Here is a 1,122,532-nt window from a genome sequence, read left to right as displayed (position 1 = left end):
GTTCTGTGACTACCTGGTGAATTTATTGACTAGTGTGCAATCATGATTGATATCTCAAATGAATCAGATTTCATTACTCACTTAAGAGAACGAATGTCACAAATCCGGGCCATCAAACATCATGTAATGGAATTCCACATACCTTTGTGCATTGAAAGTTGTAATCCTGTGCTCATGTAATGTTGCACAGGTATGAGGTGAAACCTGCATTGATGCCTCAATATGCTGGTCCATATTGTATCCTGAACAGAAGTAGAAGAACAATGGACATTCTCATCAACATAAAGCATAACACTGTCTCAATAGAGTGATGCCAGCCTTCATTTTGTAAGAAACATCACAACCAAATGCTGAATGCAACCATTTGCATCCTACACCAGAAATTCAACAACCTCAATTGGAATCATATATGGCTCAACTGCTATGACATATGTATTCTGGGTGGTGCATACACTTCCTGAGATGATTCCTGGATGATGCTCTGCTTTTCCCATGTGAGCTGATGTAGCTACATGTGGCAGACCACAGCAATGTCAGTTGACAGCTGATTTGCTCAATGAGATGTCAACAGGGTTCATGCACTGGCCACCAGGAGCACCTTGATTGGTTTCTCCTTGCTGCAGTGCAAAGTTTTGTGACTATTAATTTCTGTGTTTTAATTCTCACTTGACGGTACTCAGTCATGTGTAATTAGTTATGCAACAGCTTCTCTGTGAATTTTTCTAATTGTTGTACATATGAGAATAAGTGACTGCTCCGAATAAAATACTGTCTCCAAATACTGCATTATGTTTCGTATCTGTTCTTGCTGTATAGAACTCAGCGTACATATTATGTTTTTAAGTCCAGCAATAGACTGTGACATACATATAAATACTCTATTAAATAATGTCACAATCTCTTTGAGGCAATTCATGAACAATGGTGTTTCCTATGGACAATTTTTGATGCCAGAAAACTGTAGTGAAAAGTAGGACGATCTGTAGAGAATCAACAGTTAGGGCAGGGACTAGCAAGGACTAAGACAAAAAAGTAAAATATTGCTCATAAATGTGAAGGAAGATTCGCATCTTGTAGTACCTATTCATTATCATGTACACAATGCAGACAAGTGGCTACTCCTAGACCTGAATCTTTCTCAAACTGGCCTCAAGTGAAATGACTACACAAATCAAGTTGTATGAAAAGCAGATGCCAGGCTAAGATTCACTGGAAGAATCCTAAAGAAATGCATTGGTTTAAAGAAATAACCATATGATCAATTCTTGAATACTGCTTATCAGTCTGGGACACATACCATGTACATTTAATAGCAGACATGGGGGAAAAGAAAAGTAGGACATTCTGTGAGGGGATTGTAAAAGAGAGAGTGTTATGGATATGGAGACGTTCATTAACTCCAGTGACAAAAAACTACAAGAGAAGTTTTGTGCATCATGGTGACGCTTACTGTTTCTGAGAACATACAGTCCAAGAACAGTTAGACAACTTATTACTTGCTCCCACATAAATCTTACAAAATGACCAGAAAGGGGAAAATCAGGGAAATTCATGATCATATGGAAACTTATTGACATTCGTTCTTCCTACACACCATTCATGAATGGAACAAGAAAGGGGAGAAATGATGATAGCAGAAATATCATCCACCACAATGTACAATGTGTTCGGTGGCTAGCAGAGTGAGGATGCAAGTGTAGACTATATGCCTCAGAAGTGAGGTGGCTAACCTCAGAGGGGTGACATAATGTGTCACAGTAGGTATGTTAAACGAGTCCTAGCCTGTTTCATCTGTCAGTTTATTGCCTAGAGTTCTCACATGCTTGGCACAGTGTCATCTAATTTCCCAACATCTGAAAGCAGAGAAGGAAATCCAGTATGCTCTATACTACTTTCTGTGCTAGCTATTTTCACTGGGTGGCTTACAGTGGACTCACAGAGACTTTTTCTTTTTTTGTATTTACTCTTCTTTTTAAATGTAACAAAACTATAATATTTACAATGATGGTACATGATTCGAAACACCAGTAAGCTAGACGCAATCATTGTATTAAAATTTCTCTCTTCCTGCATTTAAAATAATATTCAGTTCCAGTAAGCTATATTTTAGTTTGCTTGTTCTCTAGTACTAACATAAAGCATAACGCAAATGAGTCAACTATTTACAATTTTGTTTTTTATTCACAATGAAGTAAAATTACGAAGCTGATAGATATATAGAGGTCAAGAAATTTGGAATTTACTTATCTTGAGTGCATATTTATAAAATGATGACTGGTTTTCATGGCTGAAGTGATCATCTTCGGATCTAAAATAGACAGAAAAATATTGTTCAGAAATAATTTCTATCTACTTACAATATGTTCCATATAAAAAGACAATAAAATGATAGAAAAAGACCATTAAAATTTTGTTACAAAGAGTAACTCATTACATGTAGTAAAAACACATACTGTGTCATTAAAACTACTGTGTGTTCTGTGATGCTACTATTTAAAATAGATGGAAACACACACCTGCTGGGAGCACAACAATGTGCACAGTACCATGATTAAATTTATTGTATAAAAACAAAATTAAACAACAGAATTTTAATTATGAGTAATAAAAGAATTCCATAAATGTTACTCACAAAACATGAAGTAACTTAAACAACTAAGATGCAAGGTACAAAAGAAAGAGCGGGAAGACCCTGTTGATGAGTTCTCTACTGCCAGGAATGGTTGCTGTCTTCTGGCATACACTAACTTTTTGGTATTCAGTCACTGATATGTGTGTTCAGATGGACTATTCAGATGGACTTTGGTTTCTCATGAGGCAGTCAGCATCAGAATCTTTCTTGTTTCTGTATACTAATGCACCACATTTTAACATTTAGTATCTTGGTTCCTAATTCAGTTCCTCTAACATCAGTGCTGCAATGTTTCATCTCTGTCCTTTTGTACCTTTATTTTTATTTGTTTAAATTACTTCACATTTTATGATTCCTTTAGTACCGCCAACTAAACTTTACTACCCCAATTAAACTTCCACCACTTTCTTCCATTGTTTAATTTTGTTTTATACAGTAAGTTTATTCATGGAAATGTGTACACTATTGCACTCTCTGGCACAGTGTGTTTGCCCCTATTTTTAACACTAGCATTGTACAATGTGCAGTAAGGTTAATGACACCATATGTATTTGTACTACATGTGATGAGTTACTGACTGTTATGAAATTTTGAGATGTTCTCTATCATTTTATTTTTACACAGTAGGTATTTTAAGTAGGTGGATAATTTTATGTACAATATTTTTCTGTCTCTTTTAGATCTGAAGATGACTGTGTGAGAAATTGAAACTGATCATGTTATAAATATGTGATCAAGGCATTCAAATTTTATGTTGAAAACAAGATTGTGTAGCAAACTCTACAAACTTGACTCTATCAAGTGTTATAAAAAGAATTATTATTTACAGAGAACCAACAAAACTTTATAGTGTTTTCTGACATTTTAATAATATCAGAGATGGAAAAGGACTTGGAAGATCAGTTTTCATCAACAAAAGTAATCACATTGCTAATGAGTATAGTAGCACTTCAGTGGTCCAGTTTCACAAATTTGTGGGTCCCAGAAAGAACCTTGTGACCTTAGCTACCCACTCATTGAGATATTGCAAAATCAGAACACCAACACCTGAAATCAACAAAACCGCCATGGTAACCAGTAAAAACCCATATCAGGGTCTCTTTCAGTGTCAGTCATTCCTGGAAAATCACTGGGAGCAGTTATCAGTAGCCAACAAACATCTAGTTGAGAACCCTTTCATGCAAGTACAAGAATTCAACTTCCCATGACATCAGTGGAGGTTCATGAATTGGATGTGAACCAGGTAAGTCAGATGTGGTTATCTGCTACACAAATGAGGATAGATTAGTTTGGAAACTTGTGACTATGGTGTCTCCTAACAGTCAATTCACCATATTGTTGTTCACAGTGCTCTTTGAGTGTACAAAGGGACAACAATGGGCATTCACCACACATTATGTGAAGCAATCAAATGGATCACTGTACTGGATGAGCTTATGATTACGCACATTTTTCCTGGAATGTAGTGTATTTGTGTTTATTTTCTTCATATGATAAATAAATAAAAATAGAAGGAGTTTAGACAAGGTAAAGCAGATTATGACAGATGAAATGAATTCGGAATCAAAGTACTAAAAGTAGCAGACGAGTTTGCTGTTTAAGCAGGAAAATAACTGATGATTGTCAAAATATACAGGATATAAAGTGCAGACAGGTAATTGAAAGAAAAGCATACCTGAAAAGAGAAATTTGTAAACACTGATCATTAAATTAAGTTTTAGGAAGTCTTTCCTGAAGGTATTTGTCAGGAGTATAGCCTTGTATTGATTTGGAATGTGGACAATAAACTGCCTGGACAAAATAAGAACAAAAGCTTTTGAGGTGGGTGCTACAGAAGAATGCATGAGTAAATTGAAAACAGGTGAAGAATTACTGTTAAAGTAGATTCTTTTAATGTTGTTGTTGTGTTCTTCAGTCCTGAGGCTGGTTTGATGCAGCTCTCCATGCTACTCTATCCTGTGCAAGCTTCTTCATCTCCCAGTACTTGCTGCAATCTACATCCTTCTGAATCTGCTTAGTGTATTGATCTCTTGGTCTCCCTCTACGATTTTTACCCTCCACACTGCCCTCCAATACTAAATTGGTGATCCCTTGACGCCTCAGAATGTGTCCTACCAACCAATCCCTTCTTCTTGTCAAGTTGTGCCACAAATTTCTCTTCTCCCCAATTCTATTCAATACCTCCTCATTAGTTACGTGATCTACCCATCTAATCTTCAACATTCTTCTGTAGCACCACATTTCAAAAGCTTCTATTCTCTTCTTGTCTAAACTATTTATCGTCCATGTTTCACTTGCATACATGGCTACACTCCATACAAATACTTTCAGAAACAACTTCCTGACACTCAAATCTATACTCGATGTTAACAAATTTCTCTTCTTCAGAAACGCTTTCCTTGTCATTGCGTCTACATTTTATATCCTTTCTACTTTGACCATCATCAGTTATTTTGCTCCCCAAATAGCAAAACTCCTTTACTACTTTAAGTGTCTCATTTCCTAATCTCATTCCCTCAGCGTCACCCAACTTAATTCGACTACATTCCATTATCCTCATTTTGCTTTTGTTTATGTTCATCTTATACCCTCCTTTCATGACACTGTCCATTCCGTTCAACTGCTCTTCCAAGTCCTTTGCGGTCTCTGACAGAACTACAATGTCATTGGCAAACCTCAAAGTTTTTATTTCTTCTCCACGGATTTTAATTCCTACTCCAAATTTTTCTTTTCTTTGCTTTACTGCTTGCTCAATATACAGATTGAATAACATCGGGGATAGGCTACAACCCTGTCTCACTCCCTTCCCAACCACTGCTTCCCTTTCATGCCCCTCGACTCTTATAACTGCCATCTGGTTTCCGTACAAATTGTAAATAGCCTTTTGCTCCCTGTATTTTACCCCTGCCACCTTTAGAATTTGAAAGAGTATTCCACTCAAGATTGTCAAAAGCTTACTCAAAGTCTACAAATGCTAGAAACATAGGTTTGCCTTTCCTTAATCTAGCTTCTGAGATAAGTCACAAGGTCAGTATTGCCTCACGTGTTCCAACATTTCTACGGAATCCAAACTGATCTTTCCGAAGGTTGGCTTCTACCAGTTTTTCCATTCCGGGACCTGGGACTGGATTGAGGGTGTTACCTGGGTGACCGCCGATGCTGCACATAAGAAGGCCTCGGGACGTCACATACCTAAATTTTCTTGTCTCTCTGACCAACCATCGCTGGAGGCCCCACGCAAGACGGTCATCAATCTCACGGACATTTAGCTGACCGGTGATGCAGTCTCTGTTCTGGAGAAGGGACTTTATTTTGCACCCACACCTAGGTCACGCCGGTAGCGGACATCGTCTGTGCAGTTGAACAGGTTGCTGCGCGACTACCCCCATTAGCAGCTGTAGAAGTGCGCCGGGAAACCTGCCGTGCTCTGACGAGAACTAAACCGATCAAGTCGAATATTACCAGCAGGGAGAGGGCAGCCATTCGAGACCTGAGACAGAGCCTTGAGATTGTTATCTTACCAGCTGACAAAGGCAATGCTACAGTTGTCCTTTCTCATAAGGACTACATTGAGGAGTTGCAGAGCCTGCTAAGTGACGAATTTTGCAGGAAGATCAACGCTGACCCCACAAAGAAGGTGGAGAACAAGACTACGGCGCTTCTCAAGGTCGCGGATTTACCAGAGGGTATCGCCAAGAAATTGACACCTCAAGGACCTGTACCTCCAAGACTTCATGGACTCCCTGAAGTCCACAAAGAAGGGGTTCCGTTATGCCCAATTGTCAGCAACATTAGGGCATCTACATATTTGCTGGCCAAATTCCTGGCAGAACTACTAAGCCCTTACGTGGGTAAATGCCCTCTTCACGTTCGGAATTCTATGGATTTCGTAAAACGTCTCGAGAACTTCAAGCTCAAAGACTCAGATATCCTGGTGAGTTTTGACGTTGTCTCGTTATTCATCAGGGTGCCTCTTCGAGAGTCAGTTGAGCTCATTGCACAGAAATTTGACGAGAAGACGAGCGACCTTTCCAGGCACGTTCTGACCTCCACGTATTTTCTGTTTAATGGAGGATACTATGAGCAAACAGAAGGAGTCGCAATGGGGAGCCCACTTTCGCCTGTGGTCGCGAATTTCTACGTGGATATTTCGAGGAGGAAGCTTTGGCGTCATCCAAATGGAAACCTACTTGTTTTCTACGTTATGTGGATGTCACGTTCGCAATATGGTCCCATGGAAGGGACAAGCTCCTAGACTTCCTTGCACACCTGAAGTCCATACATCCGAACATAAAATTCACTATGGAGACTGAAGCAGAAGGAAGTTTACCATTCCTGGACCTCATGGTCAAAAGAAGAGGGGATGGCACCCTGGGCTATGGGGTATACAGGAAGAAAACAAACACCGACCTGTATTTGCATGCAAATAGCTGCCACCACCCTTCGCAGAGGAATGGAGTACTAAAGACACTAGTGCACTGGGCGCGCACCACCTCGGATGCACAGAGTCTGCCCTGTGAGTTGGAACACCTCAAAACTGTATTTCAGAAAAACGGGTACTCGGAATGGCAGATCAGACGCGCTCTCCGCCCCACCTCTACAGTACAGCTTGTGGAGATGGACGAAATAGCGGAGGAAGAGACAGCCACCGCCTATATACCGTATACTGGCGCACTATCGGGGAAAATAGGACGAATATTGAGGAAACACCGAGTAGGAAATGTCTTTTGCCAGCCGAATAAAACGCTAGCATTATTGGGAAGTGTGAAAGACGATCTCGGTTTGCGGAAGGCCGGCATATACCAGATTCCCTGTGAGCGTGGGAAGACTTACATTGGACAGACAATGCGCACCATCGAAGATCGTTGCCGAGAATATCAGAGGAACATTCGACTTATGTACCCCAACAAGTCGGCAGTCGCAGAGCACTGTTTGTCCGAAAATCACGAAATGGACTACCAACATACCAGGGTCTTGGCACAGACATCTAAATACTGGGACAGCGACCTTAGAGAGGCTGTCAAAATTCGTACCAGGGACGGACTCATCAACAGAGATTGCGGCTATAACCTCAGCAAGGCATGGGAACCAGCACTGAGTCTAATTAAAAAGAGGCTCAGCAAAGAAAACGAACGAGCGACCAGGGCGGACGAGGCAGTTACACCGACGCCACCACAGACACCGACGCCAGCCTCTCAGCGACCACCGGCGCGCGACCGAGGGCGCGGACCGCGGAGAGAACGCCTCGCGGGGGAAGGGGATTTAGGACGGCCGCCCGCCCTCTGGTACACGCACGCCGCCGTCCCCAACAGGCTACTAAAGGTAGTTCCCCATGGCGGCTCAATCTGACCTGCTGAAAGAAAAGCTGGCGGAACTTGATTTCCACGTCAGAAACGTGACGCCTTCGCTGCTGGTGATTGCCACCGACACAGCAGAGAACAGGCGGCTCTACGAGCTGAAGAAGGTGGCCAATACAACGGTCATCGCGGAGAGCCTCAAGCAGAAGAGAGGACTAGTCCAGTGCTTCCGCTGCCAGGGGATGGGACACGTGGCTCGCCACTGTTCCTTTCCCAAAGCATGCGTGAAGTGCGCTGGCGCCCACGCAAGTAGGCTCTGTCCACTTCCGAGGACGCACACACCGAAGTGTGCAAACTGCGGCGGCCCACATGTGGCGAGCTATCGCGGCCGTGAGGTATTCAAAGCCGCGGTTGCTCGCCAGCGCGGGACGAAAGCACAGAAGACTGCCAGCCGCTCCCCCAGCCGCCCGCGCCCAGGCCCAAAACCGGCGAGGCGGCAGGCAACAGCGAGGGCGACGATAGCAGCTGCAGGAGCCAACGACGCCCCCACTGCTGTGGGGAACAGAAGGACGCAAGCGTGCCCGAGAGGGCACACCCGAGGACGAGCGCGTTGACCCCCTCAAGGGGAAATTTCGCAAAGAAGACATCACAACAACGGGAGGAGGCAGGAGTGGCAACACGTCAGCCACCGACCGTCGGTCTACTGCGCCAAGGCAAGAAGCTGCAACTGCAGCGCATGAAGAAACCTTGGTTGCAGCAGTCTCTGCACTGTCTGCAGCGATCGACAAGGTCGCACATCTTGCCGACACGCTGCAGCGTGTTGCAAAGGCCATGATGACGGCCACACCAGCGGCCGCCAAGCAGCAGCCGCAGTGAGGCGCTCCCTGCGCCGTCCGCGCCGGAAGATATGCAGTCGGCCCGCACTGGGCCAGCACCGTTGAGGCCACTGTGTGGGGAGACGCTGACTAGAGCGGAGCGCTTGCTGGTGTGTCTGCCGTCGCTGTTGTGGCTCAGATGCCGCCCAGAAAAAATGGGAGGGCGAGCCGCCGCCTTGTTGCCGCCGTGATGGAGCGTGTCTTTAGTGAGGCGCTCGATTTCGGTGGCGGCAAACCACGTCGAGATGTGCAGTGCTTCCGCTGCCAGCAGATTGGCCACGTGGCTGAATACTGCCGGCGCAACCGCCGGCGGAGCCGCACGACACCCGCGACTGCACAAAGCCGCGTGACGTAGCGCCGAAGTGCGTAAACTGCGGAGGAAAGCACGTCGCGAGCTTTCGTGGCTGCAGTTATATTGCTAACTGGGGGCACGGAGGCAAAAACAAGAGGAAGAGGAAGAGACGAAGAAAGCGTTCCGACCGCGGGCTAGCGCCTGCGGCAGGAACAGACCAGCAGCACCAGGGGGGCCCTCCGCCCGCCGAAAGACGCCGCCATGATGACGTTGTGCTTCGTGCGGCCACAGAAGACGCCATAGCGGACCTCAAAGCCTCATTCGCGGCAGAGAGGACCGCCCTACCAAACGAATTGGCCGCGGCACACAGGGAGATCCAGCGGCTGCGGGCTGAAGTAGCTTCTGCCACCGAAGCCCTGCGGTTCATCCCACCTGCTCCACCCCCATCGGGGCGGGAGCCCACAGAGAAAATGGACGCATTGGAAACGGACCCAGATCCAGCACCGCCGCCTCCCAAGAAGAAGTTGGCGATTCGGATCTCCAAGGACTTGGAAGGGTTGCTTGCATTGGCCGTCTCCGAAAACGTCGAGGCAGCCACCAAGGAAAATGCAGCCCCGGTCTCCGGCGAAGAACATAAGAAGAAGGCTGTTTCACGACAGCCAACAGTCGTCCAAATGTTACCACAAGACGGCGGGAACGATCTCGCCGCCCTCCTCAAGGGGGAGAGCTCGTTCGCCGAGCCACAACGCAGTCGGCGCGTTGGGGCGAGAGAAGCCAAGAAGACGTCGATATCCGATCCTATCCCAATCCCAGATCAATCCGCACCCTAAATCATCACAGAAATATCCTTCCAAGACCATCCTATCAACATCCAAAGAAACATTACTCACGATCCTTCCCAAACCCATCATTCCGAAGCCCAAATTATCCGACAGAAGGCATGGGTTCGAGCAGTCCCGGTCCTTCGAAACGAAACGAGGGATACAGATATCCCATCCGACAACCACACCACCGCCAGCACCGTTGTCCGCGCACGCGGGCAACACAGAAGTCAACAATATCCTGAGAAGGGCAACGAGTTGACAAAAACGAAATGAGAAGCCCAACTACAACACATCAAAGTGAAGACATGGAGGCGATGCAGGGGGATCCTGCAAGGACTCCGCCGATACAGGGGAAGAGGGATCCCTGAAGAAGATGCTCGAGTGCGCGCTCAGGAGTTCAGTTCGTCAGCGCAGCTGACGATGGCGACATGTCTGATCGCCGAAATATTGTTCCCGTTGGACACCATGGGCCGGCAATACACCCGTGGACTGTTCGAGCAATTCAACTATTGCTACATGGTATAACTGTTTAAATTCAAAATTTTGTATTTTTTAAACATGAGATGCTAAGAAGTAATATTTACAAACAAAACATTGTATCATCCATACTGCCGCTGGAAAACTTAAATGCATTAGGTATAAAAGAACTTGTATTCGAGAGTAAACAATAAAACACATCAAACATTAAATAATTAAATAAGCACCGTTCGTGACATTTGATGTCGCATTTAAACTTCTCTCTTCTAACTTCAACGTTGTTTTGCGTTCGTCCTCTTAATCCAGCAATACCTTCATTACCTTTATTTTGGCAAAGTCTGTTCCACGAGTCTCTCTTGGCTCACAGAGCTGCGCAGATAGGTTCTTATTATTTTGAGTTTTGAGAAACAAGTCTCCGCACTTGCCACCGAGATCGGTAAAGTCAAAAGGATATTAAGATATTAGTTCAGCACGTTTTCAGGTTTAACATTTTTTGGTATTCGATGACTTACTCCTGAAAGTTCAGAGCAGAGAGTCGCTGCGTCAGTGTTCTTTAGAAATGATGAGGTTTTGTCCAGGGCTACACCAGGTTAGAGCTGCTTCAAGTTTCATGTACAATTCTATGAGTACTTTGGAAGTTTTCTTATTGAGGTCACTTATGTTGTACAGGAAATCAGATAATCTTACAGCTTCATTCAGCTGTGTGAATCTTTCTTTTACAGAACTAATTGCCATGTTCAGTATTGCAAAATAGTAATTTACTCTAAACTTCTCTTTGGAGTCAGTGACGGGTTCATCTTCTGATTCGTAAGCAAACAGCTTTTCCTTTTCCTTGTTTTATCTCTAGCTGAAAACCTGGCTCAACATTAATTTCTTCAGCTACCGGTAGCTCTGGAGCATCAACCAAAACTCTCTCAAATTCCACGTCACTCTTCATGTTTTTTAAACACTCCTCTGCATTTTAAGCTCATTTACTGTTTCCTTCGGGGTAAAATGCTTCTTTTGCAGCAGTTTACTGGTCGAATCTATTTCAAATAATATACTGTGCCGTATTACAACAGCCGCAACAAATTTAAATGAAGATTTATTTATTTACTTTTATCCATATTTCGGCATTAACATGCAATCGATGGCGTCAGAAGAATTACAGCTGTTTGTACATTATGTTATGTACTAAGACTTTTAGCTTCTACCTTAGTTATGGTGCCAGAAGAGCCTTTGAAAGTTGACTCTCCAGAAATTTCAAACGACACATGTTACACATACGGTAGCTGGCACCTGATGGGCGTTAAGATATCGATCCTGCTTGGTCACCACATGACACTCAGAGGTCAATGGTAGCATACACCCCATCGACGTGGCGACGCAGCTGTGAATACATACTGTCTTTGTATGACATCAGGAAAGGTTGTTGCTTCTGTACAACATGAAGAAGCGTCATTGATCACGAAGTTCACGCTGTGGAAGTTGCAAGTGACGTAGAAGGCACACTCATTAATATGCAGAATTTTCTACTGCAGACTAATTTCCTTGCATTCATATTGCTCCTGCTATCATAAATCTGACCTCGTAGCTCTTTAATTGACAAAGACAAGCTCTGGAGTTGGAACACGACTCACCAATTTACCAGTTGTTTCCGTCGGTGGAACAAATCCCAAGAATTGCTGCTTTATTTGCTGCTTTCTTGGAGCCCTTCGTCGGACGACTGAAATGACTCTGTTCCTGAAGACTGCACGATGTCCACAAATCTTATGATCATAGTCATTTGTTTCGTGTGGCTGCAGTCGTGCAATCGAGAATGGTTGAAAAATAATTAGTACTTTTTTACCAATGACACTATTTTGTCTTTGACAGTGTTTGATAGCACTTCGATCAGTTCGTCTCGAATAATGTTGCCTAAATTAGTGAGCATGTACTCTGTCTTTATTTTGTACTCTTCTGAGATGTTCAGTCTTAACAGGATCACGCAAGGCGAGAAGTTACACAATTTTAGAAAATTACCACTTAAGGTCAAATTTTGTACACTTAAAACTCGTACAACAGATATTACAGGCTGTAATTTCTGATGCCAATACTTTCCTTCTTCATCTTCAATCCTTTTTTTTTTATTAATATTACCTATAGTTATGCCTTGTTTTGGAGTTGTGTATTGGCCATTCCACCTATGGAAGTTGCTAATTATTCAACACTCTTTTCGTGTGAAGACAGAATGGCTAATATGTTACGTCAATCGTTGCATCCAGTCTGAGTGAGACTTGCAACTGAACTTGAATTTCCGCCAAATAACCTTGCAGCAAAAACAGAAAACTTTATCGGCTGACACAGACTATTGGAGGTATTGTCAGTAAAAGTCTTCTCTACTTGGCAACTTTTTCTACATAATGTTCAGCTGAAAACTTACTTTTTTTCTCATCTAAAAGAAATTTATTGTTCACTTTTTTGGCCCATTTTCAACCAAAAAAGCCCATCATTTTTTTCCACTTATTGGTAAGTCTTCCCAGGAAGGAGGATCTGAGTAATCTATTTTGAGGCGATTAATTTCGCAGTGGCGTAGCGTGGTTGTAAACGTTGGGGAGACTCTACATTTATTATAGGGAGACAAAATAGTACAATGAACAACAATTTAAACAAATTAAACAAAATGCATCAAATAAAACAACAACAATTACTACTACTACTACTACTACTACTACTACTACCACTACCGCCACCACCACTAATAATAATAATAATAATAATAATAATAACTAACTTGTTCAAGAAACGATAAGACAAGTGCAATGTGCCTTTTCTTTCCACGAATGAGTCTATAACTCGGTCTACGAAGACCTAATCACTGGACAGCTTTCCAAGTAGTATCTTTTCTATTACTAACGTGCGCAAACACGACAGCCGGGTGTTGGACATTGAATTCCTTAAATAATTCTTCGCTCGTTTAAGAGTACTCATGCTTTGTCCACTGCTTGCTGTAGTTGTGTGTAGGGTCAAAACCAAACGCAGGAACTTCGTTGTTTCTTCATAAACAGTCTAAATCATTGTTGACAATGTACTTTAAGAGGATTCTTGGAGATAAGTGTTTTTTCACATCAGCGTATATGTTACACAGTGCATTTTCAAGTTGTTCTTGCTTGAAAAAAGGATACTGTTCTAATAACTGAAGCAGTTTGAATTTTGGGAATTCTTTTTGATAGTTCGGGAAACACTTTCGTTCAAAAGTACACAAACTGAATTTGGGGACGCTCTTGAAATCTTCTTTCCATCTGTGCAATTTGCAAATCCATTATCTCGGAAGTTAGTGCCCTGAGAGATGTCTTTTGATTGTCACGGAGTGATAAGTTGCCATTCAAACACGAACTGCATTTAATGCATTCATCAACGAATGTTTCCGTTCTTAACTGTCGTAAGTTTCTCAAAACAGTTCTTATTCCGTCGTGGCAAGCAGATTTTGACTGAAGAACATTAAAGAAATGAACAACATAAACAAATCACCCTCGGTAGAAACAAAGCAAGTAGACAAACGTAGGATCATCCATCCGTCGTTTCATTCTCACAGTACAGCTCAAAGATTCTGGGTCCCACTGAAAGTCAGTATCATCAGTTGTATAATTAAAAACACTATATAGCTATGAGAAATGACTAGATCTTGTGTAAACTGCCCTGGAATGAAAGTTCCAGCGAGTGTTGCTTGCACGTCGCAGTTTAAATCCTTTGTCAGTTAACAATACAGTTCGTTTTGATGATTTGCTGAAAAACGAATGGAATGCAGTAAAATCACTTACAAACATGCGTACTTGTCATATGATTTTGGAGGCATGTAACAGTACCAAATTCAGTTGGTGTGCATAACAATTAATAAACAGCGCATAGGGACAGAACTGCTTCACCAATTGTTGCAGTCCTCTTTCTCTGCCCGCCATTACTGAAGCGCCATCATATGTTAGACTAACCACTTTTCTTTCCACATTCCATTCTTTCAATACTGCATGAATAATGTTTGACAAAATTTCAGCAATTTTATCTCCAGAAACAATGTAAAATCCAACGAATCTTTATGCAATTTTGTCTGCAAGACAGTATCTGAATATTATACTCATTTGACTCTTGCATAACACGTCTAATATTTCATCAGCTTGCATTGAAATGAAATTGCAGTTCTGAATTTCAGATCTTATTTTCTCATTAACTGCCAGAGTTCTCATTTCTATTACACCATTCTGTATATCTGGAGAAGTTCCTTTGAAGGTTGAAGATGATGACAGATGGTCTTGGATTAAGTGCTCTCCTTGAGCTAGTAAATCCAACAGTTCCAGATAGTTACCATTGTAGCTAGAGGATTCATCTTCTCGATGGCCGCGATGGGCTAGTTCTTGTTTACAAAGAAATAGAATTGCCTGAATAATACAAGCCAAAACTCTCCTGTTGGGCGCAACTTGTTCGTTGAATTTTATTGGTGTCAGACGAGCGGCTTCAGAAAGGGCGTGCTCAATTTTACTTTTGCCCAATAACTGAAATGATTCTTAGTTCTGCAGGTGACGTTTTGATATCTGGTGGTTTGGTGCTTTCCTGTCAAAGTTCTTTATTGTACAAATGCCCTCATTGCACCATTCCTTCTCGCCACCAAACAGAAGACACATACAGGGTGTTACAAAAAGGTACGGCCAAACTTTCAGGAAACATTCCTCACACAAATAAAGAAAAGATGTTATGTGGACATGTGTCCGGAAACGCTTTAATTTCCATGTTAGAGCTCATTTTAGTTTCGTCAGTGTGTTCTTCCACCTACGCTCAAAGGAGCACGTTATCATGATTTCATACGGGATACTCTACCTGTGATGCCAGAACATGTGCCTTTACAAGTACGACACAACATGTGGTTCATGCACGATGGAGTTCCTGCACATTTCAATTGGATTGTTCGTACGCTTCTCAACAACAGATTCAGTGACCGATGGATTGGTAGAGGCGGACCAATTCCATGGCCTCCACGCTCTCCTGACCTCAACCCTCTTGACTTTCATTTATGGGGGCATTTGAAAGCTCTTGTCTACGCGACCCCGGTACCACTCTTCGTGCTCGTATTGTGGACGGCTGTGATACAATATGCCATTCTCCAGGGCTGCACCAGCGCATCAGGGATTCCATGCGACAGAGGGTGGATGCATGTATCCTCGCTAACGGAGGACATTTTGAACATTTTCTGTAACAAAATGTTTGAAGTCACGCTGGTACGTTCTGTTGCTGTGTGTTTCCATTCCATGATTAATGTGATTTGAAGAGAAGTAATAAAATGAGCTCTAACATGGAAAGTAAGCGTTTCCGAACACATGTCCACATAACATATTTTCTTTCTTTGTGTGTGAGGAATGTTTCCTGAAAGTTTGACGGTACCTTTTTGTAACATCCTGTATAACAATATAATCAGTTAACTGCATTCACAGTCAGCCAAGTATACTTTTCGTACCAGGCTCTCTGAAAAGTGAGTTTTTGTTTGGCTTCACTTAAAACAACACTGAGCATAGGAGTAGGTCGTTTGTCCTTCAATTCATACTTTTTTCGTACGGTACGTCAATGTAGAAAAAGGCGTTTTTAATAAAGAATTCTATTAGGTGTTCAGTTGCTCGCTCACTCATGTTGGCGACACAACGAAAACATGCACTACAATCACAGAAGAATGGCTATGAACACAAACCGCGCGACTGTTCACTTCCGTGTTAAAATCATGCATAGAAGCGGCAGAGACTAGTCTCGTTACCTGCACCGCACCGCCCTTGATGGAAGAGGGGAAGTGGAGGGGGCGCAGGCGCACGCAGCCAGGTAAGGGAAGGGAGGCTCAGACAGAGCAGTCGAGTCTCAAGCAGGCAGATACACCAATACTCAGGGTGCGGCGCGGGCTACAAAACTGATGTCTTCGCACATTTAGAGCTCTTAGCAGAAAGTAATTTATATTTTTGTCATGAATTACTATTGCATCTTTTTTAAGCACGAATAGTGGGGAGACTAAGTCGCAAAGTCTCCCCTCACGACACGCCACTGTTAATTTGATCACAGACTTCAGTATCCACTAGAAAGTGTTCTTACTCTCAGCTGTTAACGTCCGTATCTGGTGGGCGTATGTCGTCATCGTTTTGTGAGGTTGAAGTTGATGCCACAGCGGTTTCAGAACTCCCTGGAGGACACAGAAATTTTTCTAAGGACCCCTTCAATTTGGACAGTTCTATTTCCGTATCCGCTTTTGTTTTTCTGGACTGAGTACCTGAGAGTTTTTCCCTGTCTGCCATTTTTGATCCTTTCTACTTCAAAATATGAAGGACAATAATAATTCTGAATATTTTATAGAATAATTCTGTCTGTTACGGTACATTAGAAAACTGTAATAACATTATTTCCGAATAATGTAAGAAGGCAGTAACATTAATGGGATCGATCAGGATCAGACTAGGAACAAAGAGCCCAAGTGACGTACTGATGCAAGGAGGCCCGCAAAAGATACGAATCGTGCAATGAAGACGGCAGTGGCTATTGCTACCCTGTGCAGCCAAAGGAGACATTTTTAAAAAATTTCAATACGGTTTTCTTACGTTTTAGCGCAATTTAAAATTCTAATTTTTGATGAAGTGAAAGGTATGCAGTTAGAGCTCAAGGTAAACACAGCATAGGATATATTCTGATATTCTTACTTTGACACAAGCAAGATTGTAACGCAAAAATGTAATTTAATAATTAAAATATAAAATATATAGTATTCGTTTCTACAATGTTTTCGCACCTTGTGATTTTTATTGAGACGTGACTAACAAATCAATAGCTTACTCAAATTTTTGGGTGACATAGCAAAACAATAATGTACAATTTTATCATGGAACACTTCAAAGTTATTAGCAATTCCTGTTTCAGTCTTCAAGGTTACGGATGTTTCTAAGATTACTTGTCGAAAGAGTGCATGAAACCTAGTCTCTATACACTTTAAAGCACAAAATGTTTTTTCGTGTGTCCCTTGTGTAAGTGCGACCGTCAGCATTGTGCAATACGCAATGTACAGATTGCAGTATGCACTGATGCGTGAATTATACTAAAACAACAGCTTGCAAGGATAAGGCACACAATTTCTAGAATTATGTCCCGTCGGAAAACAAGTCACGACACTCTTTTCCTGATTATTATTTACATATACACATGAAATTCTAAGAAAACGACAGTAAAGTTGTTTGAGAAAAGACAATGTAATACTTTTCTCGTGCCGTATCAGATAGTCAGAACCAGACTTACTGACAGACTCCAACTCATTTTTTTGTTTAGGTATGATCAAGGACATAGCCAAAGGGGTCCTGACTACCGCCCCCCCCCCCCCCCACTCCTTTGACCTAAGTGAACGTACATAGTCGCCCTGTAGAGAAATTGAAAGAGATTTTGATTTTCAATCATAAAACGAAAAGGGGATATACGCCATCGATACGTCCATGCACGTCTATATGGCCATAGCACTGTAGGCTGTCGCCCATCCTATTTTAGCCAAACCAGTTGTTCTTGTTAGAGCTCAGCTGTTATTTTGTTAATCAGTTCAGTTGTTGTTTGCAGTTGAATGTAATGTAAGGGCTGGCGTGTATTGTTTTTGTGCCATGTACAGTTGTGTTAGTTTCTAATTCTACATCTACATAGACGTGATTGCTCTGCTAATCACAAAAAAGTGCCTGGCAGAGGGTTCAATGAACCACCTTCAAGCTGTCTCTCTACCGTTCCACTCTCGAAAGGCGTGCGGGAAAAACGAGCACTTAGATTTTTTGGTGCGAGCCCTGATTTCTCTTATTTTATCGTGATAATCATTTATTCCTATGAAGGTGGATAGGTCAGTGATAAGAAAGACAAGGAAGACCGATTTAGATTGGACTGCTAGCGTTATGGTAAGTTAAAAGTATGTACACACTACTGTAAAAGTCTAAATACCTTCTACAGAGCTTTAATGTTAGCACTGGATTCGTTATTTGGATGCTGGGGAACTTTGTGGCTGCAATATTTCAGTATTCATTAAATTAAAATCAGTGCATACAAACACACTTGGATTTGTTCGTGGAAGCCAAAAATAGCGTTTATCAACAAATATTTCACCCAAATGGAGTGGCTGTATTTCTGAAAAAATATTCTACCATCGGTAGTCGAAATGACAAAATATCGCCCAATTTGGGTCACCCAGGTGGTACTCAATTACGAAAACCAGTTCCGATACAGAACGATGGGGAGGGATTTGTGCTCTAGCGGAAAGGGCATGTGATGACATTGCACTCTGTGGTTCGTTCGTTTCTAAAAGATTTTTTCAGCAGGCCGATTGAATTAGGCCGAGCCGGCTTTGCCCTACATCCCTCCCACACCCTTTCGTCCAAAATCTAGTAATACTACAATAACTGAAGCCAACTATTCAATGCAAATTATGTCTTAAAAGATGCATACGGTTATGCACTATCAAATGACCAAACATCCACGATTAAAGGAAAAATATGCAACGTCGGAATTCGATCTTTGGTCGTTATGCATTTTATTTTATTTTATTTTAAAACATTGCACAGCAACCAGTTTTTCGCAATTCTCGAGTGACTTGGCATAGTCACTGAACTAGCGATCCTTGGATTCAGGAGGCGAGGTGGTTTGATCTATATGGCAGCAACCCTGAAAATGGTTTCCTGTGATTTCCCATTTTCAATGAGACAAATACCGGGTTGGTCCCTTACTACCGGCCGCAGCCAACTTCTGCCAAATACCTTTCTTTCCAGAAATATTCCAAATCCTTTAAAGATGCACCCCCTCTGCTTAAATAAAGTGAGCTGCCTTGAAGGCGAGCCGAGCATCTCCTAAGTGATTCCTTGCAGTAAAAGCCAATTGATAAATAAATAATAATCCACACTCTTCTCATTTAGAGTCATACATCTGTCGGCCGGGACATTCTTTAATGCAGAAAATGATCTTTATCAAATTGTAAGAAGCGGCAGACGCATAGTTGAACGAGGAAATTTTGGAAAGTGTAAGGCTGAATAATTCCAGATCCTTTGCATTTTCGCCATCATAAATTACGATAGCATCTCTTACGAGTACAGACCTCTTTATTGCAAAAGCCCTGTCGGTAACAATCACAATGTCCCAAAAAATTAGCACTCGTGCATTCCTGATCACTTCCTCACCTCAGGTCTAAGCTGAAAGAAGAAGAGTGTAAAACGGATGGTGAAGCGAGACTAAGATTGTAGAATGACTGCTTCTTACGATTTTTCAAAATACGGCTCTCCTTGCGACGGTACCTAACGATTTCTGCTGCTGAGTTGCTCTTCCAAAAAGCAATTTATAAAAGCAAGCCACTTGCGTCTTTACCTGTCGGTACTCACAATTTAGATACCTGGGCTGCGCATGAATCTGTTTAAAAAGAACAGCAGAGTGGAGTCATTAGGACAAGCTGTGCATGTCTGCTTTCATACGATGCGCCTAATTTGCTGCAAATAATCTGTGGCTGCGATCCTGCAGTCAAATGGTAAGTGCACTGACAAGAATTGCGGGATAATCAAATATACAGACATACTAAATAAAAGTTAAATGAATAATTTAATAACAAGGGTCCTATTTAACATCTATAATTGATGTAAATGACACAGAGGACATCTCAAGTAAACAGGGTCTTACGGTATTCAGTTAAAATATGGACATAAAATACCCTTATCAAATCCAGTAAAGTTCTACTGAAAGCATTACGAGAATGGTGGCAAAATTCACAAACTAAATAGTAACTGAACATATGCGAAAGTTAAGTTCATTTTTTAATCAGAAAGCACGAGATACTCACCAGCTCAAAAAGGTTCAGGGGTCAACATGACGATTTACAGAGTATTACATGCAATACAATGAATAGTAACTCATTCTCTCTCTATCCTCACTTCCATAACACAAGCAGAAAAAATTAGAGTCCTTCACTGGGGCACATTCAGATCACTCATGAGTTAGAGTCACTTCAGAAGTTAAGAGTATTGTAGCAGCTATTCACTGCCCAGAATCAATCACCTTTATGACTGAATCATGAATATTACCTTATGCAGATCTGCCTTCTTCCAGAACTTGACACAAAATGTCAGAATCGCTCCCTTGAGCTCTTCAATCGAAAAGTCCCAGTTTCCACTTGACTCCAGTAGTGTTCTGCTACTGTCTGCAGTTCCCACCAAAAATACATTCTTCTTAAGCTCTACAAACATGATTTGATTGAGACTGACAACTTCGTGGACTAAACTAACATATTACAACAACATTAAAATAAAGAAACATCATAAACATTGAGTTACTTTCAGATCACTTACAGTAAATAGAAGTAGTGGGACAGGGTTGTAGCCTCTCCCCGATGTTATTCAATCTGTATATTGAGCAAGCAGTGATGGAAACAAAAGAAAAATTCGGAGTAGGTATTAAAATCCATGGAGAAGAAATAAAAACTTGAGGTTTGCCGATGACAATGTAATTCTGTCAGAGATAGCAAAGGACTTGGAAGAGTAGTTGAGCGGAATGGATGGTGTCTTGAAAGGAGGATATAAGATGAACATGAACAAAAGCAAAACGAGGATAATGGAATGTAGTCGAATTAAGTCGGGTGATGCTGAGAGAATTAGATCAGGAAATGAGACACTTAAAGAAGTAAAGGAGTTTTGCTATTTTGGGAGCAGAATAACTGATGATGGTCGAAGTAGAAAGGGTATAAAATGTAGACTGGCAATGGCAAGGAAAGTGTTTCTGAAGAAGAGAAATTTGTTAACATCGAGTATAGATTTAATTGTCAGGAAGTCTTTTCTGAAAGTATTTGTATGGAGTGTAGCCATGTATGGAAGTGAAACATGGACGATAAATAGTTTAGACAAGAAGATATTAGAAGCTTTCGAAATGTGGTGCTACAGAAGAATGCTGAAGATTAGATGGGTGGACCACATAACTAATGACGAGGTATTGAATAGAATTGGGGAGAACAGGAGTTTGTAGCACAACTTAACTAGAAGAAGGGATCGGTTGGTAGGACATGTTCTGAGGCATCAAGGGATCACCAGTTTAGTATTGGAGGGCAGCGTGGAGGGTAAAAATCATAGAGGGAGACCAAGAGATGAATACCCTAATCAGATTCAGAATGATGTGGGCTGCGGTAGTTACTGGGAGATGAAGAAGCTTGCACAGCATAGAGTAGCATGGAGATCTGCATCAAACCAGTCTCAGGACTGAAGACTACAACAACAACAACAAACTCATCAAAAGATAAAAGAAATTCTAAAACGATCTAGATATCTGTATGGTGCGAAAATTCACAATTCACCTAAAATTCACCTAAACAATGAAAAGTGTGAGCTCATTAACATAAGTGCTAAAAGGAATCCATTAAACTTCGGTTAAACAATAAATTAATCAAATCAGAGGAATGCTGAAGGTTAGATGGATAGATTACATAACTAATGAGGAGGTATTGAATAGAATTGGGGAGAACAGGAGTTTGTGGCAGAACTTGACTAGAAGAAGGGATCGGTTGGTAGGACATGTTCTGAGGCATCAAGGGATCACCAGTTCAGTATTGGAGGGCAGCGTGGAGGGTAAAAATCATAAAGGGAGACAAAGAGATGAATACCCTAATCAGATTCAGAATGATGTGGGCTGCGGTGGTTGCTGGGAGATGAAGAAGCTTGCACAGGATAGAGTAGTATGGAGAGTTGCATCAAACCAGTCTCAAAACTGAAGACCACAACAACAGAAGTAATAGTTGGTTCCAAAATAAATAAGCCAACATTCTTGAGCAAGTGTGCTCACAATAAATGACACAAATTTTTATCAAATATTTTTAAACAATTATTTACGCCTTTTTGACAGAAGCATCTTTTGGTTCTCTTTTTCCGGACATATGAGATTGACCACTTTTAAAGTAGCACAGTACTGTAGTAGCACTTGCAATCAACATTCAAATAAAGTTACTGGTAAAATCAACATCTGCATAATGAGAAGATATAAGAAACGCAATAAATCAAGGGACAAAATAGATACAGAAACGTAGCTTTCAGTGATGATAGCTGAAATGCAACGATCTCAATTCAAAGGTTCATTTTGAAAGCATTTAGTCACTGTAAATTAATAACTTCTGTTGTTTTAAATATACTGAAATTATTATTGTGTCAATGAATGTGCCTCTTTTTTTGTGAGATCGCCAATGTATTCAGATTTGCATTAAAATTTTATTGTAAATTTTAAGGCTTCTCAAAGAGCGGGAAGAACCTGCCATTTTTCTCGCAAAAAGGCCATGCGAGCAACAGGTGTCCAAATTTCCCTCTTTGGGACTTACCCATTTATGGCGATGCTGTTCGTCTTTGTACCTGGTTGGCCTGTACCAGTCGACTGTGGACCTACTAAGGCACGCCCTGAGACCTGGGTACGCTACAGTTCAGCCATGTAACAAATTCACCTTACCTTGTACGTATACTGGGTGGGAAATTAGTTTGCCTAAATATCCGTAACGTTACATCCTGAGTAAAGAGATGGTATCTCTGCTTTTTGAAACTCCGGGATCATTTTCGAATAAAATGGTTTATCGTTCTTCATGGAAATTTTCACAATAAATGAAAAACATGAGACTTTTTAAGGTTGTCTTTAAGAAATTGGACCACCCTCCTTGACAAAATCCTGGCTACATCCTTGGTATGATGAACTGCACTTACATTTTACTCCTTTTAGATACTTTGTACTTCTGAAACAGAAGTATAAAACCTAGCTTGTGAATATGTGATCGATTATCCACATGAAATAATAGTGGAAGTAAAAACATCAACAGAACCACTCAGTACAGTTGACGCTTTACAAATGAACTGCCGAGACAAAAATAAAGAGGGACACAGGAATGTATGGTATCAAGTCGCAAAATGGTTGCAAGCCAGCACACGTGCCCTCCTCCAGAACTCAACAGAGATGAATCAACGTGTTCTTTTCTGTTTTGTAGACAGTAGCAACTGCTTAATTTTCAGGTGGGTAGAGGCAATGTGTTTACTTTCGGCAGAGTAAGTATAGACTTCTTAATTAAATGTTCCGTATGCTTTTGAAAGCAATTTCGTATTTTAATTTTTCCACTTTTTCGTTTTTTTTTCTCATCATTTGCTCAATTTTTTCGCTGTTTGATTTAAATTAATCCCCCCCCCCCCCCTCCTTTGCCGCACCCTAGGATTTTGGCGCCCTAGGTGGCCGCTTAGTCTCGCCTAGTGGTAGAAACTCCCTATCTACATATACATGGCTAGGGTGACCAGATGCAATTGTTTAAAAAGGAGGACAAACAGCTTCAAAATGGAGGACAAAGGAAGAAAAAAGAGGACACATCAAACGGGTCAACTGCAGATGAGGATTTAAAAACATTGATTGTGGTGACATTGTGGCGTCAATTGTTTTGTTATGTCAACAACATGGAATTGTTTACAAAGCGAAAAAGTAAGACTATTCACCTTCCTTCATTCGACGCACCACTACTAACATCTACAATTCAAGCAGCAGCTGACGACATGTAAACTGCACTTTAACCTTCCGAATACAAATAAATTGAATGACTATGAAACAATGAAATAAAACAATGACAGTTAATCTGTTGAGTTATTTCTTACCTTCACTGGCCACTGAGACGAACGTTCCAGTTCCACATATCTTACATTCCGCTTCAAATTCATTTCTCCCTTTCTTAAAGCCAGATATTTGCAGGAAAGGACATCAGAAAATGTACACTTTCGTTTAGGCATAGCCAAATATTTTACGTGACTCACTCGGTTAAAAATTACACTCACAAATGACACGTGCATTACAGGAAGCCAAGCCAATACAAAGCGAAGATACGAAACGAAAATTTTAAATAATCCATATTTGCATTCGCTTATAGGAGGATCATCGGTAACATCGACGATCCTGGTGATACCTACTAACACCGCCTTCGTGCGTGTTTATCACAAAGGCTCTGCCAATAGTTAAAGTATTTAAGAAAAGAGCAATAGAACGGGACGAATTGTAAATTTAACTGTATTACGCTCAACTTTGCGAAAAAGCCGGACACTGCAAAAATCCGCCCGGACCCCGGACAAAGAGCTAAAAAGGAGGACATGTCCGGATTAATCCGGACGTCTGGTCACCCTATACATGGCTACCCTGCAAGTGACACTTAAGCGCCCGGCAGAGGGTTCATCGACCCACCTTCACACTAATTCTCTATTATTCCACTCTCGAACAACGCGCGAAAAAAAACTATATCTTTCCGTGTGAACTCTGATTACCCTTGTTCTATTGTAATGATCGTTCCTCCCTATGTAGGTCGGCGTCAACAAAATATTTTCGCATTCGGAGAAGAAAGCTGGTGACCGAAATTTTGTGAGAAGATCCTGCCACAGCGAAAAACTGATTTCCACCCGAAATCCTGTTTCATGTCTGTCACGCTCTCTCCCCTATTTCTCGATAATATAAAACGTGCTGCCCGTATTTGAACTTTCACGATGTACTACGTTGATTCCAAGTGGTAAGCGTCCCCCACCGCGCAGCAGTACTCCAAAAGAGGACGGACAAGCGTAACGCAGGCAATCTCCTTAGTAAATCTGTTACATTTTTTAAGTGTTCAGCCAATAAGAAGGTCTTCGGTTCGCCTTCCCCACAACATTTTTATGTGTTATTTCCAAATTAAGTCGTCATAATTTTATTTCCTTGGTATTTAGTTGAATCTATGGCCTTTAGATTTGATTAATTTATTGTTTAACCGAAGTTTAATGGATTCCTTTTAGCACTTATGTTAATGAGCTCACACTTTTCATTGTTTAGGTTCAATTGTGAATTTTCGCATCATATAGATATCTAGATCGTTTTAGAATTTCTTTTATCTTTTGATGAGTTTGTTGTTGTTGTTGTGGTCTTCAGTCCTGAGACTGGTTTGATGCAGATCTCCATGCTGCTCTATGCTGATTAGGGTATTCATCTCTTGGTCTCCCTCTATGATTTTTACCCTCCACGCTGCCCTCCAATCCTGAACTGGTGATCCCTTGATGCCTCAGAACATGCCCTACCAACCGATCCCTTCTTCTAGTCAAGTTGTGCCACAAACTCCTGTTCTCCCCAATTCTATTCAATACCTCCTCATTAGTTATGTTGTCCACCCATCTAATCTTCAGCATTCTTCTGTAGCACCACATTTCGAAAGCTTCTATTCTTTTCTTGTCCAAACTATTTATCGTCCATGTTTCACTTCCATACATGGCTACACTCCATACAAATACTTCCAGAAACGACTTTCTGATACACAAATCTATATTCGATGTTAACAAATTTCTCTTTTTCAGAAATGCTTTCTTTGCCATTGCCCGTCTACATTTTATATCCTCTCTACTTCAACCATCAGTTATTTTGCTCCCCAAATAGCAAAACTCCTTTACTACTTTAAGTGTCTTATTTCCTAATCTAATTCCCTCAGCATCACCCGACTTAATTCGACTACATTCCATTATCCTAGTCTTGCTTTTGTTGATATTCATCTTATACCCTCCTTTCAAGACACTGTCCATTCCATTCAACTGCTCTTCCAAGTCCTTTCCTGTCTCGGACAGAATTAAAATGTCCCCGACGAACCTCAAAGTTTTTTTTCTTCTCCATGGATTTTAGTACCTACTCCAAACTTTTCTTCTGTTTCCTTTACTGCTTGCTCAACACACAGATTGAATAGCATCAGGGAGAAGCTACAGACCTGTTTCACTCCCTTCCCAACCACTGATCCCCTTTCATGCCCCTCAACTCTTATAACAGCCATCTGGTATCTGTACAAATTGTAAATAGCCTTTCGCTCCCTGTCTTTTACTCCTGCCACCTTCAGAGTTTGAAAGAGAGTATTCAAATCAGCATTGTCAAAAGCTTTCTCTAAGTCTACAAATACTAGAAACGTAGGTTTGTCTTTCCTTAATCTAGCTTCTAAGATAAGACGTAGGGTCAGTATTGCCTCACGTGTTCCAATATTTTTATGAAATCCAAACTGATCTACCCCGAGATCAGCTTCTATCAGCTTTTCCATTCGTCTGTCAAGAATTCGCGTTAGTATTTTGCAGCTGTGACTTATTAAACTGAGAGTTTGGTAATTTTTACATCTGTCAACACCTGCTTTCTTTGGGATTGGAATTATTATATTCTTCTTGAAGTCTGAGGGTATTTCGCCTGTCTCATACATCTTGCTCACCAGATGGTAGAGTTTTGTCACGACTGGCTCTCCCATGGCCGTCAGTAGTTCTAATGGAATGTTGTTTACTCCTGGGGCCTTGTTTCGACTCGGGTCTCTCAGTGCTCTGTCAAACTCTTCACGCAGTATCATATCTCCCATTTCATCTTCATCTACATCCCCTTCCATTTCCATAATATTGTCTTCAAGTAAATCACCCTTGTATAGGCCCTCTATATACTCCTTCCTCCTTTCTGCTTTCCCTTCTTTGCTTAGAATTGGGTTTCCATCTGAGCTCTTGATATTCATACAAGTGGTTTTCTTTTCTCCAAAGCTATCTTTAATTTTCCTGTAGGCAGTATCTATCTTACCCCGAGTGATATAAGCCTCTACATCCTTACATTTATCCTCTAGCCATCCCTGCTTAGCCATTTTGAAGTTCCTGTCGATATAATTTTTGACACGTTGTATTGATTTTTGCCTGCTTCATTTACTGCATTTTTATATTTTCTCCTTTCATCAATTAAATTCAATATTTCTTCTGTTACCCAAGAAGTTCTACTAGGCCTCGTCTTTTTACCTAGTTGAGCCTCAGCTGCCTTCACTACTTCATCCCTCAAAGCTACCCATTCTTCTTCTACTGTATTTCTTTCCCCCATTCCTGTCAATTGTTCCCTTATGCTCTTCCTGAAACTCTGTACAACCTCTCGTTCTTTCAGTTTATCCAGGTCCCATCTCCCTAAATTCCCACCTTGTTGCAGTTTCTTCAGCTTTAGTCTACAGTTCATAACCAATAGATTATGGTCAGAGTCCATATCTGCCCCTGGAAATGTCTTACAATTTAAAACCTGGTTCCTAAAAATCTGTCTTACCATTATATAATCTATCTGGAACCTGTCAGTATCTCCAGGCTTCTTCCATGTATACAGCCTTCTTTTATGATTCTTGAACCATGTGTTAGCTATGATTAAGTTGTGCTCTGTGCAAAATTCTACCAGGCGGCTTCCTCTTTCATTTCTTACCCCCAATCCATATTCACCTACTACGTTTCCTTCTCTCCCTTTTCCTACTACCAAATTCCAGTCACCCATGACTATTAAATTTTCGTCTCCCTTCACTATCTGAATAATTTCTTTTATCTCATCATACATTTCTTCTATTTCTTCGTCATGTGCAGAGCTAGTTGGCATATGAACTTGTACTACTGTAGTAGGCGTGGGGTTCATGTCTATCAAGGCCACAATAATGCGTTCACTATGCTGTTTGTAGTAGCTTACCCACACTCCTATTTTACTATTCATTATTAAACCTGATGACTTTACTAGACGATAAACTACAGCATCTTCTGCGAACAACCTAAGACGTATCCTCAGACTGTCTCCTAAACACTACCTTAGGGAATGGAAAATATCACTTCCGTTTTACTCGCTGACTTTCCGTCAGTTACCAGCCGGGGTGGCCCAGCGGTTCTAGGTGCTACAGCCTGGAACCGCGCGACCGCTACGGTCGCAGGTTCGAATCCTGCCTCGGGCATGGATGTGTGTGATGTCCTTAGTTTAGTTAGGTTTAAGTAGTTCTAAGTTCTAGGGGACTGATGACCTCAGAAGTTAAGTCCCATAGTGCTCAGAGCCATTTGAACCATTTTTTCCGTCAGTTACTACGAACCTCTCTGACAGGAAATCACAAATCCAGTCACATAATTGAGACGATTTTCCATAAGCAACCAATTTGATTACAAGCCGTTAGCGAGGTACAGTGTTAGGAGCCTTCTTGGCATCGAGAAATACGGAATCAATTTTAAATTCATTGTCGATAGCACAGAACACTTCGCTTGAGTAAAGAACTAGTTGTGTTTCACAAGAACGACGTTTTCTAAATCCGTGTTGATCATGTGTCGATAGACCGTTCTTTTCGGGGTTATTCCTAAAATTCGAGCTCGAGATTTGTTCCAAGATCCTGCTGCATATCGACGTTAACGATATGGGCCTGCAATGTAGTTGGTTATTCCTACTGCCTTTCTTGAATATTGGTGTGGCCTGTGCAACTTTCCAGGCTTTGTGTACGATCTTACGTCGAGCGAGCAGTTGTATATAATTGTTAAATAAGGAGCTATTGTATTATCGTACTCAGAAAGGAACCTAAATGGTATACAGTCTGAACTGGAAGACTTGCTTTTATTAATTGATTTAGGTTGTTTCACTACTCCAAGGATATCCACGTCTAAGATACTCATGTTGGCAGCTGTTCATGATCCAAATTCTGGAATATTTACTTCGTTTTCTTTGGTGAAGGAATTTCGGAAGGCTTGTTTAGTAACTATACTTCAACAGCACTGTCATCGATAGTATGTCCATTACTATCCCACACTGAAGGCACTGATTATGTCGCGCCGCTAGCTTACTTTACATACGGCCAGAATATCTGGATTTTCTGAGCAATTTTGTGACAACGTTCCATTGTGGAAACTATTATAAGCATCTCGCACAGCAGTCCGCGCTAAATATCGAGCTTCTGTAAAAAATCGCGTCTTGAGTGTTTTGTGTTCAACGTCCGCTACACATTTCGTTCTGTCTCAGATTTATTTTCAGGCAGGGTCAGTTGTACGCTAACAGTGATACACAGCAGTATTGATATGTTTAGCGACGAAGGGTTCACTGAATGCAAAGAAAGAGCGGCACAACGACTGCTGAACTGATTTTGCAGCGACGGCAACCACATCACGCTAATTTTGTGTCTGAGAGTTGTTTCTCTATTCTTTGTTTTGTGTTGTATGTTTTGGTAACTGCATACTACAGACTTTTTCACTTTTATAAAGGCATTTCCACAGAAAAAAGGCAACTGAGGTAACATACCAGATGAATCATTATATTTTTTTGTCAGGGCTCATTCTAAATTAGCGGTAGGAAGACTAAAAATGGTGGTCGCACACACCATGTAATAAATAGAGCAACAGATACATAACATAAGAAGCATTTAGCAAATATTACAACTAAAAAATTGTCCTGTACTTTGCTTTTCACAGCAGAATGCGCGTCGATCGGCTACATTTTTTCAACTCTTCTAACAATGACGGAAGTCTATTTCATAAATAAATTTCCGTCGACTGGCTGTATTTCGATTTGCAAGTTTTATTTCCTATACCCGTCGGAAATGAAATCTAAAATGTAATCTGCCGGTATTCCGGTTTCTTGATTTCATTTCCGATAAATCTAAAATCTAATACGTCTCTATATCGGTTTTTAGATTTCATTCCCGACAAGCATCGGAGATAGAAACCTAAAAATCGAAATGCAGGCAGTAGAGGCACTAAAATGCGTAAAATATGTATCTTGTCCTGCCTCAGTACGCCCTATGAAAATTTGCTTCTCTATTGCCTTGCCGTTGCATGACGTGTCCCATGACCAAATGCAGTATTTAACCGTGTCCAGGATCTCTGTCATCAAAGTTTCGTCCACCTCGCACGCTGTGACAGTAGCCAAGTTTGAACAGCGTTTATGCACATGAACTAAACATAGTACAGGTGTCATACATATTGCATTTTGAAGAGAAACTCTGAAAGTTTTTTAACAAACATTCGATATGCCAACCACGAGTGACCCGGCAGACGTCAATACGGTAATCGAATTCTTGCCATACCCGTCCCACCATGGCATCGTCGACTGTGGCAATTGCTTCCCATATTCTCTCCCGGAGCTCTGCTACATCACGTGGTAGAGGAGGTACATCACCAGATCTTTAATGTGTCCCCACAAAAAAGAAAGTCACACAGAGTGAGATCCGGTGATCGGAGAGGCCATTTCATGAAACAGCTGTCCCCTTCTGCAGCAAGACCGATCCATCGATGTGGCAGCTCCGTGTAGCCACGAACTTCACGATGAAAATAGGATGGAGCCCCATCCTGCTAAAAGATGAACAGAGAATCCGAGTGGATTTGAGGCATCAGCCATTGATGCAACATGTCCAAGTAGGAATATCCGGTGATAGTGCTCTCGGCGAAGAAGAATGGCCCATACAGTTTTCGACACGACAAGGCCAAGAAAAAAATAAAAAATAAATAAAAAAATAAAAATAAAAACATTTACCTTTGGGGAATCACGCTCAAATTAAATGCATTCGTGTGGATGCTTTATATCCCAGATTCGACAATTACGCCTGTTCACTTTCCCATTAGCGTGAAAAGTGGCTTCGTCGCTAAAAATTAAGCGATCAACAATGCTATCCTCATCGTCATTCAATTGTTGCGACTGCGAACAAAACTCAAAACGATTGTCTTTGTCGTCATCATTGAGCTTCTGCACTAGCTCCAGTTTGAATAGTTTCACTGACAACTTTTGTCGCAGAACTTTCCACACTGTCAATGGAGCCATTTCGAGTTCACGGGATGCACGACACAACGATTTCCTGGGACTGCTTATGAATATCTCTCGTACGCACTCCACATTCACTTCACTCACACAGGGACGTTCGGTTCTCTTTTCCGGGCACAAGCAACCCGTCGTAACAAATTTGTTGTGCCAGTGGTAAACGGCCTTCCTTGTTGGTGGTTTCTTACCGTGTTTGGTTCTAAACATACGTTGAACAGCTGTAGCACACTTGTTTTTGTCGAATTACAACAGACAGAAAGGTCGCTCGCCATGTTTGCGACTAGCGCCGTCTATTGGCAAATTAGCGAACTACGCTGTGGCGTTACACATGGAAAAAAAAAAAAAAAAGCTTCAGGGTTTCTATTCACTATGACATATGTATGATATCTGTACAATGTTTGGTTATTGTGCAACAAATAATTGAAAGTATTCCCAGACTTTATGGACACACTGGAGTTTTCTCGGGCCGTTGGCAAGACAGCACTAGGCACTTTTTTGAGTGAAATACAGCGGGGGGGGGGGGGGTTCTGTCATGTACAATTTGTCAGTCGGCCAGCCGATGAAATTGTGCATGTGTAGAGTCATTAAGAACCAATTTACAGAGACAAATTTTGTTTAGTCTGCAGGTCTGTTATGTTCTTCATTCTAATGTAAATAAGAACCTTTAAGAAAGTTCATCAAAATTTAAAAAAAAATGAACAAACAAGGAAAACGTCTCGATGGCCTATACTAAAATCTGACGAGGTAAAAGTATTCGCTTACCTACGAAATCCGATGAAGGAACAGCCACAAATCTTAGGTTGCTGATTAACGAAATAAGTATGAAAGAACATAGCAAGAAAGTGCGGAAGTAAAATTTTAGTTTCTCCTTCGGTCTTCTGTTTACCATCTTCCGTTTCGGTGCTGGTAGGTTCAACGTCAATTCGTTCATTATTCTTATTCCTTACTTTAAAACGTCACAAATGCCTGGCGCACCGTTGAGATTCACGAGAAGAAATGTGATGTATGTGTGAGGTTGAGACTCACGAGAAGAAGTGTGGTGTATGTGTGAGGCGTCTTAACAAAATACAAGGGTCGGAAAGATGTTTCCAATTCTGTCTTCGAGATTTCGACGTCGGTGCTACGCTGTAAGGCCCTCGTTCTGTCTCTAGTGATTGGTATGTTGTCTACAACTGGGTGGTAACGCATACGGTGAGATATTGCAACCACAAGAAGGTACTGAACTCTTCCACTGGCGCATGGCAAGGCGCCCTAGGCTGCAAGGCTACCCCGCGCGGCGACTTGAATAATGGCTAATTCGCCTGCGACGATAGAACGGGAGACTACGAACACAATGACCCATTTGTGAAACGGCTGCTTTCCGCAGAAGCACAATGGATAGTTTAGAATAACTGCCGAGTAAGGCAGGACGAGCAGAGGAAAGCGACAGTGAATCGGGATTGCTTTCGGCACGGTTTATATTCCCCTTTTGCCCTGACTAATCATTACAGTGCATCGCCGTCAAGCAGGGCAATACAAACGTATGCCTTTCGATTGAAGGAATATGGCTCATTTGTGAAGAATGTTTTAAAATCGTTCAGGAATGATTTCCTACACGGTACTGCACAGAAAATGACAATGATCAATTTATCTGATCAGTTATGATTTTTTGTGGTTGAAGACGCTATACGCCGTGTTGCCGGAGGAATCGTTAAATACACTCATCTTCAGAAAAAAAACCAGAGAACTTTGAACGGCTAGAAACAGAAATTTCAAAGTCACGGGGCATGTACATCAGTATGTTATGCAGAAATGATTTCAGCCACCTCGCCGGCCGTGGTGGTTCTAGGCGCTTCAGTCCGGAACCGCGTGACTGCTACGGTCGCAGGTTCGAATCCTGCCTCGGGCATGGATGTGTGTGATGTCCTTCGGTTAGTTAGGTTTAAGTAGTTCTAAGTTCTATGGGACTGATGACCTCAGATGTTTTGTCCCATACTGCTCAGAGCCATTTTTTCAGCCACCTCGATTCAGCATGTGTCCTGTTGCTCAGATGGTACTGCGTCCACCATGAGCCCTGATAACTCGTTCCATGCATGATGGCATCGACGCGTATAATGCGGGAATGGTGCCCTGTGGTACAGCCGTCCACGCTGCATTGGTTGGCAATGGGTCACAGCGGTGCACCCGTTTTACACCATATGGCACACATTTTCGATTGGCGACAAGTCTGGTATTCTGCCGAGCCAAGGAAAAAGCCTGACATCCTGTAATGCCCAGAAGGCTCGTGTTCGTGGAGCAACATGAGCTCATGCATTGTCTTGCTGAAAAATGGCGTATGGGGTGTTATGCAGAAAGAGTATGGCTATAGATCGCAGGATGTCATTCACGTAGCTCACACTGGTCACAGTGCCCTGGACAGGCACCAACTGTGATTTGTGGCTGCATCCAGTAGCACAACACACCATAAGGCCTCGAGTTGGCGCTGTATGCCTTGTGCGAATGCAGACACTATGATGCAGCTCCCCCTGTCTACGGCGAGCCAAAGTTCGGCCATCATTTTCAAACAAAGAGAATCTGGATTCGTCCGGTAACACTACCTGATGCCATTCCTGTCCTCAGTGACGTCGTCCCATACACCATTGCCGCCTGGCATGTTTCTGAGCGCCCGCTAAAGGTAGGCACACAAGTAGACGACACGCACGTAACCCATGCCGCAACAAACGGTCACGGACTGCCACTCCCGATAATGTACGATGTGTTGCACTATTGTGCCAGAGCCGAGGAGGACGCAGATCTGTACTGCAATGGCTTTCGGATGAGGTGTCGATCTTCTCGAGGGATGGTCTTATGGTGCAACGTGATCCATCTCATCGTGTTCTACGGTCTTCTGTGAACCACTCCGCAGACACCCGTTGCACTGCCGAAACACTTCGTCCCACACAACCAGCAGTTTCCTGAATGGTTGCGTCACATTCTCTCACACCAATAATACGCCCAATTTGCAACTCACTGTTTTGACGGTACGGTTCGCGCATACGTGTGTGAGGCATCCAGCATATCTGCTCAAGTCACTCCAATCCATTACCTTCGGTTTATAGCGACAACGAGAGCCACAGGCACATTTTATGGATAGGTGGTGTTGCGCCGTGCTATCGATGTTGACCTTGAACCCACGGGCCGACATGGTTCAATGCTAATCATTTCTGAAGAACATACTAATATACATATCCTGCGAATATGAATGCCCTATCTCTAGTCGTTCAAGGTGATCTGTTTCTTCTCAACATGAGTGTACTGAATATCTGGAGGCGGTTCCATGCCTAATTTTAGTCACCAAGTTCATCGTAGTATGTGTACAAAAGCACTGCACTAAGCTGAAGTGCGCAGTTGTGATATATGCAATGGAAAGTCTCTAGATGCACGTGAATGCTACCGCAGATGATTTCACAATTGGAGAATACCAGGTTCGATAGCGATATGTATATTCTTGTTTTTATAAATCTTTGTGTTACTGGAACTCGATGTAGATGAAGAATTCTGAGATGCAACAAGCATCTGAACAAGCAGAATCGATTTTAGGTAGGCAGCGGTTTCTCAGAATCGGAGCTTCCGCGCCATTTCATCGGTAGCTATCTGAATTTCAACGGTAGCCATCTGCCAAGACGCACTGCGACCATAATGACAACGAAACGGAGTATGACAGAGAGAACGTCAAAATACGTCACGTCCTGTTGTACAACTCTTTCACGTAGTGCAGTACCGCCTTTAAATAGTCACAAGAACGTCGAAATTACATATATCGAAATAAGTGACGGGATAGAAAATCAACTGAAATCGCTCAACAGTGGACCTAGCAGGATACCATTGCGATTCTATATACAGTTTATCAAAAATAGACATGATTGTCTCAATGGGAATTCCGCGATCGTTCATTAAATAAAATATGGCGTTTCAGTCGTCGATCGCTATTCTTTATTTTCAAATACCGGTTTCGGGCTAGCTGCCCATCTTCAGATCTGTTAGACGAAGTTAAAAATGTAATTAATAAAAGAGATACAGTTAGTGATAGAAATATCTTAGTTTACAAAAAGAAATTTTTGAACGTATTAAATTCCAACATACCATATATTGTAGTTACAGAGTAACATGTCCGTACAGAACACTCGGTTCGCTGTAATAAGTAAAGTAAATTTCAGTCTGTTAAAACCTTATATCACAGTTTTTAAGAGTAACCTGTTTGGTAACAGTAAAAAGAGCACTCTACCTGTAACAATTGTACATCTGTTAGTATTTCACCGTATATATTGATGGCGAATATTCTTTTTAATAAAACAATTTTTAAAGATTATTCATATGTTATTACCATAAAAATTGTTTTATTAAAAAGAATATTCGCCATCAATATACACGGTGAAATACTAACAGATGCACAATTGTTACAGGTAGAGGGTACTTTTTACTGTTACCAATCAGGTTACTCTTAAAAACTGCAATATAAGGTTTTAACAGTTTGAAATTTACATTACTTATGACAGCGAACCGAGTGTTCTGTACGGACAAGTTACTCTGTAACTACAATATATGGTATGTTGGCATTTAATACGTTCAAAAATTTCTTTTTGTAAACTACGATATTTCTATCACTAACTGTATCTCTCCTATTAATTACATTTTTAACTTTGTCTAACAGATCTGAAGATGGGCAGCTAGCACGAAACCGGTAACTGAAAATAAAAAATTGCAATCGACGACTGAAACGCCATATTTTATCTATATACAGTGTCAGAAAGAACTAACTCATCTTCTTTCAGCAATGTACCGTAGGTCTCTAGAGGAGGAAGCGCTCCTAGTGACTGGGAAAAACGCAGGTCAGCCCTGTTTTCAAGAACGGCGTCGAATAGAAGCACAAAACAGTAGGCCAGTGTCACTGACGTCTGTCTGTTGTAGAATTCTGTAACGTGTTTAATGCTCGTGCATTGTAACATTTCTGAAGACCGAAAATCTTCTTAGTCGGAACCAGCATCGGATCCAAAAACAACGATCGTGTCAAACCCAGATCGTTTTCTCCGCCCACGAGATCCATATAGTGGTGGATAGCAGCACCCAGGGTGATGCTATGTTCCTTGACTTCCGGAACGCATTCAGTACAGTTACGTATAGCCGCCTAATGATGAAAATACGAGTGTGCGCAATATCAGACCCACTGTGTGGCTGGACTGAAGTGTTTCTAACAAACAGAACACAACTTGTCATTCTCTACGGAGAGAAGTCGTCAGATGTAAAAGTGACTCCGGGGTACAAGCCAAGGAGGTATTACGGGCAAGGGAGTCTGCAGAAATTTTTTCAGGGTGGATAAGAATCTACGGGGGTGGTCCGCAAAGTTAAGTTCTGTTTCTATTTCTACCCGTGGCAGCACTACAATTGCAGTTCAGAGCATGCGCGGCAGCTTCTCTGACTCAAGGAGAAGACATGTACGCCATTTTTAGATCGCTGCAGCCGAAGTGTGCTTTGTAGCGCTTCTTTACAATGTCAGCCGTAATTGAAAGTGCCACCGCCTGTGAAATCAGATATGTGATTCATTTTCTAAATGCAAAGAAAGTTAAACCAAAGGAAATGCATCGGCAAATCTGCGAGGTTTACAGACAAAATGCTACGAGTGATTCAATGGTTAGAAGATGGGCCAGACTGTTCAATGAAGGACGTGATCAAGTGCACGATGAAGAACGAAGTGGACGTCCGTCTGTGGCTACTGATGAACTGGTTCACACAACTGAAGAGAAGATAAAGCACAACCGTAAGTTCACACTTTGTGCCTTTGCTATAGAGATTCCGCAAATCTCACGATCACTAATTCATGAAATTGCGAAAACTTTGCTCACGTTGGATACCCAAAATTCTTAGTGAACAACACAAAAAACAACGGATGGGCAGTGCACGTCAGTTTTTGACATGCTACAATGAAGAAGGCGATGGTTTTCTTTCTCGGATAGGCACGGGAGATGAAACTTGGGTATCGTACGACAAGCCTTAAACAAAATGGCAATCAATGGAATGGAGACATACTTCATCCCCAACGAAGGTTAAGCCTAAGCAAATCTTGACACCTCGAAAAGTTATGCGCACCGTTTTTTGGACAGAAAAGGCACTTTGCTGATTGATTTCTTACCACAAGGCCAAACAATCAATGCACATGGTTACTGCGAGACCATTAAGAAATTGCGCCGCGCAATACAGAACAAGTCCCGAGAATTACTGTCAAAAGGTGCTGTTTTTTCCCACGATAATGCCCGACCTCACACGGTGAATGTGACCAAACAACTCTTATGGGAATTTCACTGGGACGCATTTGATCATCCTCCATATAGCCCGGTCCTCGCTCCTAGCGACTTCCATCTCTTCTTGCACCTAAAATCTGTCCTTGGTGGTCAACCCTTCAACGATGATGACGAGCTGACAGAACATGTTACCACATCGTTGAATACACAGGCGGCTATCTACTATGAAGGAGGCATACAAAAACTTGTTCCACGCTATGACAAGAACCTCCAAAATTACGGAAGCTATGTAGAAAAGTAGTTTAACAGTTGTAGATTTGTGTTCACTAAATATTTTATCTCTATCTGTACACGTTTGTTTTATATAACCAAACGGAACTTACTTTGTGGACATACCTCGTAAAATTGTTAATTTTTATATAAATGAGTTGATCAGTTTCGAGACATGTCAGACCACAAGAACTAAGTTTTATAGGTGACACAAAAAACTTATTATAATATATCCTAGAGAACTGGTGGTTATCCATTCAATATATGAATGACATCTCTGTACTGCACATTTCAGAAGGGGGGGGAGGGAGGGGCAGATGCCACCTCTTTCCACCCGTTCACGGACGCCAATGGTTATAGGACCATTACTTTTCACAGATGAAGCTGCTGTATACAGAGAAATCGCAATGCTGAAATATTGTAGCGAATGCAGGAAGACCTGCAGAGGATCAACGCTTGGTGCACAGATCGGCTGTTGGCCCTCGACATAAAGAAATATAACGAAATGCACATAAACAGACAGAAAGACCTGTAAAGTCCCCCTCTGCGTGTGGGGAGTCGTTGTCGTTTCCTGCTGCAAAGGCCGCCGCCATCTCCGCGTCGTCCTCCGTTTGGTGGGAGTGCTGTGATTCGACATCCGAGTCCATAGCTGGAGATGCCAGACAGGTGTCGTTATCCTGCTCTTGTGTTTCCCGTGAATAGCGGATAAGGCGTTGTATGTACTTCAGCGTTTCTTTGTCCTCCTCCCGACATATATCGTGTTTTCTGGTGTAGACCTAGCGGTCATCTTCATTGGTGCGTCCGACGTGGTGTGACGTATGGCCGACGTCCGAATACGGTTTCGTCGTGTGGTGTGTAGTCCTCTGCGGTCGAATAGCGCCTGTCCATCGTCGTTCTTGACGTCCTGTCCTGACATGAACCGGTGCCGTAGCCTTGGTCGTCAACCTGGGATCCGACCTGTGTGGAGCGGAAGGCCAGGCCCAACCGACCGACCAGCGGCCAACTCAGGCGCGTCCGAGGCGGCTGCCGCTGCCGCGCGCGCATCATCCTCGCTCGTTGGTATCGCACACTCAACTGTCTGGCAAAGCATTCGAGAACACCAGGGTTTGCTCATGTAGTTCATGCAAAACTCTGTAGATGGCGAGCTGAATGCACTTCAGTATGAGCTCATTAAATATTTAACTTTCTTTTTCACAGTATATGAGTCCACTGCATATTTTGCAAACATTTAGAGTTAAAATTCTAAAGGATAATGATGGTTGACATGTCAGTTTTTACGACTAAGAGAAACTGTGACGAACTGATGCATTCTTGATATCAGTAGACCTTGAATTCTACTATAAATAAAAGCCTTTACATGTACCCATTGACACGACAGTTCTGCATTTTTACTATTTTTTCGAGAAAGGGTTAATTTTAATAAATTAACCCCCACAAATATAATGCAAGCGTAATCTCCCGATTGAGTTTCATATTATCCACCCATTCATGTTGTAAGTCGTATGAGAATTTAGCAAAACTGGTAGAATATACTTGTGGAAGTGTTAGCTGGCTACGAACATATCCATTAGAGTCTTTGAACAGTTGTAGTCGCAGCTGTGCGCTAGTGAAGGCACAATCTTGTGCAGGCCCCTTCAGCCTAGTTAGTGAATTCATGGCGAGCCAGTGGCTGCCGCTCTGACATTGGCTATCGGCAACCCTGCAGCCTTCCTCACATGAGTTTAAAGGAACTATTCGGTAGTGTGAGTCAACGGGGGTGGTGTTCCTGGCCCTAAGCGAATTCGTCAGTCCTGTGAACGACAGCAACTCACTAAAATTTGTGCAGAACCACGTAGTATTTCATTATGCAATTGAACTTAGTCGTCGAAGCGAAAAACTCACGTTTTGCAACCTGTTTTTAGTGATTGTTGTAATACACACTTAACCTGCGATGGCTACAAATTTTCAATGAAACCGTGCAGAAGAGGTCTAGTAATTGAAGAACGTGAATGACGATGCTGTGGTAAAACTTCGCGGTGTTCTGTGAAATTAACTACAGCAGGAAAAGAAAGCTTATTTTCGGGTTTGGAAGGCACTTATGACCACACAGCAGTTCAAGAACACTTATTAAACAGGAAAATGTTATCAAATTCTATTAAATTTTGTTAAAACAAAAAGTGAAGCTTTCGATGAAAGACGATCAAGGCTAACATGCAAAGAAGTAGATGACAATTCAAAAACAATGAACACATGAGCGAGGAAGGATGTAAGATACATTCGCTACAATATTACTCACACCACTTACAGGAGAATAACGAAACCACCAAAAATTCTGGATGGAAATTCAGGGTGCCTTATAGCAGATGGAGGTGGTAACTACCAAAGGCAAGGCCTTTGTCCTTAATAATGATCTGGAAAATGGCCATCTTGTTTTTTCAACCAACTCCAAACTAAAATAACTGTGCGAGCAGGAAACTATATTAATCAGTGGTACTTCTCACTTTGCACCAGCTACTCACAATCCACAGTTACTCTGGAGGATCTTTCATACCATTAATGTTCAGCCTTATAAACGATAAGAAGAAGAACATACATTTGAAACTTGAACAGTGAGTTCAAGACGGTTGTTGGAAGAGGTACCTACCTTTTTACTCAAAAAAGGTATTAATTAAATTCGAGCAGTCCATCCATTGGAGAATCAAGTTTGTATAATTAGTACAGAACATTATTTGCCTTTTTTTAAAAACACACACAGTAGAATATAATTATACCTGAAATTACCTTAGTCCTTAATATTAGCTATGTATCATTCACGCTACTGGGGGTTGTGTACATTGCTTAAGCCGCAAGCATTCATTCCCATTCCAGTACATGTGTGCATCTCCTCACTCAAACATCTTCACCTCCGACCGTAATTTTTCCTGATTTTTCTTCTAGACAGCCTGCTTCTCGCTACTTCAGAGCTAATTTGTAATGCATGACTGCTTCCCTTGGTGTTCAGCCTCTTTTCTGGAGATCGGTATATTCGTGTTCTTGAGTTACAGCAATAAAACTGACTATTGGATTAAACCAGTTGGTCAGTGACTTATACTACAATAACTTGTACATTAATACACTACTATACTTTTTCCGTACAATTTTCGAAAATATATTTTATCGTCTTCTAAAACGAAAGTAACGAGATGTTCACGACGCTATTTTTTCACGAAAACCTGGACGATTGAAGAAACAATGTCCCAAAACTTCGCTAAAACACGTTACATTACCGCATCCTTTGCGTATGAGATTTAGACAGTAAATTAAAGTCTTCAAAAATTTTAGCTGTGCGGACTGATAGGAATTTAATTTACGAGGTTCATACTACAGGGCTTCTTAAATGTGTAAGTCAAGTATCTTTTACACTCTGTATTACTACCAGCCTTGATATGAAACAAATCAACGTCTTGCCATGTTTTTCGCTATCTCCAGCCTTTGCTCTTTTGTGGCCTTCTGTTAGACATGAACGTCAGTTACGTGCTCCAAAAGGTTATGAAGCCTGTCGGCAATGTAGTTACTGTCACACACAATGCAAATCATCACTCATAAAAATTATCACAAATTATCACAAAACAATCTAAAAGACGCCCAAAAACAAAAAAATGAGCAAAACATCTTCCTCCCTCTTCGGCAAATCTATGATAAAAAGTCTGTTAACAATATCTTTATAACTTTCTCACTGTTCTATATAACCATCTAAAATAATCATCATTCGGATGAACCATGTGTGTATAACTTCTTTAATTTAGAAGGTATCACACAGTTAACAAATACTAGAATTATTCGTAAAGAGAGTTTCACTGGGGCCGAAAACTGAGACACGATTCCCTGGAAATTTATTGGAACACCTCCCGTTATTGTTGGGATACTTATCAAAAACTTTCGACGCCTAATTGGGACACTTTTCAAACCGTGGAATCAGCTCTTGTATTTCCTACCGAGTGGAGTCAGTTTTTTTTCCTCTGCTTGGTTGAAATTATGTATCAAAGTCTCCGCGCCTCACACAATCGGCTAATTTCACCCTCTTCGTCGTTTTCAAGTGAATAATGCGTGTAGATAAATCAGAAAAACCCATATAACTTCAGTGTTACGTATCCATCTGTACTAAACTGTACCAGTTGGCTGCTTATGTTCTGAAGTTGATTTAGCAATACACGCTGCATCTCACGTCACACATACGTGTTGCTGAGGCAGCGTTCAAATAACGACTCTTTGTAGTCCTTGGATATCAGTAATCGGGGAATGGTACTAGTCTGCTGACAACCATTTCTTCACTTTCGTTGAGCCGTCAGAAAATATGGGAACGGCTGGAAGCCAGATCAGTACTATGGGTCATGTGATCAAACACATCTCAGCAGAACCGCCTACAGATTTCATGCGGACAAACTTTTGTTAAGGCTCCACAAACCTTCTCAGCCCACTGGAGTTAATTATCACAAACACTGATTCTTCAAAGCGTTGTTTTACATTTGAGCAGTAGATAAATGCTACTTGCGCACTACACTGCCAATAAATTATTTATCAGTCGTATTCTCTGTATTTGGATAGATACTAATATGAGTACACACAATAATAATAATTACAGTTACTAAAAGAAACAAACCCACCATTCAGTGAAAAACCTTTCCAAACATAGATCGTTACCTTGATTTAAAAAGTAAGGTTAAAAAGTGCCATTGTCAGCTGAAAAATTTCGGACAGCTGTTGCTGGAACTTTGAATCTTCTATTCTTACATCTACACCATGTAAGCTCATTTTAGAAGCACGTTCATGCTCTGTTTATAACAGTGCTACATACTTATGTTTCTTTTGCCTAAAGGTGATCTTAAATGATTTCTGATTAATATTAATTCACTAAACCCTTTCTCACCTGAAGCAACAGTCACTAGTAAGGTAATGATAATCCTGAGTGCAATACAAAGTTCAGGAAACACAAAGTATAAGCTCAATTTAATATAGGAGACAAATGGAAGGGTTTTGTTTTTTGTTGTCTTTGCCAAATACAGTAAAGTAGCTGCAGTCACTGACTTAAGAATTTGTATTTTTTTAATGAGATTATCGCTCTGATCATCAGGATAAGTCCTAATTTCGTCATTGTATCTTTATCATCGAAAGTGGTTCTCATTCTTAGAATGGTTTCAAAAGTTACACAAATATGTCTAATGTCTTAATACCAATTATCTGACTGAGAAAGAACAGTGTCTGTGATTATGTCCAAAAACCTCTTTTTGAAATTGTTACTCTACAGTTTCATCTAGGAGTGTGACATGTGCTCCACTAACGCTGCAGTTAGATTCGTCAAAGAATACCTTCCTTTCACTTTCTCTCATTTTTGAAAAATCTGTCTCATTCTTAATTTCGATTGCCATTTTTTTTATCTTTGCTTAAGAATTCAAGCCAGAGAGCTCTTACATCCGTTTCTATGGCAACTATAAGAGCTTTAATACTTTTTATTATATGTGAAGGGGAGATATCTTTCGACTGATGAATCCAACTTCTTACATTTATTTGATCTAAACTCAAAATGACCATCCAAATGTTCAAGAGAATAAATGTTCAAAACTTGGAGAAATAATTGATGAGCCCGTTTACCTCTACTATCCCGTCACTATGCAAACTGTGTTGACTTATTACTATTACTTCTACTGTTTTTTCTTGTGTAGGGTTCACAACCTCAGTTCTTGTGCTCCACCTTGTTTCAAACAGACCATGAAGAGATCTACTGCCAATGCATTTAATAATCCTCCCCATCTTTGTGGGCTTGCAGTTAAGAAATTGGACAGCTGCATAATATACCCACTGCTTCATTACTACCTGTAGCATGTAATTGACAAAGTTCAGAGTTTGAGCAGCACAAGTAGAATATGTTGCCAGCAGATAAACGTCTCTAATCTTTGATTGTATACCTTTTATTTGCCCAGCCATATGTCATCTATCATCAAAGCAATGACCACAACAGTTCTGCAATTCAATTTCATGCTTGTTAAATACATCTATGACAGTGTTACTAATTTCACCGACTGTCTTTTTCCGCAAATCAATCATACTTTTAACATAAAATGATTATTCTCTTAAAAAGGGTCGTATTTAACCAATAATTCACTTAAGCCCACGAAGTTACCATTATCTTGTTCCTCTTCCTGGTGGCTACTTCCTCTGAAAGGCAGATTTCGCAAAGCTAAGAAGATAGTAACTGTTCCAGCGTATCGGTTCAGCAAAAAGAAGGCGGTGAGACGACGCCAGCCAATAGCCCACTGGCAGGGACCGCACCATGACAGCAGTGTCCTCTAGCTGAAGAGAATTATGAGCACCTCTCATCCCAGCTTCGGGCCGACAGTATTAGGACAGTACTAGACCCAGTCTAGCAGAGAGTGTTGCCATAGCAGTTATGTGTGGTCCATATCAATTGCTTACATAGACCTTGTCTACAGTAAAGGACTGATTGTTTGCATTTCTTGATGCAATAATTTACCAACAGCCGTATGTATTGTAGAAATTTATTTTATGAACTTCTTACGTTCTACCAGTTTCGGCGCTACATTGATACCATCTTCAGGACCCACATGGGATAGTCGTAAAATCGCGATACATGGAAAGAGCCACATAATTGGATCCATGAATACAATCGTTATGCAACAGCTCTTGGTGGCCAGGCATAACGATTTGATTCACGAATCCAGTTATATGGCTCCTTCCGTGTATAGTGATTTTACGACCACAACTTGTAGGGCCTGAAGATGGCATCGATGTAATGCCAATACTGGCAGCACATAAGAAGTTCATAAAATAAATTACATACGGCTGTTGGTAAATTATTGCTTCAAGAAATACTTGCCAGCCGTATTCCCATGGCCCATAATGGATCAACGAAGATGATCGTTGAATGTCACCCATTACTTGCGACACCATTCTAAATTCAAATTTAAGTAATGTCAATCTACTTATTTGTAATAAAAACTATTAATGTGAGTTACTTGAATGGTTGAATATCGAATGCAGCATCCTTTAGGCTCCCCATACGAGATGAATGGGCCGGATATCGCGTTTGGCGACGAGTATCCGCAGAATACGGTGTCAGATGGTTACGGAATTTTCTGTTTTTGTTGCTCGCGTCTTAATTCTATCTTGTCTTTCCTTTGTAGGGGCGTTTATTTGCTTTAACAGTTTCTTGTCGTTTTTGATAATCAGTGTTTTCATGTGGGCATTGCAAAAAATTTCTTTGCGTGTTTTCCTTATCTGTCTGTTGCAATTGTGTCTTCCAAAATGCCCACCCCGCCTCTCTGGCCCCCACTTAGGCGCCACAGCCGCAAGCGTTAGATGCCAGACGGCGAATGCAGATGTTTCAGTTCCAGATGCAACGGATATCACCGTCACTCAACATGATGCAGCAGTTACTGGCCAAAGCTGCGCGCCCGAGGGGACAAGCACCACCTACTACTGCTGCTATACCACCTTTTCGACAGTTTAGTGAACAAGAAGAGGAATGGCTTGAGTTGTTGTCCCAATTTGAAGCCCAGGTCTTCGCCCACAATGTACCAGGTACTGTGAAACTTCCCAATCTATTATGAGCAGTAGGAAGTGCAGTGTTCGGATTAATTCAAAAACTCTTTGCTAATGCCACTCTGAGTGAACTTGCGTTTGACAATGGTATCGACTCGCTAAAAAACTATTATGACCAACAAGTGAATGTGCCAAATTGTTTTTGTGTTCTAAAATCGTTCATCCAATTTCGCTAACCTAGATGTAACAGGCTATTGGGATCATTGTGAAATACTAAGCAGTCTCTTTTTACTTCTGACGTTTGTTAGAGCTACTGGAATAAAAGCGATACTTGGTAATTTGCCTATATTTGAAATGTCCTTTCTAATATTTCTATCTCTGTCACTGTTGCTAAATGGACATGTCCATTGCCCAGGATCACATGGATTCCAGACAGCCACTACATCCATCAGATTCAGACTTTTGTTTGCTAAGTTCTCCTTCATCTTCACGCAGCAAAATGCCTAGATCAGATGCAGTTAGTTTAGGTTTTTGCTCAGAAGTTTCTGTTTCTGCTGACATTAAAGGCTCACTTACATTCAACACTGGATTATCTTTTGGCACAAACTAGTTACCTATCTTTTTTTTTTGTTTTCTCTAGCTGTTCCACAAATATTTCATCACATTTATGTTTCTTTCTGATCGCCTCTGTGCGACAGATTGATGTGCATAACCTTACATTATTCTGGAATCAAATAATTAAAATACCTACTAAAATATGTTTATAAGAAAAAGGGAAGCTTTAAATAACAGTGAAAGTAGGAGTACTAAATTACTTTCAAAATCTTGTAACGTACCACAGATTCAAAACTATATATAGAAAATTGTGTGATAAATTGACAGATAACAATAGTGCTAACACAAACAAAGAAGGGCAGTTTTCACGAAAGCAATAACTAACACATTGCCATAACTCCCATAGCTCACTTAAAGCTAAAACACAGCTCATGCAGAACACCAACACGCTAATAATAGAGAAAACGCAAAGAACGGTTGTCAGCATTCTCACTAAGGCTGTTTTTGTGCTGGCATAAGCTGCCGCCAGCACACCGATCTGCAAAGATGGGGCAAAGAATGATAGCAGGCACTGGATCAAGCGCACCTATCACGACAGAGGCCAGAGGCACACTAACAAGCAACGAGCCGCCAACGCCCCCTTGACAGTATGTATTTAGGCCGCACTCACTGACTCATTCTAGTTCAGCGTCTGTCAGTTATTCTGAGACTGACTCGCTCAGGCTACAATAGCACATGCGACCAGGTTAGTGCCTATAGCAGGAGTAGGTACCAGCAGTGAGACTAAAGACTGTAATAGCAAGATTACCGATATTGTTTGCAGGAGGACTATTACTGATGAGCTTGTACCACAGACATGAACTCCATTCAAGTAGCAGCTTCATGTATATAAAGAACCATATTAATCCACATGTACATTTGTGTTCTGGAAAGGGGATACTGGCCACCCGTAACCCAACATCCTCTCCCTTGCTTCATTACAGTACACGACTGTACAGTTTTTATGAAAACAGCAAAGTCACAATGCCAGAATCTCTAAATTCACGTAATGGAATAATGGAATAAACGCTAGCCTTGTCAACAAAGGAGTGTCTGAATGTCTCTGAATACAAATTTAAATATGTTTAATCTTCAGAAAATTATTGATTAATTTTTGCTGATGAGCGTGTTGAACTCTGGCTCGGGGGGATTTATCGTTTAATTTAGCGATAGTGGTGGTCAGTCATCGCTGCAGTCAATTGTTAGTATGTGTTGTATAACCGATTTCGACAATTAGAACGCTATAGCGTTTACAATTTTTCTTGTGTCATGTCAGTGGCTGAGTCTTAAGCCGGGTTCACACAGACAGCAAAAGTATCGCCACTGCTACTGGCGAACTGCAGTTGCTTTGTAGTTGCATGTGTGAACTCCTAGTTTTCGGTGGCGCCATTTAAGAAGCGCAACTTTCGTCACGCCACAAAAAGTTTAACTTGGTTCTACTTTGTTGCGCCATTTTGCCTTCTCCACAATCGAATACTGGCATTCGATTGCTACCCAGTGACTGGATTCTAACCTTTCTACTGCGTATTCATTTGCAGATAGTGCTTTCGTTTGTGCGTTTGCCATTAATATGTCGAAAAAGTGGTCAACAGCGACAATTATGAGATTCTTGGAGGTGTATCAAGAACGAGAATGCCTTTGGAACCACAAAAGCGAATCATACAAAGAAAGAAATTTGAGAGATGCTGCATTAATTGAAATAGTAAACAGTATGCGTGAATATGTACCTGGAATTGATGTACCTACAGCAAAATTAAAAATTCGAAGCATTCGAAATGCTTACATGAATGAACATAAAAAAGTACTGAAATCACTTAAGAGTGCTGCGTCTACAGGCTGTATTTATAAACCCAGCCTTCCTTGGTTTGAAGCTGCAGACCGGTTCTTAAAACATGTAGTCGAGACAAGAGAGACGAGAAACACTTTCGTAAGTAATATTTTACATTTATTATGTTTCCAGACATCTTATTTAGTAATATGTACAGCCCTTTAATCCGCTGAGACAGGTGACGCCATTTTGCAAAACTGCGCAGTTACGAAGAATTTGTGGCGTCCTGTGTGAACGGTAGCTCACAGCGCCACTCCAGAATGACTTAACTTGCGGCGAAACTTCCGTTGCGTGTGTGAACCCGGCTTTAGGGTCAATTCACACTGAAATGGCGTGGCGCGGACGCTTGATAGGGGTGTGACGATGTTTCGCATCACCTCGGTGTTATCAAATCAGGCAATCCACACGGTCGCCTCCCTTCGTGGTCCACGCCACGTACGTTTGTCGCCACGAGTGGCACGCCTAAGGGACGTGAGACGCATACTTCTACATGGCGTGCTCCGGATTTCATTACTTTCAAGTTTTAAAATGCGGAACGACCTACAGCTAAACTAAGGTTTTGTGAAATAATAGAAAACTATCCTGTTTTATGATCATAATCGTGCAGACTATTGCAAAAGTAGAGTGCAAGACAAAGCGTGCCAGAATATCGCTGGAGAACTGAGTGAAACAGGTCAGCGGCAAAATCTCATGATGAATTAAATTGTAAGACAAAGCATGGCAGAATATCGCTGGAGAACTGAGTGAAACAGGTCAGCGACAAAATCTCATTATGAATTAAATTGTACACGATAGTGCATAACTGAATCGTTCATCCCAACAACATAGTAACAAAAATAAACAACTTTTACAGGAGAAAGAAAAAAACACTGTTTTATGTTTACCTGTTTGGGCTTTCTTGATGCGGGCAGTGTATATGAGGTAAAAACTCATTCGCATCTTTTTGTAAATAATAATTATCACATAATTACTTATGTTATCGTTGAAAAAATAACAATTTTATAATATTTTTCTTGATGAACGACGTTGCGCTGCTGAAACACACAGTGTTACTTATTTGCTGAAATATAAAGTTTATTTTGAGAAAGGACAGCAGCACAGGTCAAAATACATAATGTTTGTTGCAGTACAGACATGCACAAACAGCAGTAGATCATACCCAAAAATTTCACAGTATTCACATTGCAATTATACTAAAGATGTACAATCAGAATCACATTTCTGATCTCAGCCAATGGATTTTCCGAAACAGATGTACTAATCCTCTGTTGACTTAGTATTTGTCATAGAAATTCTGTTTTTTGGCTGGTATGTACTGTCACATGTCACTCCTTGGCACTATTTATTGGCAGAAGTTGATTATACAAGGTAGGGAAAATTGACATGTTGTCTGGTGGCACATTTCTTTTCCCAGTACCTCTCCGTTTCTTTGCAATGTTTTTACAAACGCACGGTAGCAAGATGTTTTGACTCGTTCTTTCCCTTTAGTGTATTAGGGCCGTGACACGAAGTTTGTAGCCAGACACTCTCTATTTTGAATGAGCCACTATGCAACACCTAGTCTAGTGCGTTATGAACCCTGAAATTCTCTAGTTCAGTGGCCGTCAACTATTTTTTTATTTTTCTAATTTCCTGTAGTGGCATTGCGTAGCGGCGCCTCAGGTCACAAATGTACCAATCTTATTATTAATAGGTAACCTACATAAATTAGTATATTATGATCCTCCAACAGACTAGCTATAGGAAGGGATAAATACGTTTGCCGCTGATGTCCAAGTACTTGTCGTTAAAAGTCGATACCATTCAGAACACTTCGAGTGGATTGCTCTGTTTTAGATTACGTCTTGCACAGCGACTCCAAAATTATGACACTATCATTGCCTGACGAAATGTTGTTGCATTGCCTTTGTGTGCGAATGATTAATTGATTAATAACAGTAACTGTAGTTACATTTAAAAACATTATGAAACATGAGACAGGATCATAGATGTTTACTAAATGTTTTGAATGTAATTTTTCTTCTGCACACTGCATTGTACAACAGTCTTAATTTTGATAGAATGAAGACTTTCTCGACCGGTTGAGATTGCTACTGGTAAACATTTCGCTGTACAAGGTCGTGGTCCCCGAAACCCTTCGGTTCCTAACGTTTCTCCCAGAACTGAGCTGGACATCTTCAGAGGCATTGGTCCTCCATTGTGTCTTGCCGTCTGACAGGTCGGACTTTTGGGATCATATCGGTAAGAGTTTACGGAAACATGACATTAGAGTGGTTTTTAGATCAACAAAGAAAATTGGTCAAGCACTCCTGTGAATGTTGGATAAATGCCCTCCTCTGTCAAAACTGTGTGTGAAATCTTATGAGACTTAACTGCTAAGGTCATCAGTCCCTAAGCTTACACACCACTTAACTTAAATTATCCTAAGGACAAACTCACACACCCATGCCCGAGGGAGGACGCGGACCTTCGCGAGACCAGCCGCACAGTCCATGACAGCAGCGCCTAAGGCCGCTAGGCTAATCCCGCACGGCCCCTCCTCTGTCAGCATGTGGCATATATAAAATTCCGTGTACATGTGACAAAGTTTATATCGGAACAACCAAGAGGAGCGTGAATACACGGCTAAAGGAACACAAAAATCTTTGCAGACTAGGGAAAACAGGCAAATCGGCTCAAGCAGAGCTTGCTCTTCAGCCATGAGGTCACGAGTGAAGTTTTCTCCCGACAGAAATTTCATCTACGATGACGAATTATTATGCATAGCTATGTAGAGAAGCAATTGAAATACATGATTTTAATAGGGAAGAAGAGACCATGAAACTTAACAATGTATGTGCAATAGCTCGCGTTGTGAGTGGGTTGCTGTCACGCAGTCTTCTCTATCTGCATCGCTATGGAGTGAGCATTCGGATGCGCAGAACGAGAATTATGCTCGCAACATCTCCTGCTGTTCAAGTCACGTTGATTTGGGACAGCGCATTTTAGCCCGCATTGCGCTCAGCGAATATTGAGAGTCAATACTTTTGCTGGTCCATATAGATCATCGTCAGAAGTACTGGGTTTTATCGACGTGTTAATAATTTGATATTTGGAAGTGAAGTTGGCTTAAGATATGAGGAGCAAGAGTATTGTACTCTTTCATCACAATGTGTAGCTCAGATTCCACTTTATTTTCGTTTACACTGTTGTATATTTTCTATGAACGAAATTCTAAGTTTTTTGTATTGTGTAGTTATATTTTGACTCTTTATCTTTCGAGAAACTGGAATACAAAAATCGCATAATGTAGGAAACTGCCTCATGCAGAAGTACTTAGATACACACACAAGGCTTTGAGAACTTGGATCAACTGGAGGAAATTAATCAGAATGTCACGTATAAATTTTATCTCCAAATGGACATAGCACGATTGTATATACACTGACTCGCAGTTTACTCAGACACACTTACAAATTTATCTAGCATTTGTCTCGTAAGCACATGGCCAATAAATCGCAGAAATTAGCTCTACAGACTTTATAATACCGTGCCTCGTGTTTTCTGAAACATGAAGTGCCTTATATCAATATGACATTCACAAGTACACATTTGTTGTAGATACCTATGAAAGGTAACAAAGCCCACTTTTTTTTACATCCGTAGCAATAACAATAGTGCACCATAGCTGTTAGCAGTGCTCAGACGTGCAGAAAAGTGTATAAAACAAGGTGAATAATGTTCAATCTACGCTATTAATGCAAAATGTAGACAAGAAAAATCGTGCCAAAATCACGTGATTGGCCCTGTTTGATGTTGAGGTCATGCACAGTGAAATATTTTAGTAAAGTGTGCTTTGAACATCTGTCACAAAATCAGCGACACTTAGGCTTACCATCAAATGAATATAACAGGAAAAATAGGAATTGTAATCAAAAGATTCCAGTTTCGACTAGATGGTAAGCTATTGCATTAGAACTCTGCAAATATTTCACATATAGCCTTTTTGGCTACATGAATCAGTTGGCGTTACAACGTTATTCCACTGTCATGTGACAGTTTTCCAGGAATAGGACCATTTCTCCTCGAAATATAGTTCGTCCACTATCCCTCAGAGCCTTGCGTTTAATGTCCGTTCCACAGTTCGTAGACAAAGTGTGCTACTTCCTCCCGTTTGGCTGCAGAAGGCGAAGGCACGTTTTCAGGTTGTAGGTTTTGTCACAAAACCTGTAGTGTGTCATGTACAATTGCCTGAACTGTGGAACCGCCTTACGGAAAATAAAATGAAAGAGCTCTGAATATTACTGCAGGAAACAAAATTCCATTCCTTTTGTTTTGCATTTCATACATACAGCGACGAATAATGATTATTCATTCATGCTTTTAGAAAACATTTTAAACAAACATTGATTGATTTCCTGAAGTTTATGATCGATTACCTGCAGTTTATGAATAATCTCTCTACCAGACAAATAGGCTGCTTTCAGTTCATTGCTTTTCTTCGAATGCTGTCCTTCACTTTGTCTGGAAATAGCCGGGATATATATTGTGTTTTTTCATTACATCGACTATGCCATATTTCCTCCTAGTTTTCAGCCATAATGGATGTCCCCAATCCGGTTTCACAGAGAGTATTCTACAGCGTTGGCCCCTTACTTAGCTTGCATTTATAGCAAATCTCTCGGCAAGCGCAGAGTACCATAGGACTGGAAACGGCTTCTTAACTAGCATGTACCCATTTGGTGTCAAGTGATTAGCATGTTTTGGGATATCAGCACTACATGCTGTTTGTTTTAACTGTGTGGTATTTTATTTATGACATGCCGGTTTAACAATCACTCTTTATTACAATTTGATGCAACATCACTAAGTGACTTTCAGTGTTGTAAAAATAATGTACATCTAATAATGTTACATGATCCTATGATGACAGCAGAGATCTGTCGACGCCGGTAATAGTAATAAAGAGAATTAGTAGCGATCTTGCCGAACTAGATTCTTCAAGACTAATATAACTTCAGATCGCCCCCAACGACTGACGCAATGTGAAACAGAAGTCAAAAAGACAGTGCAGAGATAAAATTTACATGTCGATCGATACCATTACTGATGAAAATTAAACTGTACTGTTCCATACTCAACCTTTAAATTCGTTGAATGGTGTAGGATGCTATTACACTGTCTCAAATCGGAGGTTGGATCGCTAGTCATTTTATGAGCATCAACAAAGCACAATGCCAAACATTTTGATATTGTGATTTTAACTTAAGGATTTATCGTCTTCACGCGACCAATTGTACGTAGCATGCAAACGAGGTGGATCATCTCAAATTTTTTTCGTTTATAGTCCTGTCAATAAAACTACTAATATATGGTATAAGCAATTGTGAAAAATGAAAATATAAATATGTACATACAATAAAAATTTAATTTCTTTTTAAATTAAGTACATTTGATTCTAACCTGTTTTATTTAAATAATAATATTTTAGCGTATCACACATTAATTAATTTAGTATAGATTGTACACATCATATGTTTAATGGAATATATGTCCCCATACATCTGATAGTGAGAATGATCCTCATGCCATTCACCATTCAATATATTGCAGCAATTTGGAAATATGGAGGAAAAGACGTAAAAATGATATCAAACATATATAAAGTTATGAAATGAGTTAGGGCAATGACTAAATTTATAGAAAATTTGAAATAAAATTAGAAAAAGATGTATGAACATTATTGTCAGAGCTATTACTGTAAAGCATCATATCGTGTAGAGATTCTTGAAAGTGATGGGGCGTCTGTTCTTCTGTTGTCGGACAACGCATGTCTCTCGTGTGAAAATTTTCAACATTTGCTGAAACAAATGGAGTTTGCACGTTGATATTTTCATTTAGTTCAAACGCAGTACTACAATTTAGCGATGCTAGTTCTATTTGTCGATATGTTTCTTTGTAACTCTGCTGCATCTAAACTCTTGTTTTTAAATGCGAACCAAGTACGGGCAACAGGATATGGTATGGTTCCCACATACTTGAACAGTATCCTGTGATGGCTCACATAGAACTGTTGTAAGCAGTCCCCTTTGCAGACAGATTACATTTTGCCGGTATCCCAACCATGAATTGAAACCTGCCATCTAATTTATCTGCAAGGGAGCCAACTAGATCATTCCAGTTCATCCCACAATCTGCAGTCCCTAGGTGAAGACAAGGTGGCGGCATGTATACAAGTCGTAGAAAATTGTTCCGTAAACTACGAGTTCTTATCGTCAGTGAAGTGTCGCACGTTTGGTGAAAAAATGAAAATCGGTGTTAGAACGTGCCAAACAAAACTTATTATTCAAGCTTCTTCGCGAAAGTAAATCGCAATAATGTATTTTCGTGTGATTGTAATTATCCGTGTAACGGCCAAGAAGCCGCCACAGAGATGTGTAACTCTGAACTTGAACTAAATGAAAAAATGAAGTATTCAAAGACTTAAAAGCAGCTGGAAAGTTCATTAAACTGTTAGAGAGCATGATTCAGCTTCTTACTGAACCCGCTCACACATCAGTATTGACGCCAAAAACAGCACAGAAAATGAGGTAGGCCTAAATATTTACTCTGATAGCCATGGACGCAGTCTTGCGGAAATTCTCAATAATCATTATGACTTAAAAGACTACAGTGCTGTGCACAACTTAAGGAAATTTCTGGACGGTACTAAGAAGCAGAACGTTATTGTCATTAGCATTCCTTGTACACATGACCTTATCCCCACTTCGAGTGTAAACGCTGAAATTAGGGAAGCCAACTCACAATTTCAGGAAATATGCAAAATGTATCCAAATACAAACTCATTTGTACAGCTTTTCTTAAGAGAGACTGCTTCACGAAACATGGCATGCATCTGAACAAAAAGGGCAAGAAACTTGTGTGTTTGAGAAAATCAGTGAAATGTTAGAGAGACCGAACAAACATATCGATAGCACGTCATTACCATTAGCTCCAACAGGCTATTCTTCCAAGCATAAATTCTCAGCAAATATTCCTTCCATTAAAGACACAAAAGAAGCAGAGCCAGAAATCCTGTGTGAAGAAGGGCACACTGTGACGAGCACCTTACCTCCATCAGTTTTAAAAAAGCACCAGCAGAAGTATTTCCACAAAAAATGCTAAAAGCATCGGCAACAACAACAACAACAACAACAACAATAGCAGCAACAGCAGCTACATCAACAGCACAGCCACATCTGATACTAGCAGCGGCAACAGAATCAATGGTAGCGGGACCAACTCCACCAAAAGTAGTAAAAACATCAAGAACAGTGACACTAACAACAACAAATGCAGTAGCAGCCCCATCAACTGCATTGCCAGCCGTAATACGAGCAGAAAAATCAACAGCAAAAGCTAATGAACCATCATTATCAACAGCAAAACCATTTAGAATAACAGCAGAATCAACTCCAACATTAGCAGAACCAGTACTGTCAACTAAAAATACTTCAGACAGCAGACTGAAGCCAGCGCCTTCATCACTTCGAAATGATTTTGTAGTGGAAATCAGAAAGAGCAGAAAGCCCTCAAGAGAAACAGCGATATGAACTTATTTAAGTTGGTAAAGAAGAGAAATCTACAACACAGTATTTACCACTTTAAAATAATCCACCAGAATGTACAGTTAGACGTGCTTGTAAATGAAACTATACCTGATGTTCTTGGTATTAGTGAACACTGGCTGTCTGATGTCAAATTAGAACTTTTTAAACTTCTAAACATGGTACTAGCTAATATGTTTTGCAAATATTCTATCAGAGGTGGGGGTGTGTCAATGTATGTAAAAAGCACATTTGATTTTAATTCTGTAAATGTAAGTAAATATTCATTAGAAGGAACAATTGAATTACGTGTAGCATGTATAAAGGTACCAAAGGATGAAATTTATGTTATATGTTTATATAGACCGCCATGTGGGAACTTCAAAGTTTTCTTAACAAAGTTTTGTGACATGACGGAGAATGTTTTTATATCACACCTGAACAAGTTAGTAATTATAGGAGATCTCAACATAAAGGTATTAGCAGATAATCTACACACTAGACTATTCAAGAAAACTCTCCTTGAATATAATGTAAGATACCTGATAAACACTGCAACCAGGGAGACTGAAACACGCCATTCTGCAATAGATAACATAATCACTGGTATTCATCTTTACGATCTTACATCTTCTGTTATTATAAGTGCTTTTTCAGACCACCATGCAGTAGAACTAATTGTGCATATAAAAAAGGTTCCTACACACAGTTGCTATAGATATATTAGGATGAATACAGACCAAAATTGAACTCATTTTAATAATATGCTAAGGAATGTGGATTGGAACAGTATTCTAACAACACATCATAGTTATGGCAAATTTTCAAGCGAACTATTCTACATTCTCAACCAAGCGTGCCCATTAATAAAAAAAGAGAACTGTCACATGCTGTAACCCGAAATCTGATATCAAGTTCAGTCACTGAGGCTAGAGGAAAACTAAGATGGTATGAGTATGGTATGTTAAATGACTTGAGCAATAAGTAATTAAAATAAGAGTTCAAAAAGTATCTGAAATACTATGTAAACCTCCTAATTTCGGAAAACCAGTAACATTTTGAAAGTGTTATTCAGAACTCAAATAATATCTCCAAAACATTATGGTCACTAGTAAATAGAGAAATAGGTGAATCTGGGAAACATACAACTGAAAACCACTTGCTGATAAACGGCACTATATAAACTGATTAGAATAAGATAGCACATCTGTTTAACAATTACTTTGCTTCTATTGGCTCTAGCAAAAACAATCAGCTTAAAAATCATAACTACTAATTCAGAGGTACACCAGTGTCAGGAAGTAGATTTTTGGTGCCAACAAGTAAAGAAGAAATATTTAAAATAGTGAGTAGCTTAAAGAATTCCCATGCAGCAGGATATGACGCCCATAGTCTGGACACTCTTAAGAAATGTGTACATAAAATTGCGTCACCTTTATCAACAGTTGTCAACTCTCATATTGATGATGGTCTATTTCCAGATGAGTTGAAAATTGCTCGAGTTGTGCCTATTTTTTTTTTAAAAGGGAAACTGAAATGTAGTAGAAAACTTTTGAACCATATCTGTTTTTCCAATAATATCCAAAATCTTTGAGAAAGTAACATACATAAGAATCTGGAACTTCCTGGTATGCAAAAAAGTGATTTCCAAGGGTTAGTATGGGTTTGTCAAGGGGTCATCCAGCATTACAGCAGCATCCAACTTAATCAAAGGTGTCACTCAAGCAATAGATAATAAATAACATGTATGTGGCCTCTTTCTAGACTTACAAAAAGCATTTGACTGTGTTGATATGACCATATTGCTGGACAAACTGTGAAACTATGGCATTCGAGGCATAGCCCGTAATCTGATGAGTTCCTAATTGACAAACAGGAAGCAGTTTGTGTCTATTAGCACAACAGAGGGAGCATACAAATCAAACACCACCAACATAAATTTTGCTATTCCAGAGCAGTCAATATTAGGACCACATCTTTTTATTATTTATTTCAAATTTCTGCTATCAGTCACTTTTTATTTTATGCTTATTGACTGGTAGCAGAAACATGAAATAAATAATTATCCCACACAGTTACAGTTCACAAACATAGCTGTTATGGCTGAAAATAATTACTTATTTTTATTATTTATGTTAATGATATTCAGTCCATAACAAACCATGCAACAGCTATCTTATATGTAGATGATACCACGTTAATATGCCACAATCCAAGCTATTCACAGCTCGAAGTGGAATCCAATACTGGAGCATGCTTAATTCTGCAGTATTTTATAGAAAACAAACTAAAATTAAACACACATCTGTCTATATTGATTTTGATCTTGGGAGGCAAAAAACACATGAAAACCAAATTTTAATGGGAGATGTATAAATTAAAAAATAATTCTCTACCAAATTTCTTGGCCTAACACTTGATGCAGAGTTAATCTGGTCTGATCATGTGAATGATATTTGTAAAAAGCTATGTACTACCATATATATCCTAAGAAAACTGACACCTTTTTATAACATCACCACTCTGAGGTAAATATATTTTGCACTATTTGAATCCCATCTAAGCTATAGGATAGAGGTGTGGGATCCAGCAGTAAAGGTAATATGAAAACTGTACTTATATTACAGAAGAAGGCACTTAAAATTATGGAAAAGGAATGTGCCAGGGAGTCCTGCAGAAATTTGTTTAAAGAATTTAAAATACTAATTGTACATAACTTGTATGTACTGAAGATTATCATTATGGCAATAAACAGTAACAAAACATTTAATTAAGAAACACACAATCACAACACTTTGAGGTAAAGAGAGACTCCACATCATCTTTCATAAAACAACACTTGATGAGAAAAGGCCTCACTATGCAGGCATAAAACTAATGAATTGCTTCCATCTTAAAGTTTCTAAATTGGCCATTACAAAACTAAAAACGAAATTAAAATTATGGCTCCTAAACAATCCTGTATATTCAATAGATGAGTTTCTAGATTTAGTACACTCGTATGATGGAAGACCATCTACCAAAAAATATATGTAATCTCAGACCCTAGACTGTGCACACAAACTGTAAATATTTGAATCTCAGATCTGAATACTGTGTCACAAACTGTAGATTCCTTTATCTAAGTAATGCAAAAACAAATTGTTTTTATGTATAGTCCATATATGTAACATTGTTGTCTCAACTAAATATAGAAAAAGTTGTGTAGATAAAAGTACCAGGCATTAAATGTAACTCTAGTAAGTAAGGTTCTGACTTATCCAGAAGATTGGAACATAAAAAGCGTTTCTTTTTGTAATCAGTTGATGTTGGATCAAAATAAAATAAATAAATAGTTTTTTGAGTCAAGTGACTGATTCCAATTGTGTCTCATTGATGATGAAGTCATAGCAAATAGGATAGATGTTGGACTGACTCCATCTACACATTGAAAAATTGAAATTGCAAATATCTGCCCAAAAATACCAGAGAGCATGTGCCTGATGACCCTTAGGACTTCAGTTGTAATTACAAAATCGGTCTATGGTGACTTAAGATTGGTAATTATTTTGTGAATGTGGGATATGCACTTTTCTTTTACCACAGAAATCCTAATTCTAAAGAACACAATTTTGGCTGGGAACCAGTAGGCTCAACCTGCAAACAGATAGACTTCCTGGAAATTAATAGTCCTACAAACTACAAAATGAAGAGAATTCAGACCTTGTCAACCTTAATTAATCTCCAGATCAGAGAGCTAAATATTATTCATCTCCTTAATGACAATATAAAATGTGACAAGAAATGTGTTACAAGTCACTTATCGTAAGTCAGTACAGAAGCGATTTAATATTATTGTTGACAATACTGTGACATGACTACTTATGTCACTTACTCATAGTAGCTGAAAAATTGTGGATAGTGCAGAAGATTTATTATTTGTTAATATATGTGAAGTTGACCTACTGACATTGTCAGCTAGGATTGCAGTGTGCAATATCATTGAGATTTGACAAGGACCAATGGAAATGCACCATGTGGTCGGATGATAAACAGTTCTTGTTACACCAGCTTCATGGTGGATACACAGTCATCTAGGTGAATGGATGCTGGAAACGTGCATTGCACCATGGGCACAAGCCAGTGAGGCATTCACCTGGCTTGCTGTGTGACATGTGGTAGTAATCATCAGCACTGTGACAGCTGTGGGCTATGTGAACAGTGACTCCTATTTCCAGCAGGATAACTGGCTGTGGCACAAAGCCAAGATTATGATACAGTGGTTTGAGAACCGTGATAGTGACCTCACATTCAAGTCTGGGCCACCAAATTTACCTACTCTCAGTCTGACGGAGCACTACTATGATACTGTCAGACAACAGCTTCAAATCCATAAATCACCAGCCCATAATTGACGGGAATTGTATGTCCTGCACAAAGAAATCAGGCACAGCATATTTATTTATTTACTGACTAATTTATTACTAAACTAAACTCCTCCTGCACAGGCCATGAAGGCCCAAAGGTACCGACTGGCCTTTGTTTCATCCTCAGCCCTCCGGCATCATGGGATGCGGAAATGGAGGGTCACATGGTCAGCACACCGATCCCCTTGCCATATGTCAGTTTCCGAGACTGGAGCTGCAACTTCTCAATCCTGTAGCTCCTCAGTTTGCCTCACAAGGGCTGAGTGCACCTCGCTTGCAGCAGCATTCAGCAGACTGGATGGTCACCCGTGCAAGTGCTAGTACAGCCCAACAGCAGTAAATAAATTTTTAAAAAAGGTTAAATTTAATATTAACATCTGATGTACTATACACTGGATCGAAATCTATATGTGCCAAATGGTAATTAAAGGCAGACATAGTTTCAATGTTTATATGTCTATAGGGCGTATAGATGTGGGAGATTTTATTGCACAAACTAAACTAAAGTTATTGACTTTAAGAAGTTGTCCATCATGATCAGACAGGCCACAAATTACTTTGTGTACACTGCCACTGTTGACTCTACTATTGCCAATGAAAATATTATCGAAAGGCTCTCTCAATTTTATGTAACTCTAGTGTGCCAATAGCAACCAAGTTGTAAGAATTCATTATATGGTTCAACTCAGTCTTAAGGTGGTTAGCAGTTAAGAAGTTGACATTAAAGTCACCTGCAACTATTAAATTTCATGTTTTGGAGATTAGTTTGGCCAACAGAGATTCTAACTTATTCATAAAGATGCAAAACTTCCCTACTGGAGCTCTGTAAATTGCAAGCACAGTAAGTAACATGTCTCTGCAGTAATTTCAGTAACACAAACTTCAAAATGTTGATCTACACAACACTTACTTAAATCCAAAGGTTTATAAATGATTTTACTGTCTATATAAATTATGGCACCACCTTTCTCTATACTTTTTCTGCAATAATGAGTAGCTTGATCATACCCACCGTGCTGCAACCTATCAGCTGCAACTGTCTAGTGATGCTCAGTAAGACACAAAACATGAGGATGGTCAACAATGTTCATATTCCCTAGGTTTGCAGATAAAAATCTAACTTACTTTTGACACTTTTGATATTCTGATACTCTCATGACCCACGGACCTTGCTCTTGGTGGGGAGGCTTATGTGCCTCAGCGATACAGATAGCCCTACCATACATGCAACCACAATGGAGGGGTATCTGTTGAGAGGCCAGACAAACATGTGGCTCCTGAAGAGCTGCAGCAGCCTAATCATTAGTTACATGGGCAATAGTGTAGATGATTGACTGATCTGGCCTTGTAACATTAACTAAAATGGCCTTGCTGTGTAGACACTGCAAACGGGTGAAGGCAAGGGAAAACTACAGCCGTAATATTTCCCGAGTGCATGCAGCTTTACTGTATGGTTAATTGATAATGGCATCCTCTTTAGTAAAATATTACAGAGCTAAAATATTCCCCCATTTTTTGGATCTCTGGGTGGGGACTACTCAGGAGGACATCATTATTAGGAGAAACAAAACTGGGATTCTGTCGATCGAAGTGTGTAATATCAGATCCCTTAATCTTGCAGGTAGGCTAGAAAATTTAAAAAGGGAAAGGGATAGATTAAAGTTATATATAATGGGAATTAGTGAAGTTCAGTGGCAGGAAAAACAGGGCTTCTGGACAGGTGAAAACTGGTTATAAATTTAAAATCAAATAGGGGTAATGCAGAAGCAAGTTTAATAATGAATAAAAAAATAGGAGCACAGGTTAGTTACTATGAGCAGCATAGTGAACACATTATTGTAACCAAGATAGACATGAAGCCCACCCCTACCAGATGTTGTAGAGAGTTTCAGGGAGAGAATTAGGGAACGATGGACAAGAATGGGGGACAGAAATACAGTAGAAGAGAATGTGCAGCTTTGAGAGATGACATAGTGAAGGCAGCAGAGTATCAAGTAGGTAAAAAGACGAGGGCTAGCAGAAATCCTTGGGTAACAGAAGATATATTGAATTTAATTGATGAAAGGAGAAAATATAAAAATGCAGTAAATGAAGCAGGCAAAAAGGAATACAAACATGTCAATGAGATTGACAGGAAGTGCAAAATCGGTAAGCAGGGATGGCTAGATGACAAATGTAAGGATGTAGAGGCATATATCACTAGGGTAAGATAGATACTGCCTACAGGGAAATTAAAGAGACATTTGGAGAAAAGCGAACCACTTGTACGAATATCATGAGCATAAATGGAAACCCAGTTCTAAGCAAAGAAAGGAAAGAAGAAAGGTGGAAGGAGTATATAGAGGGTCTTGCCAAGGGCAATGTAGTTGTGGGCAGTGTTATGGAAGACAACATAGACGAAGATGAAATGGGAGATCTGATACTGCTTGAAGAGTTTGACAGTGCACTGAAAGAGCTAAGTTGGAACAAGGTCCCAGGAGTAGACAACATTCCATTAGAACTACTGATAGCCTTGGGAGAGCCAGCCATGGCGAAATACCATCTGACTTCTGGAAGAATATAATAATTCAAATCCCAAAGAAAGCAGGTGATGACATGTATCAGAATTACCGAACTATCAATTTAATAAGTCACGGATGAAAAATACTAACACAAATTCTTTATAGATGACTGAAGAAACAGGTAGAAGCTGACCTCAGGGAAGACCAGTTTGGATTACATAGAAATGTTGGAACAAGTGAGGCAATACTGGCCCTACAACTTATCTTAGAAGGTAGATTAAGGAAAGGCAAATCTACATTTCCAGCATTTGTATTGTTAGAGAAAGCTTTTGGCAATTTATTTTTATTTATTTATCCATCTGTAGGCAATAAATATTGTATGGATGTTGCCGAAAAATACATGTAGATTTATGGGAAACAATCTGTGCAAAAGAAACATTCAAAACTTTTCGTTAAGTAGTACAAAGAATAATACATACAGAATTGTACACAAAATGTGCAAAATAATACTTGGTCATATAAGACACAGTAATGCAACTTTTCATACATGTATACCAACAGTATTGTAACTGCATAGTCTGTTTGCCCTAAAGCTTCACTTTTGCTTTTCTCTAAACAGGAAGCCCTTATATTCACTACAATAATTCAGCAAAGATTTTCCACACTCAACAGCTGTCCATCAGATTTAAAAAATTAACAGAAACTTTGGGGATGAAAGACAGTGTTTTCAGTTTTGACTTAACATAAACATTATCAGAATAATTTATTGGCATAAATAGTCATTTACTGAGTAAAAACGTTGTTCAAGTAGAAATTCTTTAAATTCCACTTTAAATCTGTCTTTATCTTCTAACTTTCTGGTGTGGGCTGGCAGTATAATGTAGAGTTCTGTATCCATATGGCTCACATGCCTTTGTGTGTGTGTTCTTTTTGTACACTGAGAATGGAGTGCTGTGCTATTTTGAGTATCGTTCCTATGCAAGTCAGCATTTGTCTGAAAATCTGCAATTTGTACAAAAACCAGATGGCAGTTATAAGAGTGAAAGGGCATGAAGAGGAAGCAGTGGTTGGGAAGGGAGTGGGACAGGGTTGTAGCCTATCCCTGATGTTATTCAGTCTATTTATTGAGCAAGCAGTTAAGGAAACAAAAGGAAAATTTGGAGTGTGAATTAAAATCCATGGAGAATAAATTAAAAACTTTGAGGTTTGCCAATGACCTTGTAATTCTGTCAGAGAAAGCAAAAGACCTGGAAGAGCAGTTGAATGAAAAGGACAGTGTTTTGAAAGGAGGATATAAGATGAACATCAACAAAAGCAAAATGAGGATAATGGAATGTAGTCAAATTAAATCAGGTGATGCTGAGGGAATTACATTAGAAAATGAGATACTTAAAGTAGTAAATGTGTTTTGCTATTTGGAGAGCAAAATAACTGATGATTTATTTATATGAATATAATTGAGGGAAACATTCCACGTGGAAAAAGTATATCTAAAAACAAAGATGATGTGACTTACCAAACAAAAGCGCTGGCAGGTTGATAGACATACAATCAAACACACAAAATTCAAGCTTTTGGAACCAATGGTTGCTTCATCAGAAAAGAGGGAAAGAGAGGGAAATACAAAAGGATGTGGGTTTTAAGGGAGAGGTTAAGGAGTCAGTCCAATCCCAGGAGCTACCTACTGACTGGTTTGATGTAGCCTGCCACGAATTCCTTTAGTGTGCTAACCTCTTCATCTCAGAGTAGCACTTGCAACCTAAGTCCTCAATTATTTGCTAGACGTATTCCAATCTCTGTCTTCCTCTACAGGTTTTGCCCTCTACAGCTCCCTCTAGTACCATGGAAGTCATTCCTTCATGTCTTAGCAGATGTCCTATCATCCTGTCCCTTCTCCTTATTAGTGTTTTCCACATATTCTTTTCCTCTCCGATTCTGTGTAGAACCTCCTCATTCCTTACCTTATCAGTCCACCTAATTTTTAACATTCGTCTATAGAACCATATCTCAATTGCTTCGATTGTCTTCTCTTCCGGTTTTCCCACAGTCCATGTTTCACTACCATACAATGCTGTACTCCAGATGTACATCCTCAGAAATTTCTTCCTCAAATTAAGGCCGGTATTTGATATTAGTAGACTTCTCTTGGCCAGAAATGCCTTTTTTGCCATAGCGTGTCTGCTTTTGATGTCCTACTTGCTCCGTCCGTCATTGGTTATTTTACTGCCTAGGTAGCAGAATTCCTTCACTTCACTGACTTCGTGACCATCAATCCTGATGTTAAGTTTCTCGCTGTTCTCATTTCTACTACTTCTCGTTACCTTCGTCTTTCTCCGATTTACTCTCAAACCATACTGTGTACTCATTAGACTGTTCATTCCGTTCAGCAGATCATTTAATTCTTCTTCACTTTCGCTCAGGATAGCAATGTCATCAGCGAATCGTATCATTGATATCCTTTCACCTTGTATTTTAATTCCACTCCTGAACCTTTCTTTTATTTCCATCATTGCTTCGTTGATGTACAGATTGAAGAGTAGGGGCGAAAACCTACAGCCTTGTCTTAAACCCTTCTTAATACGAGCAATTCGTTCTTGATCGTCCACTCTTCTTATTCCCTCTTGGTTGTTGTACATATTGTATATGACCTGTCTCTCCCTATAGCTTACCCCTACTTTTTTCAGAATCTCGAAAAGCTTGCACCATTTTATATTGTCGAACGCTTTTTCCAGGTCGACAAATCCTATGAACGTCACCTGATCGTCACCTAGCGTATTATCAATTTTCTTTTCCATTCTTCTGTATATTATTCTTGTAAGCAGCTTCGATGCATGAGCTGTTAAGCTGATAGTGCGATAATTCTCGCACTTGTCAGCTCTTGCCGTCTTCGGAATTGTGTGGATGATGCTTTTCCGAAAATCAGATGGTATGTCGCCAAACTCATATATTCTACCCACCAACGTGAATAGTCATTTTGTTGCCACTTTCCCTAATGATTTTAGAAATTCTGATGGAATGTTATCTATCCCTTCTGCCTTATTTGACCGTAAGTCCTCCAAAGCTCTTTTAAATTCCGATTCTAGTACTGGATCCCCAATCTCTTCTAAATCGACTCCTGTTTCTTCTTCTATCACATCAGACAAATCTTCACCCTCATAGAGGCTTTCAATGTATTCTTTCCACCTATCTGCTCTCTCCTCTGCATTTAACAGTGGAATTCCCGTTGCACTCTTAATGTTACCACTGTTGCTTTTAATGTCATCAAAGGTTGTTGTGACTTTCCTGTATGCTGAGTCTGTTCTTCTGACAATCATATCTTTTTCGATGTCTTCATATTTTTCCTGCAGCCATTTCGTCTTAGCTTCCCTGCACTTCCTATTTATTTCATTCCTCAGCGACTTGTATTTCTGTATTCCTGATTTTCCCGGAACCTGTTTGTACTTCCTCCTTTCATCAATCAACTTAAGTATTGCTTCTGTTACCTATGGTTTCATCACAGCTACCTTCTTTGTACCTATGTTTTCCTTCCCAACTTCTGTGATGGCCCTTTTTAGAGACGTCCATTCCTCTTCAACTGCGCTGCCTACTGCGCTATTCCTTATTGCTGTATCTATAGCGTTAAAGAACTTCAAACATATCTCGTCATACCTTAGAACTTCTGTATCCCACTTCTTTGCATATTGATTCTTCCTGACTAATGTCTTGAACTTCAGCCTACTCTTCATCACTACTATATTGTTATCTGAGTCTAAATCTGCTCATGGGTACGCCTTACAATCCAGACTTACCTTAGGGGGGAAAAGGACAGGTATACTTTCACACAAACACACACCTATCCATCCGCACATACACAGACACAAGCAAACATTTGTGAAGGCAAAGAGTTTGGGCAGATATGTCAGTCGAGGCGGAAGTACAGAGGGAAAGATGTTGTTGAAAGACAAATGAGGTATGAGCGGCGACAACTTGAAATTAGCAGAGGTTGAGGCCTGGCGGATAACGAGAACAGATGATATACTGAAGAGCAAGTTCCCATCTCTGGAGTTCTGACAGGTTGGTGTTAGTGGGAAGTAACCAGATAACCCGGACGGTGTAACACTGTGCCAAGATGTGCTGGCTGTTTTTATGGTGCTTATTTATTGTCCTCATGTTTCACATTGTAAAACACTTCAGATATAAAGTGTTATCAGTCTAAATCACTGAGATTATCATGTTAACTTGCCATTATCTCAGCACCCTAAAAAGAACAACACCTGAGAACATGACTCTGACACTTCTGTTGTTTGGCCCTTTTGTTACAATGTGGTCAGCTTAATAAGGTTCATATACTTCTCCTGACAAGTCTTTTGTTCCTATCTGTTAATACCAAAGGTTTTTATAGTGCTTCACCAACAGATCTTTGGGTATCATATTGATTCTAACTGCACACTTCTCACTGTTGTCATGTTTTAGAATTTTATAGGTAAAATTCTGCCTAGCATGAAAATAATGTTCTACTTCACTTGTGAATTTGTGACAAGACACTTATTACACTTGTGTGTTTACTTCCACAGCAAAGTTACTGTCATCTTTATATTCTTCTTTACAGTCTTATGAACTTTGTTGGAGATAATTTATCTAAACAGTTAATTTTTTTACAGCTTTGTAATGTATAAAACAATATTCAGTCAAAAAGTATGCCAGAGTAGAAGCGAGCTTAAACAGAGCCAATTGCAGGCAGGCAAGAGTGTTATGCATTACAAAGCAAAACTCTGCCGACAGGCATTGTGAAGCAGAGCCAGCTGGGCATGGTATAGCATCAGCTGAAGCTGCAGTAAGCTAGTGGAAGGATACAAGCCTTCCCTCACTTGCCATCATGGAAGTGTTTAGAGTATGTTCCTTAAGCCCTAAATGAACATAGTCTGGAGCCTATAAGTACTAAGCCACTTGTGTACTACACTGAAGTGCCAAAGAAACTAGTATAGTCATGCGTATTCAAATACAGAGACATGTAAACAGGCAGAATATGGCACTACAGTCGGCAATGCCTATATAAGACAACAAGTGTCTGACACAGTTGTTAGATCAGTTATTGCTGCTAAAATGGCAGGTTATCAAGATTTAAGTGAGTTTGAATGTGGTGTTATAGTTGGCACATGGGAAATGGGACACAATATCTCTGAGGTAGTGATTTTCCCATATTACCATTTCAAGAATGTAGCATGAATATCAGGAATCCAGTAAAATATCAAATCTCCAACATCACCTTGGCTGGGAAAAGATCCTGCAAGAACAGGACAAATGATGATTGACTAGAATCGTTCAACATGACACAAGTGCAACCCTTCCACAGACTGATGCAGATTTCAATGCTGGGCCATCAACTAATGTTAGTGTGTGAACCATACAGTGAAACATCATCACTGTGGGCTTTCGGAGCCAAAGGACCACTTGTGGACCCTTGATGACTGCACAACACAAAGCTTTACGTCTCACCCATGGCCATCAACACCAACATTGGACTGTTGAAGACTGGAAGCATGTTGCCTGGTCGGACGAGTCTCGTTTCAAATTGTATTGAGTGGACAGATGTATATTGGTATGGAAACGACCTCATGAATCCATTGACCCTGCATATCAGTTGGGAACTGTTCAGTCTATTGATGGCTCTGTAATGATGTGGGGTGTTTGCAGCTGGAGTGAGATGAAACCCCTGGTACATCTAGATATGACTCTGACAGGTGACATGACATAAGCATCCTGTCTGATCACCTGTGTCCATTCGTGTCCATTGTGCATTCTGAAGGACTTTGACAATTCCAGCTGTTGCGACACCCCGTAGGTCCACAAGTGCTACAGAGTGGCTCCAGGAACACTCTTCTGAGTTTAAACACTTCCACTGGCCACCAAACTCCCCAGACATGAACCTTACTGAGCATGTCCGGGATGCCTTGCAACATGCTGTTCAGAAGAGATCTCCACTCCCTTGAACTCTTACAGATTTCTGGACAGCCCTGCATTATTCATTATGTCAGTTCCCTCCAGCACTGTTTCAGACATTAGTCAAGTTCATGGCTAGTTACATTGTGGCACTACTGCATGCTCATGGAGGGCCTACATGATATTGGGCAGGTGTACCAGTTCTTTGGTTCTTCATTGTAAAATATTCTTGTTTCAGTATCACCAAGTACGCCACAAGCCTGTGACACTCAGAGCAACATTCTGGAATGCTGTATGGGATCTGCTGTTTGACTACAGGATAGGGGAGCCTGCCCCAAGTCAGGAGAGAGCTTGGTGGATACAGAAGGTGAGGCAGAGGGCATGGCATTCTAGGACTTGGAGGGTTCTATAAAATCTGGGAGGAGTGGAAATGCAAGTGACACTGACATAACAAAGGATAGGGCAGATCAAGGATTTGTAGGTGTGAAGGATGGTGGAAGGATGCAGTCCCCATGTCTGGCTGGACAGGAGTTTCAGGAGGGGGAGTCTATTGTGGAGTTTGTGTTGGAACCTAAGGAGATGGGGATCCAGGTGAGGTGATGGTAGAGGGTGAGGCCAAGGTATTTCAGGGTAAGAGTGTAGTGGATAGGACAACCATAAATGGTGAGGCAAAAATTGTGGAGCTGGAAGGAGCAGGTGATATGACCAATGATGATTGCCTGAGTCTTGGAAAGGTTGATGCGAAGGAGCCACTGGTTGCACCAGGCGGTGAACTGTTTGAGGTAGGTTCGAAGGGTACATTGGGACCGTTGAAGTGTAGCATAAAGAGCCAGGAAGGCGGTGTCATCAGCAAATTGGAGGACGTGAACAGCCAGGAAAGGTTTGGGCATATAGGCAGTATACAGGAAGTAGAGGAGAGGGGAAAGGAGGAGCCTTGGGGCATGCCAGCAGTGAGATAGAAAGTACGGGAGTTGGTATTGTGGATAGTGACATAGCAGAGATGATGAGAGATCAAGAAAGCAATGAGATGTACGAAATTGATGGGGAGAGCATAGGTCTGGAGTTTAAAGAGGAACCCGGGATGCCAGACATGGTCATTGGCATTCTGGAGGTCAAGGGAAAGAGAGAGTGATGGGAATTAAGTTGGAGGGGAAGAAGATTGGTAAGGTTAAGGAGCTGGTTGTCAGCTGAGTAGGAGGGCCAGAAGCCACAATGATTAAAAGGTGGTGATGAAAATGGCGGGAGAGGACGGAGTCAAAGACCTTACTGAACATGGAGGTGAGGTTGATGAGGTGTTAGAGGGCTTTTTTTTGGATCTGGGGAACAGCAGGACACAGGAATTCTTCCACAGATCAGGGTAGAAGCCGGTGGAGAGGAGGACATTGTACAGGGTAGCAAGGGCAGCCACGAAGGAGCAGAGGCATTCCTTGAGGTGACACCATCTTGACCAAGGGCAGTGTTGCATTAAGAGCAGAGAACAGTGTGTGCAGTGATGCGAGTGTTTATGTCAGATGGGGGGGGGGGGGGGGGAGACTGATCCACGTACCACAAACTAGAGGAAAGTAACGGGACAGAGGTATCAGCGCATTCAAGGATGGTGGGGAAGAGGGAGTGATGAAAATGGGAATCGTTGGGAATGGAGAAAAGGGGTGGGAAGCAAAATGGTTAGTCTTATTGAGGTTGTCAGAGAAGGGGTGGTTGTCATGGAGAAGAGGATAATGTGGGGTAGGATGACTACCAATAAGATGATAGAAAGCAGACCAGTACTTGTAGGAGTTGACAGGGAGGGTGGAGTGGAAGTGTGTACATGTCTGTGGCCAGTCCGGCCGTTTCTCTGCTGTTAGGAGGTTACAGATGTGTCGTTGTAATTGCCAGTGGCAGAGGAGGGTATCCCAGTCACGAGTGTGGAGAAAGGAGCGGTAGAGCCTGACGGATTCACGGAGAAAAGGACAGCTCATGGAAGAAGCCTAGGGTGGTGAGGATGGATGAGTCTGATATGAACGTCGGCCTCCACAGCATCAGTGATGCTCTTCTGGAGGAAGGAAGCGTGATTGTGAAAGATAAGGCTGTAGCTTTTGACCTGCGAGACAGTGGATTCCCAGTAGGCATCCCAGTCAGTGAGGTGGTAGTTGTTAACAGACGTCAGAGGGGCAGCATGGCGGGGGACTGGATGTTTTATTTTTCTTTATTGCATTTCGATTCCCCCCCCCCCGCCCCTCCCACCAGTGGGAGTAGGCAGGCTGTGACAGTTAATACGCTGCTCTGCAGCCGACAGAAGAGTTAAGAAACGTAATCGGAAGATAACAAGCAATATAAACAAGAGCGATAAAATGGTGACGTTGTTAAAAACAGTATAGTGGCGGAAAGTTTTTGAATTTAAAATATAAAAGCAGGGCACTGACGATGCTAAAGAAGACACATAGTAAGAACACAGGTACAATTTAAAAAACACAGCGACAGTCTGGTTTCTGTTCACAAGAGATAAAATATACAACTAGTAACTGTATGGTGGCTGTTCGCAACACTGACGGGGATGCACAACACTGAACATTCACTTAAAACAGCACTATAGAGTCGACAGGGCGGCAGATGGGGACGAGGGAGGATCTGCACAGTTGAGTGGGGAAGAGGGGAGGAGGCAAGGAAAAGAAGAAAGGAAACAGGGGAGCCAATGGAGGGAGAGGGCAGAGAACTTTATTCTGTAGGCGCTGTAGCCTCAGCATCTGGGACTTACTAATCATGGCCCATTCAGAGGAACCAGTTATTAGTGAGGGTAGTACAATGGAGTGATACAGCCAGAGCCTGGTATCTTACTAAAATCAGCTCTCAGCTGGAGAAGAGCGGGTACAAGGCCCTAGTCAATTTTAATCCTTTATGGGCGATATATTCTGCGTGGCAGTGAAAAAAAGTTTCTTATCGAACCAGACACAGAGATACTTGGTATCTTGGGCTCACGGAACCTTGACACCCCCGATTGAGATGTTGTGGTGGAGTATAGGGCGCCGTTTAGCGAAATACAGTGTCGTAGTTTTGGCGCCATTGAGGGCAATCTTACTGCAGCGACACCAGGTGACTGTTGCATCCACTTGCCTTTGGAGGCGAACAATGAGTTGTCCAAGATAACAGCCAATCGTACAAAGCGCTGTGTCATCGGCATATTGTACCAAATGGCAGTGTCAGTTGATGGGCATGTCATTGACAAAGACATTAAAAGGAAGAGGAGACAGCTAGAGCCCTGAGGGGTACCACTAGACATGTGGCGTACACTGGAGCGCTTTCCCCACCGAACAATGAGGGAGGTCCTTTGGTGGAGCAAATCATCCACAATCTTAACGTAGGTGTCAGGGATGATACTTTGCATCAGCATCTTATATACCAGGTTGTCTTGCCAAATCTTATCATAAGTGTTCTGCACGTCCAAGAAGACCGCTGCCGGCGACATGCTGGAGTTAAAACCCTTGCAGATGTGCTCCGTGATCCAGAGAACTTGTAGTTCAGCAGACAAGTGTTAGGTAAACCCAAACTGTTTGGAATGGATCATCCCAGTTGCTGCCAGAGGCTGGGAAATGCGGTAGAGTATGAGAGACTCCATGACTTTCGGCCGGGTGTTCAAAAGGCTGATGGACCTGTTGTTGGTAGGGATCTTAGGGTCCTTCAAAGGCTTTGGGATCACAATAAGCTTTGCCTGTTTCCACTGTGGAGGCAAAAGGCCACTCTGAAGACAACAGTTCAAGATAGATGGAGAATAGGACCAGGGGTTTACATGGTAGCCAACAGAGATGTTCGTTGACGATCCCATCCAGGCTAGGGGCTGAATTACCATGTTTCCTATGGACGATTTGGAGCATTTCTCCTCTGGATGTAAGACGAGGAGTGAATCGTCTCTTAGCAAAAGACATATTATGTAATAAAGAGAAAGCATTATGTGTCATGTTTTGTTCTTGTATAGAATTATGCACTGCTTTTTTTTTTTAGATAATATCTGTGTCGGCGAGTACTGAAACCGCCACAGATGATACTTATTAAACATTAAACAAAGATGAGAATAGGTTACTAGTATAAATAGTAAAAAACGAACATTAATTTCTCTGTCGTCTACTTGTAACTACATGAGTAGGAAGAGCCTGTGACGTTATATTGTACGCTTGCGTAACGTTCTTTTGTCAAGATTGTGAGAGAGACGCCATTAGACACAGACTTGGAAAGGTGTGTAATTAATTGATTTGTTTAAATGTTTTGAATAGAGTTACTTAGTGAAACCTTGCATTATGATTTGTAATAAGCTTGCCTGCTATTTTATCCCATCCCTTTAAGACATTTTCAGTTATTTAAATATTATTCGTGGTACAGAGTTGCGCTACGAACGAACGAGCCGCTGCCGCGGCGCATTCAAACTGCATTAAATGAAATCTGTCATACCGCAAGGAAGCGGGCAGGTAATAGTGAAGAAAAATTATTTCTTTCAGCTTTCGGAATTGCAGAGCTGTGCGTAGTTCTGGTCTGGCAAACCTTATAGTAAAAACGTCTTTTTCTCCGATAATAGTCTCATGTTCTCGTGTTAGTCGTGGTACTTATTAGTGTTTTACTGTTAACAAAAATCCACTGCAAATTTTTGATATTGAACAATCGTTGCTTACTGTAACATCAGTATTGATAACAAAGTAATTTTCATTAACCTTTTCAATAACTATAAAGTAAGGAAGATATGTTGAACTTTATAGTGAGTTACAGTAACGAAAAAATGTTTCTTTAATAGAAAGCCAGATCCAGAAGAATAAGAACATAATATATTTTGTTTTGTTGAAAATTAATGATCCAAAGAAAGTCACAGCACAGCATCACTAAAAGGTATTTCGGGGCTCTTTTCGTAGTAACATATTTTATTTCATATATTAGTTGTTACACGAGTAGTAATAAAACAAAGCAAACAATAATAGAGCCTGCGAAAGGAGCTATAAGCGATGGTCTGTTTTGGAAGGCAGCCACAGCCCTCAGGATATCTTGGTCATCCTGGAGTTCATCAGGCGTGGAGTCCACAATGAGCAGTTGGTTTTGGGCCTCAAATTCATCTGCCAGAGTTTCCATCACATGGAGGGTATCATACGTGAGACCAGCGTCCGTCTGGATGGGGTGGTGGGTTCGCGAGGTGGTACGACAGAGGGCTCAGACGACTGTCCAGTCCGATTTATGATGGAGGAGAAATGTGGACATCCTATCCTCCCACTGTTCCAACTTCCAATCCGCTAGGTGACGACCAAACTTCCTTTGGAGATGCTTGATTCAGTGCCTGTCCCAAAGGTCACAGTATTGTTTCCACTGGTGGTGGTAGCAGTTCTTCTGCATTTTCAGTTCACAATAGAAGGGAGGTAAATCATCCAATGAGGTTAGAGCCCCAGGAACGAGGGAAGTGGAGACTTTTACCATACGCTGGATTTTCGAGGTGAGGTAGTCAACCACACGAAAAAGATTGGCAGGACTCATCATGTCTAGGTCTGGCCAGGTGCTGTTTTTGAGGATCCTTGCAAATTTGTCCCAATCAGTAACTGTGACAGTAGAACAGATGTCAAAGGACAATGCAACATCGGTAAGGTGACATGGTCAGAAGTTAGGTCATGTACTGTTTCCAAGGAAAACTGCACCACAACATTTTTAAAAATGGCCACATCCAAAACTTCTAGTTGGCAGTTGGAGCAGACTGGCATGTGTGTAGGAGTGTGAGGGCCATAGATGGGCATTGCCAAGGTATCTTCAAGATCAAGGAGGAGGAGACTTTGTGATTGGCGACATGAGAAAGCCACACTGGATGTTTGGCATTGAGATCAGCCCCAATGATAAGCTCATCAAATGACGTCAGCTAGCAGAGATCTACCTCAAGGAGGGTTTGGTTAGGGTTCAAATAAGTTGCAGCAAAAGTGATGGCCCCAAGGCAGGTGGAGACATTCACAGCTGTGGCCTCTATGCAGTCCACTGGATGAAGAGCCTCTTGGTTGTGGAACAACGCATTATGGAGGAACACAGCTATGCATCCACCATGATGATTGAGCCAATCAGTCCGATAGCAGACTATGTTGCATAGGCGAACACGTCGGTTGGCTTAAGTTGTGTTTCAGTAACACGGAGAATATCTAGATGGTAGTCATGAATGAAGGGATTCAGTTCAGTCTTCATCCTTTTGATACCACTGGCATTAAGGATGCAGACGACGAGATCCCTAGGGGGATGGAGGTCGTTTGTTGGGCGATCCACCATTATAGTAAGATCTGACTGAGTACTTCAACCAGGGTGATGACCTTCATGAGATCATCGTCCAACCGCCGGATTTTTTTAACCATGCCACGAATAACCGCCCTGATGCAGGGTTCCGTGAAAAAAGAGACTAAATGTAGGATTTCTCACAAGTCGTCCCGAAAGGATGTGTCGGCTTCCAGAGCTGGGGGTACATCGCGGGTGGGTTGCTGGACCCTGCGACAAGCAGGTGCAGGAGTTGGCGCAGGCAGAGGAGGTATCACCCTGACAGGTTGAGCCAGTTCAGCAGGTGGTCATGAGGATGCTGCAGCTGGTCTTTTCATTTGGTGATCATTAGCACCCACCACAGGAGATGGAGATCGAGCCACATCAGCAAAGGCAGGCATTTGGGACTGAACCGAAGGAGGCTCCTGTGTTGCAATTGCAGCTGGAGTCTGAACATCAACCATCTGAAGTACCTCAGGTTGGCTCTGGACGAGGGGGAAATGGATATGGTCTTGCAGGGTGGAGGCAGTCTATTCGACCGAGGTTTATTCCTGTGATGGCAGGAACAATTTAACGTCTTTTGATACATAGGGCAACCCTTCCAGGAGGCCAGATGGTAGGGGCCATGAGAAGTGCTCTGACATCTGGCACACATGGGCTTTTCCAAGGCTGGGAGGGTGTACATTTCCGATGCATGCAGTGCAGCACACTTGACACACAGCAATGGGTTGGGTTGGGTTGTTTGTGGAAGGAGGTCATTGGTCTCATCGGATTAGCAAAGGACAGGGAAGGAAGTCAGACATGCACTTTCAAAGGAACCATCCTGGCATTTGCCTGGAGCAATTTAGAGAAATCACGGAAAACCTAAATAAGGATGGCCAGACGCGGGATTGAACCGTCGTCCTCCCGAATGCGAGTCCAGTGTCTAACCACTGCGCCACCTCGCTCGGTACACAGCAATGGCAAGGAACAATAATTAGCAGTGTGGCACAAGCTCTGGCACCAATAGTAAATGGAGGGCAGAGCGTGGCCTCCATAGGATTCAATGCGCACTTTAGTGCTCAGAAGATACCGGATTTGGTACACCCTTTCAGTATCATCCCTTCTAGAGAGGGAGAGCACATGTGTGGAAAATGGGATTAATCTCCGGGTCTCAGAGTCCCTCTTGCTGTATTGATGGACTAAGCGGTCCATAAAATTGAGACAGAGCAGTTCGCTCCTGACAACCACTTCCGTAACTTTAGGTGGCAAGTCTTCAATGACAATTTTCATCTTCCTGTCAACAGAAACTCGATGAATGTAGTAACGTATTGCCTGTGATTTGATGAAGTCAAGCACAGTAAGGTAATCTCTGCTATCAAGGAGATAATGGACATGGTCCTTCTGAAAGACAGCCCGCAATTTGTCACGCATGAGGCTTTGCAGTTCAGTGTCCAGCTTTAGGTCATTATTTGGATGGCACACTGCAATTGTAGGGGTTTTCTCCTTCTGCATTGGCGCAGACACTGGAGCCTTAGAAGAAGAAGGAGCGCGATCCACTTCCATGGCATCATCAGGTATGGCTTCACTTTGAGCGGGTGTGTCAGATATGGAACCACCGCTGCCGTGAAAAGCGCGTTTGGATGTTCTGTGATGGTGTGGACTCACAGGAGTCAAGTCATCAGAAGGCCCGTTAGGCCGGGTACACGGAGTAGATGCAACAGCGCTCGGTAGGGCTGCAAATTGGTGGTGCTGACGGGGCAGCCTGAGAGGAGAGATTGCAGCATGTGCGACTTTCCCTGGAAGGGAGGCATCTGGGGCACAGCCATCGCCACTGCAACGGGCATGTGTGGACGAGCAGTAGGATGTCTGGTGACAGTGTGATCGGTCAGATGTTAAGGCCTCAGAAGGCCCTTCCGGTTGGTGACGGGAAGTGGACGGAGCAACCCAAAGAGGTGGGTCCAAGCGGAGGTGAGTTACAGCAGGTGTCTGAGTCGACAGGAAATGACAGTTGGCGGGTGATAGGTCAACCACCAGGCGAGCAGGTGGACTGTCAGACAAGGGTGGTGATGGGTGTTCCCACATTCGGGTTACGGGAGAGGCACTCTTGCATTGGTGTCAGTACTGGAGGAGACCAGAGACCTTTTGCGTTCGGCCCGCCATGCACGGTCCTTAGCCCATTAGGAGCTGGTAGTATGGGCACCACCGATATCACACATTGCCACGCAGGCTGGTGGACGAGTCGCCTTGCCGCAGCCTCGAGGGCCGGGCGTTATCCATAAGAAACCCTGGATGGAACAGTGTAGTCAGGGTGGTATCTACAACAACGCCGAAAAAGGCACACACCACAGGTAACGCCTAAGAATGCAGTAACAAATCACATCGGATGAAATGACAACACAATGCTGTAGAGAATACTCATGAACGTAACGAAAGGTCTATGCACACAATCACAAGGAAATATGCAGTGAACACTACAGGACTCCGACCCGTACTTGAGGGACTGGGGTTTGGAAGAGGGAGTTGGTTGAACGTCACTCCGTTCACTTGTTCAGTAACAACTGTGAACTCTAGCGTCTTGTAGTCAGACATACACTCTACCTGAATACGAAAACTTCAATGCTTACATTTTTTCGATATAAATCTGTTAAGTAATAAATCGTGGATATGTGAGGATGAAATTTCTCTGTAAGAAAACAACTCTACCAAAAACTCTGTCAACGCATTTTGTGTGTGTGTGTGTGTGTGTGTGTGTGTGTGTGTGTGTGTGTGGTGCTGAAGTCTGATCAACTACATTGAGTTTTACTTCTATAGGGAATGGAAAGAGTAAAAATTTGTACTTTATTTATTTATTCTTGTATCAGGTTCAGTTTGGGCACACAGAGGGGTCCTTTAAGTTGCTGCTTTCGGTTTGTGTTTGAAAACAGTGTGTAGAAGTGCTAAAGGACTTTATGTCCGTAAATTATGTAGAGTTATGTAGGGTTAACATTTACGGTTGCTCAATTACTATGCCTTTGGCACTTTATATTTGTGGTTGCATGAGGATTCTACCATACCTACTGTGCTGAGTTGATGTGTACTGTCGTGTATCATATCCAACTTCTGACATAAGGTTCGTGCCATCTCCTTGACCTTGTCTGAGAGATCCACCATTGCGATCCAGTGATCCGTAGTAGGCATCTGCTTTGCATAACCTGTAACTTCTTGTAGTTAGTATCACACATAGTACCCCAGGAGGTCGATCCATACAAAATAGATGGTTTGATTGTGGCACAGTACAGCTGGAGATTCGTGCGTTGGCCGTGGTACGAGCTCTTCAGAAAGGGAAGGAGGGCACCCAGCAATTTGAGGCCAGACGTCTTCTTCTCCGTTATGTGATTACTGTAAAGCAGTTTGGCATCCAGATGCACTCCAAGGTGTTTTACAGTTGTTGCACAGGGGAGTGGCTGGTCTGATATCAAGAAGCTTTCATTGACAATGTGTCTCTAACGTATGAAGACAATAACTTTCGTTTTCTCTGCATTGACCGTTATTTTGTTCCTGTAGTTCCAGTGGTCCACTAAATCTAGTTTGCGCAGCATCCGTGTGAAGAGGTTGTCCATTCTGGTTCCTACAGTCAGGAGTGCTGTGTCGTCGCCATAGAAACTGCCAGTAACATGTGACAGCGTCGGGAGGTCGTTGATGTATAAATTAAACAACAGTGGAGATATGATCAATCCTCATGGAAGTCCTTCAAGGACCGGCCATGTTGTTGAATTCTTGTCGTCAATGTGGACATATAATGTGCGATACTGGAGAAAATTGTCGAGAGGTTTCAAATAGCAATCCGGCAGGGGAGGAGTACATCGGACTTTAACGATCAAGTTGCGTCGCCATACTTTATAGTAAGTCTTCTCTATATCGAGACGTTTTTTCTTCTTGAAATTGTCTTAGGTAGATTCCGTGATGCGTAGTAGTTGTAACTGGAAGCCAAACTGCTCCGGTCGGATGGTGTTGTGTTCCATAAAGATGTCCAACATGCGTTTCAGTAGGACGCATTCCAGTACCTTTCCCAGCGTCAGCAGTAAGCTTATGGGTCTGTAGCTGTCAGGGTGTGAGAGATCCTTGCCCGCTTTTGGTATTGGCACTATTCTGTCAATCTTCAATGCCTCGGGGAAGTATCTAATCCTGCGGCAACTGCTCACTATCTGGGTGAGAAGCATGACTGGCTTTCTTGGTAGGTGTTTCGATTCTGTATTGCCGATTCTATCTGTTCCAGGTGAGGTGTGTTTGGTATACTTGATAATCCTCCGCACTTCCTCTGATGTTGTCAGTTGGGGCATAGTATTAGTCGAGGCGTCCCTAATAGCTTCCCATTCCTCTGCTGTGTCCTCCTCTCCACAGTGCAGTGAATCATCTTCATCCTCCACAGAGCGCGTAGTCATCTGTTGTTGGTATGTATCCACACACAGCCCCACCTGTGCCGATGAGTGGCACAATAGGTCATGGGGTCCTTGAATTGCCCTTTTGGGGGGGGGGGTAGCTGTTTGCTGTCTGAGACTTTTAATTATTCATCATTCATCTTTGGTGTGTGATAGAAAGTTCTTCATTCGGGGTTCCCACGTGTGTTGCTTCCAGTCCTAAACTTCCTGCTGGAGTTCTTGGGTTAGTCTATGAGTCTCCCATCTATCATCAAGATGGTGGTAACGGACCCATTGTTTCCGAAATGGATTGCGTCTTGTCTTAAGTTCCTGGAGTGGTGGTGGAAACTTGTCATAATTGACTTCTGGTTGCAGGCGCTGCATCAGTGCCCATTGTTTCGCACTGTTAATCTTCTTTGTGAGTACTCCGACTGCCAAATCAATTGCTGCTCTGGTAGTAACAACCTAGTTTGGTCGCACATTGTTGTTTTGGTAATATGGAACTGCTTCCAGTCATAAGTTCTTGTCATCGGCGGTGGGAGTTGCAGAGGGTTCTCTCTCGATGAGTCCTAACACTGGTCTGTGGGCCGAGGAAAGATCATCCAGCGTCCGCAGATGGAGACTTGGGTTGATGTTCTTGATTATGGTGATGTCCAGAACATCAGGGCCTTGTGTTTGGACGTAGGGTATCCTCATCAGTTCCCATGGGTCGTAGACAGAAAGATGTAAATCCTCAACCAGTGCAAACAACATATGTCCTTTTGGATTAGTCTTACAGGAATTCCAGGCAACATGTTTACTATTAAGATACCCTCCAAGGAGGATCTTGTCGTAACGCTCTGTAACTGGGTAAAGATCTTCTGGGTGGAGAGGATTCTTTAGGCTATGGTAACTTGCAATATACGTCATCTTTTCAAGCGCCATGTGGATTGTTACTGCCATGGCCTCTAAAGTCTGGAGTTGGGGTAATGTTCTGGGTGGTGACGAATGAATTTTTTGACGAGAGCTGCGCTCCCTCCACCCCATTGGTCCCATCTGTCAGGTTCGGTAGATGTGAATGTTGCTCAAGGGGAGGTCAGTTGGCTTTGGAGATGTGTTCAGAGGCAAATGCTATGTCCATCCTGTGTCGATGTAAGAAGTCCGTGATGACTGTTTTCTTCAGTTTCAGGCCATTGGCATTCCAGAAGCATAAGTTGAGATTCCTCGTGTGATGCTGACTATCCGTTTAGGGTGTCAATACGCTTTCTACAAGCGAGAGAATAGACGTCAGCTTCTGCTGTAGGGCGGTGAGTAGTTGAACAATGTCCGTTAACGCTGGTGTAAGGGTGGTCGACCAGGTGGGTGATGTCTCTGCTAGTGTTGGTGCCAGTGGACAGACATATATTGCTTCGGAGTAAGAGCGCTGTTGTCTTTGCCAGTTGTGGTCCAGAGGCGATTGTTTCCACAGGGAGAGGTGCCGCTTGTTGTCGGATGGCCTGAAATGCCGCCTTGGCTGAGTTCTTGACAATCATAGGCCGTTGTGGGGTCGACTTCTTTGGTGTCCTTCCAGTATATTTCCGTAGGAATTCTTGAAATTTGTGGCAGCCACGGTAGGTCGCTGGATGTTGTTGCTCACAATTGACGCACTTTGGGGGCGCTGTCCTAGGATGGGCACAATTCGATGATTTGTGGAAGCCTCCGGAGTGGGCTGGCATGCTGCAGTAGTTCGCCGTATGCTCGAAACGTTGACAATGTCAACAGTGAACTGATCCTTGTGTGCTATTATAGGGCCCAATTAACACTCGTGTGTACAGAAGGCACTTGATATCATATATCATGTCACTGTCTTATCCGGATGTGTGGCTGACTCGGTACACAGGCTGCGGTATCAGTTGTTTCATCTTCTCGTCGTGTTCCTTAAACTGGTAGACTTGTAGCACTTTGAAACATTTCCTTGAGGGCGTAGTAAAGTTGTTGTTCGGTAACCTCCGGCAGGAGTCCTTTGACAATTAATTTCAAGTCTCTGGCGTCAGGTGCTTGGTACGTAAAATATGAGAAGCTGTGGGTCGTGAAGAACTTAATTGCACGTCTTTGGGCTTCGGAGGACTCAAGGTTGTATTTGATGCGTGCATTTTGGAATATAGCTTTAAAGTTGCCCTCTAGAAGGCCGTTGAGCGTTTCTTTGAGGTGAATGTAATCCTTCACGTAATGAATAGTGACTTGGGGCACTATGCGAAGCACATTCTTGTCTCCGTCCACCGCTTCTGCGCCACTGGAAGTTTGTTCCTGTGGCTTGTTGGCGGGTGATGGAGTCCCAGCTTAGCCGGGTTGGCTAGATCCTTGGCTATTGTGTTGCTTCTGCGCCGTTTGTTGTATACGAGCGTAAAGTCCCCCTCTACGTGTGGGGAGTCGTCGCCGTTTTCTGCTGCAAAGGCCCCTGCCATTTCCGCGTCGTCCAATGTTTGGTGGCAGTGCTGTGATTCGACATCCGAGTCCATAGCTGGAGATGCCAGACAGGTGTCGTTATTCTGCTCTTGCGTTTCCCGTGAATAGCAGATAAGGCATTGTATGTCCTTCAGTGTTTCTTTGTCCTCCTCACAACATACATCGGATCTTCTGCCGTAGACCAGGCGGTCGTCTTCATTGCTGCTTCCGTCGTGGTGTGACGTATGGCCGACGTCCGAATACGGTTTTGTCGTGTGGTGTGTAGTCCTCCGCGGTCGAATAGCGCCTGTCCATCGTCGTTCTTGACGTTCTGTCCTGACATGAACCGGTGCCGTAGCCTGGGTCGTCAACCTGGGATCCGTCCTGTGTGGAGCGGCGGTCCAGACCCAACCGACCGACCAGCGGCCAACTCAGGCGCGTCCGAGGCGGCTGCCCCTGCCGCGCGCGCATCATCCTCGCTCGTTGGTATCGCACACGCAACTGTCTGGCAAAGCATTCGAGAACACCAGGTGCAGCTCAAGTAGTTCATGCAAAACTCTGTAGATGGCGAGCTGAATACACGTCAGTATGAGCTCATTAAATATTTAACTTTCTTTTTCACAATATAAGAGTCCACTGCATATTTTGCAAACATTTAGAGTTAAAATTCTAAAGGATAATGATGAATGAAATGTCAGTTGTTACGACTAAGAGAAACTGTGACGACCTGATGCGTTCTTGATGTCAGTAGACTTTGAATTCTACTATAAGTAGAAGCCTCTACACGTATGCATTGACACGACAATTTTGCATTTTTACTATTTTCTCGAGATAGGGTTAATTTTAATTAATTAACCCCCTAAATATGTAATGCAAACATAATTTCCCTACTGATCTCTGTGTCGAATTCCATTTCACCCACACATTCAGGTTGTAAGGCGCTCGAAAATTCGATAAAACTGGTAGAATACAACTGAGGAAGTGTACACTTAGCTGGCTACGAACATATCCTTACAAGTCTTTGAACAGTTGTAGTCACAGCTGTGCCTTAGAGAAGGCACAATCTAGTGCAGGCCCGTTCAGCCAAGTTAGTGAATTCATGGCGAGCCAGTGGCTGCCGCTCTGACATCGGCTATCGGCTACCCTGCAGCCTTCCTCACACGAGTTTAAAGGAATTAGTCAACCAACAAGGAAGACTGGAAGCACGTAAAGTTTTAGAACTGTATGGCAGACCTCAGATTTTAAATTTGTCCCATTTGCCTCACAATATTGCAGCAACTTAGCACGAACCTTTGTTGCTCATTGTCCCAATTGCATTACCAAGCAGGGTCCCTTCCTGTTCCGGAACGAAGCCGAGTGTCCTTGAAATTCAAACGCCAGCATTAAAGTAATAACATTCCATTTCACTGCTTTAATTTCAAAGTTCAGTTAAGGTATTCATAGCTGGCTACGATATTTAGATCACACAAGCACAAATTAAGACTGTGAGTTTTGTTACCATATTTTAGTTTACCTGGGACTGCAGCTCAGCTTGGTACGTACTAAATTTTACTATTGTTAAATGTTCAGAATCATTTAATTCAAGTTCAAAGTTACATCTTTTATTTCTAAATTGCGTAGATTCAAGTAGCTTTTGAAATGATTGTTGAGGTAGCCCAAGACTAACCTTATTTTATTGAATTTCGTAGTGCTTCAGAAACAAAGTTCACTATTAATTTCAGTCACTAAATTAACTTTAAATTTTCCTGTTTTATTAATTCTTTTGCTAAATTAAGTCAGAGTGTAGCGAAATTTATTACTTCTGACAAACATTCAGTTTTCACACAACACTTGTCAACCTTCAGTTGCCATGCTTTTAGTGCTAAATATATGTGTATTAATCTTTCATTTTCAGTTATTATAGTAGTTGTCTATGGGACTTAACGTAACGACCGCACATTTACTTTCTTTATTAACTTTACCCCTTCTCAAAATTAATTTCCACCCATTTCATTTGCATTTTTCCTTTCATTTAGATGTAACCCTTTCCTCTCTGTTAACCGACAGATTAACTTCAGTGACGGTTGCTTTTCCCTAATTTCCATTGGGTACACGCAGTTTAATTTTTCACTGTCATTAAGGCCGATAAGTGAGAGGGAGGTTAAAGGGTGACTGAGACGTGTACCCAATGGCACCCCATACCATCATTCCGGGTGATATGCCAGTATGACGATGAAGAATACACGCTTCCAATGTGCGTTAACCGTGACGTCACCAAACACGGATGCGAGCATTATGACTCCAGAACCTGGAGTCATCAGAAAAAATGACGTATTGCCATTCGTGCACCCAGGTTCGTCATTGAGTACACCATTGCAGGTGCTCCTGTCTGGGATGCAGCGTCAAGGGTAACCGCAGCATCTTCTTCCTGTCGGCTAAATTTCGTGTCTGTAGCACATCATCTTCGTGGTGTAGCAATTTTAATGGCCAGCAGTGTATATTTCAGTGACTGTACTACATCTTCGGCTTAGGTACTTACATACTGAAGATATTCCTGGCGTTTTTGCTGTTCTGATCAGGATATAGCACCTTGTGAAAGCTTTCATTCCCGTTCCAGTACATGTGTGCATCTCCTCAGTCAAACATCTTCACCTCCGACCGTAATTTTTCCCTGGTTTTTCTTCTAGACAAGCCTGCTTCTCGCTACTTCAGAGCTAATTTGTAATGAATGACTGCTTCTCTTGGTTTTCACCCTCTTTTCTGGAGATCAATATATTCGTGTTCTTGAGTTACAGCAATAAAACTAACTATTGGGTTAAACCAGTTGGTCAGTGACTTATACTACAATAACTTGTACATTAATACACTACTATACTTTTTCCGTACAATTTTCGAATATATATTTTATCGTCTTCTAAAACGAAGCTAACGAGATGTTCACGAAGTTATTTTTTGTTTTTCACGAAAACCTGGACGATGGAGGAAACAGTGTCCCAAAACTTCGCTAAAACATATTACATTACCGCATCCTTTGCGTATGAGATTTAGACAGTAAGTTAAAACCTTCAAAAATTTTAGCTCTGCCCACTGATAGCAATTTAATTTACGAGGTTCATACTACAGGGCTTCTTAAATGTGTAAGTCAAGTATCTTTTACACTTTGTATCACTACCAGCCTTGATATGAAACAAATCAACGTCTTGCCATGTTTTTCGCTATCTCCACCCTTTGCTCTCTTGTGGCCTTCTGTTAGACATGAACGTCAGTTACATCCTCCAAAAGGTTATAAAGCCTGTCCGCAATGTAGTTACTGATAAACACAATGCAAATCATCACTCATAAAAATTATCGCAAATTAACACAACCCAATCTAAAAGACGCCCAAAAACAAAAAATACGAGCAAAAAATCTTCCTCGCTTTTCGGCAAATCTATGATAAAAAGTGTTTTAACAATGTCTTTATAACTTTCTCACTGTTCTATATAACCGTCTAAAATAATCATCATTCGGATGAACCATGTGTGTATAACTTCTTTAATTTAGAAGGTATCACACAGTTAACAAATACTAGAATTATTCGTAAAGAGAGTTTCACTGGGGCCGAAAACTGAGACACGATTCCCTGGAAATTTATTGGAACACCTCCCGTTATTGTTGGGATACTTATCAAAAACTTTCGACGCCTAATTGGGACACCTTTCAAACCGTGGAATCAGCTCTTGTATTTCCTACCGAGTGGAGTCAGTTTTTTTTCCTCTGCTTGGTTGAAATTATGTATGAAAGTCTCCGCACCTCACACAATCGGCTGATTTCACCTTCTTCGCCGTTTTCAAGTGAATAATGCGTGTACATAAATCGGAAAAACCCTTGGCTGCTTATGTTCTGAAGTTGATTTAGCAATACACGCTGCATCTCACGTCACACATACGTGTTGCTGAGGCAGCGTTCAAATAACGACTCTTTGAATTCCTTGGATATCAGTAATCTGGGAATGGTACTAGTCTGATGACAACCATTTCTTCACTTTCGTTGATCCGTCAGAAAATATGGGAACGGGTGGAAGCCAGATCAGTATTATGGGTCATGTGATCAAACACATCTCAGCAGAACCGCCTACAGATTTCATGCGGACAAACTTTTGTTAAGGCTCCACAAGCCTTCTCAGCCCACTGGAATTAATTATCACAAACACTGATTCTTCAAAGCGTTGTTTTACATTTGAGGAGTAGATAAATGCTACTTGCGCACTACACTGCCAATAAATTATTTATCAGTAGTATTCTCTGTATTTGGATAGATACTAATATGAGTACACACAATAATAATAATTACAGTTACTAAAAGAAACAAACCCACCATTCAGTGAAAAACCTTTCCAAACGTAGATCGTTACCTTGATTTAAAAAGTAAGGTTAAAAAGTGCCATTGTCAGCTGAAAAATTTCGGACAGCTGTACCTGAAACTTTGAATCTTCTATTCTTACATCTACACCATGTAAGCTCATTTTAGAAGCACGTTCATGCTCTGTTTATAACAGTGCTACATGATTATGTTTCTTTTGCCTAAAGTTGATCTTAAATGATTTCTGATTAATGTTAATTCACTAAACGCTTTCTCACCTGAAGCAACAGTCACTAATAAGGTAATAATAAACCTGAGTGCAATTCAAAGTTCAGGAAACACAAAGTATAAGCTCATCTTATTAATTTAATTTAGAAGACAAATGGAAGCGTTTTGTTCTTTGTTGTCTTTGCCAAATACAGTAAAGTAGCTACACTCACTGACTTAAAATTTTTTATTTTTTTTTAAATGAGATTATCGCTCAGATCTTCAGGATAAGTCCTAATTTCTTCATTGTATCTTTATCATCGAAAGTGGTTATCATTCTGAGAATGGTTTGAAAAGTTGCACAAATATGTCTCATGTCTTAATACCAATTATCTGACTGAGAAAGAACAGTGTCTGTGATTATGTCATAAAACCTCTTTTTGAAATCGTTACTCTTCAGTTTCACCTAGGAATGTGACATGTGCTCCACTAACGCTGCAGTTAGATTCATCAAAGAATACCTTCCTTTCACTTTCTCTCATTTTTGAAAAATCTGTCTCATTCTCAATTTCAGTAACCATTTTTTTTATCTTTGCTTAAGAATTCAAGCCAGAGAGCTCTTACATCCGTTTCTATGGCAACCATAAGAGCTTTAATACTTTTTATTATATGTCAAGGGAGATGTCTTTCGACTGAAGACTCCAACTTCTTACATTTATTTGATCTAAACTCTAAAATGACCATCCAAATGTTCAAGAGAATAAATGTTCAAAATTGGAGAAATAATTGATGCGCCCATTTACTTCTGCTATCCTGTCACTATGCAAACTGTGTTGACTTATTACTATTACTTCTACTAATTTTTCTTGTGTAGGGTTCACAACCTCAATTCTTGTGCTTCATCTTGTTTCAAACATACCATGAAGAGATCTACTGACAATGCATTTAATAATCCTTCCCATCTTTGTGGGCTTGCAGTCAAGAAATTGGACAACTGTATAATATACCCACTGCTTCATTACTACCTGTAGCATGTAACTGCACAAAGTTCAGAATTTGAGCAGCACAAGGAGAATATGTTGCCAGCAGATAAACGTCTCTAATCTTTGATTGTGTACCTTTTATTTGCCCAGCCATATGTGATCTATCATCAAAGCACTGACCACAACAGTGATGTAAATCAATTTCATGCTTGTTAAATAACTCTATGACGGTGTTAATAATTGCACCGCCTGTCTTTTTCTGCAAATCAATCATACTTTTAACATAAACTGTTTATTCTCTTAAAATGGGTCGTATTTAGCCAATAATTCTCTTAAACTTAAGAAGTCACCATTATCTTGTTCCACTTTCTGGTGGCTACTTCCTCTGGAAGGCAAATTTCGCAAAGCTAACAAGATAGTAACTGTTCCAGCGTATCGTTCAGCAAAGAAGGCGGTGAGACGACGCCAGCCAATAGCCCACTGGCAAGGACTGCACCACGACAGGGGTGCCCTCTAGCCTAAGACGATACAAGCGCCGCTCCTCCCAGCCTCGGGCGGACAGTGTTAGGACAGTACTAGAACTAGCCTCGCACAGAGTGTTGCCATAGCAGTTACGTGTGGTCCATATCAATAGCAACAGCTCTTGGTGGCCAGGCATAACGATTTGATTCACGGATCCAGTTATATAGCTCCTTCCGTGTATAGCGATTTTACGACTATGACGTGTAGGGTCTGAAGATGCCATCGATGTATGCCGATACTGGCAGCACATAAGAAGTTCATAAAATAAATTACATACGGCTGTTGGTAAATTATTGCTTTAAGAAATACTTGCCAGCCGTATTCCCATGGCCCATAATGGATCAACGAAGATGATCGTTGAATGTCACCCATTACTTGCGACACCATTGTAAATGCAAATTTAAGTATTGTCAATCTCCTTATTTGTAATAAAAACTATGAATGTGAGTTGCTTGAATGGTTGAATATCGAATGCAGCATCCTTTAGGTTCCCTATACGAGATGAATGGGCAGGATACTGCGTTTGGCTACGAGTATCCGCAGAACACGGTGTCAGATGGCTACGGAATTTTCTGTTTTTGTTGCTGGCGTCTTAATTCTCTCTTGTCTTTCCTTTCTAGGGGCGTTTATTTGCTTAAACAGTTTCTTGTCGTTTTTGATAAGCAGTGTTTTCATGTGGGCATTGCAGAAAATTTCTTTGCGTGTTTTCCTTGTCTGTCTGTTGCAATTGTGTCTTCCAAAATGCCCACCCCACCTCTCTCGCCCCCACCTAGGCGCCACAGCCGCAAGCGTTAGATGCCAGACAGTGAATGCAGATGTTTCAGTTCCAGACGCAACGGATATCACCGTTACTCAACATGATGCAGCAGTTACTGGCCAAAGCTGCGCGCCCGAGGGGACAAGCACCACCTACTACTGCTGCTATACCACCTTTTCGACAGTTTAGTGAACAAGAAGAGGAATGGCTTGAGTTGTTGTCCCAATGTGAAGCCCACATCATCGCCCACAATGTACCAGATACTGTGAAACTTCCCAATCTATTATGAACAGCAGGAAGTGCAGTGTTCACATTAATTCAAAAACTCTTTGCTAATGCCACTCGGAGTGAACTTACGTTTGGTCAACTGCGACAATTATGAGATTCTTGGGAGTGTATCAAGAACGATAATGAATTTGGAACCACAAAAGCGAATCATACAAAGACAGAAATTTTAGAGATGCTGCATTAATTGAAATAGTAAACGGTTCGCTTGAATATGTACCTGGAATTGATGTATCTACAACAAAATTAAAAATTCGAAGCATTCGAAATGCTTACATGAATGAACATAAAAAAGTACTAAAATCACTTAAGAGTGCTGCGTCTACAGGCTGTATTTATAAACCCAGCCTTGCTTGGTTTGAAGCTGCAGACCGGTTCTTAAAACATGTAGTCGAGACAAGAGAGACGAGAAATTTACATTTATTTACATTTACATTTTACATTTATTATGTTTCCAGACATCTTATTTAGTAATATGTACAGCCGTTTAATTGGCTGAGACAGGTGACGCCATTTTGCAAACGGCGCAATTACGAAGAATTTGTGGCGTCCTGTGTGAACGGTAGCTCACAGCGCCACTCCAGAATGACTTAACTTGCGGCGAAACTTCCGTTGCGTGTGTGAACCCGGCTTTAGGGTCAATTCACACTGAAATGGCGTGGCGCGGACGCTTGATAGGGGTGTGACGATGTTTCGCGTCACCACGGTGTTATCAAATCAGGCAATCCACACGGTCGCCTCCCTTCGTGGTCCACGCCACGTACGTTTGTCGCCACGAGTGGCACGCCTAAGGGACGTGAGACGCATACTTCTACATGGCGTGCTCCGGATTTCATTACTTTCAAGTTTTAAAATGCGGAATGACCTACAGCTAAACTAAGGTTTTGTGAAATAATAGAAAACTATCCTGTTTTATGATCATAATCGTGCAGACTATTGCAATCGTAGAGTGCTAGACAAAGCATGCCAGAATATCGCTGGAGAACTGAGTGAAACAGGTCAGCGACAAAATCTCATTATGAATTAAATTGTACACGATAGTGCATAACTGAATCGTTCATCCCAACAACGTAGTAACAAAAATAAACAACTTTTACAGGAGAAAGAAAAAAACACTGTTTTATGTTTACCTGTTTGGGATTTCTTGATGCGGGCAGTGTATATGAGGTAAAAACTCATTCTGCATCTTTTTGTAAATAATAATTATCACATAATTACTTATGTTATCGTTGAAAAAATAACAATTTTATAATATTTTTCTTGATGAACGACGCTGCGCTGCTGAAACACACAGTGTTACTTATTTGCTGAAATATAAAGTTTATTTTGAGAAAGGACAGCAGCACAGGTCAAAATACATAATGTTTGTTGCAGTACAGATATGCACAAACAGCAGTAGATGATACCCAAAAATTGCACAGTATTCACATTGCAATTATACTAAAGATGTACAATCAGCATCACATTTCTGATCTCAGCCAATGGATTTTCCGAAACAGATGTACTAATCCTCTGTTCACTTAGTATTTGTCATAGAAATTCTGTTTTTTGGCTGGTATGTACTGTCACATGTCACTCCTTGGCACTATTTATTGGCAGAAGTTGATTATACAAGGTAGGGCAAATTGACATGTTGTCTGGTGGCAGATTTCTTTTCCCAGTACCTCTCCGTTTCTTTCCAATGTTTTTACAAACGCACGGTAGCAAGATGTTTTGACTCGTTCTTTCCCTTTAGTGTATTAGGGCCATGACACGAAGTTTGTAACCAGACACTCTCTATTTTGAATGAGCCACTATGCAACACCTAGTCTAGTGCGTTATGAACCCTGAAACTCTCTAGTTCAGTGGTCGTCAACTATTTTTTTATTTTTCTAATTTCTTGTAGTGGCATTGCGTAGCGGCGCCTCAGGTCACAAATGTACCAATCTTATTATTAATAGGTAACCTACATAAATTAGTATATTATGATCCTCCAACAGACTAGCTATAGGAAGGGATAAATACGTTTGCCGCTGATGTCCAAGTACTTGTCGTTAAAAGTCGATACCATTCAGAACACTTCGAGTGGATTGCTCTGTTTTAGATTACGTCTTTCCCAGCGACTCCAAAATTATGACACTATCATTGCCTGACGAAATGTTGTTGCATTGCCTTTGTGTGCGAATGATTAATTGATTAATAACAGTAACTGTAGTTACATTTAAAAACATTATGAAACATGAGACAGGATCATAGATTTTTACTAAATGTTTTGAATGTAATTTTTCTTCTGCTCACTGCATTGTACAACAGTCTTAATTTTGATAGAATGAAGACTTTCTCGACCGGTTGAGATTGCTACTGGTAAAAATTTCGCTGTACAATGTCGTGGTCCCCGAAACCCTTCTGTTCCTAACGTTTCTCCCAGAACTGAGCTGGACATCTTCAGAGGCATTGGTCCTCCATTGTGTCTTGCCGTCTGACAGGTCGGACTTTTGGGATCATATCGGTAAGAGTTTACGGAAACATGACATTAGAGTGGTTTTTAGATCAACAAAGAAAATTGGTCAAGCACTCCTGTGAATGTTGGATAAATGCCCTCCTCTGTCAAAACTGTGTGTGAAATCTTATGAGACTTAACTGCTAAGGTCATCAGTCCCTAAGCTTACACACCACTTAACCTAAATTATCCTAAGGACAAACTCACACACCCATGCCCGAGGGAGGACGCGGTCCTTCGCGAGACCAGTCGCACAGTCCATGACTGCAGCGCCTAAGGCTGCTAGGCTAATCCCGCACGGCCCCTCCTCTGTCAGCATGTGGCATATATAAAATTCCGTGTACATGTGACAAAGTTTATATCGGAACAACCAAGAGGAGCGTGAATACACGGCTAAAGGAACACAAAAATCTTTGCAGACTAGGGAAAACAGGCAAATCGGCTCAAGCAGAGCTTGCTCTTCAGCCATGAGGTCACGAGTGAAGTTTTCTCCCGACAGAAATTTCATCTACGATGACGAATTATTATGCATAGCTACGTAGAGAAGAAATTGAAATACATAATTTTAATAGGGAAGAAGAGACCATGAAACTTAACAATGTATGTGCAGTAGCTCGCGTTGTGAGTGGGTTGCTGTCACGCAGTCTTCTCTATCTGCATCGCTATGGAATGAGCATTCGGATGCGCAGAACGAGAATTATGCTCGCAACATCTCCTGCTGTTCAAGTCACGTTGATTTGGGACAGCGCATTTTAGCCCGCATTGCGCTCAGCGAATATTGAGAGTCAATACTTTTGCTGGTCCATATAGATCATCGTCAGAAGTACTGGGTTTTATCGACGTGTTAATAATTTGATATTTGGAAGTGAAGTTGGCTTAAGATATGAGGAGCAAGAGTATTGTACTCTTTCATCACAATGTGTAGCTCAGATTCCACTTTATTTTCGTTTACACTGTTGTATATTTTCTATGAACGAAATTCTAAGTTTTTTGTATTGTGTAGTTATTTTTTGACTCTTTATCTTTCGAGAAACTGGAATACAAAAATCGCATAATGTAGGAAACTGCCTCATGCAGAAGTACTTAGATACACACACAAGGCTTTGAGAACTTGGATCAACTGGAGGAAATTAATCAGAATGTCACGTATAAATTTTATCTCCAAATGGACATAGCACGATTGTATATACACTGACTGGCAGTTTACTCAGACACACTTGCAAATTTATCTAGCATTTGTCTAGTAAGCACATGGCCAATAAATCGCAGAAATTAGCTCTACAGACTTTATAATACCATGCCTCGTGTTTTCTGAAACATGAAGTGCCTTATATCAATATGACATTCACAAGTACACATTTGTTGTAGATACCTATGAAAGCCTCCCCCCATGAACCATGGACCTTGCCGTTGGTGGGGAGGCTTGCGTGCCTCAGCGATACAGATGGCCGTACCGTAGGTGCAACCACAACGGAGGGGTATCTGTTGAGAGGCCAGACAAACGTGTGGTTCCTGAAGAGGGGCAGCACCCTTTTCAGTAGTTGCAGGGGCAACAGTCTGGATGATTGACTGATCTGGCCTTGCAACATTAACCAAAACGGCCTTGCTGTGCTGGTACTGCGAACGGCTGAAAGCAAGGGGAAACTACAGCCGTAATTTTTCCCGAGGACATGCAGCTTTACTGTATGATTAAATGATGATGGCATCCTCTTGGGTAAAATATTCCGGAGGTAAAATAGTCCCCCATTCGGATCTCCGGGCGGGGACTACTCAGGAGGATGTCGTTATCAGGAGAAAGAAAACTGGCGTTCTACGGATCGGAGCGTGGAATGTCAGATCCCTTAATCGGGCAGGTAGGTTAGAAAATTTAAAAAGGGAAATGGATAGGTTAAAGTTAGATATAGTGGGAATTAGTGAAGTTCGGTGGCAGGAGGAACAAGACTTCTGGTCAGGTGACTACAGGGTTATAAACACAAAATCAAATAGGGGTAATGCAGGAGTAGGTTTAATAATGAATAGGAAAATAGGAATGCGGGTAAGCTACTACAAACAGCATAGTGAACGCATTATTGTGGCCAAGATAGATACGAAGCCCACACCTACTACAGTAGTACAAGTTTATATGCCAACTAGCTCTGTAGATGATGAAGAAATTGAAGAAATGTACGATGAAATAAAAGAAATTATTCAGATAGTGAAGGGAAACGAAAATTTAATAGTAATGGGTGACTGGAATTCGAGTGTAGGAAAAGGGAGAGAAGGAAACATATTAGGTGAATATGGATTGGGGCTAAGAAATGAAAGAGGAAGCCGCCTAGTAGAATTTTGCACAGAGCACAACTTAATCATAGCTAACACTTGGTTTAAGAATCATGAAAGAAGGTTGTATACGTGGAAGAACCCTGGAGATACTGAAAGGTATCAGATAGATTATATAATGGTAAGACAGAGATTTAGGAACCAGGTTTTAAGTTGTAAGACATTTCCAGGGGCAGATGTGGACTCTGACCACAATCTATTGGTTATGACCTGTAGATTAAAACTGAAGAAACTGCAAAAATGTGGGAAATTAAGGAGATGGGACCTGGATAAACTGAAAGAACCAGAGGTTGTACAGAGTTTCAGGGAGAGGATAAGGGAACAATTGACAGGAATAGGGGAAAGAAATACAGTAGAAGAAGAATGGGTAGCTCTGAGGGATGAAGTAGTGAAGGCAGCAGAGGATAAAGTAGGTACAAAGACGAGGGCTGCTAGAAATCCTTGGGTAACAGAAGAAATATTGAATTTAATTGATGAAAGGAGAAAATATAAAAATGCAGTAAATGAAGCAGGCAAAAAGGAATACAAACGTCTCAAAAATGAGATCGACAGGAAGTGCAAAATGGCTAAACAGGGATGGCTAGAGGACAAACGTATGGATCTAGAAGCTTATCTCACTAGGGGTAAGATAGATACTGCCTACAGGAAAATTAAAGAGACGTTTGGAGAGAAGAGAACCATGTGTATGAATATCAAGAGCTCAGATGGCAACCCAGTTCTAAGCAAAGAAGGGAAGGCAGAAAGGTGGAAGGAGTATATAGAAGGTTTATACAAGGGCGATGTACTTGAGGACAATATTATGGAAATGGAAGAGGATGTAGATGAAGACGAAATGGGAGATACGATACTGCGTGAAGAGTTTGACAGAGCACTGAAAGACCTGAGTCGAAACACGGCCCCCGGAGTAGACAACATTCCATTAGAACTACTGACGGCCTTGGGAGAACCAGTCCTGACAAAACTCTACCAGCTGGTGAGCAAGATGTATGAGACAGGCGAAATACCCTCAGACTTCAAGAAGAATATAATAATTCCAATCCCAAAGAAAGCAGGTGCTGACAGATGTGAAAATTACCGAACTATCAGTTTAATAAGCCACGGCTGCAAAATACTAACGCGAATTCTTTACAGACGAATGGAAAAACTGGTAGATGCAGACCTCGGGGAGGATCAGTTTGGATTCCGTCGAAATGTTGGAACACGTGAGGCAATACTGACCTTACGACTTATCTTAGAAGAAAGATTAAGAAAAGGCAAACCTACGTTTCTAGCATTTGTAGACTTAGAGAAAGCTTTTGACAATGTTGACTGGAATACTCTTTTTCAAATTCTAAGGTGGCAGGGGTAAAATACAGGGAGCGAAAGGCTATTTATAATTTGTACAGAAACCAGATGGCAGTAATAAGAGTCGAGGGGCATGAAAGGGAAGCAGTGGTTGGGAAAGGAGTGAGACAGGGTTGTCGCCTCTCCCCGATGTTATTCAATCTGTATATTGAGCAAGCAGTAAAGGAAACAAAAGAAAAATTTGGAGTAGGTATTAAAATTCATGGAGACGAAGTAAAAACTTTAAGGTTCGCCGATGACATTGTAATTCTGTCAGAGACGGCAAAGGACTTGGAAGAGCAGTTGAACGGAATGGACAGTGTCTTGAAAGGAGGATATAAGATGAACATTAACAAAAGCAAAACGAGGATAATGGAATGTAGTCAAATTAAATCGTGCGATGCTGAGGGAATTAGATTAGGGAATGAGACACTTAAAGTAGTAAAGGAGTTTTGCTATTTAGGAAGTAAAATAACTGATGATGGTCGAAGTAGAGAGGATATAAAATGTAGACTGGCAATGGCAAGGAAAGCGTTTCTGAAGAAGAGAAATTTGTTAACATCGAATATAGATTTATGTATCAGGAAGTCGTTTCTGAAAGTATTTGTTTGGAGTGTAGCCATGTATGGAAGTGAAACATGGACGATAACTAGTTTGGACAAGAAGAGAATAGAAGCTTTCGAAATGTGGTGCTACAGAAGAATACTGAAGATAAGGTGGATAGATCACGTAACTAATGAGGAGGTATTGAATAGGATTGGGGAGAAGAGAAGTTTGTGGCACAACTTGACTAGAAGAAGGGATCGGTTGGTAGGACATGTTTTGAGGCATCAAGGGATCACAAATTTAGCATTGGAGGGCAGCGTGGAGGGTAAAAATCGTAGAGGGAGACCAAGAGATCAGTACACTAAGCAGATTCAGAAGGATGTAGGTTGCAGTAGGTACTGGGAGATGAAGCAGCTTGCACAGGATAGAGTAGCATGGAGAGCTGCATCAAACCAGTCTCAGGACTGAAGACAACAACAACAACAACCTATGAAAGGTAACGAAGCCCACTTTTTTTTACATCCGTAGCAATAACAATAGTGCACCATAGCTGTTAGCAGTGCTCAGACGTGCAGAAAAGTGTATAAAACAAGGTGAATAATGTTCAAGCTACGCTATTAATGCAAAATGTAGACAAGAAAAATCGTGCCAAAATCACGTGATTGGCCCTGTTTCATGTTGAGATCATGCACAGTGAAATATTTTGGTAAAGTGTGCTTTGAACATCTGTCACAAAATCAGTGACACTTAGGCTTACCATCAAATGAATATAACAGGAAAAATAGGAATTGTAATCAAAAGATTCCAGTTTCGACTACATGGTAAGCTATTGCATTAGAACTCCGCAAATATTTCACATATAGCCTTTTTGGCTACATGAATCATGAAAAACTTTTTTATTCATTATGAGTTGGCGTTACAACGTTATTCCACTGTCATGTGACAATTTTCCAGGAATAGGACCATTGCTCCTCGAAATAAAGAGCATCCACTATTCTTCAGAGACTTGCGTTTAATGTCCGTTCCACAGTTCGTAGGCAAAGTGTGCTACTTCTTCCCATTTGGCTGCAGAAGGCGTAGGCACGTTTTCAGGTTGTAGGTTTTGTCACAAAATCTGTGGTATGTCATGTACAATTGCCTGACCTGTGGAACGGCCTTTCGGAAAATAAAATGAAAGAGCTTTGAATACTATTGCAGGAAACAAAATTCCATTCCTTTTGTTCTGCATATCATACATACAGCGACGAATAATGATTATTCATTTATGCTTTTAGAAAACATTTTAAACAAACATTGATTGATTTCCTGAAGTTTATGATTGATTACCTGCAGTTTATGAATAATCTCTCTACCAGACAAATAGGCTGCTTTCAGTTCATTGCTTTTCTTTGAATGCTGTCCTTCACTTTGTCTGGAAATAGCCGGGATATATATTGTGTTTTTTCATTACATTGACTATGCCATTTTTGCTCCTAGTTTTCAGCCATAATGGATGTCCCCAATCCGGTTTCACAGAGAGTATTCTACAGCGTTGGCCCCTTACTTAGCTTGCATTTATAGCAAATCTCTCGGCAAGCGCAGAGTACCAAAGGACTGGAAACGGCTTCTTAACTAGCATGTACCCATTTGATGTCAAGTTATTAGCTTGTTTTGTGATAGCAGCACAGCATGCTGTTTGTTTTAACTGTGTGGTATTTTATTGATGACATGCTGGTTTAACAAGTCACTCTTTATTACAATTTGATGCAACATCACTAAGTGACTTTCAGTGTTGTAAAAATAATGTACATCTAATAATGTTACATGATCCTATGATGACAGCAGAGATCTGTCGACGCCGGTAATAGTAGTAAAGAGAATTAGTAGCGATCTTGCCGAACTAGATTCTTCAAGACTAATATAACTTCAGATCGCCCCCAACGACTGACGCAATGTGAAACTGAAGTCAAAAAGACAGTGCAGAGATAAAATTTACATGTCGATCGATACCATGACTGATGAAAACTAAACTGTGCATTTCCCTACTCAACCTTTAAATTCGTTGAATGGTGTAGGATGCTATTACACTGTCTCAAATCGGAGGTTGGTTCGCTAGTCATTTTATGAGCATCGACAAAGCACAAGGCCAAACATTCTGATATTGTGATTTTAAACTAAGGATTTATCGTCTTCACGTGATCAATTGTACGTATCATGCTAACGAGCTGGATCATCTCAAATTTTTTTCGTTTATAGTCCTGTCAATAAAACTACTAATATAAGGTATAAGCAATTGTGAAAAATGAAAATATAAATATGTACATACAATACAAATTAAATTTCTTTTTAAATTAAGTACATTTAATTCAAACCTGTTTTATTTAAATAATAATATTTTAGCGTATCACTCATTAATTATTTTAGTATAGATTGTACACATCATATGTTTAATAGAATATATGTCCCCATACATCTGATAGGGAGAATGATCCTCATGTCATTCACCGTTCGATATATTGCAGCAATTTGGAAATATGGATGAAACGACGTAAAAATGATATCAAAAATATGTAAAGTTATGAAATGAGTTAGGGCAATGACTAAATTTATAGAAAATTTGAAATAAAATCAGAAAAAGATGTATGAACATTATTGTCAGAGCTATTACTGTAAAGCATCATAGTGTGTAGAGATTTTGAAAGTGATGGGGCGTCTGTTCTTCTGTTGTCAGACAACGCATGTCTCTCGTGTGAAATTTTCAACATTTGCTGAAACAAATGGAGTTTGGGCGTTGATATTTTCATTTAGTTCAAACGCAGTACTACAATTTAGCGATGCTAGTTCTATTTGTCGATATGTTCCTTTGTTACTCTGCTGCATCTAAACTCTTGTTTTTAAATGCGAACCAAGCACGGGCAACAGCATACGGTGTGGTTCCCACATACTTGAGCAGTATCCTGTGATGGCTCACATAGAACTATTGTAAGCAGTCCCCTTTGCAGACAGATTACATTTTGCCGGTATCCCAACCAAGAATTGAAACCTGCCATCTAATTTATCTGCAAGGGAGCCAACTAGATCATTCCAGTTCATCCCACAATCTGCAGTCCCTAGGTGAAGACAAGGTGGCGGCATGTATACAAGTCGTAGAAAATTGTTCCGTAAACTACGAGTTCTTATCGTCAGTGAAGTGTCGCACGTTTGGTGAAAAAATGAAAACCGGTGTTAGAACGTGCCAAACAAAACTTATTATTCAAGCTTCTTCGCGAAAGTAAATCGCAATAATGTATTTTCGTGTGATTGTAATTATCCGTGTAACGGCCAAGAAGCCGCCACAGAGATGTGTAACTCTGAACTTGAACTAAATGAAAAAATGAAGTATTCAAAGACTTAAAAGCAGCTGGAAAGTTCATTAAACTGTTAGAGAGCATGATTCAGTTTCTTACTGAACCCGCTCACACATCAGTATTGACGCCAAAAACAGCACAGAAAATGAGGTAGGCCTAAATATTTACTCTGATAGCCATGGACGCAGTCTTGCGGAAATTCTCAATAATCATTATGACTTAAAAGACTACAGTGCTGTGCACAACTTAAGGAAATTTCTGGACGGTACTAAGAAGCAGAACGTTATTGTCATTAGCATTCCTTGTACACACGACCTTATCCCCACTTCGAGTGTAAACGCTGAAATTAGGAAAGCCAACTCACAATTTCAGGAAATAAGCAAAATGTATCCAAATACAAACTCATTTGTACAGCTTTTCTTAAGAGAGACTGCTTCACGAAACATGGCATGCATCTGAACAAAAAGGGCAAGAAACTTGTGTGTTTGAGAAAATCAGTGAAATGTTAGAGAGACCGAACAAACATATCGATAGCACGTCATTACCATTAGCTCCAACAGGCTATTCTTCCAAGCATAAATTCTCAGCAAATATTCCTTCCATTAAAGACACAAAAGAAGCAGAGCCAGAAATCCTGTGCGAAGAAGGGCACACTGTGATGAGCACCTTACCTCCATCAGTTTTAAAACAAGCACCAGCAGAAGTATTTCCACAAAAAATGCTAAAAGCATCGGCAACAACAACAACAACAACAATAGCAGCAACACCAGCTACATCAACAGCAGAGCCACATGTGATACCAGCAGCGGCAACAGAATCAATGGTTGCGGGACGAACTCCACCAAAAGTAGTAAAAACATCAAGAACAGTTACACTAACAACAACAAATGCAGTAGCAGCCTCATCAACTGCAGAGCCAGCCATAATACGAGCAGGAAAATCAACAGCAAAAGCAACTGAACCATCATTAGCAACAACAAAATCATCCACAATAGCAGCAGAATCAACTCCAACATTAGCAGAACCAGTACTGTCAACTAAAAAGAATTCAGACAGCAGACTGAAGCCAGTACCTTCATCCCTTCTAAATGATTTTGTAGTGGAAATCAGAAAGAGCAGAAAGCCCACAAGAGAAACAGCGATATGAACTTATTTAAGTTGGTAAAGAAGAGAAATCTACAACACAGTATTTACCACTTTAAAATAATCCACCAGAATGTACAGTTAGACGTGCTTGTAAATGAAACTATACCTGATGTTCTTGGTATTAGTGAACACTGGCTGTCTGATGCCAAATTAGAACTTTTTAAACTTCTAAACATGGTGCTAGCTAATATGTTTTGCAAATATTCTATCAGAGGTGGGGGTGTGTCAATGTATGTAAAAAGCACATTTGATTTTAATTCTGTAAATGTAAGTAAATATTCATTAGAAGGAACAATTGAATTACGTGTAGCATGTATAAAGGTACCAAAGGATGAAATTTATGTTATATGTTTATATAGACCGCCATGTGGGAACTTCAAAGTTTTCTTAACAAAGTTTTGTGACATGACGGAGAATGTTTTTATATCACACATGAACAAGTTAGTAATTATAGGAGATCTCAACATAAATGTATTAGCAGATAATCTACACACTAGACTATTCAAGAAAACTCTCCATGAATATAATGTAAGATACCTGATAAACACTGCAACCAGGGAGACTGAAACATGCCACTCTGCAATAGATAACATAATCACTGGTATTCATCTTTACGATCTTACATCTTCTGTTATTATAAGTGCTTTTTCAGACCACCATGCAGTAGAACTAATTGTGCATATAAAAAAGATTCCCACACACAGTTGCTATAGATATATTAGGATGAATACAGACCAAAATTGAACTCATTTGAATAATATGCTAAGGAATGTGGATTGGAACAGTATTCTAACAACACATCATAGTTATGGCAAATTTTCAAGCGAACTATTCTACATTCTCAACCAAGCGTGCCCATTAATAAAAAAAGAGAACTGTCACATGCTGTAACCCGAAATCTGATATCAAGTTCAGTCACTGAGGCTAGAGGAAAACTAAGATGGTATGAGTATGGTATGTTAAATGACTTGAGCAATAAGTAATTAAAATAAGAGTTCAAAAAGTATCTGAAATACTATGTAAACCTCCTAATTTCGGAAAACCAGTAACATTTTGAAAGTGTTATTCAGAACTCAAATAATATCTCCAAAACATTATGGTCACTAGTAAATAGAGAAATAGGTGAATCTGGGAAACATACAACTGAAAACCACTTGCTGATAAACGCACTATATAAACTGATTAGAATAAGATAGCACATCTGTTTAACAATTACTTTGCTTCTATTGGCTCTAGCAAAAACAATCAGCTTAAAAATCATAACTACTAATTCAGAGGTACACCAGTGTCAGGAAGTAGATTTTTGGTGCCAACAAGTAAAGAAGAAATAATTAAAATAGTGAGTAGCTTAAAGAATTCCCATGCAGCAGGATATGATGCCCATAGTCTGCACACTCTTAAGAAATGTGTACATAAAATTGCATCACCTTTATCAACAGTTGTCAACTCTCATATTGATGATGGTCTATTTCCAGATGAGTTGAAAATTGCTCGAGTTGTGCCTATTTTTTTTTTAAAAGGGAAACTGAAATGTAGTAGAAAACTTTTGAACCATATCTGTTTTTCCAATAATATCCAAAATCTTTGAGAAAGTAACATACATAAGAATCTGGAACTTCCTGGTATGCAAAAAAGTGATTTCCAAGGGTTAGTATGGGTTTGTCAAGGGGTCATCCAGCATTACAGCAGCATCCAACTTAATCAAAGGTGTCACTCAAGCAATAGATAATAAATAACATGTATGTGGCCTCTTTCTAGACTTACAAAAAGCATTTGACTGTGTTGATATGACCATATTGCTGGACAAACTGTGAAACTATGGCATTCGAGGGCACAGCCCGTAATCTGATGAGTTCGTAATTGACAAACAGGAAGCAGTTTGTGTCTATTAGCACAACAGAGGGAGCATACAAATCAAATACCACCAACATAAATTTTGCTATTCCAGAGGTGTCAATATTAGGACCACATCTTTTTATTATTTATTTCAAATTTGTGCTACAAGTCACTTTTTATTTTATGCTTATTGACTGGTAGCAGAAACATGAAATAAATAATTATCCCATACAGTTACAGTTCACAAACATAGCTGTTATGGCTGAAAATAATTACTTATTTTTATTATTTATGTTAATGATATTCAGTCCATAACAAACCATGCAACAGCTATCTTATATGTAGATGATACCACGTTAATATGCCACAATCCAAGCTATTCACAGCTCAAAGTGGAATCCAATTCTGGAGCAGGCTGAATTCTGCAGTATTTTATAGAAAACAAACTAAAATTAAACACACATCTGTCTATATTGATTTTGATCTTGGGAGGCAAAAAACACATGAAAACCAAATTTTAATGGGAGATGAATAAATTAAAAAATAATTCTCTACCAAATTTCTTGGCCTGACACTTGATGCAGAGTTAATCTGGTCTGATCATGTGAATGATATTTGTAAAAAGCTATGTACTACCATATATATCCTAAGAAAACTGACACCTTTTTATAACATCACCACTCTGAGGTAAATATATTTTGCACTATTTGAATCCCATCTAAGCTATAGGATAGAGGTGTGGGATCCAGCAGTAAAGGTAATATGAAAACTGTACTTATATTACAGAAGAAGGCACTTAAAATTATGGAAAAGGAATGTGCCAGGGAGTCCTGCAGAAATTTGTTTAAAGAATTTAAAATACTAATTGTACATAACTTGTATGTACTGAAGATTATCATTATGGCAATAAACAGTAACAAAACATTTAATTAAGAAACACACAATCACAACACTTTGAGGTAGAGAGAGACTCCACATCATCTTTCATAAAACAACACTTGATGAGAAAAGGCCTCACTATGCAGGCATAAAACTAATGAATTGCTTCCATCTTAAAGTTTCTAAATTGGCCATTACAAAACTAAAAACGAAATTAAAAATATGGCTTCTAAACAATCCTGTATATTCAATAGATGAGTTTCTAGATTTAGTACACTCGTATGATGGAAGACCATCTACCAAAAAATATATGTAATCTCAGACCTTAGACTGTGCACACAAACTGTAAATATTTGAATCTCAGATCTGAATACTGTGTCACAAACTGTAGATTCCTTTATCTAAGTAATGCAAAAACAAATTGTTTTTATGTATAGTCCATATATGTAACATTGTTGTCTCAACTAAATATAGAAAAAGTTGTGTAGATAAAAGTACCAGGCATTAAATGTAACTCTAGTAAGTAAGGTTCTGACTTATCCAGAAGATTGGAACATAAAAAGCGTTTCTTTTTGTAATCAGTTGATGTTGGATCAAAATAAAATAAATAAATAGGTTTTTGAGTCAAGTGACTGATTCCAGTTGTGTCTCATTGATGATGAAGTCATAGCAAATAGGATAGATGTTGGACTGACTCCATCTACACATTGAAAAATTGAAATTGCAAATATCTGACCAAAAATACCAGAGAGCATGTGCCTGATGACCCTTAGGACTTCAGTTGTAATTACAAAATCGGTCTATGGTGACTTAAGATTGGTAATTATTTTGTGAATGTGGGATATGCACTTTTCTTTTACCACAGAAATCCTAATTCTAAAGAACACAATTTTGGCTGGGAACCAGTAGGCTCAACCTGCAAACAGATAGACTTACTGGAAATTAATAGTCCTACAAACTACAAAATGAAGAGAATTCAGACCTTGTCAATCTTAACTTTTTGGAATTAATCTCCAGATCAGAGAGATAAATATTATTCATCTCCTTAATGACAATATAAAATGTGACAAGAAATGTGTTACAAGTCACTTATCGTAAGTCAGTACAGAAGCGATTTAATATTATTGTTGACAATACTGTGACATGACTACTTATGTCACTTACTCATAGTAGCTGAAAAATTGTGGATAGTGCAGAAGATTTATTATTTGTTAATATATGTGAAGTTGACCTACTGACATTGTCAGCTAGGACTGCAGTGTGCAATATCATTGAGATTTGACAAGGACCAATGGAAATGCACCATGTGGTCGGATGATAAACAGTTCTTGTTACACCAGCTTCATGGTGGATACACAGTCATGTAGGTGTATGGATGCTGGAAACGTGCATTGCACCATGGGCACAAGCCAGTGAGGCATTCACCTGGCTTGCTGTGTGACATGTGGTAGTAATCATCAGCACTGTGACAGCTGTGGGCTATGTGAACAGTGACTCCTATTTCCAGCAGGATAACTGGCTGTGGCACAAAGCCAAGATTATGCTACAGTGGTTTGAGAACCGTGATAGTGACCTCACATTCAAGTCTGGGCCACCAAATTTACCTACTCTCAGTCTGATGGAGCACTACTATGATACTGTCAGACAACAGCTTCAAATCCATAAATCACCAGCCCATAATTGACGGGAATTGTATGTCCTGCACAAAGAAATCAGGCACAGCATATTTATTTATTTACTGACTAATTTATTACTAAACTAAACTCCTCCTGCACACCCCATGGAGGCCCAAAGGTACCGACTGGCCTTTGTTTCATCCTCAGCCCTCCGGCATCATGGGATGCGGAAATGGAGGGTCACATGGTCAGCACACCTATCCCCTTGCCATATGTCAGTTTCCGAGACTGGAGCTGCTACTTCTCAATCCTGTAGCTCCTCAGTTTGCCTCACAAGGGCTGAGTGCACCTCGCTTGCAGCAGCATTCAGCAGACTGGATGGTCACCCGTGCAAGTGCTAGTACAGCCCAACCGCACTTCGCTTCGGTCATCTGACGGGAACTGGTGTTACCACTGCAGCAAGGCAGTTGGCTATTTATTTATGACATATTCCATTAATCCTTACTGTGATAAATCACAAGGATGTGGACCAAGTCATGATTATGTAACACAGATATAATTCATGTATATAAAATGACATATAAAGAGTGAACTTGATGATTAAAAACAAATCAATGGTACAGCTTAAGCAACATAAAACAATTACTGAAAAAGAAAATATAGTACATGGTCCAACTTAAACAGTTATGATGAGTTATAGCAAGACTCATTAAAACAAAGCTTTAAGACTATAAATACCAATTGCAATAAAATGTACAAAAAACAGTCATTGCTTTATCTGCAAGTACTCTTCAAGAGAGTGGAAGGAATTTCCTGTTAGATGTTCTCTTGATTTACATTTAAAAGTAGGTAAGATATTAATACCTGAAGGAAGAAAACTGAAAAGTTTTGTGGCAGAATAATTAATACATTTTGCACAAGATTTAAATGTTTCAGATCAGTATGTAAATCATTTTTGACCTAGTATCATGTTTATGACATTCACTATTAGTTTTAAAAATAGACTGGTTATTAGAAACAAAAATCATCAAAGAGAATATGTGTTGAGAGGTGACTGTTAGTGTTTGTACCTTACGGAACAGCTTTCTACAAGAATATCTTGGATTAACACCACTCATGATTCTCACAGCTCTCTTCTGTCTAGTAAATATTTTTTTGGATAAAGGCTGGTTACCCCAAAATATTATGCCATATGACATGATAGAATGAAAATAACGAAAGTAGGCAACTTCGATAGAGTCCACGTCACCAATGGGGATGATTACATGCAAAGCATAGGTTACCACACTAGCCCTTCTGTGTAGGTCTAGCATATGCACAGAACAGTTCTACTTGCCATCAATTAGAATGCCCAAGAACTTAGATGATTCACAGCATAGTATATTTATCTCCTGGATTTGCATGTCACCCTTTTTGAAATTTCACAATATAGTTTATAATGATATGTTTCAAGTGGATCATTTGAGACTCTTAGGCATGTAGGTCCCTATTCTTCAGTAATCCAAGGTTGACTGGAAGAAACCTCATTGTTCTTTCTAACATTTTTTTGTGGGTGGGGGGGGGGGGGGGGGGGAGGAGGCCATTTCAAATACAGAAGTAAATAAATTTTTAAAAAAGGTTAAATTTAATATTAACATCTGATGTACTATACACTGGATCGAAATCTATATGTGCCAAATGGTAATTAAAGGCAGACATAGTTTCAATGTTTATATGTCTATAGGGCGTATAGATGTGGGAGATTTTATTGCACAAACTAAACTAAAGTTATTGACTTTAAGAAGTTGTCCATCATGATCAGACAGGCCACAAATTACTTTGTGTACACTGCCACTGTTGACTCTACTATTGCCAATGAAAATATTATCGAAAGGCTCTCTCAATTTTATGTAACTCTAGTGTGCCAATAGCAACCAAGTTGTAAGAATTCATTATATGGTTCAACTCAGTCTTAAGGTGGTTAGCAGTTAAGAAGTTGACATTAAAGTCACCTGCAACTATTAAATTTCATGTTTTGGAGATCAGTTTGGCCAACAGAGATTCTAACTTATTCATAAAGATGCAAAACTTCCCTACTGGAGCTCTGTAAATTGCAAGCACAGTAAGTAACATGTCTCTGCAGTAATTTCAGTAACACAAACTTCAGAATGTTGATCTACACAACACTTACTTAAATCCAAAGGTTTATAAATGATTTTACTGTCTATATAAATTATGGCACCACCTTTCTCTATACTTTTTCTGCAATAATGAGTAGCTTGATCACACCCACCGTGCTGCAACCTATCAGCTGCAACTGTCTAGTGATGCTCAGTAAGACATAAAACATGAGGATGGTCAACAATGTTCATATTCCCTAGGTTTGCAGATAAAAATCTAACTTACTTTTGACACTTTTGATATTCTGATACTCTCATGACCCACGGACCTTGCTCTTGGTGGGGAGGCTTATGTGCCTCAGCGATACAGATAGCCCTACCATACATGCAACCACAATGGAGGGGTATCTGTTGAGAGGCCAGACAAACATGTGGCTCCTGAAGAGCTGCAGCAGCCTAATCATTAGTTACATGGGCAATAGTGTAGATGATTGACGGATCTGGCCTTGTAACATTAACTAAAATGGCCTTGCTGTGTAGACACTGCAAACGGGTGAAGGCAAGGGAAAACTACAGCCGTAATATTTCCCGAGTGCATGCAGCTTTACTGTATGGTTAATTGATAATGGCATCCTCTTTAGTAAAATATTACAGAGCTAAAATATTCCCCCATTTTTTGGATCTCTGGGTGGGGACTACTCAGGAGGACATCATTATTAGGAGAAACAAAACTGGGATTCTGTGGATCGAAGTGTGTAATATCAGATCCCTTAATCTTGCAGGTAGGCTAGAAAATTTAAAAAGGGAAAGGGATAGATTAAAGTTATATATAATGGGAATTAGTGAAGTTCAGTGGCAGGAAAAACAGGGCTTCTGGACAGGTGAAAACTGGTTATATTTTTAAAATCAAATAGGGGTAATGCAGAAGCAAGTTTAATAATGAATAAAAAAATAGGAGCACAGGTTAGCTACTTTGAGCAGCATAGTGAACACATTATTGTAACCAAGATAGACATGTAGCCAACCCCTACCACAGTACTACAAGTAGATATGCCAACTAGCTCCACAGATGATGAAGAGATTGAAGAAATGTATGATGAGATAAAAGAAATTACTCAGATAGTGAAGGGAGATGAAAATTTAATAGTCATGGGGGACAGGAATTTGATAGTAGGAAAAGGAACAGAAGTAAAAGTGGTATGTGAAATGGAATGGGAGTAAGGAATGAGAGGGGAATTTGCCTGGCAGAATTTTGCAGAGAGCATAACTTAATCATAGCTAACACTTGGTTTAAGGATCATGAAAGAAGGTTGTATACATGGAAGAGGCCTGAAGACACTGGAAGGTTTCAGATAGATTATATAATGGTAAGACAGAGATTTAGGAACCAGGTTTTAAATTGTAAGACATTTCCAGGGGCAAATATGGCTTCTGATCACAATCAATTAGTTATGAATCGTAAATTAAAACTGAAGAAATTGCAAAAAGGTGGGAATTTAAGGAGATGGGATAAACTGAAAGAACCAGAGGTTGTAGAGAGTTTCCGGTAGAGAATTAGGGAAAGATTAACAAGAATGGGGGACCGAAATACAGTAGAAGAGAATGTGCAGCTTTGAGAGATGACATAGTGAAGGCAGCAGAGGATCAAGTAGGTAAAAAGACGAGGGCTAGCAGAAATCCTTGGGTAACAGAAGATATATTGAATTTAATTGATGAAAGGAGAAAATATAAAAATGCAGTAAATGAAGCAGGCAAAAAGGAATACAAACATGTCAATGAGATTGACAGGAAGTGCAAAATCGCTAAGCAGGGATGGCTAGAGGACAAATGTAAGGATGTAGAGGCATATATCACTAGGGTAAGATAGATACTGCCTATAGTGAAATTAAAGAGACATTTGGAGAAAAGCGAACCACTTGTATGAATATCATGACCATAAATGGAAACCCAGTTCTAAGCAAAGAAAGGAAAGAAGAAAGGTGGAAGGAGTATATAGAGGGTCTTGCCAAGGGCAATGTAGTTGTGGGCAGTGTTATGGAAGACAACATAGACGAAGATGAAATGGGAGATCTGATACTGCTTGAAGAGTTTGACAGTGCACTGAAAGAGCTAAGTTGGAACAAGGTCCCAGGAGTAGACAACATTCCATTAGAACTACTGATAGCCTTGGGAGAGCCAGCCTTGGCAAAATACCATCTGACTTCTGGAAGAATATAATAATTCAAATCCCAAAGAAAGCAGGTGTTGACATGTATCAGAATTACCGAACTATCAATTTAATAAGTCACGTATGAAAAATACTAACACAAATTCTTTATAGATGACTGAAGAAACAGGTAGAAGCTGACCTCAGGGAAGACCAGTTTGGATTACATAGAAATGTTGGAACAAGTGAGGCAATACTGGCCCTACAACTTATCTTAGAAGGTAGATTAAGGAAAGGCAAATCTACATTTCCAGCATTTGTATTGTTAGAGAAAGCTTTTGGCAATTTATTTTTATTTATTTATCCATCTGTAGGCAATAAATATTGTATGGATGTTGCCGAAAAATACATGTAGATTTATGGGAAACAATCTGTGCAAAAGAAACATTCAAAACTTTTCGTTAAGTAGTACAAAGAATAATACATACAGAATTGTACACAAAATGTGCAAAATAATACTTGGTCATATAAGACACAGTAATGCAACTTTTCATACATGTATACCAACAGTATTGTAACTGCATAGTCTGTTTGCCCTAAAGCTTCACTTTTGCTTTTCTCTAAACAGGAAGCCCTTATATTCACTACAATAATTCAGCAAAGATTTTCCACACTCAACAGCTGTCCATCAGATTTAAAAAATTAACAGAAACTTTGGGGATGAAAGACAGTGTTTTCAGTTTTGACTTAACATAAACATTATCAGAATAATTTATTGGCATAAATAGTCATTTACTGAGTAAAAACGTTGTTCAAGTAGAAATTCTTTAAATTCCACTTTAAATCTGTCTTTATCTTCTAACTTTCTGGTGTGGGCTGGCAGTATAATGTAGAGTTCTGTATACATATGGCTCACATGCCTTTGTGTGTGTGTTCTTTTTGTACACTGAGAATGGAGTGCTGTGCTATTTTGAGTATCGTTCCTATGCAAGTCAGCATTTGTCTGAAAATCTGCAATTTGTACAAAAACCAGATGGCAGTTATAAGAGTGAAAGGGCATGAAGAGGAAGCAGTGGTTGGGAAGGGAGTGGGACAGGGTTGTAGCCTATCCCTGATGTTATTCAGTCTATTTATTGAGCAAGCAGTTAAGGAAACAAAAGGAAAATTTGGAGTGTGAATTAAAATCCATGGAGAATAAATTAAAAACTTTGAGGTTTGCCAATGACCTTGTAATTCTGTCAGAGAAAGCAAAAGACCTGGAAGAGCAGTTGAATGAAAAGGACAGTGTTTTGAAAGGAGGATATAAGATGAACATCAACAAAAGCAAAATGAGGATAATGGAATGTAGTCAAATTAAATCAGGTGATGCTGAGGGAATTACATTAGAAAATGAGATACTTAAAGTAGTAAATGTGTTTTGCTATTTGGAGAGCAAAATAACTGATGATTTATTTATATGAATATAATTGAGGGAAACATTCCACGTGGAAAAAGTATATCTAAAAACAAAGATGATGTGACTTACCAAACAAAAGCGCTGGCAGGTTGATAGACATACAATCAAACACACAAAATTCAAGCTTTTGGAACCAATGGTTGCTTCATCAGAAAAGAGGGAAAGAGAGGGAAATACAAAAGGATGTGGGTTTTAAGGGAGAGGTTAAGGAGTCAGTCCAATCCCAGGAGCTACCTACTGACTGGTTTGATGTAGCCTGCCACGAATTCCTTTAGTGTGCTAACCTCTTCATCTCAGAGTAGCACTTGCAACCTAAGTCCTCAATTATTTGCTAGACGTATTCCAATCTCTGTCTTCCTCTACAGGTTTTGCCCTCTACAGCTCCCTCTAGTACCATGGAAGTCATTCCTTCATGTCTTAGCAGATGTCCTATCATCCTGTCCCTTCTCCTTATTAGTGTTTTCCACATATTCTTTTCCTCTCCGATTCTGTGTAGAACCTCCTCATTCCTTACCTTATCAGTCCACCTAATTTTTAACATTCGTCTATAGAACCATATCTCAATTGCTTCGATTGTCTTCTCTTCCGGTTTTCCCACAGTCCATGTTTCACTACCATACAATGCTGTACTCCAGATGTACATCCTCAGAAATTTCTTCCTCAAATTAAGGCCGGTATTTGATATTAGTAGACTTCTCTTGGCCAGAAATGCCTTTTTTGCCATAGCGAGTCTGCTTTTGATGTCCTACTTGCTCCGTCCGTCATTGGTTATTTTACTGCCTAGGTAGCAGAATTCCTTCACTTCACTGACTTCGTGACCATCAATCCTGATGTTAAGTTTCTCGCTGTTCTCATTTCTACTACTTCTCGTTACCTTCGTCTTTCTCCGATTTACTCTCAAACCATACTGTGTACTCATTAGACTGTTCATTCCGTTCAGCAGATCATTTAATTCTTCTTCACTTTCGCTCAGGATAGCAATGTCATCAGCGAATCGTATCATTGATATCCTTTCACCTTGTATTTTAATTCCACTCCTGAACCATTCTTTTATTTCCATCATTGCTTCGTCGATGTACAGATTGAAGAGTAGGGGCGAAAACCTACAGCCTTGTCTTAAACCCTTCTTAATACGAGCAATTCGTTCTTGATCGTCCACTCTTCTTATTCCCTCTTGGTTGTTGTACATATTGTATATGACCTGTCTCTCCCTATAGCTTACCCCTACTTTTTTCAGAATCTCGAAAAGCTTGCACCATTTTATATTGTCGAACGCTTTTTCCAGGTCGACAAATCCTATGAACGTCACCTGATCGTCACCTAGCGCATTATCAAGTTTCTTTTCCATTCTTCTGTATATTATTCTTGTAAGCAGCTTCGATGCATGAGCTGTTAAGCTGATAGTGCGATAATTCTCGCACTTGTCAGCTCTTGCCGTCTTCGGAATTGTGTGGATGATGCTTTTCCGAAAATCAGATGGTATGTCGCCAAACTCATATATTCTACACACAAACGTGAATAGTCATTTTGTTGCCACTTTCCCTAATGATTTTAGAAATTCTGATGGAATGTTATCTATCCCTTCTGCCTTATTTGACCGTAAGTCCTCCAAAGCTCTTTTAAATTCCGATTCTAGTACTGGATCCCCAATCTCTTCTAAATCGACTCCTGTTTCTTCTTCTATCACATCAGACAAATCTTCACCCTCATAGAGGCTTTCAATGTATTCTTTCCACCTATCTGCTCTCTCCTCTGCATTTAACAGTGGAATTCCCGTTGCACTCTTAATGTTACCACTGTTGCTTTTAATGTCATCAAAGGTTGTTGTGACTTTCCTGTATGCTGAGTCTGTTCTTCTGACAATCATATCTTTTTCGATGTCTTCATATTTTTCCTGCAGCCATTTCGTCTTAGCTTCCCTGCACTTCCTATTTATTTCATTCCTCAGCGACTTGTATTTCTGTATTCCTGATTTTCCCGGAACCTGTTTGTACTTCCTCCTTTCATCAATCAACTTAAGTATTGCTTCTGTTACCTATGGTTTCATCACAGCTACCTTCTTTGTACCTATGTTTTCCTTCCCAACTTCTGTGATGGCCCTTTTTAGAGACGTCCATTCCTCTTCAACTGCGCTGCCTACTGCGCTATTCCTTATTGCTGTATCTATAGCGTTAAAGAACTTCAAACATATCTCGTCATACCTTAGAACTTCCGTATCCCACTTCTTTGCATATTGATTCTTCCTGACTAATGTCTTGAACTTCAGCCTACTCTTCATCACTACTATATTGTTATCTGAGTCTAAATCTGCTCATGGGTACGCCTTACAATCCAGACTTACCTTAGGGGGGAAAAGGACAGGTATACTTTCACACAAACACACACCTATCCATCCGCACATACACAGACACAAGCAAACATTTGTGAAGGCAAAGAGTTTGGGCAGATATGTCAGTCGAGGCGGAAGTACAGAGGGAAAGATGTTGTTGAAAGACAAGTGAGGTATGAGCGGCGACAACTTGAAATTAGCAGAGGTTGAGGCCTGGCGGATAACGAGAACAGATGATATACTGAAGAGCAAGTTCCCATCTCTGGAGTTCTGACAGGTTGGTGTTAGTGGGAAGTAACCAGATAACCCGGACGGTGTAACACTGTGCCAAGATGTGCTGGCTGTTTTTATGGTGCTTATTTATTGTCCTCATGTTTCACATTGTAAAACACTTCAGATATAAAGTGTTATCAGTCTAAATCACTGAGATTATCATGTTAACTTGCCATTATCTCAGCACCCTAAAAAGAACAACACCTGAGAACATGACTCTGACACTTCTGTTGTTTGGCCCTTTTGTTACAATGTGGTCAGCTTAATAAGGTTCATATACTTCTCCTGACAAGTCTTTTGTTCCTATCTGTTAATACCAAAGGTTTTTATAGTGCTTCACCAACAGATCTTTGGGTATCATATTGATTCTAACTGCACACTTCTCACTGTTGTCATGTTTTAGAATTTTATAGGTAAAATTCTGCCTAGCATGAAAATAATGTTCTACTTCACTTGTGAATTTGTGACAAGACACTTATTACACTTGTGTGTTTACTTCCACAGCAAAGTTACTGTCATCTTTATATTCTTCTTTACAGTCTTATGAACTTTGTTGGAGATAATTTATCTAAACAGTTAATTTTTTTACAGCTTTGTAATGTATAAAACAATATTCAGTCAAAAAGTATGCCAGAGTAGAAGCGAGCTTAAACAGAGCCAATTGCAGGCAGGCAAGAGTGTTATGCATTACAAAGCAAAACTCTGCCGACAGGCATTGTGAAGCAGAGCCAGCTGGGCATGGTATAGCATCAGCTGAAGCTGCAGTAAGCTAGTGGAAGGATACAAGCCTTCCCTCACTTGCCATCATGGAAGTGTTTAGAGTATGTTCCTTAAGCCCTAAATGAACATAGTCTGGAGCCTATAAGTACTAAGCCACTTGTGTACTACACTGAAGTGCCAAAGAAACTAGTATAGTCATGCGTATTCAAATACAGAGACATGTAAACAGGCAGAATATGGCACTACAGTCGGCAATGCCTATATAAGACAACAAGTGTCTGACACAGTTGTTAGATCAGTTATTGCTGCTAAAATGGCAGGTTATCAAGATTTAAGTGAGTTTGAATGTGGTGTTATAGTTGGCACATGGGAAATGGGACACAATATCTCTGAGGTAGTGATTTTCCCATATTACCATTTCAAGAATGTAGCATGAATATCAGGAATCCAGTAAAATATCAAATCTCCAACATCACCTTGGCTGGGAAAAGATCCTGCAAGAACAGGACAAATGATGATTGACTAGAATCGTTCAACATGACACAAGTGCAACCCTTCCACAGACTGATGCAGATTTCAATGCTGGGCCATCAACTAATGTTAGTGTGTGAACCATACAGTGAAACATCATCACTGTGGGCTTTCGGAGCCAAAGGACCACTTGTGGACCCTTGATGACTGCACAACACAAAGCTTTACGTCTCACCCGTGGCCATCAACACCAACATTGGACTGTTAAAGACTGGAAGCATGTTGCCTGGTCGGACGAGTCTCGTTTCAAATTGTATTGAGTGGACAGATGTATATTGGTATGGAAACGACCTCATGAATCCATTGACCCTGCATATCAGTTGGGAACTGTTCTGTCTATTGTAGGCTCTGTAATGATGTGGGGTGTTTGCAGCTGGAGTGAGATGAAACCCCTGGTACATCTAGATATGACTCTGACAGGTGACATGACATAAGCATCCTGTCTGATCACCTGTGTCCATTCGTGTCCATTGTGCATTCTGAAGGACTTTGACAATTCCAGCTGTTGCGACACCCCGTAGGTCCACAAGTGCTACAGAGTGGCTCCAGGAACACTCTTCTGAGTTTAAACACTTCCACTGGCCACCAAACTCCCCAGACATGAACCTTACTGAGCATGTCCGGGATGCCTTGCAACATGCTGTTCAGAAGAGATCTCCACTCCCTTGAACTCTTACAGATTTCTGGACAGCCCTGCATTATTCATTATGTCAGTTCCCTCCAGCACTGTTTCAGACATTAGTCAAGTTCATGGCTAGTTACATTGTGGCACTACTGCATGCTCATGGAGGGCCTACATGATATTGGGCAGGTGTACCAGTTCTTTGGTTCTTCATTGTAAAGTATTCTTGTTTCAGTATCCCCAAGTACGCCACAAGCCTGTGACACTCAGAGCAACATTCTGGAATGCTGTATGGGATCTGCTGTTTGACTACAGGATAGGGCAGCCTGCCCCAAGTCAGGAGAGAGCTTGGTGGATACAGAAGGTGAGGCAGAGGGCATGGCATTCTAGGACTTGGAGGGTTCTATAAAATCTGGGAGGAGTGGAAATGCAAGTGACACTGACATAACAAAGGATAGGGCAGATCAAGGATTTGTAGGTGTGAAGGATGGTGGAAGGATGCAGTCCCCATGTCTGGCTGGACAGGAGTTTCAGGAGGGGGAGTCTATTGTGGAGTTTGTGTTGGAACCTAAGGAGATGGGGATCCAGGTGAGGTGATGGTAGAGGGTGAGGCCAAGGTATTTCAGGGTAAGAGTGTAGTGGATAGGACAACCATAAATGGTGAGGCAAAAATTGTGGAGCTGGAAGGAGCAGGTGATATGACCAATGATGATTGCCTGAGTCTTGGAAAGGTTGATGCGAAGGAGCCACTGGTTGCACCAGGCGGTGAACTGTTTGAGGTAGGTTCGAAGGGTACATTGGGACCGTTGAAGTGTAGCATAAAGAGCCAGGAAGGCGGTGTCATCAGCAAATTGGAGGACGTGAACAGCCAGGGAAGGTTTGGGCATATAGGCAGTATACAGGAAGTAGAGGAGAGGGGAAAAGGAGGAGCCTTGGGGCATGCCAGCAGTGAGATAGAAAGTACGGGAGTTGGTATTGTGGATAGTGACATAGCAGAGATGATGAGAGATCAAGAAAGCAATGAGATGTACGAAATTGATGGGGAGAGCATAGGTCTGGAGTTTAAAGAGGAACCCGGGATGCCAGACATGGTCATTGGCATTCTGGAGGTCAAGGGAAAGAGAGAGTGATGGGAATTAAGTTGGAGGGGAAGAAGATTGGTAAGGTTAAGGAGCTGGTTGTCAGCTGAGTAGGAGGGCCAGAAGCCACAATGATTAAAAGGTGGTGATGAAAATGGCGGGAGAGGACGGAGTCAAAGACCTTACTGAACATGGAGGTGAGGTTGATGAGGTGTTAGAGGGCTTTTTTTTGGATCTGGGGAACAGCAGGACACAGGAATTCTTCCACAGATCAGGGTAAAAGCCGGTGGAGAGGAGGACATTGTACAGGGTAGCAAGGGCAGCCACGAAGGAGCAGAGGCATTCCTTGAGGTGACACCATCTTGACCAAGGGCAGTGTTGCATTAAGAGCAGAGAACAGTGTGTGCAATGATGCGAGTGTTTATGTCAGATGGGGGGGGGGGGGGGGAGACTGATCCACGTACCACAAACTAGAGGAAAGTAACGGGACAGAGGTATCAGCGCATTCAAGGATGGTGGGGAAGAGGGAGTGATGAAAATGGGAATCGTTGGGAATGGAGAAAAGGGGTGGGAAGCAAAATGGTTAGTCTTATTGAGGTTGTCAGAGAAGGGGTGGTTGTCATGGAGAAGAGGATAATGTGGGGTAGGATGACTACCAATAAGATGATAGAAAGCAGACCAGTACTTGTAGGAGTTGACAGGGAGGGTGGAGTGGAAGTGTGTACATGTCTGTGGCCAGTCCGGCCGTTTCTCTGCTGTTAGGAGGTTACAGATGTGTCGTTGTAATTGCCAGTGGCAGAGGAGGGTATCCCAGTCACGAGTGTGGAGAAAGGAGCGGTAGAGCCTGACGGATTCACGGAGAAAAGGACAGCTCATGGAAGAAGCCTAGGGTGGTGAGGATGGATGAGTCTGATATGAACGTCGGCCTCCACAGCATCAGTGATGCTCTTCTGGAGGAAGGAAGCGTGATTGTGAAAGATAAGGCTGTAGCTTTTGACCTGCGAGACAGTGGATTCCCAGTAGGCATCCCAGTCAGTGAGGTGGTAGTTGTTAACAGACGTCAGAGGGGCAGCAGGGCCGGGGACTGGATGTTTTATTTTTCTTTATTGAATTTCGATTCCCCCCCCCTCCCCCCAGTGGGAGTAGGCAGGCTGTGACAGTTAATACGCTGCTCTACAGCCGACAGAAGAGTTAAGAAACGTAATCGGAAGATAACAAGCAATATAAACAAGAGCGATAAAATGGTGACGTTGTTAAAAACAGTATAGTGGCGGAAAGTTTTTGAATTTAAAATATAAAAGCAGGGCACTGACAATGCTAATGAAGACACATAGTAAGAACACAGGTACAATTTAAAAAACACAGCGACAGTCTGGTTTCTGTTCACAAGAGATAAAATATACAACTAGTAACTGTATGGTGGCTGTTCGCAACACTGACGGGGATGCACAACACTGAACATTCACTTAAAACAGCACTATAGTGTCGACAGGGCGGCAGATGGGGACGAGGGAGGATCTGCACAGTTGAGTGGGGAAGAGGGGAGGAGGCAAGGAAAAGAAGAAAGGAAACAGGGGAGCCAATGGAGGGAGAGGGCAGAGAACTTTATTCTGTAGGCGCTGTAGCCTCAGCATCTGGGACTTACTAATCATGGCCCATTCAGAGGAACCATTTATTAGTGAGGGTAGTACAATGGAGTGATACAGCCAGAGCCTGGTATCTTACTAAAATCAGCTCTCAGCTGGAGAAGAGCGGGTACAAGGCCCTAGTCAATTTTAATCCTTTATGGGCGATATATTCTGCGTGGCAGTGAAAAAAAGTTTCTTATCGAACCAGACACAGAGATACTTGGTATCTTGGGCTCACAGAACCTTGACACCCCCGATTGAGATGTTGTGGTGGAGTATAGGGCGCCGTTTAGCGAAATACAGTGTCGTAGTTTTGGCGCCATTGAGGGCAATCTTACTGCAGCGACACCAGGTGACTGTTGCATCCACTTGCCTTTGGAGGCGAACAATGAGTTGTCCAAGATAACAGCCAATCGTACAAAGCGCTGTGTCATCGGCATATTGTACCAAATGGCAGTGTCAGTTGATGGGCATGTCATTGACAAAGACATTAAAAGGAAGAGGAGACAGCTAGAGCCCTGAGGGGTACCACTAGACATGTGGCGTACACTGGAGCGCTTTCCCCACCGAACAATGAGGGAGGTCCTTTGGTGGAGCAAATAATCCACAATCTTAACGTAGGTGTCAGGGATGATACTTTGCATCAGCATCTTATATACCAGGTTGTCTTGCCAAATCTTATCATAAGTGTTCTGCACGTCCAAGAAGACCGCTGCCGGCGACATGCTGGAGTTAAAACCCTTGCAGATATGCTCCGTGATCCAGAGAACTTGTAGTTCAGCAGACAGGTGTTAGGTAAACCCAAACTGTTTGGAATGGATCATCCCAGTTGCTGCCAGAGGCTGGGAAATGCGGTAGAGTATGAGAGACTCCATGACTTTCGCCATGGTGTTCAAAAGGCTGATGGACCTGTTGTTGGTAGGGATCTTAGGGTCCTTCAAAGGCTTTGGGATCACAATAAGCTTTGCCTGTTTCCACTGTGGAGGGAAAAGGCCAGTCTGAAGACAACAGTTCAAGATAGATGGAGAATAGGACCAGGGGTTTACATGGTAGCCAACAGAGATGTTCGTTGACGATCCCATCCAGGCTAGGGGCTGAATTACCATGTTTCCTATGGACGATTTGGAGCATTTCTCCTCTGGATGTAAGACGAGGAGTGTAACGTCTCTTAGCAAAAGACATATTATGTAATAAAGAGAAAGCATTATGTGTCATGTTTTGTTCTTGTATAGAATTATGTACTGCTTTTTTTTTTTTAGATAATATCTGTGTCGGCGAGTACTGAAACCGCCACAGATGATACTTATTAAACATTAAACAAAGATGAGAATAGGTTACTAGTATAAATAGTAAAAAACGAACATTAATTTCTCTGTCGTCTACTTGTAATTACATGAGTAGGAAGAGCCTGTGACGTTATATTGTACGCTTGCGTAACGTTCTTTTGTCAAGATTGTGAGAGAGACGCCATTAGACACAGACTTGGAAAGGTGTGTAATTAATTGATTTGTTTAAATGTTTTGAATAGAGTTACTTAGTGAAACCTTGCATTATGATTTGTAATAAGCTTGCCTGCTATTTTATCCCATCCCTTTAAGACATTTTCAGTTATTTAAATATTATTCGTGGTACAGAGTTGCGCTACGAACGAACGAGCCGCTGCCGCGGCGCATTCAAACTGCATTAAATGAAATCTGTCATACCGCAAGGAAGCGGGCAGGTAATAGTGAAGAAAAATTATTTCTTTCAGCTTTCGGAATTGCAGAGCTGTGCGTAGTTCTGGTCTGGCAAACCTTATAGTAAAAACATCTTTTTCTCCGATAATAGTCTCATGTTCTCGTGTTAGTCGTGGTACTTATTGGTGTTTTACTGTTAACAAAAATCCACTGCAAATTTTTGATATTGAACAATCGTTGCTTACTGTAACATCAGTATTGATAACAAAGTAATTTTCATTAACCTTTTCAATAACTATAAAGTAAGGAAGATATGTTGAACTTTATAGTGAGTTACAGTAACGAAAAAATGTTTCTTTAATAGAAAGCCAGATCCAGAAGAATAAGAACATAATATATTTTGTTTTGTTGAAAATTAATGATCCAAAGAAAGTCACAGCACAGCATCACTAAAAGGTATTTCGGGGCTCTTTTCGTAGTAACATATTTTATTTCATATATTAGTTGTTACACGAGTAGTAATAAAACAAAGCAAACAATAATAGAGCCTGCGAAAGGAGCTATAAGCGATGGTCTGTTTTGGAAGGCAGCCACAGCCCTCAGGATATCTTGGTCATCCTGGAGTTCATCAGGCGTGGAGTCCACAATGAGCAGTTGGTTTTGGGCCTCAAATGCATCTGCCAGAGTTTCCATCACATGGAGGGTATCATACGTGAGACCAGCGTCCGTCTGGATGGGGTGGTGGGTTCGCGAGGTGGTACGACAGAGGGCTCAGACGACTGTCCAGTCCGATATATGATGGAGGAGAAATGTGGACATCCTATCCTCCCACTGTTCCAACTTCCAATCCGCTAGGTAACGACCAAACTTCCTTTGGAGATGCTTGATTCAGTGCCTGTCCCAAAGGTCACAGTATTGTTTCCACTGGTGGTGGTAGCAGTTCTTCTGCATTTTCAGTTCACAATAGAAGGGAGGTAAATCATCCAATGAGGTTAGAGCCCCAGGAACGAGGGAAGTGGAGACTTTTACCATACGCTGGATTTTCGAGGTGAGGTAGTCAACCACACGAAAAAGATTGGCAGGACTCATCATGTCTAGGTCTGGCCAGGTGCTGTTTTTGAGGATCCTTGCAAATTTCTCCCAATCAGTAACTGTGACAGTAGAACAGATGTCAAAGGACAATGCAACATCGGTAAGGTAACATGGTCAGAAGTTAGGTCATGTACTGTTTCCAAGGAAAACTGCACCACAACATTTTTAAAAATGGCCACATCCAAAACGTCTAGTTGGCAGTTGGAGCAGACTGGCATGTGTGTAGGAGTGTGAGGGCCATAGATGGGCATCGCCAAGGTATCTTCAAGATCAAGGAGGAGGAGACTTTGTGATTGGCGACATGAGAAAGCCACACTGGATGTTTGGCATTGAGATCAGCCCCAATGATAAGCTCATCAAATGACGTCAGCTAGCAGAGATCTACCTCAAGGAGGGTTTGGTTAGGGTTCAAATAAGTTGCAGCAAAAGTGATGGCCCCAAGGCAGGTGGAGTCATTCACAGCTGTGGCCTCTATGCAGTCCACTGGATGAAGAGCCTCTTGGTTGTGGAACAATGCATTATGGAGGAACACAGCTATGCATCCACCATGATGATTGAGCCAATCAGTCCGATAGCAGACTATGTTGCATAGGCGAACACGTCGGTTGGCTTAAGTTGTGTTTCAGTAACACGGAGAATATCTAGATGGTAGTCATGAATGAAGGGATTCAGTTCAGTCTTCATCCTTTTGATACCACTGGCATTAAGGATGCAGACGACGAGATCCCTAGGGGGATGGAGGTCGTTTGTTGGACGATCCACCATTATAGTAAGATCTGACTGAGTACTTCAACCAGGGTGATGACCTTCATGAGATCATCGTCCAACCGCCGGATTTTTTTAACCATGCCACGAATAACCGCCCTGATGCAGGGTTCCGTGAAAAAAGAGACTAAATGTAGGATTTCTCACAAGTCGTCCCGAAAGGATGTGTCGGCTTCCAGAGCTGGGGGTACATCGCGGGTGGGTTGCTGGACCCTGCGACAAGCAGGTGCAGGAGTTGGCGCAGGCAGAGGAGGTATCACCCTGACAGGTTGAGCCAGTTCAGCAGGTGGTCATGAGGATGCTGCAGCTGGTCTTTTCATTTGGTGATCATTAGCACCCACCACAGGAGATGGAGATCGAGCCACATCAGCAAAGGCAGGCATTTGGGACTGAACCGAAGGAGGCTCCTGTGTTGCAATTGCAGCTGGAGTCTGAACATCAACCATCTGAAGTACCTCAGGTTGGCTCTGGACGAGGGGGAAATGGATATGGTCTTGCAGGGTGGAGGCAGTCTATTCGACCGAGGTTTATTCCTGTGATGGCAGGAACACTTTAACGTCTTTTGATACATAGGGCAACCCTTCCAGGAGGCCAGATGGTAGGGGCCATGAGAAGTGCTCTGACATCTGGCACACATGGGCTTTTCCAAGGCTGGGAGGGTGTACATTTCCGATGCATGCAGTGCAGCACACTTGACACACAGCAATGGGTTGGGTTGGGTTGTTTGTGGAAGGAGGTCATTGGTCTCATCGGATTAGCAAAGGACAGGGAAGGAAGTCAGACATGCACTTTCAAAGGAACCATCCTGGCATTTGCCTGGAGCAATTTAGAGAAATCACGGAAAACCTAAATAAGGATGGCCAGACGCGGGATTGAACCGTCGTCCTCCCGAATGCGAGTCCAGTGTCTAACCACTGCGCCACCTCGCTCGGTACACAGCAATGGCAAGGAACAATAATTAGCAGTGTGGCACAAGCTCTGGCACCAATAGTAAATGGAGGGCAGAGCGTGGCCTCCATAGGATTCAATGCGCACTTTAGTGCTCAGAAGATACCGAATTTGGTACACCCTTTCAGTATCATCCCTTCTAGAGAGGGAGAGCACATGTGTGGAAAATGGGATTAATCTCCGGGTCTCAGAGTCCCTCTTGCTGTATTGATGGACTAAGCGGTCCATAAAATTGAGACAGAGCAGTTCGCTCCTGACAACCACTTCCGTAACTTTAGGTGGCAAGTCTTTAATGACAATTTTCATCTTCCTGTCAACAGAAACTCGATGAATGTAGTAACGTATTGCCTGTGATTTGATGAAGTCAAGCACAGTAAGGTAATCTCTGCTATCAAGGAGATAATGGACATGGTCCTTCTGAAAGACAGCACGCAATTGGTCACGCATGAGGCTTTGCAGTTCAGTGTTCAGCTTTAGGTCATTATTTGGATGGCACACTGCAATTGTAGGGGTTTTCTCCTTCTGCATTGGCGCAGACACTGGAGCCTTAGAAGAAGAAGGAGCGCGATCCACTTCCATGGCATCATCAGGTATGGCTTCACTTTGAGCGGGTGTGTCAGATATGGAACCACCGCTGCCGTGAAAAGCGCGTTTGGATGTTCTGTGATGGTGTGGACTCACAGGAGTCAAGTCATCAGAAGGCCCGTTAGGCCGGGTACACGGAGTAGATGCAACAGCGCTCGGTAGGGCTGCAAATTGGTGGTGCTGACGGGGCAGCCTGAGAGGAGAGATTGCAGCATGTGCGACTTTCCCCGGAGGGGAGGCATCTGGGGCACAGCCATCGCCACTGCAACAGGCATGTGTGGACGAGCAGTAGGATGTCTGGTGACAGTGTGATCGGTCAGGGGTTAAGGCCTCAGAAGGCCCTTCCGGTTGGTGACGGGAAGTGGACGGAGCAACCCAAAGAGGTGGGTCCAAGCGGAGGTGAGTTACAGCAGGTGTCTGAGTCGACAGGAAATGACAGTTGGCGGGTGAGAGGTCAACCACCAGGCGAGCAGGTGGACTGTCAGACAAGGGTGGTGATGGGTGTTCCCACATTCGGGTTACGGGAGAGGCACTCTTGCATTGGTGTCAGTACTGGAGGAGACCAGAGACCTTTTGCGTTCGGCCCGCCATGCACGGTCCTTAGCCCATTAGGAGCTGGTAGTATGGGCACCACCGATATCACACATTGCCACGCAGGCTGGTGGACGAGTCGCCTTGCCGCAGCCTCGAGGGCCGGGCGTTATCCATAAGAAACCCTGGATGTAACAGTGTAGTCAGGGTGGTATCTACAACAACGCCGAAAAAGACACACACCACAGGTAACGCCTAAGAATGCAGTAACAAATCACATCGGATGAAATGACAACACAATGCTGTAGAGAATACTCGTGAACGTAACGAAAGGTCTATGCACACAATCACAAGGAAATATGCAGTGAACACTACAGGACTCCGACCCGTACTTGAGGGACTGGGGTTTGGAAGAGGGAGTTGGTTGAACGTCACTCCGTTCACTTGTTCAGTAACAACTGTGAACTCTAGCGTCTTGTAGTCAGACATACACTCTATCTGAATACGAAAACTTCAATGCTTACATTTTTTCGATATAAATCTGTTAAGTAATAAATCGTGGATATGTGCCGATGAAATTTCTCTGTAAGAAAACAACTCTACCAAAAACTCTGTCAACGCATTTTGTGTGTGCGTGTGTGTGTGTGTGTGTGTGTGTGTGTGTGTGGTGCTGAAGTCTGATCAACTACATTGAGTTTTACTTCTATAGGGAATGGAAAGAGTAAAAATTTGTACTTTATTTATTTATTCTTGTATCAGGTTCAGTTTGGGCACACAGAGGGGTCCTTTAAGTTGCTGCTTTCGGTTTGTGTTTGAAAACAGTGTGTAGAAGTGCTAAAGGACTTTATGTCCGTAAATTATGTAGAGTTACGTAGGGTTAACATTTACGGTTGCTCAATTACTATGCCTTTGGTACTTTATATTTGTGGTTGCATGAGGATTCTACCATACCTACTGTGCTGAGTTGATGTGTACTGTCGTGTATCATATCCAACTTCTGACATAAGGTTCGTGCCATCTCCTTGACCTTGTCTGAGAGATCCACCACTGCGATCCAGTGATCCGTAGTAGGCATCTGCTTTGCATAACCTGTAACTTCTTGTAGTTAGTATCACACATAGTACCCCAGGAGGTCGATCCATACAAAATAGATGATTTGATTGTGGCACGGTACAGCTGGAGATTCGTGTGTTGGCCGTGGTACAAGCTCTTCAGAAAGGGAAGGAGGGCACCCAGCAATTTGAGGCCAGACGTCTTCTTCTCCGTTATGTGATTACTGTAAAGCAGTTTGGCATCCAGATGCACTCCAAGGTGTTTTACAGTTGTTGCACAGGGGAGTGGCTGGTCTGATATCAAGAAGCTTTCATTGACAATGTGTCTGTAACGTATGAAGACAATAACTTTCGTTTTCTCTGCATTGACCGTTATTTTGTTCCTGTAGTTCCAGTGGTCCACTAAATCTAGTTTGCGCAGCATCCGTGTGAAGAGGTTGTCCATTCTGGTTCCTACAGTCAGGAGTGCTGTGTCGTCGCCATAGAAACTGCCAGTAACATGTGACAGCGTCGGGAGGTCGTTGATGTATAAATTAAACAACAGTGGAGATATGATCAATCCTCATGGAAGTCCTTCAAGGACCGGCCATGTTGTTGAATTCTTGTCGTCAATGTGGACATATAATGTGCGATACTGGAGAAAATTGTCGAGAGGTTTCAAATAGCAATCCGGCAGGGGAGGAGTACATCGGACTTTAACGATCAAGTTGCGTCGCCATACTTTATAGTAAGTCTTCTCTATATCGAGACGTTTTTTCTTCTTGAAATTGTCTTAGGTAGATTCCGTGATGCGTAGTAGTTGTAACTGGAAGCCAAACTGCTCCGGTCGGATGGTGTTGTGTTCCACAAAGATGTCCAACATGCGTTTCAGTAGGACGCATTCCAGTACCTTTCCCAGCGTCAGCAGTAAGCTTATGGGTCTGTAGCTGTCAGGGTGTGAGAGATCCTTGCCCGCTTTTGGTATTGGCACTATTCTGTCAATCTTCAATGCCTCGGGGAAGTATCCAATCCTGCGGCAACTGCTCACTATCTGGGTGAGAAGCATGACTGGCTTTCTTGGTAGGTGTTTCGATTCTGTATTGCCGATTCTATCTGTTCCAGGTGAGGTGTGTTTGGTATACTTGATAATCCTCCGCACTTCCTCTGATGTTGTCAGTTGGGGCATAGTATTAGTCGAGGCGTCCCTAATAGCTTCCCATTCCTCTGCTGTGTCCTCCTCTCCACAGTGCAGTGAATCATCTTCATCCTCCACAGAGCGCGTAGTCATCTGTTGTTGGTATGTATCCACACACAGCCCCACCTGTGCCGATGAGTGGCACAATAGGTCATGGGGTCCTTGAATTGCCCTTTTGGGGGGGGGGGGGGTAGCTGTTTGCTGTCTGAGACTTTTAATTATTCATCATTCATCTTTGGTGTGTGATAGAAAGTTCTTCATTCGGGGTTCCCACGTGTGTTGCTTCCAGTCCTAAACTTCCTGCTGGAGTTCTTGGGTTAGTCTATGAGTCTCCCATCTATCATCAAGATGGTGGTAACGGACCCATTGTTTCCGAAATGGATTGCGTCTTGTCTTAAGTTCCTGGAGTGGTGGTGGAAACTTGTCATAATTGACTTCTGGTTGCAGGCACTGCATCAGTGCCCATTGTTTCGCACTGTTAATCTTCTTTGTGAGTACTCCGACTGCCAAATCAATTGCTGCTCTGGTAGTAACAACCTAGTTTGGTCGCACATTGTTGTTTTGGTAATATGGAACTGCTTCCAGTCATAAGTTCTTGTCATCGGCGGTGGGAGTTGCAGAGGGTTCTCTCTCGATGAGTCCTAACACTGGTCTGTGGGCCGAGGAAAGATCATCCAGCGTCCGCAGATGGAGACTTGGGTTGATGTTCTTGATTATGGTGATGTCCAGAACATCAGGGCCTTGTGTTTAGACGTAGGGTATCCTCATCAGTTCCCATGGGTCGTAGACAGAAAGATGTAAATCCTCAACCAGTGCAAACAACATATGTCCTTTTGGATTAGTCTTACAGGAATTCCAGGCAACATGTTTACTATTAAGATACCCTCCAAGGAGGATCTTGTCGTAACGCTCTGTAACTGGGTAAAGATCTTCTGGGTGGAGAGGATTCTTTAGGCTATGGTAACTTGCAATATACGTCATCTTTTCAAGCGCCATGTGGATTGTTACTGCCATGGCCTCTAAAGTCTGGAGTTGGGGTAATGTTCTGGGTGGTGACGAATGAATTTTTTGACGAGAGCTGCGCTCCCTCCACCCCATTGGTCCCATCTGTCAGGTTCGGTAGATGTGAATGTTGCTCAAGGGGAGGTCAGTTGGCTCTTGGAGATGTGTTCAGAGACAAATGCTATGTCCATCCTGTGTCGATGTAAGAAGTCCGTGATGACTGTTTTCTTCAGTTTCAGGCCATTGGCATTCCAGAAGCATAAGTTTAGATTCCTCGTGTGATGCTGACTATCCGTTTAGGGTGTCAATACGCTTTCTACAAGCGAGAGAATAGACGTCAGCTTCTGCTGTAGGGCGGTGAGTAGTTGAACAATGTCCGTTAACGCTGGTGTAAGGGTGGTCGACCAGGCAGGTGATGTCTCTGCTAGTGTTGGTGCCAGTGGACAGACATATATTGCTTCGGAGTAAGAGCACTGTTGTCTTTGCCAGTTGTGGTCCAGAGGCGATTGTTTCCACAGGGAGAGGTGCCGATTGTTGTCGGATGGCCTGAAATGCCGCCTTGGCTGAGTTCTTGACAATCATAGGCCGTTGTGGGGTCGACTTCTTTGGTGTCCTTCCAGTATATTTCCGTAGGAATTCTTGAAATTTGTGGCAGCCACGGTAGGTCGCTGGATGTTCTTGCTCACAATTGACGCACTTTGGGGGCGCTGTCCTAGGATGGGCACAATTCGATGATTTGTGGAAGCCTCCGGAGTGGGCTGGCATGCTGCAGTAGTTCGCCGTATGCTCGAAACGTTGACAATGTCAACAGTGAACTGATCCTTCTTTGCTATTATAGGGCCCAATTAACACTCGTGTGTACAGAAGGCACTTGATATCATATATCATGTCACTGTCTTATCCGGATGTGTGGCTGACTCGGTACACAGGCTGCAGTATCAGTTGTTTCGTCTTCTCGTTGTGTTCCTTAAACTGGTAGACTTGTAGCACTTTGAAACATTTCCTTGAGGGCGTAGTAAAGTTGTTGTTCGGTAACCTCCGGCAGGAGTCCTTTGACAATTAATTTCAAGTCTCTGGCGTCAGTTGCTTGGTACGTAAAATATGAGAAGCTGTGGGTCGTGAAGAACTTAATTGCACGTCTTTGGTCTTCGGAGGACTCAAAGTTGTATTTGATGCGTGCATTTTGGAATATAGCTTTAAAGTTGCCCTCTAGAAGGCCGTTGAGCGTTTCTTTGAGGTGAACGTAATCCTTCACGTAATGAATAGTGACTTGGGGCACTATGCGAAGCACATTCTTGTCTCCGTCCACCGCTTCTGCGGCACTAGAAGTTTGTTCCTGTGGCTTGTTGGCGGGTGATGGAGTCCCAGCTTAGCCGGGTTGGCTAGATCCTTGGCTATTGTGTTGCTTCTGCGCCGTTTGTTGTATACGAGCGTAAAGTCCCCCTCTACGTGTGGGGAGTCGTCGCCGTTTTCTGCTGCAAAGGCCCCTGCCATTTCCGCGTCGTCCTATGTTTGGTGGCAGTGCTGTGATTCGACATCCGAGTCCATAGCTGGAGATGCCAGACAGGTGTCGTTATTCTGCTCTTGCGTTTCCCGTGAATAGCAGATAAGGCATTGTATGTCCTTCAGTGTTTCTTTGTCCTCCTCACAACATACATCGGATCTTCTGCCGTAGACCAGGCGGTCGTCTTCATTGCTGCTTCCGTCGTGGTGTGACGTAGGGCCGACGTCCGAATACGGTTCTGTCGTGTGGTGTGTAGTCCTCCGCGGTCGAATAGCGCCTGTCCATCGTCGTTCTTGACGTTCTGTCCTGACATGAACCGGTGCCGTAGCCTGGGTCGTCAACCTGGGATCCGTCCTGTGTGGAGCGGCGGTCCAGACCCAACCGACCGACCAGCGGCCAACTCAGGCGCGTCCGAGGCGGCTGCCCCTGCCGCGCGCGCATCATCCTCGCTCGTTGGTATCGCACACGCAACTGTCTGGCAAAGCATTCGAGAACACCAGGTGTAGCTCAAGTAGTTCATGCAAAACTCTGTAGATGGCGAGCTGAATACACGTCAGTATGAGCTCATTAAATATTTAACTTTCTTTTTCACAATATAAGAGTCCACTGCATATTTTGCAAACATTTAGAGTTAAAATTCTAAAGTATAATGATGAATGAAATGTCAGTTGTTACGACTAAGAGAAACTGTGACGACCTGATGCGTTCTTGATGTCAGTAGACTTTGAATTCTACTATAAGTAGAAGCCTCTACTCGTATGCATTTCCCTTCTCTCCCTCCCTCCCCTCCCCTTTCTCCTTGGGCTTCCACTCCCCCTACCCTCCCCCTTCTCCTCCATCCCTCTCCTCCACTGGCATCTTCCCCTCCCCCTCTCTCTCCTCTTCCCCACACCTTTTCCCCTTGGCAGGCCACGACTCTGCTGTCTTCCATCAGTTACTTTCATCGTCCTACGCCGAAGACCATCGCATGTGTTTGTGCCTCGACTCTCCTGCAGTGTGTTTGTGTTTCGTCGTTTGTGCTCCGCTGGTTCACGTGTGGCCATCTGCCATCTGCGTTTGTGCACCGTGTTTCTCCGCTTTTATCCATTGTGCTACGCACGTGACCGACTCCGTTTTAACTCTGTTTTGTCTACTGTTTGTACCCCGCCGTCTTGATTGTTTTTATATCTCACTCATCTCTGTTCTGTGTATACTCTGAGGCCGAAGAGCGGCATACTTGGTCCGCTGCCGGCCTACCTGTTTGTCACAGGTATTAAAATCACAATAAAGGAAAAAAAAAAAAAAAAAAAAAAAAAAAAAAATCGTATGCATTGACACGACAATTTTGCATTTTTACTATTTTCTCGAGATAGGGTTAATTTTAATTAATTAACCCCCTATATATATAATGCAAACATAATTTCCCTACTGATCTCTGTGTCGAATTCCATTTCACCCACACATTCAGGTTGTAAGACGTATGAAAATTCGATAAAACTGGTAGAATACAATTGAGGTAGTGTACACTTAGCTGGCTACGAACATATCCTTACAAGTCTTTGAACAGTTGTAGTCGCAGCTGTGCCTTAGAGAAGGCACAATCTAGTGCAGGCCCGTTCAGCCAAGTTAGTGAATTCATGGCGAGCGAGTGGCTGCCGCTCTGACATCGGCTATCGGCTACCCTGCAACCTTCCTCACACGAGTTTAAAGGAATTAGTCAACCAACAAGGAAGACTGGAAGCACGTAAAGTTTTAGAACTGTATGGCAGACCTCAGATTTTAAATTTGTCCCATTTGCCTCACAATATTGCAGCAACTTAGCACGAACCTTTGTTGCTCATTGTCCCAATTGCATTACCAAGCAGGGTCCCTTCCTGTTCCGGAACGAAGCCGAGTGTCCTTGAAATTCAAACGCCAGCATTAAAGTAATAACATTCCATTTCACTGCTTTAATTTCAAAGTTCAGTTAAGGTATTCATAGCTGGCTACGATATTTAGATCACACAAGCACAAATTAAGACTGTGAGTTTTGTTACCATATTTTAGTTTACCTGGGACTGCAGCTCAGCTTGGTACGTACTAAATTTTACTATTGTTAAATGTTCAGAATCATTTAATTCAAGTTCAAAGTTACATCTTTTATTTCTAAATTGCGTAGATTCAAGTAGCTTTTGAAATGATTGTTGAGGTAGCCCAAGACTAACCTTATTTTATTGAATTTCGTAGTGCTTCAGAAACAAAGTTCACTATTAATTTCAGTCACTAAATTAACTTTAAATTTTCCTGTTTTATTAATTCTTTTGCTAAATTAAGTCAGAGTGTAGCGAAATTTATTACTTCTGACAAACATTCAGTTTTCACACAACACTTGTCAACCTTCAGTTGCCATGCTTTTAGTGCTAAATATATGTGTATTAATCTTTCATTTTCAGTTATTATAGTAGTTGTCTATGGGACTTAACGTAACGACCGCACATTTACTTTCTTTATTAACTTTACCCCTTCTCAAAATTAATTTCCACCCATTTCATTTGCATTTTTCCTTTCATTTAGATGTAACCCTTTCCTCTCTGTTAACCGACAGATTAACTTCAGTGACGGTTGCTTTTCCCTAATTTCCATTAGGTACCCGCAGTTTAATTTTTCACTGTCATTAAGGCCGATAAGTGAGAGGGAGGTTAAAGGGTGACTGAGACGTGTACCCAATGGCACCCCATACCATCATTCCGGGTGATATGCCAGTATGACGATGAAGAATACACGCTTCCAATGTGCGTTAACCGTGACGTCACCAAACACGGATGCGAGCATTATGACTCCAGAACCTGGAGTCATCAGAAAAAATGACGTATTGCCATTCGTGCACCCAGGTTCGTCATTGAGTACACCATTGCAGGTGCTCCTGTCTGGGATGCAGCGTCAAGGGTAACCGCAGCATCTTCTTCCTGTCGGCTAAATTTCGTGTCTGTAGCACATCATCTTCGTGGTGTAGCAATTTTAATGGCCAGCAGTGTATATTTCAGTGACTGTACTACATCTTCGGCTTAGTTACTTACATACTGAAGATATTCCTGGCGTTTTTGCTGTTCTGATCAGGATATAGCACCTTGTGAAAGCTTTCATTCCCGTTCCAGTACATGTGTGCATCTCCTCAGTCAAACATCTTCACCTCCGACCGTAATTTTTCCCTGGTTTTTCTTCTAGACAGCCTGCTTCTCGCTACTTCAGAGCTAATTTGTAATGAATGACTGCTTCCCTTGGTTTTCACCCTCTTTTCTGGAGATCAATATATTCGTGTTCTTGAGTTACAGCAATAAAACTAACTATTGGGTTAAACCAGTTGGTCAGTGACTTATACTACAATAACTTGTACATTAATACACTACTATACTTTTTCCGTACAATTTTCGAATATATATTTTATCGTCTTCTAAAACGAAGCTAACGAGATGTTCACGAAGTTATTTTTTGTTTTTCACGAAAACCTGGACGATGGAGGAAACAGTGTCCCAAAACTTCGCTAAAACATATTACATTACCGCATCCTTTGCGTATGAGATTTAGACAGTAAGTTAAAACCTTCAAAAATTTTAGCTCTGCCCACTGATAGCAATTTAATTTACGAGGTTCATACTACAGGGCTTCTTAAATGTGTAAGTCAAGTATCTTTTACACTTTGTATCACTACCAGCCTTGATATGAAACAAATCAACGTCTTGCCATGTTTTTCGCTATCTCCACCCTTTGCTCTCTTGTGGCCTTCTGTTAGACATGAACGTCAGTTACATCCTCCAAAAGGTTATAAAGCCTGTCCGCAATGTAGTTACTGATAAACACAATGCAAATCATCACTCATAAAAATTATCGCAAATTAACACAACCCAATCTAAAAGACGCCCAAAAACAAAAAATACGAGCAAAAAATCTTCCTCGCTTTTCGGCAAATCTATGATAAAAAGTGTGTTAACAATGTCTTTATAACTTTCTCACTGTTCTATATAACCGTCTAAAATAATCATCATTCGGATGAACCATGTGTGTATAACTTCTTTAATTTAGAAGGTATCACACAGTTAACAAATACTAGAATTATTCATAAAGAGAGTTTCACTGGGGCCGATAACTGAGACATGATTCCCTGGAAATTTATTGGAACAGCTCCCGTTATTGTTGGGATACTTATCAAAAACTTTCGACGCCTAATTGGGACACCTTTCAAACCGTGGAATCAGCTCTTGTATTTCCTACCGAGTGGAGTCAGTTTTTTTTCCTCTGCTTGGTTGAAATTATGTATGAAAGTCTCCGCACCTCACACAATCGGCTGATTTCACCTTCTTCGCCGTTTTCAAGTGAATAATGCGTGTACATAAATCGGAAAAACCCTTGGCTGCTTATGTTCTGAAGTTGATTTAGCAATACACGCTGCATCTCACGTCACACATACGTGTTGCTGAGGCAGCGTTCAAATAACGACTCTTTGAATTCCTTGGATATCAGTAATCTGGGAATGGTACTAGTCTGATGACAACCATTTCTTCACTTTCGTTGATCCGTCAGAAAATATGGGAACGGGTGGAAGCCAGATCAGTATTATGGGTCATGTGATCAAACACATCTCAGCAGAACCGCCTACAGATTTCATGCGGACAAACTTTTGTTAAGGCTCCACAAGCCTTCTCAGCCCACTGGAATTAATTATCACAAACACTGATTCTTCAAAGCGTTGTTTTACATTTGAGGAGTAGATAAATGCTACTTGCGCACTACACTGCCAATAAATTATTTATCAGTAGTATTCTCTGTATTTGGATAGATACTAATATGAGTACACACAATAATAATAATTACAGTTACTAAAAGAAAGAAACCCACCATTCAGTGAAAAACCTTTCCAAACGTAGGTCGTTACCTTGATTTAAAAAGTAAGGTTAAAAAGTGCCATTGTCAGCCGAAAAATTTCGGAGAGCTGTAGCTGAAACTTTGAATCTTCTATTCTTACATCTACACCATGTAAGCTCATTTTAGAAGCACGTTCATGCTCTGTTTATAACAGTGCTACATGATTATGTTTCTTTTGCCTAAAGTTGATCTTAAATGATTTCTGATTAATGTTAATTCACTAAACCCTTTCTCACCTGAAGCAACAGTCACTAATAAGGTAATAATAAACCTGAGTGCATTTCAAAGTTCAGGAAACACAAAGTATAAGCTCAACTTATTAATTTAATTTAGAAGACAAATGGAAGCGTTTTGTTCTTTGTTGTCTTTGCCAAATACAGTAAAGTAGCTACACTCACTGACTTAAAATTTTTTATTTTTTTTTAAATGAGATTATCGCTCAGATCTTCAGGATAAGTCCCAATTTCTTCATTGTATCTTTATCATCGAAAGTGGTTATCATTCTGAGAATGGTTTGAAAAGTTGCACAAATATGTCTCATGTCTTAATACCAATTATCTGACTGAGAAAGAACAGTGTCTGTGATTATGTCAAAAAATCTCTTTTTGAAATCGTTACTCTTCAGTTTCACCTAGGAATGTGACATGTGCTCCACTAACGCTGCAGTTAGATTCATCAAAGAATACCTTCCTTTCACTTTCTCTCATTTTTGAAAAATCTGTCTCATTCTCAATTTCAGTAACCATTTTTTTTATCTTTGCTTAAGAATTCAAGCCAGAGAGCTCTTACATCCGTTTCTATGGCAACCATAAGAGCTTTAATACTTTTTATTATATGTCATGGGAGATGTCTTTCGACTGAAGACTCCAACTTCTTACATTTATTTGATCTAAACTCTAAAATGACCATCCAAATGTTCAAGAGAATAAATGTTCAAAATTGGAGAAATAATTGATGCGCCCATTTACTTCTGCTATCCCGTCACTATGCAAACTGTGTTGACTTATTACTATTACTTCTACTAATTTTTCTTGTGTAGGGTTCACAACCTCAGTTTTTGTGCTCCATCTTGTTTCAAACATACCATGAAGAGATCTACTGACAATGCATTTAATAATCCTTCCCATCTTTGTGGGCTTGCAGTCAAGAAATTGGACAACTGCATAATATACTCACTGCTTCATTACTACCTATAGCATGTAACTGCACAAAGTTCAGAATTTGAGCAGCACAAGGAGAATATGTTGCCAGCAGATAAACGTCTCTAATCTTTGATTGTATACCTTTTATTTGCCCAGCCATATGTGATCTATCATCAAAGCACTGACCACAACAGTGATGTAAATCAATTTCATGCTTGTTAAATACATCTATGACGGTGTTAATAACTGCACCGCCTGTCTTTTTCTGCAAATCAATCATACTTTTAACATAAACTGTTTATTCTCTTAAAATGGGTCGTATTTAGCCAATAATTCTCTTAAGCTGAAGAAGTCACCATTATCTTGTTCCACGTTCTGGTGGCTACTTCCTCTGGAAGGCAAATTTCGCAAAGCTAACAAGATAGTAACTGTTCCAGCGTATCGTTCAGCAAAGAAGGCGGTGAGACGACGCCAGCCAATAGCCCACTGACAAGGACTGCACCACGACAGGGGTGCCCTCTAGCCTAAGACGATACAAGCGCCGCTCCTCCCAGCCTCGGGCGGACAGTGTTAGGACAGTACTAGAACTAGCCTCGCACAGAGTGTTGCCATAGCAGTTACGTGTGGTCCATATCAATTGCAACAGCTCTTGGTGGCCAGGCATAACGATTTGATTCACGGATCCAGTTATATAGCTCCTTCTGTGTATAGCGATTTTACGACTATGACGTGTAGGGTCTGAAGATGCCATCGATGTATGCCGATACTGGCAGCACATAAGAAGTTCATAAAATAAATTACATACGGCTGTTGGTAAATTATTGCTTTAAGAAATACTTGCCAGCCGTATTCCCATGGCCTATAATGGATCAACGAAGATGATCGTTGAATGTCACCCATTACTTGCGACACCATTGTAAATGCAAATTTAAGTATTGTCAATCTCCTTATTTGTAATAAAAACTATGAATGTGAGTTGCTTGAATGGTTGAATATCGAATGCAGCATCCTTTAGGCTCCCTATACGAGATGAATGGGCAGGATACTGCGTTTGGCTACGAGTATCCGCAGAACACGGTGTCAGATGGCTACGGAATTTTCTGTTTTTGTTGCTGGCGTCTTAATTCTCTCTTGTCTTTCCTTTCTAGGGGCGTTTATTTGCTTAAACAGTTTCTTGTCGTTTTTGATAAGCAGTGTTTTCATGTGGGCATTGCAAAAAATTTCTTTGCGTGTTTTCCTTGTCTGTCTGTTGCAATTGCGTCTTCCAAAATGCCCACCCCGCCTCTCTCGCCCCCGCCTAGGCGCCACAGCCGCAAGCGTTAGATGCCAGACAGTGAATGCAGATGTTTCAGTTCCAGACGCAACGGATATCACCGTTACTCAACATGATGCAGCACTTACTGGCCAGAGCTGCGCGCCCGAGGGGACAAGCACCACCTACTACTGCTGCTATACCACCTTTTCGACAGTATAGTGAACAAGAAGAGGAATGGCTTGAGTTGTTGTCCCAATGTGAAGCCCACGTCATCGCCCACAATGTACCAGATACTGTGAAACTTCCCAATCTATTATGAACAGCAGGAAGTGCAGTGTTCACATTAATTCAAAAACTCTTTGCTAATGCCACTCGGAGTGAACTTACGTTTGGTCAACTGCGACAATTATGAGATTCTTGGGAGTGTATCAAGAACGATAATGAATTTGGAACCACAAAAGCGAATCATACAAAGACAGAAATTTTAGAGATGCTGCATTAATTGAAATAGTAAACGGTTCGCTTGAATATGTACCTGGAATTGATATACCTACAACAAAATTAAAAATTCGAAGCATTCGAAATGCTTACATGAATGAACATAAAAAAGTACTAAAATCACTTAAGAGTGCTGCGTCTACAGGCTGTATTTATAAACCCAGCCTTGCTTGGTTTGAAGCTGCAGACCGGTTCTTAAAACATGTAGTCGAGACAAGAGAGACGAGAAATTTACATTTATTTACATTTACATTTTACATTTATTATGTTTCCAGACATCTTATTTAGTAATATGTACAGCCGTTTAATTGGCTGAGACAGGTGACGCCATTTTGCAAACGGCGCAATTACGAAGAATTTGTGGCGTCCTGTGTGAACGGTAGCTCACAGCGCCACTCCAGAATGACTTAACTTGTGGCGAAACTTCCGTTGCGTGTGTGAACCCGGCTTTAGGGTCAATTCACACTGAAATGGCGTGGCGCGGACGCTTGATAGGGGTGTGACGATGTTTCGCGTCACCTCGGTGTTATCAAATCAGGCAATCCACACGGTCGCCTCCCTTCGTGGTCCACGCCACGTACGTTTGTCGCCACGAGTGGCACGCCTAAGGGACGTGAGACGCATACTTCTACATGGCGTGCTCCGGATTTCATTACTTTCAAGTTTTAAAATGCGGAATGACCTACAGCTAAACTAAGGTTTTGTGAAATAATAGAAAACTATCCTGTTTTATGATCATAATCGTGCAGACTATTGCAATCGTAGAGTGCTAGACAAAGCATGCCAGAATATCGCTGGAGAACTGAGTGAAACAGGTCAGCGACAAAATCTCATTATGAACTAAATTGTACACGATAGTGCATAACTGAATCGTTCATCCCAACAACGTAGTAACAAAAATAAACAACTTTTACAGGAGAAAGAAAAAAACACTGTTTTATGTTTACCTGTTTGGGATTTCTTGATGCGGGCAGTGTATATGAGGTAAAAACTCATTCTGCATCTTTTTGTAAATAATAATTATCACATAATTACTTATGTTATCGTTGAAAAAATAACAATTTTATAATATTTTTCTTGACGAACGACGCTGCGCTGCTGAAACACACAGTGTTACTTATTTGCTGAAATATAAAGTTTATTTTGAGAAAGGACAGCAGCACAGGTCAAAATACATAATGTTTGTTGCAGTACAGATATGCACAAACAGCAGTAGATGATACCCAAAAATTTCACAGTATTCACATTGCAATTATACTAAAGATGTACAATAAGCATCACATTTCTGATCTCAGCCAATGGATTTTCCGAAACAGATGTACTAATCCTCTGTTCACTTAGTATTTGTCATAGAAATTCTGTTTTTTGGCTGGTATGTACTGTCACATGTCACTCCTTGGCACTATTTATTGGCAGAAGTTGATTATACAACGTAGGGCAAATTGACATGTTGTCTGGTGGCAGATTTCTTTTCCCAGTACCTCTCCGTTTCTTTGCAATGTTTTTACAAACGCACGGTAGCAAGATGTTTTGACTCATTCTTTCCCTTTAGTGTATTAGGGCCGTGACACGAAGTTTGTAACCAGACACTCTCTATTTTGAACGAGCCACTATGCAACACCTAGTCTAGTGCGTTATGAACCCTGAAATTCTCTAGTTCAGTGGTCGTGAACTATTTTTTTATTTTTCTAATTTCCTGTAGTGGCATTGCGTAGCGGCGCCTCAGGTCACAAATGTACCAATCTTATTATTAATAGGTAACCTACATAAATTAGTATATTATGATCCTCCAACAGACTAGCTATAGGAAGGGATAAATACGTTTGCCGCTGATGTCCAAGTACTTGTCGTTAAAAGTCGATACCATTCAGAACACTTCGAGTGGATTGCTCTGTTTTAGATTACGTCTTTCCCAGCGACTCCAAAATTATGACACTATCATTGCCTGACGAAATGTTGTTGCATTGCCTTTGTGTGCGAATGATTAATTGATTAATGACAGTAACTGTAGTTACATTTAAAAACATTATGAAACATGAGACAGGATCATAGATGGTTACTAAATGTTTTGAATGTAATTTTTCTTCTGCACACTGCATTGTACAACAGTCTTAATTTTGATAGAATGAAGACTTTCTCGACCGGTTGAGATTGCTACTGGTAAACATTTCGCTGTACAATGTCGTGGTCCCCGAAACCCTTCTGTTCCTAACGTTTCTCCCAGAACTGAGCTGGACATCTTCAGAGGCATTGGTCCTCCATTGTGTCTTGCCGTCTGACAGGTCGGACTTTTGGGATCATATCGGTAAGAGTTTACGGAAACATGACATTAGAGTGGTTTTTAGATCAACAAAGAAAATTGGTCAAGCACACCTGTGAATGTTGGATAAATGCCCTCCTCTGTCAAAACTGTGTGTGAAATCTTATGAGACTTAACTGCTAAGGTCATCAGTCCCTAAGCTTACACACCACTTAACCTAAATTATCCTAAGGACAAACTCACACACCCATGCCCGAGGGAGGACGCGGACCTTCGCGAGACCAGCCGCACAGTCCATGACTGCAGCGCCTAAGGCCGCTAGGCTAATCCCGCACGGCCCCTCCTCTGTCAGCATGTGGCATATATAAAATTCCGTGTACATGTGACAAAGTTTATATCGGAACAACCAAGAGGAGCGTGAATACACGGCTAAAGGAACACAAAAATCTTTGCAGACTAGGGAAAACAGGCAAATCGGCTCAAGCAGAGCTTGCTCTTCAGCCATGAGGTCACGAGTGAAGTTTTCTCCCGACAGAAATTTCATCTACGATGACGAATTATTATGCATAGCTACGTAGAGAAGAAATTGAAATACATGATTTTAATAGGGAAGAAGAGACCATGAAACTTAACAATGTATGTGCAATAGCTCGCGTTGTGAGTGGGTTGCTGTCACGCAGTCTTCTCTATCTGCATCGCTATGGAGTGAGCATTCTGAAACATGAAGTGCCTTATATCAATATGACATTCACAAGTACACATTTGTTGTAGATACGTATGAAAGGTAACGAAGCCCACTTTTTTTTACATCCGTAGCAATAACAATAGTGCACCATAGCTGTTAGCAGTGCTCAGACGTGCAGAAAAGTGTATAAAACAAGGTGAATAATGTTCAAGCTACGCTATTAATGCAAAATGTAGACAAGAAAAATCGTGCCAAAATCACGTGATTGGCCCTGTTTCATGTTGAGATCATGCACAGTGAAATATTTTGGTAAAGTGTGCTTTGAACATCTGTCACAAAATCAGCGACACTTAGGCTTACCATCAAATGAATATAACAGGAAAAATAGGAATTGTAATCAAAAGATTCCAGTTTCGACTAGATGGTAAGCTATTGCATTAGAACTCCGCAAATATTTCACATATAGCCTTTTTGGCTACATGAATCATGAAAAACTTTTTTATTCATTATGAGTTGGCGTTACAACGTTATTCCACTGTCATGTGACAATTTTCCAGGAATAGGACCATTGCTCCTCGAAATAAAGAGCATCCATTATTCCTCAGAGACTTGCGTTTAATGTCCGTTCCACAGTTCGTAGGCAAAGTGTGCTACTTCTTCCCATTTGGCTGCAGAAGGCGTAGGCACGTTTTCAGGTTGTAGGTTTTGTCACAAAATCTGTGGTATGTCATGTACAATTGCCTGAACTGTGGAACGGCCTTTCGGAAAATAAAATGAAAGAGCTTTGAATACTATTGCAGGAAACAAAATTCCATTCCTTTTGTTCTGCATATCATACATACAGCGACGAATAATGATTATTCATTTATGCTTTTAGAAAACATTTTAAACAAACATTGATTGATTTCCTGAAGTTTATGATTGATTACCTGCAGTTTATGAATAATCTCTCTACCAGACAAATAGGCTGCTTTCAGTTCATTGCTTTTCTTTGAATGCTGTCCTTCACTTTGTCTGGAAATAGTCGGGATATATATTGTGTTTTTTCATTACATCGACTATGCCATTTTTGCTCCTAGTTTTCAGCCATAACTAAGCCATAACTAAGGATTTATCGTCTTCACGTGATCAATTGTACGTATCATGCTAACGAGCTGGATCATCTCAAATTTTTTTCGTTTATAGTCCTGTCAATAAAACTACTAATATAAGGTATAAGCAATTGTGAAAAATGAAAATATAAATATGTACATACAATACAAATTAAATTTCTTTTTAAATTAAGTACATTTAATTCAAACCTGTTTTATTTAAATAATAATATTTTAGCGTATCACTCATTAATTATTTTAGTATAGGTTGTACACATCATATGTTTAATAGAATATGTGTCCCCATACATCTGATAGGGAGAATGATCCTCATGTCATTCACCGTTCGATATATTGCAGCAATTTGGAAATATGGATGAAACGACGTAAAAATGATATCAAAAATATGTAAAGTTATGAAATGAGTTAGGGCAATGACTAAATTTATAGAAAATTTGAAATAAAATCAGAAAAAGATGTATGAACATTATTGTCAGAGCTATTACTGTAAAGCATCATAGTGTGTAGAGATTTTGAAAGTGATGGGGCGTCTGTTCTTCTGTTGTCAGACAACGCATGTCTCTCGTGTGAAATTTTCAACATTTGCTGAAACAAATGGAGTTTGGGCGTTGATATTTTCATTTAGTTCAAACGCAGTACTACAATTTAGCGATGCTAGTTCTATTTGTCGATATGTTCCTTTGTTACTCTGCTGCATCTAAACTCTTGTTTTTAAATGCGAACCAAGCACGGGCAACAGCATACGGTGTGGTTCCCACATACTTGAGCAGTATCCTGTGATGGCTCACATAGAACTTTTGTAAGCAGTCCCCTTTGCAGACAGATTACATTTTGCCGGTATCCCAACCAAGAATTGAAACCTGCCATCTAATTTATCTGCAAGGGAGCCAACTAGATCATTCCAGTTCATCCCACAATCTGCAGTCCCTAGGTGAAGACAAGGTGGCGGCATGTATACAAGTCGTAGAAAATTGTTCCGTAAACTACGAGTTCTTATCGTCAGTGAAGTGTCGCACGTTTGGTGAAAAAATGAAAACCGGTGTTAGAACGTGCCAAACAAAACTTATTATTCAAGCTTCTTCGCGAAAGTAAATCGCAATAATGTATTTTCGTGTGATTGTAATTATCCGTGTAACGGCCAAGAAGCCGCCACAGAGATGTGTAACTCTGAACTTGAACTAAATGAAAAAATGAAGTATTCAAAGACTTAAAAGCAGCTGGAAAGTTCATTAAACTGTTAGAGAGCATGATTCAGCTTCTTACTGAACCCGCTCACACATCAGTATTGACGCCAAAAACAGCACAGAAAATGAGGTAGGCCTAAATATTTACTCTGATAGCCATGGACGCAGTCTTGCGGAAATTCTCAATAATCATTATGACTTAAAAGACTACAGTGCTGTGCACAACTTAAGGAAATTTCTGGACGGTACTAAGAAGCAGAACGTTATTGTCATTAGCATTCCTTGTACACACGACCTTATCCCCACTTCGAGTGTAAACGCTGAAATTAGGAAAGCCAACTCACAATTTCAGGAAATATGCAAAATGTATCCAAATACAAACTCATTTGTACAGCTTTTCTTAAGAGAGACTGCTTCACGAAACATGGCATGCATCTGAACAAAAAGGCCAAGAAACTTGTGTGTTTGAGAAAATCAGTGAAATGTTAGAGAGACCGAACAAACATATCGATAGCACGTCATTACCATTAGCTCCAACAGGCTATTCTTCCAAGCATAAATTCTCAGCAAATATTTCTTCCATTAAAGACACAAAAGAAGCAGAGCCAGAAATCCTGTGTGAAGAAGGGCACACTGTGATGAGCACCTTACCTCCATCAGTTTTAAAACAAGCACCAGCAGAAGTATTTCCACAAAAAATGCTAAAAGCATCGGCAACAACAAAAACAACAACAACAACAACAACAATAGCAGCAACACCAGCTACATCAACAGCAGAGCCACATGTGATACCAGCAGCGGCAACAGAATCAATGGTTGCGGGGCGAACTCCACCAAAAGTAGTAAAAACATCAAGAACACTTACACTAACAACAACAAATGCAGTAACAGCCTCATCAACTGCAGAGCCAGCCATAATACGAGCAGGAAAATCAACAGCAAAAGCAACTGAACCATCATTAGCAACAACAAAATCATCCACAATAGCAGCAGAATCAACTCCAACATTAGCAGAACCAGTACTGTCAACTAAAAAGAATTCAGACAGCAGACTGAAGCCAGTACCTTCATCCCTTCTAAATGATTTTGTAGTGGAAATCAGAAAGAACAGAAAGCCCACAAGAGAAACAGCGATATGAACTTATTTAAGTTGGTAAAGAAGAGAAATCTAGAACACAGTATTTACCACTTTAAAATAATCCACCAGAATGTACAGTTAGACGTGCTTGTAAATGAAACTATACCTGATGTTCTTGGTATTAGTGAACACTGGCTGTCTGATGCCAAATTAGAACTTTTTAAACTTCTAAACATGGTACTAGCTAATATGTTTTGCAAATATTCTATCAGAGGTGGGGGTGTGTCAATGTATGTAAAAAGCACATTTGATTTTAATTCTGTAAATGTAAGTAAATATTCATTAGAAGGAACAATTGAATTACGTGTAGCATGTATAAAGGTACCAAAGGATGAAATTTATGTTATATGTTTATATAGACCGCCATGTGGGAACTTCAAAGTTTTCTTAACAAAGTTTTGTGACATGACGGAGAATGTTTTTATATCACACATGAACAAGTTAGTAATTATAGGAGATCTCAACATAAATGTATTAGCAGATAATCTACACACTAGACTATTCAAGAAAACTCTCCATGAATATAATGTAAGATACCTGATAAACACTGCAACCAGGGAGACTGAAACATGCCACTCTGCAATAGATAACATAATCACTGGTATTCATCTTTACGATCTTACATCTTCCGTTATTATAAGTGCTTTTTCAGACCACCATGCAGTAGAACTAATTGTGCATATAAAAAAGATTCCCACACACAGTTGCTATAGATATATTAGGATGAATACAGACCAAAATTGAACTCATTTGAATAATATGCTAAGGAATGTGGATTGGAACAGTATTCTAACAACACATCATAGTTATGGCAAATTTTCAAGCGAACTATTCTACATTCTCAACCAAGCGTGCCCATTAATAAAAAAAGAGAACTGTCACATGCTATAACCCGAAATCTGATATCAAGTTCAGTCACTGAGGCTAGAGGAAAACTAAGATGGTATGAGTATGGTATGTTAAATGACTTGAGCAATAAGTAATTAAAATAAGAGTTCAAAAAGTATCTGAAATACTATGTAAACCTCCTAATTTCGGAAAACCAGTAACATTTTGAAAGTGTTATTCAGAACTCAAATAATATCTCCAAAACATTATGGTCACTAGTAAATAGAGAAATAGGTGAATCTGGGAAACATACAACTGAAAACCACTTGCTGATAAACGCACTATATAAACTGATTAGAATAAGATAGCACATCTGTTTAACAATTACTTTGCTTCTATTGGCTCTAGCAAAAACAATCAGCTTAAAAATCATAACTACTAATTCAGAGGTACACCAGTGTCAGGAAGTAGATTTTTGGTGCCAACAAGTAAAGAAGAAATAATTAAAATAGTGAGTAGCTTAAAGAATTCCCATGCAGCAGGATATGATGCCCATAGTCTGCACACTCTTAAGAAATGTGTACATAAAATTGCATCACCTTTATCAACAGTTGTCAACTCTCATATTGATGATGGTCTATTTCCAGATGAGTTGAAAATTGCTCGAGTTGTGCCTATTTTTTTTTTAAAAGGGAAACTGAAATGTAGTAGAAAACTTTTGAACCATATCTGTTTTTCCAATAATATCCAAAATCTTTGAGAAAGTAACATACATAAGAATCTGGAACTTCCTGGTATGCAAAAAAGTGATTTCCAAGGGTTAGTATGGGTTTGTCAAGGGGTCATCCAGCATTACAGCAGCATCCAACTTAATCAAAGGTGTCACTCAAGCAATAGATAATAAATAACATGTATGTGGCCTCTTTCTAGACTTACAAAAAGCATTTGACTGTATTGATATGACCATATTGCTGGACAAACTGTGAAACTATGGCATTCGAGGGCACAGCCCGTAATCTGATGAGTTCGTAATTGACAAACAGGAAGCAGTTTGTGTCTATTAGCACAACAGAGGGAGCATACAAATCAAATACCACCAACATAAATTTTGCTATTCCAGAGGTGTCAATATTAGGACCACATCTTTTTATTATTTATTTCAAATTTGTGCTACAAGTCACTTTTTATTTTATGCTTATTGACTGGTAGCAGAAACATGAAATAAATAATTATCCCATACAGTTACAGTTCACAAACATAGCTGTTATGGCTGAAAATAATTACTTATTTTTATTATTTATGTTAATGATATTCAGTCCATAACAAACCATGCAACAGCTATCTTATATGTAGATGATACCACGTTAATATGCCACAATCCAAGCTATTCACAGCTCGAAGTGGAATCCAATACTGCAGCAGGCTTAATTTTGCAGTATTTTAAAGAAAACAAACTAAAATTAAACACACATCTGTCTATATTGATTTTGATCTTGGGAGGCAAAAAACACATGAAAACCAAATTTTAATGGGAGGTGAATAAATTAAAAAATAATTCTCTACCAAATTTCTTGGCCTGACACTTGATGCAGAGTTAATCTGGTCTGATCATGTGAATGATATTTGTAAAAAGCTATGTACTACCATATATATCCTAAGAAAACTGACACCTTTTTATAACATCACCACTCTGAGGTAAATATATTTTGCACTATTTGAATCCCATCTAAGCTATAGGATAGAGGTGTGGGATCCAGCAGTAAAGGTAATATGAAAACTGTACTTATATTACAGAAGAAGGCACTTAGAATTATGGAAAAGGAATGTGCCAGAGAGTCCTGCAGAAATTTGTTTAAAGAATTTAAAATACTAATTGTACATAACTTGTATGTACTGAAGATTATCATTATGGAAATAAACAGTAACAAAACATTTAATTACGAAACACACAATCACAACACTTTGAGGTAGAGAGAGACTCCACATCATCTTTCATAAAACAACACTTGATGAGAAAAGGCCTCACTATGCAGGCATAAAACTAATGAATTGCTTCCATCCTAAAGTCTCTAAATTGGCCATTACAAAACTAAAAACGAAATTAAAATTATGGCTCCTAAACAATCCTGTATATTCAATAGATGAGTTTCTAGATTTAGTACACTCGTATGATGGAAGACCATCTACCAAAAAATATATGTAATCTCAGATCTTAGATGTACACACAAACTGTAAATATTTGAATCTCAGATCTGAATACTGTGTCACAAACTCTGGATTCCTTTATCTAAGTAATGCAAAAACAAATTGTTTTAATGTATAGTCCATATATGTAACATTGTTGTCTCAACTAAGTATAGAAAAAGTTGTGTAGATAAAAGTACCAGGCATTAAATGTAACTCTAGTAAGTAAGGTTCTGACTTATCCAGAAGATTGGATCATAAAAAGCGTTTCTTTTTGTAATCAGTTGATGTTGGATCAAAATAAAATAAATAAATAGGTTTTTGAGTCAAGTGACTAATTCCAATTGTGTCTCATTGATGATGAAGTCATAGCAAATAGGATAGATGTTGGACTGACTCCATCTACACATTGAAAAATTGAAATTGCAAATATCTGCCCAAAAATATCATATAGCATGTGCCTGATGACCCTTAGGACTTCAGTTGTAATTACAAAATCGGTCTATGGTGACTTAAGATTGGTAATTATTTTGTGAATGTGGGATATGCACTTTTCTTTTACCACAGAAATCCTAATTCTAAAGAACACAATTTTGGCTGGGAACCAGTAGGCTCAACCTGCAAACAGATAGACTTACTGGAAATTAATAGTCCTACAAACTACAAAATGAAGAGAATTCAGACCTTGTCAATCTTAACTTTTTGGAATTAATCTCCAGATCAGAGAGATAAATATTATTCATCTCCTTAATGACAATATAAAATGTGACAAGAAATGTGTTACAAGTCACTTATCGTAAGTCAGTACAGAAGCGATTTAATATTATTGTTGACAATACTGTGACATGACTACTTATGTCACTTACTCATAGTAGCTGAATAATTGTGGATAGTGCAGAAGATTTATTATTTGTTAATATATGTGAAGTTGACCTACTGACATTGTCAGCTAGGACTGCAGTGTGCAATATCATTGAGATTTGACAAGGACCAATGGAAATGCACCATGTGGTCGGATGAAAAACAGTTCTTGTTACACCAGCTTCATGGTGGATACACAGTCATCTAGGTGAATGGATGCTGGAAACGTGCATTGCACCATTGGCACAAGCCAGTGAGGCATTCACCTGGCTTGCTGTGTGACATGTTGTAGTAATCATCGGCATTGTGACAGCTGTGGGCTATGTGAACAGTGACTCCTATTTCCAGCAGGATAACTGGCTGTGGCACAAAGCCAAGATTATGCTACAGTGGTTTGAGAACCATGATCGTGACCTCACATTCAAGTCTGGGCCACCAAATTTACCTACTCTCAGTCTGATGGAGCACTACTATGATACTGTCAGACAACAGCTTCAAATCCATAAATCACCAGCCCATAATTGACGAGAATTGTATGTCCTGCGCAAAGAAATCAGGCACAGCATATTTATTTATTTACTGACTAATTTATTACTAAACTAAACTCCTCCTGCACAGGCCATGAAGGCCCAAAGGTACCGACTGGCCTTTGTTTCATCCTCAGCCCTCCGGCATCATGGGATGCGGAAATGGAGGGTCACATGGTCAGCACACCTATCCCCTTGCCATATGTCAGTTTCCGAGACTGGAGCTGCTACTTCTCAATCCTGTAGCTCCTCAGTTTGCCTCACAAGGGCTGAGTGCACCTCGCTTGCAGCAGCATTCAGCAGACTGGATGGTCACCCGTGCAAGTGCTAGCCCAGCCCAACAGCACTTAACTTCGGTCATCTGAAGGGAACTGGTGTTACCACTGCAGCAAGGCAGTTGGCTATTTATTTATGACATATTCCATTAATCCTTATTGTGATAAATCACAAGGATGTGGAACAAGTCATGATTATGTAACACAGATATAATTCATGTATATAAAATGACATATGAAGAGTGAACTTTATGGTTAAAAACAAATCAATGGTATAGCTTAAGCAACATAAAACAATTACTGAAAAAGATAATATAGTACATGGTCCAACTTAAACAGTTATGATGAGTTATAGCAACACTCATAAAAACAAAGCTTTAAGACTATAAATACCAATTGCAATAAAATGTACAAAAAAACAGTCATTGATTTATCTCCAAGTACTCATCAAGAAAGTGGAAGGAATTTCCTGTTAGATGTTCTCTTGATTTACATTTAAAAGTAGGTAAGATATTAATGTGGACTTTAATACCTGAAGGAAGAAAACTGAAAAGTTTTGTGGCAGAATAATTAATACATTTTTGCACAAGATTTAAATGTTTCAGGTAAATGTAAATCATTTTTGACCTAGTATCATGTTTATGACATTCACTATTAGTTTTAAAAATAGACTGGTTATTAGAAACAAAAATCATCAAAGAGAATGTGTGTTGAGAGGTGACTGTTAATGTTTGTACCTTACGGAACAGCTTTCTACAAGAATATCTTGGATTAACACCACTCATGATTCTCACAGCTCTCTTCTGTCTAGTAAATATTTTTTTGGATAAAGGCTGGTTACCCCAAAGTGTTATGCCATATGATATGATAGAATGAAAATAACCAAAGTAGGCAACTTCGATAGTGTCCACGTAATGGGGATGATGACATGCAAAGCATAAGTTACCACACTAGCCCTTCTGTGTAGGTCTAGCATATGCGCAGAACAGTTCTACTTGCCATCAATTAGAATGCCCAAGAACTTAGATGATTCACAGCATAGTATATTTATCTCCTGGATTTGCATGTCACCCTTTTTGAAATTTCACAATATAGTTTATAATGATATGTTTCAAGTGGATCATTTGAGACTCTTAGGCATGTAGGTCCCTATTCTTCAGTAATCCAAGGTTGACTGGAAGAAACCTCATTGTTCTTTCTAACATTTTTTTGTGGGTGGGGGGGGGGGGGGGGAGGAGGCCATTTCAAATACAGAAGTAAATAAATTTTTAAAAAAGGTTAAATTTAATATTAACATCTGATGTACTATACACTGGATCGAAATCTATATGTGCCAAATGGTAATTAAAGGCAGACATAGTTTCAATGTTTATATGTCTATAGGGCGTATAGATGTGGGAGATTTTATTGCACAAACTAAACTAAAGTTATTGACTTTAAGAAGTTGTCCATCATGGTCAGACAGGCCACAAATTACTTTGTGTACACTGCCACTGTTGACTCTACTATTGTCAATGAAAATATTATCGAAAGGCTCTCTCAATTTTGTGTAACTCTAGTGTGCCAATAGCAACCAAGTTGTAAGAATTCATTTCATGGTTCAACTCAGTCTTAAGGTGGTTAGCAGTTAAGAAGCTGACATTAAAGTCACCTGCAACTATTAAATTTCATGTTTTGGAGATCAGTTTGGCCAACAGAGATTCTAACTTATTCATAAAGATGCAAAACTTCCCTACTGGAGCTCTGTAAATTGCAAGCACAGTAAGTAACATGTCTCTGCAGTAATTTCAGTAACACAAACTTCAAAATGTTGATCTACACAACACTTACTTAAATCCAAAGGTTTATAAATGATTTTACTGTCTATATAAATTATGGCACCACCTTTCTCTATACTTTTCTGCAATAATGAGTAGCTTGATTTTACCCACCGTGCTGCAACCTATCAGCTGCAACTGTCAAGTGATGCTCAGTAAGACATAAAACATGAGGATGGTCAACAATGTTCATATTCCCTAGGTTTGCAGATAAAAATCTAACTTACTTTTGACACTTTTGATATTCTGATACTCCCATGACCCACGGACCTTGCTCTTGGTGGGGAGGCTTATGTGCCTCAGCGATACAGATAGCCCTACCATACATGCAACCACAATGGAGGGGTATCTGTTGAGAGGCCAGACAAACATGTGGCTCCTGAAGAGCTGCAGCAGCCTAATCATTAGTTACATGGGCAATAGTGTAGATGATTGACGGATCTGGCCTTGTAACATTAACTAAAATGGCCTTGCTGTGTAGACACTGCAAACGGGTGAAGGCAAGGGAAAACTACAGCCGTAATATTTCCCGAGTGCATGCAGCTTTACTGTATGGTTAATTGATAATGGCATCCTCTTTAGTAAAATATTACAGAGCTAAAATATTCCCCCATTTTTTGGATCTCTGGGTGGGGACTACTCAGGAGGACATCATTATTAGGAGAAACAAAACTGGGATTCTGTGGATCAAAGTGTGTAATATCAGATCCCTTAATCTTGCAAGTAGGCTAGAAAATTTAAAAAGGGAAAGGGATAGATTAAAGTTATATATAATGGGAATTAGTGAAGTTCAGTGGCAGGAAAAACAGGGCTTCTGGACAGGTGAAAACTGGTTATATTTTTAAAATCAAATAGGGGTAATGCAGAAGCAAGTTTAATAATGAATAAAAAAATAGGAGCACAGGTTAGCTACTTTGAGCAGCATAGTGAACACATTATTGTAACCAAGATAGACATGTAGCCAACCCCTACCACAGTACTACAAGTAGATATGCCAACTAGCTCCACAGATGATGAAGAGATTGAAGAAATGTATGATGAGATAAAAGAAATTACTCAGATAGTGAAGGGAGATGAAAATTTAATAGTCATGGGGGACAGGAATTTGATAGTAGGAAAAGGAACAGAAGTAAAAGTGGTATGTGAAATGGAATGGGAGTAAGGAATGAGAGGGGAATTTGCCTGGCAGAATTTTGCAGAGAGCATAACTTAATCATAGCTAACACTTGGTTTAAGGATCATGAAAGAAGGTTGTATACATGGAAGAGGCCTGAAGACACTGGAAGGTTTCAGATAGATTATATAATGGTAAGACAGAGATTTAGGAACCAGGTTTTAAATTGTAAGACATTTCCAGGGGCAAATATGGCTTCTGATCACAATCAATTAGTTATGAATCGTAAATTAAAACTGAAGAAATTGCAAAAAGGTGGGAATTTAAGGAGATGGGATAAACTGAAAGAACCAGAGGTTGTAGAGAGTTTCCGGTAGAGAATTAGGGAAAGATTAACAAGAATGGGGGACCGAAATACAGTAGAAGAGAATGTGCAGCTTTGAGAGATGACATAGTGAAGGCAGCAGAGGATCAAGTAGGTAAAAAGACGAGGGCTAGCAGAAATCCTTGGGTAACAGAAGATATATTGAATTTAATTGATGAAAGGAGAAAATATAAAAATGCAGTAAATGAAGCAGGCAAAAAGGAATACAAACATGTCAATGAGATTGACAGGAAGTGCAAAATCGCTAAGCAGGGATGGCTAGAGGACAAATGTAAGGATGTAGAGGCATATATCACTAGGGTAAGATAGATACTGCCTATAGTGAAATTAAAGAGACATTTGGAGAAAAGCGAACCACTTGTATGAATATCATGACCATAAATGGAAACCCAGTTCTAAGCAAAGAAAGGAAAGAAGAAAGGTGGAAGGAGTATATAGAGGGTCTTGCCAAGGGCAATGTACTTGTGGGCAGTGCTATGGAAGACAACATAGACGAAGATGAAATGGGAGATCTGATACTGCTTGAAGAGTTTGACAGTGCACTGAAAGAGCTAAGTTGGAACAAGGTCCCAGGAGTAGACAACATTCCATTAGAACTACTGATAGCCTTGGGAGAGCCAGCCTTGGCAAAATACCATCTGACTTCTGGAAGAATATAATAATTCAAATCCCAAAGAAAGCAGGTGTTGACATGTGTCAGAATTACCGAACTATCAATTTAATAAGTCACGGATGAAAAATACTAACACAATGATGACTGAAGAAACAGGTAGAAGCTGACCTCAGGGAAGACCAGTTTGGATTACATAGAAATGTTGGAACAAGTGAGGCAATACTGGCCCTACAACTTATCTTAGAAGGTAGATTAAGGAAAGGCAAATCTACATTTCCAGCATTTGTATTGTTAGAGAAAGCTTTTGGCAATTTATTTCTATTTATTTATCCATCTGTAGGCAATAAATATTGTATGGATGTTGCCGAAAAATACATGTAGATTTATGGGAAACAATCTGTGCAAAAGAAACATTCAAAACTTTTCGTTAAGTAGTACAAAGAATAATACATACAGAATTGTACAAAAAATGTGCAAAATAATACTTGGTCATATAAGACACAGTAATGCAACTTTTTATACATGTATACCAACAGTATTGTAACTGCATAGTCTGTTTGCCCTAAAGCTTCACTTTTGCTTTTCCCTAAACAGGAAGTCCTTATATTCACTACAATAATTCAGCAAAGATTTTCCACACTCAACAGCTGTCCATCAGATTTAAAAAAATAACAATAACTTTGGGGATGACAGACAGTATTTTCAGTTTTGCCTTAATATAAACATTCTCAGAATTATTTATTGGCCTAAATAGTCATTTACTGAGTAAAAATATTGTTCAAGTAGAAATTCTTTAAATTCTACTTTAAATCTGTCTTTATCTTCTAACTTTCTTGTGTGGGCTGGCAGTATAATGTAGAGTTCTGTATCCATATGGCTCACATGCCTTTGTGTGTGTGTTCTTTTTGTACACTGAGAATGGAGTGCTGTGCTATTTTGAGTATCGTACCTATGCAAGTCAGCATTTGTCTGAAAATCTGCAATTTGTACAAAAACCAGATGGCAGTTATAAGAGTGAAAGGGCATGAAGAGGAAACAGTGGTTGGGAAGGGAGTGAGACAGTGTTGTAGCCTATCCCTGATGTTATTCAGTCTATTTATTGAGCAAGCAGTTAAGGAAACAAAAGGAAAATTTGGAGTGTGAATTAAAATCCATGGAGAATAAATAAAAACTTTGAGGTTTGCCAATGACCTTGTAATTCTGTCAGAGAAAGCAAAAGATCTGGAAGAGCAGTTGAATGAAAAGGACAGTGTTTTGAAAGGAGGATATAAGATGAACATCAACAAAAGCAAAATGAGGATAATGGAATGTAGTCAAATTAAATCAGGTGATGCTGAGGGAATTACATTAGGAAATGAGATACTTAAAGTAGTAAATGTGTTTTGCTATTTGGAGAGCAAAATAACTGATGATTTATTTATATGAATATAATTGAGGGAAACATTCCACATGGAAAAAGTATATCTAAAAACATAGATGATTTGACTTACCAAACAAAAGCGCTGGCACGTTGATAGACATACAAACAAACACACAAAATTCAAGCTTTTGGAACCAACAGTTGCTTCATCAGAAAAGAGGGAAAGAGAGGGAAATACAAAATGATGTGGGTTTTAAGGGAGAGGTTAAGGAGTCAGTCCAATCCCAGGAGTTACCTACTGACTGGTTTGATGCAGCCCGCCACGAATTCCTTTAATGTGCTAACCTCTTCATCTCAGAGTAGCACTTGTAACCTAAGTCCTCAATTATTTGCTTGATGTATTCCAATCTCTGTCTTCCTCTACAGGTTTTGCCCTCTACAGCTCCCTCTAGTACCATGGAAGTCATTCCTTCATGTCTTAGCAGATGTCCTATCATCCTGCCCCTTCTCCTTATTAGTGTTTTCCACATATTCCTTTCCTCTCCGATTCTGCGTAGAACCTCCTCATTCCTTACCTTATCAGTCCACCAAATTTTTAACATTCGTCTATAGAACCACATCTCAATTGCTTCGATGGTCTTCTCTTCCGGTTTTCCCACAGTCCATGTTTCACTACCATACAATGCTGTACTCCAGATGTACATCCTCAAATTAAGGCCGGTATTTAATATAAGTAGACTTCTCTTGGCCAGAAATGCCTTTTTTGCCATAGCGAGTCTGCTTTTGATGTCCTACTTGCTCCGTCCATCATTGGTTATTTTACTGCCTAGGTAGCAGAATTCCTTAACTTCATTGACTTCATGACCATCAATCCTGATGTTAAGTTTCTCGCTGTTCTCATTTCTACTACTTCTCATTAACTGCGTCTTTCTCCAATTTACTCTCAAACCATACTGTGTACTCATTAGACTGTTCATTCCGTTCAGCAGATCATTTAATTCTTCTTCACTTTCGCTCAGGATAGCAATGTCATCAGCGAATCGTATCATTGATATCCTTTCACCTTGTATTTTAATTCCACTCCTGAACCTTTCTTTTATTTCCATCATTGCTTCGTTGATGTACAGATTGAAGAGTAGGGGCGAAAACCTACAGCCTTGTCTTAAACCCTTCTTAATACGAGCAATTCGTTCTTGATCGTCCACTCTTCTTATTCCCTCTTGGTTGTTGTACATATTGTATATGACCTGTCTCTCCCTATAGCTTACCCCTACTTTTTTCAGAATCTCGAACAGCTTGCACAATTTTATATTGTCGAACGCTTTTTCCAGGTCGACAAATCCTATGAACGTCACCTGATCATCACCTAGCGCATTATCAATTTTCTTTTCCATTCTTCTGTATATTATTCTTGTAAGCAGCTTCGATGCATGAGCTGTTAAGCTGATAGTGCGATAATTCTCGCACTTGTCAGCTCTTGCCGTCTTCGGAATTGTGTGGATGATGCTTTTCCGAAAATCAGATGGTATGTCGCCAAACTCATATATTCTACACACAAACGTGAATAGTCATTTTGTTGCCACTTTCCCTAATGATTTTAGAAATTCTGATGGAATGTTATCTATCCCTTCTGCCTTATTTGACCGTAAGTCCTCCAAAGCTCTTTTAAATTCCGATTCTAATACTGGATCCCGAATCTCTTCTAAATCGACTCCTGTTTCTTCTTCTATCACATCAGACAAATCTTCACCCTCATAGAGGCTTTCAATGTATTCTTTCCACCTATCTGCTCTCTCCTCTGCATTTAACAGTGGAATTCCCGTTGCACTCTTAATGTTACCACCATTGCTTTTAATGTCATCAAAGGTTGTTGTGACTTTCCTGTATGCTGAGTCTGTTCTTCTGACAATCATATCTTTTTCGATGTCTTCACATTTTTCCTGCAGCCATTTCGTCTTAGCTTCCCTGCACTTCCTATTTATTTCATTCCTCAGCGACTTGTATTTCTGTATTCCTGTTTTTCCCGGAACCTGTTTGTACTTCCTCCTTTCATCAATCAACTTAAGTATTGCTTCTGTTACCTATGGTTTCTTCACAGCTACCTTCTTTGTACCTATGTTTTCCTTCCCAACTTCTGTGATGGCCCTTTTTAGAGACGTCCATTCCTCTTCAACTGCGCTGCCTACTGCGCTACTCCTTATTGTTGTACCTATAGCGTTAAAGAACTTCAAACATATCTCGTCATACCTTAGAACTTCCGTATCCCACTTCTTTGCATATTGATTCTTCCTGACTAATGTCTTGAACTTCAGCCTACTCTTCATCACTACTATATTGTTATCTGAGTCTAAATCTACTCATGGGTACGCCTTACAATCCAGACTTACCTTAGGGGGGAAAAGGGCAGGTATACTTTCACACAAACACACACCTATCCATCCGCACATACACAGACACAAGCAAACATTTGTGAAGGCAAAGAGTTTGGGCAGAGATGTCAGTCGAGGCGGAAGTACAGAGGGAAAGATGTTGTTGAAAGACAAGTGAGGTAGGAGCGACGACAACTTGAAATTAGCAAAGGTTGAGGCCTGGCAGATAACGAGAACAGATGATATACAGAAGAGCAAGTTCCCATCTCTGGAGTTATGACAGGTTGGTGTTAGTGGGAAGTAACCAGATAACCCGGACGGTGTAACACTGTGCCAAGATGTGCTGGCTGTTTTTATGGTGCTTATTTATTGTCCTCATGTTTCACATTGTAAAACACTTCAGATATAAAGTGTTATCAGTCTAAATCACTGAGATTATCATGTTAACTTGCCATTATCTCAGCACCCTAAAAAGAACAACACCTGAGAACATGACTCTGACACTTCTGTTGTTTGGCCCTTTTCTTACATTGTGGTCAGCTTAATAAGTTTCATATACTTCTCCTGACAAGTCTTTTGTTACTCTCTGTTAATACCAAAGGTTTTTATAGTGCTTCACCAACTGATCTTTGAGTATAATATTGATTCTAACTGCACACTTCTCACTGTTGTCATGTTTTAGAATTTTACAGGTAAAATTCTGCTTAGCATGAAAATAATGTTCTACTTCATTTGTGAATTTGTGACAAGACACTTATTACACTTGTGTGATTACTTCCACAGCACAGTAAATGTCATCTTTATATTCTTCTTTACAGTCTTATGAACTTTGTTGGAGATAATTTATCTAAACAGTTAATTTTTTTACAGTATTGTAATGTATAAACAATATTCAGTCAAAAAGTATGCCAGAGTAGAAGCGAGCTAAACAGAGCCAATTGCAGGCAGGCAAGAGTGTTATGCATTACAAAGCAAAACACTGCCGACAGGCATTGTGAAGCAGAGCCAGCTGGGCATGGTATAGCATCAGCTGAAGCTGCAGTAAGCTAGTGGAAGGATACAAGCCTTCCCTCACTTGCCATCATGGAAGTGTTTAGAGTATGTTCCTTAAGCCCTAAATGAACATAGTCTGGAGCCTATAAGTACTAAGCCACTTGTGTACTACACTGAAGTGCCAAAGAAACTAGTATAGTCATGCGTATTCAAATACAGAGACATGTAAACAGGCAGAATATGGCACTACAGTCGGCAATGCCTATATAGGACAACAAGTGTCTGACACAGTTGTTAGATCAGTTATTGCTGCTAAAATGGCAGGTTATCAAGATTTAAGTGAGTTTGAATGTGGTGTTATAGTTGGCACATGGGAAATGGGACACAATATCTCTGAGGTAGTGATTTTCCCATATTACCATTTCAAGAATGTAGCATGAATATCAGGAATCCAGTAAAATATCAAATCTCCAACATCGCCTTGGCTGGGAAAAGATCCTGCAAGAACAGGACAAATGATGACTGACGAGAATCGTTCAACATGACACAAGTGCAACCCTTCCACAGACTGGTGCAGATTTCAATGCTGGGCTATCAACTAATGTTAGTGTGTGAACCATTCAGTGAAACATCATCACTGTGGGCTTTCGGAGCCAAAGGACCACTTGTGGACCCTTGATGACTGCACAACACAGAGCTTTACGTCTCACCCATGGCCATCAACACCAACATTGGACTGTTGAAGACTGGAAACATGTTGCCTGGTCGGACGAGTCTCGTTTCAAATTGTATTGAGTGGACAGATGTATATTGGTATGGAAACGACCTCATGAATCCATTGACCCTGCATATCAGTTGGGAACTGTTCAGTCTATTGTAGGCTCTGTAATGATGTGGGGTGTTTGCAGCTGGAGTGAGATGAAACCCCTGGTACATCTACATATGACTCTGACAGGTGACATGACATAAGCATCCTGTCTGATCACCTGTGTCCATTCGTGTCCATTGTGCATTCTGAAGGACTTTGACAATTCCAGCTGTTGCGACACCCCGTAGGTCCACAAGTGCTACAGAGTGGCTCCAGGAACACTCTTCTGAGTTTAAACACTTCCACTGGCCACCAAACTCCCCAGACATGAACCTTACTGAGCATGTCCGGGATGCCTTGCAACATGCTGTTCAGAAGAGATCTCCACTCCCTTGAACTCTTACAGATTTCTGGACAGCCCTGCATTATTCATTATGTCAGTTCCCTCCAGCACTGTTTCAGACATTAGTCAAGTTCATGGCTAGTTACATTGTGGCACTACTGCATGCTCATGGAGGGCCTACATGATATTGGGCAGGTGTACCAGTTCTTTGGTTCTTCATTGTAAAATATTCTTGTTTCAGTATCACCAAGTATGCCACAAGCCTGTGACACTCAGAGCAACATTCTGGAATGCTGTATGGGATCTGCTGTTTGACTACAGGATAGGGCAGCCTGCCCCAAGTCAGGAGAGAGCTTGGTGGATACAGAAGGTGAGGCAGAGGGCATGGCATTCTGGGACTTGGAGGGTTCTATAAAATCTGGGAGGAGTGGAAATGCAAGTGACACTGACATAACAAAGGATAGGGCAGATCAAGGATTTGTAGGTGTGAAGGATGGTGGAAGGATGCAGTCCCCATGACTGGCTGGACAGGAGTTTCAGGAGGGGGAGTCTATTGTGGGCTTTGTGTTGGAACCTAAGGAGATAGGGATCCAGGTGAGGTGATGGTCGAGGGTGAGGCCAAGGTATTTCAGGGTAAGAGTGTAGTGGATAGGACAACCATAAATGGTGAGGTAAAAATCGTGGAGCTGGAAGGAGCAGATGATATGACCTATGATGATTGCCTGAGTCTTGGAAGGGTTGATGCGAAGGTGCCACTGGTTGCACCAGGCGGTGAACTGGTTGAGGTAGGTTTGAAGGGTACATTGAGACCGTTGAAGTGTAGCATAAAGAGCCAGGAAGGCGGTGTCATCAGCAAATTGGAGGACGTGAACAGCCAGGAAAGGTTTGGGCATATAGGCAGTATACAGGAAGTAGAGGAGAGGGGAAAAGGAGGAGCCTTGGGGCATGCCAGCAGTGAGATAGAAAGTACGGGAGTTGGTATTGTGGATAGTGACATAGCAGAGATGATGAGAGATCAAGAAAGCAATGAGATGTACGAAATTGATGGGGAGAGCATAGGTCTGGAGTTTAAAGAGGAACCCAGGATGCCAGACGTGGTCGTTGGCATTCTGGAGGTCAAGGGAAAGAGAGAGTGATGGGAATTAAGTTGGAGGGGAAGAAGATTGGTAAGGTTAAGGAGCTGGTTGTCAGCTGAGTAGGAGGGCCAGAAGCCACAATGGTTAAAAGGTGGTGATGAAAATGGCGGGAGAGGACGGAGTCAAAGACCTTACTGAACATGGAGGTGAGGTTGATGAGGTGTTAGTGGGCTTTTTTTGGATCTGGGGAACAGCAGGACACAGGAATTCTTCCACAGATCAGGGTAAAAGCCGGTGGAGAGGAGGACATTGTACAGGGTAGCAAGGGCAGCCACGAAGGAGCAGAGGCATTCCTTGAGGTGACACCATCTTGACCAAGGGCAGTGTTGCATTAAGAGCAGAGAACAGTGTGTGCAGTGATACGAGTGTTTATGTCAGATGGGGGGGGGGGGGGGGTTGACTGATCCACGTACCACAAACTACCACAAACTAGAGGCAAGTAACGGGACAGAGGTATCAGCGCATTCAAGGATGGTGGGGAAGAGGGAGTGATGAAAATGGGGATCGTTGGGAATGGAGAAAAGGGGTGGGAAGCAAAATGGTTAGTCTTATTGAGGTTGTCAGAGAAGGGGTAATTGCCAGTGGCAGAGGAGGGTATCCCAGTCACGAGTGTGGAGAAAGGAGCGGTAGAGCCTGAAGGATTCACGGAGAAAAGGACAGCTCATGGAAGAAGCCCAGGGTGGTGAGGATGGATGAGTCTGATATGAACGTCGGCCTCCACAGCATCAGTGATGCTCTTCTGGAGAAAGGAAGCGTGATGGTGAGAGATAAGGCTGTAGCTTTTGACCTGCGAGACAGTGGATTCCCAGTAGGCATCCCAGTCAGCGAGGTGGTAGTTGTTAACAGACGTCAGAGGGGCAGCAGGGCCGGGGACTGGATGTTTTATTTTTCTTTATTGAATTTCGATTCCCCCCCTCCCCTCAGAGGGAGTAGGCAGGCAGTGACAGTTAATACGCTGCTCTACAGCCGACAGAAGAGTTAAGAAACGTAATCGGAAGATAACAAGCAATATAAACAAGAGCGATAAAATGGTGACGTTGTTAAAAACAGTATAGTGGCGGAAAGTTTTTGAATTTAAAATATAAAAGCAGGGCACTGACAATGCTAATGAAGACACATAGTAAGAACACAGGCACAATTTAAAAAACACAGCGACAGTCTGGTTTCTGTTCACAAGAGATAAAATATACAACTAGTAACTGTATGGTGGCTGTTAGCAACACTGGCGGGGATGCACAATACTGAACATTCACTTAAAACAGCACTATAGTGTCGACAGGGCGGCAGATGGGGACGAGGGAGGATCCGCACAGTTGAGTGGGGAAGAGGGGAGGAGGCGAGGAAAAGAAGAAAGGAAACAGGGGAGCCAATGGAGGGAGAGGGCAGAGAACTTTATTCTGTAGGCGCTGTAGCCTCAGCATCTGGGACTTACTAATCATGGCCCATTCAGAGGAACCATTTATTAGTGAGGGTAGTACAATGGAGTGATACAGCCAGAGCCTGGTATCTAACTAAAATCAGCTCTCGGCTTGAGAAGAGCGGGTACAAGGCCCTAGTCAATTGTAATCCATTATGGGCGATATATTCTGCGTGGCAGTGAAAAAAAGTTTCTTATCGAACCAGACACAGAGATACTTGGTATCTTGGGCTCACGGAACCTTGACACCCCCGATTGAGATGTTGTGGTGGAGTATAGGGCGCCGTTTAGCGAAATACAGTGTCGTAGTTTTGGCGCCATTGAGGGCAATCTTACTGCAGCGACACCAGGTGACTGTTGCATCCACTTGCCTTTGGAGGCGAACAATGAGTTGTCCAAGATAACAGCCAATCGTACAAAGCGCTGTGTCATCTGCATATTGTACCAAATGGCAGTGTCAGTTGATGGTCATGTCATTGACAAAGACATTAAAAGGAAGAGGGGACAGCTAGAGCCCTGAGGGGTACCCCTCGACATGTGGCGTACACTGGAGCGCTTTCCCCACCGAACAATGAGGGAGGTCCTTTGGTGGAGCAAATCGTCCACAATCTTAACGTAGGTGTCAGGGATGATACTTTGCATCAGCATCTTATATACCAGGTTGTCTTGCCAGATCTTATCATAAGTGTTCTGCACGTCCAAGAAGACCGCTGCCGGCGACATGCTGGAGTTAAAACCCTTGCAGATGTGCTCCGTGATCCAGAGAACTTGTAGTTCAGCAGACAGGTGTTAGGTAAACCCAAACTGTTTGGAATGGATCATCCCAGTTGCTGCCAGAGGCTGGGAAATGCGGTAGAGTATGAGAGACTCCATGACTTTCGCCATGGTGTTCAAAAGGCTGATGGACCTGTTGTTGGTAGGGATCTTAGGGTCCTTCAAAGGCTTTGGGATCACAATAAGCTTTGCCTGTTTCCACTGTGGAGGGAAAAGGCCACTCTGAAGACAACAGTTCAAGATAGATGGAGAATAGGACCAGGGGTTTACATGGTAGCCAACAGAGATGTTCGTTGACGATCCCATCCAGGCTAGGGGCTGAATTACCATGTTTCCTATGGACGATTTGGAGCATTTCTCCTCTGGATGTAAGACGAGGAGTGTAACGTCTCTTAGCAAAAGACATATTATGTAATAAAGAGAAAGCATTATGTGTCATGTTTTGTTCTTGTATAGAATTATGTACGGCTTTTTTTTTTTAGATAATATCTGTGTCGGCGAGTACTGAAACCGCCACAGATGATACTTATTAAATATCAAACAAAGATGAGAATAGGTTACTAGTATAAATAGTAAAAAACGAACATTAATTTCTCTGTCGTCTACTTGTAATTACATGAGTAGGAAGAGCCTGTGACGTTATATTGTACGCTTGCGTAACGTTCTTTTGTCAAGATTGTGAGAGAGACGCCATTAGACACAGGTGTGTAATTAATTGATTTGTTTAAATGTTTTGAATAGAGTTACTTAGTGAAACCTTGCATTATGATTTGTAATAAGCTTGCCTGCTATTTTATCCCATCCCTTTAAGACATTTTCAGTTATTTAAATATTATTCGTGGTACAGAGTTGCGCTACGAACGAACGAGCCGCTGCCGCGGCGCATTCAAACTGCATTAAATGAAATCTGTCATACCGCAAGGAAGCGGGCAGGTAATAGTGAAATAAAATTATTTCTTTCAGCTTTCGGAATTGCAGAGCAGAGCAGCAGATTTTATGATGTGTTTTACAGGTTGACGCGGGCTGCTGATAATATATTACTAACAGTGCAAAAAGATAATTTACCTTCATAACATAAAAGAAATCTTACTGTGCGTAGTTCTGGTCTGGCAAACCTTATAGTAAAAACATCTTTTTCTCCGATAATAGTCTCATGTTCTCGTGTTAGTCGTGGTACTTATTGCTGTTTTACTGTTAACAAAAATCCACTGCAAATTTTTGATATTGAACAATCGTTGCTTACTGTAACATCAGTATTGATAACAAAGTAATTTTCATTAACCTTTTCAATAACTATAAAGTAAGGAAGATATGTTGAACTTTATAGAGAGTTACAGTAACGAAAAAATGTTTCTTTAATAGAAAGCCAGATCCAGAAGAATAAGAACATAATATATTTTGTTTTGTATCATACGTGAGACCAGCGTCCATCTGGATGGGGTGGTGGGTTCGCGAGGTGGTACGACAGAGGGCTCAGACGACTGTCCAGTCCGATTTATGATGGAGGAGAAATGTGGACATCCTATCCTCCCACTGTTCCAACTTCCAATCCGCTAGGTGACGACCAAACTTCCTTTGGAGGTGCTTGATTCAGTGCCTGTCCCAAAGGTCACAGTATTGTTTCCACTGGTGGTGGTAGCAGTTCTTCTGGATTTTCAGTTCACAATAGAAATGAGGTAAATCATTCAGTGAGGTTAGAGCCCCAGGAACGAGGGAAGTGGAGACTTTTACCATACGCTGGATTTTCGAGGTGAGGTAGTCAACCACACGAACAAGGTTGGCAGGAGTCATCACGTCTAGGTCTGGCCAGGTGCTGTTTTTGAGGATCCTTCCAAATTTGTCCCAATCAGTAACTGTGACAGTAGAACAGATGTCAAAGGACAATGCAACATCGGTAAGGTGACATGGTCAGAAGTTAGGTCATGTACTGTTTCCAAGGAAAACTGCACCACAACATTTTTAAAAATGGCCACATCCAAAACGTCTAGTTGGCAGTTTGAGCAGACTGGCATGTGTGTAGGAGTGTGAGGGCCATAGATGGGCATTGCCAAGGTATCTTCAAGATCAAGGAGGAGGAGACTTTGGGATTGGCGACATGAGAAAGCCACACTGGATGTTTGGCATTGAGATCAGCCCCAATGATAAGCTCGTCAAATGACGTCATCTAGCAGAGATCTACCTCAAGGAGGGTTTGGTTAGGGTTCAAATAAGCTGCAGCAAAAGTGATGGCCCCAAGGCAGGTGGAGACATTCACAGCTGTGGCCTCTATGCAGTCCACTGGATGAAGAGCCTATTGGTTGTGGAACAACGCATTATGGAGGAACACAGCTATGCCTCCACTATGATGATTGAGCCAATCAGTCCGATAGCAGACTATGTTGCATAGGCGAAACACGTCGGTTGGCTTAAGTTGTGTTTCAGTAACACGGAGAATATCGAGGTGGTAGTCATGAATGAAGGCATTCAGTTCAGTCTTCATTCTTTTGATACCTCTGGCATTAAGGATGCAGACGACGAGATCCCTAGGGTGATGGTGGTCGTTTGTTGGGCGATCCACCATTATAGTAAGATCTTACTGAGTACTTCAACCAGGGTGATAACCTTCATGAGATCATCGTCCAACCGCCGGATTTTTTTAACCATGCCACGAATAACCGCCCCAATGCAGGGTTTCGTGAAAAAAGAGACTAAATGTAGGATTTCTCACAAGTCGTCCCGAAAGGATGTGTCGGCTCCCACAGCTGGGGGTATCTCGCGGGTGGGTTGCTGGACCCTGCGACAAGCAGGTGCAGGAATTGGCGCAGGCAGAGGAGGTACCACCCTGACAGGTTGAGCCAGTTCAGCAGGTGGTCATGAGGATGCTGCAGCTGGTCTTTTCATTTGGTGATCATTAGCAGCCACCACAGGAGATGGAGATCGAGCCACATCAGCAAAGGCAGGCATTTGGGACTGAACCGAAGGAGGCTCCTGTGTTGCAATTGCAGCTGGAGTCTGAACATCAACCATCTGAAGTACCTCAGGTTGGCTCTGGACGAGCGGGAAATGGATGTGGTCTTGCAGGGTGGAGGCAGTCTATTCGACCGAGGTTTATTCCTGTGATGGCAGGAACACTTTAACGTCTTTTGATACATAGGGCAACCCTTCCAGGAGGCCAGATGGTAGGGGCCATGAGAAGTGCTCTGACATCTGGCACACATGGACTTTTCCAAGGCTGGAGCAATTTAGAGAAATCACAGAAAACCTAAATAAGGATGGCCAGACGCGGGACTGAACCATCGTCCTCCCGAATGCGAGTCCAATGTCTAACAACTGCCCCACCTCGCTCGGTACACAGCAATGGCAAGGAACAATAATTAGCAGTGTGGCACAAGCTCTGGCACCAGTAGTAAATGGAGGGCAGAGCGTGGCCTCCATAGGATTCAATGCGCACTTTAGTGCTCAGAAGATACCGGATTTGGTACACCCTTTCAGTATCATCCCTTCTAGAGAGGGAGAGCACATGTGTGGAAAATGGGATTTATCTCCGGGTCTCAGAGTCCCTCTTGCTGTATTAATGGACTAAGCGGTCCATAAAATTGAGACAGAGCAGTTCGCTCCTGACAACCACTTCCGTAACTTTAGGTGGCAAGTCTTTAATGACAATTTTCATCTTCCTGTCAACAGAAACTCGATGAATGTAGTAACGTATTGCCTGTGATTTGATGAAGCCAAGGACCGTAAGGTAATCTCTGTTATCAAGGAGATACTGGACATGGTCCTTCTGAAAGACAGCCCGCAATTGGTCACGCATGAGGCTTTGCAGTTCAGCGTTCAGCTTTAGGTCATTATTTGGATGGCACACTCCAATTGGAGGGGTTTTCTCCTTCTGCGTTGGCGCAGACACTGGAGCCTTAGAAGAAGAAGGAGCGCGATCCACTTCCATGGCATCATCAGGTATGGCTTCACTTTGAGCGGGTGTGTCAGATATGGAACCACCGCTGCCGTGAAAAGTGCATCTGGATGTTCTGTGATGGTGTGGACTCACAGGAGTCAAGTCATCAGAAGGCCCGTTAGGCCGGGTAGACGGAGTAGATGCAACAGCACTCGGTAGGGCTGCAAATTGGTGGTGCTGACGGGGCAGCCTGAGAGGAGATATTGCAGCATGTGCGACTTTCCCCGGAGGGGAGGCATCTGGGGCACAGCCATCGCCACTGCAACGGGCATGTGTGGACGAGCAGTAGGATGGCTGGTGACAGTGTGATCGGTCAGGGGTTAAGGCCTCAGAAGGCCCTTCGGTTGGTGACGGGAAGAGGACGGAGCAACCCAAAGAGGTGGGTCCAAGCGGAGGTGAGTTACAGCAGGTGTCTGATTCGACAGGAAATGACAGATGTTGGGTGAGAGGTCAACCATCAGGCGAGCAGGTGGACTGTCAGACAAGGGTGCTGATGGGTGTTCCCACATTCGGGTTACGGGAGAGGCACTCTTGCATTGGTGTCAGTACTGGAGGAGACCAGAGACCTTTTGCGTTCGGCCCGCCATGCACGGTCCTTAGCCCATTGGGAGCTGGTAGTATGGGCACCACCGATATCACACATTGCCACGCAGGCTGGTGGACGAGTCGCCTTGCCGCAGCCTCGAGGGCCGGGCGTTATCCATAAGAAACCCTGGATGTAACAGTGTAGTCAGGGTGGTAACTACAACAACGCCGAAAAAGACACACACCACAGGTAACGCCTAAGAATGCAGTAACAAATCACATAGGATGAAATGACAACACAATGCTGTAGAGAATACTCGTGAACGTAACAAAAGGTCTATGCACACAATCACAAGGAAATATGCACTGAACACTGCAGGACTCCGACCTGTTCTTGAGGGACTGGGGTTTGGAAGAGGGAGTTGATTGAATGTCACTCCGTTCACTTGTTCAGTAACAACTGTGAACTCTAGCGTCTTGTAGTCAGACATACACTCTACCTGAATACGAAAACTTCAATGCTTACATTTTTTCGATATAAATCTGTTAAGTAATAAATCGTGGATATGCGCCCATGAAATTTCTCTGTAAGAAAACAACTCTACCAAAAACTCTGGCAACGCATTTTGTGTGTGTGTGTGTGTGTGTGTGTGTGTGTGTGGTGCTGAAGTCTGATCAACTACGTTGAGCTTTTCTTCTATAGGGAATGGAAAGAGTAAAAATTTGTACTTTATTTATTTATTCTTGTATCAGGTTCAGTTTGGGCACACAGAGGGGTCCTTTAAGTTGCTGCTTTCGGTTTGTGTTTGAAAACAGTGTGTAGAAGTGCTAAAGGACTTTATGTCCGTAAATTATGTAGAGTTATGTAGGGTTAACATTTACGGTTGCTCAATTACTATGCCTTTGGTACTTTATATTTGTGGTTGCATGAGGATTCTACCATATCTACTGTGCTGAGTTGATGTGTACTGTCGTGTATCATATCCAACTTCTGACATAAGGTTCGTGCCATCTCCTTGACCTTGTCTGAGAGATCCACCATTGCAATCCAGTGATCCGTAGTAGGCATCTGCTTTGCATAACCTGTAACTTCTTGTAGTTAGTATCACACATAGTACCCCAGGAGGTCGATCCATACAAAATAGATGGTTTGATTGTGGCACGGTACAGCTGGAGATTCGTGCGTTGGCCGTGGTACGAGCTCTTCAGAAAGGGAGGGAGAGCACCCAGCAATTTGAGGCCAGACGTCTTCTTCTCCGTTATGTGATTACTGTACAGCAGTTTGGCATCCAGATGCACTCCAAGGTGTTTTACAGTTGTTGCACAGGGGAGTGGGTGGTCTGATATCAAGAAGCTTTCATTGACAATGTGTCTCTAACGTATGAAGACAATAACTTTCGTTTTCTCTGCATTGACCGTTATTTTGTTCCTGTAGTTCCAGTGGTCCACTAAATCTAGTTTGCGCGGCATACGTGTGAAGAGGTTGTCCATTCTGGATCCTACAGTCAGGAGTGCTGTGTCGTCGGCATAGAAACTGCCAGTAACATGTGACAGCGTCGGGAGGTCGTTAATGTATACATTAAACAGCAGTGGAGATATGATCAGTCCTCATGGAAGTCCTTCAAGGACCGGCCATGTTGTTGAATTCTTGTCGTCAATGTGGACATATAATCTGCGATCCTGGAGAAAATTGTCGAGAGGTTTCAAATAGCAGTCCGGCAGAGGAGGAGTACATCGGACTTTGACGATCAAGTTGCGTCGCCATACTTTATAGTAAGTCTTCTCTATATCGAGACGTTTTTTCTTCTAGAAATTGTCTTAGGTAGATTCCGTGATGCGTAGTAGTTGTAACTCAGCTGATAGCTTTGGCTGGAAGCCAAACTCCTCCGGTCGGATGGTGTTGTGTGCCACAAAGGGGTCCAGCATGCGTTTCAGTAGGACGCATTCCAGTACCTTTCCCAGCGTCAGCAGTAAGCTTATGGGTCTGTAGCTGTCAGGGTGTGAGAGATCCTTGCCCGCTTTTGGTATTGGCACTATTCTGTCAATCTTCAATGCCTCGGGGAAGTATCCAATCCTGCGGCAACTATTCACTATCTGGGTGAGAAGAATGACAGGCTTTCTTGGTAGGTGTTTCGATTCTGTATTGCCGATTCTATCTGTTCCAGGTGAGGTGTGTTTGGTATACTTGATAATCCTCCGCACTTCCTCTGATGTTGTCAGTTGGGGCATAGTATTAGTCGAGGCGTCCCTAATAGCTTCCCATTCCTCTGCTGTGTCCTCCTCTCCACAGTGCAGTGCATCATCTTCATCCTCCACAGAGCGCGTAGTCATCTGTTGTTGGTATGTATCCACACACAGCCCCACCTGTGCCGATGAGTGGATGAGTGGCACAATAGGTCATGGGGTCCTTGAATTGCCCTTTTGGGGGGGGGGGGCTGTTTGCTGTCTGAGACTTTTAATTATTCATCATTCATCTTTGGTGTGTGATAGAAAGTTCTTCATTCGGGGTTCCCACGTGTGTTGCTTCCAGTCCTAAACTTCCTGCTGGAGTTCTTGGGTTAGTCTGTGAGTCTCCCATCTATCATCAAGATGGTGGTAACGGACCCATTGTTTCCGAAATGGATTGCGTCTTGTCTTAAGTTCCTGGAGTGGTGGTGGAAACTTGTCATAATTGACTTCTGGTTGCAGGCGCTGCATCAGTGCTCATTGTTTCGCACTGTTAATCTTCTTTGTGAGTACTCCGACTGCCAAATCAATTGCTGCTCTGGTAGTAACAACCTAGTTTGGTCGCACATTGTTGTTGGGGTAATTTGGAACTGCTGCCAGTCATAAGTTCTTGTCATCGGCGGTGGGAGTTGCAGAGGGGCCCTCTCGATGAGTCCTAACACTGATCTGTGGGCCGAGGAAAGATCATTCAGCGTCCGCAGATGGAGACTTGGGTTGATGTTCTTGATTATGGTGATGTCCAGAACATCAGGGCCTTGTGTTTAGACGTAAGGTATCCTCATCAGTTCCCATGGGTCGTAGACAGAAACATGTAAATCCTCAACCAGTGCAAACAACATATGTCCTTTTGGATTAGTCTTACAGGAATTCCAGGCAACATGTTTACTATTAAGATACCCTCCAAGGAGGATCTTGTTGTAACGCTCTGTAAGTGGGTAAAGATCTTCTGGGTGGAGAGGATTCTTTAGGCTATGGTAACTTGCAATATACGTCATGTTTTCAAGCGCCATGTGGATTGTTACTGCCATGGCCTCTAAAGTCTGGAGTTGGGGTAATGTTCTGGGTGGTGACGAATGCATTTTTTGACAAGAGCTGCGCTCCCTCCACCCCATTGGTCCCATCTGTCAGGTTCGGTAGATGTGAATGTTGCTCAAGGGGAGGTCAGTTGGCTCTTGGAGATGTGTTCAGAGACAAATGCTATGTCCATCCTGTGTCGATGTAAGAAGTCCGTGATGACTGTTTTCTTCAGTTTCAGGCCATTGGCATTCCAGAAGCATAAGTTGAGATTCCTCGTGTGATGCTGACTATCCGTTTAGGGTGTCAATACGCTTTCTACAAGCGAGAGAATAGACGTCAGCTTCTGCTGTAGGGCGGTGAGTAGTTGAACAATGTCCATTAACGCTGATGTAATGGTGGTTGACCAGGCAGGTGATGTCTCTGCTAGTGTTGGTGCCAGTGGACAGACATATATTGCTTCGGAGTAAGAGCACTGTTGTCTTTGCCAGTTGTGGTCCAGAGGCGATTGTTTCCACAGGGAGAGGTGCCGCTTGTTGTCGGATGGCCTGAAATGCCGCCTTGGCTGAGTTCTTGACAATCATATGCCGTTGTGGGGTCGACTTCTTTGGTGTCCTTCCAGTATACTTCTGTAGGAAATCCTGAAATTTGTGGCAGCCACGGTAGGTCGCTGGATGTTCTTGCTCACAATTGGCGCACTTTGGGGGCGCTGTCCTAGGATGGGCACAATTTGATGATTTGTGGAAGCCTCCGCAGTGGGCTGGCATGCTGCAGTAGTTCGCCGTATGCTCGAAACGTTGACAATGTCAACAGTGAACTGACCCTTGTTTGCTATTATAGGGCCCAATTAACACTCGTGTGTACAGAAGGTACTTGATATCATATATCGTGTCACTGTCTTATCCGGATGGGAGGGTGACTCGGCACACAGGCTGCAGTATCAGTTGTTTCGTCTTCTCGTTGTGTTCCTTAAACTGGTAGACTTGTAGCACTTTGAAACATTTCCTTGAGGGCGTAGTAAAGTTGTTGTACGGTAACCTCCGGCAGGAGTCCTTTGACAATTAATTTCAAGTCTCTGGCGTCAGGTGCTTGGTACGTAAAATATGAGAAGCTGTGGGTCGTGAAGAACTTTGGTCTTCGGAGGACTCAAAGTTGTATTTGATGTTGCATTTTGGAATATAGCTTTAAGGTTGCCCTCTAGGAGGCCGTTGAGCGTTTCGTTGAGGTGAATGTAATCCTTCACGTAATGAATAGTGACTTGGGGCACTATGCGAAGCACATTCTTGTCTCCGTCCACCGCTTCTGCGGCACTAGAAGTTTGTTCCTGTGGCTTGTTGGCGGGTGATGGAGTCCCAGCTTAGCCGGGTTGGCTAGATCCTTGGCTATTGTGTTGCTTCTGCGCCGTTTGTTGTATACGAGCGTAAAGTCCCCCTCTACGTGTGGGGAGTCGTCGCCGTTTTCTGCTACAAAGGCCCCTGCCATCTCCGCGTCGTCCTCCATTTGGTGGCAGTGCTGTGATTCGACATTCGAGTCCCGTGAATAGCGGATATGGCATTGTATGTCCTTCAGTGTTTCTTTGTCCTCCTCACAACATACGTCGGGTCTTCTACATCTACATCTACATCTACATCCGTACTCCGCAAGCCACCTGACGGTGTGTGGCGGAGGGTACCCTGAGTACCTCTATCGGTTCTCCCTTCTATTCCAGTCTCGTATTATACGTGGAAAGAAGGACTGTCGGTATGCTTCTGTGTGGGCTCTAATCTCTCTGATTTTATCCTCATGGTCTCTTCGCGAGACCTGCCATAGACCAGGCGGTCGTCTTCATTGCTGCTTCCGTCGTGGTGTGACGTATGGCCGACGTCCGAATACGGTTTTGTCGTGTGGTGTGTCGTCCTCCGCGGTCGAATAGCGCCTGTCCATCGTCGTTCTTGACGTTCTGTCCTGACATGAACCGGTGCCGTAGCCTGGGTCGTCAACCTGGGATCCGTCCTGTGTGCAGCGGCGGTCCAGACCCAACCGACCGACCAGCGGCCAACTCAGGCGCGTCCGAGGCGGCTGCCCCTGCCGCGCGCGCATCATCCTCGCTCGTTGGTATCGCACACTCAACTGTCTGGCAAAGCATTCGAGAACACCAGGTGTAGCTCAAGTAGTTCATGCAAAACTCTATAGATGGCGAGCTGAATACACGTCAGTATGAGCTCATTAAATATTTAACTTTCTTTTTCACAGTATAAGAGTCCACTGCATATTTTGCAAACATTTAGAGTTAAAATTCTAAAGGATAATGATGAATGACATGTCAGTTGTTACGACTAAGAGAAACTGTGACGACCTGATGCATTCTTGATGTCAGTAGACTTTGAATTCTACTATAAGTAAAAGCCTTTACAGGTACGCATTGACACATTCTTCGGCGGACCTCGGAAGAGTTCCGCCCTTCGATACCTTGCAGAGTACTGCTACGTATCGAAGTGCTAGGGCTTCGCAGAAGTCGCAGTCGCAGTCGCAGTCGCAGTCGCAGTCGCAGTCGCAGTTCCGGAACCGCCAGCAGCAGCAGCAGCAGCAGCAGCAGTTTCCCGTGCCGCCAGTTTTGCAGTAGCAGTCGTCGCCGGACCCAGCCGCAGCTTCCGGACCCAGCCGCCGCCGCCGCCGCCGCCGCCGCAGCTTCCGGCCCCCGCCGCCGCCGCCGCCGCCGCCGCCGCCGCAGCTTCCGGCCCCCGCCGCCGCCGCCGCCGCCGCCGCCGCCAGGACCCAGTGCTTCGTCTTCCTCTCCTGCTTTCGTTGTCGTCGCTATTCTCGTCTTCGTCTTTGCCTTCCTCCTTTCGCTCCTCGACGTCTCTCATCTGTCATCTGTAATCTGTTCCTGACTTTGTCCCTTGTCTGTCCCCATTCTTCTTTTCTGTGTTTCCAGTTTTCCTTACTGCCATCATGACCACCCCCACCACCACCGCCACTACCACCGCCATCGTCTATACGACGCCCTCCCTCGCTGCCACTACTCTTACTTGGTGTGCTCAGTCGCCCCCGTCCTACTATATCCCGCCCCTCCTCACCCTTCCCACCCCAGCTCCCTTTGTCGCCCCATCCCCTGCTCCTTCTCCCCAAGCCTCCACACACGACCCCTTTCCCCCACTCCCCCACACCACTCATGCGGCCCCTGCCAGGGTTGTGTCTCGTCGGGCTACGACCCATGCCGCACCATCGCCGGCGCCAGCACCACCACCTGCAGCAGCGCCACAACCAGCAGCAGCACCAACAGCAGCACCCACAGCAGCACCAGCACCAGCACCGACACCGGGACCTGCCGCTTCCCGTCATCTCCCCGTCACTCCTGTGCCCCACGCCTCCTCCCATCCTGTCCCCGCTGTTAAGCGTCCCAGTGGCACCCCCGCCTCCTCTGCACCCAAGAAATCCCAGCATCTTCCCCCTCCCCCACCCCTAGATGCCATGGATGTCTCCCCTCCAGCCCCCTCTACTTCCTCTTCTAACTCCCCCTCCTACAAGTATCTCCTCTCCCGTCCTGATCCCTCTCTCCTGGAGGCCCGCAACCTGACCTTGCTCCTCCGCCAATACTTCCCTGCAGCCCCCATCTCCCTTCTTACCCCCCGTAGGGACTCTGTCTTGATCACCTCCCCAAGCCCTACCCTACACTCCGACATCCTCTCCCGAATTCCTCTCACCCGATTTGGACCTAATGCCTCCCTTGCCCCTGCTCCTTCCCCTTCCTCCCCCCGTCAACCCCAACCCCCACGTCGCCCGCCGACCCTCACCGCCGTGATCACTCGGCTTAGCCCGACGATCACGGAGGAAGAGGTGCTGGCGGAGTTGAAGGCCCACCCGTACCTGGAGGTGCGAGCTGTTCGCCGCATTTTCAACTCTGCGGGCCCCACTCGCCTTATGCGAGTTTTCTCCGAACACGCTCCCTCCATCGACCATCTCCTTAAGGAGGGTGCCCTCCTCTTCCACCGCCGGTATAAGGTTGACCCCTCCCGCTCCCCACCACAATCCATTCGCTGCCAGAGGTGTCTGCGTTATAACGCACACCCAACATCAGAGTGCCGCGAGGCCCCAGTCTGCCCGCATTGTAAGCAAGCGCACTTCCTCCGGCAGTGCCCCAACCTTCAGTCTCCTCCCTCCTGCAATACCTGCAACCTCCAACACCCTACCTACTCCCAGAAATGCAAGGCTCGACCTCCTCCATCCGCTCCTGAACTCACTGTTCCTCTCCGCCCTTTGGATGACCCCACCCCTCCTGGCAATTCCCTCCGTCCTCCCCCCACCGCAGAGGACATCATCAGGTTCGTCACAATAGTGCTCCAGAACGTCCATCCCTTTCAGCGTCCCCACACCCTCCACCAGATTTCCCTCGCTGCCCGTTCCGTGTTCCACCTCAACACCTACGCCACCTATTCCCACAACCAGGCCCATTTCACCTTCTCCCGTCTCGACACCCTCGTTTAAATTCCCATTATGGCACGACAGCACCGTATCCTGTTCAATAACATCCGCTCCCTTCCCACCAACAAGCACCTCCTTATGCATACCCTTACGACCCACCGTGTGGATGCCTTCCTTCTGAACGAAACCTTTCTTCAGCCCCACCACACCGTCCACACCTCGCCCTACCTCCTTCACCGGTCTGACAATCCACTCCAGATAGCGCGTGGCGGAGTTGCCATTGGCCACCACCGCCAGATCCCTGTCCGGCTCCAACCCCTCCTTCCTGACCCCACAGAACACTTGATCCTTAGTCTCTTCTTCCCCGGCCTTACCCTTACCTGTGCCACCATCTATGTCCGCCCCGCTGCACCTATTCCTTTCGACTTCCTTTCCCACATCGACCGTACCTTCTCCTCCTACGTGATCGCCGCCGACCTTAACATCCATAGTCGTTCTGCCGCCCAGTTAAGGCGGTGGCATCGGTTCCTTGCCACCCTCCAAGGCGACGTCCTTCCAATTCCCCAACACACCCGCCCTGAATCCAATACCACTCCCGATGTCGTCCTAGCCTCCCCCACCCTGCTTGGCCGCATAGCGGTGGACGTCCTTGATCCCATTGGCAGTGACCATCTCCCTGTCCTCCTCACTGTATCAGACGGTCGTCGCCCCCGTCCCGACCCGCGCCATGACCCTCCCCCGAAATATGTCCATGACTACTCCCGTGCCAACTGGAATGCCTACCGGGACTCCCTTGCTCTCCAGGTCGATAGCCACCCCCTCACCTACCACCAACCTGATGACGTTACCCGTGCTGCCTCCTTTCTCCAGCAGACCTTGTCTGAGGCCGTGGAGGCCCACGTCCCTACCATTGCCATCCATCCGCACCGCCCCACCTTACCCCCACAGGCCGTCCTTCTCCTGCGTGAATCCCGCCGGCTCTACCGTGCCTTCCTTCACACACGTGACCAGGACACACTACGACGCCACCGGCAACTACAGCGACACATCAGGAACTTACTCACGGCAAAGAAACGCCGGGACTGGCGACAGACATGCACCCGTCTTAATGCCACCTTACCTGTCAACTCGTCCAAGTACTGGTCAGCCTTCCGCCGCCTTACCGGATCTAAACCCTCTCCCTACTACCCCCTCCTTCATGATGACCACCCCTTCCCTGATGCCCTTAGTAAGGCCAACCATTTCGCCTCCTACCTCTCCGATATCCTTACCATCCCTGACGATCCCCAGTTCGATTATTCCCTCTTTCCTGATGTCCGTGATCGAACTGATACCTCTGTCCCCCCGCTTGCTCCTGGCTTCCAGTACTTGGACAACATCACACACACAGAACTAAATACCCCAATCACCACTCAAGATATCATTGCTACACTTCGCCCTAAACGCAACACTGCTCCCGGTCACGATCGTGTTACTTACCGTCACCTCCGTGAAGCTCCTGCCTCCTTCCTCTCCACATTGGCCAGGCTCTACAATGTGGTCCTGTCCACCGGCTACTACCCCGACCTGTGGAAAACCTCCCGGATCCTGATGTTCCTCAAGCCCGACAAACCGCCTTCCGCTGTCTCCTCCTACCGTCCCATCAGCCTTACCTCGGTCTTCAGCAAGGTCCTGGAATCCATTCTTACCCGCCGCCTACACAAGCACCTTCACCAACACCGCCTCCTCCCCCCTACCCAATGTGGCTTTCGGCCGTCCTTCTCAGCCGATGACCTCCTCCTTCACCTCACTCACCTCCTCTCCGAACAACTCAATTCCCGTCGTTCCGCCATCTTCCTTTCCCTCGACCTCGAACGCGCATATGACCGTGTGTGGCATTCCGGTCTCCTTTTCAAGCTCCAAACCTTTGCTCTTCCTCTCAACTATGTCCGTCTGGTCGCTTCCTTCCTTTCCCACCGTCCTTCCTATGTCACCATCCACAACACTGATTCCTACACCTTCTACCCCTCCGCCGGTGTGCCCCAAGGTTCCGTCCTTTCCCCTCTTCTCTACCTCCTTTACACGGCAGACATGCCTCCACCTGCACCTCCCCTACACCTTCTCCAGTACGCCGATGACACTGCCTTCCTTGCCCTCGCTCCCACCCTGCAACGCTCCCAGCACCTTCTCCAATCCTATCTTGACCGGTTCACCACTTGGTGTAACCAGTGGTTGCTCAAGGTCAATCCTTCCAAGACCCAGGCGATCATTGTAGGCAAAACCACTCGTTCCTTCCGTCTCCTTGATTTCTATCTTACTATTTATGGCCGTCCCATCACCCTCACACCTACTCTCAAGTACCTTGGTGTCACCCTCGACCGTCGCCTCTCCTGGAACCCACATCTCCGGACGATCCAAGCCAAGGCACGCTCCCGCCTCCGCCTCCTTAAGCTCCTTTCTGGCCGTACATGGGGTCTGGACCCTTCCACCATCCTCTACACCTACAAGTCCCTCATCCGTCCTATCCTTTGCTATGCTCATCCCGCCTGGATCTCTGCCCCTCCTACCTTCTACAAGTCCATTCAGATCCTAGAACGCCATGCGCTCCGCCTCGCCTATCGCATCCGTCTCCCTTCCCCCACGCGGATCCTCTATGACCTGATTCCCTTCCCGCACCTCCTCCTTTTCCTCGAACGGTTACGGATCCTCTACACCTCCCGCAAGCTTGATCCTCCACACCCTCTTGTCTCTCCCATCCTCTCCCACCCCAACCCGCTGCCGCGCCTGCATTCCTATATCCCACCTGCTCTCCATCTTTACACCCTCCACACCCTCTCCCTCGGTGGCTTCCGTCAACTCCCCCTCCCTGATGATGCCCTCCTCCCCTCCATCTACCCCTCCTACCAACTTTGAGCCTTACCTTCCCTCTCCTCTCCTTTTCCTGTGGGCACCCTCTCTCCCTTCTCTCCCTCCCTCCCCTCCCCTTTCTCCTTGGGCTTCCACTCCCCCTACCCTCCCCCTTCTCCTCCATCCCTCTCCTCCACTGGCATCTTCCCCTCCCCCTCTCTCTCCTCTTCCCCACACCTTTTCCCCTTGGCAGGCCACGACTCTGCTGTCTTCCATCAGTTACTTTCATCGTCCTACGCCGAAGACCATCGCATGTGTTTGTGCCTCGACTCTCCTGCAGTGTGTTTGTGTTTCGTCGTTTGTGCTCCGCTGGTTCACGTGTGGCCATCTGCCATCTACGTTTGTGCACCGTGTTTCTCCGCTTTTATCCATTGTGCTACGCACGTGACCGACTCCGTTTTAACTCTGTTTTGTCTACTGTTTGTACCCCGCCGTCTTGATTGTTTTTATATCTCACTCATCTCTGTTCTGTGTATACTCTGAGGCCGAAGAGCGGCATACTTGGTCCGCTGCCGGCCTACCTGTTTGTCACAGGTATTAAAATCACAATAAAGGAAAAAAAAAAAAAAAAAAAAAAAAAAAGGTACGCATTGAAACGACGATTTTGCATTTTTACTATTTTCTCGAGATAGGGTTAATTTTAATTAATTAACCCCCCTAAAAATATAATGCAAACGTAGTTTCCATACTGATCTCTGTGTTGAATTCATATTATCCACACACTCATGTTGTAAGATGTTTGAGAACTTGACAAAAATGGTAGAATACAATTGAGGAAGTGTACACTTAGCTGGCTACGAACATATCCGTTCGAGTCTTTGAACAGTTGTAGTCGCAGCTGTGCCTTAGAGAAGGCACAATCTTGTGCAGGCCCGTTCAGCCAAGTTAGTGAATTCATGGCGAGCCAGTGGCTGCCGCTCTGACATCGGCTGTCGGCTACCCTGCGGCCTTCCTCACACGAGTTTAAAGGAATTAGTCAACCAACAAGGAAGACTGGAAGCACGTAAAGTTTTAGAACTGTATGGCAGACCTAAGCTTTTAAATTTGTCCCATTTGCTCACAATATTGCAGCAACTTAGCACGAACCTTTGTTGCTCATTGTCCCAATTGCATTACAGAATGCGAAATTTATTACTTCTGACAAACATTCAGTTTTCACACAACACTTGTCAACCTTCAGTTGCCACGCTTTTAGTGCTAAATATATGTGTATTAATCTTTCATTTTCAGTTATTATAGTAGTTGTCTATGGGACTTAACGTAACGACCGCACATTTACTTTCTTTATTAACTTTACCCCTTCTCAAAATTAATTTCCACCAATTTCATTTGCATTTTTCCTTTCATTTAGATGTAACCCTTTCCTCTCTGTTAACCGACAGATTAAGTTCGGTGACGGTTGCTTTTCCCTAATTTCCATTAGGTACACGCAGTTTAATTTTTCACTGTCATTAACGCCGATAGGTGAGAGGGAGGTTAAAGGGTGACTGAGACGTGTACCCAATGGCACCCCATACCATCATTCCGGGTGATACGCCAGTATGACGATGAAGAATACACACTTCCAATGTGCGTTAATCGTGACGTCACCAAACACGGATGCGAGAATTATGATGCTGTAAACAGAACCTGGAGTCATCCGAAAAAAATGACGTATTGCCATTCGTGCACCCAGGTTCGTCATTGAGTACCCCATTGCAGGTGCTCCTGTCTGGGATGCAGCGTCAAGGGTAACCGCAGCATCTTCTTCCTGTCGGCTAAATTTCGTGTCTGTAGCACATCATCTTCGTGGTGTAGCAATTTTAATGGCCAGTAGTGTATATTTCAGTGACTGTACTACATCTTTGGCTTAGTTACTTACATACTGAAGATATTCCTGGCGTTTTTGCTGTTCTGATCAGGATATAGCACCTTGTGAAAGCTTTCATTCCCGTTCCAGTACATGTGTGCATCTCCTCACTCAAACATCTTCACCTCCGACCGTAATTTTTCCCTGATTTTTCTTCTAGACAGCCTGCTTCTCTCTACTTCAGAGCTAATTTGTAATGAATGACTGCTTCCCTTGGTTTTCACCCTCTTTTCTGGAGATCAATATATTCGTGTTCTTGAGTTACAGCAATAAAACTAACTATTGGGTTAAACCAGTTGGTCAGTGACTTATACTACAATAACTTGTACATTAATACACTACTATACTTTTTCCGTACAATTTTCGAATATATATTTTATCGTCTTCTAAAACGAAGCTAACGAGATGTTCACGAAGTTATTTTTTTTTTCACGAAAACCTGGACGATGGAGGAAACAGTGTCCCAAAACTTCGCTAAAACATATTACATTACCGCATCCTTTGCGTATGAGATTTAGACAGTAAGTTAAAGCCTTCAAAAATTTTAGCTGTGCCCACTGATAGCAATTTAATTTACGATGTTCATACTACAGGGCTTCTTAAATGTGTAAGTCAAGTATCTTTTACACTTTGTATCACTACCAGCCTTGAATGAAACAAATCAACGTCTTGCCATGTTTTTCGCTATCTCCACCCTTTGCTCTCTTGTGGCCTTCTGTTAGACATGAACGTCAGTTACATCCTCCAAAAGGTTATAAAGCCTGTCCGCAATGTAGTTACTGATAAACACAATGCAAATCATCACTCATAAAAATTATCGCAAATTAACACAACCCAATCTAAAAGACGCCCAAAAACAAAAAAATACGAGCAAAAAATCTTCCTCGCTTTTCGGCAAATCTATGATAAAAAGTGTGTTAACAATGTTTTTATAACTTTCTCACTGTTCTATATAACCGTCTAAAATAATCATCATTCGGATGAACCATGTGTGTATAACTTCTTTAATTTAGAAGGTATCACACAGTTAACAAATACTAGAATTATTCGTAAAGAGAGTTTCACTGGGGCCGATAACTGAGACATGATTCCCTGGAAATTTATTGGAACAGCTCCCGTTATTGTTGGGATACTTATCAAAAACTTTCGACGCCTAATTGGGACACTTTTCAAACCGAGGAATCAGCTCTTGTATTTCCTACCGAGTGGCGTCAGTTTTTTTTTTCCTCTGCTTGGTTGAAATTATGTATCAAAGTCTCCGTACCTCACACAATCGGCTGATTTCACCTTCTTCGCCGTTTTCAAGTGAATAATGCGTGTACATAAATCGGAAAAACCCTTATAAATACAGTGTTACGTATCCATCTGTACTAAACTGTACCAGTTGGCTGCTTATGTTCTGAAGTTGATTTAGCAATACACGCTGCATCTCACGTCACACATACGTGTTGCTGAGGCAGCGTTCAAATAACGACTCTTTGTATTACTTGGATATCAGTAATCTGGGAATGGTATTAGTCTGTTGACAACCATTTCTTCACTTTCGTTGATCCGTCAGAAAATATGGGAACGGGTGGAAGCCAGATCAGTATTATTGGTCATGTGATCAAACACATCTCAGCAGAACCGCCTACAGATTTCATGCGGACAAACTTTTGTTAAGGCTCCACAAGCCTTCTCAGCCCACTGGAGTTAATTATCACAAACACTGATTCTTCAAAGCGTTGTTTTACATTTGAGGAGTAGATAAATGCTACTTGCGCACTACACTGCCAATAAATTATTTATCAGTAGTATTCTCTGTATTTGGATAGATACTAATATGAGTACACACAATAATAATAATTACAGTTACTAAAAGAAACAAACCCACCATTCAGTGAAAAACCTTTCCAAACGTAGGTCGTTACCTTGATTTAAAAAGTAAGGTTAAAAAGTGCCATTGTCAGCTGAAAAATTTCGGACAGCTGTAGCTGAAACTTTGAATTTTCTATTCTTACATCTACACCATGTAAGCTCATTTTAGAAGCACGTTCATGCTCTGTTTATAACAGTGCTACATGATTATGTTTCTTTTGCCTAAAGTTGATCTTAAATGATTTCTGATTAATGTTAATTCACTAAACCCTTTCTCACCCGAAGCAACAGTCACTAATAAGGTAATAATAAACCTGAGTGCAATTCAAAGTTCAGGAAACACAAAGTATAAGCTCAACTAATTAATTTAATTTAGAAGACAAATGGAAGCGTTTTGTTTTTTGTTGTCTTTGCCAAATACAGTAAAGTAGCTACACTCACTGACTTAAATTTTTTTTTTTTTTTAAATGATATTATCGCTCAGATCATCAGGATTAGTCCTATTTTCTTCATTGTATCTTTATCATCGAAAGTGGTTCTCATTCTGAGAATGGTTTGAAAAGTTGCACAAATGTGTCTCATGTCTTAATACCAATTATCTGACTGAGAAAGAACAGTGTCTGTGATTATGTCATAAAACCTCTTTTTGAAATTGTTACTCTTCAGTTTCACCTAGGAATGTGACATGTGCTCCACTAACGCTGCAGTTACATTCATCAAAGAATACCTTCCTTTCACTTTCTCTCATTTTTGAAAAATCTGTCTCATTCTCAATTTCAGTAACCATTTTTTTTATCTTTGCTTAAGAATTCCAGCCAGAGAGCTCTTACATCCGTTTCTATGGCAACCATAAGAGCTTTAATACTTTTTATTATATGTCAAGGGAGATGTCTTTCGACTGAAGACTCCAACTTCTTACATTTATTTGATCTAAACTCTAAAATGACCATCCAAATGTTCAAGAGAATAAATGTTCAAAATTGGAGAAATAATTGATGCGCCCATTAACTTCTGCTATCCTGTCACTATGCAAACTGTGTTGACTTCTTACTATTACTTCTACTAATTTTTCTTGTGTAGGGTTCACAACCTCAATTCTTGTGCTTCATCTTGTTTCAAACATACCATGAAGAGATCTACTGACAATGCATTTAAAAATCCTTCCCATCTTTGTGGGCTTGCAGTCAAGAAATTGGACAACTGTATAATATACCCACTGCTTCATTACTACCTGTAGCATGTAATTGTCAAAGTTCAGAATTTGAGCAGCACAAGGAGAATATGTTGCCAGCAGATAAACGTCTCTAATCTTTGATTTTATACCTTTTATTTGCCCAGCCATATGTGATCTATCATCAAAGCACTGACCACAACAGTGATGTAAATCAATTTCATGCTTGTTAAATAACTCTATGACGGTGTTAATAATTGCACCGCCTGTCTTTTTCTGCAAATCAATCATACTTTTAACATAAACTGTTTATTCTCTTAAAATGGGTCGTATTTAGCCAATAATTCTCTTAAGCTTAAGAAGTCACCATTATCTTGTTCCACTTTCTGGTGGCTACTTCCTCTGGAAGGCAAATTTCGCAAAGCTAACAAGATAGTAACTGTTCCAGCGTATCGTTCAGCAAAGAAGGCGGTGAGACGACTCCAGCCAATAGCCCACTGACAAGGACTGCACCACGACAGGGGTGCCCTCTAGCCGAAGACGATACAAGCGCCGCTCCACCCAGCCTCGGGCGGACAGTGTTAGGACACTACTAGAACTAGCCTCGCACAGAGTGTTGCCATAGCAGTTACGTGTGGTCCATATCAATTGCAACAGCTCTTGGTGGCCAGGCATAACGATTTGATTCACGGATCCAGTTATATAGCTCCTTCCGTGTATAGCGATTTTACGACTATGACGTGTAGGGTCTGAAGATGGCACCGATGTATGCCGATACTGGCAGCACATAAGAAGTTCATAAAATAAATTACATATGGCTGTTGGTAAATTATTGCTTTAAGAAATACTTGCCAGCCGTATTCCCATGGCCCATAATGGATCAACGAAGATGATCGTTGAATGTCACCCATTACTTGCGACACCATTGTAAATGCAAATTTAAGTATTGTCAATCTGCTTATTTGTAATAAAAACTATGAATGTGAGTTGCTTGAATGGTTGAATATCGAATGCAGCATCCTTTAGGCTCCCCATACGAGATGAATGGGCCGGATATCGCGTTTGGCGACGAGTATCCGCAGAACACGGTGTCAGATGGCTACGGAATTTTCTGTTTTTGTTGCTGGCGTCTTAATTCTCTCTTGTCTTTCCTTTGTAGGGGCGTTTATTTGCTTTAACAGTTTCTTATCGTTTTTGATAAGCAGTGTTTTCATGTGGGCATTGCAAAAAATTTCTTTGCGTGTTTTCCTTGTCTGTCTGTTGCAATTGTGTCTTCCAAAATGCCCACCCCGCCTCTCTCGCCCCCGCCTAGGCGCCACAGTCGCAAGCGTTAGATGCCAGACAGCGAATGCAGATGTTTCAGTTCCAGACGCAACGGATATCACCGTTACTCAACATGATGCAGCAGTTACTGGCCAAAGCTGCGCGCCCAAGGGGACAAGCACCACCTACTACTGCTGCTATACCACCTTTTCGACAGTTTAGTGAACAAGAAGAGGAATGGCTTGAGTTGTTGTCCCAATGTGAAGCCCACGTCATCGCCCTTAATGTACCAGATACTGTGAAACTTCCCAATCTATTATGAACAGCAGGAAGTGCAGTGATCACATTAATTCAAAAACTCTTTGCTAATGCCACTCGGAGTGAACTTGCGTTTGGTCAACTGCGACAATTATGAGATTCCTGGAGGTGTATCAAGAACGATAATGAATTTGGAACCACAAAACCGAATCATACAAAGACAGAAATTTGAGAGATGCTGCATTAATTGAAATAGTAAACGGTTCCCTTGAATATGTACCTGGAATCGATGTACCTACAACAAAATTAAAAATTCGAAGCATTCGAAATGCTTTTATGAATGAACATACAAAAGTACTGAAATCACTTAAGAGTGCTGCGTCTACAGGCTGTATTTATAAACCCAGCCTTGCTTGGTTTGAAGCTGCAGACCGGTTCTTAAAACATGTAGTCGAGACAAGAGAGACGAGAAATTTACATTTATTTACATTTACATTTTACATTTATTATGTTTCTAGACATCTTATTTAGTAATATGTACAGCCGTTTAATTGGCTGACACTGGTGACGCCATTTTGCAAACGGCGCAATTACGAAGAATTTGTGGCGTCCTGTGTGAACGGTAGCTCACAGCGCCACTCCAGAATGACTTAACTTGCGGCGAAACTTCCGTTGCGTGTGTGAACCCGGCTTTAGGGTCAATTCACACTGAAATGGCGTGGCGCGGACGCTTGATAGGGGTGTGACGATGTTTCGCGTCACCTCGGTGTTATCAAATCAGGCAATCCACACGGTCGCCTCCCTTCGTGGTCCACGCCACGTACGTTTGTCGCCACGAGTGGCACGCCTAAGGGACGTGAGACGCATACTTCTACATGGCGTGCTCCGGATTTCATTACTTTCAAGTTTTAAAATGCGGAACGACCTACAGCTAAACTAAGGTTTTGTGAAATAATAGAAAACTATCCTGTTTTATGATCATAACCGTGCAGACTATTGCAATCGTAGAGTGCTAGACAAAGCATGCCAGAATATCGCTGGAGAACTGAGTGAAACAGGTCAGCGACAAAATCTCATTATGAATTAAATTGTACACGATAGTGCATAACTGAATCGTTCATCCCAACAACGTAGTAACAAAAATAAACAACTTTTACAGGAGAAAGAAAAAAACACTGTTTTATGTTTACCTGTTTGGGATTTCTTGATGCGGGCAGTGTATATGAGGTAAAAACTCATTCTGCATCTTTTTGTAAATAATAATTATCACATAATTACTTATGTTATCGTTGAAAAAATAACAATTTTATAATATTTTTCTTGATGAACGACGCTGCGCTGCTGAAACACACAGTGTTACTTATTTGCTGAAATATAAAGTTTATTTTGAGAAAGGACAGCAGCACAGGTCAAAATACATAATGTTTGTTGCAGTACAGATATGCACAAACAGCAGTAGATGATACCCAAAAATTTCACAGTATTCACATTGCAATTATACTAAAGATGTACAATCAGCATCACATTTCTGATCTCAGCCAATGGATTTTCCGAAACAGATGTACTAATCCTCTGTTCACTTAGTATTTGTCATAGAAATTCTGTTTTTTGGCTGGTATGTACTGTCACATGTCACTCCTTGGCACTATTTATTGGCAGAAGTTGATTATACAAGGTAGGGAAAATTGACATGTTGTCTGGTGGCAGATTTCTTCTCCCAGTACCTCTCTGTTTCTTTGCCATGTTTTTACAAACGCACGGAAGCAAGATGTTTTGACTCGTTCTTTCCCTTTAGTGTATTAGGGCCGTGACACGAAGTTTGTAGCCAGACACTCTCTATTTTGAATGAGCCACTATGCAACACCTAGTCTAGTGCGTTATGAACCCTGAAATTCTCTAGTTCAGTGGTCGTCAACTATTTTTTTATTTTTCTAATTTCCTGTAGTGGCATTGCGTTGCGGCGTCTCAGGTCACAAATGTACCAATCTTATTATTAATAGGTAACCTACATAAATTAGTATATTATGATCCTCCAACAGACTAGCTATAGGAAGGGATAAATACGTTTGCCGCTGATGTCCAAGTACTTGTCGTTAAAAGTCGATACCATTCAGAACACTTCGAGTGGATTGCTCTGTTTTAGATTACGTCTTTCCCAGCGACTCCAAAATTATGACACTATCATTGCCTGACGAAATGTTGTTGCATTGCCTTTGTCTGCGAATGATTAATTGATTAATAACAGTAACTGTAGTTACATTTAAAAACATTATGAAACATGAGACAGGATCATAGATGTTTACTAAATGTTTTGAATGTAATTTTTCTTCTGCACACCGCATTGTACAACAGTCTTAATTTTGATAGAATGAAGACTTTCTCGACCGGTTGACATTGCTACTGGTAAACATTTCGCTGTACAAGGTCGTGGTCCCCGAAACCCTTCTGTTCCTAACGTTTCTCCCAGAACTGAGCTGGACATCTTCAGAGGCATTGGTCCTCCATTGTGTCTTGCCGTCTGACAGGTCGGACTTTTGGGATCATATCGGTAAGAGTTTACGGAAACATGACATTAGAGTGGTTTTTAGATCAACAAAGAAAATTGGTCAAGCACTCCTGTGAATGTTGGATAAATGCCCTCCTCTGTCAAAACTGTGTGTGAAATCTTATGAGACTTAACTGCTAAGGTCATCAGTCCCTAAGCTTACACACCACTTAACCTAAATTATCCTAAGGGCAAACTCACACACCCATGCCCGAGGGAGGACGCGGACCTTCGCGAGACCAGCCGCACAGTCCATGACTGCAACGCCTAAGGCCGCTAGGCTAATCCCGCACGGCCCCTCCTCTGTCAGCATGTTGCATATATAAAATTCCGTGTACATGTGACAAAGTTTATATCGGAACAACCAAGAGGAGCGTGAATACACGGCTAAAGGAACACAAAAATCTTTGCAGACTAGGGAAAACAGGCAAATCGGCTCAAGCAGAGCTTGCTCTTCAGCCATGAGGTCACGAGTGAAGTTTTCTCCCGACAGAAATTTCATCTACGATGACGAATTATTATGCATAGCTATGTAGAGAAGCAATTGAAATACATGATTTTAATAGAGACCATGAAACTTAACAATGTATGTGCAATAGCTCGCGTTGTGAGTGGGTTGCTGTCACGCAGTCTTCTCTATCTGCATCGCTATGGAGTGAGCATTCGGATGCGCAGAACGAGAATTATGCTCGCAACATCTCCTGCTGTTCAAGTCACGTTGATTTGGGACAGCGCATTTTAGCCCGCATTGCGCTCAGCGAATATTGAGAGTCAATACTTTTGCTGGTCCATATAGATCATCGTCAGAAGTACTGGGTTTTATCGACGTGTTAATAATTTGATATTTGGAAGTGAAGTTGGCTTAAGATATGAGGAGCAAGAGTATTGTACTCTTTCATCACAATGTGTAGCTCAGATTCCACTTTATTTTCGTTTACACTGTTGTATATTTTCTATGAACGAAATTCTAAGTTTTTATATTGTGTAGTTGTATTTTGACTCTCTATCTTTCGAGAAACTGGAATACAAAAATCGCATAATGTAGGAAACTGCCTCATGCAGAAGTACTTAGATACACACACAAGGCTTTGAGAACTTGGATCAACTGGAGGAAATTAATCAGAATGTCACGTATAAATTTTATCTCCAAATGGACATAGCACGACTGTATATACACTGACTGGCAGTTTACTCAGACACACTTGCAAATTTATCTAGCATTTGTCTCGTAAGCACATGGCCAATAAATCGAAGAAATTAGCTCTACAGACTTTATAATACCGTGCCTCGTGTTTTCTGAAACATGAAGTGCCTTATATCAATATGACATTCACAAGTACACATTTGTTGTAGATACCTATGAAAGGTAACGAAGCCCACTTTTTTTTACATCCGTAGCAATAACAATAGTGCACCATAGCTGTTAGCAGTGCTCAGACGTGCAGAAAAGTGTATAAAACAAGGTGAATACTGTTCAAGCTACGCTATTAATGCAAAATGTAGACAAGAAAAATCGTGCCAAAATCACGTGATTGGCCCTGTTTCATGTTGAGATCATGTACAGTGAAATATTTTGGTAAAGTGTGCTTTGAACATCTGTCACAAAATCAGCGACACTTACGCTTACCATCAAATGAATATAACAGGAAAAATAGGAATTGTAATCAAAAGATTCCAGTTTCGACTAGATGGTAAGCTATTGCATTAGAACTCCGCAAATATTTCACATATAGCCTTTTTGGCTACATGAATCATGAAAAACTTTTTTATTCATTATGAGTTGGCGTTACAACGTTATTCCACTGTCATGTGACAATTTTCCAGGAATAGGACCATTTCTCCTCGAAATAAAGAGCATCCATTATTCCTCAGAGACTTGCGTTTAATGTCCGTTCCACAGTTCGTAGGCAAAGTGTGCTACTTCCTCCCATTTGGCTGCAGAAGGCGTAGGCACGTTTTCAGGTTGTAGGTTTTGTCACAAAACCTGTGGTATGTCATGTACAATTGCCTGAACTGTGGAACGGCCTTTCGGAAAATAAAATGAAAGAGCTCTGAATACTATTACAGGAAACAAAATTCCATTCCTTTTGTTCTGCATATCATACATACAGCGACGAATAATGATTATTCATTCATGCTTTTAGAAAACATTTTAAACAAACATTGATTGATTTCCTGAAGTTTATGATTGATTACCTGCAGTTTATGAATAATCTCTCTACCAGACAAATAGGCTGCTTTCAGTTCATTGCTTCTCTTTGAATGCTGTCCTTCACTTTGTCTGGAAGTAGCCGGGATATACATTGTGTTTTTTCATCACATCGACTATGCCATTTTTGCTCCTAGTTTTCAGCCATAATGGATGTCCCCAATCCGGTTTCACAGAGAGTATTCTACAGCGTTGGCCCCTTACTTAGCTTGCATTTATAGCAAATCTCTCGGCAAGCGCAGAGTACCAAAGGACTGGAAACGGCTTCTTAACTAGCATGTACCCATTTGGTGTCAAGCGATTAGCTTGTTTTGGGATAGCAGCACAACATGCTGTTTGTTTTAACTGTGTGGTATTTTATTTATGACATGCTGGTTTAACAAGTCACTCTTTATTACAATTTGATGCAACATCACTAAGTGACTTTCAGTGTTGTAAAAATAATGTACATCTAATAATGTTACATGATCCTATGATGACAGCAGAGATCCGTCGACGCCGGTAATAGTAATAAAGAGAATTAGTAGCGATCTTGCCGAACTAGATTCTTCAAGACTAATAGAACTTCAGATCGCCCCCAACGACTGACGCAATGTGAAACAGAAGTCAAAAAGACAGTGCAGAGATAAAATTTACATGTCGATAGATACCATGACTGATGAAAATTAAACTGTGCATTTCCCTACTCAACCTTTAAATTCGTTGAATGGTGTAGGAAGCTATTACACTGTCTCAAATCGGAGGTTGGTTCGCTAGTCATTTTATGAGCATCGACAAAGCACAAGGCCAAACATTCTGATATTGTGATTTTAACTTAAGGATTTATCGTCTTCACGTGACCAATTGTACGTATCATGCTAACGAGCTGGATCATCTCAAATTTTTTTCGTTTATAGTCCTGTCAATAAAACTACTAATATAAGGTATAAGCAATTGTGAAAAATGAAAATATAAATATGTACATACAATAAAAATTAAATTTCTTTTTAAATTAAGTACATTTAATTCAAACCTGTTTTATTTAAATAATAATATTTTAGCATATCACTCATTAATTAATTTAGTATAGATTGTACACATCATATGTTTAATGGAATATACACTCCTGGAAATTGAAATAAGAACGCCGTGAATTCATTGTCCCAGGAAGGGGAAACTTTATTGACACATTCCTAGGGTCAGATACATCACATGATTACACTGACAGAACCACAGGCACATAGACACAGGCAACAGAGCATGCACAATGTTGGCACTAGTACAGTGTATATCCAACTTTCGCAGCAATGCAGGCTGCTATTCTCCCATGGAGACGATCGTAGAGATGCTGGATGTAGTCCTGTGGAATGGCTTGCCATGCCATTTCCACCTGGCGCCTCAGTTGGACCAGCGTTCGTGCTGGACGTGCAGACCGCGTGAGACGACGCTTCATCCAGTCCCAAACATGCTCAATGGGGAACAGATCCGGAGATCTTGCTGGCCAGGGTAGTTGACTTACACCTTCTAGAGCACGTTGCGTGGCACGGGATACATGCGGACGTGCATTGTCATGTTGGAACAGCAAGTTCTCTTGCCGGTCTAGGAATGGTAGTACGATGGGTTCGATGACGGTTTGGATGTACCGTGCACTATTCATTGTCCCCTCGACGATCACCAGAGGTGTACGGCCAGTGTAGGAGATCGCTCCCCACACCATGATGCCGGGTGTTGGCCCTGTGTGCCTCGGTCGTATGCAGACCTGATTGTGGCGCTCACCTGCACGGCGCCAAACACGCATACGACCATCATTGGCACCAATGCAGAAGCGACTCTCATCGCTGAAGACGACACGTCTCCATTCGTCCCTCCATTCACGCCTGTCGCGACACCACTGGAGGCGGGCTGCACGATGTTGGGGCGTGAGCGGAAGACGGCCTAACGGTGTGCGGGACCGTAGCCCAGCTTCATGGAGACGGTTGCGAATGGTCCTCGCCGATACCCCAGGAGCAACAGTGTCCCTAATTTGCTGGGAAGTGGCGGTGCGGTCCCCTACGGCACTGCGTAAAATCCTACGGTCTTGGCGTGCATCCGTGCATCGCTGCGGTCCGGTCCCAGGTCGACGGGCACGTGCACCTTCCGCCGACCACTGGCGAGAACATCGATGTACTGTGGAGACCTCACGCCCCACGTGTTGAGCAATTCGGCGGTACGTCCACCCGGCCACTATACGCCCTCGCTCAAAGTCCGTCAACTGCACATACGGTTCACGTCCACGCTGTCGCGGCATGCTACCAGTGTTAAAGACTGCGATGGAGCTCCGTATGCCACGGCAAACTGGCTGACACTGACGGTGGCGGTGCACAAATGCTGCGCAGCTTGCGCCATTTGACGGCCAACACCGCGGTTCCTGGTGTGTCCGCTGTGCCGTGCATGTGATCATTGCTTGTACAGCCCTCTCGCAGTGTCCGGAGCAAGTATGGTGGGTCTGACACACCGGTGTCAATATGTTCTTTTTTCCATTTCCAGGAGTGTATGTCCCCGTACATCTGATAGGGAGAATGATCCTCATGCCATTCACCGTTCGATATATTGCAGCAATTTGGAAATATGGATGAAACGACGTAAAAATGATATCAAAAATATGTAAAGTTATGAAATGAGTTAGGGCAATGACTAAATTTATAGAAAATTTGAAATAAAATCAGAAAAAGATGTATGAACATTATTGTCAGAGCTATTACTGTAAAGCATCATAGTGTGTAGAGATTTTGAAAGTGGTGGGGCGTCTGTTCTTCTGTTGTCAGACAACGCATGTCTCTCGTGTGAAAATTTTCAACATTTGCTGAAACAAATGGAGTTTGCACGTTGATATTTTCATTTAGTTCAAACGCAGTACTACAATTTATCGATGCTAGTTCTATTTGTTGATATGTTCCTTTGTTACTCTGCTGCATCTAAACTCTTGTTTTTAAATGCGAACCAAGCACGGGCAACAGCATATGGTGTGGTTCCCACATACTTGAGCAGTATCCTGTGATGGCTCACATAGAACTTTTGCAAGCAGTCTCCTTTGCAGACAGATTACATTTTGCCGGTATCCCAACCATGAATTGAAACCTGCCATCTAATTTATCTGCAAGGGAGCCAACTAGATCATTCCAGTTCATCCCACAATCTGCAGTCCCTAGGTGAAGACAAGGTGGTGGCATGTATACAAGTCATAGAAAATTGTTCCGTAAACTACGAGTTCTTATCGTCAGTGAAGTGTCGCACGTTTGGTGAAAAAATGAAAACCGGTATTAGAACGTGCCAAACAAAACTTATATGCTATTATTCAAGCTGCTTCGCGAAAGTAAATCGCAATAATGTATTTTCGTGTGATTGTAATCACCCGTGTAATGGCCAAGAAGCCGCCACAGAGATGTGTAACTCTGAACTTGAACTAAATGAGAAAAATGAAGTATTCAAAGACTTAAAAGCAGCTGGAAAGTTCATTAAATTGTTAGAGAGCATGATTCAGCTTCTTACTGAACCCGCTCACATATCAGTATTGACGCCAAAAACAGCACAGAAAATGAGGTAGGCCTAAATATTTACTCTGATAGCCATGGACGCAGTCTTGCGGAAATTCTCAATAATCATTATGACTTAAAAGGCTACAGTGCTGTGCACAACTTAAGGAAATTTCTGGACGGTACTAAGAAGCAGAACGTTATTGTCATTAGCATTCCTTGTACACATGACCTTATCCCCACTTCGAGTGTAAACGCTGAAATTAGGAAAGCCAACTCACAATTTCAGGAAATATGCAAAATGTATCCAAATACAATCTCATTTGTACAGCTTTTCTTAAGAGAGACTGCTTCACGAAACATGGCATGCATCTGAACAAAAAGAGCAAGAAACTTGTGTGTTTGAGAAAATCAGTGAAATGTTAGAGAGACCGAACAAACATATCGATAGCATGTCATTACCATTACCTCGAACAGTCTATTCTTCCAAGCATAAATTCTCAGCAAACATTCCTTCCATTAAAGACACAAAAGAAGCAGAGCCAGAAATCCTGTGTGAAGAAGGGCACACTGTGATGAGCACCTTACCTCCATCAGTTTTAAAACAAGCAACAGCAGAACTATTTCCACAAAACATGCTAAAAGCATTGGCAACAACAATAACAACAACAACAATAGCAGCAACAGTAGCTACATCAACAGCACAGCCACATCTGATACTAGCAGCGGCAACAGAATCAATGGTAGGGGGCCCAACTCCACCAAAAGTAGTAAAAACATCAAGAACAGTTACGCTAACAACAACAAATGCAGTAGCAGCCCCATCAACTGCATTGCCAGCCATAATACGAGCAGAAAAATCAACAGCAAAAGCAAATGAACCATCATTATCAACAGCAAAACCATCCACAATAACAGCAGAATCAACTCCAACATTAGCAGAACCAGTACTGTCAACTAAAAAAACTTCAGACAGCAGACTGAAGCCAGTGCCTTCATCACTTCTAAATGATTTTGTAGTGGAAATCAGAAAGAGCAGAAAGCCCACAAGAGAAACAGCGATATAAACTTATTTAAGTTGGTAAAGAAGAGAAATCTACAACACAGTATTTACCACTTTAAAATAATCCACCAGAATGTACAGTTAGACGTGCTTGTAAATGAAACTATACCTGATGTTCTTGGTATTAGTGAACACTGGCTGTCTGATGCCAAATTAGAACTTTTTAAACTTCTAAACATGGTACTAGCTAATATGTTTTGCAAATATTCTATCAGAGGTGGGGGTGTTTGAATAATATGCTAAGGAATGTGGATTGGAACAGTATTCTAACAACACATCATAGTTATGGCAAATTTTCAAGCGAACTATTCTACATTCTCAACCAAGCGTGCCCATTAACAAAAAAAGAGAACTGTCACATGCTGTAACCCGAAATCTGATATCAAGTTCAGTCACTGAGGCTAGAGGAAAACTAAGATGGTATGAGTATGGTATGTTAAATGACATGAGCAATAAGTAATTAAAATAAGAGTTCAAAAAGTATCAGAAATACTATGTAAACCTCCTAATTTTGGAAAACCAGTAACATTTTGAAAATGTTATTCAGAACTCAAATAATATCTCCAAAATATTATGGTCACTAGTAAATAGAGAAATAGGTGAATCTGGGAAACATACAACTGAAAATCACTTGCTGATAAACGGCACTATATAAACTGATTAGAATAAGATAGCACATCTGTTTAACAATTACTTTGCTTCTATTGGCTCTAGCAAAACCAATCAGCTTAAAAATCATAACTACTAATTCAGAGGTACACCAGTGTCAGGAAGTAGATTTTTGGTGCCAACAAGTAAAGAAGAAATATTTAAAATAGTGAGTAGCTTAAAGAATTCCCATGCAGCAGGATATGATGCCCATAGTCTGGACACTCTTAAGAAATGTGTACATAAAATTGCATCACCTTTATCAACAGTTGTCAACTCTCATATTGATGATGGTCTATTTCCAGATGAGTTGAAAATTGCTTGAGTTGTGCCTATTTTTTTTTAAAAAAAAGGGAAACTGAAATCTAGTAGAAAACTTTTGAACCATATCTGTTTTTCCAATAATATCCAAAATCTTTGAGAAAATAACATACATAAGAATCTGGAACTTCCTGGTATGCAAAAAAGTGATTTCCAAGGGTTAGTATGGGTTTGTCAAGGGGTCATCCAACATTACAGCAGCATCCAACTTAATCAAAGGTGTCACTCAAGCAATAGATAATAAATAACATGTATGTGGCCTCTTTCTAGACTTACAAAAAGCATTTGACTGTGTTGATATGACCATATTGCTGGACAAACTGTGAAACTATGGCATTCGAGGCACAGCCCGTAATCTGATGAGTTCCTAATTGACAAACAGGAAGCAGTTTGTGTCTATTAGCACAACAGAGGGAGCATACAAATCAAACACCACCAACATAAATTTTGCTATTCCAGAGGAGTCAATATTAGGACCACATCTTTTTATTATTTATTTCAAATTTGTGCTACAAGTCACTTTTTATTTTATGCTTATTGACTGGTAGCAGAAACATGAAATAAATAATTATCCCATACAGTTACAGTTCACAAACATAGCTGTTATGGCTGAAAATAATTACTTATTTTTATTATTTATGTTAATGATATTCAGTCCATAACAAACCATGCAACAGCTATCTTATATGTAGATGATACCACGTTAATATGCCACAATCCAAGCTATTCACAGCTCAAAGTGGAATCCAATACTGCAGCAGGCTTAATTCTGCAGTATTTTAAAGAAAACAAACTAAAATTAAACACAAATCTGTCTATATTGATTTTGATCTTGGGAGGCAAAAAACACATGAAAACCAAATTTTAGTGGGTGATGAATCAATTAAATAATAATTCTCTACCAAATTTCTTGGCCTGACACTTGATGCAGAGTTAATCTGGTCTGATCATGTGAATGATATTTGTAAAAAGCTATGTACTACCATATATATCCTAAGAAAACTGACACCTTTTTATAACATCACCACTCTGAGGTAATATATTTTGCACTATTTGAATCCCATCTAAGCTATAGGATAGAGGTGTGGGATCCAGCAGAAAGGTAATATGAAAACTGTACTTATATTACAGAAGAAGGCACTTAGAATTATGGAAAAGGAATGTGCCAGAGAGTCCTGCAGAAATTTGTTTAAAGAATTTAAAATACTAATTGTACATAACTTGTATGTACTGAAGATTATTATTATGGCAATAAACAGTAACGCAACATTTAATCAAGAAATACACAATCACAACACTTTGAGGTAGAGAGAGCCCCAACATCATCTTTCATAAAACAACATTTGATGAGAAAAGGCCTCACTATGCAGGCATAAAACTACTGAATTGCTTCCATTCTAATATCTCTAAATTGCACATTAGAAAACTAAAAACGAAGTTAAAATTATGGCTCCTAAACAATCCTGTATATTCAATAGATGAGTTTCTAGATTTAGTACACTCGTATGATGGAAGACCATCTACCAAACAATATATGTAATCTCAGATCTTAGACTGTGTACACAAACTGTAAATATTTGAATCTCAGATCTGAATACTGTGTCACAAACTCTAGATTCCTTTATCTAAGTAATGCAATAACAAATTGTTTTTATGTATAGTCCATATATGTAACATTGTTGTCGCAACTAAATATAGAAAAAGTTGTGTAGATAAAAGTACCAGGCATTAAATGTAACTCTAGTAAGTAAGGTTCTGACTTATCCAGAAGAATGGAACATAAAAAGCGTTTCTTTTTGTAATCAGTTGATGTTGGATCAAAATAAAATAAATAAATAGGTTTTTGAGTCAAGTGACTGATTCCAATTGTGTCTCATTGATAATGAAGTCATAGCAAATAGGATAGATGTTGGACTGACTCCATCTACACATTGAAAAATTGAAATTGCAAATATCTGCCCAAAAATACCATAGAGCATGTGCCTGATGACCCTTAGGACTTCAGTTGTAATTACAAAATCGGTCTATGGTGACTTAAGATTGGTAATTATTTTGTGAATGTGGGATATGCACTTTTCTTTTACCACAGAAATCCTAATTCTAAAGAACACAATTTTGGCTGGGAACCAGTAGGCTCAACCTGCAAACAGATAGACTTCCTGGAAATTAATAGTCCTACAAACTACAAAATGAAGAGAATTCAGACCTTGTCAATCTTAACTTTTAGGAATTAATCTCGAGACCAGAGAGCTAAATATTATTCATCTCCTTAATGACAATATAAAATGTGACAAGAAATGTGTTACAAGTCACTTATCGTAAGTCAGTACAGAAGCGATTTAATATTATTGTTGACAATACTGTGACATGACTACTTATGTCACTTACTCATAGTAGCTGAATAATTGTGGATAGTGCAGAAGATTTGTTATTTGTTAATATATGTGAAGTTGACCTACTGACACTGTCAGCTATGGTTGCAGCGTGCAGTATCACTGAGATTTGACAAGGACCATTGGAAATGCATCATGTGGTCAGATGAAAAACAGTTCTTGTTACACCAGCTTCATGGTGGATACACAGTCATCTAGGTGAATGGATGCTGGAAACGCGCATTGCACCATTGGCACAAGCCAGTGAGGCATTCACCTGGCTTGCTGTGTGACATGTGGTAGTAATCATTGGCACTGTGACAGCTGTGGGCTATGTGAACAGTGACTCCTATTTCCAGCAGGATAACTGGCTGTGGCACAAAGCCAAGATTATGCTACAGTGGTCTGAGAACCATGATAGTGATCTCACATTCAAGTCTTGGCCACCAAATTTACCTACTCTCAGTCTGATGGAGCACAACTATGATGCTGTCAGACAACAGCTTCAAATCCATAAATCACCAGCCCATAATTTACGGGAATTGTATGTCCTGCGCAAAGAAATCAGGCACAGCATATTTATTTATTTACTGACTAATTTATTACTAAACTAAACTCCTCCTGCACAGGCCATGAAGGCCCAAAGGTAGCGACTGGCTTTTGTGTCATCCTCAACCCTCTGGCATCATGGGTTGCGGAAAAGGAGGGGCACATGGTCAGCACACTGATCTCCTGGCCATATGTCAGTTTCTGAAACTGGAGCCGCTACTTCTCAATCATGAAGCACTTCAGTTTGCCTCACAAGGGCTGAGTACACCTCACTTGCAGCAGCACTCTGCAGACCGGATGGTCACCTGTGCAAGCCCGACAGCACTTAACTTTGGTCATCTGACGAGAACTAGTGTTACCACTGCAGCAAGGCAGTTGGCAATTTATTTATTACATATTACATTAATCCATATTGTGATAAATCACAAGGATGTGGAACAAGTCAGGATTACATAACACAGATATAATACATGTATATAAAATGACAAATGGTGAGTAAGCTTGATGGTTAAAAACAAATGAACCATATATCTTAAGCAACATAAAACAATTACTGAAAAAGAAAATATAGTACATGGTCCAACTTAAACAGTTATGATGAGTTATAGCAAGACACATTAAAACAAAGCTTTAAGACTATAAATACCAATTGCAATAAAATTTACAAAAAAACAGTCATTGATTTATCTGCAGGTATTCATCAAGAGAGTAGAAGGAATTTCCTGTTACATATTCTCTTGATTTACATTTAAAAGTAGGTAAGATATTAATGTGGACTTTAATACCTGAAGGAAGAAAACTGAAAAGTTTTGTGGAAGAATAATTAATACCTTTTTGCACAAGATTTAAATGTTTCAGATCCCCATGTAAATAAATTTTTGACCTAGTATCATGTTTCTGACATTCACTATTAGTTTTAAAAATAGACTGGTTATTAGAAGCAAAAATCATCAAAGAGAATATGTGTTGAGTGGTGACTGTTAATGTTTGTACCTTACGGAACAGATTTCTACAAGAATATTTTGGATTAACACCACTCATGATTCTCATAGCACTCTTCTGTCCAGTAAATATTTTTTTTGGATAAAGGCTGGTTACCCCAAAATATTATTCCATATGACATGATAGAATGAAAATAATGAAAGTAGGCAACTTCGATAGTGTCCACGTCACCAATGGGGATGATTACATGCAAAGCATAAGTTACCACACTAGCCCTTCTGTGTAGGTCTAGCATATGCGCAGACCAGTTCTACTTGCCATCAATTAGAATGCCCAAGAACTTAGATGATTCACAGCATAGTATATTTAGTTTACCACAGTTTAAGTGACATACTTCATTTTCTTGATAAAATGTATTAAATTGCTTAAACTGAATTTTTTTTCAATATTTAGAGTTAGTGAATTGCACTTAAACCAGTGCAAGATGTCACAAGTACAGCATTACATTTATTTTCTAGGTCATTTTTGGTTCAACTTTCAAGCAGAATAGTTGTATCAGCAAAAAGAGTAAATTTATGCTCTGTGTCTGTACAAAGTGGGAGATCATTGATAAAGATAAGAAAAGCAAAGGTGATGAGATGGGGCTATCATTGGGAGCATTAATTATCACCTTCTGTTTTCTGTTTTGTAGATATGATTCAATCCACTACCAATGCTACCTCTCAAGCCATAACAATTAGCCTTCTGCAGGAAAATGATGTGGTCTAAACATTCAAAGGCCTTTGACAAGTCCAAAAAGATTCCAATAGGCGACAATTTATTATTCATAGACTCTAAAATTTCATTTGTGAGAGTAAACATAGCCTGCTCAGTTGATCTACCTTTTTGGAAACAAAACTGGGTTCTGTTGAGTATGTTGCAGTTGTTAAAATGTTCTACAATTCTTTTAACAAAATTGGTTTTGTCACCCTTCTTGAAAAGTGATTTCACAATGCAAGCTTTAATCACTCTGGGACAACAGCTTGCTGTATAGACTTTTGAAAAATGTGACACAGGACTTGACATATGTGGTCACTACAGTGCTTTAGAATTTTAGGTGAATTTTTGTCAACACCTGTGGAATTTTTATTTTTTAAGGCCTTGAATGTATGTTTAACTTCAGTTATAGTGACAGGGGCAATAGAAATTCAGTTATATGTGTTGGGATTAGCTCTCCATAATAGACATATAGCAGCATATAAGGAACCTCTACCACCTACATGTTTTGCTGGAGATAAGAAGCAATTTGTAAAGATGTTGGATACTGTTACAGGATTATGAATAACCTCTCCATTACAGCTTATCTCTATGGTATTAACATTCTCATTACTCTTGCCTCACTCTCTCTTTATAACTTTCAAATGTACTTTTATTTGGTTCTTGGATTTATCAGTTTCATACTTAATATACAAACTCCTGGATTTGTTTAACACCCTTTTTAAAATTTCACAATATAGTTTATAATGAGATGTTTCAAGTGGATCATTTGATACTCTTAGGCATGTAGCTCCCTCTTCTTCAGTAATCCAAGGTTTTCCTGGAAGAAACCTCATTGTTCTTTCTGTCATTTTTAGAGGGGTGGGGGAGGCCATTTCAAATACAGAAGTTAATAAATTTAATATTAACATCTGATGTACAATACACTAGATCGAAATCTATATGTGAGAAATGGTAATTAAAGGCAGACATAGTTTCAATGTTTATATGTCTACAGGGCCTATAGATGTGGGAGATTTTGTTGCACAAACTAAAGTTATTGACTTTAAGAAGTTGTTCATCATGGTCAAACAGGCTATAAATTACTTTGTGTACACTACCACTGTTGACTCTACTATACTCAATGAAAATATTATCAAAAGGATCTCTCAATTTTGTGTAACTCTAGTGGGCCAGTTAACCATAGCAACCAAGTTGTAAGAATTCATTATATGGTCCAACTCAGTCTTAAGGTGGTTAGCAGTTAAGACGTTGACATTAAATTCATCTGCAACTATTAAATTTCAGGTTTTGGAGATCAGTTTGGCCAACAGAGATTCTAACTTATTTATAAAGATGCAAAACTTCCCTGCTGGAGCTCTGTAAATTGCTAGCACAGTAAGTAACATGTCTCTGCAGTAACTTCAGTAACACAAACTTCAAAATGTTGACCTACACAACACTTACTTAAATCCGAAGGTTTATAAATGATTTTACTGTCTATATAAATTATGGCACCACCTTTCTCTTTACTTGTTCTGCAATAATGAGTAGCTTGATCATATCCACCAAGCTGCAACCCATCAGCTTGAACTCAGTAAGACATAAATCATGAGGATGGTAAACAATGTTCATATTCCCTAGATTTACAGATAAAAATCTAACTTACTTTTGAGACTTTTGATATTCTGATCCTCTCATGACCCATGGACCTTGCCCTTGGTGGGGAGGCTTATGTGCCTCAGCGATACAGATAGACATAGACATACCATACATACCATACATGCAACCACAATGGAGGGGTATCTGTTGAGAGGCCAGACAAACATGTGGCTCCTGAAGAGGTGCAGCAGTCCAATCATTAGTTACACGGGCAATAGTGTAGATAATTGACTTATCTGGCCTTGTAACATTAACTAAAATGGCCTTGCTGTGTAGACACTGCAAACGGCTGAAAGGGGAAACTACAGCCCTAATTTTTCCCGAGAGCATGCAGCTTTACTGCATGGTTAAATGATGATGCCATCCTCTTGAGTAAAATATTACAGACCTAAATTGTCCCCCATTTGGATCTCTGGGTGGGGACTACTCAGGAGGATGTCATTATAGGGAGAAACAAAACTGGCATTCTGTGGATCAAAGTGTGGAATGTCAGATCCCTTAATCTTGCAGGTAGGCTAGAAAATTTAAAAAGGGAAAGGGATAGATTAAAGATGTATATAGTGGGAATTGGTGAAGTTCAGTGGCAGGAGGAACAGGGCTTCTGGACAGGTGAATACTGGTTATAAATTTAAAATCAAATAGGGGTAATGCAGGAGTAAGTTTAATAATGAATGAAAAAATAGGAGCACAGGTTAGCTACTTTGAGCAACATAGTGAACACATTATTGTAACCAAGATAGACATGAAGCCCACCCCTACCACAGTACTACAAGTAGATATGCCAACTAGCTCCACAGATGATGAAGAGATTGAAGAAATGTATGATGAGATAAAAGAAATTACTCAGATAGTGAAGGGAGATGAAAATTTAATAGTCATGGGGGACAGGAATTTGATAGTAGGAAAAGGAAGAGAAGTATAAGTAGTGTGTGAAATGGAATGGGAGTAAGGAATGAGAGAGGAATTCGCCTGGCAGAATTTTGCAGAGAACATAACTTAATTATAGCTAACACTTGGTTTAAGGATCATGAATGAAGGTTGTATACATGGAAGAGGCCTGAAGACACTGGAAGGTTTCAGATAGATTATATAATGGTAAGACAGAGAATTAGGAACCAGGTTTTAAATTGTAAGACATTTCCAGGGGCAAATATGGCTTCTGATAACAATCAATTAGTTACAAATTGTAAATTAAAACTGAACAAATTGCAAAAAGGTGGGAATTTAAGGAGATGGGATAATCTGAAAGAACCAGATGTTGTAGAGAGTTTCAGGGAGAGAATTAGGGAACGATGGACAAGAATGGGGGACAGAAATACAGTAGAAGAGAATGTGCAGCTTTGAGAGATGACATAGTGAAGGCAGCAGAGGATCATGTAGGTAAAGAGACGAGGGCTAGCAGAAATGCTTGGGTAACAGAAGATATATTGAATTTAATTGATGAAAGGAGAAAATATAAAAATGCAGTAAATGAAGCAGGCAAAAAGGAATACAAACATGTCAATGAGATTGACAGGAAGTGCAAAATCGCTAAGCAGGGATGACTGGAGGACAAATGTAAGAATGTAGAGGCATACATCACTAGGGTAAGATAGATACTGCCTACAGGGAAATTAAAGAGACATTTGGAGAAAAGCGAACCACTTGTATGAATATAATGAACATAAATGGAAACACAGTTCTAAGCAAAGAAGGGAAAGCAGAACGGTGGAAGGAGTATATAGAGGGTCTATACAAGGGCAATGTACTTGTGGGCAGTGCTATGGAAGATGACATAGACGAAGATGAAATGGGAGATCTGATACTGCTTGAAGAGTTTGACAGTGCACTGAAAGACCTAAGTTGGAAGAAGGTCACAGGAGTAGACAACATTCCATTAGAACTACTGATAGCCTTGGGAGAGCCAGCCATGGCAAAACTCTACCTTGTGGTGAGCAAGATGTATGAGACTGGCGAAATACCCTCTGACTTCTGGAAAATGTAATAATTCAAATCCCAAAGAAAGCAGGTGTTGACGTGTGTCAGAATTACCAAACTATCAATTTAATAAGTCACGGCTGCAAAATACTAATACGAATTCTTTATAGATGACTGGAAAAACAAGTAGAAGCTGACCTCAGGGAAGACCAGTTTGGATTACATAGAAATGTTGGAACAAGTGAGGCAATACTGACCCTACAACTTACCTTAGAAGGTAGATTAAGGAAAGGCAGATCTACATTTCTAGCATTTGTATTGTTAGAGAAAGCTTTTGACAATTTATTTTTATTTATTTATCCATCTGTAGGCAATAAATATTGTATGGATGTTGCCGAAAAATACATGTAGATTTATGGGAAACAATCTGTGCAAAAGAAACATTCAAAACTTTTCGTTAAGTAGTACAAAGAATAATACATGCAGAATTGTACAAAAAATGTGCAAAATAATACTTGGTCATATAAGACACAGTAATGCAACTTTTTATACATGTATACCAACAGTATTGTAACTGCATAGTCTGTTTGCCCTAAAGCTTCACTTTTGCTTTTCCCTAAACAGGAAGTCCTTATATTCACTACAATAATTCAGCAAAGATTTTCCACACTCAACAGCTGTCCATCAGATTTAAAAAAATAACAGAAACTTTGGGGATGACAGACAGTGTTTTCAGTTTTGCCTTAATATAAACATTCTCAGAATTATTTATTGGCCTAAATAGTCATTTACTGAGTAAAAATGTTGTTCAAGTAGAAATTCTTTAAATTCTACTTTAAATCTGTCTTTATCTTCTATCTTTCTGGTGTTCACTGGCAGTGTAATGTAGAGTTCTGTATCCATATGGCTCACATGCCTTTGTGTGTGTGTTCTTTTTGTACACTGAGAATGGAATGCTGTGCTATTTTGAGTATCGTACCTATGCAAGTCAGCATTTGTCTGAAAATCTGCAATTTGTTCAAAAACAAGATGGCAGTTATAAGAGTGAAAGGGCATGAAAAGAAGGCAGTGGTTGGGAAGGGAGTGAGACAGGGTTGTAGCCTATCCCTGATGTTATTCAGTCTATATATTGGGCAAGCAGTTAAGGAAACAAAAGGAAAATTTGAAGTATGAATTAAAATCCATGGAGAATAAATAAAAACTTTGAGGTTTTCCAATGACCTTGTAATTCTGTCAGAGACAACAAAGGACCTGGAAGAGCAGTTGAATGGAAAGGACAGTGTGTTGAAAGGAGGATATAAGATGAACATCAACAAAAGCAAAATGAGGATAATGGAATGTAGTCAAATTAAATCAGGTGATGCTGGGGGAATTACATTAGGAAATGAGACACTTAATGTAGTAAATGAGTTTTGCTATTTGGGGAGCAAAATAACTGATGATTTATTTATATGAATATAATTGAGGGAAACATTCCACGTGGAAAAAATGTATCTAAAAACAAACATGATGTGACTTACCAAACAAAAGCGCTGGCAGGTTGATAGACATACAAACAAACACAAACATACACACAAAATTCAAGCTTTTGCAACCAACGCTTGCTCTATCAGAAAAGAGGGAAGGAGAGTGAAATACGAAAGTATGTGGGTTTTAACGGAGAGGGTAAGGAGTCATTCCAATCCCAGGAGCGGAAAGACTTACCTTAGGGGTTTTTTCTTTTTTTTCTTTATTGTAATTTTAATCACCTCATACAAGGCAGGCTGGCAGCAGCATATTACTCTGCTCTTCAGCCTTGAGTGGTACAATAACATGACATATAGGTGGCACAGACAATACAATAAAAACAGCGGGCAAAAAATGTAGATACAAAAAACAGTAAATATGAAGCCGTTCACGCTGGATGAGAAAAAACACTAACACTTGTTGACACAGCGCACATAACACGGATGACTGTGATGGCACACGTGAACAGTGGTGGCGTGACGGCGAAAGGACACTGAACACAAAACGAAGGCACACACACGAGACACTGATGGCAATGATCTCCGGTGCGCGAATGTTCACTGAGCATGTGCGAGTCCAGGGACCTGCCAAGGGAGGGGGAGGAGGAAGGGGAGTGGGACAGGGAGAGGGGAGGGCAGATGCCGTGGGCAAGGGAGACAGGGGGAGGGGAGGAAAAAATGGGGGGAGAGGGGGGGAGGAAGGGGACGGGGGAAAAGGAGAGAGAAGGGAGGGAGGGTGCCAAGTGAAGAGGCCACAGGAAGTGGGGGCGGGTAGGATCAAAGTTGATAGGAGGGGTAGATGGAGGGGAGGAGGACTTCATCAGGGAGGGCGAGCTGCCGGAAGCCACCTTGAGAGAGGGTAAGGAGGGTGGAGAGATGGAGACCGGGTGGGACGTGGGAATACAGGCACGTCAGCAGTTGGGGTTGGGAGAGGATGGGCGAGACAAGCGGGTGAGGAGGGTCGAGTTTGCGGGAGGTGTACAGGATCCATATACTTTCAAGGAAAAGGAGGAGGTGGGGGAAAGGTATGAGATCGTACAGGATCCGTGTGGGGGAGGGCAGACGGATGCGATAGGCGAGGCGGAGATCATTGCGTTCAAGGATTTGAAGGGATTTATAAAAGGAAGGGGGGGGGGCGGAGATCCAGGCCGGATCGGTGTAGCAGAGGATAGGGTGGATGAGGGATTTACAGGTGTGGAGGATGGTGGGAGGGTCCAGACCCCACGTACTGCCCGAAAGGAGCTTGAGGAGGCGGAGTCGGGAGTGTGCCTTGGCTTGGATTGTCCGGAGATGGAGGGTCCAGGAGAGGCGACGGTCGAGGGTAACGCCAAGGTATTTGAGGGTGGGAGTGAGGGCGACAGGACGGCCATAGATGGTGAGATAGAAATCAAGGAGGTGGAAGGAAGGGATGGTTTTGCCTACATTGATAGCCTGGGTTTTGGAGGGATTGACCTTGAGCAACCACTGGTTGTACCAAGTGGAGAACCGGTCAAGATGGGATTGGAGAAGGTGTTGGGAGCGCTGCAGGGTGTGGGCAAAGGCAAGGAAGGTGGTGTCATCGGCAAACTGGAGAAGGTGGAAAGGGGGTGACGGCGGCGGCATGTCTGCCGTATACAAAAGGTACAAAAGGGGGGAAAGGACGAAGCCTTGGGGGACACCGGTGGAGGGAAAAAAGTTGTAGGAATCCGTGTTATGGAGTGTTATGGATGGTGACATAGGAAGGACGGTGGGAGAGAAAGGAGCCGATCAGACGGACATAGTTAATGGGGAGGGCGAAGGTTTGGAGCTTGAAGAGGAGACCGGAATGCCATACGCGGTCATAAGCTCGTTCGAGGTCCAGGGAGAGGAAGATAGCGGAGTGACGGGAATTAAGCTGGTTGGAAAGGAGATGAGTGAGGTGAAGGAGAAGGCCGTCGGAAGAGAAGGACGGTCGAAAGCCACACTGGGTACCCGGAAGGAGGCGGTGAAGGAGGCGGTGCTGGCGGAGATGCTGGTGGATGCGGCGGGAGAGGATAGATTCCAGGACCTTGCTGAAGACCGAGGTAAGGCTGATAGGACAGTAGGAAGAGACAGGAGACGGCGGTTTGCCAGGTTTAAGGAACATCAGAAGACGGGAGGTTTTCCACAGGTCGGGGTAGTAACCGGTGGACAGGACTACATTGTAGAGCCTGGCCAAGGTGGAGAGGAAAGAGGCAGGAGCTTCGCGAAGGTGACGATAGGTGACACGATCGTGACCAGGAGTGGTGTTGCATTTTGTGTGGAATGTAGCAATGAGATCCTGTGTAGTGATTGGGGCATTGTGTTCCGTGTGTGTAATGTTGTCCAAGTACTGGAAACCAGGTGCGAGGGGAGGGATAGAGGTGTCAGTTCGATTGCGGACATCCGGGAAGAGGGAGTAATCGAACTGAGGATCATTGGGGATGGAAAAGGCATCAGACAGGTAGGAGGCAAAGTGATTGGCCTTACTAAGGGTGTCAGGGAAGGGGTGATCATTATGGAGAAGAGGATAGTAGGGGGTGGGTTTAGTTCCGGTAAGGCGACGGAAGGTGGACCAGAACTTGGATGAGTTGATAGGGAGGGTAGCATTTAAACGGGTGCATGTCTGTCGCCAGTCCCGGCGTTTCTTGGCCGCGAGCAAATTACGAATGTGTCATTGGAGTTGCCGGTGGCGTCGTAGTGTGTCCGGGTCATGTGTGTGGAGGAAGGCACGGTAGAGATGGCGGGATTCACGGAGGAGGAGGACTGCCTGTGGGGGTAAGGTAGAACGATGGGGGTGGATAGTGACAGTAGGGATGTGGGCCTCCACGGCCTCAGACAAGGTCTGCTGGAGAAAGGAGACGGCATGGGTTACATCGTCAGGGTGGCGGTAGGTGAAGGGGTGGCTATCGACCTGGGTGGAGAGGGTATCCCGGTAGCCATTCCAGTTGGCACGGGAATAGTTATGGACATACTTAGGGGGAGGGTCATGACGAGGTTTGAGGTGGGTGCGACGACCGTCTGAAACAGGTAGATGGTCACTACCAATATGGTCCAGGACATCCACCGTTATGCGGCCAAGGAGGTTGGTGGAGGAAATGACAACATCAGGGGTGGAGTTGGACTCGGGAGGGGTGTGCTGGGGGTGGGGATGAGGTCGGCTTGAAGGGAGGAGAAGAACCGATGCCACCACTGTAGCTGGGCGGCGTAACGACTGTGGATGTTGAGGTTGGTGGCCATCACGTAGGAGGAGAAGGTACGGTCAACGTGGAAGAGGAAGTCGAAGGGAATAGGGGCTTTAGGGCGGACATAGATGGTGGCGCAGGTAATGGTAAGGCCGGAGATGAAGAGACTAAGGATCAGGTGTTTGGTGGGGTCGGGAAGGAGAGGTTGGAGCCGAACAGGGATCTGGCGGTGGTGACCAATGGCAACTCCGCCACGCCCAATCGGGAGGGGATTATCAGAACGGTGGAGGAGGAATGGCGAAGTGTGGACGGTGTGGTGGGGTTGGAGGAAGTTTTCATTGAGGAGGAAGGCGTCCAAGCAGTGGGTGGCATGGGCGTGCAGGAAGAGGTTCTTGTTGGCAGGAAGGTAGCGGATGTTGTTGAAAAGGATGCGGTGCTGTCTCGCCATGACAGGGATTTAGACAAAGGTGTCAAGGTGGGAGAAGGTGAAATGGGCCTGGTTGTTGGAGTAGGTGGCGTACATTTTCAGGTGGAAAACGGAACGGGCGGCGAGGGATACCTGTTGCAGGGTGTGGAGGCGCTGAAAAGGATGAACATTCTGAAGGAAAAGAAAGCTAATATTCGGGTTTGGAAGGCACTTATGACCACACCACTTAGAGATGAATAACGAAACCACCAAAAATTCTGGATGGAAATTCAGGGTGCCTTATAGCAGATGGAGGTGGTAACTACCAAAGGCAAGGCCTTTGTCCTTTATAATGATCTGGTAAATGGCCATCTTGTTTTTTCAACTAACTCCAAACTAAAATAATTGTGCGAGCAGGAAACTATATTAATCAGTGGTACTTCTCAATATGCAGCAACACATTTTCTCCAGCTACTCACGATCCACAGTTACTCTGGACGTTCTTTCATACCATTAATGTCAGCCTTATAAAAGATAAGAAGAAGAAAATACATTTGAAACTTGAACAGTGACGATTGTTGGTAGAGGTACCTATCTTTTTACTCAAAAAAGGTATTAATTAACTTCGAGCAGTCCGTCCATTGGAGAATCAAGGTTGTCTTCTCATCTATCAAGATTACTGGTTGTATAATTAGTACAGAATATTATTTGCCTTAAAAAACTGTAGAATACAGTTATTCCTAAAATTACATTATTGCTCAAAATGTTATGTATCATTCACGCTACATTGCTTAAGCCGCAAGCGTTAAAAACATTTGCATTTTAAATTTCCACAAACATTATTTTTTGTGACACATTACTGGCCATTAGAAATGACATGTGATTACATTTTCACGCAATTTGGGTGCATAGATCCTGAGAAATCAGTACCCAGAACAATCACCTCTGGCCGTAATAACGGCCTTGATACGCCTGGGCATTGAGTCAAACAGAGCTTGGTACAGCTGCCCATGGAGCTTCAACACGATACCATAGTTCATCAAGAGTAGTGACTGGCGTATTGTGACGAGACAGTCGCTCAGCCACTATTGACCAGACATTTTCAGTTGGTGACAGATTTGGAGAAGGTGCTGGCCAGGGCAGCAGTCGAACATTTTCTGTATCCAGAAAGGCCCGTACAGGACCTGCAACATGCGGTCGTGCATTATCTGCTGTAATGTAGGGTTTCGCAGGGATCGAATGAGGGTAGAGCCACGGGTTGTAGTACATCTGAAATGCAACATCCACTGATCAAAGTGCCGTCAATGCGAACAAGGAAATGCATATTCTCCTATTTCCATCTATTGTACCAGAAAGTTTTTTCCTTATTTTGTTACCTGAAGATATGACATTTCCGTGTCTTTATATATTGTAATTGTTTTAATTTATGTCGATGTATAATTGGTTTTTTTTTGTAAATATTATTTGTATTTTTACGCTGGGTCTGGCCTAGGGAAAACTATGCTATGGAACGATTACACCGATAGGTCGTGTGGAGAATCAGCGGGCAGAGGGAGTCTGGCTGGAGTAGGGCGGTAGAGCAGGTGTGTTGTGTGCCGTTCCCGCAAGTTGCCGCGCTTTCGGGGTTTGGCACCATGTAATTGCGCTACACTGGCTATGATAGTTTCTGACACGGTGTCGCGGACGGTAAGCATTAGCTGGCACACATGAAGAGCCCGTTTCGCCTGGTGACCGTGTTGAGAAGAAGGCGCTCCAACATCCAGCTTCTGCAACAACAGCGGCCGACAATGAGTGACTGTCGCCACCTCCGCGATCAATGACTTCAAACTTCAATCAACCAACAAGGAAGACTGGAAGCACGCAAAGTTTTAGAACTGTATGGCCGACCTCAGCTTTTAAATTTGTCCCATTTGCTCACAATATTGCAGCAACTTAGCACGAACCTTTGTTGCTCATTGTCCCAATTGCATTACCAAGCAGGGTCCCTTCCTTTTCCGGAACGAAGCCGAGTGTCGTTGAAATTCAAACGCCAGCATTAAAGTAATATCATTCCATTTCACTGCTTTAATTTCAAAGTTCATTTAAGGTATTCATAGCTGGCTACGATATTTAGATTACACAAGCACAAATTAAGACTGTGAGTTTTGTTACCATATTTTAGTTTACCTGTGACTGCAGCTCAGCTTGGTACGTACTAAATTTTACTATTGTTAAATGTTCAGAATCATTTAATTCAAGTTCAAATTTCTAAATTGCGTAGATTCAAGTAGCTTTTGAAATGATTGTTGAGGTAACCCAAGACTAACCTTATTTTATTGAATTTCGTAGTGCTTCAGAAACAAAGTTCACTATTAATTTCAGTCACTAAATTAACTTTCAATTTTCCTGTTTTATTAATTCTTTTGCTAAATTAAGTCAGAGTGTAGCGAAATTTATTACTTCTGACAAACATTCAGTTTTCACACAACACTTGTCAACCTTCAGTTGCCATGCTTTTAGTGCTAAATATATGTGCATTAATCTTTCATACCATAACGCCGGGTGATACGCCAGTATGGCGATGAAGAATACATGCTTCCAATGTGCGTTAACCGCGACGTCGCCAAACACGGATGCGACCATCATGATGCTGTAAACAGAACCTGGAGTCTTCCGAAAAAAATGACGTATGGCCATTCGTGCACCCAGGTTCGTCATTGAGTACACCATTGCAGGTGCTCCTGTCTGGGATGGAGCGTCAAGGGTAACCGCAGCCATGGTCTCCGAGCTGATAGTCCATGCTGCTGCAAACGTTGTCCAACTGTTCGTGCAGATGGTTGTTGTCTTGCAAAGATCGCCATCTGTTGATTCAGGAATCGAGACGTGGCTGCTCGAACCGTTACACCCATGCGGATAATATGCCTGTCATATCGACTGCTAGTGATACGAGGCCTTTGGGCCCCATAACGGCGTTCCGTATTACCCTCCTGAACCCACCGATGCCATATCCTACTAACAGTCATTGGATCTCGACCAACGTTAGCAGCAATGTCGCGATACGATAAACCGCACTCGCAGTAGGCTACAATCCGACCTTTATCAAAGTCGGAAAAGTAATGGTACACATTTCTCCTCCTTACACGAGGCATCACAACAACGTTTCACCAGGCAACACCGGTCAACTACTGTTTGTGTATGAGTAATAAGTTGGAAACTTTCCTTATGCCAACACGTTGTAGCCGCCAACCTTGTGTGAAAGGTCTGAAAAGCTAATCATTTGCATATCACAGCATCTTCTTCCTGTCGGCTAAATTTCGTGTCTGTAGCACGTCATCTTCGTGGTGTAGCAATTTTAATTGCCAGTAGTGTATATTTCGGTGACTGTACTACACCTTTGGCTTAGTTACTTACATACTGAAGATATTCCTGGCGTTTTTGCTGTTCTGATCAGGATATAGCACCTTGTGAAAGCTTTCATTCCCGTTCCAGTACATGTGTGCATCTCCTCACTCAAACATCTTCACCTCCGACCGTAATTTTTCCCTGGTTTTTCTTTTAGACAGCCTGCTTCTCTCTACTTCAGAGCTAATTTGTAATGAATGACTGCTTCCCTTGGTTTTCACCCTCTTTTCGGGAGATGAGTGTATTCGTGTTCTTGACTTACAGCAATAAAACTAACTATTGGATTAAACCAGTTGGTCAGTGACTTATACTACAATAACTTGTACATTAATACACTACTATACTTTTTCCGTACAATTTTGGAATATACATTTTATCGTCTTCTAAAACGAAGCTAACGAGATGTTCACGAAGTTATTTTTTTTTTTTTCACGAAAACCTGGACGATGGAGGAAACAGTGTCCCAAAACTTCGGTAAAACATATTACATTACCGCATCATTTGCGTAAGAGATTTAGACAGTAAGTTAAAGCCTTCAAAAATTTTAGCTGTGCCCACTGATAGCAATTTAATTTACGATGTTCATACTACAGGGCTTCTTAAATGTGTAAGTCAAGTATCTTTTACACTTTGTATCACTACCAGCCTTGAATGAAACAAATCAACGTCTTGCCATGTTTTTCGCTATCTCCACCCTTTGCTCTCTTGTGACCTTCTGTTAGACATGAACGTCAGTTACATGCTCCAAAAGGTTATAAAGCCTGTCCGCAATGTAGTTACTGATAAACACAATGCAAATCATCACTCATAAAAATTATCGCAAATTAACACAATCCAATCTAAAAGACGCCCAAAAACAAAAAAATATGAGCAAAAAATCTTCCTTGCTTTTCTGCAAATCTATGATAAAAAGTGTGTTAACAAAGTCTTTATAACTTTCTCACTGTTCTATATAACCGTCTAAAATAATCATCATTCGGATGAACCATGTGTGTATAACTTCTTTAATTTAGAAGGTATCACACTGTTAACAAATACTAGAATTATTCGTAAAGAGAGTTTCACTGGGGCCGAAAACTGAGACACGATTCCCTGGAAATTTATTGGAACAGCTCCCGTTATTGTTGGGATACTTATCAAAAACTTTCGACGCCTAATTGGGACACTTTTCAAACCGAGGAATCAGCTCTTGTATTTCCTACCGAGTGGAGTCAGTTTTTTTTCCTCTGCTTGGTTGAAATTGTGTATGAAAGTCTCCGTACCTCACCCAATCGGCTGATTTCACCTTCTTCGCCGTTTTCAAGTGAATAATGCGTGTACATAAATCGGAAAGACCCTTATAAATACAGCGTTACGTATCCATCTGTCCTAAACTGTACCAGTTGGCTGCTTATGTTCTGAAGTTGATTTAGCAATACACGCTGCATCTCACGTCACACATACGTGTTGCTGAGGTAGCGTTCAAATAACGATTCTTTGTATTACTTGGATATCAGTAATCTGGGAATGGTACTAGTCTGATGACAACCATTTCTTCACTTTGGTTGATCCGCCAGCAAATATGGGAACGGGTGGAAGCCAGATCAGTATTATGGGTCATGTGATCAAACACATCTCAGCAGAACCGCCTACAGATTTCATGCAGACAAACTTTTGTTAAGGCTCCACAAGCCTTCTCAGCCCACTGTAGTTAATTATCACAAACACTGATTCTTCAAAGCGTTGTTTTACGTTTGAGCAGTAGATAAATGCTACTTGCGCACTACACTGCCAATAAATTATTTATCAGTAGTATTCTCTGTATTTGGATAGATACAAGTATGAGTACACACAATAATAATAATTACAGTTACTGAAAGAAACAATCCCACATTCAGTGAAAAGCCTTTCCAAACGTAGATCGTTTAAAAAGTAAGGTTAAAAAGTGCCATTGTCAGCTGAAAAATTTCGGACAGCTGTAGCTGGAACTTTGAATCTTCTATTCTTACATATACACCATGGAAGTTCATTTTAGAAGCACGTTCATGCTCTGTTTATAACAGTGCTACATGATTGTGTTTCTTTTGCCTAAAGTTGATCTTAAATGATTTCTGATTAATGTTAATTCACTAAACCCTTTCTCACCTGAAGCAACAGTCACTAGTAAGGTAATGATAATCCTGAGTGCAATTCAAAGTTCAGGAAACACAAAGTATAAGCTCAACTTATTCATTTAATTTAGAAGACAAATGGAAGCGTTTTGTTCTTTGTTGTCTTTGACAAATACAGTAAAGTAGCTGCACTCACTGACTTAAAAATTTGTATTTTTTTTAATGAGACTATCACTCAGATCATCAGGATAAGTCCTAATTCCTTCATTGTATCTTTATCATCGAAAGTGGTTCTCATTCTCAGAATGGTTTGAAAAGTTGCACAAATATGTCTCATGTCTTAATACCAATTATCTGACTGAGAAAGAACAGTGTCTGTGATTATGTCAAAAAATCTCTTTTTGAAATTGTTACTCTTCAGTTTCACCTAGGAGTGTGACATGTGCTCCACTAACGCTGCAGTTAGATTCATCAAAGGATACCTTCCATTCACTTTCTCTCATTTTTGAAAAATCTGTCTCATTCTCAATTTCAGTAAGCATTTTTTTTATCTTTGCTTAAGAATTCCAGCCAGAGATCTCTTACATCCGTTTCTATGGCAACCATAAGAGCTTTAATACTTTTTATTTTATCTCAAGGGGAGATATCTTTCGACTGAAGACTCCAGCTTCTTACATTTATTTGATCTAAACTCTAAAATGACCACCCAAATGTTCAAGAGAATAAATGTTCAAAATTGGAGAAATAATTGATGCGCCCGTTTACTTCTGCTACCCTGTCACTATGCAAACTGTGTTGACTTATTAGTATTACTTCTACTAATTTTTCTTGTGTAGGGTTCACAACCTCAATTCTTGTGCTCCATTTTGTTTCAACATACCATGAAGAGATCTACTGCCAATGCATTTAATAATCCTTCCCATCTTTGTGGGCTTGCAGTCAAGAAATTGGATAACTACATAATATACCCACTGCTTCATTACTACCTGTAGCACGTAATTGACAAAGTTCAGAGTTTGAGCAGCACAAGGAGAAGATGTTGCCAGCAGATAAACATCTCTAATCTTTGACTGTATACCTTTTGTTTGCCCAGCCATATGTGATCTATCATCAAAGCACTGACCACAACAGTGATGTAAATCAATTTCATGCTTGTTAAATACATCTGTGACAGTGTTAATAATTGCACTGCCTGTCTTTTTCTGCAAATCAATCATACTTTTTACATAAACTGTCTATTCTCTTAAAATGGGTCGTATTTAGCCAATAATTCCCTTAAGCTTAAGAAGTTAGCATTATCTTGTTCCACTTTCTGGTGGCTACTTCCTCTGGAAGGCAAATTTCGCAAAGCTAACAAGATAGTAACTGTTCCAGCGTATCGGTTCAGCAAAAAGAAGGCGGTGAGACGACGCCAGCCAATAGCCCACTGGCAAGGACTGCACCACAACAGGGGCGCCCTCTAGCCACTGAGCATACAAGCGCCGCTCCACCCAGCCTCGGGCGGACAGTGTTAGGACACTACTAGAACTAGCCTCGCACAGAGTGTTGCCATAGCAGTTACGTGTGGTCCATATCAATAGCAACAGCTCTTGGTGGCCAGGCATAACGATTTGATTCACGGATCCAGTTATATAGCTCCTTCCGTGTATAGCGATTTTACGACTATGACGTGTAGGGTCTGAAGATGGCACCGATGTATGCCGATACTGGCAGCACATAAGAAGTTCATAAAATAAATTACATATCGCTGTTGGTAAATAATTGCTTCAAGAAATACTTGCCAGCCCTATTCCCATGGCCCATAATGGATCAACGAAGATGGTCGTTGAATGTCACCCATTACTTGCGACACCATTCTAAATTCAAATTTAAGTATTGTCAATCTGCTTATTTGTAATGAAAAATATGAATGTGAGTTGCTTGAAAGGTTGAATATCGAATGCAGCATCCTTTAGGCTCCCTATACGAGATGAATGGGCCGGATATCGCGTTTGGCGACGAGTATCCGCAGAATACGGTGTCAGATGGCTACGGAATTTTCTGTTTTTGTGGCTGGCGTCTTCATTCTCTCTTGTCTTTCATTTGTAGGGGCGTTTATTTGCTTTAACAGTTTCTACATCTACATGACTACTCTGCAATTCACATTTAAGTGCTTGGCAGAGGGTTCATCGAACCACAATCATACTATCTCTCTACTATTCCACTCCCGAACAGCGAGCGGGAAAAACGAACACCTAAACCTTTCTGTTCGAGCTCTGATTTCTCTTATTTTATTTTGATGATCATTCCTACCTATGTAGGTTGGGCTCAACAAAATATTTTCGCATTCGGAAGAGAAAGTTGGTGACTGAAATTTCGTAAAAAGGTCTCGCCGCGACGAAAAACGTCTATGCTGTAATGACTTCCATCCCAACTCGTGTATCATATCTGCCACACTCTCTCCCCTATAACGCGATAATACAAAACGAGCTGCCCTTCTTTGCACCCTCTCGATGTCCTCCGTCAATCCCACCTGGTAAGGATCCCACACCGCGCAGCAATATTCTAACAGAGGACGAACGAGTGTAGTGTAAGCTGTCTCTTTAGTGGACTTGTTGCATCTTCTAAGTGTCCTGCCAATGAAACGCAACCTTTGGCTCGCCTTCCCGACAATATTATCTATGTGGTCCTTCCAACTGAAGTTGTTTGTAATTTTAACACCCAGGTACTTAGTTGAATTGACAGCCTTGAGAATTGTACTATTTATCGAGTAATCGAATTCCAACGGATTTCGTTTGGAACTCATGTGGATCATCTCACACTTTTCGTTATTTAGCGTCAACTGCCACCTGACACACCATACAGCAATCTTTTCTAAATCGCTTTGCAGCTGATACTGGTCTTCGGATGACCTTACTAGACGGTAAATTACAGCATCATCTGCGAACAACCTAAGAGAACTGCTCAGATTGTCACCCAGGTCATTTATATAGATCAGGAACAGTAGAGGTCCCAGGACGCTTCCCTGGGGAACACCTGATATCACTTCAGTTTTACTCGATGATTTGCCGTCTATTACTACGAACTGCGACCTTCCTGACAGGAAATCACGAATCCAGTCGCACAATTGAGACGATACCCCATAGCTCCGCAGCTTGATTAGAAGTCGCTTGTGAGGAACGGTGTCAAAAGCTTTCCGGAAATCTAGAAATACGGAATCAACTTGAGATCCCCTGTCGATAGCGGCCATTACTTCGTGCGAATAAAGAGCTAGCTGCGTTGCACAAGAGCGATGTTTTCTGAAGCCATGCTGATTACGTGTCAATAGATCGTTCCCTTCGAGGTGATTCATAATGTTTGAATACAGTATATGCTCCAAAACCCTACTGCAAACCGACGTCAATGATATAGGTCTGTAGTTAAATGGATTACTCCTACTACCCTTTTTGAACACTGGTGCGACCTGCGCAATTTTCCAATCTGTAGGTACAGATCTATCGGTGAGCGAGCGGTTGTATATGAGTGCTAAGTAGGGAGCTATAGTATCAGCGTAATCTGAAAGGAACCTAATCGGTATACAATCTGGACCTGAAGACTTGCCCGTATCAAGCGATTTGAGTTGCTTCGCAACCCCTAAGGTATCTACTTCTAAGAAACTCATGCTAGCAGATGTTCGTGTTTCAAATTCTGGAATATTCCATTCGTCTTCCCTGGTGAAGGAATTTCGGAAAACTGCGTTCAATAACTCCGCTTTAGCGGCGCAGTCGTCGATAACAGTACCATCGGCACTGCGCAGCGAAGGTATTGACTGCGTCTTGCCGCTTGTGTACTTTACATACGACCAGAATTTCTTCGGATTTTCTACCAAATTTCGAGACAATGTTTCGTTGTGGAACCTATTAAAGGCATCTCGCATCGAAGTACGTGCCAAATTTCGCGCGTCTGTAAATTTTAGCCCATCTTCAGGATTTCGCGTTCTTCTGAACTTCGCATGCTTTTTCCGTTGCCTCTGCAACAGCGTTCGGACCTTTTTTGTGTACCACGGGGGATCCGTTCCATCTCTTACCAATTTATGAGGTATGAATATCTCAATTGCTGTTGCTACTATATCTTTGAATTTGAGCCACATCTCGTCTACATTCGCATAGTCAGTTCGGAAGGAATGGAAATTGTCTTTTAGGAAGGCTTCTAGTGGTACTTTATCCGCTTTTTTAAATAAAATTATTTTGCGTTTGTTTCTGATGGATTTGGAAGAAATGGTATTGAGCCTAGCTACAATGACCTTGTGATCACTAATCCCTGTATCAGTCATGATGCTCTCTATCAGCTCTGGATGGTTTGTGGCCAAGAGGTCAAGTGTGTTTTCGCAACCATTTACAATTCGCGTGGGTTCGTGGACTAACTGCTCTAAATAATTTTCGGAGAATGCATTTAGGACAATCTCGGAAGACGTTTTGTGCCTACCACCGGTTTTGAACAAGTATTTTTGCCAACATACCGAGGGTAGGTTGAAGTCCCCACCAACTATAACCGTATGAGTGGGGTATTTATTTGTTACGAGACTCAAACTTTCTCTGAACTGTTCCGCAACTGTATCATCGGAGTCTGGGGGTCGGTAGAAGGAGCCAATTATTAACTTAATTCGGCTGTTAAGTATAACCTCCACCCACACCAATTCGCACAGAGTATCTACTTCGACTTCACTACAAGATAAACCACTACTGACAGACACAAACACTCCACCACCAATTCTGCCTTATCTATCTTTCCTGAACACCGTCTGAGACTTCGTAAAAATTTCTGCAGAACTTATTTCAGGCTTTAGCCAGCTTTCTGTACCTATAACGATATCAGCTTCTGTGCTTTCTATTAGCGCTTGAAGCTCAGGGACTTTTCCAGCGCAACTACAACAATTTACAACTATAATTCCGACTGTTCCTTGATCCAAGCACGTCCTGTAATTGCCAAGCACCCTTTGACATTGCAGCCCATCCCGCACTTTCCCGAGGCCTTCTAACCTAAAAAACCGCCCAGTCCACGCCACACAGCCTCCGCTACCCGTGTAGCCGCCAGCTGAGTGTAGTGAACTCCTGACCTATTCAGCGGAACCCGAAACCCCACCACCCTATGGCGCAAGTCAAGGAATCTGCAGCCAATACGGTCGCAAAACCGTCTGAGCCTCTGATTCAGACCCTCCACCCGGCTCTGCACCAAAGGTCCGCAGTCGGTTCTGTCAACGATGCTGCAGATGGTGAGCTCTGCCTTCATCTCGTAAGCAAGACCGGCAGCCTTCACCAAATCAGATAGCCGCTGGAATCCAGAGAGAATTTCCTCAGATCCAAAGCGACACACGTCATTAGTGCCGACATGTGCCACCACCTGCAGCTGGCTGCACCCTGTGCTCTTCATGGCATCCGGAAGGACCCTTTCGACATCAGGAATGACTCCTCCCGGAATGCACACGGAGTGCACACTGGATTTCTTCCCCTCCTTAGCCGCCATATCCCTAAGGGGCCCCATTATGCGCCTAACATTGGAGCTCCCAACTACCAGTAAGCCCAACCTCTGCGATTGACCGGACCTTGAAGGCTGAGAATGATCCTCTGAAACAGGGCAGGCAGCTGCATCTGGCTCAGCCAGAGACAGTGCCTGAAACCGGTTTGTCAGACGCACCGGGGAGGCTTTCTGGTCAGCTTCCGGGGACGCCTTTCGCTGCCTGCCACGCCTTGGAACGACCTCCCAATCAACCACAGGCGAGGGCTCAGCCCCACTGCGGGCAGCAACCGGGGCAACCACAGCGGCAGACCGATCTGGGGACAGACGGGATGAGGTTGACATCCCCGTGATACCCGAGTCCGGCTCCCCACAGTGGTGCCCATTGGCAACAGCCTCAAGCTGCGCGACCGAAGTCAGCGCCGATTGCAGCTGTGAGCGAAGGGATGCCAAGTCAGCCCTCATCCGAACACAGCAATCGCAGTCCCTGTCCATTCTAATCGATGTTTAACAACAGTTACTGAAACACGAGTCGGTGCCTAGATAACGCAAGCGGAACACGCAAAGAATGTATCAACTAACCTGTACAAATGCCTAACGACTGCGCTACAATCTGCTGAATTTACGATTACAGTAACTAAAACTCGAAATTGCACCTCCTATACGAAACTCACACGCAATTTGAATAAGAATCTACGAAGTAAACACTAAAGCGCGATGCTACAACTGTCAAATACTATAATACGCCCGAAATATACGAATTAAACAATGCAAGTACCCAAAAACACGCAAAGAAATTAATTAAACTATGTAACAAATAAGTAAGCTAGGGTTATACGACTTGCTGCTGCAGCTGCTTATCCAACGGCGGCAGGGAGCACACTGACTGGCCAACCGACTCTGGCCGTTCACAACAAAAACAGAAGACAGACGACTACGCGAATTTACACTATTCAGGTACTAAGGCGCGATGCTACAACCCTCAAATACTATAATACGCCCGAAATATACGAATTAAACAATGCAAGTACCCAAAAACACGCAAAGAAATTAATTAAACTATGTAACAAATAAGTAAGCTAGGGTTATACGACTTGCTGCTGCAGCTGCTTATCCAACGGCGGCAGGGAGCACACTGACTGGCCAACCGACTCTGGCCGTTCACAACAAAAACAGAAGACAGACGACTACGCGAATTTACACTATTCAGGTACTAAGGCGCGATGCTACAACCCTCAAATACTATAATACGCCCGAAATATACGAATTAAACAATGCAAGTACCCAAAAACACGCAAAGAAATTAATTAAACTATGTAACAAATAAGTAAGCTAGGGTTATACGACTTGCTGCTGCAGCTGCTTATCCAACGGCGGCAGGGAGCACACTCTTGTCGTTTTTGATAATCAGTGTTTTCATGTGCTCATTGCCGAAAATTTCTTTGCGTGTTTTCCTTGTCTGTCTGTTGCAATTGCGTCTTCCAAAATGCCCACCCCGCCTCTCTCGCCCCCGCCTAGGCGCCACAGCCGCAAGCGTTAGATGCCAGACAGTGAATGCAGATGTTTCAGTTCCAGACGCAACGGATATCACCGTTACTCAACATGATGCAGCAGTTACTGGCCAAAGCTGCGCGCCCGAGGGGACAAGCACCACCTACTACTGCTGCTATACCACCTTTTCGACAGTTTAGTGAACAAGAAGAGGAATGGCTTGAGTTGTTGTCCCAATGTGAAGCCCACATCATCGCCCACAATGTACCAGATACTGTGAAACTTCCCAATCTATTATGAACAGCAGGAAGTGCAGTGTTCACATTAATTCAAAAACTCTTTGCTAATGTCACTCTGAGTGAACTTGCGTTTGACAATGGTATCGACTCGCTAACAAACTATTATGACCAACATGTGAATGTGACAAATTGTTTTTGTGTTCTAAAATCGTTCACCCAATTTCGCTAACCTAGATGTAACAGCCTATTGGGATCATTGTGAAATACTAAGCAGTCTCTTTTTACTTCAGACGTTTGTTAGAGCTACTGGAATAAAAGCGATACTTGGTAATTTGCCTATATTTGAAATGTCCTTTCTAATATTTCTATCTCTGTCACTGTTGCTAAATGGACATGGCCATTGCCCAGGATCACTTGGATTCCAGACAGTCACTACATCCATCAGATTCAGACTTTTGTTTCCTAAGTTCTCCTTCATCTTCACGCAGCAAAATGCCTAGATCAGATGCAGTTAGTTTAGGTTTTTGCTCAGAAGTTTCTGTTTCTGCTGACATTAAAGGCTCACTTACATTCAGTACTGGATTATCCTTTGGCACAAACTAGTTACCTACCTTTTTTTTGTTTTCTCTAGCTGTTCCACAAATGTTTCATCACATTTATGTTTCTTTCTGATCGCCTCTGTGCAACAGATTTACGTGCATAACCTTACATTGTTCTGGAATCAAATAATTAAAATACCTACTAAAATATATTTACAAGAAAAAGGGAAGCTTTAAATAACAGTGAAAGTAGGAGTACTAAATTACTTTCAAAATCTTGTAACGTACCACAGATTCAAAACTATATATAGAAAATTGTGTGATAAATTGACCGATAACAATAGTACTAACACAAACAAAGAAGGGCAGTTTTCACGAAAGCAATAACTAACACATTGCCATAACTCCCATAGCTCACTTAAAGCTAAAACACAGCTCATCCAGAACACCAACACGCTAATAATAGAGCAAAATGCAAAGAACGGTTGTCAGCATTCTCACTAAGGCTGTTTTTGTGCTGGCATAAGCTGCCGCCAGCACACCGATCTGCAAAGATGGGGCAAAGAATGGTAGCAGGCACTGGATCAAGCGCACCTATCACGACAGAGGCCAGAGGCACACTAACAAGCAACGAGCCGCCAACGCCCCCTTGACAGTATGTATTTAGGCCGCACTCACTGACTCATTCTAGTTCAGCGTCTGTCAGTTATTCTGAGACTGACTCGCTCAGGCTACAATAGCACATGCGACCAGGTTAGTGCCTATAGCAGGAGTAGTTACCAGCAGTGAGACTAAAGACTGTAATAGCAAGATTACCGATATTGTTTGCAGGAGGACTATTACTGATGAGCTTGTACCACAAACATGAACTCCATTCAAGTAGCAGCTTCACGTATATAAAGAACCATATTAATCCACATGTACATTTGTGTTCTGGAAAGGGGATACTGGCCACCCGTAACCCAACATCCTCTCCCTTGCTTCATTACAGTACATGACTGTATAGTTTTTATGAAAACAGCAAAGTCACAATGCCAGAATCTCTAAATTCACGTAAGACTATTATTAATGGAATAAACGCTAGCCTTGTCAACAAAGGAGTGTCTGAATGTCTCTGAATACAAATTTAAATATGTTTAATCTTCAGAAAATTATTGATTAATTTTTGCTGATGAGCGTGTTGAACTCTGGCTTGGGGGGATTTATCGTTTAATTTAGCGATAGTGGTGGTCAGTCATCGCTGCAGTCAATTGTTAGTATGTGTTGTATAACCGATTTCGACAATTAGAACGCTATAGCGTTTACAATTTTTCTTGAGTCATGTCAGTGGCTGAGTCTTAAGCCGGGTTCACACAGGCAGCAAAAGTATCGCCACTGCTACTGACGAACTGCAGTTGCTTTGTAGTTGCATGTGTGAACTCCTAGTTTTCGGTGGCGCCATTTAAGAAGCGCAACTTTCGTCACGCCACAAAAAGTTTAACTTGGTTCTACTTTGTTGCGCCATTTTGCCTTCTCCACAATCGAATACTGGCATTCGATTGCTACCCAGTGACTGGATTCTAACCTTTCTACTGCATATTCATTTGCAGATAGTGCTTTCGTTTGTGCGTTTGCCATTAATATGTCGAAAAAGTGGTCAACAGCGACAATTATGAGATTCTTGGAGGTGTATCAAGAACGAGAATGCCTTTGGAACCACAAAAGCGAATCATACAAAGAAAGAAATTTGAGAGATGCTGCATTAATTGAAATAGTAAACAGTATGCGTGAATATGTACCTGGAATTGATGTACCTACAGTAAAATTAAAAATTCGAAGCATTCGAAATGCTTACATGAATGAACATAAAAAAGTACTGAAATCACTTAAGAGTGCTGCGTCTACAGGCTGTATTTATAAACCCAGCCTTGCTTGGTTTGAAGCTGCAGACCGGTTCTTAAAACATGTAGTCGAGACAAGAGAGACGAGAAACACTTTCGTAAGTAATATTTTACATTTATTATGTTTCCAGACATCTTATTTAGTAATATGTACAGCCCTTTAATCCGCTGAGACAGGTGACGCCATTTTGCAAAACTGCGCAGTTACGAAGAATTTGTGGCGTCCTGTGTGAACGGTAGCTCACAGCGCCACTCCAGAATGACTTAACTTGCGGCGAAACTTCCGTTGCGTGTGTGAACCCGGCTTTAGGGTCAATTCACACTGAAATGGCGTGGCGCGGACGCTTGATAGGGGTGTGACGATGTTTCGCGTCACCTCGGTGTTATCAAATCAGGCAATCCACACGGTCGCCTCCCTTCGTGGTCCACGCCACGTACGTTTGTCGCCACGAGTGGCACGCCTAAGGGACGTGAGACGCATACTTCTACATGGCGTGCTCCGGATTTCATTACTTTCAAGTTTTAAAATGCGGAACGACCTTCAGCTAAACTAAGGTTTTGTGAAATAATAGAAAACTATCCTGTTTTATGATCATAATCGTGCAGACTATTGCAATCGTAGAGTGCTAGACAAAGCATGCCAGAATATCGCTGGAGAACTGAGTGAAACAGGTCAGCGACAAAATCTCATTATGAACTAAATTGTACACGATAGTGCATAACTGAATCATTCATCCCAACAACGTAGTAACAAAAATAAACAACTTTCACAGGAGAAAGAAAAAAACACTGTTTTATGTTTACCTGTTTGGGCTTTCTTGATGCGGGCAGTGTATATGAGGTAAAAACTCATTCTGCATCTTTTTGTAAATAATAATGATCACATAATTACTTATGTTATCGTTGAAAAAATAACAATTTTATAATATTTTTCTTGATGAACGTCGCTTTGCTGCTGAAACACAAAGTGTTACTTATTTGCTGAAATATGAAGTTTATTTTGAGAAAGGACAGCAGCACAGGTCAAAATACATAATGTTTGTTGCAGTACAGATATGCACAAACAGCAGTAGATGATACCCAAAAATTTTACAGTATTCACATTGCAATTATACTAAAGATGTACAATCAGCATCACATTTCTGATCTCAGCCAATGGATTTCCCGAAACAAATGTACTAATCCTCTGTTCACTTAGTATTTGTCATAGAAATTCTGTTTTTAGGCTGGTATGTACTGTCACATGTCACTCCTTGGCACTATTTATTGGCCGAAGTTGATTATACAACGTAGGGAAAATTGACATGTTGTCTGGTGGCAGATTTCTTTTCCCAGTACCTCTCCGTTTCTTTCCAATGTTTTTACAAACGCACGGTAGCAAGATGTTTTGACTCGTTCTTTCCCTTTAGTGTATTAGGGCCGTGACACGAAGTTTGTAGCCAGACACTCTCTATTTTGAATGAGCCACTATGCAACACCTAGTCTAGTGCGTTATGTACCCTGAAATTCTCTAGTTCAGTGGTCGTCAACTATTTTTTTATTTTTCTAATTTCCTGTAGTGGCATTGCGTAGCGGCGCCTCAGGTCACAAAATGTACCAATCTTATTATTAATAGGTAACCTACATAAATTAGTATATTATGATCCTCCAACAGACTAGCTATAGGAAGGGATAAATACGTTTGCCGCTGATGTCCAAGTACTTGTCGTTAAAAGTCGATACCATTCAGAACACTTCGAGTGGATTGCTCTGTTTTAGATTACGTCTTTCCCAGCGACTCCAAAATTATGACACTATCATTGCCTGACGAAATGTTGTTGCATTGCCTTTGTCTGCGAATGATTAATTGATTAATAACAGTAACTGTAGTTACATTTAAAAACATTATGAAACATGAGACAGGATCATAGATGTTTACTAAATGTTTTGAATGTAATTTTTCTTCTGCACACCGCATTGTACAACAGTCTTAATTTTGATAGAATGAAGACTTTCTCGACCGGTTGACATTGCTACTGGTAAACATTTCGCTGTACAAGATCGTGGTCCCCGAAACTCTTCTGTTCCTAACGCTTCTTCCAGAACTGAGCTGGACATCTTCGGAGGCATTGGTCCTCCGTTGTGTCTTGCAGTCTGACAGGTCGGACTTATGGGATCATATCGGTAAGAGTTTACGGAAACATGACATTAGAGTGGTTTTTAAATCAACAAAGAAATTTGGTCAAGCACTCCTGTGAATGTTGGATAAATGCCCTCCTCTGTCAAAACTGTGTGTGAAATCTTATGAGACTTAACTGCTAAAGTCATCAGTCCCTAAGCTTACACACCACTTAACCTAAATTATCCTAAGGACAAACTCACACACCCATGCCCGCGGGAGGACGCGGACCTTCGCGAGACCAGGCGCACAGTCCATGACTGCAGCGCCTAAGGCCGCTAGGCTAATCCCGCACGGCGCCTCCTCTGTCAGCATGTGGCATATATAAAATTCCGTGTACATGTGACAAAGTTTATATCGGAACAACCAAGAGGAGCGTGAATACACGGCTAAAGGAACACAAAAATCTTTGCAGACTAGGGAAAACAGGCAAATCGGCTCAAGCAGAGCTTGCTCTTCAGCCATGAGGTCACGAGTGAAGTTTTCTCCCGACAGAAATTTCATCTACGATGACGAATTATTATGCATAGCTATGTAGAGAAGCAATTGAAATACATGATTTTAATAGAGACCATGAAACTTAACAATGTATGTGCAATAGCTCGCGTTGTGAGTGGGTTGCTGTCACGCAGTCTTCTCTATCTGCATCGCTATGGAGTGAGCATTCGGATGCGCAGAACGAGAATTATGCTCGCAACATCTCCTGCTGTTCAAGTCACGTTGATTTGGGACAGCGCATTTTAGCCCGCATTGCGCTCAGCGAATATTGAGAGTCAATACTTTTGCTGGTCCATATAGATCATCGTCAGAAGTACTGGGTTTTATCGACGTGTTAATAATTTGATATTTGGAAGTGAAGTTGGCTTAAGATATGAGGAGCAAGAGTATTGTACTCTTTCATCACAATGTGTAGCTCAGATTCCACTTTATTTTCGTTTACACTGTTGTATATTTTCTATGAACGAAATCCTAAGTTTTTATATTGTGTAGTTATATTTTGACTCTTTATCTTTCGAGAACTGGAATACAAAATTCGCATAATGTAGGAAACTGCCTGATGCAGAAGTACTTAGATACACACACAAGGCTTTGAGAACTTGGATCAACTGGAGGAAATTAATCAGAATGTAACGTATAAATTTTATCTCCAAATGGACATAGCACGATTGTGTATACACTGACTGGCAGTTTACTCAGACACACTTGCAAATTTATCTAGCATTTGTCTCGTAAGCACATGGCCAATAAATCGCAGAAATTAGCTCTACAGACTTTATAATACCGTGCCTCGTGTTTTCTGAAACATGAAGTGCCTTATATCAATATGACATTCACAAGTACACATTTGTTGTAGATACCTATGAAAGGTAACGAAGCCCACTTTTTTTACATCCGTAGCAATAACAATAGTGCACCATAGCTGTTAGCAGTGCTCTGACGTGCAGAAAAGTGTATAAAACAAGGTGAATAATGTTCAAGCTACGCTATTAATGCAAAATGTAGACAAGAAAAATCGTGCCAAAATCACGTGATTGGCCCTGTTTCATGTTGAGATCATGCACAGTGAAATATTTTGATAAAGTGTGCTTTGAACATCTGTCACAAAATCAGCGACACTTAGGCTTACCATCAAATGAATATAACAGGAAAAATAGGAATTGTAATCAAAAGATTCCAGTTTCGACTACATGGTAAGCTATTGCATTAGAACTCCGCAAATATTTCACATATAGCCTTTTTGGCTACATGAGTCATGAAAAACTTTTTTATTCATTATGAGTTGGCGTTACAACGTTATTCCACTGTCATGTGACAATTTTCCAGGAATAGGACCATTTCTCCTCGAAATAAAGAGCATCCATTATTCCTCAGAGACTTGCGTTTAATGTCCGTTCCACAGTTCGTAGGCAAAGTGTGCTACTTCCTCCCATTTGGCTGCAGAAGGCGTAGGCACGTTTTCAGGTTGTAGGTTTTGTCACAAAACCTGTGGTATGTCATGTACAATTGCCTGAACTGTGGAACGGCCTTTCGGAAAATAAAATGAAAGAGCTCTGAATACTATTGCAGGAAACAAAATTCCATTCCTTTTGTTCTGCATATCATACATACAGCGACGAATAATGATTATTCATTCATGCTTTTAGAAAACATTTTAAACAAACATTGATTGATTTCCTGAAGTTTATGATTGATTACCTGCAGTTTATGAATAATCTCTCTACCGGACAAATAGGCTGCTTTCAGTTCATTGCTTCTCTTTGAATGCTGTCCTTCACTTTGTCTGGAAGTAGCCGGGATATACATTGTGTTTTTTCATCACATCGACTATGCCATTTTTGCTCCTAGTTTTCAGCCATAATGGATGTCCCCAATCCGGTTTCACAGAGAGTATTCTACAGCGTTGGCCCCTTACTTAGCTTGCATTTATAGCAAATCTCTCGGCAAGCGCAGAGTACCAAAGGACTGGAAACGGCTTCTTAACTAGCATGTACCCATTTGGTGTCAAGCGATTAGCTTGTTTTGGGATAGCAGCACAACATGCTGTTTGTTTTAACTGAGTGGTATTTTATTTATGACATGCTGGTTTAATAAGTCACTCTTTATTACAATTTGATGCAACATCACTAAGTGACTTTCAGTGTTGTAAAAATAATGTACATCTAATAATGTTACATGATCCTATGATGACAGCAGAGATCCGTCGACGACGGTAATAGTAATAAAGAGAATTAGTAGCGATCTTGCCGAACTTGATTCTTCAAGACTAATATAACTTCAGATCGCCCCCAACGACTGACGCAATGTGAAACACAAGTCAACAACACAGTGCAGAGATAAAATTCACATGTCGATCGATACCACGACTGATGAAAATTAAACTGTGCATTTCCCTACTCAACCTTTAAATTCGTTGAATGGTGTAGGATGCTATTACACTGTCTCAAATCGGAGGTTGGTTCGCTAGTCATTTTATGAGCATCAACAAAGCACAAGGCCAAACATTCCGATATGTGATTTTCACTTAAGGATTTATCGTCTTCACGCGACTAATTGTACGTAGCATGCTAAGGAGCTGGATCATCTCAAATTTTTTTCGTTTATAGTCCTGTCAATAAAACTACTAATATAAGGTATAAGCAATTGTGAAAAATGAAAATATAAATATGTACATACAATAATGTAAGATACCTGATAAACACTGCAACCAGGGAGACTGAAACATGCCAGTTTGCAATAGATAACATAATCACTGGTATTCATCTTTACGATCTTACATCTTCTGTTATTATAAGTGCTTTTTCAGACCACCATGCAGTAGAACTAATTGTGCATATAAAAAAGGTTCCTACACACGGTTGCTATAGATATATTAGGATGAATACAGACCAAAATTGAGGTCATTTGAATAATATGCTAAGGAATGTGGATTGGAACAGTATTCTAACAACACATCATAGTTATGGCAAATTTTCAAGCGAACTATTCTACATTCTCAACCAAGCGTGCCCATTAATAAAAAAAGAGAACTGTCACATGCTGTAACCCAAAATCTGATATCAAGTTCAGTCATTGAGGCTAGAGGAAAACTAAGATGGTATGAGTATGGTATGTTAAATGACTTGAGCAATAAGAAATTAAAATAAGAGTTCAAAAAGTATCAGAAATACTATGTAAACCTCCTAATTTCGGAAAAACAGTAACATTTTGAAAGTGTTATTCAGAACTCAAATAATATCTCCAAAACATTATGGTCACTAGTAAATAGAGAAATAGGTAAATCTGGGAAACATACAACTGAAAATCACTTGCTGATAAACGGCACTATATAAACTGATTAGAATAAGATAGCACATCTGTTTAACAATTACTTTGCTTCTATTGGCTCCAGCATAAACAATCAGCTTAAAAATCATAACTACTAATTCAGAGGTACACCAGTGTCAGGAAGTAGATTTTTGATGCCAACAAGTAAAGAAGAAATAATTAAAATAGTGAGTAGCTTAAAGAATTCCCATGCAGCAGGATATGATGCCCATAGTCTGGACACTCTTAAGAAATGTGTACATAAAATTGCATCACCTTTATCAACAGTTGTCAACTCTCATATTGATGATGGTCTATTTCCAAATTAGTTGAAAATTGATCGAGTTGTGCCTATTTTTTTAAAAAAGGGAAACTGAAATGTAGTAGGAAACTTTTGAACCATTTCTGTTTTTCCAATAATATCCAAAATCTTTGAGAAAGTAACATACATAAGAATCTGGAACTTCCTGGTATGCAAAAAAGTGATTTCCAAGGGTTAGTATGGGTTTGTCAAGGGGTCATCCAACATTACAGCAGCATCCAAATTAATCAAAGGTGTCACTCAAGCAACAGATAATAAATAACATGTATGTGGCCTCTTTCTAGACTTACAAAAAGCATTTGACTGTGTTGATATGACCATATTGCTGGACAAACTGTGAAACTATGGCATTCGAGGCACAGCCCATAATCTGATGAGTTCCTAATTGACAAACAGGAAGCAGTTTGTGTCTATTAGCACAACAGAGGGAGCATACAAATCAAACACCACCAACATAAATTTTGCTATTCCAGAGGAGTCAATGTTAGGACCACTTCTTTTTTATTATTTATTTCAAATTTTTATTTTATGCTTAGTGACTGGTAGCAGAAGGTTGAAATAAATAATTATCCCACACAGTCACAGTTCACAAACATAGCTGTTATGGCTGAAAATAATTACTTATTTTTATTATTTATGTTAATGATATTCAGTCCATAACAAACCATGCAACAGCTATCTTATATGTAGATGATACCACGTTAATATGCCACACCCAAGCTATTCACAGCTCGAAGTGGAATCCAACACTGCAGCAGGCTTAATTCTGCAGTATTTTAATGAAAACAAACTAAAATTAGACACAAATCTGTCTATATTGATTTTGATCTTGGGAAGCAAAAAACACATGAATACCAAATTTTAATGGGTGATGAATAAATTAAAAAACAATTCTCTACCAAATTTATTGGCCTGACACTTGACGCAGAGTTAATCTGGTCTGATCATGTGAATGATATTTGTAAATAGCTATGTACTACCATATATATGTCCGAAGAAAACTGACACCTTTTTATAAAATCACCACTCTGAGGTAAATATATTTTGCACTATTTGAATCCCATCTAAGCTATAGGATAGAGGTGTGGGGATCCAGCAGTAAAGGTAACATGAAAACTGTACTTATATTACAGAAGAAGGCACTTAGAATTATGGGAAAGAAATGTGCCAGGGAGCCCTGCAGAAATTTGTTTAAAGAATTTAAAATACTAATTGTACATAACTTGTATGTACTGAAATTATCATTATGGCAGTAAATAGTAACAAAACATTTAATTAAGAAATGCACAATCACAACACTTTGAGGTAGAGAGAGACCCCACATCATCTTTCATAAAACAACACTTGATGAGAAAAGGCCTCACTATGCAGGCTTAAAACTACTGAATTGCTTCCATCCTAATATCTTTAAATTGCCCATTACAAAACTAAAAACAAAATTAAAATTATGGCTCCTAAACAGTCCTGTATATTCAATAGATGAGTTTCTAGATTTAGTACACTCGTATGATGGAAGACCATCTACCAAAAAATATATGTAATCTCAGATCTTAGACTGTTTATACAAACTGTAAATATTTGAATCTCAGATCTGAATACTGTGTCACAAACTGTAGATTCCTTTATCTAAGTAATGCAATAACAAATTGTTTTAATGTATAGTCCACATATGTAACATTGTTGTCTCAACTAAATATAGAAAACGTTGTGTAGATAAAAGTACCAGGCAATAATATGTAACTCGTTCTGACTTATCCAGAAGATTGGAACATAAAAAGCGTTTCTTTTTGTAATCAGTTGATGCTGGATCAAAATAAAATAAATAAATAAGTTTTTGAGTCAAGTGACTGATTCCAATTGTGTCTCATTGATGATGAAGTCATAGCAAATAGGATAGATGTTGGACTGACTCCATCTACACATTGAAAAATTGAAATTGCAAGTATCTGCCCAAAAATACCATAGAGCATGTGCCTGATGACCCTTAGGACTTCAGTTGTAATTACAAAATCGGTCTATGGTGACTTAAGATTGGTAATTATTTTGTGAATGTGGGATATGCACTTTTCTTTTACCACAGAAATCCTAATTCTAAAGAACACAATTTTGGCTGGGAACCAGTAGGCTCAACCTGCAAACAGATAGACTTCCTGGAAATTAATAGTCCTACAAACTACAAAATGAAGAGAATTCAGACCTTGTCAATCTTAACTTTTTGGCATTAATCTCCAGATCAGAGAGCTAAATATTATTCATCTCCTTAATGACAATATAAAATGTGACAAGAAATGTGTTACAAGTCACTTATCGTAAGTCAGTACAGAAGCGATTTAATATTATTGTTGACAATACTGTGACATGACTACTTATGTCACTTACTCATAGTAGCTGAATAATTGTGGATAGTGCAGAAGATTTATTATTTGTTAATATATGTGAAGTTGACCTAGCGACATTGTCAGCTAGGATTCCAGTGTGCTATATCATTGAGATTTGACAAGGACCAATGGAAATGCACCATGTGGTCGGATGAAAAACAGTTCTTGTTACACCAGCTTCATGGTGGATACACAGTCATCTAGGTGAATGGATGCTGGAAACGTGCATTGCACCATTGGCACAAGCCAGTGAGGCATTCACCTGGCTTGCTGTGTGACATGTGGTAGTAATCATCGGCATTGTGACAGCTGTGGGCTATGTGAACAGTGACTCCTATTTCCAGCAGGATAACTGGCTGTGGCACAAAGCCAAGATTATGCTACAGTGGTTTGAGAACCATGATAGTGACCTCACATTCAAGTCTGGGCCACCAAATTTACCTACTCTCAGTCTGATGGAGCACTACTATGATACTGTCAGACAACAGCTTCAAATCCATAAATCACCAGCCCATAATTGACGAGAATTGTATGTCCTGCGCAAAGAAATCAGGCACAGCATATTTATTCATTTACTGACTAATTTATTACTAAACTAAACTCCTCCTGCACAGGCCATGAAGGCCCAAAGGTACCGACTGGCCTTTGTTTCATCCTCAGCCCTCCGGCATCATGGGATGCGGTAATGGAGGGTCACATGGTCAGCACACCGATCCCCTTGCCATATGTCAGTTTCCGAGACTGGAGCTGCTACTTCTCAATCCTGTAGCTCCTCAGTTTGCCTCACAAGGGCTGAGTGCACCTCGCTTGCAGCAGCATTCAGCAGACTGGATGGTCACCCGTGCAAGTGCTAGCCCAGCCCAACAGCACTTAACTTCGGTCATCTGACGGGAACTGGTGTTACCACTGCAGCAAGGCAGTTGGCTATTTATTTATGACATATTCCATTAATCCTTATTGTGATAAATCACAAGGATGTGGAACAAGTCATGATTATGTAACACAGATATAATTCATGTATATAAAATGACATATGAAGAATGAACTTTATGGTTAAAAACAAATCAATGGTATAGCTTAAGCAACATAAAACAATTACTGAAAAAGATAATATAGTACATGGTCCAACTTAAACAGTTATGATGAGTTATAGCAACACTCATTAAAACAAAGCTTTAAGACTATAAATACCAATTGCAATAAAATGTACAAAAAAACAGTCATTGATTTATCTCCAAGTACTCATCAAGAAAGTGGAAGGAATTTCCTGTTAGATGTTCTCTTGATTTACATTTAAAAGTAGGTAAGATATTAATGTGGACTTTAATACCTGAAGGAAGAAAACTGAAAAGTTTTGTGGCAGAATAATTAATACATTTTTGCACAAGATTTAAATGTTTCAGGTCCCTATGTATATCATTTTTGACCTAGTATCATGTTTATGACATTCACTGTTAGTTTTAAAAATAGACTGGTTATTAGAAACAAAAATCATCAAAGAGAATGTGTGTTGAGAGGTGACTGTTAATGTTTGTACCTTACGGAACAGCTTTCTACAAGAATATCTTGGATTAACACCACTCATGATTCTCACAGTTCTCTTCTGTCTAGTAAATATTTTTTTGGATAAAGGCTGGTTACCCCAAAATGTTATGCCATATGATATGATAGAATGAAAATAACCAAAGTAGGCAACTTCGATAGTGTCCACGTAATGGGGATGATTACATGCAAAGCATAAGTTACCACACTAGCCCTTCTGTGTAGGTCTAGCATATGCGCAGAACAGTTCTACTTGCCATCAATTAGAATGCCCAAGAACTTAGATGATTCACAGCATAGTATATTTATCTCCTGGATTTGCATGTCACCCTTTTTGAAATTTCACAATATAGTTTATAATGATATGTTTCAAGTGGATCATTTGAGACTCTTAGGCATGTAGGTCCCTATTCTTCAGTAATCCAAGGTTGACTGGAAGAAACCTCATTGTTCTTTCTAACATTTTTTTGTGGGGGGGGGGGAGGAGGCCATTTCAAATACAGAAGTAAATAAATTTTTAAAAAAGGTTAAATTTAATATTAACATCTGATGTACTATACACTGGATTGAAATCTATATGTGCCAAATGGTAATTAAAGTCAGACATAGTTTCAATGTTTATATGTCTATAGGGCGTATAGATGTGGGAGATTTTATTGCACAAACTAAACTAAAGTTATTGACTTTAAGAAGTTGTCCATCATGGTCAGACAGGCCACAAATTACTTTGTGTACACTGCCACTGTTGACTCTACTATTGTCAATGAAAATATTATCGAAAGGCTCTCTCAATTTTGTGTAACTCTAGTGTGCCAATAGCAACCAAGTTGTAAGAATTCATTTCATGGTTCAACTCAGTCTTAAGGTGGTTAGCAGTTAAGAAGCTGACATTAAAGTCACCTGCAACTATTAAATTTCATGTTTTGGAGATCAGTTTGGCCAACAGAGATTCTAACTTATTCATAAAGATGCAAAACTTCCCTACTGGAGCTCTGTAAATTGCAAGCACAGTAAGTAACATGTCTCTGCAGTAATTTCAGTAACACAAACTTCAAAATTTTGATCTACACAACACTTACTTAAATCCAAAGGTTTATAAATGATTTTACTGTCTATATAAATTATGGCACCACCTTTCTCTATACTTTTCTGCAATAATGAGTAGCTTGATTTTACCCACCGTGCTGCAACCTATCAGCTGCAACTGTCAAGTGATGCTCAGTAAGACATAAAACATGAGGATGGTCAACAATGTTCATATTCCCTAGGTTTGCAGATAAAAATCTAACTTACTTTTGACACTTTTGATATTCTGATACTCCCATGACCCACGGACCTTGCTCTTGGTGGGGAGGCTTATGTGCCTCAGCGATACAGATAGCCCTACCATACATGCAACCACAATGGAGGGGTATCTGTTGAGAGGCCAGACAAACATGTGGCTCCTGAAGAGCTGCAGCAGCCTAATCATTAGTTACACGGGCAATAGTGTAGATGATTGACTGATCTGGCCTTGTAACATTAACTAAAATGGCCTTGCTGTGTAGACACTGCAAACGGGTGAAGGCAAGGGAAAACTACAGCCGTAATATTTCCCGAGTGCATGCAGCTTTACTGTATGGTTAATTGATAATGGCATCCTCTTTAGTAAAATATTACAGAGCTAAAATATTCCCCCATTTTTTGGATCTCTGGGTGGGGACTACTCAGGAGGACATCATTATTAGGAGAAACAAAACTGGGATTCTGTGGATCGAAGTGTGTAATATCAGATCCCTTAATCTTGCAGGTAGGCTAGAAAATTTAAAAAGGGAAAGGGATAGATTAAAGTTATATATAATGGGAATTATGGAAGTTCAGTGGCAGGAAAAACAGGGCTTCTGGACAGGTGAAAACTGGTTATATTTTTAAAATCAAATAGGGGTAATGCAGAAGCAAGTTTAATAATGAATAAAAAAATAGGAGCACAGGTTAGCTACTATGAGCAGCATAGTGAACACATTATTGTAACCAAGATAGACATGTAGCCCACCCCTACCACAGTACTACAAGTAGATATGCCAACTAGCTCCACAGATGATGAAGAGATTGAAGAAATGTATGATGAGATAAAAGAAATTACTCAGATAGTGAAGGGAGATGAAAATTTAATAGTCATGGGGGACAGGAATTTGATAGTAGGAAAAGGAACAGAAGTAAAAGTGGTATGTGAAATGGAATGGGAGTAAGGAATGAGAGGGGAATTTGCCTGGCAGAATTTTGCAGAGAGCATAACTTAATCATAGCTAACACTTGGTTTAAGGATCATGAAAGAAGGTTGTATACATGGAAGAGGCCTGAAGACACTGGAAGGTTTCAGATAGATTATATAATGGTAAGACAGAGATTTAGGAACCAGGTTTTAAATTGTAAGACATTTCCAGGGGCAAATATGGCTTCTGATCACAATCAATTAGTTATGAATCGTAAATTAAAACTGAAGAAATTGCAAAAAGGTGGGAATTTAAGGAGATGGGATAAACTGAAAGAACCAGAGGTTGTAGAGAGTTTCCGGTAGAGAATTAGGGAAAGATTAACAAGAATGGGGGTCTGAAATACAGTAGAAGAGAATGTGCAGCTTTGAGAGATGACATAGTGAAGGCAGCAGAGGATCAAGTAGGTAAAAAGATGAGGGCTAGCAGAAATCCTTGGGTAACAGAAGATATATTGAATTTAATTGATGAAAGGAGAAAATATAAAAATGCAGTAAATGAAGCAGGCAAAAAGGAATACAAACATGTCAATGAGATTGACAGGAAGTGCAAAATCGGTAAGCAGGGATGGCTAGAGGACAAATGTAAGGATGTAGAGGCATATATCACTAGGGTAAGATAGATACTGCCTACAGGGAAATTAAAGAGACATTTGGAGAAAAGCGAACCACTTGTATGAATATCATGAGCATAAATGGAAACCCAGTTCTAAGCAAAGAAAGGAAAGAAGAAAGGTGGAAGGAGTATATAGAGGGTCTTGCCAAGGGCAATGTACTTGTGGGCAGTGCTATGAAAGACAACATAGACGAAGATGAAATGGGAGATCTGATACTGCTTGAAGAGTTTGACAGTGCACTGAAAGAGCTAAGTTGGAACAAGGTCCCAGGAGTAGACAACATTCCATTAGAACTACTGATAGCCTTGAGAGAGCCAGCCATGGCAAAATACCATCTGACTTCTGGAAGAATATAATAATTCAAATCCCAAAGAAAGCAGGTGTTGACATGTGTCAGAATTACCGAACTATCAATTTAATAAGTCACGGATGAAAAATACTAACACAATGATGACTGAAGAAACAGGTAGAAGCTGACCTCAGGGAAGACCAGTTTGGATTACATAGAAATGTTGGAAAAAGTGAGGCAATACTGGCCCTACAACTTATCTTAGAAGGTAGATTAAGGAAAGGCAAATCTACATTTCCAGCATTTGTATTGTTAGAGAAAGCTTTTGGCAATTTATTTCTATTTATTTATCCATCTGTAGGCAATAAATATTGTATGGATGTTGCCGAAAAATACATGTAGATTTATGGGAAACAATCTGTGCAAAAGAAACATTCAAAACTTTTCGTTAAGTAGTACAAAGAATAATACATACAGAATTGTACAAAAAAATGTGCAAAATAATACTTGGTCATATAAGACACAGTAATGCAACTTTTTATACATGTATACCAACAGTATTGTAACTGCATAGTCTGTTTGCCCTAAAGCTTCACTTTTGCTTTTCCCTAAACAGGAAGTCCTTATATTCACTACAATAATTCAGCAAAGATTTTTCCACACTCAACAGCTGTCCATCAGATTTAAAAAAATAACAATAACTTTGGGGATGACAGACAGTGTTTTCAGTTTTGCCTTAATATAAACATTCTCAGAATTATTTATTGGCCTAAAAAGTCATTTACTGAGTAAAAATATTGTTCAAGTAGAAATTCTTTAAATTCTACTTTAAATCTGTCTTTATCTTCTAACTTTCTTGTGTGGGCTGGCAGTATAATGTAGAGTTCTGTATCCATATGGCTCACATGCCTTTGTGTGTGTGTTCTTTTTGTACACTGAGAATGGAGTGCTGTGCTATTTTGAGTTTCGTACCTATGCAAGTCAGCATTTGTCTGAAAATCTGCAATTTGTACAAAAACCAGATGGCAGTTATAAGAGTGAAAGGGCATGAAGAGGAAACAGTGGTTGGGAAGGGAGTGAGACAGGGTTGTAGCCTATCCCTGATGTTATTCAGTCTATTTATTGAGCAAGCAGTTAAGGAAACAAAAGGAAAATTTGGAGTGTGAATTAAAATCCATGGAGAATAAATAAAAACTTTGAGGTTTGCCAATGACCTTGTAATTCTGTCAGAGAAAGCAAAAGATCTGGAAGAGCAGTTGAATGAAAAGGACAGTGTTTTGAAAGGAGGATATAAGATGAACATCAACAAAAGCAAAATGAGGATAATGGAATGTAGTCAAATTAAATCAGGTGATGCTGAGGGAATTACATTAGGAAATGAGATACTTAAAGTAGTAAATGTGTTTTGCTATTTGGAGAGCAAAATAACTGATGATTTATTTATATGAATATAATTGAGGGAAACATTCCACGTGGAAAAAGTATATCTAAAAACATAGATGATGTGACTTACCAAACAAAAGCGCTGGCACGTTGATAGACATACAAACAAACACACAAAATTCAAGCTTTTGGAACCAACAGTTGCTTCATCAGAAAAGAGGGAAAGAGAGGGAAATACAAAAGGATGTGGGTTTTAAGGGAGAGGTTAAGGAGTCAGTCCAATCCCAGGAGCTACCTACTGACTGGTTTGATGCAGCCCGCCACGAATTCCTTTAATGTGCTAACCTCTTCATCTCAGAGTAGCACTTGTAACCTAAGTCCTCAATTATTTGCTTGATGTATTCCAATCTCTGTCTTCCTCTACAGGTTTTGCCCTCTACAGCTCCCTCTAGTACCATGGAAGTCATTCCTTCATGTCTTAGCAGATGTCCTATCATCCTGTCCCTTCTCCTTATTAGTGTTTTCCACATATTCCTTTCCTCTCCGATTCTGCGTAGAACCTCCTCATTCCTTACCTTATCAGTCCACCAAATTTTTAACATTCGTCTATAGAACCACATCTCAATTGCTTCGATGGTCTTCTCTTCCGGTTTTCCCACAGTCCATGTTTCACTACCATACAATGCTGTACTCCAGATGTACATCCTCAAATTAAGGCCGGTATTTGATATAAGTAGACTTCTCTTGGCCAGAAATGCCTTTTTTGCCATAGCGAGTCTGCTTTTGATGTCCTACTTGCTCCGTCCATCATTGGTTATTTTACTGCCTAGGTAGCAGAATTCCTTAACTTCATTGACTTCATGACCATCAATCCTGATGTTAAGTTTCTCGCTGTTCTCATTTCTACTACTTCTCATTACCTGCGTCTTTCTCCAATTTACTCTCAAACCATACTGTGTACTCATTAGACTGTTCATTCCGTTCAGCAGATCATTTAATTCTTCTTCACTTTCGCTCAGGATAGCAATGTCATCAGCGAATCGTATCATTGATATCCTTTCACCTTGTATTTTAATTCCACTCCTGAACCTTTCTTTTATTTCCATCATTGCTTCGTTGATGTACAGATTGAAGAGTAGGGGCGAAAACCTACAGCCTTGTCTTAAACCCTTCTTAATACGAGCAATTCGTTCTTGATCGTCCACTCTTCTTATTCCCTCTTGGTTGTTGTACATATTGTATATGACCTGTCTCTCCCTATAGCTTACCCCTACTTTTTTCAGAATCTCGAACAGCTTGCACCATTTTATATTGTCGAACGCTTTTTCCAGGTCGACAAATCCTATGAACGTCACCTGATCATCACCTAGCGCATTATCAATTTTCTTTTCCATTCTTCTGTATATTATTCTTGTAAGCAGCTTCGATGCATGAGCTGTTAAGCTGATAGTGCGATAATTCTCGCACTTGTCAGCTCTTGCCGTCTTCGGAATTGTGTGGATGATGCTTTTCAGAAAATCAGATGGTATGTCGCCAAACTCATATATTCTACACACCAACGTGAATAGTCATTTTGTTGCACTTTCCCTAATGATTTTAGAAATTCTGATGGAATGTTATCTATCCCTTCTGCCTTATTTGACCGTAAGTCCTCCAAAGCTCTTTTAAATTCCGATTCTAATACTGGATCCCGAATCTCTTCTAAATCGACTCCTGTTTCTTCTTCTATCACATCAGACAAATCTTCACCCTCATAGAGGCTTTCAATGTATTCTTTCCACCTATCTGCTCTCTCCTCTGCATTTAACAGTGGAATTCCCGTTGCACTCTTAATGTTACCACCGTTGCTTTTAATGTCCTCAAAGGTTGTTGTGACTTTCCTGTAAGCTGAGTCTGTTCTTCTGACAATCATATCTTTTTCGATGTCTTCACATTTTTCCTGCAGCCATTTCGTCTTAGCTTCCCTGCACTTCCTATTTATTTCATTCCTCAGCGACTTGTATTTCTGTATTCCTGTTTTTCCGGGAACCTGTTTGTACTTCCTCCTTTCATCAATCAACTTAAGTATTGCTTCTGTTACCTATGGTTTCTTCACAGCTACCTTCTTTGTACCTATGTTTTCCTTCCCAACTTCTGTGATGGCCCTTTTTAGAGACGTCCATTCCTCTTCAACTGCGCTGCCTACTGCGCTACTCCTTATTGTTGTACCTATAGCGTTAAAGAACTTCAAACGTATCTCGTCATACCTTAGAACTTCCGTATCCCACATCTTTGCATATTGATTCTTCCTGACTAATGTCTTGAACTTCAGCCTACTCTTCATCACTACTATATTGTTATCTGAGTCTATATCTGCTCCTGGGTACGCCTTACAATCCAGACTTACCTTAGGGGGGAAAAGGACAGGTATACTTTCGCACACACACACACACCTATCCATCCGCACATACACAGACACAAGCAAACATTTGTGAAGGGAAAGAGTTTGGGCAGAGATGCCAGTCGAGGCGGAAGTACAGAGGGAAAGATGTTGTTGAAAGACAAGTGAGGTAGGAGCGACGACAACTTGAAATTAGCAGAGGTTGAGGCCTGGCAGATAACGAGAACAGATGATATACAGAAGAGCAAGTTCCCATCTCTGGAGTTCTGACAGGTTGGTGTTAGTGGGAAGTAACCAGATAACCCGGACGGTGTAACACTGTGCCAAGATGTGCTGTCTGTTCTTCTGACAATCATATCTTTTTCGATGTCTTCACATTTTTCCTGCAGCCATTTCGTCTTAGCTTCCCTGCACTTCCTATTTATTTCATTCCTCAGCGACTTGTATTTCTGTATTCCTGTTTTTCCGGGAACCTGTTTGTACTTCCTCCTTTCATCAATCAACTTAAGTATTGCTTCTGTTACCTATGGTTTCTTCACAGCTACCTTCTTTGTACCTATGTTTTCCTTCCCAACTTCTGTGATGGCCCTTTTTAGAGACGTCCATTCCTCTTCAACTGCGCTGCCTACTGCGCTACTCCTTATTGTTGTACCTATAGCGTTAAAGAACTTCAAACGTATCTCGTCATACCTTAGAACTTCCGTATCCCACATCTTTGCATATTGATTCTTCCTGACTAATGTCTTGAACTTCAGCCTACTCTTCAACACTACTATATTGTTATCTGAGTCTATATCTGCTCCTGGGTACGCCTTACAATCCAGACTTACCTTAGGGGGGAAAAGGACAGGTATACTTTCGCACACACACACACACCTATCCATCCGCACATACACAGACACAAGCAAACATTTGTGAAGGGAAAGAGTTTGGGCAGAGATGCCAGTCGAGGCGGAAGTACAGAGGGAAAGATGTTGTTGAAAGACAAGTGAGGTAGGAGCGACGACAACTTGAAATTAGCAGAGGTTGAGGCCTGGCAGATAACGAGAACAGATGATATACAGAAGAGCAAGTTCCCATCTCTGGAGTTCTGACAGGTTGGTGTTAGTGGGAAGTAACCAGATAACCCGGACGGTGTAACACTGTGCCAAGATGTGCTGGCTGTTTTTATGGTGCTTATTTATTGTCCTCATGTTTCACATTGTAAAACACTTCAGATATAAAGTGTTATCAGTCTAAATCACTGAGATTATCATGTTAACTTGCCATTATCTCAGCACCCTAAAAAGAGCAACACCTGAGAACATGACTGTGACACTTCTGTTGTTTGGCCCTTTTGTTACATTGTGGTCAGCTTAATAAGTTTCATATACTTCTCCTGACAAGTCTTTTGTTACTCTCTGTTAATACCAAAGGTTTTTATAGTGCTTCACCAACTGATCTTTGAGTATAATATTGATTCTAACTGCACACTTCTCACTGTTGTCATGTTTTAGAATTTTACAGTTAAAATTCTGCTTAGCATGAAGATAATGTTCTACTTCATTTGTGAATTTGTGACAAGACACTTATTACACTTGTGTGATTACTTCCACAGCACAGTAAATGTCATCTTTATATTCTTCTTTACTGTCTTATGAACTTTGTTGGAGATAATTTATCTAAACAGTTAATTTTTTTACAGTATTGTAATGTATAAACAATATTCAGTCAAAAAGTATGCCAGAGTAGAAGCGAGCTAAACAGAGCCAATTGCAGGCAGGCAAGAGTGTTATGCATTACAAAGCAAAACTCTGCCGACAGGCATTGTGAAGCAGAGCCAGCTGGGCATGGTATAGCATCAGCTGAAGCTGCAGTAAGCTAGTGGAAGGATACAAGCCTTCCCTCACTTGCCATCATGGAAGTGTTTAGAGTATGTTCCTTAAGCCCTAAATGAACATAGTCTGGAGCCTATAAGTACTAAGCCACTTGTGTACTACACTGAAGTGCCAAAGAAACTAGTATAGTCATGCGTATTCAAATACAGAGACATGTAAACAGGCAGAATATGGCACTACAGTCGGCAATGCCTATATAAGACAACAAGTGTCTGACGCAGTTGTTAGATCAGTTATTGCTGCTAAAATGGCAGGTTATCAAGATTTAAGTGAGTTTGAATGTGGTGTTATAGTTGGCACATGGGAAATGGGACACAATATCTCTGAGGTAGTGATGAAGTAGTGATTTTCCCATATTACCATTTCAAGAATGTAGCATGAATATCAGGAATCCAGTAAAATATCAAATCTCCAACATCGCCTTGGCTGGGAAAAGATCCTGCAAGAACAGGACAAATGATGACTGACGAGAATCGTTCAACATGACACAAGTGCAACCCTTCCACAGACTGGTGCAGATTTCAATGCTGGGCTATCAACTAATGTTAGTGTGTGAACCATTCAGTGAAACATCATCACTGTGGGCTTTCGGAGCCAAAGGACCACTTGTGGACCCTTGATGACTGCACAACACAAAGCTTTACGTCTCACCCATGGCCATCAACACCAACATTGGACTGTTGAAGACTGGAAACATGTTGCCTGGTCGGACGAGTCTCGTTTCAAATTGTATTGAGTGGACAGATGTATATTGGTATGGAAACGACCTCATGAATCCATTGACCCTGCATATCAGTTGGGAACTGTTCAGTCTATTGTAGGCTCTGTAATGATGTGGGGTGTTTGCAGCTGGAGTGAGATGAAACCCCTGGTACATCTAGATATGACTCTGACAGGTGACATGACATAAGCATCCTGTCTGATCACCTGTGTCCATTCGTGTCCATTGTGCATTCTGAAGGACTTTGACAATTCCAGCTGTTGCGACACCCCGTAGGTCCACAAGTGCTACAGAGTGGCTCCAGGAACACTCTTCTGAGTTTAAACACTTCCACTGGCCACCAAACTCCCCAGACATGAACCTTACTGAGCATGTCCGGGATGCCTTGCAACATGCTGTTCAGAAGAGATCTCCACTCCCTTGAACTCTTACAGATTTCTGGACAGTCCTGCATTATTCATTATGTCAGTTCCCTCCAGCACTGTTTCAGACATTAGTCAAGTTCATGGCTAGTTACATTGTGGCACTACTGCATGCTCATGGAGGGCCTACATGATATTGGGCAGGTGTACCAGTTCTTTGGTTCTTCATTGTAAAATATTCTTGTTTCAGTATCACCAAGTATGCCACAAGCCTGTGACACTCAGAGCAACATTCTGGAATGCTGTATGGGATCTGCTGTTTGACTACAGGATAGGGCAGCCTGCCCCAAGTCAGGAGAGAGCTTGGTGGATACAGAAGGTGAGGCAGAGGGCATGGCATTCTAGGACTTGGAGGGTTCTATAAAATCTGGGAGGAGTGGAAATGCAAGTGACACTGACATAACAAAGGATAGGGCAGATCAAGGATTTGTAGGTGTGAAGGATGGTGGAAGGATGCAGTCCCCATGTCTGGCTGGACAGGAGTTTCAGGAGGGGGAGTCTATTGTGGGCTTTGTGTTGGAACCTAAGGAGATAGGGATCCAGGTGAGGTGATGGTCGAGGGTGAGGCCAAGGTATTTCAGGGTAAGAGTGTAGTGGATAGGACAACCATAAATGGTGAGGTAAAAATCGTGGAGCTAGAAGGAGCAGATGATATGACCTATGATGATTGCCTGAGTCTTGGAAGGGTTGATGCGAAGGTGCCACTGGTTGCACCAGGCGGTGAACTGGTTGAGGTAGGTTTGAAGGGTACATTGAGACCGTTGAAGTGTAGCATAAAGAGCCAGGAAGGCGGTGTCATCAGCAAATTGGAGGACGTGAACAGCCAGGAAAGGTTTGGGCATATAGGCAGTATACAGGAAGTAGAGGAGAGGGGAAAAGGAGGAGCCTTGGGGCATGTCAGCAGTGAGATAGAAAGTACGGGAGTTGGTATTGTGGATAGTGACATAGCAGAGATGATGAGAGATCAAGAAAGCAATGAGATGTACGAAATTGATGGGGAGAGCATAGGTCTGGAGTTTAAAGAGGAACCCAGGATGCCAGACGTGGTCGTCGGCATTCTGGAGGTCAAGGGAAAGAGAGAGTGATGGGAATTAAGTTGGAGGGGAAGAAGATTGGTAAGGTTAAGGAGCTGGTTGTCAGCTGAGTAGGAGGGCCAGAAGCCACAATGGTTAAAAGGTGGTGATGAAAATGGCGGGAGAGGACGGAGTCAAAGACCTTACTGAACATGGAGCCCTGCAGAAATTTGTTTAAAGAATTTAAAATACTAATTGTACATAACTTGTATGTACTGAAATTATCATTATGGCAGTAAATAGTAACAAAACATTGTACAGGGTAGCAAGGGCAGCCACGAAGGAGCAGAGGCATTCCTTGAGGTGACACCATCTTGACCAAGGGCAGTGTTGCATTAAGAGCAGAGAACAGTGTGTGCAGTGATACGAGTGTTTATGTCAGATGGGGGGGGGGGGGGGGGGGGATGACTGATCCACGTACCACAAACTAGAGGCAAGTAACGGGACAGAGGTATCAGCGCATTCAAGGATGGTGGGGAAGAGGGAGTGATGAAAATGGGGATCGTTGGGAATGGAGAAAAGGGGTGGGAAGCAAAATGGTTAGTCTTATTGAGGTTGTCAGAGAAGGGGTGATTGTCATGGAGAAGAGGATAATGTGGGGTAGGATGACTACCAATAAGATGATAGAAAGCAGACCAGTACTTGTAGGAGTTGACAGGGAGGGTGGAGTGGAAGTGTATACATGTCTGTCGCCAGTCCGGCCGTTTCTCTGCTGTGAGGAGGTTACAGATGTGTCGTTGTAATTGCCAGTGGCAGAGGAGGGTATCCCAGTCACGAGTGTGGAGAAAGGAGCGGTAGAGCCTGAAGGATTCACGGAGAAAAGGACAGCTCATGGAAGAAGCCCAGGGTGGTGAGGATGGATGAGTCTGATATGAACGTCGGCCTCCACAGCATCAGTGATGCTCTTCTGGAGGAAGGAAGCGTGATGGTGAAAGATAAGGCTGTAGCTTTTGACCTGCGAGACAGTGGATTCCCAGTAGGCATCCCAGTCAGCGAGGTGGTAGTTGTTAACAGACGTCAGAGGGGCAGCAGGGCCGGGGACTGGATGTTTTATTTTTCTTTATTGAATTTCGATTCCCCCCCTCCCCTCAGAGGGAGTAGGCAGGCTGTGACAGTTAATACGCTGCTCTACAGCCGACAGAAGAGTTAAGAAACGTAATCGGAAGATAACAAGCAATATAAACAAGAGCGATAAAATGGTGACGTTGTTAAAAACAGTATAGTGGCGGAAAGTTTTTGAATTTAAAATATAAAAGCAGGGCACTGACAATGCTAATGAAGACACATAGTAAGAACACAGGCACAATTTAAAAAACACAGCGACAGTCTGGTTTCTGTTCACAAGAGATAAAATATACAACTAGTAACTGTATGGTGGCTGTTAGCAACACTGGCGGGGATGCACAATACTGAACATTCACTTAAAACAGCACTATAGAGTCGACAGGCGGCAGATGGGGACGAGGGAGGATCCGCACAGTTGAGTGGGGAAGAGGGGAGGAGGCGAGGAAAAGAAGAAAGGAAACAGGGGAGCCAATGGAGGGAGAGGGCAGAGAACTTTATTCTGTAGGCGCTGTAGCCTCAGCATCTGGGACTTACTAATCATGGCCCATTCAGAGGAACCATTTATTAGTGAGGGTAGTACAATGGAGTGATACAGCCAGAGCCTGGTATCTAACTAAAATCAGCTCTCGGCTTGAGAAGAGCGGGTACAAGGCCCTAGTCAATTGTAATCCTTTATGGGCGATATATTCTGCGTGGCAGTGAAAAAAAGTTTCTTATCGAACCAGACACAGAGATACTTGGTATCTTGGGCTCACGGAACCTTGACACCCCCGATTGAGATGTTGTGGTGGAGTATAGGGCGCCGTTTAGCGAAATACAGTGTCGTAGTTTTGGCGCCATTGAGGGCAATCTTACTGCAGCGACACCAGGTGACTGTTGCATCCACTTGCCTTTGGAGGCGAACAATGAGTTGTCCAAGATAACAAACAGCCAATCGTACAAAGCGCTGTGTCATCTGCATATTGTACCAAATGGCAGTGTCAGTTGATGGGCATGTCATTGACAAAGACATTAAAAGGAAGAGGGGACAGCTAAAGCCCTGAGGGGTACCCCTCGACATGTGGCGTACACTGGAGCGCTTTCCCCACCGAACAATGAGGGAGGTCCTTTGGTGGAGCAAATCGTCCACAATCTTAACGTAGGTGTCAGGGATGATACTTTGCATCAGCATCTTATATACCAGGTTGTCTTGCCAGATCTTATCATAAGTGTTCTGCACGTCCAAGAAGACCGCTGCCGGCGACATGCTGGAGTTAAAACCCTTGCAGATGTGCTCCGTGATCCAGAGAACTTGTAGTTCAGCAGACAGGTGTTAGGTAAACCCAAACTGTTTGGAATGGATCATCCCAGTTGCTGCCAGAGGCTGGGAAATGCGGTAGAGTATGAGAGACTCCATGACTTTCGCCATGGTGTTCAAAAGGCTGATGGACCTGTTGTTGGTAGGGATCTTAGGGTCCTTCAAAGGCTTTGGGATCACAATAAGCTTTGCCTGTTTCCACTGTGGAGGGAAAAGGCCACTCTGAAGACAACAGTTCACGATAGATGGAGAATAGGACCAGGGGTTTACATGGTAGCCAACAGAGATGTTCGTTGACGATCCCATCCAGGCTAGGGGCTGAATTACCATGTTTCCTATGGACGATTTGGAGCATTTCTCCTCTGGATGTAAGACGAGGAGTGTAACGTCTCTTAGCAAAAGACATATTATGTAATAAAGAGAAAGCATTATGTGTCATGTTTTGTTCTTGTATAGAATTATGTACGGCTTTTTTTTTTAGATAATATCTGTGTCGGCGAGTACTGAAACCGTCACAGATGATACTTATTAAATATCAAACAAAGATGAGAATAGGTTACTAGTATAAATAGTAAAAAACGAACATTAATTTCTCTGTCGTCTACTTGTAATTACATGAGTAGGAAGAGCCTGTGACGTTATATTGTACGCTTGCGTAACGTTCTTTTGTCAAGATTGTGAGAGAGACGCCATTAGACACAGGTGTGTAATTAATTGATTTGTTTAAATGTTTTGAATAGAGTTACTTAGTGAAACCTTGCATTATGATTTGTAATAAGCTTGCCTGCTATTTTATCCCATCCCTTTAAGACATTTTCAGTTATTTAAATATTATTCGTGGTACAGAGTTGCGCTACGAACGAAAGAGCCGCTGCCGCGGCGCATTCAAACTGCATTAAATGAAATCTGTCATACCGCAAGGAAGCGGGCAGGTAATAGTGAAGTAAAATTATTTCTTTCAGCTTTCGGAATTGCAGAGCAGAGCAGCAGATTTTATGATGTGTTTTACAGGTTGACGCGGGCTGCTGATAATATATTACTAACAGTGCAAAAAGATAATTTACCTTCATAACATAAAAGAAATCTTACTGTGCGTAGTTCTGGTCTGGCAAACCTTATAGTAAAAACATCTTTTTCTCCGATAATAGTCTCATGTTCTCGTGTTAGTCGTGGTACTTATTGCTGTTTTACTGTTAACAAAAATCCACTGCAAATTTTTGATATTGAACAATCGTTGCTTACTGTAACATCAGTATTGATAACAAAGTAATTTTCATTAACCTTTTCAATAACTATAAAGTAAGGAAGATATGTTGAACTTTATAGAGAGTTACAGTAACGAAAAAATGTTTCTTTAATAGAAAGCCAGATCCAGAAGAATAAGAACATAATATATTTTGTTTTGTATCATACGTGAGACCAGCGTCCATCTGGATGGAGTGGTGGGTTCGCGAGGTGGTACGACAGAGGGCTCAGACGACTGTCCAGTCCGATTTATGATGGAGGAGAAATGTGGACATCCTATCCTCCCACTGTTCCAACTTCCAATCCGCTAGGTGACGACCAAACTTCCTTTGGAGGTGCTTGATTCAGTGCCTGTCCCAAAGGTCACAGTATTGTTTCCACTGGTGGTGGTAGCAGTTCTTCTGGATTTTCAGTTCACAATAGAAATGAGGTAAATCATTCAGTGAGGTTAGAGCCCCAGGAACGAGGGAAGTGGAGACTTTTACCATACGCTGGATTTTCGAGGTGAGGTAGTCAACCACACGAACAAGGTTGGCAGGAGTCATCACGTCTAGGTCTGGCCAGGTGCTGTTTTTGAGGATCCTTCCAAATTTGTCCCAATCAGTAACTGTGACAGTAGAACAGATGTCAAAGGACAATGCAACATCGGTAAGGTGACATGGTCAGAAGTTAGGTCATGTACTGTTTCCAAGGAAAACTGCACCACAACATTTTTAAAAATGGCCACATCCAAAACGTCTAGTTGGCAGTTTGAGCAGACTGGCATGTGTGTAGGAGTGTGAGGGCCATAGATTGGCATTGCCAAGGTATCTTCAAGATCAAGGAGGAGGAGACTTTGGGATTGGCGACATGAGAAAGCCACACTGGATGTTTGGCATTGAGATCAGCCCCAATGATAAGCTCGTCAAATGACGTCATCTAGCAGAGATCTACCTCAAGGAGGGTTTGGTTAGGGTTCAAATAAGCTGCAGCAAAAGTGATGGCCCCAAGGCAGGTGGAGACATTCACAGCTGTGGCCTCTATGCAGTCCACTGGATGAAGAGCCTATTGGTTGTGGAACAACGCATTATGGAGGAACACAGCTATGCCTCCACTATGATGATTGAGCCAATCAGTCCGATAGCAGACTATGTTGCATAGGCGAAACACGTCGGTTGGCTTAAGTTGTGTTTCAGTAACACGGAGAATATCGAGGTGGTAGTCATGAATGAAGGCATTCAGTTCAGTCTTCATCCTTTTGATACCTCTGGCATTAAGGATGCAGACGACGAGATCCCTAGGGTGATGGTGGTCGTTTGTTGGGCGATCCACCATTATAGTAAGATCTTACTGAGTACTTCAACCAGGGTGATAACCTTCATGAGATCATCGTCCAACCGCCGGATTTTTTTAACCATGCCACGAATAACCGCCCCAATGCAGGGTTTCGTGAAAAAAGAGACTAAATGTAGGATTTCTCACAAGTCGTCCCGAAAGGATGTGTCGGCTCCCACAGCTGGGGGTATCTCGCGGGTGGGTTGCTGGACCCTGCGACAAGCAGGTGCAGGAATTGGCGCAGGCAGAGGAGGTACCACCCTGACAGGTTGAGCCAGTTCAGCAGGTGGTCATGAGGATGCTGCAGCTGGTCTTTTCATTTGGTGATCATTAGCAGCCACCACAGGAGATGGAGATCGAGCCACATCAGCAAAGGCAGGCATTTGGGACTGAACCGAAGGAGGCTCCTGTGTTGCAATTGCAGCTGGAGTCTGAACATCAACCATCTGAAGTACCTCAGGTTGGCTCTGGACGAGCGGGAAATGGATGTGGTCTTGCAGGGTGGAGGCAGTCTATTCGACCGAGGTTTATTCCTGTGATGGCAGTAACACTTTAACGTCTTTTGATACATAGGGCAACCCTTCCAGGAGGCCAGATGGTAGGGGCCATGAGAAGTGCTCTGACATCTGGCACACATGGGCTTTTCCAAGGCTGGAGCAATTTAGAGAAATCACGGAAAACCTAAATAAGGATGGCCAGACGCGGGATTGAACCGTCGTCCTCCCGAATGCGAGTCCAGTGTCTAACAACTGCCCCACCTCGCTCGGTACACAGCAATGGCAAGGAACAATAATTAGCAGTGTGGCACAAGCTCTGGCACCAGTAGTAAATGGAGGGCAGAGCGTGGCCTCCATAGGATTCAATGCGCACTTTAGTGCTCAGAAGATACCGGATTTGGTACACCCTTTCAGTATCATCCCTTCTAGAGAGGGAGAGCACATGTGTGGAAAATGGGATTTATCTCCGGGTCTCAGAGTCCCTCTTGCTGTATTGATGGACTAAGCGGTCCATAAAATTGAGACAGAGCAGTTCGCTCCTGACAACCACTTCCATAACTTTAGGTGGCAAGTCTTTAATGACAATTTTCATCTTCCTGTCAACAGAAACTCGATGAATGTAGTAACGTATTGCCTGTGATTTGATGAAGCCAAGGACAGTAAGGTAATCTCTGTTATCAAGGAGATACTGGACATGGTCCTTCTGAAAGACAGCCCGCAATTGGTCACGCATGAGGCTTTGCAGTTCAGCGTTCAGCTTTAGGTCATTATTTGGATGGCACACTCCAATTGGAGGGGTTTTCTCCTTCTGCGTTGGCGCAGACACTGGAGCCTTAGAAGAAGAAGGAGCGCGATCCACTTCCATGGCATCATCAGGTATGGCTTCACTTTGAGCGGGTGTGTCAGATATGGAACCACCGCTGCCGTGAAAAGTGCGTCTGGATGTTCTGTGATGGTGTGGACTCACAGGAGTCAAGTCATCAGAAGGCCCGTTAGGCCGGGTAGACGGAGTAGATGCAACAGCACTCGGTAGGGCTGCAAATTGGTGGTGCTGACGGGGCAGCCTGAGAGGAGATATTGCAGCATGTGCGACTTTCCCCGGAGGGGAGGCATCTGGGGCACAGCCATCGCCACTGCAACGGGCATGTGTGGACGAGCAGTAGGATGGCTGGTGACAGTGTGATCGGTCAGGGGTTAAGGCCTCAGAAGGCCCTTCCGGTTGGTGACGGGAAGTGGACGGAGCAACCCAAAGAGGTGGGTCCAAGCGGAGGTGAGTTACAGCAGGTGTCTGATTCGACAGGAAATGACAGATGGTGGGTGAGAGGTCAACCATCAGGCGAGCAGGTGGACTGTCAGACAAGGGTGCTGATGGGTGTTCCCACATTCGGGTTACGGGAGAGGCACTCTTGCATTGGTGTCAGTACTGGAGGAGACCAGAGACCTTTTGCGTTCGGCCCGCCATGCACGGTCCTTAGCCCATTGGGAGCTGGTAGTATGGGCACCACCGATATCACACATTGCCACGCAGGCTGGTGGACGAGTCGCCTTGCCGCAGCCTCGAGGGCCGGGCGTTATCCATAAGAAACCCTGGATGTAACAGTGTAGTCAGGGTGGTAACTACAACAACGCCGAAAAAGACACACACCACAGGTAACGCCTAAGAATGCAGTAACAAATCACATAGGATGAAATGACAACACAATGCTGTAGAGAATACTCGTGAACGTAACAAAAGGTCTATGCACACAATCACAAGGAAATATGCACTGAACACTGCAGGACTCCGACCTGTTCTTGAGGGACTGGGGTTTGGAAGAGGGAGTTGATTGAATGTCACTCCGTTCACTTGTTCAGTAACAACTGTGAACTCTAGCGTCTTGTAGTCAGACATACACTCTACCTGAATACGAAAACTTCAATGCTTACATTTTTTCGATATAAATCTGTTAAGTAATAAATCGTGGATATGCGCCCATGAAATTTCTCTGTAAGAAAACAACTCTACCAAAAACTCTGGCAACGCATTTTGTGTGTGTGTGTGTGTGTGTGTGTGTGTGTGTGTGGTGCTGAAGTCTGATCAACTACGTTGAGCTTTTCTTCTATAGGGAATGGAAAGAGTAAAAATTTGTACTTTATTTATTTATTCTTGTATCAGGTTCAGTTTGGGCACACAGAGGGGTCCTTTAAGTTGCTGCTTTCGGTTTGTGTTTGAAAACAGTGTGTAGAAGTGCTAAAGGACTTTATGTCCGTAAATTATGTAGAGTTATGTAGGGTTAACATTTACGGTTGCTCAATTACTATGCCTTTGGTACTTTATATTTGTGGTTGCATGAGGATTCTGCCATATCTACTGTGCTGAGTTGATGTGTACTGTCGTGTATCATATCCAACTTCTGACATAAGGTTCGTGCCATCTCCTTGACCTTGTCTGAGAGATCCACCATTGCAATCCAGTGATCCGTAGTAGGCATCTGCTTTGCATAACCTGTAACTTCTTGTAGTTAGTATCACACATAGTACCCCAGGAGGTCGATCCATACAAAATAGATGGTTTGATTGTGGCACGGTACAGCTGGAGATTCGTGCGTTGGCCGTGGTACGAGCTCTTCAGAAAGGGAGGGAGAGCACCCAGCAATTTGAGGCCAGACGTCTTCTTCTCCGTTATGTGATTACTGTACAGCAGTTTGGCATCCAGATGCACTCCAAGGTGTTTTACAGTTGTTGCACAGGGGAGTGGGTGGTCTGATATCAAGAAGCTTTCATTGACAATGTGTCTCTAACGTATGAAGACAATAACTTTCGTTTTCTCTGCATTGACCGTTATTTTGTTCCTGTAGTTCCAGTGGTCCACTAAATCTAGTTTGCGCAGCATCCGTGTGAAGAGGTTGTCCATTCTGGATCCTACAGTCAGGAGTGCTGTGTCGTCGGCATAGAAACTGCCAGTAACATGTGACAGCGTCGGGAGGTCGTTAATGTATACATTAAACAGCAGTGGAGATATGATCAGTCCTCATGGAAGTCCTTCAAGGACCGGCCATGTTGTTGAATTCTTGTCGTCAATGTGGACATATAATCTGCGATCCTGGAGAAAATTGTCGAGAGGTTTCAAATAGCAGTCCGGCAGAGGAGGAGTACATCGGACTTTGACGATCAAGTTGCGTCGCCATACTTTATAGTAAGTCTTCTCTATATCGAGACGTTTTTTCTTCTAGAAATTGTCTTAGGTAGATTCCGTGATGCGTAGTAGTTGTAACTCAGCTGATAGCTTTGGCTGGAAGCCAAACTCCTCCGGTCGGATGGTGTTGTGTGCCACAAAGGGGTCCAGCATGCGTTTCAGTAGGACGCATTCCAGTACCTTTCCCAGCGTCAGCAGTAAGCTTATGGGTCTGTAGCTGTCAGGGTGTGAGAGATCCTTGCCCGCTTTTGGTATTGGCACTATTCTGTCAATCTTCAATGCCTCGGGGAAGTATCCAATCCTGCGGCAACTGTTCACTATCTGGGTGAGAAGAATGACAGGCTTTCTTGGTAGGTGTTTCGATTCTGTATTGCCGATTCTATCTGTTCCAGGTGAGGTGTGTTTGGTATACTTGATAATCCTCCGCACTTCCTCTGATGTTGTCAGTTGGGGCATAGTATTAGTCGAGGCGTCCCTAATAGCTTCCCATTCCTCTGCTGTGTCCTCCTCTCCACAGTGCAGTGCATCATCTTCATCCTCCACAGAGCGCGTAGTCATCTGTTGTTGGTATGTATCCACACACAGCCCCACCTGTGCCGATGAGTGGATGAGTGGTACAATAGGTCATGGGGTCCTTGAATTGCCCTTTTGGGGGGGGGGGCTGTTTGCTGTCTGAGACTTTTAATTATTCATCATTCATCTTTGGTGTGTGATAGAAAGTTCTTCATTCGGGGTTCCCATGTGTGTTGCTTCCAGTCCTAAACTTCCTGCTGGAGTTCTTGGGTTAGTCTGTGAGTCTCCCATCTATCATCAAGATGGTGGTAACGGACCCATTGTTTCCGAAATGGATTGCGTCTTGTCTTAAGTTCCAGGAGCAGTGGTGGAAACTTGTCATAATTGACTTCTGGTTGCAGGCGCTGCATCAGTGCTCATTGTTTCGCACTGTTAATCTTCTTTGTGAGTACTCCGACTGCCAAATCAATTGCTGCTCTGGTAGTAACAACCTAGTTTGGTCGCACATTGTTGTTGGGGTAATTTGGAACTGCTGCCAGTCATAAGTTCTTGTCATCGGCGGTGGGAGTTGCAGAGGGGCCCTCTCGATGAGTCCTAACACTGATCTGTGGGCCGAGGAAAGATCATTCAGCGTCCGCAGATGGAGACTTGGGTTGATGTTCTTGATTATGGTGATGTCCAGAACATCAGGGCCTTGTGTTTAGACGTAAGGTATCCTCATCAGTTCCCATGGGTCGTAGACAGAAACATGTAAATCCTCAACCAGTGCAAACAACATATGTCCTTTTGGATTAGTCTTACAGGAATTCCAGGCAACATGTTTACTATTAAGATACCCTCCAAGGAGGATCTTGTTGTAACGCTCTGTAAGTGGGTAAAGATCTTCTGGGTGGAGAGGATTCTTTAGGCTATGGTAACTTGCAATATACGTCATGTTTTCAAGCGCCATGTGGATTGTTACTGCCATGGCCTCTAAAGTCTGGAGTTGGGGTAATGTTCTGGGTGGTGACGAATGCATTTTTTGACAAGAGCTGCGCTCCCTCCACCCCATTGGTCCCATCTGTCAGGTTCGGTAGATGTGAATGTTGCTCAAAGGGAGGTCAGTTGGCTCTTGGAGATGTGTTCAGAGACAAATGCTATGTCCATCCTGTGTCGATGTAAGAAGTCCGTGATGACTGTTTTCTTCAGTTTCAGGCCATTGGCATTCCAGAAGCATAAGTTGAGATTCCTCGTGTGATGCTGACTATCCGTTTAGGGTGTCAATACGCTTTCTACAAGCGAGAGAATAGACGTCAGCTTCTGCTGTAGGGCGGTGAGTAGTTGAACAATGTCCATTAACGCTGATGTAAGGGTGGTCGACCAGGCAGGTGATGTCTCTGCTAGTGTTGGTGCCAGTGGACAGACATATATTGCTTCGGAGTAAGAGCACTGTTGTCTTTGCCAGTTGTGGTCCAGAGGCGATTGTTTCCACAGGGAGAGGTGCCGCTTGTTGTCGGATGGCCTGAAATGCCGCCTTGGCTGAGTTCTTGACAATCATAAGCCGTTGTGGGGTCGACTTCTTTGGTGTCCTTCCAGTATACTTCTGTAGGAAATCCTGAAATTTGTGGCAGCCACGGTAGGTCGCTGGATGTTCTTGCTCACAATTGGCGCACTTTGGGGGCGCTGTCCTAGGATGGGCACAATTTGATGATTTGTGGAAGCCTCCGCAGTGGGCTGGCATGCTGCAGTAGTTCGCCGTATGCTCGAAACGTTGACAATGTCAGCAGTGAACTGACCCTTGTTTGCTATTATAGGGCCCAATTAACACTCGTGTGTACAGAAGGTACTTGATATCATATATCGTGTCACTGTCTTATCCGGATGGGAGGGTGACTCGGCACACAGGCTGCAGTATCAGTTGTTTCGTCTTCTCGTTGTGTTCCTTAAACTGGTAGACTTGTAGCACTTTGAAACATTTCCTTGAGGGCGTAGTAAAGTTGTTGTACGGTAACCTCCGGCAGGAGTCCTTTGACAATTAATTTCAAGTCTCTGGCGTCAGGTGCTTGGTACGTAAAATATGAGAAGCTGTGGGTCGTGAAGAACTTTGGTCTTCGGAGGACTCAAAGTTGTATTTGATGTTGCATTTTGGAATATAGCTTTAAGGTTGCCCTCTAGGAGGCCGTTGAGCGTTTCGTTGAGGTGAATGTAATCCTTCACGTAATGAATAGTGACTTGGGGCACTATGCGAAGCACATTCTTGTCTCCGTCCACCGCTTCTGCGGCACTAGAAGTTTGTTCCTGTGGCTTGTTGGCGGGTGATGGAGTCCCAGCTTAGCCGGGTTGGCTAGATCCTTGGCTATTGTGTTGCTTCTGCGCCGTTTGTTGTATACGAGCGTAAAGTCCCCCTCTACGTGTGGGGAGTCGTCGCCGTTTTCTGCTACAAAGGCCCCTGCCATCTCCGCGTCGTCCTCCATTTGGTGGCAGTGCTGTGATTCGACATTCGAGTCCATAGGTGGAGATGCCAGACAGGTGTCGTTATTCTGCTCTTGCGTTTCCCGTGAATAGCGGATATGGCATTGTATGTCCTTCAGTGTTTCTTTGTCCTCCTCACAACATACGTCGGGTCTTCTGCCATAGACCAGGCGGTCGTCTTCATTGCTGCTTCCGTCGTGGTGTGACGTATGGCCGACGTCCGAATACGGTTTTGTCGTGTGGTGTGTAGTCCTCTGCAGTCGAGTAGCGCCTGTCCATCGTCGTTCTTGACGTCCTGTCCTGACATGAACCGGTGCCGTAGCCTGGGTCGTCAACCTGGGATCCGTCCTGTGTGGAGCGGCGGGGCAGGCCCAACCGACCGACCAGCGGCCGACTCCGTCGCGTCCGAGGCGTTTGCCCCTGCCGCGCGCGTCATCCTCGCTCGTTGGTATCGCACACTCAACTGTCTGGCAAAGCATTCGAGAACACCAGGGTTTGCTCATGTAGTTCATGCAAAACTCTGTAGATGGCGAGCTGAATACACGTCAGTATGAGCTCATTAAATATTTAACTTTCTTTTTCACAGTATAAGAGTCCACTGCACATTTTGCAAACATTTAGAGTTAAAATTCTAAAGGATAATGATGAATGACATGTCAGTTGTTACGACTAAGAGAAACTGTGACGACCTGATGCATTCTTGATGTCAGTAGACTTTGAATTCTACTATAAGTAAAAGCCTTTACAGGTACGCATTGACACGACAATTTTGCATTTTTACTATTTTCTCGAGATAGGGTTAATTTTAATTAATTAACCCCCTAAAAATATAATGCAAACGTAGTTTCCATATTGATCTCCGTGTTGAATTCATATTATCCACACACTCATGTTGTAAGATGTTTGAGAACTTGACAAAAATGGTAGAATATGATTGAGGAAGTGTACACTTAGCTGGCTACAAACATATCTGTTCGAGTCTTTGAACAGTTGTAGTCGCAGCTGTGCCTTAGAGAAGGCACAATCTTGTGCAGGCCCGTTCAGCCAAGTTAGTGAATTCATGGCGAGCCATTTGCTGCCGCTCTGACATCGGCTGTCGGCTACCCTGCGGCCTTCCTCACACGAGTTTAAAGGAATTAGTCAACCAACAAGGAAGACTGGAAGCACGTAAAGTTTTAGAACTGTATGGCAGACCTAAGCTTTTAAATTTGTCCCATTTGCTCACAATATTGCAGCAACTTAGCACGAACCTTTGTTGCTCATTGTCCCAATTGCATTACAGAATGCGAAATTTATTACTTCTGACAAACATTCAGTTTTCACACAACACTTGTCAACCTTCAGTTGCCACGCTTTTAGTGCTAAATATATGTGTATTAATCTTTCATTTTCAGTTATTATAGTAGTTGTCTATGGGACTTAACGTAACGACCGCACATTTACTTTCTTTATTAACTTTACCCCTTCTCAAAATTAATTTCCACCAATTTCATTTGCATTTTCCCTTTCATTTAGATGTAACCCTTTCCTCTCTGTTAACCGACAGATTAAGTTCGGTGACGGTTGCTTTTCCCTAATTTCCATTAGGTACACGCAGTTTAATTTTTCACTGTCATTAACGCCGATAGGTGAGAGGGAGGTTAAAGGGTGACTGAGACGTGTACCCAATGTCACCCCATACCATCATTCCGGGTGATACGCCAGTATGACGATGAAGAATACACACTTCCAATGTGCGTTAATCGTGACGTCACCAAACACGGATGCGAGCATTATGATGCTGTAAACAGAACCTGGAGTCATCCGAAAAAATGACGTATTGCCATTCGTGCACCCAGGTTCGTCATTGAGTACCCCATTGCAGGTGCTCCTGTCTGGGATGCAGCGTCAAGGATAACCGCAGCATCTTCTTCCTGTCGGCTAAATTTCGTGTCTGTAGCACATCATCTTCGTGGTGTAGCAATTTTAATGGCCAGTAGTGTATATTTCAGTGACTGTACTACATCTTTGGCTTAGTTACTTACATACTGAAGATATTCCTGGCGTTTTTGCTGTTCTGATCAGGATATAGCACCTTGTGAAAGCTTTCATTCCCGTTCCAGTACATGTGTGCATCTCCTCACTCAAACATCTTCACCTCCGACCGTAATTTTTCCCTGGTTTTTCTTCTAGACAGCCTGCTTCTCTCTACTTCAGAGCTAATTTGTAATGAATGACTGCTTCCCTTGGTTTTCACCCTCTTTTCTGGAGATCAATATATTCGTGTTCTTGAGTTACAGCAATAAAACTAACTATTGGGTTAAACCAGTTGGTCAGTGACTTATACTACAATAACTTGTACATTAATACACTACTATACTTTTTCCGTACAATTTTCGAATATATATTTTATCGTCTTCTAAAACGAAGCTAACGAGATGTTCACGAAGTTATTTTTTTTTTTTCACGAAAACCTGGACGATGGAGGAAACAGTGTCCCAAAACTTCGCTAAAACATATTACATTACCGCATCCTTTGCGTATGAGATTTAGACAGTAAGTTAAAGCCTTCAAAAATTTTAGCTGTGCCCACTGATAGCAATTTAATTTACGATGTTCATACTACAGGGCTTCTTAAATGTGTAAGTCAAGTATCTTTTACACTTTGTATCACTACCAGCCTTGAATGAAACAAATCAACGTCTTGCCATGTTTTTCGCTATCTCCACCCTTTGCTCTCTTGTGGCCTTCTGTTAGACATGAACGTCAGTTACATCCTCCAAAAGGTTATAAAGCCTGTCCGCAATGTAGTTACTGATAAACACAATGCAAATCATCACTCATAAAAATTATCGCAAATTAACACAACCCAATCTAAAAGACGCCCAAAAACAAAAAAATACGAGCAAAAAATCTTCCTCGCTTTTCGGCAAATCTATGATAAAAAGTGTGTTAACAAAGTCTTTATAACTTTCTCACTGTTCTATATAACCGTCTAAAATAATCATCATTCGGATGAACCATGTGTGTATAACTTCTTTAATTTAGAAGGTATCACACAGTTAACAAATACTAGAATTATTCGTAAAGAGAGTTTCACTGGGGCCGATAACTGAGACATGATTCCCTGGAAATTTATTGGAACAGCTCCCGTTATTGTTGGGATACTTATCAAAAACTTTCGACGCCTAATTGGGACACTTTTCAAACCGTGGAATCAGCTCTTGTATTTCCTACCGAGTGGCGTCAGTTTTTTTTTTTTTTTTTTTTTTTTTCCTCTGCTTGGTTGAAATTATGTATCAAAGTCTCCGTACCTCACACAATCGGCTGATTTCACCTTCTTCGCCGTTTTCAAGTGAATAATGCGTGTACATAAATCGGAAAAACCCTTATAAATACAGTGTTACGTATCCATCTGTACTAAACTGTACCAGTTGGCTGCTTATGTTCTGAAGTTGATTTAGCAATACACGCTGCATCTCACGTCACACATACGTGTTGCTGAGGCAGCGTTCAAATAACGACTCTTTGTATTACTTGGATATCAGTAATCTGGGAATGGTATTAGTCTGTTGACAACCATTTCTTCACTTTCGTTGATCCGTCAGAAAATATGGGAACGGGTGGAAGCCAGATCAGTATTATTGGTCATGTGATCAAACACATCTCAGCAGAACCGCCTACAGATTTCATGCAGACAAACTTTTGTTAAGGCTCCACAAGCCTTCTCAGCCCACTGGAGTTAATTATCACAAACACTGATTCTTCAAAGCGTTGTTTTACATTTGAGGAGTAGATAAATGCTACTTGCGCACTACACTGCCAATAAATTATTTATCAGTAGTATTCTCTGTATTTGGATAGATACTAATATGAGTACACACAATAATAATAATTACAGTTACTAAAAGAAACAAACCCACCATTCAGTGAAAAACCTTTCCAAACGTAGGTCGTTACCTTGATTTAAAAAGTAAGGTTAAAAAGTGCCATTGTCAGCTGAAAAATTTCGGACAGCTGTAGCTGAAACTTTGAATCTTCTATTCTTACATCTACACCATGTAAGCTCATTTTAGAAGCACGTTCATGCTCTGTTTGTAACAGTGCTACATGATTATGTTTCTTTTGCCTAAAGTTGATCTTAAATGATTTCTGATTAATGTTAATTCACTAAACCCTTTCTCACCTGAAGCAACAGTCACTAATAAGGTAATAATAAACCTGAGTGCAATTCAAAGTTCAGGAAACACAAAGTATAAGCTCAACTTATTAATTTAATATAGAAGACAAATGGAAGCGTTTTGTTTTTTGTTGTCTTTGCCAAATACAGTAAAGTAGCTACACTCACTGACTTAAATTTTTTTTTTTTAAATGAGATTATCGCTCAGATCATCAGGATTAGTCCTATTTTCTTCATTGTATCTTTATCATCGAAAGTGGTTCTCATTCTGAGAATGGTTTGAAAAGTTGCACAAATGTGTCTCATGTCTTAATACCAATTATCTGACTGAGAAAGAACAGTGTCTGTGATTATGTCATAAAACCTCTTCTTGAAATTGTTACTCTTCAGTTTCACCTAGGAATGTGACATGTGCTCCACTAACGCTGCAGTTACATTCGTCAAAGAATACCTTCCTTTCACTTTCTCTCATTTTTGAAAAATCTGTCTCATTCACAATTTCAGTAACCATTTTTTTTATCTTTGCTTAAGAATTCCAGCCAGAGAGCTCTTACATCCGTTTCTATGGCAACCATAAGAGCTTTAATACTTTTTATTATATGTCAAGGGAGATGTCTTTCGACTGAAGACTCCAACTTCTTACATTTATTTGATCTAAACTCTAAAATGACCATCCAAATGTTCAAGAGAATAAATGTTCAAAATTGGAGAAATAATTGATGCGCCCATTAACTTCTGCTATCCTGTCACTATGCAAACTGTGTTGACTTCTTACTATTACTTCTACTAATTTTTCTTGTGTAGGGTTCACAACCTCAATTCTTGTGCTTCATCTTGTTTCAAACATACCATGAAGAGATCTACTGCCAATGCATCTTTGTGGGCTTGCAGTCAAGAAATTGGACAACTGTATAATATACCCACTGCTTCATTACTACCTGTAGCATGTAATTGTCAAAGTTCAGAATTTGAGCAGCACAAGGAGAATATGTTGCCAGCAGATAAACGTCTCTAATCTTTGATTGTATACCTTTTATTTGCCCAGCCATATGTGATCTATCATCAAAGCACTGACCACAACAGTGATGTAAATCAATTTCATGCTTGTTAAATAACTCTATGACGATGTTAATAATTGCACCGCCTGTCTTTTTCTGCAAATCAATCATACTTTTAACATAAACTGTTTATTCTCTTAAAATGGGTCGTATTTAGCCAATAATTCTCTTAAGCTTAAGAAGTCACCATTATCTTGTTCCACTTTCTGGTGGCTACTTCCTCTGGAAGGCAAATTTCGCAAAGCTAACAAGATAGTAACTGTTCCAGCGTATCGTTCAGCAAAGAAGGCGGTGAGACGACTCCAGCCAATAGCCCACTGACAAGGACTGCACCACGACAGGGGTGCCCTCTAGCCGAAGACGATACAAGCGCCGCTCCACCCAGCCTCGGGCGGACAGTGTTAGGACAGTACTAGAACTAGCCTCGCACAGAGTGTTGCCATAGCAGTTACGTGTGGTCCATATCAATTGCAACAGCTCTTGGTGGCCAGGCATAACGATTTGATTCACGGATCCAGTTATATAGCTCCTTCCGTGTATAGCGATTTTACGACTATGACGTGTAGGGACTGAAGATGGCACCGATGTATGCCGATACTGGCAGCACATAAGAAGTTCATAAAATAAATTACATATGGCTGTTGGTAAATTATTGCTTTAAGAAATACTTGCCAGCCGTATTCCCATGGCCCATAATGGATCAACGAAGATGATCGTTGAATGTCACCCATTACTTGCGACACCATTGTAAATGCAAATTTAAGTATTGTCAATCTGCTTATTTGTAATAAAAACTATGAATGTGAGTTGCTTGAATGGTTGAATATCGAATGCAGCATCCTTTAGGCTCCCTATACGAGATGAATGGGCCGGATATCGCGTTTGGCGACGAGTATCCGCAGAACACGGTGTCAGATGGCTACGGAATTTTCTGTTTTTGTTGCTGGCGTCTTAATTCTCTCTTGTCTTTCCTTTGTAGGGGCGTTTATTTGCTTTAACAGTTTCTTGTCGTTTTTGATAATCAGTGTTTTCATGTGCTCATTGCCGAAAATTTCTTTGCGTGTTTTCCTTGTCTGTCTGTTGCAATTGTGTCTTCCAAAATGCTCACCCCGCCTCTCTCGCCCCCGCCTAGGCGCCACAGTCGCAAGCGTTAGATGCCAGACAGCGAATGCAGATGTTTCAGTTCCAGACGCAACGGATATCACCGTTACTCAACATGATGCAGCAGTTACTGGCCAAAGCTGCGCGCCCGAGGGGACAAGCACCACCTACTACTGCTGCTATACCACCTTTTCGACAGTTTAGTGAACAAGAAGAGGAATGGCTTGAGTTGTTGTCCCAATGTGAAGCCCACGTCATCGCCCACAATGTACCAGATACTGTGGAACTTCCCAATCTATTATGAACAGCAGGAAGTGCAGTGTTCACATTAATTCAATAACTCTTTGCTAATGCCACTCGGAGTGAACTTGCGTTTGGTCAACTGCGACAATTATGAGATTCTTGGAGGTGTATCAAGAACGATAATGAATTTGGAACCACAAAAGCGAATCATACAAAGACAGAAATTTGAGAGATGCTGCATTAATTGAAATAGTAAACGGTTCGCTTGAATATGTACCTGGAATTGATGTACCTACAACAAAATTAAAAATTCGAACCATTCGAAATGCTTTTATGAATGAACATACAAAAGTACTGAAATCACTTAAGAGTGCTGCGTCTACAGGCTGTATTTATAAACCCAGCCTTGCTTGGTTTGAAGCTGCAGACCGGTTCTTAAAACATGTAGTCGAGACAAGAGAGACGAGAAATTTACATTTATTTACATTTACATTTTACATTTATTATGTTTCCAGACATCTTATTTAGTAATATGTACAGCCGTTTAATTGGCTGAGACAGGTGACGCCATTTTGCAAACGGCGCAATTACGAAGAATTTGTGGCGTCCTGTGTGAACGGTATCTCACAGCGCCACTCCAGAATGACTTAACTTGCGGCGAAACTTCCGTTGCGTGTGTGAACCCGGCTTTAGGGTCAATTCACACTGAAATGGCGTGGCGCGGACGCTTGATAGGGGTGTGACGATGTTTCGCGTCACCTCGGTGTTATCAAATCAGGCAATCCACACGGTCGCCTCCCTTCGTGGTCCACGCCACGTACGTTTGTCGCCACGAGTGGCACGCCTAAGGGACGTGAGACGCATACTTCTACATGGCGTGCTCCGGATTTCATCACTTTCAAGTTTTAAAATGCGGAACGACCTACAGCTAAACTAAGGTTTTGTGAAATAATAGAAAACTATCCTGTTTTATGATCATAATCGTGCAAACTATTGCAATCGTAGAGTGCTAGACAAAGCATGCCAGAATATCGCTGGAGAACTGAGTGAAACAGGTCAGCGACAAAATCTCATTATGAACTAAATTGTACACGATAGTGCATAACTGAATCGTTCATCCCAACAACATAGTAACAAAAATAAACAACTTTTACAGGAGAAAGAAAAAAACACTGTTTTATGTTTACCTGTTTGGGATTTCTTGATGCGGGCAGTGTATATGAGGTAAAAACTCATTCTGCATCTTTTTGTAAATAATAATTATCACATAATTACTTATGTTATCGTTGAAAAAATAACAATTTTATAATATTTTTCTTGATGAACGACGCTGCGCTGCTGAAACACACAGTGTTACTTATTTGCTGAAATGTAAAGTTTATTTTGAGAAAGGACAGCAGCACAGGTCAAAATACATAATGTTTGTTGCAGTACAGATATGCACAAACAGCAGTAGATGATACCCAAAAATTTCACAGTATTCACATTGCAATTATACTAAAGATGTACAATCAGCATCACATTTCTGATCTCAGCCAATGGATTTTCCGAAACAGATGTACTAATCCTCTGTTCACTTAGTATTTGTCATAGAAATTCTGTTTTTTGGCTGGTATGTACTGTCACATGTCACTCCTTGGCACTATTTATTGGCAGAAGTTGATTATACAAGGTAGGGAAAATTGACATGTTGTCTGGTGGCAGATTTCTTCTCCCAATACCTCTCTGTTTCTTTGCCATGTTTTTACAAACGCACGGAAGCAAGATGTTTTGACTCGTTCTTTCCCTTTAGTGTATTAGGGCCGTGACACGAAGTTTGTAGCCAGACACTCTCTATTTTGAACGAGCCACTATGCAACACCTAGTCTAGTGCGTTATGAACCCTGAAATTCTCTAGTTCAGTGGTCGTCAACTATTTTTTTATTTTTCTAATTTCCTGTAGTGGCATTGCGTAGCGGCGCCTCAGGTCACAAATGTACCAATCTTATTATTAATAGGTAACCTACATAAATTAGTATATTATGATCCTCCAACAGACTAGCTATAGGAAGGGATAAATACGTTTGCCGCTGATGTCCAAGTACTTGTCGTTAAAAGTCGATACCATTCAGAACACTTCGAGTGGATTGCTCTGTTTTAGATTACGTCTTGCCCAGCGACTCCAAAATTATGACACTATCATTGCCTGACGAAATGTTGTTGCATTGCCTTTGTGTGCGAATGATTAATTGATTAATAACAGTAACTGTAGTTACATTTAAAAACATTATGAAACATGAGACAGGATCATAGATGTTTACTAAATGTTTTGAATGTAATTTTTCTTCTGCACACTGCATTGTACAACAGTCTTAATTTTGATAGAATGAAGACTTTCTCGACCGGTTGAGATTGCTACTGGTAAACATTTCGCTGTACAAGGTCGTGGTCCCCGAAACCCTTCTGTTCCTAACGTTTCACCCAGAACTGAGCTGGACATCTTCAGAGGCATTGGTCCTCCATTGTGTCTTGCCGTCTGACAGGTCGGACTTTTGGGATCATATCGGTAAGAGTTTACGGAAACATGACATTAGCGTGGTTTTTAGATCAACAAAGAAAATTGGTCAAGCACTCCTGTGAATGTTGGATAAATGCCCTCCTCTGTCAAAACTGTGTGTGAAATCTTATGAGACTTAACTGCTAAAGTCATCAGTCCCTAAGCTTACACACCACTTAACCTAAATTATCCTAAGGACAAACTCACACACCCATGCCCGAGGGAGGACGCGGACCTTCGCGAGACCAGCCGCACAGTCCATGACTGCAGCGCCTAAGGCCGCTCGGCTAATCCCGCACGGCCCCTCCTCTGTCAGCATGTGTCATATATAAAATTCCGTGTACATGTGACAAAGTTTATATCGGAACAACCAAGAGGAGCGTGAATACACGGCTAAAGGAACACAAAAATCTTTGCAGACTAGGGAAAACAGGCAAATCGGCTCAAGCAGAGCTTGCTCTTCAGCCATGAGGTCACGAGTGAAGTTTTCTTCCGACAGAAATTTCATCTACGATGACGAATTATTATGCATAGCTATGTAGAGAAGCAATTGAAATACATGATTTTAATAGAGACCATGAAACTTAACAATGTATGTGCAATAGCTCGCGTTGTGAGTGGGTTGCTGTCACGCAGTCTTCTCTATCTGCATCGCTATGGAGTGAGCATTCGGATGCGCAGAACGAGAATTATGCTCGCAACATCTCCTGCTGTTCAAGTCACGTTGATTTGGGACAGCGCATTTTAGCCCGCATTGCGCTCAGCGAATATTGAGAGTCAATACTTTTGCTGGTCCATATAGATCATCGTCAGAAGTAGTGGGTTTTATCGACGTGTTAATAATTTGATATTTGGAAGTGAAGTTGGCTTAAGATATGAGGAGCAAGAGTATTGTACTCTTTCATCACAATGTGTAGCTCAGATTCCACTTTATTTTCGTTTACACTGTTGTATATTTTCTATGAACGAAATTCTAAGTTTTTATATTGTGTAGTTGTATTTTGATTCTTTATCTTTCGAGAAACTGGAATACAAAATTCGCATAATGTAGGAAACTGCCTCATGCAGAAGTACTTAGATACACACACAAGGCTTTGAGAACTTGGATCAACTGGAGGAAATTAATCAGAATGTCACGTATAAATTTTATCTCCAAATGGACATAGCACGATTTTATATACACTGACTGGCAGTTTACTCAGACACACTTGCAAATTTATCTAGCATTTGTCTCGTAAGCACATGGCCAATAAATCGAAGAAATTAGCTCTACAGACTTTATAATACCGTGCCTCGTGTTTTCTGAAACATGAAGTGCCTTATATCAATATGACATTCACAAGTACACATTTGTTGTAGATACCTATGAAAGGTAACGAAGCCCACTTTTTTTTACATCCGTAGCAATAACAATAGTGCACCATAGCTGTTAGCAGTGCTCAGACGTGCAGAAAAGTGTATAAAACAAGGTGAATACTGTTCAAGCTACGCTATTAATGCAAAATGTAGACAAGAAAAATCGTGCCAAAATCACGTGATTGGCCCTGTTTCATGTTGAGATCATGTACAGTGAAATATTTTGGTAAAGTGTGCTTTGAACATCTGTCACAAAATCAGCGACACTTACGCTTACCATCAAATGAATATAACAGGAAAAATAGGAATTGTAATCAAAAGATTCCAGTTTCGACTAGATGGTAAGCTATTGCATTAGAACTCCCCAAATAGCCTTTTTGGCTACATGAATCATGAAAAACTTTTTTATTCATTATGAGTTGGCGTTACAACGTTATTCCACTGTCATGTGACAATTTTCCAGGAATAGGACCATTTCTCCTCGAAATAAAGAGCATCCATTATTCCTCAGAGACTTGCGTTTAATGTCCGTTCCACAGTTCGTAGGCAAAGTGTGCTACTTCCTCCCAATTGGCTGCAGAAGGCTTAGGCATATTTTCAGGTTGCAGGTTTTGTCACAAAACCTGTGGTATGTCATGTACAATTGCCTGAACTGTGGAACGGCCTTTCGGAAAATAAAATGAAAGAGCTCTGAATACTATTGCAGGAAACAAAATTCCATTCCTTTTGTTCTGCATATCATACATACAGCGACGAATAATGATTATTCATTTATGCTTTTAGAAAACATTTTAAACAAACATTGATTGATTTCCTGAAGTTTATGATTGATTACCTGCAGTTTATGAATAATCTCTCTACCGGACAAATAGGCTGCTTTCAGTTCATTGCTTTTCTTTGAATGCTGTCCTTCACTTTGTCTGGAAGTAGCCGGGATATACATTGTGTTTTTTCATCACATCGACTATGCCATTTTTGCTCCTAGTTTTCAGCCATAATGGATGTCCCCAATCCGGTTTCACAGAGAGTATTCTACAGCGTTGGCCCCTTACTTAGCTTGCATTTATAGCAAATCTCTCGGCAAGCGCAGAGTACCAAAGGACTGGAAACGGCTTCTTAACTAGCATGTACCCATTTGATGTCAAGTTATTAGCTTGTTTTGGGATAGCAGCACAACATGCTGTTTGTTTTAACTGTGTGGTATTTTATTTATGACATGCTGGTTTAACAAGTCACTCTTTATTACAATTTGATGCAACATCACTAAGTGACTTTCAGTGTTGTAAAAATAATGTACATCTAATAATGTTACATGATCCTATGATGACAGCAGAGATCTGTCGACGCCGGTAATAGTAATAAAGAGAATTAGTAGCGATCTTGCCGAACTAGATTCTTCAAGACTAATATAACTTCAGATCGCCCCCAACGACTGACGCAATGTGAAACTGAAGTCAAAAAGACAGTGCAGAGATAAAATTTACATGTCGATAGATACCATGACTGATGAAAATTAAACTGTGCATTTCCCTACTCAACCTTTAAATTCGTTGAATGGTGTAGGATGCTATTACACTGTCTCAAATCGGAGGTTGGTTCGCTAGTCATTTTATGAGCATCGACAAAGCACAAGGCCAAACATTCTGATATTGTGATTTTAACTTAAGGATTTATCGTCTTCACGTGACCAATTGTACGTATCATGCTAACGAGCTGGATCATCTCAAATTTTTTTCGTTTATAGTCCTGTCAATAAAACTACTAACATAAGGTATAAGCAACTGTGAAAAATGAAAATATAAATATGTACATACAATAAAAATTAAATTTCTTTTTAAATTAAGTACATTTAATTCAAACCTGTTTTATTTAAATAATAATATTTTAGCATATCACTCATTAATTTATTTAGTATAGATTGTACACATCATATGTTTAATGGAATATACACTCCTGGAAATTGAAATAAGAACGCCGTGAATTCATTGTCCCAGGAAGGGGAAACTTTATTGACACATTCCTAGGGTCAGATACATCACATGATCACACTGACAGAACCACAGGCACATAGACACAGGCAACAGAGCATGCACAATGTCGGCACTAGTACAGTGTATATCCAACTTTCGCAGCAATGCAGGCTGCTATTCTCCCATGGAGACGATCGTAGAGATGCTGGATGTAGTCCTGTGGAATGGCTTGCCATGCCATTTCCACCTGGCGCCTCAGTTGGACCAGCGTTCGTGCTGGACGTGCAGACCGCGTGAGACGACGCTTCATCCAGTCCCAAACATGCTCAATGGGGGACAGATCCGGAGATCTTGCTGGCCAGGGTAGTTGACTTACACCTTCTAGAGCACGTTGCGTGGCACGGGATACATGCGGACGTGCATTGTCCTGTTGGAACAGCAAGTTCTCTTGCCGGTCTAGGAATGGTAGTACGATGGGTTCGATGACGGTTTGGATGTACCGTGCACTATTCATTGTCCCCTCGACGATCACCAGAGGTGTACGGCCAGTGTAGGAGATCGCTCCCCACACCATGATGCCGGGTGTTGGCCCTGTGTGCCTCGGTCGTATGCAGACCTGATTGTGGCGCTCACCTGCACGGCGCCAAACACGCATACGACCATCATTGGCACCAATGCAGAAGCGACTCTCATCGCTGAAGACGACACGTCTCCATTCGTCCCTCCATTCACGCCTGTCGCGACACCACTGGAGGCGGGCTGCACGATGTTGGGGCGTGAGCGGAAGACGGCCTAACGGTGTGCGGGACCGTAGCCCAGCTTCATGGAGACGGTTGCGAATGGTCCTCGCCGATACCCCAGGAGCAACAGTGTCCCTAATTTGCTGGGAAGTGGCGGTGCGGTCCCCTACGGCACTGCGTAAAATCCTACGGTCTTGGCGTGCATCCGTGCATCGCTGCGGTCCGGTCCCAGGTCGACGGGCACGTGCACCTTCCGCCGACCACTGGCGAGAACATCGATGTACTGTGGAGACCTCACGCCCCACGTGTTGAGCAATTCGGCGGTACGTCCACCCGGCCACTATACGCCCTCGCTCAAAGTCCGTCAACTGCACATACGGTTCACGTCCACGCTGTCGCGGCATGCTACCAGTGTTAAAGACTGCGATGGAGCTCCGTATGCCACGGCAAACTGGCTGACACTGACGGTGGCGGTGCACAAATGCTGCGCAGCTTGCGCCATTTGACGGCCAACACCGCGGTTCCTGGTGTGTCCGCTGTGCCGTGCATGTGATCATTGCTTGTACAGCCCTCTCGCAGTGTCCGGAGCAAGTATGGTGGGTCTGACACACCGGTGTCAATATGTTCTTTTTTCCATTTCCAGGAGTGTATGTCCCCATACATCTGATAGGGAGAATGATCCTCATGTTATTCACCGTTCGATATATTGCAGCAATTTGGAAATATGGATGAAACGACGTAAAAATGATATCAAAAATATGTAAAGTTATGAAATGAGTTAGGGCAATGACTAAATTTATAGAAAATTTGAAATAAAATCAGAAAAAGATGTATGAACATTATTGTCAGAGCTATTACTGTAAAGCATCATAGTGTGTAGAGATTTTGAAAGTGATGGGGCGTCTGTTCTTCTGTTGTCAGACAACACATGTCTCTCGTGTGAAAATTTTCAACATTTGCTGAAACAAATGGAGTTTGCACGTTGATATTTTCATTTAGTTCAAACGCAGTACTACAATTTATCGATGCTAGTTCTATTTGTTGATATGTTCCTTTGTTACTCTGCTGCATCTAAACTCTTGTTTTTAAATGCGAACCAAGCACGGGCAACAGCATATGGTGTGGTTCCCACATACTTGAGCAGTATCCTGTGATGGGTCACATAGAACTTTTGCAAGCAGTCTCCTTTGCAGACAGATTACATTTTGCCGGTATCCCAACCATGAATTGAAACCTGCCATCTAATTTATCTGCAAGGGAGCCAACTAGATCATTCCAGTTCATCCCACAATCCGCAGTCCCTAGGTGAAGGCAAGGTGGTGGCATGTATACAAGTCATAGAAAATTGTTCCGTAAACTATGAGTTCTTATCGTCAGTGAAGTGTCGCACGTTTGGTGAAAAAATGAAAACCGGTATTAGAACGTGCCAAACAAAACTTATATGCTATTATTCAAGCTGCTTCGCGAAAGTAAATCGCAACAATGTATTTTCGTGTGATTGTAATCACCCGTGTAATGGCCAAGAAGCCGCCACAGAGATGTGTAACTCTGAACTTGAACTAAATGAGAAAAATGAAGTATTCAAAGACTTAAAAGCAGCTGGAAAGTTCATTAAATTGTTAGAGAGCATGATTCAGCTTCTTACTGAACCCGCTCACACATCAGTATTGACGCCAAAAACAGCACAGAAAATGAGGTAGGCCTAAATATTTACTCTGATAGCCATGGACGCAGTCTTGCGGAAATTCTCAATAATCATTATGACTTAAAAGACTACAGTGCTGTGCACAACTTAAGGAAATTTCTGGACGGTACTAAGAAGCAGAACGTTATTGTCATTAGCATTCCTTGTGCACATGACCTTATCCCCACTTCGAGTGTAAACGCTGAAATTAGGGAAGCCAACTCACAATTTCAGGAAATATGCAAAATGTATCCAAATACAATCTCATTTGTACAGCTTTTCTTAAGAGAGACTGCTTCACGAAACATGGCATGCATCTGAACAAAAAGAGCAAGAAACTTGTGTGTTTGAGAAAATCAGTGAAATGTTAGAGAGACCGAACAAACATATCGATAGCATGTCATTACCATTACCTCGAACAGTCTATTCTTCCAAGCATAAATTCTCAGCAAACATTCCTTCCATTAAAGACACAAAAGAAGCAGAGCCAGAAATCCTGTGTGAAGAAGGGCACACTGTGATGAGCACCTTACCTCCATCAGTTTTAAAACAAGCACCAGCAGAACTATTTCCACAAAACATGCTAAAAGCATTGGCAACAACAACAACAATAGCAGCAACAGTAGCTACATCAACAGCACAGCCACATCTGATACTAGCAGTGGCAACAGAATCAATGGTAGCGGGACCAACTCCACCAAAAGTAGTAAAAACATCAAGAACAGTTACACTAACAACAACAAATGCAGTAGCAGCCCCATCAACTGCATTGCCAGCCATAATACGAGCAGAAAAATCAACAGCAAAAGCAAATGAACCATCATTATCAACAGCAAAACCATCCACAATAACAGCAGAATCAACTCCAACATTAGCAGAACCAGTACTGTCAACTAAAAAAACTTCAGACAGCAGACTGAAGCCAGTGCCTTCATCACTTCGAAATGATTTTGTAGTGGAAATCAGAAAGAGCAGAAAGCCCACAAGAGAAACAGCGATATGAACTTATTTAAGTTGGTAAAGAAGAGAAATCTACAACACAGTATTTACCACTTTAAAATAATCCACCAGAATCTACAGTTAGACGTGCTTGTAAATGAAACTATACCTGATGTTCTTGGTATTAGTGAACACTGGCTGTCTGATGCCAAATTAGAACTTTTTAAACTTCTAAACATGGTACTAGCTAATATGTTTGCAAATATTCTATCAGAGGTGGGGGTGTTTGAATAATATGCTAAGGAATGTGGATTGGAACAGTATTCTAACAACACATCATAGTTATGGCAAATTTTCAAGCGAACTATTCTACATTCTCAACCAAGCGTGCCCATTAATAAAAAAAGAGAACTGTCACATGCTGTAACCCGAAATCTGATATCAAGTTCAGTCACTGAGGCTAGAGGAAAACTAAGATGGTATGAGTATGGTATGTTAAATGACATGAGCAATAAGTAATTAAAATAAGAGTTCAAAAAGTATCAGAAATACTATGTAAACCTCCTAATTTTGGAAAACCAGTAACATTTTGAAAATGTTATTCAGAACTCAAATAATATCTCCAAAATATTATGGTCACTAGTAAATAGAGAAATAGGTGAATCTGGGAAACATACAACTGAAAATCACTTGCTGATAAACGGCACTATATAAACTGATTAGAATAAGATAGCACATCTGTTTAACAATTACTTTGCTTCTATTGGCTCCAGCAAAAACAATCAGCTTAAAAATCATAACTACTAATTCAGAGGTACACCAGTGTCAGGAAGTAGATTTTTGATGCCAACAAGTAAAGAAGAAATAATTAAAATAGTGAGTAGCTTAAAGAATTCCCATGCAGCAGGATATGACGCCCATAGTCTGGACACTCTTAAGAAATGTGTACATAAAATTGCATCACCTTTATCAACAGTTGTCAACTCTCATATTGATGATGGTCTATTTCCAGATGAGTTGAAAATTGCTTGAGTTGTGCCTATTTTTTTTAAAAAAAGGGAAACTGAAATCTAGTAGAAAACTTTTGAACCATATCTGTTTTTCCAATAATATCCAAAATCTTTGAGAAAATAACATACATAAGAATCTGGAACTTCCTGGTATGCAAAAAAGTGATTTCCAAGGGTTAGTATGGGTTTGTCAAGGGGTCATCCAGCATTACAGCAGCATCCAACTTAATCAAAGGTGTCACTCAAGCAACAGATAATAAATAACATGTATGTGGCCTCTTTCTAGACTTACAAAAAGCATTTGACTGTGTTGATATGACCATATTGCTGGACAAACTGTGAAACTATGGCATTCGAGGCACAGCCCGTAATCTGATGAGTTCCTAATTGACAAACAGGAAGCAGTTTGTGTCTATTAGCACAACAGAGGGAGCATACAAATCAAACACCACCAACATAAATTTTGCTATTCCAGAGGTGTCAATATTAGGACCACATCTTTTTATTATTTATTTCAAATTTGTGCTACAAGTCACTTTTTATTTTATGCTTATTGACTGGTAGCAGAAACATGAAATAAATAATTATCCCATACAGTTACAGTTCACAAACATAGCTGTTATGGCTGAAAATAATTACTTATTTTTATTATTTATGTTAATGATATTCAGTCCATAACAAACCATGCAACAGCTATCTTATATGTAGATGATACCACGTTAATATGCCACAATCCAAGCTATTCACAGCTCAAAGTGGAATCCAATAATGCACCAGGCTTAATTCTGCAGTATTTTAAAGAAAACAAACTAAAATTAAACACAAATCTGTCTATATTGATTTTGATCTTGGGAGGCAAAAAACACATGAAAACCAAATTTTAGTGGGTGATGAATCAATTAAATAATAATTCTCTACCAAATTTCTTGGCCTGACACTTGATGCAGAGTTAATCTGGTCTGATCATGTGAATGATATTTGTAAAAAGCTATGTACTACCATATATATCCTAAGAAAACTGACACCTTTTTATAACATCACCACTCTGAGGTAATATATTTTGCACTATTTGAATCCCATCTAAGCTATAGGATAGAGGTGTGGGATCCAGCAGTAAGGTAATATGAAAACTGTACTTATATTACAGAAGAAGGCACTTAGAATTATGGAAAAGGAATGTGCCAGAGAGTCCTGCAGAAATTTGTTTAAAGAATTTAAAATACTAACTGTACATAACTTGTATGTACTGAAGATTATCATTATGGCAATAAACAGTAACGCAACATTTAATCAAGAAATACACAATCACAACACTTTGAGGTAGAGAGAGCCCCAACATCATCTTTCATAAAACAACATTTGATGAGAAAAGGCCTCATTATGCAGGCATAAATCTACTGAATTGCTTCCATTCTAATATCTCTAAATTGCACATTAGAAAACTAAAAACGAAGTTAAAATTATGGCTCCTAAACAATCCTGTATATTCAATAGATGAGTTTCTAGATTTAGTACACTCGTATGATGGAAGACCATCTACCAAAAAATATATGTAATCTCAGATCTTAGACTGTGTACACAAACTGTAAATATTTGAATCTCAGATCTGAATACTGTGTCACAAACTCTAAATTCCTTTATCTAAGTAATGCAATAACAAATTGTTTTTATGTATAGTCCATATATGTAACATTGTTGTCGCAACTAAATATAGAAAAAGTTGTGTAGATAAAAGTACCAGGCAATAATATGTAACTCTAGTAAGTAAGGTTCTGACTTATCCAGAAGAATGGAACATAAAAAGCGTTTCTTTTTGTAATCAGTTGATGTTGGATCAAATTAAAATAAATAAATAGGTTTTTGAGTCAAGTGACTGATTCCAATTGTGTCTCATTGATAATGAAGTCATAGCAAATAGGATAGATGTTGGACTGACTCCATCTACACATTGAAAAATTGAAATTGCAAATATCTGCCCAAAAATACCATAGAGCATGTGCCTGATGACCCTTAGGACTTCAGTTGGAATTACAAAATCGGTCTATGGTGACTTAAGATTGGTAATTATTTTGTGAATGTGGGATATGCACTTTTCTTTTACCACAGAAATCCTAATTCTAAAGAACACAATTTTGGCTGGGAACCAGTAGGCTCAACCTGCAAACAGATAGACTTCCTGGAAATTAATAGTCCTACAAACTACAAAATGAAGAGAATTCAGACCTTGTCAATCTTAACTTTTAGGAATTAATATCGAGACCAGGGAGCTAAATATTATTCATCTCCTTAATGACAATATAAAATGTGACAAGAAATGTGTTACAAGTCACTTATCGTAAGTCAGTACAGAAGCGATTTAATATTATTGTTGACAATACTGTGACATGACTACTTATGTCACTTACTCATAGTAGCTGAATAATTGTGGATAGTGCAGAAGATTTGTTATTTGTTAATATATGTGAAGTTGACCTACTGACATTGTCAGCTATGGTTGCAGCGTGCAGTATCACTGAGATTTGACAAGGACCATTGGAAATGCATCATGTGGTCAGATGAAAAACAGTTCTTGTTACACCAGCTTCATGGTGGATACACAGTCATCTAGGTGAATGGATGCTGGAAACGCGCATTGCACCATTGGCACAAGCCAGTGAGGCATTCACCTGGCTTGCTGTGTGACATGTGGTAGTAATCATTGGCACTGTGACAGCTGTGGGCTATGTGAACAGTGACTCCTATTTCCAGCAGGATAACTGGCTGTGGCACAAAGCCAAGATTATGCTACAGTGGTTTGAGAACCATGATAGTGATCTCACATTCAAGTCTTGGCCACCAAATTTACCTACTCTCAGTCTGATGGAGCACAACTATGATGCTGTCAGACAACAGCTTCAAATCCATAAATCACCAGCCCATAATTGACGGGAATTGTATGTCCTGCGCAAAGAAATCAGGCACAGCATATTTATTTATTTACTGACTAATTTATTACTAAACTAAACTCCTCCTGCACAGGCCATGAAGGCCCAAAGGTAGCGACTGGCTTTTGTGTCATCCTCAACCCTCTGGCATCATGGGTTGCGGAAAAGGAGGGGCACATGGTCAGCACACTGATCTCCTGGCCATATGTCAGTTTCTGAGACTGGAGCCGCTACTTCTCAATCATGAAGCACTTCAGTTTGCCTCACAAGGGCTGAGTACACCTCACTTGCAGCAGCACTCTGCAGACCGGATGGTCACCTGTGCAAGCCCGACAGCACTTAACTTTGGTCATCTGACGGGAACTAGTGTTACCACTGCAGCAAGGCAGTTGGCAATTTATTTATTACATATTACATTTATCCGTATTGTGATAAATCACAAGGATGTGGAACAAGTCATGATTACATAACACAGATATAATACATGTATATAAAATGACAAATGGTGAGTAAGCTTGATGGTTAAAAACAAATGAACCATATATCTTAAGCAACATAAAACAATTACTGAAAAAGAAAATATAGTACATGGTCCAACTTAAACAGTTATGATGAGTTATAGCAAGACACATTAAAACAAAGCTTTAAGACTATAAATACCAATTGCAATAAAATTTACAAAAAAACAGTCATTGATTTATCTGCAGGTATTCATCAAGAGAGTAGAAGGAATTTCCTGTTAGATATTCTCTTGATTTACATTTAAAAGTAGGTAAGATATTAATGTGGACTTTAATACCTGAAGGAAGAAAACTGAAAAGTTTTGTGGAAGAATAATTAATACCTTTTTGCACAAGATTTAAATGTTTCAGATCCCCATGTAAATAAATTTTTGACCTAGTATCATGTTTCTGACATTCACTATTAGTTTTAAAAATAGACTGGTTATTAGAAGCAAAAATCATCAAAGAGAATATGTGTTGAGAGGTGACTGTTAATGTTTGTACCTTACGGAACAGATTTCTACAAGAATATCTTGGATTAACACCACTCATGATTCTCATAGCACTCTTCTGTCCAGTAAATATTTTTTTGGATAAAGGCTGGTTACCCCAAAATATTATTCCATATGACATGATAGAATGAAAATAACCAAAGTAGGCAACTTCGATAGTGTCCACATCACCAATGGGGATGATTACATGCAAAGCATAAGTTACCACACTAGCCCTTCTGTGTAGGTCTAGCATATGCGCAGACCAGTTCTACTTGCCATCAATTAGAATGCCCAAGAACTTAGATGATTCACAGCATAGTATATTTAGTTTACCACAGTTTAAGTGACATACTTCATTTTCTTGATAAAATGTATTAAATTGCTTAAACTGAATTTTTTTTCAATATTTAGAGTTAGTGAATTGCACTTAAACCAGTGCAAGATGTCACAAGTACAGCATTACATTTATTTTCTAGGTCATTTTTGGTTCAACTTTCAAGCAGAATAGTTGTATCATTAGCAAAAAGAGTAAATTTATGCTCTGTGTCTGTACAAAGTGGGAGATCATTGATAAAGATAAGAAAAGCAAAGGTGATGAGATGGGGCTATCATTGGGAGCATTAATTATCACCTTCTGTTTCCTGTTTTGTAGATATGATTCAATCCACTACCAATGCTACCTCTCAAGCCATAACAATTAGCCTTCTGCAGGAAAATGATGTGGTCTAAACATTCAAAGGCCTTTGACAAGTCCAAAAAGATTCCAATAGGCGACAATTTATTATTCATAGACTCTAAAATTTCATTTGTGAGAGTAAACATAGCCTGCTCAGTTGATCTACCTTTTTGGAAACAAAACTGGGTTCTGTTGAGTATGTTGCAGTTGTTAAAATGTTCTACAATTCTTTTAACAAAATTGGTTTTGTCACCCTTCTTGAAAAGTGATTTCACAATGCAAGCTTTAATCACTCTGGGACAACAGCTTGCTGCATAGACTTTTGAAAAATGTGACACACGACTTGACATATGTGGTCACTACAGTGCTTTAGAATTTTAGGTGAATTTTTGTCAACACCTGTGGAATTTTTATTTTTTAAGGCCTTGAATGTATGTTTAACTTCAGTTATACTGACAGGGGCAATAGAAATTCAGTTATATGTGTTGGGATTAGCTCTTCATAATAGACATATAGCAGCATATAAGGAACCTCTACCACCTACATGTTTTGCTGGAGATAAGAAGCAATTTGTAAAGATGTTGGATACTGTTACAGGATTATGAATAACCTCTCCGTTACAGCTTATCTCTATGGTATTAACATTCTCATTACTCTTGCCTCACTCTCTCTTTATAACTTTCAAATGTACTTTTATTTGGTTCTTGGATTTATCAATTTCATACTTAATATACAAACTCCTGGATTTGTTTATCACCCTTTTTAAAATTTCACAATATAGTTTATAATGAGATGTTTCAAGTGGATCATTTGATACTCTTAGGCATGTAGCTCCCTCTTCTTCAGTAATCCAAGGTTTTCCTGGAAGAAACCTCATTGTTCTTTCTGTCATTTTTAGAGGGGTGGGGGAGGCCATTTCAAATACAGAAGTTAATAAATTTAATATTAACATCTGATGTACAATACACTAGATCGAAATCTATATGTGAGAAATGGTAATTAAAGGCAGACATAGTTTCAATGTTTATATGTCTACAGGGCCTATAGATGTGGGAGATTTTGTTGCACAAACTAAAGTTATTGACTTTAAGAAGTTGTCCATCATGGTCAAACAGGCTATAAATAACTTTGTGTACACTACCACTGTTGACTCTAGTATACTCAATGAAAATATTATCAAAAGGATCTCTCAATTTTGTGTAACTCTAGTGGGCCAGTTAACCATAGCAACCAAGTTGTAAGAATTCATTATATGGTCCAACTCAGTCTTAAGGTGGTTAGCAGTTAAGACGTTGACATTAAATTCATCTGCAACTATTAAATTTCAGGTTTTGGAGATCAGTTTGGCCAACAGAGATTCTAACTTATTTATAAAGATGCAAAACTTCCCTGCTGGAGCTCTGTAAATTGCTAGCACAGTAAGTAACATGTCTCTGCAGTAACTTCAGTAACACAAACTTCAAAATGTTGACCTACACAACACTTACTTAAATCCAAAGGTTTATAAATGATTTTACTGTCTATATAAATTATGGCACCACCTTTCTCTTTACTTGTTCTGCAATAATGAGTAGCTTGATCATACCCACCAAGCTGCAACCCATCAGCTTGAACTCAGTAAGACATAAATCATGAGGATGGTAAACAATGTTCATATTCCCTAGATTTACAGATAAAAATCTAACTTACTTTTGAGACTTTTGATATTCTGATCCTCTCATGACCCATGGACCTTGCCCTTGGTGGGGAGGCTTATGTGCCTCAGCGATACAGATAGACATACCATACATGCAACCACAATGGAGGGGTATCTGTTGAGAGGCCAGACAAACATGTGGCTCCTGAAGAGGTGCAGCAGTCCAATCATTAGTTACACGGGCAATAGTGTAGATAATTGACTTATCTGGCCTTGTAACATTAACTAAAATGGCCTTGCTGTGTAGACACAGCAAACGGCTGAAAGCAAGGGGAAACTACAGCCCTAATTTTTCCCGAGAGCATGCAGCTTTACTGCATGGTTAAATGATGATGGCATCCTCTTGAGTAAAATATTACAGACCTAAATTGTCCCCCATTTGGATCTCTGGGTGGGGACTACTCAGGAGGATGTCATTATAGGGAGAAACAAAACTGGCATTCTGTGGATCAAAGTGTGGAATGTCAGATCCCTTAATCTTGCAGGTAGGCTAGAAAATTTAAAAAGGGAAAGGGATAGATTAAAGATGTATATAGTGGGAATTGGTGAAGTTCAGTGGCAGGAGGAACAGGGCTTCTGGACAGGTGAATACTGGTTATAAATTTAAAATCAAATAGGGGTAATGCAGGAGTAAGTTTAATAATGAATGAAAAAATAGGAGCACACGTTAGCTACTTTGAGCAACATAGTGAACACATTATTGTAACCAAGATAGACATGAAGCCCACCCCTACCACAGTACTACAAGTAGATATGCCAACTAGCTCCACAGATGATGAAGAGATTGAAGAAATGTATGATGAGATAAAAGAAATTACTCAGATAGTGAAGGGAGATGAAAATTTAATAGTCATGGGGGACAGGAATTTGATAGTAGGAAAAGGAAGAGAAGTATAAGTAGTGTGTGAAATGGAATGGGAGTAAGGGATGAGAGAGGAATTCGCCTGGCAGAATTTTGCAGAGAACATAACTTAATTATAGCTAACACTTGGTTTAAGGATCATGAATGAAGGTTGTATACATGGAAGAGGCCTGAAGACACTGGAAGGTTTCAGATAGATTATATAATGGTAAGACAGAGAATTAGGAACCAGGTTTTAAATTGTAAGACATTTCCAGGGGCTAATATGGCTTCTGATAACAATCAATTAGTTACAAATTGTAAATTAAAACTGAACAAATTGCAAAAAGGTGGGAATTTAAGGAGATGGGATAATCTGAAAGAACCAGATGTTGTAGAGAGTTTCAGGGAGAGAATTAGGGAATGATGGACAAGAATGGGGGACAGAAATACAGTAGAAGAGAATGTGCAGCTTTGAGAGATGACATAGTGAAGGCAGCAGAGGATCATGTAGGTAAAGAGACGAGGGCTAGCAGAAATCCTTGGGTAACAGAAGATATATTGAATTTAATTGATGAAAGGAGAAAATATAAAAATGCAGTAAATGAAGCAGGCAAAAAGGAATACAAACATGTCAATGAGATTGACAGGAAGTGCAAAATCGCTAAGCAGGGATGACTGGAGGACAAATGTAAGAATGTAGAGGCATACATCACTAGGGTAAGATAGATACTGCCTACAGGGAAATTAAAGAGACATTTGGAGAAAAGCGAACCACTTGTATGAATATAATGAGCATAAATGGAAACACAGTTCTAAGCAAAGAAGGGAAAGCAGAACGGTGGAAGGAGTATATAGAGGGTCTATACAAGGGCAATGTACTTGTGGGCAGTGTTATGGAAGATGACATAGACGAAGATGAAATGGGAGATCTGATACTGCTTGAAGAGTTTGACAGTGCACTGAAAGACCTAAGTTGGAAGAAGGTCACAGGAGTAGACAACATTCCATTAGAACTACTGATAGCCTTGGGTGAGCCAGCCATGGCAAAACTCTACCTTGTGGTGAGCAAGATGTATGAGACTGGCGAAATACCCTCTGACTTCTGGAAAATGTAATAATTCAAATCCCAAAGAAAGCAGGTGTTGACGTGTGTCAGAATTACCAAACTATCAATTTAATAAGTCACGGCTGCAAAATACTAATACGAATTCTTTATAGATGACTGGAAAAACAAGTAGAAGCTGACCTCAGGGAAGACCAGTTTGGATTACATAGAAATGTTGGAACAAGTGAGGCAATACTGACCCTACAACTTACCTTAGAAGGTAGATTAAGGAAAGGCAGATCTACATTTCTAGCATTTGTATTGTTAGAGAAAGCTTTTGACAATTTATTTTTATTTATTTATCCATCTGTAGGCAATAAATATTGTATGGATGTTGCCGAAAAATACATGTAGATTTATGGGAAACAATCTGTGCAAAAGAAACATTCAAAACTTTTCGTTAAGTAGTACAAAGAATAATACATGCAGAATTGTACAAAAAATGTGCAAAATAATACTTGGTCATATAAGACACAGTAATGCAACTTTTTATACATGTATATCAACAGTATTGTAACTGCATAGTCTGTTTGCCCTAAAGCTTCACTTTTGCTTTTCCCTAAACAGGAAGTCCTTATATTCACTACAATAATTCAGCAAAGATTTTCCACACTCAACAGCTGTCCATCAGATTTAAAAAAAAAAATAACAATAACTTTGGGTATGACAGACAGTGTTTTCAGTTTTGCCTTAATATAAACATTCTCAGAATTATTTATTGGCCTAAATAGTCATTTACTGAGTAAAAATGTTGTTCAAGTAGAAATTCTTTAAATTCTACTTTAAATCTGTCTTTATCTTCTATCTTTCTGGTGTTCACTGGCAGTGTAATGTAGAGTTCTGTATCCATATGGCTCACATGCCTTTGTGTGTGTGTTCTTTTTGTACACTGAGAATGGAGTGCTGTGCTATTTTGAGTATCGTACCTATGCAAGTCAGCATTTGTCTGAAAAGCTGCAATTTGTTCAAAAACAAGATGGCAGTTATAAGAGTGAAAGGGCATGAAAAGAAGGCAGTGGTTGGGAAGGGAGTGAGACAGGGTTGTAGCCTATCCCTGATGTTATTCAGTCTATATATTGAGCAAGCAGTTAAGGAAACAAAAGGAAAATTTGAAGTATGAATTAAAATCCATGGAGAATAAATAAAAACTTTGAGGTTTTCCAATGACCTTGTAATTCTGTCAGAGACAACAAAGGACCTGGAAGATCAGTTGAATGGAAAGGACAGTGTGTTGAAAGGAGGATATAAGATGAACATCAACAAAAGCAAAATGAGGATAATGGAATGTAGTCAAATTAAATCAGGTGATGCTGGGGGAATTACATTAGGAAATGAGACACTTAATGTAGTAAATGAGTTTTGCTATTTGGGGAGCAAAATAACTGATGATTTATTTATATGAATATAATTGAGGGAAACATTCCACGTGGAAAAAATATATCTAAAAACAAACATGATGTGACTTACCAAACAAAAGCGCTGGCAGGTTGATAGACATACAAACAAACACAAACATACACACAAAATTCAAGCTTTTGCAACCAACGCTTGCTTTATCAGAAAAGAGGGAAGGAGAGGGAAATACGAAAGGATGTGGGTTTTAATGGAGAGGGTAAGGAGTCATTCCAATCCCAGGAGCGGAAAGACTTACCTTAGGGGTTTTTTCTTTTTTTTTCTTTATTGTAATTTTAATCACCTCATACAAGGCAGGCTGGCAGCAACATATTACTCTGCTCTTCAGCCTTGAGTGGTACAATAACATGACATATAGGTGGCACAGACAATACAATAAAAACGGCGGGCAAAAAATGTAGATACAAAAAACAGTAAATATGAAGCCGTTCACGCTGGATGAGAGAAAACACTAACACTTGTTGACACAGCGCACATAACACGGGTGACTGTGGTGGCGTGACGGCGAAAGGACACTGAACACAAAACGAAGGCACACACACGAGACACTGATGGCGATGATCTCCGGCGCGCGAATGTTCACTGAGCATGTGCGAGTCCAGGGACCTGCCAAGGGAGGGGGAGGAGGAAGGGGAGTGGGACAGGGAGAGGGGAGGGCAGATGCCGTGGGCAAGGGAGACAGGGGGGAGGAAAAAAAGGGGGTGCCCGTGGGAAGAGCGGTGGAGGAAGGGGACAGGGGAAAAGGAAAGAGAAGGGAGGGAGGGTAACAAGTGTAGAGGCCACAGGAAGTGGGAGCGGGTAGGATCAAAGTTGATAGGAGGGGTAGATGGAGGGGAGGAGGACTTCATCAGGAAGGGGGAGCTGCCGGAAGCCACCTTGAGAGAGGGTAAGGAGGGTGGAGAGATGGAGACCGGGTGGGACGTGGGAATACAGGCACGGCAGCAGGTGGGGTTGGGAGAGGATGGGCGAGACAAGCGGGTGAGGAGGGTCGAGTTTGCGGGAGGTGTACAGGATCCATATCCTTTCAAGGAAAAGGAGGAGGTGGGGGAAAGGTATGAGATCGTACAGGATCCGTGTGGGGGAGGGCAGACGAATGCGATAGGCGAGGCGGAGATCATTGCGTTCAAGGATTTGAAGGGATTTATAAAAGGAAGGGGGGGGGGCGGAGATCCAGGCCGGATCGGTGTAGCAGAGGATAGGGTGGATGAGGGATTTACAGGTGTGGAGGATGGTGGGAGGGTCCAGACCCCACGTACTGCCCGAAAGGAGCTTGAGGAGGGGGAGTTGGGAGTGTGCCTTGGCTTGGATTGTCCGGAGATGGAGGGTCCAGGAGAGGCGACGGTCGAGGGTAACGCCAAGGTATTTGAGGGTGGGAGTGAAGGCGACAGGACAGCCATAGATGGTGAGATAGAAATCAAGGAGGTGGAAGGAAGGGATGGTTTTGCCTACATTGATAGCCTGGGTTTTGGAGGGATTGACCTTGAGCAACCACTGGTTGTACCAAGTGGAGAACCGGTCAAGATGGGATTGGAGAAGGTGTTGGGAGCGCTGCAGGGTGGGGGCAAAGGCAAGGAAGGTGGTGTCATCGGCAAACTGGAGAAGGTGGAAAGGGGGTGACGGCAGCGGCATGTCTGCCGTATACAAAAGGTACAAAAGGGGGGAAAGGACGAAGCCTTGGGGCACACCAGTGGAGGGAAAAAAGTTGTAGGAATCCGTGTTATGGAGTGTTATGGATGGTGACATAGGAAGGACGGTGGGAGAGAAAGGAGCCGATCAGACGGACATAGTTAATGGAGAGGGCGAAGGTTTGGAGCTTGAAGAGGAGACCGGAATGCCATACGCGGTCATAAGCTCGTTCGAGGTCCAGGGAGAGGAAGATAGCGGAGTGACGGGAATTAAGCTGGTCGGAAAGGAGATGAGTGAGGTGAAGGAGAAGGCCGTCGGAAGAGAAGGACGGTCGAAAGCCACACTGGGTACCCGGAAGGAGGCGGTGAAGGAGGCGGTGCTGGCGGAGATGCTGGTGGATGCGGCGGGAGAGGATAGATTCCAGGACCTTGCTGAAGACCGAGGTAAGGCTGATAGGACAGTAGGAAGAGACAGGAGACGGCGGTTTGCCAGGTTTAAGGAACATCAGAAGACGGGAGGTTTTCCACAGGTCGGGGTAGTAACCGGTGGACAGGACTACATTGTAGAGCCTGGCCAAGGTGGAGAGGAAAGAGGCAGGAGCTTCGCGAAGGTGACGATAGGTGACACGATCGTGACCAGGAGTGGTGTTGCATTTTGTGTGGAGTGTAGCAATGAGATCCTGTGTAGTGATTGGGGCATTGTGTTCCGTGTGTGTAATGTTGTCCAAGTACTGGAAACCAGGTGCGAGGGGAGGGATAGAGGTGTCAGTTCGATTGCGGACATCCGGGAAGAGGAAGTAATCGAACTGAGGATCATCGGCGATGGAAAAGGCATCAGACAGGTAGGAGGCAAAGTGATTGGCCTTACTAAGGGTGTCAGGGAAGGGGTGATCATTATGGAGAAGAGGATAGTAGGGGGTGGGTTTAGTTCCGGTAAGGCGACGGAAGGTGGACCAGAACTTGGATGAGTTGATAGGGAGGGTAGCATTTAAACGGGTGCATGTCTGTCGCCAGTCCCGGCGTTTCTTGGCCGCGAGCAAATTACGAATGTGTCATTGGAGTTGCCGGTGGCGTCGTAGTGTGTCCGGGTCATGTGTCTGGAGGAAGGCACGGTAGAGATGGCGGGATTCACGGAGGAGGAGGACTGCCTGTGGGGGTAAGGTAGAACGATGGGGGTGGATAGTGACAGTAGGGATGTGGGCCTCCACGGCCTCAGACAAGGTCTGCTGGAGAAAGGAGACGGCATGGGTTACATCGTCAGGGTGGCGGTAGGTGAAGGGGTGGCTATCGACCTGGGTGGAGAGGGTATCCCGGTAGCCATTCCAGTTGGCACGGGAATAGTTATGGACATACTTAGGGGGAGGGTCATGACGAGGTTTGAGGTGGGTGCGACGACCGTCTGAAACAGGTAGATGGTCACTACCAATACGGTCCAGGACATCCACCGTTATGCGGCCAAGGAGGTTGGTGGAGGAAATGACAACATCAGGGGTGGAGTTGGATTCGGGAGGGGTGTGCTGGGGGATGGGGATGAGGTCGGCTTGAAGGGAGGAGAAGAACCGATGCCACCACTGTAGCTGGGCGGCGTAACGACTGTGGATGTTGAGGTTGGTGGCCATCACGTAGGAGGAGAAGGTACGGTCAACGTGGAAGAGGAAGTCGAAGGGAATAGGGGCTTTAAGGCGGACATAGATGGTGGCGCAGGTAATGGTAAGGCCGGAGATGAAGAGACTAAGGATCAGGTGTTTGGTGGGGTCGGGAAGGAGGGTTGGAGCCGAACAGGGATCTGGCGGTGGTGACCAATGGCAACTCCGCCACGCCCAATCGGGAGGGGATTATCAGAACGGTGGAGGAGGAATGGCGAAGTGTGGACGGTGTGGTGGGGTTGGAGGAAGTTTTCATTGAGGAGGAAGGCGTCCAAGTAGTGGGTGGCAAGGGCGTGCAGGAAGAGGTTCTTGTTGGCAGGAAGGTAGCAGATGTTGTTGAAAAGGATGCGGTGCTGTCGCGCCATGACAGGGATTTAGACAAGGGTGTCAAGGTGGGAGAAGGTGAAATGGGCCTGGTTGTTGGAGTAGGTGGCGTACATTTTCAGGTGGAAAACGGAACGGGCGGCGAGGGATACCTGTTGCAGGGTGTGGAGGCGCTGAAAAGGATGAACATTCTGAAGGAAAAGAAAGCTAATATTCGGGTTTGGAAGGCACTTATGACCACACCACTTAGAGATGAATAACGAAACCACCAAAAATTCTGGATGGAAATTCAGGGTGCCTTATAGCAGATGGAGGTGGTAACTACCAAAGGCAAGGCCTTTGTCCTTAATAATGATCTGGTAAATGGCCATCTTGTTTTTTCAACTAACTCCAAACTAAAATAATTGTGCGAGCAGGAAACTATATTAATCAGTGGTACTTCTCAATATGCAGCAACACATTTTCTCCAGCTACTCACGATCCACAGTTACTCTGGACGTTCTTTCATACCATTAATGTCAGCCTTATAAAAGATAAGAAGAAGAAAATACATTTGAAACTTGAACAGTGACGATTGTTGGTAGAGGTACCTATCTTTTTACTCAAAAAAGGTATTAATTAACTTCGAGCAGTCCGTCCATTGGAGAATCAAGGTTGTCTTCTCATCTATCAAGATTACTGGTTGTATAATTAGTACAGAATATTATTTGCCTTAAAAAACTGTAGAATACAGTTATTCCTAAAATTACATTATTGCTCAAAATGTTATGTATCATTCACGCTACATTGCTTAAGCCGCAAGCGTTAAAAACATTTGCATTTTAAATTTCCACAAACATTATTTTTTGTGACACATTACTGGCCATTAGAAATGACATGTGATTACATTTTCACGCAATTTGGGTGCATAGATCCTGAGAAATCAGTACCCAGAACAATCACCTCTGGCCGTAATAACGGCCTTGATACGCCTGGGCATTGAGTCAAACAGAGCTTGGTACAGCTGCCCATGGAGCTTCAACACGATACCATAGTTCATCAAGAGTAGTGACTGGCGTATTGTGACGAGACAGTCGCTCAGCCACTATTGACCAGACATTTTCAGTTGGTGACAGATTTGGAGAAGGTGCTGGCCAGGGCAGCAGTCGAACATTTTCTGTATCCAGAAAGGCCCGTACAGGACCTGCAACATGCGGTCGTGCATTATCTGCTGTAATGTAGGGTTTCGCAGGGATCGAATGAGGGTAGAGCCACGGGTTGTAGTACATCTGAAATGTAACATCCACTGATCAAAGTGCCGTCAATGCGAACAAGGAAATGCATATTCTCCTATTTCCATCTATTGTACCAGAAAGTTTTTTCCTTATTTTGTTACCTGAAGATATGACATTTCCGTGTCTTTATATATTGTAATTGTTTTAATTTATGTCGATGTATAATTGGTTTTTTTGTAAATATTATTTGTATTTTTACGCTGGGTCTGGCCTAGGGAAAACTATGCTATGGAACGATTGCACCGATAGGTCGTGTGGAGAATCAGCGGGCAGAGGGAGTCTGGCTGGAGTAGGGCGGTAGAGCAGGTGTGTTGTGTGCCGTTCCCGCAAGTTGCCGCGCTTTCGGGGTTTGGCACCATGTAATTGCGCTACACTGGCTATGATAGTTTCTGACACGGTGTCGCGGACGGTAAGCATTAGCTGGCACACATGAAGAGCCCGTTTCGCCTGGTGACCGTGTTGAGAAGAAGGCGCTCCAACATCCAGCTTCTGCAACAACAGCGGCCGACAATGAGTGACTGTCGCCACCTCCGCGATCAATGACTTCAAACTTCAATCAACCAACAAGGAAGACTGGAAGCACGCAAAGTTTTAGAACTGTATGGCAGACCTCAGCTTTTAAATTTGTCCCATTTGCTCACAATATTGCAGCAACTTAGCACGAACCTTTGTTGCTCATTGTCCCAATTGCATTACCAAGCAGGGTCCCTTCCTTTTCCGGAACGAAGCCGAGTGTCGTTGAAATTCAAACGCCAGCATTAAAGTAATATCATTCCATTTCACTGCTTTAATTTCAAAGTTCATTTAAGGTATTCATAGCTGGCTACGATATTTAGATTACACAAGCACAAATTAAGACTGTGAGTTTTGTTACCATATTTTAGTTTACCTGTGACTGCAGCTCAGCTTGGTACGTACTAAATTTTACTATTGTTAAATGTTCAGAATCATTTAATTCAAGTTCAAATTTCTAAATTGCGTAGATTCAAGTAGCTTTTGAAATGATTGTTGAGGTAACCCAAGACTAACCTTATTTTATTGAATTTCGTAGTGCTTCAGAAACAAAGTTCACTATTAATTTCAGTCACTAAATTAACTTTCAATTTTCCTGTTTTATTAATTCTTTTGCTAAATTAAGTCAGAGTGTAGCGAAATTTATTACTTCTGACAAACATTCAGTTTTCACACAACACTTGTCAACCTTCAGTTGCCATGCTTTTAGTGCTAAATATATGTGCATTAATCTTTCATACCATAACGCCGGGTGATACGCCAGTATGGCGATGAAGAATACATGCTTCCAATGTGCGTTAACCGCGACGTCGCCAAACACGGATGCGACCATCATGATGCTGTAAACAGAACCTGGAGTCTTCCGAAAAAAATGACGTATGGCCATTCGTGCACCCAGGTTCGTCATTGAGTACACCATTGCAGGTGCTCCTGTCTGGGATGGAGCGTCAAGGGTAACCGCAGCCATGGTCTCCGAGCTGATAGTCCATGCTGCTGCAAACGTTGTCCAACTGTTCGTGCAGATGGTTGTTGTCTTGCAAAGATCGCCATCTGTTGATTCAGGAATCGAGACGTGGCTGCTCGATCCGTTACACCCATGCGGATAATATGCCTGTCATATCGACTGCTAGTGATACGAGGCCTTTGGGCCCCATAACGGCGTTCCGTATTACCCTCCTGAACCCACCGATGCCATATCCTACTAACAGTCATTGGATCTCGACCAACGTTAGTAGCAATGTTGCGATACGATAAACCGCACTCGCGGTAGGCTACAATCCGACCTTTATCAAAGTCGGAAAAGTAATGGTACACATTTCTCCTCCTTACACGAGGCATCACAACAACGTTTCACCAGGCAACACCGGTCAACTACTGTTTGTGTATGAGTAATAAGTTGGAAACTTTCCTTATGCTAACACGTTGTAGCCGCCAACCTTGTGTGAAAGGTCTGAAAAGCTAATCATTTGCATATCACAGCATCTTCTTCCTGTCGGCTAAATTTCGTGTCTGTAGCACGTCATCTTCGTGGTGTAGCAATTTTAATTGCCAGTAGTGTATATTTCGGTGACTGTACTACACCTTTGGCTTAGTTACTTACATACTGAAGATATTCCTGGCGTTTTTGCTGTTCTGATCAGGATATAGCACCTTGTGAAAGCTTTCATTCCCGTTCCAGTACATGTGTGCATCTCCTCACTCAAACATCTTCACCTCCAACCGTAATTTTTCCCTGGTTTTTCTTTTAGACAGCCTGCTTCTCTCTACTTCAGAGCTAATTTGTAATGAATGACTGCTTCCCTTGGTTTTCACCCTCTTTTCGGGAGATGAGTGTATTCGTGTTCTTGACTTACAGCAATAAAACTAACTATTGGATTAAACCAGTTGGTCAGTGACTTATACTACAATAACTTGTACATTAATACACTACTATACTTTTTCCGTACAATTTTGGAATATACATTTTATCGTCTTCTAAAACGAAGCTAACGAGATGTTCACGAAGTTATTTTTTTTTTTTCACGAAAACCTGGACGATGGAGGAAACAGTGTCCCAAAACTTCGGTAAAACATATTACATGACCGCATCATTTGCGTAAGAGATTTAGACAGTAAGTTAAAGCCTTCAAAAATTTTAGCTCTGACTACTGACAGCAATTTAATTTACGAGGTTCATACTACAGGGCTTCTTAAATGTGTAAGTCAAGTATCTTTTACACTTTGTATCACTACCAGCCTTTATATGAAACAAATCAACGTCTTGCCATGTTTTTTGCTATCTCCACCCTTTGCTCTCTTGTGACCTTCTGTTAGACATGAACGTCAGTTACATGCTCCAAAAGGTTATAAAGCCTGTCCGCAATGTAGTTACTGATAAACACAATGCAAATCATCACTCATAAAAATTATCGCAAATTAACACAATCCAATCTAAAAGACGCCCAAAAACAAAAAAATATGAGCAAAAAATCTTCCTTGCTTTTTTGCAAATCTATGATAAAAAGTGTGTTAACAAAGTCTTTATAACTTTCTCACTGTTCTATATAACCGTCTAAAATAATCATCATTCGGATGAACCATGTGTGTATAACTTCTTTAATTAGGAGGTATCACACTGTTAACAAATACTAGAATTATTCGTAAAGAGAGTTTCACTGGGGCCGAAAACTGAGACACGATTCCCTGGAAATTTATTGGAACAGCTCCCGTTATTGTTGGGATACTTATCAAAAACTTTCGACGCCTAATTGGGACACTTTTCAAACCGTGGAATCAGCTCTTGTATTTCCTACCGAATGGAGTCAGTTTTTTTTCCTCTGCTTGGTTGAAATTGTGTATGAAAGTCTCCGCACCTCACACAATCGGCTGATTTCACCTTCTTCGCCGTTTTCAAGTGAATAATGCGTGTACATAAATCGGAAAAACCCTTATAAATACAGTGTTACGTATCCATCTGTACTAAACTGTACCAGTTGGCTGCTTATGTTCTGAAGTTGATTTAGCAATACACGCTGCATCTCACGTCACACATACGTGTTGCTGAGGTAGCGTTCAAATAACGATTCTTTGTATTACTTGGATATCAGTAATCTGGGAATGGTACTAGTCTGATGACAACCATTTCTTCACTTTGGTTGATCCGCCAGCAAATATGGGAACGGGTGGAAGCCAGATCAGTATTATGGGTCATGTGATCAAACACATCTCAGCAGAACCGCCTACAGATTTCATGCAGACAAACTTTTGTTAAGGCTCCACAAGCCTTCTCAGCCCACTGTAGTTAATTATCACAAACACTGATTCTTCAAAGCGTTGTTTTACGTTTGAGCAGTAGGTAAATGCTACTTGCGCACTACACTGCCAATAAATTATTTATCAGTAGTATTCTCTGTATTTGGATAGATACAAATATGAGTACACACAATAATAATAATTACAGTTACTGAAAGAAACAATCCCAACATTCAGTGAAAAGCCTTTCCAAACGTAGATCGTTTAAAAAGTAAGGTTAAAAAGTGCCATTGTCAGCTGAAAAATTTCGGACAGCTGTAGCTGGAACTTTGAATCTTCTATTCTTACATATACACCATGGAAGCTCATTTTAGAAGCACGTTCATGCTCTGTTTATAACAGTGCTACATGATTGTGTTTCTTTTGCCTAAAGTTGATCTTAAATGATTTCTGATTAATGTTAATTCACTAAACCCTTTCTCACCTGAAGCAACAGTCACTAGTAAGGTAATGATAATCCTGAGTGCAATTCAAAGTTCAGGAAACACAAAGTATAAGCTCAACTTATTCATTTAATTTAGAAGACAAATGGAAGCGTTTTGTTCTTTGTTGTCTTTGACAAATACAGTAAAGTAGCTGCACTCACTGACTTAAAAATTTGTATTTTTTTTTAATGAGACTGTCACTCAGATCATCAGGATAAGTCCTAATTCCTTCATTGTATCTTTATCATCGAAAGTGGTTCTCATTCTCAGAATGGTTTGAAAAGTCGCACAAATATGTCTCATGTCTTAATACCAATTATCTGACTGAGAAAGAACAGTGTCTGTGATTATGTCAAAAAATCTCTTTTTGAAATTGTAACTCTTCAGTTTCACCTAGGAGTGTGACATGTGCTCCACTAACGCTGCAGTTAGATTCATCAAAGGATACCTTCCATTCACTTTCTCTCATTTTTGAAAAATCTGTCTCATTCTCAATTTCAGTAAGCATTTTTTTTATCTTTGCTTAAGAATTCCAGCCAGAGATCTCTTACATCCGTTTCTATGGCAACCATAAGAGCTTTAATACTTTTTATTTTATCTCAAGGGGAGATATCTTTCGACTGAAGACTCCAACTTCTTACATTTATTTGATCTAAACTCTAAAATGACCACCCAAATGTTCAAGAGAATAAATGTTCAAAATTGGAGAAATAATTGATGCGCCCGTTTACTTCTGCTACCCTGTCACTATGCAAACTGTGTTGACTTATTAGTATTACTTCTACTAATTTTTCTTGTGTAGGGTTCACAACCTCAATTCTTGTGCTCCATCTTGTTTCAAACATACCATGAAGAGATCTACTGCCAATGCATTTAATAATCCTTCCCATCTTTGTGGGCTTGCAGTCAAGAAATTGGATAACTACATAATATACCCACTGCTTCATTACTACCTGTAGCACGTAACTGACAAAGTTCAGAGTTTGAGCAGCACAAGGAGAAGATGTTGCCAGCAGATAAACGTCTCTAATCTTTGACTGTATACCTTTTGTTTGCCCAGCCATATGTGATCTATCATCAAAGCACTGACCACAACAGTGATGTAAATCAATTTCATGCTTGTTAAATACATCTATGACAGTGTTAATAATTGCACCGCCTGTCTTTCTCTGCAAATCAATCATACTTTTAACATAAACTGTCTATTCTCTTAAAATGGGTCGTATTTAGCCAATAATTCCCTTAAGCTTAAGAAGTTACCATTATCTTGTTCCACTTTCTGGTGGCTACTTCCTCTGGAAGGCAAATTTCGCAAAGCTAACAAGATAGTAACTGTTCCAGCGTATCGGTTCAGCAAAAAGAAGGCGGTGAGACGACGCCAGCCAATAGCCCACTGGCAAGGACTGCACCACAACAGGGGCGCCCTCTAGCCGCTGAGCATACAAGCGCCGCTCCACCCAGCCTCGGGCGGACAGTGTTAGGACACTACTAGAACTAGCCTCGCACAGAGTGTTGCCATAGCAGTTACGTGTGGTCCATATCAATAGCAACAGCTCTTGGTGGCCAGGCATAACGATTTGATTCACGGATCCAGTTATATAGCTCCTTCCGTGTATAGCGATTTTACGACTATGACGTGTAGGGTCTGAAGATAGCACCGATGTATGCCGATACTGGCAGCACATAAGAAGTTCATAAAATAAATTACATACCGCTGTTGGTAAATAATTGCTTCAAGAAATACTTGCCAGCCGTATTCCCATGGCCCATAATGGATCAACGAAGATGGTCGTTGAATGTCACCCATTACTTGCGACACCATTCTAAATTCAAATTTAAGTATTGTCAATCTGCTTATTTGTAATGAAAAATATGAATGTGAGTTGCTTGAAAGGTTGAATATCGAATGCAGCATCCTTTAGGCTCCCTATACGAGATGAATGGGCCGGATATCGCGTTTGGCGACGAGTATCCGCAGAATACGGTGTCAGATGGCTACGGAATTTTCTGTTTTTGTTGCTGGCGTCTTCATTCTCTCTTGTCTTTCATTTGTAGGGGCGTTTATTTGCTTTAACAGTTTCTTGTCGTTTTTGATAATCAGTGTTTTCATGTGCTCATTGCCGAAAATTTCTTTGCGTGTTTTCCTTGTCTGTCTGTTGCAATTGCGTCTTCCAAAATGCCCACCCCGCCTCTCTCGCCCCCGCCTAGGCGCCACAGCCGCAAGCGTTAGATGCCAGACAGCGAATGCAGATGTTTCAGTTCCAGACGCAACGGATATCACCGTTACTCAACATGATGCAGCAGTTACTGGCCAAAGCTGCGCGCCCGAGGGGACAAGCACCACCTACTACTGCTGCTATACCACCTTTTCGACAGTTTAGTGAACAAGAAGAGGAATGGCTTGAGTTGTTGTCCCGATTTGAAGCCCACGTCATCGCCCACAATGTACCAGATACTGTGAAACTTCCCAATCTATTATGAACAGCAGGAAGTGCAGTGTTCACATTAATTCAAAAACTCTTTGCTAATGTCACTCCGAGTGAACTTGCGTTTGACAATGGTATCGACTCGCTAACAAACTATTATGACCAACATGTGAATGTGACAAATTGTTTTTGTGTTCTAAAATCGTTCACCCAATTTCGCTAACCTAGATGTAACAGCCTATTGGGATCATTGTGAAATACTAAGCAGTCTCTTTTTACTTCAGACGTTTGTTAGAGCTACTGGAATAAAAGCGATACTTGGTAATTTGCCTATATTTGAAATGTCCTTTCTAATATTTCTATCTCTGTCACTGTTGCTAAATGGACATGGCCATTGCCCAGGATCACTTGGATTCCAGACAGTCACTACATCCATCAGATTCAGACTTTTGTTTCCTAAGTTCTCCTTCATCTTCACGCAGCAAAATGCCTAGATCAGATGCAGTTAGTTTAGGTTTTTGCTCAGAAGTTTCTGTTTCTGCTGACATTAAAGGCCCACTTACATTCAGTACTGGATTATCCTTTGGCACAAACTAGTTACCTACCTTTTTTTTGTTTTCTCTAGCTGTTCCACAAATGTTTCATCACATTTATGTTTCTTTCTGATCGCCTCTGTGCAACAGATTTATGTGCATAACCTTACATTGTTCTGGAATCAAATAATTAAAATACCTACTAAAATATGTTTACAAGAAAAAGGGAAGCTTTAAATAACAGTGAAAGTAGGAGTACTAAATTACTTTCAAAATCTTGTAACGTACCACAGATTCAAAACTATATATAGAAAATTGTGTGATAAATTGACAGATAACAATAGTACTAACACAAACAAAGAAGGGCAGTTTTCACGAAAGCAATAACTAACACACTGCCATAACTCCCATAGCTCACTTAAAGCTAAAACACAGCTCATGCAGAACACCAACACGCTAATAATAGAGCAAAATGCAAAGAACGGTTGTCAGCATTCTCACTAAGGCTGTTTTTGTGCTGGCATAAGCTGCCGCCAGCACACCGATCTGCAAAGATGGGGCAAAGAATGATAGCAGGCACTGGATCAAGCGCACCTATCACGACAGAGGCCAGAGGCACACTAACAAGCAACGAGCCGCCAACGCCCCCTTGACAGTATGTATTTAGGCCGCACTCACTGACTCATTCTAGTTCAGCGTCTGTCAGTTATTCTGAGACTGACTCGCTCAGGCTACAATAGCACATGCGACCAGGTTAGTGCCTATAGCAGGAGTAGTTACCAGCAGTGAGACTAAAGACTGTAATAGCAAGATTACCGATATTGTTTGCAGGAGGACTATTACTGATGAGCTTGTACCACAAACATGAACTCCATTCAAGTAGCAGCTTCACGTATATAAAGAACCATATTAATCCACATGTACATTTGTGTTCTGGAAAGGGGATACTGGCCACCCGTAACCCAACATCCTCTCCCTTGCTTCATTACAGTACATGACTGTACAGTTTTTATGAAAACAGCAAAGTCACAATGCCAGAATCTCTAAATTCACGTAAGACTATTATTAATGGAATAAACGCTAGCCTTGTCAACAAAGGAGTGTCTGAATGTCTCTGAATACAAATTTAAATATGTTTAATCTTCAGAAAATTATTGATTAATTTTTGCTGATGAGCGTGTTGAACTCTGGCTTGGGGGGATTTATCGTTTAATTTAGCGATAGTGGTGGTCAGTCATCGCTGCAGTCAATTGTTAGTATGTGTTGTATAACCGATTTCGACAATTAGAACGCTATAGCGTTTACAATTTTTCTTGAGTCATGTCAGTGGCTGAGTCTTAAGCCAGGTTCACACAGGCAGCAAAAGTATCGCCACTGCTACTGGCGAACTGCAGTTGCTTTGTAGTTGCATGTGTGAACTCCTAGTTTTCGGTGGCGCCATTTAAGAAGCGCAACTTTCGTCACGCCACAAAAAGTTTAACTTGGTTCTACTTTGTTGCGCCATTTTGCCTTCTCCACAATCGAATACTGGCATTCGATTGCTACCCAGTGACTGGATTCTAACCTTTCTACTGCATATTCATTTGCAGATAGTGCTTTCGTTTGTGCGTTTGCCATTAATATGTCGAAAAAGTGGTCAACAGCGACAATTATGAGATTCTTGGAGGTGTATCAAGAACGAGAATGCCTTTGGAACCACAAAAGCGAATCATACAAAGAAAGAAATTTGAGAGATGCTGCATTAATTGAAATAGTAAACAGTATGCGTGAATATGTACCTGGAATTGATGTACCTACAGCAAAATTAAAAATTCGAAGCATTCGAAATGCTTACATGAATGAACATAAAAAAGTACTGAAATCACTTAAGAGTGCTGCGTCTACAGGCTGTATTTATAAACCCAGCCTTGCTTGGTTTGAAGCTGCAGACCGGTTCTTAAAACATGTAGTCGAGACAAGAGAGACGAGAAACACTTTCGTAAGTAATATTTTACATTTATTATGTTTCCAGACATCTTATTTAGTAATATGTACAGCCCTTTAATCCGCTGAGACAGGTGACGCCATTTTGCAAAACTGCGCAGTTACGAAGAATTTGTGGCGTCCTGTGTGAACGGTAGCTCACAGCGCCACTCCAGAATGACTTAACTTGCGGCGAAACTTCCGTTGCGTGTGTGAACCCGGCTTTAGGGTCAATTCACACTGAAATGGCGTGGCGCGGACGCTTGATAGGGGTGTGACGATGTTTCGCGTCACCTCGGTGTTATCAAATCAGGCAATCCACACGGTCGCCTCCCTTCGTGGTCCACGCCACGTACGTTTGTCGCCACGAGTGGCACGCCTAAGGGACGTGAGACGCATACTTCTACATGGCGTGCTCCGGATTTCATTACTTTCAAGTTTTAAAATGCGGAACGACCTTCAGCTAAACTAAGGTTTTGTGAAATAATAGAAAACTATCCTGTTTTATGATCATAATCGTGCAGACTATTGCAATCGTAGAGTGCTAGACAAAGCATGCCAGAATATCGCTGGAGAACTGAGTGAAACAGGTCAGCGACAAAATCTCATTATGAACTAAATTGTACACGATAGTGCATAACTGAATCATTCATCCCAACAACGTAGTAACAAAAATAAACAACTTTCACAGGAGAAAGAAAAAAACACTGTTTTATGTTTACCTGTTTGGGCTTTCTTGATGCGGGCAGTGTATATGAGGTAAAAACTCATTCTGCATCTTTTTGTAAATAATAATGATCACATAATTACTTATGTTATCGTTGAAAAAATAACAATTTTATAATATTTTTCTTGATGAACGACGCTTTGCTGCTGAAACACACAGTGTTACTTATTTGCTGAAATATGAAGTTTATTTTGAGAAAGGACAGCAGCACAGGTCAAAATACATAATGTTTGTTGCAGTACAGATATGCACAAACAGCAGTAGATGATACCCAAAAATTTTACAGTATTCACGTTGCAATTATACTAAAGATGTACAATCAGCATCACATTTCTGATCTCAGCCAATGGATTTCCCGAAACAGATGTACTAATCCTCTGTTCACTTAGTATTTGTCATAGAAATTCTGTTTTTAGGCTGGTATGTACTGTCACATGTCACTCCTTGGCACTATTTATTGGCCGAAGTTGATTATACAACGTAGGGAAAATTGACATGTTGTCTGGTGGCAGATTTCTTTTCCCAGTACCTCTCCGTTTCTTTCCAATGTTTTTACAAACGCACGGTAGCAAGATGTTTTGACTCGTTCTTTCCCTTTAGTGTATTAGGGCCGTGACACGAAGTTTGTAGCCAGACACTCTCTATTTTGAATGAGCCACTATGCAACACCTAGTCTAGTGCGTTATGAACCCTGAAATTCTCTAGTTCAGTGGTCGTCAACTATTTTTTTATTTTTCTAATTTCCTGTAGTGGCATTGCGTAGCGGCGCCTCAGGTCACAAAATGTACCAATCTTATTATTAATAGGTAACCTACATAAATTAGTATATTATGATCCTCCAACAGACTAGCTATAAGAAGGGATAAATACGTTTGCCGCTGATGTCCAAGTACTTGTCGTTAAAAGTCGATACCATTCAGAACACTTCGAGTGGATTGCTCTGTTTTAGATTACGTCTTGCCCAGCGACTCCAAAATTATGACACTATCATTGCCTGACGAAATGTTGTTGCATTGCCTTTGTTTGCGAATGATTAATTGATTAATAACAGTAACTGTAGTTACATTTAAAAACATTATGAAACATGAGACAGGATCATAGATGTTTACTAAATGTTTTGAATGTAATTTTTCTTCTGCACACCGCATTGTACAACAGTCTTAATTTTGATAGAATGAAGACTTTCTCGACCGGTTGACATTGCTACTGGTAAACATTTCGCTGTACAAGATCGTGGTCCCCGAAACTCTTCTGTTCCTAACGCTTCTTCCAGAACTGAGCTGGACATCTTCGGAGGCATTGGTCCTCCATTGTGTCTTGCAGTCTGACAGGTCGGACTTATGGGATCATATCGGTAAGAGTTTACGGAAACATGACATTAGAGTGGTTTTTAAATCAACAAAGAAATTTGGTCAAGCACTCCTGTGAATGTTGGATAAATGCCCTCCTCTGTCAAAACTGTGTGTGAAATCTTATGAGACTTAACTGCTAAGGTCATCAGTCCCTCAGCTTACACACCACTTAACCTAAATTATCCTAAGGACAAAAACACACACCCCTGCCCGAGGGAGGACTCGAACCTTCACCGGGACCAGCCGCACATTCCATGACTGTAGCGCCTAAGGCCGCTCGGCTAATCCCGCACGGCCCCTCCTCTGTCAGCATGTGGCATATATAAAATTCCGTGTACATGTGACAAAGTTTATATCGGAACAACCAAGAGGAGCGTGAATGCACGGCTAAAGGAACACAAAAATCTTTGCAGACAAGGGAAAACAGGCAAATCGGCTCAAGCAGAGCTTGCTCTTCAGCCATGAGGTCACGAGTGAAGTTTTCTCCCGATAGAAATTTCATCTACGATGACGAATTATTATGCATAGCTACGTAGAGAAGCAATTGAAATACATGATTTTAATAGGGAAGAAGAGACCATGAAACTTAACAATGTATGTGCAATAGCTCGCGTTGTGAGTGGGTTGCTGTCACGCAGTCTTCTCTATCTGCATCGCTATGGAGTGAGCATTCGGATGCGCAGAACGAGAATTATGCTCGCAATATCTCCTGCTGTTCAAGTCACGTTGATTTGGGACAGCGCATTTTAGCCCGCATTGCGCTCAGCGAATATTGAGAGTCAATACTTTTGCTGGTCCATATAGATCATCGTCAGAAGTACTGGGTTTTATCGACGTGTTAATAATTTGATATTTGGAAGTGAAGTTGGCTTAAGATATGAGGAGCAAGAGTATTGTACTCTTTCATCACAATGTGTAGCTCAGATTCCACTTTATTTTCGTTTACACTGTTGTATATTTTCTATGAACGAAATCCTAAGTTTTTATATTGTGTAGTTATATTTTGACTCTTTATCTTTCGAGAACTGGAATACAAAATTCGCATAATGTAGGAAACTGCCTGATGCAGAAGTACTTAGATACACACACAAGGCTTTGAGAACTTGGATCAACTGGAGGAAATTAATCAGAATGTAACGTATAAATTTTATCTCCAAATGGATATAGCACGATTGTATATACACTGACTGGCAGTTTACTCAGACACACTTGCAAATTTATCTAGCATTTGTCTCGTAAGCACATGGCCAATAAATCGCAGAAATTAGCTCTACAGACTTTATAATACCGTGCCTCGTGTTTTCTGAAACATGAAGTGCCTTATATCAATATGACATTCACAAGTACACATTTGTTGTAGATACCTATGAAAGGTAACGAAGCCCACTTTTTTTACATCCGTAGCAATAACAATAGTGCACCATAGCTGTTAGCAGTGCTCAGACGTGCAGAAAAGTGTATAACACAAGGTGAATAATGTTCAAGCTACGCTATTAATGCAAAATGTAGACAAGAAAAATCGTGCCAAAATCACGTGATTGGCCCTGTTTCATGTTGAGATCATGCACAGTGAAATATTTTGGTAAAGTGTGCTTTGAACATCTGTCACAAAATCAGCGACACTTAGGCTTACCATCAAATGAATATAACAGGAAAAATAGGAATTGTAATCAAAAGATTCCAGTTTCGACTACATGGTAAGCTATTGCATTAGAACTCCGCAAATATTTCACATATAGCCTTTTTGGCTACATGAGTCATGAAAAACTTTTTTATTCATTATGAGTTGGCGTTACAACGTTATTCCACTGTCATGTGACAATTTTCCAGGAATAGGACCATTTCTCCTCGAAATAAAGAGCATCCATTATTCCTCAGAGACTTGCGTTTAATGTCCGTTCCACAGTTCGTAGGCAAAGTGTGCTACTTCCTCCCATTTGGCTGCAGAAGGCGTAGGCACGTTTTCAGGTTGTAGGTTTTGTCACAAAACCTGTGGTATGTCATGTACAATTGCCTGAACTGTGGAACGGCCTTTCGGAAAATAAAATGAAAGAGCTCTGAATACTATTACAGGAAACAAAATTCCATTCCTTTTGTTCTGCATATCATACATACAGCGACGAATAATGATTATTCATTCATGCTTTTAGAAAACATTTTAAACAAACATTGATTGATTTCCTGAAGTTTATGATTGATTACCTGCAGTTTATGAATAATCTCTCTACCGGACAAATAGGCTGCTTTCAGTTCATTGCTTCTCTTTGAATGCTGTCCTTCACTTTGTCTGGAAGTAGCCGGGATATACATTGTGTTTTTTCATCACATCGACTATGCCATTTTTGCTCCTAGTTTTCAGCCATAATGGATGTCCCCAATCCGGTTTCACAGAGAGTATTCTACAGCGTTGGCCCCTTACTTAGCTTGCATTTATAGCAAATCTCTCGGCAAGCGCAGAGTACCAAAGGACTGGAAACGGCTTCTTAACTAGCATGTACCCATTTGGTGTCAAGCGATTAGCTTGTTTTGGGATAGCAGCACAACATGCTGTTTGTTTTAACTGAGTGGTATTTTATTTATGACATGCTGGTTTAATAAGTCACTCTTTATTACAATTTGATGCAACATCACTAAGTGACTTTCAGTGTTGTAAAAATAATGTACATCTAATAATGTTACATGATCCTATGATGACAGCAGAGATCCGTCGACGACGGTAATAGTAATAAAGAGAATTAGTAGCGATCTTGCCGAACTTGATTCTTCAAGACTAATATAACTTCAGATCGCCCCCAACGACTGACGCAATGTGAAACACAAGTCAACAACACAGTGCAGAGATAAAATTCACATGTCGATCGATACCACGACTGATGAAAATTAAACTGTGCATTTCCCTACTCAACCTTTAAATTCGTTGAATGGTGTAGGATGCTATTACACTGTCTCAAATCGGAGGTTGGTTCGCTAGTCATTTTATGAGCATCAACAAAGCACAAGGCCAAACATTCCGATATGTGATTTTCACTTAAGGATTTATCGTCTTCACGCGACTAATTGTACGTAGCATGCTAAGGAGCTGGATCATCTCAAATTTTTTTCGTTTATAGTCCTGTCAATAAAACTACTAATATAAGGTATAAGCAATTGTGAAAAATGAAAATATAAATATGTACATACAATAATGTAAGATACCTGATAAACACTGCAACCAGGGAGACTGAAACATGCCAGTTTGCAATAGATAACATAATCACTGGTATTCATCTTTACGATCTTACATCTTCTGTTATTATAAGTGCTTTTTCAGACCACCATGCAGTAGAACTAATTGTGCATATAAAAAAGGTTCCTACACACAGTTGCTATAGATATATTAGGATGAATACAGACCAAAATTGAGGTCATTTGAATAATATGCTAAGGAATGTGGATTGGAACAGTATTCTAACAACACATCATAGTTATGGCAAATTTTCAAGCGAACTATTCTACATTCTCAACCAAGCGTGCCCATTAATAAAAAAAGAGAACTGTCACATGCTGTAACCCAAAATCTGATATCAAGTTCAGTCATTGAGGCTAGAGGAAAACTAAGATGGTATGAGTATGGTATGTTAAATGACTTGAGCAATAAGAAATTAAAATAAGAGTTCAAAAAGTATCAGAAATACTATGTAAACCTCCTAATTTCGGAAAAACAGTAACATTTTGAAAGTGTTATTCAGAACTCAAATAATATCTCCAAAACATTATGGTCACTAGTAAATAGAGAAATAGGTAAATCTGGGAAACATACAACTGAAAATCACTTGCTGATAAACGGCACTATATAAACTGATTAGAATAAGATAGCACATCTGTTTAACAATTACTTTGCTTCTATTGGCTCCAGCATAAACAATCAGCTTAAAAATCATAACTACTAATTCAGAGGTACACCAGTGTCAGGAAGTAGATTTTTGATGCCAACAAGTAAAGAAGAAATAATTAAAATAGTGAGTAGCTTAAAGAATTCCCATGCAGCAGGATATGATGCCCATAGTCTGGACACTCTTAAGAAATGTGTACATAAAATTGCATCACCTTTATCAACAGTTGTCAACTCTCATATTGATGATGGTCTATTTCCAAATTAGTTGAAAATTGATCGAGTTGTGCCTATTTTTTTAAAAAAGGGAAACTGAAATGTAGTAGGAAACTTTTGAACCATTTCTGTTTTTCCAATAATATCCAAAATCTTTGAGAAAGTAACATACATAAGAATCTGGAACTTCCTGGTATGCAAAAAAGTGATTTCCAAGGGTTAGTATGGGTTTGTCAAGGGGTCATCCAACATTACAGCAGCATCCAAATTAATCAAAGGTGTCACTCAAGCAACAGATAATAAATAACATGTATGTGGCCTCTTTCTAGACTTACAAAAAGCATTTGACTGTGTTGATATGACCATATTGCTGGACAAACTGTGAAACTATGGCATTCGAGGCACAGCCCATAATCTGATGAGTTCCTAATTGACAAACAGGAAGCAGTTTGTGTCTATTAGCACAACAGAGGGAGCATACAAATCAAACACCACCAACATAAATTTTGCTATTCCAGAGGAGTCAATGTTAGGACCACTTCTTTTTTATTATTTATTTCAAATTTTTATTTTATGCTTAGTGACTGGTAGCAGAAGCTTGAAATAAATAATTATCCCACACAGTCACAGTTCATTAACATAGCTGTTATGGCTGAAAATAATTACTTATTTTTATTATTTATGTTAATGATATTCAGTCCATAACAAACCATGCAACAGCTATCTTATATGTAGATGATACCACGTTAATATGCCACACCCAAGCTATTCACAGCTCGAAGTGGAATCCAACACTGCAGCAGGCTTAATTCTGCAGTATTTTAATGAAAACAAACTAAAATTAGACACAAATCTGTCTATATTGATTTTGATCTTGGGAAGCAAAAAACACATGAATACCAAATTTTAATGGGTGATGAATAAATTAAAAAACAATTCTCTACCAAATTTCTTGGCCTGACACTTGACGCAGAGTTAATCTGGTCTGATCATGTGAATGATATTTGTAAATAGCTATGTACTACCATATATATGTCCGAAGAAAACTGACACCTTTTTATAACATCACCACTCTGAGGTAAATATATTTTGCACTATTTGAATCCCATGTAAGCTATAGGATAGAGGTGTGGGGATCCAGCAGTAAAGGTAACATGAAAACTGTACTTATATTACAGAAGAAGGCACTTAGAATTATGGGAAAGAAATGTGCCAGGGAGCCCTGCAGAAATTTGTTTAAAAAATTTAAAATACTAATTGTACATAACTTGTATGTACTGAAATTATCATTATGGCAGTAAATAGTAACAAAACATTTAATTAAGAAATGCACAATCACAACACTTTGAGGTAGAGAGAGACCCCACATCATCTTTCATAAAACAACACTTGATGAGAAAAGGCCTCACTATGCAGGCTTAAAACTACTGAATTGCTTCCATCCTAATATCTTTAAATTGCCCATTACAAAACTAAAAACAAAATTAAAATTATGGCTCCTAAACAGTCCTGTATATTCAATAGATGAGTTTCTAGATTTAGTACACTCGTATGATGGAAGACCATCTACCAAAAAATATATGTAATCTCAGATCTTAGACTGTGTATACAAACTGTAAATATTTGAATCTCAGATCTGAATACTGTGTCACAAACTGTAGATTCCTTTATCTAAGTAATGCAATAACAAATTGTTTTAATGTATAGTCCACATATGTAACATTGTTGTCTCAACTAAATATAGAAAACGTTGTGTAGATAAAAGTACCAGGCAATAATATGTAACTCGTTCTGACTTATCCAGAAGATTGGAACATAAAAAGCGTTTCTTTTTGTAATCAGTTGATGCTGGATCAAAATAAAATAAATAAATAAGTTTTTGAGTCAAGTGACTGATTCCAATTGTGTCTCATTGATGATGAAGTCATAGCAAATAGGATAGATGTTGGACTGACTCCATCTACACATTGAAAAATTGAAATTGCAAGTATCTGCCCAAAAATACCAGAGAGCATGTGCCTGATGACCCTTAGGACTTCAGTTGTAATTACAAAATCGGTCTATGGTGACTTAAGATTGGTAATTATTTTGTGAATGTGGGATATGCACTTTTCTTTTACCACAGAAATCCTAATTCTAAAGAACACAATTTTGGCTGGGAACCAGTAGGCTCAACCTGCAAAACGATAGACTTCCTGGAAATTAATAGTCCTACAAACTACAAAATGAAGAGAATTCAGACCTTGTCAATCTTAACTTTTTGGAATTACTCTCCAGACCAGAGAGCTAAATATTATTCATCTCCTTAATGACAATATAAAATGTGACAAGAAATGTGTTACAAGTCACTTATCGTAAGTCAGTACAGAAGCGATTTAATATTATTGTTGACAATACTGTGACATGACTACTTATGTCACTTACTCATAGTAGCTGAATAATTGTGGATAGTGCAGAAGATTTGTTATTTGTTAATATATGTGAAGTTGACCTAGTGACATTGTCAGCTACGATTGCAGTGTGCAATATCATTGAGATTTGACAAGGACCAATGGAAATGCATCATGTGGTTGGATGAAAAACAGTTCTTGTTACACCAGCTTCATGGTGGATACACAGTCATCTAGGTGAATGGATGCTGGAAACGTGCATTGCACCATGGGATCAAGCCAGTGAGGCATTCACCTGGCTTACTGTGTGACATGTGGTAGTAATCATCGGCCCTGTGACAGCTGTGGACTATGTGAATAGTGACTCCTATTTCCAGCAGGATAACTGGCTGAGGCACAAAGCCAAGATTATGCTACAGTGGTTTGAGAACCATGATAGTGACCTCACATTCAAGTCTGGGCCACCAAATTTACCTACTCTCAGTCTGATGGAGCACTACTATGATGCTGTCAGACAACAGCTTCAAATCCATAAATCACCAGCCCATAATTGACGGGAATTGTATGTCCTGCGCAAAGAAATCAGGCACAGCATATTTATTTATTTACTGACTAATTTATTACTAAACTAAACTCCTCCTGCACAGGCCATGAAGGCCCAAAGGTACCGACTGGCCTTTGTTTCATCCTCAGCCCTCCGGCATCATGGGATGCGGAAATGGAGGGTCACATGGTCAGCACACCGATCCCCTTGCCATATGTCAGTTTCCGAGACTGGAGCTGCTACTTCTCAATCCTGTAGCTCCTCAGTTTGCCTCACAAGGGCTGAGTGCACCTCGCTTGCAGCAGCATTCAGCAGACTGGATGGTCACCCGTGCAAGTGCTAGTCCAGCCCAACAGCACTTAACTTCGGTCATCTGACGGGAACTGGTGTTACCACTGCAGCAAGGCAGTTGGCTATTTATTTATGACATATTCCATTAATCCTTATTGTGATAAATCACAAGGATGTGGAACAAGTCATGATTATGTAACACAGATATAATTCATGTATATAAAATGACATATGAAGAGTGAACTTTATGATTAAAAACAAATCAATGGTATAGCTTAAGCAACATAAAACAATTACTGAAAAAGATAATATAGTACATGGTCCAACTTAAACAGTTATGATGAGTTATAGCAACACTCATTAAAACAAAGCTTTAAGACTATAAATACCAATTGCAATAAAATTTACAAAAAAACAGTCATTGATTTATCTGCAGGTACTCATCAAGAGAGTAGAAGGAATTTCCTGTTAGATATTCTCTTGATTTACATTTAAAAGTAGGTAAGATATTAATGTGAAATTTAATATCTGAAGGAAGAAAACTGAAAAGTTTGGTGGCAGAATAATTAATACCTTTTTGCACAAGATTTAAATGTTTCAGTTCCCTATGTAAATAAATTTTTGACCTAGTATCATGTTTCTGACATTCACTATTAGTTTTAAAACTAGACTGGTTATTAGAAGCAAAAATCATCAAAGAGAATATGTGTTGAGAGGTGACTGTTAATGTTTGTACCTTACGGAACAGATTTCTACAAGAATATCTTGGATTAACACCACTCATGATTCTCATAGCACTCTTCTGTCCAGTAAATATTTTTTTGGATAAAGGCTGGTTACCCCAAAATATTATTCCATATGACATGATAGAATGAAAATAACGAAAGTAGGCAACTTAGATAGTGTCCACGTCACCAATGGGGATGATTACATGCAAAGCATAAGTTGCCACACTGGGCCTTCTATGTAGGTCTAGGATATGCACAGACCAGTTCTACTTGCCATCAATTAGAATGCCCAAGAACTTAGATGATTCAGAGCATAGTATATTTAGTGTACCACAGTTTAAGTGACATACTTCATTTTCTTGATGAAATGTATTAAATTGCATAAACTGAATCTTTTTCTCAATATTTAGAGTTAGTGAATTGCACTTAAACCAGTGCAGGATGTCACAAGTACAGCATTACATTTATTTTCTAGGTCATTTTTGGTTCAACTTTCAAGCAGAATAGTTGTATCATCAGCAAAAAGAGTAAATTTATGCTCTGCGTCTGTACAAAGTGAGAGATCATTGACGAAGATAAGAAAAACAATGGTCCCAACCAGATGAGATGGGGCTATCATTGGGATCATTAATTATCACCTTCTGTTTTCTATTTTGTAGATATGATTCAATCCACTACCAATGCTACCTCTCAAGCCATAAGAATTAGCCTTCTGCAGGAAAATGATGTGGTCTAAGCATTCAAAGGCCTTTGACAAGTCACAGAAGATTCCAATAGGCGACAATTTTCTATTTATAGACTCTAAAATTTCATTTGTGAGAGGAAACATAGCCTGTTAAGTTGATCTACCTTTTTGGAAACAAAACTGGGTTCTGTTGAGTATGTTGCAGTTGTTAAGATGTTCTACAGTTCTTTTATACAATAGTTTCTCCAATACCTTTGAGAAACTACTTGTAGTGATATTGGATGGTAGTTAGATAAATTGGTTTTGTCACCCTTCTTGAAAAATGGTTTCATACTCTGGGACAACAGCTTGCTTCATAGACTTATTAAAAACGTGACACAGGACTTGACATAAGTGGTCACTACAGTGCTTTAGAATTTTAGGTGAATTTTTGTCAAAACCTGTGGGATTTTTATTTCTTAAGGCCTTGAACGTATGTTTAACTTCAGTAATAGGGGCAATAAAAGTTCAGTTATATGTGTTGGGATTAGCTCTTCATAATAAACATATATCAGCATTTAAGGAACCTCTACCGCCTACATGTTTTGCTGGAGATAAGAAGCAATTTGTAAACATGTTGGATACTGTTACAGTATTATGAATAACCTCGCCATTACAGCTTATCTCTATGGTATTAACATTCTTGTTACTCTTGCCTCACTCTCTCTTTATAACTTTAGAATGTACTTTTATTTTGTTCTTGGATTTATCAATTTCATACTTAATATACAAGCTCCTGGATTTGTTTATCACCCTTTTTAAAATTTCACAATATAGTTTATAATGAGATGTTTCAAGTGGATCATTTGATTCTCTTAGGCATGTAGCTCCCTCTTCTTCAGTAATCCAAGGTTTACTGGAAGAAACCTCATTGTTCATCCTGACATTTTTTTGTGGGGTGGTGGGTGGGGAGGGGGGGAGGGAAGGGGGGAAGTTATTTCAAATACAAAAGTAAATAAATTTTTTAAAAAGGTTAAATTTAATATTAACATTTGATGTACTATACACTGGATCGAAATCTATATGTGCCAAATGGTAATTAGAGACAGACATAGTTTCAATGTTTATATGTCTATAGGGTCTATAGGTGTGGGAGATTTTGTTGCACAAACTAAAGTTATTGACTTTAAGAAGTTGTCCATCATGGTCAGACAGGCCATAAATTACTTTGTGTACACTACCACTGTTGACTCTACTATTGTCAATGAAAATATTATCGAAAGGCTCTCTCAATTTTGTGTAACTCTAGCGGGCCAGTTAACCATAGCAACCAACTTGTAAGAATTCATTATATGGTCCAACTCAGTCTTAAGGTGGTTAGCAGTTAAGAAGTTGACATTAAAGTCACCTGCGACTATTAAATTTAAGATTTTGGAGATCAGTTTGGCCAACAGAGATTCTAACTTATTCATAAAGATGCAAAACTTCCCTGCTGGAGCTCTGTAAACTGCAAGCACAGTAAGTAACATGTCTCTGCAGTAATTTCAGTAACACAAACTTCAAAATGTCGACCTAAACAACACTTACTTAAAACCAAAGGTTTATAAATGATTTTACTGTCTATATCAATTATGGCACCACCTTTCTCTTTACTTGTTCTGCAATAATGAGTAGCTTGATCATACCCACCAAGCTGCAACCCATCAGCTTGAACTCAGTAAGACATAAATCATGAGGATGGTAAACAATGTTCATATTCCCTAGATTTACAGATAAAAATCTAACTCACTTTTGAGACTTTTGATATTCTGATCCTCTCATGACCCATGGACCTTGTCCTTGGTGGGGAGGCTTATGTGCCTCAGCGATACAGATAGACATACCATACATGCAACCACAATGGAGGGGTATCTGTTGAGAGGCCAGACAAACATGTGGCTCCTGAAGAGGTGCAGCAGCCCAATCATTAGTTACATGGCCAATAGTGTAGATAATTGACTTATCTGGCCTTGTAACATTAACTAAAATGGCCTTGCTGTGTAGACACTGCAAATGGCTGAGAGCCAGGGGAAACTAAAGCCCTAATTTTTCCTGAGAGCATGCAGCATCCTCTTGAGTAAAATATTACAGACCTAAATTGTCCCCCATTTGGATCTCTGGGTGGGGACTACTCAGGAGGATGTCATTATAGGGAGAAACAAAACTGGCATTCTGTGGATCAAAGTGTGGAATGTCAGATCCCTTAATCTTGCAGGTAGGCTAGAAAATTTAAAAAGGGAAAGGGATAGATTAAAGATGTATATAGTGGGAATTAGTGAAGTTTAGTGGCAGGAGAAACTGGGCTTCTGGATAGGTGAATACTGGTTATAAATTTAAAATCAAATAGGGGTAAAGCAGGAGTAAGTTTAATAATGAATAAAAAATAGGAGCACGGGTTAGCTACTATGAGCAGCATAGTGAACACATTATTGCAACCAAGATAGACATGAAGCCCACCTCTACCACAGTACTACATCTACATCTACATCTACATCTACATCCGTACTCCGCAAGCCACCTGACGGTGTGTGGCGGAGGGTACCCTGAGTACCTCTATCGGTTCTCCCTTCTATTCCAGTCTCGTATTGTACGTGGAAAGAAGGATTGTCGGTATGCTTCTGTGTGGGCTCTAATCTCTCTGATTTTATCCTCATGGTCTTTTCGCGAGATGTATGTAGCAGGGAGCAATATACTGCTTGACTCTTCGGTGAAGGTATGTTCTTGAAACTTTAACAAAAGCCCGTACCGAGCTACTGAGTGTCTCTCCTGCAGAGTCTTCCACTGGAGTTTATCTATCATCTCTGTAACACTTTCACAATTACTAAATGATCCTGTAACGAAGCGCGCTGCTCTCAGTTGGATCTTCTCTATCTCTTCTATCAACCCTACCTGGTGCGGATCCCACACTGCTGAGCAGTATTCAAGCATTGGGCGAACAAGCGTACTGTAACCTACTTCCTTTGTTGTCGGATTGCATTTCCTTAGGATTCTTCCAATGAATCTCAGTCTGGCATCTGCTTTACCGACGATCAACTTTATATGATCATTCCATTTTAAATCACTCCTAATGCGTACTCCCAGATAATTTATGGAATTAACTGCTTTCAGTTGCTGACCTGCTATTTTGTAGCTAAATGATAAGGGACCTATCTTTCTATGTATTCGCATCACATTACACTTCGCTACATTGAGATTCAATTGCCATTCCGTGCACCATGCGTCAAATCGCTGCAGATCCTCCTGCATTTCAGTACAATTTTCCATTGTTGCAACCTCTCGATACACCACAGCATCATCTGCAAAAAGCCTCAGTGAACTTCCGATGTCATCCACAAGGTCATTTATGTATATTGTGAATAGCAACGGTCCTATGACACTCCCCTGCGGCACATCTGAAATCACTCTTACTTCGGAAGACTTCTCTCCATTGAGAATGACGTGCTGCGTTCTCTTATCTAGGAACTCCTCAATCCAATCACACAATTGATCTGATAGTCCGTATGCTCTTACTTTGTTCATTAAACGACTGTGGGGAACTGTGTCAAACGCCTTGCGGAAGTCAAGAAACACGGCATCTACCTGTGAACCCGTGTCTAAGGCCCTCTGAGTCTCGTGGACGAATAGCGCGAGCTGGGTTTCACACGATCGTCTTTTTCGAAACCCATGCTGATTCCTACAGAGTAGATTTCTAGTCTCCAGAAAAGATATTACACTCGAACATAATACGTGTTCCAAAATTCTACAACTGATCGACGTTAGAGATATAGGTCTATAGTTCTGCACATCTGTTCGACGTCCCTTCTTGAGAACGGGGATGACCTGTGCCCTTTTCCAATCCTTTGGAACGCTTCGCTCTTCTAGAGACCTACGGTACACCGCTGCAAGAAGGGGGGCAAGTTCCTTCGCGTACTCTGTGTAAAATCGAACTGGTATCCCATCAGGACCAGCGGCCTTTCCTCTTTTGAGCGATTTTAATTGTTTCTCTATCCCTCTGTCGTCTACTTCGATATCTACCATTTTGTCAATTGTGCGACAATCTAGAGAAGTAAGCACAGTGCAGTCTTCCTCTGTGAAACAGCTTTGGAAGAAGACATTTAGTATTTCGGCCTTTAGTCTGTCATCCTCTGTTTCAGTACCATTTTGGTCACAGAGTGTCTGGACATTTTGTTTTGATCCACCTACCGCTTTGACATAGGACCAAAATTTCTTAGGATTTTCTGCCAAGTCAGTACATAGAACTTTACTTTCGAATTCATTGAAAGCCTCTCGCATAGCCCTCCTCACACTACATTTCGCTTGGCGTAATTTTTGTTTGTCTGCAAGGCTTTGGCTATGTTTATGTTTGCTGTGAAGTTCCCTTTGCTTCCGCAGCAGTTTTCTAACTCGGTTGTTGTACCACGGTGGCTCTTTTCCATCTCTTACGATCTTGCTTGGCACATACTCATCTAACGCATATTGTACCATGGTTTTGAACTTTGTCCACTGATTCTCAACACTATCTGCACTTGAGACAAAACTTTTGTGTTGAGCCGTCAGGTACTCTCTAATCTGCTTTTTGTCACTTTTGCTGAACAGAAAAATCTTCCTACCTTTTTTAATATTTCTATTTACGGCTGAAATCATCGATGCAGTAACCGCTTTATGATCGCTGATTCCCTGTTCTGCATTAACTGATTCAAATAGTTCGGGTCTGTTTGTCACCAGAAGGTCTAATATATTATCGCCACGAGTCGGTTTTCTGTTTAACTGCTCAAGGTAGTTTTAGGATAAAGCACTTAAAAATATTTCACTGCATTCTTTGTCCCTGCCACCCGTTATGAACGTTTGAGTCTCCCAGTCTATATCCGGCAAATTAAAATCTCCACCCAGAACTATAACATGGTGGGGAAATCTACTCGAAATATTTTCCAAATTATTCTTCAGGTGCTGAGCCACAACAGCTGCTGAGCCCGGGGGCCTATAGAGACATCCAATTACCATGTCTGAGCCTGCTTTAACCGTGACCTTCACCCAAATCATTTCACAATTCGAATCTCCGTCAATTTCCTTCGATACTATTGCACTTCTTATCGCTATAAACACGCCTCCCCCTTCACTGTCCAGCCTATCTCTGCGGTATACATTCCAATCAGAGTTTAGGATTTCATTACTGTTTACGTCTGGTTTCAGCCAACTTTCTGTTCCTAGTACTATATGGGCGTTGTGACCGTTTATTAATGAGAGCAGTTCTGGGACCTTTCTATAGACGCTCCTGCAGTTTACTATTAGCACATTAATATTGTTATTCCTTGTTGCATTTTGCCTACTCCTGCCTTGCCGCGTCTCAGGAGGCGTCTTGTCGGGCCTAGGGAGGGAATTCTCTAACCTAAAAAAAAAACCCCATGTGCACTCCACACGTACTCCGCTACCGACGTAGCCGCTTCCGGCGTGTAGCGCACGCCTGACCTATTCAGTAGATATGCCAACTAGCTCCACAGATGATGGAGAGTTGGAAGAAATGTATGATGAGATAAAAGAAATTAATCAGATAGTGAAGGGAGATGAAAATTTAATAGTCATGGGGGACAGGAATTTGATAGTAGGAAAAGGAAGAGAAGTATAAGTAGTGTGTGAAATGGAATGGGAGTAAGGAATGAGAGAGGAATTCGCCTGGCAGAATTTTGCAGAGAACATAACTTAATTATAGCTAACACTTGGTTTAACGATCATGAAAGAAGGTTGTATACATTGGAAGAGTCCTGAAGGCACTGGAAGGTTTCAGAAAGATTATATAATGGTAAGACAGAGATTTAGGAACCAGGTTTTAAATTGTAAGACATTTCCAGGGGCAAATATGGCTTCTGATCACAATCAATTAGTTATGAATCGTAAATTAAAACTGAAGAAATTGCAAAAAGGTGGGAATTTAAGGAGATGGGATAATCTGAAAGAACCAGAGGTTGTAGAGAGTTTCAGGGAGAGAATTAGGGAACGATTGACAAGAATGGGGGACAGAAATACAGTAGAAGAGAATGTGCAGCTTTGAGAGATGACATAGTGAAGGCAGCAGAGGATCAAGTAGGTAAAAAGACGAGGGCTAGCAGAAATCCTTGGGTAACAGAAGATATATTGAATTTAATTGATGAAAGGAGAAAATATAAAAATGCAGTAAATGAAGCAGGCAAAAAGGAATACAAACATGTCAATGAGATTGACAGGAAGTGCAAAATCGCTAAGCAGGGATGGCTGGAGGACAAGTGTAAGAATGTAGAGGCATACATCACTAGGGTAAGATAGATACTCCCTTCAGGGGAATTAAAGAGACATTTGGAGAAAAGCGAACCACTTATATGAATATCATGAGCATAAATGGAAACCCAGTTCTAAGCAAAGAAGGGAAAGCAGAAAGGTGGAAGGAGTATATAGAGGGTCTAGCCAAGGGCAATGTACTTGTGGGCAGTGTTATGGAAGACGACATAGATGAAGATGAAATAGGAAATCTGACACTGCTTGAAGAGTTTGACAGTGCACAGAAAGACCTAAGTTGGAACAAGTTTCCAGGAGTAGACAACATTCCATTAGTACTGGAGAGCCAGCCATGGAAAAACTCTACCACATGGTGAGCAAGATGTATGAAACTGGCAAAGTACCCTCAGACTTCTAGAAGAATATAATAATTCAAATCCCAAAGAAAGCAGGTGTTAACATGTGACAGAATTACCGAACTATCAATTTAATAAGTCGCGGCTGCAAAATACTAACACGAATTCTTTATAGATGACTGGAAAAACAGGTAGAAGCTGACCTCAGGGAAGACCAGTTTGGATTACATAGAAATGTTGGAACAAGTGAGGCAATACTGACCCTACAACTTATCTTAGAAGGTAGATTAAGAAAAGGCAAATCTACATTTCTAGCATTTGTACTGTTAGAGAAAGCTTTTGACAATTTATTTTTATTTATTTATCTATCTGTAGGCAATGATTATTTATGGATGTTGTCGAAAAGTACATGTAGATTTATGAGAAACAATCTGTGCAAAAGAAACATTCAAAACTTTTCGTTAAGTAGTACAAAGAATAATACATACAGAATTGTACAAAAAATGTGCAAAATAATACTTGGTCATATAAGACAAAGTAATGCAACTTTTTATACATGTATACCAACAGTATTGTAACTGCATAGTCTGTTTGCCCTAAAGCTTCACTTTTGCTTTTCCCTAAACAGGAAGTCCTTATATTCACTACAATAATTCAGCAAAGATTTTCCACACTCAACAGCTGTCCACCAGATTTAAAAAATTAACAGAAACTTTGGGGATGAAAGACAGTGTTTTCAGTTTTGCCTTAATATAAACATTATCAGAATAATTTATTGGCTTAAATAGTCATTTACTGAGTAAAAACGTTGTTCAAGTAGAAATTCTTTAAATTCTACTTTAAATCTGTCTTTATCTTCTAACTTTCTGGTGTTGGCTGGCAGTATAATGTAGAGTTCTGTATCCATATGGCTCACATGGCTTTGTGTGTGTGTTCTTTTTGTACACTGAGAATGGAGTGCTGTGCTATTTTGAGTATCGTACCTATGCAAGTCAGCATTTGTCTGAAAATCTGCAATCAGTACAAAAACAAGATGGCAGTTACAAGAGTGAAAGGGCATGAAAAGGAAGCAGTGGTTGGGAAGGGAGTGTGGCAGGGTTGTAGCCTATTCCGGATGTTATTCAGTCTATATATTGAGCAATCAGTTAAGGAAACACAAGGAAAATTTGGAGTATGAATTAAAATCCATGGAGAATAAATAAAAACTTTGAGATTTGCCAATGACCTTGTAATTCTGTCAGAGACAACAAAGGACCTGGAAGAGCAGTTGAATGGAAAGGACAGTGTGTTGAAAGGAGGATATAAGATGAACTTCAACAAAAGCAAAATGAGGATACTGGAATGTAGTCAAATTAAATCAGGTGATGCTGGGGGAATTACATTAGGAAATGAGACACTTAAAGCAGTAAATGAGTTTTGCTATTTGGGGAGCAAAATAACTGATGATTTATTTATATGAATATAATTGAGGGTAACATTCCATGTGGAAAAAATATATCTAAAAACAAAGATGATGTGACTTACCAAACAAAAGTGCTGGCAGGTTGATAGACATACAAACACAAACATACACACAAAATTCAAGCTTTTGCAATCAACGGTTGCTTCATTAGATTAGAGGGAAGGAGAGGGAAATACGAAAGGGTGTAGGTTTTAAGGGAGAAGGTAAGGAGTCATTCCAATGCCAGGAGCAGGAACACTTACCTTAGGGGGAAAAGGACTGGTATACATTCACACCCGCGCACATATCCACCTACACATACACAGACACAAACAGACATTTGTAAAGGCAAAGAGTTTGGGCAGAGATGTCAGTCGAGGTGGAAGTACAGAGGCAAAGATATTGTTGAAAGACAAGCGAGGTATGAACGGCAACAACTTGAAATTAGCAGAGGTTGAGGCCTGGCGGATAACGAGAAGAGAGGATATACTGAAGAGCAAGTTCCTGTCTCCGGAGTTCTGACAGGTTGATGTTAGTGGGAAGTAACTAGATAACCCAGATGGTGTAACACTGTGCTAATGAAGACACACAGTAAGAACACAGGCACAATTAAAAAACACAGCGACAGTCTGGTTTCTGTTCACAACAGATAAAAAATACAACTAGTAACTGTATGGTGGCTGTTCGCAACACTGACATGGGATGCACAACACTGAACATTCACTTAAAACAGCACTATAGAGTCGACAGGAGGGCAAAGACATTAAAAGGAAGAGGGGACAGCTAGATCCCTGAGGGGTACCCCTCGACATGTGACATACACTGGAGCGCTTTTCCCACTGAGCAATGAGGGAGGTCCTTTGGTGGAGCAAATCATCCACAATCTTAACGTAGTAGTCAGGGATGGTACTTTGCATCAGCATCTTATACACCAGGTTGTCTTGCCAAATATTATCGTAAGCGTTCTGCACGTCCAAGAAGACCACTGACGGTGACATGCTGGAGTTAAAACACTTGCTGATGTGCTCCGTGATCCAGAGAACTTGTAGTTCAGTAGACAGGTGTGAGGTAAACCCAAACTGTTTGGTATGGATCGTCCCAGTTGCTGCCAGAGGCTGGGAAATGCGGTAGAGTATGAGAGACTTCATGACTTTCGCCATGGTGTTCAAAAGGCTGATGGACCTGTTGTTGGTAGGGATCTCAGGGTACTTCGAAGGCTTTGGGATCACAATAAGCTTTGCCTATTTCCACTGTGGAGGGAAAAGGCCACTCGGAAGACAACAGTTCAAGATAGATGGTGAATAGGACCATGGGTTTACATGGTAGCCAACAGAGATGTTCGTTGACGATCCCATCCAGGCTGGGGGCCGAATTACCGTGTTTCCTATGGAGGATTTGGAGCACTTCTGCTGTGGATGTAAGATGAGGAGTGTAACGTCTCTTAGCAAAAGACATATTATGTAATAAAGAGAAAGCATTATGTGTCATGTTTTGCTCTTGTATAGAATTATGCACTGTTTTTTTTTTTTTTTTTTTTTACATAATATCTGTGTCAGCGAGTACTGAAACCGTCACAGATGATACTTATTAAATATCAAACAAAGATGAGAACAGGTGACTAGTATAAATAGTAAAAAACGAACATTAATTTCTCTGTCATCTACTTGTAATTACATGAGTAGGAAGAGCCTGTGACGTTATATTGTAAGCTTGCGTAGCGTTCTTTTGTCAAGATTGTGAGAGGGACGCCATTAGACACAGCCTTGGAAAGGTGTGTAATTAATTGATTTCTTTAAATGTTTTGAATAGAGTTACTTAGTGAAACCTTGCATTATGATTTGTAATAAGCTTGCCTGGTATTTTATCCCATCCCTTTAAGACATTTTCAGTTATTTAAATATTATTCGTGGTGCAGAGCTGCGCTACGAACGAACGAGCCGCCGCCGCGGCGCATTGAAACTGCATTAAATGAAATCTATCATACCGCAAAGAAGCGGGCGGGTAGTAGTGAAGTAAAATTATTTCTTTCAGCTTACGGAATTGCAGAGCAGAGCAGCAGATTTTATTATGTGTTTTACAGGTTGACGCGGGCTGCTGATAATATACAGTATTACTAACAGTGCAGAAAGATAATTTACCTTCATAACATAAAAGAAATCTTGCTGTCCGTAGTTCTGGTCTGGCAAACCTTATAGTAAAATTACTGTTAACAAAAATCCACTGCAAAATTTTGATATTGAACAATCGTTGCTTACTGTAACATCAGTATTGATAACAAAGTAATTTTCATTAACCTTTTCAATAACTATAAAGTAAGGAAGACATGTTGAACTTTATAGTGAGTTACAGTAACGAAAAAATGTTCCTTTTATAGAAAGCCAGATCTAGAAGAATAAGAACATAAGATATTTTGTTTTGTTGAAAATTAATGATCCAAAGAAAGTCACAGCACAGCATCACTAAAAGGTATTTCGGGGCTCTTTTCATAGTAACATATTTTATTTCATATATTAGTTGTTACACGAGTAATAATAAAACAAAGCAAATAATAATAGGGCCAACGAAAGGAGCTATAAGCGATGGTCTGTTTCGGAAGGCAGCCACAGCCCTCAAGATATCTTGGTCATCCTGGAGTTCATCAGGCGTGGAGTCCACAATGAGCACTTGGTTTTGGGCCTCAAATGCATCAGCCAGAGTTTCCACCACATGGAGGGTATCATACGTGAGACCAGCGTCCGTCTGGATGGGGTGGTGGGTTCGCGAGGTGGTACGACAGATGTCTCAGACGACTGTCCAGTCCGATTTATGATGGAGGAGAAATGTGGACATCCTATCCTCCCACTGTTCCAACTTCCAATCCGCTAGGTAACGACCAAACTTCCTTTGGAGATGCTTGATTCAGTGCCTGTCCCAAAGGTCACAGCATAGTTTCCACTGGTGGTGGTAGCAGTTCTTCTGGATTTTCAGTTCACAATAGAAGGGAGGTAAATCATCCAGTGAGGTTAGAGCCCCAGGAACGAGAGAAGTGGAGACTTTTACCATACGCTGGATTTTCGAGGTGAGGTAGTCAACCACACAAACAAGATTGGCAGCAGTCATCAGGTCTAGGTCTGGCCAGGTGCTGTTTTTGAGGATCCTTGCAAATTTGTCCCAATCAGTAACTGTGACAGTAGAACATATGTCAAAGGACAATGCAACATCGGTAAAGTGACATGGTCAGAAGTTAGGTCATGAACTGTTTCCAAGGAAAACTTTAGCGCAACGTTTTTAAAAATGGACACATCCAAAACGTCCGGTTGGCAGTTGGAGCAGCCTCAGAAGGCCTGTCCGGTTGGTGTGATGAAGCGGACAGAGTAAACTGAAGAGTTTCACCCAAGTGGAGGTGAGCTACAGCAGGTGTCTGATTCGACAGGGAAGGACAGCTGGAGTGTGAGAGGTCAACCACCAGGTGAGCAGGTGGACTGTCAGACAATGACGACGACGAGCATTCCCACATTCGGGGGAAGAGGAGAGGCACACTTTGATTGGTGTCAGTGCCGGAGGTGACGAGAGAGTTTTGGCGGTCGGCCCGCCGTGCACGGTCCTTAGCCCAGTGGGAGGTGATACTATGGGCACCACTGGCAGCACCACATTGCCACGCAGGGTGGTGTAGGAGTCGCCTTACCACAGCCTCGAGAGTCGGGCGTTATCCATAAGAAATCCTGGATGTAACGGTGTAATCAGGGTGGTATCTACAACAACCAAAAATATTGCCTAAGAAGGCAGTAACAAATCACATAGTATGAAACGATAAGACAATTCTGTAGAGAATACTCGTGAACGTAACGAAAGGTCTATGCGCACAATCACAAGGAAATGTGCAGTGAACACTTTTGGACTCCGACCCATTCTTGAGGGACTGGAGTTTGGGCGAGGGAGTTGGTTGAATGCCACTCTGTTCACTTGTTCAGTAACAACTGAGAACTCTAGCGTGTTGTAATCAGACATACATTCTACCCGAATACGAAAACTTCAACGCTTACATTCTTATGATATAAATCTGTTAAGTTACATAAATCATGGATATGCACCCTTAAACTTTCTCTGTAAGAAAACAACTCTACTAATAACTCTGGCAAAGCATTCGTGTGTGTGTGTGTGTGTGTGTGTGTGTGTGTGTGTGTGTGTGTGTGTGCGTGCGTGTGTGGTGGTGCTGAAATCTGATCAGCTTCGTTGAGTTTTACTTCTATAGGGAATGGAAAGTGTAAAAATTTGCACTTAATTTATTTATTCTTCTATCAGCTTTAGTTTGGGCACACAGAGGGTTCTTTTAAGTTGCTGCTTTTGGTGTGTGTTTGAAAACAGTATGTTGAAGTGCTAAAGGACTTTATGTCCATAAATTATGTAGAAATATGTAGGGATAACATTTAAGGGGCCTCAAATACTATCGTCTTCGGTACTTTATATTTGTGATTGCGTGAGGGTACAACCGTACTGAGTTGTGGTGTACTGTCGTGTATCATGTCCAACTTCCGACATAAGGTTCGTGCCTTCTCCTGCCGGCCAGAGTGGCCGTGCGGTTCGAGGTGCTACAGTCTGGAGCCAAGCAACCACTACGGTCGCAGTTCAAATCCTGCCTCTGGCATGGATGTGTGTGATGTCCTTAGGTTACTTAGGTTTAATTAGTTCTAAGTTCTCGGCGACTGATGATTTCAGACGTTAAGTCGCTTAGTGCTCAGAGCCATTTTAACGATTTTGACTTCTCCTTGACCTTGTCTGAGAAATTCACCATTGGGCTCCAGTGGTCCATCGTAGGCATATGCCTTGCATAACCTGCACTTCTTGTAGTTCGTGGCACACACAGTACCCCAGAAGGTCGATCCATACAAAATAGACAGTTCGACTGTGGCGCGGTACAGCTGGAGTTTCATGAGTTGGCTGACATACGAGCTCTTCAAAAATGGGAGGAGAGGACCCAGCATTTTGAGGCCAGACGTCTTCTCCTCTGTAATGTGATTACTATACAGCAGTTTGGCGTCCAGATGCAGTCCAAGGTATTTTACAATTGTTGCCCAGGGGAGTGGCTGGCCTGATATCCAGAAGCTTTCAAAGACAATGGGTCTCTGACGTGTGAAGACAATAACTTTTGCTTTCTCTGCATTGACCGTTATTTTGTTCCTGAAGGTCCAGTGGTCCACAAATCTAGTTGGCACTGCATCCATGTGAAAAGGTCGTCCATTCTGGTTCCTGCAGTCAGGAGTGCTGTGTCGTCAGCATAGAAACTGCCAGTAAGATGTGGCACCGTCAGAAGGTCGTTAATGTATTAATTAAACAGCAGTGGAAATATGACCAATCCTTATGGAAGTACTTCAAGGACAGGCCATGTTGTTGAATTCTTGTCGTCAATGTGGACATATAATCTGCGATCCTGGAGAAAATTGTCGAGAAGATTTAAATAGCAGTCCGGCAGGGGAGTAGTACATTGGACTTTGACGATCAAGTTGCGTCGCCATACTTTATCGTAAGTCTATTCCATATCGAGACGTTTTTTCTTCTTGAAATTGTCTTAGGTAGATTCCGTGATGCGTAGTAGTTGTAACTCAGCTGCTAGCTTGAGCTGGAAGCCAAACTGCTCCGGTCGGATGGTGTTGTGTGCCACAAAGATGTCCAGCATGCGTTTCAGTAGGACGCATTCCAGACCTTTCCCAGCGTCAGCAGTAAGCTTATGGGTCTGTAGCTGTCAGGGTGTGAGAGATCCTTGCCCGGTTTTGGTATTGGCACTATTTTGGCAATCTTCAATGCCTCGGAGAAGTATCCAGTCCTGAGGCAGCTGTTCGCTATCTGGGTGAGAAGCATGACAGGCTTTCTTGGTAGGTGTTTCAATTCTGTATTGCCGATTCTATCTGTTCCAGGTGAGGTGTGTTTGGTATACGTGGTAATCCTCCGAATTTCCTCCGACGTTGTCAGCTGGGGCATAGTATTAGTCGGAGCGTCTCGAATAGTTTCCCATTCCGCCGCTGTGTCCTCTGCACGGTGCAGTGCATCATCTCCATCCTCTGTTGGGGTGGGGGGGGGGGGGGTAGTCATCTTTTGTTGGTATGTATCCACATACAGCTCCGCCTGTGCCAATGAGTGGTACAATAGACCATGGGGTCCTTGAATTGTCCTTTTGGGGGGCTGTTTGCTGTCTGAGACTTTCAGTTATTGATCATTCATCTTTGGTGCGTGATAGAAAGTTCTTCATTCGGGGTTCCCACGTGTCTTGCTTCCAGTCCTAAACTTTCCGCTGGAGTTCTCAGGTTAGTCTGTGAGTCTCCCATCTATCATCAAGATGGTGGTAACGGACCCATCGTTTCCGAAAAGAATTGCGTCTTGTCTTAAGTTCCTGGAGTGGTGGTGGAAACTTGTCATAATTGACTTCTGGTTGCAGGCGCTGCAGGAGAGCTCGTTGTTTCACACTGTTAATCTTCTTCGTGAGTACGTCGACTGCCAAATCAATCGCTGCTCTGGTAGTAACAACCTAGTTTGGTCGCATATTGTTGTTGAGGTACGTTTGGAACTACTGCCAGTCGTAATTTCTTGTCGTCGGCTGTGGGAGTTGCAGACTGGACCTCAAGATGAGTCGTAACACTGATCTGTGGTCCGACGATAGATCATCCAGCGTCCGCAGACAGAGATTTTGGTTGATGTTCTTGATTATGATGATGTCCAGAATATCAGGGCCTTGTGTTTAGACGTAAGGTATCCTCATCAGTTCGCATGGGTCGTGGACAGAAACATGTAAATCCTCAACCAGTGCAAACAACATATGTCCTTTTGGATTAGTCTTACAGGAATTCCAGGCACCAGTTTACTATTAAGATACCCTCCAAGTAGGATCTTGTCGTAATCCTCTGTAACTGGGTAAAGATCTTCTGGGTGGAGAGGATTCTTCGGGCTATGGTAACTTGCAATATACGCCATGTTTTCAAGCGTCATGTGGATTGTTACTGCCGTGGCCTCTAAAGTCTGGAGTTGGGGTAATGTTCTGGGTGGTGACGAATGCATTTTTTGACGAGAGCTGCGGCCTCTCCGCCCCGTTGGTCCCGTCTGTCCATCCGGTAGATGCCCATGTTCCTCAAGTGGAGGTCGGTTGACACACGGAGATGTGTTCCGAGACAAATGCTATTTCTATCCTGTGTCGATGTAAGAAGACCGTGAATTCTGTTCTCTTCAGTTTCAGGCCGTTGGTATTCCAGAAGCATAAGTTGAGATTCCTCGTATGATGCTGACTATCCGTTTAGGGTGTCAATACGCTTTCTACAAGCGAGAGCATAGACGTCAGCTTCTGCTGTAGGGCGGTGAGTAGTTGAACAATATCCCTTAACGCTGGTCGACCAGGCAGGTGATGTCTCCGCTGGTGTTGGCGCCAGTGGACAGACATATATTGCTTCGGAGTAAGAGCGCTGTTGTCTTTGCCAGTTGTGGTCCAGAGGCGATTGTTTCCACAGGCAGAGGTGCCGCTTATTGTCGGGTGGCCTGAAATGCCACCTTGGCTGAGTTGTTGACAATCATAGGCCGTTGTGGGGTCGACTTCTTTGGTGTCCTTCCAGTATATTTCCGTAGGAGTTCTTGAAGTTTGGGGCAGCCACGGTAGGTCGCTGGATGTTCTTGAACACAACTGGCGCACTTTGGGGGCTCCGTCCTACGAGGGGCACAATTCGAAGATTTGTGGAAGCCTCCACAGCGGGCTGGAATGCTGCAGTAGCTCGCCGTATGCTCGAAACGTTGACAATGTCGACATTGAACTGGTCCTTCTTTACTATTATAGGTTTAGATTATCACTCGTGTGTAGAGAAGATACTTGTTATCACATATCATGTCATTGTCTTTTCGGGATGGGAGGGTGACTCAGTACACAGGTTGCGGTATCAGTTGTTTCGTCTTCTCGTCGCGTTCCTTAAATTGGTAGACTTGTAGCACTTTGAAACATTTTCTTGAGGGCATAGTAAAGTTGTTCTACGGTAACTTCCACCAGAAGGCGTTTGACAGCTACTTTCAAGTCTCTGTCGTCAGGTGCTTGGTGCGTAAAATATGAGAAGCTGTGGGTCGTGAAGAATTTTATTGCACGTCTTTGGTCTTCGAAGGACTCAAAGAGGTATTTGATGTGTGACTTATATAGCTTTAAGGTTGCCCTCTAGAAGTACGTTGAGCGTTTCATTGAGGTGAACGTAATCCTTTGTGGAATAATTAGTGACTGGAAGCACTTTGCGAAGCACATTCTTGTCTCTGTCCACCACTTCTGCTGCACTAGAAGTTTGTGTCTGTGGCTTGTTGGTGGGTGATGGAGGCGCAGCTTGAGGTGTCAGCCTGGCGAATCGGTTCGTTGTGCGGATGGCCTCTGTTCGCCTCTCAGCCGGGTTGGCTAGATCCTTGGCTATTGTCTTGCTTCTGCGCCGTTTGTTGTATACGAGCGTAAAGTCCCCCTCTGCGTGTGGGGAGTCGTTGTCGTTTTCTGCTGCAAAGGCCCCTGCCATCTCCGCGTCGTCCTCCATTTGGTGGCAGTGCTGTGATTCGACATCCGAGTCCATAGCTGGAGATGCCAGACAGGTGTCGTTATCCTGCTCTTGCGTTTCCCGTGAATAGCGGATATGGCATTGTATGTCCTTCAGTGTATCTTTGTCCTCCTCACGACATACATCGGGTCTTCTGCCGTAGACCTGGCTGTCGTCTTCATTGCTGCTTCCGTCGTGGTGTGACGTATGGCAGACGTCCAAATACGGTTTCGTCGTGTGGTGTGTAGTCCTCTGCGGTCAAATAGCGCCTGTCCATCGTCGTTCTTGACGTCATGTCCTGACATGAACCGGTGCCGTAGCCTGGGTCGTCAACCTGGGATCCGACCTGTGTGGAGCGGAAGGCCAGGCCCAACCGACCGACCAGCGGCCAACTCAGGCGCGTCCGAGGCGGCTGCCCCTGCCGCGCGCGAATCATCCTCGCTCGTTGGTATCGCACACTCAACTGTCTGGCAAAGCATTCGACAACACCAGGGTTTGCTCATGTAGTTCATGCAAAACTCTGTAGATGGCGAGCTGAATGCACTTCAGTATGAGCTCATTAAATATTTAACTTTCTTTTTCACAGTATAAGAGTCCACTGCATATTTTGCAAACATTTAGAGTTAAAATTCTAAAGGATAATGATGGATGACATGACAGTTGTTACGACTAAGAGAGACTGTGACGAACTGATGCATTCTTGATATCAGTAGACCTTGAATTCTACTATAAATAATAGCCTTTACACTCACCCGTTGACACGACAATTTTGCATTTTTACTATTTTTTCGAGATAGGGTTAATTTTAATAAATTAACCCCCACATATATAATGTAAACATAATCTATCTACTAATCTCCCGATTGTGTTTCATGTTATCCATACATTCTGGTTGTGAGTTGTGTGAGGATTTAACAAAACTAGTGGGATATGCTGGTAGAAGTGTAGAGTTAGGTGGCCTCGAACATATCCGTTGAGTCTTTGAACAGTTGTAGTCGCAACTGCGCGCTAGTGAAGGCACAATCTTGTGTGCGTTATCCACAGGTCTGGAAACGGCCGATCCGGCTTCTAAGTAGGTAGACAAAAGGGCGGATTTCTGCAGAGGGCCCGTCAGTGAATTTATGGCGAGCCGGTGGCTGCCGCTCTGACATCGGCTATAGGCTACCCTGCAGCCTTCCTCACACGAGTGTAAAGGAACTATTCGGTAGTGTGAGTCAACGGGGGTGGTGTTCCTGGCCCTAACCGAATTCGTCAGTCCTGTGAACGACAGCAACTCGCTAACATTTGTGCAGAACCACGTAGTATTTCATTATGTAATTGAACTTAGTCATCGAAACGAAAAACTCACGTTTTGCAACCTGTTTTTAGTGATTGTTGTAATACACACTTAACGTGTGATGACTATAAATTCAATGAAACCATGTAGAAGAGTTCTAGGAAATGAAGAACATGGATGACGATGCTGTGGTAAAAATCGCGGTGTTCTGTGAAGTTATCTACAGTAGCCAAAGAAAGCTTATTTTCGGGTTTGGAAGGCACTTATGACCACAAAACACTTCAAGAACACTTATTAAACAAGAAAATGTTATCGAATTCTATTAAAACAAAAAGTGAAGCTTTGGATGAAAGACGATCAAGGCTAACATGCAAAGAAGCAGATGACAATTCAACAACTGTGCACACATGAACGAGGAAGGCTGTAAGATACATTCGCTCAATATTACTCACACCACTTTGAGGAGAATGACGAAACCACCAAAAATTCTGGATGTAAATTCAGGTTGCCTTATGGCAGATGGAGGAGACAACTACAAATTGCGAGGCCTTTGTCGTTAATAATGGTCTGGAAAATGGTCACCTTGTTTTTTCAATCGACTCCAAACTAAAATAGCTGTACCAGCAGGAAACTATATTAATCAGTGGTACTTCTCAATATGCAGCAAAACACTTTCTGCAGCTACTCACGATCCAGAGTTACTCTGGAGGTTCTTTGATACCGTCAGTGTTCAGCCTTATAAAAGATAAGAAGAAGGAAATGCATTTGAAACTTGAAGAGTGCAAGACGATTGTAGGAAGAGGTAACTATCTTTTTACTCAAAAAAGGTGTTAATTATCTTCAAACAGTCCATCCATTAGAGAATCAAGGTTGTCTTCTCATCAGTTAAGATGTGTAATTAGTACAGAATATTATTTGCCTTTAAAATCACAGTAGTATACAGTTATTCCTAAATTACATTATTCCTGTGTATATCTTGGTTTCTTACACAATACTCTAGGTTTGTTTATGAATGATAAGTCTTTGATGCCTTGCTTGTCATCTGCGTGCAATGGAATTGGTTGCTGCTGCTGCTGTCTTAGCAAGCTATCAGTGGTTTTTCCGGTGTAATGTATACTTAAGGGAGGCGTGGTGGAGCTAATTTACAGTCACTTCACGGACTCCACGCTGCACGAGACCACGCTGTTTGCTGTTCCAGTCGACGTCATCGTCATCTTCGCTACAGCACAACTTATGAGTGACAGCAGTGACAGCGATTCCGAAAGTTTTACTGACATTTCAACTTTGAGTGATTCAAATAATGAAGAATGTATATTAGCTAACATAACTCGTTACCTAATTCCAGCAGACTTAACTCCAAATCCAAATTGGATGCGTTGTAGAAACGACAAACACTTACCTGTTGCAGTGCTGTTTAGCGACTTACCAATTCCATTGCAAGCAGATGACAAGCAAGGCATCAAAGACTTATCATTCATAAACAAACCTATAGTATTGTGTACTAAACCAAGATATCGACAGTGGGTAGAAATACAACTTAATACTTGTATTCACAAAGTAGATATACGCGAAAGTGAAATGATCAGGACTCATACAAATTCCTCACCACTTCACTATCCAGGTGTAACATAAACTATGATGAATCTTCCTCACGTAACAGCTACTAAAATGGACAGAATGGAATTAGAATCTAATTTTGAATGGGTGTGCCAACCTATAGAAATTTTCATGTATTCTTTAAATATAATACAGAAGTAAAAAACGATTTTGAAACTATTCCATGGGGCTGGTACGACCGACAAAATTTATGGAGAACAAGAATCATAATAATCAGTACAGGATATAAACTTGTACACTTTGATTCCACTATAAAATCATGTGTAGGACATAGTGGACGTTAGTTACGACCACATCAAATAACAGCTTTGTGTCAAAATTGTTATCTAAATGAAATATGCTCAAATGATTGTGCAAGTGCTGCAATAGCATTGCATGCTCATATAAATCAATTTACAGCTGCAGCAAACAAATTTTTAGCACCACCTCTGCAACAAAAATATGAATATTTCTTTCAAGAATTAACAACCTTAACAAAAAAACTTCTTTCAGAACTCTCTATTATCTGAAAGACAATATATGGGGTAATATATGCCTAAAACCTATGTTATCATGGAGAACAATATATTAACTAAAGATATAACTCGAGATACTTCATAAGATTCTAAAATCTATATGTAAATATTTGCAGGTGACTGAATGTTCTCCAATCGATCCTGATTCGCAAGATCGCTTCTCTGACAATGAGGAAGATATCAAAGAACGAGGACCTTCTACTGTAATCACAAATGCTCCTAAAAAACGGAAGCCCGTCGCAGAAGAAATTGATTTGGAGAATATTCCATCTGCACAACAACCTAAAAGGGTAAAATTCAATGAGAAATGGACAACCAAATTTAAAAATTTTATAATAAGCGTACTCATGGAAATATGTATAGGTCTTGATAAAAATGCATTTCAAGAAAAGTTCCAAACATTTGTTCTAAATTTACCAAAAAACTTAGTCAACATTCTGGTTCATTTATTATGTTTTGATGACAGATTCAGACGAACAATTAATGAATGCTGTAATGCGAAAACTAGCCTTGATTTTACGCACCATGTATTCGATGGAGATTTCTTCCAAAGAAATCAAACAAGCTTTATTAGCTTTACAAAATCACTTTTCTACAGCAGGCCAAGACGAGACAGACTATTGTGCATCTGCTTTGAAGACACCGCCAGGCCGCATGTCCACATTGTCCACACTTGTAACAGAGTCTACGGAACATGTCGATGCCTCTGCAGGCGACAATTCGTGGCTCCATTGGGAAGACCCACGGTTGCAAAGGAAGTGACACCGAAAAAAGAACAAATCTCTTCCTCTATCTCAGTAATAAACACAAAGCAGAACATGCAATATACATATTTGGAGAGAGGAATTGACGAAACCGTTTCAATTGACATTACAGCTGCACGATGCGACGAAAATGGCCAAACTAACCAAACAGAGACAGTGGACAGCATAAATACGGGAATTCGGATGTATTGCGATCCGTGCGGCCCGACGGACACACTGGGCCAAGCAATCAAACAAATAGTCTCGCACCCCCAAACGACATTACAGCATTTATTAACCACAAACAATGAGAACGTGGAAGTCGTAGAAAAAGTTTTCAAGAATTGGTACAGTTAATTTGTGAAAACTTATGTTGTCCATTGAATAAAATCCAGTTTACCAATATATGGTTGAAATAACCTATCTCATGTACTCTTAGTGAACAATTATTATCAAATGTTATTACTCATATAAAAATACTAACCATGAAAATGAATGTAGAATATATTTATAATTGTATTTTAAAAGCTAAAACTGTATACTTTGAAACTGATTCATGTGACTTTCATGAATTTTACTTTACTAGAACTGAATCATATAATTTAATGTATGAACTACTTGATTATCAATTTAATGAAGATTACGATAGAATAGCTGAATTCATTGTAAACCTGTTTAATATACTAAACCTTACAAATGGTAAAAAAATTGTTTGTCAATTGTTGGACCTCCAAACAGTTCCAAATCAACTTTTGTACGAGAGTGTTCTAGTGCAATGATAAACGCTGGTTGGTGTAACAAAAATAACAATAAAAATTTTGGATTACAAGCATGTGCTTATAGACGATTGATTGTAATTGATGATCCTAATTTTGATATTGGTAGCTATGAAACATTAAAATGTGTATTTAGTGCAAACAATACTAATATTCAAGTTAAGTACAAATCCGACTTTGTGTTAACAAAAACACCTGTACTTTTATGTGCAAATACTGAAATGTTCACAGGACCTGTATGGGATGAACGTATTGTAAAATATAATAGGAAAAAATGGGATAAAAGGATAAAAAGAGAAATGCATCCAATGACTTTGTTTGACATGTTTATTGATTTAGATTTAATTGACAGATAAAATACATTTTATGCAATGAAAATGATCTTTCATTTATGTTAACATATCCAATAATTCACCATCATCATCAGTATCACCCATTTCCTCAACTTCCTTCATCGTACTCCTCAATGGTTTCAAATCTTTTTGGTAACGTCTTTGACCTGGAAGAGATCCTGTTGTTGAGGTCCTTGTAGTACTTGTAGTACGAGTAGCTTTGCGTTTTTTGCTAACAGTCTCTCTTAAACGTTTACTGGCTTCAACAGCTGGATCAGGTTCAGTTACACTTTTATCAGGTTCAGGTACACTTTTCACAGCTTCACTTTCACTTTTCTTTTTTTAGCATCAATACTAACAAACCTACTTTCATTAGCTGGCATATTATAATACTAGGAACCAACAACAGTACCTGCTCCTTGTATACCACTATCTTGTTGATATGTAAAACTATTAGGTGTAAGAGTACTATTCATAAAGTGAATTTTCTCATGAGCTGCAGTCTGAACTTGAGTACTCTAAGTCTTATAATTAAATCCAACTTTAACCCTTGTTACAAGCAAATAAATCAATTTAGCATTGACAAAAAAATTTTCACTACCAGGTGTATTATTAGGTACAGGATTAATACCAAGACTAAAATTAACAGCTTCTGTAACTTTACCTTTCTTAGACATAGAATGCAATGTAGCACTCTTTTCAACACACTGATAATAATCATTATGATTAACTTGATGAATAGGATTATAAGGTACAATAGTATTTTCAATAGCACCAATAGGACCACCACGACTTTCCACTTCATATAGAGTCAACAAAGTATTATTTACCCTCATCCACTGACAACGATTAGTCATAGAAGGATGTGGATACTCAACTTCAGTTTTCAAAACACCACACTGAGGCATATAACGGTAAGTAAAAGGCCTTCTGGCATCTACTATTGACTGTGCAACACCTTTCGCATTAATCTTATGCAAAAAAAGGACCTCCTATACCACGAGAAACACGCATGTAATTTTTAGTTGTAGTAGGTGTACCACTGGTAGGTACGACCCAAGAATCATAATAAGGCTAATTACGAAGCAATATTGTTGCACTATAATACTTAGTCAATCCTGCATAACCCCACATTAAATTTTCAAAAGCAGTTGATATGTTATCCATTTTACTAATACTGCTAATTGACATATCTGCACTTAAACCATTTACCTTTACAGTTTCATGTGCATGTACAGTAGATCCACCTATATTGTGAATAACAAAGGGTACATGCGTCAACGAACCATTACCAGCCAAATTATAACCAGTTGCAAATGAAGCTTCCAACCCAACAGGAATAATACACACTTCAGTATCTACTATATAACAATACCTAGGTAAAGCATCAAATTGTCCTCTAGACATAAAATAAGGCACAGAATCTGACTAGCTAACGTAACAAGTCTACTACAAATTGTACTTGTAGCTTCACCAAATTTATTATCATAAAACCACTTATATTGATAACCCCATGTTGAAAACAAAGGGGTATTTGTAATTTCCAAAACACCATCAGTCACCTTTTCAACACTTTTCCACATCTTCAAACCAGGATCGGCCATACCTCCAGCCGGCCACGGTGGTCTCGCGGTTCTAGGCACGCAGTCCGGAACCGTGCGACTGCTACGGTCGCAGGTTCGAATCCTGCCTTGGGCATGGATGTGTGTGATGTCCTTAGGTTAGTTAGGTTTAAGTAGTTCTAAGTTCTAGGGGACTAATGACCACAGCAGTTGAGTCCCATAGTGCTCAGAGCCATTTGAACCATTTTTTGAACCATACCTCCACCGGCACTACCGGTCTTAGCACCACTCGCACCAGCGCCACCTGTCGTCGCCTGATGCGTTTCGCCGTCTTGCGTTCGAGCTGCCATGGCACGTTCTGGTAGTCTACCCAAAAACTCAACTAAAACATAAATTTCAGCGGGTAAAGGACTTCTCAAATCTTGTACATTATTTGCAGCTCCACCAAAAAATGCTGCACCTTCACGATCACCTCTACTTTGAACAATTTCAGCAATCACAGCACTTTGCACAAAACCACGAGCAGCATCTAAAGCAACAGCTCCAGCCTGAACAACTTGTTGAAATGCTTGTCCAGGATTATCTAAAAATGACAAATCAAATTCAAAATCAGGAAAATTATCGTCCTCTTCGTTCTGTTGTCGACGCTCTACTTCTTCAATTTCTCTACTAGCTGCCCGTTCTAGTTCTTGCGCCTCTCTAAATATACGACCATTAACCGGTGCGTTCGGATTGCATTTGAAGGCGCTATAAGTTGACGACCAAAGCGATCACGCACATTTGGATTTTAAATTTCCACAAAAATTTATTGTTTGTTCAAATTTCAGAAGGCGAAAACCATAAATGCTTGGTTTAGCTGCAAGTTACAAATACTACAACAGTGATTTATTTCAGTGACTGCACTACATCCTTGGGCTTAGTTACTTACATTCTGAAAATGTTCCTGGTGCTTTTGCTGACCCGGTCAACATACAGCACCTTGTGAAAGCCTTCATTCCCGTTCCAGTACATGTGTGCATCTCCTCATTCAAACATCTTCACCTATGATGCATGAACAAACTGATATCTACACAAGAATCAATTAACTCTTCAAAAACTCTCACACCATCAAAACAGACTCAACAACCAGGAAGAGGCAATATTTCCTACAGCACAGCAGACTGTATAAAGTGCATTCCATGCAAAGCAGCTGTGAACGGAATTAAGATACAAGAAATACTGTTGTTTTCAAGAAACATTTTTATATGCGAAATTTGTAATAAAATAATTTTGTTCATTGGTTCAGTATTTACAAGATGCTTCAAGAGCTTTGTAAATAATAGTTGAGTTAGTGCACATGCTCCGTTCATTTTGGGAGAGTTTGTCAAGTTCGTTCACCTCGTCTGTCCACGGGCAGATGGAAGATACTGAGTTCGTGCGTAAACTCAGGGGCGCTTTGGGAACAGTCACCGAATTCGGGTGTTTCGTTTTCCACCAGTACGTGGAAGTTGGCGAGTTCGAACGAACCGTAATTTTTCCCTGGTTTGTTCTTCTAGGCAGCCTGCTTCTCGCTACTTCAGAGCTAATTTGTAATGAATGACTGCTTCCCTTGTTTTTCACCCTCTTTTCTGGAGATCACTATATTCGTGTTCTTGACTTACAGCAATAAAACTAACTATTGGATTAAACCAGTTGGTCAGTGACTTATACTACAATAACTTGTACATTAATACACTACTATACCTTTTCCGTACAATTTTCGAATATATATTTTATCGTCTTCTAAAACGAAGCTAACGAGGTGTTCACGACGTTATTTTCTTTCCACGGAACCCTGCACAATGGAAGAAACAGTGTCACGAAACTTCTCTAAAACACATTACATTACTGCACCCTATGAGGATGAGATTTAAGACAGTATGATAAAGTCTTAAAAATTTTAGCTGTGCAGACTGATAGGAATTTAATTTACGAGATTCGAACTACAGGGCTTCTTAAAGTCAAATATCTTCTGCACTTTGTATCACTACCAGCCTTGATATGAGCAAATCTACGTCTTGCCATGTTTTTCACTATCTCCACCCTTTGCTCTCTTGTGGCCTTCTGTAAGACATAAATGCAGTTACATGCTCTAACAATTCTAAAGCCTGTTGGCCATATAGTTACTGTCACTCACAATACAAAACAGCACTCATAAAATTATCACAAATAATACAGACCAATCTAAAAGACGCACAAAAAAAAATTATGAGGAAAAAATCTTCCTTCCTCTTCGGAAAATCTATGATAAAAAGTCTGTTAATAATGTCTTTATAACTTTCTTACTGTTGTATAAAGACATCTAAAATATTCATCATTCGGATAAATCATGTGTATATAACTTCTTTAATTTGGAAAGTTTCACACAGTTACCAAATACTAGAATTATTTGTAAGTATTGGGGCTAGGCTGGTATGGCCCCAAGATGGCTGCGATGACGTCATCCAAGATTGCTGATGGCGGATTTTGGCGGGAAGTTTCAATTTTGGTGAGAAAATGCCACGCCCACCTTCCCCAGGAAAATGACGCGAAGTTCAAATTCCAACATGATAATGCATCACACCCCAGTTATCTAGACTAAGCAAAAAAATGGCGGGGAAAAAGTGATTGGCCTTATTATTTAACCAATTTCAAGCATATGTGTTCGGCACTAGGTCTGGTCTCCAAGTGGCTTACTTCATATCGATGCCACCAGAGGGCGCTCTCCTGGTGTCAGATCATGACGCAAGTACTGGTATTCAAGATGACGGCACCCAGTGTCTTCACCATGAGATCCAGAGCCCAACTGGCTTAGTTCATATCGTGGGCACCAGAAGACGGTACCATGACATCGGGTGATGACACAAGATTGTCCATTCTCTCTGGTGCCAGACATTGTCTTTTGTAAGTATGCTAACCAATTTAACTGAACACAAGTGACACCAACATCGCTCATCTAACCTATCAATTACCTAAGCACTTAGTTCCATTTCAATTTTAATTATATTCAAAAAATCAATTTACAAGTTCAATATTCAATGATCAAATGAGAAGTCCCACGTTTTCCCACTGTCAGCGAGGTGTTCATTCATGACCTAGCACCCCCCACCCCTAGAATGATGGACTCCTATTGGCAACTGCATTTGTCATACGATTCGACTTCATAGAATCTAGGACTTGGACTCAGTTTTCATCAATGCCACATCCACCTGGACTTCAAATCAAACAGTTAAATTCTCCACCACGTAGCCTCAACTCAGAAACACTCTCCCTGACTGACTCCTGTTGGTGGGCTAACACGTACTAACATGCACAACGCATTACGTCATCCAAGATGGTGGGGCGAAATGGCAAGAAAACAGATCTGAACACAGTCTTTATTTTGCAGGTGGTGTTTCCACCACAAGATTTACTATCCAACTGACATAGTACACATTACTGTCATCATATCGTACTGTCATCCCTTCTATGACCTAATCCCATATTTTGGTCTGTAGGGTCTTGAATTATGCTAAAATTACTCAGGCTGCGCTAGGTTGCTGGGGAGGGTAAGGAGGGAGTCCATTCTATTTACTTTCGAACATTTGATTTAGAGATCGAATATATTTATCACATTGAGAAAAGCACTGTCCATCTTATGTTTGCGCACACAATACACAATCCCCAGACATCCAAACAACTCCTAATTTACGGAAATTAATTACAGATATTCAGACTCCACCTAAATAATGCCTCACACTGATATGTAGACACGCTCAGTACTCGTAAACTGTCCAAATAGCGCATAGCACGACCTACAGACCTTCTCGCGAAATAATGCAATCAACGCACGCAAGCACAGTCCGCCATCCCCTGTGCAGTAGAGTACACAGGAGGTAGCGACAAGTGACGCATCAGAGAGATATCAAACCACGCGCAGGCCCCCACACAGATTCTGCAAGCGACTACATGCCTTTCATAAGACAAATCTACAGAGTAAAAACGCTAGAAGCTAGACCGCGCACTAGCGGTCGATGTGACCGTCAGTTGTCATTGCACACACAGCCGTCCGTTCAGGACGGTGCTCCGTTGCGTGCGCTGAACGCAGGTGAAAGTCGGGTCTATACAGTCGTCATTATACCGACGTCGCAGAATTCCAAGGGACGCTAGACACCTCCCAGCAGCAGATGTCTTTACCACCCATGACACAATAGCACAGGGCGCATTGCTCCTAGAGCGACATGACACTCGTAACCATACTTAATTACCCAGCGTGAATGACGCAACACCGTCAAGTACACGCACACAATTACAAATGCATCTAACAACGTTCCCAATGTTATTCTTACATCAAATCTCTTTATAAAAAATGACAGCCAAGTCAACCTCTCGAGAAGTTAACCCTCTCTTTCTTCATGCCTCACCTTGTATTTCTTACCCTAACAGAACCTGTTTACGAAAATAACATCGAAGCTCCCCCCCCCTTCCCCCAGCGATCCTAACGTGTTACCCTTCCTGCTCTCAACATACGCAAATGTTCCCTACGCTGTGTAGAGGCTCCTATATCTGAGCATAAACGATCGAGCATTATGATTAGCTCTTGTAGAGTTTACCTGACGAATTACTGATGCCGCTGGTATCGAAGGACCATCCACCTATTCTTTCGAGACCTTTCAGAGGTAAAATTATTTTCCACACATCGCTAAATTGCATTGACAGTTATAACCGCAAAGTTGTCTACAGATCACAAAATACATAGTATACTCAGAAGATATTTACCAATATAACTAGAATTAAATATTACAATTTCTGCTACAGTCTGACACCGGTAGGGAAGCACCGTCAGCCCTTTCTGTCATTCTACAGACACAACATTCAGCGGTAATAAACTATTTTACACTGATCACCATACTGCACCGACAACTAAACCTCGCAAAGTTGTATGCATATCATCAAATACATACGAGACTCACAAGGTTATTGGACCGTGAAATCGACCTCCATCTCAGCAATGTATCACCGAGAACCGTCTCGATCTAGTAAACGTGCAGTTCTTATCCTCCACCATACAAAATCATCCCCTTTACATCAGTGAACCGAAGTCACTCTGAGAACTGATGCGCAAAGACGGGCCCCTCTCCCCGTCGATACAAACGCCCTACTGTTTCTAGTCCGGACCTGTCTCCTTGCTTGCCTTTGTACACCCGTCTGCAGACTCGTCGATTACAAGAACACGCTTGTTTTCACAATAATATTATTTCATTATCGCCGTACTTCTCGATATCAAGCACACAGCAGTAGCCTCCCGATCGCTCATGCAACATAATTCCCAAAATATAGACTCAAAATTTTTTATCTACAAAGCTGAAACTTTAGCTATGTGGAGCGTCATCTAGACCACTTCGTAATTAAAAACAAATACAGGAAATGATATTTCCACTCTCCAATACCGAAGGCTATCATGTAACAGATCCCAAATCATGCATATAATTTACAAGCCTACCAATATTTCCTCATGTCTAGAGATCAGGCAAACTTATCTTCCACACATCACATTCGATCTTGTCTCAACTAAATAAATGCGCTAAATGTTCAGAAGCAGTCAACCGACCAATTTACATGGGTGGAAATAACAGTCCTAGCGCAAACGTACCTCCATGCACAATGTTCTCAAATTTCCACTTGATCACAAAACGCCCCAATCTTACAATCGTGATCTCAATTAGACGTCAATCAACAATGAGTGAAGTATCGTAAATACACCCTACCGAAGGCGGTTGCTCTGGAAATTGAAATATCTGTACCTGTATTACGACTGGACATACTATTCCCTTTGATATCACAGTTCTCCAAGTCAAATACATACCTTCCCTATAACAGCTCGTAGTCATCACCTTTCCACAAACACATACTTTATAAACCTAATTCTCAAATACGTACATATCACGCACCCACCGCTACTACTAAATATAAAAGTTCGTCAGTAAAACATTGCCTACGATACTAAATAATACTGATCCAAAATCAACGATGGGTGTGCATGTCCCTTAAGTTCTTCTTGCAAGTCCTACCACAGTGTCATAGAAAGAGAGACGTAATCGACCAGATGTTAAAGGTCGCAAATGCATTCTATCTAATATTACAGGCCCGTTTTAAGTGCAGAACTTTCTATCCTTAGGAGTGCGTCTGTTTACGTTCTCTCTCTTACGAATACCTTCATGTTGCCGACCCTAGACTCTAGAACAATACTTTAGAGTTGATAGCTTGGTTGATTTACGTAAAAATGCGTCCATCCGTTTGGAGCTGCCAGGCATCTAAAAATGAATAGTTTGTCGGTCTTCTTAACTGTCTGCTATTATATGACCGCACTTTGAAATCTGTTACTATATATCGATATGGTGTGCTAAGCTCCTCGACATGGTCACATATCGAGAAATCTCGTGCACTTGGATGGGCTAGGACCCGGAAAGCTCAATTCATTCACGAGACGTGGAGTGTAGTGGTCTTCTTCTGGTCGGTTGCAGATTAATTCGCTAACTGTGCTGCAGGGCTGGTTCGTCACTGACAGTGTGATGAGGCTCTTTTACTCTCTAATTGTACCCTACGACTGCGAGAATGCTCTGTGACTCCCATACGCAGGGAGATAGATCGTAAATTGAACACTATGCCATTCGTGATAGATATATATTGAGCACTGTCTGGTATACTTTGATGATTTATGTGTTCGAGAATTAAGATTGAATGTACGTACTGCTCAGTCATCTAGCCATGTTTACAATGATACTCGCAACGTGGAGAGGGCATGGTTTAGCTATGAAATCTCTTTCTCCGGGCAGGATCGCAGCGCATCTGTGTGTCATTGCCTAGTTGACTTCTAAATGGGATGAGTTTTTATAGTTCGTAATTTTTCTCTGTTAGGGTGTAGAGAATAAGGAATATATCATCTTGGGCTGACTGATTTGAATGGGCGCGGAACTGTAGTACTTGTATGTAGATTGGGGACGTGCCACAAGGCGCGCATTTCCGCAAATGTTCAAAACAAGGTCCTGTTGCACTAGCTAAGGTAGTTCTGTTTCTAGATGGATTGCAAAAGGTGGTGAATATGTCTTTCTCCGAACTTTGCTCAGTTCCGACTTAAATTGGAACGATCACATGCGGAAAGCTGTAGAAATGGGAGCAGTTGCAAGATGCATAGGGTGTGACTAAAAACATGTTTTAATTTTACTGTAGCAGATATGTTCGAGGAAAGGTGACTCGTTTAGAGATGTAAGAGTGCCTGAAATATGATTCACTTCTGGTTGTGATCCTATGAAAGTATGTGCTTGAATGGGAAGATCTGTTTCCAAATGATGGACATAATTTCTAACACATAGCGTAACACTAGAGTTCTGAGGTGCTAGGGTACATTTTTCTTCTAACGACCTCAATCAGCACATCATGTACTACTACTGTTTGTGTTGCTTCTCAATGAGTCATGGCCTATAACTCTGCGGATATATCTTGGAACCTCTGATATGGTCCGAGACAGAATGCGCTGCAAATAATAAAGAACTATCTAGTTGTGGTCGGTGTGAGGGAGTCGCAAATATCGCTTACACACCACGTTCCTCAGCCGAATCACTTTCAAAGTTCATTGTTTTTATCCCGAGATTGCATCATGGGCTTACATATTCCTACGATCATTGTCATGGTATTTGTCCCGAAAAAAGAAAACTACCTCATTCAGAGGTAATGTCGTACCATCATTTGTAAAGTGGGTATAGCTTTTAACATGGATACTTGCGTGTACCTGTAGAACAAAGAGCGCTTGTGAGATTAACATGCAGTAGTTGTTGGGATGGTTTTCTTTCTTTAACATCTGGTAGATTACTTCTCACTTTCCAAGACACTGTGGTAGGACCCGCAAGAAGAACCTAAGGGACATGCACACGCATCGTTCATTCTGGGTCAGTATTATTTCGTATCGCAGGCAATGATTTACTGATGAATTTTTATACTTAGTAGTGGCGGTAAGTGGGTGATATGTACGTATTTGACAATTAGGTTTATAAAGTATGTGTTTGTGAAGAGGAGATAACTATGCCCTGTTGTAGGGAAGATATAGATTTGACATGGAGTACTGTGATAGTAATGGGAACAGTATGTCCAGCCGTAAGGCAGGTACAGATATTTCAATTTTCAGAGCCACCGCCTTCGGTAGGGTGTATTTATGATACTTTGCTCATTGGGATGGGTTTCTTCTTTAACATCTAGTTGGTTACGTCTCACTTTCTATGACACTGTGGTAGGACTCGCGAGAAGAACTTAAGGGATTTGCACTCCGAACACTGATTTTGGGTCAGTATTATTTAGTATCATAGGCAATGATTTATTGCAAAACTTTTATACGCACTAGTAGCGGTGGGTGCGTGATATGTGCGTATTTGAGAATTAGGTTTATAAAGTATGTGTTTGTCGAAAGAAGATGACTACACGCTGTTATAGGGAAGGTATGGATTTGACTTGGAGTACTGTGATATCAATGGGAATACTATGTCCAGTCGTAAGACAGGTAGAGATACCGGTATTTCAGTTTCCATAGCAGCCGCCTTCAGTAGGGTGCATTAACAACACTTCGCTCATTGTTGAATTATGTTCAATTGAGATCGCATTTGTAGGATAGGGGGCTTTCGTGATCAAGTGGAAATTTGAGGTTTAGTTGTCGATGCAATATGGTGATCAGTGTAAAATAGTTTATTACTGCTGAATGTTGTGTCTGTAGAATGACAGAAAAAGCTAACAATGCATCCCTATCGGTGTCAGACTGTAGCAGCAATTGTAATATTTAATTCTAGTTATCCCCCCATGAACCATGGACCTTGCCGTTGGTGGGGAGGCTTGCTTGCCTAAGCGATACATTCCACGCTCCAACCCGTAGAACGCCAGTTTTCTTTCTTCTGATAACGACATCCTCTTGAGTAGTCCCCGCCCGGGGATCCAAATGGGGAACTATTTTACCTCCGAAATGTTTTACCCAAGAGAATGCCTTCATCATTTAACCATACAGTAAAGCTGCATGCCCTCGGGAAAAATTACGGCTGTAGTTTCCCCATGCTTTCAGCCGTTCGCAGTACCAGCACACCAAGGCCGTTTTGGTTATTGTTACAAGGCCAGATCAGCCAATCATCCAGACTGTTGCCCCTGCAACTACTGAAAAGGCTGCTGCCCCTCTTCAGGAACCACACGTTTGCATGGCCTCTCAACAGATACCCCTATGAACTGTACATTAAAACTGAACAAACAGGAAAAATGTGGGAAATTAAGGAGATGGGACCTGGATAAACTGAAAGAATCAGAGGTTGTACAGAGTTTCAGGGAGAGCATAAGGGAATAATTGACAGGAATGGGGGAAAGAAATACAGTAGATGATGAATGGGTAGCTTTCAGGGATGAAATAGTGAAGGCAGCAGAGGATCAAATACACTCCTGGAAATGGAAAAAAGAACACATTGACACCGGTGTGTCAGACCCACCATACTTGCTCCGGACACTGCGAGAGGGCTGTACAAGCAATGATCACACGCACGGCACAGCGGACATACCAGGAACCGCGGTGTTGGCCGTCGAATGGCGCTAGCTGCGCAGCATTTGTGCACCGCCGCCGTCAGTGTCAGCCAGTTTGCCGTGGCATACGGAGCTCCATCGCAGTCTTTAACACTGGTAGCATGCCGCGACAGCGTGGACGTGAACCGTATGTGCAGTTGACGGACTTTGAGCGAGGGCGTATAGTGGGCATGCGGGAGGCCGGGTGGACGTACCGCCGAATTGCTCAACACGTGGGGCGTGAGGTCTCCACAGTACATCGATGGTGTCGCCAGTGGTCGACGGAAGGTGCACGTTCCCGTCGACCTGGGACCGGACCGCAGCGACGCACGGATGCACGCCAAGACCGTAGGATCCTACGCAGTGCCGTAGGGGACCGCACCGCCACTTCCCAGCAAATTAGGGACACTGTTGCTCCTGGGGTATCTGCGAGGACCATTCGCAACCGTCTCCATTGAGCTGGGCTACGGTCCCGCACACCGTTAGGCTGTCTTCCGCTCACGCCCCAACATCGTGCAGCCCGCCTGCAGTGGTGTCGCGACAGGCGTGAATGGAGGGACGAATGGAGATGTGTCGTCTTCAGCGATGAGAGTCGCTTCTGCCTTGGTGCCAATGATGGTCGTATGCGTGTTTGGCGCCGTGCAGGTGAGCGCCACAATCAGGACTGCATACGACCGAGGCACACAGGGCCAACACCCGGCATCATGGTGTGGGGAGCGATCTCCTACACTGGCCGTACACCTCTGGTGATCGTCGAGGGGACACTGAATAGTGCACAGTACATCCAAACCGTCATCGAACCCATCGTTCTACCATTCCTAGACCGGCAAGGGAACTTGCTGTTCCAACAGGACAATGCACGTCCGCATGTATCCCGTGCCACCCAACATGCTCTAGAAGGTGTAAGTCAACTACCCTGGCCAGCAAGATCACCGGATCTGTTCCCCATTGAGCATGTTTGGGACTGGATGAAGCGTCGTCTAACGCGGTCTGCACGTCCAGCACAAACGCTGGTCCAACTGAGGCGCCAGGTGGAAATGGCATGGCAAGCCATTCCACAGGACTACATCCAGCATCTCTACGATCGTCTCCATGGGAGAATAGCAGCCTGCATTGCTGCGAAAGGTGGATATACACTGTACTAGTGCTGACATTGTGCATGCTATGTTGCCTGTGCCTATGTGCCTGTGGTTCTGTCAGTGTGAACATGTGATGTATCTGACCCCAGGAATGTGTCAATAAAGTTTCCCCTTCCTGGGACAATGAATTCACGGTGTTCTTATTTCAATTTCCAGGAGTGTAGGTAAAAAGATGAGGGCTAGTAGAAACCCTTGAGCAACAGAAGAAATATTGAATTTAATTAATGAAAGGAGAAAATATAAAAATGCAGTAAATGAAGCAGGCAAAAAGGAATACAAACGTCTCAAAAATGAGATCGACAAGAAGTGCAAATGACTAAGCAGGAATGGCTAGAGGACAAATGTAAGGATGTAGAGGCTTATCGCACTAGGGGTAAGATAGATACTGCCTACAGGAAAATTAAAGAGACCTTTGGAGAAAAGAGAACCACTTGTATGAACATCAAGATCTCAGATGGAAACCCAGTTCTAAGCAAATAAGGGAAAGCAGAAAGGTGGAAGGAGTATATAGAGGGTCTATACAAGGGCGATGTACTTGAGGACAATGTTGTGGAAATGGAAGAGGATGTAGATGAAGATGAAATGGGAGATATGATACTACATGAAGAGTTTGACAGAGCACTGAAAGACCTGAGTCGAAACAAGGCCCCCGGAGTAGACAACATTCCATTGGAACTACTGACGGCCTTGGGAGAGCCAGTCATGACAAAACTCTACCATCTGGTGAGCAAGATGTACGAGACAGGCGAAATACCCTCAGACTTCAAGAAGAATATAATAATTCCAATCCCAAAGAAAGCAGGTGTTGACAGATGTGAACATTACGGAACTATCAGTTTAATAAGTCACAGCTGCAAATTACTAAAGCGAATTCTTGACAGACGAATGGAAAAACTGATAGAAGCCGCCCTCGGGGAAGATCAGTTTGGATTCCGCAGAAATGTTGGAAAACGTGAGGCAATACTGTCCCTACGACTTATCTTAGACACTAGATTAAGGAAGGGAAAACCTACGTTTCTAGCATTTGTAGACTTAGAAAAAGCTTTTGACAATGTTGACTGGAATACTCTCTTTCAAATTCTGAAGGTGGCAGGGGTAAAATACAGGGAGAGAAAGGCTATTTACAATTTGTACAGAAAGCAGATGGCAGTTATAAGAGTCGAGGGGTATGAAAGGGAAGTAGTGGTTGGGAACGCAGTGAGACAGGGTTGTAGTCTCTCCCCAATGTTATTCAATCTGTATATTGAGCAAGCACTGAAGGAAACAAAAGAAAAATTCGGAGTAGGTATTAAAATCCATGGAGAAGAAATAAAAACTATGAGGTTCTCCGATGACATCGTAATTCTGTCAGAGACAGCAAAGGACTTGGAAAAGCAGTTGAATGGAATGGATATTGTCTTGAAAGGAGGATAAAAGATGAACATCAACAAAAGCAAAACGAGGATAATTGAATGTAGTCTAATTAAGTGAGGTGATGCTGAGGGAATTAGATTAGGAAATGAGACACTTAAAGTAGTAAAGGAGTTTTGCTATTTGAGGAGCAAAATTACTGATGATGGTCGAAGTGGAGAGGATATAAAATGTAGACTGGCAATGGCAAGGAAAGCGTTTCTGAAGAAGAGAAATTTGTTAACATCGAGTATAGATTGAAGTGTCAGGAAGTCATTTCTGAAAGTATTTGTATGGAGTGTAGCCATGTATGGAAGTGAAACATGGACGATAAATAGTTTGGACAAGAAGAGAATAGAAGCTTTCGAAATGTGGTGCTACAGAAGAATGCTGAAGATTAGATGGGTTGATCACGTAACTAATGAGGAAGTATTGAATAGAATTGGGGAGGAGTTTGTGGCACAACGTGACTAGAAGAAGGGATCGGTTGGTAGGACATGTTCTGAGGCATCAAGGGATCACCAGTTTAGTATTGCAGCGTGAAGGGTAAAAATCCTAGAGGGAGACCAAGAGATGACTACACCAAGCAGATTCAGAAGGTTGTAGGTTGCAGTAGGTACTGGGAGATGAAGCAGCTTGCACAGGATAGAGTAGCATGGAGAGCTGCATCAAACCAGTCTCTGGACTGAAGACCACAACAACAACAACAACTGGTAAATATCTTCCTGGCTTCGAATATTCTTCTTACTATGTATTTTGTGATCTGTAGACAACTTTGCGGTTTTAACTGTCAATGCAATTTAGCGATGTGTGGAAAATAATTTTACCTCTGATAGGTCTCGAAAGAATAGGTGGATTGTCCTTCGATACCAGCGGCATCAGTAATTCGTCGGGTAAACTCTACAAGAGCTAATCATAACGCTCCATCGTTTGTGCTCAGATATAGGAGCCTCTACACAGCGTAGGGAACATTTGCGTATGTTGAGAGCAGGAAGGGTAACACATTAGGATCGCAGGGGAGAGTGCATTCGATGTTATTTTCGTAAACAGGTTCTGTTAGGGTAAGAAATACAAGGTGAGGCATGAAGAAAGAGGGGGTTAATTATTTCTGGAACATTTTACAATTCTCGAGAGGTTGACTTGGCTGTCATTTTTTTACAGAGAGTTTTGATGTAAGACCTGCTGCTGGGAGGTGTCTCGCGTATGGGGTCTGCGCCCTGGAATTCTGCGACGTCGGTATAACGATCACTGTATAGAGCCGACTTTCACCTGGGTTCAGCGCCTGCACCTCGGGTCTGTGACGGAGCGCCATCCTGAACGGACAGCGCCATCCTGTGGGTGTGTGCTTTTGACAGCTAATGGCCGCACCGACCGCAAGTGCGCGCTCTAGCTTCTAGCGTTTGCGCTTTGTAGATTTGTCTTATGAAAGGGATGTGGTCGCTTCCGGGCCCCTGGCGGGGACCTGTGCGTGGTTTCATATCTAACTGATGGCGTCACTTGTCGCTACCTCCTGTGTACTCTACTGGACAGGGGATGGCGGACTGTGCTTGCGTGCATCGATTGCATTATTTCACGAGCAGGTCTGTAGGTCGTGCTATGTGCTATTTGGACAGTTTACGAGAACTGAGTGTGTCTACACATCAGTGTGAGGCATTATTTAGGTGGAGTCTGAATGTCTGTAATTAAATTATTCCTTAAATTAGGAGTTGTTTGAGTGTCTGGAGACTGTGTATTGTGAGCACAATCATAAGATGGAGAGTGTTTTGCCTCAGTGTGATAAATATATTCGATCTCTAAATAAAATGTTCGAAAGTAAATAGATTGGACTCCTTCCATAGTCTCCCCAACAGCCTAGCGCAGCCTGAGTAATTTTAGCATAATTCACGACCCTACAGATCACCATCTGGGATTAGGTCATAGGAGGAATGACAGTATAATCTGATGGCACTAATGTGTACTTATGTCAGTTGGACAGTAAATCTTGTGGTGGAGACACCACCTGCAAAATAAAGTCTGTGTTCAGATCTGTTTTCTCGCCATTTCGCCCCACAATCTTGGATGACATCATGCAGTGTGCATGTTAGTACTCATTAGTATATGTTAGCCCACCAACAGGGGTCGGTAAGGGGGCGTGGTGCTGGGTTGAGGACCGTGGTGGAGAATTTAACTATTTGATTTGAAGTCCAGGTGGATGTGGCATTGGTGAAAATTGAGCCCAAATCCTAGGTTCTATGAAGTCGAATCGCTTGACAAATGCAGTTGCCAATAGGAGTGCATCATTCTAGGGGTGGGAGGTGCTAGGTCATGAATGAACACCTCGCTAACAGTGGGAAAATGTGGAACTTCTCATTTGATCATTGAATATTGAACTTGTAAATTGATTTTTTGAATATGATTAAAATTGAAATGGAATTAAGTACTTAGGTAATTGATTGGTTGGATGAGCGATGTTGGTGTCACTTGTGTTCAGTTAAATTGGTTAGCATATTTACAGAAGACTATGTCCGGCACATGTATGGAGATGGTGGCCGAGGGTGTGTCACGTAAGTGGTCAGACACCCGCAGCATGGTAGCGCAGCTCAAGAGAGCGCTGACCACCCTGTGTCATCACCTGACGTCATGGTAGTGTCCGCTAGTGGCCACTATATGAACTCAGCCAGTTAGGCTCTAGAGCTAGTTGTGAACTCACTGGGTACTGCCATCTTGAATAACGCTACTTGCGTCATGTTCTGACATCAGGAGAGCGCCCTCTGGTGGCACTGATATGAACTAAGCCACTTGGAGACCAGACCTAGTGGTGAACACATATGCTAGAAATTGGTTAAATAATAAGGAAAATTACTTTTTTCTCCGCCATTTTTTCCTTAGTAGAGATAACTGGGGTGTGATGCATTATCATGTTGGAATTTGAACTTCACGCCATTTTTCTGGGCAAGGCGGGCGTGGCACTTTCCCACCACAATTCAAACTTCCCGCCAAAATCCGCCATCTTGATTAATGTCATCATCGCCATCTTGGATGACGTCGTTGCAGCCATCTTGGGGCCATATTAGCCTAGCCCCAATACTTATGAATAATTCTAGTATTTGTTAACTGTGTGAAACTTTCGAAATTAAAGAAGTTATATACACATGATTCATCCGAATGATGAATATTTTAGATGTCCTTATACAATAGTGAGAAAGTTATAAAGACATATTAACAGACTTTTTATCATAGATTTGCAGAAAAACGCATGTGAAGTCCATGTTACATCTCCATCTCCATCTGTACTAAGTTGTACCAGTTGCCCGTTCATATTCTGAATTTGATTTAGCAATACGCGCTGCATCTCACATCACACATACGTGTTGGTGAGGAAGCATCAAATAACGACTTTTGGTATTCCTTGGATATCAGTAATGTGGGAACGGTACTAGTATGCTGACAACCATTTATCCACGGTCATCAATCCGTAAGAAAATATGGACATGGGTGGAAGCCAGATCAGTATTCTGGGTCATGTGATCAAACACCTCTCAGCAGAACTGCCTACAGATTTCATGGACCTCTATGCTGACAAACTTTTGTAAGAGTCCACGAGCCTATTCAGCCCACTGGAGTTAATTATCACAAAGATTGATTCTTCAAAACGTTATGTTACACGTGAGCAGTAAATAAATGCTGCTTCTGCACTGCACTGCCGATACATTATTTATCAATTGTATGCTCCGTATTTGAATAGATACAAGTGTGAGTACACACAGTAAAAATAATAATAATTACTAATAGAAACAAACCCAATATTTAGTGAGAAACCTTTCCAAACATAGTTCGTTACCTTGATTTAAAAAGTAAAGTTAAAAGTGCCACTGTCAGCCGAAAAATTTCGGACAACTGTAGCTAGTATTTTGAATCTTCTATTCTTACACCTACACCATATAAGCTCATTTAAGAAGCACGTTCATGCTCTGTTTATAACCATGTCACATAATTATGTTTCTTTTGCCTAAAGTTGATCTTAAATGATTTCTGATTAATGTTAATTCACTAAACCCTTTCTCACCTGAAGCAACAGTCACTAGTAAGGTAATGATAATCCTGAGTGCAATTCAAAGTTCAGGAAACACAAAGTATAAGCTCAACTTATTAATTTAATTTAGAAGACAAATTGAAGCCTTTTGTTTTTTGTTGTCTTTGCCAAGTACAGTAAAGTAGCTGCACTCACTGACTTAAACATTTGTATTTTTTTGATAAGATTATCACTCAGAGCATCAGGATAAGTTCTAATTTCTTCATTGTATCTTTATGATCGAAAGTTGTTCTCATTCTGAGAATGGTTTCAAAAGTTGCACAAATATGTCTCATGTCTTAACACCAATAATCTGACTGAGAAACAGCCATGTCTATCATTATGTCAAAAAACCTCTTTTTGAAATTGTTACTCTTCAGTTTCACCTAGGAGTGTGGCATGTGCTCCACTAACGCTGCAGTTAGATTCATCAAAGAATACCTTCCTTTCACTTTCTCTCATTTTTGAAAAATCTGTCTCATTCTCAATTTCAGTAACCATTTTTTTTTTTTATCTTTGCTTAAGAATTCCAGCCAGAGAGCTCTTACATCCGTTTCTATGGCAACCATAAGAGCTTTAATACTTTTTATTATATGTCAAGGGAGATATCTTTCGATTGAAGACTCCAACTTCTTACATTTATTTGATCTAAACTCTAAAATGACCATCCAAATGTTCAAGAGAATCAATGTTCAAAACTTGGAAAAATAATTGGTGAGCCCATTTACTTCTGCTATCCCATCAAAATGCAAACCGCTTTAACTTATTACTATTACTGCTAATAGTTTTTCTTGTGTAGGGTTCGCAATCTCAGTTCTTGTGCTCCATCTTGTTTCAAACAGACCATGAAGAGATCGACCACCAGTGTATTTAATAATCCTTCCCATCTTTGTGGGCTTGCAGTCAAGAAAATGGGCAGCTGAAGAATATACCCACTGCTTCACTACTACCTGTAGCATGTAATTGAAGTTGAAAGTCTGAACAGCACAAGGAGAAAATTTTGCTAGCAGATAAACGTCTCTAATCTTTGCTTGTACACCTTTTATTTGCCCAGCCATATGTGATCTATCAGCAAAGAGCCGAACACGACAGTCCTGTAAATCAATTTCATGCTTGCTAAATACATCTATGTCAGTGTTACTAATTGCATCGCCTGTCTTTTTCTGCAAATCAATCATACAAATAAATGAAAAAAGAACTTCTTCTCTTTCTTCTAAAATTGGCTTTAATATATTATCCCCATGCAAATATAAAAGCTCATTTTGTGCTCTCTAAGATAAATAGTGTGCTATCTCTTCATGTTTCTTTTTCATACTTTTAACATAAACTGTTTATGCTCTTAAAATTGATCATATTTAGCCAACAATTCAGTTAAGCCCAAGAAGTTACCATTATCTTGTTCCTCTTCTGGTGGCTACTTCCTCTGAAAGGCAAATTTTGTAAAGCTAAGAAGATAGTAACTGTTCCGATGTATCGACAAGAGCCAGCATGTAGATGGAGATCTCAAGAGCAAACAACGCAGTGAGAGGACGTCAGCCAATAGTCCGCTGACAAGGACTGCACCATGACAGCAGTGTCCTCTAGCTGAAGAGAATTATGAGCGCCTCTCATCCCAGCCTCGGGCCGACAGTATTAGGACAGTACTAGACCCAGCCTAGCAGAGAGTGATGCGATAGCAGTGACATGTGATTCATATCAATATCTTACATGGGCCTTGTCTACAGCAAAGGACTGATCTACATCTACATCTACATCCATACTCCGCAAGCCACCTGATGGTGTGTGGCGGAGGGTACCCTGAGTACCTCTATTGGTTCTCCATTCTATTCCAGTCTCATATTGTTCGTGGAAAGAAGGATTGTCAGTATGCTTCTGTGTGGGCTCTAATCTCTCTGATTTTATCCTCATGGTCTTTTCGCGAGATGTATGTAGCAGGGAGCAATATACTGCTTGACTCTTCGGTGAAGGTATGTTCTTGAAACTTTAACAAAAGTCCGTACCGAGCTACTGAGTGTCTCTCCTGCAGAGTCTTCCACTGGAGTTTATCTATCATCTCTGTAACACTTTCACAATTTCTAAATGATCCTGTAACGAAGCGCACTGCTCTCCGTTGGATTTTCTCTATCTCTTCTATCAACCCTATTTGGCACGGATCTCACACTGCTGAGCAGTATTCAAGCAGTGGGCAAACAAGTGTACTGTAACCTACTTCCTTTGTTTTCGAATTGCATTTCCTTAGGACTTTTCCAATGAATCTCAGTCTGGCATCTGCTTTAGCGACGATCAACTTTATATGATCATTCCATTTTAAATCACTCCTAATGTGTACTCCCAGATAATTTATGGAATTAACTGCTCCCAGTTGCTGACCTGCTATTTTGTAGCTAAATGATAAAGGATCTATCTTTCTATGTATTCACAGCACATTACACTTGTCTACATTGAAATTCAATTGCCATTCCCTGCACCATGCATCAATTCGCTGCAGATCCTCTTGCATTTCAATACAATTTTCCATTGTTACAACCTCTCGACACGCCACAGCATCACCTGCAAAAAGCCTCAGTGAACTTCCGATGTCATCACCAGGTCATTTATGTATATTGTGAATAGCAACGGTCCTATGACACTCCCCTGTAACACACCTGAAATCACTCTTACTTCGGAAGACTTGTCTCCATTGAGAATGACATGCTGCGTTCTGTTATCTAGGAACTCTTCAATCCAATCACACAATTGGTCTGATAGTCCATATGCTCTTACTTTGTTCACTAAATGACTGTGGGGAACTGTATCAAACGCATTGTGGAAGTCAAGAAACACGGCATCCACCTGTGAACCCGTGTCTATGGCCCTCTGAGTCTCGTGGACGAATAGCGCGAGCTGGGTTTCACATGACTGTCTTTTTTGAAACCCTTGCTGATTCCTACAGAGTAGATTTCTAGTCTCCATAAAAGTCATTATACTCGAACATAATACGTGTTCCAAAATTTGCATGTTGCCCATCACTTGCAACACCATTGTAAATTCCAAGTTAAGTATTGTCAGTTTGCTTATTTGTGATGAAAACTGTTAATGTGAGTTGCTGGAATGGTTGAAAAGCATTCTGAGAATGCAGCATTCTTTAGGCACCCTATACGAGACGGATGGGCAGGATCCCACATTTGGCGACAAGTATCCACCAAATCCAGCGCCAGATGGCCACGGAATTTTCTGTTTTTGTTACTGGTGCCTTAATTCTCTCTTGTCTTTCCTTTGCAGGGGTGTTTATTTGCTTTAACAGTTTCTTGTCGTTTTTGCTAATAATTGTTTTCAGGTAGGCATTACAGAAAACTTCTTTGCTTGCTCGCCTTGTCTGTTTGTTGCAATTGTATCTTCCAAAATGGCCACCCTGCCTCTCTCGCCCCCAGCCTAGGTGCCACAGTTGCAAGCGTTAGATGCCAGACAGTGAATGCAGATGTTTCAGTTTCAGACGCAACAGATCTCCATGTTACTCAACATGGTGCAGCAGCTGCGCGCCCGACGGGACAAGCTCCAACTACTACAGCTGCTATACCACCTTTTCGACAGTTTAGTGAACAAGAAGAGGAATGGCTTGAGCTGTCGTCCCACTATGAAGCCCACGTCATCGCCCACAATGTACTGGGTACTGTGAAACTTTGCAATCTATTATCAACTGTAGGAAGTGCAGTGTTCAGATAAACATGGGGAAAAGTAACAGAGGCTATGCAGAAGGCTGTCAGAGGCCAGCTGGGGGTAAACTTGTTACCACCAGAGCGGTATTTAAAGGACTAAGGAAAGTACAGAAGGAACTACTGGCAGAAATGGGTTTGGTTTTAGAACCCGAGTACAAAAACTGACCTTCTTATTTCAAGGAAGCCATAGTATTTACGAGAACTGGTGGAGCAAAAGTTTACATTTCCATTTCTATAACAGTAGCAGGGAAACAAGCACATTACAAGTGCTACACAGTTCATGCGCATCTTGTCCGGTGGGGGATATTGAAGAAATTTGTAAGAGTAAAAACTCAGCAACTCTTGTTAATTGCCAAAGACAAGGGAAGATATGCAGAAATGGAGGAAACTAAGTTACAAAAATGTTACAAAGGGGGAATCAGTCTGTATGAATATGGTAATAAAAGAGGGGTAGGATTTCTGGATGGTTAAATTGCTAATGAGACAAAAGGAGGTAAGAGAACGCAAAAAGAAGCAGCAGAGCCAGATTTGTGCCTTCAGCAGATCGAGGCACATTGCTTGTACTCTACCTTTGACAAGATGGTAGTAGTGGCTAGTTGGTTCTTGCAGGGAAAGCTTACAACAGCAAAGAGGCTAGAATTAAATATGAGTGGTTTGTTATTAAATGGAACAGTATGTGAGATAATGGTGCCTACTTTCCTTCTGCCCACTTCAGTTACAGAGATATCTCACTTTGCAGCCTCATTTGTATTGGCCAGAGGAGCCCGTGAAAGTGCTACCTGCCCCAGCCCTAACCAGCTAGAGTCAAACTCTAGGGCTGGAATTAATGCAGTCCATAAGCATTCTTTTGAACCAGCAGGAGGGACAAGTCTCTCTGGAAACCTTAGTGCAGCATGTACATTTATATTGGGAAAATCATTACTGGAAAGAGACAACACTGACTATTGTCATACCAATCACTGCAGTGACACTTGTTCTGCTGAGCATAGTCCTTGTTTTGGTATGTAGAAGATGAAGCACAAGACAGTTCAAACCCAGACATCATTCATATTCTAGCAGATTGGATACCCTGAGCATAAAAGCAGCAGAAGATAGGTGAATGCAGAGGGGGTAATATTAAGAATAATTGATTCATTCTAGCTTGTAAGTCTGGAATAAAGAGTTAGAAGTTATTGTGCAATAAGCCTAGTAATGAAATAAGTTCCATGCAATTTGAAGGGACACTGTAAAAATGTCTCAGATTAAGTGATAGGGCTAAGGAAACCAATTGTAGACTAATTCTTAAAAGAGGTAAAATAAGGCCAGAAGGAACTCTAGTGTAATGAATAATGTAGTTTGGGCAACCTAAGGTACCAGATCTTGATAAAAAAGAGAACAATGTAGCGTATAAACCATATTCGGTCAAAAAATATGCCAGAGTGGAAGTGAGTTGCAACAGAGCCAGCTACATGCAGGCAAGAGTGTTATGCATTGTGAAGCAAAACGCATCTGACAGGCATTGTGAAGCAGAGTCAGCTAGATTCAGTAAAGCAACAGCTGATGCTGCAGTAAACTCATGGAAGGATGGAAGCCTTTCCTCACTTGCCACCATGGAAGTCTTTCAGCCCTAAATGAACATAGTCTGGAGCTTATAAGCACTCAGCCTCTCATGTACTACAATATTCTCATCTCAGTATCACAGCCACACCAAGAGCCTGTGACACTGAGAGCAACATCCTGGAATGCAGTACAGGGTCTGCTATTCAACTGCAGGATAGGGCAGCGTACCCCGAGTCACAAGAGAGCCATCACCAGAACAGAGAGTAGTCCGTTCATAGGAGAGAGGTCACAGCTGGAGGTCACAGCTGCCTCCCCAGTGCTGTCAGCTGAGCAGTCATGCTGTCATCATGATTGCAGCTGGAGACATTGTGGATAGCAGCATTCGAGTGACACCACACTTAGGCCCGCTCTTTGCTCTGTCAGCAATGCCAGATGTCTGTTATTTCACATAAGAGGCAACTGCAAACCTCCACCAAGCTGTTCCTGGTCTACTATGGCCAAGGGCTAGAATAAAGAAGTGAACTGAACAGATCTGCTGTCGGTGACATCTCATTTCACTCTCTGTGGGTGACAATTATTGGAACATCTAACAGCTTCTTCAAATTTTTCATACTAAATCGTCAAACATTTACTACTTTTCATTTTCTTCTTTTTCCAAAGGGCTTCTATTACTGATTTTTGTATGCATAGGCAATTAATTCTAGCTCTCCACCTACAAATTATTTTCAAATGAACCCAACACATATTCCATCAGGCTCCTCATACAGCTGTATTTTCTGTCGCCTAATAGTAATTACATTTCTTATGCTTCGTGTGGTAGATATTGTTATCAAACCCTCCACAAAGATCATTTTCAAATACAGCTTCATTTGAAGTCAGTTGCACATTTTGTAACTGTTGAAAATTAAGGAGTAGCCTCTTCACAAATCTTTAACAACATTAGATAAACTCTCATTGACACTAGCTCTTCAAAAACAAAGAATTTTATGATGCCATGGTATTCCAGTTTGTGAAACATATACAACAGGACTACATTAGAAAAATTTATCAGCAAAACAATTCCACAGGTCTTGTCGACTTATATTATTGCACAAAATACACAAACACAATTGGATTGACCGAAGTGACAAAATGTGGGGCAGGTCAAGTAAAGTGGTCCATGTCCTTGCAGATACTCTGAAAATGCACTAACACTCACAAAGCCCTTCTTATTGTAGGTAAAGTATCAGACATAATATACAATATTGAAACTCCCACCACATGCTTATCAGTGAAAAATAGAGGCCCTGGAGGTTGCTCATATGTTAGGACAAAAACTCTCTTCTAAAATGTAACATTCTGTAATTAGTATATCTAAAGTTCAAGTATCTTTGTGTTACCCCACCTTGCGATTGTGTGTCAATGCTGGATTTTAAAATAAATGTAGCTAAATATTTGAAGGGGTGTATTCTTGAAAATAAAACTTCTATTGACCTTCAGATTCTAGCCCTAGCTAAGTAGGTTGATCATAGCATGAATCATAAATGGCCTCATGAACAGTTTACAAGGACATGCTGTGTTGGTTTCCATGCATAAACAGTTTACAAGGATGTGTTCTATGGTTTCCATAAACAGATGAATAATGTTGTAGAATGGTCATATCTATGGAACAATGAGTTGTAGGACTTTCCACACCATGAAAAGGTACTCTTGCACAGCAAGGGATGGTAGTTGTAGGCAGCCTCACGTACTTACGGTGATAAATCTCCAATATTTTCAGTTATGCACCCTTCATCAAATGTGGATCACATATAAACTTTGTAGAAACTAAACAGATACTTCAGAAAACTTATCATTTAATGTGATCTTGCAATGAAGTCTCATAAGTATTATAATCAAGTCAGCTTTCCATCAAATCAAAGATGTGGGAATAACGTGTAAGTTTCAAAACACATCTGCATTTCATACAGGTGAACAATATGGCGGGTATAGTTAAAATATACAGGCAGTCTAAAACTTGCAACTGCTGCCCAATCCTGCAGACTCCCATGCATCAGCTGTAACTGTATTGGTGTCAAGAGAAAGGAAAAGAATCAACTAATTGTAAAATTATTCATATTCAAGAAACACTATATGTAACTCCTCATCATGACATTCTATTATTAACAGCAAAAAGAAATATATTTTACAGTAGAGCACTGAGGAATGGCATGGTGGCTTTTAACTCTCTGATGTGATGTTACCAACATGATCTCCAAGAAAATTAATGGAAAGGAAGGACTATTAAATTACAGAAATATGCCAAAAAGCAAAAAAAAATCCACTACAGCAGCAGTTGTAGGGAACAATGAGGCAACGGAAAATTATGGTGTGTCACACATGGATCAGCTGCATTGTTGTGTTACAAATTGTGAAAAATGGACACTGCAGGATGTGTTTCGTAAAGTGTGTAATGTGTGTAAACAATACATCATTTCAAGTGTGTAAATGTAAGTTTAAAATAAGAGATGGTTTGCAGATTGATTCCCACAAACAAACAAATCCTCTGAGCCTCCACGTACAGATAACAGAGCATCATAGGTGATTGTCACTCATTGTAAAGGAGAGGGAAGTACACTGACAAAACTCAAAACCAATAATTTATGTAAGTTTGTTTTATAAATAAAGTCATATAATCACTGATTATCTCTGTACATATTTAGGGAATTCCTGTAGATCCTTTTATAAGAGTCTGAAAATACTGCCATTGACATGCATGTATATGTGGACACACACACACAAACACACACACACACACACACACACACACACACACACACACACACACACACACACACACAATTATAAAGAAGAGAACCTATTCAAACATAACTATGATATACATTCATATGAAACTAGCTAAAAGCTAAAACTTATGCATAAACACAGTAAGCACAAATGTATGCAAAAGAGTAGTCTGGAGCTATGTTTTATAACCACATGCCTTCTTCTTTAAAATGGCTGCCAACATTAAATACATTTAAGGGTCTTGCTTGACCACTGCTTTTGCTCTGTCTCTAAATTTCTGGAAAATCACAATAAGTAAACCACATTTACCAAATATTGTTAATTATGTCTTACATCACTTTACACTAAATTTAATTTGTAACAATATTGTTAAAAGGAAAGCTGCTACTCATCATCTAGCAGAGATGCTGACACAGATAAGGTTTTGGCCAGTAAGGCGTACGTCAAAAATAGATCACACACACACACATACACACAAATGCAACTCACACACACATGGCTGCAGTCTCTGGCAACTGAAGCCACACTGTAAGCAGCAGCACCAGTGCGCGATTGGAGTGGCAACTGGGTGGGGCTAAGAGGAGGCTGGGGTGGAGAGGAGGAGGGATAGAAGGATAAGGTAGGGGTTGGGGACAGTGCAGTGCTGCTGGGGAGTGCACTGGACAAGGTGGAGAGAGGGTAGGGCAGCTATGTGCATTTTGAGGAATGGTAGGGCGGTGGGGAGGGGGGGGGGGGGGAGGGTAGCAGGTAGCAGAAAAAGGGAAAGACTGGGTGTTATGGTGGAATAAGGGCTGTGCAGTGCTGTAGTAGGAACAGGATGAGTTGGATGGGTGTGTACAATGACTAAAAAAGGTTGACGGTAGGAGGGCTACAGGTACGTAGGGTATATTACAAGGAAGTTCCCACCTGCACAAATCAGAAAAGCTGGTGTTGCTGGAAGGATCCATATTTCACAGTCAGTGAGGCAGTCATTAAAATGAAGGATGTCATGTTGAGCAGCATGCTCAGCAACAGGGTGCTCCACTTGTTTCTTGGCCACAGTTTGTCAGTGGTCATTCATGTGGACAGACAGATTGTTGGTTGTCATGCCCACATAGAATGCAGCACAATGGTTGCAGCTTAGCTTGTAGATCACATGTTTTTTTACATTCCATCCTGGATTTTCCACTGTATAATTTACTTTGTGTTCACCATGCATTCTCACTCAATAACCACTGCTAGTAAATGGAGAAGCTACATAGTATATATGTTTACATTATTATACACTTCATTTGTGTTACCATATAATAACAATGACTACTGTAATTGTAAATTAACTATGTCCATCATTGTCCTATGTCAGCTGTACTAACAATGTACCAAAATGATTCTTGGACTGTTGTTGTTGTTGTTATTGTGGTCTTCAGACCTGAGAATGATTTGATGCAGCTCTCCATGCTTCTCTATCCTGTGCAAGCTTCTTCACCTCCTAGTACCTACTGCAACCTACATCCTTCTGAATCTGTTTAGTGTATTCATCTCTCGGTCTTCCTCTACAATTTTTACCCTCCACGCTGCCCTCCAATACTAAATTGGTGATCCCTCGATGTCTCAGAACATGTCCTGCCAACCGGTCCCTTCTTCTAGTCAAGTTGTGCCACAAGCTCCTCTTCTCCTCAATTCTATTCAATACCTCCTCATTAGTTATGTGATCAACCCATATAATCTTCAGCATTCTTCTGCAGCACCACATTTCGAAAGATTCTATTCTCTTCTTGTCCAAACTATTTATCGTCCATGTTTCACTTCCATACATGGCTACACTCCATACAAATACTTTCAGAAACAACTTCCTGACACTTAAATCTATACTCAATGTTAACAAATTTCTCTTCTTCAGAAACGCTTTCCTTGCCATTGCCAGTCTACATATTATATCCTCTCTACTTCGACCATCATCAGTTATTTTGCTCCCCAAATAGCAAACCTCCTTTACTACTTTAAGTGTCTCATTTCCTAATCTAATTCCCTCAGCATCACCCAACTTAATTCGACTACATTCAATTATCCTCGTTTTGCTTTTGTTGATGTTCATCTTATACCCTCCTTTCAAGACACTGTCCATTCCGTTCAACTACTCTTCCAAGTCTTTTGCTGTCTCTGACAGAATTACAATGTCATTGGTTAACCTCAAAGTTTTTATTTCTTCTCCATGGATTTTAATACCTACTCTGAACTTTTCTTTTGTCTCCTTTATTGCTTGCTCAATATACAGATTGAATAACTTCGGGGATAGGCTACAACCCTGTCTCACTCCCTTCCCAACAATTGCTTCCCTTTCATACCCCTCGACTCTCATAACTGCCATCTGCTTTCTGTACAAATTGTAAATAGCCTTTCGCTCTCTGGTCTTCCCTGAGGTCAGCTTCTATCAGTTTTTCCATTCGTCTGTAAAGAAATCTCATTAGTATTTTGCAGCTATAACTTATTAAACTGATAGTTCGGTAATTTTCACATCTGTCAACACCTGCTTTCTTTGGGATTGGGATTATTATATTCTTCTTGAAGTCTGAGTGTATTTCACCTGTCTTATACATCTTGCTCACCAGATGGTAGAGTTTTGACAGGACCGGCTCTCCCAAGGCCGTCAGTAGTTCCAATGGAATGTTGTCTACTCCGGAGGCCTTGTTTCGACTCAGATCTTTCAGTGCTCTGTCAAACTGTTCACACAATATCATATCTCCCATTTCATCTTCATCTACATCCTCTTCCATTTCCATAATATTGTCCTCAAGTACATCGCCCTTGTATAGACCCTCTATATACTCCTTCCACCTTTCTGCTTTCCCTTCTTTGCTTAGAACTGGGTTTCCATCAGAGCTCTTGATATTCATGCAGGTGGTTCTCCTTTCTCCAAAGGTCTCTTTAATTTTCCTGTAGGCAGTATGTGTCTTACCCCTAGTGAGATAAGCCTCTACATCCTTACATTTGTCCTCTAGCCATCCCTGCTTAGCCATTTTGCACTTCCTGTCGATATCATTCTTGGACTAAAAATGAAAAAAAAAAAAAAGCATTATACTAGAATTGAGGTATGTCACTAAGTTCTAGTAATTATCAATGGCGTATGTATCCATATGACCAAAAGGGGTACCACTAAACTTGATAATAAGACATCACAAATAGAATTTAGTGAACTTTTTTGTGACAAGCCTCACATGCAAATAAAATGAATATTACTTCAGAATTTCAGTTCCAGTAGAGAAAAAATGATGACTGCTTTTGTATAACTTTGTTGTGTACAAATGGAATTGTGTACAAATGACATTACTGGATGTTTTCATGAAAAAAAAACTCATTTTGTCCTTTGTTAAACACTTTTTGTATATAAGTATGTTTTAACCAAGATTAACTAAATTTAACAGGCATTCTTTTGAATTTGCTGAAGACACAGTAAAAACATTAGAAGCTTATAATTCCACCAAACCGTTGATTAACAATTGTAATTCAATGGCATCATTAATCATTAGACTATCATAAAACTTCTGAAGCCACTGTATCAAACTTTTCATTCCTTATTGCTTCATGAATTGTGTGTTATACAAGAGGTACAGTATTATATATAAGAAAAGTCATCATATACATCTACACCTACATAGATACTCCACAAGCTACCACACAGTATGTCGTGGAGGGCACCCTGTACCACTACTTGTCATTTCCTTTCCTGCTCCACTCGCAAATAGAGCAAGATGAAAGTGACTGTCTGTATGCCTCTGTTTGTGCCCTAATTTCTATTATCTTATCTTCATGGTCCTTACATACAATGTATGTCAGTGGCATTAGAATCATCCAGCAATCAGCTTCAAATGCAGATTCTCTAAATTTTGTCAATAGTGTTTCTCAGAAATAATGTTGCCTTCCCTCCAGAGATTCCCATTTGAGTTCCTGAATCATCTCCATAACACTTATGAGTTGTTTGCACATACCAGTAACAAATCTAGCAGCTTTCCTCTGAATTGCTTTGATGTCTTCCTTCAGTCCAACCTGGTATGGAATCCAAATGCTCAAGCAGTACTCAAGAATAGGTCACACCAGCATCGTATACATAAGGATGAACCACACTTTCCTAAAATTCTCCCAATAAACCAAAGTTGACCATTCGCCTTCCCTATCATGGTTCTTACATGCTGGTTCTAACTCATTTCACTTTGCAATTTTATGCCCAGATATTTAAATGACTTGACTGTGTCAAGGAGGACACTAGTAATGTTATATGTGAACATTACAGGTTTAATATTCCTACTCATCCTCATTGACTTACATTTTTCCACATTTAGGGCTAGCTGCCATTCATCCCACCAACAGAAATTTTGTCTAAGTCATCTTGTATCTTCCTACATTCACTCAACTTTGACACCTTACCACACTCCACAGAATCATAAGTAAACAATTGCAGATTACTGCCCACCCTGTCTGCCAAATCATTTATGTATGTAGAGAACAACAATGGTCCTATCACACTTCCCTGGGGCACTCCTGACAATACCCTTCTCTCTGCTGAACACTCGCCATCAAGGACAACATACTGGGTTTATTATTTAAGAAGTCTTTGAGCCACTCACATATCTGTGAACTTACACTATATGCTCATACCTTCATTAACAGCCTGTAATGCAGCACCGTGTCAAATGCTTTCTGGAAACCTAGAAATATGGAATCTGCCTGTTGCCCTTCATCCATAGTTCTCAGTACATCATGTGACAAAAGGGCAAGCTGAGTTTTGCACAAGTGATGCTGTCTAAAACCATGCTGATTTGTGCACTTAATTTTCTCAGTCTCAAGAAAGTTTATTATATTTAAACTGAGAATATGTACAAGGATTCTGCAGCAAACAGAAGTTAGAGATATTGGTCTGTAATTTTGCAGGTCTGTTTTTTTACCTTTTTTTATATGCTGCACTTTTTAGCAGTCACTTGGGACTTTCCAACGGGTAAGAGATTCATGATAAATACAAGCTACGTAAGGGGCCAGTGCCATAGAGTACACTGTAAAATTGAACTGGGATTCATCCGGACCTGGCAATGTTTTCACATTCAAATCCCTCAGTTGTTTCTATATGCCAGGTACGCTTATTACTATTTCATCCTTATGAGAATCTGTCTGATGGTCAAATGACAGTATGTTTGCATGATTATCCTGTGTGAACAATTTCTTGACTGTGGAATTTAAAACTTCTACTTTCATGTTGCTTTCTTCAACTGCCATATCAGACTGGACAACAAGGGACTGAGTGGAAGCCTTTTACCTGCTTAGTGATTTTACAAGCGACCAGAATTTTCTTAGGTTCTCTGCCAGTTCTTTTGCTAAGGTGTGATGCTGGTAGCTGTTGTATGCTTTGCGCATAGATCTTTTCAAAGATGCATGAATCTCTACTAAATAACATTTGTTTGTTGTCACTTATGCATTCCCTGTTGGACTGAGAGTTCAACAAGCTCTGCTTCCTCAGCATCCACCAAATTTCGCTATGAACCCTTGGTGGATCTTTTCCATTCTTTATCCACTTACTAGGCACATAACCCTCCAGACCACGAACTTTGCCCACAATTCCTCTATATCCATCTTATTGGAACTAAATGATGCCAATTCATTGTCTAAGTGAGATGTTAACTATTGCTTATCTGCTCTATCTGGCAGAAACACTCTCCTAGCCTTATTGACTGATTTATTAACTTTTGTAATCATAGTTGCTATAACGACATCATGATTGCTAATGCCCATTTCAATGCTGACTCTGTCAACAAGGTCCATCATATTTGTAGCTACAAGTTCTAGGATATTTTCATTGTGTGTGGGCTGCCAAGCTAGATGCTCAAGACAGTTTTCAGAAAACAGCTTAAAAGTATTTCACATGACTGTCTGTCCATACCCCTCTGCAATGAATTCATAGACATCCCAGCCTATACCCGGCAGCTTAAAGTCGCCTCCAATCAGTATTGGGTGATCTGGGTATTTATGCACTATTGATCACAGACTTTCTTTGAATGACTCTAGAACTGTCACAGCAGAATCCTCATGCACCTGCATACAGCCCACACACATCCTAGCCATTCCACCAAGGCTAACTGATAAAGTGAACTATAAAAGCAGACAATCCTAGGTATGTAACTTGCTACCTTTCTGATGTGTCACCAATGATGCTGATGTATTAATGAGCTATGTAGCTGGCTGTTCAGTGAGCAACTATTGCGCTACAGACTGAATAAATGTACACTTACAAAAATGCAAGATTAAGCCTCATAAACAGTGAAACATGCACAAAATTTAATAAATACACTATGTGGAAAGCAGAAAAAGATAAATGCTTAGCTTTCTGCTCTATAAATGTCTATCAGCTGAGAGCTGGAGCCTTACTCCAGTGATATTATTAGTTATTCAAGATGAAATGGGGATAAAAGCAATGTTGAATAATGTTATGGTGTTGAGTGATATGATCAAATGAAGCTGCAATAATTACAGAAAAAATTGTAACATACCATACTATGTTTATCAATAACATACTATCAAGTACTCTTAAAGTTTAACAATAAAATTCATATATTTTGTTTTAAGGCGAAAGGAGCAGTCTGAGTGAGTTTGCTGTTACAGATACCATGCTGGTTGCTAGAAAACAAAACAATTTCGTATTTTATGAAATTCACAAGTCTTTTAAAATACATTTTACAACTACTTAACAAAAACCATGCAACAGGCATATTTGGGGTGTTGTTGATAATCAGTCATCTCAGAGATGCTTAATGTTGAAGCAGCTAGGTGCCAATGAGGAAGAAGGAATAACATATGCATCCTGAAGTTATGAGGCATCACTGCTACACCAGGCTCTTCAAATTCCACTGAACAAGACAGAAGGAATGAATTCTGTTGTAGTTCAGTCCAAGACTCTGAGAGTATCACCAATTTCACCATGAGTACAGACATGCAACGTCGTTCCACATGAGCCTACAGAGGGCAGTGCTCTCGTATGTTGCTCAGTAAAACTTTATTCCTCTTTACATGGACAAAGTGCTGAGTGCCACCAATGACAAATATTTCTCACAACTGCAATAAACAGTTTGTGCCCCTTAACTGCTGTAGACTTGTACTGCATGCAGCTCAGTGATTTCAGCTGCTATTGTGCATATGAACATATACAAATTCCAAGTGTGCCTTCACAGCCAAAATGTTAAGTGTATGGTTTTTGAATTAATGAAGTGCTTTGTTGATTGGCTGGTAAGTTCTTTACCTCTGTGTGTGTCCAAAGTAGGACACTACAAAATGGCAATGAGGATGGTGCTCACTGTGACATTTTTGTGAGTCTTCACAATTTCTGCATTATTTTTCTCAGTGTGTGTTGACTTTCTAAGAGTGTCTATAATGTCTGCCTTTGCTTTGGAACTGGACCTGTCACTAACACAAATTATACAGTTACAGGGGCAAAGGACTGACCAGTTGTTATGAACACTCCAAGGACTTTTACCAGTATTGCTAGCACCACAACTGCCAGCCCCTCCTGTTCGGGTATGACCAATATAACAAGGGACTCAGGCACCAAAATATCTGGAGTTTGTGGGATGAGGTGAGGGCAGGGTAGAATATGTGGCCCAGCTTACAGCCACATTTCCTTGACTACATCATTCAGGTAACCAGAACATTTACCATTTCTTGTCCATGGTAGGTGTGGGTGCTTATGGGTTGACCGTTAAACTACACTCCTGGAAATTGAAATAAGAACACCGTGAATTCATTGTCCCAGGAAGGGGAAACTTTATTGACACATTCCTGGGGTCAGATACATCACATGATCACACTTACAGAACCACAGGCACATAGACACAGGCAACAGAGCATGCACAATGTCGGCACTAGTACAGTGTATATCCACCTTTCGCAGCAATGCAGGCTGCTATTCTCCCATGGAGACGATCGTAGAGATGCTGGATGTAGTCCTGTGGAATGGCTTGCCATGCCATTTCCACCTGGCGCCTCAGTTGGACCAGCGTTTGTGCTGGACATGCAGACCGCGTGAGACGACACTTCATCCACTCCCAAACATGCTCAATGGGGGACAGATCCGGAGATCTTGCTGGCCAGGGTAGTTGACTTACACCTTCTAGAGCATGTTGGGTGGCACGGGATACATGCGGACGTGCATTGTCCTGTTGGAACAGCAAGTTCCCATGCCGGTCTAGGAATGATAGAACGATGGGTTCGATGACGGTTTGGATGTACCGTGCACTATTCAGTGTCCCCTCGACGATCACCAGAGGTGTACGGCCAGTGTAGGAGATCGCTCCCCACACCATGATGCCGGGTGTTGGCCCTGTGTGCCTCGGTCGTATGCAGTCCTGATTGTGGCGCTCACCTGCACGGCGCCAAACACGCATACGACCATCATTGGCACCAAGGCAGAAGCGACTCTCATTGCTGAAGATGACGTGTCTCCATTCGTCCCTCCATTCACGCCTGTCGCGACACCACTGGAGGCGTGCTGCACGATGTTAGGGCGTGAGCGGAAGACGGCCTAACGGTGTGCGGGACCGTAGCCCAGCTTCATGGAGATGGTTGCGAATGGTCCTCGGCGATACCCCAGGAGCAACAGTGTCCCTAATTTGCTGGGAAGTGGTGGTGCAGTCCCCTACGGCACTGCGTAGGATCCTACGGTCTTGGCGTGCATCCATGCGTCGCTGCGGTCCGGTCCCAGGTGGACGGGCACGTGCACCTTCCGCCGACCACTGGCGATAACATTGATGTACTGTGGAGACCTCACACCCCACGTGTTGAGGAATTCGGCGGTACGTCCACCCGGCCTCCCGCATGCCCACTATACGCCCTCGCTCAAAGTCCGTCAACTGCACATACGGTTCACGTCCACACTGTCGCGGCATGCTACCAGTGTTAAAGACTGCGATGGAGCTCTGTATGCCACGGCAAACTGGCTGACACTGATGGCGGCGGTGCACAAATGCTGCACAGCTAGCACCATTCGACGGCCAACACCGCGGTTCCTGGTGTGTCCGCTGTGCCGTGCGTGTGATCATTGCTTGTACAGCCCTCTCGCAGTGTCCGGAGCAAGTATGGTGGGTCTGAATTATAGTGATGCCATGCTTCATGATGCCATTACACAAAATGTGTATGATGGTAGTATTAGGATCCTCATTCTCAAGCATCTGAATCCAGACTTATTTACTGTGTTAGTTATCATCGCATCACAGGAGAAAGTTGGTGTAACTGAAAATGACTCACAAGCTCCATCTGTCTCTGTTGTATAGAGTGAGAAGGTTCAGGAGCCAGACACTCCTCCTCCCCTCCTGAGGCCAATAGTCATCTGAAGTCTCAGATTCATGCAAATGGGTCTCACAGTTGGACTGCAGCACTGCCCTCAAAAATATTGATGTTGTGCTCGTGTTGTTACCAAACTTGCTGCAAAGCTCAGTGATTCGCTTGCAGCAAGCAAGGCCACATACAAATAATATGTCTGGAGAAAAATGGTGTCAGACACCTTTCTTCATCACTGTCAGACTATGCTTCGTAAGATGTCTATGTTGTTTCTGCTGTGTCTGTGCCCGCAGATCCTGTTATCATTCAGCCTGAAACAGGATAATCCCTCTGCAATCATAAAGTGACAGGCAGACAAATTGTGCAATCAGTTGCATGTGGTGAATACAACTGTGAAATTTCAAGTAGATACTGGACTAACTATCATGCTGCTCAACCATGCTACATATGAACAGTTAGATAGCCCACCACTGGAGCAGCAATATACCACACTGTAAGCTTTCAATGGGCAACATAGTCCTCTTCTCAGTGTTTGTAGTTTGCGTGCCACTTTCCATAGTTCTAAAAACACAGTTTTATTTCATGTACTGTGTTCTTGTGATTCTACTACATTTTTGGGATGGACAGCTTCAATTTGTTTGAATTATCAGTTTAAGGAAATGCTTTGAAAATCAATTTGGCTGTACCACTTGCCATCATCAATGATTTGTGTGAAAAATATAATTCATTATTTGGTGGTTGTTTGGACAAGGCACAAAAGTTCAAGGCCCACATTATCTTAAAAGACAATGCTCAGCCCAAATTTTATGGGCCCATCCTGTCCCTTATGCTCTATGGGACTGGGTAGTGCCATAGTAAAAGAACTGCAGTGGTTGCTGAGTTGTGATGTGCTTCAACCAGTCTCTCTCTCTCTCTCTCTCTCTCTCTCTCTCTCTCTCTCTCTCTCTCTCTCTCTCACACACACACACACACACACACACACACACACAGAAGTACAAAATTCAGGGTAATTATCATCTGTAGTCTCTCTTCATCAAGCCTTGTTCAGTTAAACATAACATGAATGTATTCTTCAAGCCTTGTTGTATGAGAATTTGAATTTTGCTTTTATTGTACATTTTGACAGATCCTGACTTCTACCATTCACCTGTGTTGCCAGTTTCCTTCAAGGTCATAACATCCTTGCTTTTTACTTGATTGGATCCTTGGACACTGTTACAATATACAGGATGTATCAAAAAGAATCATCCTATTTGGCTCATCTATATTTCTGAACCTAGATAACATATACAATGAATTTTGTTTTTTTGATGAACGGGAAACTCAAAAAGATTTTTATTCATACCTTTTCATACATGTACAATATCCCCCCCCCCCCCCCCGCCAACCCCCTTGAGATGCATGGCATGTGTCAATGTGGTATTCAAATTGTTCCCACACTGCAGTGAGCATGTCTTGAATTACAGCTTCCACAGCTGCTGTTATGCAATGTCGCAGTTCATTTGTAGTTGGTGGTAATGGAGGCACATAAACAGAGTCTTTTATAAGGCCCACAAGAAATAATTACATACAGTCAGGTACAGTGATCTTAGAGGCCAGTAATGTAAGGTGGAATCATTTTGTGCCATGTGACCAATGCATTATTCAATAGTCCTTTGATTTAAAAATTCCTGAACTTCCAGATGCCAATGTGGCTGTGCCCCATCCTGTTGATAAATGAAATCATTTTAATCAGTCTCCAACTTAGTAAAAAGTAAGTTCTCAAGCATATCAAGACATTTGCTTCCTGTAACAGTTTTATTGGCAAAGAAAAATGGACCATATACCTTTTCCCATGAAACGGCACAAAAAACAATCAATTTTGGAGGGTCCTTCTCATGTTGTACAACTTCATGTAGTTGTTCCATACCTTATATTCTCACATTATGACAATTCACCTTCCCTTTTAAATGGAATGTTTCCTTGTCACTAAATACTAAGCATGGAAGAAAACTATCACTCTCCATCTTGCCAAGAATGAAATTACAGTAGCTGAATTTTGTATCGTTTCATGTGTAACAATGCAACACATGCCAGACAGACATTGGGGGCATGTTGGGCTGTTGAGGTGCATGGTGAATGGATTTCTGTGGTCTCCTTGTGAAACTATGGCAGGTGCATTCGATGTCTGTGTCACTCTCTTGGGGTTGGCCCAAAAATTTGCCTTTACACAAACAACCTGTTTCTCAGAATAGTTCATGCCATCACTGTCAAATGCTCTCTGCTGTATGAGGAGCCACACCATACCTCTTATGAAACTCACACTGAACAGTTATTACTGACCCGCACTGCACAAAATGTAGAATGCAAAATGCTTTCTGTTGTCCCAACATCATTCTTACTAAAACTTGTGTACACTGCTGCTATCTAGTGGGAACCATGTAAAACTCAAGAGTTTGCTCTTTCCAACAGTACGTTGTCCACACACATTTCTCAAATAACATACTAGTTGTAATTTTTTTAAATCAGATTATTCATTTTGAACCACTCTGTATATTACAGTAGTCACAATATACTTGAGAAAAGTGTCACAGGGCAATTTGTGTATTTCCAATGCACATTCTGAGCCCTCTCATTCCATAATGTTTGAGTTCACACAAGCATTTGTGCACTAACAGGTAGGTTGGAAGGTGTTCACACAGCTTTTCCTCTTCTGACATGAACTCGTAGAAAATCCTTGCTTAAGATGGGAGGCTCTTAAATTTCTTCCAAGTGTGATTGTTGTTCTTTGGGCAGTTGTTATTGTCCTCTGAGTGGTTGTTGTTCCTGATGTTCTGGCTCTTAGGGCAAACATTTTGGTACTGTAAACACTAGTACCACCATACAGCCAAAGATGACAGACACCAGAAGTTATCAAGAGTGAAAATTACTAAACAATGGGTGAGATAGTATCAACTTTTTTCATCTGATTTTTGAAAATGAAGAGAGCAAGATTCCAGGCAGAATTTCAGCAAAAACTTGCATCTCTATTCACAGGATTACATGCTAATTTAATCTCAACTGCTTCCTCAATAACACTACCCAAGTACCCGAAAGTGCATGCCAGAACCTCCATGTTGTTATGTTTCTTAGGATGACCGGTGCCAAGACAATGTTTTGCAACAGGTGATTTGCACAGTTGTTGTAAGCATGTATGACACTTATGCTCAGTGCACTCCACAGTCCTGACAGTCTGACCAATATCTGACACACCATAAAACAAGGAATACGATACATACACAGCTTAAGCAAACTCAGATCATCCTTAATGGAACCTGAAAGAACACTCATTTTAGATGGACATTAGGAAACACATTTCACCTCATATATCTGCAATACGATACATACACAGCTTAAGCAAACTCAGATCATCCTTAATGGAACCTAAAAGGACAGTAATTTTAGATGGACATTAGGAAACAGATATCACCTCATATATCAGCAAAACACAACCAATCTTGCTGGAGATACTCCCTGCATAGGGCAGTAAGGCTGTAGATCTTCGTCCCAAGTCAGTATTACAATCATTCATCTTGTGTAGTTGATTGATAGTGGAATGCATGTGTGATCTATCTTTCACTGTATTCATTCTGATGGAAAGTGCCTTCAAGATGGGTTAACTCAAATCCCAAACTCTCAGAGTCTGAAATGATGTGAGCCATGTGAACCTGATGTACCCCTTCATGCAGAGCTGGATGCTGACAACTCTCAGCCTGCAGATATAAGTCAATGTTAGTAGGGTCCCTATAAACAACATATCCCAATGTACCATCAGCATTCCTGCTGACCAACACATCAAGGAAAGAAAGGCAGCAATCTTTTTCACCTCCACCATGAAACAAATATTTGGGTAGATTGAATTCAGATGTTCTAAAAAGTCATTCAACTTCTCACTGCCATGAGACTAAACAACAAAAGTGTTGTCTACATATCCGAAAAATATGCAGGTTTCAAAGCCACTGACTGCAAGGCACATTCCACGAAGTCTTTCATAAACAAAGAATATGTGACAGTGGTACAAGAATATGTGACAATGGTGCAAATCCATCTGTCTGCTCATAATACTGGTCATTGAACAAAAAGTAAGCGGAACTCAACTCATGTCAAAATAGGTTCAATAGTTCCACAGCAAACTGAACATCAGTTAACTGTAATAAGTAAAAGAAAGGAATATGAGTGAAGAAAGGGACAAGATCAGAACTTACTAGAATATCAGAATCATTGAAACATCCGTCTAATCAATGTAAGAAATCTGCCAAGTTCTTAATGTGGTGCTTTCACTGGCCAACTGGTGGGCTCAACAGAGTAGCAAAGTGTTTTGTTACATATCAGGGCAACAATGTTACTGACAATCAGATGAAGAAAAACCCCTTGTTTGTGGATCTTCGAAAGGTCATGTAACCTAGGTAGAACAACACAATAAATATCAAGACTCTTGATAGTCTCTGTGACAAGAAACTTTTCTTTGGGACGCAGTTAGTCTTTCTCTCAACACTTTTTGTGGTGGATTGGCTGGATGGCGCTTGATGGTCAAAATCTGACAGGGAATTTCATTCTGCAGCTTCCCAGAAATTTGAATGTTTCTGTGGCTCAGAATGTAATACTGTATCTTAATGTTTTGCTATAAATCTCATGGAGAAAGTTTTTGATGTGCAGCTTTATTCAATCTAGAGAAATGTTTACATTTTGCACTGACACCCAAGCATTTACCAGTGGCTGATTTTATTAGTTGTACTGAACAGGCTGTTTAGAAATGTCCTAATGCTGCAGAGGAAGCTATGAGAGACGCATGTCGTCTGTTAACTGGCGAATATTCACCAAAGAGTAATACAACAGCAGCAGAGAGGGTTACTTTGTCATTCACTTACAGTTAATCCACATATTGTTATTTTATCTGCAGACTAGGGCAATGATACAGTTGTCCTGGACAAGCAGGATAATGTTCAAAAGATGCACTGTTTACTATCTAATTCAGCATGTTACAGGCTTGGTGTTAAATCCACAAAAAGTGCTGGGACAAAGACTAACAGCTTCCTGAAAAAATATTCCTTGTCACTGGAGACAATCAAGTGTCTTAATACTTATTGTACTGTTTCCTCTGGTTACGAGGTCTTCTGAAGATCCACAAAGAAGTGGTTCCTCTTCGCCCTATTGTCAGTAACTTTAGTGCTGTGACATAAGACGTAGCAATATACCTAACTGCTCTGTTGACGGCACTAGTTGGCCAGTGAGAGCATCACATTAAGAACTTGTCAGATTTCTTACATCGCTTAGGGGGAATGTGATGAATGACTCTGATATTGTAGTAAGTTTTGACATGATCTCTCTCTTCATTCAAGTTCGTGAGTGTTATTCATTGTGGTTAATTGAAGTTATGGTTGGTGTGAATTTAAGAAACCTATTTTGACATGTGTTGAGTTCCTCTTACTTTTCATTCAATGATCAGTAGTTTAAGTAGGCAGATGGAGTTGGAATGGAAAGTCCATTGTTGCCTATTATTGCAAATTTGTTTATGAAAGACTTCGTGGAACATGCCTTCGAGTCATCAGCTTTTAAACCAGATTGTTTTTTCAGATATGTAGACAACACTTTTGTTGTTTGGCCTCTTGGCAGTGAGGATTTGAATGATATTTTAGAACACCTGGATCCAATACACCCTAATATTCATTTCATAATGGGGGTGGAAAGGATTGCTGCCCCCCCCCCCCCCTTCCTTGAAGTGTTGGTCAGAAGGAAGGTTGATGGTACATTGGGAATGTTGCTTACAGGAACCCTGCTCACATTGACCATAAGTTGAGAGTTGTCGGCATCCAGCTCTGCTTGAAGGGGTACATTGGGTTCACATGGCTCGTATCATTCCAGACTCTGAGAGTTTGTCATTTGAGTCAACCCATCTTAAGACCACTTTCCATCAGAATGAATACAGTGAAAGATAGATCAGAAAGGCATTCCACTATCAAGCAACCATGCTCAGGAAGAGTGATTATAATACTGGGGTGACATGAAGATCTACGTCCTTATTGCCATATACGGTGAGTATCTCCAACAAGATTGGTTGTGTTTTGCAGAAATATGAGGTGAAGCGTGTTCCAAATGTCCGTCTAAGATTAGCATCCTTTTAGGTTCCATTAAGGATGATCTAAATGTGCTTAAGGTGTGTATCTATTGTATTCCTTGCAGTTGTGGTATGTCAAGTATTGGTCAGACTATCAGAACTGTGGAGGACCAATGTACTGACTATAAGTGCCATACAAGCTAACAACTACTGTGCAAATTGTCTATTTAAGAACATTGTCTTGGCATTGGCCATCCTATAGAATATAACAACATGGAGAATCTGGCATGCACTTACTGCTACTGGGATAGTATTATTAAGGAAGCAGTTGAGATTAAATCAGCAAGTAGTCTCGTAAATAGAGATGCAGGTTTTCCTGAAATTATGTCTGGAATCCTGCTCCCTTCCTTGTCACAAAACAGAGGGACGGATTTGATATTACCTCTATGCCTACATCTACATGATTACTATGAAATTCACAATTAAGTCTATGGTAGAGGGTTCATTGAACCACCTTCAAGCTATTTCTTTATGGTTCCACTCTCTAACAGTGCACAGGAAGAATGAGCATTTCAATCTTTCTGTGCGATCTCCAATTTCTCTTGTGGTATCATGATGATCATTTTTCGCTATGCAGATGGGATGAAATTTCATGAAGAGATTCTGCTGCTATGAAAAACGGCTTTGGTTTAATGAGTACCATCCTAATTCATGCATCATGTCTGTTGCTCTCTTTCCCCCCTATCTTGCAATAATACAGAACAAACTGCTCTTCTCTGAAATTTTTTGACGTCCTCCATTAGTCCCATCTGATGCAGATGCCACACTGCACAGCAGTACTCCAGAAGAGGGAGGACAAGCTTGGTGTATGCAGTCTCTTTAGTTGATCTGTTGCATTTTCTAAGTTTTGTACCAGTGAACAGCAGTCTTTGGTTTGCTTTACCCACAACATTATCTACACAATCATTCCAATTGAAGTTTTTTGTAACTGTAGCCTGTAAGTATTTAGTTTAATTTACGGCCTTTATATTTGTGTGATTTATCATGTAACTGAAATTTAGTTGGGTTGATTTGATGGAGAAGACCAAACAGTGAGGTCATTGGTCTCATCAGATTAGGGAAGGATGGGGAAGGAAGTCAGCCATGCCCTTTCAAAGGAACCATCCAAGCATTTCCCTTAACTGATTTAGGGAAATCATGGAAAATCTAAATCAGGACAGCCAAACATGGGATTGAACCGTCATCTTCCCAAACGCGAGTCCGGTGTGCTAACCACTGTGGCACCTTCCTCGGTTGAAATTTAGTGGATTTTTTTTTAGTGTGTATGTGGATAACTTCACACTTTTCCTTACTCAGAGGCAATTGCCACATTTTACACCATACAGATATATTGTCTAAATCATTTTGCAGTTGGTTTTGATCTCTGATGACTTCACTAGACAGTAAATGACAGCATCATTTGCAGAAATCCAAGAGGGCTGCTCAGATTGTCTCCTATGTTGTTTATGTAGATCAGGAACAGCAGAGAGCCTGTAACACTTCCTTGGGAAATGCCAGATATTACTTCTGTTTTACTTGATGGCAGTCAATTATTATTAGCTGTGACTTACCTGACAGGAACTCTCAAATCCAGTTGCACAGATTAGATTAGATTAGATTAATACTTGTTCCATAGATCATGAATACGACACTTCGTAATGATGAGGAACGTGTCAGGTTAATAAAAGATGTCTGTACAAGAAATTACATTACACATAATATTGCATGACACTAATGATTAAGTTTTTTTTATTTTTTTATTTTACTTAGTTTATATCTAAAAATTCAGCCAATGAGTAGAAGGAGTTGTCATCTAGAAATTTTTTTAATTTATTTTTAAATGTTAGTTGGCTATCTGTCAGGCTTTTGATGCTGTTTGGTAGGTGCCCAAAGACTTTTGTGGCAGCATAATTTACCCCTTTCTGTGCCAAAGTCAGATTTAACCTTGCATAGTGAAGATCATCCTTTCTCCTGGTGTTATAGGTATGCACACTGCTATTACTTTTGAATTGGGTTGGATTATTATCAACAAATTTCATAAGGGAATATATATACTGTGAGGTTACTGTGAGGATCCCTAGATCCTTAAATAGATGTCTGCAGGATGACTGTGGGTGGGCTCCAGCAATTATTCTGATTACACGTTTTTGTGCAATGAATACTTTTCTACTCAACGATGAATTACCCCAGAATATGATGCCATACGAAAGCAGTGAATGAAAGTAGGCATAGTAAGCTAATTTACTGAGATTCTTATCACCAAAATTTGCAATAACCCTAATAGCATACGTAGCTGAACTCAGACGTTTCAGCAGACCATCAATATGTTGCTTAACTGAGACAATACTCCACAGGCACACAATTTGATTTCAAGACACTTGTGAAGTACAGTGTTAAAAGCCTTCTGGAAATCTAAAAATACGGAATCAATTTAAGAACTTGTGTCAATAACACTCATTACTTTGTGAGAATAGAGAGCTAGTCGTGCTTCAAAAGAACAATTTTTCCTGAACCTGGACTAACTATTAGTCTACGAATTTTTTTCTTCAAGATTATTCATTATTTTTGAGCACGAAATATGTTCCGAAAGCATACTGCAAATTGACATTTGTGATATGGGTCTGTAATTCAGTGGATTACTCCTGTTTCCTTTCCTAGGTATTGGTGTGACTCATCCAACTTTCCAATCTTTATGTACAGGTCCTTCAATGAGTGAGTGGTTGTGAACGATTGCTAAGTGTGGAGCTATTGTATTGGCACACTCTGAAAGGAAGCTGACTGGTGTATTATTGGTATCAGAGGCTTTTCCTTTGTCAAGTGATTTAAGGATACGTACCTTTTTGATACTCATGTTGGCAGTTGTTGTAGATTCAAATTCTAGAATATTTACTTCATCCTCTGTGGTGAAGGAGTTTCATAAAACTGTGTTCATTAACTCTGCTGTAGTGGCATTGTCATTAGCGATATAACCATTGTTATCATCCACTGAAGGTATTGATTGCATAATGCCGCTGGTATACTTTACATATGACCACAATCTCTGTGTGTTCTCTGCTATATTTTAATACGGAGTTCCAGTATGAAAACTACTAAAAGCATCACACATTTAAGCTAGTGCAAAATTTCGAGTTTCTGCAAAATTTTGGCAATCTTGTGGATTTTGCATTCTTTTAAATTTGGCAGCCTTTTTTCACTGCTTCTGAAGGGTGTACTTATCTATTTAGTGTACCAGAGGGGATCAGTACCATCACTTACTAATCTATGCAGAATATATTTCTCAAATGGCATTGATACAGTTTCTTTTAATTCAGACCACATCTGGTCTATGCTTACATAGTCAGATCAGAAATAGTGGAGACTGCTTATTTTTTGTGGATTTGGATGTTATGGTATTCACTGTCACTATAACTGCCTTGTAGTCACTAATCCCTGTATCCGTCATGATGTTGTCTACTGTTCAGGATTATTTGTTGCTAATAGGTCAAGTATGTTTTGGCAACCATTTACACTGACTTTAGACATGTATTTTTTCCAACATATTGAGGGCAGATTGAATTGTATGAGCTGGGTACCTATTTGATATGAGACTCAAGTTTTCTCTTTGAACAGGTCAGTAACTGTAGCATCTGAGTCAGGCAGTCAGTAAAACAAACCAATTATTACTTTATTCTGATTGTCAGGTGTAACCTCTACCCACATTAACTCACAAGAACTATGTAATTCAATTTCACTACAAGGTATACTATTTCTAACAGCAATAAACACTACACCACTGACTGTATTTAATCTGTACTCTCTTAACACAATTAGCTCCTTTGAAAAACTTTATTTCCAGCTTCAGTCAACTTTCTGTACCTATAACAATTTGAGCTTTAGTGCTTTCTATTAGTGCTAGAAGCTCCGGTTCTTTCCAAACACAGCTATGACAATTTACAACAATATGAATTTTTGCTATCTCTGCCTTCCTGTGTTTGCCCTATTCCCCTTTAGACTGACACCCTTTCTGTGGTTTCCTGAGACCCTGTAACCTAAAAACTACCCAATTCCTTACATACAGCCCCCAATCCCATGTAGCTGTACCTGCATGTAATGGACTCCTGATCCATTAAGCAGAACACAGAAACTCACCACCCGATGGCACAAGTTGAGAAATCTGCAGCCTCCATGGTTGCAGAACTGCCTGAGCCTCTGATTCAGACCCTCCACTCAGCTCTGTACCAAGGACCACAGTTGGTCCTGTCGACAGTGCTACAGATGGTGAGCTCTGCCTTCACCCCACCAGCAAGATGGCAGTCCTTACCACTTCAGCTAGCCTGTTAAAACCAGAGAGAATCTCTTCTGATCCTAAGTGACACACATGGTTGATATCTAAACAAGCCACCACCCACTGCTGGCTGCAGCCTGTGGTCTTCATGGCACCCAGAAAAACCTTTTCCACATCTGGAATGCACCCAGTATGCACACTGGCCTCTTTCCTCTCCTTTGCAGCCATATCCCTCAGGGTCCCCATAACGCACCTAATGTTGGAGTTCCCAACTACTTACTCAACCACTGTTTACCAATTTTCAGTATTGATAACTTCTGGCAACTGTCATCTTGGGTTGGATTGTGACACTGATGTTTAAATTGAGAGTGTGTGTTATCTTTGCAGTATTGCTCTACAAACCGCAATTTCAAAGTCACTTGCACAGCACTTACTTGCTGCAGTTTTGCCTTGAAAATGACAATGTTGGTATTGTTTTAATGGATACTGGTTTGATTTCTACTGAAGCTGGCAATGCGTTCACAGCAAGTATTTATACTACTGGTTCCATCTCTGTTGTTAGTAGACGCAACTGCAGATTTTGTATCAGTAGGTTATAGAATTACTCTTTTAATACTTTTCATGCTTATGCGATATTTTGGTTGGTCCTTCTGGCAAAAGAGAAATACAATTTTATTTTTTTTATTTTTATTTATTTCTTACACCATGGATCCAACTGTGACAATTTCACATGGATGTAGTGTGTGTCAATTTTTACATTGTCAATGACAAGTACTTGTACACTATGTTTACAGGTAAAGAATATAAAGTTACTTAATCACTACAATGATCCATAACACAATATAATGGAATGAGAATCCTTAGACCTACAGATTACAGGTATAAAACAAAGTAAATTAAACCTGAAAAGGTCATATAACCCAGACTGTTAAATATAAGCAGTTAACACTAAAAGAGTTACATATGTGACAAGAATGTTCAGCTTAATGTTCAATTTATATGATAATACATCTTATTTTAAGGCTGTTTCTCACTGTGTTTCATAAACTCTTCCAAACTGTAAAATGACATGGCTAAAAGAAATTGCCTCAGAAGCTCTTTAAATGTAGATTTGTTGGCAATTTCACATTTGATTTCTGGAGGAAGAGCATTAAATATCTTTATACCAGAGGACTGTACACCCTTCTGCACAATCTTCAAATTTTTACCTTCAGTGTGGAAATCATGTTTCCTCCTTGTGTTATACTGATGGTATTCACTGTTACATTTGTATAAATCAGTGTTTTTACTTATGAAACACATAAGTGAGTATATATATTGAGAAGTAGTTGTAAGAATTCCCAGATTCCGGAATAGGCTTCTGCAGCTGCATCTAGGATCTACACCAGACATCACTCTTACAACACGCTTCTGAGCAATGAATATTTTCTTTGCAAGAGGTTGATTTCCCCAGAAAATAATTCCATATGCCATCAAAGAATGGAAGTAACCATAGTATGCAGCTTTTTTAATGCTTAAGTTTGCACTGTCAGAGATGATTCGCATTGCAAAAACTGAAGAGCTGAGTCTCTTGTAAAGATCTAAAATGTGATGGGACCAGTTTACTCTACAATCAATCTTCACGCCTAGAAACTTTGTTACTTCCACTCTTTCTATGACCTGTGTGGCATATTTAACAGTCATTTCTTCCTCAGTTTTGGCAGTTGGGGTGAACTGAATATAATTAGTCTTACTAAGGTTAAGTGAAAGACCATTTGCAGTAAACCATTTCATTAAATCTATAAGAATAGTATTAACAGACTCTTGAACATTTTCACATTTAAGACCATTAACCATTATGTTAGTATCATCTGCAAAGATGGTAAAATTGCACTGAATCATTGAAGAATAAGGTAAATCATTTATAAATAACAGGAACAGTAAAGGACCAAGAATAGAGCCCAGTGGAACTCCACAATTTATGTCTCTCCATTCCGATGAAATCATTCCACCACACAGATTGTCTGACTTATCTAAGACTACTTTCTGTTTCCTCTCTGTCAGGTATGACTGAAGCCAGTTATTTGCTACACCACTTATTCCTAGATGGTCTGCCTTCAGTAACAGTATTTGGTGGTTCACAGTGTCAAAGGCTTTACATAAATCACAAAATAACCCTGTTGTCACCATTTTCTCATTTAGAGATTCCAAAACCTTATCTATAAAAGCATATATTGCTTGTTCAGTTGACAGACCTTTCCGGAAACCAAACTGATGTTTGCTGAGAATATTGAATTTATGTAGGTGTTCTAAAATTCTAGAATACATGAGCTTTTTTAGTACCTTTGAAAAAACAGTCAGGAGAGATATTTGTCTGAAATTTTTAACATCAGTTTTCTCACCTTTCTTAAAGAGAGGCTTCACGATAGCATACTTTAGTCTATCAGGAACAATTCCTTGCTGCAAAGAGGCATTGAAAATATGACACAGTATATTGCTTACAGAAGTACAACACTGCTTTAACAATTTGGTAGAAATATTGTCTACTCCACAGGAGTTCATGGTTTTCATGGAGGCAATTGTTCTTTCAATTTCTGATACTCTAACAGGTCTAATACGCATTTGGATGATTTTGTTAGGGAAAGCATTTCGCAAAAAGGTCAGGGCATCATTCACAGAACCCCTGCAGCCTATTTGCTCAGACACTGACAGGAAGTGTTTATTAAAGATTTCAGCTATGATCTCAGGATTTTGCACAAGATTCCCTTCATGTTTGATTATGAAGTTTTCTACAGCTCTTTTTTTATTGTTCCCTGTCTCTTTGTTAACTATTTGCCAGACAGTCTTCATTTTATTATTGGAGTTATCAATTTCTTTCACATAATACAGTGCTTTTGATGTCTGAATAACTTTCTTTAGGATTTTACAATACATGTTATAATGGCTGATTAATTCTCTGTCCCTTGACCCTCTGGTTGCAACATAAAGTTGTCTCTTATATTTACATGACACTCGAATACCCTTTGTGATCCATGGCTTCTTTAAGGACAAGGAAATATTGTTCCTAACAAACTTTTTAGGAAAAGCTTCTTCAAAGTGGGATAGGAATTCATTTATGAATATGTTGAACTTTGTATCAACATCATCTACTCTGCGAACTGAATTCCAATCTTCATGCTGCAGCTTATGGTTAAAAAATTCCAGGGTCTCTTTGTTCATAAGTCTGATTGCCTTCCAGGATGGGACTGCTTTCTTGACAGGTCTGTAGTCATGTAGAGTGAGGAGCTGTCCATCATGGTCTGATATGCCATTTACTATTGCAGTGACAATGAAGTTCTGGTATAAATTTACATCTAAAAATATATTGTCTATCAGAGATTGACAGTCAGGTGTGATCCTAGTAGGAAAGTCAACCACTGATGTAAGATTGTAGGAACTCAGCAAATTCTGGAGCTCTACTTTGTTGTTGCATTCCATTGCAAAGTTGACATTAAAGTCCCCAAGTAAGATAATGTCATTATTTTTAGAAAATAAGGTTGATAGTAACAATTCTAACTGAACCATAAAGACTGTGAAATTGGTTCCTGGTGCCCTGTACACTGTAACTACTATTAATTTGGAACTGTTTAATGTCACTTCTATTGCACACACTTCAAACTGTTGGTCACTGCAATATTTCCTTACATCTACAGATCTAAAAGTTAAATTATTCTTAATGAAAATTACTACTCCACCTTTTCTCATGCTCTCTCTACAGTAGTAGGTGGCAAGGCTATAACTGTCTATATGTAACATTTCAATTCCTTCTGTAATATGGTGTTCTGAGAAACATAAGATCTGAGCACTGTTCATAAAGTTTTTGTTATTTATGTTAACTTCTAATTGATCTAGTTTGCTTCTTATTCCCCTTATGTTTTGATGAAAAATGGAGAAGTTGTTTGGATTATTACCTATTTTGGTGGTTTCTTCTTTCTTGTGCCTGTGGTTAAAAAATCCTTCAGATGAGGAGGACACACAACTTTACGTTTACCTCCTGTTCTCTGTGATGATGTCGAATTTTCTTCAGTAGATGCTTCCTTCTTTACTGAAGATGATGAAACTGTTGACTTGCTTGTTGATTTACCTTGAGCTGATGCTGTCAATTCCCTTGAAGATGATGAAGCTATTGACTTGCTTGCAGGTGGGGATAAGATTGCTGTTGCTGTAGGCTCCAGGGGTTGTACTGCTGTTGCAGCTGGTGTTTCTGCTGGCAGTGATATTTTTGACGAACTGCATGTAGGCAGGTGCACAAGTGGTGTTGCTGTAGGTTCACAGAGTGGAAATGCTGCCTTTTCTTCTTCTGCAGTACATGTAACCATTGAGTTATCTCTGTTTGGTGAAGAAACAGAATCATCTGAGCATCTAGGTACTGAAACTTCTGATCCATTCATTTTCTTCGTTTTTGTTATTAAGCATACTGGCAGAGGGATTACAGCACGACCTTCCACTGTGTTGCAGTTAATAGTATTTAACAATTGTTTGCACATAGCTTCCTTTCCCTATGTGTTCCTGTGCATACCATGCTTTGTAAAGTGAGCTCTCTCCATGCTGTTTGCATCAATAAAGGTAGCCTGTGGGAAACTGCAGCAGAGTTTTCTTATTTTCCTGTTGACTTTGTTAATTTCTAGGTTAACACACGAGCTACTTATTAAGTCATGCCTATGTGGAACACTAAGCACGAAAACTTTTATATGTGTGAGTTTTTCCAAAGTTTCTTTGAGTGCTCTTGTTGCATGATGGCTTTCATTACGATAAACATCGTTTGCACCACCTATTATGACACAGACAGAGGAATTTTTTGTTAGCTTTTCACAGTTTTTCACAATCTCGCCAAGAGGTGCACCTGATTTCACAACACTAGTAATTTTGTAGCGAGATTGCATAGCTATCATTATACTGGCTACTCCTTTGGCATGGCTATCTCCTAATATACATATTTCACTTTTATTTGGCACTGGATTGACATTAAGTTTCTTCCCTGTAGATTTACAAGTTAAACTCACTTTTTTGAGGTTGCTGTTTTCATCATTGGCAGACTTAAACATCACACTCGCAGCATTTAATTGTTCAGTAGGCCTGTATAATAACAGCTTGCTGCACTTGTTAGTATTTGCCGAGAATAATGTTAACATAGGTTCATGATGTTTTGAATGGATCGTTTCTATAGGATTAGGGAAACGATTACAAATAACACTTTCTTCCGAGTTTCTTCTTTTTTCAAAAGAACTTACCACTTTTTCAATGTCGAGGACGTATTTTCTTGCATTCTGTAAATCCTGTTTCAAACAATCTTCAACGGATTCATTGTGACCATTTAAAAATTTCATGAGAGCAGTTACTTGTGGATCACACTGCACCTGGCCACAACAACATGAGTGATCTGTTGTATTTATTTTACACAAACACGATGAGTGAATCCACTTATTAATCACTGGACACAATCTGATACCTTCTATAACCTCTTCATTGCACAATATGCAATTTATATCAATAATACTACAAAATTTCGCGGAGCAGTTTACTATAACGTCTATACTCGCCGCCATCTTAGTGGAGGACTAGCTATTTCACCTGTTTTGAGATAATCAAAGGGTTTTGACAAACATTGTGTGTCCTTTTGACAAAACCTCTATTCTTCATTTTACTTGTAGTGATTTTCAAAGTATGAGCTGACTCTTCCAGTTCATTACTGTAAACATATTTCCCACCATCAGTAACTGAAAAATATTGATTTTGCAACACCCTTTAGTGCAATAACTGCAGCTGAAACTTCATCTATCATTTTACACACACACACACACACACACACACACACACTCTCCTTGCATCACACAACGTATGTGATCACAGTTTAGAACGTTAAATGGACGGACAAACTTTGAAAGGGTAAATAGATGATTAATAGATGAAACATGTAAAACAAGGTATAATAAAAAAAATATTTTATTAAATACGTCATTGTAATGCAAATGTATCACACATTGTGATATTGGATCAACATTGAATTACTTTCTAATATCACACATGAGCATTCTGTACTTTTTATAAGCCTGAGTAAAAAATATATAAATAGAGGCAAACATACACAGAACAATTTACAAGTCTTCTTTATATAAGGCAATTATATACAATGAATATACAAAAGCAGTATAAAGTTAATTTTATTATAAATACTATCATTGGTAGTGGAGCAACTTAGAAAGGAGAGCAACATTCATTTTCTTGCACAAAGAGTTTCTACATTACAACCAATTAAAGTCATTCACAGCAGACCCTTTCAAAACACAAGTGGTTGTAATGTATTTGAATGTCACCACATTAGACCATACGTCTTTCGTCACTTTCATAAACAGTTTTACTTGCAAATAACTATCCTTGCATCACATATTCTGAAATATGTCCAACAGCTCAGATTTCTGAAAACACTAAACACTAGTTTGTACAAAAATATTGCTGCACACATAAAAATATATTCACACAAATTTGTTTGGCAGTGTAAAAATACTGTTGAATTTGTACTTATTATTTTGATGCTATAACAATAACAGAGCCAGTTTTCTTCACAACATCTTCCAGATCTTCTTCATTCTCCCTGTGAATGAAATAAATACTTCATTTATAACAACTGTAAACAAACATGATCAATAGATTGCAAATGAAACTAACTGAAAACACTTCTCCAGTTTTTCACTAGCCCTATTTTGAAATTGATTAAATTTGAATGAAATAAAAATATTTAAGATATGGTAGTTACATTTTCAACATGAACAGATAAAATCCAAAGATAGTTAAAAAAACAGTACTGAAGTTTTTTCATAGATGCAATGTCCAATCCTTCATAAAACACTGGAGACATGTGTCCTATGACAACGTATTAACTGTGAAGGCAATTCAAGAATGCTGAAAACTGTAGGGAAATTGAGGTCTGGTGAAGTTGTGATAGGTCTGGTAAGCCAACAGTGGATAAGTAAGGAGCTATCAAAAATGTATCTGAATATAAACAACATAGAAATGGACATGGATAATTAGACTAACTATTTGACATGATTAAAAGGCAAGAACTGAATGGCAGAAACAAGGTGAAAAAAATGAAGAAAGGCATGAACTGAGAAATGGTTTTAGATAGCATTGAGGAGGATACAAGAATGGAGTAACTGTAGCAGGGACTGAAGGAGGAAGTAACAGGAATAAATGAGGGAATGATAAAGCACAAAGTATCACTGAAGGGGAAAACAGGGATACATATTAGTATGGAACATGAGGCTTTTGAAGAAGGATTACAGAATCAGACGATTTGGCAGAACATAATTATTGTAATGTGAAACTGGAAAGCACATATTGGTGTAAGGAGACATGTCTATGGGTATGTACTTGGAGCAAATTACTGAGGAAGAGTAAACAAGTGAGGTGAAATATTACTGGACTTATGCGAAAGGAGATTGAAGGTTGGAAATTCATGACTTGATAATAGGCAATAAGGTAATGTGGCACAGCAGTGACCATATCTAATGAGTGAGTGGTTATTTATATGTTAGAATAAGATGGAATGATGAAGCACATAGCAGATATCAAGGTAATACTATAAAAGGCCTTAGAGAGCAACCATTACTGGTGGCAATGAACATAAAAAATAAAAAAGAAATGAAGCACATAATCAAGAAAGGCAAATAAGATTCAACTGCAGAAGAGGAACAGAGGTGGTGTGTGGAAGAACTGCTATTAGAAGGAAATGTGCAGAGATATCTTCATGGTATCATGAAGGAGTTTTGAAGAACACTAAAGCAGTTAGAGTATGGTTTCAACAAAGCACATCATAAATGATCAAAGAGCATAAGGTGAAGAAGAGTGGGACACAAAAATTAGTCCCAGGAGGAAAGAGGAAGCTGATGAAAAAATGGGCTATAATGGTGGAGCAAGACAGTAGAAGAAATCGGAAAATAGTGTATGGAATGACCAACAATAGAAGAAAAGGAGTGGGCTAGAATGTAAAAATGGTTGATAAAGATGGGAATGAGATGTAAAAGAAGGAGGAATTAAAAGAGTTCTGGAGAACATATTTTGATAATTTGCTGAATCCAGATAGAGCAGTGGAGGAAGACTGAGTTATAGTGGAAATAGACTGTTAATTGGAAATAAAAATGGATGTAATGTAGATAGAAGTAGTGTGAAGAACATGAAAGGATGAATGGCTCTGGGGTTGTATGAACAAAGTGTGGAAGTGATCAGAGCAGCAGGAAAGGTGGGAACACAGTGATGTTTGGGAAGAGTTGTGCAAGATTGATCCGATGGGCAAAATAAGAAAAGGGATAGAACAACAGTAAACATGACACTGAATGAGGAACAGCTGAATATGGTGAAAAGTTGGGAAGTATAATATATAAAATACAGAAGAAACGACAAACATGTAAGTGAATTAGAAAGGTCAGCTGTTAGCTTTATGAGGAATGTGAGAGAAATTGTATGAAACAAAGATCAGAGAACTGAAATGACACATGCCATGAATATGGCATGCCAATAATAATGCATATAATTTAAGGCACATTCGTTTCTTGAATAATTTTTATAAATATTTTTGATACACCAATTTTTACAAATGTGTTTTAGCACAGTATTAGACAATAAACACAATTTTGCAAATATAAAATAAGAAAAATCATAGCATTGACTATGATACTAACATTACTGAAGGTAGAAATTATTGACTGAGATACGTGGACCAATTCATTTACATTACTCTCTAAAGAGTAGAGCTATAATGAGGCCTTTTCTTATGAAGACATCAAATCAGAGACAGTATATATATTCATCATTAGCTGGCCTGCTGCTTTTATTTTAGTCTGTAGTTTATTAGTGATCACTTCTGAGAAAAATGCTTATGAGCTTGTTGCAAAGTGCTGTTATACTGTTACAACAAAACGTATGCTAAATAACAGTGAGAGAGATTCTGTAGGGCATCAAGTTATTGATAAAAGCCTCAACTACTATCAACTGTAGATAGCCGGGACAACTTTCCTATGACACAAAGTCCAAAACAATGTGAAAAAAATTGAAAACAAAGTCAGCTGAAAGAAAAAGATCATACAAAAATCACTGGACACAGAAAATCAAATTTATGTTTACATAATATGAGAGAAGGAAAGTTGCTACTCACCTTATAGTGGAGATGCTGAGCTGCGATAGGCACAATAAAAAGATTCACACAGTCATAGCTTTCAGCCATTAAGGCCTTTGTCAGCAGCACACACACACACACACACACACACACACACACACACACACACACACACACACACACACACACACACACAAGCGCAACTTTCTCACACATCTGCAGTCTCAGAGAGCTGAAACTACATCATTGGTAGCCCTGCCTTTGATAGGATAGGTGATGTTAGTGACCAGACGAGGTGGTGGTGGTGGTGGTGGTGGTGGTATGAGGATGTATGGGACAGGTCTCACATCTAGCTCTATTACAGGCGTACAAGCTATGAGGTAAGGGATTGGGAGCAGGGGTTGTGTAAGGATGGACGAGTATGTTGTGTAGGTTCAGTGGACAGCAGTATACCACTTTAGGAGGGGTGGGAATGATAATGGACAGGACATTTCTCATTTCAGGGTATGACGAGAGGTAATCGAAACCCTGATGGAGAATGTAATTCAGTTGCTCGAGTCCCAGGTGGTACTGAGTTATGAGGGGAACCTAGTTCAGATTCACTGATGACATCTCTGCTATCTGGATTGCAGGTGAGGACACCCTATCCACGTTCCTCCAGAACCTCAAACTTCTCCCCCATTTGCTTCACCTGGTCCTATTCAACCAAACAAGCCACCTTCCTAGATGCTGACCAACACCTCAGAGGTGGCTACACCAGTACCTCCATCCATATCAAGCCTACTAACCACCAGCAATATCTCCACTTCGACAGCTGTCACCATTCCATAGCAAGAAGTCCTTTCCGTACAGCCTAGCCACCCGTGGTCATCACATGTGCAGTGATGAGTAGTCCCTCTCAAAATATACCGAGGGTATCACAGAAGCTTTCACTGACCATAATTATCCTCCTAACCTTGTACAAACACAATTTTCCTGTGCCTTATTTTTCCAGTCTCCCACCACCTCACAAAGTCCCACAGTCCGGCCATAAACGAACGTAGCTCAGTACCATCTGGGACTGGAGCAACTGAATTACAATCTCCGCCAGGGTTTTGATTACCCCCTTGTCATACCCTTAAATGAGAAATGTCCTGCCCACTATCCTTTCCATCCCTCCTACAGTGGTGTTCCACCATCCACCAAACCTACACAATATACTGGTCCATCCTTACACAACCCCTGCTCCCAGTCCCATATCTCATGCATCATACCCCTGTAATATGACCTAGATGCAAAATCTGTTCCATACACCCTCCTACGACTACCTACTCTAGTCCAGTCACTAACCTCACCTATAACATCAAAGGCAGGGCTGCCTGTGAAAGCAGTCATGTGATTTATAAGCTAAGCTGCAACCACTGAGCTGCATTCTATGTAGGCATGACAACCAACAAGCTGTCTGTCCGCATGAACAGCCACCGACAAACTGTGGCCCAAAAACAAGTGGACCACCCTGTTGCTGAATGCACTACCAAACAGGATATCCCTCATCTCAATGACTGCTTCACAGCCTCTGCCATATGGATCCTTCCCACCAACACCAGCTTTTCGGAATTGGGGAGGGGGAACGTTCCCTGCAATATATCCTATGTTCCCATACCTCTCCTGGCCTCAACCTCTGTCTCTCTGTCCTCACCCATCTAGCCCCCTCCCTGTTCCCATTCCAGCACTACACAACCGACATTTCACCGCCACACCCAGTCTTTTAATTCCTTTTAATTTCTCTCCTTTCCGCTACTTCCCCTGTCCCCTCACCCGCTGCCCCCCCTTCTCTCCTGCCCTCCGTCTAAGCTGCAGCACTTCACTATCCACCACCCCCACCATACTATCCCTTCCCCCTCCCCACCCCAGCCTCCTCCTTACCACCACCCAGTCGCCACTCCCATCATGCACTGGTGCTGCTGCTCGCAGTGTGGTTTCAGTTGTCTGAGAGTGTAGACATGTGTGCAAGTTGTGTTTGCATTAGTGTGTGTGTGTGTGTGTGTGTGTGTGTGTGTGTGTGTGTGTGTGTGTGTGTGTGTGTGTGTATTCCTGACAGAGGACTTAATGGCCAGAAGCTATTATTATGTGAATTGTTTGTTGTGTGTATCGTGACTCAGCATATCCACTATACGTGAAGTAGCAACTTTCCTTTTCTTATATTGTTACATTCCATCCTGGATTTTCCAATGAACAGCAACAGCATTATCAGTAACTTAGTTGTGCGTATGTATATATTAAAGAGCATTGGCTGTGTCAGACTGTATCTGAAAGTAACTGCATGCCTGTACATATGAATTATTTAATTTTTTTTCTTTCTGTGATAGGGTGAGGTGTCTTATATCAATGTCAGGATGATTTGTGGACAACAATAAACAAATTAGCAGATCAAGGTAGAAGTTTATATGTTAGAAGCAACTGTTGCACTTTATACATGAAACAGATGTGCCAATTAGGTCTCACTAATTATATTATACTTCTTATATAAATCAGATGGAAGACATCCATAGAAAACAGATGCAGAAAGTTAATTAAAACATATCGAAGCAGCAGTTCTCTTATTTTTGATGTGACATATATAGCACTATTACTTACTTTCCAAAGTCTTCTCCCTCTTCCAAGGTGTCAGGAAGTTTTCTATTTAATGTTTCTGGGAGTAGGAGGGCCAGAAAGCCTCCAACAGAAATCATAGCACCAAATACCAAGAGGGGCAAAGGTTGCCAGAATTCAGCCTGAAATAAATAATAGGATCATTTCTAGATATTTCAGAATATTATAAATGTGATTAGCAGTATCTACTTTTAAACACCACTGTGTCCACGATCAGCATCAGTTTCATGCCTCATTATTCTGAATTATTGTAAGAGAAAGATCATGAGTTACTGCTAATCTTACAGATCTTTTTCTCTTTGTAATGTCTTCCTTCACTTGTCAAAATTGGATATATAATGTGATCTCCCAGGTTTCCTCAATCTGACTGATTAACAGTGTATTTTCAGGTGTTCTGCCTGGTTTAATTTCCATTTTATTCACAATATTTCAAAGACTGACTTAGCCATCTTTTTCGGGTGCTGTGGGATTTATTGTCTGCTTAGATTCCATGCAGTGATTTTTTTTATAGTTTTAGGGCACAAAACTGCTACAGTCATAAGCACCCATTCTGTGGCTTAGTGAAGGGTAAAAAACCGAATTTTAAATCAGCAGCAATAGGAGCGAAATAGGGAAACTAAAAACGAATGGAAATCCAAGAAAACTGCTATTGAAGAGGAGATTGTTTTCCCCAAAAAAGAGCTTCGAATCACTGATATAGGACATAATCTGCTGAGTGTGTGTAATCTGCTTAAAGGGAAGATATATCGAGTGACAGCTGTAAATGGGTGCATAGCCAATTAAAATAGGGGCACTGCAGTAAAAGGCATCTCACTGTCAACAATGGAGAGCAGTGGGGACAAAGCGGGTGAGGACTGCCACTTAAAAGATGTCGATGGCTAAATACACAGTACCGTATCTGGAGTCCAGTTAAATTACCTCCTCCCGATGACAAGGCCAGAAGGAAGAGCTACAAGCACAGGGAAGAGCTACAAGCACAGGGAGGAAGTTTTATGTCCCGCAATTTATTATCAGGAAGTGCAGACCAATGTGTTGCCATAAAAGAGCAACGTGACGAGACACAATGCTCTGTAGGTCAGCAAAGGGAACCATGTGAACAGCGAGCTGAGGAAGACAGACTGCTGCCTTTGCCACTATATTGGCTGCCTCGTTTCCACAGATACCAACATGCCCTGGGATCCAGAGGAATCCCACAGAGATACCCCCCAAGTGGAGCATGTTGGGGCAGTCCTGAATCTGGTGGACAGAATAAAGAGCTTGGAAGTTGAGATGAGAGCCGAGTGAATCTGAGCACATAATATACTGTATCCACTTATGGCGAGGGATGTATTGGATGGCCTGGAGAACAGCATAAAGCTCTACAGTAAAAACCAAACACTGGTCAGGAAGCCAAAATCTAACAGAGGTGTCACCAACAATATAGGCACTCCCAACACCAAATGCGGTCTTTGAGCCATTGGTGTAAATAAATGTGGCAGCCTCCATTTGTGCGCATAGAGAAGCAAATTCCTGATAATAAATTATGGGGTGGGGAGGATGTTAAGGGATCGCAGGCAGCGAGCCAAAAAGATACGAAATGTGGGAAGACCAGCACAGTTTTCTGTCAAACATAAGTCCCAAGAATTTGGTAATGTCTGCAAATGCGAAGTCATCAGGGCCTAGATACAGGGAAGGCTTATAAAACTCCATATGTCACCAAAAAATTACACAGACGGTCTTACTGGGAGAAAATCGGAAGCCCGTTTCGATGCTCCATGAGTGGAGGTGCTCAAGAAATCCTTGAAGGCGTCATTCAAAAAGGCTGGTCTGTTGCGAGCTGTAGCAGAGAGGGACCCAAAGACATCAGGAAGGGGACAATCTGTAATTGGATTTATGATGATTGAAAACAGTGCAACACTTAACACAGAGCCCTGGAGCATCCCCTTTTCTTGGGAGGAAGTACAGGAGAGAGGAGTGTTCACCCGCACTGTAAATGTGCGCTCTGTCATAAATTCGTGAATGAAATGGGGTAGCTGACCTCAAAAGCCCCAAGAGAACAGTGTGCAGAGGATGCCAGTCCTCCAAAAGTTATCATATGCCTCTCCAGATCAAAAAATATAGCTACCATTTGGCGTTTCCTGAAAAAATTGTTCATGGTGCAATTGGAGAGAGCAACAAGATGGTCAACTGTGGAACGATGCTGTTGGAAACTACATTGGGCAGGTGTTAAAAGTTTTTGGGACTTCAGCCACCAGCCCAAACAGCAATTTACCATATGCTCCAAAACCTTAAATACACTACTTGTGTGAGAGATTGGATGATAGCTAGAGGGGAGATGTTTGTCCTTTCCAGGTTTCAGAACCAGAATGACAATAGCTTCCTGCCATCTCCTGGGAAAGATACTGTCAGTCCAAATTCAATTATAAAGATGAAGGAGGTAACACAGACTATGGTATAATAAATACAGCAACATTTGGACATGGATCCCATCGCGGAAGAGGAATAGAGTGCATGTTGGTGTTCCCGCATAGAAAAATTATATACCTTTCATGATTTTGAGAGGAGAAAGCAAGAGGCTACACTTCCCTCATTTCTATGGGATAAAGGCTGGCGGGTACTTCAAAGAACTTGAAATCTCAGCAAAGTGTAGACCCAATCAGTTAGAAATTGTGACTAGGCCCACTAAGGTATCTTGCGTGATAGGCAGCCCAGAGATCAGGGAGAAACTATATGTGCCAGATAACTGTTGAATTCGACACTAAACTACAATGAGAGTGTGAAGTTGTTAAAGGAGCTGGTAAAGAAGCCCCAGCTTGCCTTCTTGCTATCGCGGATATGCAACTGCATTGTGCATCTAACTGCTTATAGTGGATATTGTAGGATGGTGACAAAATGTGAAGAGCATGCCTCCATTCGCATACTGCATCACGGCATGCCTCATTCCACCAAGGAAATGGGGGGTGCCAGGGCAAAGGGGAGGTTAGAGGTATTGAACATTCCACAACTGTCAGAATAGCTTCCGTAACATTAGTGACCATATTGGGACATGACTGGCTGGTATGATAAAACTGCTGACACCAACAGCGACTTATAGGGTTGGAGATGTAAAGGCTAACTGAAATGATTTCATACTCCGCTTTAATGTTCAATGGAAGCTGAACACTGTCAAATGTCAAGAAGAGAGTGTGGGTTGGTACCAGTTCCTTGTCAACCCTATTCATGACTATGTACAGCCATTACACCCTGGTCAGACATAATTTTAGATGTCCTCATGGGACAATCTGTTGAGTGATTGTGTATAAACCACCCTGTGTGATGAATTTAAAGTACGGTGCACTTCCACTCAGACAGGGAAGGAGCGCAGCAGTGTAGTTCAAAGCAATCTGTGCGCCTGGAGGACACTGTGTCTAACAACAAGGTGCCATTTTGTAATCAGGAACAAGACTTTATCAGACCTACAACTGTATTGACAATTTTCTGTTTTCTGAATAATGAAAGGGTTGACAGTAGATAAGCCTCAACCTTTGTCAGACCGAGAAACAACTAGGAACTTTGGTATGGATGGAACAATTGTCCGTGGCCGAGATGGATCTAACTTTCTCTTGCGTGCAGAAGTTTTAGAAGTAGAGGAAACCATTGCGAAAGTATCCCCCAATGATTACCAGTATCCTAGTGGGGGGCTCTCTGATGGCACTCCATCTTAGGTGATTGTCCACACTTCAGGTCACACCTCCCGAGAAATGGCTGTAGGGACCAATCGGTACGTTCGAAAGGTACCAGCTTAGGTAATCACCCCTCCCCGGGCATGGCCTTTCCCAGGGGGTTCATACGTGTCCTGCTTGTCTACCTGGGGTGGGGAATTATGCCTTACCCCATCACTGGCTATGCGTGGGTTGGCTTTCAGACATGCACAGGGGGGAAGAAAGAAAGGGAGGAAGAAAGAAAGGGAGGAAGAAAGAAAGGGAGGAAGAAAGAAAGGGAGGAAGAAAGAAAGGGAGGAAGAAAGAAAGGGAAAGAAGAGAAGAGGTCTCAAATGCCTCAGTGGAGAAGAAGGTGAAGAGAAGAATCGAGGAAAAGAGAAGGACAAAGTGAGGACAGAAACTTTCCAGTGTAGAGAGAAGACAAGAGAAACCATATCTTACAGTCACAAGTGTCCGTCCCAGATGTAGGCACAAAACATACTTCCAAAGATAGGGAAAAGGGGAAGGGAATTGGTAAGGGTGAGGGGGGGGGGATCAGGGAGGGGATTGGGGGGGGGGGGGGGAGGTGGAAAGAGAAGGTATGCAGGCCTGAAAGGAAAGAGCTGCACTAGTTTGAGGTACCGTGCTCACCACGCATGTATCCACAGAAGAGTTGTGGACCCCCTGGAGGGTCCAGGCAGTGAGTACACATAAGAGCAAAACTCAGATTGTTGAAATTTTGTTCATAAAATGGAAATAACTTGCCAGAACACAAGGGAACAATGTCACTGTTATGGTTTGCAGTATAATGCTTTCTTAGACAAACAAGGAATGGAGAAAGGAGTAAAGTAGTTAGTTGTGATCTCCAAGAAAACATCTTAACAGGTCAGACATGATTAGATACACTATCACACTTAGTCAAGATAGAAAGCCCAGAATTGAAACAATAAATACCTGATTATGTGATTAAGGCTTTTTTTGTTTCTTCACTTTATTATTTATAGGAAGGTACAGTAACCCATATGACCAAACAGTCAATGGTCTTGTGTAAGTTGAATGTGGAGGGTGGAAGAAAGGGAAGGGAAGGGAAGGGAAGGGAAGGGAAGGGATTCATAATGTCAGTTGCAGCAGGACTTTATGCAGAGTAAGAAGTGACAAATGAGAATGTGTGATGGACCAGGATTGAAGTGAGAAATCTCTTGCTTACTGGCCAGCTGCATTAACCACTGAACCAGCCAGGAAGCAGTGTTTATAACAATTTCATGTACTATCTCGATATGCCCCTCGCCCGACCCACATAGCATAGTGCCACCTATCTGCAGTCCCTGTCCATTTCCTCTTTGCTCGTTACTTTGTTTCCCAAGATTCCCCCATGACATTAAACTTGATTGTGCACTCACACTGAAGGTGGTGGCTTCATAGCCCATCAAAGAAAATCAGTGATATGAATGGGTGGTGTCTGTTCTTTCGAACATGTCAGGAAGAGCAGACATTATGTGAACTCCAACATTGTGTTACATGTTACGTAAATTAAAGGCGGAGGAGGGGATGAATCAAAGGAAAGCGGAGAAATTTATGGTGTCAGCTGCATAAAGACTGTGTGGAGTCAATTAACATAACATGTATCACTGCTGTGGATTCTGTATAATGTCTGTTCTTTTGACCATTTTGGAAGGAACAAACAATATACTTTCATGTAATTGATTCACCTTGACAGGCTTTGAATGCACCAGTGAATTGACAGTCATGTTCGACCTCCACAACGAATGTCCAAGTAGCAAGAAAGGGAGGAAATCGATAAAAACTGTGGACACCATGCATTCATATAATAGTCAATGGTCTCTTTGTTCCTCTTTGTACATCAGTTTCGATTAAGTGTCCCCTGAATGTTGACTTACCTTCATCTCCATGCATCACATCCCCATTTTTCACATTAACTAGACCACTCTAAGTATGGTCCTTTGACTCCCTATGTCAAATGTTAAAATTATTTTGTATGTGGCCTATACAACACCATTGACCAGGCAGATGATGTAGCTTTATTTCCTTCCTGTGTGTGTTTTCAAAAAGGAATAGGAAAATACCACCCAGTCTGGCCAACATAAAATTTGTCATAATTTTAACATTAAATTCCACACTTTTGAGATAAGCCTGCCTGCGCGGGCAGTATTATACATCATATTCATAACTCACATCTTAAGTGAACCAGGGATCGTATTATGGTGCTAATACTACCAGGTGCTTTGAATGTCAGATAAATGCTGTTTAAATGTTAAGTGTATTTCCTTTAATAAAATATTTTGTTAATGTTAGCAATCACAGTCATACTGAATCTTATTAGATTGTCAGTTGTCTAGTAGTTGCTTCAAATTATTGTCCATTCTTAATTGAATATTCTATCTTGCTTTATAATGACAACTTTTACTCTGCAAACCAATGTTAAGTGCATGGCAGGGGTTACGTCCAATTGTACTACATATTAGAGTTTCTTCCTATTCCATTTGTGTATGGAACACAAGAAGAATGACTACTCGGATGCCCCTGTACATGTTGTAACTAACCCAATTTTCTCTTTGTTGTGCCTGCAGGAAGAATACATAGGGTGGGCTGTAGTATATTCCTATATCCTCAGTTATTGACATTCTTTCAACTTTGGAAACAGGACTTCATATGACAATTGATGTACATCTTCTAGTGTCTGCCAGTTCAGTTTTCCAATAATCCCATAATGCTCTCTCATGGGTCAAGCAAACTTGTGGCTATTGACACTGACAGGGTATCTTTGATATCCCCTGCTAGTCCCGTTTGGTATGACCCCCTTCCCACTTGACCACATGGTTTGTAAACAATTGCATTTGCAGGATGACTGCTTTCGCCTAGTATCTTACCTATGAATATAAGTCATGCCACTTCATGTACCTACAACTCAGCCTATTTGACCATTCCGCTTCACATCCCCACAAGCTGTTATACCCAAGTATTTGTATGAGTTGACTGATTGTAGTTGTGACCCACTTATTTTGTAGTCATAAATTAATACATTTCTGCACTTAATAAGGTGCACTATTTTACATTTGTGAACTTTTAAAGTAAGTTGTCAATCTTTGCTCCACTTTGTAATCTTATCAAGGTGGAACTGAATATTTGGTCTGGATTTTCCAGATTGTACTTCATTATAGATAACTGCAACATCTGAAAAAGTTTAAGGTTACTATTAATATTGTCTGCCCAGTCTGCTTATCCCACTAAAAAAGTGCAAGAATCATGGAGTACAATATAGTTAATCTTCCAAGTAAGGGTGGTTAACAATGGTCTTAGCAGTGGATTTACATGTAACTCATAATTTATTTTAATTTTTAATATACATTTTAATTAACACTTATTGTATGTTAACTCTGAGAGCAGAAGGATATAGATTTAATTGGTTTAATGTTTTTAGAATTTAAGTTTGTTACATTTTTACTATTGTCCTCTAAGTTCAGGGTTTTATATTTTCAAATTTTGTTACAAATATGCAAAGCATGCTTACTGAGTAGACATGTTCATTAGAGTAACATTGTTTAGAGGCAGTTTAATTTATGTGTTTACCATCAGTTGTTGCACGATTGTCATGGAGATGGTATGATTTCAACTTGAGACTACATACTGAACACAGTCTTCAATTTATATATCCCACTTCATTTACATGGAACATTAAAGCATGTTTTTCTTGCTTCTCATCTGGGTGTTTTTCATTTTACTTACACTATCTGTTGATGGCAGTATGCCAAGACATGTAACGCAGTAGGAATTAAAATAAGTCAAGGTGTGGTCTAGAGAGAAGTCAAATAATAAATTGCTAAGATAATTTAATTTTAAATTATTCAAATGAGATTTAGAAGATTCTGCAAGATCTATCTTATTTATATGGTCCAGCAATGTTCAAAAGAGCATCTTGAGACTTTCTGTATTGTACTTGAACCATAAAACATTTGATACAGAAGCAAACCATCATTAATATCCAAAATGTGTGTCTTTGTCAGGAACCAAACATATTTGAATAATGACTCACCAGTAAGTTGATAAATGGTGCAGTCATTCCACCAGCTCGTGCTGAAGTAGAACTTGCACCAAGTGCAACATTTCGTACAACTGTGGGAAACTGTTCAGCTGTAAATATATATATTGTACCATATGAAGCAGTTACTGCCATTTTGCCTATCATTGCAAATGTCACCAGTAACCATGTCATCTCTACAGCAAAAGAGAACAACAGTTCAGTATATGGTGAGTAATAGTATCTATGTGCACTCTATATTAATACAAATACATGATGTCTCACCTCCAGGTACAGCCAGAGCAGCTAGCAGAGATACTCCTCCCAGAAGCATACAAGAACACAGAATTGATTTTCGGCCCCATTTATTGAGGGTGAACAGTAAAAAAGTATATGCAGGAACTTCTACAGCACCAGAAATAAAGAAATTTAAGTACTGGTTTCCTGCCAGGTTAGATGTGTTCCATGAAAGACCATAGTAGGCACTGTTGTTGACAAACCTGTTGCAATGGAAACAGAATAAATTAATCAAGCAAGGAGAATTCAATTTTCTGTTCTCCTTTTATGTTAGTTTACACCAGAGAATGACTGTGCTAATGAAATGGGACAGCTATGAACAAGATGACATTTAGACATTATGTTATTGTAAAAAAGGAAAGCATCATGAGAGAACAGTAACTCATGCACGAGTAGTTTAGGAATACCATTCAAGCGACCAAGAAAATAGTGGAATTATATACTATGACACTCAGAATATAGAGTAAACCTGAGTCATCTAGTTCATAATCAATATGTAACTGGTTTGTTAATAGAAAGTATATGCAGAGGTTAGGTTAATGTTCAAATAAATTAATGTTCATGTAAAAATAAATTTAACAACTGTAGAAGCTTAGGAAATTACTTTACTGATTTTTTAAATTGACAACCATTACCCTAATGTAATGTGCTGATGTATGGAGTATTGTGGCAAATTTTTGGGATTTTGTGGCAAAAAATAAATAAATAAAAAATAAAATAAAATGAAAGAATAAAGAAGCAAATTTAGGTAAACATATACTGTGATACCAGAAATCTCTTCAGTTTTAACTTCATAAATATTATGGTAACGGGAATTCTAGATTTAAAAAATTAACATAAATAAGGAATGGCAACCATTCACATGCATATTAATAGTGGATGATGCCTTCGCACATGAAAGAACTCAAAAAATAGCATCTCTCTCTCTCTCTCTCTCTCTCTCTCTCTCTCTCTCTCTCTCTCTCTCTCTCCCCCCCCCTTCCCCCCCCCCCCCCTCTCACCTTTTGTGAGTGGGCATGCTAAAGAATAGATTATTTAATTTTATCTCTAATCTCTACTTAGTGTTCAAAAACATGAGTGAATGTCTGTGTCATGCCTGGTGACAACCTTAGTTTGCCAAATGGTTTAGGCGACTGCTCATGAAAAGCACGTAATCGGGATTCAAGTCTTGCTCAGGCATAAATTTTTAACTGTCTCAATATATTCATTACACTTTAAATATTCTGTATTATTCATTAGCTACAGGCTTCTCTACTACGATTTTCCTACAGAATAAAAAAATAATGTAATGAAAAAATGATTAATATCAACATATATATTACTTACCAGTTGAAGAATATGTTGAGACATCGTTTACGAAGATTGGGATATCGCATAATGTCCAAAATTGATGGTTTTGTTACTTTAGTCTCAGGTATTGGTTTCTTCTCTGACGATGGTTTCTCATTTTCTTCAGACAACAGGCCATCAAGAACATCAGTAGGAATTTTAACTTTGTTTACTTTAGCAGCTTTTACAATTAGCTGTTGTGCTTGTTCTTTCCTTCCATTGGACAAAAGCCAGCGCGTAGACTCAGGAACAAACCTGAACAGAGAGCATTTCATGATGAGTGGACATCAACACATGCATCATTAAACAATTTACTTAAAAGAAAAGAAATTTGATCAGCTGTTGCAGAAGCATTTAGTTGATAAAGCAGCAGTCTTCACTAAATATATAGCAGAAAGGTGTAGCATACATTCCGGAAGAGTTTCAGAAAGTTTTATTTATACGTGAAGACGTCAACTTTGAACAACAGCTTGCATACAGATGCAGTCTTTGGCAGTCATTCCTTGAGTTGAGATCTCTCTGGAGCATTGCCCTACAGCTCAGTTTGTTCTTTGTTTTTGGAATGTGTACATGTGCTTGGGAATATGGTGTATAAAATACTGTCAATCTTATTCTGCAATCTGCTCAGGTGTCATTACTGCCAGCAGTCTACCTGGAACTCTATGACAAGAATGCAAATGATTTTCAGAAAAATATGAGGTATACAACCAGGTGCTTCACAATGAAAAATCCTGTTCCAATCATCAACATTTTCTTGGAGAATTCTCACTGTATGATGACTTTAATTGTGGCTTTTCACGAGTTTTCACAACTCTGCACAAGCAGCAAATATTGTGAAAGCAAGGTGATGAACTAATGCAACTTTCTCCAAGTGTCAACAACATAAAACATTTGCATGGAAAATGTTTGACAAAGTTTGATCTTCTCAATGACTTTTAAAACGATTCAAATCATGTTCTACAACTACAGGGCAGTGTTCACATAGAAAATTCTGTGATTCCTGGAAATTCACACCCATGAAACATCATTCCATGTACTTTTGTTAGTGCATCCATACTGGAGGTAATGTAGCCAAAGCTGATAGTACAAAAATGTGGAGTCCAGCTGGCTGGGTCACACAAGAAGATTCCCAGGATTCCATCTGCATTGGATATGGTTTATGGGATTTTGTTCACCAAAGCTCTCAGATCGACAGAACAAGGTACTGGCAGAAGTGAAGCTGTGAGGACCGGGCGTGAGTCGTGCTTCGGTACCTCAGATGGTAGAGCATTTACCTGCGAAAGGCAAAGGCCCTGAGTTCGAGTCTCTGTCGGGCACACAGTTTTAATCTGCTAGGAAATTTCATATCAGCGCACACTCCGCTGCAGAGTGAAAATCTCATTCTGGGACAGAACAAGTAGCAAGCAGAAATGATTTTCACAAAGTATGTGAGAGACAGTGCTTTCTAGCTAAACTACCTTCTTTCCTTCCAGATCACCTGACAACATGGTTTGCCATCGCAGAAATCATCTTTCACAACCACAGCGTAGTGGAAGGTTCTTTGAATTTTTGTGCATTATTCATCAATGTTTGTGAAATGCTTATATTATTAGTGATGTGATACAACAGATGCCTGCCACTGGCAAATCTGATGTGGTAAAAGCAACCTTACTCCAGTGATTAACTCAGTCATGACAGCAGCAGAGAAATTGGGCAGCAGAATGCCTTAATAAGTTTTGGAGACACTTAAGGGAGCTGATAGACCTAGAAAACATGCCAGACAGCATGCTTTTGACACTTTGCTTAAAGAAGTTACTACCACATACAGTGGGGTCAATAAAATGTAGACAGTATTTGATAGTCAATATTAATGGAACAAAATGGCATATCATTACGATTCTTACTTGGGAGGGAGGTTATTTTATATGTTCAAAGTGGTCCTCATCAGCAGACAGACAATGCCATTGTCACTGACTGCATGACAACCAGCTAGCTGCCTGTTCAAATGAATGACCACTGGCAAACTGTGGCCAAGAAACAAGTGGACCACCCTGTTGCTGAACACACATGATATCCTTCATTTCAATGACTGCTTCACAGCCTGTGCCATATGGATCCTTCCCATCAACACCAGCTTTTCTAAACTGATCAGGTGGGAACTTCCCTGCAGTTCATCCTACTTTGCCATAATCCTCCTGGCCTCAGCCTTTGTTAGTCACTGTCCTCACCCATCCAGCCCCTTCCCTGTTCCCATTCCAGCACTACACAGCCGTCCTTCCACCACCACACCCAGTCTTTTCATTTCTCTACTTTTCTGCTAAATCCTCCCTCCCCCCTCCCCACCATTGCCCCCTGTCTAACCTGCAGCACTGTCTGCCAACCTCACCATACTAACCCTCCCCCTCCCGATCCCAACCTCCTCTTTATCCCCTTCCAGTCACCGCTCCCATCATGCACCGGTGCTGCTGCTCGCAGTGGGGTTTCAGTTGCCTGACACTGCAGTTGAATGTGTGAGTTGTGTTTGCGTGTCTGTGACTCAGCATCTCCACAATATGGTGAGTAGCAACTTTCCTTCTCATAATATTGTTACATTCCATCCTGTATTTTCCATTGTTTGATTAAATTTGATGGAATAGCTACATGCACAATGGACATTTAGACTACACAAAACAATCACCTTGCATTTTACAATTGTCATGAATGAGGTGATATCAGGTGCAGATTTCTTAAGACAGTTCAACCTCTCTCCTGACCTAGCAATTGGCAAAGTTCAGCACACTAGCACTGGAGGGCCAATGACGGGCATAATTGGCAGACCATCTACACATACTTGCATGAGGTCTGCAGATTCCAGAGCATTTACTAATCACCAGCTAAAGATTATTTGCCATTCTTTGAAACTGAATTTGGAAGCCATGAGTAAGAAATACAAAGACAAAAAAGAAGAGAAACAAAAATTATATGACAAAAACCAAGATTTACAATCCAAATTATCTTCCAAAACAAGAGTCTTGAATGCTGCTAAAATGTGAACAGGAAAACTGAAGAAGTGCTCATCCCAGAAAAATCTTCTGTGGGTCACTTGCAGAAGGAAGTCTTAACAAATGTAGTTGACATATGTGAACAATCAGTGCAGAATACATAAGATGAAATTCATGTGAGAAGAAGGAACCTAGTTTGGTCCAGCACAAGGCACAAACAACGAACAAGGAATCACACTACATAATGCAGATCACCATCGCAAATGCAAATAATGGTGTACACGCTATCATTTCCAATACTATTAGTAACTCTAATGTTACAAGGACAAAGAGATGCAAGACAACACCACAATCCAACATCAGTCACTATCATTGGCGGATGCCTAAAAAGTTCTGCAGTGTCTGAGACAGTAAGATGCCAACCACAACCATCTTTCATTCTAAGGGTGGGTTCACAGGAACACCCCCCCCTCCCCCCCTCCTCCCAGCCAAACTGTCTTTGTGCCTCTGTCAATGTCACATGGAATTGGGAGGCACCAAACTTCCATCTTACCTGTGAGAAATGGTGCAGTAGGTTTCCTTTACAAGCCTCTAGCCACAAAAATTAGAAGTGGATGTTAAAGGAATGGTCCAGTTGTGCTCTGCTTTGTAGTCTGCAACAGCAAGGTTGGTCACACTCAGGCACAGTGGTTCTAATGCCATCACCGCCTTTCCCAGGAGCACTCTGAACTGGAGGAGGAGGAGGAGGAGGAGGAGGAGGAGGAGATCGGAACTTCAGCTCCAAACAACAACTTCTTGTGTACAGTCATAGTGTACAGTTATCTTTGGCAGACATTCTTTGAGTTGAGATAGATCTCTGGAGTTTCTCTCTACAGTTTAGTTTGTTCTTTGGTTTTGGTGTGTGATTATGTATTCTGCATGTGTTCAGCAATATTACAAATAAAATACCATCAATCTTTTTTCGCAGTCTGCTCAAGTGTCATTATTACAACTAACCTACCTGGGATCCCACCTGTATATTGAATACATGTTCTAAGGATCCAATGAAATCTGCTACCCAGGAAAATATAAAATCCATCTCACATCTACAGTCTAAACTCTATAAAAGATATTGTTGGTGTTAGTGGTGTAAGTGAAATACTAAGGACAAGATAAAAGTACCGCTCTGGCACAAAGTTTTATTCTCTCAGGACATAGAATAGAATAGTAGTTTATTATCTTATAACATACCATTGTAAACCATTGACTTCTTGTACAGGAGACTCATCAAAACACAAAAACTGGTTTACAATTTTCCTAATAATATCAGTAATATAACATACAGAACCGAATAATTACTTAATTAAGCACTTAATAATTTTTCTTCAAACATAACAAATTTTTAAGATTAGTAATCCTAAGCACTTTCTCCCTCCTGCTCAAATTTTCAGGTTGTTGTTTATGAATTCTTCGACTGGATAGTAACATTTCTGCACTAGTTTCACATGTAAGGACTTTTCAGTGTTTCTAAATTTATGCTGACCAATTCCTTCCTTTCACTTTGTAATAAATTTTCATACCCATATAATGTGAAGTTTGAGCATTAAGTTTTAAATAGCAGGTGGGGAGCACCAAATTATTTTGATTTCTGATATTGTAATCATATTGCAAATGATTTGCTACAAATAAATCAGGGTTACTGTGTAAAAAGATAATCAGCTCATACATGTATAGTGGGGTAACATTTAATATACTTAGATTTTTTAGGAGTGGGTGACATGATTTTCTTTGCCCAACATTGTGCATATTTCTAATGATGGTTTTCTGAAGTTTTTGTATTTGATACATATGGTTTGAGTTACCCCAAAATATAATTCCATACCTTATTACTGACTCAAAGTAGCTGTGATATACTACCTTTCTTATGCCCATACTGGTAGCATGAACAATATCCTCATTGAAAATGCTAGGCTATGTAATTTATTTGCAAGATACTGTATCTGTGATCCCCATGATAGATTTTTATCTAGTTGCATTCCTAGGAATTTCACACAGATACCTTCCTGCAAATCTGTTTCTGTGACTGACCTGAATATAATTTAATTTTATTTGCTTTCTTTTAAACTGCATTAACTGAGTCTTTTCCATGTTTAATTTTAACTTTTTTAAATCAAACCAGGTCTCTAATTTTTCTAAAGTATGTGATACAGTTTGTGGAATTTGATCAGTTCTGTTATGTTCAATGATTAAAGATGTGTCATCTGCATATAAAACTGATAGACACTCAATATTAAGTGGCACATCATTTGTGTAAAACAAAAACAGAATGGGAACTAAGACAGAACTTTGGGGTAGTCCATGTGAAACCGTTTTTCGTTTTGAAGTATTTATTCCTCTCTCTGATGTTATAAGCACTCTTCATCTTTGATTAGTTAGATAGGACGGAAACCATCTAATACTGTGTCCCTAATTCCATACTTTTGCAGTTTACAGAGTAGCAAGGAATGATTCACACTACCAAAGGCCTTTGATAAGTCACAAAAAATTCCTGTGGCATGCAGTGAGATGTCTAGCGATGAGCTAATTATATCAACAAAATTATTTTTAGTAGATACTTAATGGTTTACCTTTCATGTCGGTGTGAAAAATGTAGTCTGAGAACACCCACTAAGATGTGGTTAAGCTGTTCTCTGACATGTTCTTTACTGGGGAATTATAATGTAATCTATTTATGCAATTATCTATGCAAAAGTGTTTCTATGAAGTTTTAAAACCAGAAGAGTGGTTCTGGCAGATTTGAATTATGGCATGTGTGCCGCTGAATACCTATACAGCTGAGGCAGTACAAATGCTGCTAAAAATAAGGCAGTATCTAACTTTGAATCTTGATTTGGCATATGGTTTTAATCCATCATGAATATTCTTGCTTACTTACACTGGTAACCGAATAAACATTACATGATATATATTATAAAAGGAGAGACAAAAGAAGATAAATTTCAAAAATTAGAATTCTTTAAGCAGTGAAAAAATTAGGCATACAATTCTTTTCTGTTCATTAACACATAAAACTGGTAGCAACAGCTAATTTTCATCTTCTTATATAGTGCATTCACAAAGTTGCTGTGTACTGTACTATGAATGTGGATTATGTTGGAAATTTGAAACAAAATTCTCAGTGATTGTTTTTTTTTAAATTTGTTCTGCTGTTTTGTAACATTTAAGTGTGTGGTTCATTTGATGAAAGCTATTAAATGTGATGTGTACTGCTTTGATGTTCAATTTGTTTTTAAATTATGGTGCTTTCAACTGAGGAACATATTTTTCTTGTTGAGCACATATTTTGGAAAGGTGATAAATGAAGGAGGTATTTGCTAAAAAATTACCAGAAACAGCTGTCCCTCATTGTAATGTGGTTTATTGACTTACTGAGAAATTTGGAGAGAGTGTCTCAGTATTAGATATCAAATGAACTGGAAGATCACCTAAACTTAACGCCCATATAAAATGACAGCTGTGCAATAAATGAAAGGTGCAGATCATGAAGAGTGAATCTGTTACTGCAAATGGTTTACAAATGTCTTTATTTGAAAGGATTACCACCTTCTGTAAAGATGAGGCATGGTTCCACCCCTCTGGTCATGTTAACACACGATTATAGCCAATGGAGAATCCTCATACGGTGCTTCAAATGCTATTGCAATTACCAGAAATCTACAATATACAGATAGCATGCTATTGGACCTTTATTTTTTGAAAGAACCATGAACACTATCGTTTAAAGCTTCACAAGTTCAGCTAAAGGAAGATGAAATCAGCTACTTGTGGTTTCAATAAGAGGGCACTACTGTACACACAGCTAATAACACTATGCATCTCTTCTATAGCCCCCACAATTGCCACATTGTACTCCACAGTTTCTTTTTTGGAGAGCAGCAGAAATTGTAGTGTGTTGCAGTCACCTATGCATGCTTTGTGGCTAAAAACTGAAATAATTGCATATATGAGAAGCATGTCACAATCAGATCTGCAGAAACTGTTTTTGAATAATATTAAGTGGGTTCAAGATTGCTTAGCCACCTGTTGACATCATTTCCAATATATGACTTAACTACACAGCAGCTTTCTGAACACCCTGTATTTTTATTATCCAGAGACCCTTAGGGTACGGAGTCACTGCAGCTTCCATTTATTTAATTTAGTATGCTAGTGCAAGAGAAAACCAATTATGTGCATTGTCAAAATCCACTTACCACCAGTAGGACAGAAAGAATACAGATGGCAGTGTGAATGCTAATTGCAACATTCTCCAATCTGGTATGAGGTAAGCTAACAAAGCTGTCAGTACATATCCAAATGTGAAGAAAAACTGACATGCCACACCAGCAAAAAGCCGCCTAGATGGTCCAACCATTTCCATTGCTGCAATGTGAAAAATACTACAGTTTCTTGAAATTAATAACATTTTTATTAGTACTAAAACTGACAGTACAGAATGAATTATGAATAAAGATACAATACCAGACATACACAAAATTTAACAAATCCTATATTTCCTTCTATAAATAAAACCTCTTACTTAATGAAATAAAAACTAATTTCAACTCGACAGACAAATTGTGGATCTTATTTTAGTTTGGGTCCATTCTTATGTATGTAAAAAAAAAAAACTGTATTATTACATTCACTTAGTGTTTCTGAGTCTCTGTCATTTTTCTTTTTGTGTGTACAGGCATAAAAAGTTATATCAAAAGGAATATTGCTATCATAGCTACATTTTTCTCTTCCTTTTTCCTGTAGAGGTAGCAATATATGATTCTGACAAAGAATTAACCCTTTACTTATGCAAATAAATAAATTGTGACAAATCTCAGTACATCATTTAGAACACTTTCATTGTAATACCATTCCATTATCTTTGATTTTATATTTCGAGCCTCTAGTTGGTAATTTTATTCTGGAAGACTTCATTTATTGTTGAGGATTAGAATTAGTGGACCCTTTATGTCAGATTGGGAATTTTTGTCCGAATTCTAAACTTACATGCTGGCAGGCGACATCACCTAGTGCAGAGGAATAGTGTGCTCAAAACATTGCTGCATAGGGTTCATGCACTCTCCAACAATGAGAGTCTCAACCAATGTCTGAGATCTGTTTTCTGGAAGAATGGATACACACAGTCGCAGATTTGGAGTGCACTGTGTCCTACTCTGACTGTAGAACTAGCAAAACAAAAGAGAAACCTCAAGAGAATGCAGTCATTACCTTTCATTCCATTTTTTGGCACACTATTCGGAAAGATGGGATGAATTCATTCAAAATGGGAAATGAAGACTGTGCTCCGTCCACCAGTTAAAAACATGGGCACTGCATAGTAGTGTCGAGGATGATCTCACATTACAGAAGTCCGGTGTCTATCAGATCCTCTGCCAATAACGTATGACATAAGCAGATCAGACAGTGCACACTGGTAAGGGTTGTTGCTGACAACACCTACAGCACACAAAACTGCAGCCTCCTAACAAGTCGATAGTTGTGGAACATTGCCTAACGGAATTTCAGAATTACATGGAATGGATTACAACAATACAACAGTTCTGACACAAATATAATGTCTGGCACAGTTCATTAAAGAAATTTATTGAGATTCAAGAATGGGAATTTCTAATCAATGTTTACAGTACTAACATCCTTAGCAAGGCCTGGGAACTGCACTTAACCTGATTAAAAAGACAAAGAAGATAATGAACTGACATTGTGGGCAGGTGGAGCAACAGCAAAATCAAAAGCACAGATGTTGGCAGCACGCTCCCTGGTCATGTGAGTGACAAGTTGGGAGGGGCGGGAGGAGGCAAGGGAAGGGGGGTAAGAGAGAAAAGTGCACTGCACCAGGTCATAAGTGGTCAGTTCATCAGCGTACCTAATGATGGCAAAGCGGTTGCTTGCCATAAAATTGTACCTGTTGGACACAGGCATCTGAATGTTCAACTGTAAACTATTTTGTCAGTGTTTGAAATATGTAAAAATCTTGCACACTTATGTTTAAAAGACCAAGTAATCTTCATAGATTTAAGGGTTTATCAAAATCCATTGAGGGTTTGCTATTCACTGACCACTCCTCAACCTTTTTGAATTTTATTTCTTACTTTATATTATAAAATTTGCATGCTGTTGACCTCTCTTTCATACTGCTCATAAATAATGAGTTCTCATGCTGAAATACAAACAATGGAAGGAGGAAACCATTCAATTCATTATAAAAATATTGAGGGATCAACATTTGCATAAGCAAGATTTTATGTGATTATTGAACAATATGATGAGTTGCTACTCATATTTCTTCCGTTATTCATATTCCACTCAGGCCTGTCCATCATAATATTGAATTCTATTTGTAGTTAATTCATGAATCTTCAGAGAACATTTTTCCCAAAAACTAGGGCACACTTAGTTTTCAGAGACAGAAAAATAATTGTAGTCTATTCTTATGAATGGTACATACCAATAACATAGCCAATTAAGAAAACTCCTGAAGCAGTCATGCCAACAACCAGTCTGAATATCATGAAGAAAATATACTGTGGTGAAACAGATACCAGTATTCCACCAAGAATCTGTAGCACCAAAGCAATAACAAATATCGGTTTTCGTCCATATCTGAAACAAAAAATTCAATTAAATGGCATTAATATCACTATCCTTCATGAAATTACATCTACATTCATTAGCGAGATGTTTCTTACCTATCAGAAAGAAAACCAAATCCAAATGAGCCTATCATGTCACCAAGCATAAACATTGAGTCTGCTGTGGCACGTAGCCAGGCACTGTCACATACTAAGTCCCACTGAAAAGCAAGAAAACATTTATGTCAGATACCATCCTTCATAGTTACACCACAGGACCTTAACAAAATTCAGTTGTCTATTGAGCAAAAAATATCAAAGGCAATTACAGACATTATGTCTGAAGTTATTTTGCACTAATCTGAACTTAGTTATAAAGTTCTTTGACAGAAATTTTTGTCCATTTAGAAACACTTCTTATTTAAGAAAAATGTGATCAACTCTTGTTTTTATAGGGACTTTTCATGTTATTTGAACAAGAACTGATTGGAATATGAGAAACAACATCAAACAACACCTCACATTATATGTAAATGACAACTATTCATTCAATGACTGTTCTGCAGATGTAAAATATAGTGAAGATAATTGAAAATTATGAGCGATGGAAAATCTGAGATGATTTGATCCAGACAGCTGCTGCGAATTCTGAACTGTACTTGACCCAACCACACAGGGAAAAAAAACAAACACACACACAATAATGGAATTAATTCAATGAGAAATGTGTTGCAGGTGAAATGATAATGGCCTAACATAACGTTGGCAAGAAATCAAATCCAAGCCCTAATTTCTTGTATTTAACATACTCTTTAAAGGAAATATGGAACATTAATGTTTAATGTCTCATCAATGAGGAGATCATCAGAGACAGAGTACTTATTGAAGCTGAATAAGGATGGGGCATGAACTCAGCTGCATCTTTTTCAAAGAAATCATCCCAGAATTTTCCTTAATTGATTATAAGAAACCATCTGTATGGCCATTAGCTCTGCTCCTCTGAAATGTGAGTCCAGTGCCTTGAGCACTGTGCCATCCCACTAGCCTCTATCTTCCAAGTCAGGTACGCAAATTATCTAGAACTGTTTATCAGAGACAGCATGAGAGTCAACAGCTTCAGTTAAAAATGTCAAATTATAATGAAGCCATGTCTGTGGTTCCTGGAATCCTTTTTTTCCAAAATAGTAGAAATAGTAAATTTAATTTGTTTTCCTCTCTTGCATCTTGCAAATACTTGTCTTTGTTGGATGGAAAAATAAAAAATTCACAACATTTCAAATAAAATATGGGTGCTACATGGAAATGATCATATCTTCTCATGCTTACTGATGAAATTCTTCAGTATGTGCTGAAATGCTTTCTTTGACTTTGGAAAATATACTATCTGTGTGGTGCATCAACTGAATGATCATCATTCTTCTATTCTGGTAATCAACAGTTTCAGTTGATTTGATGTGTAAGCCATCTTTTTTCCAGCAATGGCCAATATTCTGTTGCAATAATTTGGTTATTTCTGCTTGAGAGTTGTCCTTTCCCTTTCTTCACAGTTTACCTTCCCTTCTTCAGTGAACTGTGTGTTATTGTAGTTATACTTTCATTTAAACTTGGAATGGTAGACTTGGAGGATTAAAAGTTGTGCTTTGCTTCAAAGTGCTGATATTCAACAACTTTTTACAGTATATCACTTGTTATTTTGAAGAATGAACCAAATAATATTCTTACCAGATCGACGACCACCACCACCATCATAATAGAATTTTCATTGTTGGGAGCTCACAATATGGTTTGTGATACTTTACTGAATCATAGTTTCACCTGTCTTTTGTCTGCCTGCTTAGCTGGGTGGTAACATGCTCGTTCTCATGCAAGTGGGCCCGGATTTGATTCCCAGCCGGGTTGGAGATTTTCTCCGCTTGGGGACTGCGTGTTGTCATCATCATCATCATCATTTTATCCTCATCACCAGTGTGCAAGTCATCCAATGTGGCATCAAATGAAATAAGACCTGAACTTGGCAGCTAAACTTCCCCAAATTGGGGCCTCCTAGCCATTTATTCCATGTGCTCATTTCCATTTTATCTGTCTTTTTGTGACCACATGCATTAGCTAATTCTGACTGTTTCCTGCAGTAAGACGGATTGCATATTTATTATTTTAAAATATTAATCACTACCCTCTCATTTCATAATGGTACATTCTATACCTCTCTAACTTTCATTTCCATTTCATACTACAACATTCCAGCATTAAATGACTTAAATCTTGCCTTAAAAAACCCTCATATTTTTTTCAGCTGCTTCATTTATTGTCTGTCTCTGTTCCACATTATCTTACTAGTGAAATAACCAATGAATGAATGTTTAAATTATATTGTGTCATGAAAATAATTACACCAGTCTAGTCAAGATGGACAGCAATAATGTTTGACAGATAGTTAAACTTCTTTAAGAACAGTGGTGTTTTTAATTTGCACAACACAAACTAAAATAACATGAAGCTTCAATTTTCGTGCAGGATCATTTCCAATTTATAGCACCTTGTACTTTCTCAATCAGAGACTGACAAATGCAGAATATCTGCAAGACCAAGAAAATGTACAGACATTAACAGAGAGTCAAACTACTGGCTGCAGGACTGCTTTGAAGTATCAATTACTTTTAATGTGTCTGTGATGAAAAATGATAGTACTTGAGATTGATACAAAATAGTACTCCATACTATAGCACCAGGCTGTCAAGTTATGTATGATGTGAGACAAAAAACTGTTTATCTACTTGCTACCTCCATACATGGACCTGCTGATCACCATCCAAAAGTCAAAGGGGTGCTCCTCATTAACCATGATGCTCTACCACTCTGCATGGCTTTGTGGCCATAAAGCATGGAGCTAGTCATGATAAATCTGCTTACAGTACTAAAACTTGCAGCATAGTGCATGGAGGGTATTAATGTTCATTGAATGGCAGTGCTTGGGTCAAACAGTGTTGAGGTCCTCCCTTTGAACATTACATAATGGTTTTCAAGTCCCTACATTTGTTACTGTATGTGTATGCCTTTCTCTGTTCATCACTACATACTGTGGTAATGTATAGGGTGCCTCACGCAAGACACCCAAGAGGGTACAGCGGGTCACGTGGGCATTTGGCAGTTGAAGCCACTGTGTACACAGTTTGTCACTATGCATAGTTCTCGTTTAAGTTTTTTTGTCAAGGTTAACTGCTTAAAATATTGTTACTAGATGTCATTATTGCAACTGCACTGGGTCTGGGGCTTCCCTGCACATACGTCACTTGGCCCAGTCAGACATCAACAACCCACACACATTTTCTATATTGTGCAACTGAGTGTTTTGGTGGTTTGTTTTCAGTTTCCTGTCAAGTTTCCATTTGGTATGGTATACACAAAGGATCAATGAGTGTTTTTTGTGTTGAACTATGCAAAAACAGAATTATATGTGGAATGTCAGCTTGAATTCATACAAAAATTTCCTAGTGTGCATGTTCCCAATGATTCGATGATATGCATATTAGTGAAGAAATTTCAAGAGACTGGATCTGTATTACATAAATGAAGGCCTAGAGACCCTAGTGTTTTATCTGAAAATAAATTAGACAACATTGTGTGTGTGTGGGGGGGGGGGGGCCTTAGAAAGAAGGCCAAGAAAATCTCTGCACTGTTTGACACTTCAGACTGGTGTGTCAAGAGCATCTGCTCACAGAGCTGTGCACAAACTGAAATTGAAACCATACAAAATAATGGTAGTGCATCAACCAAAGAACTCAGATACTGCTGCTCAACATTGTTATTGCAACTGGCCGTTACAGTCTGTGCACGATGGGGAAGTTGATCATGAGATGCTTTTTTTCTGATTAAGAATGGCTGCATTTGTCATGGTATGTAAATTCTCAGAACAATAAATGTTGGAACTCCAAAAATCCTCACAAATTACATCAAAAACTTCTGAATGATGTGAAAACAGGAGTGTGGTGTGCAATTAATGCAAGACAAATTATTGAACACATATTCTGACAGGTATGTGAACAATATACTGCATCTTTTTTTTTTTTTTGAGAACTAACATCAAACAAAAAGATGTGCGGTTATTTCATGAAGGACAAGGCAAGACCACACATTACCAATGCTTCTGTGACAGGAATAGGAATTGTTTTTGATGATAAGGTAGTTGACTGGCTGCCTCACATTCTACAGATCTAAATCCTCACTCTCTAAATCCGTGTGGTTTTTATCTTTTGGGAATGTTAAAAGACAAGGTGGATGAAACAATCCCCATCCACTTGAAGAGTTGGAAGGCAGGGTTTGGCTAGTCATTTCCCAGATTTTGGCAACCGAAATTCGTTGAGTGTTTGCTAATGTGTTCAGGAGACGTCAGACTGCTCTTGCTACAGAGGGACATCATTCTGAGCACCTGCTGTAAACAAACATAAGCTTAAGTTAATCAGGTGGAAACGTTGTTTACACTTAACTCAGTAGAAGTGCATGTGCAGCTGTCTACCGGCAGATTTCGGTCCGAGAGTCAGGCGGTCAGCAAGTGCGGTAGCAGCAGCCAGTGGCTGTGCCATGTGACTTGCAGACCCCTCCCAGGCATCTTTCATGAGACACCCTGTATGTGTAACTGGTGTGACAATCTAGTCCGAGTCCAACATCTTGGAACCGTATCAGGTGATTATTTTAAACATGTCTAATTGATTTAATTCCTTATTAACCTTCTGAAGCATAATGCACTTTGTATTTTCATTAGCAATACAGTAATGGGTATTGCAACAGCAATCTTAAATTTATAACAACCAGCAAGTCCAGCAATAAGCTATTTTGCTTTGAAAAGCACATGTGCACCTGGTTGGTTACACAGAATCATGTCAAGTCTGCTAATGTGGAATTTACTCCCATGTATGAAACATTCCAATTGAACCATCTGATACACTACTACTTTATTCTACTAAGTCAACTGTACATAACTGTGTTCAGAATTCAGTGGGACTATTTATCATTCTGGCTTTCTATTTTAAAAAAAATTAATTCCATAGGGTGTATCTAATATCAATTTATCTATCATTTTCTTCAAATTTTCGTATTTTTATCAGTTATCAGCAAATAATGACTACAAACATTTGATAGAATCCTTACTGTTGACAATTCCTTCACAGTTCAATGGTTGGAGGACTTTTTGGGTCTGCTGAATAATGTTCCACAATTATTCCACTATGGCTGAGATTAAAACAAGATAAATTTATCAAAATACACTCCTGAATTTCAATGCCAAAGTTATCAAAGGCTTGCCAACAATTTGTGACTTATCTAAACCATTACCTATTGCCGAAAATTGGCAACAACCTACAATGGCTTTGTGAACAGAGGAAACTGTTGACTGACACTGATAGCGGATTATGAATTCAGAAATGTACTTATGAAGTGTGAAGTCTGAGCAGAAACGAACGTGCTTCAAAAAAAAAAAAAAAAAAGAAGAAGAAGAAGAAGAAGAAGAAGAGAGAGAGAGAGATAATGAGAAGTTGGAAAATCAATGAAAACATGTCAATACAACAGTGACAAACAGGAGTTTTTTGCAACTGTTTGATGACACAACGAAAATGAAAATGAGACCAAGAACAAATGTGCCAGTGTAGCTGACATGTGATACAGTTTTACACTGAATGAAAAACAGTTTTTAAGTGTTTTGTTTATACCTGTCCAATATAAAGTTTAGCTTATATGAACACTAGTCTTCCAAGAAAATGAAGCTTTCAATTCTATACTGAAATTATACATAAAGCTTTACTGCTCAGTGCTCAATATTTGTTTTCACAGCACTTCAAAACAAATTATTACCATTAGACAAGTTATGAAATTATAAAATTTCTTCATTTGTGGAATATTAAATACTCAATTGTCTTTTTTTAAAAAAAATAAAAGAATTGAATATTTGAACTGAATAGTGAGTCTTGAAAGTGAAAGTTTTCAGCTCATATAATTGTTTTTTGAATGTTATATAATGATTTTGAAAGTAAAATTTTTCAGTTGATATAATTTTTTTTGAATGTTATATTCTTTTAGACATTGTATGCACAAATTATCCTGTGATTGCAAACAGCATTAAACCCCATAAAATATTTAGGCAAATATAGTGACTGCATGTGATGAAGAACAAGAAAAGGACATTGTGCATACATGTCTAAAAGTGAGAGACTTTGCTCCTCGATCACCTCCACAATCGTGCTGCTCTTGTAAATGCTGTGGTCGTAGACCCAGGAATCGCATCTCACACTGCGGTTGGCAGGAATATTTGAGCTGAAATATTCCGCACTGAAGTTGGCATCAAGCCTCCTGCATGAGGACCACGCTTGTTGCTCACTGTCCCAAGGGTAGCTCATGTTTATTACGCCTTGAGGTAACTGATATGTAGCTGTTTCATTTTCAAAAGGCAACTGACATCTGAATAGAAACAACAACCCTTTATGTACAAATGCTTATCAAAGCTATGGAAAATATTTGATGTTTATAATTAGCACATATGGCTAATTGGTGATGGAGTTATAAGATGTAATCTGTAGGTCTGAAGAAGCCAATCTGTTGATGACAAACAGGTTTAAAATTTAAATTGCTAACATACTTAATTGTTGCATTATCAGTTGCCTCTCACAGTATGCTAGAAAATATTCCTGTTAACTGAAGACATATATATTCCAGTAACAAAACACAAGAAGTGTGGAGGCCTCTGAAAACATCTGTATTGTGTACTTATTTTGTATGTCTTATTTTTATGTGTAAAGCATCACATCTGAAGACCAAAATCAATCCTTATTTAACTATGGTTAGATCATTCCTGCGATACTGAGAAGCTATATGTTATATTGGTATGAATTAGCCTTGAAAAAAAAATTACACATACTTAAAACAAAGAGATGTTAAAATAATGTATTTAGACAAGCATGGGATGAAGAAAAACAAAACATAACATTCAGGCATAGTGTTGTCCTCAGCACTTACAACACAAATTTTTATTATACATGTCCACCTGTATGCAATACAAGTTAAATTTGACTGAAAAATGAAATATAACTTAGAAACAGACTTTGAATGTTGTCCTTTGCCTGACATTCTGAAAGCATTGTACAGAGTTCTAAGAAAGCAGTGGGAATAAGGTGAAGTATTTTGCTTAAAAGAACAGGAAGCTGGACACCAGAAACTTTTGCCTCAGATCTGAAATAGTTTCCATGTACTACATATTAAATTATAAAGTGAATAAATGTGAACAACACTGAAACCACAGCAATTTATAGAAAACATACTGAATCTCAGAATTAATGACTTAACTTCAATTTAGATTAATAAGGGACACTTTATGTATATAAGCAACACTGCTGCAGAGAAAAAGTCACATGCAGAGAAGAGAATCAAATTAAGTCACTCATATAAATTTCTATTACAATGGTGTATTCTTGTAACAGTTTTGAAGTAATTTCTCTGAAAGCACACACAAAGCATTTATTATGGTATGTTTAGAAATGTTATGAAGACACCTGCTATCAAATGCCATTGCATGCACAATTAAAAGACGAATATGTTACCCCCACACAAAGCAGCTTGGCAACAATTGGTTTGGACATTTGTGAAGCAGAATAACTCAGAAGACCGCAGTAATCAACAGTGCCAATGCAACACAACACACATCACAATGAGCAACATAATTAAACAAAATGCATCTTTCTTTACCAATTTTCACTGTGAGTTAGCTGAGTGTAACCAGTAGTACATAAAAATATCAAAATTCCTGTCTTCTATAAACAGAAACAAGCCTGATGTTTTCCTGGATTAAGGGCATAAGATAATTCATTCCTTTGTAAATATTAGTGGGTGCTGTTGTACAATTAAGAAATCACACACTATTAAAAATAACAGAACAAACATATTAAATAAAAACCTTTAAAGAAAAATCACATATAACAGCCTGCAAACACAAAACCCTAAATTATTCATAGTAGGGTAGAAATCCAGTGGAATGCTGCAAGGCTGAATAAAAATCAAATACCACATATGTTCAACATGAAGCATGCACTTCCAGTTAAATAATTACTGCCATACAGTAAATATCAACTGTTTCAGGCACTGGAAAGGTAATGCAGGTAACTTCTTGTGATATGTTTTCCCAGATAGTAGTTCTGAAAATGTGGAAGTATATACATGCATATACAGTGCTTTGCTCCATATTAATAATCAGAAATTCTCACAGAGAAAAATTCTGTTCTACAAATGATTTTTCTGGAAATAAAACAAAAAAGTAATGCAGAACATTGAACTGCTTTGTGTTAAATAAATCACCTTTAATATTATTCTGATAGTTTTTATTCCTTGCTCTCTTTCAAAAATTAAGAAACTATTAACAAAAGAACAAATAAATGTAATACTATCTGATGAGCTGCAGCAAAGTCATGCATTGTTTCTAATTTTAATAATGATTGAATAAGCAGCTGAAATACAACTTTTCCTTACAACAGGGAGTATTCAATTCAATTTTAGAATTTTTATATTTATTCAGTTCAAGGAGCAGCAAACATCCTAAAACAGTTCACACACATATTCATACATGTTTGTGTCAAAAATTGATAGTGAAGCTTTTTTCACAAATTGACAGACCATTGTAGTGTATGATGACATGTCTTTCATACAGAAACCTTAATTTGACTAAGTCGCATTTAGTTAGCTGCCCAGGTTATTTAAAACAGAAATATGAAGTTGTACATTACCAGCCCAAGAGTATGGAATATTTTGTTCAATAATGTGAGCCATATCATGGCCAATAGTTTGTTGATGTGATTAGTAATTTTGCTGAGTACATCTACTTAAACTCTTGATAGTACAAATTTCTATTTGAAACTGTTGTATTGCACACATGTACACACAGTCCCAGCAAACAGAAATCTTTTAAAGCTCGAGCTCAAAATGATGTGACAATATCTAACAGTTCCCTTTTCTGTGTTTTTTTTATTTATTTTATTTTTAATGTTCCAATACAGTCAATATACTTTTATTTTTCTACATGTGTGTATCAGATTTTCTGGTTCTTTGATTTGTAAATTTGAAATCACTAGTAGTATTAACAAAATCACACAGTGTTCATAGCAGTACTATAATACGGAAAATAAAACGTGTGAATTAAACTTATAATGAAAAATTACTGTGATATTCAACATCATCCCTATTAACAATGACTAAGATGGAGGACTTAGAGGCAGTTTGTACATCAGTCATAGTGAACAAAAGAATATATTAAAAACAAAGATTACAAGACTTACCAAGCGGGAAAGCGCCGGCAGACAGGCACAATGAACAAAACACACAAACACCATTGTGCCTGTCTGCCGGCGCTTTCCCGCTTGGTAAGTCTTGGAATCTTTGTTTTTAATATATTTTTCCCATGTGGAAGTTTCTTTCTATTTTATTTACATGAACAAAAGAGTAAATATATTTATTCATTCAGTTTCTGTCAGTGCAGCTTCCAACAAAAGTGGATATGAGAAATGAAATTTCTCAATGTAAAGCTTAAAAGCAAAATGGACCAACCAATGAAATGTAGCTTTCGCAAGAGTAAAACAAGTGTTGAGTAAAAACAATTAAAAAGAAGTCATGGTTAGTTAAGACAAGCGAGATATATCAATGATTAAATGAAATAAAATTTGGAAGCAAGAGAGAGGAGCAGTGCATCCTGATTTTCTGAGAATCTAGAAAAGCAACAACTGAAGAGCTGAATCAACATGGGAGGAATAGCTATATCTCCAGATATTATGATTAGTTCTGACGTCGTATTGATGGCATGTTTACTTGCACCAGTAACACTGCTAACTTGCAATTAATGTTACTTATTGCTTCTGCTATAATATTTATAAAAATATGGAGAGTATGTCTCTGAAATTTTTCAGTTTAAACTTGAAAATTGAAGAGTAGTAACTGGAGGCAACAGTTTTCTACAAAAATGCATTAAAATGTAAATTTCAGCGTATTACACGTTTTTCTTCACAGTAACTAAATGGACAGATTACCACTGTCAATTATTTTACCCAGACTTAGTTACCTAAATGATGAATTCTTATTCACATACTTTTAATTGAATGAAAAATCCCATAATCCCATAATCAAGTTTGAATTTAACACTAAATATTTCTTTTACAGTTCTCTTTTATGTTACAATGATGCTCTCTTACTATACTGAATAATCCAGATGACTGAAGAATAAGAAAATAAAGTATGCAAAACATTTAAGCCTTGATGGATCTGTCAGCAAGAGGAAAGAATTTTTTGTGGCCCAAGCAGAATTTAGTATGTTAAGGTTTGAAAAAAAGCTGGGATGGTAACAGAGACACACTTCATGAGGTGAATCTGACTTTTGTGACAGACTAAAATAAGCAGACTCAGGATCACAATGAGAAGTGACACAAAATGTGTACCATGACACACACACACACACACACAATAACCATAACCATATATTTCCACACGTGCTTTAGATTTGTAATTGTTATTGGATTTTTAATCTAATATTACCCGTACATTGTCCACATTTGCTTTACATTTGCATTATGGAACTACAATTACAATATATAACAATATATAATGTTTTCATATTTATTACATACGAGGCTCAACATCACTATTTCTTTTTTGTCTGATTTTAGTTACAACCAGAGTGGTTACTTGTATTGATGTTGCTACTGCTCATCATAAGCTACATTGCCTAATTCACCACACACTGCAAACTGTATTTAAACTATCATTATGACTTTCTGACAGTTTTTTTTGGGGTTAAAACTGGACTTCTTTTGAGATTGGTACTCCATATTTTATGAATAAATTATACGTATTATTTTTCTGTGTACATTTGAGAATTACACTCTGTCCTTTGGGGAAATGAAATATGACTGACAGTCATGAGATTATAAGTTGGAGATCAGCATTTTTAACAAGAATAAAAATACTACTTTCTGTTGTGAAAACACAGGACTTTCACTGTTTACAACAGTGCACAATGTTATCATTGTAAAATCAACAGTGACACAGACAAGTTTCCCCAAAGCTTATTACTATGTCAGTGACCAGAAATATCGTTAATAAACTGCTGTAAATATACTTGCAAAAATCAGAAACATCACTGAATCTCCTACACCAAAGATGTTCTCTGTGAAAATTTGGAATACATTTTAGCAGGAACACCATTATATAACCTGAGTGTTAAGAAATAAAATTATAAAGCTCATCAGAACCAAAAACCTGAAACATAAAAGCAGAAAAAGGTAAAGAAATGAAGAACTGAATTTTTTAAAAAATTTTGAAAGTTAAAAAAATATTAAAAACAGGCTCCAACAAAATTTTGCAGTGGGTGTTTGCTACAGTCAGCTTAATTCATAGAAAAAAAATTATTAATCACGTCAGCTCATACTACATTTAAAATTAATGAAATATTGATTACAGCACCTCAATGATTGTATACACTGATATTTTTCTCAATAAATGCCATTTCAACTACTCCTGTGAGCAGTTTTTGGATATATTACTACACTGCACAGTTTTTCTGTGTTATTCCATAAAAACTCAACATGCTTTGGCTCTGGAACTTTTATAGGGCCTTATCTACATACAAAAATATCTTAGGTACTCAATTTTATTCAATACTACTGGGATAACCATCCATTACAATAAAAATGCACATTACTGCCAAAGCAACTGTGATGAATAATATTGTGAATGAACATTTGTCACCTATAAGGTTTGGATGGATGCTGATCGCACTCATTTTTAATTTAAGGGTTCTCAAAGATGTCTTAAATAATTGCCCCTTGACAACAATAAATGAACTGAGCTATGTGTGTCAATCCAGAAACATGTGATATTCCTGGTATTTCAGTATGAAAACTACTTCCTATGACAATAACAGTCAGTATGGGTATCTATCCTTGAGTACAGCGATTGCAACTCTGTTACATACATACAGCACACAGTATGCAAATTGTATAGGACAGCACAGCAAAAGCATATGAAAGACACTAGATATCCCAGATCATTTGGAGGGTGAAGGATGATGGCTCCAATACTGTCACTGAAGACCATCGTTTATCTCCAGAGAGTATGTGCCAATCAAGTGATGGTGTTGTACAATGACACTCTTCACAGCTTCATACACAGCCGCTGATATACTGCACTGCAGTGAGAGATCATCACAACATGTAGTGAAGTTGTGTGTGCCATAGGTGGACAGACAACACAAAGCAAGTAACTTTCTACCCATAAGTCGAGCTATTCCAATTTGAGCTGAATATATGACAAAACGTTATATGTCAAGGTCGAATGTAGCAGGAAGACATGTAAGAAGAGTAGAATGGAGATGGACTTCACAAAAACATTCTGTAATTGGTTACTTCATCATCAGATGCTAAAAAATTAAAAACATGTAGAAATCAGACAGAGCAAGCAGATGAATTAATTAACCAAGGACTTTGGGAAACAGCATTATAAAATGCAAGAATGTGAAGTTGGCAGTTAAAACTTGTAATAAATATCACAGACACTTTTCATATGAACATTTCAAGAGATTACATAATGTCAACTAGAAAGAAGACAATAATTATTGTTATAGAACAAAGAGGGGCAGAAAACACAAAGAAAACACTAAAATGCCATTTTTCCATGCCAAAGAAATATTTCACATGATGAATGCAATAACTGATACTTGACAGGTCAGAACTGAGTGGTGGAAGAATAGATGTAATTTTATGAGTGAATAAATAATTTACAAAGTCATAAATAATTTACAAAGTCAAGAAGTTAATGTAACCAGAGAATAAAGCAGGTGAGAGGGGGATCACTTACTCAACATGTCCACTGCCAGGAAACAGATAGCACGCATAAATGTCTAAAAGGTAATGACAGTAGACACACTGGAAGAATAAGCTGGAGCATTATATGATTATTTTATGGTTTCTGTGTAAAATGAAAATATAGAGTGCATCCAGTTATTCAAGGCATTGTCAAAACTATCAAATGTGAATTCTGAGGAAAATATCTTTGGGATATATACTCTAGAAGTTGAGAATGTATTTTTCCAACATTGCTGATAAAATTGGTACAGCATGGCAAATGAGGGATTTATCTAACAATATTCAAGTTTGTTTCTGGTTGATCAACTTATCCACTGCTGCTAAAAAGAAAAGAGATCTTTACACATCAGAAGACACTGATGGTCTACTGCCTGAGAATAATGTTTGAGGAAAAATGATTTCAAAAAGTAATTTGAGCAATGTAAAAAGCCTTGGTGAAGGAAGACAGAAAAATAATGCCTACAATGACCAATAGGAACTTATTTGTTAGTTTAAATGTGTATTTTTACTAGAATCTGCTTGGCTCAGCAGAAACATGAGTGATTTTTTAACAGCTTCTGTTGTCAGTGTAACTGATAAAAAGTTCTTTAGTTCCCAGAATAGAGGAAATGCATCAACTGTCCAGTTACCTATTGTTCCCTTAGAACATGCCCATAAAATGTTCATACATATTATATAGAATATATAACACACTTAAGTAACAGAGTGTGATTTTTAAAGAATGTGTGTATCATAATTATTGTTTTTATGCATTTGCTGGTCAGCTGTAGGAATGATTATGGAAGTCAGTATACTTTGCATACATGACAGTTTACACACTGTATCTGTAAAAATGTGCAAATTGGTGACAAACTAGTATTCACTGCTTGGGTTAGACCTAGGGAGGCCAAACAAAATAGTATATTTTTTCTTTCCTTTTATTTCAATTAAAAATGAGTCTAAAGTGTCTCAATAATTATTCCAAAAGAAATCACACAGCAAGATAAGAAAATGTGCTTCTGTTCATGAACTGATCACAAACTTGTGGAAGTTCTCTCGTCATGTTTACTCAAACAATACTATCAATAGAGTGAATCAGTTTGAACATTAATATTCTTTGGATTTAAAATTCAAAGAGTTGTGAAAAACTGTTGAATTGTCTCAATTACTTAGCTGCTGTTATCTTTACTATAGTTTATCTGAATTACTATACAGACATCTCTATTAGGTTATAATAATCCTACCTGTGGTCCACTTTCGCCTGAAGGAAGACACCTCCCAACTTATGGAGGGCACTCACAATTGCTGTCAGGCACAGCAAAAAGTAAATACGCCGCTGGTAGCGGCCAAATTCTCCCAAGTATGGGAAGATGTCATCAAAAGCCATTTTTCACCGACTTCTTGCTTTCCAATCTGAATCTAAAAATAAAATGGTTTTGTCAGTATATTCTTAAACAAACAAAAATTTGCACTTTTGTATAAGGGTACAGAAGTATCTACCATAATAAAAGGCATTATATGAAGTAAAAACAATCTTTTACTTTCACACCTAAGGGGTTTCTTTGTAGGATACAAGGAATATAATATTTCTGTTTGTGTCCAAGCTGACAGTAAAGGTACTTGAATCGCTGTGTAATATATTAATGAAATAATATCTCACAGTTGGAAGTTTGGAAACTTAAAGAAGTTTTACTTCACAGTATTAGATATCTTGTTACAAAATAGAAATCGTCATATCTCAAACTTTCATTATTCAAGAAAAAGAAGCACTATAAACATTTTTAATTAGATTAACTGTTTTAAATCTAGAAGCAGATAATGATGGTGTAGTGTACATTCGTATCTTTTGTAAAAAAGTGCTGTAAACTATACTCACGTGACATGGGAAGAATGGTAAACACCCTGTTGCTTTTATTGTGTTCTTAAGAAGAATACCTACACATGTACTTTCTTTAGATTTAATCACAGTTTTAGCTGAAAAAAACTATGTATAACTGTGTATGTGATAATTTGCCTAAAAATCTATGTGTAACTGTATGTAATAATTTGCTTGCAGCCTTTTTTTCATGTTGGTTCCTGTGTATTTGTGACAGATTACACAGTTTATAGTCATCACATTAATTTATGTTCTCTCATCTCATCTTCTCATAATACTGTCTTGTCCCAAATCAAATTGTACCTATGCACAGAAATGATGAAGAGGAATAAAAAAATACAAATACAATAACTGCAAGGGAGGCTAGAGAGCCTATGGCACTATAAGTTTTCTAAGGGCTTAATTTGGTACTGGAGGGATGTGTAGGCTGTAAAAGTTTTAAAGATACCGTCTTCACTACATCCAGCAGGTTCATATGGATGGAAGGTCACCCATAATCCCCCACCAACTCTCAGGGAGAAAAAACGGTATGTATAATTTGGTATTTTTCCGTCAAGAAAATTATGTAAAAGCCGGTATTATGTAGTTTTCGACATGGTTGGAAATTAAATAAAACTTTTTATGGCTACTTGGAAGTAAGAATTCGTCTCCCAAAATATTAAAAATGCCCTATACCCTCAGGTCTAGGCCCTCCCCTACAAACTATCATATGGCCGCTTTTGCACGGATACACATTGCTGTAGTTAATCAGAGATGAAGTCCACACTATTGGGTACAGTGGTGAGCTGCATCAAGGCAGTCTTCAGACTGAAGACCGCAGCAGCAACAATGACGGTGGGAAGTCGCATGCACCATCTGTCTGTGGAATGGGTTAACTTAGTTGTGTGTGGTATCGTATTTCAACAGTCTGTGTGATGTATTTTTTTGAGGTGGACGCTGGGTGGTGGTTGTTCTGGTCTTCAGTCCTCAGACTGGTTTGCTGCAGTGCTCAATGCTACTCTATCCTGTGCAAGTTTCTTCATCTCCCAGTACTTAGTGCAATCTACATCCTTCTGAATCTGCTTAGTGTATTCATCTCTTTGTCTCCCTCTATGATTTTTACCCTCCACACTGCCCTCCAATGGTAAATTTATGATCCCTTGATGCCTCAGAACGTGTCCTACCAACCAGTCCATTCTTCTTGTCAAGATGTGCCACTAACTCCTCTTCCCCCCAATTCTATTAGTACCTCCTCATTCCCCCCATGAACCATGGACCTTGCCGTCGGTGGGGAGGCTTGCGTGACTCAACGATACAGATAGCTGTACCGTAGATGCAACCACAATGGAGGGGTATCTATTGAGAGGCCAGACAAATGTGTGGTTCCTGAAGAGGGACAGCAGCCTTTTCAGTACTTACAGGGGCAGAAGTCTGGATGATTAACTGATCTGGCCTTGTAACACTAAACAAAATGGCCTTTCTGTTCTGATGCTGTGAACAGCTGAAAGCAAGGGGAAGCTACAGCCGTAATATTTCCCAAGGGCATGATGATGGCGTCCTCTTGGGTAAAATATTCCAGAGGTAAAATAGTCCCCCATTCGGATCTCCAGGTGGGGACTACTCAAGAGGACGTCACTATCAGGAGAAATAAAACTGGCATTCTACGGATCGCAGCATGGAATGTCAGATCCCTTAATCGGGCAGGTAGGTTAGAAAAGTTGAAAAAGGGAAATGGATAGGGTGAAGTTAGATATAGTGTGAATTAGTAAAGTTTGGTGGCAGGAGAAACAAGACTCTTGCTCAGGTGAATAAAGGGATATAAATACAAAAGCAAATAGGGGTAATGCAGGTGTAGGTTTAATAATGAATAAAAAAATAGGAGTATGGGTAAGCTACTACAAACAGCATAGTGAACGCATTATTGTGGCCAAGATAGACACAAAGCCCACACCTACTACAGTAGTACAAGTTTATATGCCAACTAGCTCTGCAGATGACGAAGAAATTGATGAAATGTATGATGAGATAAAAGAAATTATTCAGGTAGTGAAGGGAGATAAGGAAACATAGTAGGTGAATATGGATTGGGGCTAAGAAATGAAAGAGGAAGCCGACTGGTAGAATTTTGTGCAGAGCACAACTTAATCATAGCTAACACTTGATTCAAGAATCATGCAAGAAGGTTGTATACATAGAAGAACCCTGGAGATACTAAAAAGTATCAGATAGATTATATAATGGTAAGACATAGATTTAGGAAGCAGGTTATAAATTGTAAGACATTTCCAGGGGCAGATGTGGACTCTGACCACAATCTATTCCCTATGAACTGTACATTAAAACTGAAGAAACTGCAAAAATGTGGGAAATTAAGGAGATGGGTCCTGGATAAACTGAAAGAATCAGAGATTGTACAGAGTTTCAGGGAGAGCATAAGGGAATAATTGACAGGAATGGGGGAAAGAAATACAGTAGAAGAAGAATGGGTAGCTTTCAGGGATGAAATAGTGAAGGCAGCAGAGGATTAAATAGGTAAAAAGATGAGGGCTAGTAGAAACCCTTGGGCAACAGAAGAAATATTGAATTTAATTGATGAAAGGAGAAAATATAAAAATGCAGTAAATGAAGCAGGCAAAAGGGAATACAAACGTCTCAAAAATGAGATCGACAGAAAGTGCAAAATTGCTAAGCAGGGATGGCTAGAGGACAAATGTAAGGATGTAGAGGCTTATCTCACTAGGGGTATGATAGATACTGCCTACAGGAAAATTAAAGAGACCTTTGGAGAAAAGAGAACCACTTGTATGAACATCAAGAGCTCAGATGGAAACCCAGTTCTAAGCAAAGAAGGGAAAGCAGAAAAGTGGAAGGAGTATACAGAGGGTCTATACAAGGGCGATGTACTTGAGGACAATATTATGGAAATGAAAGAGGATGTAGATGAAGATGAAATGGGAGATACGATACTGCATGAAGAGTTTGACAGAGCATTGAAAGACCTGAGTCAAAACAAGGCACCCAGAGTAGACAACATTCCATTGGAACTACTGACAGCCTTGGGAGAGCCAGTCCTTACAAAACTCTACCATCTGGTGAGCAAGATGAAATACCCTCAGACTTCAAGAAGAATATAATAATTCCAATCCCAAAGAAAGCAGGTGTTGACAGATGTGAAAATTACTGAACTATCTTTTTTAACAAGTCATAGCTGCAAAATACTAACGCGAATTCTTTACAGACGAATGGAAAAACTGATAGAAGCCGACCTCGGGGAAGATCAGTTTGGATTCCGTAGAAAAGTTGGAACACTTGAGGCAATACTAACCCTATGAGTTATCTTAGAAGTAAGATTAAGGAAAGGAAAACCTATGTTTCTAGCACTCTAAGACTTAGAGAAAGCTTTAGACAATGTTGACTGGAATACTCTCTTTCAAATTCTAAAGGTGGCAGGGGTAAAATATAGGGAGCGAAAGGCTATTTACAATTTGTACAGAAAGCAGATGGCAATTATAAGAGTCAAGGGACATGAAAGGAAAGCAGTGGTTGGGAAGAGAGAGAGAAACATTTGTATCCTAGCCCCAATGTTATTCAATCTTTATATTCAGCAAGCAATAAAGGAAGCAAAAGGAAAGTTCAGAGTAGGTATTAAAATCCATGAAGAAGAAATAAATACTTTGAGGTTTGCCGATGACATTGTAATTCTGTCAGAGACAGCAAAGAACTTGGAAGAGCAGTGGAAAGGAATGGACAGTGTCTTGAAAGGAGGGTATAAGATCAACATCAACAAAAGCAGAATGAGGATAATGGAATGTAGTCGATACTTAAATCTGTACTCAATGGTGACAAATTTCTCTTATTCAGAAACGCTTTCCTTGCCATTGCCAGTCTACATTTTATATCCTCTCTACTTCAATTATCATCAGTTATTTTGCTCCCCAAATAGCAAAACTCCTTTACTACTCTAAGTGTCTCATTTCCTAATCTAATTCCCTCAGCATCGCCCAACTTAATTTGACTACATTCCAATATCCTAATTTTGCTCTTGTTGATGTTCATCTTATATCCTCTTTTCAAGACACTGTCTTGTCCAAGTCCTTTGCTGTCTCTGACAATTACAATGTCATCAGTGAACCTCAAAGTTTTTATTTCTTCTCCATGGATTTTAATACCTACTACAAATTTTTCTTTTGTTTCTTTACTCCTTGCTCAATATAGATTAAATAACATTGGGGAGAGCCTACAACTCTGTCTCACTCCCTTCCCAACCACTGCTTCCCTTTCATGTCCCTCTACGCTTACAACTGCCATCTACTTTCTGTACAAATTGTAAATACCCTATCGCTCACTGTATTTTACCCCTGCCACCTTTAGAATTTGAAAGAGAGTATTCCTGTCAACATTGTCAAAAGCTTTCTCTAAGTCTACAAATGCTAGAAATGTAGGTTTGCCCATCCTTAATCTAGCTTCTAAGACAAGTCGTAGGGTCAGTATTACCTCAAGTGTTCCAACATTTCTATGGAATCCAAACTGATGTTGTCTACTCCTGAGGTCTTGTTTCATCTCATGTCTTTCAGTGCTCTGTCAAACTCTTCACGCATTATCGTATCTCTTATTTCATCTTCATCTACATCCTCTTCCATTTCCATTTTTGAGATGTTTGTATTCCTTGTTGCCTGCTTCATTTAGAGCATTTTTATATTTTCTCCTTTCATCAATTAAAGTCAATATTTCTTCTGTTACCCAATGATTTCTAATAGCCCTCATCGTTTTACCTACTTGATCCTCATCTCTCAGAGCCACCCATTCTTCTTCTACTGTATTTCTTTCCCCTATTCCTGTCAATTGTTATCTTATGCTCTCCCTGAAACTCTGTGCATCCTCTGGTTTAGTCAGTTTACCAAGGTCCCATCTCTTAAATTACCACCTTTTTGCAGTTTCTTCAGTTTTAATCTGCAGTTTGTGACCATTAAATTGTGATCAGAGTTACCATCTGCCCCTGGAAATGTCTTACAATTTAAATCCTGGTTCCTAAATCTGTCTTACCATTATATAATCTATCCGATACGTTCTAGTATCTCCACGATTCTTCCATGTATACAACTTTCTTTTATGATTCCTGAACCAAGTGTTAGCTATATTTAAGTTATACTCTGTGCTAAATTTTACCTGTCGGCTTCCTCTTTCATTTCTTACCTCCAATCCATATTCACCTACTACGTTTCCTTCTCTCCCTTTTCCGTTACTCGAATTCCAGTCTCCCATGACTGTTAAATATTCATCTCCCTTCACTACCTGAATAATTTCTTTTATTTCATCATACATGTCTTCAATTTCTTCATCATCGGCAGAGCTAGTTGGCATATAAACTTGTACTACTGTACTAGGTGTGGGCTTCGTATCTATCTTGGCCACAATTATGCGTTCACTATGCCGTTTGTAGTAGCTTACCCGCATTCCTACTTTCCTATTCATTATTAAACCTACACCTGCATTACCCCTATTTGCTTTTGTATTTATAACCCTCTATTCACCCGAGGAAAAGTCTTGTTCCTCCTGCCACCGAACTTCACTAATTCCCACTATATCTAACTTCAACCTATCCATTACCCTTTTTAAATTTTCTAACCTACATGCCTGATTACGGGATCCAACATTCCATTCTCCGATCCGCAGAACGCCAGTTTTCTTTCTCCTGATAGCGACGTCCTCGAGTAGTCCCCACCTGGAGATCCAAATGGGAGACTATTTTACCTCTGGAATATTTTACCCAAGAGGACACCATCATCATTTAATCATACAGTAAAGCTGCATACCCTTGGGAAAAATTACGCCTGTAGTTCCCTTTGCTTTCAGCCGTTTGCAGTACGAGCTCAGCAAGGCCGTTTTGGTTAGTGTCACAAGGCCAGATCAGTCAATCATCCAGACTGTTGCCCCTGCAACTACTGGAAAGGCTGCTGCCCCTCTTCGGGAACCACACATTTGTCTGGCCTCTCAACAGATACCCCTCCGTTGTTGTTGTACCTACGGTACGGCCATCTGTATCACTGAGGCACGCAAGCCTCCCCACCAACGGGAAGGTCCATTGTTCAAGGGAGGGGGGGGGGGTGTTAACATCGCAGCCCCGTGAATTTTATGAGACAACCATTTGCCGCCTTGTGTCACAGTGGGACAAGTGTCTCAACAGCCAGGATCAATACTTCTAACAACAGGTACTGGTTTCTGTAATTATGTCTCTGGCTCTTTTCTTTTTGAATGCCCCTTATATCTTGTAGGTACCGGCACCTCATTTGGTCCTGATGCCTATCCACTACAAAGCGATTATAGTTGCTTTAATATTCCGTGATCGGTAATCTCATTATCTACCATTTCGACATTTGTACGATGATTGGAAGGAGGGACCGTGTAACAATCTTCTGCGGTGAAACAATTTTGGATGACCGAATTAAGTATTCTGGCCTTCTCTCTTATCTTGTTTCGATACCGAAATGGTCACTGAGTGAATGAATAGATGATTTTGATCAACTTACTCATTTCACATATGTGCGGTTACATTGTAGTTTTCTAACACGGCTATTAGTCCATGGTGGATCTTTCCCATGCCTTTGATTTTTTTCCATTTAATCTTTACATCTTCGTTCTCATCACCGCTGACGCTGACTGCTCAGATACTCTGAAATTTGTATCCCATCACTCTCGCTAAGCAAAAATATCTTCCTGCCTTTCTTAACGTCCTTTGTAAGACGCTTTGTCATAAATGCCTGTACAAACAATCGTCAAATGTTCGACTGTCAGCAGTATACAGTGCCGACAAATGTGAGTGCATGTCCTTCCACTTCTAGCGTTGTCTTAAGCGCAAAAAGGGGATTACACACTAACCGAGGGAAACACTCCTATGCTGTGAAACCAGTTCCTCTGTACCTCACTGCTAGCACTACACATGGCAGCACGTAACGTGCTCCATGCATTCGCCAAATCCGAAGTCTTCCATCAGGGTACAGTGTGAGTCATCACTCCAAATCACCTGCTTCCAGCCGTTTACTGTCCAGTGACGTCGCTGTTTACTCCACTTCAAGTGCTGCTTAGCGTTGACTGCAGAAATGGGTGGTTTATGAACACCTGTCAACCACTGTACCCCACTCTAGCTCCACATGCAAGTAAAAACGCTAGCTAGGCTGCTGGTACCACTTTCGAATTCCTGAGAGATTCCTTCCGTTGATTTCTTGCGGTTTTTTACAACCACTCTCCACAATGCTTGACACTCCCCGTCCGTCAACTTTAGAAGTGTTGAATTGTCTGTGACGGATTTGTTACGCAGGTGACAGCCAAAGACTACTGCACGTCCGAAGTCACTGAGATCTCCTACCCGATCCCTTCTGCTGTGAAGTGTTTCTCCACTCACAACATAATACTCCCCACCTCCTTTGATACTGCTGGTGGGTCCGCCTCTCGTGGCATCTAGTGCCTAATTCAGCCTAGCCCGTAACGTCCCTCCTAGTATCAGACGTGGAGTGGCAGTCACGAAGGCAAAAATTAAATCGTGTATTCCTATGGCCTATCCCATTTTTGTGTGCCAACCTGTCCACCGCCAGCTTCCTGCACAAAACAGTAAGTCTCAGAGTACAGATGATGATGAAAGATGATGGTCGAAAGATTGAACGGTGCACAGATAACTTAGTATTGGTACTGACTTCATGATCATGATGATGATGATGATGGGAACAATGGCAGGAGGGTGTCCACAATGAGAAAAAGAAAAACTGGGAATGAACTCTATAGACGTAGCAGTCAGGGCGAACAGGCTTAGATGGTGGGGTCATGTTACATGCATGGGAGAAACAAGGTTACCCAAGAGACTCATGGGCTCAGCAGTAGAGGGTAGGAGTAGTCAGGGCAGACCAAGGAGAAGGTATCTGGATTCGGTTAAGAATGATTTTGAAGTAATAGGTTTAACATCAGAAGAGCCACCAATGTTAGCACTGAATAGGGGATCATGGAGGAATTTTATAAGGGGGGCTATGCTCCAGACTGAACGCTGAAAGGCATAATCAGTCTTAAATAATAATGATGATGATGATCAGCGTTCAGTCTGGAGCATAGCCCCCCTTTTAAAATTCCTCCATGATCCCCTATTCAGTGCTAACATTGGTGCCTCTTCTGATGTTAAACCTATTACTTCAAAATCATTCTTAACCAAATCCAGATACCTTGTCCTTGGTCTGTCCTGACTACTCCTACCCTCTACTGCTGAGCCCATGAGTCTCTTGGGTAACCTTGCTTCTCCCATGCATGTAACATGACCCCACCATCTAAGCCTGTTCGCCCTGACTGCTATGTCTATACAGTTCATTCCCAGTTTTTCTTTGATTTCCTCATTGTGGACACCCTCCTGCCATTGTTCCCATCTACTAATACCTGCAATCATCCAGCTACTTTCATATCCGTAACCTCAACCTTGTTGATAAGGTAACCTGAATCCACCCAGTTTTCGCTGCCATACAACAAAGTTGGTCGAAAGATTGAACGGTGCACAGATAACTTAGTCTTGGTACTGACTTCCTTCTTGCAGAAGAGAGTAAATCGTAGCTGAGGGCTCACTGCATTAGCTTTGGTACACCTCGCTTCCAGTTCTTTCACTATGTTGCCATCCTGTGAGAATATGCATCCTAAGTACTTGAAACTGTCCACCTGTTCTAACTTTGTTCCTCCTTTTTGGCACTCAATTCTTTTATCTTTCTTTCCCACTGACATCACTTTCGTTTTGGAGATGCTAATCTTCATACCATAGTCCTTACATTTCTGATCTAGCTCTGAAATATTACTTTGCAAACTTTCAATCGAATCTGCCATCACAAATAAGTCATCCGCATATGCAAGACTGCTTATTTTGTGTTCACATATCTTGATCTCACACAGCCAGTCTATTGTTTTCAACATATGATCCATAAATAATATGAACAACAGTGGAGACAGGTTGCAGCCTTGTCTTACCCCTGAAACTACTCTGAACCATCAACTCAATTTACCGTCAACTAACTGCTGCCTGACTATACATGTAAAGACATTTAATTGCTTGCAAAAGTTTGCCTCCTATTCCATAATCTCGTAGAACAGACAATAACTTCCTCCTAGGAACCTGGTCATACGCCTTTTCTAGATATATAAAGCATAGATACAGTTCCCTGTTCCACTCATAACACTTCTCCATTATTTGCCGTAAGCTAAAGATCTGGTCCTGACAACCTCTAAGAGGCCTAAACCCACACTGATTTTCATCCAATTGGTCCTCAACTAATACTCGCACTTCCCTTTCAACAATACCTGAGAAGATTTTACCCACAATGCTGATTAAAGAGATACCTCTGTAGTTGTTACAATATTTTCTGTTTCCATGTTTAAAGATTGGTGTGATTACTGCTTTTGTCCAGTCTGATGGAACCTGTCCCGACTCCCAGGCCATTTCAATTATCCTGTGTAGCCATTTAAGACCTGACATTCCACTGTATTTGATGAGTTCAGAGTACAGATGTCATCACATCAGAGTACAGATGTGACAAAATAAAAAAAAAAATAAAAAATCTCCGAGATTGGGCTAAACTTAGTAAGGGAAGAACTTCCCCAGGACACAGACGACGGTGAGGTATGGAGATCTTTGAACAAGAAACGTTCAGGAGCCGGAGGAACAGCAAGTACTACTGTATGAATAGGTGGGGACTATAAGGCGAACCGGTCGCAAGGCTATCGCAAGTTTGCTGTATGTAGCCAGATCTGATCCAATATTTCTTAGCCATGTAATGGTACATGGTACACATACACTCCTGGAAATGGAAAAAAGAACACACTGACACCGGTGTGTCAGACCCACCATACTTGCTCCGGACACTGCGAGAGGGCTGTACAAGCAATGATCACACGCACGGCACAGCGGACACACCAGGGACCGCGGTGTTGGCCGTCGAATGGCGCTAGCTGCGCAGCATTTGTGCACCGCCGCCGTCAGTGTCAGCCAGTTTGTCGTGGCATACGGAGCTCCATCGCAGTCTTTAACACTGGTAGCATGCCGTGACAGCGTGGACGTGAACCGTATGTGCAGTTGACGGACTTTGAGCGAGGGCGTATAGTGGGCATGCGGGAGGCCGGGTGGACGTATCGCCGAATTGCTCAACACGTGGGGCGTGAGGTCTCCACAGTACATAGATGTTGTCGCCAGTGGTCGGCGGAAGGTGCACGTGCCCGTCGACCTGGTACCGGACCGCAGCGACGCACGGATGCACGCCAAGACCGTAGGATCCTACGCAGTGCCGTAGGGGACCGCACCGCCACTTCCCAGCAAATTAGGGACACTGTTGCTCCTGGGGTATCGGCGAGGACCATTCGCAACCGTCTCCATGAAGCTGGGCTACGGTCCCACACACCGTTAGGCCGTCTTCCGCTAACGCCCCAACATCGTGCAGCCCGCCTCCAGTGGTGTCGCGACAGGCGTGGATGGAGGGACGAATGGAGATGTGTCGTCTTCAGCAATGAGAGTCGCTTCTGCTTTGGTGCCAATGATGGTCGTATGCGTGTTTGGCGCCGTGCAGGTGAGCGCCACAATCAGGACTGCATACGACCGAGGCACACAGGGCCGACACCCGGCATCATGGTGTGGGGAGCGATCTCCTACACTGGCCGTACACCTCTGGTGATCGTCGAGGGGACACTGAATAGTGCACGGTACATCCAAACCGTCATCGAACCCATCGTTCTACCATTCCTAGACCGGCAAGAGAACTTTCTGTTCCAACAGGACAATGCACGTCCGCATGTATCCCGTGCCACCCAACGTGCTCTAGAAGGTGTAAGTCAACTACCCTGGCCAGCAAGATCTCCGGATCTGTCCCCCATTGAGCATGTTTGGGACTGGATGAAGCGTCGTCTCACGCGGTCTGCACGTCCAGCACGAACGCTGGTCCAACTGAGGCGCCAGGTGGAAATGGCATGGCAAGCCGTTCCACAGGACTACATCCAGCATCTCTACGATCGTCTCCATGGGAGAGTAGCAGCCTGCATTGCTGCGAAAGGTGGATATACACTGTGCTAGTGCCGACATTGTGCATGCTCTGTTGCCTGTGTCTATGTGCCTGTGGTTCTGTCAGTGTGATCATGTGATGTATCTGACCCCAGGAATGTGTCAATGAAGTTTCCCCTTCCTGGGACAATGAATTCACGGTGTTCTTATTTCAATTTCCAGGAGTGTATTTTTAACACAGATTTCAATTTTAAAATTTCTTTGTTCACTATTTTAGTGTTGTTCGTTGTTATATATAGTGTTTGATGTTTCTGATACGATGAAAAGTTTGAAAGTAAAGGAATGAGAGATATTGGATCAACTAGTTGATGTGTGAGTTCCTATGAATAGTACACGCAGAGTGATCTAAATTGGAGCGCACATATTAAAGTTTTTACTGATAAACTGTCATCAATCTGTTACATGCTGTGGTTACGGAACACAAGCTCTGACAAAGAAACAGTAGTACAGACATATCATGCCCATTTCCAGCGAGTAATCAGATGTGGAATAATATTCTGGAGGAATGCACCCTGTAGTCGAACCGTACTCAGAACCCAAAAGCGAATAATTATATATACAGAGGAGACTATATATATATAGTCTCCTCTGTTTTCTGTTAACTTGTCTAATATCTGTGTAAGTTCTCACAGCGAAACGCTTCAGTCAGTCAGGTGATGATGATATGTTTCATATATCATAGCTACTACGCCAATTTCCTGAAATCCGTATAATTGTACCGATTGGTGGATATCTGTACTGATACTGTGGAATATGTCAACGATTGCAAAAATCGAGTCGCTAACACGTATCTCAATTCTATTTTCATTCAGTATATTGAGTTACATCTCGTCGCTTTAATGTGTTGTACGACTCCGCGGAGTCAGGGAGGAGGGAAAGCGACTCGCAGATAATGTCCCCAGTCTCTGTAGCGTAAAAGTAGGAACCGCATTTATTGCTTTAACAACTGATTTTCGAGTACACAGGTTTTTCTTCATCTTTAATTTAAGTGGTTCAAATGGCTCTGAGCACTATGGAACTTAAATTCTGAGGTCATCAGTCCACTAGAACTGTAGAACTACTTAAACCTAACTAACCTATGGACATCACACACATGCTCGAGGCAGGATTCGAACCTGCGGTTGCGGTCTCGCGGTTCGAGACTGAAACGCCTAGAACCGCTCGGCCACAAGGGCCGGCTCTCTCATTTAACCGGACAGTTACAACCGCTTAGAATAATTGACATATGAAGTAACCGATTTTCGGTTTTTTATTTCTATTATTCTGAGCAATAAACGTCGACATTGAACGAAGATTTAAAAATTCAAAAATTCCCTCAGTCTCTCGCACTGTACGTTCCGAGATATGTAGAACCAATATGTCAAAATAAAATACGTAACAAAAAGAAAGCGTAAGTCTTTTTACTCTTCGCTACTTTTCTCGGAAAGAAATGAGGGGTTGAATACAACAAAAAATTCAGCAGTTTTCTCCTAATGCGTCTAATTTTTTAAATCTGTGCTAAGAAATCGTATTGTAACAGAAGATTGTACGGTCACTGTTTTGGAATTACAAACATTCCGTGCTTAAGGGTGAAAACTAAGGCTGGAAACTATTTTTCGTTTTAAGTTTTCCTACTCCAATGGCTACAAGCTATGTCGACACAGCCAGATCACTTGCTTTCTGTTTTTATTAAAAATTACGAATGATTTGTGAAGTTTTTAAATTATTACTGTTTCTGTAACTTCCTTTCCATTATTATTTCAAAGAAGTGACAAAAGTCATAAGCCTTTGTGTAAAATTTGTAGCTTTCTTTTTCTTTTATTATTTCAAATGAAAAATCCGTTTTAGTAAAATATATATCTTTAATTTTTAATAGGAATCCGAATGCAACTGATTTTCTGTTGACAAAACCAAAAATGTTCTTTCAGAATATTCAAATGAACAACTTAGAGGACAAAATATTGATTTTACAGGACAAATGACTTGTTAACATTTCAATAATTAATTAATCAATCCGCTGGTCAATTTTTATTTTGTCCAATCTGTTCATAAATACTCATTCTATCAAGTGTTGATATGTAAGTTGACTTCATCAATATCATTCAAAGATGATACAAATCTTTCAGAGCCCACAGAACTTATTTCCAAACTCACTTCTAAAAAAAAAAAAAAATACAATTTGATAACGAAACATTTAAGCACCATTGCTATGGCAAATTGATGTGTCAGTTTTACACTTGGTTATCAGTATTAAATAAAAATATCTGTTATACCGCGCGGGATTAGTCGAGCGGTCTAGAGCGCTGCAGTCATGGACTGTGCGGCTGGTTCCAGTGGAGGTTCGAGTCCTCTCTCCGGCATGGGTGTGTGTATTTGTCCTTAGGATAATTTAGGTTAAGTAGTGTGTAAGCTTAGGAACTGATGACCTTAGCAGTTAAGTCCCATAAGGTTTCACAAACATTTGAGCCTTTTGAAAAATATCTGTTATACCTGAGACCTAACAAACAGCGATTGTCCAGAATTAAAATATCGGTTTTAACCAGTCGGTTTTTCACATCCATAGGGTAATGGCGAATTCTTAAGGAAAAGCCGATACAAGTAAGGGGGCATTGGCTTGACCGCCCCCCCCCCCCCCCCCCCCCCCCCCCCCCACGCCCAACTCAGGTAACCTAGACGGACACGCTGTTGTGGTAGCCCGACACGTTCATGCAAAATTCATCAAAACTTTACCCCCGCGGTGTGCAGTCGGTGACTCCTCCTAAAAAAACTCGGTATGAGGAACAATGACACGTGTCCAAGCTAATAAGTTGTTTCACTGCTCGGAATCTCTGCTCAAAGGGCATCCTGGTTCCGTGTTATTCGCCGTCCGGCCTTCCAAGAAAACTGAGGGAAGCCAGAATGGCCGAGGAATAACCATGTAACGTATAGACATGGAAAGCTATGCGGCGGTCATTGTTAAAGTTTTCTCTTTTCCGGCTTGTGGGGGAAGTTTGGCGGCATCCGGACGCCACTCGACATTGACTGCAAATTACTCTCGCAACGCGGGAAGACAGCTCACTGGTTAAAAAAAAAAGCTGGAAGTGAGTTTGGAACTCTAATTCTCCAAATGTCATTCACAGAAAGGTAGGTCATTAGGTGACTAAAATGATATCTACTAGATGGGGTATTGGTGCACAATTTGGAAAATTCAGATTGGTTAATCGTTGGTTCAGCCGTTCTCATTGGCGGAAGCTCGTTTGCACAGACTTTGTGCGAAGCAGGGAGGGTGTGTATTTTAGGAGTCTTGGTAGGGATGTGGAAGAGGAGGGACTGCTCGCGGCATGAAGACAGTGGGTAGAAATATGGAGCGAGACGGACTTGACAGAGCCGTAGCAAGAGCTGCAAATTGCTATCTGGAGAGTCAGCTCATCGTGTCACTGCTGACCAGTTGCTGCCGCCGGTAGGCTGCAGAAGATGCAGGGCTTCACTCCGTAAGTGTCAGTTCTGGTGGGAGCAGCTTGCATGTGGGTTATCACAGGAGGACCACATTTAGGTCTTTTCATTGGTTACGCTAAATACGTTTAGGCAGCACCGTTTGAATTTAGTCTCGTGGCTAAGGGCTCACCCACGACTGAGCTCTTCTAGGCATTCGCATGTGTAATCTACACCTTGTTTCCTGGATTGATCAGAACAATCATTTCGCGTCCATCCGTTGAGATGGTGATCACACGCATCCTGCCTATACCCTGTAGGCCTTGCAAAGCCAATCTACATTGAGGTAACAAGGGTCATAGGATGGCGATATGCACCTATACAGAGGGCGCTACGATCGTGTACACAAGGTGTAAAGGGGCAGTGCACTGACGGAGCCGTTATTTGTACTCAGGTGAAAAGGTTTCCGACGGGATCATGGCCACACGACGGGAATTAAACTCTGAACGCGGAATGGCACTTAGAGCTAGACACATGCGACATTCCAATTCGGAAATCGTTAGGGAATTCAATATTCCGAGATCCCCTGCGTCAAAAGCGTGCGGAGACTACCACATTTCAGGCATTACCTCTCACCACGGACAATGTGGCCGACGGCCTTCACTTAACGACCGAGAACAGCGGAGATTGCGTAGAGTTGTCAATGCTAAAAGACACGTAACACTGTGTGAAATAACCGCAGATACTAATGTGGGACGTACGACGAACGCAGCCGTTAGGACAGTGCAGTGAAATTTGGCGCTAATGGGCTATGGCGGGAGACGACCGAAGCGAGTGCCTTTGCTAACAGCACGATGTCGCCTGCAGCGCCTCTCTTGGGCTCCTATCCGTATCGATTGGACCCTACACCATTGGAAAACAGTGGCCTGATCGGATGAGTTCCGATTTCAGTTGGTGTGAACTGATGGTTGGGTGGGTTCGAGAACTGCGTGGATCCCGTGAAGCCATGGACACAGCTTGTCGACAAGTCACTGTGCAATATGATGGTGGCTCCATAATGTTGTGGGCTGTGTTTACATGGAAAGGACTGCGTCATTGGCAAGCATTCGGCTCCTTGGAGACCATTTGCAGCAATTGATAGACTTGATGTTCCCAAATAACGATAGAATTTTTATGGATCACAATGCGCCATGTCACAGGACCACAGTTATTTGCGAGTGGTTTGAAGAATATTGTCGATAATTCAAGCGAATAATTTGGCCACTGGGATAGCTGGACATAAATCCCAGCGAAAATTTATTGAACATAATCGAGAGGTCAGTTAGTGCACAAAATCCTGCACTGGCAACTCTTTAGCAGTTATTGGGATAGCTACAGAGGCAGCATGGCTCCATATTTCTCATAGGGACTTCCAAAAACTTCTTGTGTCTCTGCCTCGTCGAGTTGCTGCGCTGGGACTGTTGATATTTTTAAAAATATCGGGAATCCAATACGTCGATATTTCAAAAAGTATTATCCAGCTCTCGGTATATCGAAAAAGCGTATCGATATGTCGACAAAAACTATCGGCTGCACATTGTACATATACTGTCCGTGAGAGCGCTGTGTGTTTAAGTATTGATTTATTATTAGACATTCTGTACATCAACAAGCTAGCTGTCCGCTAATCTCCGTTAGAGCAAGAATTGAAAGGGCACTGTGCATGGTCACCTTGGCGGCAGTCACTTTGCTAACAATGGTAACTACATGTAAGTGGCACAATAACACGTGTCCGATGGGTCCGTCGTTCGGTTTCATCACATACTGGATTTGTCTAAAATACTTTATGCCGACTTCCCTGTTTCTTTTTTTTTCATTTCAGCAAATGACAGCGACATAGCTGTTCTAGTGTCAAAACTGCATTGTGTAGTTAAACGTTGCAGTTTTTCTTGGTAGCGCCGAGCGCAGATTACGTCAGCATATCCTCTCATACGCGTCCAGTCATAGCAAAAGCCAGTCTTGTCTTTCACATTGTGGTCATCTTTTTCAGCAACTGTTTTCGACCAATACCGATGTGCAGGAATAGCGCGCTAGTTGCGTCAAAGATTGTTTTTAACGCAACTGGTGTGTTGTTTCTGCACACCGGAAATCTCACTCCATTCACCCCCCCCCCACCCCAGTGCAATCGCGCTTCTTCTTTGTCCCACTTGTACTTGTTCCACGCAGTAAAAGAAGATTGGATTTGATGGTAGCTCAAAAGGTAGTACGGCTCATTCCCACAGTGGAAGTAAAATTATGTTCTACTACAATTTCAAAGCAACAATTTCAGATATTTAGCGAAAATTGCGAAAAAATATATAATAAAAATATCGCGTTTTGATGTTCCTATTTCGATATCAAAATATGGGGTAAAATGTAGAGACGAAGTAAATCGATATTTTTGCAAAATGCAAAAATACATCGATATTTTATCAACAACGCTATGTGCTGCACTACGCCGCGCTAAAGGACGTCCAACACGACTTAGGAGGGAGCCTAAACACGCGATCTAGTGTCTCTGGGTAATATTGAGTTAAATTATGTCTACATCAATGTTTGTCATCTTTTTTGTTTGCTTTGAATCATTTTTATTCTTGTTAAAGCGTAGTCTCTCCCTTTTTTCAGGTGTGCAGTTGCAAACCATGAATACAGTTGGGTTAATTCATTTCAATCAATTAATAATCCTTAATTATTTTGTGAGAACCGGCACCCACAACTGCTTTGCGAGAGCAAAATATTCCTCATTATTTAGTCCACTGCGCGACAAATACGTTTCCGCATCAGAGTTCATGGGAAGTAATCTGTCCCTCAGTCGATCCAACCGGGATAGATTATCAAAACGACCGAAAGGTGGTAAGGTTGAGTCAGTGTCTTGCAACAAGACCAAAACGAGATGAAAAATAAATATCTTATTACAGGGCTGCCACGGCAGTAAAGCTGCACGCAGCGACCTGCAGGCAGGAATCCTCAGATCCGGAAGGCTCGAGGAATCTGGGACTGGCACGGCTGACGACCACCACATGTTACCGTTCGTCGAACGTAACTGGTACTGTGAAAGGCCCATCATCCCAAAGCATAATAGGTAGTTCAGGCCAATAATTCCGGGGGGGGGGGGGGGGAGGAGGAGGGGGGGAGGAGGAAGAGTTGTGTTGCCACTAACATAGCAAAGCGATTTTTGTCATCAGTCTTATGACTGGTTTGATGAGGCCACGTGGTAGTCGCGAGAAAATAGTGCGGAGTTGATTGTGAAGACCGGAGTACAAGTGCAGCGAACGTCGCCATTCCATGTCGATCTACAGCTACATCTGTACTACGCAAACCAGTGTTTAGTGCTCGACGGGCGGTTCTTCCCTTTGTACCAATTATTACGGTCTCTTCCCGTTCCATTCACGTGTGGAGTGTGAGAAGATCGTGCTAAACGCCTCTGCGGGCGCTGTAACTACTCTAGTCTTGTCCTTGTGATCCCTAGAGGAGCGATCGTAGGGGGTACATTCCTTGTTTCTTCAAACTTTCTAAGTAGGCTCTCTCGGGAGTTTGTGTCTGTTGTCAAGCGTCTGCCAGTTCAGTTTCTTCACCATCTCTATGACACTTGTCTACTTGTCAAACAAACCATTGATCGATCATTCGTGCTGCCCTTCTCTGTACACGTTGAGTATTCTCAGTGCTGGATTAGCCACGTAGCAAGAGTTAGCAAATGGTCGGTCCCACGCATTACAAGACCCGCACCTGGGCGTACAAAAAAGAGGAGAGAGAGAGAGAGTTAGGTATGAATGATACTCTGGATACTGTCCAACAGAAGAATGGTGGTGTCCAAATCTACAAAGAGTAGTAACAGTTTCAACTCACTTCTAAAAGTGAGCGTCGGCCACATTTTACGTTGGCGAAAGTACCGGAAAACTTACAGGGAAATTCCCCAATGTAGTACGAGCTAGTCGTAACAACCCGTTCAATTAGTTAAGGGTTCTGATTACCAATAAGAAAGTAATAAATAAGTACCGTATTTACTTTTGTAAATTTACTGTTCATTCCTTCTCCTGTCTATTTACTATCCCTGCAGTACTTCTGATGCGAACCGTATAGAGTGACTAATACTTTCTTGGTGGAATACTGTTGCACAAGATGTTAGCAGTTTCGCGGTTCCTGCGTTTGTCAGGTGTCGTCGTCTCTTCGCTGGTCGCTATTGACTAAAAGGATACAATCATACGATTTAATAACATTAGAAGATATTAAGAGGGAGAAATAAAATTTTATCTAGTGATTGCGAAATTTGCCTACAGGGAAACGAGAAGCACTGAAGGATAAGCTAAGCTTATGTATTTCTTTATATACGCTTCCCAGTTACGAAAGAAACAAGTAGGTTCTCTGCACAAAATACGTAACAGTATAGGTATCCATTATCGATATTTGATCGGATGGTAAAAAATTGTTATAATTCATTTACTTCCGCATACAAAAAGATTTATTTGCCACGGAGACACCAGGGGTGGTGCTGACATTTTGAAACAACTCACACACTGGTGTAGGGTTTGGTGCCAGGTTTCACACCATGCAGTCACCCAACCTGATGGGTCCTCATTTTGCGATGTGAGAAAGTTCTCTCTCGTTAAACTCTAATGATTAAACTACTCAAAATAAGACGAGTTTGTCCAACAGCTCTAAGTTCCTAAGCTAAGGATCGTGTGTTCAATACTTACACAATGGCAATGTAAAAAAAAATCTTTATCAAAAGGATTGTGTCCTTATTTTTGAACGTTTAATTTGGTTTTAAATAAAATGCTTGTCTTAAATTTATTATCATTGAATATATTATTTCAATCATTGTATTAACTTCATAATTTTGCACAAATTTAATGACATGAATTTGTATTTAAAATGTGATTGCGGTAAGGTAGAGTTTGTATTTTCTCACAGTTTGAAAATAATTTACCTTTTAAATGTTTGTATGATGATAACCATTTCAAGTGATGTACACACAATTTAGGGCTCAAGTGCTGCTTTATCTTGTATCATACACTTTGAAGCCTAAAGGAAACAAAGTGCGTCTTCTTAACATTTGCTAGGGACTCCGCTGGCTTAATACGACACTGAGAATCCCTGTTAGTGCTATTTGGTACATGTCCCACACAGCTGAACAATATTCTAGTGTGGGTTGCGCAGCGCGAGTGATTTTGTAGACCGATAAACCCTGGTATTCTACCAATAAAATAAGGTCTGTCATGTGCTTCTCCTACGACTGAGTCGCTGTAAAATTTCCATTTTATAACCCCAGCAGTTGTTATACCCAGTTATTTGTACGAAGTGACCTATTCCAGTTGTGACTCGCTCATACTGTAATTAATGTATACCACGATTTTTCGTTCTATGATGTGCACAGCTTTGCATTTCTGAGCATTTAAAGGAAGTTGCCAATCTTTGCACCACTTTGAAATCTTATCGAGAACCGACTGAATATTTGTGCAGCTTTTTCCAGACAGTACTTCATACAGAACACTGCAGTTTCAGCGAGAAGTCAGAGGTTATTATCAATGTGGTCTGCAGGGTTACTGATATACAACATGAACAGTAAGGGTCCCAACACACTTCCCTGGGACACACTAGAAGTTAATTCAACATTTGTCGAGGACTCTCCATCTAACAGAACTGCTGCGGCCTCCGTACTAAGAAACCCATAATCCAGTTCAAAATTACGCCATAGTTTCGATAATAAGTGTGGTACTGAGTGAAAGGCTTTCCGGAAATCAAGAATTACTGCCTCTATCTAACTACCTTGATCTATGGCTTTCGGGATGTCATGCGAGAAAAGTGCAAGTTGGATTTTATACGATCGATGATTTCGGAATCCATGCCGATTGGCATTTAGGTGGTCATTCTGTTCGAGATACCTCATTTTATTTGAGGTCAGAATATGTTACAATATTTTGAAGCAAATGGATGCCAAGGATATTGGATAGTAGTTCTGTGGCTCACTTCCGCTGCCTGACTTGTGTTGCCTGTGCTTTCTTTCAGCTACGGAGCACAGTTTCTTGTTCGAAGGCTCTGCAGTAGATTATAGTTAAAGAGAGGCTAATTCAGCCGCAAATAGAATCTGATACGGATTTCATTGGACCCTGGGACTTTGTTAGAGTTTAGCGATTTCAGTGTTTCGTCAATGCAACTGACACTAATATCTACTGGGGCGATACTTCCGAGTTTTCCTTTGTGAAGAAACATTTGGAAACTGACTTCAGAATTTCTGCTTTTGCTTTGCTGTCCTCGATATTTCAGTCTCCGTCTCGTCAGTGAGTGTCTGGATACAAACTACGTTAAACAGTTTTTACATATGAGCAGAATTTCTTTGGGTTTTGTAACAGATCTTTCCATACTATTCTGCTACGGTTGAAGGTTTCATCGATTGCCTTGTTGACAGCCAACCGCCTTTCATTCAGCATCGTGCCATGTGTAACCCAATGTTTTGATTTACAACTGTTATGAAGTAGTCTCGGTTTGTTTACAGTGCTTGTACAGGCCATGGATGGTCCCTCCTGTCGGGACCTGTTGTGCTACGAACATATGTGTGAAGTGCATTGTCAACTAAGAACAACATTAAAGTGAATATGTAAAAAATTTAAAATTGCATTTTGTATTTAAGGGTAAAGGTGTTCTGTCAAATTTAGACACTGCAATGCTTTAGTGTGTGTGGTCCTCTGATCTTTGAACCAAGTTAGAAGGGAGAACCGATAGAGGTACTCAAGCTACCCTCCACCACACACCGTCAGGTGGCTTGCGGAGGATGGATGTAGATGAAGAACTACAATTTGAAGTGGATTCCGAACCACAGTGCAATTTAGCGTTTTTCACATTAGTAAATGGTTCAAATGGTTCTGAGCAATATGGGACTTAACAGCTGTGGTCATCAGTCCCCTAGAACTTACAACTACTTAAACCTAACTAACCTAAGGACATCACACACACCCATGCCCGAGGCAGGATTCGAACCTGCGACCGTAGCGGTCACGCAGTTTCAGACTGAAGCGGCTAGAAACGCACGGCCACAACGGCCGGCTTTTCACATTATTAGATGACTGCAATAGAAGTAGGAAGTGATAAACGAGAGAAAAATCGACTGGTGACTCAACCGTGGGTCCTTGAATTTGCAGTCCGGTATTTAATTTCTTTTTTACTACATTTCATCCAATAAAATAATATAATTTACACAACTGCTTCACAGCAACAGGAATGAACTAATTTAATAATCTTTGCACGCTGTAAAGCATTTAAACTTCAATCTTCAATACAAACGTTTTGAAACAAATGTAGGACAATTCTTGAGAGTTAGTATGAACGCCTTTAAATCCATATGGAAGTTTCAGCGTCTCACGTCCCATATAAAGACATACTGCTCTGTTATTTAGTGCAGGACTTGAGATAATTCTTTCTCGAATTGCTGCTGAGCCATCGAGCTATAATGATTTTACAAAATTAAATAATTGGCAACCAAAATTGATTTCACAGGTCAGCTACATCAGGAGCGTTCATCCAGCACAACGTTATGTGCTCTTCTTTGTGAGGCGTTAATTGTCTCGCTTGTGCCTTTGGCACACTAGGCCATCGCTGTAATCCAAATTAAAGCGAGACTCTTCAACAACGACGGTTTATGGTCAATATGGATGCCACCGATGGTTTTCTGTTGCGCCTAACCTAGGTTGGTAGGGCTCTTTCGAGTCTGTGCTGTCCTGCGAAAAGGAGCACGTTTATGCTGCATATTGTACAGCAGACATCACAAGACTGAGGGGGGGGGGGGGGGACAATGGCACTCGAAGTTAACTTTTTACTGCCGCTCATATCAGCACTACAGCGCAAATTCGCGATATGGCTACCATATTTCCGAAAGCCTACAATTCTCCATCGTCCAGTCTTCGCAACTTGATCAAGTGGCATTCTCTTTGGTTTCGTCTCGGTACAATCACACACTCAGCTTTCAAATTTATCAGCTTTTTTCGTCTCAGTTGCATGTTTATTTTTGCTGTAGGACTAGTTTCGAACAGAGTTGATCATCTTCAGATACATGTAGCAGCATACAAAACTCTTAGTATTCATTTGAAACTAGATTTCACAATATTCTAATGGGTAATTACATGTGGCCACGACGGGTTGCTTACGCAACTACACAACGTCTGAAAACGATCAGCTCCGTTCGAAACTAGTCACACTAAAAAAATAAACGTGCAACTTAGGCGGGAAAATAATCGATAAAATTTAAATATCAGAATATTTGCTGTATGTCTCGCGACGAATACGTCGGCAGAGCATGGTGCTACAACTTTCGCGAGTAGTAGTTCAACGTCGCTCTTCTCCCCGCAAAGTAAATCCCTCCAGCTGCAGGGAGGTAAGGTAAACATTTCTTCCGTCGTCCTCAAAATTGACCTGAAAGTTAATACCACAAGCAAAAGACTGTGTGTTGTACAGGATGTCCCAGGAGGGTTTGTCATTATTCGGCGATACGACAGGAATGATCATTCGAAGCAAAAAAGTCTGGTTTGAGAACTATGAGCGCATCATCATCTTCGATACTGAGAAACTAATCTCTTCTACTGCAAACTCTTTGCTTTCCATGTTTATGGAGGAGGTAATGTGGACCAAAACAAGAAAAAACTATCTAGTAAAAAACTGGCTTCAAAATGCATAGCTTAAGAACTATGGAGCATTTGTTCAGTAGAAGAGATATGTTTGACAATAGAGAAAATGAACAAGCGCCCATAGCTCTTAAAGTATGCATTTTGGAGCCCATGTTTGCTGCTCTTGTTCGCTTCGAACGATCGTTTCTGTCATATTCCCGTATACTGACCCTTTCTCTTAGAGCAACTCGTGTATATTCATATGTTTCATTACCTTATGGCTTCGCGACCGTGCAAGGTTGCCAAAAATAAGAAATAAAAATGATTAAAAAGTTGCAACTATTACAGAATATTTTTGATGTTATGAAATGTAGCGACCATATGCAAAAAGTTTCGTTTAGATGGAGCTTATGACCTTACTCGAATGTGAAAGCTGAAACTGTATCTCAACGCTGCCCTCTTTGCCCTTGATCCAAAAAGAACTTGCAAATATTTACGTGGCTATGGAGATAAACACACTCAAATGGTCGCTTATGTGCCTAGTGCGTACAACGCCGAAACAAGCGAAGGTCATAGAAAGACACAATCTTACTGAACAACAGAACGTGCTGACCAGCGAAATGAGAAGCAGCTGTGACAATGAAGCTTGGAGGGCGTGTAAGCATGTTTGGGCGAAGCACAAAGTCTGCGTTTTATGTCACTCGCATTACAAGCTTATGCTACAGGTGCAAGATCAAAGTAACGCTGGAGACTCAGGCCACTGTTCCTGCGTTTATCGTTCCATATTTATCGTTCTGTTACTATGAATGAAAAAAGGAATTGTGCACCACGAAGTTGTTTATTTTACTATTCATGTCATTTGATAACAACGTTTCGTTACTATTCTGCGTAGTGAATAGAGTGCATATCGAAGGGGACTGGTGAGGTCGTCCAGCTTCTTCGCTGACGTTTTCTAAGACTCCTGGTAGCTCCTGCTTTCCACTAATTAATAACCGATACAACAAGAAGTAGCCGCTTGGATGTAACAAATGGTTCTTGTAGCATATGTAGAACACACAGATTAACTTTCATTCATTAGCATGTAACTCCTCTCATTTCTGAATCAAATAAAAGGCCAATTCCGGGGATCATTATTAATTACCATCAGAAAAATATATACCGGTATTATACCAAACTCATAAGAATAGGGCAGGTTCCCCGTCGGTCTAAAAATCTCCGAGACCGATTCTATTATGGCATATGAGCGACGTCAGTGCACGATCTGCGGTGGCAGGTTGGACAAACAACTGTAAACGTCATGTGCTTTGTGAGGATGCAGTGTTAAGTAGTGGACGTGCGACCGTAACGTGTAAACGTTGTTGTGTCACAGATCACAATGGAGCAACACCTCTAAATCAACTGTTCAAGGCAGTCACCAGAATGTTTTCAATAAGGGAAAAGTTTGTGCAAAGATTGTCCCGGACACTTTGACTCCCGGGCAAACACAACGAAGCGTGGAGGCCTGCCACGACTTAACTGAAATGCAAGGCGCGGAAAGTCTTTCCCGGAAAAAAAATCTTCACAGAAGACATTTGGTGCTATCAATATACACCTATCACAAAACGACGAAGTGCAGAAATTCACAAGAAGGGGGAACGCTTAGATGTCATTTTTGACATTCAAAACAACATCCCAAAAAAAGGAATTCTGTGACAATCTCGCAAGGTTGTATGAACGTCCTGTGCGTTGCATGTCAAGAGCATTAACCATCATCTACACTTCTTTTTCATTAATCCAATATCGAAACTTTTTGGACTGTCGGGATAAAAAAAATTGTTGCGAATGTGTTTGTGCAAACTAATCGCTACGCTGCCGTTACACGCATATAGTAATCGGAATCGAAAAGCCACCTGTGACTGTAGGCTGTAAAGTTATCCTTTAATTTCCTTTCGTTGTACGTGAAAAAAATCATAAGTAACTACGTTTCGCCTCTAAGGAAGCAATATTACTAGTTTACTTGAAAGGTCAAAGTATAGAACATAATTCAGTCAACATTTCTGTAACAGCAATTTTGGCAATCTTTAATACGAGAAGAGTAGCTGCAACTATGCGTCTTTGAAGATCGTTGCCGGCGGAAGTGGCCGAGCGGTTCTAGGCGCTTCAGTCTGGAACCGCGCGACCGCTACGGTCGCAGGTTCGAATCCCGCCTCGGGCATAGATGTGTGTGATGTCCTTAGGTTAGTTAGGTTTAAGTAGTTCTAAGTTCTAGGGGACAGATGACCTCAGAAGTTAAGTCCCATAGTGCTCAGAGACATTTGAACCTTTTTTTTTTAAGATCGTTTTTTTCTATTAACATTATCTTCAAAATAAACAAAGAAATGAGGACATTACAGCCTCCTTTCCTATTATTGCACTCACTCACGAAAATAATAAGGGCGAAAATGTTCTTCTCTCGTGTTAAAAAATAACTGTACCTTGTCTGGGTACTTTCACAGCAATCACTAAGAAGCGCTACACTATGCAAAATAGCACTATAATAACAAATATGCACAGGAGTCAAGAGGTGCAGTTTCTAACACCCACTGTTAGAGACATAGTGACACAGAAACACAGAAAAAAAATTCTTCACTTGCGCTACAGAGGTTAGCTTGTGTGAATAAACAGTCCATATGTTATACACTATTCACGTTACGAATGTTTAAAATGGTAAGAAAAATTTGTAGAAAATGTGTAATACGAGAGCAATGTTAAGTTAAAATTGCCCCCTGAACATAGAATTTATACAACCTTTTTTTTATCGAAAAAGCTAAAATTGCTCCCTGGACATAAAATTTATACTCTTTTTAATCGAAAAAGCTATGGTGTCTTCAAAAACATCTTGAGTGAAGCAGAACGAATTCCCATTCATTGTACACGATTTGCGGGTGGTGTTGCCTTAGTAGCTAACAATGAAAACATTGTATGCAAAATATACTATGGAAACTGGCAAAAATTATGAAAAAGTTGGACCTTATATGACTAAGAAACATAACGTTAGTAAGCAAATCTTAGATGAACGAACTTCTCACACAACGATTGAAAGAAATGAAGCAGTAAAGACTGATCGGTTTTGTTATTCAGGCACCTTAAATACAGAAGAGAACAGATGATGCAGGAAATAGAAGAGAAAAAGTATTGTAGCAGCAAAACAGGCTTTCATTAAAGGAAGGGAACTACTAGTGAACAAATCGTTTACTACAGGAAGTAAAAAAAGAACAGTTCTTAAGATGTGCATCTGGAATGCGCTGCTGTAAGGCTGTGAAGGCTACACACTGCTAAGGCTGCACGAAGAGCGCTTGCAAGCTATGGAAATGTGGGTTTGGATGGGGGACAACGAGGACCATCAGGAGAAAGCGAAACCAATGCAGATGTCTCGAAAGAAATCAGTTACAAAAGAAATCTTATACTGATTATTGAAAAAGGAGTAAATTAAACGTTTTGGTCATTTCTTTACACGTAAGTATTCAGTAGATGGACTGGATGGAAAAAAGTTGGGAAAAGGAAACAAGAGAAGTACCACGCAAGAAAGTAGCGGATCTTCTAGAGGTAACAAGACTTAAATTATTATCAAGAAATGAAGAAGAATGAATAAAGTAGGAAGGAGCGGTTGCACAGACATGTCATATCCTTTAGCGGTTGGATGATGACCATCACATAAGGCAAACTCCGAGTATTTCGGCGCATATGATGTATATTAGGAGATGAGACGCTGTAAGTAGTTTTGTTATTTAGGCAGTGAAATAACCGACGAAGCCAGAGCTAAAAGGAATATAAAATTCAGACTGCCAAAGGAAGAAAAACTTCTCAGAAAAAGAGAAATTTACGAACACTGGTCATAAACTTAACTGTAAGGAAGCCTTTGCTGAAAGCATTTCTTTGGAGTGTAGCCTCAAGTGGAAGTGAAGTGGGCGTTAAACAGTGCAGACAAGTTGAGAATAGGCGCTCTGGAAATGTGGTGCTACAGAAGAATGGGAATGTGCAAGATTAGATTGACAGATCTGAATAAGTAATGGAGAGGTACTGAATTTTACCGAAAAAAAAGAGGACGAATCGTGGGGCTTCACGCAATGGTTGTTGGTAATAAAGGGAAATGGGTGGGATAAAAATTGTGGAGTGATACCAAGACTTGACCGAACGTTTAGGCTTTACTTTATTTACGTAAGTGATCTCAGCTATTGTCTCGACTGTTAAAAAGATCCTGCAAGTTTGTTACAACTAACTGCTTTGTCAAGACATGGAATCGATTACTCATGCTTGACAATGGCATAATCCCGAAATTTCAGTAGCAGAATAGAAGTCTTGTAGAATACTGCGTGGAAAACAAGCACTACAAAATTACTCCGTATTTCGGTTATACGATAACACACAGCAATTTTAAAAGCTATCGATTAAAATATTACCTAGGGATTACAACTGCGAACAACTTACACTGCCCGGTGTGGGATTCTTACTAGATAGGATTGACGGACGACAATGAAAAAGTTAGAAGAAGTTAGCTTTGTAGTGTCGTGAAATAGGGAAGAATGTGACAAGAGTGAGATGGGATAGTCATCATTGAAACGAATACATTTTTCGTCGCAGCGCTTCTTTTCACGAAATTTCAATCGGCAACGTTCTCCTCGTCTTGACTCCCATCTACGCAGGGCGAAATGGTCATCGTAATAAAACAAGAGAAATCAAGAACTCAGACGGAAAGATTAAGAGTTCCTTTATCGGTAGTGCAATTCGAGAATGGAACGCTCGTGGTGTGAGGGTGGTTACACGACCTCTCTGCCAAGCACATGCGTACGAAATCACAGAGCAGTCACGTAGATGATGATTTAATACAGGCTGCGGGAGCCTACAAGAAGCTACGGATTCGAATGGATTTAGTTTTGCATTTGTGGAGATACGGGGGGGAAAAGAGCTCCTACAAGATAGGCTAGTTTTGAAAGCTGCATCTAACCAGTTTCTGCACTGATGACTACAACATACACTAGGCCTAACATCTTTTTGAATGCAGAAAATGAGGACTTTTGTAAATTTTGAGAATGAAAGAAGCAGATACGTCGCAAATTTTGGAATTAAAAACCGAACACGTCATTCAACAGCCACACAACGACTCTTAATTACACAATATACATTAATAATGGAAAAGCGATAAAATGAGCGCAATTTACCACCACAAATACTTTTCACTCAATAATTCATAGGAACCCTTTCTGTATAAGTAGTTCATGAATGTAGTAACCCCGAAAAGAAAGTAAAAAATTCATAGCCCTCATAAAAACACGGTCTACTATAGGTTTTCCCAAACACATCCAGAATACTACAGTAGCAATATTTACACAGAGAACCAGTGACTGTTTACTATTCTTGACCCATGAACTTTGACTGAGTCAGGGCGCAGAGGTAGAAGTTCTCCGGGTGAGTAATGGTACGAGGGAACGCTTTTGCTATCGTGCTTAGTGCAATCATCTTCTGTGGCAGAAATGACACGTGGAAGTAACATGGTTTCCTGAACGCTTATTTTTAAACGTTTATATTCAGAAGCTGTGCGTATTTGTGGCAATGAATACTATATTAAATTAAGCTTGTTATAACAATTATACCACTCAGGTTCATAGTACTTAGACACGTAACGATCATAACAGTGGAGGCTGGGGACAAAGTTGCGTGCTGACTTCAACGGTCGCTTATTACATCATTCAGATTTGCCAGCGTCGGACGCCGCGCTGAAAATTTGTCGCACAATTGATCTCTGAACTCAAAATGAATCAAAATTCAGGACTCTTTAACAACTTGAAAAAAAAAATAATCTTCCGGACGCAAATGTCAGGGTGCAAACAACGGACATGCCCAGAAAAGGACGTATGCTAGCCCTAAACACACACACACACACACACACAACTAATCAAGCATGGACATGAAAGTTTCCGTGTCCATGTATAACGTTGTAGAAGAAAACTGTTTACCTTAGCTGCAAGAGGAGAGAATGCAAATCCAGTCAGTTCGTGACGCAACAATGGAGCGCGGCGCTCTAGCACGGAAGCTGGTGGGCCAGGCGTTGTGTGACGTAGCCGACCCGCGCGAGCAGAGGGCAGTGTGCAAGTGGAAGCCGATGCGCGCGGCACGCCAGCTGGAGCCGGACTGACGCAGTGACGCTGCTGCAGCTGGCAGACAGCGGCCAGCAGGCCTGCCACCATTCTCCGCCCCCGTGACCTCTGCGCCGCCTGCTGGCAGCTGGCGTTTCGTTATCGCGTTCCCCGTACGTGATTACCGACCGTGGCTGCTGACGTAACCCGGCCGCCACGTTTCCACAAACGCGCCCCGATCGCTGCCCGCCGGCCGTCGGCAAGCGGCCGCTTTTTCCTCGACTGCAAACTCGCCGCGAATTTGCTCCAGGGCGGCCGTGCGCGCAGGACGCCGGGCCAGATAGCGGGCTATCGCCGAACGGGTTTCTGGAGCAAGGTCTCGCTTTAACACGCCACGTCAGGCGATAGTAGCACTTTAGCGTAATGACAACTTGCGGCCCACGACAGTAATTGCCGGAACAACCTGCTATCCCGGTGCTCCGCGAGTGAAATTTTCAAAATTAACAATTCGCAAACTGGCGAGGTAAACCATAAATGTAACACTAGAAGAGCGCAGAACATGGAAAGGAATAGTTGTTGAGTAGCAAGTAGGAGAGAAGTAATTTTTCTTTTACTAAAACTCTTACTTACATCTGTACTTTGCAAACCACCTTGCGGTATAAGTCGGAGGATACTACTGATACCATAATCAATTCCCCATTTTCCTGTTCCCTTCGCGAATTGTATGTCGTAAGAACGACTGTCCGTAAACTTCTGGCTGAGCTCTAATCATTCTGATTTTCTCAGCACGCTCATTTCGCAAAAGACGTGTTTGAGAGGAAGTGATTATGTTGCCCGATTCTTCTCGGAACGCACGCTCTCGGAATTTCAACAGGAAACCTCTCCGTGATACCGAAGTTTTTCTTATCTGCCACTGAAGTTCGTGGGGAGTCCCGGCAACGCTCAAGCTAGCGATGGCGGTTATCCCTGTTTTTCTCAATTTACAGTTTAACCTGACTGTTCAAACCAATCAAAATAACCGGTTTCTCAGTTAACTGATTTTAAGTTTTTGTTAGTATTATTTCAAACAAAGATTGAAAAACTGAAAGACTCCTCAGACTTTTGCATTATATGTTTGAAGATACGTACAATCAAACTGTCAGGTAAAACAGGTCAACAAATGGAAACTTCGACCGTCCTCTGTTCGATGTTTTCCTTGATAAGTAATGAGGGGCTGAATACTATGAGCGGCATTCAATAAGTAGTGCAACTCTTATTTCTCTAAAATCAGTTTGGTTTTATTTGAATTCCCCACTACTTTGGCTACAAAATCTTATTTTTCAAAATGGTCTCCGTGCAATGCGGCAGCCTTACGCCACCTTATTGGAAGGGCGTGGGAGGAGTGGCAATACAAGCGTATTACCACTAGACTGGTCGTTGTCAGAATCAACGTTTTGCTGTATCAATAACCTCCCCCATCACCCACGTACTGCTTTCCGCGGAATAATAGTTTTTTGGGCGAGTAAGATGGTCCCTCGTTGCTCTTTCTATTTAGCGACGAGAGAACCAGCGGGCAACACACCTCTGAACAGCCCAACTGGTGGACGGGTGTTATCAGCACCACCAACAAACAGTTGTGCCGCTCGGCGTCTGTCATCCGTCCATCACCTACAATGAGAGTTCCCCCGCACGTTCCAAACGTCGCAGGATTCACAGGTGTGTTCGGCCGGCCGGCAAGTGCGATATCAAAAAGAGTGCGTGACCTTGTAGCGGTGATGACAGACGCCTCGCCCAACCACTCACCGTGCTTTTGTTCATAGCCAGGTTTCCGTAGACATCCTGCAAGGGACTTTTTTCAATATCTTCGATGTACTGGTTTTCCGCCAAAAGAAACTAAATGTCAGCATTCTGCTTGGAAAGCACCATTACAGACGCAATTCTTAAGTCTAAGTAAAGCGCCGCGGAATGGTGAACGATGTCCCACAACAAATTCCGCATTATATATGCGAAGCTGGCCGAGAAAGAAATGTGTGGCCTTACTTATTGAACGCGTTTTGTATGTGGCCATTCCACTTTACATCGCTCCAGTACTCCACAATATAACCCTGTTTCTTTAACAACATGATTTCTTAAGCATTTTTCTTTAATAAGAACGATTTTGCATTCACGTGTGGTGCATTTTCCTGTGGTTTCTGTAAGAAAAATTTGCTCCGTATTAAGGCTGTCTATACATACGAAAATTAAACCCCCCAGCCGCATTCGGCTTCCCCCGTCGGAGGTTCGAGTCCTTCCTCGGGCATGGGTATATATATATATATATATATATATATATATATATATATATATATGTGTGTGTGTGTGTGTGTGTGTGTGTGTGTGTGTGTGTGTGTGTGTTGTCCTTAGCGTTAGTTAAAGTTAATTTAATTTGTGTGTAAGCCTAGGGACCGATGACTCTAGTAGTTTGGTCCCATAGTCCTTACCATAAATTTCCAGCCGCGTTTTTCTGTCAGTATATTTCGGCCAATTTTGGGAACTAACGTAGAAATTTTTGTATGGTTTTAGCTAATAGATAAAATGAATCACGAGGAAGGTTTGAGTACATTTTTTACTGTTTATAGTAATGGTGAATGTGTAAAATAGGCGTTGTTATCTGTTCCATTTTGGATTGGCGTTTGGAGTGACATATCGTGACAACGATGGGAGCTACGAACTGGTCAGTTAGAGAGTAAGCGATATCTGGCGGAAAAGCAGTATAGTAACAGTCTCCAGAGAGCAACGAACCTTGACCGACATCAATACTTATCATAAATTAAAGTCCCCCACTCCGTTTTCCTGACCGTATGCGTAGGCTGATTTCAGAAACTACTGTGGGGATTTTGATAGAGTTTCACTAATAAACTGTCAAAACCACTAGGAAGAATTGGGTAGATGACGAGTTACTATTTACTATTTACCTTTACGAAACTTTTCCCCACTGACACCACCTTAAAATGATGAAAGGTAGCAAAGTGTATCGCCTGTGACATTTTAGCTCTTCCTGCAGTGAAACCTCACCATTAGGCATGGTGTTTTAATTTATTACCCAGACTATATGCATCCAGTGATTCATAATGAGAACACTTGGCGACTTCCAACAAACTTTAAGCATGATTTCAAACCTTTTCTAAACTTTTTCTAGCTTATATGCTTGACGTCAAACATTTAACAGATTAATTAACTTGCAATGAGACGTTAGAAACTGTTTTATAATCGGGAATTCGATTCTGTAAGGAGTCGATGGTTTCCTGGTCTTAATACTTAGGTCGTCCTTGATGCGCAGTGGCTCTTCTGTAGCGTCTGGCCCGCGAGTTTGACGACGTAACCCTTTCACGCGTTCTGCTCGCAAATGAACCAGTGACGATAAGCGCCGCTCGTCTTTCTCTCTTTGCTGATTCCTCTACTATACTGCCTGGCAAGAGTCCCAGACTCAGAAGCAACACTCCAAGATCGGTGCGACGAGGGTGAGCAACGTTTTCTTCAGGATTCGCCCATCGTTCTGCGCTGGCTGAGTTGGTGTCCAGTACAAGTCCAAAGATTGCGGGTCCAACCCCCGGTCTGTCCAAGGCTTTTTATGTCACTTGTCGCTTCCAGCACGTCTCGCAAGGATTTGCATACCGAAAATTGACAGGTTCTACCGTGACATGGAGTCCATGTTGAACAGCAGATCTCCCTATAAATGGCTGCGTAGGTCAGTTGAATGATCAGAGGTAGGCAACAGCTACCCACCTACTTAAAAAAAAGAAAAAGAAAGCTAAGTCTAGTAAAACACTGGGGTGTTCATAGCAACCTTCCAGCTGGGGATAGAACTGTTTTACCTTGGAATTCGACAGTGAATCTGTCTGGTGTCTACCTTTTCTACAAGCAATTTTATGTGGAGGTTTTACATAGCTCGCTCCGCAATTGCGTATATGTAGATTACGATCAAAGTAGGAGTTCCTACAACACATTTTCCGTCTAGAAAAAAAATCTCATTAGTTGATATATGAGAGAAGAAGGAGCAGACGCCACCGTGGGTACACTATCGACTTGTGTTGCTGCTTAAATGTTCCATAATTTATTTTTTCCTTGAGAGGGGCATCTGGAAAGTACTTACAGAGAGCGCGCGCGCACACACACACACACACACACACAGAGAGAGAGAGAGAGAGAGAGAGAGAGAGAGAGAGAGAGAGAGAGAGAGAGCAGAAAAGTTTGGCGAAACATGTGTGGGAATCGATGACATGGTTTTCAGCACGTGAGCTGATCCTGGGCGGAGTGACAAACGTGGAAACAGCCGGCGCGAACCGCTGCTTGTTTATGCTCGCGCCTTATCTAATCGACACTAGGTCTGTGTCACCCGTTGTTTGCTCCAGCTGTCGATCCGGGAAGTGTGGACCGCCTGCCCGAGCAGTTCCAGCCTCACAACAAACTAAAGACGTGGCAGTCACACTAACATCGGTACGCCGTTAGGTCACGAGATTTAGTAGTATGTCCACCGACAACGGCATAGTGTTTCAGGATGACAATGCACCACTACAGGCATTATTGAATTTTAGTATCTCCTCAGCGCAGTTATCGTCAGTGTTGTTGAGCCACTGTGTGCCTTTCTAGACACGCTTCTCCCCGACCGCTGCAGGACATTCGTATTTTTTATTACAAGGCTTGATCAACAAAGAATAAATCTGGATAATATTGTCCAGAGGAGAAACAGCGATCTGGTAATGCAACTGGGTTAAAACAACGGTCTAGATCGCAACAATATTTTACTAATGACAGGTTTCGACTGCGTGAGGATCCGAGGAGGTGCCAGCAACAGCCATTTTCTGAAGATGACTTCTGCGCGAAGTCGGAACTGGTCCATAATAAAATAGTATTGCGATCTAGACTATTTTTTAATCCAGTTGATCAACGAAGACTGATACAGATTTCTACCTGTAGTTTCCGTGATAGTTTCCAACCTGTGAGATGAATATTTCAAAGAGCGCGTATTTATGTATAATGTCCATAGGCGGCAGAACTCTCGTATCGATATGTTGGTACTAATGCTCTATTTTGTGGACGCTCTTTGCAAATGGTTCAAATGGCTCTGAGCACTATGGGACTTAACATCTGAGGTCATCAGCCCCTAGAACTTACAACTGCATAAGCCTAATTAACCTAAGGACATCACACACATCCATGCCTAAGGCAGGATTCGAACCTGCCACCGAGCGGTCGCGCGGTTCCAGACAGGCGCCGAGAACCGCTCTGTCACAACGGCCGGCTATGCTGTTTGAATTTCGCTTAACAAACAATGGAGGTGACGCGAGAGGAACAATACGGCACAATAAAATTCTGTGTTCCTATAAACCACACAGCCACTGAAAACTACAGAAGGCTACAGCAGGCGTACGGCGAAGATGCACTACTTCGTACAACAGTGTCACGGTGATTCAAGGACTTCAGAGAAGGACGATTCTCAAGGACCTGACAAAGAATGACCTGCGCCAGGTGTTCAAAGACTGGCAGAGACGCTATAAAAAAGTACAAACAAGTAGGAGGCGAAATCTTTGAAAAAGATTGCGTAAATGTTGAAATTAAGTAATAAACATCAATGAAGAAAGAAAAAAAACGGTGTCAGTCCTTATTGATCAACCCTGCCATTTACCGTTTGAAGCTGTTGGGCAATTTCAAATAAATATATTTAGTGTTTAAAACATTCTCAATATTTTTACAAACAATAGTACTGCTCAGAAACTAAGAAATAAGAGCTATAAAGATACTGCCTGACCAAAGAGAAAAAAAAGGAAGAAAAGAAGCTGCAAGAGGGGAGAAGGAAACGAAATGTGACTTCAAGGGGAACTTAGTAGTGTGAACCCACTTAGGACTACGGCGACGTCCACCGCTGACCTGAGTGGATGCACTGATTCGGTTGGGGAGGGTCTCATAAAGCGGTTGTGTGCTCTCCTGGACCAAACCGGCCCACAACTGTTGCATATGGTCCTTGATACCCAGGATACTGTCAGTGAGATGGTATTGACGTCCGAGCTCGTCCCACACATGTTCAATCAGGCACAGATGTGGAGATTTTGCTTGCAGTGCACATTTCAGCCTCGTAACAAAACCTCACTGGATTGTCGTATAGAGGAAGAAACTGGTTCTTCTTCATTCGTGGCCATAACTAAGCTGGAGACTGCTGTCTTTTTATATAAGATAGAACAGCACTGCTTAGCACCGGGAGCTTACCAGATACAATGCGCACTTTTATCGATCCCGAGTATCCATTATGCGATCTATACACCTGAACAGTATTGAGCTAATGAATAAACCAAGGCCAATGCCGACGTTGTCAAAGTCTCTCCGTCCGCACTCTATGAAGTTTGCAACTATTTTCCGAAGGTAGATTCTGTGGGTAAGCGAGTTATCCAACATCCCTCCCAGATGCTTTGGTTCAACTGGTTCTGAGCACTATGGGACTTAACTGCTGAGGTCATCAGTCCCCTAGACTGAGAACTACTTCAGCTTAACTAACCTAAGGACATCACACACATCCATGCCCGAGGCAGGATTCGAACCTGCAACTGCAGCAGCCGCGTGGTTCCGGACTGAAGCGCCTAGAACTGCACGGCCACCGCGGCCGGCTATCTGTGCAAGTCTCAATCTCCATATATCACAGAGTTCACGCCCCTTAGTGCTCGCATACTTTCTGTGATTACTGCACTGCGAGAGAGAATGTTACTATCGTCGTTTTGCCACTGTGTATTGCGTATTGAACCGGGACCTAGAAACGACGGAGGCGCGTCTTCCCGCCGCAGCCCTCAGTGATTCACAACCCCATAAACAGGCCACAGCAGTCCACTCGCCCCGCAGCCTCCCCACACGGAACCCAGTGGATCCCCCAGGGAACATCTCATACCAGACGAGTGTAACCCCAAATGTTTGCGTGGTAGAGTAACTATGGTGTACGCGTACGTGGAGACAGTGTTTGCGCAGCAGTCGCCGGCATAGTGTAACTGAGACGGAATAAGGGGAACCAGCCGCATTCTCCGAGGCAGATGGAAAACCGCCTTAAAACCATCTACAGGCTGATGTCTAATCGTATTCGGAGCTGCGAATACATTTTGCCTGTCTGAAGGGTTTCGTCCACTGAGCCACTATGCAGATGTCATCCGCGTGTATAAACTTGCGAGGCAAGCTTCTGGGCGAACAGTGTAGCGGAAAAAACTTAAAACTGGCGGTTATTCTGAATAATGTCGAAAAAGAAGATGATATTTGTGCAGGGAACAGCCTTTTATTAAAAACCTCCTTCTCCGGACTGTGTCGTACGCTGTGGGCAGGCCTAGAAGGTTACAACACGTCTTTCCCTATCCTCTCAAAGCCAATGTTAAAAAATATATCGGCTCAACCACTTGTTTATAGTGCAAAACACTAAGATTGACGCGTTTCGGAAGTCAAGCTTCCATCATCAGAATAATAAAAAGTAAAAGAACCTGTGAAAACTCGCTAAAATGGAACATGCACCAGGCACAAAAAATTGATGATAAAATTAAAACATCGTGGCTACTTCCCTTGTTGCAGCCGTGTCTTCCAAGGTGCATCTCCACATAGTCGTCAAAATATAAAGAAACTCTAAAATGGTGTCGCCTATGGTGTTCAACATCTAACGACATGGCTCATTCCTCTATCGTCGTAAACCGCCCGTGCGTCTTCGTTGATACCACACACCACGTAGCCAAACACGACACTGGAACGCGAGTGAGCTCACGCGCATGTAAACAAGGAAGTCACGGAGATGTATATACAAACAGATAACGTATACATGTTCCAAGGACCTCATGAAATGATGGTATCCTGCCAATTGCTAAAAATGTAGTTACTTAAAGAAACCAGTGAAATGTTTGAAAACGCTATTTGTATCACCAGTTAGCTGTTCATTCAGTGTGTCCTGATTATCCACGCTATCTATCGTAATTTACAGCTGTTCTAGTAGATCCAGCTTTTTGCCTTTGTTCTGTCTATGTCAAATAACGAGATCCTGCTCTATTCCCAACATGGGGTGTCCCGTTTCCCAAGAACGCATGGCTACAGCTGACTTTTCGAAATTATTAAGCCGCAAAGCATCGCTATCTACATCTACATTTATACTCCGCAAGCCACCCAACAGAGTGTGGCGGAGGGCACTTTACGTGCCACTGTCATTGCCTCCCTTTTCTGTTCCAGTCGTGTATGGTTCGCGGGGAGCACGACTGTCTGAAAGCATCCGTGCACGCTCGAATCTCTCTAATTTTACATTCGTGATCTCCTCGGGAGGTATAAGTAGGGGGGAGCAATATATTCGATACCTCATCCAGAAACGCACCCTCTCGAAACCTGGTGAGCATGCTACACCGCGATGCAGAGCGCCTCTCTTTCAGAGTCTGCCACTTGAGTTTGCTAAACATCTCCGTAACGCTATCACGGTTATCAAATAACCCTGTGACGAAACGCGCCGCTCTTCTTTGGATCTTCTCTATCTCCTCCGTCAACCCGATCGGGTACGGATCCCACACTGATGAGCAGTACTCAGGTGTAGATCGAACGAGTGTTTTGTAAGCCACCTCCTTTTTGATGGACTACATTTTCTGAGGACTCTCCCAATGAATCTCAACCTGGTACCCGCCTTACCAACAATTAATTTTATATGATCATTCCACTTCAAATCGTTCCGCACGCATACTCCCAGATATTTTACAGAAGTAGCTGCTACCAGTGTTTGTTCCGCTATCATATAATCATGCAATAAAGGATCCTTCTTTCTATGTATTCGCAATACATTACATTTGTCTATGTTGAGGGTCAGTTGCCACTCCCTGAACCAAGTGCCTATCCGCTGCAGATCTTCCTGCATTTCGCTACAGTTTTCTAATGCTGCAACTTCTCTGTATACTACAGCATCATCCGCGAAAAGCCGCATGGAACTTCCGACACTATGTACTAGGTCATTTATGTATATTGTGAAAAGCAATGGTCCCATAACACTCCCCTGTGGCACGCCAGAGGTTACTTTAACGTCTGTAGACGTCTCTCCATTGATAACAACATGCTGTGTTCTGTTTGCTAAAAACTCTTCAATCCAGCCACACAGCTGGTCTGATATTCCGTAGGCTCTTACTTTGTTTATCAGGCGACAGTGCGGAACTGTATCGAACGCCTTCCGGAAGTCAAGGAAAAAGGCATCTACTTGGGAGCCTGTATGTAATATTTTCTGGGTCTCATGAACAAATAAAGCGAGTTGGGTCTCACACGATCGGTGTTTCCGGAACCCATGTTGATTCCTGCAGAGTAGATTCTGGGTTTCCAAAAACGACATGATACTCGAGCAAAAAACATGTTCTAAAATTCTACAACAGATCGACGTCAGAGGTACAGGTCTATAGTTTTGCGCATCTGCTATGTTCTTTGTAACTTTGTTTACTTGCGCGTGAGCTTACTCGCGTTTCGCCGGGCGATGTGGCCATGCGGTTCTAGGCGCTTCAGTCTGGAACCGCGTGACCGCTACGGTCGCAGGTTCGAATCCTGCCTCGGGCATGGATGTGTGTGATGTCCTTAGGTTAGTTAGGTTTAAGTAGTTCTAAGATCTAGGGGACTGATGACCACAGATGTTAAGTCCTATAGTGCTCAGAGCCATTTGAACAATCACTCACGTTTCAGTGGCGTGTTTGGCTACGTGGTGTGTGGTATCAACGAAGACGCACGGGCGGTTTACGACGATAGAGGAGAGAGCCATGTGGTTAGATGTTGAACACCATAGGCGACACCATTTTAGAGTTTTTTTATATTTTGACGACTATGTGGAGATGCACCTAGAAAGACAGGGCTGCAACAAGGGAAGTAGCCACGATGTTTTAATTTTATTATCAATTTTATTGGGCCTGGTGCATGACCCATTTTTGCGAGTTTTAACAGGTTAAATTACTTTTTATTATTCTGATGATGGAAGCTTGACTTCCGAAACGCGTCAATCTTATTGTTTTACACTGTAAACAAGTAGTTGAGCCGATATATTTTTTAACGTTGACATTCTCAACCACGACCTCTCATCCAGTATGGATAAAATCAAAGCTCTCAAAGCCAGTTTCCAAATAGGTAGTTCAGAAGAGGACTAAAATTCGTGAAAGTGCAGTTTTTACGCCCATCAACGAAAAGATGTCCTGCGTGGCATGAGTGTTATCAGGTGGTTGTTGCCCAAGCTTGAAATTACGATTGATTCGCAGTGTAATGCTCGGCGTGTTTGTTGTTAGAGTCCTGGCTACCCGACGGCGACCTCGTCATCCCGGCTGAAGCTGAACTGACGTGTTCGGCGCGGACCCTTGACAGGCCGACACGACTTGGAAGATGGAGTGCCCCGTGCGTGTGGCGGTGATAACGTGTCGCCCTGACTGCTCCCTGACGACCAGCGCAAGGTGTGGCCGTATCACACTCACGTGTCAGGCCCGCTGTCTATACTAAGTGCGTAGGACGATAGGCGCTACCTCTGCAACGCGGCACACGTCTGCAGTCAAATACTCGTGCGCGTATTTTGGAGAACACTATGTCACTCCACTTGACAGTCATCGCATACTTTTAATCTTCTCGTGGATGGATCCTGTCTGCAGAAAACTATACAGGATCTTAAAAGACAATTATATTCCCCACCTCGGCCATACTACGGTGACCTGATCTGAGGTCATTTACGTCACGCCATCACCTTATTTAGGCGATGTACTGTTTTCAAATGCTTATTCATTATATGTGCGTCCGTCATTTAAATATACAGGCTGAACCACCTAAAACTTGCACCACAGACACTGCAGAAATGGAAAGTGTTATTGATGTGTGGTTTCCGCAGAATGGATAGTAGTCAGGGGCCCGTACTGTTAGCCAGTAAGCAGACTGTATTAATATTTTTTATGCAAACGTACTTTCTACAATGGAACAATGCTAATTAACATTAACAAAATAAAGGTAGGATAAATTAGAATGTTAGCGGTGTTCGTTGCAGGACTCAAATGGTTCAAATGGCTCTGAGGACTATGGGATTTAACATCTGAGGTCATCAGTCCCCTAGAAGTTAGAAGCACTTAAACATAACTAACCTAAGGACATCGTACACATCCATGCCCGAGGCAGGATTCGAACCTGCGACCGTAGCGGTCGCGCGGTTCCAGACTGTAGCGCCTACAACCGCTCAGTCACACCGGCCGGCTGTTGCAGGACTGTAGTGCGAGTCGTTTACGAATTATCGTATTTTTAAAGGTTTCTACACTGACGCTTGGTTCAAATGGCTCTAAGCACTATGGGACTTAACATCTGAGGTCATCAGTCCCCTAGACTTAGAACTACTTAAACCTAACTAACTTAAGGACAACACACACATCCACGCCCGAGACCGCGAGACCGGATTCGAACCTTCGACCGTAGCAGCAGCGCGGTTCCGGACTGAAGCGCCTAGAACCGCTCGGCCACACTGGCCGGCCCACTGACGCTTGCTTGTGCCATTCAACCTGTGTAGTGCTAGGTACGATGTTGTTATGTTTGCTTCTATTGTGCCTGGATGTTCCTTGAGTGCACTGCGACTTGCTTGTCCGTTAATGTGTGACAATGGGATTTACCAATGCAGAAAAAGCCGAGATGCTCATGATATATGGAGAGAGTAGCAAGAAAGCAGTTCGTTCGTGTACGGTGTATGCGGCAAGATATGCCAACAGATGTCAACCATCTCGGCAATTAAGACAGAAGAGGGGGGGGGGGGGGGGGGACTCAATGTTTTTGCTGCTGTTGCAGTTAACCCGCACGTTCGTTACCGCGCAATCGAACGTGGAAGTGGCATGAGTCAGGCAAGAGTCCTGGCGTGAGTCAGGCAAGAGTCCTGAGCGCTCTCCATCGACTTACGTTCCGTCCCTATCACATCAAGAGCTGCATGTAAACGATGACTGCTCCAGATGTATCATGTATCCTGTTTCATGATGAAGCCACATATTTCAGTCATGGCCAGGTAAACCGCCGAGAAACGCACTATTGATGTGGTGACAATCCACAATTCGTCAGGTGAAACGTCAGATTTCATGGAGTGTAAATATGTGGTTTTGAATAGTCAACCCTCACCTCACAGGCCCGGTTTTCGTAACAGAATACTGAACGTGGACAAGTATCGCAACCTCCTAACAGACTATCTTCCACGTATGCTAGAAGACGTTCCTCGGCACACTAGCAGGAACCTGTACCAACATGATGGCTGTCCAGTCCGTAGTGCACGAAGTACTACGGCATGTCTCCGCAATTGTTTCCAAATCGTTGGATTGGACGCAGAAGACCTGGCCTGTTCCCAGGATTTGACGCCTCAAAACTTTCTTCTGTGGGGAAAGCTGAAACGCTGTCGTCAAGGACATACCAACTAGTCCCAATGATAGGCAACGACGTTTTACTGAAGCCTGGTGGGACATCTCCGCTGAAAAGTTAGCACGTGTTCAGCAGTAGTCCCATACCAGAAGGGAAGCGTGTATTGCGGCTGCCGTGGTCATTTTGAACACAACCTGTGATGGTAAAAAAAATGGTTCTGAGCACTATGGGACTAAACTTCTGAGGTCATCAGTCCCCTAGAACTGAGAACTACTTAAACCTCAGTAACCTAAGGACATCACACACATCCATGCCCGAGGCAGGATTCGAACCTGCGACCGTAGCGATCGCGCGGTTCCATACTGTACCGCCTAGAACCGCTAGGCCATGTGATGGCCAGTTGTCTCTTTACTGGTCATGATGCACGTAACTAGTGTATGTATTTGTGTTGTGCTGTTGTTTAGTGTGCGCTACCACAGGTATCGTGCAAGTGTCAGTGTGGGAAATTTTCAAAATACGATGTCTCGTAAATCATTCGCACTAGAATCTTCCAACAGACACCACTGATATTCTAATTTACCTTACTTTTAACTTGTTAACATCAACGGGCATCTTTCCATTTTAAAAAAAATGCATGTTTGCACAAAAAATACACTTTCCAAGTATTACAATTTCTTGATTGGCTAACAATACGAGCTCCTGACTACCAATCCATTCTGTGAAAAAAGCACACCATTAGCATTTTCCATTTCCGCAATATCTGCGGTGCAACGCGTACGCGATTCACGCTGTGTAACTGCTGTCGTTGTAGAGTCGAACGAGAACAACGCTCCATACTGGTCAACGACTTAAAGAACACTGCTGCCGTGGTGTCGTAACATAAAAGATCATAGTATATCGTACAGAACATAGGTCTACATGAGTTGATTTGATACCGTCCAGGTATAGTTAACAGTTCAAAACATACCGATATCAGTCACCACTGCCCAGCTGAATCGAACCTATCTATATGTCCCACGTACATGGTACCTAATTATAGTACGCCTTTTGTCGGCGAATTTATTGTCACATTACAGGTATTTTACTTGCGTACACACATGACCAGGAGTCAGTAAATAGGGTAGAATGCTCCAAATTTTTAGGTGTACATACTGACGAAAACTATAAGTGGAAGAAGCATGTTATAAGCTTCGCAAACAATCAAGTTCATCTACTTTCACTCTTCCTATCTTCTTATAATTGCTAACCTTGGAAACAAACAAATTAACCCCCTGATATATTTGGCATAGCCAGCCGCTGTGGCCGAGCGGTTCTAGGCGCTTCAGTCCGAAACCGCTCTGCTGCTACGGTCGCAGGTTCTAATCCTGCGTCGGGCATGGTTTGTGTGTGATGTCCTTAGGTTAGTTAGGTTTAATTAGTTCTAGGTCTAGGGGACTGATCAGCTCAAATGTAAAGTCCTATAGTGCTTAGAGCCATTTGAACCATTTTGTTTTGCATATTTCCCTTCAATAATGTCTTACTGATTGATTTTATGGAATAATTCACCAATAAGGAAAAAAGTATTCATTACACGAAAGCGAGCAGTAAAAATAATCTTTGGTGAACAACAATGGACGTCATACAGGTACATCATCAAGCAGCCAGGCATTTTAACTACGCCGTCACAAACATAATGAAACTCGTCATAAATAATCCATCACAATATGAGAAGAAGAGTGAAGTCCATTGCTACAACGATAGAGGGAAAATGCCCCTTACTACTCTCTATTACATCTGTCAGTGAGTCCGAAAGAAGTTCCAAATGCAGCAACAAAAATGTTTGATCATAGCATAGAATGTATGACAGTAGCAAAATAAGCTTTAAGTCTAACCGAAAATCATTTCTCCTGAACAACTCCTTTTGTTCCATGGACCAATTTCTATTTAAAAACTGGCAGCCAGAGAAAAAAAACTGTCTTTTTTAAGTAAAGTAGACTAAAAAAATAATGTGGCCATTAAGGTTAACACTAACCGTGCATACATATACTGTAAACTGACTCGTTCCACATTATTTCGTTAAAAGAATAGTTTAAGTCATCTATGGAACAAGTAACTTGCTCACACACACACACACACACACACACACACACACACACACACACACACTCGTTGACGCTTGCTTCATTTCACATAGCAAGTTATTATGTTGCAGCGCAGAGTGGCCGCGCGGTTTGAGGCGCCATGTCACGGAGTCCGCGGTCTCTCCCGCCGGAGGTTCAAGTCCTTCCTCGGGCATATGTGTGTGTGTGTGTGTGTGTGTGTGTGTGTGTGTGTGTCGTTCTTAGCGTAAGTGGTAGTGTGTAAGTCTAGGGACCGATGATCTCAGCAGTCGGCAGTATGGTTCAAAAATTGGTTCTGAGCACTATGGGACTTAACATCTGAGGTCATCAGTCCCCTAGACTTAGAGCTACTGAAACATAACTAACCTAAGGACATCACACACATTCATGTCCGAGGCAGGATACGAACCTGCGACCGTTGCAGCAGCGCGGTTCCAGACTGAAACGCCTACAACCACTCGGTCACAAGGGCCGGCGCAGTTTGGTCCTTTAGGAATTCACTCACATATTTTTTATTATGTAATGAAAGTTAATACTTTAAAAGGCATTTCGAAACACCGAAATTTAAAATCTTTCGCAACCTTATGGAGTTTATAAGCCATCGTACACACAAGGGCGACAAGCTAGAAAGTCTTTAATTCAAACACAGTGTCGGTCCGATGTTCTTGTAAGCATTTATTTCGTTGACTAAGCGACAGTGCGGAATTTGTCGAATGCTTCCAGAAGTCAAGGAACACAACATCAACCTGGACGCAGCTAGCTACTGTCTTCTGGGCCTCGTGAACGAACAGGCATACCGCTGCTTTCCGAATCTATGTTGATTCCCATATAGATTTTCAATCCGCAAAAAAGACCATAATACGCGAGCAAAAACGTGTTCCATTATTCTACAACAGACTGACGGACGGAATGTAGGTCTATAGTTGTGCGTACCTGTCCGAAGACCGTTCTTGAAAACTGGAATGACCGTCTTTTCCCAGCTGCTTGATATACTTCGTCGCACCATCGACTTACGTTAAACTACTGGCAGAAGTGTAGCATAATCTACATAGGACGATGCAAATATCCGGCCGGGCCCGATCGCTTTACCTCTGTTGAGAGATTTCAGTAGATTTTCTAATCCGTTATCACTTATCTTAATACTGGCCATTTCCGCATGCGCGAGATGTTGAAAAGAAGAAACATAATATGTTCTCCTCAGAGGAACAGCACTTGCTGTGTCTGTCAGTACTGCAGTGTATTCCAGGAACTGGTGTTGACAGCTAACGTTGCGCAAAATGTTGTTCTCGAAAGGAGATTAAGCAGTAAACACGTCAGCGAAATAACGGTATCTACGGGAATAAAGTAGGCCGCCAAAAAATTTCCAGGTTATAAAAGTGACGACGCCGTCGATCTCAAGTGGCAGTCACTTGCGGCTGGGAAAATTCCGCTATCGCTGTTAAACACGTTTTAGAAGATCGAAGTCTTTCTGCGACATCTGATTGCACTCAGCAGTAGTTCAGGTTACGGCGCTGGTTTCTAAAGGGGAGCTTCCGCGCAGCTGCAGTCTTAGCTACCGTGTACCATCGGCTTAACAGGGAGTGGGGGAATTTCAGCCCGCGTCCATAATATGGGGGTAGCGTTGCTTCATCGAATCCCACATATACATTACTAATCAAAAGTATACGGACACCACTATGAAATGCGGAATCAGCCACTAGATGTCAAAAGAGGGGAGGATTCGTTATAAGAGTAAGAGGAGAATACTGTGGTGTCATAAAGCAGTAACAGTAGAGTGGATCTCCTGACGGAGAGGTCAGTGACTTCAAACGTGGACTAGTCACTTGACGTCACCTGAGTAACAAGTCCATGAAAGACATTTCAACCTTTCTGAAAGTGCTCGAGACGACTTTTGGCCATATTATCGTGAGGTAGAGAAGAGATGACAGAACACAGCTAAAGCAAGAGCATATAATGACGTACAGGGACCGTCGAACGTTGCGGAGGGTGCCTGTAACAATCACATATATTCAGTAGAAGGAATTCTCATGGATTCCAACGTGCTACAAACAGTCCAACTAGGACAACTACCGTGCTTAGGGAGTCAACGAGATGTAGCGTCCGTAGATGATTGAAAGAACTGTATAAGGTGTCCCAAAAACACCGACAAGTCCTTACATTGAAAGAAGAAAAAAATCTAGTAAACGTTGGCTCTAAAATGCCTACCTTAAGAGCTATGAGCACTTGTTTATCTTCGCTGCTGTCAAACTCATCTCTTCTACTGAACAAGTGCCGGCCGATGTGGCGAGCGGTTCTAGGCGCTTCAGTCTGGAACCGCGCGTCCGCTACGGTCGCAGTTTCGAATCCTGACTCGGGCAAGGATGTGTGTGATGTTCTTAGGTTAGCTAGGTTTAAGTAGTTTTAAGTTCTAGGGGACTGATGCTCTCATATGTTAAGTCCCATAGTGCTCAGAGCCATTTGATTTGAACTGAACAAGTACTCATAGCTGTTAAACAATGCATTTTTGAACTCATGATTGATAGACTTTTTCCTTGTTTTGGTATAAGTAACCTTTTTTTGAGAGGGGGAGGGGCGGGGGTGTCACCGCGTATATATAATGAAATTCACAAGGTGTTGTAAGTATTTTAGACAAGAGAAATGTAATAATAATTATGAACATTTGTTACATAGTTATTTATGACGATCAGCGAGGAAAGAAACCGTTTACCTTGTACTTCTCTCGTTTAGTCCTTAGATAAATCGGACGTCAGCACAATAAAATACACTCACGTTCAGAAAAAAACAGAACACCTTGAACGATAATAGGGAGGACTTTCATACTCACAGGACACGTACATTAGTACGTTCTGCAGAAACGATTAGCATTTGAACCACATTGGCCCGCGGGTTCAAAGTCAACATCGATATCGCGCCGCATCACCACGTACCGGTAAAATGAGCCTGTGGTCCTCGTTGTCGCTATAAACCGAAAGTAATAGAACAGTGTGACTTGAGCAGATGTCAAGGATACCTTGCAGGCAAACCGTACCGTCAAGTCTGTGAGTTTGGAAGAGGGCGCATTATTAGCATGAGAGAATGCGTCCATCCGGGAAATAGCTGCTCGTGTGGAACGAAGTATGTCAGCAGTGCAACCAATGTGTGCAGCAGAATAGTTCACGGAAGGCCATGGAATCGACAAAATGGGTCAGGTCGCACCACCCAGACAACCCCCATAGCAGATCGACACCTCAGCCGAATGGCACTGCAGGACAAAGATGCGTCTTCCTCGGCTCTGGTGGAACAGTGGAAGAGGGTAACACATCGTACACTATCAGGGGTCACAGTCCGTCGCTATTTGTTATGACAAGGGTTACGTGTGCATCGTCCAGTTCTCTGTCTACCTTTGACGGATGTGCAGAAACAAGGTTAGACGCCAGTGGTGTTCGGAAGACGTTACTGAGGACAGGAATGGCATCAGATAGTGTTAACAGATGAATCCAGATTCTGTTTGTTTGAAAATTATGGACGCTATTTGGTTCGCCGGAGACAGGGGACCGGCATACCGGTGACTGCATTCGCACAAGACATACAGCACCAACTCAAGGCCTTATGGTGCGGGGTGCTATGTACAACTGCAAATCGCAATCCGTGCGTGTCTGGGGCTGTGTGGCCAGTGTCACGTAGTTGTGATTGACATCCTGCGACTCGTAGGCATACCTTTTCTGCACAACACTGCAGGCGCCATTTTTCAGCAAGACAACGCGCGACCACATGTTGCTGCACGAACACATGCCTTCTTGGTGTCACAGAACATCAACCTTTTCCTCTGGCGCGCTAGACCACCAGGCTTGTCACCAACCAGAAATGTGTGGGATATGATGAAATGACAGGAAAAGTGCTGTGACCCAATGCCAAGCCCATAGATGAACTTTGAAACCAGGTGAATGTAGCATGGATGGCTATACCACAGGAAGCCATTCGCGCCTTAGACGCATCTATGCCATCACGCATGGAACAAGTTATCTTGCCCCATGGTTGTCTCTGTGCCTACTAGGCAACAAGAAACACATTAAACCGGGGTGACTGAAATGCTAATCATTTGTGCAGAACATACCAATATACATGTGCTCTGAATATGAACATCCTATCCCTAGTCGTTCAAGCCGGAGTGTCCGTGCGGTTCTAGGCGCTACAGTCTGGAACCGAGCGACCGCTACGGTCGCAGGTTCGAATCCTGTTTCGGGCATGGATGTGTGTGATGTCCTTAAGTTAGTTAGGTTTAATTAGTTATAAGTTCTAGGCGACTGATGACCTCAGAAGTTAAGTCGCATAGTGCTCTGAGCCATTTGAACCGTTTGAACCTAGTCGTTCAAGATGATGTTTTTGAACACGAGTGTAGTTATACTCCGTGTTAAAACAGAACATCAAATATGGAGTACTATTGTCTGTAGGTAAAACAACAGAAATAATGAGTTCTCGAAGGTTAGTTGCCCTAAATATTATATAAAATACATTTTTTCCCATGAGATGAAAGTATATCGATCGCGGCACCTGAGAGCATAAGTACATCTCCAAATACTAATATCTGCTACTGAAATTACGATCTGTGTGGAATAGCTAAAAGACCAGTAGCACTTGTAACCAAAGTCACGCTTGAGGTGGTGTAGAGAGCGACGTCTCTGGATACTGAATGACTGAAAACAAATTATTTGGAGTGATGAATCGCACTGTAACCTGTGGCAAACCGATGGAAAGGTTTGAGTTTGGCGATTGCCTGGGAAACGTTACCTTGCAGCGTAGGTAGTGTCAGCAGTGAAATGCAGAGGAGGCGGTATTATGGTATGAGGGTGTTTATCGTACTTAGGATGTGGTCCTCTTATTACCCGCCAGGTTAGCCGAGAGCGCTAACGTGCTGCTTCCTGCACTCTGGTAGGCGCGCCAGCCCCAGATCGAATCCGCCCGGCGGATTAACGACGAGGGCCGGTGTGCCGGCAAGCCTGAATATGGTTTTAGGCGGTTTTCTACATCACACTAGGTGAATATCAGGCTGGTCCCCATATCCCGCCTCAGTTACAAGCCTCGCAGACATTTGAAACACGTTCGCACTATTCCACGCTTTACACTTGACGGAGACAGGTAGGGTACACTGATTCGTTCCAGGGGGTATGGGGTGGTGCCAGGAAGGGCATCCGGCCAGCGCTTCCAATTAACCTTGCCAAATCCGATTGTAACCACGCCAACTCTGCGAACTGTGGGACAAAGGTGTAAGTAAAAGGAGAAGAAGAAGAAGAAGAAGAAGAAGAAGAAGATGCCGTCCCCTTATTGTGTGTAAAGAGGAGGAGAATATTGGTGTTTAATGTCCCGTCGACAACGAGGTCATTAGAGACTGAGCACAAGCTCGGATTAGGGAAGGATGGGAAAGGAAGTCGGTCGTGCCCTTTCAAAGAAACCATCCCGGCATTTGCCTGGAGTGATCTAGGGGAAATCACGGAAAACCTAAATCAGGATGACCGGACGCGGGATTGAACCGTCGTCCTCACGAATGCGAGTCCAGTGTATTGTGTGTAAGAAAACGCTCAATGTGGGATGAAAGTTACAGCATTTTACAGCAAGTACAGAATTAGGTGACCGGATACTTTTGATCAGATAGTGTAGGGTGAGTATCTATTATAATATTACATTTTCACTATGGCATCACAAAATAGCGAACCATATATTGCTATATGTTGCTTTAGATGTTTTCGATACTTATACATGTGGTTATCTTCAAAAATTATCATTTACATGCTTTCCTCTTCATACTATATTTGTGGCCTCATGATTGTAATAAGCTTTGAGGCAATGTGTGACGTCTGTTCTTTCGGACATGTCTGGAAAAACAAACACCACGCTTTCTTATAATTGTTTCGCCTCTATGGACAATTAACACACACCCTTCAGTACAGGACTCTAAAACAGTGTCCATGGAGGAGATGGACGGGCGCTGCAGATAAGTGGCGCTAAGTGGAAGTATGGGTCACCCGTGGATCACACCGAGATAGTCCGCGCATTTGCGATACGCATTATGCATGGTTGCCTAGCAATCAGGAGATCCCAGTTCGAGTCCCGCTCCGGCATTCATTTTCACTCGTCGCCGCTGATACGACAAAAATCCAGATGCAGCTGATATTATTAGTTTCTTCCCTTTCCTTTGTCCTCCCTCCAACTTCGATTACATAATAAGCTTTGTGCCATCATTTTACATGATTGTGGTGTTGGACATTCTTCGACCTGTGGCAGAGCAGCGCCCAAACAAGAAGCTTAATTAGCTACGCTCCGGTCAAATGCTTGTTCCCACCTTTTACTCCCGCCGGGCTTCGAGTTATTTGTCGCCTCCTACGGTAGCACCGGAGTTAACAGTTCCTTCGAGCTATCCGCATGTTAACCGATTCTGTGATCAGCTTCACTTTGTGCTATTAGGGACGGGCCATTCCTTCGCAATTGCGACAGTAAAACACGAGTTCTCGCACCAGAAAGATCGGATGAGGCTATCCCTGTAACGGATTCCGTGAAACCGTTCCCGCCGCCCAGAAATGCACCCACGGCAGCTACACAGGCGACGCAGCTTGCGCTGGATACCGACCGACACCCGGATTTCAAGCTCCGCTTCAGCAGCGAGGCGTTCTTCAATAGCGCATTGTCAGCGCGAGTCAAGAGATCCGGGTTCGAAAACGGCCTGGCACACGGATGTAATCTGCCAATGTGATTCATTAAGGTCAACTGGCGCCGCTGAGTCAAATGTACCGGCCACGTAACGAAATGTGTTTTATTTTTACTTTTTTATGCAACTACCAGCCCGTCCATTTCTGATAGGCTCTAACAGCTGCCCCCTTTTTTATTTTTTATTTTTTGCCTTTTAGCTGTTCAAGAAGTGGCCCAAATGAACTAAAATACATTCATACGCGCAGTCCAGTCACATTGACATGGCTGCCGCCTACGTTCGACGTTAGCGTGCGATAACCACTGACAGATGGCAGGTGATTGCACTACCAGTGGAGGATATGTATAGCTTTCCGGGGAGATGGGGTAAACAGTTTGTAAGTAGGGTGTTTAGGTTTATATGTTGGTAACACCACGTAGCGCTCTGTATGAAAGTCACTGACCTTGGCGTGTGCAATGTGTGGCTGGTTGCCATTGTTGGAATATTCGCTATTGTAGCGTTGGGTAGCTGGATGTGAACAGCGCGTAGCGTTGGGCAGTTGGAGGTGACCCGCCACAAGTGGTGGATGTGGGGAGAGAGATGGCAGAGTTTTGAGAGCGGCCGATCTGGACATGTGTCTGTCAGAAAAACGAAATTTGTAAGACCGGATGTCATGAACTGATATATATATATATATATATATATAATGACTCTTGAACACCGTTAAGGTAAATACATTGTTTGTTCTTTATCAAAATCTTTCATTTGCTAACTATGCAGTCAGACTGCGTTGCGCAAAAAAAAAAAAAAAAAGCCACTTTACTGTTGATCAGAATAAATAAAGAGTAGTTTTGCTCAGCTATCTGAAAATCAAATAGCGTAAGAGGTTTACCAGCACTGTCACTCTTCTAAGGGGTTCAAAATGGTTCAAATGACTGAGCACTATGGGACTTAACATCTGAGTTCATCAGTCCCCTAGAACGTAGAACTACTAAAACCTAACTAACCTAAGAACATCACACACATCCGTGCCCGAGGCAGGATTCGAACCTGCGACCATAGCGGTCGCACGGTTCCAGACTGAATCGCCTAGAACCGCTCGGCCACTCCGGCCAGCTCTCTAAGGGGATGTTTCAAATTCAGACGTTGCAATTAGGAGGCTGAGGGATTTATCTGATTTTCAAAAAGGGCATGATCATTGGCTTTCGGGCCAAGGGTGGAAGCATTTCCGAAATGGCTAAGTTTGTAAATTGTTCGCATGCGACCGTGGTTAAAGTATACCTCTCACGACACAACTGCGCTATTCAAAACTGGCGCCGAGGCAACTGTGTTGCATGAGGCGCCACAGTTGATAGGGGTGAACGATAGCTGCGTAGATGTGTACGGGTTAACAGATGTGTAAGTGTTGAGAGGTCGACCAGCCAGATGAACCAAGTGGCTACCAACAGTGTCTCCTCAACGACCGTTCATGTTGCTTGTGTGTGGGCCTGGTTCGTGCACTCGTGCTGACCGCTGCTCATTGGAGACGAAGGCTGGAATTTGCACGCCATTACAGCTTCTGGGCAACCAATGATTGGTGACAGGCGGCCTTTACAGGTGAATCACGTTTTGTGCTCCATTGGACAGTTAGTCGTTGGCGATTACCGCCCAGCAGCAATCATCCAGGCCGGAGGCGGTAACAATATGGGGAAATGTTTCGTGGTATTTCATGGGTGATCTTGTCATTCTGAAAAACACAATGGATCGACGCAAGTATACATCTATCCCTGGGGACCAAGTCCACGCCCACATGCAGTTCGTATTTCCTCGGCACGATGGCATCTATCAGGAGGACAATGCAGCGTGTCACATAGCTCGCAGTACGTGCGTGGTTCAGAGAGCACCAGCATAAGTTTACGCTAGTCCCCTGGACACCAAACCTCCCGTGTTTGAACCCAGTCGAGAATCCGTGGGACAACTAAATTTCAAATTTGTGTGACTTCTTAAGGGACCAAATCACTGAGGTCATCGGTCCCTAGACTTACACACTACTTAAACTCCGGCGGAAGGGGCCGCGCAGTCCGTGAAATGGCGCCTCTAACCGCGCGGCGGTACATCAGTTGGGATATGTAAAATACACTCCTGGAAATGGAAAAAAGAACACATTGACACCGGTGTGTCAGACCCACCATACTTGCTCCGGACACTGCGAGAGGGCTGTACAAAGCAATGATCACACGCACGGCACAGCGGACACACCAGGAACCGCGGTGTTGGCCGTCGAATGGCGCTAGCTGCGCAGCATTTGTGCACCGCCGCCGTCAGTGTCAGCCAGTTTGCCGTGGGATACGGAGCTCTATCGCAGTCTTTTAACACTGGTAGCATGCCGCGACAGCGTGGACGTGAACCGTATGTGCAGTTGACGGACTTTGAGCGAGGGCGTATAGTGGGCATGCGGGAGGCCGGGTGGACGTACCGCCGAATTGCTCAACACGTGGGGCGTGAGGTCTCCACAGTACATCGATGTTGTCGCCAGTGGTCGGCGGAAGGTGCACGTGCCCGTCGACCTGGGACCGGACCGCAGCGACGCACGGATGCACGCCAAGACCGTAGGATCCTACGCAGTGCCGTAGGAGACCGCACCGCCACTTCCCAGCAAATTAGGGACACTGTTGCTCCTGGGGTATCGGCGAGGACCATTCGCAACCGTCTCCATGAAGTTGGACTACGGTCCCACACACCGTTAGGCCGTCTTCCGCTCACGCCCCAACATCGTGCAGCCCGCCTCCAGTGGGGTCGCGACAGGCGTGAATGGAGGGACGAATGGAGACGTCTCGTCTTCAGCGATGAGAGTCGCTTCTGCCTTGATGCCAATGATGGTCGTATGCGTGTTTGGCGCCGTGCAGGTGAGCGCCACAATCAGGACTGCATACGACCGAGGCACACAGGGCCAACACCCGGCATCATGGTGTGGGGAGCGATCTCCTACACTGGCCGTACACCTCTGGTGATCGTCGAGGGGACACTGAATAGTGCACGGTACATCCAAACCGTCATCGAACCCATCGTTCTACCATTCCTAGACCGGCAAGGGAACTTGCTGTTCCAACAGGACAATGCACGTCCGCATGTATCCCGTGCCACCCGACGTGCTCTAGAAGGTGTAAGTCAACTACCCTGGCCAGCAAAATCTCCGGATGTGTCCGCCATTGAGCATGTTTGGGACTGGACGAAGCGTTGTCTCACGCGGTCTGCACGTCCAGCACGAACGCTGGTCCAACTGAGGCGCCAGGTGGAAATGGCATGGCAAGCCGTTCCACAGGACTACATCCAGCATCTCTACGATCGTCTCCATGGGAGAATATCAGCCTGCATTGCTGTGAAAGGTGGATATACACTGTACTAGTGCCGACATTGTGCATGCTCTGTTGCCTGTGCCTATGTGCCTGTGGTTCTGTCAGTGTGATCATGTGATGTATCTGATCCCAGGAATCTGTCAATAAAGTTTCCCCTTCCTGGGACAATGAATTCACGGTGTTCTTATTTCAATTTCCAGGAGTGTATTCTCGCTGTTCGTGCCGCGTCAGTTCTTGATAAAATCTCCAGCTTTCGACGATTACCTCCATCGTCATCGTCAGGAGCAACTTGACTGTCTTCACTGTTGCTAGATGCAGAGAAGCAGCAGAGACGTTCCTTCCAAGGTTTACGTTCCAACGGAAGCGGTGGCGCCATCGGCACACACAGGGACACCGTCTGCGACAGCAGTACGTAATCGCCGAACAATCAGAAGCCGTCCACGGGCTATAAAAAGGCTACCACAGCAGCAGTGCAGACAGTCAGTTGCTCCTGACGATGATGATGGAGGTAATCGTCGAAAGCTGGAGATTTTACCCACAATTGAAGCGGCACGAATACCGAGAATGTTTTACATGCAAGTGCCGTCGCGAAAAACTTCGTTCCCATCAGTTGGGCTGTTCACGCTATGGATCCTTGATCGAGAAGTCTAGCGCAGCACTAGAGTCGGCACGAGTCCACGTCCCTGTCGGTACCTTCCAGAACCTCATTGCCTCTCTTCTTGCACGCCTCGCAGCGGTCCAAATCGCAAAAGATGCTTATTCAGGCTTCTGAAAGGTGGTCATATTAATGTGACTGATCATTGTATTTTCAAATTCAAATAAATACTTTGAGTAAATTTTAACTTGTGCAAACGACTATAAAGATTTTGCTTTAAATTTTCAGACGAACCATCCCATTTCAACAAGGGTGTAAATCTATTACATGCGGGTACATACAGTCTCCGGACACTTTTAAAATTACGTTTGGGTATGAGTTTTCATTTACCTTTCGCAAATTTTCAATGTGCCTTCGACCGATGCACGACAAACATCCGGACGATAGCCAAAATTGTTCCACATTTTTACGAGGGTGCCTGGAATCAGTGCATTCTCTGCTGTTGCTATGAGCCGTCGCGGTTCACCGAAATCTGTTCGAAGGGTAGGCACATTGACAAGATCTTCACAAATACCTGCCAAAAAATCACACTCTCACATAAGGCTAATAGTGCAATGAGAGATCCATACCCCTCGACGGCCGATGCCTCATTGACGCCGTACACTCTATGAAAACGACGCCACACATTTGCAACTGAATTGTCCCTGTTGAGCCGGCCGGTGTGGTCTAGCGGTTCTAGGCGCTTCAGTCTGCAACCGCGCGACCGCTACAGTCGCAGCTTCGAATCCTGCCTTGAGGATGAGTGAGTGATGTCCTTAGGTTAGTCAGGTGTAAGTAGTTCTAAGTTCTAGGGGGCTGATGACCTCAGATGTTAAGTCCCATAGTGCTCAGAGCCATCTCAACCATTTTTCTTTTTTTGTCCCTGTTGAAACATCGAACGTAAAACGCTGCTTGCTACTCGCCGCAAACTGGGAAATCAATGAGCGACTGGGAGGGATAATTGCATCAGAGTGACCTCCACCGGCAGCCAAATCAACTGGAAATTTGCAACTGACACCAAGGAAAAGTTTTAGTTCATACACACACATATCAACAAAAATTTTGCATCACCTCCATATGTCGTGTAGGTTTTGCTATTGTGACAGTTCCTGTACCGATCGAAATCTCACCCCTGAACTTGTTTGTAAACATACACACAATTACTGTAGGCACTTCCTACAGTATGTTTCAAAAATGAGTGGTATATTTGAAACGGCAATACAAACTAAACGAGCAGCGTTAGAAATACACCGTTTGTTGCAATATGCTTGGGACAACAGTACATTTTCAGGCAGACAAACTTTCGAAATTACAGTAGTTACAATTGTCAACAACAGATGGCGCTGCGGTCTGGGAAACTCTATAGTACGATATTTTCCACATATCCACCATGCGTAGCAATAATATGGCGTAGTCTCTGAATGAATTTCCCCGAAACCTTCGACAACGTGTCTGGCGGAATGGCTTCACATGCAGATGAGATGTACTGCTTCAGCTGTTCAATTGATTCTGGATTCTGGCGGTACACCTGGTCTTTCAAGTGTCCCCACAGAAAGAAGTCACAGGGGTTCATGTCTGGCGAATAGGGAGGCCAATTCACGCCGCCTCCTGTATGTTTCGGATAGCCCAAAGCAATCACACGATCATCGAAATATTCATTCAGGAAATTAAAGACGTCGGCCGTGCGATGTGGCTGGGCACCACCTTGCATAAACCACGAGGTGTTCGCAGTGTCGTCGAAGGCAGTTTGTACCGCCACAAATTCACGAAGACTGTTCAGATAGCGTGATGCAGTAATCGTTTCGGATCTGAAAAATGGGCCAATGATTCCTTTGGAAGAAGTGGCGGCCCAGACCAGTACTTTTTGAGGATACAGGGAGGATGGGACTGCAACATGGGGCTTTTCGGTTCCCCATATGCGCCAGTTCTGTTTATTGACGAAGCTGTCCAGGTAAAAATAAGCTTCGTCAGTAAACCAAATGCTGCCCACATGATATCGCCGTCATCAATCCTGTGCACTATATCGTTAGCGAATGTCTCCCGTGCAGCAATGGTAGCGGCGCTGAGGGGTTACCGCGTTTGAATTTTGTATGGATAGAGGTGTAAACTCTGGCGCATGAGACGATACGTGGACGTTGGCGTCATTTGGACCGCAGCTGCAACACGGCGAACGGAAACCCGAGGCTGCTGTTGGATCACCTGCTGCACTAGCTGCGCATTGCCCTCTGTGGTTGCCGTACGTGGTCGCCCTACCTTTCCAGCACGTTCATCCGTCACGTTCCCAGTCCGTTGAAATTTTTCAAACAGATCCTTTACTGTATCGCTTTTCAGTCCTTTGGTTACATTAAACCTCCGTTGAAAACTTCGTCTTGTTGCAACAACACTGTGTTCTAGGCGGTGGAATTCCAACACCAGAAAAATCCTCTGTTCTAAGGAATAAACCATGTTGTCCACAGCACATTTGCACGTTGTGAACAGCACACACTTACAGCAGAAAGACGACGTACAGAATGGCGCACCCACAGACTGCGTTGTGTTCTATATCTTTCACATCACTTTCAGCGCCATCTGTTGTTGATAATTGTAACTACTGTAATTTCGAAAGTTTGTCCGCCTGAAAATGTACTGTTGTCCCAAGCATATTGCAACAAACGGTGTATTTCTATCGCTGCTCGTTTAGTTTTTATTGCCGTTTCAAATATACCGGTCATTTTTGAAACACCCTGTACATGCAGAACGCTGCACTCGAGTGGATTGTAGTATTTCAGTTTGAAAGGCGGAAAGCCATTCCGCTTGTTTTTTCCTCATTCGGTATGTTAATTTCCGTGCGAGGGTAACGAGGAGACATTATGTAACAATAATAGCTTTGGACAATAACTGTGACTGCAGTGACTTCTCAGTAACTTTTTGTCTTAGTTAGCGTTTTCACATTTAACCTGGTGTACATCCATTATTCGTTTTTTTGAGGGAGTTTGGGTATCGTAGACACGATGGACCGACTACACGCGTTGTGGGACCAGCAGAAAAAGCAGGGCCCGGTACGTAGCAGAGACTAGGGCGTTCGCAGAGACGGCGCTGGGCCGGGCTGCAGATCGGGAGACGTGTGCTGTCGATGTGAAAGTTGTGTTGCCGGGCGGCCCCAGCATACGGAAGCTTTTGTTTGGCTTTGTGGCACGCCTCCACTCCAGCTGTGGGATGAGAGAAAGAATGTGTATCAGCAGGAGGCCGGCGTTCTTCCGCGTTCTGAGTATTGCCTTCAGGAGATAACAATCTCCAACTTTCGAAAGAGAAGTAGAGGGCGCTGAATTAATAGGTAGTCCGGGCATAGTATTTTAACTTTCGCAGGACATGACAAGCAAGACTTAGCTGTTGAGTGCGAAGAAAGGCGATTTGTAAAAATACATGTCACGTCGCGAGACAGATAACATAGGAGGAAGTTTTTTAGTGAAGAAGGGAGGTTAGACAAGTCACTGGAGTTTTTACGCGATGTGTTTTCTTGGCAAAATTTCTGCTGAAGAAGGAATTATGCCAATGGTGGACAGAGAGGGCTCGTAAAACGATTGGTACTCATCTCGTCTAGGCAGGAGCGCAACGACAGACAAGAGAGGACTTCGACGCTGGTCGTGGCGCTGAATAAATCTGTGGCAGCTGTGGCCTCCATTGCAGCAAATGGGCTCTCGACGGCGAGGTTATCAGCGCCCTGATACATGTGAAAAGAAACGACACTCCTCGTCTCCCTGATAATTTATGGTGTGCAGATCAGCAGCACTGGCACATTAGTACGGGAACAATCCGTGGTCAGAGTTCAGTCTGAGCTCTGCAGTTATATGTTTTACGTCCATCTGCGCACTGGCAGACGCATGGGTCTTTTCATTTCAACATTTAGCGAACCAGTCACTAATCAACCGGTAGGCTCAAATGTCTCTGACCACTATGGGACTTAACATCTGAGGTCATCAGTCCACTAGACTTCGAACTACACTACTGGCCATTAAAATTGCTACACCAAGAAGAAATGTAGGTGATAAATGGGTATTCATTGGACAAATATATTACACTAAAACTGACATGTAATTACATTTTCACGCAATTTGGGTGCATAGATCCTGAGAAATCAGTACCCAGAACAACCACCTCTGGCCGTAATAACGGCCTTGATACGCCTGTCAATGGATGGCGTGTACAGGTACAGCTGCCCATGCAGCTACAACACGATACCACAGAGAGGCCCGTACAGGACATGCAACATGCGGTCGTACATTATCCTGTTGAAATATAGGGTTTCGCAGGGATCGAATGAAGGGTAGAACCACGGGGCGTAACACATCTGAAATGTAACGTCTACATCTACATCCATACTCCGCAAGCCACCTGACGGTGTGTGGCGGAGGGTTAAACTCTCGCATAGCCCTCCTCACACTACATTTCGCTTCGCGTAATTTTTGTTTGTCTGTAAGGCTTTGGCTATGTTTATGTTTGCTGTGAAGTTCCCTTTGCTTCCGCAGCAGTTTTCTAACTCGGTTGTTGTATCACGATGGGTCTTTTCCATCTCTTGCGATCTTGCTTGGCACATACTCATCTAACGCATATTGTACGATGGTTTTGAACTTTGTCCACTGATCCTCAACACTATCTGTACTTGAGACGAAACTTTTATGTTGAGCCATCAGGTACTTTGTAATGTGCTTTTTGTCACTTTTGCTAAACAGAAAAATCTTCCTACCTTTTTTAATATTTCTATTTACGGCTGAAATCATCGATGCAGTAACCGCTTTATGACCGCTGATTCCCTGTTCTGCAATAACTGATTCAAATAGTTCGGGTCTGTTTGTCACCAGAAGGTCTAATATGTTATCGCCACGACTCGGTTCTCTGTTTAACTGCTCAAGGTAGTTTTCAGATAAAGCACTTAAAAATATTTCACTGGATTCTTTGTCCCTGCCACCCGTTATGAACGTTTGAGCCTCCCAGTCTATATCCGGCAAATTAAAATCTCCACCCAGAACTATAACATGGTGGGGAAATCTACTCGAAATATTTTCCAAATTATTCTTCAGGTGCTGAGCCATGGCAGCTGCTGAGCCCGGGGGCCTATAGACACATCCAATTACCATGTCTGTGCCTGCTTTAACCGTGACCTTCACCCAAATCATTTCACAATTCGGATCTCCGTCAATTTCCTTCGATACTATTGCACTTTTTATCGCTATAAACACGCCTCCCCCTTCACTGTCCAGCCTGTCTCTGCGGTATACATTCCAATCTGAGTTTAGGATTTCATTACTGTTTACATCTGGTTTCAGCCAACTTTCTGTCCGTAGTACTATATGGGCGTTGTGACGTTTATTAGCTCCTGCAGTATACTATTGGCACATTAATATTGTTATTCCCTGTTGCATTTTGCCTACTCCTACCTTCCCGCGTCTCAGGCGACGTCTTGTCGGGCCTAGGGAGGGAATTCTTTAACCTAAAAAACCCCCATGTGCACTCCACACGTACTCCGCTACCCTTGTAGCCGCTTCCGGCGTGTAGTGCACGCCTGACCTATTCAGGGGGACCCTACATTTCTCCACCCAATAGGCGGAGGTCGAGAAATTTGCACCCCAGCTCTCCGCAGAATCGTCTGAGCCTCTGGTTTAAGCCTTCCACTCGGCTCCAAACTAGAGGACCGCGATCGGTTCTGGGTACGATACTACAAATAGTTAGCTCTGATTCCACCCCGCGAGCGAGGGTTTCCGCCTTCACCAATTCCTCCAACCGCCTGTACGAATTGAGGATGACCTCTGAATCCAGACGGCAGGAGTCATTGGTGCCGACATGAGCAACAATTTGCAGTCGGGTGCACCCACTGCTCTCTATCGCCGCCGGTAGGGCCTCCTCCACATCTCGGATGCGACCCCCCGGCAAGCAGACAGAGTGAACACTGGCCTTCTTCCCCGACCTTTCCGCTATTTCCCTAAGGGGCTCCACCACCCGCCTAACGTTGGAGCTCCCAATAACTAATAGACCCCTCCCCCCGTGTGCCTGCTCGGACCTTGCTGAAGGAGCAGCCACATGTCCACTCACAGGCAGATCGTGCGATGCTACACGGTTAGCCTCCACATTTACCCTCTGCCTCCTGCGCCGCGAACGCCGCTGAACCCGCCACTCCCCTTGGGGAGAGGGTGGCCCAACCGCGCCCGGTACCCGCGAAGATGTCTCAACAGCAGGGACAGTTGGTGAAGCATGTAACACCTGGGGTGTACTTTGCGACGCACCAGACTCCCCACTGCCGCTACACTCCGAGGCAGCAGCCTGAAGACGGCTGACCGCGGCCATCAACACGTTCAGCTGTTCGCGAAGAGTGGCCAGCTCCTCTTGCGTCCGTACACAGCAGTCACACGTCCTATCCATCCTAAGGAATCAATTTACTGAAGAGACTTAATCAACTTTTAACTTGACTGCTAATTCACTAAAGGCGGCTGATTATTGACTAAACTGTGATTGCTAACCACTTCTTGTAGAAAACAATGAAAATAGCACTACCTGTCTCTGGACTGTATTCAAAACTAACACTAGCACTACTGGCACTATGGTTGACTAAAGAGACTCTCTCTGACTGTATTCAAAACAAACATGAAATCTATGGAACACTATTACTGTCACTCGACAATTAAAGCTTCCTAAAAGCAAAAACACACGGAAGAAGTGAGAAGTAAGAAAAATACAGTTAATACTTAAATTAACGTAGCTCGCTGCACAGCAGACGTGAAGCAGACGGCGGTTAGGACGACACTGACACTACTGGCACTATGGCTGACTAAAGGGACTCTCCAAGTCCACTGTTCAAAGTGCCGTCAATGCGAACAAAAGGTGACCGAGACGTGTAACCAATGGCACCCCATACCATCACGCCAGGTGATACACCAGTATGGTGATGACGATTGATACGAGGCCGTTGGGATCGAGCACGGCGTTCCGTATTGCCCTCCTGAACCCACCGATTCCATATTCTGCTAACACTCATTGGATCTCGACCAACACGAGCAGCAATGTCGCGATACGATAAACCACAATCGCGATAGGCTACAATCCGATCTTTATCAAAGTCGGAAACGTGATGGTACGCATTTCTCCTCCTTACACGAGGCATCACAACAACGTTTCACCGGGCAACGCCGGTCAACTGCTGTTTGTGTATGAGGAATTGGTTAGAAACTTTCTTCATGTCAACACGTGGTAAGGGTCGCCACTGGCACCAACCTTGTGTGAATGCTCTGAAAAACTAATCATTTGTATATCACAGCATCTTCTTCCTGTCGGTTACTTTTCGCGTCTATAGCACGTCATCTTCGTGGTGAAGTAATTTTAATGGCCAGTAGTGTATTTAAGCCTAACTAACGTAAGGACATCACACACACCCATGCTCGAGGCAGCATTCGAACCTGCGACGGTAGCAGCAGCGCGGTTCCGGACTGAAGTGCCTAGAGCCGCTGGGCTACAACGCAACCGGTAGGAAATTGTTATTTATCTTCAGAACGTCTGTTGCATATAGCTGTACTTTTCAACTTTCGAAGTAATTTGCCAACAGGAAGTTACATTTTGTTTGGAGTTTTTGGTACTTTTTTGTTTTGTACAGCGGTAGGGCGGAATGACATCGACAACACACTAGAAATTCTAAGCTGTGGGGCTGAGTGTGAGAGCGGGGGTGCATTTTGTTTTGTACAGTGGTACGAGGCAGTGCCATTAACAACATACTAGAAGTCTTGACTGGTGAGGCTGAGTGTGGGAGTGAGGGTGTGTTTGAAGGTCACTTTTGAACGGGTTTCTTGATTAACTTTCAAACTACGGCCTTTATCTAAAACTTATCCCAGTACAAAGTTACACTAAATTAAATTTCCTACATAGAGACCCTGTTCATTTTTGTCTGGAGACTTATAGTTTGCGCGTAGCGAGCGAGCGAATACAAAAATCAGGCGCTTGGTTTTTGAAGGCCAGATATAACATTGTTGGTTGCACAATAGGATACCGATAGGGGTAGCTGAATCATTCTGTATACCCACGCCGCAGCGCCAATTTTTTTTTTTTTCTGTTCCATGAATTTCGAAATAAAGGGCATGGTCCATGAATAAGGGATTTATTGCTAGCGCACTCGAGCAGATGAATTTCGATGGATTGCTCTCGCGGTGCCTGCGATATGTATGCTACGATAGAATCGCAGACCAGAGAGCAGAGTCAGTAGTAGTAGTAGTAGTAGTAGTAGTAGTAGTAGTAGTAGCTCGCAGCCGAGCTGTTGGGTCGGACGTGGAGACCGATGGCCGTGCATGAACGATGTAGTATACTTTAAAAGCAGCCGCGCCAATATGTAATTTGTAACAACTGATTTTGTACTATTGTTATATCAAGTCCCATGTAAATGATTTTTAAAAAATCTTTTAATAATAATCTTTCTTATAAAGATAACTTTTGACAATTATTCATCAGAATTTAAAGGATTTTACTAATTTCTCCTATCCATGGTCATCACTAATATCGTAAAGAAAAATCAGTTGTTTGTTTTTATACATAACAAATCTAATGGGCAGCACTGCACTGGGCTATGCCAGAAAAATTTCATATAGGAGCAGAAATATACGCGTTATCCGGCGACTTCATTGAGGTAACAATTTTCAACTTATTCAGAATGACTTTTCAGGGCCATGACGCAGCATTGCTGACGTCCAGATTTACCAATTTACGTTCACAGCCAGTTAATTATTGAAATGTTTATGTGAGACAATTTTATTATGCGGTTAGTCTCATTATTATTGCGAGGTTACGAAAGTATACTGTTGGGAGGTTACAAGGGATGATGCTAAACTTTTGTTAATGTGCGTAGGAGATACAGTCATGTGAATCTGTTTGAAACCTTTCGTAGATATTGTTCTTGCTTTCCGTTTCCACTGTTTCACATCATGACGCGACCCATGAAGTAAGAGCTGAACTCTGGAACGGATTCCCCGCAGTTCGTGAGGTCAAATTTGTCTGAAGAATAAGTAAGATCTCCTGTTTCGAAAGTGATCTGACAACATGGTCCTCCATTGCTACCGCAAGTGTGATGCCTTCTGCATCGAACGCTGAACAGGAAATCAGCATATTTCGCTTTCTCTGCAACTACAGCGACATGTGCCGTGACAGCGAACCAAACAAAAACAAGAAGACATTCATTTAGGAAAGAAAAAAAAACGGATGAGCGGATGGGAGAAGAAGAGTAACTTGACATTTCTTCGAACGTAACTAGGGGACAAATATTCGTTCAGAAATTATTTGAGGATGATCGAGGATAATTATAAGTTCGTTGGAATCTGTGCGACAGTGATTAACGAGCCAGGATTCTGCACGAGTAAAGCCATTACACATTGAACGAAAACATGTTGCCAAGGCTGTTTCGAGTCCGCTGCAGAAGTTTCGCTGGAAGCCATTACGCAGCCTCCACACACACCCGACTTCCCCTCAAACGGCTTCCATATTTTTATAGCTATGAAGAAAGACGCTTGTAGTTAAGCCTGGCAATCTCCTGGAGGAAACAGCAGTGTTAATGTTATTTGTTAAATAAAATTGTTTTGTGTAACAAACATTTTATGCACAGACCGCAATTTCCAGCACACAATTAAAACAGCCGGCCGGAGTGGCCGTGCGGTTCTAGACGCTACAGCCTGGAGCCGCACTGCCGCTACGGTCGCAGGTTCTAATCCTGCCTCGAGCATGGATGTGTATGATGTCCTTAGGTTAGTTAGGTTTAAGTAGTTCTAAGCTCTAGGGGACTGATCACCTCAGAAGTTGAGTCCCATAGTGCTCAGAACCATTTGAACCATTTTTTAAATTAATACACAATAACTAGTGTCGGTTGTTTTCTACAACCATCTTCTGATCGTTCAAATCGTAAGAAAGTGGTGAACGTGCATTGAAAAACCTCATTAGCTGCAGTGATGCAGTGACATACATTGGTATTATGTATACAAGTTGAAGATTATTGAGGTGTTGCATTATGTACAAATTGCTTGCCAGGCAGGTTGGGCTTGTGGTATTTTCCTTTTAATCTTCAATTTGTGCACATTTTATAAAGATTGATATTTTATACGCCATGCTGAACTACCCCTTTGTAAGCCAGGCCATGGAACAGCTGCTTACCGTTTCATTTGCTGTTCTCACTACAATACCTGCTGTTCAATTACGAATCAGGAGGATATGTTGCAATTTTTATTAACGCATCTTGCCATTTTTCTTCTTCATAACCGTCATCTTGCGAAATTATAATTTACAACCAGGCTCGCACACGAAGTTTTTAACTACGTAGGGTAGTGTCATAGACTTATTGGCACATAATACGAATGCCTGTCACGCCATGACCACAGCAACTGATAACATTTTTCAATGCACGTTTAGCGCTTTTTTTACTATTTGAACGATCTGAGCATGGTTGTAGGAAACGACCGAAACTAGTCATCGTGCTTTAACTGTATACTGAAAACTGCGGTCTTTGCATTACACGTTTTTACATTAAAACATTTGTATTTTACTAAAGACATTCGTGGCCGTCGATTTTCTTCGGACGTCTGGGTCTAATCATGGTTCCGTAGGCAATCGTAATCATTTTTTCATGAATGCATTTATCGTCTTATTTAGTTTCTTTCCAGATCTTGTTTGCATTTGACCATCCCTTATACACTACACAGATTGATTCACGCAACGACTTACTGGGATCATATGAGCATTGTAAAAGATGTTTTCTTGAAATAAATAAAAAAAAGACCGTATACAGCTCATGAACATTGTGGTAATCTTCTTTTGAACAGTTTATATGAATTGAGTAACAAACACTGAAGAAGACTGTATACTCCTGGTAGAGTAACCTCCGTTCCAGGGTCCTGAATCTCGCAATGTCGCCGCACGTAGCTCGCAGCTAGCTGTGGAATAAGTGATTACGTCACGGAGGGGCTTCCCCTCCAGCAAGGTATGCACTTGCAGACACCCACCTGATCCTCCCACTGTGCCCAAAAACGTGACAAACAGCTTCCGGCAGCCTCACCGTCGGACGCCTTTGTTCCCATCGTCCGGAGCCCTGCGCAACTGTTCCACTTAAGTGGCTTCAAATGTCACAGTAATGCTCTCCGCCGCGCAGTTTTGCCGCTTACAATCCTCTCAAAGAGTAGTAAGACTGCCGTGCAGGCCGCGAGAAGTTCGCTAGCGAAATGTCCAAAGTGGCGGTGAACGCACTGTGCCTTCGTGTAGACTGGTTTCGCAAAGCAGAAAGTGACTCGATGGTCAATTCCTTCCCTCAGCATGCATTCAATGACTGACTGTTCTCGCATGCTAACTCAGTCTATGTGAGGACATCTGCATGCTATGCATCCACTATGTGTTTCCATTTACACACATACTTCGCACAATTATTAGTGACTGCCTTTAATAACCCACTTGCAAGTAGTACTACGATACAAAGGCGCCCATAAGATAGTTTGTAGGGTGGGGGCATGGAAGGGGGCAATATTTTGGAAGACGAATGGCAGTTTGGAAAGAGCCACAAAAAGTTACAGGTCCAGTTAAAAACATATGTAATACCCACTTTTAAAACATTTTCTTGAAAGAAATACACCTGACTACACTGTATTTTTTCCTGCTCCCTTAGAGCTGTGGGAAGAGGCCGCCACCCTCCTTCCCCCCCCCCCTCCCCCCCCCCCCCCCCCCGAATTACTCAAGGGTATAGGCGCCCTTGCTACAATATGAAAATTGATCTGCTGCACTACAAGGTTGTACAGGATATCCTAAACCTTTAGGGTCAAAATTGGCAGATGGCAGAGGATCCTGCTGTCGGGCTTTGGTAGCACTTGGATGGGTCAAATGTTCAAAATATTCCAATGTGTGTAAATTCCTAAGGGGCCAAACTGCTGAGGTCACCGGTTGCTAGATCTACACACTACTGAAACTAACTTGTGCTAAGAACAACACACACACACACACACACACACACACACACACACACACACACACACACGCCCGTGGGAGGACACGAAGCTCCGGCAGGAGGAGCGGTGCAATCCGTGACATAGCCCTCAAACTGGGGGGGGGCACTCCGTGCGGAATGGATGGGTCACCATCCGGGTCTGCCGAGTGCTGTTGGCAAACGGGGTGCACTTAGCACTTTTGAGGCCAATAGAGGAGCTACTAGATTGAGAAGTAGCAGCACCGGTCACGAAAACTGGTACAACCGTGAGAGCTGTGTGCTGACCACATTTTTCTTAGAAGATTCTAAATTATTCTAAGATAGGAGTAAATGGTTGGGAATCCGATTTTTCAGGCGGCACAAACTCTTGAACGACCAGTAAGCGTGAGACCTTATCTCTAGACTGGTTATGTTTCGTAGAACAGCTGATTGCTGTACCGACATCAATGGTATTGTCTTCAAAAATAAGAACGAATCACAGAATTTACCATTGTGAACAGTTAGTGACTGGTTATCGAAGATGGGAATGTGCAGACACGCAGCAAGATGTGGTGCCAGAAAGACAAGCGGATGTATGGAAAAGTTTAGCTGAAGATTCGAAGGTTGAAGTTGGTTATGTCAATAAAAAATATTCATTTGTGAACATTAGTTCCTTATCTCAAGGTACTCAAAATTTACATTCCTCTACCATACTTAGACAGTATTTGACCATGAGTAGCAGGAACCCTAGGTAAAGCGGAACTGATCACTAGATGACGTGAGAGGCGGACCTGCTAGCGTAAAAAGTGGTGGGAGTATTGCGTTGTCAGTGGAGAAGCAGTAACAGAGAAATGGGCCGGACAAGAGAGCTCAGTGACTTGGAACATGACCTGCTCATTACACGTCACCTGATTAACACATGCATCAGGGACACTTCAGCCCTTCCACAGCTGCCCAAGTCGACTGTTGATGAAGTGATCCTGAAGTGGAAATTGCGGAGGTGGGAGGGGGCCCAACCAGCGAGGCCATCGGCCCCATTGGAATAGGAAAGGAGGGGTAAAAAAGTCGGCCGTGCCCTTTCTAATGAACCATCCCAAAATTTGCCTGAAGCAATTTAGAGAAATCTCGGTCCGAGCATTATAGAGAGCGGTTGCAAAAACTGCATGAAATCAGCGGAAGGAATCACCTGTGAGTTCCAAAGGGCTACCAGCATCCAGCTGGCACAATGACTTTGCGTGAGGACATAAAAAGAGTGGTGTACGATTGTCGAGCAACTCTTCATGAAACGTACATTTCTGAAGTCATTGGTAATCCACATTTGAAGTAGTGTAAGCAGCAACGCAACTGGACAGTAGATGATTGGAAACGAGTGATTTCGACTGATGAATCACGCTATGTCCCATGGCAATCTAATGGAAGGGTTTGGATTTGACGAATGCCTAGAAGACGTTACCTGCCATCATGTGTAGTACCAACAGTGCAGCACAGAGGAACTGGTATTAAGATATAGGGTTGTTTTTCGCAGTCAGAGAGAGATCCCCTTACAGGGCTTAAGAAAATGCTAAATTCAGAAGTATATGAACACATTTTACAGCGCTGTGCGCTGCGTACAGTAGAGGAACTGTTCGGAAGGCTGGCTGACTGTATGAGCCTGACAGTGCATCCTGTCATAAGGCAGGACCTCTGAGACAATGATATATGGACAATAACATTCCCGAAACGGGGATGCCTGCCAAGAGCCCCGACCTGAAGCCAATGGAACACCTTTGAGATGAGTTAGAACGCCGACTTCGATCCAGACTCCTGCATAAAAAAAAAAAAAAAAAAAAAAAAAAAAAATGGTTTGTTTGGCTTCGGGTCTTGACGAAGAAACGGCTGCCATTCCTCCGCAGACATTCAGGCAGCTCCTTGAAAGTGTCCACAGCAACTTCAAGCCATGCTATTGGCGAAGAGAAAACATCCTATCCATCTTCTGCAAAGTAGCAATTCACGAAAAATATTTGCCTCATTGTATACAGCGACTCAAGAACGTTAACGAAACTTCTCCAGTATTTTCAAGTAAGCTCTCTAAGCGCTTCCACTGGGCAATTATTTTGTATCAACTGGGTGGTGACTACTCCATGAGAGTATGAATCTGCATTTTGCCGGACAACCCAACGTCAACGCATACCTAAATAGTTAGCGTCTGACAATTCTTTTTTATTGTACTCTGAGGTGACAAAGTCAAGGGATAGCGACATGCACATATACAGATGGCGGCAGCATCGCCTACACAACGTATAAAACAGCAGTGCATTGACAAAGTTGACGTTTGTACTTAGGTGATTCACGTGAAAAGGTGTACGAGGTGGTTATGGCAGCACCACGGGAATTAACAGACTTTGAATGCAGACTGATGATTGGACCTAGACGCATGGAACGTTCCATTTCGGAAATCGTTAGAGCACTCAATATTTCGAGGTCCACAGAATCAAGAGTGTGCCGAGAATACCACATTACAGCCCTTGCCTCTCACCACGGACAACGCAGTGGCCGACGGCCTCCACTTAACGACCGAGAGCAGCGGCGTTAGCGAAGAGCTGTCAGTCCAAACAGACAAGCAACTCTGCGCGCAATAGCCGCAGAAATAAATGTGGGATGTGTTACGAACGTACCCGTTAGGACAGGGCCGCGAAATTTGGCGGTAATGAGCGATGGCAGCAGACGACCGGCGCGTGTGTTTGTTAACAGCACATCGCTTGCAGTGCTCGTGCCAATATCGGTTGGATCCTAGGTGACTGGAAAATCGTGTCCTGATCAGAAGAGTTCCGATTTCAGTTGGTAAGAAGTCATAGTAAGGTTCGAATATGATGCAGACCCCAAGTGGCCTTAGACCCAACTTGTAAAGAACCCACAGTGCAATTGTCAACATGGCATGTGCAAGTTGGTGCCTTCATAACCGTGTGGGGTGTGTTTACATGGAATGGACTGGGTCCTCTGGTGCAACTTAATCGATCATTGACTGGAAATGGTTATCTTCGGGAACATGGAGACCATTCGCAGACGTTCATGGACGGAATTTTTACAGATGACAGTGCGCCGTTCCACCGGGCCACAATTGTTCGCGAATGGTTTGAAGAACATTCTAGACAGTACGAGCAAATGATTTGGCCACCCAGATCGTACGACGTGAACCCCATCGGACATTTATTTGACATAATCGACAGGTCAGTTCGTGCACCAAATCCTGCACCACCAACACTTCGCAGTTATGGACGACTATACAGGCATCATGGCTCAATATTTCTGCAGAGGACTTCCAATGACTTTTTGAGTCCAAGCCACGTCCAGTTGCTGCGCTACGTCGGGTAAAAGGAGGTCCCACACTATATTAGGAGGTAACCCACGACTTTTGTCATCTCAGCATAGAGTATACTTAGGTTTTAAATGGCTACGACTTTGAAACTGTTTACACAAATCGATGCGAAAGTGAACAGAACAGTTGTGTTTGGCATTCAATTAACATAGTTACGTGTCTTAACTACAATCGGTTCATTACATATAGTAAGGGGCGAAATCGAATAGAACAAAGTTGAGTTTGCCGACCAGTGTAGCCGAGCGGTTCTAGGCGCTTCAGTCTGGAACCGCGCGCCGTTACTGTCGCAGGTTCGAATCCTGCCTCGGGCATGGAAGTGTGTGATGTGCTTAGGTTAGTTAGGTTTAAGTAGTTCTTTGTTCTAGGGGACTGATGACCTCAGATGTTAAGTCCCATAGTTCTCAGAGCCATTTGAATCTTTTTTTTTTCTGAACCAAAGTTGAGTTTGGAAATCTGCTGCGTGCTTTTGAAAGGATCGATCCCAGTCTAGGGATATGGCGAAAAATGTCATCTGCGTACGTGAGCGTACCTCAATTGCGAGTCCAGTGTCTTCAACCACTGCGGCCCGCTCACTCGGTAAGCGAATGATCTGTCTCGCGTGTGTAATATGCGCACGTAACATTTTCAGATTGGCAATGATGCCAAATACACCATACTTATGTCGCAGTTTGGTTTAGTGAACGCTAAGACACCGACTCCTCGTAGCGACGTAATACCGAAACAATGCGCAGGTACCAGCTCTGATTCGACTGTTCTTAATGATGCATTAAGGAAGACCAAAAGCCACGCGGAGACACGTGCCTGCCTCGAAACAGCAGTGATAACCTTGGTTGTCGCCTTCAAAGATTTACTCGTTTTCAAGCTCGAGAGCTTACAACTCTGTAGTCCTCACCGGCTTAAGTGACGAGCAGACTTGAAGCACGCACGTTAACCGTGGAACGGAATGTTTAAAGAAGAAAGATTAGCGATTAATGTCCCGGCGACGGCGACGATGCACACGATTGCTGTAAGATATAAAACAGCACATTTTGCACATAATTTGGTATGTAACACACCATGAAAATGTAATAATTATAACTGACTAGTTCATAACGTATTAATTATGACTTCCCTTGAATAAATTTGGCGTAGTACAATTTACGCTGATTTAGCAGCAATGTAGCAAAAAAATGGTTCAAATGGCTCTGAGCACTATGGGACTTAACATCTGAGGTCATCAGTCCCCTAGAACATGTAACTACTTAGACCTAACTAACCTAAGGACATCACACACATCCATGCCCGAGGCAGGATTCGAACCTGCGACCGTAGCGGTCGCACGGTTCCAGACTGTACCGCCTAGGGCCGCTCGGACACTCCGGCCGGCAGCAATGTAAAATTTCCCCCTCTTTAGTGTTCTGAGGGTAAAAGTGTTTGAAGTAGAGACTGCGAAGCAGAACTTCCCAGATGCGACGTCATATGCGGTATGACGAGTTCCCAAACAAGGTTTCGTCTTTCAATAGAATCTATCTATCTTCAATAGAATCTAGAAACTGTTGTAAAGTAGTTTCAAAGGCCAGCGGTTTGTCTTTCTACTACATGAATACTTGTTGTTGTTGTGGTCTTCAGTCTTGAGACTGGTTTGATGCAGCTCTCCATGTTACTCTATCCTGTGCAAGCTTCTTCATCTCCCAGTACCTACTGCAACCTACATCCTTCTGAATCTGCTTAGTGTATTCATCTCTTGGTCTCCCTCTACGATTTTTACCCTCCACGCTGCCCTCCAATACCAAATTGGTGATCCCTTGATGCCTCAGAACACCAACCGATCCCTTCTTCTGGTCAAGTTGTGCCACAAACTTCTCTTAACCCCAATCCTATTCAGGTGTACAAGTCAACTCTGGTGGCACTGTAAATATCAGTACTTTCAGAAAGTGTTATTTCTCTCTCGCAAGATGCAAGGAAGAAAGTAATATCACGATTCTTTTAAATTGAAAGTACGACAGAAGCGTAAGAACTGTTATAAGTGATTGTTACGGTGTTTTTCTGTTTCCCTCATTTATGTTGCTATGGCAGATTCAGAAGGATGTAGGTTGCAGTAGGTACTGGGAGATGAAGAAGCTTGCACAGGATAGAGTAGCATGGAGAGCTGCATCAAACCAGTCTCAGGACTGAAGACCACAACAACAACAAATGGCTAGGATTTCATTTTTGTTTTTACTCAATGTATCAACAAAGATATTCTTATACTCATTCAACTTTTACTTTCATAGTGAGCATAGAACTAAACCCACTGCCCATTCTATACACAAAATTCTATTATTCCTCCGAATTTAGTCTTTTAAAAGAAACTTAATTGTGTTGAAAGGACAAAGCTACTGGCGGGGATTTGTATACTCAAAAGTTACCTATTAACGCGCATCTCAGCAATACTGATCGAAAACCTACTGATCACACTCTTAACGAATAGAGGCTGCTGAAAGAAACGTTACAGTACACAACCGCTACCCCGAGGTACCCCAAACTGGGTGGAGTCACACCAAACAGATTATCACGTCTTTCATAGGACTCACAGTGCCAAAGTAAAGCGTCTGCTTGCTTCCCGTTTACGAACAAAATGATTTTAGAACTTAATTTTACGTGGCCATTCGTTAGAACGGTCCCAGACTAGTGCAATACTTTTATTAACAGGGACATTAAAACAACAATTATTGTGTCATGCGGTTGTGCTTTATTTACATAACGTATTTTTACTCAATATTTAACTGCTGTATGAAACGACCACCCTATTACATAAGTTCTTCTGAAAATGTTATTGTACCATGCGGTTGTGCTTTATTTACATAATGCATTTTCCCCAATGGTTAACATGCACTAAGCCTGTCTCATTTATATTTGTTAATATGTTTTTCTTAGCATGTGTATTGTGTTACACATACAGTATCTCCTTTTGCCATTCTGCACGACAAATTTATGTTTAATGACTACTAAACATGTGCAGTATAAAAAATATTTAGTCATTTAGAATGTTAAAAATGTATAACTTATTTTGTAATCATATAATGTATGTAAAATGACGACATCAATTGCATGAAAAATGCTTAAAGATGGATCGATAAATCAATAAATGGACGAATAATGACCAGTACTGCAGCAGCGAGACAGCAGCACTGTTGCACGGCGTTAGCGGTGAGCGCGTGCCACGGCGCTGCTGTCGTTGCTGGAATACTGGTTATCCGTGGTTTACTCTCTCTCTCTCTCTCTCTCTCTCTCTCTCTCTCTCTCTCTCTCTCAACACATATCGATAACGCAAATATCGCACTAGACTATCTTGTGCAGTTTGTTATTGCCTCTGTCTCTCCCCGCCCTCCCCCCACCCCTTCAAACATTATTTTTATTTGGGAGCACCCACACTTCTAACGTGACACGTGCGTCTTAGATTTTAGTAATAACAATAAAATACAAAAAATGTAATAACTAATGATCTGTTTATGTCACTACTTAGTACACGACTTCAGCTTAACATTCGACAAACCGCAATTCAGACAAGTATAGTACTTGAAAAAACGTTCGTCCGAAAATTTGAGGACAAGAGGTGCTGTGAAGTTCATTTAAGAACTGTAATAATAATAAACTGTCGTAATTCTGACAGCGTGGGTTTATCATTACTCAACAGAACGACTGTGAAAATAGATCTGAAAACTGTGGCTAAACGAGCGTGTAAATGAGACGAAAGTTGTTTTCTTTTTCAGTCGTTTCCACCTACAGTCTGGAAGTAAGCCATTCTCCTATTTTTTCTTAGTTACGGGTTTGCCCTTTCATTCCTCCCTTAAGGCCTGGCCAGACAGAAAGCAGCAGTTCCCACAGACTGGTTGGTAGCGGTATACGAGAAAAATGAGTTTTCCGAATGTCTTGCTGTGAAAGAACGCTGAAAGCAAATTAATTAAAACTACGTCAACTGCTGTACTTTCTTTCTCGTTGGAGGTTCTCTTCTTTTTTTATAAAATTAAAAACCACTTCGTTCACTCTCGTGTGTTTCCTTAACGGTAAAATACTTCTCGTTCGATTCTGAAGAAACTACATGATACAATAAGTTGATATTTGCGTATCTTATAGTTTCACATTATAGCTTGATGATGAAGTGTATTTTGTCAATGTTGGTCGTAGTTATATACCTACCTTTCAAGTGCCTCGTAGCATAAATTTTGAGGGGATTGCACTGAAAAATATTGTCTCTGGCTACTTTACGTTTCGTTCGTTTTAGGTGATACGTTGCTGCGAACTAAATGTGGCTAATACATCGAAACTATTAAAGTTGGAACGAGAACGTCAGTACAGTACGGAGAAAATAGAAGCTAAAGTACTTTGTGCGTGTTGCCTGAGCGCGCCGCGGCCGGATACCGTAGTCTGCAGCTGTGTCGTGACTATTTCGTGGAAATACAGGCAACTTTTTTCAAATTGGTGATCGCGAACTATTATTGTACTTATTACGGGAACAAAATGTGGAAGAATAATAATCCTACTCGACATTTGCATAATGGAAAAGTTCAAACATGTCCTATCTTTAAGACAAGGCCTGACAAAACTTTCGTTTACGACACTTACCAGTCGTCATTTATTAAAAGAAGACAAAGTTTTGTGACTTCTTCAGGTTAAATATTTCCCGATTTAACTATTTCCTAGGGTTGTAGTATATTCCTAGAGTCATCATTTAAAGCCGGTTCATGACACTTTGTAAGTACGGTTTCTCTCTTTAGTTTACATGTATCTTCACGTAACTGCCACTTCAGTTCTTTCAACATCTCAGTGACACACTCTCGCAGGTCGAACAAACCTGTGACCATTCGTGCTGCCCTTCTCTATACACATCCCCTGATAGTCCTGTATGATATGGATCCCACACACTCGAGCAATAGTCTAGTTTGGGTCAGATCGCCTTTGTAGACTGGTTCCATTTCCCCACTTTTCTCGCAATAAACCGATGTCTGATACTTGGCGTGCCCTACCCATGACGGCCTAACTGATAGTTCCGTAGGCCTACAAAGTATTACTACCAGGTATTTGTACGACTTGACTGATTCCAACTGTGACTCACTGGTGCTGCAGTCATAGGATACTTAGTTTTTTCGTTTTCTGAAGAGCACAATTTTACATTTCTGAACATTTAAAGCAAGGTACCAATCTGTGCACCACATTCAAATTTCAACAATACCTCAATGAATATTTACGCAGCTTCTTTCAGTCAGTCAACAGATAATTACATTAGCTGCAGAAATCTGAGGAAACTATTGATATTGTTTGTAAGGTCATAAATACACGACATGAACGGCAAGTATCTCAACACACTTCCTGGTGTACATTTGAATTTATGTCAACATCTGTTGATGACTCTTCATCCAAGATAGCTTTCTGCATCTTCGCTAACAAAAAGTCCTCACTCCAGTCACTAATTTCACTTGATACCCCATACGATCGTACTTTAGATGACAACCATTGCTGCGGTACTGAGTCAAATGCTTTTCGCTTTTAATAACTTTTCTTATGTCCTGACCACACTTTTATTTTTCCAACAAACCTATGCGTTGCGACTTTACGTCATTTTCAAAGGCAGTGTTATGTCAGCCGTATAAAATTATTCATTGAACACAATGTTTGAAGTCGTGTACCGTCTTGAACCTCATGCCATCTACTTCATGAAATTCTTGATGCTCTTGTCTTCTTCCTAATCGCATGAACTGCATCCTGTCTTGATTCACCATAAGCCCAGTCTTCAGTGTCTAGCTGTCCACTTTCCGGTACATTTCTCTTCAAACCCACAATTTGAGTCAGTTGCCTGTATCACCTGCATGAGCGTGACAATCCATTTGCACTCCAGCCCACTCCTGTCGCCTACATTCCCTTATTATTTTCTCTGAGATGACATCAAACAGAACACATGAGAGAGCATCCCCTTGTGTCAGACGTGTCTCGAACATTTCTGACGAGACCATCGGAAACGCACTGCTGTCCTTGGCCCATCCACACAAGTCTGCGCCGTTCTCACTAGCTTCTTAGGGATTCTGAAGCCTCTTAGTGCATTTTATAGTTTATTCCTATGGATGGTGTCACATGCAAGTTGAAAACTGACGAATAGACTACAGATATCTTTATCACATTCCTACTGTTTTACAAACAATTTTCTTAAAGTGAAAATTTGATCTATTGTCGATTGGTTTGATCGAAAGCCAGCTTGGTATTCCTAAATGTTGTTCTCTTTGAATGGTTGTAATTTTCTGAGGATAATGATCGACAGTATCTTGCAGGTTCCATTCAGCAAGCTGATGCCTCTGTAAATACTATATTCCATTTTGCTTCAATTCTCGTATATTGGGTGTGTTATGGCCAGAGGCTGTTTCATCCCTTTTTACCACTAAGTGGCCGAGCGGTTATAGGCGCTACAGTCTGGAACCGCGCGACCACTACGGTCGGAGGTTCGAATCCTGCCTGGGGCATGGATGTGTGTGATGTACTTAGGTTAGTTAGGTTTAAGTAGTTTTAAGTTCTAGGGGACTGATGACCTCAGCCCTTAAGTCCCATAGTGCCCAGAGCCATTTGAACCATTTTTTTACCACTAAGTTTTGCATTGCAGACTTTGCTGGAGATTTAGTCAAAAACATGCAGTCTTAAATTCTTGCGCCAACAGTTCCGCACACATTTTCCACGAATTATGCATCGTATGACACTCCACAATGATCACGTGCTGTTTCGTCGTAAGCACTGTTTTGTGCTGCTGTCAACTCGTCACTAAACACGCCTGCTCCTCTCTCTCACGCAGACGTAATGACACAGCCAAGTACTCGGAACAGCATGCGGGAGAGGCGCAGGTGTGTGACAGCAACGGATTAGTCCACTGAAGTCACAATTTCTAATATTTTCTTCTGATGGATAGTGGACCTGTACATTAACAATGATCACCGAGCGAGGTGGCGCAGTGGTTAGCACATTGGACTCGCATTCGGGAGGACGACGATTAAAACTCGTCTCCGGCCATCCTGATTTATGTTTTCCTTCATTTCCCTAAATCTTTTCAGGCAAATGCCGGGATAGTTCCTTTGAAAGGACAAGGCCGGTTTCCTACGCCATCCTTTCCTAATTCGAGCTTGTGCTCCCTCTGTAATGACCTCGTTGTTCAACACTAATCTCCTCCTCTCAGTTTCACGTTAGACTTAGTCAATATTTACTGTGTCGGTTTTATTTCGGCCACCCTGTATGAACTATTCTACTGGAATGTGTCTCTGGGGGTGGGTCATGCCCTCTGCCCCTTAAATCTGCGGCTGTTATACTCTCATTTGTTTCGCCGAGAAGCGATCCAAACGTATTACTTGTCATCTCTGGATTTGATCGCCAATAAGTCTGTCAATAGCGAAAAGATTATCACTGAATTACACGATACATTCCATTACAGAACAAATAAGAGATTGAATTTCCTCTCTGTGACAAGAAGCGACTCCTACGATTAGATCCTATACAGATAGAGCAAGATTCTACAACTGCGCCGAGAAGTTCTGAGTTTTTCCCGCTTCTCTCACCCATGGTTTCTGTAATGATCCTTAAAGTGCATTAGTGTTGCTAGTCTTTAATACTGTTAGCAGACATGACAGGGCATATAAGTGGTGTCAACAGCGTCAGATATTGTGTGATCACTGTGAAAAATACGGAGATGTCGCGTAGTCGTATGAGATAGTGTTATCAGCATCTAACGGAGTTTGAAAGGGGCCTCAGTGTGGGTCTCCATTTGTCTGGCTAGTCGAATCGTGCAATATCCAGATTTGTGGGGCATTCGGAAGTGACAGTGGCCCGATACTGGACTACGAGCGAAAGAGTTGGCAGCACATTCGTCAATTTCTGGTTGTCCCCACAGAGGATCGCCGTATTCTACACCAGGTTCCCTGTAGCACCTACACATCTAAGAAAATGTCTGCAAGATTTTGTGTCATCTCGCTCCATCATTCGGAGACTATCAGCAACCAGAATAGAGAATTACCATCCCATGTGAAAGTTGCCATTAACACCAGAACACGAACGGCTGCGTGTAGAGCAGTCTCGTGACGGGGAAGAAAGAAGTGTTTATGAATGGCGTAACATTTTGTTCAGCGATGAATCGCGGTTGTGACCTTTCCTGGATGAGCATCGTTGACGCCTATGGTGGCGGTCTGGACATGGGTCCCTTTCTTCCAATGTTTTGGAGAGAGACAGCGGTGTTCCTACATGGTCTTTTTGTGGAGAGCCATGGTGTTACTAGCTGTCGACGTGGAGTTGCTTCTTGACGAAAATTACCAATCACAGTTATTATTGTGAGAAATTTTTTACCCTTCGTGGTGGGCTCAAAAGATAAAATTAGTTTTGTTCAAATTATGGCGTAACTTTACTGACGTTTATGCCAGTTAAGCTTGACAGTGGTCACTGACAGAAACTAGTAGCGAACTGTGCAAAATAAACGACAGTTTAACGTTTTGTCCATGAATTTTAGCAATTATTTGGCTGTTGAATATCCCCCCTGCAGACGTACATAAATCCTCACATATGCCCCCGATACAACATCTGCATTATCAGATCCGACATCAACTCGGGTCCAGTGCCAGTATCCTTGATATCAAGGATGAGTTACAACAGATGTCCGAAAACTTGTATGAGGAGAGGATACAACGTCTTTACGATACACTTCCCATCCGAATCAACACAAGCACACAGGCTAGACGGTGTGCAACCGCATACTGACAAGTTGTTTGTTAATTTAACTCGATTTTGTAAAGTAACATCACGTACAGTTTCATTATGTGAAGTTTCATTTCGTTTCCTCCTCCTGTTCTGGGTGCTTCATTTTTCTTGTCAGTCACTGAAGGTTGTGAAAAGCAAGCGCTCATCGTAACGTGTACAGTAGGTACGGGCAAGTTCAGGCAAAGAAATATGTACATTGTTTTGGTAATGTAAGGATGCCGATTCTGTGTATTTTCTGATTTTTCCACCATTAGTGAAATGCCTTCAGCATTAGAAACAAGGATGAATAAAAATTTACTGTAGTGCTATAAAAAGTGTTCTAGCATACCCGCTTATCTAGTCGCAGTCGTATTCATACATAACCTGAAAGTCGCAACAGGTCACAAGGCGACGACACAGACGTCGCACGGTAGGTGGCAAGAAACAGTGCAACACTGCAAATTCAGCGGAAAATTTTGACAGGTATTTGAAACAATAGAGACTGCCCTATTGTCCCATACGTCCGTCGATCGAGGATACGTAAATCAATGCGATCGATATACAGTGTATTAAAGGACGATAGAAACAGCGTAAAATATTGGTTGATATCGAGCACTTCAGATATGACATCCAACAAACAGGGACAAAATTAATACTGATAGTGTTACAACGTCCGCTCCAACCTGTGTGTGCTGCGTAACCGACGTTGTAGCGGCTATTCGTTCAAGGTGACAAAATATTGCGCACTTTTCTAGATTCTGTGACACGTAAGTATTTAAAATAATTTCAAATCTGCAAAGGACTTGGAAGAACAGTTGAATGGAATGGACAGTGTCTTGAAAGGAGGGTATAAGATGAACATCAACAAAAGCAAAACGAGGATAATGGAATGTAGTCTAATTAAGTCGGGTGATGCTGCGGGTATTAGATTAGGAAATGAGACACTTAAAGTAGTAAAGGACTTTTCCTATTTGGGGAGCAAAATAACTGATAATGGTCGAAGTAGAGAGGATATAAAATGTAGACTGGCAATGGCAAGGAGAGCGTTTCTGAAGAAGAAAAATTTGTTAACATCGAGTATAAATTTAAATGTCAGGAAGTCGTTTCTGAAAGTATTTACATGGAGTGGAGCCATGTATGGAAGTGAAACATGGACGATAAATAGTTTAGACAAGAAGAGAATAGAGGCTTTCGAAATGTGGTGCTACAGAAGAATGCTGAAGATTAGATGGGTAGATCACATAACCAATGTGGAGGTATTGAATAGAATTGGGGAGGAGTTTGTGGCACAACTTGACCAGAAGAAGGAATCGGTTGGTAGGACATGTTCTGAGGCATCAAGGGATCACCAATTTAGTACTGGAGGGCAGCGTGGAGGGTAAAAATCGTAGAGGGAGACGAAGAGATGAATACACTAAGCAGATTCAGAAGGATGTAGGCTGCAGTAGGTGCTGCTAGATGAAGAGGATAGAGTAGCATGAAGAGCTGCATCAAACCAGTCTCAGGACTGAAGACCACAACAACAACAACAGTTCTACTGTCATTGGTGTGTAGTTTTGCGATTTCCTTACCAGCGAACAGCCTTGATATTTATCTTCTTGCGGATACCACGAGACAATCTTTCTACAGATGACAGCATTTGATCGTGAGTCAACACTGGATTGAAAGCTGGGTCATGCACTGTCGTTATTTCTAGCTATATTATAACCTACACATATGAGGACAATTAGGTAGCTAGTTAGTGCAGGTACGTGCAATCTGTGTGTCCTCCACTCCATGTTAAAGCGAATGAGTGAACACTGCTCGGCAGCTTTCTTTAGGAATCCTCGTAGAAGATAATTTGCGTATTTGGCCTTGCACGCGCGTCAGAAAACGCTTAACCGCCGGCAATATAAAGGAGCTGTATTAGCGCAAGATAAGACGCGGAATATGTAAAGCCGACGTGTTAATACAGGCAGATAACAAGGGTTAGCTCTTCTTTTCTAATTCGTGGGCATATTTGAATTAATCCTGACTCACCGAGCTCAACACACATTGTTAGGTCAGTGAAACGGCTATCTCTGGATGCAAAGTGCGTGCTGAAGCGACAAATAACCCGTAAAAGGATTTACCTGGCTGCACGATTAATTGGGCTAAGGACGTTCACAGGCGCAGCTCCTTTGTCTAGAAGCACAATGGAAGAGAATACTGAAATCCTCCAGTGTCACATACTGGCTCAGGCGAAGTTCAGCAAAGATGGCGACTGTCGCTATAAAAGCTAATTAAAAAAAAAGTCACATATTCCTACAAGTAGCCGTTTTGGACAAACCTCAATGAAAGTTCCTATAATTACATGTCCAAAAATCAACACTTGTTTACAGGTAATGTGTAGTACAAGGGCCAATCAAGAAGTTTCCGTTCGAGGGTCAATCAGACAATATCTCTGTGAGTACGGAGGCTATCATCCCATCGACGCACGTGGTTTAAGACATCAGTTTGATAAAAACACCGTGTCCTGCTACGCGAAAAAGTCCGTAACTGCCTGCTGTACATCCTCGACTGATAGAAAAAGCCTTGAAGGGTCGACAATTCCTAAGGGACCGAAAGCGTTGATAACAGCATGGGGAATGACCAAGACCATAGGGCGGGTGTTCGAGTGTCTCGCATTTAAGTTCGCGTAACTTCTACGTGACGACATTCGTAACATGGAGACGTGCGTTATCATGAACGAGCACCGGACTTAGCGCATCATTCCATAACGTTCGTTTTCGACGGACATGTTGCCCCGTACACATCCTTCATTCTCCGATGGGTGTCTGCTGGTGTTTGCCCTTCGGAAGCTGAGAAAAGAATGACAGTACGTTGGCTCTGGACGCATTTTGTAATAACGTCGCCATAGTTCACGTGTCCGCCTTTACCGCACGCGCGTCGGAAAGTTACGAATGTCACATTAATCCCTTCTCTACCTGTCTGTGCTTACATACTCGCATCGGAGTTGCGCTACGTTGCACATACGCTGCAGCAACTCCCCCAGACAGGAACTTCTTGACTGCCCCTTATATTTACAGATGAGTAAGGATTGACAAGAGATGACATACGAAATTACCACAATACGCACGTTTGGGGAATGCAAATCCTCGAGTAGTGATTGAGGTGAACCATCAGGATCGCTCTAGTGTCAGTGTATGGGCAGAAACTGTCGGCGAGAGACTTCTTAGGGCCATTTACTTTACCAAACAGCTCAACAGGTGCTATTCATCACCCATTTTTGTACCATGTATTACCAGCGCTATTGCAGAAGACTGGATTATGCTCGACGGGGCAAAGTCCCATTTTCTACCGATCTTGCAACAGTACCTCACCGCAACGGTGTGGTTAGTTGTTCGCTGGGAAGTTAAATGGTGTCAAAGTGGCAGTAAAGAGTGCCATGCAACCCTTAGTCCGAAAATGGCGTCAGGCAGGATCCGTTTGGAAGAAGTCAAAAATTATTCCGATACGTGCTCGCACACCAGAAAATGTGTCTACAGCTCACCACGAAAGGTTTCAGAATGCTACCAAGTCAACCCGACGCTTGTCACATCGGTCATGCGGACGAGTACTCCACCTGGACCTGCACATGCATCGCTACCGAATGTCTCGTGCATTAAAGCCAGCAGGTGCTCCTCAGCACATGCAGTTTTGTGAGTGGCTGTTCACTGAGATACAGATAATGGCTTGGACATGGATCTGTTCTTTATGCATGATGAAGCCTGGTTTCATCTGAGTGGTTGTGCCAACTCACTGAATTACAGGTTCTGGGCAGCGGAGAATCCGCATAACTTCCGCGAAACACCACTGCGTGTTCAGAAGGTTAGGGTTTGGTGTGCAGTGTCTGCACGCCGCATATTGGTACCATCTTCTTTCATCAGACGGTTATTTCAGAGCGTTACATTGCCAACATTTTGCAACAATCTGTGGCATTATTAACGGAGGAGGAAACTTCCTACAGTTACTTCCAAGAAGAAGGAACCTTGGAGCACATTTATACAACCTTCGGGCCTGACAGAGTTGTTAGCAGAGGCCATTCTGGTAGCGTCCCTAGCTTGCTATCCATATCACCTCATCTATCAGTGTGCGTTTACTTTGAGCAGGGAACCCTGAAGTCTAAGGTGTATCGCAGCAACTCACACACTCATCAAGAGCTGCAGCAGAACATTTCGGATGAGATTGTACCAATTCCACCAGTCCAGTTTCCATCCGCCTTCAGCAACATGGTAACCATGGCCCAAAAGTGCCAAGATACGAATGGTAATCACTTTCAACATCTGCTATAGTCAAGGTAATACTGTATTTCCTGTCCTCTGCTATGTTTCTTTCTCCCCTGGAAATCTATCCTCCAGTCCACTTTAATTTCCCCTACCCTGTAGTAGCGTGTGATCAGTGCATGTCATGCAGTTAGAATAATGCTATGTATATTTGAAAGAATACTTGATACCTTGCGAAGAAAACCCAAAGAATGTATCAGGATCCGTGGAACAACATGCTTCACCACTTGTAGTGACTACTTCTACTTAACAGACACATGGAAATGAAAGGAGAGACTGGCCCATATCTCAGCAGGTATTCGTTTTCAGACGTATGATTCTCGGAACTTTTCTTCTATTATTGACTAGTAATTGGCCTACCTCCCATAGGAATGTGTAACAGCACTCAGGCCCCATTGGTGCCAATCATCATTATCATTATCATCATCATCATCCATCTGACATCCACTATTGGGTAAAGGCCCTCTCTAGACTGTTCCATGTGTTTCGGTCTGTAAGCAACCATGTTGTTTCTGCGTATTGCTCAATGTTATTTGCCCACCTTCCATTGGTTTGTAGTTTTGGTTTCTTCTTGTACCTTAGAATTCACCAATTTATCTTAGAACTGTTTACCATCCATTAGCTTGGCTACTTGTTACACCTGCCTCCAGTTCATTCTCACTACGTCCTAACCCCGTCTACCACTTCAGTATGTCCTTATATTCACTCCTTTTTCCCCATTTTCTTCTGGTAACTCTCAACATGCAACTCTCCACTACTGTCCAAGTAACTGACAGCTTTTGAATAAAGCAAAATACAGGTAAAACTGATGCCAAGCTGAGAATCGCTGGAAGAAATGGTGTTCATCCACGAAGAAAGTGGCTTACAACAAACTTCTTGCGCCTATTCTTGAAGAACGCTTATCAGTCTGGGGCCCTTACCAGGATAGATTATTGGAAGACTTAGAAAAGATAGAACGAACAGCGGAGAGCTTTGTCACGGAATCGTTTAGTGGGCGCGATAGCGGTACAGAGGTGTTGCAACAAACTCCAGGACCAGCGCTACAATAGATGCCTAGCGCACCACGTACAGATTTACCACCGGAATTCGAGAGCGTACGTTCCGTGAAGAGTCGGGTAATATTTTACTTCCTCCCACACACGTTTATCGATAATCATTCTACCCACGCCATTCGCGAAGGAGCAAGTAGGCGGCTGGGGTGGAGCAGAAGTGGGAGGGGTATCTTCCGCCACACGCCGTAAGGTGACTTGCGCAGTAGACGTAGATACAGGTTTTGCAGTAGTAAGCATCCATAACCCACTATCGTAAGTCCATAATTCAAGACATAATAGTAGTCGACTGTAAACGTTCCTTTTCTAAGAAGTCGGAAGTTTAAAACTGAAACCACTATTTTATACACCAAAAACAGTTAGGGGTACATTTATAAAATCATTCTATTATTTAATTGTTAATCTGCTTATTATCTTTTCGATATAATGGGTTAAATATTTTTTCTTTTAACATTTATTTTCAGGTCGCCTAGTAAGACATTGTAAGAAACAGAAGTAATATCTGACGTAATTACGACAGAACCTTTGCTGTTCACGATACACAGGGTCAATCACCTAAAATTTGCTGCGCAATGGAAAATACAATTGATGTGCTGTTTTCACAAAATGGTTCAAATGGCTCTGAGCACTATGGGACTTAACATCTGAGCTCATCAGTCCCCTAGACTTGGAACTACTTAAACCTAATTAACCTAAGGGCATCGCACACATCCATGCGAACCTGCGACGTAGCAGCAGCGCTGTTCCGGACTGAAGCGCCTAGAACCGCACGGCCACAGCGGCCGGCCTTAAGAGGACTGTTCACATAAATTAGTTGTGCAATAGGCAAATGACTAGGTGAGACTCAGTGAAAGAAACCAAGATAACAGGCAGCTCACAGAAATCTCGCTCCACTGATAACCGAGTGTCATTCATCAGTCTGAGACTTAATGACGTTGCATGGGCGGAAGGTATAAACAAGTTTCAGAGAAGAACTTCCCTATTTGTCACGGGTTTGTGCAGTAAGTGTGACAAGGCCACAGAAAAACTAAACAATTTCTACTGGGACACATTTCAAAACAGACATGCATGGTTACAAAGACTGTTCTTATAATTCGAAGAAAGGTCCATACCAGAAGAAATAGGTCGCCTCCCTTCCTTCCACATACATTTTACCTACTTACCATATGACAAAACTGGAGGAATTTAGCCTCATAAATACAGGTATTGGTGATCGATACTGTTGTATATGATATTGTCTGATAATAGTATAGGAAGGTACAGGTGGCACGCAGGTCAGTGTGTGTTTGGGGGGAGGGGAGAGGTGTGAAGAGGAGAGGGGGAGGAGGCGGTGTTGGAGGGGAGGATAGGGGGAGGGGAGGAGAGGAGAGGAGAGGAGAGGGGGAGGGGGAAGGTGGGGGAGGGGAGGAAAGGGGGAGGGGGAAGGCGGGGGAGGGGAGGAGAGGGTAGGTTGGGGAGGGGAGGAGAGGAGAGGGGGTTGTGGTTGAGGAGAGGGGGAGGTGGTTGAGGAGAGGGGGAGGTGGTTGAGGAGAGGGGGAGGTGGTTGAGGAGAGGGGGAGGGAGAGGGGAGGAGAGGAGAGGAGGAGGGGGAAGGTGGGGGAGGGGAGGAGAGGGGGAAGGTAGGGGGAAATGAGGAGAGGGAAGAAAGTGGTACTTAAACACTGCGCATCATCTACATGACATCGTTGGGTGGCTTACAGAGTGCAGGTGTAAATGTACACGTAAACATACAATAGAGGCTGAACTCTAAAACTTGGACGCATAAGGTATTGCGAGACGCTCCTTTAAAATGCGATCGTGCTCGAAAATGTTACTCAGGTTTCGAGGTGTTCGAGATTTCATCAAGTCACTTCACAGATACTGATTTAAGAATTCACTCTGCAGTATCGTCAACCTTAGATAAACCTGCTGACACATCAGACACAAATACTTAATGCAAGAAATGTGCATGAGAGATTGTCGAAGTTGTGGTGCATCGTTCGCAAGAGCAGCCGAAGATTGAATACAATAAAAGACCTTAAAGGTGTTAATCGAGTTATAAAGTACAAGAAACCGACACTTCGGTTGCTACCAAGGACAGCTTCCTTCAGAGTACTTACGGAAAGACACTGTATGAGTATAAATACTACTGAGTCACATATCTCCAGTTATGAGAAGACATTAAAGTTTTTGCAATCAATATTTGATTTGCATTTCATTGGCCCTCAACAGCTTTGGATCAATCGCTACGGAAAGAGTCGACTGGTTCTAGGCGATTGAGCGAGCTATTTTATCATATGAGTACTGTTTCTGTGATTCGACATTCTTGGGCCTTAAATAAAAACCAGATATATCCCATCTACGATGTAACTGAATTTTCTCATGCATGTAATGGGGCACAGAAACATCCATACAAAATCAAGATTGGGCATTATTGACAGCAAAAACTAACATGAGGTATGACAAAAAATTGCCCACGGTTTGTGCGTTAATATATCATAGAATGAGACCACATCCAAAACTTCAGATTCTCTTTGAATGCAAGGAAGTTATATCATAATTTCAAAACAAGGACTTCACGAAATAGTAGAAACATACAATCTCGAAATTTCTAGATCTACAAATCTAGCAATGTTATCCTGCGATCCTTACCAACTGGAAGCAACCTAATTTTGGAAACCAGTAGCAATGAGAACGTTAACCAATTCGAGTTCCTGGCCTATTCGATATAATTCCTCCACGAAGCAGGTAGTGTCCTTACTCTGGCAAATTTCATCAATATAATTTCATTCCTTATAAGAACGTTACGAAAATGAACTAGGAGATATGTGAAAATTAGATTTTAAAAAAGAAAACGCAATAATATACTACGTGTGTCCCATGAAAAGGAGGTTCAGCTACCTAATTGGAGAGGTTTTCCCTAACCTTCGCACCCGCAGACACCTTTTCTTCGCCAAATATGGGAGGTGTGTACATAAGTGTAGGTGAGTGCAATGGATGTATGTTTGGTGTACTGTCTCGTTCGTGTCGGAGACGGTGAGAAAAGGGAGAGGGTGAAACGCTATGCCGGTACGGAGCCTGCTCCTCTAGGAGTGCACCAGACGGCCGCAGAGCATTACGTCCCCCATCCGACGGACGGAGCGCCAGCAACATTATCGCATGCCCTCACTTAATGGGACACTGCAGAAAGATTTGGAACTGGGTAAGAGATGGCGCACAGAATGGTGATCAGGGACTTGACGTCACCGTCCCTTCCGTCCCCTCCGCCGTAAAGACAACGAAGAATTGTCAACAGCGTACGGCGTTCCGGGCCGGTCACACTCCAAGTACAGGACCCGCTCGACGAGCTAACTACGGTGGTCTCACGGAAACCGGTGTATCTATCTCGGCACGGCCGTTGACGTCATAACTAACTGCCTGTTTGGAAATGAGCAGTGGATATTGATACTGAAAGACAGTGGAAAAACAGAATGTTAACGAACTTGCAGCAAGCCGCAGGTGAAGAGTTCTCTAGTGTCCGTCCTATGTGGTGTATTTGCTGTTGTTGAATCGGCCAAAGTACTTATTTGATAATCGCTGCAGGAGCAGTTTTTGTACATACGCTGTCACATATATTTGTCACGCTTGCGTTACGAATGGTTTGAAAGTGGACACAGGTGTCCCAAAGCAGTCACCACTAAGAAATAATAATATATACTTGTCAATTCCACTTCTGACGGAGCTACGCTACTGGCCATTAAAAATTGCTACACCACGAAGATGACGTGCTACAGACGCGAAATTTAACCGACAGGAAGAAGATGCTGTGATATGCCAATGATATGGTTGGCGCCGGTGGCGACACCTACAACGTGCTGACATGAAGAAAGTTTCCAACCTATTTCTCATACACAAACAGCAGTGGACAGGCGTTGCCTGGTGAAACGTTGTTGTGATGCTTCGTATAAGGAGGAGAAATGCGTACCATCACGTTTCCGACTTTGATAAAGGTCGGATTCTAGCCTACCGCGATTGCGGTTTATCGTATCGCGACATTGCTGCTCGCGTTGGTTGAGATCCAATGACTGTTAGCACAATATGGAATCGGTCGGTTCAGGAGGGCAATACGGAACGCCGTGCTGGATCCCAACGGCCGCACGACCGCACGTTGCAGGTCCTGTACGTGTCTTTGTGGACACAGAAAATGTTTGACTGCTGCCCTGGCCAGCACATTGTACAGATCTCTCACCAATTGAAAACGTCTGGTCAATGGTGGCCGAGCAACTGGCTCATCACATTACGCCGGTCACTACTCTTGATGAACTGTGGTACCGTGTTGAAGCTGCATGGGCAGCTGTGCCTGTACACGCCATGCAAGCTCTGTTTGACTCAATGCCCAGGAGTATCAAGGCCGTTATTACAGCCAGAGGTGGTTGTTCTTGGTACTGATTTCTCAGGATCTATGCACCCAAATTGCGTGAAAATGTAATCACATGTCTGTTCTAGTATAATATATTTGTCCAATGAATACCCGTTTATCATCTGCATTTCTTCTTGGTGTAGCAATTTCAATGGTCAGTAGTGTACAACCATTTATATGAAAAACAGAATGCATGTTGCAAAATTGACGATTATTCTAAGTCAGTTGGAAGTGACAGAAGAAGAAATATGGGTATATGGCAACAGCTGAGCAGCTAGACCTGGGAAGATACGATCATATATTCTTATAGAAATGAATGGAGGAACAACGAAGAGAGATTATCCAGTGAAAGATCATTACTGCAGATTACAAAAAAATGTTGACCTAACGTACAGTAAAGTTTTTACATAAACAATGAAATAATTCTAGCCTAGTTTATGTTGTCCTACCTCATCTTTCATCGATTGTCGAAATTTGTCGATAGCGCTCCGTGGGAGCCCCGGATGATCAGTGTTCAAAATAAAGTACGTGATGTTTGTTTATCAGTCTCCATCCGGTGACATAACACATGCGACCGTTTAACTCATTCAGGTCAAGGAAACTAGAACAGAAACAATGAACAAGACGTGGGAAGCGCCTCTCTTAACCAAGGCACATTTCCCGTTGCGTAAGGCCAATTATTTTGGGCGCTGAATACTTCCGGTAGACGGCGTGGGTTATCAGAAGAACCTACGGCACGCGCGATCCCTGTGGTTAAATCTGCCCGCGTCCCAGTGAGTGAGCCACTTTCCTTCCTTCTCTCTCTCTCTCTCTCTCTCTCTCTCTCTCTCTCTCTCTCTCTCTCTCTCTCTGCTGTGTGTGTGTGTGTACTTCCACTGTGATAGATTAGAGTAGGACTCAAGTAGCGCAGGTCTCTTAACGCCAACATAACACACGTGCTCAATACAAAAACACAAGCGTCACTGAACCACTCTCACAAGCGGGCCTGTTCGAGTTCCTTAATACAATGAGGAGGGAGAAGGGGAGGGGTTACCCAAAAATAATCATGTATCTGATGGAACATTTTCGAAACTTAAACACCTTCAAAATAATGTCCGTCATACATAATACACTTGTCACAACCTTTTTTTTCGTTGGTGGAAACACTTTTTACGTTCTATGCCATTTAGTGCCTCCAGCGATTTATTTTTTTCTACTTCTTGTAAACGCTTCTCTTTCAGGCGTATTTTCATTCTTAGGAATAAAAGCAGTCATATGGGCCCAGCTCCGGTGAGCAGGGTGGGCGGGAAACCGGTGTGATGTGGAATTTGGCCAAAATCCGTCTGACACTCAGTGCTGTGTGCGCAGGAGCGTTGCCGTGAAGCAAAAGGCCAATATTCTGGCCGAAACAACGAGTGTCACTTTTTTCGCACTGTTTCACGTAATCGTTTTAGCACTAGCATTTCAAGGCAGAAATTTTGCTTAACTGTGGTACCCTGGGGAACGAGTCCTTAGCGGACGATCCACTTAATGTTGAAAAAACAAACCAACATTGTCTTCACAAGGCATCTCATCTGCCTTACTTTCTTTTGCTTTTGTGTTTAAGTCTTCCACTGGCTGGGTTGTTGCTTGGTTTCTGGATCGTATCCATAACACCACGATTCGTCGTCGCCCGTGATTACTTCTGCGTCAAAATCTTGATCAATTTGTAACTGTCTATTCAGTTCCCTGCACATGTGCAGAGGCGACTGGCCCTCTGGTCGCTAGAAATCACACGCGAACTAATTTTGCTGCAACGCGTTTCATCTCGAGCCAAAATTTGTTTGCATGAACTTCAGGATACTGCAGTCATTTTCATCAGTTCATCGACTGTTCTATGACGATCATACAATATCGCAACACGGATTTTTTTGAATGTTTTCGTCCGTTCAGGAAGTTGAGAGACGTCCTGGTTGTGATTCGTTTTCAGTTGACATTTGACCACTTTTAAACCGAGAAATCCACTCGTAAACTCTTACCTCGCTCAAAAGTTTCCTCCCTATAAGGCGTCCAGAGCATTGCTACAGATTGTTGCTGATTCGCCTGACGAGAAACGGTATATTCAACGAGGCTAGGCCGCTGGAATTCAGCTCGTGTATGTACGAAGAAAATCGAAGAGAGACAGTTTGTAAAACGCACGTATCAGGCTGTCCTGAAGCAGAAGAATTGTACTTTACTTTTCTGAGCATACAGTAAAAGTCTACAACCGGAAAGAAGAGAGTGAGGGTGTTTCAGGGGACACAGCGGCACAGACGACCTACCACAGGGCCTTACGTTGTCCCCTGTGCCGAAATGAGCGAGGCTGCGCAGTGCTGAAGCCACTGGACTCTCACTGAAATCCCCGTTTGCCAGTCCAGGTCTAGCGCGTCTCTTGTCCCCCTAAATCAATTAAGGCGGAAGCTAGTACGTTTTCTTTGGAAAAATCACGCCCGATCTCCTTCCATATCCTTGTCCAATCCATGCATGTACTTCAACTTGCTGACTGCCACTGATCATACTCCTGCTGGACAGCGGAAGGTGTATAAGAAGTCCCAATTCATCTAGCGCAGACAGTGCCCTTACATAGTGGTGCTATTTATTACCTTGAGTGTCCCATCGCTTTCCAAGCAGCAGACAAAAAGAGACAGCGCAGATCTACAGCAGAGCATGACTTTCAACGTATGTCTACAGACTGTAATGTTTGTAATTTCTTATCTCCATTAGACCGAGCGTAAATTTTACCAACATTGCTGTCTCACAAGACAGTGTGATGAAGCATTTGGCCACTTACCACTTGGCGCTACCCATATGCCCGTTAAAATTACATGGCTCACGCATCGCAACATACGAGGGACGTTCAGTAAGTAATACAACACACTTTCTTTGCCAGTTTCGTTTGAAGAAATGCGATATTTGTTATGGGTCACAGTGAAGTATTCCCGCTTCAGTCCCTATAGTTTCATGAAGTTCAGATAGATGGCGGCGCTACACTTAGCCTTCAAAATGGAGTCTGTAACTGAGGTGCTTTCCAAGCAAAGAGCTATCACTGAGTTTCCTTTGCCAAAAAAAAAAAAAAAAACAAAGGATACTCACAGGCGCTCGCAGAATGTCTACGGAGACCTGGCAGTGAACAAAAGCACGGTCAGTCTTTGGGCGAGGCGTCTATCGTCATCGCAAGGTGACGCAAACCTGTCCGATCTTTCGCGTGGCGACCAACCGCAACCAGCAGTGACTCCTCCAATGTTGGAACGTGCAGACACACTGTCATTCGAGGTGATCGAGGGATCGCAATCAATCACACTGTTGCATATCTAGACGTCTCTGTTGGTAGATCTCACACAAGTCTGCGCACCCGAGAGGAGCTCAGAACTCCCCATTGGACTGTTCTTCCCCATCCACCCTACAGCCCGGCTCTCGCACCTTCCGACTTCCAACCATCCGGTCCAAGGTTGCACTCCGCAGGAAGCAGTACGTGGGTGATGGGGAGGTTATTGATACAAGAAGACGTTGGCTCCGACGTCGACCAATAGAGTGGCACCATGCGGGCACACAGACCATCACAGTAAGGTTTGTAAGGCCGTGGCATTGAACGGAGATGATGTTGAAAAAAAAAGGGATTTGTAGGCAAAAGAGTGGGGAATAATATGGTGCATTGGAATTCTGAATGAAACCTACATACTATGAGAAAAAAATGTATTGCATTACTTATTGAACTCTCCTCGTAATTTAATAACTATCGATGTGCACAAAAGGTGTTTCTTTAGACAAACAGGCAACACAAGCCATGATCATACAAGCGTCTTAACAAAAATCTATTCCGTCGCCAAGAGGAAAGGGAATGGGAAATCATTTAACTGAACGCTACCAAACTGATACACCAGTATTTCCATGACTGTCAGATATGATTCGTGCTTATGCGACTTTATTTTCAGTTCATAAAAAGACCAATCCGATATAGGAAGAACGGCGTGGGTATATGATGGCTATTGGCGGGCCTAACATTACTGGAATTTAGTAGCTATTAGGTGGAGTCACAACACAGCTTTCCCAAGGAGGTGCACATACAGCTTATCGGCAGCTTTCGATCTTCAAGAAAGTTGTGATAAGCTAATCATGGGCACGGGAAACATGACGGAAGCATCACAGCAGAAGAGTGCACAGATGGGCAGTAGTTTAATGCCTGCAGAGCGGGGTAACTGATTGAATGGGGACAACAGTGTGACAAGAAGAGTAGGCACAGTTCCTTCTAGAAAGACTAAACCACGAAAAGATCGTAAGACTGTTCGACTTGCTGTGAATGATGGATGAATGACAATAGTTTAAATATGCGTAGAGGGTAGAGGCAGAGAGTCACCATGACCCATCGGGAACATGGTGCCGGAAGCTGGGTTGAGATCTCGAGCTGTCATTCGTCGTCTACAGCCAACACTACGCCACAGACAACAGAGAACTGCGTGGTTTGGCTCCAGAATCAACTGGGGCACTGAGGGACATTATGTAATGTTCTCCCTCGAGTCTCGCTTCTACACTCCTGGAAATTGAAATAAGAACACCGTGAATTCATTGTCCCAGGAAGGGGAAACTTCATTGACACATTCCTGGGGTCAGATTCATCACATGATCACACTGACAGAACCACAGGCACATAGACACAGGCAACAGAGCATGCACAATGTCGGCACTAGTACAGTGTGTATCCACCTTTCGCAGCAATGCAGGCTGCTATTCTCCCATGGAGATGATCGTAGAGATGCTGGATGTAGTCCTGTGGAACGGCTTGCCATGCCATTTCCACCTGGCGCCTCAGTTGGACCAGCGTTCGTGCTGGACGTGCAGACCGCGTGAGACGACGCTTCATCCAGTCCCAAACATGCTCAATGGGGGACAGATCCGGAGATCTTGCTGGCCAGGGTAGTTGACTTACACCTTCTAGAGCACGTTGTATGGCACGGGATACATGCGGACGTGCATTGTCCTTTTGGAACACCAAGTTCCCTTGCCGGTCTAGGAATGGTAGAACGATGGGTTCGATGACGGTTTGGATGTACCGTGCACTATTCAGTGTCCCCTCGACGATCACCAGAGGTGTACGGCCAGTGTAGGAGATCGCTCCCCACACCATGATGCCGGGTGTTGGCCCTGTGTGCCTCGGTCGTATGCAGTCCTGATTGTGGCGCTCACCTGCACGGCGCCAAACACGCATACGACCATCATTGGCACCAAGGCAGAAGCGACTCTCATCGCTGAAGACGACACGTCTCCATTCGTACCTCCATTCACGCCTGTCGCGACACCACTGGAGGCGGGGTGCACGATGTTGGGGCGTGAGCGGAAGACGGCCTAACGGTGTGCGGGACCGTAGCCCAGTTTCATGGAGACGGTTGCGAATGATCCTCGCCGATACCCCAGGAGCAACAGTGTCCCTAATTTGCTGGGAAGTGGCGGTACGGTCCCCTACGGCACTGCGCAGGATCCTACGGTCTTGGCGTGCATCCGTGCGTCGCTGCGGTCCGGTCCCAGGTCGACGGGCACGTGCACCTTCCGCCGACCACTGGCGACAACATCGATGTACTGTGGAGAACTCACGCCCCACGTGTTGACCAATTCGGCGGTACGTCCACCCGGCCTCCCTCATGCCCACTATACGCCCTCGCTCAAAGTCCGTCAACTGCACATGCGGTTCACGACCACGCTGTCGCGGCACGCTACCAGTGTTAAAGACTGCGATGGAGCTCCGTATGCCACGGCAAACTGGCTGACACTGACGGCGGCGGTGCACAAATGCTGCGCAGCTAGCGCCATTCGACGGTCAACACCGCTGTTCCTGGGGTGTCCGCTGTGCCGTGCGTGTGATCATTGCTTGTACAGCCCTCTCGCAGTGTCCGGAGCAAGTATGGTGGGTCTGACACACCGGTGTCAATGTGTTCGTTTTTCCATTTCCAGGAGTGTATTTGTGGCAGAGTCATGTCGACCTCAATATGTCCCATGCCCCCCTAGTGAAAAGTCGTAGGAACCAGTGGTTCGCCAGGCTCAAAACTCTCCAACTCCTGCAATCTTGGTGTGGGGAGATGTTGAGATAACAACACTGATTTGAGGTTGAATGCTCGCCAGCTTGTGGCAAGGATGGTGAACAATGTTGTGACATTTTCGTACCAGGGTACAGAGTGGCTTATTCCAGCATAATAATGCAAGACCAACACTGCAGTTCACAACACAAACGCGTTGAGGAATGTATAGATCCTCCACTGGCCTATCAGTTCCTAGTTTTGTCAGCCATATGGCAAGCATGTCTGGGATGCGATGGGTAGTTTCATATTTTCATACTAACCTCCAGCTAGCAATATTGATAAACCGACATAGCACGCATTTCAGGAATGACAAAAAACTGCTATAGGTTACACTTGCAGGGTGTGGAATATTTTTAGTGTTTTGGAAGGCGAATGGCTATTTGTAAGTAGCCATAAAAAAGCTCCATTTCCGACCCTGTTAAAAACCTGCGTAATACAGACTTAAATCGTTAGCTTGAAAGAAAAACACCTGAGTACACTATACTTTTTCTTTCCCCGAGAGCAAGGGTATCCTCCCCTCTTCCCTCCCTCCCCCTCTTCCCCCCCCCCCTCCCCTCCGGCACTAGCCCCCGGATATGAACGACCTCGCTTTCCATGCTGATACTGATGGGCTTCAGTTCCTTTTGGTAAGAAAGTGTAAGTAATAATTTAACACCCGTTGTGATGACATCTGAACGAAGTTCAGTAACTATCGGCTGGTGCTTCACGGTGTAACACTCGTCAGTGCATTAAAGGGCTTCTGGAGGCATTGCGCAATCAGTGTAAACTTAATTTTGTAAAGTCAGTACTCAACAGACTAATAATATGCGTCCTAGAAAGAGCATAAAGCCGAGACAAACGAACCTCGTCAGATTTTGGATGATCGTTAATGTCCAGACTCAAAAACAGACCTCTGTATGAGTATACAAACTAAATGAAAACAAATTGAAACAATATTTGATAATGAAATGAAACGATGTCTCGATGATGTATATAAGAGCGAGCGAAGCGAAAGTTCGTGTTGTGCTTACATTCAAAGAGGGAAATAATTCTGTGAGCCCAATTCGTGTCCACCCATTGGTTTTTTTGTGAAAGCTCCGGGATAACATCGTAACAAGCGTTTTGTATTAATAAGTAATTTAATGATCAATCTCTTTCTTACAATGGTTAGGCAGAGTAGTATAATGGTAACAGAAAGGATAAATCACGAGTTCATACCGTCGCTGGCCGCTATGTAATCGCTTTGCACCATTTTTTCATTTCGTTTTCGAGGCTGCCGTAGTTCTTGCATTCGTTAGGCACCGAACTTACGAGGCTTTTTGATTTCCTTTGGAAGTGACCTTTCCTCTGATTTGCGTTTTCTATAATTTCGAGCACGTTGAGGAGTCACAGGAGGCGACATCTTTTATTATTTCGTAGTTTTCAATTGAATACCGACTTTCACTTCTATTTCGGTGTACACCTTCAGGGTCTCACTTTTGGTGCTCCGCAAGGTTTTAACATCATCCGAATCAACGTTCTTGCTAAACGAGTTTCCCTGCTATGTCGATTCATAACTTGCCACAAAGCTGATTCTTAACAATCACGCGCATTCGCCTACACTAGTACGATGACGTCACAGTCGAAATGAAAACTACGCGACAACACGTACAGACATATTAGTCAACCACAGTATTATTCCAACTCGGAGTGACGTCGCTTCGGTCGGCTATCGTAAGCTTTTATCGCGGCAGTTCACGAGGACACGTTGAATCACTTGACAGCATATGGGTAACTGTCTTGAAAGCATTCACAGTGTGATGCATGTTCCTTAGTCACCACTTGTTTACTGTAACGCCGTCGCGTGTTCCCGATAACGACCACGGGAAGCCAAGTGCACTAATATCGTGGTAGGTTGCGATCTCAGCCATTGTTTACGGACAATTAGTCCCGTAGTTGTTAGCGAATCAAATCTTACGGTATTCTGATAACAACAAAGCTTCACCGACGAGCAAACTGACGTTTCATGCGAACAGTCTCATCGCAAAGCTGTGTGGCAGGCCACCAGACAGTTACTAATATACTCGCATCTCATGCTTCAAAATAAGAAGTTTTATCATTACCCTTGCCAGGAAATGGCTTCGTACAGGTACGCACAGGACTGTTGATCAGGAATCCGATATATCGATATTAAAAAGACATCTTATATGCTGTCGACATATCGAAAAACGTTATCGACATATCGAAAAACGTTATCGACATACCGATTGAAAATATAACGAAGTACCTGCCCAAAAAAAATCGGCTGCACATTGTAAATATATTGCAAGTTTTAGAGCTGCGTATTTAAGTACTGATTTATTATTAGATATTTTGTACATCAACAATCTAGCAGCCTGCTTAACCTCTTTACAGCAAGACTTTAAAGGGAAACGATGCACGTCCACGCTTGGCGATAACCACTTCGGTAACAATTGTAACCATACGTACAGGGTGACAATTATTGAACAATATAAAATAAAATCGCCATAACAAATGGACGGTTTGCGTTAGGGCGTTCAAATTGCACGGTTGGCCGCGGGGCGTGATGGGAATTTGTATGCGCATGCGCACGCGCCTTCTTGTCGGCCATTTGCACGCGAAAATGGGCTGTACAGCGTATAGCGCTTGTGACGGCCTACTGTGTGAATAATAACGGCCCAACTGCGGCTCAAAGGAAGTTAGCGACCGAGTTCAAATTGAAGACAACCGGTCCAAGTGTAACAATAAAGAATTTAATTCGAAAAGTTTGAAAGAACAGGTAGTGTTCGTAATGACGGTGTTGGCAATGTCCGTTGTACAACAAGGGTGAAAATGCATGAAAACATGGAGAAGACACGTGCCATGTTTGGAACCAGGCCCAGGAAATCTATCAGACGAGCTGCACAACAGTTGGGAATCAACTAGGAGAAACTGCGACAAATTGATGTTGAAAACCTGCATCTCTTCCCATACAAAATTCAAACCCATCAACCATTAAGCCTCTGGGCCATGGAACAGCGGTTATGTTTCACCAACGCTACTGTCCACAGAATTGACAAACAGGACTTTGGTGTGAATATGGTTTGGCTTAGCGATGAAGTCCATTTTCATTTGGATGGGTTCGTCAATAAGCAAAATTGAGGCATTTGGGGGACAGATTCCGCATTTCGGGATCGAGGAATCTCGTCACACTCAACGGCGCTCGATGGCACGGTGATTACTGAACGGTATGCGAAGGTTTTGGAAGATGATTTCATCCCCATTATCCGAAGTGCCCCTGATATAGACAAGATGTGGTTCTTGCAAGACGGAGCTCGACTCCATCGAAACAGGAGGGTATTTGATGTCCTAGAGGAGCGCGTTGAGGACTGCATTCTGGCTCTGGGGTACGGAGAGACCACTGGCAAGGGAATCGATTGTCTCCCATATTCTCCGGATCTGAACACATGCGACTCCTTTTTGTGGAGCTATATTAAAGACAATGTATCCGCAATAGCTCCAAAATCTTTGCTGAGCTGAAAACAGCCATTCACGAGGTCATCGACAGCATGGAGTTCCGACACTTCAGCGGGTGATGCAGAATTTAGCTATTCGTCTGCGCCATATCTTTGCCAATGATGACAGGCATATCGAACATGTCATAACCTAAACCCGAATATCTGTAGTGACGATTAATGTTGGATAAAGTGTGTGCATGCCTCAGTTTATAACTAATTTACGTTTTTTCATATAGTTCAATAATTGTCACCCTGTAAGTTGCACAGTCAAAGGTATCCGCTGGGAACTAATTTACGTTTTTTCATATAGTTCAATAATTGTCACCCTGTAAGTTGCACAGTCAAAGGTATCCGCTGGGTCCGTCGTTTGGGTTTGTCTGGAAGACTTCATGGCGAGTTCCTTATTTTTTTTCATTTCTGCGAACGCCAGTGACCTAGCAGTTATGTTGCCAAAAGCTAAACGCTGCAGTTTCTGTAGGTAGCACCGAGCACCGATTACGTCAGCATTTCCCCTCACACGCCTCCGCCCACCGCAAAGATCAGTCTTGTCATTTAGATTTTTGTTCATCAGTTTCGGCAACTGTTTTTGAAGAAAGCCCATGTGAAGAAATAGCACACTAGTAACGCCACATGTGTGTTACTTCTTCACATCGGAAATCGTGTTATTCCATTCACACATCCACCCCTCCCCCCTCCGCCCCAGTGCAATCGGACTACTACTTTTGTGCCACATATACTTGCTTTACACAGTCAAAGTGAAAGATTGGACGTTACGAAAGCTTAAATGTAAATGCTGACTTACTTCCTTTATCTGAATGGCCGCAGAAGTTAGGTCCGAAACTAAACCCTTCCAGAACGCAAGCAGTCCTATTCCCCCGCAAAAGACTTACTGCATCACAGCACAGAGAACCTCTTCCATGCTTAAATTTAAATGGCACCGAAATAACCTTTTCTCCTTCTGCAAAGAACTTGGGGATAATCCTGGACCACCACTTTGTCTGGACTGAACACGCTACTGCAGTCTGCAAGAAAGTTTCTGCATCCCTCCTTTGTCTACAGAGACATAAAAAAATTATTTCCATCCGAGCTTAAGAAGAAGCTCGTAGAATCTCTAACACTCCCTATTCTCGACTATGGCGATGCTATTCTTCAAGGACTTTCGTACGAAAACTCTCGCAGACTTGAACTGGCGGTGAATGCTTGCGTCCGATATATTTGTGACGTTAGTTGTTACCGTCGTACCACTCCGGCCTATGAAGAACTATCGTGGCTATGCTGGTAAACGCAGGGACTACCATACTTTATGTTTACTCCATCGTCTTCTCAATCATCAGACTCCCTCTTGCTTATCTTCAGCCATTACATTACTATCTGAACAGCACAGCAGAAATACTCGTTTCCAAAAAATTAAGATCCTCTCAGTACCACCGCACAACACCGTCATGTTTTCTAAATCATTTGCTGTAACCGGAACCCGACTTTGGAACAATCTTCCTCAAAATGTCAGAGAAATTAAATCACTTCCAGGCTTCAAAAAGCAGCTAATGGCTCACCTTCTCTCGCAATAGCTATCTCTCCCACATACTGGTCTGCAGCCCACACTCTTCCAATACCCCTCCCCCTACAACTTTTCCCTTCTCCTCGCTTACAGAGTTATTCACTTAAATCAAGTCCTCTCTTAACAGCCACTACTACTGTCATTCCAGTTTTCTTGTTCTTCATCATTTCTTTTTCTGACAATACTAAACATGATTTAAGTAGTTCTAAAATAGTCTATATTATTTTTAATGCATTTTGTTTTATCATTACTGTTATTATTGCCATTTATCATTATTGTCAACTATTATTATTATTATTTATTATTATTATTTCTTTTCTTTCTCAGACTATGTCTGGTTAAAAATGGAAAGTGACGCGGACCTTGATCAAGCGTGACTTCCTTTTAACTGTACGGTATATGTTACATTGCATATATACGTCTGGATGTAGCTGTATTGCATTGATGTACTGGTGGATATTGTATGGTATGACTCCTGTAGTTGACAGTATGATCGGTATACCGTCAACTTTATCCCGATGCCACATGTCTTTGACTTACTCAGCCATTTGGATGTATTTTTCAATTTTTTCTCTTGTTTTCTTCTGTATATTTGTTGTATTGGGTATGGATATTTCGATTAGTTGTGTTAATTTCTTCTTTTTATTGGTGAGTATGATATCAGGTTTGTTATGTGGTGTTGTTTTATCTGTTATAATGGTTCTGTTCCAGTATAATTTGTATTCATCATTCTCCAGTACATTTTTGTGATGCATACTTGTATGTGAGAACGTGTTGTTTTATTAGTTTATGTTATATGGCAATATGTTGATGTATTATTTTTGCTACATTGTCATGTCTTCTGGGGTATTCTGTATTTGCTAGTATTGTACATCCGCTTGTGATGTGATCTACTGTTTCTATTTGTTGTTTGCAAAGTCTGCATTTATTTCTTGTAGTATTGGGATCTTTAATAATATGCTTGCTGTAATATCTGGTGTTTATTGTTTGATCCTGTATGGCAATCATGAATCCTTCCGTCTCACTGTATATATTGCCTTTTCTTAGCCATGTGTTGGATGCGTCTTGATCGATGTGTGGCTGTGTTAGATGATACGGGAGCTTGTCATGTAGTGTTTTCTTTTTCCAATTTACTTTCTTCGTATCTGTTGATGTTATTTGATCTAAAGGGTTGTAGAAGCAGTTATGAAATTGCAGTGGTGTAGCCGATGTATTTATATGAGTGATTGGTTCGTGTATTTTGCTAGTTTCTGCTCGTTCTAGAAAGAATTTTCTTAAATTGTCTACCTGTCTATAATGTAGGTTTTTATGTCGATAAATCCGCTTCCTCCTTCCTTTCTGCTTAATGTGAATCTTTCTGTTGCTGAATGAATGTGATGTATTTTATATTTGTAGCACTCTGATAGTTTAAGTGTATTGAGTGCTTCTAGGTCTGTGTTACTCCATTTCACTACTCCAAATGAGGTCAATATTGGTACAGCATAAGTATTTATAGCTTTTGTCTTGTTTCTAGCTGTCAATTCTGTTTTCAGTATTTTTGTTAGTCTTTGTCTATATTTTTCTTTTAGTTCTTCTTTAATATTTGTATTAACTATTCCTACTTTTTGTCTGTATCCTAGATATTTATAGGCATCTGTTTTTTCCATCGCTTCTATGGAGTCGCTGTGGTTATCCAATATGTAATCTTCTTGTTTAGTGTGTTTTCCCTTGACTATGCTATTTTTCTTACATTTGTCTGTTCCAAAAGCCATATTTATATCATTGCTCAATACTTCTGCTATCTTTAGTAATTGGTTGAGATGTTGATTTGTTGCTGCCAGTAGTTTTATATCATCCATGTATAGCAAATGTGTGATTTTGTGTGGGTATGTTCCAGTAATATTGTATCCATAATTTGTATTATTTAGCATGTTGGATAGTGGGTTCAGAGCAAGGCAGAACCAGAAAGGACTTAATGAGTCTCCTTGGTACATTCCACTCTTAATCTATATTGACTGTGATGTGATAGTATTTGAATTTGTTTGTATATTAATTGTGGTTTTCCAATTTTTTATTACTATGTTTAGGAACTGTATCAATTTAGAATCTACTTTGTATATTTCCAGTATTTGTAGTAACCATGAGTGGGGTACACTATCAAAAGCTTTTCGGTAATCAATGTCTGTGTAGTGTAGCAACCTTTGTTTAGTTTTAGCTTGATATGTCACCTCAGCATCTATTATCAGTTGCTCTTCACATCCTCGTGCTTCTTTGCAACAGCCTTTTTGTTCTTCATTTATAATTTTGTTCTGTGTTGTATGTGTCATTAATTTCTGTGTAATGACTGAAGTTAATATTTTGTCTATTGTTGGTAGGCATGTTATGGGGCGATATTTAGCTGGGTTTGCTGTGTCTGCTTGATCTTTAGGTTTCAGACAAGGGATTCCATGTGTAAGTGTATCAGGGAATTGGTATGGGTCTGCAATGTAACTGTTAAATAATTTAGTTAGATGTGAATTTGTTGAGGTGAACTTCTTTAGCCAGAAATTTGCTATTTTATCTTTTCCAGGGGCTTTCCAGTGAGTAGAATTAATGCTTGTGTGACTTCATGTTGCAAAATTATCACTTCAGGCATTTGTGGTATCATCTTGTATGTGTCTGTTTCTGCTTGTATTATTATTATTATTATTATTATTATTATTATTATTATTAAGATCGTCATTATTTTCATGAATGTTTTAGTAACATATCTGTATGTGTTGTTCCTGGTAAGATGTAAGAGGGGGCCTTAAAGCCCTATTCTGGTCAGGCTAAATAGGCAAATAAATAAATAAAAGTAAAGACTCCTTCATTCAGTGAAAGTAAAATAATGTCCTACTACAGTTTCAATAGAATAACTACAAATATTTACCGAAAATTGTGAACAATATAATATAAAATAAAAAGTCTGCACTCGATATTGCCATTTTGATATGGATATATCGATGCGTCGGATGAAAATGCGACACCGATGCACATCAATACCTTTTGGGAAAAGTACTGATATATCGACATTTCATCGACAGCTCCAGTACGAACCAGACATGGTGAGCCGCGAAGGACTGTGTTGCCCCCAGAATAAGCAAGTATAAGGCTTCCGAGCAAACGAGGCATTCGTGATCAGCAGCTGCTGTAATTACGAGTACCAACCTCGGTGTCCTTCCCAGAAAACGACGCAATCTATTTGCTGCTGCAGGGTGACGCAAACGCTGTAGCCTTACTAGTGTGACGTCCCACGTTCGTCGAACGCACACTGTGCGTCCCTGCATACTGCGTAATAATAAGGAAACACAATCGATTCTTCAGATTTCAGAGCGTGTTAATCTCTGAACAGTAGTATGAGGTTCACTTAAGTTTTTGAAAACGACCGCTAGATTGCGCTACTGAGATGCGACTTTGCAATGACTTATATTGTTCGGTGTTGTTGAACACCATGTGAACACAGAAAGTGGACCGGCAGTTTGGTTACAGTGAATGTTTAAGAAACCAGCATTGGGAAAAAAATGGTAATTTCACGTGAAGGTTATCGTCGGCTGACTTCTTACGATTTTCGTAATGCCCTGACCTAGCACCATTGCCTCTAGTCGCTTCTTTCAATTCTTGGTGTTCAGTCACTTTCAGAAACGACTCATTGCAATTGCTTTGTAGAATTTCGTCGCGGTCTCACTTCCGTCAACGGTGAATTTTAGAAAAGTCGATCTAAAGCGTTAACATGACTTAAGAGGTCGATACCGTGGTGACAAGACTGTACTGTCTGCTCGAAACCTAACAACCCATGCCGCTAAGGGCACAAAAGTACTGAAGCGCACTATCAGTTCCGAGTGCAGTTCTGACAATTACGTGAGTCAGGTCCGAATAACAATTTCGTCAAGCCACGACAGAGCAAGGTTCTCCAAGCGATCGCCTCCTTCTTTAAGGAGAAGGACCGAAATATGGGAAATAAGCTAGATTGCTTTAAATGTAACTCTTTTGCTAACTTCTAGCGATCCTGAAACGCCTTAGATAAACCATTTAAAATGTGTGTACTTACTCATGTTTAAGTGAACAGTTTCTGTGGTAACAAATAAACAGTCAACAGGCCGATAGCGGGCGCTTTGTGTTTCTCAGTTCCTGGATATTTTTGCGAAAATTCTGCATGCTAACATTAACAACATTTATATCATCGTAATTGTATCTGTAAGAGCTTTTCAATGTACTTAAAAATAATATTGGTCTGTTTTTCTAGCACGATTGATTCCATATCTCTGTTGATACAATAGTGAAAAGTGTTAACCATGCAACAAAATTACGTGTCCTCTGCCTACTGCCTAGCCGGAAACCTCGTTTCGATATCTCGGACCGCTCACGAAATAAAAGGGATGCAAGTTCTGGATGATGCTCCCCCGCTCTGCACAGGTACACGTGACTTAGAGGACAATGTTGGAAAATCTACGAGGCTATTTGTGGATGATGGTGCTGCATTTACGGAAGTCGGTGCGCCATAAAAGCGTAGCGGAATGCCAGAAGAACTGTAGAGAGATGATGTATGGTGCAGGAACAGGCAGCTGACCATCGAAGTAAATTGAAATAGCTGGAAAGACCCGTTACTGTTTGTTTATAGCTCTAAAGACCCTGTTTGTTTACACGATTGATGATGAATCACTGGAAAAGGTTAACTGTCAAGAAGGATGCATATAAAGCGATTTACAATGAAGCTACATAAAACTGGTTTCATAAAAGGCAGATGTCAAAGAGATTCATTAGTAGAATACTAAAGAAATGCAAAATGGTTCAAATGGCTCTGAGCACTATGCGACTTAACATCTGAGGTCATCAGTCCCCTAGAACTTAGAACCACTTAAACCTAACTAATCTAAGGACACCACACACATCCATGACCGAGGTAGGATTTGAACCTGCGACCGTAGCGGTCGCGCGGTTCCAGACTGTAGCGCCTAGAACCGCTCTCGGCCACACCGGCCGGCAAAGAAACGCAACCCATCCACGAAGTAGATAGCTTATAACACTCTCGGACGACCGGTTTGTGAGTATTGTTCTTTAGTCTGGCATCAATACTGGTACAGCCAGTAGAGGAGTTACAAAAGGTCCTAAGAAGACCAGGGCGTTTCGTCACTGCATGCCTTAGCAAGTGTCAGGCAGTCTGATTTGTTAAATATGCGCGAGAGCGTCACGCGAGAGGTCGTTCCGCTCTAGTGACAGACGGCACAAGAGACTGTTCTGCATCACAGAGGTTACTGTTAAAATTTCAAAAGCGCATATTGCGACAAGAGTCAAGGAACTTATTGCTTCCTCTCACGTATACAGCATAGTTCAACACTATCATAATAATAAAGTCAGAGAAAAGCAAATGCATACAGAATCTTACTGAAAGTTGGTCTTTACGAGCATCGTTCGCGAATCGAAGTTGAAAAGGAAAAATTATGGAATGATCGTGTGGCATTTATTAGCCGGCCTCGGGGGGTCGGCCGCCGTATTGCAAGTCTTTTATAGTTGACGCCACTTCGGCGACTTCTGTGTCAATGACGATGAAAGACTCAACACTCAGTCGACTGCCGGGAATCGAACACGCGCCCCCTTGCACAGTAGGCGGTAAGGCTACCGCTGCGCTACGGAAGCGGACAAGAAAAATTATAGAGATTTACGAAGTGCCCACACCACAATCCGGTTCCACAAATCACAAAATTGTTCAAATGGCTCTAAGGACTATGGGACTTAACATCCGAGGTCATCAGTCCCCTAGACTTAGGACTACTTAAGTCTAACTAACCTTAGGACATCACACACAACCATGTCGGAGGCAGGAATCGAACCTGCGACTGTAGCTTCAGCGCGGTTCCGGACTGACGCGCCTAGAACCGCTCGACCACAGCGGCCGGCCCACAAATCACAGACAAGTTTAGTGAGGCTACTGCGCCGACCAAGACGACAATAGCGGTGCTATCTATTGTTGTATCGATTACTGTATAACTATGATTCCAGTAAATAGTGAAGTAGAATAGCAGGTTTATCACATGATCGAGCAAACAAACAAAATTTCTTACTGAGGAAAACGGTTATGCAAGCAATCCAGAACGTTTAAGAAGTAGACGACTCTTTGCAAACAACAGGCGAACAACAATTTTTGATTAAGAACTGTGAATCTCGCAATGTAGACGATAAAAGAGTAGGTCGCCTCTCGGGTATCCATTTCTTTCATGCGTTGCTTTTTCGAAAACACTAGAAGGCAACGAAGAATAGAACTGAAAAAGTCAATGCCATGTAGTGTGGCTTTGTATTGCTTAAATGGAACAGTGACCTTAGGCCACACACAATACAAGGTTTGTCCGTAAAGTAAAGTCACGAAGTCCAGAAAAAAAGTAATTTATTGTTCAGAACAGTACAATGCATCAAAATTCTTCGAAATACAACACTCTTGCGTCAGTATATTTTTGCCAACGGGATTTCCAAGCGTTGTAGGCGTCTTGGACGGCCTGGATTGAAATTTTCTTTGGGACGGGCGCAGCAGCAACTTTCACCTTGTCGATTGTCTCGAAACGGTGTCCTTTGAAGGGTATCTTGAGCCAAACAAGGACAAAACGGTTGCCGTAGCGAGGTCGTCACTGTAGGGGGCTGGCGCAGCGTTATCACGTCGTTTTCGGCCAGATAGTCCCTCACCAAGAAGGCGGCGTGGCTGGGAGCATTGTCTTGGTGGAGTGTCCAGGAAAAGACGACATGTGGTCTGACGTTCGCGACCTTTTCTCAGCTTTTTGAGCACCACCATAGTTTGAACTATCAAACTAATACTAATTCTACTGGCTGCGTTCAAAAGTTCACGCACACGAGTTGCACTTTCACTTTTCGACATTGGAGGACGTCCACAGCGATTTTCGACGTTGAAGTCATCTCAGGTTACCAGAAACACCTTGTACCACTGAGAAACTTGGCATTTTGACATTAATTCCCAAATGCCTGCTGAGTCGCTGGAAACATTTCGGCAATGTGTTGCCCAAGTTTCACGCAACATTCGATTCCTTACCACGGTTCAAGTGCACGCTGGATAGTATGTGGACACGGACTATTAAACATAGGGACAGGTCCTGATTCATGACTCTCCGGGAGTGCGGAGCAAACTGGGGTTGGCAGCGTAGGAAGCTAACAGCCCTCACCCAGTAGTCCGGGCGGGTGGATCGCGCTCCAACCAATTCAACTGGTGACACACAATTAAACTGGTGACATTACTTTGCAGAGAAACCTTGTACCAAATGACTAAGTACAGCGGAACTAAGATTCTCATAATTGCTCAATGTACATTATCTGACCAGGTCAGAACTTTATGAATACTTAGCATATAGTCAAACAACCTACATATAAATTTTCTCCATTTGTACGTGAGACGTGGACGTGAGGGAAGAAGGGGAGGGAGGGAGAGAGAGAGAGAGAGAGAGAGAGAGAGAGAGTAAAACACCCCTAACTTCTCCCACGAACCGCAACAAAGTGGAATTACTTCCTTTTTTTCATTTGCTAGCAACAACAGACTGTTAGGAAAGATCTTTTACTGTTTAATGCTAATTACGTCCACAGGACACATTTGCACAATTCCTTCGAATCCCTATGTGCAGTACTGATGGCAAGTTATCTTTTCAGATGATGGGAAAAGCTGTCACTTCTTCTTACCGTACCCTATCTCATTTTTACTCTGTGAGGTACTCGAAATTCACTTTTTATTTGGGTAATATGTTATCATAAAACAGAGGCAAGATCAGAAGTAGAAAATTTCCGGATTTATTCAATTTTCCATACCCGTTTTACACTGTGCCGCTCCTTACCCTCCATTGGCATTGTGGTCTGACTCTTAAAATACCGTGCCATCTGTTTTGCATTTGAAAATCATGTTGCCCAGACAGACCTTCCAAAAAATTTAATGGCCTATCTACCCCGGCCTTTTATGGACCACATTCTGTCCTCTTCACTATGTCAATTCTTCTCAGTGGTTACACGACAGAACGGCCTATGGATTCACTTTAATTGGACATTTAGTATACAACTAACTTATCAGTTTCAGTATAGCGTTATTTGTTTTAGCACCACAATTACAGTAGAACACACGCTTAAGTGACATGTAAAGTTACAGGGCTACAATAAAGCACTACCTTCACAGTATAAAGTAGCTGCAATTTAAGATATCCTAAAAACACTATCAGATCAAAAGTGTCATGGCGTAAGCTGTCGCCAGCACACCAATCGGTAAGGATGTAGCAAGAAGATCGAAAGTAGGCGCTGGATGAAGCGCATCTGTCTGGAGAGAGGCCAAAGACAGACAGGCAAGCAACACGCCGCCAACGTCCTCTCGCCCACAAGTATTTAGATCGCCGCCGCTCACCAGAAGGCTCAGTCACTAGGGCAGTCGCTCACTCGCATTCCAGTTTGGTGTCTGTCGTTCATCGCATAGTGGGACTTTCACTTCACCAGCAGTGAGGCTACTGTGGACTATTACGGAAGAGCTTGTACCACAACACATGGACTCAAAGATTAGTAGTTTATGTAAGCAAAAAACCCTGTTAATTCATGTGTGAAGTTGTGTTGCAGAAAGAGGATACTGGCCACCAAACAACATCTTCTCTGTTAATTCCTATCGTACAAGACTGTACAGTGGCGACGGAGACACAACCGTGGCGACGGAAACACAACAAAAAGTTCAAACGGTTCAAATTGCTCTGAGCACTATGGGACTTAACATCTAAGGTCATCAGTCCCCTAGAACTTAGAACTACTTAAACCTAACTAACCTAAGGACATCACACTACAAAAAGTATCCAGATATCCATACATTATGCGGCACTGACCCCTAGACGTCACGAAAGGCGAATTTGTCAGTATAATAGGACGTGAGGAGTGTAACAGCAGAATGGATCAGTTAGGAGAGCTCAGTGACTTTATTGGATGTCGCCTGAGTCACAAATCCATCACGCCCATTGCAACCCTTCCAAAGCAGCCCAAGTCGACGTGATCTGACTGTGAAATGGAATCACCCATACTAAACCAAGACCAGATGGACCTTATGTAGCCGGCCGGGGTGGCCAAGCGGTTCTAGGCGGTACAGTCTGGAACGGCGCGACCGCTACGGTCGCAGGCTCGAATCCTGCATCGGGCATGGATGTTTGTGATGTCCTTATGTTAGTTATGTTTAAGTAGTTCTAAGTTCTAGGGGACTGATGACCTCAGATGTTAAGTCCCATAGTGCTCAGAGCCATTTGAACCATTTTTGACCTTATGTACAGGCGGAGAGGACCCGTCGAGCATTGTCAAAATGTGCTACCAACAGCGCAGCTATGACAATGGGAGCTCCTCTTAAGCCACACATTCCTACAGTCAGTGCAAGCGACAGATGAAATGGTGTAACGTACGATAGCACTGGGCGCTGGACGCTGGACGACTGTAAACGAGTGATTTCGAGTGGTGAATCACGCTGTACCCTGTAGCAATCCGATAGAAGTGTTTGAGTTTGATCAACAGCTGGAGAACGTTACCTGCCATCATGTGTGCGGTAGGGGTGTTTCTCGTGGGAAGGGTGTGGTGCCTTTATTGGCATAATAAAACGCTAAAAGCTGAGGGATATGAACACATTTTATAGCACTGTGTACTGGGTACAGCAGAGGTCCAGTTCGGAGACGATGACTGTATCAGCATGACAATGCGCCCTGTCATAAAGCACCATCTGTGAGACAATACCATTCCTAACACGGACTGGCCTGCCCAGATTACCGACTGTACCTACTGGAGAACATTTTCAGTGAGTTATAATATTGACTTTGCTCCAAACTCAGTGTCCAAATCACTACCTTTTCTGGTTTTGGCACCCGAGGAAGAATGTACTGCCATTCTTCCACAGACATTCGGAAATCTCACTGAAAGTGTCATCAGGAGAGTCAAAGACTATAGAGAGGTCGAGGATGGACATACGTCATATTAGTGTTCACTGTTATGTGGACTCGGGAAAATCGGAACAGAAGAGAATCGAAGTATCTGATATGTCGCGCTAGAGACGAATGTTGAAAATTAGGTGGACTGGTAAGTTGAGGGACGGAGTGTTTCTCAACAGAATCTTCGAGGGAAAAAAATGGAAATCACTGACAACAAGAAGGATTAGGACGATAGGACATCTGTTAAGACATGAGGGAATAATTTACATGGAATTAGAGGAAGCTGTAGAGGAAGACTGAGATTGGAATAATCCAGCAAATAATTAAGGACATAGGTTGTAATTGCTACTCTGAGATGAAAAGGTTGGCACAGGAGAGGAATTCGTGGTGGGCCGCATCAAACGAGCCAGAAGACTGATGCAAAAAAAAAAGTCGAGATACTTTTAATCAGAGAGCATTTTTGTGCTACCGTAACGTGTCCAAGAAGGAATGGTCAAAATTATGGGATATGACAGGAACAATCATTTGAAGCAAAGAAGTGTAGTAAACATGGACTCTAAAAAGCATACCATAAGAGCTATGAGCACTTTTTCCTAAAAGCAAGGGCCCTAAATTGCATATCGTAAGAGTTATGAGCAGTCGTTCAGCAGAAGAGATGCATTCCACAGTAGCGAAGATGAAGTCCTCATAGCTCTCAATCCACGCATTTTAGAATCCATGTTTACTACGCTCTTCTGCTTCGAATTGTAATTTCTGTCAAATCTTTCAAGATTAATCATTCCTCGTGGGACAGCCCGTATATGCCTGTGTGTGTGGATTCAGATTACCTTTAGGTATCAATGATATTATTGCAGTTTGACTTCAATAACAAATTAAAATACCCTGCAGGTAAATAAATCTATATGGATAATCCGCAAACCACTGTACTTTGCATAACTCAACAACCCTCGTATCAGTATTGGAGATTTTCTGTCCTATTCCATTCGCATATGGAGTGAAGGAAAGCTGACTGTCCGTATGCCTCTTTACGTGCCCTATGTTCCTTTTATCTTATTCTCACGGTCGCTTCGCAAGATACCCGATGGTGACTGCATAATAGCCGCACCGTCTCCCTCGCACCGAGTGGGTGTTGTTTAGAGTACCTGTTGAGTTTAGGGGAGTGTAAGGAATGTGTGTATAGTGAGGGGTTTTGTTTATGTTACGTAATGGAGACAGAAGGTCGGGGATGAATCCTCGTTCCAGGACTTAGCCTACACCTCTCGAGTAACAAGAAGTTTAGCATCGCCCTCCGACGAACGGATCACTGTCAACACTGTCACATACCCTCGCTACGGAGAGTTTTGGAATTTAATCCAGAATATTCGAGCAAAATCCGATGATTGATAACTCTGCGCCGCCACCTCTCCGCCCCTTGCCAGCAAAATGCCGGCAGTGAAAATTTAATTCACTTCTAGGATTCGGACCGGCTATGCATGTGCCGAGTGCCACCGTACAGGCGAACGCATCTGTGGTGGCGTGTTTTGTTATACAAGTAAACTTACCTGAATTTTCTCATGTTGGGAAAAAATGGGAAGAGTGATCTTTTTTTCTTGATAAAAACTTTCAACATCCAAGATCACATAAATTATTCTGGTTCTTGGACAAGCGGTTTCGTCAGAGACAACTGTAATCTTCCGGTCTTCAAAACAATTCTGTTACGTTAACGTGTTCACTGTGAGTTAGAGCCTCATACCACGTTCTCATCATGGTGGATAAAATATCGCACTTCATACAAAGATTTGTCCCGAATAAAACAATTACAGTTAAAAAGTACCTTGTGAACATGACCATTTCCGAATAGGTAGCGCTCACAGATGATTGTTAGTTATTGTGAGTTATAAGAATTGAGGATCATGTGTGAGCGCTGCCTATATGGACATGGATATGTGCACACGGCGCTTTTAACAGCAAATTTTTATTCTTGATAAACCTTTGTATGAGGTTTAGTAACAAAACGTTTTTTAAGACCAGAACATGGCATTTACGATGGGTGTTTTTTAAGTAAGTACCGTTTTGAAATTAAAACAACACGTGCTGAGATATCTCAATAATTTTATTTTACATGAAAGTCTGTACCTTAATCTACGCACTGACGCCATTACAGTCTGATTCTTCCTTGTTTACGTTGTGTACTGAGTGTTTAAGATGCCTCCGATAATCGTGAGTCCTGCCGACTGTGAAGTACGGGCTGTTATAAAATGTCTTGGTGTGAAAGGCCTAACAGCGTTCGATATTCATCGTGAGACCTGTGCAGTTTACGGAGAAAACATTATGAGTGATGGAATGGTAAGAAAGTGGGTGCGAGCATTTAAAGATGGCCGCGCAAATGTGCATGATGAACAATGGAGTGGGTCTCCTTCGGTCGTTAATGAAAGTTTGGTGCAGGAAGTGGACAATAAGGTGAGAGAAAACAGACGCTTTACAATTTCCTCCTTGCGGGATGACTTTCCAAATGTTTCTCTTAATGTTTTGTATGGCATTGTGACCGAGCACTTTAATTACCGAAAACAGTGCGCACGTTGGGTACCGAAAATATTGACGGATGTGCACAAAACCAAACGTTTAGACAGTGCATTGACTTTCCTTGAGCGGTACCTCAACGACGGTGATTATTTTTTAAGCCAAATTGTTACCGGCGATGAAACATGGGTGGCCTACGTCACACCAGAATCAAAGCAACAGTCCATGGAAGTTGAGCAAGGGCATCGTTTTGCAGCAAGACAATTCCCGTCCCCATGTGGCGAATCAGACCAAAGATCTCATCACATCTTTTCGATGGGAAACTCTATATCGTCTTCCGTACAGCCCCGATCTTGCACCCAGTGACTACCATCTGTTCTTGCACTTGAAGAAACACCTGGGCGGTCAGCGTCTTCAAGACGATGACGAAGTCAGAACAGTGGTGGTGCAGTGGTTAACAAGTCAGGCGGCAGACTTCTACGAGGAGGGTATTCAAAAACTGGTACAAAGTTATGACAAGTGCCTCAATATTGACAGAAATTATGTAGAAAATTAGATTAAGGTACAGGCTTTCATGTAAAAATAAAATTATTGAGCTTTCTTAGCACGTCTTTTTAAATTTCAAAACGGTACTTTAAAAAAATACGCCTCGTACATCTGTCGAAACCGGTTGTCGAAAGTAAAGGGGAATTAATGCGATCTTGGCTACTGAAGATTCTTTTACCAAAATAAACTTACATTTTTACACAGTACCGTTACTATTCAGAAATAACAATTACGTAAAGACCGTGTCCGATTTCGACAAAAGAATTCTGCAGCCTCCAGCTTCCATACCGATAAAACGACGTCTGTGACGTCCATATTCGAAATTGCAACCGGTGCTAAGCTTAACAAGTGCGAAACTTAGATTGTGCTTGCCAGTAATGAAACGGAGACTTCAGCACCGCACGTTCTTAGCAGTAATAAGCGGTACGTGGGCTATGGCTTCGACTTACCTCAGATACGGCAAGGCGCGTACGAAACTTCAAGCGTACAAGCAGGCAGTAATTTCGGGCATCGAGCGTAGAGACACGCTGTCGTCCTGCTTCGGTATCTTATCAGAGCAGGAGCGAATACTGTGCCCTGTGCAGCTCGCTGGGAGACACCTGTGAGCTTTTCTTCGCCAGATAGGCCCCTGCTCGCACCTGCCCGTGAGCTCTACTCCCTCCCGTCTCCCCCTGCGACCCTACCACTCACAGCTGTTTCACTGTCCTCCGCAAAGCTTTCGCGATCGTGTTTACCGTAACGTAGGCGCCTGATTGGTCGCCGCCGACTGTCAGCTGATGTTTTTTTTTTTTTCTTTTTCTGAGCGCGTGAATCAGCAAAATGGATTTATATGGGTGCGTCACGCAACTGCCTGTTTCTGGTACGCAGGTACCGAGACAGACGCCGAGATGGCAGTGGCTCGCTAGAAGCTCCGTCGTGGCCCTGAGTGACTTCGTAGTTGCGATAAATCTTACCAGTGGCGGTCGTTTGATTATCTGTAACACTTCATCGTCGCTACATCGCTGTTAATTTCTTTTACGGGTCACCGGATGAGGAGAATCACGTGTTACTACACTCGCACCAAACGTACTGGTGCACACAATGCTCATATTCGAGCACACAAATTACGTAACCACACTCACATCTACACATACATCTACATCTACAGGATTACTCTGCAGTTCATAGTCACGGGCTTCGCAGGGGGTTCATCGAACCACTTTCGCAACGTTTCTCTACCGTTCGAACCTCGAGAAGCACGAGGGAAAATCGAACACTTAAATTTTGTTTCCGTACGTTCTTTAATTTCTCTTGTTTTATTACGATGGCCATTTATCCCTATGAAGATGGAAGACGACAAAAATTTAGCATTCGGAGGGAAAGTTGGTGACTGAAATTTTGTGAAAAAATCTCCCCGCAACGAGAAACACCTTTGTTTTTAATGACTGTTACCGCTACTCGCGCAGCAATATACTCCAAAAGAAGAGGGAAAAGCGTAATTTACATAGTCTCTTTAGTAGATTAGTTGTATCTTCTAAGTTTTCTGCCAATAAAACGCAGTCTTTGGTTCACCTTCGTCAGTGTTAGGGTTCCAGTTTAAGTTGTTCGTAACTGTAATCCCCAGGTATTACCGAATTTGTGTTATTTATCGTGTAACAAAAATTTAACGGATTCCTTTTACTATTCACGTGGGAGACCTGACACTTTTTATTGTTTATAGTCAGTTACCACAAATATCATATCTAAACGGCAAATATGACTTGTTTTCCTTTTTCTACTACAAACTGTGCCCTTTCTAACAGAAAATCACGAATCTAACTGCACAACGGTGACGATACTCCATAGGTACGGAATTTGATTAAAAGTTGCTTGTGAAGAACAGTTTCAAATGCACATAGATCCATGCACATACAAAAAATTTTAATTATTGTCTAGGGAAACGGACTATATTGTCCTAGAAATAAAATAATCTCAATCCCAATGTTCCAACCATAGGGACTCCTCCCCCGCCGCCCCCCCCCCCTTAGACTACTGGGGTACTGAGCTGGGAAAAAACCATGAAATTTTTAATCGGTCGGGTCTCATACAGCCCGTTCTCTTCCTTGGAGTAGACAACAACAATAGTTTTCCATCAGTGCAGGTAATACGGTTCAGTTTCGTAAGTGTTATTACAAGAGCCTGAAAGAGTCTTCAAGAAGAACTGACAGCGTACGACAATGAAGTTACTCGCGAAGATATCAAATTCAAAGTATCCTGAATATCCTCGCCAAGTCGAGTTGGAATTAAAATTAGGACTCTGGACGATAACCTCAACTGTCTTCGCCAGGTTCCGTTGTCTACAGGTCCCAGAAATTGTGTTCGCATCTGCGTTTGCTAAGAATGTAAATATGTCGGTGAATATCTCAGCAGTCTCAACATCGAGACCTCGATTCGATGCACCGCAAAGATTATAGCCGATGTCCCGAGGTAAGCTATTTTTGTACACTGAGACCAAACAGAAATCAACAGAAATCTTGTCCCGTACATCGACATAACGAGACACTTATCATCAAAGAAGCCGCAGAGAACATATTGTGCACCAATAATTTCAACTGCGACTACAATTTCAGTCTTAGAGGCCACGGAAGCTGGCTCTCGACATTGAGCGACTAAGAGATTGCAGAGGACGTCGCCGAGATATTTACATCCTAGACCAGTCACCTCTGTATTACTCGCATAGTAACTGCGAAGAAACCATGGGTAACAGAAGAAATACTTCAGTTGATAGACGAAAGAAAGATTTACAAAAATGTCCAGTAAAGTTCAAGAATACAGAAATACAAGTCACTTAAAAACGAAATGACATGCAGGAAAGCTAAGGCGAAAAATATGAAGAAATCTAAAAAAAGATGACTGTCTGAAGGACTGACTCAGTACACGGAAAAGTTTAAAACCACCTTCGGTGAAATTAGAAGCAAGGTTGGTGAATAAAATGGTTCAAATGGCTCTGACAAGGGAACCTCCCCATCGCACCCCCCTCAGATTTAGTTATAAGTTGGCACAATGATAGACCTTGAATAAACTGAACACAGATCAACCGAGAAAACGGGTTGTAGCACCTAGAACCGCTCGGCCACCCAGGCCGAACAAATGAATGCAACAGTTTCACTGTCGCACAGTTTTTCCTATGCTCTGTCAAATCATATGTTTTTAACCTTTTCAAATTTTTCCGTGTGTAGACCGTCAAATCCTGCATGTGTTCAAGCAAATCTGAATATGTCCTGGGATTTTGAAGAGCGAAGCTGATTATGTGTGAGTGCCTGAACTTAGATAATTGTCTGAAAATAAAAAAATTAAACTCTTCACTCGAGGGAAGACTTGAACGAAGGACCTCTCGCTCCGCAGCTGCTCACGCTAACCACGGGACCACGGCGCTCCTGAGCTCACACCCTCCTTTATGTTGCCTATCTTGCACATGGACTACTCATTTGGTATATTTTGCTTATTTTTTTCATAGTTCCACACAACTTCTTCCTGTATTCTCGATTGATCTGTGTTCAGTTTTTCAACAGAGCTTGCATGGCGTGTACAGGTACAGGTGCCCATGCAGCTTCAACACGGTACCACAGTTCATCAAGAGTAGTGACTGACGTATTGTGACGAGCCAGTTGCTCGGCTACCATTGACCAGACGTTTTCAATTGGTGACAGGTCTGGAGAATGTGCTGGCCAGGGAAGCAGTCGCACATCATCTGTATCCAGAAAGGCCCGTACAGGACCTGCAACATGCGATCGTGCATGTAGGGTTTCGCAGGGATCGAATGAAGGGTAGAGCGACGGGTCGTAACATCTGAAATGTAACATCCACTGTTCAAAGTGCCGTCAATGCGAACAAGAGGTGACCGAGACGTGTAACCCCATACCATCAGGCCGGGTGATACGCCAGTATGACGATGACGAATACACGCTTCCAATGTGCGTTCACCACGATGTCGTCAAACACGGATGCGACCATGATGATGCTGTAAACAGGACCTGGATTCATTCGAAAAAACGACGTTTTGCCATTCGTGCACCCAGGTTCGTCGTTGAGTACACCATCGCAGGCGCTCCAGTCTGTGATGCAGCGTCAAGGGTAACCGCAGCCATGGTCTCCGAGCTGATAGTCGATGCTGCTACAAACGTCGTCGAGCTGTTCGTGCAGATGGTTGTTGTCTTGCAAACGTCCCTATCTGTTGACTCAGGGATCGAGACGTGGCTGCACGATCCGTTACAGTCATGCGGATAAGATGGCTGTCATCTGGACTGCTAGTGATACGAGGCCGTTGGGATCCAGCACGGCGTTCCGTATTACCCTCCTGAAACAATCGGTTCCATATTCTGCTAACAGTCATTGGATCTCGACCAACGCAAGCAGCAATGTCGCGATACGATAAACCGGAATCGCGATAGGCTACAATCCGACCTTTATCAAAGTCGCGAAACGTGATGGGACGCATTTCTCCTCCTTACTCGAGGCATCACAACGACGTTTCATCAGGCAACGCCGATCAACTGCTGTTTGTGTATGAGAAATCGGTTGGAAACTTTCCTCATGTCAGCACGTCGTAGGTGTCGCCACCGGTGCCAACCTTGTGTGAATGCTCTGAAAAGCTAATCATTTGCATATCAAAGCTTCTTCTTCCTGTCGGTTAAATTTCGCATGTGTAGCACATCACCTTCGTGGTGTAGCAATTTTAATGGCCAGTAGTGTATTACAGACAGTAACTGAAAGAAATTCGTAGTGAGACGAACAGAAATGGCAATAATCAGACTTAAGTCACCGCGATTCGCGACGGCCTCGTGGACGTTATAGAAGGTGGGACATGGTTCTTCTAGAGCGAGTGACCATCACGGAAGGCAATGCATGCTCTGCAAATGCTTTCATGCTGGCCACAAGGTTGGTAAGTTCTTGTTGTAGGTGTTCCAGTCCTCCACCAGCGCGGTTGATGACAGCTAGACGGTTGTTGGTGCTTGTCGGAGTGCTGCAATACGCCCCCCCCCCCCCCTCCCACATCCGCACCCCCCCCCCCCCCCCAAACGCATCCCACACATTCTCGGTGGGATTTAAGTCGGAAGAACTAGCAAGCCAGGCCATGCGCTGAATATCATTTCGTTCCAGGAGTCCTCGACCTGCACTGTTCTATGCGGTCACGTAGTGTCATTCATAAAAATAAAGCCAGGATCGAATCCACCACTGAAAAGAAGCACATGGGGAACAGTACAGTCTCACCAAAATGTTGAGCTCTGAGTGTACCGTGTTCAAAGAGCTGGAGGAGAGTACGACCAGGAGCGCGCGATGCCACTGCTTGTTAGCCCGGTCCTTAAGCTCTTGGCGCCATCACAAACGATGCAGTCCCGTCAGATGTGGTTGCAATTGCACCCGCTGTTCACATCTGCTGAGCGTGTGTCTCAGACATACAATGGCAACATTGGTGCTCGCAGGCAACGCATCAATTCAGATATCAAGTCAGCAAACTCGTATTTAGTTTGAGATCGGTAAGTAGGTGGTCATACACACATTAAATATTAATTTATACTTTCAGAACATTCTAGCAGTTCATTTCTAATTTTTATCAACAGTAGAGGCATGTGCGAGCAAACGATGTTTGGCCTGTACAGTACCTAATATATCGACTTTTGGTGCTTCCCATAGCGGTGTTTTGGACGACGGAATATATGAGTAAAGCATAAGTGACAAAGAAGAATAAATTTTCTGATCAACTTGTTTTGTTAACTGTAGAGTTGTGAAATGACAAAGCAGAATCTTCTCCCTTTTTTTCACTATTTTCGAAACATTTCTGTTCTGTTCTGCTCCAGTAATATGGAACATGCGATCAAGTAGGCTCTTGCGTTAGATTGACACTTCACTAAGTTGAAATTAGACAAGAAAGGGAGTGCGAATATCTTTGTCCGAATCGATCTGACAGCCGCAGTTCGACATGCAGTTTAGCGGGACGTCACTGTACCAAGAGGACGCACCTTCCATTGCGTACATCACTACAATCGATGACAGCGTGACGACGGTCAGTTGTTTCTGGCGAAGACAATGGAGGTTATCGTCTAAAGTCAGAATTTTTATTCTAATTTGACGCGATAAGATAACCGAGAATATTTTCCTCAAGAGCTGACAGTTTAGCATGAATTCGAGTAGGAGGATGGAGCTGTTTTCCTGGAACAATGACGCCAATACTACGTCTGTGAATTTTCGGTTGTGACGACATCAGGAGAACTCGCCGTCACGTCTCTGTGCGTGTTTTCGTGGCCTGCAGGCTGGGTAGTTAAGTGGGGTGATGGAGCACGGAGCGCGCGGGTGCTTTCTTCTGGACAAGCTGGCGTCCCTAGGGTGTTGACCCGGCCCTGCGCGATAAACAAGGCGGCTAGCAACGGCTGTCCTCTGGCCGAGGGCCTCCCGAAGATGAGTGTGAGTCACCAGCGCAGTTGCCGTTACTTGGCCCACATCCGCTCACAATTCTCTCCATTCGAGCACTCGGAAAACACGCACAGTGCTGGTCCAATTTTTTCCCATACTACATACTCGGGATGATGGTTATCGTTGAAACAACCGGATTTTGCATACACAGGATTTTTACGTCTAGTTTAACCTGACTGTTAAAGCCGCTCAAAATAAATCGCTCTGAAATCAACGACTTTCGGATTCTTATTGCTGTTATTTCCAGTAAGAAACGAAGACTTCGTATAAAGACTAAAACATTCTGATGAAGGTGAAAAAGCAGGAGATCTCGATCGATACAGAGTTGCGGCTGTGAGAGAACTCTTGTTTCACTGTCGCCAGCAAAGATGGTGAAGGTGGCGGCGACGAAAAGAGCCAAAGTTCACAAGTTGATGACTTCCCTGCATCGTCACTTTTGCAAACAACCAGTTTTTCATTGTGAACCAACCACGAAACTAAGGAATCAGTTATTATCCCAAGTTAACAGTACATCGATAAAATTATTGGAATATCAAGGACGTCATAAGCGCGTGACTGTGGGAGATCGCTCTCTAAGTTTTCATATATTTTTAGGTTTCAGATATATATTTTAACTGCTTTTGTGATAATATTTACTATATAAGTGACTTATTAGTGGTTTCTTCATTCACCTCTGCCTTTCTTGTGTTGTGACCTGATATTTGAGAGTGTTTCGTATTGAGCAATTTAACCTCTTACCTGTGTTTACATTCCGCGCTGACCAGTTGCAGCTGCAGCGGCGCATCGAAAGCTAAGTACTAATTAATTGTTTGTGTATAGTGGTTTATTTAGGAACTTTAGTAGTCTTCAACCGGTGTTCTTGTTGTTTTCTGGTGAAATAATTTCAGAAGAAATTTTTGGAACCTGCTTTCAGTTTCGTTACTGTGTCATTAGACGTTTGATTTTCTTTCTGTGTTAGTCTTTTGTTATATTGTCATTTGTTTTTGATTAATACTGTCAATAACAGTAGTTACTTCTCTAGTAGAGCAAGTTTGTGATTATTGTAGTCAGTTTTTAACATCATCTTATTGTAGTAGCGGAACTTACATAAAGTAGTTTTCTTGTTTCAATACCTGTAAAATTTTACCATGAGTGAGAAGTGTGGGCTTTGCCGTAGGTTCGTGAGTAGTGGATTGCGGTGTGAGACTTGTTCGAAGTATTTTCACTGGGGGAATGCAGTGAGGAAGTCAGTGGGCATTCTGGTGAGATCCTCTCCTGGAACTGCAGGTTATGTAGCAAGAGTAAGTTGATAGAGGAGCAGGAGCGTAAAATCTGTGCCCTTCAGGTGCAGCTGAAAAACGCACAGGAGGAGCTAGATAGGATGAGGAGGGAGAAGGGGGTTGGGGAATGGGAGCTGGCTGTTGGCAAGAGATCTGCTAGGAGAAGGAGATTTTCAGATAGTTTTACTATTGATGTTTGCAATAGATATGACCAACTGTCACAGTCTAGTGGAGAGGAATCTCTAGTAGCTGTAGATGTAGAAAGTATGCAGCAGACCTCAGCAGTTACGGGGGTTAGGACAGTTGCAAAGTCTAAGAGGAAGAAGAAGGTTCTGCTGTTAGGTAGTTCTCATGGTAGAGGTGTAGGCCAGCAGTTGCAGGAAGTGTTGGAGAGTGAGTACCAGATCACCAGCATTGTGAAGCCTAATGCAGGATTGGCTCAGGTGACTTAACATAGGGGGGTTATGTAGGGATTTTACCAAAGACGATCAGGTAGTGATTGTGGGTGGGCCTGGTAATAGTATTGGCAGGGATGGCGAGTATGGCATAGATGGTGGCCTGGAAAAGATAGCCACTCAGACTGGCAACACGAATGTGCATTTCGTGGAACTGTTTCAGCGTCACGATCGGCCTCATCTTAATACAGCCGTCAGGCGTGATAACATGAGACTTGGGGGTGCTCTGATGACAGAAGGCACGAGTCACATTTCAGTGGTATTGGTGGAGTCTATCAGCAGGACGGGTTTCACAGACATGGCCTGCACCTCAACAGGTATGGAAAGGGGAGGTTGGCAAAGCTTATAGGTGACAGCATAGGTGTGGGTGGTGGGATCACTCACGGGAAAATTCCTGTAGTAGTGGGTGCTAGAGCTGTACCCTTTTTAGATTGAAGTCAGCTGATAGGTATTCCTGCTTAAGGGAAGTATCTCTAACAAAGAAACCACTTTCGACAAAGCTTAGGTATCCGATTAATGAGGGAAATAGTATATTTCATCAAAATATACAAGGTATTAGAGATAAAATTTGTGAACTGCTTATAGATATTGACTCAAATTATTGGTATATCTGAACATTGCTTAAATAAGGAGATAATTCAGAGGCTTCCTTTACCACGATACAGGTTGGCTGGCAGCTTTTCTAGGAGCTCTTTGTGGTGTGGGGGAGTAGCCATATATGTGAAAAACGGTATCCCATTTGAGTCAATTGATGTTTCAAAGTACTGCACTGAAATGGTGTTTGAATGTTGTGCAGGTGTGGTTAAATTTAGTGTAGCTAAACTTCTAACTGTTGTTATTTATAGATCCCCAGACTCCGATTTCACAACATTTTTGCTAAAGCTAGAGGAGGTTCTTGGTTCACTTTATAGGAAATACAAAAAGTTAGTTATATGTGGTGACTTCAATATTAATTGTATAAGTGATTGTGCAAGGAAAAGGATGCTGGTAGACCTTAATTCATATAATCTTATGCAAACGTTTTCTTTCCAACGAGAGTGCAAGGGAACAGTAGAACAACCATAGACAACATATTTGTTCATTCCTCATTACTAGAAGAGCATTCTGTTAGCAAAAAGGTGAATGGCCATTCAGATCACGATGAACAAATTTTAACTCTAAAAGATTTTTGTGCTGCAACACATGTTAAATACACAGTAGTTATCAACTTTTTAGGAAAGCTGATCCAGTTGCTGTAGAAATCTTTGTAAACCTTATCAAGGAACAAGAGTGTCAGGATGTTTATAGTGCTGATACAGTAGACGATAAATATAATACTTTCCTCAAGACTTTTCTCGTGCTCTTTGAAAGTTGCTTTCTGTTAGAACGTTCAAAACAGGGTACTAGCACAGACAGACAGCCTGGTTGGCTGACTAGAGGGATAAGAATATCCTGTAGAACAAAGTGGCAGTTATATCAAAAAGTTAGAAATAGTCAAAATCTAAATGCAGCAGCCCATTACAAACAGTATAGCAAGGTGCTTCAAAAATTTGTTAGGAAGGCAAAAAGTATGTGGTATGCAGATAGAATAACTAAGTCTCAGGATAAAATTAAAACCATATGGTCAGTTATAAAGGAAGGGGCTGGTCTGCAGAGACAGGTCAAGGATATAGAATCAGTGCGTAGTGGGAATGTCCGTGTTACTAAGTCGCATATATGTATAGTATTTAATAATCACGTTCTGAATATAGCAGGTGAATTAAATAGAAACCTAGTCCCAACAGGGAATCATATAGCGGTCGTAGAAAAAAAGTGTTCCGAGACTGTTACCTGAAATGCTCCTCCATGATACTGACAAGAGGGAGATTGAGTTAATAATTAAATCACTAAAGACCAATAACTCTCATGGATATGACGTCGTATCTAGCAAAATACTGAAGTATTGTTCTATGTATGTTAGCCCAGTACTTAGCCATATCTGTATCTTTTCCTTTAGGAGTGGTCGGTTTCCTGACCGATTAAAGTACTCGGTAGTGAAGCCACTTTATAAAAAGGGAGACAGGATAATGTTGTCAATTATAGACCTATTTCTATACCATCGGTGTTAGCTTAAGTTATCGAGAGGGTTGTATACACAAGGTTACTGGAGCATTTAAATTCACATATTTTGCTGTCAAATGTACAGTTTGGTTTTAGAAATGGTTTAACAACTGAAAGTGCTATATTCTCTTTTCTCTGTGAGGTTTTGGACGGATTAAATAAAAGTTTGCGAACGCTAGTTGTTTTCTTTGATTTAACGAAGACTTGACTGTGTTGACCACAAAATATTATTACAGAAGTTGGACATTATGGAGTAAGGCGAGTAGCTTACGATTGGTTCGCCTCTTACTTTAAGAAGAGAAAGCAGAAGGTAATTCTCCGCAATACTCAGAGTGGTAGTGATGTTCAGTCCCAATGGGTCCACTGTTAAGTGGAGCGTTCCCCAAGGGTCGGTACTGGGGCCACTGCTATTTGTTGTTTATATAAATGATATGCCTTCTACTATTACAGGTGATTCAAAAATATTTCTGTTTGCTGATGACACCAGCTTGGTAGTGAAGGATCTTGTGTGTAATATTGAAACACTATCAAATAATGTAGTTCATGAAGTAAGTTCGTGGCAGTAAGGCTCAGTTTTTACAGTTTCTAACTCACAATTCAACAAGAACCGATTTTTTGATCAGACAGAATGGGCATATTATAAGCCAGACGGAACAGTTCAAGTTCCTAGGCGTTCGGATAGATAGTAAGCTGTTGTGGAAAGCCCATGTTCAGGATCTTGTTCAGAAACTAAATGCTGCTTTATTGACCACTAGAACAGTATCTGAAATAAGTCACAGTTCAACACGAAAAGTAGTCAACTTCGCATATTTTCATACGTTTATGTCATATGGTATTATTTTTTGGGGTAATTCTTCTGATTCAAAAAGGGTATTTTTGGCTCAAAACGGGCTGTTCGAGCTATGTGTGGTGTAAGTTCGAGAACCTCTTGTCGACCCCTATCCAATAGTCTAAGAATTTTGACATTGCCCTCACGGTATATATTTTCTTTAATGTCGTTTTTTGTTAGCAATATTAGCTTATTCCCAAGAGTTAGCAGCTTTCACTCAGTTAATACTAGGCAGAAATCAAATCTGCATGTAGAATGCACTTCCTTGACTCTTGTGCAGAAAGGAGTGCAGTATTCTGCTGCATCCATTTTCAATAAGCTACCACAATAACTCAAAAATCTTAGCAGAAGCCCAAACACTTTTAAGCCTAAACTGAAGAGTTTCCTCATGGCTCACTCCTATTCTGTCGAGGAGCTCCTGGAAGAGCTGAAAAATTAAGCAAATTCCAGTGTTACATTGTTGACTTACTTTATTTAAACTTACGAATTGTCGCCTGAATATGTTACTGTACTTATATTTCATTTTATCTGTTTCTACTATCGTGTTATAATTTCATGTATTGACTCGTTTCATGACCATGGAGACTTCTCCGTAATTTGGTCCCACGGAGCAATAAATAAATAAAATAAATATATCTTCTTTCCCAATGAACTTTGTGGACATTTTCTACTTATATGATGTCGGCACGTTTGTTCAGCCTCCTCCCATTTTCAATCTTTTAAAGCAAATGATGGATTGTACTTGATTGCTACTGCACTTCGTGAAATATTTTCAGACTACGGATGGTGCCATTCTGCAATGTAACAATAAGAAGACAGCGAGAAACTGACATATAGACCAGCTGGAGACTAGCCTTCCACATTGCACGTACTCGCATACCGTTTAATAAGCCACATTATAAGGCAACAGATACATTTGTCGCAGCAAAGCTGTACTGGTTCTTACGTCATATGTTTTTGCTGGTTTCTAACGATCGGTGTTATTAAAAATAACATTGTTCGCTTTTCCCGTTTTTGTAATAATGCATTATTTCAAAGCAATGTAAATTTTACGAGCACACGATACTCATTAAAAAACATTAAAAAACCAAAAACTTCAGCACAGCAGCTGCCTGTCTTTTTCACCTGTTTATCAGTAAAAAATTAAAAAGCCTGTTATAACCTAGACCAAACAAATACAGAGAAATTCCTGTTATTCAGAACTAAAATACCGGTACCGGTTTTAACCGGTCAGATTTCCCACCGCTGCTACGTACGTGAGGGATTAATTCAAAGTATATAAGAGAGGATATGAAAACTGCACACATACATTTTCACTTGTTGTACAGGAGCATTCGTATAGACAAGAAACCCATAGTCTCTTGCGCTCAGTTAGGAAATAGTTTGACATTGATGTTACAAAGATTTCACGTTTCTTTGGTGGCGTTGGGTTTACCGTATGAAAAACTTATCAGCAATTAACTACATTCTGACGCTATCATGTGGACAGCATAGTACTAATGGAACTATTCCCTCATTTGCCTTAATCGATTTTAGGATACTGCAATACACCGAAGTCGGGGCTGTTTCAACGGGCATTTTAAACCAGCAACTAACGATTTCGACTTCGGCGACTTACCACGGCGCATCTCGCTAGGTGCATTATGACGGGTCCAACGTGACTAATCTGTTATTAAAAATCTACAATGAAATCATCCTTAATATTGCAGACAATAGTGTTTGGTGTCTCGTCATGGCGAATCACATACGCATACGTCTTACGAGTGCCACGTCTTACAGGAGGTGAGGGAGTCCTTGGTGAAGGAGTATTTCATTGGTGTCGCCACTCAGTCTCGTAAAATCCAATTACTTGGTAACGTGCAACTAGGAATTATGATTTTCTTATACACTTTGGGACATAATTAATAGTGGAAACTGACAACAGGCGAAAGTATACGATAATAGTAGGAACAGCCACTGATTTCATTGAGAACTATTGTCCCAGTTAGTACAAATGTATTTGAAAAGTAAACTTTTCGGCTAAGTTCCCAAAATTCATCCTGGTCCTTGCTTGTGGAATGTGGTATATGCATGATGGGCACTAGCACATGTTGCTGCTAATTAATATGCAAAAATATATAGGGTGTTGCTGATATATGTACAGATATTTCTGTTGGTGACGGAGAATGCTGTACTGAACATCATTTCAGTATTTACATGATTCGCAGACCAATAATTACACCTACCCCCAAGTCGTACATTTTTACATTTGGCAACAGCAAGCCATTAATGTTTACTTTACACTGAGCAGCAACTAATAAGTTGAAGCGTGGACGCATAACGTTACTCTATACTGACAGGGTTGGTCCACCTAATGGTGCATTTACGACCATGCAGGAAGCATTGGGTAGTAAACTGAGGCGGTCGGGAGGGGGGGGGGGGGCAGATTACGATAAGTCACACACCGAGCAATATTAAGATTTTTACATTTTTCATATCTGCGTGGGTGTGGTAAGCTGCAGCAAAATTGCGTCTTGTAGAGGAAACAGTGCAACATGTTCGGATGAAAAATAGCGTTGTGGCACAAATAAGATAGCGATTGTTTTGAAAGTGTGTTAATGTGCTTGTAAATGTGTATGATCAGTCAAATCCATATGATATCGCGACATCATCAGGGGTAGCCATTAACATTATGTATTATGGGGCATGCCACGTTACAGGATGCGATTACTTGGCTTATCGTCACAGTGTAGAACGTTTACTACTTTCAAATAATACTAATATTTAATGCAACCATAACTATGGGACAATTTCTACACCGAAGCGCCAAAGAAACTAATATAAGAATGCGTATTCAAATACAGGGAGATGTAAACAGCGCCGGCCGCAGTGGCTGTGCGGTCCTAGGCGCTGCAGTCCGGAACCGCGGGGCTGCTACGGTCGCAGGCTCGAATCCTGCCTCGGGCATGGATGTGTGTGATGTCCTTAGGTTAGTTAGGTTTAAGTAGTTCTAAGGTCTAGGGGATTGGTGACCTCATGTTAAGTCCCATAGTGCTCAGTCATTTGAACCATAGATGTAAACAGGCAGAATACGGCACTGCAATCGGCAACGCCTATAGAAGACAAGTGTCCGGCAGAGTTGTTAGATCGATTACTGTTGCTACAACGGCAGCTTATCAGTATTTAATTCAGTTAGAATGTGATGTTATAGTCGGCGCACCAACGACGGGACACAACATCTCCGAGATAGCGATGAAGTGGGTATTTTCCCGTACGACCATTTCACGAGAGTACCGCGAATTTCCGAAATCCGGTAGAACATTAAATCTCCGACATCGCTGTGGCCGGTAAAAGATCCTGCAAGAATGGGACCAACGGCGACGGAAGAAAACCGTTCAACGTGACAGAAGTGCAAACCGGACGCAAACTGCTGCAGATTTCAATGCTAGGCCATCAACAAGTTTCAGCGTGCGAACCATTCAACGAAACATCATCGATATGGGCTTTCGGAGCCTAAGGCCCACTCGTGTACCTTTGAAGACTGCACGAAACAAAGCATTACGCCTCGCCTGGGTCCGTCAATACCGACATTGGACTGTTGATGCCTGGAAGCATGTTGCGTGATCGGATTAGTCTCGTTTCGAATTGTGTCGAGGGGATGGACGTGTACGGGTATGGAGACAACCTCATGAATCCGTGGACCCGGCATGTCAGCAGGGGACTGTTCAAGCTGGTGGAGGCTCTGAAATGGTGTGGGGCGTGTGCAGTTGGAGTGATTTGTGGCTTCTGATACGGTAGATACTACTCTGACAGGTGACACGTACGTAAGCATCCTGTCTGATTACCTACATCCATTCATGTCAATTGTGCATTGGACTTCGACAATTCCAGCATGCGACACCCCACACGTCCACAATTGCTACAGAGTGGCCCCAGGAACACTCTTCTGAGTTTAAACACGTACACTGGCCACCAAACTCCCTAGATATTAATATTATTGAGCATATCTGGGATGCCTTGCAACGTGCTGTTCAGAAAAGATCTCCACACCCTCGTACTCTTACGGATTTATGCACAGCCCTGCAGGATTCATGGTGTCAGTTCTGTCCAGCACTACTTGAGACATTAGTTGAGTCCATGCCACGTCGTGTTGCGGCACTTCTGCGTGCTCGCGGGGGGCCTACACGATATTAGGAAGGTGTACCAGTTTCTTTGGCTCTTCAGTGTAAAATGTTTATCTGGAGCCCACCGACTGTAAATCATTGTTACACATGTAGTAGGCACCACTAGGTCCTTTCTGTAGGGGTTATTGTGGCTTGCCATTACATAGGTGTTATTTTGCTGTACTCTTCAGATTAGTTTCGTAGGTTCATGTAACTAGGAACTTCCGAAATTATTCTTCTGTAAGGAGGCATACTTAACTCCTAACATACCAAAAAACACAGTAATTCGTGTACATTTGACTAAATTTTCAGAAGCCATAGTGTTCAAATTTTTGGCCCCAAACCCTGATCCAGTTTTTCTGAAGCACACTTTTCACGGAGACTCCTGTGAAATTAATGTCAAGAAGTGTGACAGTCCTACACAGACGTAATGCATTATGACCATGACACTAAAAATATCGTAGGCCTATTCTTACATGACATAAGAAACTGTCTGACGTCATGGACCTGCTTTCCTAAATACCTACAGCACATAGAGCACATTATATATCCATGATTGAGTATGAAGCCATCGAGCAGGTTGATGAACCCAAGTTAACAGATGGCAATATCTTATATTAAGCTGAGAGCAACGTGAATTGTGATCAGTGAAGCCAAATGTTGACACTGAAATTTCGGTGATATACAATGATAAGCCACAAAATTATGTCTTCCTTATACATAATACTATTTTTCCACTATGTGCAGTAGTTATAAATGTTCTATTTCATGTGATAACAATATATTACCTTACCTTATCTTACCGTATAATACAATGAACATACTTCATAAGTGCGTAACCTGATTTATGAAATTTTTTGAATCTTCTTACATCTCTCCAGTAAAAAAATGAAAGATCTTTTGGCATTGATGGTTGGAGGTCCCCACTTACAGAAGTTCACCCGCCAGAAGTAAAACGCCACATTGGCGTCTTGCGTGTCGACGTTTATGAAAGGAGAGCACAACACCCTTTCCTCGAGCGGAGAAAACCCCTACTCGGTTGGAAATGAAATCAGGCTGGCTGCATGGTAGTCAAACGCTCTAACTACTCAGGTAAGGAAGCGCACACCTTGCCTCTGAAATTTTCTTAATATGACTTACCATCATCTAGCCCTTAGAGCCTCAGTTATGTGACATATGTGGGAGACTGTTCAACGCAGAGAGAGATCAACAGACACACTTATTTCTGTCCGTATTAATGTATCACAAATAAAAATATCTGCACTTATATCCGTTAAGAATGTCTCTGATAGGCTCGATAATGCAGATCGCTGACTGTGCGCGACAGCAGAGCTAAAGATACTGCTTTGTTGGAGTTACGAGAGCGCTGGGCGGCAGTAGTAGGTAGCTGTCTGTGAGGGAAAGACGGTGGAGCAGGCAGTTTTTGTGTGTGAAGCCACCGAGAGTTAGATTAATTTAGGTATGTCAATATTGTTTAACATGGAAGCAGAAGTCTTCAGGTAAGCAAGGTAAAAATATAAATAATTATGATTTCTGTTTTTTGCCAGCGCGTTAGCATAGATGAGTTTGCTACTAATTTTTAATTGTCGGCTAACCCCAGAATATATGTAAACGGTGTTTATAAAAAGTCTCGTTAGATATTTCATTTATTAAGATTTGTTAACAGAGCTGTGTGTAATTTGATGATTTGCATTTATGTTGGATTAATGAACTAAGATAATACTTGCTGCTTAAATCTCACTGCTTGCCAATCAATTGTGAGTAATGCAGCTTCAATTGTCAGATACTTTTGAAAAGCCAAACTTGTAATATAATTTTGTTAAAAGACGGAGTGTTACTAACTCACCATAATCAGTACCGCCTTCCAGTCCAGGTCATATCTTTTAAAGGAGTTGGATTTTCTTAAGTGTTCTCGTTTATCAGCCAAAAGAATTTCATGCGCATTTCAAGCATTGCACGCTGCTGAGCCTGTAGATGGCATTCAAATTTTTTGTGAGAGATCAGAATATATCGCGTTCCACCGTTGCTGCTCTAGAGGTAAGATAATTTATTTGATATATGCACAAGGACCAAGGTTATCAGTTTTGAACAGGGCCAAATGATTCAGTGTCTAAGGGGCTGAATGTATTTTTGAGCGACTGTATCGTTATTGGTATTGGGAGCTGTATTCCCCAATCGATTCGTAAAGTTTTGCTAACAATAAGACAGAGTAAGCACACCACTTGCACTTACAATACGCAACACGACCATTCGAGTTCTGTATCCACACGACAGATCAGACTTCATTCAACGTTATCGCAATCTTTCTAATTCTTTTTATTAAAGAACGTTACATTATATACAGGCGTGTTTCTACAACTGAAAAATGTCTATTCAAATTTCGCGACAGTCGCATAACAGTGGCGGTAGTAAAGGATTCAAATCAGGTCTGCTCTAACTACAGATGGAGCGGTCGTGAGCATTAGTCAGCTTTGAGACTGGACGTGGTAAGTTGATGTTAGTCTAGAATACCATTAAGGCCGCAAAGTCGCCGTTATCAACACCTCACTTCCTTCTTGGATATTCAGAAAGACTCGGCACGAATGTAGCCACTACACATGATGGCTGGCAGCTGTGGTCACGAGAATGTACGGTCGCAAGACCATCGTGCTCGGCGTATCGTACAGCGTCTACAGCAGCAGTCTCAGCAGCGGTTGGCACCACAGTGACAACGAAATGTAGAAATCCATTACTTCAAGGACAACTCTGAGCCAGACGCCCTGTAGTGTGCATTCCACTAACCCCAAACCAGACCACCTGCGACGTCAGTGGTGTCAGGCGAGGGCCCATTGGAGGGCACGGTGGACGTCTGCTGTGTTTTCTGAAGAAAGCTGGTTCTGCCTCAGTGCCAGTGATGGTGTGTTGATTAGAAAGAAGCCTGTTGAGGGCCTGCAACTAACCTGTCTGCGTGCTGAACACACTTACACCAAGAATTATGGCAGCATGGGCACCCTGGCTTTATTTATACGACAATCTGGTGATTCGACCTCTTGCGCTGCCATTCTTGAACAGCATTTCTGGGAGTGTTTTCCAACAGGATAACGCTCGCCCACATAGCACTGTTGTAACTCAACATGCTCTACAGATCATCAGATCTGGCTCCAGTCGAGCACATATGGGTCATCAACAGACGAAAACTCTAGCGTCAACCACAAATAGCATGAACTGTTCCTGTATTGACCGACGAAGTACAACAACTGACAACCGATAGCTGTACGATACAATGCATGCTTTCATTCAACATTCTGGCTTTTATACCAATTATTAGGTACCAGGTTTTCACATTTGCAATGGCTTATCGCGCGCTAACATTTACCCGTGATCTTGCACTGTTAATCACTTAAATATGCTACCTAGACAAATATACATAACGTACCTATATAATCCAAAATGGGCAGATCCGACAGCGCCTGTATCTTGGCCTCCAAGATTGCCTGACAACAATTCTCTGGATTTTTTTTTTTTTTTTTTTTTGGCTTGAGGTTATTGCAAAAGTGAACTGCACAAATCTGCTGTTGATGTGGTTGAAGAACTGGAGTAGTGAATGTACAGTCTTCTTAAAATGTACGAGATGATCCAGATATCTCTGAAAGAATTTGTAATTCACTGCAGATTCGAGCGAAGAATTGCTCTGAAAATGCAACGACGACTCATGACGCCTCCCTCAACAGGTACGAGGTAACACGTAACTCACTGAAGCAGTATCGCATTTCTTGTTAAGGTAGACTATGGATGAAATTTGAGACCTGATAGGTGGTGACAATGAGAAGTGTACATTTCAAATACATCTGCACTAACTACGGAAGTATTTGATACTGAAGACAGTAGCACAAGTCATTGGCGATTATTTCGCAAAGGGTTCCTTTGGAGACACACTTACCGAAAATTTTTTGCTTCGACTACTGTATACTTTCATCCGTGTCAAATTTCGATATTATCTGTGATACACAGTGTAGGCGAAAGTGAGGTAAAGCGGTCAGGGCAGGAAAGTGCCCATTGCATATTTTTTGCGCTTAACAGTGCTGCTCCTGCTGAGAGGTAGTCAAACTAGTTCTAGTAAACTACATCATGATTTTTGTTAGGGAGTTTGACGGGAAGCTTGTTCCTTTGTTTTCCAATAAAGACTTCTCTCACTTTCAATTGTCTGATGTAAGGTAAGTCATTTATATTATTCTTGTTATCTCACTTCCACGTAGAGTAATACTTTTTTTTAGAATATCATTGTTTAAATAATGTCTTTTGGCTTACGAATATAGTTTTTGTTTTCGTTATGGTCTGACAGATTCATCTCCGAATCACTAATCTGATCGAATAAAGTGACCGCAGTATTCGATGGAAAAAATGGCCAAAGTGGCCACTTTTCGCAGCAGTTTATTTTTAATCTGACTATCCCAATCATGAAAGAAGGTTGTATACGTGGAAGAACCCTGGAGATACTAAAAGGTATCAGATAGATTATATAATGGTAAAACAGAGATTTAGGAACCAGATTTTAAGTTGTAAGACATTTCCAGGGGCAGATGTGGACTCTGACCACAATCTATTGGTTATGACCTGTAGATTAAAACTGAAGAAACAGCAAAAATGTGGGAAATTAAGGAGATGGGACCTGGATAAACTGAAAGAACCAGAGGTTGTACAGAGTTTCAGAGAGAGCATAAGGGAACAATTGACAGGAATACGGGAAAGAAATACAGTAGAAGAAGAATGGGTAGCTCTGAGGGATGTAGTAGTGAAGGCAGCAGAGGATAAAGTAGGTACAAAGACGAGGGCTGCTAGAAATCCTTGGGTAACAGAAGAAATATTGAATTTAATTGATGAAAGGAGAAAATATAAAAATGCAGTAAATGAAGCAGGCAAAAAGGAATACAAACGTCTCAAAAATGAGATCGACAGGAAGTGCAAAATGGCTAAACAGGGATGGCTAGAGGACAAATGTAAGGATGTAGAAGCTTATCTCACTCGGGGTAAGATAGATACTGCCTACAGGAAAATTAAAGAGACCTTTGGAGAGAAGAGAACCACGTGTATGAATATCAAGAGCTCAGATGGCAATCCAGTTCTAAGCAAAGAAGGGAAGGCAGAAAGGTGGAAGGAGTATATAGAAGGTTTATACAAGGGCGATGTACTTGAGGACAATATTATGGAAATGGGAGAGGATGTAGATGAAGACGAAATGGGAGGTAAGATACTGCGTGAAGAGTCATACGAGTCGTGGGGCATGAAAGGGAGGCAGTGGTTGGGAAGGGAGTGAGACAGGGTTGTAGCCTATCCCCAGTGTTATTCAATCTGTATACTGAGCAAGGAGTAAAGGAAACAAAAGAAAAATTTGGAGTAGGTATTAAAATTCATGGAGAAGAAATAAAAACTTTGAGGTTCGCCGATGACATTGTAATTCTGTCAGAGACGGCAAAGGACTTGGAAGAGCAGTTGAACGGAATGGACAGTGTCTTGAAAGGAGGATATAAGATGAACATCAACAAAAGCAAAACGAGGATAATGGAATGTAGTCCAATTAAATCGGGTGATGCTGAGGGAATTAGATTAGGAAATGAGACACTTCAAGTAGTAAAGGAGTTTTGCTATTTAGGAAGTAAAATAACTGATGATGGTCGAAGTAGAGAGGATATAAAATGTAGACTGGCAATGGCAAGGAAAGCGTTTCTGAAGAAGAGAAATTTGTTAACATCGAATATAGATTTTAGTGTCAGGAAGTCGTTTCTGAAAGTATTTGTTTGGAGTGTAGCCATGTATGGAAGTGAAACATGGACGATAACTAGTTTGGACAAGAAGAGAATAGAAGCTTTCGAAATGTGGTGCTACAGAAGAATACTGAAGATAAGGTGGATAGATCACGTAACTAATGAGGAGGTATTGAATAGGATTGGGGAGAAGAGAAGTTTGTGGCACAACTTGACTAGAAGAAGGGATCGGTTGGTAGGACATGTTTTGAGGCATCAAGGGATCACAAATTTAGCATTTGAGGGCAGCGTGGAGGGTAAAAATCGTAGAGGGAGACCGAGAGATGAGTACACTAAGCAGATTCAGAAGGATGTAGGTTGCAGTAGGTACTGGGAGATGAAGCAGCTTGCACAGGATAGAGTAGCATGGAGAGCTGCATCAAACCAGTCTCAGGACTGAAGACAACAACAACAGACAACAACAACAACATCCCAATTAGTTACTTCCATATGTCATGCATAATACTACCCACTCACTTCTAAATCCCTTTATGTACAAAGCTGACCATCCGTCATACTATCCCTACGTGACGATTTTGAGTTAATTAATAAATAATATTTGAAACCATCTCTTTCTTGTTATATTTGATCTAGTGCAAAAATCCGTTGAAAGCTGCTGCAGTCGCTTGGTATTATTTTAGATATTAGGAACTAGGGTATTCAAGATGTCTTGAAAATATGTCCTGAAACCAGAGGAACAAACACGGGATCCGCAAATGTGATTGAGACGGTAAAGAACGATGACATAACTTTTCCTAAAGGCGCAAAGCGATTTGATATTTCACGGAGTACGCTGAAAAGAAAAGTTATAGGAAAAACAGAGCTACAATAGTTGGAGAAAATATTACGGAAGGCTTATGGAGTGTGTTCTATTAAGAACAAGATGTCCTTAATTATATTTTTGAAACGGAAGAGAGATTTTATGGACTTACAGTGGTTTACCTACGGAGATTAATATTCCAGTTGGTAGAGTGGAGCAAAATACCACATCGTTCTTATACTAACTGCTTATATGGAAAAGTGGTTGGACAATGAGCACATTAAGCTATTATATATGGAAAACTGGAAGCTATGTAAGCCTTCAAACAGAGATAAATGTGGTTCCTGCATTTTTTTCTTTTTCATTTAAAAATATTTGATACAATACTTTATAATATATAGTATAGATTAAAAAGTGTGAAAGGGACGCTTCCATCAATAGCAGTGGTTTCATGAAAACGATTTCCCTTGGTGTTGCCACTTTACCCCAACTACCCTATATTAAAATACTTTTAGAAGATATCTTAACAAACCATGTAAGTATGTCCACAGCTTTTGCATCTACCTGTTTAACAACAGAGTATTAAGCAATTAAGAGGAAAAAAAACTCTTTCTACGAAATGTCGTCCATTATCACGTAAAGTCTGCTAATAGAGAAGAACGTTAAAACTAACTATTTAACTGAGGCGCCCGAATCTAATCAACGTGAGAGACTTCAGTGCAAGGGAGAGATAATAATATTTTGAAGGGCACCTCTTTCCCTTTTGATGGTCCCTTAAGATCTCTTCATACGAACTGCTGTCAGTTTTCCATTCCCGATATTGATGCATTTCATTGACACTATTATTTATTAATAGGAAAGAGGCTTTTATCAACAACGCTTGTCTACTTTTGTTTCATGCGCTGGCTTTTCGGAGCCTGAGTGAAATAAAATAATAGTGAAGCACAATACCCCCAAAACCAGATTCCAGTGTAGATGCAGGATTCCTCACTTAGGTTTCCCATGAGATTATATCGTAATATCATGTCAAAACAAATTAGTGTATCTGACAACTTCTGTTCCCTTTTTCTCAATAATCTACAAGAATTTCTAAGAGTATGGATTTGCAGTCGAGTTCCTCTTATTTTTCTTTCGACCATAGTTTGAAAACTTCAGTTGTGAAGGAAAAATGACATCGTTAACTAGGTTGCAAACCCAGACACTTGGAAATCAATAATTTAGCCGAGAAAGCATGAAAGATCACGTTATCCTTAAGAGCTCCACATTTTCTTATCATAATCGTCTTATGTAATAAGATGCTGACAATGGCTTTACGCACACCAAGCGCCACTAACAAAATTCAACATAATAATTCCTTCAAATATTCTGCAGTCTTTTTCCATTACTCATCCTCTTCCCCCTCTCCCCTCCCGCTGCCATCACGATGTCCGTCCGCCAACTGTTTGGCCACGATAAGTTGAACCGTTCTACTGGGGCTGCCAGTAGCGGAGAAAGTCGGCACTAACTGGAAGATAATTTGTCTCCGAGCGCTGCTAATATTTCCCCGTACGCCTGCACTGCTTTCCCGTAGTAGAAAACACCCTGGTACTGCGCAAAAAGTGTCTTTGCTGCGTTTACCTAACCGCTCTTTCGTCAACTGGCGGTCCTGTTGCGGGGCAAGACACGCCTACTGCCGTTCGTAATGCTTAACCCGTAGGCAAATGGGAAGAGTTAGCTGACGTTGACGTTGCGCTCTGTGTATTTTGTGACATCACTTCCTGCTAGTAAGTTCAGCAATATTTCGGCAACGTGCCACGCATAGTAGAACTAATTGGCAGCAAGAACGCTCCATACGTCACAAGTATACAGCAAGACGTCTTACTGTATTTTTCGCGCTCTAGGCGGCCATTTCAGAGGGCGCCAAATTCATATTCTTGAAGAAAAAAACCTTGTTTCTCAAAGCGCGTAGCATCCAGCGCACTTTGGCCTGTCGATTATTCATATGATTTTGAAACGCATCCCTGTTGGTTTTTCAACATTTTTGAACACATTCTAAGGTGATTTCTGAACGAATCGTAAGTTGATTTTTGAATGCGTGCATTATGTACGCCTACGTGGTGTCTCTGCTAGGGGATTCCCCGTCGCACCTAGAAATAAAAAACTTTCCCTCACCCAAAAGGGAACGAGGCTATACGAGCTGAGCCCAATAAACCCGAACAGGTGAATGCCAATCGCTGTTTGTTTGTGTCTGTGTGTGTGTGTGTGTGTGTGTGTGTTTGTGTGTGTGTTTGATTGGGAGTGTGAATGATGAACGTTGTTATAATTATTAGCAAAATCCACAGATTCAGACTACCAGAGTGGAAATATGCTACTAACAGGTAAGATAGATTAATATATAATCTTCTTGATGTGTCCAACTGAAAGAAATTTTGACAGAAAATTATCGCTACGCTACCAGTTGTACAGTCAGCGGTTAGCAGCCGCTTAAATTCTATTCTCGGAATAGTGCAGAAAACGCGCTATACGAACACGTAATAACGCCCAACCGGAAGATAAACGTGGGATAACTAAACTGGTGATACTGGTGACGTTACCCGGAGAGTATGTTTTGAGAATGGCACGAACAGTTACACAATTAGTTATGTCAAGATTGTTTATTAGAACGAGGAAGGAGAAGAAACTGGGACACTACACAAATTATATGGCGGAATATGACTATCCCGAATTTATACAAAAATTTCGTAATACTTCTTTTCGATCTCATGTGAAATTATTTCCTAACATAAAACGTTTCGCTCGTAGTGGGCCTAACAAACATTTGATATTCGCCCTTCGTGAATTATATTCTGTCTTGTTACTTCTGTAAATGAGGTAGATAAAAATTATCATTTGTGCCAAAACAGTCTCGCTTGTTTAGCATGTGTTACAACTGCTGCAATATTAGAAAGGCCTGTTTCGTTTCATCCAGTAGACACAGACAAAAAGAAACTTAATCAAATCGAGAAACCACAACATTCTTGGCACTATTCATATTAAGAGCTTTTTCGATATTAGACAAAATTTTGATTTTTCATGTAGGAAAACGGAAGGAAGAGATTAGTGTTTAACGTCGCTTCGACAACAAGGTCATTAGAGACGGTGTAGGAAGACGTTTGACGACCTTTAATGAGGTAATCTAGTCTTTCGCAGAAAGGAGAGCACACCACGTAAAGCTGTAGCAAGGTTAGAGGAAAAAAAAAGAAACGCTAGGACCTAAATGTTGTTGAAATGTTTACAGTCTTCCTTGTCTATTGTCTTTACTGTTTTCATGTTTCCTATATTTTATTTTATGTCACACAAAAAAGAAAGTTGTTAGCTAATAGGCAATGGAGGGTGCAAATTTTCTGAAGATTTCCTATTCCTGTTACAAATAATCCCACCCAGTATTAATTGTGATTTATTTAAAAGGGGGGGGGGGGGGGTATGATGTTAAACCGGTCGATCGGGAGAGCAGGACAGGCACCATAGGACATTTTAGTTTGCACTGTCCTGAGTACAGGCATGATGGACCCAACCTGCAAAATATACACATTTGAATTCCACAGAGCGAAATACAGTGACGTGCGATAGAATGCTGTGTGAAGAGGCGTGTCACTGCACAGGCACACTTAAGACCAAACAAAATGTCTCACATATATGTTTTATATATCAAACTCTTTAGGAAGGTGTGCGATACAAAATGAACATATTTTTGAAAGTTCAATTTTTTAAAATTTTTGACGTTCTGTCGCAAACGCTCGAGGAGGCAGGAGGAAGGAGGGTGGGTGGGAGGGGCGCCTTTCGGATAAATCTTAGATCCGACACTGGGTAGACGCCTGTACTCGGTGGGGTTTATGTTATACGTTATACCCTATGAACATACGCGGTTTCTAAGCGCCAGCACATTGAGTATCTCGACAACGAATGGTTATTGGTACGATTTGTTGCAATAAAACAACGGGAAACGTCTCATACTGGTGATTAAGGAATTTCCGTATTTAGTTACAATTCGCGTGTTATGAGAGTAAGCCGTTTTGAGGCAAGGACTCGTTGAAGATTCGTGAAAACGTGTTGTTCTTGTTAAGATTTATTATAATTGAACGTCAATAACAATTCGACGACTGAAACCTTAGACTTCAACATGAAATACGCGGCCGCTAGAGACTGTTGCAGTATAGTGTAGATGACTGAGGCTCCGCCATGTGGAACCGACATTGGAGCGGAAGATATTGTAGTTCGCGCCCCACTGCTTCCAACTCTCTTCCCACCTTCGCGGTTTCTAAAAGGTTGTGAGAGTTTCCTACGAAAATAATGCAAATAATTTCTGTAATATCTGATGTGATGTAAATAATAAGTGCGCTCTCTGTCAGGAGTGATTTTGTTCGATTTGGTGAACTTTTATAAGCTGATGTTCCTTGAGTGGACGTGTCTGTTTTCTTGTCGTCTTATTATATGTTCACAGATACTGAAGTTTTTATCTCGGTATACCTTAGACGGAACATGACTAGTATACTGCGCTGTGTCTCGTCTCATGGGACACCTCCTCTGCGCGCACATCAGTTAGCTGCCTCGCGCCGTGTGCCAACGGCTTTACGGGTGGCCAGACAAGTAGACGGCGGTGGGCGTGAGCAAACAACTGGCCGTCTGTACAAGGAGCGGACAGCCATCAGCATTCAGCATTCCGCGCAGAGCCGGCGCATGCATCGCCCTTGACCTTCAGGGGTCAACAGCAGCGCTGCTTGGGGAAGCACCGGGCGGGCAAGCAGCCGTTCGCCAAGGTCGCAAACACACACACACGCACGCTCGCTCTCTGCCTCGCCACGTAGGAGACGCCGGACGACCCTGACACCTTACAGACGGCCGCGCCAACGAAACTTCACCTCGGACAAGACGTTGGGGACTGGGATGCGCCACAGCCAAAACCCTGAATGTGCTTTATTCAGTATCATTTTGCCTCACTTCGACTTGTCAGTAGCATGCTGCTATAATCAAACGCCCGCCACAGACACCGTGAATATGATGGTGGCGGACCAGGGAAAGCAGAAGCGATATTTTATTGCGTTAAATGATTTTTTCGACGGTGCTAGACAGATTCACCACACTACTGTTAGACAATAAGCGAAATACTATTCGTTATGAAGACGGGCAATATTAAGTTCAAAAAATGGTTCAAATGACTGAGCACTATGGGACTCAACGTCTGAGGTCATTAGTTCCCTAGAACTAGGTAAACCTAACTAACCTAAGGACATCACACACATCCATGCCCGAGGCAGGATTCGAACCTGCGACCGTAGCGGTCTCGCGGTTCCTGACTGCAGCGCCTAGAACCGCATGGCCACTTCGGCCTGCCAATATTAAGTCTACAGACTCACTTTTGCTACAAAATCGCAGAACTCTTGGCTCCCATTTGAAATGGGAGACATGAGACAATCCTTAGACAATGTAGACGCTTCGTAAGGTGGACGTGTTAGCAGACGTGGTCTCCAATTATTTTCTTTTTCGACGTGGAAAAAGCTTCGTGCTTTATTTATAATTTTTGTTTTTCGTATTGTTGTACATCACTTACCAACATGTGGGAAACGGGGAAACTATTGTAGCTGAGTGAAGATTTTCGCGCAGCATTATGTTTATGGGAAATTAGTAATTCCGAATATAAAAAACGCCACAAGAAAAAGTTGTTTATCGAAGAGCTAGCCAAAAAAATAATTTAGTATCAGTGAGTGATGTTGAAAAAAGTACTGTTTGCTACTCTGAGCCGAAAGTAAATCACAGCCGAAATGAGGCTCCTCCACAAACAGTTGACGTTTCCATGAACATATTTTTTTCCAGTCTCTTTCACTATCCATTACCATCACTGCACAAGCAGCAATCAAGTCGCTTAGCCTGTCTATATACATTGTCTAGCCACGTGTCTATAGACAGTCCCTCGACAATGGCTGTAGACAATCGCTCGATTTTGTATACAGGTGTGTACGTACCTTAACGAACCATAGGAATTTGTACATACCTTACCGAACCAGGGGTATTCCAGCTTGAAAATAAAGAGGGGAACTGATCAAATAATCTATGACCAACATGACATCTAAACATTAAGTTTTTGGGTGGACTTACTGAACCAGTCGGAGTCAGACAAGGGGATGGATTACCATCCCTACTGTTCAGCTTAGTTCTACAGAAAGTGGCCAGAAAGTGGCAAAATGAAACTTGAGGTATAAGCATTGGCAGAAGCCTGTAAAAATAAAATTTGTCTTCATTGTCAAGCATTTGCTCATGACAGGGCAATCTTCAGCAATAACAGACCAGAAGCACTCCGTTTGTAGAGAAACTCCACGAAATAACGGCAAAAAAGTGAGCTTCAAACGTCATGTGAGAAGACGCCCTATATAGAAGTGACAATATCTATTAACAACAAGACTGTAAGTCTCGATACCTGCCAATCCAACTTGCAGGCCGGGTCTGGGAAGCAGGGAACCTCGTCCGTTCCGCCAGTGCTGACACTTCGGTATCAGCGCTGCCAAATCAAATCGCGTGAGGTTCAGCTACGGCGGACCTGGTAAGCCGGTAACTGCTCGCTCTCTCTGTTCCTGGCCAGGACCCGCAGCGGACCGACGCTAAATCCTGATATTCAACGTTCCATTATACCTCTCCCTATGTAGGTCCCATGTACCACCCTCTCCACTTGTGTGTTGAGTACGCCTTCTTATTAATCCTAAATCCTGACGCCTATTGCCTCGCTAGCCTAGAAGAAATGATCAAATCGGCGGTGCTAAGTACGGGAATTAAGAAAGAAATATTTAAATATATCCATTATGGACGAGGAACTGCAACTGTGATTTAAATTGGCGATTTTTCTGGGTACACATACGAAAACAGTCGCTTTTTTGGATTTCACATATGATATGTTGTACCATTAACTAGCCACTGCAGCCTCATCATCAGGTGGACTTGTTAAGGGACAATTCTATCGTGGACCAAGTGTAGCTAGACGCTGTGGTGATGGGTCTGGCGAAAATTGCGGACATTTAGCAATCGGTAACTAAATGCTTATGAAACGGGAATGTTGCTACGTTTTGGATACTGTCAGTGCACTGCATTGGGTAAGCATAGCAAATCGACTGACATTATGTAAATTACCTGCTCTACACACAAATATACACGGTATTTAGTTGCACTAGGTGTCAAAATTATTACCAGAATGCAAACACTGCATGAAAATACAAAGAATATGTATACAACAGATATAAGGCTTTGCTACACCATGGTCTTTGGCATGAGATGCATTGTAGTAAAAAGTAACTATTTACACGAGTTGAGACAATTTATTCAAGTGAATTTTGCTAGCTGCAACAAAAAAAAAAAAAAAAAAAAAAAACAAAAAAAAAAGAAAAAGAAAAAGAAAAAGAAATAAAGAAAAAAAGCGGTGGTTGCCAGAGAAAACCGCGAATAAAGAAACACTAGAAAACTACTGATAGCTTACAAACTCACCTGATACGGATGCAACAAAAATAACAGATGCTGTCTAGAAACTGCGATTATAGCAATAGTGTTACCTGTATGGAATGAATGAAAACAGACTCTTTGAGAAAATTCTAAACTGACACTTATCGATGTCAAAGCACAACAACAGGTTAACAGAAGTTAATGAAAGTATTAACATTTTATGAGGAAATCATTCAAGGTAGAACAGAATTTAGAACCCTAATTCGCAAACAGAAATTTCTTGAGTCGCATATCCGACAAAATTTTCCGGATGGATTGAAGAACATTGCATTATTTTTATTTATTTATTTATTTATTGCAGTTTGTTTCTTACTGTTCGTTGCGTTCGGTCGTAGCGGACGTTACGTGACATACGTTGAAGTTTGTTGTTGAACCCTTCTCTCAGTTCTTTTATTACAGAGACCAGCCTGCTCTCTGACCGAACACGCTGATCTACCGTGCCGGCAATACTTAATACATAAACAAATGACTCAAAGGGCTCTGAGCACTATGGGACTCAACATCTGACGTCATCCGTCCCCTAGAACTACTAACTAACCTAAGCACATCACACATATTCTTGCCCGAGGCAGGATTCGAACTTGCGACCGTAGCGGTCGCGAGGTGCCAGACTGAAGCGCCTAGAACCGCTTGGCCACCCCGGACGGCCATAAACACAATGAACGAATGGAGACCTACTGGAAATGAAAGATGGGAAAACTGCTAAGCCAGTTAAAACACAAACCTTAGCAATCAATTAAAAGCGGTCTTTCTTCTAATGCAATAAAATCTACGTTTGTAGTTGTGTTTGAAAGGTACTTTCCTTCTAGAGAACGGTGAGTCGCGTTAGAACTCTCAAACATCACAGTTACCGCGCACTTAGCTGAAGCATTCTCAGGTGATTAAAATATCCAACATTCGAATATTAATAAGTATGTACTAATGTCAAAATGGTTCAAATGGCTCTGAGCACTATAGGACTTAACTTCTAAGGTCATCAGCCCCCTATAACTTAGAACTACTTAAACCTAACTAACCTAAGGACATCACACAACACCGAGTCGTCACGAGGCAGAGAAAATCCCTGACTCCGCCGGGAATCGAACCCGGGAACTCTGGTTGGAATATAGGTTTGTGATGTCTAGTGACAAAGTGGGCGTCATCTGAGCTGTTTATTTCAGTGACTAGTGTTGTACTGTTTTTACCGTATATGTTGTCTCGTACGTGAAAAAGCTTTTTTAGGAACTGATTGATTGTGTAAAACAGTTTGTATGCAGGGCTGTTCATACCTAACTACAGGTCTGAGAGGACACCTTCCTCGTGTACCTTAGGTTGTGATCTTAATTGAGGAGTTTTATGTTTCACACGGGTAGTGTATTTCTTTTCATATTTTGCCTGTAAGAACGGTGTTTTCTTTAGCTGTCCTTTGATTTTGTTATATAGTTGTTTTGTTTGATAATTGATAAGTTGTATTATCTTGTTTTCTGTGAATAATTGAAGAGCTTTCTCAATGTATTCAGTTGCTTTCATAATGGCAGTTTTGTAGCTTTTATCTGACTTTAACGTTAGAGCACGATTTTTTCTAAGTTATTGGCTTATACAGCCTACCGTTTTTGAATCATTTTGTATGTGTCTTTGTTTATCTTCAAACTTCACTGCTTCCTTTTCGAGGAGTTTTTTACCTAATGACAGTTTTCATTGCTTTTTAGTTTTACAATGTATGTTGCACTCTTTGTTGCCACCATGAACTAATCCAGTGTGTTGTATGAAAGGTTTTCTTTTGCATCATATTTTGAACCTTTGTTTAATAGTGATAACTTTCTTTCATTAAATACTATGTCTGTGTTGTTCAATAGTCCGCTTAAAACGCGAGTGTGTTTTTAACACGATGATGATGATGTTGTTGGTTTTGATGATGATGATGATATAATTGTGGTAGACTTCCGCGGCCAGAGTCAGTCGACATAAAAGTTTTCTGGATATGGTACCGTGTCATAATGTATAAAATTACTGCAGATGGAGAAAAACCAACGTTTCGGCCACGGTTGCAGCGGCCTTCTTCTGGGTCTACTGGTGCGTTCTAGCTACGCACTGTCCCTTATGTTTTGCTGTTACTGTTCGTGCGCAATTTTAAAACATAGTACGGTTCATTGACCACTTAAGGAAGAAGAAGAGGGAACTTTATTTTAATAGGTTAGAACGTAACCTCTGTTGTCTATTAGCTCTTCTATTATGTGCCACGATAGGTGATCATCGGAGAATGAGAAGTTGGCTCCTAATTATCAACTGCCGGACGTCGGCCGCGCGGCGGCAGTTACTCGCCGGCAGTGCTCGTGCCTCGTGTTGACAGTGCGGTCTGCTGGGCTCTGATTGCCGGCAGCGAAAATGGGAAAAGCCTGAGTCTATCCTCTCTACTCACGTTCTTAGGGTGCTTCAGTATTTTGATGGCACTTCTGATTTTGAGTTTCGTCATAACCGGCTACTTGGCCAACACACAGGCTTCCCTGAATTTTACACTCCTGGAAATGGAAAAAAGAACACATTGACACCGGTGTGTCAGACCCACCATACTTGCTCCGGACACGGCGAGAGGGCTGTACAAGCAATGATCACACGCACGGCACAGCGGACACACCAGGAACCGCGGTGTTGGCCGTCGAATGGCGCTAGCTGCGCAGCATTTGTGCACCGCCGCCGTCAGTGTCAGCCAGTTTGCCGTGGCATACGGAGCTCCATCGCAGTCTTTAACACTGGTAGCATGCCGCGGCAGCGTGGACGTGAACCGTATGTGTAGTTGACGGACTTTGAGCGATGGCGTATAGTGGGCATGCGGGAGGCCGGGTGGACGTACCGCCGAATTGCTCAACGCGTGGGGCGTGAGGTCTCCACAGTACATCGATGTTGTCGCCAGTGGTCGGCGGAAGGTGCGCGTGCCCGTCGACCTGGGACCGGACCGTAGCGACGCACGGATGCACGCCAAGACCGTAGGATTCTACGCAGTGCCGTAGGGGACCGCACCGCCACTTCCCAGCAAATTAGGGACATTGTTGCTCCTGGGGTATCGGCGAGGACCATTTGCAACCGTCTACATGAAGCTGGGCTACGGTCCCGCACACCGTTAGGCTGTCTTCCGCTCACGCCCCAACATCGTGCAGCCCACCTCCAGTGGTGTCGCGACAGGCGTGAATGGAGGGACGAATGGAGACGTGTCGTCTTCAGCGATGAGAGTCACTTCTGCCTTGGGGCCAATGATGGTCGTATGCGTGTTTGGCGCCGTGCAGGTGAGCGCCACAATCAGGACTGCATACGACCGAGGCACACAGGGCCAACACCAGGCATCATGGTGTGGGGAGCGATCTCCTACGCTGGCCGTACACCTCTGGTGATCGTCGAGGGGACACTGAATAGTGCACGGTACATCCCAACCGTCATCGAACCCATCGTTCTACCATTCCTAGACCGGCAAGGGAACTTGCTGTTCCAACAGGACAATGCACGTCCGCATGTATCCCGTGCCACCCAACGTGCTCTAGAAGGTGTAAGTCAACTACCCTGGCCAGCAAGATTTCCGGATCTGTCCCCCATTGAGCATGTTTGGGACTGGATGAAGCGTCGTCTCACGCGGTCTGCACGTCCAGCACGAACGCTGGTCCAACTGAGGCGCCAGGTGGAAATGGCATGGCAAGCCGTTCCACAGGACTACATCCAGCATCTCTACGATCGTCTCCATGGGAGAATAGCAGCCTGCATTGCTGCGAAAGGTGGATATACACTGTACTAGTGCCGACATTGTGCATGCTCTGTTGCCTGTGTCTATGTGCCTGCGGTTCTGTCAGTGTGATCATGTGATGTATCTGACCCCAGGAATGTGTCAATAAAGTTTCCCCTTCCTGGGACAATGAATTCACGGTGTTCTTATTTCAAGTTCCAGGAGTATTTCTTTTCCGCAATCGCAGGATCCGGGGCGTGCCAGGCTCCACTAAGGACAAGGTGGATGCATTAGAGACTGCAGGCGTGTACTAGGTGGAATGCGAATGTGGAGAGGCATACATTGGCGAGACTGGCAGGACAATAGCAACGCGCATTCGGGAACATGAGCGCTATATTCGTCTAGGGCAACACAACAAATCTGCTGTGGTAGAACATCAGCAAGAATGCAGAAAAGAAATCAAATTCAGCGAAGCCTGAGTGTTGGCCAAGCAGCCGGTTATGACGAAACGCAAAATCAGAGGCGCCGTCACTTAAACACCCTAATAACAAGAATAGGGAGAATAGACTCAGGCTTGCCCCATCTTGGCTGCCAGCAATCAGAGTCCAACTGACCGCACTGTCAACGCGAGGTGCGTCCGACGTCCGGCATTTGGTAATCAAGAGCAAATTTCTCATTCGCCGGTGACCACCAGAGCCAATAGACAGCAGAGGTTAGGCTCTTCCTTCTCCGCAGTAAACTATTAAAATAAAGTTTCCTCTCCTTTTTCCTTAAGTGATAAATGAAATGAACTATCTTTTTAAATCATCATGTAATGTCATGCACAATGAACAGTAATAACAAAACATACGAACTCACCAGCAGACACAGAAGAAGGCCGCTGCAACCGTGGCCGAAACGTTGGTTTTCTCCAGCAATAGTTTCATACAATATGACGCGGAACCATACCCAGAAAACTTTTGTGTCAACAGTACACTAGTGCTGGTGGGACGTATTTGGTAATACTGTCGCAATAGTTCACATTACCACATTTATCGCACCGTTTCAGAAAGACACAAATGCCGCACTAATCACTTCTCTTCATGTCGATGGTTATATACCAGCATCAGTCTCATTACGTTGTATATAAGCTGCAGCCATGCCCTCAAACAAAAACTTTTGGTCGCCCCGTATAACTCAATTGCGACATAAACTTGACGTGTAGTTCCAGTTGTTCTTATCAGGCACCTACACATTCTTTCGGTTCAGACCGTATACCAATTAGGTTCCTTCCAGAGTATGCAGATGCAACAGCTCCAAGCGTAAGTCATATACTCTCGACGAAACATCCATACCCAAAGACTAGTACTCAAGAAAGACAATAGAAGTAATCCACTAAATTAGAGGCCCATTTCCTTAACGTCGATATGCAGCAGGATTTTGGAACTCATATTGTGTTCCAACATTATGAATTACCTCGAAGAGAGAAGTCTATTGACACACAGTCAACACGACTTTAGAAAACATCGTTCTTGTGAAACACAGCTAGCTCTTTACTCGCATGAAGTGTTGAGTGCTATCGACAAGGGATTTCAGATTGATTCCGTATTTCTAGGTTTCCAGAGGGCTTTTAACACTGTACCCCACAAGCGGCTTGTAGTGAAATTGCGTGCTTATGGAATATCGTTTCAGTTATGCGACTGTGTTCGTGGTTGTCCGTCAGAGAGGTCGCAGTGCCTAGTAATTCACGGAAACTCATCGAGTAAAACAGAAGCTATTTCTGGCGTTCCCCAAGCTACTGTTATAGGTCTCTGCTGTTCCTTATCTATATAAACTATTTAGGGGACAATCTGAGCAGTCGTATTAGGTTGTTTGCAGATGACGCGGTCGTTCCTGCCAACAATGCCACACGATCACTCATTCATTCATCGTCTAGTAAAGTCAAAACCAAATTGCGTGACAATTTAGGAAAGATATCTGTATGGTGCGAAAATTGGTAATTGACCCTAAATAGTGAAAAGTGTGAGGTCCTCTACATGAGTGCCGAAAGGAATCAGTTAAACTTCGATTACACGACAAATCAATAAAAATACCTAGGAATCACAATTAGGAGCAACTTAAATTGGAAAGAACACATAGAAACTGTTGTGTGGAAGACGAACCAAAGACTGCGTTTTATTGACAGAACACGTAGAAGACACAACAGATCTGCTCTTCTTTTGGAGTATCCTTACCATCCTTATTAGATAGGATTAACGGAGTTCAAAACGAGCAGCCAGTTTTGTACTATCCCGAAGTAGGGGAGGGAGTGTCACGAACATGATACAGGATTTGGGGTGGACATCATTGTAACAAGGTATTTCTCGTTGTAGCGGGATTTTCTCTCGATATTTCAGTCACCAATTTGCTGCTCCGAATGCGAAAATATTTCGTTGACGCCGACCTACGTAGGGAGAAACGTTCATATAGCAAAAGAAGGGAAATCAGAGCTCGCACCGAATGATATAGATGTTCGTTTTTCCCGCGCGCTGTTCGAAAGTGGAATGATAGAGAATTATGCTGAAAGTGGTTCGATGAAGCCTCTGCCAGGCAATTAAGTGTGATTTGCAGAGTATCGATGTAGATGTAGATTCAAGGAGAGTTTTATCATAAAAGTTAAAGCGGGACTGAATTTGCCAGTAACGTACCAGGTGCATTACTTATACACTCCTGGAAATGGAAAAAAGAACACATTGACACCGGTGTGTCAGACCCACCATACTTGCTCCGGACACTGCGAGAGGGCTGTACAAGCAATGATCACATGCACGGCACAGCGGACACACCAGGAACCGCGGTGTTGGCCGTCGAATGGCGCTAGCTGCGCAGCATTTGTGCACCGCCGCCGTCAGTGTCAGCCAGTTTGCCGTGGCATACGGAGCTCCATCGCAGTCTTTAACACTGGTAGCATGCCGCGACAGCGTGGACGTGAACCGTATGTGCAGTTGACGGACTTTGAGCGAGGGCGTATAGTGGGCATGCGGGAGGCCGGGTGGACGTACCGCCGAATTGCTCAACACGTGGGGCGTGAGGTCTCCACAGTACATCGATGTTGTCGCCAGTGGTCGGCGGAAGGTGCGCGTGCCCGTCGACCTGGGACCGGACCGTAGCGACGCACGGATGCACGCCAAGACCGTAGGATTCTACGCAGTGCCGTAGGGGACCGCGCCGCCACTTCCCAGCAAATTAGGGACATTGTTGCTCCTGGGGTATCGGCGAGGACCATTTGCAACCGTCTACATGAAGCTGGGCTACGGTCCCGCACACCGTTAGGCTGTCTTCCGCTCACGCCCCAACATCGTGCAGCCCACCTCCAGTGGTGTCGCGACAGGCGTGAATGGAGGGACGAATGGAGACGTGTCGTCTTCAGCGATGAGAGTCGCTTCTGCCTTGGGGCCAATGATGGTCGTATGCGTGTTTGGCGCCGTGCAGGTGAGCGCCACAATCAGGACTGCATACGACCGAGGCACACAGGGCCAACACCAGGCATCATGGTGTGGGGAGCGATCTCCTACGCTGGCCGTACACCTCTGGTGATCGTCGAGGGGACACTGAATAGTGCACGGTACATCCCAACCGTCATCGAACCCATCGTTCTACCATTCCTAGACCGGCAAGGGAACTTGCTGTTCCAACAGGACAATGCACGTCCGCATGTATCCCGTGCCACCCAACGTGCTCTAGAAGGTGTAAGTCAACTACCCTGGCCAGCAAGATTTCCGGATCTGTCCCCCATTGAGCATGTTTGGGACTGGATGAAGCGTCGTCTCACGCGGTCTGCACGTCCAACACGAACGCTGGTCCAACTGAGGCGCCAGGTGGAAATGGCATGGCAAGCCGTTCCACAGGACTGCATCCAGTATCTCTACGATCGTCTCCATGGGAGAATAGCAGCCTGCATTGCTGCGAAAGGTGGATATACACTGTACTAGTGCCGACATTGTGCATGCTCTGTTGCCTGTGTCTATGTGCCTGTGGTTCTGTCAGTGTGATCATGTGATGTATCTAACCCCAGGAATGTGTCAATAAAGTTTCCCCTTCCTGGGACAATGAATTCACGGTGTTCTTATTTCAATTTCCAGGAGTGTAGTACCCTACAGAAAACGTTCGCACCTGTGTTGTCAAGAGACTGTTTGGCGCTTTGTACAACCAATAGCGGCAGATTACAAACGACGGCGATAGTATCTCCATTAAGCTCGTTATCTAAATGTCTCGCAGCACAAAAACTATTTATCTCGCACTTATCTTAAGTACTTGTCGGACTATTCTTGCACGTACTTCAAGGAGACTAGACCGATGCAAATTTGAGGACGCGTTAAGCTCGCCTCTCATTCACCAATGAGAACATAAATATGACGCTGACAGCATTTTGGCTCAATTTCGACGACCAAATCTACTACACTGCGTTCTGTCGTGTGCACTCAACAGCCAATAAGAGACAGAAGCATCATAGCTGATGAGCCCCGGGACTGGGCTTTTGTGTTGTTATCATCATTATCACCACCACCACCACCACCACCACCACCACCACCACTCGTGACAGTGGCTAGATTGGATTATGTATAAATTGGACTGCGTAAAAATTGGAACTTTGTACGGTCGCTGATGACCGCGCAGTTGAGCGCCCCACAAACCAATCATCATCATCATCATCATCATAGCTGATAAGAAATTTACACCTGCGAATGCTACTGTCATTTATGATACTAAAATTTCATTGAGAATTACGTGACTGGATGTGGGTGCATCAGATGTACAGGCAGACGTCAAGGAATGCTTGTACAATTTGATGCTACGCTTTGTGATTCTTAGTTGGGACCTTATATTATCCCGCGTTTTTGGCGCGCGGTTCTTGTAACAAGTTTGGGAGCGATGACAACAAATTGAAATCGTCATCATTCTTCTCACATCAATGAAATTATGAACCGCTTTTGTGTGGTGGGGAAACTAGTTTACTGGGAAACGTATTGTAAAAAAACGTTAGTCATTTCATGAATAATGTAAACGTACTAGCTGACAAATCTGGAATTACCCGGATATTCAATTTGCCATTTTTTTTATCAGAAACGAAAACAAAAAATGAACTTTGTTTGTAGTGTAATATCACAGAAATTTCATTTTCTTGTATTCTTGAAAACGCCTTCGAAATTATGTAACTAGTAAGTATAATGTACGAATACACACTGAAGACCCGAAAAAACTGATACACTTGCCTAATATCGTGTAGGGCCCCAAAGAGCAGGCAGAAATGCCGCAACACGACGTGGCATGGACTCGACTAATGTCTGAAATAGTGTTGGAGGGAATCGATACCATGAAAAGGTTCAAATGGCTCTGATTACTATGGGACTTAAGTGCTGAGGTCATCAGTCCCCTAGAACTTAGAACTACTTAAACCTAACTAAGCTAAGGACATCACACACATCCATGCCCGAGGCAGGATTCTAACTTGCGACCGTAGAGGTCGTGCATTTCGAGACTGAAGCGCCTAGAACCGCTGGGCTACAACGGCCGGCCATGGATTCATGAAGTTGTCTCCATCCCCGTACATGTCCATGCGCTTCATCTACATCTACATCTACATCTACATCCATACTCTGCAAGCCACCCAACAGTGTGTGGCGGAGGGCACTTTACGTGCCACTGTCATTACCTCCCTTTTCTGTTCCAGTCACGTATGGTTCGCGGGAAGAACGACTGTCTGAAAGCCTCCGTGGGCGCTCGAATCTCTCTAATTTTACATTCGTGATCTCCACGGGAGGTATAAGTAGGAGGAAACAGTATATTCGATACCTCATCCAGAAACACACCCTCTCGAAACCTGGCGAGCAAGCTACACCGCGATGCAGAGCGCCTCTCTTACAGAGTTTGCCACTTGAGTTTGCTAAACATTTCCTTAACGCTATCACGGTTTCCAAATAACCCTGTGACGAAACGCGCCGCTCTTCTTTGGATCTTCTCTATCTACTCTGTCAACCCGATCTGCTACGGATCCCACACTGATGAGCAATACTCAAGTATAGGTCGAACGAGTGTTTTGTAAGCCACCTCCTTTGTTGATGGACTACATTTTCTAAGGACTCTCCCAATGAATCTTGATACTATTTGAAACGAGACTCTTCCAACCAGAAACGTGTTTACAGTCACCAACAGTCCAATGTCGGTGTCGACGCAACCAGGCGAGGGGTAAAGTTTCGTGTTGTGTAGTCATCAAGGGTACACGAGTGGGCTTTAGGCTTCGAAAGCCCATATCTATGATGTTTCGTTGAATTGCTCGCATGCTGACACTTGTTGATCGTTCAGCACTGAAATCCGCAGCAGTTTACGGAAGGGTTGCACTTCTGACACGTTGACCGTTTCTCTTCAGTCGTCGTTGGTCCCGTTCTTACAGGATCTTTTTCCGGACACAGCGATGTAGGAGACTTGATGTTTTGCCGGATCATGATATTCACGGTACACTCGTGAAATAGTCGTACGGGAAAATCCCCACTTCTTCGCTACCCCGGCGTGCTATGACCCATTGCTCTTGCGCCGAGTATATCACCACGTTCTAACTCACTTAAATCTTGATAACCTGCAATTGTAGCAGCAGTAACCGATCTAACAACAGCGCCAGACACGTGTTGTCTTCTATAGGCGTTGCCCACCGCAGTACCGTATTCTGCCTGTTTGCATATACCTGTATTTGAAAACGTATACCTATACCAGTTTCTTTGGCGCTTGAATGTATAACCACAGTGTCCAAATTGAGTGACATAGTACACAAAATACAATTTCTCTGTAATGTTTATTTAAGCTACAAATTTTATTTAAGCTACAAATTAAATCGACTGTAGGAGTGACATAGTAGCAATGTGTTAAGTATTAAAACTTCATGCATGATTCGGCAGTTTTTCAAGCAACTCAGTGTTTACGGCGCCATACCTCCTGAACTATAAGTAGGTGTTTCCTACCAACACAGTTGCCAGACAGCGAGGGATATATGTGTCAAGTTTGGTTGAAATCGATCTAGTGGCTTAGGAGGAGATTCGTAATTCACACACACACACACACACACACACACACACACACACACACACACAGACATTCACATTATATATATATATTCATTAGAAGTAACTACACCTGAAGGAAAAACAAAACAATAATAAAGCGACCTGCAAACCTGTCTGTAGTTGAATATTTTCCAAAACTGTCCTATAATAATTCAGATCCAAAAGTAAGGAGACACTCGAAACAAATGGTTCAAATGGCTCTAAGCACTATCGGAGTTAGCATGCGAGGTCATCAGACCCCTAGACTTAGAACTACTTAAACCTAACTAACTAAAGGACATCACACACCTCCATGCCCGAGGTAGGATTCAGACCTGCGACCGTAGCAGCGCGGTTCCGGACTAAAGGGCCTAGAACCGCTCGGCCACAGCGGCCGGCGTAATGCAACACCATAATAATCTTCAACACACTTGAAACAAAAAGTACAGATCTATCATTCCTTTCTCCATAATTTACAAAATAGCCATAAAATCAATATAAAACGCATAGAAAAATAGTTGTATTTTAATCAAGTAAATTAATAAAATCTGCTTTCAGAACTTGATACAGCACAAAACGTCATTTCGGGTATAGATTAATAGATATTGAGGAAGTGTCTGACTACCTTTTGACGAGCAAAGCACTGACAATGTACGTTGACACAGTGCACAAGAGTGCTACACCGATTAATTATTAGGCGTCACCAGGACTGTGGAGAATTCAGGAGTTAAAGTGGTCTCCGACAAGGATATTCCACATCACTAAACAGTTTTCAGCAGCCCTTGAGGAAGACATTACATCTCTTCACTGGCATGAGATTTCACTATTGGCTCCTGATGCACGAATAGGAAAGTTTAACACAGCAGGTCTGAAAACAGGCATGGATAATCAACACATGGAAAGAAAATTTAACAAAATAACTATAGGCAATTTAAGAGAACGGTTGTCGTGGCATATTTTTCAATCTCATTGTTATCTTTTCCACTTACGCGATGTAAGGTAAATATTTCTTTAAAAGTATAATTACAGAGTTTTTATCCTTAGCGATTTGTGCGATTCTTACAAAATGTTTATCTTTTGTTCTGCATGTTGAACGAGCGGAAATCGGAGCAAAACGGCCGCGTGTAGTTCGTTGGGAACGGACTATCGCCGCCCCAATGAAAAAATCTGCCAGGAAGTTCCGAATCAACGCACTCTGTGGCGCAGAATGAAAATTCGTTATGGAGACATGACAAAAGAGCTGATCACTCTGTGTTTAGTAATAATAAATAAAAATGAAAAGTGAACTCGGCAGTTTTCTGTTCTATCACTATTAACTGTTTGAATGACGCAGTTATCATCGGTGTAAAGGTTGGGAAGATGAAAATATACGAGGCCAGAAACAGGTTGATAAATTTCCAAGACATCTCTCTTAAACATTGGGCTTGTCCCCAAAACACTAATTTTCGTGCTTCCCTTCACTTACTTCGTGATATTTAGATATAAATTATAACCTCAGAAACTTCAAGCGCAGTTATTAGGCTGCGAACCGTGTCAAGAGAAATCCTCGGTCAAGAAGTTTGACACTGGAACAGGTAGGCGCTAGCGGTGCTTTGATGGGCGTACTTTTGCGTGACCGCCTTGGCATTTGTCGGAGCAGCGGTGTTCCGTTAGCGAAGCGAGAAAGACGCAATGTAGTGGCGGCGCTCCTCGGGAGCATGCAGGATGCGTCTGCGCCAAGGACGGATCCTCGGGCCACAAAGCGGCCGCGACACGCTCCAGTCCCTCTATCGACGGCCAGCTCGCCACCTCTGCACAGTTAGCAGTCACCCTCACATCGTGGTCCGTATCGTGGCTGTCCAGACTACAAAGCTTTAGCGTTCGATATCCTTCTCTCACTTATCGCTTACTGTCACCTCTGGGTACGTTTTGTTAAGTTCAAAAATTCGAAATTGCACCTTGGATAGGAGTCCACGATGAAGAGTAGATCCCTCCGCAGCTGGCTGACTAAGCGAGTTCAAGGTCGGAGGAAGTGAAAGGCTTAGCACCTCCATTAGGAAATTTACTATTAAAGCAATCTTCTGTCTTCAACCAAACTTCGGGTTGACAATAACTTTCCTTTTACTTTTTACATTCTCGCCACATTTTATATATCTTTCAGGGTTCGTAACGAGATGGGAAGAGCCACATCTTTGTGTGAAACCAGAATGAAAATACGAATTTGCGTCATTTACATGTACAAGGTACTTTCAGACGCAGTACACACTGTAAATGCCAGAAAGAAATAGTATATATTTGGAACATGAATTTTAGTGCTACTAAATGAACCATGGGCCTTCCAGTTGGTGGGGAGGCTTGTGTGCCTCAGTGATACAGATAGCCGTGCTGTAGGTGCAACCACAACGGAGGGGTATCTGTTGAATCTGTTGAGAGGCCAGACAAACGTGTGGTTCCTGAAGAGGGGCAGCACCCTTTTCAGTAGTTGCAGGGTCTTGTAACAATAACCAAAACGGCTTTGCTGTGCTGGTACTGCGAACGGCTGAAAGCAAGGGGAAACTACGGCCGTAATTTTTCCCGAGGACATGCAGCTTTACTGTATAATTAAATGATGATGGCGTCCTCTAGGGTAAAATATTACAGAGGTAAAATATTCCAGAGGTAAAATAGTCCCCCATTCGGATCTCCGCGCGGGGACTACTCAGGAGGACGTTATCAGGAGAAAGAGAACTGGCGTTCTACGGACCGGAGCGTGGAATGTCAGATCCCTTAATCGGGCAAGTAGGTTAGAAAATTTAAAAAGGGAAATGGATAGGTTAAAGTTAGATATAGTGGGAATTAGTGAAGTTCGGTGGCACAAAGGAACAACACTTCTGGTCAGGTGACTACAGGGTTGTTGTTGTTGTTGTTGTTGTTGTCTTCAGTCCTGAGACTGGTTTGATGCAGCTCTCCATGCTACTCTATCCTGTGCAAGCTGCTTCATCTCCCAGTACCTACTGCAACCTACATCCTTCTGAATCTGCTTAGTGTATTCATCTCTTGGTCTCCCTCTACGATTTTTACCCTCCACGCTGCCCTCCAATGCTAAATTTGTGATCCCTTGATGCCTCAAAACATGTCCTACCAACCGATCCCTTCTTCTAGTCAAGTTGTGCCACAAACTTCTCTTCTCCCCAATCCTATTCAATACCTCCTCATTAGTTACGTGATCTATCCACTTTATCTTCAGTATTCTTCTGTCGCACCACATTTCGAAAGCTTCTATTCTCTTCTTGTCCAAACTAGTTATCGTCCATGTTTCACTTCCATACATGGCTACACTCCAAACAAATATTTTCAGAAATGACTTCCTGACACTTAAATCTATATTCGATGTTAACAAATTTCTCTTCTTCAGAAACGCTTTCCTTGCCATTGCCAGTCTACATTTTATATCCTCTCTACTTCGACCATCATCAGTTATTTTACTTCCTAAATAGCAAAACTCCTTTACTACTTGAAGTGTCTCATTTCCTAATCTAATTCCCTCAGCATCACCCGATTTAATTGGACTACATTCCATTATCCTCGTTTTGCTTTTGTTGATGTTCATCTTATATCCTCCTTTCAAGACACTGTCCATTCCGTTCAACTGCTCTTCCAAGTCCTTTGCCGTCTCTGACAGAATTACAATGTCATCGGCGAACCTCAAAGTTTTTACTTCGTCTCCATGAATTTTAATACCTACTCCAAATTTTTCTTTTGTTTCCTTTACTGCTTGCTCAATATACAGATTGAATAACATCGGGGAGAGGCTACAACCCTGTCTCACTCCTTTCCCAACCACTGCTTCCCTTTCATGCCCCTCGACTCTTATGACTGCCATCTGGTTTCTGTACAAATTGTAAATAGCCTTTCGCTCCCTGTATTTTACCCCTGCCACCTTTAGAATTTGAAAAAGAGTATTCCAGTCAACATTGTCAAAAGCCTTCTCTAAGTCTACAAATGCTAGAAACGTAGGTTTGCATTTTCTTAATTTTTCTTCTAAGATAAGTTGTCAGGTTAGTATTGCCTCACGTGTTCCAAAATTTCTGCGGAATCCAAACTGATCTTTCCCAAGGTCCGCTTCTACCAGTTTTTCCATTCGTCTGTAAAGAATTCGCGTTAGTATTTTGCAGCTGTGACTTATTAAACTGATAGTTCGGTAATTTTCACATCTGTCAGCACCTGCTTTCTTTGGGATTGGAATTATTATATTCTTCTTGAAGTCTGAGGGTATTTCGCCTGTCTCATAAATCTTGCTCACCAGATGGTAGAGTTTTGTCATGACTGGCTCTCCCAAGGCCGTCAGTAGTTCTAATGGAATGTTGTCTACTCCCGGGGCCTTGTTTCGACTCAGGTCTTTCAGTGCTGTGTCAAACTCTTCACGCAGTATCATATCTCCCATTTCATCTTCATCCTCTTCCAGTTCCAGTACATAGCCCTTGTATAAACCTTCTATATACTCCTTCCACCTTTCCGCCTTCCCTTCTTTGCTTAGAACTGGGTTTCCATCTAAGCTCTTGATGTTCATACAAGTGGCTCTCTTTTCTACAAAGGTCTCTTTAATTTTCCTGTAGGCAGTATCTATCTTACCCCTAGTGAGATAAGCCTCTACATCCTTACATTTGTTCTCTAGCCATCCCTGCTTAGCCATTTTGCACTTCCTGTCGATCTCATTTTTGAGACGTTTGTATTCCTTTTTGCCTGCTTCATTTACTGCATTTTTATATTTTCTCCTTTCATCAATTAAATTCAATATTTCTTCTGTTGCCCAAGGATTTCTACTAGCCCTCGTCTTTTTCCCTACTTGATCCTCTGCTGCCTTCACTACTTCATCCCTCAAAGCTACCCATTCTTCTTCTACTGTATTTCTTTCCCCCATTCCTGTCAATTGTTCCCTTCTACTCTCCCTGAAACTCTGTACAACCTCTGATTCTTTCAGTTTATCCAGATCCCATGTCCTTAAATTCCCACCTTTTTTTGCAGTTTCTTCAGTTTTAACCTACAGGTCATAACCAATAGATTGTGGTCAGAGTCCACATCTGCCCCTGGAAATGTCTTACAATTTAAAACCTGGCTCCTAAATCTCTGACTTCCCATTATATAATCTATCTGATACATTTTAGTATCTCCAGGGTTCTTCCATGTATACAACCTTCTTTCATGATTCTTAAACCAAGTGTTAGCTATGATTAAGTTATGCTCTGTGCAAAATTCTACCAGGCGGCATCCTCTTTCATTTCTTAGCCCCAATCCATATTCACCTATGTTTCCTTCTCTCCCTTTTCCTACACTCGAATTCCAGTCACCCATGACTATTAAATTTTCGTCTCCCTTCACTATCTGAATAAATTCTTTTATTTCATCATACATTTCTTCAATTTCTTCGTCATCTGCAGAGCTAGTTGGCATATAAACTTGTACTACCTTAGTAGGTGTGGGCTTCGTATCTATCTTGGCCACAATAATGCGTTCACTATGCTGTTTGTAGTAACTTACCCGCATTTCTATTTTCCTATTCATTATTAAACCGACCCCTGCATTACCCCTCTTTGATTTTGTGTGGTAAGACAGAGATTTAGAAATCAGGTTTCAAATTGTAGGACATTTCCAGGGGCAGATGTGGACTCTGACCACAATCTATTGGTTATGACCTGTAGGTTAAAACTGAAGAAACTGCAAAAAGGTGGGAATTTAAGGACAAGGGATCTGTATAAGCTGAAAGAACCAGAGGTTGTACAGAGTTTCAAGGAGACCATAAGGGAACAATTGACAGGACTAGGGGAAATACCGTAGAAGAAGAATGGGTAGCTCTGAGGGATGAAGTAGTGAAGGCAGCAGAGGATAAAGTAGGGAAAAAGACGAGGGCTAGTAGAAATCCTTGGGCAACAGAAGAAATATTGAATTTAATTGATGAAAGGAGAAAATATAAAAATGCAGTAAATGAAGCAGGCAAAAAGGAATACAAACATCTCGAAAATGAGATCGACAGGAAGTGCAAAATGGCTAAGCAGGGATGCTAGAGGACAAATGTAAGGATGTAGAAGCTTATCTCACTCGGGGTAAGATAGATACTGCCTACAGGAAAATTAAAGAGACCTTTGGAGAGAAGAGAACCACGTGTATGAATATCAAGAGCTCAGATGGCAATCCAGTTCTAAGCAAAGAAGGGAAGGCAGAAAGGTGGAAGGAGTATATAGAAGGTTTATACAAGGGCGATGTACTTGAGGACAATATTATGGAAATGGGAGAGGATGTAGATGAAGACGAAATGGGAGGTAAGATACTGCGTGAAGAGTCATACGAGTCGTGGGGCATGAAAGGGAGGCAGTGGTTGGGAAGGGAGTGAGACAGGGTTGTAGCCTATCCCCAGTGTTATTCAATCTGTATATTGAGCAAGGAGTAAAGGAAACAAAAGAAAAATTTGGAGTAGGTATTAAAATTCATGGAGAAGAAATAAAAACTTTGAGGTTCGCCGATGACATTGTAATTCTGTCAGAGACGGCAAAGGACTTGGAAGAGCAGTTGAACGGAATGGACAGTGTCTTGAAAGGAGGATGTAAGATGAACACCAACAAAAGCAAAACGAGGATAATGGAATGTAGTCAAATTAAATCGGGTGATGTTGAGGGAATTAGATTAGGAAATGAGACACTTCAAGTAGTAAAGGAGTTTTGCTATTTAGGAAGTAAAATAACTGATGATGGTCGAAGTAGAGAGGATATAAAATGTAGACTGGCAATGGCAAGGAAAGCGTTTCTGAAAAAGAGAAATTTGTTAATATCGAATATAGATTTATGTGTCAGGTAGTCGTTTCTGAAAGTATTTATTGGAGTGTAGCCATGTATGGAAGTGAAACATGGACGATAACTAGTTTGGACAAGAAGAGAATAGAAGATTTCGAAATGTAGAGCTACAGAAGAATGCTGAAGATAACGTGGATAGATCACGTAACTAATGAGGAGGTATTGAATAGGATTGGGGAGAAGTTTGTGGCACAACTTGACTAAAAGAAGGGATCGGTTGGTAGGACATGTTTTGAGGCATCAAGGGATCACAAATTTAGCATTGGAGGGCAGCGTGGAGGGTAAAAATCGTAGAGGGAGACCAAGAGATGAATACACTAAGCAGATTCAGAAGGATGTAGGTTGCAGTAGGTACTGGGAGATGAAGCAGCTTGCACAGGATAGAGTACCATGGAGAGCTGCATCAAACCAGTCTGAGGACTGAAGACCACAACAACAACATGACTGAGTCCCACGGATTTGCTCGTTAGTTTCGATGATGTTTCTCTTTTTACCACAGTTCCTCTTGAAGGTTCTTCGCAGTTCATCATCATCATTTAAGACTGATTATGCCTTTCAGCGTTCAGTCTGGAGCATAGCCCCCTTATAAAATTCCTCCATGATCCCCTATTCAGTGCTAACATTGGTGCCTCTTCTGATGTTAAACCTATTACTTCAAAATCATTCTTAACCGAATCCAGGTACCTTCTCCTTGGTCTGCCCTGACTACTCCTACCCTCTACTGATGAGCCCATGAGTCTCTTGCGTAACCTTGCTTCTCCCATGCGTGTAACATGACCCCACCATCTAAGCCTGTTCGCCCTGACTGCTACATCTATAGAGTTCATTCCCAGGTTTTCTTTGATTTCCTCATTGTGGACACCCTCCTGCCATTGTTCCCATCTACTAATACCTGCAATCATCCAGCTACTTTCATATCCGTAACCTCAACCTTGTTGATAAGGTAACCTGAATCCACCCAGTTTTCGCTGCCATACAACAAAGTTGGTCGAAAGATTGAACGGTGCACAGATAACTTAGTCTTGGTACTGACTTCCTTCTTGCAGAAGAGAGTAGATCGTAGCTGAGCACTCACTGCATTAGCTTTGCTACACCTCGCTTCCAGTTCTTTCACTATGCTGCCATTCTGTGAGAATATGCATCCTAAGTACTTGAAACCCTCCACCTGTTCTAACTTTGTTCCTCCTATTTGGCACTCAATTCGTTTATCTTTCTTTCCCACTGACATCACTTTCGTTTTGGAGATGCTAATCTTCATACCATAGTCCTTACATTTCTGATCTAGCTCTGAAATATTACTTTGCAAACTTTCAATCGAATCTGCCATCACAAATAAGTCATCCGCATATGCAAGACTGCTTATTTTGTGTTCACATATCTTGATCTCACCCAGCCAGTCTATTCGTTTCAACAGATGATCCATAAATAATATGAACAACAGTGGAGACAGGTTGCAGTCTTGTCTTACCCCTGAAACTACTCTGAACCATGAACTCAATTTACCGTCAACTAACTGCTGCCTGATTATCCATGTAAAGACATTTAATTGCTTGCAAAAGTTTGCCTCCTATTCCATAATCTCGTAGAACAGACAATAACTTCCTTCTAGGAACCCGGTCATATGCTTTTTCTAGATCTATAAAGCATAGATACAGTTCCCTGTTCCACTCATAACACTTCTCCATTATTTGCCGTAAGCTAAAGATCTGGTCCTGACAACCTCTAAGAGGCCTAAACCCACACTGATTTTCATCCAATTGGTCCTCAACTAATACTCGCACTTCCCTTTCAACAATACCTGAGAAGATTTTACCCACAACGCTGATTAAAGAGATACCTCTGTAGTTGTTACACTCTTTTCTGTTTCCATGTTTAAAGATTGGCGTGATTACTGATTTTGTCCAGTCTGATGGAACCTGTCCCGACTCCCAGGCCATTTCAATTATCCTGCGTAGTCATTTAAGACCTGACATTAAACTGAATTTGATGAGTTCCGACTTAATTTCATCCACCCCAGCTGCTTTATTGAACTGCAATCTATTGACCATTTTCTCCACTTCCTCAAATGTGATCCTATTTCCATCATTATTCCTATCCCATTATACCTCGAAATCTGAAACATTGCTGATCGTATTTTCACCTACATTGAGCAACTCTTCAAAATATTCCCTTCATCTGCCCAAAGCTTCCACAGGATTCACCAGCAGTTTTCCTGACCTGTCCAAAATACTTACCTCCCTTTCGAAGACTGCTAATTGCACTCCAGAATGGTTTTCCAGCAGCTTGACCCATAGTCTCCAACCTGTTTCCAAAGTCTTCCCAAGATTTCTTCTTGGATGCTGCAATTATCTGTTTGGCTTTGTTTCTTTCTTCAACATAACTTTCGCTGTCTACCTGAGTTCTAGTATGTAGCCATTTTTGATACGCCTTCTTTTTCCTTTTACAGGCTGCCTGGACTGTGTCATTCCACCAAGCTGTTTGCTTCATCCTACTTTTACACACTACTGTTCCAAGACATTTTTTAGCCACTTCTAGTACTGTGTCCCTGTACCTTGTCCATTCCTTTTCCAATGACTAATTGACTACATTCAACTAACTGGTACCTTTCTGAGATCGCTGTTATGTACTTGTGCCTGATTTCCTTATCCTGAAGTTTCTCCACTCTTATCCTCCTACATATGAACCTGACCTCCTGCACTTTCGCTCTCACAATCCCAATTTCACTGCAGATTAAATAATGATCAGTGTCATCAAAGAAGCCCCTGAATACACGTGTGTCCCTCACAGCCTTCCTGAATTCCTGATCTGTTATTATATAGTCAATGACAGATCTGGTTCCCCTGCCTTACCAAGTAAACGGGTGAATGTTCTTATGTTTAAAAAAAAAAAAAAGGAGTTTGTGATTACTAAGCCCATACTGGCACAGAAATCCAAGAGTTGTTTTCCGTTCCTGTTGGCCTCCATATCCTCTCCAAATTTACCCATAACCTTTTCATACCCTTCTGTTCTATTTCCAATCCTGGCATTAAAATCACCCATGAGCAGAACACTGTCCTTGTCCTTTACTGTAACAACTACATCACTGAGTGCCTCATAAAAACTATTCATCTTATCTTGATCTGTTCCTTCACAATGCGAATATACTGACACAATCCTAATTTTCTTGCTAGACACTGTCAAATATATCCACATCCGTCGTTCGTTTACATACCTTACTGCAACTACGCTGGGTTCCATTTCTTTCCTGATGTAAAGCCCTCCTTGTGCTATTCCTGCTTTGACTCCTGACAGGTAGGCCTTGTATTCTCCCACTTCCTCTTCTTTCTCACCCCTTACCCGAATGTCACTAACAGCTAAAACGTCTAGCCCCATCTTACTTGCAGCCTCTGCCAGCTATACCTTCTTCCCAGAGTAGCCCACATTGATATTAATAGCTCCCAATCTCATTACCATTTGTTTGCCAAGTCGTATCTTAGGAGTCCCTGGTTTGTCAGTTAGGGGTGTGACTCTGTCACCTCCAAAGGTCCGAGGCATTTTGCTCTGATTGTTGCCAGCATCGTATTTAAAGTATCGGGGAAGCAGGTTGCTAGCCTTACTTGCCCCGAGTCCCATGAGTTTTACCCCTAACGGCTGAGGGACTAACCGGTGGATTTGGTAGTCTTTGCCGTATGAGCACAAAGGTGACCACGACTCAGAATATGTCCGAGATGCCCAGACTGATTCCAAAGTAACTGGTATCCCGACTGTCGGGACCACTTACTTGGTCACTCATATGTTGCCTGTGGTTCATGAACTAGGACATGACTACAGGAACCCACACCATGAACCACGGTTCTTCGCACTTAACTGGTGAAAAATTGAACTAAGAAACAAATAAGCTCAGTCATCATATGTTGACGACGTATTTTTTTATTTAATGACAAATACTTTGAAGAAACTAAGTGGCTATGGGAGGCCATTATCCCCCATTATCGCCAGTTTGTTTATGGAAGATTCTGAGGACATGACACTAAAGATGGCGTTCTTTATATCAACTGATTTTTGAAGATACGTTGACGATACATTTATGGTATGGCCACGTGGGAGGGATACTCTGAATCTTTTCCTATATCATTTTAATTATTTGCATCCCAATATTAGCCGTCCGATGTGGCCCAGCGGTTCAAGGCGCTTCAGTCTGGAACCGCGCTTCTACTATGGTCGCATGTTCGAATCCTGCCTCGGGCATGGATGTGTGTGATGTACTTATGTTAGTTAGGTTTAAGTAGTTCTAAGTCTAGGGGACTGACGACCTCACATGTTAAGTCCCATAGTACTTAGAGCCATTTGAACCATTTTTGAACTATTCCAATATTAAGTTCACGATATAAGATGAAAAGAATGGAAAACTTCCGTTTTCAGATGCCTTGGTCTACAGAATGGATGATTGGATATTAGGACACAGTGTTTACGGTAAGCTCATGTGTACGGACCGGTATCTTCATGCATCAAGTTGTCATCGACGCAATGGGGCCCCACGTACATTTTTAGAAAGATCTTATGCCATCTCACGTGCAAATAGTTTGACACAAGAACCGTATCGTCTAAAAGCTGTGTTCAGGCAGAATGGTTATACTGGCAATTGTATCGATAGTGCCCTACAGAGTGGACCTTCGCGGGAACCAACAGAAGACACAAGCAAATCGGTGGCATTCCTACCTTTTGGAGGAAGCACATATCCAAAAATAGAAATTTTTAAAGAAATTTGATAATAAAAGTGTATTCCGGCCGCTAGCTGAGACTAGAGCTGTGCTGGGGTCAGTGAAGAATGATTTGGGTTTGAAAACGCCCGGTGTCTACAAAAATTCCCTGCCACTGCGGGAAAGCCTATACCGGAAAAAAAGGATTCGTACGATCCCGGATCGATGCGTAGATCACCATCGCCACACACGTTTTTTTCAGCCAGAAAAATCTGCAGTTGCCAAATATTATCTTAATGAAGAACAGAAAATGTTGTACGTTGAGACACACGTGGTTGCCCCTGTGTCGCGTTGTTGGGACTGTGTAGCGAAAGAAGTAAGAGTTTGAATCCTGTTTTGTCTGACATTAGAAAATAACGGTCTTCGTTTTGGTCAACAAAAGTTGTCAATAGTGCTTGATATCGATTTATCTTTTCCGCGAGTTTTCACCACCAGTGCGCTGTTGCGCCTTGCGCTAGAGGGCACTTATATTCGCGCATGTGCGGTGGACCTATGGGCGGTTTATAAGAGCCGCAGCGGCCTGTTTGATCCTTATCCATCGTTATACCAGCGTTGCTTGGATTTCCGCCCCTCCCAGATTCTATCAAGCCCTCCAAATCTTCGAACGCCATGCACTCCGCCTCGCCTTCCGCATCTGCCTTCCATCCCCCACGCGCATCCTCTAGACCTCATCCCCTTTCCCCACCTCCTTTTCCATGAACACACCCGCACCCTATAAATATTGTCCGCCACCTCGATTACCCTCTCCCCCTAGTGTCTACCTTCCTCTCCACCCTCAGCCTGGTGCCACGCCTTTACCATTGTATTCCACCCTCACTCACTCCATCTCCACAACCTCCGCCTCCTTTCTCAACGCAACATCCAGCATCTACCCCTCCCAGATAACGAGCTTCTCCCTGAGATCTACCCTTCCTACCAACTCTAAGCCCACCTTCCTACTGCCTCCCCCTCAGGGCTCCCTCTCCTACCCCTCCCTTCTCCTGAGTGGATTTTCCCTCCTGTGCTCCCTCCCACTCCAGTGCTCCCCTTCAGTGTCCCTGTACTCCCTCCTGCCTTGTGTTCACTCTTCATCTCCCACCCCATCTGTCTCCTACCTCTTGGTGCACCCACTGACGCCCCTACTCTTTTCATCCCGCCCCATCCCCTGCTGCACGTTGCTCTCCCCTCCTTTTCAATCCTCTCGGGCCTCTCCCTCAGCATGTCCCACCTGGCAGTTTTATTCTTCAACGTGTGTGTTCTGGAGTGTTTTTAATACTGTGGCCAACTTTTAACCAGTGTGTGTGACTTCAGTGTCTTTTTTGTGTTCTATGAATCGCCAACTGTGTTTTTTAACTTTATGTCGACTTTAATTGTCCCCCATGAACGTCTCCATGTCAGTATATTTTTACCTCCATTATCTCCCATTACTCTGTTTTATGTCCCCCTTTTTTATCGCCTTTATATGTAACATTTTCTTCTTCAGCTGAAGAGTGGCGGATTGTGCCGCTGACAGTCCTCCCCTGCCCATATGGGGCAGGGGAATGAAATCACAATAAAGAAAACAAAAACCTGTTTGACTCCAGTTCTGTCGAGTTAGTGCGATGGCTTAATCACCTGACGATGGCGGCCAGGTGGAGTGCCGAAATATTGTTCCAGATGACGATATGTTCAGACTGGAGACCCAACACGAATATCGTCAATTACTATACCAGGAAAGTTTGCGGAGCCACGATATTACCTCCTGCTCAATAGAGTTTTGATTTACCTTTGGATTGCAGTACAGCAACGATACTGTGTGACATGCATTCAACAAGTCGTAGGTAGTGCAACATGGCTTGGTTCCTAGAATCGGAAGGTAAGCCTATCAGATGTTGATATGAGTGCCCTGAAAAATTGTGATTGGGGAAGCTTATGACTACTAGATGAGGCATGAACCACCATTTCTTGATTTATTTCGATAAAATTATTAATAAAGCAAATGAAAAACAGTGGCCACATTAACACAATAATGCCTTCGCACATCTGAGATAGGGGTCAGGGGGAAAGATGCTAACACTAGCACAGTGGAATTAGTTGTAATTGCGAAGTGCCCACTGATTGTCACGATATTAATTCAAAACAGATAGTACAGCAGAAGGGGATTCTCATCACACCTGTGGCTGAAGCAGAAACCAGACTATTCACTGGCGTTGAAATACAAGATGTCTGAGTGAAGCTTGAAGTAATCGAATTCTATAAAGAGATTTTTAAGTCCTTACACATCATCTCGTGTTTGTTGCTCGATCTCACCATAGTACAGCAAGTGGAGGCTCAGGAGTCGCAGCAGGGCGGCAGAGCTGCGGCGGCTCTCAGCGCGCAAGTCTGGTGCCGGACGCTCTCGAGATCTAGTCAGTTCTGATCGAATATTAATTAAAAGGATACCTCGCATTACCGCGTTTTGCGCCTCTTACTAAATTCAGACTGGCTGGGCTCCGGAACTTCCAAGCACCGTCCGACGAAAGAGCTCCCTAGAAAACACCAGTTCCTTTCCTCTACCTGGTTAACCAACAACGTTCGTCCTACCATTTCCCCAGTAAAAAGGCACTTCAGTTTCTTTCTCTGTATCTTTCTGTGACATATGAGGTTGTTCTCCGTCGTCAGTGCCCCATTTCTCGCTATAATCTGTGGTTTACGTTAGCCAATGGTGGCGGTTCTTACATTGCGTAATTTTTTTTTTTCTTCTTCAGAGTCGATATTTTCAACAGTGCCTCAAATTTTCAAAGGGCCTACGCTGTCCGACCCCCGCCTGTCTTCGAGATTATTACCTCTGGTACCAGTGCTTTCTAGAGAAAGAGTCAACTTTTTACATTTGAGTACACTAGTGACGTCTGCTAAAAAGTGAACCATCTCACTTCGTTCCCAGGCTTTAAAATATTTGCACCAAGGGATTTCCTATCTGTGTTCGTTCAGAACAAAGCTGGACGTCCCAGCACGGCACTACAAAAGGATGACCGATGGCTGTTGGCCTATTGACCCTCACCTCTCCCTCGGCAGGCCTTCTGCGAACTGGCAGCCGACGCTACTATCCCTGCGATCTGCGTGTTTTCTTCCACTGTTCAAGATGTTTGCAATGTGCTCTCACTTCTACAAGACACGCACATTTGAATCAAGAGTAAAAAAGAGTAAGGCTGCATTAGTCAGTTACCCACAATCACGAGTGGTGCTGTTTACCAAATTCCTCGGTGTTGATTAAATATTTCGATCAAATGGGTCTCCAATATGAAACTGCATACATTAAGTGATTGCTTCCAGAAACGCGGTCAGGTAAGAGTAGGTTTCTAGAGTTATATCTACATGCAGGTAACGTGATTCCATTAAACTATGGATCAGTAAATTATGAACTCAATGTCATCATCTCACAGTCATTTGCAGAGTAGGTGCAAAGATCCATATTATACTATTGTGAAATCTTTTGCGGGTGGTAAGACCACGCTCTAATATTCATAGATGATATGAAAGATATGGTAAAAGTACTCCAGTACACAGTGAAATATTTTATAAAACCTCTTTCATAAAAAATCTCCAGCAAAGTTATTTTACTGTGTAATACGGGCGTAGTGATTCAATAAAGGAAACCTGAGATAATGATTGGGGTACGGTATATGTGATTCTGAAGCCCCATTTAGAACGAAGTGAACGTACAACACCAAACAAGGCTTCTCTCGTGTAAACGATAGGCGCACGTGGGCAAACGCTATTCAGTCGTGTTCGGTTCGCATTCCTTGTGTCTTACTTAGTATGTGCCGCTGGTTGTCGGTCTCTTAGCAAACCATCAAACGAAGTTCGTGTCTTCTCTGTTAAGGCACTAGAAGTATGGTTAACCTTCCGTTTGCTATCTTGTCTACTTATTTTGTTGTTGATGATAGTTGAGCGAGTGATGGAATAGTGTGAAAAGAATGTAATGTTGATAAATTCATTAGATTCTTGTATGAGCCGGAAATGGAGTTAATAATAACAAGTCTTGTAATTCCTTTCGTGAAAAAGAAACAGCATAATAAATTTCCTTAAAAGTAAACAAGTGCGACTATGTATCTGTTATCCTGATTAAAATTATACGAACGACATGATCATTCTCGTTGCTTACGTTCATGATACCTGTAATTACATGACTGATTTAGCACAGTTACGTTACAGATTTTTGATGGTAGCTACCTCGGTTCACGCTATCTGCTCTCCCTAAAAAGAGTCAGAGATGGTAGGCAATGAAAACCACCTAACTTCATTTTGTTAAATTTTGTAGGTCAAGCAAAACCGGTTTCTTAAAAAATAATATAAAATGATAAAGTGAGTTGCTACATGTGTAACTGCACAGTAGAAGCCTAGTTATTGATAAAGTAGAAAAATCTGCGCTCTTTCAAATCTATCTTTGATTATGGAGTTAATGGTAACTGGAATAATGAGTATTCACAGATATATGCAGTTAAGAAGTTTTTATTACCTGCTGTCGATAGCACATGTCATCAAGCTGCCCATGTTACAGGTCGAATGCATATGTCACATTTTATTAATCACACTTTATCGAAATTATCTTTCTTATAGATACGTTGGTAAAATCCTTGAAAGCTTGGCATTTGCCACTGCAGAAGTTAGAAAATATCTGACACACAGCAGCTACTGAAGTGCTAAGCAATCACTAATGTGTGTCATTTTGCTAACAACCAATGTGTAAATGATTGACTTTCTTTAGGTTATGTTTGTCGCTTTAAAATTTCCTTCTCAACTGTAAACAGATGCCAGCGAAAATCATCATCCGACATATGAGCAATGTTTCGGGCTAATATTAAGAAAAGCTGAGCTGCAATACAGTGTTAACTGCACTACCTCCCCGTATTTCACGTTTACGTGCAAACTCGTACATCTAAATTCTCCCTCTTCTATGTAAGTTTGCTTATTCCGTCCGATACAGTGCACTAGTCATGCAAAATATCTTTGAATACCTAAGTTTTTCATCGTAGCTCTAATTATATAGTTTAGTGTTCTGTGGCCAATTACTAGCGCCAAAAAGGAAATAACGCAGCGTTGAAAGGCTATGTTCGTTATGTTGTGTCTTCTTCCGTTCCCTCTTGAGCAAACGATAGTTCATAGAAACAAGTAAAAGGCAGTGAACACTGTCGAACTGCTGCGAATGCCCGTATTCACTTCATGTCGCATCGTTGTAAAGAGACCTGCCTCGAAATGACTGGGTGTTCGTGTTGTCCTCATCGTTTCATCATTATTCATGAAAGTGTCGAGATTGGAGTGAGAGGAGGTAGTTGAGCGCCTCACAGACCAAACATCGTGATGTGATAATCCACAGCTGGTTGGATGGTCGGTTGATTTGCGGGAGGGGGGGATCAAACAGCGAGGTCATCGGTCCCGTCGGGTTGTGTAAGGATGGGGAAGGACGTCGGCCGTGCCTTTACAAAGGAATCATCCCAGCATTTGCCAGAAGAGATTTAGGGAAAACACGGAAAACCTAAATCAGGATGGCCGGACGTGGGTTTGAAATGTCTTCCTACCGAATGCGAGTCCAGTATAATACGCAATGGAACATTCAAAGGCCGCCACTCCGAAGATCGAGTCCGCAAGGCACAGGCGTGACATAGTCGGTGGTGATTGTGACGCGATGCTGACGACCATTGCCGACTTCGACGCCCGGGGAGGGGGTCAGAGATGTAAAGGTAAAGTCAGTGTGTCACAGCAACATTCGTAACGCAGCGCGCAACCAGATCCGCGACAGCCACTCGGCCCGGGTTGGCGCGGCTCTGCCAGCCTAGGAGAGATAGCGCGCGTGCGATGTGACGCTTCCGTCCTCGGTCAAGCCTTCAGCCAGTGGCCCCGCGATATGTGACGCACGGCGCGCAACCCGGAACGCAAACGCAAATGCGCAGGGGCCAGGCTGACGTGAGAGCCAGCCGCAGCTGCAGCTGCCTGCTGGGAACCAGCTCTGGTGTGCCACTCGCAACATTTCTCGTTACCAGTCACGTTTTTGTTCTGTTTGTGAAAACTGCCAATTACTTGCGGGACTCTGTTCCCTGTTATTTTTTTCCTCCCTTCTTTTTCTTTTTCTCCCCTCACATTTTGCGAAAGGCGATTTCCAGGAACCAGATCCTTCGCCACCAAGCAGACTTTTCCTGCGCTGGCAGCTGTGCTACGTACCGGGAAGAGACAAAAAAATCCAATGGAGACTTTCACTACGACTATCACTGCTATCGCAGCACTTGGTTTTCAGCTATTGTCTACCGGACAGTCAACACCAGACCTCTTACAGGCTTGTGATGTTAAAACTCCGTCTTATGTAAAACACAATTTTTCCCTTTTTAACGGTCCCGTACCTCAATTGAAATAAAAACAAAAAACAGAATCTTTATAGTATCGCTTTGTTGTGTGTGTGTATCTCTCCAACTGTTAAAAACCCTGGTTGCACGTATCACGTTGAGATTCAAAAATTCAAATGGCTCTGAGCACTATGGGACTTAACTGCTGAGGTCATCAGTCCCCTAGAACTTAGAACTACTTAAACCTAACTAACCTAAGGACATCACACACATCCATGCCCGAGGCAGGATTCGAACCTGCGACCGTAGCGATCGCGCGGTTCCAGACTGTAGCGCCTAGAACCGCTCGGCCACCCTGGCCGGGCAATGATGATGGGCTTATTCGACTGGGGAAATAGTGTAACATAAATGTTGCAATGTCGTGGCTCGCAAATAACTTAATAAGTTTAATTATCGGGGATATCAGTCTTCGTGTCAGTCCAGTGAGCAATTTTTATCAACCGTAAATATTGACGAACACATTTCTCTGAAGAAATGAGGAATATTGAATATTCTAACATATTTCACAGTAAAATGATAACTTACAAAAATACTTACTTTCAGTTCACCGAATATCTTTTCCTTCCCCATTGTTTTTCAGAAAATGAGGTTAAAACGTTAAAGACCTTGACGTCAAAGCAGAAAGATAAAAAGTAAGAAACTGCACAGACGAAGCTAAACGTACAGTGATGATTATCTGAGAGAAATTGAAATGAAAACTACTGACCTTATTTGTATAAGATGACGCGGTCAGTTAGTATGTGCCGCCGTCGTGGCCGAGCGGTTCTATGCGCTTCAGTCTGGAACCGCGCGACAGCTACGGTCGCAGGTTCGAATCCTGCCTCGGGCATGGATGTGTGTGGTGTCCTTAGGTTAGTTAGGTTTAAGTAGTTCTAAGTTCTAGGGGACTGATGACCTCAGAAGTTAAGTCCCATAGTGCTCCGAGCCATTTGGACCATTTTGAACCCGGGTCCTCCGAATGGCAGCATCTATGCGGACAAATAGGCTATGTGCCGGCACGGAATTTGTCTCTTCCTTACCTTCATCCGTAGCAACACGAAAAAATCACTAGATTGTAAAGAAACTCATCACAATCACCCATAGCATGCAGATTCACACTTCACACTTTAACTTTGACTTTTGTAGTCACTTATGTTGATCTGTTCAGACTTAACAACACAATACTTATTTTGAAGGAGGAGATGCCATAACACGTGCAAACAAGCAGAACGACCCCAATCAGGCGACCAAATCACCAGCAAAGTCTTGCAAGACTTCGCGTAGTCTGTTGTTTTTATTAGACGTTCTCATGGAACAAATCTCGTAATTTACATCTCCTACCACATAAAAGGAGGGAGGTTTCTACGTTGCCTAATCACGTTAATGTGACCACCGCCTGCGTTCACGTCAGCATGTCGGGGATACGGTGCATTCGTTGTAATGCCGAAACGCAGCGATTTGTCTTTCATAAGTACACGACCACCGAGTTTCTGAGGAGGGGCGGAAGTATTCCCGAAACGGATAAGTGTGCAAACTGTTCGCGTTCCGTCATGGTTAAAGTATACCGTGTATGGCGAAACTGCGCTATACAAAATCGGCGCCGAGGCGACCGTGGTGCACCAGGGGCCATAAATGACAGGGGGCCAGCGACGGCTGCGGAGATGTGTACGGGCGAATAGACGTGCAACTATTGGGTAAATGACCGCCCAGATGAACCGAGGTGTTACCAACAGCTTCTCAACAACGACCGTTGAGCGAATGTTGCTGTGAACGAGCATCCGCAGCACGCTCCTGGTTCATGATTGCTCCAATTTGGACCGCAATGTCGCAACTTCACGTCCACTGAGTGGCGACATGTGGCCTTTACAGGTGGACCGCGTTTCATGCTCCTTCGGTAAAAATGGCCGTTGGCGTGTAAGGCGAGAAACGTCTAAAAGCAAACATCCTGCAATAATCGTCGGAACCGTTATGGTCTCTGGAACGTTTACTTGGCATTGCCTGGATGATCTCGTCATTCTAGAAGGCATAGAGGATCGACCCAAGTGTGCATCTGTTCTTCGGGATCGTGTTCCTCCTCACACGCAGTAAGTTTCCTAGGGATGATGGCATCTACCAGCAGGACACTGCAGCGTGTCACACAGCTCACAGTGGATGTGCGTGGTTCTAAGAGCACCACGATAAGTTTACTGTACTCCTCTAGCCACGAAACTCCCCCGAAAGGTGGGATCACCTCGATCGGGCTGTTGTGCCGCCAATTGGACAAAGAAGATTCAATTTACCGTCAAAGGCAATCAACATTTATCATAACAGTATGCTGGCTCCAATAGTAGGGCACCCATGCAGTGTGTGGGCCAACAGGTTAGCTCTGGTGCGGCCTGCAGGTGCTGTCAGGCGAATACAGAGGAATGTTTTGATGAGATGTATTGGGGGCATTCAACACTAGTCCCACTGACGGACTATTGGTAATCATGGGTCTATGCCCACTAGACTTGATAATAAGGCAGCAGGCAGCCTTCTATTGGCTGCATAAACAAAACACTGACAAAGTGCAAAATATTATGTGCGCTCCTCTGGTTAGCTGTTAAAGGAAGAATGCTCGATATTTGGCAGGGAGAATGGGCTAGGTCTAATACGGGCCGTAGAGTTCAAATATGGTTCAAATGGCTCTGAGCACTATGGGACTTAACTTCTCAGGTTACTACTTAACCCTAACTAACCTAAAGACATGACACACATCCATGCCGGAGGCAGGATTCGAACCTGCGACCGCAGCGGTCGCACGGTTCCAGACTGTAGTTCCTAAAACCGGCCGGCAAGGGCCATAGAGTCCATAGGTTTCTACATACGGTTAGGGAAAGACTAAAGAACAAGGTAATGAAGCCCTCGCATAGCCTAGTTCATTTCCTTACAGGTCACGGTCCCTATCCCAAGTACCTACGTCGAATAGGGAAAAGGCCAACACCAGAGTGTTATTGTGGTGCCCACGAGGGATCGCCTGAACATAGCAGTATTTGACTGCCCAATATATGAACAGGCTGTCTCAGTTGAGAGGCAGCTTCTACAAAAAAGGAATGTTAAGGAAATATTGAGGAATTGACAATTTCGCAAAATTGATAAACAAAATCTCAAAGCAGGCTCAGCGACCCTACCTTGGGAGAGGTTAAGTAGCGTGTGGACGCTCAAGATCTACTTCGCAAATGTAAATATATTGTGTGTTTAAGTCTCTGACTTGTAGTAGGTTGTAGTTGTAATTAGTTCAATATGGTGGTGGAGGGAATAGAAGAATGGTATAAATGGAGTGGTTTTTCTGATAGTAGCGGCCCGCCTCCCCGTGGTTAGGGATGGGAGGATTTCAGAGAGACTAAGAGGCCGTTCATTGATACATACTATTATTTTGTTTATTTGCTTGGAAGTGTGGTCATATTAATAAATCACTTTTATAAAACTAATAGCAAGGTTTAGCGTTAATACACCCATTCAAAAGTGTTTCTGGGGGAAAAAAGGCTGCCGGAGTGGCCGAGCGGTTCTAGGCGCTACAGTCTGGAACCGCGCGACCGCTACAATCGCAGGTTCGAATCCTGCCTCGGGCATGGATGTGTGTGATGTCCTTAGGTTGGTGAGGTCTAAGTGGTTATAAGTTCTAGGGGACTGATGACCTCAGAAGTTAAGTCCCATAGTGCTCAGAGCCATTTGAACAATATGGAGAGAAAAAAAAAAGGATGTGTTCGTGCCGCGGACCCTTATTCGAGAAATCTAGCCCAGGTGGCCACGGCACTGGAGTCGACATAGTTCCAGATCTCTGTCAGTACCTTCCAGAGTCTCACTGACTCTTGCTGCACTTCAAGATGGTTATTCAGGCTTCTGACAGGTGGTCACATTAAAGTGACTGGCCAGCGTAGCATTACATGCAGTGTCTGTGAGTGTACCTCTGAACAGTCGGTGCGCAGAACGGCCCAGAAGCGGTCGCTTTCTCCCTTTTCGACTGCCGCCAGATGAGGTGCAGCGAGTTCGCCCTGCGGCCGGACGCTGCGGTGCCAGCGCGCCTGGATGCCAGCCTTACATCAGCAGTGGGCGGGCGCCCTCTCCGCGTAGCCTGCGACCCCGAGCCGGCCAAAGACACAGTCGTAGCGCCGCGTCACGTGTTTCTCCAGGCCTTGTTTACGCCGCTGAACCAGAGGCTGGTAAACAACCGAGGGACGCCCCGCGGACGGAGTTGGCATCGCTGCACCCAACTGCCAGGCGCCGCAGCGTCTGCCGATCGGTCCACGGCTGGCTCATCTCTGAATGGAAACTGCCCGAGGCTAACACGTCTTGTGAAACGCGCGCCTATGTCGTTGTTCGGAACGCGATCACAGCAAATTGCCCAATCCATAACGCCAAAGAAACTTACGGTTAATACAGCCAACATGTTACGATACATACACGAAAGGCAGCTCATATTTTCCCCTTTTTTATTGGCTTCTAGCGTACAAACTTTTTAGCCACCACAAATAAATGTTCTGACACCCATAACAAGAATAGATTTTTTTCTTCGTCATACATCTGCTCTGATCTGACTGTACTGCATTCTGAAAATAATTTACGAGTGCGCACTTTCCGTGACAGACATCTTTGGTTGACAGTTAGCCGGGTAACGCTCATTTACAAGAATTTCTGCAAAAGTGACATTTTGACGTCACGAGCCTAATTGAAAACCGTACGAACCGATATCGACTTCATGAAAAGGAAGAATATGAATGTTATTGCACCTCGTTTCACGTGCAGCAATTTAAGCGGTCCTCTTTTATGTTCCTGCCTTGCGGCACACTCGTAAATCGTCACATATTCGAAAATGAAGAGCCAAAATAATATTTGTGTGAAGATATTTTATTGCTATTCATTTCAGTGGCAGAAATTTTATTTGCTTTCTTAGATCCCTGCCTCGCTACACACTCGGAAATCGATTAATGTTAATTTCATCCTTCCTTTTCTGATCAGACGAAAACTTAAATACCACCGAAGATTCCAGAATATACTACTTCGTAAGAAAGTCCCTGAATGTGTTAACAATGCTAAGACGAAAAAGAAAATCCATGTAGCGGGATGCGAACCTACATTATTTGACTCTATAGAACACGATATAATCCATTACGCCAGCACTTCATCATTTCATGTGTGTCCGCTTCGATAGCTGAGTGGTCAGCGTGACGGATTGCCGTCCTACGGGCGCGGGTTCGGTTCCCCGCTGGGTCGGGGATTTTCTCCGCTCAGGTATAAGGTGTTGTGTTCTCTTCATCATTCATCCCCATCCGGCGCGCAGGTCGCCCAATGTGGCGTCGAATGTAATAAGACCTGCACCAAGGCGGCCGGACCTGCCCCGTAAGGGGCTTCCCGGCCAATGACACCAAACGCTCATTTCCACTTCATATAAGTCTATCGCCTTGGTTATCTGTATGTCTTGAAGGTTTATATCATTGAAGCTTTAATAACAGGCTTTAACAATGGTGATATACAGTATTTGTGATAAATTTTCAATGTGCCCATTCTTGAAACGGCATGCTGAAACTTTATAACAAAAGTGTGTTTCATGCTTAATTAGTAAATTGACTATAGCAACTCACTCCTGAGCAATGAAACTTTTAATAAAGCATTAACAGTCGATAAATCATTTTGTGACGTATAACTATAACAATAATGATAATAAATCTCCGATACGCGCGCATTAAGCGTTGAGTGGCAAGTGTCGGACGCTAACGAAACTCGATAGCAGTTCCTCCGATTGCCGATATTGCGCGCGACGTCAAACTGACGCCACGTTTGCAGAAAATCTTGTGAAATGAGTGTTACCGCACTTCGTCGTCCATAGAAGCTATATTAAATTGTTATTGTAGGGTTCCCTATTGATAGCCACCGGTGTGAAACTGATGCAAGGACTTCCTGTAGCATAACCCATGTTCGTTACCAGGGCAGTTGCAGGGGTGCAAGCTTTTCAGTCCATCACCTCGTTTTGTTATTGGGTGATTTTTAGTCTTCCATGTTTGTTTACGTTTCTTAGTTAACAGAAGTTGGTTTCATAACATTGTGCTTCATATTACCATTTCCGGTGTATATTGCACTCTTCGCATTGCATTGTTAGCATATTCCTCGTAGTTTGCTTGTATTCGGTTCACACCCGTAGTACTGGGTGGGGTAAATCAGTCCATATTTGTGTTTGTTTCACATAAAACAGCAGCTGGTTTCGTTATATGCTATTCAATGGACATATGTGTATTTTTTACTGCTAAAGAATCTGGCTAATTTCCAACAATAATTGCCTATCGATTGCATGGTCTCCGAACGATATATATATCGAACGTTCGATTCTATGTCGACTACGCGACTCTCGTATCGCAAGTTATGGATACTGTTTACAGCGTTCACTGGAGCAAAAGACGAACGTTTACTAAGCTGTAGTTATTACAACTGAAAGTAGTAACCTAACTTTCTTTGTTCGTCAGTCACGTCTTCTTCATGCACTATTCCTTGTATTGCACAAGCCGCCGGCAGCAGTCCTTTTTTTCAGTAACTCTGATACACTCTTGCTATGTCGGTCAGAAATATGGGGAAGCTTCACGAACGTCAACTTTTCCCCTTCTCTTTTTATTTACGATTTCAGAGATCGATGTTCTACGTGTGAACAGATGGTTCTTTTCGATGATACAAATTCAACAGACTGATTCACAAATTGATCTTGAAATCCTTCTTTCTTTAAGGTGTTACATGACGTAAAGATGTCCGTTATCACTTTCGTGCCTGGCTATATAAAGTGTTTTATCAGAGAGACAAAAGTTCTCTCTCCCCTTGAATAAACGCGAACTATAAAACACTCAGGGATTCTCTTTCAAGACCGCCAAATGTTCAACAACATTTTTCAATAGTCGTCCTCTCTGGTATTTCCTAGTAGCTATGCGCAATACGTCTATTTCGAAAACCTCGTTTTGTCCAACGATTGGAACAATCTCGTTCGTGACTATGACGCAACAGACTTCTCGGTAGAAACCGTAGTAGTCGCACACTGTATTCGTCAACAATGGTGTTCAGAAGCTGTCGCCTGTAGCGTAGATTGCCTCTTATACAACAGGAAACTAAAATGACGCTCTTCTTGATGGGTGACTTTGAACTGTCAAACCATGTATTCTTTCTTGAAGACGTTCATCCTCTTGTGACACTGGACACACTACAATTGCAAAGGAAAATCCACATCCGCATCTTTCTCGCGAATTTTCACGAGGCTGAGGCCAGACATGCTACAGAATTCCTGCTATCCTCATTTGCAAGCAATCCGAAGTCCCAACAAAATTTCACACTATTTTTCACATTACCTTTCCGAAGAAATAGACTTCGCCGTGTGAGACGATCAGCTCTCGAAACTACAGCGTTTTCACTCATTGCTATGCACAACCGAAAACGATAAACTGTGTTCCCCCGGCAACTCACTAAACATTTACCATAATTCGCGTCACCAGAGTCATGTGGTCGACACTTAAGGGTTCGCGCGTACGAGAAACAAATAATTCTTGGAAATTACCAGAATCTGTACGTGAACTGCTCGATTTAAATTCATTGTAATTATACTGTTGTTATTCTACTTTATTTTTGTTTGTATTTAATGGAGATCTCCATGTTATCAGGATATGTAAATTGATATTCAACTTTGTTCCATCTTGTCACGGAATGAGTATGCAATTTGCTCTGGATGATGTTGCCTGTTGGTACTGAGTGCCATGCACTCCATAGTTATTTGCAGAGTATGGATGTAGGTGTAAACGTAGATGAGTATGCTTTGTAGTGTTACTGCTTGGAGCATTCTTCATTGCAAATGTTAAAAAATGCGACAGTAGTCACGCAAATGTGTTCATACTTTTGAACAGGAGGTACAAACAATTCATTTTAGCAGAAGTCAATGAAAATTTGGGTGGCCTCCATTAAAAGCGAGAGTACGAAAATCGGATGCGAGCAAAAATAACGTAGAATACGTGCAATATACTTGCAATGCATTTAAACAGAGTTACAAAAGGACATGAGATTACCATGCGACGAAAGCAGCCTCTGTTTTATATGTAACAAACAAATATGGAATCATTTACCCCACCCAACATTACGGACACGAGCAAAACTTAACCAGTACGCGAACAACAACAAAAAAATGGTTCAAATGGCTCTGAGCACTATGGGACAACTGCTGTGGTCATCAGTCCCCTAGAACTTAGAACTACTTAAACCTAACTAACCTAAGGACATCACACACATCCATGCCCAAGGCAGGATTCGAACCTGCGACCGTAGCAGTCGCACGGTTCCGAACTGCGCGCCTAGAACCGCGAACAACAAACTTACAAGACAATTCAAAGTGTGTAATGCACGAGATGATCATAATTAGGAGCGTAATTTCCATTTGATACCGACACCATGTTCGACATTGCATTATAGCGTTTAACAAATAAATAATTTTGTAGTCAAAAGGCGACCACGATGTCATTTACAAAATTTTACATTACCGTGGACTCCAACTACAAGAAGTTTAATCTCATGTCTGAGATTTCTAGAGTACATCACTTTGCAAGGTAACAACGTTTCCAGGTACACAATGTACTACCAAGCCCACGGATTTGTAAGTTGGAATACGCATTCTCATGCCATATTTTTCCGTATCCGAAGTTGACTGCCAGGCTTCTAGCAAGGCTATCTGTTTCCATATCGTAACATGGACCTTGCACTTTCGATATTTCCGTGTTCTGTATTAATGACCTCCACTCACTGAGTCGCTGCGTTAATGAAATGAAATGTAATATGGCTCTATTCACACTTGATGACTGCTCGTTCTGTTCTCTTCATTCTCTCCCTCACAGGAACGATATGTATTGATTACGATACAACAAAAAAGTTATCAAATGTATACATCCTCCCGACCTATAATAATAATAATAAATAATAATAATAATAATAATAATAATAATAATAATAATAATAATAATATGAAAAGTTTTAAACATGGCTGCTTGGCTCAGTGGCCGTTTCTAAATTAAAACAAACAAATGAGCCCTCGGTCACAATTATTTTTAGTCTTACTGACCAGGTTTCAACACTTCTAAGGGGTGCCTTCATCAGAATTAAAGCAATTAAGATGGCCTATAACATACCTAAACATGTATAGGAAAATGCATTTTTATATAAAAAGTGTAAGTACTGACTAACAATAAAAGACAGAGGCAGTACTTACATGTCACATATAAAATAATTAACAGGCCAGAAGGACTTTAGTGACAAAATATATAAAATGGAATGAGTGAAAGCGAGTCACTATGGACTGCTCGTACCTCGTACAGTTACAGTTTGCAAAGGAGTGAGGCGCCCGCGTTAACATGTGCGGGCAGGTGAACATGACGTTGCATCGAGAGTGCCATCTAGTAGCCGCAGGTACAACTTGGCTACTTGACATTCAAGTCTAGACAGTCGAAATTATAATGAATATTGTTCAGTACATAATGTAAAAAGTAATATTTCGTTTAACAACGGCAGCTGAAGTATCATTTTGTCTGCATCAGAGTTTAGCAGTACAGTTTGAACGTTCTGCGAATGTTCTCCGTCAAGCTGTTACACCAGGGACAGCAACTACTTTGCCAAGCCCCGGCTATTCATTGAGAACGCAGTTCATGGGGTTGTTGATGACTATACTCTGACAAACAGGTGGTTTACGTCGTACAATTTAGAAGCTGTGCATGACCTTTCTGAAGAGGTCGGACCAAACGTTGACGTAAGCTGTGAATCTCCCGCAGAAGTGTTTCTAATTTAGTTTCCACAGGAAACGATGGGAAGTTGATAACAGTATGTCCAAAGGGAAACCAGATCCATAAAATCAGCTGTTTACTTTTTCACAGTTTCTTGTTGTATTAAGTGTTTACGATGGAAAATAAAGGTTACTGTAATTTTATGAAACAATTTAAAAGTAACCTTTTTGTCACATTCTTGGTACTCAAAGTGTTAAATTGCTTGGAGGTGAAATAGCTTCAACACGCGAAGTAAGCTAACAAAAATAATCGTCCATTTATCAAGACAGGGAGAATCAGGGTTCGACATAAGGGAGATTTTACAGTTACGAGTTCTGTCAGACGGTCAACTGTGTTACACAAATGCTATAAGATACTGTTAAACTACATACATTTTTGTATATTAGCAGAAAATAAAAACAAATGGGAAAGCGTTTACAAATAGTTTACAAACAATTATAACACATAACTGCTATACAATACTGTCAACCTACTGACATTTTTGTGTATTCGAAGCAAATAAAAACGAAGGGAAAGTATTTACAAAGAATTATTTTTATTATTTTTTTTACAGACGTGAGGAAGAAATGGAGAACATGTAGTGCCTAAACAACCGTCTATGTCGGATCATTAGCGACATATCTCGAGCGCAACTGGAGCAGAAAGGAAATATGAATGAACAATAGGCTTGTTTTACGGCAATATTGTTTCAGAGAAATAAGAGGAAACCTAACTCAAGATGACCGGTCGCGAATTTAAAACCTCCTGCTCTTGAATAAGAGTATTGCGCCTGAACTATTATCTTACATTGCACTATACTTTTATTTCTATTATTTTGTGTCCGGTAGCGAGTTTAGAATGTTGTTTCAGTAAGAAACGCAGCGAAAACTTCATCTGACTCAAAAAGCATTTTTCCCAGCCGTCGTTACTCAGGAGAAATCACGTCCCTGTTCGAAAGTCTACTCGGGGTCACATTCTTTACACAGTCATTTGTTTGGAAGAAATGGAGCGAAACAGGTTTGCCGCAGGAGTAGTCAACTACAGCATTCGCGGCTGGTGTAGATGACTTCAGCAGCGTAAACCGATTGTCAGTTAGTCTCCAAGTGGGTCAGCCAAAAAATCACATTGTTCAGATGGCCTACTTTAGGAGTTCATGCCTTCCTCAGTGCAACCAGTGGATCAAGACATCGTATAAATCGCCATTCCTTCTGAATAGAAACTTCTTTCGCCTGTTAGTTTGCAGCGAATATGACTTCGCAGTACTAGTGAGTCCATTTCACATCTCTGGACAGAAAAAAGTGCGCACATAGGCAATATTTGTGTAGAACTCCTGTTTGTTCCAAATAAACGTTTTTTTTCCCTTTATTGAATTTAAAATCCCCATCCGGGGCGGCCTGGCTGCAGCATAGGTGTCGCTCTCTAAGTACATAACAGGGAGACATTTAACACAACATAAAGGAGGAATAATGGCGAAACAGAGATATAAAAAGGGAAACATATTCGAAGGTAGCGTACAAAAGGGGCGACTGTAAAAATGGAGATAAAAATCTAAAAAAGTAGTGTACACAAAAAGCCACAAACTGACGATTAAATAAACGGTCCAAGTCGAGCAGTTACATCTGTTGCTAGCACCAAATCATTCATGAGAGCGTTCATCTAAACTTTTTGTGGTTTTTGTTCGTATTACGACACACTTTGATCCTGTAAGCTTTTATGTATACAAGGATGGTCAAAATTTTACTATCATCTGCTAATAACAAAGTTTTATAATTAATGTTTTGTTTGAAACTTCCTGGCAGATTAAAACTGTGTGCCCGACCGAGACTCGAACTCGGGACCTTTGCCTTTCGCGGGCAAGTGCTCTACCACCGAGCTACCGAAGCACGACTCACGGCTGGTACTCACAGCTTTACTTCTGCCAGTATCCGTCTCCTACCTTCCAAACTTTACAGAAGCTCTTCTGGTAGAGCACTTGCCCGCGAAAGGGAAAGGTCCCGAGTTCGAGTCTCGGTCGGGCACACAGTTTTAATGTGCCAGGAAGTTTCATATCAGCGCACACTCCGCTGCAGAGTGAAAATCTCATTCTGGAATGTTTTGTTTGTTCGCAGTTTCAGATCTGCAGGTCTGGTGCACATTCAAACAACCGTGTCGCAGTACCGTGCTACTCCGCTATGTGTGGCAAAACAAAATGGTGCAGCCTATTCATAAACTGGAGTATCGTGCGCTGCAACAATCCGTGCAGAGCTGGTGGAAATGTAAGGCAAAAAATGTGCGATCACAGTGTGTAGGTCAGTGGTTTCAGTGGTTCCCAACCTTTCTTAGACCGTTACCCCCGAGTGCAATCATACATTAGCTAGTACCTCTCTCTCTCTCTCTCTCTCTCTCTCTCTCTCTCTCTCTCTCCTCCTCCTCCTCCTCCTCCCCCTCCCCTCCCCCTCACGCCCCTGCTATCTGTTGCCCCCTCCCTGCCTCACATTACCACCAACTTTACCTCGTAACTAAACTGTAGGATGGAAGACTTTTCTTGGAACTCTTATTTTTAAAATGATGTAAGAAGAATGATATGTAGTATGTGTGAGAAAGAATGACGAAGGAAGTGCTGCCAACAACTCCTCCTCAGAAAAGAAAGGCAGCTATCCGTGGTGAGGGTGCACACTTGTCACGGAACATGATTCCCCTGCATCACTCCATTACGGTACTTGCTTGATCTACACTGCAAACCCCATTTAAAATCAAACAAGTTGAGGGGTGTGCACTACACTTGCTTTTCGTAAATTCACTTCATTGCTGCATTATTTCCTTCTGAACTGGCAGCAAATGGACGACTTCAGGCAGTTAATGCTACGTACCATTTGGAGAAGTCATCGTCGTGAGATACTTAGCATTTGTTACATATTTCTCACTTTTATCATTAGCAATGTACAGCGAAAGACACAACATAAGTGTGTAGTGGGCTGGCTATGTGAGGAACCTATAACCTCCACCGCATTAATGCCACTAACTGGGAAAAAGTAATTATTGGTAACTTATATAATCAATATTAGATTCTTACGAAATTGTGATAAGCAGTAAAGATCTTTTGAAAATAATTAAGTTTCGTGACTGAAACAGAATCAAATCATTTAGTCTTTACCCCTCAGAAAATTTCCTATTACCCTTCGGGGGGCAATTGGTCCCAGGTAGAGAACCGCTGGATTGGGTGATGCACACACTTCCAACATCAATGGTGGAGGGTACGCGTGGTGCCACTAACAGATCTCCCCCTACCCTATCCCACTTGCGAATGGCGTGTGGGAAAAATTATTGTCGGTAGGCGTCTGTATTGGTTGTAATTTATCGACTTTCCTCGTCGTGGCCGTTACGCGAGATGATGTGGGAGAGAGTCAAGTCTTGTCCGACTCTTTCAGGAAATTGTTCTCTTGAAATTTCGGTAGGAAATCTCTGCGTGATGCACAATGCCTCTCTTGTAAGGTCTGCCAGTAGTCTTTGTTGCCCATTTCCTTAACCGACTAAACGCTTCCGCGACGAAACGCACCGCTCTTCAGTGGATCTTCTGTATATGTTCTCACAGTCGTACCCGGTGAGGATCCCGTACTGGCGAACAGTACTCTAGAATCGGTCGAAGAAGCGCCTTATAAGCCCTTCGTGAATGAGTTACATTTCCTTAAGATACTTCTTATGAATCTCAGTCTGTCATCTACTTTTCCTACTATTTGTTTTACGTGGCCATTTCACTTAAGCTCGCTGCGGGTAGTTACCCATATATATTTTACGAAAGAAAATGCTTCCAACAGATGCTTATCAATAGCGTAGTTGTACAGCAGTGGCTTTTTTTCCATGTATGCACAGTACATGTTACATTTATTTACGTTCAGGGTTCAACTATCATGTCATTCTGCTAATCGATGCTGCCTTCTGGCGTTGCTACTTTGTTCTGGAGAACCGCAGTATCTACGAATAGTCTTAAGAGGGGACGTTCATGAAATTTCAGTTTATTTTTTTTATTAGTAGAACTCGAAGATAAAAGTTACCAAAGTTTCAGTGATGACAGCGCATCCGAAGTGTTTGAAAAATAACCAAATGTATGGCGCAACCTTCCTGCCTGCCTATATTTTGAATCAACAGTTCACTACTAGCTCGGTGAACGACGCCTGGTTTACTTTCAAGCTAACTTGCACGGGATACATCTAGAAGTCTTTAATATATACTCTGAGTCTGTTCCGTATCACAGAAACACTAAAAAACTATCTGCTTCGTTTATGAAAAACCAGTTCCTGTTTTGTTTGTGCTACTGACGGAGGTGGCAAGGCTATCAGAGACAACCTATGCAATGTTAAGTGACATAAAAAGTGCAGTACGGGCTAGATATTTCCACATCGTGTCAACAGATGAACATCCTATTCGTCATCTGTGACATATTAACTTGTTAACTGATGTAATATCTACAGGCTCAGTGAGATTACAACGCCGCCCCCCCCCCTCCCCCCACCTTCACAACGAGAGGGTTACAAATTGTATACTGAATGTTGTCAGGTCATTTCTATGCGTCTGGCTGATCTTTAACTTCTGAAAAAAGTGTGTTCATCGCAAAATCCAGAATCCAAATGAGAGACTGAATTCACACATATGGAAGCGATGCCCTAAAACTACATTTCCGTATGCTACAGCTGTCAGAAATGGAATTTATGATGCAGTTCTTGTATTTAATGATGGAAGTGTATGGAGGATGAAGGTATTAGACAGAATAAGCTTTCATATAAGAAATTTCACTCAAGGCATCTTGCGAAAAATAGATTTACTGCGCCTCTCTGCAGATGAAACGTCAGTTGAAGACCTGGTAAAGGAAAGAAGGTATGGAGCAAGAAACCGGTAGAGAAGCCTGGAAGGGTAAGAGGGTTCTGAGTTGAAATCTGGGACCTTCTGAAGAGGTGACATGAGAAAAAATGCCAGGTTGAACTTCAAATTGCAAAATGGCTCTAATAGCTCTGAACACTATGGGACTTAGCATCTGAGGTCATCAGTCCCCTAGAACTTAGAACTACTTAAACCCTTACTAACCTAAGGACATTACACACATCCATGCCCGAGGCAGGATTGGAATCTGCGACCGTAGCATTCGCGTGGTTCCAGACTGAAGCGCCTAGAACCGCTCGGCCACATCTGCTGGCAATTAAGTGATCAGAAAAGTTTGAATGATGGACGAAGTGACAAAACATCTGTCTATGAACAAGAGGAATCAGCACGAGAAATGGAGGTCCTGGTGTTCGTTAAACCAGTTGCGGATTTACAAGATCTTTCATAACATTTTGAACGCGACTAAGACCGCCGCCTATTGAATTCCGCTACTACTCGCGTGTATTCAGAAAGCCAGCCAAATGCAGACAGCAGCGAAAATGTTACGGTGTCAAGCCAATACAGACGACTTCTTTACGCTCCTAACGGATGAGTCTGGGTCGATCATTAGGATCCCTAGAGTAGTGCAAGCAATGGAAATAGCGAGATTCACCACCGCAAAAAAAAAAGACTGTCATCATCGGGCAAGTTGATGCTGACAGAGACGTACGAATTAACCCACGCCGATTTACTCCGTATTGACCGGGTGTGTAGGCCACGATTAGGACTTCAAAATAGGTAAAAAAAAAAGACAACTCTCAGCCGTTTCCGAGAAAATCCTGTCTGAAAATTTTAGGAGTGCTCATATATGTTGTATGGTCGCTAGCATTCATAAGCGAGTAAATCCATTTCTTATTTTCAGTGTAGTTACGAAAAAAAATTTTCTCCATTTTTCAGGATAAAGATTATGAAAATAGTTAAATATTGATAATTTTCACAATCACCATAAATCTCCTGTTAGAATTACATGAAAAAGAAAAAAATGCTGACAGTGAGATTCGATCTACATACTTCGAGCGTATGAAACGAAGTGCTTACACGCTCGGCTACGGACTAGTTCTTAATTAGAGATTATACAAAGTATGCCTATGTAAGCACGATTAAAATTTTAAAACTCTATTTTCTCGAAAGCTTCCGTCTTCTTGTTTACATATGTTGAAGTCCTACACACCCTGTCAATATGAATCCAACTAACGGGACGGGGATTGAGGGAGGGGGGGGGGGGAGAGTTCGTACGATGCCCTCGTGACTTTTTTTGGGACTGTTATGGAGCAGTGGTGATAGATTATGTTCGTAAGGGGCAAACCATCATAGTAGTGTAGCATCAGAATCTCCTGGCGAGACTGCAGGAGGCTGTCAAGATGAAACATCGCGAGAAGCTGTACAAGGCGGCGTTTCGGGTCCGCAACGGTCCACCGCACTATGAACAGGACACAGCCACACATGCTGCTTCTTTGGGCTATCATGTTTTGCAACACTCTCTTGTATTCTCCTGACTTAGTGCCAATGATCTTCGCCCTCTATGATCGAATGAAGAAATCACTGAGTGATAGGCATTTCTAGAGGTAGTTTTTGAGGTAGCACGTTTCCTGAACTGCCAAAATACAGGTGAAACAAGGCCTTCGCCATTTCATCGATAGTTGGGAAGAATGTGTCACATTGAACGCTAAATAGATTGAGGTGACTAAAGTCATCGTATACCTCCTAATATCGCGTAGGACCTCCTTTTGCCCGATGTAGTGCAGAAATTCGACATGACCAACTCAAAAAGAGGTTGGAAGCGTCCTGCAGAAACATTCATCCATACTGTCTCTATAGATGTCTCAATAATTGTGAAAGTGTTGTCGATGCAGGATTTTGTGCACGAACTTACTTCCCGATTTTGTTCATGACTGGTCGATGGAATTCTTGTCTGGCGGTCTAGGTGGCCAAATCATTCCCTCGAACTGTCTGGAATGTTCTTCAGACCAGTTGTGAGCAATTGTTGCCCGATCACATGGCAGATTGTCATCCACTAAAATTGCATCGTTGTCTGGGAACATGAAATCCTCGAATGACAGCAAAAGATCTGCAGATAGCGGAACATAACCATTTCCAGTCAGTCGGACCCAGTCCATTGTACGTAAACACAGCACACACCATTATAGAGCCACTAGCAACTTGCACAATGTCTTGTAGATAACTTGGGTCAATAGCTTCATAGGGCCTGTGCCACAACCGAACCCTACCATCAACTCTCACGAACTGGAATCGAGACTCATCTGTCCAGGTCACGGTTTTCCAGTCGTCTAAGTTCCAGTCGATATGCTCACGAGCCCATGAGAGGTGCTGCGGACGATACCGTGCTGTTAGCATAGGCACTCGCATCGGTCGTCCATTGTCACAGCACATTAACGCCAAATTTAGCGGCACTGTCCTAACGGATACGTTTCTCGTACTTCTCACATTGATTTCTGCTGTTATTTCACGCACTGTTGCTTGTCTATTAGCACTGACAAATCCACGCGAACGCCGCTGCTCTCTGTCGTTACGTGAAGGCTGTAGACCACTGCGTTATCCGTGGTGTCAGATAAAAAACTAAACTAAACTCCGCCCGAACAGGCCATGAAGACCTAACAGTACCGACCGGTCGCCGGGTCATCCTCAGCCCACAGGCGCCACTGGATGCGGATATGGAGGGGCATGTGGCCAGGACACCGCTCTCCCGGCCGTATGTCAGTTTACGAGATCAGAGATGCTACTTCTCAATCAAGTAGCTCCTGAGTTTGCCTCACAAGGGCTGAGTGCACCTCGCTTGCCAGCAGCGCTCGGCAGACCGACTGGTCACCCATCCAAGTCCCAGAACAGCCCGACAGCGCTTAACTTCGGTCATCTGAAGGGGAACCGGCGTTACCACTGCGGCAAGGCGGTTGGCGTGGTTAGAGATAATACCTGAAAGTTGGTAATTTCGCACACTCTTTAACACTGAGGACCTCGGAATACTGAATGCCCTAACGCTTTCCGAAATGGAATGTCCCAAGAGTCCAACTACCACTTCGCGTTCAAAGTCTGTTAGTTCCCGTCGTGCGGCTGAGTACAAATACAGTCCATCAATGCACTACCCTTGTATACCTTGTGTACGCGACACTACTGCCATCTGTATCTGTGCATATCGCCATCTCATGTCTTGTGTCACCTCAGTGTGTGTAGAGAAGGTTAACACCATCAGCAAACTTGATGTTTTGGAGATAATAATTAAAACTTTGTGACTACCGCTCGTATAACTCGAGAAGAGAGTGGATACAAGTACAAAACAAGGCACGTACACGCACAACATTCGTTTTGGAATCAACAACTGATAAACGCAAAGAAATTCCAAAGTGGCGCCACTGAAAAAAAAAGAAATATACCTCTGTGTAAGCTTGCCAGAAAAGAAACACCACTGTGAAGATAAGGCATTGCTACGAGTCTTCAAGGCAACAGTTTTTATATTACGTAACGTACGCCAGTTTTGACAAGGTTATTTATCATTTGCATTACTTCTTGGTGTAGCAATTTTAATGGCCAGTAGTGTATCTTATTTTACGCTTTCTTAAGAGCGTGTGTATGGACCATCCTACGCCTTACACGTAGTAGTATAAGTCCTCCAGCTGGTTCCAAATTCATTAAATCTCTCTGGTTACGGTACCGCCATCATAACATTAAATATTTCAAATAACTGACGTTACATCCCTACTGCTACACCTTTCTACAGAATGTAGACTGTTCGTAGTGATAGCTTATTCTACAAAAAGCGCGCTTTCCATTATAATTTGAGCACGACACCCTCATTCTATAATAGCAAAGCCACCTAAAACTCGAACGCGTATCTTCCGCAGTAGAATAACTCAGGAGGGACAAAGACTGTACGTTTTCCAGGCCAACGCAAACAGCACAATGCGAAGCAAAAGTTAGGAATGAAAAGTCACTACCCTTTCAAACGAGACTTCACACGTGACTACCACCAGTCAGCCAACCTGTATATCCACGAACAGCTTTCCTTATGCTCCTCCATTTCTATTCTATAGGCCAGAGGTGCCTATTTTATGGCCAATAAGAATGTCGATGGTCTGTTACACCGATAGAAACGCGTGAGTAGGCCCCTTCTTCCCTCTCATTCCAGTACGAACAGTCCACGTCCCGAGTAAAGCTATAAAAATACGGCATCTTGTTATTGTTGCGGTTGATGTCTTGGAACGCTAATCTGTGCTGTACAAGCCTCTCCGTGTTCGAGCAACTGCTGTAAATTGCATCCATTTGAACCTGCTTACTGTTAAGTTTTGCCGGCCGTTGTGGCCGAGCGGTTCTAAGCGCTTCAGTGTGGAGCAGCGCGACTGCTACGGTCGCAGGTTCGAATCACGCCTCTGGCATGGATGTGTGTGATGGCCTTAGGTTAGTTAGGTTTAATTAGTTCTAAGATCTAGGGGACTGATGACCTCAGAAGTTAAATCCCATAGTGCTCAGAGCCATTTGAACCATTTGAATTACTGTTAAGTTTTTATTTCCCGCACTTCCTTCCATTACTAAACTGACGATTCCTTGCTGCCTAACCATGTGTCTTGTCACTTTAGTCTACTTGGCCATTAATTTTTTGTTCTATGCAGTACATTCTCACTAGTCACTGGATTTCCGGAAGCTTCTATTTTAGACTGAACTGCTTGTCTGTCACGTTTCACTTCCGTACAAAGCTACAATCCAGACAAGTACTGGATTGGTGCATAAGCCTGTAGGCTTCTTCCATAAGCTTAATAAACACAACGGATACAAGTAACAGAAACTTATATACTCTCCTTCGCCATTTATAGCCGTTTGCCAACGCTGGGGTAACTCTTCGAAGCCATGACAAGAGAAATCAAGTGGTTTTAAGGGGAAGAGCTCGTAAAGTCGAGTACGGAGCGCATTTTCATCCCGAAAGGAAGTTCCTTGAAGGTTATATGAATACGTGGTGCCTGTTCTTTCGGACATGTCAGAAAGAACGTACCCCACACATTCGTATAATTGATATGCCTAGCTGCGCAATGGATCCACCTCCTTTATTCCGGATGCACATCCGACCCTCCGTGGGAATCTCAGAATATCAAACAATGGATAAATGGACAGGGACTGCGAATAGGTGGGAATGTCAATCAGCCGTGAGGCGAGGCGAGGCGAGATACTCAGCACTGTTGCGATAACACTGTGTCCCGGATGACGCAGTGGGTAACGCTGCTGCCTAGTAAGCAGGAGATCCCGGGTTCGAACCCTGGTCCGGTACACATTTTCGTTCGTCGCCGCTGATTCCGCGTTAACGTCCCGCTGCAGTTGACAGCAGCGATCCCCTTCAGTTTCGATCCTTGAAGGCTGTTCGATACAGAGCGGAAAGATAAAAATCTGAGGGTGCACGATCAGGTGAATAAGATGCAGAATGACAACGCAACCCAACTTACGTACAGCGTTTTCTGCCATCCTAGCAGAAAGCGGGCAGCATTATCGTGGAGTAGCATCACTCCGCGCTGTCATCCTGGCCGTTGTTCTTGGAATCCGTGTGCAAGACATCTCAGTCGTTGACAATAAACGTCAGCAATGACGGTTACACATCGGGGAAGCAATTCCTAGTACATCACACCGTCGCTATTCCACCAGGTGCGTCAGATTACCTTTTGTGGATGCGTGCAGGTCTTTTCATGGGGAGTTACTGCTTTGTTTGGGCTCAACAATTCCTTTCTTTTCCTTATGTTAGCAAAAAGACATCATTCTCGTCACCAATAATGATACAAGGTAGGAATGGTCGGCACTTTTCATTAGCCAATTGATAACGAGCAAGCATAGATCCACAGATGGCCACCCCCTTACTGGGTTTTGTGATTGTGGCTTATACCGTGCGGAAGTACACATCCACCTGATTTCTGAACCTTATCCCTTGCATGCAAATGTCGCACGTGGGGGAATGATCACAGTTCATCACATTTGCCAGTTTTCAAGTAAAATGACATAGATCGTCATTAAACCCTGAAAGTCTTCCTGAATATGGAGAGCCACTAATGTCGAAAATAATCCTCCACGAAACGAGAAAACCATTTTCTCGCCGCGAATGTTTTTGGCTGCTTCCGTTGCTATCACCCCTCTATTTTCCCGGGTTCGATTCCCGGCGGGGTCAGGGATTTTCTCTGCCTCATGATGACTGGGAGTTGTGTGCAGTCGTTAGCTTAGTTAGGTTTAAGTAGTTCTAAGTTCTAGGGGACTGATGACCATAGATGTTAAGTCCCATAGTGCTCAGAGCCATTTGAACCATTTTTTGAACCCCTCTATTGGACTCAAACAGAAGTCCACGCTCCATTTTCTAGCGTCCCCAACTCCACTCACTATCTCCAAATGACAAAAGGACAATATGTAAGCTCAAATAGCAAAAGTGAACTACAAGTAGATAAAGGCAATCTATGAGTGAACACACAGCAACCGAAATACCAACGAGCAAAACAAAAACGCTACAAACTTATGCACCAACGTAATACCTTAAAAAATGCTTCGTAACATTTAAATTTAAATTAGATGTAAACAAGACTTGTTTTTCATAAACGTTTCTCGTTTTACAGGCAGTTTTGCATTTTACACCCTCTACTTCGGCCATCGTAAGATTTTTATTGCTGCCCAGATAGCTAATCTCATTTACTACTTTTAGTATGTCATTTCCCAATCTGACTCCTTCAGTGTTACCCGGATACATTCCTTACCCTTTTATACTTTTCTTGATGTTCATCTTGTTAGAAAAAAAAAATATTCAAATGGCTCTAAGCACTATGGGACTTAACTTCTGAGGTCACGAGTCCCCTAGAACTGAGAATTACTTAAACCTAACTAACCTAAGGACATCACACATATCCATTCCCGAGGCAGGATTCGAACCTGCGACCGTAGCGGTCGCGCGTTTCTAGACTGAAGCGCCTAGAACCGCTCGGTCACTCTGGTCGGCTCATCTTGTTAAAATATCATCTCCAAATCTCGAAGTTTTTTATAACCGATGCCATATCGTAGGAGACAGTGTTCTCTATTGTTATAATAAATATACACCGTCTGGATCTTCTCTTTTACTACCGACTACCGGCTTCAATCTGCACTGCAGATCATGTGCAGGTTTGGCGCCGCAAAGAGTAGTTTGTCAACTAACGTAAAATACCGAAGTTGTGGGTTTTTATTTATTCTCCCTGAGTTTTAATTGGATTTCTTTAGTGATAGGTCAATGTAGAGACTGAATTACACCGGGGTAAGCAACAACCATGTCTCACTTCCTTCTCAGCCATTGCTCCTCTTTCATACTTTTCGACTCTTACTGTTTACTGCTTTCGGTACAAGTAGCAAATAACCTTCGGGTCTTTGTTTTACCCTTGTCGCCTTCAGAATTTCAGTGAGTGTACTCCTGTCAACATTATCAAAAGCTTTCTCTAAATCTAAATCCCGTATGGTTTTTGTTCTGCAATCTATCAAGATAAGTAGTAGAACCGGTATTCTCTCGCGTGTTTCTACATTTCTCCGAAATTTCAATTGATCCTCCCCGAGGTCAGTTTCTACAAGTTTTTCGGTTATTCTGTAAAGAACTGTTGTCAGTGTTTTACAGGAAAGATTTATTAAACTGATGGTTCGGTAATACTCTTACCTGTCAACACCTGCCTTTTGTGGAATGGGAATTACTATATTGTTCTTGAAATATCGCTTGTTTGATACATCTTAAACACCAGTCTTAGTTTTGTTATGGTTCACTCTCCGGAAAAGCTCAGTAATTCTGAAGAAGTGTCGTCTTCTCCACGGACTTTATTTCGACGGAAGTGTTCCTGGGTTCTTTCAAATTCTAAAAACCTATATATGTTCTATATATGTTGATTATTTCACTATTTTAAGTATTTTACATTATGACGTCGACACATTACGTTTTTGTATTGATTTTACTTGTTATTGTTGATGTACATCTACTCCACTGCTCCGATTACTCGACGTGGACTGTATTCTATGAAGTACAGCTCCGGAGACGTCGATGCTTGGCCTTACACAAAGACAGTACCTAAGTTTCACTCCAATGGCTGTGGGCTGGGAACGTGACCTGGAGCAGAGACGAGAGGTGGACAAAGCTGGTGCCTCACTGGATTCCAGGGAACAGAAGCAGACAGACCTTATGAGAACGCCACGAGGGCATTCGGCAAGTCGCTGGAATCACCCCTCATGGACTGTGCGGTTTGTCCCGGCGGAGGTAGGAGTCCTCCCCCGGGCATGGGTGTGTCTGTTTGTCCTTAGGGTAATTTAGGTTAAGTAGTGTGTAAACTTAGGGACTGATATGACTTTAGCAGTTCAGTCCCATAAGATTTTCACACACATTTGAAATTTTTTTTTGGAATCGCTTGCCAGCGGACAATCCCATACCTCACTGGATTGAGACAACTGCTGATGGGGTACCTTCCAGTGTGGTTTAAAGAGGCCTCTTCATTTATGAAAGAAATTAGTGATGACGAATGTGTATCTACATCTGACCAGCTAGAATCACGAAACAGCTTCAATGCATTTTCGTTCTTTATTGTTTCCTTCTTTTTCACTACTCTTTCACCTTCCGCCTCTATTGTCTCTTTCTTTCTACCGTCCGTGTTGTTCTCTCTGAATTTAAAAGCCTACTACAAATGTAGTATTTTATACTTAAAAGCCGCGCGGAGTGGCCGCGCGATTCGAGGCGCCGTGTCACGGATTGCGCTGCCCTTCCCGCCGGAGGTTCGAGTCCTACCACGGGCATGTGCGTGTGCGTGTCTATGACCTCAGCAGTTTGGTCCCTTAGGAATTCACACACATTTGAACATATATTTAAAATTCTTTCTTTCCGTTTTTTTGTTTATGTGACCTATTTTATTGTTATCTTTTTCCAGCGATATTTGTTTTCTTAAGCTGTTCGCAATCATCTGGCAGATTAGCATTCGGTTTGCCATTGGTTCTGACATTCGTTACTTCTCATTTCCTAACTAGTTGTTCATTGGGTGTCCACAGTTTTTTCTAATAATATTTCTTTTGAGTATCTCTAGTGTGTTCAGTTTATACTACATTGTTAACGATATACAAGTATAAAAACATTCTGGTCATTTCATTGTAGTATAGTGTTTTAGTACTGTATTCCTAAAATATAAACTTTTGTTATAGATATTTTATTTAAACCATATGGTCTTTTCATTTTACTAATTTTTGCATCAATTTAAATATCTGTAGTTCATTAAACTGTATAGTTTGTCCAACATACTAAATTTACTAACTCTTACTATTTACCTATTTGTGCTTCTATATTTCTTGGTGAATGATTGATGTTTAGAATGATTTTTTTTTTTCAACTGAAATTCTGATACTAGTTTTATTGACCAATCCATCCAGAATTTTTATTTGAGTAATTCTTTTGTCAGATTTTAGGAAAGTATTGCAAAATAGTCTTCAAAAGCTATTATTATTTGTAGACATACCTGGTCAGTTCAAAAAGTTTCGAGAGCGGATTAATAAAAAAAAGAGGAGTTGAGGTAACGCTTTTAATACCTCTAGCGTTCGACATAGTCTCCCCAATTTAAGTGCAGTGCACAGAATGTTCATACAACAACGTGAAACAGACAGAAAAACCCTTCTTTGGGATGTTGTTAACTAGCGCGTCACATTGCTTGAATGTCGGTTACGTTGTGAAACCGTTGACTCTTCATGTGAATTTCTGCACTTCGTGGTTTTGTTGTAGGTTCGTATTTGTGACAGTCTCTTTACCTGTGCTGATTTTTTCCAGAACAGAATTGTCCACGTTTTATATTTCGATCAAGTCGCGGCAGGTGTCCATATGCCACTGTTTTTATTCGAGAGTGAAGGAGTACGGAAGAAGATTTGCACGTACTATTCTCTTCTTCTAAACATGCCCGAGAATGTCTTGCACGCTTCATTTAGAGATGTTGCTCCATTGTGATCTGTGACAGAGAGCCGCGCGGGGTAACCACGCTGTCAGGGTGCCTTGCCACGATTCGCGCAGCTCCCCCCGTCGGAGGTTCGAGTTCACCCTCAGGCATGGATGTGCGTGTTGTCCTTAGCAGAAGTTAGTTTCAATTTTATTAAGCAGTGTGTAAGCCTAGGGACCAATGATCTCAGCAGTTTGGTCACATAGTAACTTACCACAAATTTCCAAATGTGACAGAGCAACGTTGACAACTACAGCCGCCACATCCAGTACCTAACGCGGCCTGCTCACAGCTGACTTGTCGAATGCACAACTGTTTGCGGCTGTTAGTTCAAGCTGCCGCCGTAGTTTCTGTACTGACATCGGTTACACTCAGGGGAGGTTTTGGACGGACGGAGTACAAGACAACACTGAACATAGCAAACGAGATCACTGTGCTTGTTTTCATATTCTATCGGCAATCTGATCCTTCTTATTTAAATAAAAACTTCTCCAGTTTCTTATAGCATAAGTTCGCAGTGTGAGAGCGAGTTTCTATCTCTTTCTGGCATTTCGCCAGAAGGTGGAAAAGGAGAGTGGCTGTTAAATCCAGCCTAGTCGTCAAATATGGGAAACCTGCTTTCTCGTATCGCTAGACAATCAAATCAAACAAGTTGTAATAATGGGTTTTATTACAAAAGGAAAAGAGTACAATACTTAACTTTGAGTATTACACAGTAGTGTCGCCAGTGAAGGGCGACATGCAAAATAAGCAATGTTCTTCAGTATAAACAATTCGCAAGTCCGTGTTACATGGACTGTACAAGCAAAGTAACTAGTGTCGATGGTACTATAGAACTCTCTAATCTTGAAGCTACTCTTCAACTGGGCCGCGAGCAGTCGGGCGCGGCGCTTATGACCTCTTCGCATAGGGGCCGCTGCTGTCGCCTTGTCGTCCTGGACAGGGGTCGGTCAGCTGACGTCATCTCAAAGCCGTCTCTTCTCTATCGTTCCCAACTGGAGTGCCGGTGCTTGGCTTCACACGAGCCGTAACAATAGCCTTTCTGAAACTCGCTCTAGCACTGCTATCTTACGCGACTAGAAACTCGTGAAGGCTTTATTGCATTCACAGGCCGCGAAAACCTTCATAGACAGTTTTGAGTTGCCTAGGTGTGCATCATTTAATAGAATAGTTGGCGGATAGGTATTTTATTGATGTCAGATGGTTTTGAAGCGCCTACTGCGATGTTTTGGCACTGTAACCAGTGTACCGAAAGTCACTGGGATCACTTTTACTGACTGATGCCATAGCTGTTGATGTTCGATATTCATATCCATGTATGTTTTAAGAATTTCCAACGGTTTTCGTCGATTCTGTTCTTGCTCGGAATAACCAAGTCGACGATCAACAATTTTTCTCCACGACTGTGATGTCTGGCGAACTGTGTTCCAGCGTTCACTCAGTCTATAATCGGAAACCTCGCAGTCGTTTGACTTGTTCGTTTTGGACTACTGGCTTTTGATAGCCCTAGTTCGTTGCTCCGGCAGATTATATATTTGGCACATTTTCAAAGTACTACTTGCGCCCCAAAGTTGCGCCTCTGTTTGTAAGCCGACTGTGCGATCTCTTTGCAGCAGGTCGGGGTATGATGGTGTGTTTCATCAGCTTCTACGCAAATTATACACATAGAGACATCTGATAACTTCTAAATTCTGGTTTTGACAGCATTCGTTCTCACGGATTGCTTCTGTGCTGAGATAATCAGCCTTTCTGTTTTCTTTCTCAGGAATCCACTGGTCAGCCACAACAACTTTTCCTTGTCTATATTCCCTTCGACCTTCTCCAAAAATTGCCCGTGGAGTGCTTCATTGCACCTTTTCTCCATCCAAGTCCGCACAGCTGTTTTCCGGTATTAACTCTCTTATTGCACTTTTAGCAGTTCCGTGTGTTGTCTTCTAACCGAGTACTGTCCCCGCTTTCTTTCACATAGACCACTAGAACATCTTGTTTTCTATCTGTCTGACTAAGTCACAGAAATGTACCTGATGCCAATAGTGTACCTGGTGACATCATTGAGTTGAATTTTCAGAAGTTTTCTACCTCTTTATATGTATTCTTCCGAAACCACATTTTTAATATGCCCAGTGTTCTTATACTGCAAAATGCCCACGTAATTTACAATTCAAGCCAGTGGCATGTGATGATTATTCTGTTTGGCATTTTTATGCTTTCAGTTTCTGTAGTATTTGGTTCAAATGGCTCTGGGCAATATGGGACTGAATATCTGTGGTCATCAGTCCCCTAGAACTTAGAACTACTTAAACCTAACTAACCTACGGGCTTCACACACATCCACGCCCGAGGCAGGATTAGAACCTGCGACCGTAGCGGTCACGCGATTCCAGACTGAAGCGCCTAGAACCGCACGGCCACACCGGCCGGCTCTGTAGTATTTCCTTTCTTTAGCGCCACTGTGGCGCACTTGTCCAGGGCAGATTTCATGCTGATGTCTGCATCGGAGATTTGAATAGTAATAATAAAGATAATGAAAATATTATCTCGTTTATTAGCAGCTCGTGGTCTCGCGGTAGCGTTCTCGCTTCTCTAGCACGGGGTCCCGGGTTCGATTCCCGGCGAGGTCATGGATTTTCACCTGCCTCGAGATAACTGGGTGTTATCATCATCATCATTATTCATCCCCATTACGGTCGGAGGAAGGCAATGGCAAACCACCTCCACTAGGACCTTGCCTAGTACGGCGGTGCGGGTCTCCCGCATCGTCCCCTACGTTCTGTCAAGGAGTATGGGACCTCATCATCATCATCATTATTATTTCGTTTCGGAAGCACACAGTTAACTTCCGGGAGAGGTACTGACCACAAGACCTGGCAGACACTGCCACCTGATGACGACATCGCGAATGACTGCCGAGAATAAATGTTAGATACTGACGTGACCTGCTAATATCGGTCGTTAGCCTGTACCCTCCGTACTCTCTCGTGTGAAGGTGGTGGATTTTACCCTTTTATGTCTTGTTAATCGTTATTTAATGATTGTTTTCGTGAAGATCTCAAGCGCACTTCATATTTTTCTTAGAGTGTTATCCACGGAATACACCCAATAGACCCAGTATCTGAAAGCAAAAAAACTATTTTGGTTTTGCAATACATGGGCAAAATTATACTATAAAATGGATAAATCCGTACAATTTAAAAAAGAATGAAAATTGTCCTACCTTCTGAATACTGCCTGTTGTGTTTATATATATATATATATATATATATATATATATATATATATATATATATATATATATATATATATTCTCGAATAAATAAACGACGCTTTGTAATGTTATCGGAAACCATAAGTAAAACGCTAAATAACACGACGTGATACAGCAACTTACAGTCTGAAATTGGCGAAAATCAAAGAAAATAGATAAGTTTTGTTGTTTGCGGGTGAAAAGCTTTAGAATGTATGGTGGATATAAAACTACCGGGATACACAACTGATGGTGTCATGTGTGGTATATGAGCAACTGTATAACTATCTTACTTTCCATATTTTTGTTCGAAGTCAAATAGCGGAATGTGGCTTGGCGGTTCAGTGTTAGTCCCGACTACGAATCCAAAGGTCTCGGGTTGGGTTCCCATCTACTCCTAGGATTCGAGTTATGCGCTCAACCCCAGAGAGAGGACTGCAAAGAAACTATACAACACTGCCACAGGCAACGCACTCAAGAATACCAGAGTCGAAATTCACCAAATTTACGCAGTACCGGTGGAACTTCGTATGGGAAAACATTTCAGGGTGTTTTTTACCACAAGAAGTACGCAGCACGTGGTACATGGTTGCATACCTTACGATACCGGCCAATGAAAAACTAGACGCTTTGGAGCACAGCATATTGTGTCACACGGTCACAGCTGTTAGGCAAACTATAGCTGGAGTTACGAACGATGGCGGTCGAAAAATGGTTCAAATGGCTCTGAGCACTATGAGACTTAACATCTGAGGTAATCAGTCCCCTAAAAGTTAGAACAACTTACACCTAAGTAACCGAAGTAGTTCACACATGCCGCGCGGGATTCGCCGAGCGGTCTAGGGCGCTGCAGTTATGGACTGTGCGCCTGATCCCGGCGGAGGTTCGAGTCCTCCCTCGGGCATGGTTGTCTGTGTTTGTCCTTAGGACAATTTAGGTTAAGTAGTGTGTAAGTTTAGGGACTGATGACCTTAGCAGTTAAGTTCCATATGGCTTCACACACATCTCAACATTTGACTTCACCCACATCCATGTCCGAGGCAGGTTTCCAACCTGCGACCGTAGCGGACGCGCGGTTCCAGACGATGGCGGTCGAGTGTAGGCTTGTTCTGCGCATCTAAGTCACGCGTTTTCCGACATCCTATGGACGTTCAGTAATGTTCTGAAGGCGCTCTGCTATGAATCTGCGGAACACACGATTTTTTCAAGCGCAAAGCACGTGTGTTCTCGCCAGGAACCGGCAACAATGCAATCCCCGTCCGTGCCTCGACTTGCACGAACAGCCATCGTTCGTGAATCGGACCATAGTAAACAACTACTGAGCCTGATCAACAGAACCGCGTCGAACCATTTTGTTAGAACGATAGTTACGGCACCAGACTTCAAGCCATTCCTTGCATGCAATAGATCAGCCACTGCTTGTATAGTCGCCCACACAGAGCTCACCATCTTCCGCCTGCGACACATCGATAAATCAGATTTTCTAATTTATCTATGGAACAAATATGAACTAAAACAAAGATACCTTATGAAATTCTTAATGATAGTGTTATACTCAGCGTTTAAAAAAACTGACGATTGTCACGAACCACACCGGCCAGCAATCTACTTAAAAACCGACCTGCTCATATTAACATTGAGACGCAGCAACACAGCGCCTCAGTACCTGGGAAGAAAGCGGCAACAGCCAGCCGAACGAGGCATCCTACACGGAGTCGGCTTCCCATAAACACCCACCCACTAAGAACCTCCAACTGCATATGCCACTAATGGATAAGGATCATGAATAAGGGATTTTAAACACTTCTCACGAGTGAAATCGAAATACGAGGGTTGGAACTTTAATAGTGGTAACTATTTACTTACAGCTCGTACAAAATAGATACGTGTTTCAAAGTTTTACTGATGTTCAAAGTAGTCACCAGCATTGTGTATAACCCGTTGCCAGCGATGTGGAAGTCTTAGGATACTCTTAGCAGTGACAGTTGTGTTGACAGTTCGAGCGGCGCGGTCAATTACCGGACAAATTTTTAGCAGTTCTGAAGCTAATGCCGCAAAGTGTTTCCTTCAGTTTAGAAATCGAGTTGAACTCACGAGGGCTTAAGTCAATGGAATGCAGTAGGTGGTACAGCACTTAGCAGCCCCATCAGTCAAATCAGTAACATTAAAACTGTGTGCCCGACCGAGACTCGAACTCGGGACCTTTGCCTTTCGCGGGCAAATGCTCTACCAACTGAGCTACCGAAGCACGACTCACGCCTGGTACTCACAGCTTTACTTCTGCCAGTAGATCGTCTCCTACCTTCCAAACTTTACAGAAGCTCTCCTGCGAGACATGCAGAACTAGCACTCCTGGCAGAAGTGAAGCTGTGAGTACCGGGCGTGAGTCGTGCTTCGGTAGCTCAGTTGGTAGAGCACTTGCCCGCGAAAGGCAAAGGTCCCGACTTCGAGTCTCGGTCGGGCACACAGTTTTAATCTGCCAGGAAGTTTCATATCAGCGCACACTCCACTGCAGAGTGAAAATCTCATTCTGAAATCAGTAACAGCTTGCACCGTACGTGCTGGGGCATTCTCCTGCAAAATGATGGTCAGGTCCTGCATAAAGTATCATCACTTCTGTCTCTAAGCTGCTCGTAGGTAGTGTACCATAAACGAAGAGCATAAAGACAGAAGTGATGACACTTTCTGCGAGACCTGACCATCATTTTGCAGGGCAATGCTCCAGCACGTACGGTGCAAGCTGTTACTGATTTGTTTGACTGATGGGGCTGCTAGGTGCTGTACCACCTACTGCATTCCCTTTACTTAAGCCCTCGTGAGTTAAACTCGATTTCTAAACTGAGGTAAACACTTCACGGCATTCGCTCCAAACTGCTAGAAATTCGTCGGGTAATAGACCGCGCCGCTCGAACTGTCAACACAACTGGCACTGCTAAGAGTATCCTACTACTTCCACATCGCTGCCAACAGGTTATACACAATGCTGGTGGCTACTTTGAAGGTCAGTAAAACTTTGAAACGCATATCTATTTTGTTCGAGCTGCAAATAAATAGTTGCCACTATTAAAGTTCTAATCCTCGTACTTGTTTCTTTTGTGTATTATTAATTTTTAAATTTACTTTTTTTCCTCTCTCTCATTATTCCTGCAGTGTCATAACCGTGTGAAAACATCTCCATTCCTGGAACTTAAAACGTTGAATTATGTGTGTAAAATCCGTAAGATAAAGGTTAGTACAGAAATTATCTGTCACTTATTATTTCTTTCGCCTCGGGCAATGTTTCTTAATACGAAAAGTGCCAAGTTGCACTGTGGTTGGGAGTCTACGTTAAACCTTATTGAGGGAGTCTAGCCTAAGAGTAGGCAGGCTCATTTTCTCTGGTGTTTCGGTAGGTATTTGCAGTCTCGTTTTAGTAACGCACTCGCAGAATCGGCCCAAACAAATACTGTTCAGCTAAGTGTCAACAAAAAAAAAAAAGTCGTCGGTTTATTTACTGTTGCAAACAAAAGACTTTAAAAGCGCAATTTCAGGTGCTCATTCGGTGGAGCGGTCGCAGATTAGTCTAGTGCGATACCCAGTTTAGCGATGTGTATTAACAGGGACAGTAAGACACTAAGAGTAACCAGTACTCCAGCAGTGGCTGAATAGAGCTGCAGCAGGCCGGTGGAGGCCACTGCTGACCGGGATGGCACACGTGACGGGGCAAGTAGGCAAGGACTGCCGCTGGAGTAAACTACAGGTTGCTATTATTGTTTTTCAGTCCCTGATGGTAAATATCGGTAAAACGAATATTGCACTAGACTAATTTGGGACCGCTATATCGAATGAGTAATGTCTGCAGCAGGAAAGAAATCAACGTTTTCCGTAAACACTGGGCATCGCATAAATGACTTAGAATGATTTCATCCACACATTGAAAAATCGAAATTGCAAATATCTGCCGAGCCACTAGAGAAAATTCTCACGGCGGAGGTTCGAGTCCTCCCTTGGGCATGGGTGTATGTGTTTGTCCTTAGGATAATTTAGGTTAAGTAGTGTGTAAGCTTAGGGACTGATGACCTTAGCAGTTAATTCTCATAGGATCACTCACTCACACACACACACACACACACACACACACACACACGAGAGAAAATTCACCTGACGACTCCTAGGAGAGACAACCGGTATATGGATAGCAGATCCTATTCAACGGTCTGAGAAGCCACCTCCAACACATTAGAGCTTAGTAAAGTACTACGGTGTTCAACCAACCTTCTGGTCGATGACAGCTTTACTTTAGCGTAGCTGTGTAACTTGTATGTTGAGCTATATGCGTAAACCAATGTACACTATTGGCCATTAAAATTGCTACACCACGAAGATGGCGTGCTACAGACGCGAAATTTAACCGACAGGAAGAAGATGCTGTGATATGCAAATGATTAGCTTTTCAGAGCATTCACACAAGGTTGGCGCCGGTGGCGACACCTGCAACGTGCTGACATGAGGAAAGTTTCCAACCGATTTCTCATACACAAACAGCAGTTAACCGGCGTTGCCTGGTTAAACGTTGTTGTGATGCCTCGTGCAAGAAGGAAAAATGCGTACCATCACATTTCCGACTTTGATAAAGGTCGGATTGTAGCCTACCGTGATTTCGGTTTATCGTACCGCGACATTGCTGCTCACGTTGGTCAGGATCCAATGATTGTTGGCTGAATATGGAATCAGTAGGTTCAGGAGGGTAATTCGGAACGCCATGCTGGATCCCAACGGCCTCGTATCACTAGCAGTCGAGATGACAGGCATCTTATCCTCATGGCTGTAACGGATCGTGCAGCCGCGTCTCGATCCCTGATCAACAGATGGGAACGTTTGCAAGACAACCAACATATGCACGAACAGTTCGACGACGTTTGGAGCAGCATAGACAATCAGCTCGGAGACCATGGCTGCGGTTACTCTTGACGCTGCATCACAGACAGGAGTGCCTGCGATGGTGTACTCAACGACGAACCTGGCTGCACGAATAGCAAAACGTCATTTTGTCGGATGAATCCAGGTTCTGTTTAGATCATCATAATGGTCGCATCCGGGTTTGGCGGCATCGCGGTGAACGTGTATTCGTCATCGCCATACTGGCGTATCACCCGGCGTGATGGTACGGGGTGCCATTGGTTACACGTCACGGTTACCTCTTGTTCAGATGTGTTACGACCCGTGGCTCTACCCTTCATTCGATCCCTGCGAAACCCTACATTTCAGCAGATAATGCACGACCGCATGTTGCAGGTCCTATACGGGCCTTTCTGGATACAGAAAATGTTCGACTGCTATCCTGGCCAGCACATTCTCCAGATCTCTCACCAATCGAAAACGTCTGGTCAATAGTGGCCGAGCAACTGGCTTGTCACAATACACCAGTCACTACTCTTGATGAACTGTGGTATCGTGTTGAAGCCGCATGTGCAGCTGTACCTGTACACACCATCCAAGCTATGTTTGACTCAGTGCCCAGGTGTATCAAGGCTGTTATTACGGCCAGAGGTGGTTGTTCTGGGTACTGATTTCTCAGGATCTATGCACCCAAATTGCGTGAAAATGTAATCACATGTCAGTTCTAGTATGATACATTTGTCCATTGAATACACGTTTATATCTGCAATTTTAATTGCCAGTAGTGTATAATTTAACCCCTAATTATAACTGCTTTGCACAGAATCTCCAGTAGAAATCATGTGATAGAGTGGACCGGGGTATGATGGCAAACGGGCAAGCTGCATAGTTACCCATAGTGCTTCATTCTGCCAAGAGAGTGCAGGACTCGTCAGTCTGTATGTTCCTTGTGTCAGTCTCTTTAGCGAGAAGCGCTGGATGGAGTCGTAACGGATATTTTTTGCACTTTTGAGCTTCAAATCTGTGGTAGTTGTTTCGATTTACTTTGTAAAATAATTGTAAATGTATATTAAGGCAACAATAGTGACTTGTAGCCGCTTGTATTAGGTATAAGCGTATTTATCATTTAGTACGTGTCTTCGCCGGCCGCGGTGGTCTCGCGGTTCTAGGCGCGCAGTCTGGAACCGTGCTACTGCTACGGTCGCAGGTTCGAATCCTGCCTCGGGCATGGATGTGTCTGATGTCCTTAGGTTAGTTAGGTTTGAGTTGTTCTAAGTTCTAGGGGACTGATGACCACAGCAGTTGAATCCCATAGTGTTCAGAGCCATTTTTAGTACGTGTCTTCACCTATGTTTTTCATGTAGTTCCATGCACCTTTTTGCTATATTGGATTAGAAATTTCAGTTGCTATGTCATCCCGAACGCTGGGGAAGACGCCACGTTTTCTTCGGGGTATGATGGTCATTCACATTCTTTAAAGATAATGCCTACAGATTACGAAAGAACGATAAATACAGGACAATGGAGTGAAGAAAGCCTACAGTTAGCAGTGGAGCATGTGATAACTGGTGGCTTGAGCTGCTTTGGAGTTTAAGGCGTGTGGAATTTCATATTGGACTTTGAAAAGACGTTTAGGGAAGAATGATGGCAAAAAAGGATGAATGGGACCTTAAAGTGAGTAGCTTCAAAAAACTAATTCTTTCTAATTATTTATTAATCGATTGAAACAATAACAATTTCAAGGTTCATTTTAAAACGGATATTGTAATAATACATTATAATTAATAGCAGTTATAATTGCCATAAATGATAATACTACTTTTACTAAGGAGTATTTTATTGTGTCTTTAGGTTGGTTTCATTCAGAAAACGAGGAACAACACGTGTTATACATTAAGAGACTACAGGCTTCCGTATTTCCTACTACTGGAGAAGGAGAACGAAAGCTGGCATTTCAATTTGCGGAAACCAATGGTATAGGTCATCACTTCAACAAGGATGGCAGGATAGGACTGGCTGCAGCTATTCTAGAGACATTTTCCTGGTCTTGTGAAAAGGAAGCCCGGGAACTCTCCGTCGACAGGGCAATATCTCTCAACAGGGAAGACAATGGAAATTATTTCAAATTACTGGAGAATGTGGTCTTACAGAACTGACATACCAGACCATGTATCTCATATGGACGAATTTCTCTTCCAGACGAACCCCATCCCTGAATCAGTCATTGCTGAATAAGATTCCCTAATGATCGAACAAATAACCTGTGAACAAAAGGGGAAAAGAACTACTGTAATACAAAATTGTGAAAGCTTTCGAACCACTTGTTGACGAATTGCCTGTTGACCTCTGTCGCAGGTTCTTCGGCTGAGGTTTGCTTGATGATTTTTCTGACGTTTCGCCAGCACGAGTGGCTGGCATTGCCAAAATGTCACCCTCCGTTGCTGGTGGTGGACTTGGCTGGAGCTCGCGGTCGCGGATTATATGTATCCTGCGCGCCAACGTCGAAGGGCATTTCCGTGGCCATTTCCGCTGGCGTTCTCCTCTTGCTACGTGTAGCGGTCGTTCGCTGCAGCGCGGGAATCTAGGATCTGTTCTCATTGAGTCTTTCTTCTTTCTTGTTGTATTTCGGTAGCTTTTCTGAAGAAGCGGCCGCGATAGCTCTTCTCCAGAGCTAGAACTTCCATGTCGCGAATTTTACTATTCACCGTCACGGACGTTCTTGCTATGGAGGAGAAGTATCACACCCGCTTGTTCAGAGAAGCTATGAAAGTACACAGACATGATGATAGCTGTTAAAGAGAAAACATTGCGACGGGAACTGCATACGATGAAAATTGGTTGCCGGTTACCTCGTAAGAGCACACGGCTCACATAGTCGCTAAGAGACAACAGCAAAGTTCATCGGGCTGGAAGAATGTGTGACTGGTTATCTGTGCCGTTCATTTCGATTGGTCTACAAAATCACCTGACTTGGACCATATAGAACATCTGTGGGACATGTTGGAACAGCGCATAAAACTTGATCATGATTGTAATGATTTCTCTAGGGCTGACAATTTCTTTGTCCGGCGAATGTAATTATTTACTGTGTAAGTTTTAACTTTTTTAGCTGCGTTTCTACTGCACTATGAAAAATAACATTTACTCTGTTTCGTGTCTCATCATTGATCAGTAACATGTTCTTCGACGTTTTTCAGGAGTATTGTACCTCCCTTGACGACGCTATGCACTTGTAGTCTGATGAAAACTAACAAAACAAATTAATTCTGCAGAAAATACACGAGATTTTGCTTTTCATTTACAGTTATGTAGTTCTACCAAGAAGAGATGGATGAATCAGTTAAAACACGCGGTGTCTTACGTAAGGCGGAATTTTTCTCCAATTTTTCTTAGCAAGCTGGGAAAGAAAAACACGCTACACCATCCACAAGGAGATTATTCTGTACGGCACTTTTCCTATTCCTTCAGTTTCTCAGCAGCGTGGAATTTACATTATCTGTCTCAAGTATATTTGATTTAAAAATCTATAACCATTGCTGGTTCCCTCATTCTGATATAACAACATTTCGACTTTCTGTAAGATGGACGGTCCCCTCACAGCCTCACTAATCGCTACGTACTGGGCTGAATGACGTAGTGTTACGCCGACGTTCCGTCTAGTGTGAACAACCAGCAACTTCCGTTGCGATGTGATGCGTCGCATTCCGTTTACGCCCAGCGCGAATCGACCGTTCCCCGGCAGGAGTGAGCCCGCACGCGCCCACAGACAGCAAAAGCCTCACTAATTGCTACGTACTGGGCTGAATGACGTAGTGTTACGCCGACGTTCCGTCTAGTCTGAACAACCAGCAACTTCCGTTGCGATGCGATGCGTCGCATTCCGTTTACGCCCAGCGCGAATCGACCGTTCCCCGGCAGGAGTGAGCCCGCACGCGCCCGCAGACAGCAAAAGCCTCACTAATCGCTACGTACTGGGCTGAATGACGTAGTGTTACGCCGACGTTCCGTCTAGTGTGAACAACCAGCAACTTCCGTTGCGATGCGATGCGTCGCATTCCGTTTACGCCCAGCGCGAATCGACCGTTCCCCGGCAGGAGTGAGCCCGCACGCGCCCGCAGACAGCAAAAGCCGGAGTAGGTCCGTCGCTCCCCAGCGCGTGCGCGCTGCGATAAGGCGCGGCGCCCAAAACACACAGCGCGATTACGAGCATCGGGGTCGCCCCGACTGGACACAGCCGACGAAAACCGCCCGACACCGACGTACGTGGGCGCAAATAATGGCCTTTTCGGTTCGCGGCATCTCGGATCTGTCGGCCAAAGCGCGCCAAGTGCGCAAAGGAGCCAGCACGAATCTTCTCGTCTCAGTACGAACTCTTATACAGGGCGTTACGGATACTCCGTGTCTGCGGCGTTATGAAGAACGGATAGCGTCACTCGCTTGGATTTTGTAGTGTCAACGACGCAGAAGCGGGAATTGAGGCACTACCGGCCGTCGAATCTTGAGGAAAGAGACGTCAAGTCCGATTTATACCGGAGCGAACACAAGCGAACGAGAATTATCTCTGGTAAATTAAGAGTCGTATGGCACTGTTAGCAGTAGAGATGCGTTGTTCGCGAACTAACGGGTCCAAAGGAACGGTTCACCAAGATGAACTGAACGAGCCAGCAACGAATTCTAAGGAACGGTCTTCCATAGTTCACTTCGGTCGCGACTTTCTCCTTACAGTTCCAGGGAACGAGAAACGGTCGGTCTCGTTCCCGTAGCGGCACGTCGGCCGGTCTCGTTCCAGCCTGCCTCGGCCTCGCTAGGCCTGCCCCGTCCTCCTCCGCGTGGCCACTCGTCGCAGTTCCACTGCAGACTGCTCATAGTTATTTCAGTATCCAGTGGTTCCTTTCGTTCGCTTCGCAAGTCCATTCTTGGTCTGTTTCAAACCTTTTTTAAAATCTGAACTTCTGGTTCTTTTCGTATTCTAGCAGCGTCACGACCGGTAATTAAAATGTATTTTACAGTTACGTAAATTACATAAAATTACATGGTATGTAATACATACACTCCTGGAAATTGAAATAAGAACACCGTGAATTCATTGTCCCAGGAAGGGGAAACTTTATTGACACATTCCTGGGGTCAGATACGTCACATGATCACACTGACAGAACCACAGGCACATAGACACAGGAAACAGAGCATGCACAATTTCGGCACTAGTACAGTGTACCTTTCGCAGCAATGCAGGCTGCTATTCTCCCATGGAGACGATCGTAGAGATGCTGGATGTAGTCCCGTGGAACGGCTTGCGATGCCATTTCCACCTGGCGCCTCAGTTGGACCAGCGTTCGTGCTGGACGTGCAGATCGCGTGAGACGACACTTCATCCAGTCCCAAACATGCTCAATGGGGGACAGATCCGGAGATCTTGCTGGCCAGGGTAGTTGACTTACACCTTCTAGAGCACGTTGGGTGGCATGGGTTACATGCGGATGTGCATTGTCCTGTTGGAACAGCAAGTTCCCTTGCCGGTCTAGGAATGGTAGAACGATGGGTTCGATGACGGTTTGGATGTACCGTGCACTATTCAGTGTCCCCTCGACGATCACCAGAGGTGAACGGCCAGTGTAGGAGATCGCTCCCCACACCATGATGCCGGGTGTTGGCCCTCTGTGCCACGGTCGTATGCAGTCCTGATTGTGGCGCTCACCTGCACGGCGCCAAACACGCCTACGACCATCATTGGCACCAAGGCAGAAGCGACTCTCATCGCTGAAGACGACACGTCTCCATTCGTCCCTCCATTCACGCCTGTCGCGACACCACTGGAGGCGGGCTGCACGAAGTTGGGGCGTGAGCGGAAGACGGCCTAACGGTGTGCGGGACCGTAGCCCAGCTTCATGGAGACGGTTGTGAATGGTCCTCGCCGATACCCCAGGAGCAACAGTGTCCCTAATTTGCTGGGAAGTGGCGGTGGGGACCCCTACGGCACTGCGTAGGATCCTACGGTCTTGGCGTGCATCCGTGCGTCGCTGCGGTCCGGTCCCAGGTCGACGGGCACGTGCACCTTCCGCCGACCACTGGCGACAACATCGATGTACTGTGGAGACCTCACGCCCCACGTGTTGAGCAATTCGGCGGACGGCCACCCGGCCTCCCGCATGCTCACTATACGCCCTCGCTCGAAGTCCGTCAACTGCACATACGGTTCACGTCCACGCTGTCGCGGCATGCTACCAGTGTTAAAGACTGCGATGGACCTCAGTATGCCACGGCAAACTGGCTGACACTGACGGCGGCGGTGCACAAGTGCTGCGCAGCTAGCGCCATTCCACGGCCAACACCGCGGTTCCTGGTGTGTCCGCTGTGCCGTGCGTGTGATCATTGCTTGTACAGCCCTCTCGCAGTGTCCGGAGCAAGTATGGTGGGTCTGACACACCGGTGTCAATGTGTTCTTTTTTCCATTTCCAGGAGTGTACATGTTTTCAGGTAACAAAACGGTGTATCAGTTCACTTCGCTATTTCGATAAACAGCAGAAGAAATACCTGTAAAGAGGCATCATTTTTGTTATTACACATGCAAACGACGTCGGCACGGCACACACGAGTGGCCATTTCCCGTCTTTTTGTGATCCACCGTAAAACAGCATGTTCATTGTTATGGATGGCAGACCGACTTAACCAAATGAAGCCCGCGCTTCGTAACGGAGTTTATAGTGTCACATTTTGTAAAGGGAATATGATAACTCCTACAATATTATTTCAGTGGTACAGGGTGGCGCACGAAAAATTGACCCCGAGTACCAGACTGCTCATTGTCGCTTACCAGTCGTCATCTGTTGTTTCGAAGTTGCTTGCATTAGCTTATTTGTTATTTCTTGTTATTTCTTCACTGCCTAATTATTACATGTTTACCTATTCTGCTCGTAGCGGTCAACAAATCGTGCGTAATTGGCGAGCAGTCTGTACTCGGAGCCGGTTTTTCGTGCGCCACTTTATCTTTTTTCACGGTGAACAGCCACATAACGCTGCAGTTGGCTAAACGACATGTTTTACAGAATCAAGAAAATTACAAGTGTGTGAGAATTCTGTTATGAATAAAAACTCTGTACTCGAGGGGGGAGGCAAGTGCCCCTCTTGGCGTCTTCCATCTTCAGTCACCTATGGTACTAATTTTCTGTTTTTCATAAGAATCATATACCAAGCACAATCAACGGTGAACGAGTAAAAATGAACGGTTCCCAAAAAAGAACCATCACCAGTGAACTAGTTCCCAAGGATGAAGGTCTTTGCCCATCTCTAAAAAATGGTTCAAATGGCTCTGAGCACTATGGGATTCAACTGCTGTGGTCATAAGTCCCCTAGAACTTAGAACTACTTAAACCTAACTAACCTAAGGACATCAAACACATCCATGCCCGAGGGAGGATTCGAACCTGCGACCGTAGCAGTCGCACGGTTCCGGACTGCGCGCCTAGAACCGCGAGACCACCGCGGCCGGCTTTGCCCATCTCTACTTAGCAGAGAAATTCCAAGGGGTGGCCTCGGCTGCCTGGCGTGCACGGTGTTTTCCTCCGCGCACACTGGCTCCCTGTATGACGGATATGTCAAGACTTACATCGTATCTGCATTTTTGTAGTGTAGGTGAGTGTAGTGGATAGGTGCATTGCCCGGATGGCACCGAACAGCCCATAGGTCACGCATCAAGTGCGCTTTCCGGGGCGTAACGTAATTATTGACAGGTGGATAGGGAGGCACTGGCTGTCAGTATAGGAATTTCTAGGAAGCGTTCAAGAAGTAATGCAACGCTCTTTTTTTCTGAAAGCAGGCTGGTTTTATTCGAGACTCCAATACATCATATTATTCCCCACTATTTTGGCGACAAAACTTTTTCAGCATAATCACTTCACTAGGATGGCCTTTATACCCGCATGATGACATTCTAATGACCGACGTGGTCCGCCAGCGGCAGCTGAAGTGGTCAGCGCGGCTGAATGTTAATCCTAAGGGCCCGGGTTCGATTCCCGGCTGGGATGGAGATTTTCTCCGCTAAGGCTCTGGATGTTGTGTTGTCCTGATCATAATCATTTCATCCCCATTGACGCACATGTCGCCCAAGTGGCGTCAAATCGAAAGGCTTGCACCCAGCGAATGGTCTATCCGACGGGAGGCCTTAGTCTCACGACATTTACATTTAATGATCGACGTCGGTGCCGACGTATTGCCGTATCAATAACCGCCCCATCGTCCACGTACTGCCTTCCTCGCAGTGCATCCTTCAGTGGGCAACAAAGATGGAAGTCGGAAGACGAAGAACCAAGTAGGCACACGCCTCTGAGTATCCCAGCTGGTGGAAGAGAGTGTCAGCATTGCCAACAGAGACCTACGTTTGAGCAGAGAGGTGTTTGTGATCCGTCCACCACCACGAATGAAAGTGTGCCGTCGGCCGGCACGAAGCAGATCGGGCAGGTTTGCATAACCTTGATGCGATGATAACAGACGCCTCGCCTGAGGGCTCACCGAGCTTTTGTTCGCTGCAAAGTCGTCGTAGACATTCTGCAAGCAACTATGAATAGCTGCGATGCTCTGGTTCCTCCGTTACAACCGCCACTGCGCCGCCACCTATCGGAACTTCACGAAATTATAGGGGCTACAGCGGGAATATTCCACGATGTTCCACAACAAATTCAGCATTTTTTCAACAGAAACTGGCCGAGAAAAAAAAACGAGCGGTATTATTTATTGAACGCCGCTCGTAAAAAGTATCACGTCAGCTTGCATGGGCCGAAATTCGTACGCAATACCGACCGCCGGCCGATGTGGCCGAGCAGTTCTAGGCGCTTCAGTCTGGAACGGCGCGATCGCTACGGTCGCAGGTTCGAATCCTGCCTCGGGCATGGATGTGTGTGTGATGTCCTTAGGTTAGTTAGGTTTAAGTAGTTCTAAGTTCCAGGGGACTGATGACCTCAGAAGTTAAGTCCTAAAGTGCTCAGAGCCATTTGAGACATTACCGACGCCAAACCGCTTCCCGAGCTGTCGGCTACGACTGTCCACTGACTGCGGAAGTGGGCGCTCTTCCTCATTAATTATGATATTCGACAGCGGTCCACTGCTGAGTACACAAATGCAAATGAATTATAGTTATTGTCAGCCGGACCGGATGGGAGGGTCTCCTTTGCGGCTTGGACGGTGCCTTGTAGCAGACTTGGCTGCATTTTGCTTTGACGGCTACGGTCGTCGACCTGGTTTTCTGAAAAATCGTTTCACGTGTCCAGTTTGGGCGACCAGAGCGCGCTCATTCGGGAGCGCATTCGACGAGGCGCACGTCTTTTCTCCTACGTGGTCGACTCGGCTTTGTCCATAGGTCCTGACTCGTATTAAGGCTTTGGCATGTCTTCGTGTTTACTGATCGGCGACTTTTATCTCTTTCTCTAATGAAACTGGCGTCTTTAGTTTCAAGTACGAACAGCATGCGTCTTTACTGATCGGCAACTTTTTTCTCTTTTATAAAATTGGTATCTTGAGTCTCCCATACGAACAGCATATATCGTATGTAAGCTGTCACTCGTACATTCAAGAATAAGCAGAAAAGGAACCATTTGAACGTTCGTTATGCTTGCGCAGTGTTCGTCTTCACTTCTCGGCATGTCTTATATGTGGTGTCAATCACATACTACCAAAAAAAAAGTGTGGACTCGTTGGTACAGCTCTTGCGTCAATTTACTGCCCACTCTTCTCTCGGTAAGTAAAATACGACTTCTGTGCTAACTCTTGTGCGTGTGACACTAAGGACAATATTGGGATCAGGTATCTTATGTGGCGTATGACGACACTAAAACTAGCCAAATTTCCTGTCCCTCTCTCCCTCTCTCCATATATATATATATAACGCTGCGGTAGATTGTGACTTCCTTTCCTACACGCACTTTGCTTATAACAAAAAGTATTTACACTGTTGCCTGAAATGAACTTGGATACTTTCGAAATAATTACAGTGTAAGTCCAACTGAACAAACTTCATCGCAAAATAAATCCATTACATCAACATTTGCAACACATTTCAATTACGTAATTCTGCATGATGCTTTCTGATGTAAATACACTCTGCGATTACTGAATAGAGCAGGCCCGAATTACTGTGTTCAACAATTTTGACAGAACATTATTAATCCAATTACTCTAACAACGAAGTGACGTTGTACGCGAAAATACATAAACGTTGCAGCGTAGTAATATTTACCTTCATAAACTCATTTTTGGATTAATTAATCAGATATGAAAAGCAAAACTGTAAAACCACTACGTGAGATCAGCTTTTGAAACAACAGCAAGTCATCAGGTGTTCACAACATCACCTGTGATGAGTGCCAGTTAAGCAAATAAACGAAACTGGGAGGTCATTTGAAGTTAGGCTTAAGGAAAATATTTCTGGTTCGAGTTCCACTTCTGCCCTGAGTTCATATTTATCCGCACCGGGTGACTCAATTTCTGTTATAACATCAGGTCTTTCAATTCTGTATACGGAACGCAAGGGTAAGGTTCTTAATAGCTTGGGAGAGCTGGAGATCTTTCGTGTGTTAAGAAAATCTTCAAACCAAACCACTTAATTCTCAAACTGAATGAAAGCATTAAGCCATTTTGACTAACTTCGATTACTTAAATGAATAGCCTAGTTCACAAGCCTTGTCACCCTTACCTCCTTTTTCTTTGTTCGGTCTACTCTCATTTTGGAAAATAAAAATTTACATTTTTTAAAAATTTGTAATTTTTTTTAAGTTTTTTGAATCCTAAAGGTCATTTTTATAAATAGGCCACAAGTTCTAGGCCTTTATCCTTATGGCTGTGAGTTATTAAGTTGACATTTGCCATCGTTCTTAATACGTTTATTTTTGTGCACCCGGTTCCCTAACATTTATGGGATGTTATCTGCGCTTTCGCACATGTGCAGCTTCCCTCGCGACCTCTGTTTTGACATCCTGTTCGTGTATGGCAGTCACAGCGTTCTGTCCTGGCGCGTCTTCAACTGATGTACTCTTTATTGTATGATTCGTATTTTTCCATCCTCCCTTCTCTTACATTGCCTTTCATAACCTTTTCTCTCGCCCCATTTGTTCATAGCGTCCAGTTTAATTCACGACTGTCGCTTTTTGTGAAATTGTCCACACTCTAAAGAAAGGGTTCGGATTGGACTGTAATAGTAGCTTGACCACTATAATGTAAAGCCATGCTGGGTAGCCGTGCGGTTTAAGGCGTCTTGCCACGGCTCGGGCGGCTACACTCGTCGGAGGTTCGAGTCCTCCCTCGGGCATAGGTGTGTGTGTGTGTGTGTGTGTGTGTGTGTGTGTGTGTGTGTGTGAGTTTAACTTAGATTAAATAGTGTGTAAGCCTAGGGACCGATGACCTCAGCAGTTTGGTCCCACAGGAACTTACACAAATTTCCAAAAACTATAATGTAAATATTCAGTCTTGCGGACACCTTTTATCACTGTGCTGCTGTACTGGCTGGAGTGGTTCTAGGCGCTTCAGTCTGGAACCGCGCGACCGCTGCGGTCGCGGGTTCAAATCCTGCCTCGGGCGTGGATGTGAGTGATGTCCTTAGGTTAGTTAGGTTTAAGTGGTTCTAAGTTCTAGGGGACTGATGACCTCAGTTGTTAAGTCTCATAGTACTCAGAGCCATTTGAAACAATTTTTTGAACTACGGTATTTGGGAAATATTGTTCACGGTCTCATTCTTTTTATTCACATTTGCACCTGATTTAATTTAAATTACGAAACGAATTGTGTCTTTAATAAAGGATTTACAACAATTGCAGCGGTTTTTATTCATCACGTTGAAGCAACGCTGAAATACTGCACTCAACACAGAATAACGTAGAAGTAAAAGCAATTTTTATTCTACATTATACTTCTTGAGTGCTTGCATTCAGATGAAGTTCAATAATTACTTTCAAATAAATGAATACGAGGCTGAAGACCTGATACTATGCAAACTTACTGTTACTTAATTTTGAGTTGTTCGCCAAGTTTTCAAAGGAACTTTAGTATTCGTACAAAGCGAGACAGACACGAATCGTCTCTGTAGGCACGAATGTAAAGTACAGGAACCGATGATGGCTCAACAACGAGCTGTGAGCTGAAACCCAGGAAGAAGGAGTGAAACTCGACGTGCGTGTTAATCTACGGACAGCTGCGACTCCAAACACCGCATAAAGATAGAGTACGGTGGAAGAAACAACAAGAGACCTGCACAAGCGATTGGCAACTGAACACATGGAAATAGAGCATTGCGTAAGGCGGTGTCTTGGTCAGCGGGCGTTGAAAGCAGCGTCAGAAATGCGGGGCAGACCTGGTGTTGCTGGCAGGTAAACAAACACGTGGTCAGTGGCTCTGCCCAGCCGTACATCGCCCGCGCCCTCAGTTAGTCGCAAGTAGCTTATCTGAATTGGTCTTAGGTGTTGTCGAGATGCTTGTCCTCGAGCACTATGGGACTTAACTGCTGAGGTCATCAGTCCCCTAGAACTTAGAACTACTTAAACCTAGCTAACCTAAGGACATCACACACATCCATGCCCCATGCAGGATTTGAACTTGCGACCGTAGCGGTCACGCGGTTCCAGACTGTAGCGCCTAGAACCGCAGGTCACCCCGGCCGGCGCTGATGTGAAGAAAGTTTTTCTCGTAACAAGAATGACCACTGGCGATGGGGACGTGAGTTGTCCTCGAGCTGTTCAATCTACATCTGGGAAATTACGATCACAACAATAGGATGAAACATAATCGCCCGCGCGGTGGTTAGCACACTGGACTCTCATTCGGGAGGACGACGGTTCAATCCCGTCTCCGGCCATCCTGATTTAGGTTTTCCGTGATTTCCCTAAATCGCTTCAGGCAAATGCCGGGATGATTCCTTTGAAAGGGCACGGCCGATTTCCTTCCCAATCCTTCCCTAACCCGAGCTTGCGATCCGTCTCTAATGACCTCGTTGTCGACGGGACGTTAAACACTAACCACCACCACCACCACCACCACCACCATAATCGCCCAAATACAGTCCTTACTAGGAACGCTCAAGCCTCTATGGCAAGCGGAAGGCACGCAAACAACGCAAATTACGGTGACCCACTGCGTCTCAGCAAAGCTGACACACTACTAACTGGACCCACACAATCGCCCAATCGGTAACAGCAGGGAAGCCAATTTGCACATTAAACATAAACAAAACCCACATAACCTTCACACTGTGCGACAGATTCAGTGACCAATCGACCATTCATGTGACAGGCATGTTACAGGTAAGCAGACGCTGCAGCTAGAAAAGACATCGTCGGTGCCCATCCTGAGCAGAACCTTCCATCGATTCGAACTGATACTTTTTATCCCGAACCTGATCTACGACATTGGAACTGAGCGTTGTACGACAGACCATAACTAACAAAACCTTACCTTTGCAAGAAAACGTAACACTGCTGTTACTACCTGTCCAGACTGTCGCAGCGGTTTTCTTCCCTTGGCGTTCGCGTTGGAACTTTTAGCTCTGCCCTCAAACCCCCTACTTTTCAATTGCTTTCGTCCACTTTGTCACATCGACGGGCCCGTGTTTATGGGTAATCCTACTCAGAAGCACGGACAACATCGCAGGCCGCTTCCTGTGAACTCTTCGATTAAAATTAACAAACGCAGAGGTGACAGTAGAATTGATTCGATGATCATCATGCTGAAGCGGGCGTGGAGGCGATACCCCACCTAAAAAAAAAGGAAAACTGCGGACAAAATTACTCTCGCAGCACGTCCGGCCAACCTTCTTGTCGGCCTGCAGTGTTGTCGATGGCTCAGTTTCAGGACGAGCTGATTGCGGGACTGGCCCCGACTTCTCGTAGAAGCAGTCGCCGGATTCTCTCTCGCAGCAGCGGGATACGAACTCTTCGTGCAGCAGACGAGTCGAATACCGAGTTTCACTGTTCGGTTCTGCACCATCTGCAGCCCTGCGATATGAGGCAGCGGTCTTTCCTATCACGGCGGCGTACTCTGGCACTACTTTTACCCGCCCTCCGTGACAGCATTCTATGCAGTTCTGCTGCAATAACCACACCAGCTCGTCTCAGTGTCTTCTGGCGGGGAAAGGCCAGGCACGGACGAGAACGGCCCGGTACGTGCCGTGACTTACGTCGCAGGCGCGAGATTCCCCGACCGCGTGTCGACCACAAAAGCAGACAGCGCTGATGCTCCAAGCTCCGCCGGAGGGGCAGAAGTCTGCGGATGCTGGGTACGAGATGGTCCACCTGCGGCGTCGACGGCACGGGGCACGCTCCGACCTGCTCACAGCTACACGAGAGGCGGCACTCTCACCTGACGCCAGCGCGCCGCTGGGTAAATGGTAATGGTACTGAGCACTATGCGACTTAACTTCTGAGGTCATCAGTCGCCTAGAACTTAGAACTAATTAAACCTAACTAACCTAAAGACATCACACACATCCATGCCCGAGGCAGGATTCGAACCTGCGACCGTAGCGGCCGCTCGGTTCCAGACTGTCGACTAGTACCGCACGGCCACTCGGGCCGGCGCGCCGCTGGGGGAGCATCACTCTTCCATCGCTACCTGCCCTCCATTGATGGCGCCACGCATACACGCCGAAGGACGTTGAACTGAAGAGACGTCACTGCATGCGAGTCTGATTGGCCGGTGAGTCTTTCTAAGCAGCCGCAGTTAAAGGCTTCGCTTCAGATTGAGTGAATCTATAAATTTATCATTATTAGTATAGAAGTCTGGGGTGGGGACAATACATCGTCATAGCAGGACGCTACTAAACATTATTACACTACTGACCATTACAATTTCTACACCAAGAAGAAATGCAGATAAACGGGTATTCATTGGACAGATATATTATACTAGAACTGAAATGTGATTACATTTTCATGCAATTTGGGTGCATAGATCCTGAGAAATCAGTACCCAGAACAACCACCTCTGGCCGTTATAACGGCCTTGATACGCCTGGGCATTGAGTCAAAGAGAGCTTGGATGGCGTGTACAGGTACAGCTGCCCATGCAGCTTCAACACGATACCATAGTTCATCAAGAGTAGTGACTGGCGTATTGCAACAAGCCAGTTGCTCGGCCACCATTGACCAGACGTTTTCGATTGGTGAGAGATCTGGATAATGTGCTAGCCAGGGCAGCAGTAGAGCATTTTCTGTGTCCAGAAAGGCCCGTACAGGACCTGCGAGATGGGGTCGTGCATTAACCTGCTGAAATGTAGAGTTTCGCAGGGATCGAATGTAAGGTAGAGCCACGGGTCGTAACACATCTGAAATGTAACATCCACTGTTCAAAGTGCCGTAAATGAGAACAAGAGGTGACCGAGACGTGTAACCAATGGCACCCCATATCATCACGCCAGGTGGTATGCCAGTATGGCGATGACGAATACACGCTTCCAAAGTGCGCTCACCGCGATGTCGATAAACACGGATGCGACTATCATGATGCTGTAAACAGAACTGGATTCATCCAAAAAAATGACGTTTTGCAATTCGTGCAACCAGGTTTGTCGTTGAGTACACCATCGCAGGCGCTCCTGCCTGTTATGCAGCGTCAAGGGTAGCCGCAGCCATGGTCTCCGAGCTGATAGTCCATGCTGCTGCAAACGTCGTCGAACTGTTCATGCAGATGGTTGTTGTCTTGCAAACGTCCCCATCTGTTGACACAGGGATCGAGACATGGCTGCACGATCCGTTACAGCCATGCGGATATGATGCCTGTCCTCTCGACTGCAGTGATACGAGGCCGTTGGGATCCAGCACGGCGTTCCGTATTACCCTTCTGAAGTTACCAATTCGATATTCTGCTAACAGTCATTGGATCTCAACCAACGCGAGCAGCAATGTCGCGATACGATAAACTTCAATCGCGATAGGCTACAATCCGACTTGTATCAAAGTCGGAAACGTGATGGTACGCATTTCTCCGCCTTACAAGAAGCATCCTAACATCGTTTCACCAGGCAACGCCGGTCAACTGCTGTCTTGTGTATGAGAAATCGATTGGAGACTTTCCTCATTTCAGCGCGTTGTAGGTGTCGCCACCTTGTGTGACTCCTCTTAAAAGCTAATCATTTGCATATCACAGCACCTTCTTCCCGTCGGATAAATTTCGCGTCTGTAGGACGTCTTCTTCGTGGTGTAGCAATTTCAATGACCAGAAGAGTAATGTTCAGTGACTTACGTAAGTGTGTTAGCGTTCAAGATCATTTGTTTGGATGAAGAACAGAACTCTGTGTATAATTCAGCCCCATAGAAGAATCTGCAGCATTCAAAATTATCTATAACTCAGTTATAAGTATACATAGTATAAATTAACTCACTGATGTGTAGCCTCACTGAAGAAACACTTGTCACTATACCTATAGAGAGACACGATGTTATTGTCGCCTCTCACTTGTTCATCACACTGAACCGAAACAGAAACTGTAGAATTTGAAAATTAGTGGTATGTTCCTGTGGGACCTAACTACTTAGGTCATCAGTCCCTAGACTTACACCCTACTTTAACTTACGCTAAGGACAACACACACCCACGCCCGAGGGAGGAGTCAAACCTCCGACGGGGGGAGCCGCGCGAACTGTGGCAAGGCGCCCTAGACCACGTGGCTACGCCGAGCGGCCACAGCCTGTAGAAACCAACTTTCACAAGTACTGTAGATTTCAGATAAGCAGTCAAAACAAAATAAATAAAAGGAACATTTCGTAACTTTTAACCTAAAATAGAAAAAACAGCCATGAATTTTGTGTAATATTTCTACGGAAATAATTCTAGGCCACAGATGAAGACACACAGGTGACGGAACATGTTTGGGTAAATATAAAAAGGAAATACATTGTGTAGTGAGTATACAGTTGGTTAAAAACCTACTGAATAGAAACAAAGCGATGAACTAGTGAGCGGCGACAGTAAAATAGCGTCTCTCTATGATGACGGTGACAGAACTGTTTTCCCAAACCTCATTTTTGTGTAAAAATCAGTGAACAAACGTGAGAGTGAAATACAAAGAAAACATACCAAAGATGCGCAACTGGACGAGAAACGTGACTATATGACATACTTTTTTGTGAGTAGTGGTTGTGTGTTTTTCCGTATCAACGACTGTTCTACACAAATTTCTTCCCACTACTTTGTAGATGACATGCTGTCAAACGAAGAACGACTAATAAACATTCCGACCTGTAGATACCAAAATTTACAAGTAATATAGCTTTCGGATTAGGAATCGAAACAAGCACACGTCATAGCTTTTAGGCCTAAAACAGGAAGACAGCCATGAACTTTGCGTAATTTTTTTTAAAGGTCGAGGCCCAGAGAATTGACACACAGGTGACGAAATACGTATGGGTAAACAGGAATAGGAAATACGCTGTGTAGCGCGGAAGGAGGAATTTAAGTACCGGAATTCAGGCTTACCAGTGCACAATAACATATCTTTTCTGAAGAATATCTTGGAAAACGATATGCTTACTATTACCTACTCGATAAGCATGATGTCACAAGATAGACAGCCGCGTCGTCTCAGGCACCTTGCCATAGTTCGCGCGGCTCTCCCCGTCGGAGCTTCGAGTCCTCCCTTGGGCATGGCTGTGTGTGTAGTCCTTAGCTCAAGTTAGTGTAAGTTAGATTAAGTAGTGTGTAACAAGCCTAGGGCCCTATGACCTCAGCACTTTGGTCCCATAGGAACTTACCACAAAAAGGGTAGATAAGGGAAGAGCAAAGTGCGTGTAGGAAAGGAAGTCACAATCTACCGCAGCGTCAGTGACACAGAGAGTGAGAGTGAGAGTGAGAGTGAGAGAGAGAGAGTGAGAGAGAGAGAGAGAGAGAGAAAGAAATCGGTAGAAGAGCTGAAGGATGGGGACAGAACCTTCAATGGTGTCGTTCCAATTTAACAAAGAACAAAATGTTGCAGATGCACACTAATAATCATGACATTTCTGTAAGAAACCTGTACTCAGTTGACGTTAACTGCACAGCTGCCACACTGTGAAATTGATTGTTTCCTTCCATGTCTATAATCCTACGATCTGCCTGAAAGCACTTACGAATTACACGTAAATGAGATACAACTACTACGTGATTATGTTGGTAGACGCCAGCACATGAAAGCCGAAAACTGAAGAGGGAACGAAAGGACGCAATAAAAACACGTACTGACGTTTGCCAAGCGCTGGCTGAGGGTCCACTCCCAGATAACCTCGTGCTTTTTTTCGTATTTTTCTTTGATTTGTTGTTTGTCGTGTCCAGCTGCAGCAAACCAGTTGAATCCAGATGACGGGGCAGAGGGCTTACAACAGGATGTCGGTTGATGTTAACCACAAAGATGCAGCTTCCAGGAAGAATGGCTCTGTGTACAAGACTCCGGCCGCAGAGTTGCGTATCCTTTACCAGTAACACGGCTGGAAGGAAACTGAACAAAGGAAAACAGCATGCAGACGGGGACGTCCCCGGCTTAAATGACTGTGGTGATGTCAGACAAAAGAACAACTAAGGGAAAGGTCAGTTCTGCACAAGGACATACTTTCATCACGAGATTATAGCCCAATAAAACGTCTGTAACTGATGTCATGCTAGTAAACACCAGTAAATCCAACGCTTTAATTTCGTAAGAGATAGTCGGTAAGGCGAAACCTCTTAGAAGGGACTGACATAAAAACACACAGCGACGAATGCACGGTTGGCGAAAGCTTCAACGACTGACATGCTCAAGTAATTCATCCATACTTCCTGAGATGATTTGGAGAAATTAAGGAGTAGTTACCCTTGCAAGCTTTTCTTTCCGTTTTTCTCTCATCTTCCGTTCTGCAGGACAACCAGAGTATTTTGCAGAACAGCTCTATTAAATACTCCACTGAACAGCTGGGTACTAGTTTTAACAAGTTCCTCAGGTAACATCACATAAACGCTGGGTCAATTTCTTCAATAGTAATGCTGCATATGTCTCCGCCACCATTCTGCTCTTGAGCCCAGGGTCAGTTCCTGATTACGTCACCTGCCGGCCGCTGTGGCCGAGCGGTTCTAGGCGCTTCAGTCGGGAACCGAGCTGCTGCTACGGTCACAGGTTCGAATCCTGCCTCGGGCATGGATGTGTGTGATGTTCTTAAGTTAGTTAGGCTGAAGTATTTCTAAGTCTAGGGGACTGATGACCTCAGATGTTAAGTCCCATAGGGCTCAGAGCCATTTGCCGTCAACTGGCAGATGTTGAACTGCGTGTAATTCTCATCCACATTCTGCTACTTCTCTTTCGTTTCCTTGGCCTTTAGATACATTAATGAGGATGGAAGGAAAGAAGATTAGGTTTAACGTGCCCTCGGCATCGAGGTCATTAAAGACGGAGCACAAGCTCGGATTGGAGGAAGGAAAGCGGTCGTGCCGTGCCCTTTCGAAGGAACCATCCCGGAATTTGCCTGAAGCGATTTAGGGAAATCACGGAAAACCTAAATGTGGGTGGCCGGACGGAGGTTTGAACCGTCGTCCTCCCGAAAGCAAGTCCAGTGTGCTAGCCAGTGCGGCATCTCGCTCGGTGAAACGAAAATGTCGTGTGGCTAGGGCCTCCCGTCGGGTAGACCGTTCGCCTGGTGCAAGTCTTTCGATTTGACGCCACTTCGGCGACTTGCGCGTCGATGGGGATGAAATGATGATGATTAGGACAACACAACACCCAGTCCCTGAGAGGAGAAAATCTCCCACCCAGCCGGGAATCGAACCCGGGACCTTAGGATTGACATTCCGTCGCGCTGACTCAGCTACCGGGGCCGGACGGTGAAACATTAATACCCGTACACTTGCAGTGAGATCGGAGCACTCCGAGGCTCTCGTTCGAGCTGAGCGGCTACACCTCCCACAGCTGTCTGTGGACTATCGAGTCTCCAACATGAGAGACGTGGGCGTAGAAAGGCCGCACAAAGACGCAGAAGAGATAGTCCGTAAGTGTCGTCGACGACGTGTCTCCAGGAAGGGGGAACTGTTCTTTGCATAAGTCAGAGTGGATTTATATTATTGTTTGAGACGACTGGTGCCACTACTGTGTGCAGCGCCGTCATTCTCACCACTGGCCTCAACAAATATCGTCGCGACGACAGTTCGTAGAGATCCAGAGCACTGGCACGCGACGTGGCTGCAAAACCCTGCACGGCACAGCGAATACTATGTCTGCCCTTTCGAGCGCTAATCGCGTGGGCCTACTGAGATCTTGCACGGCCTTGGGTATGGCTCTCCAGAATCTGAGTCCTCATTCTCGTGACAGTCGTGGTATCCTGACCAACGCAGATTGATAAATTGCAGTCACGAAATTTATTTCCTTCTTACACGAGTTACGAGACGATATTCTCACAAACAACATTCAAATATCATCTCTTCCCTTATTCGCAGGATGTATATGCCTTTCTTCCTATCTGTTGTACGCGATTGCACCGAACAGCTAGCAATTTGTATATCCAAGGCGTGGTGCACATGATGCCAATGTGACGTTTGTTTTACGGCGCCGTCGTAGTGCTGCAATCATAATGGCGATCGGTGTTCATTATTTATAGAGAGTGATCAAAGAGTATCTGTTTAAGGCCGTTGTTGAAGCATATCTCCAACGTAACGCAACTACGACGCAGGTATACAAGCATCCACATCTATGAAAGGGATTAGTGCGGCATCCGTGTCTTCCTCACGTGCGAGCGGTAAATGCGGAGACGTCAACTATGTCGATGTTATTAGCTAATGCGTCGAAACAGGAGCAACGTGATACACTCCTGGAAATGAAAAAAAGAACACATTGACACCGGGGTGTCAGACACACCATACTTGCTCCGGACACTGCGAGAGGGCTGTACAAGCAATGATCACACGCACGGCACAGCGGACACACCAGGAACCGCGGTGTTGACCGTCGAATGGCGCTAGCTGCGCAGCATTTGTGCACCGCCGCCGTCAGTGTCAGCCAGTTTGCCGTGGCATACGGAGCTCCATCGCAGTCTTTAACACTGGTAGCATGCAGCGACAGCGTGGACGTGAACCGTATGTGCAGTTGACGGACTTTGAGCGAGGGCCTATAGTGAGCATGCGGGAGGCCGGGTGGACGTACCGCCGAATTGCTCAACACGTGGGGCGTGAGGTCTCCACAGTACATCGATGTTGTCGTCAGTGGTCGGCGGAAGGCCACTTCCCAGCAAATTAGGGACACTGTTGCTCCTGGGGTATCGGCGAGGACCATTCGCAACCGTCTCCATGAAGCTGGGCTACGGTCCCGCACACCGTTAGGCCGTCTTCCGCTCACGCCCCAACATCGTGCAGCCCGCCTCCAGTGGTGTCGCGACAGGCGTGAATGGAGGGACGAATGGAGACGTGTCGTCTTCAGCGACGAGAGTCGCTTCTGCCTTGGTGCCAATGATGGTCGTAGGCGTGTTTGGCGCCGTGCAGGTGAGCGCCACAATCAGGACTGCATACGACCCAGGCACACAGTGCCAACACCCGGCATCATGGTGTGGGGAGTGATCTCCTACACTGGCCGTACACCTCTGGTGATCGTCGAGGAGACACTGAATAGTGCACGGTACATCCAAACCGTCATCGAACCCATCGTTCTACCATTCCTAGACCGGCAAGGGAACTTGCTGTTCCAACAGGACAATGCACGTCCGCATGTATCCCGTGCCACCCAACGTGCTCTAGAAGGTGTAAGTCAACTACCCTGGCCAGCAAGATCTCCGGATCTGTCCCCCATTGAGCATGTTTGGGACTGGATGAAGCGTCGTCTCACACGGTCTGCACGTCCAGCACGAACGCTGGTCCAACTGAGGCGCCAGGTGGAAATGGCGTGGCAAGCCGTTCCACAGGACTACATCCAGCATCTCTACGATCGTCACCATGGGAGAATAGCAGCCTGCATTGCTGCGAAAGGTGGATATACACTGTACTAGTGCCGACATTGTGCATGCTCTGTTGCCTGTGTCTATGTGCCTGTGGTTCTGTCAGTGTGATCATGTGATGTATCTGACCCCAGGAATGTGTCAATAAAGTTTCCCCTTCCTGGGACAATGAATTCACGGTGTTCTTATTTCACTTTCCAGGAGTGTATTTTCTTCGCTGCCGGTGGAGAAACACCAGTAGACATCCACCTGAGAGTGAAGAATGTGTACGGGCAGCACATCTATCGAAACCACGGTTGTGATTGAATGGTGCACCAAGCGTGCTGTTGCTTCACGATTTGGTACGACCCCTCATCTCAAACATCTGAACGTAGAAGTTATGCCAACTCAACTGAGAGACACTTTAGCACCAGTTCGGATCTCTACCCTTGCGGTTATCAAGCGTCCGGTCCCTTTAAAAAGGGCTTGAAGCGTCGACGAGTGCAGTCGAACGATGATGTGCAGCAGGCAGTTACGGTGTTTTACCAAACGAGCATTTTCAAATTGTTGCGCAGATGGGATGATTGTCTCAGTGCTTAGAGCGAATTTTGCTTGTTTGGCATACCGATTCTGGATTATACGGCCTTCGACGAAAACTTTATGATCGCCCTTTGTACATCTGCAGCTACAGACACGCTTCGAAAGACACTTTACGATTGTTCGTTGGACACTTCTGTTTCTTCTGTCATTTTTCCCTGCTCTGTTCCGCTTGCGAATGACGCTGCTGAAGAGTGACTGTCGGTAAACCTCCGTGTAGACTTTAATTTCTCCATTTCCCTCGTACCAATCATTTAGCTGTATGTACAAATACGTGGGAGGAGGTAATTTATTGTCCGACTCTTCTTCGGACCCAAGCTCTCGGAACTTCGGTAGCTAATCTCTCTGTGGCAAACAACGCCCCTCTTGTAGCGTATGCCACTGGAATTCGTTAAGCGTCTCCGAAAGGCTCTCGCTCTTACTAAATGATACAGAGACGTAACGCGCGGCCGTTAGTTCGATCTTACTCGCCTCTTCTAATTGTCCATCCTAGTAACAGTCGCAGAGTGATGAGCAATACTCGAGAACCGGTCGGTCAAGTGTGTCGTGAACCAGTTATTTTGTGGACGAATTACATTTCTTTAATTACAATTCTTCTAATGAACCACAGCCTCGTATCTGGGATTTCAGTGAGGCATCTATAACTCCTAATTTGTTTTATGTGGTCACTCCATTTTAGGTTGCTCCAGATGCTTAATCCCAGATATTTCACAGTACGTGGTAGTTGTTTCCACCGATTTGTCGCCAGCAGTTTCAGCGACAGCGATGGATATTTTCACTTATTTACATACTCTAAGACAAACAAAAGGCGGCGCATCACGAAGGAATTATCCGAACGGGACGGAAATCGGTAGATGTGGTGTGCAAATGATTACAATTTCAGAAAAATTGGATGATTTAATGAAGAGAAAGAGCTTTAGAAATTGAGCAGGTAAATAACGCATAGTCCGCCTTTGGACATTATACAAGCAGTTATTCGGTTTGGCATTCATAGATATGGTTTCGGAGGTCCTCTTGGGGGGAATCATGCCAGTTTCCGTCCGAGTGGCGCGTTGGATCGTCCGTATCCCTCGTTGGTTGGAGGGCCCTGTCATTATGTTCCAAACATTCTCAACTGGGGAGAGATCCGGCAACCTTGCTGACCAAGGGAGGGTTTGGCAAGCACGAAGATAAGCAGTAGAAACTCTCACTGTGTGCGGAGAGCATTACCTTGCTGAAATGTAAGCCCAGGATGGCTTGCCATGAAGCGCAACAAAATGGGCCACAGAATGTCGTAGATGTACTGCTGTGCTGTAAGGGTGGCGCGGATGACAACAAAACAGTCCTGCTATGAAATGAAATGGTACTCTAGATCACCACTACTGGCTGTCGGGCCATATGGAGGGAGGGAGTCACACTGGTATGTCACTGGTGTTCGGGGCATCTGCAGATACGTCTTCGCTGCTCATCATGGCTCAATTCGAAGTTGGACTCATCACTGAAGACAATTGTACTTCAGTCAGTGAGATTCCAGGCCAAATCGTACCTTGGTCAGCAAGGTTGCCGAATCTCTCTCTAACCGAGAACGTTCGGAGCATTATGAGCGGGTTACTCCAACGACCTCGGTATTTTGACGATCTAACGCACCAATTGGTCAGAATTTGCACGACATCCCTCACGAGAACATCCAGCAACTCTACCAGTCAGTGCAAAGCCGAATAACTGCTTGCGTAAGGACGAGAGATGGACCAACACATTATTGACTTGCTCAATTTGGGCAGATGTTTCTCTTGAATACGCATAAATCATCCAATTATTCCGAAATTGTAATCATTTGCTTGTCTGTACATGTACATACATCTACCGACTTCCGTTCCATTCCGACCATTCGTTCGTGGTGCGTCGTTTTTGTTTTTGTTGTCTTATAGTGTATTTATTTACGTTGAGTGTAAACTGCTAGTCTCAGTACTACCGTCGATTCTCTGCAGGTCTGCCTTCATTTCGGTACACTCTTCTGGCTCTTATCTTTTCTATAGACAGCAGTATTTTCTGTTAACATCCTCTCTGAAATTCCGATGTTGTCCATAGGTGGTTAAAAGGCGACTGTGATAAATTTAACAGCCCTACAGCACACCCTTGAGATATACCCAAATTACCTTTATATCTAACAATTTCGGCCCATTAAGAAGAAAGTTCTGAATCCAGTCTCAAATTTAGTTCGATACTCTGTAGGCTCTTATTGCATTCACTAAACGGCAGTGCTGAACTGAATTGAATGCCTTCTGAAAATTAATGGACACGGCCATCATTCTAGCGAAGCTTACCTACGGCGCTAATGGACGAAAAGAACGAGCTAAGATTCGAAATATTTCTGTTTTCTGACTCCATTTAGATTTTTATTAAGAGACCAGGTTTTGATTTTCCGAAAACCTCATCAGGCCAGAGGATAAAGCATATTCTTTAATTCTGCGTAGAACTGACGCCAGCGATATAGACATATACTCGTGCTCATTACAACACATTACATTTACTTATCTAGAGGTCCAGTTTCCATCGTTGCAGCAACACTTATGTTCATATCTTCCTCTATTGGCTTGGTTCAAAAGGGTTGGCTCTGAGCACTATGGGACTTAACTGCTGTGGTCATCAGTCCCCTATAACTTAGAACTACTTAAACCTAACTAACCTAAGGATATCACACACATCCATGCCCGAGGCAGGATTAGAACCTGCGACCGTAGCAGTCGCGCGGTTCCGGACTGCAGCTCCAGAACCGCGTGGCCACCGCGGTCGACTTTCTCTAATAGTTTATGTAACAACGTGAATCCCCCCCCCCCCTCCGCCCTGCCTGTGGACAATTGCGTCACCTGTAGATGACGTCGGAGAGGTAAAAACGTGTCTGCCTGACTGTGTGTACGTATCGCGAGTATCAGCGGTGAGGTGAGGTACACCAGATGTTACTTTGGCTTCTGATGAAGTCTTCCGACTAAAAACGGCGACTGTTCTGTTCTTCCGTAAATGTGTACTTTTTTACTTTGCCGATGATGCCACTGTGTGTAGGCAGGTTGCAGCGTCACAGCACTGTGGGCAAATGCAAGAAGGCCAGCAGAGGATCAGTGGATGCAAAGGGCGGCACTTGGCTGTGGATGTAAACAAGTGTAACGCATTGCTCATAAGCAGACGAAGTAATCCACTACTGTTTCTTTACACTATTGACAACAGATTCCTGGAAATTGTAACTACCGTAAAAAAACCTAGGAGGTACTACCCCGAGTGACACAGAGGGAATGAGTATAGTCTAACATTTTTTGACAGTTCACGTCTGTCACTTGCCACTACAATCAGCGGCATCGGCTGCCGGCTACCGTTCGGTTATAGGCGACGCATGAACACGGCTGATCGCTGCACGCCCACTCCTACCGTATAACAGGGAGCAACGTTGGTAGTGGCCGCTGTGAGTTATGTCGGAAAACGAGATGCTCTGTCGGCAGCTGATATTAGGTGACCAATGACTGAACTGCGGCACACGACACATATTGTAACCCTGAGTTTAAACCCGTGTCCTAAAGTAGCCACAACCTCATGATGTGCAATGTATCAGAGGAAACGGTGGTCAAAAATCTGCGGCAGAACTAAAATAGCTCGTTCACGGCGATTAAAGCTAACCTCTACAAGCAAACTGACGATAGAAAAATTTCAGTTGCAGTGCTAGAAGCAAACTGTAATTTCCCTCTATTATTCTTTACCTGAAAGTATCCTCACACTGGCTACACGAACTGCCGCATTACCAACCGACGAGCCGTCCTGGTTCGCACTTCGCTGCAGTTTACGAGTATTATAGGCGATGCAGCCAGATTCCAAACGAAAAAGGAATGATACGAAGACAAACAAAAGCAAATAAAAAGACAATTCGATGACAAAAATGACGCGTAACAGTATTACAAATTAAAAAATACATTTAAACCAATTAACCGAATAAAAATAAAAACAAGTCTTTTGATAACATTTACAAATTTAAAAAATTTATTTTATTTGACGAAATTCGGAGCTAAGACCTCCTGCATTCAGGTTCATGCGTTAACCAGTGCGCTACAGGGCTACCCGGCGTTGATTTGTTAGATATGTGAGTCTGGTATCGCAGTCGCAACTATGCACTGTAGATATCAAAAGTTTGGCTTCGTGCAGTGTCATGCTTATGTAATGTAAGCCGATCTCGATGATTATAGTAACTGTATGTGTGACGGTGAATCGCGTTTTGTGTGGGTAGAACACAGTTGTCTGTGATTAGTACTGTGTATGAAACATCTACATCTACATGGATATTCTGCAAATCACATTTAAGTGCCTTGCAGAGGGTTCATCGAACCACCATCACAATTCTCTATTATTGCAATCTGGTATAGCGCGCGGAAGGAACGAACGCCTTTATCTTTCCGTATAAGCTCTGATTTCCCTTATTTTATCGTGGTGATCGTTTCTCCCTATGTAGGTCAGTGTCAACAAAATACTTGCGCATTCGTAGGAGAAAGCTGGTGATTGGAACTTCGTGAGAAGATTCCGTCGCAACGAAAAAGGCCTTTCCTTTAATGATGTCCAGCCCAAATCCTGTATAATTTCTGTGGCACTCTGTCCCATATTTCGCGATAATACAAAACGTGCTGCCTTTTTTTGAACTTTTTCGGTGCACTCCGTCAGTCCTATCTGGTAAGGATGCCACACCACACAGCAGTATTCTAAAAGAGGACGGACAAGCGTAGTGTAGGCAGTCTCCTTAGCAGATCTGTTACATTTTCTAAGTGTCCAGCCAATAAAACGCAATCTTTGGTTAGCCTTCCCCACAACATTTGCTATGATTTCCTTCCAATTTAAATTTTTCGTAATTGTAGTTTCTAGGTATTTAGCTGAATTTAAGGCCTTTAGATTTAACTGATTTATCGTGTAACCGAACTTTAACGGATTTCTTTTAACACTCATGTGAATGACCTCACACTTTTCTTTATTTAGGGTCAACTGCGAACTTTCGCACCATTGAAATTCCATTTCTAAATCGTTTTGCGATTTGTATTGATCTTATGATGACGATAGCGTCATCTGAAAACAACCTAAGATGGCTGCTCAGATTGTCTCCCAAATCGTTTATGAAGATAAGGAACAGCAAAGGGGCTACAACACTACCTTGGGGAACGCCAGAAATCACTTGTTTTACTTGACGACTTTCCGTCAATTACTACGAACTGTGACCTCTCTGACACGAAATCACAAATCCAATCACATAGCTGAGACGATATTCTATAAGCACGCAATTTCACTACAAGCTGATCGTGTGGTACAGTGTCAATTGTCTTTCGGAGATCCAGATATACGGTATCAATCTCATCTGCCTTGTCAGAAGCTAGTCGTGTTTCACAAGAACGATGCTTTTCGATGTGTTTCGTTAGCATTGTGTGCGTGTGTGTATTTGTGTGCGTGTATGTGTGTGTGGTGGTTATCAAGTGTGATGAAATACGAAATAAATGGATCAGACCCAAGATTGGGGATCCAAACACATCAAGAGAGATAGCCAGACAAAACTGGAAGTGAAGTGACCAATTGTTGTGGCAACCCGGCTGCGGCGAACAGTTCGGGCGTGACTTTCAGCGCTCTGATTGGATGAAACCAACTCCAACGTGTGAAGCGTCAACTATAAGGCTGAGATTCGCTAGAATAATCTTTTGGAAAAGTAGTTCATCCTCAGAAGAAGTCATTAGAAAACAGTAGTTCGATTGACTATTCAACATTGTTCATCAGTCTGGGAACGTTGTTGTTGTTGTTGTTCAGTCCAGAGACTGGTTTGATGCAGCTCTTCATGCTACTCTATCCTGTGCAAGCTTCTTCATCTCCCAGTACCTACTGCAGCCTACCTCTTTCTGAATCTGCTTAGTGTATTCATCTCTTGGTCTCTCTCTACGGTTTTTACCCTCCACGCTACCTTCCAATACTAAATTGGTGATCCCTCGATGTCTCAGAACATGTCCTACCAACCGACCCCTTCTTCTAGTGAAGTTGTGCCACAGGCTCCTCTTCTCCCCAATTCTATTCAATACCTCCTCATTAGTTATGTGATCTACCCATCTAATCTTCAGCATTCTTTTGTAGCACCACATTTCGAAAGCTTCTATTCTCTTCTTGTCTAAACTATTTATCGTCCACGTTTCACATGCATACATGGCTACACTCCATATAAATATACTCCTGGAAATGGAAAAAAGAACACATTGACACCGGTGTGTCAGACCCACCATACTTGCTCCGGACACTGCGAGAGGGCTGTACAAGCAATGATCACACGCACGGCACAGCGGACACACCAGGAACCGCGGTGTTGGCCGTCGAATGGCGCTAGCTGCGCAGCATTTGTGCAACGCCGCCGTCAGTGTCAGCCAGTTTGCCGTGGCATACGGAGCTCCATCGCAGTCTTTTAACACTGGTAGCATGCCGCGACAGCGTGGATGTGAACCGTATGTGCAGTTGACGGACTTTGAGCGAGGGCGTATAGTAGGCATGCGGGAGGCCGGGTGGACGTACCGCCGAATTGCTCAACACGTGGGGCGTGAGGTCTCCACAGTACATCGATGTTGTCGCCAGTGGTCGGCGGAAGGTGCACGTGGCCGTCGACCTGGGACCGGACCGCAGCGACGCACGGATGGACGCCAAGACCGTAGGATCCTACGCAGTGCCGTAGGGGACCGCACCGCCACTTCCCAGCAAATTAGGGACACTGTTGCTCCTGGGGTATCGGCGAGGACCATTCGCAACCGTCTCCATGATGCTGGGCTACGGTCCCGCACACCGTTAGGCCGTCTTCCGCTCACGCCCCAACATCGTGCAGCCCGCCTCCAGTGGTGTCGCGACAGGCGTGAATGGAGGGACGAATGGAGACGTGTCGTCTTCAGCGATGAGAGTCGCTTCTGCCTTGGTGCCAATGATGGTCGTATGCGTGTTTGGCGCCGTGCAGGTGAGCGCCACAATCAGGACTGCATACGACCGAGGCACACAGGGCCAACACCCTGTATCATGGTGTGGGGAGCGATCTCCTACACTGGCCGTACACCTCTGGTGATCGTCGAGGGGACACTGAATAGTGCACGGTACATCCAAACCGTCATCGAACCCATCGTTCTACCATTCCTAGACCGGCAAGGGAACTTGCTGTTCCAACAGGACAATGCACGTCCGCATGTATCCCGTGCCACCCAACGTGCTCTAGAAGGTGTAAGTCAACTACCCTGGCCAGCAAGATCTCCGGATCTGTCCCCCATTGAGCATGTTTGGGACTGGATGAAGCGTCGTCTCACGCGGTCTGCACGTCCAGCACGAACGCTGGTCCAACTGAGGCGCCAGGTGGAAATGGCATGGCAAGCCGTTCCACAGGACTACATCCAGCATCTCTACGATAGTCTCCATGGGAGAATAGCAGCCTGCATTGCTGCGAAAGGTGGATATACACTGTACTAGTGCCGACATTGTGCATGCTCTGTTGCCTGTGTCTATGTGCCTGTGGTTCTGTCAGTGTGATCATGTGATGTATCTGACCCCAGGAATGTGTCAATAAAGTTTCCCCTTCCTGGGACAATGAATTCACGGTGTTCTTTTTTCCATTTCCAGGAGTGTACTTTCAGAAACGACTTCCTGACATTGAAATTTATACTCGACGTTAACAAATTTTTCTTCTTCAGAAATGCTCTCCTTGCCATTGCCAGTCTACACTTTATATCCTCTCTACTTCGACCATCATCAGTTATTTTGCTCCCCAAATAGCAAAAGTCCTTTACTACTTTAAGTGTCTCATTTCCTAATCTAATTCCTCAGCATCACTCGACTTAATATGACTACATTCCCTGGGAACCTTACCAAGTAAGATTAATAGAAGAGATAGAAAAGACTCATTGAAGAGCGGCGCGTTTCGTAATGGGACCGTTTACTCCACACGACAGTGGTAGACGCTACAGGACAGGCGTTGTGCATCAAGAAGTCGTTTAATATTTAAGTTCCGAGAGCGTACGTTCGAAGAGGAGTCGAGCAACATATTACCTCCTCTCGCATATGTTTAAAGAAATGGTCACAAGATCATCAGAGACATTAGATGTGAACTTTACTGGCAACGGTTTTTTTCCGACGATGCGTTGGTAATTGGAAGAGGAAAGAGGGAAGAAGAACAGTGGTTCCGGAAGTACCCTCTGGCACACATCGTAAGGCGGCTTGGGAAGTATAGAAGTAGATGCAGGTTTTGGAGCTACACTCACGATTAGCATCCGTGCCGTTCTTCGTGCCGTGGTGGTGGTGGTAGTAGTAGTAGTGTTTGCACTGGATGACATCAGAACCCCAGTCTTATCACATACTACGCCTAGTTGTCTGCGTGAACACAGGCTGCGATTGTCTCTTGTTTTGTCGAGCGACGACTGTTTATGTTAGTCATAACGATAAAGCAGTGTTTTTGTTTATCTGTTGAATCCTCTACCTCATTGCTGATTCTTTATGCTTAAGTTGATTGTGTGTGACCCCTGCATTCCTATTGCAAAGTCAAGAAACTTACGGACTCTATATAATGGAACTCAATGTGTACTCTTGACTACGTCTGAAATTGTTCCAGAAGACATAATTCTCACTCTGCACACAGCACAGGGAAATTTTCTCAAAAAAAATGGCAGAGTTGGACAGCATTCAATGTAGAAGAAAAACAATACGTCACTACCTGCTCACCCACTGGCCAGCTCTCACAGCCTGAATCGCTGACAGCTGAAGTGGAATGTTATGCGAATCAGTTGCAGGAATGTTGCACAAGAACAATGTCTGGCACCACAAACCCGTGTCGATCACGCTGTATCGGATTGGCAATATCCTTCTCCAACTCATTCTATTAGAATGTCGCGATAGTTATCATCGGTCGGTTTTTCTTCACAATATTCGTGAGAATGCTGCTGGCGCCCTGCACATAACGAGCCCAGCTGAAGCTGTCGTCTAAAAAAGCGGTTAATGATGAGGAAACGTGTGTGTGGAGCAGCGCTGCGCAGGTTTCACAACACCTGAGGTGATAGCTAATCGGCAGTTAAGGCATAACATGGATTGTCAGGCGTTCTTCGATTCTCACATATCTACTACAGGACCTTCTGCGCATCATCGTTGACAAGTTAAGCGACAACTGTCCTCAAACGACGTGAAAGCGGCTTTGTACCAATCTGCAGATAATGCAAATGGCAATTTTTCCCAGAGCGCTTAAGTTAATTACAGTATAGCTCAGCATCAACTTGTCCGGCCTTGTCAGTCGTGATAATGTGAAACGCATAACATTCCTGACAGCATTATTCACGTCCAGATTAAACTCTGGCGCCGTAAAATAATGTTGCTTCCGTATTTTATGAGAAAACTGCCAAGTTATCTGAATTCTTATTGGGCAATACTTTGCACTGTCGTAGAACGTTGACTCAGACTTGAGCGTCAGTCAGAACTCTTACAACAGAAACTCCCCATCGCAACCCCGTCAGATTTAGTCGTAAAATGGCCTAGTGAATAGCCCGTCAAAAACTGAACACAGACCAAGCATGAAAAAAGGTGTACTGAACTGTTGAAAAACAAGCAAAATACAAGCAGTGAACGCTCCAAGCCCAAGAAGTGCAGCGTCGAGTTTACTTCCGTAGCTACGGCGTCGTGTTTCTGCGGTCACGGTGATAGGCTGCGAAGGAAGAGATCCGTATTAAAATCTCCCTCATGCCCAATTTTTTTCTTCTTTTTCACGAAACTATGAACTGTAGGTCTGGTCATTGACGTGTCTGTTCGCTGTATTCAGATTTATATCTGTGTCGTCATGTAACGTCCGTTTGCAACAGCGTGATGTAGGGAAGATACCTCTAGATGTACGTACCTCCTACTTAAAAAGTACCGGACAAACTTAATTGCATATATAGGTCAGAGGTTTGCAAACTTTTCCTTTGACGAAACACCTTTATTTTGAAGGTTAATGAAATTAAAAAAAAAAAAACGAGAACAATTTCTTTTATTCAGTGATTACTCCAAATTTAAATCATTCTTACAACACAGAACTCCTAATACAATTAAAAACAACAGTTCCGTCAAAATATTGAAAAAAGAACGCCATGTTATTAGTAGTTTTTCGAGAAGCACTTATTCACTTCCTGCGGAACGCCAGTGTTTCGTGGAACACGTTTTGGGGAATCGTGATACAGATAGTCCATCTATAGATTTTTATCAGTGACTTTGCGAGTGTCAAAGTACACTCGTGCTCATAAATTAAGGATAATGCTGATACATGGTGAAACAACGCTCTGGTGGGCGGTTTGCAGGTTTAAATCACCTCGGGGTATGACCATGCGATGCATTTGACCTGCGGTCGTTGCACGGTGGCGCTCGCAACAGTCCACATAGGCAGAGGTGTGTTGATGCATGTCAAGAGTACGGTGCAGCGAGCAAGTGTGCTGACGTTTTCAGACGTCCTAATGGCGACCGTGTGTTGAAAATCGTTCAAAGAACGCACATTCATGACGGTATTGAGGGGTATAATATTAGGGCGACTGTGGGCTGGCCAAACACAGCAGGTCGTTGCACAGGCCCTCCGTGTGCCACAAAGTGTGATCTCCAGATAATAGCAACGATTCCAGCAGACAGGAAATGTGTCCAGGCGCTACAGTACGGGATGCCTACAGTGTACAACACTACAAGAAGACCGACATCTCACCATTAGTGTCCGCAGACGGCCACGCAGTACTGCAGGTAGCCTTGCTCGGGACCTTACCGCAGCCACTGGAACAGTTGTCTCCAGACACACAGTCTACAGACGGCTGAACAGTCATGGTTTATTTGCCTGGAGACCTGCAAGGTGCATTCCACTGACCCCTGGCCACAGGAGAGCCCGACAAACATGGTGTCAAGAACACAGTACACCCCTGCATGTCTGACAGTAGTACTGTAATAGGTCAGGTGTATCGGGACGTCATTTTGCACCAGTATGTCCGCCTTTTCAGTGGTGCAGTGGGTCCCACCTTCCTCCTGATAGATGATAACGCACGGCCCCACCGAGCTGCCATCGAGGAGGAGTATCCTGAAACAGAAGATATCAGGCGAATGAAGTGGCCTGCCTGTTCTCCAGACCTAAGCCCCATCGAGCACGTCTGGGATGCTCTCGGTCGACGTATCGCTGGACGTCTTCAAGCCCCTACGACACTTCAGGAGCTCCGACAGGCACTGGTGCAAGAATTGGAGGCTACACCCTAGCAGCTGCTCGACCACCTGATCGAGAGTATGCCAACCCGTTGTGCGGCCTATGTACCTGTGCGTGGTGATCATATCCCATATTGATGTCGGGGTACATGCACAGGAAACAGTGGCGTTCTGTAGCACGTTTGTTTCGAGATGGTTTTCTCAACTTATCACTTAAAGATGTGTGTCGTGTGTGCAAGACATCTTCAGTGGCAGGTTACATGGACGATTTCCTACATATTACGCTCCTGTTGCATTTTTGGTGTTGTCCTTTTTCTAAATGCCAATCTGCAGTTTTTTCCCACATTTCGCAGCACTACGAACTTGACACTTCTTTCGATGCAACTGCATAGAAGCAAGTATCAAGGTCATATTGCTGTGAAATGTGGGGAAAAAATCGAAAATTTTCACTTAGAAGAACAAAAACATCAAAAATGCGACAGGAGCGTAATATGTAGGAAATCGTCCATGTAACCTGCCACTGAAGATGCCTCGCAGAAAATAAAGGCGAAACGCGTATGACACTAAAATTGTGTTTCATGCAGTTGCTGTCACTCGTTCCATAAAGTAAAAATTATCAATAAAGCGTAATATTACACGCAAACTGAGGAAGACGTGACTACAAAAGTGAGGATGCTACGCCGAGCATGTTCCACGGCGCTATCCTCACGTCCTTCCGCGCTCTGTCTTGGATCTGCTGTACTTCGAAAACAGTTTGGGTTGATTTGTACGGAACTTCGTAGTCAGAGCGATGGAGGAGTTGGTCTGTCCTCTTTATTGGCTGTCTCCCGTAAAGTCATCTGTGGTACATAGCTCGTGGCAAGTGGAGTGTTTTGCGTACGACGAACTGATAAATTAGACTATGGGATTTCACTGATCTCCACGTACGGCGAACAACTTTAATGATTAAATTTTACCGACGACAACTATCAAGCGGCTTTTATGCGTTACGTAAAAAGTAGCGTTGCGAGCGCTGAAGGAGGGAACATTTCTAGTAGTCTACTTAAATCAGTTACGGAGTGTAAAGGACTCGATCGTAGCGAACGCAAAACTATTAACTCGAGAGCAAAGTCTAGTTGTTACGAAAAGGTGTGCTGAGAGCGTTAAATAGGCGCACTATTTTCCTTCCTAGTATGAACTTTTAATTTCGGAGCTGCTGTAAAGAACAAATTGCTGTTTTCAGGCAACACATTTGAAAGGCGCCTGCAGTTGGAAACCGTTCGCGGACATTACTTTTCCTAGTATTTTTCAGGTGCCACCCATAATCGTACGTACCGTAACTGTAGAGTGGGAAGCAAAGGTGAAGTCTTACCTGCACAGTTCGAAATATACGAACACCATTAAGCAGGCCCGGCGGGGTCAGGGATTTTCTTCGCCTCGTGATGACGGTGTTGTGTGACGTCCTTAGGTTAGTTAGGTTTAAGTAGTATTAAGTTCTAGGGGACTGATGACCATAGATGTTAAGTCCCATAGTGCTCAGAGCCATTTGAACCATTAAGCAGGCTAGCGTGAGGAGGGAAGGACTATACTGACGTGAGGTCTGGAACATGACAAGGAATGAGAATTCAGAAAGCGGATGAAATTAGTTTGACACTTAACTTTAATCCATTAATGATGAACGTCGCTCTTGACGGTACATGATTCACAATATTATCTGTTCATAATACATTCATAGTAACTGAATATGGCGCCTTGGTAGGTCGTAGCAAATTACGTAGCTGAAGGCTATGCTAAACTGTCGTCTCTGCAAATGAGAGCGTATGTAGTCAGTGAACCATCGCTAGCAAAGTCGGCTGTACAACTAGGGCGAGTGCTAGGGAGTCTCTCTAGACTAGACCTGCCGTGTGGCGGCGCTCGGTCTGCAATCACTGACAGTGGCGACACGCGGGTCCGACGTATACTAACGGACTGCGGCCGATTTAAAGGCTACTACCTAGCAAGTGTGGTGTCTGGCGGTGACACCACATTTAGTAACTTTCATTTATCACCTCTGTTCGAGAGATAGTCGTGTTACGTATACTGAAGTTATGCAGCAACGGAAACTAACACAACTGGATAAAAACATGCGATGTTCAATTAATGCTGCACACAAACTATAGCATTATCCCAGCTCCAAATTAAGTCCCATATGCGTAAAGTACAAACTCTTAGTCAGAACTTAAGGAAGCCGGTATGATAGAGTTTCTAACAAGTAAGAGAGCTTACACACACTCAGATCGAATGGAGTCACTCCCAATCGACGTAGCTTCTGACGTAACAGAGCACTGATGATTCGCAGTAAGAATCCAGTGGAATAGCGTCCCTGCGACTACTCAAAGTCCGTTCCGGAGCAGATAGCTGTGTAGCAATGATTCTGGTTTATGTGCTGTCTTTCTGTTATCTAATGGAATGCTGTTTCGTGTTTTCCGAACAGCTTTTGAAATCTTCTGGAAAGCGAATGGCTGTAAATGGAATTACTACCGAGGCATGTGGCTAAGAGCTGAGTTACGTCACCGCTCGGCAGGACCTGAAGTTACTCCGCGAGGCGTCTTCGCCGCCTGTTTGGTGCTTACGCGTAAGAATGCAAAACGAAAAATTTGAGTTAAGTACGACATGAAAGTATGTGCAACTAAATGAGGGTCCCTCCACATGTTCTTCACGTTCTCTTAAGTAAGAAGTAGGGTGCGGGCATATTGCTAACGGAGCGGTTTTTGCAACGATCTGGAACTAGATTCGACTCGATAGTCAGCAGTGTTTTCAGCATCAATATCAAGAATAAGAGCTTCGGGTTCTGTGTTCATATCACATGACAGTTTTCAAAGTAATACGTATCCTGTGGAGGAGTTTGTCCTGCTACATCCACGTTTGGTACCAGTTGACCTCACTAAGTACACCAACGTTCGCAACGAATGTCATCAATTAGTTCTCTGGTCGAGTATGACTGCACCTGCATTTGTTCGATATTACAGGCAGTCCCGTTCGTTGGCAATGTGGTGAACTATTAGTGTCAAGATTTATTCAAACCACATATTCAACACACGGTGATAATTTTCCCCACAGTAACACATTTTTTCCAACAGCTTGCAGCGATTTAATTTATTTTATTGAAGTCATATAATCATTGTTTTTTGCAGTTCGAATGCAGTGCGTATCTATAAGTAAAGTAAGGAAGTGCTTACTATTTTTTATACTTTGTTTCTGAGTCCTTAAGCCTTACACCCTCTACCACAGAGTTGTGATTCTGGTCATTTTCGTGAAATGAATCAAATGCACTGGAGTGAAATGAATGGATTGAAGGAGTTAAAATCAATGAAAAAGCAGTTATATACATTATGTGATCAAACGTATCCGGACACTTGGCTGAGAATGACATAGTTCGAGGCACCCTCCATCGATAATGCTGGAATTCAGTATCGTTTTTCGCCCCAATTTAGCCTTGATGACAGCTTACACTCTCGCAGGCATACGTTCAGTCAGGTGCTGGAAGGTTTATTGTGGAATGGCAGACCATTCTTCACGGAGTGCAGCACTGAGGAGAGGTATCGATGTCGGTCGGTGAGACCTGGCACGAAGTCGGCGTTCCAAAATATCCGAAAGGTGCTCTAAAGGATTCAGCTCAGGACTCTGTGCAGGCCAATCCATTACAGGAGTGTAACCACTCCGCCACAGGCCGTGCATTAGGCACAGATGCTCGATCGTATTGAAAGCTCGAATCACCATCCCTGAATTGCTCTTCAGCAGTAGGAAGCAGGAAGATGCTTAAAACATCAGCGTAGGCCTATGTCGTGACAGTACCACGCAAAACAACGAGGGGAGCAAGCCCGCTCTATGAAAAACACGACCACACCATAACGACACAGCCTCAGAATTTTACTGTTGGCACTATACCGTGAGTAGTCACTCCACACAACGGTTTTCCATTGTTCAGTCGTCCAATGTTTACGCACCCTACACCAAGAGTGGCGTCTTTCGGTATTTACCGGCGTGATGTGTGGCAGAAGTGACTCTCATCGCTGAAGACGACACGTCTCCATTCGTCCCTCCATTCACGCCTGTCGCGACACCACTGGAGGCGGGCTGCACGATGTTGGGGCGTGACCGGAAGACGGCCTAACGGTGTGCGGGACCGTAGCCCAGCTTCATGGAGACGGTTGCGAATGGTCCTCGCCGATACCCCAGGAGCAACAGTGTCCCTAATTTGCTGGGAAGTGGCGGTGCGGTCCCCTACGGCACTGCGTAGTATCCAAAGGTCTTGGCGTGCATCCGTGCGTCGCTGCGGTCTGGTCCCAGGTCGACGGGCACGTGCACCTTCCGCCGACCACTGGCGACAACATCGATGTACTGTGGAGACCTCACGCCCCACGTGTTGAGCAATTCGGCGGTACGTCCACCCGGCCTCCCGCATGCCCACTATACGCCCTCGCTCAAAGTCCGTCAACTGCACATACGGTTCACGTCCAGGCTGTCGCGGCATGCTACCAGTGTTAAAGACTGCGATGGAGCTCCGTATGCCACGGCAAACTGGCTGACACTGACGGCGGCGGTGCACAAATGCTGCGCAGCTAGCGCCATTCGACGGCCAACACCGCGGTTCCTGGTGTGTCCGCTGTGCCGTGCGTGTGATCATTGCTTGTACAGCCCTCTCGCAGTGTCCGGAGCAAGTATGGTGGGTCTGACACACCGGTGTCAATGTGTTCTTTTTTCCATTTCCAGTATATACTTGCAGTGGATCCTGATGCAGTTTAAAATTCCTGTGTGATGGTCTGGATAGACGTTTGTCTATTACACATTACGACCCTCTTCAAATGTCGGCGGTTTCTGTCAGTCAACTGACGAGGTCCGCCTGTGCGCTTTTGTGCTGTACGTGTCCCTTCACGTTTCCACTTCACTATCACATCGGATCAGTGGACCTAAGGATGTTTAGGAGTGTGTAAATCTCGCATACAGACCTATGACACAAGTGACACCCAATCGTCTGACCACGTTCGAAGTCCTTGAGTTCCTCGGAGCACCCCATTCTGCTCTCTCACGATGTCTAATGACGATTGATGTTGCTGATATGGAATAGCTGGCAGTCAGGAGCAGCACCAATGCACCCAATATGAAAAACTTATGTTTGTGGGGTCGTCTGGATACTTTTGATCACATAGTGTAGATTCATTCGTTTCAGTACCTTTAAATCAAACCCCTTGTGGCAGCGTAATTTGACTGTAAAACTTTTTTTTTTTTTTAAATGACACTTCATAATTATCTTTGACGATGTACTGGGGTATATCTATCAAGTTGTTGTTGTGGTGTTCTTTCCGAAGACTGGTTTGACGTAGGGTCAAAGTGACTCCTGTGCAAGCCTCAACGTCTCCGAATAAGTAATTACTGCAGAGTACATCTGTCTGAACCTGCCCAGTATATTCATCCCTTTGTTTCCCTCTACAATCCAGTTTCCTCAGTTACCAAATGGGCGACTCCATGATTCCTCTGGGTGCGGCGCATCAACCTATCCCTTTGTTTTAGTCACTGTGGGCCATGAAGTTCCATTTTACCCAGTCTGATTCAGCACCCTCTCATTAGTTACTCGCTCCACCCATCTAGTGTTCAGCATTACTCTGTAGCACCACATTTCAAAAGCTTCTATTCTGTTCTTGCCTGAAGTACTTATCGCCCACTTTTTTTTTTTTTTTGCCATACAAGGCTACAAGGCAGGCAACTACATTCAGATAGTGTTTCCTAACACTTACGTTTACATTATATGATAACAAATAAACTCTTTTCCAGAAATCGTTCTCTTTCTATTGGCAGTATCCATTTTATATCATCTCTGCTTCAGCCATTGCCTATAATTTTGCCACAGGAATATCACAACTCATCCACTCCTTTGAGGGGTCTCATTTCCTATCTAATTCCCTCAATATCTCTTGATTTAGTCTGACTACATTCAAATCCCCTCTTTTACTTTTGTTGATTTTTCTCTAATAACCCCACTTCAAAACATTGTCCATTGCAGTGAGCTGCTCTGCCCTTCAATTGGATCTGAGTACTATGAGACTTAACATCTGAGGTCATCAGTCCATGCCCGAGGCAGGATTTGAACCTGCGACCGCAGTGGGCGCGCGGTTCCAGACTGAAGCGCCTAGAACCGCTCAGCCACAATGGCCGTCTCTGCCCTTCCAAATCCTTTGCTGTCTCAGATAATTATAATGTCGTTAGTAAACCTCTCCCTCTCCCTCTCCCTCTCCCTCTCCCTCTCCCTCTCCCTCTCCCTCTAAATTTATTCTTGGTTTTCTTTACTTTTTGCTCAATGTACAGATTGAATAACATCGTGGATAACCCCATCTCACTTCCTTCTGAACCTTTGCTTCCCTTTCATGTCCTTCGACTCTTACTTTATCGTACTTTTTATAAAACTTACAGTACTGTCCTACTTTTGACAAAAGATGTTTCATAGAACATCACCTTTATAATACCGGCCTAATCCAAAGACTCTGTCGCCCTTGGCGCTATACCCAAAGCCCATACCTTTGCAGCGTTTGGAAATCGTTGGTTGGGAACATCAGTGACTAGGAAAGTTGGAGTCAGTCCTGGAGTCTAACTCAGATGTTTACAGCGACCGTTCTCGATAACCAGGGATCCAGTTTTCAGTCCATGTCAGGTTCAAATTTTCAAACTGTTCTAATGTGTGTGAATCCCTAAGGGACAAACTGCTGAGGTCATCGGTCCCTAGACTTACACACTACTTAAACTGTCTTAACCTAACTTGCGCTAAGAACAATACACACACCCATGGCCGAGGGAGGAATCGAACCTCCGAAGGGAGGGGCCGCGCAATCCGTGACAGGGGGCCTCAAACCGCGCGGCCATACAGCGCTGCTGCAAATTTTCAATTCTTACTACATGTTCAGAGTCCTCTTCGAATTCACTCGTCGCATATTATACTTGCTACCCAATTACCTTTTACGTCCGTATTTTTTGTACTTTATTTTACATCTGTCTTTGTCTAGGATATACACAGGTAATGACACATTTAAAAGATACAACCGCGGTGGAAGTGATGGGGAAGGGATAGGAGGGGTGCGCCTATTGCCACAGAGGCCAGCAATAAAACTGTTTAAGGAAGAAAATACTTACGTTGGAGAGTGGTCCAGCTCAAGTCACCCTTGCTCTTCTGTCACAGACCAGAACCTGGAACAGATAAATATACTGGTCAGGAAAAACACGTGAATTTTTAAATGTCAGCTGAACTGTCAGTTGTAATGACGAACATTTTTTTTTCTTCTTTTTACGCTCACTGTCGCGGCACTGAATGCCGAGCCGTTACTTGCAATCATTGCAGAAGCTCCGTCATGCAACAAAGGACAAATACCTATGAAGAGATAAGCTTGGTCTGCAGCGTAATGTTGTTTGCCTTAGTAACGTGTTTCCCGCTGGCAAACGAATGAGCAACTACGGCTGGGACATCGTTGTGCTTCCTCCCGGAAATCGAGATAAGACTTCTTTACATTACTAGTTGCTTGCTTTGTCGAGGGAAGGATGCTAAGGGAACAGCATGCCGCCATTGGCGGGATGACACTCTTGATTCATTGATCTATCCAGTAGGCTGTGAGTGGATCCGTATACTGCGTTGCCTCCTTCCACTTTCTGTATTATTCAACGTATTCGCAGATGTATCGTATGGACGACTGTAGAAACGGCAAGCCACCTGGTAGCGTGTGGGGGTGGGTACTTCGTGAACCACACTTACAAAAAAATGGCTCTGAGCACTCTGGGACTTAACTTCTGAGGTCATCAGTCCCCTAGAACTTAGAACTACTTAAACCTAACTAACCTAAGGACATCACACACAACCATGCCCGAGGCAGGATTCGAACCTGCGACCGTAGCGGTCGCGCGGTTCCAGACTGTAGCACCTAGAACCGCTCGGCCACTACGGCCGGCCCACACTTACACTCTCCATTTCCTGTTCCAATCACGAAAAGTGCGCGGGAAGAAACATTGTTGGTAAGCCTACTGTAAGTGATCGATTTACCTTTACGGTCTTTTTGCGAGATATAGTTAGGAAGGTGCAATAGGTTTGTTGACTCTTCTAGAAACGTGCACTTTAGAAATATTAACAGTAAACTACACCGTGATGCACAACTGTTCTGTCGTAGCGTCAACCAATAAAGTTCGATGAACATCTCTGCGCTGTACTTCGAATTCCTCTATTTGTTCTATGATTTCTGTCTGGTAAGGGACACAAACTTAAGAGAAATTCTCAAATATCGGGCGAACGCCGTTTTTGTAAGCTACTTCCCTTGTGTGTGGACTCAGCCGTCACGAATGACAGCTTTTCTAATGAATTTCAGCCTGGCATCTGCCTTTCCTACGATCAATTTAGCGCATGGACTTCAAAAATTAAGATATACATGTCGTCCCAAGCTACGACCATGCCGAAACAAGAGTGCCGTATTGTTCTGGGTTTCCCGCGGATACAGTTGTGTTGCTGTACGGATACCAGCTACATCGCGGCGTGCGACTGAGATGGCGTGGTGACTGGAAACCCACTCCAAAGTTGAAGTGGGCGGCACAGTACGAGTCTTGTGGGGAAAACGCCTAAATAGCACTTAGATTCTCTGCGAAGTACGGTCCAAATGCAGTGTCGCATCCAGCCGCTGTGAGATGGTGCCAACAATTAGACCGAGGCCTCACATCTAAGTGACTGTCAAAGGATTCATCGAACCACTTTCACAATTCTCTATTATTCCAATCTGGTACAGCGCACGGAAGAAACTAACACCTGTATCCTTCCGTGCCTGCTTTGATTTCCCTTATTTTGTTATGGTGATCGTTTCTCCCTATATAGGTCGACATCAACAAAATATTTTCGCATTCGGAGGAGAAAGTTGGTGATTGGAATTTCGTGAAAAGCTTCCGCCGTAACGAAAAACGCCTTTCTTTTAATGATTTCCTGCCCAAATCCTATATCATTTCTGTGACACTCTCTCCCATATTTCGCGATAATACAAAACGTGCTGCTCTTCTTTGAACTTTACTGACTTAATCCGTCAATCCAATGTGGTAAGAATCCCACACCGTGCAGCAGTATTCTAAAACACGCCCGACAAACATAGTGTAGACAGTCCTTTTAGTACGATTGTTACATTTGCTAAGAGTCCTACCAATAAAACGCGTTCTTTGGTTAGCCTTCCCCATAATTTATTTATTTTGATTTATTTACACGTCAAGTTCCGTAGAACAAAATTGAGGAGCAAATCTCCAAGGACATGGAACGTGTCACTACATGAAATTACAACATAAATGTAATAACAGATAAAAATAAAATGTTTTTGAATTCGAAAAAAAATCAGCCCATAAGTTTAAGTAAACGAAAACAACAATACAACGAGAATCAGCTTAATTTTTCAAGGAACTACTCGACAGAATAGAAGGCGTGACCCATGAGGAAACTCTTCAGTTTAGATTTGAAAGCGCGTGGATTACTGCTAAGATTTTTGAATTCGAGTGGTAGCTTATTGAAAATGGAAGCAACAGTATACTGCACACCTTTTTGCACAAACGTTAAGGAAGTCCGATCCAAATGCAGGTTTGATTTCTGTCGAGTATTAACTGAGTGAAAACTGCTTATTTTTGGGGATGAGCTAATATTGTTAACAAGGAATGACGGTAAGGAATATATATATATATATAGAGAGAGAGAGAGAGAGAGAGAGAGAGGTCAATGTCAAAGTACCCAGACTCGTGAACAGGGGTAGACAACCGGTTCGTGAACTTACACCTCTTATTGCCCGAACCGCCCGTTTCTGAGCCAAAAATATCCATTTAGAATGGGAAGAGTTACCTCAAAATATAATACCATACGACATAAGCGAATGAAAATCAGCAAAGCAGACTAATTTTCGTGTTGAACCATAACTTATTTCAGATACTGTACTAATAGCAAAAATAGCAGCATTAAGTCTTTGAACAAGATCCTGAACGTTGGCTTTCCACGGCAGTTTACTATCTATCTGAACACCTAGAAATTTGAACTGTTCAGTTTTACTAATCATATGGCCATCCTGTGTTATTAAAACGTCGGATTTTGTTGAATTGTGTGTTAGAAACTGTAAAAACAGAGTCGTACTGTGATTCAGCGTTAGTTTATTTTCTGCAAGCCATGAACTTAGGTCATGAATTGCACTATTTGAAACCGAGCCAACGATGCACACAGCATCCTTTACTACCAAGCTAGTGTCATCAGCAAACAAAAATATTTTAGAGTTACCCGTAATACTAGGGCATGTCATTTATATAAACAAGGAACAGGAGTGGCCCCAACACTGATCCCTGTGGCACCTCACACTTGACTGTCTCCACTCAGACCCCACATCACAGCCATTCTCAATATTGTGATGATCTTTTGCTGTTTGTTGCTACTCTCCGTATTTCCTAATGGTCCAACTTCTGGAGCAATATTTTGTTATCAACACAATCAAACACCTTAGTTAAATCAAAAAGATGCCTAGCGTTCGAAACCTTTTGTTTAACCCATCCAGTACGTCACAGAGAAAAGAGTATAGCATTTTCACTTGTTAACGACTTCTAAAGCCGAACTGTACATTTGATAGCAAATCGTGTGATATACAACGATCAATTATCCTTAGATACACAGCCTTTTCAATAACTACAGCAAAAACTGATGGCATAGGAACTACTGAGTACTTTAATCGTTTAGGAAACTGACGATTCATAAAGTAAAAATTACAAATATGGCTAAATACAGGGCTAACATGTGTAGCACAGTACTTTAATATTCTGCTAGGCACTCCATCATAACCATGTAAGTCCTTAGTCTTCAGTGATTTCATTGCTGACTCAATCTCCCCCTTGTCTGTATCACAGAGGAGTATTTCAGACATCAATCTCGGAAAGGGATTTGCCACGAAAGTTATACGATTCCCCGTAGAAACTAAATTTTTATTTAATTCACCAGCAAGGATTGTTAAATACTGTTCATGTCAGTATCAGTAACAGAAATATTTTTAGTATGAACCGACTTCATATCGTCGACCTTGTGCTGCTGACACTTCTTTGACAACTGACCATATGGTACTAATTTTATCCTGTGAATTATCTATTCAATTTGTGTACCATATACTCTTTGCCTTCCTAATAACATTTTAAGCACCTTACAGTACTGTTTGTAATGGGCCACTGTAATTTGATTGTGACTACTTCTAAGATTTTGATATAATCCCGCTTCTTTCTACATGATTTCCTTATCCCACTAGTCAGCCACCCAGGCTGCAAGTTAAAGCTATCAAAGAGCACGAGAAAGGTGTTAAGGTTCATACTAAAAATATTTCTGTTACTGATACTGACATGAGCACAATAAACATCATTCCCCTCTTGTTCCTTGACCAGGTTTAAAAACTCACTATTACTGTTGGATTGACTTTCCTGCACAGTTTGTAATTAAATGTGACATTTGTTTCAGTACTATAGCCTTTTACTGTTAAAATTTGTGCATCATGGTCTGAAAAGCCATTCACCCTTTTACTAATAAAATGCCCTTCTAGTAATGAAGAATGAATAAAAATACTGTCTATGGCTGTGCTACTGTTCCCCTGCACCCTAGTTGGACAAAGCACAGTCTGCATCAGATCATATGAATTTAGGAGATCTACTAACATCCTTTTTTTCTTGCACAGTCACATACCTAATTAATATTGAACTCAACACATACCGCTAATTTTTGGTACATCCTATAAAGTGAAATAAAGAACCATCTCCAGCTAGAGCAGAAATGCTTTGAAGTCAGAGTTAGGGGACCTATGAACAACAAAAGTCAGAAGTTTTCTATCACTAAATTCAACTGCCCCTGCACAATATTGAAATATCTGTTTAGCGCAGTGCCTTGATACGTCTATATACTCAAATGGAGTACTGTTTTTGTACGTACATGGCCACTCCCCCACCCCGCAAGGAACTCCTTGGAAAACAGCCAGCCAGTCTGTTCCTTCCAATTTAAGTTGTTCGTAATTGTAATGCCTAGGTATTTACGGCCTTTAGATTTGACTGATTTATCGTGTAACCGAAGTTTAACGAACTCCTTTTAGCACTCATGTAGATGACCTCACATTTTTCGTTATTTAGGGTCAATTACCAATTTTTGCGCAACACATACATCATTTCGAAATCGTTTTGCTGTTTGTTTTGATCTTATGATGACTTTACTAGTCGATAAACGACAGCATCATCTGTAAACAACTTAAGAGGGCTGTTCAGATTGTCCCTTAAATCCTTTATATAGATAAGGAACAGCAAAGGGCCTATAACACTACCTTGTGGAACGCCAGAAATCACTGCTGTTTTACTCGATGACTTTCCGTGAATTACTTCGAATTATGACCTCTCTGAGAGGACATTACTAATGCAGTCACGTAACTGAGACGTTGTTCCATAAGCACGCAATTTCATTACAAGCCGCTTATGTGGTACAGTCTCAGAAGCCTTCTGGAAATCTAGAAATACGGAATCAATTTGAAATCCCTTGCCAATAGTATACATCGAGTAATTGAAAGATAGGTGCAGTGTTCTGATCGTTGTTTACACAGAGAAGGTGACAAGGCTGAAAAATAGTGTCTTCTATCTGTGTCTGTTTGAAATGTAGCATTCGATAAAAACTACTGGCCCTGCCGTAATTACGAACAACCTACTTCTCCAAGTCCTCTCGAATATTGGTCATTCCACTTGAAATCGCTCCGTAGGTATACTCCAAGGTATTTGAAGGATGTTACTATTTCCAGTTGTTCAGTAATGGTATAATCACGTAAGATTTCCGGATAATTATGGTATTACATATCTTTTTTTGTCATCAGTCTACTGACAGGTTTGATGCGGCCCGCCACGAATTCCTTTCCTGTGCTAACCTCTTCATCTCAGAGTAGCACTTGCAACCTACGTCCTCAATTATTTGCTTGACGTATTCCAATCTCTGTCTTCCTCTACCAATTTTTGCCCTCTACAGCTCCCTCTAGTACCATGGAAGTCATTCCCTCATGTCTTTTCTACATATTTCTTTCCTCTCCGATTCTGCGTAGAACCTCCTCATTCCTTACCTTATCAGTCCACCTAATTTTCAACATTCGTCTACAGCACCACATCTCAAATGCTTCGATTCTCTTCTGTTCCGGTTTTCCCACAGTCCATGTTTCACTACCATACAATGCTGTACTCCAGACGTACATCCTCAGAAATTTCTTCCTCAAATTAAGGCCGGTATTTGATATTAGTCGACTTCTCTTGGCCAGAAATGCCTTTTTTGCCTTAGCGAGTCTGCTTTTGATGTCCTCCTTGCTCCGTCCGTAATTGGTTATTTTACTGCCTAGGTAGCAGAATTCCGTAACTTCATTGACTTCGTGACCATCAATCCTGATGTTAAGTTTCTCGCTGTTCTCATTTCTACTACTTCTCATTACCTTCGTCTTTCTCCGATTTACTCGGAAACCATACTGTGTACTCATTAGACTGTTCATTACGTTCAGCAGATCATTTAATTCTTCTTCACTTTCACTCAGGATAGCAATGTCATCAGCGAATCGAATCATTGATAGCCTTTCACCTTGTATTTTAATTCCACTCCTGAACCTTTCTTTTATTTCCATCATTGCTTCCTCGATGTACAGATTGAAGAGTAGGGGCGAAAGGCTACAGCCTTGTCTTACACCCTTCTTAATACGAGCACTTCGTTCTTGATCGTCCACTCTTATAATTCCCTCTTGGTTGTTGTATATATTGTACACTCCTGGAAATTGAAATAAGAACACCGTGAATTCATTGTCCCAGGAAGGGGAAACTTTATTGACACATTCCTGGGGTCAGATACATCACATGATCACACTGACAGAACCACAGGCACATAGACACAGGCAACAGAGGATGCACAATGTCGGCACTAGTACAGTGTATATCCACCATTCGCAGCAATGCAGACTGCTATTCTCCCATGGAGACGATCGTAGAGATGCTGGATGTAGTCCTGTGGAACGGCTTGCCATGCCATTTCCACCTGGCGCCTCAGTTGAACCAGCGTTCGTGCTGGACGTGCAGACCGCGTGAGACGACGCTTCATCCAGTCCCAAACATGTTCAATGGGGGACAGATCCGGAGATCTTGCTGGCCAGGGTAGTTGACTTACACCTTCTAGAGCACGTTGGGTGGCACAGGATACATGCGGACGTGCATTGTCCTGTTGGAACAGCAAGTTCCCTTGCCGGTCTAGGAATGGTAGAACGATGGGTTCGATGACGGTTTGTATGTACCGTGCACTATTCAGTGTCCCCTCGACGATCACCAGAGGTGTACGGCCAGTGTAGGAGATCGCTCCCCACACCATGATGCCGGGTGTTGGCTCTGTGTGCCTCGGTCGTATGCAGTCCTGAATGTGGCGCTCACCTACACGGCGCCAAACACGCGTACGACAATCATTGGTACAAAGGCAGAAGCGACTCTCATGGCTGAAGACGACTCGTCTCCATTCGTCCCTCCATTCACGCCTGTCGCGACACCACTGGCGGCGGGCTGCACGATGTTGGGGCGTGAGCGGAAGACGGCCTAACGGTGTGCGGGACCGTAGCCCAGCTTCATGGAGACGGTTGCGAATGGTCCTCGCCGATACCCCAGGAGCAACAGTGTCCCTAATTTGCTGGGAAGTGGCGGTGCGGTCCCCTACGGCACTGCGTAGGATCCTATGGTCTTGGCGTGCATCCGTGCGTCGCTGCGGTCCGGTTCCAGGTCGACGGGCACGTGCACCTTCCGCCGACCACTGGCGACAACATCGATGTACTGTGGAGACCTCACGCCCCACGTGTTGAGCAATTCGGCGGTACGTCCACCCGGCCTCCCGCATGCCCACTATACGCCCTCGCTCGAAGTCCGTCAACTGCACATACGGTTCACGTTCACGCTGTCGCGGCATGCTACCAGTGTTAAAAGACTGCGATGGAGCTCCGTATGCCACGGCAAACTGGCTGACACTGACGGCGGCGGTGCACAAATGCTGCGCAGCTAGCGCCATTCGACGGCCAACACCGCGGTTCCTGGTGTGTCCGCTGTGCCGTGCGTGTGATCATTGCTTGTACAGCCCTCTCGCAGTGTCCGGAGCAAGTATGGTGGGTCTGACACACCGGTGTCAATGTGTTCTTTTTTCCATTTCCAGGAGTGTATATGACCCGTCTCTCCCTATAGCTTACCCCTACTTTTTTCAGAATCTCGAACAGCTTGCACCATTTTATATTGTCGAACGCTTTTTCCAGGTCGACAAATCCTATGAACGTGTCTTGATTTTTCTTTAGCCTTGCTTCCATTATTAGCCGTAACGTCAGAAATGCCTCTCTCGTGCCTTTACTTTTCCTAAAGCCAAACTGATCGTCACCTAGCGCATTCTCAATTTTCTTTTCCATTCTTCTGTATATTATTCTCGTTAGCAGCTTCGATGCATGAGCTGTTAAGCTGATTGTGCGATAATTCTCGCACTTGTCAGCTCTTGCCGTTTTCGGAATTGTGTGGATGATGCTTTTCCGAAAGTCAGATGGTATGTTGCCAGACTCATATATTCTACACACCAACGTGAATAGTCGTTTTGTTGCCACTTCCCTTAATGATTTTAGAAATTCTGATGGAATGTTATCTATCCCTTCTGCCTTATTTGACCGTAAGTCCTCCAAAGCTCTTTTAAATTCCGATTCTAATACTGGATCCCCTATCTCTTCTAAATCGACTCCTGTTCCTTCTTCTATCACAGACAAATCTTCACCCTCATAGAGGCTTTCAATGTATTCTTTCCACCTACCTGCTCTCTGCTCTGCATTTAGCAGTGGAATTCCCGTTGCACTCTTTATGTTACCACCGTTGCTTTTAATGTCACCTAAGTTTGTTTTGACTTTCCTGTATGCTGACTCTGTCCTTCCGACAATCATATTTTTTTTGATGTCTTCGCATTTTTCCTGCAGCCATTTCGTCTTAGCTTCCCTGCACTTCCGATTTATTTCATTCCTCAGCGACTTGTATTTCTGCATTCCTGATTTTCCCGGAATATGTTTGTACTTCCTCCTTTCATTAATGAACTGAAGTATTTCTTCTGCTACCTTCTTTGTACCTATGTTTTCCTTCCTAACTTCTGTGATGGCCCTTTTTAGAGATGTCCATTCATCTTCAACTGTGTTGCCTACTGCGCTATTCCTTGTTGCTGTATCTATAGCGTTAGAGAACTTCAAACGTATCTCGTCATTCCTTAGAACTTCCGTATCCCACTTCTTAGCGTATTGATTCTTCCTGACTAATGTCTTGAACTTCAGCCTACTCTTCATCACTACTATACTGTGATCAGAGTCTATATCCGCTCCTCCGCCCTCTTTGACAAGGCCGTTGGCAGAATGAGGCTGACTTCTTATGCCGGAAGCCTTCGGCCGCCAATGCTGATTATTTATCAAAATTTAGGCAGTGGCGGGGATCGAACCCGGGACCGAACACGTTTTGATTATGAATCTAACACGCTACCTCTAGACAACAGATTAGTCCCACTACAGCACGGCCAAATAGCAAACTTTGCACCGAGCGTCTATCCTCTGCTAATCTCCTTGCAATTCGCTACATTTTTCTAGCGTTGCGACTCCTCTTTACGTCGGTGCATGCTTGTGGAAGCTGACTGAAGGGAAAGGGTGAAACCGGTGCAAAACTTGTGCCTCCCGAACTGCACCAAGGTGATCGCTGAGCTCTTCCTCCACAGCTGCCGGGAGGGTCTTCGTCAACAGTGGCACAAGTCTGGTGGTCAGGAAACAAATACCGTCACCGGTAACGAACTTCTGTCCTCACAAGTACTCGAATCGCTTGTAAGCTGTTGCTGGAGAGATGTGTCAATGGAGCGTTTCTGAAGAAGTCCGAATCCTTAGTTGAGTGATCAGGGCGTCCGATTGCCATGCAGCAGACCCGGCTTCGATTCCCACCCGGCTCGGAGATTTTCTCCGCTTGGGGAAAGGGCATTGTGTTGTCCTCTTCACCGTCATCATTATCATCATCATCATCGTCCACACGCAAGTCGGCCAGTGTGGCGTCAACTGGAAAGACTTTCAACTCGACAGGGGGCTTCCCCAGGTGGGGACTGCCGGCCACCTATGATGACACACTATCATTTAATTTCACTTCATTTTTTCGGTAGAGGTATTTTCAAAATCCTAGAAGTGGGGTAACAAGTACAATGAACTCAGTCGAACTTTGAACGAAGATTAATAAATTATCTATTTCCAATGTCGTGTAAGATTTTTTCCTTGTTCTTCTCGCACTCACACTGCCTTATAAAAAAGTTATAAGGGCAGTAGGCGGGTAGGTGAATGACGACTATTGTTTATTAGGAGTTTTTGAGAAAACACAGAACTCTTCTGCGACTCATTCATGAGTATTACTCAACTGTTTGGAATCCCCTCCACGTCTGATTAGAAAGATGATTTCTATGCAGTTCATAGGTTTGTCGCTAGATATGACACCAACAGGTTGGGTCAGCACGACAGCCTTGTGAGCTTAGATGGGAATCTGTTGAAAGAAGAAGGCAGTCTTCTGCGATAGATTGCCTCTAACATTAGGGCTCGCACTGTGGCATATACATATTCAGTTTTTCCTGGCTCTGTTTGCGAGTAGATTAGGAAAGCGAGTGAGTAACAATAGCACAAAGTAACCTCTGCCATGCGCTGTTCAGTAGCTTCGGAGAATATATGCAGATGTAAACGTAGACGAATTCTGGCACGTAATGCCAAACAAAATATTAAGCGATAGGGGGGACAATGGCATAGCATTCCTGTTACTGCGGAAACAGCGCGTAGCTCGTTCAGCCGACTCGTCTCGCAATACACCGTACATTTATCTTTTACCTTACAACGATCACGACGTTGACAATATGAGCAAGAGGGCCTTAGACACCAGTAAGCGGTGAGCACGGGAATTTTCCGTCGATGGGAAACCGTGACGCTCGAGTCACGTTGTGAATCTTTGTGGTCCGGACTCGGGCTGGCGCAAATTACCTGCCTCTCACTGTTGGGAGCGGACATTGGCGAGGCAGCCGCGGTCACGTACGCTCGCAAAGAACGTTCAGAAGAAGCGAAAGGCGAACTCCTGCCGAGGCTGGGCCCAAGGAGTCGTTCGTGGGGAGCGGCCAAGGACCAACTCAGCCGCGATGGCCAGCTAGAGTCTAGTGGACAAGTCAAGCACCGTCACAGAGAAGCAGATGGCCAGATGTTCTCTTTTAAGATGTGCCTCATTATAGCGGCACACCTCCACGTCTCACTTGTGTTCTCAGCAACGGTACTTTGTTGCAGGAGCTAGTCCCAAACGCCCAAGAGCATTCGACAACCAAAGCGATCACATGCAGTGTCCCGTAACGTGGCAATAGTTATAGAGACTAAATAAGTCCTCAAAACACTGGAACAGAACTCTACAAATGGTCGCACTAGCGTCTCCCCTTCACAAATTCACGGCTTTATTTTAGTAAATACAGAAACCAACTACTTTATGTATTTTTATTTATGTAACACGCGTTTCGGGCTTTTACTCATCTTCACATGGCGTAATACACATTTGAATCTTCAGTTAATAAAAACATCGACTGCAATTTGGATGTTGCAGTGTTTTACGCAAAATAACAATTTTGCTTAGCTACTATATTCCGTAAGTTGTATATTTACGATACATTACTCGTTGGATGTACTTATTTCCTACTCTGCGTGTTGTTGTTTCGATTTTCGCATTTGTAATCGTGCCGTAAGAATTTCTTCACTTGCATGCCACGCTGGGACTGACAGCTTTGTTCGCATCGGAAAATTATGTCTGTACTCAAAGTTTATTTCTGTTATATCCAATGTGAGCCCATCCAATGTGAGCCCATCCAATGTTCATGCATTACATAACGTAATAGTTTTACATCATGTACATCAGTTGTTTCGCCTTTATTCTTTGTACATGTCACTCCAACTGCGAATAAAATATGTAACACTAATTTTTATGTAAAATTTACTTCATTATTTTTGTAATAGTCAGTATAGTCTAATTAACCACTCACTACTGCACTTATTATGTAACCGTACACAGTACGTAGCACATTGATATTAAGCACTTTCAAATTTATAGTCATACGGAACTAGAAATAGAACTTTGATAACATACGTAAAATAATTTCACAGTGTAAAAAAAATGGATGTCAGTCGGCAGTATGGTGGATACTGCGCTGTTTTTGTGCAGCATACAAATAAAGATATGTTTAAGCCATAATTATAAATGTGAAAATCGAAACAACACGCAGAGTAGAAAGTAAGTACATCTAACAAGTAATATTAGTAACTAAGCAAAATTATTGTTTTTGACATCTTAGGTCAGCATCCAAATTGCAGTCGACGTTTTAACTGAAGACTGAACTATGTGTTACGCCAACTGAACGTGCGTGAAAGTTGAAACGCGTATTGACATAAATAAAAATACATAAAAAAGTGACTTTCACGTATTTCTTAAAATAACACGAGGGGCGTTCAATAAATAATTTTTTGCGGTCAATTCAGGTGTAAAAAAAAGTGGAATTTGCTGAAGGACTTCGTGGAATATTCCCGCTTCCGCCCCTATGGTTTCATAGGTGGCGGTGTTATATGTAGCGTCTGTAACATAGGTGCTTTCAAAGCTGAGAGCTGTCACTGAGTTTCTTTTGGGGGAAAACGAGAGCGTTGCAGACATTAATAGGCGCTTGCATAATGTCTACGGAGACTTGGCAGTGGAAGAAAGCGCGATGAGCCGTTGGGAGTGACTTCTGCTGTCATCGCAACAAGCTCGAGCCAACCTGTCCGATCTCTCTCGTGTCGGCCGGCCACACACAACCGTGTTGCTACGTGCGGACACACTCATTCGATATGACCAACGGGTCAAACACTTCGTTGCACAACTAGACTTCTCAGTTGGTTGTGCTGACAACCACCAGTTGAGGTGCTTGCGTGCTGGGATTCTCGCCGCCTAACAGAAAACCACAAAAAGGAACGGAGCATCATCTGTGCGGAATTGCTATTGCGTTACAAAGCGGATCGTGACAACTTTTGTCGAACATCTTCACTGGCGATGAAACACGGGTTCATGACTTCGCACCGGAAACCAAACGGCAATCCACAGAATGGTGGTACACCACCTCTCCTCCGAAGAAAATGTTCAAAGCTGAGTCCTCAGTCGGTAAAGTTATGACGACGGCTTTCTGTGTGTCTGAAGCGAGTACTCCGGTGGTGGTGTCTTCCCTCACGGTGCAACTATCAACTCTTCAATGTATTACGCCATCCTCAGGCAATTGAAGAAACGACTTCAGCGTGTTCGTCGACACAGTAATGCAAGCGAACTTGCATTTCTCTATGACAACGCAAGGCCTTACGTAGATTGCGCACCCGAGAGGAGGCCGGCTTTCGCACCTTGCGACTTCCATCTGTATGGCCGTCAGAAGGATGTTCCCAGCAGGAAGCAGCACGTGGATGATCGGAAGGTTATTGCTGCAGAAATCGGTTGGCTCCGACATCGACCAGTAGCGTGCGGGTATACAGGCCCTCCTAGTAAGGTGCCGTAACACCGTGGCATTGAATGGAGATTGCGAGGGTCATTCCAAAAGTAAGGTCTCCTATTTTTTTTTATAAGTACATAGACCTATATTTCTACAATGGCTTACATCAGTTTACAGTTTGAACATTTAGCTGTTTTTCGACATAATCACAATTTCTGTCGATTCATTTTTGAAGACGCTGTGGCAGTTTTTGTATGCCCATGCCATACCAGCTCGCCGCCATGCTGTTCAGAAAGTTATGAACCTCTTCTTTCACCTCGTCGTCGGAGCTGAATCGCTGGGACCACAATTAACGCTGACAGGTACTGAGGGACTCTGAAAAAACGCAAAAGGGCAATTCAGAACCGGAGAAGAGGAATGTTGAGCAAGAGCGTACACATTCTCCATGACAACGCTCGCCCACACATCGCTCGACAAACCGTTGCTCTCCTGCAACAGTTTCAGTGGAACATTGTCACCCACCCACCCTATAGTCCTGGCTTGGCGCCCAGTTTCCTAGGTTAAAAGAACATTTGGCCGGAAAGCGATTCAGCTCCAACGACAAGGTGAAAGAAGAGGTTCATAACTTCCTGAACAGCATGGAGGCGAGCTGGAATGAGATGGGCATACAAAAACTGTCACAGCGTCTACAAAAATGCATCGACAGAAATGGTGATTGCGTCGAAAAATACCTAAATGTTCAATCTGTAAACTCATGTAAGCCATTGTACAAATAAATAGGTCTATGTAGTCATAAAAAAAATAGGAGACCTTACTTTTGGGATTACCCTCCTATGTTAAAAAATTCTTGCATCTGCTACGAAACACATACGTCGTGGATATAGGAGAGAATATATCGCAGAGTGGAATAACGGATGTGAACATCTATATGTACAATTAAACATAAGCGGAGACAGTGACATTGTTGATTAACATCAGGACTGAAAAGGGGTAAGAAATTTAAAAGCTCAGTCTCAAAGAGATTCAGAACTCTTCCCCATTCACGTTAGATGAAATAGAGGTAGCTTTAGGAGAGGTTAAAAGTGGTAAGACTCTTGAGTCTGATAATGTACATCCAGAATTTTCATCCCATCTTGGCGATGCCAAACACTGGCTGAATCGCTTCTTCTCTATTATTTTGAAGGCAACAACAGTTAACAAGAAAATGAAGAATACAAAAATTGGGGCAATCTTAAAACCCAACACATAACACGATCTTCCCCGAAACTTTCGCCAAATTTCCTGCTTAATTCCGACAGTCTGAGGCGCCATGTCACGGTCCGCGCGGCTCCCTCCGTCGGAGGTTCGAGTCCTCCCTCGGGCATGGGCGTGTGCGTTGTCCTTAGCGTAAGGTAGATTAAGATTAAGTAGTGGCTAAGCTTAGGGACCGATGACCTCAGCAGTTTGGTCCGGTAAGACCTTACCATAAATTTCCAATTTTCCTACTTAATTGCAAGTATAAGTTCCTAGAGAAACTTATTTACAATAGAATTAGTGGGTGTATTTTAGAGCGCATCCCAATAGAACAAGCAGGATTTAGGCCTCACTGTAGTTGCAAAGACCAGGTACCAGCTCTTACAACTTTCACAGAGGCCGGTTTCCAGGAGAAACTAAAAAACATCTCAGGCCTTTATCGACCTTACGGCAGCGTATGACACTGGCTGAGGGAAGGGATGATTTACAAATTATTGAAAATAATTAAATGTTGAAAACAGCCTGTCTTATTAATAACACGATAAGTAAAGAATACTTTCAGGTTTGCTTGGGTGAAAATAAGGAAACTATGAACTAACGTGCCACAGGGCTCAGTTCCCACACCTCTCCTGGCCAGTCTTTATGATTCTGACTTTCCACAAACATGTTCAAGGACGTTCTGCTATGCAGATCATATCGCTCTGGTTTGTCAGTCAACAGAGCTTGGTCAGTCAGAGGGGACACTAACAGAGCACTTAGCGGCCCTTAACTCATATTTCAAGAAACGGAGACTGCAGGCCCGTACCAATAAGAGCGAGGTTTGTGCGCAACAAAACAGCTAACACTGATCTCAAGGCGCAATTTGATGATAATATTCTCCGTCGCAACAAGTACCCCAAGCATCTTGGTACCACACTTGACAGCATTCTATCTTACAAAAAACATGTGGAAAACACATCAGCTAAAATAAAATCTCACATCATTCTCAGAGTCTGTATGTTGCTACCTGAAGGGCTTCATTGGAGACTTTGCATACATCGGCTCTTGCCTTGGGCTTTTCCGACCGCGCCGTGTTGTGCTTCAGTGCGGTGCAGCTCAACAACACAATGTGCATGATCACTGGTACAATCAGACCAACTCCTGTCTACCGGCTTCCCGTGCTAAGCAGTATCTACTCATCACAGATTCGCACAACTGAGATCTGCTTAGAGATTACCACAGCATACAAGAGAATATGGAACTACTCATTCTTTACCACTTATCTCACGAATAGGCTTCGTCCGAGTCACCCGCCACTACTGTACGCTGAACAATGAAGCTGCAACTAACACCAAAGTAACAGATCTCTGCAACAAGAACTGTGAACCCATCGGTAATTACCAATAATGGGAATGGCTCGAGAAATATAATTATGATACTGTCGGTGTCGAACTTGACATGACACTGTGGGTCAAATTAAGCAGAATTCGCACTGGATGTGGTCGGTGCTCTGACTCACTAAATAAATGCAGTATTGTGGGGTCTCCGAGTTACGGCTGTGCGGCACTGGAATAATACATCAGACGTATAAGAGAGGAAAGCGTCCTAAGATGTTATAAAAGGCCGGCCGGAGCGGTTCTAGGCGCTACAGTCTGGAACCGCGCGACCGCTGCGGTCGCAGGTTCGAATCCTGCCTCGGGCATGGACGTGTGTGATGTCCTTAGGTTAGTTAGGTTTAAGTAGTTCTAAGTTCTAGGGGACTGATGACCTCAGAAGTTAAGTCCCATAGTACTCAGAGCGATTTGAGCCATTTGCTATAAAGCCACGTGGAATAATTTTATGAATGCCAATGCCGCAGCGATGGAATGGATTAGAAATCTGGATAGTAATATTTAGCCGTCTTATTTGTGTGTTACGCAATGGCATTCATTATATGTTGTAAGTATGCTGGGTGTGTGTACCATACGAATCATGAGGATGATGTTGAAAAATGGGATTTTGTAGCCAAAACATTGACGAATTATGTGGCAGGTTGAAATCATGAAACAAGGAAAAGAAACCAGCCTGCTTTCAGAAAAAATGTGTGGCATTAGTCACTGAACGTCCCTTGTATAATACACAGCCAGGGACCTCAACAGCCAATAAAATGAACAAACTATTGTTAAATGCATTGCACTTTTCCAGAACCGTTCAAACAAATCTAAGTTTTCCGTTTATATCACTTTTTATGATTGACATTCAATACTTCTAAAACGTGATGTGCTGGAGATGTTCACTATAGATCTCGTTATTGGACACTACCGAGTTCTTCCTCTTTGTTATAGGTATTATCTCGCTTTTGTCCACGACTAAAGAAAGCTGCCATCATTACAGCAAGAGCAAATTTTGTCCAAGGTTTTCTGCATTGGATTGCGATCATCTAACAACAATTCGTTCTTGTATGTAAGAGCATCGTCAGTGGACAGCTTGACAGTGCTGATCTTCTAGCCTCAAACTTTTTACGTACACTGAGATTGGTAAATATAATTCCAAACTGAACGAGGCCATAAGAGGCATTACACCTGGACGCTGCAACAAAAGAAAATGAATAACCTATCTGAAGGAAATCAAGAGGTGGTACCTGTATGAGATGTGTGTAGCATATTACAGACCCATTTGTAGGTAAAGCTAGAGTTGAGCTTTCGCGTCACCGTTTTCGTTGAATATAATGATACACGTACTAGTCAATAACTGTGTGTACCTGGCGGGTATCATGGCGCTTTTTGTAACACTGCGGGTACAGTTGTGTACGCTCTTGTGCCACCACAAAGTGATTGCATTAGGTAGTAATCTAAGTCAGAACTATAAATTATTTTGCCCCCGTCCGGAAGCAGTGCTCCTGTCATGGATAACAGCAGGTTGCCAGAGCAATCAATGCCACCTTATTTGAAGCGTTCACTTAAAGAAGCAGTTACTAAGGACGCGCCACTCTTATTTTATTAGCTCTGAATCAAAGTCCGTACTAATCAGAAGCACGCTGCACTGGAGCAGTCAGCTTGTATGTGAAATTACCCATTGTGTTCGGACAGTAAACAGCAGATTCGTACTTGGCATTATTTGTCATAATCATTGGTCTAACTACTTCCACTAGAGTGATGGAGAAGTGTAGCTGAAGTGTGTTTGAGCTGACAAGAATGCCTGAATGAGTGTGTTCATTTCTTTCATGTTTCGTGTACTGAAATGTAATAGAAATATATGGAATAGGCACTGTGAAGCAACGTTGCAAGTACATGTCTTCAGTGATTAATGGTTTAATCATGTTCTCTACAAAAGGGCTGAAGTGATTTTCAATGTTTAAATGTAGTGTCTCGTTACTTTACTTGCGTGATATCTGTGCCTTATATGATACACAACGATCAGCGATAATATCAATTGAAGTCCATTAAGGCACATAGGCAAATTTTTAGAGAAAAATAAGGTTTAACGTGTCACCACCCCACAGTACTAGGAGTGCAAATGGCTCTGAGCACTATCGGACTTAACATCTGAGGTCGCAGTCCCCTAGACTTAGAACTACTTAAACCTAACTAACCTAAGGACATCACACACATCCATGCCCTAGGCAGGATTCGATCCTGCGAACTCAGCGGTCGCGCGGTTCCAGACTGTAGAGCCTAGAACCGCTCGGCCACTCCGGCCGGCACTTAGCGTTCACCCGATATAAGACTGTACATCCAACATTTGTAGTAAATTTTAACTTTCGGTTGAGACTATAAATGAAATGAAACGTCCCCTTTGAAAAATTATGAATGACTGTGCTGGTAAACCACGTTATTTGATACAAAGACAGCTGAGTAAAACTGAACGTACTCAGACAGTTCTCTCTTTACTTATTCTGATCATGACTAAACTGACACACAATATTTTTAGCGCAACGCAATTTGACTTTCAACAATCCCTACAAAAGGATGGCTCTGACTAACAATAACCTATACCTTTCATGAATCACTGACCTCACAAAATTCTTTGTTACTCGCAATACAGCGAGCGCCACTACTGCCAGCTAAATAAAAGATTCAAACTACTGAAGGCACTAACTAGTGTTAGGCGTAGTTAGCAAATGAAAAATTTTGATAGAGAACAAACAATGTATTTACCTTAATAGTGTTCAAAAGTCATAATATATATCAGTTCATGATATCCATCTTTACAAATTTCCTTTTTCTGACGAACACACGTCCAGATCGTCCGTTTATAGCAACCTCTCAACACTCTGGTATCTCTTTATCCACATCCACCACTGCTGGCGGCTCGCCTCCAACTGCCCAACGCTACGCGCTGTTCACATCCAGCTGCCCAACACTACAGAGGCGAATATTCCAACAACGAGTCCAACCAGCCACAGACTGCACACAGCGCAGTCAGCGATTTTCACACACAGCACTACATGGCATTACCAATATAAAAACCTAAACAGCCTACTTACACAAAAAGAACTATCCGATTTTATGAACTTACATATTTTACATGATTGCATATACTAGATTATGGTACTTTCTACAATGATGTTTAGGATTACTGAGCTACTGAAATCAGTGCTGATGCTATGTGTCGCCACAATTCACGAAAAGTTGCTTGGGGGTAAGGGGGGCGAAGAGAGTGGGGGCGGAGGGTGGGGGGAAGCTCTTAGATGGAGCCCTTCCAAACCCCCACCGAAATCATATCACGTACCGTGAGATTAGGCGCCTTCTGAGGCCAATAATGCGATGCGAAATCCGTACGCCCCACGCTCTCTTTCTCTACCTCGGGCACTGTCTCCTCTCTCTTCCACCATTACTGTCTCTGCTGCTCTCTTTCGGTACAAGAAAGCGCAAATATGTTCACATGTCGAAATCTCAGATGAGGTAAGTGGAATGAGGATTCAGAGTCTTTTAAGGAAGAACATATTAGCCTTTTGTGTGTTCCGACAGGGGCATTTTTCCACTGGTTTCCTTCTTTTCCCTTTTGTAACAGGGGGTGCTGCTTATATAAGACCAATTCTATAGGTCAGTAAAGTTTTGACAGTTTATTTATATATCTTAGCAACGGTCTTGCAGCAGTGGTAACACCGGTTCCCGTCAGATCACCGACTTAAGCGCTTTCGGGCTGGGCCAGCACTTGGGTGGCTCACCGTCCGGTCTGCCGAGCGCTGTTGGCAAACGGGAGGCACTCAGCCCTTGTGAGGCACACTGAGGAGGTACTTGATTGAGAAGTAAACGGTCTCGTAAACGAAGACATGGCCGGGAGAGCGGTGTGCTGACCACATGGCCCACCGTATCAGCATCCAGTGACGCCTGTGGGCTGTGAATGACACGGCGGCCGGTCGGTCCCGTTAGGCCTCCCACGGCCTGTCCGGACGGAGTTTATTTTTTTAGTTTTATTTATATATTTGACGCATATACGTACTTTGACACATATAAATGATAATTACGAACTCACAGTACATGGTCCACTCAAGATCGTTTGCTTCACATTTTTTTCTGGATACTTTTTCTTCGATCGCAATTCATTGAAAACGCCCGGCTTCTCTTAAAGGAGTGAAACTGTTACGAGAAATATTTTACTGAATTTGTAGTCTGTCGAGTTTTACATAATTTCTGGCAGTCATTTTAAGTTCTTTTCACTTCGTTAAGACCCTTTCTCAACCATTTTTTGTCACTGCAGTATTCTGGACAGAATGGGCGTGAATTGCCCATTATACAGAGATAGCGTGTCGTAAAGCCTTATTTGTGAAAAATGCTGACTAAAAAGAATACTTTGGCGACTTCAAAATCATTGCTGTGACCGTAGAACCCTTGCCAAGTTTTCACTACGTCAGTTAAAACTACATTCAGGCATCAGAACGGAAATTACATGTATATTGTACGTGCGTAAGACGGTAACTCTGAACCTCTGGATCTCGGTAACGGATAAAGATATCGCAAAAAGTTTCGAACTTCCGCGAGAATATCATCTTAAGAACATATGGTAAAAATTTCGACTGTCTGCCATCAACAGAAATGATACAAGTGACCATTTCAATAACTGGTACTTTAGATAACCAAAAATCATGTTTTTCGTAATTTTCTCAGGAATCGCCTATGAACAAATAGTGCTTTTATAAGCTGTCTAAGGCCAGCCCTAGACCACATCCAATCCTAAAGACCTGCCAAATTGCTGAATTAGCATGGCTAGGAGGAAGTGCATAATGTTTAAATTTGGATCCTGTACAGTAGGATAGTTACAATATGTCCGTTCTTCCGGTAGGATTACAAATGGTCTCTGGGCCAAGGGCTATCGAGTGCACTTGACCCCCTACCCCATTATCTTTGTGATCAATAGAAGCCCCCGAAAGATGGCATTTTCCCCCGCGGCGTTTTGAAACACACTGGTGCCGTGATCTGTCGCGAACGGACCGATTCCGACATATAAGTAAAACAGCCACTTTCGATAAGTCTACACTGATCAACAGGAACATTGTGACTACCGACCTACTATCGATATAAACACGTCCAGGCGATAGCAGCGTCACGTGGCGTGGAATGACTGCTACTCACATACACGCACGGTGCATGCAGTGCAGAAAGGGGAAGGCGAGCTATCTGTTGATCTGACCGAGACCAGACTGCGATGGTCCGGATGCTCGACACGAGAATTTCGAAAACTGCACGACTTGTATTGGTATCGAGGAGCGCTACGGTGGGTGTCTTCAGCGCATGGCGAAACCAAACTGAAACCAAGTGCAGACTTCCTCATCACAGATTTCAGACGTCGTAGGCTGGGCAGACTGGTAAAACAGGACAGGCGGCAAACTGTGGTGGAACAAACATCAGATTTTCGCTTTGGCAGAGTACAAGTGTGTCTGAGCACATGGTGCACCGAACACTCTGGACGGTGTACCTCCGCAACTTACGACCCATCCGTGTGTCAATGTTGACACCACGGCACTGACCACTAAAAACGAAATGGGCACGGGGCCATCGGCACGGGACATTGGTGCAGTGGCAGAGCATTGCATGGTCTCATGAATCCTGATACCTCCTTCATCATGCTGATGAGAGAGCGCGAATCCATCATCTTCCAGGTGAACAGCACCTTGACACCTGTACTGTGCGACACAACCTGGCGACGACTATTATCCTATCTGGATATTCACATTGGCATCCATAAGTCCAGTGGAGCTTGTGCAGGGTACCATGACGGCCATGGAGTATCATACACTGGTTGCAGACCATGTACACCCCTTCATGACAATCATGTTTCCGAAGGCAATGACATTTTTCAACAAGATAATGCACCATGTCACAAGGCCAGGAGTGTGATGGAGTGGTTCAAGGAACACATTGCTTAGTTACATTTGGTGTGTTAGCTCCCCAACTCGTCAGATCTGAACTTTTATCGAAAACAACTCCGATAAAACGGAACGTGGCGTCAGACCTCATCGCCTCCATCCCTGGAATTTATGCGACTGAGGTGACTTGTGTGTGCAGACGGGGTGACAACTCCCTCCAGCGACCTACCGAGGCCTCATTGCTTCTATGGCATGACGAGTCGCCGCTGTTATCCGTGCAAAAGGTGGACGTACCGGCTATTAGGCAGGTGGTCATTATGTTCTGGCTGATCAGCGTATATTAGGGCAGCTTCGCGAGACGATAACAGTGTACTAATTTTCTTTACGAGAACCGCAGACGAAAGCGATATTCGGCAAAAGTGTCCGAATAGTTTCATATGGAATCGTAAATCCGTTTTCGTAAAAAAGTGTATCTGGGCGAACACCTGCGATTTACGCACGCTGCCCACCATTCCCCAGTTGCTCACTCCCTGACAACTGACAGGTTGACGCGTTATCAGTAGCAGAAAACAAAACTGTTCACGAAGCCCATGCTGGCGGAACGCGTAACTACACGACACACACTGGGATTTAATAACAAAGTAATCCATATGGTGGAAACCTCATGATCTAAGTACAAGTAGCATTCAGAATATATGACGTAACGTAACATAAAGCGTCTACTGTACTGACAGGTATATTCGCCAAAGCAACCATGTATCAGTTAACCTGCGACGGTTCTAAAACAATATTCGTGGGATGGACGAGAGAAAATTTAAAATATCCCATTCGAAACACTTAAGAAGATTGTAATTTGAATTGTAAAAAAAAAAAAAGAAAAATAAATGAGGAAGAAGAAGACCACCACCAGAAATTGGCTAGTAGCCGGCCAGTGTGGCCGAGTGGTTCTAGGCGCTTCAGTCTGGAACCGCGCGACCGCTACGATCGCAGGTTCGAATCCTGCCTCGAGCATGAATGTGTGTGATGTTCAGAGGGTTCAAATGGCTCTGAGCACTATGGGACTTAACTGCTGTATTCATCAGTCCCCTAGAACTTAGAACTACTTAAGCCTAAATAACGTAAGGACATCAAACACATCCTTGCCAGAGGCGGGATTCGAACCTGCGACCGCAGCGGTCGCGCGGTTCCAGACTGTAGCGCCTAGAACCTCTCGGCCACTCCGGCCGGCTGTGTGTGATGTCATTAGGTTAGTTAGGTTTAAGTTGTTCTGAGTTCTAGGGGACTGATGACCTCAGATGTAGAGTCCGATAGTGCTTAGAGCCATTTGAACCATTTTTGTGTTCATCACTGCACCAAGATGGTACGTAGATGCATACAACGTTTTGACGGAGTCAGTATAGTGGCTTTACTTTCAGCAGGTAATACACAGCAAGACGTTGCTGATACGTTACTTGTCACTAAGTGGTGTGTCTAAGGTGTGGAGAAAGTACACAGAGACGGGAAATGTGAGCGATAGACCTCGTGGTGGTTGTCCTCATACGACAATGATCGTTTCCTCCAATTGTCGGCTCGCATACACCCCTCGTCAACTGCCACAAATATTGGAAATGACTTCTTCTGGGCAGAAGGAATTCGTATCTCAGAGCAAACAGTGCGCAGAAGATTGCATCAGGATGGCCTTCAATCCAGAAGAACAATGAGAAGTTTTTTACTGAACCAATGGAAACGATGCCATCGCAGGACTTGGACTCCTGCGCATCAACATTGGACCACTGCAGAACGGAGTAATGTCATCTTCGCTGACGAGACCAGGATTGGTTTGCGACCAGACACTAGACGTGTTAGGGTTTGGAGAAGTGCAGACGACACCAGCAATGCCAATACGTTCGGGAAGTCCATCCATTTGCACGTGGGAGTGTAATGTTCTGGGTGGCAATAATGATGGGATGGTGGACCACTCTAATTCCCAGCTACGGCAATTTGACTGGTCCCCGATACCTACCATATGCCCAGCAAACGATTGTCAGGCACTACAGAAGTGAAGTCGCTGACAGCTTCATCCTACTCGATGACAGCTCACGGTCGCACCGAACTGCAGCACTGTCTCAACACCTTCAAAGATGCAACATCACTGCATGCGTGAGCTTTATCTGTTTTTACATTTATTTCACAGTCGTTCTGTCTCTCGATAGATTACCAATACTTGGAACGCAAAAATATAATAACCATTTTATAAATTAAGTAGAAAAGTAAATGAAGCGAACTTTAATCTTACTGCCGGTTTCTCGCCACTATGGGCGCTAGTTTCGTTCCAACTGTTAGACAGTAACAGTTTTCACAGCAGTGAGTGTCGCGACGTATATACGGCGTTCGGAAATTCCCTTTACAAACAGAAGGATTTGTAGAGAGGAGTGAGCGTATAATATTCTGAATTGGAACCTATATCCAGAAATGTACCGTTTCCGTGCTACAGCCATTTGAAAATAGGTTTGTTAGGTAGGTATACAACAGTGTAGTTATGATGGGGGTGGAGGAGAAAAGTAAAAGGGGGGGGGGTTTCTTACGTCGGATCGGTTGATGTCATTCGACTTCTATCCTACCTCTCTGACCTGGTTCGAGCTTCATTCACGTGTGAGTGTTGGAGCAACACGGGTTTGCAGAATCACTGACATGATACTTCTGTATGACGCAGCTCACGGTAATGGAAAAGGTGCTCGACGCTTTCATTGAAATCGTTATTCACAATATCCGACTCCATCGCCTAACATTTTCGCCACAATTAAGCGTCTGCTTCGAGAAAGGGTTACTTCACAGTCATCAGTGTTCCGAGGAGATGCAGCACATCCAGAGTGGAACAGGCTGTACTGTAAACAACACTGTTTGTGAAAACAGATTACGTTACCTTTTTATTTCTTTGGTTATTAACGAGTGTAACTGTTGGAAAACTCATGTACTGCCACACACCTAATAAATTACTTGCAAAACTGGTAGCACTACCAATATGTTTTTAAATGGTTGTAGCATGGAAACGGTACATTTCCGGATATAGGCTCCATTTCAAAATATTATCTACTCAGTCCCCTCGACAAGTCCTAGAAGTTTGTAACGTGAATTTCCGAACGCCCTGTATGTCAGACTGTGGTTATGCTTTAAGGTGATTTATGTGCCTTAATGTCTGTTGATTCAAAAGAAAATACATTGAAATTTACAGCTGATTACAAAGAGGAATCACATTGAATGCCACTTCTGAAGATTACTTGAGTAAAAATTTGAGATGTGACACATTGAGCATCAAGTATTTATTTCAAAGTCTCCAGTCATATCACTGTAGAAAAGGCATGGGCAGTCTTTGGTGACCTGTGAGCCTGATTCACAATCTTTACTTCAACTTGCGGGTTGCTTCGTCATGTGACGCAATAGCAGCAACCCTGTAGATAAGACGGAGTGAGAAGCTCATAGCGCTGTTGCCAGCTTTCAGCTACAAAGAGCTAACCCTGTGAGCCTGATTCACAATCTTTACTTCAGCTTGCGGGTTGCTTCGTCATGTGACGCAATAGCAGCAACCCTGTAGATAAGACGGAGTGAGAAGCTCATAGCGCTGTTGCCAGCTTTCAGCTACAAAGAGCTAACTGCTACATGAAGAAACAGTAGCAGTCTACAGAGCTGTGACAACGCTGAAGGAAGGGATAAACTTACGTTGACTCAACTATAGTGCATAAAGTGAAAGTTATAGTGTCCTTGACGGTAATGTTTATGGCGTAACGCATCGGTATGAATGGCGCCCCTTTCCTGGCATTCTGGCATTCTGGCATTCCACGCCAACAAATTGTGCTTCAAGCCACCAGTTTTCGCAAACATTTGATGTTGCTTGTCCAGTATCTTAATTTTGTCTTTCAGCATTTGCCCTGTAAGGTGTTGTCGAGCAATGCATGTCGTACTAAAGGGTGTTTTCATATTACATTCCTTCACAACATGTAATGATTCTCTACACATGGCAAAGAAAAATCCGCCGTCTATTTCTTACAGAATTTGCACCATCATCTACTTTTCTTTTCTTAATGCCAGACATTTTGCGGGTAAACCCAGTAAAGACACACGGGAACACTTGCACCAAATTAGCAAACAACTACCACAGAATTTAATGTGTGGACCGACAACATGTAACTAGTTTGTTATGGCCCAGGCAGCCGTTGTTCAGATCGCCATATTCGCAAGTATTCCGTAACTTTCGTGCCATTGGCGCCTATTGCCATCCTTTGCGATATGTCAATGCGTAACGCACACGTAGGCAGCCAGGAGTAATTTATGTGTGTGAGTTGTCAGCACTGATCCAGAGGCGAAATTACGTCTACCCGCGCCCCTTGAGGATGGTTAGCTGTTGCCACCACTCTCCAAACGTACATGAGAACATGGGCCGTAACTAAGCGCTCACGTCAGACTGGAAACGTGTTTCTCTTTGTTGTTCAAATCCAGCGGCGGGAAAATGGCACTGCGCATGTGCGAAGTAAGAGGAACTTCCACAGGTCCGCATCGTGAACTACATACCGGAGGCAAGCTGAGCGTCTGCGGAAATATCCGAAAATGTGTCCCGGCGCAGTACAGTACGACCACCTATCTCTTCCTTGAATTTCTTCCGCAGACAGAACTGAAACCATTTGCCGACCGGATCTGGCCCGCTGGCCACTGGTCGGCTACCCGTCCTGTAAAGAATAAGTCTCGAAGTAGGGAAAAACGACCTACAACTCTATGGAAAGTGTCTATGAAAACTTAGGGCGAATATTCATGCCGTGGCGACTTAATAGTACAGTAATTGAGGGGCCTGACATCTGGACAGATGCAAACATGAGGTATATGTGGTTCCTCAACAAACTACTAGAAATTGAAGTGATGGACGCTGATAATGCAAAATATACAAACTAGGAAGAAAACAATCTCTGCTCTAATTTACTGTGGGGTCTTTGGAATTCCCGAACTTGTCGAATCGGAGGATGTTAATCTACAGTGATGGAAAGAAATCGCAACTCCAAGGAGGAGTTGTGTGACTCAAATTGAGTAGGTAGGTTTGTTTCTGTATCTGAAAAATGCTGTCCATTACAACTTCGCACCAGTAGCGCAAGAGTGACGCTGGTACTGCCACTATGAGGATGCAAATCAAGTTTGCTTTAGATACGGTCGTCAGCGTTGGTTACCTTTGAGATTGGACGTGGCGAGTTGATGTCAGTTACGGCCATTACCAGGCTTTTAAATGGTTAAAATGGCTCCAAGCACTATGGGACTTAACATCTGATGTCATCAATCCCCTAGACTTAGAACTACTTAAATTTAACTAACCTAAGGACATCACACACATCCATGCCCGAGGCAGGATTCGAAACTGCGACCGTAGCAGCAGCGCGGTTCCGGACTTAAGCGCGTAGGGGCCGCTCCGTCACGGCGGCTAGCATCAGTGACTTTGAACCACGTTGTGTAATAGGGCTGCGAGATGCTGTATGTTACTTCTGCAGCACTGGAGAAACACTTTGCAGGAATATACTCACTGTACATGATTTCTGGCAGCGGTGGCCACGAGAATGCATCGTCGCAAGAAGACGGGACTACGGACGGCCACTGGCACTACCGAGAGACCATTGTGATGCCACTACCAACTGGTGCATCGTAATGGCTCTGCAGCAGCAATTTCAGCAGCAGTTGGCACCGAACGCGAACTGTTACGAATGGGTTACTTCAGGGGCAGCTCAGAGACAGACGTTCTGTAGTGTGCATATCACTGACCCCAAACCACCGCCATCTGCCGTCTGCCACTTCAGTGATGACAAGCTACAGCTCATTGGAGAGCAGGGAGGAGGTCTATTGTGTTTTCTGATAATGCTGGTTCTCCGTCGGTGCCAGTTATCGCTGTGTGTTGGTTAGAAGGCCAGTTCAAGGTTAGGAAGCATTATGTCCCCGTTCTACACGCACTGGACCTACACCTGGAGTTATTGTCTGGGTTGCGATTTCGTATGACAGCAGGAACTCTCTCGTAGTTATCCCTTGCACCCTGACTCCCTGGTGATTCGACCTTTTGGGCTGCCATTCATGAATAGTATTCTAGGGGGTGTTTTCCAACATGATAACAGTCGCCCCTGTATTGACCGAGCAAGTGCAAGAAGCATAGAACTCCAACTGACATCGAGAATCTGCAACACAATACATGCATGTTTGCACGCTTGTTTTCAACATTCTGACGATTACATCCGTTATTAACGTATAATTATTTCACAATTGCAATGGCTTATCTCTCGCTTACATTAACCTGTGAGCTTCCAGTGCTACTCACTTACATATGTTGCCTAGACAAATGTAATTTTCATTACTCACATTAATTATTTTTTGGTGTTGCAATTTTTCCGTCAATGTGTTGGTGGGACTATCTTTGAAAGTACAATACTGGCCATTAAAACAGCTACACCACGAAGGTGACGTGCTACAGACGCGAAATTTAACCGACAGGAACAAGATGCTGTGATATGCAAATGATTAGCTTTTCAGAGCATTCACACAAGGTTGGCGAGACTGGCGACACATACAACGTGCTGACATGAGGTAAGTTTGCAACCTATTTCTTATACACAAACAGCAGTTGACCGGCGTTGCCTGGTGAAACGTTGTGATGCCTCGTGTAAGGAGGAGAATCACGTTTCCGACTTTGATAAAGGTCGGATTGTAGCCTATCGCGATTGCGGGTTATCGTATCGCGACATTGCTGCTCGAGATCCAATGACTGTTAGCAGAATGTGAAATTGGTGGGTTCAGGAGGGTAATACGGAACGCCGTGCTGGACCCCAACGGCCTCGTATCAGTAGCAGTCGAGATGACACGCATCTTATCTGCATGCCTGTAACGAATCGTGCAGCCACGTCTCGATCCCTGAGTCAACAGATGCGAACGTTTGCAAGACAATAAGAATCAGAACGAACAGTTCGCCGACGTTTGCAGCAGCATGGACAGATGTGTTACGAGCCGTGGCTCTACCCCTCATTCGGACCCTGCGAAACCCTACATTTCAGCAGGATAATGCATGACCGCATGTTGCAGGTCCTGTACGGGTCTTTCTGGATACAGAAAATGTTCGACTGCTGCCCTGGCCAGCACATTCTCCAGATCTCTCACCAACTGAAAACGTCTGGTCAATGGTGGCCGAGTAACTGGCTCGTCACAATACGCCAGTCACTACTCTTGATGAACGGTGGTATCGTGTTGAAGCTGCATGGGCAGCTGTACCTGTTCACGCCATTCAAGCTCTGTTTGACTCAATGCCCAGGCGTATCAAGGCCGTTATTACGGCCAGAGGTGGTTGTTCTGGGTACTGACTTCTCAGGAGCTATGCACCCAAATTGCGTGAAAATGAAACCACGTGTCAGTTCTAGCAATATATATTTGTCCAATGAATACCCGTTTATCATCTGCGTTTCTTCTTGGTGTAGCAATTTTAGTGGCCAGTAGTGTAAGATCATACTTTACACCTACATTTCACAATATATTTCTGCTAGTTGTTGGATAACTGCATTAATATTTAATTTTCACAAGTCCTAAATGAACTTTGTTCTGATGGATCTCTAACGCGCCAGCGGCTATAAAAAGGCTTTTTTCGTTGTAAGCGACTTGTAACAGGAATATCACAGAATACGGAACTTTACCTTCAGAATGAAGTAATCAAATATGACGGTTGTGCGACCTGCTCTCCTGCAAACAATCACAGCATAACGTGTCTTTGTTCAGAGACCAATAGTAACGAATACTTTATGAAGGAAAGGTTGCTCTGCAGTACCTAATACAAAGGATTTAAAATTTAGTCTTTACTTTTACAGGCCTACGATGTTGGGAGTCCGGGGTGCCGCGAAAGCCACACGGCTCCTCGTTGGGTGGTGTCATCCGGTTCTGACCGGATCGTGTGTGTGTGTGTGCGTGCGCGCGTGTGTGTGTGTGTGTGTGTGTGTAAACACGGCAACCTGTTGTGCCGCGCCAAGGCCAGCGCATGCGCAGAAGCTCCTACAGCCACCACCTGTCCAGACTCGGAGCCCTTCCGACAGGCCGTTTGTTGCTGCCGCATGGCAACGAGAGCAGAAGGATAAGAAAGTCTAAACAATGATTCCCACAGTACAAACGGCAACCAGAACAAAACAATAAGATACGTAGATAAAGATGAACACCCAATATTTAACTGTGGCCAAGTGCTCGTGGAGAAACTGTAGTAGAATTGTTTACCAGACACTACGCTTACGTATTTTGTAGAAGAGTTTGTGATTGTAGGGACCCCCCTTGGAACACTATGTCTATAGAAAGTCTTGTAAAGTAACAGCGACTACTACACAGTGGGCGGAAAACAAAACATAGGGCTATAGATGGAGCGATGATAAACGCGTTTGGCTTTCAAAAGGCCACACACGATGCCTTCAATTACTACCGTAGCATATTCGCATCGAAAGAGCTCCCATAGAACGGAATGACGTTGCGGTTATAGGTAACGGCTGTCATTGACACAGAAGTTAGGAAACAGCTGAGATCAAGAACCTCTGTTCAGTTAACAACCTAGGTATACACCACAGTCAGCTATACATCGATCCCGTAGAGATCGACGCAATTGGAGTTTAAGTTCATTGAACCAATTAGATCTGCGATCAATGAATCTCTCAGGAATTCTGTTGAACAGGCCACACGTCCTGTTTCATAAAAAGTATTTAATGTTTCCCCGTGCCAGTAACTAAACGTGTAATCAGCCAGTATAAATTGGGTTATTATTGCTACTCACATGCATGATCAGTTCTTCCGTCATTTCGACTTATGAGTACCACTAAGCCTGTAGAGCTCAGTTAAGTATGTCGGATCTTTATGTGACCTGATGATGATCGATTTCAGACGGAACCGTTTGTGTAATGAAGATTATTTCGTCTGAACAGCTGAGCTCTACCTTCACGACAGTGCAAAAATATTTGACATCTCTTACCCACCGTCTTCAGAATTTTTTTTAAAGGTAAACAAAATATTTTCTTAAATGCAGATTACGAATGCATCAAGACACTCCGCGAGAAATGCTAGTGGGCCACATTAAAAAACGAAAAATGTATTTGCTGTAAGAAAACGCCATTAGTCGTTGCTGGGTATCAGGTATACGGTAAAGTGCATGTAAGTCCTCGTGCTTACAATGCCCACCGTAGCCTACGGAAAGTGGAGCCTGCGACAAGTAACAGGTAGCCTGGGTGACGTCACGAAGTCGGTGCCATGCCTGAGCGAGTTGTGTGTGAAACTCTAATGTAATCTTGGAAATATCGTAGGGTACGGTCGATATTTTGAGCGTTGAGATTGGTTACTGTCTGAGGTCCATTGCAAGAACCAACATGCATGTATGGATGATATTAGTATCAATTACTTGAGAAATTTTGTCTAGTGGAAAAAGATTGCCACTATCTGTACCCGTATCTGATGTACGTAAATGGTTTACGAGATAATCTGAGCAGCCCTCAGAGTGTTTGCAGATGATGCTGTCATTTACCGTCTTATAAAATCAGCAGATGATAAAAAATTGAAAACCGATTTAAACAAGATGTAGGTATGGCGAGGAAAGTGGCAATTGACTCTAAATAATGAAAAGTGTGAAGTGATCCACATGAGTACTAACAGGAATTCACTAAATTTCGGTTACAAGATAGATCACACAAATCTTAAGGCTGTAAACTTAACTAAATACTTAGAGATTTCGATTAAGAATAACATAAAATTGGAACGATCACATAGCTAATGTTGTGAGGAAAGCAAACCAAAGACTGGTTTGTTTGTAGAACACTTAAAAAATGCACCAGGTCTACTAAAGAGACTGCTTATACTACCTTGTCCGTTCTCTTCTGGAGTATTGCTGTGCGGTGTGGGACCCTCATCAAATAGAACTGACGGCGGACATGAAAAAGTTGAAAGAGGGTCAGCTCGTTTTACATTATCGCGAAATAGGGGGCAGGCAGCCACAGATATGATGCGCGAATTGGGGTGGCGATCATTAAAGCAAAGGCGATTTTCGTTACGGTGGGATTTTTTCATGAGTTTTCAATCACTAACTTTTGTTGGCGCCAGTATACATAGGGAGGAATGATCATCATAATAAAATAAGAGGAATCAGAGCACGCACGAAAATATTTTATGTATTCGTATTTCCGGGGCGCCGTTCGCGAGTGGAACGGTAGAGAAATAGCTTGAAGAGTAATCATATAGATGTACAACAATTTACATTTTTTTTCTATGGTGCATTTAACAACAGCAGCAACTACAATGACGTTCGTTTGACTGAATACGATGCAAATATTTATTGTTAGGCTGTATTTCCAGATGGATTCTACAGAGAAGACATTTGTTGGCTGCAGGCAAATGCATGCTGTATGTTACCCTGTGTCAGTTTCCCAGGCCTTAAACTCCGAAAAGCCGGCCGGTGTAGCCGAGCGGTTTTAGGCGGTTCAGTCTGGAACCGCGCGACCGCTACGTCGCAGGTTAGAATCCTACCTCGGGCATGGATGTGTGTGATGTCCTAACGTTAGTTAGGTTTAAGTAGTGCTAAGTTCTAGGGGACTCATGACCACAGATGTCAAGTCCCATAGTGCCCAAAGCCAATCCAAACTCCGAAAAGAAACTGAAAATAATGAGTGTATTAAAAGTGAAATATGCGTTGTTTGGGGACTTCTGTGTAAAGACCTAACGTTGAGTTTTGTGAAAACAATTGATTGGTAAGTGTCTATTAGAAATTTATAGCACTTTCATGAAAATTCAAACAAAACAAACGTCTCAGAATGTTCTGTATTGTTCTATATTGAAGGTTACGTATCACATTGTTTATTAAAATTTATAATGGGAGTTGAGGAGTCATATTAATTTATATTTTCTAAATCTGTGCAGAGACGACTTTGTTATTATAGGCAAAAATTTGATTTCATATTTCAAACTGTCCTGAAAGATACCATTTTTTTCCATGAAAACTGATCACTGGAAGTTCGTTCCTCAATGACGCAATTAATGGAGAAGTGTTTAAACAGATTCTGGAAATGAGAGTTGACTACACAGTGACTGATTCAAAGTATCCGCGGTGGTCTAGCGGTTAAGGCGCTCAGTCCGGAACCGCGGGACTCCTACGGTCGCAGGTTCGAATCCTGCCTCGGGCATGGATGTGTGTGATGTCCTTAGGTTAGTTAGGTTTAAGTAGTGCTAAGTTCTAGGGGACTGATGACCACAGCAGTTAAGTCCCATAGTGCTCAGAGCCATTTGAACCATCAAAGTATCCGGACACCACTATGTAATGCGTAATAGACCACTAACTGGATGTCACAAGAGACAGATCCGCCAGTGTTACAGGAGGAAGGGAGTATTGTGCTGTCAATAGAAATCCAATAACAGCAGAATGGGCCGGTCAGCAAAGCTCAGCAACTTCGAACGTGGACTAATCGTTGGAATGTCACCTGAGTAACAAATCCATCAGATAAATTTCAGCTCTTCTAAAGATGCCCAAGCCGACTGCTGGTGCCGGACAATGGATCCACCTTCTTCAGTGCGGATGCACAAATGCGTACGGCCTCCTGTGATAATCTCAGAGAACGAATATGGCGGAAGTGGACAGGGGCTGCGAATAGGTGGCGTTCGATGGGACTGAGGATCGGCCATGGGGCGTGCCGAGATAGTGCGCGCTGTAGCGACAATTCTGTGTCCCGGACGGCGCAGAGATTAACGCACCTGCAAAGTAAACAGGAGATCCCGGTTTCCAATCCCGGTCTCAGGGATCTATTCTGGTGTGGAAACACGAATGACCAACAACAGCTAAACCAAGACAAGGCAGACCCCATGTACTGAAGATCCGCCAAAATAGCTAAGTGGTGAGTGTGACGGTATGTCAATCCCTAGGGCCCTGGTTCGATTCCCTGCTGGGTCGGAGATTCTTTGCCCAGGCACTGGGTGTTGGGTTGTCCTAATCATCATCATTTCATCCCCATCGACGTGCATGTCGCCGAAGTGGCGACAAATCTAAAGACTTGTACCCGGTGAATGGTCTACCCTATCGGAGTGCCTCGTCACACGACATTTATTTTATGTACTCAAGGACAGGGACCGTCGTCTATTGCGAAGGTAGTTCTAAGAAACAGAATAAAATCATCAGAAGGAATCACTAATGAGTTCCAAGTGCTACCAGCACTCCAGATAGCATATTGTTTGTGCGTAATGAGTCAAAAAGGAGAGAGTAAAATGGTCGAGCAGCTCCTCACAAGCCACGAATTTCTGTAGTCAATGTTAAGCAGCGCTTGAGGTGGTACAAAAAGTGACGCCACTGGATAGTGGATTTCTCAAAATGAGAAACTTGGAGTAATGGGCTACCCTGTGGCAATTCGATGGATGGGTTTGGAGAACCTTAACTGCCATGACGTGCAGCCAACAGTGAACCACGGAAGAGGTAGTTAGGGCGTTGTCCTTTTATTTTGCTTATGAAGACGCTAAATGCGGAGGGATAGGAACACATTTGACAGCATTGGGCACTTCGTACCGTAGGGGGACAGTTCGGAGACGGTGATTGATTGTATCAACATGGCAGTGCAACCTGTCAAAGTGGCTTCTGTGAGGCAACGGTTTGTGGGCAATAACATTTCTGAAATGGTCTGGCCTGTCCTGAGTCTCGACATGAAACCAACGGAACACCTCTGGGGCGAGTTGGAACGACGACTTCGCTCCGGACCCCTGCGTCGAACATTACTACTGTTACAGGTTTCGGCTCTCGAGAAAGAATGGGCTGCAAATCCTTTACAGGCGTACAGACAGCTCACTGAAAGTGTCCCCAGCACAGTTCCAGCCCTCTTAAATACGAAGGATGGACACTCACTATAGTACTCTCCAGTAATTACGTGTCCATGTACTTTTGATCAGGTAGTGTGCTCGCTTTTCTAACACATCTACTTGCAGCAAAGATGCGAAACGAATCTCCTCAAAAACATGACATTTTCGGAAATATTTTCACAAACACTTATTCTAAAATAATGAAAAATCACCTTGTATACAACAGTAGACTGAAGTCACATTTGCAAACTAAATTCAGATTTATGTGCAGTGGTGTATCTTCCCCTCACTCGTTCTCCATCCTGAATTTTTTCTGTACTATGTGACTTTAAAGCTTTTTTTTTCACTTGTTGAATCTCCAAGGTCACACACTTCACAAAAGCTCGAAACAGAAGCAATTAACCAATCGCCTTGAAGGTTGGTTGTGTTTAAACTGATATTGCTTTTATTTATATTATTCATAGTTTTAATTCCCGATTCTCAGTTCCTCACAGCGTAGTGGAATCTGCGTGAAATGGATAATATTTGACAGTTTATACGTTTGCACCATAATTTCGTACTGGAATTCGCACCGTGCCATGTCACGGATTGCGCGGCCCCTCCCTCCGGAGGTTCGAGCCCTCCCTCGGGCAGGAGTGTGTGTGTTGTCCTTAGCGTAAGTTAGTTTAAGTAGTGTGTAAGTCTAGGGACCGATGACCTCAGCAGTTTGGTCCCTTAGCAATTCACACACATTTGAACATTTTTGAATTCGCACCGTGAGCCGATTGCGCGGCCACGCTGGTTCAAATGGCTCTGAGCACTATGGGACTTAACATCTGAGGTCATCAGTCCCATAGAACTCAGAACTACTTAAACCTAACTAACGTAAGGACATCACACACACCCATGCCCGAGGCAGGATTCGAATCTGCGACCGTAGCAGTCCCGCGGTTCCGGACTGCAGCGCCTAGAACCGCACGGCCACCACGGCCGGCGCCACGCTTGTTCGTGGCACTCCGGCTGTAACGTCACTAGAGGTAGTGGGAGACCTCTTTTCACGAAGGCCTCGTGTGCACTCGTCCTGTCTTCCCTGGTGGCCTTGACGACCGCTTGGCGTCAGGCTTTAGTGTATCAAGGATCACCAACTCGCCAGACCTGTTTTCGTTATTTATGGTTTGTTACTTGTCGATCCCGTGAACAAGGGCAGGCGCATTAATTTTTTTTTTTTACCAAAGACACTCCTTACTAAATAGCGTTCTCTGAGTGGTCTGGCGATGAGAAGGATGTAGATCACATACACGAACTACATACTGAGTGCCCCAGATCCTTAGAGTATAAAACTGATATCAGAAACGAAAGAACTGAAATCTGTGGTGAAATCACTCTTGCATAAGTACTTGCGGACGTTGTTTACGGCAGAAGTATAATACTTTCTTCATTAGTTCTATTTACACTGTATTCTTTGAAGTGTGCATTTGGTAAGCGCATTGACGGATACTTGTTGATGAATTTTCTCCTACTGTGCCAACAATAACTCGTCGAAGAACTTGGATATCTCTCTCTGATTTTAACGACCCAGTTTCTTGCTACTGGCGACAAGGCACAGATATGCGTTAGGATTTTGGAACATCTAATTTTGTTCGAACATTAAGAATTACCTTGAACAAAACAATATATTCATACTTAGCCAGTATGGATTCAGAAAATACCGTTCTTCTGAACTGGCTCTTTACTCACAAGATAGGATGAGTGCTATCGACAGCGGATCTCGAGTTGATTGCATATTTCTCAATTTCCCGATACAGTCCCTCACAAGCGGCTTCTAAGCAATTGCGTGGCTGAGGAGTATCCTCATAGGTGTGCGGCGGAATTCGTGATTTCCTGTCAGAAATGTCACAATTTGTAGTAATCGACGGGAAGTCATGACAGTGAAACAAAACTGATATCTGGAGTTTCCCAAGGAAGTATTATGGGCGCTCAGCTATTCATACTCAAACGATTTAGGAAACTATCTAATCAGCCCTCTTAGGTTGTTTGCAAACGATGGTGTCATTCATCGTCTAGTAAACTTGTCAGAAGATCAACACACATTACAAATTGATTTACATGAAATATCTGCCTGAATAAGAGAAAATGTGAGGTCATCAACATTAGTTCTAATGATGTCGTCAAATTTCGGTTACACGATAAATCACACAAAATTAAAGATGGTCGATTTAACTAAATATCTAGAGATTACGATTACGAGCAACTTAAACTGGAGCCGTCACATAGAAAATATGGTGGAAACGCAAACCAAAGGCTGCAATTTATTGGCACAAAACTTAGAAGATGCAACAAACCTAATAAAAAGACTCCCTATACTACGCCTGTCCTCTTCTGGAGAACTGGAATTATACTACTACTACTACTACTACTACTACTAATACAATTCTTCTGGAGTATTGCTGCGCGGAATGGGATCCTTACATATTTAACTAACGGAGGACACTGAAAAAGTTCAAAGAAGGGCATCTCGTTTTGAATTATCATGGAGTAGCGGAGAGATTGCCACGCATATCATAAGCTAGTCGGGGTGGCGATCATTAAAACAAAGGCGTTAGTCGTTGTGTCGACATCTTTTCTCGAAATTTCAATCCTCAACTTTTCTTCTCCGATCTTGAAACTACTTTGTTGACTCCCACCAGCGTAGGGAATAAGAAAGATCAGAGCTCGTTTGCAAAGATTGAGGAGTTCAATTTTTCCACGTGATATTCGAGAGTGGAACGGTCGAGAAATATACTGCAAAGAGTCGCTTTTTTGCAATACTTTTTCAGTCCATAAACCGGTTTTCGAAGCGTTTCAGGCTCATCTTCAGATGTTTCACACGAGATTACATGACTATTTCATGGCGTATTACTGCACGCTGCCATTGTGGCAAGAAGGTGAAATATGCTTTAATCTTAACTGTGTGTCTCCGAGATCCCGTAACGAGTAACACTCCGTCTTGGACAAGTAAACATCAGCTGCAAACAGTGGTAAACTTCGCCATGGACACATTACATATGATTATGTATTGGTTTTCAACGCAGCACTACCAACGTCGATGCGGCAGCAGTTGCCTGTATCGAAACAGCAGCTGTTTACCAACACATACCTCACACACATTGCGCATTCAACACCTCGTAATGCCTGAAATACCCATTTTCACTGACAGTGCCTTATCCCAAAGTACTTTGTTCAAAGATCCTCCAACGCTACGTTGACAATGCAACCGACAACCGTTGTGAGACGTCGCTGCCAGAAATCGTCCGGTAACACCAGGCGACGGCTTGGTCACTGTGGGTCCGATCTCATTCGTCAGTTTTTGGCGGGGTAGAGTAGGTTAGGGTAGAAACTATTCCATGTATGAAGAAGACTAAATTTTAGATGAATACCACGACGTCCCCGTGCTTGGAGACAAGTGCTGCACTGCGGCGTTTGCGATTAAAGAGACGCCGAATAAGCTATATCTGTCTCCAAAAGAACGTATATACACTGTCTTCAGTAATCTAAACTACGTGACAAGTTTTACGAAATACCCATGTACTACGAAAATGTGTAGTTTCACTGATATACCGCATTAATCATCTCTGCAAACCGCACTGTTCAGAGAATGGTTTATTATGCTACAGTGGCGATTTCGGTATATAAAGGTCTTGCCAATAGGTTATGAGCATATCATGGTTATTTATGCGGTGAAAGTAGTTGTTTCTATTATAAGATGAATCGATTAAGTTTGTGTGTAAGTAAGCAAGTATTATTTAATTAATGAAAGGTTTATTTGTCGTTCCACAGCAGCTCACTTTATTGTAAAAACGATGAATATTAATGCAAACTGGCAGTAGGTACATTCATATAATCCGATTATAGTACTGGAAACCTCTCTGCTCATTAAATACTTGCCCAGTGGATTTGAGAAAAGGCGTAACAAGCTTGCTCGTGGCAGTATTAGTGCACTTGCACGAATCATAGCTCCAAAATTCGGTATGGAATACATTAAAAACTTCGTAGTATTTGGGGTGCCAGAGTGAAAATATTAGCTTGTAAATTACTATTTAGGGCATCGCAAGTAGCATACAGAAATCACACAAAAACATTGAAACTGCCATTTTCAAAACGGGGTATAGGCCTAATCATTGGAAAACTGCAATCGCCAGATGTCTTCATCCTCAGGATGCCACAAACTGCTCTTTGACGAAACTTGTCAGTTTCTCTCAGTCCATGTTTCGCCGCGCGTCGGCCATTATGATCCAATAAAACAAACGGATTCGAATTTCACCGATTGTCGTCCGAAGTCTGCACGTTCGGATGATATCGACTGCATTGTGACAACGTACGTAGTGGCGTACTGATTTGAAAAGATCGGCCGCCTTCGGACGACATCGGTCGTCTGCGGAATCCACCGATCTCGGTGCCACTAAGACCTCAGCTAACGCAGTGGCCGTCAAACCGCAGCGGCCCGAATGGAGTATTCGTACGGCCTGCGGTTCTCACCCGTATTTTACAATAATATGCATCTAGCAACCAACAGTCGAATCCTTTAAGGTAGCTCCCGACGAGAGTTCAAATGGCTCTGAGCACTATGGGGCTTGACTTCCGAGGTCATCAGTGCCCTAGAACTTAGAACTACTTAAACCTAACTAACCTAAGGACATCACACATATCCATGCCCGAGGCAGGATTCGAACCTGCGACCGTAGCGGTCGCCCGGTTCCAGACTGAAGCGCCTAGAGCCGCTCGGCCACACCGGCCGGCCTTAATCGGTTCTATATGTTATTAGACTCCTGTACCAGGCAGCAGATCATTTTGTTGCGCGTCCACCACACTGCTGTAAGCAGCCGCATCACCGTGTGACAAGACTCAGTCTGTTATCTGAGATGTGAAATCTGCCCCATCCAAAATAAAGTTCATTATCATTCTTAGAAATTCGTACAGACTCTTCAAGGGCAGAACCTGATTATTTTCACTGTAAAATCTTCACGATCTGCAATCTTAGTGGCACTGAAGGTCTCTGCATGAAAGCAAAGAGAATTTAGATATGTTGTTAGTACCACAACAAAGCCGGCCGGAGTGACAGAGCGGTTGTAGGCGCTACAGTCTGGAACCGCGCGACCGCTACGGTCGCAGGTTCGAATCCTGCCTCGGTCATGGATGTGTGTGATGTCCTTAGGTTAGTTAGGTTTAAGTAGTTCTAAGGTCTAGAGTACTGATGACCTCGGAAGTCAAGTCCCATAGTGCTCAGAGCCAGAGCCACCACAACAAATGGTTCATACACGTGTCCACACAGTTCAGCAGCTCAATTAATATGCAATATTTGTAAGTATCAGACCAACGACAGAATACCTGTAGTTCAAGCTCAAGCTTTTCTTTGTCAGTCGTAGGATGTGCTCCAACTGTCAGTACTATCTGTTTCGTTGAACGTTCATTCTCAAAACAAGTGGAGTATCTCTTGTTTAACAATTTAGCAGTTACTGAGCGTTCAGAGGAAAAACACCTGCCCATTGTATCAACACATATATGTTAATACCCTTTCTTAGTTTCTGTCTTGAGGATCTTTGAAGAATTCTCACGGTACTGTCACTTGTTTAATTCTAAAAAATCAGTTCTTAAATTTGTTCTATATTCATTATCTTCAGACACACTAATTTCTCCATATTGCATTTGGTTGTAAATATTTCAATATGAGGCATAAGCTGATGAAAATGCTCTAACCAAAACTTGAAATTATCATCATTCAAGTACTTTAAAATTCCTGTTGCTTCTTGAGTGGTTTGATCTGCGTCTGGTTGATTTTCGGTAAGGAAGCTTGTTAAAGATGGTGAATTTTCGTGAACTCTCTAAAGAATAGACGTGGAGTGCTGACGTCCAGATGGTTGTTGAGAATGGACACACGCTGCTGTGGTTGTGAGAAGAATGTAGCAATAGCCAGAATATTAGAGAAAAATATCCTTTCTTTTCGTGTAATTCTTGCTGCATTTCTCAGTGTTAAATTAAGTTGATGTCCATAACAGAGAACGAAATGTACATTACTATAACGTGCTTTTATTTTTTCCAGCTTCTACTTTTTTCCATTTATGACATTGAACCATCAAATGTCGAATCTACTAGTTTTTGTCCATTTTCTTGAAGTACTATGTTCAGGTACTCTAAAACATTTTCTGATATCCCATATGCAGTTTGGTTTTCTGAAACAGACTCCCGAAAAAGGGCTCAAATGTTCTCCATTCAATACATATGATAGAACAAGGACCGTTTGACTGGGTTCCAAAACAACTGTTACGTCATCAACCATGATATCTACAAAGGAAACTTATCTAATTTCCGTCCTCATCCCCTCATGGTACATTTGTATCAGGCGGCCAAGTGTCTCATACTGAATGGCCTTGGAAACACCTTTGAAGACTACATCGGTTTCTAAGTGATTATTCAAATCCGAATCTGACTGATATGCCAAATTTATTAATCCTCTAAATAACCATTTATCTACTGAATCGACTGTATAGTGACAACATATGGTAGTCTCAAAGTTTACACAGAAGAAAATGCAGTCTGTTATTTAGGACAATATGTTTACTACTCTTTTTGACGTTTGCATTATGAGCGTTCCTAATAGTGACAGAGAAGCTACGTTATTAATATGCTTCTTTGACTTGCCACGCTGTCAGTTTTTCTTTTTGTGTACACGGGGTGTTCAAAAAGCCTCTCCGCAGTGTCTATGGTTGTTAGCCGCTCGTGCCGTATGATTGTTCGCCTGACTGGGTTACTCTCCAAGCATTCCACTGTTTCGTTTATCTCAGCCAGCGTCAGTAGTGTCGTTGGTGTGTGTCGTTAGGTGTTGACGTGAACGTTTAAGCTTAGTTCCTTTGTTCGTTTGTTTCGTTTTTGACACTGTTAATATGCGTGTGTTTTTAGTCGAACAAGTGTTCAAAGCTGGCGACAAATACAGTTTCAGTTCGTCAAACATTTAAATCAGTTTTCCCAGAGACAACACACCCACATCGCGATACTGTGCGAGATTTGATTAACAAATTTCGAAGTACGGGTTCAGAGACAGATGCACCGAGAAGTGGTCGTCCTAGCGTTTTGTCTGAGGATAAACTACTCGATATTTCCGATAAAATGTTCACGAATCCGAACAAGTCAGTACGAAAACTCGCCCAGGAAATCGATGTTAGTGTCGGAACGGCCCACATAGCTGTAAGAAAAAATTTGAACTTTTCCCATACAAAGTGACAGTCGTGCAAGAATTGAAAAATATTGATCATGGCAAGAGATTACATTATTGTCAATGGTTCAAAAATTTCATTCAACATAATGGAAGGGATATTCTTAATGAAACGTTTTTCACCGATGAGGCGTGGTTTCATTTGTCCGGGTACTTGAACTCGCAAAATTCTCGTATGTAGAGTACTGCAAATCCATTGTATATTCATGAGGAACCACTTCGTTCTGTGAAAATAGGAGTTTGGATTGCAATTTCTAGACGTCTCATTGTGGGTTTCATATTTTTCAAGGAAACAATAAACGCACAACGATACTGCAGTGATATTATGTACTCATTTATAGGAAAACTTGTGTTAAGTGAAATACTGAACGGTTATTTTCAATAAGATTGTGCAACCGCGCATACAGCTCGCGTTTCAATGTCACTGCTTGCTGATGTTTTTGGTGATCGCATAATTTCACAGGGACTTTGGCCTCCACGATCGCCTGATCGAACACCACCTGACTTTTTCTTCTGGGGTGCAGCAAAAGCAACTGTCTATAAAAACCGTCCAAAATCCATCGATGAATTGAAAACTGCAATATCCACTTTCACTTCTGTTACAGAAGAAATGTTACAGCTTGTGTTTGCAAACATGATTAGACGAATTGAATTGTGTATTCAACAACAGGGGGGACACTTTCAACATTTAATGCGAAAATTTGTAAGTAAAAATTAATATTCAATAAATTAATAACTTGTGTTTCACTTAGCTTTATTTCGGTATATTCACTGCGGCATACGGCACACGCGGCTAACAATCATACGGCACTGCGGAGAGACTTTTTGAACTCCCCGTATTTCTGAAAGCATGTTTTCTTCACGTTACACTGTGCCGAATGTCCACCCTTGTAGAATTCGCGCTTCTGCGTGGCGTCCGTTGTACAAGGGGGCTTCTAGGGTAGGCTGTCCAGCCAGCGCCTTCTGTGGCGGACACGCAGTGCACAGTCGAGGCGGGTAACACTCTGTCGGCCCTGTGATTTGGTGCAAGTGAGACACTCCGGCTCATCAAGGAAGTAGCGTGTTGTGGTTCGGTCATAGTAGGGCAAGGTGTTAATGGTTGTTGTCTGTGGCCACATCGTTGGTCTGCAGTTCAAATGGCCCTGAGCACTAACGGACTTAACGTCTGAGGCCATCAGTCCCCTAGAACTTAGAACTACTTAAACCTAACTAACCTAAGGACATCACACACATCCAGGCAGGCAGGCAGGCAGGCAGGCAGGCAGGCAGGATTCGAGCCTGCGACCGTAGTGGTCTCGCGGTTCCAGACTAGCGCCTAGAACCGCTCGGCCACCCCGGCGAGCCGGTCTGCCGGTCTTGTACCTTTTTCTCAGCGCAATTTGTTTTAATTAGCAATTTGGTAAGAGTGTAGTATGACAGTAAACGGGGTCGTTGACGCAAAATTCATATACCCAGTTACTGAATGAACACCTCTCATTTATGTTCAGTTGACTGGTTTTGTGCCGTATCTTGGGTCTGTTATTGTTTCGTTTCAGCTTTGTGACCATATTTGGTGGTATTTTTCTGTAGACACGCGCTGATCGGCGAAATAGTGAGTGGTGTGCAGCTTGGATTTTGTCCAGTACTGCTGTTACTGCCATCTCCTTGGCTTCGGTATATTTGGCGAGTGTTCACTACTGGTTAGAGAAAGTATCTTATACTGAAAAAGAGGTGCTGTTGCGTGTGCAGCAACCAAGAATGGAATTCTGTTGAAGTTCCTGGACAGCAGACGCTACGAAGTAAGAACAGGCTTTGAGCTATGTTAATAATTGGCAACCAATGCTGCACAATCGCAATAAAGTTATGAGATGTTCAGTTGACTATTATGAGAACATGTTACGCGTTTCGGGATTACAACCATCACACACTTCATCTCCTTCCTAACCAACCAGGCGTACAGCCTTGAAAACTCAAAGAAATTGTCGACACAAGCAGTCTTGAAGCAGAGCTATGTGCCCATCAACACCCGCGGAACAAGGTCAGTGCTGTCTGCGTGTGATGCCACCGAGTAGCATGGAAGTTCGGTCCACGTGAATTGTTCCAGTGTTGTCGCATGGTATTGCTGTTATTCTGATTGACTTCAAATCATAGCAAGCCGTGGATCGTTAATTATCTCTCTCTCTCTCTCTCTCTCTCTCTCTCTCTCTCTCTCTCTCTCTCTCTGTGCTCATTGCTGTAAGTGTTCAACAGCTGACATTTTTCTCTCCTGTGGCGGAACGCGATTAAAGACTTCTGTACGTGTGTTGCTCGTGCAAGATAATATTTGCGGTTCTTGTTCAGAGTTTTTACGGCGCCACAGGGGAGATAAAAGTGGATTGTGCCGTTAGCAAAAGTGCCTGTAAAAGTATTACACGGCCTTACGTATCCTGGTGAAACATACTACAGTGTACTGGCAGTTTTCCACATTCAATGTGAGGAAAGAAATGGTGAATTGGTAATCTGAGATAAGACCCAACCGGCATGGCCTTTTGATACTGGTTGCTAATATGTGTTTTAATTAAAAGTGCTAGAATACGAAATTTTCTTGCACTCAGTAAGGCTCTCCTCTGATTATAAGGTGGATACGGTGCAGCACGCCCTTTACTGATTGATTATTTAGCGTAAGCAGTATCTATGCAAATGTAGCGCTGTTAAGCAGGCCAGTCTAAAAATATCTTAAGGCGCGCTAACCTATTTAAGTTCTGCCATGAAGAAAGCACTGGCCGATCGTACTCCAGAGACGCGGGTGCACCTGTCCTAGGCTGGACCGGCCCTCGACCCGCAGCAGCAGAGCGTGCTGCCCTGCCGTATCTCGTGTCCTTGGCTCTCGTGCAGTACTCCCGTGCAGCTGCCGACAGCGGCGGCCTCCAACTTCTTAATGCCACTTCCGCAGTCTTTGTCGTGTCGCCGTCCTTCGTACGCTTTTGTAACAACGCCCGCAGACAACAGCTGAGCAGCTGGCAGTCGTCTGTGGCTGGGAGGCGTCCACCTACTTACGTCGTAAGAGTAAAGCACGATTCATGTTGGATGTGAACGCCACGGAACAGTAGCCTACTGACAAATGTCAGTTGGCTCGCATTACACGTTAAGTCAGTGCCACGTCACGTCGAACTAACAAGTACTGATGAGCCTTAAGTCACATTACAGTGTGTTGTAGTGTATCAACAATGTCACCAAAAATTTCATATTTGTCTCGTATACGCTACAACCCCCTGTCGCAATGTTTCTATTTTTACAGAGTTAATTAAAATGGAGTTGACACTTTCCAGCGACTGTAAAAATGTCTGTAAGGCATTAATTGACTATACAGAGTCCGCCAGAAAAATGTATACACTCTTTCTCAGACTCTATAGAGAAATCGATACTGTCGTTCGGTTTCAGATACGACGGTGTTCTACTATGGTCTTCGGCTCAACAGATGTTAGTCCTTTCATCTCGGTATTGAGAAAAATGGTTCAAATGGCTCAAAGCAGTATGGGACTTAACATCTGAGGTCATCAGTCCGCTAGACTTAGAACTACGAGGTGCATTCAAGTTCTAAGGTCTCCGATTTTTTTTCTCCGGTCTGGAAAGAGATAGAAACATGCGCATTGTTTTAAAATGAGGCCGCGTTCATTGTCAATACGTCCCAGAGATGGCAGCACTGTACGGCAGATGGAATTTTACCGCCAGCGGCAAGAATGAGAACTGTTTTAAATACTTAAAATGGCGACGTTTTCCTTGCATGAACAGCGTGCAATCATTCTTTTTCTGCATTTGCGTGGTGTAAAACCAATTGAAATTCATCGGCAGTTGAAGGAGACATGTGGTGATGGAGTTATGGATGTGTCGGAAGTGCGTTCGTGGGTGCGACAGTTTAATGAAGGCAGATCATCGTGTGACAACAAACCGAAACAACCTCGGGCTCGCACACGACATGATCGAGAAAGTGGAGAGAATTATTTTGGGGGATCGCCGAATAATTGTTGAACAGATGGCCTCAAGAGTTGGCATTTCTGTGGGTTCTGTGCACACAATCCTGCATGACGATCTGAAAATGCGAAAAAGTGTCATCCAGGTGGGTGCCACGAATGCTGACGGACGATCACGTGGCTGCCCGTGTGGCATGTTGCCAAGCAATGTTGACGCGCAATGACAGCATGAATGGGACTTTCTTTTCGTCGGTTGTGACAATGGATGAGACGTGGATGCCATTTTTCAATCCAGAAACAAAGCGCCAGTCAGCTCAATGGAAGCACACAGATTCACAGTCACCAAAAAAATTTCAGGTAACCACCAGTGCTGAAAAAATGGTGGTGTCCATGTTCTGGGACAGCGAGGGCTTAATCCTTACCCATTGCGTTCCAAGGGGCACTACGGGAACAGGTGCATCCTACGAAAATGTTTTGAAGAACAAATTCCTTCCTGCACTGCAACAAAAACGTCCGGGAAGGGCCGCGCGTGTGCTGTTTCACCAAGACAACGCACCAGCACATCGAGCTAACGTTACGCAACAGTTTCTTCGTGATAACTTTGAAGTGATTCCTCATGCTCCCTACTCACCTGACATGGCTCCTAGTGACTTTTGGCTTTTTCCAACAATGAAAGACACTCTTCGTGGCCGCTGCTATTGTCTCAGCGATTTTCCAGTGGTCAAAACAGACTCCTAAAGAAGCCTTCGCCGCTGCCATGGAATCATGGCGTCAGCGTTGTGAAAAGTGTGTACGTCTGCAGGGCGATTATGTCGAGAAGTAACGCCAGTTTCATCCATTTCGGATGAGTAGTTAATTAGAAAAAAAAATCGGAGGCCTTAGAACTTGAATGCACCTCGTACTTAAACCTAACTAACCTGAGGACATCACACACATCCACGCCCGAGGCAGGATTCGAACCTGCGATCGTAGCAACAGCGCGGTTCCGGACTGAAGCGCCTAGAACCGGTAATGAGAAAACAAGATGCCTGGAGCACGCTTGACATTCGAGCAACGACAAGTGTACTGTGAAGTGGTTTTTCAAGTTTGATAATGCCGTTGAAGTGCAACGTCAGTGGAGGCGGGAGATTGAATCAGAACCGCCAACCCGCCTAACAATTAAACACACCATTGACTCAAGTTTGAATTGCATGGAACGATTTGTGATATTCACAAACGAACACCAGGAAGACAGTGTACAGCTGCAAGTCCTGCTTCGTCGGCTCTCTTGTTTAAAACGTTCGTTAAATCTCCACAGAAGTCTGCTATGCATTGTACACATGAAGGGCTACCAGTACAAGTGTACGAAGAATTTTGAAAGCTGCAAAGTGGAAAGTTTACATTCCACGATTACTGCACGCGATTAATGAGGACGATCCTGATCGCCGAATGCATTTTGCGAATGATATCAGCAAATGGTACCTGACGACGAACAATTTGTGACGAAGGTAGTGTGGAGTGACGAGACAATTTAAACTTAATGCAACCGTGATTTGGCGTAATACTGTGTACTGGGCACCGGAAAACCAAAGCGGTCAATCTACCAGGGGTTCATATGTGGTGTGAACTATCATCTAGGGGCTTGGTAGGACCCTTTTTTCTTTGATACTACTGTCACTGGAGAAGTGTACGTGAAAAGGCTACAAACACCAACTGTGCCAGGTATACGTGCTCTTTATGGAGTTGATGAAGAGATCTGCTACCAACAGGACGGGGCGCCACCACACTACCACCTAGCCGTATGAGCTTTGCTGGTTGACAATTTTCCGGAGCACTGAATTGGACGAAGAGCGCCCATTGAGTTTCGTCCGCGGTCACCAGATCTAACACCTATGGAATGTTACTTGTTGGGATCTGTGAAAGATAACGTCTATCGACGTAAGGCACGCACGCTGGAGAAACTTCGCCAGGAGATTACAGCGACATGCGCAGCGATCTCCACTGTAACATTGACCGACGTAGTTGCGGCGACCGCTCGTCGTTCTGTTATATGTATGGTGAGCATTTTGAACATAACCATGTGCTAAACTGAAGGTTGTACAACATGTGTGATCAGTTATTAAACGTAAAAGAAACACGTAAGTAATACTTTTCGTTCCTTAAAGTGTGTATAACTATTTTCTGGCGGACTCTGTATGTGCAGAAACTGCAACTCAAGAAGTTTTTGTGCCATATTCACAAATGTTCAATCTGTGAACCATTAACCACGCGGTACACGTCCAGCCTATAGTCCAATTCCGTCCACACTCGCCCCAAAGCGTTCGCATCGATGTTAGTCACAGCTGCCATGATAGTCCGTCTTTACGAAGACATCATGTTCCCTTAAAATTTGTAACCTTTCATAAAATGGTTGTGTGATAGGTGGAACCTTGTTAAATGTGGTCATGAGTTTGAGATCCACTGCAGTTGTGGACTCGCTCTTGCAGAACTCCGTGATGCAAAATACCTTCTCCGTTCGTCTGGCACTGTACCAAAAAAAATTTCTCGTTCATGTATCCTCGAAAGTAATAATATTAAAAAATAGCTCTGAGCACTATGGAACTTAACATCTATGGTCATCATATAACTTAGAACTAACTAACCTAAGGACAACACACAACACCCAGCCATCACGAGGCAGAGAAAATACCTGACGCCGCCGGGAATCGAACCCGGGCGCGGGAAGCGAGAACGCTACCGCACGACCACGAGATGCGGGCACTAATAACAATTGTTCGTCTGCGTAGCTGAGTGGTAATGTGTTTGCCCACAGTGCAGCGGGCCCGGATCAGATTCCCGGCCGGATTGGAGATTTTCTCCGCTCGTGGACAGGTGTGTCGACCTCGTCATCGTTTCATCATCGGCATGCAAGTCGCTCAATGCGGCGTCGATTGAAATAAGACTTGCAACTCGGCGGCCAACAACGCCACACGACCATTTCATTTCATCATATATGACCTTACCTCAATACAAACATATTTTTGCAATCAGATGAAATTGTCTCGATCATTGTGAACAACCCTGTATCTGTTGTCAATAATGATATTAAAGGCAGCTGGTACTTGTTTAGTTCATACGGCAGGAGGGGAAGGGGGGGGGGGGGAGTCTCAGATACAAGAGTGAACAGAGGAAGATTAAGAAATCTGACCGAGCGTCTAGTACGAACTCCATGTCGTTCTTGCGATATTTTAACACTACTTCATGAATGGTTGGTCCCGGCGGAGATTCGAGTCCTCCCTCGGGCATGGGTGTGTGTGTTTGTACTTAGGATAGTTTAGGTTAAGCAGTGTACAAGCTGAGGGACTGATGACCTTAGCAGTTAAGTCCCATAAGATTTCACACACATTTGAACAACATGAACGGTTCATTTTAATGGATAATACAGTGGCCTGGTTTCTATTTAAATAGCAACTCGCCCCAGCGTCGCTCAGGTAGTATTTAAGTGTCTACAGGCGGACCACTTGTCTGGTGTAGCGATAATTTTCGTTACAGAGCACTACGTAGAGTTACGATTAAAATTCAGAGAGCAACGTTAAGCGGCAGAATACGATCACTTTCATATAACGTAAAGCGATCTGAACAGCGCATAGCAGGAACATTCTCAGGAGGCACGGATGTTGTCTATTCCATATTTAATTGGCGTTTGGAACGACAACTCGTGTTGATGATGGGGACTGAACTGGTGCGATGCCCAGTCACCCAACCTGCAACGCCAGCTCGGCGCGAGCTACATTTTCTTTGCGTGACCTTTTTCCTTCACACCCCTTAAACATCGACTCTATAATAAAAATATGTGATCTTATTAGCTTAATATCTGAAATGTCCTGCACCACAAGCACCGTAGTTTAGGAAAGTTGCAGTAGCTTGCGCTGGCCTGGTGCTGCAGTCGGTTGCCGTAACACAAACCTTCCTATTAGTGAAAAGTGTATCGAAATCCCTACAGTAGTTCCTGCGATTAGCGTGAACATAGAGTCAGAAAGTACAGTGGGGGGTCTTTATTTTATATAAACGGTTTAGTCTTTCACTAATGGCCATTAAAATTGCTACACCACGAAGATGACGTGTTACAGACGCGAAATTTAACCGACAGCAAGAAGGTGGCGACACCTACAACGTGCTGACATGGGGAAAGTTTCCAACCGATTTCTCATACACAAACAGCAGTTGACCGGCGTTGCCTGGTGAAACGTTGTTGTGATGACTCGTAAGGAGCAGAAATGCGTACCATCACGTTTCCGACTTTGATAAAGGTCGGATTGTAGCCTATCGCGATTGAGGTTTATCGTATCGCGACTTTGCTACTCGCGTTGGTCGAGATCCAATGACTCTTACCAGAATATGGAATCGGTGCATTCAGGAGGGTAATAAGGAACGCCGTGGTAGATCCCAACGGCCTCGTATCACTAGCAGTCGAGATGATAGGCATCTTATCCACATAGCTGTAACGGATCGTGCAGCCACATTTCGATCCCTGAATTAACAGATGGGGACGTTTGCAAGACAACAACCATCTGCACGAACAGTTCGACGACGTTTGCAGCAGCATGGACTACCAGATAGGAGGCCATGGCTGCGGTTACCCTTGACGCTGCATCACAGACAGGAGCGCCTGAGATGGTGTACTGAACGACGAACATGGGTGCACGAATGGCAAAACGTCATTTTTTCGGATGAATCCAGGTTCTGTTTACAGCATCATGATGGTCGCATCCGTGTTGGCGACACCACGGTGAACGCACTTGGGAGCGTGTATTCGTCATCGCCATACTAGCGTACCAACTGGCGTGATGGTATGGGGTGCCATTGGTTACACGTCTCTGTCACCTCTCGTTCGCATTGACGGCACTTTGAACAGTGGACGTTACATTTCAGATGTGTTACGACCCGTGGCTCTACCCTTCTTTCGATTCCTGCGAAACCCTACATTTCAGCAGAATAATGCATGACCGCATGTTGCAGGTCTGTACAGGCCTTTCTGGATACAGAAAATGTTAGACTGCTGCCCTGGCCAGCACATTCTCCAGATCACTCACCAACTGAAAACGTCTGGTCAATGGTGGCCGAACAAATGGCTCGTCACAATACGCCAGTCACTACTCTTGATGAACTGTGGTTGTGTTGAAACTGCATGGCCATCTGTGCCTGTACACGCCATCCAGGCTCTGTTTGACTCAATTCCCAGGCGTATCAAGGCCGTTATTACTGCCAGACGCGTTTGTTCTGGGCACTGATTTTTCAGGATCTATGCACCCCAATTTTGTGAAAATGTAGTCACATGTCAGTTCTAGTATAATATATTTGTCCAATGAATACCCGTTTATCATCTGTATTTCTTCTTGGTGTAGCAATTTTAATGGCCAGTAGTGTATAAATGTGACCAGCTGTCAAAAGGCTGAATAACCATCTTGTGGAGCGTGGACCTGCAGGAAGAGTTTCGATGAGGTTTTGGAAGGTACCGGCAGGGGTGTGGAGCCACGCCTGCTCCAGCGCCACGGCCAACTGCGCTAGGATTCTCAGGTGAGCATCCAAGGCGCCAAGAGCCCGATCAACGTTGCCTCACAGATTCTCGATTGGCTCTAAATCCGGGGAGTACGGTACACTCATTCTGGTGCTCTCTGAAACACTCACGTACACTGAAAGCTATGTGACACGTTGCATTTTCCTTCTGGTAGATGCCATCGTCCCGAGGAAAAGCAAAATTCCGTATAGGGGTGGACATGGCCGCCAATGAAATATGTATTCTTGTATTGATCCATTGTGCACTCCAGATTGATACCATCCACACAATGCCCTCCAGCCTGCACCCTCCCAACGATTGCTGCAGGGTGATTGCTTTCAGACGTCTCACGCCGTACACGCCAACGATCATCTGTCGGATCAGGCATAAAACGTGATCCACCTGAAAAGCCCACTTGCTACAACTCAGTTGACGTCCAGTTGCGGTATTGGCTTGTAAATTCCATCCTTCAACACCAATAAAAAGGAGAGGGTCGACACTTTTGGTAGCCCCTTGGTTAGCCTGGGTAGTCAGTTGTTCAACAGTTGCACGGCTGTTCGCCCGTACACATCTCCACAGCCGTCGTTCACTCCCGTCATCTACTGCCCGTGATGCATTAGTGTAGGGCCGAGGCCCTAGTATTAATAGCAACATTTTGCTACACACGGTATACTTTAACCACGGAGGCAAGCAAACGCTTTAAAGCTGAGCTGTTTCGAAAATGCGTCCACCCTTGGCACGAAAGCCAGTGATCGTGCGCTTCTGGATGTCAGATAAATCGCTCCATTTCCACATTACAACAATGACTGCACTGTTTTGCGCGATCTTCCGACGCGCCTTACGTCCTCTCCACTGCTAGTGGTGCAGCCTGCCATCTGTGGGTGGTTATTGCTCGTTGATGGCACATTAATTTGGCCGTACCGTGTATGTATAGACAGCTAGCAAACAGAAAAAGGAAACAGATAACTAAGAAGCAGCAGTTTTAATTACAGTCACCGTTTAGCAGACAAAAATTTCAATACTGAAAAGTTTTACTGGCATCTGCAATCCTCACTCTTCTGCAAAACTATTTTCACTCTGTTTAGTGCCATTCTTTATCTACTATTTCCCATCAAAATTATTAAGGCTTAGACTAAATAGTATGTGTACAATTGCTGTTTCATATTATGCTTTTATGATTGTGTTAATCCCGGCGGGGTCAGGGATTTTCTCTGCCTCGTGGTGGCTGGGTGTTGTGTGATGTCCTTAGGTTAGTTAGGTTTAAGTAGTTCTAAGTTCTAGGGGACTGATGATCATCGATGTTAAGTCCCATAGTGCTCAGAGCCATTTGAACCATTTGATTGTTTTAACTCTAACACTTGGGCTACTTAAACTCGACCGCAACTTACTTCAAAAACATTTTATTCATATCTTTTCATTTCATTTCTCCAATTAATATCCTTCCTCTCATCACATTTCCACTTCTTGCCTACAACACGCATTTATTTGACTTAAATCTTCACTAATACGCAATAGAACTCAATTCCACTCCTCTCTGCCTACCGACATTCGGGCGTTCTACCCTGGAATTTTCCTTGAGTGAGAGAGATCCATACCAATTACGCTAACAGGGGATACTGAATGTACACAAAGAATGGCAGCACAAATGATAAAACGTTTCTGTGACCCCTGTATAAGGCGGAGATTTTCTCACAGCAGATAACGCACAGGACGCAGCGGGAACGGCTGTCCGGAGCAGTACCTATCGCAAAGAAAGAGGGACAAATAAAATTAATTTCATAATTAAAGCCACAGATTCAGGTTGCCAACAAATTTCGAGCTTGTTGGCAATAATCTCAGACCAGACGTATCAAAAATGGTTCAAATGGCTCTGAGCACTCTGGGACTTGACATCGGAGGTCATGAGTCCCCTAGAACTTACAACTAGTTAAACCTAACTAACCTAAGGACATCACACACATCCATGCCCGAGGCAGGATTCGAACCTGCGACCGTTGCAGTCACGCGGTTCCGGACTGAAGCACCTAGAACCGCTCGGCCGCCGCGACCGGTCCGGACGTATCATTCAATTAAAACTTCGCAGACTTTAATTGATAAGTATATGCAATTAATTTCCCCGGCCAACGTATACAGTCGATGGATTGCCTACATGGAGTGCGATCGAATGGAGGGGACAAAGCAGTTTCTGCAGTCACCATGTTTTCGATGTAGAAAGCGCTCAAGATGGCGAAATTTCTTTAAAGTTCCTGGCTATAACACTTGGATTTGAGGTGAAGCCACGTCGTGGCGATGCATATCAGCTCCTCCCTCATTCCGGGAACGGGCGCAGCAACAGCCGTCCCAGCAGAGGAGTCAAAAAGACCGAACCGCCCGTCGGCGAGAGGCTGTACCAGTGGTTCGTTTCCTCTCTACCCTGTTGGCTGCGAGGACTTGTTTGTTAACACACTATGGTGCAGCGTCCGAGTTTATAAGTAACACGGAGGGGCAGTCTGTAGAACTTACCTTGGACCAGTATACGTTGAGTATCCAGAACGTTACGAACCACCGAACTACTATCTATATTAACACGTCCAGGCGATAGCAGTGTCAAGTGGTGAGGAATGACTGCTAGACACATACATGGAACATGTATCAGTGAGTACGCTGTCCCTGTGTAGGATGGGGAAGACGCGCGATCTTTCTGAGTTTGACGGAGGACTGATTGTGATGATCCGACTTGTCGGGTGTTCGAGGAGCGCTGTGGTGAGTGTCTTCAACATGTGGCGAAATCAAGGTAGAAACACGTTCATGTTTCGTGGGTTTGAACAGGCACTCCTCATTACAGATGTCGGGCATAACATTCTGAGCAGACTGGTAAAACAGGGCAGGTGGCGAGCTGTGGTGGAACTAACACCAGAATTTAAAGCTGGACAGATTTCAGGTGTGTCTGAACACACAGTACACCGAACACTTAACGATGGGCTTCCGCAGCCGACGGCATCGGCAACTACGACTTAAATGGGCAAATGACCATCAGCACGGGACATTGGCCCAGTGGCAGATGGTTGTATGGTCTGATGAATCCAGATACCTTCTTCATCTTGCCGATTGGAAGGTGCGAATCCGACGTCTTCCACGCGAACAGCTCCTTGACATCAGTACTGCGGAACGGAGACGAGCTGGCGCCGTCTCCATTACGATCTGGGGAATATCAAGTAAGCATCCATTGGTTCAGTGGAGCTCGTGCAAGGTACCATGTCCATCAAGGAATATCGTACACTTGTTGCAGATCACGTACACTCCCTCATGACGATCACGTTTCCCGACGGGAGTGGCAATTTGCGACAAGATAATGCGCCATGGCATAAGGCCAGGAGTGTGATGGAGAAGTTCGAGGAACACTGTGGGAAGTTTCAGTTGATGTTCTGGCCTCCCAACTTGCCAGATCCGAACCCAGTTGAACAGGTCTGGGATGTGACTGAACATTGTGTCTTAAGTTATGGCACCAATCCACGGAATTTACGAGGATGAAATAACTTCTGTGTGCAGATGTGGTGCCAGCAATCTACCGACGCCTTATTGCTTCCATGTCAAGACGCGTCGCCGTTGTTATCCGTGCCGTAGATGGACGTACCGTCTATTAGATAAGTGGTCATAATGTTCTGGTTGATCAATGTACATCGCAGAGAATAACAGTGTGGCAATAACCTCCGTTCTGGCATGCAAGCGATGCCTTGTGTGGAGACCGTCCGCTTTGGTCAGTATGTTCGTCGTTAGGAAACGCGCAGCAACAATCTTAACTGGTTTTCTGCGGTCACGCTGTTTTTCACCTTGATAATGCGGCATTACGACTCCGCTGATCGCAATGTGGTAACTCCTGTCGTTCGATCCCAGCCTCTGTGCTCGGAATACTCAAGTCATGGCTGGTAACTATCTCTACGGTTCTTGATTCGTTTCAGTTAAACATTACTCGCTCTCACTAGGGACTGAACCTTTTCTAGTTTTGATTTCTCATTGTATTGCGTGTGGTTTTTATTGCTTGTCCTACAGAAATGCGGCATCTCGCTAAGTCATACAGAAGTGTGGATGGTTTCTATAAAAAACTGACAGGATACCTCGCATTTGTATGTCTTCCTGCAATATATATATATTCAAGTTTAATCGCATTTATTGGCTATCATTGTTCTGTAGCTTTCCCACTGTCCCTTTTTCCTTAAATTAAATTATCATGGGACAGCAGATTAGCAGGTGAGTACTACCATCTATCCTAGAGGGACACGATGACACCCAATGAGTCACCAGATTTATTCACCTCATTCATCAACTATGGACAAGTTGTACACATGGTACAGTGACGTAGAAATATTGAAAAATCTGAACTGTCCCATCTTCGAAGGTACACGCCACTTGTATCGCAAAAGTCTAATTACAAACTTCCGAGAACCAGTATTAAGGGCGAAATCTTTCATTTGGTTGTAAATTCAGCAAATGTACGACAGTGAAATTGGAGACGCTGAAAAAAATCAGCCAACCAGTCGCCAATAAATCTTTATTGGAATCCTTGACCTAGCTTTAAACGACTTTAAATATGTCTTCTTCGGAAGGTGTAATGGATCTTGTTACATCACATCCTAATGAAGATCATACATTAATAAGGTTCAAATGGCTCTGAGCACTGTGCGACTTAACTTCTGAGGTCATCAGTCGCCTAGAACTTAGAACTACTTAAACCTAACTAACCTAAGGACATCACACACATCCATGCCCGAGGCAGGATTCGAACCTGCGACCGTAGCGGTCGTTGGGTTCCAGACTGTAGCGCCTAGAACCGTTCGGCCACTCCGGCCAATCATTAATATGCACAAACAACTCTGCCCATATGAGACAGTAATCTTAAGAACGCAAATAAACACTAGACTTGACTTGAGACTGGAGAAACATAGTATTTCAGATGCGAAGATTAAACGCCAATTGTAGTAAGGCACTAACATAAGGCACTTGTCAACGTAAAAATTGACTTGTATACAATAAAACACTGATGGCATCTGGACTGTAACAACGTGCATATGACAAACAGCTTAAGTCGACAGTGAAACTTTATTTGTAGCCCCACCATATAAAGTGAGAACTCTAGAACTATACTATAGCCCTCTAAGTATTGCTTCCGTAAGCACGGCGAAGACAAAATTAGATGCAAAAACTTCGGCAGTTATTTTTTCAGCACTCTTTTATCTATAATCAAAGGAATGGGTAGAAATCTACTACGCAGTAGAATGAGATGTACCCTTCACCAAGGTTTACAAGCTATGGCTGGAGATGGATATCACTGGTTCGCCAAACGTATTCCATGTCATTTTTACTACCTTGTTAATTTACTTTTGTGTCCAGCAAGTCATTATCAACTATTCCAGCAGCAGCCGCTGGTCGAACAACAACAGCGTCAGGCAGGTAACCTATTTTGTGACATTTTACGAGTTTCTAACGTGGAGTGAATTATTTAGTCTCACCTGTGTGCTTTTTTACTATACTTTTTCAATCTCTGCATGTAAATCTAATTTATTATACACAGTTCTTGCGTTTCCGTCAGTGTCTACAGTAGAGTTCTGCAGAATGTGTCGAAAGTTATTTGCTTGTCTGTACGGTGCAGTTTCCAACAGCCTTTAGTATGAACAAGTACCATGACTGCTGCGTGCAGATGCGAGCTGAGGTGATGACACTTCGCTCTCAGCTTCAGGCTGTGATGGCTTCAGTTACCCAGCATGAGACTGCACCCATCGTTTAGTGGGAGGTCGCCTCTGGGCATGACAAGCTAATACAGACTTCCTGGGAGGGCTGAACGTAGGGCCAAACGTAAAGCCTCCCTGATTAGACTGCCGGCCGGTGCGGCCGAGTGGTTCAAGGCGCTACAGTCTGGAACCGCGCGTCCGCTACTGTCGCAGGTTCGAATCCTGCCTCGTGCATGGATGTTTGTGATGTCCTTAGGTTAGTTAGGTTTAAGTAGTTCTAAGTTCTAGGGGACTGATGACCTTAGCAGTTAAGTTCCATAGTCCTCAGAGCCATTTTTGAACCTGATTACACTGACAAACAGGTTCCAGGTGTTATTTGTGGCTGACAATGTCCCTCAGCCAGATGCAGTCGCTTGTCCTGTTTCAGAGGAAACCTCTCAACCTGCGAGAATGAGCAGTCATAGAGGGTGGGATTGTTGGTAGCTGGGAAGTCCAATGCTGGGCGCGTTATGGGACCTCTTAGTAATATGACTGCCAAGGAGGGGAAGAAAGCCAGTGTGCACTGCGTGTGCACACTGGGTGGAGTCATCCAGATGTGGAACGGTTCCTTCTAGATGTTATGGAGAGCACAGTGTGTAGCCATCTGCAGGTGGCGGCTCACGTCGGTACCAATGATTTGTGTCACTTTGAATGATGTCGTCATCCTCAAGGAAGTCATTCACAAGATGTACACGATGGGGGCGCGAATTGTCGTCCATGAAGATGAATGCCTCGCCAATATGCTGCCGATGTGGTTGCTTACGCCGGCCCCACATAATGCCACCCCAAAACAGCAAGGAAACTCAACCTGGGCAGTGTGTCTAAGGCGTCCAGCCTGACCGGGTTGCCTCAAAACAGGTCTCCGAGGATTGTTCGGTTGAAGGCATAAATGGTTCAAATGGCTCTGAGCACTATGGGACTTAACATCTTATGTCATCAGTCCCCTAGAACTTAGAACTACTTAAACCAAACTAACCTAAGGACATCACACAACTCCCAGCCATCACGAGGCAGAGAAAATCCCTGACCCCGCCGGGAATCGAACCCGGGAACGCGGGCGCGGGAAACGAGAACGCTACCGCACGACCACGAGCTGCGGGCGTTTAAGGCATATGCGACAACCATCGGCGAATAGAACATGAAGCAAATCCTGTGCGGTCCATTCGGCATGTTGTTGGGCCCATGCGTACCGCGCTGCATGGTGTCGTGATTGCAAAGATGGACCTCGCCATGGCCGTCGGGAGTGAAGTTGCGCATCATTCAGCCTATTGCGCTTAGTTTGAGTTTTAACACGACGTCCTGTGGCTGCACGAAAAGCATTCAACATGGTGGCGTTGCTGTCAGGGTTCCTCCGAGCCATAATCCGTAGGTGGCGTCATCCACTGCAGTAGTGACCCTTGGGCGGCTTTAGCAAGGCATGTCATTGACAATTCCTGTCTCTCTGTATCTTATCCATGTCCGAAAAACATCGCTTTGGTTCACTCCTTGACACCTGGACACTTCCCTTGTTGAGAGCCCTTCCTGTCACAAAGTAACAATGCGGACGCAATCGAACCACGGTATTGACCGTCTTGGCATGGTTGAACTACAGACAGCACGAGTTGTGTACCTCCTTGCCGGTGGAATGACGAACTGATCGGCTGTCTGGCCCCCTCCGTCTAGTAGGCGCTCCTCATGCATGGTTGTTTACATCTTTGGGCGGGTTTAGTGACATCTCTGGACAGTCAAAGGGGGCTGTGTCTGTGATACAATATCCACAGTCAACCTCTGTCTTCAGGAGTTCTGTGAACCGAGATGATGCAAAACTTTTTTGGTGTGTGTAGTTCCTTTGAGTTATGGCGAGTGGAGGTCATTCGTGACAACCGGAATAAAACAATAACTGGATCCTCTTACCGACCTTCAAACGAACATGATACAACTGCTGAAACATTCAAAGAAAACTTGAGTCTAATTTCAAACACCTGTACCTGACTGACACAGTTATAGTTGGTGGTGACTTTAATTTACCCTCGATATGTTGGCGGAGATTGTGTATTGAACTAGGGACCTAGAAAAAACAGAAATTCAGAAAACGAATGATTGCACGCTGTTCAAGTAAGGAAAACGTCGCCATTTTAAGTATTTAAAACAGTTCTCATGGTCGCCGCTGGCGGTAAAATTCCATCTGCCGTACGGTGCTGCCATCTCTGGGACGTATTGACAATGAACGCGGCCTCATTTTAAAACAATTCGCATGTTTCTATCTCTTTCCAGTCCGGAGAAAAAAAATCGAAGGCCTTAGAACTTGAATGCACCTTGTACTTCAAGTAACTTGTGTTGGTTACTTTTTTAATTTTGAACAAATTTCTCTTTATTCCTAAAATTCTCTAAAACCACGCGACTTCGGCGCCCCATGTGCTCAGCGCTACCAGGGATAGGGTGCAATGCTCGCACCACAGAAATATTTAAATTGCTAGAAATATTTTATTCTCTACGTTTCAGGCGGTGAAAAATACAAAAACTTTGTGTTGGTCACCTGATCAGCATGCAGCCACAGAACGAAAAACTCACCACGTTTGAACATTACATTGTGGAAAATTACATCGACGAGCAAGAACATGCGTTGTTTCCTCTATATATCCGGGCAATGGGTTCTGCGTACTAGTGATGGAGTACGAACGCGTGTGATAGTTTTCGACTCATTGCTTCGTGTGAATCCGCTCAACCAAATGTCTTCAAATTTTAGAAAATTCTGGATCATGACAGATCGACACGTACAAAAGCTTTAATTTGGCCAAAAATGGATACAGCACCGCAGCGGAGTTTTCACACAACAAAAATTAGTCACTAAAAAGCAATGAACTTAGTAAAGTGGATTTTGCAAACTGCATATCATACAAAGCAGTCACAAGTTGAACATGAGTTGTTGTTCTTGTGGTCTTCAGTCCAGAGACTGGTTTGATGCAGCTCTCCGTGCTACTCTATCCTGTGCAAGCTTCTTCATCTCCCAGTACCTACTGCAACCTACATCCTTCTGAATCTGCTTAGTGTATTCATTTCTTGGTCTCCCTCTACGATTTTTACCCTCCACACTGCCCTCCAATACTAAATTGGTGATTCCTTAATGCCTCAGAACATGTCCTACCAACCGATCCCTTCTTCTGGTCAAGTTGTGCCACAAACTTCTCTTCTCCCCAACCCTATTCAATACTTCCTCATTAGTTATGTGATCCACCCATCTAATCTTCAGCGTTCTTGTGTAGCACCACATTTCGTAAGCTTCTATTCTCTTTTTGTCCAAACTATTTATCGTCCACGTTTCACTTCCATACATGGCTACACTCCATACAAATACTTTCCGAAAGAACGTCCTGGCAGTTAAATTTATGCTCGACGTTAACAAATTTTTCTTCTTCAAAAACGCTTTCCTTGCCATTGCCAGTCTACACTTTATATCCTCTCTACTTCGACCATCATCAGTTAATTTGCTCCCCAAATAGCAAAACTCCTTTACTACTCTAAGTGTCTCATTTCCTAATCTTATTCCTTCAGCATCACCCGATTTAATTTGACTACATTCCATTATCGTCATTTTCATTTTTTGATGTTCATCTTATATCCTCTTTTCAAGACACTGTCCATTCCGTTCAACTGCTCTTCCAGGTCCTTTGCTGTCTCTGACAGAATTACAATGTCATCGGCGAACCTCAAAGTTTTTATTTCTTCTCCATGGATTTTAATACCTACTCCGAATTTTTCTTTTGTTTCCTTTACTGCTTGCTCAATATACAGATTGAATAACATCTCAGAGAGGCTACAACCCTGTCTTACTCCCTACCCAACCACTGCTTCCCTTTCATGTCCCTCGACTCTTGTAACTGCCATCTGGTTTCTGTACAATTTGTAAAGGGTCTTTCGCTCCTTGTATTTTACCCCTGACACCTTTAGAATTTGAAAGAGAGTATTCCAGTCAGCATTGTCAAAAGCTTTCACTAAGTCTACAAGGGCTAGAAACGTAGGTTTGCCTTTCCTTAATCTTTCTTCTAAGATAAATCGTGAGGTCAGTATTGCCTCACGTGTTCCAACATTTCTACGGAATCCAAACTGATCTTCCAGGAGGTCGGCTTCTACTAGTTTTTCCATTCGTCTGTAAAGAATTCGTGTTAGTATTTTGCTGCTGTGACTTATTAAACTGATAGTTCGGAAATTTTCACATCTGTCAAAACCTGCTTTCTTTGGGATTGGAATTATTATGTTCTTCTTGAAGTCTGAGGGTATTTCGCCTGTTTCATACATCTTGCTCACCAGATGGTAGAGTTTTGTCAGGACTGGCTCTCCCAAGGCCGTCAGTAGTTCCAATGGAATGTTGTCTACTCCCAGGGCCTTGTTTCGACTCAGGTCTTTCAGTGCTCTGTCAAACTCTTCACGCAGTATCGTATCTCCCATTTCATCTTCATCCTCTTCCAGTTCCAGTACATAGCCCTTGTATAAACCTTCTATATACTCCTTCCACCTTTCCGCCTTCCCTTCTTTGCTTAGAACTGGGTTGCCATCTGAGCTCTTGATATTCATACAAGTGGTTCTCTTTTCTCCAAAGGTCTCTTTAATTTTCCTATCTTACCCCTAGTGAGATAAGCTTCTACATCCTTACATTTGTCCTCTAGCCATCCATGCTTAGCCATTTTGCACTTCCTGTCGATCTCATTTTTGAGCCGTTTGTATTCCTTTTAGCCTGCTTCATTTACTGCATTTTTATATTTTCTCCTTTTAACAATTAAATTCAATATTTCTTCTGTTACTCAAGGATTTCTACTAGCCCTCGTCTTTTTACCTACTTGATCCTCTGCTGCCTTCACTACTTCATCCCCCAAAGCTACCCATTCTTCTTCTTCTTCTTCTGTATTTCTTTCCCCCATTCCTGTCAATTGTTCCCTCATGCTCTCCCTAAAACTCTGTACAACCACTAGTTCTTTCAGTTTATCCAGGTCCCATCTCCTTAAATTCCCACCTTTTTGGAGTTTTTTCAGTTTTAATCTACAGGTCATAACCAATAGATTGTGGTCAGAGTCCACATCTGCCCCTGGAAATGTCTTACAATTCCTAAATCTCTGTCTTACCATTATATAATCTATCTGATAGCTTTTAGTATCTCCAGTACATGAGTACGTTAAATAAAGTCAGTTCTTTTCGTGACGCATTTTAGTATGTTAATATTAAATAAAATCTTTGTTTTTTATGTACGTTTTGCTTTCGTTTCTATTTCTTTCATTGTACCGCTATTTTCAATGTTGTTTCGAAACCACTGAAAATAGTGGCAGGAGGTAGAACTTGTCGAATCCGTGTGTTCCGTTCGGGGGTTGATTTAGGAGAGTTGTCTGATTCCAGTGTTTGGCTTTCACTCAGCGGGTAGAAGTTGTCTAATTTGTGTGAGACGCTTGCTATTCGCTGCCAATTGCGTGGCCCCCATAAATATTTTACGTGCTGCATTGTTGTCAAGAAAGATATATTAGGGTTTAATAGTCCGTCGACGACGAGGTATTAGCAACCGAGTACAAACGCGGAAGAGGAAATTCGCAAAAGAACCATCCTGGCATTTGTCTTAATCGATTTGGCAGTACTGAGTTAGTTTCTACGATAGTAACGTAATACCGCAGTCCAACATACACCATCCGTCGAAAAAGTTCCGAGACTGATTTTATGCGTGGCATTTAAGCGACATCACCTTATGAACTACGGGGGCAGCTTCAGCTAACAACTGTAAACAACAGATGTGCATGCGACCAGTCACATATACGCAGACACCGTTAAAAGTAGTGGACGTGCGACCATAGTGTCAACGTCGTTGTGTGTCAAACCGCAATGCAGAAACATTTGGAAAACAGAAAAGTATGTGCGTAGTTTATTCCACACACGTTGACTCCCGAATAAAAACAGACACGTGCTGATGCCTTCTGCAACTGGATTGAGATGCAAAACATGGGCTATTCTCTTCTGGAAAGAATTATCACCGATGACGAAACGTGTTTTGATTTTCCGTTAGTGCATTGTTGTACACAGAATTAATTCGATTATAAGTAAACTATGTAAATTAATTAAATCTGATTTCTCTTTAATCATTATGTGCAAACATACTTTTATCTTTCAGTTGATAGTACGACGTAAATTGTTCATCCTGTAGAAGAACAAGCAAACACAAGAATAATTATGGAAATTTGAAAGATACCTGATCGAAACGAATACGAGGGACTATACTTGAATGCGACAAACATTTATGAAAATGCAGGCTATTAAAATTCACTATTAGTGTCGTAGAACTTCCATATGGCGTGTTTTGAAACCGTGTCAAATCCATACCAAAAGCAGTTCTTTCAGTACATGGAAATCGAAAGAAAGCGCCATGTTTGTCATTCTTTGGGTTCCCTGAGGCCCTTGTAAAGTATGAAACATCACATTTCAGTGCTGTTTGATGGCGATTCTCTTGCAACCTACAGACATTCAGTGAAATTCAATGATTTTTCACGGATTATGAGGTGGCAAGTAAATAGTAGACCATTTTGCAGAAAGACTTGTATACTTATAGTCTAAGGTTTCTAGTTTATTTTTCGTATTCAAGGAAAGTGATGTAAGTTCTAGTTTCATTCGGTGTGTCATTTCATAGGTGCATATTGGATATTGTCAAACAGTGGTTTTCCATAGTTGATAATTATGTTCTGAATACAAGCACTGTGATCTTTGGCCGTTAGCAGCACTGTCGCTGCAGAAACCATTCTACGAGCAGCTAGCGAGATAGTGGGGTGTTGGCTATGGTACCGAGCGAATGGAGAGCACAAAGACAAAGACACGGGGAGGTATGAATTATGATTTTTATTTTTAAAGGCCAGCAGCGTAATACGTGTCTGATAACGACATGATTGAGTACATACACCAAATAGTTGCTTATAATAATTAACCTATATTTACGACAGACTGGACAGACTCTTTCGGCTTAATCGCCATTTTCAAGTACGTGCAATTACAATTTTGGTGAGAACAGGTATGGATGCCAGTGTCGTTAGTATTAAACAAGCTGTCTTCTGCACACGTCTGGATTGACGCGACGTCCATGTTTTGTCGTTAGTGGACTGTTTTGTAACTGTCACTGCTTTATTAAGATCGTAAGTGGTGTCAAGATGTTGAAATTAAAATTTAGTTACGACGTGACAGCAGTTTGACAGTTCCACTCTTACGACGCTATATGTTTACAAAGATTGTGCAGATGAGCAGCGATATTATTTTATTAACTAATATTTGTTACGCTTATCTTTGGTTCTTGCATATGTTACTTCCGATTCATCCATTTTCGTGTTCTAAAAGTTCAGTGAAGTTTTTAAGGTAGTACTTGTGTCTGAATTCTATGTTAGTTTAATATTTTTTGTGGGTATTTCCTCGTGAACATATAAATTTCTAATTCCTAAAGAATGTTCATTGCAAAACCTTTTGGTATTCTGTGCAGAATCTGTAGTGCATTTTAACTGTATCAGCAGTGTGATTTTGATTTTTCAAATGTAGAAAGAATCTCGACTGATTTATTCGTTCTCTCTCCAGTGTGTTCTTTATTTCTCACGTTAAAATTTCTTCCTGTTTGACCAATGTAAAAGCTATTACAGCTGCCTCATGTGATTTTATATATGCCTGGGTTATCATATTTCTATGTTCCAGTGGTGGCGGAACGTAATTTCATTGAAAGGTTGTTATTGGTTCGCAAGGCTAGTTGAATATTTGTGGCTTTAAAAAGTACATTAATTCTGTTGCAGATTGAACTAAGGTAGAATGCTGGTACGTATCTTATTTTCTGTGTCGGTGACGGTACCCGCGTTAGGCAAATCTCGTTTGTTGTTCTGCTTTGGTGTTTTACATTTGCAATATAATTTTGTGATTGTTGGGGTCAAAACCATTTGTATAGGCTATAAATCGAAGTGTGTTAAGTTCTTTTTGAATTTCTGGCTTTTCTAATAGGAGGTTGTTTAATCTATTAATCATTGAATGGCATTTATATTGTCAGAAGTGGTATGCATTCTATAGATATCAAATGTGTGGCGATTATTATTTTTGCCAATTGTGAGGCCTAGATAGTTAATAGTATTCTCTTTCTCAGTTTCCATAGTGAATTTCATTTTAGGGTGCAGTTGATTGAATTTTTGGTGGATATTTTCGATATCTGCGTGGCTGCCATATACCAACGTGAGTATCATTTACATACCTAAAATAGTAAACAATGTGGTTAAGAATAGGCCAAACTGAGTTAAGGAATTTCTGTTTCAGAGAATTTAGGAAAATAACGGCTAATTTACCTGCTACACTATTACCTATGGCTACTCCATGTGTTTGGTTATAAACTTTGTTCTTAAATTCATAATTTTGTGCTAATGCTATTTCGAGAAGACTTATAATTTTAAGTGTTCAAGCCATGGATATTTTCCTATATTATATTATTATTTGGATTGTTTCCTGTACTGGCAAATTGGTGTATAGATTAGTGACCTCAAATGAAACAGATTTGCAATTAGGTGGAGTTTGTACGTGTTTTATAGCTCTTGCCAGAGTACGCGATTTTTTGATAGAGTACTTTTGTTGAAAGTATGAAGTTTTGTTATTAGTGTGTTTAGTATTTTGCTTATCAAATATGATGGGCGTAATCGGAACCGTCGGTTTATGTGCCCTGGATTGGGCTCGTAATTTGGTTGTATTTGGATTCATTACGGTGCATGTTCTTTTTATGTTCAGTGAGCATGGTATTACAGTTTTTAGTGGCTTTCTTTATTTTAGCCGCAAAACTTTCGGTAGGGTGGTGTGGCAATGCTGTGATATTATTAGATTCAAAGAATGATATGAATTTATCTATATAGTCGTTTGTGTTAAGTATGGCCACACTATTCCTTTTATCAGCTTTTAATGCTATAGCATCATTTAATAGCAGTTTATGGTTTATGTTATTCAGAATTTTCTGTTGTCTTGGGCTGGCATTTGTATGTATTGCACTATGCGGAACACAGTGGCTAAAACCGACACATGATCTCTTTAGAATAGTTTCAGTCCCTTGCATTGCACGCCGCAATGTTTCATTTCCTGTTTAGGTAGCTTGCTGCTGCGCCATGCATTTTATGTTCATCATTTCGAGCACTAGCAACTTCTGTTGCCACAGATAAGTCGTATGGTAATTGTTACACTCAGTTTTGCATTACATCCAAGATCGATAGATCATTCAGAGCTAATTTGCTTATCAAAATTCATCATCAGATCAGTTATGCGAAGTTCAGTTCATATTACATTTCACACGCAGACAGTTAGATCTTCACAGTGCAGTGTTAATTTGCGTTTGCATCAGTCTGTGCCTAGAAGTTTGTTCTGTTAATTTTGAGTACTGGAATTGTCACTTTTTGTGACGACACGCTTTGTAGCACTGCTCAATCTTGCACAAAACTTAGTCTCATAGGATAACTTACTTAGTTTAGTTTTCGTTTTCTAATTACTTCGCTAATTAAAAATACAGTTACACAATTTCAATTTTGGTGACTCATTTATCAGATAGCTTGTCCGTAATTGCACGACTTGCGTTGTTCAGGACAACAGAGGTACACGAGCACAAAGAATAGCAGTTCAGTTTATTCGACTTACAGTTCATGAAAATAAACAAGTAGAAAGGTTACAGCTGTAACATGAATTTGTTTTCGCTGCTCGGAGCCAAAACAATTTATGTCCGCAAAAATGTATTGCAATAATGATCGTCAGACACTTTAATGTCACAAAGAAATAATCCAGTGCTCTGACAGCTACCGTCGTGTCACAGTATAGTAGTTAAAGGACAATGTCAAACAGTTTTATTTGATTTTACGGACTGAAGTGGGTGGGGATGTGCGTCCGGAGAAATTTAAAGAATAATGTTCTGTACTAGTTGCGGGAATCGTAAGCGCATGCAGTTCATTCTGAAAGGAAGTAGGTTCAAAAACCCTCATCTCCATCTACAACTATACTTTGCTAGCTACCTTATGGAGTGTGCCGAAGGGTCTTCATGGTATCACTATCACTTCCGCCTTTCATGTTCCAAACGCTAATTGCGCACGAGAATAGCGATTATTGGTAAGCCTTCGTGTGAACTCGAATCTCTCTGATTTTACCTTCATAGCAGTTCGTGGTGTATTTTTAAGAGGACGTAGTATATTGATTGGTAATTTCTAGGAACGTATGTTCTCAGAATTTTGCTAATGTGGTTTGCAAAGTACACATATAGACGAAGCTTTTCTTTCAGCTAATGCTGGCATTTTGTGTAATTAAATTTATGACAACTTGGTCTTACTGGCCTCAAACTGCGTATAACACATCTGCAGGTGAAAGAATTAGAAGTTTGGTATATGTACCCGGGAGAACAGATGCTAAATAGACCAAGAAAGTCGTCTGCTGGATTTCAGGAAGTAAGAAAAGATCGATGTGAGGACTCAGTGAAAGGTTGAAATTTGAAAAGGTGCAGGAGCGATATGGATGTGGACTGTTGAAGCCCATAATGGGCGCGGAACAGCCGCTGATGACAGGTGGCGTCCACGTCGTGCTGATGTTTACCGCATGGTGCTTCCGTGATCCACTTCCAAATAACTTGTCTCGGGTGCAGCAGCTGTCCTGAAGATAAGTCATGTTGCGGCGTCAGACGGCAGCTTGCGAAGCTCCCCACGGTCCTAGGAATAGGCCGTGGGCGATATTCGCTGGGAACAGACACTTGCGGCCGACTGCACTGCGACAGCCCGTGCCCCCACCTAGCGATGTCTCCCAGTGTCTGAGGCCGGTGCTCACTGGCTGTTCAGATGTGGCAGATATCACCGAAGAAGCGTGGTACGGTACAACAGCCGATCATAGCTGCGCAATATCAACTTGTGCGATACATTTGCAACACCAGTTTTTTTTATTTTTCTTTGTTCACTACTCAAACGTGTTTTGACAAGTATGTTTCGTCTTCAGTGGGTCTCGCTTTACATCTGCAAAACTGTGTAGAACTTTTGTTCGTTTCCTATTTAACTCCTAAAATGCAAAATTTGCATCTATTAGCATTATTATTGCATTAATTATAACGATGGGATTGTGATTTTATACGTTTTATGACTCGACAATAAGTCATCCAGAAAATTTTTGAAATAATATATTTCGTTGTTCATAAACTAATAATTTCTGTATAATTTTCCAGAAAGTAAGTGTCTGACTTTGAATGTTTGGTGTGAATCTTTGTGGTACAGGATCTGTGCTAAATAAAATTGACTGCGCGTGAGTGTGCGCGCGCACGAGTACGTATGTACGTATGTGTCAGAGAGAGAGAGAGAGAGAGAGAGAGAGAGAGAGAGAGAGAGAGAGAGCGAGCGAGCCGTATATCTGGAGAGAGATAACTCCTTGGAGGTGGCGTCTTTCTGTGTTTACTAAGTGTGGCAAATAGTGTTTTGTTGTTACATTTAATGAATACACTTCCTGAAAGTAAATTAGTATTCATACATCATACGTTACACATCACGAAGAACAAGTGAGCGATGAACTTGGCGACAGAAGTTTACCTAAACCTTATTTTGTGCTTACGAAACTTTGCAGTGCCAGGTAAGAACGGAGCTGCGGAATAAAGTGTAAATAACAGAAAACCTACCTACAGAACATGCATAAGTGTTATTCTCGGAAGAATTGTTTAATGAATTTCTTGCGACCACTTTGCAAATGACGTGCTCTCAAGCCATTAAACGCATAAAATCAACCCATTCTGATCAATCCCATCTTTAAAATTCGTACAGTTTCAAATGAACACCACAACAAAATAAGAATGCACGTTACTGTTTAGGGTAAACTATTTCAGGTGTAAAATACGAAACCAATCAAAATGTCGGTATAAAAGATGGCACACAGTGCATCGAAACATGTTTGGTTCCATAAAAAAAGTATTTTGCAGGAGAGGCGGTTCTAGAAACGCAGATGTAATCCACGAACATGAATAACTGACAAGAGCTTCCAACTCCAGTCAAACGCCTATGCAATAAATACTAGTCCGATTTTGCAAAACACGAACGTTTTACTAATTAACAGAACTGGCGACCTGAGGCAGATCTTAGACAACCACGAAGGTACGATATTGACATTACTATACCTCAAAAGTGTCTGATATCATGAACTTTTACGTATTATAATAATACGCCTCTTTCATTGGCTCCTCAGTGCACACGGGCCCCATTACCTGAAGAATAAGATGATGATGATGCAAACAGTTGCCTGCAGCGCAGGCAATGACTGAAGAACGGGGAATGAAATAAGTAAATTAGCCAGCACCATTATAACGTTACATTCCCTTCCCAGAATAACAGAATTCTGTAGGTTGGTGTATTGTGTTCAATCTGCTCTCTATGGCATGCCATAGACTGTACTATAGTCTATAAGTCTTAATAGAATACCCTTGTGTTAACTGAAGAGCGACCATCGCTTTTAGAAGTTTTTGTTACTTTTTTTTTCAGAAGAGCACCGCAGTTGCCATGCAGGATGATTAAGAATCAATTTCCTGTTTAGCAGAGCAGTGTTACATGCGGTGACTTACGTAGATGCTTTTCGTGTGCGTTTTTCCGTTTCTTATATTCGGTAATAATTCTACATTCCGTAAAAGTTTAATACATTTAAGGAAAAAATACTCTCCAGCTACATACGTGCATCTCGTTGCCATTGATTTAAAAGGTGCGCTACGGAAGGGTAGGTAAAATATTGTGAAACAGGCTGTTGGTGTTCGTTGTGGTATAGAGAGATTGGGAGCTCACCTGCTCGCTCTTTAACTTGCAGACAGGCACCTACTGATTACCGCTGCTAACCACTGCGGAGCTAATTTGGTGGGGCAAGGCCAACGGGAACATTCACAGCGCGCGCTCAAATTTTGCATTATGCGAAATATCACTAGGGCACCTTCAGGTTCGCCTGGCTGCGCTCATTTGGCCGTTTTCTGCGAGCTTTGGTAGGTCAGGAGAAAAATTTTCACTAACTTTTGGAAGGCTTTAATGACACTTTCAAAATGTTCTGAGAGCATGGTGTTACATCACTGAATAATCAGGTAACAGAGGAATCTCACAAGATATGCTCGAGGGCCATTATTTTTTCAGTGTCCGATCGACCGCCAGTTTAAAACCACGGTCCAAATTCGATGCAGATATGTTGCGCAATATTTCTAGTATGTCCGTCGATCGCATTATGTCACACTTTTCAATTCTGAGCGCTCAATGAGCACGTAAAGATTCCTGGAACGACAGACCCCCCCCCCCCCCCCCCCCCAAATGTGAAGTGCGTTCTGTCATTCGATGTCTTCATGCTGAGGAGTTGCGCTAGATTTTGTGCAGCAGACATAACGTAACTGTCACGCGTGACAGCAAAGTACGGCAAAGGAGCAGAATTTCTAAGCAGGACATGCCGACATTCATTATGCAAGCAATCAGGAATGGAAGCGAGTGCTAACTGATGATCTTATCCAGCGAATGGACAAGTCAATTTGGGAAAATCATCTACGAAGGTCAATGCAGAACAAGCCAAGAGTAATGTTGCCGTCTGGCACTGTCCATCATGACAACGCTCGACCATACACTGCAGCTGGAACAGAGACGCTCCTGCATCGTATTCGGTGGGGAGTGTTTGATCAGCCACCATACAGGCCGGATGTGGCTCCCTCTGATGTTCCTCTCTGCTCAAACGAACCGCTGCCTATGAGGTCAGTATTTTGGCACAGACAACGAACTACAGACCAGCTTCCTTCCGAATCCGGAAAGCCGTGCGCTAGACCGCTCGGCTAACCGGGCGGGCTAAAAAAAAATAGTACATAGAGGTTACTACATCCCAATACTTACTTATGCATCTGAAAAATGGGTAATTAAGAGATGTAAGCGGACTACAGGCATATGAAATGAAGTTACTCAGAAGTAGAATAGGTGTAACAAGGAGAGATAGGATGGGCAATGAAAGAGCAAGGGAAACTGAAGGAGGAACCCTCGCAGAGCTGGATAGAAACATAAAGGCTAAGATGGTACTAATAGCACACTTAAAGAGAATGGAAAAGAAGTGAAATGGAGATGCGAAGGGAACCATCGTAAGGAAGACCAAGGGACAGACTGTGGAAGGGTCTGTCGAAAAAAGAGGTGAGTACTGTACGAAAGTGGACACAAAAAGACGGTGGGAAAACATGACTAGTTGGCGGGTCTTATGTTCCAAACAGACCCAGCCAGGGGCTGGAAACTGTTCAGAACGATAATGCTGATGTGTAAATGAGACGACAGTTTCAAAAAAGAGAAATTTCATTAAATGTTTAGCAAAAAATGAAGTGACGGAAGTAAAGCGACCAGCGATTTATTCAGATACCTTACACTGTCAAACAAACCATCAGAGACGAACGGTACTGTCAACCAACGTGCACATCAGTGCACAGGACACGGGGTTCCAGACGCGCAGTGAGTTGCAGCGCTCCATTATTAACGCCACTGGAGTACACGCTGTTATTGTCTCTGCTCCCGGTTTCTCGGTCGTAACCACGACGGCGCTACGACCCTGGCCGGGTCCCCGCCCTGTCGGCTGGTACAGTACCTCCTGTGTGCCGCCGCAGGGTGCCTTGTGCCCCGCGGCGCGGCGCCAGCGATGCCAGGGGAATCCCTGCCGGCGGCGCGCGCCTTGCTGTCTGCGGAGCCAGTGAAACTGCACCGTGGCGTGACGTCACGCGGCCTCGCGCCACGCCCTCTGGCCAGTGAGTTGCGTCAGTCTGAGACGCGTGAGAGCCTGCCAGTGCCAACTCCCTCTCCGTCGCCCCCGTTGCCAAGGACTGCCAACTCACTGGTCGCCGTACCAGCTTTTCACTTCACCTGTTACCCGCCCCGTGACCACTGTGTAAAGTGATCTACGACCACCGTTAGGTACCCAAGATAAATAAACTTACAAAAACGAAGGTCTGAAGTCAACAGATACGCCTTTCAGTAACGTACAGTCTGAAAAAAGATCCTTTTCTGTATGGGAAAAGCGCCTACCATATCACAAAAGCTCCCGTAGACGATCAAACACTTTGTCCAGTTTTGAGTGTTTGTCAAAGAGGGACTGATTGACAGCTTTGAGAGAAAATTTGATTGACGACTGATTCTACAGAACAGATTTAACTGTTCAAGCTTGCATTTGTTACATAGATCGCAGTTAGTTGCTCGCCAGAAATTGAAGATGGTACTACGAATATCGATGTTTCTCCGCGCATTATAGTTTGTCAGTTTGTACTGTGAGTTTTACGATTGTCAGAACTAATATCAAAGGGCTGTATGGACAAAAACGTAAGATCAAAGCCCATTACAAAAATGTAGAAGCGTTAAGCCAATCCTATTCAAATATTACACAGGAAATAAAGCAGAAAGTCTGTATTGTACCTCCTGGGGTATCTTTTTCACGTAACTGAATTCTTTCAATATGGGGTAATCTTAACAAGTCATTAAAGTTTGCTCATTCGCAGTAAGTTAACGTAGATACTGAAACGTCCCCTTAGCACTATTTACACATGACTGTGCTTAAACTGACACACAATAGTTTTTAGCGCAACGCAATCTGACTTCCAAAAATCCCTAAGAAAGAATGGCCCTGACTAACATTAACCTATACGTTTCAAAAATCACTTACCTCACAAAAATCTTCGTTACTCAAGCTACTGCAATACAGCGAACACCACTACTGCCAGCTAAATAAAAGATTCAAACTACGGAAGGCACTATCTACTGATAGGCATAGTTAGCAAATGAAAGATTTTAATAGAGAAAAAACAATGTACTTACCTCACTAGTCATAATATATATAGCAGTTCATGACACCAATTCTTAGAAATTTCAAACCTCCGCCATCTCTCTCCCCACGTCCACCTCTGCTGGCGGCTAACCTCCAACTGCGCAACGCTACGCGCTGTTAGCATCCAGCTGCCGCTGCCCAACACTACAATGGCAGACAACAATGCAAACCAGCCACAGACTGCACACAGCACAGCCAGTGATTTTTATACAGAGCGCTATGTGTCGGCGGCGTTACCAATAAAAAAACCTAAACAGCCTACTTACAATACTGTGGATATGTTTGTGTCTGTTTCTACCATTTTCTGGACCAGCGTCTTGTTCTCTTTATCTTTTTTATGCACAGAGCTACGGTATATGCAACAAGTGATTTGTCTGCATTGGCAACCATTCCCACCAGTGTCAAAATGCTCCACGGCGTGATATACACAACGTGAGAGCTGCTTCGAAAGTGAGGTTAAGCTCGAATACTTGTTTTGTTCGTTTGCACCTTATTTGACAAACACTTGCTAGGGAAGTGGTCTGTGTGGCACCACCACGGGAGAAGTCTGTGCCTCTCGATAACTCAGTTAAAGCCGCCAGGAGACCCTCTGAATATCGGACATCTTCAGTTTTATTCCAAAGTGCTCTTGTGGCTCAGAGGAACCTGACTGGGGTGGGGATTGTAATGTCCTATCCCGTTGCCTTATTGTGGCCCTGGCACTCTGTCCTTGGATGGGGTGAAGCTAACGCATGAAGGGCTGTCCCATGCATGACGCTAAAAGGCTATCCCTTAACTGGTGCAGCTCTCACTGGACCCATCGTGAAAAGCAAAAGTGGTGGGTGAAGTGGGTCAGGCATGGTTCTGCAGTATGTGTGGAGATCCTCTGGCCCTGAGAGCTACAGCGATCTGATGACGGGCTGAGTGAGAAGTAACTAGGGTATGAGTTCTGCAACACTCTGCTGATGTCAAGCTCAACAACATAAGACCTGGATAACGCCTTTTACACTTATGGGCTGCGTTGAAGGGTGGGGGTTGTGTGTCAAGGAAGGACGTTAAACTCCCGTCATGGTAGTACGTTAAACGCCGCCAACCGGAGGCGTAAGCAAAGGGTGCATGACGCAGGGTGCGCTGCGTTACGAGAGACATACCATCTGGCTGGCCGTTGTGGCCGAGCGGTTCTAGGCGCTTCAGTCCAGAACCTCGCGACCGCTACGGTCGCAAGTTCGAATCCTGCCTCGGGCATAGATGTGTGTGATGTATTTCGGTTAGTTAGGTTTAAGCAGAGTTAAGTTCTAGGGGACTGATGACCTCGGATGTTAAGTCACATAGTGCTCAGCGCCATTTGAACCATTTTAGACATACCGTCTATTGAGTTGAGCAGTGGCGGGCAGGCAGGAGCGTGAGGCCAAGTCTAACGACGAGCCCGGGCTTCTGCGGCCTGGCTGCAACCGCTCCTCACGTCCTGGACGAAGGTAAGTACCCCAACCCAAAGCGAAAGCAAAGGGTGAGTGGCGCAAGGGGAGCTGCGCGAAAAGGGACACATCTGTTCCTCATGGGCTGAGCGGCAGGTGTGGGGCGAGTGCGGCAAGTTAATGGCTACGCCTGGGATGCGCTATGCCTGCCCGGCGCCGCTGCTACCCAGAATGCAGACACACACCACCATCTGAGTCTCTACCACTGCTGACCTGGTTTTCTGGTGTGGCAAATGTGCCTAGCCGCGCCTCTGGTTTTCGGAGGCATGTTCACCCAAGCCCGGGAGGTGGTGACACAGCCCGCGCTAGGCCACATCGGTCCAGATCACCAAACGACTGGGCGACAGACCCACCACATGATTATGAGTGGGTCCCTGGCCTCAAGGCGGAAGCTCATTCTAGTAGGAGGTAAAGGGCGAGTAGTGCATCCACTTCTCTGGAGAGTGGGGCGCAATTGTCGATGTGGGATGAGTGAAAACGACGCTGACCAGGTATTGGAGGGGGCAGTGTGCTGGGCCTTTGGTTTAGGGGCGAGACCGGTGGACGACCTGCAGTTAGTTCCCCCCTCCCCCTCCTCCTCTCCCCGCCTCCATCCCATGCCAGAGGAGGTGGTCCAACCTTTTTACTTGTCTACTGGAATAACTGAAGAGACAGGCAATCTGTGTGTGCCCCCATGCCTGGCCAAGATGTCAAGAAAGTCCAAGAGATAATCACAATTACAGTGAACCTAATAAAAGGTAAGATCAAAATAAATAAGGTTAAACCAAGTAACAATGACCTCATAGTGGATATGGCAACTGAGGTTCTCCTCCAGTCCCTGCTACCTGATGATAACGAAGAGGGCAAAAGAGAGGGTCAGAGCCAAGTAAGAGAAGAGGATGGAGCAGTTAATGTGAATGAAAGGGTGTTATATCATTTCTCAGAGGAAGAGGTAGCTGCTGAGATCAAAGCACTAAAGAAGGGGGGAGCTGCTGGGCCAGGCGGTTTTGTCGTGGAGGTGGTGCAGGTCCTTGTGCCCCAGTTAGTGACACCTTTAACAAAGCCATACAACGAGTGCCTCATGTTGCATAGATTTCCAAAGATATGGAGAAAGGAAAGTGTCGTCATTATTAAGAAGGGATCAGACAAAGACCCAACAGAGACAAAATCGTATTGACCTATGTGCTTATTGGATCTTTGGGAAAACTCTGAGAAATTACACGCTTGTAGATTGGCAGCACCCTGAGTGCTGTGCGGTATGAGTGACAGGCAGTTTGGCCTTAGGCACAAGCAGCCAGTATCTGACGCAATCACCTTGGTGGCTGAGGTTTCTGGGTCAGCCCCTTTGAGTACATCTTTGGCATAACGATGGATATCAGTGACGCCTTACACTATCTGTGGTGGCTTTCCCTCTTCTCCTGCCTGAGGGGGAGAGTTTCCAGGGCCGCTATATGGTTGCCTGAGGAGCTGTAGTTAGGATTGGAAGTTTGGCTGTCATCTTTCACTGGGAAAGTCAGCAAAATAATAACGAAGTGGTGTCCTCAGGGCTCTGTATTGGAGCCACTTTTCTGGGACATCCATATGGAGCCATTGCTAAATAGCATGGAGCAGAGTGAGGATGTGCCTACGCCGATGACCACCTCCTGCTGGTTAGAGGCCGTATCTGGGAGGAGTTGGAGCCTAAGATCGAAAGAGCCTTGCAATTGTTGCAGCAATGGTGCCATAAGACAAAGATAAAGGTTGCTTAAGCGAAATCCATATATCTTCCCCTGAAATGGCAACTGGTAAGGAACCCGACAGTAAGAATCGAGTGCTCACCAGTTCTTCAGCGTAGAGAGGCATGATACCTGGAAGTCATCCTCGATGACAGGCGCAACTTTGGAAGGTACGTTGAGACTAACCCATAAAGCCTTAGAAGTCGTCAATAACGTCATAGATATTGGGCACAAAAGATTCCATTTACTTGCAGAGTTAAAAAAATCGTACCATAATAGTATCCGTTGCGGGTTACAGTTAGAGAGTCTGGGCACACAGGCTCGCGAGGGCCGTGCCCAAAATGGCTGTAAGAAGGGTGCAAAGGATCATGTTGCTACGTTCGGCAGGGGCATATAGGGCATCACCAGGAGCAGCTTTCGTGATGATAATGAGGCTTTGTCCCGCAGACATCAAAATCAGCGAGCAAGCTGCATGGCTCTGGGTCAAAAAAGGGGAGAATTGAAGAACAAGGGAAACTATGGGTGTTGAAGTTGGGGATAGGAAATCGGTCAGAAGAAGGGGGATAGAATTGTGGCAGGAATCGTTGGAGACAGAAGATACTGGGTGAAGAACGTTCAAACTCCTGCCTGATGTTAGGGAGCGTAGAACTATGGCGTATTTTAAACCAACAAGGGGATTATTCCACTTTCTCACTGGCCATGGGGCATTTTATATCGGTCTGGGATAAGGGCTACACCTGCGTGTGACTCGAGCACACGAGGGAATACCCATGCATGTGATTTTCGAGTGCCACGTGTACGATGATGTGACAGCTGGGTTAAAGCAGCAACTGCTAAATCATGACACATTTAACCTGTTGACAAAAGAGGATACATTTCAAGTCTTAAATAACCTGGCCAACGAGGTATCACGCAAGGTTCTTCAGGGAGACTTGACGGAGAATCGCGAAATATAGACAACCATGAGGTGTACACCAGGTCACATCAATCCCATATCGCCAGGGCGTGGACTGGAGGACGCAGTTATGGTCGGCATCCGCCACGCTCAGGATTAGGGGGAGGGGTGTGCCAAACACCGTATTTGACTAACGCACTGTATTTGACATAGGATAGGATAGTACAGTAGAATTTAGCGGTAGGGTAGTACTAGATAATTGAAACTGCAGCGAAAACTAAGCACTTCTGGGAGAGTCCAGTGCCGGGACACGCGTGGTGGGCATGACCACATCGTAGTAAGTTTCTATTGACTGGCACAAATTGTAACGCTGCGGGTAGTGTAGTACCTGATTGGTGTAAAAAACTTAACGCATTGTTAGTAACCAAATTAACAATGTAGATTGCCCATAGCAAATAATCACTTAAGCTCTACTTGTAGATCATAGTATAGCTTCAATAATTAATCAATCATTGTAACATCAGTAAGAACCAGTAATTACGTAACGTAGTGGTTTATGAAGAGAGAACAAAGATTTTTAAAAAAATCACTCATAAAGCGAACAGCGAATGTGAAAAATAAATTCGATCGTTGAAGGTACCTGAAGGAATCCAAGTATAAATTTTAATTGATGTGGCTGCCAAACCGCAAATTGAAATATTGTGCTGACGTACTGAAACTGTGGATATATCGGCTACTGCATTCCACCTGCCACAGAAATCCTTTCAGAATCGTTTTAAGAGGCTCTGGAACTCACCATCATATCTCTGCTGCGTAAAGGTCTTTCAAACTCCTCTATTTCTCCTTAGGCCAACTGCGAAAGAGTTTTTATAGCAAGTGGAATACAGTTTTCGTTACATGCATAACTGGTAAATACGTAACTTCGTCCTTCTAAGTGAGCACAGCATTTAAGTTGTGATTTCGCAGCCAAGGCAGCCAATGTATGCATTCAGAATGAGTTAAGTCTCCAGCGATGTGTGCGCTGATTTGAAACACCCCAGCAGAATAAAAAAAGTGAGTGCCATCTCTAGAACTTTCGCCTTTCACAGTCAGGTGCTCCACGTAATGAGCTATTCAAGCGCAAGACACGAGCCGCCCTCACAGCTTTACTTGTGACAGTAAATCTTCTACCTTCCAAATTTCATAGAAATTCTTGTGCATACATAGCAGTTCTGGAAGAAAAGATATGGCAGAGAAATGTTTTAACCACAGCTTTTTCCCAGAATGAGTTTTCATTCTGCAGAGGAATGTGCGGTGATCTGAAACGGTAGACTACTTTCCGTTGAAAGGCAAAGTTCCCAGGTTGCAGTCCCCGTACATCACTCAGGGAAATTCAATTCATGAATTTTTCTTTTTTTGTTACGTGGTAAGTGCATTTTCCCAAGCAGAAAATGATTTTTTTCAGTCCCTTACTGGGACTATCGCTTAACTGCAAAGCGTTCAAATAGTCTCCAAGAAGGAAAAACGGTTGGAGTTCAAAGTCCTTTGTCGTCATGATACCATCCCCCTGTGGGTTCGGGGGTAAGAATAGGCCCACGGTATTCCTGCCTGTCGTAAGAGGCGACTAAAAGGAGTCTCAAACGTTTTGGCCTTGTGAGATGGTCCCCTAACGGGTTTGACCTCCATCCTTCTAAATTTTCCGAAGAGCGAGCCGATTGGGGAAGGGCGCCTTACAAGGAGCGATGTGTCCATCATGCATTACCATCTCTAGCCTGGTTTGTCATCATCGCTTAGCAGTCCCGCTCACCTACCATCTCTTGGGCGTGGATTTGTTCTTGGGTGCAGTTTATTGCAGTCTGCTATGCTGTGTCGTTTTATGCGCCAATGACGATATTGGACTACATCACCTGAAATCCAGCACGGTAGCCAGTCCGTTGTGGTGGGGCCGCCATGTACCCTGTTGGTTGTAGCCCCCTGACTACACAGGGATCGCTCTGCTGATGCCAGCGCCGTTAACTCCCCGCGTATGCCAAGGAGTAGATGCCTATCTCCTTGGGGCATTGGGACTCCCGGCAATGGCCATCCTGCCAGGTGGTCGTTGCTGAGGCTGGGTGGCGCCCGTGGGGAGGGCCCTTGGTCGGAGTAGGTGGCATCAGGGCGGATGACCCGCAATGAAGCGTGGTACATCATCTCTTGCTGGCGGCAAGCCGCCAGCAGTCTCTAAGCGTTCCAGGGCTCAATACAACGCAACTACATATGACCCCAAATCGTTCCCCTCCCTGGCTACACCATGGGAGGAACGAAAGACTAAGGATGCCAGTGAACCATACTCGCCCCGCTACCTGGTGTGTACGAAGCTGATGGTGAATCCTTTACATCCATGAAGCCTCAGTTCTTCGTCGAGCACTTAGAGGACAAGTTGGGGGAGGTGGAGGGCTCGGTTTTGATCAAATCGGCGTCCTCCGCCCAGTCCCGGCGGTTACTCGATTGTAACAAGCTGGGGGCTGTTCCGGTTACAATCACGCCCCATAAGAGTCTTAATATGGTCCAGGGCATAATATTCCATCGGGACCTTCTATTGCAGTCCGATGACGAGCTTCGCGCCAATTTAGAGTGGCGAGGTGTTCACTTCGTCCGGCGCGTACATCGTGGTCCAAGGGATAAGCGGGTTGCCACCGGTGCCTTCATCTTGGCCTTCGAGGGTGATACTTTACCTGAGAAGGTCAAGGTGATGGTCTATCGTTGTGACGTCAAGCCATATATCCTTCCCCCGATGGGGTGCTTTAAGTGCTGGAAGTTCGGGCATATGTCTTCCCGCTGTACTTCCAGCCTCACATGTCGAGATTGTGGAGCCCATCACATCCCAATACTCCATGTGCTCCGCCTCCCATCTGTGTAAACTGCGGAGAGCACCACTCGCCTTGCTCGCCGGACTGCAGGATCTTCCAGAAAGAGCGCAAAATCATGGAGTATAAGACCCTGGACCGCCTGACATACACTGAGGCCAGGCAGAAGTTCGAACGCCTCCATCCTGTTCGAATGACTGCCTCTTACGCCGCGGCTACTACTGTTATGGCCCCATTAGCTCTCCCTCAGACTGCCACCTCTCAGAGCCGGAATGCTACACCTGCCCCCTTGATGGTGGGGGCACTTCACTCCCTGCTGCTCCTGCACTACCTGCCTCAGGAGCAGCAACCCCCCAACAATTGGGGACATCAGTCCCCACTTCTAAGCTGGGGAAGCCTCAAACTTCCCCGGCTCGAATAGCACAGAAAGGGTCCCTTGGGTCCCTTCCTTCCCAGGTTTCCGCCTCTGGGAAGGGTGACGTCAGCCAATGGAAGAAAAGCAGACCAGCGGCTGGTCGCAGGGCTTCCCGCTCCTCCTCCGTCCTGGAGACTGACTCGCTGGAGCCCTCCCAGCCAATGAAACCCAAGGACCAGAGAGACAAGACGAAGAAGAAGACCTCTAAGGCCAAGGACCACGCGGTGGCATCCACCTCACTGCTCCCTACAGGCTCTGTGTCCAAGGATAAGGTGGAAATCCGGGCGTCCGCTGAGGACCTGGATCTCGCCGGACCCTCAGACACCATGGAAGCAGATTGTACTGGTCCTCCATCGGTGGCAGCAGGTGACCCAGTGGCGTGATCTGCCTCCTCGGCCCCTTCACGCCTTTTTCGGACATGGACAAAGCGATACTCCAGTAGAACTGCAACGCTTTTTTCCACCACCTTGCTGAGCTTCGCCAACTCATCAGCAGTCACCCTTTCCTCTGCATTGCCCTACAGGAAACTTGGTTTCCGGCAATGTGGACCCCTGCCCTACGTGGGTATCAGGGTTATTACAAGAACCGGGCAGCTTATGAGAGGGTATCTGGTGGAGTCTGCGTCTACATCCTTAACTCTGTCTACAGCGAATGTACCTCTTCACACACCTTTAGAGGCTGTCGCTGTAAGGATGTGGACGCCTCAGCCTATTACTGTCTGCAGTTTGTATCTTCCGCCAGATGGTGATGTCTCGCGTCATGTGTTGGTTGCATTGATAGCACAACTGCCTCCTCCTTTTGTGTTACTGGGCGACTTTAACGCCCATAACCCCCTGTGGGGTAGCGCCGCGATTACTGGCCGGGGTAGAGATGTCGAGACTCTTCTCTCGCAGCTTGACCTCTGCCTCTTGAACACGGGAGAGCCGACACATTTCAGCGTAGTCCATGGCACATTTTCGGCCATCGACCTTTCTATCTGCAGCCCCGGACTTTCACCATCCATCCACTGGAGTGTCCATGACGACTTATGTGGTAGTGACCATTTCCCCATCTTTCTGTCACTACCACAGCGTCACTCTTCTGAACGCCCCTCCAGATGGGCTCTGAATAAGGCTGATTGGGGCTTGTTCTCCTCTCTCACCACTATCGCACCTCCTTCCCCTGACACCATTGATGCAGTGGTTCAGTCGGTCACCACCGGCATCGTTTCTGCGGCGGCATCTGCGATTCCCTGTTCATCCGGGTCCCCTCGGCGGAGGACTGTGCCTTGGTGGGCGCCCGAGATCGCAGAGGCGATTAGAGATCGCCGGCGGGCTCTCCAACGCCATAAGCGGCACCCGTCCTTGGAGAACCTCATCGTTTTTAAACAGCTCCGTGCCGTGCCGACGCCTTATTCGCCAACGGAAGCAGGAGTGCTGGGAACGGTATGTTTCCACCATTGGCGTCCGTACCTCTGCATCGCAGGTTTGGGCTAAGATTAGGCGACTCCATGGCTATCGGCCGCCTGTCTGTCCCTGGGCTTTCGCTGAATGGAGTGGTGTGTACTGACTCCGACACGATTGCGGACCGGTTAGCAGCGCATTTTGCTCAGTGTTCCGCATCTACGAGTTACCCACTGGCCTTCCGCTCCCGGAAAGAGCGGTTGGAAAGTTGGAGGCTTTCCTTTCACACACGCCACGCGGAGTCGTACAACGCTCCTTTCAGCGACTGGGAATTCCAGAGTGCACTATCTGCTTGCCCTGATACGGCTCCTGGGCCAGACCGCATCCACAGCCAGATGCTGAAACACCTCTCTGTGAATTGCCAGCGACGCCTCCTAGATGTTTTCAACCGCATCTGGGTTGAGGGTGTGTTCCCGTCTCAATGGCGAGAAAGCATCGTCCTCCCCGTGTTGAAACCTGGCAAGAACCCGCTGGAGGTGGACAGCTACCGCCCCATAAGCCTCACCAACGTTCTTTGCAAGTTGCTAGAACGTATGGTGAGCCGGAGGTTGAGTTGGCTCCTCGAGTCTCGAGGCCTTCTGGCTCCGTCTCAGGGTGGGTTCCGTAAAGGCCGCTCTGCCGTCGATAATCTGGTCTCCCTAGAGTCTGCCGTCCGTACAGCCTTTGCACGCCGCCAACATCTGGTTGCCGTCTTCTTCGACATGCGGAAGGCGTACGATAGGACTTGGCGATATCACATCCTGGCCACACTTCATGGGTGGGGTCTTAGGGGCCCGCTCCCGATTTTTATTCAGAATTTTCTGTCGTCTCGTTCCTTCCGCGTGCAAGTTGCTGCGTCCCATAGTTCCTCCCGGGTCCAGGAGAACGGGGTCCCACAGGGGTCTGTCCTCAGTGTCTCCCTGTTTTTAATTGCGATCAATGGGCTCGCTGAGGCGGTGGGATCGTCCGTCGCAGCTTCGTTGTATGCAGACGACTTCTGCCTCTACTACAGCTCCGCTGGCATTGCAGTTGCTGAGCGCCAGCTGCAGGGCGCTATCCGCAAGGCGCAGTCGTGGGCTGTAGCGCACGGCTTCCAGTTTTCGGCCGCTAAGACCTGCGTTATGCATTTCTGCCGGCGTCGCACGGTTCACCCTGAGCCACGCATTTACCTTGACGGTGAACCTCTTGCTGTGGTAGAGACGCATCGGTTCTTGGGACTGGTATTTGATGCCCGGTTGACTTGGCTGCCTCATATTAGGCAGCTTAAACAATCATGCTGGCGGCATTTAAACACTCTCCGTTGCCTTAGCCACACCGGATGGGGTGCCGATCGGTCCACCCTTCTCCGGCTGTATCAAGCGCTGATCCAGTCCCGCCTTGATTATGGGTGTGTGGCTTATGGTTCGGCATCGCCATCAGCGTTGCAATTCCTGGATCCCATCCATCACTGCGGGATCCGACTCGCCACAGGAGCATTTCGGACAAGCCCTGTTGACAGCTTACTTGTGGAGGCTGGTGTTCCTCCATTGCGGATCCGGCGCGACCGACTTCTGGCCGCTTATGCTGCCCACGTTTGTAGCTTGCCAGGGCATCCCAACTACCGTCTCCTGTTCCCGCACTCGATCGTCCATCTTCCAGACAGGCGGCCCCGGTCAGGGTGTACGATCGCGGTTCGCATCCGGGCTCTACTGTGTGGGATTGAGTTTTTTCCTCTCCCGCCTGTTTTCCGGGCCAATCTCCGTCTGCCCCCTTGGTGTGTGCGCCGACCATGCATTCGGCAGGATTTGGCACAGGGTCCGAAAGACTCGGTCCCTCCTCCGGCCCTCCGCCGCCGCTTTGTTTCTCTCCTTGCCGAGTTTCCCGGATCTGCCGTGGCCTATACCGACGGTTCGATGGTCTCTGGTCGCACTGGTTACGCTCTTACTCTAGAGGATCATTGTGAGCAACGGTCGCTGGCACCCGGGAACAGTGTATACACTGCCGAGTTGGTTGCCATCTATCGCGCCCTAGAGTATATGCGCTCCCGCTCAGGTGAGTCCTTTGTCATCTGTAGTGACTCCCTGAGTGGTTTACGAGCTCTTGACCAGTGCTTTCCTCGTTCCCGTCTGGTGATGGCCATCCACGAGTCGCTCCATGCTCTTGCCCGTTGCGGCCGCTCCGTGGTCTTTGTTTGGACCCCAGGTCATGTCGGCATGCCGGGCAATGAGCGGGTTGACACGCTGGCTAAACAGGCAGTGAGTTCACCGGCTCTGGAACTCGGCCTTATGGAGTGTGATCTCCTGTCGCTTTTGCGCCAGAAAGTGCTTGGTGCCTGGGGTGACGAGTGGCGCACCCTGCCCACGCCCAACAAACTTCGGGAGGTGAAGGAGACGACCGGTGTGTGGCGCTCCTCCATGCGGGCCTCTCGGAAGGACTCTGTCGTCCTCTGCCGGCTGCGCGTTGGCCACACGTGGTTGACGCACGGCCATTTGTTGCGCCGGGAGGACCCACCGCTATGTCGCTGCGGGGCAGCTCTGACGGTGGTCCACATTTTGGTGGACTGCCCGCTTTTAACAGGACTCAGGCAGACGTTTGCGCTGCCTGATACCCTCCCTGGTCTTTTATGTGATGAAGTTGCTATGGCGGACCTCGTGTTGAGTTTTATTCGGGCAGGGGGCTTTTATCGTATGATTTGAGTGTTTGTCCTTTTATTTCCTGTACTGACTTGGGCCTTTGGCCTGTGGTTTTAAACTGTGGGTTTTAATGTCATTTGGTGGTTGGCTTTTCCTTATTTTCATGGTAGGCCAACCACCTTCACACTCGGTGTGATTTTAGTTCCGTTTGTCTGGTCTTTGTCTTTCTTGTATTGTGTCGTCCCTTGTCTCAGTTCTCCGTTTTTAACGACTGACAGTTTTTATTTCGTGTGATTTTTATCGTGGAACAAGGGACCGATGACCTTAGCAGTCTGGTCCCTTCAATCCCACACCCAACCAACCAACCAACCGTCATGATACCAGAAGGGAGCATTAATTAGGTTGAATGAGGCCAAGGAAGGAATTGCCCATTTACTTAATTCACACCAAGTGCTTTACGAAAAGCACAGAACACTTAACTAGATTTGCCCACGTGGGAATTTGAACACCATATTCCCTAATTCAGCTCAGACATCCAGAAACCTTCTGCCACATAAACAAAAATATGAATTACGAGAGGAAGTATGCCATTGGTTGCTAATTATCTTTCTGTCAAAACGTTTATCCTGGCTGGGGAAAGTTTTAAATGGCGACAAATATAGCTTTGTCAGATTAACAGTGCCTTACTGCCAGGACGTAACTTGTTTACAGTCTTGCTGATAGCGACGGTTCTGGCGCGGGTTGCTCGGCGTACCTTCTTCATAGGCCTTGATGGTCTGGTCGCCTGTTGTTTAGCAGCGGCACAGTCAGAACCACGCGCCTGAAGCTGGACCAGTGCGAGAAATCTTAGACAAAATAACTAGTACCGTCTCGGCATACTAACAGGCTGGCAGAATATTATGTTGTATGTCAGTGAAGCACACGACTTCCCAGCTGAAATTGCTAACGCACGCCTGTGCAGTGGCGTTAGAGTTCGAGGTCACCAGTTCTACTCCTGCTGGTGGAAGGAACTTTCTCCGCCAGTAACTGCCGCAGGGTGAGGAGAGATGGTAGCGTACACTTCCTGATCACCAGACTTTCTGCCAATGTCCCGGGTTAAATTTCAAACCTATGCGCAATACCCACGGAGTGGGGGCACATGACGGATGGTGATCGGTCCGTCGGATGGGGGCATTAAGCTCGGTGGTCCTCGAGGCACTGTTCGAAACAAGTGGATTATGTACCTGCAACGCCTTTCACCCTCTCCCAACCGTTCGCCATTAACAGCATTACACTGTAGAAGCACCCACCACAGTCATTCACATGACACTGATGCACACTTAGCAATAGGTCGTGTCAAGTCATACTTCGACCCGCCGTGTGTACTGTTTACCTACATTTTCTCTTTCTTTCATTTCACTCTTTATATTCTCGTTAGTAAAGGAAAGGGAATTGCACTTGTCTGCCACATCATAGTATGCCGAATGATATCTAAACGCTTTCTGCTCCAGTTTCCTGGAGAAGGACAGTACAGTCGTCAAACCCGATGAGTGCTGTGTGCTTGAGAATTTCTCCACTACATATCGTTTCATGAGCATCTTCGTTCTTATATGGAGGGGCATTTCTAGCTCTTCTACGAGGATTCGTTTATTGGTGTGGATTTCATTACTCCTAAGCATGTGTGCGTACAGCGGTACTGCAGTCTATCCAGCTTCGCTAACATTTTGCAAGTCATGTATTTGTATTACATACATCCATAAACCTATCTGGATCTAACGAGGCAGCGATGTATGATCAGCAGCGCTGAAGGGTGCACTCCCCACCATGTTGTAATAAGTAATCGAATAATATTTAGCATTTGCACACTGGTTTCGATTAAGGTATTAATATGTACCATCCAAATAAGCTTACTGTTCAGGGTAATTCCTAAGAACAGAGTAAGTGCTTTAACTTGTGTTATTTTATCGTTTAAATGTACTAAACGATTTCTTGGTACAAAACCATTCCTTGTGAATATGACTATAACACTCAGATGCCATCATCAGAATACTCCACGAAGCCATTGATTCAGATTATTTATCGATGATTTAAGATTATTCATCGCCTCCTACAATAGTAATGGGAAGTAAACACATACATGCCATCTGAAAACTGTATAATGTTAACTGGTTGAGTTACTGACTTTTCCACATAATGGATATGTACCCCATATAATAGTGGGTCATGCATTGATCCTTGTGGTATGCCACCGTGCACAGGCCTTGAATCAAGTATCCTTTCTAAAATACACAGTTTGTTCAGTGATAAATGACGTCATATCTTCTAATAATTGAGGTGGAGCTCCTAAAAGCTGCAACTTATCTAATAGTACAGTTGGCTGAATATTATCATACGTTTTGCAATATCCGAGAATAGCACTGCTGTATACTTGCTCTCACCAAAGCCAGCTAACACAAAGACAACTAATATTGAAATGTTGTCCATGGCGCTTCTACCTCTACAGAAACAGAATTGCGATCCAGCTAGTAAGGATGAAGATTCTATTCACCATTCCAGTCGCCTTTTTATTAGTTTTTCCAGTGTTCTAGCAATACATGACAGTGCAATCGGTCTGCACGAAGTGGCTCATAATGCATGTCCCGTTTTTAGATATGGGGACGATGATCTGTGTCTTCCATTCTGGGACCAATTCTTGGTGAATCCAAGTATCATTATGGATTTGAAGGAGTAATTCTACAGCATTGTTAAGCATTTTTTGTAATTGTTATGGAACATGTGATCTGACCTATTCCTCGGGCTCTCTTTGATGAATAAAGTCAACCCGTCGGTACTGAACTGTGTAGTTATCACATGTTGAGCTGCAGGAGTTTCCTTTTCTCTCCCAAAAAACTTACTGCGAATGCTTGTGGAGCAATAAGATCAAAGAATTCTTCTATTCACTCATTTCATTGTATGCAGGGGCGACATTCCTGAATCTTTTAATCTTCTGCCGTATTTCTCATGATTTAGCATTCTTCGTCAAACTATTTTATCCAAGTACTTTTCTTTATGGATTTAAGTAATTTCTCGACTCTAGCTGCCGTTTGTATAGCAAAAAGTTGTCCACTTTAGGTAGTTTAACATATTCACAAAACGCTGTCCTTTTGTCTTGTATTGCTTCAGTGCAGTCTTCATTCCACCACTGATTACCCAGACGTCTTTTGTTGATGAAGGTCGTTTTGAGATGTAATCATCTGCTGCGTGATGTATGATGCTCTGTAGTTGCTTGTAAGCCCTTTGAGGGTGCTGGTTTTTCTTCTACTGATTTTATCTCTAATTCAGAATTTCACGATATTTATACCAATTCACTTTATTCATGTTCCAAGTAAATTTGTTGACAATATGTGCTCGGGTAATTTTCTCGCACTACATATTCATGGTTATAGGGAAATGGTCTGACACCATGGTATCCTGAAGAATCGACCATTCTGTGATTTGGTTCAAACAGGAAAAAGCTAATGTTATAGCCATGGCAGTTGGTCTCATCCATGTCCTTGGTTTAATGTTGCAGATCCATCATTTTATATGATCATGTTATAATCGTCAATGCAAGGCATTATGTACTCCCCTCCCTTATCTTTCGAATGACACACCCATGTTATGTGGTGGGTACTGAAGTCCCCACATATTAGGAAGGATTTCGGTATGTGTTGCAACATCTTGTGCACGAGTTGTTCGAAATTCCTGCAGGATGTAACGGAGAATCGGCATTATAGTATTTAGTTCTACTGCTATTGCTTGAAAGTGAAGGTTAGGCAATGGAATGGTAATTGGTTTATAGTCTAGTTTTGTACTAATCAATACCGCTACCCCACCTACCCCATCCTCTCGATCCCATCTTATGATTTGATAGTCTCAACATGTAACACAGGTTTGGTTTAGTCCAGGCTTCACTTACAACAGCGATAGCACAGTCATTGCTACTAAGTTAGTGCAAGAAAGACATAGTATATAAGGATCTGGCTTTCCATTGGAGAGCTCTAATATCCGTTATTCTGTTCATATGAATAGAGAAACCATATGGTATATATTAGCTTGACCGAAACTCTCTTTTTAATGAGGTAAGCTGTGTTATTAGATATGTTATTCCAGCCACCAGCTCTTCGGTTATCGCCGTGCTCTTTTCCTCCCCCCTCGATATAACTGCCTGTTGTGATTCAGGAGTATGTCTTAGTAATGCATACGAATTGTCTAATAGGAAATGCGAAGCGACGACTTTGAGATGGCGTTTATTTGTTTTGCTCTACTGTGGTGAAGAGTTGTCGCGAATCTGTGACTCACTAGGGGTATGTACAGTCTAACATTACACTTCTTACCATATATTGTCACGTATTTTGGTAGGAACTGCGATGCAAATGTGACAGCACACGTTTGCCGGGATGTGTGGTCATTCATTGTTTTTAAATTACTGATTCTCTTGATTATTCTGCTTTTATGGGTGACTGTAATGGTAGATTGAATAGTGACTTTCAGCTCTAACTTTGTTAATCTGGGATCTACCTTTCTAATACCTCCCTGCCACTGTGTTCTGTGGTTTGGTATGTGTGCTGCCTTCTGCTTATGATATAGTGGTTTGTCCTCCACAAACTTGTTTTCAGTCTCCCTTGTTCATAAAACAATATGAATTCTGTTTTTCGCCACAACCTTGAGATTTTTAGTTTCTACTTGTTCTCAGAAACTAAGATAAATAATATCTTCTCCAAGGCCATGGGATGGTATTTACCTCTTACCAATAAGTCTCTCATCGAATATATAAAGCTGACCTACTGCATCACTATAAAATCTGTTATTTTTGTTTTGATAATATAGGCCTATTAGCTGTACATTTGTTTGCGAAGGATTTGCCCTTCGTGTATTACTCTGTTCTTGCATAAGCACTCCATCTTCAGGCCACAAGTGGCCCATCGGGACCATCCGACCGCCGTGTCATCTTCAGCTGAGGATGCGGATAGGAGGGGCGTGTGATCAGCACACCGCTCTCCTGGAGCCTCTACTATTCAGTCGAGTAGATCCTCAATTGGCATCACGAAGCTGAGGTCACCCCGAAAAATGGCAACAGCACATATCGGCCCGGATGGTCATCCATCCAAGTGCTGGTCACGCCCGACAGCACTTATTTCGGTGATCTGACAGTATCCACTGTATCCACTGTAACAAGGCCGTTGCCCTTTCTTGCATAAGCTATTTGTCAAATAAATTACCACCCAGTGTCGTACTCAAACTCCCTGTAGGAGAAGGAGACTTGATCCTTCATTTAAATTAAAAGTGTCAGACATATCTGCGTCGAGTGTTGTCGAATTCGTTACCTCCTTTATTTGTGCTGGCGTTATTGAATGCCGACTGTTATCTCTTCTAATTCTTCCTTCATCTCCATTGTGTGTTTTGATGCAGAGCTCGTCGTTTGCTCGATATCCATACCCATGTTCAGAAGAGCTTACGCCCCCTGTTGATTCTCGTTTGTATTACTTCACGTCGGGGAAAGGCCTCCTCCCTTCCCGAATGGGCACTGTCAATATATATTGTACCACTATTTGTTCTGATTACGCAGAATTTTGGTCCTACTTTATTTATTTAACACACACGACTTTTAAGTGTCGTAACAATATTTTTCTGCTTTCTTCACCAAAAAATGGCAAATTAACTGTTTACTCGGATGCTAACCAAAGATCCAGACAATAAATACTACAGGCAGCTTCTTTAATAGTATTACACGGAGTAATGAAAAACTAAGGGTATGTATTAAAGTGACAATAAGTTGTAGGTCAGAAGACTATGAACTTTCATGAGTGTTTTATGTGTATTTTTACGTGAAAAGCAACTGACTAAATTTACTTTGAAAGTAGTGCATGATTGGACTGTCAGATAATTAAGCATTGGACATTGTTGAGTTAATTAAGAATTTTCTAGTCAGAAAAGCGCGACTTTTCAGATTAACTTAATGTGTTACTTTTTAAGAAACAAAATAGCCTTCATCTTAGACACACATTGTAAAACCAAGTTATGTAATTACGCGACAGTTATTACAGTTCAGTAGATTGGTGTGTTATAAATGCCTTTTACATTTGAATCTTTGTTTAAATCCTGGTGTAAGAGGGCTATTCGGAAAGTAAAGAACGATAGGTCGCGAAATGGAAACCACAGTGAAAATCAAAACGATTTTATTTGCAACGGTTAGCTACAACTTCGAGTTACTTTTCTACACAGTCACCGCTCAGACTTTGACATCTGTCGTAGCGTTTATCAACTTTCCCATTCCTCGTTGTAGAAGTGCTTTTCGACAATTTTCTGCTCTGGACTGCAGCTCGTTGCCTGTGTCAAAATACTGTCTTCATAGCCAGCGGTTTATTTGAGCAGAGATTAACCTCAGAGGTAACCAATTGTAGGGTGTATTTTGGGTGATCAAACACTTCCTGCTGAAAACGCTGCAGGAGCATCTTGATGGCCCCTGCAGAGTACGGACGAGAATTGTTGTGTAAGGCCGGACGCGGTGGCCAAGCGGTTCTAGACGCTTCAGTCCGGAACCGCGCGACTGCTACGGTCGCAGATTCGAATCCTGCCTCGGGCATGGATGTGTGTGATGTCCTTAGGTTAGTTAGGTTTACGTAGTTCTAAGTTCTAGGGGACTAATGACCTCAGAAGTTAAGTCCCATAATACTCAGAGCCATTTGAACCATTTAAGGTACAAAGCACGAAAAAATCTGTTCTACCACTAAACTAAGCAGATACTGCAAATATGCGCGCGCATGAATAACCTTGGCGGAGCTAACATGACACCAGTGCATGTGGCTGGCCTGTGAGACCGTTCACCTCTTTGTTGTGAGCTAACCGGAAGTTTCAAGCGAAATCTTTCGCCAGGCCCTCACACTTGGCGGGAGACGCTAATTTCTATCCATCTTTACGTTCTCACTGAGAGCTCAGAATTGAAAAGAGCGACACGATGCGATCGACGGGCGTACTAGACACAGTGCCCAACCCATCTGTGCAAAGATTCATCAGATTTACACTGTATTTTCCATTTCGTGACCGATCATTCCTTACTTTCCGAATAACCCTCGTATATCACATCATACTGTCAAGCAAACTGAAATCTAACTTTCATTTCCATTTACAGTCTTCCTTGATCAGTGCCCGAGTGTGATGACACGTATTTGTTTCAGCAGCCACACATGATAACTACAAATGAGCTGCTACGGACGTACGAAATAATACTGTGGCCACAATGCCTGTCACAGCAGACACAATAAAGGACAGTGTTGGACGAGAATAATGTCCAACTGAGGGAGGAAGCCTATTGGAGTGTGTCACAGGTTGTTTGGAGGGGCTGGCACACTAGTTCGCGAACAAAAAATGTAATGATTTATCACGAGACTTTATAGCTGGAAAGAGGTAACAGCACATCTCCAGGCCAGGGCGCCAGTGCAGTAAAGCCGCACGCGCCTGCGACTCTCGTTCCTTCAGCATTGGGGCTGATTCACGTTAGGGCACGGCGTCTCAACGACGACGAGGTCATTAGACGCACAGGACAAGGAAATCAACTGTGTCCTCAAAGGAATCATCCCGGAATATGCCTAAAGCAATTTAGGAAAACCACAGAAAACTGAAATGTGGATGGACAGGAACTGAAATCCCTACCTCCCGAATGCGAGTCCAGTGTCTCAACTATTCCGCCACCTCGCTCGGTCGAACTACAGCAAGGACCATGCTCAGCTTCCATTGTATCGTGGCGACTCATACAGTTGGCTTCAATGCGTAGAGTGCTGGTTACGGAGACAAGTGACGCCCTTCAATCTGGCAGACATTGTCGCAGCTGTACGTATTATTGTTAACATACCTTGCCCTATCCAGGAATTAAAATCTACAACGTCGACAATTCAGTGATTATAATAGACAAACGACCCGCACCAACTTCGTACGGTTAGCACTAACAAAGCAACATTCCCTATTGTTAGTAAACGATCTCGATGAAATTTGGTGGGTGGGTAATGGGGGCAAAGCAGTGCAACACGTTTTTTATGCCCAATTTTACTTTTAAAGTGTAAAACACTACGAAAGGTAATTTGGCAATTTACGTTCAGAGGGAATGTGTTCGAAACGTTTTTCATATAAAAGTTTCTATGTAACGAATGTTCTGAAAACTGTATAATCAAATTTTGTAAATAACAATTTGTCCATTTTATTTGGACATAGACCGAACAGGGAGAAACTTCAACATACGTTTTCGAGAACACATGGCTGCTCTTCGCTTAAACTTAAATCCACATTTGCCCAACATGTAGCAGAAGAACATCAAGTAACAGACATATCCCATAACCTAGAAGTCCTCCACCTAGCCTACAAAGGAAAAATAATGAACCTCCTAGAAGAAATCTAAATTTATTCACATAAACATGCATCCCATTCTGACATACTTAACGACCAAACAGAGTTACCAAACCGAATATTTCTGAAAAACTTCCACACTCTACTTATCAAACCACAATCAAGAAATAACATATAAACCCAACAAATGCATGTAATAATATACAACATAAAAATCTTAATTCTATGTTTGTTGTGTTTTAAATGTATGAATTACTGCTTTGTATAAATGTGTTTTTTAGTTTATTATCTTCAATACTGCCTAAGTAACCAAAAAAATGTATACATCGTACTTATAATACTTGTATTACCCAAGTCAACGTTTAGTAAACAGTAGCTTAGCTAGAACCTCAAAACTTTCGAAAAATAACTCTGTCCATAGATAAACTGCTTATATGTGAACAAAAAGTATCAATCGACAACATGGCGGATAACGCAGTACACCTGTGTAAAATACGTGACAAAAAGTATATGTGCTGTTCCAAAAAGAAGAAAAGCCAAGGAAAAACAAGGAGAGGAGAATGTAAGTAAAATAAACAACTCATAGTGCGTAACTTTAAACTCGCGAAATTGAAGTAAATGATTGGAATCGTTGCTTTTGCACAGACCAGGTGCAGTATTCAAACAGCTGTCGATATTGTACCACTGTAGAAACTGCAGATACATGTAATTTGCCAGCTGAAGATGGGTGCAAACCCGAAATGCATATTGGCATAAATGAAACGCATTAAAAAAGTGGCTGGTCGCTGTATTTTTATAGTAAAGTATCAAATTTTGTAATAATTTGAAGCATTGAAAATAGTCCGTCACCATTAATTAATTTTGAAAAATGAAAAATTTTGTTACAATTCAAATTGAAGGTTTCAAGAAGGTCCATGCGTAATACAGCTGGTTTCTGAAATACCATTTTTGGAAAATAAGCTGCACACACTGTCTGTCGGACTAATTTCAACGTGTAAATATGGTTCTCGGGCGAGTCGCCGGCTGTCGTTGTGAAAACATAGTATTCCGTCGGTACAACTGAGCGATATCTTCAGATGCGACGAACACAGTTGGTCAGTTGCGCCGACGAAATGTTGTGGAGTTCTCTCAACATATGACGTATCGTCCGAGAACCATATTTACAACTAGTCCGTCGTCAAAGCCTCAAGCAACACGTATTTTCAACATACCTAATTAAAATACTTATCATTCATTGCTAGTATATTTGTGACTTATTTATGTTTTAAATTCCTATTTTACATTTTACATTCATGACTTATTTTTTACGTTATCGTTTCTCATACGTGTATTTTGCTAACTGAAAATAAGTAACTCATTATTACGATATAAAATAATTACAATAATGATAATCTGTAAGGAATGCTTACAATATTACTTTTTTTTACACCACACACATAAAATGAACGAAATTTCTTCACGTAAGATAGACGACGGAGAATCCAGCATAAAGCAAATTCAGCAGGATTTCAGATTGTCACGAGTGATGCTCCAAATACCCGGATTTCTGTCGGGACATTGGTAAGCTTTGACGAAGAGAAACGATTATGCATTAGCTTGACTGCATTTTTTCTCAAGTGGAGATTATCATAATCATTCAACAGAACTCGATCAAAGTCTTCTCACAAAGTTCTTCCAACATCGTTAGTTGTATACGCCCCTCGGCTGTACCTGTGCAGTGGGGCCCTTTCGGATCGCGAGATGAGCAAGTTCCTTCCCCTCAGGTACAATACTCTTAATGGTTCTTGCACATCGATCACCGCAACAATCTAACAGTAATACAGACATTTCCCCATCATTGGAACAGAAAACATGTTTCAAACATCTTTTGGCCTTTCTGGGCACGTTTGTTTACCAGATTTCGAAACTGTCACCTGGGCATTTGGGGCTTCAAAAAGAGATTCTCGGATTCTCCGTCCAAACGAACCATTAGTTTCTTTTTAAACTATGAAAAGGCGAGTGGTTAGTGCGAAAAAAAAGTTTTGAGTGTCGTACCCGAGGAAAAGAAATATATGGTGATCCCAAAGAGCTCGTAGCACAGGTACAGCCTTGGAACCTCTACGACTTTCGATGTTGGAAGAAGTTTGTGAGGAGATTTTCAGATTTATTTGTGCTGAATGATGATGGTGTCAATCTCCACTTGATATACAATACAATCGAGCTGCGGTCGCTAGTAGAGGAAGAGCTACAAATGTGAAACAGGGGTAGTAATATGGAATACTATAGTTACTCGTCTTTTAAGTGCTGTCCTTTAGTTAGCTGCTCGAAAATCACGTTCAGCAACTGTAGAAGACTTTGGGATGCATTCATATTACAGTTGGAAGCCAATCCGAGTGAGCAAAGTTGTTTTAGCGAATTCACTAGAAGGAATGATTGTTGCAGGTTGTCAGTTTTCAGTTTCATTCTTGTCATTGTACATAAATTATTGATGTTTTGTAAACAGACATTTAGCTAATACTTTAAGCCGCAAAAAGGCGTGTTTGTCACCTATTTAAATTTTCGATTTTATTTGCGCTTCTGAATAACAAAATGGTTGTCACTAAAATGGCATATCAGAAATCCATATTTAAATCCCAGTAGTACATATTTGTACCATACTTTCACAACCTGTTTTACTTACAGCAAAAAATGGTTCAAATGGCTCTCAGCACTATGGGACTCAACTGCTGTGGCCATCAGTCCCCTAGAATTGAGAACTACTTAAACCTAACTAACCTAAGGACATCTCTCACATCCATGCCCGAGGCAGGATTCGAACGTGCGTAGAGGTCATGCGGTTCCAGACTGAAGCGTCTAGAACTGCACGGCCACACCGGCCGGCTTACTTACAGCAGTTTATTCAAAAATGACTTCACGATCCATGGGGTGACTACTATGCAAACAGTAACTAAAAATATAAGAGAAAATAAAATGGGTCATTGCAGAAATGTGGATGGTATATATCTTGCACGCGGAACCATATAATCACTTTGTTTGTCTGTCTCCCATGCCTCTCACAAGATGCAACCGCTGGATACAACTTTCGTAAGTCCTTTTGAAGCCTATTATTTAGAGAAGGTACGCGTATGGATGAGGGAAAATGCACGTGAGTAACAAACAGGGACATCGCCGAACTGAATGGGAAGGTTTACCACAAGCACCAGGCAGGGGAGAAGGCAGTCAGTGGGTTTAGGTTGACAGCAATATACCCGTTGAAACTCCTTTTTTCTTCACGGGTGCAGATTTCATTGTCAGCAATGAAAGAATAATTAAGGATACACTCAATGATCGAGACAGTGAAATATCTGAAGGAGCTATGGCTTCTAAAAGTGGAAAGGCTAATGTTGAAGTCGTGGGAGGAACATCTGAAACTACACCTTGACAAATTTCACCTGTTGCAGAAATAGAGAAGAGGTCAGGGACGAGGGGAAGAAAAGCAAGTCCTTCAGCAGTGCTAACCTTGTGTACGTACAAGAGATCTCTAAGTACTGACGACAGCAACAAATAAACCGAAGACAAAGAAGCAGACTTCACCACAACCTAGTAGCCAAGAATAACCTGATTAAATCATGATACTAGTACTATTGCTCCAGTTGCTCCTGTTGCTAAAAATGTCAAACTTTGTGTTAAGCCCAATTCAGAAATGTTCCTAAAGTAGTATCCATTCGAAAATATGATAAGTATTAAAATGAAAATATAACAAGTATTAAAATACATCCCAAAACATGTGCTACAAATGTTTTGTTTGCTTAATTTGAAAAACTGAGAAATTTGTGAAAGAAAAACAAAATAGTATTCCATATTTGTAACACTTCGTCTACATAACCATTTCTCTTCACCGAGGCTTACCAGTGTAATGAACTACTCCTGATACAAATCAGGATATTTAGAGGATCATCCTTGGTAACATGAAATTCTACTGAATTTTGTTTTATTTTAACTTATCCATCGTGTATATTATGTGAAGAAATTTCATTCATTTTATGTCGATGGTATAAAAACGGAATGTTTCACGCATTTCCTTATGGATTATCGTTAATGTAATTTTCTGTCATAATAATAAGTTAATTATTTTTTCAGTTAACAAAATACACTTATATGAAATAGTAGACTAAAAATTAAAAAAATAAAAAGCCGCGCGGGGTAGCAGCACGGTCCGCGCTCCCCCCCCCCCCCCCCCCCCTCCCTCCAACCCGGATGTTAGAGTCCTCCCTCGTGAGTGTGCGTGTGCCTGTTGTCCATAGAGAAAGTTAGTTTAAGTTAGATTAAGTAGTGTGTAAGCTTTGGGACCGATGACCGCAGCAGTTTGGTCCCATAAGATCTTACCACTTTCAAATTTCTAGAAATAGAAAAATGAGTGTGAAACGTAAAATAACAATTTGAAACATAGAACAAATATAAGTAAAATACGTAAATAGAATGATAAATGAATTTTAGATATTTAAGTAAGGTATGTTGAAAATACTCCGGCAGCACACTGTGGACAGCTTCCTTTCCAAAAATGGTATTTCAGAAACTAGCTTTATTACACAAAATTTGAAAGATTCTTTAATTTATGTTGGAACAATTTTTTCCATTTTTCAAAACGAATTAACGGGGGTGGGGTATTTTGCGAAATTTTAAACTTACAAAATTCGATTATACAGTTCTCAAGAACATTAACAGGATAGAGTAGCATGGAGAGCTGCATCAAACCAGTCTCAGGACTGAAGACAACAACAACAACAACAACATTAATTACGTATCAAAGTTTATATGAAAAACAATTTTATAAACCTTCATTTCGAAGATTTCCATCTAAATCTAAAATGCCGTTTTTACCCCTTGAACGTGAAATTGGGCACAAACAAAAAAATACTTACTTCACTATCTTACCACCTCTACACACAAGGCCAAGTTTCATCAAGATCATTTATTGACACTTGGGAATGTTCCCTTGTAAGTAGTATATTTGCCTGATTATATATTCGGGTCTGTGTAGAGATAGGGTTAAAGTTCAGATAAAAATGGAAGCCAGCTGAATTTTTTTTTTTTTCGCGTCACTGTGTGGAGTTAGGGTTAAAAGTTAAGAGAAAAATGACAGGTAGCTGAATATAATCACTGTCATAACTTAAACGATTTAAGCAGCACACATCAGGAATGTTCTGAGGAAGAATTTGTCATCTGTTCCGTATTTAACTGGCATTTGGAATAACATCTCGTAGCAATGACTGGAGCTGCGAGCTATCGTGCCGTTTGGTCTTCCTGACTGCGTCGCCAGTTTGGCGTGAGCCACGGCCACTTAATATGCGACACGTCTTGCGTCTTCAGTCGTTTAGGTAGTCTGCGGTGGCTCACGTGAGCCTCCCGGTAGCGGGAACTCGCGCAAGGCTGGCACCGCAATCATGCGGCCTTAGATAATCCGAGAAGCTTTGCTGTTCACCGCTAGATGCCAATGGCATCGTTTTCATAGCGCCGCAGGACTTCAGCAAGAAATATTTACAAATTATATACCCAAACCTTCCTCGTTAATCAGTCTGTCTGTTAGTGAAAACAGTATGAAAATCCCTATAGTAATTCCAGCGATTAGCCTGAACGAATATGTACAGAAGATAATACAAGAACTCTGAACCATTGTTTCACAATTCTAAACTCTTCATTTCCTCGCCGCCTTTATCTGCATCGAGCCAGAATTCTAGAACTGCTGCATCCCAGCTAGTGGTCCACATTCAACTAGCCCATATTCGTTCCAAACAGTGCTTTCCTTAGCTAACCTCCATTTCCTGATCTGTGTGTGACTAATCATTCCTGGCTCCTCCCGTGATTTCCCCTCCCCCCTCCCCCCCCCCCCCCCCCACAGCTCCTTTTGTGGACACTATTGCCAGTTTCCAGTATCCGATGGCAGGAGGCTTTGCCCGGCCTGGAGGCAATAATTCGTCGCGCTTTACGTAATGAACGTATGTAGGTTGTGGTCAGGACGTACTATGCCGACTTAAGGAGACCCACTCGTGAGAGAATTTCCTATGGTTCACCATACTAACGTTGGTACACATTTTTCAAAAACTATTTGTTCAGATCAAACCAAATTTGAAACGTACGTAAGTTGTCACATGTTCTTCAGAGTGTATTACTTATATGACAAGCACAGTTATCACATTAGAAATTTACAGAAATGTGTGATTAAAAACAGAGATTAAAAAGAAGCCTAAATATTTGACGCATCTTTTACTTGATTCTCATAATTCTAGTACATTTTAATGAAGTCCCAGAGAAAATTCTACCAGAAGCTAAAACTTTCATACATCCGGGAAAACGCGTTTAAAGTTTTTGCTGTTATCTGTTCAACCTACACTCAAAAATAAAGCTCGCCAGGTCCACAGCTGTCGCTGTATCCTCCGCTACGTTTGGAGTCCCTCTTCTGAATCCTGGCCTCTTTTGTCTTTGTAGGATACTTTTCTCAGCCTCCCGTACCCTCAGCTAGTCAACAGACAAGCACATGTTCATCCCAGGTTCTATCGTCATATCTCTGAAAATTTTCAGCTTGTTGACTGTTCCATCATAGAAACATAACGCTGCGCCCACGACACCAGTTCTTAGTGTTTTGAGGTCCATAAATACTGTTTTAGGCAATCGTTCCCACAATAGTTACTGAAACATTCACAAGAATTTTGAGTTCTACCACGAACGGATTTAGCAAGCAAGTTTTTGCAAGCGAAGTCTTTATAGATAGGTTTTGTAATGTCTGCTATTGACATTAATAGGTGATACATGTACGTCACACATATACATCACTAGTTCTCTAATATTTACGCCATGACTCGGGGTCTTTTGGGCAGAGATGACAGGGGTCATCGTCCATAGCGGTCCTGTGAATGAAGGTGGTCCAAACAGATTTTCTCATTTCTCCTAAATTATTAGTGTTTTTTTCCCTATTATACTGCCCATATTTACGATCTATACGGATAAAATATGATAAACATCCGGCCGCTGGTGGCCGAGCCGTTCTAGGTTCTTCAGTTTGGAACCGCGCGACCGCTACGATCGCAGGTTCGAATACTGCGTCGGGCATGGATGTGTGTGATGTTAGGTTAGTTAGGTTTAAGTAGTTCTAAGTTCTAGGGGACTGATGACCTCAGATGTTAAGTCCCATAGTGCTCTGAGCCATTTGAACCATTTATGATAAACACAATAAGATTGCTTCCTGAAACCAAGTGTCTCCGTCAGATCAAGACAAAGTGTAAACAGAACGCGGAATTGACGTTCAGTTGCTGCCTACGCTCCTTAACACCGAGTTGGCCAGTTTGAAAAGCAATGGCCAAGGAATAAATAAGAGTTAGGATAGAGAAAGGTTGCTGCAGCCGGAATAAACGCAAATGGATTAAGAAAAGGAGGCTTGTCGTTAAGAAAATGTCGTCTCTTTCCTATCAATATATGCCAAGTATACAAATAAATTACGTATTCCTGTTTAGGAACGACTGGGGTATAACGTAGAACAATGTTACAAAATTCATTATTTCGAAAAATTTCTACTTTCTTAGTAACTTTTCCATGAGGGCTGGTGTTTTCCAACATCTGTTGGAAATACACGATGGAAAAGCGCCGGCAGCAAACGACACATACCAGGAGAATAGTATTAGTGAGAACAGGAAATAAAATAGAAGTTACATACATTCTCAGTGGCTGAAAGGCCTGGATGCAAAACTATTTCGTGGAGATGCGTAGAACTTACGAAATCTCAGTGGTAGTTATGTGTAATGAAGATGATAGACTTGGGGAGATTCAGTCGAAACTAGTAAATTATATTTGTTACTGCGGCAACTTTACGTGTTATGTTTGTGTGACTATTTCACTGATGTTTAAACTGCTATCCTGTTCCATTTTCTTGAACGTTACAGAGGGAGTTGCTATCACCCTGCTGCAGGCACTGCGTTTTATTGGCAGAAGAGTTAGAAGATGCAACAGGTCTACTAAAGGGATTGCGTATAGTATGCTTGTTCGACCTCTGCTAGAGTACTGATGTGCTGTACGGGATGCTTACCGGATAGGACTGACGGAACAATAACAGCAGCTCGTTTTATATTATCGCGAAGTAGGGGAGAGAATGTCACTGATATCATAAGCGAATTGGGATAGCAAAAATTAAAACAAAAGCGTTTCCCGTTGCGGTGAAATCTTTTCACGAAATTTCAATCACCATCTTTTTCCTCTGACAGTGAAAATATTTTACTGTCGCCAACCGAAATAGGGAGATGTGATGATCGTAAGAGAAATCAGAGCTCGTACAGAAAGAAATAAGTGTTCGATTTTCGTACTTGCTGTTAGAGTGTGGAGCTGTAGAGAAATAGACTGAAGGTGGTTCGAAGAACCATCCGCCAGGCACTTAAGTGTAAATTGCAGCACAGTCACTATATGTAGACGTAGATGTAGTGTATGAATAGTTAGCGCCCCCAATGGACGGCTCTCTAAATTATTCTTGTTTCATTTCGTTAAGTACACTAATTTTTTAGCTAACGAGTTGAAACAAGTTTCGCGGGTTAAGTCGACGCTGGTGACCATCGTTTAGATTGATTTTTATAGCGTATCAGTGCAGAAGACTAACCCTAGAACACCCAGTAAACATTTCTAAGTTAATCTTCGTCGCGTAAATTGTATCGCACTCCGTGAAACGCAAGAGAGAATGGATTCTCGCCGCGGCCGCTGCAGTGGAACTTCGTAAGACGCCACGGGAGCTCCGAGGATGAGACTGAAGGAACGTTTCGTTATTTGTTCCAGGCAGCGTTTGCCTTAGCGAACCCACATTTGTCGACCCATGGACGCGTCATCTTTATTCTCCTCGGTGAAAACAGCGAGTAGAATGCTTTAGACTAGCTCTTTAACTGTTGAAGTCTGGCTGAATCGACAATATCTGAACACAAAATTAAAACAAAACAGAAAGGTTCATCATAGTAGGGTATAAAAATTAGCTTTAAAGGAGTTACCAAACGGAGATCAAGTTACTCTAGAATCTCGTGGCGGGCTGTTAATTAACCAGGGTGTAGGATGCGCAGCGCCGTGGACTAATTAACTCGACCAAACAGGGAACTACGTGTAATTTTATTGTTATACTAGCAACTCAAACTAACAGTGTGCAAATCTCAAAATTAGTGTGTAGTGCGACAGAGTAATTTCGTCGTCCGACGGAGCGAAACGCCATTGTTGCTTGTAAGTGCGGAGAAACAGAAGTAATGCAGATGCCACCGTCGAAAAATGAAGGAACTACTTCTACGACGGCGTTCAATAAGTAATGCTACGCTTTTTTTTTTGTAAAAGTAGAGTGATTTTACTCAGGATTTCACTACACCATATTATTTTCTTTCTTTTGATTGCAAAAGCCTATTTTTCGAAATAATGACCTATCAATGCGAAGGACTTACGTCACCTTGCTGGGGGCGCCTGTATAATCACATGGTACCACTCCACTGGTCGACGTCGGAGTTAATGTATTGCTACATCAATAACCCTCCCCATCATCCGCATACCGCTTCCCGCGCAGCGACCCTTCAATGGGTCAAACAGATGAAAGTCGGAAGATGCGGAATGCAGACTGTAGGGTGGGTAAGGAAGAACACTCCAAAGAAGTTTTGTGAGCTGCTCTCGGGTTCACAGACTTGTATGACGCCTTGCGTTGTCATGGAGAAGTTGATTTGCATTTTTGTAGCGACAAACAAGCTGAAGTCGTTTTTCCAGTTTACTGAGGATAGCACAGCTTTGTGCGGCCGGCCGCCACGTGGGAGATGGGACAGGTTTGCGCCACCTTGTTGCGATGTTCACAGACGCCTCGCCCAACGACTCACCGTGCTTTTGATCACTACCAGATCTCAGTAGACATCCTGCACGCGCCTATGAATATCTGCGGTGCTCTGGTTTTCCACCAAAAGAAACTCAATTATTGCTCGCTGCTTGGAACGCACCACCTCCGTTACAGACGCCAATTTGAACGCTGCCAGCATTACATCTTCAAGAAACTGTAGGGGTTGAAGAGAGAACATTCCATGATATCCCAACAAATTCGGCATTTTTTCAGCCGGATCAATCTGAGAAAAAAATGTGTTGAATTACTTATGAAACGCGCCTCGTTTTTGCTACAGCAAGGGCTGCTATACGATCTCATGAGGAGGAGACAAAATCTTCTTTAACAATTTTATTACATTCACCCCTGTGAGGTTGAGGAATCATTCGCGGATTAATTGCTTCAAAAAATGCAACCAACATGACTTGTATAGTTTCTGTTTTTCTGATAAGAAACCTCATTATCAACTCTCCTTGGTCTATAGGAACTTCTGTGTCCACTGTTGAGTCTCAACTTACCTGGAAAGGCCGTTTGTGGCGTAGATTTTGCGCGCATCCTCACTGTATATGACTTGGGTTCGTGAAGTAACTTAAACCGTAAATTCGGGTCCATGCCTGGAACACTATCACATGCAACGTAACTCTAATAACACACATCTGAAAATCAGGTTATATCAGGACGCGAACGCATATCGTTTGACCACCGAACAGATCGCCGTATGGACGACATAGTAATAAGTATACCGGGTGTAGAGAGACACCTAAAAGTGTTGGAAACAAGTAAGTGGACAGGTTCGGATGGAATCGGAACCTTGTTCTTAGATTACTGTACGGCACTGGCTCCTTACACAGGTTGCATTTTTCGCGAATCTCTCGCCAAGCGCCAAGTCCCAGCGACTGAAAAAAAGCTCAGATGACTGCTGTATATAAGAAGGGTAAAATAACGCATCCGCACAATTACAGACCCATATATCTAACATGGATTTGCTGCAGAATTCTTGAACATATTCTGTGTTCGAATATAATGAATTTTCTTGAGACAGAAGCTTATGTCACGAATCAACAATGATTTAGAAAACGCAGCTGTCCCTTTCTCATACGAAATCCTGCGAACTATGTATGGAGGTGTATGGAGGGCAACAGGCAGATTCCGTATTCCTAGTTTTCCTTGAAGCATTTGACACGGTGCTCACTGCAGAGAGCTGAAGAAGGTCCGAGCATATGGATTAGGTTCCATATAAGTGAGTGGTTGGAAGACTTCTTAAGCAATAGAACACAGTAGATTGTACTCGACGGCGAGTATTCATCGGCGAGAGGGTGTAGACAGGACAATCTCAGGGAAGTGTGAAAGGACTGCTGTTATTTTCTATATACATAACTGATTTTCCGGATATTGTGGACAGCAGTATGCGGCTATCGAATGACACTGTTGTACGGGAAGGTGTCGAAGTTGACTGACTGTAGAAGGATACAAGATGACTTAGGCAAAATTTCTAGGTGTTATGATGAACAGCAGTTGCTCTAAACGAAGAAAAATGTACGTGAATGCGGACGAGTAGGAAATACAAACCCGTAATGTTCGGGTATATCATTAGGAGTGTCCTGATTGACACAATTACATCGTTTGAATATCAGGCCGTAACGTTTCAAAGCGATATGAAATGGAACGAGCATGTGAGGATTGTGGTAGGGAAGGCGAATGGTCGAGTTCGCTTTATTCAGAGAATTTTGGGAAGGTGTGCTTCATCTGCAAAGGAGACAAAGTAAGACGCTAATGCGACCTATTCTTGAGTACTGCTCGAGTGTTTGGGACCCTACCACCTCGAACTAAGGGAAAACATCGGAGAAATTCAGAGACGGACTGCTGGATTTGTTACGTTCAAACAACATGCAAGTGTTAGGAGATGCTTCGACCAATCAAGTGGAAATCGCTGTAGGGAAGGCGAACTTCTTTTCGAGAAATACTATTGCTAAAATTTAGAGAGCTGGCATTTGAAGCTGACTGCAGAACGATTGTACTGTCGCCAAAATTTATTTCGCCTAAGGATCATAAAATAAGATACGATGAATTAGGGTCCATACTAAGACTTATCTCAGAAAATAGATTAAGGGAAGGCTAACCTAAGTTTCTATCATTTGTAGACTCAGAGAAAGCTTTTGACAATGTTGACGGGAATACTCTCTTTCAAATTCTGAAGGTGGCAGGGGTAAAATACAGGGAGAGAAAGGCTATTTACAATTTGTATGGAAACCAGATGGCAGTTATAAGAGTCGAGGGACATGAAATGGAGGCAGTGGTTGGGAAGGGAGTGAGACAGGGTTGTAACCTATCCCCAATGTTATTCAATCTGTACATTGAGCAAGCAGTAAAGGAAACAAAAGAAACATTCGAAGTAGAAATTAAAATCCACGGAGAAGAAATAAAAACTCTGAGGTTCGCCGATGACATTGTAATTCTGTCAGAGACAGCAAAGGATCTGGAAGAGCAGTTGAACGGAATGGAAAGTGTCTTGAAAGGAGGATACAAGATGAACATCAACAAAAGCAAAACGAGGATAATGGAATGTAGTCGAATTAAGTCATGTGATGATGAAGGAATTAGATTAGGAAATGAGACACTTAAAGTAGTAAATGAGTTTTGCTATTTGGGGAGCAAAATGACTGGTGATGGTCGAAGAAGAGAGGAATGGAAAGGAAAGCGTTTAAGAAGAGAAATTTGTTAACATCGAGTATAGATTTAAGTGTCAGTAAGTCGTTTCTGAAGGTATTTGTACAGAGTGTGGCGATGTATGGAAGTGAAACATGGAAGATAAATGGTTTAGACAAGAAGAGAATAGAAATTTTCGAAATGTGGTGCTACAGAAGAATGCTGAAGTTTAGATGGATAGATCACATAACTAATGAGGAGGTATTGCATGTAATTGGGGAGAAGAGAAATTTGTGGCACAACGTAACTAGAAGAAGAGATCGGTTGGTAGGACGTATTCTGAGGCATCAAAGGATCACCAATTTAGTATTGGAGGGCAGCGTTGAGGGTAAAAATCGTAGAGGGAGACCAAGAGGTGAATAGAGTAAGCCCATTCAGAAGCATGTAGGTTGCAGTAGGTGCTTGCACAGGATAGAGTAGCATGGAGAGCTGCATCAAACCAGTCTCAGGACTGAAGACCGCAACAACAAATAAAACATATAGATACTCTTTTCTCCCCCTCTCTATTTGGGAGTATAACAGGAAAGGAAATGACTAGTGGTGGTACTGGGTGCCTTCGCCACGCATAAAACGGTGGGTTGCGGAGTATGTGTGTAGATGCAGTTTTAGATGTATCGGGCTATGAGAAAAATAACGTCATACGCACCTTTGCGAGGGTCGAATTGCCGGCAGCAACAAGGCAGCGGGCGAGGCTCTGTGCTGCAGGGGGCGTCCCGGTTTCTCCGTCTCTGTTCTCACCGGGCAGCTTTCGCGACTTTCGCTTTCACTGGCGCTGTGGGACAAAGCGAGGCTGGCTCGTCTGCCACCGCCGATTTAGAAGGCCGCTGAGGCTACAGAATGGTATACCAGCTGTTTTGATCGCACGTTCACTTGGTCCCATTGTGTGATAGAAGTTAGCAGTCCAGTCCGGATTCTGATCTCCGGTCAGTCCTAGATATTTCAGTACAGTACTTGGTTTGGCTTTCCACACTTATTACGAAAAATACAGGCTGTATATAAAGTCCAGGAACACATTTATTGCACAAGAACCAAACATTGTACAGATATCACTTTTCATTTTGAAGAGAAACCCTGAAAGGTTTTTTTTATGAATACCACCACAACGTAGTTCGGTCATTTGTCGATAGTCAGCGCTAGTCGCAAACATGGGGAGTTCATGTCCGGAGCGAGCTTTCTGTGTGTTAGAGTTCTACAAAAACAAGTGTGCTACAGCTGTTCAACGGATTTTTAGAACCAAGTACGGTAAGAAGCCACCAACAAGGATGGCCATTTAGCACTGACAACAGATTCGTTAAGACAGGTTGCTTGTGGCCGGCAAACAAAAGATAGGGCAGGAAGATAGTAGGGCAGGAAGATAGTAGGGCAGGAAGATAGTAGGGCAGGAAGATAGTAGGGCAGGAAGATAGTAGGGCAGGAAGATAGTAGGGCAGGAAGATAGTAGGGCAGGAAGATAGTAGGGCAGGAAGATAGTAGGGCAGGAAGGTTATATTCCAGGTCATTTATATACAGTGAGAGGCACCTAGGACAAGCACGAGTAAGTACACTGGTGTACAACACTTCAGGACGAAAGTAACTTTCTCGTGGTAAGTCAATGCCAAGTAACATAGCTCGATGAAACTTTGAGTACATATAGAAAGAACTATTACAGTATAGTACAAAGGGTAAGCGAAAGAATACGCAATGAGACGAACAGAGATGCTTATTCAAAGACAGTAATTAAACTGTCGTCACCGAAATGTATGACGGTCACGTGGACGTTACAAAACGCGGGAGATGCTTCGTAATAGGGTGTACGACCACCACGCACGGCAGTGTAAGCTCTGCAACGTCTTCCCATGCTGACCGCATGCCTGGCAAGGTAAATCCCATCGACCATGTGTGAGATGCGCTGGAGACGTATTGCAGCGCCTCTACATGTTCCGACGACCAACCGGCAATTGTCAACCGCACTGGTGGAGAGACGGAGCGCCCTCCCACAAGAATCTTTACCAAACGTTACAGAGCATGCAGTACCGTCAGTGATGATCAGAAATCATACTAAGGACAATCTCCTGCCGTTTGTAACGTCCAGGTGACCATTATAAACTTCGGTGACATCAGTGCTAACAACTGTCTTTGAATAGAAGTACCATTTCTGTTCATCTCATAGCATATTTCTTCCAGTTATCTTCTGTACTACAGTGTGGCAGTTGTTTCTACGTGTGGTCCAAGTTTCAGCAAGGTATGTTTCTTAGCAGTGACGTGCAATGCGAAAGTTACTTTCGTCTCTAAGGTTTGCACACCATTGTATATTGAGATGTTTTCACCAAGTTGTAGCAGACAATAAGAAGTATCTCCAGACATACAGAAGACATGTTTAACACCTATAAATGCTAATTATAGCACCGATTTTTTAAAAATCGAACTTTGTGCTTTTGTGTGTCCGTCGAAAAGGACTTCAGTGGCATATCAGGTGTGGAAGTTGACCAGCTAGCAATAAGATAACAGCGTCACAAACCATTGTCCCACCATCACGAGAATAGTTGTACAATTACGTATTTCATACCGAGGAACGACCTTAGGCATCATTAAGTGCCAACCTGTGACTTGAATGTGGTTGTCTAACAGAAACTGCCTGGAAACAAATATTTCTTAATTTAAGGATTAATTTTAAAAAGGTTTTTGCCAAGCAGTTGTACCACAGTGTTCCATTTTTTTTTCCTTCCCGTTGTATGTGTTTACATGTTTGAAACGCTCTCTGATGTGATTTCCATTTATGTAATACTTCCTTTGAAATTTATAGCTTAATGCATTTGTTCACTGTACATCAAGTACACTATTTCTAATGCATTTCTAATACATTAATGCATCCGTTACCTGTACATAAATTATAGTATTTCTAGTATCTGTAATTCTTCATTAAATTGGCCACAGTTCTTAACAGGAGTCTCACAAATGACTTTCTCAGTGGTTCTCACATCGTACTTACACGAGTCTTTACGGGACTACAGTGAATGCGGCGTGGCAACACACACACACACACACACACACACACACACACACACGGCGGCTTCATGATGGGTACTGAAAGGTAGCCTCCAGAGAGTATGGATCATTTGCTGCCGAAAGTTGCTCCTCCATATTTTTGTTCAGCCAACGTTAAACGTCATTTTTCTGCTTCCCGCTTGAAAACAGTGTGTATTCTGTACGTAATTATGTGTCTCGCTTGTTCATGAGGTATATGTAGTTTACCACTAAGTCGCTGTAGCCGTGTCAGAAGTTCGCAATGACAATACTTTTCAGAAGGGAGCGCTCAGAATGCAGCAAATTTCCTGTATCAGACGTGAAGAAACTTTTCAGCCTTTGTTAGCCAGCCCCGGTATAATTCCTCACCATCCCCACAAACTCTACAGAAATTCCTACAATGTCGTGGGGGCAGGAAATGACTTGGGGGAAGAAACTAGTGACAATCTGGAACTTTTACACTGTCTGTAGCGTACCTTCCATTAGATCAGTCGGGAGAGCAGTGCTCACTGAAAGCAAAGGTTTGATTACGGGGATTGCCCAGAAAGTAATGCACCGCATTTTTTTTTTCTCGCCGAAAACAATGGTACGGTTGCGAAACGTTACATATGTGTTATTTGAAGTGGCCGGTTGCTGTGGCCCTGCGGTTCGAGGCGCTTCAGTCCGGAACCACGCGGCTGCTACGGTCGCAGGTTCGAATCCTGCCTCAGGCATGGACGTGTGTGATGTCCTTAGGTTAGTTAGATTTAAGTAGTTCTCAGAAGTTAAGTCCCATAGTGCTCAGAGCCATTTGAACCATTTTTTGGGGGGAGTATTCACAAACACTTGTGCAAAGTCTATGGAGCATCTGCTGTCGACAGAAGTACAGTTAGTAGCTGGGCACGGAGAGTGAAGTTATCAGAAGGCGCTTCGGTGGAGCTACACGATTTTCAGCGGTCGAGGAGACCTTCCACGGCTGTCACACCTGACATCTTGCAGCGAGCTGATGTCATTTGCCATTAAAGGATGCCATTCGTGGAAGACATTTTGAGGGCAACGAGGAGGCGACTCACACAGTGAAGCACTGGCTCCGCCACCGGCAGGGCGCGCACACCCTTGTTTCGCCCTGGGGGGAAGGCCGTAGAACGGGATGGAGATTACGTGAAAAAAAATAGGGTGTGTAGATAAAACATCATTCCTTCATGTGTTTAATTCTCATTATGTTCAGTGAAGAATTGTTGAAGAACAAATATGCGTTGCATTACTTTCTAGGCAGTCCTCGTAGAACCTCTGTCAACCGCCCAAAAAATGTTCAAATGTGTGTCTTAAAACACACACACACACACACACACACACACACACACACACACACACACACACACCTCGAACCTCCGCCGGGATCAGCCGCAGTCCATGACTGCAGCGCCTAAGACCACTCGGCTAATCCCGCTCGGCCCAACTACCCAAGTTTAGCATCTCGCAAACAGCGCACCCAGCGCATACGCTGCTCATTGTTATGATATCTGATTAGACCTGTAAAGTTGTTTGAACTGTCCGGTGGATCGACTTCACCCGTTAGTTGGTTGCACTGCACTTGCAAAAGGACTAGGTTCGAATCCTGGTCCGGCACATAGTACCAGCTTGCTATTTTCAGTCAACACAGCAAGTATTCTACGAGTAGTAAGACATTCATTTCCTTTCTGAAAGATAAAAAAAAAAAAAACTAACATAATGAAAATGGAAATAATCATATGGCATCGTTGGCTGGGAGGCTCCATCCGGGGAAATTCGGCAGCCAGTGCGACGTTGGGCGACTTGGGCGACTTGCGCGACGGTGGTGGTGATGAAGTGATGTTGAGGACAACAGCATCTTGTCCCTGAGCAGAGAAAATCTCCAACCCGGGCCCGCTTGCATGAGATGCGAGAACGTTACCACCCAGCTAAGCAGGAACTAATATAATAAATTCTCATAATAAAATTGTCCTTTATCTCCTCGGGACCATTTGAGGTAATTTATGTTAATAGGTGAGTGTACATATCTGTAGAAGACGAGAATGCAGCCACTAGTACACATGACGAAGACTATCAAGGGAAACCCTGCCCCATGGTAGTGAATTTGCGTGAGGACAGCTAACCAAAAGTCAGTTACAGACAGCGTGACGCATGGTTCGACTCTAAGCTAAAGCAATTCGCTCGTGTCGCGCTGCTGACACGATACTTGTATGAGATGTGGGTGAAGTTTGGGGAATACACAGGCGTGGGTGGCTAACACTATAATTAATAATAAGTATTCGTTGTTGAGTTACTCACCAGTGAGGAAAACTCGAAACGAGTAGCTGGGTAAGATGAAACGGCAAAGTTCTGGAAACAAATGGAGAAAGATTACAGTCTTGTAATATATTAAAATTTCAACAACAAAAACTTGAAGGTTTCTATACCATTTACACAGAAAAGAGCTAACTGGACGAAAAATTAATTTGTGTGTGTTTGCTTAGCACCTAGACATATCTGATGACTCGTATTTAATAACGAATTCAATCTTCTGTGTAGGTTCCTCTTCAGCGCACAACCTCAAAGACAACAGCACCAGCGCTAGTGGATTATTACAGCTTGTGATGGAACTTAGAAGCAAGGCCTGCTATCTTGCATAGGGTGTGCAATAATGGCAAAGTGGAGTAGCATAGTATCATAAAAATGGCACATTTCAATGTATCAGTAAAGACAAAATAGCAACAGAAATGAATGAACGTAAGATATAGAGGCTATATACAAAAAGGACACAAATGCTTATTATGAAGAAAAAAATGTTTCAATTACCGTTCGCAGTGCTTAGACCACCCAAGGGATGTGACCCATATGACATGTCCAACATAAATGTTTTCTTTCAGTTGATGTTTACACGTACACGCATGTGAAAACAGAAAAGTGTGCAAGGCCTATACTTACGGTATGAAAACTGACCTGCAAAATTCTCCCTACTGGGCATGTCGCTACCTAATGAAATGCTAGATAATCGAGGAATTGTAGAAACAAGGTACCAACAGAATTTATAGAAGCATGCGAAATGTATCAGGTAAAAAATCTGTGTTTTGCCATATTATTCTGTACACTCATATGCAAACCAGAATAAGCATATATAAAAGCTTGCAATATAAATAAGTACATCTGTAAAAAAAAATTAGCAGTTAACATAGTTCCTGAAGAATAGCAAAAGAAATTTATACCATACTGAACGGCCAAATGTGGCATGTTCATCATCAAATTTCTACCTAGCTACGTGAAATGAACCGAAGCAAAAGTTGTTCTATGAAGTGCTTGACGTTGCTGATGTGATTATTGCCTCGCGATTTCCTCATCTGTAAAGTTTCAACATGAATACATTGGGATGGGGAATATTACGTTTTCTGAAAGGTCCAGAATACAAAAGTTGAAATTAACTGCAACGACGTTTTCTTCTATTGGATAGGTAATGAGTGTGTATCAACACTTTGTCCTGTGCGAAATTCCTGGAGGTTACTCACCTGTTTTTGCTGACGTTTGAGGTGCTATGCTGCACGCTTTATATTGTTAAGTTCGATGCCTATAATTTCATGGCAACAATCTCCTCGTAGAAGGAAAAGAAACAATTTCATGAATTTTGTTAGGTGGATCTATATTTTTCAACACAAGATACGGCGAACGCATGGTAGAGTAGTTTGTTGTGGAATTGATGACGTCTGAAAATCTGAAATGAGCTTGTCTCAATCAGTATGTTTTTTGTGACACTAGATACGACGCAGTTTCCCATCTCTTTCACGATGCGCTCTGATGGGTTGGAAGAAGCATGGTATCTGGAAATAAAAATGGGTGTAATGTCTCTAGCTTTCAGTGTGCGTTTCCATCTTACTGATCGAAATTGCGGTCCATTGTTGGAGATTACCTTGAACATGTCCAATACGAGACAATTTTTTAGTATAAACATTAGAAACAGTTTTAGCAGCGGCTTTTCGTAACAGGGTGAAAGATACAAATTTCGAAGTTAGTTCTATAACAACAGAAATTTAACAGAAACCTTTATTAGTTCCTGGCATGGATCCAAATAGATTAACAACTGCCATATGTCTTAATTTCATGGGTACAATGGGATAAAGAGGGGCAATGTGAGTTACTGTAGAAGATTTAGCTTTTTGACAAATTTTCCAAGTCACTAAGACTCATCGAAAAGCGTATTCGACATTTGTGAAATAACAGTTCTCTCATAGAATCAAAAAAGGATTTGCGAGTACCATAATGGGCGTAGCTCAAGTGTGTATACCAGATTAATTTATTGAAAAGTTCTTCAAGTATGCAGAGAGTCCAATTATCGCTGTCAGGGCGAGCGCGGAGAGAATGTTATTGTGCACGGTGCAGTAAGCTCTGACTGTTGCCTGGCTAGTGTCAAGCCACAGAAGTTTGATGTCTTTCCAAACGTCGTCTTAGCTCTGCTATCTGGTGATGTCTTTTAATGATGCTGAAATAAAATTTTCAAAAGCTACCTGTTCAGTGTAGAGAATGCTGAAATTAACAGCGATTTCTTGCTGGTTACTGCACAGTGAGCGGGGAAGTGCATCTGCTATAGTATTCTGGGTTCCTGGGATGAGGACAATCGTAAAATCAAATTCCTGCATATAAAGTTTGCAATGACTAAGTCTGTCATGTGTGAATTTAGCTGATCTGATCTGTGTATACTGTTGTGTATCTGCCGTTTAGAAAGTGACTAAATTTAATGAAAGCCCAAACAACACACAATGTTTCGAGTTCAGTGATAGAATAATTTCTTTGAGCCGATGTGAGGCTGTGACTAGCAAACGCGATGTTGTTCTGAACAGTTGTACTATTATCCTGTATTTCCTGAAATACATGGGCACCAAGAGCAGTCTTCGAGCTGTCTGTAGCAATCGAAGAATTGTGTTTTGGCTCAGGATGTGATAGAAGTGGAGCGTTAAGCAAATTCTTTTTCAGATTGAGAATCTCTGACTGTGCTTGGTCGTCCCACGATCAGATAGTTTTTTTACCGTAACATGACACAATCTAGGGGTATCTAGTGCAGAGTGGTGTATGAAACGGCGAAAAAAATTTATCAAACCGAGGAAGCTACGAAGTTGTTTTTTGGTAGACGGAATTGTAATGTCACGGATGGCTTGGAATTTGTCGGGATCGGGCGTAATGCCGTCTGCCGAAATTACTTGACCTAGAAATTTAATGGAAGTCTTGCCAAAATGAGATTTACTAAGGTTCACGGTAACACTTTCTGCAAGAAAAGTTTGCAATAGCATGGGAAGACCAGAATTATGTTCCAACCAAAAAGATACTGCAATTAGAATGTCGTCAATGTAAATTGTGATTCGGTCTTTTAATTCATTTGGAATAACAGTATTCACCGCACGGATGAAAGCAGCGGAGCTAATTGTTAAACCGAAAGGTAATTTACAAAAGTGATAGCAGTCACCGAAACAAAGGAAATAAGTGTATTTTCTGCAATAAGGAAGCAGTTGAATTTGCCAGAGCTCTTCCAGCGTTTGCGGACAATCGGTTTCAGTAATGACGATTTCGTTGATCTGACGTGAATCCAACACAAGACGAAGTGAGCCATGTTTCTTATTAACAGTGTGATGAGGTTAATATATTGACTAACAGCTGGTTCAATGATACCTTGATCTAACGTAGCATAAAGTTCTTGCTTGACTTGGTTTTTATAGATGAACGGAATGGAATAATGTTTTGCTTTAAATGTATCATGTTCTAATTGGAATTCGTAAACAAAACTGGACGTGGTGCCTGGTACATTGTTAAGTATTTCAGAGTGCTGTAAAAGAATATCCAGCACCTGTTGTCGCTCATCGGCGGTCGAAGCTTTACATTCATTTACCTTATTGTTGATCGTCTGCACAAGGTCGTGGTCAAATTCATCAGAGATATTGTTTCTACGGAAATACGCGTCTGTAAAAAAAAAAACGTTGTAAGCCAATTAGTATTCTTAGATGCTGAAATGGCCTCTACTCTGTTAATGTCTTGCTCCTCAGCTGACAAAATATTCTAAAAAGTGACAGCTACTTGTTCAATATAAGCAATGACTTCTTACAGTTGATAACGGCGTCATGTTCAACAAGGAAATCCTTGCCAAGGATGACGTCGGTTGTTAAGAGAGGAACGATCCAGAAATAAGCATGAGATGTGTGATCAGCAAGTACACATGATAGGTGGGTTTGCAGTTTCACATCCACTCGCTTGTTCGCGCCTCGAAATTCCGTTTACTAAGTCGAACAGTAGGGCAAGTATTGTCGGCGTTACATTTTTTAAATGGTGCTTCAATTATCACAATTACAGCTGAACCAGAGTCGATCACTGCAGAAAATAAATACAAGCCAATTTTAATGTCAACTATGGGATGAGAAATATTCCTTTGAGTCTGGTGCCTCTCTTGTAATAGTGTGTCCCTATTGTCGTCGAAATTTGACATTTTGCTGAACGGTATCATGAGTAGCAGAATAACCATGTGCATTTTCCGACTGAACAGAGTCGGTATTTTCTACTAGTAAGTGACTTACTAGTGGGCTGATTGGTGGCAGAATATTGCTGTGATGGTTCAAATATGTGTACTGTAAGATTGTTTTGGTCTGCAGAATACCGCGGTGGATGGAAACTAACAGGAGGTTTATTGAGAATGAACCGAGACTGCTGAGGCTTATTGTAATGAAAGCTGTGGTTGCTAAAAGCACTTTTAAATTAATGTTTATTTCCTTCATGATTGTGGTGAAATTTTCTTTGCCTTTGATCGTTTCGATGGGGCTGGAATCACCGATTTTTGTGCGAGGAGTTATTCATTTGTGTTTGCATAAAATTACTAGACTGGGCTGTACTGGCAAAGCTAGGTGGTAGCATACTGACCTTCGGTTGGGCTTGTAGACCGTTGTTGTTTTCAGTCCAGAGACTGGTTTGATGCAGCTCCCCATGTTACCTTATCCTGTGCAAGCAGCTTCATCTCCCAGTACCTACTGAAACCTACATACTTCTGAATCTGCTTAGTGTATTCATCTCTTTGTCTCACTCTGTGAATTTACCCCTCCATACTGCCCTCCAATACTAAATTGGTGATCTCTTGATGCCTCAGAACATGTCCTACCAACCGATCCCTTCTTCTAGTCAAGTTGTGCCACAAATTTCTCTTCTCCCCAATTCTATTCAATACCTCCTCATTAGTTATGTGATCTATCTATCTAATCTTCAGCATTCTTCTCTAGCACCACATTTCGAAAGCTTCTATTCTCTTCTTGTCTAAACTATTTATCGTCCACGTTTCACTTACATACATGGCTACACTCCATACAAATACTTTCAGATACGACCTCCTGACAAATCTATACTTTAAGTTAAATTTCTCTTCTACAGAAACGCTTTCGTTGCCAACGCTAATCTACATTTTAAATCCTCTACTTCGACCATCATCAGTTATTTTGCTCCACAAATAGCAAAACTCATTTACTACTTTAAGTGTCTCATTTCCTAATCTTATTCCTTCAGCATCACCCGATTTAATTTGACTACATTCCATTATCGTCATTTTCATTTTTTTGATGTTCATCTTATATCCTCTTTTCAAGACACTGTCCATTCCGTTTAACTGCTCTTCGAGGTCCTTTGCTGTCTCTGACAGAACTACAATGTCATCGGCGAACCTCAAAGCTTTTATTTCTTCTCCATGGATTTTAATACCTACTCCGAATTTTTCTTTTGTTTCCTTTACTGCTTGCTCAATATACAGCTTGAATAACATTGGGGAGAGGCTACAACCCTGTCTCACTCTCTTCCCAACCACTGCTTCCCTTTCATGCCCCTCGACTCGTGTGACTGCCATCTGGTTTCTGTACAAATTGTAAATAGCCTTTCGCTCCCTGTATTTTACCCGTGCCACCTTTAGAATTTGAAAGAGAGTATTCCAGTCAACATTGTCAAAAGCTTTCTCTAAGTCTACAAATGCTAGAAACGTAGGTTTGCCTTTCCTTTATCTTCTAAGATAAGTCGTAGGGTCAGTATTACCTCAGGTGTTCCAACATTTCTACGGAATCCAAACTGATCTTCCCCGAGTTCGGCTCCTACCAGTTTTTCCATTCGTAAAGAATTCGTGTTAGTATTTTGCAGCTGTGACTTATTAAACTGATAGTTCGGTAATGTTCACATCTGTCAACACCTGCTTTCTTTGGGATTGGATTTATTATATTCTTCCTGAAGTCTGAGGATATTTCACCTGTTTCATACATCTTGCTCACCAGATGATAGAGTTTTGTCATGTCTGGCTTTCCCGAGGGTATCAGTAGTTTTACTGGAATGTTGTCTACTCCCGGGGCCTTGTTTCTACTCAGGTCGTTCAGTGCTCTGTCAAACTCTTCACGCAGTATCATATCCCCCATTTCATCTTCATCTACGTCCTCTTCAATTTCCATAATATTGTCCTCAAGTACATCGCCTCTATATATTCTTTCCACCTTTCTGCTTTCCCTTCTCTGCTTATGACTGGTTTTTCATCTGAGCTCTTGATATTTACACAGGTGGTTCTTTTTCCTCCAAAGGTCTTTAATTTTCATGTAGGCAGTATCTATCTTACACCTGCCTCTACATCCTTACATTTGTCCTCTATCCATACGTGCTTAGCCATTTTTCACTTCCTGTCGATCTCATTTTTGAGACGTTTGTATTCCTTTACGCCTGCTTCATTTACTGCATTTTTATGTTTTTCGTCTTTGTCAATTAAATTCATTATTTCTTCTGTTACCCAAGGATTTCTACTCGCCCTCGTCTTTCTACCTGCTTGATCCTCTGCTGCCTTAGCTTTTTCATCTGTCAAAGCTACCTATTCTTCTTCTACTGTATTTATTTCCCCTGCTTTGGCAATCGTTCCTTAATGCTCTCTCTGAAACACTCTACAACCTCTGGTACTTTCAGTTTATTCAGATTCCATCTCCTTAAATTCCCACCTTTTTGCAGTTTCTTCAGTTTTAATCTACAATTCTTAACCAATAAATTGTGATCAGTGTCCACATCTGCCCCTGGAAATGTCTTACGACTTAAAACCTGGTTTCTATATCTCTGAAATGTATCTGAATCTATCCGAAACCTTCCAGTGTCTCCAGGCCTCTTCCACATATACAGACTTCTTTCATGATTTTTAAACCAAGTGTTGGCTGTGATTAGGTTATGCTCTGCGAAAAATTCTACCAGGCGTCTTCATATTCTATTCGTAATCCCCATTCCACATTCACCTAATACTTTTCCTTCTCTTCCTTTTCCTACTATCGAATTCCAGTTTTTCATGGTTATTAAATTTTCGTCTCCCTTAACTATCTGAATAATGTCTTTTATTGCTTCACACATTTCTTCAATCTCTTGATCTGCGAAGCTAGTTGGCATATCAACTAGTGTTACTTTGGTAGGCGTGGGCTTCAGTTCTAACTTAGCTACAATAGTGCATTCACTACGCTGTTCGTAGTAGCTTACCCGCATTCCTATTTTTTAGTCATTATTAAACCAACTCCTGAATTACTCCTATTTGATTTTGTATTTATAACTGTATTCATCTGACCAGAAGTCTTGTTCCTCCTGCCACCGAACTTCACTAATTCCCACTGTACCTAACTTTAACCTATCCATTTCCTTTCCATTGATATCTATGACAAATATTCCACATGGTGTGCAATATACATGAAGAGACGAAATGATCTCAAACTTTGGGAAGAATGTAATAATTTCAATTTCATAGAAAACAGATGCTAAGAATTGCGAAAATTACCGAAGTATCAGTTTAATAACTTATGGCTGCGAATTACTGACAAGACATATATGCAGAACAAAGGAAAATGTAGAATTCGGTCTGGGGAAAGATCAGTTTGGGTTCTGGAGAGAGGCAGAAACGCGGGAGGCTATTTATCTCATACTGATGAAAGGCGAACCAAAGTTTATAGCATAAGTAGATTTAGAGAACATTTTTGTCAATGTGAACTGGAATACAGTCTTCGAAATTCTGAAGGTTAGCAGGAATAAAATAAAGCCAGCGAAAAATTATGTACCGATTGTACACAATCCTGACGGCAATTATAAGAATCTAAGGGTATGAAAGGGAAGCGGTGGTCGAGAAGGGAGTGAGACAGGGCTGTAGCCTTTCCCTGATGTTTTGCAATCTGTACATTGAGCAAGCAGAGAAGGAAGCCAAAGAAAATTTGGAGAAGGAATTACAGTTCAGGGAGAAGAAATAAAAACTATGAGCTCTGCTTATAATATTTTAATTCTGTCAGAGACAACGAAGCACTTGTAAGAGTAGAAAAAGATAAGATGAGCGTCAATATAAGTGAAGTAAGGATTATGGAACGTAATCGTCTTAAATCAGATGATGTTAAGGGAGTTAGATTAGGGAATGAGACACTAAAGCAGCAAAATAACTGATCATGACTGAAGTAGGGAGGATATAAAATGTAGACTGATTAAATTAAGGGTAGCATTTCTGAAAAGCGGAGTTTATTACCATCGAATACAAATTTAAGTGCTAGAAAGTATTTTATGGAAGGTATCTGTGCAAGTGTAGTCTTGCACGAAAGAGAAACGTGGGCGATTTAACAGTTCAGACAAGGAGAGACTAGAAGCTTTTGCAATGTGGTGGTACAGAAAAATGTTGAAAATTAGATGGGTAGATCGAACTAGTGGGGAGTTACAGAATCTAATTGGAAAAACAGACCTTCGTGGCAGAACCTGTTCAAAAGAAGTAACAGTTTGTTTTCTATGCATCTCAATAGTTATGTAATCCTGACTCTGGGACAGAACACACGACTAGTGCCCAAAAGGAGCTATGTCCCCCTATCAACCTCACACACACACACACACACACACACACACACACACACACACACACACACACACACACTTGTTCTCCACAGTCACATTCCCTTCTTCTTAAGCTACACCACCTCCATCAATTTTTATTTTATTTCTTGGAAGTGTGCTAACCAGAGAGCTTCCAATGTCAAGGCATGATATTGTCAATGGCAGCTGCGTAATACTGTGCATATACTTTCCTTAGCTGCATGCACTCAAGTCCTTACTCTGAAAAGTATCACGTGATACAATGAAGAGTCACTTGCCTAATATCGTGTAGGGCCCCCGCGAGCACGCAGAAGTGCCGCAACATGACGTGGCGTGGACTCGACTAATGTCTAAAGTAGTACTGGAAGGAACTGATCAAAGAATCCTGCAGGGTTATCCATAAATCGGTGAGAGTACGAGGAGGTGGAGATCTCTTCTGAGCAGGAAGTTGCAAGGCATTACAGATATGCTCATTAATGTTTCTGTCTTGGGAGTTTGGTGGTCAGCGGAAATGTTTAAATTCAGAAAGTGTCCCTGGAGCCACGCTGTAGAACTTCTAATTCTAAACTTGTGGGGTGGTGAATAGTCCTGCTGGTATTGCCAAAGTCCGTCTGAATGCACAATGAGTATGTATGTATGTAGGTGATCAGTCAGGATGCCAACGTTTGTGTCAACTGTCAGAGTCGTATCTAGGCGAATCAGGGGTCCCGTATCACTTCAACTGCACCCGCCCCACACCGTTAAACAACCTTCACGAGCTTTAACAGTCCCCTGCTGACATGCAGGGTCCATGGATTCACGAGTTTGTCTCCCTACCCGTACACGTCCATCCATTCGATACAATTTGAAACGAGACTCGTCCGACCAGGCAACATGTTTCCAGTCATCAACATTCCAATGTCGGTGTTGACGGGCCCAGGTGAAGGGTAAGGCTTTGTATCATGCAGCTCTCAGGGGTATACGAGTGGGCCTTCGGCTCCGGAAGCCCATATGTTTCGTTGAATGGTTCGTCCGCTGACACTTGTTGATAACCCATCACTGAAATCTGCAACAGTTTGCGGAAGGATTGTACTTTTGTCACGTTGAACGATTCTCTTCATTCGTCGTGGGTTCCGTTCTTGCATGGTCTCTTTCCGGCCGCCGCGATGTCAGATATGATTTTTACCGGATTCCTGGTATTCACGGTACGCTCGTGAAATGGTCATATGGGAAAAATCCCCACTTCATCGCTATCTCGGAGATGCTGTGACCCGTCGCTGGTGCGCTAACTATAACACCACGTTCTAACTCACTCAAATCTTGATACTCTACCATTGTAGCAGCAGTAAACGATCTGCGCCAGACACTGGTTATGTTATATTATGTAGGCGTTGCCGACCGCTGCGCCGTGTTCTGCCCTTTTACATATCCCTGTTTTTATATACGCATGCCTATGTCAATATTTTTGGCGCTTCAGTTTATTATCTATGAATGTGAAAATTAGGTCCAATTTTCTGTCTGTTGTGGATGTTGGAATGGGGGAAAGACATATTTGGATCACATGAAAACCACTGAGACGTATAGCTGAATATGTTACGGAACTTCTAAACCAACTTCACATACAACTATGACCTCATAACAGTGCTCACTTTATCATGTGTTGTGAAAACCGACACACACGGAGCGATACCTGCGCAAAGTGTGAACCTATCGCTATAGCCAGAAAACATAGACGATTAATACGCACATAATGTGCGCAAGAAGAATCTGTGAACTGCGGCACCTCAGACGTGAGATCAACACCTGGAAAGCGTCCCCAGGGGCAATGGGTACTTCACTAGCTGCGTAAGAAGTGCGACGAAACCTAACACTGACAAATTGACACGTCGGAAGAAGAAATGTCGGGTATGGCCTTTCTCCCAGTCCATCCCCAACGTAACAGACTGAATCGACCGCGTATTGCACAAACACGGCATACAGACTATTTGCAAACCAGCTAAGAAGACCAAAGAGTGGCTCAGATTGGCGAACGACGAAAGGGGTCAACTTATAATGTCGGAAATATTCGGCATACCCTGCGCATGTAGAAAAGTTTACGTTCGAATGACGACCCACCAACATCAGGATCACTTAACATAAATGGTATCGCATGTTGGCAGAGGTGGAGAAACCGACCGTGGAGGAGTGCACGCTGTGCGCGACCAACCATATAATAAAATTCGCCGACACCGAATTTTCGCTGCGGAGAAGAGCTACCACGTTCGCTTTTCCAAGGAGGCCTTAGAAATTCACAAACATGACAATAGCTTCAACCTGAAAGAGGACAGGCTCAAGGTGAACAAAGTCAGATTCACGTGCTGCAGCGAACGACCGTCGCAGGTAGCAAAGGGAGGACGACAACGCAATGGCAATGACCAGGGGAAAGCCCTCAGACGTTGGCGACACAGGTACATAACGATATGGAGCCGTGGGTCGATTCCAGTGTACCACCAACAATGCAGGGTGAAGTTTTTAGAATGGTAGCCACTCGTCCTGGTAAAACTCAGAAAAAATGCCACAGTAACATTGGCTGTAAGCCAGAGACACATGCCAATAGGCAGCTTGTCAATCAACTAAATGTGCAGCGAACTTCTCTTTAGGATGAATGTAACAAACATCGCTCACATACTTCAATTAATGGTTGACGGGCAATAATGCTACTACTTGTCTCCCTTGAAAGACTTTCTATGCAACAGAATTAGTTAATTTCTGTGTTTTCGAAAGTCAGCGTTAAGAGTGTCAGGTGTTTCTCACATTTATAACGTTTCGGGTCATATCATGTATCCACTTGCAACTTTTTTCCTTTGTGTTCGTCTATCCATTCTATAATCATCCACTCGTGCTCTGAGGGCTCTACACGAACACATTAACAGATATATTTTCGTTGTTTTTCTCAGATATTTCCACATACTTCATTTCAGCAGGAAATGAAATGTTCCCAAAGTTTAAGGCTTGTAAATAAGGAAAATAACTAGACGCATGCCTCGCGGGTAAACATTTGCTGTTACAAACCAACTATAGTTTAGGATTTGAGCAATAATTATCGTTGACTGACTAAACATTTAAATGGCTTTTTTCCTCCATATGTGGACGAACTCTGATTTCGAAACTATTACTGCACGCTGTTTCTCACGCACCGACAGTCACATTACACACCGCCATGTCATACGCTGCAGTTGGGAGCCCTCTAGCGACAAAGGGCTGCTAATATTTAGACTGAGTATGAAGATGTAGAGTGTTAATAATGTTCGTTTTATTTAACACATTGACTGCCATGGTATAGTTGGATAGTTGGGTTACCGACCCCTTGAGGCCTTTACTTTTTTTCAACATCCTGCTTTACTTTGCTCCAAGTAAACTAGATAAGTACACATAAAGTGAAAATATGGTGTTTTAGTAACTTTTTAAAAAACTTGTGTGAGTTACATATGATTCACATGGTCCCAGAATAAAGGTACCAGGTGTGTCAGTTGCTATGTCACTCGTAATTTTAGGTTTGTACTCCTGTCAGTTTTTCATTCCACAGCATTATTTGTGTACAGTTCCATTGTTTCTTTCCTGCATTGTTGCTACAGTCTTTATTCAGTGTTGTTTGCTCCGTAACAAAGTGATATTGTAGCAGAAGAAAATGTCTCGCAGAAGTTATGAAGATGAACAAAGGCATGTACAGCAGCTTTTAGATGAAGATATGGACATAAGTGATGGAGATTCTGTGTCTTTATTTGGCGATAGACGAATTTTTAGCAGAGAAGACCAGAAGCGAAACCTGAAGTTCTGATGATGCAATCACATCAGTGAAGGTTGGTTCAAATGGCTCTGAGCACTATGGGACTTAACTCCTGAGGTCATCAGCCCCCTAGAACTTAGAACTACTTAAACCTAACTAACCTAAGGACATCACACACATCCATGCTCGAGGCAGGATTCGAACCTGCGTGTGAAGGTAGGAAGAAGAGTTATGTCCACATTCAATCAAAGAACCAGACTTCACAGCTGTAAAAACCAAGCAACGAAGCATCTCTAACCGTGTTAGTGCCATAGGTGGTGGTGGTTAGTGTTTAACGTCTCGTTGACAACGAGGTCATGCTCGGGTAGGGAAGGATCGGAAAGGAAATCGGCCGTGCCCTTTCAAAGGAACCATCCCGGCATTTGCCTGAAGCGATTTACGGAAATCACGGAAAACCTAAATCAGGATGGCTGGAGACGGGATTGCACCGTCGTCCTCCCGAATGCGAGCCCAGTGTGCTAACCACTGCGCCACCTCGCTCGGTGTTAGTGCCATAACTACTGCAGTTGATTCAGGTAAGTGTAATATCAGAAAGTTCTGAAGATGAAGAGGACACACTTAGAACAATTTCAATGGCCAGTTACGTATAAAAATATGAAAGCTTTATATTTATTCATTCCAGTTCTGGTGTAAATGATTCTGTTTCACTAACTCTAAAAGGGAAGACACCATACGATATTTTCAAATATTTTGTAACTTGAAATTTTAGAATATGTGACTCAAGAAACTAATTTGTATATGGGAGCAGCCAAACGTAGGTGTACAGAGTGCTACGAAAAAATGAAGAATGAATTTGGACGAGAGCAAGCTGTCAAGAAATGCAAACAAACTGCATGGAAATGTAAGACTTGTGACTCGTATTTTTGCGTAGAGTGTTTTCTCATAAAGGACAGTGCTTACAACTGTTAGAGAAACAACGTGGAACGACCCAAATTTTTCAGTTTCATTGTTGTTGCAATTAGAGTTCAAGAATGTAAATAAAACTGATTTGCAATCTGCTGTGTAAGTAATATGCCAAACTAAATTATAAATAAATAATAAAAAGAAGAAAAGTCCAATACGACTGAGTCATGTGAGTTATATATATATAACTCACGAATTCAAATTTCAATAACTACTCTTGAGCTCTTGAAAACCGTAGGCCACGAACATGATTTGTTACTGGGGCCATAACCTACTACAACACAGTCACAGATCGCTCCTGTGAGTTACAACTGCACCACGGGACTTTAAATGGAAAAATGCCCGTGAGTTGTATTTGCTTCACGTGACCCAAAGAGAACATTTCCTGTGAGTTATATTTAACTCACGTGGCAGTCAATGTGTTAAAAAGCTTTAAGAGATTTCATATAACTATTTCAGGTTGATCACTTTTCAGCACGCCCTCGTAGGTTGCAGAGTCGACGAGTTCTTTTAAACGCAGCCTTATTGTGACGCTAAAATTAATTTTTATTGAATTTTGATATTTTTGTTTCATGCGTGGACTTAGGTAGGTGTTTCATTGTAATTGTAATGTAGGTAGATGGTATGTTTTCTAGTGCGTCTTTTAGCATATGTTTTTCAACCTTTCGAGAATCAGAGAAATCCGTAAAAGTCTGGTCTCCGCCAGGTCATGTAAGTGGAGTAATACCGACAGACGAATATGGGGCAATGTCGACAGCGTATCGATATTTCCCCACGCTCTAAACCCCAGAAAAAAGTTGTTTACTTACAAGTAATTTCAGAGTGTAAGGACAATAAAAAGAAAATCTGAGAGAGCTAAATCGACTGAAGAAACCCTAAAGAACGCACTAAGTTTCGTGAAGTCAGGGAGATCACTGAACAATGTATGTAAGAAGCCGGTCTTAACAAGAGTTAAATTCAGGCAAAATGCTTTTCTTGGGGAGAAGGTCTGTTTTTACTGCGAAACAACAGCAAGAATAACTAAACTGGCGTAATTATTCTGTGACATTTCCCTGGTTAACTTGCGGCGAACTTCCTATGACCATTCCGAAAAACTAGGCCTTAATCCCAGTGTCAATAAAATTATAAAAATGGCTAGGGAATACTTTGCCTCTGCTGTTAAAAAAGGACATCCTAAAGTAAATACAAGAAAACTATGATAAACAAATATCAGAGTTATGCGTTTTAATGGTTGTATATTAGACGATAAACAGTTATCTCTTACTGATAAGTTTTTTCTACCTTTTTCGGTCTGCTTTTTATATCTTACTTCTGACGTGACCAGGTAACCAAACTCCGCCTATTTCTTTTAGATTTCGGCTTCCTAAACTAGTTCCCGCTACATTACCTGACTCGATTCAATACACTCCATTGAAGTTGTTTTGTTGTTATTTTCATTCATCTCATAAGTTTCAGTAGACCGTCCACTCCGACCATCAATCTTGCATGCCCTTTGCCCATCTATCAATCACAATGTTATCTGCAAATCTTAAAGTTATTATTGCTTCCTACTTGAACGTTAATTGACATTAAAATTTTCTCCTTCTCTTTCGTCTTCTTATTCTTCGACATGATTTCCTTTCAGTTGGCCAGGTAGGAACCTACTAAACAAAATGCCTCCATTGATTTCTGCCTTGTTATAGCTTCTCTTCACTGCTTCCCACGTAACTTGTCTGCTCTTGAGGTCTTCATTAACCTAGTCTCCCAATCTCTTCCTAGGCCGCCCAACTGAACTTAAGTATCCTAATACTGACGTGGAATTCGAGCCGGGTGCATTCGCTTCACATGACCTAATCACTTCAAACTCAACACTCGTTCTTTCCTCCATGGTCAAGCTAAGCTGCAGGTATCCCCTTACATATTCGTTCCTTACTCTGGCTCTTTTTTTTTAGACCTGACCTAAGGAACATACTTTCACATGCCTGTATTTGAATCTTCTCTTATTTATGAGACAGGTCTCCAGGCCACACGTCATGAGTGGCCGGACATAGGTTTTAGCTGTTAGAGAGTCCCTTGTCCCACATTAGGTTTCGTACTTGATGGAAGAAACTGTATCCTTTTGCTACTCTATTTAAAATGTCTAATTTGGCAGTTCCATAGCATGATATGACACACGCAGATAATAGAAACTTTTCACACATTCAATCTTCTCTCCTTCCAGTGTGATGCTACGTGGTGCTGTTGTCCTACTCGTCTTCATTGTCATTACTCACAGTCAACTTTAACCCTTTAAATTTTTTATTCCAATCATCCAGCCTCTTACCAATTTTCATTTCAGTCTTTCTCCAAATGGCGATGACATCAGGAAAAGCAAGAGGATTGAGGTCTTCTTTTTCCAATTCCTTAATTTCTTTCATGGAGGAGTCTACCATCCTGTCCTACTCTGTTATCAATTAGTGCCTGCCTTTACGTCCTATGATTCTTATGGCTACAGACTGGCTTCTGTGCAACTTTTAGACTACTTATTGTCCTCTATTTTTTATCCCTGATAACGTCATAACTCTAAAGAATGTGTTGTATTCAGAATCGTCAGCATATATTTCCTAAATCTACAAATGCTATAAACGAGTCTGTCTTGTCTTCAGTCCATCTTAACTACTGAAAACTATAATAATGAATGGCGAAATTTGGCCTCGAGGTATAAGTGTTTCTAGAAGAATTTTATCAATTATATTTTTCAATATTGTTGTTGTTGTTGTTGTTGTTGTTGTCGTTCGGGGCCTTCAGTCCAAAGACTGGTTTGTTGCAGCTCTCGACGCTACTCTATCCTGTACAAGTCTCTCCGTCTCTACAAAATTACTGCAACCCATATCCATTTGTACCGGCTTGCTGTATTCGAGTCAGTTTCCTTTTACAGTTTTTACTCCCCCCACCCCCACTCACACACTTCCCCCTGTTACCAAACTGGCTGGTCCTTGATGCCTCAGGAATCGCCTTGCCAATCGATCCTTTCCTGTAGTGAGTTTGTGTCATAAATTACTGAATTTCTTTTTTTCGCAGTTCGATTCACTACTTCCTCATTAGTTATTAGATCTATCCATCTGATCTACAGCATTCTTCTGTAGCACCAAATCTGAATAGCTTTTATTATCTTCTGTCTTTTCTTGTTTTTTCACTTTTGTTCAAAAATGGTTAAAATGGCTCTGAGCACTATGGAACTTAATATCTTAGGTCATCAGTCCCCTAGAACTTAGAACTACTTAAACCTAACTAACCTAAGGACATCACACACATCCATGCCCGAGGCAGGATTCGAACCTGCGACCGTAGCAGTCCCGCGGTTCCGGACTGCAGCGCCTAGAACCGCAAGGCCACCGCGGCCGGCCACTTTTGTTGGTACCGATCTTATTATCTGTTTTCCCTGCGCTATCTGTTGCGTTCAGTTGAAGTTGAATGACCTTTGTTATTTGTGATCGGATAACAATTTAATGTACAACTGTAATTCCTTTTCCAGTTATCGTCGTAGTTTCGTTTACTGGTTGCTCAAACAACAGATTGACTAAAATAGGGGCTAACTATAACGTTGCTTAACTCCCTTCTCACCTACTGACTCCTCTGTATGTCCTTCCATTCTTACGACTGCAGTGTGTTTTCTATTTAGTGAGAGAGCTACACTTGTTCCTAAGGTATATTTTAGTCATTTTTGCCTGCACAACTGGACGTTTCTCTTAAAATTTCTGTCCTGATTGTCCATTAGCTGGGGTAATCAAAGGTCTGTGCCCGATTGGTTCCTCGGCAACTAACAGAAAAACAAAGAGCAACAGAGGACCATATTTGCAGAGCTGATTGCACGTTACGAGGCTGAACGTGACAATTTTTTTCGAACATCGTCATAGGCGATGAAACATCAGTTCATCACTTCGAAACAGAAACAAAAGAACAATCCATGGAGTGCCGCCACACCATCTCTCTCGGAAGAAAAAGTTCAAAGCCACACCCACGGCCAGTAAAGTCATGGCAACGGGTTATTCTCTGAACTGTATTGCGCTATCGTCAGGAAACTGAGGAAACGACTCCAGCGTGTTCGTCTCCACAAAAATGCAAACGAAGTTCTCCATCTCCATGACGACGCAAGCCTCACACAAGTCTGTGCACCCGAGAGGAGATCAAAAACTTTACTGGACCGTTCTTCTTCATCCACCCTGCAGCCCAGATTTCGCACCTGACGACTCCCATGTTTGTTCCAATGAAGGATACACTCCGAGGGAAGCAGTACATAGATGATGGGGAGGTTGGTTATTGATGCAGTAAGAGATTAGCTCCTACACTGACCAGTAGCGTGGCACCATGCCGGCATACAGGCTCTCTCAGTAACGTGGCGTGAGGCCGTCGCATTGAACGGAGATAATGTTCAAAAATAGGATTGTGTAGCCAAAAGAGTGGGGAATAATATGGTGTATTGGAATCCTGAATAAAACCAGCCTGCTTTTAGAAAAAGTGTACTTTCGCTCAAAAAAGTGTTGCAGTAGTAATTAAACGCCCCTCGTGCTACTGAGAATGCTGACAGATTTAAAAAAAAAAAAGTGTCTCGGGTTCTGCCACACTGAGGAATAGAGGCGGATAAGCAACAGTAGGGCAGTTTCCAGCGCAGCGGGTCGATAGGAATCGCGGCGGTGTCTGGCCATTAGCTTTCAGCAGGGAACGAGGGGCGCAAACAGCTGAGCGCCGGCGCTTCCGTTTGGCTATCACGTTGCTTTGCTTTGTCGCGGTCACCCATTGACGTCACCGTGATCGATAGCTCTTGTTAACGACGTCCGGTGTTTTGACAGCTGCTGTCTCACATTCGTAAAATCATGCTCCGGCAGCTCCATTGGGTCGTTTCTGCTGAGCACCGTGAATGTGGCTAATTTGAGTGCAGCGAAGGAGGAGTGGGGGCTCTTGTCTATATTTGTCATTCCGGTAGGCGTGCACTCTGGAGCAACGCCAGACTTGGAAATCCCTATGTTCATCCTCAATGATGCAACGACTGAAACTGTGTGTTCGTTCGCGTATGTCTGTTTTTGTGTGTGCGTCTGTCAAAACAGCACTGGAGCGCGTGCAGCAATCCCATCTAAACCTGGTAATATTGGGTGCAGAGAAACAATCTGGTAACAGCTCACGGCAGGCTATGAGACTACAAATCGTGTAAAAATTTGCAAATAACCAAAATTCGAAATGCACCGTTCTGGAACTATTTTAATAAAACAATAACCAATCAGCGAAAGTGTCAACATTTATACTAACTTGCCCCAGTTAACACATGTAATGATTTAGAGCATAGTTACTGACTAAATTAGCTGAATATAGACAATGGAGAAAAGAACAGTAATCGATCGCGAAATCCGTCGTGTTATTACTGCAGATCTAGTTTTCAACTGTTACGTGTTACCTTCAGCGCTAACAATTAGAAAACAGGAGAATATAGCCCAATTTAAGAAAGATAACAACACATCGTAAGGGCAAACATAAACACCAAGCAGTTACATACCATATTACAACAAGTAACATGAGTCCAAAGTGTCACGTGGTAAGCACGAGTAGCTGATGTAGAACACACAGGAGTCTGCTAGGAATTGATGCCGTTGCATACACGGCTGAACCGGAAGAAAATGTGTCGTCAGAGATATGTGGTGCCCTCTGTTGAGGTGCTGGTGAATAGTTAAATAATAGTGAAACTACTGAATTCAATTTTTTAAAAATGTACTGAACAATAAAACCAAAAATAATGGTTAAACCGTAAAAAAAAAAAATCGCATGTGTGTAGCCGTAAGTACAGCACGCACAATAACAGTAAATTCGAGCTACTAGGTAAAGTATTTTTGCATTACACACTAATCGAAGATAATCCCTTACAATTCCATACAATAGCGAAAAGTACAATATTAAAATAATGTACCAAAATAATTAAATTATAAACGAATGAAAATATGGCAATAAACTGTTGTGTGCCATCTCTGGGCATAAAATAAAATCATACAGATCGTACAAACACACATTAGCGCCATCTCTAAGTTTACAGTTTAAAAATGTAGAACAAAGCAGCATTGCAATTGGACAACATTACACACACTGAACTCAATAACCCTATAACTACTCAAGACATCATCGATATACTCCGCACCAAACGCAACACTGCTCCTGGTCACGACCGTGTTACTTACCGTCACCTCCGTGAAGCTCCCGCCCCCTTCCTCTCCACCCTGGCCAGGCTGTACAATGTGGTCTTGTCCACCGGCTTCTACCCCGGCCTGTGGAAAACCTCCCGGATCCTGATGTTCCTCAAACCCGATAAACCACCTTCCGCTGTCTCCTCCTACCGTCCTATAAGCCTTACCTCGGTCTTCAGCAAGGTCCTGGAATCCATTCTAACCCGCCGCATCCACCAGCATCTCCACCGGCACCGCTTCCTTCCCTCCACCCAATGTGGCTTTCGACCATCCTTCTCTGCCGATGACCTTCTCCTTCACCTCACTCACCTCCTCTCCGAACAACTCAACTCCCGTCGCTCCGCCATATTCCTCTCCCTTGACCTTGAACGCGCCTATGACCGTGTGTGGCATTCTGGTCTCCTCTTCAAGCTCCAAACCTTTGCTCTTCCTATTAACTACGTCCGTCTGATCGCCTCCTTCATTTCCCACCGCCCTTCCTATGTCACTATCCACAACACTGATTCCTACACCTTCTACCCCTCTGCCGGTGTGCCCCAAGGTTCCGTCCTTTCCCCTCTTCTTTACCTTCTTTATACGGCGGACATGCCTCCACCTGCACCCCCCCTTCACCTTCTCCAGTACGCCGATGACACCGCCTTCCTTGCCCTTGCCCCCACCCTGCAACGCTCCCAACACCTTCTCCAATCCCATCTTGACCGGTTCACCTCTTGGTGTAACCAGTGGTTGCTCAAGGTCAATCCTTCCAAGACCCAGGCAATCATCGTAGGCAAAACCACCCCTTCCTTCCGTCTCCTTGATTTCTATCTTACCATTTATGGCCGTCCTATTAACCTCACACCCACCCTCAAGTATCTTGGCGTCACCCTTGACCGTCGCCTCTCCTGGACCCCTCATCTCCGGACAATCCAAGCCAAGGCACGCTCCCGACTCCACCTCCTGAAGCTCCTTTCTGGCCGCACATGGGGTCTGGACCCCTCCACCGTCCTCCACACCTATAAATCTCTCATCCGCCCTATCCTCTGTTATGCCCATCCCGCCTGGATCTCTGCCCCGCCTACCTTTTACAAATCCCTTCAAATCCTTGAACGGCATGCACTCCGCCTCGCCTATCGCATCCGCCTCCCTTCCCCCACGCGGCTCCTCTATGACCTCATCCCCTTCCCACACCTCCTCCTCTTCCTCCAACGGATACGGATCCTCTACACCTCCCGCAAGCTTGATCCTCCCCACCCGCTTGTCTCTTCCATCCTCTCCCACCCCAACCCACTGCCGCGCCTGTACTCCTGTATCCCACCTGCTCTCCATCTTCACACTCTCCACACCCTCTCCCAAGGTGGCTTCCGCCGACTCCCCCTCCCGGATGATGCCCTCCTCCCCTCCATCTACCCCTCCTACCAACTTTGAGCCTTGCCTTCCCCTCTCCTCTCCTTTTCCTGTGGGCACCCTCTCTCCCTTCTCTCCCTCCCTCTCTCCCTCCTTCCATCCTTACCTCCCCTCCCCCTCTCCCTGGGCTTCCACCCCCCTCTTTTCGTTTTCTCCCCTCCTCCTCCCTGGCATCCTATCTCCCCCTCCCTCCTTCCCTCCCCCTGTTTTTTCCCTTGGCAGGCCCCCAGCTTTTCAGTGTGGACAGTGCCCCTGCAAGCGCCGAAGCCCATCTCCGCAGTGTCCGTGTCTTTCGTCCTGTCTGTGCCTCGAGTGTTTCTTCGTTTTCTGCTCCACCGTTCACCTGTGCTAGTGTTCTCTGTTCCGTGCTGTGCTGCCCGTTTTTTTTTTTTTTTTTTTAAACTGAAACAGTGCTGCGTCGGTGAACGACTTCAATTCCTTTTATTCTCTGTTGTCTTCTGATTTTTGTCCTCCATGTCTGTGTTTTGAGATTATGTCTTCCTGTTTTTATCTCTTGTATGTTTCTTGTGGCCGAAGAGCGGCATATTAGGCCGCTGCCGGCCTACCTTTGTAGGTATAAAATGACAATAAAGGAAAAAAAAAAAACAGCATTGCAATGGAGAAAGGTATGAAACTAGCCAGTGGCGCATGAAAATTAACAAATTAGTAAAATAAATGAATGAAAACAGTATAACAAAACATGTTGTGTCCTCTCTGGGAATAAACTAAAATCGTACAGATCGTTAAAGTACTTTAGCGCCATCTCTGGGTTTACAGTATAACCATGCGAAACAAAGCAGCACTTCAGTGTCGAAAGCAACGAAGCTAGCCTCTGGGGCATAAAATATTAGCACATAAATAAAATAAAGGGATGCATCACCGTAGCGGAAAATAAAATGCTTTCAAATAAATTGGAATTCAGGACGTGGTTATATTCAACCGCTCACGCAGCCTCACTGGATTAATGTAAGCCACGAAACCTGTTATATATATGGATTCCAATCAATTAAAGTTAGCTGAAGCTACTTGTTTCAGCGGAACAATTTTTGCCCACGGCTGGCTATATTAGCTCTGAATTTTCTACCATGTGTGCTGAGAAAGGTTCATTGTTAAATCAACAACGCTGAAAGTAATTTTTTGTGGATTCCAGAGCACAGTGGGATCTTTATAATGAAACAGTAGCTTACTCAATCTTGGCAAAATGCTGAACCATTGAATTCCATACCAAGAAATGGTGAACTTAATCAGCGAAAAAGCGAGAAACGACCGGTAATAGCAAAAGGGATTCGACTAAGATTTCAGAAGGAGTGCATTATGGTCGGCTGCAAGCTCTACTTTAACGACTAGAATAGAAGCAGATGATTCATAACAACGGTTACGCACATGCCCTTAAACCATTGTAAACTTCCAACCCACCTGTTCCCTAATAGGGCTGAAATAATTTCCAAACACGACTGAAAGAATCTCCGTTATGCGATTTATGCAAAAAAGGAGACGTGAAATATCTACCACATTCACGTACAAGGCACAATTAAAACATTTTATCCGAGCACTAGTAACTCTAACGATTTCCTCCCAACATCGCCTACAGTATTGCTGTCATCCTAAAAGAGTGAATTAGTATTAAGTGTGATGTTCTGCCATTTAAATGCATGTGATCTATCTGTATATACTATTATCATACGACGTGTAGATGTTTTATGTGATGTAATGGTTTTCTTCTGTTACGATATAATAATTGTATGAGTAGTTTCTATTGCTGTAATGTTCCAATCACTCATTCACCCCCTTTTTTTGTAAACAGCCATTAACTAAGTGAATAGCAGAATAAGCATGAAGAATGACACTACAAGCGCTACAGTGGAACTTGACAGACATTGGACTTCGCATGCGAATCAAAAGCAAACATCTTAAAAAATGCTAGACAAGTATGAAGAGAGAGTATTATCTTTCCATCATTTTATTTAACATTGAAAGAAAACCAGTGTGGAACTAAGCAAATAGCGAATATGGACGAAACTTCTGACACTTGATGTGCCACGTAACAGAACTGTTGCCATGAAAGGTGCTAAAACTGTAACTATAAAAACACTTGGACGTGAAAAAATGCGCTACGCTGTTGTCCTTTCATGGTGTGCTGACGGTACTAAACTTATCCAGTGATCATTTGCAAGTGCAAAACAATGCCAAAACCTCCTGAAATACCGCCAGGTGCTATTCATGTACATGACAAGGGTTGGATGGACGATGTTGGTACGAAATTATGGATTAATAGAGTATGGCGGAGAAGGAAAGGTGCTTTATTGAAGAAGAGTTCTCTTCTTTTGCTAGATCAGTCTAGTAGTTAGTAGTCGTTTGAAAATTTCTGTGAAAGAGAAAATACAGAGCTTGCTGTTATTTCAGAAGGACTTTCTTCACGACTGCAGCCTCTTGATGTCTCGATAAATAAGCCATTTCAAGTTGATATGAGACGGATATATGGCTGAAGGGTGAAATCCAACATGAATTCACGCCGAAGGGCGCTTTAAAACGATATAGAATCAAACAAGTGTGTCGGTGGATAAAACAGTCGCGGTCTAGAGTGAGAGAAGACACTATTGTCAAATCTTTGAAGAAGTGCTGTATAAATAACGCTCTCCATGGTAATGAAGACAATCTTATATACGAAGAGGACAAAGATGACGGCGAAGAGGGTAAGAAAAAGAAGAAGAAGAAGAAGAAGAAGAAGAAGAAGAAGAAGAAAGTTAAGATGACGATTTTCAGGGATTTTAAATGTCAGCTCGGTTTTATGAAGTAAGATTTTTTTAAATCTGGCTTTCCAATCTAAGAAGAAAAAGTGACGTGAACAGTGGGAGGGAGGGAGGTGACTTTTCTTGATAAGTGATGGGGAGCTGGCTATATCCTGACCTTGAAAGTAACACACAGAGTTGTCCCAAAGGCGTGGGCAGAGGCAGGTGGGGAGTTTACCTTGAGACATGATGGTAATATCATGGTCTTGCATGTACTACGCACAAGTTTCCCAGAGGTGTGGCGAACTCTCGCTGCTGTCATACTTATGCTAATATTGTTCCAGTGTTTGTAGTCTTTGTCAAGTAGTACAAATGGAAAAATGCAAATATGCGAGATAGGATCGTAACAGCTCGGCATAGACCGTACGAATGTGCCGCATACTCTCGGGAAATTTAAATGGGAGTCTTTGGCAGAAAGGTGACATAGTTCTCGTGAAAACGCGTTGGTTAACATTACAAAACCTTTATCTAAGGAAGACTTTCTGACTGTTAAGTTGCCTCCTCCGTATACAGTGTGCCTATAATTGAACTTTCGGTACTCGAGCCAATGTAGACATAAAATTATTTACCATATGGACATCCACCTTTATAGGAATGATGATCAGAATGTGCCCTTCAGTACTTGCGTTGTGAGTAGTGTTAGGTACGGGTACTTATATGGCGACGTAAACATCAGCGTGCATTACCATTGCAGACAGACAATATGGGCCTGGACAAAGTGAGCTGGGCTGTTTTATCAAAACAACATAATAGTGTTGCTGCTCTTCGCGAGTATCGACGCATTAAATGAATACGGGGATGTCCTCCTACCGCACTGCAGTTGAAGGACATGATTCGGAAGTCTGAATTAACTAGCGATTTAGTAGTTGCGCCTGGGAGAGGTCGACTGCGGCTAGCGCCCCAAATTGTCAAAGAAGTTACTGATGCCATGGCTGAAAATGCTTGCCGCCATGTGCGATCTTCAAAGACATCACGAGCTGTGACATGACAGCTGAGTATTCCATGGTCCACCGTTCTTTCGGGCAGCAGTAGAGTTGTCTGTTGTGTGGTCCAGGCTGTCGTGCATGCAGACGGTCGTCACATTGAGCAACGTTTGTAACCTGGAACGTCAATACCGAACGCAGTTAACTGATGTTATCTTCTTACGTGGAAATTTAAACATATTTCTTTTTCAATAGTTTATTCGTTATATCTCTTTCGCATGTCCTTAAAAAAGTTTCCACAAAGTTTAATTGTCCAAGGATCACAGGTTTTCCATGGCAGCACTCCAAAGTACCGAAAATTTAATTGTACCCGCCCTGTTCATCGCGTAGTCATGATGAGAATGATAAGGTGTTTACTCTGCAGCCTCTTTGCTGTCAGATCACTGGTCACGCAGTCATCTCAGTTCTTGCCGGGAACCTTTACTCTGCATCTGTTTGCATCGCTAGTTGAGTGGCTTACTTGTAGCGTGAAGCGTAAACGACATTCTCTGTAGCGTCTGACGACAGAAATAGAATGTTGAGTGTAGGCATGCAAACGTGCAAGTGTTGTGTTGTGCAGGTGCCGGGCGTCAATTTGTCGGATGGAGTTCCATGCCTGTTGCACTTGTTCGGTCAATACAAAGATGGTTAATCCTGTTTGTGGATGATACTGGAGCTGTCGCCCGATGATGCCTCATATATGCTGGATTGGAGACAGGTCTGGTGATCGAAGAAGGCCAAGGAAACATGTCGATACCATGCAGAGCATAATGGATTGCAACAGCTGTATGTGGGCGAGCGTTATCCTGCAGGAAAACACCCCCTGATTTCTGTTGATGAACAGCAGCAGAACAAGTCGAATCACCAGACTGACGTACAGATTTGCAATCAGGGTACGTGGGGAAACCACGAGAGTGGAATAAGAATACTGTAGGGCCAGAAGCCTGTAGCGAAATGTAGGAAGACCTCCAGAAGATCAGCAACTGGTGCACGGACTTGTAGGTGGCCTGAACGAAAATAAATGTAACCTATTGGTCATAAATAGGCGAACAGGTCCACAAGCTTCCCACTATTGGCGAAAAATCACTGGAAACAGTAACTGTCTTATGGTATCCACAAGAAACCGAAGAAGCGATCTAACGGGGAATGTCCACATCAGAGAAATAATACTAAATCCAGGTGCCATAGTGAGAATCCTTGTACTTAATCCGCAAAAGAAATTGCTTACAAAAGACTCGTTCGACTTATTCATCAGTACTGATCGTCAGTCTGGGACCATTGCCAAGTAGGATTAATACACTGTCCAGTCACGTTAATGTAAAAACCCGTCAAAAGCCTCAACAACCGCCTTTCAAGCGCGGACCGCTGCGAGACGTGCGAAAAGGGAAACAGTGAGGTTCTGGAAGGTACCATTGGGGATGTAGAGCCGGCTGAGGATACATTGCACGGACACCCCGATTGAGGTGGTCCCACAGATTGTCGACTGATTTAAGACCAGGGGGCTTCGGTGGCCAGGGGAGTACGGTAAATGTGTTGTGGTGCTCGTCGAACCACAGACGTGCACTGCCAGCTGTGTGACGCCCTGCCGGTAGATGCCATCATGCCGACGAGAAGCAAACTACATGTAGATGTGGACATGATTCTGATGCTCGTTGATAGACGCACACTTGTATTGATCCACTGTGCCTTCCACACTCACGAGATCATCCAGAGAAAACATTCCCCAGACAATAACCCCCACTCCTGGTTGCAGTGTGTTAGCTTTCAGATGTTTCCCTCCCTATATGCGAGCTGCCATCTGTCCGAAGGAGCACGAAACGAGGTTCATCTGAAAAGGCCGCCTATCGCCACTTACTGGACATCGATTTGCAGCGCTGGCACACAGATTGCAGCCTTCGTCGCCAATGAACAGCAGTGAGCACGGACGTACGAACCAGGCTCCCGTTGCGGAAGACTACAAGCAGCAACATCTTCTGAACCGTCATTGAGGAGACGCTGTTGGTAGCCCCTTGGTTGATCTGATCGGTCAGTTGCTCAACAGTTGCACGACTATTCGCCGATACACATCTTTGCCGCTGTCGTTCACGCTTACCTACAGCACGTGGAGCGCCGCAGTTATCTCGGTACCAGTTTTGAACAGCACCATTTTTCTAATCACAGTTTATTTTAGCCACACCGGCACACGGACGTTTTACAAAGTTAGTCGTTTCTGAAACGCCTTATTTGGGCCGAAATCCAGTGATAATGCCCATATCGATGTCAGATAAATTGATCTTTTTTTGCATTACAACGGTGACTGCACTGTTTTCCGCGTCCCCCCGGCAAGCTTTGTATACCGTCCACCGCTAGTGCTGTCACCTGCTGTCTGTGATTGGTTATTACAAGTTGACGTCGAATATAGGCGATGGTCACTTTTAATGTGACTGGACCGCGTAGAAGAGAGAGAGAATTGACGGCGCGTTTCGTCCTGCAGTCGTTTACTCACCACAAGAGTGTTACGAACATTGTTAACGAACTCCAGTGCCAGACACTGCAGGAGAGACCTTTCGTGAATTAAACAGTAAAGACGAAAATGTATTGATATCAGATGTACAGGGGTTGGGAAAAATAAAAAAAATTCCTCGAGACACCCATGCTTCAGCATAAATGCAGTTGCTAGGGAACTGATGACCACAGATGTTAAGTCCCATAGTGCTCAGAGCCATTTTAACTACCAAACCCACCGGTTAGTCCCTCAACCGTTAGGTGTAAAACCGAATGGGACCCGGGGCAAATAAAGCTAGCAACCTGATGATGCTGAGAACAATCAGAGTAAAATGCCTCGAGACGCACCGAATCGACGATTTATGCCGCATACAGGGGGGAATGGGAAAACACCATCCGCTGAGACACAACGCGGATGAAAGTGTGTGTTGAGTCATCGTGGCAGACAGTCACTGAAGAGGACTGTGACGAAAGATAAGGGAACAACAGCCGCAAAACTCACTGCGGAAGCGCATCTCGCACACGCGAATCCTGTGAGCATCAAAACAACACGAAGGTAACTTTATAAGCATGGGTTTGTAGGGCGAGCTAAAATTCCAAAATCAGTCATCAGTGATGGAAATGCTCGTAACAGGAAAACGTGGTGCTGAAGCCACAAAGCTTGGACTATGGAGAAACGAAACAAGGTCCTGTCATCGGATCTCTTGGTACATACTGTTTCCAACTTCTGGCCCTGTTTACATCGCAAGAATGAAACATGGCAGCGGACTGGTGATGTTTTGGACAACCATCTCGTGATATTCCATGGGGCCCCAGTGTACTCTGCAAGTTTGCGGAGTGATCATGATCATTTCGGCTGATCAGGTCCATCACATGGTACAATGTTTCTTCCCTAATGGTGACCTTGTGTTAAAAGACGACAGGTCCTCTGTTAGTACAGCTCGGGTCGTCCAGGACTGGTTTTCTGAGCACGAGGACGAATTGTCGCATCTCGTCTGTCCACCACAGGCAGTAGATCTCAATATTTGGAGGACGGGCTGTGTGCTCTCTATCGACCACCATTATCGTTAGCTGAACTTGCCACTGTTCTACAGGCACAACGGTAGAATTTCGCTTCAAAACCATACACTAAACTGTATTTATCCATTCAGCGACGACTGGAAGCTGTTTTTAATGACAGCGGTTTTCGTACACCGTATTAGGCACGATAATGTGTTGTGTTTAGGGTGTTTCCGTGTTTTGGTCCATCCCCTGTAAATTGGTAAGACGGTGCGCACATCCCCCAAAGGCGCGCTGTCAGCTGGCGCACGTAGCGCAGCCTAGGCGGGCCGCATCGATCGACGGCCCTCCACAAGTGGGGCAGTCTCGCCTACGCCCTGCCCCTCCTGTGTATCCCCCTCACAGCTGCCAGGGCGGCAGTCCAGCAGCCTGACCACCTCTAAAGCCCGCTGCGCAAATTACACCACAGTCCCACGAGAGCCCTATGTCGCTGCCGCTGCTACTGCTGCCGCCGGCACCTCGTCCCTCTGTGGAGTGCGTGTCCTCACGTTCTGATCGCGTAGGGAGGGGGATTGCCTAAATGCCTCCGTGCGCGTTAAAATTAAACTAATGTTGCCTCCGTGTTCCATCTGGGAATTCAGTGGTATATATCTCGCTGCATTAGGAAAAACGGAAATATTAAATATTTAATTAATCTACAATTTACATAATTTTGTTCATTTTATGCGAACGGGTCTCTTTGTATCTGCTTGACAGTATTCTGTATTAAGTGTACTAGTACAACCATCTATTTCTTGTCACTTCTGCGTCTACATGTACATACATGCTTGGCAAGCCACTGCATAGTGCGTGGCGGAGAGTAAGAAAAAAATTAAGTGTTCAAATCTGTGTGAAATATTATGGGACTTAATGCTAAGGTTATCAGTCCCCAAGCTTACACACTACTTAACCTATTTTATCCTAAGGACAAACACACACACACCCGTGCCCGAGGAAGGACTCGAACCTCTGCCAGGACCAGCCGCACAGGCCATGACTGCAGTGTCTAAGACCGCTCGGCTAATCCCGCGCGGTGCGGAGAGTACCACTACAAGTAATTTCCTTTCCTGTTCCGCTCGTAAATATAGCAAGGGGAAACGACTGTCTGTGTCCCCGTATGGACCCTAAATTCTCGTATCTTATCTTCATGGTCCTCGCGGAAAAGCACACTATGTGATCCAAAGTATCTGGACACCTAGCTGAATATGACTTACAAGTTCGTGGCGCCCTCCATCGGTAATGCTGGAGTTCAATATGATGTTGGCCCACCTTTACCCTTAGCTTCCACTCTCGCAGGCATACGTTCAATCAGGTGCCGGACGCTTTCTTGAGGAACGACAGCCCTTACTTCACGGAATGCTGCACTGAGGAGAGGTATCGATGTCTGTCGGTGAGGCCTGGCACGAAGTCGGCGTTCCAAAACATCCCAAAGGTGTTCTGTAGGATTCAGTTTAGGACTCTGTGCAGGCCATCCGTTACATGGATGTTATTGTGGTGTAACCGCTCCGTCACAGGCCGTGCATTATGAACAAGTGATCGATCGTGTTGAAAGATGCAACCGCCATCCCCAAACTGCTCTTCAACAGTGGGAAGCAAGAAGGTGCTTAAAATATCAATGTAGGCGTGTGCTATGATAGTGCCACGCAAAACAACTTCACTATCACACCAGAAGTTTATGAGTGTGGAAATCTCGCGTACAGATGTATGACACAAGTGAGACCACACCATAACACCACCGCCTCCGAATTTTACTGTTGGCACTACACACGCTGGCAGATGACATCCACCGGGCTTTCGCCATACCCACACCCTGCCATCGGATCGCCACATTGTGTACCCTGATTCGTCACTCCACACAACGTTTATGCTCCTTACACCAAGCCAGGTATCGTTTGGCATTTGCCGGCGTGATGTTTTGTTTATGAGCAGCCGCTCGACCGCGAAATCCAAGTTTTCTCACCTCCCGCCTAACTGTCATAGTGCATTCAGTGGATTCTGATGCAGTTCGGAATTCCTGTGTGATGATTTGAATAGATGTCTGCCTATTACACATTAAGACTCTCTTCAACTGTCGGCGGTCTCTGTCAGTCAACACACGAGGTCAGCCTGTACACGTTTGTGCTGTACGTGTCCCTTCATGTTTCCACTTCGCTATCACATCGGATCAGTGGAGCTAGCGATGTTTAGTGTCGAAATCTCGCGTACAGACTTATGACACAAGTGACACACAATCGCCTGACCACGTTCGAAGTCCGTGATTCCGCGGAGCGCACCATTCTACTCTTACGATGTCTACTGACTACTGAGGTCGCTGATATGGAGCACCTAACCAGATGGCAGTAATAAGAGTCGAGGGGCATGAAAGGGAAGCAGTGGTTGGGGAAGGAGTGAGACAGGGTTGTAGCCTCTCCCCGATGTTATTCAATCTGTATATTGAGCAAGCAGTAAAGGAAACAAAAGAAAAATTTGGAGTAGGTATTAAAATTCATGGAGACGAAGTAAAAACTTTGAGGTTCGCCGATGACATTGTAATTCTGTCAGAGACGGCAAAGGACTTGGAAGAGCAGTTGAACGGAATGGACAGTGTCTTGAAAGGAGGATATAAGATGAACATTAACAAAAGCAAAACGAGGATAATGGAATGTAGTCAAATTAAATCGGGTGATGCTGAGGGAATTAGATTAGGAAATGAGACACTTAAAGTAGTAAAGGAGTTTTGCTATTTAGGAAGTAAAATAACTGATGATGGTCGAAGTAGAGAGGATATAAAATGTAGACTGGCAATGACAAAGAAAGCGTTTCTGAAGAAGAGAAATTTGTTAACATCGAATATAGATTTATGTATCAGGAAGTCGTTTCTGAAAGTATTTGTTTGGAGTGTAGCCATGTATGGAAGTGAAACATGGACGATAACTAGTTTGGACAAGAAGAGAATAGAAGCTTTCGAAATGTGGTGCTACAGAAGAATACTGAAGATAAGGTGGATAGATCACGTAACTAATGAAGAGGTATTGAATAGGATTGGGGAGAAGAGAAGTTTGTGGCACAACTTGACTAGAAGAAGGGATCGGTTGGTAGGACATGTTTTGAGGCATCAAGGGATCACAAATTTAGCATTGGAGGGCAGCGTGGAGGGTAAAAATCGTAGAGGGAGACCGAGAGATGAGTACACTAAGCAGATTCAGAAGGATGTAGGTTGCAGTAGGTACTGGGAGATGAAGCAGCTTGCACAGGATAGAGTAGCATGGAGAGCTGCATCAAACCAGTCTCAGGACTGAAGACAACAACAACAACAACAACAACAACAACTGTAGGTGGCAGCACAATGCACTTAATATGAAAAAGTATGTTTTGGAGGGTGTCCGGATACTTTTGATCACATAGTGTACGTTGATGGCAGTAGAGCAGTTCTGCAGTCCGCTCCAAATGGCAGGTCTCCAAAATTTCCCAGTATTGTTCCTCGTAAAGAACGTCGCCTTCCATCCAGGTAATCTCATTTGTGTTCCCGAAGGATCTCCGTAATGATTGCTTGTTGTTCGCACCCACCGGTAACGGTCTAGCAGCCTGCCTCTGAATTGCTTCGATGTCTTCGTTTAATTCGACCTGGTGCGGATCCCAAACACTTGAGCAGTGTTCAAAATTAGGTCGTACTAATGCCATCTATGCGGCCTGATTTACAGGTGAACCACACTTCCCTAAAATTCTACCAATAAATCGAAGTCAACCATTCGCGTTCACTACGATATTTCTCACATTCTCAATTCATTTCATATGCATTGTAACGTTACGCCCAGATATTTAAAGGACGTGACTGTGCCAAGCAGGACACGGCTAACGCTGTATCGGAACATTACGGGTTTGTTTTTCCTACTGATTCGCAATGAATTATACTTTTCCTCATTTAGAGCTAGCTGCCATTCATCAGACAAACTAGCAATTTAGTCTAAGTCATTTTATATCCTCCTACAGTCAATAAACTTAGACAACTTACCGTACACCATAGTATCATCAGCGAACAATCGCAGTTTGCTGCCCACCCTTTCTGCCAAGTCATCTCTGTTGTTGTTGTTGTGGCCTTCAGTCCAGAGACTGGTTTGAAGCAGCTCTCCACGCTACTCTATCCTGTGCCAGCTGCTTCATCTCCCAATACCCACTGCTACCGATGTATAAAGAGAATAATAGCGGTCCTGTCACATTTCCCTTGGGCGCTCCTGACGACACCCTTGTCTCTGATGAACCTCGCCGTCGTGGGCAACGATCTGGATTCTATAACTTCGAGCCACTCACATATCTGTGAACCTATTCCGTGTGCTGGTACCTTTTCTAACACCGCGTCAAAAGTTTTTCGAAAATCTAGAGGTATGGGATCTGTCTGTTGCCCTTCATCTATAGTTCACAGAATATCATGTGAGGCCGGCCGCGGTGGTCTCGCGGTTCTAGGCGCGCAGTCCGGAACCGTGCGACTGCTACGGTCGCAGGTTCGAATCCTGCCTCGGGCATGGATGTGTGTGATGTCCTTAGGTTAGTTAGGTTTAAGTAGTTCTAAGTTCTAGGGGACTGATGACCACAGAAGTTGAGTCCCATAGTGCTCAGAGCCATTTGAACCATATCATGTGAGAAAAGGGCTACCTCAGTTTCTGACGAGTGATGCTTTCTAAAACCATGCTTATTCGTACACGTAAGCTTCTCGGTCTCAAGATAATTTACTATATTCGAACTGAGAATACGTTCAAGGGTTGAAGGTTTCTGCTGCAAACGGATGTTTGGGATATTCGTCCGCAATTTTGCGAGTCCGTTCTTTTGCCCTTCTTATACACAGCGGCCACCTGAGCTTTTTTCCAGTCGCTTTGGGCCGAGCGAGGTGGCGCAGTGATTAGCACACTGGACTCGCATTCGGGAGGACGACGGTTCAATCCCGCCTATGGTCATCCTGATTTAGATTCTCCTTGATTTCCCTAAATCGCTCCAGGCAAATGCCGGGATGGTTGCTTTGAAAGGGCACGGCCGACTTCCTTCCCTGTCCTTCCCCAATCCGACGAGCGTGTTTGTTGATGTTGGACGTAGTTTATCTTGCAGCAAAATTGATGCAGATAGTTGCTCTGAGTTATTATAGGTAGAGGCTATTACCTGGCAACCGGAATAAATTAATAATTGTTTCCTTTACCGATACCCCGGGTTCAGATGATTCAGTTACCGAACAGTTCAAAGAAACTTCTGTGTCATCTCAAACAGGTACCGCAATCATACAATTATAGTTGTCGTGACTTCTATTTATCGCCGATATGTTGGCCAAAATACAAAGAGCGATCAAAGAGTTTCCGTTCGAAGGATGTACTGTCTAGAATCGGTATAACAATCATGCAAAATCGCCGTGGACATTGAGGCAACCATTCCAGCGACGCACTGGGTTGCAGACACCTGTTCAGTAACACATCATGTCCTGCAGTGTCCGTAACTGCCTGCTGCATATCCTCGTCCGACAAGAATCGTCGACCCTTTAAGACCTTTTTTAAAGGTACTAGGATGTGATATGGAGAGAGATCAGCACTATAAGGCAGATTTTTCTGCGTTATGATCTTTGCGATATGGGGACATGCGTTGTCATGAAGCATCAGCATTCCTTCTCTCAGTTTTCCTGGAAATTACTATTTAATTTCACGCCTCAATTTCTCCAGCGTTCGTCCCAGCGATGGAGACAACACGATCTCTAACGCTGGCCTCCCAGATCGGACGGCGTCTTGTGTCGAACTGCGACCAGCACGGACCAATCCACAACGGTGATTTTCGACATATATGCTGCTCCACACACATTCTTGGTTCTCCAGTGGATGCCTACCGCAGTTTGTCCTTCTGCAGGAAAGAGTAACACCACGCTGGTCCTGTTTGGACGGATTTGGTCATAATGTCGCCATAGTTTAGGTTCTTACCTACATGTCGGTAGTTGTATACCCGGACCACATATACACTGCAGCAACATCCTCAAACGGAAACTTTTTGATCAGCCCTTACACACGCTTAAAGTCGATGGTAGATGGAAATCATCAGAAATTGTACTAAATGCTTTCTCCGAAAAAAAGTTTGACCATTAGTTCAGGAACCTACTCGAAGTGTAAATGGCTGCGGGAAGATATTTGACCTCTTAGCAACAAGCCTGAACAAATAGGGAGCTTCACGACGGATACAGGGATTAGCGCCAAAGGTTGTTGTGACGAGACTGACCACTGCAACAGCCAAAGTCACCAAAAATAAACGCCTGATTTACCTATTTTAAAAAGCATATAAACATTTGCTTGTCGCCTTCCTAAGAGACAGTCTTCATTTCTTCCATCTAACAATGTAAGTGTAGACCAGATGTATCTCGAATTCCAAAACAGTAGTATCTGCGGTAAGTCAGAGAACTATACCGAGTAAACAGAACACAAAACAAGCCAGAGCACTGTTGAAGAAACAACGATAATAGCGTATTAGAAATAGAAATGCACAAAATCTTTGATTGGCGATGTTTTACTGTAGCTCGAAACTTAGTGTGGACTTCATTGTGAGACGTTTTTACTAGCTTCCACAATGAAACTCTGTTTCGAACTATGACGGAAAATCCAAAGAGACTTTGGTCGTATGTGAAGTACACCAGTGGCAAGACACCATCAATACCTTCACTATGCGGTACCAATGGTAATATTACCGATAACATCTTCACCAAAGTGGAGTTATTAAACTTAGTTTTCAGAAATTCTTTCACTAAAGAAGGCGAAATAAAAATATTCCAGAATTCGACTCAAGAACAGCTGCAAACATAACTTAGACGCAAGATCCTCGGTGTAGCGAAGTAGCTTGAATCACTAAATAAAGGATATGTCTGGAAGTATGAATTAAAAATCGCCTTCAGTCACAACTTTTCGTGTCTTATTAAGTACACTTATTAAGTACACTTATTAAGTACACTTATTAAGTACACTTATTAAGTACACTTATTAAGTACACTTATTAAGTACACTTATTAAGTACACTTATTAAGTACACTTATTAAGTACACTTATTAAGTACACTTATTAAGTACATTTCGGACCCTGTAGATCCATCATCAAGTGAATTTGTTTTAATGCATGCTTTATTTTTCCTCTTGACTGAGGTGAAATGCATATTCCTGTGATTAAAAGGTTTGACACTATGTTATGAATTTCCTAAGTCAAACGTGGAAAATATATGCGAAATAGTGGAATAGACGAACAGTGTAAACGTACCACATAAACCAAGAAAAGTGTTTTTAACGCTTTAGCACCATCATACATCCTTTTCTGCATCCTGTTCATACATATCACTTCCCTCAAGAGGCACAGTTGCATACACCTGTAATGTAAACACTTCACAGATGTTTTTGTACACGGTATGATCAAAGATGAATTTACTCATAGTGCTAAAGATCTTAGTAAAGCATAAAAATTGACAGTTGCAGAAATGTCAGAAGTCAAGGACATGTTGCAGCTAATATTGTCTCACAATTACTTTACATTTAATGGGAAAGTTTACCAACAGAAAGAGATTTTTGCCATGGGCAGTAGCAGTTCAATTTTTCTGACAGATATATTTCTCAATCATCTGGAAAGTAAGTTCTTTACTGAAAAAAAATAGATTTAAAAGTAAAATAACATATTGCTGGTGATACGTTGAAGATGCCTTGCTGCTATTTGATGAAACAAAAGAGGAGATTGAAGAACTAGCAGTATTCAATTGTTTCCATAAAATCATAAAATTCACAGCAGAACATGAGGACAACAAAAGCATAAATATTCTGGGCCTCAAAATCACCAACCACCAACAAAAACATAAGTTTAGCACACATAGAGAACACACATACATAGCACTGGATAACTTACCATGCCATCCCACCTCAGAGAAACTTGGTGCATTTAGGTCTAGGCTACACAGAGTATACTCTCTTGATTTAGAAGAAAACAACCTCTGAAATGAGGAAGATACAAAAAAGAGCATTGCCATAAGCAACTGCAACACAGCCAAAACAGTTGACAATTTAGAGAGACAAATACACAAAAAGAAGGCAACAAATGGCCACACTGTGGAAGAAGAGAAAACATTTTCTCGTATCACATACCTGGGCCCCATTATAAAAATCGCTAACTTTTCCAAGGAAACAAATGTAACGGTCGCATTCTCAACTAAAAATAAGTTAGGCAACTTAATTGTCCATAACATAAAATCAAATACACAAACATACAACAACAGTGGAGTGTGCAAAATACCATGCCCCAGTTGTCCTGGCTAATGTGTAGGGAAAATAGGCACAAACTTCAAAACCCGTTTACAAGAACACAAATGCTTTCAGGCTCAATTACTTTGAAAGCTTTGTTACTGCATGACATATGTTGGGAAATGACACGTCATCAGCAGTTTAGAAAGCAATTTGGTAGCAGTACTCAATGAAGTCGATGGTAAGACCCTAAATCTGTTAGAACAGCTGGTGATGTACTACCGCAAAATCAAAAAATCAGAATCTATGTTAAATGAACGAAAAGATTTCGCAAGTCAGTTATTTAAGTAATTTTAAAGATCTATTGGAAAGTTATTCCCTGCATATGACAATTGTTTAACAATTGGATCTTTCACACTATGAATAAATTCACCATTCATCACAATATGTACAAAAACATCTGTAATATCCAAGCCTATATTTTATTCAAAATAATATTCACAACAGCATTGTATGTGGAATGTGACTGGACTTCGATCGTACTCTCATAATACTAATAAAAATAACTTCATCGTTAATAAAATAATAAATAATTACTGTCAATGACATAATATAATTTTCGGTAAAAAATTATATCTCAGACAATACTTATGTAAAAAGATAATTAATCTTTTGGTATCTATGATTTTATAGAAAAATCCTTCTTGTTCAAACTACTGTACAGGTAGGATGTGATTGGTGACTCGTAACACAGAGGTATCTAAGAAACTTTACTATATTGCCAACTGATGTTTGAAAATAGAGTTTATGTGTTATTGAAATGAAGAGTGCAGCCATTAACACTATTGGTCTACAGCGCTGTTTACTGGTAAATGGTGAATATTAAAACATTGAGAAATATTCCAAATGTTAATGCTTATAGTGAATGTGAGAAAAGATTTAATACAAATTATTTATTAGGAGTAAAACACAGCCAGAGGAAGAATCGATAAGTGGTTGGCTTATGTTAACTGCCATCTTAGTAACATATTTCAACAGCAGTTTTAAATTGATTCTCTTCTTCTTCTTCTTCTTCTTCTTCTTCTTCTTCTTCTTTTGCTTGTGCCTTGTCCCACAGTTTTCGCAGGTTACAATGGATTTGACATGGTTAATTTAAAGGGGTGGCTGGATGCCCTTCCTTCCGCCACCCCATACCTCCCAGGATGGAATCAGTGCACCCTAGCTATCTGCATCTAGTGTCAACCATGAAGGAGTGCGAACGTGTTTCAAAGGTCTGCGGGTCGTGTAACTGAGGCGGGATGTGGGGACCAGCCCAGTATTCACGTAGTGGGATGTGGAAAACCGCTAAAAACCACATCCAGGCTGGCCACCACACCGGCCCGCATCGTTAATCTGCCAGGCGGATTCTATCCGGGGGCCAGCGCGCCTACCCGAGTCCAGGAACAGCGCATTAGTGCTCTCGGTTAACATGGCGGGTCCTTAAATTGATTCTCTACACATACTTAAATGTTGTTGGTTATAATTGCGATAATAATTTGTATTTGTGGCTGAGGACCTACTCTGAGGTAATAAATTCCAGTTAGACAGTGAATACATTGAACTTCTATGAATGCAAACAACCTCTTACGTATGAATTCTTTTCTGCTGATGTATGAAGCCTGGTAATTTCGTAACAACTTTTATGAAATATTTTGACAGGAAAATACATTAGTGTTGTGTATGTGCAGTATTGTGTGACAAAACTGTTCATTTTGCTTAAAGAAAAGTGTTGCCATCTCGAATAACAGCAGCGTTAATTTTGATAGACGATCTGCAACTAGCAATGAGTCTTTAAAATAATAGCACTGAAATTAATAAAAATCATTAATCTTGTTTAGTTGAGATTACTTATCATACATTTAGCTTGTTTGATGGTTATAAATGATTACTTTTGTGAATGAACTTAGTGACATTACACTGCTTGACAGAATGTGTATGCAAATGTGCCTCTTGGGTGAAGTGATATGTACGAACAGGATGGAGAAAAGAATGTATGATGGTGCTAAAACGTTAAAAACGCTTTTCTTGGATTATGTGGTACATTTACACTGTACATCTTTGCCACGGTTTCGCAGTCTAAAGTCATCCTCTTGAGTTACACGATAAATTACACAATTCTAAATGCTGTCAATTGCACTTAAGACCTAGGAATTTCAATTACGAGCCCACTTAAACTGGAACTATAGCATATATAATGTTGTGAGGGATCCAAACCAAAGACTGCGTTTCACTTAGTAGATGCAACAGGTCTAACAGAGAGAGATTGCTTGCACTACACTTGTCTGGTCTCATCTGGAGTATTATTGTATGGTGTGGTACCCACATCAGATGGGGTTTACGAAGAATATAAAAAAATCCTAATAAAGGCAGCTCGTTTTGTATTATCACGAAATAGGGGAGAGAGAGTCATGGATATGATAAACGTGTTGGGATGGCAATCATTAAAGTAAAGGCGTTTTTCGTTGCGGCGAGATTTTTCACGAAATTTCAATCACCATCCCCTTTGAATGTGAAAATATTTCACTATCACCAACCTACATAGGAAGAAATAATCATCGCAATAAAATAAGAGAAATTAAAAGTCGTACAGTGAGATTTCAGCGTTCACTTTACGCTGTTAGAGAGTGGAATGGTAGAGAAATAGTCTGAGGGTGGTTAGAAGAACCCTCCGCCAGGCACTGAAGTGTGAATTACTGAGTAATCATGTAGATGAAGATGTAGACCTACATAGCCGTCTTGTACCTCTTTCATCGAGCAAAGCCTCATACAAACGCAAGCCAACACTTATTCTGTTTCTTTGTTAACAATCACAACATGATACAAAGATATTGCTAGAGTATTGTTTTCCGTGGAGTTTCGGTAATGCCAGATAATCTCTCGTCACTGAACTACATCACTGATCCAGTTCACCCTGGCACTACACACGGCTCCGGAGAGTCCTGCACTCCCCCCACCCCCCACCCCCCTGAAACGCCACCACATCTGCCACTGAATACATCACTGAGCTACCCAGACAGTCCAGGGAGCACGGACCAACACAACAAGCCTCAATTATTCGCATTACTGTTTTTTTTATCACCTCCGATTCTCACTTGTTCTGCAAATCCTGAAAGTCAGTTCCATGGCAGCCTTCTCTGATCGTCTGTTATTTCAACAACGCCGTGCTGGAAATCGTTTTCAACAAGAGTCGCCGAACAGACGCACAAAACTGTCTGTTGTAGAATCTTGTAACAAGTTATACGCTTGCGTATTATGACATTTCTTAATATTCTTGACATTGATTTGTAGTAGAATCTTCGAACACATTCTGAGCTCAAATGTAATTTGGTACCTCGTACAGGCCAACCATCATGAATTCCGGACACATCGATCACGTGAAGTACGTTTACAGTGATAGATACAGAGTAACTCATTCACACATCGTATCGGAGGTGACACAACAACTGATAAAAGCTTGATGATATCCACAGCAAAAAAGGACCTTGCACAAGTTTACATCTGTTATCCTAAATGTCTGTAAATATTTCTCATGTGACACACTTAAAGCTTTGGATCAAGGCAGTCAGGTAGATGCAATATTTTTTGATTTCTGAAAAGCCATTGACTCAGTACGACACCTACACTTACTGTCAAAAGTGCGATCATATGGGGTATCAAGTGAAATTTGTGACTGGACTGAGAACTTATTGGTAGGCAGGACGCAGCATGTTATCCGGATGGGAGTGATTTTCAAATGTAGAAGTAACTTCGGGTGTGCCCCAGATATGTGTATTCTGACTCTTGCTGTTCATGTTCTATATTGATGATCTTGCAGACAACATTAATAGTAACATCAGACGTTTTGCAGATGATACAGTTATCTATAATTAAGTACTGTCTGAACGAATCTGCAGATAAGATTTCAAAGTGGTGCAAAGTTGGCAACTTGCTATAAATGGTCAGAAATGAAAAATCGTGCACGAAAAAACGCAGTATCCTACAAACGTTAAGTCATCACCCCTCACAGGCGTGACGGGCAAATTTTGTGCTGTCTAATAGATAAGTGATTTAGACTGAAATAAAACTTAGTTGAATACCGATAACTTATTAAATAGATGTATTATTGTGTTTTTAAATCTTTCCATTAGAGATTTCACCTTTCTTTACGTATTATTTCAGAAAACGCGGAAGGATCATAAAGTAGAGTTACAGTCGTATTTTTGTTTATTGTTCTTTTTTCTTTCCAGCAAGTTAAGTACAGCGTATACCTTCATTGCTTTAATTCTTATATGCTAAACGCAGCGTAAATTTTAATTTTCTGGATCTATAAACGTTTGCGCATAGTAGTCTGGGTAACAGAGAGCTGCTAGGAGGCCTAATTTTCGTAAAGATGTTTTCTTGTTTTTCAGTAATTTCATTGACTTATTCTCACCAAAGCATTATTTTTATCATAAGTGAAATGTTCCTGACTTACCGTAGAGTTGGCAGCTCCTCGGTGTGATGTGGGGGATCCAGTAGACTTTTTTTTTGCGATTGTGGCGACTGTGTCGGCGTGGGAATTGGGGAAGTGAATCAAACTCATCAGTGTTTCTGTAGGATATGTGGCAGAGACAAGAAGATAGCGGAACAGGAGGGGAAAATTGCTGCTCTTCAATCTCAGTTAGATGAGGCTACGAAACATCTGGACAGCTTAAGAAGGGAGGTGGGAAATGGCAAGAGGTTATAGAAGGAACAGGCTTAGAACTTCGTCAGACAGATTTGTGGTGAATGTAAAAACAATTTGGACCTGTTGCTTCAGTCAGAAACTGATAAGTCTTAGGCAGAGGTAGGTGAAGATAGGGCGCAACAAACTTTTAGTAGGAAATTGAGTAAGAATGTAGGGAAGTCAGCAAAGAGAAAGAAGTTTTGTTGTTAGATAGTTCTCATGCCAAACGTGTCGACCAACTTCTACAGGATGAAGTAGGATCAGAACACCGGATCACAATTCTTTTAAACGTAGTCCTGGTCTGGGTCAGGTAACAGAAGCTTTAGGTTCACGGTGTAAAGACTTTATCATGGAAGACACCGTGTTTATTGTGGGTGGTTCAGGGTACAGCACTGACAGACACCCTCGGTACAATACGGAGTGTGACGTGGTAAAGACTGCGTCAGTGTGCAGTTAGTGCCTGTTCTGAGACGCCATGACTGACCTCATTTGAACTCTTCTGCCAGGAGAGTTAATTTGGAGTTGGAACGGCTGCTTGGGTCATGTGCAACGTCATATATTGGTGTGGTTCCTATTGATTCTCTCAGTAGTTGGGACTATATTAGGCATGGCCTACGCCTCAACAGGAAACGGAAGGGTAAATTGGCTGGGCTAGTAGCAGGAAATTTAAGGGTGGAGACACTCCCATGAGTGGTAGAATACATGTGGTTACAGGTGTTAAAGCAGCACCTCTTGTAGGACATGTGGTTCAGAAAGAAGCCAAGTTTTGAGAGACGTCAGGATTGAAACGAACTTTCAGTTCGAGGAAGAAATGAGACAGCACAATTCTGTCACATTTGATCAGCAAACACAGCCGTTTGTTAAAAATTCTCAGTAATCAGCAGAAATTTTATTTCCACCCAGTTTTATCTCCATCAGCGTGGTATGACAACTGTCCTTAGTGCATCGAGGACTAAGACGTAAAATTAATGATACACTTATCTCTACTGATGAATCAGAGTCGTTTAACCCAGTTGACATAATCCGTCTCATAAACATAATGCGATCACTGCTATAGATGAGTTAAGTGTTGAAGGATTTAGGTTAGCTTCTTCTCAGTTTTGTAGGGCAGAAATGGAGGATGGAGGAGTTGCCACATTCATCAGGAATTGCCATAAATTTAATAACAAAGACACTCGTAATTATTGCCTAGAGCAGTATATGAAAGCTCGCGCAACAGAAGTAGAATTTCAAAATAAATCATTCATAACAGTAAGTGTATACCGAACACAAGCAGGTAATTTCAATATGTTCATAAATCACTCCGAAGCTCTATTGGCCAATTTGAAAAGAAAAAAGAAAGATTTAGTGGTTGCTGGTGATTTAAAAGTAGATTTTCTTGAAAAGCCATTAAGAACTTATTGCAGTCAGTAGTGTTTTCATTCAATTGAATTCATACTTTCCAACTAGAGCAGCTAAGGGCTCCAAGATAACCATTGATAACAGCTTTATAGAAATGTCTAATGAACAAAATTATATTACAAATCAATAACACATAGCCTCTCAGACTACGACAGGCAGTTCCTTTGGCTAAATGCTACTACTGATTACTACAAATAACTACAATAATATGAGAATGACCCTCACAACACCAGCAGAAGCTACAAAATCATTAAATTAAAAAAATCTAATGGTTATGACAACAAATCAACAAAGTTGATTAAACAGGCTGCCTCTGGGTTTAGTGACATTTAAAATTATTTTTGTAACCAGTCTTTCACGAGCTGAACATTTCCTGAATGGCTGAAATATGCTGAAGTTAAACCCCTGTATAAGAAAAGAGATAAAGAAATGCCATCAAAATTCCGTCCAATTTCGCTTTTGCCCGCATTCTAAAAAAATTTATAATAGACACCTGACCAAAAATAAAATATTATCCAAGTAACAATTCGAATATCTATATTGTTCCGATATTGAGAATGCCATCTACACATACAGTGAGAACGTACGTAATTCATTAGACAATAAATTATAGGCTGCTGGTATATTTGAATGTGTAAATCACAATATCCTTTTAAGTAAATAGGGATACTACGTTGTAACAGAAAGTGCTGCAAAAATAGATCAAATCTCACATCTCTGATAGAAAACAAATTGTGTCAATGGGAAAGAGACGTGTATTAAGCTATCAGGCATCATCCAACTGGGGACGAATAACATATGGTGTCCCCAAAGGTTCCATATTAAGGTCGTTACTTTTTCTTGTGTATATCAATGACTTTCCTTCAGTAACAGTACCAGATCGCAATTTTGTTTTGTTTGCGGATGATACTAAAATTGCAATACATAGTAAATAAAGTATAGCCTTAAAAAGGCCGGCTAATGAAATTTTCATGGACATTAAGAAATGGTTGCTAGCTAGATCACTGTCACTAAACCTTGAAAAAACATACTACATGCAGTTCAGATCTTGTAAAAGGTTTCCTGCCAGTATATGACTAAAATATGACAAGCAGACAAAAGGAGTTGACAGTGTTAAATTCTGCCGAAGTGCCAGAACAAATCCTTATTGATATGCGAATGTTGTCAGACATAGGTGGCATAAAAATAAAAAAGCTAGCGTTCTATGCCTACTACCATTCATTAAAGTCGTACGGGATTATTTTTTGGGGTAGCTCATCAAGCCAAGTGAAGTTTTCTCGGCCCAAAAAGGTGCAATATGAATTATTTTTGATATGAAATCAAAAATGTCCTGCAAAGGGCTACTTAGGAATTGGAGATATTAACTACTGCTTCCCAATACATTTATTCCTTAATGAAATTTGTTATTAAAATACATCTTTTTTCAAACCGACAGATCTGTTCATGGAAGCAATGCTAGAAAGAAGACTTTCACAGAGATTTAAAGTCACTTACTTTGGCTCAGAAAAGTGCCCATTATTCCGCTATACATATTTTCAATAACATACCAGCAGCCATAAAAGGTTTCACTAACACTAACGTTCAGTTTGAGAGGAGTCTAAGGAATTTGTTGATGGCCAGCTCCTTCTGCTGCACTGATGACATTGTTAGCAGTACCGATTCCTGCGCATATGCTATTGACAATGTAAAATAATGTGAATATTGTGTATAACCTGACTTCTGTACAAAGTTTGGTTCAAATGGCTCTAAGTACTATGGGACTTAACATCTGTGGTCATCAGTCCCCTAGACTTAGAACTGCTTAAACCTAACTAACCTAAGGACATCACATACACATCCATTCCCGAGGCAGGATTCGTACCTGCGACCGTAGCAGCAGCGCGGTTCCGGACTGAAACGCCTAGAACCGCTCGGCCACAGCGGCCGACGCACAAAGTTTCTGCAGTAATGCGATCATTATAAATAACTACTGTAAAATGTGTTTTACTCAATTTTTTTATTTGATGATGCGTGGCTGAAATAACCTAAGAACTATCATATGCACCTAAGTATTTGAACATTGATTAGTTAGTGACAAGTTTTATATCCTTTTAAACATAAATCTTCGTAAGATTTTAAGGTTACTTTGACCGATTCCACATCCAGAAGGGAAATTTTATTTTAGATCTGTGTACATCAGCATGTCTTTTCTAATTTTGTAAATATGTATTGTATATTCCTGTTTTCTGACGTGTTCCACATCCCACAGGATTTCCTCAGCACGTAACGAAAAGTACGTCTAACCTAATCTAATCTGATCTATAATATCAATGAGTCACAGCTGGAATCGGTCAGCTCATACAAATATCTGGGTTTAACACTTCGTAGGGATATGAAAGGGAATGATGACGAAGGCTCAGTCATGGGTAAAGCAGGCGGTAGACTTGAATTTATTGATATAATACTGGGGAAGTCGACTCAGTCTACGAAGGAGATAGCTAACAAGTCACTCGTGCGACCACTTCTACAATACTGCTCAAGTGTGTAGGACCCATACCAAATAGGACCAATAGAGAAGGGCAGCATGAATGGGCACAGGTTTACTTGGCCTGTGGGAGAGTTTCATAGAGATGCTGAAGAAACTGAACTGGCAAACGCGATTGTAAACTATTCCGAGAAAGTCTACCAACAAAATTTCAAGAATTGGCCTTAAATGATGAATCTAGGAGTATACTCTCTCCCCTCCCCGTGCATATCGTCACAGAGGGATAGGAAGAGCAAGATTAAATTAATTACAGCACGCACAGAGGCATTCAAACAATCATTCTCCCCGAGCACTATACGTGAGCGGAACGGAAAGAAACCCTAATAACTTGTACAATGGGATGTACCCTCTACCATGTAGTTAATGGTGGTTTGCAGAGTATATATGTAGATGCAGATCGAAAGATCTCCTAAGTTGAACTAAACAAGGTTTACGAAAAAAAGGATCGTGCCTAATCCCCAGATTGCACTATTCGTCCACGAGACCCAGAAAGTAGTGGATGCAAGCGCCCAGGTAGATGCCGTGTTTCTGGACTTCCGGAAGGCACAATTTACAGTAACACACTGCTGTCTACTGAACAAAATACAAGCGTACGGAATATCGTAATAACTGTGTAATTGGATCGGAGAGTTTCTAGCAGACAGAACACTGCATGTCATTCTACCGTAGAGAAGTCTTCACGTGTAAAAGTAACTTCGGGAGAGTACCAAGGAAGTTCTATAAGGCCATATTTTTTCATAATATATGTAAATGAACACGGAAATATCAGAAGAACCACCAGCCTTTTCACGGATGATGCTGTATACATAAAAGTCACAACGCTAGAAAACTGTGGCGAAGCGCAGGGAGATCTGCAGACGATCTACGCCCCGTACGGGGAGTGTCAACTGACCCCCACTATAAACAAACTTTAGGTACTGCATATACACAGACAAAAATATACTTTATTGTATGATTACACAATTGTAGAACAACCACTAGAAGCAGTTACTTCCATAAAATATCTATGAGTATACGTACGTAGCGTTCTAAAGTGCAAGGACCACATGAAACTAGTCATTAGTAAGGCAGATACCTGGAAGAATTCTCAGGAAATGTAGTCCATCGTCGCGCGTGATTAGCCCAGCGGTCTGAGGCGCTGCAGTCATGGACTGTGCCACAGATCCTGGCGGAGGTTCGAGTCCTCCCTCAAGCATGGGTGTGTGTGTGTGTGTGTTTGTCCTTAGGATAATTTAGGTTAAGTAGTGTGTAAGCTTAGGGACTGATGACCTTAGCAGTTACGTCCCATAAGACTTCACACACATTTGAACATTTTTTTTTTTCTTGCAGTGCATCAACAAAGTAAGTGCTTACAAAACACTTGTTAGACTAATACTTGAATACTGCTTGTCAGTTTGGGACCCGCAGCAGGTAGGACAGGATAGGTCCAACAGAGAAAATCCAAAGAAGAGCAACGCGTTTCGTCTCAGGTTCATTTACGAAGCGCGAAACCGTCACAGAGACGTTCTGCCAACCTCAGTGGCAGACGCTCAGACGCTCAGACGCTGCAACAGAGGCGTTCTGCATCACGGTACGGTCTACTGTGCAATTTCTGAGAATGTACTTTCCTTGAAGAGTCAACCAATATATTGCTTCCTCGTAGGTATATCTCGCGAAAAGACAAGTAACATAATTAGAGAGATTCGAGTCGACACGGAGGCTTAGCAATAATCATTCCTTCCCGCAAGCTATACGCGACTGGAACGTGAAAAGAGAGAAGTGGCACTAGTACAGAAAGTACCCGGCGCCACACACCGCAAGGTGGTTTGCGGAGTATGGATGTAGATGAGACTGTAAAATGCAATCTCTTTATATCACTGTAACGTCTTTCACAAGAGACTCCTCCGTCTTCGCAAGTTGTTGTGGGAATTATTAACCGTATGCGTCACTTGAGAAGAACATGAGCGAGATTATCTAAAACGGTAACTGCTTATTCATTCAGATTCCAAAACCAGAAAGTCGACTCGAGGATGGATTAAGATTGTACATCCCTCCTCTTCATGAATGCTCCCCTGCCTGTATCAAAGGATTAATTCGACAGCAGTTTTTATCTACAAGTGATTACAATATCTCATCTACGTACCATTCATCGCTGAAATGAGGAGACAGACAATTAACGTCGTATATGCATGATGTTTTAGCTTGCTCCCTTCGCGTGACAGTATCTATAATCTTCCTGTCTCTGCGGTAATAATCATTATATCTTCTCATTATCGCTGGGTTTAAGTATTTCAAACAATCGCAGGGCCCAGTTAAGCGGACAAGCAAAACATTCAAGAGTCTAAAATTGTAGCGACGTCCAGAGTTTGCAACCTCCCTCGTTGTTAAATCTGTACTCGTCAAACTGCACGATCTTTACTGGGAGTACTCAAGTAAGTTTTCGAAAGTAGCCACCAGTCGCACTTTGTATATTTTTTATAGACCGGATTCACTATTCAAATGAACAAGAGCATCATCAGAATATACACTGTAAAAGATACAAATTGAGACAATACGGAAAACTTACATTGACATAACATGAAGTACATTGTCTACTTCCGGAATGATGACAGTTCTACAGATTAATCTGGTTGTACTATAGTATTTAAACTTACCGTTAAAGTACGTTTAAGGTGCAGTGGTAAATGATGACATTCACATTGACAGCGCCAAAGATGAAATTAACTGTACAACAGTACTCGTGACGTCCATGGTATAGTCTATCTAAAGATAATTTACAACTAAAGAAAGCGTAAGTTACATTAATCGCCTCTTTCAACGGCGCGTGTATAGACATCACAGATCTGTACGTATCTGCCTATCTTTAAAAATTACAGGTACATTTGTAAAAATTAAAATATCTTTCAAAATAAATTATAAAAATATATATTTAAAAATGTCTATACAAAAACGCATTCAAAACAACCGTTTCTAAAAATATTTCTATTAGGGCTATATTTTCGTTGCTTATCTACAGCACTTCATCAAATAACTCGAAGAACCCATGTAGACTCACTTCGTTCCTTACTTTTAATAAATATTGCGGGTTTTTCTTCTTTTCTATAAAAATTTCCAATTCTTCCATAACATATAAAAGTGGGCCTTTATCGGTGGTGTGAATAATTTTAATACTACTTTGTATCTCACCTAATGTATGTTTAGTTGTTCTCAAGTGTTCACTCAATGCTGTATGATTTGTTCCTTATAATGTGTATTAAACGCTCTTCCAGTCTGACCAATGTACGTGTTCTGACAATTTCGCACTTCATTGTACATACTCCTGAAATGCCGTATTTGTCCTTGTGAACATTGTCCTAGTGTATTAGTGAGTGCCTGAGGGAGTTGCTATTCCGAAATGCCACTTTTACTTTCTGTCATGAGAAACATCTCGCAATACGATGTGTTATAGGACATTCGTATGTAAGTGTAATATACCGTTCTTTTTCACTGGCTTGCCTATACTTTCGCGTAAAGTAATATTTCATTACATCGCGTTCTTGGTGGTTGTTTCTTAACACTATCTCTTTGATTGTTTGTAATGAAGAGGACCTGTATTGTCTGATTGGTAACTGTAACATTCTGCATAAAGCTGAAAACAAATACAGTGTGCATTTTTGCGCTCGAATGGTTGATTTGAATTATTCCCACTGACTATACCTGAATATGTAGACTTCCTGTAAACTTTGAAAGTATGTCTCCCATTCCATCAACTAACTGACAAATCGGGAAAATTGATGTTGTTGTTGTTGTCTTCAGTCCTGAGACTGGTTTGATGCAGCTCTCCATGCTACTCTATCCTGTGCAAGCTTCTTCATCTCCCAGTACCTACTGCAACCTACATCCTTCTGAATCTGCTTAGTGTATTCATCTCTTGGTCTCCCTCTACGATTTTTACCCTCCACACCCTTCCCTCCAATGCTAAATTGGTGATCCCTTGATGCCTCAGAACATCTCCTGCCAACCGATCCCTTCTTCTGGTCAAGTTGTGCCACAAACTTCTCTTCTCCCCAATCCTATTCAATACTTCCTCATTAGTTACGAGATCTACCCACCTAATCTTCAACATTCTTCTGTAGCACCACATTTCGAAAGCTTCTATTCTCTTCTTGTCCAAACTATTTATCGTCCATGTTTCACTTCCATACATGGCTACACTCCATGCAAATACTTTCAGAAATGACTTCCTGACACTTAAATCTATACTCGATGTTAACAAATTTCTCTTCTTAAGAAACGCTTTCCTTGCCATTGCCAGTCTACATTTTACATCCTCTCAACTTCGACCGTCATCAGTTACTTTGCTCCCCAAATAGCAAAACTCATTTGCTACTTTAAGTGTCTCATTTCCTAATCTAATTCCCTCAGCATCACCTGACTTAATTCGACTACATTCCATTATTCTCGTTTTGCTTTTGTTGATGTTCATCTTATATACTCCTCTCAAGACACTGTCCACTCCGTTCAACTGTTCTTCCAAGTCCTTTGCTGTCTCTGACAGAATTACAATGTCCTCGGCGAATCTTAAAGTTTTTATTTCTTCTCCATGGATTTTAATACCTACTCCGAATTTTTCTTTTGTTTCCTTTACTGCTTGCTCAATATACAGATTGAATAACATCGGAGAGAGGCTATAACCCTGTCTTACTCCCTTCCCAACCACTGCTTCCCTTTCATGTCCCTCGACTCTTATAACTGCCATCTGGTTTCTGTACAAATTGTAAATAGCCTTTCGCTCCCTGTGTTTTACCCCAGCCACCTTTAGAATTTGAAAGAGAGTATTCTAGTCAACATTGTAAAAAGCTTTCTCTAAGTCTACAAATGCTAGAAACGTAGGTTTGCCTTTCCTTAACCATTCTTCTAAGATAAGTCGTAAGGTCAGTATTGCCTCACGTGTTCCAGTATTTCTACGGAATCCAAACTGATCTTCCCCGAGGTCGGCTTCGACCACTTTTTCCATTCGTCTGTAAAGAATTCGTGTTAGTATTTTGCAGATGTGGCTTATTAAACCGATAGTTCGGTAATTTTCACATCTGTCAACACCTGATTTCTTTGGGATTGGAATTATTATATTCTTCTTGACGTCTGAGGGTATTTCGCCTGTTTCATACTTCTTGCTCACCAGATGGTAGAGTTTTGTCAGGACTGGCTTTCCCAAGGCCGTCAGTAGTTCCAATGGAATGTTGTCTACTCCGGGGGCCTTGTTTCGACTCAGGTCTTTCAGTGCTCTGTCAAACTCTTCACGCAGTATCGTATCTCCCATTTCATCTTCATCTACATCCTCTTCCATTTCCATAATATTGTCCTCAAGTACATCGCCCTTGTATGGACCCTCTATATACTCCTTCCACCTTTCTGCTTCCCTTCTTTGCTTAGAACTGGGTTTCCATCTGAGCTCTTGATATTCATACAAGTGGCTCTCTTTTCTCCAAAGGTCTCTTTAATTTTCCTGTAGGCAGTATCTATCTTACCCCTAGTGAGATAAGCCTCTACATCCTTACATTTGTCCTCTAGCCATCCCTGCTTAGCCATTTTGCACTTCCTGTCGATCTCATTTTTGAGACGTTTGTATTTCGTTTTGGCTGCTTCATTTACTGCATTTTTATATTTTCTCCGTTCATCAATTAAATTCATTATTTCTTCTGTTACCCAAGGATTTCTACTAGCCCTCGTCTTTTTACCTACTTGATCCTCTGCTGCCTTCACTACTTCATCACTCAAAGCTACCCATTCCTCTTCTACTGTATTTCTTTCCCCCATTCCTGTCAATTGTTCCCTTATGCTCTCCCTGAAACTCTGTACAATCTCTGGTTCTTTCAGTTTATCCAGGTCCCATCTCCTTAAATTCCCACCTTTTTGCAGTTTCTTCAGTTTTAATCTACAGGTCATAACCAATAGATTGTGGTCAGAGTCCACATTTGCCCCTGGAAATGTCTTACAGTTTAAAACCTGGTTCCTAAATCTCTGTCTTACCATTATATAATCTATCTGAAACCTGTCAGTATCGCCAGGGTTCTTCCATGTATACAACCTCCTTTCATGATTCTGAAACCAAGTGTTAGCTATGATTAACTTGTGCTCTGTGCAAAATTCTACCAGGCGGCTTCCTCTTTCATTTCTTAGCCCCAATCCATATTCACCTACTACGTTTCCTTCTCTCCCCTTTCCTACACTCGAATTCCAGTCACCTATGACTATTAAATTTTCGTCTCCCTTCACTATCTGAATAATTTCTTTTATTTCAACATACATTTCTTCAATTTCTTCGTCATCTGCAGAGCTAGTTGGCATATAAACTTGTACTACTGTAGTAGGTGTGGGCTTCGTATCTATCTTGGCCACAATAATACGTTCACTATGCTGTTTGTAGTAGCTTACCCGCATTCCTATTTTCCTATTCATTATTAAACCTACTCCTGCATTACCCCTATTTGATTTTGTGTTTATAACCCTGTAGTCACCTGACCAGAAGTCTTGTTCCTCATGCCACCAAACTTCACTAATTCCCACTATATCTAACTTTAACTTATCCATTTCCCTTTTTAAATGTTCTAACCTACCTGACCGATTAAGGGATCTGACATTCCACGCTCCGATCCGTAGAACGCCAGTTTTCTTTCTCTTGATAACGACGTCCTCCTGAGTAGTCCCCGCCCGGAGATCCGAATGGAGGACTATTTTACCTCTGGAATATTTTACCCAAGAGGACACCATCATCATTTAATCATACAGTAAAGCTGCATGCCCTCGGGAAAAATTACGGCCGTAGTTTCCCCTTGCTTTCAGCCGTTCGCAGTACCAGCACAGCAAGGCCGTTTTAGTTATTGTTACAAGGCCAGGCCAGTCAATCATCCAGACTGTTGCCCTTGCAATTACTGAAAAGGCTGCTGCCCCTCTTCAGGAACCACATGTTTATCTGCTATTATTAATTTTATGTTTGATTGTGAATTTAACTTGTGAGTGCATTTGGTTGAGTTTGTTATTTTATTTCAATCTAGCTTGGTTCCTTTGAGTAGAACTGTACTGTCCTCAACATACTGGTGATAATACAGTATTTTCTGCTTTATATCGATGAATTTATCAAAAAATCTAAATGTCACGTCATTACGAAAAATTTCTGATAAAATGCTGGGTAAACTATCACCCATCGCTAGACCGACTCCCATGCTATAAATATTTCCATTAAAAAGCAAAGTACCTGAAAAACGCTAAATTGAAAAAGTTTAACAGTTCCACAAATGTCATCATTTACCGCTGTACTTTAAACGTAAGTTTAAGTACTGTAGTACAGCCACATTAATCATTAGGCTCTGGGTAATTTAGTGGCAGAGGAGGCAGTTGCATTCAAGAAAGAATCGTTCGGCTCTTCCTCACTTCGTGCTAAAACATATAGGTGCATTCCCCTTACTGGTCGGCATCAACTTCATTATCCTCAACGGCCAGCCTGCTAATGAAAAATAAAACAATAGGTGGCTTTGGCTACGAGAGAAGGCAGCTGTCATACGAATGATGCAAACTGATTAGTAAAAATTGTATTTATTCGACTCCGTGTCCTGTACGAGGTTCGCAAACTTCCAACATTGACATTAACATTCCGCTCACAATACACAATTTTCAAGGTCGCAGCAATGAGTGTCTAGTCTGGTTAACCTTTTTAGTACTTCAAACGTTGAACAATAGTTTCTACATTTTCGTATACGTTTGGTGATGCTCGATTCATGTTACTATCGTCAATTTTCATTACGTGATACTATTGCATATAATTGTGGTATGGAAAATAACTGTTTACCTAATAACTCTATGTATAACAGCTATAGCCGCGCGGAGTGGCCGCGTGGTTAGAGGCGCCGTGTCACGGATTGCGAGACCCCACTCGCCGGATGTGCGAGTCCTCCCTCGGGCATGGGTGTGTACGTTGTTCTTAGCATTAAGTTCGTGTAAGGTAGTTCAAGTAGTGTGTAAGCCTAGGGACCGATGACCTAAGCAGTTTGGTCCCTTAGGAATTCACACACATTTGAACACTTACAGGATTTTGTTGATCAACATTCGTTCTCACGCCATCTGTAGACCCCCCCCCCTACTCCTGAGCCAGCAAAGAACAGTCAGCGGTCACTTGGGCATCTGTCGTCATCTAGCCGTCTAGCGCAAAGGTCAGCAATTTTTTTTTAACAGCGGACGGATAACTGACGGAATGACAAGTGCGTGCTGCGTCGTCATTCTGTATAATACATGCAAGCCAGAACGAAAACTCTGGGAAAAAAGGACGGATAACTAAGCCCAGCATGCAGTCCATAAAAAACAAGAGCTACCAACATATTTATTTACCAACGATATCAAAGAAGGCGGCGTTAGCAATAAGATAGTTACATCACGTCTACTGTGTACATATCCGAACTTCACAAACAAAACAGCAAAAAAAGTCAGAGGGATTTGTGAAACAGATTTTTCTTTCCAGGTATCGTCAATGGTTGGTTTAGTATTGCTGCATCCAATCAAGAAAACTGCTTTCAAATGTACATTAGACACTCTGCTTTCAAACGTACATCAGTCAATTTATGAAAATGTCTGCTCACAGACGTACATTGACGCAAACACTGATGCCATACGGGTAACAAATTTGTTCAGTTTCGGGAATTCAGCATCACGTAAATAGCGGCAAAATTCAACAATTTTTCCTTCTCTGTGGTTCACTTTCAGCAAGGTATTTAATTGGAAATCAATTAGCTCCAACTGTAGCTCAACTGTCACTTCGTTAAGACTACAATCAAACTGATTCTGGAACAGAAGAATGTCACTCACTTCTGCGAAAATCTGAAAATGATTCTTCGCGACACTAAGAATGTTATTTGGAAAATCAAAGTTGACATCTTCAGAGACTGTACCACATACCTCTTTGAAACAGTGAAAGTGTGTTCACTCCTTCAATGACCTTTCTCTGAATACCTTTGATGATTCCATAGACCCCACAGACGAGGTTATCCTTTCCTGAAGTTCCAAATTCATTCATGTGGCATGTGACGTCGACAAAAAATGACAACTTTGACAGCTACGCAGTATCTGACATCTGTGGATCAGCTCTCTTTTTTCAGCGAGAAATCATCTATTTCGTTTTGGAGTTCGTAAAAACGAAATATAACTTTACCGTAGTTGAAGCACCTCATTCCTTTGTTATAAGGCAAGTCACAAAATTTAGAATAAATTCCTCCAACAAAAGCCTGGAACATGGACCCTATACTTGAAACATCAATCTACCCTTGCGTTTCTTTGCCACAGCACGTAGCATCGCTGACGAGAATTCCCAATGAGTCTAGAAGTGCGAGACGGCGCTTTGGTATCGTTTGTCTCGAAGGAGCTGTCAGTCGCGCCTGGGTAAGCCTACAGGCCAGATCTCGGCAGCTGGTGCACCGTATTCCGAGCGTAAAAAAGTAAATTAGTTTGGCGATATTGTGGGATATTGTCAGTAGAGCTGGAGCATGCTTGCAAACCAGACCAGGTGCCGAGTGTATAAAAGTGAAATATTTTTTGGAAAGAATACTGAAAGCCGCACCAGTTAGAACGCGAGAAGAGCGCGCATGTGTGTGAGCAAAGTGAGAGTTTTGAAGCTCAGATTTAACATGTAGGAGGAGGTGCTACGTAATGAAAAGGCGATCGTACAGTAATGAATCGGCAATGATAAACTCATACTCGTGATAAATGAGTTAGTGTAACAGTAGACTTAGTGCTATCAGAACAAGTAGGGACGCGTTAGTTGAATCTAAAGTGAAATAAATTAACTGTGTGGTACGAAAGTGTTCACTTATAAGAACTTCTTCATTATTAACAGAATATTTTTGATGGACACATTCACAGAACAATGTGAGAGAATAGATAGGGCATGCGATGTAGGCTCACGGTCAGAACTTTAGTTTATCGGCGCGTGTAACTTGCAGTAAGTTCGCCCTCCAAAACTGGCTATCTGTGAACGTCCGATGCCTAATTTGCCAAACAGATAGACTATAGCAAGTAATAAACTATAAAAGCAATAAATAGTACGGGGGCAGAGTCGGTGAAAAAAGTGCATGTCTCCGACTGAAGTTCACACGGGATAATACGGGATGAAGGGCCGGTGTACAGTATTTGTAACTGTGATTCAACAGAGTCTGTACGCAACATTACAAGAGAACACATCTGTGGATCCTGGGGTGCAAAAATGGCCGGCTCCGTACGTCGGGACGCGGGCGACAGATCAATTCAGAGATGGAACTCTTTAAAATGCTGCAGTAGGAACCAAGATTCTCTTGGCGGGTAGCCATGTTGTTGCTTTAAACATTTCGAAGGAAGTCTGAGTGGTTCACTTGGTGGTGGCTTAATGAATGACCAGGAAGTTACTGTACTTCTCTCATCTTTAGTTGTGTTACTGGTTGGCTGCACAAATCTCTTCCCTTCAGGAATTGCCGGCACTTCTAGAGCGGGGTGCACTGAGGGGCGCCACGTACCACACATCCAAAGTGTATCTTGCAAGGTGAATGTCAATATATCTGATGGCATAGGACTCATCATGTTTAAATCTAGAACAGTAATCTGCTGTGATGCATTGATTGGCTTGTGTAGGAATATCTGAAGCTCCCTAACACTTAGGTGACCTACTTCTGTTATAGAAGGAGTCAATTGAAGCGTCTTCGCCTCATCAGATGCTGAGAGAGCTGAGGCTGGGGTAAAGTATTTGATACCGTCAAGATGCGAAAAGTATTCCAGCCCCTCGTAGTGGAGAGAAAGAAGACGATGTTAGCGAATATTTATTGACAAAACATTACACATGGGGCATGCTCTTCAGTGTGGTAAAGAGTTAGATTCAGCTGTTGAGGTCTTTTTTTTAGGTGTAGGTCATTTAAAACTGGAAATAAGAAATATAAATAACTTGACTATATAAACACGATATCTGTGAAACTGCTTTGTGTAGGTACATGGGAGAAATGGACATGAAATTCTTGAGAGGTACAGTCTGTCTGTATGAACAGCTATCAGCCTTCCCTGGAAGAACGATATAGATGCTGTACAGAATGGCTAAGATTGAATATCCTCTAGTATTGTAGAACAGTGTGGAGTCATTTACGTTGATTCTGTCCACATACATTTCTTGCGTTAGTATTATTAGTAATTCATATCTGTATTTCGTAGAATTAACATGCTTCATGGAAAATAAACGCCCCGAGCATATCTGCACAATGTGTCACTAGTGATTCATAAGGCGAGCTGCGGAAAGGTCGGGGTAACTTTGTGAAACACTCTGTAGATGCTTTCTATGACGCAGTGCGGTAGAGAGAGCGGGGAACTGCCGGCTCACTCTTCATTTTGCGGTTCTACGAATGAGAGTAGTAGGGATCGATGACCTCAGCAGTTTTGTCCCTTAGGAATCCACAAACACAATTGAAGGAGAAAAGTGCGTGACCGCAATCTGGAGACGTACCTTCCCTCACGTTCTCCCCGCTTTTCCACCCCGTTGCTGCCCAAGAACACAATTTATCTGTTTATACAGTTCTATTGCACTTAGATGTGGTACCTACACAATATTTGTTCCTAACCTTCGTTAATTAACAATATATATTAAATTCATACCATTAAAACACTGATTTTAATAATCTGATATTTTCCCATCCTCTTCAACGCGGAAGCTATTAGGAAACATGAATAGGACCTTTTTTGTAGGAAATGTAATCTAGTCTAATTTTGTACTGAGAAATATTTTCGAAAGAAACCATGGTTCTCGAGATAATTAAGAAAACATAGAAAAGCGAATTTTAAACGCCCTCCCCCGCCGCTCACACTCCACTTGTCAGCATTTTTAGCAAGTTATTCATAATGTTGATCCTAGCACTGTCCAAAAATTTGCGATAACACGAATTTTTCCCCAAATTTTCCTTCTTTGACTCGAATAACTAGTTTGGAAGATGCAACAGGTCCCGGAACCATGGGGAAGACGCCGGACTGTAGGTGACAATAAACGGTGTAACACCGCAGCTTGAGAGAAAAGTGTCGACAGGTGCGTGAAATAACATGCAGGAACATCAAGAATACAGTACGTTACCACTCCTAGCAAGGGACTCGTATAACATTCTTACTGCAGGATAATGGCAGATTCAGGGTGCGACGACGCAGCTGGACAGCGGTCACGCAGCCTCCTCTCCGAAGTACGCCATAAAGGCTGAATAGTATTGTGGTCTGGTGGCTGTAGCAGCCAGGACAGCTGCGAAAGTTTATCCTCATGCTCACAAAACCCGTCCTGGATGATGCGAAGTATGTGTACAGGAGCCCTGACATTTTGGTAGGAAGCATCACAAATGGGGAACAAGCATTGCACCATGGGATGGACATGACAGACAAAATGGTCATATAATCGTTGGCCATCATGCGACTTTCCAGAGTAGCAATGAAGCCCTTGGAATATCACGATGTGGCTTCCCAAATCATCACCGAATTCCCACCATGCTTCACTCTTGAGACTTAAACTGTGTCAGAAGTTGGAAACAGTGTGCAACAAGAACAGTCCGACCAAATGACTTTCTTCCACTGCTCCATAGTCCAGATTTTAAGGCTTCGTCAAAAAAAAAAAAAAAAAAAAAAAAAAAAAAAAAGGTAGGTTCAAATGGCTCTGAGCACTATGGGACTTAACATCTGGGGTCATCAGTCCCCTGGAACTTAGAACTACTTAAACCTACCTAACCTAAGGACATCACACGCATCCATGCCCGAGGCAGGATTCGAACATCCGACCGTGGCGGTCGCGCGTTTCCAGACGGAAGCGCCTAGAGCCGCTCGGCCACACCGGCCGGCTTCGTCACCAAGTTCTCATGATACAGACATTTGCATCACTAATGAGTGGTTTTAGAATTCTTCTCCAATTCCTTACTGCGGGAGCTCCCTTAGTTCTGTCAGGAGCCTGACAGGTTTCACGAGTGCGACATTCAGTTCTGCAGTGACTTTTGCAGCTGTCGTCCTCTTATTTTTCCTCACAATCCTTTTCAGTGACCTCAGTCACGATCACTCATCGCTCCATTTCGTCCGAGTTATGACTCAGCCGATGTTGTTTTCTCACTTTCCCTGGCGCAGTATAAATGCACCTCATGAAACATCAAACAATTCCGCTACATTGTTTTCTGAAGCAACCACCATACGAGCAACAACAGTCTGCCCAAGTATCTCCGACGCAATGCGCTCACAGCTACACAGAACACTGTTGTGACCATGAGTGACACTTGGAACCTACTGAGAACATTACACAGGTGCCATCAGTGGGCAAATGCAACAGCGCAACCAGCAGGCTCGGCTAGATCTGCATTAATGTGGAAACATACATTTCTTGCCATGTTTCCAAATTTTTGCCCAAACCTTAGATTGCCCTATTGTGCCAGACATCCGTCGGTGGGGAAGAAGTAAATCAGTACAGTGTGAAGTGTATTAAGGGATCATAGAAGCAGTGCTAAATCTTGTTGATTTCCAGGAATCTTAAATTAACATCCAATAAACAGGGACAGGATATTATAGGTAACATTACACATTCGGGAATTTTAACCTCAGTTTTCCTGTATGAGAATCAACACTCAGAAATATGCGCCACGTTGCCCAGACGCCGAACGCTATGAATATGGCAGTGTGTGTGTGTGTGTGTGTGTGTGTGTGCGCGCGCCTTTGCGTGTTGGCGCAGCTACCCTTTGCCTCCTCGCTGTCCCTTGCAGCAACAGCGATATGCTAGAGGTTCTTGAGCCGGTACTTAGCTTCTCAGGAGAGAAGTGGTGTACAACAAGGGCCGCCAATTAGCACAGCAGAGAGAGGCGAAGCGGCTAATTTACGTGACAACAGCAGCAGCAGCTCGGTACGCCTGATCAGCTGCTGAATATGGAACAAGCCGGGCCGTAGCAAGGTGACAGCTTGTTCCGTGCCCAACATGTCTGTAACCATTGCTTGCACAGCTTGTACGTACACAAAGGACCAGGAGAATCGATGAAAGCAATGCTTAGCCGAGCGACGCGGGAAGTTGTTTGCCTCGCAAAGAAAGACTCAGTGGGTTAAGTCAAACTCGATTCGTTTTTGACTAGACCTTTTGAAACGTATCGCGTCTCAACTGAAACGTGATAGAATTTTAACAGACCTTGCTGTTACCTAGTGAGAGTGACCATCGCCGTCAAGGAAAACGGTGTTAATAGAACTTTGTGATATCGTTGCTAAACATATAATCTTAGTTAACACGGTCTCTGTTTGTGCTTGTGGTGCGCCTACATTCACGTGACTAAAGTCGTGGGATGCCTCTTAATGAGCATCTCGCAGAAACGTGGCAGCATAGATCAGCCTCTATATGTTGTTGTTGTGGTGTTCAGTCCTGAGACTAGTTTGATGCACTTCTCCATGCTACTCTATCCTGCGCAAGCTTCTTCATCTCCCAGTACCTACTGCAGCCTACACCCTTCTGAATATGCTTAGCGTATTCATCTCTTGGTCTCCCTCTACGATTTTTACCCTCCACGCCCTGCCTTCCAATGCTAAATGTGTGATCCCTTGATACCTCACAACATGTCCTACCAACCGGTCCCTTCTTCTTGTCAAGTTGTCACAAACTCCTCTTCTCCCCAATTCTACTCAATACGTCCTCATTAGTTATGTGATCTACCCATCTAATCTTCAGCATTCTTCTGTAGCACCACATTTCGAAAGTTTCTATTCTCTTTTTGTTCAAACTATTTATCGTCCATGTTTCACTTCCATACATGGCTACACTCCATACAAATACTTTCCGAAAGAACGTCCTGGCAGTTAAATTTATGCTCGATGTTAACAAATTTTTCTTCTTCAAAAACGCTTTCCTTGCCATTGCCAGTCTATATTTTATATGTTCTCTACTTCGACCATCATCAGCTTTTTTGCTCCCCAAATAGCAAAACTCCTTTACTACTTTAAGTGTCTCTTTTCCTAATCTAATTCCCTCAGCATCACCCGACTTAATTCGACTACATTCCATTATCCTCGTTTTGATTTTGTTGATGTTCATCTCATATCCTCCTTTCAAGACACTGGCCATTCCGATCAACTGCTCTTCCAAGTCCTTTGCTGTCTCTGACAGAATTACAGTGTCATCGGCGAACCTCAAAGTTTTTATTTCTTCTCCATGGATTTTAATACCTACGCCGAATTTTTCTTTTGTTTCCTTTACTGCTTGCTCAATATAGAGATTGAATATCATCGGGGAGAGAGTACAACCCTGTCTCACTCCCTTCCCGACCACTGCTTCCCTTTCATGTAACTCGACTCTTATAACTGCCATCTGATTTCTGTACAAATTGTAAATAACCTTTCGCTCCTTGTATTTTACCCCTGACACCTTTAGAATTTGAAAGAGAGTATTCCAGTCAACATTGTCAAAAGCTTTCTCTAAGTCTATAAATGCTAGAAATGTAGGTTTGCCTTTCCTTAATCTATATTCTAAGATATGTCGTAAGGTCAGTATTGCCTCACGTGTTCCAGTATTTCTACGGAATTCAAACTGATCTTCCCCGAGGTTGGCTTCTCCCAGTTTTTCCATTCTTCTGTAAAGAATTCGCGTTAGTATTTTGCAGCTGTGACTTATTAAACTGATAGTTCGGTAATGTTCACATCTGTCAACACCTGCTTTCTTTGGGATTGGAATTATTATATTCTTCTTGAAGTCTGAGGGTATTTCGCCTGTTTCATGTATCTTGATCACGAGATGGTAGAGTTTTGTCAGGACTGGCTCTCACAAGGCTGTCAGTAGTTCTAATGGAGTGTTGTCAACTCCCGGGGCCTTGTTTCGACTCAGGTCTTTCAGTGCTCTCTCAAACTCTTCACGCAGTATCGTATCTCCCATTTCATCTTCATCTATATCCTCTTCCATTTCCATAATATTGTCCTCAAGTACATCGCCCTTGTATAGACCCTCCATGTACTCCTTCCACCTTACTGCTTTCCCTTCTTTGCTTAGAACTGGGTTTCCGTCTGAGCTCTTGATATTCATACAAGTGGCTCTCTTTTCTCCAAAGGTCTCTTTAATTTTCCTGTAGGCAGTGTCTATCTTACCCCTAGTGATATACGCCTCTACATCCTTACATTTGTCCTCTAGCCATCCCTGCTTAGCCATTTTGCGCTTCCTGTCGATCTCATTTCTGTGACGTTTGTATTCCTTTTTGCCTGCTTCATTTACTGCATTTTTATATTTTCTCGTTTCATGAATTAAAATCGATATTTCATCTGTTACCAAGGATTTCTACTAGCCCTCGTCTTTTTACGTATTTGATTCTCTGCTGCCTTCACTACTTCATCCCTCAAAGCTACCCATTCTTCTTCTACTCTATTTCTTTCCCAAATTCCTGTTAATTTTTTTAATTTTTCCTTATGCTCTCCCTGAAACACTGTACAACCTCTGGTTTAGTCAGTTTATCCAGGTCTCATCTCCTTAAATTCCCACCTTTTTTCAGTTTCTTCAGTTTTAATCTACAGTTCATAGCCAACAGATTGAGGTCTGAGTCCACATCTGCACTTGGAAATGTCTTACAATTTAAAACCTTGTTCCTAAATCTCTGTCTTACCATTATATAATCTATCTACCTTCCAGTATCCTTCTAGTATCTCGAGGATTCTTCCATGTATACAACCTTCTTTTATGATTCTTGAAGCAAGAGTTAGCTATGATTAAGTTGTGCTCTGTGCAAAATTCTACCAGGCGGCTTCCTCTTTCATTTCTTCCCCCCAATCCAAATTCACATCCTACGTTTCCTTCTCTTCCTTTTCGTACTACCGAATTCCAGTCATCGATGACTATTAAATTTTTGTCTCCCTTCACTATCTGAATAATTTCGTTTATCTCCTCATACATTTCTTCAATTTCTTCGTCATCTGCAGAGCTAGTTGGCATATAAACTTGTACTACTGTAGTAGGTGTGGGCTTCGTATCTATCTTGGCCACAATAATACTTTCACTATGCTGTTTGTAGTAGCTTACCCGCATTCCTGTTTTCCTATTCATTATTAAACCTACTCCTGCATTACCCCTATTTGATTTTGTATTTATAACCCTGTAATGACCTGATCAAACGTCTTGTTGCTCCTGCCATGGAACTTCACTAATTCCCGCTATATCTAACTTTAACCTATCCACTTCCCCTTTTAAATTTTCTAAAGTACGTGCCCGATTAAGAGATCTGACATCCCACGCTCCGATCCGAAGAACTCCAGTTTTATTTCTCCTGATAACGACGTGCTCTTGAGTAGTCCCCGCCCGGAGATCCGAATGGGGGACTATTTTACCTCCGGAATATTTTACGCAAGAAGACGCCATCATCATTTAACCATACAGTAAAGCTGCATGCCCTCGGGAAAAATTACGGCTGTAGTTTCCCCATGCTTTCAGCCGTTCGCAGTACCAGCACAGCAAGGCTGTTTTGGTTAGTGTTACAAGGCCAGATCACTCAATCATCCAGACTGTCGCCCCTGTAACTACTGAAAAGGCTGCTGCCCCTCTTGAGGAACCACATGTTGTCTGGCCTGTCAACAGATACCCCTCCGTTGTGGCTGCACCTACGGTACGGACATCTGTATGGCTGAGGCACGCAAGCCTCCCCACCAACGGCAAGGTCCATGATTCCGGAGGGGGGGGGGGGGGGGGGGGAGGCACCCTATATAGCCGTGCACGAGCTGACCTCTGCATTATGTCCCATAAATGTTCGTTTGGTGGCCAAATCATTCGCTGGAATTGCCCTGAATATTCTCCAAACCAACCGCGAATAATTGCATCACGGTGACACGGCGCTTTGTGATCCATAAAAATTCCATCGTTGTTTGAGAACATGAAGTCCATGAATGGCCGGAAATGGTCTCCAGGTAGCCGAACGTAACCATTTCCACTCAATGATCGGTTCAACAGTCCATTCCACGCACACGCAGCCCACACCATTATGGCGCCACCACGAGCTGGCACAGAGGCTTGTTAACAACTAGGGACCGTGACTTCGTTGTGTGTGCGCGCGCGCGCCACAACTGCGCGACCGCTACGGTCGCAGGTTCGAATCCTGTCTTGGGCATGGGTGTGTGTGATGTCCTTAGGTTAGTTAGGTTTAAGTAGTTCTAAGTTCTAGGGGACTGATGATCTCAGAAGTTACGTCCCATAGTGATCAGAGCCATTTGAACCAAGCACAGTGCCACGGACAGAAGCTGGTCAAGGCCAATATTATGCTTTGGTGGATTATAGCCTAACGTGAGCTCTTAGCAACTGAAATCTGGACGTATCTGACAAGGCTACAGTTTCCTAGTCGTCTACTGTCAAACGATATGGTCACGAGCCAGGGAGAGGCGCTAAAGGCGATGACGTGCTGTTAGCAAACGCCTGAGTATGAATGACAGCTCCGCCAATGTACTGCTCTTCTACGCCTTGTGTATGCGATACCACCCCCTACCCTCTCTGAATATGCACATATCGCTGTCCCATGACTTGCGTCACCTCAATGTATTTGGGACAGCACTAGCGATAAAATGAAAGCTAAGTTCTCGTAAGAGACTTTCATAAAGCGATTGTTGGCTGTGACTCAGATGTAAACACAAGCTTAATATTGTAGTTCCAGCTCTGTAAATCCATCAATCCAGGCCGTCATGCGCTGTTGCCATTTTTCGGGGTGCACTCAGCCTCGTGATGCCAGTTGAGGAGCTACTCGATCGAATAGTAGCGGCTTCGGTCAAGAATACCACCGTAACGGCCGGGAGAGCTGTGTGCTGACCACACGCCACTCCTATCCGCATCCTCCATTGAGGATGACACGGCGGTCGGATGGTCCCGGTAGGCCACTCGTGGCCTGACGACGGAGTGCTCTTTAGAGTGGTTCTCCTTTTAAAAAATGGTTCAAATGGCTCTAAGCACTATGGGACTTAACATCTGAGGTCATCAGTCCCCTAGAACTTAGAACTAATTAAACCTAACTAACCTAAGGACATCACACACATCCATGCCCGAGGCAGGATTCGAACCTGCGACCGTAGCAGTCACGCGGTTCCAGACTGTAGCACTAGAAACGCACGGCCACTTCGGCCGGCGGTTCTCCTTTGACTTAGCGTTAATCTAGCCTAGTATGGGATCCGCTATGGTCAAGTATTTACAGATCTGTTGTATTTAATTTGGCTACCTGGTGACATGAATCACCGTATCTGAGTACGGGTAACAGTTTTGATCGCAAGAGGCTTCCGATTAGCGCGCAATAGCACAGGTTCCGGCCGTGGTTGCCGCTCGTGCCGGCACGCTGGCGGCAGAGTGCTAAGCAGAGCCGGCGGGGCGATGCGCTCGCTCGTGCTCCCGTCAAAATTCATACGCGCCGAACGTGACTGCGGGTCCGCCATCAGGGTGCACAAATAATGGATTTGTTTTGTTCACGTTTGCATACCTGCAGTGCAAACGATTATAGATATAGAGAAGTTATGATACGTCACGTTAAGCAGGAGATGAACACAATTCTGCTGACATGCAGATATGCTCTGTAATTAATACGAGGGACGTTCAATAAGTTTTGCAACCCATTTATTTCTCCGCCAGTTTCAGTTGAACAAATGCGGATTTGTTGTGCGACATCGTGGAATTCCTTGCTTCAGCCCATGAAGTTTCATGAAGTTACGATAATTGGAGGCGCTTTACGTAAATGGCGTCTGTACCGGAGGTGCATTCCAAACCGAGAGCTGTCATTCTGTTTTTTTTTTTTTCGGCAAAAAATCACAGCATTGTAGATATTCATGGGCGCTTGCAGAGAACAAAAGCACGGTGAGTCGTTGGGCGAGGCGTCGGCCATCATAGCAACAAGGTGGCACAAACCTGTCCGATCTCCAACGTTAAGAGCAAAAAAGTGCTGCAAAGCTGCGTTGAAATGTTGATCTGTATTATTGCAGTAATGTTTGTACATGTATAGCTATTCCTGTCATTCGAAATCTCATAATGCATACCACGCGATACATAAATAGCCGGCCGCGGTGGTCTCGCGGTTCTAGGTGCGCAGTCCGGAACCGTGGGACTGCTACGGTCGCAGGTTCGAATCCTGCCTCGGGCATGGATGTGTGTGATGTCCTTAGGTTAGTTAGGTTTAAGTAGTTCTAAGTTCTAGGGGACTAATGACCACAGCAGTTGAGTCCCATAGTGCTCAGAGCCATATGAACCATATATATATATATATATATATATATATATATATATATATATATATATAGGACGTTGAGTGTATCTAAGGACATCGAAATATCTCGAAAATTCGAAAATAGACATCGGATCTAAACAATTTACAGTTGAAATTTGTTCGTTTGAGTGAGAACATCCAAGATACCAAAGTAGAGCCCCGCGGGATTAGCCGATCGGTCTCAGGCGCTGCAGTCATGGACTGTGCGGCTGGTCCCGGCGGAGGTTCGAGTCCTCCCTCGGTTATGGGTGTGTGTGTTTGTCCTTAGGATAATTTTGGTGAAGTAGTGTGTAAGGTTAGGGACTGCTGACCTTAGCAGCTAAGTTTCACACACATTTGAACATTTTGAACCACCCCACCTCGTTTCTGGGAGACAGCTATGAAATCATAAACTGGAACACTCATTTTTATTGCAGATTCGGATACTGCAGAAAAATACGTATGTTTTGTTTGAAACATGGTTTTTTAGTTTCACAAGAGATGGCGCCTTCATCGAAAAATATCAAATTGGCAGGAAAACCGTATGTTTCAAAATGCAATCCAGTGGCACCTGAATTAATCCCGCGCCTCCACGCTGCGAGGGCGGGACAGGCAATCATTTCGTAACTTTTAATGGGAAGCCCCTTTCTCAACGTTGTATTCCTCCGGCAGATAGAGAACTGCTCGACGTGCCACTGTGGCCTTATTGCGAGAAATACTACATATTCCATTAGAAGTTAAGCCCTGCCCTCGATCCAGGGAGGTGTGAGGTTAATTCAAATGTCATTCGGTAGCATTTTGAAACACACGATTTTCCATCCGTTTTTATTTTTCCGATTACAGCGCCGCCTGTCGCGTAACGAAAAATAATGTTCCCGACAAAACTTACGTATTTTTTTCCGTAGAATACGAGTCTGCAATAAAACTGAGGTTCCCATTTAAGATTTCAAAGTTGACCCCATACAGATGGTGTGCCGGGAGGTTGAGTTTGGGTTCATTTGCATAACAGGCGGACCTGAATTCTCATACTGTAGCCTGCAAACACCAAACGACGACGTGCCTGTACGTTTGACATTTCCGAACTGATTTACTTTGTTATGAGTCCCCTCATCCACAATCCTTGATTTAGGGTTCCATCAGTTCTTTAGAACCTCGTGACCTGTTAGTAAGAAAGAGGTTCGCCCCTTTAGCCATTGATAACTGAAATGTTGTTTCTCTTATAAGACAAAGCACCAACACGCCACTTAGATGCGTAGCACATCGTCTTAAGCATTTTTTCCCATTCAGTGGATCCAGAAGAACTTTCACCAGTCATTGCTATTTTTTTTTTCAAGGTAATCAATAAAAAGAATGCATTTCTATCTCGGAAAGCACTGGCCCTGTCCTTTTAGGTGATTCACTATCTGCATCTACACTCGGCCTTATGGACAGTGGTGGAGGGTACTTCTGGTACTACTATAACTGCCTCATATCCCCCACCCCCGCCCCCTCCCAACCGCGAACGGAGCGCGAGAATAACGATTGTAGGTAAGCCTAGTATGAGCTGTAATTTCTCTAATATTTCTCGACGTGGAAATTTCGTGAGACGTACGTGGGAGGAAATAGCATGTCCCACGACTCCACTTTGAGCTTACGCTCACGGAATTTTGACAGTAAGCTTCTTCGTGATGGACGGCGCCTCCCTATAGCGTCTACCACTAGATTTCGTTCAACATTCCAGTAACGCGCTCGCGCTTGTTAAACTACGATTTGACTAAAAGCGCCAATCTTCGTTGGGTCTTCTCTGTCTCTTCTATTAATCCGACCTGATAATCGTCCCAGACTGATGAGCAATACTGAAGAATAGGTAGAACGAATGTTTTGTAAGCCACTTTCTTCGTGTACGGATCCTTAATATTCTTCCAATGAATATCTCCCTGGCATCTGATTGTGTGGTGGCGCTAGTTGGTTTCTGCGTGTGTGTTTCTCTTTCTGCACGTATTGTCTTTAATTTTCGTGTCGGCGCAGTTTTGCCCAATTTGCGGGATTTACTTGTGAATTCCCAGGCAGTGCAACCTCTCGTTGCGTTTGAACCTTGAAAATGAGAGCGTGTTCACCTCGGCGTTTGTCAAGGACGTTACTCGGCTACGTACGCATAAATTATTTGGAGCAACGTGAATTACAGTTGCGTAAGAGGTATTCGACCTCGTGTACACCCACAGCGAGTGAACTTGCGCCGGTGCTTCGTAGCCCACCTCATGTCTTCTGACAGGGTTGAGCGTCAGTTTTGGACTGGTCTTCAGAGCCACAGGTCCAGGCGGTCCCCACCTCGACCTCCGCAGCCACGTGTAGCTTTTCTTGATGACCTCAGCTGAAGCGAGCCCGGAACGGGATGTGTTGGGCACTGTTATGCTTGATAGCCTGGCCTGCCTCATTAGCGGGAGTGTGCACAAACACAAGGACAGTGCTGATGGCATAATAGCTCACGTAATGGCAGCCTCTGTTTCAAACCGTTTGCGGAGGACATCAGGAGGTAGTGTCGTCGCTTCTAAACACGACCCTAGCAAGGGGAACAACCTGTGAGGCAAAATAAATGGCACTTGTTAGTTCGCGATGTCTAAGTAATTACATATCAGTAAATAATTTCATATTGCTAAATTTTCACTAAGAGATAACATAAATGATCATACCACAATAACAAAGACGGAAGTGTCGATATTGGTTTTTCATTAGAGTAATTTTTTACGAGCAAAAGTAAGGAGAAATGTGGGAAGGGAACTAAAGGTCAAGGAGAACAAGTAAAAACTTAAAACTTCACAGATGATACTCTAAATTTGAAGGAGATGGCAAAGGACATCACTTGAACGGAATGGACTGTTGCCTTGAAACGAAATAATAAGATGAACGTCGGGAAACCTAAATCTATATCTACATGGATGCTCTGTAAATCACATTTAAGTGCCTGGCAGAGGGTTCATCGAACCTCCTTCACAATCCTCTATTTTTTCAATCTCGAATAGCGCGAGGGAAGAACGAGCTCATATATCTTTCCGTACCACCTCTGAAATCCCTTATTTTATTACGACGATAGTTTCTCCCTATGTAAGTCGGTGTCAACAAATTTTTTTCGCCTTCGGAGGAGAAAGCTGGTGAATGGAATTTCGTGAGAAGATACCGCCGCAACGAAAAACGCCTTTGTTTTAATGACGTCCACTCCAATTCTTGTATAATTTCAGTAACCGTTTTGAAATTTAAAAAAGACATGCTAAGATATCGCAGTAATTTTATTTTTACATTAAAGCATGTACCTTAATCTACGCACTGACGCCATTACAGTCTGATTCTTCCTTGTTTACGTTGTGTAATGAGTGTTTAAGAAGCCTCCGACTGTGAAGTTGGGACTGTTATAAGATTTCTTAGTGCTAAAGGCCTAAAAGCGAAGGTGGGAGAAAACAGATGCTTTGCGATTTCCTCCTTGCGGAATGACTTTCCTAATATTTCTCGTAGTGTTTTTTATGGCGTTGTGACCGAGCACTTGAAATACCGAAAATTGTGCGGACGTTGGGTACCGAAAATGTTGACGGATGTGCAAAAAACCAAACGTTTAGACAGTGCATTCACTTTCCTTGATCGGTAATACAACGACGGTGATGATTTATTAAGCCAGATTGTTATGGGCGATGAAACATGGGTGGCCTACGTCAAACCAGAATCAAAGCAACAGTCCATGGAAGTTGAGCAAGGGCATCATTTTGCTGCAAGACAATGTCCGTCCGCATGTGGCGAATCAGACCAAAGATCTCATCACATCTTTCCTATGGGAAACTCTCGATTATTCTCCGTACAGCCCCGATCTTGCGCCCAGTGACTACAATCTGTTCCTGCACTTGAAGAAACACCTGGGCGGTCAGAGTCTTCAAGACGATGACGAAGTCTAAACAGTGGTGATGCAGTGGTTAACAAGTTAAGCGGCAGACTTCTGTGAGGAGTGTATTCAAAAACTGGTACAACGTCATGACAAGTGCCTCAATATTAACGGAAATTATGTAGAAAAGTAGATTAAATACAGCCTTTCATGTAAAAATAAAATTATTGAGATGTCTTAGCACGTCTTTTTTTAATTTCAAAACGGTACTTACTTAAACAAACACGCCTCATAGAAAACGTGCCGCCCTTCGTTGAAATTCTTCGATATACTCCGTCAATCGTGTCTGGTTAGGATCCCACATCGTGCAGCAGTATTCTAAAAGAGGACGGATAAGCGTAGTGTAGGGAGTCTCTTTAGTAAATCTGTTACATCCAGTAAGTGCTCTGTCGATAAAACGCAGTCTTCGGTTTGCCTTACTCAGAACATTTCCTAGGTGTTCTTTCCAGTTTATGTTGTTCGTAATTATTCAAATGGTTCAAATGGCTCTGAGCTCTATGGGACTTAACTTCTGAGGTCATCAGTCCCCTAGAACTTAGAACTACTTAACCTAACTAACCTAAGGACATCACACACATCCATGCCCGTGGCAGGATCCTAACCTGCGACCGTAGCGGTCGCGCCGTTCCAGACTGTAGCGCCTAGAACCGCTCGGCCACCACGGCCGGCTGTTCGTAATTGTAATTCCTAGGTATTTAGTTGAATTTGAATTTACGATCTTTTGATTTGACTGATTTATAGTGTAACCGAAGTTTAACGGATTGCTTTTAGCAAATAAGGGTAATGGAATGTAGTCGAGTTAAATCAGGTGATTCTGAGAGCATAACGCTCTGAAATGAGACGCTAAAAGTAATAGATGAGTTTTGCTGTTTTCGGCAACAGAATGAGTCGATGCTAGAAGCAGAGGATGTAAAATGTTCAAATGTGTGTGAATTTATAAGGGACCAATCTGCTGAGGTCATCGGTCCCTAGACTTACACACTACTTAAACTAACTTAATCTAACTTATGCTAAAAACAACACACATACCTATGCCCGAGGGAGGACTAGAACCTCCAGCGGCAGTGGCCGCGCAATCCGTGACATAGTGCCTCAAACCGCGCAGCCATTTCGCAGCGCGCAGAGGATGCTAACCATAAATAGCAAACATAGCTTTCCTGAAAAATGTTAACATCGACTATCGCGTTAAGCGATACGAGCTCTTTGCGGGTTTCTTGGTGGTTGACTGTGTATTGTACTTAACAGTATAAACCCTAATTCCCTTATCAGGTCTACTGCTCCTCCACATTATCACACTGCTTGCTATTACAATTTAACTAAGATCCCACTGCAAGTCAACGCAAATCTCTTTTATTGCAAACTCTCTGTTTTCCATATTTTGGAGGTGGTAAAATGGGTCAAAACAAGCAACAAAAAAAGGGGGGGGGAAGCAAACATGGGCTCTAAAGTGCATACCTTAAGAGCTATCTATGAGTATTTGCTCATCTTCGCTACTCTACAACACATCTCTCGTACTGTACAAGTGCTCATAGCTCCTAAGGTAAGCATTTTAGAGCTCACTTTTAGTAGACAATTTTTTCTTGTTTGGTACATACTACTTCCTCCCAAAATATGGAAAGCAAAGAGTTTGCAGTAGAAGAGACTTATTTCACGGGGTCGAAGGCGAAGTACTCAAACTCTTAAGGTACAGTATGCGTTTTAGAGGTTATGTTTACTGACGTATTTTTGCTTCTACACTCGTGTACTTTCTACTGTATGCGTTCACGTCGTTAATTATGATACAATCTGTATATGCTGCAGCCATGAACTCTTCCCTGAAAATTTTACAAAATAAAGTGTGTGCTGTTTGTCTATCATTCTCATTATTTCCGAACTCAGCCATAAATACGAAGTACTCGTAGGATTTGTTTACGATACAGAACCATCCAAATCATGAAGAATGCATATACGAAACTGCAGCATCATGAGAGTTCCAGTAATTTGTGATAGGACTGCTCCTGCTCTCGGTATTCATAAACAATTTATCGCTATGGTGGTGTGCAGTATGAGACTGTTGATGATGCTGTTGTGCACGGCAACGTGTCGTAGTGACGGTAGGGGGATTCAGGACCGTTTGGAAAGAAATCCTTACTTGGTGCTATGGATTCCAGCTTGCTTCAAATGTGGATGGAGGTAAGTTAATGAGAACAGGTAGGTGAAACATTCCTTTAATGTCCGAAAGCAATAGTAATGCTATCCTGCTTGATTTGAGTCATGTCGATTGAATATCTAGGCATAAATTTGCGAAATGAGAAGGCGAAATGGGAAGGCGAATGGCCTATTACATCTTCATCTACATCTACAGGGATACTCTGCAAAACACATTTAAGTGCCTAGCAGAGGGTGCATGGAACCACCTTCACAATTCTCTATTAATCGTATATCCCGCGGAAGGAATGAAAACCTATATCTTTCCGTACGAGCTCTGATTTCCCTTATTTTAACGTGGTGATCGATCCTCCCTATGTAGGTCCGTGTCAACAATATATTTTCGCATTCGGAGGAGAAAGTTGGTGATAGGAAATTCGTGAGAAGATTCCGTTGCAAAGAAAAACGCCTTTCTTTTAACAGTTTCCAGCCCAAATCCTGTATCATTTCTGTGACACTCTCTTCCATATTTCGCGATTATACAAAACCTACTGCCTTTCTTTGAACTTTTTAGATGTACTCCGTCAGTCCTATCTGGTAAGTATCCCACACCGCGTAGCAGTATTCTAAAAGAGGACGGACTAGCGTAGTGTAGGCAGTTTCCGTAGTAGGTCTGTTACATTTTCTAAGTGTCCTGCCAATAAAACGCAGTCTTTGATTACCCTTCCTCACAACTTTTTCTATCTGATCCGCCGGCCGCGGTGGTCTCGCGGTTCTAGGCGCGCAGTCCGGAACCGTGCGACTGCTACGGTCGCAGGTTCGAATCCTGCCTCGGGCATGGATGTGTGTCATGTCCTTAGGTTAGTTAGGTTTAAGTAGTTCTAAGTTCTAGGGGACTGATGACCACAGCAGTTGAGTCCCATAGTGCTCAGAGCCACTTGAACGATCTATCTGATCCAATTCATGTTGTTCGTAGTTGTAATACCTAGGTATTTAGTTGAATTTACTACTTTTAGATTAGACTGATGTATCGTGTAACCGAAGTTAACGAGTTCCTTTTAGCACTCATGTAGATGACCTCACACTTTTCGTTATTTAGGGTCAACTGCCACTTTTCGCACCATTCAGATATCTTTTCTAAATCGTTTTGCAGTTTGTTTTGATCTTATGATGACTTAATTAGTCGATAAACGACAGCATCATCTGCTACGACCGGTGCTCAGATTATCTCCCAAATCGTTTATATAGATAAGGAACAGCAAAAGGCCTATAACACTACCTTGGGGAACGTCAGAAATCACTTTTGTTTTACTCGATGACTTTCCGTCAATTACTGCGAACTGTGACCTCTCTGACAGGAAATCACAAATCCAGTCACATAACTGAGACGATATTCCATAAGCACGCAGTTTCAGTAATAGCCGCTTGTGTGGTGCAGTTTATTGACAGAGCCATGAAAAAAGACTGAGTACAAAATACTTGAGCCAACCATTGTTCAGCACTGCTCGACTGTTTGGCATCCCCATAAGGTCAGATTAAAATAACGTATAGAAGCAATTCACAGGCTTGCGGCTAGATTTGTTGATTCGACCAGTACTGGAGTGTTTGAAAATGCTCAGTTCTTTAGATGGAAATCCCTGGATGTAGAATGATTACGTCTCCCGGAAACACTATTGAGGACAAGCGTTTGCAATACGTCGCATCCAACGTTCATATCGCACATGGACGGTAAGGACCAAATAAGGAAGTTACGGTTCGTGCATAGCCAGACATGCTATTACATTTCCCTCGCTCCATTTGCTAGTGGTCCAGGAAAGAAAAGACCAGATATGGTACAGAGTAACTTCCAACATGCACTGTACAGTGGCTTGAGAGTATGTATGTGGCTGTACGGTGATGAGCATTATGACCAGTGATCATGTAGAGAATGAATGTCTTGTGGTGGCGTTGAGGACACAAGACGCGGTAAGGGAAGCATACAGTGCAGTGCGAAAGTCGTGGGAGACCGCCTACTATTGTGTGGGACCTCCTTTTGCACAGTGTAGTGCAGCAGCTCGACGTGGGATTGACTCAACAAATCGTTCGAAATCCCTTGTTAAAATACTGAGCAATGCTGCCTCTGTAATCGTCGGCAATTGCAGAAGTGTTGCCGGTGCAGGATGTTCTGCACGAACTGACCTCGCGATTAGGCCTGATAAATGTTCGGTGGGGTTCATGTCGGTCGATCTGGGTGGCCAAATTATTCACTCGAATGGCCCAGCGAATTCTTCAAACCAGTCGCGAACAATTGTATCCCCGTGACATGGTGATTGTCATCCATAAAAATTTCATCGTTGTTTGTAGCCGAACATAACCATTTCCAGTCAATGATAGGTACAGTTGAACCATAGAACCCAGTCAATTCCATATAAACTCAGCCCACGCCGTTATATAGCAACTACAAGCTTGCACTGTACCTTGTCAGCAACCTAGGTCGAAGACTTTGTAGGGTCTGCACCGTACTCGAATACTACCATCAGGTCTTACCAAGTGAAATTGGGACTCATCTGACTAGGCCACGGTTTTCCTGTAGTCTAGATTCCAACCAATATGGTCATGAACGCAGGAGAGGCACTACAGGCGATGTCTTCTGCTTCCAAAGCCCATTGATGCCAAATTTTGCGGCGCTATACTAACGGATGCGTTCGACGTACGTCCAACATTGACTTCTGCGGTCATTTCAAACAGTGTTTCTTGTCAGTAGACACTGAAGACGCTAGGCAAACACCACTGTTCTCGATCGTTAAATGAACGCCGTCGGTAGCTGCGTTGTCCGTGGTAAGGGTCTATGTCTGTGGGTCCCGGAATATGGAATTCCCTACCGATTTCCGAAATGGAATGTTTCCAACTACCACTCCGCATTCAAAGTCTGTTAATACCCATAATGCGGCCATAACCATGTCGCAAACTGGTTTATATGAATCACCTGAGTACAAACGACAGCTACGCCAACGCAGTGCCCTTTTATAAGTAGTGCACGAAAATAGTTCAAATGGCTCTGAGCACTATGGGACTTAACTTCTGAGGTCATCAGTCGCCTAGAACTTAGAACTAATTAAACCTAACTAAGCTAAGGAGAGCACACACATCCATGCCCGAGGCAGGATTCGAACCTGCGACCGTAGCAACAGCGCGGTTCCGGACTGAAGCGCCTAGAACCGCTCGGTCACAGCGGCCGGCTTCTTGCGCACGCGACACTACTGCCAGCTGTATATGTACATATCGCTATCCCATGACTTTTGTCACCTCATTGTATAAGCGGAATAGAGACGGATGGATAATAATTCTCTCTACGACACTCTCTGCAGTTTGGAAAATATACTTTAATTTTTGAGTTTCACAAAGGGTAGGTTGTTATGGCTCGGTGCCTGAGCCCCAGCACCTCGAAAACAGAGAAACTGGTCGGGTCTTCGTGTGTTACTGTCGTGAGCATCTAGGGAAACTACGAGTACGCGACAAGCTGACCTCCAAGTCTCATCAAAGAACGTAGAGGCTGGAGACTTGTCCTCTCTGTAAAGCAGTACAGCTGGCCATCTGTGGCAGTCGTGACAACAGAGTACAGAGCTGGTGGAGACACAAGAGTTTCGGAGGACAGTTCACCGCACATAATCGAACAAGGATATTCGCAGCAGACGATCCCTACATGTTACCACATTGACGTTGATGCAGCGACATCGTTAGTTACGACTACAATAAGCTCGGTATCATCGAAATTGAACGATGAATAATGCAAACATGTCGCCTGGTCGGATGAATCATGTTTCTTGTTACACCAGGTCGACGGTCCTATCTGGATTCACTGTCATCCACGGGAACGGCTGCTCGAAACAAGCACAGTGCCACGGGCAGAAGCTGGTGGGGGCCAGTGTTATGCTATGGTGGGTTATCGCCCAGTTTCTGAGTGTTCTGCAGAATGACATTTGTGCGGCATATCAATGTGTTGACATTTCTGCAGATCCCAAGGCGCTTCAGATACTTTTCTGCTTTATCATTCGTTCGCTTCGCCAACTCACATCAAAACTGTCACATTCCAACCTAACCTAGACCTCGGGCTAAGCTACGGATCAGTCTGTACCACTTCTGTCACGTTTGTTGGCTTCGTCAGCTCACAAGCAAACTGTCATATTCAAACCTTAGCTGAACTTCGTCTGAACGTGGGTTAATTAATTTGGAACACGTAAAGGCAAAATAAATTCTCATAGAAAAGTGACTGGTCACAGTTTTTTCAACCTTTCAACATGTATTAAAACTAAAGTGGCCTTTAGACGCTCAATATTTAACGGACAATATTAAGTATTGCGCAATAATATTGATCGTCTTAGAGAGGTATTGAAGGAGACAGCAGAGCTGTAAAAATACTAACGCTCGCTCAGTATATTGCATAACACACACTACTGCGCAGGAATAATACTGCGCATAAACGGCAGTTCCTGTCAAGACAGAGAGAAATTTATTTCGCTCCGAGCGAATTTCCGTAAAGAATTGAAAAAAGAAAATGACAAACGGTCAGGGGGTATGCTGGAGGATGTATTTTGAAGCATCTTGCGGTAGTTTGAGGAACGAAATCAGTGACTATAAACAAAACGCCACATAGTTAGTTGTACACAACAGCAGAGGAAACTGAATATCATGGTGTCATAACACTACGCAGAAATGTTTAGTTTACTTCAAGCAGATTTCAGAGTTGGCAAGTAAGATCAGGTCAGCTGTTCAGTGAGCAACTATTTTTTACTTGCAGTAGTTATCACACCACGGACACAAGATCACGTAAGCTTTCAGTCAACAGTCAGTAAATAACCGTTTTATTTCGTTTGCAACAGCTATTACAGTAGAGAACTGCATAGAAAACGGCACATTTAAGCAATAAATTACATAGTTCACTTTTTAATAGTTAATTAGTTGATATTGTGCTTTATGAATCTAGGCTATACTGAATGAGCCCTTGGTCCTTTGAGATCATACCTGGAAGCTTTCCAAACTTATTTCGTCCATTCTGAACAATTCCTGCTTGTGTTCTGCAAGGAAGGCAAGTCACTCACAATACAGTTGAATCCTACGTCATCGAGTGCCGATATGTTCGCTACGAAGGCAGAGTTCTAACTTATGCGTCCCGCTCGGAAATATTGCGCAATAATTTTGTGCTAATCTTGACCTTGAGCATTATATTTTGACAGTATTATTGCACAGTAAAACTAAGCATGTGAACACCCGTTAACTCCTAAAAACAAATGACGCAAACTACAGCACACTTTGTTACACTGCTAGGCGGGAAACAAAATCTAAGTTCGTACCCTCTGGCCGAGAGTTAGAGTTGGCAACAGGCAGTGCACCCAGCAACTGGGTCAAACATGATGGTTTTGGTGGTCCAGGTTTTACGGTGTGCGGAGGCGTAATGTTCCACGGGCGTTGTTATTACTAATCTCCATGTTGCTGTTGTGGTCTTCAGTCCTGAGACTGGTTTGATGCAGCTCTCCGTGCTACTCTGTCCTGTGCAAGCTTCTTCATCTCCCAGTACCTACTGCAAGCTACATCCTTCTGAATCTGTTTAGTGTATTCATCTCTTGGTCTCCCTCTACGATTTTTATCCTCCACGCTGCCCTCCAGTACTAAATTGGTGATCCCTCGATGCCTCAGAACAAGTCCTACCAACCGATCCCTTCTTCTAGTCAAGTTGTGCCACAAGCTCCTTTTCTCCCCAATTCTACTCAATACCTCCTCATTACTTATGTGATCAACCCAGCTAATCTTCAGCATTTTTCTGTAGCACCACATTTCGAAAGCTTCTATTCTCTTCTTGTCTAAGCTATTTACCGTCCATGTTTCACTTCCATACATGGCTACACTCCATACAAATACTTTCAGAAACGACTTCCTGACACTTAAATCTATACTCGATGTTAACAAATTTCTCTTCCTAAGAAACGCTTTCCTTGCCATTGCCAGTCTACATTTTATATCCTCCCTACTTCGACCGCCATCAGTTACGTTGCTTCCCAAATAGCAAAACCCTTTTACTACTTCAAGTGTGTCATTTCGTAATCTAATTCCCTCAGCATCACCCGACTTAATTCGACTACATTCCATTATCCTCGTTTTGCTTTTGTTGATGTTCATCTTATACCCTCCTTTCAAGACACTGTCCATTTCGTTTAACTGCTCTTCCAAGTCCTTTGCAATGTCATCGGCGAGCCTCAAAGTTTTTATTTCTTCTTAATGGATTTTAATACCTACTCCGAACTTTTCTTTTGTTTCCTTTATTGCTTGCTCAATATACAGATTGAATAACATCGGGGACAGGCTACAACCCTGTCTCACTCCCTTCCCAACCACTGCTTCCTTTTCATACTCCTGACTCTTGTAACTGCCATCTGGTTTCTGTACAAATTGTAAATCACCTTTTGCTCTCTGTATTTTACCCCTGCCACCTTCAGAACTTGAAAGAGAGTATTCCAATCAACATTGTCATAAGCTTTCTCTAAGTCTACAAATGCTAGAAACGTAGGTTTGCCTTTACTTAATCTTTCTTCTAAGGTAAGTCGTAGGGTAAGTATTGCCTCACGTTTTCCAACATTTCTACGGAACCCACACTTATCTTCCCCGAGGTCGGCTTCTACCAGTTTTTCCATTCGTCTGTAAAGAATTCGTGTTAATATTTTGCAGCTATGACTTATTAAACTGATAGTTCGGTAATTTTCACATCTGTCAACACCTGCTTTCTTTGGGATTGGGATTATTATATTCTTCTTGAAGTCTGAAGGTATTTCGCCTGTCTCCTACATCTTGCTCACCAGATAGTAGAGTTTTGTCAGGACTGGCTCTTCCAAGGTTGTCAGTAGTTCTAATGGAATGTTGTCTACTCTGGGGGCGTTGTTTCGACTCAGGTCTTTCAGTGCTCTGTCAAACTCTTCACGGAATATCATATCTGCCATTTCATCTTCATCTACATCCTCTTCCATTTCCATAATATTGTCCTCAAGTACATCGCCCTTGTATAGGCCCTCTATATACTCCTTCCACCTTTCTGCTTTCCATATCAGCCTCTTATCGCAGCCCCTCCCGCCGGAAGTTCGAGTCCTCCCTCGGGCACGGGTGTGTAGGGACCGATGACCTCAGCAGTTTAGCACTCTAGGAATTCACACACATTTGAGCATTTTCTTATCCGTGCAAGAGCCCCAGGCTCCGCAGTAATGTCGCTTCACAGAGGACGCCTCATAAGTGTTCCAGCCCTGACATTCACCTGAGTTCTGTGGGACCTGTGATAGCAGTCGAAAGCATTGTGACAGTTGTGGACTGCGAGGACAGTATTGCAGACAACACGCATCCATTTATGCTTAATATCTGCCCCGACGGTAGTTACATCTTCCAACAGGATAAATGTCCGCTTCTAAGGCCGGAATGGTGCAAAAGTGGTTTAAGAACACGATAGTGAATTCACACTGATGTTTTTGCCATCAAATTCGCCTGAGCCTAATGCGATTGAAGACATCTGGGACCCTATTACACGCAGCTCCTCACTCACAAACCATCGGTCTGTATTTTACCGGAATTATGTGACCTGTAATTATAAATTCGAGCCACATACCTCCGGAAACCTACCCAGGACAAGTCGAATCCATTTTTTTTTTTTTTTTGTCATCAGTCTACTGATTGGTTTGATGCGGCCCGCCACGAATTCCTCCCCTGTGCTAACCTCTTCATCTCAGAGTAGCACTTGCAACCTACGTCCTCAATTATTTGCTTGACGTATTCCAATCTCTGTCTTCCTCTACAGTTTTTGCCCTCTACAGCTCCCTCTAGTACCATGGAAGTCATTCCCTCATGTCTTTTCCACATATTCCTTTCCTCTCCGATTCTGCGTAGAACCTCCTCATTCCTTACCTTATCAGTCCACCTAATTTTCAACATTCGTCTATAGCACCACATCTCAAATGCTTCGGTTCTCTTCTGTTCCGGTTTTCCCACAGTCCATGTTTCACTACCATACAATGCTGTACTCCAGATGTACATCCTCAGAAATTTCTTCCTCAAATTAAGGCCGGTATTTGATATTAGTAGACTTCTCTTGGCCAGAAATGCCTTTTTTGCCGTAGCGAGTCTGCTTTTGATGTCCTACTTGCTCCGTCCGTCACTGGTTTTTTTACTGCCTAGGTAGCAGAATTCCTTAACTTCATTGACTTCGTGACCATCAATCCTGATGTTAAGTTTCTCGCTATTCTCATTTCTACTACTTCTCGTTACCTTCGTCTTTCTCTGATTTACTCTCAAACCATACTGTGTACTCATTAGACTGTTCATTCCGTTCAGCAGATCATTTAATTCTTCTTCACTTTCACTCAGGATAGCAATGTCATCAGCGAATCGTATCATTGATATCCTTTCACCTTGTATTTTAATTCCACTCCTGAACCTTTCTTTTATTTCCATCATTGCTTCCTCGATGTGCATATTGAAGAGTAGGGGCGAAAGGCTACAGCCTTGTCTTACACCCTTCTTAATACGAGCACTTCGTTCTTGATCGTCCGCTCTTATAATTCCCTCTTGGTTGTTGTATATATTTATATGACCCGTCTCTCCCTATAGCTTACCCCTACTTTTTTCAGAATCTCGAACAGCTTGCACCATTTTATATTGTCGAACGCTTTTTGCAGATCGACAAATCCTTTGAACGTGTCTTGATTTTTCTTCAGTCGAATCCATACCACGCAGAAAAGCTACTGAACTGCTTTCCATATGTGTACTAGCCGACTACTAAGGAGGTGGTCATAATGTTTCAGCTGGGAGCACAAAGGCAAACAGGGTACGGAAACTGACGCCTTCTCGCTGTACTCCGCTGTGCTGCCGTTGCGAGCAAACAGTCTGGCCACGCGCAGCCAAGCAAGCAGAGCACGTGAGTCGTGAGTCGACCGGATGCCACTGTTACTTTGTAAGCGTGCTCCTGCCAGACCAAGTGGAGCGATTACAAAAGAACTGATAAGGGTTGTAGCATTAAACTCTCCTTTATCCCTCATCTTATTTGTCACCGCTAATAACTCTATTCTGTTGATCAATATGACACGTGTTCAAAGAGATGTATCGGAGATTCTTGTTCGTTATCTAAGTAGCACGTTACTGATAGGCAGCCGAGGATCAGGCTGCGTATGAATGAATATTCTGGTTAGCTAACACGAGATATAAAAGGGAAGCAATAGTTGAGAAGGAAAGAGACAGGTTCGTCGGCTATTCCGCATGTTATTGTATCTGCACATCAAACAAGAAGTAAAGGAAACAGCAGATAGATTTAGAAAGAGAATTTAGGGTCAGCGATAAGAGAAGAGCGTCGTTAACATTGTAACACCGAGTGGCTATAATTAAACGCTCCGTATGTAACACGTTGTAAGACGAAATCTAATCGTCGTAGGAGTACCAAACTTGCTAGCATTAATGTCCAGAGTATGGGGTGCATGATTTCCATGGGTCACAACGCCACCGCCCAGTTCCAACTATGGCCACCAAGTGCATTGATCAGTCATCGTGATTCATAGTCTCACATCTACATCTACATCTACATACATACTCCGCAATCCACCATACGGTGCGTGGCGGAGGGTACCTCGTGCCACAACTAGCATCTTCTCTCCCTGTTCCACTACCAAACAGAACGAGGGAAAATTGACTGCCTATATACCTCTGTACGAGCCCTAATCTCTCTTATCTTTGTGGTCTTTCCGCGAAATATAAGTTGGCGGCAGTAAAATTGTACTGCAGTCAGCCTCAAATGCTGGTTCTCTAAATTTCCTCAGTAGCGATTCACGAAAAGAACGCCTCCTTTCCTCCAGAGACTCCCAGCCGAGTTCCTGAAGCATTTCCGTAACACTCGCGTGATGATCGAACCTACCAGTAACAGATATAGCAACCCGCCTCTGAACTGCTTCTATGTCCTCCCTCAATCCGACCTGATAGGGATTCTAAACGCTCGAGCAGTACTCAAGAATGGGTTGTATTAGTGTTTTATAAGCGGTCTCCTTTACAGATAAACCACATCTTCCCAAAATTCTACCAATGAACCGAAGACGACTATCCGCCTTCCCCACAACTGCTTGTCCCACTTCATATCGCTCTGCCATGTTACGCCCAAATATTTAATCGACGTGACTGTGTCAAGCGCTACACTACTAATGGAGTATTCAAACATTACGTTATTCTGTTTCCTATTCATCTGCATTAATTTACATTTATCTGTGTTTAGAGATAGCTACCATTCTTTACACCAATCACAAATCCTGTCCAAGTAATCTTGTATCCTCCTACAGTCACTCAACGACGATACCTTCCCGTACACGACAGCATCATCAGCAAACAGCCACACCTTGCTATCCACCCTATCCAAAAGATCATTTATGTAGATAGAAAACAACAGCGGACCTACCACACTTCCCCGGGGCACTCCAGATGATAACCTCACCTCCGACATCGAGGACACATGTCACCAGCCGTAATGCACTTATTGATGTGTCAACATGAGCTTGGACAAAAGGAACAGGGCATTATTGATGAAGCTCTGTTATCAAAACAACAGTAATGCTGCAGCTGCACTTCGAGAATATCGCCGGCTGAAAGGGTTATGGAAGAGCCCTCTTTCTCCACCTGCTGTGCGGAGCATGGTGGAGAAGGTCGAATCAACGGGAGAACTGGACGTCGCTCCGGGAAGAGGCCGACGACTGGTTGCACCACAGGTGGCTGATGAAGTCGCCGTTGCTATGGCAGACAACGCTTCACGCAATTCCCGATCGTCAGACAGTGCGCGTGCTGTGTCACGAGAGTTGAACAAAATGTTCAAATGTGTGTGAATTTCTAAGAAACCAAACTTCTGTGGTCATCGGTCCCTAGACTTGCACACAACCTTAACTAACTCAATCTAACTTATACCAAGAACAACCCACAGACGCATGCCTGAGGGACACACACACACACACACACACACACACACACACACACACACACACACACACACACACACACACACACCCAACAGGGACGACTGACAACATAGATCACACAGAAAAATACCAAGAGAGCAAAATCAAGTCACATATCAAGACGCAGCAACTATCAGCAATGATGAACAGATATACACTCCTGGAAATGGAAAAAAGAACACATTGGCACCGGTGTGTCAGACCCACCATACTTGCTCCGGACACTGCGAGAGGGCTGTACAAGCAATGATCACACGCACGGCACAGCGGACACACCAGGAACCGCGGTGTTGGCCGTCGAATGGCGCTAGCTGCGCAGCATTTGTGCACCGCCGCTGTCAGTGTCAGCCAGTTTGCCGTTTCGTACGGAGCTCAATCACAGTCTTTAACACTGGTAGCATGCCGCGACAGCGTGGACGTGAACCGTATGTGCAGTTGACGGACTTTGAGCGAGGGCGTATAGTGGGCATGCGGGAGGCCGGGTGGACGTACCGCCGAATTGCTCAACACGTGGGGCGTGAGGTCTCCACAGTACATCGATGTTGTCGCCTGGGACACACGGATGCACGTCAAGACCATAGGATCCTACGCAGTGCCGTACGGGACCGCACCGCCACTTCCCAGCAAATTAGGGACACTGTTGCTCCTGGTGTATCGGCGAGGACTTCGCAACCGTCTCCATGAAGCTGGGCTACGGTCCCGCACACCGTTAGGCCGTCTTCCGCTCACGCCCCAACAACGTGCAACCCGCCTCCAATGGTGTCGCGAAAGGCGTGAATGGAGGGACGAATGGAGACGTGTCGTCTTCAGAGATGAGCGTCGCTTCTGCCTTGGTGCCAATGATGGTCGTATGCGTGTTTGGCGCCGTGCAGGTGAGCGCCACAATCAGGACTGCATACGACCGAGGCACACAGGGCTAACACCCGGCATCATGGTGTGGGGAGCGATCTCCTACACTGGCCGTACACCTCTGGTGATCGTCGAGAGGACACTGAATAGTGCACGGTACATCCAAACCGTCATCGAACCTATCGTTCTACCATTCCTAGACCGGCAAGGGAACTTCCTGTTCCAACAGGACAATGCACGTCCGCATGTATCCCGTGCCACCCAACGTGCTCTAGAAGGTGTAAGTCAACTACCCTGGCCAGCAAGATCTCCGGATCTGTCCCCCATTGAGCATGTTTGGGACTGGATGAAGCGTCGTCTCACGCGGTCTGCACGTCCAGCACGAACGCTGGTCCAACTGAGGCGCCAGGTGGAAACGGCATGGCAAGCCGTTCCACAGGACTACATCCAGCATCTCTACGATCGTCTCCATGGGAGAATAGCAGCCTGCATTGCTGCGAAAGGTGCATATACACTGTACCAGTGCCGACATTGTGCATGCTCTGTTGCCTGTGTCTATGTGCCTGTGATTCTGTCTGTGTGATCATGTGATGTATCTGACCCCAGGAATGTGTCAATAAAGTTTCCCCTTCCTGAGACAATGAATTCACAGTGTTCTTATTTCAGTTTCCAGGAGTGTACAATTATGAGCCATTCTCAAATGGTATACGAAGAGTATCCGTATCGTACAGCAGCTTGCACCACAGGACGCACAACGCCGTGTTGACTTCGCTCTCCACTTTCTCGCAAGTATTGAAGTTGACGAGCACTGGCCTTAGAACATCCTATGGACAGACGAAGCTCAATTTTCTCTGACGAGTGAGATGAACACACAGAATTTCCGAGTGTGGGGATCTTCACCTCCAGACACTGTGCATGAAGTTCCTGTATGTGGTGAACATGTCACCGTATGGTGTGGCTTCACAGCTACGTTCATCATTGGTCCACTCTGTTGAACAGGTTGGCACTCAAGAACTAAAGACGTGCAGTGTGACTGGCCAGCGTTACTGCGATATGCTTTGCCAGCATGTCATACCGCCCTAGAGGAGAGAGACGCATTGAACTACCGAGCGAGGTAGCGATGTGGTTAGCACACTGGACTCGCATTCGGGAGGGTGACGGTTCAAACCCTCGTCCGGCCATACTGATTTAGTTTTTCCTGGATTTCCCTGAATCGCTTCAGGCAAATGTCAGGATAGTTCCATTGAAAGGGCACGTCTGACTTACTTCCCATCCTTCGCTAATCCGATGGAACCGATGACCTCGCTATTTGGCCCCCTCATCTAAACCAAGCAAGCAACCAACGCACTGAACCCAATGGTTTACATGCAAGATGGGACTTCACCGCACATCGATCGTAAAGTTCACCTGCTTCTCCGAAACTCATTTGGAAACAATCGAATTATCAGCCGATCGTTTGCAAATGTTTGGCCGGTATGATCACCTGATCTCATTCACTGTGCTTTCTGGTTGTGGGACTACCTGAAGGACAGGGTTTACCAGGGGAACATTCATACTTGTGCTGATCTCAAGCGCAGCATATCAAGAGAGGTAGCCAGCATACCGACGGACATGTTTCGTTCTGCTGTGCAGAATGCAACACTGCTCTTTCAGACTTTTCTGGACTCTGGTGGGCGCCATATTGAGCTCCTTGTGTAGCAGTAATGGTACCGGTATGTAATGGTATGATGTACCGTAGAAGCACATTAAAAGTGTTTCACTGAATTGATTCTGCATTATTTTTCTTTTCCACGTCCTTGACATTAATAATACCAAGTTTGGCCCTCGTTTGGTAATCAGCTTCCGTGTTATAACGTGCTACATAGGGAAAGTTTAATTATAATAAACCGGTTCTCTAAGAGACGGCTAACGATTAGATCAGTTAAACTGAATAAATAGTGTGTTAAAGAAAAAGGCTATAAGATGAATATCCATAAAAGCGAAACAAGGCGAATAGAGTATATGCTGCTCTGCAGAATCTTAAGGCCAGATAGATAGTTAACATAACATACTAAAACTTGATGGAAATGAATAAAACTGCGGAAACATGTTGCCAGAGGCCTCCCAGTCGTGCAGAGAAAGCTGGATGTCACACAACGTCAAGTCAGCGTGATTATACGACGAATGGGGCCGGTCGCACAAAGAGAGGGAGTTGAAGATACGGGGAAAGACAGTGTCAGTCACTCAACAAGCAATTACGGTGCACTGTGGCGGCATTCTTTATTACAACACGGCCCAAAAGCAACTTTTGGATGACTTCACACAGATAATAACCGTCCGGTAAGTCTGGTAACTTGAAGAAGGACGAAGGGTGACGAGAGTAGCTCAGAAGTTTGGTGTTGCTCACAGCATTGTTTCAGTGCGCGGGCTGCTTTCCGAAACAGAGTCACTGCTGCCAGAAAGAGCAGAGGTTATCGACCACGGTCACCTACAGCAACAGATGACTACTAATTGTTCAACAGGCAAGAAGGGGTGTACATCAAACAGTGGGTGCAATTGCAGCCACATTTAACAGGACTGCAGTGCACGCAATATCATGCTCCACAGTTGTACGGTGGTAGCATGGCGATGGCGTCTTTGCTCGACGACCAGTACAATGAGTTCCCTTAACAGACCTACACCAGCGGGACCTTCTGCAATTATACCAGGAGCTTAAAAACTGGACCTAACGAAGAGCATGGTAGTATGCCCTTCTCAGCGAAGAGCAGATTCGGTCCGAGTAGTGATTCTGGGGGTACTCTCATACGGCGGGAAGTGGGAACATGCAATGCGCCCAGCGACATTGTCGAACATGAGGGTTTTGGTGGTGCAACAGTTACGGTGTGCAGAAGCGTAATTTTGCATGGGCGTGCTCATCTCTATACTTTTGAACACGATACATTCATCCGTCGACGTTATTGTGACACTGTAGTCCTTCCCCACTCACGTCTTTTCAGGGGTGCTTTCAGCCCTAACTTAATTGTTATGGATGACAACGCGCGACCGCATCGAACAGAGCAGGTGGAGAAACTCGTGGAACCAAAAGATATTCGACGAATGGATTGACCTGCCCATTCCCTCGACTTATATCGCGTGGCGCATGTGTGGGATGCGTTGGGGAGACGTACCGAAATATGTCCACATGCACCGGCGACCCTCCATCAGTTGTCAGCCGGGTTGATTGAGGAATGGACTGTCCTACCACAAGAATTCCTCAACCAAGTTGTGTCCAGCTCGGAAGCATATTGCAGAGCATCCACTGCTGTCCGTTGTGCTCTCACACCCATTAAGACTTACCGCCGCGCGGGATTAGCCGAGCGGTCTTAGGCGCTGCAGTCATAGACTGTGAGGCTGATCACGGCGGAGGTTCGAGTCCTCCCTCGGGCATGGGTGTGTGTGTTTGTCCTTATGATAATTAGGTTAAGTAGTGTGTAAGCTTAGGGACTGATCACATTAGCAGTTAAGTCCCATAAGATTTCACACACACATTTGAACATTTTGAACCATTAAGACGCACGTCCCGCCTTTGGTAATGTCCAGGGGATCATCATAAATAGCGGTGACTTCAGTGTTAGTATTGTCTTTGAATAAAGATCAAATTTCCGATCGTCTCATTGCTTATTTTTCTTCCACTTACCTTCTGCACTATACTGTAGCAGTTCTTTCTATGTGTAGTCTAAATTTCACAGAGCTAGTGACACGTCATGCGAATATTACTTTCAAAAACAGAAAGGGAGATAAGGATTTAACGCCCCGTCGACACAGAGGTCGCTAGAGGCGGAGCACAAGCTCTGATTGTGTCAAGGAAGGAGAAGGAAATCGGCCGTTCCCTTTCAAAGGAACAATCCTGGCACTTTCCTGGAGCGATGTAGGGAAATCAAGCAAAACCAAAATCGGGATAGCCGGACGCGGGTTTGAAGCGTCGTCCTCCCGAATGCGAGTCCGGCGTACTAACCACTGCGCCGCTTCGCTCTCCTGAAAGTCACTTTCGTCCTTAAGTTTTGCATACTAGTATAGTTGAATGAGGTTATGCGATGTTGAGCAATTTAGATTTGAGCAGCAAAATAACGGACGATGGGTGAAGCTGAGAGGATATAAAACGCAGACAGGTAATAGGAAGAACAGCGTTTCTGAAAAAGAGAAACTTGTTAATATCTAAAATATTTTTTAAATTGAGACTTTGTGTGGAAAAGAGCCTTACATGTGCGTGAAATGCGGCATAAAGTACAGAGAAAAGAGATTAGGAAGATCTGAAATGCGGTACCCACTAGCATTATAAGCTGAAAGGCATGTGCTAAGGTCTGATCAAGGTAGATCCAGAAAATAAAGTCGATAGCTGCCAACCGCAAGGTGGAATGAATATAATATCTTTAAGTAGGAGGACATTTGATGGTTAAGAGAGCCGGGCGAACGTAGTAAAAAATTCGGAAGTCGCAGCTAGGTACCCGGAGGAAGCAGACGTGTGGTGACAGCTTTAAGGTGGGATTCGCGCTACGCAGTTTATCTCCACTGAGCAAACTTTAGCACGTTAATGGGAAAAGCTATATTGTATAATGATTTGAAAATGGCTTTTGTTAGATAATGTTCAGAGTTAGGATTGGTGTGTCCAAGATTTGACGCAGTAAGCGCTTTGAAAATTTTTTTGTAAGAGTGATTTGTGCTACAAAAATGCTGGAAATGGTAGTTTTTGTATATGACTTAAATTTTTAACTAACATTGTATTTAAATCTAACAGCCCGAATCATAATCGACATCGTTTGGTTGTATTGAATTTGAAAATGAGTAGTAAAGGAAAGTTACCCACCAAATGAAAGGTCGTAAAGAAAATGAGATCTCTATGCAATATATATGTGCAGTTCATGATTTGAAATCGATTTTGGAATAACTAAAGTTATCAGAGCAAAGTTATTTCAAGTAAATAATTTTATGCCATTGCACAACTGGCATTATTCAAGTCAAGATATAATTTCATTAAGTAACCATCAGGGCCAAAAGTAAATTTTTCAGTTCCATATTAATGCCATTGCACAAACGGCATTATTCTCTTAAACTTGATTGCTGAGTCAAATATATGTTTCATTAGTGGCAAAAATGGAGGAGTGCACGAAACAAGTTCGCAGACGCAGTCAGATGCAGGTTTGTTGAATAATTATTTTGGAATAATTTTATCTTTGATTCTTTCACTAATTAAAACGGAAACAATTCTGGTTAGATACTTTCACTTTTAAAGATAATTTCATCTATGATGCTTTCAAATCCGAGAATATTTCACTAATAAAAGGGATCATATGTTCTGGTGTGAGAACTGAGAACAATCCCCTGTTTGTCAAGGAGAAACTAGGAGCTGTACATTAAGGCGCTGCAGCTCGGCATTATTCGTCGGGGAACAAAACTACCGTGAAGTTTCGCTCGCCGCCCCGCACAATGCAGAGAGGAGCCTGTCCGGTGTCTACTCCAGCGCCGTCAAAGACGGAGGAGCGGAGCCGCGGCTATCGATCGGAAGACGCGGCTGGCTGGCTGGCTGGCTGGCTGTCCGCTTCTTTGCGGATTAACCGCTTCTGGCTTCGAGCCCGAGCTGAATACATCGCGGCAGTTATCGTCGGCCCGCAGCGCGGTGCTCCCTGTAAGTGCGCAATACGTTCCAGGTTATATGCCAGACAATCAATGACCGCACTTACCCGAAACTTCTCACTGCTTACGTATTGCATCCATTGCGACGAAATCGTGGGCCGTGCTAGAAACTTCTAGAGCATAAGAAATTCAGGGACTGACTTCTTCGATTACGTCTTTGCAACAGGTTTTCAAACTAGAGGATTATCCAGATAGTATTATTATTTCTCACAGCTATTGTCAACATAAGGCGTAAAAATACTTCAGAAAACGCAAAATTACATTTATATATATGTTGCGCATTTCAGTCCGAAGAAGACGGCCGCTATGGTCGAGCAGTTCTAGGCGCTGCGACTGCTACGGTAGCAGGTTCGAATCCTGCCTCGGACAGGGCTGTGTGTGATGTCCTTAGGTTGGTTAGGTTTAAGTAGTTCTAAGTTCTAGGGGACTGATGACCTCAGATGTTAAGTCCCATAGTGCTCAGAGCCATTTTTCTTTTTTCAGTCCGAAGACTTGGTTGATACATCTCCTTACCTGCGTCTTCATCTGACTATTGTAATCTACATCCCTTTGAACCTGCTTACTATAGTGTATGTAGCGTAACTGGAACCCTTGGAAATATTCAGTCAACCTTAGTAACGTTTGGCTTACTACCTATAAAAATGTTGTGGGGCTAAGACATCTCTAGAATCGCTAGGATTGACGACGGTATGTAATAATAACCGAAAATTGTCGATTTTACTGTGGAATACACGGTTTTTGGTGTTACTAGGTTCACTGGTAACAGTCCCGATAGTATTTCAGCCCTGGGGCTGGAAGTATGGGAGGACATGGGATGACTTCTAAAACTAAACAAAAAGAACTGATGTCAGTGTCAAATAATCACTTCTGCGATGTAACATTAGACTTACCCCTGGGTTCGGTGTAGGGCATCGGTGGGGTGAATGGACTGCTGCAGCCTGTTATGGGGTTGTGAGGCATTGAGGGCAACAGCCGGGACGAAGCCTCTCCGTTGTTTCTAAATACAATACAACATAAGACTGGGAATAAATAAGTGACCTGGTAATCCCGGTTACTCAGCTAGTAGCATATGAAGTTTTTTGTGTAAAGCATGTGTTGTAGCATTCTTAAGACTCTCATATGTATCGAACTACGTACATTCTAAAGACAGACATAAGAATTTTTGTACTCTGCAGATTGAGTGTTAATATTTGTTATGATTTGTATAATAATCATGAGAATTGTTCATATCAGGATTAGATACATAAAGAAATTATTAATTTACGTGCGTCATGCTCCAGTCAGCTGTCTCTATATGATCCTTCAATCGATAATATTTTGCACACATAAACAGCATAAATATAAGCATCTGATTGGAACACGTCAACTATATACACTGGTGTGCAAAACTTAAGAACGAAAGCAATTTTAGCGTGATATGCCGCTGCCAACTGACATAGATCGATGAAACTTGTGCAAGATGTAAAATGAACCGTACAGTACAGCACAGAAGGCAACTGCAAGAAGTATGCATTGAGCCGAACAGAAATGGTAAGGCTGTTAATTGGCGAGGGACTGGCTGCGCAGCGGCCCGTCTATCCGCTGCTATAATGCCCTATAACACTGGCCAGCCAAAAATCCATTTTTGAATGTTACGTGCTCTTCATGAGTCAATTCCCACTAATTTTGGTTCGAGAAAAACGAATATGACAATGAAAAATTTTCCTTAGCTCTAGTTTCTGTGATACACACTAGGTGGAAGTATTTCATATTAACGGATAAACAGAAAAAGATATATTTTAATTACATACGCTAACAACACTGAAAGTATCTTCGAATTATTTTGAATAGTAGTTACATTTTAACAGTTTTAAACTGCTGGAAGAATACATCGCAGATGGTTGGTTCTGAAGAGAATCATGTGGTGGCTGCGTCAGATAGTATTCAGCTTGCCTCTTGTACCGGAGTTCCGGAGCATCCCTACACAAAGGCCAACAGTAATCCATAAATATTGCTTCATTCCAATGGCACTGATATCTTTGTTCTATAACAGAAATGTCCTGATGGAATCTTTCTCCCTGTTCATCACTGACATCTCCACAACGAGGACAGAAAAAGTTTAGGTGGGAGTGGAGAAAATGGATTTTAAAGGACACGCTGCATTCAGGGTTGTGGTAGTTTTGCAGGAGCACTGTCACCAACTGACTGTAGTTATCATCTCTTTTGTTGCCTAAAAAACAACGAACAACTTCCTTGAAGGTTTATCAAGCTCCCTTTTCTTTACCCTCCAACACTTGGTCAAATGCAGGATCCTTTACAAGTTCTCGAATTTGTGGCCCGATAAAAATACCTACCTTTACTTTTGCATCACTTAATTTCGGAAATTTCTCTCTTATGTACTTAAAGGCGCGTCCTTCAAGGCTCATACATTTGTAAAATTTTTCATCAAACCCAACTTGATACGCAGGGGCGGAAGAAGAACATCTTTTGGGTCCACGAGAGGCTCGGCAACGACATTTTTCTCGATAGAGCTAAGATTTTTTGCAGGCCAGTCTGCTTTAATATAATGCGATTTCCTATCCTTACTGTCGCACATGCATAAGATGCAGCAATGTTCTGTGTACCCCAGTTGCATTCCTAAGAGTATAGCAATGCCTTTTAGATCACTACAGATTTTCCATCTGTGTTCATGATATTTGATTGAGTCCAAGAGAGCTGTCCTATTTGCGTATGTCTCCTTCATGTGAACTGGATGACCAGAAGGAAGACGGTTGCCATTGTGAGGTAACACAGCTTTCAAACTAACCTTGGAGGAGCCTACGCATAGCCTCCATTCTGTTGGATCATGGTTCTCATTCAAAGATTTCATCAAGCTATTAATGTCGCAGCAAACAACAAGATTGTTTTTCTGCTCCAAAAAGGGAAGCAGTTCCATGAGACGTTTTCTGTACTGCGAGACTGTGAAATCACTTTCGAGAAGATTCTATTACTGTAGTCGAGATCCGAGAATTTCTGCCTTCTCCTTTGACAGGTCCATGTCTCTAATGAGATCACTCCATTCCGCTTTACCAAGTCTGTGCGGTTATTATCTTTTCCCTCAAATTTAGGGGCACGGGATGTCAAAGGCTTGTTTGGCTCTTCGTCTTGTTCCACAGTCTTCATTTTCTACTTCAGACGCACAATTTCCGGGTGGAGTAGGAACTGGTAAACTAAACTGGCAGACTATCTGAATGCGGAATGAGTCGATTATCAGATCAAAGATTCAGGTCCTGACCTGTTCTTTTCTTCATAGACTATCCTGTCTTCGTAGGTGGAGTCAAGCAGAAATAGCGTCATCTGTATGGTTTGTAGGTCCCCGCGAATCTATGGACACAGCAAAACCAATTGATCGATTCTTATTTTTCAGATATTCTCGCAGTGTAACTGAACATGCATTTGTGTTTTTTCGTTCGGCAGGTGTACCAAATCCGAAAATAAAAATTTCCCCCAAATTGAAAAGTTGACTATAAAAAGAAATGTTGCTTTATCTACAAAGCAAGAGGTAATATTTCATTTTTATGGTGATTTTTATTCCGAATTAAATATTTCTAAGCCCATAACATTTTCATTGTTGGCCAGTGTATTCAACGAAACCAGAGCTGTCAATACATGGTCGCCGTTATAGCTCAGCGGTGGCGGTTTCTCGCCAAATCCCTCTGAGGAAGCCGGCCGAAGTGGCCGTGCGGTTCTAAGCGCTGCAGTCTGGAACCGCGAGACCGCTACGGTCGCAGGTTCGAATCCTGCCTTGGGCATGGATGTATGTTATGTCCTTAGGTTAGTTAGGTTTAACTAGTTCTAGGTTCTAGGGGACTAATGACCTCAGCAGTTGAGTCCCATAGTGGTCAGAGCCAGAGCCTCTGAGGAAGTCAACCGCGAAAAGGACAGTGCCCGCTAGAGTTTGGAGACGGAAAGTTCCATGCGTCGGAAGGAAAGAAGCAAGCAAGCAACAAAGCAAGATTAGAGTTTAACGACCTTTCGACAGCGCTGCCATTAAATACGTAACACAATTTCGGAATACGGAAGGTTCGAATGGAACTCCGCCGTGCCCTTTACAAAAGAACCATCCCAGCATTTGCCTAGAGCGGTTCAAGGAAATGACGGAAGACTTAAATCTGGATTGCTGTCGGAGACTGCAGCCATGATCTTCCCGAATGCGAGTCCAGTGTGCTAACCACTGGACCACCTCGCTCCATCCAATGCGTGCGGCACCTACATACTGGATGCGATCAAAATAGGCCATTCTGCCGTCGACTCACATCGAAAACACGCCGACGTATTATATTCGTAATGGTGACAGCAACAATTTCTCTACTCAACAAAACAACTATATCTAATCCAAGTTCTGGTTAGCGTATATGAAAAACCGCAACGAATATATTTTATCGATAGTGCTTCCAAATTAAAAAAGTTCAAAGTTTCTATGATATACTTTATGACAAAAAAAGTCAAGAAAGCAGAAGATTTGGCCGGATGTCCCTGATCTCAGTACACATGGTGTAGTGTTGACTGAGCTGTTTAGCAAACTGAGTGGAAGGATCAACAAACGAACTTTAACGGATGTCATGTGACGTCCGCAACGAAAAAACACAGCGATCAACAACGAACAAAATGAAAAAAAAAGCATATCCCCAAGGTATTGAAAGAAAAGAAGATAGTGCAACAGATAACGGTTTTATCTAGTGAAACTGCCATTAGTGACCCAATGAAGCACGAAAGAATGGGTGCCACAAAGACATGCTGATAACGGTATCGCCGGCTGGTGTGGCCGGGCGGTTCTAGGCGCTTCAGTCTGCAACCACGCGACCGCTACGGTCGCAGGTTCGAATCTTGCCTCGGGCATGGATGTGCGTCATGTCCATACGTTAGTTAGGTTTAAGTTAGACGCATGGTTGACGACATTTGAAAATCTGGGTCTGGCTGGAGACGTGCACGGATAGCCAAGTGGCGCAGTCGGTCTTTGGCTGTGGTGAGGCGCGCACGCCTTGTTTGCGTCTCACTTGGTGTGCTGCTTGCTAGCGAGCGCACGTTTGTTTACTTCCGTGTAGCGATTTCTTTCAGAGTCCGACTGCATTGATCGTCATGGCGTTTCCTTAGTGCCAAGGAGCAATTAAATTAACTTTTCCGTTAGATCACGAGCGACCGAAGGCGTATGAAGTCGAACGTTTTATACGGGAAGGAATGTGTCTCCCGCCGAAAGACGTTTTCGGAATACATTTTTCGATCCTCAGTTCTACTGAGCTGGCGAATGACGAGCTGTGCGCCGACGCTGTGCGGCGCCACGCTAACGATCTCAAGTTTCGATACTCTGACGAACATATAGGGACTGTCGTGGTTGATCACGCTGGTTTTGGCCTCCCAACATTGCGGGTTTTCGAACTCCCGTTTGAAGTACCGTCGGACGTTGTGGTGGCCGCTTTTAAACCTTACGGCAACTTAGTCATTGACGTGGCTGAAACGTGGAAGTCGTTCGAAACGTACCGTATCCTCAATGGTGTCCGTCAGATAAAAAATGAACTACAGTATCAGGTTCCTTCCTACTTGGTTATTGCCAGCTGCAGGGCTGTCGTCATGTACGATGGCCAGCCGCGCACCTGTTTAGGTTGTGGGCAGGAAGGCCGAGTCCGTTCTGAATATGTCCGACGTAGACTGGTTCAGACGCCGATTGGGGCCGTCGCTTCTCCTGCGGCGCCCACTGTGTTACCCCTGTCTTACGCGTTCGCGGCGGTGCTGCTTGCTACGCCCCCTCTGAATCCATTGGTACCGGTAGTATAAGGGTAGTGGGGCTATGACTCCACTTTTGATATCATATTGATATGCAAATTAATTAAACTGAACACCACAATTGGTGGTGGAGTGTTGGTGTCTGTCAGTAGTGGTTTATCTTGTAGTGAAGTCGAAGTAGATACTCTGTGCGAATTGGTGTGGGTGGAGGTTATACTTAACAGCCGAATTAAGTTAATAATTGGCTCCTTCTACCGACCCCCAGACTCCGATGATACAGTTGCGGAACAGTTCAGAGAAAGTTTGAGTCTCGTAACAAATAAATACCCCACTCATACGGTTATAGTTGGTGGGGACTTCAACCTACCCTCGGTATGTTGGCAAAAATACTTGTTCAAAACCGGTGGTAGGCACAAAACGTCTTCCGAGATTGTCCTAAATGCATTCTCCGAAAATTATTTAGAGCAGTTAGTCCACGAACCCACGCGAATTGTAAATGGTTGCGAAAACACACTTGACCTCTTGGCCACAAACAATCCAGAGCTGATAGAGAGCATCATGACTGATACAGGGATTAGTGATCACAAGGTCATTGTAGCTAGGCTCAATACCATTTCTTCCAAATCCATCAGAAACAAACGCAAAATAATTTTATTTAAAAAAGCGGATAAAGTACCACTAGAAGCCTTCCTAAAAGACAATTTCCATTCCTTCCGAACTGACTATGCGAATGTAGACGAGATGTGGCTCAAATTCAAAGATATAGTAGCAACAGCAATTGAGATATTCATACCTCATAAATTGGTAAGAGATGGAACGGATCCCCCGTGGTACACAAAAAAGGTCCGAACGCTGTTGCAGAGGCAACGGAAAAAGCATGCGAAGTTCAGAAGAACGCGAAATCCTGAAGATGGGCTAAAATTTACAGACGCGCGAAATTTGGCACGTACTTCGATGCGAGATGCCTTTAATAGGTTCCACAACGAAACATTGTCTCGAAATTTGGTAGAAAATCCGAAGAAATTCTGGTCGTATGTAAAGTACACAAGCGGCAAGACGCAGTCAATACCTTCGCTGCGCAGTGCCGATGGTACTGTTATCGACGACTGCGCCGCTAAAGCGGAGTTATTGAACGCAGTTTTCCGAAATTCCTTCACCAGGGAAGACGAATGGAATATTCCAGAATTTGAAACACGAACATCTGCTAGCATGAGTTTCTTAGAAGTAGATACCTTAGGGGTTGCGAAGCAACTCAAATCGCTTGATACGGGCAAGTCTTCAGGTCCAGATTGTATACCGATTAGGTTCCTTTCAGATTACGCTGATACTATAGCTCCCTACTTAGCACTCATATACAACCGCTCGCTCACCGATAGATCTGTACCTACAGATTGGAAAATTGCGCAGGTCGCACCAGTGTTCAAGAAGGGTAGTAGGAGTAATCCATTTAACTACAGACCTATATCATTGACGTCGGTTTGCAGTAGGGTTTTGGAGCATATACTGTATTCAAACATTATGAATCACCTCGAAGGGAACGATCTATTGACACGTAATCAGCATGGCTTCAGAAAACATCGCTCTTGTGCAACGCAGCTAGCTCTTTATTCACACGAAGTAATTACCGCTATCGACAGGGGATCTCAAGTTGATTCCGTATTTCTAGATTTCCGGAAAGCTTTTGACACCGTTCCTCACAAGCGACTTCTAATCAAGCTGCGGAGCTATGGGGTATCGTCTCAGTTGTGCGACTGGATTCGTGATTTCCTGTCAGGAAGGTCGCAGTTCGTAGTAATAGACGGCAAATCATCGAGTAAAACTGAAGTGATATCAGGTGTTCCCCAGGGAAGCGTCCTGGGACCTCTACTGTTCCTGATCTATATAAATGACCTGGGTGACAATCTGAGCAGTTCTCTTAGGTTGTTCGCAGATGATGCTGTAATTTACCGTCTAGTAAGGTCATCCGAAGACCAGTATCAGCTGCAAAGCGATTTAGAAAAGATTGCTGTATGGTGTGTCAGGTGGCAGTTGACGCTAAATAACGAAAAGTGTGAGATGATCCACATGAGTTCCAAAAGAAATCCGTTGGAATTCGATTACTCGATAAATAGTACAATTCTCAAGGCTGTCAATTCAACTAAGTACCTGGGTGTTAAAATTACAAACAACTTCAGTTGGAAGGACCACATAGATAATATTGTCGGGAAGGCGAGCCAAAGGTTGCGTTTCATTGGCAGGACACTTAGAAGATGCAACAAGTCCACTAAAGAGACAGCTTACACTACACTCGTTCGTCCTCTGTTAGAATATTGCTGCGCGGTGTGGGATCCTTACCAGGTGGGATTGACGGAGGACATCGAGAGGGTGCAAAGAAGGGCAGCTCGTTTTGTATTATCGCGTTATAGGGGAGAGAGTGTGGCAGATATGATACACGAGTTGGGATGGAAGTCATTACAGCATAGACGTTTTTCGTCGCGGCGAGACCTTTTTACGAAATTTCAGTCACCAACTTTCTCTTCCGAATGCGAAAATATTTTGTTGAGCCCAACCTACATAGGTAGGAATGATCATCAAAATAAAATAAGAGAAATCAGAGCTCGAACAGAAAGGTTTAGGTGTTCGTTTTTCCCGCTCGCTGTTCGGGAGTGGAATAGTAGAGAGATAGTATGATTGTGGTTCGATGAACCCTCTGCCAAGCACTTAAATGTGAATTGCAGAGTAGTCATGTAGATGTAGATGTAGATGTACTCACCCTCGCCCAGCCCCGCGCCCGGCCACACCCACCCCCGCCCCCGGATATTGTCACGTCTTTTCTCAGCTGCACGTGCACCCCAGGCCCTTCCTCCTCGTCCCCCCTCCCCACCCCCTCTCCCGAACTTACCCTACTGGCGGGATTTTCGAAGTTTGGCGGGAATAACAAAGTTTCTACATCTACATCTACATCCATACTCCGCAAGCCACCTGACGGTGTGTGGCGGAGGGTACCCTGAGTACCTCTATCGGTTCTCCCTTCTATTCCAGTCTCGTATTGTACGTGGAAAGAAGGATTGTCGGTATGCTTCTGTGTGGGCTCTAATCTCTCTGATTTTATCCTCATGGTCTCTTCGCAATATACTGCTTGACTCTTCGGTGAAGGTATGTTCTCGAAACTTCAACAAAAGCCCGTACCGAGCTACTGAGCGTCTCTCCTGCAGAGTCTTCCACTGGAGTTTATCTACCATCTCCGTAACGCTTTCGCAATTACTAAATGATCCTGTAACGAAGCGCGCTGCTCTCCGTTGAATCTTCTCTATCTCTTCTATCAACCCTACCTGGTGCGGATCCCACACTGCTGAGCAGTATTCAAGCATTGGGCGAACAAGCGTACTGTGACCTACTTCCTTTGTTGTCGGATTGCATTTCCTTAGGACTTTTCCAATGAATCTCAGTCTGGCATCTGCTTTACCGACGATCAACTTTATAGGATCATTCCATTTTAAATCACTCCTAATGAGTACTCCCAGATAATTTATGGAATTAACTGCTTCCAGTTGCTGACCTGCTATTTTGTAGCTAAATGATAAGGGACCTATCTTTCTATGTATTCGCATCACATTACACTTGTCTACATTGAGATTCAATTGCCATTCCGTGCACCATGCGTCAATTCGCTGCAGATCCTCCTGCATTTCAGTACAATTTTCCATTGTTGCAACCTCTCGATACACCACAGCATCATCTGCAAAAAGCCTCAGTGAACTTCCGATGTCATCCACCAGGTCATTTATGTATACTGTGAATAGCAACGGTCCTATGACACTCCCCTGCGGCACACCTGAAATCACTCTTACTTCGGAAGACTTCTCTCCATTGAGAATGACATGCTGCGTTCTGTTATCTAGGAACTCCTCAATCCAATCACACAATTGATCTGATAGTCCGTATGCTCTTACTTTGTTCATTAAACGACTGTGGGGAACTGTGTCAAACGCCTTGTGGAAGTCAAGAAACACGGCATCTACCTGTGAACCCGTGTCTAAGGCCCTACGAGTCTCGTGGACGAATAGCGCGAGCTGGGTTTCACACGACCGTCTTTTTCGAAACCCATGCTGATTCCTACAGAGTAGATTTCTAGTCTCCAGAAAATACATTACACTCGAACATAATACGTGTTCCAAAATTCTACAACTGGTCGACGTTAGAGATATAGGTCTATAGTTCTGCACATCTGTTCTACGTCCCTTCTTGAAAACGGGGATGACCTGTGCCCTTTTCCAATCCTTTGGAACGCTTCGCTCTTCTAGAGACCTACGGTACACCGTTGCAAGAAGGGGGGCAAGTTCCTTCGCGTACTCTGTGTAAAATCGAACTGGTATTCCATCAGGACCAGCGGCCTTTCCTCTTTTGAGCGATTTTAATTGTTTCTCTATCCCTCTGTCATCTACTTCGATATCTACCATTTTGTCAACTGTGCGACAATCTAGAGAAGGACGCACAGTGCAGTCTTCCTCTGTGAAACAGCTTTGGAAGAAGACATTTAGTAATTCGGCCTTTAGTCTGTCATCCTCTGTTTCAGTACCATTTTGGTCACAGAGTGTCTGGACATTTTGTTTTGATCCACCTACCGCTTTGACATAGGTCCAAAATTTCTTAGGATTTTCTGCCAAGTCAGTACATAGAACTTTACTTTCGAATTCATTGAAAGCCTCTCGCATAGCCCTCCTCACACTACATTTCGCTTCGCGTAATTTTTGTTTGTCTTCAAGGCTTTGGCTATGTTTATGTTTGCTGTGAAGTTCCCTTTGCTTCCGCAGCAGTTTTCTAACTCGGTTGTTGTACCACGGTGGCTCTTTCCCATCTCTTACGATCTTGCTTAGCACATACTCATCTAACGCATATTGTACCATGGCTTTGAACTTTGGTGGAAATTTCGAATTTTTGAGAGTATTTCTTTGTCCCACGGCTGTACTGACGTTCCCTCCCCCCCCCCCTCCCCCACCCCACCCGACAACTGACGGGAAATTAAAATTGGCAGAACCCTTTCTGGGATTCGGACCCTCATCCTCCTCTCCAGAAAGAACAAGTGTACCCCCCCCCCCCTCCCGAACACAATTAAATCATCAGAGGTGCTTGGAATTGACGGGAAATTAAAAAGGCTGTGTCCTTTACAGGACTTGAACCCTGATTCTACTGGATAGAAAGCCCAAGTGCACCCCCTAACACATGGAAACTGTCCAGATGCGCGAGAGGAAGGTTAGATTAGTGTACTTTATTTATTTTTGGTCAAGAAGCTGATGCAAAGATCGATCCTAACTAAGTAATTAATCACAAAGATCGGACCTAATTACACAACTATATGCATAGCGCTACACCAGGATGGCATAAAAAGGCAATACAGCTCAAAAACTGACAATACCATCAACTGGGGTTATCCTGCTGCGAAAGCATTTCGCAATACCACTCGAAACTAGCGCCAGGAACAGTCAAACTTTGCCCGACACCCACAAGCTGGTGGGAAAAAGGCAGGGTGTCAGGTTCTATCGTTATTCTCTTTGGTGGGAAATACATTCAACTGACAAGATGCTGGTGTTGGACAGAGAGGAGTTTAAAAACCGTATTACCTGTAAGCGTACAGTATCTATAGCTGTTTGACATCAGACTTCGCTACAGACGCTTGCTCAAAAACCATACTCAGCCCACGTAATCGAAGCCAATAAACACTACCACAAGTGATGGAAAAAATGTGTCATAGTTCTAATTACACTCCGAAATTGTCGTGAAAAAACCAGCACTCATAATGGACGGGTCATAATGCAGCACATGCACTGAGGGGAAAATCGTCGTCCTAAAAGACTGCAGAGTGCAGAGGGGGTGGTAGTTGAACATGCGTTCTTCTTGATGCACAATGAAAAACTGTCGAAAAACAAGGAATTCTCACTTCCACTCACGCCTCCGCGTCCCCTCTGGACAGAGAGCGGGTGTGTCTGGCGACTGTTAACAGCAGACAAGCCCCCTCCCCCCCCCCCCCCCCCCACCTGTCGACCCCTCACCCGCACCAGCCCACCATTCAGCGATGGAGAACAATTGTATTTTACGTCAATGCATCTATAATTAAGCATCTATTTAAAAAAAGAAAAACATTTGGGGCTGTAATATCTGTCCTCTTTCGACGAAAATAGGTCAAGTACATTTTCTTTTAGTTTTATGAGCAAAATCTGTATAGTTTTTACGTTCGACTGCATTCGCTTCTCATTATTTTCTAATGTCCAGCGAAGTGTACCGCCTCTGATCACAAATGATCAGCAGGGACATGCCCACCTTGCGTAGAATCAGGAAAAAAAATCTTTGACTATTTTGAAGTGGTAACTACCGATCACTGCAGAATGTCCTCATTATTTCGAAACCGTCATCAGAGTAAAGAAAAAGCGAGAATTTAAACCCCAAAGAAAAAAATCTATGTTAAGCAATTTCTTCCAGCTTCTTGAACAAATTACATGACCTGAGAGCATCTCTCGCGTTCAGAGTCTGTAAATAAACTGTCATGCACGTGTGAATTACAAACATATCAGACAATTTTTCACACCATTGGCACACATGTGAGAAAAAAAAACATTCATTTTACGTCTGACAACAAGAAGCTATAATTCAAGAGAACGCAGCTGTTTCGAACACTATGAAAGGGCTCCTTTTACCAGTGCGGTGATCCATCATGCTAGCGTTTACTAAACAAATCGTGAGGGCCTGTCTCGCCCTGTTTAGGTGGGAGATTGAAATTTCGTTAAAAGATATCGTCGCAAGGCGCGCGACCGCTATGGTCGCAGGTTCGAATCCTGCCTCGGGCATGGATGTGTGTGACCTCCTTAGGTAGGTTTAAGTAGTTCTAAGTTCTATGGGATGATGACCTCAGATGTTAAGTCCCATAGTGATTAGAGCCATTTGAACCATTTTGATCATGAGAGTCACTTTGTATAGTGAGTATTTTTTTTTCAGCAGTCGGATTACACTCGCCAAGTAGGGCAACTGGGAATCCATGGAGGGAAGACGATGTTCTTTTCGAGGAACACTATTGAGAAATGACATCTGAATCTGACCACAGAGGGATTCTACAAACCACAACATACATTTTGCGTAAAGACTGCGCTATTTGAAAATGCGATCATAACGTTTATGTCACCATCACTCTGGATAAAAAGTGGTCTTGAGTCTACAGGCACACAAGGTTTCCTGATAGTGTTACGCTGTCAGCCATTAATGCTGTCTAAAATGCTGTCAGCAATTTGGAATCAAGTCTATCCATTCAACCACATATTTGCATTGGATCCTGTAGAGACATCTTTTAATGATTACAGCCACTGGTGAATCATATTCATGCCACTTTTGTATCTCGAAACGAGTCACCTTTGTTTTGGAACCTATCAGCTAAGGATAACATACACCAAAAACTCCACCGCTGTTTTTAGACAGTCCCTCTGCATCTTGTAATTGTTCCTAAGTCTCTGCCCCGCCCTGCCTGCACCTTAGTCCATGTGATCGTCCCAATTCAAGTCTGACATGTAAGAGAGCGCTATATCTAACATCCTCTACACCCTATGGGAAAACAGGACGAGCCGAGTTAATGCGACACGAGCATATTTTGACCACATGGTGGAAATGGGAACACATTGTCGTAGCTCTGCCAACCATGTACAGTGTGTAGGGTAAGCGCCAAACGAAACTTCGCGCAGCAACACGAGGTAGGAGAGATAGTACAAGCAGTTATGGGGGCGTTTCTTGTTGGGAAAATTAGGAAGACTACACATCATACATGGCATGGAGGAAGGTCGAAGATTTTGCGACACATCTCCAAACTACATACAAGTAGTCGGAAGGAGATCTGTGTCTCTCAGCATGCGTTTATGTCTATCACCCAAAGCGGCGATCCTGTTAAATATACAGGTATTGGTTCATTGGACCCGATGGTTCGTGATTGAAGCCACTTCACAGACCAGTTTAAAATTTCATCACCTGTAATGTAGGATGAGGCATCCAACAGACTATCAATCACATCAGAGGGTTCTTGTATTGCTGTTTAATACATTGTTTTTTTCGGTTGTAACACTCCCAATCAGTGTACACTGCCATACACTGTGTTTTTTCTACCATGACTTAGAGATCCGTGTCAGCTGCTGCTAAACCACATTAACGTGCTTCGATCCTCTGGCTCCCACAGAAAACTGAATATCACATGGCATAAACTGTACAGCTACCACACCACCGGCTGGTAGAAATAAAAGACAGACGCAGTGTTTCTCATTGACAAAAATATAGAAGACATAGCAACATAAGGATATTGGAAGAGTTTGCAGTATTGTATAGCGCTTCCAAAACTATTCGAAGGTGATGACCTGTACGCTTAATCTCATCTTCCCATCGAAAGGTAGCAGATGTCCCGGTGCTCCATTTCGAAAAGCATTGTTCCTTCATTTTGCAGTCATAGACATGATTACTGTTCCAGTGTAGACCATCGCCGGTACGTGCTGTTCGTGGCAGCACAAATAAAAAGAGGTACTATTATCTTACTGGTGCAAAAAAATAAAAATAAAAACATGTGTAGGATATCACAGCACATCTAAATAGAACGAGTCTGTAGCAGTCAAGAACGCCTCCAAACAACTGTATTAAGGTGATGACCTCTGCTTTTAATCTCTTGTTAAACAGTGACAAGTAGCAGATATCCAGTGTTCCGTCAAAGTACCCTCCATCTCAATGGAGTGGTGTCAGTCAGTCATTATGCTGTAATCAACAGCATACCCAGTGGACGTTTCGGATTGGAAAGACGCCATTGACATGGAGTGATGTACTACAATACACACCACAGTTGATAGCGAGATCATTTTTAGCAATTTTACCCAAAGTCGGAGAGAGCAATATCCACCACATTCTGCAACCTGTTTAGAAACCGAGTGAGCTGAGTTAATGCTATAGGATCACCAACCGAGCGAGGTGGCGCAGTGGTTAGCACACTGGACTCACATTCGGGAGGACGACGGTTCAATCCCGCGTCCGGCCCGTGATTTCCCTAGATCACTCCAGGCAAATGCCGGGATGGTTCCTTTGAAAGGGCACAGCCGACTTCCTTCCCCATCCTTCCCTAATCCGAGCTTGTGCTCCGTCTCTAATGACTTCGTTGTCGACGGGACGTTAAATACTAATGTCCTCCGCTATAGGACCATGTTTTGAGCACTAGGTGGAAGTGGGAACATGTTGTCGTAGCTCCACCACCTGTGTACGATGTGTAAGGTCAGTATCAAATGAAGCCTGCTCCTGCAACACGACAACGGTATGAACAGTTATGGTGGTGTTTCTTGGTTTGAAAATTAGGAAAACTCAACATCGAAGCAGATCTGCGTCCCTCAGGGTCCATTCATGTCTGTCACCCAAACAGTCTATCATCGTTAGTCTGTACCACCCAGTAGAGAAAATTTACGACCCATAAATGCTCCATTAATTTCATCCGATAGATTTTTACCACATCTCTCTCTTCTGATATATCGAAAATGAATACCGTCTATGTGGCGGCATCGAGCATATGTGGCGATCCTATTAAATATACAGGTAATTATCCATTCGAGCAAGTGGCCAGTGATCGACGTCGCTCGCACAGACCGATGTGAAGTTTCATTGCAGTACTGTACGAGTACCTTCAGTCGCAGGAGAGCGACCCTGTTTCATTGTTTGATACACCTCTTTTTCTGCTGTAACACGCTTTCTACACTGACATACATTTTTTCCCGCCACGACTTCAACGTCTGTTTCGGATTCTAAACTGACATTAACACGTTTGGTTCGTTGACTCTCTCAGGAAACTAGACATCACACTGTGTAAATCACTTTATGTTGTAATAAACTGTGTACCTGGACTGTTGGGACGGAAAAGACACCGGCGATGTACTGTAATAATAAGCATCATGGTTGATAGGACGATCAGTTTTAGTAATTTTACTGCATTTTCAACACTGACCAATGACGTGCCAGCATGCTTACCAATTTCTGTATCATCGCTAAACAGCGCCTCCACTACTTTGTGAGTACCATCGCGAATGTAAGTACATGACTGTGCAGTATCTTCATTCATTGTTAATTCTCGAACATATACACCAAAGTATACCAGGCAGCGACCTACATATCTCTAGCACTTCGATCATAGTGCATAACTTACAATCTTTCTCTATGTGGATGGGAGTCATAGGGCATTCTCGCATTCTTAGTATAAAGATTGAGACTGAAAGATCTCCTCGTATTGTCTTTGACCAACACTTCATGCATCTGACCAGAAGTAGCCGCTACATTCCACGTTACGTGTAGGAACAGTGCATACCGAGGCTGTAACTGCTGTCCCACACCCATCGAAGAGCACAATATTTGTACAGATGCGCAAATGTTGAGGAGGTTAGCACCCCTTATTGCTGTACAGTAGATATTAAACTGTTGTGATGATAGAACAGATGGTTAAGAACAAGAAAGGGTGGTTTTTATGCACGATGAGGCTCCAGTTGGACGGAGATTGCTGTGTGTTACGTAAATTATCTGCGCTTAAAGTATTGTTCTAGTGTTTCGGGTCTGTACCAAGAAGGTATTGGTAAGAGAGAACATAAACACATGTACTCCTGAGGTTAAAAAGTTCTGCACTTAAAACACGCTATAATGTTAGATCATTGCTGTTTCTGACCTATTAGTCCTATGGAATGTAACACAGTTACTATCCCAATGTAAGAATTATATTTCCAGCGCATGACATACATTCTCCTTGCACGTTTCTCTACGATAAACTATGGTGATAAACGGTAAAATGAAAAACTACTTCCTTAAAACATCGATTACTTGTGATTCTTGTACAATATTTCCAGAGGTGTGTAGCCCACGCTATTCACATCCCATCATGGTTCATAAATTATACTATGCTCGCATCAGTCCTATATAAAATGATCATTGGTAACGAGGAGAGCCCTTTACAAAAAAAGGGACAAATGCATAGCAGCGGACTGATAAATTGGAGTGATCCATTTAATTAATTTTCATAACAAATTTATATCAAAACCCCACTACCCTACTGGTATCGGTGTCGGTACCTCTCGACGACGCGATGGACGTTTCTCCTTTGCTTCTTACACCCCTGCCTGGGCCAATACAAATAAACAACGATCGTCAGCAGGTACAAGCTGTCTGTCCCGACTCCTTGGTTGTTGATCATGGAGCTGTACATACCTCTACCTTTCTGCCATCTGGCCACGTGTCGGACGATAGCCGCTCGCCATCGACATGAAACAGCATGTTAGGAAGCAATGGTCGCCGAGGAAACGGAAGGGACATGCCATACCCCTTCTGATGACTATGTCCATTGGAGGTTGCACAGGATGACGACCCTGCTACTGATGGTGAGCTGTCCTCTGACGCCCTGAACCTTGACGACGCGATATCCTTCCCTGACTCCATTTCGTCAGCGCCCACCTCTGGACACCGACCTTCTCCCACCTGTGTCTCATGGGGTTGCCTCCCTTTCTGTGTCTGAAGCTACCTCTGCTAATTTTCCACTGAACAGGTGCAGTGACACGTCTGTCTCCTGGGCGGACGATGTCTCAGCTGAGGATGTATATTCTGGAAGTGTACAGAACGACGGACCCCCCTTGGTGGTGTTGGCTCCCTCCCCATAACAGTAACACAGTAATGTGGGGACCTAACAAGGAGTTCCCTTTGCATCCCCTTTGTTTGAATCGTCTGTCCTCCTGGCGACGGCAGCTTTCCAGACTTATCGCACTGCTGTGCAGACGTTGACGTAGCTCTCCTTCAGGAGGCGAGATGTGCTTCTTATCGATTTTCTCGAACGTGGAGCAACCATAAATTCTGCCCGGTACTGTCAAACTTTGCACAGCCTTAGAAGAGCAGTTCAAAACAAACGCTGGGGAAAGCTGAAGTCGAATTTTTTTTTTTTCTTTTGCGCGACAATTCCGGACCTCACACGGGAAACTGCACTAAAGAACTCCTTAATTCATTCAAGTGGGAAATTGTCCCTCATACGCCCTACAGCCCCGATCTTGCACCAAGCGACTTCCAATTGTATCCCAAGATGAAGAACTGTCTTGCTTTGATGACGACACGGAACTCCAGGCGGACGTGATTCACCGGCTGAAGTCTCAGGCGGCAGAATTTTACGACGAAGGTCTTTCAAAGCTTGTCCACTGTTATGATAAGCGCCTCATTGTGTTTGGTGACTGTGTGGAAAAACGTAGTGTGTCAGTCGCTCTTTCAGATGTATATAATAAAATGTATTTCTTTTACTTAGTTTTTTTAATACCAAAACGTTCCCTACTTTCTGAATAGCCCTCGTATCTAAAAAAATGTCACAAGAGTATGAAGAGAAAGTATTATCTTTCCATCGCTTTATTATTCAATATCGAAAGAAAGGCAGTGCGAAAATAAGTCAAATAGCGAACATGTGCGAGACTCCTCTGACATTTGATGTGCCGGATAACAGAACTGTTACCATGAAAGGTGCTAAAACTGTAGCTCTAAAAACAAATGGGCATGAAAAAATGCACTACACTGTTGTCCTTTCGTGTTGTGCTGACGGTACTAAATTTAATCCAATGACCATTTTCAAGCGCGAAAAATGCCAAAACCTTCTGAAATACCATCAGGTGTTGTTGTCCATGTACATGACAGGGTCTGGATGAACAAGGCTGGTATGAAATTATGGATTAACGGAGTGTGGAAGAGAAGGGAAAATGCTTTATTGAAGAAGATTTCTCATCTTGTGCTAGATCAGTTTAGTAGTCATTTAAAAAATTCTGTGAAAGAGAAACTGAAACAGGGATACCATTCTTGGATTGCTGCCTCTTGATGTCTCGATAAATAAACCATCTAAAGTGTGTATGAGAGAGGAATGGAACAAATGGATGATGGATGAAATCCAACATGAATTTACGACGAAGGGAGCTTTAAAAGAACCTACACTCAAGTAAGTGTGTCAGTGGATAAAGCAGTCATTGTCTAGAGCGAGAAAAGGAAGTACCGTTAAAGGTTTCAAGAAGTTCGGCATAAGTAACGCTCTCTACGGCAGTGAAGATCATCTTATATATGAAGACGACCACAATGACGGCGAAGAGGGGAACAAGAAGAAGGAAAAGAAAAAAGTTCAGATGACGAGTTTCGGTGATTTTAAAGGTAGTTCCGTTTTATAAACTAAGAATTTCTTTTAGTCCCACTTTGCAATCTAATAATAAAAATGGTGAAATGTTATTTTTTTTAAATTGCTTAAAAGTTAAGGTTCGTCTTATGATCCATAAAATATGGTATGCTTACTGAGATTTCTTTGTTTCTAGTATCGTGTATTTCCAACTGTATGCCTTTACACCACTAATTATTCACACCCTGTATAATTGGCGTTAATCCCGTATATGACGGACTCTGCTGTACCCAGAGAATGCTATTCCTGTAGCCGCAGTAGGCAGTTACCTAAGGGAGATAAGTCATGTCCGTTGCCATGTGAAATGTGTAAACTTTGTCCTAGCGTATTGCATTTTATCTGTGTGTGTATCGTATTTTCAGAGCCAGAAATTAGGGAACAGCACAGCTTTTTCCAAAACGAGCGTGAGGAATCGCCTAAAAATCGAATTTCGCGCGTACTCGATCCAGTCTGGACTCACCTTCGTGTCTCGCAAACTAGTGCACTGCGCATTTTGCTATACTCGCACATGAAGGTCTGCGGGTTGGCGAAAGATAACATATACGCAGACAATGCTCAGACACTCGGCAGCATGTGGCGCTAACATTAAGTAACCGTCAGATTCACTACTGATAGCTTGGTTGAGCGATGGCTGGCGTGACTCGTTTGTCTGAGGGGTGTTATTCTTTAGAAACACCTCTTACGAATCAAGGACCGTTGTAAGAGGAAAAAGTGAAATGCCCTCTCCACATTTCGAATTACAGTATTAGTCTTGGAGACGAAAATGTTTTCATAGAATAGAAATGTTGGTTTGGGGGAGATAGAAGATAGTTCATTTAGCTGTGGCTGCCTCTGAAAAAGATCTTCTCTTACTGTTGACATATTCGCCATAATGACTGTGGTATCGTCCAGAGAATGCGGTGTCGCACCAAAGTCGGCAACACACATCAAAACCAAGCGAGGTCTCGCTATGATCCACAACGAGGCAGGGGAGACACTCCTGCAGGCTACACCTCGCCTTTCAACACAGAGGTGCTATTGCACCAGAGGTCAATATAGAGCCCAGTTTGTGACCTCATCTGAAGTTGTCAACATCATAGTGTAGGCCCAAAGAGTTGTTAAAGTTCCTGACGAACTTATATTTTCGTAAAGGTTGAACATTGTACATCAAGAGAGCAATTTGTTAATTAGTGCACCAAATGCTGCTGTGCTAGTCAGCGGGACTTGTAAATTATCCAGCACTCCTTTGGCAAGGAAGTGTGTCAATATTAAGTAAATATTTTATCATTTATGTAATCGAGTGAACTAATATTCCATGTGTTTTGGTTTGGTACGTCTTCTCCCAGGCACTCAAAGAACCAAAAGTTATGGCTGGGCAATTGTAGTTTCGTCTGGTCATAAGAATGATCACTTGTAAAAAACCTTGTTCGTTACTATCATGGCTTGCTTAAATCTGTTGACTTCGTTTTCGATAAAAGCCCCGGTTCTGTCTGAAGAGTTTGTAGCTTGTAGCAAATACACCACTCTACAGTGTTTTAAGTGGTATGTTGATGTGCACAACCATTAGTTGACCATCAATAAAACGTCTGAGCGATTATACTCGAATGTCCTGCGGTTCACACCAAACGATAAAGCTATAGCGAAATGGTGCTCGTAGTCCATCCACTGCTTGTGACACACACACACTGTGACTGAGGAAATATAGGGCCAAACAAACTTTCACAGCGAGCAGTTCTTCCAGAATGTCTCTCGAGCAGGAAGAATAAAACATTTTTAAAATACCAGAATCAAGCCTGGTAGCGTTTGCGCCTCCACATAATCACAAACTGTTCACCATTGTCTTCACCACTTTTGTAGTGTTTTAAGTCATTCACAGTCTCTCTCTCTCTCTCTCTCTCTCTCTCTCTCTCTCTCTTTCTGCTTTCATTCATTTCCATACCCACTGATTTTGCTCTTGACAGCACTCATTAGTGTCCCACACTTCATAGTTACAGACCTCACACACCGTCATTCACAACAGATACAGTAGGTTCTGATCAGCCAAGTTTGCCAACTAGTACTACATAAAAATAATTAGTGAACTACAGCAAGGGAAAAATAAATTACATTAACTTCAGACAACGGAAATATTTGTAGAGGAAGTAAACTAATAATTATTGCAAGAAGCAGGTTTGCCAACAATAATAGTTCACTAGGAATGAGAATTTTTACACATATAGATGTACTGCGCAACCAGCACAAAGAACATATCACTGAATGCACATACAAAACTTCTTACAATGCCGCGCGTGTAGTTCTTATCAGCCAAGCAATGTGGTACTGTATGTCACCCATTAAACTAGGGCAGCTTTTCCGCGGAAAGTGAATAAGTACTCCGCGAAAAACTTTAACAAAATGGTATTTTTCCAACTTTTTATTATTTTTAAAAAGTTTTAATATGGCTTCTGTGTTATTAGTTATGATATAAAACTAAAGTAGTCACTGAATAAAACAAGTTTTCCTCACTATTTAAGATTTTATTAACTCTGTTAGCCTTCAAAATAAACAAGATCTTCCGTCACTGTACCAGGATTCTCAGTGTTCCATCACAGGAAAAGTTTGGAAACCCTTGAACTAGCGAGAAGGTGACTTATCTTTCTATTCAAACAATTCCAGGCACTTGGAGATCTGAGGACCACGGTGAGCGTGTTGTATTCATTCTGCAAAGACGTACCCGGCGTTCCTTTCCTTTTAGAAGATTGTTTTCGCAAATAGCACTATCTGCCTAGAAGTTAAATCCAGTATGAATCTAGCCACGACTATAGTGGATAGGAATGGGACTTTGGTCCCACCCACACTCTACACAGCGTCCAAACAATAACTATTTACAAAGTACCACAGTGGTGTAAGGCACGTCGAGACAATTAATTTGAAGCGGGACAGTAGTGGTCTGTCAAGCCTGGAGACAACCCCAAACTGGCGTACAAAAGCCACCTAACTTAGAGCTCATGCGCGCCGCACGAGATCTTCGATGTCCTCTCGCTCTCTTAAACCACCAGCTTATTCGGCTATTTCGTTAACACTATTAATTTAAGCTTTCCCGTGAGAAATGTGAAAGAAAAAAGACTTTTTTAAAGATTATGCAAAATATAATTACGTTTAGAATTGGATCCAAACTTAACCAGTACGGAGAGTAGTTTAGTACTAAGAAGGCGAGACGAACAAAACGATTTAATTGTTAATTTTGTTTTGTCAAAGGTAAAATACATACAAAATTTCAGTTGTGCATTTTGTAAGTGCAAGGACAAGGGGATTTTAATACTGAACCATATACCAAACACAATGAACGGTGAACGAGTAAAAATGAACGGTTCCAAAAAAAAGAGCGTTCACTGGAGAACTAGTACCGATGGATGAACGACTCTGCCCATCTCTAATGATCTGCCCTCATAGTGTCACTTCCGCCAGCACCTCTTCTTCTACATTATAAACTCCAAAGCGGTTCTCCTGCATACCTTATGAAGCCAGCACTCCTGGAAGAAAGATTACTGTGGAGAAATGTCCTAGGTTCCAAATTCGAGACCTGGTCTTCTGGCTCAAACTTCTCATCCACCTGGAAGTTTCAAAACACTGAACACTCCGCTGTAAAGTGAAAATTTATTCCAAAATCAGTTCCCCAGGCTGTGACTAAGGTACTTCTCCCCAAAATCCTTTCTACTAGGAAAGCTGGTCCCACAAGGTATGAAGGACAAATTCTGTGAAATTTGGAAGGTAGAAGAAGACGTACTGGCAGAAGTGAAGCCGTGAGAGCGGGTAGTGAATTGTGCTTGGTTAACTCAGTTGGTAGAGCCCATACCCACAAAAGGGGATTGGAATCCTGGTCCAGCTAGCAGCTTTAACCCACCACGAAATTTAAAATCAGCACTCACTCTACAACAGATTGAAAATTCATTCTGGGGACGCAGTCTCCTCTATAAAGTTCACTAAATAACACACATGCATTCTACCAATTATACTGTTGATCCCAAAAAATACATGTTAATATAAAGTTCATTACAAATAAATGAATAAACGTAAAACCTTTGCTCTTTTACGCAGATCTGATGAAATGCATAAGTAATGGGAACAGCACATGACAGTTCAGGAGTGGTTAGCTCGTTCTCCAAGCTTTAATCGCGTTTAACATTCACGGCACGCTCTAAGCCATGGATGGCTAAGAATTTGGCTTGCGATCTGTGCCCAAAGAGTGCCATATGGCTCAGAGTCGCTGCATATTCTCCCATCGCCATGGCACACTGTTCGTGCGCAAGGAGGAGGAAACTGCGAGCGCGCCGCATTTAAACGGCAGTGCAGTGCAACTGCATACGACCTGGTTTTATATTTCACATTTCACAACAACATAGATCAAAAACAAAACAAATTTTCAGTTTTACATAATTATTTTTGGCGCACTGAAGACATAATATAATTTTTATCTGGTACATCCTGTCGACAAACAGACAGACGCCGACAGTTTCACAGAGTTACGCGCTCAGGTTTCCACCTAGTCGTGACTTATTTAGTTTCATAATCACATTCCACACGAATACGACGATCGAAATTTTGTAGCACTTTTGCAACCTCATTACGGAGACGTGAGAACTCTACCTGAGGGCAGCAATGAGGACGTCTTTGTCATTAAAATGGGAATTACCTTCAGGTCGATCAGTTACACTTACACATCCACAGGGGTGCTTTCAACTGAAACGGCAGATGGTCCCAAATTCAGCTCAAAAACAGACGCAAATGGGTAACGTCCTCAAAAGCTTAGGAAACTATTCTTTTACGTATTTCAAGGCCACAATGAAGTCTTCAAACGTCGCATATTCCTTAGGCAGTGAGCTTAGGAAACTGGACTGTATTCTATATCACAATTTTCTTTTTAAATACATTCCCATGAAAACAGAAATAATTTGTTTCTCACCTTGCAGTGACTTAGTCGGGGCAGTGTCCAGTCAAGTACACTTAAAATCCCCGAGGTCAAATGGTTCAAATGGCTCTGAGCACTATGGGACTTAACATCTGAGGTCATCAGTACCCCGAGGTCTGCAAGCCATTGTGGATGTTGTAATTTTCGTTCCTGCACGTCTTTGTCCTTCATAAATTCAACAAAAGCGAGTTTTAAATCAAAAAGTCGTTCCAGACATGCCCCTTGACCTAACCAACGTACTTGTCTGTAATATATAAAGTCCCCATATCCTTCATTCAGTTTCATCGAAACTGTTGCAACTGACAATGGAACAATGTTTGTGATTCCAAAAAATTTTGCTATTCATAGCACCAATTTCTTCACTTGCTGTGTGCGTGCAAATTATACAGAGTAGTGAATCTCGTCTGTCGGACCGCTCTAATTTTTTGCCCTTTCATTATCAACTAAATCTTTTAAATTCTTTCTTCAAGGTACTGTAATATCGTTTCATATCAGGTTTGAACTATCCGTCCCTTATGTGACTGCACAATATATATTGAGACTTCTCATCCCTATCTTCTGGCTTTTCGATTCATTTTTAAAGATTTGTGACGACAGAATGCTAGACTGCCTCTTTTTGTGCAAACAGCCACTGTTCTTCATACCACGAACTAGTAGTGAAGGCTGAAAAGCCCTAACAACCCAGTTCTGCCGAACTGAATATAGTCGTACCGACCGAAAAACGCTACATCGCAGTACTAAATGAAATGACGCTCTGCACTGTGCACTCTCTGGAAGCAACGATCATGGCCGATACAGGTTGAGTCTTCCCTGCAAGGATTTTGGCATGCCGGGTCAGGACCAGCTTTAAGCCAAAGGACTGCAACACTAACACTGCCATCATGGCGTCTGGTGATCTTCAAACTCTAGTTCTGAAGTCGTTAGTCTGAAAGTGGTAGTCGCTTCCGCAAGTGGTGCTGGGTGGCTTGATCCACTTCATGCTTTATGCACACGGAATGGGCGGCGGGTTGGGGAGGGCGTGTAGTCTGTAACCACATCCTGCACTGACGTTCTGAATGCCACTAAGAAAGCACGCCACCAACATAACCGTCAGCCAAGGCCCGTGGTCGGTTATCCGGTACATCTCGTATGCAAACCGTTGTGTCCCATGGCTCGAATTTGCCCAAGTACCTTTTAGTGCACACGTTATTGTCTTTTCTCAAAGATGTTACCGCATTTGAACATGACTCTTTATTCTGTGTACGGTATACCAAATCACATATGATAATAAATAGCTCAGAAAACAAGGCGTTGAAGTTCATTTAAAGGTATGTAAAGGCAATTTTATTATATATCTTGTTTGACTAAACTGTTAATCCTAGAATTACTGTATTATGTCGTCGTGACGTCAAAGATTTTTCAATGTATTGTTCATATGACGTGGGCCGCCACCTACGGTACTTTACAGCACGCTGTGTCTCTTTACGTAAAATGTGTGTAATTTTGCCGTAATGAGTACTTCGGGCATAATATGTTAATGGTAAATTACCTTCGTTAATTTTAGTGGTATACAAACGTGGAACCCCATTACATTATCTCCAATTGACGTCATGCATTTCGGACAGCCATCTTAGCACTTGAAATTTTCGTTGTACTCTAGATCTAATTGTCAGTTTCTCTGTCATAGCCAACACGGCATTAAACCTTGAAACGACGATATGCAGCATGTATCTGTTTTGTTCATGCCATACAAGTTTTAATTTGTACATATATTATGGTTCCTCATCTGGCATGTTGGCACGTTATTGTAAGCCTCGACTTTCTTATAGTATGTTTTTATTTAATTTTACTCGTTAGATGTGTTCATTACTAAGTCTCAACTTTCTTGTGGTATGTTTTTATCTAATTTTACTCATTAGATGTGTTCATTACTGTATTTGTATTGCATTCGTCCACATGAGCAGAATTCTATGAATTTTATTATCTTACAGCTCATTGTACGTTCTTCTTGTGACAGAGCGGTTTAAATCATTGTACAATGTAACTACCGCTGCCCGGTTTTATGCGTACGTAAACTTTCTGTCACTGGATTTTTTATGTATGCCCTACTACGTTTTTATATTGCTTTAAGCCTGTAACCTTGGCATGTTTTCTTTTATAGATCTGAAGAAGGCAGTTTCTGTTGCCGAAACTAGTAATCCACTAACGTCTTAACAAAGCGATCTTGGCGAACAAATAAAAGTTTTCATAAGAAAACTACAGTGCAAACAAAAGAACATACATTACAAGAGTCACAGATTATTTTGGTATATTCCATTGTTTCTTTGGTTACAGTGAATAAGTTGGAACGCCGACCGTAGTAAGACCATAAAGGACATTCAGCTGTAATGCTCCAGATGTTTTGACACCATATTGTCGTTCTAGTGAAGCCGCCTTTGTTCGTAGGTAGAATGAGTCCACATATATTTTGTGGTTTTTTCTTGTTCGGTTGAGTCTGGTCCATATTTTCAGGCGTAAGTAATTGTCTGTGGTTTTCCTGCGATGCAGTGTACGTAGCAGGCAAATATTAAAGTGGACTCACTGTGTTTGTGACGCTTTGGTCAAATTAAAACTGTCGGTGAGTAGTTTGCTGTCAAGTAAGTACGGAGCGACTCTATAGTGCAGTCTGTCTGCTCGTACAGCTTAGTATAGTGGGTGGACTGGGAGCAAGTGATTTCTCTGAATTTTAGTGCGCTGTCTAATAATAGCATGATCTCTTCAGACTTACTTCCTGCTGGAATTGGCGAAGATCGGCCAGCCAGACAGTGAAAACTTTCCATCAGCAGCTGCGCCTATTTTTCTGCGGAAAGTCTGGGAGACAAGGGTTGGACGACAGAAGCAGGAATTACGGCCCTCGTCACGTATGGCGCTTCCCGGGCGTGTTGCTGATACAAACAACTTAGAGGACGTTTGGAGGCGGCTGCTGTCGAGCAGAGACAGCACCTCTTGCTGCGGATTGGCTGCAGCACTTTTACAGCCTTTGACATCAGCTGCTGTTGTTGAGTGCCAGTTCGTAGCAAAAGCTGCGCAGTCCATACGTAATCCGATCTGACGTTATTCCGAGTTGGTACGGAACATGTTGATGGCAAGTAACCTGGCTGTGTAACACGACAACTCCGTTCCTCTGTTGACCGAAAGTACCGAGAGCTCACACTTTCATACGAGTGACTGCGAATTTATGACCGTTTCATATGCAAGCGCGAATTTGTTAACAACTGATTTATCTTAGAATCAATCAGTGAATAGTATCAAAGGATGGTATTAAAAGTTTAACGACACAGGAAGTGTTGGTGAAAAAGCAAGGAGCGGCAGATCTGGAGGAATTGACGGCGCTGTTGACACCGTGCGTCGTGCATTGCGTCACAAACCGCGGGAACCGGCGCCCCATGTTTCCAGAGAAACTGGCATACCTCACGACACCGTGGTGACGATTTTACACAAACGGCTGCTTTTTCAGGCATATAAAGTGCAAACCCTGAAGGCTTTGTAACCAGGTCATAGGCTCGGACGTGCTAAGTTTTCTAGGAATATACGGCAGTGAAGCATTGCAGACAATAAATTTCTTAATAATGTTTCTTTTTGTGATGAAGCCACTTTTCACATCTGTGGAAAGGTAAGCAGAGGATTTGCGAGTAGGAGAACCCACATATCGTGGTACAGCACATAAAGGGCAACTCGAAAGTGATAGTGTGGTGTGGGTTAATGTGCAGCACTATTACTGGACCGTTTATTACACTATGCCTACTATTGTGGCAGCAGTGTACCTGGACATGTTACCTGGACCTCAGTTACAGGAATTTTAACCGCAGATTGTCTTACAACAAGACGGTGCGCAACCACACTGTTATTTCTTCGCTACTTCCTGGATGAACCCTCTCCCACCAGATGGATCGCTAGACAGGGGTCCAATATCATGTGTCACCACTTTGTCCAGAGGATTTGCGAGTAGGATATGTTAAAAATAAAGTCTTCATTTCACATGTTCCAGATGTACACATTCTCATGGCATGAATACGAGATGTGACGGATGAGACTTTGGGAAAGACACGAAGAGAAACTGAATACCACCTTGAGGTAAGAAAAAGTAAGAAATATAAATTACTCACCACACTAGATGCGGAGGCCGAATCCAGAAAAATCCTGAAATCAAAGATGGAATTTCAAACAGCTGCACGTAAAGTAACAGCATTAAACATAGATCATTTCAATATAGGAACATTAAGTTGAATGAGGAAGGTACAGTAAAACTAATAATTTATAACAGCAACAGAAAATCAGATATCTGGATACAATAAGCCATACGAGGCACACCTTGGAGAACAAGAAATCTACGAACACAAATATAAAGTTGCGAGAGAAAACGAAGAAGATAATGCAAAAGAGTAACAAATAATGTCAATGAAGTCATCAAAATAATTGATCCACAATTTGACGAATTAAGCTTCTTATAATTAACGTATTTTCCGGTCATCATCCCTTTTAACGATTTGATGCTATCATTTATCTCTTTCCTTTTTGTGCTGTATTTTCGTCTCCATAGCTGCCGTACTCAGTAAGCTCGTAAATTTGTTTTACGTGTTCTAGTCTATGTCATTATTTCTTCTCTCTAGCGTTTCTTCAAGCTTGACTTAAACTGCTCTTGGAGACAGAAGACACTTGTTCTCCCCTACCCCCGGCTGTGTAAGTTCTTAAAAGATATGTTCCGTTATCAGTAAGTGTTTCCATGTGATAGCTACAAGTCAATAACACAACAAAAATTCAAAAATGATATTCGATCAAAAGGAGAAAGAAAGTGAATCACGGAAATTGTGAAAAATTCAACTATTAGATGAAATTCCATCTCTGTTCAAGCCGCATCACATTTCAGCAGAAATTTGAGCTTACAAGATTTGAATCATTGTCAGCAGCAGTGTTGCTTGCTGCCCACCGCCCGAGAGCATTTTTCACAAGAATGCTGCCGCCAAAAACTTCAACTGAGCATGGCTGGATTAATACCTGAAGGCTGCTGCTCCGGACTACCGGTATAGTTTTTGTAGTCAATGCGCCACCTTGCTAGGTCCTTATTTGCGTGACGGTCTAGTTGCAGCCAAGTCGACGAGGGACTAATAGACCGGAATCTGGGTGACTAAAGAGAGGTCGGTCTGTGGTGTCCTAGAAACACAGGGACATCGGCGCCTTCCTGGCGAGCTGCCGACACACCGCAAATAAACGTGCGATTAGGGTACAATACTGCGTGCGGAGGTCACGGCTGTGTGGCTCAAGGCTTCCAGCAGTGGCGCCACTAGACGCTCACTGTGTTCTTCATCCGTCCTTTCGAAGTTGAAACGCCCCTTCTGTCCGTTCGTCGGAGCTTCCGTGGCGTTGTGCGAAATCACACTCGCGAACAGAATACACATTCTCTTGGCGATATGGGGCGCGCGAGGCAAATTACGCGACGTACTGCTGATCCGCGGATTTAATCTGAAACGCTTTTGGTGGATCCTGATTAGTTGCCTGCACTTCTACAAATGCAAAATCAATTTAAATTAGGCCCAAGAGACGGCATTAAGAGTTCCCAATACTTGAAAGTCATTAATTAGTGGTCTACAGCAATCCAACCACTTTCAGAAAGATTCCCAGAACCAACCATTGGACTGGAATATGCAAGCCTCAAACAGTTCATATACCGCCTCAGCTCGCTGTCGCCAACTTGAGCCGATAAATCACAGCAGCAACTAATCAATTATATGGTGTTTACGGGTTTGCCGCCGGATGACGTTGTGCAAATTCCACAATATTTCCTCGGAGCAACTGTCCGACATCTTCAGATGGTTCAGCCTTGTTGGTGGCTAGGTACGTAAGCGTGTATGACGCTGATGTTCATCGCAGCGTTCTTGTACTATTTTGAACACATCCACTGCGAGAGTTTGAAGAGTCACATCTGGTACCATTACGGGTAGCAGATGGCGAAGAACATATGTGAGTTTGACAAGTTACATCGCAAGAGAGGTAGATTGTTAAGCAATCTTTCATTTTTACTGAGATGCCGCGACAAGCAAACCGTCCCTACGTTTTCCAGATTTAAACACTGTTTAAATTCTGTGGCTACTATTACAATTAAAAGACGGGCGAGTGCGGCTCTTGTGAGAGAAAGCTACAGGAATTGTACTTTGTGTTCAGACAGTTACTATCACTTCATCTGAGGATTTCAGCGAACCTTTCAGTGGTATCCTGGAAGTGGTCGATAACGCCACTTGGGCACTGGCTGATTGGACTGAACGACAAGCTAAGGTTCGTCAAGTGACAAAATACGGTCGTTTCGAAGCCTGAACGCAAGAAGATTAATTAATAAATTAATTTGTGGTAAGTTACTATGCGATTAAACTGTTGAGGTCATCGGTCCCTAGGCTTACAACTACTTAATAGTAGTAGGGAGTTAAAGTTACAGGCGTAATTTTGATATCATATTGATATGCAAATTAATTAAATGGATCAGTGAATGACCGCTGCCCACGACCACCCCCGCATCCACCCACGCCCACCCCCCCACCGCGGGATGACGTCACATGTTATTCTCAGCCTGCGCGGTGGCCACACCCAACTCCTCTCCCTCCACCCCCACCCCCCCCTCCCTCAATCTACCCTATTGGCAGGAATTTCTAATTTTTGTGGGAGTTTCGAACTTTGGTGTGAATTTCTTTGTCCCAGGACTCTGCTGATATCCCACCCCACCTCCCTACCCGGGAATTGGCGGGAAATTAAAATTTTCTGTACCCTTTACAGGACTCGAACGCTGGGCGAAAATCCCAAGTGCACCTCTCCCCCCCCCCCCCCCCCAAACACAATTAAACCAACAGAGGCACTTGGAATTGACGGAAAATTAAAAATGGTGGTGAGAGGAAAGTTAGGTTAGTGTACTTCATTTATTTTGGTCGGGAAACTGTCGCAAATATAGATCCTAATTACGTAATTAATCATAAACATTGGGCGTAATTACGCAACCAAATGTACAGCACTATACAAAGACGACATAAAATCATAATACAACTCAAAAACTGATGATGCTATACAACTAGTGTTATCCTGCTGGGAAAAAAATTCGCAATACCACTCGAAAATAGTGACAGATACACTCAAACTTTCCGTACACATACCAGCTGGCAGGAAAAAGGCAGGGGTGTAAGGTACTATCTTCATTCTTTTTGTTGGGAAATATGTTCAACTGATAAGATATTGGTGCTGGACAGAGAGGAGTTTAAAAAGTGTATCTCCTGTAAGCATACAGTATCTATCGTTCTTTGACGTCAGAGTTCTCTACAGGCGCCTACTCAAAAGTCATCATACAGCCCAGCTAATCGAAGCTAATACACGCTGTCACAACTGTCCAATCAGAAGACATGCAAGTACTCCCTCAATTTCCCCACATTTTGGCGTATTTTCCTCCAATTTATACGAATTTTCCGTCATTTTATCGATTTTATGTCACTTCTATCCATGCTCTCGTTACGTGTCCTAAACTTGCTTGTAAATGTAGTACAGTTGCCAACACATAGTGCAAAGGCACTATTTTTCTGGTCGGGTGGCATAGTATAGCACTGTACTCGAATGCATCCAGTCAGCTCCAACTGCATAATCTGCAGCCGCAGCACGTTTGCTCTGTCCATGTGTCACAGATGGCTCCCAGGTCCCACAGTAGACCCGAGTTGGCGTTCGAGTGTGGGTCCGCAGAGTGTTACATCCGGAGTGATGTTGGGATGCGGCTCCACAATGTGCCAAGTCCGGAATAAGATTCCAAAGTGGATCCACCACGCGTTATATACGGAGCGATGTTGGGATGCGATCCACAAACCGTCAAATCTGGGATAGGGCTCGAAGGTGGACCAGTCACGCATTATGTGCGGAGATGTGTTCTATTTTCGATGTTGGATCCATCAGCGGGAAGAGCACGTCATGGGATCCATCTGCGACACGTGCACAGACGCAGACATATAGCAAAGAGAGCAAATGTGCTGCAACTATAGGATATGCGGTTGGAGGTGACTGGATGTATTCGAATATAGTGCTATAATACGCTTCCCGACCAGAAATATAGTGCATTTTTACTAGGTGTTGGCAGCTATACGACATTTACAAGCAAGTTTAGAACACGTAATGAGAAGTGCAGTCGTGATCGCAAGGACAGAAGTGACATAAAATCGATAAAATGACAGAAAATTCGTATAAATTGAGGGAAAATAAGCCGAAATGAAGGGAAATCGAGGGAGTATTCGCATGTCTTCTGATTGGCGCAGAACAGTTCTTGTACATGAGAACGAGTATACGACAGCAACAGAATTACATGTTGAGATGCAACCACCGGGAACCAGAGAAACAGTCTTATTTTTTGTCGAGGCAACATTCTACTGTACGTGTACTGACGTAACAGTCACACGCGCAAGTTGACTGCTGATCTTGATGCGAGTATACGACAGCAACAGAATTACATGTTGAGATGCAACCACCGGGAACCAGAGAAACAGTCTTTTATTTTTTGTCGAGGCAACATTCTACAGTACGTGTACTGACGTAACAGTCACACGCGCGAGTTGACTGCTGTTCTTGATGCTTTCTTGGAAAAAAGAGAACCATCTGCCTTTAAACTTACGTACATATGTGTTAAAGGATGACAGAGAGAGGATGGAGTGATCAGTTGAGATTGAGTTGTAACTAGGTATGATTTAATGGTAGACTGATGATGCATTCTAGAGAGCGAGGGACATGTTGCTGCTGGTCAATCGACTATTTTTTCCGTTATCCAGTCGGGATGCATCATTTGTGTGACATTCGACTTGCGTACAACTGCATGTTGTGTATGTGACTTACAGCACCTACAGTCGTTAACAGCAAACCTCTCGCCCATCAGAGGACCTCCATCCTGTTTCTACACTTTCCTATAGACGAACGAAGATTTATGCAACGTACACCATTCCCCTGCCGCATCTTGAGCATAAAATCGAGTCTACAGTTTCATAACTGCGGTGATTCTAAGTTAGCGACAGGTGTTTGTGAAGTAGTGATTGTGAGATACTACAATCCTCGTGTATACATCTGCTTGACTGATGTCCTGTTTACGGAGCTAGTGGCGGCATGTTGTGTAATTTCACATGTCAAACGCCGCTGCTACGCGTTTGTCTCTTTCTTTCTAACAGGCATTCTCCGTTACTAATGATCATTTAATATAGCACTGATACGAGCGTAACATATTTGCTGAACTGTGATCTGATGTGAATAGTGGGGGCTATACACTTCTGGATAGCTATGTTGTACATGTATCACAAGGAATCGATATTTTAAGAAAGTAGTTTTTCAAAATGGTTCAGATGGCTCTGAGCACTATGGGACTTAACATCTGAGGTCATCAGTCCCCTAGAACTTAGAACTACTTAAACCTAACTAACCTAAGGACATTACACACATCCATGCCCGAGGAAGGATTCGAATCTGCGACCGTAGTAGTCGCGCGGTTTCGGAATGAAGCGGCTAGAACCGCCTGGCCACCGCGGCCGGCAGTAGTTTTTAATTTTACAATTTATCACCATAGTTTATCGTAGAGTAACATGCAAGGAGAATGTACGTCATGCGCTGTAAATATATTTCTTACATTGGGATAGTGACACCGTTGCATTACATACGACTAATAGATCGGAATCCGCAACGATCTAACATTATAGCGTGTTTTAAGTGGAGAACCTTGTAGTCTTTGGAGTGCATGTGTTTATGTACTTTCGTCCAAATACCCTCTTGTTAATGACTCCAGACACTAGAACAATACTTTAGAATTGATATCGCAGTTGATTTACGTAAAATGCAGCAAACTCCGTCCGTCTAGAACTCCATCATGGATAAAAACAACCCTACGAGAATTGAGAGGAGAGCAAGACATCGTCATCTTACCTACTGACAAAAGAAATACTACTGTGTTTCTCTCACGCAACAAAGTATAATATCAAGATATACAAACTGCTCAACGATCCTGCATACAGTAAATTAATAAGTGATCTGACAGGTAACATCCAGAGAAAGACTCTGGAACTCATCAGGAAGAGCTCGATTCCAGCGCAAGTCTCTAAGGGTTTGCATCAACAGGCTGCAGTTCCTCCTAGACTCTATGGCCTACCCAAGATCCGTAAGAATGGGGTGCCTCTCTGTCCTATTGTAAGTAACATAGGAGCTCCTACTTATTTTGTTGCGAAATATCTGACATCACTATTGGGACCTGTCGTAGGCAAGTGCGACCATCATACTAGAAACTCTGAAGATTAAAAAAAAATGGTTCAAATGGTTCTGAGACCTATGGGACTTAACATCTGTGGTCATCAGTCCCCTAGAACTTAGAACTACTTAAACCTAACTAACCTAAGGACATCACACACATCCATGCCCGAGGCAGGATTCGAACCTGCGACCGTAGCAGTCGCGCGGTTCCGGACTGAGCACCTAGAACCACGAGACCACCGCAGCCGGCGAAGATTTCATAGGTCACCTGAAAACTCTTAGATTGCAATTATCATATATCTTACCAACCTTCGAGGTTGTGTCTTTATTTACAAAGGTGCCCTTGCAGGACTCTTTAGAGCTCATTAGCAACTAGTTTGAGGGGGACATAGTGGCATTATTTAAACATGTACTTATTTCAACATACTTCTTATTTCATGAGCAATGCTCTGAACAAGTGGACGGCGTCGCCATGGGAAGCCCTCCTTCTCCTGTGGTGGCCAATTATTTTATGGAGGACTTTGAAGGAAAAGCACTACAATCAGTCACTCTCAAACCCGCTTGTTTTCTGCAGCATGTCGATGATACATTTGTGGTGAAGCCACATGGACTTGATACTCTACCTATGTTCCTGCAGCATCTAAATTCGCCCCATCCGAATATAAACTTCACAGTAGAAGTGGAAAAAGATGGCATTTTACCTTTTCTTGGTGTTTTGGTGCGGAGGAAAGCAGATGGAACCTTCGGACACAGCGTCTACCGGAAGCCAATGCATACAGATCTATATCTGCATGCCAGAAGCTGCCATCATCCTCCACTATGCGGTAGTGCATTACGTACGTTAGTTCATAGAGCGCATGTGGTATCTGAATCTGAAATCCTGTCGAGTGGATACAACATTTGAAGACAGTGTTCCGACAAAACGGTCATTCTGAGAGGCTAATACGTAACGCATTCAGGCTCAAGTGAGTTCAACCTATGGAGGACAATGAACATACAAAGACACCCACCATTTTGGCCTTTTTGCCGTATTTTGGTGTATGTCGTCAAGAATTGGTTGAGTCCTCGGAAGATATGACATTAAGTGTTTTTCGACCATCTGCAAAACTGGAGAAACTGTTGGGTTTGGTTAAGGATGATCTTGACCTGAGGAAATGTGGAGTGTACAAGATTTCTTGCCAATGTGAAACAGCATATATAGGCCAGACATGTCGCACAGTACAAGAATTCTGCGGTGAACATAAGCGTCATACAGGCTACGTCAACCGGAAATGCCGGCAATGCGGAACACAGTCTGAGTACAGGACATTGCATGATTTATGAAAAGACGGAAATTTTATCCACGGCATCATCTTTCTGGGATTGCGTCATTGAGGAAGCAGTACATATTCGTAAAGCCGATAATGTCATCAACAGGGACGCGGGATTTCAAGGTTCAATCATGGGTCCCCTTCTGTTCTTGATATATGTGAACGACCTTCCTTCCTATCTGAAACAGGAAGCTGAACTGACACTGTTTACTGAGGATATAAGCATCATTATTAATCCGGTAAAAGAAACTCCAATTGAAAATGGTACACATAAGGTCTTTGGAAAATACGTTAATTGGTTTTCTGCGAACGGGCTTGCTCTAAATTTTGAAAAATCACAGTACATCCAATTTTCTGCTGCAAAAAGTACAGTTCCTTCAATAGATAAAACACATCAACAGAAGTCATTAGACAGGGTAGAGCATAGTAAGTTTTTGGGTGTACACATAGATGAGAATCTTAATTGAAAATTCATATTTTGGATCTTCTACAGCGATTAGGTTCAGCAACTTTTGCAATAAGAATAATGGCCAATTTTGAGGATTTAGAAATTAGTAAGCTAACTTACTGTGCATACTTTCACTCTCTAATGTCATACGGAATAATATTTTGGGGTAACTCAACATTTAGACAAAAAATATTCAGTGCCCAAAAGAAAGTGGTTAGAATAATGTGTGGGATTCATAGTCGCACAACTTGTAGGCATCTTTTTAAAAGATTGGGAATTCTTACAACAGCCTCACAGTACATTTACTCACTAATGAAATTTGTTCTCAGCAACATGGACCAGTTTAAAAACAAGAGTGACATTCATGATTATAATACCAGAAAAAAGAAAGACCTGCAGTATCCTTTACTCAATGTATCTTTGGCACAGAAAGGGGTAAAATATGCTGCTATAAAAATTTTTGACAAATCACCAGATGAAATAAAATGTCTGACAGACAGCAGTAATAGCTTCAAAAATAAATTGAAATCATAAGTCCTTGACAACTTTTTCTATACCATAGATGAATTCTTGAATAGGAATAAATAAATCTATAAATATAGTATATGCATTTTGCCATTTAAGGTAATACGGTAAATAATAGAAATATTCATTCTTAATAGTTTCATATGTGCATTTCTTGTACACTTCACACGTTCCACATCATAAAGGCTACCGTACCGTGCGATTGATCAATGGAACACGCAACGAAGTAACTAACTAGCTGAGCACAGCCTGCTATTAAATCACGACGAGAAAATTAAGATTTTTCCAAAACAGACCCCTTCATACCATTGGGCTAGTATAGTTGTTTAGTGAGTGACGTCTGGCCGTACTGTTAGTAAACATAGCGTACCGCGCTCGCGCAGGAGGGCCGCTCTGCGATTTTCGGAAGAGGGCATGAGTGATTTTTGCACATCCGCATTCTTCGCGCTCGTGTTTCATATTCAGGGTGTCGGCGTGCAGATACCGTCCGTCAGAGAGAATGCTGCTGCTACGCTGTTGCGGTGTGCTAGAGATCGTTTCTTCATTGTCGCTGGCCTACGCAGCCGACATGGCCAGGCGCGGAGAAGGAGGCAAGCTTGCGGCCGCACTGGAATCTACATCTACATCTACATCCATACTCCGCAAGCCACCTGACGGTGTGTGGCGGAGGGTACCCTGAGTACCTCTATCGGTTCTCCCTTCTATTCCAGTCTCGTATTGTACGTGGAAAGAAGGATTGTCGGTATGCTTCTGTGTGGGCTCTAATCTCTCTGATTTTATCCTCATGGTCTCTTCGCGAGATATACGTAGGAGGGAGCAATATACTGCTTGACTCTTCGGTGAAGGTATGTTCTCGAAACTTTAACAAAAGCCCGTACCGAGCTACTGAGCGTCTCTCCTGCAGAGTCTTCCACTGGAGTTTATCTATCATCTCCGTAACGCTTTCGCAATTACTAAATGATCCTGTAACGAAGCGCGCTGCTCTCCGTTGGATCTTCTCTATCTCTTCTATCAACCCTACCTGGTGCGGATCCCACACTGCTGAGCAGTATCCCTGGCGGAAGTGGTAGGGAAGGACCGCGGACGCAAACGGCGCCGGAAGAAGCGCACGGAACAGCAGTGCTTCAAGTGTCAGAAGACGGGACACATTGCGAAAGCGTGCAGGGGCATTGTTGCGTGCTTCAAGTGTGCCGAGGCATACAGCTGCGGCTACTTAATAGGCTACAGAAGCAAGAAGGCCGCCCCACACCCAGCAGCAGCGGTTCCTGGCGTCAAGACCCCCCCCCCCCCCCGTCCTTCGCCATGGCAAGGGTCTTGAGCCGCGCCACCGTCAAACCGCCACGGATGATGGATGGATTGGCCGCCTTCCACTCTGCCCTGGCCAACTGCAATAGCAGCGCGAGGAGCTACGGGTGCTGAAGAAGGCGCCTGCCCCTGCCGCCGTCTCCACTGCGAGACAGCCGGTGTGGGCGGACGCCTCGAGACAGCCGCTGGGGGTTGACGCCTCCACCCAGACGGGGCCAGCCACGCCCCCCCCCCCCCCCCCCCCGCCGTCCAACGCGCGGGAGAGCGTGCTGTCCGCGATGGATGTGCAGACGTCTGCTCTCCCAACCGAAGGGTAGGAAGAGCTGCAGACATACGACTAGGGTACGCACAACGAGACACTTCTGCTGCGGCAGTACATGCATGCTTGTCGCTCACTATGGTGCGCAGTGTGCAACACGTGCTGCAGAAGGTCGTCACGTCCCTTCGTGACGGGGTGTACCCACACCCAGATAACCCCGGTCCCTTCACTCCTCCCGACAGGCCGAAACCTCCCTCTCCTCACAAGCCCTACGAACCGGGCACCATACGGTTCTAAGATCTTCGGTTTCCAGGGAGGACCTGAAACTAACTTCACGCCCTCTGACTGGGAACACATTTTTGTGGCCTCAGCCAGGGGTGTGTCGGTGGGGAGTCCCGATCGGGTCAGTGTGTGCCACATCCACACGTCCCGCCTCGAGATGAGTCTACCAACGTTCTTAAAATGTTCAAATGGCTCTGTGCACTGTGGGACTTAACTTCCGAGGCCATCAGTCCCCTTGAACTTAGAACTACTTAAACCTAGCTAATCTACGGACATCACACACATCCATGTCCGAGGCAGGATTTGAACCTGCGACCGTAGCAGCAGCGCGGTTCCCTACTGAAGCGCCTAGAACCGCTCGGCCACAGTGGCCGGAGCCGACGTTCTCCCGGAGGCAATGTTCACATTCCTCAGTCAACAGCCGTACATCCCATTAGAGACAATCCGTCTCCCAAGCCAATTCCTGCCGTGAGTTCCTCTACTCCCACCCCACACGCTTGCAGGAATAGTGACAAAAGCTTACCCTGTCCCTGCACGACCTCTGGATCGCTCGTTACGAAAGTGCATTGTCAGTCTCACCCAGCCACCAGCAAGGTTGGACCCACCTCAAGATGTCGGACAGTTGCTCCGAGGGAATATTGTGGAATTTGCACAACGACATCTGGCGACCATCACATTAATAACTTGTCGTACGATTCAAGACTCTTTGGAAAATAATTTATGAAATCTTTAGTGCCCGTGGTTCTGATTTGTCAGTAAATTAACATGTGACCAGTCGCTCCCTTTTTTCAATCATTTTGGGACCCATAACCACTTTTTCACCGTTTTCTGTTGCTTACAAGCTGTAACTGAAATAATTGCAGCACATGCTTTCTCTTGGGTGTTCGACATCTCAACCTTGCAAAACTGTGTTGTCAACTAGCAATTTTTGTTTATATTATTGCTGACGTGATGTCGCTTCAGAACACCGAAGGTTTGACAAACTAGTGTTGTCAGTAAGTATTGAACGTGTGCAGATCCTTTTAGTCAGGAACTGTTTCTGCTGGCCTGGGAAGCGGATTTCTGGAAAATGCGTTAACATATTTCGGAACATTCTTGCGGTTCACAGCCCAAATTTTCCATTTTCACCTGTTCTGACACGCTAGGAACAGTCCGAAGCGCGCGAGAACAAACTTTTAGGACTCTTTCCACTCGCGCTAGCGTCTTGATTGGCCTGCCCAGATTTTACAAACTTAGTGGGAGCAAAAATTACTATTCTATCATTGGAGGGATCTCCTCGCCATGCCCTACGATTGACCGTAGAGGCAGGGAGAGAGAGCCTCAGCAAAGTTTAGGAGGCAATTAGGGCAAATTGGAGAGGGCACTCTTGGTTCAGACTTAGTTCAGTTAATATACTCTCATTCTACGCCTGCACTGAGGCCGACACCGCACCTGCGCTGAGTTCGGACGTCTGCCACTTACTCGAATTTCGCTGGTGAGTTGTAAAGGTATGATGTACGCCAACTTTGCTTCACCTTGTCGGATCATCTCACATGTACGAGAGGCAGGTGGATCATTGTCACAATCTTCCACAATCTTCTTTTACTGTGTAATTATTCATCTGGTCATTCACGTTGTCGTGTAATCTAAATGTAACTCGCAACCGACTTTCGTAGCAATCTTTCGATCTATCGATTCTGATTTATTTCTGTTTCGTCTCTGATTTTTTCCGTGTTTTATTTTCCTTTTTGCTACGTTTTTCATTTTGTTTGTACAATCCTACTTCTTCAGTTTTGTAAACTGAAATGGAATTTTATATTATGTGAATCACGTTCAGTAAAATCAAGGAATTTTCCAGTTATATCTCGCGAGTGGTGACTTAAGTATTATCCTTTTTATTTTAAAATCAACCCATTCTCAGTTGTGTTTTCAATAATCATCGATTACCGTTAATTAATTACATTTTTACCAGGTCACCCACATCGTTTAGTAGCTGGAAGATTAATCTTCGCAAACATTAGTAACGAGTTACCTTAGCCAAAAGATGATGTGTTATGGCCACAGATCTGGTGCCATCCAACGCGCAAACAATGTGAAACCGTACAGTAACCGTCAGCTTCGTGGGGACGCCATGTTAAACTAGATCTGGGATGGCAGCAAGTAGCACAAGCTACCTTGTCTGTCCACGAGATCTCAGCCAGCATTGGCCACGGTTCGCCGCGCGGGACTAGCCGAGCGGTCTCAGGCGCTGCAGTCATGGACTGTGCGGCTAGTCCCGGCAGAGGTTCGAGTCCTCCCTTGGGCATGGGTGTGTGTTTGTCCTTAGGATAGTTTAGGTTCAGTAGTGTGTAAGCTTAAAAACTGATGACCTTAGCAGTTAAGTCCCATAAGATTTCACACACATTTGCACATTTTTTTGGGCACGGTTCACACCATTACTTACACACACACACACACACACACACACACACACACACACACACATACACACACACACATACACACAACAACAACAACAACTACAACACACACACAAACACACATATACACACTCACGACCAGCTGATAAAAATTTCGTTGGTGAAATGGAAAGGGGTGCGCCTTTTTCTGTTGGCTCTAGCGACGGCATGGGGATTTCGGTGTATACTGCAACTCCAGTCATGTACCATTATTGTACAGTGATGGGAAAAAATCGCAGCGCCAAAAAATGATTAATGTAGAGTAATGAAATATTGGGAATAGATCTGTCTGGGAAACATATTTAAGTGATAAACTTTACAATATCAAAAATTAATGCAAGCGTGAGATAAGCTATTGAAAATATGAAATGGAGGTGCATTGATAAACGTTGTAGCCTCCAGAATGTTGAATGCAAGCATATAAACCACGCACTGTGTTGTGCACGTCCCGTGTGTCAGTTGCTGGGATGGAGTTCTATGCCTGCTGCACTTGGTCAGACAATACAGGACTGCTAATGCTGTTTGTGGATGATGCTGGCGTTGTCGCCCCTTGATGTCCTATATGTGCTCGACTGGAGACAGATCTGGTGGTCGAGCAGACCATGGCAAGATGTTGATACTCTGTTGACCACGTTGGGTTACAATAGAGGTATGTGGGAGAGTGTTATCCTGTTGGAAAACACCCCTGGAATTCTGTTCAACAATGGCAGTCCAACAGATCGACTCATCAGACTGACGTGCAAATTTGCAGCAAGTGTGCGTGGGAAAACATCTAGAATGCTCCTGCTCTCGTACAAGATCGCACCCCAGACCATAACTAGAGCCCCAATGTATCTCGCACGCAGAAAGATTGGTTGCTGGCCCTCAACTGGCCTTCTTCTGACCAACACACCGCCATCACTCTCACCGAGGCAGAACCAACTTTCATCAGAAAACACAACAGACCTCCTCCTGCCCTCCAACGAACTGTCGCTTGACGTCACTGAAGTAGTGAGTAGCGGTGTTTGGGGTCAGTGGAATGCAGCTACAGAATGTCTGGCTCGGAGCCTTCCTTAAAGTAACCGATTTTTAACAGTTTCATGTGTCATTGCGGTAGCAATTGCAGCTGGAGATGCAGTGTGATGCCTCAGAGCCATACGCCGAACGCAATGGTCTTCTCCCTCGACAATGCCAAGTGGCCGTCCGAAGGCTCCTCTTTTTGTGACCGTACATCCTACATCTACATCTGCATCTACATCAACATTTATACCACGCAAGCCACGCAATGGTGTGTGGCGGAGGGAACTTTACGTGCCACTGTCATTACCTCCCTTTTCTGTTCCAGTCGCGTATGGTTCGCGGGAAGAACGACTGCCTGAAAGCCTCCGTGCGCGCTCTAATCTCTCTAATTTTACATTCGTGATCTCCTCTGGAGGTATAAGTAGGGGGAAGCAATATATTCAATACCTCATCCAGAAACACACCCTCTCGAAACCTAGCGAGCAAGCTACACCGCGATGCAGAGCGCCTCTCTTGCAGAGTCTGCCACTTGAGTTTGCTAAACATCTCCGTAACGCTATCACGCTTACCAAATAAGCCTGTGACGAAACGCGCCGCTCTTCTTCGGATCTTTTCTATCTCCTCCGTCAAATGGTTCAAATGGCTCTGAGCACTATGGGACTTAACTGCTGTGGTCATCAGTCCCATCGAACTTAGAACTACTTGAACCTAACTAACCTAAGGACATCACACACATCCATACCCGAGGCAGGATTCGAACCTGCGACCGTAGCAGTCTCGCGGTTCCCGACTGAGCGCCTTGTTACGCTAGACCACCGCGGCCGGCGAAAATAGCATCTACTTGCGAGCCTGTATGTAATATTTTCTGGGCCTCATGGACAAATAAAGCGACTTGGGTCTTACATGATCGCTGTTTCCGGAATCCATGTTCATTCCTACAGAGTAGATTCTGGGTTTCCAAAAACGACATGACACTCGAGCAAAAAACATGTTCTAAAATTCTACATTCTCGTGACCTCCGTTGCGAGCAGTCAAGTACAATGGCTACATTCCTGTCAAGTGTTTCTGCAAAGGAGAAATATCCAGCTTCTGCTATCCCTATCACATAACCTCGCTCAAACTCGGTGAGACGTTGATAATGGCGTCTCTGTCACCTTCAAGGCATTCTTTACTTTTTCATCGCACCCAATCTCAAAGGTAACTAACGCTGTTAAAAGTAACCGTGATTTGCATCCTCACTCTTATGCGACTGGCACCAAATATGAATAGCCATCACCTTTCAGATATAGAAACACGCAAACCAACTTCCGTTTATGTATGTGTATTTCGTGCAATAAGCACACGCTCGAACTGTACCATAAAAGCATGAACCTGTGCCACAAGTTTGAAAAAAAAATGAAAAAAATATAAATAAATATTACCTTGGTCGAGGAAGGAGCTGTTAATGAGATCGTTCAAAGCGGCGAAGGATGTCGTCGAACTCCCTTGCGCCAACCTTTAGATATGGACATTCGACGCTCGTCTGTAAATTTTACTGCTTATTGTATAAAGCAGCTTCTTATTTGGACTTAATACACTGCGTGGAGTCCATTCCAGACTTTTCATCACAAAAAAATCTGAAGTGTTTTCCAGTAATGGGATCGGAGATGTCAGTAGCGAGCTAACTACTAACTAACCACTAATTTCCTACATTTTATTGAATAAATAAAACAATTTACACAACCTATCACAGTACAGAAATAAACCCATTTCATAGATCTTGCCCACTGCCAAGCATTTATACATAACTCTTTTGTGTATAAACTTTGTAGGAACATTCGTCCATTACTGAGTGAATTCTTTGCTCACTGGTTTGCATACAACGCCTTAAAATATACACTGAAGTTTTCATCATCCTCTGTACTGATAAACAGTTCGGTCGAATGAAGTAGAGTGCAACTGTGTCCTGCTGTTGCCAGCAGACAGAACACGGAGCGAAAAGTTACTTGTAAGTTGTACAGAAAGTAGAGTACAGTTATATAGTTGGAGGACATGAAAGGGACGTAGTGGTCAGTTATCGAGTCAGATAGGTATGTAGCCTATCCTGGATGTACGCTGGGAAAACAGTAAAGAGAACGAAGGAGAAATTTGGAATGGAATTAAAGTTCCGAGAGAAGAAATAAAAAGCTAGACGTTTACTAATGACACTGTAATTTTCCCTGAGACAGCAAAGGACTTGGGAAAGCAACTGGACGGAATGGATATGCCTTGTAATGAGATAATAAGATCGACATTAGCAAAAGTAATCGAACATAGCGAAGTACGGAGAAGGTGGAGTGACGGTATGGGAATGTTTTCCATGGTCAGGGTGTGGTATCCTTACTGCGCCTAATAAAACGCTAAATGCGGAAGGATATGAACATATCTTACAGTATTTTATACCTCGTACAGTAGAGGAATAGCTCGGAGATGATTATTGTTTATTATCAGCATGAGAACGCAGCTTGTCATAAAGCAGCAGTTGTGAGGCAATGGTCTGTGGACAAGAACATACGTGAACTGTCCTGCCCAGAGACGCGATCTGAACCCAATGGAATACCTCGAGGTTGAGGTAGAACGTCGACTTCGCTCCTTCTCCGGTTTTGGCTCCTGAGGAAGAACGGGCAGCCATTTCTTTTGCAACTTCTTTATTTCAATGAGTGTGGCTGTATTTAAATTGCAGGATGACTGAGAGGATGAAACTTCTACGTTATTTGATTCTGAAACAGCTGAGTAAAACTGAACGTAATGAGACTACCTTCTCTCTAATTTTACTTATCATGTCAACACTGACCCGCAATATTCTAGCGCAATGCAATCTAACTGCTCAAAAAAATTACAACCTGACTTCAGATGATTAATTCAAAAGAATGGCCCTGAATAAGAAGCAATCCTGACAATAACCTATACATTTCATTAAGCATTTACCTCACAAAAATCTTCATTACGCGGACTACTGCAATACAGCGTGCGTCAACAGTGTCAGCTAAATAAAAGATTCTAACTACTAAAGCCACTAACTACTAATAGGCATGTGGTTAGCAAAAGAAAGATTTTATTGCAAACCAAATAATTGTATTTTTTACCTTAATAATGTGACATCCAGTACAAAGATATATAATCATGAATAATTTTCAATCTCCAAGTCGGAACGCTAACGCTTCAGACCTCTACCCTTCATCAATGCTAACTTTTCACATTTAACATCCATTACTGTTGGCTGTTCACCTCCAGCTGTCCAACAGTATTTCCATCGCTGCTGGCAACTAACTTTCAACTGCCCAACATCGCTGGCGATTAACTTCCAACAACGAGTCCAACCAGCCACAGTCTCTTACAAAGAAAGCGCAGTCAGAGATCCAATGCAAAGCGCTACTCAGCGCTGCCAACACAGAAACAGCCCACTTACACTTTGCATTCACATTATGGATTTCGCTATCTACATTTTCCTCTTTCTGCTGCGACAGGGCTGCTGTATTTCTGATAGTAATTCATGTCTGCAGATAAACAGCTTGCTGTATGCCAAGAACTGTGAGAAATATTTGCTCCAGTTTAACCACTGAAAGTGTAGCAAGCAATTTTACTGTCTCCGCTGGAGTCCTACTCGTAACCATGGACTCCCTACAATATTTCGTGTCATCCCGTACTGCCAGTTGGAGATTGGCAGCAGCAGGATTAGGCATTTACCGTCCCACGTGTAGGCTGCCTTCAGTACCACAACACAAACGGATCCGTTTACAATGGTGCTGTGACCGGGAAGCATCGATTGTAACGAATAGCGTCGCACTGTGCTTGGCGATTCTGCACCAGCTCCGGATGACAGTCGTCGCCGAGTATGGTGCTGACATGGCGAGAGGCCCCTTCTTCGAGCGTTTTGGAGAAACAAAGCGAAGGTGTCATGGTTTGTGGATCCGCTGGCGTGACTTCAGGTCATGGCTGGTACTGACTGAAGATTCTCTGACGACACAACGGTACATTCACAGACATCCTGTGTCCTCATGTGTTACCTCTCATGTGACAGCATCTTTGCTCCTTTTTTCAACAGGGCAATGTTCGTTCATTCATGTAAAGTGTCTGTGAACTGTCTAAATGATGTTGAGGCACTCCGGTGGCCAGCAAGACTCTCAGATCTGTCCCCAATAGAACTTGTGTGGGACCATCCAACAAATAGCTATGTGGTGCATGAGAGGGCCTCAGAAAACTAAAAGCACGAATTCCAAGAGTTCGCCCACACATGGCGCAACCTCTCTTTCAGCATGACAATGCCAGACCAAACAAGAGCGCTGCGTCTACAACAATCCGATCCTTGGTTTGACTGTCATCGATCAGCCTCCATACAGTCCCGACTTAGCCCCATCCGAATTTCATCTTTTTCCAAAACGTAAAGAACGCCATCGAGGACCTCATTTTGACAGTGATGAAGCGATGGAAGCAGAGGTTGTGACTCCATCAACAAAGTCAAATGTTCTGCATTGACGGTACGAATAAACTGGTGTCTCGTTGGAAGAAATGTGTTTGCCCCCAGCGTGCCTATGTAGACAAATAAATATGCAGACATGAAAACTGAAGGTGTACATTGTCAATAAAGTTTCTTTTATTTAAAAATCTTTAAGAGTTTTCACATAAGAAATTCGAATGGATTACTTTTCAGCATGCTCTGGTAATTACCAGAAATCATCCAATATGAAGTTGGGCACTTGGGAAAGCTATATTCGTTCGAAGGTTGTGTAATGCTCCTGTATCGATAAAGCATTGATGAGCTTCGTTTAAGAACCTTTCACTAATATCTCTGATATATTTTGTTTAAATAAATGAATAAATGTCGCGGAGGAGACACGCTTCTGTCTTATCTCTAATTACGATTAGGCAAATTTTCCATTAAAGGTGCGGTAACCATTTTGTAATGCGTAACATTTCACATAAATATCGTAAAATATATTTACGTTAATTCAATCAGTTGGTCTAATAATTTAATTAGCATTAATCATCACTATATTAAATAATTACCCATGTTTCTGATTATACCTTTAGATTGTCTGTGGGACTACCGCCATATGCCGATAACAAAGAGGTGCATCTGGCCAGCAGCAATTTTCAGTGCTTTTAGTGCAAATTGCACTGATGAAATATCTGAGAACCTCGTCTTCTCGAACGTTTAGTTTGGGGATTTCAAAGTCCGCTGCCATCAAATTATTCTGTCATTATTTCAGTTTCAAATAACACGGTTACGGCTCCTTCTGTTAAACAAGCAATGGCACAATGGCTAATATTTTCGCAATAAAATTACAGATCTTCCATCCAATCCCACGCACTTTCGCCGATACTTATTTAAGGCGCTTCTTTATATGTGAGCTAAATTTTATTACAATCATTAGTTCTGAATCCAGCATCCAACCTCTCATGGGATCGTCTGGCAAAAATCATTGCAATCTTTTCATATTATCCCTTCTTAGTAAAAGAACAGATAAAAACTGACGAAATACGCGAGGGAGGAGGATACAGATATAGTTGTTCATGTCTCACGCATTTGGTAGACACTGGCGTACGTGTCCTCACGTTAGTGCCATCAGGAAAGGGTCGTCCTCGTAACTAAAACAGTGCTCTCCCCTGCTACATAGACGTAAGAGGGGTAGGGTCTGCAGGGTTGGTAACACGGACTATGTTTTTAGTCATGGAAGCACACTATGTACGTTATAAAATGGCCTGAGTCAGCGAAATCCTCCCGTTCGCTGCTCTGTCTTGTCTCATTCGTTCGTTGGCAGTTGCTCATTCGGTCTTTGCTAACGTAAACCTGGGCGCAGCAGTCCACCACCATGCTAAACAACTAACGTCATGCTGACCTTCATTACCTTGGAATCAGACTTGCAGAGTGCAGCGCTGTTATTAATTCCGTCGGGTCGCGGGAATATGGCACTGACGTCCACAACAGCCGGGACGCCACGCACACCTGCGGTCGACGCCACGAGCTGCCGGTTACGTAACGCATGCTGTCGCTAACCTGGTAAGCGCTTAGCTTCTAAGTTGCCCCTTGCGATGAATCTCTAGGATTCTCTAGGCTACATTAGAATTAATATTCTCTCTCCACGTAGTTTTCCCCATAATGTATTTTAAACTCGAATCATTTTCTTTGTTTCCTGCCAACCCTGATAGTTACTTTGTCTACTGCCATCCTGCCATTCCGGTTTTTTTCTTATTTGCTGGAGTAAGCAAACTTCTCCGTCTTTTTAGTCCTTTTAAAGTTTAAATGTTTTAGCGCGTGTAACAGGGCTGTTTCCACTGACAGTCCACCATCGTCGATTAGTGTCTCCCATAATGAAAAGGGCTGTCTTAAAATATCATTTGCATTTGAACAATATGTCTGAATTACGTTAAATTCACCATGTTTCTTGCCTTTAATCGTCCCACTTGTTCTAATATGGTTCCTACAAAAAATTTTGGCGATCTACATCTAAATCATACTCTGTAAGCTACGTAATGGTGTGTAGCGGAGAGTACTTTGGTGCCACTATCTGATCCCTCCAACACTGTTCCATTCGCGAATAGTGTGTGGGAAGAATGATTGTTGGTAAGCCTTTGTATTTGCTCTAATTTCTCGAATTTTCTCCTCGCTACCAATACACGAGTTGTATGAGGGGGGAAGTAATATGTTGTCAGATTCCTCCTCGCTGTCAAGAAATTTCAATAGTAAATCTCTCCATGACGCACAACGACTCTCTAGTAACGTCTGACAGTGGAATTTGTTTTGCATCTCCGTAACGCCCTCCCGCCAGCTGAAGGATCCCGTGACGAAACGCTCCGCTCTTCGTTGGATCTTCCCTATCTCCTCTATCAGTCCTACCTGATAGCGATCCCAGACAGATGAAGAATACTCAAGAATCGGGCGAACAAACGCCTTATAAGCCGCTTCTTTCGTGGATGAGTTACATTTCACTAAGATTCTTGCGGTGAGTCTGAGTATGGTATCTGCATTTCCCCTATCAGTTTTATGTGGTCATTCCACTTAAGGTCGCTCTGGATAGTTACGCCTAGGTATTTTACAACAGACGCGTCTCCAACTGCTTGGCATCAGTAGTGGATTTCTTTTCGTATGCATGCCCAATAGGTTACATTTATTTACATTCAGTGTCAACTGCCAGAGTCTGCACCATTCATTAATTCTCTGCATGTCGTTCTACAAATTCTTGTTATCTTCTGGCGTTGCTACTCTGGTATAAACGACTGCATCATCTGAGAATAGCCTTAAAGAGCATCCGTCGCTTTCTACTAGATCATTTATACATATTGTAAACAGCAAAGGTCCTATCACACTTCCCTGTGGTACTCCAGTTATTACTCTTACATCTGTCGATTTAGCTCCGTTAAGAAAATCGGGAATTTGTGGTAAGATCTAATGGGACCAAACTGCTGAGGTCATCGTTAATCTAACTTAAACTAACTTACGCTAAGGACAACACACACACCCATGCCCGAGGGAGGACTCGAACCTCCGACGGGGTGAGCCGCGCGAACCGTGACAAGGCGCCCTAGACCGCAACGCCACCCCGCCCGGCAGTTCCGTTAAGAGTGAGGTGTTGAGTTCTGTCTGCAAGAAAGTCTTGAATCCAATCGCAAGCCTGCTCCGATACTCCGTATGCTCGTATTTTTTTCGTTAAACTGCAATGCGGGACGGCGTCAGATGCCTTACTAAAATCAAGGAACACGGCATCAACCTGAGCGCCGTTGTCCACTGCGCTGTGTATCTCATGTTTGCGAAATCCATGTTGAATTTTATAGAGGAGATGTTTATTTTCCAAAAATGTCATAAGTTCAATAATGGTTCAAATGGCTCTGAGCACAATGGGACTTAACTGCTGAGGTCATCAGTCCCCTAGAACTTAGAACTACTTAAACCTAACTAACCTTAGGACATCACACACATCCATGCCCGAGGCAGGATTCGAACCTGCGACCGCAGCGGTCACACGGTTCCAGACTGAAGCGCCTAGAACCGCAAGGCCACATCGCCATAAATCCTGACCATAAAACATGGTCCATAATTCTACAATAGATTTACGTCAACAATAAAGGTGGATCTGTCTTACGGCCTTTCTTACCAACGGGAATGACCTGCACTTTTTTCCAGTCGTTAGGTACCTTTCGTTGCTCAAGCGATAAATTACTGCTAAAGGGGAGCACCTTCTTTTGCATAATCTTTATGGAATCTTATAGGTGTCTCATCTATTCCTGACGCCTTTCCACTACTAAGCGAATGTAGCTGCTTTTCAATTCCACGATCACTCCGTATTCAGGCCACAAGTGGCCCATCCGACCGCCGTGTCATCCTCAGTGAGGATGCAGATAAGTACAGCGCGTGATCAGCACACCGCTCTCCCGGTCTTGATGATGGTTTTCTTTGACCGGAGCCGCTACTATTCGGTCAAGTAGCTCTTGAACTGGTATCACGAGGCTGAGTGCACCCCAAAAAAATGGCAAAAGCGCACGGCGGCCCGGACGGTCACCCATATAAGTGCCGGCCACGCCAGATAAGCGCTTAACTTAGGTGACTTGGCGGGAACAAGTGTATCCGCTGCGGCAAGGCCGTTACCGATTCCGCCATCGGTTATCTCAAAATTTGCTAATTCTACGTTCGCACAACTATTGAAAAGAGGGTCAGTGTTGCGATCTTCCGAGTTGAAACAACTTCGGAAGGCCGAATTCAGTATTTCGGCCTTCTCTCTGTTATCTTCCGTTTCGGTGCCGGTTTGGTGCTGAGAGAATGAATAGATGATTTTGAATCACTTACTTACTTTACATATGATAAAAATCTCTTAGGGTTTTTACTCAGGTCGGTTGACAACCTCTTACTTTTAAAGTAATTGAACGCTTCTCTCATTGCTCTCCTTACGCTCATTTTTGCTTCTTTCAGCTTTTGTTTGTCAGCTAGGTTTTTACTTGTCTTGAATCTGAGATGAAGTGCTCCTTGTTTACGTATCGCTTTTCTAGCATGGCTATTTAACGATTCATGGCCATGGTAACGGGAAAATTTCTCTTGAGGTAAGAAATTTCTTATCTGAGAGCAGGGGAGGAAGTGACAGGTAGGGAATCAGGTAAAGTCGGATTGGAATCTTTATTGTTCCACTAGTACGACTTCGATGTGTTTTTAATCAGATTAATTTTTAAAATCCTACAAAATTAACCGAAGTAACAGTTCTCGAACTGACGCAAAGTGTTACAAAATACTAACAGAAATGTGGCTAGACAAGACCGTAGTTTATGAAGATGAGGGTACATTATGATGATGCCTGGTTATAATACTTAAGACCTCGGAAGCATCGCAGATCATCATTAGTAACTAAAGTGGACAGAGCTGTGGGGTACTTAATAGTATAAACATGAAATGTATGCACGTTTGCAGCTCTCCGCTACACGATAAAACAGATAGCATCAACACTCGCGTTGTACGTACAGAATTACAACTAGATACTCCGTGTATTCCTCCCGCGTCTGCCTGTGCAGAGGGCGTTGACTCCCAGAAGCTCACAGAGAATATGGCCGCTGCTTTTTCCCCCTTGTGCGAGCTCAGCGTAACTGGACAACGAGAGCCGAATTTCTGATGTGCTGTCTGCTTTTTCCAGGTAACTGTCTCCTCCTGTTTCACGGCAGTTTGTATGCTCCTTGACCGGCAACAGCACTGCCAAGTCTCAAGACATGTCTGTTCCTGGAAATGAACATTGTCCTAAAGTACCCGACCTACCGTCTGGTAAAGTGTGGAGCCATCCTCTATTTCCCCATCTTCAATACCTGTCATTAAAAATTAATGTGCGTCCCGCATCATCACTTTTCTGCTAGGTATCTGGTCATGGGTAACAGCACTTCTAGTTCTGCATCAGGTTTCCTACAGTTTAAAAAGTTGTTTGGGTGTTTATAGTTAGCGGGAGATCTGTGAACTACACATTCTTGTGTTAGGGTAAAATTAGTAATAATTCAAGGACGTCAACCAGTGAACTGAGTTTGGACATACATGGTTCACATGGCTCTGAGCACTATGGGGCTTAACTGCTGAGGTCATCAGTCCCCTAGAACTTAGAACTACTTAAGCCTAACTAACCTAAGGACATCACACACATCCATGCCCGAGGCAGAACTCGAACCTGCGACCGTAGCGGTCGCGCGGTTCCAGACTGTAGCGCCTAGAACTGCTCGGCCACTCCGGCCGGCGTTTGGACATACGCGAAGACTGCAAACTAGTCCAACTTCAAACTTTTTTGAGAAAAGGAAAAGAAAAAAAAAGTCGCACAAATAACTGTTCCATGTTAGGCTAGTCACTTTTCTGTTGTATACTCTTATTTAATGTGTTATAATTTTCACAACCCTACAGCTTCGGGATAAGAACAATGTCACATTTGCCAGACGTGCTTACTGTTATACTGAAAAATCCTCGTTTGTTCCTAAACTAGTGCATGTTTTGAACATATCACACTTTCTTTCTCGTGTGTTGTAAATGAAATGATTTCCTTAACGTGTAGTGCACACCTCTCTGTGAATAAACGTGTTGTATACCAATATACAAATATACAATATTAAAATTATGTTTTAGACGTACTGTAAATTAAAATTTATTTTTTCTGTGTTAATACGAAATTTCAGTTATATAATATACTTGAGTGGAGAGCTGCATTAAATTAGTTTTCACTGGATAAATGCCACAAAAACCAGGGTACACTGTCCATCCAGAAGGTTCCGAGACTGCATTTATTCCAGGCGTATAAGCGACGTCAGTGCAGTAACTACGGTGGCAGCTTGAACCAAGCCCCTGCCACGCCGTAGCGGAGAAGCGAGGCAACTGTCCCCCAATTGAAGCATCTGATCGCCGCCATTTGCAGGGATGAATCCTAGTACTGGGGTTGTGATTTGAAGTATATGAGACGCAACAAGAGCAAATTGAAGCACAAATTAAGTACATGTTTGTTTAAAAAAATACTGAGTATTCGAGTCTATTTTAAAAACATACTCAAATGAATGAAGTTTTCTAATTTCCGAAATACGTCTGCATAGAGACGCGAAATTTAAGAATGTATGGCTCTTCCCTGACAAGGTGGAGCGAGTTTACATCGTGATATTTGCATTAGATAATTACATGAAACCTTTAATGTAGCAGACAGCACGATTATTATCTAATTCACATAATTTTCCTGTCAGATCCTGTTTGCTTTTTGCCGACTATTGTGTACATTTTGCAGGCTTACTTTTGTTTAGCACAGTACTGTCTAAACTCGAATTTTGGTATGATTAATTGTAATAATCAATATAACTTTAAATACCCTAGGAATTTCATTCGCACATTAGTTTTTAACACTGATAGCACGTCTCAACGTGGTTGAGTTTGCAACATTTCATCAAATATTTGACCATTTACGAAGTATAATCACCACCTGACAATACATGTTAAGTATCTAAACGCAACTATTCGACCTGCCTCTGCTTCATACTTAATATATATTTCATTAAAAATCTAAATACCTATCATGTGAATAGTTCTTCATTCAGTTCAACTTAGTACATTAACCCTGTTAGTATTTTTAGTAATTTATATGCAAATACAATATAAGTACTTGACATGCAACAAAGTACCTTTGTCTGTTATCTAACACTGCAACTTTTTCCCTATGTAACTTGCAATTTTTGTAGCAGAAAGATTATTAGATACAGTATAAGGCGTAAATATAGACATCAGCTTCCGCTATAGAACGATCTGTTGTCATCTACATTTAGCATTTGCATTAATTGATTTCCCAAACACTATACCTTTTAGAATGAGATTTTCACTCTGCAGTGGAGTGTACGCTGATATGAAACTTCCTGGCAGATTAAAACTGTGTGCCCGACCGAGACTCGAACTCGGGACCTTTGCCTTTCGCGGGCACGTGCTCTCCCAAATGAGCTACCGAAGCACGCCTTACGCCCGGTACTCACAGCTTTACTTCTGCCAGTATCTCGTCTCCTACCTTCCAAACTTTACAGAAGCTCTTCTGCGAACCTTGCAGAACTAGCACTCCTGAAAGAAAGGATATAGCGGAGACATGGCTTAGCCACAGCCTGGGGGATGTTTCCAGAATGAGATTTTCACTCTGCAGCGGAGTGTACGCTGATATGAAACTTCCTGGCAGATTAAAACTGTGTGCCCGACCGAGAATCGAACTCGGGACCTATTGCCTTTCGCGGGCAAGTGCCAGGAAGTTTCACTATACCTTTTTCAAATGAGTTGGAAATCCAAATACTGTCGGTATAGCATCGTCCTTCAGTTGACGTCAATTTACATAATTTTCCATGTAACATTTCTCTTCAAAATGAAGAGAGCACAGCAAATGGTTTGCTGTCGGTTGGAAATTCTCTATCTGAGTAGCAACAATCCATTTCCGATTTAGAAAATCACCAAAGCCAAAGCAAACACTCATGATGTATTATTTCTCCATGAAAATACTACATACAAATAATAGAAAGTAACAGACAACCAGAAATGACTGACCTGTGAAATGTAACATTGTTTCCGTCTTCGTCTTTGCTTCCATTCTTACTGTTACAATTAAAAGCAGCACACGAACAAACCATGTTTACGCACTGTTTCCCTGCAAATGGCTGCTTCTATCACGTTCAATGTGAGGACGTGACACTAGCGCCAATGCGCGGTCTAGTTTTTATTTAGTAAGTCTATGGCTTGAACTAACGACTGTAAACAACAGACGTGCACTCGACCAGTCACTTGTAAAAAGTCCTTATTTTTACACCGTCCAATCTAGCGGCTGTTCAGAATGGTGATGAAATGATACGGACAACACGAACATGCACTCCCCGGGCAGAGAAAATGCCCAACCCGGCCGGGAATCGAACCCGGGACACCGCGATCCAGAGGCAGCAACGTTAGCCACTAGAACACGAGCTGCGGACAGGGTTCAATAGTGGCCGTACGATCGTTATGTCAACGTTGTAATGTCATAATTCAGAATGAAGCAATTTCCCTAAAACAAGTGTTCAAGACATTCACGAGAATGTTTGGAAGAAGAGAAACGTGTGTGCTAAGTTGTTCCCGCACATCTTGACTCCCAAACAAAAGAACGACACCTGGACATGGCAACGTGCAGAAATGCACATGAAGGGTCTATGTTTTGAAGACATAACTTATATTCAAGCCAGTGTGACACATTAGTTGATCATCATTTCAAAGAATTACTTTTTCCGACATTTCACATGGCAGTACGAACGTTCTGTGGGCTGCGCTCAAGGGGGGGGGGGGGGGTGGAGACTAGGTAGAACACCCTAAGTATTAAAACCACCAGCTATTTCTTACGGCCGGCCGGTGTGGCCGAGCGGCTCTAGGTACTTCAGTCTGGAACCGCCCGACCGCTGCGGTCGCAGGTTCGAATCCTGCCTCGGACATGGATGTGTGTGATGTCCTTATGTTAGTTTGGTTTAAGTAGCTCTAAGTTCTAGGGTACTGATGACCTCAGATGTTAAGTCCCATAGTGCTTAGAGCCATTTGAACCATTTTTGTATTTCTTATGTATCCAGTCTTGCAACTTTTTAGACTGACTGGGCATGCAAAAACAACTAAGCAAAAATTATACCAATTTACTTGCATTAAATTGCAAAAAAGTGAGAATGTCTCTTAGAGTAACTGAACTGCCGCAGGTTAGATTCATCCGACAACTGTCTGAAATTTTTGTGGTAGGTTCCTATGGGGCTACACTGCTGAGGTCATCGGTTCATAGGCTTACACACTACTTAATCTAACTTAAACTAACTCACGCTAAGGACAACACCCACACCCATGCCCGTGGGAGGACCGTGGTAAGGCGCCTCAGACAACGCGGCTACCCTACGCGGCTGTCTGAGATTGCCACCTGTATGTTCCCTCACACTGTTTTGGTCCAAGGTCACTTATATACAGAGTGGCCTAAAATGTATACACTGTGTAATGCACGTAAAACTCTCGTATCTGGTAGTATAAGAGTTCATTGTACTGGCAGTCGCCACACAGGCTAGCTCACGGCAGGTCTGTAAGACAGTGTGCCCCTGACTCCATGTTGAGTCGCTTAAGTGTTCAGCGCGTTTTGAAGACAGCGAATTGTAAGCGCTACATCCCATGATTGCCACCCACGATGGACGAAAGAGACACAGACCGTAGAATGGAGGACTGCCAGTGGTTTAATTGCATGGTGGGCAACAGTGAAGTGTCTGCAGAGATTACTGTATGGTCGGATGAGGCGCAACTTAAGCTCAATGGCACAGAAAACCACTACAATTGCGCCTACTTTTTTCTAATCGTATGGCTAGGGCCCCTCGTCGGGCAGACCGTTCGCCGGGTGCCGGTCTTTCAATTTGACGCCACTTCGGCGACCTGCAGTCGATGAGGATGATAGGATGATGATGAGAACAGCATAACATTTAGTCCCTGGGCGGATAAAATTCCCCGACCCAGGCGGGAATCGAATCCGGGCGCAGAGGATTGAAAATCCGTCACGCTGACCATTCAGCTACCGGGATCGGACATTGCGTCTACTGGGCCGTCGCAAATCCGCACTTCATTGTGAACAAAGCCGTGAATTTACTGCCAGTGAATGTGTTGAATCACTTAAATTATCGAAATGTGACTGGGCCGGTCTTGTTTGACGGCACTGTTTTTCCTGCCTGTGAGGAGAAAGGCTTTACTTTCAATATGATGGTGCCCCACCCCACTGCCATAATCGTGTCAATGACTACCTCAACAAAAATTGTACTCGTACAATGGATGGGCCGAAGAGATGCTGCCGAGGATACACTACGTTCTCCATACTTAATGCCTCTGGACTTTTTACCTATGGGGAAGACGAAAGACGTCATTTATCGACAAAAACAACGCACATTGAATGAACTTCGATAATGCACCAAACATTCATCTGCAGGTAGCTAATTGTACACGCTTCTGCCGGTAGTTCGTGCAACAATTCATAGGCATCGAATGTATATGGATGTTCACAATGGCCACTTCGAATACCTACAATGATTTCAACAACTAGAACTCGAAGCTACACTTTAACAAGGAATGAGACGTTGCAGTCAGGTAATTTTGAAGTTATGTGCAATTACACAGTGCATACTTTTTGGGCTATTTTGCATTTCCCTCTTTTGCTTCTGGACAAAGAGTTATTTGCGGTGGCAATGATAAATGAGTATAAAGCAGTTTATAAAAAATAAGGCTTCTCAGTAACATATTTTATTTTATTTTTTTAAATTGATTAGCTGTTTTACCCGCCCGGACAGCCACGTGATTTTTACATATATGCCACATAGCCAGTTCCATATATTAGTATTACGTCTGATAATAACAAGACCTTCATACATAATTATCAGCGATGATGGGCTCTGTTTGCACTAACATATACACTCCTGGAAATTGAAACAAGAACACCGTGAATTCATTGTCCCAGGAAGGGGAAACTTTATTGACACATTCTTGGGGTCAGATACATCACATGATCACACTGACAGAACCACAGGCACATAGACACAGGCAACAGAGCATGCACAATGTCGGCACTAGTACAGTGTATACCCACCTTTCGCAGCAATGCAGGTTGCTATTCCCCCATGGAGACGATCGTAGAGATGCTGGATGTAGTCCTGTGGAACGGCTTGCCATGCCATTTCCACCTGGCGCCTCAGTTGGACCAGCGTTCGTGCTGGACGTGCAGACCGCGTGAGACGACGCTTCATCCAGTCCCAAACATGCTCAATGGGGGACAGATCCGGAGATCTTGCTGGCCAGGGTAGTTGACTTACACCTTCTAGAGCACGTTGGGTGGCACGGGATACATGCGGACGTGCATTGTCCTGTTGGAACAGCAAGTTCCCTTGCCGGTCTAGGAATGGTAGAACGATGGGTTCGATGACGGTTTGGATGTACCGTGCACTATTCAGTGTCCCCTCGACGATCACCAGAGGTGTACGGCCGGTGTAGGAGATCGCTCCCCACACCATGATGCCGGGTGTTGGCCCTGTGTGCCTCGGTCGTATGCAGTCCTGATTGTGGCGCTCACCTGCACGGCGCCAAACACGCATACGACCATCATTGGCACCAAGGCAGAAGCGACTCTCATCGCTGAAGACGACACGTCTCCATTCGTCCCTCCATTCACGCCTGTCGCGACACCACTGGAGGCGGGCTGCACTATGTTGGGGCGAGAGCGGAAGACGGCCAAACGGTGTGAGGGACCGTAGCCCAGCTTCATGGAGACGGTTGCGAATGGTCCTCGCCGATACCCCAGGAGCAACAGTGTCCCTAATTTGCTGGGAAGTGGCGGTGCGGTCCCCTACGGCACTGCATAGGATCCTACGGTCTTGGCGTGCATCCGTGCGTCGCTGCGGTCCGGTCCCAGGTCGACGGGCACGTGCACCTTCCGCCGACCACTGGCGACAACATCGATGTACTGTGGAGACCTCACGCCCCACGTGTTGAGCAATTCGGCGGTACGTCCACCCGGCCTCCCGCATGCCCACTATACGCCCTCGCTCAAAGTCCGTCAACTGCACATACGGTTCACGTCCACGCTGTCGCGGCATGCTACCAGTGTTAAAGACTGCGATGGAGCTCCGTATGCCACGGCAAACTGGCTGACACTGACGGCGGCGGTGCACAAATGCTGCGCAGCTAGCGCCATTCGACGCCCAACACCGCGGTTCCTGGTGTGTCCGCTGTGCCGTGCATGTGATCATTGCTTGTGCAGCCCTCTCGCAGTGTGCGGAGCAAGTATGGTGGGTCTGACACACCGGTGTCAATGTGTTCTTTTTTCCATTTCCAGGAGTGTATTTCTTCTATTCATTACCGGTTAGTACTTTAGTAGAAGTTAGTACTTCAGTATGTCCAAGAGAAAAGCGGTTCCGCTTTAGTAATAAGCACAGTGTCTTATAAAAACATTTTATTTAATGGCTAGAATATATCTGCATTTGATACGACGTCTTCAATCACAATATAATCTTTTTCTCTTTAGGCCAACGCGTTCCGTAGCTGCAAAGCCATTCTCTAGGACTTCACCTAACGTTTTCGGCGTTACATCTGCTACAGTACATCACCTAGCAGTGAATGACGATGTAGTTTATAGGTTTACACTAAAAAAACGTGTCTGACGAGGTGAAATGAATAAAGTATTGATAATGTTCATCGTCCTTTGGCCACAAAATTACATTTTATGCGTCAGTGAGAACTTCGACATTTGTAGTTAGACTTCAACTAATGAAACGTGTTTATGGCTGTTTAACTTTATTCAAATTATACTCTCTAATTTGAGACTCTGGGATGTTTTAAAGAAGCAAAGGTTATATTATTTTCTACTTAACACAAGAAAGGAAACAAAACGAAATATTACCTGCCTTACAACAAAGGTAAGCATACAGAAGGAGAAAAGGAAACGAAGTGAAGGTATGTGATGTAACTACAGTGATTACAAAATCGCGTCAAATTGACAAAGAACTTAGCAGTACGAGCCTCCGTTTCAGTATGATGCTGCACCCGCTCTTCCCTGGATGTATGCACTTATTCGGGTGGGAAGGGTATCGTAAAGATGTCGTAGCCTCTCCTGGGGCCCACAACAGTAATTGGTCCCTCATATCCTGCATACTGGTGTTGAGATGGAGCTGACGTCCAAGATGTTACATCTATTTTATTTATTACTGACAGTTTCGAGCATGCCGCATTTCCAAGCGGTACGCAGTAAGATCGTAAATGCCATTTTTCCGATACAATGTACGAAAGTGCATCATATCTGAAAATAGCATTTATGATCAACAAAAGTACACTCTATTTGAAAATTAGCATTTGCGATCATGTTTCGTCAGTTTGAAAATGAGCCATGCTCGAAACCGCTAGTAGTGAATAAAAAGCATACTAAAAACAGCTCTGATGGATTATCATTAAAATGTCTTTTATACTGAGTCATGGTATACCGTTATGCACGTATACAGATGGTGGTAGGATCACGTACACAAGGTATAAAAGGGCAGTGCATTAGCGGAGCTGTCATTTGTACCCAGGTGATTCATGTGGAAAGTTTTCCGACTTGATCATGGCCGTACGGCGGGAACTGACAGACTTTGTAATGTGGGATCGTTGTTGGAGCTATAACCATGGAATATTCCATAGCGGTAATCAAATCAATATTCTAAGAGCCACAGTGCCAAGAGTGTCCCGAACATTTCAAATTTCACGCATTACCTCTCACCACGGATAACTCAGAGCAGAGGCGTTCGCGTAAAGTAGTCATTAGTAACAGAAAAGCAACGCTGCGTAAAATAAGTTCATAAATGAATGTGGTACGTACAACGAACGTATCCGTTAGGACACCGCGGGGAAATTTGGCGTTACTGGACTATGGCAGCAGACGACCGACGCGAGCACCGTTGCTAATAGCACGACATGGCTTGCTACACCTCTCCTGGACTCGTGACCATATCTGTTGGACCCCAGATGACTGGAAAACCATGGCCTAGTCAGATGAGTTCCGATTGTAGTTGGTAAGAGGTGATGGCAGGGTTTGAGTGTGGCGCAGACCCCACGAAGCCATGGACCCAAGTTGGGCAAGCTGGTGGCGGATCCATAATACGTGGGCTGTGTTTACGTGTAATGGACTGGGCCCTCTGGGCCAGCTGAAAAGATCATTGACTGGAAATAGTTATGTTTGCCATTCATCAGCAGTCCGTGCGTCTCGATCACGGGACTGCTCCAAACACAGCCGTTCAGCGGTTTGTTTTGTGGTGTTAACAGCAAACTGCACATGGAACGATAATTCTCTACACAGGCTGCAGTTAGTCTCCGACTATGGTGTAGGATGATACAGGATGTCCAGGGAGTTCATTACTTTTTCTCGGGTGACAGGTGCAGAAGTAATGGGATTATGATGTGCTTGGAGCGCAATACGGTGATCCTCCTTTGTGGTGTTGAGACGTGGTCAGTCAGAACAGTGACAACCAAGATGCCGGTCCTCACGTTCGCATGCAGTCCAACATCGGGCCACTATCACATCAGAATGCCCCACAACTCTGAATATCGCATGATTCGGCCATCTCGCCTAAGGGAGACACAATGATGTCTCTTTTAAACACTGTCAAGTGCTGATAACGCTTTCTCACTCGACTACGCGGCATCTCCGTGTCCTTCGCTATGATCACTCAATATCTTACACTGTTTATGTGTCTTATATACCCTACGAGGCCTGGTAGTAGTACTTTACGCGAACAAGAGACAATATTAATGCATTCTGATGGCCATTCTGCCACGTCGTCTGTGTGGTTCACATTTTTTTCAAGCAGAGTTTTTCAAACTAGGAGCGATTAAAAATTACTATCTTTCATGTACTGGCACGGGTGATAGTCTACTGTTGACTCATATCACTCGATATTATTTTGCTATTTCTGTTGGTAAGCACATAATCTATCCATTTGAATATCTTATGAAACACTATCTTCACATTTTTCATTCACGAAAACAAAATAAACTAGCCAGTTGTGTGGAAGAGAGAGGGCTGGTGGAGGGGGAAGAGGGTGAGACGAGGGTGGGTGTAGAATAGGGTGTGATCTGATATGATGGGTGAGGGCGAGATAGAGATGTTGCAGTTAGAGATCATCTTTAACTCCTTCTTATCGACCAATTCACACCACACTCTCATCTGACGCCACACTCACTATCACTTGACCACAGTAGATGGTCTCGTTTGATTTTGTTGGTCAGTTTTACATATTTTTTTTGTTCCTCGATGACGAATCTCGGTACCTGTCATTTAGGTGTTCGTGGGGTGATGTAAAGGAACAACCGTATCGCGCCCTTCCGCGATGAAACAATTTCGGAACATCGAATTCAGTATATCGGTGTTCTCTCTGCCGTCTTCCGTTTCAGTTGCCAGTATGGTCACTGAGAGATTGAACAGATGATTTCAATAGACTTACAGACTCAGACCGAATTTTCTTACGATTTCTAATCAGTCGCTGAGCAAAACTGGATCAAACGATATACCTTTTAGACTCTACAGAGATCACGCGAAAGATCTTGCTCCCTTTGTTTATCATAGGTCACTTGCGCAACGCAGACACCTAGCGATTGTAAAAAGGCGCAAATCACTCCCGTTTTTAGAAACGGTCGTCAGACAGAAACACACAATAATTATAGGCCTACATCGCTGGCGTCAGTCTCTTGTAGTTTTACGCTCATATTTTATGATTTTTTTGGATTACAAATATCTCCTCTACAAAGAAATTATCGTGTAGTCCGCAAACAGAGGTCTTGCTAAACGCAACGCGGTCTAATCGGCCATGAGATCTATAGTGTCGTAGATAAATGCACGGTTTCATTTCGTACTCGCTGACCACTGGAAGAGGTGAGATTACACAAGTTCTTATATTGTTGATCTCTATGTTAATACTTTCGTTTAGATACTACGATATCGTTATTGCGCCTTAAGAAATATCTGTCTAACGGCTTCAGAAACATTGATTAAAATATCTACGTAACATAACGGAAACAGAATGAGGTTAAATGAGCTTTCCGTTCCAATACAATCGTAGCGAGGAGATCTTCCAGGACGTAGAACATGTCGGAAAATAAGAATACAAACATATTCTCTTTAAAACATAATAACTTCAACACACGGATGTGTATATGATGGTTCCTAGGTTACTATTCTAGTCATACATCATCAAATAAAACATTCATTTTTCAACATTTATTTACAGCGATCGCATTGATGCACTGAATTTGTAAATGATACATTATTTGACATATTAGTAGTATATACGCATCAGTTGGTTCTGCAAAAAAAATTCAACGATAGAGTACGTGTAGTTGGCTAGCACCCGTCGTTCAGACTGCTGACAGATTATTGAAAACGTGTGCTCCTGGATAACGGGAACCTTTTTGGACAAAAGTAAGAGGCTTTAAATCTTTGTGAAGATTATTCTTATTTGTAGTACTGATTCCACTAAACTGAACAGTTGGCTTAAAAAACAGTTAATGACAAATATCATTAAGGAATACATGTATTCGAAAGCAGTAGGTAGTAACCCCAGCTCCCTGCACAGGACTTTACAGGACGTTCACCAATTCACATCCCAAGTGTACTGGTAAAAATTGCGTACCATATTCAATCTATGATGAACAGCAACATATACAACTAATATTACTCGTAAATATGAACTCATCACTTTGCAAAGGTGGTTCAAATATTGACGCCGAACATGTACGTCGAAAAACCGCCTTACGGTGTGTGATGGAGAACACTTCTTGTACAACTACCAGGCAAATAGCGAGATGGGTCCTTTGAAAGGGCACGGCCGACTTCCTTCCGCGTCGTTCCCTCATCCGATGAGACCGATGACCTCGCTGACTGGTCTCCTCCCCCAAAGAACCCCAACCCCAACTAATGATGGCACTAACTATGGGAACGATTAAGGCATCATTAAACGAACTGCAAGGCCAATGCCTTCCCAGCTCAATGATAAACAAGTAACAAAAAAGAAAGAAATTCCTGACTCTTTATATGGAACCAATAATACAATCGTTGTACGGCCAGAATACCTTACGTAGTAACATTTATCAAAAATACCCAACCTACATAGGTCTCGTAAAGTGAAAATAGTTTTCTCCACAAACGACAAACTACAACAGGAATTAGCCCACACCTTAAATAATAAAGAAGATAAATTTTCGTTCCCAGGAATGTAAAAAAACACTTGTAAAACTAGCTCAAGCTACGATTCTGGACAAACTGGCAGGAATTTTCAAATTAGATACACTGCACACATCAACTGCTACACACATAATCAATTTACAGAATCACCGATAGCAACAAAAATAAAAACAATGGACACCCATTCGGAAAGATAGAAGATCCTAAGATACTACACTGCATCCAAAAATCACACACAATGAATTTAATGGAGGCCTCTGAAATTATTATATACCACAAAAAGAAAGAAGGAAAAATAGTCAATGACAAGCTAGATAGTGGATCAGTTAATTTTTTCAGTTGTTTCTCCTAAGTAAGCTAACTCTAGTAATTTTCAGAAGTGCATACATTTCTTCATATATAAAAAAAATGTAATCGTCAGTTCAGTAGTGAATAGTGGCAAAAATAAATTTTATGTAAATGAGTATATACAAAAACAAACAGTAGCCGCGCGGGATTAGCCGAGCGGTCTAGGGCGCTGCAGTCGTGGGCTGTGCGGCTGGTTCCGGCGGAGGTTCGAGTTCTCCCTCGGGCATGGGTGTGTGTGTTTGTCCTTAGGATAATTTAAGTTAAGTGGTGTGTAAGGTTAGGGACTGATGACCTTAGCAGTTAAGTCCCATAAGATTTAAAAAAAAAAGTTTAAGTGGTGACTGGCACGTGTGCGTCACGTTGCATAACGAGGGACGCACTGTACCTGTAAGTAGACAGTGAAAATACCATTTCTAACATTAGCATGCAAAAACACTACAAGATTCATTCTGTACAATCTTCCGACTGCAGTATAATCTCAAAAAGAGATTCAGAAACATACACGCGCAAACATCAATAAAAATATTCATGTAAACAAATGCACCTGAAAATGAGAATAAGTTCTCGAAACGCGTTGCGCTAACCATGAAAACATAAGTAAATGGTGGTGCTTTTCATTATTTAAATCAGGAATCACACAGTTGCAGGCTTTCCTAAAACAGCGATTGTAATGAACGAAGTTAAGACGATACTTTACAAGGGGGAAGGCTTGTCGTTATTAGTCTTCGTTCGTTATACGAGGCACAGTATGGAAAGGCGCTGCGGCAGTCTCCGGCCTGGTTTACGCGTCACAGCTACAGGACTACAGCTACTGCCACGCGCCGAAGAATACGCAGCAACAGCAGTCAAACAGCTGTGAGTGGTTTGTACTCGTTTCCAAACGGCGAAGAGATCAATTGTTTACGCTACTGTATGCAAGCTACTGGGCACTCTGATGAGTTGGAGGTGCTGCATCCATCGTCAAGAACACTTAACACCTGAAGAAAGTGTAGCGGACAACGCATGACTTTGACACGTCGAAAAGTGATGCGTTTGTTGCATTTTTCATGTTTTCGTGTAACAAAAGTGAAGGTGGCAATAGTTGTATACAGGGGTTGGACAAAAGAATGGAAACACCGCAAGAAATGCAAGCCAAAACAAATGCCGATGCTAGCCAAGCCTACACGTATGGCTGTTGTATTTGACCACGAACGGTACCTGTGAAAAATGTTAAATACGCTGCATTTGTCGGTCGTGTTCAGAACAGTGTTCTGTTAATTGGGAGTGCATTATATTAGAACTAAGTGAGTTCGATGAGGCTCGTGTTGTGAGTACTTCCGTAACAAATGCAGCCGAAAGGGGAGTTGTTTCTAGAGGCAACCTATCGAACATTTATACCGCGCACTGGGAAAACGGAAAACATTTGACGCCAGGTCGCAACGCAGACGAAAGTGTTTGTCGAATGATCGTAGCTGACGATCATTGAAGAGAATTACGAAGAAAAATGATATGACGACAGCAGCAAAAGTCTGCGCAGAACTGAATGTCGCACTCGCGAACACTGTCGGCACAAAAATAACGCGAAGGACGCTCCATAAGCAGGGGACTGCAGCGTTAGCTCGAATTCCAAAACCACTCATCACTAATGCCAATGTTTGTAACAGGAAGCCGTGGCGTCGAAACTAATAAACCTGGACTCTGGAGCGATGGAAGAAAGTCATTTTGTACGCTGAGTCTCGTTTCACACTGTTTCTTAGATTAGATGTACTTTCATTGCAATTAATCCATAGTGAGGAGGTCCTCCAGGATGTAGAACATGTCAGAAAAACAATAATACATGACAAATATTTACAACTGAAACAAATAAGCTAATGTACCTTCCACAGGTCCCGAGTGAAATCATCGTCATTTTTTTTAATGAACACGATAGGTTTCATTTTATTTACAGGGTAATAAACATGTAATAGAACTACTATAATACTTATTTACAATGAACACATTACTGTACTGAAATGGTGCAGAAGTTAGATTGTACTTGCTCGCACACACACACACACACACACACACACACACACACACACACACACACACACACACACACACAAATCAGTTGGTTCCACTGAAAAATTCATCAATGGAGTAGAAGGAGTTGGCCACCAATAAATCCTTTAGGCTTTCTGGACTAGTTTTCGTCCCAAGAGCGAAACATGGCGTGGATTAAGGGGGCTATGACGTCAAACGGGGCGACTTGGAGCAGGAGAGGCACCACAGGACATTTTAATTTCCACTGTCTATACTTTTACAAATAAATTCATAAAACTTTAACAGCATGACCAGGAAGGATTCAGGATTCATACTTATAGCAGTGTAAGCTCAAAACCGTAACAAAACTTTTTTTTTTGCATGTGAAATTTCATCATTCACTTTTTACTGGTTGCATTTTTTGCTATAGGTACACTTTTCTTCCTATGTAAGAGAGATTCTTCGATGACTTTTGCACAGCATACAAACCATAGTTACAGGTGTATGAAACTCTAGAAGTTATTTAATTTATGAAAAAATGAATGAACTGTTGCAATTTAAACTTCATGTTTAGAAAAAAACTCAAGTTTTATAGTTATTTATCTCACTTTTTTGCACAGTTTTTTAATAGATTTGGAAAATTGTAGAGTTTCATACACCTGTAACTACTGTTTGTATGCTATGAAAAATTCATCGAAGAATCTCTCTTACTTAGGAAGAAAAGTGTAACTATAGCAACAAATGCAGCCAGTAATAAGTGAAAAAATGATGAAATTTTACATGTAAAAAAAAATTTATTTTTCTACGTTTTTGAACTTCCATTGCGATGAGTGTGAATCCTGAATCCTTCCTGGTCATGGTGACAAAGTTTTATGAATTTATTTGTGAAAGTATAGAGAGTAGAAATTAAAATGTCCTGTGGTGACTCTCCTGCTCCAAGTCGGCCCGTTTGACGTCCTACCCCCCTTAAGTGATGATCTGGGCAACCATATCGTGGTATTGTACGGGCCCCATGGTCACTCTGCAAGGTCGCGCTACTGTCAAGTATTATGTAACCATTTAGGCTGATAAAGTCCATCCCATAGTACAATATTTATTGCCGGATGGTGATGCTGTGTCTCAAGAGGACAGGGCTCCTTTTCACACAGCTCGCATCGTTCAGTATTGTGTTTGTGAACACGAGGATGGAGAGCCGCATCTCCCTTGGACACCACAGTCACCAGATTTCAGTCTTATTGAGATTATGTGGTGTACTTTGGAGAGAAGGATCGCAATCCATCCCCCCGTCGTTACCTGAACGTACCACGGTTTTGTAGGAATAATTATATAAGAGTGCTTCGAAAACCATCCAGGACCTGTATTCATCCGTTACGAGACGACTGGAACTGTCTGGAATCCCACACAGTATGAGGCATGGTAATGTGTTGTGTCTGCAGTGTTTCCATGTTTTCGTCTGCCCCTGCACGTTACAAGGGGACGAGACTTGTCGATACGATCGTCAATTGTGAGACGAGGCTGCACAAAGTGTTCTCGAGGACAGGATGGAAGCGCGCTGTAGCGGCTTCCGGCCTGGTTTATCGCTCTATGCCACATGTCAACAGCTGGCGTCGTGCACACACGCTATCGACGGAACGCCGCAGAATACGCAGAAATAGCAACCAAACAACTATGAGTAATTCGTGCAAGCGTCGTCTGTAAACCATACAGAGATGTTTACGCAGCTGTGAAATATGGGTAAGCTAACGGGCACTCAAAAACCCACGAATCACTGTGTTGACATGTCGAAGATGCCACAGCCATAGTGATGAATACTTAACAACTGAAGAAAGTGCAGCTGACAATGCTCGACTTCATAAACGTCGAAAAATTTCGTTAATTTTTTCGCAGTTTTGTGTAACAGAAGTAGATGGGATAGGAGTTACATAGCTTCCCCCATTGCACTATTCGCGGCTGATGTGCGATATATCTACATAATATGCATCAACCCTCCCCCCATGAACCATGGACCTTGCCGTTGATGGGGAGGCTTGCGTGCCTCAGCGATACAGATAGCCGTACCGTAGGTTCAACCACAACGGAGGGGTATCTGTTGAGAGGCCAGACAAACGTGTGCTTCTTGAAGAGGGGCAGCAGCCTTTTCAGTAGTTGCATGGGCAACAGTGTGGATGATTGACTGATCTGGTCTTGTAACAATAACCAAAACGGCGTTGCTATGCTGGTACTGCGAACGGCTGAAAGCAAGGGGAAACTACGGCCGTAATTTTTCCCGAGGGCATGCAGCTTTACTGTATGATTAAATGATAATGGCATCCTCTTGGGTAAAATATTCCGGAGGTAAAATAGTCCGCCATTCGGATCTCCGGGCGGGGACTACTCAAGAGGATGTCGTTATCAGGAGAAAGAAAACTGGCATTCTACGGATCGGAGCGTGGAATGTCAGATCCCTTAATCGGGCAGGTAGGTTAGAAAATTTAAAAAGGGAAATGGATATGTTAAAGTTAGATATAGTGGGAATTAGTGAAGTTCGGTGGCAGGAGGAACAAGACTTCTGGTCAGGTGACTACAGGGTTATAAACACAAAATCAAATAGGGGTAATGCAGGAGTAGGTTTAATAATGAATAGGAAAATAGGAATGCGGGTAAGCTACTACAAACAGCATAGTGAACGTATTATTGTGGCCAAGATAGATACGAAGCCCACACCTACTACAGTAGTACAAGTTTATATGCCAACTAGCTCTGTAGATGACGAAGAAATTGATGAAATGTATGATCAAATCAAAGAAATTATTCAGATAGTGAAGGGAGATGAAAATTTAATAGTCATGGGTGACTGGAATTAGGTAGTAGGAAAAGGGAGAGAAGGAAACATAGTAGGTGAATATGGACTGGGGCAAAGAAATGAAAGAAGAAGCCGCCTGGTAGAATTTTGCACAGAGCACAACTTAATCATAGGTAACACTTGGTTCAAGAATCATAAAAGAAGGCTGTATACATGGAAGAAGCCTGGAGATACTGACAGGTTTCCGATAGATTATGTAATGGTAAGACAGAGATTTAGGAACCAGGTTTTTAATTGTAAGACATTTCCAGGGGCAGATGTGGACTCTGACCACAATCTATTGGTTATGACCTGTAGATTAAAACTGATGAAACTGCAAAAAGGTAGAAATTTAAGGAGATGGTACCTGGATAAACTGAATAAACCAGAGGTTGTACAGAGTTTCAGGGAGAGCATGAGGGAGCAATTGACAGGAATGGGGGAAAGAAATACAGTAGAAGAAGAATGGGTAGCTTTGAGTGATGAAGTAGTGAAGGCAGCAGAGGATCAAGTAGGTAAAAAGACGAGGGCTAGTAGAAATCCTTGGGTAACAGAAGAAATATTGAATTTAATTGATGAAAGGAGAAAATATAAAAATGCAGTAAATGAAGCAGGCAAAAAGGAATGCAAACGTCTCAAAAATGAGATCGACAGGAAGTGCAAAATGGCTAAGCAGGGATGGCTAGAGGACAAATGTAAGGATGTAGAGGCTTATCTCACTAGGGTTAAGATAGATACTGCCTACAGGAAAATTAAAGAGACCTTTGGAGAAAGGAGAACCACGTGCATGATTATCAAGAGCTTTGATGGAAACCCAGTTCTAAGCAAAGAATGGAAAGCAGAAAGGGGGAAGGAGTATATAGAGGGTCTATACAAGGGCAATGTACTTGAGGACAATATTATGGAAATGGAAGAGGATGTAGATGAAGATGAAATGGGAGATACGATACTGCGTGAAGAGTTTGACGGAGCACTGAAAGACCTGAGTCGAAACAAGACCCCCGGAGTAGACAACATTCCATTGGAACTACTGACGGCCTTGGGAGAGCCAGTCCTGACAAAACTCTACCATCTGGTGAGCAAGATGTATGAGACAGGTGAAATACCCTCAGACTTCAAGAAGAATATAATAATTTCAATCCCAAAGAAAGCAGGTGTTGACAGATGTGAAAATTACCCAACTATCAGTTTAGTAAGTCACAGCTGCAAAATACTAACGCGAATTCTTTACAGGCGAATGGAAAAACTAGTAGAATCGGACCTCGGGGAAGATCAGTTTGGATTCCGTAGAAATGTTGGAACACGTGAGGCAATAGTGACCCTACGACTTATCTTAGAAGCTAGATTAAGTTAGGGCAAACCTACGTTTCTAGCATTTGTAGACTTAGAGAAAGCTTTTGACAATGTTGACTGGAATACTCTCTTACAAATTCTGAAGGTGACAGGAGTAAAATACAGGGAGCGAAAGGCTATTTACAATTTGTACAGAAACCAGATGGCAGTTATAAGAGTCGAGGGACATGAAAGGGAACAGTGGTTGGGAAGGGAGTGAGACAGTGTTGTAGCCTCTCCCCGATGTTATTCAATCTGTATATTGAGTAAGCAGTGAAGGATGCAAAAGAAAACTTCGGAGTAGGTATTAAAATCCACGGGGAAGAAACAAAAACTTTGAGGTTCGCCGATGACATTGTAATTCTGTCAGAGACACAAAGGACTTGGAAGAGCAGTTGAACGGAATGGATAGTGTCTTGAAAGGAGGATATAAGATGAAGATCAACAAAAGCAAAACGAGGATAATGGAATGTAGTCGAATTAAGTCGGGTGATGTTGAGGGCATTAGCTTAGGAAATGAGGCACTTAAAGTAGTAAAGCAGTTTTGCTATTTGGGGAGCAAAATAACTGATGATGGTCGAAGTAGAGAGGACATAAAATGTAGACTAGCAATGGCAAGGAAAGCGTTTCTGAAGAAGAGAAATTTGTTAACATCAAGTATAGATTTAAGTGTCAGGAAGACATTTCTGAAAGTATTTGTATGGAGTGTAGCCATGTATGGAAATGAAACATGGACGATAAATAGTTTGGACAAGAAGAGAATAGAAACTTTCGAAATGTGGTGCTACAGAAGAATGCTGAATATTAGATGTGTAGATCACATAACGAATGAGGAAGTGTTGAATAGGATTGGGGAGAAGAGAAGTTTGTGGCACAGCTTGACCAGAAGAAGGGATCGGTTGGTAGGACATGTACTGAGGCATCAAGTGATCACCAATTTAGTATTGGAGGGCAGCGTGGAGGGTAAAAATCGTAGAGGGAGACCAAGAGATGACTACACTAAGCAGATTCAGAAGGATGTAGGTTGCAGTGGGTACTGGGAGATGAAGAGGCTTGCACAGGATAGAGTAGCATGGGGAGTTGCATCAAACCAGTCTCAGGACTGAAGACCACAACAACAACAATGCATCAACATACTCGTCGAATAAATATCTATTACGTAATAGGGCTTATTTTGAATTTAGTATGCAGTCTTAGTTTCTACAGCGGAGACGTGGAAATGATACTTTGCTTGAGATCAATCTGTTACAACAACCTTTACTTCGCCTTCACATCGTCGTCTCCGTCCCCTCACAACCAGACTGTCATTTTTCAATCTAACCCAGACTTTGGACTCCTCGACAGCGCAGTGGTCGCCACAACCAAGATTTATCCTACAAGACCCTATTTTAATTTTCAAAGTGTTTTTTTTGTCTTAATTGTAAACAACGTGTGGAAAACGGTATGTCCATGGCACTTGAGTTGCCGCATTGGTTAAGACAGTGGGATTTTCATTGGGTAACAGCGGGATTCATCTGAAATTGGATTTTCCACTATTTTCCCAACCATCAACCCTATCAGAACCGTAGGGACGTTTGGAACCCATAATAGGCTATCGGGGTTTCATAAAACAACTTCGCAAAAACTACAAGACATACAAAAAAACTAACACATATATCATTGCATAGAGGATTTCTCCGAGTTTCGACGTCCGCAGCTCGTGGTCTAGGGGCTAGCGTTGCTGCCTCTGAATCAAAGGGTGCCGGGTTCGATTCCCGGCGGGGTTGGGGATTTTCTCTGCCCGGGGACTGGGTGTTTGTGTTGTCTTCATCATCATTATCATTTGTGAGGGTGACTAGATTTGATTGGGGAAAGAAAATAGACTGTGTGAAAATTGCGACTTTGTACAGGCGCTGATGACGGCGCAATTGAGCGCCCCACAAACCAAACAACATCATCATCAGAGTTTCGGTTCGTAATACGCGCAGATTTGTAGTTGCACTGACGGGCATTAATGTCAGAACATGTAGACAAATCACTCAAATTAGTTTGCTCCTTCAGGCAAGCAGCTCAATGAACAGATTTCGAACACTAGCTGCTGTTGCTCCATCCAGAACTATTTGTGTCATGAAGTGCAGGGGCGTATCGACGTTTACCATTTCACCAAAGCTGCCCATGTTGGGCACTTTTAATGTGAGTTGCAGACTTACAAACATGCTATATCCACTGATATGTGTCAGTTTTCTGTTTGCATTGTAGCTTTTGAAGTGTGGTTTTCTGAAACCCCAGATGTGCTTTATCCTGTATGTCCCACATCTTCCTGCGTTGCAAAACGAAACGGCAGTAAGTTATTTTTCACTTTGTTATTTCAAACTAATTCATTATTTGAAACAACCATACATACATAACATTCATTCCGAGGAAAAACTAATATGAAAAGGAATGATAATTAGTTGAAACCCTCAGCTGCCGACAGGTGTTGTTGATATACCTCGATGGGGACCGCTGAAAATGCGTGCCCCGATCGGCACTCGAACCCGGGATCTCCTGCTTACATGGTGTATCAACAACACCTGTCGGCAGCTAAGGGTTTCAATTAAATATCATTTCTTCTAGAGAAGCTGCGCGCTCATCAATGGTGTCTGTTCTTTAGCGAACAGTTACTGTCTTCATATACAGGGTGAGTCACCTAACGTTACCGCTGGATATATTTCGTAAACCACATCAAATACTGACGAACCAATTCCACAGACCGAACGTGACGAGAGGGGCTAGTGTAATTGTTTAATACAAACCATACAAAAATGCACGGAAGTATGTTTTTTAACACAAACCTACTTTTTTTTAAGTGGAACCACGTTAGTTTTGTTAGCACATCTGAACATATAAACAAATACGTAATCAGTACCGTTTGTTGCATTGTAAAATGTTATTTACATCCGGAGATATTGTAACCTAAAGTTGACGCTTGAAACCTCCGACGTTCAGTTGCGTGTTGTAACAAACACGGGCCACGGTCGGCGAGCAGCATCTGCACGGACATGTTTACGATGACGACCGTGTTTACGACTGTGGCTGTAGTGCACTGTTGTGGTTTGGTCTAGCTGTCGCAGTGTCCGCATGTAGCGCTAGCTGCTATTGTTATTCAGCATTCGTCTCCGCACGCAGACCAACTGTAGTACACCGTGTTACCAGACGTCTGTGATAGTGTAGTGTTGTAGGAAGTGTGACCATGGTGTATTCGAACTCTGAAAAGGTGGAGATGATGCTCATCTATGGCGAGTGTCGACGAAATGCAGCTGAAGCCTGCAGGGTGTATGCAGAACGGTACCCGGACAGAGAGCATCCAACGTGCCGCACATTGCAAAACATCTACCGCCAACTGTATGCAACAGGTATGGTCGTAGCACGCAAACGGGTCCGTAACAGGCCCGTCACAGGAGAAGCGGGTGCAGTTGGTGTGTTAGCTGCTGTTGCCATGAACCCACACATGAGTACACGGGACATTGCGAGAGCCGGTGGACTGAGTCAAAGTAGTGTCATGCGCATACTGCACCGTATGTGGTATCAGCATGATGGTGCACCTGCACGTTCCGCAATTAAAACTAGGCTGCCCCTTGACAGGATGTTCGACGGGCGTTTCATAGGACGTGGAGGACGCATAAATTGGCCAGCCCGATCTCCTGATCTTACACCTCTGGACTTCTTTCTGTGGGGTACGTTAAAGGAGAATGTGAACCGTGATGTGCCTACAACCCCAGAGGATATGAAACAACGTATTGTGGCAGCCTGTGGCGACATTACACTAGATGTACTGCGGCGTGTAAGACATTCATTACGCCAGAGATTGCAATTGTGTGCAGCAAATGATGGCCACCACCTTGAACATCTATTGGCCTGACATGTCGGGACACACTCTATTCCACTCGGTAATTGAAAACGGAAACCACGTGTGTACGTGTACCTCACCTCTCATGGTAATGTACACGTGCGTCAGTGAAAAAGACCAATAAGAAGGTGTTAGCATGTGGACGTAATGTCCTGTTCCGGTGTCTTCTGTACCTAAGGTCCATCACCGTTCCCTTTGGATCCCTACGTAATTCGGTGCTGTCCGACACACACGATCGAACAGCGGAGGAGTGGTACTCAAGCGTCAACTTTAGGTTACAATATCTCCGGATGTAATTAACATTTTACAATGAAGCAGATGGCACTGATTACGTATTTGTTTATATGTTCAGATGTGCTAACAAAACTAACGGGGTTCCATTTAAAAAAAACGTAAGTTTGTGTTAAAACATACTTCCGTGCATTTTTGTATGGTTTGTATTAGCCAATTACACTAGCCCCACTCCTCACGTCCTCTGTGGAATCGATTAGTCAATATTTGATGTGGTTTACGAAATATATCCAGCGGTAACGTTAGGTGACTCACCCTGTATAGTTAAATGGCTACCCGGCCATTGACATTCGTCTGTGCGAATGCTCACAGGTTACCCGAACTGTTCACGGGAATCGTCACCTTAGTGTGCGGGAGTAATGAGTGGATGGGCAAATATGTATTAGAAACATTACGTATGTAGATTGTGGACAGTTGGGAATGTGAGTCTCGCGGGTAGCGAGCAAGGTATAAGTCCCTGCAGGTATCTATGTTCTCAGTGGCTCTCATGGATAGAGCGTCTACCATGTAAGCAGGAGACCCCGGTTCGAGTCCCGGTCGGGGCACATTTTTTCAGCTGTCCCCATCGAGGTATATCAACAACACCTGTCGGAAGCTGAGGGTTTCAGTTAATTATCATTTCTTCTAGAGAAGCCGCACGGTCATCAATGGTATCCGTTCTTCCGCGAACAGTTACTGTCTTTAAATATGAAAAGGGCTTAACCATTCTTTAACCGCTCGGGCTTGTGTTCCGTCACTAATGACCTCTTTAGTGCAGCCACACCTTCACAGAGAGACAATATGGGAACTATGATGCGATATCATATGGAAGAAAGTGACATGACATCTACACACATTCATTTATATCGTGTTGACATCGCACTGACGGTGCCCGAGTAATCTTATGAAACCTTCAAGGCGAAGTTGTGCTCCGACATGTATGTTAGCCAATAAAAGCCGCTGTAGTAAGACGGGCGATGAAATTTGTCATTTTACTTACCATTCACCTCGTAGTCCCGCGTTGCGAAGAAAAAAACGCTACGAAAATTACTGTCACATAAAAATTGTGCTTCAAATCAGCGCACGCTCCGCAGCAGAGCGAAAATCAATTCTGGAAAGACACTATGGTCGGTCGGTCGATTGGTTGGTTGGTTGATTGATTGCGGGATTGACCCTCGGTCAAGCGAGGAGTCTTCTGGAGTAACTGACGACAGACAGAAATTTGATCGAATTATGGAAGTATGCAGAAGTGGAAAAATTGATGCAGTGAAAGCAATATTGATACCTGAGCTGGAAAATTTTTTTTAGAGTGGGTAAAGTATATGGGTTGGGCCGGTAAGTGACGAGGGCTCTGCCGGGCCTCATACGTTGCGATAGAAATCTCTTCTACGCAAAGACACATATGACGTGAGGCGTTTGGTGGCATGTATCTAGATGACGCAAGAAGATATTACAATTTAAATGAACTTCAGAATTTTCATTTTCTTTGTTGTACTTAAAAGTACAATGTCTATAACAGTGGGCCTCTTTTCTAATGCTGCAGTTACACTGAGGGGCAAAAGACATGAGATATCCACATATACAGTTGGCGGTAGTATCGCGTACACAAGGTATAAAAGAGCAGTGAATTGCCGGAGCTGTCAATTGAACTTCATTCATGTGAAAAGATTTCCGACTTGATTGTGGCCACATGGCGGGAACTGATAGACTCTGAACGAGGAATGGTAGTTGGAGCTAGATGCATAGGGCATTCCATTTCGGCGTTACCTCTCACCACGGACAACTCAGTGGCCGACGGCCTTCACTTAACGTCGAAGGGCAGCTGACAAACAAGTAGAACTGCGTGAAAGAACTGCTGAAATCACTGCGGGACGTAAGACAAACGTATCGATTACTACAGTGCGGTGAATTTGGCGTTAATGGGCTGTGGCAGCAGATTACCGAGTCGAGTGCCTTTGCTAACAGCGCGACGTCGCCAGCAGCGGGGTCGTGACCACATCTACTGGACCCTAGACAACTGGAAAACCGTGACCTGTCGGGTGAGTCCCGATTTCTGTTGGTAAGAGCTGATGGTAGGGTTAGAGTGTGGCGCAGATCTCACGAAGCAATGGACCCAAGTCGTCAACAAGACACTGTGCAAGCTAGTGGTGGCTACATAATGCCGCGCGGGATTAGCCGAGCGGTCTCAGGCGCTGCAGTCATGGACTGTGCGGCTGATCCCGGCGGAGGTTCGAGTCCTCCCTCGGGCATGAGTGTGTGTATGTTTGTCCTTAGGATAATTTAGGTTAAGTAGTGTGTAAGCTTAGGGACTGATGACCTTAGCAATTAAGTCCCACAAGATTTCACACATTTGTTTTTTTATTTTTTTTATTTTTTTGATACTTAACGGGGTGGACTGTGTTTACATGTAATGGACTGAATCCCCTGGTGGAAATGGTTATGTTCGGCTACTTGCACGCCATTTGCAGCCATTAATTCATGGACTTCATGTTCCAAACAACGACGGATCTTTCATGTACGAAATGCACCATGTCACGGGACTACAATTGTTCGCAACCGGTTTGAAGAACATTAGGGACATAATCTAGAGGTCAGTTCGTGCACAAAATCGTGCACCGGCAAACGTTTCGCAGTTATGGACGGCTATAGAGGCAGCATGTCTCAATATTTCTGCTGGGGACTTCAACAACTTGTTGAGTCCATGCCACATCGAGTTGCTGCTCTACGCCCATCAAAACAATGTCCGATACGATGTTAGGGGTTATCCGATAACTTTTGTCACCACAGTGTGTATCAGTGTACAAGTAATAGGAAAGCAACCGAAGAAACTCTGTTGAATCAGCTATCATGCGGTGACACAGGAAATCATGGACACTATAGTGAAGCTTTAAACAACAAAGTGTTGAGAAAAAAATCGAAAAAGGTTCCATTCGAAGCCATATAATCTGCAGTCCAAAATTAAAGCAACAACCTGCTATTTCCCCGTCCTGTGTCTAATTCACGATATCATCATACAAACTGCGAACAGACGTCGTTACGAGTGTCTTCTGCACGGACAACCAAGCCAGCAATGACAGGGCACGTATCAAGCGGGGTAGTGTCTGCAGCGTAGTCCCACATCCACTATCGCCGTGTACACAGTCACAGACGGTGCGGTATACCACAGAGAAGACGCCTATAGACACTCAGCTGTGGAGCGTCATAGGAAGAATGGAAGCAGGACAGTCGAAAACTAATGTGGCCAGATAGCTTAATGTGAATCGTTCTGTTGTTTCTGGGATGAGGTGACAGTTTGTAGAGACCGGAGACCAGGACGGGGACAACCACGTGTGACGTCAGAAAGAGTGGGCCGTTATTTGGCCGTAAGAACACGACAGTACCGCCTTATTGCCGCACTGCACCTGGCATTTGACCTCGCAGCATCTCCTGGACGTGAAACATCCTAGACGTGTTGTATCGAGGCGAGCGGTGTACAGAAGGATTACGCACAGTGGTCTTTAGTGTTGGAGACTTGCTGTTCTATACAGAACGGAACATCTAGAGTGGAGCCGTCAACATGCGATCTGGATGGTTGAACAGTGGGCCAATGTTCTTTTCACAGATTCCCGGTTTGGCCTGGAGAGTGGTTCTCGACGGATTCGCAACTGGAGGATACGTGGAACACGATTTCGGGACCCAAACATTGTGGAAAGAGACCAATGTCGAGGAGGATCCCTAATGGTGTGGGCAGGGATTTTGTTGACCACTCGAACACTTCTTCATGAAAATGTACAGGTGAATCAGGAAGATTCAACTGCTGCTAGGTACCGTGAGGAGATTTTGGGATCTCATTCGCGGTTGTTGCGAAGTGCTATGGACCCGGACTTCGTATTGATGGACGATATGGTCGACCTCATAGAGCACGAGTGGCTGACTTTTTTTTTATTGGAAACGGAAGATATTGCACGCATGGCGTGGTCTGCTCGCTCTGCCGATTTGAATCCCACAGAGCATGTCTGGGATGCACTAGTGAGACGGCTTGCATCTTGTCAGCATCCACCAATCACTATCCAAGACTTATGAGCAGCTCTGCAGGAAGACTGGGCGTTATTGCCTCAACATGAGACTGATGACATCATTCATGGGATACCCTGTCGCTGTCTGGCCTTTATTGGTGCCAGTAGTAGTCACACCCCATACTGAGCACATTAACCAATTGTCAGACTGTGTGTGCAAATCCGTTAAGTTGCACAAAAAAAAATGAACACTTTTTTCTACCATTATGCATGTTGCAGCTGATTATGTTCTGTATTCTTTACATTGTTTCTACTTTACTATCACCTTTTATACTGTTTCGTGGCGAAATAATCACAGTCTTGCGAAATTTCCGTTTCTTGCTTTAATTTTGGACACCAGAGTATTTATTCCCCGCGGTTCTAGTCGCTACAGTCTGGAACCAAGCGACCGTTTCGGTCGCAGGTTCGAATCCTGCCTCGGGCGAGGATGTGTATGATCTCCTTAGGTTAGTTAGTTTTCAGTAGTTCTCAGTTCTATGGGACTGATGACCTCAGAAGTTAAGTCCCATTGTGCTCAGAGCCATTTGAACCATTTATTCCCAATATGGAGTACTTGACCAGTGATGATCAACATATCGCAACCAGTACTTGTAACAGTCAAATTTCGAATACAGATCCGATGTTTCTGATGAGAACTACCTCTGCCGCCTCCCCCCACCTCCGCTCACACACGCCAACCGCTCGTACTCTTGCCGTAGGAATTAACAAACTCGCAGGCATTATCAGAGAGATTCGCGCAACTCGCAAAAATTTCGGACAAGCTCTTCACTGTTCTCTACTTTCTAACTTCCTCTAATGAAAACGCGCCGAATGACAAAAAAAAAGATAAAGCACTTCTTGTCGAACTTCTACTCGTTGTCGTTGCACTCGACCAAGTTTTATTAACTACGGCATGAATTAACCGTAACACAGACAGACATGCAGAAGTGATAAATGGTATTTAACAGCAGTGTAAAATGGCACACTTCCGTTATCTACCTCTATATCTACATAATTACTGTGCAATTCACAGCTAAGTGTCTGGCAGCGGGTTCATCGAACCACCTTCAAGCTCGATGACGTGCGTGAAAAACGAGCACCTAAATTTCTCAGTGCGAGGTCTGATTTTTCTTATTTTACACGACGATCATTTCTCCCTATGTAGGCTGGCGCCAACAGAATATTTACGCAATCGGAGGAGAAAGTTGGTGATTGAAATTACACTAGAAAGGCTTTTGTTTTAATGATTTGATACACCAATTCACGTACCATGTCCATGGCACTCTCCTTTTCCGCCATAACACAAAACTAGCTGTCCTTCTCTGAACTTTTTCGATGTTCTCCGTCAATACCATTTGATGCGGATCCCAAGACACACAGCAACACTCCAGAACAAGTGTAATCAGTCTGTGTAGTAGACCTACTGCATTTTCTAAGTGATTTGGCAATAAATCGCAGTCTTTGGTTTGCTTTCCCCACTACATTATCTACACGATCTTTCCAATTTAAGGTATTCGTAATTTTAATCCCTAAGTGTTTAGTTGAATTTATAACCTTTATATTTGTGTGAAATATCGTGTAAACAAAATTTAGCGGATTCCTTTTAGTATTCACGTGGCTGACTTCACATTTTTCATTATGTAGAGTCAACTTTGAGTTTACGCACTACACAGATACCTTTTCTAAATGTTTCACAATTCGTTTTGATCATCTGATGACTTTACAGGACGGTAAACGAATCCATCATCTGCAAACAATCTAAGAAGGCTGATCACCATTGTCTCCTGCGTCGTTTATGTAGATCAGGAACAGTAGAGGGTCCATAGCACTTCCTTGACGGACGCCAGATATTAATTCTGTGTTACCGACGTGAGTTTTCGTCACTTACGACGAATTGTAACCTTTATGACGGGAAACCACGAATCCAGTCACCAAACTAAGACGATACTCCGTAGGCAAGCAATTTGATTAAAAGCCACTTGTGAGGAACGGTGTCAAAAGCCGTATGTAAATCTAAAAATATGGAATCATTTTGTCCTCCCCAGTCGACAGCACTCACTACTTCGTGAGAATACAGAGTTAGATATGTTTCACAAGAACGATATTGTCTGAATCCGAGCTGACTATTTCTCAATCGCTTTCTTCGAATACAGTAAATAGTCCAAAATCTTACTGGAAATTGACATTAGGGACATGGGTATGTAATTGAATGGATTACTCCTATTTCCTTCCTCTGAGCATAGTTATGCCTTGTGCAACTTCCCAATCTTTAGGTATGGATCTTTCGACGAGCGACCGGTTGTATATGATTGCGAAGTATGGAGCTGTTGTATCAGCATACTCTGAAAGGAATGTAGCTGGTTTACAATCTGGACCAGAAGCCTTGTCTTTATTAAGTGATTTAAGCTACTTCAAAGTTATTCATGTTGGAAGGTGTTCTTGATTCGAATTCTAAAATATTTTCTTCCTGTTTTTTGGTGAAGGGATTTCGGAAGAGCGTGTTTATTAACTCTGCTTTAATGCCAATGTTATTAGTGGCATCACAATTTTTATCGCGCAGTGAAGGTACTGATTGTGTCTTGCTGCTGGTGTACTTTACAAATGAACAGAATCTCTTTGGGTATTCTGCGAGATTTGGAGACAGAGTCCTTGTGGAAACTATTAAAAGCATTTTGCATTGAAATTCGCGCAAAATTTCAATCTTCTGTAATACTACGACAATCTCGGGAAATTTTCCCTATTTTTAATTTGGCATGCTTTTTTTTATGTTTCTGCAACAGTGTTCGGAACCGTTTTATGTACCATGGGTAATCAGTACCATTGCTTATTAATTTATTTGGTATATGTCTTTCAGTTGCATTCGACACTATTTGTTTTAATTAAAACCACATCTGGCCCACGCTTACATAATCTGATTGGAAGGAATGGCGACCGTCTCTTAGAAAGGCGTGAGGCGAATGTTTATCTACATTTTTAAATCGATGTACTTTGCGTTTATTTTTGGTGCGCTTTGGATGTTTGGTATTTAGTTTCGCCACAACAGCCTTGTGGTCACTAATCCCTGTATCCGTCAGACGCTTCCTATATGTTCAGGATTAGTTGTTGCCAAAACGTCAAATAGTTTTTGCAACTATTTACACTTTTAATTCTATGAAGGCTCACTCTTATTAATTAATCGTAAGTGTAGATTTACTATTTCTGTGAGTTGCTTTGGACCCACAATAGCACGCAGCTACAGTCTAGGAAGGGAGAAAAAGGAAGGAAGGAAGGTTAGGATTTAACTCCCGTCGACGATGAGGTAAGCAGTGACAGAGCACAAGCGCGGGTTGCTCAAGAAGGGAACGGAAGGCAATCACTGCCCTTTTCAAATGAATCATCCCTTGCATTTGTCAAATGCGATATTCGTAAATCATTCTATCTGTATAGCCGGACGGGTATATGAACCGACGTCCTCTCGAATATGAGTTCAGTGATCTAACCAATGTCACCTAATTCGATTACAATCTACGGAAGTAACTCATTATGGATCAACAGACCTGAAGAAAGTACCAATTAACAAATTGTGTTGTAAAATAACGCTTCCAAACTATAGAAATTTTATGAGTCAGCATCATTTCTAGATTTCTTTGTGTAATGACCCCACTTAGAACGCAAAGCAAACCAGATTTAACGTAGAACGATCTACTTTTTACCATAACGTCGAGAAAACATACCTACAGTCACAGACTGTATTCTCTATAATCGTAATCCGAGAAGAGGAACACTGGCCAAGCATACGCAATTTAACATTATGACGAAACGAATCATTCACAGGAACAGAATCGCCTTCATCATTACTGTCGGAATCACTTGAAAATCCTGCCATTTTACTCTTCTTTACAAGTGTAATGTCTGATAGGGAAATCGTCCTCAGGACTACAAAAACATTCATCGGGATTCTCATTAAGAACATCTGAATAATCATTGTCAAAAATCTCCGAAAGTATTTCATATTCGTGAATTTTCTTCCATTTTCAGAAAAGGTTCACCTCTAAAAACAGAAGGAGCTACAAGTCGAAAACAGCCACTGCTTGAAACATAAAAACACAATCAAAATACCAAACAACAAAACGTACATGAAGGCAATCAAGTTTGATACATTGACCACTGGTGTAAATGCCTCAGTAGACGAAGTAGTTTAGCATACGGCTCCTAAAGACAGCGCGTAGAGATCTCAAGTTATCTGGAGATGAGTCCGTTACGGATGGCGTGTGAAACACGAGTAAACTCGGGATCCGTCCGCAACGTGTTAAAATCACGGTGCGTTTCCTGTAAGGCTTATCCTGTGCGTCCAGAGAACCGCCCCACTCACGTCCGGCGCAAGAATTTGAATTTCGCCGTACTGCCGGGAAACGTTCCTCCGTCGACAGAGCTCTGTACTCAGCGGCGCACAACACAACGCAGAGCGCGGTGAGCACAATTCCAGTATGCTCGCCGGCTCTCAGCGATGAGTGCCTTCACCCAAATAATAATAAACGTCAGAGAAATACAGGTGTTGGACAAAAATATAGAATCAAATGCTTGAACATAAATGCAGAAGCTGGCCGAGCCTGCAGGTTGCACTATAGTATTTGTCCACGATCGGCACCCAGGGAATTTTCTCAATAGTTTTCAAGCATTAGACGTGGTCAGAACAGTGGTCTGCATACTTACGAGTGCCGTATATCGGAGGTAAGTCAATTAGAACGTGGGCAGATCGTTATTGTTCGTACGGTGGGTTCTTTCATATCCAACGGAGCCGATGTGTTAAGTGTTTCAAGAGGCATCGTATCGAAGATTTGTACCACACAGGCCTTCAGGAAACGCGGTATCCACCGCCAAGTCACGACCTGGACGAAATTGTGTGTTAATTGATCGTGATAGAAAGCCATTGAAGAAAAATGGAAACTGGCGTACGGCATTGTGGACCGGGAGTCCCCCAGTCGGGGAAGTTCGGCTGCCGAGGGCAAGTACTTACTGCATTCGACGACACATTGGGCGGCTTGCGCGTTGGAGATGGCGATGAAATGATTATAAGGACAACACAACACCCAGTCCCTGAGCGGGGAAAATCTCCTGCCCCAGCCGTGAATCGAACCCGGGCCCCTTAGCGTGGCATTCCGCCGCGCTGACCACTCAGCTAACGGGGGCGGACTAGCCATTGAAGAGTACTTTAAGATTACGTGAAAATTTTACATTACAAACAGGGATATTCGAATGTTGTCCCATAGCAGTGCTAGGTTCACTGCAACCCTCGACTTAATAAGTTGTGTCCGCTTATTGAAATGCGTGCTGATGACGATAACTAACCTCAGTGACCTGCAAGCCGACTGTGAATACCATAGTTATAACACTAGCATCTATGGGTCCCCCTGTATATACACTCCTGGAAATTGAAATAAGAACACCGTGAATTCATTGTCCCAGGAAGGGGAAACTTTATTGACACATTCCTGGGGTCAGATACATCACATGATCACACTGACAGAACCACAGGCACATAGACACAGGCAACAGAGCATGCACAATGTCGGCACTAGTACAGTGTATATCCACCTTTCGCAGCAATGCAGGTTGCTATTCTCCCATGGAGACGATCGTGGAGATGCTGGATGTAGTCCTGTGGAACGGCTTGCCATGCCATTTCCACCTGGCGCCTCAGTTGGACCAGCGTTCGTGCTGGACGTGCAGACCGCGTGAGACGACGCTTCATCCAGTCCCAAACATGCTCAATGGGGGACAGATCCGGAGATCTTGCTGGCCAGGGTAGTTGACTTACACCTTCTAGAGCACGTTGGGTGGCACGGGATACACGCGGACGTGCATTGTCCTGTTGGAACAGCAAGTTCCCTTGCCGGTCTAGGAATGGTAGAACGATGGGTTCGATGACGGTTTGGATGTACTGTGCAATATTCAGTGTCCCCTCGACGATCACCAGAGGTGTACGGCCAGTGTAGGAGATCGCTCCCCACACCATGATGCCGGGTGTTAGCCCTGTGTGCCTCGGTCGTATGCAGTCCTGATTGTGGCGCTCACCTGCACGGCGCCAAACACGCATACGACCATCATTGGCACCAAGGCAGAAGCGACTCTCATCGCTGAAGACGACACGTCTCCATTCGTCCCTCCATTCACGCCTGTCGCGACACCACTGGAGGCGGGCTGCACGATGTTGGGGCGTGAGCGGAAGACGGCCTAACGGTGTGCGGGACCGTAGCCCAGCTTCATGCAGACGGTTGCGAATGGTCCTCGCCGATACCCCAGGAGCAACAATGTCCCTAATTTGCTGGGAAGTGGCGGTGCGGTCCCTTACGGCACTGAGTAGGATCCTACGGTCTTGGCGTGCATCCGTGCGTCCTGCGGTCCGGTCCCAGGTCGACGGGCACGTGCACCTTCCGCCGACCACTGGCGACAACATCGATGTACTGTGGAGACCTCACGCCCCACGTGTTGAGCAATTCGGCGGTTCGTCCACCCGGCCTCCCGCATGCCCACTATACGCCCTCGCTCAAAGTCCGTCAACTGCACATACGGTTCACGTCCACGCTGTCGCGGCATGCTACCAGTGTTAAAGACTGCGATGGAGCTCCGTATGCCACGGCAAACTGGCTGACACTGACGGCGGCGGTGCACAAATGCTGCGCAGCTAGCGCCATTCGACGGCCAACACCGCGGTTCCTGGTGTGTCCGCTGTGCCGTGCATGTGATCATTGCTTGTCCATCCCTCTCGCAGTGTCCGGAGCAAGTATGGTGGGTCTGACACACCGGTGTCAATGTGTTCTTTTTTCCAGGAGTGTAAGTAGAAAAAGTAAAACAACGCATACTCATCGAGATGCGAGTACCTTTGCTGTCACTTTTTATAATGTGCTGGGAACAAACATACAGATGAGACCTGAGTTTCTCCTGGCGTATTCATCCAGTTAACACTTTCAGCGACCGCCGATATTTCGGCGGGAGAACACCCCGCCATTTTCAAGGCAAACTGCAACGGACAGGTGACGTACAAACAAATTTAAAACCTCGGTTCTCGGACTGATGCAGGAAAGATAACACACTCGCAGGTGAGGTAGCATTGACTCTGTCCCTCTGTTTTTTTTTACAAGGGAGAGAGCCGGATTGCAAACAGAGTTTAAACAAAATCCTCCATCCCTGTTAACGAGGTTGCTCGCTAATTAAATCTCAACTGCCTCCTTAATAACACTGTCCCAATAGCTGGACGTGCATGCCAATATCTCGGTGATATTATATAACATGGGGTGACCAGTATCAAAGCAATGTTCGGCAACAGCAGATCTACTTTGCTGCTGCAATCGTGTGTGCCGTTTATGCTCAGGACATCGGTCCTCCACGGTCCTGATAGTTTGACCAATGTCTTACATGCCGCAGCTACAAGGAATGCGATATACACCCGCCTTAAGCAGACCAAGATAATCCTCAACAGAACTCAAAAGCGCTCTAATTTTAGATGGAAGTCGGAAAACACATTTCACATTGTATTTCCGTAAAAAACGACCGATCTTGTTGGAAGTGTTTCTTACGTAACGCAAAGGGCAGTGGACTTTGGTGTCGACTCAGAATTATCATCAACCACCGATGTACATTTGGTCGATGGCACAACGCACGTTCAATCTGTCTATCACTATAACCATTTTGACGAAATGTAGCTTCAAGATGGGACAGCTCAGCTGGCAAAGTCTCAGCGTCAGAAACGACATGTGCTCTGTGTAACAAGAAGGTACGAAGTACTTCTTCACGCTGAGCCGGATGGTGACAAATATTAGCCTGTAAATACAAGGCGGTGTGAGTACCTTTCCTGTAGACTGCTTGTCCCAATGATCCATCACCCTTCCTCCTAACCAACACGTCAAGAAAGGGAAGGCAACCATCTCTTCCACCTCCATCGTAAAGCGATGTTCGGATGGATCGAATTCAGATGTTCTAAGTCTACTGCCTTTTTGCCTTACGTAGGAAACACTTCCAACAAGGTCGATCGTATTTTATGGAAGTGCGATGTGAAATGTGTTTTCTGACCTCCATCTAAAATTAGAGTGGTTTAGAGTTCTGTTGAGGATGATCTTGGTCTGCGAGTAAAGCGGGTGTATATCGCATTCCTTGTAGCTGCGGCATGGCATATATTGGTCAAACTATCAGGACCGTGGAGAACCGATGTACTGAGCATAAACGGCACACACGATTACATCAGCCAAGTAGATGTGCTATTGCCGAACATTGCTTGGATACTGGTCACCCCATGATACATAATAACACCGAGATATTGGATTGCACGTCCAGCTATTGGGACAGTGTTATTAAGGAGGCAGTTGAGATTTAATTAGCGAGCAACCTCGTTAACAGGGATGCAAAAAAAAAAAATGGCTCTGAGCACTATGGGACTCAACTGCTGTGGTCATAAGTCCCCTAGAACTTAAAACTACTTAAACCTAACTAACCTAAGGACATCACACACATCCACGCCCGAGGCAGGATTCGAACCTGCGACCGTAGCAGTGGCGCGGTTCCGGACTCAGCGCCTAGAACCGCTAGACCACCGCGGCCGGCAACAGGGATGCAGGTTTTTGTTTAATCTCTGCTTGGAATCTGGCTCTCTCCCTTGTCACAAAACAGAGGGACAGAGTCAATGCTACCTCACCTGCGAGTTCGTAGTCTCACTATCGGTAACTCTGACTTTGGTCATCTTTGGTGGCACTAGTGTTCAGTGTGTGTGTTATCTTTCCTGCATCAGTCCGAGAACCGAGGTTTTAAATTTGCATGTACGTCGCCTGTCCGTTTCAGTTTGCCTTGAAAATGACGGGGTGTTCTGCCTCCGAAATATCGGCTGTCGCTGAAAGTGTTACCTCGCTGAATTCCCGGAAGTTATTTGAAACATACAGATATTGGAGAAGGAAACGGCTTTAAGAGTAGACTTAAAATCATTTTTTCTCGAGAAATGTTTCTACAATGTAAGAGAATTTGTTAACTAATAGGAATGTCAGGCCCCCGTTAATTGTTGAATAGTTTTTACTGTTACTGTTGTACCACTTATGCTGCGTTTGTGTTTGCAAAAGAACGTTTCCACTGTTGGTTTTCTATTTTCTCTGTTCCAGACGCAGTGTAGAACACTTCCTCAGAGAATGGATCTTGCGCAAGATTAGTTGTGATGGATATAGTGTCGGCAGGCGATCGTACGTCAATAGTTTCACCAGCGTTATGTGTTCGTGTGCTTTTATTTTTTCAAAAGCGTAGTACGACGAAGTATCATGTTCTAGTTATATCATTTTTTATACTGTAATCTCTTTGTAGACTAGGTATATGAGGTTCTCTTTGCTAATCATGTACTGGGCGATGCGGCTAAGCCAGTGAATACACTGCACTCGCATTCAGGAGAAGCAGGGTTTGTGCCTCGTCCTGGTATTCTGGTTTGGGTTTCGTGGCCGAGCGGGTCTAGGCGCTTCAGTGTGGAACCGCGCGACCGCTACGGTCGCAGGTTCGAATCCTGCCTCGGGCACGGATGTGTGTGAGGTCCTTAGGTTAGTTAGGTTTAAGTAGTTCTAAGGGACTTATGACCTCAGGTGTTCAGTCCCACAGTGCTCAGAGCCATTTGAACCATTTGGGTTTTGCATAGTTCCCCCAAGTTGCTACGGTGAACGCTGTGACGGTTCCATTGATTAGGCCATAACTGACTTCCTGCCCTATCCCCGTCTAATCCTATCCTACTCTGTTGTTTTCTGGATACGAATTTATTATTCCTGTTTTGCATGTAGCACGTCCAATGCTGCTGAACTGAATACTCAAAGGACGAATAAATAAATAAATAAATGCTGAAGCGATGTCCTAAAAAAATTATATAAAAAGTTTTAATACAACAACATCAATAATAATAATATACTGTTATTTGTTTAGTGTGTAGTTCGTTAAAGGTGACACACTGAGCCCCTCCCCCACCACTAGCCGCTCCCTCCCCCCCTCCCCAGAACGGATATCTTGATCATCAGCTGCGCCAATGTGCGCCCGATAGGCATACTGATCAGTTTCATAACACTGAATCATTGGCGATGCACTGCCCGCTTCCAACCAAGCATTTTATGAGATTTCAGCTCAGTGCTGTTTCTCTCTCACACTGTCACTGTACTGTAAGAAATCAGACTCTCAAGCTGTCGTTTTCTGCTTACAATGCGTTCTTCAGAAAACAAAAACACTGAGTAACTTCTTATTAATGATAGCATGATGTTAATTCAGTAACACTGAAGACCTTATCCCTCCCTTCTTGCCACCCACCCTCCCTGATAATGCACAAAATGTAATTTGTATCTAACTCCAAGCATAAATGAAATGGAGCACACTTGTTCTTAGCAGCCCATCGTTAAACCATGTCTTCAAAATAGCGGTTTAAGGACTGTAGTTCTTCATTGCTGGCATTATTGTACTTGAGACGAGATACTGGAAGAAGTAAAGCTGTTTGTACCGGGCGTGAGTCGTGCTTCGGTAGCTCAGTTGGTAGAGCCCTTGCTCGCGAAAGGCAAAGGTCCCGAGTTCGAGTCTCGGTCGGGCACACACTTTTAATCTGCCAGGAAGTTTCATATCAGCGCACACTCCGCTGCAGAGTGAAAATCTCATTCTCGGGATTATTGTACTTGTTGGTGAAGAAATGTGAAAGGGTTAACTCCAACCGCTTTCTTGGTGATGTTTAAATGTCATAAGCCTACTGCAAAAGATGACAGTTCAGTAAATTATTGTGCAGTGAACTCTTTCAGCGACAATATTTTTTTACAGCAAGTGCTTTTTGGGAACAGTAATTAATACAACTGCTCATTTGATTATTTATTTCGAAATATGGGCTGCTACATATTTATGTCAATGAATCAGGAGAAAAAAAAAGTTATACATATAAGTTCCAGTATTGAATTCACTGTCCAATCACATTAAAGTGACCACCTGCAAAATAGTGAATAACTACCTTTTGTGGTGCGGGCCGCTTAAAGACGTGCAGGATGATGGTCAGATGAGGTTCTGGAAGGTATCGACAGGGATGTAGAGCCTTGCCGACTCCAGTGCCGTGCAGAGCTACACTGGGTTTCTCGGTTGGGAAACCATGCCATCGGTTGAGGAGATTCCCGACTGGGTTTAAATCCGGGGAACCTAATGGCCAACCACGCTGTTCGAACCACGCACATACACTGTGAGTTGTGTAACATGTTGTGTATTCCTGCTGGTAGATGCCATCATGCCGAGGACAAACGAACTGCACGGAGGGGTGGACATGGTCCCCAAGAGTACATTCATACTTGTTTTGATGCACTGACCTACACGAATGACGAGATCAGCTAGGGACTGCCATGAAAACATTCGCCAGACCATAACTCTCCTTCCTCTGGCCTTGCACCCTTCTGACGGTTGTGAGCGGCGGATTGATCTGAGATGTACCCTTTACCCTGTGGCTCCTGCAAGATGCAGTTTCCACCCCCACACTACTACAGAAGTCAGACAGACGCTTCTAAAGTTCTAAAGAGAAATGCCTATAAAACTTTCAGCAATAAATATCTTCTGGAGTCGTCCGCTGTAAGGAAAATTCACAAAATTTCTTACGTAACTAATGGGATACTTGAATACTGGAGTGGTGTTAGTTAGTGTAAGAAAAACATGAAACTAACGAAAATTGTCATTTATTTTGCAAAAATTCTGAGAAATAACAATGGCACTTTTAGCTATGAATTGAGCAAGTTATATCCTGGTTCTTTTCGGAATGTGATGTTACCTCTCAAGGATAGGATTCACTAATGAAACTTCTATACAAAGTTTAAGATTGTTATTGACTTGGCAGAATGGGTGAGAGCCGCGCCTATTCAATTTGAATAATTATCCATTAGAATGTTGCTAGGTACGGTCGAGGCTGTCGCGTGTGAAATGCAGTGAAGTGTACTGTTGTGGCGGAAATATGGTGCTCGCAATAGCTGTAGCGCTCAATATCGTAAGCTGCAATGATTGCTGGCTGCACCGCTCGCTGCTGACAAATAAGATAACTCTCGTTCATCTGGATTGACCTTCGCCAACCAAACTCTCCCTACACCTTGATGAAATCAAGGACTCCTATTCGCCCCTAGTCTAACTATTGGCGTGGTACACCGGTCAGATAACCAGTCCATCGCGATGCCACTCAAAAATTCGCTCGCAGGCGTTTAACTATAACTCTGTCCGTTCACACTGCACAATAAATATGTCGGCCAACACATGCTTCATCACAAGGACTCAATATAGAGTCGCACTTCGATTCGCTCTCGACAGAGGTGCTCTCCAAGTGAAGTACTGAGGAGAGACTTGTTCCTCGCTCTTTGAGCACACGTACGAGCGCGCATGCCCTCGTTACGTGTTCTCGCTTCAAGAGCGACAACTGAACAGTCCCTCTCCACGCCAGACGTGAAGGGGTACATCTTTCGGTCGCTTCCATTACTCCTTGAGCTCAAGGCGTCAGAAATATCATCTGCCAATCAGCATTGCTCTTCTAAAACGGGAGAATGACCTTTCGTTTAAGGTGACCAATCCAGAAACCTGTAGTATCAGCGTTTGGCGTTTGCTGTCTCCCTGTGAAACTGCTTGCTATGTGTAAAGAATGCGTAGGCTGGGCGCTACCATACAATGTAGCGGAATTTGCTTTTAAGCCGAACATCGGGTCGTTCCCCCTTTTGACTCGGGTCAATGCTGTCTACTCTATGGGCGGTCACCGGCCGACAAAGATTCGATAGGCTGGGTCGCCCTCTGAAGGGACCGGCCCCCTGGCGTGCGGTTTGCATCTCCTGAACTAAAAGCAAGCCCCTGCGACCGTCGTGTCTTGAATGTGTGCGTGTGTGTGTGTGTGTGTGTGTGTGTGTGTGTGTGTACGCCGGCCGCAAGTATTTCAACCACGGTGCGCTTACTTGTTATTTGCATATTGTTTACATAAATTCATACAACATTGACTTTATCTTATCGAGATTGGGTTCGAATGAAGCGTCTTTATGTGCAGAATATGATTGTGAGGGCGGAATATGTAAGCAATGAAGGTCAGGAAACCACGACATCATACACGGTTGTTACAAGAAGTTTGTTTTCAGATGTTAGATACCGTACATGCCAATGGCCATCTATCAATTGGAGCATAAAACACGATTCATCCGGAAAGGCCGCCTGTCCCTGCTCAGCGGAAGTCCAGATGCTAAGCCCTGCGTTCGTCGCCGAAGAACAGCAGTCAGCATGAGTGTATGAACCAGGCACCTGCCCATACGCAGCAATCTTCTCTGATCGGCCATTGAAGAGAAGCTGTTGGTAGCCCACATGGCCAGTCAGTTGCTCAACAGCTGCACGTCTATTCTCCCATTCGCATCTCTGCAGCCGTCGTTCACCCCCGTCACCTGTGGCCTGTGGTGCACCATAGTTGCCTTGACGCTGGTTTTGGATAGCGCCATTTTGCCATGCACGGTATATTTTAACCATTGCACCAAGCGAACAGTTTACTAACAGCAGCTTCGGAATTGCTTCCACACTTGGCCCGAAAGACAGTAATTGTGCCCTTTTGGACACAATATAAATCGCTCCATTTCCGCAATACGCGAACCACTGCACTGTCTTCCGCGTGCCCCCGACGTGCTTTATACACTAATCGGCCAGAACGTTATGACCATTGATCTACCATCGCTACAAACCCGTCCATGCGGTAGCAGCATCATCTGGCGAGAAATAACAGCTAGTGAGACATACGGGCGGTGCGTGTTGTATCAATTAGCGTGCTGTCCGTTTGTAGAATGGGGAAGAAGTACGATCTATCGGACGGAGGGCAGATTTGTGATGGCCCAGAGGCTCGAAACGAGCGTTTCAGAAATTACATTTGTCGGTTCAAATGGTTCAAATGGCTCTGAGCACTATGGGACTTAACATCTTAGGTCATCAGTCCCCTAGAACTTTGAACTACTTAAACCTAACTAACCTAAGGACATCACACAACACCCAGCCATCACGAGGCAGAGAAAATCCCTGACCCCGCCGGGAATCGAACCCGGGAACCCGGGCGTGGGAAGCGAGAACGCTACCGCACGACCACGAGATGCGGGCTACATTTGTCGGATGTTCGATGAGTGCTCTGGTGAGTGTCTTCAAAACATGGCGAACCAAAGGGGTGAAACAATGTCTAGACATCGTGGGATTGGGGGCCACCTCACATTACAGATGTCGGACATCGTAGACTAGCAGTCTGGTAGAACAGGACAGGCGGCGAACTGTGGCCGAACTGACATCAGAGTGTAATGCTCGGCAGAGTGCAAGTGTGTCTGAACACACAGTGCACCGAACGCTCCTAACGATGGGCCTCTGCTGCCGATGACCCACGCATGTGCCAATGTTAACACCACGACATCTGCAACTACGACTGCAATGGACACGTGATCATCGGCACTGGACGTTGGCGTAGTGGCAGAGCATTGCATGGTCTGATGAATCCCAATACCTTCTCCATCATGCCTATCAGAGAGCCTGAATCCTTCGTATCCCAAGGCAACAGCTCCTTGACACCTGTACTGTGGGGCGGACACAAGTTGGTGATGCCTCCATTATCCTCTAGGTAACATTCACGTGGGCGCCCATGGGTCCAGTGGAGCTCGTGTGAGGCCCCATGACGACCAAGGACCATAGCATACTCCCAATGGCAGCGGCATTTTTCAACAAGGTAATGCGCCATGTCACAAGGTCAGGAGTGTGATGGAGTGGTTCGAGGAACACAATGGCGAGTTTCAAAAATGGTTCAAACGGCTCTGACCACTATGGGACTTAACAGATGAGGTCATAAGTCCCCTAGAACTTAGAACTACTTAAACCTAACTAACCTAAGGACATCACACACATCCATGCCCGAGGCAGGATTCCAGACTGAAGCGCCTAGAACCGCTCGGCCACTCCGGCCAGAGGCGAGTTTCAGTTGATGTGCTGGCCCCCAAACTCGCGAGATCTGAGCCCGACCGAACACATCTTGGATGTTATTGAACGTGGGGTCAGAGCTTATCGCTCCCGTCCCTGGAACTACGTGACTTGTGATGCAGATGTGGTGCCAACTCCCTCCAGCGACCTACCAAGGCCTCGTTGTTTCCATGCCGCGACGAGTCACTACTATTATCCGTGCTAAAGGTGGATGTACTGCATATTAGACGGGTGCTCATAATGTTCTGGCTGATCGTGTATATCCTCCACTGCTAAAGCTCCAACCTGCCGTCTGTGAGAGGTCGAACATCGGCTGTGATCACATTGATGTGACTGGACCGCGTATATTTACCAGTGTCACTTAAACGGTTAATTCAAATGTTTCAAATGGCTCTGAGCACTATGGGACTTAACATCTGAGGTCATCAATCCCCTAGACTTAGAACTGCTTAAACCTAACTAATCTAAGGACATCACACACATCCATGCCCGAGGCAGGATGCGAATCTGCTACCGTAGCGGTCGCGCGGTTCCAGACTGTAGCGCCTAGAACCGCTCGGGCACACCGGCCGGCTAGACCGTTAATTCTGAAAACGTCTACGTAAACTACAAAGCCCATAATTCCTTATATGCAAGTCTTGTAAATAATTCTACATTAATAGATGTACTGATGACAACGAAAAAAACATTTCATTATGTTGTCTGGTCTACACACAAACTAATTAGTGTTAATATGATCTGTGTCTAAGAACGTCAGCATTCACCAGCTCATTTCATGCGATCTGACTTACAGAGAAGAGGAGCTCACAGTGATGACTGTACTTTCACATGCAAAACAATTTTACGTATTTGTCCAGACTGCAGCAAGCACGAACTAAGAGCGAAGGTTTTGCTACTGCCATGACGGTTCCCAAGTGCAGACTAACAGCACAAACACAAAACGAGATTAGATAAGGAAGTCCTGTAAAATGCCCAAGGTAATGTGACCGCGTCAAAATATACAATTGAAAACAACATTACGTTACAGTTGCAAATGAAATGTCGGCTCCCATTGTGTATCTTGATGCCGTCACATTACTGTAGCATGCAGCTCCGTGTTCTGGCCACGAAAGCTTACATTCAAACAAAATCAATCCTGTTAGCGTCTCTCCTCTCCGTTAAGAATCGGAAGAGGAAGACACTATATAGTTCCAATTTCACTTTGCCATTATAAATAATGAAACGTAGCTCTCATGTAGATATGCACTTTCATTGTTTCTATTTTTGGATCGCACATCATCACAAAATTTCTATTTACAAAATTTATTTCCGAGCATTTAATTCTATGACGGACGCGTTTGTTGCAGAAACTAGCTTCACATTTATATAATTCGTATCGTGTTGTTTTACCCAAACAATTCCGTTTATAATTTCTAATAGGACACATTAATTTGTTTTGTATTTATATGAGTCTGGTAAACAATCTCTCTGAATTTAGTCATTTTTTTCCATCAAAAGAGCATGACTATAGGCAGGCGTAAAGAAGGAAGCGATGACGTAATAAATTTGCGAATCTGAAGACCCAGCATATGATGTACAGTCCACAATCTTGATAGTTTACAGGAGGTTCGCTACCGCCATCTTGATACTGTATGCTTTTGATAATTGTCTACGAATCTGCCACAAGGAATTCCCCTGTAACTAACCATTCATTACATCCGTTGCGTATCCTTTACCGCAATAGTATGGCTGTCGCTGGAATCTTATATAAGACTTATGTGAAGAATGTGAATATATTAACTACAGCAAATACACCAGATGCAGCGCCATTAGCTTATGTTACGATGTGAGGTATGGAATTATTCACATTTCTGGCTAGGTAGACGCAGGACGGCTATGTAGACGGCTGTGCCGTTTGCATACATTCATTCTCTCGTCTCTGTGTGTATATTTATTTGGTTCCTCTTTACGAACTAAATACATCGTCTCCTTTCCCCTCTTTTTTCATGAGGACCATGCTGAAAAATGAGGTATATAAATGCAAAATTTGATAGTTCACTTCCAATTACGCAAAGAACTTGATGAAATCTGATTTCCACAATAAAGACTTCATATGAGTAATTGAATATTAGATGTCTAGTCGAAGGTTCAGTTACTTAAGAAATGAATGAAGAAATACCGACACGATATTCAGCAGTGACTAATCCGACTAATGATGATGAAATAAGTCTTCAGTATCGTCACGCTTTGAGACAGTTGTTAATATTTCATGAAGGAAAACAGCCAAATTTTTTCTATGTCTGTCTCTTAACGTAGAGCAATATGAAATCTTTGTCGCGGAAACGATTTTTCAGAGCTGTAGTAAGCCATGTAATTGTCAATGAAATTCTGTGAACCACCATGACACTGAACTGTTTGCAGACTACGAAATGAGATTTTCTCAACAAACGTATTGCAAAACGTAACAATTTTTCAGATCAGATATACATCCCTGTTTCCACAACAAATCTATACGGACAATGGCGAAAGGATCTTCCAGACATCTATGACGCACACAATACATATTTTCCTGAAATTGACCAGATGGATGTATGGAGATCGAGATTTGGTTGTCTGGAAAAGTAGTCTGTCTGCAAGCTTCAAAGTATACTTTCCGATGTTTTAATGTGAAAAATTCCCGACTTTTCTTGGGAAATTTCGCATAAGAAACCATCACTGCCGAATTCTTACCCTCCCAGTTTAAATTGTTTGAACTCTTTGTACATGCTTTATTGAACATGCCATGTGCTAATATCTGCAGAACATGATAACTGAAAATTGCCATCTTCGATTTCATCTCTGTTGGACAACCCAATCTGTTTGGACTTATTTTTCATAGTTATGTTGTTGCTGTTGTTTTCATATGAAGTCAGTGAAGCACTCACGTCAGTACTGAACACAAAAGTTAAAAGTTTAAGTGACATATGTATACTGTTGTCCGCTCGATTTTTGTTGCTGGTACCGTAGTGCTATGTTCACAATATCATGTTCTGTTTTCATTGTGGAAACACTATCAGAGGTGGTGTGTGTTCGTAAATGTTACCATATTGCCTACGCAGCAAACATTTGTATCTATTGCGAGTTCTGGTCTGTAGGTAAACAAGAGTAGCTGACTCTAGGCTTCTCGTTAGCCTAGAGAAGAAATATTTCCTCTATCCATTTTGGCGTGTACATTGTGGTGGGATTCTTTCGCACTTGAGCGACAAGACTTTTAATATCTGCAGAAGTTTTTCGTTGCTTTATAGTTATTAAAAGATACATCGAAATAATCAGCAACCTGGAGAAGGGCATTAAGTGTCTGGAACCGGTTAAGGAAATAAAATTTCTTTTATGCAATCGGTTGCTGATCATTTCGATATAAACAACTACAGCTGATGAAGATGGATAAAATACTAAATCTATTAAAAGTACTTGAAATCTGTCTTTGTCAGTAATAAAATATGCATATTTATTTTACCACATATGTTTCGTTTTTAACAAAAGGCATTATAGAAAGACATAGTAGGCTGTGTACACAAGACACCTCTATTTTCTTCGAGCACAATGGATTTCCACCTTTTTGGTCATTACTGATGGCAAAGTAAAGGACGATTACATTAGCTAGCACCAAATGCTTTACATGTCGTCACTTACCAGAACAATTGTCAGTGTCAAATAACCAAACTCAAGGTGTCAAAACAGCATGGACTTGCACATAGGTTAACGATTTTAAATGTCTCTATTGTATTTGTATTTAGGTGTGGATGCACTTGGTTCAAATGGTTCAAATGGCTCTGAGCACTATGGGACTTAACATCTGAGGTCATCAGTCCCCTAGAACTTAGAACTACTTAAACCTAACTAACCTAAGGACAGCACACACATCCATGCCCGAGGCAGGATTCGAACCTGCGACCGTAGCGGTCGCGCGGTTCCAGACTGAAGCGCCTAAAACCGTTCGGCGATGCACTTGGTGGTGTGTAATGATCTTCGCACTTAATAATGGCCAAGAAGGTCGAAACTGGTTGTGCTCCAATGAAAAATGGTATTTTATCTGTACAGTCCAGAACGTCTCTCATTAGATTCATCAAGACTATTAGCGACTGCCGTCACGAAAAAGTGTTTGTTTTTATCCCTTTAGAACATCCTCAGGGATAGCATTTTGGTCTAATTTCCACTTACATCTGGAAGCGTGTAAGATAGTTTATTGTCAATGACGAATGTTCATGTTCTATTACCACCATACCTGCGGTGTTGTTACTTACATATTTTGACGCTGACTGTCAACACTATATGTTTCTTGACGTCCAATACTTCACTACAAGTGTTTATTTACGTCTTCCAGGAATGTAATTTGTCTTGAAGATAATATGCTCAGCGCAGCAGACCGATGTGAAATCAAGACAAAAAAAAAAAAGATAAAAAATGAGTATCAGACGCAGGAAAATGTGCAAGTAGACGACGCTTTGAGAAGTATACGGAAAACAGTAAAAAATGTTTCAAGCAACAGATACGAAGTGGATGTTGTCAAATAAATACGAACTTTTTAGCAGACGCAAAGACGGTTTTTTAATATCTTTAACAACTTCAACACCTGTATTTGAAGACTTTAATGCATGGTATGTTTACTTGCTTGGCTGCCTTCTACAGCAGCTCTTATAATCATTTATTACTGGTTTTCTGTTCTAAGCTTACTGAAAATAATTAAAGAGAATTTTTCATGAGACGGTTTCGTTTTTATTTGTGAACTGTCTTTCTGTGGTCAATCTGGAAATACGGATACATAACATGTCCTCAGATTTTTGTATTTATAGATTCAAACCGGCGTACAATTCATTTACGGTGTTTTGTCTCTTGTTTGCTAAAGATAAGTGGAAAAAGCGCCAATACAGTGTGTGTAAAAGGGCGATCAAAATAGGCGAGAAATTGCCAAAAGCAAACGGGCAGCCAATTTTCCTTCGACCGTAACATCCACTAACCACGAAGAAGAGGCATAAACATCTTGAGTAAATTGTATGCCAGTTTTATAAGAAAATACTGTTTTTAAAGTATAAATACCAACAGGTATGTCCAGTTCCTAGAAAAATGACACAAGATAGTCTACAAATACAATCGATAAGGTTCTAGTGAAAACTAGTCTTTATTTAAAATTATTTGCGGTAAGCGCAAGACGGAAAAACCACTAACAAATGGTGTTAATGAGTGGTTACTACGTATGCGCAACAGTCGCGTTTAATAAACCACGGGAGGAGTGATATTCTTGCGTGCTGTAAGAGTAGAACCTAGTGAGACAATAAAAGCTGCAGAGTGCGAAAGAATTTTGGCGAGGCCACCACGCAGTGGTAACAAGCGCGGCGCAATGCGGAAAACACAGCGAGGCGTGCACGGCCTTTGTTGTGTGTGCAGGGAGTGGGGGTTGGCGCGTGGCGGGCAGTCTACTCACAGCGCACGTGCCGTTACGGCGGAAGCCGCGCGTAGCTCAGCTCTGGGTGGCGCCGGCAGCGGCACTGCAGGAGCCGCCAGCGACGCCGCGCCGCGCCGCGCCGCGCCGCGACACGGGCGCCGTGGGACTGCGCTATCTCAGTTGGCGCCCGCTGCCCCGCCAGCGCCGAGCGACCTGCTTTCTGGAACGCCACTAACATGCACACATCTCGTTCGCAAACGCGCCGTTTGTTCCAACGACCGCCGTAAGCAAGCCCAGATGTGCTGAACAATGCGGTATGGAAACGCGCTACAACCACCGTATGATACATGTCTTGACTCATAGCAAGTAGAAGATACAAATAAAACATCGACTAAAGGAAAATAAATTAATCTCATACGAAAAAATTAAAATAAAAAAATAAACAAAATATAAAAAGGGTTCCTCAAGGGTTGGTTTTGGGCCAATCCTCTTCCTCCTGTATATAAATGATACTAGGACATGTTATTCATGTCGAGAATTCTAAGAGATCGGGCCAGTCCTATCCCTACTGTGTATAAATGACCTAGATTTGAACACTAAGTCACAACCAAATACTTATTTATTGCAGATTATACGAGTACATCCATCCTTATTACAGCAAACATTCGAAGTCAATTGCCAGCAGCTGTAAATAAAAATACAGCCCAAGTAAATGGATACTTTGAGGGGAATAAGCTGTTGATAAACGCCAAAAAACAACAGTCATAAATTTTTATGTTCCAAAGGTGATGCAAGCAATACCAATGTGACAAGCTGCAACAAAATTACCTCTTCCTTGGAAACAAAAGTTTGGGGCATATTGCTTCAGAATTGCTCCAAGTGGCATACATATATAAACAAAATAAATGGCATATTAAATAAAGCATATTACACTCCACTTTTAGATGAAAAAATTTTCATACTGTCAGAAATGTCGATTTTGGCCAACTCCAGAGAATCTTACTGCACGGAATTATATTCTGGCGTAATACGCTACCTACTTCAGTATATTCTTAGCTCAGAAAATAACTAAGAGCAATGCAACGTGCTCGACGAACATATTCCTCCACACCACTTCTTCAAAAGCTGTCACTCCATCCAGTTTCCCACATGTATTCACTGGAAATGTGTAAGTATGTTGGAGAGAATTTAAAAGACATAAATAAATATTTAATATCCATGGACAAAATACTACGAAAAAATAAAGTTTGATGTCCAGTCAGGTCATCAACTGTCAAAACTTCTATTTCAAATGGTGTGAAAATTTTATAATTGTCTTTCACATGCGGTACAAGTTGTTTCATCATTCTCATATTTTTTGTAAAACTCAAAGGCATTCTTATTAGATCTCTACTTCTATTTCGAGCCTGTGCAATACAAGAGACTTCAAACAATACAGTGCAAAATCTGCTCTGGAAGTAGTGCAAGCCTTTTTATAGATAAAGCAAAAAACAGATTTAATTTCTGATATATTAATGTGTACTTCAAATGCGTGTGTGTGTGTGTGTGTGTGTGTGTGTGTGTGTGTGTGTGTGTGTGTGTGTGTGTGTGTGTGTGTGTGCATGCAAGCACAGTCATGCTTGAGTACACATTCACACACAATATTTGTACCGCATCCCACAATCTCGAAAGATTTTTTGGATGGATAAATCAAAAAACAGTTGTAAATAAACAGTATTCTGGGGACTACTTGTTACACTATACTCAACGTGGCCCTAAAATATTTACCATCTTCCGTGTGAGGTGACGCAGTAATTGTGGCACAGCACTCACACGCCGGAGGAACATTGTTCAAATCGCTGTCCAACTACTCAGATTTATAAGTTTTCTGATTTACCTACCTACACAAATGTACTCCGAAAGAATAAAAAATGGTTCAAATGGCTCTGAGCACTATGGGACTCAACTGCTGAGGTCATTAGTCGCCTAGAACTTAAAACTAGTTAAACCTAACTAACCTAAGGACATCACACACATCCATACCCGAGGCAAGACTCGGACCTGCGACCGTAGCGGTCTCGCGGGCCGAAAGAATAGCTCAGACAGTTAAATAAAGCGGCAAGTCATTTGGCATGTCCCTTACACTACATTTAAAGGATAATAAGGAGACACAATATTACAACAATGGCTTATAAAAGTGAATGAACTGCAGTGACTCTATGCATTTTCTTTTTTCTTTTCTTTTTTTCCAGTCTTCTGACTGGATTGATGCGGCCCGCCAAGAATTCCTCTCCTGTGCAAACTTCTTCATCTCAGAGTACCACTTGTAACCTACGTCCTCAGTTATTTGCTGGAGGTATCCCAATCCTTGTCTTCCTCTACAAGTTTTGCCCTCTACAGCTCCTTCTAGTGACATGGAAGTAATTCCCCGACGTCTTAGCAGATGTCTTATCATCCTGTCCCTTCTCCTTTACAATAATTTCCACATATTCCTTTCCTCTCCGATTCTGTGCATAACCTCCTTATTCCATACCCTATCAGTCCACCTAATTTTCAACATTCGTCTGTAGCACCACTTCTCCATTTTCTTCTATTCCGGTTTTCCCACAGTCCACTCTTCACTACCACACAATACTGTGCTCCAAACATACATTCTCAGAAATGACTTATGTTTGATACTAATAGACTTCTTTTGGCCAGGAATGCCCTTTTTGTTAGTGATAGTCTGCTTTCGATGTCCTCCTTGCTCCGTCCGTCATTGGTTATTTCGCTGCATAACTTCATATACTTTGTGACCATCGACCCTGATCCTAAGTTTCTCGCTGTTCTCATTCCAGCTACTTCTCATTACTTCCGTCTTTTTTCGATTTACTCTCAGTCCACATTTTTTACTCATTAGACTGTTCATTCCATTCAGCAGATCATGTAATTCTTCTTCACTTTCACTCAGGATAGAACTTCATCAGCGAATCGTGTCATCGATATCCTTTCACCTTGTATTTTAATTCCACTCCTGAACCTTTTATTTCCATCATTGCTTCTTCATAGGACAGATTGAACAGTAGGGGCGAAAGACTACATCCATGTCTTACACCCTTTTTTATCCGAGCGCTTCGTTCTTGGTCGTCCACTCTTGTTATTCCCTCTCGGCTCCTGTACATATTGTATAGCCGGCCGCGGTGACCGAGCGGTTCTAGGCGCTTCAGTCCGCAACCGCGCGACTGCTACGGTCGCAGGTTCGAGTCCTGCCTGGGGCATAGATGTGTGTGATGTCCTTACGTTAGTTAGGTTTCAGTAGTTCTGAGTTCTAGGGGACTGATGACCTCCGATGTTAAGTCCCATAGTGCTCTGAGCCATTTGAACCATTTTTTGTACATATTGTATAATACCCGTCTCTCCCTATAGATTACACTTCTCTCAGAATTTCGAACATCTTGTACCATTTTACATTGTCGAACGCTTTTTCTAGGTCGACAAATCCTATGAACGTATCTTGATTTTTCTTTAGTCTTGCTTGCATTACCAACCGCAACGTCAGAATTGCCTATCTGGTCGTTTCGCCTTTCCTAAAGCCAAACTGATCGTCATCTAACACATCCTCAATTTTGCTTACCATTCTTCTGTATATTATTCTTGTCGGCAACTTGGATGCATGAGCTGTTAAGCTGACTATGCGATAATTCTCGCACTTGGCAGCACTTGCTTTCGCCGGAATTATGTGGATGATGTTTTTCCGGAAGTCAGATGGTGTGTCACCAGGCACATACATTCTACACACCAACGTGAATAGTAATTTTGTTGCCACTTCTCCCAAAGATTTTAGAAATTCTGACGGAATGTAATCCATCGCTTCTGGCTTGTTTGATCTTACGTCTTTCAAAGCTATCTTAAATTCTGACTCTAATACTGGATCCCCTGTCTCTTCTAAATCGACTACTCTTCCTTCTTCTATCACATCAGACAGATCTTCCCCCTTATTGAGGCTTTCAATGTATTCTTTCCACCTGTCCGCACTCTCCTCTGCATTTAACAGTGGAGTTCCCGTTGCACTCTTAACGTTACCATCGTTGCTTTTAGTTTCACCGAAGGTTGTTCTGACTTTCCCATATACTGAGTCAGTCCATTCGACAATCGTTTATTTTTCGATTTCTTCACCTTTTTGGAGCAGGAATTTCGCCTTAGCTTCCCTTGACATCGTATGTAGCTGTATTTCGCTCTTGAGCAACTAGTATTTCTGTATTCCTGAATTTCCCTGAACATTTTTGTACTTCCTTCGTCATCGATCATCTGAAGTATTGCTTTGTTCCCATGATTTCTTCAAAGTTACCTTCCTTGCAACTATGTTTTTCTTCCAAACTTCTGTGATTGTCCTTTTTAGAAATGTCCATTCCACTTCAACTGTGCTGCCCATTGAGCTGTTCCTTATTGCTGTATCCATAGCCTTAGAAAACTTCAAGCGTATCTCGTCATTCCTTAGTACTTCTGTACCCCTAATCTCTTAAACTTCAGCCTACTTTTCATCAACACTATATGGTGATCTGAATTTATATCTGCTCCTGGGTACGGCTTACAATTCACTACCTAATTTCGGAATCTCAGTCGGACCATGATGCAATCTAACTGAAATCTTTCCGTATCACCCGGCCTTTTCCAAGTATGCCTCCTCCTCTTGTGAGTCTTCAACAGAGAATTCGCATGTACTACCGAAAATTTATTGCAGAACTCAATTAGGCTTTCTCATTTCTCATTCCTTATCCGAAGCCCATATTTTCCTGTAACCTTTTCTTCCACTTCTTCAACTACAACTGCATTCCAGTCCCCCACGATCATTAAATTTTCATCTCCCTTTACGCGGTGTATTACCCTATAATTATCCTTTTTATACTTTCTCTGTCTGTAACATCTTCGGCTTGCAACGTCATGCTGGTGTTTGTTTGCTGTCGATTCTGATAAGAGCCCTTTCACTGAACTGTTCACAGTAACACTTTCTGCCCTACCTACCTATTCATAACGAATACTACTTCCGTTCTACCACCTCACAGTATGTGGTTAACGATACTTTAGTACCTGTTCCTGCTTCCCCTTACCATGGCAATGATTGATGGTAAACCTCCGTATTAGCTCAAACTTTCAGGATTTTCTCGTTGTGCTCATTTTGCGAGACTTGCGTGGCAGGAATTACTGTGTTGCCCAACTTTTGCCAAAATAACTTTCTCGGAATTTCATTAGTAAACGTTCCATGGTGCTGAACGCCTGTCCTGTAGCGTCTTCCGTTGGGATTCGTTGAGCGTATTAAAGAATATCTCTCTGTAAGTTAAGTGAAATTCCTTTGAGTGACTGGTATAAAGCGGAGCGTGGTGCAATGCTTGCTCGATTATGCAGGTACAAGTTAGTATACAAGTTGATCAATTAAATTTTATCTCGTCGACATTTCGTTTCGTTTCTTTGACATTACTTCCTGTCGCTTTGGCATTACTTCCTGCTTCTAAGTAATTCCGCCTTACCGAAAACTGCAGCCAAGGTTCCGCAAATATTATCGATCCTATGAAATAATTTTCCTAAAGTATCAGAATTGACTTGCCTTGAGTAACAAGCTCAGTATTTTCCAAAATCTGCTGAACATTACTTTCGTGTTTATTTTCAATTCTGACTTGATGCCGTGTCTTTACCATAACCCACAAGATCACGAAAAAATAAAAACCTCCTCCTATAACACTTAAGATAGTCTTCAAATAAACTTATTTTAGTTAAATGTTACAACAATTTACTTGAAATCTCGCAATTCTGGAAAAACAATGTCAGCGCTCATCTACATGCTGCCATAAGAGCGCAGTTCACTGCTGGAACGAATTCTAAATACCTCTGAACTACTAAAGAATGGAAACTGCCAAGTCTACACTGAAGTCCGGAAATACAACCGAAGTGTGAACTGTAGCAGGCAATAATGTACACTGCTCACATAGAGTTGAGCAGCATCGCCCTCATTTAACAGACTACTCAGTGCTTATTGCTTTCCTTGTCCCCCATTCATTGTACAGGCCATGAAGTAATTAATTAAATCTTGTTTTGTCGACATTCCACCCTGTTTCTTTGAAATTACTTCCTGCTGTTACTTTGAAATTGTCCCCTCTTATGAGTAAGTACTCCCATCTTATCGAAAACTGCAGCAAAAGTTCCGCCAGTTTTATCGATACTGGTAAATAATTCTGCTAAAGAGTCAGAATTATTTTGTCTTGAGCAGCAAGCCCAGTGTTTTCCAAAATCTGCTGAACAAGAGTTGTAATACGTTTTACACTGGGATAAAAAGAATAATTTCACAGTAATTATCCTCCTAACTAATTCTTACTCGTCATGTCATGGTCGCCAATCAATAAGACTTCTCTATTCTTTAAGTTGAGTGAACTTCCTTTGAGTGGTTGGGATATAGCGGAGCTTGGTGCAGTACTTCAAATGGTTCAAATGGCTGTAAGCACCATGGGACTTAACGTCAGAGGTCATCAGTCCCCTAGACTTAGAACTACTTAAACCTAACTAACCTAAGGACATCAGACACATCCATGCCAGAGGCAGGATCCGAACCTGCGACCTTAGCAGCACCGCGGTTCCAAGCTGAAGCGCCTAGAACCCCTCGGCCACAGCCGCCGACGGTTGCAGTACTCTTCCGACTGTGCACGTAATGATAGGTATGGATTAAATTCCGAAGTAGCAGTAGAAAAAATGCAGTTAAAGTCATCAGCACCTGCAAGCTCTCGATAAATTAAAAACAGTTAATCTTCCAATCTGAAAACATCTACAGACACTGTAATACAGCGTTAAGTCTCACCATAAACCAGTGCAAACACCTATTTTTATGTTTAAAAAAATGGTTCAAATGGTTCTGAGCACTATGGGACTTAACTTCTAAGGTCATCAGTCCCTTAGAACTTAGAACTACTTAAACCTAACTAACCTAAGGACATCACACACATCCATGCCCGAGGCAGGATTGGAACCTGCGACCGTAGCGGTCGCGCGGTTCCAGACTGTAGCGCCTAGAACCGCTCGGCTACCCAGGCCGGCTTTTATGTTAGATTACAATCCCAAAATCACGATGTAAGTTTTGAATAGTAATTATGGCAATATCTTAGACCAAGTTTACACACATACAACTTGTACCATGAGTGATACAGGATATCACTATATCATTTTTTCATAAAAGAATCGATAACCAACAAAAGACTGGCAGCAGCAAGTCCAGTATGCATTGGGGCCAAAATATTACTACTACACAGACAGTAATAACTCTGGTGAACAGAAAACGCATACCTTGTATTAGAGCCTGATATGCTATAACAGCCACCACACTCTCGCGTCGACTAAACGAACCTTTGACGAAGTGCTTCTATTGCAAATTTATGAACAGTACTCAGGAACCGCTGTAAGAAATGTGTTTTGTAAGCCACTTATTCCGTAAATGAATTGCATTTCCATAACATTCTTCCTACGAATCCCAACCTGGCGTCTGCTTTCCTACAATTTGTTTTATGGGGGCATTCCATTTCAGGTCACTTCGGATGGTTACTCTTGGGTATTTTACGGTAGCTACAGTTTCCAGCAATCTGTCACGCATAGTATACAGGGTGTTACAAAAAGGTACGGCCAAACTTTCACGAAACATTCCTCACACACAAATAAAGAATAGATGTTATGTGGACATGTGTCCGGAAACGCTTAATTTCCATGTTAGAGCTCATTTTAGTTTCTTCCACCTAGCTCGATGTAGCACGCTATCATGATTTCATACGGGATACTCTACCTGTGGTGCTAGAATATGTGCCTTTACAAGTACGACACAACATGTGGTTCATGCACGATGGAGCTCCTGCACATTTCAGTCAAGTGTTCGTACGCTTCTCAACAACAGATTCGGTGACCGATGGATTTGTAGAGGTGGACCAATTCCATGGCATCCACGCTCTCCTGACCTCAGCCCTCTTGACTTTCATTTGAAAGCTCTTGTCTACGCAACCCCGGTACCAAATGCAGAGACTCTTCGTACTCGTATTGTGGACGGCAGTGATACAATACGCCATTCTCCAGGGCTGCATCAGCGCATCAGGGATTCCATGCGACGGAGGGTGAATGCATGTATCCTCGCTAACGGAGAACATTTGGAACATTTCCAGTAACAAAGTGTTTGAAGTCACCCTGGTGCGTTCTCTTGCTGTGTGTTTCCATTCCATGATTAATGTGTTTTGAAGAGAAGTAATAAAATGAGCTCTAACATGGAAAGTAAGCGTTTCCGGACACATGTCCACATAACATATTTTCTTTCTTTGTGTGTGAGTAATGTTTCCTGAAAGTTTGGCATTACCTTTTTGTAACACCCTGCAGATCTCCTTACCGTTAGCTACAGTTTTGTGGCATTGCTACCTTCTTACAGATAGCTGCATCATGTGCGAACTGAATCATGGAGCTTCCGACATTCTCCAGTAGATCATTTATTTATATTCTGAGACAAAAAAAAAAAAAAAAATATCGGAACATCTCGAAGACCTACGAGACGAAAACCGGTACATGTACAGACAAACAAATGATTACATCTTCAGACAAACTGAATGTTTTATTCGATTAATGGTGCTGTTGGATGTGCTCCTGAGGGATACAGTGTCAAATTCTATCCAACTGGTGCCTTAGATCGTTAAAATCCCGATATGGTTGGAGGGTTATGCCCCGTAATGCTTCAAACGTTCTCAATTGGGGAGGGAGTCGGCGGCCTTTTTGGCCAAGGCAGGATTTGGCAAGCACTGAGACAAGCAGTAGAAACTGTCGCCATGTGCTCGCGGTCATTATTTAGCTAAAATGTGAGCCCAGGATGGACTGCCATGAAGGGCAACTAAACGAGGCGTAGGATATCGTTTAGGTATCGCTGTGCTTTAAGGGTGTCGCGGATGACGACCAAAGGGGTCCTGCTGTGTCATGAAATGGCATCCCAGACCATGACTCCTGTGTACTGAAGTGACAGTCAGGCTTGTAATCCACTGTTGTCTGGGGATCTGGCTCAAATGGCTCTCAGCACTATCGGAATTAACATCTGAGGTCATCAGTCCCCCTCTGGGGAGCCTCCAGACACTTTTTCGCTGGTCACCAGAGCTTAATTCGAAGCGGGAGTTATCACTGAAGACAATACTGCTCCAGTCAATGAGATTCCAGGCCGCATGTGCCCAACACCACCGCAAACAGGCTCGTTGGTGTACTGTCGGCGCCGGCCGAAGTGGCCGAGCGGTTCTAGGCGCTACAGGTTGGAACCGCGCGACCGCTACGGTCGCAAGTTCGAATTCTGCCTTGGGCATGGATGTGTGTGATGTCCTTAGGTTAGTTAGGTTTAAGTAGTTCTAAGTTGTAGGGGACTCATGACCACAGCAGTTAAGTCCCATAGTGCTCAGAGCTATTTGAACCATTTTTTTGTACAGTCGGCGCAAGGAGCGCCTTTAGCTCAGAGCCCTTTCGGTGAGCCGCCTATTAATGGCCCTTGTGTTCACTGAAGCATCACTCGCATGTCTCACCGATGACAATGATGAATGTGGGGCTCTCAGTGCCTCTCTGACGATTGCTCGGTTCTCACATTCCGTGCCTCTCTAGGTCGACCACTATATTCCTGACGCTGTGTTTGGCGATGATTCACACATCGCTCCTATTCAAATGTCGAGCGATTCGCCAATTACTCCAACCCGATCCTTGAGTCCAACTACATGTCCTCTCAAACGCTGACATCTGCATGTATTGTCCACGTATTTGCTACGCATAGTTCCTGACCAACTGTGCACACCGAAAAGAATTCACAAAGACTTTATGCCTTGGTATCGACATGTCTCCTGTTTACCATCATTGGTGCCTGCGTTGTGAAACTGCGCTGCAGCGACACGCCAAAGTTTACTTTCACAGTTTGCTCTAGGAAGCGGAAGAGACAACAACATCGGGGCGCTACGGTGTAAATACGACGTAACCGACTAGTACTCTCGCAGTGCATACAGGGAGAGTTCGTTCCGGTATTTGTTCTACTTCCATAGACTCTGCCGAATCGTTAAAATGTTTGGTACAGTATGACCACGACCATGGGCGATGGTGAGTGCAGCCCACCTGTTCCACGAACTTCACAAAACCAGCAATGGATACTGCAGTTGCCGGCCGCGGTGGTCTCGCGGTTCTAGGCGCGCAGTCCGGAACCGTGCGACTGCTACGGTCGCAGGTTCGAATCCTGCCTCGGGCATGGATGTGTGTGATGTCCTTAGGTTAGTTAGGTTTAAGTAGTTCTAAGTTATAAGGGACTAATGACCACAGCAGTTGAGTCCCATAGTGCTCAGAGCCATTTGAACTTTCTTTTTTTTTTTTCTTTTTTTTTTTGACACTGCAGCATTACGTGCACCCATCAGCGAAATGACTAGCGACGCAATCATTGCGTCCCACAACGCAGACGCATATCAACATGTTCCACCTGTCGATGCAACTACAGCAAGAGAACTACAGGCTTCGCAGGAACACCAACCGGACCGCATGAGGGGGAAGAACAAAACATTTAACGGGACAAAACGGAGTAAGTGCTACATGTCGACACCCCCCAAGAAGGAACCATTACCCACCGTCATGTAAGTAGCACTGCTAACTTATGCGTAACTACCGATAAATGGCCTTTCATTTTAATCGAAGGAGAAACACAGGCAGGCTATGGATATAGGAAAATTCATTAGGTGTGACAGCGAGTCCTTATTCAAGCACATAATTAATACTACACTGACAGGGGAAAACCGAGTGAACGTTGAGACTATGTCAGGATTAACTGACAATGTCTTTGTTCAACACTCTTTCTTACACAAACCAAATTTGGAGGCCTACATTCCGAAGTTGTTCACTACTAAACAAGACGTCATTAATAATGTTGAAACTTGCCTCACAGAGAACAAATTTCTAACGGAAATGAAGTCATTGTCTTCAGGGGATTTAATAAAATTGTAATTCTGAACAGAGAAAAGGTAACAAAGCCGTCTCCAGTTTGTGTTGTGAAATTAAGATCACCGTGGCTCACACATTATTAATATTCATGGAGTTCGCTGCCCAGTAGACGAGTATGTATCCTCCGTCGTCCAGTGCCGTAATTATTTGCGATATGGGCATGGCAGCAAATGGTGCAGAAGTCACACAATGTGTGCGTACTGCACAGGCCCACACAAAAGTGATGCCTGTGGGGGGCCAATCAACCAACCTGTATTAGTTGTATCGATGGTCACAGTGCTCTGTCTAGAAAGTGCCCAATGTATCTCAAACACAAGGAAATTAACAAAATCGTGTCTCTCAATAATGCTATGTTCTGAGAAGCAGCACCTGTGCTTAAAATCAGGCTCAGCCACCAGAATGATGTTGGGAACTACCTTGTTGACAACATTTTAAGTACGGCAGTGGTTAAGGATGTATCGCACGAGCATGCTACTGATAAGGCCACTCAAGTGCTACAAACGGATTCGAGCGCGACTGCTACGGTCGCAGGTTCGAATCCTGCCTCGGGCATGGATGTGTGTGATGTCCTTAGGTTAGTTAGGTTTAAGTAGTTCTACGTTCTAGCGGACTAATGACCACAGATGTTAAGTCCCATAGTTCTAAGAGTCATTTGAACCAAACGGATTCGATCCGGATGGCAACCCAAAATACGTTGAATCCTCTCCTTACACCAAAAAAGTGGTCTACAAAATCATTCAATGCACCGCACGATCGCTCAAGGCAATCAATGATAGCCTTCGACATTTTCTGCTCGAAACTCAAGTAGACATTTATGCCAACACCGAAGCATGATTAAACCGAACGAACCTTTCACGCTCCTGGGCTATTTTGTCATTAGAGAGGACAGAGATGCAGCGTTGTTGGTAAAACAAGATATCAATTTTTGCGTTGACAGTAGCGGCTCTCAGCATGATCCACTGCAAGTGGTGGGTATCCGCAGCGGATCAAGGACCTCCGTCTGAATTTGATCTCAACATACAAAGCATCTAACGACATACTTTCCAAGCTACAGTTAACAACAATCATTGCCTGTCTTGGAAAACCCCTTCTCCTACTAGGTGACTTTAACAGCCACCAAGCACTGTGGGGCAGAAATGCCAACGCAATGGGAAAAATGCTACTGTATGTATTAGATTCGTAAAACCTTGTAATACTAAATGATGGCTTACCCACATGAACAGTGCGACCAAGTAGAGCGCCGGCGGCGGTGGACGTGAGATTTGCATTCCTTGAACTACGAGTATCTACTGCAACAACATGGTAAGTGAAACCGGATACTTCAGATTCAGATCACTTGCCCATTCAAATCATTATAAATGCACAGCCTATAGACTTCAAACACGCAATCAGCCGGAAATGGAACACAAACAAAGCAGTTTGGAATCTGTACGAAACATTGCTGGAAGGCAAACTGGAATTGATCATCAAAACTTGGACTCCCGAAAGAGACTGTGAGGCCTTCGTATCGCTTATCAACGAAGCAACGGAAGTCTCAGTACCTCAAAAGCACATAATCGGGCTACTCATCGGGTACCGCCCTGTTGGTGGGATTCAGAATGTAACGCAGTCCTCAATGAATGCAGGGACGCATTATGAGAATACAAAAATCTCTCTAATGATACGAACTTTCTCAACATTACGAAAGTACTAGCTGCTGCCAAGACCATATTCAAGTGCGAGAAACTTAAATCGTGGAACAATTTCTGCAGCCTGCAAGGAAACTTCACTAACGAGGCTCTGTAATGTAATATTGAACATTAAATCCGTCCTGACAATGCATATGCACTCACCTCCACCATCCGACAAACTTTTAAAGTCTTCTTGTGTCTGATAGCCTCTCCTAACGTAATGGACAAGAGAGACGAGGCGGAATATGAAGAAGACAACAGTTTCACTACACGATCTTTTTCGCTAGAAAACTCCAGATTGTGCTCTCCCAAAGGAAGAATACTACACCTGGCTCCAACTATATTGACCACCCAATGCTATGACACATCTCACACAAAGGAAAAATGCTGCTGCTCAAAATTTACATTAGTGTATGGACACAAAAGATCAAAATCGACTCGCTAACAACAAGTCGTCTCGTCCCAATCCACAAATCGGATAAAGATGAGATAAACCCAGGCCGTATCGGCCTATCACCTTATTACCGTGTTTGTAGAAGGTAGTGGATAGGACTATTAAGCGGCGATTAGGATGGTGGCGCAAAACAATAAACTAGTGTCAGAAAAACAATTTGGGTTTCGGAAAGGAAAAGAGACTATTGAAATCCTTTCACCGTTAATTACTGACTTACAGCTAAATTTCTCTCGGAACAGTTATATGATAGACTTGACTTAAGCATACAACGTCGTCTTGTCAATCTTAGGGTAAAACTGCAGAAACTTCTGATTCCAAAACCATTCGTGCATAACGGTTTGAGCTTTCTGAACAGTAGGAAGACAGTCATTCTGCAACAGGGGACTACAGTGCGGCCTAGAGAAGTTACAATAGGACTCCCGCAGGGATCAGTATTGGCTCCTCTATTATTCAACCTCTATACTGGAGACCTTCATGATCTCTTTGCCCGTAACATCAAAATATTACAATATGGACACGACGTATGCATATATTCCTGAGACAGTACTCTTCAGGCTTGTCATCTGAAAATACACACCACTCTCATCTGCATGAGTAGTGTATAGAAAGTGACGTGAGTAGTGTACAGAAATCTGACAACAGGCTTCCTCTTCTGATCTTTAATTGCCACAGGACTCTGCGATTCAACTAGGGCAAAATACTTATACAGTTGCGAAAACAGTTAAACACTTTGGGACATTATCGACGATAAACTAAGATGGACTCCTCATAACCGATATCTCATTACGAGATGTGAAAAAGCCTGCAGTCTCATCAGAGCTACGTTTGGAGCATGGTGGGACTCTGTTAATCGTTCAGAGATGTCTTTACACCGGTCCGTACTAAGGACACACTTTGACTACGGACACCTATGCTGCCGATTAGCATCAGACAGCATGCTCTCAATACTCGACACTAAGCAGTACAAATCCTTGCGTATAGTTACTGAGGCGTTCACGTCAACCCCAACCGACGCATTACTGGTCGAAGCGAATGAACCACCGTTAAAGTTGCGATGAAAATTCTTCTGCAAGATATTCCTCCTGTGACTCTATTTCGACAGATATCCAGGAATTAGCATCCTACTTTGTGTAGGGATGTTGTTGTTGTTGTTGTTGTTGTTGTTGCGGTCTTCAGTCTTGAGACTGGTTTGATGCAGCTCTCCATGCTACTCTATCCTGTGCAAGCTTCTTCATCTCCCAGTACCTACTGCAGCCTACATCCTTCTGAATCTGCATAGTGTATTCATCTATTGGTCTCCCTCTACGATTTTTACCCTCCACACTGCCCTCCAATACTAAATTGGTGATCCCTTGATGCCTCAGAACATGTCCTACCAACCGGTCCCTTCTTCTAGTCAAGTTGTGCCACAAGCTCCTCTTCTCCCCAATTCTATTCAATACCTCCTCATTAGTTATGTGATCTACCCATCTAATCTTCAGCATTCTTCTGTAGCACCACATTTCGAAAGCTTCTATTATCTTCTTGTCTAAACTATTTATCGTCCACGTTTCACTTCCATACATGGCTACACTCCATACAAATACTTTCAGAAACGACTTCCTGAGATTTAAATATATACTCGATGTTAACAAATTTCTCTTCTTCAGAAACGCTTTCCTTGCCATTGCCAGTCTACATTTTATATCCTCTCTACTTCGACCATCGTCAGTTATTTTGCTCCCCAAATAGCAAAACTCCTTTACTACTTTAAGCGTCTCATTTCCTAAACTAATACCCTCAGCATCACCCGATTTAGTTCGACTACATTCCATTATCCTCGTTTTGCTTTTGTTGATGTTCATCTTGTACCCTCCTTTCAAGACACTGTCCATTCCGTTCAGCTGCTCTTCCAAGTCCTTAGCTGTCTCTGACAGAATTTTGGATAAATAAGCAACTTCTTCCCGTAGCAGCTGAATATATCGAGATACATGCATTAAGGTATCCGGTGTGGAAAAATCTTCTTCTTCCGCACTGCAACAGGCCATACGAAGCATCGAGTCTGCAGATTAAAGCCAGGACCAGTTTGTGAGTCACCATCAGGATCAACTAAGGCAACGGCAATAGAATTCCTGGCTCACTATCACAACGCTTGCGTGGTGTATACAGACGGGTCCAAGTCTAGTCAAGGCACTGCTAGTGGTTATTGGGTACCCCGATGGAAGCAACAAGGGGTATACAAGCTGGAGCCACACTCCACCATTATGACAGCTGAAATTACGATTTTGGAAGTCGTACTATTTGCACAGCAGACACAATAGTCTTCATTTCAGCCCTGCAATTACTTAGAAATGATCAAAGTAATTGAAGCAATTGTCGACGTTGTATTTCGGATGGACAGTAACTATCGCGACATCGTGATGACAGGGATAAAAGTCCACTCTGAAATGAAAAAATAGGAGGGTCGCCGCGTGGGATTAGCCGAGCGATCTCAGGCGCTGCAGTCATGGACTGTGCGGCTGGTGCCGGCCTAGGTTCGAGTCCTCCCTTGGGCGTGGGTGTGTGTGTTTGTCCTTAGGATAGTTTAGGCTAAGTAGTGTGTAAGCTTAGGAACTGATGACCTTAGCAGTTAAGTCCCATAAGATTTCACACCCACACACACAGTTCAAGGGTCGTTCAATAACGAATGCTCTTTTTCTTAGATCATATTTATTGCTAAGAGTCATAATTTGGTGAAAATATACATCAGCATGTCTTGTCCATGTCCTATTTTTCTACGTAGTCTCCATCACGTTCTATGGCAATACCCCAAAGTTGTGGAAGAGCATGTATTCTCTGCTGGTAAAAGCTCTTGTCCTGTAGGCGTAGCCATGTTTTCACTGCATGATTGATACTCTCGTCATCTTCGAAGTCTCTTTCCCATAGAGAATCTTTAAACATCCCAAGGAGATGGAATTCCGAGGGTGCCAGGTATGGACTGTAGGCTGGATGAGGCAATGATGTCCAACCCAATTGGCGATGTGTTCCCGGTTTCTCAGACTTGTGTCTGGGCGTGCATTATCGTGTTTTAGCAAGATTTCTGCTGGATTCTTGTGCGATCGAGCACGTCGGAAACGGTTCTTGAGTTTATTCAGAGTCTTCACGTATGCTTCTGAATTGATGGTTGACCCTCTTGGCATCACATCCACGAGAATGACGGCACCACAGTCCCAGAAGAACGTCACAATGACTCTTCCGCCAGAGGGGTTGTCTTGAATTTCTTCTTTTGTGGTGAATGAGGATGGCGCCACTCCATGGACTGCCTTTTTGTTTCCGGCCGACTGCTAAAGAGTACAATTTATCGTTTTCATTTTATGTTTTCACCCATCCGAAGATTAAGTCTACTGTAAAACTGTTGTGCTTAATTCCAGATAGGTCTGTTTGCTGGGCAGTGAGAGTCGTAAGTTTAACATTACACATTCTAGAACTTTCAAATACAGGGTGTTTCAAAAATGACCGGTATATTTGAAACGGAAATACAAACTAAACGAGCAGCGATAGAAATACACCGTTTGTTGCAATATGCTTGGGACAACAGTACATTTTCAGGCGGACAAACTTTCGAAATTACAGTAGTTACAATTTTCAACAACAGATGGCGCTGAAAGTGATGTGAAAGATATAGAAGACAACGCAGTCTGTGGGTGCGCCATTCTGTACGTCGTCTTTCTGCTGTAAGCGTGTGCTGTTCACAACGTGCAAGTGTGCTGTGGTCAACATGGTTCATTCCTTAGAACAGAGAATTTTCTGGTATTGGAATTCCACCGCCTAGAACACAGTGTTGTTGCAACAAGACGAAGTTTTCAACGAAGGTTTAATGTAACCAAAGGACCGAAAAGCGATACAATGAAGGATCTGTTTGAAAAATTTCAACGGACTGGGAACGTGACGGATGAACGTGCTGGAAAGGTAGGGTGACCGCGTACGGCAACCACAGAGGGTAACGCGCAGCTAGTGCAGCAGGTGATCCAACAGCGGCCTCGGATTTCCGTTCGCTGTGTTGCAGCTGCGGTCCAAATGACGCCAACGTCCACGTATCGTCTCATGCGCCAGAGTTTACACCTCTATCCATACAAAATTCAAACGTGGCAACCCCTCAGCGCCGCTACCATTGCTGCACGAGAGACATTCGCTAACGATATAGTGCACAGGATTGATGCATGTGGGCAGCATTTGGTTTACTGACGAAGCTTATTTTTACCTGGACGGCTTCGTCAATAAACAGAACTGGCGCATATGGGGAACCGAAAAGCCCCATGTTGCAGTCCCATCGTCCCTGCATCCTCAAAAAGTACTGGTCTGGACCGCCATTTCTTCCAAAGGAATCATTGGCCCATTTTTCAGATCCGAAACGATTACTGCACCACGCTATCTGGACATTCTTCGTGAATTTCTGGCGGTACAAACTGTCTTAGACGACACTGCGAACACCTCGTGGTTTATGCAAGATGGTGCCCGGCCACATCGCACGGCCGACGTCTTTAATTTCCTGAATGAATATTTCGATGGTCGTGTGATTGCTTTGGGCTATCCGAAACATACAGGAGGCGGCGTGGATTGGCCTCCCTATTCGCCAGACATGAATCCCTGTGACTTCTTTCTGTGGGGACACTTGAAAGACTAGGTGTACCGCCAGAATCCAGAAACAATTGAACAGCTGAAGCAGTACATCTCATCTGCATGTGAAGCCATTCCACCAGACACGTTGTCAAAGGTTTCGGGTAATTTCATTCAGAGACTAAGCCATATTATTGCTACGCATGGTGGATATGTGGAAAATATCGTAGTATAGAGTTTCCCAGACCTCAGCGCCATCTGTTGTTGACAATTGTAACTACTGTAATTTCGAAAGTTTGTCTGCCTGAAAATGTACTGTTGTCCCAAGCATATTGCAACAAACGGTGTATTTCTATCGCTGCTCGTTTAGTTTGTATTGCCGTTTCAAATATACCGGTCATTTTTGAAACACCCTGTACTTACTTAAAGTGTCTTCCTTTCATGTAATCTTAAGTGTGGAATCACACCTCCTACTCAGATTCTGTATATGTGATGTAAAGTCTGCATTCCAGCAATACGAATTAGAAAGACTGAAAGCCGTTTCTCTGCGAGTGAATGCCCGGTGCTCGACTGCCGTAGCTCGCTTTCCGTACCGCGGGTCAGTACGGTGACGTCATCGTGGCGGTCGGTTCGGCCGCATGTCGCAGCAGTGTTACCCCTGGCCGCAGCCATGACGTGCTGCAGCGGTGCGGTCACGACACGGCGCAACTGCGCGGCGCCGCAACACGGCGCTACTGCCTTATCTCCCGCCAACACCCGCCTCCACCTCACGCGACCCCTGCAAAAGTTTTCTCGTCCCCAATAAGTTAATCTGGGACACCACTTTGGCGCCCAACAACTGTTGAGCCGTGGGCCGAGTCCCGTGTAGAAATAGCCTCCAGCTCACGGAGCTATTTCGGAGAGAGCGTTCAGAGCCCAGACCCTGTATCGTTATCCCCACACTAAAGGAGAGAGGAGCAGCTCCCTTTTTCATTATGGACTTTCCAAGTTATTGCTGTTTGTCAAAAGTTATTTGCCTGACGGACGGAAGTCACTACGGTTAAATGCTAGTCACTATAAATGTACTACAGTGCAGCCTCGTCTATCCGGACTAGTTGGGACTGTAGGTCACCTGGATAGTTGAAAATCCCATTAATCCCAAATTTAAAAAGAATATACTGATACGGTTAAACGCTATAAGGTGGTGGTGGTGGTTAGTGTTTAACGTCCCGTCGACAACGAGGTCATTAGAGACGGAGCGCAAGCTCGGGTTAGGGAAGGATTGGGAAGGAAATCGGCCGTGCCCTTTTCAAAGGAAACATCCCGGCATTGGGCTGAAACGATTTAGGGAAATCACGGAAAACCTAAATCAGGATAGACGGAGACGTAAACGCCATAAGTACACACAAATTATACACTATTTTCACATGAATATTGATCAAATATTAAAGAATCCGGGTAAGTGCGTGTACGACTCGTGCACCGACGGTTCGGTGCAAAGTTAATTATATACACAGATATTTCATTCATACTGGGAGCCGAGAATCTGGACGATTTTTCCTGATGTTTTCTATACTGGCGTGATATCAGTTCCGGGAATTCCAAGACTTTTGAGAATGTTCTAACTTTTAGTTTAAATTTTTTGAATAATTTTGCATTCGCTTTTGCATATTCTCATTTATTTTATTAGTTTTGGAGTTGTATTAACATGCTGTACTAACTGACAACTGCAAATGCGTTGGCTTCGGCTGTCCTGTCCCCTGTAGCGATTAGTGACAAGATTTGACAGAAGCCTCCAGAGAGGGAAATGGTACGGCCGGCCCTACTGTTACTGTTGTTATGAAAATGTCGAATTGTTCTGCGGAACCATTCGACGAATGTTTGATGAGGTGTCGGAAATTCACTCCAAACACAGGCAGTGAAATGTTTCATCAGTTACTAATATTACTTTGCTTTGGGACATTATGGTGTACGTGTCGTAGATATAGACTGCCAGCAGCCATCGGTTTCACAGCGGTCGGTGACTTCATCTCATCGTAGCTCGGCCAGTCAGCGAGAAATATATAACAATTATACACACAAAACTTAATCGTGAATCGCTCTACCTGTTACTGAAAACCAGGTCACAATCGGTACACTAGTTTCCGAGATTTTCGACAGATTACGAATGCAATGTAAGTTTAAATTGGCCAAAAAACGAATTTCTTTACGCAGTATAGTTACATTTTGCCCATTTCGAATTTTTCCTTTACTTGTACTGCGAAACTTTGCTGCTTGCCAAATTTCATGATTCTAGGTCAACGGGAAGGCCTATAGGGGACCCTATAGGTCTTGATGAGTGAGTTTGCGAGTGTCAAAATATGTAACATAAATAGCTGGATCTTTGGATTGCATTGATAAAGAAACTCAAAATTTTTACGACGCCAAGGGACCGGATACCTTAGTATGTGACATAAATTTGAACTTGATACATATACCCGTTGCTGTGGAAAAGGGGTCTTAACAGACGGACAGACAGAAAGCCGATAACAAATGACAAAAAAAAATTCTTCCTGCGATATATTAAAATGTTACTAATTTTCGTTTTTTTCCCCTTTACTTTTACCATGAAACCCTGCTTGTTGCCAAATGAGTCTTCGTCAGTGGGAAACACGTCATAGGTTTTGATGACTGGAACTTTCATTCGTCAGCGCCATCTACCGTGCCAACGATGCTTGTTCAATGAGCCTTTTTTTCCATTTACAGTCAGGGACCCGTCCTTGCGGTTTTATTAATACTCATCCTGTATGCATATAGGGGGTAATTTAGCAAAAATCTTGAAAAGTACTGAGAGTCCGCGAGTATCAAAATATGTGATGTAAATGGCCGTATATTTTGTTGAAATTTTCCGCGCGGGGTAGCCGTGCGGTCTAGGGCGCCTTGTCACGGTTCGCGCGGCTCTGGCCGTCGGAGGTTCGTGTCCTCCCTTGGGCATGGGTGTGTGTGCTGTCCTTAGTGTAAGTGAAAGTTAGATTAAGTGTAAGCCTAGGGACCGATGATCTCGGCACTTTGGTCCCATAGGACTTACCACAAATTTTCAACTTTTGTTGAAGTTTAAAGTTTTATTAGGCCAAGAGATTACAGATCGTAGTATATGACATAAACCTGAACTTGATACTCTTACCCGTTGTTGAGAAAAGAAGGTCTTAACATTGGGCAGGTAGACATGCAGGCAAGTGATGCCGTAAGTTCTCCGTTTACACAGATTGAGATACGGGACCCCGACAACAGTGAGGTTTACACGCTGATATATTCGTTAAGTTTCTATTGAGCGAAATTCATATGTCGTTTATATGCTCCACTATCATGTAGGCGTTTCACCAGCAACAGTTCGGCTAAATTTGATTCCGCCTGGCGTTCCAAATAAACCATTATTTTGTCCATTTGCATTCTTGCCTCTGTATGTGTCATAATGTTTTTTGATTGAGTGGCAACTTCGTCAGCTTAACCACCATCACTATCGGCATTATCTGCAAACAAATAAACGCCGATAATTTCGTCATCAACACCGTAACTAGTGTCATTGTCATTTCGCAGTCATTTGCATCATCCCGCCTACGTCTGATCATTTTGGAATTTTTGAAAACGCTTTAGCACTAAATTCAACAGGAATGTATTTCAGTAGTTTTCTTTCATTCACCTTACGCTGTGCTCTTAACTCTTTATCCATGGAAATTGGCACTTCTTTGATGTCATTTTACTCTTGCAACAGTACGGTATTTTACAACTCAGTATCAAATTTTTGACGGACACCTTTCTAAGATACTAGTATGGCGGTTGGCTGAATTCAAATGGAATAGTTTTCGTCGTAAAACATTACTACTGCACTTACAAATGCTGCTCGGTTACTGCACGCGACTGGTTTGTTGTAGTAGTCTTCTAACCCAATCTATCTTGTGCAAATTTTTCGCGTCTGCGTAGTGAAGAGTCCGTACATCTGGAACTGCTTACTGTAATCTAGCCCAGATCTGCCTCTACAGCGTTTATCTGCTACACCTGCTCCATCGCCAAAGTAAATATTCCTTGATGCCTCAGGGTCTGTCTTATTAAAAAATCCCTTCGTTCAGACAACAAAACTCTTTTCTACGCATTTCGATTCAATTCCTCTTCATTAGTTACTCGAGGGCATGCAGCTCACTGTATGATTAAATAATGATGGCATCCTCTTGGGTAAAATATTCCACACCCACATTATTCTTCAGTACATTTAAAGCTATTCTCTTCTTGTGTAAATTGTTTATCGTCCTACGTTTCATTTCCACCCTCCAGGGAGATACCTTCGGAAAAGACTTCCTTACGCTTAAATTGCTATACGCTATTAACTTTTTTTGAACCAATGTTTTTCTCCCTATTTATATCTTACATTTTATATTCTCTGCCGTCATCAGTTATTTTCCTAAGTAAATCACAAACATCACCTACTACTTTCAGCTTCTCATTTAAAATCTAATCCACTATGCATCACTCTTTTACTCTTGTTTTACTTTTCATGTGCTACTGCTGGTCTCTACAAGTTGGAGACTGCCTTTTGCTCCCTGAATTTTATCGCTGGATAATATCTCACATCTCCATCGGCTGTGACATAAAACAGTGCGTTTAGTTTCGTAGTTGTGATGCAGCGTTTACTTTATTATTATTTTCATTCAGTCTTTTTTTATACGGAATAGGTGTTCAGTTGAGCAAATATAAGATGTAACGTGTGAACAACATTACACCAGGAAAAAAAAAAAAAGCTCTGAGCACTATGGGACTTAACTTATGAGGTCATCAGTCCCCTAGAACTTAGAACTACTTAAACCTAACTAACATAAGGACATCACACACATCCATGCACGAGGCAGGATTCGAACCTGCGACTGTAGCGGTCGCGCGGTTCCAGACTGTAGCACCTAGAACCGCTCGCCCACTTCGGCCGGCCTTTACACCAGCAATTACGTCATTTGCAGACTAATACTTACAGCTATTACATGTCATAAGTTTTTCCGTTGGTTAGTACCTGTACGTAAGTGTGGACTCGTGAGAGCAAAACGGTTAGTCAATACTGATTGGTGTTGCCGAATTAGTGGTGCAGTTGCGACCAAGAAGAAAACATCATGTCGAAAATTTGTGATGTGTTTATCGGAAGATTGTACGACGCAGAGAGAAAAAACAACCAAAACAATGATATGTCTACATATTAAGATACCACATACAAAAAGTCTGCACTTATATTCGTTACGTCCTGTATATCTCTGCTGCCGACTCATTTTATTTGTCTCTGACAAAGAAAAAAGGAGTAGCAATCGGATACAAATCTGAAATACGGTCGTGTTTTGCATTTGATTTTAAGCAATATAGTTGTGAATTGATAAAAAAAAAAAGTTTTGTTGCCTACACTGGATCACCAAAAAATTGTTAATGTAGGGTAGCGAAATTTCGGGGATACATTTCCCTAGCTAATGTATTTAAGTGATTGACGTTGTAAGACTACGGGTTAACGTAAACGCGTGATAAACCATTGCAAGTGTGAAATGCTGCTATATTAATAACCGGTATAATCACCAGAATGTTGAATTCAAGCATGCAAACGTGCATGCACTGTGTTGTATGGGTGCCATACGTCACTTTGTGAGATGGGCGTTCCTTGCCTGTAGTACTTGATCGGTCAATACAGGGATGGTTAATGCTGTCTGTGGATGACGCTGGAATTGTCGTCCGATGATGCCTCTTTGTGTTTGATTGGAAATAGATCTGGTGATCGAACTGGCCAATGCAACATGTCAACACTCTGTAGAGTGTGTTGGGCTACAACAGCGACATGTGGGCGGGCGTTATCCTGCTGGAAAACAACCCCTGGAATGCTGTTCATAAATGGCCGCACAATAGGTCGAATCACCAGACAGAAGTACAAATTTGCAGTCAGGCTGCGTGGCATAGCTCCTGCTGTCGTACGAAATCGCACTGCAGACCATCAGGTGTCGGTCCGGCGTGTCTAACACGCAGACAGGCTGGTTGCAGACCCTCGGCTGGCCTTCTAAACAATGGCACAGAGGCAGAACCAGTTTTCATTAGAAAACACAACAGACATCCACCCTGCCCTCAATGAGCTCTCGCTTGACACCACTGAAATCCCAAACGGCGATGGTTTGGGGTCAATGGAATGCACGCTACAAGGTTTCTGTAGCTCGGATCGATCCTTCAAGTAACAGATTTTTAACAACTGTTGAGTCACTGTGGTGCCCAACCGAGCAGGTGTCCTGTTCCCTGTGCCACCGAACTTCACTAACTCTCACTGTGTTTAACCTACCCATTTCCCTTTCCCGATTAAGGGATTTGACATTCCACACTAATATCCGTAGAACGCCAGGTTTTTTCTCTTGATAAAGACATCCTTCTGAGAAGTCCCCGCCAGGCGATCAAATTTTACCTCTGGAATATTTTACCCAAGAGGATGCCATCATTATTTAATCATACAGTGAGCTGCATGCCCTCGAGAGAAATTGGGCCTGTAGTTTCCCCGTGCTTTCAGCCGTTCGCAGCACCAGCACAGCAAGGCCGTTTTGGTTAGTGTTACAAGGCCAGATCAGTCAATCATCCAGACTGTTGCCCCTGCAACTACTGAAAAGCCTCTCAAAAGATAAATTACCGTTGTGGTTGCACTTAGGCTACGGCTATATTTGTCGCTGATGCACGTAAGCCATACCTTCAACCAAAATCTTCAGTGGTACAAACTATGTGTTCAGTGGTACCAGGATATAATATGTGTATCTTGAGGGGTTTTAGAGTCAATGATCCATTTGTCACGGTCATTAGCGATCAGATGGCGCTCACCCTCTTTTCTTCTTATCTCTCTGCAGAAGTGGCTGCCGACTTCAAAGGTGAACAAAGTTTGCAACATTTCTTCTAAAGTACAAATATGCGCCACCAGTGAGTACATACTACTGTTGAACAACTTGAGCCATTTGAACGGGGTGGCATACTGTGCCAAATCAAAAGTCACGTTAGCTTTGGTAAGTACGAAACCTATCACGCGGCGCTCTCAGTTGGCTTTGGAGCAGAAGATCCACAAGCAAACAGCTGTTTTCTTACCGCATCGGACGTAGGTAGATAAAAAGTTCGTGATCACCCGCATATAGAAGGTAACGCAGAGGCCGGTGAAAATAAAAAAAATAAAAATGCGTTGTACCATGTTGTCGTTCACGAATAACTTCCCGAAGTTAGGCTCATCAAAAGCCAAGTCTAGAATATAGTCTGAATGTTATTGTAAATTTTGATAAATTTGTCCACCGTGTCGCCCAAATCGAAAAACGTAAACAGTCAAGGTAAGCTACTGTCATTCATGCTGTATTGTGGTTTGGAAAGTGTGAGTGCTTATGACATCCAAGACAAATTGAAATAATTTTCTGCGTCAGCTGCTTTGTACACTACTGGCCATTAAAATTGCTACACCAAGAATAAATGCAAATGATAAACGGGTATTCATTGGACAAATATATTATACTAGAATTCATATGTGATCACATTTTCACGCCATTAAGTTGCATAGATCCTGAGAAATCAGTACCCTGAGCAACCAACTCTGGCCGTAATAACGGCCTTGATACGCCAGGACATTGAGTCAAACAGAGCTTGGATGCCGTGTACAGGTACAGCTGCCCATGCAACTTCAACACGATACCACAGTTCATCAAGAGTAGTGACTGGCGTATTGTGGCGAGCCAGTTGTTCGGCCACCATTGACCAGACGTTCTCAATTGCTGAGAGATCTGGAGAATGTGCTGGTCAGGGCAGCAGTCGAACATTTTCTATATCCAGAAAGGCCCGTACGGGACCTGCAACATGCGGTCTTGCATTACCCCGGTGAAATGTAGGATTACACAGGAATCGAATGAAGGGTAGAGCCACAGGTCGTAACCCAACTGAAATGTAACGGCCACTGTACAAAGTGCCGTCAATGCGAACAAGAGGTGACCAAGACGTACAACCAATGGCACCTCATACCGCCACGTCGGTTGATACGCCAGAATACACGCTTCCACTGTGCGTTCACCGCGATGTCGCCAAACACGGATGCGACCATCATGATGCTGTAAACAGTACCTGTATTCATCCGAAAAAATGACGTTTTGTCATTCGTGCACTCAGGTTCGTCGTTCAGTACACCATCACAGGCGCTCTTGTCTGTGATGCAGCGTAACCGCAGCCATGGTCTGCGAGATGATAGTCTAAGCTGCTGCAAACGTCGTCGAACTGTACGTGCAGATGATTGCTGTCTTGCAAACGTCCCCATCTGTTGATTCAGGGATGGAGACGTGGGTGCACGATCCGTTACAGCCATGTGGATAAGATGGCTGTCATCTCGACTGCTAGTGATACGAGGCCGTTGGGATCCAGCACAGCGTTCCGTATTACCCTCCTGAAACAACCGGTTCCATATTCTGCTAACAGTCATTGCAACTCGACCAACGCAAGCAGCAACGTCGCGATACGATAAATCGCAATCGCGATAGGCTACAATCCGACCGTTATCAAAGTCGGAAACGTGATGGTACGCATTTCTCCTCCTTACATGAGGCATCACAACAACGTTTCACCAGGGAACGCCGGTCAACTGTTGTTTGTGTATGACAAATCGGTTGGAAACTTTCCCCATGTCAGCACGTTGTAGGTGTCGTCACCGGCGCCAACCTTGTGTGAATGCTCTTAAAAGCTAATCATTTGCATATCACAGCATCTTCTTCCTGTCGGTTACATTTCGCGTCTGTAGCACGTCATCTTCGTGGTGTAGCAATTTTAATGCCCAGTAGTGTATTTTCTGTCATGGTACTCATCTTTAGATGAATCATTGGATTACAGTACTTTTTTTATTTGCTACCAAGATGGTCTATGGATAGCGTCTTTGGTTACCAATTAAAACGTTCTTGATGCCGTGTTAGAACCTCGCCACCGCTTAAATTTTGAATAAAATTCGTCAGTAAATGCGGTCGAAGAGATCCAGGATAAGAAGTCACCCTCATTCTGCCGACGGGCTTGTCAAAGAGGGCGGAGGAGCGGACAGAAGTTCGGGGCACTCTCTTTCACTTGGGTCGGGAACTGACCCTAAGGGCTGAAGAATCAGCAGTGATCAACAGTATGACGATGCAGAAGGCCATGGCAACCTCTGAATTAAAGAGACACACAGTGTATCCATAGGAAATCTGGCCTGTAATTGAAAAAGTGCCATGTTGATCTCTCCATTCCCAAAAGATTTCGAGTTCTCTCCCAGCCATATTTCCGGGAGGAGACTGTCCAGGAGGAGGTGACCACGAGAAAAAGATTCAATAACCAACGAAAGGATAACATTTTACGAGTCGGGGCGTGGAAAGTCAGAAGTTTGAACATGGTAGGAGAAGCTAGAAAATGTGAAAAGGGAAATGCTAAGGCTCAGTCTAGATATACTGGGGGCCAGTGAACTGAAATGGAAAAGAGATAAATGATTTCTGGTCAGATGAGTACAGGTCAATATCAACAGCAACAGGAAATGGTAAAATGGAAGTAGGACTCGTTATGAATAGGAAAGGAGGGCAGAGAGTGAGTTACTGTGAACAGTTCAGCAATGGGTAATTCTCATCAGAATCGACAGCAAACCAGCACCGACAACGATAGTTCAGATATATATGCCGACGTCGGAGGCCGAAGATGAAGAGACAGAAAACGTATGTGAGGGTACTGGACGGGTAATTTAGAACGTAAAGGGGGGGGGGGGATGAAAATTAAATAGTCATGGTGGATTGAAATGCGGTTGTAGGTCACGAAACAGAAGAAAGGGTTACGGGAGAACATGGCCTTGGTGTTAAGAATGAGAGGTGAAAGACTAATTGGGTTCTGTAATAAATTTCAGCTAGTAATAGCGGACACTCTATTTTAGGATCATAAGAAGAGGTGTACTTGGAAAAGGCGGGGAGATATGGGAACATTTCAGTTAAATTACATTATGGTCAGGCAAGGATTCCGAAATCAAATATTGAGTTCTAGGCCGTCTCCAGAAGCAGATATGACCTTAAATCACAATTTAGTAGTGATGAAGAGCAGGCTAAATTTTAAAAGACTACCAAGGAAAAATCACTGCGCAAAGTAGTGGGATAGGGAAGTACTAAGAAATAAAGGTAGAGTATTGAAGTTCTCTGAGACTATAGATACTGTGATAAGGAATAGCTCAGTAGGAAGTTCAGTTGAAGAGGAATGGACGTCTCTAAAAAGGGTAATCACAGAGTCAGAAAGAAAAACACAATTACGAGGAAGATAACTGCGAAGAAACAACAGTTAACGGAAACAATACTTCAGTTGGTCGATAGAAATGTTCAGGGAAATTCAGGAATACAGAAATACTAGTCGCTGAAGAATGAAGTATATAAAATGTCGAGGGAAGCTATGGCGAAATGGCTGCATGAAGAATGTGAAGAAATAGGAAAAGAAGAGATTGTCGCAAGAACTGACTCTCCCTATAGAAAAGTCAGTCTTCGGTGACATTAAAAACAAGGGCGGTAACATTAGGAGTGCAACGGGAATTCCATTGTTAAATGCTGAGGAGAGATCAGATACGTGGAAAGAGTGCATCGAAGGCCTATATGAGGTAGAACTCTTGTATGACGTCATAGAAGAAGAAACAGGAGCCGATTTAGAAGACACAGGGGAACCAGCATTGGAATCAGAATTTAAGAGAGCTTTGAGGGTCTTAAGATCAAATAAGGCAGAAGGGATTGATAACATACCATCAAAATTTCTAAAATCATTAGGGGAAGTGGCAACAAATCTACTATCCACATTGGTGTTTAGAATTTAGGAGTCTTGCGATATACCATATGACTTTCGGAAAAAACATCATCGACACAATTCCGAAGATTGCAAAGAGCCGACAAGTGCGATGATTATGGTACAATCAGGTGAACTGCTCATGTATCCAAGTTGCTGACAAGAATAATGCAGAGAAGAATGGAAAATGAAAATGAGGATGAGTTAGATGACGATCAATTTGGCTTTAGGAAAGGTAATTCTGACGTTGTGGTTGATAATGGAAGCAAGACTAAAGAAAAATCAAGACACGTTCATAGGATTTGTCGACCCGGAAAAAGCGTTCGATAATGTAAAATGGTGCAAGATGTTCGAAATTCTGAGAAAAATAGAAGTAAGCTGTGGGGAAAGACGGGTAATATACAAAATGTACAAGCACCAAGAGGAAACAATAAGATCGGGAGACGAAGAAAAAAGTCCTCGGATTAAAAAGAGTATAGGACAGGGATGTATTTTTTTGCCCCTACTGTTACGTCTATACATCGAAGATGCAATTACGGAAATAAAAGAAAGAGTCAAGAATAGAATTAAATTCAAGCTGAAAGAATATCTATGATAAGATTCCCTGATGACATTGCAATCCTCGGTGAAAATGAAGAAAAATTACACGATTTTCCGAACGGAATGAGCAGTGTAATGAGTACAGAATGTGGGCTGAGAGTAAATCGAAGAAAGACGAAAGCAATGAGAAGCAGCAGAAATGAGAACTGGGAGAAACTTAACATCAGGATGGGTCATCACGAAGTAGATGATGATAAGGAATTCTGCTAACAAGGCAGCAAAATAACTCATGACGGTCGGAACATGGAGGACATCAAAAGCAGATTAGCGCTGACAAAAAGGGCATTCATGGCCACGAGAAGTCTACTAGTATCAAACATAGGGCTTCATTTGATGAAAAAATTTCTGAGAATGTAGGTTTGGAACACAGCGTTGCATGGTAGTGAGGCGCGGAACGTGGAAAACAAGAAAAGAAGATAATCGAATCATTTGAAATGTAGTGTTACAGAAGGATGCTGAAAATTAGATGGACTGATAAGGTAAAGAATGAGGAGGTACTCCGGAGAATCGGCGAAGCAAAGAATATATGGAAAAAAACTGACAAGATGAAAGGACAGGATGATAGGACATCTGTTCAGACATCACAGAATAAGTTCCTTGGTACTAGATGGAACTGTAGAGGGTAAAAGTTGTAGAGAAAGTCAGAGACTGGAATACATCCAGCAAATAACTGAGGACGTAGGTTGCAAGTTCCGCATCAAATCAGTCTTCAAAACTGAAGAAGAAACCAAAAGTACAATGAGTACTATCTTTAGGTGGATCAGCAGATTAATTAACTTACTAATTTTAAATAACTATATAGCTGCTTACAACATTTCCAACAGCAGGAACACAGATTAGTCGTAAATATATACTTTCTCCTTTAAATATGACACATACACGAAACACGTACTTAAAAAGTCCAGATATTTTACAGCTGTAAAAATATAGTGCCTTTCAAGTGCAAAAAATCTGTTACCAGCTTACACTGCGAATCAGAGTTACAAATAACGAATATATAAATGTTTAACTGTTTACAACTTTTCACTTAAGAATAGCATTATCGCAAAAAGTAAAAAAATTGGAAAAGAGAAACTTGTAAACCTAAATTTCTGCAAATTTATCTGCTAATTTTACGATATATTGATAATTTTTATTTTCTAGACCGTCTGACTACAACTGAGTGAAACAATTTTCTTGCCATACGCGTTTCGCCTTTATTTTGTGCATCTAGAAAATCAGATATTTGAAAAGATAACCACTAATGGAAGTTTTAACATTATATATTGGTACAGATATGTTGATAACATTATTTGACTGGCAGATGGGCCAACTGAAAAAATAGATGATCTCCACTCATAAATCAACTAAACAAATCAAAACATGAAAGAATTTTTTGAGATGAAAATAAAAAAAAGAAAGTGGCAAACGTACATTTAACATCTTTAGAAGACCAATAGCAGCAGACACAATACTACACTCCACATCGAACCATCCCCACAACCAGAAGCTTGCAGCACTAAGACATACAGAATGTTACGTAGATTAAACAGGATCCTACTCTACAACAGAAACTATGAAAAAGGAAATGAATACAATCATGCGAATAGCTAGAAACAACGGGTATGACACCCATGTAGTACATAGGCTCAATAAAAAAAACACAAATACAAAACAAACAAAACACTTCCAGAGTACAAGATAACTCACAAGCTGCAAACTTACAAACACACACAATGACAAGATCACAGAGAAAAGAACGAGATGGTACACTGTGCCTCACGCACATAAATCAACACACAGAGTTGCAAACAACCTAAAGAGACAGGGCTTCCAAATAGAATATAAGACTAGCCAAAACCTCCAATCACACCTTAGCCAAGCAACTACCAAGAGGTAGCTCCTGCGATCAGGAATATATGAAGTTGGATGTCAAAGTTGTGACGCACTATACATAGGTATGACATGTAGGAATTTTAAAACATATCAGGGGTTGGAAATACGAAACACATTTCCACATTTGTAGAACATTTAAAACACCATAATCACCATCCAACAAATATGGAACAAGAAATGAAAATAATGACAATAAGGAACCAAAATGGTCCAATGGCTCTAAACACTATGGGACTTAACATCTGAGGTCATCAGTCCCTAGACTTAGAACTACTTAAACCTAACTAACCTAAGGACATCACACACAACCATGCCTGAGGCAGGATTCGAACCCGCGACCATAGCAGCAGCGCGGTTCCGGACTGAAGGACCTAGAACCGCTCGGCCACAGCAGCCGGCAAAAAGGAACCATGACAAATATACAACAAATACAAGAGAACTTCCACATTCAGAAAGCCATCGCTGAAAACAAACAAGTGGTAAATGAGCAAACACACATCAGTATAGGATCCCTACTATTTTTAAAAAAGAAATAATAAGACAAAAACCGTCCCTCTTACATAAGCAGCCACAAAAAAAGAAAAAAGCTCACGAAAATAAATATTATTTCGCACCAAAATACACACACACACACACACACACACACACACACACACACACACACATACACATACGCATAGAGCAACAGATCACAGACACTTCAAAAAATACACTTGAAAGTTGGCAACAACATTCAATCTTTGGCAAAAACATCCGACAGTCGGCAACACATGCCAAAACATTGCATCAAAACAAGTGTTCAGCTCCTAGTGCTTTTAAATGTGGAAGTAACCTCAAGTGGTAATTATTAGAGGAAGAATGGCACCAAAAATGGAACAGAAACGTAATATGTAGAAAATCGTCCACGCAACCTGTACGTGGAATTTAAAATATTACTACATCATAGCAAAAACCAACTGCCAGAACTGTTTATAGCCTATAGGTCCATCGCCCCAAAATGTAAACTAAGCAGTAAAAATATGTACAAATTCGAGGTCACTGAAGACGCCTTGCACAGAACAAAGACGAAACGCATATGGCACGAAAATTTTGTTTCATTCAATTGTAGTCAAACGGTCCAGAAGGTGAAAATTATCAATATACAGTAATATTACACGCAACTGAGGATGACAGGTTCAAAAATGGTGCAAATGGCTCTGAGTACTATGGGACTTAACTTCTGAGGTCATCAGTCCCCTAGAACTTAGAACTACTTAAACCTAACTAAGCTAAGGACATCACAAACATCCATGCCCGAAGCAGGATTCGAACCTGCGACCGTAGCGGTCGCGCGGTTCCAGACTGTAGCGCCTAGAACCGCTCGGCCACCCTGGCCGGCGAGGATGACAGGACTACAAAAGTTATCTGTTAATATTTCATTTTGATGATTTTGGAATTGTTTCATGATTCAGATCGCTCAAAAATAGATAATAGTAAAAGTTACTAGTACACTTGAGAAGCATCTAAGAAAGTTCATTGTCACTTTCTGAGTTTTGTCGTTGAGTGTGTTCTGCCTATGTTTTCCGATGAGAATAAAAGTGTCAAGTTCATCATACAGATTCAGTTTGTCGCTTTTGTTTAGTTTGTGAAGTATTATTAGAGTGTCATCCACGTTGTCAAAAGCATGTAGTGTGTTGTTAATGTGAGTAGCTATGACCGTTTATTTGAGTTATTGTACCTAAACTCATTTCGATGCTCCTTAAATGTCGTTTGCATGCTTCGTTTCGCCTGACCCACGTTGTGTACTGGGCGTTTATTGTACTTCGTCTTCCGAAAGTCTGAGTTAGAAAATTTGTCTTTGTCGGATTTTATGTTGTGTGACATCTAAATTTGTGATGGTTGTGCCATATTATGTTAACAAGTGCTCATCGTACCTTATTTGCAATTAAATGAAATTCAGAACGGACAGCAAACGAAAGTGTAGTGTAATCCACTGATCCACTTGAAGTTGCGGATGTAATTCCTGGAAACGCTTCATGGGAGAATGCGAAAAGTGCCCGTCACATGTAATTGCTTTATTTTAAGTTATCTTCTAAGTCAAGGTAAAGCTCGGAATAACTGTACAGCGGGTATACAAAGGCTTCATAGAATAAACGAGAGAGTGACTGACAAGCAGATGGTTGCGGTGTTTTATCAGCGGTACCGTGTCAGCTGTCACGTCCCCCTCATTTTCTGCCTGCGCTCTCCACGGGCCGGCGCGTTAATTGCGTGGCTACGCAGCCCCAGGATCCCTGACCGCGTGTCCGCATCGATACTCGCGCCGGAAGGGGGAATCTAAATCAGTGCCACGTTCAAAAAGCATGACATCAAGTTGCAGCTTTTCTGATATTCACTGTGTCCCAAACATTTAGGGTCAAAATCGTGAAGATGGTACTGTATGACAAACTGAATTCCTTGAGGTAAGGAACTGCTGAATGAGTATTTAGTTTTTTATCGACATAAACAGGATATCCGTTATAGCGATAATTTAACGTCGTAAGAACTGCCAGTGTCCACAAATTGATTACAAAGACACCTCTTCAGACACGTTGAACAGAGTAACGAATTCAAGTAATCTCAGGGAAAAATAATGCATAGCAGTGAGATCTGGCGACGGAGATAGGACATCGTATTTCAGTCGTCGGATAATGCTCGTCAAGTCCTTGGTATTCTCAACAAAGCGACACGAGGTGTCGGTTCGTGCCAGATGGGGAGTACTTGCGCCAACTCTGTCTTTAATGGCTCATTACAGGATTAGTTGAACCTGAGCTGTGGTTTGGTGAGCGCCGCAAAACGCCTATAACTTTTGGACGTGTTTCAGCCGGCCACACTGGGGTGCGTCGAAAAGAACGGATATCTTGGCTTAGCTGCTCGTCTTGCGAGGACGGGTAGAAAGCGTCGGATGCTCTTTGAGTTAGTTCGCAGATGATGTGGTTGTCTATAACAATGTAGCAACACCAGAAGAGAGTGTCGATTTGTAGAATGGCTTGCAGAGGATGGGTGAATGGCGCAAGATCTGGCAGTTAACGCTGAGCGTAAGTAAATGTAACATGTTACGTGAAGACAGGAAGTGAAATCCACTGTGCAACTGCATCATTGATGACAAATTGCTGGAAACAGTATCCACCGTAAAATATCTTGGAATAACTATCCAGAGAGTTTTACGTGGAACGACCGCAAAAGATAAATTGTAGAAAGAAAGAGATGCCAGACACATTCATACGAAGAGTTTTAAGGAAATGTTAGTCACCCATGAAGGAAGTGGCTTATAAGGTGCTTGTTCGATCAATTCTTGAGTGCTGTTCGTCAATCTGGGATCCTTACTAGGTGCGACTGGTAGAAGAGCTGGAGAAGATACCCCGAAGAACAGCACGTCTCGTCGCGGGATCGTTCAGTAGGCGCGAGAGCGTTATCGAGATGCTCAAAAATTCGAGACAGCCCTTTCCGGGAAGGGTCGGACGGCATATTACTTCTTCCCACATACATCTCGCGTAAAGCGTACGACGAAAAGTTTCGAGAAATTAGAGAAAACACAGAGACTTACCAAGAATCATTCTTCCTATGTGCCATTCACTAGTGGAACAGGGTAGAGGGATGTGTTAGTGATACCAGAATTACCCTCCGCAACAAGCTATTTGGCGGCTTGCGGACTGTGATGTAGATGTAGATAGACAGACCTCTGCATAAAGGAACCAATATCTCAAGCTGTGCTGCGAGCCAGTGAGAAGAATGGCTGTTGACATAGAAGAGCTTCCAGCGGACAACCTCTGGGGAACCTGCCGCACCTCAGTTGTAGCGGCGGAATTCAAAGAGTAAGTTATGCATTATCATGAAAATCCAAGTAACGTTTATTGGATGCAGCACTACACTCGAAGGTGAAACAGATATTTGACACTATTTTTCAACATAGTCACCAAATTTCTGTAAACAACGATCGGAAAGTGCTACCAATCGTTGGGTACCTCGTCAGTAGAACTCCACTCTTTGGCCACACAGTCACTGGAGAACCAGTATGTGAACGTCCTAAACGTTGAAAAATCTTTCCGCCAGTCGTTCTTTCAGATTTCCCAAGGAATATGAATGACAAGGTGCAAGATCTGGACTTTCCAGTCAACATTAGCCATGACTTTGCAGCCTTCGTCAAACGATTGGCACCATTTCAGTACGGCTGGACGTGACATTGCATTTAGTCCATATACTGCCAGACTCTGTGGGCAATTTACATGTTTTGCGCACAAGAATCGTACTGTCCAGCGTACTTCAACTTTGGAATACGTTACCAGTGGCCGCCCCATTTCAACCGCACTCTCGGGAACACGTACTTTCTTCTGACAATGGTCTACTCTTCTAGCGCAACGGTCTTACCGTGGGGCAACACTTGAAACTTACTTTCTGAAGTCCTCACGTGTCAGGCTTGCCCAAGCAAGCGAGTCTCGATGGACATTTTCTTTGCCTAGCTGCTCATGGGATGCTCAGAAAGCCTTCATCGCTCTGAGACACTTCCAGAGGTTCGGGTGGGCCATTGAGCTGTATTAATACCCAAATCCCAAACAGACCTCTTGCAAGCAGTGCAGCTGAGACGTGTGTCAATATTAAAGGAAGCGCAAGTAATGAGATATTGTGGTATATAACGTTTCCAATATAGTTAAACATACCGTGAGACTTAGAGGGCAACTTAAATCAACTAAAAGGGTGCGAGAGAGATAAAGACAACCCAAATAAACAAATTACACTCCTGGAAATGGAAAAAAGAACACATTGACACCGGTGTGTCAGACCCACCATACTTGCTCCGGACACTGCGAGAGGGCTGTACAAGCAATGATCACACGCACGGCACAGCTGACACACCAGGAACCGCGGTGTTGGCCGTCAAATGGCGCTAGCTGCGCAGCATTTGTGCACCACCGCCGTCAGTGTCAGCCAGTTTGCCGTGGCATACGGAGCTCCATCGCAGTCTTTAACACTGGTAGCATGCCGCGACAGTGTGGACGTGAACCGTATGTGCAGTTGACGGACTTTGAGCGAGGGCGTATAGTGGGCAAGCGGGAGGCCGGGTGGACGTACCGCCGAATTGCTCAACACGTGGGGCGTGAGGTCTCCACAGTACATCGATGTTGTCGCCAGTGGTCGGCGGAAGGTGCACGTGCCCGTCGACCTGGGACCGGACCGCAGCGACGCACGGATGCACGCCAAGACCTTAAGATCCTACGCAGTGCCGTAGGGGACCGCACCGCCACTTCCCAGCAAATTAAGGACACTGTTGCTCCTGGGGTATCGGCGAGGACCATTCACAACCGTCTCCATGAAGCTGGGCTACGGTCCCGCACACCGTTAGGCCGTCTTCCGCTCACGCCCCAACATCGTGCAGCCCGCCTCCAGTGGTGTCGCGACAGGCGTGAATGGAGGGATGAATGGAGACGTGTCGTCTTCAGCGATGAGAGTCGCTTCTGCCTTGGTGCCAATGATGGTCGTATGCGTGTTTGGCGCCGTGCAGGTGAGCGCCACAATCAGGACTGCATACGACCGAGGCACACAGGGCCAACACCCGGCATCATGGTGTGGGGAGCGATCTCCTACACTGGCCGTACACCTCTGGTGATCGTCGAGGGGACACTGAATAGTGCACAGTACATCCAAACCGTCATCGAACCCATCGTTCTACCATTCCTAGACCGGCAAGGGAACTTGCTGTTCCAACAGGACAATGCACGTCCGCATGTATCCCGTGCCACCCAACGTGCTCTAGAAGGTGTAAGTCAACTACCCTGGCCAGCAAGATCTCCGGATCTGTCCCCCATTGAGCATGTTTGGGACTGGATGAAGCGTCGTCTCACGCAGTCTGGACGTCCAGCAGGAACTTTGGTCCAACTGAGGCTCCAGGTGGAAATGGCATGGCAAGCCGTTCCACAGGACTACATCCAGCATCTCTACGATCGTCTCCATGGGAGAATAGCAGCCTGCATTGCTGCGAAAGGTGGATATACACTGTACTAGTGCCGACATTGCGCATGCTCTGTTGCCTGTGTCTATGTGCCTGTGGTTCTGTCAGTGTGATCATGTGATGTATCTGACCCCAAGAATGTGTCAATAAAGTTTCCCCTTCCTGGGACAATGAATTCACGGTGTTCTTATTTCAATTTCCAGGAGTGTATTAAATGCCAAATCAACTGGAGAGTAGACATTCACAAATGAGCTGCACACAAGGTTGAACTGCTGCAAGGGAGTTGCAGCCTGTCGTCATATCGTGTATACACGATTTTCTTCATAAACTGCATGCATTTTTTCAGAAACAGTGATTTACGTTTTTCCGAAATAAAATGAGTCATCAGCTGCGTTACTGAAATATTTTGTTCCACTTAGCCGGTTCAGATTAACGTGTCGTATTCGGAAGTCTATAAAATTTAGAACATGGCCACAAATATGTGCAGAGATCAAAGCACGTTACAAATAACTTACTTAATACTGGTTGTAACATGGATAAGGAGATGTCAGATATTGATTGGACACTTAAGAAATCCTAAAAAGAGTAACCGCAGTACTTCACAGTCGGAAAAATTAAATTCCTTCGTAAATTTATCATAGTAACATGAATACAGTAAAAGGTAAATAGTGTACTTGATAACTGCAACCACAGACTGGGTGTTGTGTGATGTCCTTAGGTTGGTTAGGTTTAAGTAGTTCTAGGGGACTAATGACCGTAGATGTTAAGTCCCATAGTGCTCAGAGCCATTTGAACCATTTGAACCACAGCCTGATAACTTGGAGTATAGGTGCGCTAGCAACAAGAAACATTTCAAAAGCATATAAAATGATGACTGCGGCATATCAAAAGGAAGTTAGAGATAAATAAAATGTTACATTTGCCAATCAAGTGTCATCATAAATTTTGGGTTAAAGAAGGCTGACAAAAAGCTGGTGCACAAGTTTATTTGTTGAAAGTTGATGGCTGGCCGCTGTGGCCGAGCGGTTCTAGGCGCTTCAGCCTGGAACCGCGCGACCGATATGGTCGCAGGTTCGAATCCTGCCTCGGGCATGGATGTGTGTGATGTCCTTAGGTTAGTTAGGTTTAAGTAGTTCTAAGTTCTAGGGGACTGATGACCTCAGACGTTAAGTCCCATAGTGCTCAGAGCCATTTTAACCATTTGAAAGTCGATGGTGGCGCGACGGTCTAGTCTCATGAGAGCCTTGTAGATTCATTAAACGGTGGGGCCATTCGAGTGTGGGATACCCGAACGAGTGTGTGCGAAGTTGAATGGCGGTAGCTCCTCATGTCTATATCCAGTTCTGTACAGCGAAGGTACGGCCATGCTGCAGGCGACCGCCATTTTGGGCCCACTGCCCTGCTACTGCTCATGCATTGACCGCTACAGGATATTTAGCCGTTTCTATTAAACAAGTGGACTTAAATACTTCGATAGATCGCTACAGTAGACTACTAGCTTCAAACTGAAAGTCTCGAACACTGAACAGCAAGAAATATAAGCAAAACGTGTACAAAAATATCTTCTGTGATAAGGATAAACCCCAGTTTTCGTGCTGCTATCCTCTTTCTAACAGTCACACCAACAGATTTCTCATTTTTGTTACGACAGTGATCTAGAATACCGGTTTTGCTGTGAACAGCCATAAACTGAGCAACTTGAAGCCGCAGCAACAATAACAGAGAAAAAGGTAATAATTTTAAGATGGGAAAACATAATTTTCACAGAGCAAAATCAAAATTGCTTGCACACAAGAGGATTCTGGAGCAGTTTTCCTCTATAAAATTTAATAGCAAGTAGCTTAATGGGTCCATTTAAAAGTACAGAAACCACGCTTCTTCGGCAGGAACGCATATTTAAGCTGTCAGATGTAATGCATTTGTAAGCTTCATTTATTACGGAGACAAAAGTTACTTAGTGTACGTTCCATGCTATGTGTCTAGTAACATTGTTCCACTGTAGTCAAGGAATCTTTGTTGTAACAAAGTATTGTGCAAAATACAAACTATTTAGCGATAAAGGGCATACAAAGAACAGTATTGTCTGTGCAGATACGCCGCCCAAGCAGGAGACATTCACTGTATCCGCAGTATCCTTACTTGGTAGCTAACACACAGATACAATGTAACCGATACACAAATCGTGTATGGAGGCTCTGAACTTTCTAAAAAAATTTGCATCGAGCATTGTTTTTATACATGTATTGAACGTAGCATTTGAGTCCGAAATTGCTTAGTCTAGCATAGAAACAGATGTAAAATACTGAGGATCGAACAATCAAATTTACTGTTCCGATTACAAATGTGTATTTTCTATATTTTTCTTATCTTCCCTTATTTCTTAGTTTGCTTTACTGATACTCTAAATACAAATTTTCAACCAAATGCAGCCAAATAACAAGCGTCGATACGTCAGTAATCTGACCTCATAATCCGGCCGCAGTGGACTAGCGGTTCTAGGCGCTTCACTCTTGAACCGCGCGACCGCTACGGTCGCAGGTTCGAATCCTGCATCGGGCATGGTTGTGTGTGATGTCCTTAGGTTAGTTAGGTTAAAGCAGTTCTAAGTTCTAGGGGACTGGTGACCTCAGATGTTAAGTCCCATAATGCACAGAGCCATTTGAACCATTTGACTTCATAACATCATGCAGCAACTTAGCAAGTTAAAACAGTGAAGCTCTCTCTTAATTTGAACAGGCCCGCACACTAGCGAGTCTTAAGATTTAGCGTAATCCACTTGAATGCATTGCTGATCTCCCCTTCAACAGGTGTCTTTTCCTTCTAGCCTTGAAAGATGCAGCCAAAAGTACTGCACTTCGACGTTATATTAGAGGAAACTTATGAAACTTCATAACTCTTCTCGTGCGACACACGTAACAGGAGGACCCCAATATGAACTGCAGATAGCGACAAGCGCAAAGGAAAATGAGCGCCAAACTTTTATTATACAGAGCTTTACGCCCGAAAAGTCCGCTCTGACATCGGACGGATTTTAGCAGAACTACCTCCGCCGAGCATAAACGCCAGCTGAAGAGCTCTTAAAACCGGAGTACCTGCTGGCAGGGGAAATTGCGTGCGGACTGCGGCGCGTTAGCTGTCGTGGGCGCGTATCGACCTCGTCGTGGGGTTGCCGCAGGGATCGAAAGGAGAGCAGTCAGACAAAGGGACAGTACCTGGACCGGTAGTCCAGTGCATTGCCAGCGAACACATCCCAAAAGGCACACGAATTTCTTTACTCATAAGTATAGAGGATGTTGCCCTTACGTTAGAATATCTACAACAACAGCAAGACACGATACCGAAAAGAAAGGAAGCGGAAAAGTCGAAATACAAAGGGTAATGAAAAAGATTTAGTTATCACGCCAAAACACCACGCTGCAGCCATAAAAGCTGGTGACGGTATTAGCACTTCTCTACTTATTCCTTTACTATTACTTCTATGTCATTCACCAGTCACAGATTCACCCTGTAATACGATGAATTTTTGGCAAAGGACAAAGGGACATTGAACAAGTAATGCAACACTTTTTTCTCGGCCAACTTCGGTTAAAAAAATGCGGAATACATTGTGGAACATCGTGGAACATTCTCGCTTCGGGTCCTATAGTGTCGTGAAGTTCCGGTAAGTGGCGGCGCTGAACGTACACTTCAGAATGGCGTCTGTAACGGAGGTACGTTCCAAGCAGAGCTTCTTCTGGAGGAAAACCAGAGCATCGCAGATATTCATAGGCGCTTGCAGGATATCTACGGAGACGTGACCGTGAACAAAAGAACGGTGAGGCACTGGGCGTTCCGTCTGTCAGCAGTGCAAAAGTGTCGTGCGAACCTTTGACTCCAGTAATATTCGAACATACGGACACTCTCATTCGAGGCGATCGACGAATCACAATCGAACACCTCGACGTCTCTGTTGGTAGTGCACACTCACTCGTCGACCATTTGGGGTACTCAGAGGTATGTGCCCGCCTAACAGAAGATCGTGAAGAGCAACCGAAGAACTACCTGTGAGGAACGGCTTGTGCATTACGAGGTTGATAGTGACAATTTTTTACCGAACATCGTCACAGGCAATGAAACATGGGTTCATCATTCCGAACCAGAAACAAAACAGTAATTCATGGAGTGGCCCCACGTTACTTCTCCGCCAAAGAAAAAGTTCCAAAGCCGCACCAAATTCAAATGGCTATAAACACTATGGGACTTAACATCTTAGGTCATCATCCCCTAGGCTTAGAACTAATTAAACCTAACTAACCTAAGGACATCATCACACACATCCATGCCCGAGGCAGGATTCGAACCGGCGACCGTAGCACCCGCGTGGTTCTAGACTGAAGCGCCTAGAACCGTTCGGCCACCGCGGCCGGCTAAACCAGTCAAGTCATGGATCTCTCACATTCTGACTTCCATCTGTTTGACCCAATGAAGGATTTACTCCGCAGGAAGCAGTACGTGGATGGAGGGGAGGTTATTGATGCAGTAAGAGATTAGCTCCTACATTGACCAGTAGAGTGGTACCATGCGGGCATACAGGCCCTCCCAGTAACGTTCCGTAAGGCTATCGCATTTAACGGAGATTATGTTGAAAAACAGGGTTTTGTTGCCAAAAGAGTTGGGAAGTATGGTGTATTGGAATCCTGAATGAAACAAACCTGGTTTCAGAAAAAAATATATTACTTATTGAACGTCCATCGTAGAAGTTTGCATTTTAGATGCTCAGATGTCGTACTACCCAGAAAATCACTTCGTCGTCATTCTGTAAATACCTGCTACGAAATGGTGTCTTCATGCGAGGAAAGACGAAGGAGACACGGGGGTTTATCGTAGCCCAAACAAAAGAAAAAACCCTTTGGACACTCTCCGATTGCGCTGCGTCTTGACAGCCTCGACGGGAGATTATGGCACTATACTCCTGTGACGGTTTGCTCCTTTTGAAAACATAAACTGTTAGCACCCTACCATAGCTGTCCCAAAAAACACTCAGCATCACGTTGCCCCGTAAAAGTTGCTCTTCGCCGTTTGCGACGATGGTCAATCGTCTTGCTTCCACTGCTTGTTTTACGCCTTTGTCTCGGGACATTAGTGGACTCACATTCGGGAGGACAGTGGCTTAAATCTTCGCCCAGTCGTCCAGGTTTAGCTTATCTGTGATTTCCCAAAATCGCAACAGGCAAATGCTGGGATGATTCCTTTCAAAGGGCACGGCCGATTTCATTCCCCATCCTTGAACCAATCCGAGCTTGTGCTCCATCTTTGGTTTCCTCGATGTTGACAGGACGTTAAGCCCTAATCTTCCTCCCCTCCTTGGGGGTCATAGTGATTAGGCGGCTAAGAATATCACCTACATTGAGAACGTCGATTTCACTCCAGACCCCTGCGTCGAACATCACTACCTTCTCTGGTTTCTGCTCTTGAGCAAGAATGGTTGCCGCACTTGTATCCAAAGACATTCAGACACCTCATTTGAAGTGTACGCAGCAGAGCCAAATTGTCATAAGTGCGAAGAGTGGACACACCCTCTATTATTGTCTACTAATAGGTGTCCGGATACTATTGAACGAATAGTGTATGTAGTTGCGGGACTTAAACCTTTTTGCAGAACTTTAAAAAGTTTTGCCGACGTGAAGGGTAGTGCGCCAGTTCTTGAAACAATTGTTCGGTTCCTGTTGGCCGACGCAAAAAGTGGTATAATTTTACGCATTTTTCATTTACGTTGAATGTTATCAATAACGGCAGGGCTACAACCATTATTGAAAGTGATAAGTTTTATAGTCTGTAGCTCGGTTTAAAAGGCATACTCGGATAACAGAAACGATCTAAGCCGATGCAGCAGGGAATGGGAAGCAGCATTTTGTTACTTTGTAAGTGTTGACACGCTGCAGCGATGCTGCTTCTATTAACGTATGCTTTAAGCTGTGCCTTTTTCCGCTAATAATTATGATACGCCTATCATAAAGTAAACTACAAATAATTTTTTAAGAAACGAAATGCGAAATACGAAGTAGTAAATGGCGGTAGTTTAATGTGTACGAATGCATTACGTTACACTGTGTAGTCAGTAAAGAAATAGCATCCGATATACGCAATCAGCACGATAATAAGAAGCTACTGTAATCGCAAAGTTCGTAAAATAAATGCCATAAAGAGAAATACATTTATTCTCTTGACATCACATTCATTGGCTACGCTATCTCGTAACCTAACTGTCACCTTCGAACCTAACCTAGACCTTGAACTACGTTATCTATCAGTCTGTCACCGCAACCTCCGTATCAGAAAACAGCTTGATGTAACACATTCGTTGGCAACCTATCACATTTCAACCCGACCTAGACCTCGGTCTACGCCGGAGACCAGTCTTTCACCACAACCTACATTCGAAGAATGATATAGAAGCAAAATAAACATTGTCAGTATTCTCTTCTAACTTCCCTTTTGAATACACGCTTGCAGAGAGACAGATTGAGTTCGTACATTTTCCAGAAGAGGTCCTTAGACTACCACTAGATCAATGGTTCCCAATCTTTTTGAGATCATTACCTCTGAGAGCAACCAGATGTTTGACAGCATCCCCACCATCATCTACAGTAGTGGCTAACTAAACTTTAGAATGACAAAAAATTTCTTTGAACTCTTTTATTTTTGAAATGATGAAAGATAAATGATATTTAGTTTTTGTGTGTGTTTTATTAAACCATAAGCTCATGGGTCAGTGGTACAATTTATACGGCTTATTTCTAGCAACTTTTTAATGGAATGACGAAGCAATTCTTAGTGCGTCGCGAGTGCTACGTACAGCTCCTTCTCAGAAAAGAAAGCTACTATCTACATTGAGGGTAGACACTTGCTACAAAACATGATTCCTCTGCTCTAGTCCTTTCCCTAGAGGCACTTCCGTCACCCACACCCTGCACCCTCATTCAAAATCAGACAATTTAGAAAGACTGCACTATACTGACTGTTTGTAAATCACTTGTTTGTTGGACTCGCTGCCGGAACTAAAGAAACTAACAGTAATTGGAATGTTTTGTGTCTGACCACTGCCACTAACAATAACAATAATTATAATAATAATACAGTTGTAGGTCCTACAGCAGTGTAGTAATCATTCACACATTACATAGTTATTGTTGTATTGTCAATTAGTTCGTTTACTTTTTCTAAGTGAATAATGAAGCAGTTTCTGGACTATTGCGGCAATTACTTATAACTCGAAGGAGGCACTTTTATGATAAGTTGAAACATAGGTGTGTGGTGGACAGACCGTTTGAGGAAGATGTTGACACATTCATTTCGCATGTTTTAGCCTCCACCGTACTCACGAACTAATGTCTGTATCTGAAAAATAGTTATTGTAAATTACGTAATCGGAATTAGAGTCTTACCAAATAGTCATAACAGTAATTATTTTAAAAAATTAGCTTCGTGACCGAAAAGCCACTGAACTGTTTTGTTTTGACAGTTCATAAAATTTCATTTTACCCCTCAGGGGGTAATTACCCCAGATTGGAAACAACTCCACCAGAAATTCGCAACTTGCCTTCGCTCCGGACTAATATTTATGTTTAACCTAAAACGAATAATTTAGGTGAAATAATTTACAGTAATTGAGTTCTTCCGTCTCTGTATCATATGTTCAAAATGGTCTTACAGCGGCTAGGAACATAGCTGACTTGATGACAAATAATCGGCATTTCTGGTAGTTGCAATACCAAGTAATATTCGAACCTTTCTCACAGCTTGCCTATGACAATGGACAGGACGTAAATTTAATCCTCGTGTGCATCCTAAGGATAGCAGATTTTATCGTCTGTTACTGTTGAAACTAGAAGTTGTGGGATTTATCTTTGCTAATGTTTGTAAAAATGTGTTGTAGAAGCTATTTATTTCAACAAGCCGTGCAGTATCCATAGGGGCTTGCCGCGACTGCGTGAGCATGCATCATTACTGGACTGACGTAATACTGTATTTTGCGCCAGGCCAGAATTCCTAAACTGAATTTCAAATGAAAGTGAATTCCTTAAAGGATACCGTAAAATCGGGTGAATGGAAACGTTTATAAGTTCAAAATATGAAAATCAAAATTATATAGGATTATAGGTCTTGTATCTAATAGTATCTAATACTAAACTTATAATTAGATTTGAGACCTAGCTCATGATTCTATAAGACAAAAAAATTAAAAAATGGTGCTTCTATTCAGCCCACCGAGAAGGGTGAGTAGAAACAGCAGTGTAAATCTTATTATTTTTTCTTCTTATTGGTCTTCGGGTTGAATAGGGACAGGGCAAAATCTGTTTTCGATCTGGGAGAATAAGAAACAAAATTTATCTGGTGCAAAACCGTTTTATTCAATACAAAAGCTAAAAAATATTGCATGAATTGTGGATTTTTCATCTGTTTTACAACAAAAAAATTTGCACCTTGAATTAGTTGAATTAATGAACTTTATTTGTTTGTTAATACATTAAGTCACAGATACCATGTTTAAAACGATTGTTCTTCAGTCCAAAGTTGTATTCCCAGAAGTAATGAAGGACGTTCGAACAACACGTCCTGGACCAACGAAGAGCTCTTCATTTTTTTTATAAAAGAAACACATCAAGATAATCTTTGCCTTCGAAATAACAAATTTTACATGCGTACAATCAAAATACTGCTTGTTTTTTTCCATACAGCAAAATCTCTGTGTGTTGAGAAAAAATCTCGGGTGGTTAGTTCTGTAATTGAAATCCTTCGTCTTCTTCCGAAGAAACAATGACGATCATTGTTCCTATTCATCTCACAAATTCCGAAAAGACACAAATAAGATTACCGAACTAGGTGGCGCAGTGGCTAGTACACTGGACTCGCATTCGGGATGACGACGGTTCAATCCCGCGTCCGGCGATCCTGATTTAGGTTTTCCGTGATTTCCCTAAATCGCACCAGGCAAATGCCAGGATGGTTCCTCTGAAAGGGCACGGCTGACTTCCTTCTCTGTCCTTCCCTAATCCGATGAGACCGATGACCTCGCTCTCTGGTCTCCTCCCCCAAACAACCCAACCCAACAAATCAGGTTACAGTATACTTTAGAACTGAACTTTAAGTTAATGAAAGGGGATCACAATTTTGCTTACCATATTCTTAAATTTAAAAAAACACACAATTCAGATTGGTACTCACAAACAGAGTTCGAAACATAAAAATTCAGCATCATATCCGATGTTTGTCATTAAGAAAACAAAACATCAATTGGCAATGTCGTCAACTTTGAAACTGATAGTTTCCTCGTTAGATTGGTCCACTACTAACCTTCTAAACATTCATGGTGGTGTCTGTTTGTTCTACACTCCTGGAAATTGAAATACGAACACCGTGAATTCATTGTCCCAGGAAGGGGAAACTTTATTGACACATTCCTGGGGTCAGATACATCACATGATCACACTGATAGAACCACAGGCACATAGACACAGGCAACAGAGCATGCACAATGTCGGCACTAGTACAGTGTATACCCACCTTTCGCAGCAATGCAGGCTGCTATTCTCCCATGGAGACGATCGTAGAGATGCTGGATGTAGTCCTGTGGAACGGCTTGCCATGCCATTTCCACCTGGCGCCTCAGTTGGACCAGCGTTCGTGCTGGACGTGCAGACCGCGTGAGACGACGCTTCATCCAGTCCCAAACATGCTCAATGGGGGACAGATCCGGAGATCTTGCTGGCCAGGGTAGTTGACTTACACCTTCTAGAGCACGTTGGGTGGCACGGGATACATGCGGACGTGCATTGTCCTGTTGGAACAGCAAATTCCCTTGCCGGTCTAGGAATGGTAGAACGATGGGTTCGATGACGGTTTGGATGTACCGTGCACTATTCAGTGTCCCCTCGACGATCACCAGAGGTGTACCGCCAGTGTAGGAGATCGCTCCCCACACCATGATGGCGGGTGTTGGCCCTGTGTGCCTCGGTCGTATGGAGTCCTGATTGTGGCGCTCACCTGCACGGCGCCAAACACGCATACGACCATCATTGGCACCAAGGCAGAAGCGACTCTCATCGCTGAAGACGACACGTCTCCATTCGTCCCTCCATTCACGCCTGTCGCGACACCACTGGAGGCGGGCTGCACGATGTTGGGGCGTGAGCGGAAGACGGCCTAACGGTGTGCGGGACCGTAGCCCAGCTTCATGGAGACGGTTGCGAATGGTCCTCGCCGATACCCCAGGAGCAACAGTGTCCCTAATTTGCTGGGAAGTGGCGGTGCGGTCCCCTACGGCACTGCATAGGATCCTACGGTCTTGGCGTGCATCCGTGCGTCGCTGCGGTCCGGTCCCAGGTCGACGGGCACGTGCACCTTCCGCCGACCACTGGCGACAACATCGATGTACTGTCGAGACCTCACGCCCCACGTGTTGAGCAATTCGGCGGTACGTCCACCCGGCCTCTCGCATGCCCACTATACGTCCTCGCTCAAAGTCCGTCAACTGCACATACGGTTCACGTCCACGCTGTCGCGGCATGCTACCAGTGTTAAAGACTGCGATGGAGCCCTGTATGCCACGGCAAACTGGCTGACACTGACGGCGGCGGTGCACAAATGCTGCGCAGCTAGGGCCATTCGATGGCCAACACCGCGGTTCCTGGTGTGTCCGCTGTGCCGTGCGTGTGATCATTGCTTGTACAGCCCTCTCGCAGTGTCCGGAGCAAGTATGGTGGGTCTGACACACCGGTGTCAATGTGTTCTTTTTTCCATTTCCAGGAGTGTCTATTGTGTCTCCCTACCACTTTCGCGCAACGACACTCTGAGCGTGTTGTTTAGGGAATTGACTAGTTTGAACCTGGAACCTGTTGCTGGTAAGGAGACGCCAGACCACACATGACATGTAGAATTCAGAAGAGTTCAGTGAGACTAGCGATGATATAACCAAATACATAATGATTTCAGCGTCAGCTCCACTGCACTCCCTGTAAAAGAATCTTAATACTAACTAAATTTAGTGGAATGTGTTCAAGGCTTCCCTATTTTTAGTTAGCTGGTAAAAGAATGTCGAAAAAGCAGTTACGTTTACCATTGGAAATTTTATTCTACTCACAAAACATTGTTTATAAATTGCACTATTGATAATAGGAGTCCGCATCTCGTGGTCGTGCGGTAGCGTTCTGGCTTCCCACTCCCGGGTTCCCGGGTTCGATTCCCGGCGGGGTCAGGGATTTTTCTCTGCCTCGTGATGGCTGGGTGTTGTGTGCTCTCCTTAGGTTAGATAGGTTTAAGTAGTTCTAAGTTCTAGGGGACTGAGTCCCATAGTGCTCAGAGCCATTTGAACAATTTTTGATAAAAGGAAGTGTTTTAATACAGGATGGTAAAAACCAACTGCGTTCAACAAAAATGTGAACGAATATTCCCTGAATGGGTTTCCAAGTTCTACAATGGATCGAAGGATGATCTATGCCATATCACATCTATAATCTAGGTTTAAATTAAGTTTCACAATAGAGAAAACTATTAAAATGGTCTACAGTGACGCTCAATTATCTTTAATTACTTATCTAACTTGTCGTAAATTACAGTGACTGATGTGGCTTCTCAATAACTATATAACAGAAAAATCATCGCGTTTCAGATTTTTACTACAAGCGACAAATGTGAACACCATGAGCTTTAATTTACGATCGAGACTTCTGCAGTTCTGAGTGAAGCCTTATGCGCTCAAAAATGCGGCATCACGTGCGTTCATTACCTTGTCGGTGTTTAGGCAGCGTCAGGGCGGCGGCCGGCGTAGCAGCCATCCAGCTCACCGTCTCGGAACTAACTTTTTCTAACTTCTCCTTACTACAATTTACCGAAGTTGGCTTAAAAAAACTATCTGGCTGTGTTTTCATCTGACCAATCAGGTTCTTAATGTTAACCTTAAGCTCCGCCTACAAAAATTCTGTCTATCCAATGATTTTCGTGGTGGGGCAATGTTTTTAAAGTTTGCAACGTAACAGAGACGCGAAAAAGTCTCACGCTAAAACTTGCAGCTGGTGTGGTCCTTTTAGCATAGACGTTTTTCGTCGCGGCGAGACCTTTTTACGAAATTTCAGTCACCAACTTTCTCTTCCGAATGCGAAAATATTTTGTTGAGCCCAACCTACATAGGTAGGAATGATCATCAAAATAAAATAAGAGCAATCAGAGCTAGAACAGAAAGGTTTAGGTGTTCGTTTTTCCCGCTCGCTGTTCGGGAGTGGAATAGTAGAGAGATAGTATGATTGTGGTTCGATGAACCCTCTGCCAAGCACTTAAATGTGAATTGCAGAGTAGTCATGTAGATGTAGATCGTAAGATCTATACCGTTCTTCTGGAGGGCTCTATCTTTTAACATGAGCTGGGGGGGGGGGGGGGGGGGGGGTCCTAACGTAACAGAGACGAGAAAAAGTCTCGCGCTAAAACTTGCGGGTGGTGTGGCCCTTTTTGTGTTATCGTAAGATCTATTCTGTTTTTCTGGAGGGCTCTAGCTTTTAACATGGGCTGGGGGGCGGTCCTAACGTAACAGAGACGCGAAAAAGTCTCACGCTAAAACTTGTGGGTGGTGTGGCGTTAGTGGTTAGCTGGCGACGTGGGTGTCCAGTCCGCCCCTTATTGTAGGGCCTTCTAGCTTAACACGGTTCTGCTCTCGGCTTCTGTTCTCGTTTCTCCCCTCAGAACTGCGTCTGTCTCATGGTGGGAAGGTATGACATGCATTTACGCACTCTTGTGTTAGTCTGTGGTATTCCATTTGCTCCCTTGTTACTCGTATTACTTTGGTTAGTTTAATGTCACGATTTATTCGGAGCTATGTGACATACTACTGGATTTGCTTATCATGTCAGGGTTTTCATGGAAGGTGTTGGATTTGCCTGACACCTTACAACCTAGAAAAACAAACCTTTGGATGATATTCCCATTTATCTTCCGACACAATAGGAAGTAACATTTTTGAAACTACAATTTCTATTCACCTCTTTTACGTTAGTAGGGGAATTAATGGCGCATTACATGTAAAATGTGTTTTCACAATATACGAGTCAATAAGAGCAATAGCATTTATACTCTTGTGATTGGTTGTTTTGTGTTTTTGCAGTGAAGACATTTTACAACAATTATTGATCAAAGTTGAGTACTAAATGATTCCATTTAATTCGTTTTGTAGAAGTAGACGCGAAAAGTGAAAACGCTTACTCTTTGAAACTCAAAGATATTCTTAAAGAATTGCAGCTTTTACATTACGCACGTAGGGACGAACTTCAGTTTCCTGTAGTTGGATGCAGAATATTTTGATCATGGTCACTGTTTTAATAAACTGGTACGCATTTACTGGGGATTTATTTTAAGCCTCTATTTTTGGTAATTCCACCCGAACCGAAATTAATATTCTTTGAGCATTCAGGATCGCGACTGGCTGAAGATAGACGGACAGTATAAGAAAATTCATATGTTCACCTCCCGATAGGAAGTCAGCCACACAATATATCACAGACGAGGTAAGATTTTGACGAAGCGCTCATACGTAAGACTACAGAAGAGGACACCTCAGAGAATTCAGTGTCGTGCGGAGCCTACACGCCGCCAACAGTCTCCAAATCAGTCTGCTAATCAATCAGTGGGTGTCTAGATATATATCTGGCGAATCTTTGTCAGCGAGATCTGTAACTGAATACAAGGATAATCAACAGTTTTTTGGTGCAAGACCATGACGAACAAGTTGCCACGAAGTCATACTCAAGACAAATGCGATAAGTGAAATGTAAGGCGAACATGGTTAGTAAAAGAGAGCCATCCTTCACTACTGTTGTAGCCGTGCCCTGCCCAAACTGAGGTGTTGCTGCACCACAAATCCATCTTCCAGAGAAAAATCACTTTGCCCCTTTAGAACTCACTCAAATGCTGATACTGAACGCTGTGACGCGAAGAAGACAGAATGGGGCGTACTTTCACGATTACTTTTTGTGTAATGTCTGTCTTTTTTATTTATTTTAGTACTAAAAATTGTTTACAGTCCTTTAGCTCGTTTTCCGCAACCTCGCATCCAGTCTTATTGATCCTTACATAAACCTTCTTCCAAATTTCTTCGCTGCATATCCTCCTGCAGTTGATTTTTTCATTCTGCACAGGATCTTTCTCTTTTTCTATTAGGCGGAGGTTGCCAAAAGTACTCTTTCCGTCCAACGTTCATTCTCTAATCTCATCACGTGCCTACACCATTTTAAATGCACTTTTTCGACCTCTTCGGTAATGTACGTGGAATTTCTCATTCGCTCCCTGATTTCTTTGTTTCGGATCTTATCTCGCTTTGAAACTCCACATCTTCTTCTCCAAAAATCCATTTTCACAGTTTCAACCTTTCTCCTGTCTTGTTTTGTCATTTCTCAGGATTCCACTCCAGTCAAAACCGGGCTCGACGTCGTCACCGGAGCTGATTCGCGTACCATCCAGAACTTCAAACTCCTCGCGCCCCGCTCACCACACACCCACTGTCCAAAATCTTCCTGCTTCACGTCTTTTGTCCCCACCGATGGCGCACCGAAGTACCTCCGAAGTTATCCAAACAAAAATTGTATGTGTGTCTTTTCCCCTGGATGTTCGTTTTTCAGTTTTCCCTTTCAGGAAAGGGAGGGCTAGAGCTTCATTTGAAATGGAAGAAGTAGGCTAGGTTATACATTTTGCGACAGTCCCAGGAATGATGTTATGGTCTGGGAGTCGACGTTATCTTGGAACAGGGCACGGAGTGCTGAAAGATGTACATGATAATATAGGATTGGCAACAATCCAGGAGTTTCAACGACGTTAAACTTTAATGTTCTTTTAATTGGTAAGTACAAATAGTTCTCGTTCTTCTTTCTCGCAGAAAGAAGAACAAAAAATAGTTATCGTTGGGTCGGAAGAATAATTTCAAAATGACCCTATTTCATGTTTAGAGATATGTCAAACAGATTGACCTCCTCCATGCTAATCAGAATGGGCTGCATGAGTATCGGTAAAGTAGAGACCAACCCATGCATTTCTACCATGACTTCCCGAAAGCCCTGCATCAAGGCAGTCAGAAATCTTGAGATTCCAAAAGCATCTGATTCAGTATTTCTCCAAACCTTATTAACGACATTACGAACTGTATTTGCGAATGTTTTGAGGATTTCTTGGTAGGGAGAGTTATTGATAAATTAGAATTAACTTCAGGCTTGCCACACAAAAGAGTGTTGGAACCATTTCTACTCATATTGTACATGAATGAACTAGCAGACAGCCGGCCAGGGTGGCCGAACGGTTCTAGGCACTACAGTCTGAAACCACGCGACCGCTACGGTCGCAGGTTCGAATCCTGCCTCGGGCATGGATGTGTGTGATGTCCTTAGGTTAGTTAGGTTTAAGTAGTTCTAAGTTCTAGGGGACTGATGAACTTAGAAGTTAAGTCCCATAGTGCTCAGAACCATTTGAACCATTTGAACTAGCGGACAGTATTAGTAGTAACTGCAAATTTCTTGTTGATGACGCAGATTAGCTATAATGAAGCACTATTTGACGAAGGCTACACAAATTTCAAGGCCGATCTTGATATAATAAAAATGTTGTAAAGATGAAATAAAGGCTTAATATTATCCATATTCTGCAATTTCGAACGTGACTGTGTTCAGTACACTGAAAGTATTAATTAAAAAACGCCATCAGCCACAAATTTTCGTGTGTTATTGAATATATGATACATTTTGGACCCTGTGGATCCATCATCAGATGTAACTTGCCTTAATAAATGATTTATTTTTTCTCTTCAATGAGGTGAAATGCATATTCCTGTCATAAAAATGTTTGATGTTAGGTTATGAATTTCGTAAGTCAAACTCGGAAAAGATGTGCGAAATAGTGAAAAAAATGAAAAGTGTAAACTCACCACATAATTCAAGGAAAGCGTTTTTAACTTTTTAGCACCATCATACATTCTTTTCTGCATACTGTTCGTACTTACCACTCGACTCAAGAGGCACTTTGCATACACATGTTTGTAAACACTTCACAGATGTTGTACATGGTGTGATCAAATATGTATTTATTCATAGTACCAGAGATCTAACTATTAAATAATTGACACATGCAGGATATAACTTTAGAACAGGTCTTTAAAATTACTGTGGCTTGCGAAATCTGTTTGTTCATTTAACGTAGACTCCGTTTTTTTTTATTTTATAGAGATATATCTCCACTTCTTTGAACACATTTGGGGTTTTACCATTGGCTTCATTATGTAGTACTAGGAAATTGTTTTCTACACTGTTGATGACATGTTTCGCTTCCAACATATGTTGTGCAATAACTGAGTTCAATAATGGTTCAGATGACTCTAAGCACTATGAGACTTAACATCTGAGGTCATCAGTCCCCTAGACTTAGAACTACTTAAACCTAATCATCACACACATCCATGCCCCAGGCAGGATTCGAACCTGCGACCGTAGCAGCAGCGCGGTTCCGGACTGAAGCGCCTAGAACCACTCGGCTCCAGCGGCCGGCAATAACTGAGTTTTTGAAGTGGTTAAGCCTGAAAGCATTTGTGTGTTCTGGATGGAACAAAAGCGGAGATTGAAGAACTACTAACAGTATTCAATCCTTTCCATAAAAACATGAAATTCACAATAGAATATGAGAACAACAAAAGCATAAATTTCCTGGATCTTAAAATCACCGACAACCAACAAAAACGTAAGTTAAGCATACAGAGAAAACACAAATGCACAGACATAACACTAGACAACTCGTCATGCCATCCCACCATACAGGAACTTGCTGCATTTAGGTCCATGCTACACAGAGTACACTCTCTTGATGTAGAAGACAACAACCTCTGGAATGAGGTAGATACAATAAAGAGCATTGTCGCAAGCAACGGCAACACAGCCAAAACAATTGACAATTTAGACAGACAAATACACAATAATAAGGCAACAAATGGCCATTATGTTGCATTCTCAACTAAGAGTAAGTTAGGAAACTTACTCGTCCAATACACAAATATTCAACAACAGTTGAGTGTACAAAGTATCATGCCCCCGTTGTCCTGCCTACTAAGTAGGAAGAACAGTCAAAACCTTCAAAACCCGTTTTCAAGAACACTTAAATGATTTCAGGCTCAGTCACACATATGTTGGAAACGAAACATGTCACCAACAGTCTAGAAACCAATTAGGTAGCACTACATAACAAAGCCAATGGTAAGGCCCTACTAAATCTGTTAGAACATCTGGAGATATACCACCACAAAATCAAAAAAATCAGAATCCACGTTAAATGAACTTTAAAGACCTATTCTAAAGTTCTTCCCTGCGTATATCAATTGTTTAATAATTAGATCGCTGGCATTATGATTAAATTCATCTTTGATCACATCATGTACAACAGTATCTGTGAAGTGTTTACAAACTTTTGTATGCAAATGTGCCTCTTAAGTAAGGTGACATGTATGAACAGGATGGAGAAAAGAATGTATGATCGTGGTAAAAAGTTAAAAACGCTTTTCTTGGATTATGTGGTAAGTTTACACTGTTCATCTTTTCCACTATTACGCACAAATCATCCACGTTTGACTTACGAAATTCATAACCTAACATCCTTTTCATGAGAGGAATATGCGTTTCACCTCATTCAAGAGAAAAAGTAAATCACGTATTTAGAGAACTTATACCTGATGATGGACCCACAGGGTCCGAAATGCATCGTGTGTTTAATAACAGACGAAAATTTGTGACTGAAGGCGTTTTTTAATTCATACTTCCAATGAAATAAAAGCGTTGCCAAGTTTGGCAACTTGATCTAAACGCAAAGAAGTGTAAAATTGTGCATTTCTTAAATGAAAACTCGAAGTATCCTATGATTACAATAACAATGAATCAGCCAAATCATACAAATACTTGCGTGTAACAGTTCACGAGAACATGAAATAGAACGTAGGGTGAGTCGTAATAAAACAGGCGGTGTACTTCGTTCCACTGATAAGACACTACGAAAATGCAACATCTACAAAAGAGTTTACTCTGAAAACACTCGTGCGACCAGTTGTAGAGTACTGTTATGAAGTGTGTTTCCTTGTACGAAATAGGATTAACAGGGGGTACTGTAGTGAACGTATTCAGAGAAGGACAACCCGAATGCTAGTAGATTTGTTTGACCCTAGTGAGCGTCACGAAGATGTTGAGAAACCTTAACTGGTAGGAAACTTCCTGGCAGATTAAAACTGTGTGCCCGACCGTGACTCGAACTCGGGACCTTTGCCTTTCGCGGGCAAGTGCTCTACCATCTGAGCTACCGAAGCACGACTCACGCCCGGCCCTCACAGCTTTACTTCTGCCAGTTGGTAGATTCTTGGAGATAGACCCTACCTATCCCGCTGTAGCCTATTTCCAAAGTATCAGGATGCAGTATTAAGTGATGAATCTAGGAATGTACTGCGGCACGTAGTACCGCTCAGACAGTACCGTGTTTGCTAGATTACACAGATAATAAGAAGCGTAGAGACATTTGAACAATCATTCTTCCAGCGCACCATATACGAGAGGAATGTGAAAAAGACCTAATAGTGAAACAGTGAGAAGTACCCCCTACCAAGCACTTCACAATGCTTTGCAGAGTATGGATACAGATACATTAGAGGCTCATTTCGTTAGCGTCACGGAGATGCCCAACCAACTACAGTGGCAGACGATGCAAGAGAGACGTTCTGCATCAGGGTGTTGTTTACTGTTGAAGTTCAGGGAGCGCACGTTCTAGAAGACCTCCTACGTACATCTCGCGACAAGACCATTAAGGTGAAATTAGATATTCGAGCTGACACGGGGGCTTACCAGTAATTGTTTTTCCGCGGATCATTTGCGACTGGAAAAGGAAGAGAAGAAATGAGACAGTGTTACACTATCCTCCATTACACACCGTGGGCTGGCTTACAGGGTACAGATGTTGATGAAGATTTAGACGGACAGTTACTGTTAGCAACCGATAGAGCTGCCCCTGTCGACTGCGCACGTGTGTGGGCTGATGTTCGTGCTAAGGCAGGGAAATTTGGTTATTTGAGGAAGTCGAGTCACATGGAAAGATACACGTGTCTTATAGCAATGTTTAGTAATACTGGCGGCGTTCAAGACTTTGTAAATTTGTGTTACTTACATCGTAACTCGCTTGGCAGCTTTATCCCTCCTCCTACTACATCTCTACAATCCACTACTTATCAGATTTCTCTAAGTTTTCTGTTCGTAGCCAGCAAATGGCTCCCGTCCTCCGAAACTGTGGGTCTATGAAGTATATTGTCAGGATTACTACTAGTGACTCTATTGGTGAGCACCTTGAGTCGAGTCGTAAAAGTATTACCCTCTGCACTAGCTCTCCCTGCCTTAAATACACTCCTGGAAATGGAAAAAGAACACATTGACACCGGTGTGTCAGACCCACCATACTTGCTCCTGACACTGCGAGAGGGCTGTACAAGCAATGATCACACGCACGGCACAGCGGACACACCAGGAACCGCGGTGTTGGCCGTCGAATGGCGCTAGCTGCGCAGCATTTGCGCACCGCCGCCGTCAGTGTCAGCCAGTTTGCCGTGGCATACGGAGCTCCATCGCAGTCTTTAACACTGGTAGCATGCCGCGACAGCGTGGACGTGAACCGTGTGTGCAGTTGACGGACTTTGAGCGAGGGCGTATAGTGGGCATGCGGGAGGCCGGGTGGACGTACCGCCGAATTGCTCAACACGTGGGGCGTGAGGTCTCCACAGTACATCGATGTTGTCGCCAGTGGTCGGCGGAAGGTGCACGTGCCCGTCGACCTGGGACCGGACCGCAGCGACGCACGGATGCACGCCAAGACCGTAGGATCTTACGCAGTGCCGTAGGGGACCGCACCGCCACTTCCCAGAAAATTAGGGACACTGTTGCTCCTGGGGTATCGGCGAGGACCATTCGCAACCGTCTCCATGAAGCTGGGCTGCGGTCCCGCACACCGTTAGGCCGTCTTCCGCTCACGCCCCAACATCGTGCAGCCCGCCTCCAGTGGTGTCGCGACAGGCGTGGATGGAGGGACGAATGGAGACGTGTCGTCTTCAGCGATGAGAGTCGCTTCTGCCTTGGTGCCAATGATGATCATATGCGTATTTGGCGCCGTGTCAATAAAGTTTCCCCTTCCTGGGACAATGAATTCACGGTGTTCTTATTTCAGTTTCCAGGAGTGTAGTTCAAATTGCTCTGAGCACTATGGGGCTTAATATCTGAGGTCATCAGTCCCTAACTAACCTAAGGACATCACACACTCCATGCCCGAGGCAGGATTCGAACCTGCGACCGTAGCAGCCATGTGGTTCCGGACTGAAACGCCTAGAACAGCTCGACCATAGCGGCCGGCCTCCCTGCTTCAATTTACGTACCTGGACACTGGTTCTGAATGAAAGTACAGCCGTCTGGCTTGGCACATTATACTATCTCACCATGTCTGGCGGTATTCCTATCTAAACTGTGACGATACTAGCAGTCTTATGCATAATTTTTGTTACTTGTTCGGACGTGGCTTTCATGTGGTCCTTAAATGCCGGACTCTCGTCTATGTGGAACTGGGACACCGACTAATCTGTTGTCTTTTGACTGACAACGTTGGAGTCTGATAGCGAAATTCGGCGCTTAGGCAGTCTACCCTTCAGGATTTAATTACGCAACATTTATTTTTTAAGGTGACAGTTAAAACTACACGACTATTCCTGGTGTCATGTGATAGCATTTATTCTTCTTCTTTTAGCTGTGGCCATCAGAAAACCAGGTAGATTCAGGCCAGTTTTCTTTATATTTGTTTTTATATTTTCATTCTCATATTTCATTCATCCATTCTGAACTCATTTTGACCTGAAAACTTGCAACAGCCTCAATGTTTGTTAAGAAAGTACAATTTTCGTTATCTCTGTTTCGTGTAGCCTCATTTCCTCCTGTTCCCTTTGTACTTGTTATATTCAGTATATATATATATATATATATATATATATATATATATATATATATATATATATATATATATATAGCGAGGTGGCGCAGTGGTTAGCACACTGGAGTCGCATTCGGGAGGACGACGGTTCAATCCCGTCTCCAGCCATCCTGATTTAGGTTTTCCGCGATTTCCCTAAATCGTTTCAGGCAAATGCCGGGATGGTTCCTTTGAAAGGGCACGGCCGATTTCCTTCCCCATCCTTCCCTAACCCGAACAGCTCGTTTTGTATTATCGCGAAATGAGAGATGGAGTGCCACGGATATGATAGACAAATTGTGATGACAATCATTAAAACGAAGGAGTTTTTCGCTGCGGCAGGATATTCTCATGAAATTCCAATCACCAACTTTCTCCTCGCTCACCTACTTAGACAGAAGTGATCGTCAAAATGAAATAAGAGAAATCACAGCTCGCACGGAAAGACAAGCCGTCGTTTTTCCCGTGCTCTCTCTCCCGCCGGAGGTTCGAGACCTACCCCGGCTATTGGAATGTGTGTTGTTCTTAGCATAGGTTAGTCTAAGTTAGTTTAAGTAGTGTGTAAGTTTAGGGACCGATGACCTAAGCAGTTTGGTCCCTTAGGAATTCACACACATTTGAACATTTTCCCGTTCACTGGTCGAGAGTGGAGCGGTAGTGAGGTACCTTGAAAGTGATTCGATGAACCCTCTGCCAATCACTTAAATGTGAATTACAGAGAAATTACGTAGATGAAGAGCTATCAGCACTTCTTCACCTTCGATACTATGAAACAAATCTCTTCCACGGCGAGCTGTTTGCTTTCATACTTTGAGAGGTGGTAGTATGAATGAAAACGAGAAAAATATGTCCAATAAAGATGGGCTTTGAAGCGCAAACCTTAAGACTAAAAGCACTTGTTTATCTTCGATATTGCGAACCAAATCTCTTTTACTGCAAGCTCTTTGGTTTCCATATTTTCGGAGGAGGTAGAATGAACCAAAACAAGGACAAAGGTCCAGTAAACACAGTTTCTAAAATGCATAGCTTAAGAGCTAGAAGAGATGTGATTCACAGTAGCAAAGATAAACAAATGTTCGTAGCTCTGAAGGTATGAATTTTGAAGCCCATGTTTATTAGACCTTTCTGCTTCGAATGATCGCACCTGTCACATACATGGATATTGACCACTCGTCGTTCCCACCGTGCGTGGGCAAAATACAGAGGCGTGATCTCCATTTGAAATTATATTTCGAACACGGCAAAAAAGGTGATAACTAGACCACGGATTTTTAGGTCGTAAAAAAGCGTGTTTTAGGCACCTAAAATAGGCTCCTTCAGTAGTTCACTTAGGTTATATAAAACCTAAAATAGGCTCTAATAAAATGGATGTAGAGAAAATAAAAATAAATTAAAATACATAGTGTTGACAGTATGAACATCTTATTAGTCATTAAAACAAGGAGAATGAATATTTACACAGTTACAGAGCACAGCAATCTACAACATTAATGTTCAACATAACTCCAAATATTTCTGAGTTCCTGCAAGATAAAGATCTCCGTAAAAAAGATGTGGCAATGGTTTAATTAATACATTCGTAGTTTAACATATTCTGACCATAGTTGGCTTCACAATAAATAACCCAAATCTTTTCTGGGTTTTCTAGTGAAAAACTGTGGCGCTTGTCAGTCAGAATCAATTTATACGCCGAAAAAGAACGTTCTCCATCATCAGATGTGACAGGGGCGTACTTCATTTTCGGCACATGTTGGACAGGAATGCTGCAGTCAGGAGTGCTGGATTTTCCACTAAGTATGTCGGCACCTGCACACGACTCCTTCAGACCAGTGTTCTTCTGCAAGACCGTTTGCATTTTTGCCCGTACTTTTTCCTCTACTTCACCTGGCGCTTCATTAATTTTCATTTTAACTTCTTCAAGCAAAGAAAATTGTCGTAGAGAGGTCTCCCTGGGCCTTCTAATTGTGAAATTATTCTTGCCATAAATGTGTAGTGGACCCTAATACAAGATAAGTCCCGTTTTAAAGAAGAATCTTTGAGTAACTCCGTTGCTGCAGTTACGGATGCAGCATCCTCCGGTGTATTTTCAACCACCTTCTGGACAGCTGAGAGATTCGTACTATAGTATTCTGGTGCTATCAGCCACGTGCCCCAGCGGGTGACAACGGGCTCTGGCGGCAATGGGACACCTGGAAGCTGTTCTTTGGATGCCTGTATTCTTGATCGTGCCTTAAAAATTTTCTTCACCATAGATATTACTTTATTTACTTTAGGAAATTGTAGCCTCACTTGATATGCTACGCGGTTGATCCCATGCACTACACAAGTTACGTGCAGCTTCAATGGGTAGAATACTTTTAATAGTTGAAACGCTGTTATCATATATGCAGCAGCATCAGTGACGGCCAGAAGCACCTTATTCTCATCCACTCCGTTTGGGTATAGCATCTTAGACCATTGTTCACAAACTGTGCTATTGTTTGTTGGTTAGTTTTTGTAAGCTTGCCAATAATCAGGTTTGCAATGTAACGGCCAAGACTGTCAGTAGTTTCATCCACAGAAATCCATATACAAGATTCTCCAACACCTTCTCGGATTCTGTGCAATGCAGCATTGTAAGCTGAATCCACCTAATTCTTACGTAAAGTTGACTCTGCAGGAATAGACTGATAGCAGTACTTCTCAAGAAAACCTCTGAAAAAAGGGATTTCTAGTTTCCGAAAGGGGGTGTTTGTTGCCACAAGTGCATGACACAAATCACTGCAGATCGCGTTTTTTTCGGAGGATTCACCAAATTTATTGGTTAGAAGAGTTTGCTTCAATTTTGACTTTCGTTCAACATTAGCTTTATGTGCGATTCCATCCGCATGCTGAGTTAAGTGAGATTTCTTAACACTCGAAACCTAATACGAGAGAAAAGGGAAATGCAGTTTAGAATCGCATGCAAAGAGTATTTCGTATTACCAAAGGATAGCGATAAAAAAGAATCTTAGTGACGGGAAAATGAGAATAAGAAAAACATCAGCTAACCTCCTTATTGCATGCTTGCCAGAAAATACTATTCCCATCTTTTGCATAATGCGGAAAATCTTGCAGCCACTGCCTTGTATGAGTAAACTTTGAACTAGCTGTTTTCGGCATGGCGTAGTATTCTCACACAGAAACTAGAATTTATTTTGCACTTAGAACGTCAGTAACACTTAACACGTCGGTCGCTACGCAATGTACCGATTTGTTTTCGCTGGGAAAAGTGAACGATGGCCTGTTTTTTTTTTTTTTTTAATTTTAATTTTTATTTATTTTATTTTATTTTATTATTATTATTATTATTATTATTTTACTGCGGTGCATGGGTACGGTAGGGGAAGTACCGCACTCGTTGCTGGAAATATGGCACCTGACAGATGGCCGGCCCTTCTAAACAAGAAAATAGAATCTACCGCTGCTTCAGATGAAACATCTCACTGCTGGCAAATTATTTTTCGAACCAGAAAATTGACGTATAATACCTTTCACGAAACAGAGTAGTTTGATAGGACTGCCTGTAGACAGCAGCGAGAAAATGCGCGAAGGGCAGTAAATTGGCTATAGAGGGCGTCTACGATTAACGTTGTGATTTTTTAATCCGTGCTCAGCTTAAGGCCTATGAAACCGTTTCTTTGGGAAAATACACAGCTGGCCAGAATCCTACGTACGAAATATTTTCAAATATAACATTTAGTACTCCCACGTTCGATTCTAATGTGTAATTCAAATCTTCGACCGGTTCCCATTCGCTCGCCGAAGTTAAGCATTCTCGCGCTTGGCGCGTACTTGGATGGATGACCATTCAACTGTGCCGAGTGCTGTGGGTAGTAAAGCAAGCAAAGGAATTGTAAACATTCTCTAGCGACCTTCGCCTTCGACGAGACGTAAAGCCTTAAGTTTACTTTCTTTTTCTAATCTTTGAAAACACAAGAACTCTTGTCAGGTTAACGAAATAGGTACTTTTTAGGATTTTGATGCCGAAATAGGCAAAATTAGGCGTCAACGTCGAAATACGCTATTTTAGGTCCTATAGAACTAAAGGTATTCAGTTTAGTTAATCATGAAACGCGTAAGTACCAACTTATATGCAAATTGGAGCTTAGGAAAAAAATAGGTTTTAACCTAAAGATCCGTGATCTATTTTTTACATATGAATAATAAAACACCTATAAAGAGTATTTGGTATTAACAGGGATAGCGATATAAAAAAATAAAAAAAGACCGAAGTGTTATGCAAATACGAAGCATGAGCGCATATCAACTAGCCATCTTGCTGCATGCTGGGCAGAAAATATTTTTTTGCCCTATGTCGTATAGTGTGAAAATACTTGGAGCCGTTGTCTTATTTGATGAAATAGACACTTGTTAGGATATTAAAGCCGAAATAGGCACTAACGTCAAAATAGGCTTCTTTAGGCCCTATAGAATTAACGCTATTAAGTGTAAATAGTCATGGAAAGTATAAATTTTTATGCAAATAGGAACTCAGGAACAAAATAGGTTTTTACCTAAAATCCGCGGTCTAGTGATAACACAACAGTCAAGGCACGCACGTGCTGTATCCTGCAGTAGGCCGGCGACGAACACGATTAAAAAGATAATTGGTGAGCGAGAAGAAGTACAAAAAGACGTATTCCAGAGAGAGTATAGTGTCAACTAGGACCGTGCAAACGATGCTCGTGTTTGGATGGGTTCGAGATATCCAGATAAGCCGCAGCTTTTGATAGATTATCGAGCCTGTTCGAACAATAACGTGCCATTTGAATCGCGGTCCGCGAGTGTAAGGTATACGAAAGAAACGGCGAATTATGGCCATGCCTAAAATGTGACAATTTCGTTAAACACTTGAGAGACCCGTACCATTACACAAAGTCCTATTGTGTGTGAACAAATTCAGGACACGAGTTCTCGTACAGTACCGGTATGTATGGATATATAAACAAAATTACTCTTGAGCACTATGGGAGTTAAGATCTGAGGTCATTAGTATCCTAGAACTTAGAACTACTTAAACCTAACTAACCTAAGGACATCACACACATCCATGCCCGAGGCAGGATTCGAACCTGAGACCGTAGCGGTCGCGCGGTTCCAGATGAAGCGCCTAGAACCGCTCGGCCACACCGGCCGGCGATATATAAACATTTACGCTTATTTTCAAGTGCAAGTAGCAACAAAGACGAAAATGTTGTCATCCAAAAATGTTACTTGACTGAACACAATATAATATTTTATATGTTTACGAGAGGCGGTATACCTTGTTGGTTGCAAATGAGTTAATCAGTCCCAGTTCACTTATTGCAATAAGAGATAAAAACGTTGCCGTATTTTAATCAGTTAAAAAAGAGACATCAATACTCAAGATGAACCAATCAAGACAATTAACGGAGAATTAAATACCGAACTAACGGAATTTATAGTAATAAATTGACTGTAATTTTTATCTCTAGAATGAATTACAGCAGCAAGTCCCGTCATACGACACTAGACCACGGGACAAGAGAAAGCTCGAAAATTGGACAGGTTCGTGATTGCATTCTTTTATTGTTGTTATGTATTACCTGCTCCCTACAAGACTTTCAGTTCGTGCTTCACAATTACTTTTATTACTAAAATCCATAGTGCACTAGAAACGCTAAGACAGGTCGTTGTGATAGTGCCAACAAAAGTCAGCAGATCACAGGACTATCGAAAGGTCGAACAGAACCCGCGATGTCCGGAACTACGACTTGGACAGTTCGAACAGTTCGTCTCGCGTCAAACAAAGCCTAGGGTTAACGGAGCGCCGGTTATCGCCTCGTGGCTTCTGGAAGCGCAGCCTGCGCGGCGCGCGCTGCGTCGTGGCGCAGTGCAGCTCGGCTGAGCGCGCAGGGCGGTCAGCGGAAAAGTACCGGCCAGACACGCGCCCCGGCAGCCGCTCGCCGCCAGCCGCTGCAGGCCCGCACACCGCGCCTCCAGCACGCACGGGGGACTCCCTGCGTTCAACGAAATTGTCGCCGCCAGGGCTAAGGAAAACCTCTGTTAAGCCTCCAGCTACAATCAGCTTCCCTACAGCATCCTACATCTACATCTGTAAACCGCAATCCACACGGACCGTGCTTTCTAACGTCAACTTTGAGCGTGCCGAGTTAAACGAGCTGTGAACGATCAGGAACGATGCGACTCATGCATACTGTACATGTTCTCAGAGTGGTATATGCGATCGTAAAGAGCTCCAGTGGCAGTTTTTGGCTGTATCTGGCTCGCACATAACTGTTTAGGAAGTGGCGGGCGTAAAATTCATTCTGTCTGCAGTGTATATAAAAAAATTTGCAATATCCATGAACACCTTATAAGGCAAAAAGGAAAGTATTATGTCCAATCAATACGGACATATGTAAAAGTTCCGGCGCGATACAAATGTTCAGTAGTTCTCCACATAATATAAAAATAATTTATCATTCTCACTTTTTCGCAAAATCCTAAGATCATTCTCACTTGGTCACTGTTCCTGTTCGGCAGCAGAAGCGTTGCACGCGAAATTCAAAACTTAAAACAAGAAAGTGAAAATTTGCAAGTAGTGCAAGCTGCTTTGTAGATTAAGCCAGACGGACAAACACAATGCTCAGAAAGAGTGGAGTTAGATTCACATAACATCGAATATTATAGAATACACTTATATTAAGCTAATAACAAAGTATCAGGAACTATTAGAAAACGCGGAGGCTAGTAAAAAATCTTTAGATCCACTGAGACGCAAACCAGCAACACATCAGCCAACAGAATGCTGTTCTCCGACTCTACATAGTACGCTATACAAATGGCTCAAATGCCTCTGAGCACTATGGGGCTTAACATCTGAGGTCATCAGTCCCCTAGAACTTAGAACTACTTAAACCTAACTAACCTAAGGACATCACACACATCCATGCCCGAGGCAGGATTCGAACCTGCGACTGTTGCGGTCTACGCTATACAGACCAACAGTGATTCATCATACTCTCTCCTAAAAGATTTAATCGCAGATATGTCATTAGTTGACATTTAATTTAACGAATCGTATGACGAACATCGCATTTCTTATGGATCCACCGCCTGCCATTGCTTCGAAACGATATTGTTTCATAATACGCAAATTACAATAATTTTTTAACCACCGTCATTTTATTACAACAAATCACATATTTAACAACAGGTTTTCGAGAGTTCCACAATTTGCTGATGCTTAAAAATGGCATATATACGTATGGGTTTTAAGTGAAAGTCAACATAGCGTCTCACGACTAGGCACTACGAGTTATAAGGCTAATGAGCGTGGGCACTACACCAGTACTTTGTGGTATAATTTGAGAATTTGGGCCTGTGGTGGCGCGTGCAAGGGTAGTCCGTGCGGTTGTGGTGGCCACTGTGTCCGGATAGTGTACTGGTCAGAGCATCTGTCTAGGAAGCAGGAGACTCGGGTTCGAAACCCGCTCTGGCACAAACTTTCAGCTTGCTCCACTGATATAAATTGTCTTGATTAATAGTGGCTCCAGGATCAATATGGTGTCTATTCTTCCGGACATGTCGGGAAGAGCAGACACCACCTACATACACTACTGGCCATTAAAATTGCTACACCAAGAGGAAATGCAGATGATAAACGGGTATTCATTCGACAAATATATTATACTAGAACTGACACGTGATTACATTTTCACGCAATTTGGGTGCATAGATCGTGAGAAATCAGTACCCAGAACAACCAACTCCGGCCGTAATAACGGCCTTGATACGCCTGGGCATTGAGTCAAACAGAGCTTGGATGGCGTGTACAGGTACAGCTGCCCATGCAGCTTCAACACGATACCACAGTTCATCAAGAGTAGTGACTTGCGTATCGTAACGAGCCAGTTGCTAGCTCGGCCACCATTGACCAGACGTTTTCAATTGATGAAAGATCTGGAGAATGTGCTGGCTAGTGCAGCAGTCGAACATTTTCTGTATCTTGCTGAAATGTAGGGTTTCGCAGGGATCGAATGAAGGGTAGAGCCATGGGTCGTAACACACCTGAAATGTAACGTCCACTGTTCAAACTGCCGTCAGTGCGAACAAGAGGTGACCGAGACGTGTAACCAATGGCACCCCATACCATCACGCCGGGTGATACGCCAGTATGGCGATGACGAATACGCGCTTCCAATGTGCGTCCATAGCGATGTCGCCAAACACGGATGCGACCATCATGATGTTGTAAACAGAACCCGGATTCATGCGAAAAAATGTCGTTTTGCCATTCGTGCAGCTAGGTTCGTCGTCGAGTACACCATCGCAGGCGCTCCTCTCTGGTATGCAGCGTCAAGGGTAACCGCAACCATGGTCTCCGAGCTGATAGTCCATGCTGCTCCAAACGCCGTCCAACTGTTCGTGCAGATGGTTGTTGACTCATGGATCGAGACTTGGCTGCACGATCCGTTACAGCCAAGCGGATAAGATGCTCTCATCTCGACTGATATTGATACGAGGCCGTTGGGATCGAGCACGGCGCCGGCCGCGGTGGTCTCTCGGTTCTAGGCGCGCAGTCCGGAACCGTGCGACTGCTACGGTCGCAGGTTCGAATCCTGCCTCGGGCATGGATGTGTGTGATGTCCTTAGGTTAGTTAGGTTTAAGTAGTTCTAAGTTCTAGGGGACTGATGACCACAGCAGTTGAGTCCCATAGTGCTCAGAGCCATTTGAACCATTTTTGATCGAGCACGGCGTTCCGTATTACCCTCCTGAATCCACCGATTCCATATTCTGCTAACAGTGATTGGATCTCGACCAACGCGAACAGCAATGTCGCGATACGGTAAACCGCAGTCGCGATAGGATAGAATCCGACCTTTGTCAAAGTCGGAAACGACATGGTACGCATTTCTCTTCCTTACACGAGGCATCACAACATTTCACCAGGCAATGCCGGTCAACTGCTGTTTGTATATGAGAAACTTTCCTCATATCGGCACGTTGTAGGTGCTGTCACCGGCGCCAACCTTGTGTGAATACTCTGAAAAGCTGATCATTTGCGTATCACAGCATCTTCTTCCTGTCGGTTAAATTTCGCGTCTGTAGCTCGTCATCTTCGTGGTGTAGCAATTTTAATGGCCAGTAGTGTATGTAAGTTACTGTTGAGTCCGCCCTCGTAGTGTGTGTCTCGTGTCAGCTCTCTCGCCGGCAGTAAGTAACGGGACGCCAGGCGCAGGCCGCTGAGGCCTTGATCCCGCTGCTGACGTAACAGCTGTGCCCGGAGCTGTGCTGTCTGGAAAGCGACAGCCGGCAGCTGCTCTGTCGCCGTGCTGTCTGCGCCAGACACCGCTTTCCCCGAGTCAACGGCGCTCCCCCTAATAGCTCTGCTACAGCTCGACACCAGGGCCATGACGCGCCAGCCCCATGTTGTTGTGGTATTTCATTAGGAAGTGTTATAACAGGCGGCAGAAAATCGGGATGGTTGATAAGGGACAGAAGGGTTCAGCAAGAAAGTGTGTCCACACGGGCACTTTTTGATACAGTAATGCACAACAACATAAGGAAACTTCGCCAAGAGTCAACGGCAGATGACATGAAAACCTAGCACTTGCAGATGACGTGAAGATTTGGGATGAAAATGAGCAGAAATTGGAAGAACAACTAAAAACCTGGCGGGGAGTAATTGAGGAACCAGGCAAGGAAATAAGCTTGACAATAAGTGAGGTAATGAAAATCAGCAGCAAAAAGTCAAAAAAATAAAAGACGCAACACACAACAGAAATATTATTCACAAAGTAGATGCCTTCAAGAATATAGGAAGTAAATTAACCATCATGTATCAAATGCATGAAATTTCGGAGAGAATAAAAAATACTTTAAATTTTTTTTTGTCTATCAGACGTAATCAGGATTTGGAAAACACGTGGCAAAGCAAACATGGTGATGTACGATCTGCCAGTTCTGAACTATGAATCGGAATGATGGACTTGGACAAAGGAAGACTGGACCGGAATACATACAAGCAACAGAGATGTACTTTCCGTGAGGTGTCCTAGGTGAGATGAGGAGGGACAGCTTAAGGAAGGAAACAGTACGCAACACCCAGCAGATGAAGCTCCTAAAAGAAACCATGGAGCGTAATAGACTTAAATGGTTTGACCTCATTTTAAAAAAGGCACCTGAAACACTTTCGATTAGAGCTGTAGAATGGACAGACTTTGGGGGAAGATCAAGTGGAAGACCACTAACAAGATGAAGAGCCCAGTTGAAGGATGATGTAAACCGAACAGGACTGAAATGGGAGGAGATGCAAAATGATAGAGTATGGGAGAACAGAGAAGGATGGAAGATGCTCTGCAAACGACCTGTATAAGCAGGAACGTTCCACGAAGAAGAAGGGAATAAAGCATCACGATGAAGTACTAAATTTATTCTGCTTCCGTTGTATGCCAGCTTTGTATTTCGCTTAAGCCATTAAGTTCGCTCTTTCATCTGATCTCGTTATCACAGCAAACTGAACCAATACAAGGTGGGCCAAACTCCACCGACAAAATTTAAAGGTATGAAAGTACAATGAATTCCAGATAATTAACTGCTTACAGGCGTTGATAAATATCAACGGCGACAGTTGAAAATGTTTGCCCCAACCGGGACTCGAACCCGAGATCTCCTGCTTACATGGCAAATGCTCTATCCGACTTTTTTTATAAAAACATTTATTAAAGAAACAATGTTCCACATTTAAAAAAATGGCTCTGAGCACTATCGGACTTAACTTCTGAGGTCATCAGTCCCCTAGAACTTAGAACTATTTAAAGCTAACTAACCTAAGGACATCACACACATCCATCCCCGAGGCAGGATTCGAACCTGCGACTGTAGCGGTCGCGCTGTTCCAGACTGTAGCGCCTAGAACCGCTCGACCACTCCGGCCGGCTACACATTCAAAATACATACTCCCCCCATGAACCATGGACCTTGCCGTTGGTGGGGAGGCTTGCGTGCCTCAGCGATACAGATAGCCATACCGTAGGTGCAACCACAACGAAGGGGTATCTGTTGAGAGGCCAGACAAACGTGTGGTTCCTGAAGAGGGGCAGCAGCCTTTTCAGTAGTTGCACGGGCAACAGTCTGGATGATTGACTGATCTGGCCTTGTAACACTAACCAAAACGGCCTTGCTGTGCTGGTACTGCGAACGGCTGAAAGCAAGGGGAAACTACGGCCGTAATCTTTCCCAAGGGCATGCAGCTTTACTGTATGATTAAATGACGATGGTGTCCTCTTGGGTAAAATATACCGGAGGTAAAATAGTCCCCCATTCGGATCTCCGGGCGGGGACTACTCAAGAGGATGTCGTTATCAGGAGAAATAAAACTGGCGTTCTACAGATCGGAGCGTGGAATGTCAGATCCCTTAATCAGGCAGGTAGGTTAGAAAATTTAAAAAGGGAAATGGATAGGATAGGTTAAAATTAGATATAGTGGGAATTAGTGAAGTTCGGTGGCAGGAGGAACAAGACTTCTGGTCAGGTGACTACAGGGTTATAAACACAAAATAAAATAGGGGTAATGCAGGAGTAGCTTTAATAATGAATAGGAAAATAGGAATGCGGGTAAGCTACTACAAACAGCATAGTGAACGCATTATTGTGGCAAAGATAGATACGAAGCCCACACCTACTACAGTAGTACAAGTTTATATGCCAACTAGCTCTGCAGATGACGAAGAAATTGAAGAAATGTATGATCAAATAAAAGAAATTATTCAGATAGTGAAGGGAGATGAAAATTTAATAGTCATGGGTGACTGGAATTCGGTAGTAGGGAAAGGAAGAGAAGGAAAGGTAGTAGGTGAATATGGACTGGGGCAAAGAAATGAAAGAGGAAGCCGCCTGGTAGAATTTTGCACAGAGCATAACTTAATCATAGGTAACACTTGGTTCAAGAATCATAAAAGAAGGCTGTATACATGGAAGAACCCTGGAGATACTAAAAGGTATCAGATAGATTATATAATGGTAAGACAGAGATTTAGGAACCAGGTTTTAAATTGTAAGACATTTCCACGGACAGATGTGGACTCTGACCACAATCTATTGGTTATGACCTGTAGGTTAAAACTGAAGAAACTGCAAAAAGGTGGGAATTTCAAAACTTAAAAAAAAAAAATTCTCTGCTCATGTCAAAAGTGTCATTTGCTTCAAACGTACTTTAAAAATCGTGATCCAATACCAAATATGTCATTCAAAGCTCTCATAGTATCACAATGGTTCCGAAAAAATATGAACAGTTCACAAAGTACAGACAAAATACAACTTCGTAAGTGTGAAGTTATCCAGTGGTGTAATTACGTAAACATCTGTCACTGATGTAGTAAAGTAAATGTTTGTCTCTCTCAGTTAAATGATCAGATAGCTGTGTAATTTATGTGTTAGAGAAATATGGTACCGATGTGTGAAGTTGTATAAACAAATACCATATTAGCTAGGGCTCCTTGTGCTTGCCAAACACATGGTACACAAAGTAAGCGTGTACCCCCCTGAGGATTAATGTAATTATATCCTCAAGTGTTACAGATTACAGCAATGGAATGAAATGTATCACGGAAAACTTTCTTTGTAATTCAAATATGTTGAAAAATAAATAGTTTAATGTGTGTCCTGTAGCGCTAAATGTGCGTCTTGCTGTAAGACAATCTCTGTGGAAGTGTCGTAGTTATTGTCCTCCGAAAGCTAAGTTCTGCAGAAGTCAATGTACTTACCTCATGATAAACGAAAGTGAAATGCTTTCCATATAGATATTGTAGTTATTAAGTACCTTACCGTGATCAAGAAAGTACTATAATGTAACGTATTGTTGTGCTACGATAAAGGCTGTCTCATTGTAGCTATACCACAAAAGTTACTACTAAAACATGTTTTACTTTCCAGAAAAATTCAGAAAAACTGTGCAGATATAAAACAGATAAACTGCAAAAGCAACATTGTAAATTGTCACTCATTAGTAGCGTCGTGAGAAAATCGTGTAGCTGTCACATAAACTAACCACTGTATCATCTGGTATCTCACAGAAAATACTTTAAATCCAGAATGTATTTTCAAGTAAACCAAAATGTTGCATTAAAATCTCATTAGCAATACTGGTAAATGTTCTAAGTATGTGAGCCTTATAGTCGTTACGTAATCGTGCAACTAACAAGTAAGAATGTACAAATAACAACACTGTGTCGTCTGTTCACTATAACAATGCATTCGTGTTTAAAAATGTTCCCTAGGTTCTAGACTGGATAGTTAACTTCAAGACATTGTTGCATGTTAACAGTTTCTCAGTGTGACAAAGCATACAATAAATGTGAAGTGAAATGTTTTATGGCAAAGACAAAGTTAAAAAGCTGATTATATTTCAATAAACGGTTTTACATGTGAAATGTGGTGTAAACCTTTACTCTTCCTAGTACACAGACTGTCAACTGAAAAGCAATTATCATGTGATTACGTCGGTAAGGAACACTGGAATTTTGCTCAAGGTTAGCTTTTGTTATTTTTCTCTGAGCCAGCCGGCGCACGCGGCTGCCTGCGGTGCGAGTCATTGTCTGTCTCTTTGTTGGCGCGCGTCGTTATTGGGATTAGGAGACCTAACTTCTACAAATTCACCTTGCCGAGAGGGCCCTGCTCTGTTTGAATCCCGCCAGTTCTGATGCAATTCAGGTCTGTCGTTACGATCATATCGTCTGTCGTCATGTCGGTAATTTCTGTAATTAATTTCTTGTCGGTCACGTGGTGGAGAATTTCTCCCTGAATCGTAACTGCGCGCTGGAACGTTGCGTCTGAAGTTATTCCGTCTCCCTTGATAATAATTATTTTGGTTCCCGTATTGTCTGTTTCTCTTATTGTCTCTGTGATATTCATTACTACGGAAATGCGATCTTTCTCTGTATTTATTACTCTGCCAGTGGTTGTCATATGGGTGGTGTCTGTTTTGGTCACGATTTGTGTTGTGAGAATGGCCTTGTCGTGTCCAGTTATTGTTTCTTTCATCGCGGAATTGGGATGGATGTGACCTGTAGTGATTGTTTTCCTGTTTTCGCATCCCGCGACTGTCTGTGTCAATTGCTAATTCTTGTAAGAGTCCCTGAAAAGCTTCAGTGTTGTCTTTGCAACGCCCTGCCAAAATAATATTCCTTAAATGTTCAGGCAATTTCACTATGCAAATGCGGATGAGTTCTGAAGGGCTATATGGGTTTGAAAGATATTGGTTCTTATGCAACATATCTTCAAAATATTTGACAAGACTGGAAAATTCAGATTGTTCAAAGTGTTTCGTCATCATTATGCTATGTTTTATTCGGTCTTGTGTAGCTTGAGACCAATATGCTGAGAGGAAAGCATGATAAAATTCTCCTTCACTGTGACAATCGTGAATGATCGATCGCATTCTTACAGCTGGTTCATTCTCCAAGTAGCCACACATAAAGTCTAATCTGTGTTCTAATGACCAGTTGGGAGGAAAACAATGAGAGAATTGATGAAGCCACGCTTGTGGATGAATGTCGTTGCCAGAATTCTTAAATGTTTTGAATTTACGTGTAGTAATGAACAGCTTATAGTCAAAATCATCATGTCGGCGAGTCGCATGTCGGTCATTGTTACGTCGTTTCGGCGGTTCCATCTCAAAATTCGGTGTACCTTGCCAATTTCTTTCATAATTTCCTAAGTGCCCTGTGTTATTATTTTGTGGCTGTTCCGTATTTCTGTGGCCCTCTTCTCGTATTGGAGCGCGAGTGTCCTCTGAAATACGTATTTGTTGTATTACCTGTGTCAGCTGATTTTGTACTTCCCGGATTTCTCTTTGGTGTTGCGTACTAATTTGATTCAGACTTTGTTTGAATTTCCTAATTTGTTCGCACTCTTCTGTGTCATTAAAGACTACCGGTTTTGTGTCATTCAGATTATCATCTACCTTCGTAGATAAGTTAGTGAACTGATCCGAAAGTTCGGCTACTTTCTCCGATAGTGAACACATTTCCTCAGTGTGTTTTTCTGAACCAAGTTTCAGAGTGTCCATTTGTGTTGAAATCGAATCTACTGTGTCCTTTAAGTGTTCCTGAGTTCTTGCAAGTTGCGTAACCGAATCAGTGGATGCAACTGAGTCCATTTTAGCTTGCAAGGTGTCGTGATTTTCACGAACAACAGTTTGCAATTCTTTTATGGCTGCTTCGTGATTCTGTAATGCGTTTTCATGCCGCGCAAAAATAGGTTGAAAATGCTAACAAATTTGTGTTTTTACGTCATTGCAGATTTTTTGACATTTCGATTCAATGATATGTAACTCAGTAGTTAAATCTTCACGTGTTTGTTCAAGTGTGGTGTCTAACTTCCGAAGATTATGTTCCATTGTGTCCAACTGTTGCTGTGTTTGTCTCTGATTTTGTTCCATTGTGTCTAACTTTTGAAGATTATGTTCCATTGTGTCCAACTGTTGCTGTGTTTGTCTCTGATTTTGTTCCATTGTGTCTAACTTTTGAAGATTATGTTCCATTGTGTCTAACTTTTGAAGCTTTTGTACCATTTGTTGCATTAACTGTAATAACAGTGCACTGGTGTCTGAAACATGTTCCTCAGTGCCATTCGGCAATGCATTTGAACCGGCAATATTCGCAGTTTGAAAAACAGAAAATATGTCTTGACTTATTTGAGAAAACGGTGAGGACGCAAAACCTGAATCTACAGTATTTGCAAGAATGTGTCATGTCATTTCGGAATCCTGAGGCGAGCTGTAGCCAACCGATCGATCGATAATGCTTCCCTGTTCACTAATTGTTTCACTGTCTAAACCATTGTTTGCAGCCCGCTCCATTTCCCTATGTACAATTACCAAATTACTACTTTGAACATTAGTTAATTCATTACACGGTGGCGCTAACACACTGCTTTCGTCTTCACTGTCATTTCTCAGTTTACTCTGGAGCCTAGTATTACGTTTTTCACACGCCATTATTGTCACAATATTTCACACGACAACACAGAAAAGCACAATTTGAAGAGCAAAAATAAGAGAACACATTAACGTAGCACTGAAAATAATATCTAGTTAATTGCAAGCGAAGCTGCGAAATACTTGGTGCAGCTCTACATGCATGCCACAACTGTTGTACTGTACAACAATGAAAGACTACAACTACAAAGGAGATTCTCTCTACAATTACGCGCTAGCAATAAACAAAATCTACATTAATTACACAAACTACAAGAAAAAAAATCAGAAGATTCCAGTGAGGTATCCTCGGCTAAGGGTCGACATATGAAACGTCCCCTTAGAAAAATTGTACATGACTGTGCTTAAGCGGACACACAATATTTTTAGCGCAACGGAATCTGACTTTCAGAAATCCCTACGAAAGAATGGCCCTGACTAACAATAACCTATACGTTTCACAAATCACTTACCTCACAAAAATCTTCGTTACTCAAGCTACTGCAATACAGCCAGCGCCACTACTGCCAGCTAAATAAAATATTCAAACTACTGAAGGCACTAACTACTGATAGGCATAGTTAGCAAATGAAAGATTTTAATAGAGAACAAACAGTATATTTACCTTAATAGTCAAAATATATGTGATAGTTCATGACATCCAGTCTTACAAATTACAAAACTCCGCCATCTCTCTCCCCACGTCCACGACTGCTGGCGGCTCACCTCCAACTGCCAACGCTACGCGCTGTTAGCATCCAGCTGCCGCTGCCCAACACTACAATGGCGAGTATTACAACAATGCCAACCAGCCACAGCCTGCGCACAGCACAGCCAGTGATTTTTCATACAGAGCGCTATGTGGCGTTACCAACAAGAAAACCTAAACAGCCTACTTACACACTTCCTGGACATTAATTGAATGTTAATCTTATGGTTTTACCCAATCGATAAGGACATTTCCATAAAAACAGTCACTTTCCAGATTTATAATACAAACCAATAATCCAGCTTTAATGTTTTGTGTTTTGACACTATTAGACACACAATCTGACTGTCACATAAGTTCTGTACATTAGAAAAAGCACACACCAAAAATATACAGTAAAATTTTAAATAATATCCTTAAGGTAACTACAATACGTCACTGTCAACACAGTCTTCTTTTTTATATTGACCAATGTCCATTCATTCAAATATAATTTTTAACTTATTACCGAACTTTTTCTTGTGATTCGAATATCTTCTAATTTTGTTGAATTCACATAATATGTGTGCCTTGAACTCTATGGTGCTGTCGGATTCTAATTTGTTAAGGACGTAATTAACAAACTTTCCCAGCAACCAGTACACAGCGTAATTTTTTGCCTCTGGGAAATAGCGTGCTTCAGGTCTTTGTATCAATGACAGCGATATATACTCAGGGGATGTCCTTGTAATCAGAGCTATTTGCTCCCGGATCCGCTTCCAACTATTCATGTGACCAATGCGAGTATATATATGAATTATTGTCTCGACTAGATGACATTGTTGACATAAATATGTTTCACAGAGTCCGCTTGCGTACAGTATTTCATTGGTGCTAACTATGTTGTTAACTGTCTTGTACCATGACGTTTTTATATTAGACGTGCAACATTAGAACTAATGTTTTTTTCCAAATCTCGGTCCACTCAATGTTTGGAAACTGTCGTTCTATTCTGTTCCTTCCTTCGCTTTTCTTTCGTTCCCGCCGGTCGGTGTGGCTGAATGATTCTAGGCACTTCAGTCTGGACCGCGCGACCGCTACGGTCGCAGTTTCGAATCCTGCCTCGGGCGTGGATGCGTGTGATGTCCTTAGGTTAGTTAGGTTTAAGTGGTTCTAAGTTCTAGGGGACAGATGACCTCAGATGTTAAGTCCCATAGTGGCTCAGAGCCATTGGAACCATTTGAAACTTTCGCTCCCGCATTATGGCTCTTGATGTTAAGTGTCGTGACTACAACATAGAAAACCCTCACATGCTGTAAACGACTGCTGATGTTCTGCACGTCAATCGGGGGGAGCAGGCTTCGAAATTTAATGATCTCGAAAAGTTGGTTGGTTATGCTTTCTCGCGAGTCTCTTATTAAATTAATTAGCCTTTTGATAAAATGTGCAGAGGGTTTATCCGATATATCAGTTAATCCTAGTCCACCATTTTTAGGATCTAAAGTGGCTACTTTAGCAGGCACTCCGAACACTTCACCTCTCCACAAAAATTGGTGATTATGGACGTTATTCTCCTCGCTATCATTCTGGTATTGTAAACAGCTGGGCAGTATAATAAGCTTTAGAAAGGATGCATGAGTTGATATACTTTGTTCTTTGAACTTGGTTCATATATTGAGTTAAATTCTTGATAATGGCTCCTTGCACTTTATCTGCCGCAACTTTCCAATTTAAAGCCATCATTTTCATGGGGCATGCTGTCAGGGTGATCCCAAGTGTTTTATGTTGTCGGGCTAGTTTTGCCCACTCGACGCTGATATTATCAAAATTCACGAGATTTAACATTTTACTTTTTTTTTCATTTGCATTGACTCCAGATGCTCTACAGTACGAATCAATCACTGTTACTAGCGTGGTTACCTCGTCATTATTCCTTATAATAACCCCTATATCGGCAGCATAGGCTCTTGTAACTGTGTTATGTTGATAATGTTAAGCCTTTTAATCTAGCATGGACATGTCGGAGGAAAGGTACCAGCCAAATGGCGAAGAGCTACATGGACAGACTTCCTTGAGGAACACCTCGTTGTATTTGCATCGGCCTGGATTGTTGACAATTCACCGCTATTTCATCATTTATTCCAGTTGCTACGTTCTTAATCAACTTTATGGCCCTATCGTCGAAATCTATTTTCTTCAATGTCTGTTGAAGATATTCATGATTTACTACATCGAACGCTTTATAAAAATCTAAAAAAAAAGCACACTTTATGTATGTTACAGGAGTTATTGCAATGATATCCCTGAATTCTGCTAGATTTTGAAAAATGGTTCTGCCATGCGCGCATTTCTGATGTTGACTAATAATCTTATCTGTAAGGCATGAAATTCTCTTGTTTACTATGCTAGGTATTAATTTATAATCAGAATTCAGCAGTGAAATTGGACGAAAATTATTTAAATTTTTGTTTCCATTACTTTTTGGCACCAGAACAATTTTACTCTCCTTATACTCAGCCGGAATCTTTTTACCCTGAATAACCTCATTTACAATGTCCGTGATTTCGCACCTACTATTGCCCAGTAACGGATGTAAAACTCTGCTGCCAGACCATCCGGTCCTGGGGTTTTTTTTGGTGGTGAGGCGCAGAGAATCTCATACTCGTTCTCTTCACTGACTACCTCGAGAAAATTTTCGTTGTCATCTTCTGTCAGCTGTGGGGCTAGGATGTCAAGGAATTATTCCAAGGAAGCATCATACTTTGATGTACAGAATCTAGCTCGCAATAATAGCGATAAATGTCGTCCATGATACCCTGCTGGAGTCTGAGAGCCGTATCGTGTTTTCTTCGAATTTCATCAATAAAAGTCCTTCTCTCGTTTTTAACATGCTCCACTAAATGATACAAGGAACTAGTTTCATGTTCTGACACCGAATTTGCCTTCGATTTTATTTTCATCCCTTCCATTTGACTTCTCTTGTTATTACGTAACTTGGCTTTGACTTTTTTGATGTCTGCTATCCGAAGTGAGGAACCTGCTGAGACTTGATCATATAGATCTCTCAAAACGGAGAAGTAATATTCTATAGTGCATTTCATTTCTCTTGTGCTCTGGGTACTGTATTGAATAAAAAACTTCCTCAACTTTCGCTTCGCCATTTTAACCTATCAGTCGATAGCAGTGGTATATCTACTGTGAGCACGCAGGCATATTGCCCATGTTTCTTTAATCAGTTCTTCTAAATCATGATTTACTAACAAGGAAGTGTTCAAATTCCACTCATTCTTGAATCGGCGAACTGGCTGTCTTGTTAGATTTATGCAAGCTAAGAAACTTGAATGGTCTGAAAAGTGCTTAGGAATGGTTTCTACGTTTGTCACGGAAGTTTCCAGATTTTTAGAAATATATAATCTATCAATCCTGCTACGTGATGTTGCCGTGACATTAGTGAACTCAACAATGGAAGGGTATTTGATTTCCCATATATCCTTCAATTCTAAATCAGTAACTAGTTGTTTTAGTTCACTTGAGAATTTAAAATTAGGTAACTGATCTTTTCGATTTAAAACACAATTAAAATCACCTCTAAGTAATAACTGTCTTGGAGTTTTCCTTAACAAGTATATCAGGTCATCTTTAAAGAAACGTGCCCTGTCAGCTCGGTGAGAACTTCCTGAAGGGGCGTACAAGTTGATGATAGTCACATCATAGATATTTAGTCCTATTCCCCTTCCGGATTCCAGTCGTTCCACGTCGCTTACTGTAATCCCTTCCGTCACCAAAACAGCTGTTCCCACACTTGTTTCGAGAGACACATTTATATAACTGACAAAACCGGGAATTACCAAATCCAAATCAGAACTTCTTGTAACAGGGCAATATCAGTCGCGGATTCGTACAAAAATTCCTTAAGGGCCGATAATTTCAAACCGCACGTAATTTTATTTATGTTTATAGTGGTGATAGAATAAGATTGCGTCATTGCGCTGTCACTATGTAGTTGTTTCGATGAACTAATTTAGTTTCCTGTGGTTCAGGGTTCAGTTAAGCTATAACAGTGTGTTCGGAAGGCTGAACATGGAATAACACTTCAATCAGTATATTAATTATTGTCCCGTTTTTTTTTCTACTGCTGATGTTCTCTCTCGTACCGCAAGCAGATTGATTTCCTAGTAAACTAGCTGATTTTTCCTCCGGTGATTCGTGTAGGACCGTTTCGGACTGAACATTCTTAGGGCTTGGGTCGCCCCTACCGGATTTTCCCTTCCCTTGGTTACGAGCTACATTCTCATTTGGTTGCGTCGGTATTTTACCTCGCGGCTTATCTGGAGCAGCAGCTGACGCCTTCGCAATTTCTGTTACCAGCGCCTGCCCTGAGGCGTTGACCGTGATTTCAGTTTGGCCACCTCTTCCTCGTTCTTTATTAATATCACTTACTCCATGATCGAGGGAAACAAATGGAGACTGCAGTTTTGCAACCTCTCCCTTAATTTGTTTATTAACAGATAGGTGCTGATCTTTGCAATCGGCTACTGAACCTGTTGTTTCTTGCAAATTAATACTGATTACATCCCCTTCATTTTATGGTACCGTTCTGTTCATAAGTTTCCATTCGTATTTTGCCTTCCGGTTTCTCTGCCTCCTCATCGCACTGTTTTTGCTTGCGAAGTGAGGGAGCTGGACAGGACAGCTCGTCCTCTGAACAACTATCCGTTGTCTCCAGAGATCGTTTTTTCGGTTGCATTTCAGTTTCACGAGTAGTGGTAACAGGGTTTCCATTTGTTGGTAACGGGGTAAATTGACTATTATCGTGAAGGGAGATATCAGCTTGGCCCTCTGCGTTAACATCCTCAACCAGTTGATCCGGGCTATTCTTTGGTAACAGATCATTTAAGGTAAGCTTCTGACGCTGTATCAAATTACTTTTAAGATCAACAGTTCGCCGCGGACATTCCTGTCTGAAGTGGCCAGTTTCATTACATATATGACATGTAGCTTTCTGACCTGTATAAACAATTTGTGCTTTATACCCACAAACAGTTATGTAAAACGGAATATTCGTTTGAACGTCCATCTCTACACAGCGGACCCCGTTGAAACACTGCAGTTTAAAGCGAGGCGACCATCTTTCATTTGCAATTTATTTAACGTGCCCGTAGTTTGAAAGAGCTTCCTTAATCTTATCAGCCGGCCAGTGTGGCCGAGCGGTTCTAGGCGCTACAGTCTGGAACCGCGCGAGCGCTACGGTCGCAGGTTCGAATCCTGCCTCGGGCATAGATGTGTGTGATGTCCTTAGGTTAGTTAGCTTTAAGTAATTCTAAGTTCTAGGGGACTGATGACCTCAGAAGTTAAGTCCCATAGTGCTCAGAACCATTTTTTTAAATGTGTAACATTGTTTCTTTAATAAATGTTTTTATAAAAAAAAGTCGGATAGCGCGTCTGCCGTGTATGCAGGAGATCTGGGTTAGAGTCCCGGTCGGGGCGCTCATTTCCAACTGTCTCCGTTTATATTTATCAAATCCTGTAAGCAGTTAATGGTCTGGATTTCACTGTACTATCATTCTTCGAGAGCTGCAAGATCGCCAAAGGTATCTGTTCATTCGGGTATGTCCGAAGGAACAGATACCATCTTCATATATCCTATAAATTCAGAGGTTCCTCAGTGGTATTTTTGTACAAGGAAACCCACCAATTTCGGTAGCTCGCTGTATAGTATGATTTATACAGTTTGCTACATAAAATAACTCTGTATTTTAAAAATATCTACGCAACAATAAAATGGCTGAAATATCCGATCACCGTCAGGGATTTTCTCTGCCTCGTGATGACTGGGTGTTGTGTGATGTCCTTAGGTTAGTTAGGTTTCAGTAGTTCTAAGTTCTAGGGGACTGATGATCATAGACGTTAAGTCCCATAGTGCTCAGAGCCATTTGAACCATTTTTATCCGATCACCAGAGCTGTTTCCACCATTACCTGCTTCCCGATACGAAATCGTCGCGGTCTGGGCACTGAGACGACATGATTCTGAACGACCGATAGCGTTCTACATCTACGTAAATACTCTGCAAGCCACCACACGGCGCGTGGCGGAGGGTACTCCGTACCACTACTAGACATCTCCTTCTTGTTCCGCCCGCAAATACAGCGAGGGAAAAACGACTGCCTATATGCCTCCTATGAGCCCTAATTTTTCGTGTCTTCTAAATTTTCTCGATAGTGTTCCTTGAAAGGAACGTCGCCTTCCCTCCAGGGATTCCCACTTGAGTCCCGAAGCATCTCCCTAATGCTAACATCTTGTTCGAATCTACTGGTAACAAACCTAGCAACTCACCTCTGAGTTGTATCTTTGTTTACCTTTAGTCCGATCTGGTGTGGATTCCAAGCCTCCGATCAGTACTCAAGAATAGGTCACGCTAATACCATATATGCGGTCTACTTTACAGATGAACCACATTTCCCTAAAATTCCCCCAATAAACCGAATTCGACCACTCGCTTCCCTACTACAGCCCTGTTTTTCCTACTCATCTGCACTAACTTACATTTTTCTATATTTACAGCCAGCTGTCATTCATCACATCAACTAGAAATTTTGTCTAAGTCACCTTGTACTCTCCTACAGTCACTCAACTTCAAAACTATCCCGTACTCCACCGCATGATCAGCGGACAGTCGCAGACTGCTGCCCACCCTGTCCGGAAGATCATTTTTATATATATAGGAAACAATAGCGGTGCTATCACACTTCCCTGGGGCACCCATGACGACACCCTTGCCCCTGACGGGCACTCGCCTTCAATGACAACATACTGGGTTCTATCACTTAAGTTGTCTTCGAGCATCCCATATATTTGGTATCCTATTCCATACGCCCTTACCTTCGCTAATATGCAGTGGGGTAAGTGTCAAATGCTTTTAGGAAATCTGAAAATATGGAATCTACCTATTACTTTTCATCGATAGTTCGCAGAATATCTTTCTGACAAGAGGGAAATCTGAGTTTCGCACGAGAGATATTTCCTGTAACCGTGCTCATTCGTGGGCATTAGCTTTTCGATCTCTAGGGAAATTGTGATATTCGAATTCAGAATATGTTCTAGGATTCAGCAGAAAACCGATTTTAAGAATATTGCTCTGTAATTTTTCGTGTCCCTTCTTTTACCCTTCGTATACAGGGTGTTACAAAAAGGTAAGGCCAAACTTTCAGGAAACATTCCTCACACACAAATAAAAAAAAGATGTTATGTGGACATGTGTCCGGAAACGCTTAATTCCCATGTTAGAGCTCATTTTAGTTTCGTCAGTATGTACTCCAACGTGATCAAATTGTAAATTTTCACAATCAACATGTGTGGGCTGACGAGAATCCGCATTCAATTGCGCAATCACGTCATCAACACAAATGTTCTGTGAACGTTTGGGCAGGCATTGTTGCTGATGTCTCGATTGGGTCCCATGTTCTTCCACCTACGCTCAATGGAGCACGTTATCATGATTTCATACGGGATACTCTACCTGTGCTGCTAGAACATGTGCCTTTACAAGTACGACACAACATGTGGTTCATGCACGATGGAGCTCCTGCAAGTTTCAGTCGCTTCTCAACAACAGATCCGGTGACCGATGGATTGATAGAGGCGGACCAATTCCATGGCCTCCACGCTCTCCTGACCTCAACCCTCTTGACTTTCATTTATGGGGGCATTTGAAAGCTCTTGTCTACGCAACCTCGATACCAAATGTACAGACTCTTCGTGCTCGTATTGTGGACGGCTGTGGTACAATACGCCATTGTCCAGGGCTGCATCAGCGCATCAGGGATTCCATGCGACGACGGGTGGATGCATATATCCTCGACAACGGAGGGAAACTAGAAAATCTGAAAAGGGAAATGCAAAGGCTCAATCTAGATATAGTCGGGGTCAGTGAAGTGACGTGGAAGGAAGACAAGGATTTCTGGTCAGATGAGTATCGGGTAATATCAACAGCAGCAGAAAATTGTGTAACAGGTGTAGGATTCGTTATGAATAGGAAGGTAGGGCAGAGGGTGTGTTACTGTGAACAGTTCAGTGACCGGGTTGTTCTAATCAGAATCAACAGCAGACCAACACCGACAACGATAGTTCAGGTATACATGCCGACGTCGCAAGCTGAAGATGAACAGATAGAGAAAGTGTATGAGGATATTGAAAGGGTAATGCAGTATGTAAAGGGGGATGAAAATCTAATAGTCATGGGCGACTGGAATGCAGTTGTTGGGGAAGGAGTAGAAGAAAAGGTTACAGGTGAATATGGGCTTGGGACAAGGAATGAAAGAGGAGAAAGACTAATTGAGTTCTGTAACAAGTTTCAGCTAGTAATAGCGAATACCCTGTTCAAGAATCACAAGAGGAGGATGTATACTTGGAAAAGGCCGGGAGATACAGGAAGATTTCAAGTAGATTACATCATGGTCAGACAGAGATTCCGAAATCAGATACTGGATTGTAAGGCTTACCCAGGAGCAGATATAGACTCAGATCACAATATAGTAGTGATGAAGAGTAGGCTGAAGTTCAAGACATTAGTCAGGAAGAATCAATACGCAAAGAAGTGGGATACGGAAGTTCTAAGGAATGACGAGATACGTTTGAAGTTCTCTAACGCTATAGATACAGCAATAAGGAATAGCGCAGTAGGCAGCACAGTTGAAGAGGAATGGACATCTCTAAAAAGGGCCATCACAGAAGTTGGGAAGGAAAACATAGGTACAAAGAAGGTAGCTGCGAAGAAACCATGGGTAACAGAAGAAATACTTCAGTTGATTGATGAAAGGAGGAAGTACAAACATGTTCCGGGAAAATCAGGAATACAGAAATACAAGTCGCTGAGGAATGAAATAAATAGGAAGTGCAGGGAAGCTAAGACGAAATGGCTGCAGGAAAAATGCGAAGACATCGAAAAAGATATGATTGTCGGAAGGACAGACTCAGCATACAGGAAAGTCAAAACAACCTTTGGTGACATTAAAAGCAACGGTGGTAACATTAAGAGTGCAACGGGAATTCCACTGTTAAATGCAGAGGAGAGAGCAGATAGGTGGAAAGAATACATTGAAAGCCTCTATGAGGGTGAAGATTTTGTCTGATGTGATAGAAGAAGAAACAGGAGTCTATTTAGAAGAGATAGGGGATCCAGTATTAGAATCGGAATTTAAAAGAGCTTTGGAGGACTTACGGTCAAATAAGACAGAAGGGATAGATAACATTCCATCAGAATTTCTAAAATCATTAGGGGAAGTGGCAACAAAACGACTATTCACGTTGGTGTGTAGAATATATGAGTCTGGCAACATACCATCTGACTTTCGGAAAAGCATCATCCACACAATTCCGAAGACGGCAAGAGCTGACAAGTGCGATAATTATCGCACAATCAGCTTAACAGCTCATGCATCGAAGCTGCTTACAAGAATAATATACAGAAGAACTGAAAAGAAAATTGAGAATGCACTACGTGACGATCAGTTTGGCTTTAGGAAAAGTAAAGGCACGGCAGAGGCAATTCTGACGTCACGGCTAATAATGAAAGCAAGGCTGAAGAAAAATCAAGACACGTTCATAGGATTTGTCGACCTGGAAAAAGCGTCCGACAATATAAAATGGTGCAAGCTGTTCGAGATTCTGAAAAAAGTAGGGGTAAGCTATAGGGAGAGACGGGTCATATACAATATGAACTACAAGCAAGTGGGAATAATAAGAGTGGACGATCAAGAACGAAGTGCTCGTATTAAGAAGGGAGTAAGACAAGGCTGTAGCCTTTCGCCCCTACTCTTCAATCTGTACATCGAGGAAGCACTGATGGAAATAAAAGAAAGGTTCAGGAGTGGAATAAAAATACAAGGTGAAAGGATATCAATGATACGATTCGCTGATGCCATTGCTATCCTGAGTGAAAGTGAAGAAGAATTAAATGATCTACTGAACGGGATGAACAGTCTAATGAGTACACAGTATGGTTTGAGAGTAAATCGGAGAAAGACGAAGGTAATGAGAAATAGTAGAAATGAGAACAGCGAGAAACCTAACATCAGGATTGATGGTCACGAAGTCAATGAAGTTAAGGAATTCTGCTACCTAAGCAGTAAAATAACCAATGACGGACGGAGCAAGGAGGACATCAAAAGCAGACTCGCTATGGCAAAAAAGGCATTTCTGGCCAAAAGAAGTCTACTAATATCAAAGACCGGCCTTAATTTGAGGAAGAAATTTCTGAGGATGTACGTCTGGAGTACAGCATTGTATGTTAGTGAAACATGGACCGTGGGAAAACCGGAACAGAAGAGAATCGAAGCATTTGAGATGTGGTGCTATAGACGAATGTTGAAAATTAGGTGGACTGGTAAGGTAAGGAATGAGGAGGTTCTACGCAGAACATGAGAGGAAAGGAATATGTGGAAAAGACATGAGGGAATGACTTCCATGGTACTAGAGGGAGCTGTAGATGGCAAAAACTGTAGAGGAAGACAGAGATTGGAATACGTCAAGAAAATAATTGAGGACGTAGGTTGCAAGTGCTACTCTGAGATGAAGAGGTTAGCACAGGAAAGGAATTCGTGGCGGGCCGCATCAAACCAGTCAGTAGACTGATGAAAAAAAAAAAAAAAAAAAAAAGGGGACATTTTGAACATTTCCTGTACCAGTGTTTTAGGTCACGCTGGTACGTTTTGTTGCTGTATGTTTCTATTCCATGATTAATGTGATTTGAAGAGAAGTAATAAAATGAGCTCTAACGTGGAAAGTAAGCGTTTCCGGACACATGTCCACATAACATATTTACTTTCTTTGTGTGTGAGGAATGTTTCCTGAAAGTTTGGCCGAACCTTTTTGTAACACCCTATATCTAGGAGTCGACTGCGCTTTTTTTTCAGTCACTTGGGAATTTGCGCTGGACGTGAGATTCACGATAATTGCAAGCTAAGTAAGGGCCAACGTCGTAGAGCACTCTTTGTAAAGGCGAACTGGAATTCCATCCGGATCTGGCGAGATTCTTGTTTTCAAATCTCTGAGCTGTTCCTCTACGTCATAAGCGACTCAGTGTCATGGCCAAACAACTGGCATGTTTGTACCATTCTCCTCGCGAACCGTTTCTTAAATACGAATTTAAAACTTAAGCTTCGGTTTCACTATCTTCTACTGCCACACTAGGCTGTTAAAAGATTGACTGGATGGAAGTCAAAAACACTGGCGATTTATGAGAGTAATTACAGTATGAGAATTAAGAGCTTGCAGTTATTTTCACTGTTAAAAAGTTCCATGAATACATTTACGACCGAAGATTTATGCTCGTTACGTGCCACACGCTTTTGGTGGCTATATTTTGACTCAAAAACACTGTTTCTACCAAAACGCCTCAACTTTTGCAGCGTCTGGCACTAGCTTTATTGAACTATGACTGTGAAATGATTTTCAGATCTAAAGCTCAATACCTGAATGCAGATTTGCTATCACGACTTCCAATAGGGCAGGATAAAAATTTTGTTTGTTCTCCTGATTTATGTTTTGCATTAGATTTACTCATTCAAGATACATGTGGAAAATTTTTCCATTGAATTCAATTTAAACGCAAAGCTGGTGACAAAAGGTCCAGAGTTATATAAGATTAAAGAATACATTAAATCGCAATGGCCTATAAATAAAAATTGATTAATGAGTCGGAAATTAAATCATAGTGGCACATGATAGCTGCTGTCATAGTGGACAAAGGTGTCACTCTAGTACATTCAGAATCAGGAGAGAAACGAGCGGTTATTCCCGAAGTGCTGTAACAAAAAGGACTACAAATACTACTACCCAAGGCATATTAGTAAGAAAATCAGCAAATGGGGGAAAAACTGATAAAGTTTTGAAACTTTGGGAAAATACTCATATTGGGTATAGTAATAAGAAACACAAAATTTCCCCTTCGTAGGGGGGGGGGGGGGGGGGTTCCCCTTTTATCCCATCCAAAAGTCAATTTGTACCATATTTTAAATTTAAACGCAAAAAGGCTCTTTTTTCGAGCAGAGGTCTTGTTAGTAAATATATTCCTCGCAAAATTGTACACGAACAAGTTCTTGTGCGTCTTTTCATTTGTACGAATAGTATTTGAGGTATAAGAACTGGAACAGAATTCTATTAACGTAATAGTTTGAATTTTTGTTGGTTAGCAAAGTATTTAATTCAAAAGCGTAATTAAGTGTATGGAAATATTTCGTAGCCTATATATTCTACTTGATGATATTTCTTTTGCTATCTGTATTGTTGAAATCAGAAGTACGTGCCAACAGTGAATACGCCAAGTTCCCTCTCCCATTCACTCAGCTTCCAATACCACTGTTGTCGCTGCCGTTTCTTCCTACCCAAGTCCAGTTCAATTGAATTAATGTTGTGAACTGTCAAAGTAGTCCCAGAGAATTCTGTTTTTGTAACAGTATGCTTCAGTTTGTGGTGTTATGAAGTGCTTCTTCTTAGTCTCATTAATGCAGGACCCTATTAACCTATTTTATTTGTGGTGAAAATGTTTCTGAAGGAGACATCAATAGTGACGAAGGGCTTGGAAACTCTGATACGTGTCAGCAAGGAACGGAAGGATGGGGCTCGTAATCTTCTACAGAACGCTGGACTAACTCAAGCGCAGAAGGTATGTCGACGTGAATATATTAAGGAACGTAATATAAGGAAACTAATTAATCAGAATAGTGCACAAGCAGATGATAAAAGTTTGAGATCCTCTTCCTCTTATCCATTCAGTTTCCAAGAACACTGTTTCATATGTGCTGAAAAGTGTGACATAGAGGTGGAAACGAAAAAACCTCTCCACAAACGCCATAGAATGTTTGAAGTTGGCTCTTTAACTGTGAAACATACGCTGCTTGAGAAAGCAGAGAAACGCAATGATGATCTTGGTATAAAGGTTGCCGAACGCATCAACAGTGTCTTGTGTTTAGCAGCTGCAGAAGCCCATTATCGTCAAGATCGCTATACTAAATTGGTGTCGTACCCCTCCTCTATTAGAAAAAGATGCCGACCTCAAGATACCATCTTTGATGCCGCTTTTCAAGAATTATGCAGATTTATAGACAGTTCAGAGGAATGTCAATTTTCACTGCCCGATTTGTTGCAGAAAATTAATGAATGTCTCCCAGAAGGAGAGACGACGACTATAAAAACTCTGAAAAATAAACTGACTGAACACTTTTGTGATGGGGTCTTGTTTGCCAAAATGTCAAAATATCACCCAGTTGTGTGTTTTCGTGGCAATGGGTACAAACTTTTGAACTAATGGTGCAATGAACAAGCTGTTCATGAAAAAGATGAGAGAAAGAGAATAGTTGAAGCAGTGGCAGCCATCATCCATGAAGATAAAAGAATGACTCCTTACAGTATTGTCGATTATCCAGATATCAATGACTTGACAGAGAATGCTGAAGTTATGGTTCCTGACACTTTACACGAATTTTTGAAGGGTGTGGTTTTCTCAAAAAAGGAAGATAGTGAACAGTCTCTTTTAAATAATGTACAGCAATATCGCATGCGATTGTGTGAGCTACCAGGCCTCGTTCATTTATCTCCCCACTGCAACCTGGTCTTGCGATGTACTTGTTTCGTAAAGTGGGGTCAAAAAACATTGCTGAAATTGTCTAGAATATGGATTCCTGCTCTTCATATAGCACTGTGGCTTTATCTGAGGATCCTTCTGTTCAATTCTGGAAATCAAATATTTCAAATTTCGTTCTCACAGTTCGTTTTCGATAATGCTGACTTCAATATTGCAACAATGACAGGCAAAGGTACTGTAAGATGGCGAGAACTATGCCCCTTACATGAAGTCACCTAACTCACATTGAGCGAACAGTAGTGCTGAACAAAAATGACTGCCAAGGCACAATCCATCTTGTAGAGAGTATAGTATGGACGTATTGGAATAATTAATGTCAGGTGATCGTTTTAAAGTAATTCACACGACATGAAAAACTTTGTGGAAACGCGTCGATTTACTGGAGGCTAGTTTATCCCAGGGAAGTATACAGAGTGACTGTGGCCGGCCGGCGGGGGAGCGAAGAAGGGAAGCGACAATAGGCAGCTTAGGGCGGCTCAAGCTCTGAGAAAGTGGTAATGGGGTGTGGCCTCCAGCTGCCTTAAGATGAGTGACAGTGAGTCGGTGCTTGACCCCATGCTGGTGTACCGGGAAGCAGATGGAGAACTTGTACGCCTGTTGATAAATGTCCGTCGTCCCGTTTTCAGTGAAACATGCGAGAAAGCCGGTGGAGCGGTCAACAGTGGTCAAAACATGCGTGTTCGTGACTATAGCAAATTCACACTGAATTCACGGTCCCCAGAGCCTGAAGTAAATCAGGTGAAGAGCGACAGAAAGAAATACGCCGACCTCCGATGGGAACGTAGGACCGAGGAATTTGAAGTACTCTCCTGGGAGTCAGAATTCCGGGAAAATTGGTGTTTGTGCAGACGCTAACTTTGATGGGTGGCCTGGGAGGAGCTAAATAGCAGAAGTTGAGAGAAAGGGAAATTTTGTGGGAATTTGTTCACTTCCCAAGCACGCATTGGTCGGCACTCGGAAGCGATGCATAATTAAAGCGACTTGCGCTGCAATTGACGTAAGTGATTTTGCTGGAGGGGAAACCGAGGTGAAGAGCGGACTGTGAGAAGTCTCCGTAGTGGTCTTCCATTCCCAGCTTGCCTAGAGTTCTTTACTCAGCTTGCCTGAGAAAGAGTGAGCATCTCTGCACTTTAGGACTTAGCAAATGGAATGATTGAGCTTGGAGATAGGAAGTTTTAGTTCAGCTATGTACTGAGCAAGATAGCTAGGAGTGAATAGGTGAGCGCAGCCTTACAGCACCACGAGGTCGGCCGACGTCTGTACAACGACACTGCTCCGCCATGCTGAATTCGGTGATATTGCGCCCGCTCCGGCCACTGATTAATTTGTTGGATCACGTCGGCACGAGGGTTTCATGGGCTGTGTGTTATAGAATTCTTCTCGCACTTCGCATTACACCTGGGTTAGTCGACAGGAATTACTTTTAATTTATCGCGCTTTACTCCATGCAAACGCAATTTATTACCACTGCCTGTTAGGGGAGTCATGTAATGTGATGACTGAAGGTCGTGAGTTAAAATAAATCTGTACTAATCGTCTGCATCTCTTTTCAATCAAGTAGTGGAAATCCCAAGTCACTTTCTTAATTAATTTTATGTTCAACATTTGCATCTGGTGTTCAATAGCTGAATATAACATCAATGTGTAACCCTTTTTAATTAAAAGGGATCAATTCTGAGTCAATTAATGCCAACACTGCCACTGCAGTTCCATCAGGAGTCACAGGGCCTTATTACTTTCTTTGCGTTATCCGGCATTGCGGCAGTTTTGCACTCTCTGTTGGCCTGTTAGTCAGTTACCTGGGGTGAACACACACCAAAACCAAATAAGTGACGGGTGGGGTGTTACAGTACATTCCATGCTATGGGTGGAATCAGGTGTGTGACTCCAGGGAGCGCAATGGAACATCAGAAAGTAACGAAACTGTCATGACGAGTTCTACAGAAACAGCAGGTGCCCAAAAAAGTTAGTCTGCTAACATTCCGAAGGCAGAATAGAGTTGGAATTAAAGAAATTGTTTTACAAAATGTCTGCTCAGGACAATCATTCACTAAAGCAAGAGTGCCTACCAATTACGATTTTATTTGGAAGATCGGGAAGTTTTTACAGCTTTCTATTCCTGCATGGCAAGGTTTTATCGAGAAAATCACAACTAGAGAAACTTATACACAATCAAATGTATTAGTGCTTCCATTCATCAGCAATCCGTCAACAGATTATAGCACTTTTTTAACTGCTTTAATTTATGGCATCACAGAGAGTAAGGAGACCACACAGCAAACATGTATCGTGACGTTTGATCAACCACTCTACATGAAAGCAAAAGATGTAGTTGCAGTGGAGGCTAATGGAGGGAATAAGCTATTCACTAATGTAGTTATTCGATTAGGAGGCTTTCATTTGACAATGTCTTTTCTAGGAGTAATAGGATTCGGAATGAGAGACAGTGGACTCTCTCAACTTTTGAACACTGTATATGCTACAGCTTCTGTTCCCCATATACTTTCTGCATTTCTCAACTAGTAGAAACGGTGCATCTTTCGGCGATTTGGAAAAAAGATCAAGTGACTAAAAGCTGAAAAATTAATTTGTCAACACAATGGATGATGTTAAGGAAAGAGGGAAAACTTGCCAATTATAGATACAATACATTTAAAAAAATGGTTCAAATGGCTCTGAGCACTATGGGACTTTACATCTGTGGTCATCAGTCCCCTAGAACTTAGAACTACTTAAACCTAACTAACCTAAGGACATCACACACATCCATGCCCCAGGCAGGATTCGAACCTGCGACCGTTGCGGTCGCTCAGTTCCAGACTGTAGCGCCTAGAACCGCTCAGCCACTCCCGCCGGCCCAGCTGTGGTACATTGCGTTTGGATACATGGAAGACTCTCGCGGACGATGAGACATATTTACAGATATTGACCGTCTCCATGCCTCTTTGGATGAGGCAGGTAATTGATGCCAATGGTGAGTGGACCTCATAGAAGCCTCACCCCCAATGTGGAACTTCCCTCGTCTCATATTACTGGACTTTATATTAAAACAGTTGATGTAACTATAATCGTCTCGGGGTTGAAGCCCTTTTCTTCCGTGTTTGCTTTAAGCAATTTCATATGAGCTTACACTGGCCGACTTCATGCCCATTGACAACTTACCAGCTGTGGGTTGGTTCAAATGGCTCTGAGCACTATGGGACTCAACATCTGAGGTTATCAGTCCCCTGGACTTAGAACTACTTAAACCTAACTAACCTAAGGACATCATACACATCCATGCCCGAGGCAGGATTCGAACCTGCGACCGTAGCAGTCGCGCGGTTCCGGACTGAGCGCCTAGAATCGCTAGACCACCGCGGCGGCCGGCTACAATACATTCAGCTTGTCATCTTGGCATTGCATTTCATCCAAGCAGAGCATATGGGGAATTGGGAGTTCCATATAGAATGTGTGAGAGCTATGCTCCCAGTATTCCATGCAACTGGACACTTTCCTTATGCTAAGGCGTGTCATTTGTACCTCCAGGAATTAGAAAAACTGAAAGAATCCGCGAAACCCGCGGAGTTCGATAAATTCATCAAGGACAGTTTCTTCACGGTTCGACGCACTGATAAGTATTGGTGTGGAGTGTGGACCGACATGACGAAGTAACAAACGCTTAGAAGAACCTGAAGAGTGTTGGAGATGTTTCACGCGGAAGTGGTTTCACCGACAGTGTGTTGAACCAATGGATTTGCGGTATACCAATCGCCCATAACATATGTGAAGTCATGGAACAATTCTGCAATTTACATTCGGTTTCGAATGATCAACATGTTGTACTGAGGAATGGGAGGATAGAAATTGACGAGAAAATTCGCAGAAGATTGCAGTTGTGGTTGCAACAACTCAGGCCATTAGCTTATAAGGAGCAATTGTATTCATTAGGATCTGGATAAGTGGCTTCTCAGAAAGTAAACTGCTACAAAACTGTGCCCGTTACTGAAGAAGTTCTACGAACAATAGTTACTGTCTGGTTCTCTGAAGCTTAAGCGATACATCATGGTTAGGACAATGCGCACGTCAACTGTTAGGCTTGCAAAAAATATGACTGAAGTAGATACAATACAGTTATTTCAGAGAATACTGCGCACGTTTCATTCACCTGATGACCTAAAGGATTGCTTCACGTACGAATTATCGACTGCACCAACGTCTGTGTTTGACAGCAGTGGGCTATTGAGGAAAACAAAAAAAGTCGTCGCTGTACAATCTTTTCAATCAAGTACCTGAAAGGCATATTGACAATAACGAATCGAAGCTCTTTGTTATAGATGGAAGGTTTCTTATCCACCACGTCGTGTGCCCCGAGAATGGAACTTTTGGAGACATTTATAAAACCTTAATAGCCTATATTCAGAGACACTATAAATATGATGTTGCTGTTGTATTTGACGGATATTCAGAAAGCTCTCTGGACATAAAAACTATTGAACGCCAAAGGCGAACGATGAAGCGGACCTCACGAGAAATTTTCTTTAATTACGAGACGGTATGCGTTGAATCACAATCTAACCTCAGCAATCAGGAAATGTTTATTACATAGCTTGTATGCAAAAACTAGACTGTTTTGGTATTCAAACCAGGATTGGGGATGCCGATGCAGTTGTTGAAATTGTTGCAAAAGCAATAAATGTCTCAAAATTTTACCAGCAAGTGATTAAAATGGGCCAAGATGAAGATCTTCTTGTGCTACCACTCTTGCTCAAGACGACACAGACATAATCCTGACGAACGAAAGTAAAGGTATCATCAGAACAAGGTGTTACATTTTTAAAGATATACGTAAATCCTCACTCATTCTTGAATGCAAGAATTCAATACTGTTTCTTCATGCAGTAAGTGGTTGTGACAGTACTTCAGCATTGTTTGGGAAAGTAAAGCTGCAAGCTTTCCGACTATTCAAACGGTATCCCCAGCTTCATAATATTCCACGGATATTCAACTCCTGATACCATTGCAGAAGCAGGACAGAAATTTATACTTTCTATACACAAAAAGAGTAGAGAGTCCTGATTAAATGTCATTAGATTTAAATCTTTTAATGTACTTGTGGGTCAGGCAAACAATGCTGCCGTACTCTCTCGTTTGTCACCCACTACTGATGCAAGACGCCTCCACTCTTACCGAGTTTACCTACAAGTCCAGCTACTGCTGGGGAACAACTTGAATCCCAGAAAATGGGGCTGGAGGGAATCAAACCCATCCCTCTCCCCGATTAACATGAAACGACTACCTGCTCCACAGATAACAGTGCTACTGATTTCATGCGGCTGCACTCAAGGCTGTGGAAGAAAGTGTGGATGTGTGAAGGCTGACCTACGTTGCACAACAATGTGCACTAATATGTGTCGCAGCGACTTGACAGAAGATTTGATGATGGTTTTATGTGAAAAGAAATATTCAAGAATTAATTGTTTGATATATATTGTGGTATTTTCATTGTCTACTAGCTGTACATATGGCTTAAATATATCACGGCAAAAGTAACTGTTAATTAGTTTTACAGTAATTCTTAATTTTCATGAAAAATTATTTTCATTCCAATAATTTAAGCTGCGTAAATCTAAAGTAAAAGACTATGAAGCAAAATTGTTCTGTATAAATAAAAGTCCGTTTTAAAAGAAATTTCGCTTCTTTTTGCCTACAAACATTAGCACTCATAAACTAATAACCTAGATTAAAAATTCATTTTCCTTTCTCTGAGTAGAATTTCACCAGAAATATTTTCTGTCATATAGACAACTTTCTTAAATGAACCGTTTTTCCTAAAGTTTGGAAAAAGGAAAATAAATTATATTAATGGTAGAGGGAAGCTCGCCTTGTAGGGGAGGATACTTTTCTATTTTTTACTTCTTCATCCCCTAAGAGTGTTTTCCCGAAGTTCCAAAACTTTGTAAATTTTTCCTCCATTTTTCCTAATTTGTCTGTACTATACGTCAATGCCACTGGGGCATCGCATTTATCAGACGAAATTTCAGAGAACATTGCTGCTGGCAGAATATAGATAAAGACCTAGAAGTGATACTGTCTAAGAGCCACTTATGCCAAAGATACCAGTCAGCTCCTTCTCAACCATATTTTCCATGGTCATAGGCATCACAGCTCACACGTCTACATGTTGACTTTTCTGGACCAGTTTTAGGAAGCTACTAGCTGATCATCTTCGATGCATTTTCAGAATTTCCATATGTGATACATATGCCATAATACTAGGTCTATGAAAACAAAACCTATGGCTGAAAAATTATTTTCAACATCATACATTAATGTCTATTTTAAAACCACTCGTGCATCCACAAAGCGAGCATCGACAGCAGTCGAGCAAAAACAGATTTTTTTATAAATCAATGATCCGGTACTCATTGCTGTGAATAAATATGGAAAGAAATATTGAGTACCAGGCAATATTCAAATTTTGAATGGTATCACGGCGCGCCACAGAAATCAAATGAAGCTGCGTTGTGCTGATGCACATATAGACAGAACTCCTAGGCCATTCTCTCTTTCAGGCTCACACGGCTTCAGTGCAGCCAGCCGACTCGCGGACTTGCAGCCAGCAGCAGTCCCCGACTTCGCCTTCGCTAGTGGCGCCCAGCTGCGGTCATTCGATGACGCCCAGATGGAGGTGGATATCGAGCCTCATCCCACTGACGGAGAGATGGATGTGAATGCGGCAAATCGCTTGTCCGAGCGCTCCCTGACCAAGGTTCTGGGTCAGGTTTTGCTCGGTGCCATGGGCAGATGCATCATACAAATATTCTCGGAGCAAGCACAGGAGCTTCAAACTAATGGAGCGAGCTTCATTAGATCCCGCTTCCCAGAGGTGAGATGCGTCCACGATTAGTTATGCTAGACAGTTATATCTACAGAAGGCGACACATTTCAGGATCCAACATGGTACCACCCAAGTTACGATCAGTCTCCAAAAAGATAGCGCAGATATCAGGAAGCTCATAGTTATGTCAGCTGCTAAAGAGGACGCTGGCACTGGAACTACTTCCTTCATCCACCCAAATACTTCGCAAATGGAGGTTCTTCCATCATTTGAGATAAAAGTGTCCGGACACCTTCATTGTGCCAGTTCTCACAAGCAGTTATCCCATATATGTACAGGCACAGATCACGATCTTTTCTCGGGATCTCTGATAAGAGGGTATTAAGCTACACATTCGATGTCAGGTTATCCACTTGATCGACTTATAGGCCGCGCGGGATTAGCCGAGCGGTCTCCGGCGCTGCAGTCATCGACTGTGCGGATGGTCCCGGCGGAGGTTCGAGTCCTCCCTCGGGCATGTGTATGTGTGTTTGGCCTGAGGATAATTTAGGTTAAGTAGTGTGTAAGCTTAGGGACTGATGACCTTAGCAGTTAAGTCCCATAAGACTTCACACACATTTGAACATCTTTTTTGATCGACTTATAATCAAGGGCATCCCCGACTCCCCTCTCCCCAGTGTGCCATCGAGAACTGATCAAGGTCACACAGGGAACCCCAACCTCCCCTTCATCCTCTTCTTCCCATTCCCTCCCTTTCCCCCTGAACCAACAAGACTGAAGCACTCCCTCCCTATCTTCATTTTTATAGCTGCATTTGAGTGGTTGAGCTCCACTCTGGAGCGGGGCAGTATACATGGAGGATAATGCTGCGTCTTTTCGTTAGCAAAAAAGTACATTACTTCACATCAATTCACGTCTATTTTTTAATAAAATATTAATATTTCGTCATTCGAGGCACCAGCAGAGGCCACACCCTGACAGACATGTAAGCACTCTTACTTTCCCCAATTTTATGTACTTACCCATATTTTTCTTTTTTTACACATTTGCCCAGATTTTACGTATTTTCCACATTTTTTCGTGTTTTATACAATTACGAGAGCTGCTTCCCACTGTTCTGACATTGCGTCGACTCCATGAGCTCTCAGCCAGTCACAATACAACATGAGTCTAAGTTATTTATCATTGCTAAGGCACCACTACATTACTAGTGTGCGTGTAATATCATAGCGTATGTGCTAGGAACGACTACGTTGGTGCAGATTATGATTTCATAGGAAATATTGTAACCACTACAGTTTTACAGATTTCCAACCAGAGATATAGCATGTATAGGAAATACCGCACCACAATAGATAAACCTCTGCTAAGTCACCACTATATTAATAGATTGTGTGTTCTCAAAGCAAAGTTCCGATACTTCCAACCAAAGATACTGTTCGTGTAGCACAGAGCTACAAAATACTGGGATGTTGGTTCTACATCTGATTCTTGGGAGTTATTAGATGTTTTGCAAAATGTTAGTCTATCCACGCCTCTAAGTGAATTGTTTGCGTCCATCACCTTGGTGAGGTTAGTCTGTTTGGAAGACCTAGCCGAAATACTGTACCTAAATATAGAAACCCTTGCAAACTATGGCAACGATCTTGTTATCATAGTGATAAAAATAATGAAGTCATAGCAAATTTCTGATGCTTCCAACCAAGGATACTGTGCGTATAAGAAGTAGTACATACTACAAAATAATGAGCACCTAGAGAAAGACGACTGACCAGTATCTGTAACCATCCAACCAGAAAGCACATCGCCCACAGAGCAGCCCACCCGGCAAACTCTGATGTGTGGTGCGTAGCTGTGAATACTGATCCAACCCAGCAATGATCACGAAATGTGTACAATGTATACTCATCAGCCATAAATTACGACCATCTATACAATTACGAGAGCTGCTTCTCCACTTTTGGTGTGAATAACAGGGGAGGGGGGCGATGAGCTCTGACCCCACATTCAGTCACATCCCACATGAGTTTGAGTGGATTCAGATCTGGCGAGTGCAGATGGTGGGGCAGCTCGTTGGAATTCGCCACTCTGTTCCTCGAGCAACTTCATCACATTTCTGACCTTATGACATGCCACGTTATTTTGTTGAAAAATGCCACTGCTCTCGGGAAATATGATTGTCACGAAGGAGTGTATGTGGTCTGCAACCAGTGTACAGTACTCCTTGGCCGTCATGATGCCTTGCAAGAGCCCGAATGGCCCCATGGACGCCATGCGAATGTTCCACAGAGCATAATGGAGCTCCCACCATCTTGTCTCTGTACCAGAGTACAGGTGTCAAGGAGCTGTTCCCGTGGAAGACGACGGATTCGCGCCCTCCCATCAGCATGATGAAGAAGCTACGGGATTCATCAGACCATGCAATGCTCTGCCATTGTGCCAACGTCCAGTGCCAAGGTCATGTGACCATTTCAGTCATAGTTGCCGTGTCATAGTGTAACATTGGTACATGCATGGATTATCGGCTGCAGGGGTCCATTGTTAGGAGAGTTTGGAGCACTGTGTGTTCAGATACACTTGTATTCTGCCCAGAACTAAAGTCTGATGTTAGTTCCTCCACAGTCCGCTGCCTGTCTTGTTTTACCAATTTGCCCAGCCGACAACGTCTGACATCTGTAACGATGAAGTCTGCATGTAGTTCCACCTTAGTTTTGCCAAGATTGAAAACACTCAGCACAGCACTCCTCCAACACCCGACAAGTTGTGCAGTTTCCAAAATGCTCGTGGCAAGTCCCTGGCCCATCACAATCTACCCTCAGTGAAACTCAGATAGATCTTGTGCCTTCCTCATTCTTCACACCGACAACATGTTCACTGATGCTACATGCGCTATGTGACTAGCACTCTATCCCCACCAGGGAACCTGCTATCACCTGGATGTGCTTATATCAATAGTAGATCGGTGATCATAATATTCCGGCTGACCAGTGTTTGTGTAATCGTCGTGGTCCTGGTAGCTGGCACAAAAGGGACTGCTGCTAGGAATTCATTCATTCATGGTGCTCTCCTCTCGCCACAGCAAACCAGCAATAGCTTGTAGACTGCCTACATATTCACCAGCGGAAATCTGTAAACTACTTTGCAGATAAAACATTTCTAGTAGTTTAAGACACAAGTACTTCTCCCTCCACTCCCCATATCTCTCTGAACCAATAAGAAACAAGATCTCCTCCTCCCTCGCCCAATCATCAGGCTGCAGGGGCGCCCAACAGACGCACACCTGTGTGATGTCAGAATGGGTACACGAATCATGTAAAGCGCCTTCGACGCTTCAATCATTGGTTCACTGTGTTTACAAACTCTTGGCTCTCCTACACCAGCCCTGGCTGCCGCTTCATCAACAGAGTGTTGGTTTCTAACTAATGACTTTTTAGTCAGCTCAGCGTTTGTCTCCCCAGGCGATGGTGTTGTTTTCCTAAGTGCCGTGGCAGGTTGTGAGCTGGCAGTCAGCGGACATGCCCATTGTAGAAGGTTGGATTCACACTGGCCTTTGGAGTGTCCCAGTTCCACTCCAAATTCTATGATGATCCTTGATGACCCAGATGGTTCAAATGGCTCTGAGCACTGTCGGACTTAACATCTGAGGTTATCAGTCCATCAGTCCCCTAGGCGTAGAACTACTTAAACGTAACAAACCTAAGGACATCACACAAATCCCTGCCCAAGACAGGATTCGAACCTGTGACCGTAGAAACTGCGTGGTTCCGGACTGAAGCGCCTAGAACCACTTGACCATAATGGCCGGTAAAAGTATTTTCACTGGGGAGTGTGCAGTGGGGAATCCAGTGGGCATTCTAGCGAGATCCTCTCCTGGGAAGCAGAATCTGTAGTGGAAATAAGTTGATAGAGGAGCAGGAGCTAAGATCTGTGCCCTTCAGGTGAAGTTACAACGCGCAAAGGAGGAACTAGATAGGTTGAGGAGGGTGAAGGGTGGCGGGGAATAGGAATTTGGCAGTTGGCAAGAAGGCAGCTAGGAGGAGGAGGAAGAAGTATTCAGACAGTTGTACTTTACGTATATGCAATAGATTTGACCAACTGTCAGATTTGAGTGGAGAGGGGCGTCTTGTAGCTATAGATGTAGGTAACATACAGTAGTCCACAGCAGTTAGGAGGCCTAGGTCAACTGCAAAGTCTAACAGAAAGATGAAGGTTCTGCTGCTAGGTAGTTCGCACGGTAGAGTTGTGGGTCAGCAATTGCAGGAAGTGTTGGGGAGTGAGTACCAGATCATCAGCATTGTGACGCATGGTGCAGGGTTGGCTCAGGTGACTGGCAGCATAGGGGAGTTATGTAGGAATTTTACGAAGGAGGATCAGGTAGTGATAGTGGATGGAGTTAAGATGATTCTTATTGTATTGTTGATTGCGTTTACTGAAACTTATGGACTGACTTTTCTCAGGTTCATAAACATTTTATCTTTATCTGTTACTTCTTTTATGATGTAATTTCATGTACTGACACGTTCCATGACCTTGGAGATTTGCTCCTCAATTTGGCTCTACGGAACTTGGCGCATAAATAAATAAAAAAACGTAGACCCCGAGAGATCCTATCGCTGGCTTCCACCCTGAAACTGAGTGCTGCCAGAAGACTGTCAGTTTCTCCATCACCGATGGTAGTCAGTGAACATCATAAGATTCATCAGATGAAGACCATGATGTCGAGTACATCTTTAGCTAGTTCATAGGTTGTGCTGGAGTATTTAGGACATAGATTCCCTATAGTATCATAATCACATAATCGGGTGCTGTTACTCTGAATGTCAATTATCCCAATGATCAGCTGACGTCAGCTGGAGAAACGGGGTATTTAAAAGGTGCTAGGGTGAGGCTATGACATGACGCTCGGGTCATAATGACCACAAGAGCCCTCCTTACTCTGCTGTCCTCACTTGAGAGACTGATAACTGCTGTATCAGGTCCTCACTACGTGTTCTTATGTAAGAGATAGTTCCTTGCACCATGTCTTATGAGCCAACGAATATACGTGTCCCTCTTCCCTGTTTTTTCACAGTCTTGTTTCTGCTGAATTGGTATTTCTCACTTGGCGGACGGTGTCGTAATATGTCAAAGGCCTGACCCACTTGCGACATACTGGTACGCTTCCTGCTTCAGCCTCTGTCTCTGGCTTAACTTGATATTGCCAGTGGCAATGCGCATGAGTTTTAATACACACTTCTAATTTCCTACTCCTTATTATTCTGTGCCATAACAGTGCTTTCGAAACATAGATGTAGATATCCTCGGTGTAACAAAGAAGCTTACATCACTGAATGAAGGCAAGGCCTCCGGTCAAGATTGTATACCAGTCAGGTTCCTCTCAAAGTATGCTGATAAAATAGCTCCATATTTAGCAATTATATACAACCACTCGCTCACAGAAAGATACGTACCTAAAGACTGGAAAATTGCTCAAGTCACACTAATACCCAAAAAGGTAAGTAGAAGTAATCCGCTGAATTACAGGCCTATATCACTAACGTCGATTTGCAGTAGGGTGTTAGAACATATGAAGTACCTCGAAGAAAACGATTTATCAACATATAGTCAGCACGGATTCAAGAAATATCGTTCTTGTGAAACACAACTAGCTCTTTATACTCATGAAGTAATAAGTGTTATAGACAGGGGATGTCAAATTGATTCCATATTTTTAGATTTCCAGAAGGCTTTCGATAACGTTCCTCACAAGCCTCTTCTAATCAAACTGCGTGCCTACGGAGTTTCGCCTCAGTTGTGCGACTGGATTCGTGATTTCCTGTCAGAAAGATCACATTTCGTAGTAATAGACGGAAAGTCATCGAGTGAAACAGAAGTAATATCCGGCGTTCCCCAAGGAAGTGTTATAGGCCCTCTATTGTTCCTGATCTATATTAACGACACAGGAGACAATCTGAGTAGCCGTCTTAGATTGTTTGCAGATGATGCTGTCATTTACCGTCTTGTAAAGTCATCAAAACGACTTGCAAAATTATTTAGATAAGATATCCGTATGGTTAAAAAAGTGGCAATTGACCCTAAATAAAAAAATGTGCGAAGTTATTCACATGAGTACTAAAACAAATCAGCTAAATTTCGATTACGCGATAAGTCACAAAAACTGAGGGCTGTAAATTCAACTAAATACAGGGTTATTACAAATGATTGAAGCGATTTCACAGCTCTACAATAACTTTATTATTTGAGATATTTTCACAATGCTTTGCACACACATACAAAAACTCAGAAAGTTCGTTTAGGCATTCACAAATGTTCGATATGTGCCCCTTTAGTGATTCGGCAGACATCAAGCCGATAATTAAGTTCCTCCCACACTCGGCGTAGCATGTCTCCATCAATGAGTTCGAAAGCATCGTTGATACTAGCTCGCAGTTCTGGCACGTTTCTTGGTAGAGGAGGTTTAAACACTGAATATTTCACATAATCCCACAGAAAGAAGTTGCATGGGGTTAAGTCGGGAGAGCGTGGAGGCCATGACAAGAATTGCTGATCATGATCTCCATCACGACCGATCCATCTCCTGTTTAAGAAATGCCGAACATCATGATGGAAGTGCGGTGGTGCACCATCCTGTTGAAAGATGAAGTCGGCGCTGCCGGTCTCCAGTTGTGGCATGAGCCAATTTTCCAGCATGTCCAGATACACGTGTCCTGTAACGTTTTTTTCGCAGAAGAAAAAGGGGCCGTAAACTTTAAACCGTGAGATTGCACAAAACACGTTAACTTTTGGTGAATTGCGAATTTGCTGCACGAATGCGTGAGGATTCTCTACCGCCCACATTCGCACATTGTGTCTGTTCACTTCACCATTAAGAAAAAATGTTGCCTCATCACTGAAAACAAGTTTCGCACTGAACGCATTGTGTTCCATGAGCTGTTGTAACCGCTCCGAAAATTCAAAGCGTTTGACTTTGTTATCGTGTGTCAGGGCTTGTAGCAGTTGTAAACGGTAAGGCTTCTGCTCTAGCCTTTTCCGTAAGATTTTCCAAACCGTCAGCTGCGGTACGTTTAGCTCCCTGCTTGCTTTATTCGTCGACTTCCGCGGGCTACGCGTTAAACTTGCCCGCACGCGTTCAACCGTTTCTTCGCTCACTGCAGGCCGACCCGTTGATTTCCCCTCACAGAGGCATCCAGAAGCTTTAAACTGCTCATACCATCGCCGAATGGAGTTAGCAGTTGGTGGATCTTTGTTGAACTTCGTCCTGAAGTGTCGTTGCACTGTTATGACTGACTGATGTGAGTGCATTTCAAGCACGACATACGCTTTCTCGGCTCCTGTCGCCATTTTGTCTCACTGCGCTCTCGACCGCTCAGGCGGCAGAAACCTGAAGTGCGGCTTCAGCCGAACAAAACTTTATGAGTTTTTCTACGTATCTGTAGTGTGTCGTGACCATATGTCAATGAATGGAGCTACAGTGAATTTATGAAATCGCTTCAGTCATTTGTAATAGCCCTGTACCTAGGTATTACAATTGTAAATAACCTAAATTGGAACGATCACATAGATAATATTGTGGGTAGAGCAAACCAAAGACTGCGATTCATTGGCAGAACACTTAGAAGGTGCAACGGGTCTACCAAAGAGACTGCTTACACTACGCCTGTCCGCCCTATTCTGGAGTACTGCTGTTCGGTGTGGGATCGACATCAGGTGGGACTGACGGATGACATCGAAAATGTTCAAAGAAGGGCAGCTTGTTTTGTAATATTGTGAAATATGGAAGATAGTGTCACAGACATGATACGTGAATTGGAGTGGCAATCATTGAAACAATGGTGTTTTTCGTCGCGACGGGATCTTCTCATGAAATTTCAATCACCAATTTTCTCCTCCGATTGCGAAAACATTCTGTTGGCACCCACCTACATAGGGAGAAATGATCATCACGATAAAATAAGAGAAATCAGGGCTTGCACCGAAAAATTTAAGTGCTCGTTTTTCGCGTCTGCCGTTCGAGAGTGGAATGGTAGAGAGCATGAAGGTGGTTCACTGAACCCTCTGCCAGGCACTTTATTGTGAATACCAGAGTAATCACGTAGATGTATGGAAGACACCTTTTTCGGCCAGAGAGCGCTCCAAGATGGAGTGGAGACACTTATTTATGATTACGATACTCAAACGAAGTAAAACTCCATATGAACTGGCCTCAACAGCACCAACCGAGCGCTGTGTCATCCTCAGCTGATAGCAGATATTGTGGGGCATGTGGTCAGCACACGGCTCTCCCATCCACTGTCAGCTTTCGTGTCTGGAGCCGCTACTTGCCAGTTAAGTAGGTCCTCAATTGGCCTCACAAGGGCTGAGTGCACGTCACTTGCCAATAACGCTGGGTGACCTGATCGGTCACCATCCAAGCGCAACGCAAGCCCGACAGCTCTTAACTTCAGTGATCTGACAGGAAGTAGTGTCACCACTGCAGCATGGCCATTGGCATCTAAATAGTATAAGCTCTGCAATATTATTAGTATACGCGACATATTAACTACAGGAAAACCCGTGCATGGCCTTCGTTGTTAATGTAATTTCAACTGATCCATAGAATTCCAAACACATATGCTGTACATCTAGCACACTGCAGCACTTAAAAAAAATTGCGAACCAAACTTATCTGTGGATTAATAAGTAAGACCGCTTATACAGGATGAATAACCTAAAACAAACACCGCAAATACTGCAGAAATGGAAAGTGCAATTACAGTGCGGTTTTCACAGAATAGATTGGTAGTCAGAGGCTCGTATTGTTAGCAAACTGTAATAATACCTAGAAAGTTATTTTTTGTGCAAACATAGTTTTTTCTTTCAAATGGAACAATTTCTACTTACATTAACAAGCTAAAAGTTGAGAAAATTAGAATGTAAGTGGTGTTTGTTGGGGAATTCTAGAGTGAGTAGTTTACGAGATATTGTCCTTTTAAAAGTTCCCACACCTTCACTTGCACAATACTGCCGTAGCACACACTAAAGAATAATACAAGTGAACACACTACTTATGTGAATTCTGATCAGTAACGACATAACTGACCATCACAGGTTGTGTTCAAAATGACCACCGACAGCGGCAAAACACGCTTCCAGTCTGGTGTGGACGGACAGCTGCACACGAGCTAGTATTTCAGCGGAGGTGTTCGAGCAGGTTACAGCAATACGTTGTTGCATATCATCGGGTATAGTCGGTATGTCCTTTTAGACAGCGTCTTTCAGCTTTCCCTACAGAAGGAACAAGAGTGGCACGATATTTACAGTGCCTGTAACATAGATGGTAAATATAATGCTTTTCTTTACACATTTCTCATGCTCTTTGTGAGTTGCTTTCCATTAGACTGTTGTAAACGAGATACTAGCAGTAAAAGGCAGCCTGTGTAGCTGACTAGTAGGAAAAGGATACAATGTAGAACGAAGCGGGAATTACACTACTGGAAATTGAAATAAGAACACCGTGAATTCATTGTCCCAGGAAGGGGAAACTTTATTGACACATTCCTGGGGTCAGATACATCACATGATCACACTGACAGAACCACAGGCACATAGACACAGGCAACAGAGCATGCACAATGTCGGCACTAGTACAGTGTATACCCACCTTTCGCAGAAATGCAGGCTGCTATTCTCCCATGGAGACGATCGTAGAGATGCTGGATGTAGTCCTGTGGAACGGCTTGCCATGCCATTTCCACCCGGCGCCTCAGTTGGACCAGCGTTCGTGCTGAACGTCCAGACCGCGTGAGACGACGCTTCATCCAGTCCCAAACATGCTCAATGGGGGACAGATCCGGAGATCTTGCTGGCCAGGGTAGTTGACTTACACCTTCTAGAGCACGTTGGGTGGCACGGGATATATGCGGACGTGCATTGTCCTGTTGGAACAGCAAGTTCCCTTGCCGGTCTAGGAATGGTAGAACGATGGGTTCGATGACGGTTTGGATGTACCGTGCACTATTCAGTGTCCCCTCGACGATCACCAGAGGTGTACGGCCAGTGTAGGAGATCGCTCCCCACACCATGATGCCGGGTGTTGGCCCTGTGTGCCTCGGTCGTATGCAGTCCTGATTGTGGCGCTCACCTGCACGGCGGCAAACACGTATACGACCATCATTGGCACCAAGGCAGAAGCGACTCTCATCGCTGAAGGCGACACGTCTCCATTCGTCCCTCCATTCACGCCTGTCGCGACACCACTGGAGGCGGGCTGCACGATGTTGGGGCGTGAGCGGAAGACGGCCTAACGGTGTGCGGGACCGTAGCCCAGCTTCATGGAGACGGTTGCGAATGGTGCTCGCCGATACCCCAGGAGCAACAGTGTCCCTAATTTGCTGGGAAGTGGCGGTGCGGTCCCCTACGGCAGTGCGTAGGATCCTACGGTCTTGGCGTGCATCCGTGCGTCGCTGCGGTCCGGTCCCAGGTCGACGGGCACGTGCACCTTCCGCCGACCACTGGTGACAACATCGATGTACTGTGGAGACCTCACGCCCCACGTGTTGAGCAATTCGGCGGTACGTCCACCCGGCCTCCCGCATGCCCACTATACGCCCTCGCTCAAAGTCCGTCAACTGCACATACGGTTCACGTCCACGCTGTCGCGGCATGCTACCAGTGTTAAAGACCGCGATGGAGCTCCGTATGCCACGGCAAACTGGCTGACACTGATGGCGGCGGTGCACAAATGCTGCGCAGCTAGCGCCATTCGACGGCCAACACCGCGATTCCTGGTGTGTCCGCTGTGCCGTGCGTGTGATCATTGCATGTACAGCCCTCTCGCAGTGTCCGGAGCAAGTATGGTGGGTCTGACACACCGGTGTAAATGTGTTCTTTTTTCCATTTCCAGGAGTGTATATCAAAATGGTACGTTCACAATCAAGCTACAGTAGTTCATTACAAACAGTATTGTAAGGTGCTTAAAAATGTTATTAGGACGGCAAAGAGTATGTGATATAAAAATAGAATAGCTAATTCACGGGCTAAAATTAAAACCGTATGGTCAGTTGTGAAGGAAGTGTCAGGTCAGCAGCACAAGGTCGACGATATACAGTCAGTTCGTAGTAAAAATATTTCTGTTACTGATAAGTCAGATATATGTACACTATTTAACAATCATTTTCTGAGCATTGCTGCTCAATTAGACAAAAATTTAGTTTCTACAGGGAGTCATATAACGCTCTTGGAAAATGCCTTTCCGAGATTGATGTCTAATGCTCCTCCCACCGTGTGCAGAAACTATACTCGTACAGTGGCCCTATGGCACCCAAAGAAGTAAATATAGAACTTGACAATGAAATTAATACAGTACAGAAATAGGAGCAGAAACAAAAATATGAATCTAAATATACTTTGTAAAAAACAAGACTATACATAACAGTGCATTGTAGATACAAGATACGGTTAGAGGCTGTAGGGAAAGGATAACGGAGAGAAGGATAGACAGAGGGGTAGCGAAAATAAAGTACTAAAACAGTAGAACACTCACAATACAAGACTTGTACAAAGAACCGAAAGGTAAAGCAACAAGATTATTCTGAGCGCCAATTGACCATCACAAAAACAGGATGTTAGCTAAGAAACTGGGATGAGGAGAGGCGTGCTTATTACTGAAACGGTGCCACTGATCCAACTGAGCATTCAAAATATAAATGAAACTTACGTTACTCAGTGGCAAAATAACTAATGTAAACAGGTACAGTCAACACATGGAAGCGACGGAAGTAAAGCTGTGAGGACGGGGCGTGAGTCGTGCCTGGGTAGCTCAGGGGGTACAAATGTCCGCAACAACCAAACACAACGATCGACAACGAACAAAATGCAAAAAAAAAAAAAAAAAAAAAAAAAATGGTAGAGCGCTTGCCCGCGAAAGGCAAAGGCCCTGAGTTCGAGTCTCGTTCCGGCACACAGTTATCCGCCAGGAAGTTTTTTCATATCAGCGCTCACTCCGCTGCAGAGTGAAAATCTCATTCTGGAAACATCCCCCAGGCTGTGGCTAAGCCATGTCTCCGCTATATCCTTTCTTTCAGGAGTGCTAGTTCTGCAAGGTTCGCAGAAGAGCTTCCGTAAAGTTTGGAAGGTAGGAGACGAGATACTGGCAGAAGTAAAGCTTTGAGTACCGGGTGTGAGTCGTGCTTCGGTAGCTAAGATGGTATCAGCACTTGCCCGCGAAAGACAAAGGTTCCGAGTTCGAGTCTTGGTCGGGCATACAGTTTTAATCTGCCAGGAAGTTTCATATCAGCGCACACTCCGCTGCAGAGTGAAAATCTCATCCTCATAACAGACCAAATAATACTGAAAACACTACTATATTAAACATAATAATAATAATGTGAGGGTTAGTCAGAAAGTAAGGTCTGATCTGTCGCGAAATGGGAACCACAGCGAAAATCCGGTGAAGTTTTGCACAGATGTGTTGGGTAGTGTCTCTAGTAAGCCCGTTGATCGCGTCAGTCTCTCTTTTCGATTCTAAACGCGCTGCGAGAACGTAAAAGCACCTAAAAATAGTGTCCTCTTCAAAATATGAGTATCTGTGAGAGATTTCGTCTGAGTTCATGAGTCCTTCTTCATGACGATCTAGGCCGCACACCGCTGCGGCCAGAGGACGCTCCTTCAGCGTTTCCGATGGGATGTGTTTGTCATCCATCATACAGTCCGGACTTGACTCTCTCCGATTTTCATCTCTTCCCACATGAACCACTGGATATGAAGACAACATTTTGTCTCAGACAACGAGCTGCAAATCAGCGTAAAAAGCACAGGCGCTGCCTTCTATGACGAGAATACTGGAAAGTCGGTACAATGCTACTACAGATGTAGCTGGAAACTGTGGCTAACTGCTGCAAATAAAACGTTTTTCATTTTCACTGTGGTTTCCGAATAGCCCTCGTAATAATAGTAATAATAACAGTAAGCAATTTTCCAAATTTAACGTCACAATAATTTACTTCTTACAACTGATAATTGTTTCACCAAATAAGACTCTCTTGCTTAGGGCGCAGAACGCGGGATTTAAAACAGAAATACGGAAGACGAAATGTAGCGTGCAGAAAAGTACCTCAAGGAGGTCGACGGCAAAACAAATCATTCGCAATCTGGCATTAGGAATACGAAACTGCTGCTTCCAGCGAACGCTGACATTTCTTACAGCTTATCGCGCACTATTTCATAACACAAAATGCCTGCGGGCACGGAATGCAATGAGGAGAGATTGCACAGCTAACAACATTCAACGACGGCGTCTATAGCGCTCTAGTGTGGCTGTCTTTGGCGCGTCAAGCTACGGTCGCAGGTTCGAATCCTGCCTCGGGCATAGATGTGTGTGATGTCTTTAGGTTAGTTAGGTTTAATTAGTTCTAAGTTCTAGGCGACTGATGACCTCAGAAGTTAAGTCGCATAGTGCTCAGTGCCATCTGAACCATCTGATTTGATAATCTGCTCTCCTGACTGAATATCTGCTAGCTTAGAATTTCGAAGAAACGACTTTCTTAGAATGTCAAATATCATTATTGCTTGCTTCTCGGTAGTTTCCTCGCTTGACGCTTACGTAACAAACTGCCAGAGTTTGAAACACTCCTAAAAAGCTGTGGGCTCTAATAATACTATGTACGGAAAGTTGATTTAAACCCGCAATTGATAGCAGTGGGATTTTCCAGTAACATTTTCAAGAGAGGCAACCTGTCACTTGTACCAGTTGCACACTGCGTACTGCAGATCACTTTGTAGCAATATTAGGAACTTCATTTCATATTCCATTCGTGTATTGAGTAAAAAGGAGGAGGATTACGGTTTAGTATTGAGATGAGCATATTTATTTTCCGGCATCTGACGGAGCCCCATTCGTAGATACCCAAATCCACGACTCCTGTTAGTAGATACCCAAATCCACGACTCCTGTTAGTAGATACCCAAATCCGCGACTCCTGTTGATATACTTATGTATCGAGTCTTCGCCCAGCAAAGTTACAGACCTACAGCGTAATTTGTTGTTTGAATGATACTGTACTTTGAATAACAAAAATAACTATGTTGTTGTTGTTGTTGTTGTCTTCAGTCCTGAGACTGGTTTGATGCAGCTCTCCATGCTACTCTATCCTGTGCAAGCTTCTTCATCTCCCAGTACCTACTGCAAGCCACATCCTTCTGAATCTGCTTAGTGTATTCATCTCTTGGTCTCCCTCTACGATTTTTACCCTCCACGCTGCCCTCCAATACTAAATTGGTGATCCCTTGATGCCTCAGAACATGTCCTACCAACCGATCCCTTCTTCTTGTCAAGTTGTACCACAAACTCCTCTTCTCCTCAATTCTGTTCAGTACCTCCTCATTAGTTATGTGGTCTACCCATCTAATCTTCAGCATTCTTCTGTAGCACCACATTTCAAAAGCTACTATTCTCTTCTTGTCCAAACTAGCTATCGTCCATGTTTCACTTCCATACATGGCTACACTCCATACAAATACTCTCAGAAACGGCTTCCTGACACTTAAATCTATACTCGATGTTAACAAATTTCTCTTCTTCAGAAACGCTTCCCTTGCCATTGCCAGTCTACATTTTATATCCTCTCTACTTCGACCATCATCAGTTATTCTGCTCCCCAAATAGCAAAACTCCTTTACTACTTTAAGTGTCTCATTTCCTAATCTAATTCCCTCAGCATCACCCGACTTAATTCTACTACATTCCATTATCCTCATTTTGCTTTTGTTGATGTTCATCTTATATCCTCGTTTCAAGACACAATCCATTCCATTCAACTGCTCTTCCAAGTCCTTTGCTGTCTCTGACAGAATTACAATGTCATCGGCAAACCTCAAAGTTTTTATTTCTTCTCCATGGATTTTAATACCTACTCCGAATGTTTCTTTTGTTTCCTTTACTGCTTGCGCAATACACAGATTGAATAACATCGGGGAGAGGCTACAACCCTGTATTACTCCCTTCCCAACCACTGCTTCCCTTTCATGTCCGTCGACTCTTATGACTGCCATCTGGTTTCTGTACAAATTGTAAATAGCCTTTCGCTCCCTGTATTTTACCCCTGCCACCTTTAGAATTTGAAAGAGAGTATTCCAGTCAACATTGTCAAAAGCTTTCTCTAAGTCTACAAATGCTAGAAACGTAGGTTTGCCTTTCCTTAATCTTTCTTCTAAGATAAGTCGTAAGGTCAGTATTGCCTCACGTGTTCCAGTATTTCTACGGAATCCAAACTGATCTTCCCCAAGGTCGGCTTCTACTAGTTTTTCTATTCATCTGTAAAGAATTCGTGTCAGTATTTTGCAACTATGGCTTATTAAACTGAATGTTCGGTAATTTTCACATCTGTCAACACCTGCTTTCTTTGGGATTGGAATTATTATATTCTTCTTGAAGTCTGAGGGTATTTCGCCTGTTTCATACATCTTGCTCACCAAATACTTATTTATTGTGTAGATGTCCAGCAAAAACAATAGAATATACCTGAATCACAATATAATGATCACCATCAATTCTGCTGAAGTACAATTACTTAAGACGACAATACATTGCCATCTCGAGTGACGATGAGCATGTGCCAGCATCCTCTGTTGCTGCCAGACCAAACACCGCTCGTCGTTATCCGTCTTAAGCTTAGGCAGATACTGTTGAAATGGTGGCTTGTGACATCATTGCTATGATATCATCTAGGTTATCCGTCATAATCAGAACATGTGTTTTAATTCATATTATCTTTTACGTAATTTCATCTTACGCTTAAAGCAAATTGTATGCAAAGTCCATTGCATCATAACAACCTGAGCCCCTCACAGATTGCCAGTAGCGATCGCGCCCAGGTCGTGTGTGTAACAACTTTACTGAACCGTGTCACCATGAACAAAGAACAGCTATGAAAATACAAAAATAAAAAAATTAGTTAATTGAGATACAAGGTGCGATGGGTATAAGTGCACATATTTTTATATGTTTTACCCTAACATGTACACACATCAGCGGGTTGGTCGTTTTCTCTTTGTGTCGAAGAGTCTTCGAGCAAACACGTCACAAATTTTGCATTATGATATTTCCTGCGTGGTTGTAACTGCAGCAATAAGCGCACTACGTCTGTCAGTACAGACTAATCTTTTTGTATCCACACGTCCATATTTCAGCTCCTGATCTGCTGCATAGAGGAAAATAAACATTAATGACTTGCTCTTGCTACACATCCTTGAAAGTATTAACGAACCTAAAAATATATGACTTGCAACAGCTATAATTCTTAGTAAGCAAATGACATAAGTACTGATGTAATGTTGTTCAGTACACTGTCCTCATTCACCAACAGAAATATCTGCTCTTGTACTCATTATACGTGCATGATTTAAACTACGTGTTTTAGGCGAATCTAGTTATCTGAATCAAGGTGCTTTTACATCCTCCTTTGACTGAGATACCTCAGTGACTTCAGATGTTTTTTTTTTTATTTTTTTTATTTTTAAAAAAAAGAAAGGTGTTGAAACATACGTTGAGCAGTGCCATTGTATCAGACATGGTGGGATTATCTCGTGGAAGTTGTTCACCACACAACCTATTACGGCACAGCGAATAAGAGATGGCTCTGACTTTTTATTACTATTGGTTACTTTAGTCATAATTTCTAGAAATAAACCAAAAGCGGAAACTAGGATCATACAATGAGAGGTGATAGACTGAATATTATCAAAATGACTGGTATGAAATGAGATAGGTAATTTCAAGCAATTTCGTATTGCAGCCAAAAGAGACCCTTATTTTACGCCAGAACCAAATATTATTACGTGAACACTTAAGTCTTGATGATCAAAGAGCTTCCCTTCTGAAGTAATCGTTTTCAAGTAGATAGACATGCAGTAGACCTTAGATGGACAGCCTGCCGGGATGGGCGAGCAGTTCTAGGCGCTACAGTCTGGAACCGCGCGACCGCTACGGTCGCAGCTTCGAATCCTGCCTCGGGCATGGATGTGTGTGCTGTCCTTAGGTTAGTTAGCTTTAAGTAGTTCTAAGTTCTAGGGGACCGATGACCTCAGAAGTTAAGTCCCATAGTGCTCAGAGCCATTTGAACCATTTTAGATGGACAAAAAGAGCGGAGAATTCAGTAGCATCGTATCACACCATTATGTCGATGATGTAGCCTTTAGCGACAAAGCACAAGCCTGGACTGGACAAAAGTGGTGGAGGAAACCGACCGTGGTCTTTTAAAAGCAGCGGCTTTCTCTTTACGCGACATAGAAACCCACAGAATTGCTTAATATAGTCGGAGATTTAAACCGCTCACTTGACGAACGGCAGTCTGGTGACTCACCCACCGCCCAACGTTGCTCAGTGCGTGTGAGTAAGGGACAGTGACGGTGCGACTCTATACGCATGCCGATCGCTGTTACTTATTGTCAAGGTCGCTATGCATTATCGTCGATAGCAGTAGGAAACTGTCGCAGAGTCTAACTTGACAACTGGTTTTCTGCATATTCTCGTATGCCTTCGACGTCTTCCGTCGGTGCCATGTAATAATGACCACAAGCACAGGTACAAACTTTTTGTTGATGGCCGATCAACGGCGATCTCACCAGGCCATTACTGGACTATTTGGAAACAAATGCGGCTAAAGTATCTAAAATCGCGTACCAAAATGTAAAATTTGAAAGATAAATCTCGTCTTCCCTGATCCATTCTCATTCATTTGCACTCTCTTTTCACATAGAAGACAATAAGCATGAGACTCCGCTATATTTTAAAATGAATTGTGAAAATACACAGACTGGCAACTGCGCGATGGCTAAAATAACGTAACACGGAATTGTGACTGCCCCATCAGTTGGAAAATGAAAAGCTACAGGAAGACATCTTCCTGGAAGCGAAAATGTCTAACCAATCCTTTTCTTGAGATATGTTCTGTAACGGGACATGCTCCTCTAGCATTATTTTTCCTCAACAGTAATTGTCGATATCAGTAATATTTTTCAGTTCCTTTTCTGAAAACTTTCATGTAATTTTTATACAATATGTTATATTTCAAGCCAAAAATTATGAAAAGGATTTACTTTATAAAATATTATGGTTTCGATGTTATAATCGATAAGTAGTAGTTCTGAATATACAGTTAAAATTATTTTGCTTAGAACATATGAAATTATGAATTATTGGTTCGCTTAAAATTTGTATTATCAATTACGCAATCCTGTTCTGTCTACTATGTTTATTTCCGGTTTCATTTATGAAATACTAATCGAAACTAATCATGTAACTAAAACTAGTAGAAATCCATTTGTTCAGAAAAATTGTAATCCCTTTGGAATATTGTTATTTCCGCAGAGTGTGGAAGTCGTAAGCTTGCCTCTGATGTGATCGGACGTATTTTTGTGTAATAGGTGCGAACATTTTTTTTTCCTTCTTGTTTTAAATTTCGGCTTTGTTGAAATGGTCAGGGATTTTCTCTGCCTCCTGATGACTGGGTGTTGTGTGATGTCCTTACGTTAGTTAGGTTTACGTAGTTCTAAGTTCTAAGGGACTGATGACCATAGATGTTAAGTCCCATAGTGCTCAGAGCCATTTGAAATGGTTCAAACATCTGAGGTCTTCAGTCCCCTAGAACTTAGAAGTACTTAAACCTAACTAACCTAAGGTCATCACACGCATCCATGTCCGAGGCACGATTTGAGCCTGCGACCGTAGCGGTCGCGCGGTTCCAGACTGAAGAGCCTAGAACCGCTCGGCCACTACGGCCGTCCTCGGCTTTGTTAATATGGAAAATCAAAATATACTTAAATGTGAGAAAATCTGTGGAATATACAGGGTGAGTCACCTAACGTTACCGCTGGATATATTTCGTAAACCACATCAAATACTGACGAACCGATTCCACAGACCGAACGTGACGAGAGGGGCTAGTGTAATTGTTTAATACAAACCATACAAAAATGCACGGAAGTATGTTTTTTAACACAAACCTACGTTTTTTAAATGGAACCACGGTAGTTTTGTTAGCACATCTGAACATATAAACAAATACGTAATCAGTGCCGTTTGTTGCACTGTAAAATGTTAATTACATCCAGACATATTGTAACCTAAAGTTGACGCTTGAGTACCACTCCTCCGCTGTTAGATCGTGTGTATCGGAGAGCACCGAATTACGTGGGGATCCAAAGGGAACGGTGATGGACGTTAGGTACAGAAGACACTGGAACAGCACATTACGTTCACATGCTAACACCTTTTTATTGGCCTTTTCACTGACGCGCGTGTACTTTACCATGAGGGGTGAGGTACACATACACATGTTGTTTCCGTTTTCAATTACGGAGTGGAATAGAGTGTGTCCCGACATGTTAGACCAATAGATGTTCAATGTGGTGGCCATCATTTGCTGCACACAATTGCACCCCTGGCGTAATGAATGTCGTACACGCCGCAGTACATCTAGTGTAATGTCCCCGCAGGCTGCCACAATACGTTGTTTCATATCCTCTGGGGTTGTAGGCACATCACGGTACACATTCTCCTTTAACGTACCCCACAGAAAGAAGTCCAGAGGTGTAAGATCAGGAGAACGGGCTGGCCAATTTATGCGTCCTCCACGTCCTATAAAACGCCCGTCGAACATCCTGTGAAGGGGCAGCCTAGTTTTAATTGCGGAATATGCAGGTGCACCATCATGCTGATACCACATACGATGCAGTATGCGCATGACACTACTTTGACTCAGTCCACCGGCTCTCGCAATGTCCCGTGTAGTCATGTGTGGGTTCATGGCAACAGCAGCTAATACACCAACTGCACCCGCTTCTCCTGTGACGGGCCTGTTACGGACCCGTTTGCGTGCTACGACCATACTTGTTGCATACAGTTGGCGGTAGATGTTTTGCAATGTGAGGCACGTTGGATGCTCTCTGTCCGGGTACCGTTCTGCATACACCCTGCAGGCTTCAGCTGCATTTCGTCGACACTCGCCATACATGAGTATCATCTCCGCCTTTTCAGAGTTCGAATACACCATGCTCTCAGTTCCTACAACACTACACTATCACAGACGTCTGGTAACACGGTGTACTACAGCTGGTCTGCGTGCGGAGACGAATGCAGAATAACAATAGCAGCAAGCGCTACATGCGGACACTGCGACAGCTAGACCAAACCACATCAGTGCACTACAGCCACACTCGTAAACACGGTCGTCATCGTAAACATGTCCCTGCAGATGCTGCTCGCCGACCGTGGCCCTTGTTTGTTACAACACGCAACTGAACGTCGGAGGTTTCAAGCGTCAACTTTAGGTTACAATATCTCCGGATGTAATTAACATTTTACAATTCAACAAACGGCACTGATTACGTATTTATTAATATGTTCAGCTCTGTTAACAAAACTAACGTGGTTCCATTTAAAAAACGTAGGTTTGTGTTAAAAATCATTCTCCCGTACATTTTTAATGGTTTTTATTAACCAATTACACTAGACCCTCTCCTCACGTTCGGTCTGTGGAATCGATTCGTCAGTATTTGATGTGGTTTACGAAATATATCCAGCGGTAGTGTTAGGTAACTCACCCTGTATATTTTCGTAAAAAATTCTGCAACAACAGTCTTTATTTAGTTCAAACCAACTGTGAGGATCTGATAGATTTTCAGCTTCAAGTATCTCAGCATGACAAGCTAAGGATACTTGAGTATATTGTAATCTTCGCTCCTCACAAATCTTCATAAAAGACTTTGTTTAATAGTTACTTCGACTGGACATTGCTTAATGTGAACAATAGATGGAAAAAGGAAGACGGGGGGAGATTACACCCGAATGTAAAAGCGAGATTGATCTCTCTAATCATTCAAGAGACCTAGAAAGTAGCGCATAGCGGCGTTCAGGTTCGTCCTGTGTTTTTTATTTTCTTCCAAAACCACATCTCCACTTACAAAAGCACATCTCTACTACATTTCCTAATAAGTAAAGTGAGTGCATACGGTGTACCTAAAAAGGTATGGGTTTAGACCAAAGATTGTCTTGCGAGCAGTTTTCAGTATCTTGTTCCTAATGCTGCGGCATCGTCAGAACAGGCGTCAAAAATGGTTCAAATGGCTCTGAGCACTATGGGACTTAACGACTGAGGTCAACAGTCCCCTAAAACTTAGACCTACTTAAACCTAACTAACCTAAGGACATCACATACATCCATGCCCGAGGCAGGATTCGAACCTGCGACCGTAGCAGCAGCGCGGTTCCGGGCTGAAGCGCCTAGAACCGCTCGGCCACAATGGCCGGCAACAGGCGTCAAATAGTGCGATACGTCTGATTCTGTTCATGAAATACACTCCTGGAAATTGAAATAAGAACACCGTGAATTCATTGTCCCAGGAAGGGGAAACTATATTGACACATTCCTGGGGTCAGATACATCACATGATCACACTGACAGAACCACAGGCACATAGACACAGGCAACAGAGCATGCACAATATCGGCACTAGTACAGTGTATATCCACCTTTCGCAGCAATGCAGGCTGCTATTCTCCCATGGAGACGATCGTAGAGATGCTGGATGTAGTCCTGAGGAACGGCTTGCCATGCCATTTCCACCTGGCGCCTCAGTTGGACCAGCGTTCGTGCTGGACGTCCAGACCGCGTGAGACGACGCTTCATCCAGTCCCAAACATGCTCAATGGGGGACAGATCCGGAGATCTTGCTGGCCAGGGTAGTTGACTTACACCTTCTAGAGCACGTTGGGTGGCACGGGATGTATGCGGACGTGCATTGTCCTGTTGGAACAGGAAATTCCCTTGCCGGTCTAGGAATTGTAGAACGATGGGTTCGATGACGGTTTGGATGTACCGTGCACTATTCAGTGTCCCCTCGACGATCACCAGAGGTGTACGGCCAGTGTAGGAGATCGCTCCCCACACCATGATGCCGGGTGTTGGCCCTGTGTGCCTCGGTCGTATGCAGTCCATTGTGGCGCTCACCTGCACGGCGCCAAACACGCATACGACCATCATTGGCACCAAGGCAGAAGCGACTCTCATCGCTGAAGACTACACGTCTCCATTCGTCCCTCCATTCACGCCTGTCGCGACGCCACTGGAGGCGGGCTGCACGATGTTGGGGCGTGAACGGAAGACGGCCTAACGGTGTGCGGGACCGTAGCCCAGCTTCATGGAGTCGGTTGCGAATGGTCCTCGCCGATACCCCAGGAGCAACAGTGTCCCTAATTTGCTGGGAAGTGGCGGTGCGGTCCCCTACGGCAGTGCGTAGGATCCTACAGTCTTGGCGTGCATCCGTGCGTCGCTGCGGTCCGGTCCCAGGTCGACGGGAACGTGCACCTTCCGCCGACCACTGGCGACGACATCGATGTACTGTGGAGACCTCACGCCCTACGTGTTGAGCAATTCGGCGGTACGTCCACCCGGCCTCCCGCATGCCCACTATACGCCCTCGCTCAAAGTCCGTCAACTGCGCATACGGTTCACGTCCACGCTGTCGCGGCATGCTACCAGTGTTAAAGACTGCGATGGAGCTCCGTATGCCACGGCAAACTGGCTGACACTGACGGCGGCGGTGCACAAATGCTGCGCAGCTAGCGCCATTCGACGGCCAACACCGCGGTTCCTGGTGTGTCCGCTGTGCCGTGCGTGTGATCATTGCTTGTACAGCCCTCTCGCAGTGTCCGGAGCAAGTATGGTGGGTCTGACACACCGGTGTCAATGTGTTCTTTTTTCCATTTCCAGGAGTGTACATGAATGACATGTAGGATAAATTCTACAGCTCTGTCATCCTATTCGTAAAAGCAGTAGCAGCGTACAGGTATCGTCTGACTACACGATTTGCGTTCAGTTACTTGAATCAGTAGCAACCTTCATCAACCTACTCATTTCGATCAACAACCCACTCAATTCTATCCGGAGTGTGATGACCTTATAAACTTAACTCAGATTCAATGGAATAATCCTAAAACAGTGTAAATCACAGCTAAAGAGGGCACGTACAAAACCCTTGCCAGTTTGGAATAATAAACTCTAATTGTAAGAATAGTTATGTGACTCATCAGAGGCTTGTTTGGTCAGCATTAACACAAGTTCAGTACCACAAAAGGACCTTGTCCATTGCGGAGTAAAATACCTGTAGCTCGCGTCAAAAAACATAATATTTCCTCCTACATACACATGGCGTAATGACCGCGAACTCAAAATTACAGAAATTCGGCGTCATGCGAAAGGATACCGTCAATCTTGCTCAGATGTCTTAAAGTACCATATTAAATGGTTGAGCTGCAATAGGGATGGTCTGAAACGATTTTAACAGGTTTATTTAGCTGCGTAAAATACTACGACCCTCAAGATCGATGTGTCCTGGGAGCAGCGGAACAGCCCTAGGCACGAGAACACTAGTTCGAGGAACTGTAAGAGCTATAATGAGCTGGAGGTAGAAAATTCAGACCAGTGACGTGGTTGTCTATTCGTTTCGTAGGTACATAAACACGAGGAAGAGTCTATGGTCAACGAAGGTATCAAGCCTCCTGCTGCGATACGGCCTCTAGAGAGCGTGTACGGAATCAGAATAAAAAACGAATTATGGACGGAAAGAAAAAAGGCAGAGGTAAATATTGCAACAAGATCTACCATTGTACACTGGTGTCGCAACAGCCCCGGCATCTCAGTGAATGTCTATTAAACGCGTAGTCTCTCACAAGATACGACAAGAAAGAGACAGTCGCAAATCGAAAATCAAACAACTAGTGGTGAGCCTACGCCTTTACATCAGCGAGCACGTCACGGTCTGTATCTAATTGATACCTGTTGCACATACAAGATGGGGGACAAGGAGGGTGCCACGCCACTCTCCATTGTTGCCAAATTTATTAAAGATGGCGGCGATGACGTCATCCAAGATGGCGGATTTTGGTGGGAGAATAGTCCAATTATGCTACATCCACAAACCTAACCTCAAGAAAAAATGGCGGGAAGTTTGAATTTTGGCGGGGAAATAGTCCAATTGTGCTAAGAAGAAAGAAAATTGCGGGAAATTTGAATTCGAACAGGATAATGCATGCAAAGACCGTATTTATTATTATTATTCATTATTATTGATTATCATTTATTAACATTCGTTATCATTTATTATTATTTATTATTATTTATTATTATTTATTATTATTTATTATTATTGACCTGCCTCCACTAGAAAATTCCCTCCAAATTCCAAATTGATAATGGCTGCAAAACCTTACTTTTGTTTATTATTCATTATCATTTATTAACATTCATTATCATACATTGTCATTTATTATCATTCATTATCATTTATTATCATAGGCCTACCTCCACTAGAAAATTACGCCAAATTCAAATTCCAACACGATATTCTCTCGAAAACTGTACTTCTAGGTATTATTATCATTTATTATTTATTCTAGATGTCCGATTTTCTCGGTGAGAAACCCATTTTCCTTAGATCCATAACAAAAATCTATCACAAGTTCAAATCCCAGCACCATAATTGATCACACTTACGATCTTTCTCCCTCACTTATATTTTTTTTTTCACTGGTAGCCTATCATAATTGCGTCAGATAATAAACTGCACTTATAATAACGTAAGTCACGTCCTTTGATTTTGCAGGGGGAAGGGACTGAAGACTTTATTTCAAGCAGTACGGTCATCACTTGTTCTCCAACACAGTCAGCACACACATCTTTGATGTCGCAGTGCAGTCACCACGACGTCCGCGCTCCAACTGAATTATTTCAAATCCTCGCCACCCCCTGGCCAGCGCGCTGAGACACTGCATACGAATGTCACGTGAGGCGGCCGGCCACTTGCGCGGGGGGCGAGCCCAGCGATCTCTCCCACGTCATAAACATGTTTTCGCTGGAACTTGTCGAGTTTGACGTCACAGCGTCTCATTGTCCCCTCACCATGTGCATTCGTCGCCTCCGCACGTTTCCCGACAAAACTGTCTGCCTTGGAGCTTAATCACACAACAGTCGGCTGTTTCCCTGCTACACTTTCGGCACCACGTTCAATCCTGTTGATGCCGACCGCTCACCGTCCACCACGGGTCCCTGTGCGAGCGAGAACGCAGTGCTACGCTTTTGGCGGCGAAGTTTGCTCGACAGTGGAATCCGCCATGAGTATATAACAGCACGTTTGGACCGCTAATTGACTCGCTCTCGCGCGCGCGTAATAACTGTACAATCACTGAGCTGCCGCCCCGCTTACGTCACACACCCCCCATACACGCGACAGACATAGCCTTCTGTAAATACCTGGAAAATGACTCTTTATTTCAGACATTACGGTCATGCAGGTGTGTCCCAACTGACTTCTCCATGCTCACACAGCGAAACTCCAAAGCGCAGCTGACGTACACGCGGCCGGCTGAGCCCGCTCCACCGACCGCTCCCCGGCCGGCTTACGTCAAGTGACCAATGGTGCCCGCTCAGGCCCCACGGCCAGCGCGCCAGGTAGGCGGTGGCGAGTGGCGCCTCAGGGTCCCACCACAATCGGTCAGCCGCGCTTGTCTCAGAGTCTGACTACGTAAACATCTTTCCGCGACCGCAAGCACTTAACGCCGGACACGATGGAACCTGTCGATAGCGTGCCTGACAAAGGATACGTTTGGCGCCAGAGTTTGACCGACAGTGGAATTCACCATGACCGTATAACAGCGCGTTTGCTCATCGCGAGAACGCTCGCTAATTCACTCTCACCAACCCATTATATTAAATAATTGAATTTACAATTTCATATACGTATGCAAACGTGTTCAACTCCCTAATTTCAACTACTTTTCGAGGACCAAACAGCCACATCCTCATCCTAGGAACCAGCGCCAAGTTTGACATCTGCCAATAAACAAAGCTCACTTGTGCTTTAGGAATGGAGTATATGTATCACACCGACATGCCTCACATCATACAGACATGCAAAGCACTCCTACATAACTCATTTATAATGTTCTAGACACACGCTTGCTAATTGTAAACAGTTAAAAATAACTCATAGTACAGCTTACAGACATGCGAACCGCTCGTAAATAATGTAAAACATTCACCTCCAAATACCCAAACAATTTCTGATTTTCGGAAATAATTTCAGTGCATAGGCTGATGGAAGGAGGAACGAGTGTACTTTATTTACTTGCGAGATATACACTCCTGGAAATTGAAATAAGAACACCGTGAATTCATTGTCCCAGGAAGGGGAAACTTTATTGACACATTCCTGGGGTCAGATACATCACATGATCACACTGACAGAACCACAGGCACATAGACACAGGCAACAGAGCATGCACAGTGTCAGCACTAGTACAGTGTATATCCACCTTTCGCAGAAATGCAGCCTGCTATTATCTCATGGAGACGATCGTAGAGATGCTGGATGTAGTCCTGTGGAACGGCTTGCCATGCCATTTCCACCTGGCGCCTCAGTTGGACCAGCGTTCGTGCTGGACGTGCAGACCGCGTGAGACGACGCTTCATCCAGTCCCAAACATGCTCAATGGGGGACAGATCCGGAGATCTTGCTGGCCAGGGTAGTTGACTTACACCTTCTAGAGCACGTTGGGTGGCACGGTATACATGCGGACGTGCATTGTCCTGTTGGAACAGCAAGTTCCCTTGCCGGTCTAGGAATGGTAGAACGATGGGTTCGATGACGGTTTGGATGTACCGTGCACTATTCAGTGTCCCCTCGACGATCACCAGAGGTGTACGGCCAGTGTAGGAGATCGCTCCCCACACCATGATGCTGGGTGTTGGCCCTGTGTGCCTCGGTCGTATGCAATCCTGATTGTGGCGCTCACCTGCACGGCGCCAAACACGCATACGACCATCATTGGCGCCAAGGCAGAAGCGACTCTCATCGCTGAAGACGACACGTCTCCATTCGTCCCTCCATTCACGCCTATCGCGACACCACTGGAGGCGGGCTGCACGATGTTGGGGCGTGAACGGAAGACGGCCTAACGGTGTGCGGGACCGTAGCCCAGCTTCATGGAGACGGTTGCGAATGGTCCTCGCCGATACCCCAGGAGCAACAGTGTCCCTAATTTGCTGGGAAGTGGCGGTGCGGTCCCCTACGGCACTGCGTAGGATCCTACGGTCTTGGCGTGCATCCGTGCGTCCCTGCGGTCCGGTCCCAGGTCGACGGGCACTTGCACCTTCCACCGACCACTGGCGACAACATCGATGTACTGTGGAGACCTCACGCCCCACGTGTTGAGCAATTCGGCGGTACGTCCACCCGGCCTCCCGCATGCCCACTATACGCCCTCGCTCAAAGTCCGTCAACTGCACATACGGTTCACGTCCACACTGTCGCGGCATGCTACCAGTGTTAAAGACTGCGATGGAGCTCCGTATGCCACGGCAAACTGGCTGACACTGACCGCGGCGGTGCACAAATGCTGCGCAGCTAGCGCCATTCGACGGCCAACACCGCGGTTCCTGGTGTGTCCGCTGTGCCGTGCGTGTGATCATTGCTTGTACAGCCCTCTCGCAGTGTCCGGAGCAAGTATGGTGGGTCTGACACACCGGTGTCAATGTGTTCTTTTTTCCATTTCCAGGAGTGTATTTTCGAAACTTTTACTTCTCATAGGTTTCGATATGTAACGCTCACATAAGGCAGTTTCTGAACTCAAGTAGTGCACTACACTTGGCAACACAACCACACCCATCAAGATATTCATTCCAATCCAGACCTGTAAATCCTCTACAGATAAATTTATCCAGTTATTTCTCTACTCACTCACATTCTGACCAGATTGCCGTTATTGCGCAAAAACAGCTCAGACTGCGCTGTGCTGCTCGGGGACGTAAGGAAGGGCTGCACTCTATTTATTTGGAGCCCTTTTATTTAGTTGTGGAGTATATTTGTCACAAAACACCTGCACTGATCCACTGTGGTCATCTGACACAGGCCACAAACTCGTAAACAACTCCTAATTTCACCACACAATAGCAAACAGCTCTTAAATAACGCAGTACACAATATCAGCAGACGAGCTCTGTACTCTCAAACTCTCCAAATAAAGCACCGCACGGTGCACAGCCATGCTCGCAAAATAGTGCAACAGACGCGTCCTAACACCACCAGCTGCCAAACCGACCAAAAGTCTCTGCTCAGCCTCCCCCAAACATGACCTCAATACAGTCGCATTCGCACCTATCACCGTAGAAATTGATATCGCCTATGTGCCTTAGATTACGCTCCAAGGCAGACCGAGCGCACGTGCGGTCGGCGGGGAAGGGGATTCCAGAATCTCCAGCCAAGTTCATCATTGGAGATGAATACACGTGGTGACGGACAAGGGACCTCTGTGACGTCAAACTCTACAAGTTCCAGCGTGTCCAGCGAAAACATGTTTACGACGTGAGAACGATCGCTGGGCTCGCCCCCCGCGCAAGTGGCCGGCCGCCTCACGTGACAGGCGTAGGCAGTGACTGCGCGCTGGCCAGGGGGTGGCGAGGATTTGAAATAATTCAGTTGGAGCGCGGACGTCGTGGTGACTGCACTGCGACATCAAAGATGTGTGTGCTGACTGTGTTGGAGAACAAGTGATGACCGTACTGCTTGAAATAAAGTCTTCAGTCCCTTCCCCCTGCAAAATCAAAGGATGTGACTTACGTTATTATAAGTGCAGTTTATTATCTGACGCAATTATGATAGGCTACCAGTGAAAAAAAAAATAAGTGAGGGAGAAAGATCGTAAGTGTGATCAATTATGGTGCCGGGATTTGAACTTGTGATAGATTTTTGTTATGGATCTAAGGAAAATGGCTTTCTCACCGAGAAAATCGGACATCTAGAATAAATAATAAATGATAATAATACCTAGAAGTACAGTTTTCGAGAGAATATCGTGTTGGAATTTGAATTTGGCGCAATTTTCTAGTGGAGGTAGGCCTATAATAATAAATGATAATGAATGATAATAAATGACAATGTATGATAATGAATGTTAATAAATGATAATGAATAATAAACAAAAGTAAGGTTTTGCAGCCATTATCAATTTGGAATTTGGAGGGAATTTTCTAGTGAAGGCAGGTCAATAATAATAAATAATAATAAATGATAATAAATAATAATAAATGATAACGAATGTTAATAAATGATAATCAATAATAATGAATAATAATAATAAGTACGGTCTTTGCATGCATTATCCTGTTGGAATTCAAAGTTCCCGCAATTTTCTTTCTTCTGGAGGCTTAGGTTAGTGGATGTAGCACAATTGGACTATTTTCCCGCCAAAATTCAAACTTCCCGCCATTTTTTCTTGAGGTTAGGTTTGTGGACGTAGCACAATTGGACTATTCTCCCACCAAAATCCGCCATCTTGGATGACGTCATGTGCTGTTGCCAAGTCTACATGCCGCCATCTTGGATGACGTCATCGCTGCCATCTTGAATAAATTTGGCAACAATGGAGAGTGGCGTGGCACCCCCCTTGTCCCCCTACTCATACCATCGTCTGTCGTTACATCTGTATCTCTCACTGGTAATAGCAATTGACGAAAATATTGGCTCAAATGGCTCTGAGCACTATGGGACTATCTAACCTAAGGACATCACATACATCCATGCCCGAGGCAGGATTCGAACCTGCGACCGTAGCGGTCGCGCGGTTCCAGACTGTAGCGCCTAGAATCGGTCGGCCACACCGCCGGCCACGGAAATATTGCTAGACCTATGTATGCAACCGTTTGCCCTGTTAGGCTCCAAGTACTGGCGAGGCGCCTTTCAAAAGATACGACATAATTACGAGTGTCGTAATATTTTTGTTCTGAAATCGGGTTCGTTTTATTCGGGATTCCAGTACACCATATTACTCTGCGCTCTCTTGTCTACAAAACCCTGCTTTTCCACGTATTTTTCGTTCAATGCGACAGCCTTACTTCACCTCAAAAGGAGGGTCTGCATGCCCGCGTGGAACCGCTCTACTGGTGACATCAGAGCTAACGTTTTGCTGTGTCCATAAGCTCCGTATCACCCACCTTCTGCTTCCCTCGCAGTTCATCTTTTATTGGGGCAAACTCGCTACTCTATATATTCTTCTGTTAGGCGGTGAGGAACACAAGTGACATACACCTTTGAGTATCCCAGTGTGTCAGCACTGCCAACGGAGACGTCCAGTTGTTCAGCGAGGCGTTGGGTTGTGATGCTTCGATCACCTAGAATAAGGGTGTCCGCATGTTCCAACACTGCAAGAGTCACAGCTGCGTGCAGCCGGATGGCACAGAGGAGATCGGATCACAGCAATGTGCGGCCGACCGGCAAACGGGAGATGGGACAGGATTGGGGTTGGGTTGTTTGGGGGAGGTGACCAGACAGCGAGGTCATCGGTCTCATCGGATTAGGGAAGGACGGGGAAGGAAGTCGTCCGTGACCTATCAAAGGAATCACCTCGGCATTAGCCTGGAGCGATTTAGAGAAATCACGGAAACCTAAAGCAGGATGGCCGGACGCGGGATTGAACCGTCGTCCTCCCGAATGCGAATCCAGTGTGCTAGCAACTGCGCCACCTCGCTCTGTGGAGATTGGACAGATTTGCTCTACTTTGTTGCGATGATGACAGACGCCTCGCCCAACGACTCACAGCGTTTCTGTTCACTGCCAGGTCTCTGTAGACATTCTGCAAGTGCCCATGAATACCTGCGGTGTTCCGGTTTTCCGCCAAAAGAAACTTAATGACAGTTCTCTGCTTGTTCGCTTCTCCGTTACAGACGCCATTTTGAAGCCTACTTATAGGGCCATCACCTATCACAACTTTATGAAACTATAGGGCCTGAAGCGGAAAAATTGCAATATGTCCCACTACGAATTCCACATTTTTTTCAACGGAAATTTGTCGATAAAAAGAAGTATTGCATTACTTATTAAAATACCTCGTATCAGCAACCGCGAACCATGTTCTCGGAGGAGGCTTTCTGGACACCGAATACCAACGTGTGCAGAAGATACAGAACTCACTTTCGCCAGCATTTATCATGAGTGGCTCGGCGAGAATGGTGGGGTGTGGTGTGTTTAATTTTGTAATATCCCGTCCAAATGCCCTGTTTCACAAGAGCACTCGACCTGGAGAGCAAAAGCAAACTGTCCTGTAATGTGCAAATACTGTCACCGACGGCGATGAAAACTTAGCTGCTGTTATGACAGACAATGTTCGAAACATGCAGTCAACATTTTATGCCAACGGTATCAGCATAGGCTGTGCAGCGCACAGATTCAACTTCTGATAAAAGGCGCCAAGGCCTTAGAAGTACTTTATGATCTTAACCCTGTAGCAAAAAGATAATTCAATCTATGAAGCACAGCCATGTAACAATTGCAGTGTTGGAGACCAAAAAGAAAGAAAATTATGGTTCATCATCTGTCATTCTCAAACTTTTATATCGAATGTGATGGGCTACTGCAGCAATTGTTCTGATAGCTTGTTCAAGAACAAGGGAGCTGTACTGGTAACAGTCGTTTCTCCCAAGACCGTGAAAACTGTTGTGCTAGAGGATGAGACAACAGCAGACACTCGAAAAGGGTTTGCCCTGAGAGAGAGCAGAGCGTAGCGTCGGCGGTTTACGATGATTGAGGCGGTAGAAACCTCGTAGAATGGACAGAGCAGGTGGGAGATTGCTCTCTGATGGGACGAAAAAAAATTCAGAATAGCATACCTGAGAAAGAGCGTTGTGATGTGGAAGAAGGCAAAAGAACGTCCTTTAGAGCGAAGAAATGCGAGGGATTGTGTACAATGGTCGCGAGCTGACCTCCAAGGACTCTTCTCATGGCAAATGAAGGGCCGCGCTTCCTACTAAAAATGATGAGATGAGTTTTTGATTGGCGGAGATCTAAGGAAGTAGGAAAGGAAATGGGATCTTCCAGAACGTCTTAAGAAAGGAGTATGAGATTCAGGTGATTGGCTGGCAGGTTCATGACCCGTATAGTGGGGGGTAATGTTTACGTAACAACCACTGAGATTCATCGCCTGAGAGCAAATGTAGACACCGCATGTCCAGCTGGGATCAGAGTATGATGTGCGCAAGGACTTCCCCCGGGGATCGGTCTAGAACACGTCCTGCCGGGAGCAATCAAAGATAGTTCTTGTTGGGGATCGAGCTGTAGACTTCGCTCTAGAGAGCCACAGTAGAGAATTTGGGGGTTAGATTTCGAGAAATGTTGTTTTTGACACAGGGAGCACGGGAGATCGTTTTTCTGTGAGAAGTTGTTTCTGTTTATTCAGGTGACTATACTGTAGCTCTTTGTGGAGTCTGACACACACACACACACACACACACACACACACACACACACACACACACATGGGAGAATACTTGAGTCGAATTTCTGTTTCTGGGTAGTGAGTAAACAGAAGCCTTCACTCGTGTTCTGTCTTGGACTGAGGTATTGCAGACGGCATATTGCATCTATTGTGTATGCCAGTCACGGTGAAGGTATTTCAGTTCTCTCTGCTAAAAGAAGAACTTGGTGCCCGTCTCATAATGGGGAGTGGAGTCTAAATAAAGTCAATCTCAAAATTACATGTAAGGTGGAATCCTGTATTGTTTACTTCATATTTACACAATTTTTTGCATTCTACATATTTTTCAGTACAAATAATTTATGCTATCCAAGCCGTATTTCATTCTAGTATCATCCCGATAGGATGATTGGTTAGATGTGCTAAACTGAAGTAGGAAGTAAAACCGCAACACGATACTTCGTTTTATGAAAATCCCTATGGTTAGGATGCCAGTGACAGGGTCATGTTAAACCACCATGGGGGTTTACAAGCTGATACGAATTCACTCATGATTCACCACGCATATCCATGACGCCTTGAGTCAATTAACCTGTAGCATCCAGTCAAACACGTGGTACGTCAGCTGGCAAAACTATTAAGACTCAAAAGAGTGGTTAATGAAATTTTGGCAGTTTGAAAGAGTTAGATATCGCGAAAACGACTTATTTCTTTTACAAGACGCACAAAACATCTAAGGTGTTTTCCTCATATTGAAATCACTCTAAGAATGTACAGTCGACAAAACAAAACTGTTCGTGGTACGCTCGGGTATCTTCGGTTGTGTGGATCTCGCACCAGTGGAGAAGCAACACACAAGTAAACAGATACAATTTAAGTCGAGTAACTACGAGTCACGACCCCACTAGTCCGTGTTTATTTATTTTTTACTTTGTATTATTTGTCGATGTGTTGCAAGCGTAACTCGAATATACTCGATGTATGCCGAACATGCGAACATGATAGCACACTGCACCACAAACAGGAATATGACAAACACTCATTCAATGCCAGCATGTCTCAGCATACGCAGGCCACGAAAGATAGCGTCCTGGCACTCGTCCAGTATGATCGTTTCATTGCGCTTGAAGCGTCTGTCAGGCGCGGCGTACAACCTTGCTGTGCCCAGAAGTGGATAAAGCGGTGGCCTTCGGCAGAGGTAACTGGTTAGTTTCGAGGATCGGACTTAGGAAAGGTGTCGAGGCCTCAGCAAGACAACTTGTTAGTTGACACATGTACGGAACATCCGATTTCAAACGCCGGCCAACGCAGGAATGAGACAAATTTCGCTGGACGCACGCAAAACGTTCGCAACCGCTTTTGGGATGCTGATGTTAGAGCACGTAGGGATGCTAATAAACAGGCTTGCCTTCGATGGAATGAATCTAGACCATGACTGGCGCCACGTCATCTTTCCAGATGAGTCAATATTTAACTCAGTGAATGTAGGTCCGCTGATGTTCTATAGACCACGCGGTGCACGTTATGTCTCACAGTATGTGGCTCAACATTCGCATCTACATCTACATCTACATGACTACTCTGCAATTCACATTTAAGTGCTTGGCAGAGGGTTCATCGAACCACAATCATACTATCTCTCTACTATTCCACTCCCGAACAGCGAGCGGGAAAAACGAACACCTAAACCTTTCTGTTCGAGCTCTGATTTCTCTTATTTTATTTTGATGATCATTCCTACCTATGTAGGTTGGGCTGAACAAATTTTTTCGCATTCGGAAGAGAAAGTTGGTGACTGAAATTTCGTAAAAAGGTCTCGCCGCGACGAAAAACGTCTATGCTGTAATGACTTCCATCCCAACTCGTGTATCATATCTGCCACACTCTCTCCCCTATAACGTGATAATACAAAACGAGCTGCCCTTTTTTGCACTCTTTCGATGTCCTCCGTCAATCCCACCTGGTAAGGATCCCACACCGCGCAGCAATATTCTAACAGAGGACGAACGAGTGTAGTGTAAGCTGTCTCTTTAGTGGACTTGTTGCATCTTCTAAGTGTCCTGCCAATGAAACGCAACCTTAGGCTCGCCTTCCCGACAATATTATCTATGTGGTCCTTCCAACTGAAGTTGTTCGTAATTTTAACACCCAGGTACTTAGTTGAATTGACAGCCTTGAGAATTGTACTATTTATCGAGTAATCGAATTCCAACGGATTTCTTTTGGAACTCATGTGGATCATCTCACACTTTTCGTTATTTAGCGTCAACTGCCACCTGACACACCATACAGCAATCTTTTCTAAATCGCTTTGCAACTGATACTGGTCTTCGGATGACCTTACTAGACGGTAAACTACAGCATCATCTGCGAACAATCTAAGAGAACTGCTCAGATTGTCACCCAGATCATTTATATAGATCAGGAACAGCAGAGGTCCCAGGACGCTTCCCTGGGGAACACCTGATATCACTTCAGTTTTACTCGATGATTTGCCGTCTATTACTACGAACTGCGACCTTCCTGACAGGAAATCACAAATCCAGTCGCACAACTGAGACGATACCCCATAGCTCCGCAGCTTGACTAGAAGTCGCTTGTGAGGAACGGTGTCAAAAGCTTTCCGGAAATCTAGAAATACGGAATCAACTTGAGATCCCCTGTCGATAGCGGCATGAAGGCAAGATCTTATTCTACTGCTGGGGGCGGATGTCTTCAGATGGATACTTTGACGAGTATGGTTATCTCACCACGAATGATTATGTGCACATCATGAAACATTCAGTAGTGCCTAGCGTGGGGATGCCATCTCCCAATGGAGTGGTCTAATTACAGTTCGACCACTCACCGGTGCACACGAATCGAATCGTTAAGCAATTTCATATGAGCTTACACTGGCCGACTTCATCCTCATTGACAACTTAGCAGCTGTGGGTTGGTTCAAATGGCTCTGAGCACTATGGGACTCAACATTTGAGGTCATCAGTCCCCTGGACTTAGAACTACTTAAACCTAACTAACCTAAGGACATCACACACATCCATGCCCGAGGCAGGATTCGAATCTGCGACCGTTGCGGTCGCTCAGTTCCAGACTGTAGCGCCTAGAACCGCTCAGCCACTCCGGCCGGCCCAGCTGTGGTACATTGCGTTTGGATACATGGAAGACTCTCGCGGACGATGAGACATATTTACAGATATTGACCGTCTCCATGCCTCTTTGAACGAGGCAGGTAATTGATTCCAATGGTGAGTGGACATCATAGAAGCCTCACCCCCAATGTGGAACTTCCCTCGTCTCATATTACTCGACTTTATATTAAAACAGTTGATGTAACTATAATCGTCTCGGGGTTGAAGCCCTTTTCTTCCGTGTTTGCTTTAACAATATGTATGTTGTTGGTTGGGGTCCGCCTTTAGCAAAACACAATTTTGTTTTTTAACTCAAACATGTTTCACTGCAGTTGCAACATCTTCAGTGGGATTTTGTTTTTCATCTGTTAAAGATAAAGAGTGTTCTTTGCTGTTTGTGTAACTGTAGCTATTAGTTTTTAAATCGTGATTACAGACATTTGAAAAAACACATAAATTACGAATTCATACCTTTTCACCACATGTGGTAAATACGTATGTAAAAAAGAGTGTTCTTTGATGTTTGTATACATGTAGCTAATAGTTTTTAAATCGTGATTACAGATATTTGAAGAAACACATGTGATAAAAAGGTATGAATTCGTAATTTATGTGTTTTTTTTTCAAATATCTGTAATTACGATTTAAAAACTAATAGCTACATGTGTACAAACAGCAAAGAACACTCTTTATCTTTCACAGATTAAAAATAAAAGCCCACTGAAATTGTTACAACTGCAGTGAAACATGTTTGGGGCAGAAAACAAAGTTGTATTTTGCTAAAGGTGGACCCCAACCAAAAACATATGTGATGTAACTATGTATTTATTAATTGGAAATCTACGTGAAATTGTTGCACTTCACATTTTATTTATTCAGTTTATGTTACTTAGCACTCAATATGCGTAAATTTGAAAAAAAAGCACAGACAAGTCAATTTGAATCAAAATAGAAATGGTGTCCTCCTATGAGACAGTCAAAGAAAACACTTAATATCGACAAATATAAGAACAGATAAACCCCAAAATAATAATATTCTTCACTGCCTCTCCAACAATTTCTGACTTTTTCTGGAAAAGAAGTGCAGTTATGGCATAAGAAAACTCTTTTTCAAGTTAACATACTTCTGGGGCCCTTCAGTGTGCCCATTTCTCTATGATTAGTCTTCAGAGGAACGACTTGTGCAAAATATGCATTCAGTGCCTTCTTCAAACGGTACAGCTGAACCATTTCCTCAGTTAAATGTGTATCAGATTCCGAATGACTGAAAGTTAAGTTTCTTGTATTTTTTTTCTTTGTACAACAACAAAGTATTTGCTTGTATCTGCTTTTATTCCGCTAAAAATTTCTTCTAATAGAACTGTTTCATAAGGGCCTCGTATATAGACGAAGTTAACTGCCTAACAGATTCAAAACGTGCTAATTTAACTAGAGCTGGTGGCTCTTGATGTGGCTCGCTGATTTTGGCAGTTGGCCCAACGCCATTTGGACTGCCATTGAGCCCGTTGCTTGCATCATCTGTCATAAACGTCTTCTGGTGTACCGCAAAGTCAAGATAAACCTATTACATGAGAAGAGCCTCTTTTTCGAGAGGCCGTATATACCATTTTTCGTTGTTACTGCTCTCAAATAGGCCGCTCCAAATAACCACATAATAAAAGTGAGGTTATTATTTCACCAGGGTTATTTGCCCACAAGGTTTTTATTTCTTGCAGATAATGCGTTTTAAACAGTCCCATACATTCCACACAAGACGCTACATTTCGTTGTTGCAATGGAGCGATAAAGATGATGTGTAAACGTTTCTCTCTTGCCTTGTCAATCACACAAATATGTATCATGTCCATCAAGTATTTGCACAACAGGATCACTACCAGATGGCTTCACAACAGTCAAACCACTTACTAAAAATATGAACCAGAGTCCAGCTTCTACGGTGGCTAGTTGGAGTTACCCTAATATGAGACAGTGTGTCATAATGTATGATACTGTCGCATATTACGATACTAAGGAATAAGTCATTTTGTACTAGAAACCTAGCCTCGTTGTTAACGTCGCTCGCTTTGAAAGACACTGCATTGTAGCAAATGAAAGAATATTTAGTGGGGAATATAATGATATGAATATTTTTGCAACAACCACACAACTTGAGATATAGGTTTCAAAAATTCTAAACCGTGAAAATCAAGGATTTTAGACAACTTCCTGCTCCATAAGTCTTACTGTCACGGCTCTAAGTCTCAGGCGCTGTGAGAACTAAGTTCTGACACTTCCCAACAGAGTTGAACACTTACTTTAGTCAGAAACTAGCTGGCTCACACTAGCTAATTCACCCACAATAGGCACCTTTCCGTTACATTCAAAATCATTTTCAGTAATGATAATATCTTGTGGCTAAATTAAAAACAATGTCAAATCAGAAATTGGTCATATTCACAAACTGGATTCTAATTGCTGTAAGACAAAGCGTAGTACATTTCTTTATCAGGTATCTGTAGTTTCATAGCCGCAGATCATCGGAATTACTGAGTTCTATTTCCCTTGGAAATTAGGGAAAAGTGAACCATAATTTCCTTTGCAAAACAGTATTTTATACTTCTCCTATCAATTAGAAGGTTGTGCAGTTTCGTACACGCTTATCTCTTTCGGATCATAATACTTATCCAATCGGATTTTAATAAATATTGTCTGATACAGTTTAAACCTCTTATTTAGATCCACTACACTAAACAGTGAACTTATTTTTCCCAACGTATTTTTAATTATATTTCGAGACCAGATTTTACGTGCTACTTGTTAAACATCGTAACGCGCGCTAGAGATTGCCATAAGGGGTTTCCGGCATTTTCTACTCTTTTTGATGCTGTGAGACATGAGTTTGTGTTTTATGCGGAGTTTGTAAATGTTACACGTCTAAATATTTAAGTGAGGTACAATATGTAGGGTGAATCAGCTAAAACTTTCACCGCAAGTATTGAGGAAATGGAAAGTGCTATTGATGTGCGGATTTCACAGAATGGATTGGTAGTCAGGGGCTAATACTGTCAGGTAATCAACAGGTTGTAATAATACTGAAAAAGTATTTTTTCTGCAAACACACTTTTTTTAAATGGAAAAATGCCTACTGACATTATCAAACTAGTAGTAGGATAACTTAGAATGTCAGTGGTGTTTGTTGCAGGATTCTTGTTAGTCGTTTACGAGGTACAGTTTTTTGAAAAGTTCCCACACCGACACTTGTACAGTAGCTGTGGTAACACACTCTAAAGAACAACCCAAGTGCGTATACTACTTACGTGCATTCTCTCCACTACGAGACAATCGATCGCCACAGTTGTCTTGAAAATGACCGCCGGCAGCGGCAAAACACGCTTCCAGTGTGGCATGGACGGACTGCTGCACACTTGCTAGCATTTCAGCGGAGATGTCCGAGCAGGCTACAGTAATACGTCGTTGCATATCACCAGGTGTAGTTGGTATCTTCTTGTAGACAGCGCCATTCAGCTCTCCCCACAGAAAAAAGTCTGCAGGCGCCAAATCTGGAAAACGGACCGGCCAAAGTACAGGTCCTCTGCGTCCAATACAACGTATTGGAAACAGTTCGCGGCCCGGGTTCCCGGGTTCGATTCCCGGCGGGGTCAGGGATTTTCTCTGCCTCGTGATGGCTGGGTGTTGTGTGATGTCCTTAGGTTAGTTAGGTTTCATCTACATCTACATGACTACTCTGCAATTCACATTTAAGTGCTTGGCAGAGGGTTCATCGAACCACAATCATACTATCTCTCTACTATTCCACTCCCGAACAGCAAGCGGGAAAAACGAACACCTAAACCTTTCTGTTCGAGCTCTGATTTCTCTTATTTTATTTTGATGATCATTCCTACCTATGTAGGTTGGGCTCAACAAAATATTTTCTGATTCGGAAGAGAAAGTTGGTGACTGAAATTTCGTAAAAAGGTCTCGCCGCGACGAAAAACGTCTATGCTGTAATGACTTCCATCCCAACTCGTGTATCATATCTGCCACACTCTCTCCCCTATAACGTGATAATACAAAACGAGCTGCCCTTTTTTGCACCCTTTCGATGTCCTCCGTCAATCCCACCTGGTAAGGACCCCACACCGCGCAGCAATATTCTAACAGAGGACGAACGAGTGTAGTGTAAGCTGTCTCTTTAGTGGACTTGTTGCATCTTCTAAGTGTCCTGCCAATGAAACGCAACTTTTGGCTCGCCTTCCCGACAATATTATCTATGTGGTCCTTCCAACTGAAGTTGTTCGTAATTTTAACACCCAGGTACTTAGTTGAATTGACAGCCTTGAGAATTGTACTATTTATCGAGTAATCGAATTCCAACGGATTTCTTTTGGAACTCATGTGGATCATCTCACACTTTTCGTTATTTAGCGTCAACTGCCACCTGACACACCATACAGCAATCTTTTCTAAATCGCTTTGCAACTGATACTGGTCTTCGGATGACCTTACTAGACGGTAAATTACAGCATCATCTGCGAACAGTCTAAGAGAACTGCTCAGATTGTCACCCAGGTCATTTATATAGATCAGGAACAGTAGAGGTCCCAGGACGCTTCCCTGGGGAACACCTGATATCACTTGAGTTTTACTCGATGATTTGCCATCTATTACTACGAACTGCGACCTTCCTGACAGGAAATCACGAATCCAGTCGCACAACTGAGACGATACCCCATAGCTCCGCAGCTTGATTAGAAGTCGCTTGTGAGGAACGGTGTCAAAAGCTTTCCGGAAATCTAGAAATACGGAATCAACTTGAGATCCCCTGTCGATAGCGGCCATTACTTCGTGCGAATAAAGAGCTAGCTGCGTTGCACAACAGCGATGTTTTCTGAAGCCATGTTGACTACGTGTCAATAGATCGTTCCCTTCGAGGTGATTCATAAAGTTTGAATACAGTATATGCTCCAAAACCCTACTGCAAACCGACGTCAATGATATAGGTCTGTAGTTAAATGGATTACTCCTACTACCCTTCTTGAACACTGGTGCGACCTGCACAATTTTCCAATCTGTAGGTACAGATCTATCGGTGAGCGAGCGGTTGTATATGAGTGCTAAGTAGGGAGCTATAGTATCAGCGTAATCTGAAAGGAACCTAATCGGTATACAATCTGGGCCTGAAGACTTGCCCGTATCAAGCGATTTGAGTTCCTTCGCAACCCCTAAGATATCTACTTCTAAGAAACTCATGTTAGCAGATGTTCGTGTTTCAAATTCTGGAATATTCCATTCGTTTTCCCTGGTGAAGGAATTTCGGAAAACTGCGTTCAATAACTCCGCTTTAGCGGCACAGTCGTCGATAACAGTACCATCGGCACTGCGCAGCGAACGTATTGACTGCGTCTTGCCGCTTGTGTACTTTACATACGACCAGAATTTCTTCGGATTTTCTACCAAATTTCGAGACAATTTTTCGTTGTGGAACCTATTAAAGGCATCTCGCATCGAAGTACGTGCCAAATTTCGCGCGTCTGTAAATTTTAGCCCATCTTCGGGATTTCGCGTCCTTCTGAACTTCGCATGCTTTTTCCGTTGCCTCTGCAACAGCGTTCGGACCTTTTTTGTGTACCACGGGGGATCCGTTCCATCTCTTACCAATTTATGAGGTATGAATATCTCAATTGCTGTTACTACTATATCTTTGAATTTGAGCCACATCTCGTCTACATTCGCATAGTCAGTTCGGAAGGAATGGAAATCGTCTTTTAGGAAGGCTTCTAGTGGCACTTTGTCCGCTTTTTTAAATAAAATTATTTTGCGTTTGTTTCTGATGGATTTGGAAGAAATGGTATTGAGCCTAGCTACAGTGACCTTGTGATCACTAATCCCTGTATCAGTCATGATGCTCTCTATCAGCTCTGGATTGTTTGTGGCTAAGAGGTCAAGTGTGTTTTCGCAACCATTTACAATTCGCGTGGGTTCGTGGACTAACTGCTCGAAATAATTTTCGGAGAATGCATTTAGGACAATCTCGGAAGAAGTTTTCTGCCTACCACCGGTTTTGAACAAGTATTTTTGCCAACATACCGAGGGTAGGTTGAAGTCCCCACCAACTATAACCGTATGAGTGGGGTATTTATTTGTTACGAGACTCAAACTCTCTCTGAACTGTTCCGGAACTGTATCATCGGAGTCTGGGGGTCGGTAGAAGGAGCCAGTTATTAACTTAATTCGGCTGTTAAGTATAACCTCCACCCATACCAATTCGCACGGAGTATCTACTTCGACTTCACTACAAGATAAACCACTACTGACAGACACAAACACTCCACCACCAATTCTGCCTAATCTATCTTTCCTGAACACCGTCTCAGACTTCGTAAAAATTTCTGCACAACTTATTTCAGGCTTTAGCCAGCTTTCTGTACCTATAACGATAGTAGTTCTAAGTTCTAGGGGACTGATGACCACAGTAGTTAAGTCCCATAGTGCTCAGAGCCGTTTGAGCCAAACAGTTCGCGAAGCCATCATGTTGGTAAAACAGGTTTCTCCTAGTCTCCAGATGAACGTTTTCTGTTAGGAGACGGTGATACTTGCGCGCGTTCAGTGTTCCGTCTATGAAAAATCGTCCTGTGAGCTGACGGTTCACTGTCCCAAACCAGGCGTTTACACGCTGTGGACGCTGATATTCCAGCTGACGAAGTCATTCCAGATGTGATAGGACCTTGTCCGCAGCTCGTGGTCGTGCGGTAGCGTTCTCGCTTCCCGCGCCCGGGTCCCCGGGTTCGATTCCCGGCGGGGTCAGGGATTTTCTCTGCCTCGTGATGACTGAGTGTTGTGTGCTGTCCTTAGGTTAGTTAGGTATAAGTAGTTCTAAGTTCTAGGGGACTGATGACCATAGATGTTAAGTCCCATAGCGCTCAGAGCCATTTGTGATAGGGACGCAGTCTATGTCGAAGGAGAATGCCTAGTAGATTTGCCTGACTCATGCCATTTTCTCGCGCGACTGTGCGGGAGTTAACGTGAGCATCAATTGGAACATCAGTGAAAACTATAATTTCCCCCTCTTGTGTCTTCATTTGTTTTCTTCTGTTACGTAATCTAGGTGTTTCGCTATGACTCTGACGTAATTGGTTAAAGAAGTTGATAAATAACTGCCGAGATGGCTGACGTCTATTGGGATATCTTGCTGCATACACCGTACAAGAACGAACCGCATTCTTCCTACATTCTCCTACGCCACGAGCATATCGTTTTTTTCTGCGTTAATAAATCCCATCGTCCACTCGCGACCTTCTGCTTGGACTGTCGCACACTGACTGACTAACGAGTCGCAATGCACTCAAGGAACGCACAGACACAGTGTAAGCAAAGATATTAACGTCGCACCTAGCAACTAAACAGGTTGAAGTGTCGATAAGGAAACATTTCAGAACACGATATCTCGTAAACAACTGTTTCTGGAATCCTGGAACAAACACCACTGACGTTCTAATTCACCCCACATGTACTCTGTTCATGCCAACAGGTACTGTTCCATTTAAAAAGCGTACATTTGCACAGAAATTCCGCAATATTTGCGGTGCAAGTTTTAGGTTATCTACCCCCCATAAAGGCTCTTTGGACTATACTGTTAATTCTCCAATTGTAGAGTTTTACAGTGAATAGAATTAAACATTTTTTCTTAAACTAATTACATAACGTGTGGATGGTTAATCCGTACTTCTACTGCAATTCGCGTGACATTTGCAAATGAACTGAGCTCATTTAATGTGTTAACAATATTCCCTACCTTGAAAAAGGATATTTGTATTAGTTGTCAATAGGCTCTGTTTCGAAATGTTGTATTTGGTTTCTGATAACGCTTCTTCTTAATTTGATTTCATCTGTACTGATTATTGGTTTGTAGTAGAATAATAATGGCACACACAGAATACACAGAATATTAACTGCAGTACATACAGGATTTTCTCGACTGCAGCACCTTTAAATTTGAATAGAATATTTGTTCCTAGGTACGTGACCGTGTTGTACCTAAAGCCGCGTACACACCACCTCTGGCTGGAAACATGTTTCTGTAGAAAACATTGTTTCCTGCAGTCTTTCGCAAATTTTTCCGACTTTGTTTATTGTCCCTGTTTCCGTCCACACTGCCGGCAAACATTTCTCGTTGTGTGTTCACGCCGCCTGCAGTGCTCCTTGTTCTATTGCGTTTGTATCGTCTGCTGCTGTGTTATGTCTGGTGTTGAGGAAACTGTAATGATATGTGGAGCTGCATTATTAAGACTAGAAGATTTAAACAAACAAAATGAAAGGCGTCCTCGTCGTTGGTGGAGAAAAACATTCTATAGAAAAACTTGCGGGAATAACTTTACTACGTTATCTGGGTATGAAAGACTCGGTTGCCATCTACCGATTTTGAATATCTGGCAAATATGATAGCATCATTTGTTTTTTTTTAAAAAAAAAAAAGAACGACACGAATTTCAGGAAAGCGATTTCAGTCAACGAAAGGCTTGCAGTTACCCTTTGTTTTCTAGCAACAGGAGATTTATTTCAGAGCCTTGAGTATTTATTTCACATTTCGAAGCAAGCAATATATCAAATGGTACCTGAAGTATGTGGAACTCTCGTGAAAGTACTGAAGGATTATGTAAACGTAAGTAAATGAAAAACATCGTTAAATAAGCACCTTTTCGTAATGTTATTATTTGTTAATTACATTACAGGACTCATAAAACATAACTTGTGCAATTGTGTTATCTCTTTCTACTTAAGTAGTAAATGTGACAGGGGTATTACTACTTAATGATGATGGCCCTGACACATTCATACCCGCTATCGACTGCTGATCTTCCAAATATGGCTCTGAGCACTATGGAACTCAACTGCTGTGGTCATTAGTCCCCTGGAACTTAGAACTACTTAAACCTAACTAACCTAAGGACATCACACACATCCATGTCCGAAGCAGGATTCGAACCTGCGACCGTAGCAGTCGCACGGTTCCGGACTACGCGCCTAGAACCGCGAGACCACCGCGGCCGGCGATCTTCCAAATATGCTCCATGCTGTTTCGTTAATACTTAATTAAGCAAAGCCATTGTTTTTGCTTTTTGTAAATCTCGTAATTTCCATAACACTGATGTCACATAATGTCCATATGTGCTACATTCATCGTTCTGGTTATCTTCTTGTTTTTGCAGCTCTTTAGTTAATAATTGAGACGCAATCTTTTAGGGTTGTTGCGTATCTTTTTTCTCTCTTCTTTTTCGTGGTGGAGGCCAGGAAGGTCAAGCCACATCGTCTTCATCTTCATTTATGACCTCTGGCGAATGTGCGAAAACCTGAAATCAAATTTATTTCTTTCGGATACCAACGACTGAAAACGACTGGCGTGAGACACCATGTTTGTTCTCAGTTTCTTTTGTCCCCCCATTGTGTTGGAGCAATTGACGGGAAAAATACCGTGCTGCAGTGGCCTGTCGGTAGTGGAAGTGAATATTATAGTTATAAAGGTTCACTCAGCGTTGTGCTGCTTGCAGTCGTCGGTGCCAGCTACAACCTTTGTACGCAGATATCGGCTGCCAAGGCAGAATATCAGATGGTGGTGTGTTCAAAAACGTGAGCATAAGTGAGTTATTTAACAAAAATAAACTAAACTTACTACAAGCTGAATGCCCACCAGGTGGCACAAAGGCCCTACCATATGTTTTAGCAGCAGACTATGCTTTTCCTTTAGAGGAGAATATTATGAAACCCTACCCAGGAAAACATGTTAAAGGTTCAAAAAAAAAAAAAAGAATTTTTAATTACAGACTGTCTAGAGCCAGAATGGTTGTTGAGAACTCTTTCGGCATTATGGCTTCAGTTTTTCGTGTGTTTAAAAAGCCTACGTTGCTACAACCGGAAAGGCAAAAACTGTTGTACTTACAGCCTGTCTCTCCACAATTTTTTAAGGCGAAATGTTGAGGCAAGAAACTAGTAAACCCCACATGGAAGCTTCGATTCATATGGTTTACAAAAAGGTGAGATGATTCCAGGCACGTGGAGACGAGATGACACGGCACCAGTTTTCATTGCAGCACAAAATACACCAAGAAAAGCTGCTTCCATGAATAAACAAATCCGAGATAAGTTTGCTAACTTAAGCTCACAAGGAACTGTACCGTGGCAAACTAACTATGGGTGAATGTGGCTGTGTGCTACAAAATACAAATAGAGAGAAAAAAATGGTTCAAATGGCTCTGAGCACTATGGGACTTAACTTCTCAGGTCATCAGTCCCCTAGAACTTATAACTACTTAAACCTAACTAACCTAAGGACACCACAAACATCCATGCCCAAGGCAGGATTCGAACCTGCGACCGTGGCGGTCGTGCGGTTCCCGACTGAAGTGCCTAGAACCGCTCGGCCACTTCGGACGGCTCAAATAGAGAGAAACAAGCATAATTTTCGTACCTCATTTCCCACAGTATCTGTTGTCTCCCTTGGCTCATGAACATCATCCAAGAACTGCAGCAGCCGATAGCCGAACCACCTGGAGTCATATGCAGTGTCTGCACCACTACCAGATGGTCTACTGGAAATCATTTTTCTTTTCTCACATCTGTAAGCAACCACGATCGTTCGTATTTTTTTACCCACACTTTCCTTGTCCGTGCCAAAAGCTGCTGCAATTTTTGCAAGTGCACCACATTTTTTAACACTGTTTTTACATTCCTTGCTCCGGACGTTCCGTAAGCAGTTCTCAGCCTGGTACATGGCAATTAAATCAACAATTTCCTGCCTTTACCACTCCATTATTTTAGAAAAACGACACGATAGTAAACCCAACACCACTAAACAGTGGACTACACATACAGCTGCAGTCATGGACTGTGCGGCTGGTCCCGGCGGAGGTTCGAGTCCTCCCTCGGGCATGGGTGTGTGTGTCTTTGTCCTTAGGATAATTTAGGTTAAGTAGTGTGTAAGCTTAGGGACTGACAACCTTAACAGTTAAGTCCCATAAGATTTCACACACATTTGAACATTATTATTATTATTATTATTATTATTTTCTACACATACACACACACACGCGCGCTAACACCGTGCAACGGTGACAAGTGGTAGTTAGCCTGAAACATTGTTTCCTTTTATCTGTACCGACCCTGCTACGGATAGATGTTGCTGTGTTTCGAAACATGTTTCCAAACAAGTTTCCAAATGGTGTCCACATCAAGTAGCCGGAAACATGTTTTGAAACATGTTTCAGGCTCAGTATGTACGTGGCTTTAGAAGTCTTTCACATTTTGAAAAACCTTACATTTCCCGAGCAATTTTTGCAATTTCATAAAAAGGCTGCAGCACACATAAAGTGAATGCTATCACCTCAAAATGGAATAAGGAAACATCTTAAACTTCTATTACAGGACTGGCTAGATTCAGAAGTCTGAAAAGTGTTAAAATATAAGAAACCCTCACGTACTAATCAATCAATATTACATCCATCAGATACCAATCAATCGTTTGAGATACAATAAGTTCTCAGTAATTTGCCGTCTCAAAAGCGGTGTTTTAGAATTATGTCCCTCTTGAATAAATTTCTTCGGACGCCCATGGCTGTAGCCCACCGTAAACTACGTAGCTGAACTTTGTACTAGAAAGTAAAATCGCCGTCCTTGTCCTGACACGCAGTCCAAGAACTAACACAACAGTGAAAACGTTGACACCAGGTGGTGGCTGTCACATTAACACGGGCCCGTGCGCAAGAAGCGTCAACCACAGTCGTAGCCGCAGTGGACAAAGGGCGACCGAGAGAAAACCTGACCGGCGCGTGGAAAGTTTAGTTCGGTGAACCCGGCTGACGCAAGATCCGGTCGTGGGTGGGGGAAGCAGTACAAGGGTTTGTAAGTCGACAGGGGGCAGAATGGAGAAACACAACACAACAGGCCGACGACGCGTGCGGAAAACGCCGCAAGGTCGTCTGCTGCGCTTCACAGGGATTCTTGTCTGACTTAAATTAGATGGCATGTGGCATCTAAGGTCGGAAGCGGCGGCGATGTCGCGTCCAGTAGGGTCCGCCGGCAGCCGCCGCTGTGCTACGCCCTCCGCAGCGATAGGAAATTACCTCAAGGACTCCCGCCTACAAAAATCACGTACCAGCTCTGAACTTGACGGATGGTATAGATTTCTGTAGTGTCTCTAACAGCCGGCCGGAGTGGCCGAGCGGTTCTAGGCGCTACAGTCCGGAACCGCGCGACCACTACAGTCGCAGGTTCGAATCCTGCCTTGGGCATGGATGTGTATGCTGTCCCTAGGTTAGTTAGATTTAAGTAGTTCTAAGTTCTAGAGGACTTATGACCTCAGCAGTTGAGTCCCATGGTGGTCAGAGCCATTTGAACCATTTGTCTCTAACAGTGTCATCAAACCTGTTCATTTTTAATTACGACCAGGCTTATGTTAATTTATTTAAAAAAAAAGAGTGCAAAATATTGTCCGCGAAACAGTTGTGGACCATTTCATATCTCGAAAACTATTGAACTCATTGGAACACATTTTTTTTCATTGCTTTCCAAAATATCTCTCTCATCAATCGATCTTTTCAAACACACACACACACACACACACACACACACACACACGCACGCACGCCTGAGGAAGGACTCGAACCTCCTACGGGGGGAGCCGCGCGAACCGTGACAAGGCGCCTCGGACCACGCGGGCACAAAGAGCGGCTGAAACTCTTCTGTGTGTTCAAAATGGTTCAAATGGATCTGAGCACTATGGGACTTAACTGCTGTGGTCATTAGTCCCCTAGAACTTAGAACTACTTAAACCTAACTAACCTAAGGACATCACACACATCCATGCCTGAGGCAGGATTCGAACCTGCGACCGTAGCAGTCGCACGGTTCCGGACTGCGCGCCTAGAACCGCGAGACCACCGCGGCCGGCTCTTCTGTGTGTGCTTGCTTACCAATTTATTTGTTTTTGGAAGGGGTCCGCCTTGAGCAAAACAATTTTTTTATCTTTTCTGCTGTTACCTACTCACGTTTCGCCGAAATTCAAGCATTGGGCTTTTATTAATCTTTCTGTTAAACTACAGGAAAATGTTCTTTACCACTTGCAAGCATACGTACAACATAAAAAATAAGGAAAACCACAGCATGCGGCAACAAAGATTATGCAAGGTGAGCTACCTAAGACAGGCCACCCCAAATATATCCAAAATGATGATGTTTGGTTTGTGGGGCGCTCAACAGCACGGTCATCAGCGCCCGTACAAAGTCCCAATTTTTACACAGTCCATTTCTTTTTCACAATCCAATCTAGTTACTGGCACAAATGACGATGATGCTAATGATGAAATAATGAGGACAACACAAACACCCCGTCCCCAAGCAGAAAAAATCTCCAACCCGGCCGGGAATCAAACCAGGGACCTCATGATCCAGAGGCAGCAACACTAGCCAGCAGACCCGAGTTGCGGACTTCACATATCCAGAATGAATAATTAACCGAGGTGCGGTTGTGATAGATATGGCGAATTTTCTGACGTTTGCAATTAATTTTTATCGTTTATAGCCGCCCAATCACGACACCGACATCGTTTTTTTCCCCCTAATGGAACTGTGTACTTTTGTCTGTGACGTTTGAAAGATGCCTCTAAGAGAACTTCAACGACAGAACATGGGTAGGACTTGATTAAATAGTACCAAAATAACAGCGCCACCAGCAACTGTCCCATCATCAGGAGAAGACGTTACACCAAAGATAAGTAAACGCGTAACTCAGGCACGGTTGGTGTGTTTATTATCACGGTCGTCATACCACGTGTTGACCTTGAACATTGCTACATGTTATATTTCATCTGGAGTTAACGGCAGCACAGGTCCGTGTTACAAGGCATTTCATGCCTTCAAGAGTCGTCGGTGTTCCTAATAGACTTCTTTTTTATTTTTCGCCACAGATAAAAATATAGAAGTGTTAAGTCTGGTGAGGATGCAGACCATTTTGCGTGTCTTTAACGACTGTTCCAATGCTCTTCAACTTTTCTCTTACGGGGGGGTCTGTAACTATACGAGCGGAATGGGAGGTACATACATCATTTTGAAACCACACCCATTTGTCATACTGTCCTCTATAACTTGGCGAAAACTGCACTTCGATATACTTATTCATTCTGGACATATTTGGGGTGGCCTGTCTTAGGTGCCTCGCCCTGTAAACAAAACTTTGACTGTTTTTCAGATTTGTAAGTACTTTCTTAACAACTAGAACTTATGTGTGTGCAAGTAGTAAAGAGAATTTTTACTGTTGTTCAACAGAAAGAAAATGAAATCCACTGATGATGCCGAAACTTGAGCGAAACATGTGGGTAATGGAAGAAAAGAAAATAAGAGTGTTTTGCTCAAGGCCGACCTTTTCCAAGAACAAAAATAGAATAGAAGTTTTGAAATGTGTTGCTAAAAAAAGGATGTTGGAGAATAAGTAGGTATATCGAGTAACTAATGAAATGCTGAATCTGTGTGAGAAAAAGAACGAAATTTATGACTCTACTTGACTAAAAGAAAGGGTTCAGTTGATAGAACATATGCTGACTCATGAAGGAATAGTGAGTTTTGTAATGGGGGGGGGGGGGAGTGTAGGGATAGGGGGATTATGAAAGAGACCAAGAGATGAAAGCAAGACGCTGGCGCAAATGGATGCTAGTTGGCCGGCCGCGATGACCGAGCAGTTCTAGGCGCTTCAGTCCGGAACCGCGCGACTGCTACGGTCTCAGGTTCGGATCCTGCCTCGGGCATGGATGTGTGTGATGTCCTTAGGTTAGTTAGGTTTAAGTAGTTTTATGTTCTAGGGAACTGATGACCTCAGAAGTTAAGTCCCATAGTGCTCAGAGCCATTTGAACCATTTTGGATGCAAGTTAGAAATGAAGAAGCTTGCGAAGGATAGATTAGTATGGAGAGCTGCATCAAACCAATCTCCAGATTGAAGACGTCATAAACATAACAACAAACTTCAGAAAATGGTTCTTCCTTTGCAATTTTCGCACCGCTTAACTCGTACAAAGTATGAAGTTTCAAGTGTCTGTCTCCTACAAAAATCACGTACAAAGTGTGAAATTAACATATCTGGAGTACAGCAGTGTCTCTAAGCATGTCAAGAATTATTTCAATTTTGATTACGACCACAGTAAAGTTTTGAAATTTTTGCTTTCGGAAAACTGCGTCACTTGGGAACAGACTGGCACAATGCCTTGTGCAACGGAAGTGGCAACGCGATAGGACCCTATAATGCCAGCACACCTCCCATTCTCCCATTGCACTGCTGGTGGGTCCAGTGTCGAGTGCGCTAGCTGTCATTGACAGATCATCATCATCACCACCACCACCACCACCACCACCATCACTACTACTACTCAGCACCCACTGTCAGACATAGGGTTTTTTCAGACTTCTCCATACATTATGATCTTCAGTGTTTCACATCCTAGTTTGTCCTTCATGTTTCTTCATGTCATCGATATGTCTGCCATTATGTCGTCCTTTAGGTCTTTCCTTATCTCAAGAAATCCAAAAAAGAATACGCCACTATAGGGTTGAAGCTCTACACTGCACGAGAGACGTCCAACGTCTTTCACGTCACAGACTACGGACGCGCACTAGATCTCAGAGGGACGAGTGTTCAGGACAAAAGGTGAGTGCCCAGCGCACTTGCATGATATAAATAGTGAACCCCTAGCGACAAAAATCGGCAATCTGATTGTCAGTGTGGCAAGTGGCCAATATTGGTGCTTCATGCTGTTGCGTCGCCACCAGATGATATTTCTGCAAGGTGTGACTTCTCCAAGCGTGCGTACAGTATCTTTGCCCACTACCAGATTTACACCTCTTCCACGATGTGGAAGGGAGAGAGAATTCACCACCCCACCCACCTCCACAGACGTCAACGATCCCGAGAAAGCCTACATAAACAGTCTCAAGAAACAGTCTTAAGTGGGGAATCTAGGAATGTAGTGCTTGTGTATCACTTCTATAGGGATCACTAACACGAGATTAGCCTAATTACATCCTGCACGGATGCATTTAAGCATTCTTTCTGTGCTCCATACGCGAATGGAACGTGAAGAACCTCTTGAAGAAACATCTTATATCTTAGCCATTGATGGCAGGAACCATAGACATCGTAGGTTTAGCGGCCTTGCCTCAAGCGGCGGTAACCACGCCACGTGACCGCAGTGCACTTAAGTCAGCTGCCTGCAGAGCTACGATAATGGCAATATAACTAGCCAGCAGAGTAGGCGGAAGTCAGTTCCCATCGGGCAACCACCTCACGTGGCTACGCTGTCTCCTCACTGCCACTACCGCTGGACTCTTGCCGATTTCGCCATCTCGCCCTCTTGTACCACCAAGGGACTTTGCCCTTGTCAACAGTGTTCGGCAGCAGGCTGAAAAGTTTCCCCTCGATATCTGTGCTACTGTGGCCTTTGTCATATGGAAAACTCTGAACTTACTCACATTATTATCAAGTACCACTGATTGTATCCTGTGATGGACGCTGAACTTCTGTAACTTCGATTGTCAGTTCCTTCTACTTCTATTGTTCTCTGTTTGGTGGCCAATAATTACAGTAACTGTAAAAGCGTTTCCAGAATGAGATTTTCACTCTGCAGTGGTGTATGCACTGACATGAAACTTCCTGGCAGATTTAAACCGTGTGCAGGACCACGATTATAATTCAGAACCTTAAAGTTCTCTACGAAGCATGACTCACGACCCGTCCTCACAGCCTTACTTCCGCCAGTACTTCATGTTCTTTCTTCCAAACTTCACAGAAGTTCTTTGGAACTTGCAGAACTATTGCTCCTGGAAGAAAGGATGTTGCAGAGACTTGGCTTAGCCACAGACTGAGGGATGTACACAGAATGAAATTTTGACTCTGCAGCGAAGTGGCACTGATATGGAACTTCCAGATAGACTGGAACTATGTGCTGGACCGGGATTCGAATCCAAGATACTTCCCCTTCGCAGACAAATGCTCCACCAACAGCGCTACCCAAGCACGACTCAAGACTGGCACATGTCCGCGAAAGGCAAAGGTTCGAGTCCCGGCTCGGCACACAATTTTAATCTCCCTGAATGTTTCGTATCAGCGCACACTTTGAGTACTTCACAGTGATAATTTCATTCGGGAAACATTCCTGAGTCTTTAGCTAAGCCACGTCTCCGAGGTATCTATTTTTTCGGAAGTGGTAGTACTGCAAGTTTCGCAGGAGAACATCTCTGAAGTTTGGAAGTAGGAGATGAGGTACTGGTGGAAGTAAAGCAGTCAGGCGGGCTCGTGAATCGTGCTTAGGTAATTCAGTTGGTAGAGCACTTGCCCTCAAAAAGCAGAGGTTCCGTGTTCGAGTCGTGGTCAACACGGTTTTAATCTGCCAAGAAGTTTCAGTAAATGTGCTTTTTTTTGCTGTAAGTTACAGCAAATCCCTAATACGTGATACAGGTGGGTAATGCCCCCTGTCATGTACTGCCCAATGGTTTACAGAGTATGGATGCAGATGAACATGTAGATGGCGACTGTCAATCATCAAATTATTTGTGACTCTTCAGGCTTTCCCGGCGGATATGTTGTAAACAGTCCTCACGGGTGTGCCGCCCGATGACGTTGTGCAAATCCCACAATATTTATGGAGGACTTTGAAGATAAAGCACTACAGTCAGCCACTCTCAAACCTTCTTGTTTTCTGCGGTATGGTGACGATACGTTTGTGGTGTGGCTACACGGACTGGATACTCTACCTACGTTTCTTCAACATTTAAATTCGCTCCATCCATGGACGTACCCAACGAGGGACAGGGGGGGGGGCAGTTTGCCCCCCCCCCCCCAGAAGTTGTTCCCAGGTTTTCAATAGTTTACTGTTTTATTTAATAAGAAATGCTGCATGTTTTCTCCGATTGCACAAGTGCATTCTTGTATTTAAAATGTTTATTAAAAGCAGTTTTTCACTGGTTTATTGTTTTATTTAATAAGAAGTGCTGTATATTGTCTCGAGTCCTTGTTTCCTGAGACTAGTATGACCTGCCCCCCCCCCCCCCCCCCCCCCCGCCCCACCAGTTCAGATCCTGGGTACGCCCTTGGCTCCATCCGAATATTAACTTCACTATGGAAGTGGGAAAAGATGGCACTTTACCTTTTCTTGATGTTTTGGTACGAAGGACAGCAGATGGAACCCCTTGGGACACAGCGTATACCGCAAGCCAACGCATACATATCTATATTTGCAGGCCACGAGCTGCCATCGTGCAGCACAATGCGGCAGTGCATTACGTACGCTAGTTCAGAGAGCGCGTGTGGTATCTGACTCTGAAAGCCTGCAACATTTGAAGAGAGTCTTCCGCCAAAACGGTTATTCTCAGAGACAGATACGTAATGCCTTCAGGCCCAAGCGAGTTCAGTCTGTGGAGCAGAATGAAGATACGAAGACACCCACCATCTTGGCCTTCCTGTCGTACTTTGATGCCATGTCGTTAAGAATCGGGAGAGTCCTCGAAAGATATAACATCAAGTGTGTTTTTCGACCATCTCCAAAACTGAGGAACCTGTTAGGTCCGGTTAAGGATGGTCTCGGTCTGAGTAAACGTGGTGTGTACAAGATTCCTTGTCAGTGTGGGGCGGCATATATAGGTCAGACATGTCGCACAGTACAAGAACGTAGCAGTGAACATCAGCGTCATACACGCCTACTCCAACCGGAGAAGTCGGCAATTGCAGAACACTGTCCGAACACAGGACATCACACGATTTATGAAAAAACGGAAGTTTTATCCCCAGCATCCTCTTTCTGGGATTGCGTCATTAAGGAAGCAATACATATCCGTTCAGCTGATAACCTTATCAACAGGGATGCGGGATTTCAATTCAGTACTTCCTGGAACCCTGCATTGGCTGCTGTTAAACCACGACGAGAAAGCAAAGAGCTTTCGATAATAGACCCGTCATAACTTTGGCAGCATGTTAGTAAACACAGCGTCAGCGCACGCGCAGAACGGCCGCTCTGCGTTTCCCGGCAGTGGGCGTTTGCTTCTGGCGCCATCTATCTGCAAATTTTTGCGCATGCGTGGTTCCCGCGGCTGCGTAATCTTCACGCGCGTGCTCTGTAAACAGCGGCGTCGACATGCGGATCTTGTCAGTCGTACCTAGCAACCAGCGAGGTTCAACCACCTGACGATGTCGGACAGTTGCTCCGAGGAAATATTGTGGGAGTTGCCCGTCATCCGGCGGATCACCCGTGAAGTTTATTTACATCAAATTATTTATTCGTGCTGTAGTAAGCCTGTCCATGCGGCTTAGTCAGACCCGAGTGCTACTGTATTGCAGTAAGAAAAATAATACAGTACTGACAATGAGTAATTTTACCCTAAGCAGACTATACACAGATGAGATAAAACTACCCGCTTAATAGCATGTTGGTCCCTCTTTGGAATGCAGGACAGCAGTGATTCTGCGTGGCTTGGTTTCCACAAGTCCTTTGTAAGTTTCCAGAGATGTCTACGCAAAGGTCACATAACTCATGTGAATTGTGGGCCTGTGGGTTGTGGACTCGGAGATGGCGCCCGATAGCGTGCCAGATGTGTTTCATTGGGCTTAGTTCGCCTGGCTGAAAGCGTATCCGGACACAACCACCGATCTGGTGTAACTAGAAGTGGGGCTCATGAAAACAGACGAAACGTTTCAATTGACCCACAGCCCAGAGTCGACGATCCTGTCCTCACTATAACCATAATTGACGATATCCTAGTGTAAACGTCGGTACATGTAGGGACCGTCTGACGCAGATCCCCCTGTTCAACAATTTGCACCGCATGGTGTCTCTGAAACACTTGTGCCTGTACTACCATTGTACTCTATCTTCAGATCTCTCCCAAACTGATAATGCCAAGATTACGGCCGCGAGCTACTGATAAAATTTCTTTATTTAATAAACAGTTTTGGTCCATAGACCACCATCAGGTTCATAGAAACATTTACATCTTATTAGCCGTTAGAAAAACATTGGCGTAGGTAGTGAAACCCATCAATTCCTCACTGTTGTCATATGATAATATAAATTCTACCGTCAATCAAAAATTGTGCCAGTCACTTACTCATGTTACTTCACCAGTCAGCCTTACCGATAGGAACGGCAGCATTTTTCATATTCTGGCTAACTGTTGATGTAACATGAATAAGTGCACATTCTGGCACAGTTGATGATTGACGGTGTGATTTATATTACTATATGACAAAAGTAACGAATTCACGAATTTCATTATCTGACGTCATTGATTTTATAACGGCTCATATGATGTTGTAACTGCCTATCTATCCTAAGAGGGGGAATAACGACACACCATGAAGGTATTATCCGATTGGGACAGAAATCGGTAGATGTGATGTACCCATACAGACAAGCAAATGCATGTAATTTCAGATAAATTAGATGATTTATTCAAGAGAAAGAGAACCTGTTACGGCGTAAAGTCAGCGCCGGCACGCTAGTCGGGAACGACAGAGAAGAGAAGGCTGTGAGAAGAGGTCAGCCAGTCGCACACTGACCGACCTCCCTTCAGGACGACAACGCAACAGCAGCGCCCATAAGCGCCACGTCCGACTGGTGGCAGCCATTTCGATAGCAGCTTCAACGCTAGCCACTTCGTTAGCTGATGCCTCGTAGCCTCTTCATTAGCAATCTCTATACCATCAGACTTCAAGAAGAATATAATGATTCCAATCCCAAAGAAAGCAGGTGTTGACAGATGTGAAAATTACCAAACTATCAGCTTAATAAGCCATGGCTGCCAAATACCAACACGAATTCTTTACAGACGAATGGAAAAACTGGTAGAAGCTGACCTCGGGGAAGATCAATTTGGATTCCGTAGAAATGTTGGAACATGTGAGGCAATACTGACCTTACAACTTACCTTAGAAGAAAGATTAAGGAAAGGCAAACCTACATTTCTAGCATTTGTAGACTTAGAGAAAGCTTTTGACAATGTTGACTGGAATAATCTCTTTCAAATTCTGAAGGTGGCAGGGGTAAAATACAGGGAGCGAAAGGCTATTTAAAATTTGTACAGAAACCAGATGGCAGTTATAAGAGTCGAGGGGCACGAAAGAGAAGCAGTGGTTGGGAAGGGAGTGAGACAGGGTTGTAGCCTCTCCCCGATGTTATTCAATCTGTATATTGAGCAAGCAGTAAAGGAAACAAAAGAAAAATTCGGAGTAGGTATTAAAATCCACGGAGAAGAAATAAAAACTTTGAGGTTCGCCGATGACATTGTAGTTCTGTTAGAGACAGCAAAAGATTTGGAAGAGCTGTTGAACGAAATGGACAATGTCTTGAAAGGAGGATATAAAATGAACACCAACAAAAGCACAACGAGGTTAATGGAATGTAGTCGAATTAAGTCGGGTGATGCAGAGGGAATTAGATTAGAAAATGAGACACTTAAAGTCGTGAAGGAGTTTTGCTATTTGAGGAGCAAAATAACTGATGATGGTCGAAGTAGAGAGGATATAAAATGTAGACTGACAATGGCAAGGAAAGCGTTTCTGAAGAAGAGAAATTTGTTAACATCGAGTATAGATTTAAGTGTCACGAAGTCGTTTCTGAAAGTATTTGTATGGAGTGTAGCCATGTATGGAAGTGAAACATGGACGATAAATAGTTTGGACAAGAAGACAATATAAGCTTTCGAAATGTGGTGCTACAGAAGAATGCTAAAGATTAGATGGGTAGATCACATAACTAATGAGGAGGTATTGAACAGAATTGGGGAGAAGAGGAGTTTGTGGTACAACTTGAATAGAAGAAGGAATCGGTTGGTAGGACATGTTTTGAGGCATCAGGGGATCACCAATTTAGTATTGGAGGGCAGCGTGGAGGGTAACAATCATAGAGGGACGCCAAGAGATGGATACATTAAGCAGATTCAGAAGGATGTAGGTTGCAGTAAGTAGTGGGAGATGAAGAAGCTTGCACAGGATAGAGTAGCATGGAGAGCTGCATCAAACCAGTCTCAGGACTGAACACCACCACCACAACAACAACAACAACAACAACGTAGCTCAGTTAGAGATTAGCAGTCACTGCAGTTCAGTTGACAGACTGTTGTTAGTTGCGGTGTCTAGGAGCTGAAATGTTACTTGTGTTTGTCTCTTCTGAAAAAAAAAAAACGGATAATTTTGTACGTCGGCTTTTTGCTTGCGACACTTCTGTGTAATTGTACTTGTGGATGATGATGCAAAACGGACTACAAGAATTCTCATTGTTGTAATAAAACTCATTAACAAAAGTTATTTGATTGTTCGTCTAGCAAACCGAGTATGCAGGATTCCTAAGCACAACAGAACAACAAATTGAGAAAGTCAGTAACATGTTGCTACGCCTCTGGCCACTATGGAAGCAGTTATTCGGCTTGCCATTCATCAATAGAGTTGTTGGAAGCCCTCCTGGGGGAATTTGTGCCAAATTATGTCCAATTTGCGTGTTAGATCGTCGTAATACCGAGCTGGTTGGTGGACCCTGTCCATAATGCTCCAAACATTCTCAATTGTGGAGAGATCTGGCAACCTTGTTGGCTAAGCTAGTTGTTTGGCAAGAACGAAGACAAGCGGTCGGTCTTGCTGAAATGTAAGCCCAGAAAGGGCAACAAAAAGAGGAGTAGAATATAGTCGACTCTCGGCTGTGTTGTAAGGGTACCGTGGATGACATCCAAAGCCATCCTGCTGTAAAATGAAATGACACCCCTGACCGTCAGTCCTGGTTGTTGGGCCGTATGGCACTCGACACTCAGATTGGTATTCCACCAGTGTCTGTAGCATCTCCAGACACTTCTTCGCTGATCATCGGGCTCAATTCGAAGCGGAACTCATCACTGCAGACAATTCTACTCCAGTCAATGATATCCTAGGCCGTATGTCCCAGATACCACTGCAAGTGGGCTAGTTGGTGTACAGGGGTTAATGGTAGTCGACGAAGGGGGCGCAGTGAGCTCAGCCCCCTTTCTGTGAACGACTTATTAATGGCCTTGTGTTCACTGAAGCATCACTCGCACGTCGAATCGATGACAAAGCTGAATGTGGGGCTCTGAGTGCCTCTCTGACGATTGCTCGGTTCTCAGATTCTGTCGTCTCTCTAGGTCGACCGCTGCTTTACTGACTGTGTGTTTGGCCATGATTCACCCATCCTATCAACATCGTCGAATAGTATCATCGCTCCTATTCAAACGTCTAGAGATTCGCCGATTACTCCAACCGGCTTCTTCGGGCCCAAGTACATTTCCTCTCTGAAATACTGACACCTGCATACACTGTTCACGCACCTGTCTGCAAAACATAGTTACTGTGTAGCAGTGTACACGGAACGAAATTTGCAAAGATTTTACGCCCTGGTATCAAAATGTCCTCGGTTTACTATCCTTACCAGATGCGCGGGGAAACTGCGTTGCAGCATCACACTTTCATCTATTCACTGTGTGACCAATATGCATCTCCTTCGTGGTGCCTCCCATTTTTGTTTTCGTCTTAGAATGTATGAAGCTGCCAATGGTCTGTGGACCGACACTGGTTATGAAACAAAGAAATTTTATTAGCTGCTCTTGGTGGTAATCATGACGTTCTTCAAATATTTACGAGCTGAAAATACGTCCACAGATTGCTGGCTATACTGCTTTAGAGAACGGACAAACATCTGTCCTCCTTGTTCTGTGATGAGGCGTGGATGTCCAACATCTTGCCACCTACTAATGGTTTCACCATTCTTCAGCTACTTTCCACAGTAACGTCAGCCGAATGCGAACAGCCGATCAGCTTCTTATTTTACAAAGCGACTAACATGTAATGCAGGATCAGTTGCAGGGTGCCTATCTAACGGCTCCACGGGAAACAAAAATTGGTTTTCAATATTTCGCTGTAGTTATTGAGAGAATTTAAAAATTCAAAGAGCTACAATCTTATGTTAAAAGTTTACCGCAACAGACAAGTATTACTGTTAGAAACTGAGTGTTTGTTTCGAAGTAGCGTACTGACGGCACGCAGACATCCTGATTTTATTCCTCCAGTATTTGAGAATGAAAGCACTTAGCGACTTCCAACATATTTTTTACAGATTTTCAAAACCCTGCAAAACTTTCTCTCGCCGACATCCCACACAAAATCATGAAAGGAAAACAAAGTTTATAGATTGCTACGTTTCCTCCGTTCGTGCATTCAAACTTCAGCATCAGGTAAGATGTTTTAGTTTAGATTATTTGGTTATCATCGCTTTTCGACCCGCCAGGTTAGCCGAGATCGCTAATGTGCTGCTTACTGGGCTCGGGTAGGAGTGCCAGCCCCGGATCGAAATTAACGACGAGGACTGGTGTGCCGACCAGCCTGGATGTGGTTTTTAGGCGGTTTTCCAAATCCCATTAGGTGAATACCAGGCTGGTCCCCGCGTCCCGCCTCAGTTACACGCCTGGCAGACATCTGAAAATCGTTCGCACTACTTCGTGGTTTACTCTAGACGCGGATAGCTAGGGTACACTAATTCCCTCCCTAGGGGTATGGGGTGGCGGCAGGAAGGGCATCCGGCCACCCCTTAAAATTAACCCTGCCAAATCCGACGTTAACCATGCCAACCTCGCGCAAAATGCGGGTCAAAGACACTAGTAAAAGAAAAGGAAGACATATCATCATGCTATAGCTCACGCACTATCAGAGTAATCCTTTTAAGGCAGCGGCACATTAAAGATTCATGAAGAACATATCTTTCTCGTGAGGATTTGTTATACAGTAATTAAATATAAATTAATAGCGTATCGGCGATTAAAGGTACAAGATGAAATCGGAAGTCTGATGTAACAAAGATCCACCCTAGTAAGTGTGTAGAGGCACTATGTTATATAGCAAAGATTGGGTCGGAATAGGGGTTGAGTCCTTTTTTATGTATTTTTTTCTTCGCCTTCATATTTCCCAAAAGGACGTGGGACTTTCTTATGAAATTAATAGAAACAATTTCTGTAATATGTAATGTATCTCAAATATAAGATCATTCTCTGTCAGAAGTGAGTTTGTTGGGTTTTATAAGCTACTCGCCAGGGTAGCGAAGAGCACTAACACGCTGCTTCCTAGCCGGTCGGTGTGGCTGAGCGGTTCTAGGCGCTTCAGTCTGGAACTGCGCGACCGCTATGGTCGCAGGTTCGAATCCTGCCTCGGGCATGGATGTGTGTGATGTCCTTAGGTCAGTTAGGTTTAAGTCGTTCTAGGGGACTGATGACCTCAGATGTTAAGTCCCATAGTGCTCACAGTCGTTTGAACCATTTTTGAACGCTGCTGCCTGGACTCGGGTAGGCGCGCCAGCCCCGTATCGAATCTGCACGCTGGTGTGCTGGCCAGCCTAGATGTGATTTTTAGGCGGTTTTCCACATCCCGCTAGGTGAATACCCGGCTGGTCCCCACGTTCCGCCTCAGTTACACGCGTCGCAGACATTTGCACCACGTTCAAACTATTCCACGGTTTACACTAGATGCAGACAGCTGGAGTACACTGATTCACTCCCTGGGGGTATGGGGTGGCGGCAGGAAGGTCATCCAGCCACCCCTAAAACCAACCTTGCCAAATCCGTTCTAACCACACCGACCCTGTGATCGCTGTGGGACTATGGCGTCAGCGAAAGAAAGAAAGAGAAAGCAAGAAAGGTGATCTTTTACAAGCTGAGTCTTACCGACCCGAACATGGTTCTTTCCTTTTTGTCCTATTACGTATTCAGAGATACTGAAGTTTTTATTTATGAATACCACAGACATAACATCTCGAGTGGCATATGGACAAGGGAAGAGATGAGCATTTTAACAGAGCAAACGTAGGAATATTACGCGCGTCTACTTTCGTGAACAAACTGTATTGTTTGCGAGCCAAATAAAGCCGACAACTCCGCTGGAGAGCGCAGATCACGTTAAGCAGCTCGTCCTGCGTGCCGACGGCGCTGCCTCTCGTGACGTTGGTCATCCTACGCATGTCAACGTTAGCTGCCTCGTCCTCCATTTGGATCTCTGGCGAGGACTGCTCTGGGGGTTCCCGTCATTAGGAGAAACAAAACTGGCATTCTAGGGATAGGAGCGCGGTATCTTAGATCCCTGAATCACACAGGCAGATTAGAACATTAAAAAAGGGAGAACTTAGAGATAGTGGAAATTAGTGAAATTCGGTAGCAAGGAGAAACAGTACTTCTGGCCGGATGAATAAAGTGTTCTAAATTCAAAATTAAATAGGGGTAATGCAGGAGTAGATTTAATAATGAATAAGAAAATATGAATGCGGGGAAGATGCTACGAACAGCATAGTGAACGTATTATTGTAGCCAAGATAGATCCAAAGCCATCGCCCACCACAAGTTTATATTACAACTATCTCCATAGATGTTGAAGAGCTCGAAGAAATCTATGATGAGATAAAAGTAATTATTTAGATAGTTAAGGGAGACCAAAATTAGATGGTGATGAGGGGATTGGAATTCGATAGCAGGGAGAGAAGGAAAAATTGTAGGTGAATATGGACTGCGGGAAAGGAACGAACGAGGAATCTGTCTGCTAAAATTTTGCACAAAGCATAATTTAATCATAACTAACATATTGTTTAAGAATCATGAGAGAAGATTGTGTACATGGAAGAGACCTGGAAACACTGGAAGGTTTCAGATTGATTATATAATGGTTAGACAGAGATTTCGGAGCCAGATTTTAAATCGTAAGACATTTCTAGGGGAAAATGTGGACTCTTACCACAATTTATGGGTTTTGAACTGTAGATTAAAACTGAAGAAATTGGAAAAAAGTAGGAAATTAAGGAGATGGGACCTTCAAAAATTTAAAGAACCAAGTGTTGTTTCGAGTTTCTGGGGGAGGATTAGACAACGATGGACTTGAACAGGAAAAAGGAATACGGTAGAAGACGAATGGGCGGCTTTGAGGGATGAAACAGTGAAGACACCAGATGACCAAATAGGTAAAAAGACAAGGCCTAACAGAAATCCTTGGATAACACAGGAGATACTGAATTTAACCTATGAATGGAGGAATATAAAAATTTAGGGAATGAAGCAGACGAAAGGAAATACAAACGTCTAAAAATGAGATTGACGGGAAGTGCAAAATGGCTAAGCAGGAATGGCTAGAGGACAATTTTAAGGATTTAGGAGCATATTGCATTATGGGAAAGATAGATACTGCATGCAAGTAAATTAAAGAGGCCTTGAGAGAAAAGAGAAACAGCTGTATGAATATCAAGAGATCAGATGGAAAACCAGCCTAAGCAAAGAAGGGAAAGCTGAAAGGTGGAAAGAGTATACAGACGGTCTATACAAGGGAGATGAACTTGAAGGTACTGTTATAGAAATGGAAGAGGAGGTAGATGAAGATAAGATGGCATATATGATATTGCGTGAAGAATTTGACGGAACATTGAAAAACCTAAGCCGGGAGTATACGACATTCCGTTAGAACTGCTGACAGCCTTGGTAGAGCCAGCCATGACAAAACTCTCCCATCTGATGTGGAAGACGAATGAGAGAGGCGAAATACCCCCAGACTTCTAGAAGAACATAATAATTTCAATCCCAAAGAAAGCACGTGCTGGCAGGTGCGAATATTACCGAACTATTAGTTTAATAAGACATGGCTGCAAAATACTAACGCGAATTCTTTCTAGAAGAATGGAAAAGCTGCCAGAAGCCGACCTCGGAGAAGATGAGTTTAGATTCCGGAGAATTGTAGGAGGAACACGCGAGGCAATACTGACCGTACGACTTATCTTAGAAGATAGGTTAAGGAAAGGCAGACCTACGTTTACAGTATTCGTAGACATTGTAATTCTGTCAGAGACAACATAGGACCTGGAGGAGCAGTTGAATGGAATGGACAGTCTTGAAAGGAGGACATAAGATAATCATCGACAAAAGCAAAAGAAGAATGACGGAATGTTAATGCTGAGGAAATAAAATAAGGAAATGAGACACTTTAAATTACCAGACAAGTTTTGCTATTTGGGTAGCGAAATAACTGCTGATGGGCGAAGCAGAGAGCATATAAAACTGCCAGTGGCATGGAAAGCGTTTCTGAAGAAGAGAAATTTATTATCATCGAATATAGATTTAAGTGTCAGAAAGTCTTTTCTTAAAGTATCTGCATGGAGTTTAACCACTTGCGTAAGTGAAACATGGACGAAAACAGTTTAGACAAGAGGAGTATAGAAGCTGTTGAAATGTGATGCTAGAGAAGACTGCTGAAGATTAGATGAGTAGATCACGTAACTCATGAGGAGATGCTGAACAGAACTGGGGTGAAAAGTTGTGGCGCAACCTGACTAGAAGAAGGGATCGGTTGGTAGGACACATTCTGAGACATCAAGGGACCAATTTAGTTCCAGAGGGAAATGTGGGAGGTAAAAATTGGAGAGGGAGATCAAGAGATGAATACGGTAAACACATTCAGAAGGATGTACGTTATTCAGAGATGAAGAGGCTTGTACATAATAGATTAGCATGGAGTGCTGCATCAAACCAGTCTTCGGGCTGAAGACCACAACAACTCTAACTCCTCTGTAATCAAACGTTTGACGCTGTTTTATACATGACATTTCTACTGTTTATGGATTCCGAGTTTTTCTGGTGTCCTTACATTTCTCCATTTGCAGCCCTTATCGTCCCTATAGTAATCCCCAATTAGTCTCTGCTGCGCTTACACAATGTGGTGACGAAAGTCATGGGATAGCAGTATAAACATATTAGATGTCGGTAGTATCACATACAGAAAGTATAAAAGGAAAGAGCACTGGCGAAGCTTTCACCCTTTCTATTCAAGTGATTCATGTGAACAGGCGTCCGAAGTGATTATGGCCCCACGACGAGAATTAACAAATTTTTGAACGCGAAATGGTATTTGGAGCTAGACGCATGGGACATTCCATCTCGGAAATCGTTAGAGGATTCAATATTTCACTATCCATAGAGTCAAGAGTGTGCCGGGAGTACCAAATTTTAGGCATTGCCTCTCACCGACAACGCAGTAGCCGACGGCCTTCACTTAAATACCGAGAGCAAAGGCGTTTGCGTATAGTTGTCAGTGCTAACACACAAGCAACACTGCGTGAAATAACCGCGGATATCAATGTGGAACGTATGACGAACGTATCTGTCAGAACAGTGCGGCCTAATTAGGCGTTAATGGACTATGGTAGCAGACGACCGACGCGAGAAACTTTGCTGACAGTATGATATCGCCCGCAACGCCTCTCCTGGGTTCATGAACATATCGAATGGACCCTAGATGACTGGCAAACTTGTCCTGGTCAGATTAGCCCTGATTTCAGTTGGTAAGAGCCGATGGTAGGGTTTAAGTGTGACGCACACCCCACAAATCCAAGGATCAAATTGTCAACAAGACACCGTGCAAGCCGGTGGTGGCGCCATAATGGTGTAGGCTTTGTTTACATAGAACGGACTGGGTCCTCTGGTCTGGTTCCTATCATTGATACGAAATGGTTATATTCGGCTACTTGGAGACTATTTGCAGCCATTCAACGATGTAATATTTATTGATGACGGTGCGGAATGTCACAGGACCACAACTGTTCGAGACTGAATGAAGAACATTTTGGACAATTCGAGCGAAAGATTTGCCCAACCAGATTGCACAAAATGAATCCCATCGAACATTACTGGGTCATAATCGAGAGGTTAGTTCGTGCATAAAACCCTGCACCGCCAAAACTTTCGCAATTATGGACGACTACATAGGCATTATTTGGATAGAGGATTTCCAACGACTTGTTGAGTCCATGCAACGTCGAGATGCTGCCCTGCGCCGAGTGAAAGGAGGTTCGACATGATATTAGGTGGTATCTCATGATTTGTGAGGGGCGTTTGTCAAGTCCGTGCAAAGTCCGACAGATGGCACCATTGGCTCGTATTGCGGTAATGTTGAGTTAGTAGTACCTTTGGAAAGAACGCACACCAAGTTTCCGTCATATTTGTCGATTTCTTTGTGTTTGGCATTCGTGTGAATCAAGGAAGTCGAGTGATTGTCAAAAAATGAGCGAAAAAGAATTTCGTGTGGTGATTAAACGTTACTTTATGAAAGGCTAAACGCCTCAGGAGACTAAAGATAAGCTTGATAAACATTATGGTGACTCTACACCTTCGATATGAACAGTTTATAAGTGGTTTCAAAATTTTCGGAGTGGCCATATGGGCACAACTGATGCTGAACGTTGTGGACGCCCTGTAGAGGTTACGACTCCAGAAATCATTGATAAAATCCATGATATGGTGATGGATGACAGAAGAGTTAAGGTGTGTAAGATTGCTAGTGCTGTGGGCATCTCGAATGAACGGGTACATAATATTTTGCATAAACATTTGGACATGATAAAGCTATCAGCAAGATGGGTTCCGCGATTGCTCACGCTTGACCAAAAACGGAATGGTGTGAAGTGTTGCAAGAATGGTTTGCAGCTGTTCAGGAAGAATCCGCGGGACTTTAAGCGTCGTTTCGTCACTGTGGATGAAACATGGATACATTACTGTACTCCTGAAACCAAACAACAATCTAAACAATGGGTTACCAAGGGAGAACCTGCACCAAAAAAGGCGGAAAGGTTATGGCGATTGTCTTTTGGTATTCGCAAGGGATAATCCTCATCGACTATCTGGAAAAGGGTAAAACTGTTACAGGTGCACATTATTCATCGTTATTGGATCGTTTTAAAACCGAGATGCAAGGAAAACGCCAACTACTAGACTGCAAAAAAGTCCTTTTCCATCACGACAATGCACCAGCACACACCTCAGCAGTTTTGGTCGCAAAATTAATGGAAATAGGATTTCAATTCGTTTCACATCCCCCCCCCCTCCCTATTCTCCAGACTCAGCTCCCTCGGACTTCTATTTGTTCCCCAGTTTGAAGACATGACTGGCGGGACAAAGATTTTATTCAAACGGGGAGACGATTGTAGCAACTAATAGCTATTTTGCAGACTTGGGCAAATCCTATCATTGGAAGGTATCAACGAATTAGAACAGCGTTGGACGAAGTGTATAAGTCTGAAAGGAGACTATGATGAAAAATAGAAAGGTTTACCCCAAACACGTAAGTAGTTTTTATTTTTGCACGGACTTTTCAAACGCCGCTCGTACGTCATCTCAATGCGTACTTCCCTTACCGCGTACCCTCAGCGCCACCAGGCGGCAAGCAGTCCCGCCATGGCCAGGCTCAGAATGTTGTGGCTCATCAGCGCATGATTCGTTGATTACGACGAGTAAAAATTGTGTGCAGGACAGGGAATTGAGGACACGTTTGCACGTTTCGCTTTAGCAACTTGTCACAGCCTCCTCCCTCCCCATTTCTCCCTCCAGTTTGAAAGAAAAAGGAACGAACCAGTGACAAATTAATATTTTGAGTTAGTCTGTGAGGCATGCTGGGATGGCGTAGAAGTTTACGCACTACCTGAAAAAGACAGGATTCAGAGTTCAAGTCTCAGTCTGGCAGAGCGTTTGGACTTGTTCATACTATCAACGTACGCTGCTGTTGTTGTTTCTGCGAGTCGTGACCTAGCCACACAATGAATTTTTGGTAACCACTCTCTAACTCGATACACAAACACGGGTGCGACGCATCTTGTGCTGCTCAGCTGCGGTCGAAATAATTAGTAAGATTTGTGCTCAGTCATCAGACGAGGAAGCGTGACCGGCGGGTACTAACAGGATACGCGCGTGTGCGTTCTGCATCTCTGCTGTTTACTGGCCGCCACTGATCAGTCGACACTCAACAGTTCTGGGAACAGCTGCTCACTACGGGAAGCAGTGAGTCAGCAAGTCGTCACAACGTCGAGCCAAATTTCTCTGCGCTGCTGGGTAATCGAATAAGTTTCAGCCGCAAAATTTCTCTTCCACAGTTTTCTGTAGGTTAGGTATGTGGTACACGGTATCAGCGAACATGATTATATTTCCAAGCCTTCTGGCATTTCAGAATAATCCCTGTTGTAACACCGCAAATATGGAACCCCTAATGAAAGCCCTTTGGTAGCAAAAGAAATGGCAACATTAGTTATCCTGACACTGACGGGAGCTACTGACAACAAAATTAACACTTTCAACTTTTGTAGTCCTGTCTTCCTCAGTTGCGTGTAATATTACGGTATACTGATAATTTTTACTTATGGACCGTCAGAAAAAAAAAAAATTAGTATCACACCAAAACACACACACACACACACACACACACACACACACACACACACATACACACAGAGCCCACAAAAAAGAAAAAAAAATTGCATCACCCCAAAATACACACACACACACACACACACATACACACACACACACACACACACACACATACACATAAGCAGAGCTCACAAAAAAAATATATATATACCACACCAAAACACACACACACGCACACATACACAAACGCACACACAAATGCACTCATGAACATATACAGATACTTCAATAATTACACTCGAAAGTTTGGCAACAACATACGATCTTTGTCAAAAACATTTGACAGTCGTAACAGAAACCAAAACATTGCATTGAAACAAGCGTTCAGTTCATGGTGCTGTGGAATGTGGAAAAAAACCGCAAATTAGCATTCATAAGAAGAAGAACAACACCAAAAATGCAATAGGAGCGTAATATGTAAGAAATTGTCCACGCAACCTGTAAGTACAGTTCAAAACGTTGCTACTTAATAGGAAATACCAACCACCAGAACTGTTTATAACCTGTAGGTACAGTGACAAAAATGTAAATTAAATAGCCAGCATATGTACATATTCCAGGCCACTGATGATGCCTTGCAGAAAATAAAGTCGAAACGTGTATGGCACTAAAATTGTGTTTTATTCAGTTGCTGTTAGACGGTCCATAAGTAAAAATTATCAATGGCTCAAATGGCTCTGAGCACTATGGGACTCAACTGCTGTGGTCATTAGTCCCCTAGAACTTAGAACTACTTAAACCTAACTAACCTAAGGACATCACACACATCCATGCCCGAGTCAGGATTCGAACCTGCGACCGTAGCAGTCGCACGGTTCCGGACTGCGCGCCTAGAACCGCGAGACCACCGCGGCCGGCAAAAATTATCAATATACCGTAAAATTAACACTATTGCAAGTTTGACTAACAGGAATACTTTGTAACTAATGATGTTTATTATAAACAAAGGACTAAGTGAAAGACTACCAGATGATACGAAGTCTGAAACTTTAAATAAATAATTCAAAATATAATCTTTACGAACGTTGGAGCCCAGACCATAAATAGATCAGAGGTAACATTTATCCAAGAAGAGAGTTGTAGCCGCATCGAGCTGTAAGTTCGCTGCGACTACATTGTAACACTGCAGTGGAGATGTTAATTCAGCCTCTCTTGTAGACGTCGCAATAGTAGTAAGCCTATTGAACGCTGCTACATTGTTTCAAACCGATCTGAAGCTTTAAAAGTTTTCCAGTATCGACTTGACGTACTAATCAGAATTTCGAACTGAAGTAAAATAACATTTACGGTTTAGCCAGACAACGGAGCAGTTATTATATGTGAAAGAAAAGTAAATCGTCACTCGATCACCAAGAACTTACAGTTACGCCGTGTTGTCGGAAGCTGTAGTCAATGTCAGAATCGCTGATGGAAATAGATTCAAGACCCTGAAGGACAGATCGGTGTGTTTTCAGTGCAGTTTTAAATAATTACGAAGTTCAGTAAACTCCAATATAACTTTAATGCTTCGTGTAGGCTACGTCATTTAATGGAAATTTACTGTGTAATTGTGCAATTAACTATTTCTTGAGAGAACGCAGAAGTAAAAGGTGATTTAGTGATTTTATTAACAGTAAAAAGCAAATTTACTCCAAAATACGACGCCTTCTGTACGTTGTCAGAAGAGTATTTTATCTCTGGAATTACGTCGTATTGGTTGTTAACATCTTAGCGACGCCTTGACGACGCTATATTAATTAATAAATCAATATCCTCGGAAAACTATGATGTGGCATCGGGTTGAATGATGGAATTAATAATTCAAGATATCCTATTATCTGCGTTTGAACACTCATTCGCAAACCGGGCATAAGAACTACAGTTATCAATTTCGCGTAAGCTTATTAGCCTGTTGCGAACGCGCGGAGCATATTTGGTTAATTGTTTCAGATCAAGGGAAGTATTGCGGTACCGAGTGGTACAATCGCTGCGACTTGGAAGCAAAGAAGTCCGACAGACTTCGAACACCAGTGCTTCAACTTTAAAACAAGGGCTGCTTACACGTTTCGGCGTGCTCCTCCACTGATATGCTGATAGCAGTCTAAGGGAGATAGTGTCTTGAAACTAATCAACCAAGCGAGGACTTTGTTTTTAACAGTTACAGATCGGAGTCGTCGCGATCGACGGACACTGTTCCATGTCAACCACGCTGGGACAACCATCACCATCGAGCCGACACAAATTAAACTGTCTTGATGTCCTCAAACACTCTTAGGGAACAGAGCAACGTCACGGATTGTCATCATAGTTAGCATGTCTTCGATGTTCCATTTTTAAACTAATCATATTACAGCGTAGGGTGCTTTCTTTCAGAACACCGGAAAAACGTTTCTTGCGATATCTCAGTCATTCTCTCGAAGAATTAAACTGTGTCAAGTCGCGAGATCAGTACATAATATTGACTTTATCGGAAATTCATCTGTGTCACTGCCCCACCAAAGATGTGAGGTGCTCAGACTTCAGTGTTGGGTTGCTGCAGCGGGATTGTTGTTAATGTGTCTTAAAGTATGCGGGCACCTTTTGTAATGTGGAAATGACCACTAGATGCCACAAGAGGCGGGCCAGCCAGTATAAAAGGAGGCGAAGAATATTGTGTTGTCAGTAAAGAATAGTAACAGTAGAATGGGTCGCTCAGGAGAGCTCAGTGACTTCGAACGTGGACTGGTCATTCGATGTCACCTGAGTAACAAATTCATTAGGGACATTTCAGCCAAGTCGACTGTTTGTGACGCGACTGTGAAGTGGAAAGGCGAATGAACAACCACAGCTAGCCAAAGGCCAGACAGACCTCGTATATGATGGACAGGAACCGTCGAGCATTGAGGATGCTGGATGTAAAAAATCGCATGAAGCCAGCGGAAGGAATCACTCGTGAGTTAGAAAGTGCTTCCTGCAGTCCAGCTAGCACAATGACTGACCGTAGGGAGTTGAAAAGAATGGTGATGGTCGGGCAGCTCCTCAAAGCCACGCATTTCTGTAGTTAATGCTAGGAGACGCTAGAAGTGATGTAAAGAGCAACGACACTGGACAATGGGTGACTGGAAACGTTTGCTTTCAAGTGATGAATCACGCTATAAGCTGTGGCATCCGGTGAAAGATTTGGGTTTGACGGTTCTCTTGAGAACGTTATTTGCCGTTATCTTTAGTGGCAACAACGCAGTACGGAGGAGATGATGTTACGGATTCGGGGTATGTTTGGCGTTTAGGGTGTGGACCTCTTACTGCGCTAATGAAAACGCTAAATGCGGAAGGATACGAGGGTGAGTCAAATAAAAACCTTAAATATTTTTTAAAAATATGATTTATTGTACAGAAGTGATACAAAGCTGTATCACTTTTCAACGTAATCTCCCCCACGCTCAATGCAAGCCCTCCAGCACTTACAACGTGCATAAATTCCTTAAGAAAACAAATCTTTTGGTAGTCTGCACAACCACTCATGCACCATATGGCGTACCTCTTCATCAGAATGGAACTTCTTTCCTCCCATTGCGTCTTTGAGTGGTCCAAACAAATGGAAATCATTTGGGGCAAGGTCTGGTGAGTATGGTGGATGAGGAAGACTCTCAAAATGCAGGTCTGTGATTGCTGCAACTGTTGTATGGGCAGTGTGGGGCCTTGCATTGTCATGTTGCAAAAGGACACCTGCTACAGCAATCCACGTCGCTTTGATTTGATTTCAGACCGCAGATGATTATTTAGGAGATCTGTGTATGATGCACTGGTGACAGTGGTCCCTCTAGACATGTAATGCTC

General features: G+C 42.6%; 1 protein-coding gene and 1 non-coding gene across 4 annotated transcripts; both read right to left on the bottom strand.

The window, feature by feature from the left end:
• Positions 1–375,706: 375,706 nt before the first annotated feature.
• LOC126355684 (organic cation transporter protein-like) lies at positions 375,707–956,123 on the bottom strand. Of its 3 annotated transcripts, XM_050006069.1 has the most exons (14): positions 956,063–956,123; positions 885,597–885,630; positions 768,941–768,991; positions 658,493–658,546; positions 414,513–414,687; positions 406,627–406,855; positions 400,526–400,629; positions 400,285–400,439; positions 398,036–398,204; positions 390,841–391,098; positions 389,503–389,717; positions 389,233–389,414; positions 381,508–381,644; positions 375,707–376,371 (listed from the first exon to the last, which is right to left on the bottom strand). In XM_050006069.1, exons 5-14 carry the CDS (start codon positions 414,653–414,655, stop codon positions 376,302–376,304), a joined length of 1,662 nt encoding a protein of 553 aa, XP_049862026.1. In that variant the 5' UTR covers positions 414,656–414,687; positions 658,493–658,546; positions 768,941–768,991; positions 885,597–885,630; positions 956,063–956,123; the 3' UTR covers positions 375,707–376,301. The 3 variants fall into 3 exon arrangements, with proteins under 3 accessions (XP_049862026.1, XP_049862018.1, XP_049862010.1); XM_050006061.1 differs by lacking the exons at positions 658,493–658,546; positions 768,941–768,991; positions 885,597–885,630; positions 956,063–956,123 and adding an exon at positions 527,573–527,828; XM_050006053.1 differs by lacking the exons at positions 658,493–658,546; positions 768,941–768,991; positions 885,597–885,630; positions 956,063–956,123 and adding an exon at positions 444,163–444,564.
• Positions 614,993–615,067, bottom strand: Trnas-cga (transfer RNA serine (anticodon CGA)). The gene has a single exon. It is a non-coding gene; the product is annotated as a tRNA-Ser (tRNA).
• Positions 956,124–1,122,532: the final 166,409 nt, after the last annotated feature.

Source organism: Schistocerca gregaria, chromosome 1 (assembly GCF_023897955.1).
Source record: "Schistocerca gregaria isolate iqSchGreg1 chromosome 1, iqSchGreg1.2, whole genome shotgun sequence".
NCBI lineage: Eukaryota > Metazoa > Arthropoda > Insecta > Orthoptera > Acrididae > Schistocerca > Schistocerca gregaria.
Note: the sequence above shows the minus strand (reverse complement) of the source record. Positions and strands in the feature narration are given on the sequence as shown.

Coding starts and splice junctions, on each gene's coding strand:
- LOC126355684 (XM_050006069.1), bottom strand. CDS start 414,655: ATGGCTTTTGATGACATCTTCCCATACTTGGGAGAATTTGGCCGCTAC. Junction 389,415..389,502: donor TGCTCTGGCTGTACCTGGAG/GTGAGACATCAT, acceptor CTTTTGCTGTAG/AGATGACATGGTTACTGGTG. Junction 381,645..389,232: donor CACCATTTATCAACTTACTG/GTGAGTCATTAT, acceptor TATTTATTTCAG/GCTGAATTCTGGCAACCTTT.